A 1,153,433-nucleotide genomic window follows, 5' to 3' on the forward strand; every position below is an offset into this window, starting at 1 on the left:
TTTGGTTCTCTTTTACTTGATTTATGAGAAGTATTTGACACTATCAATACATTCCTGCTTCTTTCAAAACTACAGCCAATTAGTTTCCATGGCACCATGCTATTCTAGCTTCCCTCTTATATCTCTTGCCAAGTTAATTCCCCTCCACCCAGTCATTACATGATGCTGCCTCTCAAGGCTCAGTACAAGCTCAGCTCTTTTCCTCCTTCTATTCACTCTTCCTAGAGGATCTCATCTCCGCCGACACCTTTCAGTGCTATCTATTTGTAGGCAACTCACAAACTGGCCTGCATCTCTGACGCATATATCTCCCTGTGCTCTGGATTCATTTGACCAGGTGAATGTTTGACATCTCCCAAAAGCTGTCTCAATATCTTTGCAAATTCTCAAAATGCCTAGTCCAAATGCCTGAATTTCCTCCCCAAATATAGGTTTCCTTCAAAACCACTCTATGTTTTGTTTTTCACAAGCCAGAAACTTGAATGTCATCCTAAAAATAGCCTCCTTACACTTCATATTCAATCTATGAAGATGTACTGTATATTACAGCTCTTAAATATTGTTTATAGCTATCTACGTCTTTCTATACTTCCAGGCCTTTTACACCAGTAAAAGCCTGGCCTTGGGCAAGAGCTTCTGAATTGGTCACCTCAATTCAAATCTGCCCCACTATGAATGTAAAGTGGTGCAGCCACTGTGGAAAACAATATGGAGTTTCCTCAAAAAACTAAAAACAGAGTTGCCACGTGATCCAGCAATTCCACTCGTGGACATATATCGGACAAAACTGTAATTCAAAAAGATACATGTACCCCTATGCTCATAGCAGCACTACTGACAATAGCCAAGACATGGAAACAACCTAAATGTCCATTGAAATACGAATGGATAAAGAAGGTACATATATACAATGGAATACTACTCAGCCATAAAGAAGAATGAAGTAATGCCATTTGCAGTAACATGGATGGACCTAGAGATTATCATACTAAGTGAAGTAGGTCAGAAAGAGAAAGACAAATTCCATATGATATCACTTATATGTAGAATCTAAAATATGACACAAATGAACTTATCTACGAAACAAAAATAGGCTCACAGTCATGGAGAACAGACCTGTGGTTGCCAAGGGGGAGGAGGGATGGGAAAGGGATGGATTGGGAGTTTGGGATTAGCAGATACAAACTATATTATATAGAATGGATAAACAACAAGGTCCTACTGTAGAGCACAGGGAATTATATTCAATATTCTGTGATAAACCATGATTGAAAAGAATATGAAAAAGAATGTAAACACATGTATAACTGAATCACTTTGCTGTACAGCAGAAATTAAAACAACACTGTAAATCAACTATACTTCAATAAAATAAAGTTTTAAAAAATCAGCCCCACTCTAACAATTCTTTATTTTACCAATAATCTGGATGCTTACAGAGCAAAATGAGATCATGTCGCCTCCCTTTCCTTACTTGAAATGATTTAAACGTTTTTGCTTTAGGAACCACATCAGTTAGCCACCCTGTCTCTCTGCAGGCCCATCACACACCCCCACTCTGCCCTTCTTCTCACTGGGACAACCGCCAGTTTGCTTTATGCTCCTCACAATCACCATCCTCCCTGCAGACAGTGTCTTCTTTTTGGTCCACAACTCTACTCCCCTTCAATCACCTCCTAATTAACACATACTTTAAGTCACCGCTCATTTCTTACTCCATTAGAAATAGTCACAGTAACTTTCCTGACAAGGTCAATCATTTCTATTATATGCTCTAATATTACCCAAATTAAATTATAATTAACTATATTTATCTATATTTTATTAGTATTTGTAATCCTCTTTAAAATGCATTTCCCGGAGCACAAGTTCATTAGAGTTAAAATATCTGATTATTCTCAGCACTGTAGCCTCAGAAGCAACCAGCTTCATAAGTTTATATATGAACATATATGGCTCCAATTATCTAATATATAATCTAATCGCTGCCAACCTGGCCTGCCACTGGGTGGGTGACTTCCAGGCCCTGCCTGCAGACACAGCTGCGGCCCCGCCCTGCCAAGGACACACTGCATGCACCGACCGGCGGGGCCACGACCTGTGGAGCAGCAGAACAAGCCCGTGACCAGGGACGAGCTGGGCCGCCCAGGCGGCTGCAGGGTGTGCCCTGGTCCGTGGCCCAAGGCAAGACCTCACTGGGCAGCCTGAAGCAGACCAGTGTGGAGGTGGGCCTACCGGCCCCTGGCAGCTCCCCAGGGAGGAGAATATGGCGACGTTCAGCCGCACGCTGCCCGGGCGTCGGCAGGCCCTCGCTGGGCGACCCCGCCGCCACCACGTGACCGGCCACGTGACCCACGATGTGTCTCGCGCTGCCAGCAGCTCCTCAGCAAGTGGAAGCAGAAGTCGCTGGGGGGCCGTGGCCTGGAGGAGCGGGGGGAAAGGGGGTCCGGCTCCCCAGACCCCATCACTGTATCCCAGGGTGCAGGCAGAGCCTGGGCGTGGGCCGCGGGTTAAAAATAAAAGCAACTTTAAAACTATATGGCTAAAATATATATATATATATGGCTACATATATGGCTGAGTTTACCTAATATATACTCAATATATAATATGTGTATATATACATATATATATTGACTTTGGACAATTCAGTCTATTTGAAGCTCAATTTTCTCATCTGTTTAATAGGGTCAGCCATAATATCTAAAGTCTTTTCATGTCTAGATGTACATAGAATAGTAATAAATGTGACAGAAAAATAATAATTGCATGGCAAAAATTTTCCTATATCCAAATTCAAGACTCAACTGAAAAGTCACAATATTTGCAATATATATCATAAATGAAGAATTAATATTCTGAAATGCAAAGAACTCTGAATATGAGTGAAAAATTGCCGAAAGTATGACAGAAAAGGGGCAAAAGACAGTCACAGATAATTCACAGGAAATGGATAAAGATATGAAAATATATTTAATCTCTCATAAAGGCAAAACAGAAAATAAAACTATACTGGGTTACTTTTTCTCATATATCAGATTGGCAAGAATAAAAAATATGGTGCCATACCTTGTTGGTGGAGATGTAGAGAAACAGTCACTCTACTACTCATGGGATGCTATTTGAAATAAACTTTGATTATAAACTTATGGAGGAGAATTTATCATTTTCAACAAAAATACATGTATGTTCACATTGTAGCCTAACAATCCAATTTCCAGGAACTTACCCTGAAGATATATCTCCCAAAATAGGAAGATTCATATGTAAGGGGATATTCATTGCAACGTTGATTAAAAATGCAAAATATTGGCAACAACCTGTATGCTAATACAGAGAAAATAAGTTCAGTAAATGGTGGTATATTCACATAATGGAGTAAAATATAGCCAGAGTAAAAGAATGGGGATGAGAAAGATCTCTATGATATGGAGTAATTTTCAGGATGTATAATTAAGTGAAAAAGCTAAAATACAGACAGTTGTATAAAGTATGCTGTTCTTTGTGTAAAAAAGATGGGGAAGTGAGAAAATGTGCCTGTATCTTTTAATTATGCATATCAAAAACACAGGACATATAAACAATAGATTAATGAAATCGGTCACTTATATGGCAGGGGTGAGAAAGATGGAAAGTACAGAAGTATAGGATGGGGAATGATGCTTCTCTGAGCATACCATTTTGAACACTGAATTTTACAGCAATGTTAATGTTTCAAATTCTCAAAAACAACAAAAAAATAAAAGTGTATGAGGGGATTACTAAAACACAGTACAACTAGAAGCACATTTTGTAAGCTATACTGGAGAAATAATGCAACCACACTGGACAGTGAAAAAACAAAACTAAATCAGGTAACTTTTCAGTATTTAGATTATATGCCTCAGGCTAAAGACAAAATTAATCTTAAAATATGTTGGACTCTGGTTAAATTTCTTCTTCACAAAATGATGGATTAAGAATTCTGAAAACAACTGTGTATTCTGAGTCTAAGCAAATAAGCAACAATATTGTAGCACATGGGAGCCAGGTTTCTCATTGTCATAAAAGGAAGTTATAAACATTGAAAGGTAGAAGGACATTATGAACTCTTCAGTATTTGATTGGAATTGGTGTTATCAGTATGAACTTACAATTTTAATATAAATAGATAAAAAATAGTTATAGATGTTTTGATTGTGTATGCATATTCGTATACATGTATATGTGTGTAGGCTTGTATGTATATGTGGTGTTATTTCAATTAGGAGGAGGGGTAAGGATGATGGGAATGGGAGAGTTAAAGTGAGAAAAGAAAAACAGTTGAAGGATATTGTTTTTTGATTGATGGAAAGACCATCACTGATGGTCAGGAAGAAGAAATCTGAAAAATGTGCCTCAAGATCTCAAACAAATCATCTGCTGGTTTTAAAATATATCAGGGTGTCCATAGTAGAAATCTCCATTCACATCTTAAGATCCACTTTAGCAATAACGATCCTGGACTAAGGCACATCTTTATAGCATATTCTCGCCTCAGGCAAAAGGTAGATACTTTGTTCAAGTAGCAAAACCTTAAAGCAATGTGTAACGGGTTTCTGCTTCTGCTTCATTTAGGGTCATATTTGGGCAAGGCTATGGGTTGTTTACATGCATTCAGGCCAGTGCAATACTACTTTCATGAAAGGGACTGGTCCCTAGTTAAGTAATTTATTTAATAGTAGCACAAGTCTTGCAAGGGAACCAACACATTTACCGATTAATCCTTTAAGTGGTAGTCTTAGTCTCTAGAAGCTTTGGAAAATGCAAATTGGCAGCCCTTACTACTTCAATCTAATTTCCCAAATTCCCTCAATTGGCAGCTGCAAGTGCCCCAGGGTGCATATTTCACATAACTGAGCTTTATAGCTGGTGCCTGTTCTGAGAGGGTCAGCTGCCTGCATCCTATTGAGAATGCAGAAAGAAGAGAAAGTGCTTGGCCAATTCACACTGTGGGATGCTCAGAGCCTACCCTGGTTGCTCCATGATTTGAAACAGCTGGAAGGGAGACTTTAGTTCCGCATAGGAAAATAATCAAAAGATAGGACACCACACTCATGAGCAAGGAAGCAAACCTCTGGTTAGGACCCACACAATATTAAACACTACTATCTCCCTCTTCTGAACCTTTAATAGTACTTACCATGTGAACCAGGGGATCACATAAATTATTGTTGTCAAAGACTGCCCTATATTAACAGTGATTTCATGTATCTTATCACATTTTATCTTCAGGACAAGGCTGTAATTGGTTCCCTGTTTCTGCCCATTTTTCAGATTAGGAAAATGAGATTTAGAGAAGCCAGTGGCTTATTCTGTATCATCCCTGACTAAGACGATTATAAGGTCAGGTTTCTGATTCTAAACCCAGTGAGTTTTATTACTACATTTTAAAACAACTTTGTTTTTCCTAACTCCCTAATATATCCTCTCTCTCTCCACAGACTATATACCCTCCTAAGGTACAGGAATAGTATCCAATGATTCCATAACAGGTCAGATTCTAGGACAAGGCTGGTGGTCTTAGCCTAGTGTAAATGACAGGTTTAAAACTGGGACAAGTGCCTAATATCAGAGAAGAGACATGGACAGACAGAACCTCTACCTAGCTCCGACTCTAGGGCAGAGACGGTCTACTTAGAGCTGGTCAGGTAGATCTGGGTCCACAGACTTAACTGTAGCTGGGATGAAGACAGTTTCCTGAACACCAAGGGTTCTATATCCTCAGCACATGGCAGCCCCAAATAAAGGTGGTATTAAAGAAATCGGAGAGATTTCCAACAAAGCACCAAAGCCAAGATTTGCTATTTTAAACCCAATATTAAGTGAAGTCAAACTTTCCTTGGAAACACAAAATAAAAGATCTATTCACTGTAATAGGGATAAAAATGATTGATTGTCAGTTGTACAGGTTTAACCCTCCATAAGCAGAGTGGACTGGATTGTAATAACACCTCCCTTATCCCCAACCTCTTGTCTCACTCTGGCTCCCCCAGGAGGATCACACAGTGTCTTTCCTGAGGGTAATAGCTTGATTTTAAGGTTGCACAATTTTTGATAAGGGAGGGCCACCATCCTTTAGGGTACAGCAACCAAATATACATATATTTTTAAAAAGCACTAAAATCCTCAGACAGTAAAATCTTGCTGATGGTGGGGCCTTCCTAGAGTGGGGAATCATCCTTGATTATTTTCGTTGTGTTCCCTAATTTCACCTATGTCAAGCACAATTAAAGTTGGATCCACAGCTAAAAAGCTGACTCTCAGGGAGGTAATTGTAAGAAACATTTCTGGGGCTGTACATTTGATTCACACCAATAAGTCCTGTAGGGGAAAAATCAGGCTGACAGATTTATGAGGCTCCTCCACTTAGAAAAGAGACTTTACTTGGCCACAGGCGGCAATATCCTCTCAATTCTCACACCTCAGGGCCTTACTTTATACCACAGTAATAGGCTTTAAAAACTGAATCGCATTTTATCCAACATGGTAATTCACTAGCACAATTCAATATTTGAGGGAAAACTGCAGTGAATATTCTGAACATTTAAAGCCTTGTTTTGTTTATTTTTAAACAGTTTACTGAGATATTATTCATATACCATACTTCCCCTTTTAAAGTATATAATCCAATGGCTTTCAGTATATTCACACAAATGAGCATCCATCACCACAATTAATTTTAGAACATTTTCATTGTCCCCAAAAGAAATGCTACACTGCTCAGCCTTCAATCAAATCTCCTCAGCCCTTCTTACTCATCTATTTCTGTGCCTATAGATCTGTCTGTTCTGGACATTTTAAATAAATGCGATTGTAAAATATGTGCTTTTCTGTGTCTGGCCTCTTTCACTTAGCATGTTTTCAAGGTTCATCCTTGTTGTAGCATGTATTAGGACTTCATGCATTTTTTATTACCAAATAATATTCCATCAGTGGTTATACCACATTTTATTTATCCATTCATCAACTGATGGACATTTGAACTGTATAAAAGATTTTGGCTATTATAAATTATGCTATGAACATTTATGTACAAGTTTTTGGGTGGACATATGATCTTAATTCTCTTGGGTATATACCTTGTAGAGAAATTGCTGATTTATATGATAACTCTATGTTTAACTATTTGAGGAAGTTATGGACTATTTTCCAAAGCAGCTACACCACTTTACATTCCCACCAGCAGTGTATGAGGTTTCCAATTTCTCCACATTCTTGCTAACACTTGCTACCTGTCTTTTTAATATTTTTGTATTCTGATGAGGAATGACATCAAAAATATGTGGATTTGCTTCTGCAAGTTTAGATTTTCACATTGAAGTCAGAGTGCCTCCTGAACTTTCTATCAGGTCAGCCGTGCTCATGTACAGGGTGGGGTGGAATAAGTAATAGTTTCAATTTGCGGTCACGTTTGCTTGAAGAAATGCCCTCCTTTAGGTTGGCATCTGTGGAAGGCTTCCACTCCCCTTCAGGACACAGGAAGTCACAACTGAAAATTGACCCCACTTTAAAAACAAGAACAAGATCCATACATTTTAGGGACCCTGCCTATTTTCATTCATCTTTGTGGATTCATCTGTTGAACAGAACTGGGACTGTTAAGGAAGATTTGGAAAAAGAGCAAAACAATCAAAAAGAGGCAGTGGAATCTGGGAACCCAAGAGAAACACAGTCATGTCAGAGCAAAGCAAATTCCTATGTCCTCAGTAAAGAGGCTTGACCAACACTACAAGCTGGGCCCATCAGAGCCGGCCTCAGGCGGGAAGGCCTTATGTGGCTATAGGAACCTGGTCTACTCTCTGAACCTCCGGCTGCCTGGTGCCTTAGAATAGTGCAGGTTTTGCAGGAGGGTTGTGATATTTAGGGCCCAGTCCAGTTCAAACACATAGTAGAAGGCTGGGCCAAGAGAGAATGGGCTGGTAGATGGATTTGGGCCTGAAAATCTTTTACTGAAAAATATCTTCTATCCAGTCAACCAGATGTGCTCAAATGGATCTACAACAGAGCATGTGGAAGCTGTACAAGGACAATCCATAGTCCTACTCTCATGGGCTCCTGGTCACTAACATGTGGTCAATGTACCAAGTTTTATCAGAATCCCTTTTTAATTAAAAATCATTTTTTTTAAAAGAAATGTTGAAGGTATTGGAGATAGAGGTGGCAGAGCAGTATCCTTTTATGACTATTTGGATATAAATTCATCTGAATATATTTGTTTTTATTTAAGGAGTAAGTTGCCCACTAATATAAGAAGAAATCATCGCATGAGCTTACAAAAAATAGGAAAAAAAAATACACAAGAAATACAGAGCAAAGGGGTTCTGCTCTGGGCCATGATAATAATGAGTGTGTAGAATGGAATTTAGCCTTGGACCTACTTCTTTCAAAGGTCTGAATGATTATCTCTTTCTGAATGACAGGTGATTCAGATACCAGGAAAAAGTTCCCTTTAGGTTAGTGGTATTTGTGTTCTACATGGGTCAAACCACATAAATAAAGGACTATGTCATGCATACATATCTATATGCATCACAGAACACAAAAGCCGATTTTTCATATAATTGAATGTCTAATATCACTGAAATCTTTTTAGAGTTTATTTTCTCATTATTTTTTTTCTGAATTCCTATAGAAAACTCCATAGATGATTTAAACATTCAAAGACGTTTTAGCAGTCAGCAAAATATTTAAAAAATCAGTGGATTGAAACAACAAGCATATGCTATTGCTGATGAGTCTACAGGTCAGTGGGAAGTTCCACAGGGCTCAGTTGTGCTGCAGTTGGTGTGTCAGCTGCTGGCTAGTTGCTCTGGAATGGGCTTGGCTGGATCAATTGAGACTTTAATTCATGTCACTTTTCATGCTCCAACAGATTCACTGTGACTTCTTATCATGAGAGAGAGTGGTCATGTTCCAAGAGACAGAGAGTGGAAGTATGCAAGACCTCTTGAAACTTCGGCTCAGAACTTCTAATGTCTTCTATTATCCAAAGTAAGTCAAAGGTTAGCCCAGACTTAAGGATTGGGGAAATATACTCCTACTGTTTGTGATGATGGGAGGAGATATAAAGGACTCACACCTATCAAAGATGTGAATGCTGAGAGGAGTGGGACAGTTGGAGCCATATTTTAAAATCCTGTGTATGTTATCACCATTATTAGGTAAGTGCATATTATCATCATTATTAGGTATACATGTAAGCAGATATATTACTAAATATTCCAGTACTGCAACTTAGCTTCTAGAACGTAATCAGTCAATATGTGTGGCAATAAACCTAAACACCCATCTGATGATTAAATGCCTTCTCTACATCTCCACTAAGGCAATCTCTCCAAAGGTAAGAATCTCAATATATCCTGAATCCTTTTTCAACTGAATCCTAGACCCATATATTTGTATAAATATCTCTACATAGATGACCTCGTAATTCCAATTGACCTGGATAAAATGTAAACATTATTTCCTCCTAAAGCTGTCCCTCTTCTTCCTATGCTCCATATTTCAGTGAATGACACAGTTAACCAGTTGCCTAATCCTAATACCATGAAAGCATCTAAGATTCGTACTCTCATTTACCTTCTGTACACAATTGTTCCACAAGTCCTATAGCTCTACCTTAAAATGACTTTAATTCTTGTTTAACCTCTACTTTCCATTGTCCCTGCTTTATTTAAGGTTCTATGTATTTTTAACCTAAATTATATGTCAACTTTTGGACTTGTCTCCCTGGCCCTGGTCTCACCTGTCTCTAATTCAATTATTCACAATTCTTCTGGAATACATTTACTAAAATGCGAATCTGACCATGGCATCCCTCTAGCTAGATACCAATGGACTTCAATTGCTTTCCACTTGAAAACTCAGGCTCCTTACTATGGCATCAATGTCTTTTCTGATTTTATGCTTTCCTGTCCCTCCAGTATATTGTCATTTTCCCTCTTTTCTGTGTTCTTGCCCAGCTCCCTATTATCATGGGTGCTTCTATCTGCCTGCAGTGCTCTTCCCTCTATTGTAATATGGAAGGCAGAGCTTACGGTACTTAAGAGCAAGTATTTAGAGTTAGATACCCTGATTCTGGACGTTGAGTTCCCATTTAATCTCATTGAACTACCCTTTTCTTATTTATGAAATGAAAACAGTAATGACATATACTTCATAGGGTTGTTTAGGGTATTAAATGTAATAATTCATGCGAATAGGTTAACATAGTTACTGGCACAAGCATTCCACAATGTTAAGTGTTGATACTAATATTTCTATCTCCTCATTTTTCTATCTCTGAAGGCTTTATTCGTGTTTTCAGACTCAATCCATACATCTTTGTGGACCCATTTTGGACTGGAATTACACTATCATAACCCATTCTCATTCCTCCAGTGGGTTTCCATCAAACCCTGGGCATACCTTTATTACAATATTTATTACACAGCATAGAACTTTCTAACCCCTCAGAAAACTGTAAACATCCTGAGGGAAGGGACGGTGCCTCATTTAGCTTTGAGTCCCTCATACCAATGACTGGTTCACTGCAATGAATATGAACTTTCCTTGTGAAGTTAAAGAACATCAGGGTCCAGCTTTAGTGGCAATAAGTATGTGTAGTCATAGATGAAGAGATTGTTAAGGGACAGAATTTTTTTTAGTTCAGTGGAGTTATTTACTCAGTCAGCTTCTAGGTCATATTCTGGCAGCTGAGTACTTACCAGCCTAACAGCTCGTAACTCAGGCATGCCTCAAGAACCTTGTATCACAACAACTGTGAACCAGCAAAACCTTGGCGCAAGACAAAGACAGCTGACTTTGATTCTAAACCATTCAGTTGATTCCAAACCCAGGGTCAGTCAAGGAATCCTGTATAGGTTGATTTATTATGAAAAATATCAAAATTGAGAAATTGAAATTTGGGGAAGTAATCATCATCAACATCTGATGGAAATGTGATGTACACATTTTGTTGAATCTGCCAGTTTTTCTAAATTTCCAAGAGCAATAAGCATGAGAATGAGGTCCATTTCCCATTTTAATCATGCAGGCTTTCAAAGCAGCCCTTTATTAGTTTGATTACTTTGCTCTTTCTAGAAATATCACTATTTTTGGTGTTAACAATATGCTCTTTAACCTTGAGACAGTATCTACAATTTGTAGAGGAGATTGTTTTCCCCTATCTTTTATTTCTTATTCAAATCCCCTGAACTTGCTCATCGATCAGGAAATGCACTAGAGGGACATAATTTTAACAATACGTTCAACCTCCAAATTTCCTAGCAGGATTTTTCAGCCTGAGAAGTCTCATTTTCATAAATAAATCCTTGCTTTTGAGTCCAAATTATTTCTGTGACTCTTCCTCCTGTTTGCTCTGGGTTATCTGGCAATTAATGGTATAATTATTTGTAGACAAAGGAACTTGAGAGAAGTCCAGAATTTCTGTCTGCCAATTTGTAGTTTGATTTTCTAAATCTAGCCCTTTGCTTTCCTTCTTATTTATCTCTCTTAAAAACTTTCCAGTCCAACCCATTTCCTCTATTTGTCTTTATTCCAAAGAACATGGTTTATATTTAATATTTAACTACTGTGAAAACACTTCTGACTCCTGTAGAGGGAGTAATATTTCACCAGCTTAAGTATATTTCTGAGGGCTATACAGGAAGAATAATGCGAACTAGAGTGAGAAATTTTGAATGGCTCTACTCTTTCATGACTGAACAGACAAATTGTATTGCATTTGTGTTCCCATATATTGTTTCTTCATGAAAGACAAACCATTTAGAAAAAGAAGATGTCTTATAAGGTAATTTCAAAAAGCTCTTGTTACCTAACAGTTTTATGTTTTATGCTTATTTGATCTTCTTATGTAATTATTTATTGTATTGCTTTGTTATACATAATAAAATAATTTTATTACAAAATGAATAAGAACTGACTTTATTTGGAGTAAATATCTGTACAAATTAAACTTGCTGTTTAAGCTCAAATACTATGAAATGGATGAAAACATGGAAACACATATACATGTATATACCTGGACTCTTCCCCTCACACATATGTATCGAGTTTTTCTTAACTAAGATCACAGAATACTGAAACCACACTGACACATATTTTACCTCCATACTGTATATAAACATAATATATGACTATATTTATGTTTATTCTCTCTCCTCTCCCACAAACTACACCCCATTGACTCTTTCCTTTTCTTTGAATTTATATATTTCCCCCAAATTTTATACAAAATATGGTCAAATGTGACATTGTCTTTTTTTAAAGCCCATGTATATTGGAAATTATCATGCTATTATTGCTGTTAATTTCCTACTTTTATTTACTCTGTGTTATGTTAGAAATAAATTAAGAAAAACATATTTCACCACTGTTAGATGGCTTCCTTTTAGGTGCCACCAATAGAAGTGAGACTCCAAAGGGAGAGGAAAGAAAGTACATGGTTACTCTTTTATTTGCTACACCTATCAGTATCCCTCTGACAAAGGAATTTAATCCAGTAGCAGCAAATGACTCTAGCTTCCAACTTCTTTCAGCAGTCTTAGAACTAGTTCACCTCCCCTCACGGGCACTAGCACTAGCTACGCTCAGCAGTCCTCTCTTCTGGAAATCTGAGCCCTGATCCACAGGACCCCTCTTATGATTGCTTGTGTTTGAGCAGTAGCTGAGCAATACTCACTCCACAGAAATCTCATCCCCCTTTTCAAGGGGTCTCTTCTCTAAGCTCTTGTAATACCAGGAGCAACCAAGGGTCAACCCTCCTCATTGGTATGATTTCATCCCTGCAAACCCCTTCCTCTGAAATTCTAGATTTTCATAACTTTATCTTCTTCCATTTGTTCCCTTCAAGTCTTATGGGTAAGAGTTACTTTTTGAAGTTATTACTTCTATGTTACCATAATCCCATTTCTGCTTTTTCATCATTCCATACCTGTTTGACAATACTCTAAGTTAAATGCTCACTGTTGAGTTATCTAGTGTGACTCTCACTTTTCTTATTAGTTATATATATATATATATATAATCAGTAGTGGTCCTAGAGAACAGATACTCAAAGTTAGGGATCCTGGATGATTTTGGCCATAATCTTGCCCTTGAACAAAGAATTGAATTCCTTACAAATGTTAAACTGGATACTAGTAATTCTTCACAGGCATTTTTGTTACAATTTATTAATAGTGTATCCCAGGAATTTGATGTGGGTTTGATACTCCAAAATTAATTGAGATCCTTAGGGAGAGAAAGAGCAGAATCCTTATTCTTACAACAAAATATAACCCAGAAAAAATGAAATTTTATGGGTTTTCTTGAATTGTTTTTTCTCCTTGAACTCCACAGGGTGCTTATATAAAAGATGGAAAAAAGTTGGAGAAAGTGTTCTTTATGATACAGAACTGTGTGTGGAGAATAGGATTCCAAGCAGTGGAGAGACTCCTTTTGTAATAGGGAAGAACAAATCTGACTCCATGTTGGATCCGTTTCTTTTACTTTAATTTTTGCATTCTATTGATTTTGCTATAAGTTAATCACTAAAAGGGTGTTGCTTATAGCTTAAAGTATACATAATGGCCCATCTCCAGGAACCCTGCCTCGCATGCCTGAGTGTTAAGCTAAAATACCTTTGTTTAATCTCACAGGAAACACCCTGACCAGGCCCACCTGTAAATGGCAGCAGGAAAGAAGGAATTAACACATCTCCTCGGGTCTGGCCAGAACCAGGAAAAATCTGCAACAACTTGTTGCCTTTTTTTACTTTACCTCCTTACCTCCCACTCTTTGCTCTATAAAAGAAACTAGCATCCAAACCTGGGCAAGATGGTTCTTTGGAACACTTGTCCACCATCTTGTTCTGCTGGCTTTCCAAATAAAGTCATTGTTCCTTGCCTCAACACCTCCTCTTGATTTATTGGTCTATTGTGCAGTGAGCAGTATGAGCTTGGACTCAGTAACACTTTCCTCTTTATCCTCTAGGGAACAAAAGTCTTAATATCTGTGGGAAAGGGAAAAAAACACTGTTGTGCTTAGGGCATTTGTGAAAACCCATTGCAACTGAGGAAAGAGAACAGAAAAAAAGAGTTCCTCTCCTAGAGCGGAGGGAGGGAGAAATGTGTGCCAGGCTCAGAACTACAGCCAGGATACAAGCAGGACCATAGTGCAGGATATGCCCCAAAGACACAGTGCCAGTGCAGCTAAAGGTGGAACAGAACTGAAGGCAAAAGGCAAAACAAAACAAAACCTCTGGAAATCAGCTACCTCTTTAAATAAGAGGTATAGCTATTGAGATCTGAAGAATGTAATGCACTGACAGTAACCATAGCAACAAAAAAACCCCCCAATATCAGTGGAATTTCTAACTACATTAAATCAAAACTCATCACTAAAGACCACATAGAAAAAAAGAAAGGTGTGCCATTTCCAGTTATAAAAGCTGTTTATCTCAGTCTTTACTATCCTGCACAAAATGTCTAGCTTTTAAGAACTAAACATATTAAGGAATGTAAAATGCAAGAAGAAACCAAACACTATCAAGAAACAAACTAATCGTCAGGACCAGGCTCATGAATAGCACAAAAGTTATGATTATTTGACAGAATTTATAAGAACTATGCTTAATATTATAAAGATTCTGATGAAAATGTTGTAAACACATAAGATCAGATAGGAGGTTTCAACAGAGAGATGGGGACTAATAAGAAGTGATCAAAAGGCAGTGCTAGAAACAGAAATGAGCAGTGCCTTTCGCTGTCTCATCAGTAGACTGGACACAGAGGAGGAAAGATTCAACAAACTTGAAGATTTGTCAATAGAAATGATCAAACTGAAATAAAAAAGCAGAGAGAAAGGGGGAACAAAACAAAACATCATGACATGTATTGAACAATATCAAATGGTCTAACATATGTGTAATTAGAATCACAGAAAGAAAAGTGAAAAAAAATAGGAGTGAAGGAATATTTGAAGAAATGATAGCTGAAAACATTCCCAAACTAATGACAGACCTCAAACTATAGATCTGAGAACCTCAGAGAACTCCAAGCAGAATAAATACCAAGAACAGTACATCTAGGCATATCATGTTCAAACTGCTAGAAACAAAAGTCAAACAGGAAATCTTGAAAGCAGCCAAGGGAAAAAAAGACACATAGCATACAGAGTAACAAATATAAGAATGACAGAAGACTTCTTGTATGAAACAATGCAAAGTGGAAGGAAAGAAAATGTCATCTTTAAAGTGATGAATTGAAAAACAACACAAACAACAATATATCAATCCAGAAGTCTACGCCTAAAGAAAGTATGTTTCAAAAATGAAGGAGAATTGACTTTCTTACACATACAACCACTGAGAAAATTCATTTTTGGCAGTCCTCTACAAGTGAAGTGGTATAAAAGTACTTGAAAATCTTATAAATTAAATGTGTTCAATGCATTAAACTGTACAGCAACCTCTAAATACATTTTTAAGAACCTTCATTATTTTAAATATACCATTTAAAATAGTTAAAAAAAGGATTCATTATTATCTTGTAAAATATCTGCAATCTGAATACTGAAAAACAGAACACTAATAAAATAAATGAGGAAGGCTTAAATAAATAGAGGGCTATACAATTTTAGTTTGTTGGCAGAATTCATCATCACATTACCTGCTCTTACTTTCAAACAAACCTTGATATGTCGAGCCCTTTTCTCTTGCTTCCAGCCTGTTTGACTTCACCTCTGCTGCACCTCTTCTGCCTCCAGACAGTTATCTGATTTTTAAGGCCTAGTATGATTAGATTAGGCCTATCTAGGTAATCTAGAATACTTCTATCTTGAGGCCCTAACTTCAATCACATCTTCAAGGGTCTCTTTCACCATGAAATATAACATTTTCACCAGTTCTGACAGCTTGATTGTTTACACACTTGGGGGGGGGGGCTATTATTCCGCCTACCACAAAAGGAATCATAAGAAGACTGAAATAAAAATGCTAGAAATCATACACACATACACATACACACAAAAACACCCCATATATATAAAATATGGTATATATTATAATACGATATATATACACACTAAATTTAGGTGTGAGGGGGGGTTTTAACCCAAGCACAAGATTAGTTTCAAATGCTCGTTAATAAACCTATTTTCTTTATTTTCTTTTTTAGCACAGAAGCTGGTTATCTAGGACCTACATGTGAACAACTTCATATGCATATTTTTTGTACTTGCTTTACTTTGGTCAGTATGATACATTATATTTAAGGTACTTGAACACTGTGGATTCCACTAATATGTGTATGAATGATTGAAGCTTTGTAAATTTAGGGGTGCTTGTATGAATATAGTTATTACATATACATATAGTGTTTTCAAAAATCTTTTCAGTGACATGATCGTAACACAGGAAGAATCAGCAAATTTGAAAATAGGTCAATATAAATTATTAAAATAAAACAAAAGGAGAAAAAATGTGAAGAAAGTAGCAAACAGTCATGGGACAATATTTTACATCAAATATATATGTAATCGGAGTCCCAAATGGAGGGGAAGGAAAAACGTTTGCTCAAGAACTATTTGATGTGCTAATGGTCAATAATTTTCCAAAATTAATAAATGAAAACAAACCATAGATCCATGAAGCTCAGAAATCCTTATTCAGAATTTGAAAAAGAAATAAACAAACCAGATCAAACTAAAAGAAACAGACACACACACATAGGCGTATCATAGTCAAACTTCTGAAATATAAAGATAAAGGAATAACGTTGAATGTAGCCAGAGAAAAGAAACATAAAATACAGAAGAAAAAAATATATGCATTGCCATAGATCTCTTTTCAGAGCCTGGGCAAACTAGTAAAAAAACAAACATCTTTAAAGTTTTAAAATACTGAAAGGGGGGATAAAGCAAAGAACAAAAAACTACCCGGTCGGAGTTCTATAATTATAAAAAATATCTTTCAAAAATAAGTCAAGTGAAGACTTTTTCAAACAAACAGACATAAGAGAATTAAATGCCAGAATAACTTAACAATAAGACATACTGCAGGAATTTATTCAACCATATGATCATTTCAATATTTGCACAAGTACATTTGAAAGGCTCAACTTTTACCCATTATAAAAAACTATTAGAGAATAGAAGGGAATTTCCTCAACGTAATAAAAAGCATCTATGAAAAACTCACAGGTAACATCATATACTGAATTATGAAATACTGAATACTTTCTCTTTAAGATTGAGAACCAAGCATATATGATCCTGCTCTCTTCTTCTTTTCAGCATTATACTAGAAGTCCTAATCATTGGCACAAAGAAATAAAAATAAAAATCATTGACACAAAGAAAATCATCGAAATAAAGGAAATAAAATCAATAAAAATAATTTTCATGAACAGTTTTATGAAACCTGCAAAACAACTCCTAGAACAAGACAATTCATTTAGCAAGACCACAAGGTAATACTAGTATGTAAAAATCAATAGTATTTTATAGCATGCATGTAAACAATGAAACAAACAAAATATTTACACAGGTTTGAGTAAAAATTCAGTACATCTCCACTTAACACTGTGGTTAGTAAATATTTAAGGTGAAGTGTAATAATGTATGCAATTAACAGGGAATTAACAATAAGATGGATAAAGTTATGGATTTTTGGCATGATAAATGGTAAAGTATATACAGTAAAATAATTGTGGCAGAATGTAGTTGGGTCTACTGAGGTTCAGGGTAAGCTTGAATGCAATGATGTGCTTACCAAGTAGGTGCTTTGAAGGACCTAGTCAGCAAAATACTTCACTGCTATGGTTGTAATAGTAGCTATAAGGACTGTAGGAGCAGTGTGGCTATTTGTGACTATACTGGAGAGATCACAAACAGAAAATAACAAGTTCTGACTTTTAAACCTCTAGCTTAAATTATTATCAAGGGATTAGGGTGCATCTTTGTTGCTCCTGAAAGATTTTCTAATTCCTTATATACACAAGGATGACCCTACTGATAATTACACTGAAAATACATTTATTTGAGTTGCAGAATTACAATGTGAGTTGAATTCACAGATTTGATGAGTCCGTTATGTGATAATCAAGGCATTGATACAGATGAAATGGGGTTCTGAAAATTGGTGGGAATAGTGGATGGATTTGGGTGAGGCTAAGAATTTTGAAACTTTGCGTCTTTCTTAGTCTCTGAGTCTCTTCATAAACATCCTGCCTTCCAATATCAAAGGAGGCTAACCTGCTCTTTCTCTGTCTGAACATACTGTAATAAATTCACACTGTTGAAACAGGTAGTGGAGTTTTAATTTCCTGATAGCAGGCTGACTAATACACAATTCTGATAGATCCCTTTTTTATTCTTCATAAAACAGTATCAAGATGTGAGAAAAAGTGATAATAATAATTATTCATTTCCTTCCTAATGTCTGGATATTATTTATTCCTTATTTCCAGACCACATTACAGATCACACTTTACTAAAGAGTCTAGTATGCTGAACAATATAAAAATGTCGTATTTCTTAAATATAAAGACAATCTTTTGATATAATACTGACAGCTAATGATATTCTTTTATGCTCTCTTTTCTATATTTTTTCTTGCAGCAATGGCAGTTACTTGCAAAGCCAACTAATCAACTTAAACTCAATAGACTTGTAGACCTGAAGGCCACGTGGTCTCTGTTACAACTACTCAAACTGCCATTGTAGCACAAAAGCAGCTATGGACAATATCTAAACAAAGGGGCATGGTTATGTTCCAATAAAATTTAATTTACAAAAACAGGCAGCTGGCCCTTGGGAAGTAGTTTTCCTACCCCTGATATAGGCACTATATCTGATAATCATTTTTAACGTCTATGACCAATCGAATTCCAAATTCAAATCAGTCCAACAAACGTTTATTGAATACATGCTATTTACCTGCCATGTTAAAAGGCACAAATCTTATCTCTGAAGCAAGTTTCATAGGTACCAACCACTATATACTGTTAAATTAATTAAACAAGGAGACCATCAGACTGAGGTTGTTTGATGCCTTAGGCAGCCTACATAAGCAAACCAAAACCTGTCTGTAATGCCTCAAGGTGAAGAAATGAAAATCTAAGGACAACCAATCACAAACAGCCAACTAGGCTTTCCCAAATAAGGCAATTGCTTAAGCTACAGCCAATCAAATAATTTCCTTGATTTGCTTCTGCCTCTTCTCTAGGACGTATAGGGTCTTTCCCCTAGCTCCTGTCAATGGGGCACCTCTAACCACTTCTGGTTTGGGACTGCCCAATCCAGACTGATTTTTGCTCAAATAAACTCTTAAAAATTTTAATATGCCTCAGTTTGTTTTTCAACAATACTGTTACTGTCTCATTATAAAAACCCTCCTACTTGGTCTTCTGTCTAATCTTTTTCTACACCATCCAGATTGTATTCATTGACAAGATTTGAAGATAGTTTCTCTTAATATCTCACAGATACTCTGTGCTACAAAGATTATGCCAACATAGTCCAATTCATGGCTAAAGAGAACTGTCACCATGTCTCAGAGGCCATCTGACTTCCTTTGTTGTTGCAGTCTTATTTCTGAAGAACATAGAACCTAAGTAAGAAGAATTATACAGTACAAATGCCACACTGTTGTTTCCAGAAAGGTCATTATCTCTAGTGTAAATAGTATTATTTAAAACATTGAAATATATAGTTATAATGCTATTATATGAACATATATATATATATATATATATATATATATAAAATAATTGGCTCTTGCCTTGGCCACTTATGATTCCACTAATATAACGCATGCCTCACTGGGCCCTGCTGATGCCATCTGCCAGCATCTCCATTTGATAAAACAAGAGCTCAAAGCAACAACACTGGATGTTGATTTTTGCTAATGAAGAAAGATCCCCAAGACCTGACTGACCTCTACTTATCCAGAATCATTTTAATTTAGCAAAATTTGTTCTGCTTTGGATTGAAAAAATTGACTTTCTTATTTCTATTGTCCTATCATGGAGGGAAAAATAAACAATAGAGGTACACAGAGCCATCTGATCAACATAAGGTGCCCTTGTTGCCTTTCTGCAGCTAAGGAGCATCAGAAATGGAAATCTGTAATACCATGGGCACTTCCCCTCCTCTGAAACTGGTCACCCTGACTGTCTTTGTGTTATTGAGTGTGCTTTACATGTTCACCACATTCCTGCTCAATCAGCTCCTTTTGAGAAAATTCTGTGTGCCTCTCAGTGCAGATATGGGCAGGCAGTCAAGGCATTAGTCAGATAAATATCATTGCATTTCAAAAATCCTTTTTTTCCCCCTAGATTCTCCTTTTGCACCTTCCTTCTTCATGATTCTTGTCCCTTGAATTACTTTCATTCATAGGTTCTTATATAGAAGGCTCTTAGTGCTCCAGGGTGGGTCGGGGGACTGGCAATCACAATTGCTCTGTATGATGTAGAAGACTTTACAGGAGTCATGGCTCACAAAAGGTAAATATTTTTAAAGCTATTTTAGAGAATTCTAAACCTAAAGGAGGTCTTTTGGTGAACTTAGTCCATTGGTTCCCATGGCAGGTGGTTACAACAGATTAACTGAGCATTGCCTGCCCTAAACACAAGTTCTCAGGCTCCCCCTAGACCTGTGAAATCAGATTCCCTTATGTTTGCATGTTAAATCAGATTCCCTTATGTTTGCATGTTTCAAAATCATGATGATTTTGATGAGCAGTCAGGTTTGTGAACTGGTACTACATTCACCCCACCTTTTTTTTTTTTTTTTTTGCGGTACGTGGGCCTCTCACTGTTGTGGCCTGTCCCGTTGCGGAGCACAAGCTCCGGACGCACAGGCTCAGCGGCCACGGCTCACGAGCCCAGCCGCTCCGCGGCATGTGGGATCTTCCCAGACCAGGGCACGAACCCGTGTCCCCTGCATCGGCAGGCGGACTCTCAACCACTGCGCCACCAGGGAAGCCCTCACTCCACCTTTTAATGCTCAAATCCCTCTTTCAGAAGCCCCACTACTTGTTTCTCTAGCTTTGCTTTAGATGTTTTCAGTGACAAGAAACTCACTATTTCTTGGCATAGACTTATCTACTTGTGATTGTTTTGAGAAGTGCTACCCTTTACCAAAACAAAAGGTGCCTTTGAATTGATACTAACTCTAACCCTTAGATCTATGAAGGCAAAATTTAACCTTTTCCCTCCCATTTAAATACTCTATAGTTATTTGAAAACATTTAACTTCCTGAGTCTTCTCTCCCAGATGGCTATGCATCCTGACAAAACCCGTTTCCCAGAATCCTAGCTTCTTTTTTACCAAATTTTGCCAAATATATTCCCACTGCTAGAGTTTCAGTGGCCTTATCCTTACAGTTCTCTTATAATTTACCCCTTTGAAGGTTTTATTTTTTAATATCTTATTTCCAGTTACTTCTTCTAACAGATGGAGAGTATGTTTTTCTGTAACCTTTTGCAAAAGAAATTTCAGATCAGCTTTTATCTATGTGATTTCCATACCTCAATCATAATACAAGTTGCTCAAGATCAAGAATATGATTTATCAAACAGAATCTGAAGATTTAGAATGGGTTATAGTTGAAGGCATTAAGAAAATATATGGTGCAAATTCCCACACTCAGATCCATTGCAGGGATAAGACAGCAGAGATCCTGGTAGGCTAAGAGATTTCCTCCTGTCTTCTAGTAAAAAAGCTACTTCTATGAATAAGACTGCACTTGTATAATGCATAGAACTCAGGCTAGCATTCTAGAGGAATTTTTTAAAAACTTATCATAGTCTTTTTAGCTAATTTTTTGAAGTCAAATGTTTCACATACTTCTCTAGAAAAAAACATTGAGCCGTCTTGCAATTTTAGATCAGCATTTCCACACAGTCATAGTGTGTTGGAGGTAAGTGCTTCTTACCCATTTGAATTGAAATTATATCCTCCACTTTACCTGTCAGGACATTGTAGACATTTTTTTTTTAACATCTTTATTGGAGTATAATTGCTTTACAATGGTGAGTTAGTTTCTGCTTTATAACAAAGTGAATCAGCTATACATATACATATATCCCCATATCTCCTCCCTCTTGCATCTTCCTCCCACCCTCCCTATCCCATCCCTCTAGAAGATCACAAAGCACCAAACTGATCTCCCTGACATTCAATTTTATCATGCCTCTCTTGCATGCACTTATTTTGACTTGAACAGTAGGTTAATCCTATGCAATACCCAGACCTGGCACATAGGTACATATATATAATAGACGTATATAGATTAAGTTATCTGAGGTACCTAACATGTGAAGTAGTGATACAGTATTTTAGTAGTTTGGAGTAGTTTCCAAATCAGCCTGCCTGCTTCAAATCTCCAGTTTACCACTTACAAGCTCTGCACTATTAGGCAAATCATTTAATCTTCTGTAACATGGCTTCTTCAGCTGCAAAATGGACCATGTAATTTTGTTGAGAAACTCAAATGAGAAAATGAATGAAAACTTTTAGCAAAGGGTCTAATACGGTTAGCTATCATTATTTTATACAGACTGGGAACTAGGACCCATGTCTCCTGGAATGAGCATGGGGCTATTGCTATTGTACCATTCTGCTACCTTTCTGCTGTGCCTTCCTGGTCCACATCCTCTGGAGCTTCACAAGTGAAAACCTCACTGGAGCTGTTAGTGGGCACTAGATGAGCCACTGAAACATCTCAACTTCCTACTTGACCCCCAACACTTCTTATAAGGTAAATATAAAGAAACCTCTACCTGTGAGATGACACTCCCCTCATCATATAAAACAAATTGATTGTGAATAGGGTTGGGTTCTCTTATGACCATTTAGTAACAACTCATAGGGAATCAAAAATGAGAGAACCAAATTATATGATTACTTAGGCAAATGATAGCCTGGTATTCCAGCTGATAATCTTTGCAAATTCTGATAGTGTTGTGCAACTGATTGGCCATCCAAGTATATGGCTCTTGTTTATGGAATAATCCATCACGAAAATTCACACATGAGAGGAACCTGGGCCACTCAGCATCTCCAGGCCCAGATAAATTTCACATTTACAAGAGCGATCTTCTACTTTCAGGCTTAGATTTTTTTTTAAGCCTTAGAATTCTGGCGGCTGTGTGGCTGTGCAGAGAGCAGGATATTCCCTTTTTCTTTTCTTTTTTTTTTTTTTAAAGACAACATTTACTAATGACTCAGGGATGCTCTGGAAAGAATCAGTTAAAAGTTTCACATACACATTTTTTCAGAGTTCAGTGTTGCCTCGTGTGCCTCAGAATAATTTGAGTTAATTTTATGAAAAGGAAAGCACAGTTCCTGAATCTATCCAAGATCTTCTGAACTGAAACCTCGGCAATAAATCTCAGGAATGTGTCTTTATCTTTTTTTTTCAATTCCCCTGGATAATACTGAAATACACCAAATTTGAGAATTAAGAAACTGGTAGTTAGAGAAATGTGATAATGTATGAGGAAATAATTGGGTTCGCTACAGCAACAAATGTTATTATAATAAGGAATACACAGTTGGGGGCCAAGCTATTCAGGTGTGTGGAGGTGGCCTTGGCTCTAAAATTGTAAAAAACAAAACAAAAAAGCATAAGAAATACATAAGAAAAAATTTCATGGTTAAGTATTAAAATGAATTATACTGATGACAAGTCCTATAGGGTATCAGTCATCGTCATCATAGAGGCTCATGGTTTGGGAAGGAGGGGATTTAATGTGAGGCAGGTCTTAAAATGTGATCAGGATTTTGATTGGATGGATGACAGAGAAAATAGATACTGTAGCGAGGGAAGGAATGGTAAGGATAAATGTGAAGTTGTAATCAATATAAGGTTTAGATTAATGGAAAGTTGAGAGGATGCATTGACAATAAAGATTATACACATTTGTGTGAGTGCTTCCAAAAGTCATAATGACAAGGTCTGAGATCCAGCGATTTCAAACGGCATTGCTGTATTTTCGAGAAAAGGTGGTCTCTTGATCCAGAATAGAGAATGTATACACCTTTCTGTAATAGTGAAATCTGACCACACATTTGACCAGTAGAGTCCCTTGTCCCCACCCAAGACTCTGGTCTGGAAATAGGTGGACCAGCTTCATTTTGGGCAAAAGGAGTTGGTAAACATATCCAAGGCAGAAGGAAGCATTTGTGACAGCAACGTGACCCTATTCAAAGAGCAAGGGGATGTGAAAAAGGGAAAAATAAGTTGAAAGCCAGAGATTTACCTGCCTCTTCTTGTCTCTTTAGCTGTGTCTCAAAGGACCACTCCTTGCTCTGCAAACCCAAGCAGTACCTCTCTAGTAATCCATGTGTGCAGCTGGATCAATCTACAAAGAATAGTTTTATAAAATATTGTTGCTGAAATGGGAACTGGCAGCCTCATTCATTTTAAATAAGACTAAAACATAGATTCACATTCTTTTTCAAGGTTTCAGATTGCATTTAATATTTCTTATGCTAAATCCCAGATCGCTTGAAAAACCCACAGAAGATTAAACACGTTCTTTTTTTATACTCTTGTAACATTAGAAAAATAAAGTTTTTGCCTTTCCTTTTTTTTTTTTTCATCCTTTACCCAGGTCAGTGTCATTCATCCACACTGCTCTGCGACTGTGCTAGGTGGCCAGACAGCATATAAGGCACGACGTGGACAAAATTCAGCAGCTAAGAAATTTGGTTGAGATTCAAATACTTCAGTGGCAAGGAAGATGTTGTGTTAGAGAAGACTCCAGTGGGCATAAAAGACCCACGTGTTGTAGAAAGGCCAAAAGTCTCCATAATCTTAGAAAGGTACTATCAGCCTTATTTCATGCCTTGGCCTAGGAATGACAGGGTGATTCCTATTCTACACTGCGGTTTAAAATAGAATATTCACGCACTTGCTGTGTTCTGTAGTGGATGTCTGTTATTATTTTAGCCATGCAACTTAAAATACCCCTTCTTTTGTAAAAATGCCCTCACTCCCCTCTGAGGAACTGTAGCTCCTATTATCTCAAGTGCTGTGCTTGGGAGAAGCTGACCCCACTTCCAGCTCCAGAGAGAGGCATGTGAGTTAGGATTAAACCTCTCCCTTAGCCACAAAATTTGATGCACAGGTAGTTAGGGAACCAACTTAGAACCGATAAAACTAATCTTAGGATGTATTTGGGATGAGCAAGAGAGGGACATATTTGTTTGTTTCTCCTAGAATTTCTCTAGCCATCTCCCATCACAAAGTAAGAGTCTGTCTGAGAATGGGGTCAATGTAAAGAAGAAAGTGGGGCCCACATATAGGGAGAAAATAAATTGCTAATATATGCCTCGATGTATACAACACATGAAGATAAATGTTATCTTTGATTTTGTGTGTGTGTGCGTGTGTATGTTTATGAAAAAAACAGATTTTATTTCAAGCCATTAAGATAGGACTCAAAGGGATATTGCTAAGTGTCAGTGGTATGCTGGCAAATGTTTATAGCTGGCTCTGCAGGGAGGGAGAGGAAGTGGAGTTGGGGTGGAAATAAATCTCCAGTTTATAATGTTTGCCAATCTCTGTAGTGTAAATGTTCTACCGTGCCAGTTTCAAGCTACCAGCCTGATGTGACTGAACATGGACCTGGAAAGAGATATGTATAATTGGCTCTTGCAAGCTCATAAGAACCAGCTCTCAAATATTACACTCTTTTTTCAATCTGTAAAATGTTGCTATGACAAGATGATTCCTGGAACACTTCCTCCTTCGTTTGTCAGTAGAGGATGAAAAATAATATACCCACTAAAACTGTAGTAGGAGTAGATTTAGAATACTTGAAATATTTCATAAAACTTGTATTAATGGAAGGTAGTACGTGTTAGATGCACAAGCATGGGGGTCAGAGAGACTTAAGCTCTTAAGCATTTAGGCTTCTCTGTCACTGTAGGAACTTGGGAAAGCTGTTTAACTTCTCTGAGTCTCATTTTACACATCTATAAAATTGGGATGTACTAATACCTAATAATGGAGTTGATAAGAGAACTAAATGTGATGTTCTATATGAAAGGGCTTAGCATAATGCCTAGAACATGGTAAGTGCTTAATAAATGATAATTATCATAACTCTTAATAAGCAATCCACTACTTTTTCTCTCCTCTTCTTCTAGCGGTCCTATTATATATAAGTCACTGGTAATTGTCTCATAGGTTACTGAGGCTTCGTTCATCTATTTTTTACTCTTTTCAGATTGAGTAATTTCTATTGATCTGTTTTCATTATCCCTGACCCTATTTTCTTTTGCTGCTGCAATTGGCTATTAAGACCATCAGTGCATTTGCCAATTCATATATTTCACTTTGAGATCCTAGAATTTTCATTTTCTTCTTTTTCAAGTAATTAATTTCTGTGTTGATTTTCACCTTGATATCTCTTCTTTTCTGCTAACTTAACACCTGCGTCATAGTGACACCTTTTTCTATTGACTGCTTCTTCTCTCAGTCCTAGCTAAAATTGTTCTGTTTCTTCACATTTCTAGAAAGTTTTGACTGTATATTGGACATTTTAAATGGTACATTGTAGACTTTTGCTTCTGCTGTCTTCCTCTAAAGTGTTCATTTTTACTCTTGTAAACAATTAAACTATTAGTTAATCACATTGAAATTGTACATTGCTTATACTTTGTAAGTTTTTTTTTTTAGATCTGCCCTTAATCTTTTGGTGAATTCTTAGTCCTGGGACCAAGTCTTTATTTCTAAGGCTTAGCCCCTCTGGTGTTTCAATGGAAATCCCGACGGTTTTTACCACACCTATTTAATTTTGTAGGATTCATACTCCAAACTCTTTATTCATTTTCCCCTGTTGTGGTGAGTAGCTAAAATTTCTACTCAGCACTTTCAGTTTTGCAGTGATTGTTTTCTGTTGGGTTTCTGGAGGTTCTCCTGTAATGTGAAATTCAGGGGGCAGCTATGGATTTGAGGGTATTTCATATGTAAATGCTGGGGCTGCTCTTTCTTTTTCTGAGTTTTTGTCTCAATTTCCAGCCCCTATGGCAGCTGCAGTCTCTGTCCTCTATCACATCACACCTACAAGCTTGCGGTTTTCTAAAACAGTTGTATACCATAATAATGTGGAGTGCCCTCCAAGAATAAAATCTGTAAAACAAATACGTCACACAGTCTTTTCCTTCATTCAAAGCTCAATTAGCCTCGTGGTTTTGCCTGCTTTTTTGCCATTTTATAGTACTTGCAAACAGTATTTTTACGATTTTTTTCCAAAGTTTTAAATTTTTATTTAAGGGGGGTTAATATAATACAAGACACTCTGGAGTTACTGAAACTGGAATCAACCCATTCCCTTTCAATTTCTAACATTATTAGGAAGTTTCTTTGTTTCTCATCTACTGAGCTTTCTCTTTATTGTACTCAAGAAATATTATGCTTTTAAAAATATTATCTTTTGGGCTTCCCTGGTGGTGCAGTGGTTGAGAGTCCGCCTGCCGATGCAGGGGACACAGGTTTGTGCCCCGGTCCGGGAAGATCCCACATGCCGCGGAGCAGCTCGGCCCGTGAGCCATGGCCACTGAGCCTGCGCGTCCGGCGCCTGTGCTCCACAATGGGAGAGGCCACAACAGTGAGAGGCCCGCGTACCAGAAAAAAAACCCAAAAATTATCTTTTGCATTTCTGGTGATTTAGAGTAGGTGAGACCATAGCTTATGCTTAGTATTTTGGATGCATAAAACTTTCCAAATATAGTTATTAAATGGCTCTTTGGTAAGCATTGCCTCTAATTGCACTAAAATAGTTTTGTGATAATGAGTTTAGTTTATATAAGTATCAGTTTTTCCTACCTACCACTAGAAAAAGAAATCCATATATTTTATTATGATCTAGGGTCCTTTTAACCATTTCCTGAAGAATGACTTCAAGGATTTTGAGGGGAGTAATGACTTCACTTGTAGTATATCCTGGGTGCAGAAGTAGCTGACATTATCCTGTATTCATGACTTATTCCTCGGAATCAGTGACAGCTGAATCTGCATGTAGATGATAATCTGAAAAGCACAACAGAAACCAGCTTGGGTGCCCAGAAAACAGGTGGCATCTTTGGTAGTGTCAACCTGGCCTCCTTTTATGCAGATTAGAGTTCATCTTGTGCTTCTTCAGTCACCCTCAGTAAACTTGGGCTCTGCCCCAGCTGCCTCCAAACCTGCCAAATGTAAGTCGGTTCAGGCTGAAGAAAGAAAGAAAGAAAGAGAGAGAGAGAGAGAGAAAGAAGAAAGAAAGAAAGAAAGAAAGAAAGAAAGAAAGAAAGAAAGAAAGAAGAAGAAAGAAAGAAAGAAAGAAAGAAAGAAAGAAAGAAAGAAAGAAAGAAAGAAAGAAAGAAAGAAAGAAAAGAGACAGAGAGAGGAAGAGAGGAAGAGAGAAAGAGAGAAAGAGAGAAAGAAAGAAAGAAAGAAAAGAGAGAGAGAGGAAGAGAGGAAGCGAGGAAGAGAGAGAGAAAGAAAGAGAGAGAGAAAGAGAAAGAAAGAGAGAGAGAGAGAAAGAAAGAGAGAGAGAAAGAAAGAAAGAAAGAAAGAAAAGGAAGAAAGAAAGAAACAAAGAAAAGGAAGAAAAGAAATAGCAGCCACTATGAAAATGAGCAGAAGAAACTCTTCAAAACTCTCCATCCCACTGACTTATAAGAAGTTTCTAGGATGAGGAACTATAATTTCTTCCACCTCCCTTATTACATAAAAGAATGCATCAAGCCTGCACTGAGTAAAAGTTCAATTATTCAGACTAGAAGGAAAGTTCTTATCTCAGCTGTAATCTTAATTAAGGTTGACTTGAAATCTAGCTAAGAGTTTTCCTTGACAAGAGATATCACAGAGTAAGGTCCAGAGGTACAAGGACTTGGTGGGGTCCAGAATCCCTTTCCAAATTTCATCAGCAGGGGGAAATAATCATAGCTTTATTTCCTTATTTTTGCTTAGAATCCATATACACTTTGGTTCCAAAATATGGACTAAACCGTGTCACCTGATTCCTTTCAAATTTGGAAGTCCAAATTAATATCGTTCAGAATCCCATGTGTCAGCTATGACTTGAGTTTTCATTCTATGATTCCAGAGAACCCTCAGAGTCACTGTAGATGCTTCGAGTTTTCTAAGTAAAGGAAACTGAGATATTCTGGAGACAATAGGAAATGAGTATATAATCACAGATACCTACACAGTCTATGGCATCATTAGGCTTCCTGGTTATTTATTTAATTTAACTTTTTGTTGTTTGTTTTGGGCCATAGCTGATTTAGTTGTATGTGAACTGAAGTATGTGAATGTGGGCATATGACTTTTAAATCTATCGGTTACCTGTGTATACACTGTACATCACACTTCCCATTCATTAATTCATTCATATTTAATAAACAATAAGTGCAAGCACAAGAGTAACTTGGGTATACCTAAATTTGATTAGAAGAGATAGCTGGTTATGAGGTAAGAAATGTAAGTAGTGCCAGACAGTTTCCCAAATCAAACATTTTTCTCCTAATAGTCTCTCACTGGGGTCAGATTTTGTCATTGAAATTTACTTTTTGATTAAGTCATGGCTTCTTTGAAAGAGCATATTTTAGACCGTGGTGGTAGTGGGGGATTTGAAATAAGGAGATGATCAATTTTATTTTTGATGTTTATTCTGAATTATCTGTAGGCCCCTAGATGAAGATGTCAGGTGGATATATTGGCCTGGATTAGGGGGATAGAATGGGGTTAGAGATTTATGTTTGGAAGGGTCTGTATATACAAGATAGAAGAAGCCATAGATATTAATATAATTGGCAAGGGGAGGTTTAAAAGGGAGAGTAGTTGCTTGCAGTAAGCCTATGAGGCAGATAATATTATTGCATTTTCAATAGAAGAAAACTAGGCCCATGGAGTTTACTTAATTTTTACATGATAGGTAAGTTGTGAAGCCAATAATCAAACCAAGTTCTTCCTCTATTTTTAAAAATAAATTTATTTATTTTATTTATTTATTTTTGGCTCTGTTGGGTCTTCGTTGCTGCACGCGGGCTTTCTCTAGTTGCGGCAAGCAGGGGCTACTCTTCGTTGCAGTGTGCAGGCTTCTCATTGCAGTGGCTTCTCTTGCTGTGGAGCACGGGCTCTAGGCACGTGGGTTTCAGGAGTTGTAGTACGTGGGCTCAGTAGTGTGGCACGTGGGCTTAGTTGCTCCGCGGCATGTGGGATCTTCCTGGATCAGGGATTGAACCCATGTTTCCTGCGTTGGCAGGCGGATTCTCAACCACTGCGCCACCAGAGAAGCCCATTCTTCCTCTATTAATCCAAAAGTATTTTTATTAAGCTTTGATTGCTTTCTTGCCCATGAATATGTGTTGTGGGGCTATGTGCTCAGCATGTTTAGGGCACTAGAGTGACAATAAAACAAGAATAAGGCAGGAACATTTGATCTGCCACCAGTTAAAATAGGAGTTTTTAAAAAATAAATTTAGAATCAGTCTCTTTATCTCCATTTCCACCTCCTCCCTCTTTTAGGGCTTTCATGGTGCTACTTAGAGCTTTCCAATAATTATCTTGCCCAGGCTCGATCACCTCTTTCCAAGTGATGGTCTGTACCCTCCTGCCAAAATTATCTTCTGAAGATGCCAAATATTTTACTTTTGTTAAAGAGAAAAAGTTGAACTTTTCAGTCCAACATTCAAGGTTCCCTTAGTCTGGTTTAACCATGCTTTCCAGTTTTATTTTACTCTTATCCCCAGCATGATATGTTTTTCTCCAGCCATACTGCTCCTGTCACTATTGTCCTGTTTCAGTTATTTATTGTTATGTAATAATCAACCCCAAACTTAGAGATAAGAGCAACAAGACTTTACTATTGTTGTCTCTCATGGCTCGTGGGGTTGTCTGAACTAAGCTAGGCATTCTTTGCTTGGGTTTCTCACGCAGTTGAAGACAGACAGCACCTGGGGTTGAAGCTGTCTCGAAGGCTTCTTTCTCCACAAGTCTGGTACGTGAACTGGGAAGACTCAAAGACCTGGGGGATGAATCAGCTGGATCTCCTCAGGCATCTCCATCTTTCTCTAGTAGTTTATCCATGCAGTCTCCCCAGCATGGCAGCTTCAGTGCAACCAGATTTCTTACATGGCAATTTTGGGTTACAAAAGAGAAAGCCAGGCTGAGGCTTTAACACCTTTTATGATCTAGCCTTGGAGGAAGTCATGAGGCATTGTTTTGCCACATTCTATTTATTATAAGCAAGTCACCAAGGCCAGGATATACTCCAGGGGTATAGAATTAGACACCAACTCCTAATTGTAGACATGTAAAAGTGTTATACCACCAAACAAATATTTTGTGCTTTCAAAATACTTAATAGAATATTAGGACATTAATATTCTATTAATGTTTTATTCTGCATTAATAGAGATATTATTTCCCAGGACTACCTAATTTTTTCCCACCCATCTAAGTTCTATTTATTTTAATATTGGTTAACTGCCACTTCTTCTGGGAAATCTTCACTTATCACAGTAGCCACTGGTGATATCAGAGCTACTTTCTTCAAATCTTTATGCAGCATGCAGTACAAGGTATCATCTTGCATGTGCATGTCTTTCCTCTTTAACTAGAAAGATATAGTGAGGCCTTAACAGAGAAGACCATCTTTGAATGGCTAATTCAGTGATTCAGAATATCTAAGGGTCACTTATGATACCAATAATAGAAACAGAAGTCTCTCCATAATGATAAAAACACAGAAATTTCTTAATTCCCTTGCTGAGTCAGGCTGTAGTAGAGGAACAGATTTGAGGATCCAGAAGCCTCAGCTTTAATTTAGAAACTTTTTTTTTTTTGCGGTACGTGGGCCTCTCACTGTTGTGGCCTCTCCCGTTGCGGAGCACAGGCTCCAGACGTGCAGGCTCAGTGGCCATGGCTCACGGGCCCAGCCGCTCCGCGGCATGTGGGATCCTCCCAGACCGGGGCACGAACCCGTGTCCCCTGCATCGGCAGGCGGACTCTCAACCACTGCGCCACCAGAGAAGCCCCTAATTTAGAAATTTTTGACAGAGCAAATCCCATCCACTCCAAGTCACAACTCTACACAATCAACATTCAAATAAGATCCCCTGGGTGGCAACTTGGAGAAAGGCAAATTAAATATCCCAAACTGCAGTGTAATTTTTGGTATAATATCCTTTTGAATCCAGCAAATCTTGGACTCTGTTACAGAGTTTAGGCTCTTCAGCTTTTTTTTTTTTTCATGATAACTGGGTGGCAGTAGCTTAGAAAAGCCTCTAATCGTGGCAAATACTCATTAAAATAGAAGGTCTCCCAGGGCCCCTGGAAGAAAACTTCATCAGGAAGCCAATTAGTTTAGGTCCAACCGTTGACTCTCTTTGTTCAGAACTTTAAAACTGCTACCTTATTTCCTATTTTCTTTTCTTTATCTGTAATGAATTACTGCCCATTATGAATTCCCAGACTACAGGAAGCATATATGTGCAACATTAGGTCACTTGGAAGAAAGTTAAATCTGTGAAGAGAGGATGCTGAGTGATTAAAGAATCTCAGGACAAAACATCCTAACTCCAGAAACAGCTCTCTGATTTGGGGCATACCTAAGACATCCTGTCATCCATCCATAGAGAACAGTTCCACCATGACTGTGTGATCCAGTGCAAAGCAGCAGGTGGTCCTGGACCAAGGACTGGATTCTAGGTGGTGGGGAGGTTGTCAGGTCTTGGTCTTGATTCTGAAATGAGTACAGTCTTCTCTCACTAACAAAGAACCAAATAAAGACAGATACAGTCATAGTTAGGATTATGACAGAACAGATTAATCTTTGTTAAACAGTGAATTTTATTCAAATTTGATTTCTGAATCTTGGAGTCTTAGAATCTTAAACATTTTAAGGTCTTTATTCCTTATCCCCTAACTTACACACAGACAGGCTATCAGCATTCATTATTTCAACCCACCATGAGGTACGTATTGTTACTCCATATTTAAGAGGAGAATTGTGAGGTTTAGAGAAGTAAAAGTCATAGATTATCAGTGGTAGAGATCTGATTTGAACTTAGGATCTACTGTTTCCAAAACATATGTTCTTTCCACTGCGCTCTATGTTTATAAATATTTACTTGTTAATATATAAAATACATGTGTTATATAAAACACTTGTTCTACAGAACAAAAGACAGACTGGAGCCTGAGGGAAAGTTCTTTCCCAGACATCAAGGAATTCTGCTCACATCTGCTCGAGAAAACTAGTATTCAGAGAAATGAGCTAGGAAAAGTTTATACCAGTCACTTTTTCCCCAGTTTGGTCCTCCCTTTCCCCAATCTATTCAGTAGATGTTTAGCTGTGCTCCACTGCTTTAGGTCTCTAAGAGTTTTGTAAGATGACAAAGTGGATATAATACCCATAAGCAGCTGTCCCAGAAGAGAAGCATGAGGAGAGCTGAGGTTGAAACCACACTGTCTTACTGGTGTAAATCCTACTGATACCTGGATTCTTATGGCACTTTATCCTATATATATTTGTTGAATGAGTGAATGAGTAAATGAATAATATTATTTTCTCTCCTTCTCTCCCTCCCTTTTCAAGCACGTTAACTTAGTACCTATGCTGTGCTGTGACTATAACAAATAAGACCTTATCCTTGGCTTCAATGATTGTACAATCTAGTGAGAAAAGACAATGTGAAGGACTGTCTCAGGACACAACATATAAAGAAAAGAATGATTCAGAAGGAGGTTAAGAGCAGGGAGTGATCAAGATGGTATCATCACAAAATTCTGAATAAACTTTCAGCTCAATCATCCAGGAATATTATCCCCATTCTCTAGATAAGGTTATAGAGTCACAGAGCAACTAAGAACGTTTTCCCAATCAAAAGCTGGTAAAGAAGGAGTAAAAAATCCATCATCTGCCTTCCAGTTTATTGTTACATATTCTTTCTCAAAAAATAGAAAATATAGAAACAAGAAATTCTACCGTAAACAGAAAAATTCTAATGTTCAAATATCTTATAATGTAACAATAAGTATATAATGGTAGCTCGTATCTGGTTAAAATATTCAAAGTTGATCAAGTGTGACTTATGAATTATGACTCAGACAAATCTATTAATGCTGGGATAAAACTTTAGCATTAAAGATTTATTTCACTGAAAGCAAAACTCCTTCCCTCTTTCCAGGTTTTACATTACCCCACATTACAATCAGAAGGGACAATTAACTCTTTTATGAGAATATCAATATTTGCTCACACTATGGATGATATTACTCAATCCTCAGCACCCCTTCGCATGTTGGCACTAAACCCCAGGAGTTTAGGTCTGAGAGTTTCCCTAGCTCCACGGTGCAAAGAGACAGTGTTCAGCTTTGAACAAATCAGAGTATTGGGGTCCGTACGATGCTCTTGACTCATTTTCATAGAAAATATGAGGAATCCACTAAATACATAGCTTCACCCTACCTCCTGGGAAACTCTACCTCTCCTGCAATGAAAATGACTTGGCCCCTTTTCCACAAGGCATGAAATAGAATAAGTCAATTAAAATTTATTCATGTTCTAAATATTTCATCTTGTGGCTCTAAACACACACACAGAAAGCAGAAAGAAGAAGAAAGAAGAAACAAATCCTGCTCTCAGAAAACTCTCCATTGGTAATCATGCGAGCTCTTTGAGGACAAGGAATGAATCTTTTATTTCCATATCCTCAGTTTCCAATAATCTAGGATCAATAATTGCTTACTGAATAAATGATCAAAACATTCAAAGCACATTCATTTAATATTCATTTATTCATTCATTCAACAAATATTTATTGAACTTTGGTAAAAATAAAGGCAAAATCATAACTGTTGAAGACAAGGATTATGCTGCAGTCTGGGCTTATATGGGAAGAATTTGTTGGGGTTTTCCAGAAGAGGTAGAAAGGAACAGATTAAAAGGAGAACAGGGGCTTCCCTGGTGGCGCAGAGGTTGAGAGTCTGCCTGCCGATGCAGGGCACATGCGTTCGTGCCCCGGTCTGGGAAGATCCCACATGCCGCGGAGCGGCTGGGCCTGTGAGCCATGGCCGCTGAGCCTGCGCGTCCGGAGCCTGTGCTCCGCAGCAGGAGAGGCCACAGCAGTGAGAGGCCCGTGTACCACAAAAAAAAAAAAAAAAAAAGGAGAACAGATATGGCATAGAAGGAGAAAATATTTTACATAACGCATGAAAATCCAGTTTAAGCACAGATTATATGAAGGAAAATATGCCTCTCTGTCTCTACTGGGAATTTCAAACCACCCTGCTGGTAGTAAATACTATTCTCATTTGTTTCCCCATTGATATTTGGTTCTGCCTATTTCTTTGAACTGCCTTATCATCCAGGTAATTCAGTGTTCCTTCCTCAGAAACATGTAGTCTTGATTATTTGCACTAATTATTGGGAGTTTTTCCATAATTCACTTTTGTAGTTAAGGGGAGATGAGGTAAAAAGAAAAACATGTACATGCCACTCTCTACACTGTCAAGTGTAAAACCGATAGCTAGTGGGAAGCAGCTGCATAGCACAGGGAGATCAGCTCAGTGCTTTGTGACCACCTAGAGGGGTGGGATAGGGACGGTGGGATGGAGGGAGACTCAAGAGGGAAGAGATATGGGGATATATGTATATGTACAGCCGATTCACTTTGATATAAAGCAGAAACTAACACACCATTGTAAAGCAATTATACTCCAATAAAGATGTTAAAAAAAAAGAAGAAAAACATGAAAGAGCCAACAACAAAAATGTTTCACCACATACCTGCCCCATCAAACCACACCTCCAGCCTTTCTTAATTTCTTCCCATTGCCAGGACCTCTATCTTCTTCCATATTAACACAGCAGTGCACTTGTGGTTCTTTTCCAAGGCTCACGTTACCTATATTCTTTTCCTGGCTAACCCTGACCAAACACTCCTCTCAGGGAAGACATCTCTGGCTTTCTGAACTCAGTCTGGAAAAGAAGTCTCTCACCCTTTAGCACCTTGTGCTTATATCAGAAGCCTCATTCTTCATACATAACTGGATCTAAGGTCTCAAATCATGCCAACAAAATCTTTTTTTTCCCCCCATTTTCCAGAATGTCTCCAGACACATTCTGGAGAAACGTTCTTTGTACATTTGATCTTGGCCCACAATCTCTGAAGGAAAAGATGGCCTCCTTTGAACTTGCTATAACAAAAAGATCAATGAAAGTATTAACTGGCCAGGGCCTGAGTTATGTGCTTACCCCTAGAACCAGGATGTGTTATTTACCCAACCTGAATGAACAGAGAATGAGAAAGAGACGATTTCTCAAATGTATGTTGGAGGGGAGTGCTGGGTACAATTACCCAGAGGAAAGGGCAAGTTAAACAATTAGAGGGAGCTAAATGGATTGAAGGCAGAATGACCTTGAAATTATCGGACAACCCTACTCAAAACACACAACATAACACACACACACAAACACACACACACACACACACACACACACACACACACACACACACGAAAAGGAGGAGAAATACCAGCCGTGATATCATTAGAATTCAACGAAAGAGAAGCCATCTTTCTCCTGTAGAGGTGTTCATTTGGCAATTAACCAAAGGTCTTTGCTGAGATGATGGATTTGGGATTCAAATTAAATCTCAGTTTCTGTGGCTTCCCTGGTGGCGCAGTGGTTGAGAGTCCGCCTGCGATGCAGGGGACGTGGGTTCGTGCCCTGGTCCGGGAAGATCCCACATGCCGCGGAGCGGCTAGGCCCGTGAGCCATGGACGCTGAGCTTGCGCGTCTGGAGCCTGTGCTCCGCAACAGGAGAGGCCACAACAGTGAGGCCTGAGTACCGCAAAAAAAACAAAACAAAACAAAACAAAATCTCAGCTTCTGTTGGGAGGCACTGGACAGTACTAGTCAGGGAACCAGCTTTTGCTGAACAACTACATTGATGAAGACATTTAGCCAGAGAGCTGTGGACACTACCTCATTTAATCAGCACGACAATCTGGGCTATCATTATCTCTGCTTCACAAATGAAGAAATAGTCTTCACAATGCTAAGTAACCTGATTGAGGGTCTCACAGAAGGTAAATGATCGAAAGAGGATTGATCCTGGCTCTGTATGTGTAATAGCCCTTGCTTATTCCACTGTGTCATGGGGGACGTGTTCCCTGTCTTCTGTGTGGTTGGTGAGCACAGTTCCAGCTTTCCATTTGGCACACTGACAGATCCCCTTTTCTTTCATTTCTTATTTCTCATTTCTTCCTGACTCTAAAACAATGGTACAGAAAATGAACGCCTTTTCACCAACTGAGGCTCTTTCTCTGATGTTCACTATGTGGAGAAGTAGCCATGCTAATAATAGGTTGAAATCACACAGTATTAGAAAGCCTAGCTGTTGCCTTTCCCAAGGGGATTGATATGCAGGTGTGCACATGCAATCAGCTCTTATGCAGAATTTTGGCTTTATTACCAAGATGTGCTGGTAATAATCTGAAGACCATTTACGTGGTCTGTTGCCTAGTTTTGTGAACTATTGACCATCTGTGTGTGTTGCCTAGGCAATGGATTGGGAAAGAGGAGAATAAGGTTTATCGGCACTGGTCATAAGCAGAAAAGAGACTTTTCCAAGCAAAGGTTTGATAAAAATAAATCATCCTGAAACATTCTCTAGACACAAATTATTTAGAGGAAGGATAAGTGGCTGATGGAAGGTTTTGCTAATACTGTAATTTTCATGAAATTGTTGTCTTTTAAAATAAAGCATAAATAATTGACAGATGAGAAATGAGATCCACAATGAATTATAAACACAAATGAGTTCACAAAATATTTACCTTCAGTGAAGTGGATCTGATACCATTTGACAATAAATATACACAAACACAGCTCTCCACTGCAACTAGAATTCTTTTTTGAACTTGTCCCTTTAATTTTTTTTCACTGAAATATATCATTGTTGAGACTTAATAGGGCCGTGCAAATGTGTTTGCGTTTATGGTTCTACTGAACACTTCTCCAAATCCCAATGTCTTAACTAGTGAGCAAAATATACTTGGAGCTCTCCTTCTTATTTAGGGTTATAATGGTCACTGTCTTGAGTGTTTGCAAACCATTCTAAAGGTGCATATTTAAGAGTAATTACAGCTATCCCCTAGGGATATTGTGGAAGTCAAAGAGACAAGGAGGGATCTGAATCAAGTGAGCCATGAGGCTGGGGGGTGTGAAGGAGCACATTAGGGAGCTCTCACAATCTCTACCTGACTGTCTCACACTCAGTCAGTGTTAATTCTCTACACTCTGGAGTCCATATAAGCACAGGGCTTAAGAGTACTGGGCTCAGACTGTGTGGTGTAGACTCTCAATTCCACCACTCCCTCAGACTCCTGGTCTGTAAGGATAATAGTACCTACTTGAAATGGTAGTTAGTAAAGAGAGAGAGAGAGAGAGAAAGAGAGAGAGAGAGAGAGAGAGAGAGAGAGATTGTGTTGAGCATAGTTACATATGTTAAGTGTCAATTATATTCTAAATGATTTCATGTCAGTACGGCAAAAACAGCACTTTCCCAGACTCCAGGCTCCTCTTGATAAACGCGGCAGTGTGTATTGAATGGCACACCTGTAGGTAGTCTCTTCTACTCTAAGAGAGTCAACAGCATCAATCCCTGCTTTCCCTCCAAATTATATCTAGACAAAACCACAGAATCCTTTACAACATATATTCTAGAAAGCATTATCAATCCATCCCAGTACCTGAGATATAACCAATTTTCCAATCTTATGCCGAAATCATTCTGAATTGCAGCTCAGATAGAGTTGAGCTGGAGGAAGGAGTGGGGACTGGCTAAGGTGGTCAGAAAGAGGACAAAGATTGATATCCCCTGTAGCTTCTGCACAACTCCTTCCCTTGTCATTCTTCCATAACCCACTATGGTGATTTACAAGACCTTAAAATTAGCTAGTTTGGGAAATTTATCAATGCAAAAACTAACATAATAAAAGTTTCAGATTCATACAGAGACTTCCATAAAAATGACAGTAGAATTTATCTGTGAAAGTTGGGGTGTGGAGGAGGGAAAATGCAGATAATGTCATCTGGCAGTTATCCTTAATGAGTGGGGAAATAACATGAAATTTATTCTTTCACTTATTGGAAGGTTGATTAACCGTCAAGGCAGATAATTACTGGATAAATGCTGGGTTTACTTTTTTTATTCTTTTTTTTTAACATCTTTATTGTAGTATAACTGCTTTACAATGTTGTGTTAGTTTCTGCTGTATAACAAAGTGAATCAGCTATATGCATATGTATATCCCCATGTCCCCTCCCTCTTGTGTCTCCCTCCCACCCTCCCTAACCCACCCCTCTAGGTGGTCACAAAGCACCGAGCTGATCTCCCTGTGCTATGTGGCTGCTTCCCACTAGCTATCTGTTTTACATTTGGTAGTGTATATATGTCCATGCCACTCTCTCACTTCTTCCCAGCTTACCCTTCCCCCTCCCCATGTCCTCAAGTCCATTCTCTACGTCTGCCTGTTTATTCCTGTCCTGCCCCTAGGTTCATCAGAACCATTTTTTATTTTAGATTCCATATGTGTGTGTGTGTGTGTGTGTGTGTGTGTGTGTGTGTGTGTGTGTGTGTGTGTGTTAGCATACGGTATTTGTTTTTCTCTTTCTGACTTACTTCACTCTGTATGATAGACTCTAGGTCCATCCACCTCACTTTGAGTGAATGGGATTTGCTGCATTCTCTCTAGCTAGGTTCCGTTATTTGAACAGGATGTGATGAGAAACTTCCCTCACTCTGACTCCCCAAGAAAATCCTTAGCCTGAAGTAAGCAATAAATGTTTTCTAATGGGAAACTGAAATATGGAAAGAGTGGTGGAGAAGTCTGGCTTGTTCTATTCTTCTGACTGGCAGAGGAAAACAACACCAAATTTCTCCCTTCTGACTTGGTCCAGTTGAGCATTTCCTCTCTTCCTGATGTCTGCCTCCCATCATTTCACTTGAACAAAGCCAGTGAGTGAGAAAAGCAACCCCTCACTAAGTGCTCTTTGTAAAGTGGGAAACTGTGGCCCTATCCCTTTAGGCAACTCTTACTTATTTACATTTTGCACCAACTCATACTGTTTTCCTTGACCACAGAATGACCTTGACCCTCTGGAGCAGTTGACTGAACAACCCATTGATCTTTGATACAAGTTGAGTAAATATTACCTTCTCTCTAATAGGTGTTTTAAATGCAGACTTGGAGATGATTTGGACAGAGCAAATTGTTGCTCATGTGTGGAATTACAATATGCACATTTTAGAGTTGAGGGAAGGTATGTTCTATCAGCATATGGCTTCTACAGCAGAGAAAAGGGCTCTGTAAAGAGGAGAGAGAGAAGGAGAGAGAAAGAAACAGAGAGAAGTAGTTATGAGGAATATAGAGAAGGTTAGTAGCCATGTCCTGCGTTCCTAGAAGTTAATTTTCTGAGATTTGTAAACTCCTGGAAATCTGGCTACAGTCAGGAAGACAGGTCAGAATGAATCTGACAGAGGCAAACGCTGCTTCTTAAGGTGATTATTTGATAGCTTTATTTATTATGTTTGCTTTTTTTTTTTTACAGGACAATCATGTCAGTAGTTGTCAGCTTTGGATGCTCACCAGTTGACCCTGCTTTTTTTCACCATTTCCAACCATTAGACACTAATTCCATTGCCAGTGAGAGATGTTCCTCAAGCTTCAAATAACATGGCAAAGCAATTTCTGCATCTTCTATTCAGGAATTGATAATCTTTACCTGAACTACTCATTATCACTCCAATCCTTGTAGCCTAATTCAAGAGGTAGCCTAAGAAGGACACATACACTTTCCATATCCTCTTCCCCTAAATTATCCCTTTTTATGATTGAGTTGTTATTTCCCGAGCATTATGAATAATCCTTACGAAAGCCACAAGGTAGATCATTTCCATTTGCAGATGTGCAAACTGAAGCTCAGAAAACTAAAATGGCCTATCTAATGAAAGGCGCTGGTACATCAAAGAGCTATGTCCTAAGCCAAAGCTTTTTCTAGGACCCTCTAGGACCCTAGGAGCCTCTTGCTCTTCCTCAGTATCAAGAATTTAATCCTGGACTGTTTACCTCATTCCTATGGGATTTTGTAGTGTTCAACACCAAGAACCATGCTAAGCACTTCTGTATTTCATTCTTCATTACAATCACAAGATGACTGCATTTATTCGTATTTTAAAGATGAAGAAACTGAGTCTCAGAAAGATTTTAAAAAACTTCGTAAAGCTGTAGCATTTATAGAGTATAATATAAGACATCCCATCCAGGTCTGTCTGCCTGCTCTCCAAATTTGTATCATTTACTTCAGATCTTTCCTCCTTTCTTTATTTTCAGCCATAATTAGCATGTGTCAAGCTGGGACATTTGAACCAACCTCGTGCTTGTCTCAAGATCAGATGATTTAATGCAGTAATTTAGAGGAACAGAAAGGAGAATGGAGGGAGAGGGAGGAAGAGAAAGGTACTACTATCAACAGATTACAAAAGGAATCAAGGACTCATGCAGTTAACAAGAAACTCCTAGGTCTAAGTCATGCCCTGATACCAAGAAAGAACTAGGATGGCTAACTTTGCAGTAACATCCCTCTCCTGGCTGTCATACACTCCAGCTCCCAAGCTGAAACTTTCCACTTGTAGCACAGTTTCCTATTCTTATTCCTTGGATACAGTTGATATTCATTTCAACCTGATTACACCTGTCCTGCAGGTTGCTGAATGACTGATGCATGTAGTGCAAGCTTGCTTCCTGCCTTCCCTATTCTTTGCTTCTTGTCATGTCTCCTCCATGTTCATGCATTTTCACTCATTTTCTCCACCACCCCCCTCATTCTCTTCTCTGCTCTCTCTTTCTCCTCTGTGCTCTCTCCTCCTCTGTGCTACGAATTAGAGACAGGAAGAGGAGGAACTAATCTATTTCTTCTTATGCCTTCTTCTCAAACTCATGCCTAAACATTTATTTCTGTAAGAAGAAGTAATCTTGTGAGAATATTGTGGGGCTTTTTACTACAAGTGAGAATCTGTCCTGTCCAGACCTGGAGAGATGTAGCTTGAATCACTACCTTTTGGCTTCCATTCTAAGCTCTCTCCATCTCCCTGGTCAGAAGATTTTAATACTGCCTAGCCTAACTTCTTCTAAGTGCAAGGCCAGCTCATCCCCTCTTGCTTAGAGATCAGTATTTTTTAAGTTTAGGGACTGAACATTTTATCCTACATAAGAGCAATTCACATTCAATCTGAAGCTTTTCTCAGAGATCTATTTTGCCCTTTTTAATAGCTGTGATAGCCCCCATAAGCTACATTTCTGAGGACACTTGAGACAGAGCTGGCCATCAACTGGAACCTCAACATACTTGACACAATCTCTTCCCCACCTGGATGATTTATGAGACAGCTCCTTGTCAAGAAAGCCTACATAGTAATTCTAAGCTTAATCCAAACCTAACTTCAATCTGTTCCTAGAAAACTTATTTATGTTTTTATGAACCCTGAGATGCTTACTTAATTACTGCCTACCCAGAGCACAAGATCTGTTGGGAACAATAAAGGTATATCCTCATTATAAACTCAAATTTACATCTTTCCTACCCATTACATCAACTTTCATTAGTATAAGTTATGACCATAAGAAACCAGAGATAATGAATAAAGCTTACTTCCATTTAAGATGTGAAGGCAGGCAAGTCACCACTTTTTGTTTTGGTGTGGGACAAGGAATAGAAAATGTCCTTCAGTGGATAAATAAAAATAATTCAATCCCATTAAGAAGATAATTTTCTAGGTTTCTTATCACTTACCCTGTTTGGAGTTAGAAGATCCTCTTTCCGAGATGCAAAGTGATGAGGAAGTGAAGTAATAAAGAACAACAGTCATATATACAGACTGATGGACGGTTGAAGGAACAGAAGTATGGGAGGAGTGGAGAAAGGGGAGGTAGCACTCTCTCGAAGCAGCAGTATGTGAAGTTACTCCCATAAAAGAAATGAGAAGCCAGCACACAAGTTAAATAAATGATGTTTGGTGATTGAAAAATGCATCTCTTTCCAGTTTCTAACATACTTGAATATTTCTAAATAAGACAAAGTGGAACAACACTCATTGTGGATGTTTTGCAATAAACATTAGCATTCTCCTGACTTACCTTTCGTTTACAGATCCCGAAGTCTTTTTGCTCCTTGTGGGTAAAGCTATCAGATTCTCCTTCATGGTTAAAAAAAAAAACACAAAAAACAAAAAAAGGAATTGAAATTATACCTGTGGGGAGGACTGTGTTTGGTGGTTCCATTACATCATCAGAATTCTGTCTCTGGCTCTTGGCACTGAGGCCGCTGCTTGGGTTCTCACGTAGGCAGATTCTGTCCCATGGTGGCAGCACCCTGACGTCCAGCAGCTGCACTCCTAAGTGGCCCTTAATGCTCATGAGCACAGAGATGGTCCATTCACTTCACTCTTCAAAAGGGATGTGATTGGCTGAGCTGGGGCAAACATTTCCTAGGGAAGAAATATGGAGCACCCCTTGATTAGCAGCCAGAGAAGAATCACAGGGAGGGGAGGGGAAAGGTCACAAAAGACTAACAGTCCATGATACATCATTTTCTGGAGAATTCTTCCAGATTAACCATCCTTCCCTTAAGTCTAGTCCCTCCTTCCTAATATTAGTATGTGATAGATAATGTAAAACATTGGACTCACAATGCCGTTATTAATTTCTCCACCTGAATGTCTTTGCTTTTGCTGTTGCTTCTGCTGGAAAAGCTCTTCCCTTACCCTATTTCCACTAGACCTCCCCTAAAAGAACTCCCTTTGTTTAGAAACTCTTTTATAGCTGTGAATACCCAACTTTGTGCTTAAAACAGGATATTTTGTGTTATTTACTGACATTTCATGTCACAGTTAGTTTCCCAAAGAGCTCAAAAATTTTGTCTTTATCATCCACTGCACCTAACACGCTGCATACATAGATGTTTAAAGGCTGTACATTTTGAATCAATCATTTAGTTACCCACCAGATGAAGATAATAATACTAACCTGATAGGGCTGGTGTGATGATGTCTCTAAACACTTACTATTTAGTATGTATACAACTAATAAATCATACACATATGCATCCATAATTGTTTGACAAATTACTCGAGAACAGCTTTTAAGAGGTGGCATCCATCGGGCACTCAGTATATGTATATGACTGCTTGATTCTGACACATAGGTTCTGCTGCTTTTACCATATCCCTCACGGTGATAACATACAGAATGATTGCCACTATAATTATACCTTTTCTGAATTTCATTCCTCAAAACAAGCAGAAGTATCCAAATTTTATTTGATTTTTGAATATATAAGTCAAGGTCATAGGAAAACATTTTGGTGTACATTAAATAAACATAGGCAAGCAATATATGCAAATTCTTTCCAGCAGTTCTCCCTCTGGTTCCAGTCTTTGGAGAGTAATTTAAGATTACTATGCAGTTGTCTGTGGAACTATTTGCTTTCCTCATCTTTTAGTGGTGCCTCTAAGGAAATGACCAGCTCCAATTTTTTGTAAAGAAATGCAACTAAGAAGTAAGTATGACTAATGTCCACTTTCAATGGTTCAGTGCAAGGGAAAAAATGTTTGTGGGTCTTATTCCACTGTCTGTTTGGAGGTTGAGAATATCAGTACACTGGTCACTCTGAATTTTGGCTTTTAATTTATGGATTACTGTGACTAAATGTATTCATATTTAGAAAATCCAGAATCGGAATAAATATATGGTATATTCAGAATTCAGAATACATATATATGGAAATTTCTAGCACAGAAATTAAGGTCACAGCCAATAGCTTCTTAGTGAAAAAGATTTAAAACTGAAAAACATGTAAAGGTAATATTTTAAAACTATAAATATTGAAAACTTAATATTATCAGGTCCCTGAGACTATTTTCATTGGATGGGGTAAGATATAGAAGATTGGTTTTAAAGAAAACACAGTGGGTGTATATTGGTTGGGGTAGGAGTGATCAAGAATGGGAAAACCTGTCCTTCTAATATTTCTGGACCTTGTAAAGAATCCTGAAAAGGTCCAATCATTGCTTGCTGTTACTTGGCACGTGAGGAGGAACAGAGAGCTGACTGGAAGAGAACATGATCTTTGAATCACACAGACCCAAACCTAACAAAGATTTTGTAATTTCCTAGTTATGGGAACTTGGGCAAGCTCCCTTCAAGTTTCAGAGCTTTTTCTTTATTTTGTTTTGTTTTAATGTCAGTTGTAAAATGAGAATAATAGTATATCTCTTACTGGATTATCTGAAGAGAGGAGTAAATAAGGCAATGTATGCCTGACACATCAAAAGCATTCAGTTAAAGACAGCAATAATGACAATGATAATTCCAGATATTGCACTTACAATATCACACACCACAAAGATTTTTTTAAAGAACTTAAAAAATTCTCTGAAACTTTCCATCAAAAAAGTTTCATGACAAATTGCATATAGGTACTAAATCCCAAGGGGGTAAAACAATGCTAAAACTGGAAAAAGCCAAATCCAACGTCTTTACAGGTTTTCAAATTGATTATCAATAACTTAGTTAACAGCATGCATGACTCTAGACAATCAGTCCTGTGAATTGCATCACATTACAAATCTCCACAAGTTTCCACCTTCAGCCCAAACCCTCTAAGAGATCTATTCAATAGTGTTGAACCTGTGACAACACAGGTGGAGACAGTACAGACAGAAACCGCAGGGAGAAAGTCTCTTTGCACTGTGCAAACCGAGTTGAATACTCAGCTGCACATGGCTGGCTCTGAGCATAAGGAATATATTCATTCTTGGAAATTTAAGCTAAGTTAATAAGTATGTGACTGCTGAAATATATTTCATGGATTACTAAGTGTTTTCTACACTAGCAGTTATGAGAAAATTTCAGAATGTGCCTTTAAAAGAATCCATCTTCCTGATTATAGAGAAGTAAGTCTTGGTTTTCAGACAAGGTTGAAAATAATATATGTATTTTTGCTGGTAATGATAAGAGTCCTGCAAGGAGAATCACTTGATTGATTAATTCAGTGCCCAAATGCCCCAATTTTCCAACCTATAGCATTTTGCAAAGTGACTTGCATATTTCCACACCTTTAAAGGTGGAATTTATCGCCACAGTTTTAGGCCTTATTATAAAATCCCTTTGTAATTTGGTCAAAGAATGCAGTATGTGACAGTGTGTCAGGTCTGAGCCTAAGCCCCAAGTGGGCGTTTTTGATTCTATTCTGACTGTCTGACCTCTGAATCTGGCATGGGAACAAGCCTGAGCTACTTTGCTGGAGGATGAGGCACTACTTAGGGCAGAGCAAAGCTGTCTCATCCAAGACTATCCTAGCCAGCTGTCCCACACCAAGAGGACCTTAATATTACCCTCAGCTAGCCTAAACGTTAGACAGGCTTCTTCCTGACTCAAGGCCCCTGACCTCCCTTTTCTTAGAGTATATTCTTTAGAAAATTTGTAATTGCAAATTCCTAGTCTGTCTGTTTGAGACACAAAGGTTTTTTAAAAGCCTCTTGCTAGTTTTATATGTCTTTCTCAAGGATCTGGGAGCCATTTCTTTGAAATGTAATCACTAAGGAAGAGAGAGTCCTCCATCTCACAGTCTCTGGGGGTAGGAGCCTAACGGCCATGAGGGCCTTCCTCCAAGTTGTGAAACTACCTCCTGTCATAAATACCATGGTCTATATCAGCGTACACCATGAGGCACAGGGTCTCATGCCACTAAAAGGAAAATACTTTGAGGTCAGGGATTTCATTATTTTTTTCAGTATTGCACATATAGTTAGTTTTACATAGAGTAAGAGTGTACTTCTATTAAATTAGAGATCAAAAATAATTGCTTAAGAAGGGAGGAAGAAAGGAAGGGAAAAAAACAAACAGGAAGGAAGGACAAATTTATTGAAAATCATTTATATGAAGCACAGTGACAAAAGCTAAGTCTGGTAGCAAAAAAAATAATAATAATGAATCAAAAAGAGGCCCCATTTCTTGAGAGGCACAAAGGATGGAGGGGCTAACATCTGCTGAAGGATTAGGAAAGGTTTCTCAGAAAGGTAACATCTTGGTTGGATATAGGATATCACCAGTCAGAGAAAGTTATTTCATACTGAACTAAAAACATTTGTAACATCAGTGTGGCATCAATGAACATGGTATATTTAGGAAATGGCCAAAGTGTGATTGTAGCTATGGTTGGAATGTCAGGTTGGGACAAAATGCTGAAAATTTTAACATGACGTGCCAAGAATTTGGAATGTAATTTATATGGAATGCAAAGCCAAGATTAAATGTTGAATCGTGGTGGAGATACCGTGTGTGATATTTAAATGTGATGTCAGGGAGCACATAATCTTGTTTAGGAAGAGTAAGTGTTCCCAGATATACAGAAATTCTTTGGAACTCTGAAAAATAGTGGCACAATGCTTCTGATAGAGCCACTTAATGAAGATCCTAAATCGAACTAGAGAGAAAACTAAGATACACTATTTTAAGACTTTTAGGAATCCATTTTCTTTCTGTAGCTTTAAGAAGGGGTGGGGGTTCTGGCAAAGGCTCTAGACCACCTCATCCACCAGCCCAAGTCATGCTCTAATTGCTATAGGTATTCTTTATCTTGAAGATGACATTCCTGAACTCATCATGAATAAGTCATACACATTGATTCCCCTTTTCAGTAGGGTTAAGCTTCATGCCCTGATCTAAACATACTCTCTCCTTTCATTCATATTGTGACAAAATAATGCCACTTTATGAAATGACTAGTAAGATTTAGTTGCAACTGAAGGACCGGCATTAAAGTTAACTAGGACATCCGGGAACTGAATCCTTCACTATAGACTGCACTGGACACCAACCATGGATAACTTAATAGTTGCAATAGGCAATAATTTTTAGTCCCTTTGACATGAGTAGGTGGAGAAGTACCTGATCCAATCAAGGATAGATCTGTTTTCCCCACCATACAGCTGACAAGTATCAGGGAGAGGAGAGACAGCACGTTTCCTTGAGATTCAAGATAGAACTGTTGCATGAGTTCTTGAAAAACTGATCCATTTTCAAGTGCTAACCTTGTGCAGTAAACATAAAAAAATAAGAGGCTCTGCTAGACATTTTTTAGCAATGTGTCTCTCTCTTATCCCCTCGGTATTTTCTCCATCAGCCCACCTCATATGTCCTGTTAGTTCCATGATGGATTGAGCAGTCAAAATGTCTCAGATTCTTTCTCTGTTTATTATGGAGACTCCCTGGTACTTGACAAAATGCATCAGTGAAGTTCTGATGACTGCGGTAGGCCTCCCTTGCTGCTTGAATGCTCTCACACTCACAAAAGCAAACAGTGTTAAAGGATATTGATGAGTGAGTGACTTTCCCTGAGTGATGGTCCTGTAAAGAAATGCAGAATCTCACAGAGGGCACTGGAGATGTGTCAGCAGACCTTAGAGGAGCTGCTCAGCACACCCAAGCACAGAGGCCAATATAAAAACTAATGGAGGGTTTATAAAGGGATGCATGTTTACCAGGAAGAGCAGTGGAAGAGAAGTGGGGGTCCTAGCAGGGGGGCTGCGTGTTTTGTCTAGGGATAGAGGTTACGGTTGGGGGGAAAACACAAGCTCCCAAGTTTCCCGTGTGAAAAGGAGCTGGGGAGTCAGAACGAGAGGGTTGCAGTGTGTAGTGGACCCTTGTGGACTTTGCCTGCCCAACATCCACTTCCACTTTAGTGGTCATTGTTGCCTCATTGTCTCTGGCAAACCTCCCCTTTCCTATCCTCAAACCATGTTGTTGAGCTAGAGATGCGGTGTCTTCGCTCCCTGAAGCCCCAAGGATTGAAATATAACTCAAGAGCAGTCAATCAGAGCATTACATCATTTCAGGTTATGATAAATCCCAAGCCTATCAAAGGCAATGATATGAGATTCAATTTCAAGGCTTTTGTTGGAATTGATGGGAAAGAAAACATCTCTTTCTGCCGACCTTGAATCTATTTTGCTCTATGTCTGTAGCTACATAGGGCCACTATGCATGGGAACCTGGTTCAAAATGAAGCTACCAGAGAAAACAAGCAGAGCAGAAAAATGCAAAAGGGTCAACTACTAATTAAATGATCTGAGCCCCTGGATCCAGACTTGCTAGAGTTAACAAATCATTTGGCTAATGAGTCACGTTGTGTGTTTAAACCAGTTTGGGTTAGAGTTCTGTCACTTGCAAGCAAGAATTCTGCCTTACACAAAATATTAAGGTATTTGTTTTAGGCTAATAATCCCTGAACCTCATCCCTAAACCCTATAGATCAGTCTGAAACAAGGCTGTGTGCAGCTAGTTTATTCTGCTAATTATACCCAAGGAACAGAGGTGAAACAGTGAAGGAGGAGAGGCAAATCCAACAGAGTGTGGTCAAGCGTGTCACCGCTAGGAACAAATGGGGCTGGATCCCACAGGGGATTTTGTGAGACTCCATGTAGATTGAGCCTCAGTATTTTATGTGAAAGGATAAGAAAGGAGAATATTTACCCTTGGCTTCTATCCTCCTGGATCTCAGATTGCCTCGTGGGGTTTTAACTTCTTTCTATTTCCAGACTTGCACAAGTATTAGGAATGGCTAAGTCGGTCCTGCAGGTGTTTCATGAAGCAGGGCACAGAAAGTTCCTGATATAGTCCATCCCTTGGGTTGCTCAGGTCAGCTAGCACTTACATTAAGTCCAATTCATAAAAAGGCTCTTAAGCTGTGACAAATCATTAATCTCTTCAAAAGACCTAATACACCAGGGTTAGTGGAACAAACTAATAGTTGCCTCTTGAAGGCACAGCTGAGGCACCAGATTGCACTGACATTCTGTATTAGGCAATATCTTTTATACTTAAACCAACAGTCATTATATGGTGTTACCCATATAAGTAGAATATACAGGTCTGGGATTTATGGGGTAAAGATAAGAGTGGCCTGCTTCCAACCCTCCTAGTGAACCACTTGGGGCATTTTTGCATAATGTCCCCATGGATATAGAGGCTCTTATTTCCTAATCAGGGAATACCTTGACCTAGGGTAGGGTGACCAACTTGTTCTTGCTTGCCTGGGACTATCCAGGTTTCAAGCTGAAAGTCCCACCTCCCAAAATCCTCATCAGTCACAGACAGAGTGGGGTGGTAGGTCACCCTAACCAAGTAACATAATATGAGTTCCACTAACGTAAAAAGCTGAAGCTGCACTTGGTCACTTCTGCCTCCTCAGCAGGAAAAGAGAAAAAATTTTCTTATAGGCATTATTAATTTACCCTGATCATCAAAAGATAGAGTGCTACTTCATTAGCGGACAGGAAGACTGTTTGACACTCTCATTAATATCCTGGGACATCTACTGTTACTTCCACGCCCAGGTTTAACTGTAAATAGGCAATTTCAGCAACCATGGCTTGATAAGTACATGTCAACATGGGCCCAGACCACTCAGGAATAAATGTCTGGGTTGCTTGTAAGTGACTGAAATATAACTCAAATTGGCTTAAGACCACAAGGTAACACATGGGCCAAAATAACTGTTAAATCTAAACAAGTCTGGACCCATGGTCAAGTAGTTGTATCAGTAATTGGTTTATTTCCATATTTCTGCTCTGCTTTTATGCTGTGATGGCTTCATTTTGGAGCAGGTTCTCCTGCATGGTGGTCCTTTCCAGCTACAGGGGTAGAGCAAATAGTGCCAAGTTTAGCAGTAAGTGATGTTCTCTGTCCCCACAGTTTCCAACAGAAGATCTAGAAAGGAGTTCTGACTTATGCCTTGAGGCATTGGTCATAGACTAGATTCCCCTCGAAAAGCATAGCCTAAAAGGAGAGCTTTCGTGTGGGTAGTTTACTTTGGGAAGTCATCCCATGGAGTAGGTGTGGGGGACTGGGACTTATTCTACTAACAAGCCAATGGCAGGGTCGTGACAAGGGCTACTTCCCAGTTACGTGCGCAGGTTCTAGGGCATGTTGTTAAATCCACTAAACGTATCATAACATTTGTGATCTGACTTCTGCAAGTCCACACTCTACCTTGGATTCTACTGTGGTTTTACCAGAGCACTAATTTCAGTATTAATTTAGACCTTTTACCAACAGCCATTGGTAATGATGGGCATGACTCTTTCTTTAGAGTACAGGTTTCCTGTAGATGACTACAAGTCCCTATGAGAAAATAACAGACTATTATATATCATATGTACAAGCAATGGCATTGCAGTCCTTCCTAAAGGGGCCACGGCATTCCTTTCAGTCAGTGGGAACTGTCTTTTTTTCGAAAGCTCAGTGACAGCGTAAGTTTTCATTGCGGTGCCTGCAGTTAGCCTTCTTTTCACCAGGTCTTCTGCCCAGCATTTTCTTCAGCCTCACTGGTCCAACATCCTCAAGGTTCATCCTAACACACGGTCCTCTTGTTTTCTTCCAGTAAACAATGGCCAGATATTGCATTATTGGGGGGGGATATAAACTATTGTTTTCCTACCATATGCACTGTATTTCTCTATTTGGACTGTGTTGAAATGTAATCATAGTTATTAGTGTGAATGCAGTAGGGGAAGGTGAGGCCTATATTAAGAAAAGCAGACATCAGTTTTTTTTTTATGCAGTTGACTCAGGGGAACTACTGGCCATATCTCAAGGCCACTTCTTAACTAGAGAATATTGCTGCTTCTTCTGTCCATACGTATTTAGGGGAATATAGGCATTCACGTTACTTATGCTGATCTATTAAACGTCCTTTTCACAGATCTCAGTTTCCTCCCATAATCTTGTTTGTATCATATCAAACTTACTGAGGCTTTGCACTCACTCTACTTTGTAGCTCTTCTAGTTTTACAGTTAAATCCTGAGCTTAATATCCAGCACCCTCATCCAGCTACTGCTAGAGTTAGGGATCTATTTAAACAGTAAACAGAGTCACTCTAACTCTCATAGTATGTCTTGAGTTGATAGCTGGTTAACTCTGAGCATGTTGTATTCATTTTTCAAGGTTTCTAAAGCTGCCAATGGACTCTAAAACATTTATAATTTAATGGTTCACACATCGTTTAAATATCACCTTTCAATATGATAATACTTTACCTTCTTATGTCATCTAATTCTAATCCACCACTAATGACAATCCTGGTTTTCATGATGTTTTCAAATGCCAAGGTGTTGTCACCAATCCACTTATCGTCAGCATTGGGAACTTTTTGTCACTGAACTGTAAGTGGTCCAGTTTCAGAATCCTGTCTTGAAGGTCTGCTTTCCAGGCCGCTTCTCATTCAAACCATCTTAAATTATGTCCCACTTAAAGCCTGAGATAAAGACTTGCATGCTGTCTAGTTGTCTTTGGAAGTGACCCTAAGGAACGGTAGATTGGGTCTTCCAAGAGTTAACAATGGAAGGAAAGAACACTAATTTGAGGACGACTTACTGATTTTATCATAACTCTGACTGAACCTCACTGTGCATCTCCTGAGGTACCATGTAGAATAGAGATAAGGATTTTCCATCAAAGGGACAGAGAGGGACTATGTATTACCTACTAGTTTCCTTCCCCATTGATGGCAGGATTTTCACTGGGGTGTTAAATATCTTCCATGCCTGGGTTTGTACATGCGTCAAAATGGCTGAGTGGGTTTCTACAGGTATCCCACTCAGAGTCAGTGGAAATGTTTGGGATAGCAACAAGCAGCTCAGCTTACACCTGTCTGCACCTGTGGATGCAGCAATAACTAGAATAAAATATGGACTGAGAAGTGGTGAGTTTGGATAAAAGTAATATCCGATGCAGGGATCCCCAACCCCTAGGCTGCACAGCAAGAGGTGAGCGGCAGACGACTGAGTGAAGCTTCATCTGCCGCTCCCCACCGCTCATATTACCGCGTGAACCATACCCCCAACTCCGTCCGTGGAAAAACTGTCTTCCACGAAACCGGTCTCTGGTGCCAAAGGACCACTGCCATAAAGCATTCCCACCCATGCACGTATCATGTGTAGAGCATTGGGACAAATGCTTTTCCCTTTCAGTTCTTTTTAAATGAAACTTTCAGGGCCTGTTTCAGAAACTTACAATTGCCTACAGGATGTGAGATCAAGGAACAACTCTCTTCTCCATTGCCTGAAATTCTTCATTTCACTTTGTCAAGATATTCTTCAAGATTATTGGCTTTTCTCCAGCCAATATCAATTTATCCATTAATAATTTCTTTCAACAATTACATATGGTAAACCTTTAATGTGTAATGATGTTGAGGAGGACATAGTAATTATCCAGAGATACACTTCACCTTCACATTGCTTTGAAATAATTGGGAAAAAATAGGTATCAGAACCTCCATAATGTTTTCTCATTCTTAGTTCTGGAAGCAAGTTTTACATCCTTTAGTTCAAAGGATACTATTTCAGGGTTTCAGAGATGAAATAAGAAAAAAAATTGGAGTCAAGAAATCAAGACATGGTTTAGCATCTCAGAGGTCTAATTTGGTAAAACAGGGATGGAAAACTTAAGTTAGTAAGTTGGAGAAAAATTATAAGTCTCGAAGATAAAAAGAGTCTTGAACTAAAATATTCAGTTTCTTTGGGAGAATGTAAGTGCAGAGGTCGACCTTATTCTAGGTCAGGAAACAAATGGTCTTGGGCAATGGTTTTAAATGGTAGAAACATGTTATTTTCAGAGTTGACATTTGAAGTTTTGACTATGATCAATGGCTCTGAAATTCCAACAGTGATTGATACTTTGTGAGACAGAAAATTGAATCCTAAGTTCCACTAAGTGGCATGTAAGAAAGGGAACTGAGCTAAAGAGTAGCCGAGATTGCTGCCCAGCAACCACGAGAGAGAGAGATGGAGGACTTAGTTTCTCATGAACTTACAGAAGACAACTGATTGCAGAAAGAGAGGCAGAGGCAACGTTGACCCTGGATCGCCTCTGGGAACATAGGCGGAAGGGGGTATAAAGGAAGGGGACATAAGGTAAGGAAGGTTACTATGTGCCATGTTAAAACAAGCGGTAAATCTGGACTTTAGGCTGAAAGGGTTTGTGAGGCCCTTCCCTGGCTGAGTGCAGAAGAATTCCATGATTCACTAGTGGTAGAAAGGGAAGAGACAGAGGACAGCACGTGTGACCTATAATTAACGTCTTTGAAGAAAAGTCAGAGAAATGTTGTCTTAGTATGGGTTCCCCTTAAAGCTGAGCATGAGATAAAAGCTTCTGAGAAGGTAGTTTATTTTTTCATGTAACCTCAAAGAGCAGGTATGAGGTACAGGGGGAATGAAGTGAAGCCAGTACAAGGACAAGTTATTGACTTGGCCACAGTTAAGGGTGATTGATCCCAGGATGCCTTCTGAGAAGATCTGAAGTGGCTCTCTAAATTTCTCGCCCAGGGAATAAAAGGTGAAAGCATGTATGTCTAACCCCTCGCCCAGTGGTTAAGCCACCTCCATCGTCCTTAATCGACTGAATTTTCCCACTGTGCATGCATGAATGTCAAATAACTTCCTATCAGTTTCCCAAGCCACAACCTCATTAAGCAAAGTGTAGGTGGCCCAGGATCTGAAGCTGAATTTGAGCAAAGCAGGTCAAAGTCTGTAGTAAACTGGGAACCAAAACTCTTCCTGAAATCTGATGAAGGACTGGGAGGAAAAAGTGTTGCACAGGAGATGCTTGATACATATATCTGACATCACTTTTTATATCCCTATTTTCTACAAGCCTGTGCTGACTCTACAAACAAAACTTGACCAAATCTCACCAATTTGAAGGGGTATGCAGGCAAACTGTGACATTCTCAAGAATGAAACTGCTTGGATTTTGTCCAAGTTCAGATTTATTCTTTGAGTAGTAAGTAGATCATGCCATTCAAGCTTAGGAACCAGTTGTTACAAAGGCAACAGTGTCAATGAAATAAAATTAACAGTGCATCATGCTAATAAAATGGGAGGGGGAAGAATCCCTGTATTCCCTATTAAAAAAAGATATTACCTTGACCCATATGTATTTATTTTTTCTGCAAACGTTAGTTTTCCCAGAAGCTTTTGAGAAGCACACCAACAGTAATGAAGCAGAAAAACGATGGATGTTAAGAAATTAAGGTACTCCAGAATGGGTTATAAACTTGTACCTCTTTGTTGCCCATGTACTTTTGATGAGATTGCAAAGTTTTAGACCTCCTTAATTTAAGTTGGAACAGTTTTATTTCTTTCACCTAGAGTGGAAATAAGTTCCTTATCTATCATTATAATGGTTTAATACTTTCATTAATCTACACAACATAAAGCAGAAAGTGATTTTTATACCTACTCCAGTCAGTCATCATGCCTGCTTCAGAATGGAAAAACGGTTGTTTTCTGCTGATTCCAAAGATAGACTGAAGGCCAGTATCTTCATGAGCCATCACAATTAGAGGGGCAAGACCGAGATATAGAAATGCTGTTGTCACCACCTCTTTCTTGGCATATAATGTGGATTATTGCTGTGAGCAGCAGGATGTTGGCACACATATAAGAGACCCTGGAGTTTTGAGGCAGTACATAGATAGGAGGCATCAGGAGGCACCGGGTCTGCTTCTGGAGCACAAGGAATGTGCTTTCTCATCACATCTACGAGAAGCCTGTGGGGTTGTGCATCTCATCCTCCTGTTCCATCTCTCAATGGCCAAGAAGGTGCGCCGGGTTTGAAAACAGATAAACACATCTTAGCATAGGAATTTACAGCCACCGTTCACAGGTAGGCCCCACCTATGTTCTTATTTCACAGTCCACTGAACAAAGTCAGGATACTCTCCCTCTCCCTACACAGAGCTCTCGGTTTCCATTTAAAATGTGCAAGAAAGAGAGAAGAGGCATTTACAATGTTAGTAAAATTTTCAGTCTCCTGGGATACGGATCCCAATGGAATTTCATCACTTTAGGTGATCATTTACAGTGGTGTAGTTTAAAGAGAATGTACTATGGAGAAAAGACACTGAACAGCAGCCAGAGGGATCAGAATTCACAACAGCAAGGCTATGACTCCTGAGATACAGACTGTTCTAATGAAATCCTGAGTGTGTGATTCTCAGCCTCACCAGGCAGTTGTGAGCAATGTGCCCTATGTGTTCTGAGAAACAGAATGGGTCCTAACACCAAGAAACAAGAATGGAGAACTTAGTAAAAAGAAGTGAGAGGAAAGAATAAAATCTAAGACAGAGGTGGCAAATGCACAGCACTCCCCTCTCCCACACATGGCAAAAAGTATGTACTCTTGTCTCTGAGTCCCAGAGACACAAAATCCTAATTCCTGGATTTAGCAAGGAACATCCAGAAAAGGGTCATTACATAAATTACTTAGAATATTTCATTCTTTCCATTTTTAGAATACTCCTGGTTTATAACACAATTTATTAATTTTAAGGTGTGCTAACTTGTGTGTTTTCATTTTCATGCCCTAATAATATCTTAGATACATATAACATTTTAAAGGTATTTCACACAAATTACCTCTTTGATTTTTACAACCACTCTGTGAACTAACACAGGTACTATTATTTGCATTCAAAGATTAAAAATAAGTGAGGCACAGAAAAGTTAAGTGATTTTTCACATTTAAAAAATTTCACATATTTAGGAACTGGAGACGCTAAGCTGAAAGTTTGTACCTCTAATCAGAGCACTTGGCTTCTATGTCCTATTTGTGTTGAATTAATTGTCCAAGATTGACTTAGAGAGAAAAAAATGTCAGCAGCTAAAATAAGGTTGGCAGTCATGAAAATAAGTAATTTCAAAGTTCTTTTCCAGACAGCGACTAGAGAGACTAAAGAGACACTTCCCAGGTTTCCTGAAGTCTTAGGTGTGACCTATTTGGATTTGAAAGCAGCCTTGTGTAATGTTGCAATCTTGTCCCCAGACTGAACAATATCTCAGAAAATTACATAATAATGCACCATGGGAGAAGAAAATACTTTCTGATCCTCCAAAGCAATAGTTTTGTTCACTGAAACTTTATTACTCTTTTAGCTGACTTAAATGGAATGGCTACACATGATATTCGGCACCAAGGTAATACCTGGCCTTGTTGAAATCATGGAACAAGTTCCACATAATCATGGCCTTCACATATGCACGTTATATCGCTCAAATGCACCATGCCATTGGTGGGCACCATGTTGGGGTCTAGGCTCAGGAAGTAACTGAGGTCAAAATCCATGACTTATTCTCTGTCCTCAGATTTACAGATGACTCCTGAAATTGTGTGCCCCAATTTTTGTTTTGTTTTGTTTTTTTAGAATGAAATGACACTACGTATTTTTCTTACAGGAGAAAACAATTTCAGAAGAAAACAAATCAATAAATCTAATAGGGCTACATTGTTCATTGAAGTCTCCCGCTGATGAAGAACTTAAGCCCCCTTAGTCACAATGGGAACAGAACTATACTGAGACGCACCTTTGCCTGGCCTCATCCTCTGAGACTTAATCATTAGCATCTATCATGGAACATCCGTTGCATGTGGACTCTGCTAGGTTCTCTGTGTACTTTATCTCCTGAGATCATCAACAACTTGTGATACGATGACTTGAGGTCGCTCAGGTCATTCCTTCCACAAGAAGTGTTTTGAGACGGTACAATATTTGGCTTGCTTATTGACTTAATGAGGGAAAGACTCTTTTGTCTTCATATTACAAAATAAAGTTAGAATCTGTGGAGTATTATAAAAAGAGTCCTGGGTTTAGAATAGGGAGACTAGGATTTTTGAGGTAGAATTAGGAAGGAAGAACTAAGATGTAACTAAAATTAAGAATGAAGCTGAAAGAAAATGGAAACCAATTAACTTATGGCATAAACGTTTTAAATAGGCTGTAAAGCCACTTCCTGGCTAAAACTATCTCTTAAGTTAAGACTAACTAAAACCAGTGAGATCGTTCACCTGGCATTAAGAACTAATTCCAGGTCCAGAGGAGGTCCAGCTCTGCGTGCGCGCATGCACGCACGTGCACGCGCGCACGCGTACACACGTACACACACACACACACACACACACACACACACTCACACACTCACTCAGAGCTCCCCTCTCCCTTTCAATGGGCTGAAGAATTTAGTCCCAATGTTGTAACCAGACATGCAAGATCATTCACCATCAGCCTCGTCCTCTGTCACTTCTGTTTTCCCCCTATGCTTCAGCACAAAGGGACCTACCTGCTGGGAAACCAGTTGCCCAGAACACTAATCTATAAACAGCACTAAGATAGGGCTCAAATTGTTACAATAAGGAAAACATTTCACTGACTACATTTCATTTGGGGATAACTTTACAATGGTTATAAGTAATATTTTGCTGGGTTATTTTGGGCTCATAGTGAGACATCCGAAATGCAAGCCTGAATTTCATCATCTGGTCACTACAATTCCATCTAAGACAAGTGTAATTTAGTGAAGGAAAGTTTGGCTAGAGGTGAAGTTAGGGTAGAGGTGAGCTTCTCACTATACTAGAAACCAGACAGTTTCTCAATAGTCCTTTTCCTTAGTCTTTATCCCAGCTGACAGTAAGCCACACTTTTTTTTTAAAATTAATTTTTATCAGAGTATTGCTTCGCAATGTTGTGTTAGTTTTGACTGTACAGCAAAATGAATCAGCCATACATATACATATATCCCCTCCCTTATGGACTTCCTTCCCATTCAGGTCATCACAGTGCATTAAGTAGAGTTCCCTGTGCTATACAGTAGGTTCTCATTAGTTATCTATTTTATACATAGTATCAAGAGTGTATATGTGTCAATCCCAATCTCCCAATTCCTCCTACCACCCCCCTTTCCCCCGTGGTATCGTACATTTGTTCTCTCCATCTGTGTCTCTATTTCTGCTTTGTAAATAGGATCATCTATACCATTTTTCTAGTTTCCACATATATGTGTTAATATATATTTTTTTCTCTTTCTGATTTACTTCACTCTGTATGACAGTTTCTAGGTTTATTCACGTCTTTCCAAATGACCCAATTTCGTTCCTTTTTATAGCTGAGTAATATTCCATTGAATATACGTACCACATCTTCTTTATCCATTCCTCTGTTGACGGACATTTAGGTTGCTTCCATGTCCTGGCTATTATAAATAGTGCCGCTATGAACATTGGGGATGCATGTATCTTTTTGAATTATGGTTTTCTCAGGGTATATGCCCAGTTGTGGGATTGCTGGGTCACATGGTAGTTCTATTTTTAGTTTTTTAAGGAACCTCCATACTGTTTTCCATAGTGACTGTATTTTCCATAGTGGCTGTATTTATGGGAGTAATTTACATTCCCACCAACAGTGCATGGGGATTCCCTTTTCTCTACACCCTCTCCAGCATTTATTGTTTGTAGATTTTTTGATGATGGCCATTCTGACTTGTGTGAGGTGATACCTTATTGTAGTTTTGATTTGCATTTCTCTAATAATTAGTGATGTTGAGCATCTTTTCATGTGTTTGTTGGCCATCTGTATGTCTTCTTTGGTGAAATATCTATTTAGGTCTTTGTCATATGACAAAGGAGGCAAGCCACACTTTTAAAAATAAATGAATATTTGCTAGTGTATGTGTGTGTATATGTGTGTATTTATACTGATATCTATTTATTTATAATGGTCTAAAGGGACAGCTAGATATTAGCTTGCTCGTATCCCTACCTGCATTCTTTGGACCCCTTTCCAGTTACACTGAGGACTCTCAACCACTGCGGCACCTAAGAAGCACCCTAAATTTAATTTTTTTAAAGCATTTAAAAAACTTTTGTCTTCTCCTCCAAGAAATCTCCTAGTAATTTGCAATGGTGTAACATTTTTCCTTGGGAAAATTGAAAAGAACTTGTATAGTTTATTTGGGAGATGAAATGGGAGATGGAGTGGTAGAAGAAGCTATCAAGGGAAAGTGATTGACACAATATTAGATTCTTTATAAAACTAAAGGTCTAACCTATTATGATTATTATCAACATTATCATCATTAGTTACTATGCAATTTATATACCTGAAGTCTTCCGACAACAAAGTAAAGAGAGAAATTAAAAGAGAGAAATTAGAGAGAGAGGGCTTCCGTGGTGGCGCAGTGGTTGAGAGTCCGCCTGCCGATACAGGGGACATGGGTTCGTGCCCCAGTCCGGGAAGATCTCACATGCCGCGGAGCGGCTGGGCCTGCGAGCCATGGCCACTGAGCCTGTGCGTCCGGAGCCTGTGCTCCGCAACGGGAGAGGCCACAACAGTGAGAGGCCCGCGTACCGCAAAAAAAAAAAAAAAATCCTCAACTTGTAAAGAACTTTCACAGACCTTTTAGTGATAACTCTTACTAATGTTCATATAAAATGTGGGAGTGCAGATGGTTCTTGAACAACATGGGTTAGAACTACATGGGTCCACTTATATGTGGATTTTTTTCAATAGTAAATAATGCAGACTACATGATCCATGACTGGTTGAATCAGATGCAGATCTGAGGATGGGGAGGAATGGGGTACACATACAGATTGCCTGTTTAATGTGGATTTTAGACTCTGCAGAGTGCTGGCACCCCTAACCATCCGCCGCATGCCTGGTGCTCAAGGGTCAACTCTATTTACACATTCTCATCGCTACCAGACACTACATTGGTGACACTATTTCCATTTTCATCCACTTTTTCCCTTATCTCTTCCTATTGTAGAGTCTGTAAAATGTTAGATTCCTTGGCTCTCCTGTAGTTAGAGATAGGCCATAAAACACAATGCTAGTCAAAAAGACACAAAGAAGGTTATTGTTTCCACACCTTCGCCATCATCTCCCTTTCTGCCAGAATGCTGATCTGAGGTCTGGAGCACAGAAGCCTTTGACAGATCATGAGGCGAGAGCCACGAAGAAAAATTCACCAAGGAGAGCAGGAGAAAAGACAGAAGAAATCTATACCTCAAATGTCATCACTTAGAAGTTACACCAGTTCTGGATTCCCTGTACCTCAACTCTTAAATGTGTGGAAATACAGGATGTGTGCTAATATGAGATTTGCACTAATGTAGCTGTGTACTAACAAGAATGTACACTGATATGGGACATGTGCTAATATTGGGCATGCACTAATATGGGAAGTGTGCTAACGTAGGATGTGTGTTTATGTGGGGTGTGTGCTAACTTGATATGTAAGCTAACATGGGGCATGCACTGACATGGATATGCAGTAACATGGTACATGTGCAAATCTGAGGTATGCATTAACATGGGCTATCATGGGACATGCACTAAAATGGAACATGACTTACCCTGAGGTGGGCTGATATATGATAACATGGACTGTTATCAGATGTGTGCTGACATGGGGCATACACTAACACAGACATGCACTATATGGGGTGTGCACTAAACCTGCCTTATGTGCTCCTGAGGGAAAAAGCCAGGAAAAAATATCAAGGTTCTATTACAGAAAAATAGTCTATGATACCAAAATGACCTTCAGAGAATAATTTGAAAAATAAATACTCAAGGGCAAGGGGTGTAATAATTTCCCTAATACAATAATTTGGGTGAAAGGCTTCTAAGGGGGTCTAAGAAGAGTGCCAATTCTGTCACCGTGAACAAGCCCCAGTTTCCTGGAGCAGAAGCCAAAGAGTTTTGTTTTTGCTTGACTTGGAAAATAACTGTACTTTTCAAATTACTCTTGTTCAGTAGGTCAGCAGCCCCTAGCTCCAATTCCTAACACACATGGTGCCTTGCATATAATCAGTGCTCCATCAAACATCTGTTGTTAACATTGATGCAAATGGAATGGATTAGATTCATTAGCTTATTATGAATCATCCAAAAAAAAAAAAAAGCAAAACCCTGCAGATTTGAGAATAGTACAAAATCAAGCAAAAGTTAAGTAAATTTTTGTCATGTATTTCATACCAAACTTTATTCTTAACAGCGAGAAATAAATCTTTTATTTGGACTACAATAAGCCCAATGCATATATAATACATTTAAACCAAAGTAATTTCATTCTTTGACTAGGCTGCTGGCTAGAGAAGTTAGACTTGGATGTCCATTTCCATTTTCTGCCTCAAACTTTGATGGTGTTGCAAAAAGGCACCAGATTAATAATTTAACAAAGATGAGCTGAATATTTTCTTCTGTTATTCTGCCAGATAGGCAATCATGTTGTCTTACTTTAAAATCAATCTTAACTGTACTTTCTGTTATGTGCTTCCTGTTGTTCTAAACAAGACTAATTATTTTAGGCAAGTCACTGATCAGTCATCACTAAAATAAGATTGATTCTGAATCTGTCTCAAGCTACCTCTCCTTGTTTTTATATTTTGAAAATCAGTGTTAAAAAAAACACAGGGGTCTTCCCTGGTGGCGCAGTGGTTGAGAGTCCGCCTGCCGATGCAGGGAACACGGGTTCGTGCCCCGATCCGGGAGGATCCCACAAGCCGCGGAGCGGCTGGGCCCGTGAGCCATGGCTGCTGAGCCTGCACGTCCGGAGCCTGTGCTCTGCAACGGGAGAGGCCACAACAGTGAGAGGCCCGCGTACCGGGAAAAAAAAACAAAAAAAACAAAAAAACCCACAGTCTTGCAAATTTAATTTAATATTACTTTTCACCAGGAGAGCTTTAGACTCCTAAAAAAATACCTTAATGTTTGGAATATAGAAGTAAAAGAAAGGAATTTTTTCTAAAATAATTTTATAAAATTAAAAATCATTTTGGAAAAAAAGGGAAGCATTTCTCTGTACTCATGTATATCCTCCTTGAGGTACAGGCAATGCTCACTATTTTTTAAGAATTTCATGTTGATTATTTGTTCAAAGTCTTAATCTAAAACGATACAAGCCACTGGGAATATTTTTATCTTATTTACAATAATTATTATTTTTGTATACGATCCAAATTCAGGATGTTTTTCTTTCTGATTTAACCTGAAAGAAACATCTTTTCAGATATTATTTAATAAAATTTCAAGATATTGACATTTTGCCAATGCTCAGTGAAATTTTGCATCATAGTAAATATTTACATACTACAAAAGCAATAGTTTATTACATTGCTATTGCCGTTTATTTAGCTGTCAAATATTTAGTTAGCACCTACTATGTGCTAGGTTCTGTTTATTTTTACTGTCATGTTTACTTTCACAATTGTCCTTTTCAATTTACTCCTCTCCCAAACTGGCTTTATAGAATCTTTTAATAATATTTTAAAAATGAAAATATGATTGTATTGTTCTAGATGTTTGAGTTTTAAAAATTCTTAAGTCAAGCACGATGTATTTCCTGTTAACAATATTCATTCTAAAAATTCATTGGGATATAAGTATATAAGTGCATACTATAAAGTTTGTATCTAAAATAATTTTTTACATTTACAAAGCAAGTATTTCAACACAAATATTAATAGGATTATGCTCTGGTCCTGTCTGTACTGGATTTCTTCAGTTAGTTTCTAGTGCATCTTGATCTGGGCACAGGAAGTCCTTCAAAACTTTGCTTTCATGCTTTCAAGTTGGAGCCTACAGTCATGTCCTACAATTGTTCTTTGTGACAGTCACCAAATCCTTTCACAGTACTGTAGGAGAAGGTTAATGGATCCATTGGCTTTGACTGTTATTAATTTACCCAATTAGTAAATTCTTTCTCCATTCCTTCACTGCAGTTAGCATCAGCCCTACATATATGCACGTGTGTGTGTGCGTGTGGGTGCCCACACATGCGCAGAGGCGTGTGCATTGAGTATCACAGATGTTAAGCACTGAACCTATTTCTCCTCTGTAAATTGCAGGTGTTTTTATTCTTGAGTAGGAAACTATCTGTAATCTCAGTTTTGTAACTGATTGGCTGGGTGTGTGTGAGGTAGGAGGGATGATTCCCCAAAACACAGTAAAGTTCTAATAATTTGTTGAGTTGAAGTCTTAGTCGATATTCTATGTAAAGAATTCTCAGCAGTCTCAATATCAGAAGTAACTCCACTGATTACCCAATTACTGATGAAAGTATAAAATATGTTCCTATCCAACACTGACACTTCACTTTTCATAATTCTTCCTGGGAGAAGACACTCCAAATATTTGAATAATTGCCAAATGATTTCAGTATCTAGACCTCATTTTCTTTAGTTCACTAATGAGAGTATAAGATTATGTCAGTTTAAAAAGTTAGTATTTATAACAGTGAGTTCAGCAAAATTGCAAAAATCATTTGGCCATCTCATTTAAAAAAAATTTGCAGGGACACATACTTTTATTCCATGCCTTTATTAACTTGTTCTTAACATTTTAAGAAAAAAATATTGTCAAGCTCTGAGTTGGTTTAAGATTGAAGCAAATTACTCTGTCATAATTAATTAAAAGAGAAGACACTGTGAAACATGTTGTTTGTTTTTCCACCTCAGCCTGACATGCTGATGAAAGCAATTAAGCAATGAGGCCTGACACCAAGAACAGCAGCCCAGCCCTGGGGACACAGGGCACTTGAGGAGACCAATTCACTAACTGTACTCCCCTAATTTCCATTTAACCAGCCTGTGTCCTCAGAAATAAAATGCACTTTTAAATTTTATTTCAATAATGAAACTGTCTCTACTTTTTAAAAGTATCAAACTAATAATCTAAAGCAGTATATTCAACATGGTCAGCCACAGCCAATAGATAGATCACAGTAAGATTCCCAGAGGTCAGTAAGTGTGAGGCAAAAGCCAGCTTTAAAAATAATTAAACAAGTTAAAAATGTTCTCTAGTAAACAAAGCATCAACAAGTGATAGCAGATGTGCCATCTTTAAATTCCCCAGATTCTCAAGTATTACTGGAGCTGCGCATGAATTCACCCTGAGGAAGACATCTGTTTATTACAGGATACTGGGGAAAGCAACTATCATTTTTCAGTGAATCTCAATACTATTTGCAAGGGATGACTTGGAGGTAAACAGGTAACTAAACCAAGACGAAAGCCACAATTTAGATATGTGGTTATTATTGCTTTAATGATGTTCCCTAGACCTTTGAATGCAGCTGACAAGAGTCAGGAGACAATGAATAGTGCTTCCTGATTCAGCCATGTTTATATTATCCTCAGCCCACCCAGAGAACCAACTTTATAGGTGTTATAGCCTGCCTTTCTCAAATGTCAAGAGTTGAATGAGTCTTGGGTTGGTTCTAGACTATTATTGTGTAACAGAGTATGCTTATAACCTGGAGGGCACGCAGTTTCCTGTCCAACCCTTTCTAGTGCTCACATTTTCATTGATATCTACCTTAATCAAAATTACATGTTTTATACAATTTCAGAATAAATAATTCTTACACACTTCAAAATTTAGTCATTCCATGTACTTTTCACAGTTCAACTTCATTTATTACATCTAAAATTTCCTCTATCCCTTAGAAATTAAGGAGAATGTATCGCCTTCCTTCTGGCATGGCAGGGAATTAAAGCATGGTACAAAAGGCAGTGGGGTGAAGAAACCCACAAAGTATATAACGGACTTGACTCAAAGATTTCGGCTGTAATTAACGGAACAATCCAATTAAAATCGGCTTAGAATATGTATATTTATTTTGTCACTAAGAAGGTATAGAGGGTCCTCCTAGGGTTTATTTATTAAGCGTCACACTGGCATCATCAATAACCCAAGTGCTTCCATCTTTCTCCTTAGCCATCTTCAGCTTGTTGGCTTCAGCCCTCAGGTCTGTGCCCTCTAGAACCTAAGCTGGTTGTCTCTGCTACAGGCATGCTCCCACATGTCCATGATTGGTGGGAGCAAGGGAAATACATTCTCATGCATCTCTTCCATAAATTCATTGCCTACCTCTCCCATCTTACCTTTGCCACACTTGATCTCTCTTGGTGTATACTCTCTTACCTCTTCTATGTCCCACTGACCTACTTTAGGTACCAGTTAATCTCAAAGTAAGCTAGGAAATCAAGTATATTATCTGAATTTTCAGCCTTTATAAGCAATAAAGGGAACACAGAGGGACTCAAAAGCCATGACTCAGTTCAGTTCAAATGGTACCATCTCTGAGCTTTAACCACTCAAATTCCTGCAGTCTCTCTAGAAGATGGTATACATATACTGAAGTGGATGGAACATGGGTTGGGGGAGAGATAGAAATGCAGTATGGGGAAGACACGGAGGGATTTTTGTAAAAAGGCTTTTCCCATAACCCAAGTTTATCAATGAACATCCATGAATTAGCCAGGGGCCAAATGCCAAAATGTGTCATTTGGTGCATCATCTGGAAAACTGTGCATTAAAGGATCCTCGGAAACCACATCCTTTCCTGTGGAAGCAAAGGAAGATTTGTAAGCAAATAGCTGATCTTCTCCAAGACATATTTTGATTTAATCTATTTCACATTGTGCTTTTCCAAGGGGCTTTGGATTCTTCAGTGTGGATGATAACTGCTGAAATTTGTTGGGACCACAGAGCACTGTTGGATAAAGCAGCTCAAGCTTGTTCACCCCATCACAGGAAGAATACTTTCCATCGTAGTCCATCAAGACTGAAGCTCCATCTCTTCCATAACACCCCTGCCTACCTCCTTAATTCTAACCGTATTTACCATCTTTTGGAGGATACTCTAGCCACAGCTGTCTTCTTTCTGTTTTTTAAATGGAACAAGATCACGTCTTCCTTGTGTTCAAACTGTATCTTGAATTCCATTCTCTCCACCTCGCTTCATTTATTTCCACTGTTCAGAATAAAATCCACATTCTCAGAGAGGATGTCTTGAGAGTACAGTATAAATTAAGTCTCCGTGTTTTTCTCTTTTATAGTAGTCTGGACTATTCCTTCAAAATAATTTGATACTGCATGATTTTTGATTGCTTATTTAATGTTTGTCCCTTCATTACACTGGCAGTTTAAGGAAGGCAAAGACTTGTGGGTTTTATTTATTAATGTAGTTGCAGAACCTAGCACAGCGGCCAGGTCAGGGTAATCATTCATGTTGATTGAATCAGTATTTGAATAGGTACTGTGAGCTCTTACTTCCTAATGCCCCATCTAGTTGAACTAGTTTGTTATGACTGTCCTGTTACCCCTTGTATTCTGCAAGCTCCATGATGACAGAGATGCTATTTTTAAGTCTTTTGGAGATTAACACTATGTCTTTCTCTTAGAAGAGACCATTAGTATTTCTTGATCGACATTTGAATGGTTGTTACATGTAAAAACCTTAAATATCTCATAGAATAAGCTTATGAGCATTATATAGAGTTCTGGTTCCACTCAGGATGTTAAAAACTGATGGAGATGCAATATGGTATAGCCACATTCAAATAAATGTAGTGGAGATTGCCTGAGTTTATATGAGCTGAGTTTATATGAGTAGTATAATCTGAATTTACTGTAACTGGTATGACTAGCTATCTGCTTGTTCGATCTATGTGTACAGTAGTGAAAGAAGGAATGGTATGGGTATGAAACAACAAGAATTTATTCTTCAGGAGACTATAATTCATTATTATAAAATTGAAATAGAGTTAGAGAAACTTTTGGGTAAGACGTAGAGCTGACAAGAGGCTGAGGGGCAGATCTGGACAAGTAGAAACCAAAAACAGAGCCAAGGTTTGCCCCTGGGTCATAACTTCCACATCAACGGCAAAGAATATACCCTCTCCCCACCCTCCTCACCTGATCTTCCATTTCAAGGCAGTTTCTAGCTCTGGATTATGTGGGTTTAATAAGGTGCAGGTCAGTGATTCTGCTCTGTTTCCCTTGAGAATATCCCTCTGCTCTGAATAGTGATGAATCTGCGGAACAATTTACCAGGCACTTGCATGCCAATTTTAAGTCAAAGTGCTCTGATGGAACTGTCAGTGATGAAGTGAAATTTTTCCCTCATAAATATATTAAAAATGAAATAGGAAAAATACTATGTCTATTCATATGAAGCTGAGATTTTTGTTCAGTGATTTTAACAAATGCATGGACTTTAACTACTCCTCCCAGCCATTGATTGACAAATGTGATCCCTTCCAAGTCCCTCCTATATCCATTTCTCCAATTACGCACACAAAAAAGGATTCCATTTCCATTTCTGTTTTATTGGTATGATATTCCAATGCTTCATTAAGAAAACACAGAAGCTGTATACTTACAAACACATCTCAGCATTCTCTGGTTTTCTTCCTATAAAATAATTCTCCCTTGGAGACATTGCACTTGGCAGTCACCCACGTACAGATTAGAATAAAATTAATAAAATGAACTTTAAAATGATAGGAATGTGCAGATGAAAAGAGTAAAATTAAGTACCATTTGAAAACAATTCTGAACTGATTATATATCAGAGGTATCTGTATTTCTCTTCTTGCTTTGTCACTGAAATTAGCATAAAACAAGATTTGTTTCTCAAATACTTAGAGGACATTGGGAAAAGATGTTTGGAAACAATATTATGCCAATTAAAAGCAAGGCTGAAGGGTCCAGACCCTTTCTCCGAGATGTAATTGGTTTATTCTCTGCAGACAGCTGTCTGCAAAGTTTCAACTAGTGTTAGAGCCTAGTTGATGTTACAGAATTAACCCAGTTACACAGATCCCTACTTGTCCAGAGCAACAGAACACATGTGCTCCTCAAAAAGCTCCCTGTCTGGGCTTCCCTGGTGGCGCAGTGGTTGAGGGTCTGCCTGCCGATGCAGGGGACACGGGTTCGTGCCCCGGTCTGGGAAGATCTCACATGCCGCGGAGTGGCTGGGCCCATGAGCCATGGCCGCTGAGCCTGCGCGTCCGAAGCCTGTGCTCCGCAACGGGAGAGGCCACAACACTGAGAGGCCCGCGTACCACAAAAAAAAAAAAAAAAAAAAAAAAGAACCTCCCTGTCTACTCTGTATCTTAGCATCAAACCACTTTAGGTCTTAGGCACGTCTATGGACATATTACCTATTTTAAAATAGTTCTTTGAGAAAATTGATAAATAGGTCATCTGTATTTTAAAATACTCAGAGGCCTTCCCTGGTGGCGCAGTGGTTGAGAGTCTGCCTGCCGATGCAGGGGACACGGGTTCGTGCCCCAGTCCGTGAGGATCCCACGTGCCGCGGAGCGACTGGGCCCTTGGGCCATGGCCGATGAGCCTGTGCTTCCGGAGCTTGTGCTCCGCAGCGGGAGAGGCCACAACAGTGAGGGGCCCGCGTACCGCAAAAAAATAAATAAAGTAAAATAAAATACTCAGAACCTAACAATCTTATAAATTAGGCTATTAAGTGCCTCTTTCATAAAGAGTCAAATGACAAACTCCTGTGATTTCAAAATTGTTCAAAAACAAATTAAAATTTGGCTTCCATTCCTTGTATTATGTAGGAAGAAGCACTTCTTTTTATCATGCAATAAGAACTCTGTCATACATCCTATTTCAGTTTTCCTTTGGTTCTCAGGAAGATTATTACCGAGTTTTATATCTCATGAACTTAACAGTTCTTAAATATAGATCTTCTGATTTCATCCTTGTCATTATTACTCATTTCTTAATTCTTCTCTTTCCTTTGGTGGTTATATTTAGGTTTATTTGAGCTTTGTTGTTGTTTTGGAATTTGGGGTTAGTGAGTTACGCCCTGCTATTTGTACATTTCATTAAACACTACTTCAAGCATTTTTTGAAAGCTCTTGAGGAAAGAAGAGCTAATATGTATAAATACACTAGACATTCACAGAAAGCAAGAACACTTTCACATATAAATCAAAGTTCCATTAAAGAGTTCTGTTACATATGCTATCATACGTAATGCATTCTTTGTGTCTTTTACAGTGCTTTCAACAAAGGAACTATATTCTATTACTGTTATTTGAATCAGGCCGCTTAGATGTAAAGTGATGGGAGAGAAAGGCCAGAATGCCTTAACTTGATGACTTCACAGAACCAACACATTTTCTTCATGGTCGTTGCATAAATGCAATCCATAGTATAATCTGTATTATGCTTTTGGATGTTTTTTAATGCCAAGGTGGAGGTGAGGAAGGTGTGGAGCAGGTGAGTTTTAGAGTCAAATTTTTTGGGTTAGGGGCCTCAGCTCTTTTGCCTGTTTGTTGTGAGACTGTTAAAAAGGTACACAACTTTTCGGAACCGTATTGTCCTTAGCTATGAATTGGAGATTGTGGTAGAATCTGCACTCACTCTTGTGTTCAATCAACACTGATTTAGTAGTTACCAGTGCAAGTTAATTTTATTTCCTATTAGCTCATCTAATCTTTCTATTAGCCCTATGATCTTCATAAAACTGATGATCAGAAAGATTAAGCAATTTGACCGAGATCACATAGTTAATATGTAGCATATCTGCTCTGAAATTTTCTACCTCTTAATTGACATGACGTTCAACACCGTCCCTTTGAAATGTAAAGTTAAGTGTTTCTTTAGAGAGCACCTCATCTGGAAAGTTTTCACTCACTGTCTTCCTGGGGGCTCAGCTACCCTTGCCTTGTGCTTCCTTGGCTGCACTGTGGTTCTCCTCTCACAGCAGGGACCGCATTGCAGTGCGATCATTCAGGGGTCTGTTTCCCTCACTGGACCATTATATGCTTCAAAGGATGAATTGTATCTAATCTTTGTACCATCAGCTCCATTATTATAATAACACACTCAACATTTGCTTAACAACTAAATGAGTATATTAATGAATTAATAACATTTGCTTCATGGTTTAGATTCCTCCACAGCCGAAGCTCACCTGAATGTGACCATCATAGGAACAGACATGGCTCATTGCCTTCCTGATATCCCTTCTACTTTTATTCTTTTATATAAACTTTTTTGGTTAGTGATGTGCCTAACTAAAATATTAAATTTCCCAGTTTTTCTTGAATGTAAGAGAGGGCAAATGATATAGTAGTTTCCAAGGAAGTGTAAGCAAACATCTACTGGTAATTTCTGGAAAGATTTTGTTTTTCTAATGCAAGCATTACCGTTTCTTGTTACTTCTTTCTTTTCTTCTACCTGGAACACTGACTGAGGCAAGAGGAGGAGAAGGCTTTTTGCAAGTTGAGAAAGAAAGCGACAGGTGAAAGTACAGGAAAATAGAAGGACCCTGGTTTCTAAAGCAGCTGCAGAAGCCCAGGGTAACCCAACCCTGAATTCCTGTTACATGATGAGCATCAATAATCTCCATTTGGCTAAGCCATTATAATAGGATTTCTGTTATGTACAGTCTAATAAAATCCATAACTAACAGTATCCAAAAGATTACTTGAACTAATTGATTTAGACAGAACAAATGAATAGGTGTATAACCATGGTAGTGAACAGAAAGTTATATTTTTAATTTATTTATTTATTTATTTTTGCGGTACGCGGGCCTCTCACTGTTGTGGCCTCTCCCATTGCGGAGCACAGGCTCCGGACGCGCAGGCTCAGCGGCCATAGCTCACAGGCCCAGCCGCTCCGCGGCATGTGGGATCTTCCCGGACCGGGGCACAAACCCGTGTCCCCTGCATCGGCAGGTGGACTCTCAACCACTGCGCCACCAGGGAAGCCCGAAAGTTCTATTTTGAACAGAAGTTTTCTATTTTGGTTCCAAAGCTTAATTACCACAGGACTCAGGATCCATTTCTAGAAAGAAATTATAAATTTTGTGTGCACTTTGCTGGGATGAAACGATCATTTGTGTGAAGTTCTAAAATGCAGGCACGTCTATGCACTACTCTGCCAGATACTTCTAATACTCTCTCCAAGATTTTTGCTTTTAAATATGCACACATTCAAGTCTAATCCTTGCTCTAACTTGAGACAGAGGTGATGTGTGGAAGAAGCAACACTGGACTAAAAACTGGAAGTAGTCTGTTCCAGCCTTAATTTTTTGCCACTTGATGGCCAAGTTATATAATTTTTAAATGAGTTTAAAATCACTGTATGGAAGCAGCCACCACCTGTCACTTATTTTCTACTGCAATTGTGACCTAAGTCTGAAATTAAAACCACTCTGTTTCCCCATTTATCCTTCCAACTTCTGCCTACTGAGACTCATGGAATTGGCATCTTAAAGGAACCCACACATCCTTTCACACTCCGGAAAACCACTGCCAACCACCCCTGCTTTCTCACAATTGTTCCCCAGGACTGCTTGTCTTTAGCTGTCACCATTATTCGCGCAACACCCCCACTAGGCAGGGATCAAGAAAGTGATTATCTGAGCTTGCTCATGAGTAAGTTGAGCTGTAAACTCAGGAAAATTGAGCTTCACAAAGAGAGACAGCCCAGAGTTTTACAGACTGTACTTCTGAGAAAAATTGGAATGAACTGCATTCTCTTTGCTCATTATTTGGTGAAAGATAAAAACATCCTCTGTGAAGATGACTCCTTAAAGGCAGTAGCTGCAGTGGCCATCCTTCCTCCCCATCACTGTCTAGAGAGCCTATGCTTTTACTCACGTGGCATATCTAGGGGACAAGCTCTCAGTGGTAAATGCCTTGTAAATTATAACTGTAATTCAGATGGTTGCTGGAGCTTCTGACCCTAAAGATCTTGACAAAATTGCTTGAAGTTTAGGATACACACAATTCCATGGCTTGTGGGAGTCCACACCTCCCCAAAATATTTCTGTGAATTTCATTTGGGCCTCAGTTTCCTTGACCTTTTCTGCTTCTTGGAGCTGGTATACTTATTTGCTTCTTGTATTGCCTAATCCAGATGTAACACTTAATCTTTCAATGCTTTCCCCATCAGTGCCATAACCACACACTTAATTCACTAACTTTTACTTCACTGAAGGCTTAGAGGTTATTAAGGAAAAAAAAAAGACTTAGAGGTCATGAAGAAGGCATCAATCACATTGCAAGCCATATAGTAACTGATTTGTTAGTATTCATGAGATATTTTTCCTCCTGAAGTCCTTTTTAGCACCCTGCAACTCAGAGTCAGACCCAACCCTCTCTCTTCTGCTAATTTCTCCTTCTCTTCTCTCATCAACCTTTCTCTCTGTTATAGACTCACCATGAGATACATATGCCACCAGGAAGTATTCTGGGATGAGAACACTATAGCCAAGCATCACCAGATCTCCAGAAATGCACAGACCCCAAAATCCTGGATGTGTGTATGTGTGCGCGTGTGTGTGTGTGTGTGTGTGTGTGTGTGTGTGTGTGTGTGAGATAGGTGTATTAGTGAGGATCTTTCCATTCATGGTAATCTGTGAGTCTTAGAAAATATAGTAAAAAAAGGCACCAGCTATTCTATTATGCTGGCATCCAAACCACTTTTCCTAGATTGACTTTTACCTCTTGAATGGCATCAAATCTATCATCAGACCAAAGTCTCAACACTAGTCTAATCACTAGCAATCCTTCTGAAGCTTAAGGGTTTGTACATTATGCTTGTACCTTAGCATTATATGGAGATACAAAGTATTTGAAGTTATGTCTTACTGGGTTAGCATGCACTATTAGAACATGAGTCATTTTTCTATATCCTAAACTGCTATACTGCTTTAAGAATATATCCAACTCAAATCTCCAAACTTACATCCTGAGGAAGCTGATACATAACACATGTAATAAATTTCTCCTCTTTAGTGGAGTATTTTATGTTTTTCATTATATATTAAAGATTATAACAATATGTGATATGAACATGTAATAATGTAGTCATAAATCTTATATTAAAACAGTAATTTTAGCACCTACTCTGTTCTAGGCATTTTTCTTATCTTTCACAGGAATTATATAATGTCACAATCCAATGAAATAGGTACTCTTATCACCCCTATGTTTCAGATTAAGAAACTGAGGTCCAGAGATATTAGATCAATAATCTAAGGTTAAAAAGGTAAAATGTGAAAAACTGAGATTTGTATACAGATCTCTATGAATATGTACACTAAATGTAATATTCCTAAGATTTGTTTTGCATGGATTTTTAATGCATACAACTATTGAATAAAGGTGGCCCATTTGGTCAGATAACAAAGGATATAATAATCAAGAGAATTAATGAATGGGGTCAATAAATGGGTTATAGGTTCAAATAAAGCCAAGGAGTACATTTTCAATAATAGCACTTCCATTTCTATAATCCTTACCAACACTGAATACTCATAGACCAGATGAGTTCCTAATCCAAAGTGAAAAAATAGTAAGTAATCAAAATCTATATACTTTTTGATCCTTAGACCCAATCTTTAGCAACCACCCCAAACACAACCCCACCACCAGCTGCACTCCTCTAATGCAGAAGCTGTTAGAATGTAACAATCCATCTGTTCACTTGAGAATAAAGCATCTATTTGTTCCTAATCCAATGTGTGTTGCTTTTACAGCTTTAAATACAGCACCAGAGGTAGGCTCTGATATTTCCTCCGGTCTTTCTGGCACTTCTAGTTGAAAAGAGATCCTAAAATGGACTGCAATAAAGTTTATTATCCATCTGCATCTCAGATGCAACACACATTAACTAGGAAAAGCATAAAGATTTACAAGTGTGACTCTACTTGATAGTATGGCTCTCTGAGAAGGAAACTGTCCCAATGACTAGTAGATCATATCTGAAAGATAACAGGTTACACTCTGCTGTGACCACATCTTATTTTCTAAAGCCTTCACTCCACACGGGCCATACTCTTCTGCTGCATTCAGTCAGACAAATATTCTCCCTATTTTGTGCTCTCTTTGGAGAAGAAGCATTGTATGTGGATGTGTTTTTTGGAATAAAGAATATTCAGTGTTCCACTAATGAGATAATGTATTTATTTGTTATGACAATAAACACAGCTGCAAAATGGACCATAAAGAAATAGATGACTTGCAGATTTCTATGCCTGATGTGTCAACTGTAATTGAGAAATAAATTAAATGATCCATCTGCTTCCCATTATCTACTCCTTTATTTTTGTCAGTATCCATGGTTTTTAAAACCAGTCAGAACTATTTATACTAATTACTCACTAAAAAAAATCCATATAGAAATTAAATGACTTTGTAATGCAATTTTGCCAACCTCTAACATACCGAGCTTCTTTCCAACACTCGAATCTAATGACTATGATGAACTCTTTCTCCTTATTAGTAGTTTTCACTTTATCATGCCAATACTATTGAATTTTCTCTTTATTATTGTCTTATAGGCACTGCTAAAATAATATCTCATATAATAGGCTTAACAGTAATTTAATCTATTACTCTGGTAGTACTTGCCAAGGAAAAGGAAAGTAAGCAAACAAGGAATAAAAACAAAATAAGCAAGTGAACAAAAAACCTGTTTTATATAGGTTACAACACAAGATTCGATATGCCTGCTAATAATATTCATAAATGAGGGCTAAAATAGCCAACAGCCACTGGAAATAATTAAGTATAATTGTATTATTTTTCTTCCTACTTTGTTGTTGTAGTCATCCCACTGAGAAAAAAGTCATTGGGGGAAAAGCAGCAAAACCTACTTTTTTTCTCAAGCATTTTCATATTCATGTTTCTCTGCTCTAGAACCTTTGTTTTCTTGAGGCCTCAGGGACATCCCAGAGATAATCCTATAAAATATTTGCAACATGTGGGGTGACACAGAGGGGAATAGGAATATGAAGTTCTCTTCAAAAGTTCTTTATTGACAACACTTTCTTTTTTTACTACGAATAAAATTCGTGTTCAGTGTTATAAAAGAGTGTGGTAAGGAAAGAACCAAAGGAAACCAAAAGAAAACAAAATAGAAATCATCTACACTCTCAACAAGCAAATACAATCACAGCTAATACCTTGTTTGTTCTCTCAGAATTTATCCAATGCATTGTACCCATATTTTTAAACAGAATTGAAGTTCTGTGAGACTATAACCTATTTTTTTCCAATTAACAAGATAGTGCATCTTTCCATGTCTATAGATTCACATCATAATTTTAATCGTTGCAGAGATACAAGTTATGTTGCCATCTTTCCATTGCTGTATAGCTCTGTGGGTATAGCCAGTGTGTTTGGGTCAGTTTTCTTCTGATTGTTCTCCCATCATCGAGTGGGAGCACTGGTATGGGACTTCCCTCTAAAATGAGGACAATTCTGACCCACGTGTTAGAGACTTCATGGCTCAGAGACAGGAATTCTCCTACCCAATGTTAGAAGTCACTTTTTCCCAGCTTTACTGAGTTATAATTGACAAATAAAAATTATATATGTTTGAGGTATATAATTAGATTTTGATATATATATATATATACATTGTGAAATAATCACCATAATCAAGCTAATTAAGATATCCATCACATCATAGTCACCATTTTCCTTTTTCTTTCCTTCTTTCTTCCTCTTTCTTTCTTTCTTTCTTCTTTCTTTCTTTCTTTCCTTCCTTCCTCCCTCCCTTCCTCCCTTTCTTTCTTTCTTTTTCTCTTCCTTCCTTCCTTCCTTCCTTTCTTATGAGAACACATTACCCTCTTAATCAAATTTCAAATATGTAATACAATATTGTCAACTAAAGTCACACTGCAGTACAAAGATTCTGTTATGCAAGATGAATATCTTCTAGAAGATACTATTTGTTTAAACTGAAAAAAAACCCCTAAAAGCAGAGCTCTTTCTAAGAGTTTGAGATACATTAGTTTTCCCATGTCTCCAGTCTCTAGACAAGGCAACTTCCCTGCCCAACTAGGGTCTTGAGACGTGTGTCTATGACATGGGGCCATTGTGGTGGGTGTAGGTGATGCAGGAAGTAAAGCCACTTTCCATTTGCCCCTATGTCCTTGCCCTTACAGTTCCTTTAACCTCAGCCTGGATCTCCTGCAGCAGAGTTTTCCCACTCATGAACTGTATGACTTGGGGCAAATAGCTTAACCTTTCCCTATCTCCTGTTAGCCATTTGTTATAATGGAATAATAGTAGCCCCTACCTTATGAGACACTTATAACAAATGAAGGGATTCATAAAGCACTTACCAAAGTGCCCTCTCTCTTAGAAAGTATTCAAAACATGTCAGTTATCATCATTCCAGCCCCAAATATCCCCATACTTCAAATTCCAGCTTACCCATCTCCTTTAGAAAACCTTTCCTGTGCCCTCAGCTGGATATAAATATTCTCTTCTGACCTCACACTTCCCAAGGATTTCTCTTAGTGTTTATTTGTATAAAGCATTGTAATTAAATTATTACTTTCCCTTGCTAGATTATACCATTCTTAAGAAGCAAGCTATCTCCGTTTTTCCATCTGTGGCTTATTGAAAAGTACCCTCACACCCCCCCCAAAAAAGAGTTTGACTTCCTAAAGCTATGGGTGTTACCTTATATGGAAAAATGGATTTTGCAGATGTAATTAAGTTAAAGATCTTGAGATGCGGAGATTATACTGGATTATCCACATGGGTCTGATTTAACCACAAGAATCCTTACAAATCGGATGCAGGAGGTCAGAGTGAGTAATAGGAGACTGATGACAGAAATGACAGACTGGAGTAATGTAGTAATGAATGAAGGAATGCCAGCAGCCTCTAGAAGGGGAAGAGGCAAGACACAGATTTTCTCTTGGAGCCTCCAGAAGAGCCAGCTCTGTTGACACCTTGATTTTAGTCCTGTAAAACTCATTTCAGACTTTTGACCTCCAGAAGTGTAAGAAAAAAAATGTGCTGTTTTAAGTTGTGGCAATTTGTTACAGTAGTGATAGGAAACGAATGCACTATCCAGTAGGATGATTAGCACATCGTATGTGTTCAATAAATATTTAATGAATAAATTCACTGTAAACACAACACAAACAATAAAAGGATATCTATTAAATCATGTCATTTGAAAAGGTCTTAATCAATCAGTTCATAAGAAAAAAAGAAAATACCAATTTCAGAGCTATATTTTCTCCCTAGGAAATAAAATACATTTTAAAACTGTGGAAGTTAAATTATAATTCAGTTTCATCTGCCCATCAATTAGAGGTCAGGGTGGATTTTACTCTGGTGCTTAATTTATAAAACAGGAAAAATAAATCATGACAGATGAGAAGACACTGACTAGTTTTTCATTTTGTTTTCTTCTAATGGTACCACAACTCTCTAGGAAAATGTGACAATAGCTTCTGTGCCATGTTTATGAAACACACCTCAGCCCTAAGGAGCCAAAATTTGCACAAAGAAACGTTATTGTTGTCCAATGATGTGTCCCTCCCCACTCTCTTCTCTGCTTCCTGATTTAAATATCTGTTCAGGGCATACCCACACAAAACAATCGCCATGCTAAGGTGGCAAGTTGGAAAGAGTTACAAGGAACAGTTTCTGCTTTATAATTTATGAGATGTTCCTCATTCATCCACATGGAAACTCTGAACTCTTAAGTTCAAGTCATGTCAATTTCTAAGACTAGACCTGATCATATTTCAAAATAAAAATAGGATACCCTTAAACTAATCACAGGAGAAAATAAAAGAAAAAAGAGAAAAAAGAAATTAAAAGTATTTTATAAAATTTAAAAATATATAATGAAACCATAATTCTATCTTACAATCATGGGGTCACTGAGCTCATCTAATTCAACAAATCTGTATAATATATCTGCTAAGTATAGGTTATTGATCTAGATTTTCAAAAGTATCAAAGATGACTAAAATGCAGTTTCTAATCCTAAGAATTGTACACAATTGTGGAGAATCTAAGACAAGTGCAAGAACAGCTATAAGATAGGTTCATTATATAAATCCAGATGAGAAAGTTAACATTTAATTTGACCTAAATCGTGGAGAATATCCAGCGCAGGTAAGAGAATGTGTGAATGAGTCAAGGCAGATTTCATAGAAGAACTGGCATTGTAGACAGATCTGCAAGCTTGGGTAGGATTCAATAGCTGGAGATGATGAGGGCCAGTTCTTCATGTGAATGAAGAGCATAAGTGTGATATAAAGTTACTGCATCTGCCTCATGGCATCAGGTCTTTATTTTCTTTTAAATTTTATTTATCTATTTTTTATACATCAGGTTCTTATTAGTTATCTGTTTTATACATATTAGTTTATATATGTCAATCCCAACCTCCCAATTCATCCCGCCTCCATCACCCCCTCTCCGCTTTCCCCGCTTGGTGCCCACACGTTTGTTCTCTACATCTGTGTATATATTTCTGCACTGCAAACCGGTTCAGCTGTACCATTTTTATAGATTCGACATATATGCAGTAATATACAATTTTTTTAACATCTTTATTGCAGTATAATTGCTTTATAATGTTGTGTTAATTTCTGCTGTATAACAAAGTGAATCAGCTATATGTATACATATATCCGCGTATCCCCTCCCTCTTGCGTCTCCCTTCCACCCTCGCTATCCCACCCATCTAGGTGGTCATAAAGCACTGAGCTGATCACCCTGTGTGATGCAGCTGCTTCCCATTAGCTATAAATTTTACATTTGGTAGTGTACACATGTAAATGCTACTCTCTCACTTCGTCCCAGTTTAACCTTCCCCTTCCCATATCCTGAAGTCCATTCTCTACGTCTGTGTCTTTATTCCTGTCCTTTCCCTAGGTTCACCAGAACTTTTTTTTTTTTGATTCTATATATGTGTTAGCATATGGTATTTGTTTTTCTCTTTGTGACTTACTTCACTGTGTATGACAGACTCTAGGTCCATCCACCCCACTACAAATAACTCAATTTCATTTCTTTTTATGGCTGAGTAATATTCCATTACATATATGTACCACATCTTCTTTATCCATTCATCTGTCGATTGGACACTTAGTTGCTTCCATGTCCTGGCTATTGTAAATAGTGCTGCAATGAACATTGGGGTACATGACTCTTTTTGAATTATGGTTTTCTCAGGGTATATGCCCAGTAGTGGGATTGCTGGGTCGTATGGTAGTTCTATTTTTAGCTTTTTAAGGAACCTCCATACTGTTCTTCATAGTGGTTGCATCAATTCACATTCCCACCAACAGTGCAAGAGGGTTTCCTTTTCTCCACACCCTCTCCAGAATTTATTGTTTGTAGATTTTTTGATGGTAGCCATTATGACTGGTGTGAGGTGATACCACATGGCAGTTTTGATTTGCATTTCTCTAATGATTAGTGATGTTGAGCATCCTTCCATATGTTAGTTGACAATCTGTATATCTTCTTTGAAGAAATGTCTATTTAGATCTGCCCATTTTTGGATTGGGTTGTTTGTTTTTTTGATATTGAGCTGCATGGGCTGCTTATATATTTTGGAGATTAATCCCTTGTCAGTTGCTTCGTTTGCAAATATTTTCTCCCATTTTGAGGGTTGTCTTTTTGTCTGGTTTATGATGTCCTTTGCTGTGTAAACCTTTTAAGTTTCATTAGGTCCCATTTGTTTTTATTTCCATTTCACTAGGAGGTGGGTCAAAAAGGATCTTGCTGTGATTTATGTCATAGTGTTCTGCCTATGTTTTCCTCTAAGAGTTTGATAATGTCTGGCCTTACATTTATGTCTTTAATCCATTTTGAGTTTATTTTTGTGTATGGTGTTAGGAGGTGTTCTAATTTCATTCTTTTACATGTAGCTGCAGTTCTCCCAGCATCACTTATGGAAGAGGCTGTCCTTTCTCCATTGTATATTCTTGCCTCCTTTATCAAAGATAAGGTGACCATATGTGTGTGGATTTATCTCTGGGCTTTCTATCCTGTTCCATTGATCTATATTTCTGTTTTTGTGCCAGTTCCATACTGTCTTGATTACTGTAGCTCTGTAGTATAGTCTGAAGTCAGGAAGCCTGATTCCTCCAGCTCTGTTTTTCTTTCTTAAGATTGCTTTGGCTATTTGGGGTCTTCTGTTTTTCCATACAAATTGTGAAATTTTTTGTTCTAGGTCTGTGAATAATGTCACTAGTAGTTTCATAGGGATTCCACTGAATCTGTAGATTGCTTGGGTAGTATAGTCATTTTCACAATGTTGATTCTTCCAATCCAAGAACATGGTGTATCTCTCCATCTGTTTGTATCATCTTTAATTTCTTTCATCAGTGTCTTATAGTTTTCTGCATACAGGTCTTTTATCTCCTTAGGTAGGTTTATTCTTAGGTATTTTATTATTTTTCTTGCAATGGTAAATGGGAGTGTTTCCTTAATTTCTCTTTCAGATTTTTCATCATTAGTGTATAGGAATGCCAGAGATTTCTGTGCATTAATTTTGTATCCTGCTACTTTACCAAATTCATTGATTAGCTCTAGTAGTTTTCTGGTAGCATCTTTAGGATTCTCTGTGTATAGTACCATGTCATCTGCAAACAGTGACAGTTTTACTTCTTCTTTTCCAATTTGGGTTCCTTTTATTTCTTTTTCTTCTCTGATCGCTGTGGCTAACACCTCCCAAACTACATTGAATAACAGTGGTGAGAGTGGGCATCCTTGTCTTGTTTCTGATCTTAGAGGAAATGGTTTCAGATTTTCACCATTGAGAACGATGTTGACTGTGGGTTTGTCATATATGGCCTTTATTATGTTGAGGTAAGTTCCCTCTATGCCTACTTTTTGGACAGTTTTTACCATAAATGTGTGTTGAATTTTGTCAAAAGCTTTCTCTGCATCTATTGAGAGGATCACGTGGTTTTTCTTCTTCAATTTGTTAATATGGTGTATCACACTGATTGATTTGCATATATTGAAGAATCCTTGTATTCCTGGGATAAACCCCACTTGATAATGCTGTATGATCCTTTTAATGTGTTGTTGGATTCTGTTTGCTAGTATTTTGTTGAGGATTTTTGCACCTAGTTTCATCAGTTATGTTAGTCTGTAGTTTTCTTATTTTTGACATCTTTGTCTGTTTTTGGTATCAGGGTGATGGGGGCCTCATAGATTGAGTTTGGGGGTGTTCCTTCCTCTGCAATTTTTTGGAAGAGTTTGAGAAGGATGGGTGTTAGCTCTTCTCTAAATGTTTGATAGAATTCAGCTGTGAAGCCATCTGGTCCTGGAATTTTTTTTTTGTTGGAAGATTTTTAATCACAGTTTCAAATTCAGTGCTTGTGATTGGTCTGTACATATTTTCTATTTCTTCCTGGTTTGGTCTTGGAAAGTTAAACCTTTCTAAGAATTTGTCCACTTCTTCCAGATTGTCCATTTTATTGGCATAGAGTTGCTTGTAGTAGTCTCTTATGATGCTTTGTATTTCTCTGGTGTCCGTTGTTACTTCTCCTTTTTCATTTCTAATTTTATTGATTTGAGTCCTCTCCCTCTTCTTCTTGATGAGTCTGCCTAAAGGCTTATCAATTTTGTTTATCTTCTCAAAGAACCAGATTTTAGTCTTATTGACCTTTGCTATTGTTTTCTTTGTTTCTATTTCATTTATTTATGCTCTGATATTTATGATTTCTCTCCTTCTACTAAATTTGGGTTTTGTTTGTTCTTCTTTCTCTAGTTGCTTTAGGTATAAGGTTAGATTGTTTATTTGAGATTTTTCTTGTTTATTGAGGTTGGATTGTATTGTTATAAACCTCCCTCTTAGAACTGCTTTTGCTGCATCCCATAGGTTTTGGATCATTGTGCTTTCGTTGTAATTTGTCTCTAGGTATTCTTTGATTTCCTCTTTGATTTCTTCAGTGATCTCTTGGTTATTTAGTAAGGTATTGTTTACCTTCCATGTGTTTGTGTATTTTATGGTTTTTTTCCATGTAATTTATTTCTAATTTCATAGTGTTGTTGTTGGAAAAGATGCTTGATATGATTTCAATTTTCTTAAATTTACTGAGGCTTGATTTGTGACCCAAGATGTGATCTGTCCTGTAGAATGATCCATGTGCACTTGAGAAGAAAGTGTATTCTGCTGTTTTTGGATGGAATGTCCTATAAATATCAATTAAATCTATCTGGTCTATTGTGTCATTTAAAGCTTCTCTTTCCTTATTTATTTTCTGTCTGAGTGATCTGTCCATTGGTGAAAGTGGGGTGTTAAAATCCCCAACTATTATTGTGTTACTGTTGATTTCCTCTTTATGGCTGTTATCATTTGCCTTATGTATTGAGGTGCTCCTATGTTGGGTGTGTATATATTTATAATCGTTATATCTTCTTCTTGGACTGATCCCTTGATCATTATGTGGTGTCCTCCTTGTCTCTTGTAACATTCTTTATTTTAAAGTCCATTTTATCTGATATGAATATTGCTACTCCAGCTTTCTTTTGATTTCCATTTGCATGGAATATCTTTTTCCATCCCCTCTCTTTCAGTCTGTATGTGTCCCTAGGTCTGAAGTGGGTCTCGTTCAGACAGCATATATATGGGTCTTGTTTTTGTATCCATTCAGCAAGCCCATGTCTTTTGTTTGGAGCATTTAATGCATTCACATTTCAGGTAATTATCAATATGTATGTTCCTATTCCCATTTTCTGAATTGTTTTGGGTTTGTTTTTGTAGGTCCTTTTCTTCTCTTGTGTTTCCCACTTAGAGAAGTTCTGTTAACTTTTGCTTGTCTGTAAAGCTTTTGATGTCTCTGTCAAATCTGAATGAGATACTTGCTGGGTAGAGTAATCTTGGTTGTAGTTTCTTCCCTTTCATCACTTCAAATATATCGTGCCACTCCCTTCTGGCTTGTAGAGTTTCTGCTGAGAAATCAGCTGTTAATCTTATGGGAGTTCCCTTGTATGTTATTTGTCGTTTCTCCCTTGTTGCTTTTAATAATTTTTCTTTGTGTTTAATTTTTGTCAATTTGATTACTATGTGTCTCAGCGTCCTTCTCCTTGGGTTTATCCTGCCTGGACTCTCTGCACTTCCTGGACTTGGGTGGCTATTTCCTTTCACATGTTAGGGAAGTTTTTGACTATAATCTCTTCAAATATTTTCTCTGGTCCTTTCTCTCTCTCTTCTTCTGGGACCCCTATAATGAGAATATTGTTGTGTTTAATGTTGTCTCAGAAGTCTCTTAGTCTGTCTTCATTTCTTTTCATTCTTTTTTCTTTATTGTGTTCTGAGGTAGTGAATGCCACCATTCTGTCTTCCAGGTCACTTATCCGTTCTTCTGCCTCAGTTATTCTGCTACTGAATCCTTCTAGTGTATTTTTCATTTCAGTTATTGTATTGTTCATCTCTGTTTGTTTGTTCTGTAAGTCTTCTAGGTGTTCTTTAATTCTCTTAGGTCTTTGTTAAACACTTCTTGCATCTCCTTGATCTTTGCCTCCATTCTTTTTCCGAGGTCCTGGGTTATCTTCACTATCATTATTCTGAATTCTTTTTCTGGAAGGTTGCCTATGTCCACTTCATTTACTTGTTTTTTCTGGGGTTTTATCTTGTTCCTTCATCTGGCACATAGTCCTCTGCCTTTTCATTTTGTCTATCTTTCTGTGAATGTGGTTTTCGTTCCAGAGTCTGCACGATTGTAGTTCTTCTTGCTTCTGCTGTCTGCCCTCTGGTGGATGAGGCTATCTAAGAGGCTTCTTCAAGCTTCCTGATGGGAGGGACTGGTTGTGGGTAGAGTTGGGTGTTTCTCTGTTGAGCAGAGCTCGGTAAAACTTTAATCCATTTGTCTGCTGATGGGTGGGGCTGAGTTCCCTCCCTCTTGGTTGTTTGGCCTGAAGCAGCCCAGCACCAGAGCCCAGAGGCTCCTTGGTGGGGCTAATGACAGTCTCTGGGAGGGCTCACGCCAAGGAGTACTTCCCAGAACTTCTGCTGCCAGTATCCTTGTCCCTGTGGTGAGCCAGAGCCACTCCCTGCCTCTGCAAGAGACCCTGCAACACTAGCCGGTAGGTCTGGTTCAGTCTCCTATGGGGTCACTGCTCCTTCCCTCTGGGTCCTAATGCACACAGTACTATGTGTGTGCCCTCCAAGAGTGGAGTCTCTGTTTCCCCCAGTCCTGTCGAAGTTCTGCAATCAAATCCCTCTAGCCTTCCAAGTCTGATTCTCTGGGAATTCCTCCTCCCATTGCCAGACCCCCAGGTTGGGAAGCCTGACGTGGGGCTCAGAACCTGTACTCCAGAGGGTGGACTTCTGTGGTATAATTTTTCTCCAGTTTGTGAGTCACCCACCCAGTGGTTATGGGATTTGATTTTATTGTGATTGCGCCCCTCCTACTGTCTCACTGAGGCTTCTCCTTTTTCTTTGGATGTGGGGTATCTTTTTTGGTGAGTTCCAGTGTCTTCCTGTCAATGATTCTTCAGCAGTTAGTTGTGATTCCAGTCCTCTTGCAAGAGGGAGTGAGTGCAGGTCCTTGTACTCTGCCATCTTGAACCAATCTAGGTGTTTATTTCCTTAGTAAAAATAACCCAATTTTTTCTGTGGAAGCACCTGTCCTACTTTCATGCTTTTTAAATCCATATGACTTCACACACAGCCTTGCTCCAGGAGTGTATGCAAACCCAGGCATGTGATCTAGGCCCATAGTTTATATTATCCTCTCCATAATGGTTGGCTCAGGTCCAATCAGAACTAATCCTGAAAATGTATGCTTCTTTGCCACTGGATTTGAACATGGAAATACAGAGGCCTAAAAAATCTTACAGAATTTCTGCCATGCATAGACCTGAGACTTGACTCAATCTAGAGTCATAAAATGGAGAAATTGAGACCTGATGGCATCCTTTGATCCCCTAGTTTAAACATCATCTGAAGCTAGCCACAATAGTCTCTTCCATTACTTGGGTCAGGAAAATTGTTCTTTGGACCAAGATTTTTTTTAAATTTTTGTATCTGAAAATCTGGTTTTAGTCAGATTTTAAGTCATTTATAACAAATGATCTAATTGATTATTGAACAAATGTATAAAGCTGGGGAAACACTGAGGTTTCAGTGAAAACTGGTTAGAGAAGAAAAAAATCTCTGGAGAACAAAAAGGTATCTGCAATTTATATTTTTATCTAGTGTGAGCCCACACTTCACATTCCTATGAAAAACCATCTAGAAGAAAACTCTTTCATGATTAGAGATAGATGAAAAAGAATTTGCTACTTTTCCTACTACCTAGAAGGTATAATCTAATGCCATCCTGTTGAATCTGGTATTAGTGACTTGCTTGACCAAATGTATATGGAGAAGTAATAGTCTGAGGTATCTGATGCTAGGTCATTAGAAGCCTTGTAGCTTCCATGTATGTCTCTTAAAAAACTCCTAAGAGTGTTGAGCCAGCAAGTAAGAAATTCAAACCTGAAACCTCCATAATGAGGAAGCAACATACAAATGCTTAGCTTGAGATTCCCATGTGAGCCCAGAATTCCAGCCATCCACATCCAGGTACAAAGGATGTGAATGAAGCCATTTTCGACCCTCCAGAACAACTCATTCTGCAGATGAATACAATCCATTGACTACATTAATTCTATGAGAATAGAAGTATTACATAGCCCAAGCCTTGCCAAAAGCCCTGAACTACAATATTTACAATTTAAGCAATTATGTGTTGGAGTAGTTTGTTACACAACAATAGCTTATTGGAATAGAATTTGGTACCTAGAATCGGGGTGCTGCTGTAACAAAATTTTATGTAATGTGGCAATGATACTGGACTGGGTGGTAGACAAGTTGAAAAAAGCTCAGGCAGACTGATGATGGAGGCTTGAAGGACAGGGAAGAAATCAGTACTGGAGTGTGGATAAAAATCACCCCTGTAATGTGGCGGGGTGGCAGAAAGTTTGGCAAAAACATTGTCACCTGGGTAAAATGGAAAATATAAAATGTACATAATGAACTGGTGGTTTGGCTAAGAAGATCTCTAGGCAAATCACTGACAGTGCCATCTGGTCTCTTTCAGTGACCGATGATAAGATATGGATATCTATCTATCTATCTATCTATCTATCTTTCGATCTTGAATATAGACAAAGAACTATTTTGATTGCAGGCAACATTTATATGAAATATAAATGAGCCAGGATTTTCTGGATTCACAAATAAAACTATTTTTCATTACCAGCCTATCCAAAAGCCAAATTCCTCTCTCAAAGTAAAAAATGTCATGAGGATAAATAACATTTAAAAGGTTTAAAACCAAAGCCTTTTGTTAAGATTTCAAAAGAACTTAAAACCATGCTTCATAGACCTCTTAACAAGATAAAGAGGCTTTTAAGCATCTTAAGAGTGTTGTCTTCCACATTCTGGCTCTCAGCCCAAGCAGAAAGGAACCTGTCTTGAAAAGATTTGCAGGTGTGACTTCTTCTAATAAACTGAACACCAAAACATTAAGAAGAACCCCATGAAGATTTTAAGAGAATTGCAATTAAGAAAAAAAAATGATTCAGAGAATGGAACTGGGGATGTGAAGGTAGATCCAAGAGTTGCAGAGAATGATTCTCAGGTGGCAGAAGTGAACCCTAATCAAGGAACAAACATCATGTTCTCAGCTCAGGCAGGGACTATGGTCCAATGACTGCTCTTTGCCTCTTATTGCACTCTTTTTTAACAGGATGCTCTATTTCAGCTCTTATTATTTGAATGAGTCTAAAATTCTTTTTCCTCCCATCAAGAAGGCCCAGTTGCATTGGTCAGAGCTGTGGCTGAAGACGGGGAAAAAGGTTTTTTGGAATCAGAAGCCCTGTTCTTCTATCTCAACTCCACCACTTACCAGTTCTATAAGTTAGAGAAACATTTAAAATACTTGAGCATTAGTTGCTTACTGAAAGGGGAATGACGAGTCCTATCTTGTTATTTGAATTTCCATCACTTTTTCTCTACTTCATGAGACTTAAGGACCAATGTAAATGCTTTGGTGATTGATAAATCACAATAGTGAATCTTAGTGACTCACCTTACCCTTACTTATTTTAGAATGACTGAAGAAATCTAGCCTATTGCTATGAAGTTTAGTTTTAATAACCTACTAAATCTACAGGATAAGAGAGAATTTGAGAGAATATGCAGACTCTGCCATTAATATAAACACAATTTTCCTTGGATGGGCAACTTTCCTTGGTGCAGAGAAAATCTGTGGCCTTTTGAGGAGGGTTGCTGGAATTTATGTATTGCTAGCTGGTACTTTTTGATAAAGCAAACTGAATGTTGCCAACAGAACTATGAGTTCTTATTAAGAACAGCCCAGTGAAAAACTTTAAAAATAGGTTTCTTAGGCTAAATAACTTTAGGAATCAATGCATATATTACACTTTTTTCTTGAAGAGCCGTCATGAGCACAAACACTTTAAATTCAATGAGAAGTCTTGCTACATGCATTTTTAACTTAGAGGGAACCTGGAAACTATTAATAACACAAATGAACTTATTTACAAAACAGAAGCAGACTCACAGACATGAAAAACAAATTTATGATTCCCCAAGGTGGGGGGTGGCGGGGATAAATTAGGAGTATGGGCTTAGCAGATACACACCATTATATATAAAATAGATAAACAAAAAGGATTTTCTGTCTAGCACGGGGAACTATATTCAGTATCTTGTAATAATTTATAATGGAGAAGAATCTGAAAAAAATGTATATATAACTGAATCACTTTGCTGTACACCTGAAACTAACACAATATTGTAAATCAACTATACTTCAACTTAAAAAATAATATGAATAAAACTTTTCATCTAAAACAAAATTGCACCCATACTTGGCTATGGTATATAGTTTTTGAGTGGGATTTTAGAAGGATGAAACCATACTCTAGAACAGTGCTGGTCAATAGAATTTTGTGAGATGATGAAAATGTTCTATACTTCTCTTGTCTAAAATGGCAAGCAGTATTCACATGTGGGTACCAAGCCCTTGAAATGTGGCTAGTGCAACTACAGAACTGAATTTATATATATATGTGTGTGTATATATAAAAACCTATACTTAAATGCCAGCTAGTGTTTCTAGGGTTGAACAACACACAGAAAAGGGAAGGAGGAATTAAGTTAAGCTTCCTTATTCTGCTTCCTTAGCTGTTCTACCTCACTCCTGCCATCCTCACCATGATTAAATGGCATCACTCATTAAATGAGTGCTAAAGGAACAGGCTAAAAAAGTGATTATCTGTTTCTAAACCTGTCTATATATGCCTTTGCTGCAGTAGTAAAATAATAAGTTTTGATTTTAAATCCTTCTTCCCTAGTGGCTGCTGATCTAAGGATCCACTTTTAGAGGGGGTGGAGTGTAGGGGTAGCACTTACTAATCAGTATATTAACCAATTACTAGTAACATTTTGAAATTCAAATTGTTTTGTAGGAAACTGATTAATCCCGTCAAGTTATTTCCCCACATCAATTTATTTATTAACTAAATAAAACATAAACATGGTAGTTCCTTTCTTATATGTAAATATGTATTCATTTCTTTTACATAAACATATTTATAATATGAAGCAATGAACTGTACCCTGCAATTAATAACAATTAAATATGAAATTCAGCATTTTATTACAATCTAAGTTATAACGTTTGACTCTTTCCCCTACTGATTGAGACTGTAGATAGTTTTCGATTTTGTTTGTTCATTTGTTTGCCCTGAGTACACATTGACATTAGCCATCTGATGTTAGCTTGCAACTTTTCAGGTTTGTCTGTGTTTATAGAATTTATAAGATTGCTGTTGCCTTCTGTGAATGTGTCAGGACAATATTTTGCTGTCTTCCATACCTAATTAGGGAAATATAATCCCTAGCTCTTCTCTTCTCCCAAACCGCAGTCCAGTCAAGAGAAGTTTATCCCCTGAAGTGGGCATGATATTATTCTTGTCTGCAAACAGAGTTATTTTAAACCACAACTGAGAGCTGTGTCTCTTATATCACTATCACAGTCTCGTCTTAGGGAAAGCTATTTTCTCCAAAGACAAGCATCTTTAGATATTATGGTTGACAGCAACCTAACTCTAAAACCAGCTGTAACCAGTGGCCTGTGGCTGATTAACTATTGGACTACTGGGGCAAGGCATGTTGTATGTTAAATTCTACTTTATAGACAAAGAGGAGGGATGGGAAGAGAGAGAGAGAGAGCGAGAGAGAGAGAGCGAGAGAGAGAGAGAGAGAGACTGACTGACTGCTTCTACCATTCTTTGTGTGATGTTGTATTTCAGGATGAGAGGAAAATTCAAACTACACCCATGAGTGAGATCTTCTGGTTTGATCTTGACCAAGGTTACTCCTTGATAGAAGTTTTCTTAGAGTTTAAAGGGAGGACAGAATCTTATAAAATTAAGACAGTGTCACACTGAAAGTATTTGCCACTAAATTGAATTCATTAACTCTTCCTCATGTATTGTTCTAGTTACTGACCATACAGCCACAAGCAAGAAAGATGAGCTTACTGCTTTGATAAGTTTGCATTCTAGAAGAAGAATTAAAAACAGGCACATGATCTAAGTTTGTTACCACATTACCTCATTTTTATGAAGTAATTTCTGAATCAGTTATTTTTTGCTATGTAACCAACTATACTAAAATTTGCTAGCTTAAAACAACGACCTTTTTTTAGCTCACAATAATGGGAGTCAGTTGGGAGTTCTCTGGTTGATTTCAGCTGGACTTACTATAAGTTTGTAGTCTAAGAAAACAATCACATTTACCATTTCATCAAAACGAATAAAATACCTCGGAATAAACCTATGCAAGGAGGCAAAAGAGCTGTACTCTGAAAACTATAAGACACTGATGAAAGAAGTTGAAGATGACACAAACAGATGGAAAGATATACCATGTTCTTGGATTAGAAGAATCAATATTGTTAAAATGGCCATACTACCCAAGGCAATCTACAGATTCAATGAAATCCCCATCAAACTACCAATGGCATTTTTCACAGAAGTGAAACAAAAAATTTTTAAATTTGTGTAGAAACACAAAAGTCCCTAAATAGCCAAAACAATATTGAGAAAGAAGAACGGAGCTGGAGGAATGAGGCTCCCTGACTTCAGATTATACTAAAAAGCTACAGTAATCAAAGCAGTATGGTACTGACACAAAAACAGACACAAAGATCAATGGAAGAGGATAGAAAGCCCAGAAATAAACCTATGCACTTATGGTTAATTAAAGTACTACAAAGGAGGCAAGAATATACAATGAAGAAAAGACAGTCTTCTCAATAAGTGCTGGGAAAACTGGGCAGCTATATGCAAAAAAATGAAATTAGGACATTCTCTAATACTATATACAAAAATAAACTAAAAATGGATTAAACACCTAAATGTAAGACTGGATACTATCAAACTCCTAGAGGAAGACATAGGCAGAACGCTCTGACATAAATTGCAGCAAGATCTTTTTGGACCTGTCTCCTAGAGTAATGTAAATAAAAACAAACAAATTTGACCTAATTAAACTTAAAAACTTTTGCATAGCAAAGGAACCCATAAACACAATGAAAAGACAACCTGTGGAATGGGAGAAAATATTTGCAACAATGCTACTGACAATGGATTAATTTACAAAATATACAAACAGCCCATACAATTCAGTATAAACTCAATCAAAAAATAGGCAGAAGACCTAAATAGACATTTCTCCAAAGATGACATACGAATGGTCAACAGGCACATGAAAAAATGCTCAACATCACTAATTATTAGAGAAATGCAAATCAAAACTACAATGAAGTATCACCTCATACTGGTTAGAATGGCCATCATCAAAAAGTCTACAAATAACAAATGCTGGAGAGAGTGTGGAGAAAAGGGAACCCTGCAACACTGTTGGCGGGAATGTAAATTGGTACAGCCACTATGGATAACAGTATAGAGGGTCCTTAACAAACTAAAAACAGAGCTACCATATGATCCAGCAATCCCACTCTTGGGCATATATCTGGATAAAACTCTAATTCAAAAAGATACAGGCACCCCAATGTTCACAGCAGCATTATTTACAATAGTCAAGACATGGAAGCAACCTAAATGTCCATTGACAGATGAATGGATAAAGAAGATGTGATATATATCACACTATGGCACACTACTCAACCATAAAAAGAATGAAATAATGCCATTTGCAGCAACATGGATGGACCTAGAGGTTATCATACTAAGTAAAGTAAATCAGACAGAGAAAGACAAATATTATATGATATCACTTACATGTGGAATCTTGAAAAATGATACTAATGAACTATTTACAAAACAGAAATAGATTCACGGACATAGAAAACAAAGTTATGGCTACCAAAAGGGAAAAGGGGGGTAGGGTTGAATTGGGAGGTAGGGTTGAATTCAGTTTCTTCACACAAGGGTGCAGGAATCCAAAAGCAGCAACAGCTGGAGCTGCAAGGCATCCTGAAGCCTTGGCCAGAAACCTGCACAAGGTAACCTTTGCCATAGGCAAGTCAAAATACCACAGCACAGCAGACCGGGTTGGGGATTCAAACCCTATCTTTAACTCAGAGGTATTGCAAAGTATTGTGACCATTTTATAATCTACTACAGTCTCTTTTGCAGATTTTTCAGCATTTTGAAACCACTATTTATTACTAATTATTATTTCTATTGGCTCTCAAATGCTGAAGCTATTTTTAAATTAAGGAAAAATGAAAACATTAAATTATGTTTTTGTTGGGCAATATGTGCACAAGAGATGAAACAAGCAGGCAAATGCCCAAATGGCACACAATCATTTCCAGGCAGATTAAGAAAACTTCAGCAGGTGCTATTTTTAAAACTAAGATGCTCTTCTGTGGCACCAGACAGTGTTGCTCTGGGGATATCTTCCAATAAAGAATATTTCCAGCAGAAAAGGAATTTCAACCAATGTGACTTTGTCCCTAGAGAAAAGGTACTCCAGGAGCTAGGGGGCCGTAAGGACCCTGCAGTTACTGCTCTCTGTTTAACTCTGTTAATGCATCCACAAGGAAGGGAATGCATACACATCACAATATGTAATATTTGTATGACACTTTGGAGCAGCACTTCAGGAACATTTAACAACATAAGTTTTATTGACTATAGCTTGGCTTCCATAGTGTATTCCCTGACAGAAATCCCATAATCAGCCACTGTTTAGGAAGAAAATTTTATTTAGTTAGCCTCTAGCAACGGGGCCTCCTACCACAGTTCTGGGAAACCTAAAAATTCTGAAATTTATGTAACAGGGTGAGATGATCTGGAAGAATAAGAAAAAGAAGGGCTTTTTAAGTGTTTTTAAACCATCTCATGACCCCATGTTAAGAGGTCCAGCTCTCTCATCTCACACGAACAAGGAGTTTCATCTTTTGAGGAATGCTTTACAGATGGTGGGACAGATTTTCCTAATAGTCATGTAAAAAGTAGTCAAATTATGTGCATAAATTTAATGGAACTCTACAATATCATGGTCAGAATAGGCAAATAGTCTTATCTATCATGTAGTTCCACCCCTACCTGATGCCTGCCTTCTTGTTATAAGATCCACATTGTGTAATCATTTGGGGAGTGCCAAATGACTCCAATGATTGGGGAACTCTCTGATTTTATATTTTAAAAGTGCTAAACTTTTCCACTTATGAGTGTATGTAATTTTAAAAACAAATGTCTACTATTTAGCAGTCACTCAGCTAGCAAGGGAAACATAATAGTGATCAAGGGATATGTAATTCCTACCCTAGAGAAGCAGGAATATATTGAGAGATAACACAGCATGTTTCCTTATTTGGAACTGTACTCTCCTGACTCAAATCACACTCACTGCTCTGGGATAACACTCTTAACATCAAACACAATAAACACAATTTTTCCCCCATTGAGCATATAAGTAAGGAATTGAAGACAACTAGTAAGTCCCACTTGTAAGTTAAAATTTTTCATTGACATTCACTTCTTTATTCATTAATCCATAAGTCAATTTCTGATCTTTAGTGTGTGGGCATTTTGGACCCTGGGGATACAACAGATAAGAAATGTAGGGGAGTGAAAAATATTCCTTGACCCTCTTAAGGTTCCTGGCTGGGTCTGAAAATTAAACTGAAGAAGACAGACTAATAGGAGAAAAGCATATACATTTATGTAATATAAGTTTTCTGTGACAAGGGAGCCTTCATAAGGAAATAAAGACCTGAAGAAATGGTTAAAGTGGAGTGGTTTTATGCTCAGTTTGATGAAGAGTGGACAGTTGTGGAGAAATATGATAGGACAAAGAGTATGAACTAAGTATTGTACAGTGGGAGGAACTTAACAAGGTCTGTTCTGTGGGTTCTTCTCAGTGTCCATCAGTCTTGGAGATAAGGATGTTTTTTTCCTCCTAGTATGGGGAGGGCACCTGTCACATGAGGGTCTTATGACCTGCTTCAGGGAAGAATGGCAGAGAGAAAGGTCAGAAAGACCTCCTTGCTTCTGCCATTTTCTCCAACTACTACAGTTTAAAATATTCAATACGGCAAGATGTCATATCCTGAACTCCATCAGAACATACACACAATTTCCTCCTTCAAGCTGTGCTGCCAACCATTCTTGCATATACCATTGCTCTAGGTGGAAGAACACTCATCCAAATATCTCTTCATTTTCTGTTTGAAATACTGACCACAGCACTATATTAAAAGTTTATTTACATTAGTGTTTCTTAGCCTAGGGACAATTTTGCCCCCCCGCAGGGTATTTGGCAATGTCTGGAGACAATTTTTGGTTGTCATAGCTGTGGAGGAGAGATGCTACTAGCATCTACTGTTAGGAAACCAAGAATGCTGCTAAACATACTATAATGCATAGGACAGCATCCCACAACCAAGAATTATCAGTCCTAAGATGTCAATAGTGCTAAAGTTAAGAAACCCTGATTCACATTAAAAGGTATGTAGCATAAGCTCTTCTTTGAGGAATTTATATTCTGGGTATGGAATCATATGTCTATCTAGTCCACTTGTCATTAACCTACTAAGATAATGAGTTATATAAAATACACCAGGTTTATATATCTTCCTTTACCAGAACTACAGATAATACCTGAAAATACGGAAAAATATCTTTGTGATGAGGTTTAATTGATAAAATACGGTGCAACACATTTGTCCAATAATGAATATTTACTGTAGCCTCTGTCAAAAGGATGTTTCCTTCAAACACTCACTTTATATAGCCTATCCACTTTACTAAAAACAGACGGAACTTCATTATTATTTTTTTTTAATCTGGCTCCTTAATTAATTAATTTATTTATTTATTTTTGGCTGTGTTGGGTCTTCGTTTCTGTGCGAGGGCTTTCTCTAGTTGTGGCAAGCGGGAGCCACACTCTTCATTGTGGTGCACAGGCCTCTCACTATCGCGGCCTCTCTTGTTGCGGAGAACAGGTTCCAGACACGCAGGCTCAGTAGTTGTGGCTCACGGGCCTAGTTGCTCCGCGGCATGTGGGATCTTCCCAGACCAGGGATCGAACCCGTATCTCCTGCATTAGCAGGCAGATTCTCAACAACTGCACCACCAGGGAAGCCTGGAACTTTATTCTTTATCCTACTTCTTTTGAAGATAAAGCGTTAAGGTGCAATTTATTCTGTACGAGACCTCTTCATTTTCCTGAGATGCTACTGCAGACATTAAGCTTGCAAGCACGAGGAAAACCCTCTCAACAATGACCTCATCAAGCTACCTACTCACCTCTCTGATGCTGGCCGAACCTCAGGTTTGTTATTCAAGCCTAGATTTAGAGGTCTCCATCTCTAACTGTTAGGAAGCCAAAATCATAATGCATTTTTGCTGCCTCTTCTCTACCCGGAGTATCATACACTGTAAAAATCTTTGAAAATACACCCAGAGGGCAGGGGGAATATTCTGCCTTAGTTCTCTTCTTTCTCTCTCTGTCATTCTGATATTGGCATCAATCGACTAATCGACTGACTTTTTCCATTCCGTTTAAGATCTTCCTGGTTCTGGCATGATCAGTGATTTTCAATTGAAACTTAGCCTTTTGTTATTATTTTATAAGAACCTAGATCTTATTGACATCCTCTATATGAGCTGGCTTCCTCTGACAATGTTTCAGCAAGGGAACAGGAGTGTACAGCTTTATTACTGCCAGGTGGGAGTAGAAGTCCACATTCTCCACTCTGCGTCCATGGATTCCTGAATGTGGTGGAGTCCCCATTACTGCCTGGTGGGGGTGGGAGGTTTGACTTCCGCCAGTAGTATCTGCTGATACTACCTTCCCTGGGATGGGTAAGAGTGCCTTGTTACTGCTCCACACGTGGCCTCCTCTTACATCTCATCTGCCTTCCTACTGGGCGGTGGTCAAAGTCCTGACTCTCCACTATGTCTCCTTGACCCCATCTTAGCTTGGATAAGAGGGGTGTCTCATTACTTCCAAGTGGGTATCGTAGTCCAGCTACTGTTTTTTTTTTTTTTTTAAAAAAAAACATGTAATAATTTTTTTAAAGTACATCATTATTCCTTTCCTGAATGTTTCCGCATTGCCGTTTCTTAAACCAGGGTTGGAGTTAGATGAGTGTGAGATTAGGAATCTTCTGGTTGACAATGAAACCACACAGGGTAGTCTAACAGAAAACTGGTCAACTGGTCTCAGAGAACTGAAGGTGCCAAATGGGCAGAGTTCGTATCATTAAGTGAAGTAAGCAGCTAGCGACTCGGGGTGCTGGGGGGAAATGAAAATCAATAAGAATAAGTAAAATGCAAGATCTTAGAAGATTTTGCATTTATAAATATGGGATGAGCTTGCTGCTTAGCTGGTACTAGTGTCTCAGGGTTTAAAAGTGGGGTTCAGAGGAGCTAGAATATGATCCTCTGGAGAATGGGCTCTGGACAGTTGGTGCTGGCTTCTTATTGGGATGTGATCAGGGAGAGTTGGGAATAAGGTAAATTGTTGTATTCTAGAATGAACTGCTGCTGGTAGGATGAACTCCCACTACTGCGGTAACAAAAACTTTGGCTGGGATTATGCTGACAGCAACAGAAAGAAGATGTCTCTTCAATTCTGGAGATATTCAGACTTCTTTTTGTCCCCCTTACTGGCAAATTTTGATAAGAAGCAGTGGACGAAGTAAATACATGTTTGGCAGGGTTCCAGCTTCAATATCATGAAAAGGGTATGGAAGGGTGGGTTCAAAGCTGCAAGACACTAGTTTAAAGCAGCAGCCTCCTCAGAGAGGTCTTCTTTGGACACTTAATCTAAAAAGATATACACGGTAATTCTTTCTTACATAATCTTGTCTTATTTTCCTCACAGCAGTTTTTACTTAAGTAACCTCCTGGTAAATGACCAGTTGTGTTGAGTTAAGGGTTGAACCAATGTCTACAGCATGTGAGAAGCCTCTTACTCTAGGGTTTCCTGTTCTCCATCCTGGGTAAGACATTGTATCTCTCAAGGCCTGTCTGTCTCCCCACCTGCACAGTGGGAATGATTCTAGCATGTTCTTCTAGGGATGTCCTCAGGCTTATGTGGGATAAGACCTGGCATTAAATGCACCTCTTTCACAACAGAAACCAGCAAGTACATGAATTTATACGTGTATACTGTTTAATTTATTATTTCATTTCCATTCAACCCTACACCCAGCTAGAATATATGCTCTATAAGGGCAGGCCAGGCTCTGGTGGTTTTGTTTACCAAGGCATTCCCAGCTGACACCAATCATCAGATAGTTAACATTAGTTGAAGATATGCTTAAGGTTGACATATATTTGCTTTAAAATTTACTTATGTCAGAAAGAAGTATCAATCAACCTAGGTAAGTTGCTCACTCTCAGAATTCACTTGTACCTTAAATAGTCTTGTCTCAGGCTCTGATTTATTTCTGACAACTATGGAGACATGAACTCAATTACTTTCAATTAATTAATTAATAGATTTAACCTCTTAATTACTAAACACATTCTGTTTTAAATATGACAATCTGGAGTTTGGGTGCCTGCGTTTCTGTAGAATTCTTAACATTTGTGTGAACACACAGCCACAACACAACTGCATGAATGCACACACATATATATACGTTGTTAGTAGAGGGGAAGTACAGGCAAGGTTATCTGAGCCACAATATACCCCTTATTCAGAGTTTTAGACTTCAGAAGAAACCCTCAATTAACTTCATAAGAAGTAGTGCTACACTTTCAAACATATACGTCGATCATTTTTGTTAAATAAAACTCCTTTAGAGTGAGTGTTTAGAGTCCAGGACCCACATGAAAGATTAAACATTTACAAAAGAGTTTTTTGGGGGGTTAGCTTTCATTTTTAAACTTTATTTCAATCATTTTAGATTTACAGAATATTTCACAGACAGCACACAACATTTCTACGTATCTTTCACCCAGCTTCCCTTACCGTTGACATCCTCTGTAACCACAGAGGATGGTTTTTGGCCGCTTAGTTCCCTGACCAGGGATTGAACCCCTGGGCCCTTGGCAGTGAAAGCGCCAAGTCCTAACCACTGAACCACCAGGGAATTCCCCCAATTTCTTCATAGTTTCTTTAGAGACTTCCTTATAGTATTTTCCCAATTCCATATTATATTTGACAGAAGTCAGTCACTAAGTCTGGCCCACACTCAAGGGGAAAGGAATTAAGCTCCACTTTCTTGAGAGAGAAATATCAAATAATTTATGGACATAAGTTAAAGCCATCACATTAATTAATAAATGTTTAATCAGAGACACTTTCAGACTATGCAAATGTCCTATTTCTTTTAAACTTTTGCCCACTAATTTTAGCATTCTTCAGAGAATCTTAGCTGCAGCTGTTATTACTGAGGTGCTCTAATGGTGATTTTTTATTTCCCTCATTTTTGTACATTTATTATTTGGAATTATTATATAAGGAAGATTTATCCCTTCTCTGCCATTATTTATATATTCAATCATTTATTTATATCAACATGGACTTGTATTTATTAATCCATGTGTTGTATCCCAATACTGCTTTAATTTATTTTATTCATATTGATGCGGTTTTGTCATTCTGACACAGACCCACCCTTTCTTTTAACCAAAGTACCAATTTACTTTTTGTTGCCACCAGATGCTATGGATCATCATATTTTTTCCCCCAGCCATAGGGACATAGATCGTATTAATGTAAGTTGGCTAATAGTTGATTTTCTTTTATTTCTTCTGAAAGTAAAACAAAACTATATTGGTGAAGCAAAGGAAAAGTCACTTGTTGCAAAAATATCTTTTCAGTCTGATTGTAAAAGTCAACTATCAGTCACTTGCCTCTCCACAATCACTAGACATTTACTTTACTTAATACTCTTGAACTTATTCCATAAGAAACAGAAAACTTAACCAAGTCACCTAAACAAATTGTCTATTCTTTGACGTGTGAAATGGATTGAGTTATCAGGTTTTGTTATTTTTTACAATGCCAGCAATATTTTGCCTGCTGGGAGCACACATTGTTTCTTTCCTGTTTTTCATTTTTTCTCAAAACATGTTATTGCATATTTTATGAATCATAGTGGCCAGGGCTCTTAGTTGATGTTTTTTAAAGTCATAAACTCTGGATCTAATGATTGCATTTTGTTGACTGATTGTTGCACATATAGTGTTGTCAAGCATGTCCAGAAAAAATCTCAATGAAACATTCTTGTAAAAATTATTCTCTTGTACGTGACCTTTAGAAGCAGAAATAACAGGAATTCATTAAGGGAGCAAGCTGAGTTCCCCACCAGCATTTCAGTTATACATTTAGTCTGGAAACATAGATAATAATATGATAATTATTAATTGTTAACATTGAAGGTATAATCGACGACATGATGTGTATCTGCCTATGTGTCCATACTTTAGAGGATATCTTGAATACTTAGTTTATGGGCCCTCTCCTTTCATTTTGTAATGAAAGTCCGTAATCTATTTATTATTAGTCTTCCTCTCTCTCTCTCTCCACACATACACTCTCCCATTTTGAGAAACGCTTTAGTAAGCATGATGCAAATAGACATAAGAATCTATTATATAAGGTGTGAGATATAAGATAAGGTGTGAGTCCTGAAGATGCCTGTTTTTCGCTTTTGACTTAGACATTGGGGGTACTGTGAATTTAATGAATTTGTATTATATGTCTCCAGTGTGTAAGGCTGCCAGAATGATAAATTCTCTTGAAGGGCGTAAAATTTAAGGGGTACATATGGGAAATAAAGAGCAAAATAGCTAATGAAAGTCCTAGAATTTTAGGAATGTATCTTTATATAATTGGTTTATATGTATGCATATGTATATATGTACACATAAATGTATATGCATATACATGCATATATGTGTGTATATGTGTACATATAAATATATGTATATGCATATATATGTGTGTGTGTATATCTATCTATCTGTCTATCACAATTTCAAAAGTTGTTGTGAGAATCCAGAGTGACATGATACGTGAAGCGCTAAACACCAGTTCTTGCACACTGTAAGTGCTCAGTAATTGTTAGGTGCCATTCAGCACATTTCTCTTTATGTCAATCAATGTAACTCCATCAAGAGTTTGGGACAAAACTTCCTCTAGAGGGTCCCTAATTGCAGTAGGAAACATGTCAGAAAATCATCCTATATGTTCTAGAATTTAGAAGCAATAGCAATTCCCAAGAGCTGATAATGATTAATAACATGGGAAGAAGAAAAGAAAAGAATGGGAACTTGAAAACCTATTCTGTACTCAACTTACACAAGGTAATATGTCAATGTTATCTCAGTAATGCTGGAAAAAAAAAAAAAAACACTTGAAATATAAAGTGTTTAACTCGGACATGGGTTAAAAGCAGAAAGATGGAAAACAATATATCACCCTAACACCAATTTTTTTTAAAAAATCTGAAGCTGAACAGGCTATATAAATATTATAAAACTAAATTTCAGAACAAATAATATTATCAGGGATAGAGAGAACAATTTTATAACAACTCATTAAAAGACAAAACAAACCTAATGGATCATTCTCCTCTGTGCCAGTTTCTCCTCTCTGTGCTCTGCCCTATGAACTCTAGTTACCTTAGTCTCCCCTGAATCCCCTTTATCTCCTCAACTCAAGGAGACCACCAGGCTCTCCCTGAGGGTCCCCTTCACTGTGCCATGACTCAGGTGTGCTCTCCAGGCAGTAAGCTGTTAATCATAGTTAACCTTGTTCGTTTTCTTATTTTCAGGGATCACTCTCCTCTGGTGTCCAATGTCTTGAAAACAGTTGTTTCATATATTTTATTTTCCCGTTTTTTAGTTATTTTGTGCAGTAAGGTAAATCTGGCCCTGGTGACATCTTCTTGGCTAGAAGTGAAAGTATGCCTTTTTATTTTTGAATTGACTTCATCAATTCTATATAGTCCCTGCCATTCTAAGGTCACAGTTCCGTAGAAATATCAGACAATACTGGATTAGAAAATAATGTAAGACTAAAGAGTAAAAATTAAAATATTAGTTCATAACTTGGGAAGGGAACAAGGTGATATTTGAACCTTGTTTTGAGGTCTGAGCATTGATTTTCTAGAGAAAGAAGGGTGAGTGAAGTATTTTAAGAAGACAGAGTGTGTGCACTGATGCAGAGTCATTTGGAAGCATGACACTTTAAATGTACATAGAACAAAAGGGTATGAGGGGGAAAGACTAGCATATAATAAGAGAAAGCTGACAGGTCATGAAGAGCCTGGTATGTAATTCTAAGGAGTTTGAGCTTTGTACTCTGAGATGTAGGAAGCCACCATGGGATTTTAAACAAGGAAGAAACATCTCATTTGCATATTAGTAAAATTGTACTAGTGACAGTGGGGATATGGATGATAAGGGACAAGACTAGAGTTAACAGCTTTGTGAACCTTGCAGTAATTCAGTTGGAAAAAATATATGGGGAACTTCTGTTGACAAGGCATTGGAAGGCTTGGGAAATAACACTGAATGCAAAGTCAACAACTATTGGTGACAATTAGATGCGCGATTTGAGAAAGGAAAAAAATGGGAAAAACATCTATGCTTGGATGGCAAATCAGATAGTGATACCAGTTACTGGGATGATGAATATTGAAGGAGGAGATTGTTTGAAGAAGAGGAGTTCTGGATAGGGCATGTTGATTCCAGAAGTGAATGAACTGTCTGCTGAAGAGGAAAAGGAGATTGTTAGAAATACCAAGTAGAGATGCTCTTTTAAGACCCAAAGCAGTCAACTTCTCCTAATAGCAGTGGTATATACTTCACAGCAGAGATAAAGCATGGACAGGGGTGGTGCTGATTACAGGAAATTAGGAAAGATCACAGGAGATTTAGAATAAGAAGAAGAGGGACACAGTGCAGAGAAGAGATGGGAGAAATGACAGACAAATGAAGAAATTATATTTTTCTGAACTATCAGGTTTTGAAGGCTGTAAAACAATTTTTAATAAGTGCCCTGTTCACATCAGGAAATCTCCTCTAATTGGAATCTCACTTTCTTTAGAATCTTGGATTTTGGATTAATGATGATTTATAGAAGAGAGCAATGAGTTTGGGTTATAGAAAATTAATAAGCGGAAACCTTAATTACATAAAGTCAGGAGACCAGAAGGGGAAGCTGAATTGATAGCAGAGCCCAAAAGGAAGAAGAAAGACACCCCCTCCCTCTTCTTTCCTTCAAGAACTCAGCCAGTGAAAAACCGTGGACTCTTTGTTTACTGTAACCTTCCCAATTTCCTTTTCTTCTCTATAAAAGTGTTCTCTTTCTCTCACTGTACATGGACTTCCACGTAGTTTGCCATGGTTTCCGAGCCTGAATTGCAATTCTCTGCTGAATAAACCCATCTTTGCCAGAGAAATATATTATAGTCTATTTGTTTTAGATCGACATTTTGATGGCTTGTACGGGGACCAGAGAAGACTGCCCAAAGCCTCCAGGGCTGGTGAGCAAACAGATGTGGTGCCCACAATTGAGCCCACTGAACTCACTGCTTTTCTCACTGACTTTGGAATTTGAGTGTTTCTCCTGCATTTGCACTCACACCCCTTTGCATTTGAAACTCTCCAGGCTTTATTTGGGATCTATTTTAAGGTTTTGTTCTTTCTGGTCAAGGCCTTGTTCTCTGTGCAAGTACTCATTTGGCACTTCGGTCTGATTTTGAGAACAGATTGTTTCAAACGAAGCTGGCTGAGATGCTTTCAGCCTATTCCTTCAGGAGCAGGGGCTGCTTCGCTGAAACTGTGCCAATTCATCTGTCAGCCCATTACTTTGGAATAGGGGATGTTCTATTGAAACCAGGTGAGAAGCCTTTGGCTTGGCCCCTCTGGGACCAAGCTGTTTCCTTAGAACTGGCTGGTGTTAGACCTTCAGACTGTTTCTGTAGCAAGTTGTTTGAATTGAGCTGTTTGAGTTGTAAGCTGTTTAAAAATTGTTCCTTTACTCTAGAAAAACAATCTTTGAGAAATAGATCCCAGTTATCTAGATATTTGAAGGTGCCCCCTTCCTGTGCATAGAGACTCCAGCCTATTTTATGTTTAAAAACTGTGGTCCTTCCTCACCTATAGTTTTAACTAAATGGACTGACCTGACCAAAGGCAATTTAGATTATCAATGGTCATTATGAGGAACCTGAAATACCCAAATTTAATTTTCTTAAAACCAAATTGGATTACAATAGCTCAAAAAATTCTAGAACTGAATGGAATGCCTATTTTGATTGATATTTTGAGGCTTCTCTTCATTACCAGTAGTCTAAAATCGCCTCTCTGCAAAGTAAGATTTTAAGATTAACCTAGAGAAATAAAAAATTAAAGATAGATAAAATGGCTCCGGGAGTCTCAGGCTCTTCTTCCTTGGCTTCTCTGTCTCAAACTGCCTCTAGAATCAGCTTGTTTTTCTCCTTCAGATCCTCGTGGTCAGACTCTACCTCTGGTGTCATCTTCCTCCTTCCCTTTTGTATACTTACACTTCCTACATACCCACAGTTCCCCCATGCTAATTCTCTCTTGGTACTTCCTTTTTTCTCTGAAACTCTCTCCACTCCCTTTCCCACTGAACTTATCAGAATCTATCCCTTTAAAATTAAACCTTCTTAGGATCCAAAGATTTAATCCTTAATATCTTATACTCCCTGGACTAAAGCTGAACTGTGAGCCACAGTCAAAGATTTTTCCAAAATAACTGAAGATCCCCACAGATTAGCTGAGGAATTTAATATAGTCATTCAAACTTATCAACCTGGTTTCTCTGACTTACATCAGATGGAGATTTCATCTATTGGGGAAGATTACTCCAGAAGAGCTCTCTTCAACCTCACTGGAAAGGTGCCTATCAGGTACTGCTAACCAATTCTTGTGCTACTAAACTCCAAGGAAGAGACTCTTGGATTCATGTGACACATCTAAATAAAGTGCAGAACGCTGACTTGACCCGCACATTATCTGGTGACCTGAAAGTAAAAATTTCCTTGAATTGAAGCAGTTAATACCAGATGAGACAACTTTCCCAAGGTATCTGGACCAGGCCTGTTGGAAAATTTTCACCAAACCATTAATGATGACAATGCTTCAGATGATATCCAATATCTGTGATCTTGATAACATATGGACTTTAGATTAAAAGGTGCCTGAGAGTTCTCCCTCTTACCTCTCCTTTTTCCTTGCATGTGACCTCAATAGATTTCTAAACTGTACACTTTCTCTTTGAAGTGAGACATACACCAGGGAAAGGTCCTTTCTGGCACTGAGGGACAAAAAGCCCCTGAAACTAGAAAACCTGACTCTTGATCAGTGATGTTTTCAGAGAAAGATCTTGATCAAAAGGGGGAAAATTAAAAAATTAATAACAAGGATCCTAATAAAATAAAGTTGAGAGAGAAGAAGGGGGAGTTCTCACACCCTGTGACAATAGAAGAGTCCAACAGGAAGAAAAAAGACACCTCTTCTTTCCTGGCAAGGACTCAGACAGTGAAAAGCCATGGACTTTTTGTTGACTATAGCCCTCCTGACTTTCTTTCCCCCTCTGTAAAAGCATTCTCCTTCTCTTGCTGTGTGGACACTTGCACATGGCTCACCATGGTTGCAGACCCTGAATTGCAATTCTCTATTGATCCCAGGTAAACCCAATTTTTCTGGAGAAATATCTAGCACTCTATTTGTTTTTAGTCAACAGAGGCAACTGTTTTATTGTTCCAAAGGGAAGGTAACTTCCTTGCTTATAATAGCTCCTTATGGCTACCAATGAGAAGCACAGAATATAGATGAGAACCTCTTTTATAAAGTTTGTTTAGCAATCAGATATACCGTAGTGATTAGCATTAAATCCCCATAAAAAATCATATTGGCTACCTTTGTATATGTCACTCTATCTATGCTACCCTCTCACCCTGAATCTTTTTTTGGCTACACTATTAGGAGCAAGGCCAGCAAACAATGCCAGAACACAGAGCTCTTGAGGGGAATCATGCATGTCCTCACGGAAAACCAACAGCTCATAAAATCAAGAAAAATGATCAAGGGAAGTCACAGCTATTATGAATTGTGGGTAAAGAGTGAAGGGGCAGATTTCTTGCTTCTCAGCCACAGCTGGGACATCAGTAGCTTTCCCAGAAATCTTGAAAAGCAGCAATTACACCTGTACTCAACCATTAAAATGATCTGTTTTCTAATTTCAACCTTAAAATAAGGACTTTCTCCAGAGTAAATAAGTCACAAGAGTTATATTTACCCTTTTTATCCTTTTTGGATTGGTTGGTGAGTTGGGAGTGATGTGGGGAGGGCATATTGCTTATTAATTGTGCTAGGAGGCATAAGGAATAGAAAAACATAAACCTCTTCTTTCCTTCCTTCCTCCTTCCCTTCCTCTTTCCTCCATTCATCCTTCATCTCTTTTCTTTTCTTGCTTTCCTTAAATAAAAATATTATCCCAGAAGGGACTGAAGTTCTGCATGTTTGTAAGTGGTGGCATACAAGTTATTCTCTGATATTCCTTGTAGTAAGTATAGTGAGAAAAATTGGTGATCTCCGTAATTCCCAGTAGTATAAGGTACTATGTTTTGAAGTCTCAGTCCATCTAGAGACAAAGAGCTGCAGTGTGGGCAAAAAGAGTGGAACACTTTACATACATCCTGATGTCTGCATGACAAAGTAGAAACAGAGCAAGAGACAAGTAAGAAAATGTAGCAATAGGCAGACAAGTTTAATATGAAATTAAGAGATAAAGGGCAGTTGATCCTGAGCAAGTGCTTTCAGCCAAACAGGAACCCATGCATCAAGTCAGCTAAAACCAAAAACTCCCAAATAGCACTTCTGAAGGATAGTTACATAAGAATAGCATAGAAAGAGTAAGTCAAGACCCACCAGCCTCTTAAGCTACATAAAGACTGGTGACAAATGCATCGTAAATATGTGTCATAGGCAGAGATCAATAACTATCTCAAGTATGGAACTGAGAAAAATAATGGCCAAATCCATTAGGCACACTTCTATCCATCAAGGGTAATAATTTGTTAACAGAGTGATGGTCTATCCTGATTAAGTCATTAGTGGACATTAAGATGTTTTTCTTTTCTCACTTCTGTTTTAACTTCATATATTTTACTAGTTTACTCTAGGACTTCCCTTAAGTTCTGTTTTTATGATTAACTCTGAGAAAATGAAAAATGAATTACCTTTTACACTAGAAGTATAAGCAGACCCCTACTTCATTAATTGGCTGAATGTTCCTTTTTACCCTAATTCATCTATTTACTGACTGTTTTTGACCATAAGTACTAGACAGAGTTTTATCTTAAGCTTCAATACTTTGTATCATCAAAATATATATGAACTGGATTATCTATTATTGAATAAAAGTTGTTGAAGGTTATTCAAATTTTCCTGTATTAGAATACAAAAACAAAATATATCTAATGGAAAACAGCTTGCCTGTTTTCTATACATTTATTAAATAAGTGCTCAACTAGCATTTTTAGCACTCCAGGCAATTTATATTCTCAAGCAGAACTTGTTGCCTTTTACATATATCTTTATAATAAAGCATTCAACAGTATTGTTGGCTGGTTTTCTCGGAAATTTAATCAGAGTATTCATTATTTCCTATATAGTCACTATTTCCTCAGCTTGCTTTCTAGAAATGCATTTTAAGGGAAAGGAGAAGAGTTAATCTTTTTAGTTGAGTGTTAGCAGTAGTAAAAATGCAGAGGGTCACTGAGATATTGATAAGCAAAGGCCTCATTCCTGTGGACCCTATAAACTAATCTGCACCAGTCTTTGGCCCTGGTCTTGTTGGCTCATGTTGTGTGAGTTAAGTGTCTCATCTGCCTTCATTCCACAGGGGAAATATTGTCTAAGTGCAGTTTGATCATTGAACCCTGGCTGCCAGGTATGAACGAAGAATCAATGTCATCACACACCCTTTTTGTAGCCCTTTGGAGCTCCTCTCTACTTTCTGGGATGCTGCCTGATTCATGAATAGTTCAATAAAGCCAATTAGATGTTTAAAATTTCCATGGTTGAATTTTTGTCTTTAACAATACACGGCATGTGTTTTTTATTTATATTTTCTGATATTCTCATTTTGTTAGTGCTATACAAAGTAAAAGGGAAAAAAGTGAAGATGGACCTCTGCCTTTGTTCACGACCATTTCTTCCTCTTGCTTTATCTTGGCAGCACAGCATTCATCAAACTGGAGCTCTAGGTTGTAAGTCAGCTTCCCTGTTTCCATCCTTTTCATGAATATTTCAGTATTTACATTCCTGATTAATGTACTAGGATAGAAACACTATCCCTTGATAGATAGCAACCTAGGGTCCTCTGCTACTGACATATCTATTCTTCCTTCTAATTTTCTGTTATATCTAAAGTTCATTTCATTGATCACATCCTTAGACTATGCTCATTTTTCAAATATCCATCTTCTAAGATTATGTTTCCAGGAGAATAGCATTTACCCAGAGGAATTATTTGATTAGTGGAAACAGTGTGGTGTTTCAAATGCTACAGCTGGCTCACCTTAGTCAGCTTCTATTTTACCTTCTTTCATGTAAGATCTCTCTGTGAGTTCACTATGACCTGACAAAGAACTCAGACAAGCTGTACCAGAGTTTGGAGCTATAAAGAAAAAGAGCAAGAGATGAGGAAAACGAGAGAAGCTCCCCTGGTGAAAACGAATGCCTGTAGAACACTCTTAAGACCTTCATTTTACCAAGCTGCTGTTTCATTTTTACCACAACTGTCCAGTTAAGGAAACAAGATGCATACCTAAAAATAAATCCAGGCCCAGCACACATGCTTTAAAATCTAACTCTGTGAACACTGGAATAAAAGACAATGAAATGTACCAATAGCAAATCTAAAGATAAAAGAAGAGTAACAAAGACAACAACAACATATTCTTTAGACAACTCATGCCTTGGAGGACATGAGAAGCCACTGAAAGGAACAGTTATAGGAGGTGTAAGACAGGAGGAGATGCCTGGAGAGAAAGCCTTCATGGGCACTAGTGCCATCATTGGTACTATGGTACAGTGAGCTCTTACAAGTGTTCATATGTGCATGAGAGCCATATTTATCTTTTATAGTATCCTTTACCAATGGTGAGACGATAGAGAGGTATGCAAAGACAGAAACTAAGGAGAAAGTCAAAGGTACAATAGGCAAAGTAGAAGAGGCAAGAAACTAGGTGCAGAAATATTCACATTGGCCAAGAGTACCTTAGAGTTCCCCTCAGCCTGACTATATTTTGCACAGGATTCTTTTCCTGCCTATAGGTTCTTAATTTCCCTTTCCTTAGAGCATTTCCTACTGAAGACCTGTAAGTACAAATCCATTCTATGGCCCTTTGAGATGTAAATATTTTAGAAATGATTTTGCCAATTTTACAATCGACGAATGGCTTTCTCAAGGACCTGGGAGCCATCCCTTTGAAATGTCATCATCAAGGAAGGGAGTGTTCCTATCTCCCAGTTTCTGTGGGAAGGTAGGAGCCTAACTTCCCCTGGGGGCTCCTTGCCCTAAGCAGTAAACACCTCTTGTCATGAAATATAAGAAAGCTTACTTTTCCTTTGTAAAAGGCAGCTAGCAAACACAGATACCTGAGATCTCCTCCTCTGCTCAGCTCTTAAAGCCCCACTGTTTTTGTGTTTCAGTGGAGTTGAATTCTGACTCAGTTTTGGCCATTTTCTCTATTGCAATAGCCTTGAATAAAATCTTTCTTGCTTGTTTAATATTGTCAAGTGCATGTTTTGCTTTGATTTATACAATAAAGATATGCCTGCATACCTCTCTTCTTTCTATTTGTAGCTTGATGCAACAGAAAATGGAAGAACATTGAATATTGAACTGGTGGGAATCTCTGCTGTGTAATACATAAGCTGTGTATTCTTAGACTGATGTCTGAGATTTCCTCGCTTAACTCATAAAATGAACTACCTTTCAGTGTTTTTATAAGAATAAATGTACGGCTTCCCTGGTGGTGCAGTGGTTGAGAGTCCGCCTGCCGATGCAGGGGACACGGGTTCGTGCCCTGGTCCAGGAAGATCCCACGTGCCGTGGAGCAGCTGGACCCATGAGCCATGGCTGCTGAGCCTGCGCATCCGGAGCCTGTGCTCCGTAACGGGAGAGGCCACAACAGTGAGAGGCCCGCGTAAAGCAAAAAAATAAATAAATAAATAAATAAATGTAAAATTCCAGGCACAAACAATCAATAAACAGATCCCAGCTCTCTCTCAATTCAGCAACTGTGCTCCAAGCACATATATTTTTTTATACACATAGCTTTTTATTTATTTATTTTTAAATTTTCCTTATTTTTTTCGCTGCGTCAGGGCTTAGTTGCGGCACACAGGATCTTTGTTGAGGCATGGGATCTTCCATTACAGAGCACGGTCTCTTCGCTGTGGTGCTCGGGCTTCTCTCTAGTTGTGGCATGCGGGTTTTCTCTCTGTGTTGTGGTTCGAGGGCTCCAGGGCAAATGGGCTCTTTAGTTTGCAGCACGTGGGCTCTCTAGTTGAGGCACACGAGCTCAGTAGTTGTGGTACACAGGCTTAGTTGCCCTGTGGCATGTGGGATCTTTGTTCCCTGCCCAGAGATTGAACTGACGTCCCCTGCACTGGAAGGAAGGTTCTTTATACCACTGGACCACCAGGGAAGTCTGCCTAAGCACATGTTTTAAATGTAATTCTTCATAAGTATCTTTTAGTGTTGGTGATGTCAGTGAGGCATATGCTGACAACAGAGATTTACTGAAAGAAAATATATACATTCCTCAAGGGATGTTGTCTTTTATGGTATTAGAATATATGCAGGAGACAAGATGAAAAGGCAGAGGGCTATGTACCAGATGAAGGAACAAGATAAAACCCCAGAAAAAAACCTAAATGTAGTGGAAGTAGGCAACTTTCAAGAAAAAGAATTCAGAATAATGAGAGTGAAGATGATCCAGGACCTCGGAAAAAGAATGGAGGCAAAGACCGAGAAAATGCAAGAAATGTTTAACAAAGACCTAGAAGAATTAAAGGACAAAGAAACAGAGATGAATAATACAATAACTGAAATGAAAACTACACTAGAAGGAATCAACAGCAGAATAACTGAGGCAGAAGAATGGATAAGTGACCTGGAACACAGAATGGTGGAATTCACTGCTGTGGAATAGAATAAAGAAAAAAGAATGAAAAGAAATGAAGAGCGCCTAAGAGACCTCTGGGACAACATTATATGCAACAACATTCACATTATAGGGGTCCCAGAAGGAGAAGAGAGACAGAAAGGACCAGAGAAAATATTTGAAGAGATTATAGTTGAAAACTTCCCTAACATGGGAAAGGAAATAGCCATCCAAGTCCAGGAAGCACAGAGAGTCCCAGGCAGGATAAACCCAAGGAGAAACACATAGTAATAAGACACATAGTAATAAAATTGCAAACATTAAAGACAAAGAAAAATTATTGAAAGCAGCAAGGGAAAAACGACAAATAACACACAAGGGAAGTCCCATAAGGTTAACAGCTGATTTCTCAGCAGAAACTCTAAAGACAGAAGGGAGTGGCATGATATACTTAAAGTGATGAAAGGGAATAACCTACAACAAAGATTACTCTACCTGGCAAGGATCTCATTCATATTCGATGGAGAAATCAAAAGCTTTACAGACAAGCAAAAGCTAAGAGAATTCAGCACCACCAAACCAGCTCTACAACAAATGCTAAAGGAACTTCTCTACATGGGAAACACAAGAGAAGTAAAGGACCTACAAAAACAAACCCATAACAATTAAGAAAATGGTCAGAGGAACATGCGTATTGATAATTACCTTAAACATGAATGGATTAAATGCTCCAACCAAAACACACAGGCTTGCTGAATGGATACAAAAACAAGACCCATATACATGCTGTCTACAAAAGACCCACTTCAGACCTAGGGACACATACAGACTGAAAGTGAGGGGATGGATAAAGAATTCCATACAAATGGAAATCAAAAGAAAGCTGGAGTAGCAATACTCATATCAGATAAAATAGACTTTAAAATAAAGAATGTTACAAGAGACAAGGAAGGACACTACATAATGATCAAGGGATCAATCCAAGAAGAAGATATAACAATTATAAATATATATGCACCCAACATAGGAGCACCTCAATAGGGCAACTGCTAACAGCTATAAAAGAGGAAATCGACAGTAACACAATAATAGTGGGGGACTTTAACACTTCACACCAATAGACAGATCATCCAAAATGAAAATAAATAAGGAAACAGAAGCTTTAAATGACACAATAGACCAGATAGATTTATTTGATATTTATAGGACATTCCATCCAAAAACAGCAGATTACACTTTCTTCTCAATTGTGCACGGAACATTCTCCAGGATAGATCACACCTTGGATCACAAATCAAGCCTCAGTAAATTTAAGAAAATTGAAATCATATCAAGCATCTTTTCTGACCACAACGCTATGAGATTAGAAATGAATTACAAGGAAAAAACCTAAAAAACACAAACACATGGAGGCTAAACAGTACGTTACTAAATAACCAAGAGATCACTGAAGAAATCAAAGAGGAAATCAAAGAATACCTACAGACAAATGACAATGAAAACAAGACGATCCAAAACCTATGGGATGCAGCAAAAGCAGTTCTAAGAGGGAAGTTTATAGCTATACAAGCCTACCTCAAGAAACAAGAAAAATCTCAATAAACAATCTAACCTTACACCTAAAGAAACTAGAGAAGAAGAACAAAAACACCCCAAAGTTAGCAGAAGGAAAGAAATCATAAAGATCATAAGTAAATGAAAAAGAAATGAAGGAAATGATAGCAAACATCAATAATACTAAAAGCTGGTTCTTTGAGAAAAACAAAATTGATAAACCTTTAGCAAGACTCATCAAGAAAAAGAGGGAGAGGACTCAAATCAATAAAATTAGAAATGAAAATGAGAAGTTACAACAGACACTGCAGAAATACAAAGCATCGTAAGAGACTACTACAAGCAACTCTATGCCAATAAAATGGATAACCTGGAAGAAATGGACAAATTCTTAGAAAGGTATAACCTTCCAAGACTGAACCAAGAAGAAATAAAAAATATAAACAGCCCAATCACAAGTAATGAAATTGAAACTGTGATTAAAAATCTTCCAACAAACAAAAGTCCAGGACCAGATGGCTTCACAGGTGAATTCCATCAAACATTTAGAGACGAGCTAACACCCATCCTTCTCAAATTCTTCCAAAAAATTAAAGAGGAAGGAACACTCCCAAACTCATTCATGAGGCCACCATCACCCTGATACCAAAACCAGACAAAGATACTACAAAAAAAGAAAATTATAGAATAGATGCAGTTTTAAGATGTACTGTCTGAAGCAAGCTACAAAGATGGTGGTGTGGGAAGATGCTGAGTTAGCATCTCCCCACAATTAGGGTAACTGCTGGCTGCTGGTGGGGAACCCTGATGTCCAAGGAGACAGGAGGAACCCCCAAGTGAAGCGGTAGGACATAGGGGGACTGAAGGGGGAGGATAAGTGGAAGCTAGACAGGATCGGCGCCCATGAGGTTGGGGAGATCAGGAGAGGCAGGTGGGGGGCGCCCTCTGGAAGGAGCAGGAGAGGAGCAAAGGGCGTTTGTCAAACCCACTTGGGCACAGGGAGCCTGCTGAGCTCCCAGGCCAGTACCCCCCCGCTCCGAAGCCCCCTCCAGGCCACATGGGTCCTGGGGGCATAAGAGGGAGGCATTTGCCCCACCCACCTGAGGCCAGGATGCCTGCTGGGCTCCCGGGTGAGGTACCCCGCCCTCTGAGGCCAGGGGTGGGGGCACGTGCAGGCCTCTTCTGCTGTGTTAAGCCTAAGTTCCACCCCCTTTTCCAGCCCTGTGAGTCCTGAGCATAGGCCCCACCCACCATTCAAACCTCGCCCTTGTTTAGGCCCCGCCCTCCTCAGGCAAGGCCTTCCCCCACCCCTTTTTTTTTCTTTTCCCTCCTCCTCTTTTTTACTATTGTGGTACTGTTGTACCTTCCGGTTGTTGATTCATCTATATTTTTATTTTTATATTCTTTCTAACATATCTGTTAATATCCTAGTCTAATTTTATTTTTTTAATTTTTATTGTTTTCTCTCTCTTTTTTTTTTTTTTTTGCCACCCCACACAGCTTGCAGGATCATGGTTCACGAGCCAGGGGTCAGGCCAAAGCTCCTGCGGTGGGAGGTCCAAGTCTGAACCACTGGACTAACAGAGAACCTCAGACCCCAGGGAATGCTCATCAGAGTGAGGTCTCATGGAGGTCCTCATCTCAGCAGAAAGACCCAGATCTACACAACAGCCTACAAAGTCCAGTGTTGGAAGCCTCAGGCCAAACAACCAGCAAGACAGGAACACAATCCCCACTCATATAAAAAAAAAAAAAAAAAAAAAAAATGAGATGGCAAAAATTATGTCACAGATGAAGAAGCAAGGTAAAAACCTACAAAACCAAATAAATGAAGAGAAAATAGGCAATCTACCGGAAAAACAATTCAGAGTAATGATAGTAAAGGTTATCCAGAATCTCGGAAATAGATTGGAGGCATGGATTGAAAAATAAAAGAAATGTTTAACAAATATCTAGAAGAACTAAAGAACAAACAGAGATGAACAACACAATGACTGAAATAAAAAATGCACTAGAAGGAATCAATAACAATAACTGAGGCAGAAGAACAAATGAGCTCAAAGACAAAATGGTGGAAATAACTGCCAAAGAGCAGAATAAAGAAAAAAGAATGAAAAGAATTGAAGACAAACTCAGAGACTTATAGGACAACACTAAACATACCAACATTCGAATTACAGGCGTCCCAGGAGAAGAAGAGAAAAAGAAAGGTCTGAGAAAATATTTGAAGAGATTATAGTTGAAAACTGCCCTAACATGGGAAAGGAAATAGCCACCCAAGTCCAGGAAGCACAGACAGTCCCATACAGGATAAGCCCTAGGAAAAGCACACCAAGACACATATTAATCAAACTAACAAAAATTAAATTCAAAGAAAAAATATTAAAAGCAGCAGGGGAAAAACAAAAAATAATATACAAAGGAATCCCTATAATGTTATCAGATGATTTTTCAGCAGAAACTCTGCAGGCCAGAAGGGAGTGGCAGGATATACTTAAAGTGATGAAAGAGGAAAAACCTACAACCAAGATTACTCTACCCAGCAAGCATCTCATACGGTTTATTTTTATTTATTTATTTTTGTTGTGGTATGCAGGCCTCTCACTGTTGTGGCCTCTCCCATTGCGGAGCACAGGCTCCGGACGCGCAGGCTCAGCGGCCATGGCTCACGGGCCTAGCCGCTCCGCGGCATGTGGGATCTTCCTGGATCGGGGCACGAACCCGTGTCCCCTGTATCGGCAGGTGTACTCTCAACCACTGCGCCACCAGGGAAGCCCTCATACAGATTTGATGGAGAAATCAAAAGCTTTTCAGACAAGCAAAAACTAAGAGAATTCAGCACCACCAAACCAGCTTTACCACAGATGCTAAAGAAACTTCTCTAGGCAGGAAACAAGAGAAGAAAAACACCCACAAAAAGCAAACCCAAAACAATTAATAAAATGGCAATAGGAACATATATATCAATAAAAACCTTGAATTTAAATGGATTAAATGCCCCAACCAAAAGACAAAGACTGGCTGAATGGATACAATAACAAGACCCATATATATGCTGTCTAAATGAGACCTACTTCAGACCCAGGGACACATACAGACTGAAAGTGAGGGGATGGAAAAAGATATTCCATGCAAATGGAAATCAAAAGAAAGCTGGAGTAGCAATACTCATATCAAATAAAATAGACTTTAAGATAAAGAATGTTACAAGAGATAAGGAGGGAGACTACATAATGATCAAAGGATCAATCCATGAAGAAGATATAACAATTATAATTGTTTATGCACCCAACATAGGAGCACCTCAACACATAAGGCAACTGCTAACAGCTATAAAAGAGGAAATCGACAATAACACAATAATAGTGGGGGACTTTAACACCTCACTTATACCAATGGACAGATCATCCAAAATGAAAATAAATAAGGAAACAGAAGCTTTAAATGACACAACAGACCAGATAGATTTAATTGATATTTATAGGACATTCCATCCAAAAACAGCAGATTACACTTTCTTCTCAAGTGCATACGGAACATTCTCCCGGATAGATCACATGCTGGGTCACAAATCAAGCCTCGGAAAATTTTAAAAAATTGATATCGTATCAAGCATCTTTTCTGACCACAATGTTATGAGACTGGAAATAAATTACAGGAAAACAACAGTAAAAAGCACAAATACATGGAGGCTAAACAGTGCACTACTAAATAACCAAGAGATCACCAAAGAAATCAAAGAAGAAATAAAAAAAATACATAGAAACAAAAGACAATGAAAACATGATGACCCAAAACCTACGGGACGCAGCAAAAGCAGTTCTAAGCAGAATTTTATAGCAATTCAATCTCACCTCAAGAAACAAGAAAAATAGCAAATAAACAATCTAACCCTACACTTAAAACAACTAGAGAAAGAAGAACAAAGAAAACCCAAAGTCAGTAGAAAGAAAGAAATCATAAACATCAGAGCAGAAATAAATGAAATAGAAATGAAGAAAACAATAGCGAAGATCAATAAAACTAAAAGATGGTTCTTTAGGGAAAAAAACAAAATTGATAAACCCTTAGCCAGACTCATCAAGAAAAAAAGGGAGAGGATGCAAATCAATAAAAATAGAAATGAAAAAGGAGAAATCACAACAGACACCACAGAAATACAAAATATTATAAGAGTCTACTACAAACAACTATATGCCAATGAAATGGACAATCATGAAGAAATGGCCAAATTCTTGGAAAGGTACAATTTTCCAAAACGGAACAAGGAAGAATTAGAAAATATAAACAGACCTATCACAAGTAATGAAATTGAAACTGTAATTAAAAATCTTCCAACAAACAAAAGTCCAAGACCAGATGGCTTCACAAGCAAATTCTATCAAACATTTAGAGAAGAGTTAACACTGATCCTTCTCAAACTCTTCAAAACAGTTGCAGAGGGAGAAACACTCCCAAACTCATACTGTGAAGCCACCATCACCCTGATACCAAAACCAGACAAAGATACTACAAAAAAAGAAAATTATAACACTGATGAACATAGATGCAAAAATCCTGAACAAAATACTAGCAAACAGAATCCAACAACACGTTAAAAGGATCATACACCATAATCAACTGGGATTTATCCCAGGGATTCAAGAATTCTTCAATATATGTAAATCAATCAATGTGATACACCACATTAACAAGTTAAGGAATAAAAACTGTATGATCATCTCAATAGATGTAGAAAAAGCTTTTGACAAAATTCAACACCCATTTATGATAAAAACTCTCAAGAAAATGAGCATAGAGGGAACATACCTCAACATAATAAAGGCCATATATAACAAACCCACAGCAAGCATCACACTCAATGGTGAAAAACTGAAAGCATTTCCACTAGACAAGGAACAAGACAAGGATGTCCACTCCTGCCACTCTTATTCAACATAGTTTTGGAAGTCCTAGCCACAGCAATCAGAGAAGAAAAAGAAATAAAAGGAATACAAACTGGAAAAGAAGAAGTAAAGCTGTCACTGTTTGCAGATGACATGATACTATACATAAAAAAATCCTAGGGCTTCCCTGGTGGCACAGTGGTTGGGAGTCCGCCTGCCGATTCAGGGGACACGGGTTCGTGCCCTGGTCTGGGAGGATCCCACATGCCGCGGAGCGGCTGGGCCTGTGAGCTATGGCTGCTGAGTCTGCGCGTCCAGAGCCTGTTGCTCCTCAACAGGAGAGGCCAAAAGAGTGAGAGGCCCGCGTACCACAAAAAAAAAAAAAAATCCTAAAGATGCCACCAGAAAACTACTAGAACTAATCAATGAATTTGTTAAGGTTGCAGGATTCAAAATTAATGCACAGAAATCTCTGGCATTCCTATGCACCAACTATGAAAAATCAGAAAGAGAAATTAAAGAAACAATCCCATTTACCATTGCAACAAAAAATAATAAAATACCAAGAAATAAACCTACCTAAGGAGGCAAAAGACCTGTATGCAGAAAACTATAAGATACTGATGAAAGAAATCAAAGATGACATAAAGAGATGGAGAAATATACCATGTTCCTGGATTGGAAGAACCAATATTGTGAAAATGACTATACTACCCAAAGCAATCTACAGATTCAATGCAATCCTTATCAAACTACCAGTGGCATTCTTCACAGAATTAGAACAAAAAAAAATTACAATCCTTATGGAAACACAAAAGACCTCAAATAGCCAAAGCAACCTTAAGAAAAACGGAGTTGGAGGAATGAGGCTCCCTGACTTCAAACTATACCACAGAGCTACAGTAATCAAGACAGTATGGTACTGGCACAAAAACAGAAATATAGATCAATGGTACAGGATAGAATGCCCAGAGATAAACCCACGCACACATGGTCACCTAATATATGACAAAGGAGGTAAGAACATACAATGGAGAAAAGACAGCCTCTTCAATAAGTGGTGCTGGGAAAACTGGACAGCTACATGTAAATGAATGAAATTAGAACACTCCCTAACACCATACACAATAATAAACTCAAAATGGATTAAAGACCTAAATGTAAGACCAGACACTATAAAACTCTTAGAGGAGAACATAGGAAAAACACTCTTTGACATAAACCACAGCAAGATCTTTTTTGACTCACTTCCTAGAGTAACAGAAATAAAAACAAAAATAAACAAATGGGACTTAATTAAACTTAAAAGGTTTTGCACAGCAAAGGAAACCATAAACAAGACAAAAAGGCAGCCCTCAGAATGCGAGAAAATATTTTCAAATGAAACAACAGACAAAGGATTAATCTCCAAAATACACAAACAGCTCATGTTGCTCAATATCAAAAAAACAAACAATCCAATTAAAAAATGGGCAGAAGACCCAAATAGGCATTTTACCAAGAAAGACATAGAGATGGCCAAGAGGCACATGAAAAGATACTCAACATTACTAATTATTAGAGAAATGCAAATCAAAACTACAATGAGGTATCACCTCACGCCAGTCAGAATGGCCATTATCAAAATATCTAGAAACTATAAATGCTGGAAAGAGCGTGGTGTAAAGGGAACCCTCCTGCACTGTTGGTGGGAATGTAAATTGATACAGCATTATGGAGAAGAGTATAGAGGTTCCTTAAAAATCTAAAAATAGAGCTACCATATGACCCAGCAATCCCACTACTGGGCATATACCTAGAGAAAACCGTAATTCCAAAAGACACATGCACCCCAATGTTCATTGCAGCACTATTTACAATAGCCAGGACATGGAACCAAACTAAATGTCCATCGACATATGAATGGATAAAGATGTGGCACATATATACAATGGACTATTACTCAGTCATAAAAGGAAACGAAATTGAGTTATTTGTAGTGAGGTGGATGGACCTAGAGTCTGTCAAACAGAGTGAAGTAAGTCAGAAAGAGAAAAACAAATACCGTATGCTAATGCATATATATGGAATCTAAAAAAAAAAAAACCGGTACTAATGAACCTAGTTGTAGGGCCAGAATAAAGATGTAGACCTAGAGAACGGACTTGAGGACACGGGGTAGGAGGGGAAGGCTGGGGCGAAGTGAGAGTAGCATCGACATATATACACCACTGAATGTAAAATAGCTAGCTAGTGGGAAGCAGCTGCATCACACGGGGAGATCAGCTCGGTGCTTTGTGACCACTTAGAGGGGTGGGATAGGAAGGATGGGAGGGAGGCTTAGGAGGGAGTGGATATGGGGACATATGTATGCATATGGCTGATTCACTTTGGTGTACAACAGAAACTATCACAGTATTGTGAAGCAATTATACTCCAATAAAGATCTATTTTTTTAAAAAAAGATGTACTGTCTGGAGTAAGCATTGCCTTATTATCTGAATATCATGTAGAAGTTATACACATGTGGTTAATAACACACTTGTTCCAAATAAAATTGGGCTTCTGTCTAGTGTTTTGTTTATGCTGTATTTTACTTTGCCTAAGTGTGTATACATATATATATGTGTGTTTAAATATATATTTATATACACATATATACAATATATACATATATAAACACATATACACATACACATAGTCGTATATACACATGCACACATATATGCATATATATGTGTGTGATTTCAAAACCAAAGTAAATTATTTGGTTATGATAATGGCCCCAAAGGTATCATGCTGATTTTGTGTAAGTAATTAACTCTAAATTGGACAGGTGTAATGCAGCAGCCCAATTTTGCTCAGAAGGAAATACAAAGAAATAGGTAAATTATAATATCATCGCTACATGGCTTTATATTTTTATTTATAGCAGGTGGTTTTCCTAAGTAAATTTTATCCCAGCTATTGTGAAAGGAACCACTATTTCTAGGACATCAAATTGTGCTATGGTGTTTGACCAGGACTATGTTGGGTGTTGGTGGAATAAGCCTGGTCATTATATTTTTTTACAGATTATTTAGTTCAGTTCAACATTCATATGTTGAATATCTACTGTGTGTTAAGAGCTGAAATGCTTCTCTGAGTTGCCAGCAATTGCTATGCTTATAGTTATTTTATAGTTGTCCTCCAGTTTGATGCCTTGATTCTATTACTCGGTATGTATATTGTATACTAAATACAGCATATACTCAGGGGCCAAGGTGTCTTTGGGAACAGGAGAGGTTCTGTATCTGACTCTTTGACAGGAGAAGTTTGAAGAATTATCTGGAAATTTTCTGGGAGCCCCAGAAATAGTGTAGCTGCGTAACTATCTTTGGCTATAATTTACCTGTGAGCTGGGTTGTGGGGTACACATACCATGGCCACAGAATATCTGAGCTCTGGGAGCAGGTGACTCTGTGTCATACATTATGGCTGTAACAACACCCTTAAGGAAAGAAGAGGGGCCTGAAGATAGAGGAAGAATATCACTAGTGCATCTAAAGTTAATGATATGTATCTACCCTCATAATCAGTCTGGTTTGGAAAACTTTCTGATTGTACTCCCGGAAGATTACTTTTAAAGGAGCTACTGAAAGCATTCATCTCCTTTATTTTTTGTACTGTCATTTTCCTGTGGTTTAATTTTGGTTGGAGTCCCAGAGGCCACAGTATATATTTACATGTGACTAAATTTTTAAGGACGCTATTATTAACTCTATCCACACAAATATGTCAGAATAGTGTGGTTGATACTACCCCCAGTGAGTTACTCGTACCACCTTTCAAGGTATTTAACTAATGTAATTAACAGATTAAATTTTTCCTCTGGTGGAGAAGTGAAGTTATACGGCTCAATAGCATTGGGCTGAATAAATGTCCATTGCAATGGCAGAGGGTAACTCTCTTATTAAAAATTAAGGGTATTTTCTTGGTGGTGCAGTGGTTAGGAATCTGGTTGCCAATTCAGGGGACACGAGTTTGAGCCCTGGTCTGGGAAGATCCCACATGCCACGGAGCGGCTGGGCCTGTGTGCCACAGCTACTGAGCCTGCGATCTAGAGCCCGCGAGCCACAACTACTGAAGCCCGTGCGCCTAGATCCCGTGCTCCGCAATGGGAGAAGCCACCGCAATGAGAAGCCCATGCACCGCAGCGAAGAGTAGCTCCCACTCGCTGTAACTAGAGAAAGCCCGCAGGCAGCGGTGAAGACCCAACGCAGCCAAAAATAAATAAATAAATTTTTTTTAAAAATTAAGTTTTCAAGATCCCACTTAAGGCTTCATATAATACTTCTTGATAGTTTTTAGTACTTCATGTCTTCTTCCCTTCCCCTTCTTTTCCTTGCTATTCTTTCTCTTCCTCTTCTTACTCCTCTTTCCCCCATCTCCTCCTTCTACTTCTCTAACAGTGATAAAATGTAAGTGTGCACCATATACTAGATACAGCATATACTAGGCTAAGCACTTTACTGATATTATCTCATTTACTTCTCAGAAAAATTACTATGAAGTAAGCATTACTACAGCCTACTATAGCCATTATACAAATGAAAATTACAGAGCTCTGCAACTTGCAGAAGGCTAAAATGTTGGCAAATGCCAGAGATGGAGCTGTCTTTCTAAATCTAGAGCCTGGATCTTTAACCATTATTCTATGCCATTGCTTATCTGAAAGAATTTCTGAAATCTTTGATGCAGAGGGCTTCCGTCATACATGCTAAAGTGATTAATTAGCTTCATGTTTTTTCCTTGAATATAATAGCATTAATGTATAGACAGTAAGATTTGCTTATTAATGCACAGAAGAAATTTTCTTAACCGAAAGTAACAAATCAGTGTCTACACTGGAAGGAAAGTCCAGGGAACTGATAGCTAATCTGTTTTAAGAAACAGATAAAAGAGAGAAAAGTAATTGTTTTTGGTAGGCTTGATAGGAGAGGGGGGAGGATTAAGCAAGATACTGATGCTTTTGCTATTATTGCTGTTAATAAATCTTTCAGTGCATTTTAAAATTGCTAATTACATGAAGTATTTTTGGAAAAAAAAACCAAGGAATTAAAAATTAGCTAGGAGGGATGGGACCTTCTGATTCCAACCTTGATTCTGTAGCTGGAACTGCACTTACACTCTTACTTTTACTAATGAAAAAGCAGAACAAAACCTGTGAAATAACTGTTTTCAGATATTGACCAACAGGCAGTGCAAAACTATGATCTCTGATAGAAGGGAAAATAACAATGTCAGTTCTACAATTGTCCTGGCCAGAAATATTCTGTGGATCACAGTTTGAGCATGATACATGGCAGCATTGCAGTGTTGAACTGTGAGATAGAGTTTAGAATTCAGGGTAGTTGAGGCAAGTAGAATTTGAGGAGCTGAATGCTTGAGAGATTTCTTTCTAGACAAATAATATCAGAAATCTACATTCAAGTCCCTTTGAGCTTTGGATTAAATGCTAAGAAACATATGTGAAACTCCATAATACTGGGCAAAGAACTATTAAACAGCCACAACCTGAACAATTCCTAGCTTGCACACAGGGCTGGATGCTTTCCAGTTCCAATCAGCCAGAGAGAGAAGTCATTGTTAAATATCTAGCACATTATAATAGAAACCCAAGAAGCGTATTAAGTGTCAAACTAGCACGAAAATACAGGTTACCCTAAACTTAATAAAACTTAAAAATTAATCTTGAATATATTGTTGTACCACAAGTAGTTTAATTGGCTTCTAGGTCAAAGTCCAAAAACATGTAAACATTGATAGAAAATAAAATCAAACACAAAACTTCAGAAAACTCATGCTACACAACAACTAATCAAAAATGACTAGACATCCCAATGTTCTATTAACATATATATACTACTATATACAAAATAGATAACCAACAAGGACCGACTGTATAGCACAGGGAACTATACTCATTATTTTGTAATAACATATAGGGGAAAAGAATCTGAAGAAGTTATAGATATATAATTGAATTGTTGGACAGTGCTGTATACCTGAAACTAACATGATATTGTAAATCAACAATACTTCAATAAGAAAATTAATTTAAAAATGACTAGACATGAGAAGAAATAAAAAATGTTACTCATAACAAGGAGAAAAACCAATCATTAGAAATCAACTGAGAATGAGATATATGAATGGGACATGTAAAGAAGGATTTGCCCTATCTATTATAATATACTCAAGGAATTAAAGAGAAAACACAAATGGAAATGAATGATTAAGAAAGTAACCTAGGGCTTCCCTAGTGGCACAGTGGTTGAGAGTCCGCCTGCCAATGCAGGGGACACGGGTTCGTGCCCCGGTCTGGGAATATCCCACATCCCGCGGAGCAGCTAGGCCCGTGAGCCATGGCCGCTGAGCCTGCGCGTCCGGAGCCTGTGCTCCGCAACGGGAGAGGCCACAACAGTGAGAGGCCCGTGTACCGCAAAAAAAAAAAAAAAAAAAAAAGAAAGAAAGAAAGTTTGTTGCACACAGTTTCCAAGAGAGGGGGACACGCCACATCTCTCAGGACCACAAGAGGTATCAACAGGGTCAGTCTTGGGGCAATGGAATCAGTTTTGGGAATAAACACAGTCTGTACAGTTAGTGTCCTACTCAGCTCTCTGACAGAGAAACATAGTCTAGACAGTACAGATTATTCAGAGAAATCCCATCCATACTATTAGGAGAAATCTTCAAAGGAAAGTTCTACTGCCAGTGGGACCTTGTCATCCTCTTTTTTTTTTTTTTTTTTTTTTAACGGTACGCAGGCCTCTCACTATTGTGGCCTCTCCCATTGCGGAGCACAGGTTCCAGATGCGCAGGCTCAGCGGCTATGGCTTACGGGCCCAGCCGCTCCGCGGCATGTGGGAACCTCCCGGACAGGGGCACGAACCCGTGCCCCCTGCATCGGCAGGCGGACTACTCTCAACCACTGCGCCACCAGGGAAGCCCGGCATCCTCTTTTTAATAAACAAAACGTCGGTAGGCGTTTTCCCCAGAGCTCGTCAAGACTATGTATGTATTGATATGTACTGCCCTGAAAGTAGAAATGGTGGTTACATGAACTTTTCCAATGCCAACTAAAAACTGACACTTGTATCTGCTTCTACAAGGATTAAGCCACTGCAGCTACTGACCTTCAACACACCCTGAAAGGAATTCAGGGTGGATATCAAGAATGAGGTGCTCTGTACTCTGGGAAAAACTGGCAGAACAAGTCTTCAGATAGCTAGATATTTTCAGGAGAAGATTTTATGTGCCCGATTCTTGCATCTCCTCATATCTAGAAAAGCACTACAATCAATTCTTAGAAGAAGGAGTCATCTTCTTCTCATGACCAGCAGTAACCTTTTGCAAAATGTGTGTTTAATTGCACATACCTCCCTTCACCAAAATCACATATGTACTGACCTTTCCCCCTACCTCTTCAGAGCAGTTACACAGAGGTATCCGAAGTTCTGTCTCCCTGGCTATAGTCCTCATTTTGCGCTAAATAAAACTTAACTTGCAACTCTCACGTTGTACTTTTTTTTTTTCAGTCAATACCAGGAATTGGTTTAGCTATATTAATCCCAAGAGTTTATGTATTAATGAGTGTCAAGATAACCTAATACCTGACTCCTACAGGTTCAAGAGGAATGTTCATTAAAAGGACCATCTCAGAAAGTACATTGCTTTATATATGTGTATCACTTCATGATACACATGAAGTTCCTGGATGGGGAGGCCAAACTTACCATGTTACTTGTCCATGGTCACATAGCTAATAAGTGGCCAAGTCTGTATTCAAACCTCAACAATCTGGGTTCAGGGTCTGTGCTGGTAATCTCCATCCCATGTTGCATTATTCCATTTGAGCCTCATATCAACACATTTTTTCTCTCTAATATTTGGTTGAGTGTATAATTTGTCAGTCAAATGGGGACAGTTTTTGAGAGTGAAACTGAGCACTATGAATAACTATTCTGGGAAAACAGGCATAAAAAGGACTGTCCTGAGCCAACAAGGAGTATGGTCTCCTGCTTTATTACTAATGTGCAGTCTGAGGCCTGGGGATGCCTGGATTATCGGTGCCAGAGTCAGGACCAATCAGGTTCTGGAGGTCCTCACCAGGGTTTCACCTCACTTCTACTGTGTCCTGGCTTCCCTTTACCATATTTTGCCAGCAGCTAACACTTCTAGTCACAAAACACAAACACAAACAACCATAAGAAGGAAGCTGATCTACATAGTCAGTTAAATAGTTGATGAAAAGTGAGACCAAGAAGGTAGAGAGATGAGAATAGATTTCTTGAGTTTAGAAAAGGAAACCACCTACACAAAGACCATATCCCTAGGAAAAGACATAGAATAAAGCTGACCATAACATTGCAGGTGTCCTCCCTGTTAACTCAAGTGCATGGCAGGTGACCTGGGAGGGGAGATGCATCAAGTTACATCCCAGTTCTTACAACTCTGAGGGACCTGAGGACTTGGGCATTCAAGACGGCCAGTCATCTCTGTGTATGGTGAAATGGTGTGAGTCTATGGCCAACATCTTGTGAGGTTCAAAGCCCTTGATACTACCAACATGGAAGAGCAGGGCAGTGGGATCATTTCATATCCAAAATCAATGCAAAAGACTGGTGCTTTTTCCCTGTTTGCCATGTGGCATCGTTGTCAGGTCAAAGAAGCTGGGAGCTGTCTTTAAGGTTAAAATATCAAGGTCTACATCTTAATATCAAATAGTTTAGTGATTAAGAGAGTGGATTTGGGAATAACATAACCTGGATTTGTAGCCTGACTTTGATACTTGCTAGTGGCGTGACCCTCAGTGGCTTAGTTATAATTTCATATCCTCATCAAAATATGGGTTTCTTCATACTATCAAGTCTTATTTTTGGATCATAAACATAACAAAGGCATAGAAATCAGAGGAGAGCCATGTCTGTCAGTCTTTCTCAATCTCTCTTTCCCTCTCTCACATATGCACATACAGGCACAATTTTTTTTCTGAAGTACTTTACAGGAATTCAGAGATATTTCCTTTTACCTTTAAATGCATCAGAATATATCAATTTCTTAAAAGAGGGACATTCTATCACATAACCAAAGCATAATTAGCACAATAATGAAATGTATTATTATATAATATTATATTATGCAAATTCAGTCCATATTCAAATATCTTCAACTTTTACAATATTTTCTTTATAACTTTGTCTATATGCTTGTTTCCTGGTCCAGCATATAAGCCATGATCACAAATAGCATTTAGTTGACATGGCTCTTCAGTCTCCATCATTCTGCAAAATTCGTCACTCTACTCTTGTCTTTCATAAACTTGACTTATTTTTTGGGGGCTGTGTTGGGTCTTTGTTGCTGCGCGCAGGCTTTCTCTAGTTGCGGCAGCAGGGGCTACTCTTGGTTGCGGAGCATAGCCTCTAGGCGCGGGGGCTTCAGTAGTTGTGGCATGCAGTCTCAGTAGTTGTGGCTCGTGGGCTCTGGAGTGCAGGCTCAGTAGTGTGGCACACGTGGGCTTAGTTGCTCCGTGGCATGTGGGATCTTTCTGGACCGGGCTCAAACCTGTGTCCCCTGTATTGGCAGGCGGATTCTTAACCACTGGGCCACCAGGGAAGTCCCAAACTTGACTTTTATTTGAAGAGAATAGTGTAGTTATTTTGTAGAATATCTGTTAACTTGAGTTTGATGTTCCACTCAAATAGATCCCTATTATGCATTTTTGACAAAAAAAACATGTTGGTAATGATTGTCCTTTTCAGTGCACCATATCAGGAGGTATCTGATACGATTTTTGGTGATATTACATTGGTTCAGATGGTTTTCACAACTTTTTTTCCCATTTGAAAGGTCTTATTTTCCTGCATTTTATTTAAAATAAACAATTTGTGGGAAGATATTTTTGATTCTATGCGGACATTCTGTTTCAGATCAAATTTTCATCTACAATGCTTAGACAGAAAGTAGATTTGTCAGGCATGCCTGAATCTATTTAAATAATATCATAGGACTCTATTTCTCAGATAAAAATTAATCTTAATCTAAAGAAACAAAAAAAATGGAAATCTTCCCCAAGCAGAAACTATAACAGCTAAAAAAATTAAAAAATACTGTTAAATGTGTCCCAGAACAAATTACAAGCTAGAGTAAAGCTGGATAACATTTTATATGCCTTTGAATCCTAACATACTATGAGATTCTCCAAGCATAGGAAAAATCCAGTATCCCAAATGGTTTTCTTTACACTAAACTGTGATATTTCCCCTACTTAGTGCATTACTATGTTCACTAAACAATTGGCTGTATTTATAATCCATCAAGTCACTAAATCTACATTATAACAGTTTGGTCAATGCCCACCACCATTGTAACAACTCTCTTTATCCTCCTATATTTTAGGATACTAAGAATGTAAACCATGCTTATTCTCCTACGTATCCCTTGTATCTACCATAGTACGTGGGCCCTACTTAGCCCTCAATAGTACTTTCTTAATAAAGGAATAAACAAACTTCGTAATTTCATAGTATTACCCACTTTCATGTCTCTAGACACAGACAGGACTTATCAGAAATTTAAACCCATAAATCAATTCTGAATGCATCATAAAATGCAATACATGATAGAGATCTCTTGACATTCAAGAGGGAGCCATAAAGAAACCTTCGAGAGACAGTAGTTCCGGGGGCACCATCAAATGTATGATATAGGAGGAATTTGAGGAAGAAGAACAAAAGGAGAAGCATTTTTAAGCCTGATTGTGTCATAGCAGATACTTCTCAATCATTAAGAATATATTTGTCTTTCTAGAATTTGAAGATGGCTTTGATCTTATTTGTGATTTTGAATGAACAGTTTACCACAGCTTGAGGTACCAGATATCTAGGGAGGAACTTCTGATTCTTTCACAAATTAAGGGGTCCCCAAGCCAAGGGGTTAGTGGGGTACTAACACCAAAACCATACCCCACACCTAAGAAAACTTTTCATATATAACTCACTTTTTGTGTTTTTATGAATGAATATGTTTACATATGGGCCTTAGAAAAATGTGACTTGCAGAAGCAAGTTTATCCTTTCAAAATAGATATAGAGAAACAGAACCATTTTTCTAATTTAAATTCTATCTTAAGATCTTGTATGAGATTCTTTCTTTTTTTTTTAATGTCTGTGATTATTTTAGGGATTCAGCAGTTTTGATCCAAACTGTGTTTCTCCAGATCATACCAGGATGGGGTTAAAAATAAGATAAACACAGCAATCAGTAGGATTTCATTGGCTCTCGTCCCCACTCATTGACATAGACAAAAATGTCAGTTCCTCTCCAAGTTTCATTCATTTGTATCTTGAAATTCCCAGCAGGGGCCTCACAGGCCCTTGAACAAATTCTGCCACAACAGATCTTTCATTTCGTTGTTTGCTACCTAGGAAGGTGCTTGAGTGCCTAAACACCTCTTCTCCCCACAAGGACAATATTGTGCACTGGGTCTACAGCTTCTAGAACCTTTAAAGAATATAATTCTGTCCCCCTGGTAGCTCAAGGCATAGACCACATGGCCTCTCCTGCCAGCCTCTGCAGCTGATATGTGATATGCTGCAATCCTGGAGCTCCTGGAATTCTGCAAGTCATAAAGCAGGCTGGGTCCAAAGTGAAACAGTATTGAAGAATCTGGCCTAGAATGTAACTAAGTAATATCAAAGGGTTCAACTGTCACCTCCACTCTTGAACTTTTGACATTAGCAAGCATTCCAAAGCAGAAGGCACATGGCTATCAACCACAGGCATTAACCCATGAGTCAGGAATTGCCCAGATGTGTCCTCTAAACTATTGATTCTGTCTACTACTTCTTTCTATATGATTCCCTGCTTAGGAATTTCATTTTATGATATGTACTTCTAACTTCCATCTGACTTTGATGACTCATACAGACTCTCCTCTCTTGCCAGGTTTGATCCACTCTGCTTAGTTTTTGTTTGTTTACATGCTCTGAAACTGCACAGCTTTGGCTAAAAGACACCCTTGCTTCAGCCTTGACCTTTGCAACCCTCACCTCCTTTTCTGCATACTTGCTGGCTGAGAAAAGTGGACAATGGGTATTGCTGTTTATAATATATATGCTGATAATTCTCTCTGTGGGAAAGTCCGTATTGATTGCCATGAGCCTCTGAAGGTGTTGTGGCTCTCCATAAGTAAGCGTAGAGAGGCCCCTCTTGTGGTCTGTATCATCTGCCCTTGCAGACATCTCTAGCTATGTCTCTCCCTTGTCCCTCTTAAACTCTGTGCTCCTGCCACACTGAGCTACTTAAAGCTTCCCATTGTGTTATAATCTCCTTCATCTCTGTGTTTTACACTTCTACCAAGAACACTTTCTCTTACTCACCCCTTGGTGCCTCTCAGTCTTCATCATACTTCCTTCCAATCTGAGCTCCAAGGTCTCCTCTTCCTAGAAATCTTCTCTAATTTCCTTAGGTGAGGTCACATTCCCACTTATGTCTTTTGTAATGGTGTGTTTGTGTTCACCTCTGGTCTGTGAGGTGAACACAAACCAGAGGTCTGTGAGCTCCTGGAGTACACAGGATGCTGTGTCACACATCCTTGTATCCCCCAGTTTAGGTAGCTGCCCAAAATACAGAAGGCACAACGCATATGAATAAATTATGCTTTTACTGCTTTATTGCTCCTGTAATTTCTAATCGACTGGGGTTCTTCGCACGCTCTATCCCATACTGCTATTCATTTCAATAGGTGTTAACAGAAAAGAAATTGCTATTGATGTGATTGTTAGGTAGAGTGTAAGTCTGGCCATTAAGCCCCACTCCACACCAAAAAGGTTTAAAAAAAGTCAGTTGTAGGGAAGAATATCCAAGAAGTAAACGACTTCATGCTCTGCCTAATATTATTTCTGCTTTTCTCTGCCTTGGGTTTCAAGTGAATCTATACCATCAATGCACAATAATCGCTTGCCCACCAATTATATGTTCAGCTGATAGTTTGGTTAAAAATGCAAATAAAAGTAAAGTTAGAGAGATGACGAGAGGCTTACAAGGAGAAAGAGAAACAAAGAAAGGAAGGGAGGAAGGAAGGAAGGAAAAATAATTCAAAAAGAAGCTAAAAGATTGAGCTGACTCTGCCATCTAAATATAACACTGGAGCACACACATGTTTGTGATAAACTACTCACTGGCTTGGAGGAATTCAGCTAAATTATCTTCTAAGACACCCACCTAGCCCACCCCAGGGACAATCCTTTCCTGAGGAAGAGGTTCTGTGACAAGTAAGAGGTTCTGTGACAAGTAAGACAACCAGTATTTTTCTATTTTACCTAGTTACAGAGTCTTTCAGCCAGCTAGCTTCTCGAACTCCTAGGGAAATTTCAGATTGAAGTCAATGATTTCAGTAAGCTTCCTTGGACATGTTAACATAGAGCTAGTCCTTGAACACAGAGCTCCACATTTTCGTGGGCTGCGAAAGTCGCGGAGGAATGGATTTCTGTTTATAAATAGAATATAGCTCCAGCGCTATGGGTGTAGCATCTCTTAGCTGCTTCGTATCAGATGGAGTGCTGATCCTGGGGCCAGTGAAGACAGTATGCTACGGTACGGAGTAGGAAATACTTATCTTAGTTTCATAATTTATTTAACAACTCCATGTAGGCCTCTGTGCAGATTATGAGGCTGATAGACCACGAAGTTCAACAGGAATTAGGGGTCCATGCTGGGTGCTTAGGATTGAGCACATAGCTGAGCACTCTATTGGTATTTAATAATTATAGGTTGTATTAACTTCCTGTCGTGGCTTTGACTCTATAAGGGAGAGGTACTGACCCTGAAAAAATTGTTATGTGTAGATACTTTGTTCCTCTCTACCAACTTTATCCACAATACTGCTTGATGTCACCATATTACAAATGTGGCCATTTTATCGTCAGTGGTAAGAGCTGAAAAATCTCTCAACAAATCACATTATTTGGGGGTTGACAATCATATTACAGAAAAATCCTCTAAAAGCCTTGGTGGGCCAATCAATGCTGAGCAAACCAAAACAAATTCCGAGTAGGCTGTGGGCACTGAGGGAAGTGACAGTCTCATCACAAGACAGTTATTGCAGGAAGAGGAAAAAAAATCAAAGCAGAGGCCAAAGCTGCCATTGCATTTGTGCAAAATGAATTTTTATTGCTGTAAATATAAAAAGCGATTCTAATCTGAGTATTTTCTTGCTCATGTGAGTCCCTCTATCTTTTTCTCTTTCTCTCCTGACCAATTGCCTCTTCCATGGGTCCATCCCATGATTTCCCAAAGCTTCATTATTTAACATTTAGGGTAATCACATAATTCATTAGCTAAACTAGGAAGCTTGACAGTGCATGAGGTGTTATTAGTAATTACTCCAAGGAAACAAGGGCAAACCATTATTGTCTCTGGACAAACTTAAACGTATGGTCACCACTTTCCATAGAAAAGAGCACATATATACGGACATATATGTGTGCCAACTTATTTCTATGATCTCTTGATTTTTGATTAACCATTTCACATATGCATGACTTGGGCCTCAATCTAAAATGTCACCTCCTAGAGAACAAAGACCCTGTATTATCCCTTTTGTTGTTCCAATCATTGCTTAACACTCTGCTAGCAGGTACACAGTGAATATCTAGCATGTAAATTTAAAGCAATATAAATGATTCATGCTGATGACCACACAGAAGTCATTCTTAACCTTAACCATTAGAATAACCTGAAAAATTACACACACACACACACACACACACACACACACACACACACACACACATATCTTGATCACAGCTCCAGATTATCAGATATTCTGATTTAATTTGTCATGGGTTTTGGCTTGAGTGTCAGGGCTTTTAAGCACTGCCAGGTGATTCTGATGTCCAGCCAAAATTGTAGACAAGCCCCAGGGAGGTCATTTGTCAAGCACTGTGGTGATGAAAACGCATACTTTGTGAATGGAGAGGCCAGGAAAGAATAACCCTACAGAATCATATAATATTAGACCTAGAAACCATGTCAGAATTGCAGCAATATTATGAAGCACTCAGACTTTAGAGCCAAATAAATGCAGATTCAAATTACTTGAATGGAACAGAATCTGCTGGACAGAAAGACAAGGAAAGAATAATCCAATTCACTCTCCCTAGAAAACATTAAGACGTAGTAAATTATCCTAGATTTCCTCTAATTATTTTAATTTAAAATATGCTGGCTTGTGGTCAAACATTAATCCAGAATTGTTCTGAAAACAGATCATCAAATTCCTACACATCTGGTAAATCATTCTATTGCCCCCTGTGGTGGTATGACTTTCCTCCCCATGTCAGAACAGGGCAATGTGGAAAGATGGCTACTTTCACTGACTGCCCATTATGGAGATATTAAGCAAGAATTCTTGCTTACTGTTTAAATTCAAATTTCTTGATGTTCAACTTAATGATCTAATCCTTGTTTTCCTCTCGAATTGTGCCACCTGGCATCCCTCTCCCACATTATATTCCAGCCACTTAGAATTGCTGTCCCATACTCCTTCCCACTTTTGCGAAGGAGACATTCCTTCATTGTATCCTAATTCTCCTTGACTTAAGCTGACAGAGGTATCACTTGTAACATTTGTCTCCCCATATTGTCATTTTTGGTCTCCATATCTCTTTACCCTATATATAGAATGTGAGATTTGCAAGGGCAAAGAGTATGTTTAATCTTCCTCTACATCTCGAAGAACTAGCAGAGAGCTGGCCTATAGTAAGTTCTCAAAAGGGATGAGCAGGTGAAAGAAAGAATAAACACTGATAATGCAATATTAATGGGAAAAAGCAAAACACAAAACTGGATTACTCGCATGTATGAGAAAAACTATGTCTGCTTATTGATGATGACAAGGAAAAGATCCTGTGCAGAAATATAAAATATTGATACTTTTTTTTCCCCTTGCTTGAGAAAAAAGCAAAAACTTGCAGAAAAATGGCTTCCTCTCAATGCAACAAGTAATTTATTTGCTTATTTGCCTAAATAAATGAAATAAGTTTGGGTAGTGTAGGAGCCTGAAGCCCTCCTGCTGTTATAACGGGAGCAGCAGCATCTAGTTTACACTGAGAGCAGACAGGAGGGAAACCACAACTTGGAATCCAGTGGTCTCTATCATTTACTACCTACAGGCCATTGGAAACTTTCAAATATCTCTGAACTTTTATTTTCTCATTTTTAAAATGGTTATAATGACACCTGCTTCATTTGTCTAAATTATAAGTGAAGTGAGCAGACTAGTTCGACACATGGGGCAGATAAATCTCTTGTTTTCCTACTCGTTTCCTAAGTCAAAAGAGAGCAAAGCCAATTTGGAAGAAAGCAAAGCAAAACGAAACAACAGATTGGTTCCTTTACCTTCTGTGATTATGTTGCTTAATTGAAATATCACCAAAGTACCTAAGATTATGGTAAATAAGTAATAGCAAGTGAAAACATTTTTTAAACCAGAATTTTACACTGAAAATAGACCACTTTAATATTGTGTAAACATCAACAGAAACATAAATATATCAAAAGATCAATGGATCGGGCTTCCCTGGTGGCGCAGTGGTTGAGAGTCCGCCTGCCGATGCACGGGACACGGGTTCGTGCCCCGGTCCGGGAAGATCCCACATGCCGTGGAGCGGCTGGGCCCGTGAGCCATGGCCGCTGAGCCTGCGCGTCCGGAGCCTGTGCTCCGCAACGGGAGAGGCCACAACAGTGAGAGGCCCGTGTACCGCAAAAACAAAAAAACAACAACAAATAAATAAATAAATAAATAAAGATCAATGGATCTGTCACTTGATGAAAGATAGTGTCTTTCTCTGCTGAGGAAACATCTTTTCTTCCTTATTTTCCTGCTTGGTCCAATACTTAATTCTGACCATCCAGGAGAGATCTTTGTTGTGCCTCCAAAAGTGTGATCCTTATGAGTCCTGACTTTAATTCCTTAAAGTACAGCTAATAGGAATCCAATGACCCTAGTTCCCTTCACAAGGCAAAATGAAAAATGGTTCTTATCAGAAAAGCAGGAAAGAGCAAGCCCAATAGATGAAATGCCTCCCTAATTGTCTAAGTTGGCTAGGGCTGCTGTAACAAAGTATCCCAGACTGGGTGACTTAAAAGACAGAAATTTGCCTCAGGGTTCCGGAGGTTAAAAGTCCATGATCAAGATGGTTCTTTCTGAGGCCATGAGGGAAGGAAGGACCTGTTCCAGGCTTCTCTCCTTGGCATGTAGACAGTGTCTTTTCCCTGTGCCTTCACATCATCTTCCCTCTGTGTATGTCTGTGCCCAAATTTTCTCTTCTTGTAAGGACAAAAATCATTTTGAATTAGGGGCCATCCTGATGACCTCACTTTAATCTAATAACCTCTATAAACACCCCATCTCCAAATAAACTCACATTGTGAGATACTGGGAGTTAGGACTTCAACATAACTTTTTAGGGGGGCACAATTCAGCCCATATACTAGTTTTCTTCTTTTACATTGGATCATTAACGAAGTATGAGGATGTCATCAAATGCAGCTTTTAGTCATCTTCATCTTAGTGTGAATTTTATTCAAATAAATTTAAGTACTTAAATATAAATGTTTTTCTTAAATACAAATTTAAGTGAATGAAGTTTTGCCTTTTAAATGATAATTTGCATTTAGCTGTGAAAAAGATTTTATCTCTGCTTAACCTAAGACCGTGACAAATAGAAATTTTATTTCTTAGTCAAATGTCTAAATGATAAATAACATTGCATGAAGTGTTCACTATATTTTGAACACCGTGAAAATCACTTTTTAGAAATTATCTCAGTCATTTGTGTGCTCACAGCAACAATGTAAGGTTAGTGGGATTATTAGGGACATCTAGATCTACAGACATAGTGTTACAGAGATGGGAAGTGCAAATTCCCCAAGTGGGCCACTGGGACTCATGTATCACGAGGCCACTCTTACATCCCCCTTGATTCCTAGATTTTTATGTTCAGCATTTAGGAGACATCGCACCATATAATGGTCATTGCTCTGTAAGACTTTTGGATAGCTGTGCTTGCTAAGGTTCTGTAGGCAAGGAGCGACAAACCATACCCAGACTGTGTATTCAATTCATCACAATGAACTGATGCACTCTCCAAGATGGAAGGAACTCAATGTATTCAAATTGCCACCAACTGAATGACTTATACCCTTGAGGGATGGTATGATATTGGAGCTAGGCATTTGTTTCTGTTGCAAGCTGGACATCTGTTGCAGTGGCAATAGCTAGATGGGATTTGGTGAGTACAAGCCCATGCAGTTGGGCCTGTGTAGTCTTCATTTCTGTCATTATAACCACTCAACTCATGTAGCCTTTATGCCCGCAATAGTGTGATTAACCAGCTGAGTTATTTTGTCCACTTGATTGTTTAGTGAGTTTTCTATGATGGGTGCATTGCAACAGATGCACATTTCTTTTCCATCTTACAAGGTCTATCCACAGACCTCTTCCCCAGATTTCTTTCTCTCTAATTCTCCACTCTTTCTCCTTCTAGGCCCCTGACCAACCATTTGGTCCATGAGTTCATACAACCACATCTCAGGCCACATCTTTTCACCAAAGGTGTATTATGACACTACACACCTATTACAATGGCCAAAATCTGGAATGCTAACACCAAATGCTGGCAAAGATGTGGAGTAACAGGAAACTCCCTCATTGCTGGTGGAAATTCAAAATGGTGCAGCCACTTTGAGAGACAGTTTGGTGGTTTCTTACAGAACAAAATATACGCTTACCAAATGATCTAGCAATTGTGGTCTTTGGAATTTACCCAAAGGAGTTAAAAACATATGTGCACACTAAAACCTGCACATGGATGTTTATAGTAACTTTATTCATAATTTCCAAAACTTGCAAACAGCCAAGATGTTCTTTAGTAGGTGAATGGATAAACTGGTATATCCAGACAATGAAATGTTATTCATGATAAAAAGAAACGAACTATCAAGCCATGAAAAGACATGGATGAACCTTTAAACGCATTATTACTAAGTGAAAGGAGCCAATCCAAAATGGCTACATACTACATAATTCCAACTAAATGACATTTTGGACAAGGCAAAACTATGGACAAATGATAAAGTAAAATGATCAGTGGTTGCTAGGTGTTGGGGGCATGGGGAGGGATAAATAGGTAGAACACAGAGGATTTTTAGGGCAGTGAAAATACTCTATATGATACCATAATAATGGATAAATGTCATTATACATTTGAACAAACTCTTAGAATGTATAACACTAAGAGTAAACCATAATGTAAACTATAGACTTCAGGTGATTATAATGTGTCACTGCGGGTTCATCAACTTTAAGAAACACACTACTCTGGTGGGGATGTTGTGATAGGGAGGCTGTGCATGTGGGGGGCAGGGCTATAAGGAAAATCTCTGTGCCTTCCTCTCGATTTTGCTGGAACCTAAAACTACTCCAAAAAATATGAAGTCTTAATTTAAAAAACTGGATTCTAAGGTATACCTCTTGAAACTTTGCCCGCAGGAATAATTCCCCCTCACTTCTGTCTTTGAAGTTCACTGTTGTTGATCTGTAATGTATTTACCAAGCATTTCAGTATGCCTCAATATACTGAGCTAATTCACTGTGGATAAAGTTCAGTACTTTATTTGTTGTCTGGTCACCATAGGTATTAGCAAAGAGTGAGATACTACAGCAAAAGTGGTAGATAACATGGGTGTCTGGGAAACCTGATTGATCTGCTTACTTGTGCCTTACTCCTGCCTGATCTTGGATATACCACTTCTATCTAAGGATGCCCAGGTTTGTGAATTGCTGGATGGGAGGGAAATCAGCTAATGACCAGTAGTTATGACCACATGGTCATGTAATGTCATGGCCTGAGGACTCAAGAAACATAGGGGATCTACATTCTGGTTCTTTTACTGAATCTGACTATAAAATCCACACGGCATCTTTTCCTATCGCAGATAAACGTAATACTAAAAGATAGGATAGGTCATATGGTAGAACTTACACCACATCCTGAATTTTATTCAGAGCCTTTGTACGCTCTAGGACCCACTGTAGTTTTATGTCACTTGGTAAATGCACTGAAATAATTTTAAGTGTGAAATATGCTTCCTGCAGTACCTGAAGAGTATTATCAGGTTGTGAGTCTTTCTTAGCGGTGGGAGGTGCAAGAAGCAATTTTTTGTACTTTATTTTGGAGCAGATATCCTGTCATGTCCAGAACACTACACCCCTAAAAACTCTAATTTTGTGTCATGGTCCGTAAACTCTTATAGACCTTACCTAGTTTGGAGTGCACGTGTCTACCAAAGTTTCCAACATTTTTGCTACCTCTTGTTCATCTGATATGGTTAACATAATGTTATTAATATAGTAGAACAACATGATGTTCTGTAGAATATCCAGACAGTGAAGATCGTTTATACCAAAGGACAAGAGAATGAATGTAGCCCTAAGGGATAAAGGTAAATGTATACTGTTATTTACCCTGCATGAATGCAAAATGTTTCTGACACTGCTTCTTGGCAGGGATGGGGAAGAGTGCATTTTCCAGATCAATGACCTCATACTATGTATCTGAGACTTTGTCAACCTGCTTCAGCAAAGGTACCTATTCTGGCATAGCATCTGCAATTGGACTTATTACTTTGTGGAGTTGGAATAATTCACTGCCATCTTTTCTTATCCACCTGATTTTTGATGGGGTCATTAAATATGGATAACATTGGGACCATCTCCCCTGCATTCTTTCGTTCTTTAATTATGCCACTAATCTTTGCTACTCAGGATCATGGTCAGGGCTAGGGTGCACAATCTTGAAAGTGAGTGTTTTCTTAAATTTTGTTCCCTAAGTGCTTTATTTGCTTTACCCTAGTCCTGGCCCAACTTGGAACACAATATTATTTTTAATTTAAAATCTTGGTCTACTTGGCCTTACGCCACAGGCTAATAAACCAATAGAAGGTCCTGCCAACAACCACATTGTTCATTCCATCCATATATTTGAGGATTGGGGAATGGTCAGTGGGAATGGGTCATACCCTACTCTACCAGGGGTACCATAATGACATTTTTGATCCTTGGGCTTTAATGTCAAAGCAGATCCTGCATCTAACACTCCTCAAAAAGCCTTAGAATTCCCATTTCCATATGAAAAGTTTTCCAAATTTATGATCTTAAGTCTCTTTGAGAACAAGGGACTCCCATTACTGTATATATTTGTGATGTTACCTGATCCTTCTTCCTGAGGACTCAACCTCTTCACCAATGTGTAATATAACTGAAAATGACTCAGTTTCATAAACTGGGCAAATAATTGAGGTTTTATTATTAGGGTGTCTTCCCTTAGCCCCTTGATTGTCTTTGATCTCTCTCGATTGTATAGGTTGGGCATTACTCTTTTATCCTGCCAAATCCTCTCACCCCCAAAATACTGTTTTTTATTAACTTCTTCCATACCTCTCTATGAGTTAGGCTGCGCTGGCTGTCATTCAGACCTTATAACTCATTATGATCATTGTATCTACCTTTCTAATGTTTCAGCACTGCATCAACCTGATCCTTGTGATTTTGATATACTATAATTCCATTGCTATTAGGCAGGTCAGTTCTATAATAGTGTCTCCTATCGTAGCTTCAACCAACAGATGACAGCTGGTATGAACTTTTCAGTGATGCCAGGGCTCCTTTCACCAGCACATTCCTTATCTCTTTGGAACACAACATCCTCTAGCCCTCTGACAGAACAAAGCCAGATGCTTTTTTTTTTTTTTTATGGTGGCCTTTCACAGTATATACACTCTAGTATTTCCACATCTCTGAACCTTTTAATCTTCTTTTCCAACATCTACCTCAGCAGCTCTGTCATTTCTACTTCCATTATTATGAGCTATTACATTCTTAAAACTTTCAAGAGCCATCCTAGCGGCACATGAGCACTGTCTCCCAGAGTCCTTGTTAGGGTGTTAAATCCTGTATCTGGGATGGTGCTCATTGTTCAGTAAAACATTCCTGTCCAACTATGTGTTTCTGTCCCTAGATGAAGAATCCTCAGGTTCTAGTCCCTCATATAATTTCCTGGCTACTGTCAGTTTGAGCTGACTTGGTTGTGCAACTCCTGCAGCTCAATGCGGTAAAGTACTTTTCCTACTTTTAGCTCAGACTTCCCTGACTAGTGTGTGTTGTGATTAACACTACACATTGGTCCTGTGGCCATTAAGGGTGGTGAAGTTCAGTTCTCAGAGGGTATTTATATTGTCTTGTAAGGCAGAGGACTCATCTTTGCCTTTAAATGATGGGGTGCACTGGCTTTTACCAGAGAAAGGTGTTCTACTTCTGTAGTTTAGGTACTTGTGTGGATCCAGGTTTGTGAGTTTACGTATCCAGATAACCCAAGCCTAAGACTCAGAGTCTCACCAATCTTTTGTAGTCAGGGCTTTGCCCCAGCGTAGCAGACTTGATATTTTTGCGAATTCAACCTTCTCTGGAAACTTCTGCTTCCCTTATAATTGAGTAGCAGACTTGATCCTTAGTTTTTTTCTGTCCTCTAATTGAAAAACCAATCATCCTTATCTTCAAACCGGTGATTAATTGCCCATGGCATTTCATTTCACTGTCTTTCTACAATACATTGATCAGCCCTAGCCACAACCATCCTGTCTCATTGTTCCTATAGTAACTACTGTGTATTTCTCAAACACCAAAGGTATTTAACCTGCCAGTGCATTCCCTGTCACAATTACCCCATCCCATTTCACCACTGGTGAATGTTAAATACATGCACTGCAAAGGCAGCAAAGAGACTATCAACATTCCACCTTCCATCAGTGATGGAGTTCTCACTGCCTGCTGGTGGTATACCTGTTCCAAAACACCATTTTATTTATTTTAAGATTTTTTTTTTATGTGGACCATTTTTAAACTCTTTATTGAATTTGTTACAACGTTGCTTCTGTTTTAAGTTTTGGTTTCTTGGCCCTAAGGTATGTGGGATCCTAGCTCCCTGACCAGGGATCAAACCCGCACCCGCTTCATTGGAAGGTGAAGTCTTAACCACTGGACCACCAGGGAAGTCCCCCAAAACACCATTTTAGAATGTTCCCTAGGACCACTTCTGACTCCTTTTACTTCAAGTATTGAAGTCAGAAAATAGGGTTTGAACTGGAATCCCTCAAACCCTTGCATGGTACCTGAGGCCCTATGGGATACTGGTAGATTTTGTTAGTGTCAAATACTTAGCTGTCTGATTCTCCAAATATCCCTTGCTCCTATATTTTCCATCCCAGCATACTACATACCCATTAAGGCATTGTTTCATCTCACGTTGGACCCACTCCCATCCAGAGGCCTACTCTTTGCTAGTTCCCATACTTTCTGGAAACCCTGTTATGGCCAGGTCTGGATTTTTTTGTGTTCCCACCCAAAGCCTGTATCTTTTAGCAAGCTGGAACTATAAGACCAACATAGATTTTCTAGTTTCTGATAGATTTATGTCACAATTTGTACATTGTCATGTCTATAGATATTTGTATCCTGTGTACATTTTGGCCATTACATGCCTATTGGATATTTTTCATAAACTGCAAAAGAATATTTTATGACTTAGCACCAAATTGAATGTGCCTAATTGTAAGTTTGTAAACTATGTTGTGCTAACTTGTATCTTTTCTTTATCCAAATAGTAATTTACTACTATTGTCCCATTTGTAATTATGCGGAAGTTTTCAGAATTGTAAATAAATGCTTGTGGATTGAAAAAAAAAAAGAAAAGAAAATAGGGTTTGAGATGTAGACTGGCATGCTGATGTGTTATTTGGGATTGCATTTTAACAAGAACACCTATATGGGAGTGAGGGATGCATGCAGAGACAAAGGAAGAAGTTGAATTGTGATTCAGTTGCAATAGAAGCCTCAGCTAATTACACAGGAAGCTCTGTATTTAGAATAGCTAGAGCTATCCTTAATTGAGGCAAGGGCCAGTCCTTTATTTCTCTACATCAATCTGCTTTTAGATGAGGGGTGCTGTAGAAAGGGGGTTTAAACCTGGGTGAAGCAGCTTCCTTTTGCCAAGAGCATTTTCTGGGGAGAAACTCGGCTGAGGTACATCAGCAGCAACATTCCCTGAAGCTGGGATAGTGAATATCCTTGTCCTGAAGGGGTGACCTCAGTGACACCCCAGCAGTATGCAAAATAGACCACCTTACATTTTTCTTCCCTACTTCTCCGGAAATCTCATGCTTAGCAGAGGGCAGCAAGAATGTGGAATAGAAAGAAAAAAAAAAAATCCAAAATGTGGTTAATTCTTAAACAGTTTAACTAGTTCCTGAAATACTGATTGTTCTATACATGGTAATGCTAAAGAAAAAATAGAATGTGGTATGTAATTATATATTGAGCCTCGGAATCTTGGAAACCTAGGTTTGAATTCCATGCCAGATATATTGGGCAAGTAACCGTATCTCTAGGTATCAGTTTCTCCCTCTATACCAGATGGTGTTTGCAGTAGTACTTCTCTTAGTGAGTTAGAAAATTTGCCTGGGGCCGTGGATCTGAAAATTGTCTATCTCCACATTCCCTGCTACTTCAGCAGGAGGGACTTAATAAATTGGATTTCTCCCCCTGCTCCTACCAACAAGCAGTCAATCTGCCAATAGCGTGAGTGGGTTTGGATTGAATTATCTACTCCCTGTCAAACAAGTATACTCAGAAAGAATGTAGAAGACTCGTTTTGACTAGGGGTGCAAGCATCCTGTGCTGGTGAAATAAGTTTGTTTGTTTGTTTGTTGTTTTCTCTGTGTGAAACTATTTGCCTGGGAACCCTCCCTCCACAACTCCAGATTCACCATCTGGCTGCTCAGCTGATCACCCCTGACCAAACAAAGGTAAGTCCTAGCTTGGACTCAGAAAAAAAAAAAAAAAAAGAGCCTACATGTGTACACTTCTCCATGTGCCACATGATCTTCATTAAGGCCACCAAAACTTTAATAATCTAAAACATGCAGACATGTATTACAATTTTAGAATCACTAACGATGGGAGTAAATTATGAGGAACAATGGAAGCTGAAGAGAGCTGACTAGATTTTGGATCCCTACCAGGTGTTCCAGGAAAGCCAACTGTTTTCTGAGAAGGTCGCACCTTCTATTGCTAATTGTTTAATTAGCAATAATCAGAGCCTTTAGATGATCATAGAGTAATTAAATAGCTAAAGATAAATAACCTAGGAGGGTTAACAATTTAATCCCAACCAAAGAGAAAACAGAATGCAATCTAAAAACATCATGGCAAGCAGAATTGTAGGTTAATGACCTTGTACTTGATAATCTAATGGAGTACACATAGTAGCAAGTTGAAAGTAATGGACTATAGGAAATAAATACATATACTGGCATTTTATAAATAAATTATTCTAACACTAATTGCAATTAAATCACCTTGTTTTAATATGATCTAGTAATTAAGCCACAAGTAGTTTGCTGCCTGGTTCTTGTCTGAAAAGGAACCAAACAAAAGTATTTGACTCAGCTAAAATGTTTGTGAATATATCTCCAAACTTTTTCTTTCATTAGGGTGGAAACTGGTGGGAATATTAATTATTTGCAAAAGAATTACCTTTTTTTTTTTCTTTTAGGATATGCATCTGCCTGGAGAAAGCATTATTAGAACAAGTTGGTCAACCTGGGCTGGGCCCTCTTTCACGGAAGAAACACTGTCAATGCTGACAACCTCTCTCCAAGAGGTTGCTTCCAAGTTATTCAGTTTCATCTATCATCTATTCCTTAACAGTATAAGTGTTACTCTATAGTCAAGAATCACATACAACTGGCCCCATGGTTCTAGCTATGTGTAAACCTCTCCTGGTTTCATCCAGGTCAGTTGTCTCCCTTCTATGCACTAAAAATCCTTCTGTGTATAGCTTTATAGCACTGTTCTCACCACATCCCAATCATCTGCTCATGGGGTCTGTATCATAATTCTCTTATATCCCCAGATGTTGGAATAATACACTGGGTGTTCAATAAACTTTAATTCATTGAAGGAAGGAAGAAAGGAAGGGAAGGAAGGAGAGAGGGAGGGAGGGAGGAAGAAAGAAACAGAATATAACCTGTAGTTCTGTCAAATCACTTCTTGTCCATTTGTATTAAAAAAAATTTTTTTTAAACAGTGTCTGGCCTGTGCAGAGATCTATAAGAATTAAAAGAGAGTGTTAAACACACATGTGCATGTGCATGAGAGGGAGAGAGAGAGAGAGAGAGAAAGAGAGGTAAAGAAAATTCTGCCCCTGATAACTTAGAGTTCATTGGACAAAACAAGGTTTATACACACAAAACAAACAGCAAAATTACTTGCCAATCACTCAGCGGTGGTAATCATATGAATGTGTTTCTCCTCACTGTAAACCCAGGCAATAGGTACTATTGTCCTTACCATTTTATAGATAATGAAACTGAGGTATGAAGAATTTAAGAAATTTCCCCAAGGCCTCTCAGAGTATAAGCAATGGAGCCTGTTTTCTAAATAAGGTAATCTGCTTCCAGAGCCTGCACACTAACTGCTACATAATATAATTGTCAAAAACATAGATGTTTTGGATTCAAAGGAGGAAAAGGTCATTGATCTTTAAGAATTGTAGTGACTAAAAAAGTTTAACAGAAATGTTAAAAAACGTAAAGGATCTGAGGTTTTACCCTACTTGGAGGCTAATGAGGTATCCAGTCAGAGTTTAATGGGCACTGGTAGAGGATATGAAACTTCTGGGTCAGAGACAATGGACAGTTCATTACAGCAATCAGCATTTACATTGGTTCTTCAATCCCCAATATTTATAGGCGTACAGAAGCACAGTACACAAGAGGAACCTTAAGTTTGGGGAATGCAAATCTTTTATAATGGGCAGTAAGCAAACCAGCCCTTTTGCTTCAGTGGGAGATAGTATCTTTGTCTTCCAAGGCTGTAAGTAAACCTTTCTCTGCTATTTGTATTTTCCAAAACTGTTCATTATAAAGAATCTTTGAAAATATAGTCCAGGAAAAAAAGGCAATCAATAACTCTGCTCACAAGGCAAGCAGAAACACAAGAGACCTTCAGAGAACTGCCTCCTAATAAGGCAGGTATAGAGTCAACTGAGTCTTAAAAGATGAGACAGATTTATATAAACAAAGGGAAGGAAATGAGGACAGCAGAGTGAGAAAAATCAGCATAAAGACAGTAGCAACATGATTTAGTGTGAGTGACATTCCCCTATGTATCAGAATGAAACAAAAAGCTGGACAGATCTCCGGTGGAATACTTCAACTGCCATGCTGAAAAACAAAATGACAAAACTTAGATATTCTTGTAATCCAAGCTCTTCACAGTGTTTACCTGGCACCCCGCCCAAGGCTAAACTCCACAGGTTGATCACCCTTTCTTTCAGAAAGTAACATTACCAGCAAAACCCAAGGTACAAAATTGGACCACTAGCCTTAAAAATCTAGGTCAGGGCCCCTCTGCCCTACAAGAAGTGTTGTGCTAATTAGAAAAACTACCATCTGCAGATGGGCAAATGGCTTGGCGAGGATGGGATGCCCCTGTACAAATTAGAAAAAGGAACACCACTGAGCAGAAACAGCCCAGAGTGAAGAGCTTGGTAGTGCAACACTAGACGGTAAACCCTACTTACTCCCTCACCCAGGAGCCTTTGAACAGTGTACAAGCTTTATGAAACTGTGCAGAATAGCACTGATCTCAAAGAAAAGCTTTATAAAAGCTGTCCTACAAATTTGCAAAGATTTATATAATCTATACACTTACAAAGATTACTGATAGATATCCATGCTCAAATGTGATGAAACCCTCATCAAAGAGCAAGGAAAGGAAGTGGCTGCAAACATTGTGGTAAAAGCTTATAAAAAATAATTATAAGGTTAGTAGTAATTTTAACCCAGTAACTCTGGTATGGGAGTAAATCCTAAGGAAATGTTTTCTGTAAACTTCAAAAAGCTATCATACATAAAGATGTTCAGGGTAGTCTACAGTTAGATTGGAAGTGATAAAATATTTATTAGTAAATCCATTTAATGTAATTCAAATATTAACATTTTTACTTTTTGTTTTTAATAACATTAAGAAATGTTCAAATTATGTTTTATTTAACTATAAAATTGTATTTATATAACTTAAAAAATTGAAGTATAACTGATTTACAATGTTGTGTTACTTTCAGGTGTACAGCAAAGTGATTCAGTTTCTATATATATATATATATGTGTGTGTGTGTGTGTGTGTGTATATATATATATATAATTTTTTCTTTTTCAGATTCTTTTCCCTTATAGGTTATTATAAAATATTGAGTATAGTTCTCTGTGCTATACAGTAGGTCCTTGTTGGTTATCTATTTTATATACAGTAGTGTTATCTAACTTATTTTTAAATGTGTTAAAATACAACAGCAAATATGGTATATTATTTTTATTTTCATATTTTGATATTTTCTACACTTGTATGTATTGTTTGAATTATTGCAAATAATAGTAAGAGATCCCAAGTGATTTCATGGTAAATATACATTTATTACACAACTACTCTTTCCCTGGCATTCTGCTAGATTCTCAAAAGATTAAAGGGAAAAACATGTTTCTTGCCTTTAAGGAATTCACAATTTGATGATTAAAAACAAAATCTTAATTTTCAAAAAAATTTTCATGTAGCATGTTCTGGGAGGTGAGTGGAAGCTGTTGACTGGTCAAAGAAACAGTAATACTCCATGGAAGAAATTCTATGTGTTCAGAGCCTTAAAGGATGAACTCCTGGCTGCCACGTCCCCTATGGTAGGGTCAGCTGGGGAGATCTGATCTTTGAATAGTGTACAAACTTTATGAAAGTTTATGTCTTCTACTGTGACATAAATAAATGAAGGCATTCCTGATTTAAAGTAAGACTGAAGGAGAAGAAAAATCATCTTTTGCTTGAAGAACACATTCTATACTAGAATCCAAAAAAAAAGAATTTTGAGGGGTCTAGGCTGGGAAGGGAGAGTCGGCAGAGGAAAGTGAGTTTATGAGTTATAGGAAAATATGCCAGTTTACTCTTTCTCTGGGGGAAAAAGAAAGTTATCAGTATCTAATAAAGTAGTTTTTTTTTCCAAGCAGAATGAATGGGTGGAGGTAAATACATCAAATAAAACATGTTTTTGAGGAATGCTTTTTTATGATGAGTGAACTTGGTGATGGTAGGAAGGGCCAATAAAAGGTGTTAGGGATTTCGGGAGGTTCAATAAAAAAAGGCCTTCTGCCCTACCTGGGTTCTGAAAGAATTGAGCAATGAAGGAAAATAGCAAGGAAGATAAGAGCTCAAAATATTATCTTCATTATAAAACAGGCTAAATAAGAGGATATAGCTTGATATAGGAACCTAACGATTAGGACAAATAACCACATAAATAAAAGAATTAGGGAAACTTATAATCCAGTCACTTTGGAACAGGGTGGCCTCAATGTTTATATGGGGCATGGAGAAAGAGCCTGCACCAGAACAGCAGAAGACACCTCCTCCTTACAGGCAGGTTCTCCCAAAAAGAAGAAAATGAGGTAAGCCAAGCCTGCCTAGTTTATTCTCTGCAACTTTACAACTTACCCGAAAGACATATTATTATATATGCCTTGTGATAGAGGGAGTAAATGGGCAGGGAAATAGAGTTCAAAAATTACACTGAGTTCTTATCATAGGGAAAGAAATATCAGCCATCCTCAACGCAAAAAAATCACTTTTGAAGCTTGTTTAAAAGGGTTTGTAAGCCAAACCCACAGAGATTCTCATTCAGTAGATTCTGGGATATAGCTCATGAATTTATATTTTTAACATTCACCTCCCTCACTAACCTTGAGTCATCTATTATTATTGGCTTTTGGACCACATTTTTAGAGACCATAAACCACCTCATGTTGCTGATTTCAGATATCTTTTTTGAAGGAAGACCTAATAAGGTAATGGAAAATGAAATATATAATTACATAGTTATTTATTATAGCTACTGTTGTTATTAGTTCATTGAATTGTGATACTGCTTACATTCTAGCTCACAAAGTAATTATGCTTTTGAAGGAAATTCTCTTGCCTTCCTTTGGTTCAAAAATGTCTAAGTCATACATTCAATATACAGAGTGTTTCATGACCATTCAAATGAACTAAAAAGCATTCATTTAACTTCTGAAGTAGTGGTTACTGGAAACATTTGCCAAAAGTCTGCAGCTGATACTTCTGCAAGCTTCACAGGGCATTTGGTCCTGTCGGAAACATCCATAATAAACACCAAAAGGTTCATGAAATCCAGTCCTGTCTAAAACATCCACAAGCATATTTGGTCCATGACAAATGCTTTTGGACAGGTTCAAATATCCAGGACATTTTGGGATGGATTAAATATCTTATGTCTCATGAACCAAATGTCTTATGGACATTTTGAACAAGACCAAATGTCTGCTAACCTTCTTCAAAAGTTCTTTTCCCTAGCTAAGATGACATAAGAGGCCTTCTAACCCTGGCATTCATATAACCCTTAGTCCTGGTGTGGCAGGCAGAATTCTAAGATTCCCAATACCTGGTGTACACATCTTTTCCCAGATATCCAGCCAAACACTAATATAGGGAATGACATAAAGAGATTCGATAGATGTAATTATGGCCCTCAATCAGTTGACTTCAAGATAGGAAAATTATCTAGGTGAGCCTGACAAAATCACATGAGCCCCTTAAATCTAAGTCTAGAAGTCAGAGACAAAAGAAGTCAGAAATTAGAAGTAAAGAGGGATTTTAACACATGAGACATTCTTCTGCTGATTTTGAAGATGGAGAGTGCTATGTGTCAAGGAATATGGGTGACCTCTAGGAGCTAAGAGTGGATCCCTGCTGACAGCCAACAAGGAAACCAGCACCTCAGTCTTACAGCTGCAAAGAACTGAATTCTGCCAACAACCTGTGTGAATGGGAAGTGCCTCCAGGTCAGAACGCAGCCTGACACCTTGATTTCAGCCTGAACAGAGAAACTAGTTACACTGTGTCTGAATGTCTGACCTTCAGAACTGTGAGCTAATAAATGAGTCTTATTTTAAGTTGCTAAATTTATGGTAATTTGTTACACAGCAACAGATTAACACACTGGTTTCTTGGCTAAGTGCCCACTGAAGTTACATTTTGCTTCTCCCCAGGTCTACCAAAAAAATTTTTTTTCTAATGATACTTGAGAAGCAATTAGATAAACTCAGTCCCTCTCCTTTCTTCCTCAGCAACACATTAAGTCTGACAATGGTAGGAGGATGTTGGTTCCAACTAGGAACCACAGGACTGAGTATCTGCCCATTTTCCCCTTTGCAGAAAGAAATCTCATAAGGAATATTTTCTTGATTGGCTAGTGCTTAAGTTATCAATGTCTGGTTGCTTTAAGCAATTGTGACATCATGCTTCAGATGAACCAGGAAGACAGATACTTGGATGTTCATCTCATTTTGTCAGTAAAATCCCCATTCAAAGGAAATTAGTTTGTCCCCAGATGAAAGTTGGAATCAATAGCCATTTCAAGCACTATTGTTTTAGGTAACAATATATTTCATTAAATTAGGGTGGTAGATGATGGATGTCCTTGTATCTTATCAATTATGAATAAGCTGTTGTTTGGAAAAAACAAGATGGGTCCTGTGGTGGCAGAGATCAGCCAGGTTATGCCTCTGGAGGAACATACTTTCTGAGTTAGCCGATGATCAGATTTGACTTTGCTGATCCAGGCACCGATCTAATGCAATCACAATATCCCCAGCTCAGCCTGACTCACTGAGGAGGACAGCTCCCTACAAGTCCAGTCCTGACCTTCAGGAAGTCCCTGGGGAAACTGGGTGACAGAAACTAAATAAGACAAAGCTCATATGGAGCTAAATGAAAGATGGGAGTTAGTTGGGTGTTTTGGACAGAGAAAGATCTTTAACTATTATAATGTAAACAATATTACTAATTCTGTCTTCTGAGGAGAGTAATATTATTGTATTGGCTGTGATTTGGAGGGTAAGTCCTTAGTGCCAGGCACTGCACTAAGTGATTTCACTTAATCCTACAACTGTCTTGTGAGAAGGATATTATTCCAATATCATTTGTTTGGATAAAGAAATTGAAACTTAGAAAATTAGTGACCATGCAGGGCAATATGACTAGTAATTGGTGGGACCCGAATTTAAGCCCAGGTTTTTCTTATTCTGAAGTCCATGATCTTAACATTGTGTGAAAGCCTGCTAGTTCCCTGATCTACTAACCCACATTAATGGAATATAGTTGAACCATTTTCAGATAAACCAGTCTCTTTGATGTTTGGGACCCTGTCCCATACACAAAATAATCAGCAGCTAGTTACTAATAAGATTGGGGAAATATCAACATTTCCCTTGGTCTTAAATCTATCCTACATGTTTTCTATAGGCCCAAGATCCCTTTGAGTTGCCATGGAAGACCGTGTTCAAATTCAACCTGTGATGGGTATGGGCATGAAGAAATAGTGAGAAAAAGAGAGAGGTGACTCATTTAACCATCAACAGAGGTGAACTGCTTCTTTGGACTGTTCCCTGATATCACGTACTACCTAACAAGTCTGAAATAGGCAAAACAGCACTGAGGAAGGGAAAGTGCATAACTCATAGCATTAAGTGAAATGCAAATGTGGGAAGGGCAGGTTTGTTACTTCTTCAGTTTCCAGAAAGTCAAGATTTGTCTTAGTTGATTAAAGTGAAAGCCACCTCTCTTCCACCTTAAATTGCTTTTAAAGTCCAGGCATACTATTCATATAATTTATATCTAATAAATACAACAACAGTAAACACAGTAGTATCCGTGTAGCTGCTGAGCATTTTGACATATGTAATCCCATTCTGTTCCTAGAAAAACATGTGAGACAAGAAGGGTGGGTATTTTCCTTTCCTTTCTATGAGCACAGTAAATGTCTCATATTTTGTTGCATAATCCAAAACTAGCAGAGCCAGGTCCAGACTGGATATTTAGCTATAAATGTTTTTTTTTAACTTGTAGCAGATAGAAGTCAACTCTGAAAGCAAGAAATTGGAGAAAGATGTGAACTTTGATGCCTTTATGCCTGGGACACTTTTCCTGTTTATATCTAGATCTTGGGATTGGGGAAATAAAAGAATGTGTCTACATAATTGTGATAATTTCAAAACACAGCCACACATTCTTTGATATTCCTCCCATTAGGAGGTGAGGTCTATGTCCTGAAATATGGATAGACTTGTAACTGCTTCAACCAATTGAGTGGGCAGAAGTGACATTATATGACTTCCATGTCTAGGTCACATAAGACTGTACAATGTCTTTCTTGTTCATTGACAAAATCCCTCTCAGAGCCCTGAGATACCCTGAGATACATAAATCTGACTACCCTGACATCACCATCTGGAAAGACCATATGTGGGCTCTCCAGGCTGCAGTTCCACCAAGCTCAACATTCCAGCCACCTTTCTAAGGTGCCAGACATGTGAGTTAAACCATTATGAACTCACTAGACCAGACTGTCTGCCAGCTATATACCAGAAGTGACTTCCACTGATGGTACAGAAGAATCACCTAGCCAAGTGCTGCCTGATTTCATGGTCTACAAAAGTGTGACCTATAATTATGTGGTTGTCATTTCAAGCTACTCAATTTCTGAGTAGCAGCAATAGATGCCTGGAACGTGTGTGTGTGTATGTGTGCATGTGCACGTGTGTGAGTGTTGGGATACAGAGGTACAGGTAATCCTGATGCTTTCATCTCAGTCACAGAAACTGGCTTAAAGGAGCTGGGGATATGCCATCATTTTGTTTTTAGAATGTGGCACAGAGCGTTCCTTGGTTTCCTCTTCTCATGCATCTTGGCCAATATAGTCCAGAATGGCCTGAGTAGTTTTCAGGGGGTTAGGCAGCAGCAAAGAAGTTTGCCTTCCTTTTTTGTTTTTGTTTTAAATCACCCATCAGTGACAAAAAAAAAAAACCATGTTATTAACATCTGCTTTTGAATTAAATGGCTTAAAATGATCAGTTTTTATGATGCAAGTGACAGATGCCAGGTTTTTCACTACACAGAGCTCCATTTATATGGGAGCAGGAATTTAGAGATTTTTGTCAGGGTCAAATAATAAAAATAATGTAGTATTATCAACACCAAATTGTCATTATCGTGATCATCAGCATCAAATGCCTTCATTAGATAAATCATCAGAAGAAATCAATCACACTTAACTTGTAAAAGTGCTAATTGCTTCAGAATAAAAGCTAGGCTTTGGGGGAGTCCAATCATTTACAGTTAGTCTAAAGCACAGAGAAACAACTCCAAGTCTCCTTCTCCTAGGAAAAGAGACTTGAAGCTAAGCAGAAAACACATATACGAACATATACATATACCACACACACACACACACACACACACACACTCATTACAGTAACAGCTTTCCTTTGATGGTGATGAAAGCTGACATCTCTCATCAGACAAGAATTTGAAAACTTGATTTGTGTCTCCAAATAGCCTAAGCTCACAAGGAATAAGTCTAAGAAGGTAGACAACTCTTAGACATGTTAACAACTGGAGGAACAAGTGTGTTCCTCACATACAGGAGATTCAGTGTTAGGGGCCCTCATCTGGTATTTTGCCACTGACCAAGGTAGTGTGGTGCATCAGAGTATAGGTTCCAGAGTTTGGATTTAAATTTCATGTAAGCCTTCCAGTTTCTGGGTTATCTTGAATATTATAGCTCTCCAAAACTTTATTTTACTCTCTGTAAAATAGGGATAATGATATTAGCCACCACAGGGGGTCTTTTTAAAGATAAAATGAGCTAGTGCAAGAGAAGAACTAGACAGTGGCTGAATTAAGTAAATGTGGGATAACATGTTAGATAAAGAAAGGTAAAATGGTAAGCCTGGGTATGACTAGATGGAGCTCAAGGATCCAAATGAGAAGCTGCATCTTAAGGGTGTGCCAAGAAGATCATCTGAAAATTGATGTCCAATCAAGAAGTAAAATTTAAACGGGTTACTCCAGTGAAGCTGGAGACATCTGTAACTAAGGGAACCAGATATCAAGGGAGGTTTTAAGCAGAGGGTTGGAATCAGAGTTTAGCATCATATAAGATCTGATATGCAGGTGACTGAAGGCACTATTGGTCCCCAGCCACTGATCGTATTTAAAAGGGTGGTATTAGTATGGGCACCAAAAACAAAGACAGACGGCCAAATTCTCCCCCCAAATCTAACAGCCTCTCCATTCTCTTCCTCTGTACCCTAAGACTTATTTATTCTTTTACCTTGTCAAACATTATCACTGGAATACGACTTTAGCTGTTGTAGCCTTTGCCATGGATTGGATCTGTTAATGACCCTTCCTAAGAGTAACATCAGCTTGAGAATCTGGAAAGTACATTAAGTTTATTTTAGGAAACTGCCAGTCTATGCCCACTAATGTGGGCTCCCAACTCTTGACACCTTGAAGTGTGTGTTTTATCATGAACCCCAATCCTAAATCCCGTCCCCAACCGTATCTCTACAGACACCAGGTCCATCCAAATATAATAGGAGAAGATACCTTAGAAGGTTGGAAAGATAGAAAGAAAAGTAAGTCAAGGGGATCCCCAAGGTTGGGAATTTGAATCAGGGCACTCAAGTTTCAAACGGCGGATGGCAGGGTGGCTGCAAAGTCAAGACCGGGCTCCCAGTATCAGAACAAGTGCACATATATTTATGAAGGACTAGAGACCAGAGGAAGCAGATGAGGAAAACAGAATGGAACATGTGAGGGAAGACATCCATAGAAGTCATAAGAAGAAAAGAAATTCAAGTCTTAATCTTCCTGAGGCTTGACATTCAGCTTTCCTTGTGTTCCCTTGAGACATCATTGTGGTCCCTTCTCTGCATCTGAATTTCTTTGTCTTTCTTGGCACAAAATGATTCCTGACTAGAAGAGTAGCCCTTTGTTCATTCTGAAAGCAGAGTTTGAGCAGTAAACTTTTTTTTTTTTTTTTTAATTTGAAGAGCCAATGCACAGTGGTTGATGCTATGAGAGTGATTTGGAGAAATAAGAAAAAAAAATCTATAACTGGCTGGGGCAGTCACAGAGAAACTACCTTTTATCTACTTCATCTCAGGCATGACACAGCATCTTTCCCTAGGAAACCATTTCTGAGGTCAGTAGAGGCCTCAGAACCCACTGGAATAAGTCCAGAGCTCTGCAGTGGCACAGACCAGGGAGTGAAATCCAACACGTCCACCTACTAGCCATGTGGCTCCAGGTAGTTGTTCCACTTCTCTGAGCTTCACTTCCCATATCGCTGGTATGAGTAAATGAGTAACTATCTTGTATGAGCTTTGCACACATTAAACATAATACAGCCAGTCTATGGAGCATCTAGTCTCTTCCTGGCACATGGTAGCTGACTTTTGTTTGCTCACACAGTGGTATTTTTGTGTAAACTAGAAAAAGAAGCCCCTTCCTTTGGGTGGCCAAGTTGGCGAACAGAGTATGGGCAGGATTCCAGATGCTATTTTTCTCCTTGACTGGGTGCACTTGTGTGATGCACAAGCTGCACAACAGTATATGGAGGCCCTGCGTAGCCAGTAATCGTTAGCTGACCACTATTCTGATGCCTTTGCAGATGGCATATATCCAAGTGTATTTCCTTCAGGAAAACAGCATGGATACATGTGTGGAACTTGTATGTAATTAGTGTTTTTTTCACTGTCCAAATTGTTTCATTAAAAAAAGAGGAATAGCACAGGTGAAAATAAAAGTGTCATCAAGGTTTTCCGCTGGATTGGAAAATCAGTGCAATTCAAGGTGTCAATATCATCAATTATGTCTCATTGGGCATAATCAAAAGTGGTTGGCACTCACCTATTACAGGTTATTTTCCTAACCTGATGCTTGGCCACTTGTCACCTGAACCACTGAATCAGAAGCAGGTTAAAATTAAAATAAAACACATCCATGTCTTCTATCAGTGTGGCTACCAGCTGGGAAGTAGTTTATCTATAGTGCAGAGTATATACTTCAAATTAAAATCAGAGGAAAAAACAGTTTGTTTTCTGTTATGTTCATGCAGAGTTAAGGTTGCTGACAGATTTATGAAATTCAACATGCTGACAATTTTCACTCACTGACATTTTTACTCATTTCCTATTGAGACAGGAAGATTGGTTAATCTTCAGGCCCTTTGGATGATCTTTCTCTGGGTCTCAACAGACTTTAAATCTGAGGAACTTATTCACTCTGATTTGATGCTACAAATGGTAGCTGTCTGAGACTGAGTTGCAGCAGCTCTAAAAGTGACACAGACTTTTCCATATGGCATTTACAGGGGTCAACACTATAAAACAGGCACATGACACAAACCACAGACACTGAGGACACTGCTCAGCCACACTGTGTTCTCTTTTGATTTTTTCATGGGCTGGGGGTGATAGTAAAAAGAATTCAGAGCCATGAGATCCTCTCACCTCCAGATCAAAAGGGACAGTAATTAATAAGATGAGAGCTCCAAGTCCATGGTGAGAATTTAGAAATATCATTTGGGAGAAAAAGCCAGGGCAACATCTTTATTCTAGAGTTGGCAACCCCCAGCTGTGTGTGTGGAAGTATTCTAGAGTGAAGAGGTTCAGGAGGCTTCCATCTAAAACCTGCCCTTGGGCAATGAAAGCCATGAGAAAGCCAAGAATGGCAATGTTTCTGCAAAGTCAGTTCTCTAGGGTTTCTTTTCATCTGTCTGCCTCATAAAGCAGTGTTTCAGCACCCACTACGCAAGAAAAAAGTAATGGGTTTTTCATAGGTCTAAAAGTGCCTAGTACACAGTAAGTGCTCACAAAGGGGTCTTCCCTCCTTCCTCACAAAGGACACACTGGTCTTCTATTAGAAATGAAGAAGGAAAAAGTTACTTCTGCCCAAAGATAAGCTGCACCAGCATATTCCCTGAGTCTGTGACAGAAAACTGCTCCCTCAGCAATAGCTAGGGTTTAGGAATCTCCCTCCCCTTCTGCCACCTCATCTCTAGAAGCCAGGTAAATTCTCACCTCAATGGGAGGAAACGTTACCCTGAGAGTGAGGGGTCAATTCTCTCTGAGTCACCTTTGCCTGCAGGCAGAGGGTGTGGTACCTCTGGCTGACCATGGCATAGGAGCCATTCCTGTCAACGTGGCTTTCTACACAGGTAGATTTCGCTGGTTAGGTCCTAGGTGCAGTAGGTAGAAGCAAACAGATCAGAGTTTGAGATACTGTGGAGAGAGTTTATTATCTTGTCCGAAAACGAGTAAGCACATTAAAAAAAAAAAGATATTACTATTTTTACTTAAAACTCTACCGCTAGAGAAACATGTCTTTAATTCAAACACCATCCTCCCTCCACCTACATGCAGTCATATCAGTGCCAATTCCCCCGACAGAGTTACCCCTCTAAGTTACCACACCAGGTATGAATCTATACCCCAGATCACCTTCCGACAACAGAAGAGTTTCTTAGGAGAGCTAGAATAGCCAGAGGTAAGAGGGTAGAGGAAAGACAAACAAGAGGTGGCGATTTCCCAAATGTCAATGAAATTCACATTCTTTATAGAAAAATATGAGGGCGCTTGTCAGATAGTACGTTATCGCAAATATGTCATTACACGGCAACACTCCCAAGACACAAATCCTATTAAAATATGGGGTAGAAAGAGATGAATTATAAATTCTGAATTCTAAACTGAGCAGGAAAAGCACAATGATGAGAAAGTGGTAATCACTCTTAAAAGGAAAAAAATGAGGGGTGGGGGAAGAAATGCAGAGACAGAGAGAAATGTATCCCTAAGTGTAATTTCTTGACTTTTTACTGTAAGCGTCAGAACAATTTGAGTGCACAAAGTGCATCAGAGATGGTACTGCCTGTTTTCAATGACCGGCAATGAAAGCCTCTTCTTGATTGAGATTCAAGTGATTTGAGGTGGAATTAAAGGTCCATAGTTAGCTGTTTTGGAGTCCATTTTGCCTGGGTCTGAATACTAGAATAGGACTTCCTAGACATGGAACTACAGGCAAGTCAACTGAACTCTCCAAGTTTCTGCTTCCTCCTCGCTAACACTGAAATAATATTAGTAATGAACCCAAAAGGCTTTCTGAGGAGTAAATAAGACAGTATATCTAGAGTACGCACCCAGCTGCCTGAGTCATATTTATTATTCTATTGCTATTACTGCTGTTAATATTATTATTATATCATCATCATCACCACTTAAACGCAGAAACTGGAAGAGCCCTGAATGGCCTTCAATGGAAAGGTGTGAAAAAGCACCATAAAGCATTTTCCTAGATAGCTGTCATCTGGGAGTTGGTCAATTAGAACTTGGGCACCCAAGAAAAGTCTATTTAAAGAGATTGCAGGCTATGGAATTTGCTGCCAAACATAGAGACCCCTCAGTGAACCAAATAACCCTAGGGCATCATTCAAGTCTCCATCAACAGAATATGACTGATATAGAGTCCCTGATACCAAACTGCCCACCCAGCCAGTTGGGAGACTTGGGTTAAAATCCTCAGCAGGGGAGGCAAAGGCTCTATGATAAATGAATCATCAGGCCACACAGGGCAGGCAGCTGCAGGCTTTCATGAGCATTAATTTTGCTTAATATTACACATTTTAAATGGCTGCAAATACATACAAGTATAACAAATAGAAAAGCACAAAGTGATCATTAGGGTTATAATGTGTGTGAATATGCGATCAGAATAGGCACACTGCAAATAAAGTACTAAATAAATGCTAAATACCTCACCATTTGCTACTACAATAATGTGTCATGTGGCTGGAGTTCTTAAGTACCTTATGTTCTCTGCTGGTATGAAGTCATTAATCCCATTTGTACCATTAATGAGGAAACCCTGTGTCCAAATTAGGAGCCAGAGGAAAAAAACTGAAATTAAAGACAAATGATGGTTCATTTTTCTCTAAAGCTCTAATGATCTTTTGCTAAATAACACATATTTCCCTGAACCCTATTTTAACCACTGCACAATCCACCCTGAAAAGAACTGATTATTACCACGACGATCAATTATTTTCAGTTGGATGACCCACACATTGCCACTACCCAGAATGAACCTGGATCCTTCAAAAGCCTCCTCTAAAGTATTCACGTTTCAATCACTCTTTACAAGCTGAATCAGCTATTTTCCAAGTGTCAACGAAACAAGATAAGGAGGGAGAGCTTCTACTCTGCGAGGTTGCCCATTTTTAAAATTGTGACTTGGGGAGGGGGAAGGTAAGCTGGGATGAAGTGAGAGAGTGGCATTGACATATATACACTACCAAATGCAAAACAGATAGCTAGTGGGAAGCAGCTGCATAGCATAGGGAGATCAGCTTGGTGCTTTGTGACCACCTAGAGGGGTGGGATACAGAGGGTGGAAGGCAGATGCAAGAGGGAGGAGATATGGGGATATATGTATATGTATAGCTGATTCACTGTGTTATACAGCAGAAAGTAACACACCATTGTAAAGCAATTATACTCCAATAAAGATGGTAGAAAAAAAAAAAAAATTGTGACTCTTTCATCACGGAACAGAGTGTATCTTAATGGTGAAGGGAATGAGCCCGGGAGCCAGAAAGCCCTGGTTTGAACACAGCTTCATCTCAGGGTGCATAACCTTTGGGCAGGTTACTTAATATGTTTAGTAACCTGCATATTAATTAAGTAACTTGCATATTAATTACACAAGGCATAATTACTGAGGGATTTACAACAAAGGAGCCTAATGCAACTTAAGTGACCTTTATTAACCACTATGAGAACGCATATCTTGAGAACCATTAGGAAAAGTATCTTACTCCAACCTTGGTCGGCTGGGATCCCTTCTCATTAGGTAGCTACTTTTAGAAGCAGCTCTTCTCTCCATTGAAGTGAAAGGTGACAACTAGTTTGGTCCCCAGAGAGATGCTTGGACCTCACAAAACTACATTTCAGTGAGGGTAGAAAAACTCTAAGATGCCACCCAGATCTCCCTTTAATTAAGATTGTGTTGCTCAACTGCTATGAGCGCTGTCAGCAGAGGGACCCTTCAGTAATTCCTTCAGCAGGAGATCGCTGCTCCACTCAAGTCACGCCCCTTTCAAAATGGCTCATATCTGAGGACTGGTCAGTGCATCTCAGCCCCTTGGATGACTCCAAAGGCCATTCTAACTCCAGAGCTCTCCGTGGGATCAGCCAAGTCTATCCCAGCTCAGTTTCTGCCTAGTCCTGCTTCCTTCCTCTCTTTTTCCACAGGTGGTGATTTCAAGGGCACTTCCATATAAATATCTCGTACACTAAACCCTTTATCAGAGTTCATCTCCAGAAGAACCCAACCCACTACAGCAACCACATATTTATTTTCCAAACAAGGACACTTTAGAGGGGAAGCATGCTGTTAATAATTTTGCTGTGACACCAGACAAACTAATACTGCTCTTGGCAAAGAGAAACTTATGGTAACCCCAACTTACCATGGCTGAAGCGGGGAATGAATTTGGTTAGGGTTTCATACTGGAAACCCACAGAGGGAGCAGGGTATGGACCCTTCATTAATTAACATTTTGCCTTTGAAAACAACCTTAAGTCTTGTCTTTTAAAAATTTTACATCTTTAAAAATGTTAAGGGAACTCCCTGGCAGTCCAGTGGTTAGGACTCCGTGCTTTCACTGCCAAAGGCTGGGGTTCAATCCCTGGTTGGGGAGACTAAGATCCCACAAGCCACACAGCATGGCCCGAAGAAACAAAAGTTCATATGCTCATTAGGAACTTTTAAGCTACGTAGAAAAGTAAAAAAATAAACAGAAAAATGTACTCAAAATAGTTTTTCCCAACCAGGGGGAAAATATTAGTATTTTAGTTTGATGAAAATTATTCTAGCCATCACTTTGCTCAGAATGAATAAATGGATAGATGAATGAATGGATGTGTACATAGAGTGAATAATTTTATGACAGTAGGATCACATAGCACAGTTATTTTTAATTATATATAATTAACGATACACAAAGACGTATTTATATATACACGCATATATATTTATATACATAATGTATGTATATAAAGCTTTACTTATCAGATAAAAAGAAACTATTGTGAAATTGAAGGAAATTTTAAATTTCAAATAAATACTTCTTCATCACAGTAAGATGAGCTCCTATTCCCCAAATCTCTAGGGTCCTGCAATGCTGCAGACCCAATCCCATTCTGACATGACTCCAGTTCATTCACTATGACTTAGATTAAAGAGAGGTCTGCCTTTAGCTAGAAGGAGGCAGGTAGCCTTGGTGCTGCCACTGAAGGAGTACCAAAGATGTTCCCCTGCCCCCAGTGTCTCCTATACAAAGCTACTTCAAGGTCTGATTTTCCACCTTTGGTTACTGATGGGGGAAATGTCCCTCCAAGCATGTTGCTTCAGAGAGGTAGTCTGATGCAGCTGGCAGAGCATTCCACTCAGAGTAAGGGACTCAGTCCTTGTCTGGGCCTGCAACAGCCTGAACGTCTCTTGAGCATTTTGAGCCTAGTGCTTCTTCTTCCTCAGAAGGTTGGTGGGAAGGTGAAAGGACAGACTACATGAGAAAAGTTTTACAGCTCATAAAGCCTGACATTAATGCAGAGTATGATTAAAAGAGTGACCTCTAAGTACAATGACAACATGTCCTCTTTTGCCTGGGACAGTTCCAGTTTATTCCTCTTGTCCAAGCATAATTAATAAAAGTCACCTACTTAACTTTCAAATGTAATAAATTATGGTAGCTCTACCATTAAATCACTTTCTGTATTGAAGTATTTTGCCCAAATTAGGCAGCAGGAACAAAAAAGCAAATGTATGGACACAGCTGTATGCATCATAACTCTGTGACACTGGCCAAGTTATTTGTATTTCTGGAGCCTCAGTTTCCATATCTTTAAAATGGGGATACTAGTAAAACACACCTCATAGAATTATTATGAATATTAAGTGAGACTCCCTAGAAAAAGACTGTAGCACAGAGTCTGACATATCTTAAGATACTTTCTGTCTCTGTGTCTCTTTGTTTCTCTCTCTCTCTCTAGTCATATATATAGATATAGATATAGACATAGACATAGATATAGATACAAAATGGTAAATTCTCAAGATTAGAGGAAGTCATGAAAAGCACTGGCGTGCTTCCTGTGATGAACAGGGCTAAGTGGACAGGGCATCCCTAAGATGGCATTATGCCGATCTTAGGGCGAAATGGGCATTCTGATCCTCACAGCTCTTATTGTCTAGTGGAGATAGCAACTCTGTAGGAGTTTGTGCTGCAGGATGCTTTTGCACTTTTCAAGCTTTATACTGCCTCAGGTCAAAAAGGTCTAAGTGTGGGAAGTACTACACAGAAATATCCATCTCTCTAAAAGGAAGGAAGATTGGTTTCCCCAGGGCTCACTGTTTGTTTGCCATCCTCCTCCAGGTAAATATAATCCGTAGAATTTGCAGAAAACTTGTAGCCCTGGGACTTGATTTGCATCCACAAATATGCAGCAAACAGTGCCTAGGGCAGGACATCTGCTGTGAGAAGGGTACTTGTGTTGTAACACATGTCTATACATCATGCCTTCTTGTATTCAATTCTCAGTTCAGATGATCCAAACCTCAGGAATGAAGAGGAGAGGGATAAATCCCCTCTGCCACCTTCCACTTTATTTTTCTTTATTTATTCTTACATTGTACTTGTTTTTCCCTGAACTATTTTCACTTTACGGAAAAAGGAGTGCTATCTCATTGTATTTTAGGGGCCAGTTACTTTAAATAATTCAAAGGGCACCAACACTTGCCCCAGGAAAAGCTTTTCTATGTTCTGTGTCTTCAGAAACAGGGGTTTCCCACGAGGTCAGAACTGATCACTACAGTATCTCTAGGTCTTGAGCCTACAACCTGCCTAAGGTGTTCATGTCATAGTCCCTTCAACCTGTGAACGTGTTAAATTCTCTGGCAAAGAGAAATTAAGGTTGCAAATGGATTAAGGTCACTAATTAGCTGAATTTCAGATGGGGACATTATCTCAGAGTATCCAGGTGGACTGAACATAATCACAAGGGTCCTTAAATGTGGAGAAGGTTGAGAGTGTCTCTCTATGTTTCTCAAAGTGAGGCCTGTGGATCATCTGCATAAAAATCACTTGGAGAATTTTTTTCAAGGTTAATTCCTGTTCTTCTTCTCCTGCCCAAGATCAGTCTGAGTTAGAGCCTCAGAAACTTCTTTTAAAAATAAGCATCCCAGGTGATTCCTTAAATATTCTCACCACTCACATGCTCATGCACAGCAATAACTGTATGGGTTGACAGGTTGAAAAAAATGTGGGAAAGGGAGGCAAAACTGTCAGAAAGATGTGATGTGACAAAGAATGGGCTGCCCACTGCTGGCTTTGAAAATCAAAGGGGCCACAAGCCAGGGAATGTAAGCAGCCTCTAGAAACTGGAAAACTTAGAGAAATGAACTCTCCACCAAAGCCTCCACAGGGAACACAGTCCTGCCAGTAAGACTGGGATTAGCCCAGTAAGACCAATTTTGGATTCTGACCTTTAAAATTGCAAGCTAATAAATTTGTGTTTTTAAAAGCCACTATGTTTTTAGTAATTTTTTACAGCAGCAATTTAAAAAAACTAATATAAGCCCCTAAATGCTTAGAACTTTCATAGAGGCATCAAAGAATCAGTGGATAAGAACTTGGGCTCTGGAAGGATGCTGCCCACGGCTGAATCCCACTGCTCCCAATGATTCGCTGTGTGACTTTGGGATGAGCATTTACATTTTCTGAGCCATGACTTCTTCTTCTTTGAAATAGGGATAATAACAGTACTTCCATCATAGAGTTTCTGGGAATATTAAATGTAAAGATCTAAAAAAATGTATTTATTATACTGCCTCTTTTAAGCACTGAATAAATTTTGGGTATCTGGAAAAATAAAGCCCTTAAGTCATGTATTGGGCTCCAAATCACATTTGGGGAACTTGTTAAATAAGTGACTAAAATTGATTGGCAAAATACTTTAAAAGAATTGGAACAATACCTGGAAATAGATAAAGAGTTATCGCCCATGGTTTTGGGTAGACTCACCCAAGTAAATGGAAGAAGTTTCTATGGAACTGTCTCACTTTACTGCACCTGAATAGAACACATTGAAAGTGCTACCCAACACTGTCCTGATTATTCTGTATCAGAGGATATACATCTTGTTAGAACATAATGAAGGGGGAGTGTTTTGAGGCTGTAGTCAGGTGACCATTGAGTTCTGAGAACTAGGTGGCAGTGGATCATCTCCTTTCCACAAGGAGGGCTGGGCATGGGGAACAGTCCATCATCATAATGACATCTTAGTCTTGAGCTCTCCCATCTCACTGCTGTCAAAGCCTAATTGGAGGCCTGGGGTTGCTATGGGAGAACAATCAGCTCTGCCTGATTGTAGGAAGCAGAGGGATTCTCCTGAAGGTGACTGAAAGGACTAATGTCCTTAAGTGGACTCAAGTATGCATGAAAGTTCACTGTCCTCAGCCCCATCTTGTCTTCTTTTGGGTTGAGCTGTGTATTAGAGTCTGGAGAGTTTTATTTCCCCATTTGCAAAGTAGAAATAATAAAGACTGCTCTGACAAGGATCCTACTAGGCTCCATGTTTCCAACACCATTTACACTTATAAATACTTGTTTAACATCTGGCTTCCATTAGACTGGACACTCAATGAGATCAGAGACTACACTTGCTTTATTCATTGCTGAATCCTAGTCCGGAGCAGAGTACTTGGCATTCAAAAGGTACTCAATATATATATGACAAAAGTGAACACTAATAGATAATACATAATGCAAGTAGAACAGGAGAAAATGCAAATAAAATGAAAACTTTATTGACCTTGACCCTGGGTTCAAAATAATAGAGAGTCCAAATGTTCACCAAAGAGAATATCAGGAAATCTGTATTTTAATTTTAGCTTGGGCATTGACCAGAGTTAAAACTTTAGTTAATTATTACATTTCTCTGATCCTCAGATTTCTTACTGTAAATATCAGAGTAGGTGATTACTGAAATCCTGTATAGAACTAACTCCACAGACCCAAGGATGATGCCACCCCAAGCTATTATCATTTCACAGATCAAAATTCTGATACATGATGATTGCTCTAGAGTTATAGAACATGCTTATAAATCCTGACACTTGACTGTTCATTTCCCACCACCTTCCCTTCTTTTCTTTCTATTCTTTCATGTATTTATACAGTTATTAAATGCTTGCTCTGTGTGTACTCACCCTAGGGAAGTTCAAAAATATGCCATACATACCCGTCTTGAATTAAGCACCCATATTCTGGCTGAAGTCTCTATTTTTGATGAGATTCAAATTCTAGTCATGTGTTTGTTTCACTAAGTGGTTTAAAAAGTTATTTTCCGACCTTGATGCATTAATGGAAATGACAGAGGCTAATTTATCTTGAAGAATAATCTTCTGGAAACAGAACTCTGATCTCAGTGATGTGGCCAAACACATACTGGAGAGGGGCTTGCCCCACATGCTCATTTCTTTGAGTCTTTTGCCCTTCAAGAAGGGTTAATGTGCTTGTGTTTATTTTCCTGACAAGTTTCTTTGCCTTCAACTATAGATCAATAGTTTCTATATCAGATTGACTTCCATGATGTAAAACAGTATCCAACCACATATTTCCTCTCCCTCCTCACTATTTGTATGTATCATAGCTTATTCATTGGTTCACAGTTATTAACACAATAGTGATCAAATAGAAAGACCCCAGGCAGAGATCTGACAAGATCAAGAAAATAGATGATTGTTGGAACTCATCTGAAATATTATAGTATTCCAGCATACAGTACGTTTTTGACCTTAAGCAAGGGAAAGTTGATGACTTTAACAGAGTTTTCTTTATAAACCTTTTTATTTCTGCTTCAAAAATGCTGACTTTTTTTTAAACTTTCTTTCCTACAACTGCTTTCAAAAGCATATTTGAAAGTTTCCAAGCCAGAGTTGACTTCAATAATGCTCGGTTAATTGTAGGGTACTTACACTTGATGGGAAGCCAAAGGCTCTCCTTGACAGGATAAAATATAACCCTGGAATGCTTGCCCCCTCTCTCTTCCACAGAAGGCACTCACTCTAATTATGAGAAAGTACTTCTTTGGTTCCAATTGTCTCAAAAGTAGCCCAATAATAACAAGATCTTATTTATACAGCCCAAGAAGTAGAGATACAGATGTAGAGAACAAATGTATGGGTACCAAGGGTGGGAAGCGGGGGTGGGATGAACTGGGAGATTGGGATTGACATATATACACTACTATGTATAAAATAGGTAACTAATGAGAACCTACTGTATAGCACAGGGAACTCTACTCAATGTTCTGTGGTGACCTAAATGGGAAAGATATCCAAAAAAGAGGGTATATTAGTATATGTATAGCTTATTCACTTTGTTGTACAGCAGAAACTAACATGACATTGTAAAGCAACTATACTCCAATAAAAATAAGGAGTAAGACAGTTCTGTTAATATAGATCTGGATTCAAACACTGCCACTAATAGACATTTGTGGTTAAATTCTAAGGCTCAGTTTCCTTTCTTTCAACTAGACTGATAATAGTACCATGGTAATCATGATAGGATCACAGGTTCATGATCCTATCAATACATAGGATCATAGTGAGGGTTAAATCATGTGCTTATAAAGTAATTTATAGAAATCCTGAGATCCTGGCACTTACCATGTACTTAGTAAACAATGGCAGTGGATATGTATGTTCTTGTTGAACAGCTACCTGTTACTGCTGAGGGAACAAGGAAATGTCTTTGGTCTTTGACTGAAGGCAGTTACCAAATCAATGGCAGAAGAAATTCTGCAGTTTGAGATATGATAAGGGCTGCTATCTTGGGCACCCTCCCCCATTTCCTTGTCAATCTGACTTCTTATATTCCTGGTGTCTCTTCTTTTTACAACTCCTGCATTTGCTTTCAAACTCCCTTTCCTTCATATCTATTATTATTCAGTGATTTCTCTTACTTCTCTCTCTCTCTCTTTCACTTGTCTATTGTAATCTCCAGCAGGGTGAAATATGAAATATGGCTTTCTCCCTCATGGACTGGGGTAGAAATAGAAGCCCCAGCTACATCACTCTAAAAGAACCCTAGATATCATCTGTTACTCAAAGGGCTTAGATATTAGAAATCCTGCTTCCCCAGGAAAGCTATTCTGGTGATATCAAATGAAAAGAAATGAATATGGACATGCAGGTGCTAAATTAAAATGTCAACCCTGACCTTTGGGGGTCAGAGCCTTCAAAGGTCTTTCAGCCCTCACAGGTAAAGAAAACATTTTTATAAATTGAAGCCTCACGGAATGGAGGAAGGTGTGTGGATGGGTGCAGGGCAGGATGTCAAAGACATTCAGGTCCATCTCTCCACCTTCCTCTTCAAGCTAGCATCACATAATTATGCCAGTTTAAAATACTGATTAGAATGTGGTTTGGTTATTTATTCATAAGCTTTTTAGCAAATTAAATTTACATGACAGATTTTTTTTAATGCATTAGTGGCTAGAAATCTTCCAGGACGTTTCAGAAAAAAGCTAGGCAAACATACAAAGTATCCCAGCATACTCTTCCTGTTTTCACCTGAAGACATTATATGATTTTCTGCCAGTCCCTAAAGCACATTCAACACAGATGAAGACTTTCACCTCAAGCACCTTCACTTGCCTAAACTGCCCCGTAGAGTAACAGAAACTTCAAAGTCTTTTCTTGTTATGTGAGGTATGAAATCAAAGAGAAAACGCCAAAGCTACCATTTATTGATTATTTTACTCCGAGTATCTCCCAGGTTTTAGGAGGGATCCCCATATTCAGCGTCATAACCCACCTCCATTCACCACACGCTGATAAAATTCAAGGTTAGAAGCTCCTAAGGGCAAGGGAATTGATTTCCTACAGCAGGAATAATGACTGCTTCTTAAATGCTTCATGAATAAACTAAAACTGTGTTAATACCCTTATCTGGCTACTTGGTTAATTTTTCTGAAGCAGAGATTATGTTACCTTCCACCTCTTCAAACTTTTAATGGTTCCCTACTACCTGGAAATTCTGAGGAAATGCCATTGTTAATTTGATGCCGATGTACCTTTCCAAATTCACTTCTCCTTGCTCCCAGTTAAACTAGACTTCACCCTGTGTGGGAACAGTTTTCTGTCGACTCCACCTTTTTATTATTTTTCCCCAGATTTTTTTATCCTAGAATGACCTTTATATAGGACCTCCCAACCTACTAGGAACCACCTCAAATATTCCTCTTTTCATGAATCCTTTCCTGCCTAACTCTCTCACAAACATATGAGATCATTCCTTCTTTTGTACTCCTATAACATTAGCACTCTGTGTATTACTGAGAAAAATATTTTCTCTTGATTTTATTATAAGTATTGACATACTATTTTATCTCTATGCTTGTCTCTAAGTTCCTTGAAGGCTGCGGTTGGTGTTAAATATTTTTGTATGTCATACAATGTCAAGCAGAGTGCCTTGCTCATAGTAGATATAGATATTCTTGTAGAATTGACTGAATTTAAAAGTAGGAATAAATAGCTGCATTCCAAACAGTTTAATGAATACGGAAATCATTGAAGTACAATAACATTCAATATGTTCCAGTGTCCAATAAATACTAAATTTTATTAAATGATGGATTAAAATCAACATGACAAGCCCAAGAAGCAAGAGTTCAGAAGGCTTCTAAATATATCCAGTTTGTTCTAGATTCCCTCTGATTCTAGGTAGAATTATAAATTAGGAAAGTATAGTGGCCAGAATTTCAGAAAGAAGAATTCTATACGGATCCAAATCAATCATAATATTTAAGTAAAGAGTGAGCTGTAGCGTAGGGAGGATTTTTTTTTAATAGTGAACTGGGGTTGGAGTAACTGGATGCCTATTTAAAATCAAATAAATCTGGATTTATGTGTCATACCAGAATGAATCCTCAAATGATCCAAGGTTTAAATAAACAATGAAGCCTAGTTATTACTAGTAAAAAAAAAGATGAGAGGATAATTAAAATTATTTTTTAATCTCAGATTTATAAAAAAATTTTGGACTTCTGAATTTTCTGTCACATTTAGAAAAGTCTGTTTAATTCTAACATAAAAATAATAAGTTTGAATGTCAGAAACTACCATAGACAAAGAAAAGGATGAATGACAAATTGGAAACAAAATTAAAACTCATATTTCAAGCAAACAGCCAATTTCCCCAACATGGAAAGAAACTTTATAAGAAAAATACCAAACATTTTATTAAAAATAAAAAATATATTTAAAATATTTCAATTAAATATTATAATTAAAGTTCATCAGAATAGGAATTAGAAAGACTAAACATGTGAAAAATACTTAATTTCACACAATATAAAATACATGCAAAATAAAATTATACTATAACTATTGTTCACATATAAGATTGTCAAACTTAAAAAAAAGTCATGCTGTATTGTCAAGGCTCAGGTGAAATGGATAATCTTTTACATTGCTGGTAGAAGTATATATCTGTATAATTCTATACAGTATGTTATATAACCAAACATGCAACAAAATTAAAATGCACATACTATTTTAGGTAGCAAATTCACTTCTGTGAGTTTAGCCTAGAGACTCCTTCTAAATGATATCAGCGGAAGACTATTTACTGTATTGCCATTTGTAAAAAAGCTTGACTAAAATCAAAGGTCAATCCATAGTGGACTGATTAAACAAATGATGTTAAATTTAAAAATAGAAAAGGCGTAAGAAGAATGGGTAGTCACTCCATGAACTGATATGGAATAATCTCCAAGATTTACTGCTAAATGAAAAAGAAGTGCAAAGCAATGTTTACCTGTGCAAAAAGAGAGAAAATAATGTATGTCTAGTTTTGGTTTATTTACAAAATGTTTCTGAAAAGATACAAAAGAAACCGATAAAAGTGGTTGCCTCTGGGAAAAAAACTGGTTGTTGAAAGATCACAAGTGGGAAAAAGAATTTTCAAAAATAAACAAACAAAAAATAAATAATGGAGGAAGGACAGTGTGTCTTTATAATCGAATGTCAAATAAAAATATGTATCCCATGGCCATGAAAAGAATAAGAACAACTCAATGCCCACAAATTTGATAACAGATGAAATAAATTTGTTCCTTGAAAGAAAAAAAATAAAACTCAACAAAAGGAAAAACTGATAATCTGAATAAGTCTCCAACTATTAAATAAACTTAATTGATAAATAATAATCTCTCATAAAAGAAAGTACCAGGCACAAATGATTTCACTGGTGAATTCTACCAAACGTTAAATAAGAAACATTTAAGAAATTCTATTATTGGAGGAACCAAGATGGCGGAGTAGAAGGACGTGCTCTCACTCCCTCTTGCAAGAACACCAGAATCACAACTAGCTGCTGGACAATCATCGACAGGAAGACACTGGAACTCACCAAAAAAGATACCCCACATCCAAAGACAAAGGAGAATCCACAATGAGACAGTAGGAGGGGCGCAATCACAGTAAAATCAAATCCCCTAACTGGTGGGTGGGTGACTCACAGACTGGCGAACACTTATATCACAGAAGTCTACCCACTGGAGTGAAAGTTCTGAGCCCCACGTCAGGCTTCCGAACCTGGGGGTCCGGCAATGAGAGGAGGAATTGCTAGAGAATCAGACTCTGAAGCCTAGTGGGAATTGACTGCAGGACTTCGACAGGACTGGGGGAAACAGAGACTCCACTCTTGGAGGGCACACACAAAGTAGTGTGCGAATCAGGACCCAGGGGAAGGAGCAGTGAGCCCAGGGGAGACTGAACGAGACCTACCGGCTGGTGTTGGAGGGTCTCCTGCGGAGGCAGGAGGTGGCTCTGTTTCACCGTGGGGACGGGGACGCTGGCGGTGGAGGTTCTAGGAGGTGCTTCTTGGCATGAGCCCTCCCAGAGTCTGTCACTGGCCCCACCAAAGAGCCCAGGTAGGCTCCAGTGTTGGGTTGCCTCAGGCCAAACAACCAACAGGGAGGGAACCCAGCCCCAACCATCAACAGTCAAGTGGATTAAAGTTTTACTGAGCTCTGCCCACCACAGCAACAGTCAGCTCTACCCACCACCAGTTCCTCCCATCAAGCCTCATAGATAGCCTCATCCACCAGATGGCAGACAGCAGAAGCAAGAAGAACTACAGTCCTGCAGCCTGTGGAACAACAGCCACATTCACAGAAACACAGACAAGATGAAAAGGCAAAGGGCTATGTACCAGATGGAGGAACAAGATAAAACCCCAGAAAAACAACTAAATGAAGTGGAGATAGGCAACCTTCCAGAAAAAGAATTCAGAATAACGATAGTGAAGATGATCCAGGACCTCGGAAAATGAATGGAGGCAAAGATCGAGAAGATGCAAGAAATGTTTAACAAAGACTTAGAAGAATTAAAGAACAAACAATCAGAGATGAACAATAAAATAACTGAAATGAAAACTACAGTAGAAGGAATCAATAGCAGAATAACTGAGGCAGAAGAACGGATAAGTGACCTGGAAGACAGAATGGTAGAATTCACTGCTGAGGAACAGACTAAAGAAAAAAGAATGAAAAGAAATGAAGACAGCCTAAGCGTCCTCTGGGACAATATTAAATGCAACAATATTTTCATTATAGGGGTCCCAGAAGGAGAAGAGAGAGAGAAAGGACCAGAGAAAATATTTGAAGAGATTATAGTCAAAAACTTCCCTAACATGGGAAAGGAAATAGCCACCCAAGTCCAGGAAATGCAGCGAGTCCCATACAGGATAAATCCAAGGAGAAACACGCCGAGACACATAGTAATCAAATTGGCAAAAATTAAAGACAAAGAAAAATTATTGAAAGCAGCAAGGGAAAAATGACAAATAACATACAAGGGAACTCCCATAAGGTTAACAGCTGATTTCTCAGCAGAAACTCTACAAGCCAGAAGGGAGTGGCATGATATACTTAAAGTGATGAAAGGGAAGAACCTACAACAAAGATTACTCTACCTGGCTAGGATCTCATTCAGATTCGACAGAGAAATCAAAAGCTTTACAGACAGGAAAAAGCTATGAGAATTCAGCACCACCAAACCAGCTCTACAACAAATGCTAAAGGATCTTCTCTAAGTGGGAAACACAAGAGAAGAAAAGGACCTACAAAAACAAACCCAAAACAATTCAGAAAATGGTCATAGGGACATACATATCGATAATTACCTTAAACATGAAAGGATTAAATGTTCCAACCAAAAGACAGGCTTGCTAAATGGATACAAAAACAAGACCCATATATATGCTGTCTACAAGAGACTCACTTCAGACCTAGGGACACATACAGACTGAAAGAGAGGGGATGGAAAAAGATATTCCATGCAAATGGAAATCAAAAGAAAGCTGGAGTAGCTATACTCATATCAGATAAAATAGACTTTAAAATAAAGAATGTTGCAAGAGACAAGAAAGGACACTACATAATGATCAAGGGATCAATCCAAGAAGAAGATATAACAATTATAAATATATATGCACCCAACATAGGAGCACCTCAACACATACGGCAACTGCTAACAGCTATAAAAGAGGAAATCGACAATAACACAATAATAGTGGGGGACTTTAACACCTCACTTATACCAATGGACAGATCATCCAAAATGAAAATAAATAAGGAAACAGAAGCTTTAAATGACACAACAGACCAGATAGATTTAATTGATATTTATAGGACATTCCATCCAAAAACAGCAGATTACACTTTCTTCTCAAGTGCATACGGAACATTCTCCCGGATAGATCACATGCTGGGTCACAAATCAAGCCTCAGTAAATTTAACAAAACTGAAATCATACCAAGCATCTTTTCTGACCACAACGCTATGAGATTAGAAATGAATTACAGGGAAAAAAAACGTAAAAAACACAAACACATGGAGGCTAAACAATACGTTACTAAATAACCAAGAGATCACTGAAGAAATCAGAGGAAATCAAAAAATACCTAGAGACAAATGACAAGGAAAACACGACGATCCAGAAACAGGAAAAATCTCAAGTAAACAATCTAAACTTACACCTAAAGGAACTAGAGAAAGAAGAACAAAGAAAACCCAAAGTTAGCAGAAGGAAAGAAATCAGAGAGATCAGAGTAGAAATAAATGAAATAGAAAAAAAGAAAACAATAGCAAAGATTAATAAAACTATAGGCTGCTTATTGAGAAGATAAACAAAATTGATAAACCATTAGCCAGACTCATCAAGAAAAAGAGGGAGCGGATCAAATCAATAAAATTAGAAATGAAAAAGGTCAAGTTACAACAGACACCGACAAAATACAAAGCATTGTAAGAGACTACTACAAGCAACTCTATGGCAATAAAATGGACAACCTGGAAGAAATGGACAAATTCTTAGAAAGGTATAACCTTCCAAAACTGAACCAGGAAGAAACAGAAAATATGAACAGACCAATCACAAGTAATGAAATTGAAACTGTGATTAAAAATCTTCCAACAAACAAAAGTCCAGGACCAGATGGCTTCACAGGTGAATTCTATCAAACATTTAGAGAAGAGCTAACACCCATCCTTCTCAAACTCTTCCAAAATATTGCAGAGGGAGGAACACTCCCAAACTCATTCTATGAGGCCACCATCACCCAGATACCAAAACCAGACAAAGATACTACAAAAAAAGAAAATTATACACCAATATCACTGATAAATATACATGCAAAAATCCTCAACAAAATACTAGCAAACAGAATCCAACAACACATTAAAAGGATCATATACCACGATCAAGTGGGATATATCCCAGGGATGTGAGGATTCTTCAATATTTGCAAATCTATCAATGTGATATACCATATTAACAAATTGAAGAATAAAAACCATATGATCATCTCAATAGATGAAGAAAAAGCTTTTGACAAAATTCAACACCCATTTATAATAAAAACTCCCCAGAAAGTGGGCATAGAGGGAACCTACCTCAACATAATAAAGGCCATATACGACACACCCACAGCAAACATCATTCTTAATGGTGAAAAACTGAAAACATTTGCTCTAATCAGGAATGAGACAGGGATGTCCACTCTCACCACTATGATTCAACATAGTTTTGGAAGTCCTAGCCATGGAAATCAGAGAAGAAAAAGAAATAAAAGGAATACACATTGGAAAAGAAGAAGTAAAACTGTCACTGTTTGCAGATGACATGATACTATACATAGAGAATCCTAAAAATGCCACCAGAAAACTACTAGAGCTAATCAATGAATTTGGAAAAGTTGCACGATACAAAATTAATGCACAGAAATCTCTTGCATTCCTATACCCTAATGATGAAAAATCTGAAAGAGAAATTAAGGAAACACTCCCATTTACCACTGCAACAAAAAGAATAAAATATCTAGGAATAAACCTACCTAAGGAGACAAAAGACCTGTATGCAGAAAACTATAAGACAGAGATGAAAGAAATTAAAGATGATACCAACAAATGGAGAGATATACCATGTTATTGGATTGGAAGAATCAATACTGTGAAAATGACTATACTACACAAAGCAATCTACAGATTCAATGCAATCCATATCAAATTACCAATGGCAGTTTTTACAGAACTAGAACAAATCGTCTTAAAATTTGTATGGAGACACAAAAGACCCCGAATAGCCAAAGCACTCTTGAGGGAAAAAAACGGAGCTGGAGGAATCAGACTCCCTGACTTCAGACTATACTACAAAGCCACAGTAATCAAGACAATATGGTACTGGCACAAAAACAGAAACATAGATCAATGGAACAACATTGAAAGCCCAGAGATAAACCCACGCACCTACGGTCAACTGATCTATGAGAAAGGAGGCAAGGACATACAATGGAGAAAAGACAGCCTCTTCAATAAGTGGTGCTGATCAGGAACAAGACAAGGTTGTCCACTCTCAGCACTATTATTCAACATAGTTTTGGAAGTTTTAGCCACAGCAATCAGAGAAGAAAAAGAAATAAAAGGAATCCAAATTGGAAAAGAAGAAGTAAAGCTGTCACTGTTTGCAGATGACATGATACTATACTATACATAGAGAATCCTAAAGATGCTACCAGAAAACTACTAGAGCTAATCAATGAATTTGGTAAAGTAGCAAGATACAAAATTAATGCACAGAAATCTCTGGCATTCATATACACTAGTGATGAAAAATCTGAAAGTGAAATTAAGAAAACACTCCCATTTACCATTGCAACAAAAAAAATAAAATATCTAGGAATAAACCTACATAAGGAGACAAAAGACCTGTATGCAGAAAATTATAAGACACTGATGAAAGAAATTAAAGATGATACAAATTGATGGAGAGATATACCATGTTCTTGGATTGGAAGAATCAACATTGTGAAAATGACTATACTACCCAAAGCAATCTACAGATTCAATGCAATCCCTATCAAACTACCATTGGCATTTTTCACAGAACTAGAACAAAAAATTTCACAGTTTGTATGGAAACACAAAAGACCCCGAATAGCCAAAGCAATCTTGAGAACGAGAAATGGAGCTGGAGGAATCAGACTCCCTGACTTTCAGACTATACTACATAGGTACAGTAATCAAGACAGTATGATACTGGCACAAAAACAGAAATACAGATCAATGGAACACGACAGAAAGCCCAAAGATAAACCCACGCACATATGGTCACCTTATCTTTGATAAAGTAGGCAAGAATATACAGTGGAGAAAAGACAGCCTCTTCAATAAGTGGTTCTGGGAAAACTGGACAGCTACATGTAAAAGAATGAAATTAGAACACTCCCTAACACCATACACAATAATAATCTCAAAATGAATTAAAAACCTAAATGTAAGGCCAGACACTATCAAACTCTTAGAGGAAAACACAGGCAGAACACTCTATGACATAAATCACAGCATGATCCTTTTTGACCCACCTCCTAGAGATATGGAAATAAAAAAAAAAATAAACAAATGGGACCTAATGAAACTTCAAAGCTTTTGCACAGCAAAGGAAACCATAAACAAGACCAAAAGACAACCCTCAGAACGGGAGAAAATATTTGCAAATGAAGCAACGGACAAAGGATTAATCTTCAAAATTTACAAGCAGCTCATGCAGCTCAGTAGCCAAAAAACAAACAACCCAATCCAAAAATGGGCAGAAGACCTAAAGAGACATTTCTCCAAAGAAGATATACAGATTGCCAACAAACACATGAAAGAATATTCAACATCATTAATCATTAGAGAAATGCAAATCTAAACTACAATGAGATATCATCTCACACCGGTCAGAATGGCCATCATCAAAGAATCTAGAAACAATAAATGCTGGAGAGGGTGTGGAGAAAAGGGAACACTCTTGAACTGTTGGTGGGAATGTAAATTCATACAGCCACTATGGAGAACAGTATGGTGGTTCCTAAAAAAACTAAAAATAGAACTACCATACGACCCAGCAATCCCACTACTGGGCATATACCCTGAGAAAACCATAATTCAAAAAGAGTCATGTACCACAATGTTCACTGCAGCTCTATTTACAATAGCCAGGACGTGGAACCAACCTAAGTATCCATCAACAGATGAATGGATAAAGAAGATGTTGCACATATATACAATGGAATATACTCAGCCATAAAAAGAAATGAAATTGAGTTATTTGTAGCGAGGTTGATGGACCTAGAGTCTGTCATACAGAGTGAAGTAAGTCAGAAAGAGAAAATCAAATACCGTATGCTAACACATATATATGGAATCTAAGGGAAAAAAAAAAAGGTCATGAAGAACCTACGGGTAAGACAGGAATAAAGACACAGACCTACTAGAGCATGGACTTGTGGATATGGGGAGGGGGAAGGGTAAGCTCTGACAAAGTGAGAGAGTGGCATGGACATATATACACTACCAAACGTAAAATAGATAGCTAGTGGGAAGTAGCTGCATAGCACAGGGAGATCAGCTCGGTGGTTTATGACCACCTAGAGAGGTGGGATAGGTAGGGTGGGAGGGAGGGAGACGCAAGAGGGAAGAGATGTGGGAACATATGTATATGTATAACTGATTCACTTTGTTATACAGCAGAAACTAACACACCATTGTAAAGCAATTATACTCCAATAAAGATGTTAAAAAAAAAAAGTAGTGCTGGGAAAACTGTACAGCTGCATATAAAAGAATGAAATTAGAACACTCCCTAACACCATACACAAAAATAAACTGAAAATGGATTCGAGACCTAAATGTAAGACTGGACACTATAAAACTCTTAGAGGAAAACATAGGAAGAACACTCTTTGACATAAATCACAGCAAGATCTTTTCTGATCCACCTTCTAGAGTAATGGAAATAAAAACAAAAATAAACAAATGGGATATAATGAAAGTTCAAAGCTTTTGCACAGCAAAGGAAACCATAAACAAGACGAAAAGACAACCCTCACAATGGGCGAAAATACTTGCAAACGAATCAATGGACAAAGGATTAATCTGCAAAATATATAAACACCTCATGCAGCTCAATATTAAAGAAACAAACAACCCAATCCAAAAATGGGCAGAAGACCTAAATAGACATTTCTCCAAAGAAGACATACAGATGGCCAAGAAGCACATGAAAAGCTGCTCAACATCACTAATTATTAGAGAAATGCAAATCAAAACTACAATGATGTATCACCTCATACCAGTTAAAATGGGCATCATCAGAAAATCTACAAACAACAAATGCTGGACAGGGTGCAGAGAAAAGGGAACCCTCTTGCACTGTTGGTGGGAATGTAAATTGATACAGCCACTATGGAGAACAGTATGGAGGTTCCTTAAAATCTAAAAATCGAATTACCATATGATCCAGCACCCACTACTGGGAATATACCCAGAGAAAACCATAATTCAAAAAGACACATGCCCCGCAATGTTCATTGCAGCACTATTTACAATAGCCAGGTCATGGAAGCAACCTAAATGCCCATCGACAGACGAATGGATAAAGAAGATGTGGTACATATATACAGTGGAATATTACTCAGCCATAAAAGGGAACGAAATTGAGTCATTTGTTGAGACGTGGACAGATCTAGAGACTGTCATACAGAGTGAAGTAAGTCGGAAAGAGAAAAACAAATATCGTATATTAACGCATGTATGTGGAACCTAGAAGAATGGTACAGATGAGCTGGTTTGCAGGGCAGAACTTAAGACACAGATGTAGAGATTAGACATATGGACACCAAGGGGGAAAACCGTGGTGGGGTGCTGAATTGGGCGATTGGGATTGACATGTATACACTGATGTGTATAAAATTGATGAGTACTAAGAACCTGCAATATAAACAAACAAATGAAACAATACTAAACTTTCTTTGGGTTATTTGTATGGAAATATGTTAATATAAATGTTTCAGACATTACATGAAATTTCTAAAAATCTTATATGTTCTGGTATTATGTTATAAATCATAATTCTAGTTATTAATTTAAAATGTATATCTCAGAAATAACTGAATTTCCCTTGTCAATTGCATTATTATGAACTTTCATCAAACCTTTAGCCGTGGTCATTTTAAAGTCTTTTGTCATTTACAGACAGTTCTGGGTGTACTCTGATGCTTCTGAAAATATGTTCCTATAAAAGGGTTTCATCTTCAAGGAATTCTTGGAAAAGACTCTGACAAGTACAGGTTTCTGGTAACTGACTATACTGCTGAACTGAATGAATAAGCCTTTTCAGAACTCTAATGGAAAACTGATGAACTCATAAAAGTGCTAGTAAAAGATCAAGATGAAAAAAAAATTAATTACATGGGACTGAGTGAACTGATGAGGATGATTATAATTTTTTGTGACTTTCTGTTTGTATAAAAACAAAAATCTCACAAGGACACAGAGGCAAAAAATATACAAATCAATTTTCACTGCAAAGTAAAGGAGCTGTTATAGTGGAGGATTACTGGACTGAATGTCAATATTATGACATAGTATGAGTGTGTTTCGTGTTTAATTGCAATCATTGTTGCTTTTGTTGTGGTCATCCATTTACAATGCTTGGTGTCAGTCTATTTATCTCTTGTAAAAATAAAATACAGTGTGTGTGTGTGTGTGTGTGTGAAAAAAAAAAAAAAAGAAGAAATTCTCTACAGTTTCTTCCAAAAAATATAAGCAGAAAGGAATATTTCCTAACTCATTCTATGATGCCAGCATTATTCTAATACCAAAACTGATAAAGGCATTATAAGAATAAAAAATTATATACCAATATCTCTTAAACATAGATGCCAAAATCTCAACAAAATATTGTTAAATTGCATCTAATAATGTATTATAATAATTACACATTATGATCAAGTGTGATTTATTCCAGGTATACAAGACTGGTTCAAAATCCAACACTTCAACAGGCTGAAGAAGAAAAAATGGTACTGATGTTATGTGATGCAGGAAAATAGTTTGACAAAGTCCAACAGCCATTCATGATAAAAACTCTCAACAAAGTAGCAATAGAGGGGACTCTCCTCAATTTCTAAGTAACATCTATAGAAACATTCAGCTAATATTATGCTTAATGGTGATAAACTGAATGCTTTCTCCCTAAGACCAGGGACAAGGTAAGAATGTACTCTTTTATGACTTGTGACGAACATTGTAGGTGAAAGTCCTAGCTATTTCACTAAGAAAAGAAAAGGAAATAAACAATATACAAATTGCAAATGAACAAATTCAACTGTTTTTTGTTTGCAGATGGCATGATTGTCTATGTTGAAAATCCCAGAGAATCAAGGAATAATTCCTGAAATTAATTAAAGTTTATAGCAAGGCTACAGGACACAAAATTACTATCAAAAAGTCTATTGCTTTTTATCAGCAAACACTAATTGGAACTTGAAATTAAAACACACAATATCATTTACATTAGTATCCAAAATGAAATATTTAGGTATAAATTTAACACACTTATGTTTAGGATCAGTATGTAGGAAACCATAAAACTCTGGTGAAGAAATCAAAGAAGAGCTAAATAAATGGAGAGATATTCCATATTCATTGATTGTAACACTCAATGTCGTCAAGATTTCAATTATTCCCACCTTGATCTATGGCTTCAATTCAATCACAATGAACATCCCATCAAGGTCTTTTGTAGATGTCAACAAACTGTTACTAAAATTTGTATGGAAAGGAAAAAAAACAAAGTAAACTAACAAACAAAATACCTGGAAGAAGAATAACAATGTTGAAGGACAGACATTACTCAATTTCAAGATTTACTATAAACCTAAAGCAATCATAGAGTGTGGTATTAGTGAAAGAATAAACACAAAGACTAATGGAAGAGAATAGATAGTCTAGAAATAGATCCATACACATCCTCAAATGAAAAACCCCCTCCTCCAACAGAATAAAAAGTGATGATTGAGAGAAACTGAATTAAGATGGAAAACTGAGCTGATATGTCCTTCTCATCCATGAAATTACATTAATTTATGCAATTATAGAAAACATGCAAGACAAACAATGAAAATCATGGCTGCCAAAAGCGTAAAAAAATTAAGGCGATTCTGAAAGTAAGACAGCATAAGAAATGAGATCTACAGAAAAACAACTAAAGAAATTATGCAAGAGACTACTCTGGAAGTGATTTTAAAAACAAAACGAATGAACAAACGAACAAAAAGCACTAAGAATTACCAAGCAATAAGGAAAATACAAATCACGAAACTGAAATATCAAACTCGATAAATAGAAAAATAAATTTCTAAAAAAAGAGACTTGATAGAATATATTGAAATGGAACATAGAATAAAAATATAATACTCATAACTAGTTCAAAGACAGTGACTATGTACAATAAGATAAGACATCTTGGGATTTACATTTCTAATTTTTGTAAGTAACACTAAAGGATATTAGATGTTTAAAACAAACAAACATAAATATAGGAAACTAAATCCAAGTCCAAGTTAAGGGTGGTGGTAAATATTCAAAAGATAGGTGAAAAATCATGCTCAAATACTAGATGGGCTACAACTTGACTTTAAATTTGCCTAATAACCAAAGAAAAGAGAAAATATGATTAGCTTGTGAATTATAGAATTCACAAGTTGAACAACATTTAAGAGATTTAGAAGTAGGTCTCATAAGGGAAGCTGCAAGAAAATTTCCCAATGAGTTTTTACAAAGTGGATGTGCTCATCACTATTTCTTAAATTAATGTAACAAATTTATTAACAGAAAGGTTTGTTATTATGTTCCTCAGTGGCAGGAATTATAATAATTTTTAAAGTGCTTTACTTTTTCTTCTTTAATTTTCAGGGAGACTAATGAATTTTAATTTCAAGGGTTGGGTTAGAAGGAGATCCCAGTGGTTTTTACAGAAACACAGAATAAAATATTGCTTAATGCAGCATTTCAGAGGTAAGCAAAACATGGTTCCTCAATACCTAGAGTTCAATTAGGAGACAAACAAAGGTTCTATCTTTATCAAAGAGGATTATTTTTATTATTTTGTCTTCATCAGAAGGAGAGAGACGCGGGAAGGGGTTATGGGTTTGATTGAAAACACTATTTTGAAATAAAGAGTAGTAATAAAATATAACTACTGATTGGGACTTCCCTGGGGGTCCAGCAGTTAAGACTTTGCCTTCCAATGCAGGGGGTGTAGGTTTGATCCCTGGTCAGGGAGCTAAGATCCCACATGCCTCGTGGCCAAAAAACCAAAACATAAAACAGAAGCAATATTGTAACAAATTCAATAAAGCCTTTAAAAATGGTCCACATCAAAAAAAATTAAAAATATATATATAACCACTGATTATTATGTCTATTTTGAAATATGTCTGTGCATATTTGACTACTGAATTCAACATAATGGTATTTCTGGTATGGCAATGTGGTGTAATTACGTATCCTTCAAAGTACTATGAAGATAGAAGAACTTTAATTTTATTATGTATTCCCTTTGCATTATATTTCTAGCAAATCAAGATTTGATGAATTATTTAGTAAGAGTTGGCAAAATGATCCAGCAGTCTCTGCACATAAAGTAATTCTGGTTCCAATAAATGTATTTTTGACAAATGAATTCTGCTCACATGATTTATCAACTTAATGTGAAATGGGACTAAAACAGCAGAGTAGTAGGCTTCTTTTGCACTTGGTCCTGTCTTTGTAGACAAAGAGGAGAAAGGTAGAAAATAAAACATACCTAAGAAGAGGTTGAAAAAGTATTATGTTTGTGTTCAGTTGGCAGCATATGGATCAGACAACAGAAGCAATAAAGACACACAACGTTCACCTTTATCTTCAATCATGGAAGTTCTTTATGTCTACTGAAGAAAGAAAAAAGCACCACTAGGGTTAACAAAGTGACATCTCACGTCATAAACTTAGTTCCAAGTGGTTCTGGTCAGTTTAGATTCAGAGGCCACAACGGCAGCATGGTTTAACTAGGAGCAGTTTGGATGAAAAATGCTACAGCTGAAAAATGTATGGAGTCAGTCACTTTCTTGACCAACATTCTCAGATTTACAGTGATCAAATTGTGGAGGTTTATATGCTTTGAGATCCTTCATCAGCTGACAGTTCTCTATAGAATCTGAAATTGTATGGTTGACTGAAAGCATCTGTTCAATTGTTCATTGATGCATAATGTGACAAAAATTTCAGTCCAGCCCAGGAAGTAACCTAAAAGGGTCTGTCACTGTAGCAACCCAAAATCCATATGGAGGCAAACACTACATGATAACGCAATAAATTAAAAGAGCAGGCTATATATTCTCATTCACTCAGTCAATTAAGGATACACTGAACACATTATTAATGACAGGTATTCTACCAGGCACAGGATGGGAATATTTTCTGCCCCTGTGGAATATACAATACATGGAAAAATAGCCTAGGGTAACAGTTGCAGAAATCAATGAAAATTGAGCTCACAAAAAAGGTAAAACAAAATAATGTACCTCCTGATGAAGGCACATGAGACCACCTAGGCCACAGTTTTCCCAAAATATCAAAAACAAAGAGAGAGAAATATGTTAAGTGTCATCATAAGGGTACAATAAAAAAAAAAAATCCACAGAGCAGAGAAATTAACAGGGCAAATAACTCATGATTTTTCAAAAAATAAACGGCAAAACAAATAACAAAATAAAAGAATCATGTATAAAAACATATTTAAGGGCTTCCCTGGTGACGCAGTGGTTGAGGGTCCGCCTGCCGATGCAGGGACACGGGTTCGTGCCCCGGTCCGGGAAGATCCCACATGCCGCGGAGCGGCTGGGCCCGTGAGCCATGGCTGCTGAGCCTGCGCGTCCGGAGCCTGTGCTGCGCAACGGGAGAGGCCACAACAGTGAGAGGCCCGCGTACCGCAAAAAAAAAAAAACATATTTAAGAGAGACACCAATCCGTTGTAATTGTTCTTGTTCTTGTAATGTGTTCTTGTTCTCTGGTTCATGATTTGAATTCTGATTCAAATAAACAAACTGGTATAAGTGAGAGAGAGAGGCCAGAGACATAGAAATAATGACTAGGTATTTCATAATGCTATGAAAATACTGGAAAATACTGTAGATTTTTATATGTGATCAATGGCATAAGGTAAGGATCTTTTAAAGATACATATTGCAATGTTTGTAGAATTTATTTCAAAATAATCAAAGTGAGGTGAGGGAGGGGGGATATAGGTATAGATGAAACAAAATTGGCCATGAGTTGGCAATTTTTGAATCTGGATGATGAGTATATGGGGGTATATTATACTACAGTATTTCCTCTTTTGTTTATATTGGGAATTTACTTTTTTAAAAAAGAAACCCTTTCTTGATAGTGCAATAGAGGAGTAAAGGGGAGTGTAATATGTATGAGAGAGAAATATTAACCTTAGAATGGAGACTCATGAAAGGCTCTTCCAAGAAGGTGACATTTACATTTAAAACTAAAAAATAAGTAGGAGTTATCCACATGCCATATAGGGTAGAGAAAAGTGTTTAAGTCAGGGTACCATATATATGAAAATCTTTGAAGTGGAGAGAAGTTAAGTGGATTATCAACAAAAAAAATCCCAAAACACTCAAACTGAAACTGAAAAAAGCATGGTTCTAATTCAGGTTCATTTGCTAGTATTCTGTAAATACACTAAAGTAAGTAATAGGAAGTGCTCTCAGGAAGTGTACTCACGGAAGGGGGCAGCAGATGTGGGCATAAAATATCAGTAATCCTGCTCTCCTGGGAGCGTTTAAGAAGACACTTCCTGAGGCTTATAGATTTCAAAATACTGTGACCAAGATCGTGAGTGGTCTGGAAACTGCTGAAAGAAGAGTATTGGAGGAAGAGGGCTCTTCAGGGACAAGAGAGGGATGACAGGACATTAACAAGACAGTAATTAAATATATACAGGGTGCCATAGGGACGAAGAAGCTGGCTTGTTTGCTATTGCTAAAAGCAAAAGGGCAGAAGGTATATACTGGTACATATAGTCAGCTTAAGTGAACAGCTGGTGTTATCCTCAAATGGACAGAGATATAAGAAACTCCCAGAGAGAATTTCAGCCAAGGTTACAGGGCCATTCACTTGTGATATCATAAGTGATATCAATATATTTAATTGGACCAAATCACCTTGGAATCCTTTTTCCAACACTAAAGCACTGTTTTGAAACCAAGATGTGCTTTAGCACATGTACAAAATCTCTCTTCTATTACTCCTAAAGACTTCTCCTCTTCTGTTCATCTCCTCTTTATCTTCTTAGAAATACCTAAAATCCAGGAAACTCTTTAATTGGCACTATTTGAGATTTTTTTTTCAAAGTATGTTCTTAGATCCCCTACAGAAAAATCACAGAAATAGCTTATTAAAAATATACATTTCTATGCCCCATTGTAGACATACTGAATCAAGGTCCTTGGGGAAGGTGCCCAGGACTACGCATGATAACAAGCCCTCCAGATGATTCTTATACCCATCTAAGTTTAAAACCATTGTCCAGCCTTCTTCTCTCCAGCATTGTCTGTACTTGTTAATTTTATAGGTAAGCAGTGCTCAATTCTCTCAACTTAGAGGAACTGAGATTCAGAAAGATAAAGTCCTGGTTTCTAAATATATTTGGCCAGTTTTAGCCCCCTTCCCTCCTTCTGCCAAATGGGTAGCTTTGTGCAGATGCAAGGAACAAGGGGGTACTGAACCTAGTGTTCTATCATGATGAATCCCGAAGTTTGAATATAAAAAAGAATATATATACACTACCAAATGTAAAATAGATAGCTAGTGGGAAGCAGCCGCATAGCACAGGGAGATCAGCTCGGTGCTTTGTGACCACCTAGAGGGGTGGGATAGGGAGGGTGGGAGGGAGACGTTAAGAGGGAGGGGATATGGGGATCTATGTATATGTATAGCTGATTCACTTTGTTACACAGCAGAAACTAACACACCATTGTAAAGCAATTATACTCCAATAAAGATGTTAAAAAAAATTTTTTTTTCCATTGCCTTTTCTCTGGGAGAGATCTTAAAGCTCCTACTGCCAAGAGCAAGGAAGCTCAGCAAGACATATCCTGTTGGGTGGTGGTTCCCAATCTTGGCTGCACATAGAATCATTGAAACTTCAAAACAAATACCTAAGCTGGGCCTCACAACAGGACAGTTAAATTAAATGCTCTAGGACTGAGGGCACCGCATTTCCTTTCTTGGAAGGACCAATTTGGCATCACAACTTTTGTAACTCCACAGCACTTCGTATAGAACATTATTATTTTTGTACTGATCACATTTTTGTAATTATTTATGTTTTAGTGTCTTTGCCCCAGCTCCCCATGGATACCTAGAGTAAGAACTGCAACTTCAGTGCAGACAGTAGGCCCCCAGGACATATGCATATTTAAATGTAAGTGAAATTTTGTAGAAAAGCCTAGAAATTGCACATGCTCTAAAATAATTTGTGGAATATCAAAGTTTACTTCATGCTTCCTGGGAGGAAATTTTTGAGCATATTTTGAAAGTCTTTCTCCATTTCTGAAGTTAAAGAATCACTCTAGCATATTTTAGCTACAACTCAGAAGTAGCCTTTTGACTAAACATTAATAAAGTTTCTAAGTCATAAACACACTAAAATTTACCACTTGTCCTAAGGTTGACACTGCCATTATTCTAATTACTCCTTCACTTTCACACATTATTCACGGTGTCCCCAGAGAAGGGAAATGAGCAGAGAGTTCTGCTTTAAGAAAGAATAAATTCATTCTGAGGTTACGTCTTGTATACTCAAAATACCTCCCACATTTGTAAACGGATCATGCTGATCTGCTTTTTGGGGTCACTGAACAGGCACAAAGGGTGTAATCAAATATACACACACATGTGCATCGGTACACACACACTAAAATGCCTGACACTGGCAAAACAGGAACTGAAAGTCAAAATCTGTGGGTCTTACTTTTAAAAATCTTTTAAAACCATTTAGATGCCAATGTCTCATAGACACAACCTTGACACCCAGCAATGCACATGCAAGTCTAAAGCCACAGAGGAAAATATCAGACTTTCATCTTCAAAATAAAGTAGAAACTCTTAAGTGCAGAACCTGGTGTTTTCTCTACATCTTACTGGAGGCTCAGCAGAGCGAGGGAACTTGGATGAATGGACTTTTGTTCATACTAGACTGAAGGCTCCTTGGGAGCAAGAATCCCATCAGTTTTGTGGGCTACTGCATGCCTAGAACTTAACACAGTGCCTGCTGCATAAATGTTGTTCAGTGTTTATTAATGACTGGATGAAAGTCATGCTCACAAAATATTGCACTGATAATGGATAAATCAGAAGTCTGTAAAATAAGAATATGGAAAAGGTCTTTCTAGGTCCTAAAACTGAATGTTTCTTAGAGGTTGTTGAAAGTTGCTTTAGAGTTTACTTCACAAATAAAATATAACCCAAAAGCTTACAATAAAGAATGACCACGAACTCCAGACAAAAAAATGTAGGTTGTTCTTTCACATCCTATAATGAATGTAGAAGGAAAGATGCTTCTTAAAAAAATCTTAAAAGCCCTACAGCAGAATTGGAGAAAAAATTGTTAGAAAATAATTTTTGATGGATGAGAGTTACCAATTTTCTAGAAATCAGAAAGGAGATACAGAATCAGTTCCATAATATCTGCTGTTCAACTATTTCAGCCTAATATTCCTAACAGAAAAATACATATCAGGCACAAGAGGTGATTCTTCCTACATTTTATATCTCTAAGACATTGACCTTGTCAACAATTCTCACATGTAGTACAGGAGAACAGATTACAGTTTGCAAGGATGGGTGCCTAGACCTCAAAAGAGAAAGGACATTTCTGCAGCTGAAAATTGTGTGAAATGGGGGGGAAAATCCATCTCTAATTGTAACTTTTTTTTTTTTTTTTTCGGTATGCAGGCGTCTCACTGTTGTGGCCTCTCCCGTTGCGCAGCACAGGCTCCCGACGCGCAAGCTCAGCGGCCATGGCTCACGGGCCCAGCCGCTCCGCGGCATGTGGGATCTTCCCGGACCGGGGCACGAACCCGTGTCCCCTGCATCGGCAGACGGACTCTCAACCACTGCGCCACCAGGGAAGCCCAAATTGCAACTTTTAACATGACTTACATGACCTAAAACATAGTTATAAAAGCCAGATGGCACTTTCATGTCTTTGATTTGGGGTAATTATTTTTATAGCTGAAAGATTTCTAGTGTCTCTCACATTACTTTTGGCCATAAACAGAAGACTTTTGATTTTCAGCTTCCTCCCTGCTAAAGGAAAAATGATTGCCCCAACTTAATTAGGCAAGAGGATGGTTAGTTAACACAGCTTGAGGAAGTAACCCCATATCTGACATACCCATGGGTCAGAGTCATTTAGACCCACTAGTTCCAACCACAATTATCTCCCAGTTGTTGGCTGGGTGCATGTAGCTACAGCTACATGACTAGTCTCTGTGCTTCCATTCATGTTAATGAAATCCATTCTCCACACAACAGCCAAAGTGATCTTTTACAAAAAATCCCTTCCAGTGACTTCCCCTGACATTTAGAATGAAACCAATATTTTATCCCATATTCCACGTGGTCCTCATGATCTAGTTAGGATTGCTTTGGCCATTAAAACTCAGGAAGTTGTTGAGAGAGAAAGAATGTAAGCTCTGGATAAACGTAGTTTAACAGATTTGACCTGGAGATGTGACCTGCAGGATTCCCAACATCCACTATACCAACAGTTTCTTTCAGCCCATTTTTTCCCTCTGCCCCTGTATTTAGACTATTCAGTCCTAAAAATCTCTAATAAACCTTATTTTCCCCTCCTAACTATAATTGTCCCAAGTATCTGCAGCAGAAACACAGATTCTGCTACTGAAACTTATTCAGATCTGAGAAATCTAAAAGAAGTATCATTTTCACTTAGATTATTTTTGCTTTGGATACTTTTGCTTTTTTATCTCAATATTAAAAATTAACAGCTTGGGCCAACATTATGAAACCAGTCTGACTCTTAGAGGCATATCAACAGCAAGAAAACGACAACTATCTATGGATATAAGCAATCAGCCTGGAGTGGAAGGAAGAGTCCAGAAATGGACACCTCAGAGCTAATCCCTACCTGCTTGCCCATCACCTGGCACCCAAGAGGCTCCTCTCATAACCTCTCTCTCTATCTCCTTTTCAGTTTTACCTTGGATTCATCATATTATTAGCCTTGTTAAGAAACAAACTTTGGGATTTTTGATAATTATTGATTCTTTCATTTGTCAATTTCTGCTTCTATTATTATTATTTCCTTCCTTCTACTCTTTTGGGAGCATTTATTTCATGTCACTTTCTAAAATTTTTAGAATGAATACTTAATTTATTCTCAGGCTTATTTACTTTCTAATGTAGGTGTTTAAGACTATAAACTTCCTCTATTCACAGCATTACCTGCATTCCTTAATTACTGAATGTGTTTTCGGTTCTAATGATAATATTCATTGTCTTCAATTAAAAGTAACTTTTAATTTGATTGTGATATCTTGTTTGACCTAAGAGTTATTTAGACACATATTGCTTAATTTCTAAATTTTTGGCAATTACATGTTATTGCCTTCTAGCTTAATTCTAAAATAGTCCTAGAACTTACTCTTTTGTATCTCAACTATCTGACATTTGTTAAGAATTGAACAATAGCTTAACGCAGTCCATTTTGTTAAAAATACTATGTGCATTTGAAAACAGTATGTGTTTTTAAATTCTTGGGTTCAGTATCATCAAGTTTGTCCAGGTATATCAAGTAGACTCATTCATTTTTCACATTTTCCATATTTCACTAAATTTACTGGACTGTTCTATCACTTAAAGAGAAAGCTATGTTAAAGTTTTCTAACGGAATCATCGAGATATCTATTTTGCTATTCATTTCTGTATACTTTTGCTTTGTAAATTTTTATACAGTATCATTAGATACATTTGTATTTAGAATTATTATATTTTCCTGGTGAATGAACTCTTTGATCATTATGAAATTACCACTGTTTATCTTTAATAATAATTCTTATCTTAAAATCTGAATTCTCTGATATAAATTTGCTATAGATTTTTTTTGCTTAGTGTTTGTATGATATTATTATTTTAAATTCCTTTTCTGTCAACTTTACACTTAAGATGAATCTACTGTAAGCAACATATAAGCGAGGTTTTTCCCTGAATCTGGTTGATGATTGCAGTAGGTTGAACAGTGTTCCCCCAAAACATAATGAGTCATCCCCTTTGCCCTACTCCTTTATGCTGCCTAGTACATAGGCAAGATTTCCAAGTTCAAGAAATCATTTTGAAACATAAGGCACCTTAAAGATAGATGATATGTGATATGAATTGAAGGAAAGAAAATCATAAGAAGACTGGATTTCCAATGAATGTGAGTCTATGTTTCTGGCTCTTCTCTTCCATACTCTTAAGGTTACTATTATTTCCATACACTGCTATGAACAGTTGAGTGAAAGTTATATCTGAATACAATTTCAAAGAACTATTAATACTTAATTAAACATGTTATTCTTATTCTGATATAAAGAGACTTTTGTACATCAGCCAACAACTGATAATACTGAAACTCAGGACATGTTTTTCCACCAAAACATCTGACCAAGTATAAATGAACTTCCAGGCATCAACACATTAGTTGATTGGAAGAATGCTTTTGCAAAATCAGTTTGAATATTATTATATTTCATCTACTGTATTACTTGCTACTTCTACTAATATTTCTATCCGTGCCTTTGCTCTCTTCCTTTCTTCCTTTTTCTGTCATATTAGGTTTGCTTAGCATTCTATAAATATTCCTTCTACTAATGATATGAGTTGTGTGACAGCTAACAGCTTACATTATTTACAGTCTTTGTTTTTTAGAGTGAAATAGGAAACCATCAAATGCAATGATTTACTCAGCTGCAGTACACAAGGTACTCCAGTCCTACTGAAGAAGAATAATTGTTATGGTAATTTAATGATATATGCAATGCCTGTTATTAGCTATTTATTAATGTATGAATACTTGAGATCTGCTGCTACTAGTGCAAGTGAGAACAACTTATTTTTCAATCAAACCTAATTGCCAATGTTGTTACATGGAAAGAAATTTAACTCTTCTCATCAGATTTATTGGATTGCACCATTCTTGCCAGATTTCATAGTGACATATAATTTATATTAATGTCAGGATGTTATATTTAGAGTTGAGATAAATCCTAACCTCTAACATGCCAATCTACAAGAGCAAGAAAATAGCAGGAAAGGATAGATGTTGAAAACAGTAATTTACATATTATTTTGGAATCCCACTTTGCAGGAATCAGTAACCTGAGGAGTGCTGCTTCTTGGCAGTTTATCCCCTGTGGTCTTGAAGGAACAGCGACCACAAATAAGGTGTAAAACTTATAACTTCTCTCAGTGCCTGCATTCAGTCTTTACTGCAGGATTATCAAATGAGAGAGTGAAAAAATGGAACGAGGTAGTTCAGCAGAGTGTCTAAGCCATCCAACCTTGATTACTGGGATTTAGATACATATCTAATCTAGTTGAAAGAGAACAGAATCCTTTAACCACCAACATCCTTTTGTAATTAGTGAGAATTACATTCTATACTGAATGGTAAAGGATACCAAGAAGAAAAATCAGAATTAGTCAGGTTCTAGCATTATAATCTTAGATACTGGGATTCCAGAAAACTCCATCCCTTTGTTAGGGATGTCTTCTAAAAGAGATTCACTGGGAAGATCTGTGCTACTCCGGGGGGAAAAACCCTACAGAAATGCACAAGGCTTGTTGGTGCTATTTTCTTCCACAGAATCTCAGCTATTTCAATTTAGAGCTGTGTTTTGGTTTCATCACTACTAAGTCTTCCTTGATATCTATCAGCTCTGTGAATTAAGAAAAAATATTTAACATTTATTTGGCTTCTTGTTATTTCTGTAAAATATGGGATAATAACAGTATTTATTTCAAAGTGTTACTGTGACGATTAAATGAGTTATATGCCATTTACTTAAAACAGAGTCTGAGAGAGAGAAAATAAAATCTGAATATTAATGATCACTCCCATTACCATTATCATGCTGATTACCATCACAGTCATCACAGCAGTATTATCTATCTATCGACTGATTGGTCAGCACCCTCATCATTGATCCTCAGTCTTCAGTTCTGAGTTTTATACAGTTTATATACAAAAGTGGAGGACTTGTTGTATGAGAAAAGCATCCTTGACATGTTTATTCCTGACTAGGTGGTTGAGACTTATTATTTCTGCATGTACTGAGTGAATGAAACTAACCCTCCTGCTCTATTCACAAATAGCTGGACTAGGTTGAGTTGAAGGTTGAAAGAAACCATAAATACTGTAAATAGATATACACACATACACACAGTGAGAGAAAGAGAGAAAGAGAGAGAGAGAGAAAGAGAAGCCCAGGTTCAGTAACCCCTTACTTCATTTCCCTTTTTCCTTAACAAGACTTTATTCTAATCCTGCTCTTGTTAGGATTAGAATCTTTGAACTCAGGGATCTTTGAACCCTGATGTAATAAAGACAATTAATACAATCATATCTCCTGGCTCCTACAAGAAGCCCTGCATTATTAGGCTTCTCAGTCCCACCTACTTAGGGTGGTAGTCAAATCTTATTTCTTGGAACAACAAAGCTGTCTCATTTTGCCAATTTGTTATCTCCTCCTTGGGACAGTTTATTTCCTGCATTAGTGAAGACAAAACACAGCCTCTGTTACAACACAAATTTTTAACCCCTGGCCTCAAAATTCAATTCAGGTATCTTCAGCCAGACCTCACTGACTCAACATAGAACATACATATTTTACATATATATATATATATTTTTTATCCAGAAGCCTAAATATGCAATTCTTTGAAGGGTAGAACACTGTGAACCAAAGTATTTTGAACTTTAGAGAAAACATGTTTCAGATTAACAGTTAGTTTATGTAAATTATTTTCTCACATACAGAGAACCATTTATCTCCATAACCATTTACTTTAAAATACAAATTTAATATGTATTAGAAACTTATTTTTAAAGGTTGCTTCTTGGAGACACCCCAGTTGGACCTGAATTGGGCTTTACACGATATGTCATTTCTATTTCTTTGCTTATTTAATCTCCTCACTTGGCAGAGGCATTCCCAGGAAGCACTTACACTTCCCCCAAATGCCTTAGAACTTGAAAGAGAGAAGGCACTAGAGTTTTAAGCCAAGCTTGGATACCCACACAAGCTGACATGGTACCCAACCTTCAAATATGGCAGAAGAGTGAAAGAATAATATATCAGAGAACACCGTATTCAACAGAATATGGGTTACTGGTGGTTGCGTAAACAAGGCAAGGTAGGAAGTATCCATCATTTACTAATGGCCAGCTGTGCCCCATATCTCACAAGATGGATTGCAGGAACCAAGACGGGCCCACGACTCAAAATGTCACAACTTAGCTTTTTGTTCGTTCACTGTCCAGTAGAGAAAAAGAAAAAAAAAAGAAAAACTAGATAGATAGATAGATAGATAGATAGATAGGATTTGGGGATTATGTTGTTGCCTGTGTACAGACAGTAAAAAAGAATTGTTGTGTCAGATATCTACAAAAATATCTAGTGAAGGAGAGATAAAGAAGTGTTTTTACAACAACTATTGTGCTTTCTGCACTGTGCTTAGAACACGGAATACTCTATTTTCAAGTGGAGTATAGTCAGGTTGAGGAGGCAAGACTAGACTGGATGAAAACAAATGGGAGTCAGAACTGGTGCAATAGGTTGAAATTGTCAGAAAACACTGCCATCATCTTAAGATCATCTTATGTGGAATATAGTAGTTTGAAAAAAAAAGAGTGAATTCAGATATAAAGAATCTATTTATCTGACAACCAGGTTCAGTAAAGTCAATCTCAATCTGCAATCAGCAATATGCTTAGTTCTATGTCAAAAAGGTTCTCTAGAAAGAAGGATGCCTGCATTAATTGCTACATGATTGTAGTGACCATGTGCTGTTTCTGTTGCTGGATTTATTTGCATTGAGTCTGGGGCTTTCACACCTGACAGCTCTCTAATAGGAACTGTTCCTGTTGAGTCTTCCTCCACACCTTTGGGTGTGTCAGTCACCTCACCTGGAATAACTTAACCTTTTTTCCAACCATCCAACTTTTTCTCATCCTTCAGGGCACATTCAAGTTCTTCTTTAGTGGAGTTTCCTCCAATGGTAAGCATCTTTATTTGTCAAGTGTTTGAGAGTTAATCTTGCCTCCCCCCAAACAGATTTTTAAAATTTCCTGTTTGTGTTTTAATTACACTAATGATCACAAAGGAAGCTGGAGTTTTGTGTTTTTTTTTTTCATTACAGTATAATCATGTTGTAAGTTTGGCCAACAGAATGACAGAATGGGCATGAAAGTAATAGGCACATTTCTAGACATGTTCCTAATTAAAAGATAAAACAAAATCCTATTTATGATTCTTTTATCTATTCCATTCCACAGTGACATTGGAAGCCCTTGTAAAGAATATGTAGTACCAAGTTCAAAGACTGGAGCCCTCATCAGTACTTTTAGAAGTGCTGCCTAGGAGACCTCTCCAACCAGCAACATCAAAGTTAAATTTTGTGTCAATGAAAAATAAACTCTCTCACTTTGTCACAGCTTACCCTTCCCCTCCCCATATCCTCAAGTCCATTCTCTAGTAGGTCTGTGTAGTGGCATGGACATATATACACTACCAAACATAAAATAGACAGCTAGTGGGAAGCAGCCGCATAGCACAGGGAGATCAGCTCAGTGGTTTGTGACCACCTAGAGGGGTGGGATAGGGAGGGTGAGAGGGAAGGAGACGCAAGAGGGAAGAGATATGGGAACATATGTATATGTGTAACTGATTCACTTTGTTATAAAGCAGAAACTAACACAACGTTGTAAAGCAATTATACTCCAAAAAAGATGTTAAAAAAATAAATAAACTCACATTTTAAAATAACTGTTTTTTTTATTACAATAGCAAGTTAATTACCCTGAGTGATATACTGCTTTCTCTATTTATTCATTATACAAGTTAATACATGCTCAACACTTAGAACCATGCTTGGCACATAATAAATGCTTAATAATGCTAGTTGTCATTATAATTACTACTACTAGTATATTTCTACTAATGTAATCCTTTCAACTAGAATTTAATGAGTACTCACTAGGTACTAAGCATGTTCTTGAGCACTGTAGAAAAATTCAGTTAATAAGCACTGCCTTTGTTCTTGAAGAGTTCACAGTCTATTAAAAATAAAATAATAATTATAGTAATAAAATAACTAACATCTATTGAACTTTGCCTGAAGTGTGCCACTGTTGTATGATATCTTTATATATTAATTCCTTTGTTTTTTAAAATAACTTTATATCAACCCATTTTACAGTTGTGGAAGCTGAGGCACAAAGAGATGAAACGCAGTGCCCAATGCTGCAAAGCTGATAACTGGAAGGGCCAGCATTTACATCTAAGTTAGGGAGTCTAACTTCAGTGCCTGTGCTTTTATCTTCCATGCTATGCTGCCAATGAGAATTATGTGAATTGATGGAGCTGTGTACAGAATGTGATGAAGACACTTCATTGAGCAGGTGACACTAGAACAAAGTTTGATAGATGAGTAGAAGTTTGCCAGGTGCACTATAGTATTAAGGATACAATTTTTAATTAATAAATTATTTACTGTGGATTTTGATTGACTGAGTAATTGATTAATGAGGCCAATTTTAGGAAGCATTGGCCTAGACAGTCTAAAAGCTTTTAATTAGTGATGACTATTGATTGTAAGAAGGAGAAGTCCAGCTTAAAGTATACTTAGAAAAAAGGAGGGGAACACTTATGAAGTCACATGCAAACGCTCAAAAGATGTAATCAGGACAACGCCTGTCTACTTTCATTCTTATGAAGACTTTTTTTCCATATTGGGTAAAAAAGTGGACACCATTACTCAGGGCTCGTATGTTATGGACTCATTAGCCTCTACAAAAAGAGCACTGAGATGGATACCAAGTTACCATGCCAATTCTTCCTCCTAGGCACACAGGAGGACCCATTGTCTAGCCTCATCTCCACATTGCTGGAGCCATGTGACTGAGCTCTTGCCAGTGAGTTGTAGGAGGAAAAGGTCTAAGTCCTTTCAGGTTTGGCTCTTAGACATATTTTTTCTGTGTCGTCCAGCCTCATTTCTCTGGTGCAGTGACCTTGACAGCCACATGTTTCATATGGTGAAGTCACAAGCAAGAGTATGGCCCAAACCAAACTGGATTTTCCTTGACCTATAGATTTTTATTTTGTTAAGTTGCTGAAATGCCAGGGTTAATTTGTTACTGCAGCATACCCTAACCTATCCTGATTAATACAATACCTGATTTATGCAAGTCTCAGAGATAAATCTTGGTGGACTAAATTGTCTTAAATAAGTACTATGCAAGAGTTCAGAATAATCCAAATGGTCATGCAAAGGAACAGAGATGGGAAAAAAACTATGTCCACTATGTATTCTACAGTCTTTGTCTTATGGTAGGTAACTCATAATAAACATAGTTGCTAATTAACTAGACCATTAGTAATCACATCCATATCTACCAGTATCTGAAAAGACAATCTTTCTGAGAATAAAGCTGTGTGGTCTATTTCCATATATAATCTGTTCAACATTTTAGCTTGATAACCAAACACTTCTTTCTGCCTGAAATTTTTCTTCTCACTCACATCTTATTTCATGTCTAGGGGTTAATGCTGCTTAACTCAGTCATCTTATTCAGATATAGAAAAGCTTTATGTGCATTTCTTATTTTTTGCTAACACTGTCATCTGACTTTGTTTTTATTAAATATTAATACATTTGTCTTCAGGAATAATTAAATTTCTTTCCTTGCAAAGCCCATGGAAGTAGAAAGTGAAATTGAAGGGATCACTGTTGGTATGGTGCTTGAGGGAGTCTCATCTAAATTAATCCTATTCGGGGGCCAATTTTTATTACAGATAATATCTGTGCATTTAGGAAATAAAAAGGGAATGCTAGAATTCCGAGTCCATAGAATAATCTAGTCCTTCTTTGTACTGCAGCTTGTATAATGCAATCATGGGAATCTTTAAAGAAATACGATTTTTCTCACTTTAAATTTCAGACTTTTTAGGAAAACTACTTCTACAATTGGGCATAATCTTAAACACCAACTCCTGCCATAGGATAAATTATTCCTTTTATCTTAAACTATATTTTTTATGCTCTAAAACTGTATTTGGATTCATACTACAAATTGGTACTATACTGAATTCTGTGAAGTATTTTAGAGTAGTCAGAGGCAGGGAAAACAAGAGGTGCACATCTAAATGCCCAGAGCAGTAATATAAACAATAAGTTAATTTGTAATTAAGGGAAAAAAAGATAATCACAACTGAAAAGAATGCTCTTGATAAACATGAAAGAAAAGGTATTTAAAATGACATGAAGAATGGGTTTGTGCAAGAATAAAATTTTTTAAATAGTAAGGTACTTTTATTTCAGGTATTCAAGCATGAATGGAGAAACCATGTGACAAGGTTACTTTAGAAAGAGATAGGCATCGCATGGAGGATTGGGCTAAATTATTATTAATATCATCATACCATCATTATGATGATTCATTAGAAAGTGTATTCTCAGTATTCTTGTACCAAAGTTCTCTGTGACTTAATATTAACTAACATGGATTAAATAGTAATAATTTATCAAACAGAGTAATAACTCCTTTACATTGACTAGCACATTTAGTGCTAATAAAAAGCCTATGATGTAGAAACTACTATTATCCTTATGGTCATATGCATGTTTGCAAGCATATATTCAGAAATGTTTCAGACCAATTAAAAAAAAAAGTTAGAAAATAATTACAGTAAACACTCCCACCTTCACTAACTGCTTCATTCTCTCCCCACACACAGGCTCAGGATGCCAAACCATTTGAAGATAGGGTGCATCCGTAGCAATACTTCCACATGTGTATCTCAAGAACAAGAACAGTGAAGAATCCATTTCTCAGTGTCAAAGACGTTCCCCTACACAACCACAACACTACTATCATACAACATTAATTCAACTATATCCTACAATATTCCTTCCATTTTCAATCTCCAGTTGTCTGAAAAGCATACTTATGATTTCCTTTTAAAGGCAGGATCTAGTAAAAATTCATGCAATTATTTTGGCTGATATGTCCTTTTAGTCTTCACAATTTAAACTAGATCCTCCACCAACCTATATTTCTCAAAATATTGAATCCTTTGTGACTCCAGGTCAGTTCTCCTAAAAATTATTCCACATACTTGATTTGCTGACAATTTCATAATTTTGAGATTCAGATAATCACACATTATATGTGTTTGGGGGAATGCTCTAAACATTCTAGAAAAGCAGTTCAAAGGCCACTTCTGAAAATAAACTTTCTACTATTCCCTCATTAGCTCAAATACTCTTCTTTCTCTCCCTCTTCTATGATTATTCTTCAGCTCACCCTGTGGAAACATGTCTTCTTTATCTTGTACAACAGAAATATGCATAGCCACTAATTGCCATGCACTGTTGAAGGCCTGGAGATGTGTGCCTTTCTAACATACAGGAAAATACAAATGATATTTTTGGAGTAATGAAAGTATGAACATAAGATACACTGGCCAACTTCATTACCTATTAAGTTCTGCTTCATTATCTAGCAAGTTTTAAACTTAATAACGAGAATGAAAAGGTAGATTCCTTCACAGTAAGGCTTAGGACACCAAAATAAATTTGAGATGGATTAAATTTTGAGCATAAAAAACTGTAAGACACTCACAAACATATAGTGAATAGTTTTCATAAATGTGAAAAGAGATTTTCTAAAAATACATGCAATTAAATAAACCAGAAAGGAATTGAAAAACTTAAATGCAAATCAAGTTCTTTATATATCAAAACATGTAAACCAAATTAAAAGGCAAACAAAGCCAAGGAGAATATCTGTGAAATATTACAGAAAAAAATTAATATTATTCTCTGAAGAGCTTACATGTTAACAGGAATTATACTAAAATCCCAAAAGGTAAGTAGGAAAAGGGAATAATGTGATTTATAGAAAAAGGTATTTACAAATAAAATTTATTTAAAATGTTTAATTTTATGACTTTTTAAAGAAATTAAAATTAACAAAACAATAAAATACTTATCTAGCAAATGTTCAAAGATTTTTTAAAAACCCGGTGTTTGCAAGTATGCAAGCAAATGACATTTTCATTCATCCATCCTGTGAATTTAAATATTCCTATTGGTCTATAAGAAACAAATTAGGAATATAATATCAATAGCCTTATGAAAGTCTCTACCATTTGACTCATTATTTCATCTTATAGAATTTACCCAAACAATGAGAAAATCTACCAAAGAAATAAATAGGTTTTATGCAAATCAAAACAAGTAATGGCTAAACAAATTCAAGTGAAGCTACAGGATGGCTTTACTATAAAAAAATTTTTAAAAGTATAACTTGAATGGGAACATGACAACATACTAATACAAATAAATAACATTTATATTTGATAAATACTACATTGTATATGATTTATATAAATATATATTTTATATGATAAATATATAGTATGATACTAATTATGAATTATAAAAACATACTTTTATTAAGTAAATATTCTGGGGTTAACTCTGAAAGTAGGCTCCTGAGGTGTTTTTGTTTTCCTTTTTTGCATCTTCCAAATTATTTCCAATAATCATGTATGCATTAAAGTTGAATTTTTTTATGTGTGTAAATAAACTTAAAAAATATTTAGGTTAAAGCAATTATACTCCAATAAAGATGTTAAAAAAAATATTTAGGTGCTGCTGTCAGATGATCTTAGTGGTTGGAGAGTGACTTCATGTTGAGGTGAATAGTCACAAGTAGGCTACAATGATTTGGTACAGTGATTTGGGTTTTGAAAGAAGCAGTAGGTGCATCATATTTTCCTTTCCATTCTCTGTTGTTTAACTATGCTGATACTTGACTGGGTCTCAACCATATGGATGTGCGTTTGTCAGCCTCAGCTAAAGCCTCAACAGACAGCTTGGATGCTTCTTGACAATCATATCGAGGTCGGTCCAAAGTCGGCAGCCTGTCAATGACTGATTACCTCTGGGAACCCTGGGGAGTTTTACATTTTATATATACTTCTCTACCCTCGGGAAATTTGGCATTATCTGTGTTCACCTCTATCTGGCACAATAAAGACTCTCTAAATACATCTCAAAATTGTCTTCATTTGCAAAATGTACAAATTTTGTTCATCTCAAAATTGAGGGTTTTTTTTTTGTTAATTGTAAAGTTTTGAAAAACTCAGTTATACTCTCTATGCCTTAATTTCAAAACTGACAAAAACACAATCCGAATAGCTTAATACTTATTAAAGAAATCGAGGGCTTCCCTGGTGGCACAGTGGTTGAGAGTCCGCCTGCCGATGCAGGGGACACGGGTTCGTGCCCCAGTCTGGGAGGATCCCACATGCCGCGGAGCGGCTAGGCCCGTGAGCCATGGCCGCTGAGCCTGTGCGTCTGGAGCCTGTGCTCCGTGATGGGAGAGGCCACAACAGTGAGAGGCCTGCGTACCAAAAAAAAAAAAAGAAATCGAGTTTGTATTCAAAAGCTTCCCACAATTATAATTTCCTGCTTGGATGGCATCACCAGAATTTTGTATTAAACTTTTAAAGAAGAAATAATACCAATTAAACATAAACTATTTCAGAAGATAGAGGCAGCATTTCTAACTTATTTTATGAGGCCAGAATAATCAAATAATTCTGATACCACAATCAGAACCAAGAACATTACAAAAAATAAAATTACAAACCAATATTCATTGTGAATTTAAATGAAGAATACTTAACAAAATAGTAACAAATCAAATTAACATTATATAAAAATGAAAAAAAAAACCAGGGAAAGTTCAAACCAGGAATGCAAAGTTGAGTTAATATTTATAATTAGATAAATATAGTTTACCATATTAATAGAATAAAGGCTACATAAAAATATAACCAGCTCAGTAGAAGCAGAAAAAGACTTGACAATGTCAACACACATTTATAATTTTATTTCATTTATTTTTTTAAACATAACCGCTTTATTGAAATATAACTCATATAACACAAAATTCACCCATTTAAAGTATCCAACTCAGTGGTTTTTAATATATTCATTGAATTGTGCACGCCATTACCACAATCAATTTTAGAACATTTTCATCACCCCTGCCCCCAGAAGAAACAGTGTACAGATTAGCAGTCACTTCCCATTTCCCTCAATCCCTCCCACCAGCCCTGGGCAACCACTAATCTACTTCCTATCTCTACAGATTTGTCTATTTCAGACATTTCATATAAATGGAATCTCATAATATGTGGTCTTTTGTGACTGGCTTCTTTCATTTAGCATGTTTTCAAAGGTCATTCAGACTGAAGTATGTATCAGTACATCCTTCCTTCTTATTGACAAATAATATTCTGTTGTATGGACTAGACAACACTTTATTTACCCATTCATCATTTGATGGACTGATGAATGAATAAATAAATTTGGGTTATTTCCCCTTTGGGCTATTACAAATAATGCTGCTATGAACATTTGTCTGTAAGTTTTGTGTGGATGTAGGTTTTCATTTCTCTTGGATATATATTTAGGAGTGGAATTGCTGGTTTATATGGTAACACCTATGTTTAATCTTTTGAAGAACTGCTAGATTGTTTTCCAAAGCAATTGGATCTTTTTTGAGGATTCCAATTTCTCTACATCCTCACCAACACATATTATTTTTTGTCTTGAGGATTCCAGTTTCTCTACATTCTCAACAACACATAGTATTTTAATTTTAAAAAAATCTGCAAACTGGAATAAAAAGAAACTTCCTCCATATAATAAAGCACACATATGCAAGACCTAAAGCCACCATCATGCTTAATGGTAAAAAAAAAATGATTGGGGACCCAGCAAGCATGTTCACTTTCATCGTGTCTTTGAACGCTGTACAAAAGGTTTATCTATAACAAGATAAGTAAATATAAAGCATACAGATTGCAAAAACACAAGTAAAATGTATTTTTTTCAAATACAGTTATGTATGTGTAAAATCTTATGGAAAGTACAAAAAAATCCTCAACTTAATAAGTGAATTTAGTAAAGGAACAAGAAACAAAATCATTAATCAATATAAATTTATCTTTATAGATTAGTAGACTAGTAAATAATTGGGATATTAAATCAAAATACATGATTTGTCATCATTTAGAAAAAATTAAGTACTTAGGGATAATTGTAGTAAAAATGTGCAGGTATTATGCACTGGAGAAAAAAGAAAACACTGATGAACAAAACTAAAGTAGACAGAATAAAAGGAAAGATAATTCATATTAATGCAATGGAAGATTCTATTTGTTAAGACATCAATTCTTTCCCTTAACATTTCTTTTAAGGCTAGTCTATCTCTCCTTCAATTATGAATGATAACTTTACTAGGCAGTGTACTCTTCGTGGTAAGGTTGTTTGGGTTTGTTTGTTTCTTGTTGTTGTTGTTGTTTTTCCCCTTTCAGCACTTTGAATATTTGGTGCCAGTCCCTTCCAGCCTGTAAAGTTTCTGTTGAAAATTAGATGATAGTCTTATGGGGGCTCCCTTATATGTAACCAGTTGTTTGTCTCTTGACACTTTTAAAATTCTCTCTTTAACTTTTGACTTTTTTTTTTTTTTTTTTTTTTTTGCGGTACGCGGGCCTCTCACTGTTGTGGCCTCTCCCATTGTGGAGCACAGGCTCCAGACGCGCAGGCTCAGCGGCCATGGCTCATGGGCCTAGCCGCTCCGCGGCATGTGGGATCTTCCTGGACCGGGGCACAAACCCTTGTCCCCTGCATCGGAAGGCGGACTCTCAACCACTGCGTCATCAGGGAAGCCCTAACTTCTGACATTTTAATTATAATGTCTCTTGGTGTGGGTCTCATTGGGTTCATCTTGTTTGAGATACTGTGATTCCTGGATTTGATGCTGTTTCCTTCACCAGGTTAGGGAAGTTTTCAGCCATTATTTCTTCAAATCCATTTTCTCTCCCTTTCTCTTTCTCTTCTCCTTCTGGGACCCCTATAATGTGAATATTAGTATGCTTGATTTTGTACCAGAGGTCCCTTAAACTACCTTCAATTTAAAATTAATTTGTTTTCTTTTTGCTCTTCTATTTCCACTTCTCAGTGTCTTCCAGATCACTGATCCATTATTTTGTATCCTCTAATCTGCTGTTGATTCATTTCAGTTTTTTATTCTTCAGATATATTTTTTAAACATCTTTTTTATCTTTTCATTGAAGTTCTCACTGTGTTCATTCATACTTCTCCTGAGTTTGGTGACCATATTTATGACTATTACTTTGAACTCTTTTTCTAGTAAATTTCTTATCTCCAATTTTTCAGTTCTTTTTCTGAGGTTTTCTCTTGTTCCTTTCATGGAAGGTATTCTTCTCTTCTCATTTTGCATAACTCTCTGTGTTTGTTTCTATGTATTAGGTATTCAGCTATACATCCTGGTCCTAGAAGAGTGGCCTTATGTAGAAGGTGTCCTGTGGGGTCCAGTGGCACAATCTCCCCTGGTTACCAAAGCCAGGTGCTCTAGGGGTATCCCCTGTGTGAGCACTTTCCTGTTGTAGTTTGGTCTCGATCGCTTCAGATATCCTGATGGGTAGGGCTGGTCCCTGGCCTGGCTGTTTATAAGACCTGGCTGTAACTGCTGTGGGTGCCCTGATGTACAGGGCTGGCCCCTGGTGCATCTGGCTGTGAGATATGGCCATGACTATTATGGGAATGATGGTGTACAGGACTGACCCCTTGAAGCAAGAGCCACTTTGAAAGGGCACTGGTACCAGCTGTGGCTTCCTGTCGGGTGGGGTGGGGACCACTTTAGAGGGGTGCACAGTGTTACCTAGGTTGATTAAGAGTGAAAGAAATGGTGCCCATGAGTGCCAGTCTAGCTGGGTGGATGGAGAGTAAAAAACAAATGGCACCCACCAGTGCTTTCGTCCCTGAAGAAAGTTTCACCAGATCACTGCTCCTCTAGAACACACCCTAATAAATGTCAATAAATTTCCTCCTATGACCCAGTTGTTTTCAAGCTGCTATCTCTGTGCTGGGACTGGAATTAAGTGAGTTTGTGTGTGTGTCTTTCAAGAGTGGAGTCTCTGCTTCCTATGGTCCTCCAGATATAAGCCTTGATGGTTTTCAAAGCCACACATTATGGGGACTCATCTTCCTGCTGCAGGTATCCTGGGCAGGGGATCCCAATGTTCAGACCCCTTGCTCCTCAGAGGGGTTCCTCTGTGGTTGTGGTATCTCTTCCATTCTAGGTCATCCACTCGGGGGTGTGGGTCTGACTGGACTGCATCTCTGCCTATATTCCCTCTCAATGTGACCTTTTCTTTATATCCTTAGTTGTAGAAAATCTGTTTTACTAGTCTTCAAGTTTGTTCTCAGAGATAGTTGTTCTATATGTAGTTGTAGTTTTGGTGTGTCTGTGGGAGGATGTGAGCTCAGAATCTTCCTACTCTGCCATCTTGATCCCAGCAGGCATTTTTTTGTCAGAAACTGACAAGTTTGTTCTAATATATATATATATATATATATATATATATATATATATAGAGAGAGAGAGAGAGAGAGAGAGAGAGAGAGAGAGAGAAATATAAAGGACCTAGAACTCCCAAATTAACCTTGAAAAAGAAGCACAAAGTTGGAGAAGTTACAGTATCTAAGATTCCTGTAATGCTACAGTAATCAAAATAATTTGTTAGTATTGCAAGTATTTTTGCAAGTATTGCAAAAATCGATCAGTGGAACACTGGGAATAAACCCACTGTCATCTGATTTTTAAAAAGATGCCGAACAATTGTCGGTTGGCAAACTGGCTCCCATACACCAAGGGCAAGGGTAGACCAAAGAAAGAGACAGGCTACTCCAGATTGGTAGGTGGCAGATTTATAAGCAAGGGAACTTAACTTGCAAGGTTTGTCTTGGGTGGTCGCAAGAGAAGATCTCTGCCCCTGCCCACAAGAATCTTAAAAGTTTATACATTTGTCCCTCGGTATCCACAGGGGATTGGTTCCAGGACCTCTTGCAGACACCAAAATCCGAGGATGCTTAAGTCCCTTACATAAAATGGCACAGTATTGTCTCATAACCTATGCATAACCTTCTGTATACTTTGAATCATCTCTACATTGCCTATAACATGTAATATAATGTAAATACTATGTAAATAGTTGTAAATACAATGTAAATACTGTGTAAATGGTTATCAACACGCAGCAACTGAAGTTTTGCTTTCTGAAACTTTCTGGAATTTTAAAAAAAGTGTTTACAACCAGCAGTTTGTTGAATCCAAGGATGCTACAGAGGCCTCACCTGGGTTCAGTCAAGTATTCAGAGGGTTGCAACAACACCTTACTCTCTCAAGGCTAAGTCCTTAAAAATGGCTCCCATTGTGAGAAGAGTAGTCAGAATGTACATTACAAGGACAGGGGAGGGCGTGAGGGGCCTCCAGTTGCCTGGGTCAAGCTCTTGAGTCAACCGGTGGTCACTTCGATCTCTTCCAACAACAATTCAGAGGAAAGTATTTTTAACATGTGGTTCCAGAATAACTGAGTAAACCTCAACCACTACCTCACATTTCATACAAAATTAACATGTGGTGCATCACTGGACTTCCCTGGTGACGCAGTGGTTAAGAATCCACCTGCCAATGCAGGGGACACGGGTTCAAGCCCTGGTCCGGGAAGATCCCACATGCCACAGAGCAGCTAAGCCCGTGCACCACAACCACTGAGCCTGCGCTCTAGAGCCCACGAGCCACAACTACTGAAGCCTGCGTGCCACCACTACTGAAGCCCACGTGCCACCACTACTGAAGCCCGCGTGCCCTAGAGCCCATGCTCTGCAACAAAGAGAAGCCACTGCAATGAGAAGCCCGCGCACCACAACGAGTAGCCCCCCACTTGCTGTAACTAGAGGATGTCCACACGCAGCAACGAAGACCCAACGCAGCCAAAAATAAAAACAAACAAAAAAACAACATTGGCATGTATTTTTAAAAAACATGTGGTGCATAATAGACGTAAATATAAATACTAACGTTTTCAAACATCCAGAAAATAATATAGGAAGCTAATTTTACAACACTGAGATGGGATACGTTTATTTAATAAGACACTGTCAGAACCATCATAAATTTAAATAAAATTGGACTTCAAAATTAAAACATCAGCTTTTCAAATAACACTATTAAATATGAATAGGCAAGGCACTAGAAAGGAAGATATACATCTGTCAAAAAGCTGTCATCCAGGACATATGTAAAGCACTTCTATACATCAATAAAGAAAAACAAACCACAGAATTAAAGATGGAAGAAAACGCGAAAAGACAATTTAAAGAGGAATATTTATATATTCCTACATAAAATTGGCAAGGAAATGCATGAAAAGGTACTCAACATCATTAGTCATCAGTGGAAACACAACGTGATTCTGCTGCACACACACTAGAATGATTACAGTTAAATGTCTAATACCAAGTATTCAAAAGGATGTAAATTATCTAGCTATCTTAGCTGGAATTATCGAGTAGATACAAAAAGGAGCCAAAGGAGAAAAGGCTTATGGAGTTGGCATTGGGAAGGAAGCCACAACAATGAGACAGAAAAGTGGTCAGAGAAGGAGAAGCATAGAGCAAAATGGTAGCATAGAGCAAATCTCAAGAAAACCAGGGGCAAAGAGACCAATCAATATGTACCCTGATAAAAAAAAAGTCTTGGAAGTTTCTCGTTAGGCACATAGTGTGACCTTCAAGATATGAATTATCACAGAGGAGTGGGGAGAAAAGCTAAAGTGAAAGTAACTAAGAGATTAATGTTAATGTTAAAAGGACAGTGAGAGGAAAATAGCTTAGAAACTCTCCTGAAAAATATACATTGCAGGAAAGAAGAAAGCTAAAAGTACAGCTTGAAATTATATGAAATTGAAGAAAATCTCTTATAGGAGAAAAAAAGACAAATTTGTTTCTAGGTGTGGGGAAATAGCTAATAAAATGGAGTTATGAAGATATAGGACATGATATTGACAAATGCTGGAAAAAGGTTTCAAAGAAGTCAGAAATAAACAAGACTAGGATCATATATGAGAAAGTTTAGCAGGTAGTTAATGACGCAGAAGCAGCATTTTGAGGCACAAGAAAAGGAAGAAGAGCTTCATGTCATTTGAACTTGATCCCAGAAGAGAAGGAATTGGGGTTATTTTGTGCGAATAAAGGGCTCAAAAGTGGAACTGATGACTGCAGAATAGTGGGAAACATTTGTAATAGCAATTATAAAGAAACGGAAGGTTAAGAAGGGATGAACAAAAGGACGGCACAGCAGCAATGAGAGGCCAAATAAAGTGAATTAATAAGAACTCACAAGTAGGTATCAAAAAAGTTTTATGATTTCATTAGCAAGATAGTAGTTTAGGTATGCTTTTAGTTATTTTGCCCCTTGGGAATATATATTTGTATTAATATCCATATCTATATCCAAATCCCTATATCTATCTCTCTATCCTTCCACATTTATGTATGTTTTCTAGTTTAGCCTAGTGATATGTAATTATCTATCCGTCTGTACTGAACTAATGAACTTATCATATGTTTATAATAAACATGAGTGGGGTGGGGATAAAAGGATGTAAAGACACATATCAAGGAGTTAAGAGTTCAGAAGACACGAGAAACAAATCAAATGTCAATTCCAACGTGACGACTTCCTCCAAATCTGTGCATGGTTAATCACTTATAGCGAATACAGTGCTGTAGGTGGCTTATACCCACTTATGAGAGCAAAAGATATATATCTCTTTCCAACTTCACATTCAGTGATGTGATTTTGGGAGCCTGCTGTCTTCCAGAGTGGGGGTGTTCACAACCTGGAAATTGGTAAACATCACATATTGTTTTTCTTTTTTTTCCTCTGAGATCTGGTTCACCAAGATTCCACTGCTTCTACCTTTTCTGAGCTTCCGTTGCACAGTTTCTATGCTTTACTCTAATAATGGATCTCCACATTGATCTTTTCCTATTATGTTGTCAGATGCAAAATATGTATTTCTTTTTATGAAAATCCCAGTTTCTGGCACATATTTTCCTTTCAGAAGGAAAGGAGTAAGAAAGGATGAAAGGAAGTATGTGGAGAGGGAATGAGGCAGAAAGGGAAGAAAGTTGCATATGGGTGAGTCTGCATTTGAGATTGTGATGAAAAAACTTAAGTAAGTTGTTCCTAAGGTAGAATTGTAGTTTAGTTCACCAAACTAATATGGCTGCTAGATTCTCAAAAATAATGACGGCTGGTAATGTGAGGGTGGGAGAAGATTATGATGGTCATTGAGGAAGTAAGAGATTTTCCTTCAAATTGGTGAATAATAACAGGATGGGAAAGACCATTTTTAAAAACCGGGATACTGATCTTCATTCTGAAGATGAAAGGGGTTGATATCCTGCCCCAAACAGAAAGCATCCTAGTTTTGCAGTTATATGGAAGTATGTGTTTGATCATTTTGCAAATTGAGACAAACTGTTTTTGACTGATCACTGTTTTTTCTCACTTGAAGCAAGTCCACGAACAGCTCGGCTACAACTCTCTTTGAGAGACAGCAGAATCCCTTATTTAGGCAAATATAAAACAAGAAGGCTGAATTCCACCATTAATAAGGTAGTTTCTGTGGTCAGACTACCTGAGATCAGATCCTTGCTCTGCCACTTATCATATCTGTGAACTTGTACATGTTACTTATTTGCAATTTTCTCATCTGAAAAGTGGGATTAAAAATACTTTATTCACTGGGTTGTTTAGAGACTCAAATAAATGAATATATAGATCAGTTATTATAGTGCCTGGCACATGCTAAGTACTCAATTAAATGTTCATGACACTAATGATCATGAAAACGCTATTATGATTATGGTTGGCTAAATAGAAGCCAGGCTTCTAGATCTCTCAGTCGGCATTTTCTGCCCAGAGGTATTATGGAAAGAGATGGTTGCCTTTAAGAAGTCATGATCATGCAGGCTTCCTAGGAGCATCTATAAGAGTTCATTCATATCTCTGTTCGTTTCTTTCCAGTGTCTGCTCAAAATAAATTCTGTTCCTCCTAAAAATCTTAGAGTTTAATCTCCGAGTATAATGGGAAATTTACCAAAATTCTGTATCTGGTCTAAAATTTCACACTTAAAAAGCAAGAGTATTTTCCATAAGTACTTACATTCTTTAGTTTCACTCTCCTTCTTTGTCCAAAAGATGTTTGCCTTACTAAATGTAAAAAAAAAAAAAAAAAGTCCCACTATATTTATCACACACCCCAAAATGATTGTCTGAGTACTATAAATGTTTAAAATAATCAGGATTGACATATACACACTAATATATATAAAATAGATAACTAATAAGGACTTACTGTATAGCACAGGGAACTCTTCTCAATACTCTGTAATGACCTATATGGGAAAAGAATCTAAAAAAGAGTGGATATATGTATAACTGATTCATTTTTTTGTACAGCAGAAGCTAACACAACATTGTAAATCAACTATACTCCAATAAAAATTAAAAATGAAATAAAATAACTGTCTAAGAATTATTATGTCATTTTAATGACTGCTGGCATATCTGGAAGATTGTTAATTTCTATAATAAGAGCCTGAGTTAATCAAGTTCTTACTGACTTCATACTCAAAAGTTATAAATAACTATACTTCAGAGAAGAGTTTTATATCATTTACTCTGATTCTTTTTCTAAAGTTTGAAAGATTTGCCCGAAATTGAAAATTATTCATGCTTTAATAGACTGTGGTACCTGTGGAATTACAGTAATAATAATAAAGCAACTTTCATTGACTGATTTCTAATCCTCCAGAAAGTCCTTTCCCCTCCCCAGACAAACGTATCTGGTATCTCCAAGGAGATGAAAAACTTGTATTCACAAACAAGCCATTTTCTGCTGGCTCCCACTGCTACTGCTCCATGGAATTCCTAAGTGCCTATAGGACCCTGGTGAGTTAGCACTTGCCCACCAGGTGCTGCTGTTTCCCCTAAGAAGACCCAAATCTGTCTCTTGCACAGCTGAAACTGTAGGGCGTATTACCCTGAGAAGGGAAATATTTCCTCTCTCCTCTTGGGCCATATTTTGTGAGACGGACTCTCAAGAAATGCTGCTTATGCCCCAAAGTGTTTCAGAGATTTCAGTACAATAATGCCTTCTGCTTTGTTTTATTTTGTTTTTGCTATTGTTGTTTTTAACTTGAAAACCTTTGTTTCACATTCAATTTAGAGATAAGCTGTGTGGGGGGTAAACCAGGAACACAGCCAAGTGATGGGCACCGTACTCTACATAGAATTATCCCCCCTTTCCTGCAGATCTCTCCAAGGAACCTCTGAAGCCTTCATGGTAACAGATGTTGGCAGTCCCTGCCATAGGTTGGGAGGCACATATGACTCTAACCCAGAGGTAATTCTCACTTGCTCTTCCCTCCAATCTCTCACCCGCCCACCATCTTCCAGCACACCTGCTTCCCTACTACCTACTCACCAAGTGCTACATTTCCCTTATCATTGTTTCCTATGTAAACCCTAACTTTGTTATTTTAAACCTAAGGCTAGTTAACTTGGTTACTACGTGGGGCAACAATGAAGCAAACATCTTCAGTTCAGCTGCCTGGTCTGACCATGGCCCACAGACTGGGTCACATTTCTTATTCAGATACCATTTATAGAAAATAGAGTGTTCTTCAAACCTTCCAATGATTCCTGATCTTCAATTGAGGCCAGGTTTACTCATCATGTGACATGGCTTTCTCTGCTGCTGAGCAGTTTTCAGTTTACTTTTGTAAAGTAAAGTTTTCAGTTTGTTACCATGAGATTTCAAGCAAGAACTGTGGTTAACACAAAACCAAAGACTTAATTTGTTAGAACAGAGTTTACCATAGAAATTCACTGGGAATGAGAATAGCCATGGGAAAAATTCACAAGGGTAAGCAATAGAGCTGACTCTTAAAATACTAACAGAAATTGCTTAGAGGGAGAGGTGGTTGTTCCAAGGGAGGAAATGACAGTTTCATATTACAAATAATTTTCACTGATCCTGATTCTACTGGTGGGTTCTCATCACCAGTGATAAATTTCATCTAATGTGAAAAGCAGCTTTAAATGGGAATCCCATGAGTATTGAGAGAATGGTTCCCAGGCAAATGATGCAAACATTACCTGCCATTTAGAAGCCAGGGGTATATAAAAGAAACTCACCACTTTCTATTCCATGTCGGCAGTAGATGATTTCCCTAAATTCCCTGTCTTTTCACCCCAGTTCAAGACAAAATTTCTTATCGAAGTGTGAACTTCCAGCATAAAGTGCATGATTTTGCTAAGAATGCCAAGTGTGAAGCTAAAGCTCTTTTAGTATTAAATGAAATTAGTTTGACTTCAGCTAGAAACACAAGCTTATGATCTTCTATTTAACATTTTATACCCTTATGTACTTTCATTTATAACACTGATGCTTTGGCAAAACTAAGGAAAACACAGATTATTTTAATAAATTCTTGACTTAGCAAGCCTTAAACACACTAGTAACTTGCACAAATAAGTCATTGTTGGACGGAAACCAACAATGTAATTAGTCTCCTGTAATCCTGGCTTCTTTATCATAGAATAGTCACTTCATAAGGCTTGAGAGAATTTAACATTTCAACAACCATAAGAGACTTTCTGTGGAGAAACAAACAATTTTTTTCATTTAATTGTCTCTACTTTTATAAACAATATAAACTTTTGAATAAGTGCACTATATGCCATCCTGAGCTTAAAACAATTTTGGTACAGTTTTGCTTTTATTACTAATTCCATTTTGTGCTCTCACTGTTTTATCACAAGATGAAGATGGCATAAAGCATTGGAGAATTTAATCTCTTCCCATTATAAAGTCACATCTATCTATCATCTATATATGTATTTATCTATATATTTATTATTTATTATATGACAAAAATTGAATCATTGAAAAAACAAAAAGTCCTTATCTTTAGAATTTGTTTCAATTAAAGAATCAAAATGAAAGGAAAGGAAAGAAAGAAAACAGATTTGAGCTGTAAAAGCCAGTGATCCTTAATAGAGGTAGTTGCTTCATGAAATTTGTTAAATAGGGAACCATCAACAATCTGGACACTTAATGAGACTCATCCTACAAGTACCTGGACACTGTGCTGTATGATTTTAACATCCCCTTTGGGAAGGGGGAAAAACACTCTTAAAAGTCCCTAACCTATTCAGTTTGTGTTCTAATTGCTTTCATTTATGAGAGCCTATTATTTGTCAGCACTGTGCTAGATACTAGATGTGGTACATCACCTCATAATAACCTTAGGTGGAGGTGCTATGATCATCTTCATTGCACTGATGAGGAAACCTAGGTTAAGAGCAGTAAATTACCTACACCAAACAGCTTATAAATGGCAGAGCAGGGATCTAAGAAAACAGATGGATTTTTAAACCCCATTCCTTAACACTAATTCACAGTTGAGTCATGAGGAGGGTAAATAATTTCATACTACACATTTATCCTCATCTAGCTTTTCCCTCTTTCTTCATTGCGTTCTTTTAATTTATGAGTCTACCTGACCCACTTGAAGCATCTTGAAATCAGATACCACATCTTAGAGGGAAGGAATCTCACAATGGATATAGGACTCTCCTGATTGTCTGGCCAATGGAGTTGTTGGGTAAGCGGCAGAATCCTTCATTTACTTAGCAGACAAAGCTCTCCATGAAGGCAGGCATTCTGAAAGTGCCTAGATAGCTAGGAGGATCTCTCGGCCCAAGATACCCAGTGCTGGTCTCACCAGTGAGACCCTTTAGGACTCAGATGCTTGTCACCAGAGGAAGGTCCTACAGGTGGGACCTAGCAAGGAGGAGCTCATTCTACAGAGTAGCATTTTTGATCCTGGATTCTGTCCCATATAACAAACAAAGACCAGATGCATGTACTTTATAATCCAGCACTTAGTATAGTGCCTGACACAGAGTTAACACTTGTTGAAACAATAATATCAATATAATGACATTGGACAACATATGAACATTAATCATACTTTTCCAAGTGCTTTATGTTCATTATTTATACTCACTGCATTCTGCTAACATACTATTCTTACTCACGTTTTTAAGTAAGAAAAATGAGATACAGAAAATACAATAATTTGTTCATATTCACTACTCTTGTTAGTGACTTAGGTGTTTTAAAAGGTTTGCCTGTTTCCAGAGCTCTTAAACACTAGATTGATTTGTTTTCTCCTATAATCCCAAGACATAGCACAACTCCTGGCACAAAATCAGGTCTCATTAATTTTTGGAGAGTGGCCAAAACAACAGATGTCAGAAACTGTAATTATAGCCAAGCATATAGCCACCAGAATCTAGCTTCTACTACTTTGGGAGTTTTGGCTCAGTCTTATTTGAGAGATGATGATGGCAAAGATGGAGATGTTTTCTTTTCTTGAGCTACAACTACAACAGCATTCCTCCTTTTACCACACCCTTTTCCTTACCTATTTACAAAGATTGAAATCCAGATAACAAGTCTCAGGGTGCCTCAGCAGTAAAGTCCTACAATGATGTGTTCAAGTAAGAAGGATGGCAAAAGGTGCCCCACCCATTCTGTGTCCTAGAACTATATCTCCATATTTTATTAGTAATTAATGGGGCATTTCATGTTCTCCAATTTCTCTATACTAATTGGAAACCTCAGGGTTAATCTCAGGGTTATCACAGACAATCAGAAAGAACCACAAAGTCAGCAGAACTCTCTCCTCTTATCATCCTGTGCATCATCAGGGAAATTCAATTCCATCCTTAGCAAGAAACTTCAGGTGACAGTACAGTCTTACAGAATCTGAAAGTCTATGTCTTATTTTCATTAATTTTATTCTTATTTTACAGGGTGAGAGACATGCATTCCCAGGTCACCAATTCTGGGAAGTCCAACAAGAGGCTTAATTCTTGCTGCCATGAAATTCAGGTGTCATAAAATATTTGTGAAACAAGAAATGACGAAGAATCAAATCTTTAAACCGTCACCTTCATCCATCATGCATTGGTCCCAAAAGAATTTTGCTTTTAATATTGCTAGAAAAATTGTATATCATCCTGTAAGACTCACTGTTTCCTCTGTTTTTATTTAAAGCAATATTATTTTGCATGCAATGGAAAATCTCCCCTTTTGCTACCAACTAACATCTGACATTTATCCATTAAGCATCGTTTATTATGCTTACCAGTACTACTATAGATTTTGGAACATGAGGCAGTCAGTAGAAATAAGTGAGGTAAACACTACATGCATACTTAACTTTGAAATAAATTATTTACTCAGGGCTACAAAGTAAGTGGCCCTTTATGCTCCTTTATGTTTAACCAGAAATCCAAAATGTTTAAGATCGGATGTTCTGGTAGGTCCTCATGTTTAATTCCTGTCTAATCCTTTAAACACTCCTGAACATTCTCTTTTTTTGAAAAACATTTTGTCTCAGCCTACCTGTCTTAACCCATTTTATTGGCCCATTCCCTAAACTTTATGTTAGGAAGGAGTTGGTTTTGAGTTCATACTAGGTTTTGGACACTGAGACATCCTACAAAATGCCTTCAAGAATACTACTAACTAGTTATACAACTAGGCACATGAATATTAAATAACAGAAGGGCAATAATAAAACCACTGTAAACAATTTAAAACAAGACACTACAATTCAAATATATCAGTGTGCTCTTAATTACATCTTACGTAGTCTTTGTGATTTTGTCCTACCCCATGCTAGCTAGCTCATCCAAAATGTACAGAAAATTTCAAGGAGAGTAGCTAAATATAACTTGTATCAAAAACACATGTGACTTTTATGAATAATGAGAGCTTCATTATTTATTTGTACAGCAGGTGATCATTAAAATTAAGCCCTTGATAAAATGAAACTGAAAGTCATTCGTCTTGGGCTACATCTCAAATAGAGGGGAAATGACTCATGAATAGTTATATTGTGCAGGCTTTTGGGATAAAAAAATGTATTAATGGGAAGATGATAATAATTAAGTGGAAGCCAATCCTTAGATATCAATAGCCACTCACAGACTCATTGGCAAAGGTAATGAAGGAATTATAACTATCATGAATATTCCATATTAGTCTTTAATTACCATGGCAGAAGCCTGAGCATTGATGATTTTTTAATGAAAGGTAGGATGATTTCCTAATTTAGCATTTTTCATTTTAAAAGCTCATTATCCCACAAAAAAAGTACGTGATGAGATGTATATGTTAATTAGCTTGACTGTAGTAATCATTTCACGTGTATGTATATCAAAACACCATATTGTACACCTCCATATACACTATTTTTATTTACAAATTTTAAAAATAAATTAATAAATATTAAAAACCGGGAAATATTTTTTAAATAAAAAAATTTATTTTTTCCATTATAGCAATAATATTCCACAATGCAACAAGACTTGACCAAAAAAAAAAAAAAAAAAAAAAGCCGGTGGAGGTATTCAAGCTACATTTTAAAGAGTAGACCTCTTCAAGATTTACTTTTTTGTTGTTACCCAATAAATGGTTCTTTGCCAATTTTCCCTGTCCTCACTGTGCTATAAAATATTAACCCTTAATTTCCTTCCAAAGAGAGAGAACTCTGTGTTGCTTAGTACTAGGGGCAATTTGGATGTTGCAGACTCTGCAAGACCAAGTTCAGGTGAGAAAGAGAAAAAGCTAGGTCTATTGCCTTGAGGACCCCAGATAATCCAATACTTAGCCTAACACATCACTACATCACTGGAGCTTTGAAATAGTCACCCACAGAGGCAGAGTGAAGGCTGTCTTCAAAATTGGGTCCCACAAACCCATCAATGGTCTCAGCTGGTTGACAACCAGCACACAAGAACAAACACAAACCTTACTGGCTTTACAGTAATATTTTATATTGGATTCAACAAAGGAGAAGAAGCATGCATTACCAGCAAGAGAAAAAAAAAAAGTATAGCAGGAGCTGGTAATCTAGTCTGTATATTTGGGAGAAGCACTGCCCTGGGTCTCTGGTACACAAGCTTTTGCTCTTTTTAATCCTTCCTCTGAAATCTGCAGGCAACACTAGATTTTAAAATTATGTTAGTATGGACTTTCATTCTTTGGTGAATACATTAAACGCAGCCACTATTAAGGTTTCTTTTCATATATACTGAAAAATAAATGAATTAGCACCCTATTAGACCTGTTTTAATGTTCTCTAAGCATATTATTTGCACATTTAATTGTAAGCCATCAATAAGCAACTTCTGGATTGATTTTTTCAGCATGAATAAGAGAGGTAGGGGTGTGTTTTTAATTATGGTGACATGCACCCTCTACCTTAAACACCCAAAAGAAGCATAATTTCATAAATCAATATGATAAGGGGAATGTGGGAATAATGCCTTTTTCTTATTAATAATTTCTATTTCTAGAAGGAAGATAGATTGAGAATCTTATCTGGAGGTTATAATACTTTTAAATAGTCAGATTAAAAGAAGTTGTGAAATAGCTTTTGAAGTTCGAATGCAACTGGAATTCATTCGCATCCCATTTCCGTCATAATAGGATCTTAGGAGTGAGCACAGGGGAAAAAGGATTGATTCAGCCCTTGACGTAATGTGGAACTGTTCTCTTCAGTAATATCTGTAAGACATTGCCCCGACTGGTAAGACTCCCAGATCTCACGGCCTTATTATTTTTAACTTGAAAATCTGTTTCCTAATAGTACCATAGCCTCCCACCCCTACCCCTTATTCATGGGGGGATATGTTCCAAGACACCCAGTGGATGCCTGAAGCTATAGATAGTACTGAACCTTATATATACTGTTTTTATTAATATACAGACGTATACCTCTACGATAAAGTTTAATTTATAAATCAGCACAGTAAGAGATAAAAACGACTCAAAGTAAAATAGAAAACTTATAACAGTATAGTGTAATAAAATTTATGTGAATGTGCTTTCTCTCTCTATTAAATTATCTTATTGTACAAATTTAATGCCTTTTCCATCTTAACTAAGCACTTACCACAGTGTGGCCATAATTTTGCAGTTTGAGGGGTGATAGCAAAACTAGCACCGATTTATTTTTCCTTCTTCACAATTTCACGGATAAAAGATTTGTTCTAAACTGTAGATCTTAGCAACCTCAGCATGTGATTTTTTTTCTCTTATTAAGTGGAGAACTTTCACCTCTTCACTTAAAGGAAGCACTTTATGACTTCTCTTTGGCATATCCGAATTGCCAGTGTTACTACTCTTGTACTTTATTAAGTAAAACAAGGGTTACTTGAGCACAAGGACTGTGACACCATGACAGTAGATCAAATAACCACCACCTTCACCGCCGTCCAAGGCAGAAGGGAGAAGTTCAGTGAGAGAGTTCGTCATGATACTCAGAAGAGCAGGCAGCTTAAAATGTATTATTTGCTTGTTTCTGTAATTTTGTATTTAATATTTTTGGACCACAGTTGACTGTGGGTAATGAACTGTGGAAAGCAAAACCATGGGTAAGGGGGAACTACTGTAATAATGACTACTGTACCAAACCTTTCTCTCTCACTAAAAAGTGAAAGGAAAGCAGTATTTTAGGAAACTAAGAATGAAGGAAAAATGGTGCGCAGGTCCTAGCTATAGTATGGCAATACCTGAGGTAGCACAAATGCTTTTATTATTCCATCTTAGTGCTGTCCAGTGGAACAGGCATTTAAAAGTGGAGGTGAGACAATAAGGGGAAACCTGAGGAACCTGAGAAGTGGCTTGTATGGTCTGTGTGAAAGGTCCTTGACATTAAAGTGATGCCAAGTGATGTGTACCTGTCCATGAGGCTTACCTGTGGAAAAGACCACTTCTCTTTGAGAAGGAAATGGAATTGCTATCAAGTTCTCCACTGTGGCTGCCACATATTGTGACTTAGATTCACTGCCATAAGTTAGTCATAATTATTCTGCCTGGGAAATTAAATCATTGGGAAAATAAAAACCCAGAAAGTACTATGGAAAAATATCAGAGCTTGACATAATGTCTTCTAGCAGGACTTTTTAAATGCCAGTCATGGTCACGGCACCTTCTGTGAATATTTCCTTACCTCATTTAGTACTTGCTGGCACTACTTCCAGAACAGAATAACTTAGTTCAATTGTTTCCATAAACTTCAGCTGATTTTAAACTCCCACTTTCTCACAACCCCAGTGAACACCACCAGATAAGCTGAGAGATCTTTGGCCTCCACTGTGTGGAAGAGGACACAGAGGAAGGGAGGAAAAAAGGGGATGAGAGAAATCTGTGTAGAGGCATCAGGAATCACTGATCTTCTCATACAAGCAATGTAGACAACATCCACCATGAGAAGAAATCACCATTTACAAGTTTCATTTTGAAATTCTGAACTTAAAATCTCTGAATACATCCTTTAAAGTGTTTGGATTGTGCTACGATTTAGTGGAGAGTGTATATAGAAATATTTTAATGGCACATGTGATGAACACTGACAAGGGTTTCTAAAATTAATCAAGGTGATTTTTAAGCAAGAGAGCCTCTAGTATGACTAGAAAGTTGGTGGGGGCTGGCCATCACTGAAATTTCAAGATAAAATATTAATATGATATTTTTTGTCTTCGAAGTTTGCCGTACTGGGAACATACAAATATACATCTTTGTTACTAGACAGTAAGCTCTTTGACAGCAAAGATCCTGCCATCTTTCTTAGTATCCCCATACCAACCATAGTAATTAGTGCAAAGTTAGAATTCTACATTAGGTATTAATGGATGAATGAGAGATTAAATGTTAAATGTATATCAGATGTGTACACATCCCTACAATGAGATTCAGCCACAGAAACTAGAGTAATTGTTTCCATTTGCTAACAGCTATTTGGGTAAAAATCACCAACTCAGTAATGTTTATGGCATTCAGGCTAAAAACTGCATATCTGAAAGAACAGAAGAATCTCTTGAAATCAAAGAAAAGAACAACAAAATAATAATTCAGTAAATGTGATTTGTCATCAATATAGATATCTTGAGGTTGAAGTCAGTCATAAAAACAAAGCCAGGCAGTTTTCCGAAGTATTTGTATGTAAGGGCCTTTATATTACCTGGGTGTTAAAAATATCATTAAAAGGCAACAAAGTAAATAAAACTGATTTTATTTTATTTATTTACTTATTTATTTAGCTCAAGGAGAGGACTGGGAATAGTTTAAAAAATATACGTAGAGACCTTTTTTAAGTTTATTGAATTTTCAGGTGAGGCCTGAGATTCCCAGGAAGCCTATTCATGTTAACAACAGAGAGCCACTCAACTGCCATCTACAGAGGGTATGTCTGCAGGACTGCTGTTGTGGTTGTTTGTTTGTTTGTTTGTTTTTTCTCTTACTGAGAAGGTAATGCACATTTGGGACAGAGCTGAACTGTTCAGAATAATGGAGAGGGGTGGCTGATCCCTAGGTTACATCCTCATTCTACATGCTTGCCCACACAGCACTCCATCTCTCTCCATAAAACGTAGCTGAACAGACATATGAAGAATGTGATATCACAAATTACTGATCCATATATTTCAGTTCTACTTTGCCTAGAGGTGCATAAATTATAGCTAAATGAATGAGGCTACTGAATGAATTGATGGCCACCCAGTCACAAATTCTGATAGACTTACGGCCTGAAAAAAGTAATCATGGGTGACTTGTGCTATGCGGTTCTAATCTGAAGCACAGTTAGTAAAAATGAAGCTCCTCCCGCCCCCCGCACCTCCCACACACCCACTCCCTGGTTCAGCCCAGGCCTGCTTCATTGTCTCCTCCTTCTCTCTTCAACAAAAGTTCCCAAATCAAAATAAGTCTTGGTATTCTCTGCTTTTGTTCCCAGGACAATCAAGAAAAGAATAATGATAAATATAGAAACACATTCATTAATTTCCCTTTGTTATTGTATCTGTGGAAGGAATAAGCTTAGGGATATAGGCTGGTAGAAGCTGCTGCTTCATAACCAAGAGTGACAGATGAAGTGTTTTAGCAGAGAATTTTGTGTGTGTGTCGAGGATGAAGGTGGCAGTTAGGTATAACTGAAAATAGCTGTTAGAAGTTGAAAGGCTGCAGATGACTTTACCAAGTGATGAGGGTTTCAGTTATATTTAAGCATGGCCCAGGAAAATGAGTCATTCTGATGATGAGGTAGCAGCAGGATTTTTTTTTAATGAGTTTAAAATATAAGAAAAATGTACCAAATGGTAATTAGTATTTGTGATTTATCTTCAGAATGTTGAAAATTTTATTTTTCCCATTCCAGAGAAAATAATCAGGAATAAGAGTTAAAGTATTTAACAGCCGAAGGGTTTGGACAACACTCACTCAAAAAGGATACTAGCCCACAAGGTTTGACTGTAATCATAGGGGATTTTTAGGTAAACAGCTGACAGTGCTGTCCCCTCAAAGAGTAAGCAGCTTAGTCAACAACAAATATTTTATTGTATGACTCCTCTGTGCTAAGAACTTTTCTAGCAGAAAAGAAAACAAAACAAAAATATACCTGTCCTCATAGAGCTCAAATTGTCATAGGAAAGCGAATAAATAAAATAAGAAAAATACATAGTATATTGAAGTGCAGATACAGGAAAATTCTATTTCCAGAGATGTCAAAATAACTGAATCTGAACTTGCTTTCTTGTTATAAATAAAACAGGACAAAATATGCAAAACAACTCATATAGCTATCACACAACAGGAACCTCAGGAACGATCCCCTGAGGGTAACAAATGAGGGGCAAATGAGCTGAATCCTGCAATTATCCCTAACATTTTTCTAGAAGTTACTTTTCTGACTGCATACAGGACAATTTCTGGAAAAAGAACAACAAGGGACCTGTGCACTTAAGAAGATATAACAAGGATCTGGGAGAACTTCAAGGTCCTACCTGCCAGGTCGGAAACAACCCATAAAACTCCCATGAGTTTCAGAAGAGACTCCAGAAGTTTCAAACATTTTTAGCATAGATAAATTAACCTTAGAGTAAAGGTTAGTCCAGACAAAAAGTTTTAAGAGCTTTTAAAAATCACACTGATTAGCATGAAATTTAACTGCTAGCCAAAAGAACTAACACTCTTTAAAGAAAGACAATAAAATCCATTTAAAAACAGTAGTCACAATATCCAGCATGCAATTAAAAAAACCCTATGACTAGTAGAAAAAAAGTTTTAAAGGACAGAACAGAAATAATGGCGCTAGCAAACAAAGAGCCATTTTAAATGAGGCTCCATTTTTAAAGGCGCCATTATTAATATGTGCAAGAAATTAAAGGAAAACATGATTAAATAAAGACATGGTAGATATACAAATGAAATTTTGAAGCTGAAAAATACAAACATACACAGGATGGGCTTTAAAGCAAATTCAGCACTCCTGTAAGAACAGATTAGTGAACTTATAGACACAGAAAGAGAAAATGTCCAAACTAAGTCACAGAGAGAATAAAGTGCTAAATGATGACCAAGAACCTATGAGATAATTTCAAAGTAAAATGTATGAAAGAGTACACGTTAATAATTTTTCTTTAAGTACATTCAGTTAATATAAGAATCACCTGTTGAGAATCCTCCTGCACTGTGTTGGTGGTAATGTAAATTGGTGCAGATACTATAGGAAACAGTATAAGGAGCTTCCTTAAAAAACTAATAATAGGGCTTCCCTGGTGGCGCAGTGGTTGGGGGTCCGCCTGCCGGTGCTGGGGACACGGGTTCGTGCCCCGGTCCGGGAGGATCCCACATGCCGCAGAGCGGCTGGGCCCGTGAGCCATGGTCGCTGAGCCTCTGCGTCCAGAGCCTGTGCTCCGCAACAGGAGAGGCCACAGCAGTGAAAGGCCCGCATACCGCAAAAAAAAAACAAAACTAAAAATAGAGTTACCATATGATCCAGCAATCCCACTCCTGGGCATATACCCAGAAAAGATGAAAACTCTAATATGAAAAGGTACATGTGCACCAATGTTCATAGCAGCACTATTTATAACAGCCAAGATATGGAAGAACCTAAGTGTCCATCAACAAATAAATGGACATGAAACAATAAGCTTCTTTTGGAAAATTCAAAAAATTGACACACTTCTAGGAAGACTTAACAAAGGAAAGAAAATGAGAGAAGACAAAATCAACAATATCAGGAATAAAATGAACAACAAAAGTGAAATCAATATCAGATGGGTACATGAAACTGTACTCAACATCACTAATTATTAGGGAAATGCAGATCAAAACCACAATGAAATATCACCTTACAGCTCTTAGAAAGGTTATCAACAAAAATACAAGCAATAACAAATGTTGGTTAGGATATGGAGAAAAGGGAATCCTTGTGCACTTTGGTGGGAATGTAAATTGGTACAAGAACTATGGGAAGTAGTTTGGAATGTCTCCAAAAAAATTTAAAAAAGAACTATCAGATAATCCAGCAACTCCACTTCTTGATGTATATCCAAAGATGAAATCACTATCTCGAAGAAATATCTGTACTCTCATGTTTATTGCAGCATTATTTATAATAGATAAGACATGGAAACAACCTAAGTGTCCATCAATAGATGAGTGGATAGATATGATGGGATATATATATATATACACAGATATACATAAAATTCAGCCATAAAAAAGGAAATTCTGTCATCTGCCACAACATGGATGTACCTTTAGGGCATTAACCTAAGTGAAATAAGTCAGACGTTGTAAACGATATATTGTACAAACTCTGGATTTTATTATAACCCTCTAGAGGATGTTGATGTTTTTGTCTTAGAAGACAATCAAATCAGTTAGGTTCAGACAGGGCAGAGTGGTATAAATCTCACTTCAGTTTTCAAAGCCTTTGACGTACTGATTTGAGGCTACCTTTATTTGCAAGTTTCAGTGATTAGACTGAAATTGTATAGATCCACACATAGAATTAGGTGTCATCTTCTCTGGCTCCCCCCACCTGCAGTTTCTCCTCACCCTATGGCTTATATCATCTTCTTTGTATGCTTGTTTTGGCCATAAAGATGGCTTGGTTGCTAATGGAGTTTTAGCCATACTGCTCTGCTCCATTATTGGGGAATACCCTTGTAATGAAGTTACAAGTAGGGGAAAGTAATAAACTCGATTTGACACCATGCTGATTACTTCTCCACATTTTAAATTCCCTCTAACAATCTGCCTAGTTTTGTTTGCTGTACTTAGTTTTCAGGTAGTTACTTTTTCTTTTGAATTTTGTCCAGAGTTATACTTGTAACTAGCTGGAGGGCTCGTCTTTAAGGGGATTACACTGAAATATTAGAACTGGAACTGTATTAGTATATTTTGATAATAAAGGTAAAGGGATTATATTATATACCAGATATTGATTGTTAAAGAGAAAGGGGTCAGAGATGAATGTGTGCATTTTGGCCTGACAACTGGGCTAACACTATTGCTATTAGATTAAAAATGAAATATTTTGTAGAGAAAAGATTTATAGTGCGGGTGTAAAGAGTTCAGTTTGAACAAGATTGAAATACCTATTATGCATACAACTGGAAATTTTAAGTAAGAAATTCATTATACAAGTCTTTATTTCAGTGGAGATGTCAAAACTGGAGATAATTTGGTGAATCATCAGCATATAGATGATATAAAAAGGCATGGAAGTGAATGATATCACCAAGGGAGTAGGTGTAGATAGAAAGAGAACAGACCAAAAGAGACCCAAAGGCTTAGACCTGACTCACTTAAGAAGCAATCAATAAAATGTGAAAATGTGCTCAAAGCAATATATAAAATGGAATTATGAAAAGGAATAACTAACCCGGTTTGAGGTGTCAAGGAAGTTCCATACAGATATCTCTTTAAGTGAGTCTAAATATATTCCTAAAAGTTAACCAAGGAAAGGAAAGGATGAAGGTCATTCCCAGATGACAGAAGTACAATGAGCAAACTCAGTGGTGATACAGGAAGAGTACAGCAGGAGTGGTAAATGTGCTGGAGAGGAAAGAATAAACCACCGCAGAGGTATTTGTCATGTTAAGAAAACATCCTTTCTCAGGAGAGTTTGTGGTTTTAAACTATTTCTAAAGGTAGACTATTTTATTTGTATAACCTGAGGAAGAATTTTAATTCACAAAGCAAATACAAAAGGAGTTTCTCTGTTGAAATTAGTGCATTTAGAAAAAGGGAGGGACCACTATTCACCTTATGCTCACTCCAAGTGGCAGCCCCTAAGACACCTTGAGAAAATCCTCAAAATGCATACTTTGGAATACAGGGAGCTAGTGAGGTGCTTTCAATGACACAACCAGGCTTTAAATATTTTACTGTTTTAAATATTTTAAATATTATATTATCATTTACATGGGATAGATTTAAAGGAGCTAGCATTGAGAGATGCAAGGAAGGAAGAGGTCATGTAATAGTCCATCCAAGAAGTGACAAAGATCCAGCAGGAACAGCTCCTTAGGGAAAATTATCTGAAAACTCTCTGAACCTTTAAGGGTAGTAAGATCCAGGAACTATACGGTAAGCTGTTTTCTTTCTTATAAAAAAGAATCTAGTACATAACAGTATACTCTGCCATTCAAGTTAACTATTTTTTAAGAACTCTAATTCATAAAACAGATGCAAAGGGAGTTTCTCTTTGAAATTGAAGTTGAATTAAGATGTATTTAAGGTGAATGGTGGGACCCTTCACAATTTCCTCACTCACAGTGTCAGCCCTTATGTCCTTTTCAGGGACTCTCTAGAATACAACATAGCATTGACAGATAGTAGAGTTTACTGATAAATAGTTTTTATGAGTTGTAAAAAACCATTAATCAACATAATCACTGTCACAATAAAGATATGGAACAGTTCCACTACTGCCCAAATGTTCTCCTTAGTACTTTGTAGTTAACCTTTCCCCAAAACCCAGCCCTTGACAATCATTGATATGCCAACAGTCCCTAGAGTGTTGTCTTTTCAAGATGTTATATAAATGGAATCATACAGTATATATAATTTTTTAAACTGGCATCCTTCATTTTAGCATACAGCATTTGAGATGCATCCATACAGTTGCACATAACAGCCATTCGTTCCTTTGTGGAGCTGAGTACTCTTCCATTGTGCGATGTACCACAGTTTGTTAACCTGTTCTCTAGTTGTGGGACATTTGGATTGTTTCCAGGTTTTGGTGATTATAAATAAAGCCAGTAAAACATCTGAGTACAGATTTGTGTATGAACATACATTTTTATTTCACATGGGTAAATATCTAGAGAGGAGCGAGATTACTGCGATGAATAGTAAGTGTATGTTTGACTTCATAAAAAATTATCAAGCTCTTTCTGTATTGTTTAGAGGTGCTTTCACATGACAACAGCAAAGATGAGTTGTGGTGAGAGAGACTATATGGCTCACAAAGGCTAAAATATTTATTATTTTGCTCTTTATAGGAAAAGGTTGCTGACTGCTGGCTCAGAATATGGTGCATCTTGGTGAATGTTCCATGTGCACTTGAAAAAAAAATGGGTAGTTTTCTGTTACTGGATGAAGTGTTTTATAAATATCAATTAGTTCACATGCACTGATGGTGACATTTAAGTCTTCTATATTCTACTAATTTTCTATTTACTGGTTCTATTAATTACTGAATATGTAGGGCTGAAGGGTGTAAAAGATTCCAACTATAATTTTGTATCTGCCTCTTTTTCCTTTCCATTTTATCTACTTTTGCTTTATACATTTTGAAGCTTTGGTGTTAGGTGCATACCCATTTAGGATTGCTATATCCTCTTGCTGACTTCAACATTTTATTATTTTTTTGATACACCCCCCCTTAATCCCTGGTGATATGTTTTGTTCTGAATTCAATTTTGGCTGATAATGAATAAATTTGGAAAAAAATAGTGTTATTAGTTTGCAAAAGTATAGAGGTTGTATACTTTTCTCAAATGAAGTATATCTTAAATTGGACCTTGGCTATTGGGCAAAATTTGAACAGAAGGGTAACAAAGAATTGCAGAACTGAGTATTTTGTAAACAGAGTGTCATTCAAGTTCTTAATTAAAAGAAATAGAAAGCAACTCTGGGTAACAAGCAAAAAAAAAATTGATTGGATGGATAAGGAGTAATTCATTAAATCAAGGGAGAAATGAACAGGGTCAGGCAGCTGTGAAGATATTGGTGGCAGAGACTCAAAAACAGCCTCATCAGGCCACAATACTTAGTCTGATCACTTTTGACCATTTTCCTGTGGTATTCTTTTCAAGATGAAAATTCCTCAAATCACTGCTTGCAAATTAAGAAACATGCTTCTAAATAATGCATGGGTCAAAGAGGACAAAACAATGAAAATTATGAAGTATTCTTAACAAAATAAAAATAAAAGTATGCCATCAAAATCCACTGGATATAGCTAAAGGTGTGTTTAGAGGGACATGTTTAGAATTATATTAGCCTGAAAATTAAGTATCTAAGATTCCATCTCAAGAAGATATAAAAAGAACAATAAATTAAACTCAAGGGAATAGAGGGATTAAATAATAATAAAAGGATTAAAAATATTATTGAAAGAGAAAACAAACATGAAATAAGGAAAATCAACACAGACAAAATTTGTTCTTGTTCTTCTACTTATTAAACCCTTAGTTGGAATAATTTAAAAAAGAGGAAAAATACAAATTATTAATATCAGGAATAGAAAAGAGGATATGCCTCAAATCTATAGACATCAAAATATACAAGGAAGATGTATGATTAATAATTTTATTCTAATCATTTTGATAATTTAGGTGAACCAGGTAAATTAATTGAAAAACACATTAAAGAAATGAAGAAGAAAAAACATATGACAATCTGAATAGTTGCCAAAAAACGTTTACTAACAGTTAATACTCTACGTGATGAAAAGTTTCAGCAAATTAGAAATAAAAAGAAATTTTTACTTTCTTCTTAAGTTAGTAAGACAGCAAGTATATTTACTCACACCTGTTTTAATTGATATTTTCTTAAATATGCCAGCCACTATAATGTGATGTAAGGGGGAATGGTATGAATATTGTAAATTTTAAAAAATATACACATAGAAAATCTAAAAGATTTATTTGCTATAAACTCATTATACAAAGATCAATAGTATTTTATATAGCAGCAATAAACCATAGAAAATTAAAGATAAAATGCCATTTAAAATACTACCATATAACCATTAATAAATCCAGAAAAATATATGCAAGACTGCTTTACTGAAAACTACAAAATATAGAGAGAAAATAAAGAAGAGGTAACTAAGAAGAGGGATATACCATGTTTACAGTGTGCAAGACTCAATATTTTGTTACGTCAATTCCTCTCTATTAGTCTGTAGAGTTTTCTAAAAAATGTTCCAAAGTCCCAGCATTTTATTTTTATGGAAATTGAGAGATTGATATTAAATTCTCTGTGAAAATACAAACAAACTAGAAGAGCCAAGACATTCTTAAAAAGAAATCAATATTATGGGTTTTAAACTACTGAATAATAAGATAAATTATAAAGTTACAATAATTAAGTTGGTGTAAATGTTGGACTAAGGATAGAAGAGTAGCCCAATTTAATATAATTTTTACAAGTTGATAAACAGAATCAATATATGAGATCACTTGATTTTGCAAGTCGATAAACAGAATCAATATATGAGATCACTTGATTTGTGACAGAGGTGTCACTGTAATTTAATAGGGAAAAGGTATCTTTTTAATAAAAGATACTGGGTTACACAGTATACAAAAAATGTAATTTGAGATTGATCATAGATATAAATGTGAGAGTAAAACAATAAATCTTCTAGAAGTCAGCATAATAAATTACTTTCATGACTTTGGGAATTTCTTATACAGAACACAAAATATTAGTGAAAAAAAGATAAAATGGATGTTATTAAAACTGAGAACTTCTGTTCTTCAAAAGACATCAATGAAAGAGTGAAAATGCAACCACAATTTGGGAAGAATAATTGCGATGAATGCTTCAGCAATGGATTCACTTCTGGACTATATAAAGAATTCCGAGAAATTACTGACAATGGTTGACAATGCAATAAAAACTGCAGAAAATACTTGAACAGATACTTCATAAAGGAAGATATCCAAATGGCAAAAAAATAATATTATGAAAAGTAACTCAACATAAGAAGTCTTCAGGAAAATAACAAAGTAAAATCATAAGCTATCACTAATTTGCACTCATACGCAACAATTAAAAAGACTAACAATACCAAGTACTGGCAGGGATACGGAACAATTTTAATTGGAAAACTCTTTGGAAGTATTTATTAAAGATAATTTTCTACACACAATGGTCTACGATCTAGTGCTTCAACTCCTACTTATACACTAGTGGGGATGAATACATTGTCTCATCAAAAGATATGTACCACAGCACTCATACAGCTTTATTTAAAATTAGCAAATCTGAATGTTCACCAATAGTAGGATGGATAAAGTATGGTATATTCCTAAAATCAGGTAGTACACAGCAATGAAAAATAATACTACATACAATATGGTTGTCCCTCAGACACATGGCTGCCAAAAAAAACCAACAACAACAAAACAACATAAAGAGCACATATTTTACGATCACACTCAAAGTACTTCAAAAATATACAAAACCCTATGCTAATAGAAGTCAGAATACTGATGACCTTATCAGCAGTCACTAGGAATGGGCATGAAGCAGGTTCCTGTGGTATAGGAAATATTTTTTATCTTTATCTTTGTGTGGTTTCATGGGTTTATAAGAGTGTGAAAGTTCACCTGTCTGGACTCTTAATATTTGTGTCCTCTATTGCATATGAATAAGTCATCAATGAACATGTTTCTCTGTTTGCTTTTAAATTATTTGGAATGAAGATCTGATTGGCCTAGGAGGGTCTCATGCTCATCCTTTGGCTTGGGTAAGACAGAGTACCTTGAGCACAGATTTCACAAAATCGCATTAAGGAGGAGTTTCCCAAGGAAATTAAAAGAATTATCACCAAGAAGGGAGGCGGGATGTTTGCGGGCAAAACATCCGATGGCTACCAAATATGGTAATGGCAGGATATTAATAATAACTGACACATGTTTGAGTAAGCCTTTCACATATTTTTATTTCATTTAACCCTAACAATAATCTTATAAGCAAGTACTGCCTTTATGCATATTTTACATTTAAGGTCAGTGTGACACAGAGAGTACTTAGAGGCAGATTTGGGATCTGAATACAGATTATCTGCGTCAACGGTCTATATTATGAACTTCCATGCTATGCTGCCTCTCAAATGTGTACTATAGGTCCGACAGTGTCGAAGCTGACCAGGCAGAATGGAGCAAAGGAAAGTCAAGACATGGACGCATTAAGCTGTTTCATTGTTCTATTTCATTCTGCTTATGCAAAAGATTTCCAAACGCTTATTTTAGAAAACAGGCAAATTTATGGTTGCAAATTCACTAAAGCCTAGGCAATTATAAATGCACAGGCATATACATAATGGTTTCATTTTTAACGATTTATCACCTATAATTGGAAGTTTGGAGTCTTTGTCCTTTCCAAAGCTCAGTATCATCCTTTTCAAAATTTGGGGCTTCAGTGTTTGTGTTAGCAAAAGATTCATTTTGCTATTCATTCAAAATTAGAACTTCTACTTAGAAGTGGATAAAATAACTGAGAAAATGTCATTCAGGTCTCTCATCATAATATTGAATAGGGTCACATAATTGGAAAGTTATTTAAGCATAGCAGGTGTTATCGGGTGGTGGTACAGTCAGATACCATGGTTATCTCCCTGCTTGCAAACCCAGGTCATTTCACAGTGGAAAGGATACCAGCCTCAAGGGACAAAGAAAAAGGTCTTGTGAAAGAAATCATTCTGCAATGGCAAGTATATGCCCTCAGGAAACTGCAGCAACAATCAGGGTTTAATTCAACTAAAGCAAATACTTCAGGATACAGGAAAGTAATGTCAAATAAGAGGCTTTATTGGATTGGCCTCTGAAACAGATAAATGTGCAAATGCAAACCTGATGAAAATAAATAAGTCTGTTACTACCCATTAAATGGATCAACATCAATCTGCTAACTCTGATCTTTTAATGGTAGTTTTCATTATAAATCAAGACCTGTATTTTTTTAACAATCCACCATCGAAAGCTTTGAGTGAAATTAAGGGTTACCTTTACATATTATTAATGTACTTGTCTTTGAATATTAACTCAAAAGGAATTTGTTCATCTCCCTTAAAGGTGGTTCATCTTCATGGCCTTTCAAGATCCTTATATTTGTATCATTCTATCCATCTTAAAATATTCTGATTTTTTAAAAATGGGCAGAAACCATTGCAGAAATACATGAACTTTAGCAAATCTTTATAATTCACATGAACTCTTGTGTATTCTGAATGTCAAAACAGCTTCTCAAAGTCACTTCCATATTGTTGTCAATATTTTCATTCACATCTACCTCTGGGCAATTTGGAGAAAAGGGGCAACCCATGTTCACATACAGAAATTTCCTATAAGGAACACGATGAATGACAGAAATGAATGAAAACAGGAGGAAGACTTACATGATACATTTTTTTTAAAAAAACCTCATTTCATTGAATATTAGAAAAGCTTATCTAGTACAACAAAGAGCTTATATCAATAACCAGTGGCCAGTCATATAAAGCCTTACTTTTTAGACTTTTCTTAAAGTGACCCAACAAAGTAATTGCTGTAAGAGCTAAAGAATAGTGCCGGGGAAAGGATGCTGAGGAAATGAAAGCAGTGTTTATGCTTTTCTGAGCAGTTGTTCACAAAGAGATGATTATACTTTTGTTCATTAGAGTACCAATATTAGATTTTTTGAAATAAATTGACGACGTGTGTGTGTGTAATTATTTTTCTGATGTTTAAGGGATACTATGTGCAGTTTCAGCCTACTGTAATCATGTAATTTTGCTATTGCTTTTGGCTACCTCCTTTTTTGGAAATGCCACTTTAAAAAAAATAGTTGGCTATGAATGTGTATATTTAAATTTCTGAATTAAAATGATATTACTACAAAAAAAAAAGAATGGGAATTTTGGCCAAGATAATTTGATCTATTTTTTTCTATTCTCAGATATAAGTTCTTCATGTGATATTTTCTACAAAATAGGGAGCATAGCATATCTTAGGTATTAAAGAGAGAGAGAATCTTTTATGTGTAAGTAAAATATTCCACAAGTGTGGCAAAAGCCAAGATAATCAACCACTTTTGTATATTTCAACTTGTTGTTTTGAGGCCAACATAGTTTTCCTTCCCTAACTTTTTAAGAATGTTCCTATGATGGTGCAGACCTACATAACAGAAGCCTTGGGAAGGAAGAGACTGCATTAACCTCCAAACTTGGGAAAGAAGTAGAAGGGAAGAAAATAAATTTTGCAATAAAACAAAATATTATAAAACATACATGAATTAAAAGAAAACTACCTAGAACCAAAACAATGCAGCAGAGTTGTGAAACAGAGATGAGAAAGAGCAACATATAGAATAAACAAATACTGAAATGATTTTCCAAGGAGGTTTCATAAAGCCGCCAAGCTAGTTATAAGAAGTTAACGTCAGAGAAAAGAAGCACTAGGAATGAAGTAGTGAGCCATCTTTAACATCAGCCAACATATGAGTGGCCTTTTAGAAATTAAAGGAGGAAAAGACAGAAAGAGAGGGAGGAAGGGATGGAGGGAGGGAGACGGAAAGAGAGAGAGAAGGAGGGAGAGAATCATCCTGATTATAAAAATGACAGAAAAAATCTTCTGGGACTGCAGAAATGTTCAGACCCACATATAGCTTTTTTCTAGCACACATTCAGCAAATTCATAATGGAATCTTCTATATGCTAGAAATTGTGCTAAATTATGAAACTCAAAGATGGAAAAGTACAGTCCAGGCTCTAATACTTGCATTAAAAGACAAAAGGTCCAGATCTGGACAAATACAGTCCTAAGGAAAGGACAGGGCAACTATTCCAAATGATTTAGATGGGCATTTGTCCAAAGGTAAAAACTAAGCAGAGAATCCTCAGGATCTCTCTGATTGCTAAAGAGTGGAACATGGCACATTTTACCAATCAAATCTTTTAAAGAGTTTACATACCCTGAATTTAGTATTCTGTATATGGCATTTGAAGATGGTCATATTTAAATAATCCAGTCCTAACAACCCTGCCTCGTTTTTCCTGTTTTTATTCACTTTTAATTTGGAAGCAGGCAAATTTGAGTAACTATTGTATAACGTAGATGTATGTATTTTAAATTGCATGCAGAATGACATAAATTGGTGGAGTGGGGGAGAGAATGAACGCATGCTGAAATAAGACAGATCTAAAATTTAATCCAAGTTCTGCTCTTTATTCAGTACATGACCTGACCAAGTTGTTTAATTCTCTGCTTATTCAGTGTTCTTGTCTGTAATATGGGCGTAAGAAAATTATGATATCTGGACCAAATATATTAACGTATGAACAGGCCTAGTCTAGTATCTATGACAGAATATGCCCTCAAAACATGGCTATTAGCTAAACTCTATTAAACAAGTTCTATACTTCAAATATTATGCCAAATTTTTCATATGCAGTACCTCCTTTATTCCTCAATACAAGTCTATAAGATAGTATTATTTTCCCCAATTTTATATATAGAGAAATAAAGATCAAGAGAGAAGAAGCAGTACTGAGATGTGAACCCACGTCTCTCTGGCTTCAGAGTTAGGACTTATCTCTGGCATGCTCTATACACTGCTGTATTAGCTGCCTTGCTCCTTCTTCCTCTGTTCTTTCTGTTTCTTCTCCTTCTGGTATTACCACTGCACATATACTACACCTACTGTAATTATCCCAGAATTCTTATATATTCTGTTCCATCTTTGTCATTCTTTTATCTGTTTGCATTTCAGTTTTGGATATTTCTATTGACATATATTTAAGTTCCTTTCCTTGGCCATGTCCAGTCTACTGATATGTCCATTAAACGCATTCTTAATTTCTGTTAGACTGTTTTTATTTATAGCATTTCCTTTTGATTCTTCTTTAGAATTCCCATCCCTCGGATTACATTACCCATCACTCTTATGTTGGTCCACATTTTCCACTGAATCCTTAGTTTATTAACCACAGGAATCTGAAATTACTAATCTATAACTCCAAGATCTCTGACATGTGTATGTCTGATACTTGTTCTGACTCTTCAAACTGTGCTGTTTATTAGTATGCTTTGTAATTTTTGGATGGAAGCTGAACATAACGGGTAAAATGAACTTAGCTGAATAGGGCTTTAGCTAGAAGTCTTACATTTATCTGGCTATAGGTTAGCCTATGTCTACTGATTGCCATAGCTGCAGGTGTCAGAGGCTCAAGTTTCCTCTGTTGCTCTTGTCTTTGTCTTCCCTGTCATCTTTATATTTCTCTAGAGACTTCTTAAATAATTTTTGAGATGTGCAGTTCTTTCCGTTGTAATCTCCCTATACAGAAGCCCTGTTGATACAGAGGTAAGATGTGGGAGGGAGGGAAGCAGTCTATAGTCCTCTGATTAGATTTCTGTCATTTTGTGACACTGTGCCCCTTGATTGTGTCTTTCTCAAGTGCTTCTCAGCACACACACACACACACACACACACACACACACTCACTCACTCACTCACACACTTTTAAATGAGACAGGGGTACTAGCAGAGGCTGGAGTTCAGTATTTCCCTTCCCCCAGTCAATTCGTCTCTGGTTAAACTCAAGGTGATCAGGCTCTAATGAAATGTTTTCCCTTAAAGGCATGCTTTTGGTAAGGTAATGTATTGGATATACTTCCAAACGGCTACTTTCCTCCACCTCTTGCCTGAAGCAGGTGACTTTTTTTTTCTGATTATCACCCTGAGAACAATGGGACTCCTGGAGGTAAATCTCAGGAAAGTGTGGAGTCTCTCTATAACTAGGAGTTTTTAACTCTCAAGCTTATCCTTATTGGGCCCCCAGTAGTTCATTAATTAAAGTTTAAGTTTTTGTACACCATTACTGGCTCAAGTGGTGGGCTTGTGATCCTGGAACTCTGTTCCAATAAGTTGTGATTCTATGTATCTGCCTATTTGTCTCTCCAATTTGGGGGGCAGTATTTTCCCTTGTGACCTTAATTTTCTGATAAATCTAAGATTTTTAGTTTGTTTTAGTTTGTTCAGCTTTCTTCTTGTAGAAATAGGAGTGCCCACTTCCAAGCTTCTTATATACCAATCCATAAACCAGAAATACCCCTCAACTATTTAAGACCTTCAGAGATTTGGAGTCTTATCTTTCTTTTTTGCTTTCATCTGCCTTTTCCCCAAGTTATCAATCCTTCCTCAGGAGTCATCCCTGATTCATCGTTTGCTGTTTCTTCTTCATCAGACCATTAGACATTTTCCTCCCATCCTTTGTCATTCATGGAGACAAGTGTGTGTTCTAAAGAGAGGATAATGGACACCTCCATTTTCACTCAAAGTGAGGTGAGGGAGCTTCTGGTTTCCGAATTTAGAATAGACTTAAATCAGGAGACAAAGCCTTCAGGAAACTCTGTCTAGTGCTGTTGTGGTTATGGTAAAGATCACAGATGTAGGCTTGCATAAAATACAAACAAAGGGGGGTAAACAGGGAGCCTGAAGCACTTTCCTGGAATAGAAGTGTAAGAATAGATGGACTCGAGATCTGGGGAAAGGCAGAAGCTCTGTCCTGTTTGTACACACACAAAAAGTTTGAATAATAATTTCTAGGGGTTGGGGGAGTTGAAAACACTGCTGGAGTAAAGTGCCCATCTCTGCTGAGCTATCAAAAGAAGATTCAAGTGAACAAGAATGCAGAATCTGTCCTGCTACACAGTGTAAACGCAGGCTCCTTTCAAAAGTGATAGGAATACTTTGGAGTTATACACAACAGAGAAATAACTTTTGAAGGTTGGCTGGAAATATAATTGAAGAAGAAAGAGGACAGAAAGACTGAGGGCCTCAGCACCAGTCTGAAGAGGTACCTTCTGTTTACCAAATTTTATTAGACATAGGCACTATTTAGCACTTTATGCAGAACTTCTACCATTTAATCCTCACAACAGCCCTATCAGAGAATTACTATCCTCATTATAAAGATGAAGAAATTGAGCTGCAAAGTATTAAGTAATGGGGTCATGGTCACCCTGTTACTTATTTCTATAACCAGGATTTATACCCAGATCTGCATTATCTCAAAGTCCATGCTTTTAACCCACTCTGCTCTTCTCTAACAAAGCCATTTTTTGTTATCACTGCTCCCTTGTCAAAATAGTAACTGAATCCTCTAGCAGGGGCACTGCTCTGAGAAGAAATTGAGGGCTCTAATGCCTTGGAGGAGTGGCCTCACTTATCAAACTGAAAACAGAAGTTTAATATCGTTAAAAAAAAAAATTCAACAGAGTAAATGTGAAGATCTAATAGGTTTTATTCAAAGATTCTGGAATCTGGCAGCGTCCCATCTAGCAATTGGAAGGGTCTTCCCAGGAAGTGTGCACAATGGAAGGCTTCTATAGAAAGGAGGGTGGAGCAAGGAAGTCATTAGCAAAGAAACAAAAGGGTTATTTGGAACCCGGATGTCTTCTTTTGGGGGGAAGAGAATGGCATCGTTCTTTATCCCAGAGATTTTTCTCTTCTTCCTCTGGGGGATGTAGAGGGCCTATGTGATAGATTACCTCATTGGTATTGACAAGAAAATTCTAAACTGCTTGACTAAGGTTACACTTCTGGGGAAGATCAAAACTGCAATTAGGTCAGAATTAAGTCTAATTTTGGTATAAGGGGCTTTAGTAAAATGACACTATTTTGGGCCTGTGGTTTTCTCTTTAACAGTATGTTATTATTATTTTTGAATCCACTTTGCTTTTTATGGACACATGGCTTTTAGCCATGTCCTGTTAAAAATATATCGCATCTTTCTGGGTCATGAGGATCCATTTAAGTATGCAGTTGAGCTTTATTTTTATTTTTGACCATCAACTCCACCTACCACACACTCTACAGCATTAAGGCAAATCAAATTAAGCTTAAGAGTATATGAAAATGTCTCTGTGAGCAGATGAATCTAATTATAATGAACAGAAATGGAGACATTTTCTCTTTTATGCAGTCTCCTTTATTAGTTAAATCTCTTCCTGGAATGTACTGGAGCACCATGCTTTCTCTGGGTCCTTTCAAACTGTAGAGGAGTGCAGAGAAGGGTGGTCATGGGTAAAGTAATTGCATAACTGTATACTTATTTCCAAGTAAAGCTCACAGGAAAAAGCCTCAAACATGCAATCTCACCCTTTGTACTTTGTTTTTCATGGGTTGATATCCCTTCACTTTATTCCTACTTTGACTGTTCTCCAGAAACTCCTTTTTCTCCCACCTCTCAGTTTTATAACGGTGTCTACAGGAGGTTTAATCTATCCAAGTTATGCCATCATTACTAGGATTAAAAATTTCCTGAAACATTTTTATAAGGGTGAAAAGTTGGGTTTTTGTTTGGTTGATTTTTGCTTTTTGATTTTTTGACTGCATCTGGCAAAGCTGATGACATACATAGAAAATAATTCTTAGAAGAGAGAAGCAGGACCCTGAGACCCTAAAAGAAGATGAGAGGCAACATGGAGAGAAAGATGAGGCACAGCAGAGGGAATGGAGACAGGAGGCTGGGCACTAAATCTGTTTCATCCCTAATTTTTATGAAGGGCAGTCCTGGATGTGGCTTTGCAGCAGGGGACCAAGTTCACCAACTAGCCTAGCTGGAGCTTCTGTGACTTGACCTGATCTGATCTCTTGCTCCTCCTGGTGTCTGCTTTCAGGACTGCAGCTCTAATGTATTGCTCACCTCTGTTTTCAGCTGCTTGCAAACTCTGGGGTCAGTCCAGTCAGTGCTCTGATTCAGGTGAGACAGAAACCAGTCCCTAGTCAAGCATTCCCCAGTCAAGCCAGAACTTTGGATGCACTGTCCAGTCCACTCTTCTGTTTCTATCTCGAAGGATGTGCCCTAGTTCGGGGTCTGGGGTCCTCCCATTTGCTCTGCACTAGGCTGCAGAAGGAGAAAGGCATGGAAGGGCCTGCCAAACACTGCACATTTTTCTACCTCTTTCACTGGAATCCCTTTTCAGTTTTACAATAGCTTGGGTGCTGTAGCTTTTCAACCTGTCTCTAGGGTTCTCACAGAGGTATTCTTTTCTATATTTTGTTACCTCCCTCTCTCTGTTGAAGAAGAAGGGGTTGTAACTTCCTGGTCCACCATCTTGTTGACACCTGGTCACTATAATACATTTTCAGGGGACTTATTTTTAGTTATTTTATTTTCTCAATCATTGATTTACAGCCAATTACAGTTGATTTAGGCTAATATTAAATTTATTTTAGGTATCCTGAGAACTCACTGAGAGTGGAGAAAGATGACCTTTACGTTGGATGTTGTAAAGAGATTAATCTGCCATTAATTTTACTGTGTGTATTTGAGAGTTGACAGTACATTGAATTCAAATCATGCTTCTATTCTAAGACTCACAAGTACAAATCACATAGTAGTGTTATTCAGACTTCCAGGAATTCACTCCCATTTTTAATACTTATTAACTGCATGTTCGTGGCAGGTTATTTAAAATGTGCTAGCCTCAGTTCCTCATCTAACATATAGGATGATTACAGTAACTACCATGCAAGATTTTTGCTAAGATTAAATGATGTGTGTGAAGTTTTTAGCATATTACATGGCATAATAAGTGCTTAATAACTTCTAAAACCACTTCCTTCCTGCTAACTTGGAAGCTACAGGCAATGTAGCTAAGAACTGTGACGGTCTTATTTTAATACATAAAATAAAATGTTCTCATATCACTATTAGGTAGCGTGATAAAATGAAAAAGTGTAAATTCACTTTTCACAAGTAGCCGAAGAAGTCATGATAGCATGTGGATTATGATCTTACTCATTCCATGGCATCTTGATGAAATTCAAAGCATGCAATTAATTCTTGTCCCTATTTTTCCCCCAATGGCAAAATTAAGGCACAGAGATAAAGGGAAAACTTGGCCCAAGTTATACAGCAATTACATAATTTATGTGAGAATTGAATCCAGTCTCTAGTCAGAGGTATATCAACTGCAATTATGACTGACTAAAGATGAATCCTGGGTTGGTCATTTACAAGTTTATAGCATAGTCACAATTTTTCGCTCTTTTGCTATAAATATAAATAAAGGATAAATATACAATATTTCTTAAGTGAAGGGATCTAAGTGACAAAAGAAGTGATAAAAGAAAAGATGCATGCAACCCAATGTTCACTTCTGCATTATTTACAATAGCCAAGACATGGAAGCAACCTAAATGTACATCAAGAGATGAATGGATAAAGAAGATATGGCACATATATATAATGGAATGTTACCCAGCCATAAAAAAGAATGAAATAATGCCATCTGCAGCAACATGGATGGACCTGACTATACTAATTGAAGTAAGCCAGACAAAGAAAGACAAATATATGATATTGCTTATATGTGGAAGCTGAAAAAAAAAAATACAAGTGAACCTATTTACAAAACAGAAATAGTCCTACAGACATAGAAAACAAACTTATGGTTACCAAAGGAGAACTGGGAGGAGGGATAAATTAGGAGGATGGGATCAACATATACATACTACTACGTATAAAACAGATAACCAACAAGGACCTACTGTATAGCACAGGGAACTACACTCAATATTTTGTAATAACCTATATGGGAGAAGAATCTGGAAAGGAATTTTATATATATATATATATAAAATATATATTTTATATATTATATATATAATGTATATGTATAACTGAATCACTGTGCTGTACACCTAAAACTAACATGATATTGTAAATCAACTATACTTCAATTTAAAAAAGGGAAAATATTATGGCTACTTGTAGTCATAAGAAACAAGATTAAATGTCACTTTTGGTCTATCCAAATTCTAAAATGTGTATGAGTGTATGTTGTGGTTGCTAATAACTGCTCTTTCCCATAGAGAAGAGACTTAGGCATTAATCGATATTTATCAAAAGTTAAAATTATTCATATAGTTTAGCCTGACAATTCTCCATATAGGAATTTATTATCTTGTATATGTAATTATAAATACAGAAAATATTTATAAACATTATGAGTTATGAAAAACTTGAAAAAATTCAAATTCCAATAAGAGGGTATTGGCTAACTAAACATCAGTAATTAAGAATGATGGATAGGGCTTCCCTGGTGGCGCAGTGGTTGAGAGTCCGCCTGCCGATGCAGGGGACACAGGTTTGTGCCCCGGTCTGGGAAGATCCCACATGCCGTGGAGCGGCTGGGCCCGTGGGCCATGGCCACTGAGCCTGCGCGTCCAGAGCCTGTGCTCTGCAACAGGAGAGGCCACAACAGTGAGAGGCCCATGTACCGCAAAAAAAAAAAAAAAAAGAATGATGGATAAAAATACTGAGCCAATAAAAATCAAGTTTTAAAAGAATAATTAACTGCAAGAGAAAACAGTCACAAACCATTAAGGAAGAAAGCAGGTTAAACAGCAGATGCTGTATGACCCAATTTTGTAAAGTATGCATAAAAATCACTGGGTGAATAAACAAGAAAATATCATCAGTTTTCATTCTGAGGCATGAATTATGGGAACATTTTGACTTAATTATTTGGTACTCTTATTTTCTAAAAAACATTGACAGTCATGGGGAGTGAGAGTGGGGACAAGAATTATTACTAACCACCTGCTCTGAACTAAATTTCAACACAATTGTTCTCGAAACTGAGTCATGAAAAAAGAAAGTACGTTTCTTGGAAATGCCTGTAATCGTGGAGTTTAAACTAACAAAACTCTTTTCTCTAGCATTTCCTTTCAGGCAGTAATGCCATCAGTCAGATGATGTGAAGAAATATGTAAGAACAAAACATTTAGTGTACTACCTATCTGAGTATAACTAAAGTCATTGGGAGATTTAGCATGTGTACAAAATTTAAGAAGTTTCTTAGCACACAGATGCATACAAATCTTTTATTACTTGGTGATGTTTTGGCTTCTTTTTTTTCTTTGCTTTGAGGAGTTTTTCCAAATTCTTCCTAAGCTCTTTCCTCTACATTGAGCAAGCTAAATTTCAGATTGCATCATTCCTAATTATTTTTTATACGTAATTTCCATGGATAAGTGGACTTTTATATTATACTAATATTATCAAGGCTAGAGTGATCACAAAGCTTTCCAAAGATGCTGGGGCTCCCCTCACAAATTTATTTCTCAAGGTATTAGTAAAAGGTGTGTCTTCTGGATCCTCCTAGTGGGAGTGAGGTCTTAAACATTCACATCTCCCTACATCTTTGAATCCTTTACTCTTCATTCAACCAAGACATGTCCAGCATTTTTAATTTGCTCACCAGGGACCACTTTTTGATCCATGCTTCAGCTAAACAACCAGACTGCTAGAGCCTTTCTAACTACCTGAGCCATCTCCTACAATCAAATGCAGGATTTCTGTTTAGTGAACTCATGTCAATAAATTCGGCCTGATCCAACTTTATGTTCCTTCCATCACTATCCCACATTATTAGTATTTGTTCCTAAACATGCTCTCCAGATTTGTCTGAATAAATTAGAAAACTAAAGTGGTTCTTCTGGAGTGTCCCATGCATGTTACCTCACATCGTACCTCACCTTTAGGGGCCTGCTGGGACTTTAGTCTAGTTATAGGTCTAGAGGCAAAGAGAAATTGGGAGTGAGTCCTGAGGAGAACCAGCATCATCTCACTAGTGAATACATATTCCTCATGCAGGGTTATGCAGGGTTAATTTCCTCAGATGGCCATGGAAAGACTGATATTACTGTACGTGAAGAGGCTGATACCACTGGGAGTGAGGAAGCCTCCCCTGCTGGTCGTGGGGAAGCTGCTTCCACTAGGGGCGGGAAGTCCTCTTCCACTAGCAAAGAAGACTTACCAGAATTTAGGTGTTCAATGTCCCAGCTAAATCAGGGTCTTCCTAATGGGTCCCTATCCTAACTTATAGGATTCCATCTTTCCCACTGAATGCCCTCCCTCTACAAGTGATGTAGAGTCATATGAAAAAGAAATCTACAAAAATAAGCACTTTTGATTTTCTGTTAAACCTTGTGTTAGAAAGGGGCCCTATGAAGGAAAAGAAACACCTATTTCCTGTACATTGAGCAGAGGTTCTACATCCAAGAGATGTAATGATATATAATAAAATATATATGTATACATATACACACAAATATATAGAATATATGTATATAATAACATTTCTAGATTTATGATCATCAGACCTCATTTCCTCCTTCACAAGAGAACTGTATGATCTTGAGTTGTCACATCACCTAAGCTTTACTCTTCAGAAATATGAGGATAATATTACGTTGCTGTATGGCCTTTAGGAATGTGGTCAAAACAATTATAAAAGGAAAATTGGTTTAAAAATACAAGGGATTGTATATATTTTTTATAATTTTATTTATTTATTTATTTTTATACAGCAGGTTCTTATTAGCTATCTATTTTATACATATTAGTATACATATGTCAGTCCCAATCTCCCAATTCATCCAACCACCACCCCACCCAGCCACTTTCCCACCTTGGCGTCAATACATTTCTTCTCTACATGTGTGTCTCTATTTCTCCCTTGCAAACCAGTTCATCTGTACCTTTTTCTAGATTCCACATTCATACACGCGTTAATATACGATATTTGCTTTTCCCTTTCTGACTTACTTCACACTGTGTGACAGACTCTGGGTCCATCCACATCTCTACAAATGACTCAATTTCGTTCCTTTTTATGGCTGAGCAATATTCCATTGTATATAGGTACTACATCTTCTTTATCCATTTGCCTGTCGATGGGCATCTAGGTTGTTTCCATGACCTGGCTATTGTAAATAGTGCTGCAATGAATATTAGGGCATGTGTCCTTTTCAATTATGGTTTTCTCTGGGTATTATGCCCAGTAGTGGGATTGGTGGGTCATATGGTAATTCTATTTTTACTTTTTTAAGGAACCTGCATACTGTTCTCCATAGTGGCTGTATCAATTTACATTCCCACCAACAGTGCAAGACAGTTCCCTTTTCTCCACACGCTCTCCAGCATTTGTTGTTTGTAGATGTTCTGATGATGCCTGTTCTAACTGGTGTGAGGTGATACCTCATTGTAGTTTTGATTTGCATTTCTCTAATAATTAGTGATGTTGAGCAGGTTTTCATGTGCCTCTTGGCCATCTGTATGTCTTCTTTGGTGAAATGTCTATTTAGATCTTCTGCCCATTTTTGATTGTGTTGTTTGTTTATTTAATGTTGAGCTGCATGAGCTTTTTATATATTTTCGAGATTAATCCTTTGTTGATTCGTTTGCAAATATTTTCTCCCATTCTGATGGTTGTCTTTTCATCTTGTTTATAGTTTTCTCTGCTGGGCAAAGGCTTTTAAGTTTCATTAGGCCCCATTTGTTTATTTTTGTTTTTATTTCCATTTCTCTAGGAGGTGGGTCAAAAAGGATCTTGCTGTGATTTATGTCATAGAGTGTTCTGCCTATGTTTTCCTCTAAGAGTTTGATAGTGTCTGGCCTTACATTTAGGTCTTTAATCCATTTTGAGTTTATTTTTGTGTATGGTGTAGGGAGTGTTCTAATTTCATTCTTTTACATTTAGCTGTCCAGTTTTCCCAGCACCACTTATTGAAGAGGCTGTATTTTCTCCATTGTATATCCTTGTCTCCTTTCTCATAGATTAGTTGATCATAGGTGTGTGGGTTTAACTCTGGGCTTTCTATCCTGTTCCATTGATCTATATTTCTGTCCTTTTGCCAGTACCATATTGCCTTGATTAATGTAGCTTTGTAGTATAGTCTGAAATCAGGGAGTTTAATTCCTCCAGCTCCGTTTTTTTCCCTCAAGATTACTTTGGCTATTCAGGGTCTTTGGTGTCTCCATACAGATTTTAAGAGTTTTTTTTCTAGTTCTGTAAAACATGCCATTGGTAATTTGACAAGGATTGCATTGAATCTGTAGATTGCTTTGGGTAGTATAGTCATTTTCACAATATTGATTCTTCCAATCCAAGAACATGGTATATCTCTCCATCTGTTTGTGTCATCTTTAATTTCTTTCATCAGTGTCTTATAGTTCTCTGAGTACAGGTCTTTTACCTCCTTAGGTAGTTTTATTCCTAGGTATTTTATTCTTTTTGTTGCAATGGTGAATAGGATTGTTTCCCTAATTTCTCTTTCTGATCTTTCATTGTTAGTGGGTAGGAATGCAAGAGATTTCTGTGCATTAATTTTGTATCCTGCAAATTTAACAAATTCATTGATTAGCTCTAGTAGTTTTCTGGTGGCATCTTTAGATTCTTTATGTATAGTATCATGTCATCTGCAAACAGTAACAGTTTTACATCTTCTTTCCCAATTTATATCCTTTTTATTTCTTTTTCTTCTCTGATTGCCGTGGTTAGGACTTCCAAAACATTGTTGAAAAATAGTGGCGACAGTGGACATCCTTGCCTTGTTCCTGATCTTAGAGGAAATGCCTATAGTTTTTCACCATTGAGAATGATGTTTGCTGTGGGTGTGTCGTATATGGCCTTTATTATGTTGAGGTAGGTTCCCTCTATGCCCACTTTTGGAGAGTTTTTATCATAAATGGGTGTTGAATTTTGTCAGAAGCTTTTTCTGCATCTATTGAGAAGATCATATGGTTTTTATTCTTCAATTTGTTAATATGGTGTATCACACTGATTGATTTGCATATATTGAAGAATCCTTGAATCCCTGGGATAAATCCCACTTGATCATGGTGTATGATCCTTTTAATGTGCTGTTGGATTCTGTTTGCTAGCATTTTGTTGAGGATATTTGCTTCTATATTCATCAGTAATATTGGTCTATAATTTTCTTTTTTTGTATTATCTTTGTCTTTTCTTGGTATTAGCATGATGGTGGCCTCGTAGAATGAGTTTGGGAGTGTTCCTTCCTCTGCAATTTTTTGGAAGAGTTTGAGATGGATGGGTGTTAGCTCTTCTCTAAATGTTTGATAGAATTCACCTGTGAAGCCATCTGGTCCTGGGCTTTTGTTTGTTGGAAGATTTTTAATCACAGTTTCAATTTCATTACTTGTGATTGGTCTGTTCATATTTTCTATTTCTTCCTGGTTCAGTTTTGGAAGGTTATACCTTTCTAAGAATTTGTCCATTTCTTCCAGATTGTCCATTTTATTGGCATAGAGTTGTTTGTAGTAGTCTCTTAGGATGCTTTGTATTTTTGTGCTGTCCGTTGTAACTTCTCCTTTTTCGTTTCTAATTTTATTGATTTGAGTCCTCTCCCTCTTTTTCTTGATGAATCTGGCTAAAGATTTATCAATTTTGTTTATCTCCTCAAAGAACCAGCTTTTAGTTTTATTGATCTTTGCTATTTTTTGTTTGTTTGTTTCTATTTCATTTATTTCTGCTCTGATATTTATGATTTCTTTTCTTCTACTAACTTCGGGTTTTGTTTGTTCTTCTTTCTCTAATTCCTTTAGGTGTAAGGTTAGATTGTTTATTTGAGATATTTTTTGTTTCTTGAGGTAGGCTTGTATAACTATAAACTTCCCTCTTAGAACTGCTTTTGCTGCATCCCATAGGTTTTGGATCATCGTGTTTTCATTGTAACTTGTCTCTAGGTATTTCTTGATTTCCTCTTTGATTTCTTCAGTGATCTCTTGGTTATTTAGTAACATATTGTTTAGCCTCCATGTGTTTGTGTTTTTTTTTACCTTTTTCCCCTGTAATTTACTTGTAGTCTCATAGCATTGTGGTCGGAAAAGATGCTTGATATAATTTCAATTTTCTTAAATTTACCGAGGCTTGATTTGTGACCCAAGATGTGATATATCCTGGAGAATGTTCCATGTGCATTTGAGAAGAAAGTGTAATCTGCTGTTTTTGGATGGAATGTCCTATAAATATCAGTTAAATCTATCTGGTCTGTTGTTTCATTTAAAGCTTGTGTTTCCTTATTAATTTTCTGTCTGGATGATCTGTCCATTGGTGTAAGTGAGGTGTTAAAAGTCCCCCATTATTATTGTGTTACTGTCAATTTCCTCTTCTATAGCTGTTAGCATTTGCCTTATTTCTTGAGGTGCTCCAATGTTGTGTGCATATATCTTTATAATTGTTATATCTTCTTGCATTGATCCCTTGATCATTATGTAGTGTCCTTCACTGTCTCTTGTAACATTCTTCATTTAAAAATCTATTTTATCTGATATGAATATTGCTACTCCAGCTTTCTTTTGATTTCCATTTGCATGGAATATCTTTTTCCATCCTCTCACTTTCAGTCTGTATGTGTCCCTAGGTCTGAAGTGGGTATCTTGTAAACAGCATATATATGGGTCTTGTTTATGTATCCACTCAGCAAGCATGTTTCTTTTGGTTGGAGCATTTAATCCATTCACATTTAAGGTAATTTTAATATGTATGTTCCTATGACCATTTTCTTAATTGTTTTGGGTTGTTTTTGTAGGTCCTTTTCCTCTCTGTGTTTCCCACTTAGTGAAGTTCCTTTAGCATCTGTTGTAGAACTGGTTTGGTGGTGCTGAATTCTCTGTGCTTCTGCTTGTCTGTAAAATTTTTGATTTCTCTGTCGACTCTAAATGAGATCCTTGCTGGGTAAAGTAATCTTGGTATTAGGTTCTTCCCTTTCATCACTTTAAATATGTCATGTCACTCCCTTCTGGCTTGTAGAGTTTCTGCTGAGAAATCAGCTGTTAACCTTATGCGAGTGCCCTTGTATGTTATATGTCATTTTTTCCTTGTTGCTTTTAGTAATTTTTCTTTGTCTTTAATTTTTGTCAGTTTGATTACTGTGTGTCTTAGTGTGTTTCTCCTTGGGTTTATCCTGCCTGGGACTCTCTGTGCTTCCTGCACTTGGGTAGCTATTTCCATTCCCATGTTAGGGAAGTTTTCATCTATAATCTCTTCAAATATTTTCTCGGGTCGTTTTTCTCTCTCTGTTCTCCTTCTGGGACCCCCAAAATGTGAATGTTAATGCATTATTTGTTGTCCCAGACCTCTCTTAGTCTGTCTTCATTTCTTTTCATTCTTTTTTCTTTATTCTGTTCTGTGACAGTGAATTCCACCATTCTCTCTTCTAGGTCACTTATCCATTCTTCCAGTCAATTATTCTGCTGTTGATTCCGTCTAGTGTATTTTTCATTTCAATTATTGTATCGTTCATGTCTGTTTGTTCTTTAAGTCTTCTAGGTGTTTGTTCTTTAATTCCTCTAGGTCTTTGTTAAACATTTCCTGCATCTTCTAGATCTTTCCCTCTATTCTTTTTTCCGAGGTCCCAGATCATCTTCACTATCATTATTCTGAATTCTTTTTCTGGAAAGTTGACTATCTCCACTTCACTTAGTTGATATTCTGGGGTTTTATCTTGTTCTTTCTTCTGGTACATTGTCCTCTGCTTTTTCATTTTGTCTCTCTTTCTGTGAATGTGTTTTTTGTTCCACAGCCTACAGGATTGTAGTTCTTCTTGCTTCTGCTGTCTGTCCTCTGGTGAATGAAGCTATCTAAGAGGCTTGTGCAAGCTTCCTCATGGGAGGGACTAGTGGTGGGTAGAGCTGGGTGTTGCTCTGGTGAGCAGAGAACTCAGTGAAACTTTAATCCTCTTGTCTGCTGATGGGTGGGGCTCAGTTCCCTCCCTGTTGGTTGTTTGGCCCGAGGCAACCCAGCACTGGAGCCTACAGGCTCTTTGGTGGGGCTAATGGCGGACTCCAGGAGGGCTCATGCCAAGGAGTACTTCCCAGAACTTCTGCTCCCAGTGTCCTTGTCCCTGCAGTGAGCCACAGCTGCCCCCTGCCTCTGCAGGAGACCCTCCAACACTAGCAGGTACGTCTGGTTCAGCCTCATATGGGGTCACTGCATCTTCCCCCTGGGTCCTCATGCACACACTATTTTGTGTGTGTCCTCTAAGAATGGAGTCTCTGTTTCCCCCAGTCCTGTTGAAGTCCTGCAATCGCATCCCACTAGCCTTCAAAGTCTGATTCTCTGTGAATTCCTCCTCCTGTTGCCGGACCTCAAAGTTGGGAAGCCTGATGTGGGGCTCAGAACCTTCACTCCAGTGGGTGGACTTCTGTGGTGTAATTGTTCTCCAGTTTGTGAGTCACCCACTCAGTGGTTATGGGATTTGATTTTATTGTAATTGCACCCCTCCTACCGTCTCATTGCAGCTTCTCCTTTGTCTTTGGATGTGGGGTACCTTTCTTGGTGAGTTCCAGTGTCTTCCCATCGATGACTGCTCAGCTGTTAGTTGTGATTCTGGCGCTCTCGCAAGAGGGAGTGAGCGCACGTCCTTCTACTCCACCAGCTTGAATCAATCTCCCACCACAAGGGATTATAATTACAAATTTTTCTCTAAGGTTGCTGAGAGGAAGATCTGATTCTTGGTTAGTAAATTCACTACTTATAAGTCCTAGTCTTCCAAAAGATAACAGTACTTTTACTATCTTAGTGATCAACTTGTTCTTAAAATATAAGATACTCTGGGCTCAACATCCATGCTTCCTGCTTCAACATACATAATATAGTTGTTTTCTCACAGTAAATATAATGTTCAAAAGCTTTCTTTCATTAGCTGACGTGATCCCTTATTGGCTTACATCCTAAAATTTTCCTACAGCATCCGCAAAGTTAATAAACCAATTATGGAAGTCATCTGGAAGCAGAAGAGAGATGACAAAAAAATAATAATCCTGCTCTCTGAATAACTGATACTGTAATAGATGGTATGTCACAGACAGTGCTGTTACAAACCCCACTATCAGTAAAGGAGAGAGGAAAGTTTTACTTAAAGGAAATACTGATTGCTTATTATCAGTTATGGTGAAGTTCCATGGTAATTCACTCCTGAAACAGTCTGAGCAGTTATGTCTATTGCTTACCTGTCCACAAGCATGGGGCCCTTAGCCCATTTATCATGGGACAAGCAGAGCTCAACTGTCTGCATGAATGAGGACATATTTAGCAATCTTGGGCAAGTTATCTAACCTCTCAGGGTACTAGACTCCTTATTAAAAATGAGAAATTTTGCCATTAACCCATCTTATAGACTTAGGTGAATTACAGGAGAAAACATTGTAATTGTTCTAACATTGAACTTTATTATTCACATGTAGTTGAGAAAACAAAGAGAAAGCTAAACCACAATTCAGAATGCATTACTAATAATCCTGGAATATTCTTAATCTATTAGTGCTAGCTTATGGTAGTGGGGAGACGTTAAATATGGGGTTAAGTTAAATGCTTTGTTTGGTGTCTCAACTATCCTGTTTTAAATCCTATTTCTGCAACCTACTAACTGTCTTGTATTGGGAAATTGTACTACTTCTTTGGGCTTCTTTCTCCTCAAATCTTATAGTGAAAACATCATATGATTCTAGTTAGAATTCAATGATGTAATTCAGAACTCACTTCACCTAATATTTTAGTGCTCAATAAAAGCAAAGTTTTATTATTCCATTTTATATTTATTTTAATTCAATGATTATATATCTAAGGCACTGAATGAATTTCTTCTCTCTCCTCTCTTGACATATTCCCCAAATCTTGAAATTAACCATAAAAGTACTATAAAAACTGGAAGTAATCAATAATATTTTTTTAAAACAAAAGGAAAACATATACTCTCCCCCTTTGCTATCCCAGTTTACAGAAAAATCCTGAGACTAGAAGAATTTTCCTCGAGGTCTACCCCGATACATAATGTTCATTGGATCTTGGGCAAGTCAGTCAATCTCCCTTAGAAGGTTCAGTTTCTACAACCATAAAATAAGAAAGTCATGTTGACATGCTCAGTTCACTAGGCATGTATAAGAACTAGAGCCTCATGTTACAGCAAAAATTCTATCACCTTAAAAATCTTATTTACTATTCAGATCCTTTAACCTAGTAATCCCATTTCGTGGAATTTATTCTTAGAAAGTAATTCTCAAATAGAAAGAAAAATTGTGTTCTAAAATGCTTACAATGACCCCTCTCAACAATATATTGTAAACATTTCTAAAGTTACAGAATATTTAAATACTTATATAAATAATTTCTACCTTCAATATATGAACTTTATCACAGATCTCCTTCTCTATCCATCAACTTATCCAATCATAGATACATTTTATTTTTTGATACTTGTATTGAGATGATCGTATAGTTGTTGTTGTTTTTCTAATTCTCTTAATATGGTGAGTTGCACTGATTGATTTTTGTATTCCTAGAATAAACCCTACTTAACAATACATTTTTTATATGTTGCTGGATTTATTTCGCTAATATTTTGTTAATATTTTTGCAGCTATGTTCATGAGAGACATTTGTTATTTTCTTTATTGTAACCACTTTTGTCAGGGTTTGGTAATAGTCTGTCCTGGTCTCATAAAACAAATTGCAAAGTGTTCTCTCCTCTATTTTCTAAAAGGTTTTGTGTAAGATGGGTTTTATTTCTCCCTTAAATATTTGATAGAACTCACCTCTATATTCTTTTTCCTAAGGGGAAGTCTACTAGCTTTCCGATTGTTCTTCCTTCTCTGTAACGTATCTATTGTTATCTTATTGCTTTCAAGATTTTATCTTTATCTTTGATTTTCATCAGTCAGACTATGATGTGCTTATATAAAATTATCTTTGTATTTACTCATTTTGACCTTTTTGACTCCAAGGATTTGAATATGTACATTGGATATGTAGTTTGATATTTTTCAAAAAATTTGAACATTTTATCTATGTCCTCAAATAATTTTTCTGATTTGTTCTTTCTTTCCTAAGTTACTGGGAAATCTAAAAATAGAATTACCATATGATCCAGCAATTCCACTCCTGGGCATATATCCGGACAAAACTATAATTCAGAAAGATATATGGGGCTTCCCTGGTGGCTCAGTGGTTAAGAATCTGCCTGCCAATGCAGGTGACACGGGTTCGAGCTCTGGTCCGGGAAGATCCCCCATGCCATGAAGCAACTAAGCCCATGCACCACAACTACTGAGCCTGCTCTCTAGAGCCCACAAGCCAGAACTACTGATGCCTGCGTGCCACAACTACTGAAGCCCTCATGTCACAACTACTGAGCCCATGCGCTGCAACTACTGAAGCCCACGTTCCTTGAGCCTGTGCTCCACACAAGAGAAGCCACCGCAATAAGAAGCCCATGCACTGCAACAAAAAGTAGGCCCTGCTCACTGCACCTGGAGAAAGCCTGCATGCAGCAACAAAGACCCAACGCAGCCAAAAATAAATAAATTAATTAATTAATTTAAAAAGATACATGCACCCCTAGGTTCATAGTAGCACTATTCACAATAGCCAAGACATGGAAACAACCTAAATGTCCATCAACAGTTGAATGGATAAAGAAGATGTAGTACATATATACAATGGAATACTACTCAGCCACAAAAAAAGAATCACATAATGCCATTTACCTCAACTTGGATGCAACTAGAGATTATCATACTAAGTGAAATAAGTCAGAAAGAAAAATACCATATGATATCACTTATATGTGGAATCTAAAATATGACACAAATAAACTTATCTATGAAATAGAAACAGACTCCCAGACATAGAGAAGAGCCTTGTGGTTGCCAAGGGGGAAGGGGTGTGGGGGAGGAATGGATTGGGAGTTTGGAATTAGCAGATGCAAACTATTATATATAGAATGGATAAACAACAAGGTCCTACTGTATATAGCACAGGGAACTATATTCAATATCTTGTGATAAACCATAATGGAAAAAAATACGAAAAAGAATATATATACATCATTATATATGCATATATAACTGAATCACTTTGCTGTATAGCAGAAATTAACAAAACATTGTTAATCAACTGTACTTCAATAAAATAAATTTTAAAATAAATAAATAACTAATCCAGCTTTCCTACTACCACCTTCACCTAATTCAGTGCATCTTAATTAAGGTAATTTCCCTGTGAAACTAATCATAGGTGTGGTCTCAGTGGTGTACTTTGCACTTCTGCTCTCCTCAGACTCACTCATCACTGCTGCCTTGACCCCGAGATGAATGGCTTCTGATTCCTCACATTGTTGAAAGTGTTCCAGGCCACTCTTCTGTGACTTTTCTATTCTGCTCATAAGACCCATGCACTGAAGCTCTTCAGTTATATCCCCCACCCCTACATTCTAATGAAACCCCATTTTCTAGTTCTGAACTTCTTCACAGATCCTTTAAGAAAGGAGACCCAGGCACTCTCAGATTTCTGGACACAGCTTTATTCTTAGAGTCTTGACTCAAATGGAATGTCTCAGTTCAAACATGTTCATCTTTTAAATGAGCTGTCTACGTTGTTTGGCTCCACAAGCTCCCCCTAATTTTTTTTTTTTTTTAATGCGTGTGTCCTAGAAGTAAATGATCAATGTTCTTAGTATCCATATAAACCAGATATGAGTCTATGACTGCAACTTTGGTAGTTTTAAATACAGTCAACAAAACTAAAGATGTTTTTAACTTTTGTTTTTCCTTGACAATAAAATAATCAAAATATGTGCTATGCTTCCATATAAATGGTTCTATTTCTTTGCTTGAAATGCAGAAGGAAAGCATACCATAGTTTCTACCCTTGATATGATAAAACAGTGCAGGACTCAAGACCAACACCTTAAAATAATGGTGCTCTTTCCAAGAAACACTTTGGGCATTTATGTGACTCAAATTATAAAGGGTTTACAGTTTCAGAAGACATATTGCTCTTTAGGTGGTAATTTACTGAGAATAACCTGGAATGAGATAATTTGTCCATAAAATACTCAATATCTATAAATATCTGCATATCTGTGGATACAAAATATCTATAATAACATAGTAGTTATGCATACTACAAACTCTATAATCAATTTTCTCCAAAATCACAAAATGAACCCCACTGTATTTCACCAAATTCTGATGTTAAAATAAAAGATACATGAATAATATCAAACACATATCATACATGCTGATCATCACATGTTTTCATATGGCTTATCTTATTTAAGTGTCACAATAATCTAGAGGCAGGATGGGGCAGGTATTTTATTTAACAGTGAAAAAAGTGAGGCTCAGTGTGGTCAAGTGCCTTATTAAAGGTCACACAGCTAGTTAATTATCCTACCACTCTAATTTGGCTCCTGCAACAGGACTGACACTTCACTAAGTTTAAGTGTCTGATCAATAATTCAAGGAGCTACTCATTGAATGGGCAACATTTATGCATACATTAAAAGGTATCACTTCTCTAAGAGGCACTATCAAAGGTCATGTGATAGCTGCAGCTCAACCCACCTTGTCATAATCATCCTTCTAAATAAATTATTCCGATTAGGAATTACATGCCCATTAGCTTCAGGTAAAATGCTGATAAGCACATTTATTCTCAAGCTGCTCACTAAGCACATTAATATGTATCTTCTCAAATATAATAAATAAATATACTTCAAACACGAACAGATGAAGGCATCCGAACAGTCCATTCAAGAACAGGGAAAGAGCAAATTAGCTTGCCGGTTTCAGCAAACCTACACTATTAGGTCTGTACTTCCAGAATGTCATTTCAGGATAAACATCTTTTGGGAGGTGGCTACACAGCTGCTTTCACAGCAGAGTTAGGCTCGCCTGTGGTGCTATCAATGAACAGCAGATGTGTGCTGGTGAGCTGGGATCAGTGACTTTAATTACAAGAGTAAAATGATCTTTGAAAAAGAAAAAAGCCCAGTGTTATCAGTCACTTTTGTGAAATTCCCACACACTGTGTAACTAATCGTATGTGAGAACTGGCTCCATTCTGAACGATGTGGAAGGGAAGGACCACAACATGTGCCTACTGGTGCTGTTTGAATAATTTTACGTTTTCTAGAAAACCTTAGGAAAGAAAAGCCTGCAGTCTTCAAACTCACAAGAAAGTCTTTTAAACTTAGTTATGTGGTTATTGGTAATCAGGGAGTGGAGAAAGTGAGAACAAAAAGTTCTTAAGTGAGTATGATGTCTTTCCTTTCCATTTAAAATTAAATTTAAAAATGAATTGAATATACTGATTTAAATCAACAAAATTAATAAAGAATAAATAAGCAAAGTGTCAGCATTATTCTTCAAACCAAGTATCAACAGAGTATTAGTTTTTGCTGAGGAATTATGTATCATTAATAATGTTTGGGAAGTAAAAAAAAATAGTTCCAGATTTTGGAGTCAGTTAGATCTGGATTCAAATCTCCAGCAGCTGCTCAAAAGCTGTGAGGACTGAAGAATACACAGTAAATTCCTTTGGTCACAAAAGAAACCATCCTAAGCAAATAGGGAAGGGCATTTGAATCTAATAAATAATTGGATAATAAATTTTTGGGAAGCATCAGAACCCGGACATTTCCAAGGACCTCAGCAATAAAAACAGGGGAACTTCTCCCTGAAGCTCTGCCATTAAATGTCTCAATTCCTGTTGGAGGTCACAGAAATGTTCACGTGGAGGAGAGACCAACACTCTGAGCCTCTTTTTAAGTTGAATATGTTGAGATGAAGCTTGTTTTATGGATCCATGATACCCCTGGCCCACATCCAGAAGTGGTAAAAGGTCTACTGCAGGTGGGGGAGTATGCCCACGTGCAGAGCATCAATATTTTATGTGTATGTGTGTGTGTGTGTGTGTGTGTGTGTGTATAATCTATATTATATTATGTTATATATAGAGTTATATTTTATGTATATATATATAGAGAGAGAGAGAGACAGACAGACACAGAAGACAGAGAGACAGAGATTTATTATAAGGAACTAATTTATATGGTTATGGAGGCTGACAATTCCCAAGATCTGCAGACAGCAAGCTGGAGAGTTGATGGTGTAGTTCCAGTCTGAAGACAGGAAAACAAAGTGTCCCAACTCAAGGTAGTCAGGCAGAGGAATTCCCTCTGACTTGAGGGAAAGTAAACCTTCTCACTCTATTCAAACCGTTTTATCTTGTACTTAGCAATCTTAGATTAAATAACTGCAAAATAAGGGACTGAGCTAATACCTCTACAGATGTAATTTTAGGAATCCCGTGAAAATCCCTGATGCACCCCCAAATAAATATCCTTATTAGTTTCATATTTGAAATGACTTTTAATTTAAAATAGCATTTGCATCAATTATAATAGACAAGGGTTTAAATGTAAGGCAAATCCACCTGAAAAGTCTATGTCAGTATATTAACCACAAGGTTTCTTACTTGGAGTGATGGAAACATAATTTCAAGCTTGTTGAAAGGAAAAAAATATCATTTGACTACGTTACTGAAAACTTAAAAAAACCAGAAATAGCTGGATCTAGGGGTTCAACTTATGTTAAGAAATGTAGAAATACATTTCAATACATTATCTTTCTCTCTCGCTCTCTCCTGCTTTTCTCTGTGACACTTTCATTCTCTGGCAGTTTCTCTTCTCTTGGTGGGAAAGACAATAAACCTTCCAGGTTCGCAGGCTGCTTGCAATCTCAGAAGAACAGAGCTCCTACCCTTCCCAGAATCTAAGCCTATCTCATAAAAGAGGACTCTAATGGCCCTGATTGGGAGGCAAGGCCCTTTGATGAGCTGCCCCCCTGCTTTATCACATTGTGTCTGAGAGGCATAGTACCCCAAATGAAGGGATGCAGAAAAAACTAAATGAGTAACAAGTCTTTGGCAATGATTGACATTCAGACTAGAGTTTGAGTAACGTTCTGATCCCTTCCTGGGAACAGTTTTAAGTGAAAAACAAAAACAAAAACAAAAAAAACAAGGAGAAAGAATGCAGACACTGGGAACTGAAGATGTTTATAATGGCGTGATAGCAGGATTAAAGCAGGAAACTAGGGAACGTAAGTATTGACAGATGCAAATGAAAACAGGTAAACCCTTACTGTATTTCAGGCTCTACAATTTTCATCACTAAAACGTCAACACTGACATTTATTTTACAAACAAAAAAAATAGCCTCAGAAAATGTGTTTTTGGTTCTTACTCTTTTTTTGTTTGTTTGTTTTATTTTTCCTTGACTTAAATATGTTTATAGGATAGAAAACATATCTGTCAGAGTCACTAAGTAACTAGCGATGAATCTGAGTGTTTGACATGTGTGTGCAAATTTAGGGAGGAGGGGTCAAAGTTAGTTTTTGTTATGTAACAAATCACCTTGACAGTCAATGGTTTAAATTACAATGATTTATTGTTATTTACATAAATAATAAAAAATGATTTATCAACATCATTTATGATTATGTGGGTTGACTGGGTGATTTCAAAGTTGGTTTTTCCAGGTCTGACTTACGTGGCTGAATTGTTGCAGGCAGTTAGCTGGGAAGCTCAGTTTTCCACGTGGTCTCACATCCTCCATGAAGCTATCCCAGCTTCTTTGTGTGCTGGTCTCAGGGAAGTGTCTGAGAGTGTAAAGGTGGACACTGCAAGTCCTTTTAAGACTTGGCTTTGGAAGTCTCCTAAAGTCACGTCAGGGTAAGTCTGTCGGTCAACATAAGTAATAAGGCCGGTATTGTTTCAAGGTTGAGTAAATAGACTCTATGCCTTAATGAAAGAACTGACAATGTCACACTGAAGACTTGGGTGCACACTGGGATGGGAAGAATCTGTGGCCATATTTTGTGATCTATCATATACCCTAAACTTCAAGATTCAGGTAAAAAGTGATTTAGAAAAGACATCCTGGTCAATACTTACTATATTTTAGATCTCTCCTAGATCTTTAAATATAGATCTTTTCTGAGATAAACACCATGTTCTATTCATCAGACAACACTGATGGTCAGTCAGTGACCATCAATGAGTCTCCTAGTGGTCAGCAATGCAATAAACTATATTTGTAAAACTCAACTTTTAATTTAATATTTTTATCCATTTTAATTTAAATTCTTGGCACATCAGTTAGCCTCGGGATTGAAAGAGTAAACACAAACATAAATTATCACTTTGTCAAGTTCAACAAATGCCATGTTGATATACTCAGAACCCCTAATGTAGATTCATGAATTATTTATTAAAGCTATTTGTTAACCAAGGTGGCTATGCTTTTGCTAGCGATTTTAAGGTAAACAAGAAAAGGATTTTCTAGTTCTTGATCTCACAGTCCAGTTATGAGGCTGAATATAAAGGTATTAGTAAAATACTGTGGGAAGTGAGGTTAGCCATTAACCAGAGATTATCCAAAATATAAGAAGTAGGCAACATTCCTTAAGAGCTTACTATATTAATTAGCTCATTTTTTAGTTTATAGTGTGAGTTGACTAACTATAGCTATATACAGGTTCTGAGCACCCAATTCCAATGTGTGTGTGTGGTTTTCCTTACATACCATTCAAATCTTGGGCACCAGCTGGGTGTCCTGTGATTCATCTACATTGTGACACTCTACCTTGAGATAACAAAAGATCCCACAGGGTAAGAACTCAGTCCTAGAAGACTTCCCCACCCCCGTGCCCCACCACTTCAGAGGCCAGTTGAAAGTCCACGTTGTCACCTGTATATTGGAGGCTCCGACAATCCCCCCCTCTTCAGGTTCAATTAATTTGCTAGAGCAGCTCATAGAACTCAGAGAAATATTTTACTTGGTAGATAACCAGTTTATTATAAAATGATACAACTCAGGAACAGCCAAATGGAAGAGATATCTAGCGCAAGGTATGGTAGAAGGGCACAGAGCTTCCTCTCCAAGCTGCCACTCTCCCCAGATTGCCACTTGTTCACCAACTGGGAAGCTCTCCATCCTTTTGTATTTTTATGGAGGCTTCATTACATAGACTCAATTGATTAAATCACTGGCCACTGGTGACTGATTCAGTTTCCAGCCCCTCTACCCTCCCCAAAGGTGGAAGCTGGGGGTGGGACTAAAAATTCCAACCCCTGAATCACATGGTTGGTTCTCCTTGCAACCAGTCCCCATCCTCAGGTGTGGTCCAAAGTCACCTGATTAACATTAAAAAAAAAGACACCTTTATGGTTCACATCACTTAGGAAATGACAAGGATTTTAGGAACTATGTGCCAGAAATAAGGACAAAGAACAAATATGTATTTCTTATTATAAATCACAATATAACAGTATGCCTTTTTTCTTCTTCTTTTTCTTATTTTTTTTTAAGTTTAGGAGATCTGAGCTAAGGTTGGAGATATCAAATAAGTTTCTGAAGAACATACACAGCTAGTAAAGGCTGTTACTAATATTCAAAACCAGGAAGATTTGACTGCAAACCACCCTTTTATACAAATTATATAAATTGTAACATCCTATTTATAATTTGATGTCTGTGGTAATAGTTATCTGTTGCTGCATAATGTATTACTGCAAACTTAGTTGCTTAAGAAAACATAGCTTTATTGTCTCATAAATTCAATGGGCTAAGAATTCAGACCCACTTTGCTAGCATCTCTGCTTTAGGGTCTTATCTGACTGCATCAAGGAGTTGGCCAGGCTGTGTTCTCATCTGAATTCTTGACTGGAGAAGAAATCATTTCCATGATCACTCGGGTTATTGATATATTTCATTTCCACGTGGTTGTAGGGCTGAGAGCTTTAGTTTCTTACTGACTATCAGCTGGAGGGCACCCTCAGCTCCTAAAGGCTGCCCACAGTTCCCTCCCATGTGGCCCTCTTTACAGGCAGTTCACAACAAGGCAGCTTGCTTCCTTTGGCCAGCAGGAGAGCAAGAGTGAATCAGCTAGCAAGAGGAGTCCTATATAATGTAACAGAATGACAGAAGTAAACTCTCACCACTTTTGCTATGGTCAATGGGTAAGAAGCAGGTCCTCCTACAATCAAGGGAAGGAGACCATACAAGGTGTAAATGCTGAGCTACGAGGTACACGGAGCCACCTTAAGGTCTGTCTACCACACTGATTGCAGACATTAGCACTGACTCGGGGTGTACTCATGGGCTTCTAAGCTTATGAATTTCCAGGTGCCACAGGGAATGCACACATACGACGCACACAATGCAACATCTTCTCATCTTAACATATACACACACCCCTCTTAAGCTTCACAGAAACTTTTGCAAAAACATTTCAGTCTTGGCAGCAAACTTTTAGGTTTTAATCCAAAAGGAAACAAACATTATCCTTATTACCTCTTAGTCAGCAAAGAGTCTGGAAGTGGGGGGGCAGGGGGGAAGAAGGGCAGCAAAGAGTCTGGCAGGGCAGGGGGGAGAAGGAGGGCTGCTAAGAAAAAACAATCAATTATGTTCCCCTCAAGAGTAAAAGCAGAAGGACACATCTTTTATCACAGACTTTTGCAGGCCACAAGAGTCCAAAACATGCACAGTAATTCTATCATGAAGGTAGCCCTGCCACGCATTAAAAGGTTACTTAGCTGGACTGGCAAACAATGTGTATTGAAGAAGGTTTGTGTCAGATGAACCCTTTTGACTTGAGTGCAGTGATGAACATTTTGAACCAACTAATTTACCTTTCAATTTCCATTCTCTTCTTACCTATCACTACTATTATTATTTACTCTGGTACAATAACTTTTGTTAACTAGCTAAATGGAACAGGATTTTTACAGATTAAATGTTGTGCCAAAAAAACTGCTTTACTTTAATCAATATTATTTTTTGTAGCTATTACTCATCAGCGAACAGAGATATCCTAATGGCTTTCTTCATATTGTGCTTCATTTATATTCCTTGGCATTGTTTCTCCTGAAACTTTTCCACTATAAGCTAAACAGTTCTTTTCACTTTTCCTTTTAAGAAATCTCTGTCTCCCAAACAACTCCTATTATCTTCAGGGCTCTCTTCCTATGTAATTCTAGATAAGAACAGGATATTGATTTATAGGGAGTCTTCATCCACTGCCGTGGAGAAGCAAAGCAAAGTGTTACATCTTGTGAATAATTACTTTAGAAAACCAACCCAAAATGCAGCAGGATAAAGCAATGGAATTCATGCTTCATCTCATTCATTTTGGCAGGTGCAATAATCCAGGTCCCATTGTGTTGCTATTAAAACTACAGGCAGAGGCTGGCAAAAACGAAAAGACATGTTACTGTCAAAGCCAACTCTCATTGCAGCTGAAGGACCTAAATTTTGCCTGAGTAGGACACCAAGCTACTTTCTGTGTTCTTGGCAAATTAATGACTATGAAGGGGATTCCTAATGATTTTCCATGTATGACCATTGAATAAATAAATAATCCACTAACATCTGTCATACCCGGACCACACATTTCCTTTGATACCCATTTATGATTCCTCCAGGTTGACCTTTGTTCTCAGGTGAGGGCTCTCTAGAGCCAGGGACAAAAATGCTATAGATCTCAGGATGTAGGAAAGGAACAGGAAAGATTATCTTTGTCTTTCACTTGGTTTCTCTTTTGGGCATAAGTTTGGAATAGAAAAATAATTAGAAGGGCTCTGTGAAGATGAGATGGAAAACTATAAAAAAATAACGACAAATATGTCTAAATTTAACAAATTAACACACAGAGTTTTAAGAATATTGCTGAAGACCCATGAATTAACAACCAAAACACTTAAAAACAGAAATTATTAAAATTAAAAGCCAGAAATTATTCAAATAAATCTTTCCAGGGAGTGGGGGGTATAGGCAAGAAGCAGTGGGGTGAGAAATTGTTGCTTTTCATAATAAATCAATAGTTTCTTTTAACTATGCCATGTATTACTTTGATAAATGTAATTATTAAAGATACTATAAAATATGGCTATAAAATAAAACATGATTTTGTATAGAATGTGAACTAAGTTAATTAAATAATAATATAAATTTTCACCCTTATTTTCTACCTGGGACATAATAATAATAATATAGGGAAGTCAAAGTTTGTTGCTCCATTTGTCAAGTAAAAAAAATTGAGATTCAAAAATAGTGAGGAAATCCTCCAAGATTACTCAGGGACCTGGTGATGAGGACAAAACTTAGGTTCCTGACTCGGAGGTCAGTATTCTTCCCATCTGCCCCTCACCTGATAAAGGGGATGTTCTAAGGACCATTCATGAGAGCTAAACGATTATACGGCAAGTGACGGGAAAAGAAAGCCATCTTTACCCACAGAGACACTGACCTAGGACTTAAACAGGTTGAAAATACAAAGTGATTGAAGACTGTTTTAAGATTGTTTTAAATAATGCATAAGTGAACCACTGAGCCACAAGATTACAAGATATTAGACATCAGTGGGACATAGCCCTAACACTTTAAGGGTGACAGATATGCCATTCCATTTATCATCTCCAACAGAAAGACAATACTGGAATTAGTGGACCATACGTCAGGTGTAGTGTGGCAAGGCCAAGATTTAGGGAACAGCAGAGCCAAGGAATATACGTCTCACTAAAGCGGGGCCAAAGGAAAGGATTAAGAAGGATGCAGACCAGAAGATAACTTGAACACAGGGCAGATTTGGCAGCCTGGACCACTCTCCTATCATTCATCACAACATTCTTGCTGGAGAAGAGGGGGGCATTTATTCCATTCAGAGCTTTTCTGACTGTCTTGATTTCTGTGAAGTGTAAAAGCCTGTTGCATCGAGCTGTCTGCAGTGAGGCTTGAAAAGCTTCTCCTTGGAGATTAGTTCAGAATGCATCTGTGCATTAGTTTCTGTCTCTATGAAAGTGAGTCTTTTGGGGGAAAAGTCAGAGGTTAGACCTTTTGTGCCCCATGTCTGACGCCCATCTTGCCTCTGTGCATTTCTGCCCTGGGTTTGTAAACCTCTGTGCAGTTTATACTTTTAAAAATAATTTTATCATGATGTCTTTGGATGAAAAGTGACATGGAAATAGAAACAGAGTTTAGATAAGCCAAAGTCCTCCATTCCCCTGCAATCCATTTTGTCACCCTGTTGCTGAATACAGGGAAGGAAGGGAGTTGGGGAGCTGTTCTGGAAATACGATTCCAAAGGTTAAAAAAGAAGGAAAAATTATTAATGTCTTTTCATTCCAAAATGGTACACACACAAAACCCTCATGTCCCATTCCCAAGGTCCCCACCTCAACTGAAGTGGCCTGACACTCTTTGGCAGTGGAGGACTCAGTTAATCATCCAGCCAATTACAACAGTTCATCCGCCCTGGTGTGGTATCTATAACTGTGGTTTGGTCTAAATTCCAAAACATAAGAGGGACTGTGTGTGTGTGTGTGTGTGTGTGTGTGTGTGTGTTGGGAGGAGTGGGGGAGATAAAATCAGTAAATGCACTTCCTTTGTGATACAGGTTGTCACCCCTTCGTATTTTCATAACCTCTTTCAGAATCCACTCACTCTGAATCCACACTGCAAATTAAAGAAGGAAGGAAGCAAGTTCAGAAGTTTTCAGGGGAAAGTTGGAGGTGGTAATTAAAGCAAGCAGCTATGAACTTTTCATTGGGGATCTATCTGGAACAGGAAAAAAGCAACATTTTTTCCTATCCCCAGGCATCATGGGGGTAACAGTTACGCGAAGACAGAGTCTGAGATGCACCAAGGTGTGGAGTTGCAAGATGGGGCCACAACCAGAAAGCAGGGGCAAGAAAGAGAGAGAGGCAGGCACAGCACACAGTCGGGGGCAGACATGGACACAGAGAGGGAGATGCAGATACCAACCACACCGCTGCAGACAAAGAGACAGGCAGACCCAAGCTCAGGGATGTTCAGAGGCCCCAGAGTTAGGGGTGACTTTTCATTCACCTCAGTCATTCTTAGAACACCTTCCTGGTGTTTGCAATATCCTTGATCTATCTGTATTATTATTGTTATTAATATTTTCTTTAAATCAGATCATTTAAAATACTTTTTATGTAAACATTTTAGTAGAACCACCTATGAGAAGCCAGTATCACTTTTAAAACTTAAAAAGTAAAACAACAACACTACAAAATTTATGATGGCATTCCAGCTAAGTGTTGCTGCCCATAGGAGGCCCTAAGCTTCAAGTTTCTTGTTCACGTTATCCCAAAAAAAGGAAGAGGAGGGGCACAAGTTGTTTTCACCTTTGGGCTCTCGTGAACAATGCTACTATGATTGCTGGTGTACAAGCATCTGTTTGAAACCCTGCTTTCCATTCTTTTGGGTACAAATCTATTTCCTTCATGGGTCCTGCTCTCTAACAGGAAAAAGAGAGCAGATAAGTGACAACTGTTGAATATTGTGTTACCAGGACATATATCCTGTGACAGAGAAGCACAAAATAGCCAGACAGAACTTGGGCATACAGAATTCTAGCAGGAAAGAAAGGAATGGCACAGGTAAAAATTCTAAATTAAGAGAGTGCATAATGCATTTGGAAACAAAGAGAAATTATGGAATATCTAGAATAAGGGACAGAATAGAGGAAAAAATGAGATTATGGGGACGGGCAAGGAAGTAATCCTACCCACTTACTGGCCACATTAAGATTTTCAAATCTTCCAAACATCCACAATTCACTCCTTCATACCATTCAGTTCCCTTAATTCAAATGTTACTGTCACAGTCTCATAAACTAACAGGCCACCCTTACCAGCTTGTAATTTTTATGTTGTTTTATTTTTTCTCCACAGTATTTATAGTCCATATATATGCATTTGTGTGTGTGCTTCTCCCGCTTAGAATGAAAGTTCTATGAGGCAGAGTCTGTGTCCTTTATTTCACTGCTGCATCTCTGGACCAAGGTCAGTGGCACATAGTAAGTGAGCCATAAATATTGGTGGAATTAATGAATGAATGCTTTCATTTACTAGCTTTATCACCTTGAGTAAATCATTTCCTTTTCTAAATTCAGGTACCGCTTCTGGGTAGCCATGTGGATGAAATACAATGTGCATAAAGCTACATAGTCTAGGGAATATACTAGAATATACTAAATGTCCAATCAGTATTAGCTCATAGAATTCAGAGATAGGGAGATAGGCATCAAGAAAAAGGTAGAGGGGACTAAATATAAGAAGACAAAACAAAGCAAAACTATCCATCCTTTATTTCCATTTTCGTGAGTGTGTCTTCCCTGTTTTAGACAAACAAAAGGAAGCAAAACAAAACAAAACCAACAATACAAATCTTAGACTTCTGACTGACTCTCAGTAAAAGATAATGAAATAATAAGACTCAGGCTGATGCTGAGCGCAATTAGAATTTAGACTTTTATTTCATAGAACCAAGTATCAGACAGTCCAGTCATAAATTTTGTTTTCTCACAATTATCTACCAGTTTCCACATCTTCTGGAGTGAGTGAGGGTGTGTGTATGTTTGCGTGTGCAATGTATGTAAAAATATATGTACACCAAAACACATAGAATAGGGCTTCCCTGGTGGCGCAGTGGTTGAGAGCCCGCCTGCCGATGCAGGGGACATGGGTTCGTGGCCCAGTCTGGGAGGATCCCACATGCCGCGGAGCGGCTGGGCCCGTGAGCCATGGCTGCTGAGCCTGCGCGTCCGGAGCCTGTGCTCCGCAACGGGAGAGGCCACAACAGTGAGAGGCCCGCGTACCGCAGAAAAAAAAAAACACATAGAATAGATATTATGCATGTAGAGTGAATGGGCAACATGACTTAGGTACCTGAGTATATTAGCCACACAAGTTAACCTCTGGTTTCCTTACAGTCCATCTAGAGGCCTAGAATCATCAGAAAAATCAAGAAATTTGAAGGTATTTTTTGCACCTCACCTCCCAAACAACTTTACTCTTTACTCTGGGGATAGAAAATAAATGTATAGACTATAGTGATGCTTGTTTCTAATTTAGTGAAAAACAAAAATCAGTAATACAGCACTGATGAACATGAACCCTGGAATGAAAGAGAATCACATCATGCAGGTGTTAAAACACATATAAAATTGGGGATAATAAATAAGGTGTTTTAACTATAGCTTTTAGCTTGGAACTGATAAGACAGAATACTCTCCCACAAGGAAAGGGTTTGGTTTCGTACCTACTTTGTAGAGCTGGCAATAATTCTGAGGCAGGTTGCAAGGACTGTGACTTACTTTGCCCATTTCATAGCTACTCTTGGATCCAATGAATAGAGGCCCAAGGCTCCTTTTAGAGCTTACTGAGATGTTGTTGATTTTGTAATTTATTTATTCATAACTTATGCCTTTCTACTTACAAGAGGAATTTGCAATGGTTTAAAGCATACTTCCTTCTATACCTTGCAGAGCTGTTTTACCGCTGTTATGGCTCTGAGGGAGGAGTGAGAGCTGCTTCTGTTTAGTTCCAGCGAAAGAGTGCTCTGGATATGGATGTGGTTAGCAGAAGAGGAAAGGGATTTTCATTAATATAATGAAAAATACATTTATTTTGAGAATTTGATTTATTTGTTCCCATTTAAAACTACCACTGCAGTAGGTATAAACTAGGTCAGTGGTCCTCATACTTTCATGACTGCCAGGATCACCTAGGAATCTTGTTTTTAAAGCAGCTTCCCAGGCCCCAGTTCCAGACCTTCTTTTGCTATGAGTCTGGAGTCAGGTCTAAGAATCTCAGTATTTAACAAGGTGAGACTGCTAGGCTGGGACCTGTATTTTGAGAAATCACATAGTAATCAAAACTCACTGATTGATTTGTTAATATTCTGTGTATGACTTGCTGGTCAATTCCTGTTCTTTTCTCCCACGGGCCCCAACTCCTATTCCCACTGTCCATTTGGGGAGGTTAAGCTGGTGGCTGGTAGAAAAGTCCCCCCATCCATCCCTGCTTCTCTCAGCAATTAAGTGACAATGGTAAAAGTAACAGACACAGACTTAGAAAAAGAGACATAATGATATTGCTTCATCATCCCAATGATTCAAGAAGATCCGTTTTCCAATTTATTACAGATGCCCTTTTAACAGTTGAGGAAACTATTATTTGGAAAGAAAAATGCACAAAGTCCATGTCAGAGAGGAGTGGGAGAAGAAGGAAGAGCGCAAAATGTGTGGGTTCTATGACACTGGTTGTTTCAAGAAAAAAAATGATCATTCAGAAACTGACTGTTAAATCACACAGAACTGGGAAAAAATATAATATAGCAGCAGAAAGTTAGGTTTTGTCACCAAAGTCACAATGAGAAAGCCACTGGGATATAAAGCATGAAAGAATCAAGGTGAAAACATGAAGATTTGGTTTCCCTTTTACCACAGGCTATGTGTGAAAGATGTGTGTGTGTGTGTGTGTGTGTGTGTGTGTGTGTGTGTGTGTAATAGACTATCGGGAAGGGAGATTAGCGACTTCTCTATGCAGAGAACAAGCTGAGTCCGTGTTGATCAAAGGTTGATATCAAATCAAAACCATAATTAAACCTGCTGTTCATAAATCCACATTAGAGAGCAGGAAGGATCACTATGAGTTTCTCAGGTCACATGTATTAACTCCATGTCATTCTAATTTCCAGTCCCCAGTCACTCTGCCACATCTTTTTGCTGCGTCTCAAAATTAATTTGCAATTTAATGTTGTAGGGTCTGCCAAAGAAGTTAGATTCTGTCACCAAAGTTGCAAGTAAAAGTCATTAGTGTGTGAAGCACTAAAAATCAAGGTGAAACATGAGGGTCTGATTCCGTTTCTATCTACAATCAGGCTATGTGGGAGAGAGGACCCAGCCCAAGAGTGTTTGTGTGTGTGTGTTTGTGTGTGTGTGTGTGTGTGTGTGTGTGTGTGTGTGTGTGTGTGTGTGTGTGTGTGTGTGTGTAATAAGCCTCCAGGAAAGCAGACTGACATCGTCTCCATAGAACAAATTGTGTTGGTGCTGATCACAAGCTGACAGCAGACATACGGACTCAATAATGAAACCTGCTCCCTGTAAACCTCTTTTCGAGAGGAAGACACTTCATTATGTTTCCCAGGAACATGTGTTAGCTCCATGTACAATAGTTCTAATTTCCAACTCTCAGTCACTCTCCAACACGTCCTTTTTCTGCCATCTCAAATTCAATTTGCAATTTAATGCCATGGTGTCTGCCAGTGATGCCATCTTCCATGTCCTCAGTACCATGGAAAAACATAGAGCATTCTGTGCAGGAACCTTGTCCATAAAACAGCAGTGGCATTACACCATCAGATGGAAAGAAAATCACATTTCATAAATTCTAAGTTTAATCTATATGTAAATTTAGCCAACAATCTTAAAAGAATAATAATTCACGAGTATTGATTTTTACATTGCTTGGCAATTTTTTTATTACTTTAAGTAATGATCCACATACAAACAACATTGTTTTTATATAAAAACAAGCAGTTGGTTGTCTGAAGAGATGCAGATCCATCTCCTACTTTTAGGCAGAAAACAAAACCACTGGAATGTTTCCCAAGCTCACAGAGAAGAGTGGTGATACTAAACAGAAGGCTACCAATTGTTTGTAATTTATATTCAAATTCTACTAAGAAAAATGTAAAAGTTTCCTCTGAATGCACACTTTTTTTCTAATAACTATACTCTAATTCAACAAAAAAAAAATACAAGCAACCAGTGACATCTGAAACACTGAGATTGTTCAGACATAGAGTTCCAAGAACCAAATAAGAGATATTTTTACTCTTTGTATCTTAAGAGTCTAACATATTGATTGTGAAGGAGCGATACTGTTCACCAAAGAGCTTTTGATAAATACTGTCTTCGAGGAGAAATCTCACGTTCAAGAGCAGTTACTAGGGTAACACCAACTACTGTAAGAAGTAATTGCCAACATTTCCCTAACATAACATATTAGAAACTTTTTTCTCATTGGTGTAATCTTTTTTTCTTATTCGTGTAATCTTTTTTTCTTATTCATGTAACAACAAACCAACCTGTCATCAATTCAATGCCCTAGATTCCTTTCATCTTAGGGCTCTAGCATCACCTAGGGCTTGCTGTTCTCTGCATAGGTGAGCCAAAGGGTAAGGACTAGACTGCTTCTTAGAAGCCTTGGGCCAGCCATGACAACATCGTTTCCATTTACGATCTATTGGTCAGTACTAGTCATATATTCATACCTGGCATGCAGTGTGCTCACTGGCTGACCAGTTGTTTCCCAGCAAAACAATGTCTGCTGTAAAAGGGGGACTGAACATTGTGGCAGACATCCAGCCCTGACATAATGAGAACCACAAGACCGTATCTAATATAATCCCTCTCAAGCATGCCTATAGACCAGCATCACTGAGACTTTGTCTGTTTATTTAAAAATACAGATCCTGGCCAGTGAACAAAGACACTGTAATTTCATAAGTGTGTTAGGGCTCAGAATTATCCTGGCCAGAACCACTGAATTCCAATTCAACCTCTATCTCCAACTCGAAGCACAACCAAATCCACACTGAAATATCCACACTACCCAGTAACTTGACATTTACATCAAAATCCTGAGTTAAGAGTCCATTAAAATCTGCATTTTAATAAATTATCTGGACCATAATAATGGCTAACTTAGCCTTTTGTGACCATTTGCTAATTGCTACTAAGTGTTCTAAGGACCTTATAGAAACCAACTTATTATTTTCTTATGTAATCTTCAAGAAACCCAATAAGGTAAGCATTAACTCCATTTTTACAGAGAAAAAAACAAAACAAAACTGAAGCACAATGGCTAAGTTGCTCAAGTTTATTCTAGAAAGTGTCCAAGCTGATTCAAACTAAAGTAGTGGAAATTCAGAGCTTCCATCTTCCTTACTACACTGTATCTAGGTGACTCCAATGCATATTAAAGCTTGGAAACCACTGAGTTATGAGATAAATATCCAAGGGTTTCTGAGTAGTCTGAAGAACTCCTTGAGAAACACTAAATTTTTTAAAGGTTCCTTACTTTTGCTTTCACACTTACATCCTCAGTCCAAACATCTCTTGTGAACTCATCTGTACATTCAAATGCCTTTTCTATCTGTCTCAGTTCAACGCTTCACATCCTAGAACAAATTTAGAAAATTATCTTCCCATTTCTCTTTCTCCAGTGCCCTCTGCCATCTTCCACACAGTTGAGCAGTTCTGAAAACCCGGGCGATCATCCTGACATCTTTCTTTTCCTCATCATCAACCTTCCTGGCAATCAATGTGTGATCCCTATCACTCTTTCCTATTAAATTGCTCACAAACGAGCTCCCCCTTTCCGGGGACCATGCTATCATCATCACCATCATCGCTGTCATCATCATTGTTATCATCATCACCATCATCATTATTACCACCATCATCATCACCATCATCATCATCACTATCATCATCACCATCAACATCACCACCACCACCATCATCATCATCATCATCATCATCATCATCATCATCTATCTCCCCAGGACTTTTGCAGTTGCCTTGCATTTTGTCACGCACTCATCCCATCCAAGCCATTCTTCAATGTGGCAAGCGTGATTTTTCAAAACACAATGGCTGAAGCCCCAGATCCTTAACATTTCCTAGAAAACCCTGCATGTGCCATCCTTCCTACCCCATGGGCTTCAGCTCAGACCATTTTCCCCCCATCCTTACACACCAGGCAGGGGTTTGTTACCCACACCCCATGCTCCTTTGGCTTCACATTTTCACATGTGTCTCTCTGCCTGGAATACTCCCATTAGAGGAGCATAGATTACTGAATAGCCACAGGGCTCAGCTGTCTCATGTTTAAAATGGAAATAAAACAACGTTCGAGTTGTTAAAACTATGAAATACAAGTATTGTACATTCAAATTTTAATTACTCCAAATATGCTCAAACATTTTAGATATCCTCTAATACTCCTCATATGAAAACATGCTTAATGATATATTCCTTTCCACCATTTCACTGGTTGTAATTTCATGGAATTTCAAGGCTAGGTATGTCCTTTAGAAAATCTGCTTATCTTATTTCAGAAATTCATTAAAATTATCACAAATCTTGCTGTGAAGCATTCTCCTTGCAATTTTTCATTACTGTCTAGTTAACAATATCCTTTAGAATATTGCAACTTTTTCAAATGTGGTGTTGGATAGCTATAATTTTCAAAATTACTATTTTGTTCTAGAATCTATTTAGTAAGTTAGTAAAAACAATTAATGGAAGTTACATACTTTCATTAGCCCTGACAGGAAAAAAAAGAAGATTCCAAATAAATGAGCAAGTGAAGGAGCATTAATTAGCATCTAATTTGTAAGAGCAGAGTGCAGTGCTCAATAATTTGAACAATAATTGAACTTTTATGTTGATGTATAAGGTAAAAGCATAGCCAAGTTCTTGCTAAGATAAGATTAATACTACCCTAATAAAAACTCTTAAGAATACTAATTTGTTGAAGTAATAAATGTATATTATTTAAAGGTTATCAGTAGTATAATCTGGCAAGAAGAATGTTATGGTATCACATGTGTGTGAAATATGGAACTGCAGAGAGAGAAAGAGAGAGAGAGAGAAGGGAAAGACTGAGTAAATGCTGACAAATGAACAACAGGGAATTCTGGATTAAGGGGATACATGACTTTTTGTATTTTTCCTGCAACTTCTTTACACAATTGAAATTATTTCAGAATAACATTTGTGGATTCTGGATGCAGAGTTTATGCAACCTTCCCATAAGTAGAAATTTATTTCACATAATTTTTAAAATTTGCAACTTGCCCCTGAAGCACCTTCCTCCCTGTCCCATTTTTCTCTATAGCACTTCCTGTTGTTTAATATATAATGTTTTAATTTATTATTATCTGCTTTCTTTCACTAGAATATAAGTTTGTGAGGCTAGGGATTTTTTTTTTCCATTTTATTGGCAGTGGCACCCTTAGCATCTTGAATAAAGCTTCTTAATAACAGGCATCCAAATAGTATTTTGAATAAATGAATGATTGAATGAATTAATGAATAAATAAATCCATAATATGGTGGTAATAACAGGATCAGCATAATATATGTACATTATGCACACATGTGAGCACTTAGCAGAGTGTCTTTAAGCACTTGATAAGAATGAATTATTTTTACCAAGTAGTTCAGCATTGCTAGAGTTCCTGCTGTGCAGTAGTAAGACATTAGGCTGAATTTACAGCAACACGGATGGACCTACAGATTATCATACTAAGTGAAGTAAGCGAGACAGAGAAAAACAAATATAATATGATATGCCTTATCTGTGGAATCGAAAAAAAAATAATACAAATGAACTTATATACAAAACAGAAACAGATGCAGAAAACAAAGTTATGGTTATCAAAGGGGAAAGCGGGGGAGGGATAAATTAGGAGTTTGGGATTAACATACACACACTACTATATATAAAATAGATAACCAACAAGGACCTACTGTATAGCACAGGGAACTATACTCAATATTTTATAATAATCTATAAGGAAAAAGAATCTGAAAAAAATAGATACATATGTATATATAACAATCATTTTGCTGTACACCTGAAACTAACACATTTTAAATTAACTATACTTCAATTAAAAAAAAAATCTACACACAGAAAAAAAAGAAAAAGAGATCAGGCTGAGGCTAGAGACAAGGGCCACATCAAGAAGGGGCTTGTGGCTCATCGTAAAAAATGCATACATTATTCTATAGGCAGTGAGGAGTGGTTTAATCAGATCTATTTCAATGAATTTCTCTATTATGGATTGAATTGTTTCCCCAAAAATTCATGTGTTGGAGTCTTCATTAATCCCTGGTACCTCAGAATGAAACCTTATTTTGGAGATAGTGTCTTCACAGAGTTAATGTTAAAATGAGGTCATTAGGGTGGGCTGTAATTCAATGTCAACTAATGTCCTTATAAAAAGAGGATATTTGGAGACAGACTCATATACAAGAATTACATCATGTGTACACATCATGTGAACAGGCCGAGGACAAAGATCTGGAACAGGTCCTCCCCAACAGCACTCAGGTGGAACCAACTCTGCCAATACTTTGATTTCAGACTCTAGCATCTAGAACTATAAGACAATAAATTTCAGTTTTTATAAGCTACCCAGTTAGTGGTACTTTGGATACTTCGTTAGGGCAGCCCTAGGAAACAAATACAATCCTTCTGGCCATCATTTGATAAATGGGAGGAGTGAGTTACTAAAGCAGGGCAAGTCCCTTAACCCTTTTGAGCTCCAGTTTCCTCATCTATAAAATGGAGATAACCCATGATAAACAAGCCTCATGATTCTACATGAAAGAGAAAAATGTAAAAATGCTTAAGAAAATATGATGATAAATATAAAGGAACATGAAGAATAAGGCACATAGGGCACAATATGGTAAATATATAGAAGCTCTTTTATTTATTGGAATGTCTTAGAATATTCATCACAAGTAAGCTTCTCTGATCCAGAGGAAAGCATTGTCAATGGCAAATCACCCACACTTTTCCTAAGGAGAATTTCCCTCCTGGGTATCATTTCCAGTGGCTAATGGACCCATCAATGAAATGTGACATGGACAAAGAATGATATCTCTATGGTCAAAATGGCATTCCCCCCCCCCCCCAAAGAACCTGTGAAATGTGAAAAAGTCTGTCCTGAAAAATAACTGGCAGTGAAAGTGGGGCCAACCAGTCATCCTGCTCTTGGGTGGATGCAAATGATTGAACGGATTGATGGATGAAGGAAACTGCCCCATGCACAGAAAGATGTAATTGACTGATGAGCTGACTTAATAACCACCTTGGAATCTTAAGAATTAAATTCTTAATTGAGCTAGATACTTTTTGTTGTCACAACCCACAAATGAGAAGTGGTGGATAGGAGGTTCTTGCAACATTGAGGAGAGTCCAGTGAAGCTGTTAAACATCCTACAATTCACAAGGCAGCCCCCCAACCTTGAAGAAGAAGGAGGAGGAGAAGGAGGAGAAGAAGAAGGAGGGGAGGAGGAGGAGGAAAGAGAAGAAGAAGAATTATATGAGTGCAAATGTTAGTAATGATGAGGTAGATGAGGTTGAGAAATCCCAGACTAGGGGAACAAAGCACTAAGCAGTATAATTCTCAGCATACTTGGCACTGAGGAGAGTTAAGAAAGAATATTTGTTGACAAGAAATCAAAGCCCTTCTTCACAAGAATCATGATGTATAAAGGCAATGACATTCTCCTAGAGAGGCAGTCTAAGTAAGCAGCAGAATATAGATTCTCGCCTTCGGAAGGGAGAGTGAGCATGGCAGAGCAAAGATCGCCAGTGGCTGAGCCTTCTGTGGCTATCAAAATCTGGTTTCAGAATGTAGCATTGGTGTTGTTTCGAATCCTGGGACTCCTGGTCATAGAATTACATCTCTTTCCCCTAATTTTGCTATTTCTGTGGAGCAAGTCCTAGGTCCTCCCCATCTCCATATTCTCCACTGTCATTCATTCAAGTGGCTTACGTGAGGCTCCCATAACTTTTTAAGCGTTAAGTTGTCTCCTCTGTAACACAGGAATAAGCCAACAACAATAAAAGCGATTCAAAGAGTGGGTTTCTGTAAACCTGAGACTTGGAACAGAGAAACTAGGAATTGCATCTCAAACCTAGCATTTGCTACCTATTTCATTTTAACCTAATTGCTCAACCCTCAATGCTCTCATTTGTAGGATCAATCTCACCTACATCAACAGGGCATTCTGAGGATGTGATGGGAAAAGGAAGAAGAACACTGAGCTTGGGTCCTGTCACACTGCAAACGTGTAATAAATCATAATGTTGGTGGTACTGTTGTTACCACTGATAACCTTCTCTCTGGACAATTTTCTATGCATTCATTGATTAGTTAGTTAATTTGTTCATTCATCCATTTATTCTCTTGTTCATTTACTTGACCAACATCTAATAATATCTTGACATGCTCTAGATGTTATAATATATAAGTGCCTCAGAATGTCTTTCTTTGCCAAAAATACTTTCTGAAGCTCTATACTTGGAACCAGCAGAAGAGCCAGCCAATGTGGAGAATGAATGAAAGTAACCTGTGCCTACACCTTATCTATTCTCAGATAGCAAATCAAACCTTTTCATCCACACTGGCTTCCTCTTAGCTCTATCTTTCTGTCTTGTCACCTTGGTTGTTCCTTCTGTGGCTTAATTCAGCACACTGTGACGTGCTTTATTGCAAAAAAATTTACCGTGCTAGCTCACACTAACAACCCTATTAAACCTGATTTAGGCAAAAGAAAAAGGCTAGAGAAAGAAAAAGGAAACCTAATAAAAAGGAAACCTAATGACACTGTGCTTTGGGATAAACAGTCTGTGATGACAGAAAATATGAATTCCTGTCACTCCCCTCACACACTTCTACCTCCACTCCTAATAAAAAAAAATTAGGTAGGCATATTGAATTTTATTGCTGCATAACCAACAAGCACCAACAGTGACATGAAACAATATGCATTATTTCTCACAGGATGGCTCAGCTTCAGCCGTGGGGCTGCTGCTGCCCTACCTTGCGCTGCAGCCTGAGGTGTGTGGTCACTTGGGGCAGCCCTGATTTGCATGAGATCACTCTGGGGCCCAGACAGAGTGGGTAAAAGATACTCAGGGAAAACCCTTCTCAGGGAGATGCCATGGGTACAACAGGGTAAGTGGAAATACATCAGGTCTTTCAAGGTCTAGACTTAGAAATGGAGCCCTGTCACCTCCCCACATGCTCCACAGGCCAAAGCAGGTCATAATACCAAGAATAAAGGCAAGCAGAATGGAAAAATACACCCTCCATTCTCCATTTTTTGGAAAGGGGTGGAAGTGTGCAATGCAAAAAAAAAAAAAAAAAAAAGAGGAGTGAGAAAGAAAAGGAGAAAAAAAGATGAAAGAAGGGATAAAGAATAGAGGCCAATAAAATGACCTTGAACATAACCCATGAGCTGTGATGACTTGGGGAGGACCAACTGAAATAACCCAACAGGTTAGCCCTGGCCACTATTGATTTTTTTTTTTTTTTTTTTGTGGTACGCGGGCCTCTCACTCTTGTGGCCTCTCCCGTTGCGGAGCACAGGCTCCGGAGGCGCAGGCTCAGCGGCCATGGCTCACGGGCCCAGCCACTCCGCAGCATGTGGGATCTTCCCAGACCAGGGCACGAACCCGTGTCCCCTGCATCGGCAGGCAGACTCTCAACCACTGCGCCACCAGGGAAGCCCAGGTTAAAGTTTTTAAAAGGCAAGTGCTTCTCCAAATTTTTCTAATCCAAAGACTAATACCTGGTCTTATTGTTATAGTGATTATTTTTACTGAAAACATTTCTATAAAGTTGAAATAATCATAATCTCTACTTCACAGGATACATGCATGACTAAATAAGACCATGCATAAGCAATTCTTCGCATTGACACATAATAAATTCTGGATAAATATTAGTCAGTAATAACAATGAGGGATTTCCCTGGCGGTCCAGTGGTTAAGACTTCGCCTTCCAATGGAGGGGGTGCGGGTCTGATCCCGGGTTGGGGAGCTGAGATCCCATATGCCTCACGGCCAAGAAACCAAAACATAAAACAGAAGCAACATTGTAACAAATTCAATAAAGACTTTAAAAATGGTCCACATCAAAAAAATCTTAAAAAAAAAAAAAGATTAACGAAATACAAACATTTATTCAACATACATTTTATAAGCACCTAATATGTATAAGACACAGTGACAGATTGTGCCAGAGATAATGAACTTCTGCCCTCAAAATATGTGTTCTAAAATTAGAAGATGGGGTTAGGAAGCTCTTACTAGTCATTGGGTTTTTGTTTTTGTTTTTTAATTGGGGTATAGTTGCTTTACAATGTTGTGTTAATTTCTGCTGTACAACAAAGTGAATCAGCCATATGTATACATATATCCCCTCCCTCTTGGGACCTCCTCCTCCGCCCCCCAAATCCCATCCATCTAGGTCACCAAAGAGCACCGAGCTGAGCTCCCTGAGCTATACAGCAGGTTCCCACTAGCTATCTGTTTTATACATGCTAGTGTATATATATCAATCCCAGTCTCCCAATTCATCCCACCCCCCTTCCCCGTCCACCCGCACCCCATGTCCACACAACCATTCTCTACATCTGCGCCTCTATTCCTGCCCTGCAAATAGGTTCATCTGTACCATTTTTCTAGATTCCACATTACAGCACGACTTACAATAGCCAGGACATGGAAGCAACCTAAATGTCCAATGACAGATGAATGGATAAAGAAAATGTGGTACATATATACAATGGAATATTACTCATAAGAAGGAACAAAATTCAGTCATTTTGTAGTCATCAGTTTTAAATGGCATCTTACTAACCCAACGTATGTCATCTATTTTTTCCCTTATGCCCATTTCAGTGGTCCAATAGTTTGTCATAAAATAACCTTGACTAACAGAGAGAATATGCTGACCTTCCTCAGAGGCGACCGGCAGTAGCAAGGTAAATAGTAATGAATTAGGTGAATCAGGTATGATGTCCCAGAGGAGGTGACATCTAAGGTAGAGGGGCTGTCACATGTAGGTATCAGTGGGGAAGCACTCTATGCCGAAAAAGAAATCATGGACAAAGTCACAGTGACCTGAAAGAATAGCATGTATTCAGGGCAAGGAGGCCAGTTGGACCAGAGCACAGGAGAGAAGACTGACCCATCCCTCCCACAGTTTAAATGACTCTTTCGTACCCTACCTTTTGTCAGCTCAGATTTCATCTCTGCAATATGGCCTTGCCTGAGCACACTGTCTAATGTCTCTAGTTAAACTGTATTTTTGTTTTACAGGTCTCATAGCACTTATATTTTCTGAAATTCTCTCATTTGCTTGTCAATGTGTTCATGGTCTGTCTCTACCCTGGTATACGAGCTCCATGAGAACACCACCCTTGTCTGTATTGCTCTCTCTCAATTCCCAGTGTTCACAACAAAGTTCACAGTAAAAATCTGTTGACATGACAGGTGAATAGGTGAGGGAGGGAAGAAAGTAAAGCTGGAGTCAAAAGTCAGAGGTTGTATAACACCAAAAGCATGATCCATTAAAGAAATAATTAAGAGGCTGGATTTCATTAATATTAAAAATGTCTGCTCTGCAAAAGACAACATCTAGAGAATGAGAAGAACCATTTTCTCCTTGGTAGGAAATATTTGCAAAATACATATCTGATAAAGGATTGTAACTAGACTATACACAAAGAACTCTTAAAACTCAAAAATAAGAAAATGAACAACCTGATTAAAAATCGGCAAAAGATCTTAACAGACACTTCACCAAAGGAGATATACAGATGGCATTAAGCATATGAAAAGATGCTTCACATAATTTGTCATTAGGGAAATGCAAATTAAAACAACAGTAAGATACTACTACACACCGGTTAGAATGGTCAAAATCCAGGACATTTACAGCACCAAAAGCTGACGAGAATGTGGAGCAATAGGAACCCTCTCATGCACTGCTGGTGGGAATGCAAAATGGTACAGCCACTTTGGAAGCCAGTTTGGCAGCTTCTTATAAAATTAAACATACTCCTACCATATGATCCAGCACTCGTGCTCCTTGGTATTTACCCAAATGAGTGGAAAACTTATAGCCACACAAAAACTTGGACATGGATATTTATAGCAACTTCATTCATAACTGTCAAACCTTGGAAGCAACCAAGATGCCCTTCAGTAGGTGAATGGATAAACTACAGTACATCCAGACAACGGAATATTATTCAGTAATAACAGAAATGAACTATCAAGCCATGAAAAGAAAAGGAGGAAACTTAAATAAGTATTACTAAGTGAAAGAAGCCAATCTGAACAGTCTTCACACTGTGTAATTCCAATTATATCTCTTTCTGGAAAAGAAAAAAAAGAAAATAGTAAAAATACCTGTGGTTGACAGGGGTTGGAGAAGGGAGATGAATAGGCAGAATACAGAGAATTTTTAGGACAGGGAAAGTACATTGCATGATGCCATAATGGTGAATAATGTGATATACATTTGTCAAAACCCATAGAACATCCAACACCAAGAGTTAACCCTAATGCAGATTATGAACTCTGGGTGCTAATGAGGTGTCAATGTGGGTTCATCGTTTGTAATAAACGTGCCACTCCGGTGTGGGATGTTAACAGTGGGGTTGGCTGTGCTTTCGTGGGGCGGGGGTGTAAGGGAACTCTGTACTTTCTGCTCAGTTTTGCTGTGAACCAAAAACTGCTCTAAAATATAGTCTATTTAATAGGGAAAAAAAGTCAGAGATGCAGGTTCTGGACTCTATTCACAGAATAATAAATATCTGGGATACTTGGAAAAGGGAAGTATAATTTTCAAAGCTCTGCTTTTGGAAGGTGTGTATGTATGCACGAGGCAGCGGCCAGGTGTGGATAGTTCTCACTAAGGGAAGGTCATTTTAAGCATCTGAAGAAAGAAGTAAAGTTGATCTTCTTTAGTGAATGATCTGTGGGAGCCCAAGTCTTTTCCTCTACCTGATGTCCACACCAAACAGAACATCAGCTGATTTTTCTGTCTCTCAGTACTGGCTGCAAAGACCCTTGTTTCTTCAGGTAAATTTTTTGAAACTAGAAACTACCATCTTCCATATGAATCTATGATGGCTATTTTCCCCCAGGCCTTGAAAAGAAACCTTGCCAGTAGTTGCTTGATCAGACAATGAAAGTACAGCAACATTCAAAGCTTCTACAGCAAAGTTCAGCTTTTCACACATGTACTTCCCTACTCCAGGCCCCAGCGCACCCTGGGCCAGATGTTGGCAACCTTATCTCCCTTCACATAAACATGTTTTTCCTACAGGTTCCTTACCAGTCATGTTACTCACTCTTTTATCTTGCATGTTGTTGTATTTGGTAAAAGTTATAATATTGTGTATTTCTCTGCATTTTGATTTTAGAAGGTTTTTAGAGACTGAGCTAATTTGATATGTGTTGTATTAGTACGTTTATTTTAAGTTTTACAGCTTTTCATTTTGTGACTCTATCACAATTTATCACTTTTTTATTTTATCCTCTTTTTAATTTACTTTTAATTTTTTTAATTGGAGTATAATTGCTTTACAATGTTGTATTAGTTTCTGCTGTACAATAAAATGAATCGGCTGTATGTATACATATATCCCCTCCCTCGTGGACCTCCCTCCTCACCCCCATCCTACCCATCTAGGTCATCACAGAGCACCAAGCTAAGCTCCTTGTGCTATACAGAAGGTTCCCCCAGCTATCTATTTTACTCATGCTAGTGTATTTATGTCAAGCCTAATCTCATAATTCATCCCACCCTCCCCTTCCCGCACTGTGCCCACACATCCGTTCTCTACGTCTGCCTTTCTATTCTTGCCCTGGAAAACAGGTTCATCTGTACCATTTTTCTAGATTCCACATATATGTGTCAATATACAATATTTGTTTTTCTCTTTCTGACTTACTTCAGTCTCTGTGACAGACTCTAGGTCCATCCACATCTCTACAAAAGACCCATTTTCATTCCTTTTTACGGCTGAGTAATATTCCATTATATATATATGTACCACATCTTCTTTATCCATTCATCTGTCAATGGACACTTAGGTTGCTTCCATGTCCTGGCTATTGTAAATAGTGCTGCAATGAACATTGGGGTACATGTGTCTTTTTGAATTATGGTTTTCTCAGAGTATATGCCCAGTAGTGGGATTGCTGGGTCATACAGTAGTTCTATTTTTAGTTTTTTAAGGAACCTCCATACTGTTCTCCACAGTGGCTGTATCAATTTACATTCCCACAAACAGTGCAAGAGGGTTCTCTTTTCTCCACACACTCTCCAGCATTTACTGTTTGTAGATTTTTTGATGATGGCCATTCTGACCAGTGTGTGGTGATACATCAGGACAGTATGGTACTGGCACAAAAACAGAAATATATCAATGGTACAGGTTAGAAAGCCCAGAGATAAACCCACGCACCTATGGTCACCCAACCTATGACAAAGGAGGCAAGAATATACAGTGGAGAAAAGAAAGGCTCTTCAATAAGTGGTGCTGGGAAAACTGGACAACTATATGTAAAAGAATGAAATTAGAACACTACCAACACCATACACAAAAATAAACTCAAAATGTATTAAAGACCTAAATGTATGTAAGACTGGACACTACAAAACTCTTAGAGGAAAACACAGGAAAAACACTCTTTGACATAAATCACAGCAAGATCTTTTATGACCCACCTCCTAGAATAATGAAAATAAAAACAAAAATAAGCAAATGGGACCTAATTAAACTTAAAGCTTTTGCACAGCAAAGGAAACCATAAACAAGACGAAAAGACCACCCTCAGAATGGGAGAAAATACTTGCAAATGAAGCAACAAAGGATTAATCTACAAAGTATACAAACAGTTCATGCAGCTCAATATCAAAAAAACAAACAACCCAATCAAAAAATGGGTGGAAGACCTAAATAGACATTTCACCAAAGAAGACATACAGATGGCCAAGAGGCACATGAAAAGATGCTCAATATTTATCACTTTTGCTGCTGAGGATCATTTAAGATGTTTTCATTTTTTCCCAACCATGTACAATAATATAAAGGGCATTTAAGTATACATCTTCTTTTGCACATGTGTGAAAATTTCTTCAAGGTATGTACCTAGCATAGAATTGCTGGGTTAAAAAGTCTATAAATAATACAATTTATTAAATATTGTCTATTGCCCCCCAAAAGAATGTACCAACTCCCACTCCCACACTATATGAAGTTTCCAAATTTGCCACATTCTTACCCAGCCCTTTGGAGTTACCTGACTTTAGATTTATGTGACAATCATTCAGTATGGGATAATACCTTACTATGGTTTTAGTTTGCATTTCCCTGATGACATGTCAGATTGAGCATGTTCTCATGTACGTATTGGTCATCTGTCTTTTATCTTTTATGAATGACATTTTCATAAATTTTGCTCATTTTTTCAGGGGGTTATCTTGTTTCATTTCAACTTGTAGATGATCTCTATAAATTTTACATACTTATCTCTCGTCAGTTTTATGCATAAATATCATCTCAAAATATTTTGCTTGCCTTTTACCCTATGACACCTTAGATGAACAGATGTTTTTCATCGACTGATTCAAACTTATCCACTTTCTCCTTTATGGTGTGTCTTTTTTTCTATGTCATTTAAAAAGGAAATTCATTGCAAATTTAAGATTATAAACATAATGTTTTACATTTTATTCTCAATGTTTAAAATATTACCTTGCACGATTGGTCTTTCATCCATCAGAGTTTAACTTTGCATAATCTCGTTTTTCTTCTTATGGACCCTCCACTAAAGGACCCTCCCACCTTTATTCCTTCACTAAATCCTAATTTGTTATAAAAAGCTTATTTCACACTTTCCTTATGAAGCCATCTATGAACACTCAAACCTTTGCTAACTTCTCCTTCCTTAGACTGCTAAAATATCTGTCTCTGATATTGTAACTAATTTTATCTGAACACTGGGAATGTAAATAGATACTTACAATATCCAGAAAGGTAACATAAATAAGTGAAATGGGTGAGAATAAATATAATGAAGGGAGAATGTTGGAGATTGTGGTGGACATGGCCTACCTAACGGATGAAGCGCCTACACAAGTCAGGCCAATTAATTCCACGAGAACTATGGACCCAGAGTTGCCAGACCTTCTGATTTTTGTTTTTAAACAAAACCAGGAACTTAGATTTTTATATAAAATCTCTTGATATTTAAAGTTAATAACAATTTGAAATGTTTAAGTGAATAACATGCAGATCTGTGATGTGTGGTCCAATGCTGTGTTTCTCAACCTTTTTGTCATTATCACCTCCCTAAAGGGCCTTAGGTATTTTTTTGTCCTAATCACTTACCCATGGAATTAAATTCTAAGGAATATGATTTTATCAGATAAGGTTGAGATCTGAAAAAAGGGTCACAAATCATTGTAATATCTAAGAATTTTATGCCCCCCAAGAACCAACTCTTGCCTTGTTAAGACTGATGTGATGGTTTCTAATCATTCATAACATCTAATCATTATTTTTCCCTCAATTAATCATACGCTTGTTGGGAATAGGAACTCCTACTCTGTATCCAGAGTCTAATATAGCGTCAAACACTTGATACATCCTCAATAATTATGGAATAACAGGGAATTTCATAATCACATTCAGATTCTGATAAGAGAATTTAGAGGAAATTCTAAAATGTAATCAAGGTGGTTTCCCACTTATTGAGCACTTTTCATTCCAGCCAGATACAGACCCTGAGAAAATGGCAAACAGGCAAAACCTCTTCCTGAAGTCAAGGTCACACCTCCGTTCTTGAGACTAGGATGCAATCCCCTCCAAGAGATTATTTTGTTTGTTTGTTTTGTTTTTTTGGCCACACCACGCAGTATCTGGGATCCCAGTTCCCAGACCTGGGATTGAAACCGTGCCCCCTGCAGTAGAAGCAGGGAGTCTTAAACACTGGACCGCCAGGGAAGCCCCTCCCCTTCAAGAGATTATTGAGATGTCACTGGCCCGAACGCCAGGGAGAGCAGTTTCATAGTCCTCAAAGCAGCAACACAGGAGCACGGAGAGAAGGACAGAGGCCTCATTGTCTTCTAGGGGGATCCAGGCTCTTTCTAAGGATGTTTAAGGCACGGCCATTGCCCTTTCAGTTCAGTCATATTTCCTAAGCTTCAATCTCTTCAGCTAGTCTAGCTCATATATAGTTCATAGAATGGCCCAAAGGCTCATTTCTCTGGTGAAATCAGCCCTGGAACAGGCCTCAGAATACTAGATTCAAGTCTTGTGTGTGCCCCTGGGAGCTTGATGTAAAGTACTTAACCACCGTGATCTTCAGTTTTCTCATATGCAAAGTGAGAACAGCCATAAGATGGACCCCAAACTCAGTGTTTGCAGAGGCCATGCTGCACAATTGCCAAGAGCACCGACTCTGAGTCCATCAGACATGAATTTGACTTTCAAACAAGCAACTTATTGGTGGATGACCTCGAAAATATTACACAGCCTTTCTTGGCATTAATTTTGACAATTATAGAATGTTTATAATAATAATTCTTATTTGCTTGGTTGCTCTGAAGATCAAATGAGATCACACTGAAGAGCTCTGATATGATCAACTGAGTTAGTAAGAACAAGAGAACTTCTTATATTATAAAAGGCCACAGAGACATTACTTATTAATTATCATTATTACAGGCTGTTTGTTATGCTTTCTGGAACTATGCCAGCATCCAAACCTGAGTTTACTTGCTTCTCCAATTTTCAGGTTCCCATGAAAGGAATATTTTCGGTAAAATCTCCTTTTCCAGCAAAATATGTCTAATTCTCTCATTGGAGGCTATAATTCCAATCATATCTTCTACATGATCCACCTGGGCAAGGGGCCAGGGATTTTGCAAGTGAGCTCAGCAAAAGCCCATCCACCCAGAGGCAGCAAATAACATGTCAATGGCACTTCAAGAACCCAAACAAACACAGGCAAGTAAAAAAGACCCAAAAACTACTAAAGGAGAATTTCTGAATATGTGTGTCTCCTCTTATATCTTTGTTTGCTGGGTGTCTATGTACATCTCAGTGGATTCTCTTTCTTAATTTTTCAACAGCTTTATTGAGACATAATTTACAAACCATGAGTTTCATCCTGTGATTTTTCTTCATCTCTTTTGAGTATCTCTGATGGTCTTTCTGTGTGTATGGGACTAAGTTTATACACACATCCTCATGAATGCATCCAAAATATGTATGTGGTTGTATATGTTTGTGTCTCTGTGTACCAATACTTAAGTCTGTGTGAACATGTGTCTGTGGATTTCTTTCCTATGGGATCTTAGTGCCTGTTTATACCTGAACATATATATCTATGAGCCTGTTTGTAAGGTTTTAGGAATGAGTCTGGATGCCTGAGTGTGCCTATGCCATGCAGGTTGCTAAACATGCTAGTGTTTGTCTCTGTGCCTGGTCTATGCCATGTGTTTGTGTGAGTCCATATCAGTTTTAAGCACGTGTATGAGTATTTATGTTACAAAACAGAAGGTGGAAGAACTTTAATTTGGTCCATTAATGTTACTAAATTGTTCAAACAGGCATGGTAGGAAACACTGGCCAATGGTTTTAAATTCTGATATTTTTAACACTGAGATCTATACCCTATTCTTCAAATAGAATTTGAGAGGATCTGAATGACCAGTGATTCGTCCTAGGTAGGGCCCTAGTCATAAGAACTTGTAAAGGTTCCCCTGGTGATTCTAACAAGCAACCAGGGTTTAGAACCTCTATATGGTAAAGTAGTTAGGTCTTTGCCATTCTTCGGGAAATCTGCAACCTGCTTTTCTTAAATTTGACATTAATTATGTCACAGCGCAGCGAGGGGTGGGGGGAGGTTAATTTGGGTTCTTTATTGGACGTGATAAAGAATGTATCCTCCCCTTTCCTGTGGAGCAAGGAAGTGTCCCAAGAGACTGGAGTCTGTGCAATAACAGCCCCTAAATTAACCTATGAAAACAGCTGAGGAGTTCCCCTCCTGCTCAATCCTGCCCCTATTCCAGGAGACACTTGTCTTCTTTTATGAGTTCATCTAATTAGACAGATGTAGTGCTGCACTGATTTCCATATAAATTCTCCAGACCCACTGAAAGTATCTGTCAAACCCAAAGAGAATTTATTAGTATAATAGACAGTACCTTATTTTTTAAAAATTGCATGTTCTGCAACATTCCTTCTATGAAGAGAGTCAGGAAAAAGAAAATGCAAAGAGTGGTGTAAATCAGAGATCTAAAATTAAAAGAGAGGGAGAATCCAAGAAGAGGGAAGGAAAAAAAGCTCATGGAGAGCTTTTTCAGGTCCTAAGAATCTGAATTTTGGCATTCATAGTGATGAATAGAGGTAGGTAGCAGACTTTCATTCACTGAGGCTAGAGAAAAGTTAGATTCCCTACTATTCTCACCATTCACTATTGCAACTAGAAGTTTACATGACACACAGTAAGTGCTCAATAACCATTTGAAGAATAAATACACAACAGGTCTGGGTTTAACAATCTGATAGATCTGAATAGGCTACCTAGAAGTCCCCTCTTCAACAGAATGGAAAGCAAATAATCAGTAAGAACACTCCCTTTAGGTCTCTAAATTTCTCACAAGGGAAATATTATGTGAAATAAAGTATTCCTTAAAAAAACCCCAAAACATAATAGGATAAAGGCATAATAGGGTAAAGAATAAACACTGACTCATGGAATATGAGTCAGTGTTTATTCTTACAAAAGGCAAATAATGTGGGAAAAATACCTTAATACCACACTCTATCTGAAAATTTCAGTCATATTTTAAATACTACTTTATGGCTCCTAACTCAGTTAAAAGTGGTTGGATGAGTAAAAATAATAGCTAAATTTTATTGACTCTCCATTATGTACAAGCATCATAATCTACACAGAAGGCCTTATTTCATATTCTCATTTAGTTCAGTAGGTCAGTTTAGTATATCATAATTTCACACAGGTGAGAAAATTTAAGTCTCAAGAGGTTAAATTACTTGCCTAAGCTCACAGGACTAGCAGGAGGGAATCTAGAATTCTAAATCAGGTCACTGACTACAGAACTCATATGATTAACTACTACACTATTTGATTTACCTTTTTTTTTTCTTTTTTTGCAGTACGCGGGCCTCTCACTGTTGTGGCCTCTCCCGTTGCGGAGCACAGGCTCCGGATGCGCAGGCTCAGCGGCCATGGCTCACGGGCCCAGCCACTCTGTGGCACGTGGGATCTTCCCGGACCGGGGCACGAACCCATGTCCCTTGCATCAGCAGGCGGACTCTCAACCACTGCGCCACCAGGGAAGCCCTATTCATATACTTTTAAAACACCTACTACAGTAACCTTTACTCTGTCTTCCTTAAAACCCCTTTAAAAAGCCCCCAGCCCTAGAAAACTAAATATTGTGGGAAAAAACACTTCTTTTTTTTTTTTTTTGACTTTACCTCTATTGTCCTCCTCCCCTTGCCCTTTGTAACAGACACTTCGATGAAGCATGGGCAAGAAAAAACACTGAGAAGCACAATACCTCCTTTAAAGTTCGTGGGGAAATGGGAAAGAGGAATTCTGGAAATCTCACTTAATCATTTCTATCCAGCACATTAAATTAAAATGCAATACTTGACGCATATTTTTTAAGAGCCACATTTTCAACTGCCCTTAGGTCCAATTACAGATTACCTGTAAGCTTAACATCCACATACTTTGAAAATTCTTTTTTTAACTTCTACTTTCTTTTAAATAGTGTCTAGGACTTAGCAGTCATTACCCAAATTTAGTGCTGACCTACCAAAAAAGTTACATGAGTTTGAACTTAGGGAATATAAAAGAAAAGGAGGGTATGGGTTTCCTTTTTTGTCAAAGTGCTGACAGTTGTTTAAAGAACACTATTGGATCATTTATTTTAATAGCTTTCCATTTCCTGTTTCAGTTTGTAATACCTATGGGACATAGGAAATAAGTGCTATTCTAGACAAGTTTCTTTTGGTAAACATTGATCCACTTGCTCTTACTCTGATTAGAGCTGAAATAAACTTCTCCTTCCCTCTGTTTATTCCCCATTATTTCAGATGGATATCCTGAGCCGACCTAAAGTTTTTGGTCACAAAATCCTTTCAGCACAATCACTGTCAGACCCTTGGGCATTTTACTCTTTTCTATTTCAGAAAAGAGTAAAAAAAGAAGAGCTCATCTTGCTTTCTTTTGCATGGAAAACAAACAACAAACCTATTTTAAGAAAAAGGAAAACTTTTGAGGAAACGACATAATTATTTGTTAAAGTGTACGGATCAGTTTTCTGGTAGATCTCCTTTCACATCATGGGCAAGTGACTTCATTTCACCAGACCAGCTCCTACAACTATATAATGGAATTAACAGTAGTATAGTCTTCAGAGCTTATTGTGAGGATTCACTAAGACAATGCTTAACAAACATAAGACCTAGGCAAAGTCATATTAACTTAGTACCTATGGACTCAGCTCAGACCATGGTACTAGAAAAGAAGAAATACCATAAGAATATGTGTGTGTGCATACACACACACACACACACACATATACACACATACCTTCAGATGAGTGGTATACTGTCTTGGAAATGCATAAAAACTAGTCCAGAGTCCACATCCACTGTTGGCTCTAATGGGAAATATTCTCTAAAGGAAAAATATTACTGCCAAGCATATTCTTAGAGCTGCTTTAAAAAACACATACCCAGCAACATGTCCTGGCAGAAATAAAGGCAAGAATGAGGATAGGCTATTTCTAGACAAAAATATATGAAATGTATGCAGAGAAGAAAAATCAAGCCTATACAAATTTCCTGCTTCTCCCACAATTGTTGAAGCCTACATACCAAGAGTTTTTTCTTTCTTTTTGTTTTAATATTTTAATTATGGAATATTTCAAAGTTATCCAGAAAAGAAGAGAATAATGATGAACTTCTATGTACCTTAACTCATCCTCAACAATTATCAGCTCATTTATTTTAATCTATACTCTTTACTCACTCCCATTCCCAACCACACCACTCTTTTCTACTCCTATGCAGTAATGAAGTGATGGGGACTGGGCTGTGCTGCAAACAAATCTTTTTGTTCTTGTTTTTTTTTTAAAAAAACCAAACAACTGGACTCTAAGGGCAGTATATCTTCCCCTTAGAGAAGTGGGAGGTGCAGGGCATGAGAAGGATCAGAAATCCCCAAGGGAAGGAGGGTCTCCTTAGTTATTAACATAAAATAATGTTATTCTTTTAAAACAATGTTAAAACATTTAAAATAATGTTATTTTAATCCACAGGCCTCCAGGAGATTACAAATCTCCTCTCTGTTCATTTGGGACCCTAGAACAAAAGGAAGCCAGGGAAACAGACTCACGGGGAACAATGTGTGGCATCCACCAACACCTTCTGGAGCCACAGTGGTTGAAAAGGCTGTGTTGAGATCAATACAGCAGCATCTTCTGCTCTCCTGGAGGTAGCTTCTCATCTTCTGCTCATACTCTTTAGCCTAAGGGGCAGCGCACCATAGGCCTGAGAACCCCCAAGGGCCTTGTTTGAACATGAGACCTTATCAGTGTTAAGGCATAATTTCTGAATAACTGGATGCTTCCTTGTCCATCACCTTCATCAGACTTCTATGACTCCATTCAGACATATATGACTATGAAAAAGCCCAATAGTCTCAAGTTGTGTGGTTAATGATTTCTTTATATATATATATATCTGTCTCTTTACTAAGAAAAATTATGAGGTGAAATTTCATGACCCTCTTTTTCAGGACTGCACAAAAACTTCAAGAGAAGATATTTAAAAAATGAGGCTGAGCATGTGTAGATCCCAGCAACAAACAGTGTATTAAGTATCTACAGCTGCATAACAAATGTCCCCCTAGCGAGCAGCGTGAATGAACAGTGAGTAATTTTCTCAAAGTTTCTACGGAACAAGAATCTAGATGAAGTTTATCTGGGACCCTCTGGTTCAAGGTCTTTCCTAAGTCTGCAGTCTAGCTGCGGGCTGGGGCTATGGTCATCTTAAGGTTCACCAGGGGCAGGTCCCCTTCCAATCTCACTGATACGGTCATTGTGAGCCTTAAGTTCCTCAGAGGCTATAAGACTAAGGACCTTAGTTCCTCACTGAGGAACCACCACAAACAGCTATGAAAAGAATCCTGGTGATTGGTTTTATTATTTTTGGCCTTTCATGTTTGACACAGTGAAACCCATATATTTATTGTAAAATTAAACTTAAAATCATTCTGCCTGGAGAAAATGCAAACCCTCAAAGTGCCCCAGTGCTACCCTGATATCCGTCACCTAGCCAATCCTCTACTTACCCATCACATCTCCTTCTTCTGGGAACATATCTTTGCCTCTCCAGATTAGGCTCGTTGTCTCTGTGATTCAATCTCATGTCACCCTGTACGTCTACATGGCATTGATCCCCCATAATTGATAACTATTTAATGTCCCTACCTCACTGTGCCAAGTACTCTGTTAAGCAGCACATATACTTAACCCATGCAAATTCCCCCAAACCTCAGGAGACGCGTGTCATGATATTTATGCTACAAATGGGGGAACTGAGTCCAGAAAGGTTAAGTGGACTTAACCTCACTCTAGGTTATTACATGGAAATGTGGGAACTCACACTCTACTCCCTGACTCCAAAGTTTAAATTCCACCAATAATTCATCTCTTTTCTTTGCCTTTATTCATCTTACCTTTAACACACATGGGATAAGGAACAAACAAACAAACATCTGGCACAAAATCTTAACTTTCAGCGAAGTTTTAGCTAATACCCCAACCAAATCACAGAGACTGGGTCTCAGCCAGCAACACGCCCTGCATGCCCTGCTGAGGTAAGAACGCAGGACTAGGACTCATGAATAGAGCAGCGTGTTGAGCCAAAAGGTAACATTTTATGTGGTCCCTTCTTGGGTTGTAACTGCACTCCCTTTAATGCCCTTTCGTTTCTCACTCTCAGAAGTGTGGGGTGAGAAAGAGATTAATTATAGTGAGCCCATGCTGCCGCCCACTGACAGAATGTTTCTCATAAACTGCAGGCTAGGGATAGATGTTCCTATAACAAAATGAAATGAGAGGCCATCCCCCCTCTGGAAAAGACTGAGAATAAGCATTACTCTACTTGGGTTGAGAGGTGCTCAGATTATTTAAAGGGCACTCCCTTTTCTTATCAGTAGCCACATCCCTTGAAATGACAAGATTGTCTCACCGTTGTCCTAACACACCTGTTTAGGTGTGTGTATGGATGCACACATGCACACATTCCAGACATAAACATCACATATATGTGGACTCAGACACATGCATTCACACACTTACTTGGGGGTACGTACATAAACACACACACACACACACACACACACACACACACACACACACACACACACACACCCCAAACTCTAGAGAGAAGAAATCAAGCTGGCTCTGAGTCTGACAGACTGCTCCTCAGATTCTAGTTCCATCATGCATTATCTGTAAACTTTAAATGTTTCTTTCCTCTCTGAGATTCAGTTTTCTACAATCTATAAATTAGGTATAATACCATCTCTTTAATGGGATTGTTATAAAAATTGCATTTAAGGATATAATGCGTGCAGATATAACTTAGCATAGGGCCTGATGCACAGTGAGCACTGATGGAATGCTCTGCAGATCATGTACACTCCTAGGATCCAAATTAGGCAAGAGCCATCTTGGTTATTATACACAGTAGTCTGTGTATAATCCAAAGAGGAAAGAATTGAGACAGGTTTTGTTATGGAAGGATCTGAGGTTTTCTTTGGATCCTTTTAAGTATTTTTGCAGTGAAGGAAAGAGAAAAGGAGAAATTAAAAGAAAGAAAGGAAAAAGACAGACTCTTTAGAAGATGCAATAAAGGATTCATAATCATTGACTTAACCAAGAGTAATTAAGGAAAAAAAAAAAAGGAGGGGGAAGGGTGGAGAAAGAGCATTAAGCTAAGCATCAAAATGACCTGGAATCTGGTCCAGGCTCTACCACTGGCTGACCTGTGACCTTACTCAAGCCACATCCAACCCTGAGCTCCATATTAAATAAAAATTCCAACACTCGATGGGATGCTTTATAACCCCTTTCAACCCTGATGATCTATGACTTGGGTTCTACTCCTACGAAAGAATGGAGATATCCAATGTTTTATTAAACAAGAACCAAAACAAGTAAACAAATACAAGTCTAATAATAATGAATGTAAATGGATACATACCATTATCAGGCAATTCTAATAACAAAACATGGACTTACTCCACCTAGTACAGTCCAAACACAGTTCTCAAAACTCCACAGCTAATTATTAAGAAGATAGTTTGCAAGTTCATGGAAGGAAAGAAAGAAGGAAGAAAAGAAAGAAGGAAAGACATAAGGAAGTTCAGGGAGGGAAGGAGAAAAATTAGATATGATCTTTAGGAGCCAGAATGAATTACACTCTTAAAATGAAAAGTTATGTTTCTCTTTCTTTGCCACCCAATACTGTGCAACCACATGATTTGAAATGCACCCAATAGGGAAGGAAGAAGAGCCAAGGAGGGAAATGAACTATATATTCCTACATTAGCATTTCAAAATAATACGCTGTTGCTGTTATAATTTTATAAAATAGGACAACAATCCATTATAGAAATTATTAGTTGTTGAGTCTGATGGTGACTCTTTATAAAATAATAGTCTCCTTGGAAGAACATCAATGACAGTTAAGGACACTATTTGATATATATACACATTTGACAGATGCCATCAATTGTTCAATGGGTCAACCTAAACATTCGTATCTAGAATTCTGCCAGAAATATTTTTACCTGGATCCTTCTAGTACAACATTTTTTACAGACTTAGATAAATACACAAAAGAATCATTTATCTCATTTATAGATAATATAAAACTTAGGTGACATACCCTAGCTATTGAATAACAATCAAGAAAAAAAATTTTTGATCAGTAATTCCAATTCCAGCATTTTATCCTAAAACAAAAATTAAGTAAATGTCATTGGAATATAGGCTACCCAAAATAGAATAGCATTTCATAAAATATTTTTTATTTTTTAATAAGATCTGCATGAGTAATTTTAGGTAATTATGATACATCCATACGATGAAACATTTAATAATCACTTTTAGAAGAAAATGTACTGATAACCCAAATGATGATACTGTATTGATAACTCTGTGTGTGCATGGGGGTACCTGCAGAAGAATATTACAGTATAATAACATTAAAAAGGCCAAATTGCTTTTTTAAACTTGCAAGAACATATACTGAAAAGTTAAGAGTAATTATGTTTGGAGAGTGAGATTATGCCTAATATATTCCACTATCTCCCTCTTTTACATTTGTTTATGTGTGTATATAAAATTTTTAAAGACTTCTCATGATTTAGAAATAAAACTTTTATCACTGACTGTAAGTGACCTTATGTGTGGCTGAATTAGGATAAAAGGGCAAAGATCAGAGGGAAGAAACTTTCATCTCAATAAGATAAAGAGCTTTCTAAGCATAAGACCATCCAACAAAGGGGTGTAGTACCTTATAAAGCAGGAAGTTCCAAATTGGAGGCTAAATCATCATTAGAGAATATAGTAGAAGATACTCCATCACGTAAGAGATTGACCCAGGTGGTACCTCATGTTACAATTTTAATAGTTCTCGCTAGTAATTATAGGAACTCAGAAAAGGCAACCTAGCATTTCCGAGCCATCGGTTAAGACAAACTACAGGTAGCAGGGGGTCTCACACATCCAACTTTGATCATTAGAGAATGACTCTTGAAGCTTCAGCATATGAAGAAACAGCATTTTGCCAAGGCACACATTTGAAATGTGGATTCAAAGTGATTAGTATTAGATACTGAGTGTATCTGACTATCCAACAGGAATATTACATTGTTTAAAATTTAGTTTGCTTATCTTCTATTTACTATGTTTCTGAAATAATAACATGCTCTACCCTGGTGGTATTTTTGAACTTTGGGATTCTTTAAAATGTTGGTATTAATTCTTCAGAAAAATTAAATCCTAGTGACAAATGATAAGAAGGATGGAGAGTGCTAGATTCTACCAACACAGTGAGACCTGCTGATAAAGGACATTGGAAGCCTCTCTATTCCTCCTTTCTACACTCTTCAGACTTATGTGCCTGCACTGTGTTATCTGTCACTGAGGATACTATGGGAAAAGAATTATCCTTGTGTTCAAGGAGACTTTAATATTCTTGGGGAAAAGCATTCCATTTGCTCAAATAAAGCAGGTGCAGAAATGAAAGCTAATGACAATGCTTTAAAGTTTCATGCCACCTTGACATATGTGGGTTAATCTGAAAATATTCAAGTGAAATTTTGTTTTATAATAATTCTTTGTATTGTGTAGAGCAGAGCTTTGTATGCCCACTTTGCAGATTAAATAGTTCACTTTATACCTGTTATCGGCTGAATTGTGTCTCTCCAAAATTCATATGTTGAAGCCCTAACCCCCAATGCGATGGTATTTGAGATGGAGTCTTTGAGAGATAGTAATTAGGTTTAGATGAGGTTATGAGGGTGGGGCATTCTTGATAGAATTAGTGCCCTTATAGGAAGATAAACCAGAGAACTGCTCTCATTCTCTCTCTTTCTGCTGCGTGATGACACAGTGATTAGATGATTGTCTGCAAGCCAGAAAGACAGCCCTCACCAGAACCTAACCATGGTGGCATCCTGATCTTGGATTTCTCAGCTTCCAGAACTATGAGAAATAAATTTATGTTATTTAAGCCACCCAGGCTACGGTATTTGTTATGGCAGCCTGAGCAGACTCATTGTGAATTCTTATGGTAAAGGCAATGGGCAAATAAACAGTTCAGGGAGGAAAATTTTCACGTGAACTGGTCTGGAGGGTTTTAAGAGAGATTGCATGATTTGAGGAGTACAGATGGGGTGAGCCATCCAGACAATAAATTACATGAGAACAAGGACTGTAACTGTCTTGTTTACTGTTATATCTTTAACATGAAAAAGGTCCGGCAATAGGAGGTACATTAAGTTGCTCAGTAAATGCTGAATGAAGGAAAAGATGGATGAATAATATAGACTGACAGCATATGGTCCCGCAGTCCGAGGCCCATACTATACCCTCTAGCCCTAAATGTCAAAGAGCCTGGAACAGCTCACTACAACACTTTATACAAGGAAGCTGGAATTCCTCCCACTAGAGGGAGAAGGGAAGGGGCATTTATTCTTTTTGTAAACGTTTATCCAACTCCCACGGTGAGGCAGGTGCTGGCCAGGGTGCCTGCTGCTCCTATTCTGGTCTATGCCCTCCTCCTTATTCTCTTGGATCACTGTAATGGCCTCTTGGTATCTCCCTTTCCATTTAGTCCTCCAGGTCAGGAGATGTGAGAGAGAACAAGGCCAACCAATCACACTTTTTCCCTAGAGTTTATCAGGCTCCCTCTTTTTGGATTTGACACATCAGCACTCCTTTCCTCTCCATTTGCACACGGATAATCTGAAATGTGACCAGAGTGCATGCAGATTGGTTGTAGGAAATTTTACTTCCTTTCCCATTGAAGCCAGAATTAGAAGTGCCAGAGTTGAAGGTAATTTCACAATACAAAACTATCATTTGTTTTAGATAATGAACCAGAGGCTCAGACAGATCAAACAGCTTGCCTAAAGCCATGCTGCTAGTTTTTGGCAGCTTCTTTGTTCTCATCTTGAACTGGCTTCATCTTCCCCTTTTAGGGAGTGAAGAGCCCAGTGTTAGAATGATGAGGAATCCAGAATCTTTCCATAATCAGCCCGTGATCAGAGTCATATGTCTTCTCCCGAATGGACTTCAATGAAGAGTAAAATGAAAATGTTTGGGGGTGGAGGGAGTTGGCTGAAACTACCTCGTTCTTTGCGCCCAGGAGTAAAAATAATCCTGACTGCTGGTGATAAGCTAGAGAAACATTGAATCAAAGACAATGTGATCTTGAAGAAAGTTTTTCAGTAAATTTTATGCCACCAACTACTTCTGTTGGAAGCTCAACTGTACATACTACCTGCAGCATTCAAATTGTGTAAGTAAAACACATATCAACAACGAAGATATGTTGGGGGTGAAGCTGTAGGATGAGACAATACTATGGCTGTAGGATGACAAGACCTCTTTACTTATCTGCAGGAGACTATGGGGCTTTTTATGGAAGAGATAATTGTGTTTCCAGTAATAAAGCTGGGGCTTCAGGCAGAGGAGGAGGGTGAAGAAGGGTATGAACAGTAAGAGGAGAAAGAGGTAGTAGGATCTGAGATTCTGACTTCAGGAGGGGTTATCAGTAAGGAACAAGGTGAGAACACTTTGTTCTCAGTCAATGTAAAGTTTTAATCTTTTAATGCAACACATCTGATAACAGGACATTATTTTCTTTTGATCGTGTAGAAACTTTAACATTTTACCCCAAAGGGTTCCCCAGCTATGATCTTATCACATTTTCAACTCAACCTCCTTATATTAGGCAACTATTTTTATTTCCTCTAGAAAGGGAAGACAATGCATAAAGAGTTGTACTGTGACTTGCCTGAGGTCACAGTAAATTGATGACAAATCTGGGATTGATCTCAGACTTTCAGTCCCAGGCTTCTGCCCCTCTCTCTAGGTCAGTCCTGTATCCTTTTGATGGAGAGATCCAACCCTGAATATTGCACCATGAGGTGGTCTGAAGGAGAGCATCTTGCTCTGTAGCATCAGATTCAAAATCTCACAGGTTCCTCAAATATGCTCTGGGTAGAGACCAACTGGGGACTAGTTTCGACCTTACTGAACCTTCAGTTGGGTAAATACCTTATGAGAACTCACTAAATGGGAGAAAGATTTTTTATTTCTTTCATTTTACTTTTTCAAAAAAGAGTTTGGCCCTGAAAATTAAGCCAGTTATTTTGTAAAATGCCCTTCAATAGCTAAGTTTGTCTTAGCGCTCCTCATGATTAGACCCAGTTTATGCATTTTTTATGAGAATGCCAGAAAACGGATGCTGTGTGCTTTCAGGGCATCATATCAGATGATACACTGATGTCATTTTGTCCCAATATTGGTTATGCTAGCTTTCATAATATGATTAAGATTGTGTCCAGTTTTCTTCACTATGAAGTCACCCTTTTCCTCTTTGTGATAATCAGGTAATTTGGAGAAAATAATTTGAGATTATGTAGATATCCAACAACGACATAGTAGAAGCAACAACACAGTAGTCCTAAATGACATTTTCAAACATTTTGACATAGATATGGGAATATTTTTTTAAAGTTCTCCATATGATTATAATGTATTGCAAACTACTATCCTAGAAGTATTGACTTGGGAAAATGTCAGTGTAGGGAGAAGAATTTATGCAGACTATTATTACACTAAAAAGAAAGAAAGAATGAAACATTTGCCTATCTAGTAATGTGTATGAGCATAGAAAAAACAGACATGGGAAAATATGAAATATGGGAATTTGATAAATTTGATAAAGCTGGCTAGTAATAGGTAAAGAAGTGTTCAATAGACTATTCTCTATTGTTTCTTGTATGCTTATAATATCTCATAATAATATTTCAAATAATATTTAAAAATCTATATAAATACATAAAACCTTAACACAATGTGCTTTCCAGACTTAAAAATGAAAAATAATCATTTAAAAATTTACATCTTTGTATATTGTTTCAATTTGTTTCAAAATATGTGTAATCTTTTTGCAAAATGCTGAATTCAATAGTTTTTTTTTAAACATAATAACCTAAGTCTCATATATGCACAGTTAGCCTGTGAACCACCCGTTAAGATACTTTTTCTCATTCTTATCTGGCTTCCTTATCCTGAAGCAACCCTAGAAAGCTTCTTACCTTTTTGAGCTACTCCTAGTTGGTTTTAATGTAATGTCTCATAGTTGGTTGGGTTATGATGGAAGGAATACAGGAAGCAGGCTCAACATGCCTCTCTCCAGGCCTAAAGGGACACTTTCCACAGCCCAGGAATGAATCCTGCTTTAGAGACCATCTCCATGCTTGGCGCTTATCCCACTACGATGTCTCCTTTACCTTTTTTCACATTGCAGTCCTTAAATACTGCAGAAATAATTACTTAAACCTAGAGAAGATTATGAGAAATCAATGAAAAGATTAAAAGGGAGGATTGGGCCCAGGGACAGACACCTGAAACATATCTCCAGAGTCTTTGTCATGCTACCGAGAGGGAACAAATAGACTAGATCACAATTAAATACATGCAATTATATAAGAATAATTACCAGGCCCCATCAAACAAATAACAAAACAAACTTAAATTAGTAAAAAGAACTGGACAAGACTGTGAAATACTTGTGCACTCAGCCAGTGCTGGCAGCAAAATAAATTTTTTCTATCTTTCAAAAGGGCAATACTCTGAACAGGTAACATGAGCCATAAAAATGATACACACTTTGACCCAGTGATCTCAGTGCTGGGAATTTATCCTAATGAAAAAATAATAGTAAAGCAAACAAAGATAGCAAAACTAGATAACAACAGGAGTTTGTAAAGTAAATTTCAGTGTGTCAGCTCTCTAGACCATTATACAATCATAACAAATAAGCTTTCTGAAGCCCAGGTCGATTCTCAGAGAAGTTGATATGAAATCATAGCAGGGAGAGAGTCCTTAGAAATAGCCAAGTTCACCATACTCTAAGATGCTCAGTATCAATTTTAGAGCTTGCTAATGCAGATCTTAAGGCTTGAATCTCAATTGCTCATTCAGGCCATGCCAGAGCCCAGGCTTGGTTCCCATGCTTGGCTTTCCCAGGCCAGCTCTCTGCCATCTCATTATCAAATTGGGTTTCTGAGTTATCAGCAGATATAATGTTATTGTCCTTCCAGAAGCCTAACTAAGGGGACTCTTATAGTCTCCTGTGGTGCTAACCAGGAGGAATTCAAAAGAATAATCCAGAACATGAGTTTACTGCTGGCAGAATCAAGCTCTGGTAAACTCCAGTCACTTTTCCCCTGCCAGCTGCCCAGCTTGTCAAAATGTCTAATAGAGAAAGGGGGTGTCAAAAAAAAATTGCACTAGACAGAGTTTAACAGGCAAGGGAGACTTTATTCAAGACTATTGCAAAAGAGGAGACAGAATGAGCTCAACTCTGCTAAAATAAAAGGCAGGAGAGTTTTTAAGTACCTGGTGAGCTGTTGGAAAATAGTGGAGGGCATGAGGGAGGAATTTACTCAATGTGATTAGACCAGCTCTGTTTGCTAACTGGTGCTTAACAAAGTCAGCCTCCTACCCTTCCACAGAGATGGTGAAATTAGGCTGCTATCTTTCTTGATAATTAAAGGAATAGCTCCTATCCTTGAGAAAGACATTCCTGGGTTATAAAACTGGCAAGTGCTAGGAGGATTTACATCTCAAAGGGGCAGAAAAAGTATTTATAATTTCAAGATTTTCTAAAGTAAATGCTCCAAGAAAATGGAAGTCAGGGGACTATGTTCAAAAGCAAACTTGTGTGAAGATTAGTCAAGCTGAAGGGAATATTAAGGCAATCTGGTCAGGAGAGAACATCCACAAGAAGGCAGCTGGCTGGGATCATGTTTGTTTGGGAATCATATCTTTCTGAACTGCCTTGTATCAATAATGGTACCATACTGTCATCAATTTTATTATTTTATTCTAATGGCTGGGTAGATGCAATGTATTTTTGCACGGTCAGCTCCTTATCAATTACGTCTGTGACAGGTCACACAAAAGCAGATTCCGGGAAGCCAACTGGACAACTTGATGATTCATTACATGTAAACCCTCTCAATGGCCTCCTGGAAGGAAACATGACCTTGGGTGAAGCAGTTCTCTTCAGCTGAAGGCAATCACTAAAGGGGGAAACTCAACTTCAAAGTGACTATACAATTTAATATATCCCATTCAGACTCTCCTAATCACAATTATAAATTATGCTTCACAATTTTTACATGTATCATCACCTGAAACTGTCATGTTTATTTGTATAATTGTGTCTCTCCCTCCATCTAGAATATAAACTCCATGAAGACAGAGATCTTGTCTGTTTTATTTAACCTTGTGTTCACAACACATAGGTAGCATGTTTCATGGATTACAGTAAATAGTAATATCAATATTTGCTGAATAAATCAATAAATGGATGTGTCAAGTGCTTTCTGTGTATTAACAATTAGAAAGTTCTATGAAAGATTTTCGACCCTATCCATAGATGACCCATTTTTTTAAAAGCCCTGGTCTCGAAGAAGGCCAGCTCCTGAAGCTGGTCTTCTCTGTATCTTAGTTTAGGGCATTCCTCTCCATTAGGGTACAGATTTTTGTGCATTTTTTTCTCTATGGCACTTACAAAAATGCCTGGCATTTAGATGATGTTTGGTATTATTTAATAGATAAATGAATAAATGAGATAATAAATAGATCAATCTTAATCCTTCCTCTTGGAGCCATATGAAATTAATCTGACACTCCTCTATGTAACTTCCATTTAGTCCTTGAAACTTCTGGTCTGCTCCTACTTAATCTTTCTAAGACAGTATCTCTGAGGTTTTCTCATCATTGCTTAGATGACTAGTTTCTAAACTCCTTCAACATCCTGGCCTACATCTCTGGACTAAAATCAAGGTACTCCAGAGGCTTACTCAAGTTTTATTGATTCGTATTTCCCTCCACAACTATGACAGAAGAACGCTGAGAGCCGAGACTGTGTCCCATTCTTTTCTCTAAATTCCCACACTACCCAGTACAGCACTTCACAACATTGCATGTAGTAGATGCTAAATAATATTTGCAAATGAAGTTATTAGCCACTTTTAAGATGGCAAGTTGACAAATTCAAGTTTAACTAAGCTGATTAATGACTAAACATCTTTCCCTTTGATTTTCTCGTTCATTCGTTTTCTCTCTCTCTCTCTCTCTCTCTCACCTGTGGAACTTACCCTATGGAAATGTCCCCCCCTCCCATAATCTAATTGAGGTTTTCCAATAATTATAATAGTTGTCAGAAGACACACCATGCCTTAAATTCTAACAGTAAGCACTTTCCTAAAACCAAGATGATTCTTTGCTCATAAATCTTTCAATTTGTATAGTAAGTGATAAAATCCATAAGAGAAAATTAGAAGCATCATTGGACAAAGTTAGAGAATTTTGGGGGCAAGAGCATGAATTTATTGCAAATAAGGTAAAAATAAAACACAAGAACAAAGACTGAAGAAAGTTTGAATCTACAGCTTAATTACTAATACTCTGCATATTTAATGCAAATGGCCTCATTCCAACAGTTCTGGAAATAATTTGCACAATTCATCAGTCCATAGAAATCTACCATCTACCAGCTGTGCATGTCCCATAATTACCACTAAAACTTTTTATCCCTAGTCCCTCCTATTTGTCTGTATATTAGTTCACAATGTATTAGAAACAGTCTTTAGTACCAGGCACCCAGTGGTAGGTAAGACAGACAAAGCTCTGAATTCTTGGGATTTCATTCTAGCATTGAAGATAGATATTAATCACAAAATTATACAATTGATTAAATACAGTGATGATGCATCTTTCTGGTTAGTCTCAGACAGCAAATGATTATTAGTTTTCCCATTTTATAGATAAAGATACTGACCCTAAGAATGTAACAAATAATGTTTATAATATCACCTAAAATGCATTGATCTTTATGATATGGCAGACTCTTATGTACACTATTTCAGTTACCCTCATGGCCATCCCATTAAGATGAAGAAGCTCAGAGAGGTTAGGAGACATTTCCAAGGTCACACAGCCAGTACTTAGGAGAGGTAGAATTTAATCTCCTGCCAGATCCTGTGTTCTGAACTTCAAGCTGTACTGAAGACTTATGGACAAACTGAAGCTTAAGGAGGTGGAATGATGGGCCCAGGATCATATGTCTGGTAAGTAAAAGAAGATGTAACCCAGCATATCTGACTCCAAGGATCATATGCTTGGTAAGTAAAAGAAGATATAACCCAGCTATATGACTCCAAGGTACCACTAAGCCTGAAGGATTGAGTTCCTCAATGTTCTAAGTTGGGGCCTGAGCATATCTTGATTGGGACCTAAAATTCTCCAATACAGAGCCCACCCTGCCCCTCAGGCAGTAGAAGAAATAGACATCCTGCACCCTGCTCAGTCACTCCTACCCGCCAGGATAACTATCCCTCTCTTTTCTGACAATGCTTTTGCCTTTCTTCTTTCTATTCTCTCCAGAAAACTCCCCTTCTTTGAAGAGCCTTCACACATTTTACTACAAGGTTTATGAGCTCTCCGTGCTCTGCATCCCCTCAGCACTGATCAACTCCATGTGCACTTCATTAATCTGCACCTGTTTATGTGCTGCTCTGAGAATGTTCTTAAGTCATTTTCATGTATGTGCACTCTTTCTCCTCAATTCAGATTTCCTTTTTGCAAGGCAGGATTAGAGCCCTTTATGGTTTTTGCAGTAACCTCCACAGAAGGTTCAGTTCCTGCAAACAGTGGGGTTAATTAAATCAAGCCACCTTCACCTACTTCCCTGGACATACGGATGCAAACTGATCTTGTGGGGAAAAGTAATTGTCTTCAGACAGAACACAAAGCAGAAAGTGTTGCACCTATTGGAAAGAGGCAGACAATACCTCAGAGGAGTACATGGGATGGAGAGAATCCTTCCATTTTAGGGGTAGAGGACACATCAGGGTAGTCAAAATGAAGATGACATCTGAGTTGAACTTCAAATGATGGTAGTAATTGGGTATTTACAGAGGGGAGAATACTGAGATGGATGGAACAATGGAAACAATGTCCCCAATGAGGTACCTGCAGTCAGACATGAGGAGGAGAGAAAGGGTCCTTTAGGGTGCGCCACTGGGTACAGCAATGTATGCAAAGGAGAAATAATGTTTGAAAGATAAGTAGGGTCTAGATAGGGGAGAGCTTGAATAGCAGGACTTAAGAGTTTGAAATTTAATCAGTACACAATGGGGAACCACAGAATTTCTTCGTATCAAAGAATCACACAATCAGAAATGTGATTCAGGAAAATTCAACTCATTTCCCAAGGACAGTAGATGGAAGGAGGGCAGGTTGTAGGCAGGAAAACTAATTATGAAGTTATTCTAGTTCAGAATGAAGGAATAAAGATCTGAACTACGGAATGCAGGGCCAAAATAGTTAATCTGGTGTATGAGGATAACAATAGCTAACATTCTGTGGTTCCTTGCTCTGTTCCAGGTACTGTGCTAAGCATTTGATATACACCTTAGCTCACTGATCTTTATAATAACTGCTTTGAAGTAGGTAGCAGCTATGAAGTTAGATAATGGCTATAAACCTCATTTTATAATTATAGTAGCCGAAACAACAAAAGGTAAAATAATTTGTCCAAGTATTGGACTGGCCAAAAAGTTCATTCTGATTTTTCCGTTACATCTTTTGGAAAAACTCTAACGAACTTTTTGGCCAGCCCAATAAATCCAGCTATTGAGTGACAGAGTTGGGATTATACACCCATGAAGTCAGGCTGCTCAGCCCACAGATTAACCATAAGGCACTAGCGTAGTGTCAAACACAGAAACTCTAAACATGGCAACCATAGTGAGTGTGCTGTGAGTAAAGGGTGAGAGGACAGATGATCTCAAGAAACATCACCTGAGACAAGAAGACACTGTGGGGAACTTGAGGAAGAGTCAACAAAGAAGATAGAGTGAGAACTGGTCTGACTTACTGGCTGCTAACTACCGTGCCAGTACAACACATTTTCAATACCTTTCTTGTTGATCCCATGCAAGTACATTATTACTAGTTTCTTTTTTACAGATGAAGAAACTGAGAACCAGAATGATTAAATAAGTTGTGTAGGATCACACAGCTCCTACACAAGAGAGCTGGAAACGGATCCAGAGTGCTGTGTCAAAGCTTATGCTCAAAAGTGTTAGACACATGCACCCAATGTGACGTGTCAGTGAGAATGAGGAGTTAGTAATGACCATTTATGTGGTGATGGAGAGGTGGTCTTGACCACTTAATTTATTCTCCAATCTGTGAGATTTTTGTGAATTTGAAAACAGGGATCCACTAAAATGAGTTCCAGGACCACAGACACACACTATAACTATCTGATGAAAATTAGGATATAGGGACACCTGACCAAGGAGACATGGTCATCACTCCAAAGAACAGTGTCCACAGAGCTGTGCAAGTGGAAGCCAGACAACCATGGATTGAGGGGAAACTTGGAGATAAGAAGAAGGAAGAATTAATGATTACTCATCTCCCTCAAACAATCTGAAGATGTAAAGAAATAATTCGAGAGGGAGGTTGGACTTGCCTGACTGTGGGCTGGGCTGGCAGGTGGACATAGGATGGATACCCAATATATATAAATCACTATCAGGGACAAAGAAAGGGGCTACTTTTGTTTGTTTTGCTTTGCTTTTGTTTATCTCATTTTCTAAGACAGGGGAATACTGAGCATATCTATAGGTAGAAGGGTGGCGGGGACCCAGTAGAAAGAAAAAGACAGGTGATGCAAATGTGAGAGGAGAAAATAAAACAAGAATGGTTGGAAAGCTTCGAGTGTTCAAGGAGGGAAGTTTTTCTTGAAAAAGGAAGAAAATTTTTTCTTAGATAATAAAATGGCCAAAAGTATGACAGAGACAGCTATCTATTAAGAAGTACCCAGCTCCCTGGTTGAAGATGAGTGACAGCAATATGCATCCTAGGTCTCAGTCAATAAGCATAGAATGAGTGTCTGCCAAGTGCAGGCACCTGAACATGCACCCTCCTCTACCCTGCCTGGTAGAGATGCCTCAAGCATAATGATTATCTCAGGATGAAGGAGCCTGCAGCATGGCAAGGACCCTGGGCTAAGCTGAGGAAGCCCGGACGCCATGCCCACTTGGGTCACTAATTTGTTTCATGACTCTGAATCAGATAGTTTCCCTCTCAGGTCCTCAGTTTCCTCATCTGTCAAAAAGGAAACCAAACCAGATCAGTGCTTTCCAAATGCCAGGTTGGTCTATACAGGGCTTTGATAGCATAGTCTTTATTTTTTATTTTAACTTAAGTAGAATATACCACAAAATACATATAAAATACTGGAAACCTTGCTGAATTTTCACAAAATGAATTGATGTATGTAACATCACCTGGATTAAGAAACAAAACATTACTAATATCCTAGAAATGTGCCCACCCTCATTCCCTTCCAGATAATCTCCATCTACTCCTTGATGATAACCCACTGTCTTGACCCAGGTCAGCAGAGGTCAATGTCACCTGTTTATATCATTTTTATGAATGAAGCTATGAAGCATGAGCAATATTACGTCTGGCTTCTTTCACTCACTGTTAAATGTGTGTGATTTATCTTCGTTGTAGAGTGTAATATTGAAGGGTTCAATGATGCATGTTTTAGATATAAGAAAAAATAAGAAAATAGAGCATGTTTTTCATAAAACTAAATTTATCCAAAATAAATGATTATCCTTTCATTGGAGATTATGTGCTTGCATCCTTTTGAAATCCATTGTTAACTGCTGGAAGTTTGGTTTTAGTGTTTTGTTTATTTTTTGTTTTGTCTTTATTTTAATGTGCTAACTTAGCAAATTCAGCCCCAAGTTTTATAACGCTGTAAAATTTGACTGGGCCTTGAAATCCCTAAGCATGGGTTCCCTAGGGCTAGAAGCCCCCTAAGTCTCTTGGCTCTGATTTACAGGCCAGCTGGAGGCTTTGGGCTTTGGTTACAGCCACATTTGATGGTCAGCTCGTAAGGGCAGATTCTCAGAGTTGCCCACAAAAATCCCAGTTACCAGTTATTGATTTTTCTTGAGAGCCATAAAGGAAGCTACTTTTCATGCTTGTAATCTACGTGCCTAAAAAACAAATAACAACATCAATTTCCCTAAGTACCAGGTCAGATTAGGTCCTACCAGAAGGCCTCTAGAATTGCCAGAAACAGTGGACTAGGAGGAGGTGCACGATCCACTTGCAGGAAAGGACAAGAGAACCAAGATACCAAGGATGAGATTTCTGTGTCCCAGGTTTATGGAGAAGAGAAAATGTGCCTGGGGCTGGTGGCCCTCAAGGAAAGCCTCATCACCATAAGTAGACTGTAAAGAAAATGTAGAGGCTCTTAGCAGGCACTCAACTAACGAACATGATTCCTTAAAGAAGAGGATAAAATCAATCATTCTAGCCAGGGTTGAAATCACATGCATCTTGCAAAGAAAAATCACTCACATGCTCATACACACAAAGAAAAGGAAAAGAGAAAGGGATTACAGAACATTCAGTTCCTAAATGATAATTGTCTGGTTGAAGTAATGAGATCCGTGATGGAATCTTCCATCAAGATCTATTCAAAAGAGGAGCTTCCTGTTGGCAGAATTCAGAATCCTCTTCCCCAAGGGATCTCAATTACATAATCTGCCTCCTTCCCTTGGAGAAAGGCATTACAGGTCAATTCAACTTTTAAACAAAATCAATCTGAGGCTCCATTTTTCAGTACTAGCTGAGAAAAGATGCAGTACCCAAATTATTACAAATAAATGGTTACCCTTTTACAACTGAAATAAGAAATAAAGCTTTTCAGAAACCTACCTGTAATATAAGGCAAGATTCAAACATATACACGCACATTATATATCGTCTTTACACTGTTTTCTAGAAAAAAAATTTGTTTGTTTCTGGCTGGTTAGCACTCAACACTTCACCTCTGTTTCTATAGCATGTCCATTTTCTATTTGGGCAATTCTTCAAAGTGTGGGATCTTGGCAGTACCTAAGCCCAACCTCCCTCTGCCATCTCCCCCTGATGAGAGCAAAGGAGGCATATTGTTCCTCTTCCATCTCCTGGAAAAGCCAAGATGTGGGTTGGTGTCCCAATCTTGGTCAATTGGATCTTCTTTTTTAGGACTTTGAACCTTGACTAAATGATACTAAGAGTAAGAGAATGCCTGAAGCTCAGACATGCATAAACCATACTGTCGCTTTGGTAGAATCTTAGTTGAGGTTCTTGCTGCCTTATCCCCAAGCTAATGATATTTTTCCAATAAATCTCTCTCCCACCTTTTAAGTACAGTTTATTTCTGTGGGCTTTCAAACAAGAACAGTTTCTGAGGCATGAGCTGTTGAGCATATGTGCATCCTAATACATTTTCATTTTTCAAAGGTAAAAAGCACGTTTTCTTTTACATGTAATAAAGCAGGTGTTTGAAAAAAATAGTTTTCACACCCTGACATTGCCAAAAGGAAGGAAAAACTATTAGATGACCTCAAAGATGAAGAATTCAAAGCTAAAGATGAAGTTTCCTGAAGAGAGGCAAACAGAAGCATCTTAAAATCTCCTTGCATGGTTATGTTTTTAAATAACGTAGTTTTGATATTGAACTGCAAGAATAGAAATAAATATACTATGTTTCTGCTTCAAGATATACTATTCCTGATGCCCTTTAATTTACAGTCACTGGGAGGATTCACTTTAAATTAATATACATTTGTTCACATAATAAGGAGGGAAGTTTCTTGTGATTAGTATCAGATCTGGCTCATATATGCACGTCCTCTAATTCCATATGCCGTAGGGCAGAGGGTAGAGTCCAAGAGCGGGAAGGGAATGTGGCCCTGTCTTTTCCTTTATACCCAGAAGATATTTCATTCATTGGTGCCCAAAGACTTGACTACAGGAATTTAGTCCCCTCCCTGCCATTGGACACTTGACACAGTACACCTGAAACTCTACTGATCCTTGACACCTAAAACCTTAACTAGGTTCCGAATTTGATGACTTGTGGCTGCAAATGTAGCTCCCTTCATAACAGAACCATGGATGTCCCTTTCCCCTCAGCTCCCCAGAACTTCTCCAACACATCCAGTTCCCGAGAGTCTGTTTGAATCTGAAAATGACCAATGCCCACCTGAGAATGGCTTCAGGAGGGAGGGAAGCAGAGAGAACTGTGGAGTCTCACTGCCTGAGGTTACATACTGGCTCTGCCACTCAGTAGCTATAGAACCTTCTGTGATTTACTTAGTTTCTCTAAACCTCAATTTCCACAAATGTAAAATAGAACTATTTTACCATCCATATCATGGGTCTGTTGTGCATATTAAATGAAATGATAAATATATAGCACTTAGAAGAAAGTCTGGCACAGAAAATGTTCAACAGATGTTCACTTTTATTCTGTTTTGACACATGACCTTTCAGAGACCTTGAGGTCAGTGTTTACAGTGATCCTAGTGGATACAAATGTCCCCAATCTCAGCAGTGTCACCTTTTTGCTACTGTTGTTCTATAAAGATGATACGGGTGCCTCAATTTCTATACCAAGTTCTCTTTGAACAAGATTCCCAGGGATAGTGACAGGCTGCACCGACTCATCCACACTCTCCCTTACCTGGTTGCTGCTGAGTCCAGGGCTACAAAGGGGGAGGGCAGTGTGTCTCAGGACTTCCCTGGGGAGGGAAAGAGAGCACAGTATGCCCACTGGAATGGTCAGCAACACAAACATTCAGAGATAGAGAAACTATGTCATAGAGTAAGATGAGCAGTGGTAATCTAGGCTGGTGGTCCCTTCAAGGAAATTCATTAAAAAGGAAAGCTCCAACCAAATGAGAGGAACAGAGACTTGTGTCATTTGAGAGGGAGCAAATCTGGACATTCAGGCAGATGGCAGGCATCTGTAGCCAGGCCCAGAGAGAGAAATTCGGGATTTAAAAAAAAAAAACAGAAAAGAAGAAAAGAAAGATGGGAGATGGGAAGTAACCTCTTTATGTCTTGTCTTTATGTACAGGTGCTTGCTGTATCTTACTGTTTCTAAACTCCACCACACATTATAAGACAGTATTACTAACCACCGCCAACCATTTAAAAAAGAAAGAAACTGAGGTTCAGAACCAGCGAACTTAGGAAAGGTCACAGTCCTGGTATATGGTGGAGCCAGGCTTGGGTTTGCCTTCATGGAAATCACAAGAGGTCTGGGCAGGAAACCAAAGCTGTATTTTAGGTAAGAAGAATAATTCAGTAGCCTGATTCCCAAGGCCGATAATTAATAATGCCAAAGGTACCCTCTTAGACACGGACACAAGGGAGGAACACGAATCCCTTGGCAGAACAAGCATTCAGAATAAGCTTAGCACTCAGCTACAGCATCCTAATTGCTCTCAACTGAGAACTGTTTTCTTCAGGGCTTTTGCTATGAAAGGGACAATCAGGATCCCTGTAGCACCACCATTTTTTCAAACAGTTTGGGGAGACTGTTGCAGTAACTCTCAGAGAAGGTGTTTACAGAGTCTTGGGTTTTTTTGAAGGAGAATACGATTTTTTGTCAGCTGGTGAAGATTACCTGGAGCCAAGGGTGGGACTCAACCTAGGGAATGTTTTGGTCCAAAATGATATGTAACAATGAAATGAAAGTACAGATTTTTTGTGATGCTTGTAAACATCCATTAAAGGTGTAAATGTCCAATATTAACCCCATTTACCAGAATCTACTAAAAACTAAGGAAGACTGAGATAACAGAATAAAATATTAATTTGTCTCTGTGTAACATACAAGCCCTTAGGAAACATAAAAAGCAAAAGATAAAATAAGTGCCTTTAATTGTAATATTTAAACTCACCCTGGCTGTTCAAATATCATTTATAGTCAGCTTAATTAAACACTATCCTAATTCAGCATTAGGAGACCTAAGGGGACATAATTTATACCTTCAAACTACAAGCGTGAAAGAAAGCTTTGTTTCTGAAGCCTTTGTCCCTGTAATGTTTAGGCAACTTGGAGAATATTCATGAGTCACCCAATCTGGTCCTCCTCTGGTCACCCAGGAGGTCAAAGAGGACAGCACTGACCTGCTTTAACGGAGATGGCCTTTTGCCACACGTTCCCCAGGTCCCCCTGTGCTCCAGGAACCTGAAATTCTGATTCGATATTGTATCATGCTGACTACCTCCATTTTTACAACATGCTCTGGCTCCGAGGACCTGGGCTTCAGCTACACTCAAGATCATCACTATCCTGAGAAGTCTTGGTCACGTTTTCTACAATAAGCAGAATTTTTGCATTTTGACATCTTTGAAATTCAGATGCATCTTAGAATCGATGGATATAACAGTCACTGTCAGCCAGGTGGCAATTATAGTGCTATTAAGCGAAAACCTTCTATAGACAGCTTCTGGAAAACTCAAGAAGGCACCATCATCTAAGCACCTTAGAGTCAATGAAACATGAGTACATATAGCTAACATTTACTGACCACTTCCATGGGCCGGCGTACCAGTTATCTGAGGTCACATTAATGCTGTCTAACCAACAACCATAAAACCTCAGTGTTGTGCAACAATAACATTTATTACTTTTCATGAATCTGTGAGGTGATTAAGCAATTCTGCTGATCTAGGCCAAGCCCGGCTGGACTTACCATGTCTGCAGTCAGCTTCAGTTGTGTGTTTCTGCTGATCTTGGTTGGGCTCTCTCATGTTTAGAAATTAGCTGGCTCAAGGCTGGTTGTCTAGGACACATTTCCTTCCTCTTGTGGTCTTCCATCCTCAGGCAGGTGAGCCTAAGCTTGTACTCATGGCAGCAGGATTCCAAAAGAGGAGATGAACTCATGCAAGCAGTTTTTTCAAGATTCTGCATGAATAATAAATACTTTTTTAACGTTCTATTGGCCAAACCAAGTCATTTGCCTAAGCCCCAAAACAAACCTGAAGATGTTCAGCTCTTCCCCTGAGCTCTCTTTAGCATATTGTAACACTTAGCTGGAGACAGACATCTGCTGCTTCCTTTAGGTGATCACTTTTCAGCCTACCACCTCCTGATCCTGCCAACCTAACACATAAGCCATATCTGCTTGACATCTGTGGCCTTACAGATGATGCACCCTATTTAATTCTTAACATCTACACCTTTAACTATCATTGTAATTACAAACTACAGTAGAGCTTTGGAAATAGCAAAACACATCTTCCTCTCAAACACATCATCCATCATCCACAAAGTCCAAAGTGCTAGCACTATTGCTAAAAAATATATCAAAGTCACTCATATAGGATCCTTGTGGGAGTTCCTTTAGATCCCCCCAAAGAACTGGAAACTCACCAACTGTTGAACACCAAGGCTAAGATCATGTTTAAGACTGGTGATCACAGTCTCACTTTATTTTTTTGCATACTACCCGTTTTTATTGGAGTATAATTGCTTTACAATGTTGTGTTAGCTTCTGCTGTACAATGAAGTGAATCAGCTATACGTATACCTCTATCTCTCCTTCTTAGATCTCCTTCCCACTGCCCCCCAATCCCCCCCATCTAGGTTGTCAGAGAGCACCGAGCAGAGCTTCCTGTGCTTTATAGCATGTTCCCACTAGCTATTTATTTTATACATGGTAGTGTATATATGTCAATCCTGATCTCCCAATTCATCCCACCCCCTCTTCCCCCACCCCATGTCCACACATCTGTTCTCTATGTCTGCGTCTCTATTCCTGCCCTACAAATACGTTCATCTGTACCATCTTTCTATATTCCATATATATGCATTAATATATGATATTTGTTTTTCTCTTTCTGGGTTACTTCACTCTGTATGACAGACTCTAGGTTCATCCACTTTCTTTTAAATCAGCCTGTCTAAATTCCTCGTTCTGAATCAATCTGATGAGAATGACTGACAGTTGTTAGAAAACTGTACTGTTAGTGCTAGATCCATACTAATTGCTGGTCTTGTAAATAAATCTTTAAGGATAAAGTAGCTAGTCAAAGATATAGGGTCTGTTCATCTGGATTTATTTTGTAATTTTAGCCTATTGATCGTTTTCTCTAAATATTTTTTTCGAATATATACATAAAAGTGAGGAAGAACATTTCTCACATGTCACATTTTTATCTCCAAACCATCTTTTTTGAGATCTTGTGTATTACAATTTTATTGTGGTCTTCAGTCTTCATGGGGCCATCTCAACAAGTTTATTTCTCTCTAACTTAAACAATAGCTGATGACAAGGTCCAGGAAAAAAGCTTCAGACAAGCAGAGGACTTGGATATTTTTATTTCTTGTGCTTGAACAATTAAATAAAACTTTGCTCTGTAGGCTGCCTTGGGAAATGACAGGCTTAACAGTCTGGTGAACAAACAGTAGAGTTGCCATCACACTTGAGTTACAGTCTGTCTAAACCTCAAATCAGCTACAACTCAGGGCTCACATTTCCTGAGCAGGTGGGACAGAAAAGCCTTCAGGATATCATGGAGACAACTGCCTAAATCCTAAAGAGGAGGTTTCCAGACTTTTAAAGGGGACACCAGACAAATAATAAATTAAAACTCTTCCTAAATGTTCAAGGAAAAGCCTCCTTTACAGTCTAACCTTATGAAGTACATTAGAGATCTGAGCAAGTATAAATCAAAGGTATCCTGAAATGGTCTCTAATGGGTCAAAATTTAGACTACTATTGTGAAACACAGTTTTAGGTTTCCCTGTCTTGGTTACAAATGTAACCTGAGAATTATTGTAGAAAAATGTTAAGATTCCACTATGCTATTTTGAATCAGTGGTTCTTAGAAACACACACACACACACACACATACACACACATCTATCTGTCTGTCTATCTATATACCAGGTTAAGTTTTTTTTAAGTACTTATTTTAGAGTAGGCTTACCCACTTCATACAATCTAGTTCACTGCTATTTATGCTGGTATACTTGACAACTGTCACCCTGCGTGATAAATATAGATTGGTTTCCTTTATTACCTGGGCCTCCAGCTTGACAAAGTAATGTATCACCATCCCTGATTTGGTGGTGGATGGTGAATGAACTATGCTTTTGTTTGTTCATTTTTTTAAATCATCCAAATTAAAGATGCACTTGGGACTTCCCTGCTGGTCCAGTGACTAAGACTTCGTGCTCTCAATGCAGGGAGCCAGGGTTCAATCCCTGATCAGGAAACTAGATCCCACACGCCGCAACTAAGAGTTTGCAGGCCGCAACTGAAGACCCCACATGCCGCAACAAAGACACAGCAGGACCAAATAAATAAATAAATATTTTTAAAAAAGTAAAGATGCACTTAAGAATGAATGAGGGTTCTTAAACACATCCATATAATAGTCTATTTTGCAGCCATTAAACAGGATGAGGTATTAGCATCCAAAAAAAAAAAAAGAAATAGGTATAAATTGAACAAAACACGTTTAAAGAGCTATATAAGGAAAATTACAAAACTCTGTTGAAAGAAATCAAAGGAAAACTCAACAGAGAGATAAGCCACATTCATGAATAGGAGGACTCAACAGTGTTAAGATGTCGGTTCTTTCCGATTTGATCTATAGATTCAATGCAATTCCAGTCAAAATCCCAGCACGTTATTTTGTGGACATCAATGCATTGATCCTAAAGTTTATGTGGAGAGGCTAGAGACCAGAATCGCTGACACAATATTGAAGGAAAAGAAAAAGTTGGAGGATTGACACTACTTGACTTCAAGAGTTTATACAAAGCTACTATAATCAAGGCAGTGTGGTACTGGCAAAAGTTTAAACAAATAGATCAATGGGAAAAAATACAGAGTCCAGAAGTAGATTCACACACATAAGAGTCAACTGATCTTTGACAAAGGAGCAAAGGCCATTCCAGGGAAACAGGAGTCTCCCAACAAATGAGGCTGGGACAACTGCAAATCCACATGACACCTTATACCTTTCATAAAAATTAACTCAAAATGGATCATAGACCTAAATGTAAAACACAAAACTATAAAATTCCTAGGAGAAAATCTAAATGACTGAGTTTGGAAATGACTTTTTAGATACATCACCAAAGGAAGATTCATAAAAGGCTCAATTCGCTTTGAAAGAAAGTTTGGCATTTTGTGTTTTTACAAAACTGTATGTATTTTATAATATAGTTCAGCCCTCACATTCCTTGGTATTTGCCCAACTAAGCTGAAAAATCAGGTCCACACAAAAACCTGCACACAAATGTTTATAGCACCCTTATCCATGATTTCCAAAATGTGGAAGCAAGGGAGATGTCCTTCAGTAGGTGAACAGACAAATAAACTGTGGTACATCTGTACAATGGAATATTATTCAGCACTGAAAATAAATGAGCTATCAAGCCATATTAAGGCATGGAGGATCCTTAAATGTATATTGCAAACTGAAAGATGCCAATTGGTAAGACTACATAATGTACAATTCCAACTATATGACACTCTGGCAAGGGCAAAACTATGAAGAAATTAAAAGATCAGTGGTTGTCAAGAATTTATGATAAGAAGGGATGAAGAGGTGGAGCATAGAGGATCTTTAGGGCAGAGAAACTACTCTGTATGATGCTATAATAGTGAGTATATGTCATTACACATTTATCAAAACCCACAGAATGTACAACACAATGAATGATTCCTAGTGTAAACTATGGTTGATAATGGTGTGTTAATGTTTGTTCATGGATTATTAACAAATGTACCACTATGTTGTGGGATGATGAATGCAGGGGAGGCTGTGTACATGAGGAGCAGAGTGGTTACCTGGGTACTCTGTTCTTTCTGCTCAATTTTTCTACGACTCTAAAACTGAAAAATAAGATCTATTACTTAAAAAGAAAGGATGAGGTAGATTTGCATGGATGGATAGGAAAAAATGACTCAAATCTATTGCCAATGAAAAAAAGGCAAAGTGTATAATATACATTGTATGATCTCTGTATGTTTGTGTGTTTAAACATTATTTTATAAATACACATGCAGTCATTCTGTATGTTCCTGAAAGCCTCAAAAGATAACTGTAAGAATATGTACTAGTTAATGGTGATTATCCATAAGTGGCAGCTTAATGGGTAATTGTCATGTTAGATTTGTATAATTTATGTTGCTTAATATTTATTATATCAAGTACATATTGCTTTTATAATCAGCAAAAAAAAAAAAAAAGTGCTATAAGAACGGAAAACAAGGTTTGCAATCAGTTAAGCCAGGCAGATTGAGGAGATGATGACAGAGTTTTCTCCTCAAGTTAGGGCAGATTGGGGAGGTGTGTTTCGCCTGCAAAACTTCTGCCACAAAAGCACCATCAATGGCAAATTCTCCAACAGGCACAGCCTCCAGGGCTTGAGACCAGTTCGTCTGACAATGGGGGAGACGGCACTGTGGGCAGAGAGATGCCTGAGAGGAAGCACAGCCTTTCTTTTGTGTTTACTGATCAGACACAGTGTCATGAGATCCAGGCCATCGTGAGTAATCACCATCACATGGGAGCACGGACTCTTTTTCTGCCACTGGCCAGAGTTACAAGGTTTCCAAGGGGCTGCCCTCATCCAAATTTTCAGTCCTGAGTGAGCATTCAATTGGTGTAGTCATTTTATGCTTGGATCATACTCAACAATCACAAAAGAAAAACAGGAGCAAAAAGTTTGCAAGAAAATATGAAATAAGTATTTTATAGTTGCTGTTATGTTGCCATTTTTAGTATGAAACTCCCCAAAACTTTCAGGAGGAAGGAAAGAAAAATTAGAGGATATCAAGAGTCAGATGCTAACTTTCTTCCTTTTTTTCCCCAAGGCATATTAAAAAAAAAAAAATGTAGCAATATGTCAATGCCCTTTGGAGGTGGGTCTGGTCCTTGTTAAGAGCTTCCTGATGCCCAACTTTTCATATTATTTTCTGAGCACTTTGCTCAGAGGGGCAGAGGGGACAGACCCAGCATCCACTGAGCAAAACTTTCCTGAAAGACTCCTGCGTGTGAGGGGCACAGTGGGACACTGTGGTCACAAACATTAAGAACAGACTCCAGGGAGACAGCAGTCTTTGCTCTGCCACCATCTGTGGGGCTTCCAGGAGGGGAATCCCAAGCTGTGCTTCCTTCAGGACAGGGAAGCCCCCATCCCTCATGGATGCTTTTATTTAATACCACATGTAAGGCCCAAAGGTGCCCTAAGCTCCAAACGGTATCCCTGCCTGATGAAGTACACAAAGGCTCTTGGGATGAAACAAATGGCTACTCAGATCGAAAGAGACCTCTTATTCTGTGCCCCACCCTCCTTGCTAGGCCTGCCCTTGCAACTTCCAACAGTCATTTGCTTTTTATGAGACTTAGGAGCACCTACTTTGGTCTGCCTCTGGAATTTTTGTCCCACTGGCTCCTGTCCTCCTCTTTGGGTCCCTGGAGACTGTCCTGTGCCGGCTGTGCCCACACTAGTTGTGACCCATGGTTCTGCTCCTACTTAGAACATGTACCTGTTCCCTCAGGCCCTGCTCCAGGGCACTGAGCCTGCCATGTCTTCAGCATTTATACCCTTTACCTAAAGGGTCTTTAAGACCTATAACCCTCTGGGCTTGACTGGCTCCCAGCCTCTGGGAGAGACCAGCTGCTCTTGTAAAGGCTTTTCATGGATCCAGCATAGTCAGAGTTAACTCACAGGGGCCATTTACGCCTCTCTCCTCCTCCACAGGAGAAATGGGCAGATGCTTAAGAAACCTGCTTCTCATTTCCTTAATGCTCCAGGAAATATACACAATGGACAAATGGCCTTGAGGTCCATCTGCATTTTTGAAGGAGACAACATTTCAACGGAGGGATACCCTAGTTTACAGTGGTGCCTGCTCTGCTGGAACCAGGTGCCTACATCTCCCACCCACGAAATCCAACAGCCTCACAGTGCTCAGGGAACAGGAAGCATGAACGCCCCTTGCAGGTGGCCCAACAAGGAAAAGAGAAACTTTTCTTATTTTCAAGCAGCCCACAACTTGCAGACTCAGGATACCCATACTTCCCATTTTTTTTAATGTGAAAAGACTGGCCATCTTTCTCTCCCACTTCCGCTTCCCATAAACTTCTTCCTGCCCTGCTTTTCATAAGATAATTCCTATCTATTATCTTTGTCTGTGTTAGGACCCAAGTTAGAAGTTTTAAGACCTGGTTCCCCTGGCTGTTGAAATCATAGCACGGGAAAGTGAATAACAGAACTTTCATGCCTCTTCACCACAGCCCAGCACCATGAGGAACTGCCCATCAGATATGGGCGCCCTCACTACTGGCACCAGGAGGTCGTCTTGGTCGGTTGACTTTTCATCTTTCCTAATAAGCACATGAGATAAACAATTTGCAGTTTCTCATTTGCACAAACAGAAACCTATGACATCAGAAAAATCTGAATAGTGCTGGAAGCACCCCAGCGACCAGGCCCAATAAGGTTAATGCTTCCCTGGACTGGAGGCGAGGCACGGATGGAGTGAAGCTGTCTGGGCTTAGCCTTTTGTATTAGGTTTTGAGAATTCTACTGGGGCTAAACAACCAGAAGTTTGTTTGGTTTTATTTTTATTTGTTTCAACCGTCAACCATATGCTACTGCCTCAAGCCAGCCAGTCCCCAGAGGTGAAGACACACAGTTTTTACCCATTCCACAAGGGTGGAATTGGCCCCAATGGAGGAATGCAGCTGGTTTTCTACTAGTGGCAGGGCCTTTGGGGAGATGTGGGATGCCTCTTTCAAAAATGATAACGTTTTAATTGGAAAAAAACCCTTCCATCACCCTTGCTATAGGTTTATGCAGCTACTATTTTCCAGTTGTGTAATCTTGATAATCACCAAAGATGAAATCCAAAGTAAAGCTCAATATCTAAGGTGTTACGACTTGTTGGAAATACAGGTGTAGGGATAGGACAGTTCTCTTTCAGCCTAAGTTGATGGCCTAGAAACCTTTTTCTGTATATGGGTCAGAATCCATTTCTTAAATTTACCTAACAAAATTCACTTGGGAAGTTTGTAGACAATAGAGATTCCTATTCCCTTATCTTGGTGATTGGTTCTGCAAGTTTACAAAGGAGTGGGGATACTGCCCCCTTAATAATGACCCCAGATGACTGAGCTGATTATATGAGAATGGAGCCTTCCTGCTGCCAGAGCTATGCTCTAACATCGTCCCAAATCACATTAATGGAAGACAAATCTGTGATTCTTCGATTTCCAGCTCTGGGTTCCAGTGCATTAAAAGTTTTCTTCCTGACGTTGAAGGACAGCAATTCCCTGATACTGTACTTGGATTTCTTCAATTTCCTTGACCAAGGGAAAATCCTTGATATCAGAGGAAAGAGGCAGTTCAAGCCCTTGGTGGGCCCGCTTGCATCAGTAAATGAAACAAATCCAAACATCTTGTTGATTACCAAAATCACCAGTATAGCATTTTAAACTTGAATTTGTGAAGTGAGGATACAACACACTAATACATATGGACAAATCAACCTGTTTTTTTAGCTTTCCAGCTCTGTCAGGATCTGATCTATATGTCCTGTTAACTCTGCCTACGTAGGAAGAGAGGAGTGGAGGGATTACCCCAGCACTTGGAAAATAAAATCCTGCTGTGGGAATTCAGAGGTGTTGCCTTCTCCCTTATTTCCATTTCTCAAAGAATAGCCCTGAAGCTTCTGGAAATTGGCTACAAATTAGGGATTACAACAGAGGGTTCATTGAGTAAATTACAGTGTATTCATTCAATAGAATATTATGACGCAACCATTACGATGATACTTATAAATAGTTGATAATGACACGGGGAAAGACAATACAATGTTCAATAAGACAGCAAAACAAAATGCAGAGCCACATAACCACATGTTACATAATTTCAACAATTACACATAAATATACAATCATATATGTGGAAACATGACCAAGGTGTAAGGTATAAAAATATTTTATTTTTTTTTTACAAATAGATGGGTTACAAATAACTTTCATTTTATTCTTTAGATATTTTTTCTAGGTCTTTTATTAAATTTAATTAATCTTTATTATTTTTCAGAATAAAAAATAATCCAAGGTAATAGAGAGGGAAATTATTTCCAAGTTAAAATAATTTAAAACATGTTAAGAAACGTGCTTTTACAATTATGGCTCTAGGATTTGAGTAGACCCACTATGTGTGGGGACACCTATCATTAGTAATAATCACACTTTCTTCTAGGGATCATCAGGAAAAATTTTATAACTGATGCCACAAGGACCCTTGAGAATGTTCAGGAACACCGGGCACCATGTTCTGTTCCACGTAGTCAATCCAGATCAGAATCTCAAGGGCAGAGCAGGCAAAGGAACTGAAAAAATGACTTGATACCCAGTTTTAAAAAACTGACTGTATTTTTTTACAGTAGTCTTCAATATACAGAAGACTTTGAGATTAAATGTACTGTTGGATCCAGAGATGAAACAGAAACCAGCAGGTAAAAGTTATTGGAGGGTTCATATTTCAGCCTGGCACAACTTTCTCACAGTCAGAGCTCCTGAGGAGGGCAGCTCCCCCATCAGTCAGACCTCAGTCTGAAGCTGGAGGATCATCTGTGCAGGAGGCTGGTGAGGGGATGGTCACCTGCAGCAGACAAAAGCTGTGCTAAATAACAGGCAAGCTTCCTACCCAGGTATGGGACCCTAAGGTTTCAAACTTCCAAAGTTGAGATTTTATTTGACCAGGTAAGCAGGACAGACATGACTACTCCCATCATACAGGTGCGAAGGCTGAGACTCACAGAGATTAACTGAATGTCCAAGTCATACAGCTAGAGCGGTGACAGGACCACTAACTTCAAACCAATGCTGTGAGCACCAGTATATGCACTCAAATACCAGGGTATATGTATAAAGCCAGGATACCAATAACTCTAACAAGGATTCGGGAGACAGACTCTTGAGTTGCAAGCAGGAAGGAGAAATGACAATTTCTTCCTCAACCTTTGGCCTTTGTGACTGGATTACAGTTTGCATCTCGTTTCATCCAGCACCACAGTTTGCTAGGAAGAAGAGTCATGGCCGAAGCCACAGTCCAATCCAAAGCTTTATTCTCTGAGAGGCTCTCTGAATTTTCTGAGGGGCTCAGAAGACATGCTCCACGCAGCAGCCATACTTGTCATGACTGGGTCTGAGGCTGGGGCAGGAGCTGCTGAGACTGGAAGGGAAAGGCCGTCTGAACTTCCGCTGGGATAAAGACATGCTTGGTTGCTGAGTGAGAACATGAGCCGCAAGGGAAGCAGACGCCTACTGCCTCTGGTTCTAGGAAAACTGCTGTGCTCCCAGCTCTGCAGCTCTTGAGGAAATAAGTGAAGCATTCCTGCCAGAGAAAACCCCGAGGCACAGAAGAGGACTGGGCAAGGAGGGGGGTAGTCTTTCTCATCCTTGGTTTCTGGCAGTTTGGCCCCCGACTGTAGTTGTTATTGCTGTTGTTGCCGCTCTACCACAAATGGACATCATGGCGAGAAAAAAAAAGAGACAGAGAGAGAGAGAGAGAAAGAGAAGGAGAAAATTCCAGTAAAATAAAACTGGGAGCATTAGACAGGTAGACAGGTTTTCCTTTTTTTTTCCTTTTTTTTTTTTCCTTCAGATAACTATCATGGCATTAACACTGTATTAACAGCATACTCAGCATTCCAATTTCCATGATTGGTGATTTCATTCAAGTGAGTTCTAGGAAGAAGTGAAAATCATTCCAGTTAACGTTTATTGAGCACGCATCATGCAACAGGCACTCTGCTAGAGCATTTCCAGGTGTTGAATCATGTTAGTCCCCTGAAGATCTTCTGAGATGGCTACTGTCACTGTGCTTACTTTACAGATAAGGAAATACACAGAGAAATTGCAGTAAACTGTCCAAGGTATTATTCTTATAGCCCAGGGGAGGAAACTGAATACTCAAGGAAGGTTATGTGACTTGCCCCAAAATTTCACAACAAATGAAGGACAAATCAGAACTAAAACTCCAATCTTCTAGATCAGAAGACTGATGATCTTCCCCCTATCTAAAAGAATATCCTGGACCAACGCTCACAAATCATGACCATTAGCATCTCATGAAACTTCCTGGCTCATAGTAACTTCTTGAACAAACTCTCTTTGAGAAGATGGGCATATATAATTGAACCAAAAGTTCACTGGACATCTACAGTGAGTCAGGCCCTCACACCATCGGATGCTCTCATAGCTTATGGGAAGCTGACTCAGGAAATGGTATTTTTATCTCCTTATTTGTGGAATGTAAGTGCCATATTTGAGACCTCAGAGCCAGTGTATAGCAGAGGATGAACCTGACGTAAGTCTTTTGACCCTTAGCCCAGGCCTCTCCACTTCACATCTTAGACTACCTCCCCAAATGGAAGAGACTTCTTGAAACAACACAATCGCTAAAACCATTGAAACTTGAATCTTAGCCACTTTGACCTTAATAGAATGCTGTTAAAATTTTCTCTAAATGTCTTAGCCTTTAATAATTAATTAAATTGAGCTCATAAATAGGATAATCCTGACTCTACTATAATGAGGTGTTTTAGTCTCCCTCATATAATTTTACTGATGTCTATGATCACTTTCCACAAAAGTAACTGCCCTTCTCAAGGAAGCGAGTTGACATCTCTAAGGTTTGGTCTCCATGTTACCTTCTCATAGACCATGAGGAACCCAAAACCCAGAGATGAGGTAAAACTGGTAGAGCCAAGCCTTTCCAAAAAGAGCCTTTGGAGATAGAGATAGAGCTATATCTACATCTATACAGAGAATAAATATGTATCACACAAGCAGCCACTATGGAAGGAATGAACTCAGCCAGCCCTTATGAATTAGCAATTCCACAGAGATGTTTTCAGTGAAGCTCTAAAGTCAGCAACATGAAGTCTGTAACACCAAGAGTCTAAAACAGCAGTTTTTCAGAAGAAATGAACTTGAGCTGGAAGCCAACTACACATACTAGATTGGCAAGGGGCTCAGCAGACAGAGACGCTGGGGATACAGAGGTGCCAACTCTTGGAACAACCTCACCATACATTCTGAAATAGAAAATAATACCTCCTCAGATAATCCATCAGTGAAAGAAAGTCCCTGCCATTACCTAAATAGCCCTGATACTTTTAGTTGAATATTGCTATTAATAGAAACCCACCAAATTCAATCAAAAGTTGTGTTTTCTATAGTCAGGCTGGTTTCTTAATTACGTTTTTCCACTAGCCACATTCATAACTTCCAGAGGGAATGGAGCATTAAAAGTCAGCGCTCTGGGCTTCCCTGGTGGCGCAGTGGTTGAGAGTCTGCCTGCCGATGCAGGGGACACGGGTTCGTGCCCCGGTCCGGGAAGATCACATGTGCCGCAGAGTGGCTGGGCCCGTGAGCCATGGCCGCTGAGCCTGCACGTCCGGAGCCTGTGCTCCGCAACGGGAGAGGCCACAATGGTGAGAGGCCCGTGTACCGCAAAAAAAAAAAAAAAAAAAAGTCAGTGCTCTGAGGCATTGGTCAAATCACAAACAGTCACATATTCTCTATGCTCTTTATACACCATTTCTTATACCCTCTCAGTCTCCCATATCAAGACCCCATTCCAATCTTAAGTTCTCTCCTGAGATGCTTAAATGAAGGAGAACTCTGAGGAGGCAAGACGTGAGAGAAGAAAATCAGCAATGAAGGGGCAGGCTTCATTTCTCATTCATTAATTCATAACATTAAATAAACAAACCTCTCACTTCATAGTATCCCTAGGACACTTGTTGGTAGAGAGGACTTACTGATAGTTTACTGTGGGAGGGTGGGGGTAGAGGACTCTGAATGGCTCCCCCATTTTATTTTTTATATGTTCATCGAAAAGACACATATGAGTATAAATCTCAAATTGCAGAGTTCAGGTAATTCACAAATAAATACAATTTGGAAGAAATTAAAAAACATAATGCTGAATTTAAAAAAGCCAGATATAAAAAAGGACATAGAATTGAATTCCACTTATATAAACTGTATATGAAGTATAAAAGCAATTAAAACCATCCTATGCTATTTGAAGTCATATCAAAGGTTATCCTAGGGTAGGGAACTGACTACGAAGGGTATTAGCAGGGCCTCTGGAACGCTGCAGTGACATGAGTGCTGGCTACACTTGTGTGTGTGTTCATTTGTGAAAATCCTACAAGCAGCGCAGTGATGATACTTTTTAATGTACAGTTACCTTTAAAAAACTAAAATATCCATAGTAGGAAGAAGAGATGGACAGGAGTCTTTGTGGAAAAAAAATGTAAAGTCCTCTATGAGTTAATTTTTTTCTCTGGGAGGAGCTTTGAGAAAGCTGTTGAGGTTACAATCATGAGCTATGCACTGACCTAATTTAGGTACACCAGCCCTCACATTTACACGTATATACCAAGGTGACTGTGGATACGGCGATGTCATTCCCTCTATCACATACCGTCACACCACCTAGGGAAGCAACATCGCACTAATAGAAAATGACAACCGACTTGTCATGATCACCCCAACAGCCACACTGATTCAGGCCACAGGCCCAAGAAGATGACAGGATCACCCATTTCCATCTTGTGCAGAAGCAGCAACATCACAAATGTCAAGCAGAAACTGCCACACCATGCTAGTGACATTCTACTGTGAAGAGATAAGAGAGCAAATGTTTAAGATTTAAGGCGAGTCTTTATCTGTTTGGGAGCTCAGATTCTTTGGTCTACTCAGAGACACGATGCTTAAAAGGAAAAAGGAAATCAAACATGATATTTAAAGACTGTTAGTCTGGGTTCCAAATGGCATGGAGATGGAGGAGAGTCTAAAGGAAGAATGATCGATCACATATTGTTACATGTACTAAGAACCACTAAGGTGGACCTAATTCTCATAAAAAAGAGGGAAAACTGGGTATAGATAGCCTCTCCTCTTCCCAATCATCCCTTGCTTTGCAAATTCCTAATCCTGGATAAACAAAGGCCAGCTCAAATACCAATTTCTTATAAAATCATTCCTTCCTTCTCCCAGGAGGATTATTAGTTGGCTCCCCACCCATTTTTGTCCTCATAGTACTTTTCACAATTCTTATTATGCTTATTAGGCACTTATCACTCTAAACTGCAATTTTTCTGTTTGTATAGCTGTCTATTCCCACCAGTATATGCAACCTCAAGGGCAAAGGCTAAATTTTAGTATGTAGCACAATCATTTAAAATGTTTTAATAGCTTTATCACAAAAGGAATACATACACACGGCAAAAAATTTTAAAACAGCATAGACAAATATGAAAGGAATGGTTAAAAATCTCCTCCCCATGATCTAGACCAGTGGTCAACAAACTTTTCTTGTAAAGGGTCAGATAGAAGATATGGTCTCTGTTTTCCATATGGAAAATCCCGAACGAACTTTTTGGCCAACCCAATACAGCTACTCAACTCTGCTGTTGCATCATGTATCACAAAGAGATGATACGTAAAAATGAATGAATGGGATTGTGTTCCAATAAAACTTTATATGTTTGTTTATTTATTATATAAAACTAAGATTTCCTGTAAAGCGGTAGGACTCAAGATGGTGTGTTTTTCCCTAAGAAAAACAATGATAATTTTAACAATATAGGAAATTCATAAATAGACTTACAATTATATGGTCAATTGTTTACCAAGAATGTTACAAAGAAATTCAAAGGGTAAAGGATAGTCACTTAAAAGCAGGGGCCTCAGGATCTTACCTGAAGGTAGTTTTGTTGTAAGAGAGCCCAGTTCAAAATCCCTCGACCCACTGGGCAAATTACAGGGCAGGTCAGGTGGAGATTAGAGACAGAATTTCCAAGTCCGGGTGACAAATGTCCTTTTTATAATTCTAATTGAGAGTGGTAGGAAGTGAAGGACTAAACCAAAGACCTTTTACTTTCCATCTGAATCAGATGGACCATGAGTTTGGGTTCCACATCCTCCGTCATTCTAGTTAGGGAAGGTGACCAGAACCCTCAAACCTTTGGCTCTGGGAAAAACCTGAACGAACTTTTTGGCCAACCCAATATTGTTCGCCAAATACCTGATAATATGTCTCAGTAGCCCTATCTTAAGGCAAGTGTCCATGTCCATGCTGCCTCTCTAGGGTCAGCAGCCAGCAGGGAGAAAGCAAGTGGCAGCTTCCACAGATCTTCCAGGATAACAAGCTGGAGACAATACACACTAGTGACACTAAGCAAGTCATTCACAGGGATAACTGGAAAGGAATAAAACGGGCCAGGGACCTGAGAACAGGGTGACTTGAAAAGGGGCACACTTAAGATTTTTCCTCTCATGCCAAGACTTCTCCCTACCATCACTCTGAACTGACTTAAAAATTTCTCTAAGGAACCCCCAAATAAACCCATACACAGGGGCGGCGTGATCCAGTAGAAAGAACTTTAGTGTCAAAGTTAGAATATAACTCAAATCCCGGATGTGTCACTGGTCAGGTAATTTAGGGCAGCTTTCTTAACTCCTCTGAGCCTCGGGTTTCCACAGTATTAGAACAGAGATAATACCTACTTCACAAGGTTGTTGTGAGGTCTCAATTAAATAACGTAGTGATATTCTGTAATCTGCTTGCAGAGAATTGCTCAAAAGATACGGGAGATTTTTATTATTGTTAAAAGTCAGCTTCTGTTATCACGTAGATAGCACATCTGGGTGGAGCAGAGTTGTCAGTGTTCAGCAAACTCCTCTATGCTTTGTCTGTAAAACCCCCTCCACCCCGCCCCCCCACCCTGTCTCAATTAGATACAAGTGCAAAAGAAGGCACTTATGACTCATTTACAATGGTGGGCACTTAAAATAACCTTTGTATCAACAGGCAATGGCACCTCGCTTGCAGTAAATCTTGGCAATGCTGTGCATGGTCACTTTTTTTTTTAACATCTTTATTGGAGTATAATTGCTTTACAATGGTGTGTTAATTTCTGCCATATAACAAAGTGAATCAGCTATACATATACATATGTTCCCATATCTCCTCCCTCTTGCATCTCCCTTCCACCCTCCTTTTCCCACCAGTCTAGGTGATCACAAAGCACTGAGCTGATCTCCCTGTGCTATGTGGCTGCTTCCCACTAGCTATCTATTTTACATCTGGTAGTGTATATGTGTCAATGCTACTCTCTTACTTCATCCCAGCTTCCCCTTCCCCCTCCCCATGTCCTCAAGTCCATTCTCTACTTCTGCGTCTTTATTCCTGTCCTGCCCCTAGGTTCTTCAGAACCATTTTTTTTTTTTTTAGATTCCATATATATGTGTTAGCATATGGTATTTGTTTTTCTCTTTCTGACTTACTTCACTCTGTATGACAGACTCTAGGTCCATCCACCTCACTACAAATAGCTCAATTTCATTCCTTTTTATGGCTGAGTAATATTCTATTGTATATATGTGCCACATCTTCTTTATCCATTCATCTGTCGATGGACACTTAGGCTGCTTCCATGTCCTGGCTACTGTAAATAGAGCTGCAATGAACATTGTGATACATGACTCTTTTTGAATTATGATTTTCTCAGGGTATATGCCCTTTTTAAAGGCTAATAATGACCCACAAATCAACCTGGACCAAGCAACTTACTCTAAAGCTCAGCACATGTAATTTGTATAGGTTCTCCTGTGCCCAATCTCCATGCTTCTCCCCAACCACCGAGGTCCCTGATGGACAGGAGTGCAGGCTTCAGCCAAAACATAAATTCTGTCTCAAACCAACAGCAGAAAAAGCCTGAGCAAGTCCAGGGATCAGTGGAATGCTGTGTCCTAAGGTTTAGCCCCTCTTCCTCCAACAACTGAAGTGTAAATCACACAGGTAATCCAGTGGTGCCTGTCTCATCTCCCACAAAAAGTAGGTAATAATCATATCTGTCCTTCTAACCTCTTAGGACTATGATAAAAATAAAACTGAAGTAACATGACCAAATTCTTCAAAAGTGAGTCATTTCGAACAGTGCAAAGGTACATTACTGATTTAAGTAGTATAAAAACATTCAGCAGATCTCAGCAGACAGATATGAGACCTTTTATGTACATGTAAAAGTTCATGTAAGAGCATTCAGGTCCTTTTATCCCTACCTACACTTTAAAATAAGCTCTGTTCTTTCACTGTAAACCTTGAACAGCAGGATTTCACCTCTGTTTCTCGCCAAGGTTTTAACTATTGCATCCATCTGATCTGAGTAGAGCGCCCCCCCTGCAGAAACCAGTATATTCTGAGGAGTCTGGCTCCTCCTCACACTTCTTTCAGGCCATCACCTTTGGCCACTGCAGGGATGCTCTTTGTCCATTTTCCCCTCTGGAGACAAAGGTGTAGTCTCCATACTTTCTAGAGGTATAGGACAATAATTAAGATACACAAAAAGGCAGGTCACAGAATTTGCATATAAATTTAAAGACATAAAGCAACATGGCAGCCTGGCTGAGGATGTCTCTGACAGAGTTTACTAAATAAATGACAGTCTATTTTTTTTTTTTTTGAAAACTGTGTTTGAGAAAGAAGTCATAATAGAAAAAAAGCTACAACATCCAAGATGAGATTTAAATGTGCAAATAAGGGCAATCAAATCTTTAAGGGATGGCACAGATTTTTTTCTTGGCATAGATTTTCAGTTTCTCATTGGGCATGCAATATATCTATAATCATTCAAAATTGAGGTCACAGATTAAGAAATTGTAATCTCTTTCCTCTCCACACTTGCTCTTGTGGTCCTTTTGCCTACCATGTACTTAAGAGTCATCTCAAAACTCCCCTTTTATTTTTATTTATTTATTTATTTATTTTTGCGGTACGCAGGCCTCTCACTGCTGTGGCCTCTCCCGTTGCGGGACACAGGCTCCGGATGCGCAGGCTCAGCGGCCATGGCTCACGGGCCCAGCTGCTCCGCGGCATATGGGATCTTCCCAGACCGGGACACGAACCCGTGTCCCCTGCATCGGCAGGCCGACTCTCAACCACTGTGCCACCAGGGAAGCCCCAAAACTCCCCTTTTAAAGTTCTCACTACTATTCATGGTCCAATGCAAGCATCACCCTTGCCATGAGCCTTCACAACCATCCCAGCCAGAAGGTTCCCATCTCACCTTTACTTCTTCAGCAGTTTTGCCATCAGACGACAAGGATCTTCTACTGCCTCATAGGAATGTTCATAACTTTTTGTACCACTTCACACACACCTTTCGATCAGTGCCTGGAACAAATTAGGTGCTCAGCAAATATCTGTAGAATTAAAAGTCGATAAGATAATTTATATAAGGTTGTTGGCTTGTCCCTGGAACACAGTTTGTACTCCCTGAATGTTAGCAATTATTAACATCATAAATAAAGAAGACACTCCATGTATTTTGTGCCCAGTTATAATCTATTCATAACTCTAAAAATGTGAATCATTCCCAGAGTCAATATTTAATTATCTTTTCTAGATGGTACTAGCAATTTCAAAAAGGGGTTAATTTCTATTCTTAAATTATGCATTTTGTAGCTAGAGATTCCACATTTGCCAAAACAAAGATGATGTAAAACAAACAACTACACCTTTATATCTTACTGCAAATACCCGTACCTGATTTAAATAGTGGCATTCAAATTTCAGGAATTTCTATAAATACGTATGTACATGAACAATAGGGACACACCTAATCATGTGAAATATAAGATTTGCTCACTCTCAAGTCAAGGGCATAGATCAATGTGTCACCTTTATTTCCCCAGAACTTGACTTATAAGTACAAAGTGTTCAACCCTCTCAAGTTGAAGACACTAAAACACTGTGTCAGACCTGGATGGACAGTCAGAGAAACAACCATCTATGTGTCATGAGAAAGCAGACAGCAGACAGTCTCCCTATATTAAAGACAGCTAGTAAGGAGATTTGATTCAAACCTAAGTCCATCTGCCTCCACATCTTATGCTTCTTTTCCTCAATAGCAAATTGCCTTCCATGCCACACTGCATTTACATTCTTGATCAGGACCAGAGCCTTGATCAGAAAAGGAAAATATAAGTTTGCTAAAGTTTTGCTAAAGAAAGCCAATTCTATTAAAATTTAAAAGGTCAGGTGAGGGCTTCCCTGGTGGTACAGCGGTTAAGAATCCGCCTGCCAATGCAGGGAACACGGGTTCGAGCCCTGGTCCAGGAAGATCCCACATGCTGTGGAGCAACTAAGCCCATGTGCCACAACTACTGAGCCTGCACTCTAGAGCCTGTGAGCCACAACTACTGAGCCTGCATGCCACAACTACTGAAGCCCGCACACCTAGAGCCCGTGCTCCATAACAAGAGAAGCCACCTCAATGAGAAGCCTGCGCACGGCAAAGAAGAGTAGCCCCTGCTCTCTGCAACTAGAGAAAAGCCCACGGATAGCAACAAGGACCCAACGCAGCCAAAAATAAATAAATAAAACAAATAAATTTATTAAAAAAGAAAAAAGATCAGGTGAAAAGATCTTACACAAATGATCACTAAACCCAGTTTTCACAGCCAATGTCAAAATAAAATCAGATTTTGTTGTTAACTCAGAAATGTATTAAACAAGACCAGATCTCAAAATCTGCCTGTGACCCTATGCTCAATATATCACCCAATTGTTCATTTTAAGACTCTCTAAAGATGAAGTGGGGGAACAATGCAGTCACTTTTGGAACTAAGGAATGAAATGTGACAGGCACATGTTAAAAACATTCCTTTTTCACAAGGAGGTAGAGCTTTCCTAACCAGGATTTACCTCTTCTCAACCTCCTCTGAAATCCACTCAAGATAAATAATTTTACAATCTTAAAAGGTCCTGATTTCTAAGTTCTACATTAAAATCTGTAAGGCAAGGATAGATTTTGTAGTCAGATCAAAGCAGGTTCCAAATTATGCTCTGTTCCTCACCCTCCCTAACACCTTAGCCAAGTTACTTACCCTTTCTTAACCTGTTTGCTGATCTGTGTAATGGGTGTGAGAATGTGTCCCTCACAAGATTATTGTGACAATTAAATAAATGATGACAATAAAGCATTTTACCAAAAAAACTCCCAAAACCCCCAAAACAAAAAATGACCTAGCTTAATTACCAAGGTTGTGTGGTTACATCTCAGGTCTAAAAATATCAGAAGGAGAAGACATGCAATGTCAAACAATCAGACAGTCATGCAGCATTTGATACATGCAGCATTAATACCATCATAATGATGTAAGTTAAATAGCATATTGCAGATGACTGTTTTTGAGAAACACTGCCAGTAAGAAAGAGACGGGGGTGAGAAAACAAAATATTTCAATCATATGCAGCGAAAAAATGTAAGAAAGAGATATTAATGCTTACTACCTACCTAGTAAGAATTTCATAGGGATTAATGAGCTAATGCTGGTTACCATTTTGGAACTCAGTTGAAGAAAATATAACACACACAAGACAGTAAATATCATCCTATAAAATTAGACCATGTATAAAATAAGTTGTGCAGAAGCAGCACGTTCTTCCCCTGACAAATTATCTGCACTCAGCATCCTTGATGCCATGGGATTCCCTCATTTGGTCCAGATCTTGCACACATTTCCATCAATAAGGGCTGTCCTGTATGACAAGGATGTAAATATCAGTACCTGGGTTTAAATAATGGCTCTCAAATTTTGGGAATTCCTCTGAACACACAAACACACACTCATAGAATAGGGAAAGATCTCATGATGTGCACAGCAAAAATTACATCTACCAATGGCTGCTCCAAGCAGGAAGGAGACAGGAAGGAAAGAGAGGGAGGCAAAGAAGCCACTCAGAATTCTTGACAAGTTATATGGGTAGCCTATAATTACCATAAATTAATATTTTTAACTCAGGTGTTATTATAATCGTTAGTCTTTCTTAGCCTTGGCTTTTAGCTAAAGATCAGACAGGTCCAAAAGATGTGTGGTGCCTGCATCCCATCTCTTTCTGGGGGAGGAAATCTAAGTGGCAAATTATGAATTTCTGACTTTGTCTTCAGATTTAGGGTTGATGAACTGTTCCTCTTAATGACTGGAGAGAAAAAAGTGTTAGGAATGGCAGTGACACACATGTGTATATGACTTTACAACAATGCCTTTTTTTTTTTTTTTTTTTTTTGCAGTACACGGGCCTTGCACTGTTGTGGCCTCTCCCGTTGCAGAGCACAGGCTCCAGACGCGCAGGCTCAGCGGCCATAGCTCACAGGCCCAGCCGCTCCGTGGCATGTGGGATCTTCCCGGACCGGGGCACGAACCCGTGTCCCCTGCATCGGCAGGCGGACTCCCAACCACTGCGCCACCAGGGAAGCCCAACAATGCCCTTTTTATCTGTATCAATATATGTGATTCTGTCAACTAATCCCGACTGGCATGGACCCCAATTTACAGATGAAGAAATTCAAACTCAAATCATTATATCAGCTCGCTGATGGTACATGATAAATAGGACTAGAATTCAAATCTCCATTCTTGCTTTCTATTTCAAGTCACCTCTATCTGTTTCCTCTGATTCCCCATACTCCAAATGACAAAAATAGTAACTTTAAATGTTACTTTCTCCATCACGCTCAGACAGATAAATTTGGCTAGATGAAACTGATTAGCTCTGTTTATGAGGACATGTACATACGTACTAAAAAAGGTGTGTGTGTTGGGGGTTGGCATTAAGAAATGGAAGACTTCAGACAAGAAAGAAAGCTCACTAATTAGCAAATTTTGGGTGCTCAAACATTAATAGTCACCACTCCTATTATTTATTACAATAAGTAGCCTTACTGGACTACTACATGCCACCCATCCATGATTTGACCCACACTGTCATTATTTGGCTTGTAAGCACAAACATATATATGAGCATGCATGTAACACACACACACACACACACAAAATCTGTCAATACATTTCAGTCATTTCTTAAATGAACAAGCATCTGGTTTGACAAAGGTGTATTTTTTCTCTGTCTTATTCTATACAGAACCTTTCAGGACTAGGTAAGGGATACTCTGCAGCTTAGATAACAGCATGTTTCTTTTTCAGAGTCCTTTGATGTGTCTGAATCTTCCCTTTAAAGCCAGAAATTCTGAAGGAACTAACTGAAGAAGTGCAAAAGTTTTAGAAATTCAAATTTAAATGGGATGAAAAATTTTAGTGATAATGATATTAAAGATGCGATTATTAAAGAAGGGAGTGAGGGCAAAGGTGTCCAGAAGCTTGATGGAGAGAATATCTACCGCAATTATTTTAGTAAACTTGTATATGAACAACGTACGAACCAGAAACTGTGTCCTCAATGCCAGACATTAGGTCAGGTGATTGCTCTTGGGATAGGGCTGTCAGTACTGAGTGCTGGTATCATGATTTGCATCAATACTATCTATACCTGTGTACCAACAGAATTCCTAATGAGCAGATATTTATTCTAAAATGTTCAAAACATTTATTTCAAAAGCTAACAACGAGCACAACTCAATGCTATGTCTCTGGGACAGTTTCTGGAGATTCCTTCATAAATGAAGGCACGGTAGAAGTAGCTGGGCTGGATAACCTGTGCATATTCCAAAGAGTAAATGCTCAGTTTCCTGACTGAATCCCCACTTATCTATATATGCGTTTACTTTTTGTCTATTGTTGGTCATAATTTCTCAATACCTGCTTTACGGTAGCCTAGAGAACTTTCACACACTTTTTAAACACACTTTTTTAATCATTACCAGAAAAGCTATTGTTTTACTATTTCTGCCAATAAGAGTTTCCCCGTTCACTGTTGACAGCTTTGACAGATTGAAGAGGTGCCCATTTATTACCTCAAATCTAAAACCTCTCCTGGCATGGCCCCAAATCACCCACCTTCACCCTCAATGACCTCTCTGTGTCCAGCAGAAGCCCATCACATACCCCCTGTCCCTAAGTGTCAGCCTCCTGCAATCTATTAATCTCTTTCACCTCATAAGAAAAGGTCAATTTTTTGTGTGTGCACTGATGTTTCTAGGACTGGATTACACTGGAGAACAATCAAGAATGCACAAATTACAAAGCCCCGGCTCTACACACACACACACACACACACACACACACACACACACACACACACACACACACACACACACACACACACACACACACGCTGGGGCCTCCAGAAGGTGATACAGGTTCTCTCCGTAACTTGCAACCCCTAAATGCCAAGAAATAAGAATGGCACTAAACGGCAATGACTTCCCATGTCAGTTCTCATCCCCTTTCATCGAGCCTATAAATACATCTTTAACTAGAGACATAAGTAAGCTTGTAGCAAGTAAAGGGGAAATCACTCCAGGGAATGTCGGACTGCCCTAAAAGCTAGCCCTATGACCCCCTCACTCCAAATACTTAATAATATCCTACTCTTTGCCTGGTCTTCGACTCCACCGGCCATTGTGACTGAAAGTAGGATTTAGGTGCTAACTTGGCAGTCTCTCTCAGGGTTGGTGCTGGGAGCAGAAGATGGAAGTCCCTGAGGGAGGGACGCTGGCACGTTCTGAGGCGATACAGTTCCTCAGGAAGGTGGGCAGAGGCTCCATTTTGCACACTCCCCCAGTCAGAAGCCTCACACCGTCTTCTCCAGCCCCCTTTAAAGCCCACCACCCCTCGCCCTTCACCTCTTCGACCCGCCCCCTCAGCACTTCTCTACTCACCGGCTGGGGCGGTCAGGACAACGGAGCAGCCTTTGTGTGGTGGAGCCCCTGCCACCGCTCCCAGGCTGGCTGTCAGCCTCCGCGCCTCCATCCCTGACGTCTGCGGCTTCTCTTCTCCTCGCTCCGGAGCCTACGCTCCGGCTGCCCGAAGTCCCCAGGGGCGGCTACTGCCGCTCCATCTGCTCCTGCTCATGGCGCCCCGCTCGGGAAGGGAACGGGATGGTAGGAGCCCGTCCTCGCGGCGACGGGTGAGGGGATCCCCGGGGTCGGGACTCTGGTACCACAGGAACCAGCAGGAGCCGCCGCCACAGGTACCCGGTACCTGAAGAGTCGCGAGCCCCGCGCCCGTGAGGAGCGCGCTCAGCCCGGCTGAGGAGCCGCCCCCGGCGCCAACTTTTCCCATCGCGAGAACGGAAAGGGGTCTCGGACCTGGGATGGCGGGGCGGGGCTCTCCGCCGGTCGGCTGTAGGGGGCAGGCGCTCAGGACCCCAACTTCAGTCAAGTTGGGCCGCAGTGGGGGCTGGCGGAGGCGTTGACGAGCAGGTGGCGGCCCCGACGAGGAGCAAGGCGCCACCACGCGGGCTGGAGTCTCGGAGACCCCGGCGCGGCCGCCTACGGAGCCCACGCGTGGGGCCACAAGGGGCGGGGCACGCACTCCGAGAGGGCACGGCTTATGGCGGAGACCCCCGGCAAGCACTGCCGACCCTCCCTCTCCCGCACGCTGCCTCTCGCTTTGCTCTTCTTTTGTTCTCTTCCTTCTGTTCTCTTTGCAAGTTGCCCAGATTTCCTCAACTGTCAGAACTCTCACCAGTGTCTTTGGGAAGAGAGGGATTGAGGGAGTCCTACTTTTGCCCCTTTGTCTCTGTGAATTGGCACCTCGATCTAACCCAGAGCACAGCCAATGTGTCTTGGCCTGGGAGAGACGCCAGGAGGGTACTAGAGAACATGCGGTGGGGTTGTGTGTGTGTGTGTGATAGATCAACAGATTGATCTGCCTTAGCTATATCTATAAATACAGATAAACATAGATATATTAGTTCTTCTTCCTATCTACCTACCTACCTACCCACCCACCGACCACCTACTTACCTACCTGTCCCTCCACCTCTCCGATGATGGTGATGGTATTTGTATTTAGGGGTTTCTCCATCAGTCGCCATGCTTTACTCCCCTTCACCTTCTATAAAACTCATTCTGTCTAAAACCAGTCTTTTTGCATAATCTCATTTGAAAGAGCACTTTGCTGCTAGCCATGTTCTGAATGTTCTTTGTGTTTACATAGGCATACACGTCCATGTCCTCCAAAACACTACAAAGTCCTGGGGGGACTCAAAACGAAGCTAAAACGGGGGGCTTGAGACCGTTTTGGTTTTTGCACACTATTATAGTCCCAGGGCTTAGCATAAAACCCAAGACTCCATAGGAAATCAATAATCTAGTATATATATAATTTACATATATTATACAAATTGTTGATACAATTTACTTGTATCGACTGTCACCCTTCTGGCAGGAAGACATGCTTTCTGAAACCTTGGGATGAACTCTCCATAAAATTAGCAGTCTTTTATTCGTGTACAAGGTGCTCTGCCACTAATTTCTGTGAGATCTCAGGGAATAACCACATTTGGTTGCTTAAGCTTGAAAATGAATGGGTTACGAATGAGAACATTCTACAAAATAAGGAACCAGTACAATTAAAAAATACCAGCATCGTGAAGGACAAAGAAACTGAGGAACTGCCCTTAATTAGAGAAGGTTTAAGAAATAAGGAAACAGTGGGATTTCCCTGGTGGCACAGTGGTTAAGAATCTGCCTGCCAATGCGGGGGACACGGGTTCGATCCCTGGTCCGGGAAGATCCCACATGCCGTGGAGCAACTAAGCCCATGCACCACAACTACTGAGCCTGCGCTCTAGAGCCCATGAGCCACAACTACTGAGACCACATGCCACAACTACCGAAGCCCACGCGCCTAAAGCCCATGCTCCACAACAAGAGAAGCCACATCAATGAGAAGCCCACGCACTGCAAAGGAGAGTAGCCCCTGCTCGCCACAACTAGAGAAAGCCCGTGTGCAGCAACGAAGACCCAATGCAGCCAAAATGATAATAATTATTATTTATTTTTTTTTAAAAAAAGGAAACAGAAGGTGTGATCCTGGATTGGATCCTAGCCTAGGAAAAGGACATTAGTGGATCAATTGGAAAAATTTAAGTAAGTTCTAAAAATCAGTTGACAGTACCATATCACATTTAATTTCCCAGTTTTGAAATTCCACTGAGGTTATGTAAGATGTTTATATGTGTGGCAGCTAAACAAAAGGTATAGAAGAATTTCATTTTTGCAACATTTTGTCATCTGGTACTGTTTTAAAATGAAAAAAAAAATTGGTATGATAAGAACCTAGGTGCAGGACGGGAATAAAGACGCAGACCTACTAGAGAATGGACTTGAGGACATGGGGAGGGGGAAGGGGAAGCTGGGACAAAGTGAAACAGTGGCATGGACATATATACACTACCAAATGTAAAACTGATAGCTAGTGGGAAGCAGCCGCATAGCATAGGGAGATCAGTTCAGTGCCTTGTGCCCACCTAGAGGGGTGGGACAGGGAGGGTGGGAGGGAGGGAGATGCAAGAGGGAAGAGATATGGGGATATAGGTATATGTATACCTGACTCACTTTGTTATAAAGCAGAAACTAACACACCATTGTAAAGCAATTATACTCCAATAAAGGTGTTAAAAAAATAAAATAAAATAATAAAAGGTTTGGATTAAATGACCTTTACAACCTTGTGAGAGACTAGAATTCTTCAATTGTATGACTATAATATCTACCAAGCCAGCTCTCCTGCTGCTGCTATTATAAAGTTCAAACGGAGACTTTAGGGAGGAAAAATGACTGAAAATTGCAAAGTACTTCTTAAAATCCAAACCTTTTCAAGTAGACAGTTTATTTCTAAAAGGGTTAAATGTCTTCAGATTCCTTTGCAGTCTTCACAAAACTAGTAATACTCCTGTATGCACACGTAGGTACTCAACATTCAATAAATGAGTGCCAGAAAGATAATAGCTATTATAACAAAATGTAAAAGTTCCTCTCCTAAATATAAATTTTGTTTCTTCCATGATAACTTCATTGAAAAATATAATGTCTGGATCTGTGATGGGGCCACTTTGAAGATAACAATGTAACTCTTACTCATTAATAATTAAACCTTTTCTAACATGTTTAATGGAAGGTTCTTGTACACAAGCTCTTTTGTGAGATATGTTTTTAGAAGAATCTTCTGAGTTATTCCTTAGAACAATCTAAAACAGGTGCAAAATCAAGCAAAGCAGCCATCTCAGCCATTAAATTTCAGTGTTTCATGAACAAGAGAGCGTCCTAAATGGTAGCTTAGTTCACTCATTAAAAAAGCCTGGAATATTCTTCCAAAAATGTCTTTAAAACCCATAAGTAAGGACTTATTCTTGGAAAACTGACCTGTACCCTACTAATAAAGCAACATGCCCACCAGTTGTGGTTTGTATATGGGAGAAAGGAACCTGTGGTCCTCTTCCCTTCCCAAACCACAAATGCTATTTGTTAAAGACCAGAATAGCTGTTTCTCTCTTCTCTCTCAAATTCTGGTTTCAGAATTTGCAGAAGCATTTGTTTAATATCTTTTCTACAAACCTTCCTAACTCCTTTCTAGCCATGGTAAGAGTGCGAAAATTATTCCACAGGTGGAAAACCAGATTAAAATGTCAAAATAGGGCTTCCCTGGTGGCGCAGTGGTTGGGAGTCCGCCTGCCGATGCAGGGGACGCGGGTTCGTGCCCCGGTCCGGGAGGATCCCACGTGCCGCGGAGCGGCTGGGCCCGTGAGCCATGGCCGCTGAGCCTGCGTGTCCGGAGCCTGTGCTCTGCGACGGGAGAGGCCACAGCAGTGAGAGGCCCGCGTACCACAAAAAAAAAAAAAAAAAAAAATGTCAAAATACAAGTAGGTCCCTATAAAAATACAGAGCTGGATAAAGCAAAGGAAAGAGGAAAGAGGGCATAAACAACTTTGAAGGGTAAGGACTAACGTTGATTTTGAAATAGTGTTTTTAATATTCTAGCCCTAGATGTTTGTCATCCTCCTAGCAGAAAAGAATGGATATCCAGACTGAAACTTGGTGAGGATACAGACGCTTTGGATTTTTTTTCCTCCATATAAACATTACTTTTCCCTATCTTCCAAATACATTTCCTTAGATCACTTAAAGAGGTGGTCCAAGAGATTCATTTATGGGAATTCACTGAGGCTGGGCAATTTGTTTTCAGCACATTTAAAAATTAAACTACTTTAGTACAGTTGTAGATTTACAGAAAAAATTGTGAAGATACTAGAAAGAATGGGTTCTTAAGGTGGGAGTTCCTTAGTGAAGATGGTGATCTGAGGAGATCTGGGGCTAGTATTCCCCACCCCATATCAACTGAGCATTCAGCAACTCAAGGTGGAATTTCACTCATAAAAAAGCCAACCATTGTCCCCACCTCCAGAACTAGACCAGTGGTTCAGATATTTTGCTCACAGGGAGAGGCAGGCCAGAGGACAGAGAGCTCCAATCCTATCTCCAACCCCTAAGGAACTGATTTCAATTGCAATGAAGTATGGAGAAGTTCAAGCCTAAGGGCACTCTGAAAATCAGTACAAATTATGATGAAAGGTAATTGGGAAAAGATCAATAGATTCATTGGTGATAAAGGCTGCATGGGAGTTTGTGATTGTCCTCATTTCAGTGGAGAGAAATAAGGACAGTGCCAGCTGGGAAGATCTCTTGGGAGGGACAAATATCAAACCCTGACCTCAGGAACTGTCCCTTCAAAGGAGTCCCAATTTGATTGGATTAGTCTGTAAAGGAATTTATGACCCAAGGCATTGTTGAAAACAACAGAGCAATTGGCCAGAATTAATGGAGCTAACAGCTGTGTGTGATCAGGAAAACAGACAGCCAACGAGAGATCTACCATGATCACTGTCATCCTAGGCTGACTGTGGCCATATCCAAGTCTATGTCCCCTGAGGAGCAAAATCAGAGCTTCACACCGTGTGCGTGTGTGTGTGTGTGTGTGTGTGTGTGTGTGTGTGTGTGTGTGTGTGTGTGTGTATGTGTGTGTTTATAAGCAGGGGTGAGGTGGGCTGATAGTTTACACTAAAATAATTCAGACCATCACTAAACGAACAAGGAAATAATAATAAGCAGTAGTGCATAGAATTGCTGGAAATTCTACGAGTAGTGCATAGAATTGCTACAATATATTATCCAAAATGTCCAATTCCAAAAAAAAAAAAAGAGAGAGAGACAAGCAAAGAGACAGAAAAGTATGATCCATACACCAGAAACAAACAAACAAACAAAGAACAACAAAAACAACAGATTATGGAAACTGCCTGTGGGAGCAATCAAATGTCATATTTAACAGACTTAAAAGTAGTCATTATAAATATGCTCAAAGAATTAAAGGAAACTGTAATTAAAGTTAAAAAATGGAATGATGACAATATCTTATTAAATAGTCAATATAAAAAAAGAGATAGAAATTATAAAAAAGACCCAAATGGGAATTTTGAAGTTGGAAAGTACATATAATTAAAATAAAAATTCACTAGAGGGCACAATGGTAGATTTGAACTGACAAAAGAAAGCACTGAAAAACTTTAGATAGACCTATGGAGATGATGCAATTCAAAGAACAGAGAGAAAAAGAAGAATGAAGAAAAATGAACAGAGCCTTAGAAAAATGTGGGAAACTAACTCTCTGGACATATATGTAAAAGAGAACTAGAAGGAGGAGTCAGAGAGAGGAGCAAATGAAATATTCAAAGAAATTATGGCAGAAAACTTTCTAAATTTATTGAAAAACTTTACACATCCAGGAAACTCAACTTTATGAGATTTTCTAGAATATTCCTTTTATGGCAAAGTCTTAAAATTATTAGATCACATAGTCTTGAAATCATTCAACATACTTTTAGTCTTGTCATTTCATACATTGGTCTTGAAATGGACCATCCTCAACCGACCCATACAGTTCTCTGACATACTAGCCCAAGTTAAAAAGAACACGATGTATTGAATTCAAAAAGCCAACTCTAAAAGGTATAAATGAAAAGAATGAATTGGAACACCCAAATTGTTCATTATAAGTTATTTGGGATCATCAGCTTGAGGAAGCACAGCAAGATAAATGGGTATCCTTCCAAATGTTTCTCTAAGGAATAGTGACAGGCCATGTCAGCAAAGAAGGTATCTAACCTTCTTTGGTTAAGCTGGGTTCTACCCATCTAACTTCAAGGAACTTATCCAAAGATGAATGAGGTTAATTGAAGGCAGATGCAGTAGATTTGGGGCCATTCTATTCCAACAGAGTATATCTGTATAAGTTGAATAGTGGTCATGACAGTGGCAGAATAGAAGTCCCTTTCTCACTGTGGGTTTTGAGTTGACATAGTCTATAACTGGGGGCAGAGACATATTTCAATGCTAAATTAAGTTCAAACTTTTGATTAAAATTGGATTGGACATCCTAATTTCTGATGTGAGATTGCTTTGTGACTTAAAGTAGGATTCCCTCTTACCAAAAAGTGAACATAAAAGTCATGGACCTGGGCTTCCCTGGTGGCGCAGTGGTTGGGAGTCCGCCTGCCGATGCGGGGGATGTGGGTTCATGCCCCGGTACGGCTGGGCCCGTGAGCCATGGCCGCTGGACCTGAGCGTCCGGAGCCTGTGCTCTGCAACGGGAGAGGCCACAACAGTGAGAGGCCCGCGTACCAAAAAAAAAGAAAAAAGTCATGGACCTGGGGAATTTTCACTCAGGGCCAGAGAAATATCTGATCTTAAACATTTTAAAGGAACAGTGAGAGATAAAGTTTTGTTTTATGTCATGAGTCATGTTTAATCAATACACTGATTTCACACGTTTGCATCTTAAACAATTTGTTTCAAATTCAAGATGTTTAATGAGCCGAAGCTGAGCTAATAGCAAGTCTGTGCACTGATGAATGCCAGACTTTCAAGACAACATCAGTTGTGAGTTTAATTTTTTTTTTTTTTTTGCGGTACGCGGGCCTCTCACTGTTGTGGCCTCTCCCATTGCAGAGCACAGGCTCCGGACGCGCAGGCTCAGCGGCCATGGCTCACGGGCCCAGCCGCTCCGCGGCATGTGGGATCTTCCCAGACCGGGGCACAAACCCGTGTCCCCTGCATCGGCAGGCGGACTCTCAACCACTGCGCCACCAGGGAAGCCCTGTGAGCTTAATTTTTAAAACCTTCTGTAATGATATGGAATAATTTTGCAATAGCAATTCAGTGTAATGAATGAAGATTTTCTGCCTTTCAGTCTAAGTCCTTTTTTGAAATTCTAAGTCGGCCACACATTAGTCGTGTTATATGGAACATATTACGCATTCCATAGAATTGTGTAATAAATGGCTCGTCTAGGTGATTTTTAATATTGATGGGACGCAGTTCTATAGAATTATCTAAGAGTAGTAATGTCTGAATAAAATATGAATTCCTGTTTCTGTTCATTTACTCGTAACATGATCTTTGGCAAGTTGTTACTTTCTCTAAACATCTTTGTCTTATGCTTAAAATGACTGCCCTATATTCCTACAGAGTGTGTGTACTCAAAAAACATTAACATGTGAATGTCTTTGAAAAGTTTAAAGTGCTCTAAAGGTTATTAGGCATATCTGTTTCCTCCTTCTCACCCTATTCTTATCCTTAACTGGATGCTTTTTCCTAAATATCACAAGCACAGATATTCATCAAAAAACCAGAGATACCAAATCTAGATTATCAAAAATCTATTTCATTTTAAACAAGAGGAGTTCAAAATGCAAACAACAATATTTTTATTATCAGTGAAGTGACCAAACATTACTGTGTTGAAAAATCTCCACATTAACCAAGTTACAAGCTTATGTCAAATGACTTTTAATTCTTGTTTCTAGGTAACAGCTATTATTTGACTGTTCAAATTTACCCAAATAATTAAGGCAAATGTCTTCAAAGTATAAAATGAAATTAACTATCCATAATGCAAACAAATAATAAATGATACTGCATGTACACAAAATTGTTATTTAAGGTATTATGTATCAGTAGTAAAATTCCACTTTTCAGGGTACGATTTTTTCTCTTGAAAATTGACCACCAATAGGTTCAGAATACCTATAATGGCTTAACTAACACTTTTATATAGCTCTGGATATTTTTATATAGTACATGCCTCAGTCAATTTGGAAATCTGGACATTAGATCGCCAGAATTTTGATATACCTGAGTCTCCCTCGACTCTTGTACCTATGACTTTGAATTATTTTAGTCCAACAAACAATATCTCTCTCATTGCATTTTTCCCTCTGTAGCTTCTATTCTAGAAGAGAGAAGTACATTTTATTTTATGTCTTATGTCATCTCTCAGAAGTTTTGATTATTATCATTGTGTCTACCTTGGGAATGTTAGACTATATTGCCACTAGGGACAAACATAAAGAGGTGACCTTGAAGGTTTCCAAATAATTCCCAAGTCAGGGTGAACAAACTGGAGGAAGAACATGGCCTGGCCTCAGCTCCTCCAAGAAATCATATCTTTGGAGGCCTGGACCAAATGGTATGATGCTGTATAGATTCTCTTTCCAGGCTACTTTCTACTTTTCCAGTGCCCCTTATTTTCAGTAACAGACCAACAATTCCCTAGGTTTGATAAAAATCTACACTGAAAAAAGTTCTGAGAATGTTAAGTTACATCTTACTACTAATGAAGTCTGGTGTTGTTCTCCCCATAAAATTAGGCATTTTATAAGCTTGTCTCTGTAGAAAGGACTATTTTTATCTAAGTGTGTGTTTCTCATGCTGGCTGGTACATACATGACTACATGGGGACCTCTCCACAAAGTATACTTATTAAATTCTATTTCCAAGGGAACCTTGCTATCTTATCTTGGTTCCGATGATCAGTCAATGTCCAGTGAATAGTGATAAAGGTTTGGGGCCACATGAGAAGACCACAGATGGCAAAGCTGTGTGTGTGTGTTTGTGTGCGTCTGTGTGTGGTGTGAACAGTTTATTTCTCTACCAAAGGATTACCAAAATTCAGCAGGTAATAAAACAAACAAACAAAAAGATCAGTATGAAGGTGTCTTCCCTGTGACCAAGAACAGAACTATCTGAGAAACCAAACGACCAGTGCAAATTTGGGTAAGTTTGCCCTGCGTCTTCTGTGCCATAGGGCAAGGTGATAATTTTTACTAAATTAGTAAAGCTACTAGTAATATTTTTACTAATTATTGCCATACTAATGACAAAGAGAACTTTTTGAAAATATAAGAAGTAGACTAACCACAATGGCTGATTCAAACCTGGCCATATCTTAAACAAGCCGCATGAAACTCATGCATAAATCAAATACATATTTTTCATCACAAAAGAGGATGGGTATCTCCCACCTGTGGTAAGCAGAATTCTCAGATGGCCCCAAGTTCCCCAACCCTTTATACAGTCCTCTTCCCTTCTGAGGCAGAACCTGTGAATATGATGGACATTTACTGCCTTGATTCGGTTATTTTATATACGGCATATGGAGATAGAATAGTCACTCCCATTATTATGTTATATTATATTACCTCCTCCTAGCAGACTAGAGAGGAATTAAGAAGTCAGAGAGATGCAATCCTGCTGACTGGAAGAAAGCAAGTGGCCTTGTTGTGAACTACCTATGGAGGCAAGGTTGTTGAAGCAAGAAATTGATGTCAACTTCCAGGAGCTGAGAGCTACCCCTGGTTGACAGTTAGCAAGAAAACAGGATCTTAGTAATAGAGCTGCAAGGCAATGCACTTTGCCAACAATCTGTGACCTTGGAAAAGGATCCTGAGCCTCAGATGAGAATTGAATCCCTGGCCAACATCTTGATTTCAGGCTGGTGATTCCCTGAGCAAAGTACCCAGCCAACATGTACCTGGACTCCTAATCCATAGAAATTGTAAGATAATAAATGGGTGTTGTCTAAATCACTGTTTGCAGTAATTGGTTACACAGCAATAGGATACTAACAAACCATTAAATAACTAGTCAGTACATTCATTTACTAACTTAATAAACATTTACTGTTTATTACAGCATAATAGGTAGTGGGGAGTCAGAGTCAAACATGACTACCATCACTCCAATGCAAATGAGAAAAGATTTCCATTAGGAACTAGCTCACCTGTTCAAAAAGAAATAACTCCCTGAACTTCTCAGGACATTGCCATCTGTTTGTTAGGGATAAATATGTAGATTCAGATTACAAAGGGCATAACTAGAATTTACACTCAGACTTCAAAGACAGCCAGGTTATCACAGGATTGAAAATGATTTCTTCATGTTGCAACTCTTTTCCTTCCTCTCCATTGTTCTCTCCTTTTCTGTCCAAGCCAGAAACAAAGGCAAACGTTCCATGTTATGAGAAAGATATTTGTAAAGAGTGCTCCAATTTTCTGAGATGTCAGCCTTGGAAAAGCATCCCTTCTCCTCCCAAAAGTCCCTGACTCAACTAGCCTCAAGTTCAGATTTGTGGCTGCAGAAATCATCCATGGAGTCCTGCTTTCAGCCACATCATGCCTGGGAGACACAGTGAATAATAAATGGCATTCAGCTACAGAATAAAGGGTTGAGGCAACCCTTTATAATTTCTCTCACTCTAGCTCAGGCAGAAAATAGCCCCTCCCAAACACCATCGTTTCCCCCACACCTACGAACACAGTCTATTTTCATTGTTTCACACCTCTGCCATTCCAGATGGCAAAACTGCAAGTATTTTCCTTATACTATAAGCATTAAAATCCAATTTAACTTGTATAACCTGAAATAAAATTCATCCCTTTGGAAGTTTATTTTTTCTCACTCTTTCAGCGTCTTCATTTGAAGGGATTAGGGAAATTCTATCATTCTGTGAAGGGACTAATGGTCTAAACCAAGAGACAGATAGAGAGCAAGGAAGAAAATGAGAAGGAGAGAGGGAGGGAGGGAGGGCGCAGGAGCTAGAGAAACTGAAGGAAGGAGCCTATTGCATTACTGAGTGGCTACGGAACATGCAGGAGGCTCAGTGTGGAGCATTTACAGGGACGTGAGACTTAGCTAAGTTTCAGTTTGCTGACATGGCACCCTGGGCACATGCAGCTCCACCTTGGGCTTAGAAATTCATTTCAACAACACTAATGTCATAGTTAATGTTATAAACATGTGTTTCCCCTTGTATAAGAAATTAATTTCTCCTCACTGTCTTTACTTATTCATTATGATAGATTATCTGCTATGCAAATATTAGAGTTAACATAGGTAAAGCCCTTAGCTTAATCCCTGTTATAATTGTTATTATCATCACAGTGTGTAGTGTACCTGGGTTGAAGGGCAGTTGTATAAATTTTAAGGTAGATATCCCAAAATAAAACAGAAATTTAAAAAATTATTTTATAGATGATTCTGCCTCCCATCCCCCAGATGACTTCATTCACAGCATAAAGTTCTTCTAATTATCCTCAAACTTACTTAAATACAAGCTTAAAATGCCTGACTTTCCTAACTTTGTCATCTTCTCTCACCAGGTAGACTCCAGTGTTCTGTCTGCAGAACTGATCCTGCTCTCTGTTTAAAGAAAATTTGGCCTATAAAACTAATTCCAAGATTGCAATCTTTGTCTTGAAAATAAAACTTAGACATGGCATGTATCTTTGGTCTATTTCAATAATGTCAGATCTCTTGCAGCTCAAACTCAAGTGTTTGATAGATTGTAAATTGACATGCCTCTAAATGGAGAAGGCATGAGCCCTTTATATGTAACTGTCACTTTTGGAAGACTGTATGAGTAGTGATGTACAGAAGACACAAGGGCCACTTTGATAAACAGAAAGGGTCATTTTAGGGTTTTAGGCAGTGGTAAATAAATCAACCCATTTCAGCCTGCTGTAAAGACAGGGATCAGGGCAAAAAGAAAAAACAAAACAAACGAAACCTGGAATACTCACCCAGAAGTGTCCCTCCCAATTTCTCCACGTAAAATCTTATAAAGATATGTTTTAATATTATATTTCTCCACCACAGTCCCTTACACTCAACCAGGCAACCCTACCAGTCAATGGAGCTGACATCATTTTGCTTACAGTATTTAGAGAAATTAAACTGTCAGTCTTCATTTCTCCTGATGCCTATACCAACATGTCCCATTTTTGTCTAAGAAGTTTATTTGAATTTAAAATCATCCTGGTGGCTTCAGAGTCCTTACTTTCAGATTTCTAGCTTCTGATGAGACTGAGGATACTGGAGTCTAAACCATCAATAGAAATAAAATTTGACCATATCAGAGGGAAATGGAAGTACTTTTCTTCCTGCCTGCCTTGAAATTCTCTAATTAGAAAGCTCAGAATTATTTTGGATCCAGAGATGACCTCATTGTTGCTGAGATAGAAGGGTAGAGGCTTATGAACTACATCCCAGGATTAGAGCAAACAGCTGGGAGGTGAGGAAGAATCCTCCCATCTATGAAATTGTTATTACAATACTCCCCCAACCAGGTGATCACCCCAAATCTGCACCACAGAGGACTTCTCTGGAAGTGGCATTGTGTTACCTTTCTTGTCATTTCAGAAGCCTGAGTTCCATCAAAGGAGAACTTTGGAGATTCAGGACCTCACACAGCTATCCAATCAATGAAACTTAACAAGCAAAGCAAGAAGGACAATACAGAAACAACGGACACTGATCTCCACTGTCCTCCTTGACCCAAATCATTACATGCCTGGCTCTAGGTTAAAACACCCTGTGGGTGAGCTTGACTTTGAGGGCCACCCTCAATTAAATTAAAATGTGAGGGCACATTTCTAGATTCTATCATACATTTGTATCCATTCACACAGCCTCCCAGCAGTCTCACATTGCTTTCCATCACTCCCAACTCCCAGCCTACATTTAGTTCCTACCCTACCTTGTGCTGCTTGTCAAGCCATGACTCCTCCATTCCTCATTCAGGGCAGTGACATTTCTATTCACTTCCTGCCTTCAGGAAAGGCGAAAGCCACTAGTCATTCAACAACCCACGGAAATCAGTTTAACCAGCTAACAGTTAGGTCAGCACTTCTCAAAGTGCATTCTGAACTAGCAGCATCAGCATCACTGGGAAACTTTGTTAGGGATGCAAATTGTCAGGCAACACCTTATAGAGCTGAGGGTGGGAGGAAATCCCTGCAATTCATGTTTAACAAGGCTTCAGGATGATTCAGATGCACTGTGAAGTTTTTAAACTACTGAGTGAGAATAACTCAATCTGGTTAAACTGATTCACCTGAAAATATGAATGGCTGCTAGATTTTGCACTTAACATCATTTTTTTTTTTTTAAGTAGAGCACTTTTTGACCTAAAACAAAACACTTTGGGGACATGGCTATCTCTTACTCATGTTTGTATGTTCCACATGCTCAGTCACTCCAGCAGGCTTTCAGTTTAGGGAACAAACTTCTGTTTGTTTTCCACATGTACATGAGCGTGTGAAGCCAGGAGGGAGATACTGGATCCCAATTTGTTGGTATAAACTGTCACAAAGCCTGAGTGTTGTCTCTAATTTGGTTCTGTGCAGGATGTATACATAACTGCTCAATTACAATAAAAGATCAACCACCAGGAAGGCTCACTGCATTCACTGTGGATAGAAGGAAACCTGGCCTCTAATCATTGTTGTCACTATAAGTGACTTGGGAGATTTCTAGTTCTACCACTCCATGCTCCATTAGCTACTTCCCAAACCTTTTCAAGTAAGCACACAATCTTTAAAAATAAAAAACAGAAACAGTATCAGATATTCAAATACACTTCCAAAACAATTGTTGTAGTGTCACTGACAAGCCTAGCAGATGCTGTCTGGATAAAAATTATGTGAATTACCAAAGGAGCTGGAACTGAACCATGAACAACAGACAAGAGACTGTTCCATCTTCCTTGCTTCAGGAAATTGAGAAAAGGACTAAGCTGCTGAACTCCTCATTAAATAAAGGTTATTTACACATTCTTTTACAATCGTTCAATTTTGGCCCAACAGTGACAATATTTTTACTATACTTATAAATTACCTGCCTTCATTTCTTTAGCCCTAGCTTAGTTTGGATATGATCTGATTTCAAAAAGAGGGCTGGTTTCCCTTCCTTTTGAATTTGAGGGATGGGGGTAATACTAATTGCTAAACTAAACCATATTCAGAGGCAATCTTCATGGATCCTAGGTTACCAAAAAAAGGCATTAAACTAAAATGTTCAATAGCAGAAATGCAGGCTAGAATGATGCATTTTTACTTCAATCAATTGCATTTGATTATTTTTACAATGTTAGTACTATGATCACAATTGTCTCATTTTGTCACTAGAGAGTCACCCAAGGATATGTGGCTTGAAATCAAGAATATGAAACATTATTTTCTTGAGAATACAGTTGTAGGGTAACATTCCATTCAGGAAGCTCAATGTATTAGGCAAAGTCCAGACACTTAGAAACAGGGAGAAAGACACTATGCAAAGAGCAGTGAACTTGACCCTAAGCAATGTCATTAAAGAGTTGCATGACCCTGGACAAATCATACTACTCCTACCATAAAGTTCCATGAAAGACACTTTGATGAAAACTATTTAATGCTCCCATGCCTTTGCACAAGCTGTTCCCTTTGCACGAAAATCATTCTTCCCTTTTCCATAAGGTCCACTTACAGTATATTCTTTCTTTTCCTTCAAGTCTTCACTCAAGCAATGCCTCATTAGATCTTTTCTGGCTCTTCTTAGTTAGAGCTGACTGTAAAATATATTCAACAATAATGACAGCTTCTAACATTTATACTGGGTATATAAAATGTCATGGTGGCAATAGATTTCAATAATCACATTCTTGTGATTTTTTTGTCTACATACCTGCTGGCCCTATCAGATATGTGTCTTAAAAACATAAACTGTGCCTTGCCCAACTTTGATTTCATGCCATCCGTATCACCCATCATACATTTACTCCTAGACATTTAATAAAATGGTTGAATAATGATCTTCCTCAGTAACATGAGATAATGGTGACTATGCTGTCCGTCTCACGGAATATTAGATCAGTGAAATAAATGGATAATGAAAATACAAATAGGGACTTCCCTGGTGGCACAGCAGTTAGGACCTCCGAGCAGGGGACACGGGTTCGATCTCTGGTCAGGGAACTAGATCCCACATGCATGCCGCAACTAAGAGTTCGCATGCCACAACTAAGGAGCCTGTGAGCTGTAACTAAGGATCCCACCAACCACAACTAAGGAGCACACATGCTGCAACTAAAGGAGCTGGTGAGCTGCAACTAAGGAGCCCGCCTGTTGCAACTAAGACCCAACACAACCAAATAAAAAAATATATATATATATATAAAAAGAAAATACAAATAATAATTTTAACAAATCATGTGTATGTCAGAAGTTATTATAATCCTCCAAACAAAGAAAATCTTTGTGAGAAATCATATAATTGCTCATCAAACAAAACAAGAATCTAGGTTGTGAAAACCCTAATGCATAACCTCAAGCTGCTCCTCAGGAGATAAAAACAAACACCATATGCTGAATCAAAAAGGGAAAGGTGAAGCCCTGCTATTTACATTTATTTATTTATATTTTTTGTTGTTTTCAAGTAAGATACAGAGTATGGAGAAATGCAAGGCATGGCAAAATGAAGATATACTCTGAAACAAAAGCCACACTTAAAAAAATACTTACAAACACTCATTCTGTCACAAGCCTATTCTTTACATGTCAAGTCTGCTTCAGAAATGTAGGACCATTCCCTCCTTCAGAGGATCTAGGTGAATAACTGATTTCAACAAGGTGCATGCTCCTTCAATACCATATAGGATCACATGAGGCATTAGAAAGACCATCGGATTGGGTTTGACTCACAGAAGGAGCCCAAGGAGAAAAATCACTATGATTAGGACAGCCGTGGGTCACCTCTGTTACTGCTGGTCGGAATGGTTATCTAGGCTTTGGTGGCCTTAACACCCATCCTGTGCTCACATGGACACAGCTGGGAGGCAAGAGGAAAGAACACACTACTAAGGCCAAGGGGATACATGGGAACAAGGGAAAACAAGGAACAAAATGGCACTTGAATCTTGGTGGTAACACTAATACTGTACTCCCAAGGTTTGCCATTGATGGCCACATGCTTGCAAATATAACTCACTTCCACAGCTTCAATTCTAAATTTATTGCAGATATATTTTGTGAGCATGGGAACAACATAGAAACAAGCCATTACTTTCTTTGGTAGTCTTGAGGCAGGGTACAAGGCACTGCAACTAGAATGGCTGGGCCATTAAAACTCCTACTGGGGTTAGAATAGGGAAGGAGGAATGTAAAATAATGTTAGCTGAATATATTCATGCTCATTCTTCTCTCCTGCTAGTCTACACAATATAATAAGCTCTGTGAAACTCCTCTAACCTAGTACAGAGCCTAACGTATAATGGGCAACATACAAACATCTGTTTAATAAAAATAACTGAATTAATGTTAACAGTCACATATTCAAACAAGTGTACCTTGGGTCTATTCAACAGGGAGTGTGCTTTGAGGGTGAATAAACAGTTTAAAATCTGAGACAGGGAAACATTAACTTAGAGATCAAATATCCTGAAAGAACATTCCAGAATGTGTTTCTACCTCGAGATACAAGAGTGGGGCAGATGTGTGGTCCGGCACTTACCTCTATTCCTGTTCTGCTCAGCATCGTCCTAAAGCCACAGCAGGGGAAGAGTCCTAGAGATACAGAAATGGGATCCAGGTCAGGTTCTGCTATTGTCAGCTACAAAGTCTGGACAAGGCATTTTGGTTTTCTAGGTCCTACTTCTGATCTAAAAAAATGGTGACGAGGCTGGCAACTCACTCTGTGCTTCAGCCTGATGCCAAAAGCAATTCAAAGTCTAAATCCAGGCACAGCCTATGGATTCTACAACAATCAATGTGTTTCTATGATATCTCAAATTTTACTTTTTAAAATTCAAGCACATCCCTCATTTTAACTCAAAATCTACCCATGTTTGTTCTAATGTTAAATACATTTTTATGTATAAAATCTTGTAAGTGAAGATAAATCTTCCTGAAAGCTGAATTAGTTTTAGCCTTTGATTTCTAGTAATCCCTAGTATACCACTTCATGCCCTCATGGGTACTGCACTTCAGTTGCAAAAGCACAAAGGTAAATGATGTTTATTTCCTCTTTTATGTTCAAAATCTAACTGTAAAAATAATTTTAAAGATCACTCTCCCTCTTTTAACCCAAACTTAACACAATTTCGCTTTTCTTCTACTCTATGATATTTTGAACTAAAATTGTCCTTTGATTAGTAAATTTAGGGAATGTTAAATCTAGGAGAACTGTTAGTAAATCCTTAAATTACTTTAGCATCCTTTGTTGATTGATAGGATTCATTGGTTCCACACCTCACTTCTCAACAAATCAAATCAAGGTATGTATTAAATATCCAGTAAAATTTTTCTCCCTTGTCTAAAAGCATGTTATAAATGTCGTAATATTTGTTTGTGTTCATACCAGCTAGCTCACTTGCTTCTTGATCATACATGATTGAGATTCCTACAGATAGCATATTTGTTTCCATTCTTTTGTTTGTTGTTATTGTTGCTTTCTTCCTTATCAGGGTTATAATTTTTAGACCTGTTTCATCAGGGGCATACTACTGTGTTTTGTGTTTAAGAAAAATGCCTGGGTTGCTGAGGGTTAAAATATATTGAGAAATTCCAAGACTACTTGGCAAGAACATGTTCTATCTCTAATTTTCTTGAGGACAATTTACCAGGTTTTCCCCACAATGACCTTTCAAATTGAGTAAAAGCTGCTTAGCTGCTAGGAGCATGAAAGAGAGACTCTATTGGCAACAGTCCTTGGGAGGTCGCTTGTGTTATGCCACCAAAAATCAGTGAGGTCTTTAAATCAGAAGGCTACCTCTAACCCTCGGGATAGGAAGCCAGGGACTGTCTCATTATGAGTTAAATTTATTAGCATCAAGGACACATGTCCAACTGTGAAGGACTCTCCCAAGATACGTCTCTCAGTCACCATATGTGACAATCTATGTCACAAAAAGAATTTTCCAGCATTCATAATAATCAGTTAGCAAGTTTTCTTTGAGGAAACAATTTAATACAAATAATGAAGTTTAATCTGAATGGGGAAAATGCATCATTAACTTTACAATGGATAATTTTTTTATTTTTGAAACTCCATTATCATAATCCACGTTGAAATGTATCCCCAAAGCTAATTTGAATCACATATAAGTGTAACACATACTCATAGGTTGTTGCTGACCCAGTACTTTTAATTATATGGACAGAACCTCCCTTGTTGAACAGAAACGTTTTTTGGTTTCAATATATTGTATAATTCAAAACTACACTACATGCATTCTGAGTCAACTGAAGTCAAGTAAAAACAAGAGATCTGCGTCACTTATTCCAGGTCCTCAGGCTTAGAACACTCCTTAAATATGATCAGGAAAACAATTAGGAAACTTTACCTTTTGCAAGGTAGAGATTTTAATTTTATCTGTGGCTGTGATTCAGAATTAAGGACTTTATAATAAAGTTATCAAAATGGAAGGGTTATGTCTACCTGCAAGATATAATAAAGAATAATTCATAATAAATACTTCAGTAATTTGTTAATTAAATTAACAATTTAATAGTGATTGAAGAGGTTAAAGAAAAAGAAGGGGCAAGAGACTGGAGACAAATTATTCAGCCATTATTGAGGGAGAAATCAGAAGGCAGGTCTCTAGTCTTCAGGGGTGGTTGTTCACTAAAGGCTATGAAATAACTGCTTAGGCAATGTTTTTCTTTATAAATGATATTTTATATCTATGTATAGATATAGATACATATTTATATATATACGTATGTTCACAAAAGTATACACAAGTACCCAACTTGAAATTTTTAAAAAAACTGAACACCCCATGTAACCAGCATTCCGACCAATTAACAGAACATTACCAGCACCCTAGAAGCTCTCTTTTTTCCCAGTCACTACTCCTGGACAGGTGAACATACTTTTATTCACAACAGCAAAGATTAGTTGTGTAATTTTTTTCCTTAACATAAATGAAATGCTATAGCATTTCTATTACCTCTGGCTTCTTTCGCTCAGCATTATGTCTATGAGATCCATCTCTCTTTTTGCATACAGTTCTAGATTGTTCATCCTCAGTACTATATAGTTTTCCATTGAGAGACTATGCCACATTTTATTTATACATCTTAACTTTCATGGATTTTTTAGTAGTTTGCTTAGGTTAATTTTTTTTTTTTTTTGTGGTATGCGGGCCTAGCACTGTTGTGGCCTCTCCCGTGGTGGAGCACAGTCTCCGGACTCGCAGGCTCAGCGGCCATGGCTCACGGGCCCAGCCGCTCCACGACATGTGGGATCCTCCCGGACCGGGGCACGAACCCATGTCCCCTGCATCGGCAGGCGGACTCTCAACCACTGCGCCACCAGGGAAGCCCTGCTTAGGTTAATTTTAAATGTTGACATAGGCTCTTTATAATTCTGTTATAAATTTATGTTATTCAAGATACAAAATCATATATGGTATGTTAGAATAAGCCTTGAAAAAAACCTGTAGAAAATGTGTCAAAGGCTACTATTAACCTCAACTCCTCTTGGTCATCTTACTATATCTTTATTCAATTTGTATTTAAATTTTTTCCAAATTAACATTTTATTTCAGTATTGGAGTGGGGGAATAACTCATAAATAATTTAAGCCCCACTAAATCCATCTAGTCAAAAATTATTATAACCTACTAATTATCTGAAATTGTACTAAGCCAAGCCTATAGCATAGAGCAGAACCATTCTTTTCTGAATGACATCTGCCAAGGTGGGAAAAAAAATGAAGTCAGCAAACAAATGACTATTTGCTTACCTATGTATGTGAAATTGACTAATCAGTCTGAGTTCACCTTGGGGACAAGAAGGTGACCATTAATCCTCAAACGCTCCAGCAGAATTTATTACAAACACACAATCCAGTAGGTTGAAAGACATGTGCTCTCATACTGACATATTTTCATGTCAAAGGTACATTCCTCATAATGTAACATATCGGGCAAAAGAAGAAACACTCACTGACAACATATCGAACTCAAGTTTTTGTTTAATTATTTGCAGGATTATTTGGTTCTTGCTGCCATTGACCACATAGACGGTTGCAAAAATTTTGTTTGGCCTAATTCTCCAAACCTTCATTTTTGATGAGATGCCAGCACAGAGTTCTCTGTCTTTTTTCATTCTCCATATATATAAAAAATACACCTTATATCTATCTTCTCATCATTCCCAAATTATTTATTAATTTTACCTGAGGCCCTAGTTGGGGGAAATGTATTATGACTCTTCCTATAGTACATGATGTTGTCGTATAGCTCCCTTATCCATTTCTATCACTAGTAAGGTCTCCACCATCTGCAGAGAAAAGTTCCTAGAATACTGACAGCTTCCAAGCTCTGTGTGTTTCTGCTTCTCTGGATGAGGATTTCATGCAGTGACATGGGAGCTTGCTCCGAAATATGCAAAGCAGACCAGAACTAGAGGGCTTTTAACACACTCAGGACAACCCTCAACCTAAGTTTCCAACCATCCCAGCAGGATGGAACTCCAGTTGCCAACAGTCATGACTCACTCATTCCACATAATCGGTTGGCTTTTTCTCCCACCCCTCCTTCACCTACTCCCTCACCCTTGCTCTGCTCCCTGAGATTACCTCCTAAACAAATAACTTTATTTCAGTCTTTTTGTCACGGTTTGCTTTGGGAGAAACTGAAGCCAGTCATTTCCTCTCTTATGAACTTTAACTCCTTTAAAGTCATATTAATAGACATCAACTGTATTCTAAAAGTTCAACTCAGAGAGCTGTTAATAGGTTTGTTTTTTTTTTTATGGTACGCGGGCCTGTCACTGCTGTGGCCTCTCCCGTTGCGGAGCACAGGCTCCGGATGCGCAGGCTCAGCGGCCATGGCTCACGGGCCCAGCCGCTCCGCGGCATGTGGGATCTTCCCGGACCGGGGCACGAACCCATGTCCCCTGCATCGGCAGGCGGACTCTCAACCACTGCACCACCAGGGAAGCCCAATAGGTATTTTTTGGGAGGAGAAAGATTTAAACAGTTGTTTTTGCTCAAGCATTTATTAGAAATTTAAGTGAACTGAGGTGCTCCCGGAGGAGGCAAAAGTTATTAAAAAGCACTTGCCAAATTTATTTGATCGAAGAACTCCCTTTGCTGTGTATTCACCTACCAGGTTGCTACTGGTTCTTAGATCAGAACTCAGATATTTTAAAAGGAAATATCAATGAGGTGGAGACTACTGCAAACAGGAAACCGCAAGCTTCCTGTAAAGGCACTGGGTTCTACTCTGTAGCCAGGTCCTATTGACCAGCCTTGATCCTCACTTGTAGTGAACTCTTCCCCAATCCATTGTAGTCCTTAGTCTTCTCAATTATAAAGTAAGTGTATTGAGTCAGAACCCAATATGTTTCTTTAAAGTTTTAAAATTACATAGCTATTATGGATTGATGCAGTATTTTCCTGTGTAGATTGAGTCCACCAAGAGATTCCTTGGGTCAGAGTTTATCAAATAAGCTACTTTCTGTTGTACAAAACAGAAAAATCAACCAAATGATTATGTCAAAAAAGCTTACAAAGGTAAAAGCTTAAATGGCTAAAGGAATGACTTAAAGTGGGGCTTGAAAAATATCACCAGGACCCACCCTATTCCATCTTTCTTCCCAGCTCTGTTTCTTCCATGTAGGCAGGTATAATCTTTGTCCTCGGAGGTGTACAGCTGCTCTGAATTTCATACGTTTTTAGCTTCACCTCCAGTTTGAAAGAGAATTTATCTTTCCCTCAGAATCAGACAAATGTCCAGGGTTAGCCTCTCATAGGTTGGATTAGATTGAATTACTACATCTGAAACAAATTAGGTAGGGAGGTAAGCTCTTAAATGGTGGAAAATCACTGCACATTAGAATCACCTTCAGAGATTTAAAAAATACTTACGCTGGGGGCCAGCTGTAGACTAATTAAGCCTGTACATCTGTGAGTGAGAATCAGGCATTAGTATATTTTAAAGTTCCTAAGTGATTTCAGTGTTTATCCAGAATAACCACTGCTTTAGACCTGGACTATAATGACTCATATACAGTTCACCTGGAGAATATTTCAAAAGGCAGATTCTGATTCAGTGGGTCTGACGCAGGGCCCAGTACACTATATTCCTTCCTTCCTCTTCCTTCCTCCCTTCCCCACTCCCTCCCTCCCTCCTTTCCTTCTTTTCTTTCTTTCTTTTTTCTTTTTCTTTCTTTTTTTGACATTGGAAGCTTTATTTTTAAACCTCACACAGACAGAGCACGGAGGGCTGGTTGACTGGACACTGGGCCAAAGGAAGCTTGTACACATGAGCTTAGCAGTCCTGCTCCAAGGGATAAAACTTCGGGCTGGCCTGGGCTTCTGTCCATCCGTCCAGCTGCCTTGCCCACCTGCCCCAAGGGAAGGCTGGCCACTCTGGGCTGCAGACTTAGGGCACCACCCACAGTGGGAGGACAGGTCTGCCCAGAGCCTTTGATAAATGAGGGTTTACATTTCTGTAAGTCGTTTTGGAGCTTAAATTGTAGTGTTCTAGATATTAAAAACAGATTTTGTAAGTCCCTGGTGAGGTCATCAGGTTAATTAAAGGACTTTTGAAACAATTCCAATTTCTGATCCCTCCTAATATCTGACAGATACCATCAAGAATAAGTGTTGAGGTATAAAAATACTATATGTGTATATATAAAACAGCAACAGAACTATACCACATTTCTAAAGCAAATGTACTGTGCAGAGGACGCTACACAGTTTAACTTAAATGCATTTATAATCCTGGCATCACTTCCCACTCTTTTCAAGGAAAAATATTTAAATAATTTAAATAAAAGTCACGGGGTGATATTTACCGTTTAGGAATTTACATTCCAGCACTTTACCAGCACATCTGCTTGTGGTCTCACGAGTAGCCTTCCTTGAAGCCTGCTCACCGTCAGTTCATTTGGTTTCAAAAGGCGCTCGGAGTTTGCAGAAGACCACCAAGAACTGTGGTAAGAGTCTTTGTTGGGATCGGTTACAAAAATACCAAGTCGTCATAGACCAAAACGCTTCAACGCCACCACAGAGACGGTACAGAACAGAAGTGCTCAAACCGGAGAAGCAGTCAACGGGCCCAGAGCATACGAAAGCTTTAAATATAAGTTAAGTATATACAGAAGCCAGGCAGAGGAATTTCAGGAGCTTCCTCCGGGTCAGGAAGCATCTTTCGGGAGGAGCCCGGGGCCTCAGGCTGAGGATTGGGGAGGAGCCCGACCAAGAAAGGAGCCACCGGCTCAGGCCGGTTCTCAGTGACTCACTCCTTGAGGACAGTGCCGGCTGGGCCTTGGCGGGTTCACCGAGGGCCAGGCCGCAGGTGTCCGCGGCTTCAGGCTCCTCGCAAGTCGGGCCCCGTGCGCTTGGCTGCGCCCTGGAGGCCACCTGGAGCCTGCGCGCTGGGTCGGGGAGGCGGCAGAGCGCCTGCAGCCTGAGGCTCGCGCTGTGCCGAGCGCTTCTTTGGCAACTTGAGGTGCGTCCAGGCCACCTGGGCACCAGCACGGACGACACCGTGCCCAGGCCGGGGCACGACTCTCCCCACAGTGCAGGCTGCGAGTCCAAGCAGGGAGGGCGCCAAGGGAAAGCCAGGAGAGAGGCTGGGCCAGACCCTCGGGAGCCCAGCGCCACGGCTGAAGGTTCTGGGCCCTGGCGAGGCTGGGGTCAGGGGCGGGGCCCCCGGGGTCAGGGGCGGGGCCTTCACCGACCGCTAGCCAAGGCCCCTCTGCCCCCAGCCAGCTCATGCTACTGGCTACGGTACTAACCTCGTCTGAAGGAGTTTCGGAGCTGGCCCGTGCCCTCCTCTCTCCTAGACTCCCCTGACTCTCTTCCTGGGGTCCCAGGAGACGCACGCCACGGTGACCACACTGAAAGACCCCGGACGCCTGCGGCAGGCCGGGCCCACCGGCCAGAGTCAGGTTAGCACACATTGTTTTGGGAATGCCTGACCTTTGTTTTGGAGCTGTGGCCCCTATGTGCCACAGTTCAAGACACTACATTTCTTTTCTTTTTTCTTTTCTATGCCTGTGAGTCTATTTCTATTTTGTGAATAAGTTCATTTGTATCAATTTTTAGATTCCACATATAGGTGAAATCATGTGATATATGCCTTTCTCTGTCTGGTTTACCTCACTTAGTATGATAATCTCTAGGTTCATCCATGTTACTGCAAATGGCATCATTTCACCCTTTTTTTGTGGCTGAGTAATTTTCCATTGTATGTGTGTGTATGTGTGTGTGTGTATATCACTACATTTGTAATAGGTTCCCAAGTGGTACTCATGATGTGGTTCACTGCCACACTTCAAGAAGCAAGTTATATGCTATTCAATATCTACTCCTAAAGCTGTGAGTTAGGTCCATTTTGACCAAAACATGTGGGCCAAGAGTGGAGAAGGCATGATCCACCAAAGGAAAGTTTAGCTATTTCTGATGGAATTTTCTGATGAGACTGGAGTTGACAGAACCAGCGTTTGTTATTATGTATAACAGCTTATACGCATGTTCATGTTCTATTGTAACTGTCTTTAAAATTCTGTACTCTGGTGAATAAGGAGCATCATTTGCATAGAGATTGTCGAGCAGGTGGCCAGCAGCTTGCCAGTAATCAACAGCCAGGAAGTGTTAAATTTACTTTTATCCTTTGCTTCCGTCTTGTGAAATAATAAAATTGGGCATGATTCTTAAAACATAAATTACAAAAAAGTACTGTTTAAAATATCTAAACAATAGTGATTTATTGATAAGGGTTAGTTTCAATGGATAAAAAATTGCTGTGTAAAATAAGTTCCCAAAATACATTTCTGTAGGTAAGGAGTATCTCTTAGTAAAAGAACAATTATCTACTAACAAAAGTATTTATTTAGATTTGGGCAGCAAAACAAAAGGGGATTTAAAAGTGTAACAGTGTAGGTCCACCCATACCTGCATAACCATTACTAGGTGGCACCTAACCCTAAGTAGTAGTTCTACTCAAGCATGCACAGGGTTTTACACTGATCACTTGCAAATGCAGTTTTTAATAGCTTTTATTACCATAGTTAATAATGTCAAAATAAGGTAAATAATTGACCTTCATGGAAATGCTCTAAAGTCATGGAATGTTTTTTCTTTGTTACAACTTTGCACAATGCGACTAAGCTCTGTGTGTGTGTGTGTGTGTGTGTGTGTGTGTGTGTGTGTGTGTGTGTGTGTGTGTGTGTGTGTGTGTGATAGCAAGTCATCCTGTTATTTTAGAGCCATAAACAGCAGAACAAGAAGAGTGGTGAGACGCTAGTTCCCTTGACAGGGCCAGATTGAGCACAGGTTCTGTCTGTGTGTGTGTGAGGTCAAGGCTGACCCAGCAGCCTTGACCAGCCTTTTCCTATGAGGAGAGGGTATAAGGACGACCTGGGTGGAGGTAAATTTTCCGCCAGGGTGAGGGGTGTGTGTATCTGCTCTTGTTTCCCTCAGGATGAGGTTAAAAAGGCCAGAGGGCCCATAACACCCTTGACCAAGAGCACCCCAAGCTGGCTTTGTCTGTGCCCGGAGCAAAGCCATGTTCTAGAGGGGAAACTGTGGTGCTCTCTGGTCACCAGGAAGGCCCCAGGTGTTCAAGAACAGCCTGCAGTAAAGCTCACTGGTTAGCAAGCACTGGCTTTCCTCAGCCCAGCTATCTCTGCAGGGACATCAAGGAGCATCCAAGGCAGCCAGGCTTCAAAACAAGAATTAAAATGATAAAAATAGATGCCAGCTATTTCAAGCTGAACAAACTTGCCCCTTTCTTCCTCCCTGTATCTCCATTTTATCCTCTGTGTGGGCATGAGGTGTGTGGGCTCCCAAGGCCAGATGGCGCAGCAGCTAAACAGCCAGAGTGAGGAGTCCAAAGTTAACTGGAAAGTCATGTCTTATATTCTCTCAAGAAGTTACATCCCTGCCATGTTATCAGATGATGAAGTGTTGTCTTTCCTCCAGGGGACTTTTTGAGAACTTTCCCTCTCCCTTAGATTCCCAGGTTGTAATTATTAGCCCCAGAATGAATTCCTAAGACTTCCATGTTCTCTTGAAATAACAGTGGCCTTTACAGTCAACTAACCTGTTCCCTTCTCCCTCTCTCTTCTCCCAAATGTATCCCAAGGTTCACAAAATTTTATTTTATTTTAAAATTTTTATTGGAGTATAGTTGATTTACAATGTTGTTTTAGTTTCAGGTGTACAGCAAAGTAAATCAGTTATACATATACATAAAGCCACTCTTTTTTAGATTCTTTTCCCATATAGGTGATTATAGAGTATTGAGTAGAGTTCCTTGCACTATACAGTCTTTGTTAGCTATCTGTTTTATATATAGTAGTGTATATATGTCAACCCCAATCTCCCAATGTATTCCCACCCCCTTTGCCCCCGGTAACCATAAGTTTGTTTTCTACATTTGTGACTCTATTTGTGTTTTGTAAATAAGTTCATTTGTACCATTTTTTTAGATTCAACATATAAGCAATATCATATGATATTTGCCTTTCTCTATCAGACTTACTTCACTCAGTATCACAAACTCTAGGCCCATCCATGTTGCTGCAAAATTTTAAATGAAGATATTGACTCCCAGTCTGTTGCCTTGGCCTCATTCCCAGGTACTATATCATATCAAAGCAACATGAAACATCAAGAATAAAAACCTGAGGCTATGACTGAGTAACTGAGATCCGTGCTTAACTCACTTAGTATCTCAGAAGTTCTATAGTTGACATGAGTTCTGAAGAGCCTACCAAGAACCCTTCAGTGATACCTTAGGTTGTCCTTAGTCACACTTTTGATGACTCAGTATATTTTGAATCACTCTAAATAAATCCCTGTTCAGCCTTGAATGCTAAATGCTTTATACCTAAACCATATCTTTGCCTGGGTCCCGGAATCTGCTACCCCCAGCTGCTCTAATCATATAACTCTCTGAAGCTCTTTCCTCTCATTGCCCTGCTCCCCACTAAGGTCTTGAAAGAAATACATTATTAGTAGCCATATGTACAGTTAAGGAAACCGAGGGTCAGAGAGTTAAGTAATTGTTCTCAACTCATACAGATACAAGGGCTAATTTGAACTCAGGCCTTTTCAACATACCACACTTAATGCGTTAACTTTTCCAGGAGCCAATTTTCCTTCTGAATAGTTGCTGTCTCAGATTTTGAACTCTTAGAGAACAGTAGTTGTATCTCATTTGCTCTCAAGTGCTCAGCACCAGGCAGAATGTCTGGCCAAAATGGCTGTTCACTAAATATTTGTTGTATCAAAGAGATGGACAGTAAGTGGTGAAGATATTTTGGTTTGGGAGGAGATTTTAGCTCCCCCTAATTCATACTCAAGTTGACAGCTTCTTCACTGTCCCTATATACCTTCAGTAAGGAAACAGAAGTATCTATTTGTGTGGACAGCCCAGGCATGCCTAAGTACTTCCTAGTTTGTGCTTTCAGGGCAAGAAGATACATAAACCAGGACAATTACTTCCACCTTCGCATTCTCCCCTGGTTGACTGAACATGACCGCAGTACCTCTACATATTCACTGAATAGGAGAACCTTAATTACTTCTTTGACCAGTGGCATTTACTTCCATTAGAAACCCTTGGAACCTGGTACTTAATAGTTACTTAAATATACTTAGAGTTACAAAATATCAGAAGATGATGTAATGGCAAAAAGGAATTAGTCTAATTCCTTTATGTTATTGATGATAGTATAAAATCAAAATGGGTAGGGGTACTTGCCCGTAGCTATCAAAGCAACAGGCTACTTTTGCTAGCTTGACCAAATTGAGATAGAAAATGACTTGCCCTCCCTGCAATCTATTATGCAGATTGAGATTGAATATAACTGCTGTGGAGAATGTCAAGAGCAGTTAAACATTTGACCCAAAGAAATTCAAATTAAATATGAAAGTGGTGATGGGGCCCTTGAGGAAATACTTCTGCCAGACTTGACACCCCGACCTGTTAAATATTAACTACTCATTGGTTAATGCCCCGGGTCAAGAATATGGATGTCTAACAAGAAGGGCTACAGGGAAATGCTTTCTCATCATGAACCAGGGTTAATGTGGGCTCTTACAGGAGACTCAGGTGGCTGTAATATCAGGAGTGTTAGTCACACAGCCTGGGTTTTGTCACTTTCAAGATTATATAACACATGGTGACTGAGAGACTTAACATCTAAGGTACTGACACATGTCTTTCAGTTTTCTGTAAATGTATATATGTATTTATAATAATGAATATGTATCCCAATGCAATATGTATTAGGATGTTGACATAATGGAGAATCACTGGATGATATTTAAGAAATATAAATTGTTGTAATAACCATAATTATAAAAATCTGTAAACTAATAACTGTCAAATGACAGTATTTATAACGTTGCATCAAAAAATCTGGATTCTGTCATCCTAAACATATACTTTTCAAATGTAATTTGTTGTTTTTCCTGGAAAACATTAAAAGTAATTTATTTTACTGTCTATGCATGTAGAGGGAGGAATGTCATTAGTGTTTTCTAATGATTTTATATCTTTGAATCCTGAGGCAGAGAACTCGGGAGGAAGAGATACTCATTCAGCCTAAGTTTTGACAAGTGTTTTATTTGAGAACTGGATAATTATTGATCTTATAAGACCTGGCCAGCTTCACTATTAAGGCAGGAAGAAAAAAAAGCCCCTAGACTGTCATGGGTACCAGTATAGTCAGGCACTGTGCTCAATTCTTCACACATATTATATCATGTCATCCTCATGACAATCATAGGAGTAGGTATAACTATCTTAATTTTATGGTTATTGAAATTGAGGCAAAGAGAGCTTACATGACATAAGTACCATGCTCTTCCCTTGATCCCAGGTGTCTAAGATTTGCTGACTGTGTACACACAAATAAATCAATGACACGTTAATAGGGTTGTTAAGTAGCTGTCATGTCACAGTAGTAGTGATACTGGAATAGTCAGCACATCCTCAAGAATGACCCGGCCATATTTAAGGTGCCAAGCTTCCATTAGCAAAACTATTGTGAGGAATATTAAATTTACTGACATGTATACAACCATAGATTCAGATATTTTTTATCTTGAAGATATCCTTGAGACCTTTTAATCAAACTATTCCTTTTATAAAGGAGAAAAATGGTATTCATGAGGTGACATGCTTTGCCCAAAGTCACAAAGCAAGTAGGAAACTGAGACCTCAAGATGACTTAATTACAATCCTGGTTCTCTTGAGGCTATTCCACAATTCTTCTATTAACCAGTCAGTTACAGAATATAGAGACAAACAGTTCTGAGTGGCATTTTCTGAATTCCATTACTTTACTCTGGGAAAGAATATCAGGGATCTAAGAGTCATGCAGCCAAAGCCTGGAGTTTAGAGGATGTGGTGGAACCAGAAGTCAAATACTATTAGCATTGGACACTGGACGGACAGATTATTGGTTTACCTTTTCCCTTATTCATGAAGCAAATCAGTAAAGAGTAATAAACCTCCTAATTTAGAACTGTACACAACATTTTGTAGTAACCTATAAGAGAAAAGAATCTAAGAATCCGAAAAAAAAAGTTTTATATATATATATATATATGTGTGTGTGTGTGTGTGTGTGTGTCTGTGTGTGTGTGTGTGTGTGTATCTGAGTCACTTTAGTGTATGCCTGAAACTAACGCAACGTTGTAAATCAACTATACTTCAATAGAAAAATAATCAGAAAAAAAAACTGACTGTGTCATAATCAGACATAATTTATAAGCTCTCAAAGATTAACTTCCTCTTTTATGAGAGATAACTGTCAAAGAAATTCCTACCTTTAAATTTTTATGTCTTCAATATTAAAGAATAAAAGAAAGTAACCACTGCTTTGGCTTCATCATGAAAGAAGCCAAACTATTTCTCTGGGCTTTAGGCTTGCTGTTATCCCTCACAGTTAAAAGGCCATGACCACAGCAACCACAAGTTTATTTCTGTGACTCCTTGCAATAACCTCCTCCATTAAAGGTATCCAAAAGAATCTTTTTTATTACAAATCCAAGAGTATGCTTAATGGGGGCAAAAAAGATACTCAGGACAATTTTAGCCAAGTCCAGAGTATGTTAACAGCAAGACTGGGAGGAACCCTTGTCCAACACAGAAAATACAGATGTCCTGCTACTATTCTTGGACTGAGGAAAAAGATAAGCAAATATGTCTGAAACAAACCTCTATTTGCTTAGCAAAGGACAACTTTGGTTGCAGAACTCAGTCATTTAGAACAAAGCAGGGAACCAACTTTATATAGTATTTTGGGGATGCATGGGTTCAGGGATTGCCAGACATTTAGAGGCACAGTGATGGAAGGCTGGTTTAGAGACTGGCTGACTTTCATAAACAGGGTAGAAATGAGGGTGAAGAGAGTGAGACAGGGTCATGAGATCTAGGGCTGCAGCCTGTCTTTCATTAAAATTGTATTTTGTTCAGTATGACTTTTTTGCAGTAATTTTGATTTTTTAAAGATATTGCTATATAATGTAGGCACGCTTCGAGATAGTATTGGTTTGGTTCCACATCTCCATGATAAAACAAATATCACAATAAAGTGAGTCACACAGATTTTCTGGCTTCCCAGTGGATATAAAAGTTATATTTACACTATACTGTAGTCTATACAGTGTGCAAGAGCATTGTCTAAAAACCAGCGTACATACCTTAATTAAAAAATACCTTATTGCTAAAAATTGCTAACCATCATCTAAGCCTCAGGGAGTTGTAATCTCTTTGCAATACTAACATCAAAGATCACTGATCACAGATCACCATAAAAATATAGTATTGAGTTTGGAATATTGTGTGAATTACCAAAATGTGACACAGAGGCACAAAGAGAGCAAATGCTATTGATAAATACGGCACTGATAGAATTACTCGAGACAGAGTTGCCATAAACCTTCAATTTATTTTAAAAAACACAATATTGGTAACATGCAGTAAAGCAAAGCACAGTAAAATGAGGCATGCCTTTATCCTGATTACTGAGTTATTTGGTATCTCCTTAAATTTTGTGCCTGAGTTGAGTGCCTCACTCACCTCACCCTAGTCATGTCTTGTCTGAAGCAGGGATACTGAAGTAGGGCTGCCATTGACTGAGGGGGATTGGTTAACATCCAGTTCTGCAGTTACTTGGAATTCAGGTCAGTGAACAGTCAATATGTTTTTTTAGAGGGTTGTAGCATTTTATTCTCATTATATTACAATTACTTTTTAAATTTGAATGATTGATTATCTACTACCATGTCTCAGTATTTCAAGCCAGGTATTGAAATGCTGAGAAAGATAAAAGGTGGAGAGCATTCTTGTAATCTCTCTTACATTCTACTCAGCGTCTGTTCTAAACCTGCTCTACTTTCTCTATATCTTAGACTTACACCCTCACCTCCTCCTTCTTGAACAATTTAAAACATGCTGTCTCCTCTGTCTCTGTTTGCAATCTATCGCTGTCTACAATGTCAAAGGCATAGAAGGCTACACTTCTGTCCAAAACTAATTATTCCACCAACGCATTGAATCCCATGCTCTTCCATCTTATCTTTTTTTTTTTTTTTTTTTTTTTTGCAGTCCGCGGGCCTCTCACTGTTGTGGCCTCTCCCATTGCGGAGCACAGGCTCCGGACGCGCAGGCTCAGTGGCCATGGCTCACGGGCCCAGCTGCCCTGCGGCATGTGTGATCTTCCCGGACCAGGGCACAAACCCATGTCCCCTGCATCGGCAGGTAGACTCTCAACCACTGCGCCACCAGGGAAGCCCCATCTTCTCTTTTTATTTTTATTTTTTTCTTTCAACTACAGTTTAGACTCAAGTATAGTTCCACAAGTCTATCTAATATTGTAAAAGAAGCATTCATTGAAAACCTCATGAATCTAGTTTTAAATCTCAATTTTTAAAAATTTTCAAAGTTATTTCAAGTCATTTTTGCTATTTCTATGTCTCACCTCCATATACCCCCATGGTTCATTATAAACGTTTTCACCATCACTATGCACATTACCAATTTAGCTTCTCTTCACTTGCAAGAATCACTGATAACCACTGATACCCAAATTCAGTGGAAAAGGTAAAGTCTGTATATTACTCAAACTATGTAAATTTAATACCAAATATCACTGACCATTTAATCTTCGAATCTCCTTTTCCTTGACTTCTATCACCATCTGGATCTTCTGTTTTTCTAATTTTTCCTCTGTTTTTCTTCCTCATTTTCTATTTCTTTGCTCATCCTTTTTTTTTCTCTACAAATTCTCATTCCTAATCCTCTTTCTCTAACTAAATAATACATCTGGACAATCTTTAATATGACAATGACTTAAAATATGTTAATGCTAATGACTCACAAGCTTACCTTACCAACCAAGACATCTCCTTGGTGAATCACACTCATATTTGCACGTTTCACAGGAAATATAGGAGGAAGACAATTAGCTTATCTTTAAATGTGATGAGTTATTGGATCATCTTGTTTGCATTATCTCAGTTAAGATGATCGCAAATTCCTCGAAAATAGCCCTTAACTTTTCTTTTACTGTTTTCCAAAGCCAAGTATTAATTAGTTACTATTAATAGTCATCTCTTCCTTTCTGTATTTCTCTGCTCTCATCACTTCTCACTTGGCCTATTTAAATAGCCTCTGGAGTAGGTATCTGACTCCAGCTTCTCTACTCTCCCAGGCGATCATCCAGAGATCCAAAAAGCAGTCTTCAAAATGCAAATTTAACCAATTACTTGATTAATATACATATTGGTGATTTCCATTTTCTATAGGACAAAGTCCTACACATAAATGAAAAGACCTTTCATGATCTATCCCTTCACTCATATTTGAACTATACAATACATTGAGTAAGGTGCATAAATCTTAGGGATAAAACTCAATAAATTATTATATGCATATACCTGTGTAAACACCTACAAGATATAGATTACTTCTGTAATACCCTCTTGGGCTCTTTCCCAGCCAGTGTTTCCCCAGGGGTATCTTCTATTCTGACTTCAATCACCTTAAATCATTTCTTCTTGAAGATCATCTGTAGAACTGTACAGTATGTACCCTATGCCTGTCCTCTTTTATTAAATATAATATTTGTGACATGCATTTACATTATTGTGTATGTAGAACTGCTTCATCCTGACAATGAAGAAAACTTCTTACTCTGATCTTTATTGAGGTAACTTTTTCTTTTCATCTGTATTCTCATTAATCAAAGCATTATTTCTTTTTTCACCAGTTTATTTAATTTACTCTTTCTCATTTTTAAGATCAGGATTGAAAGTTTTTGATGATTCCCTGACATAAGCAATGAATTCCAGCCAGATGCAAATGTGTCTTGCTCACACTTAGTAAAAATACATGTTACGATCTCTACCTGTTAAAACTAACCAAAAATATTAGTTGTTTCTTCACTTACAGACTCTTTTCTCAAATCACAGTGAAACATGTGATGGTCTCTGACCTGGTGGGTGAATGGAATTGTTTAAGAAAAGTAGGGGTCAGAGAGTCCTGCAGAGTGATCAGACAGAATAGATTAAGTTCTGGGGTAATAAGGAGACGGGTTAATTACTTCAACCAAAAGACATGCTGTTCAAAGGAATTTACATGATTATTTCTCTGTGAATGAAAAATAAAATACTTGCAAATAAGCCTCCTTTCTCGGAGCCATTGATTAAAATACTGTATATATTTATGTGTGTTGTTCTGGAACAGAATGTAGAGAGGAGGAAGTGGAAGAAAGAAAGTGTAATTAACATATACAGTTTGTCATCTGGATATTTTTAGATGGTGAAGCCCCCAAAATGTTTGAGAAGGGCAGATATGCAGAAGGGCTTTGGAATCCAAGCTGGATTTGAGTTTGGACTTAACTCTAACTCTGATCAAACCATTCCTCTCTCTGAACATTAGTTTTATTCATTGTCAATAAAACTGGTAATAATACCCACCACACAGGGTTGTCCAAAGTGTTAAATGAGAGGGTGCCTGTCAAAATGCTCCACCAGTGAAGAGTTCCACTTAATTACACTATTGATTAATTGAACCACAGTGGGATTTTTATTAAAGGTTCAGAGTATATATTATATATCATTTGGGTTAGGGAAGTTTTCTGGAATGTTCTTCAAGGCTGGTATGTACCATAATCATAATCAAAGTCTTACAGTAGTAGTAGTAGTAGTAATAGTAGTAGTTAGCACCAGTAAATATATCGGAGAAAAATCATCTTAAACTTTTAATGGCAAAACAGATACTAATTTAAGGTTATTTATACTTTTTGGTTGACAAAATACATGAACAGTGCAGGAAGTGATACATAATTAGAGGAGTTTATTAGAAGATGTTAGCAGGACTTAACTGTCTGTTTCCACACAACATTTTTCTTTGATTACACCATCAGAAAGAGAACTAGAATTAGGATACGAGTTCCCAAACACTGCATTCAGGTAATCATTCATGAGATCACGTCACTTCTTTCTAGTGAATGATTTCCCTTAGTATCCCCATCCTTCTTTCCTTCCAGTTCTTGATAAATTTGACATCAGAAAAGCAGAGACTCCTGTGTATTAATGTTATTGATTTCAACAGAAATTACAGAATTCAGCTTAGAGAAAAACTGAGCTGAAGAGAAAAAATCCTTTTATGATCTCTTTGTCTTTTGAATTCTCTTGTGGCTAAAACTAGGGAATTCCTGACAGCACATCCACCATAACTTTGTCCAGTTGAGTTTTAAATAACTCATATTATTGGCCTTTTACAATTGCTCCTGGGAACTTGTTCTGGCATATAATAGAACTGAATGTTAGGAAGTTCTTCTTGATATAATATACCTGGGCTCAATTTTGGGGGAAATTTCTTCTGCACAATTTCACCTCCATAAAGAAATCAATGGGAGTCACAAAAAGAAAAGAAAGTACTTGTCAGGTGGATAGGATGAGGGCATTGTGGGATAGGGTGGGGGGAAGCAGCACTGATAGGACATTTGCCAGGGAAGAAAGGAGGTGGGCAGAGTCAGCTTACATCAAAAGAAAAGACTGGTTGGAGAGAAAAATCGTTCCTCCAAGTGAATCTTACAAAGCGACACCACCCCTGGAATCAATGGAAAATGCTATCCCTAATTGAGGGCACTCTCTTAGCTGAAATGATCCTCAAGATGCTGACTTTAGGAACATCTAGGGGTGTGTTTAATTTTCATATTGTTAACCTCAAATTAATATTTAATCCATTTAAAAACCCGTTTCTATCCAGGTTAACAGGCATAACATGGCAAACATCAGCTGTGGGAGCATTTGGGGTGGGAGTGGAGAAAACGATTTAACTCTCCTCCAGGCTTTAATAAGACTGTTACATTCTCACTGAGACCCTCTTATCTCCACCTCTCTCATCACATTTCCATGATTATCTTCTTTGAACTTTGAGTCCTCAACCTCAAAGCAGTGCATTTGAGAAAGTAGTGACACAAGAGCACACATACAGAAGACAAAATAACTCTATGGAGCCATTGTTTTTTCTTTTTATTTTTTTTTTCTTTCCCTGCCTATTCCAGCGGTCAAGAACGTTTTCTCTCGATGGATTGTATAAAGATAAAAGTATCAGATAAAAATTTAGGATACCTTTGGGAAAGACATCTAAAAAGGAGAGAAATTGGCAGTATTATTCATGCAAGCCAAATTTAGGCATGCTTTAATTCAAAGTTAAGTCTTGCTATATTTTATTTATATATATATATATATATATATATATATATATATATATATATATATATATATGTGCTGAAGTTTCCAGACCCCAGAAAGTTCAAATCCAATGGGACACATTGCTTTTGGGCTAAAACTCAAATTTGTTAATTTGATGAAGAGAACACTGCGTGATCTGGCCCTTGTCTGTCTCTCCAGACTCACCTCTGACAATTCTAACCTGCCTTCTGGCCACATTGACCCAGTGTGGACTTTGTCAAATGTTCCATGTCTCCTCCTGCTTCAGGGGTTCCACATGCTACAATTCTCTCGGGTTTTACTGACTACTCCCCTGCCCTCCTTCATCCTCTTATCTCTTCTACTTACTTTTGGGAGCATTGCTTAATTTTCATATTCTCAGGAAAATCACCATCAGATTGGGTTCCCTTATTTTGCTGTGAGTTCCCATATGACACAGCCCTTTTCCTGTAAAATAGGTGTAATTAAATATAGTCACACTAGAAAATATATGAATGTGTCCCTTACTAAAATGTAAGCTCCATGAAGCCAGAGTCCTTGTCTCTTTTGTTCATTGTTATACCATTAGTGCCAGCTCAGTGCCTGTTGCATTGTGGAGCCCTGCATTCTTTTGTTGAATAAGTATGCATATTACAGCTTATAATAAAAAGTGGTCATTTATAGCAAGGTGTGACACATCTGGGAATAGCTGAATAGAACCTTTAATAACCACTGGTTTTGAAATGAGTAAACAAAGTCTTTCCCAAATGTAAATTAGTTTGCCACCTGCTTGAGTCATCACAGTCATGCTCTAAAAAGCAAATACACGTGCTTCCCACCACACAGGTAAAATAAGCCCACATAACCATTTAACTTCTCCTCAACATTCTTTCCATCTATAATCTGTTTTCCTCATTTTATATATGTTTCCCCCACAGCAGTCACTGCAATATTAAATAATGCTTACAATACTATTTAAGGATAACAGCCACAACATATATCTTGGGAAATTTAAGAGGATCTCAGAATACTTTTATCTTTGTAGTGGATAGATAACTGTGATATTTAAATTCAAGTTGACAAGTGCTTTACAAGAGTAAAGAGATTCTCTGGTATTTCATAGATACACAAAAATCGTGTATCATTCAGAAGTTGTTTAAGTCAAAGTTATGAGTAAAAGGAAAAGATCAATAGAAATTCCACTGGTTTATATAAAAATAAGCAATGTTGGGGCTTCCCTGGTGGCGCAGTGGTTGAGAGTCCGCCTGCCGATGCAGGGGACACGGGTTCATTCCCTGGTCTGGGAAGATCCCACATGCCGCAGAGTGGCTGGGCCCGTGAGCCATGGCCGCTGGGCCTGAGCATCCGGAGCCTGTGCTCTGCAATGGGAGAGGCCACAACAGTGAGAGGCCCTCATACCGCAAAAAAAAAAAAAAAAAAAAAAAAAAATAAGCAATGCTAGTGTGGGGAGGAAAACATAACTGTACTAGAGGTATTATTAGGATAAATGCACCTTAAAATCTGGAGAAGTGGGAATGAATGAAGAGTGATAAGGTCCCCAAGAGGAAGACATGTATGGAAGTAGGAGCATAGCTATTATCATCATGCTAAGGTTGAGTTGAGGAAGAGCTTCTAGGGCAGATATTTGAACATTCAGAATGGTAGATCTAAAAACAGGAGCTTACAGTTGCAACATTTCTAATGCCCAAAGTTGAGATATGAAGCTCAGCAGTAGCTAAAGCACATACACCCCAAACTGAATTGCCAAGACCAAATGGGCAAATAGGAGGGTTCACCAAGGGAGTTTCAGTGAGAATGGGCTAACGGAACCAATTCATGAAGACTTCCATCATTCCTTCAACGAAGGGTAGTCCCTTCACCTGGATACCCCTCGAATTCACTGTCCATTTTACTCAGATGGTAATGAAGTTTTGATACTTCAGGTGATCATTATTAATTAATTTATTTATTTTTAGCATCTTTATTGGAGTATAATTGCTTTACAGTGGTGTGTTAGTTTCTGCTGTATAACAAAGTGAATCAGCTATACATTTATATATCCCCATATCTCCTCCCTCTTGTGGACACAAAGCACCGAGCTGATCTCCCTGTGCTATGCGGCTGCTTCCCACTAGCTATCTATTTCACATTTGATAGTGTATATATGTCCATGCCACTCTCTCACTTTGTCCCAGCTTACCCTTGCCCCTCCCCGTGTCCTCACGTCCATTCTCTGCATCTGTGTCTTTATTCCTGTCCTGCCCCTAGGTTCTTCAGAACCATTTTTTTTTTATATTCCATATATATGTGTTAGCATACAGTATTTGTTTGTCTCTTTCTGACTTTACTCTGTATGACAGTCTCTAGGTCCATCCACCTCACTACAAATAACTAAGTTTCGTTTCTTTTTATGGTTGAGTAATATTCCATTGTGTATATGTGCCACATCTTCTTTATCCATTCATCTGTCGATGGACACTTAGGTTGCCTCCAAGTCCTGGCTATTGTAAATAGAGCTGCAGTGAACATTGTGGTATATGACTATTTTTGAATTATGGTTTTCTCAGGGTATGCTGGGTCATATGGTAGTTCTATTTTTACTTTTTTAAGGAACTTCCATACTGTTCTCCATAGTGGCTGTATCAATTTACATTTCCACCAACAGTGCAAGAGGGTTCCCTTTTCTCCACACCCTCTCCAGCATTTATTGTTTGTAGATTTTTTGATGATGGCCATTCTGACTGGTGTGAGGTGATACCTCATTGTAGTTTTGATTTGCATTTCTCTAATGATTAGTGATGTTGAGCATCCTTTCATGTGTTTGTTGGCAATCTGTATATCTTCTTTGGAGAAATGTCTGTTTAGGTCTTCTGCCCATTTTTGGATTAGGTTGTTTGTTGTTTTGGTATTGAGCTGCACGAGCTACTTGTATATTTTGGAGATTAATCCTTTGTCAGTTGCTTCATTTGCAAATATATTCTCCCATTCTGACGGTTGTCTTTTGGTCTTGTTTATGGTTTCCTTTACTGTGCAAAAGCTTTTAAGTTTCATTAGGTCCCTTTTGTTTTTATTTCCCTTTCTCTAGGAGATGGGTCAAAAAGGATCTTGCTGTGATTTATGTCATGGAGTGTTCTGCCTATGTTTTCCTCTAGAGTTTGATAGTTTCTGGCCTTACATTTAGGTCTTTAATCCATTTTGAGTTTATTTTTGTGTATGGTGTTAGGGAGTGTTCTAATTTCATTCTTTTACATGTAGCTGTCCAGTTTTCCCAGCACCACTTATTGAAGAGACTCTTTTCTCCATTGTATCGTCTTGCCTCCTTTATCAAAGATAAGGTGACCATATGTGTGTGGGTTTATCATCTCTGGGCTTTCTATCCTGTTCCATTGATCTATCTTTCTGTTTTTGTGCCAGTACCATACTGTCTTGATTACTGTAGCTTTGTAGTATAGTCTGAAGTCAGGGAGCCTGATTCCTCCAGCTCTGTTTTTCTTTCTCAAGATTGCTTTGGCTATTCAGGGTCTTTTGTGTTTCCATACAAATTGTGAATTTTTTTGCTCTAGTTCTGTGAAAAATGCCATTGGTAGTTTGATAGGGATTGCATTGAATCTGTTTTGGGTAGTATAGTAATTTTCACAATGTTGATTCTTCCAATCCAAGAACATGGTATATCTCTTCATCTGTTTGTATCATCTTTAGTGTCTTTGATCAGTGTCTTATAGTTTTCTGTATACAGGTCTTTTGTCTCCTTAGGTAGGTTTATTCCTAGGTATTTTATTCTTTTTGTTGCCATGGTAAATGGGAGTGTTTCCTTAATTTCTCTTTCAGATTTTTCAGATCATTATCTTTAGAGTGTAGTCAGCCTCATCTATCCAGAAGGGTCAAGTAGACCAGGGTCAATGAGACTATGGTCCACCTCCCATTATTCTCTTGGCCAGCATGGTACATGGCCCAAAACATGATGCCTGTAAAGGAGTCTTAAGTTTTAAAGCAGCATTGTTATACATCCAATTCACAACCATTATTCCCAAGTGCAGGTCTAGAAATCTGTTCCTGATAAAGTGTTGGTTCTAGTGCTGGACATCCAGCAGAACAGATATTTTCAGATCTAGCTATGTGATGCAGATACTCTGGTGGAATATCATAACAGTCACAGCATGTTTCTCATGGACTACAATAGATGAATTGTCTTTCTTTTTTATTCTCTCTGCTTTGAAGAAACCCTGTATCTTGACAGTGCAGGTGGTCTAGATTTGTTCGCTATTGTTTACGTAATTAGGCTTGTTTCTAGGTTATACCTTTGGTTTCCTGCTAGGTGTTCCTGTATGCTAGGCTATATGAGAGTTCTGAGAGGATATTTTCATTTTCACATTGGAACCTGTGGTGAGCTGTTCAAAATAATTGTTATTTTAGAAGTTGTGGGACCAGTAGATTTGTTTACTTTGTACTAGTGTCTGAAATAAACTCATAATCACCCCTGTCCTGCCTCTTGCCTATGAGACTTGAAATTTAAAGTTTAGGTGCATAATCTGGAACTAAGAAGATGTGAACAAAATAAATCAGATCGTTAATCCACTTAAGTGAGTGCAAAATAATTAGTAGGAAGTCAATTCAGAGAAAGTCATAACATCTTCAATTTCAGCCCCTAGGTTAGATGGCAGAACACAAGATAAACTGAAATCAGTTCTATAACCATTAGATTTTGCTTTGTAACAAACTTTCCCAGAACAGAATGACATTAAAAAACACCTTCTTGTATTGGTGTGAGATTACATGCTTGGGCTGGACTCCGCAGGCTATCCTACTTCTTGGGTTCTGGCTTAGCTGTTTGGGGATGAGACCTTGGCTAGGATGACTGGAATGTCTGGAATACCTGGGATGATTGGTGTCTCTCCCCACAGAGTCTCTTATCTACCAGTAGCTGGACCTCTTTATATCTAAGTAGCAAGATCCCAAGACCCATCAAGGAGCGATGGATAAGACAGTGAAATGCTGTGTCATTTTTTTTAGTAGGGATCACTCCATGTACTTCAATTTCCAATACACAATCCTTTTTTGAGCCTCTACATATGCCAGATTTCTTTGTCGAATTGCCCAAAGCAAGCCACATACCTAAACCCGGAGCCACAGTGACAGGAGACTACCCAGGATATGGGCATGGACATAGGGAGGCATCAACAGATTGAGTATCTTTACTGCAGCAGTCTGACAGAGATTCTACTTATAGCTGTCACTACCCACCTTAATTCCCCTGAAAACAATTCACCGTGTCTTTTGAGGTCTTTGTTTCTTCATTTATAAAGTGAAAGTTTAGACTAAATAAACTAGTTCTAACACTTTTGCTAACTTAAAATCCTATAAACACATAGCTCAACAACTCAAAGCCTGATGAGGAATAGACATGCCCTAGTCTAGTGAATATTTGTATATGAATGAATGAAAGATAAATGCCATTAGGTAATGTCCTTAATTTCTACCTATACAAGTTAATTTTCAACAATGGGATAGTCGTATGCAATGTTACTTTGCAAATTAAATAAAATAGAGTAGTAACCACAGAAAGAAGTATTTGTTAGAGCCAGACACTACGCTAAAAAAAATTTCCCATAGTGTCCTATTATTATCCTCAACAATTCTAAGAAGGAGGCCTTATTATCTCCTCTTTAACGTATTATAAAACCAAGGCTTAGACAGAATAAAGTGACAAGTCTAGCAAGTTGTGCTCTTATATTTAAACTTATACCTTTCTAATTTTAAAGCCACTATTCCTATACTCAGTATGGAATGAACTAAAAAAAGCACTTGTGTTTTCAACGTTAAATCAGGAGATTCTGAAAATACTAGAAAAAATGTTGTATAAGAACCATGAGATGTTGACTTTTTTTGTGGTAGGGAATACTCTACGGCACTTCTGTTTCATTATTTTTGGGGCACTGTCAATTTCATTCAATCTGTCTTTGTGATGAGAAAAGTTAATCATCACACAATCAGTAGGAGCTATGATATTATATGAAACTCCCTGCCTCCATTGCTTGGGCAAATATAGTAGGATTGGTCTTCTGACATTTAGCCTAGAAAAAGAATTTTTCTGTAAATAGTGAAGTGTCCCTTGTAGGAATAAAAGTCTGTAAAGTGTATATCAAGAGAAAAGACATATTCTAAAATTTGGCTCCTGGGATTCTGTAGATAGCAGACTTCATCAACCCCATCACATGCATATATATACACACACGGCGGGTTCATTAGTAAGTACCCTTAAGCTGGCACTGACTTCATGGATTTTGCACAGGGGCTAGAGTGTTTGGAAAGTGTACAATGTGCTCTGCCTGATCCAAAACCAAAGAGAACCACCCTCACTTACGGTAGGACAACTTTAGGGTCTGCTCTATACACTGCATTAAGTTATTGGGTTTAATGTGATGACTACACAGTGAGTGACTTCCTAACCCAACAGCACAAGAAGGACTGCAGAAAGTTTCATGTAAAGATGTATATCATGAAAGGATTCAGTCAGCCCCAACCTCAAGCTGCAGTGTTTTTATAGATAAAATCATTGCTACCTGTAAAGCCCATTTAAATCTATTAAGTAAACTATTTTTGCTCCCTGTTCATTCTGTTGCTTATTCTTGCTTTTTTTCACATACATAAGAAAAATTCAATAATCCTGAAGTTGGCATGCTAGAACTGGTCCCAGAAAGAAAAGACTCAGAGAATGCTTAACTAGTCACTCATGCTGCCTGTAGAGTGTGCACTCTGAGTTGTTTTTCTAATAATGGAGTGGTGGTATAATTCATTCACCCTTGGGGGGTCTTCACTTGCTGTTCTGTGGAAGATACCAATTCCCCATGACAATGGGGTCACTCAGAGGCTCCCTCCATTGACTTTTACAAGTAGAGGAAACGAAAGAGACCACATAGAATGAACTCTGATTGCTTGGGGCTGGAAAACTTGTCTCTAGGAGAACTGATTCATGACTTTGGCCTCAAGAGCACCCTGCCCTTCTATGTTAGTTGAGCACATTTGGTTTCAAGTTATACTGTATCACTTGAGCTAGTTTAAGATTAAAAAATTGTAATATATGATAAAGATATAGGTGTTTCAGAGACAAATACAAGCAGCCTCAGTCTTCTCTTTCTTTAGGCTGTCTTTGCCAAAATCTTATTGTGGAATGGGTTGTGCTTAGCTGTTTAGATGATACTGACAAAAGCAAGTTTTCCAGTCTCTGTTCCCAAGGAAAGGACTTCGATTGACCCAGTTGGGTCTAATACAATGGTAGGTTAATGGTTTAGTTTCCCTTTCATTACTACCATGTAACAGAGTCACACTTTCTCCCCATTGCCACAGCCACAGTGTTGGCAGAATATACATCCCTCTCCCAACTGAGTTTGGGCTTCACCATGTGACTTGGTTTAGTTATGACACAGGTAAAGGGTTGTAATAGGTTTGCACATGTAGACTTCTTCTCTGGTGATCTGACGATCCACCATGAGAAGACCACGTTCCACGTAGCTCTTGTACTTTCAGCTGAGGTCTCTGAACAGTCACACCCAGAGTAGACATGAACTGAAGCAGCGGCCTAACACTGAGGCCAGTCTAGATCAGCTAAACTACAGCCAACTTACAGTCCCATGAGCATAATAATAATGCTGTTTTAAATTTGGGGGTAGCTTGTTCTGCAATAGTATTGTCATAATAATCAACCAGTAAAGAAATCCGTACTGAAAGTTGTGTGCTGCTGTAGGAAAACTTAAAATGCAGTGCATTAGCACTGAGAAAGAACAATAGATGGTATGGAAACTATAACAGGAGGCTAGAAAAATATCAATATATTTGTAACAGTGTGAAAGCAAAAATGTACCTCGTGAACATAAAGCACTGTATGAGGGAGTCTCAAGGCAGAATATTGAAAAGGTAAGCTATTGTTAGCTGAATTTGATAAGGTTCACCAAGGAAGAGATAAGCTCAGGAACAATTCTGTTTACAAACAGAATTGAAATTAAATATAGAGAGCACAGAAATATGATAATTGCAATGTTATAAAATGAAACTGTCTCTAGATATTTAAAAGCTATGAACATTTAAATTCTATGGACTTTAGGACCAAAAACAAATCCAAATAATTTCTTATTTGGATTTCTGAATATAGAAACTACTTGTTCTGATTTTTATGATGTTATACATTTATAGTTAAATATAATATATATTAATTTAGACTCATTATATTTTGTAAGGTTGCCCTTTAATCCAATTTTACTGACAGATGCCTTTAAATCTCTGAGGAGCATTTATCTTGGTAGGTAATTTCTCCTAATTGACACTTAATATGTGGGTTCCATAATTTTTTTCTAATATCCACACCAAAAGTTAATTTGTTTAAAATATTTAGGGCTGCCCATGTTTTTGATGCATTTACATGACCTTTTTTAGTATGGCTGATGGAATTTCTATATAGTTTTTGTTGCATAAATCACATAATGGATCATCTATAGTTGTAATTCCTATTTCTTTAAAGTATAATAAGAAATTGGACGTGTGAAAAAATTTGCAGGTGTGTTTATCATGTCTTCGTAAAGTACACAGCAGTTTTTATGCCAACAATTCTCTTTTCATACCTTTAAATCAATACTTTATGATATTAACTGAACCACATAATTAAAATAGTAAGTGCATAACTGTTGTGGCAGATAGACTCTAGAATTCTCCACCTCAATTATTCCCACATCCTGCTATTCACATTCTTGGATAATCTTCTTTCCCGAAATGTAGTCTAATGACTTGTTATAACCAATAGAACATAACAAAGGTGATGGGATGCCACTTCCATATTTAGCCTACATAAGACTGTGGCTTCTATTGTGCTATCAGAATCTCTGTATTGCCCACTAGGCTTTTACACTTTGATGAAGCAAGTTTCCATACTGCAGAAGTTCACATGACAAGAGACTTTGGGAAGCCTCTAGCCAACAGCCAGTGGGAACTAAGGCCCTTAGTCTAACAACCCTTGAGGTATTGAATTCTGCCAGCAACCCAATGAGTTTCAAAGTAGATCTGTCCTTGGTCAAGCTTTTAGATGAGACCCCAGACTTGGCTACCAGTTTTACTGCAACCTTGTGAGACACTCTGAAGCAAAGGATCCAGCTAAGCAATGCCCAGACTCCTGACATTCAGAAAGTGCAGAATAGTAAATGTGTGATTTTTGAAGCAATTTCAAAAAAAAAAAAAGGAATCCAGAGCACTACTGTTAAGATCAAAGACATCATCAAGGAATCAAGGATGTGACTATCATTCTTTTTCTGGTATCTCTGAAAGTATTAAGGTGGTATCTTGCAGATCCCTTTAGTTGTACAAAAATATCCAGCTGGGTTTTAGAATTATTGAAAATGAAGTCTTACAGAAGCCTGATACTTACATAATCTAGAGAGCCGTGTATGAAAAAAATTGTTGTTGTGGCTTTTGGCATATAGAATAGACTTAAATTAATTGTGCAAATAAAAAGTGATTCAAATTTTTAACCTTATATACAAATAAAAATAAAACTAACTCCAAAGTATAACTGGCAAATGAGATACAAGTAAGATATTACTCACAAATTTCATCCAGACATACCCACTTCTCAAAGTTTATTCTGTGTCTGCTCTGGCCCCTGAAACCTGGTACATTCTTTGCTTCAATTGGATTCCAGTTCCTGTTCAGCCTTGAGTTGCTACCATCACAACCTTGCATAATTCCTGCTTCTATCAGCCTCAAATAGATATGGCAGAAAACTGCATGGTTAAGTTACAAGCTGCCAAGAACAAGACTGTTTTAAGACAGAGAAGACAGGATGACTCATCATTTAATTGTGTTCATGTAAATTATTTGATGCCCTAGAGAGAGCTTTAAATAAAAAATGAGTTCGGATCATCAACGTGCAAAGCAAAGGAAATGTAATCATCTTCCCCCTCTTCCATCATTAAATTTGAAAAGTATGGCATCACTGAGAAGAGTATCACCAATGCTTTATGTTTCCAAGTCATTTCGCTGCTTATGAAGGGACTGCCCTGATCTAGGAGACAATAGTGGATTTGAGCATATAGGACAGTCAAGCAGGCGGTTGTGACATCTCTGCACCAGTGTACTGCTGCCTGAAAGCTCAGTCTTTGTGACTTAGACCATGACAGGACTCTGCAAACTTAGATGTTCACAGGGCTCTGAAGATTTAGCCCACAAGTTCCAGGTGGATATTAGGGTGCACATCTTACTCCAGGTAAGAGATGCTCTTCCCTGGGGAAAGAAATGGGCTGTACGTAAGCAGACCAAGTGAGGAGCTGGATTTGGAAGCAAGAGGTGTGTGCTCTGGAACTGACACGAACGCAAAACACACACATTGTTAATTTTATGTTCCATCTATAAAATGAGGCTAATGCAACATGAAGCAAATGCTTTAACATTAACACAAGTGAGAAATTTTCTTTTTATTTCTACTTCTCATAGTTTCATGTCCAATCATTCAGTACTTTACACTTTATGCTGCTCTTGAAGTCTGTGATACAGCCTCTCCTTGGCTTGGTTCACGTGTCAAATTGGATCTAGAAGAAGACACTTTCAAAGCATTAATGAGCAATATAGAAGGAGATAACGCACTTGGGCTGGAGGGTGCTGGGTGTGGATTGCATTGCACACTTCCCCAGAAAAGAAATCTCACCACCTAATCCCTGCTCCTCCTTCCTGGGCTTGCTATACTCTGAAGGGACTTTTGGGCAGTTCTGCTTACAGGGTCCCTCTCTCTGGCTTTCCCCAAGGCAGCATGCTAAGCTCCCCTTTAGCTCCTTTATCTGGCCTCTTTTTGAAAATTTCTCTTCTGTTCCCTCTCTTCTACCCTTGATCTCAGGATATACAGATGATACATTTGTTATAGCAGAAGAAACTAAGTACTTGAGCTTGCAGTTCAGGTCTTACTATTTATTCCAAGTTATAGCCATTTACATATTTGCAAAACATTTGCAAATCATATATCTAATAAGGGATTAATATGTCAGATATATAAAGGACCCTTACAACTCAACAGCAAAAAAATGCTGATTAAAAAATGGGCAGAGGATGTGAATAGACATTTTTCCAAAGAAGACATACATGTAGATGGCCAACAAGCACATGAGAGGTGTGAAAAATGAGGTGTGTTTTCAAATACATGTAACCTGGAGCAGAGATAAGATATGGAATAGAAGGACATGGAGCTCACCTCCTTTCACAAATACACCAAAAATACATCTACATGTGACGTAATTCTCACAGAATACTCACTGAACACCGGCAGATGTCATACAACCAAAGCTGCAAGAAAGATCACCAAGTAACCAGGTAGGACAAAAGAAAAAGAAGGAATCAGGATGGGACCTGTGCCCCTGGGAGGGAGCTGTTAAAGAGAAAGAAAGATTCCCTCACCCTGGGAACCCCCTTCACAGCTGGGAGATCAGCTGGGAGAGATAGGGAGCTTCAGGGGCTCAGAGACGAGTTCAGCAGCCTCCTGCAGCAGGCAAAACCAGCACAGATGGTCCTGGCCACCTTGTTGCACTCCCCAGCCAGAGGTGTGCATCTGCTGGTGCGTGCAAGGGCTGGGTGCTGAAACTCTGACTGATCCAGGGAGAGGACTGGAGTTGGCTGTGCAGAGACAGCCCAAAAGTACTGGAGTGTGATCTAGGCCACAAGTTGGGGTGTGCGCAGAATGGAGCCTGGGTCTGCCACAGAAGCCTCATTTTTAATGTGTTACAGTATATATCCAGAAATATACTCCTGGTTAAATAACTAATAGCTACGTGACCATTAAACGCCATCACAACAACAACTGAATTAAAAAATGAGCAAAGGACTTGAATAGACATTTCTCCAAAGAAGACATACAAATGGCCGATAAGTGCGTGAAAACATCACTTGTCATTAGGGAAATGCAAATCATAACTACAATAAGATACCACTTCCCACCCATTAGAATGACTGTTACCAGAAAATGAAAAGTTGTACATGTTGGTAAAGACATGAAGAAATTGGAACACTTGTTTTTTGGTGGAGGGAAAGCAAAGTGATACAGTCACTGTCGTAAACAGTTTCGTCATTTCTCAAAAAGTTACACATAGAATTACTATATGATCTAGCAGTTACACTTCTGGGTATACAACCAAAAGAACTGAAAGTAAAGACTTGAAGAGATACATGTGCATCAGTGTTCATGGCAGCATTGTTTGCAATAGCCCAAAGGTGGAAACAACTTAAATTTCTATAGGAAGATTCATGGATGAACACAACATAGTATGTACTTAAAATGGAATATCATTCAGCCTTAAAAAGGAGTGAAATTCTGATGCATGTTACAACACTGATGAAACTTGAAAACATTATGCCAAGTTAAATAAGCCAGACACAAAAGGACGAATACTGTATGATTCCGCTTATATGAAGTATCTAGAATCTGCAAATTCATAGACAGTGGCATAGTGGTTTCTAGAGTGGTTACTAGGGGCTGAAGGGAATGAGGTGTTATTGTTTAAAGGGTACAAAGTTTCTGTTTTAGATGATGAAAAATTCTGAAAATGGCTTCTGGTGATGCTTATGAATGACTATGAACATTGTGAATGTACTTAATGCCACTGAATTACACACTTAAAATGATAACTTTTATATTGTGTATATTTTACCACCCAAAATAAATCATCACGGCCATCTATATTCACTGATATGAAAATATCCTCATTCTATTTTATTAATTAAGAAGACATAAGAAAACACTATGCCACTCCATTTTTGTGTATGAAAAAGAAACTGTAACTGCAGAAGGAAAAAATACTGAAAGTTCCTGTAGCAGATTGTATTTTTAAAGATGGCCAGCCAATACAGTTCATCTCATGATCAGAGAGGGGCTGTAACAAGAATTGAATTGACACTGTGACTCCCAAGGCTAAATTGTAAGGGTAAAATGTAAAATAACAGAAACAACAGGCAAGATCACCAATAAGTGCTAAATTTAGAGGGCAGAGTTTAAGGAGAAATAGTATACTTCCATGGCCTCAGAGTATCTTTCCCAAAGAATTTGTTAATCACAAAGGGAAGAATAAAAACTTTACAATACAGAAACCTGGCAAACATCACTTGAACCAAGCAATCAAGATACAGTATATGTTAAAAAACATATCAACATCATCAGCTCCTTGATATTATGTACTGAGAAAGGCACATCACCTCTATATTATTCTTCCTAATAATGCATAACTTCAATCCAACCATGAGATAAGGTAGATAAACCGATTTGAAGGACATTCTAAAATATACAGACCAGAACTTTTCGAAAGTATCAACACCATGAAATACAAAGGAGGACCAAAAGCCTGTTAAAGAGTGTAAGAGACTAAGGAGGCAGGACAGATAAAGGTAATGTGGTATACTGGATTGGATTCTGGAAAAGAAAAGACGTTGGTGGAAAAACTTGTGTAGTCTGAATAAAGTCTAATGTTTAGTTACAGTATTGTAACAATGCTAATTTCTGAATTTTGATAATTGTGCCATGATTTTATAAATTATTCACATTAGGGGAAGCTGAATGAAAGGTATTCAGAAACTCTGAATGAAAGGTATTCAGAAACTCTGGTGTACTAAATTTGCAACTGTTTTACATGTTTAAATTTTTTTAAATGTAAAAACTTCCAAAAAATAGGCCAAAACAGCTTTTGCTTGAGCTGGTTGACATATTTGCCCCTGGAACACAGCTATTATGCTGCAAAGAAGCCAAACAGCTACATAGGAAGGACATGTGGAGTTTCTTCAGCCACAGCTCCAGCTGAGGTCCCAGAAACAGCATCAGATATGTGAGCAAGGGTGTCTTCAGATGGTTCCAGTCCTAGTAGTCAAAACACTCCAACCGGGCTTCCCTGGTGGCGCAGTGGTTGAGAGTCCGCCTGCCGATGGAGGGGATACGGGTTCGTGCCCCGGTCCGGGAGGATCCCACATGCCGCGGAGTGGCTGGGCCCGTGAGCCATGGCCGCTGAGCCTGCGCGTCCAGAGCCTGTGCTCCACAGCAGGAGAGGCCACAACAGTGAGAGGCCCGCGTGCCGGAAAAAAAAAAAAAAAAAAAACACTCCAACCTATGCCAATGAGCAAAGAGGAGCTGAACCCACCAGCCCTGCACAAAGTGCAGACTTATGAGCAAATAATTGTTGTCATTGTTTTACCATGTTTTGCAGTGTTTTGTTACATTGGGTTGGCCAAAAAGTTTCTTCAGTATTTTCCATAAGATGGTTCTAGTAGCACTTAGTTGTCTTCAACTTCATTCGAAACATTTTGTTAGATTGTATTGTGACAGCTGTCATATCAGCGTGCATTTAAAAAAAACTTAACAAAATTGGTGAATTTTTGTGTAGCCATTTTAATATTGAAGATGGAAGTAAAGCAACATTTTCAGCATATTATGCTTTATTATTTCAAGAAAGGTAAAAACACAACTGAAACACACAAAAAGACTTGTGCAGTGTATGGAGAAGGTGCTATTATTGATTGAACGTGTCAAAAGTGGTTTGTGACGTTTCTGCTGGATATTTCTCGCAGGACAATGCTCCATCATCGAGTAGACCAATTGAAGTTGATAGTGATCAAATCAAGACATTAAGAACAATCAACGTTACACCACTCGAGAGATAGCCGATATACTCAAAATATCCAAATCAAACGTTGAAAATCATTTGCACCAGCTTGGTTATGTGAATCGCTTTGATGTTTGGGTTTCACATACGCTAAGAGAAAAAAACCTTCTTCACCGTATTTCCGCATGCGATTCTCTACTTAAACATAACAAAAACGTTCTGTTGTAAAACAAATTGTGACGGACAGTGAAAATGAATACTGTACGATAACGTGGAACAGAAGAGATTGTGAGGCAAGCGAAATGAACCACCACCAACCACAACAAAGGTCGGTGTTCATCCAGGGAAGGTGATGTTGTGTATATGGTGGGATTGGAAGGGAGTCCTCTATTATGAGCTCCTTCCAGAAAACCAAACGATCAGTTCCAACAAGTAATGCTCCCAATTAGACCAACTGAAAGCAAAAGCATCCGGAATTAGTCAACAGAAAATTCATAATCTTCTATCAGGATAACGCAAGACCACATGTTTCTTTGATGACCAGGGAAAAACTGTTACAGCTTGGCTGGGAGGTTCTGATTCATCCGCTGTATTCACCAGACATTGCCCCTTCGGATTTCCATTTATTTCGGTCTTTACAAAATTCTCTTAATGGAAAAAATTTCAATTCCCTGGAAGACTGTAAAAGGCACCTAGAACAGTTCTTTGGTCAAAAAGATAAAAAGTTTTGGGAAGACAGAATTATGAAGTTGCCTAAAAATGTCAGAAGATAGGGGAACAAAACAGTGAATAAGTTGATCAGTGAAGTTCTTGGTGAAAATGAAAAATGAGTCTTTTATTTTTACTTAAAAACCAGAGGAACTTTTTGGCCAACAAATGTACCAATAATTAATTGGGGTATACATACAAGAAGCTCTTAGGGGTTGTTATATCTGGATGACTTCTATTTTATTTCTCTTAACTATATTTTCTATTACTAGTACAGTAAAAATGATTGCTTTATATAATTAAATTAATAAAACATTGGAAGAAAAAGCATTTACAAAGGCAGCATTGCTTTCCTATTGTCTCTCCAAAATGTTGCAAATAATTTGCTGGGCTGAGACATGAATATGCCTGGGCACTTAAGGAAAAAAATGGTTTTAGCATTAAGGAAAGGGTTAAATTTTTTAATTGATAAAAAATAAATCCTGGCTGTTTTCTCTTAGCTGATATATACTATCTCATTGTGGGATTCTTAATAATGAGGAGAAGTGTGTGATATAATTCCAACGACTGTTAGCTCTTTTGACCCACACCATTAAACCGGATTAGCACAAAGTTTACATTGTATGATTTAACACACATGAAATACACCTATTTGTTCACTTACTTATTTATTTCTACTCTCTGAAATCATAACCATAGTAATAGATTAGATTACTGTTCTACTTATTACACAAAAGCCTGTAAGTCACCGACACAGATAATGGTATAAGTTGAAGAGGAACACAACATTAATGAGACAGGGAGCTCATATGCTCATTAGATTTGAGTATATTGGAAAGAGCAACAACAGTATGTTAAGGATTGGCAGAATTACATTCAGTGTCAATCAATATCGATGTGGCATTTTTGTTAATGAATAATTAGTATAAATAATGCTGACTTCATTTTAAATATCCTAAGTACTGAAGAAGATAGTAGAATCAATGGTGGGAAGCAGATGGATCTTTTAATTTATTTCTCAATTACAGCTGACACATTAGTTACAGCAATTTTCATGTCATTTATTTTTTATGGTCTATTTTACAGCTGTGTTTATTGTTGTAATAAATAAATACATTATATCCTCTTGTTAGAGCAGCAGTGGAAATTTCTTACACCCAAATCCTCACACACTCATGTGACACAAACACCCCAAATGGAACACCAATAAGAGGATGTTTCCGTAATGGAAGAATAAAGTCTCTTCATGGTTAAAGCTGAAGAATGCAAAATGCAGTCATAGAAAAGGGCAACATTTTTTAATTGTTCACAGGGCTATTAATACTTGAGAAGATTTTACATCTCACAAGTTTTTTGAAGAATACATACACATTTATAAATCTGCATGTGTGTTTCCCAGCAACAAGTGAGTGTTGCAAACTGTCATCCAGTTAGGTAAGTCATTACCTCCAATTTTGATCCTCCCTACCACCAGCAGGGTCTAACAGGCTGAGGGGAAATATCCACACCAACCTGATATTTTATAGCTTCATTCATTGCATTAGGAGAATGGGGGTCTTTATTTGCAGGTAAACAGCTTGATGGTTTTGTTTTCTCAGAGACTCCCTGTTAGAGTAGGGCAGGAAAGCTTGGATGAATCAGTCAAGCAGCACATACTTATTGAACACCTAAAATTTCTCTCCTACTGCTACTACTGGGGTCTCATCTGATCTACTTGTATCCTGTGTTGACAGGGACTTATAGAGATAGCAGTGCAATTTGGAAAACATATTCCTTGGTTATTTGACTGTACTATTAAAACCTGCAACGATGTGGGTGTTCTACCTGTTTATTATATTCCTCAGTTGTTATCACTTTGAGTAATTTTCCACTTGGATCTCCTTTTGTCTATGATTTTTGTCCTTAAAAAGTCTTTGCACACTGAACTTTAGCAACTATTAAGGACTTCAACTATCTGAGTCAGATAGAGATAGAGATTAAAATCCTAATTATTCCAGAGATTAGATATATGACCTCAGGGAACTCACCTAAATTTTTTGTGCCTTAGTTTCCTCTTTCAAATTATGAGCATAAAAATTGTATCTATCTCATAGGAGAGTGAGATGACATGAGATACTACAAGGGACTTCACAAGGTTCTTGGCATATACTATGTGTTGTAGTATTACATATTTTTATTACATGTAATTGTAGTATAATTTATTAATGCCGAAATAGGGATACAGAAGTTGCTGCTATAAGAGCACAATATGCAGATGCCTTTTAAAATGGTGGTTTCTGAATGAACACTTAATGAGCAGGAGAAATCATGTTCCTTTTTAAACTGTGTGACTTTGGACAACTTGCTTCAGCTCTCTGAGCCTCAGTTTCTCTTCTCTGTAAAATGGGTGACACCAAACCACAGAGCTGATGTGACGACTACATCAGCTAATGCATGCATAGCACCCTGCATGTGGTAGGCACTCAATAAATGCTGATTGAATGAAAGTCTGAATTCATTTTGATTCTATTACTGGCACTGTATTCATTTTACAGGTGAGCAAATTTAAGTCCAGAGAGGTGAATTGCTCTAAGATCTCACAGCTAGTAAGTGACAGAGCTAGAACCCAAACCCAGGCATTCCAAAGACCTCCACTTTCAGAATCTGCCCACCTGTCTTGAGTTTTTGACAAACTTTAGTAACTCTATACTGATTCATATATGCAGTTATACTGTGAAGAAGAACATGAGTCACATCTGAGAAATCAGTAAGTTAAGCAGCCCTTTTTATACCTCCCTGCATCTCACATCCCAGTGCAACGAACTGATGGTATAACTTCCAATTTCAAGCAGTGGCTGAGCTCTTACAATGTAGAAGCCATTACAGTAGGCACTGGGTCTCATATAAACATGAATTACACCTAACACCATCTCTCAAGACAATCTGTTTAGTACATTTACTTTTGTGTGTGTGTATGAATACTTTGTATGCATATGTATATTTTTCTATGAATTTATAGCTTATTTATAAGTATTACTTATTCATTAAAGAGCACTCCAAAATATTTAAAAGACCATTTAAAAAATGTCCAGTTACCGAGACAAAACAGTCAAGAAATCAGCCAAAATAACACCACTACCAAGGACAAGAAAGAAAAGGCCATTTGCACAAATCATAGCTGAAGTTTAGGATTTAAACAAAAAGAAGGGGAAGAGAAAGAAAGAAGAGAAGGAGGAGAAAACTGAAATATAATGATGGAGAGTAAAAAAATAATTGATCAGAAAATTAAAGCTTAGAGAAGGTATTCTCACAAGGTAAAAAGATAAAGTGAAATTCCTGAGAATCAAAACAAAAAGTGAAATGCGGGCTTCCCTGGTGGCGCAGTGGTTGAGAGTCCGCCTGCCAATGCAGGTGACACGGGTTCGTGACCCGGTCCGGGAAGATCCCACATGCCGCGGAGCGGCTGGGCCCGTGAGCCATGGCTGCTGAGCCTGCGCGTCCGGAGCCTGTGCTCCGCAACAGGGGAGGCCACAACAGTGAGAGGCCCGTGTACTACAAAAAAAAAAAAAAAAAGTGAAATGCAATATTTTACATAGAACTTAAAAGGAGATTACTCACAGAAATATGCATTTGATTATTTTTGTTAAGGGTATTGGACATTCTAACATACACGATTGTTAGGTCTTAAGTTTTTAATTAGAATTTCAGATGGCGTACATATAATTATTCTCTAAGAAATTTTATTAGTTTGTTTTTTTCTTATAAGAAGTATTTTTAAAAAAACTGTTTTAAACAGCACTTGCAAAGATACACATAACTAAAACTAGTAAAACAGACCTTTTTGAAGAATGTTTTAGGGTCAGAAAGTGACCTGATCAACACAGACGTAGATGTTAACTTTACAGCATTTACACTGTATCGGGGAAGACAACATTGAAAGTAACTAAAAATGTTATAAAAGCTCCACAGAGGAGTCCCTGAATTTCTATGTATGTGTATAATAGATGAATATAACTTTCCATGAGACAATGATATTTTTTAAAAAGACATGAAGATTGTAAGAGAATATATTAGTGATAAGGGATGGAGAGGGGAAGAAGAGAGGGGATTCTAGTTTTAGGAAATAGTGGGTTCAAAGCCTCTGTGGTAAGAAAGAGCAGGGTATCTAGCAGAAACTAGCCAGTGTGTGTGTGAAGTGTGAAAACTGAGGAGTGTGGAAATAATGCTGAAGATGTGGGGATTGCTGGACATAAAATGAAATAATGCCTGTAACAGTCTTAGTAAAGAAAATGAATAGTGAATATGCTAGTGAATATGCTCACTATTGTTTCTATCATGGACTTAAATATATGGCATCTATTCGTAAAAGTCTGGAAAATAACAATCCATCTTCCTTCCATGAAAGTGAGTTGGTTTAAAGAAGGAAAAAGCAAGTAATTCAAGGCTAAGATAGAGGAGGAAGGGAACATTCTCAATGAGACTTCTGTGCTTCTGGACAATTCTTTGCCAATATTTTATTAATTCTTGAAGACCATCAGGCACCGGCACGAAGTGGGCCCCTTCCAGCCAGCTCTGTGCAGAAAAAGGCTGGAACCAGTCAGCTGTGTCTTAGTGTAAGAAATGGGCTCTTTCCAAATATCTATTTTGAATATCCTTGGCTCTTTGAGAAACACAGTTTGTTAATTTCCAATTTCATTGGGCTGAGTCAAGGAGATAAACACATGAAATTGTGATAAGTGATCAGAATTATTTCCAAGTAGGTTTTTATTTTTATTTAACTGTTTTTCTTCTGGACATTGTTATCTATTTAAAGGACATACTTATTCATTGTGTTAAGGTCTCTGGGTGCGTGATTGCCAAGTACAATGCCTATGCAGTAAATTACATTACTGTGAATTAAAGCAAAATGTAATGATTTCTGAACATGTTTGTTAGGTGTACAGATTGTGTGTTATCTACACAAAGGATTGGGGTGTCATACCAGTGAAAAAGAAATGGAAAGATAACTTTCAAGTCTGTAATTGGAGGACAGAGAACTGCAGGGATTTGAGAGGATGCAGTTTATTATTCAGTGGCTGGGGAAGGAAAGTTAGCAGAAATCTTAATTTTCATTAAGACCAGCTACAAAAAGTTTACTCAGTTCTTGGTCATGGTGCTTGCTTCTGATCCCTATTTTTGTTGTGTTTGGTGGTGAAAAACCTCACTTTAACACTGACCATTCTGTAAAGGCAGTGTTAGCTTGCAGTGTGCATGCAAATGTCTAGTTAAATTATTCAACAAGTCCACCATTATTCAGAAAGAGCAGGAGCGCTCCTGAGAGAAAAGGGGAGACTAGAATCACTGACTTGCACTCTGTAAAACCAACATAATCAAGAGTCAGAAAGTGCCTTTAAGTGAATGCATAGGTGGAAGGAAGGCTCTTTGTTGCTGATGTGAAGAGTTAGGAACCTGTGGCTACTCTGGTGGCCCCCCAGTATCCATTTCTTCATCCACCTCCTCTTGGCATCTCCACATTCTCATGTAAGCCATTCTCTAGCTACCTATCAGATTGAACAGTGACATTTGTCAACTACCATCTTGCAAGAGGAAACTGCTGTTATTTTGCACCTGTAGCTGCCTTTTGTTTCCCAACATTGCATATAAATTAAACCAGCAGGCGTTTTTTGAAACTGTATATTGGATGCATTGCAAATTCACGTTGTGCTGGAGGACCTGGAGCCCCAGAAAAACAATTAGTTTTCACTCCATAAGTTTGAATCTTACCTATTCCTCTAGTCATGACTCCTCTATGTGTACTCCCCTAATGCCTCAACTCACAGTTGTCATTTCTGTCTTATTTATTTTAAAAAAACCCAAAACTAATGGCTCCATTTTTGGACACACCTTATAGTATCTTATATTACTATCATGTTATGGAAATCATGGCATTTTTCTGGGTATATATGGATTATTAATCCCAATTATATTCAATGTAAGTCTTAGGAATTCCATAAAGTCAAAGAAACATGTCTTAAAAACAACTATAAAAATTGACTTTTATAGCCACAATTTCATGTGTGTTTTTTAAAAAAATGCTGTGTGCAAGGATGTCTGAATAATTCCATATGAAAGATGAATAGACTGGGGTCCAATATTACACAACCAGCAATAATTTAGAGATTCTGAGTTTAAATGTTTCCACTTTTCTTTAATGGGTTTTATAATTTTATTTCCATCTTTATGTCAAAAACAAGGATTGGCTCATACAGATGCCCAGTAAATACATGGGATTGAATTATGAAATATGCGTGTACATTAAGCTCCACAGCTAATTAATAAGTTCTACTTACTGCACATACAAAGATGGAACAAACCAACCCTGTTTCTTCTGCCATCAAAATGTTTGCAGTCTGATGGAGTCATGTAAATACACAAACTTTAATATTAAATCATAAGTGTAATTAATGGGCATAAAAATGATGTGTGGATTACAGATAAGGGTAGCAATTATCCTACCCACTCAGGAGAATTAACTAAGGCTTTACCAAAGATGTTACAATTCTCCAGGATTTGAAGGATTAGTAGGAGCTTGCCAGATGAATAAAGATAGCTGAACATTTGTTGCAGAAAGAACAGTATGTACAAAATACACAGAATTGAAAAATTGACTATGTGCTATGAGAATCATGAGAATCTTACTGTGCTTTAAGCTTAGTGGCCAGGTGGGGCAGTACTTTATTAGAGGAGACTGGGGAGTTAGATAGGAGCCAGAGGAAAGAAACTATGTTAGGTATTCAATACTTTACATAATTTTTCTTATTAAATTAAGGTCCTAGAATGACAATTTGAGATAAAACACATGATTCTACTTTTTCAGATGGCCAAACTGAGGCCAAGAGGAGTTAAGAATTTGTCTTTTGTGGCGATGCTGATAAGTGGTGGAGTTTTGTTCTCACCTGGGATCCAAGTCAAAAGCTTCCCAGGAGTCTGTTGGCAATGAGGAGGGGATAAACACACCACACAAACATACAAGGAGGCCTAATTGTGTGGTACTTAATAACAATCCTTTAAATTACATAACCCAAAACCAGTAGAATTAAAGTAAAAATATACAAATCCACAATTACAGTTAATGAATTTCATACTTTCTAAATAATGGTAAATGTATTGATAAGATTAAGATTAGATAGAAAACTTGATAAGATTGATAAGATTAAGATAGAAAACTTGAACAGCCCTAATAACCAACCAGTCAAAACTGACATCAAATATTTCATCCAAAAAGAGCATAAATACATGTTCTGTTTAAGTGTACCTGGAACATTTACCTGGATAGTCCATATTCTGGATCATAACATTTTTTCAACTAATTTAAAAGGATTGAATTGAAATTACACAAAGTAACTTCTCTCACCACAATATAATTATAAAATAAAATAAAAAACAACAAAAATATTTGAAAAACCCCCAACTATTTGGGAATTAAACAACACACTGCTAAAGAGAAAGAGTCAAAGAAGAAATCACAAGGCAAATTAGAAAATAAGTTGACTTGAATGAGAATAGAGACAAAATATGTCAACATTTTGTGATACAGCTAAAGCAGTGCTTTATAGGGAAATCTGTATCTTTAATTGTTTATACTGGAAAAGAAGAATGTGCACAAAACAATGATCTAAACTTCCACAATAAGACACTAGAAAATTAAAAGTAAATTAAACCCAAACTAATCACAAGGCATAAAATTATAAAGATAAAGGTAGAAAAAGGAGGGGAAATAAAAGTAGAAGAAAGACAATAATGTCTTCTTCAAAACTAAATAAAATTGACAAACATTTAAACATATTGATAATAAAAAAGGAAGAAAAATTATCAATTTCAAGGATGAAAGAGCTGATAACATTAGGCTCACCATATATTAAAATAATAGTATAAATGAATTGATGCCAATAACTTTAAAAACTTACATAAAATAGGAAAACGTTCCTCGAACGACACAAACTACTAACACCTACTTAAGAATACATAATTCAAATTGTTGTATGTTTTTTAAAATGATTAAATTAATAGTTAAAAATATCTCCACAGAGAAAACTGTAGGCATAAATGAAATTATTGGGTAATTCTATTAAACATTTAAGCAAAAAGTGATACCAGGTATACATAAACTCTTCCAGAAAATGGGAGATGAAAAAAATTTCCAAACTCACTTTATGAAGCCAACATTAACCTGAAACAAAAAAAAGAAAGAAAAGACATAACAAATAAAACTGTATGACAATATCCTTTATAAGCACAAATGCAAACATTTTAAATAAAACTGTAGTAATGTGTTTTTTGGCCGTGCCACGTGGCATGCGGGATCTTAGTTCCCCGGCCAGGGATAGATCCCGTGCCACCTGTAGTGGAAGCATGGAGTCCTAACCACTGGACCACCAGGGATTTCCCAAAAATGTAGTAATTTAAACCCAGAAATATGTAACACTTAATCATAACCATGGATCAGCAGAATTAATATTGTTAAAATGTCTATACTACCCAAAACCATCAATAGATTCAATGAAATACCTATCAAAATTCCCAATGAAATTTTTCACAGAAATAGAATATATTTCCTTGCTATACTGTAAATCCTTCTTGTTTATTTTATAAATAGTGGTGTGTATCTGTTAATGCCATGTCCCTAAATTATCCCTCTCCCTCCTTTCCTCTTTGGTAACCATAAGTTTGTTTTCTATGTCTGTGAGTCTGTTAATATTTTGTAAGTAAGTTCATTTGTATCATATTTTAGATTCTACATATAAGTGATATCATATGATATTTGTATTTTTCTGACTTACTTCACTTGGTATGATCATTTCTACATCCATCCATGTTGCTGCAAATGAGCATAATAATATTGCATACTTTATAAAGCCCACCACAATATCTGCACATGTTAAGGACTCAAAAAAGTTACCATGAATATCTTCTGTATATGACTAAATGGAAGTATGTTACCTTTTTGTTTTTAAATACTGGTACTATATCCCCCTGTATCTATATCATAATTTATTTTTGATGCATGTCTAGCTTGTATTCTTTTTTATGAACAATACTGCAATGAACATCTTTATGCATCTTTTTTGTATGTTTGTCTAGAATTATTCTTAGAACTGGAACTTTGGGGTCAAAGAAGATTCATGTCTCCCCAGTCTCTTGCCAACCATTACTAAAGTCTAGATAGAAAGGTTCTCTGGCTTACTTCAGTTAAATATGCAAGAAGGTGACTGTCAGTTCAAATTGACCTACATATGGTCCTTAATGACATGATAGGGAAGGCATATTGACACAGCTGACAGCATATTGGTACAAAGCCTCATACAGGCCACATAAATTTCACCAGCCAGCATCACTCCTGACCATTCATCCATGGTAGAACATGGAGAAAACCACCCTGAATGATCCCCCAATCCCCAGAATAAGTTGATAATCAGGCTATAATGGACATTACATATATATTTAAATGGAGAAATGAAGGGAAATGGACAATAATGACTATTAGCATTTATTAGATAAAACTAGAAGATTATTCTAGGATCCCCATGAAAGAAGTAGGTGTTTAATGCTCCTGCCTTCAGAGTTAAATACTGCTGCACTTTATCTTTGATGTTTTCTTTAATCTATTAAAATTAACCATCTAGTAACAACCTTTATTTTCTCATTCTCTTTGTCTTATACTCTTGCATTTCTTTCTGTTGATTTGAAAGTTCTCTAGAGTTCTGGACATTTATCTGATCTAATAATTCTGGACAGAGAAGAGGAACCTAAAATACCACTAAGTCTAATACAGTCTGGACCCCAGAGAACTCATGGGCTGAAGGTCACATGGTGTTGAAAACTTAAAGCAGAAGTAAGGAACCTTCTGAGAGGCATCTCTCAGTTCATATACTCCAATTATACAAGTCAAGCCCTTATGGGGAACGGAGAGTCCTAGAATTAAAAGGGGTTATAAAATAGTGAAATGAGTTTTTCTCTTTCTTATAAAAATTATATTTAAACTGCTCATTTTCGAGCTAGGCTGAAAATCTCCAAAGACCTCCCTAGTTCCCTTCTTTACTTCAGGCATGTGTCCACTATCCCCCCAAAGAATCACAAGAGTTAATAACCACAGAATATAATATTTAGTCTGAGGCATTTTCTCAGTCTGCTTCTCTCTCTCTCTTAATTATGGCAGATACTGCTGGTTTATAACCTCTCCTTTTTATAATAGAGACCAATTCCCATATAAAAGCTGCACTTGACAGATAGTTTTCTCATTTTCCCAACCTCTTTTGAAGTTAGGATTATAAGCATGCAACCTAATCCAGGCCTGATAGGAAGACTACAGAGGGACTTCTGAGAAAGCTAGTGCAAGGAAATATTCTCCCTCCTGCATTTGGACATATTTGTGTGAGAACATAATGGCTGGAGTAGTGAACATATTGTGTGAGCTGAAGGGACCAAGCCTGGGTGTAAAGGCCAATATGTTGAAGATGGTAAATGGAAAAAGGAAAGCATCTGGGTTTCAGTTGATGTAACTGAACTGCCTGTTTAACCAATTTGGAACTTTCTTCCCCTTATTGTATGAGAAGATTTATGCACTAATATTAAGCTACTTTATTTGTATAATTCTCTAATTAGAGATAAATGGATCTAGATATAACACTGAAGCCCCATATATTCCCTGCACAGGACTCTCAACCCCTGTGTCTGACTTACCACATTTTAGTTTAGGATGAAACATAAATTCAGGTTTTGGTTGATCTATAATGGTGTAAAAAATCATGGTAAAATATAAACATGAATAAATATAGACAGAGAAAGGAAGAAAAAGAAAGGAGGGAAGAGTAGAAGGAGAGAAGGAAAGAAGGAGAGAAAGAAAAGAAAGGCAGGAAGGAAGGAAGGAAAGAAAGAAAGAAATGAAGAAAGAAAGAAAGAAGAAAAGGAAAGAAAGAAAGAAAGAAAGAAAGAAATAGAAAGAAAGAAAGAAAGAAAGAAAGAAAGCAAGAGACAAAGAAAGAAAGGCAGGCAATCTTGAGCACTGAGAGAGGATGGATATGAAACTCCAGTGTCCCACAGGTAGGAAACAAAAACATATCTCATGACCATATAGCATTTCAGGGCCAAAGCCAGCCACACTCATGCTCTGTCTCCACCTGACATTTCAGTCAAGCAAGACACTGTGCCTAAGATATGGATTGTTGTCCAGATAGAATATGAGTAATTTAGACATGGCTAAGCTTAGGGAAACATACTTTGTCTTCCAGGTATCAGAACCAGCACACAAGGGTCTAGAGAACATAATGAGAGTGACATTAACCATACATATTTAAATTGTGGACATAATTTTGGTTTATATATCTTTTTGCTCATCTCCTGTAGAATACAATTGTGGTTCTCAATGATGGTCTGGAATACAGTAGACTCTTTCCCTCTTTGAATTGGTCCTAACCATGATTTTAACACTACGTTTTGATGCTTTAATAAAATTATTACACAATGTCTTCATCCAAATCATTTTATGTACAGCCCCAGGTATTCACAAGTGATATCCCAGTTATATTTGCTAATATTGGCAAACTATTGTTTCCTGGAAGCACATATTTTCCTAGAATTTACCTCTCAGATCCATGTTTCTGATATATCCTTTTTATGATCTCCTCTAGCACCTAAGGCTGTATGCTGCTCAACACACACTCACATACACACACAGTATGTGCACACACGTGTGCATGCACACACTGTCACATGTATATACGCACACACATGACACATGCACGCATAATCACACATGTACAGAAACACTGTAAGAGGGAGATTTCAGCAGTGTTCAGAGTAACGATAATGGAGGCTAAAATATAGGAAAGATGAATTTCTAATAAGTGTATTAATGAGAGCAGACCTCTAAGTTTTAAAATTCTTCTCCAGTCAGCTGTTGGAATATGTCATTTGGCTCTTGAAAGGACAATTTTGACTCAGGTTGTGTGACTTCTATATTTTAAAGCCAAATATGATGTTAGATAAATGTTCAGTAACCTGAATGGAGATGTATTCAGAAAAAACAAACTAGAGAAATCTAATACAGAAAAACCCAGAATATTGTTTCTATTAATATTTGGTTAAATAATTCTCATTTAATTAATAACTATAATCAACAGTGTTATATTGACATGGGTCATATTTTAAATTTTTAAATAATTCTGAATAGTGCATCAAATATATTGTACCCAAAGGAATCATCTTAAACAGTACAAACTCTTTAATCTTAAAGGAATTGATTAAGGTACCATCCACAAGTCTTGGGAACAAGAAAATTTTTCTTTAGTTTAGAAAGGACAATTGTAAAAGCAAACTGTAAAACTGAACATAAATGTAGAACTAAATAGAACCTGTAATTTCTCTTATCATATAGTAGGTGTTTAGTGAATGATTGGTAAAAGCTTGAATGAATGACAATAATGTAAATTATGCTACTGTTCTTTAGCCAGTGGAATATTTACTAGGATTTAAAGTTTATTGTACACCAGCAAAATGTCTATTTCTGGAGATTTTATTTCAAAATTTGGTTTCTAAGGATGTTTCATTTTGTAAGCACAAGTAAAACAAATAAATCTTACATTTTAGTTATCAGTAAATACTAGTTTTTAGCAAACTACTGAAACTATCTTAAGAGCATGTTCCACTTTTGATTGTTTTGAGTAAAAATAACCAGAAACCATCAAGAAGATTCATTGTTGTCTATTTCCTCATAGAGGATTTATTTGAGAATAGAGTAATTCTTCCCTTTCCTTATGTTCCTGCTAGAATATTATTTTAAAATAATATTGTACAAAAAAAGGATTCTTCTAACTCTTATTTTTCAGAATGAATTGAGATTTTTAAGTATCTAAAACACTCCATGTGGAAAAAGATATCTTACATTGAATTTTACTGAGACACTGTGGTTTCATTACCTGATGAAAAATAAAATACAAGGTAAGTTTGCTTTAGAGAGATTCAGAATCAATCTTATTTTAATGGCAACTGCTCAGTGGCTTACAGAAAATAAATTTATCTTGTTTTGGAACAACAGTAATTACATAATAGAAAATAAGGTTAAGCTTGATTCTAAAGTAAGACAGCGGTACTGCCTAGCTAGCAAAATAACAGAAGAAAACATTCAGCTCAGATCTGTTACATTATTAAACTACTTCCTTTTTGCAAAATTGTTAATATCTGTGGCAGAAAGCGGGGGAATCCTAGGCTGACTTCTGTAGTCAGCAGCCCGGCTGAACAATGAAATTACCTTGCCTCAGAATATGATTTGTTTACTTACATTGTTTGTAGTGCAGATAAGTTTAACTTCTCATTTAAGCTTTAATATTTTTCTATGAAATATGTAAAATATTTTAGAAATTCAACATCTTTTCCTATTTTTTAATAATTCTCAAATAATCAAAAAAATATGAGTCAACATAAATTGCAGAAGCTATAATCTATTCCATTTGCATAACAGCAAAGCTTTATTGAGTTTCAATGGCATTCATGGCATCATGAAGCCTAGAAACTGAAGATGCATGGAAAACCTGTTCATGAGGGGCATCTAACCCAGTCAGAGGAAAAGGAATATGTGTGGCAAAAGATAAACAGCAATTCCAGGAAATGAGCCCTAAGAGCCAAGTTGAGGAAGAGCTTTTAACTTCTGCTCTGGGGGAAGTGCACTGCCTTGTCCATTGTGTGGGTCCTTGAAGTCTCCAATTTAGGGCACTCATTCCAATTCTTATTTTATCAGAGTAACTATCCTGCTGCATGCTCTTGCATATTTATTTATTTTTGAAATTCCTCTTAGAACTGTGTTTTAGCATCTTGAGCTCCTTCCAAGTAATCATTGTTTAGTCCTGAGAGCCTTAGCTTTTGTCTCTGCAGTACACTTACACGCAAGTTTAGATTACAATCCAAATGAAATTAGCATATTTTTGTGTCTTCTGATCGTGACTGAGCATGAGAATATATTAGAAGAAAGGATAATTACCCTTGAAGGACCGACTAAACCTTAAAAAAATGAAAATTATGTACGAGTGTACATTCATCTATAAGATCCTAGCCGCTCTCAAGAACAAGTAATAAGACATTAAAAAGATTGGGGCCACATAAAATGAACGACCAGGATGAAAATGCCAGCAATTGTGTTTAATATTAAGAGAACTCAACACAATAGTCAATCCAAAGCTTTCTTACTGACTGTGGAAGGAGCCCACTTACTTTGCTAATTTAAACTAAGATAAGGAATGTATGGAGAGGACTGGATAGTTTAATCAGATTCCTACTCCCAAAGCTCTACTTTTCTTTGGGAAATCTTCGTGATTCTGTAAGTCACATCTGGTAAAGATGCTCCTACGTTTATCAGCCTTTAAGGAGTAGGGGTTGATTATACTGTGGGAGATTGCATGATTAATATACTTTGTTGTGTCTTTTATATGAGGAAATAAGACACAAGTCAATCCATGAGAAAAAGTGGAGAGCAAAGAAAAGAGGAATCTCTTTATAGGTATTTGGGGAAAATGGAAGGATTTTTTTAATAAAAGAAATTAATTTTCAAAACCCTTAAATAAATACATACACACACAGTATTTTATTAAGGACAAGAGTCAATCACATTTACCTCAGAAGTTTTGAACACCTTAGACTTAGGCTGATGCGACTGCTTGGCGATGCCTAGGGACACAGTTTTTCTCTTTCCTTGTTGCCATCCTTCCAGGATAATTTGGAAATTTTTGTTAATAAACTCAACTCCTCTGAAAAAAATGACATTTACTTGTCAAAGCCTATGCTATCTCTCACTTACAACATCTCTCATGTGAAAGAATTTGAGTCTCTTTTGCTCTCAAGTTGGTTGTTTCCATGATTCCATGTTCAAACACAATTAATTCTGCATCTCATTATTTGCAATTATTTGGTATATCCGTTTATCTGGTAGACTCCCTTCTCTCTGCTCTCTCTAAATGATCCCTTTATCATTATGTAGTGTCCTTCCTTGTCTCTTGTAACATTCTTTATTTTAAAGTCTATTTTATCTGATACGAGTATGGCTATCCAGCTTTCTTTTGATTTCTATTTACATGGAATACCTTTTTCCATTCCCTCACTTTCAGTCTGTATGCGTCCCTGAAGTGTGTCTCTTATAGACAGCATATATACGGGTCTTGTTGTTTTTTTGGTTTTTTTTTTTGTGGTACGCAGGCCTCTCACTGTTGTGGCCTCTCCCATTGCAGAGCACAGGCTCTGGACACATAGGCTCAGCGGCCGTGGCTCACGGGCCCAGCCACTCCACGGCATGTGGGATCCTCCCAGACCAGGGCACAAACCCATGTCCCCTGCATCGGCAGGCAGACTCTCAACCACTGCTCCACCAGGGAAGCCCGGGTCTTGTTTTTGTATCCATTCAGCCAGTCTGTATGTTTTGGTTGGGGTTTTAATCCATTTACATTTAAGATAATTATCGATATGTATGTTCCTATTACCATTTTCTTAGTTGTTTTGGGTTTGTTTTTGTATATCCTTTTCTTCTCTTGTGTTTCCCACTTAAAGTAGTCCCTCTAGCATTTGTTTTAGAGCTGGTTTGGTGGTGCTGAATTCTTTTAGCTTTCACTTGTGTGTAAAGTTTTTGATTTCTCCCTCGAATCTGAATGAGATCCTTTCCAGGTAGAGTAATCTTGGTTGTAGCTTCTTCCCTTTCATCACTTTAAGTATATTGTGCCACTCCCTTCTGGCTTGCAGTTTCTGCTGATCAATCAGCTGTTAACCTTATGGGAGTTCCCTTGTATTTTATTTGTCCTTTTTCCCTTGTGTTTAATAATTTTTCTTTGTCTTTAATTTTTGTCAATTTGATTACTGTGTCTTGGCATGTTTCTCCTTGGATTTACCCTTCCTGGGACTGTCTGCACTTTCTGGACTTGGGTGGCTATTTCCTTTCCCATGTTGTGGAATTTTTTGACTATATTCTCTTCAAATATCTTCTCAGATCCTTTCTCTCTCTCTTCTCCTTCTCAGACCCCTATAATGCAAATGTTGGTGTCAGAGGTGTTTGATGTTGTCCCAGAGGTCTCTTAGGCTGTCTTCATTTCTTTTCATTCTTCTTTCTTTATTCTGTTCCATGGCAGTGAATTCCAGCATTCTATCTTCCAGGTCACTTTTCCATTCTTCGGCCTCAGTTATTCTGCTTTGCATTCCTTCTAGTATGTTTTTCATTTCAGTTTTTGTATTGTTCATCTCTGTCTGTTTTTTAATTTTTCTAGATGCTTGTTCATTAATTCTTCTAGGTCTTTGTTAAACATTTCTTGCATCTTCCCAATCTTTTCCTCCATTCTTTTTCTGATATCCTGGATCATCTTCCTTATCATTATTCTGAATTCTTCTTCTGGATGGTTGCCTATCTCCACTTCATTTAGTTGTTTTTCTGGGGCTTTTTCTTGTTCCTTCATCTGGTACATAGTCCTCTGCCTTTTCATCTTGTCTGTCTTTCTGTGAATGTAGTTTTCATTCCACAGGCTGCAGGATTGTAGTTCTTCTTGCTTCTGCTGTCTGCCCTCTTGGAAATTTGTAACTGTTGACTCCCTTCACCCATTGTGCCCACCTTCAACCCCCACCCCTGGCAACGTCCAAGAGGATGTTTTATTGAATTTTTCCCTTCTGGAATATGTTTCTTCTTTTAAAGAACATATTTTAAGCTGATATATTATGCTAAGAATTCTGGGCTCATTGTTTCTGGAAGAAACTGTGACTTGCAGGACAGAGGGCAATTTATTGATTTTGACCATAGCCCTTTTCTAAGATTATTTGCTTACAGTGTGACCACCAGTGACACATTTTAATGATGCATGAAAATATTGTTAAGCTGAACATTGTTCCTGAATATTTAGTAAAGCCTGATAATTTCCTGGTGTATAATAGCATTTGTAGTCATTGTATTTAAGACAGCTTTTAAAAAAATCAATTAGTTTTGTTTAAGTGCAAAAACAAACGCCTGCAGGTTCAGGAATGAATCTCCTTTCTATGTATATCATTGTGTAGTTTTGTGGTTACTCTATTCTTAGAATTTGGGTATAGTATTAATGTTGGGAGAGAACTAATAGTTTAAACTTTAAAGAGCAGATTGAAACCCTCAAGAAAGCTAGATAAACCCTTTCTAGACTTAACCACAGTAACTGTAGGTGACATTTTGGGAAGACACTTTATAAATAATTTGTTCTCATAGTTCTCAAAGTCCTTGTATTAGCTAACTTATTTTAAACATTACTCTGAGATGTGTTTTCCAATATGTAAAATTAATAAAAAGAACTACTCTGATTGAAATTCCAACTTTTCATCTTAGTTATTCTTGTTTCTAAAAATAATAATCTGATGTGTTTCTTAACTTTGTTCATCCCCATGTTTTACTCCTTAGTGTGGGGAAGAAATTATGCTAGAATTTTTCCCTTATAGCATGGTTATAATCATCAGAAGTAGTAATTCATGTGAAAGTCTTTTTATAAACTATAAAACAGAGTTTAGCTAAATACTTTTACTAGAGAAAGGGATAAATTCTCAAGGTAGTACTTACATGACAAAGTGATAAATGAGGGGTTAGAAAAGAAGTATTCTAAAAATGGAGCATACGAACAATTCTAGGTGGTTTATGCAACAATCCTTTACTATCCATTCAAAATGCCCGAATTTCTTAGTGTACTTTGTATTTAGAATATCTGAGATAACACTGATTATGGACGTAAATCATCAGAGATGAAAAATAGATTGTCCTTGAAATTTTGGTTGTGTTTGCATGGAGAGTTTTCTTGACACAAATTTTGTGACTTTATTAGCATTCAGAAGGTAAAAGTCTTTTATGATAAATTGATATTTGACTTCTGCCATGTGTGGGAAATTGGAGTGGTGGCATTTGTATCCTATATCTTCCATCCATGTCATAACCTAACTTCCTTTGATTTTTCTCTCCCTGTTTCACTTTCCTATGTCTTTAACCCTGGGTCCTTCACATCATTCCTTAGAGCAACTGAGACCTTACTTTCCCAAAAGTCTTAGTTGAGGCCGGAACATGTTCAAACATTCCATTTCATAACACAGTTTAGTCTTCTGAATGTCATTGTTTTAAATTCTGGCCAATTTTCCAGCCATCAGCGTCCTTTATTCTATTATACACTATCCCTTATATACTATAGCATTCTCAGAAAACAACCTCAGGTGAGGATGTTCCACAGAAGCCCACTTCACTTAGGAATTTGTAAATTTATTTATTGATACTATAGCATTTTAAGTGCCTCTTCCCTTTCTATGGCACTTTTTGTGTAAGCATCCAAGTGTTCTTTGCAGGGAAACAGATAAAGCATACTGGTTTACACCTAACAGAGTCTAAAATTTTCTTGATCTTGATCTGTGTATTTCAAACGTGGTCCAGCTGCTCAGCAAATGATAATTTTTGCCTGAGAATTAAGGAGCAAGAGGCAAAATGAACAACTCCTTAGGTTCCTCATGTGCTTAATGAGGAAATCAGTGTGCCCTACTGACTGCGCTCCCAATATCAGGTTTCTTTATCCTTCTGCAATGTCAAGGTCTCTAACATGTCCATATGCATTCTCCTACTTGTAGTAACAATCTTAATCATGCCATAGAAGAGATGATAACAGTAGCAACTCTATCTTTAAATCCTGCCATGTAACTGCAATGGCTCATGTACACATTGGTCTTAATTCCATCTTTGGATTCAGCAGAAAACAGCTGTTTTGCTTTATGGAACAAGAAAAATGACTGATTAGTGTAGGTATAAAAATCCTTTCCTGCTTTATGATGCATGGATTAATGAAAGTATTAAAACATTCTAATAATAGATAAGAAAATTACTCCACTATTGCTGAAAGAAATAAAACTATTCTATCTTAAATTAAAAAGTTCTAGAACAGTATGGAGGTTCCTTAAAAAACTACAAATAGAACTACCATATGACGCAGCAATCCCACTACTGGGCATATACCCTGATAAAACCATAATTCAAAAAGAGTCATGTACCAAAATGTTCATTGCAGCTGTATCTACAATAGCCTGGAGATGGAAACAACCTAAGTGCCCATCTTTCGATGAATGGATAAAGAAGATTTGGCACATATATACAATGGAATATTACTCAGCCATAAAAAGAAACGAAATTGAGCTATTTGTAATGAGGTGGATAGACCTAGAGTCTGTCATACAGAGTGAAGTAACTCAGAAAGAGAAAGACAAATACCATATGCTAACACATATATATGGAATTTAAGAAAAAAAATGTCATGAAGAACCTAGGGGTAAGACAGGAATAAAGACACAGACCTACTAGAGAATGGACTTGAGGATATGGGGAGGGGGAAGGGTGAGCTGTGACAAAGCGAGAGAGAGGCATGGACATATATACACTACCAAACGTAAGGTAGATAGCTAGTGGGAAGCAGCCGCATAGCACAGGGAGATCAGCTCAGTGCTTTGTGACCGCTTGGAGGGGTGGGATAGGGAGAGTGGGAGGGAGGGAGACACAAGAGGGAAGAGATATGGGAACATATATATATATGTATAACTGATTCACTTTGTTATAAAACAGAAACTAACACACCATTGTAAAGCAATTATACCCCAATAAAGATGTTAAAAAAAAAAAGTTCTAAAACTTTGCAATTTCATTGAAAATGTATGAATAACAAAGGTACAAATTTATTACCCATTGTGGACTACCTCCATATGTCAACATTTATTACGTGTCTGCTTTATTATTATTGTACAATTCCTCAAAATCTTGTGGGAATCATATTTTTCCAGAAAAGAATAAGTATATATCATGTAATATCCATTTTATAGGGAGTATTGTTTTATCCTAATTTATTAGCATGCTGCATTGTTAATTTTATGTCATTGATATTGTTTCCTGCATTGTAGCCATGTCTCAAGTTTGAAAGGCATGGTATACTGTGCTCAGAGATCAAATTTGAATTTGAACTGAATTATTAGACTGTGGATCTAAGGAATGTAATTCCTGAGAAATTCACATTAGTTGTACATCGTTCCTTTAAATGGTGAGATTTGAAGGAGTTTTGAAGAAAGAGCCAACACTGGCTATAATGAAGGTTAACCCTAAAAAGGTGGTTAAAAATCTGTATCACTCTTTCCATACAATTTCATATCCTCCTAGCCCCACATTTTATACAACTAACTGCAGTGATACTGTTCCTTATAATCTTGAACTTGCTTGGTGTGGGTAAAAACTATGAGAGCCTCATTTCATGTCCCACACAACAACTGGATCACCTCTGTCCAATGGTCATGAAAGAAATTTGTCAAATGCTTTCCCTTTTCATTCTTCAGGTGAAAATTTCTGAGATGTATTTCCGATGTCTTCATATAATGTTTCCTAGGATCAAACATAAGTATTCCATGGCAGTAGGCAACTCAGTGATGCCTCTTTATGTTGACTTTCTCTCTTTAACTCCCTTGTCATCCTTCCTCTATGATCGCATTGCTGAATTAATGACATGAATGAAAGCCTTTGCTTTATATTTTCCTTATGGTGGTACCCAAGCAAATATAATATCCCTCTCACCCTTTGCTAATGACAATGACTGCAGGACTCCTGTGCAGAAACTACACTCTCTTTATCCAACATTAATCTTTGGCACTGAGGCAAGGCCTGGCCTCAGAATCTGGCTCAAAACAATGTCTTAGGGAAATATGGTGAATGGACTGGTGTTGACATTCTTGCTGCAACCCTGCTCTCTGTACATCAGCAATGACCAGAGCTCATTCTGTAGCTATGACTGTCATTCTGGAATCAGTTGCTTTTAAAAAAAACCCATGAATAATTAGGGGAGTCCTTATTCACCAGGCACCACATCGACTAGTTGCAATTTGGATGCTGGACAGAAGCTAGATTTGTCCCTAAGTTTAGTGACTCTCATATATCAGTCACGTGGCATTCAGGATTTAATTTTGTGCCTCAAGAAACTTAACATTGTCGTTGGACTTTCATAGTCAGTTGAGAACAGTAGACACTTCATATTTTGACTGAAATATATATATATATGTGCCTATTATATAAAAAGTACTTGAGAACAACTGTGTCTTGACCTAGTATAGGCTCCCATTTATTATTCTGCTCTCTGAAATATCTTGAACTTTTTGAGTCCTAGGCATTTGTATGTCTTAAACACCTAATTCAGTCCCTTTGGTTCATGACAATACTTGCCCAATCAAACTTGCAACTCCATTATCAGGTTCTGCATGTCCCCAGCTGGGGTATGCTGTGACTTAGTTTCAACATGCCTAACTACTTTTGTAGAGTTCTCTAGGGCAACCTGGTTACAGAGGGAACATGGGTCTCCCAGGACTCCCTGTGAGTAAAAAGATGCTGGTGCAATGGTACCAGAGCATTGGTACTTGGAGCAGTGACTTGACCCTAATCCTGAACTTCATCCTGACCCTGACTGTTGTCCCGATTGTATTACTTTAGTTCTAGACCTAGTGGCCAGGAGTGGAGATAGGAGTGGATGATGAATGGAGCACAGATTGTCTTTTGGGAGAGAGATATCTGCATTTTCTTCCAGAATAGGGAGAATGATAGTTTTTAAAAGGAATGGTTATGCCATTTCTACAGACTCAAAAGTGTTCAAAGGAACAAATTCTTTGGAATCATCTACCCATGTTTCCCCTTCCTATGTGTCAGAGACCCATAGTTTCTTAACAAAGGCCCAGAGTATGGCATAGGAAAACTGCCTTGGTTGAGTTTTTCATGTCATTGATGTTTAGCCCCAATCTTGGTCCTCTTCTTTCTTTGTCCACCCACTATAGGAGATAAAATCTTCATAGGCAACCAGAGAGTCCCTCTGGATTTCAATTGCCTGCTACTCTATCTCAGTTTATTATGTTCCATGTGCACTTGAGAAGAATTCTGCTGCTATTGGATAGAATGTTCTAGATATGTCTATTATGTCCATTTGGCCTATAGTTTTGTTCAAATCTGCTGGTTTCTTATTGATTCGCTGTCTGGATAATCTATCCATTGTTGAAAGTCGGGTATTAGATTCATATTACTCTTTATTTTTCCTTTTAGCTGTGTTTGTTTTTGCTTTTTATACTTAGGTGCTGCAATGTTGGGTTCATAAATATTTACAATCATTATATTTTCTTGATGTATTGATCCCTTTATCATTATATAATGCCCTTCTTTGTCTCTTTTTACCATTTTTAGTTTAAAGTCTCTTTTGTCTGATATAAGTATAGCTACCCCTATTTTGTTTTGGTTACCATTTGCTTAACATGTTTTTTTTCCAACCCTTCACTCTCAATCTATGTGTGTATTTAGGGCTAAAGTGAGTCTCTTAAAGGCAGCATTGTTGTTGGATCTTGTTTTTTTAATTCATTCAAGCATTCTATGTCTTTTAATTGGAAAATTTAATCCATTTACATTTAAAGTAATTATTGATAGGTCAGGACTTACTGTTGCCATTTTCTTAATTGTTTTCTGGTTGTTTTGCAGATCCAGTGTTTCTTGTTTCTTACCCTGCTGTCTTTTTTTGTGTTTTGATATTTGTTGATATCAGTAAGGTTTGACTTTTTTTATCATGTTCTTTTATGTAATTACCACAGGAATTTCCCATATGGTTACTACGAGGCTTACCTAAGATATCTTAAACTTATAATACCCTCTTTTAAACTGATAACAACTTCACTTAGGTAGTATTTGTAAACTTCACACTTTTACCTCTCCTTCCCCTCACATTTTAGGCTATTGCTGTTACAATTTACTTTTTTTTCTTATATTGTGTAATTAATAACAGTTTATTGTAATTATGGTTATTTTCACTGTTTTATTTTTATCTTTTAAATTATAATTGTAAATAAAATATGTACCACTATTACCATATTGCAGAATCTAACTATAAATATATATTTACCATTACCAGTGAGATTTACACTTTTTGATTTTATGATGTAAATTAGCTTTCTTTTACTTACACTCAAAGAACTCCCTTCAGCATTTCTTATAAGGCAGATTTGGTGGTAATGAACTCCCTCAGCTTTTGTTCATTTAGGAAAGTCTTTATTACTTCTTTGTGCTGAAGGACAGCTTTGCCAGGCATAGAATTCTTGGTTGACAGTTATTTTCTTTCAATATTTCAAATATGCCATCCCATTCTCTCACCACATGCAAAGTTTCTGTTGAGAAATCTGCTGATAGTCTTATGGGGGTTCTGTTTCACATATCTTCTCTTTCTTCTCTTGCTGCTCTTAAAATTCTTTGAATTTTGAGAATTTAATGGTAATGTGTCTCAGTATAGTCTTATTAAGGTTTAGCCATTTGGGGATCTTTTATTTTAGGCCTAGAGGATCCAGATGTCTATTTATCTCCCCAGGTTTGGGAAGTTTTCAGCCATTATTACTTTAAATATACTTTCTGTATCTTTCTTTTTCTCTCCTTTTTCTGGAATTCCTGTAATTCAAATATCGTTTCTTTTCATTGTGTCTCATAATTTCCGTCGGCTTTCTTCACTCTTTCTTTTTTTTTTCCTACTTTGACTGGGTAATTTCCAATTACCCAATCGTTGCCATTTTGATGGTTGGTATTTCTTTGTCAGACTTTTCATTTTGTTCATGCATTGCTTTCCTAATTTCACTTAGTTGTCTTCTTATAGTTCACTAAACTTTCTTAAGCTGAATATTCAGAATTTGTCTGACAGTTTATAGAACTCCGTTTCTTTGGGGTCAGTTCTCGGAGCTGTATTATTGTCCTTTGGTGTTGTCATATTTTCCTGATTTTGGGGGATCCTTGATTCCTTACATTGTTTTCTGCTCATTTGAGTAATCAGGCTCCTCTTCCAGACTTTACAGGTTTTCTTTGACAAAGACAGGTCTTCACCAGTCATCTCACTTTGGGTTCCTGAGTATTGCTACAGGTAATGTCATTGGGTAGATGGGGCCCACTATTATGGTCTGTTTTGGGTTGCGACAACTATTTGAACTCTGAGGGTGGGGATGGGGGTATGTTACTGGCTATAAACTTTTGGATAGGACTGCTGGCTTGGTTCCCTACCCAAGTGAGACTGTAGAATAGGCTCTGCGTTTGCCTGAATTCTCTGGTCAGGCTTATAAGCTGCTTGGGACTGGGGTACTATATTCAGTAGTATATGGGACTATAAATTAGCTTCCCTGTGCTGGTAGGGCAGCAGAACAGGACCCAGGGGCTGTACAGCTCATTGTTTAGGGACGTGAATCAGGCTAAAGCATGCATTGAATTCCCTGGTCTAGTGAGGCAGACAGGGAAGCCATGGGCTGTGCTCTCTTTTAAAATGCCACTGTATGTGGAGTTGTTGAATGGGCTATGCAGCATCCAGTGTGCTATGGTTACATTCCCTGTTAGGCTGAAGGCTGTATTCAGTGATGGCAAGGCTATGAATAGCTGGAGAAGCAGCTATAAAGCCTGTAAAGCTGTTGTCTTAACTCAAGCTGACCTTTACCAAAGTTCCTTGACAGAGGAAAATGATTTTCTCTGCAAACTATTGGCTCTGCATGTCCTCATCCTGGTTCAAGCACTGCTGGATCATACAGCTTCCAGTTGTTGCCAGCCCTTCTCGTCAGATGAAACCAAAAGACACTCTTTACAGTAGGTGGGGCTGTGTTTCAGCTCCCTTGCCAAGGTGGGAGGGGTGAGGGGCCACTCCAAGATACTCTCAATTTCCCTAACAGACTCTCTGAATTGGAGGGGCCAGTAGCTACCCTCAGCCTTGGCCGTGAATTAATCCTCCTGCCTGTGTGTAACATAGGAATGGGCCACAACTGGTACAGATTTTACTCTGGGACTGATTAGCTCTGCTTGCCTCCCTCTTGGCTCAAGCTCCACTGGGCTGCACTACTTCCAGGTTTTGTCACCAGCTCTTCTGGTCAGATGGGGCCAGAAAACACTGTTCACAGTGAGTGGGGTGGTGGATGGTTCAGCTCTTTGCCTGGGTGTGGACAAAACTCCTCCTTTGAGTATCTGAATTAGGTAGAACTTTACCCTGCCAAGTTCCTTGGTCAGAGAGAGCCCTCAGCTTGTTACTGCAGATGAAAAAAACTGGTTGGGATTACTACTTGGCGCTGCAGATATGAACTCAGTCTACTGGTAGAACTTTTAACAATTAAGGCTCTACTTTGTTGTAGGAGCCATCTGTCTTCCACCTACTACTAGTGATGTTATCTTGGTTGCCAGACTGGTGATTAACCTACCATGAAGTTCCATTGTATTGCCTGTTTTCTCAAGCAATGAATTGAAGTAGCAATTATTGAAGGTAGCAACTATTGAAGGTTGTATTTTCCAGAAGCAGATGCTGAGATGGACTTTGGGTGTAAGATATTTTTAAGGGATTGATACCTGTGAATGGAAGAGAGAGAAAGCACAATTGAGAAAAGTGATAAATTAAACTGTAATGTAGTTTCTTAAATCTCAGTTGATTTGGCAAGAATCTTTTGAGCAAATATTATTCATCGGAGTTGTCCCATGTTGGATCAAAATGTCTAGCACTTCCCTGAGAAGGGAGTTTCTTCATTTCAAGTAACTCTCTACAGCTGTAGTAGATGCTGAAGGAGTTGAAAAGCTGGAGGCTGTTTGCTGACCAATCCCCTGTAGCTGTGCTGTAAGTCTTTCTTTCAGGGGGATACAGAGGATGGTGCATTCCTATTACAGGAAACATACTAATTTAAAATCTTTAAATTTATATTTAACATTCTGTTTATGAAAACTGAGTTCTCTTTCAGGGGATAAGACTCTCATTTTCAAGAAATATAAACAAGCACCTGTTTAGCATCCATTGCTATTACATAAAACTCTTACCAGGTCTTGTCTGTTAGGAATGGTGAGTTATTTGTTCCACTGAGACCAGTTCTTATTCATGATATGGAGGGACAGTAGTGCCTTCTGTGAGTACAGAAGTTGGAGATTAAGAAACTTGAATTTAGCAGAGGTCAGCTTCCAGACTGCAGATTATCGGGTTTGTTTTGGAGGAAGAGGCAAGTCTCAGTTGTTGAGAAAAAGTAGAAGAAGCTCAAATATTTAATTCATTAATTTGAGGCATCATAACATGGGGACAGGAAACTTAATCCTTAGAGGAGGCTGTTAGTGGTCAGAGGCACTTAGAGATTCTGGAAGAAGATGATAAGAAGGTAGAGTGTGGATATCCTGGCAAAGAAAGTAAACAATTTCAGGCAGCTTAGAGGAAAATGATAGTTTTCTAACCTCATAGTATAAGGGACACCGTGTACTTTTAAAACAGATGCTGCACACTTCGCAAGTAAGGATATGGATGGAAATGCATCCTTTTTAGGTTCAGAAGCCTCTCATTTTCAGGAAATGTAAACAAGGATGCATAGGAAATGCATAGGGTTCAGATATCGATGGGAAAGAAGTTTATAAACACTTGTTAGAAGTACGGACTCAGGTGAAAAAGACAGAAAGCTACTGCAAACTGGTTTAAGCTAAAATACATGTATTGGCTCATCAAATTAAAAGGTTTATGACAAGGCTGGATTCAGAGGCTCAAGTTATGTCTTAATTAAATTCACTTCCCTCCATCTTTCTTTTTTACATTGTTTTGGCATTATTATAAAGCTCATTCCCCTTTTATGGTGGTCCCTGCAGCTCAAGATTTTCACCCTATTAGTTTCAAGCCAGCAAAATAAATGCTGTTTCTCAGTGGTTCTGATAAAGGTTTATGAAATAAGTTTCATTGACTCAGGTTGTCTGGACTTGGGTCACATGTCTACACTTCAGCCAATCAGCTGTGATGTTTTGATGGGCCATTCTTGAATTACATGCCAATCTCTGGAGCTGAGGATGGGGCAAACCTTTCTATGTGAACAACATGATTTGCAAGTGGCGGATGCGTTTTAAAAAAAGAAAACGCGGAAGGAATGAATGCCAGGCAGACAAGAACAAGTGTTCAATCTATGCTTTAATCTTCTTGACTTTACTTGTCAGAAACTTTGCCAGAATTGAAGATTGGGAGATCGTGCTTTCCTCCTACCCAGCCCTTTGCCTCAAAACCACATGCAGAGACTTCCTGCTTGGCCCACACCTCATTTACCCTGCTCTCCTGGCAAATACACATCTCTTTACAAACACTTCATTAATTTTGATGTTTGCCTCAGAGCTCTAATGTGTTTGAAGGGTTTCTTTAAGGTTCGCTGGTACCTCCCCTGAGTGCTCTCTGTGGGCTTTTTCCATTTTAACCCAGACTCATCACTCTTGGGAAACTGCTGGCTACCTCAATATTTGTTAATGCTGTTTGACATATTCTTCAATATTTGTTAACACTGTGTGTGCATTCAGTCAGTGAGAGAGACCTATCGAGGTCATCAGAATCTTGCCGATGTATTGTGTCATGTACTAGGGAGTCTTTATAATAAACAGAGGGACAGGCAGTGACTCTGGTTGCCCAATTTATCATGGAACTAACAGCAAAGAAGTAATGAGTGAGGCTGGATTTACTGAGGCAAGAGAGAAGGAATGGGTAGTTTAATATGTATAGGAGAGTCTCAATTTTTATCTAAGTGGCAGGATATCCAGTCTTGGAAACAGGCCTATTCAGGAACTTCTACCACCATTCTAGTTTGGATCTCAGGTAAAGCGAGCACTCAGGTTCCAGCCTGCTGCTCGCCAGCTGTGCAGGGGATACTCTCAAAAACCCTTATCTGAAACAGGCACTTCTCCGTTAACTCATGACTTCAGAACTGTACTATTCTGTCTCAAATATGCTATTAGAGATTGAAGGTGATGTAATGCTGAGTCAACAGTGAGGGCTTCAATTGCTGTGGGGCTAAGTTAACTTTATACTGTCCCCTGGCCTAAGGCTGCAGATCAAATCCTCACCAGTCATTTTTAATGTAGGGTGACTGTTCCATGAAAGGAAATGCGGGAAGACAGCATATTTGGCTCAGTACAGAAGGATTTGCCCTGTAGGAAAAGTCTTGGAAATGAATGGCTTATTAACCATGAGTCAAGAGTGTAATTTCAAATATAAAGCACATCTAACATCCAGAGCAGTAATGGTATGTGGTGGACGGTCAACTTTGTCCAAGCCATAGACAGTTGACTGGGGTTCCTCATTGCATCATAGCTACAGCAAGAAGATAGATTCCTAAGAGACTTTAACATCTGATCTTGTGGGGTTTTTTCTTCCTATCTCCCAGCAAGATTGTCCTTAAGTACCATACCAAGTAAAATGCATCATCTCTACGCAAATACTTCTAGAAAAAATGATAATTCTATAATAATGGACTTTTAATGATATGACTATATTTTAATTTCTGACTTTTTATATCTAAATTCCATAATTAGTCAGGGAGAAGAAAGGTAAAACTTCTGCTGTAAAGCCTGAATATGACCTCTTTGGTAGAATTATGCTAACTCTCCTGGCCATCACAAGCCAAAGAAGTTGCTAAGTTCACATTTATTCTTTTAGAATTCCCTTCTGGGCTGTGAAAAGGCCTATATAGGCTAGGAGACTGAAACTTCCAGGCAGGCTAGGAACATGGCACACAACAGAATGCTAGAATATAGTGGGTACTCAAAACTTGTGAATAGAATAGACAAAATTCCAGCATTCCACAGTGTTTACATTCTGGGCATAGGGAGACAAAAATACACAATATAAATAAGTAAAAGATACAGTACGTTAGTGAAAAACTTATCTGGAGAAAAATCAAGCAGTGCAGGATGACAGGGAATAGAGATGAGGGTCAGATGCAATAGGGCTGTCAGAAAAAGCTATTTGAACAAAGAGCTGAAGGAGGTGAAGAGGGCAAGTCATGCTGCTTGGAGGGGGAGCAAGAGGAAATAGAACAGATCAAAGGTAGGGTCGTGCCAGATGTGTTCTAGAAAGAGGCAGGTGTGTCCAGAGAAGAGCAGAGTGCCTGAGGTAAACATTATTTTCACATTCCAGATCCCTTTGATCAAATATCAGGTATTCGATTGTCCGCTTAGTGCTGTAACGGTATGTGGCATGTGTTTTATTTTTTCATCATTCCCCAGAGATGAAGATTTTCAAATCTGTGCTCTGGGAAGGTGAAATGCCCATTTTGTATTTAATTATTCTGTCTTATTAATATCTTTAATCTACCATAGATTTGTCTCTGGTAGATTGCCAATCTCCACATCACTTAATTGTTCTTCTGGGGTTTTATCTTATTCCTTTGTCTGGAATACATTGCTCTGCTGTCTCTTTTTGTCTAAATTTCTATTTGTATTTTTATGTTTGTGGAAGGTTATTTATTTTTCTCGACTTTGTAGAAGTGGCCTTCTGTGGAGGATGTCCTGTGTGTCCCAGCAGTACACTCCCCTCTCATCACCCAAGGGCCAGTGACCAACTGATCCCAGAGTAGGTTCTGAACTGTGCTTGCAGCCTCGGTTCCACAAGCTGCTGGATTGTATTTTTCTTGCTTCTGGGGTCTACCACTTGGTGTTTGAGGGTGGTCTAGAGGTTTGGGCAGGCTTCCTGGTGGGAGAGGCCAGTGCCTGCCCACTGGTGGCTGGGGCTAGATCTTGGCCCTCTGGTGGGCAGGGCCATGTCAAGGGGTGTGTCTAGAGGTGGCTGTGGGTTCAGGAAGTCTTTAGGCAGCCTGTCTGCCAAGGTGGGCCCATGTTCCCACCCTGTTGGTTGTTTGGCCTGAGGTGTCCCTGCACTGGAGCCTACAGGCTGTTGGGTGGGGCCAAGTCTTTGTGCCAAAATGGCAGCCTCCAGGAGAGCTCACATCAGTGACTACTCCCCAGTACCTCTGCCACCAGTGTCCTTGTCCACACAGTGAGTCACAGCTGCCCCCTCACCTCTCCAGGAGACCCTCCAAGACGAGCAGGTAGGTCTGGCTCAGGCTTCTAAGAAGTCACTGCTTTGCTTTGGTCGCAGTGTGCACAAGACCTTTTGTGTGTCCTCCAAGAGTGGAGTCTCTGTTTCCCCCATCCTGTGGAGCTCCTTGCACTCAAGCCCCACTGGCTTTCAAAGCCAAATGCTCTGGGGACTCCTCCTCCTGATGCCGGACCTCCAGATTGGCTATCCTGACATGGGGCTCAGAATGCTCACTCCTGTGGGAGAACTTCTGTTATATAATTGTTCTGCAGTTCATGGGTCGCCCACCCGGGGGGTATGGGATTTGATTACATTGCGAGTGCACCCCTCCTACTGTCTCAGTGAGTTTCTACTATATGTCTTTGGATGTAGAATATCTTTTGTGGTATCTTTTTGTGGCTCCAGTTTTTTTTCTCTGTATCAATATTTGTTCAGCAATTAGTTGTGATTTGGGTGCGCTTATGACAGGAGGTAAGTTCAAGGTCCTTTTACTCCGACCTTTTAAGCCTTTCCCCACTATATACTTTTTCCAAAAACTTGTTCATAGATTCCTGAGCATTTTATTCTGTTCTAAAGATTTCCAGGTCTGAAGAACCATTTGTGAAATTTGCATTTCCCTTAAAAAAAATGTCTTAAGGCCATACTTTATGTGTGAAATCTGATATCATTGACATTGCCAGCATTTACTAGGGGCTTACTGTGTACCTTATGCTTTGCCAAATGCTTTACATATATTATCTTGTTTAATCAGTTTAATCTTCGATTATTTTGATATAAGGAGTACTATTATTATCTCAATTTTAGAGATGAGAAACACAAAAAGAATTTGCCCATAATCAGTTAGGAAGTACTAGACTCAAGTCCCGAACTCAAGTTTGTCTGTTTCCAAGGCCATGATTTATATCCTTGTGCTACATTTGCTCCTATGGGGCATGATGGGAGTAATAAAATGCTGGGCAATTTTGGGTGCTTTTTACAAAATAATTAACCTTTCAGGGAGAATGGATTTTCATCCTCAGATCCCCATTCTCAATATGTACCATCATTATAACCTCCACCCAATGAAAATAGACTCAGAGAATTGTCAATGTAAAGGTTCCCACTTCCATGGTTTCACCTTAAAATGTTTTCCTTGAATATTTTAAATCTTTGTTTTTTAAAGGCGCTATTGGATCTCTCCTCTGTTTCTATTCTCGAAAATGATTTTCATTTAATTTAATCCTTGGATTTTTTCAGGGTAGCCAAAATTTCAAAGACTCATAAAAGCATATAATAAAAACATGCAATTTCCTTGGCATCCTGAAATCCTGGTCACTCCCTTTCTCCTTCCCAAACCCCTAGTTTTTGCTAACACACAGATTTCAGAAGAAATGTTGGAGGGACTTTTCATGTGTTCTTCAACTAGCATATGTTTATACAGTGTGCTTCCAAACTTTTCTCTATGACCTTGGGTTATACATTCTAAAATAAATAATAAAATATTCAAATGTCTCTCAGTTTAAAGAAAGAAATTCAGTTCTGAAAGGATATATTTATGTTGGCAGTCACTCTACCTGATGTGTAACCATGAGGAAAGTAGCAAGAGAAAAAGCTCAGTGTGACAATTGGACAGTGATATGCACCTATTAGATGCTTGCTGTATGCCACCTCTGGCATTATAATACTTAGGATGATAAGAAAAAGAGGCAACAGATATGAGCTCTGCCCTTAGGAATGTTGTTAATATATATGTACATATAATTGCATACTTACTCTAGATAAGCCTTTGTAGATATTACCTTAATTATTGCTCCAAGTGAATAAACTAGGCACTAAATACAAAATATTTATGATCCTTAAGTGTCCAGTTACTGTAAACAGTATGCACTGTATGAACAAGCTGAGTGGAGCTGTGGTAGTGCACGGATTTACAGTCTGGCTGAGAAACAAAGGAGAAGCAGAGGAACAAACTCACATAAAATGTCAGGAACTTAAAGTAGTCTATTATTAAGCAAAAAGTTGCATGATGCGGATTGTTTTATGAGGTTAAACAGATACAGAGATCTGTCAGAGGACACTCATTAGGGGATAGGCTGGTTTACAGGAAAAACAAAAGCATAAGGAAAACATTAATGTGGGGAAAGCAGCCAACCCCATGGTAACTTTTCCAATTAGAGTTATAAAGTACATACTAATGTTAGGAGGATGGATTGGAACTATGTCAGTTATTGTGGAAAAACTGTAGCGTCCTGTCTGGAGATTGAAATGGACTTTTCTTATATGCGATCATAGATGGTAAGGATCATTGAGGCGTTAGCTGAAGCTCTCGGGTGTTAGCTTGCTACCACCAGAGGAGCAAGGGTCATAAACAGGCAGAGAGATCCAAGTATGGTTTTGAATACCTGCTTCCAGAAACATCCTTTAGATTTCCTTTTATTTATTTATTTTTAATTTTAAAAATAAAAGAAGACTTAGATCGTATTTTGTCACTAGTAACAAAATTAAGATTGGCTGACAAAGTACAAAAGAATGGAAGGAACAAGAATTGATTGAAGGGCAGGGACTCTCCAGCAGAAGAGTTGGGGAAATTATTGAGAAGGGATATCCCTAATTTGTTCACATTTACAGAGAAGAAACTCATTTGACTTTAAGAACCCACTCAGTAAGTATTTTGATTTATCTCCATTAATGAGACCCTGCAAAATTCTAGCCTAGCCAAGCAAACTTTGGATCTCTAGGTGAAAGATAATACAGGAGAAGGTGAATATTTATTATTTAGCACCCGAGATCAGTATTGGTTCACTTTATTTTTTTAAAGATATTAAAGTTTGGTAGATATTGGGAAAAAATGCATTTTTCAATAACCAAGCATCATTTATTTAACTTACTAGCTGCAATATGATTTACTTTATTAGTCAATCCACAAACTGCTGCTTTCAAAATAGACATCACTTCCCTTATCTGCATCCCCTCATCTCCTCTGTCCATTCATCAGTCAGTCTTTCTCTTTTCTCTTTCTTCCCTTTTGTCTTATTTCTATGAGACAGAGAGAGAGACAGGGAGACAGAAAGAGAGAGGGAATAAGAACTGAGCAATGATTTATAGGTAAACTGCAAATTATTTTATTAAGGGAGTATCATGATGTCTGTGCTATGTGTCCACTGAATGGCAGTTTCCATTCTTTATTCTACACATAAACCTTTATTCTACACATAAAGCTACAGTGATTTGCTTGGCATCCCATGTTAAATGAAGGTAAGCTGTGATTTCTGATGGTCATATCTTACTCTAATAAAGGTTGATGTAATGAGTGGAAGGGAGATAAATTTGGGTTTATAATTAGAATGATCCTTTATCATTCCAGACGGATTCTGTGCTCTGAGTAGGCAGTAATGAAATAAGAGCCTCAGGACTTACAAAAGCATAAATAGGCTTCCTGGTAACAACTTTATTGTAACTTTGCTGGGATTAACCCCAGAATGCCCATGTAAGTTTCCTGTCCCAGAACTTTTACAGAAATTACTCAAGTGGGGAGGAGATTGGAAGAACAATACTAGTGTCCCTTTCAAGGGGCAACTCTTCCCTCAAGTATCCTCACAAATGTAGAACAGGTTTGAAGGGAGCTACTGACCTATTAAAACATATGCAGACTTGATCTCCAGAAAGACTTCAGACTGGGATGATTTGGACCAAGAGTCCAATGAAGAGAAGACATGGGAGAGATGACTTCATCATATGAAGGACTATTATGTAGGATAAAAGGGTGGTCAGTAGAGTCTAAAGGGCAAATGTTTAAGAAAGGGCAAATTTAGCCACATTAAATAAAAGCATCATTTGGAATTCTTTGAATTATTCTCTGTTCTCTCCCCAGTTGCACAAATGAGATTTTCTGCCATTTTGAGAGAGCCATATTATGACTCTGAATATATCTATATTCATGATAGGGGAAGGACTTAGAAGATGTTCAAAGGAATAATAGTCATTTTAAAATTATTTTTCTGTCCACCTTTACTCCATCCCTCTTCTCCAATTCAACTCCCTCTCAGCTGTGATTCAGAGTAATGGCATCAGACTGACTTTCCGTGAAAGTAATGTCAAATAGGTTACCTCTCATGTGCTCTAATTCAATTATCATATGTATTGAAAGGGATTCTAAGATCTGGCCTGGGCTCAGAAAGTGTGCTAGGATTAAATAGTGATGACTGCTATGGACATGAGGTAGAAGAGAGACGTTGGCCCTAGCCATCCTTTAGGAAATCCATTCAGACACCTTTGCAAATCCTCAATCTTTGTAACAGTCCTTAACATTTACCTAATCATTGCTGTGTGTCAGACACTGTTCTAAGTTCTTTATATGTATTCTCTTTTTTCATCTTGAGAACAGCATTGTGAGTGAACTAGGTGCTTTTATAAATGAGGAAACTGGCTTAGGGAAGTGAAATAATTTCTCATGGTTACAAAGCTTATTTAACTACTCTGCTGTTAGGTGATAGCACTAATTGAGATAAAGATGCAGGATAGTCGGGTAGGGACAGTCAGCAACTCATAAATTGATCTTTCCTCCCAGCCTCTGTACCAACTCATTCAAATTCTGGCTAGGCAGTTTACATGCACTGTCTCATTCCATCTCCACAATGATTCTATTGGGTAACTGAATATTCCTAAACAGTGACTGACGGCGTCAATGGCAAACAAAACGGAATTTATGCACACATTAAGAAACAACTGTAGCCTCAATTGTCTTTCGTGACTACATTTAAATTACATTTTGGAGAACAGAACAAGTGGGCAACACATTGGAGGTCCATGTTTGTTCTCTATAATGGAATCTTTCAATAAGAGTGTGGTGAAGTATCACATAGGGGAGATAGGGAAGTAGTGGAATGCTATAGTTATGTCTTTGTTTTAATATCAAACACAGATTTGATGCAAGTAAATATTTTAAAATCTCACTGGTTTTTATAATTCAAGTAAATACTTTAAAATCTCACTGGTTTTTATACTTCATCATGTACCTCATTTCTCTTTTGCTAGCTTTGTATGGTTTATGTTAAGAGCCAAAACCAGTAATGAAAATTAAAACGTTACCAGAGAGAAGGAGGAAGCTCTTCTGTCAGCTATGTTTCCACTCCCTCACATACTATCTCTTTAAAAACTAGTTTAGGTTGATTTATTTGCATTAGAACTTTAAAGTACCATTTCTGTTTTTGATGAGTGAGGTCAAAAATCACACTATGCTCATCCTCAGTCCTTTTCCTAGAAAACTCCGTACATGGGGTCCGTAACTCGTACAAGTAAGCAACGGACCACATCAATAATCCTTCAAATTCAGACATTATTATTCTTAACAGGGTAAAGTCTGACTGTTCCCACTGTTTTTCACAGATATACTCTTTGGAAAGGCAGGAACTACTCTTATTAGTTCCTGTAATTATTCTGCTGTTTCATCTAAGAGACAGTGAGCATTCTGGGAAGAAGGCTCTATTGGCAGAAATCTAATCATTTCTGTACCACATTTCTAGAAAGAAAATGTCGTATAACGAAAAAGTGGCAGAAAAGAGCATAAGGCTGATGTACCAAATGGAAAGCACCGAAAATATCTAGTTATAACGGCAACTGTAAATGATGAAAAGGACAAGGGAAGCAAGCACCATGCTATAGTCAAGGAAGCAAGGACTTTGGGCTTCCACAGACTCAGGTTCAAATCTGAGTCTGTGGCCACTTCTAGCCAGCTAAGTGACTCTGGGTGTATTTCACAGTATTGCTGAAACTGTTTATTCATCTGTGAAACTGAGACCTGACAACCTAGGGTTATAGTGTTCATTAAATGATTAAAAGTGCACAAAGCATCTAGCTCATAAAAAACTGTCAAAAGAGAAATGAGATACGTAATGAATCATACAAACCAGTGAAATATATAAAATGTAATCTTTACTAGGTCAGTAAAGACTAATTCTTTCCTGGCACCGGCCATCCCTCAAAAAGAAATATGGGATTTATTTTTTTCTCTTATCATTTCAGGAAAATCTCTTTGCTTTTTAAAACGAAGACAAAAAACAAAAATGGAACTTCCCTGTACAGGAGGGGTGTCCAATTCTTTGGTGAAGGATGTCGATGTCCATCTTAGGGTATAGTAGAAGTGTTGTCAAGTTTCTTATTTTTCCAAAGTGACAGACAATCAACTTATTTTATCCCCTCTATTGTTTGCCTCTCATCTTTCCTTGATAGCAGAAAATAAATGTCCCTTTAGAAAACATTTCCCTACCCATACACCTTTCTCCTTTTTGCCCAAATGGTTCAGGTGGATTAGATTCCAGTTATGGTTCTAGGGTTAGGCATATTCCCAAGCTTGAACACTGACAAATTTCAAGAATATCTTATTTGAAACAGCAAGAAATAAATTATATTTCTTCAGAGATGATTAGGCAGGGGCCACCATATGATAGAATTTTATTCAAGAAGGAATATGACACAGAAATAGGTATAACACACACACACACACACACACACACACACACACACACAGAGGGGATGCTATAGGGGCCAAAAGAGGAGGATCTAAACCAACCCAGATTCAGGGAACCACAGAAGCTTTCCAGGAGTGAGGGTCTGAGATAGCTAGAAAAATAATGCAGATAGAGCACACCACAGAAAGGAAAGAGCATGTGCAATATATTGTGAACTCATAGAAGAGATTCAAGGTTTTGGAGGTAGAACAAAATTAAAAATGGCTGGAGCCACAAATACAGAGCAAGGGCCTCATGATTTGTGAGGTTGCAGGGCTTCACATAATTTGCTTGAATTTATTTTTAAATCCACATCTCTTATCTGCAAAAGAGAGTTGTGATGGCAACTGCAAATAAGTAATGCAGATAATAGGAGCTCTAACTTCTAAGGAAGGAGAGCTAGAATCTTTGAATAATATGCCAATTTAAGGAACTAGAATGGAATAGAATTATAAAGAGTGATGGTGTTGAATAGAATCTACTACCAGGCAGATGGACCCACATTCTTAGTAAGTCAAGAAAGACATGCGTTCTTACTTACGTAAATTTTGCTTAGACTGCCCTCTTGTATGTGTGTAAAATGCCCTCCACCACTTCTATTCTATATCTTTTCCCTTGTTAAAACCCTTTGAGGTGACATCCTATACAGAGATATGGGTAGGTAATTTCTTCCTATCTGTGCCTGACCCACAATTATGATTTGTGTGTTTCACAAATGTGTTTTTTTTTTTTAATACACAAAAATGTCTGTACATGAAGAAGTTTCCTTAAGGAGAGAAACTCTATGTGTTTGAGAGGAAGAACTCTTCAGGGCCAGCCTTACCTGGGACTCCTGGAATGCACGATTTCAGTTGATATATGTCCTGGCCACAAAGCATTTCTTCCTCTGTCATATTTTTTCAACAAATTTCTATTAATTTTTTATTCTAGGTTTCATACTTGGAACAGATACAGTTTCAAACAAAGACAACATCTGCATAATTTCCGCTTTGATAATTCCTCTCTTAACTGAGCTATATCCTTTAAAAATATTGTATTATAATTATTATAAACAATGCTGTAGTAAAATGAACAGGGATTTTGGAGACAAGCAGTCCTGAGTTCAAATCAGAGCTCTAACTTTGATACATCTGTGAACTTTAAGTATTCATTGAACCTCTTCAAATATTAGTTCCCTTACTTTAAAAATGGGAGTAATAATACTTTATGGTAGATATTAAACAAAATAATGCACATAAACTGCCATGCCCCTTACACAGGAGTGAGCTACAGTTATTGGCTTTACCTTCCTCCTGCTAACCTGAATAGAATATTCCTTAAGGGCAACAGCCTTTTGTGGTTTGATCTAAATATCTTTCAAAACTCCTGGCTGAGTGCTAAGCAAATAGTAAGGATTCAATAAAAGTGAAAGGATGAATAGCAAGGAATATACCCCTGTGAAAAGTAACTTAGTTATTGAAATTTCCAAATATATGGAAAAGTTGAAAGCAGGTGGGGGATTATCAGATAGCAATGTGTGTGTGTGTGTGTGAGTGTGACAGAGAGAAAGAGAGAGAGAGAGAGGGAGAGAAAGGAAGTGGGGGAGAGAGGGAGGGAGGGAGAGACGGATGATGCAACTTAGATGTCAAACTAAACCAGCTTTCACTATTTTACTAAAGTACAATTCTGTCATAATTTGAAATGAGATTCTGAACTGCCTTCTTCTGTTGTTTGGTGAAGGGAAAATGGTCATATTTCTTATAGAACCAAATCCAGCATCTGGTTACAACCTTAGAAACCAGATGTGATAATGACCCTTCTTTCAGGAGCCCATGCTATTCTCAGCTGGATGACACAGCCGTAATGGAGGGTATTTGTTATGACATGAAAACAGAGAGTCTTTCTTTGATCTTCAAATTAGGGACATATCTCAGACAATTGGGATATTCTGCCTGAGGTGCTCTAATCACTCAACATATAATCTCCCTAGAATGTATCTTTCTCCCAGGTGCCCTGATGCTGCAGTTAAATGCTTCCTGTGGTCATGGAAATTATATGATGCAGTAACTAATTACAGGTTATAAAAATGAAAAGGGAATAAGGAAGTAGTCTTAGAGCAACTACTGAGCAGACAGAGTCAAGGGCGGACCTAAGCTAATTGGCTTCCTGATAGAGATCTTCTCCAGGGTCTCCAGGCCTTCATAAGTGTTTGTCAAGATTAGAGGCTTCTCAAAGCCTGGATACAGTATGGAATATCTCACGAGAATACACTCTGTAACTGCCTCAAGGTTTCTGGGCTCAAACAGGATGTCATTCAAGAAGGTCCTATGCAGTTTAGCTTCAGTTATTTTACTTGCTCGATTTCTCCCGTAACTAGGAAGAAGTGGCCTTATTTGCATTTTATGGATAATAGGAAGCTAAGGTTCAGAAATATTTGCTCTGTCAAGCGATTCTTGGATTGAAACTAAAATGCCCCAGTGCCTAAACCTGAGAGTCTAACTGTGATATCTCACAGCCAAATCATTAATAAACACTGATTGTCTTAATTACTCATGGAACTTACACTGTATTCAATTCTCTCATTGTTCTAGTTCAATGCGTTTAGTTTTTTTTTAATTTGACAATAGATCAAACACAAATAAAGCAGAAGTTTTACCTTGAAGACCTTCTTACCCTCCTAATAATAATATACATTCAGAAAGATATCTAACAATATATTGAGTCGAATGAGTTGTAGAAACTAGGTGTATAGAGATAAGCATAGGCTGTGTTTCTAACGGACATGCTCTCAAAAGACATGACATTTCAGTGGAATCTTTTAAACAAGTGATTTAGATGGATAGGGAAATGAGATAAGAATCTGTAAACCTGGAAAATATCTCTACTGATGCAGAATCTTGAAAGATGGACCGGGAGGGATCGGTTTGGCTGCTTCAGAGTCTTCATCTTGGGATGTAGAGGGAAATAAGAGTGGCCAGCATGGTTATGCCAGATGAGGAAGACTTTGATTTTGGTTGGATGTTGTTGAATTTTTATCCCAGAGGTAAAGGGGAGTGATTGTCAGTAGGCAGGACAACCTTATAAGATAATTTTGACTTAAGTGTGCTGATCGTGAATTAAAATGAAGGAACCAGTTCAAAATGGACAAGGCTGCTCCTCTAAGAAGTGGTGAGTTTCTCTAAGTAGGGATATGTAAATGATGATCAAAGTAACACTTGTTAGGGATATTCCAAAAGGAATTTTAGCATTAGACATAGTGAGTGAGGAATAGGTAATGAGAAACTAGAGGTTAAAGCTTCTTAGCTTTTTGCAGTCCATCCAGATGTCCCCATTTCAAGTCTGAGTGCCCATTGGAATAATGTAGTAAGTAGGTTCTTCTTAAAGCCTATTCTAACCCAGAGATTCCCTTTAAAATATTCCATCTGGTCTAGTTATTGTGATATTTCTCTTTATATTAATTATATTGTCTTACCTTTATCCCATCTTTCTGCAGTATGTTGGAATTTACAGATGAGAAAAGGGAGGCTTTGAAAGATTATGTAGCTGGTGTGTGATGTAGCAGAAATTTTATTTTAGACGATTTTGACTTCAAAGCCTCTCGATCGCTACACATACTGCATACAGTATCTTTTTTTGCCTAGAAAACATGGGGTGCTCTTGGAAAATGGGTAAAACGTGCACCCCCGGGAAAATAACTATCTTTGACAGGTTTGTGAGCAGAACACTCAAAGGGAACATTTGAGATTGCCAGGTTCCCAACTTGGCCCTGTGATCTCAGCTGGCTTCTGTGAGTTTATGAGTAAAATTAATTCAAAGGTCAGGGACAAAGGGACAAGGGTGAGGAGGCAAAAGAAAATCTGAGAAAAATTTATTTTCAAAATGTAATGATATTTATCCAATTAATGTCCTGGGCTGCCTGCCCATGTGTAATGCAGCCCTGTCTTCAATGCAATACAGAACTTTCTCAAAATGAGCGTGTTGGGCAGAAATGTGATGAACATGTAAAGCGACCCAATAATGCAAACACAATCAGGATGACCAAATCCAGAGAAGGGAGCAGTGCCCTCAGTGCTGTAAATTTCAATTTCCCATGTCTCCACATCAAAGTAAGGCAGAGTGGCACTTTATAATTAACAGGCAGCTCTGTTTACTTCTTTATTCCTTCCCCTAGGATAGGAAAGGGAAATAAGAAAATAACGTTTTCTCTTTTTTTCCATTCCAAGCCGAGTGAATTTTTCTAAATTAAAATGGGATCTGGATAAGTAAAGGTCAGTCCAGCTTTGACACTTTCTTCATTAACAGTAAACCGACATCTAGCTGTCTTTGCTTCTGGCTCTTTTACTAAATGAAGATGCTTGCAGATGCCATCAGTATGGGCTAGTGAAGCATAGAATATATATCCAGAATTATCAACAGCAGAGGCAAGAGGGAATTATTATTTACTTCAGCATATATTTATTCGATATGCATAAAAACGCTGTAAATATACTCATTAGACTTAATACCATACTATTAACTTTAGAGATAATGACTTTCTGCAGAAAACAATGAGGCACTTGTATTGTACAATTCTGCTTACTCAGTGGCTTTGGTTCTCCCAGATACAAAAGTGTTAAAAGTCACACAGCCCCTATGACATGCTATAGTACTTTCCTCCTTAACTAGGTATTTGTCTGTGTTGATACCCTTTTTATGACCCAAAGTGTATAGGCTCTCTAGAGAGATTGGATAGATTTCTGTTAATAACTATACTCTGAAGTGAAAGGGAAGGAAGGAAATAGGAGAATAATTTAGGGGACAATTAAAATGGAGTAGGAAAAAGCTAACAGTGACACATGCTTCAGAAGCTGTATTTGGGCCAGGCATATGTTAGGAAAATAGAAGAAACTGATTAAATAGCTAATCATTAGTAGAATCTGGCAGCTAATTGGTTGAGGAAGAGGTTAATTCTGAAACTTACATGAATGTAGTATTTAGGATGTGGAATGCAAGTAAACATAGCTGAATCTGTAAATTCATTTATGTAGTACTGAAACCAGAACAATTAAACATTAAGTGTGATTTGCAGTGAGTAGTATATCTGTGAAAATTTTTTTACAGATTAAAACATTTTATTTTTTTTATTTAATAACTGTTTATTATAGAACAGTTTTGGATTTAGGAAAAAATTGTGAAGAAAGTACATTTTCTCTGCACCCAGTTTTCTCTGAATATTAACACCTTGCTTTACTATAGTGTGTTTGTTACAATTAATGAACTAATATTTATACATTACTATTAACTAAAGTTTAAACTTTATTCATATGTCCTTACTATTTACCTTATATCCTTTCTTCTGTTCCAGAATCCCATTCTGGATACATTATATTCAGCACTCATATCTCCTTAGGATCTCCTTGGCTTTGACAGTTTCTCAGCCATTCCTTGTTTTTTGGTGGCCTTGACAGTTTTGAGGGGTACTAGCCAGGAATTTTGAAGAATGTCTCTCAATTGGGATTTGTCTGTTGTTTTTCTCAGTTTTAAGTTGGATTTGTGTGTTTGGGGGAGGAAGACCATAGACATAATGTACCATTTTCATGACATCATGTCAAGAGTAAATGCTATTAACATGACTTGTCACAGTTGTTATGAACCTTGATCATCTGACTGAGGTGGTGTTTATTAGTTTTCCTCTCCTGTGAAGTTAACCTCCCCACCAAAGGAAGTCACTTAAGGACTAGGGAGTTATAAACAACCTCACGGAAGACAGAGTACCTATATAAATTAATTAGAATTTTTCTGTTTGAGAGATTTGAGTGATTTTATTTTGATGAGGTATAATGTATTACTTTTTCCTTTTATTGATTGTGCTTTTGATGTCAATTTTAAGAATGCCTTCCTTAGTCTAGATCCTGCACAATTTCTCCCATGTTGATTTCTAAAAGTGTTATAGATTTCATTTAAATCTGGGATCTATTTTGAGTTATGCTTGTACAAGGTCTGAGCTTTAAGTCACGTTTTTATTTTTAGTCTATTGATATCCAGTTGCTCCATTACCATCTGTTGAAGAGACTATCCTTCTTCTATTGAATTGCTTTTGGACTTTTATCAAAATCCACTTGGGCCTATCTGTGTGGGTCTATATGTGGCTTCTCTATTCCATTCTATTGATCTGTGTGTCTATACCTCTGCTATTATGACACTCTCCTGCTTATTGTAGCTGTCTAGCAGACTTTAATATTGGGTAGAGTAATTTCTCCCACTTTATTCTTTTTTTTTAAAGATTGTTTTAACTATCCAAGATTGTTTTAACTATCCTTAGACCTCTGCCTTTCCATATAACTTTAGCATTAGCTTGTCCTTATCCACTAAAACATGCTGGGATTTTTATAGGAATCACATTGAGCCTAGAGATCAATTTTGAGGAGAATTGATATGTTTACTATGTCGAGTCTTCCAATTCATGAACACAGTATGCCTCTCCATTTGTCTGTCTTTTTCGATATGAGAAGGCTTTTCTTAAAGATTTTGTTGTTTGTGCCTGTTGGCAGTTCTGGATTGAAGACTTGTGAAGTGTCCTGTCCTAATATCTGGGAGGCAATTAGGAAACCCAGAGAACCCAGTATGCCTTCTTATTTTCACCTTTTTGAACCTTTCCATGGTTGTGCTATTCTCAGAGCTTTCTGGTTGTAAGAGAATTGACCTGGAAGTGATGAGAATACTCCATCTTGCCAGAATCATTAAGTCCTTTTTTTTTTTTTAATGTAACATGTTGAAATTTTAAGCCGAGTTTGTTACTTTGCTTCTGTCAGCCCTGTAGTATATAAGACCCATATGTTATTAACCTCCCCCTCCCCCCACACACATACTTAATGGTTATTTGCTTCTCTCATACTCTTATTTAGGTAGACACTCACAATTAATCAAAAGCAGTGATTTAATTCATCATGAGTCTGTTGCATAATTTGGATTTTCAGTATCCAATTTCCTATTAGAAAGAAACTTAGCACTGTGTTCAGAGCCAAAGCCATTACCAGATCATTCCCAGTATCTTACCTTGGATGCTGCAGTTCCTAGATCCATTCTTCATACAATCACAGTTTTAAAATCAGAGGACAGTCAGAGTAGCAGCCTGTGCATTAGTAGATGAGATATAACAACTTAATTATTGACACATTAGGTGTTCTTTTGGTTCCCACATCTTTTTCTTTGAAAAAAGAATGAGTCTTTTAACCATATTTGTCCACAAATTGGAGAGGGACATGTAAATATAAGCATAAGAAAGCATCTCAGGACTCATCCAACAGTGGAGCTACAGGAACAGAGAAGGAATGAACCTAAGTATTTTATATGCTGTAGTTATATAAAAATGTGTAGCAAAAAAAAGCCATGTTTCATAAAATTGTTAGTCTTCTTAGAACATAAATGAGGAAAACCTATCATGCTATGTGTTTTGGATACTTATCTCTGCATGGCATTGCTATTATTTAAACAGAAAGTTAAATTCGCATTCACATTTTCCCTAAATCATATTGATTCTCAATTTCTATAAAATTGCTTCAAGGATATAAACATGAGTGCAATATAATAAATCATTATACAAAATATCATCAAACATAAACCTAGATGTAAAACTGCGAGGTAATAAGAATGTATTGTTTGTTTTTCACAGCTTTTTCTTTTCTAAAAGCATTTCTTATTTATAATAAAATGGTGTATTGTTACCCACCTGCAATAAGCTATTTGATTAGTATGTACATGAAGAATAGAGTAAAGCCATTTTGATTTCTCACTTGGGTATTTCATTGTGTTTAACATAAACGGCCATCAAAAATATGCTGCTGCTAGTGATATACTGTTACATAAACCGTAGTAAAAGTATCCGTTTACAGAAGTAGAAAGGATTAGATGTATTTTTGCAAGAGTTAAGTATTATATATCACCCATGTCCTCAGAAATTAAGTTGGAAACAGGGTAGTTCAGGAAAGGGTTTAAAGAGGATGAATAAGATGGGAAGTGAGGTAGAGCTAAGATTTTAGAGCCAAAACCACAAACACTCATGCACACATACTGGGTCTTTCAAGTTCTTGTGCCTTCAGAAAGTTTTTGCCAGGTGATCTTGAATCATCAAAAAGGTTGGATGTAAGGTTGTTGGGATGCAAAAGCAAGTTTTCTGAAAATGAGCCTTGAAGCACTGATAAATCCTCCTAGACAGATTGGAAGCTAATCATACTTTAAAGATTCATCCCCTTGGTACTTTTCCTTATTCATGAGCAAGTTAATCCAGAGAAACAGAAACAGTGGGATATATAATACATATACATAGGTGTCTTCTATCTATAAATATATATCTATGTGATGTATAGCTCTATCTATATCTATCTATCTATCATCTATCTATCAGTGGAGAGGGGGGGGATTTTGAAGAAATTGTCTCACAAGATTTCGGGGCCTGGCAGGTCTGAAGTCTATAGGACAAGACAGCAGGCTCAGGAAGCAGAAAGAAACTATGTTGCCATCTTGATGCAGAATTTCTTCTAGGAAACATTTCTTTGCTGTTAAGGTCTTTCAGTTGGGATCAGAGGCCCCACGCTATCGAGAGTAATCTCCTTTACTTAAAATTAATGATTGAAGATGTTAATCACATCTATAAAATACCTTCATAGCAACACCTAGGTTAGTATTTGATGAAATAACTGGGAACTATAGCTTAGACATGTTAACAAAGAAAACTAACCATCATAGGTTTCAATATAGTATCCTTAACTATGGCAGAATAATCATGGTAGAAGAGAAAGTTTGAAAAACTGGTGAGGGGCTGAGTTTAGAGCCACTATGAACAGGTAGACAAGATAACAGCTTCAACAAAAGTGAGGCGATCATATTTCCATCTTGACTTTAATGAGGGTAGCCTCTCATATTTGCCCATGTGTTGACTTCTTAGGGGCAAGATATATCAGAGGAAATTCATAGTTAGCACTTTTATCCCCAGTAGGATTCTGATGAAGACTTGGTTTAGAATTAAATGAACAGCCTGGAATAAAATCAGCTGTCCCTAGTCTGACCCGAGGCTGGCTGCATCCCAGTTTTTTGATCCAAGGCCCATGTGGAATGCTTGAGTTACAGGTTCTCCATTGTAATCAAAGCAGTACTAGTCGATTATACATTTCAACAGCTGATCTGGAAGCTTATTGCATAATTAACCTCCATCAATCCTAGAAATTTCAATATCATAGCAGCCTCCACATTTGGGGAGACCCATACTCATCCCTGAAAAACTGCACTCTTTTTCTAACCTCACACGGGAAGTTAGAATATTCACTGAATGTGTATAGTAGATTTGATGCTGGTACAAGTGAGTCATACCTGAATGAGCCATAGTTCTTACTGTCCGATGTTTACAGGCTTCATAGAGGAGATAAATATAAAAAATAATAATTATCTTCTATACATTAAGAGCCAGAAAACTGCATGCCAACTTAATTATAGAATTATAGCTTAGGGTGAAGAATTGATTGGGAGGACGAAGGCCATTACAAATGATATCTTTGACAATGTGTTATCTGAATCTTGACATATAAGTAGGGATCTGTAAGTTGGACAAGTCAGGAATATTAATAACAATAGCAAATATTTGTGGAATGCTTAGTCTCAAACACGATGTTTATGCTTTATGAGTATTATGTCATTAACTCTAAGAGGTGGTTGCTTTTATTATCCCACTTGGACAGGTAAGGAAGTGTCACCTGAGAGAAGCTAAGTGGTGGACCCAACATTTTAACCCAGGCAGTCTGGGTCTGGAGCATCTGTTCTTGTCTGTGGGTCCTGCCTTCCCTGTAATAACATAGAAGAAAGTCTCTAATATGATATCAGGGGACAAACTGTGCAAATGATGTGAGGGAGCAAAGCTGAGTAATAACAAGTGCAGGAAGGGGCCAGGTCACTAAGCATCTCAAATAAAATCTAGATTATATCTAGAATACAATGGAGGACACTGCAGGATTTCAAGAGTAGAGAGGCATTTTCAGACATGGCTTGTAGAAAGCTTACTGTGGCAGTCATGCAGAGACAGAGGCTGTAGGCTAGTGAACTAAGTGACAGGGAGACAAAGCAGACTGATACAGGATGAGGTAAGAAATAAAGAGGCATGAAAAAGAAGCAGTGAAATACAGAGGCCAAGCAAGAATAACGAGTCATTGTGAAGGTAGAATTTCTAGGGTTGGATAACAGATGGCAAGCAGAGAATAACTCTGGAATGACGCCAAGATTTCTGGAATGGATGAATGATTGTAACTTTCATTGAGATGGGGAATACAACAAGAGGAGAAGTAGAGTTTTGAAGAAAGATTATGACTTCAGTTTTCCTTATTCAGTTAAATTGGATGAGCCTCTAGCCCTGTGCTGTCAATAGGGTAGCCATTAGCCATACATGGTTATTTAAATTTAAATTCATTAGAATTAAGTAAAATTAAATCTTAGGACCTCATTCTCACTAGCCACTTTTCAGGTTCTTAATAGCAATAAGTTGCTAGTGGGTGATCACTATGTTGGACCACAGATTATAAAACATATCATCACAGAAAGTTCTATGGGACAACATTGCTCTAGATTACGCAAGTAAATATATTTGTTAGAAACTTGATTATGTTTTTCTGGGATTCAGAGTGCCATGAAATGTGTTGCCTCAGGAAGTAATACATTCCTAATCTTTGAAGAGATATCCTTGATGAGGATGTCAGATGAATGGTTTGGTTGTATCCACAAGTGTCGCTGAATGTATTTGTTAGGTTAGTACATACAATTATTATTAAATCTGATAACAATGATTATGATGGAATTGCATGGAGAAGAATAGTAGTCACTTTTTTCATATTAAATTTATTTTGATACATTGCTCTAAACTTTTCAAAGCAAAACCCATCAAAAATATTGCAAAAATATTTAATTTTAAATATCTGTGTAGTTATATGAATGTGTAGTTTGTATGTATTATTATACATTTAACTACATTTAGAACATATAATTTTTGGCTCAGTTTTGGTTTTGTGTAGATAGAGAAATAATTCATTTCTTGTTTTACAAACTTTTGGATTACAAGACAGCTATTTTCTTTAATCTTACGCTCTTTAAAGTATAGTTTGCATACCATAAAATACTCCAATTTTAAATGTACAATTCGAAGATTTTCAGAAAATTTACAGTTATGAAGCTTTTACCACAATCCAATTTTAGAACATTTCCATCTCCCCAAAAAGATCCTTAGTCCACATTTGCATTCACTTCCCATTGCCACAGCTAGCCCCAGGCAAACACTGTGTACATTTTGTCTCCGTAGATATTCCTTTTCAGGACATGTCATATAAATGCAATCATCACCATAAGCGGTCTTTTACACCTGGCTTCATTCAGCCAGCATTCTGCTTTTTGATCTGTTGTAGCTTGTTATCAATCCTTTGTCCTTATTCTTGCTGAATAGTGTTCTGCCTTATAGATATATCACACTTTGTTTATTCATTCATCAATTGATGGTCATCTGAGTTGTTTCCACTTTTAGGCTATTTGGAATAATGCTGCTATGAAAATTTGTACAGAAGTTTTTGTGTGAACATAAGTTTTTCTTTCTCTGGGAATGACATCTAGGAGGGACATTGCTGGTTAATATGATAAGTTTATAGTTGACTGTTTAAGAAGCTACCAAAGTAACTGTGCTCTTTACATTCTTACCAGAGGGTTTCAGTTTCTCCACATCCTCTCAAACATGTCACTTTTTATTTTAACTATTCCAGTAGGTATGAAATAATATCTTGTTGTGATTTAAACTGCATTTTTCTAATGAGTTATGATGTTGAGCATCTTTTCACGTGCTTATTGGCTATTAATAGATGTTTTGATGAGACTTTTTTCATGTATTTTGCCCATTTTCTTTCTCTGATACTCTTCACTTAGTGAGAATATTGTGGGTAGGCATGTGCAGGTTGAATGTGAGGTTCCCTCCTTTACATTCTCATTATTTGCATGTCCCAGAGGGAGAAGCCCTTTGCTTTTCACTTTTTTCCTATGTGCTTTTCTCTTTTTCATAATACGATGTGGGAATGTCTCTTTAATGTCACTGGGCAACTTGCTCAGAATACTTATATGTGATACACATAGGATGATTTACCATGTAAGCAGATATAAAATTATTTTTCTGCCCTACCTCCTTGTCCCAGCCATTCAACTTAGAAAAAAATTCCTGGTAAAATTCAGCTGCCCTGAGCAGCTTCCAGGACCTCCAATTCATTTAACTGGACACATCTGGTTGAGGCTAAGAGTGAAGCAGAAATTGTATTACCCTGGATAGTCCTTCTGTAATAAAAGCTTTTCAAGTCCCCATCAGTGTACCAGCCTCTGTACTTGGGGTCCATCCATGTATTGGGCATTGATGCATCAGTAAGGAACATCAAATATACAGCCCAGGACCTCAAGGAGGCTAAGAGTGAAGCAGAAATTGTATTACCCTGGATAGTCCTTCTGTAATAAAAGCTTTTCAAGTCCCCATCAGTGTACCAGCCTCTGTACTTGGGGTCCATCCATGTATTGGGCATTGATGCATCAGTAAGGAACATCAAATATACAGCCCAGGACCTCAAGGAGTTGCCATAAGAACCTGTCAGGAATGGAATCAAACATTTGAAATGGAATTAGCCTTAAATCAAACCATCCTCAAGTTGTGCAGTAATCTTAGGCTCTAGGCAGCCCATGGCCCCAAAAGCTGGGCATTGTTTTCTTCCCAAGGTCAGCTCTGCCAGGCCCCTAGGCTGAAATGTTCAGTCAGTTGTCCTGCCTGAGGACCTGGAGTGGACCCTCTGCTCTGCTTCCCCATCTTTGTTGTGGGCTTCCAGAGTAAATAAATGTTCTCTCTTAATTTAAAGCAGCTGCTGATTGCCAGCACCTACCTTCACAGTTGCCAGCCTGGTTGACAGAATTCACAAAGGTGAACAAAGCACAGGGTCCCTAAACTCACAGAGGTTATGTAACAGAATCAGGAATAATTGAATATTCCTAACATTGAATGTATATTTGTAACTGCTGTATGTTTGTTAAAGGAATGTACATAGCATAAATGGATTTCACATAGGCTAGGAAGATGCCTCACAGTCTTTCTAGATGCAGGTGCTGCTTCGTGACTGCCTGAAGCCCACAGTGATTAGAAGAAAGGCCCTTGCTATGAGGTATCATCCTGCTCTGGCAGGATGATGAAACAATGCAGGAGGGGAGGAAGGACACGTGATCTCGGGCACATCTGCAGCCAACTCCCAGCTAAAATCTGATTTTTCTTCTTGACGTAGCTTGGGGTGGGGGTGGGGGGTGAATTTATTATGTGTATTTATACCAAAGAATGTACTGTTTCACTTTTCTTTTCTTTTTTTTGCGGTACGTGGGCCTCTCACTGTTGTGGCCTCTCCCGTTGCGGAACACAGGCTCCGGACGCGCAGGCTCAGCGGCCATGGCTCACAGGCCTGGCCGCTCCGTGGCATGTGGGATCTTCCCGGACCGGGGCACGAACCCGTGTCCCCTGCATCGGCAGGCGGACTCTCAACCACTGCGCCACCAGGGAAGCCCTGTTTCACATATTTTTTTGCTAATATTATATTATAATCTATGGTATAAAGTATTTTCTTTTTTGTTCAGCCTGCAATGACAGATGGTGGCCACAGTATCCTAGGCATATTTCTTGAACCCTCACGCTGTTAAGGATACTTTGCATTCTTCATAATGCGCTGGTGGAAATGTGACCAATTTCAGTGGAAATTTGTATATTTACGGCAGCACAATTCTAAAATAATAACAAGAAAAAAATCTACAATGGTTTTCTCTGTTTTGAAGTTTGTTCCATAAATAAATCTAGATGCCAACTATTTGTTAAACAATTTATAAATGAAAACTTTGTAAAAGTTGTGTCTTTTTTGTCATCCTTTTCTGCTAATCTTTTGTCTTTTTTTTTCCACCAGAAGCAAATAATGTAAAAGTCAGTAAATTTAGTAACTGGCTTTGCATGGTTAGTTCTTAATCCTCCACTAGTATCTGTGATGCATTTTCTTGTTATGAGCATCTTCTCTTCCTCTCACAGTTGGGAACAGGGTATCTTTGTTGATATGATTAATAACAGTGCTTCTGTGTTGCTCTCAAACCATGATAAATATGTGTGCTAATTGGCTCCATTTTCACTCTATTTTCCCAGATATAATCTACAATATGAATATATGAAATATTTAGCATGGTATTAACAATGATGCCAACTGAAAATAATCACATTTCAGGAAAGAATCATAGTGGCTACAAACAGAAACAAAGACTCGCCTTTTAAAATCAAGAATCTCATAAACATTAATGAACAAAAATTGACCAGAGATAAAACCATGGACTCCCCTTCTTCAGTATGAAAATCTGAACTGACACAAACAATGCAGTAAAGTTTTGAGAACCATGGTTATTCACAGAATCAAGGATTCTTTGAGTTTCCAAGGGATACACTGCAGGGTTTCTTTAAAGATTGAGCTATGGTAGTATAATTTTAACATCTAAGATCTTAAAGAAGATCTAAGACTCTCAAATCTCATTGTAAGTATAATTCAATTTTTAAAAATCTAAATCACCCCCAACCTTGCAGGAATGCACTTTTTACCCTCATATAAAGAAAGACCCAAATGACATCAAAATCTGTAGCCCAGTATGGTACCTGCTACAAAAGAAGAACTCCCATACAAACAAAGGTTATTTTTAATCATGAACTATTCTGTGTGAAGTTAATGTGTAGCCCTGGAAAGGTTCCCTCTAGTCACCTCCCTGCAAGTCAGCCTTTTAGAGCTGTAGTTCTTCCTCTGATGGCTCCAGATAGAGAGAAAATTCTTGGGCAGTTCAAATACAGTCGAGTGATAATAGGGGAGTTCAGGGCCCCCACGTTGCCCCAGGAGGATGCTCTTTGAAGCTACTTGAACTTTCTTTCTTTTTGTTTGTTAGTTTATTCATGTGTGTGTTTTAGGCTGTCTTTTCCTAAACATGATGGAAGCCTTTGCTCATCAGAGATTGTGTCATTCAAATGGGGCTTTTATACCTGAGGGAAGACTTCTTGATTCTGCTGGCCCAGAAAGATTTGAAGAAATACATCAAAATGAATGGGGCCCTGTTGCCATCCCTCCTGCCACAGCTTTCAGAGGGGTAAATTATGAACGTGTGCATCTAAACAGTTTATTTTAAAATTTACTTATTTTAAACATATGATGTTACAGCAGTATAATCATTAATATGAAAATGTCCATTTTAATCTGCTTTTAAAACAAAGTTAAAAGCATTACAGCAGAGCACAAGAATATTTTTAATGGGAAATAATGTATGTAGATAGGTGATACTATGTTTATTTATCCGAAGTGTCTACAGAAGATCTTTTTAGGTGGAGGGAGTATGATTGGTTTTTATGTTCATTTTCTCATTGATTTTCATGTTTAGATTTTCTTTCAACAAATTCATATTAAATATTCAATACAACTATTTGAAGAAAAACTTGTTTTTGAAGCTTCTCTCTTTATGACAACACTATTTTTACTTGAGATGTTTTTTTTTCCCCTGAGATTAGTGATTATTATCAGGAATTCACATGTGAAAATTAACTTTTAGATTTTGTGTATTTCACCACGAAGAGTTAATTAGCCAAATTAACTAGCTTTAGGGATTAAAATGCGATTGGATGGGAGAATTTTAAACTCTTTCAGGGACAACCTTCTCTGACAGGGGCATGTGCTCATCTATAAGCTGGCAAAATTGACAGAATTGTATTCTTTAGGAAGGAGCTGCAGCAGGACATTTTTCCTCATCCTTTGTGGGAAATAGTAAAGCCTTGTGCTTATTGCAGAAATTGTTCTTTCTGTCTGTTCCCCTGTCAGTATGGCCTGGAATCAATGGAATCAATGTGACATTCTGAACAACTGTCTCCCAGAGAAAACCCTCCTGTTCTGGGAGAAGACATTCTGGCTTCAAGGTTCTAAAGTCAACCTGGAACTGTTTCCACTCTCCTGTCTGGGTTCATGGAGGTGGAGACCTTACTGTAAGCCATTAATGGATCAAACCACAGGGAAGATCTAAGACTCTCAAATCTCATTATCAAACACATAGACTGACCTCAAATGAACTCACTCTCTAAATCTTTAAAGACAAAGACTGGCCCCCATGTCTGTGTTATCTCAACCTCCTTTCCTTGCCACCTTCTCCTAAATCTTCTGAATTCAGGTTGTACCAGACACTGCCCTCTCCTGGATCTCCATCTTCAGCTCTTGGGTATTCTCCCCTCCCCATTTGCCTATTAAAATCCTACCTCAATCCAGATACTACCTTTTCAAGAAGCTTTGCTTAGAGAAAAGCTTTGCTTGATCACCTCATAAGGTCTCTACAATTTGAAAGCAACAGTCCTGTCTTCCCCAGATTGTCAGCTTTGGTGCCATCACAGCAACAGGGCATGTGAGAAGTTCTTAATTGAAATTAATTGCAGGAAGAGACCAATGAACAAATGTTGTACTTCGTGGTCTGTATATCCCATAAGACTCAGACCTCATGTTATTTTATCCCAGGGCCATATATTTTTTTTTTCCTTCTCTTGCAAAGCCTTGTGACTATTAAGGACATCTTAGTGCTCTCCCCCTTCTCCTCACTAGAACCTTACACAGTATCTTTCACTGAGTAGGTACTCAATACAAATTGTTTAAATGAAATAGTATATAAAGAAATAAAGGAATTCCGATATGGCTATAATCCACCTATATGGCTATAATCCCACGTTCTTTATACCATTTGCCAGTCTTTTCTTCTTCACAGAGCCAGAAGATCAGCAACAATATACACAAACTGCAACAGCACCTGATTCCACACCAACTTTCCAAGTGCAAGTATCACTGTTACTTTCACATCTGCCTTCTAAATCTTACTCAAGTTTCTTTTGTGAATAATCCTAACACAGAGCCTAGAGGGAGAGAATTCTAGGAAACATACTTCCATTTTAGCTAAATTGTCACAGTGCAAAACTACCAACAAGGCCATGTTAAAGTTTTTGGGTATTATGAAAGATATGTATAATAGATACATCTTCAGTTTTGTCTTGTTTTTCTTCAACATGTAAATGTTGACAGTTGAGATCACAAATGAGTCTCAATAACTAATTTGTTAAATGCATTAGTAACCAGTATGCAAAACAGATTGAAACAAACCCTCTCCTATTTATTTAATTTTGGACTGGAAGAAAATTACACCATCATAGTGTATATTTAACTATCAGGAGTTTTACCATTTAAAAAAGAGTAGAATATTTAAAAGGAAATTTAATATAATATAGAAACTCTCCCACTCATCACTGAATGAATTTACATATTACTGTTTCAATTCTCTCATTTCACTTGTTTGTTTGTTTAGGCTTACAAAATATCTTCTATTATACTTGGAACTGTGATTCAAGACATCAGAACCAAGTCAGCTTGGAACTCTCTGCCCACAAGCCATCTGGAAAACCGGAAGAAGAGAAGAGTGACAAGGGTTCAACTCTTTGGTAGTACCAGCCTTTCTGACACCAACATGGTGGGTTCAAATGCAGCAACTTGTGAACATCTAAAATTGTGTTTGTTGTTTTCTCTCTCTCACTCTTCTCTCCCACCCCCCATATTTTTCTCCTCATTCTTTATCAAGTTACTGTTTTCTTCTTTTTTTTTTTTACTGTCACATCTGCTTTTATGTTTCTTTTTCATTCTCTTTACCACTCTTTGTCCTCTCAATCATTCCAAGCTCATACACTATAGGTTCTGTGATTTAGATCTCCTTTTATTTCTATTTTTATCTTTTTCCTTTTTTAATAAGTCTCCATCCCTTATCTATGTTTATCAGGTTCTTCCTAGCCTTTGAAGCCCAAGTTGGATTTCATTTCCCCAGGAAACTTTCTGAGTTTTCTAGTTTGGAACAGACTTCTCCTTCTAGAAAGTTTCAGCCTTTGAGAATCTGTACCTACCCTTTGTCATTCAGTGGTTACTGTCTTTAATTTTTTCACAGAAAAATCCTGCATGGTATGCCTAGTAAAACACATATGCAGGAAATACTAGATGCTCAATAAAAGCCTGTGAATAAATCAATGGCTATTGGTGAAAATACATACTTTTATAAAGGCCTTTATAGTCTATCTTCTATTTCTTGCATTTCCCCATTTTTTCTCAGTTATCACTTGTTTTTCATTTACTTTTTCTTGATCCTTCAGTTCCCCATAGTAGGAGGTTGTGATGTCTTCTCTGGCTGGAAACACCCTATTTCTGATTAATCACCTGAAAGCAGGGAGCTAAGCCATGTACAAGTGTGTGATTATACAGTAACAAGAATAGTACACAAAGGAATTTCAGAGTACCTGTTCAGAGTGAGTTATTGTTACCTAAAGGTTCATAAACAAATGATATTTTTTGTAAGAGTGTGCACACACTTGCTAGTTGTCAGAATTTTCCAGGATGTTCCCCCATACAAACAAAACCTACCCAACCAGGAACACCTGTCTCACACTGTTGTGTTAGAGAGAAGTACATTTTACTGTAATAAGACATGGACATTTCCCAGTGTTAGAACAATTAGTCTACTAATCAAACACAAGGCTGCTCACAGGCTAATAGTCATGCCTTGTGTGTATTTTTGTCTTCCCAGTATTATCAAACTCCATTCCCCTAATAGCACCACCCCAGTATTCCTGGGAAACCTCTGTCTTTAGTTCATGTGGTTTCATTGGGTTGACCCCCATCTCCCTCCAAATTCAGAGGTGAGCATATGACCCAGGAATCACAACTACCACAACAAATTCCTCTCCTCCACAGTGATAAATGGACCCCTAACCCAAATTAGGCCAATTTTTATTATTAGGTTTTTGTCTATGTTACAAGGAAATAAAGATTATATTTTATAAGGTTTACAGTTATAAGAGTATCATTGTGGAGGTTCTAGGCTTCTATGCGGGAAATGCCAGCCAGGAAAGCATAAATGAGATGCAGAGAAAGCTTTTTGGTGGCATTATTTGAACACCTGAATCCAGCCATATTTGAAGCAAGGTGTCCATGAAATTTTGACTTATACTAGCATATAACCTCCCCTTTTCCAATTAGTCAGTATATTGGTTTTCCATGATTGCTATAACAAATTATCAAGAACTTAGTGGCTTAAAACACACAAATTTATTCTCATATAGCTCTAGAGGTCAGAAGTCTGAAACCAGGTTCATTGGGCTAAAGTCTAAGAGTTGGCAGGGCTGCTTCCTTCAGGAAGCTCTAAGGAAGAATTGGTTTCCTGGTTTGGTCTTGCTTTAGTAGGCTGCTTACATTCCCTGGCTCACTGCCCCTTCTTTCATGCTGAAAATAAACAGCATAGCATCTCTCTCTTCTCTGACCTCTGCTTCCATCCTTATACCTCTTTGAATCTGACCATCCTGACTCCCTCTTATATGGAACTTGTGGTTATGTTAGGCCACACAGATAATCCAGAATAATCTCTTCATCCTTAACTTAATCGTATCTGCAAAGTCACTTTTGCCATATAAGGTAACATGTTCATACCTTCTGGGAATTAGGAGATGGATATCCTTGGGGGCTAGAGGGGGGTCACATTATTCAGCTCACCATAGTCAATGTGATTTGAATTTTTATCACTTAAATGGTGAAGAGTTATTCTGAATTTTTAACTTGTGCTCCTTAAATCTTGCAGAACCTGTGTCTGTAGAAAGTGGTCATGGGTCGAGCTGCAGGAAGAAGGAGAAAGAGAATGCATATGGGGCAGGAAATAAGCAGACCATCATCTAGAAAGTATAAAACACAGAAGTTCACAGAAGACATCCAATAAACATTTTTGAAAGATAAGCTGTATATTGTGTATGATGTAAATTATTCTAGCATGCTCTTGGGATATTGTCTGTAGACAGGGTTAATTACCTTTGGACCCCCTTCTACACAAACCTTTAATATGCCTATAATCTTAAAAGTAAACCTTCTTTACAGTTAGGGTGACACTGTAATTTATCACCCAAATCAGAATATTTTGAAAGGGAATGAAGGTGCTTTTTAAAATTAATACAGAATAACAAGCATAAATTGGGACTCTCCTGGGAAGCCAGGATATGAGTTTCCCTTACTTATAATGAGATGTGGTGACAACATGTTATGGAAACCAACTTGTTCAAGTTCCAGGAAAGATGAACTTATACTTATTTCTGTTCTCCAGAAAATAAAATATAAGTATGTAAAAACAAGTCACTAATTATTTTGTTTTTTTTTTCCTCCTGAGTATGAAAATAATCCACAAGCTTATTTAAGACATTGGACTTTTATGTACTCTATAATAATGGGAAATATCTACTATCATGGGATTCTTCTAGAAACTACTCAGTTATTAAATATATTCATTCATTCATTCATTCATCTACTTACCTAGTAAATATTTATTGAGCACTTAATATATACCAGCCACAGTACTAGGACACATACAAATTGTGGCCATAACAGAAGTATATAAAGGACTTTGGGTGAAAAAGGAGGAAGAACCAGGGAGGAGTTCTTTGAAAGGGCTGAGAAAGTATATGACACATTAGTAGGAGAGGAAGAGATTCACTGTTCATTTTGGCTTAAGTGAGGTGAAGATGGAGGGGTATTTGAAGGAGAAGGGTGGTTGGGTCCAGATCTTGAAAAGCCAGGAGTGTGAGATTTGGTCACCTCATTTGCACTTGAGTGTGAATCAGTAGAGATATTGTCAAACTCAGAATCATATGATCAGATTTACCTTTTAAGAAAACAGTTCTGAAGACTGTATGGTGCAGGGCAATCATGTGGAAGAGTTTAGGATAGAAGTAACAAGGCAGCTATAGGACTTTCTGAACAATTACTGAGGGCTGGGGACTGTTACAAGTGCTTTTCCTATTTTAAATTCATATGTATCACCACGACTTCCTAAGCTAATGACAATTGCTTGCCATTTTTCAGAGAAAAACACCAAAGCAGAAAGATATCAAGTAATTACTTAAGGCCAAACAGCCAGCAAATAGTGTTTCTGGGATTCACACTTAGTCTGACTTCACGTCTGAAGAATTAGTCGCTACATACTACTGTCTCCCCAAATGAATGATGCCTGAATTAAGAAAATGGATGTGGCAATAAGGATAGGAGACAAAAGTCAGAAGACATCTTACTTGCCTTAGAGTTTTGATATCTCCATTGTCTGAGCAGTTGTTTGCAAAACACAGAATGAAAAAGGAATCAGAACTGACTTTAAGGTTCATAATTCAGGACATTGGATGTACAGGGATGGGAAATGAAATAGAAATTCTAGGTCAGGCCCTGTAAGAAAGAAAGATCATATTCTCAGCTTGGAGTATGTTGAATTTGAAATTCCTGCAGAACATAGTGATAAATGGACATTGCTTAGAGGTAGTAGGAAAGGCTGGGGAGTGGAGAGAGATGAATAAAAGTCAAAAGTAATTGCAGCCGAGGAAATGAAGACAACGTATAATAGTTAGATTCCTACTTAACCTTCAAGGCTCAACTCAAACCCAACTCTGAGCACAGTTGATGGAACCATATGGACATTCAATGATAGCAGCTACTTGACTCACTGACTAAAAGAATTAATTTCTGCAAAAAACTTTTTCCAACCATTCCATCCCATAGTAAGTGACTTTCCCACCTCCCAGTTCCTGCAGCATTTGCCAGCTGGGCCACTCGTTAGGCGCCCATGTGTATCTCCTTCTATTAGATCTCATTCTCTGCGTATGCTCCATCTTACCAGCTGACTTGGAAGCTACTTAAAGACACAGCCACGAGGTAAACATCTTTGTATTCTCCACAGCTTCTAGTAAATGCTCTTGCCTGACATCAGTGCTAAAGAAAACTCTTCAGACACAAAGCAGCAGAAGCTTGCTTTAAAGTCCCCGCATACGTCTATGATCTGCAAAGGGAAAGAAACAATAGTAAAAGCAACTGTATTTGAATACTCAAAATGAGTTCATTGGTAGGCTAATTTCTTTATCCATTATATTCCTCTTTGACCAGATGAGGAAACTGAAACCCAGAGAGATCATATAAGGTCCTAAAGATACAAATCTAGACAATGATGGGGCCGACCCCCAAATCCATGTAAGACCTGTAAACCATTGCTTTCTTAAGTGGGACCACCTGCTTTCTCTTAGGCTACTTCTTCCCTTTCAGAACACACAACTTTCCTCATCATTTTTCTGGAGTCAGGCGTCTGGAGGTACTGGGCACCGCAGGCATGTGAAGGGCCACCTTCACTTCATTCCATGCAGGGTAGGGGCCTCCAGGTCCCAACCCTGAGCAAGCTCAGGCCCAGGAAAATATCAAAGGAGCGGGCAACACAGATTGCAAGAAAGTCTTGATGTTACTCCAAGAACTTGGTTACCAGGGCCCCTCATAGCAAAAGGCTGCTGTAGCTGCTCTTCCAAGGGTGAAAAGGCCAGGACTGATGCAAGCAAACCTAGAAATCCCTGCCAAGAGAAATATCAGGAGGTGGCCTGACACTTGCCCAGAGCAGACTGTGTCATTAATAGTGTCCATTCTTTAAGTCTTGTTAACCCTCCATCCTTAAAAGGAGGTTTTACACCTTAGGCTGCTGTGTCTTCTCCAGCCCTCCCCTCACCCCTTAAGATAGGTTATTTGTGTTTTAACAGCCTCCCAAAAAATAGACCTTGAGTCCATTTGACAAGTCATAATAAACCCAACTCATGTGTTTTAGGTTTTTTAAATAATTAGAGAAAAATTAGTGTATATTAACTGCTAATAGTAATCAATTATGGCATATATTAAAAGAATGTGTAGAGTTCAGTTTTGAGCAATTTTCCTGTTTTTCTCTTTACAGCCCCACAGTAAAAAGTAGGTTTTATAACCCTTGTTATCAGATTACAAAACTGAGGTTCAGAGACTAGAATTCACCTGAACAATATCCCAGAGTTTTAAGTCTCATCCTTGGACTTGAATTCAAGTTCAGTTTATCTATACAATTCCATCACACCATAACCGCTGTTGAACAACAATGATTAGCATGGTAGTGCTTTACTGTTTTTGTTTTTGCGGTACGCGGGCCTCTCACTGTTGTGGCCTCTCCCGTTGCGGAGCACAGGCTCCGGATGCGCAGGCCCAGCAGCCATGGCTCACGGGCCCAGCCACTCCGTGGCATGTGGGGTCTTCCCGGACTGGGGCATGAACCCGTGTCCCCTGCATCGTCAGACGGACTCTCAACCACTGCGCCACCAGGGAAGCCCTAGCATGGTAGTGCTTTAGAGCTCATAAATCTGTTCCATATGCATCATCTAATTTTATCCTTAAAGGAATTCGGGCAAGTAGGAATGGCAGGCAGTGTTCTCTTTTACAGATGAAGAAGCTGAGGCTCAAAGCAGTTAAACTATTTGCCTGAGGGAACATGGAAAGTTGGTGGCTGAGTCAAGAGTCAGAAGTTTCTCTGTGGGACGTTTCAGGATGGCTCCTTCCACTGCATCAGGAGTGGCCATCTAACCAAAGGCCCATTTAATAAGTGCTTCTGTTCTCTCAATGGCAGGGAGTTGCTCTAGTCTAGTATTTTTATATGAACATATTGACAACCAAAAAGGCAAACTGGAGGCACTTGGAGTCCAAGAGGGTAACGCGGGGGAAGAGGGCAGCAGTGGGCAGCCCTGGTCACCCTGAAGCCCAGGTCCTAAGGAACAGATGGCTTCAGGGTCCTTGTGGTGTAAACTTGGAGGCTCAGTGCAAAAGTAGTTTATGACACAGGTTTTGGCATCAGAGAAACCTGGGTTGGTTTCTAGGCATGGCTTGGTCCACTGTGGACTAGATGGCCTTGGGCATCAGTTTTCTGATCTGTAAACTGAGATACCAATAACGTCCAATTCACAGGGCAGCTGTGCTGGCTAACAGAAATAACGATTAGAAGGCACTTAGCACAGTGTACAGCATAAACTGAGAGGGAGATTAGAGGTGTTGACAGGTTTGGGGCTAGGAGGGAAAGAAGAGACAAGCGGTGCTGAGTGTTGGATTTTTGTTCTGCCTTTTTCTCAAAATTGATTCTCAGTGGGTATTACCAAATTTATCTTATTTTCCTTACTCTTTCATTGACACAGCCCCTGACAAGTCACAAGGCACTTGACCTAGGACTTAGCTCATTGAATCCTCACAGCCAGTCTGTGAGAGAGATGCTGTGAAGGCTGTAGGGGTCTAAGGGAGGGAGAGGGACTTGCCCATGGTTACACTTTGAATATCTGGCAGGGCAGAGGCCAGAAATCACCTCTTTCATCTTGTTATTCCTATTCTGGTGGCTTGTCCTTGCCTTCCATGGCAAGTGCCACAAATATGAACATCAGAAAGACATCAGAGGACACCCACCCATCTCCCACTCAAGGTTAAGACTTCCCTAGGACAATTTTGGCACTGGGGAGCTCCCTGAAACCCTACACTGGACATTTCCTTTACTAGGCAATTCCTGTCTACACTATGCTCAAGCTTGCCTCTCAATGTACATGAAGCCAGGATGCTAATTTTGTTTCCCTTTGTTTTTCAGAATAAGAGGAATCTGCTACATTCAAAAGGATCTGCTCATTGTTGCTTAAATACACCTGCCTGTTCTAAATGCCATACTCTTGTTCGATCTGTTTCCTGGATCTAGAATATCATTTCCCTCATTCTCTTCCTGGCCAAATTATACCTCCTCTAAGGTCAAACTTTAGTGTTTCCTCGTCCATGAATTCTCCCTTCCTCCTTTGAGTTAAATCATCTATTGTCTGACTGCTTGTTTGCAATTGTTCACACAGACAGCTTTGTGGCCTCATTGAGATATGTACGCCTTACATATATTAGGTTCTCTCTGAGACAAGAAAGTGCATCTTCATTTTTATATCCTCTTTACCTTATAGCCCAATGCTTGGCACATAGTAAAAAGCTCAATAAATACTTGTTAAGTGATTTGGTTAAATTAGAATATTATATTCCCTGGAATTACTAATAATTTACTCAAGAATTATGTTTCTATTTTCTTCATTATCAATAGTTTCCACTTATTGGGTGCCCACTACTCAAACATATAGTTTGCTGAGTATTCCTCATACAGTGTATTAGGGGTGCCCAACCCCCAGGCCGCAGACCGGTAGAGGTCCTGTGGCCGGTTAGCAACCAGGCCACACAACAGGAGGTGAGCGGCAATCTAGCGAGCGATGATACATCTGCTGCTCCCCATTGCTCACATTACGTCCTGAACCATCCCCCTCCCCCCACCCCAATCCCCCACTCCCGTGGAAAAATTATCTTCCACGAAACCGGTCCCTGGCGCCAAAAAGGTTGGGGACCACTGCAGTATATGATCGGACACTTGAAAAAATTTCCAAGTTGGAGATACCACATCCTCTGTCATTTTTCAAATGACTAAACTAAGGCATAGAGAGGTTAAGTAACTTGCCCAGGTGTACACACTTGATAAAATGATGGAGTCAGACTTTGGTTCCAGGACGTCTCGTGTCAGAACCCATATTCTTACCACCACTTTATACTATTTCTTAGTGTTTGGTTGATTCTGTAATCCTCTCACGTAAAGCAGGTACACAGTAAGGGTGTTTTGTTCTTGATAATAATGATGGCTGCTAACAATATTGACATGCAAAATGCCAGAAGGAAAGCTGTTCTCACCTCAAGTTCCAGGAAAGTGAATTATTGCTAAATGAAGAATTCCTAACACAGTTTAGATTCTACAGACCTACAATGAAAGAGAAAAAAAAATCACAAGAGACTTATGACAGAAGTCAGATTTCAGCTATTGGTTTGTTCTTCTGTTTAAATTGGATCTTTTGGTCTGCAGGATCTGAAAACCATTTTCCATCAGTATAAACACTAACATCTTTTGAAACATGCATATACTTAAGGGACCTCAGTGGAATTTCATTTTCCATGGCAGTTCATTTCTAATCATAATTGGCCAGCTGGTAAATGTCCCAGAGTATGCCTAAAAATATATATTTCTTATCTGTAATAGAAATACCATTTGTCCTTTTATTCTCATAAAAAACAGGTAAGATGGCCCAACTTTAAAGAGAGAGACAGAGAAAGAAATAGGAGAGATGATTCTACTTAGGGTGATGTATGCTTTTAGAATGCATAGCACCTGTTTCTTCTCCAAACAAATGTTTCAAATGGAGCTTCCAATTTGGGGGCCCATGTGTAGATCAGGCTTTTTGTTTGTTTTGTTTACATTTTTGTTTGTTTGCTTGTTTTTAATTACATAGAAGTTGCTCTTTCATCTCGGCATATTTGGAATTTAAAATGCTGTTTAAAATAAGAAAGAGAGAGGCATTAAATTTTTGATACTTTTTATTGGAAGGTTAAAGATCTTTTCTCCTAATAATTAATTGGGCTTTGATAGGAACCCAGAGACAGGTCACTGTGAACCAGCTTTCGTAATGGATATGACTTAAAAAAAAAATAACCAACTTACCATAGGTCACATAGCAAGGTCTGGTTAGGCATGTTAAAGTAGCAACCATACCCTTAACTCCACCTAGGAAGGTCCATCTCTTATACTGACTGACTTACAGAATAAAGGTAAGTCTAGGACAAATGAAGCTATATCTTAATTCTCAAACTCCATGGTCTTTTCCAGAGTTATCCAACATTTATGATCTCAGACTCATTGGGGCAGAATTTAGATTAGAGAAGTATAGACTCCATGATTTAGGTATTACAAAGTTTGGGATGGGACCTGGAAATCTATAGACCTAAGAGAAATCCAGGTGAATTTTATGATTAACTAGTCTCGGAGAGCATTGATTTAAGCCCTGTTCAAATCATCCTAGCCAAACCCAGCTCACCTGAAGGAGGTTCTCATTGAATAAATAGCACTGACCAGGGGACAGCGTGTTGGAGAGCTCAGTTTTACTTTTGCTTTAGTCACTGACTGGTGGGCTCTGGATAAGTCGCCTCACCGCCCCATTCCTTCACTGTATCAAGGTAAGAGTTGGGTGACCCTTCTAGCTGTAATACCCTGTGATAGGAGAAAGCAGCTTGGAATGAAAAGATGTAGTTATCTTGGCGAATTCTATGTCTCCTTTTCTGTTTCCATCTTCTTTGCCATCCAGAAAGCAAAGCCCATAGTCACCCCAAAATGTCTTCTGCCTTTGAGGGATGCCTAGGCCAAGGAAGGCTGCAAATCAAGGGATGAAAATACCAGTTTTGATAGGTTTCCTCTGTACATTCATGTCACAAATGACAAGTATGTCTTTAGAAAGTGGAAGAAATGGACTGGGCTTGTAGGAAGAAAAGAGAGAGATGAATATTTCAAGAGCTAAGGGAGTCTGTTGTGGAAGTTTGAAATTACCTTTACCCTGAAACAACCCTGCTGAAAAATACTAGATTTTGAGGAGGTCTCTGGCGTATTTTCGGTCTATAATTTTGTGTGGGCGTTTTTGTTTGTTTTTTGTAGGAAAACTACAGTTGTGTACTGAACAGTAAAAGCAACCTAAGTGTGTGTGTGTAAAAGGGGAATTAAGAAAAAGAAAGAAAACTTGAAAATAAGTGGAATTTTTCTTCCCAAGCAAATCTTCAGTAAGGGTTAGACAAGGGTATTGGAGATAGGACCAGGGGTGTTATTTCCTTAAATAAGTGTTTCTCCAAATCTGTTTCCTGGACCATTAGCATAAATCTCTGCAGATGTTCCTCAAAAGTCTTTGCTTGTATTTTGGCACAAAAATTTGGAGAATAAGTGAAGCTCCGTAGTGCACGTTAAAATAGTAAAGATACTGGTAAGTCCTGCAGTTAAGGTAAATGCTGGCTAAACTTAATTATAAAAATGCACCCCCCCAAAAAAAATTGTCCGGGGACCTACATAACTAGTGTTCTGTGGAAAACAGGCTGCCAGTTAGAATTGTTTAAGCTCTAGAGTGCACAACTGAAAAATGCTCCTGGTTGCCATTAACCTTGTAGTTATCGGAAACATATGTATCTTTTAAACTATTGTTTGTTTTTTGGCAGATGGCAAAAAGGAATACCATCAGTTGAAGGAGAAATGTGTTTTTATTTTATTATTATTATTTTTTTTACTGAAGTCACGGTAATTTACCCTGTAGGGTAGTGGCAGGGTGACAAAAATATTATAAACCAACTAGAATCTATACCCTTAATGGGGAAGGGTGGTGCCTCTCCTAGAGATATTTTGAGGTGCTAAACTGAATTGTATTCTTCAGGCATTTTTGAAAGGCATATAGATGTTTCAGTAAACATTAATCAATCGCTCATGGATATCCCATATCTTCAGCTGAGATTTTTTTTTAATTTAAAAAGTCAGCAAATGGCTACCATCTGTGCTTTAGGGCATTCCAAACATCCAGCTTTCTATTGTTGCAGGGGAGTGAGATTCACGGGATCAATTAGCCTTGAGTCCAGTTGCCTGTTGGATTTTCATCTTGTGATTACTAGAACTGAAGGGTAGACAAAGTTCCTAGGTTCTAATGCTGACTCTTCAACCCATATGATGTTGGATATGTCAATGTCATATGCCCTAACCCAGTTCCTTCATGTGGAAAATTGATGTTGTCATATCTGCTATGTGAAGATCAAAAACACTAAATGACGTACATATTTGCAAGAACTTTGTAGATCAAAACACCAGTTAGTGATAACTACTCAGGCAACTGCCAATTAGAGTATTGTCTTCCAGCTGGAGCTGGGACTTATCCTGCATTTCTGGTTTGCCAGCTGCTTCCTGTTAAATTCTGATAAGACACAGTAATGAAGGACTGGAAAGCTGAAGAAAGTAAAAAGGGTTTTCTCTGTTTGCCTCTTATTATCCTTTTGCTTCTTGTCTTTTTCAACTTCTATCCTGTTAGCAACACCCCAGCAAAATTTCTTCACCCTTTTGGTAGCAGATCCCAGTGTCAGCAATTGATTCCACAGAGCTTTCCCAATGGTTGCAGAACTACCTTCATTGCCTCCCTCAGACTCCAGCACCCTCCTGCCAGTACCTCTTCAGAGTTCTAGGTCCCAGCCAAATGGGGCACTTTCATCTTAGAGAAGACAACACCACCACCCCTTCTTCTCACAGATAGAGAAGACAACACCACCACCTCTTCTTCTCACAGATCTGAAGTTCTTTTCTGCAGGAATCTGAATTTCTAGGTTTAATTAATTCCAATCTCTTCCTATTGTTTCTCAACCTTTGGGTCAGTAGGTGGTTTTGGTAGCTGTTTTCTGTTGGATCTCAGATCTTGTCATGACGCATTAGTGTTCTTCCTATCTTTTCAGTTCTTCAGTACCTAAATAATAACACTTGTGCCTAAATGGCATGCGTTTTTTTTTTTTTCTTCGACCCTTATTGATAGAGTAAACTTGTAAACCGGGATTGCTTCCCTCCTCCCTGTTCCCCAACATACTCGCATTTGGTTTGCACATTTCAACACATAGGCATAGTCTTAACTGCTATGGAAAAGTTGGTGTCTTGGTTGTTCATCATTATAAACATCTTATTCTCTCGGTCTAACTTAGTGGTCGCACTTCTGCTAGAGACATGAATCAAATATTTTCCTTTGCTTTTAAAACTGCAGACATACCTCATTTTACCACACATTGAAGATATGGTGTTTCTTACAAATTGAAGGTTTGTGGCAACCCTGCATTAAGCAAGTCTGTTGGTGCCATTTTTCCAACAGCATTTGTTCACTTGGTGTGTGTGTCACGTTTTTTTGTGAGTATTGTCACATTTCACAATTAGGTGATCTGTGATCATTGATCTTTGTTAATATTTTGGCATTTTTTATCAATATTGTATTTTTTAATTAAGGTAGGTAAATACATTGTTTTAGACATAATGGTATTGTACACTTAGTAAACTACAGTATAATGTAAACAACTTTTTTAAGCACTGGGAAACCAAAAATTCACGCTATTCACTTTGTTGCAATACCTGCTTTATTGCAGTTGTCTGGAACCAAACCCACAATATCTCCTGGGTGTGCATGTACTTGAATTTAAGTGTAACAGCTATATAAAAGGGAAACCATCTCTTGGCTTCAAAGTTGAGAAGTAATTAGGAGTAGTAGCAATTGTGAAAACTGGAAAGTGCACTCTAAAGGGTGTCAAATCCAGAAATAGTAAAAGTTAAAACCAGATTGTTAAAATAGCATTTACTTATAGTTTACACATAGAACAGTTTGAACTGGAAGTCTTCAAATTTCAAACTGATATGAAGCTCAGAGGCATAATGTTACAGGATGGCTTAGGTGAAAATGAGAAAGTCCTTTAACGTTTACAATGATTGGTAATTACAATTGGGGTTTCTAGACAGCAGAGGAATGGTTAAAAATGATTTATCTTATACCATTTTAGAAAGATGAATTAGATGTCTTTCATGATTATCAGAGGCATTCACAAGAAATAGCCTAAGTTGCACTTATGTTCATGACATAAACTAGAACTAGATTTGCTTACATGGCTTAAATGGTCTCATCTGCTCAGAATTTAACTTTGGTCTCCATTTTGTACTGAACCTTAAGAAGGGGTGGCATTATGGAACGCAAGTTTAAGTGCCCAACAAACAGGCCAAACAAACGGAAACATCAGATTTGGAGCAGAGAAAGTTTATGCAGGGCCATGCAAGGACATGGGTGTCTCATGCCCAGAAAACTGAATTCCTTGAAGGGTTTCAGCAAAGCACTTTTAAAGGTAAGGTGAAGGAGGGGTGTGGTTAGCTGTTGCAAACTTGGTGTGGAAATCCTTTATTCTTGCAGCTGTCCACATAGATCAGGTCATGATGTTCCTGTAAACCTCCAACAAGCCAAATGTTCTCTATTGTGCACCTTTTTATCTCTATATGAATGTACTCTTAAAGGTTAGAACCCTGAGAATAGGCTGTCCTGTATATTTCTGGCTATAGGCAACATTATTTTACAAAAGATGCAGAGCCAGCATGACTAAGCACAGGCAGTAAAGCACAGAGTTGAAAGTAAAAAGGAACAGATCTAATATGGAGTTAGATTTGTCCTTCCATATTACAGTAGTAGGCCTCTTATTAGCTGCAGCTGACTGACTAATATGGGAAACATAGGCTCGGTATTTCTGGATTTTTTTTTTAACAAGCAGCCAGAAATTCTTATTTGAATCTCCTAATCTTTAAATATTGGTCACTCTCTTTTTTCTTTTTTTTTTAAAGTTAAATACTAAGAAGTCTACCTCTGTGGACATGCGAACCTCTCCTCTGAACCAGATTTGGCCCCCTGAGAGTTATTTGGCAACTTTTATTTTAGAGAATCCCAAACCTTGACTGAGAGCCTGGTCTGAATGCAGATAATATGGTATTCATATTAGTAACAGAAGAGGAAGAAAAAGGCCCTCTAATCAGGAGGAGAGACTCAGTTATTAATAGAAGCAATTGATCACTAATCATGATTTCAAAAAGATCTATTACTGAATGAGTGCTCTCTATTTCTGTAACAACTTAGGAAAGTATAACATTGTAAGAATCCCTGTTGAGAAATTTTAGGAATTTAGAATTAGGATATTTTTTTTTTTCCAGCAGTTTTAATTCAAAATACTCACAAAGCTTAGACACGCAGCAGCATGGGGTGTATTCCTTGAAGAAAGAGGAATAGCTCCCCAGACCATTTCTAAAAAACAAAACAAAAAAAGTTAATGCCCTTCCCCCACCCCAGTTACATGCACCGCCCAGGTGCCAAGGTTTAATTTTTCTCCACTGATACAAAATCAGTGTGCTCCATTGAGCAATCATATTATTACATTTTTTTCAGTCATCCTCTACTCTCACCCATAACTTTTGTGTCTAGAAGAACTGCGTTAAAGAAGGACAAAGTATTTTCATAAAACATTTTTGTGCAACTTGACTATAATGATTCATTATATTCAGGAATTGGTCAGGTGAAATCTTGAATTTAAAAAAAAACTAAAGTGGGTCTACATAACCTCCTTTGTCCTGATCATTGTCTTGGTCTACAGTTTCCCTTTCCTGCTATATCTTTATCTGGTTTTGTTTAATGCTGATGTCATAGGATGAATTAGGAAGTGTAGAATTCAAAGGATATTCTTAATTATATTTAAGTGATGGTTAAAATAGTAGTAACACTTCCCTCCTAATATAGTCCTTGAAATACTATCATCAAGTTTTAGACAAATTAATGGTATAAAAATTATTTGTAACAACTCACTGCTATTCTCTAGGGCACGTTTGACAAGTTTGGGTTTAAGTTGATGGGAGGCAACACAGAATGGCCTTTATAGCAGCATGCCTTCAATCTTGTAGGTGAATGAACTCAGTCAATAAGAATCAAGATGCATTCTTGCATATGGTGGCAGATGGTGACTATAATATACTAAGGAGATTCCTATTTGAGATGTAAACACATTTTTAATCATTACATCAAATTCCTATTTTTGTTAACTGCTTGGGGGAACCATAAAACACATTCTATTCTTTTTTTTCTCTGCATTTGCACAAGTGCTTCCACATAGGCCTGGATGGCTTCCCCTGTATCCATATATCAGTTCCCTAACTGTTTTTAGGGTACAGCTTCTAACCTCTTAATAATCCTTGTCAGACCTCATTAATAAAAATCAATTATTTCTCTTCCTCTTACAGCATTCTATTTATATGGCTGAATATCATGGGTCCATAGTCTTAAAATATTTCAAGCAAGACTTTCTCTAATACCCCTAAAAATATGTTTATTGCATCTTCAACTTTTCTCCCTTTAGACACTTACCATGAGCAAATTCATAAACACTCATTTTAATCATAAGCCATGACTGGAGGATTACAAAACTAAAAACTGCCATCTACCTTGTGAGCTACACACTGGTGACACTACCCACCTATGGTGCTTATTCACCAGAAAATCACACAGGCATGTTCAGAAAACATCAACAACATTTGTTTCTATTCTAACAAAGTTTCCACTTCTCCAGTGATTTCTATCTCAACAAAAGACATTATCCTCTAACCTGATAAGATCCACAAATCCAGACATTGTTCTGATGGAAGAAATGTTCACATATTGAGGTATGGGGAAGTCATTCTGGCTTATGTCTGATTTGGCTTGAACTTTAACTAGAATTGCCTGTCTTAAGGCCCATCAAACAAACTCTGTACATCTGCTTTAACAATTAAAAGAATGCGTTTAAAAATCAAAATGGAGTAATGTGTGGTTCAGGCATTCAAAATGGAGCTGGATGGCCATTGTGAATGTGATATCAGACACATTCCTGCATTTCTAAAAACTCAAATTTTCTGAATTGTATCAGACTCGAGGGCATGACCAGCCATTCTCAAAGTCTGCTAGCAGCTGCCATAAACTTATGGTCTCAAGTTAACCTTATAACTATGCAACCATTTCAGACCACAGCCAACACTTGCTTAACAAGCACGCTCAGTTCTTGCCAGCTCCAATTATAATTGATAAACAACTCCTATAACTAACTTTACCTTTGTGGTGTATAAGCCTCCCCCATTTCGTAGTCCTGCGGAACACAATTCAAGTGCTTCTTGAATCTGTCTCCCAGGCTATAGTCTCAGTTTGGCTCAAATAAAATTCTATTTCCATTATGGATTGTTCATTGATTATTTTCATCGACACTTCCCTCCCCCTATTATCCAAAGCTAATAAGATACAGCCTTGGGTGTTTTCCATCTGAAATCTGCCATACCAAAGAAAGTGGCAGGCTACGGAAGATTGGTAGGTGGAAGGTTTAAACAAAGGAATTTACGTGGCTTGCCCTGGGTGGCCACAAGATGAGTAGATCTCTTCACCCGCCCACCAGAATCTTAAAAGCTCATACAGAGGCCTTAATTGGGTTCAGCCACATACTTAGTGCAGGTGCTCTTGACAGCACCTTATTCTCTCAAAGCTGTGTTATTGAAATGGCTGCTAGTATGGCAGTAGTGTAGGCAGAATGTACATTCCAGGGACAGGGAGAGGATGATGAGCCTCCAATTGCCTGGGTCCAGCTTAGATCAACTGAAGGGCACAACTTCTAGATGACCTCATCCCCTGGACCAACTCTACTCTCTTCTTAGTATCTTAACTAGGAGGGGTAACCTGTCAGCAAGACTTGAGACATTTTAACCACATATAACCTTGTTTGGCTCCTAGTTAAACTATGAAGAAACAACTGTTTAAAAAAGACAATATAGAAGACTGAATGTTGACTGGATATAAATGATATTAAGAAATTGTCAATATTTTAAGTTGTGATAATGGTTATGTTTGAAAAAATTTCTTTTAGAGATAATGCTTAAATATTTATAGATGAAAAAGATAAGCCTGGTTTGTTTCAAGAATCTCATGGTGGGGTGAGAAGTAGCTGGGAATATAGATAACAAAATATTTAGAAATACTTCTTAGTATTTAGAAATACGTTTTAGTATTTCTGAACATTACCTACTTGACATCCCCAGAACTAATCCCCAGAACTAATGATTACCTTAGTTCTGATTCCCACTGTGGAAGCCATCATTTACCTCTTAGCTATGTTTTTACAGTAGTTCTGAACTGATCTTACTCTGTCAAGTTTACCTCCCAGCCAATTAATTCTACACATTAAACATTTTTCTGAAAACGCATTTGACCCATCCCCCTGCTGAAAATCCTCTGTGCCAAGTAATTTGAACTTTATTCCAGTTTGAAAAGGTATTATCTGGCTTCCTTGACTCTTTATCTCTTTATTACCCATGTACACTTCACTTCTGTAAACAGAATTTTCATTTCATTGAACTTTGACATAATCCTGTGTCTCCTGTCATATCAACTCATTTGAGAAGCCATTCCTGACCTGTTTAGCCTGTTTCCAACATGTACTCCATATTTTCATGCTTTTCAGCCCACTATACTCTTTGCTTCACTGTTATTCTAATTAGACTCAAAGATGTTAAAAGCCACTTGCCAGCTCCTATTAGTTGGTAGTCTTTGCATGAATCTGTGAGAGGAATCTGAGGCTTTGCCTGGCTCAGTGAGGTGGGACGAGGGTGTGGGGGTGGGATATGCTATGAATAATTGAAAGTCTGCAAAGGAAAAGAATGAAAGGGAGAAGTTGAATGCCTGCTTTTGCAGTCACTGAACTGTTTGAAAATAGTTGGTGTGTTATACCCTTGTGCTGAGTTAGACCCATGATGTTTAATTTTAACCTTAAAACTATGTAATGAACAATGAATTTGCTCATTAAATCTTGATATAAGGACACAGTAAATGGCAGAAACCATGTAAACCTGTGTCCATTTAACTCTGGAGTCCGTATCTGTCTTAGGGGAAAAACCAAATATTCAACGACCAGTGTTCTTGAAGGTATTCCCCAACAGTTTAGAGTATCTAGTCTGAACATTGTTAAAAATAGGATGTAAAAGACTTCTTGTTTGTTTGGTTTTGGTTTTTTTGCCCTCAGACTAGAACCCATTTTGAAATGTGGCATAAACCATTAAATAACTGAAAAGTAAACAAATGCTAGATTATGGTCTATGTTCATAATTGTTTGGGGAAAGCCAACTAGAAAAGGAGAAGAATTTGGAAGTTGGTGTTGACCTGAAACAGACTGCCAGCTATTTCTCTAGCAAAGATTGGTTTATTTGGGATCAGCAGAGACCTGTAATCTGTGGTTTGCAATTATGGCTAGTCGGTCAGGGCAAGGAAAGGAGAACCCATTTACAGAGAGGCAAAGGACGTTGGGAGGGGTTGAGTAAACAGTGTCCATGGCCTTTCACTGGCTGAGTACTTACCAGGAAGGAAGTCTTTCTTCTTCCCATTGGGCTCTGCTACCCTCACAAGGTGTGTGTACTTCCCCTTCTGGTCTCCCAACTCTATTGAGGTTTCCGTTTATGAATTTGTATATCTTATTTTTACCCACTTATATATGTTGGCTATAATTTAGCCCTGCTTTGCTGCCAAAGGTGATGTGATTTGCACCTTACATTTCTTTTCTGGGTGGGGAGTTGGAGTGCCAATTACCCTCTGGATATCACTTTATTATGTCGCCTTGTGAATTCAGTTCTCTTGTGCCCCTTATATGTATGATTTTCTTGACCCTTAAGCTTGTGCTTGTTGTTAGACTGGGGATAACATTTCTCTGCAGCTTTCTATAGCCTAAGTGAAAGCAGAGCAGCTCTGGCTTCACCATTTTGCTGCAGCTATGAATAACAGACCTGAGATCCTGGTGACATAGATGGAGAGACAGTATTCTCGTATTGGAGAGTTGAGTCCTTATAACAAATGTCTTTTACTTAAATTCGTGTATACTAATCTTGTTTATTTCTAGTAACTCCTGGTGTCTCTAAAGAAAAGGACAATTACAAGTGGGATAGCAAATCCTGTGGTGGTAGCTCCATCTTTATACTTGCTTTAAAAATCATGTAAAGTATAGGGGAAATAGGTAGAATTTTAAGTCAGCCGATATGGATTCAAATCCTGATTTTCTACTTACTTCTGTGAATTTAGGAAAACTACGTATACAGTCTGAGCCTCATTTATAACATTCATATAGAGGGAAGGATAATTTTTCTAACCAGAGTTGTGGTGTGTATTAAATGTGTCCAGCACAAAATAGGTGCTCAGAAAATATTAACAGTGGTGGTGAGGATGGCGATGATGCCGGTGGTGGTGGTGGTGGCAATGTTACTGACAAGTAATTTAGGAATATAGCTCCAAGCCCTCCATCTGTCTGTTCAGATTAAGCACATATCTGTGGGCCAACATCTGCACACCTCTTTAGCCTTCTTTCCTCTGAACTCCTTTTGCAAATAATGCTACACTTTTATAGTTATTGTTGTGTACCCATGCTGAAGATGTATGTTCTAGCTTAAAAATATTTACTTAAAATATAGAAAGCATCTGTTAGGGAGCCTGGCACATAGTAAATACTATATATGTGTTAGCAGCTGTTAATATTACTATTTAAATTTTATAATTAAGCATCTATTTCATGCAAGTATTATACTTTAGGCTAGGCCTCATTTGTTCCCTGTAAATGGTCTGCATAGTGTCTCTAGGTTTCTCAATTGTTTCTCATGTGATCAGGTTTCTATAACTTTCACTAACATTTTATATATACACTTTAGTTTCTTTCTTAGAATGTTAGGCCTAGAATTGACCCTGTAGCTATTAATCTAAACAATACATACAATGTAGCTTTTACTTCCTGAAACAAAATAATGTCTTAAACTCATTTAACATGACTCCCTAAAGTTAGGGACTGTTAACCCCTATACTATGCTGCCATCTCCAGGTAAGCTTGTCCCTTGATATTCCAATATCGAGGTCCATGAATATGGTTCATGGTCTTAGTTTTACCTTCCTATTCTGATAAGCTACCCTACCTCCAAGTTTTACGAAGACTTATAAATTTTTTTAATATTTTGGTTCTTTTTTTTCCCTATCCCATGGAAGTCAACACTCTTTGACCATGATGACAACTTTAATTTGAGTCTTCTCCCAGATATCTGGCTTCTGCTTCTATTGGCCAACCTCATTTCATACAGAAGGACGTCCTTTCCTGATAGGGTTGTCATTGAAAAAGGGAGACTGTGTGTGTGGAGCTCCTGTTTCTGAGTAAGACTTAGATACTTGACCAGGTTCTATGTTGAGCATTTTATATAGATTATTGCATTTCATCTTCACAAAGCTTATGCAGTTGATAGCAAAACCAAATTTGACAGGGAAATAGTAGTCAGACTGCCCATGGCCACATAGCTTGTTGGTGGTAAAATCAGATTTCAGATGCAGGAACCCTGATTCCGAACACTGCCCTGTCCTTATGCTTTTACCAAAGGATTCACTAACACATGTAACTATATTCAAAATAGCATATAATTATAAAGTTGTATTTTGTTCTCTAACACAAGTTTAATTCTCTAGTTTTAGTCTAAGCACTCTGAGACCTGGGATAGGTCATATGCTCTTTGCATATTCCCCCAGGATCTAGCACAAAACAAATTCTGTGCTCCCGAATTCCATCAAATAGGCAATATTGACCAGAAGTGAACATCTGAGGAACTAGAGAAAATGTAGACCAGCCAAATCACCCTATAGAAACACAAATAATAGAAACAGGAAGAGAAGCCAGTGAGGATTTTACGCCCTGGTCCTAAGCACTAGATCACCATGTGTGTCTAATCATTTATGTATGAAATACCTGTGGTTGAGAGGAGGCCACTCAGACATTTAAAGAGCTATTAAGGTTGAATAATGTGTGCTCTATATTTAATTCATGAAAATGCAAACCCTGGAAATTGGTACAGAAAAGGTCAAATTCCACATATTCAGAATAGTTCCTTTGAGCTCCAAATAGGGACAAAATTATTTTGGAAGGAACACACTTTAACTACTGGTGACTTTTTAATTAGTGAGAAGATATATGTTCTAAAACAGCTGACCACACTCCCATACTCCAGAGCTCCAAAAAGTTGATTCCTTTGTGTGCGCCGCCCCCCAAGCATTTAAGCTATTCCAATAATTGTGCATTTAATTCACTAATAATCTCCTGAAAAGTGGTTCTCATAAATATGTTTTCTATAAAACTGACTGCCTTGCTGTAGTTAGAGGAGGCGTGAATCTTACACTCTGGATGACAGCCTGTGAAACCCAAATCAAGGGCTATAAATGGCTCCGAGAGAAAAATCTATGCAGTCCTTGATAGGATAATTACTATACTGTGGATTTTGGGGGCCTGTTTCAAAAAAACTTAATATTGCATAAATACATTGCTTTTACTACCAAGTATCATTTGATGACATTAGTTAATTAGAAACTTAGTTAATATGCCATTTTCAAATTTAATTCATGAGATACCATTAACCAGGCAAGTTATCCATACTGAAAACAGGTATAAATATTTCTGTCACAAACTGGAGACTACAAAATTAAGATGCTTGTCTTTGGTAGCTTTTACTACATGAGTATGGTAAGACCCACAGATGAGGAGGTGACTGCCACTGTAAAGACTGCTTGCTATTCACAGTTGCAAAGAGGAGGGAACATGCCATGACCTGGGGGGAGAGAAGGGGAGGTACCTGTGGACAAGAGCCTTCCTTGTAGTTTCTTTGGGAAAGAATGGTGAAACAGGGTAAACAGGTTTAGAAATGACAAATCTGCATAGCTTCAGAGAGCTCTGGGGCAGAGGAGCTGTCCCTAGTTGTCTGATACCTGGTCCTGGGGTGATCAGGGCAGGTGGATAGTGGCTCAGTGTGAGAGCCTCGTAAAGCGGGTAGCTGGGGGTGTGGGCTCTGGAATAGTTTGTTTGCATTTGAAAAGCACTCTCACTGGGTAAGTTGTTTACCATCTCCAGGAATTTTGCTGCCTCTGGGAGGAGCAGTTCCTCCTGGGTCAGCCAAGCCCCAGATGTCAAAACAGAGAAAACAGAAGGCATGGTTAATACAATGACACTTACCAAGACTTGAAAGCCAGAGAGCTAAAAGAATATTGGAAATGTTTATGAGAGCACTGCAATTTTTAAGAGGAAATTTCCTTTCTAGCAATACTCTTATTTACTTTATGATGAACTGCTAACAACTGAGCTATGACACACATGGCACATAATTACATGTAAAATTTAACTTTGACATGCATGTACCTATGAAACCATCACAGTTATTATAATGCACATAGCTATTATTTCAAAAGTTGATTTGTACCCATTTGTAGTTCCTCAGTCTTGACCCTCTCTACTCCCTCTTCCTATTTCCCAGGAAACAACTAATTTTTTTTTGTCATAATGGATTAATATACATTTTATGGAATTTTACCTAAAATGCAATGTCTTTTTGGTTAGGCTTCTTTAACTCAACATAATTATTTTTTAGATTTATCCATGTTGATTATATCTATTGTTCATTTTTTATTGAGTAGAATTTGGCATTTTGGTCATCACTTTGGGACTACAATATGTAATGCTGAAGTTCATATATAAGTCTCTATATGGACATACTTTCATTCCTCTTAAGTAATAATCTGGGAGTAGAATTGCTTAGTCACATGGTAAGTGTTGTCAACTGATTAAAAAATGCACAACCTAAAAGTTGAGAGTTATGTTTATTCAGTTGACAAAACTGAGGACTAAAGCCTGGGACACAGCAACTCAGATAACTGAGAAATTGCTCTGAAGAGGGAAGGGCGGGGAGCCAAGATATATAGCAGCTTTTGCAACAAAGACCAGGTAATCAGAACATCAAAAGATTACTGTTCATTAAGGAAAACCAGACATCTCGAGTTGAAGAATTTAGCGCTTTTCTATGTACAGGAAGATGCAAGAGACTGCTATTTAGCACAAAAATACTTAGTTTTGAACAATGACATCATGCTATGGTATTGAGTCAGGAGGGCTGCTCTACAATAGATTAATAGGAGTTCTGTTCTCAGACGAGAAATAAAAGGATAATCAGGAAAGGGGTTGGGAGTAAACAATGTCACCAGGTGAATGGGCTCCAAGTAACTAAATGTGACATTTTCTGCAGTGAAATATACTATAGTACAACTAACCAGAGGCCCCAGAGGATACAGCTAGTGGTGGCAGTCTGCAGATTCTCAGGTGCCCTGGCCACAGCTGCATCTCCAGGGCAGAGACAAGGGTCTGAAAAGATGGGATGCTTGTTTCAAATCTTTCTGTGGGAGCATGGGCTCGCCACTGGCCGGAGTGTATAGGATCTTGAAACGTAAGTGTCCAAAGGGCAAAAAGCTTTAGTAGTGGAGAGTTGCTTGGGGTAGAAGTCTCCCAACCAGAGTGGAGAATATCATTTTCTATAATGCAAAGATAATATAACATCATTCAGATATTACTGAATTTCTCACTTCTTTTAAATGGAAGTGAAAGTGAGCTGAGTGGCTGTATAATGTAATAGAACAGACACTAGAAAGGCATCAGGAGGTCTAATTTGGTGCTTAATTCTTATTCTGTCTTTTATGCTCCTATGTTAAACCATTTCTCACTTGATTTCATAAGAAACTACTTCTGTTTAGACAAGTATTTGATCTATAAAGTTATCTCTTAAGCGGTAGTAGTAATCTTTGTAGGGATGTTTGGAAGAGGGCTCAAGAACGCTTCTAGAGTTTGGTAAAGTTCACTTCATCTGAACGGCAATTACACAGGTGTATTCACTTGGGTGGGAAATTCATCAAGTTGTATACTTGTAGTTTTCTATATCTTGTGCTTAAAGGAAAGAAAAAACATACTACAGAACTCTAGTAGCCATCTCAAATCCTTATTGAACAAAAGGTCAAATAAAAGTATGTTTCTTTCTATCCTGCTTCATGATCATAATAGTAGGGGTTACCGGTTTCCAAAGAAAATCGGAGGTGAAAAGTAACTGTTAGTAGAAAAATAACAGTAGTAACCTCAGTGTTAAACCAGAATGGGCCATTCTAGATCATGAATCCTTATTTAAATGACTTAACATGGACTTTTTTTGGAGATAAGATCTGAATACTTCATTGTTTTGTTAAATTGTGCTGAGGCATTATATAATAAATTTGAGGCATTAGCAGAAGCCTATAGATAGTTATCGAGACCTTAGAATCTTAGCAGCCATATTATTGCTCTGTGGATCTATTATTTCACATCACCATGAAACAGGTTATTAAGCTTGTCAGGACATAGGGAGACTAGAGCATATGAATCAGAGTGTGATCCGTTCTGTTAAAACAGATCACATTTAGATAAATGTAGCCCTTTATTTGTCATTAAACCAAACTTTCAATTATAATAGAAGCTGTGTTTAAAATGAGAGTGTTCAAAATAGTTGAGGGTCAGGAAGAAGTAACTCCTAAGTTTTGGACATGGAACTCTGGTGGCTCTGAGCTATGAAATAAGAGTTGGGGATCCATTGAAAGATGGTGATCTTGAATCCTTGATCTTGAACAGACACCAGAGTGAATTAGGAATTTTCAGAACAGTTCCTTCAACAAAATTGACAGCGAACAGTTATCATATAAATATCAGTGCCTAAATGGCTAAGTTAGTGTTGGAAGACTGCAGTTTTATAAAAGGATTCATAAGAGTATAAATTGTAAAACCATTTTGGAGAGCCCTCTGGAAAAACTTAAAACTGAAGATCTATACAGGCTAAGACACAGCATTTCCACTCCTAGACATGACCTAGAGCAAACTGCTTATCAGACATCAGATGTATACAGATGTTCATTGTAGTAATACTGGAATTAGGGTTATTTCTAGTTTTCACTAACATAAGAATAGAAAAAAACAATTTGTTGTATGATCATAAAAAGGATACTGAAAAGTAGTGGAAATGAATGCAATAGAAAAACATGAATTTACCTCACAAGCATAATTATTGGTGAAAAAGCAAGTTGTAGAGACTAAAAATATTTCATAAAGCTTAAAAACAAGGAAGAGGAATGTCCTATATTACAGAAATCTACACGAGTGGGAAAGAGATGAACAGGAATGATAAACATCAGACTCAGCTATTTCCTCTGAGTAATTGAGGGAGGGGTGCACAGTTTTACAATGAGTCTGATGTGTTCAATTACTCATTAGTCATTGTGCTTTTTTGTATGTCTTTTGTATTAAAGAAATCTGGAAAAATCAGTTTTGGATTTACCTAGTTATCCATTTATCCACATGCTCATTTATTATTTGTAGCTTTTACTTTGGCTGAGGCCACCATCTAGTAGCTGAGAAAGAAACAGGAGAATTATAAGCCATCCTCCTTTTCCTCAAAGAGCTTAAATTTCAGTTGGGATTATAAATCTATCAGATACGTGGGTATTTAATAATATCTAAAGTATCCAATTAGTTTTAGAAACAAACTTTATTTTTTAGAGTATTTTCAGGTTCACGGCGTAAGTGAGCAGAAAGTACAGAAAGTTCCCATACGTCTTCTACCCACACACATGCAACAACCTCCCCGACTATCCACATCCAGCACCAGGGTGGCATCTTTGTTATAGTAGATGAACCTACACTGTCATGTCTTTACCCGCAAGCCATAGTTTACTTTAGGTTTCACTCTTGGTGGTGTATATTCTATGAGTTTTTATAAATACATAACATTTATCTGCCATTTTGCTGTTGCAGAAAATAGTTTTACTACTATAAAAATCCTCTGATCTATGGGCTTCCCTGGTGGCGCAGTGGCTGAGAGTCCGCCTGCCGATGCAGGGGACGCGGGTTCATGCCCCTGTCCGAGAGGATCCCACATGCTGCGGAGCGGCTGGGCCCGTGAGCCACGGCCGCTGAGCCTGCGCGTCCGGAGCCTGTGTTCCGCAACGGGGGAGGCCGCGGCAATGAGAGGCCCGCGTACCGCAAAAAAAAAAAAAAAAAAAAAAAAAAAAATCCTCTCACCTGCCTATCCATCCCTCCCCCAAACCAAAACATCTGGCAATCACTGGTATTTTCACTGTCTCCATAGTTTTACCTGTTCCAGAATATCATGCGGTTGGAATTACACAGTTATAAAGTCTTTTCAGATTGGTTTCTTTTGCTTAGGAATATGCATTTAATATTCCTCCCTGTCTTTGCATGACTTGATATTTCACTTTTTTTTTTTTTTTTTTTTTTGTGGTACACGGGCCTCTCACTGTTGTGGCCTCTCCCGTTGCGGAGCACAGGCTCCGGACGCGCAGGCTCAGCGGCCATGGCTCACGGGCCCAGCCGCTCTGCGGCATGTGGGATCTTCCCGGACCGGGGCACGAACCCGTGTCCCGTGCATCGGCAGGCGGACTCTCAACCACTGCGCCACCAGGGAAGCCCTGATAGTTCACTTTTTAGTGCTGAAAATACTAAGTCCATTTCCTGGAATGCAGTACAGTTTATTTAGCCATTTACCAGTTGAAAGACATCTTGGTGCATCCAAACTTTGACAGTTATAAAGCTGCTGTAAAGGTCCACGTTCACATTATGTGTGGACATAATTTTTCAACTCACTTGGATAAATGCCAAGGAACATGATCGCTGGATCTTATGGTAAGAGTAAGGTTAACTTTGGAAGACATTTTGGCAGTTTCTTGCAAAGTGACTGTACTACTTTGCATTCCCACCAGCAATGAGTGAGAGTTGCTTTTATTTCACATCCTCACCAGCATTTTGGTGGTGTCTGTTTTGGGTTTTGGCAATTCTAATAGGTGGGTACCTTGCAGTTCCATCTTACTGTATTTTGATTTGCAGTACTCTAATTGCAAATAAATTGCATATAACGGAGAGCGTTTTTCAGCAGTATATCCTTTTTTTTTTTTTCTTCAGTATATCTGATAAAGTGTATTCAGGTCTCTTTACCTTTTTAAGCAGGTGACTGATATTTGTGTTCAATTAGGAATCTTTGTATATTAAATAACAACTGTCTATCAGATGCATCTTTTGCCAAGATTTCTTCTAGTCTGTGATGTATCTTATTCTCTTGACAGTTTCTTTTGCAGAGCAGAAGATTTTAATTTTAATGTAGTCAAGCTTGTCAATTACTTAGAATTATGCCATTGGATTTGTATCTAAAAAGTCATTGCCATACTCAAGCTCATCTCAATTTTCTCCTGTGTTCTAGTAGTGTTAAAGTTTTGTGTTCTATGTTTAGATCTGTGATCAACTTTATGATTTAATTTTCATGAAAAGTGAGATCTATGTCTAGTTTCTTTTTCCTTTTGAATGTAGATGTCCACTTGTTCCAACAGCCTTTGTTGAAGTCTATCTTTACTCCATTGTATTGACTTTGCTCCTTTGTCAAAGATGAGTTGGTTACATTTATGTGACTGTTTCTGGGCTCTTCATGCTGTTGAAGTGATCTGGTAATTTTTTTTTGACACCACACTTAGTTATTAAAGCTTTATAGTAAGTGCTGAAATTGGGTAGTGTCAGTCATCTTTGTTCTTCTCCATTAATATTGAGTTGGTTATTCTGGATCTTTTGCTTCTCTGTATAAATTTTAGGATCGGTTGGTTGATATCCACAAAATAATGTTCTGGGATTTTGATTTGCATTGCATTGAATCTATAAACAGTTTGGGGAAGAACTGACATCTTTGCAGTATTGAGTCTTCCTATTCACTGACATGGACTATCTGTCCATTTATTTAGTTATTTGCTTTATTTGATTAGCTTTAGAGTTTTATTCATATAGATCTTGTACACATTTTGTTAGCTTTATACCTGCATCATTTTGGGGTGTGTGTGCTAATGTAAAGGGTAATGTGTTTTTAGCTTAATTCCCATTGTTCATTGCTGGTATGTAGGAAAGTAATTGACTTTGATATATTGACCTTTTATCCTGTATCCCTGCTATAATTACTCATTAGTTCCAAGAGTTTTTTGGTCATTGTCTCAGATTTTTTATGTAGACAGTCATGTCATCTGTAATCAGCTTTACTTCTTCCTCCTTAATCTCTGTACCTTGCAGTTCCATTCCCTGTCTTACTGCATTAGCTATAGGACTTCCAGGTGTTGACAAGTTGTAGTGTGAGAGGACATCTTGCCCTGTTCTTGATCTTAGCAGGAATGCTTCTAGTGTCTCACCATTAAATACAATGTTAGTTGTAGGTTCTTTGTAGATATTCTTTATCATGTTGAAGAACTTCCCTTCTATCCCTAGCTTGCTGAGAGTTTTTCATGAACAGGTTTTGTTGTTGTTTCCTGTGAATGTTTTTTCTGTATCTATTGATAAAATCATATGATTTTTTTAATCTTTAGTCTGTTGATATGGTGGATTATATTGATTTCCAAATGTTGAACCCGCCTTGCATATCTGATATAATCACACTTGGTCATAATGTATAATTCGTATACATCGTTGGATTCAATTTGTTACTGTTTTGTTGAGGATTTTTGCACCTGTTTTCAAGAGAGATACTGGTCTGTAGTTTTCTAGTTGAAAAATTTCATTTTTGCCTGGTTTCAGTGTTAGAGTAATGCTGGCCTCATAATAATGAGTTAAGAAATATTTCCTCTGCTTCTGTCTTCTGAAAAATTATAGAGAAGTGGTATCATTTTCAATAGAATTCACCAGTTGGTTCATCTGAGCATGGTGGTTTACCTTTTGGAAAATTATTCCTTTTTTTTGTAATCTGAAGAGGACTATATTTCTCTTTTCTCCCAGGTTTATTGAGATGTAATTGACATACATAACTGTACATTGAAGGTGTACAATTTAATGACTGGATTTGTATACATCAGGAAATGATTACCACAATGGGTTTAGTGAACATCCATCATCTCAAATAGATACAACATTAAAGTAACAGAAAAAGTTTTTTCACTGTGGTGAGAACTCGTAGGATTTATTCTCTTAACAACTTTCATAGTAATGTCCAGCAGTGTTATATTAATCATGCTGTGCATTACTTCTTGTGTGAGTTTTGATATATTTCCTTTCAAGGAATTAGTCCATTTTATGTAGGTCATCAAATTTGTGGGCATAAAGTTGTTCATACTTATTATCCTTTTCATGTCCATGGGATATAAAGTGATGTTTCTCTTGTTTCTGATAACAGTAACTTGTCTTTTTTTTTGTTAAGCTATCTAGAGGTGTATCAATTTTATTGATATTTTCAATGAACCACCTTTTGGTTTCACTGTTTTTCTCTGATTTTCTGTCTGCAATTTCCTGGATTTCTGCTGTAAACTTTATTTTTCTTCTGCTTGCTTTGAACTTAACTTCTACCTTAGGGAAGGAGAAAGTTAAGATTATTGATCTTTATATCATCCTTTTCTAACCTATGTGTTCACTGCCTCCTACAAATTTTGATAAGTTGTATTTTCGTTTATTTGGTTCAGAATAATTTCTTTCAACCCATGTGTTGTTTACAAGTTTTATTTTCTGTTTAATCTCCATGTATATTGGGATTTTCTAGTTATTACTGTTATTGGTTTCTAGTTCTATTGTGGTCTGATAGCAGACATTATATGATTGTTTTTCATTTGTTCAGGTGTGTTATCCATCTGGATTATATCAGGTGACTTTTCCATATCAGCTTAAATAATGTATTGGAAATTAAATAGTCCATAGATGTCAATTATATACAGTTGATTTATGATGCTGTCAAGTTCAATTATATCCTATGATTTTGATTGCTATGTCTATTTCTGATAGTCTCCAACTATGATAGAACTGCAGGAGAAATAGATATTCCTACTATCAGTTTTTGCCCCATGTTCAAAATTCTCTTCTTAAGGATTTCTATGATAAGGATTGCTATGTCGTCTTGGAGAATTAAGTACTTCATCTTTATGTAATGCCCTTGTTTATCCCTGATAAACTTTCCCTTCATGCAGTTGGCTCTATCTGAAATGAATGCAACTACTTCAGCTTTCTTTACTCGTGTTAGTCTGGTGTGTTTCTCCATTTTCCTTTTTTTTTCTCTTTAATATATATCTTTAAATTGGGTTTCTTGTTGACAACAGGTAATTGTCTTTTGTTGATTCACTCTGACAATCTGTATTAATTGGTATATTTACACCACCACTGTTAAAAAGTGATTATTGATACAGTTGGATTAATATCTACCATATTTGTTACCATTAACTATACTTTGCTCTTATTTTTATATTCCACTTTTTATTCCTTTTGTGGCTTTGAGCATCTTATGGCTGTTTACTCTCTTCATAGTGTATCAATTATACTTAAAAAAAAATTTCTTTTAGTAGTTGCCCTAGCGTTTGCTCTATTCACTTGCAACTAATCCAAGTTCACTTTCAAATAACACTATGCCTCTTTACTGGTAGTGCATGTACCTTTATTACAATGAAATATTCCTAAATTTTCTTTCTTATCCCTTGTATCTTTGCTATTATTCATTTCACTTACACAAAAGCATCCATACTTAGGCACACAAACATATAAGCATACATAATTGAATCCATTATTGCTGTTTTGAGCAAACTTTGTTAAGAATAAGAAAAATGTTATTATTATTTTACCTTTTTCCTTATCCAGTGCCCTTCCTTTATGTCTAAGTTTATGACCTACATCATTTTCCTTCACTCTGAAAAACATTTCTCGAGTTGCAGCGAGCAGGGGCTACTCTTCGTTGCGGTGCACGGGCTTCTCATTGTGGTATCTTCTCTTGTTGTGGAGCATGGGCTCTAGGCTCGCGGGCGTCAGTAGTTGTGGCACGCGGGCTCAGTAGTTGTGGCACACGGGCTTAGTTGCTCCACGGCATGTGGGATCTTCCTGGACCAGGGCACGAACCCGTGTCCCCTGTATTAGCAGGCAGATTCTTAACCACTGTACCACCAGGGAAGCCCTGCCCTGGAGTTTTTAATTGTCAGACTTGTCCACACTGAACCTCCAGTAATTTATCAATTATAGCTCAGGTTTTCCTGCCCTGGTACTGGTTCCCACAGAGGTTTCTGCTAGTGTGTTTCTTCTCTGGTAAATCATGATTCTCTGTATCCCACCTGTGTTTCCCCATGTTTGAGGGGTGTGTGTGGATGGTTTACATTGTGATCTTCCTACTCCTATGGATCTTAGATAACTCTTCTACTTTCTTTGGCTTTTATCAGTTAGGGCAGAGTGACTTCCAAGCTCCTTACCTGACAGAACCCAAAAGTCCTTTCAACTATTCAGTAATTGCATTAACTTTCTAAAAATTGCTAAACAATAGCATACAAATAACCAATCTCCCAGACGCATGGCAAAAAGTGAGGGAGGTATAGGGAGTAAAGCAAAACCAACACTACAGGCATAAACATCTTTACTTAGATACCTTGCTTTTCCCCCCCAGGGTGTGGTAAAATTCATTAACTTGACATGCACTCCCACTCAAACCTAGATTATTTCAAACATTCTGTATAATCACCCAAGTTCTACAGAGAGTGAAAGTTGTTGTGTTGTCTGCCTTTTTATTATGTCTTGTTCTACTGAGTATATTTTCAGGTAAGTGTGTTAAAGAATGGAGGTGTTACAATTGGCCTAAAATTTCAAGTGGCCAATTTCAAGTCTGAGTTTCAACCATGGAACCAGATACTTGGATTCCAGCCTAATGATCCTCCATCTATCTCCAGCACTTGGACTTAACCTATCTTACTAGTTTAGGTACCAGTCCAATAATATGCTAATGGAGGAGTGGGGAGGTCCGCCAGGGTGTAGATTCCTGAGTTCACTGTACGTTTAATTTCTGTCAAGAACTGTCCTTCACTGTTTCATAAGATATTCTACCTTAAGAGACCTTGGAAAAAGTCTCTTCATGTTTTTGAAATTTCTATAAATGTCCCAACACAATTCTCTGAGGCGTTTAACTACTGTTACTCAAATAAGATTTCATGAATAGATGGGTCCAGGACACACTAGGTTAATGAAAATGAATCAGGTTTCCATTGTGCAGGATTCTCGGTCTTTAGAATGCTAATGTGATGGCAAATCTGAGAGCAGATGGAGTTTGCAGCACTTCCTGAACATTTTTGTGCATAGAACCATATAGGTCACAGTTCCTTTTTATATATATTTTTTGCAAACAGTAAATTATACTTTGGGAAAGTACAGGTCTAATAGAAACTAAACAGTTTCACCAAAGAGATGACTGAGGCAAAGAGGTGTAGGGATTTATTGGATGTCATACAGCTGATGAGAGGATGATACTGGAAACTGAGTAAGGGAGGAGGCCCAGGGAGGTCATTACACAGAAATTTTACCCAAAGAGCTATAACATGTTACAATACTTTATAGCTCGCCTAATGATAACAAAAATAAACTTGACAGCAAAACAAAATAAGACGTGACATGCATATATTATATTTCATACTTTTAAAGTCCCTCATTACATTACAGACCATACAGAAAACTCACACATTGTTTATGGCCAAAATAATGTAATTCTTGCATTAAATTTCTATTTGACATCTGGGATACAGAAGAAATTTACTTAGATGATTATTCACATATAGAAATGTTTAAAATGTGTTAAATTATATTTCATAGGTCCAGATTGTTAAAGAAGTTCAGGCTGTTCTGCCCAAAGTTGTCATTTTTCTCAGATGTGGGCAATAAACGGAGACCTGTCTTGGTTAAATAGCAAGATACCACAATTACGTGTGTGTGTGTGTGTGTGTGTGTGTGTGTGTGTGTATGGGTGGCTGAGCTGGGACAGACACCCATTTCTCTTTATTCCTGTAGCACAGTGCTTCTAATCCTGTTATTGACATTGACATTATAATGCCAAATTTTTGGCAATGACTAAAACAGTATATTTTCAGTTAAACTTGCATTTATTTTTGTAGGATAGGGAGATGATCCTAGAAATCAAAACACACACATACAAATACATTGTTCCCTGGCTGTGGTTCCACTATTGCAGGCTATGTATTACTTTCTTCAAGTCCCCTAAATTCAACTTGTCTAAAACAACTCTATCACCAGTAACTGCTTCTACCTGTTATGGGCCAGTATTGAACAAAGCCATTTTGTTGTGATCAGACATTAATGTACTCAACGCTCCTGGGGGATGGGATTGACCCTGAAGCAGAATAAACATATAATGTGTCTGCAAGGGCAACACTCACAGCAAAATCAGCATAAGGCCAGATGTATGTTTGAACTTACAACTCAAGGAAAGAATGTTAGATCTATATTAGAGCCTGATTCCCTATGTAATATGCAATTTTGTAAAATTTTGTAACATTCAATTTTATCCTAGGAAGCTTTCTTATTTCTCAGATTGGAACCAAACAAAACAAAGAGGACAGGTAGGCAAATAAAAGAGAATAGAATTCCCCTATTAAATTTTGTCCCATTTTAGGTGAAAATACTGTCATAAAAAATTTTTAAAAACCTGCAATTAAAAATAAGCTTTATTAGCTTTAGTCTTGTTTCTGAATTTATCTGGAGCTACAGTGTATGCTTTCTGTTATAGCTTCCCAAGAACTGACAGTTTGTCTTGAATTTTTTTTTATCCAATACCTATATATCTAATACATACTGAACCTCAGAAACCACTGCAAGGGATGGAGGGTGAAGTTAAGATATTTGCATGTTGGTAACTCATGAGTAAAAGCCAAATCATATTAAGGGATGGAATCTGGAGAACTCTTTAAAGCCACTTACGTCAGTGGATTCCTTTACAAAGTTACTACGTGCAGAAATACATTTGAAACACAGGAGGTCATAGAAAATAGAAAGGTCTAAGTATATTTACAGCTCTCTCAGCTTCAGAGTTTAGATTTTGGTTCAGAGCCAGCTTCAGCCTTATTTTAATTGAAAGTTTTTACCTGTTCTTTGAAGCACTAAGATTTCAGCAGGTAGAATTCATTGAGGGGAAATAGTTTTCTGCAATAATATATGATTTATCCACTAACATCTGTGTGCTATTTAGAGGAAATTATTCATGGGATTGTCATTAGTTTAATAGCTGCTGCAGTTTTGTCAGTATAATTTTAAGCCATCTAAAATTGTTAGTTGGAAAAACCTATTTGAATAGATATATAATTGTTTCCAGATTAACTGCCTCTTCATTTGTAACCAGTTACAGGAAAACAGAATTGGCCCTCTCCTACAGTTGTGAAAAATTCCCCCTCCCAAGTCCTCCATTAGAAGGAAGAACATTTCAGGCCCAGTTTTCTCTGGCCCTGAGTATGAGAGAAAGGTCTTAATGTTTCTCCTAAAAGCTTCTCTAATTGATCACCTAAAAGTGTCAGTTGGGTCTCTGAGATTCTTATTGCTTTGAGATTATTCCTCCAAATTTTATACAAAACTCAATTTTATCCTAAATAATTTTTGCTAAAATTTAAGCATGAGGTATTTATATTCAAGAAAACTTCCTAAAACATATGCAAATTTATACACATATGTATAAAGTAGCAAAAAGAAAAATCATAAGGAAAACACTTAAAACACTTGAAATTTGCCTAATAGAATACACTGTGTCTTCCTCAGAGCAAATGTTAAATTTTCCAAACTTTACAGAAGACAGCAAAGAGAAAGAACTAGAAAAATAATTATTCCTGACCTACCCTGCTATTTATATCAAAGTAGTCTGCTTTAGATAAAAAAGCAAAAGAATAAGGTGAATTTGTTTTCCTATATGGAAAAATGGTGCATTTTCCTATTCCATAAGGTGATGGGGTCATATGCACTGCAAACTAGGAGACCAGCCATGCTGTGTCCCAACATAGGCTTCTACCTGGAAGTTTTCTGGACTCATCTTTCTGAGCTACGCCTATGTCAAGAACTGGGAGTGTATCATGCTTTCCCCACTTGGTAGCTTCATTGTTCTTGGGATGGGGTAGGCAAAGCAAAGTGAAAACTGTTATTTTGTTACTTTAAGGGGAAATATATACTTCAAAGGCTCTTAAAGTTTTTAATGTATCTAATAAGCTTTGACTGCCTTATTCATCATCTCATTTGTCCAGATGGGTAAGATGCTTTCCCTCATGTAGCTGGGCCATTGCAACACCTGGACATACTTCCATTAGGTACATGTACTGCCATAACCACTATCATTACTTTGCAAGCTCCCATTTACTGAGAATCAATACTATGCTTAGGACTGTGCCAGGAAACTTACATGTACCTCATTTACCTGCACCTCATTTACCTGCAAGGCAAAATAGGTGCCCATGTTCCCTGGAGTAGTTCACTGCTTAATATACTAGTTCAGTGTCCTTGAGAAATTCTTTTGCTTTCTCTGATTCTCTTTTCTCATGTGTAAAGTGTCTTCCAGTGTCATTGACCTGTAGAATTTTCTAGTATTAAAGTGCATAGCACTTTGCCTTAAACACATGGTAAGCTCTTGTTTAAGGGTTTCCTATTACAATCGTTGTTATCTTTCTTCATATGTAAGGAGGGAAGCTATGAGAGGCAGGGCTTTGGAAATTTGAAAAAGTAAATCATTTAATAAGAGTCATAGTCCAGAATCCAATCCAGAGAAGGGATTGTGGGAAGATGGCAGAGCAGGAATGCGTCTCCCCATCTCAACAATTATACTGTCAGAATCTGTCCCATGTAACTATTTTGGAATTCTAGTCTTATTAAAGCCCTTCTACTTCCAGGGGAAGTCTTGAATGGCAAATTGCAGTTAATTTCAGTCAAATTCAGCTCTTTGATAGGCAGCAGCTATCCATCACCGAGGCAATACAGCTCATGGCAGGCAGCCAAGCATGTATTTCTAGAGCAGCTTTAACATATCTTGTAGGAGCCAAGGTGGGCAAAAAATCCTGTCCTATAAGTATAAAGATCTATGTTGTGATCATGGAGACACAAAGGCAGCAGCTATTGTTGTACCTCCAAACATTAAAATGTCCAACATTTCAACAAAAAATCACAAGGGATACAAAGAAATGGTATGGTATTGGCAATTCAAGGGGAAAAAAAATTAGACCAGCTGTCCCACAGAAAGGTTTGATGGCAGACCTACTAGACAAAGACTTTAAAAAACTGTCAAATATTCAAAAAGCTGAAGAAAGACATGTAAAAAGTTAAGATCAGGAATGAAATATAAATATCAACAAAATAGAAATTTCAAATATAAAACCTAAAAGAAATTATGGAGCTGAAATGTACAATAACTGAAATGAGGAATTCACTAGAGCGATCCAAAAGCAGATTTGAGCAAGCAGAAAAACTTTAACAATAGGAAGATTTAAATTACCAAGTCTGAGGAGCAAATAGAGAGGTTGACAAAGTGAGCAGAGCCTTGGGACCTGTGGGACACCATAGAGTTGGCCAACACCCACATTGTGGGCATCCTAGGAGAAAAGAGTAAAGGGCAGAGGAAATATTTGACGAAATAATGGCTGAGAGCTTCCTGAATTTGATGAAAGGTGAACATCTAAAAAGTTCAACTAACTCCAAGCAGGGTGACTGCAAAGACAGCCACACTAATATACATTAAAATCAAACTACTGAAAGCCAGAAACAATCTTGCAAGCAGCAAAGAAGTGACTGTCACATAACAGGGATCCCCAGTATCAGATTTCTCATCAGAAACTTTAAAGCTCAGAAGGCAGTGGGCTAATATATTTAAATTACTTTAAAAAAAAAAACCCTATGAATCAATCTTACATGTGACAAAACTGTCCTTTAAAAGTGAGGGAAAAATTATGATACTCCCAGGTGAACAAAAGCTGAGGGAGTTTGTTACTGCTAGGTCTGCCCTTCAAGAAATGCTAGAGAGCCCTGCAGGTTGAAATGAAAGGATACCAGTTACTTGAAAACATATGAAGAAATAAAGATTGTGGTTATATATACAGGCAATTATAAAAGCTAGTACTATTGTAATTTTGGTTTGTAAGCCCACATTTGTTTTCTACCTACTTTAAAAGACTAATGCATTCGAAACTCACTTTTTTGGAGACTCACTATATAAAGGTGTAATATCTTGACATCTGGAAGAGGTAGGAATAGAGTTGTAAAGGAGGAGCACTTTGTATGTTACTGAAGTTAAGATGATACTAATTCAACTTAAAATGTTACACTTTTAGGATATTGAATGTGATCCCAATGGTAAGCTCAAAGAAAACAATTGTAGAGTATATAAAAAAAGGAAATGAGAAGGGAATTAGAATATTTCCCTACAAAAAATAGGACATAAGACAAAGCTATAAGGAATATAGAAAACACACAGCAAAGTTACAAAAGCAAGTCCTTTATCAATTACTTAAATGTAGATAGATTAAACATTCCAATCAAAGATTGGAACAAGGGATTTAAAAAAATGATGCAACTATATGCTTTCATATTAAGTCACTTTAGACCCCAAAACCACAAATAGGTTGAGACCTAAAACTACACAAACCTTTGACAAAAATATAAGACAAAAGCTTCACAACATTGGATTTGGCAAGATTTCTTGGATATGATACCAAAGGTAAAGGCAACAAAAGAAAATAGAGAAATTGGACTTCATAAAATTAAAGTATTGAAAGACACAATCTAGAGAGTAAAAAACCCCCAAAAAACCACCAAGTAGAAGATATTTTCAAATATCATGTCTGATAAGGGTTTAATATCCAGAATATTTAGAGAATTCCTAAAGCTCAACAACAAAAAACAACCTGATTGAAAATGGGTAAAGGACTCAAAAGGACCTCTCTCCAAAGAAGATGTGCAAGTTGCCACTAAGCACATGAAAAGATGTTCATCACTAATCACTAGGGAAGGGAAAATCAAAAACTACAATGATAAACCAGTCCATTCCCATTAAGATGCCTCCAATCCAAAAAAAAAAATAAAAATAAATAACATTGGCAAGGATATGGAGAAACTGGAACCCTTGTGTACTGTTGGTGGGAATGTAAAATGATACAGTTCCTATGCAAAAGAGTATGGTGGTTCCAAAATTTAAAAAATAGACCATATTATCCAGCACTTCCACTTCTGAGTAGATACCCAAAAGAACTGAAAGCAGAGTTTTGAAGAGAGATTTGTTCATAGCAGCATCATTTGCGATAGCTAAAATGTGAAACAGCTGAAGTGTCAAATACATGAATGAATAATCAAAATGTGGTATATATGTACAATGGCATACTATGCAGTCTTAGGAAGGAAACTCTGACATGCTACACTACAAAGGAAACTTGGGGAAATTTAAGTGAGATAAGCCAGTCACAAAAAGACAAATATTGTATGACTTCATTTGTAGGAGGTATTTAGAGTAGTCAAAACCATGGTGACGGAAAGTTGAACGGTGTTTGCCAGGGGCTGGGTGAAAAGTGGAATGAGTAGTTACTGTCTATTGGCTATAGAGTTTCAGTTTTGCAAGGTGAAAAGAGTTTTGAAGATGGAAGGTGGTAGTAGTTGCACAGCAATATGAATGTACTTAATACCACTGAACTGAATACTTAAAAATGGTTAAGATTGTAAATTTTGTGTATTTTACCACAATAAAAATTGAAAGAAAAAGATCACATCTAATTCTGACTTTAGAACTTTGCTAATTCTACTACACACAGTACTTTGAACACAAAAACAATTTGAACACAAACACTTTGAACACTACCTGTGTACCTGCCTCAGCCAATTTTAAGCATTTTGGGAAAGATTTTTACTCATCTTGTATCATTTTAAGTTAATAACTTGTTAATTCAATAGAAACATTAAATCCCTTCTAATATGCTTGGCACTGTGATAAGTCTAATTTATTTTCCTAAATATTCATAACGCTTTAGATTTTAAAATTTGTTAAATTTGTTGTAATGATGCCATGAATTTTGCTTTATTTAAGAAAATGTTTTACATTATTGTAGTTTACTCTTTTGGTAGTTGCTTCTGTGTAACTTGTCTGTTCAAGGACAACGTTTATCAGTGTATTATCTCTGTTCAATAGATTTTCCATCTTTGCCTTCATTTTTATCATTTTTTTCCTGTACTGAAGAAGCTAAAAATGTATCTAGTTTTTATTAATTTTCTGCAGTTTAAATGCTGTTCCTTAATGTCTCCAATGCTAATTGTTTCCCAGTCTTTTGTTACTTCACTTATATGCTTTTATTTCTTATTTTTCCTTTTACCCTGTTTCTCTTTTCCCTTTTTGGATTTATTTTTCAGCCATGTATACTTCTAACTCTTGAAATTCCTTTGGGATGGTAATATTTTAGTAGTCTTTCCAATACTGTTCTTTGTCACGGTCTGCATTTTCACCTATTGAACCTAAGTTCTTTGTGTTTTCTCTTTTTGTATAAGTGAGAACTTTTATAAAGGCATATGTATAACTTTTCTTGTTTGTTCCATTTCTGTTGCTATAATAATCAAATTCCTTAACAGGAATTTGTTAAGGGAAGATTCATGTGCATAATTTCTTCTGATTCCTACTTCACAAGCGATAAAACTGAGGTACTAAGAAACTTGCCCAAGGAAGAATAGCTAGTAAATAGTAAGCACTTAGGCAGTTAGGTTAAACCCAGGCATTGTTTTCAGAGTCCATGACATGTTCCACTGTGTCAAATTCTTTTTCTTTTCCTATTTATTGACAAATACTATAAACAGAGAAAGGCACGTACATCATAAGTTTACAGCTTAATGGATATTTACAGACACACACCCTCTATATAACCAGCCCCTAAAATATGACCAGTTGCCCAGAAGCTTGCTTTTTCTTTTTCTCTTCAGTCTCCACAAGCCCCTGTGGTTTACAAGGGTCCTACTTTTTTTTTTTTTTTTTTTCCTGGTACACGGGCCTCTCACTGTTGTGGCCTCTCCCGTTGTGGAGCACAGGCTCCGGACGCGCAGGCTCAGCGGCCATGGCTCACGGGCCTAGCCGCTCCGCGGCATGTGGGATCCTCCCCGACCGGGGCACGAACCCGTGTCCCCTGCATCGCCAGGCGGACTCTCAACCACTGCGCCACCAGGGAAGCCCACAAGGATCCTACTTTTTAACAATAAAGATAATTGTCTGGTTTTTTACTTTATAAAAATGGAAAATGCAGTATCTACTTTGCCTTCTTTCTTTCTTAAAAGTTATTTATCATAATCATCTAGTAATTCTGTTGCTATGAAATAATGCTATTGTGAGAATATCCTCCTATTTTTCAATTTTAATGTTGATGTGAATAGTTGTTTTCTTTCTATAAAAAATATTGCTATATTCCTATATTTGCATTTTGCTTAACATTTCTGGTGTGTATAAGCCTGGGCTTGCTGGGCCATAGCATGTGCTCTATTAGATTATCCTGAATAGTGTAATGGATGTGCCAGCTTAACTCACCAGCAGTGTATGTTAGGGCTCTGATTTATTCATAGCGTCAATGATATTTCACAGCCAATGGTTGGTGTTTATCTTCATTTAAACCATTCATATTTTAATTTACACTTCCATGATGTCTAAAGTTGAGTATCTCTTTATAAATTTATTGGCTGTTTTGGTATACTTTTTGTAAAGTGAGAAGCCTTTTGTCCATTTCTGTGTTGGGTTGTGTGACTTTTTCTTATTGATTGGTAGATATTCTTCATATATGATAAATTACAGTGCTTTTGTCATATATATTATTGTCAGTATATTCTGCCAGTAGTTTGCCTTTTACTCACTTATTAATTTCCTGTGAGAAACATAAGTTTTTGTTTTAGTATGTTTGGTATGTTTGCTTTCTTGTTACAGTTTTTGTACCCTGTTAAGGATCTTTACTCACTCTGCAGTCAAAATGATGTCTTCTATTTTTTTGTTGCTCAAAAAGATTGTTTTCTTTTTTTTAACTTTTCATATTTAGATCTGACATCAACTTGGAACTTACTTTTAAGTGAAATTAATATCTCTCTCTATATATATATCTTTTAATTTATCTAGTTGAGATGACCATTTTCCCCTCACCTTACTATAGTGACACCAGGTGAATTTATAGGTGAGAGGACTTTCTAGGTTCTGTATCCTTGGTTGTATATCTAACCTTTATACCAAGATCATGACATGCTACCACAACTTTGAAGTAAATAATGCTATATGGTACCGTACATCTGCTAGTTTTCTTCAACATGGCCTCTGGTGATCTTGGGTCCTTGAATTTCCATTTGAATTTTATAATTAACTCATCAATTTCCACAATCACTAACACACACAAACTGCTGCGACTTTAATTGGGGTGCCTTGAATCTACAGATTGATTTGGGGACAATGTTTATTGGTACATAATTGAGTCTTGCAAATCATGAATCTTTGGTATCTCTTCTTTGACTTCATTCTTCTGGAGTTTTGTCATTAATATTTTTAGTTTTTAGCAGAGAAGTTTCACATAAATTTTGTAATTTATGTGTATGTTAAATCTAGATATTTGATTCTGAATGTTTTCTTCACAACTTAACACTATTGTAAATGGTATCATTTACAAATTCTTCTAGTTGTGTGGGTAGAATAAAATGGTGGAATATTCAACCATGTATTCTGTGACTTTGCTACATAGACCAATTAATATTAATGTTTTACCTTGAATATTAGTTTGCACTTCCTAGATAAGCAGACTTGTCTTCTATAAAGTATAATTTTATTCTTTTCAGCTTCACAGGATCTTTTTTCATTGTTTTATTTCATTTGCTAGTACTCCTAGCATAATATTAAGATTGTGATTTTTGACTTAAAAACACACGACGTGAGAGTAGTGGGCTTAAGTTTTATTCAGTGTCTCACTGAAGATTATAGCCTGTGAGACAGTCTTTCAGTAGCTCTGAGTAAACTTCTCTGAAGAGGTAGGAGAGGAGCCAGTATACATACGAATTTTTGACTAAGAAATACGTGTACTCAAGCACACATCTTGGTAAAATATTACTGCAAATCACAAAGAACAGATACCTCACGCTAATGATTTTAGTCCTTTTCTGCATATGGGAAGATGCGAGAATTGGGGTTCACAAGGAAATGCTTCCTGAGAGATACATTTTAAGTTATCTAGAGGTCTGTTTATCCAAAGCACAGGATGCTTCATCCTGTTTTTACTTTTCATCCTGAATTCCAATCTGTCCACACTGTGGGTGGGTGACTGCAGTAGGCTGCTACTTAACTCTTGTATAACTGGATTATGAGTGATAGTCTTTGTTCTGTTTTTTTTTCTTTTTTTTTAACGTCTTTATTGGAGTATAATTGCTTTACAATGGTGTGTTAGTTTCTGCTTTACCACAAAGTGAATCAGTTACACATACATATGTTCCCATATCTCTTCCCTTGTACGTCTCCCACCCTCCCACCCTCCCTATCCCACCCCTCTAGGTGGTCACAAAGTACTGAGCTGATCTCCCTGTGCTATGCTGCTGCTTCCCACTAGCTATCTATTTTATGTTTGGTAGTGTATATATGTCCATGTCACTCTTCACTTTGTCACAGCTTACCCTTCCCCCTCCCCATATCCTCAAGTCCATTCTCTAGTAGGTCTGTGTCTTTATTCCCGTCTTGCCCCTACATCCTTCATGACCACTTTTTTTTCTTCTTAGATTCCATATATATGTGTTGGCATATGGTATTTGTTTTTCTCTTTCTGATGTACTTCACCCTGTATGACAGACTCTAGGTCCATCCACCTCACGACAAATAACTGCGTTTCTTTCTATGGCTGAGTAATATTCCATTGTATATATGTGCCACATCTTCTTTATCCATTCGTCTGTTGATGGACACTTTGGTTGCTTCCATGTCCTGGCTATTGTAAATAGAGCTGCAATGAATATTTTGGTACATGAGTCTTTTTGAATTATGGTTTTCTCAGGGGCTATGCCCAGTAGTGGGATTGCTGGGTTATATGGTAGTTGTATGTTTAGTTTTTTAAGGAACCTCCATACTGTTCTCCATAGTGGCTGTATCAATTTACATTCCCATCAACAGTGCAAGAGGGTTCCCTTTTCTCCACATCCTCTCCAGCATTTAATTTTTGTTGATTTTTTGATGATGGCCATTCTGACTGGTGTGAGATGATATCTCATTGTAGTTTTGATTTGCATTTCTCTAATGATTAATGATGTTGAGCATTCCTTCATGTGTTTGTTGGCCATCTGTGTACCTTCTTTGGAGAAATGTCTATTTAGGGCTTCTGCCCATTTTTGGATTGGGTTGTCTGTTTCTTTGATATTGAGCTGCATGAGCTGCTTGTAAATTTTGGAGATTAATCCTTTGTCAGTTGCTTCATTTGCAAATATATTCTCCCATTCTGACGGTTGTCTTTTCATCTTATTTATAGTTTCCTTTGCTATGCAAAAGCTTTGAAGTTTCATTAGGTCCCATTTGTTTATTTTTGTTTTTATTTCCATTTCTCTAGGAGGTGGGTCAAAAAGGATCTTGCTGTGATTTATGTCATAGAGTGTTCTGCCTATGTTTTCCTCTAAGAGTTTGATAGTGTCTGGCCTTACATTTATGTCTTTAATCCATTTTGAGTTTATTTTTGTGTGTGGTGTTAGGGAGTGTTCTAATCTCATACTTTTACCTGTACCTGTCCAGTTTTCCCAGCACTACTTATTGAAGAGGCTGTCTTTACTGTATATTCTTACCTCCTTTATCAAAGATAAGGTGACCATATGTGCGTGCGTTTATCTCTGGGCTTTGTATCCTGTTCCACTGATATATATTTGTTTTTGTGCCAGTACCATACTATCTTGATTACTGTAGCTTTGTAGTATAGTCTGAAGTCAGGGAGCCAGATTCCTCCAGCTCCGTTTTTCTTTCTCAAGATTGCTTTGGCTATTTGGGGTCTTTAGTGTTTCCATACAAACTGTGAAATTTTTTGATCTAGTTCTGTGAAAAATGCTAGTGGTAGTTTGATAGGGATTGCATTGAATCTGTAGATTGCTTTGGGTAGTAGAGTCATTTTCACAATGTTGCTTCTTCCAATCCAAGAACATGGTATATATCTCCATCTATTTGTATCATCTTTAATTTCTTTAATCAGTGTCTTATAATTTTTGGCATACAGGTCTTTTGCCTCCTTATGTAGGTTTATTCCTAGATATTTTATTCTTTTTGTTGCAATGGTAAATGGGAGTGTTTTCTTAATTTCACTTTCAGATTTTTCATCATTAGTGTATAGGAATGCTAGAGATTTCTGTGCATTAATTTTGTATCCTTCTACTTTTCCAAATTCATTGATTAGCTCTAGTAGTTTTCTGGTAGCATCCTTAGGATTCTCTATGTATAGTGTCATGTCATCTGCAAACAGTGACAGTTTTACTTCTTGTTTTGTGATTTGGATTGCTTCTATTTCTTTTTCTTCTCTGATTGCTGTGGCTAAAACTTCCAAAACTATGTTGAATAATAGTGGTGAGAGTGGGCAACCTTGTCTTGTTCCTTATCTTAGTGGAAATGGTTTCAGTTTTTCACCATTGAGGACAATGTTGGCTGTGGGTTTGTCATATATGGCCTTTATTATGTTGAGGACAGTTCCCTCTATGCCTACTTTCTGGAGGGTTTTTATCATTATTGGGTGTTGAAATCTTTCTCTGCATCTATTGAGATGATCATATGGTTTTTCTCCTTCAATTTGTTAATATGGTGTATCACATGGATTGATTTGCATATATTGATAATCATTTGGATGATCTCTTAGTTATTAAGTAGTGTATTGTTTAGCCTCCATGTATTTGTATTTTTTACAGATTTTTTCCTGTAATTGATTTCTAGTCTCCTAGAGTTGTGGTCTGAAAAGATATTTAATATGATTTCAGTTTTCTTAAATTTACCAAGGGTTGATTTGTGACCCAAGATATTATCTATCCTGGAGAATGTTCCATGAGCACTTGAGAAGAATGTGTGTTCTGTTGTTTTTGGATGGAATGTCCTATAAATATCAATTAAGTCCATCTTGTTTAATGTATCATTTAAACCTTGTGTTTCCCTATTTATTTTCATTTTGGATCATCTGTCCATTGGTGAAAGTGGGGTGTTATAGTGCCCTACTATGATTGTGTTACTGTTAATTTCCCCTTTTATGGCTGTTAGTATTTGCCTTATGTATTAGAGGTGTTCCTATGTTGGGTGCATATATATTTATAATTTGTTATATCTTCTTCTTAGATTGTTCCCTTCATCATTATGCAGTGTCCTTCCGTGTCTCTTGTAACAGTCTTTATTTTAAAGTCTATTTTCTCTGATACAAAAATTGCTACTCTAGCTTTCTTTTGATTTCCATTTGCATGGAATATCTTTTTCCATCCCCTCACTTTCAGTCTGTATGTGTCCCTAGGTCTGAAGTGGGTCTCTTGTAGACAGCATATGTATGGGTCTTGTTTTTGTATCCATTCAGCCAGTCTATGTCTTTTGGTTGGAGCATTGAATCCATTTACATTTAAGGCAGTTATTGATACATATGTTCCTATTACCATTTTCTTAATTGTTTTGGGTTTGTTATTGTAAGTCTTTTCCTTCTCTTCTGTTTCCTGCCTAGAGAAGTTCCTTTAGCATTTGCTGTAAAGCTGGTTTGGTGGTGCTGAATTCTCTTAGCTTTTGCTTATCTGTAAAGGTTTTAATTTCTCCATCAAATCTGAATGAGATCCTTGCTGGCTAGAGTACTCTTGGTTGTAGGTTTTTCTCCTTCATCACTTTAAATATGTTCTGCCACTCCCTTCTGGCTTGCAGAGTTTATGCTGAAAGATCAGCTGTTAACCTTATGGGGATTCCCTTGTGTGTTATTTGTTGTTTTTCCCTTACTGCTTTTAATATTTTTATATTTAATTTTTGATAGATTGATATGTGTCTTGGCGTGTTTCTCCTTGGATTTATCCTGTATGGTACTCTCTCTGCTTCCTGGACTTGATTGATATTTCCTTTCCCATATTATGGAAGTTTTCAACTATAATCTCTTCAAAAATATTCTCAATCTCTTTCTTTTACTCTTCTTCTTCTGGGACTCCTGTAATTCGAATGTTGGCACGTTTAATGTTGTCCCAAAGGTCTCTGAGACAGTCCTCAATTCTTTTAATTCTTTTCTCTTTATTCTACTCTGCAGTAGTTATTTCCACTACTTTATCTTCCAGGTCACTTATCCATTCTTCTGTCTCAGTTATTCTGCTATTGATCCCTTCTAGAGAATTTTTAATTTCATTTATTGTGTTGTTCATCACTGTTTGTTTGCTCTTTAGTTCTTCTTGGTCCTTGTTAAACGTTTCTTGTATTTTCTCTATTCTTTTTCCAAGATTCTGGATCATCTTTACTATCATTATTCTTTTTCAGGTAGACTGCCTATTTCCTCTTCATTTGTTAGGTCTGGTGGGTTTTTATCTTGCTCCTTCATCTGCTGTGTGTTTTTCTATCTTCTCATTTTGCTTAACTTACTGTGTTTGGGGTCTCCTTTTTTCAGGCTGCATGTTTGTAGTTCCCGTTGTTTTTGGTGTCTGTCCCCAGTGACTAAGGTTGGTTCAGTGGGTTCTGTAGCCTTCCTGGTGGAGGGGACTAGTTCTGTGTTCTGCTGGATAAGGCTGGATCTTGTCGTTTTGGTGGGCAGGTCCACGTCTGGTGGTGTGTCATGGGGTGTCTGTGGCCTTATTATTATTTTAGGCAGCCTGTCTGCTAATGGGTGGGGTTGTATTCCTGTCTTCCTAGTTGTTTGGCATAGGGTGTCCAGCACTGTAGTTTGCTGTCAGTGAGTGAAGCTGGGTCTTGGCATTGAGATGGAGATCTTTGGGAGATTTTTGCCCTTTGATATTACATGGAGCTGGGAGGTCTCTTGTGGACCAGTGTCCTGAACGTGGCTCTCCCAGCTCAGTGGCACAGCCCTGATGCCTGGTTGGAGCAGGAACAGCCTTTCATCCACGTGGCTGAGAATAAAAGGGAGAACAAATAGAAAGAAGGAAGATAAAATATAATAAAAGAAAGTAAAATAAAATAGTTATTAAAATAAAAAATAATTATTAAGAAAAAAATTTTTAAATGAAAAGAAAAAAACAACAAAAAAACGGACAGACAGAACTCTAGGACAAATGGTAAAAGCAAAGCTATACAGACAAAATCACACACAGAAACATACACACTCACAAAAAGAACGAAAGGGAAAAAAAATGTATATATCTTTGCTCCCAAAGTCCACCTTCTCAATTCGGGATGATTCGTTGTCTATTCAGGTATTCCACAGATGCAGGGTACATCAAGTTGACTGGAGATTTAATCCGCTGCTCCTGAGGCTGCTGGGAGAGATTTCCCTTTCTCTTCTTTGTTCGCACAGCTCCCGGGATTCAACTTTGGATTTGACGCTGCCTGTGCGTGTAGGTCTCCTGAGGGCATCTGTTCTTCGCTCACACAGGACAGGGTTAAAGGAGCAGCTGATTCGGTGGCTCTGGCTCACTCAGGCTGGGGGGAGGGAGGGGTATGGATGCGGGGCAAGCCTGCAGTGGCAGAGGCCGGCGTGACGTTGCACCAGCCTGAGGCGTGCTGTGCATTCTCCCAGGGAAGTTGTCCCTAGATCGTGGGACCCTGGCAGTGGCGGGCTGCACAGGCTCCCGGGAGGGGAGGTGTAGAGAGTGACCTGAGCTCGCACACAGGCTTGTTGGTGGCGGCAGCAGCAGCCTTAGCGTCCCATGCTTGTCTCTGGGGTCCGCGCTGATAGCCACGGCTCGTGCCCTTCTCCAGAACTCCTTTAAGTGGTGCTGTGAATCCCCTCTCCTCGCGCACCAGGAAACAAACAGGCAAGAAAAAGTCTCTTGCCTCTTTGGTAGCTCCAGACTTTTCCCCGGACTCCCTCCCGGCTAGCTATGGCGCACTAGCCCCTTTCAGGCTGTGTTCACGCCGCCAACCCCAGTCCTCTCCCTGCAATCTGACCGAAGCCCGAGCCTCAGCTCCCAACCCCCGCCCATCCCGGCGGGTGAGCAGACAAGCCTCTCAGGCTGGTAAGTGCCGGTCGGCCCTGATCCTCTGTGTGGGAATCTCTCCGCTTTGCCCTCCGCACCCCTGTTGCCGCGCTCTCCTCTGTGGCTCTGAAGCTACCCCTCCGCCACCCACAGTCTCTGCCCGCGAAGGGGCTTCCTAGTGTGTGGAAACCTTTCCTCCTTCACAGCTCCCTCCCACTGGTGCAGGTCCAGTCCCTCTGCTTTTGTCTGTTTTTTCTTTTGCCTTACCCAGGTACGTGGGGAGTTTCTTGCCTTTTGGGAGGTCTGAGGTCTTCTCCTGTTTTTAAATTCAAGTGTAATAGATTCTTTTCTGTTGCCTACTCTCAAGGGGGAGATTTTCAATGTTTCAGTATTGTGAGTGATCAGAGTAGTGGCACGCATGACTAGTTGTGCGAGGGTAGGGGCCTATTTCTTTCTTCCCACTCAGCTTTTTTTCCCTACAATGTCTCATTTTTTTTACCAACCATATATGCCATGAACATTATCATCACTGTTAGATTAGTTATTGTTTTTTCTGCAGTGAAGTCACCAATCCAGATACCTTGGAGAGATTGTATGAGGGTACTCACTTCAAGATGACATTCAAAGTGCAGAGACCTCATGGTTGAGTTCAAAATTTGTTTCTAGACAAATTGATGCCCAAGATACATTATATACTCCTTAGGTCTTGCTCTCCCAGGCTCCACCAGAGTAATACAACGCCCCCAAACACTTCCTTACCCTGTGCCACTTAGCTCTGTGTGCACTGCTTTGGGTCTCCTGGGGTCTTCCCTCTTTAGTTGGTATAAAATTTAAATTGTGGCAATTTCCCAGTTCATTTACTTTCAGTATTTTTGTTTCTTTGGAGTAAGAGTGGCATCTTCAGCCTTAACTATCTTCCTGGGTTCTCTGGCTGCTGAAGGAATTCATATCTTAACTCACACACCTTCTGCCTCTGAGCCCTTGAAGAGATTCATCTGATCTACTGTATAATGTCTCCAAGTCCAGTTTCTGCCTCATTCAGGCCAAGAATTGCTCTCATTAATAGAATTCAAGTAAAATGTATAAGATAAGGAACATGTATATAGTTCACATTCTGCGTAGAGGAAATTTGCAAGCAGTCTTTAAAGTTCCACTTCTTCACAGTTTACCATTGTTCAGCTCAGAAGGCAAAGCTGCAGGATCTCTTAATATTGTGGTAAATTAATACTCAGTGTGTGATATCTCATTTTATTTAATTTATACATTTGGCAGTGTACCCTGCCAAAATGTAATAGAGAAAATTTTAAAAGCCACAAAGGCATAAATTATTAAAATATATTCCCCCTGGGCTTCCCTGGTGGCGCAGTGGTTGAGAGTCCGCCTGCTGATGCAGGGGACATGGGTTCGTGCCCCGGTCCGGGAAGATCCCACATGCCGTGGAGTGGCTGGGCCCGTGAGCCATGGCTGCTGAGCCTGCGCATCTGGAGCCTGTGCTCTGCAACGGGAGAGGCCACAGCAGTGAGAGGTCCGTGTACCGCAAAAAAATTTTCTCCTTGAAGCATCATTTTAAATAATACTCAGTGCAATGTTGTCTAGGGCATTTGGAGATTATAGTTCAATAATGAATATTTTGGCTGAGGTTCATTGTGTAGGCAGAGATAATGCCAGTTAGATATATCTTTCTTTAAGGGTGAATAGATGTCTGCACAGGAAGGGTGTTGTGTGCCTTTCATCTGTCCTGAGAAGGCTTGGGTGGTGAGAACTTCGGGAATAATGTCTGAAGAGTGAAGGGTGGGGACTACGAGTATCCCTGACCCCAAACTCAAGCAGCCTTTGCCAGGAGCGGATTTCTTGAAGGTAGCATCCAGGGAAGAGTACTGGTGGTCTCAGGCCTACACTTCCCTTGAGCTCCTAGGAGGGGATCATGATTAAGAAGTAAATTCTCTCTCTCTCTGAGACCATCTGTACTTGTCTGGATATCCTTATCAATACTGTGACTTCTGTATGAATGGTTTCTAGAAGGTTTTGTGTGTGTGTGAACTAATTTTTCTGTGGGAAGAGGAGCAACACAGAGTAGAGGCCGTAGCATGGAAACAGGTAAGGGAGAAAGGATAAGCAGAGAACAAGTAGAATGCATCTGTTATCAAGATTTTTTAGCATAAGGAGAGAATGGCTGGTGCTAGAGGTAAAGAAATGCTAGCCTCTGCTGAGATCAGATGGTAGAAAAGAAGAAAACTTGGTGTCGTGGATCCTGGTCTTTCATTTTTTTTTTTTAAATCCCTATAAGTGAATTGAATGCTCTGTTAATAGTTTAACAGCAAGAGGCTTTCAGTGTGTCTCCCTGAACCACTTAGTACTTTTCCTACTTTCCTGACCAAAATAAAGAAATACTAAGTGTTCCAGTGACATTGGACATAAAAGAAACAGAAAAGACCTGTTTATAATATGTCGTATTCTATCGAAATGCTTCCACAGGGCCCAACTGTAAACCCCATAGAGAGCCCACAAGGGAACCAAGAAGGGAAGGTGAGATGAGCTGCTCTAGCCAGAGTGAGCCCTTCTGTAGCATAGGAACAGGAAGTTACTGTTGACAAAGAGTATGAGATTGTCCTCCTGACTGGGGAGTGGGCAGCAGCTTGTGGTCTCCTTTGGAGACCATTTCAAGGTGGTGGTTCCACTCTGCCTGGAGCAAGTATCCTTTCTGAGAGGCTCTCCAGGAGCATCCTGGGAATTTATCAGTCATGTCCAAATGTGACTTCTTGGTTGGAGAGGAACTAGTAGAACTCAATTAAAAACAGTTTTACAGTTTAGAAAACCAGAAAAACAACACTCTCAAACACATTCTTTGTTTAAAAATGAGTAGATCAGACTTGGTACTTCAACTCTTCCATTGCCTTATCCTATGTGCAACTAAAATCCTCCTCTATTTTTCTACCCCTTCTTTGCTGTGAGTCTCTCCGGAAGTGTCTCTATTTAAAATCATTTTGAGATATATAATAAAAATCACTTTTATGCCTACATACTTTGGTGCGTGTTGCAATTGGAACTTGTAAAAAAAAAAATCAGTGGAATTAATTCTCACTGATTGAGGCTTTGTTTCTCTACCATATTTCAAGTGAGTAGAGCGACTTGGAACTGACAGCTTGTCTTAAAGTCTGAATCTTTGTCTAGGAAAATATTTAAAATATGCTCATAGTAGCATTTCTTGTAACAGGAAAGAATAGGGAACAATGGAAATTACCAAAAATAAAAGAGTAGCTATATAAATGTTATGTCAACATTGTAGAATACTACACAGATGTTCAAAAGCATGAGGTAGAACTGTATAATGATATGAAAAGATTTCTGAGAATTACTGTTAAGTGAAAAAGGAAAAATACAGAATAGTATCAGCAGTCTGAAACCATTTAGTAAACTCTTAAGTAATAATGTATACACAGGCATGCATCTATATGTATAGAAATGGGTCTGAAAGGATGAACATCAAAATGATAACCATTCTCAGAGGTACTCTGAGAATGTTGCAGAATTGTTAGTGGAAAAAGACATAGTTAAAAGGAATATTAGGTCATGTGTGATACATAAAAATAATACAAAGGCAATAATCATATCTCACCTTTGAGAATTAACCAGTGTAATAGCTTGTCTGTTTGTTTCTGCTTTAGTTTTTTGGTTAAAAGTTATGTGCTCATTATAAAGATTTTTTTAAATCATGAAAAATATCAAAGTGAACTTGAAAATTAAATGAAAATTAAAATAGGTGAGCATGATTCCAGACAGCTCTAATATGTAAATACACAGATAGATAACACGTTCATAAAAAATTGAGAGCACAATTTATAAAAGATGCATTAAATGCCAAGTTCACTTAAATTATTAAAAGAAGAAACTGGAACAATTGCTGAATTTAAAATGTTTCCTCATCACAAGATGTACCATTTCTTAATTTATTCTTTTGAGATTAAGAAAAAGATACTAAACAAGGTTATAGAGTCTTGTTTCTTGTTTTGGTTTTAGTGTTTTACTTTTAGATAATTTTAAGTTCTTACTATGAAAGATGAAAATAGCTCTTTCACATTAGCTCCTATAATCCCTTACCTCTAACTGATTTTTGATAGTTATGTTAATATTTTTACTGTTTATAATGTTCTGTTCTGTGATCATCAATTCAGTTTAATACAGAATCTAAATTTGAATGGGTTCACTTCTCACCATCAGTTCCCTTTTTTTAATTTTTTTTTATTTTTTGCGGTACGTGGGCCTCTCACTGCTGTGGTCTCTCCCGTTGCGGAGCACAGGCTCCGGACGCGCAGGCTCAGCAGCCATGGCTCACGCGCCCAGCCTCTCTGCGGCACATGGGATCCTCCCGGACCGGGGCACGAACCCGTGTCCCCTGTATCAGCAGGCGGACTCTCAACCACTGCGCCACCAGGGAAGCCCCAGTTCCCTTTTTAAAATTAGTTTCTCCTATCATGAGTTCTTTGTTTGTATTGCCAAACTTTAGACAGATTTTTGAAGGTTTTTTTTTTCCCCCAAAATGGGCTTATGGGCATTTTATTCACGGAGGCCATTCATATTTGAGCCTATTGTGTAGCCCTGATGCTGTTGTCCACACTTGCTTTCAGAACATTTTAGACATTCATCCTTTATTTTTTGACATTGACTTTTGATGTGGGGAAGTCTGAGCTTGTCTAATTTAAAGGAAATCTGTAGAAAATCTGCTTTTTCTTCCTGTATGACAGAAAATTTTCTTATTCTTACAGTAAAGTACCTTAACTGGTATGAGTTAGGATTAAGTGCTGTATGTCAGTTTTTTACACTATATGTTCCTTCAATATTCAGGTTTTAAAAATTAATTTTAGAGAAATATATATTTCTATTTCTTGAACTCTTTTACTCACTGCAACCAAATCTTTTTACCTGGGAATATTTTTTAAATATCCTCTAATTTTATCTCTATCTACTTACCTATATTTGATCATGTTACATTTTTTACTTCTATACTTTCAACTTTTTAATGGCAACTATATTATTTCCTGCTTTTTACAAGTTTTTCATCAAGTCTATCTTGATATGGAATTCACCTTAGGTTTGTACTAATCCCCTTCACCTACTTCTGTTGTAATTTCCTCTTGTCTTTAAGGACCTCTTTCATTAAATTGAAGTTCTTTATTGGTGTTTCTCAAGTGGTGAGTGTTGAGATCTAATTAAAAGTAAAATCTTCTCCAACCCAGGAAACTTCTCAAACGTTGAAGAGAAAGAAAATCTTATTATTGAGTAACTGTTAAATCAGAATGTGATATACTTCACAGACGTGGCTTCCCTCATGTGTACAATAGGATAACAATAGTAGCTAACCTTTTCCAATTTTTGCCATGGTTCCCACTCAAAGCTAATTACTTGACATTCATTAATGCATTTATCTCTCATAAAAACTTTATAAGGTGAATTTTTAAATTCTCATTTTATAGGAGGGGACAGTGTGGCTCAGAAATTAGGTAACTTGTGTGGTCCCAAGACTAGTGGAGATGGGATTTAAGCTCAGGTTTCTCCAACTCTAAAGATCCTGTTCTAACCGCTGTCTTACTGCTTCCTTCCAAAGTTCTTGTGATACATCAGTAATGCAACTTACATAATGATGTGTAAATATAAAAACAGCATGTCATTATTTTATTTTAGTCCTCACATTATAACCTATGTCATGTTTCCTTTGTGCAGAAAACTCTTTGAGCCTTGGATTCTTTATTGTAAAATGAAGGTCCCTACTGACGTTTTTCTCATCTTTCTTTGAATCTGATTTACTTACTTATTCATTGTACATTTATTCAATGAAAAATTTTAACTGCTTTACGTGACAGACACCTTCCTACGTGACAAAAAGATTGGGAACTAAAAAGAAGTACTACACTCAAATTCCACTGGGAGTAATCCATAAAGAAGACCATTAAAGTTAAAGAAAAATACGTAAGATAAGCAATGTAAAGGATGTCCTTTAATAAAACGATGCTATTTGAAGAGGTGATTTTAGAACAGGAACTTGAATAAAGTGAGGGTGAGAGAGATGCTAAGGCCTAAACAGGTAACTTAACAAGATATGTATGCACATTTAGAGATCAGGAGATGAGAAAGAGTTTAGAATGTTCAAGGAACAATAGGTTGAGTTGAAACCATGGATGTAGAAATGCTTTGCAAATTATGCCCTGGCAAAAATTATTTTTTGTATCTTTTACATAATACTTTTTATTTATTTTGTATTAGAGAAGCACTTAAATTCTTTTATTCCGTGCCTTGCGGCATGCAGGATCTTAGTTCCCCAACCAGGGATCCAACCCATACCCCCTGCAGTGGAAGTGCAGAGTCTTAACCACTGAACCACCAGGGAAGTTCCAGAAAATCCTTGATCTCACCTGCAAATTAGTAAGTCAGGGTGACTCAGTGACGCTAGCAATTGATACACACTTTAGAGTTTATGTACTAGATATCTGACATTAGATGATAGTTTTGTGGAAAATAACTCTCATTTCCCATGTCACCCTTATCCCATTCTTATCTATATGGTTATCAATAAAGAAGTAGCCATTTGGAATTATATGAACCCTGATTACAGAGGGGCCCCTGATCCAAAATATGTTACCCCTTCTTCTCAATAATGTATTTGGCACTGAAAAAAAGTAGAGCTGTTTTTCTCTAACTGCTGAAGGAAAAAAGACAAAACTATGGAACTCTTTCCTGTTCCTTCCTACCATGTGGAAATTGTGTGTAAGAGAGAAGTAGAATAAAGAAATATAAAGTGGAGCCCATAGACTAGTGGTATGAAAACACTGCTGGTGTGTGTTCAACTTCTGGTTCTATTTCTCCCTAAAGTCTTTGTCTTCCCATGGCTGAATTACCTGAGATAGTACTGTAATAGTACTTTGCTTTCCTTTTGATTAAGATAGTTTGGATTGAGTTTATTGTAATCAAAAGCACACTACTGGTATTTTTCCATGCCCAATTTAATCTGATTATGGAAATAGCCCTATATAAAAAAGTGTTGTCTTAACTTTAGAGATGAGGAGGCTGAAACACAAAGTTCGAGTGCCTTATACAAGATCATATAATTAGTAAACTGAATACCTTCATTTAGATCTCTAAGGCACGGAAAAACATGTAGAAGAAAGTGATGACAGGTTTGATGTATGGGACTTGGATTAATAATAATTTCTCTGACTTTTTATGCCAACCTAATGGATGGCATGGGGATTTAATTCAGATAATACTGATGTACAGGGTTATGGTTGGGCATATTAAACTGCACGCCAGAGAACACAGGAAAGGGACTGAGGAGTGATGCAGATGAACACATGTACACTGCCTATTATTGGTTCATTATGTTGTGGTTGGTGATCATGGGTTTGGTTGGTTTTCCAAGGATAGCAGGTTAAAATTCAGCATGTTTGAGAGAGGGAATGACACCAACTGCTGGGATAGTAGAAGGGTGGTAAGACTGCACTAGAAGGAGACTTTTGAGTGTTTTTTACTTAAATTCTATAGTTCATTACTTCCACTGAATTTCTGCTATAAATTGAGCTCCATTGGCATGTATTGTCTCAATTTTCTCTTCTGTTAAAATGAAAAATGTGCCTCCTAAATCTAACTATTCTACTGTTCGTTTCATCTCATCCCAGCCTCCTATTTAGAAACTCTTCTTCGTTGGTTGAATCACATTTTTTCCTATATTTTCACTTCTTAAAAAAATCTCTGGATCTCATATTTTTCTCAAGCCTCTGCCTTTTTTCTTATTTCTCTTCATAAAGAAAATATCGTGAAGAGTGACATACTTGCCCCATTAATCGTTTTCCATCAGTTATTCTCCCCATTGCCATGGCTGCGAGTATTGCTGTAAGATGAAATTCCAATTGATTTTTCTTAATCCTTATCATCCTCAAACTCTGAGTAGCATTTAACATTGCTGAGCACTTTTTCTTTATTGGGATATCCTCTTAGTTTTTCTCCCAACTCTAAGCCAACTCCTCATTGTTATTTCAAGGAACTTATAATTGTTCTTAGGTTTTTATTAGAACCAATCTTTTTCTTTTCTCACTGTGTACACTCCCTTGAATCACGTATACTTTCATGGCTTCTGCAACTATTTTTATTCTGATTATTCTACATTCTGTGTCTCCATCCAGACTTATCTTCTGATCTAGATACTTAAATATCTCCTCTTATGGGTGTGACACCACAAATTAAACTGTTATTATATTCCCCCACAGTGAATATTAGTGCCATCACAACGTTTCATATGTCAGAAAATAAGTCATCCTTGACTCCTGCTTCCCACTGACTTTACATATCTAAGAAAATACCAGGTTTAACCTTGTAATTATCTCCTTTAGCTCTCTCCATCTCCACTGTCACAGATATCTTGAGACACCATTCAAGTCTCTTCTTCAGAATTTGGTCACAATTCCTTTAGGTTCCAGAAGTGTTGCCTGATGCTAGCTCCCATGAGTCTCTCTGTTGCAATTGCCCCCATGTGAAAGGTATAATCTCATCCAGTGTTAAGCTCCTCCCCAGGTACAGTCCATAGCCTATGACTGGTCAATGTGCCTTAAAAAGAAACAACACTCTTGCCTCAATTTGAAATTGCCTCAGGATTTTCTTTAGGACTAGTTGAGACCTCTGGTTTAACAGCATCATAGTTTAATCTCTTCCTCTGCCCAAGCCTGCTTCACTCACCCAAGTTCTCCAATAAACCACCTGCATATCAATCTCTTTATCAGAATCTGTTTTCTTGTGAAACTCACCATCTGTAATGTAAACTATTCATGTTTACTGCACTAGGATCTCTTGTTTGTCTCCCTGACTCTGCTTTTGCTCTTCTAGTACATTTGCCACACTGCAGCTAAAGTGATCCTACTAATATTCCACTTGATTCCATTGAATCCTCGCTAAAGACAATAATATAGATTCCAATCACAGGAGAGTTTTTAATGTCTTATGCATAGTATAAATGTGAGATCAAGGAGTGTGCCTGTCTTATAAATTCCTGAATCCCAAATCCCTGACATGTAGCAGATACTTAATATTTTAATATAAATAAATGATTGGTCATCTACCCTATGCCTTAACTCCTTTATCAATAATTAATAGTGAAAAGAAATAGTAGACTACAGAATCTAATCCTACTTTCTACTGTGCCTTGAACTAGCTGTATGACCTTAGGCCACTTGGGAAGAATTTTGCAATAAATATAATTAGGAGGTTTTTCAAATAGCTGATTTCCAAGGAGTCTACAAATATGACATTATGTAGTACTTATGTCTACCAAATTATTGATCAACCTGTGTCTGAGCTCACAGATAAGCAAATGAGGAATTTAAGAAACAAGTTTAAAATGTTCAGTAAATGTATTAATTTTACTTATATGAATTCTATATATTGCCCTTAAAATGAGAAAATGCTCCCTTACCTCTGTCCCCAACACTCCTTGAGTATTGAATTGTACATCTAGAATACATGTGCCAATTACATTGAGTTCTAGGTGGAGGTTAATTCGTGTCTCTATGATAAAGCAAAGCAAAGATGAAAACAAAACTGTCGTTTTGGGTTAGCTTGTAGACACTGAGACATGCTTTATCTGCAGAATGTCAGAGTGGTCAGACCATATATTGGAATGTGAGACTATTTTACTTGCCAAGTAAGTGAGTCAAAATGTAAATGTTCACATGTTTGAGAAAATATTTGCCAATTTCATGTTTAAAAATAAAAAAAACGCCAGTTGGCCTTACCTGCATGTAATTTTACAAAACAGTAAACTCCTATCGAAAAAATTTGAACGCCATCTGTTATGCAGTAAATGTTAAATGGCTAAAAGTATCTCCTCAGTAAATAGAATTTCGGTATCCTACAGAACAATCTTCTAGAGTCAAGACAACTTCGCTTTCCTAATTTAGTAATCTTTAATAAACAATCTTAGGTAATATTTCATTTTAAGCTTAGTAATAAATCTATATTGCCACAAAAAATAGAAATAGAATTCCAGGGAGTGACATATTGCCTCTGGGTACCTTGACTCAAAGGAGCCAAGTATATTAAGGCTACTATGATAAATGGTTTAAGGACTGTTAATGATCAAATTGAATGCTCAGTGCCATGCTGTGACAGATGTTAGTCTCTGAACACAGTAGTAATTATGTGTTGATTGCTGTGGTGAGAAATAAATACAATCATAGCAGCTGGAGGTGTTACTCTTAATCATGTGTGTAATCTTTCTTGACTACTTTTCACACAGGAGTTGAATGCCCGGGGGAAATTGTGGTGGAGAAAAAGTGATTTTCAGGGTCTCCCCACTTTACTTTTAGAGACTTGACCTCTGTGCAAAATGTAAATAAAGCATGCAGATCACTTAATAGGATTGTATGAATGTTAATCTCTTGGCTTTTGTGATTATCTTTGGTTATATAAGATGTTAAACATGTGGGGAAGCTGGTTGAATGGTAACACAGGTACTCCTCATTTAAAAAAACAGTCTGCAAAATTCAGCTCTGTTATTGCAAAATAAGACAAGCATGGGTTTTGGACTAGACATGTTTTAAAAAAAAAATTAGTCATTGGCCCTATTACTCTGAAAAGTTCTTGCTCTGTCGCTGGATCCCAGCCTGTTCATCCAAGATACTCTGCTCCAGTAGAGCAGAAAGAGTCACAACTTCTGAATGAAACTGAGGTTGTTGGCTCATCCCAAGGCATACCATTGTGGCTTTAGCAAGTATAACTGCTTTTTTAAAAAGGTGTCACCTCTGTAAGTTATAGGCTTCTATTTCTCTGAGACCTGAACATTGCCATTACTGCCCAGAGGCTGGGATGAGAGGGGGATATCTACTGCTTAAAAGGCTGCTTAATAAATTATTAACCTCAGAAAAAATGTGTTAACCTAATTTCTGGAGGAAGTGAGGAATCACTAGAAAACACATTCTCCCTATTAAAGTGAGTCATAAGCCTTCTGCTTGCCCTCCTGGGAATGGTCTAGGCTGAGGGCACCTGCAGTTTCATCAACCCATCAGAAGCCCTAAAAAACTTGAGTTCAAGATCAAGATGATGTTCTGTGTGGGGTTTGTGTTTGTGATGTGAGGGTAGAAGAGCTTCATATTTCAGAGCATAAGTCTTAGAGAGATGAAGCTCTTAGTGTGTATTTGGATGAGGAGGAAGTATAAGTGAATGAGTCCTGTACCCATGGCCAGGTATTGGTCTAGAAGGTTTTGACATTTGAAGTTGATGGATAGCAAGGAGTCTTTGGAACACATAAGAAGACTTTGGCTCTCAAATCTGTTTTGTAAGATAAAGGAAAAGGGCAGGGGGGAGATTAAAGGAAAAATGATCTCAGAATAATAGAAAAAATGAGATGAATAAAAGAAAGTAAAAGAATAGTTGCTTAAAAATAAAACAAAATATAGGGAATTAAAATCTGAAATCATGATGGTTCTATAATTGCTGGGTTGTCTACTCCTTGGACCAAATTTAATGTCATGCTTATTTTTAAATTGTTTGGGAGCTATCAGAAATGCATCTGCTCTGTCTCCTCTAAGTTAGGAAAATGAAAAATCCCAGACATCCTGACAGCTTGATAGACATTCCATATCACACTGGTCTTAGGTCCCTCTGATTGTTCTGGGCTTCCTGAAGCAGCTCTGGGGTCTCAGCTTGCCTGGCCCACAGACCTTATAAGTCAGGTTCTGGACATCTGGATAAGAGAGAGACTGTCTGATATGAGAAGGTGGGAAGCAGCCTCTCAGTTTTCCCCGAAGAGATTGCTTTACAATCTCTCTTACTGGGTTGTGTTGCAGGGCGCTGCCTCCTCTCCCAGTTTGTTGATTAACCCTGGGGTCTCATTAATGACCCTCTCTGAGAAACCTTCCCTCCATACTTACTTATGACACTTATAACCATTATAAGCTTCTTTGCCTCTGGTGTTCCTGTGATTCAGAACACCTTCCTGCCCTTTTAGATCACTATCACTCCACGATGGGTGGCTCTAACTCTGAAAATTTAAACCAGGCTGTCATTTCTATGAACTATACTCATGTCCCCCCATAAAAGGGCATTTTGAATGCTGCAGATTGATTTATCAAATATTTACAGAGCTCTTCTCTTTGTTCTTGCTCAACTCACATTCCCACCTCAGCTTTCTTCACTTATCCATTTGAGATCCTGCTTCCCACTTTGCGTTATCCTGGATGGTCATCATTTTTTCCAGCATGTTCCTTCTCCTGTCCAACCATCAATGCCCTGGAATGATAGCTATTTTTAAATATTTCCTCAAGCACAAGAGACTTGTATTGACACCCAGTTTTCTTCTTACTCCTTCCATAAAAAGCTTTCTCTTAGTAATCAAGTCTCCTTTCATTTCAGTATATCTTTCCCATTTTTCTCCTCTATTCACTGATATTTAATGATAAAGTCTAGTTTTAATGTAAGTGAACTATTTGTATAGTATGAAAAATAGCAATTTATTTCCTTCAAATGCAACTCTATTAAGATATTGAATATGCTTGTTCAAGCTATGTATATTTCCATGGACAGAAAGCCATCCTTTAAGAGACTACTTATCAACAAGTAGTAATGCCTTCTGTGTCACAAATCTAGCTTTGGCTGTCATTAGAATTACCTGGGGATTTTAATGGAAAAAATACCCCACTAATTCCTACACCACACCATCTATGCTCTGGCTATATTTTATACAAAATGCTTTGGAAATCTGTCCACATATTTCTATTGCCCTACGATTATTTATAGCCACTGAGACAAAGAAGCAAAGTGAACAATTATTAAGCTCCTACATTAGAGGCAGGCATTGTAAGCAGCTACTTTCTATATAAGCCTTAACCAGAGGTCAGTTTCAAATATTGTTTTCTAGATTTGAAGTTGGAACTCAAGGAGATTAAGTAACTTTGATAACTACTAACCAGTAGCAGAGTGGGGATTTGAACATTTATCACTCTTGATTTCTGGCCCTGAGTGCTTTTCAAATCTATGATGTTCTCTTGCATTGGAGACCTTTCAAGTATCAGTCAGAGGACCCTTCGTGATTCCTAATAATCATATCAGATGAGTCAAACTTTTTTCTGTTTAATAAACTCATCATGCCTTTATTCACTTTCTGTCAAATGCATATCAAATATTTATCATAAACTAGTAACCTAGATGTTGGAAATGTCCTTAAGGAACTCTAAGTCCTATAAGAGATTCAGAAGAGCAAAAAGTATTTTACTAACATATTGTGCAACTTATAATTCTGATAGCGTTGGTTTCAGGCTCACCCTAATACCCTATAGAAATTACAGAATTATATAAATTGACTATTTTAAGGCATTAGGCAATGGACAGAGTGGGGCATTTTTGCTTGAAAGAAAGGAAGGTCATTAGATGAGTTCCATATTCAATGCAGATTTCTGCCTAGGGACATTTCCCAAATGTGCAAAATGCTGGAGCACCAATAGAGAGCTGAAGCTTCACTGTATGGATGAAATAGCAGAGTTCAGGGCTGTTGAGGGTAACTTCAATTTGCAAGGCAGAGTACCTTAGAGAAGTACCTGAAATTTTCTTGAGGTTCCTTTCTTTGTCCTTTGCTAAAATCCTAGGTGGCATGCGGGCAGGTGAGATTAAACAGGGTCTAGCAGAAAATGCATGAGGGGTTGAGAGCTGGACACAGTTCAGATGTTGCAGAGATCTGGGGATATGTTGGAATTTTGAACTAACTAAAGTGAAAATAATTTGAACAATAATAAGAGTATTCAGTTGAGATCCTAGAAATGCATTATCCTAGGAATAAGGTCCACAACCTATTAGTAAAGTCAGTGCCTTAGTAGAAAGGAGAAAAACTAATGGATTTTCCTTAACAAAATCAAAAACTAATCCTTACCAGGATCAAATCTAATAATTTAACTGCTTTTCTTTAGAAAAAAATGTGAACACATATGCAAACACATTGTAGATACATATACAGCGTATATGTGCTCATAGATGTAAATACAGTATGTGTATTTATAAACACGTGCAGAAGAAATAATATCTTCAAAATCTAAAGTAGATACAAATATAAATAGAAAAATATAACTCATAGTAGAGAAAGTGAATAGTTACTAAAATATGAGGCAGACAATGGAATTAACATATATGGTTTAAAATACTGAATTTAGAGGAAAACTTAAGTAGATAAATGTAAACTTAAAATGATCACATGGGAATTCTAAAATTCAAAATATTTGAAATTTAAAAACCCATTGGATCCATTTTAAAACAGATTGTATACAGCAAAAGTTGATAAGTGAAAGCAAAGATGGATCAAAATATGCACAGAAAGAGAAAAAAGAACACGATAGAACTATAGGACAGTATCAAGCATTTTACCATACATGTAATAGTAGTCACAAAAGGAGAAGAGAGAAAATGTGGCAGAGAAAACATATCAAGATATAATGACTAAGGGTGTATGTCATGTTTGATGAAAGACAGTAAACCACAGATTCAGAAATCTTAGGCACAAACAGAAAAAGTTAAACCAAAACAAAAACTAGCACATCAGACAAACTACTGGAAATCAAAGTATTAGAAAGATAGACAATAAATAATGGATGAAGCTTTGATTCATCAGGAAGACAAAAAACCCAAAATGTGACTCATACTACAACATGATTTCAAAATAAGAAAAACTAACATCAAGGAATGAAAAGCAGTGGTTGTGGGGAGGGGGTGAAGAAAAGGGGTGAATAGGCAGAGCACAGAGGATTTTTAGGGCAGTGAACATACTGATACTGTAATGAGGGGTACATGTCATTCTACACTTTTCCAAACCCATAGAATATACAACACCAAGAGTTAACCCTAATAAAACTAGGGACTTTGGGTGATTATCATGTGCCAAAGTAGGTTTATCAACTATAACAAATATACCAGAGATTTTGATGATAGGGGAAGGTTATGCATTTTTTCGTCTTTAAGAAAGACATAAGTTGAAGAAATGCAAGATGGTGATCACTTCCATAAAACTCAATTCTGGGGTTATATTCTTTTTACTTGTATGTTTTCTCCAATAAAATTTTAATTAAAAAGAACAGCCGTATAGTCTGAAGTCAGGGAACCTGATTCCTCCAGCTCCGTTTTTCTTGTTCAAGATTGCTTTGGCTATTTGGGGTCTTTTGTGTTTACATACGAATTGTGAAATGTTTCGATCTAGTTCTGTGAAAAATGCCATTGGTAGTTTGATAGGGATTGCATTGAATCCATAGATTGCTTTGGGTAATATAGTCATTTTCACAATGTTGATTCTTCCAATCCAAGAATATGGTATATCTTTCCATCTGTTTGTATCATCTTGAATTTCTTTCATCAGTGTCTTATAGTTTTCTGCATACAGGTCTTTTGTCTCCTTAGGTAGGTTTATTCCTAGGTATTTTGTTCTTTTTGTTGAAAGGTAAATGGGAGTGTTTCCTTAATTTCTCTTTCAGATTTTTCATCAAAAGTGTATAGGAATTCAAGAGATTTCTGTGCATTAATTTTGTATCCTGCCACTTTACCAAATTCATTGATTAGCTCTAGTAGTTTTCTGGTAGCATCTTTAGGATTCTCTATATATAGTATCATGTCTGCAAATAGTGACAGCTTTACTTCTCTTCCGACTTGGATTCCTTTTATCTTTTTATTCTCTGATTGCTGTGGCTAAAACTTCCAAAACTATGTTAAATGATAGTGGTGAGAGTAGGCAACTTTGTCTTGTTCCTGATCTTAGTGGAAATGCTTTCAGTTTTTCACCATTGAGAATGATGTTGGCTGTGGATTTGTCATATATGGCCTTTATTATGTTGAGGAAAGTTCCCTCTATGCCTACTTTCTGGAGGGTTTTGATCATAAATGGGTGTTGGATTTTGTCAAAAGCTATTTCTGCATCTATTGAGATCATCATATGGTCTTTCTCCTTCAGATTGTTAATATGGTGTATCACATGGATTGATTTGCATATATTGAAGAATCCTTGCATTCCTTGGATAAACCCCACTTGATCATGGTGTATGATCATTTTCATGTGCTGTTGGATTATGTTTGCTAGTATTTTGTTGAGGATGTTTGCATCTGTGTTCATCAGTGATACTGATAGTTTTCTTTCTTTATGACATCACATCAGTGATACTGATAGTTTTCTTTCTTAATGACATCTTTGTGTGGTTTTGGTATGAGAGTGACGGCCTCATAGAATGAGTTTGGGAGTGTTCTTCCCTTTGATATATTTTGGAAGAGTTTGAGAAGGATAGGTGTTAGCTCTTGTCTAAATGTTTGATAGAATTCGCCTGTGAAGCCGTCTGGTCCTGGGCTTTTGTTTGTTGGAAGATTTTTAATCACAGTCTCAATTTCAGTGCTTGTGATTGGTCTGTTTATATTTTCTGTTTCTTCCTGATTCAGTCTCAGAAGGTTGTGTTTTTCTAAGAATTTGTCCATTTCTTCCAGGTTGTCCATTTTATTGGCATAGAGTTGCTTGTAGTAATCTCCCATGATCCTTTGTATTTCTGCAGTGTCAGTTGTTACTTCTCCTTTTTCATTTCTAATTCTGTTGATTTGAGTCTTCTCCCTTTTTGCTTGATGAGTCTGGCTAATGGTTTATCAATTTTGTTTATCTTCTCAAAGGACCAGCTTTTAGTTTTATTGATCTTTGCTACTGTTTTCTTCATTTTTTTCCCCATTTATTTCTGATCTTTATGATTTCTTTCCTTCTGCTCACTTTGGGGTTTTTTGTTCTTCTTTCTCTAACTGCTTTAGGTGTAAGGTTAGGTTGTTTATTTGAGATGTTTCTTGTTTCTTGAGGTAAGATTGTATTGCTGTAAACTTCCCTCTTAGAACTGCTTCTGCTGCATCCCATAGGTTTTGGGTTGTCGTGTTTTCATTGTCATTTGTTTCTAGGTATTTTTTGATTTCCTCTTTGATTTCCTCAGTAATCTCTTGGTTATTAAGTAGTGTATGGTTTAACCTCCATGTGTTTGTATTTTTTACAGATTTTTTCCTGTAACTGATACCTAGTCTCATAGTGTTGTGGTCGGAAAAGATACTTGATAAGATTTCAGTTTTCTTAAATTTACCAAGGCTTGATTTGTGACCCAAGATATGATCTATCCTGGAGAATGTTCCATGAGCACTTGAGAAGAAAGTGTATTTTGTTGTTTTTGGTTGGAATATCTTATAAATATCAATTAAGTCCATCTTGTTTAATGTATCCTTTAAAGGTTGTGTTTCCTTATTTTCACTTTGGAGGATCTGTCCATTGGTGAAAGTGGGGTGTTAAAGACCCCTACTATGAAAGTGTTACTGTTGATTTCCCCATTTATGGCTGATAACATTTGCCTTATGTATTGAGGTGTTCCTATGATGGGTGCATAAATATTTACAATTGTTATATCTTCTTGGATTGATCCCTTGATCATTATGTAGTGTCCTTCTTTGTCTCTTCTAATAGTCTTTATTTTAAAGTCTATTTTGTCTGATATGAGAGTTGCTACTCCAGCTTTCTTTTGATTTCCATTTGCATGGAATAGCTTTTTCCATCCCCTCAGTTTCAGTCTGTATGTGTCTCTAGGTCTGAAGTGGGTCCCTTATAAACAGCATATACAGGTCTTTTTTTTTTTTTTTTTTAACCTATCAGCCAGTCTATGTCTTTTGGTTGGCGCATTGAATCCATTTTTATTTAAGGTAATTATTGATATGTATGTTCCTATTACCATTTTCTTAATTGTTTTGGGTTTGTTATTGTAGGTCTTTTCCTTCTCTTGTGTTTCCTGTCTAGAGAAGTTCCTTTAACATTTGTTGTAAAGCTGGTTTGGTGGTGCTGAATTCTTTTAACTTTTGCTTGTCTGTGAAGGTTTTATTTCTTCGTCGAATCTGAATGAGATCCTTGCTGGGTAGAGTAATCTTGATTGTAGGTTTTTCCCTTTCATCACTTTAAATATGTCCAGCCACTCCCTTCTGGCTTGCAGAGTTTCTCCTGAAAGATCAGCTGTTAACCTTATGGGGATTCCCTTGTATGTTATTTGTTGCTTTTCCCTTGCTTCTTTCAATAATTTTTTCTTTCTATTTAATTTTTGATAGTTTGATTAATATGTGTGTTGGTGTGTTTCTCCTTGGATTCATCTGGTATGGGACTCTCTGTTCTTTCTGGATTTGATTAACTATTTCCTTTCCCATATTATGGAAGTTTTCAACTATAATCTCTTCAAATATTTTCTCAGTCCCTTTCTTTTTCTCTTCTTCTTCTGGGACCCCTATACTTCCAGTGTTGGTGCATTTAATATTGTCCCAGATGTCTCTAAGACTTTCCTCAATTCTTTTCATTCCTTTTTCTTTATTCTCTGCAGAAGTTATTTCCAATATTTCATCTTCCAGGCCACTAATCCATTCTTCTGCCTCAGTTATTCTGCTATTGATCCCTTCTAGAGAATTTTTAATTTCATTTATTGTGTTGTTCATCACTGTCTGTTTGCTCTTTAGTTCTTCTAAGTCCTTGTTAAACGTTTCTTGTATTTTCTCCATTCTATTTCCAGGATTTTGGATCATCTTTACTATCATTACTCTGAATTGTTTTTCAGGCAGACTGCCTATTTCCTCTTCATTTGTTTGGTCAGGTGGGTTTTTACCTTACCCCTTCATCTGCTGCATATTTCTGTCTTTTCATTTTGCTTAACTTACTGTGTTTGGGGTCTCCTTTTCACAGGCTGCAGTTCATAGTTCCTGTTGTTCTAGTTGTCTGCCCCCAGTGCCTAAGGTTGGTTCAGTGGGTTGTGTAAGCTTCCTCGTGGAGGGGACTGGTGCCTGTGTTCTGGTGGATGAAGCTGGATCTTGTCTTTCTGGTGGGCAGGACCATGTCCAGTGTGTGTTTTGGGTTGTTTGTGAGCTTTTTATGATTTTAGGCAGCCTCTCTGCTAATGGGTGGGGTTGTGTTCCTGTCTTGCTAGTTGTTTGGCATAGGGTGTCCTGCATGTAGCTTGCTGGTTGTTGAGTGGAACTGGGTCTTAGCATTGAGGTGGAGACCTCTTGGTGAGCTTTTGCTGTTTGATATTACATGGAGCTGGGAGGTCTCTGGTGGACCAGTGTCGTTAACTCAGCTCTCCCACCTCAGAGGCACAGGCTTGACATCCGGCTGGAGCACCAAGACCCTGTCAGCCACATGGCTCTGAAGAAAAGGGATAAAAAAAGAAAGAAAGAAAGAAAAAAAAGTAAAATAAAATAAAGTTATTAAAAAATAATTACTAAAAATTAAAAAAAAATTAAAGTAATAAGAAAAAGTAAGAAGAGAAGAACCAAACTGAAAACGAAGTCCACCAATGATAACAAGCACTAAAAAGTATACTTAAAAAAAAAAAAGACAGAACCCTAGGACAAATGGTAAAAACAAAGCTATACAGAGAAAATCACACAAAGAAGCATTCACACACACACTCGCAAAAAGAGAATAAGGAAAAAAGAAATCTATATATAAAAAACAGAAAAGGAGGAAGAGAGCAACCAAATCAATAAACCAATCTACCAATGATAATAAACTCTAAATACTAAACTAAGATAAACATAAAGCCAGGAACAAATTAGATGCAGAAAGCAAAACCCAAGTCTACAGTTGCTCCCAAAATTCACCGCCTCAATTTTGGGATGATTCATTGTCTCTTCAGGTGTTCCACAGATGCAGGGTACATGAAGTTGCTTGTGGAGATATAATCCGATGCTTCTGAGGCTGCTGGGAGAGATTTCCCTTTCCCTTGTTGTTTGCACAGCTCCTGGGGTTCAGCTTTGTGTTTGGACCCGTCTCTGCATGTAGGTTGCCTGAGGGCATCTGTTCTTCACTCAGACAGGACGGGGTTAAAGGAGCAGCTGATTCGGGGTCTCTGGCTCACTCAGGCTGGTTGAAGGGAGGGGTACGGAATGTGGGGTGAGCCTTCGGTGGCAGAGGCCGGCATGATGTTGCAGCAGCCTGAGGTGTGCCGTGTGTTCTGCCAGGGAAGTTGTCTCTGGATCACGGGACCCTTGCAGTGGCGGACTGCACAGGCTCCTGGGAGGGGAGGTGTGGAGAGTGACCTGTGCTTGCACACAGGCTTCTTGGTGGCTGCAGAAGCAGCCTTAGCATTTCATGCCCGTCTCTGGTGTTTGCGCTGATGGAAACGGCTCATGCCTGTCTCTGGAACTTGTTTAGGCAGTGCTCTGAATCCCTTCTCCTCGCGTACCCCGAAACAATGGTCTCTTGCCTCTTAGGCTGGTCCAGACATTTTCCCAGACTCCTTCCCAGCTAGCTGTGGCACACTAGCCCCCTTCAGGCTGTGTTCACACAGCCAACCCCAGTCCTCTCCCTGGGATCTGACCTCTGAAGCCCAAGCCTCAGCTCCCAGCCCCCACCTGCCCTGGCAGGGTGAGCAGACAAGCCTCTCAGGCTGGTAAGTGTTGGTCAGCACCGATCCTCTGTTCAGGAATCTCTCTGCTTTGCTCTCTGCACCCCTGCTGCTGCTGTGCTCTCCTCCATGGCTCTGAAGCTCCCCCCCATCTCCACCAGTGAAGGGGCTTTCTAGTGTGTGGAAACTTTTCCTCCCAGAGGTGCAGGTCCCATCCGTATTATTTTGTTACTGTTTTTTCTTTTTTTCTTTTGCCCAACACAGGTACATGGGGAGTTTCTTGCCTTTTGGGAAGTCTGAGGTCTTCTGCCAGTGTTCAGTAGGTATTCTGTAGGAGTTGTTCCACATGTAGATGTATTTCTGATGTATTTGTGGGGAGGATGGTGATCCCCACATCTTAGTCCTCTGCCATCATGAAGGTCTCCCCCTGGCTAAAGCTTTATCAATTTTGTTTATCTTTACAAAGAACCAACTTTTGGTTTCACTTTTTCTATTGTTTTTTGGTCTCTCTTTTATTTTGGCTCTGATCTTTATTTCTTCTTTCCTTCTGCCAATCTTGGGCTTTGTTCGTTCTTCTTTTCCTAATTCCTTTAGATTGAAGATTAGGTTGTTAGAGTTTTTTTTGTTTGTTTGTTGAGGTAAACTGTAAACCTGCCTCTAAGAACTGTTTTTGCTGCATCCCATACTTTTTGGAAAGTTGTTTGCATTTTTCTTGAGGTATTGTCTGATATCCTCTTTGATTTCTTCATTGACCTATTGGATTGTTTAGTAGCATGTTGTTTAGTCTCCACGTGTTTTTGTTTTTCCCATTTTTCTTCCTGTAATTAATTTTTAGTTTTATACCATTGTGGTCAGAAAATATGCTATATGTAATTTATGTTATAGTAGATACATTTGTTGAGACTTGTTGTGTGGCCTAACACGTGATCTGTCCTGTAGAATGAGTTATGTGCACTTGAATAGAACATGTATTCCACTGTTTTGGGACAAAATATCCTGTAGGTATATATTAAGTCCAACTGGTCTGTTGTGTTATTTAAGGCCACAGTTATCTTGTTGATTTTCTTCTGGATGAGGTGTTAAAGTCCCCTACTATTACTGTATCATTGTCAATTTCCCACTTTACGTCTGCTAATATTTACTTTATATGCATATTTATTAATGAATACAATATCCTCTTTTGCTATTGGTCCTTTATCATTATACAATGTCTTTATTTGTCTATTGTTATAGACTTTGTTTTAAAGTCTATTTTGTCTAATATGAATATTGTACCCCTGCTTTCTTGTTGTTGCCATTTGCATGAAAAATCTTTTTCTATCCTCTCACTTTTAGTCTGTGTGTGTCTTTAGTTCTGAAATTAATCTCTTGTCATTTTATTACTTGGTTTCCAGTTTTTATAGTTCTTCCCTGTTCTTTCTTTTACTTTGTCACTTTTTAATGATTTTTAGTTGTATGCTTGTGTTCCTCTGTTTTTTTGTGTGTGTCTATTGTAGTTTTCTGATTTGTGGTTATAATGGAGTCCATATATGTTGACCTTTAACTATAATTATTTATTTTAAACAGGCAGTCCCTTAAGTTCAAACACATTATGAAAGATCTACATTTCCCCCTTCTGCTACATTTTGTGTTTTGAATGTCATATTTTTCATATTCATATTTATCTCATTACTGATTATTGTAGTTGTGCATTATTGATTTCAGTTTTTGTCTTTTAACATTCAAGTAGTTGATCCTCATTCTTTACTATATACTTGTTTTTCCTATGGGATTTTTCCTTTCCTATTGATAATTACTTCTTTTTACAGCCTGTTCTTTTCCACTTAGATAAGACCCTCTAACATTTCTTTTATGGTAGTTTTAGTATTGCTAAACTGTTTTAGTTTTTGCTTATCTGAGAATTCTTTATCTGTCTTTCTCTTCTAAATAATAATATTGCTGGGTAAATTATCCTAGGTTGCAGATTTTTCCCTTTCAGTACTTTAAATATATCATGCCACTCCTTCTGTCCTACAAAGTTTTTGTAGTAAAATCAGCTCATAGCCTTTTGCGGGTTCTCTTTTATATGACTGTTTTTCTCTTGCTACCTTTAGAATTCTCTTTATATTTAACTTTTGCTATTTTAATAATGGTATGTCTTGTTGTAGGTCTGTTTGGGTTCATCTTGTTTGGGACCCTCTGTTCTTTTCCTGCACCTGGATAGCTGTTTCTTTCTTCAGGTTTGGGAAGTTTTCAGCTGTAATTTTATAAAATATGGTTTGGATTCCCATCTCTCTTTATCCTCCTCCTCGGACCCCTGTTATGTGAATGTTGGTATGCTTGATGATATCTCACATCTCGTAAACTGTTTTCGTTTTTAAAAATTTTTTTCTTTTTGCTGTTTTGTTCTTGTTATTTTCATCATTCTATCTTCCAGATCACTTGTGCATTCTTTAGTATCACCTAGTCTATTGTTCATTCCTTCTAGAGTGTTCTTCATTTCAGTTATTGTATTCTTCAGTTCTGAGTGGTTCTTTCTTTCTATATTTTTAGCTCCTTGTTAAATTCTCACTGTGTTCATCTGTTATTTTTCTTAATTCAGTTAGCATTCTTATTACAAATGCTATGAATTCTTAATCTGGTAAATTGTTTATTTCTCTTTCTTTAGTTTTTTTTTTTTTTTAAGGGGTTTTCTTTTGCTCTTTCAATTGAGACAAATTCCTGTATTCATTTTGCTTAACTTTCTCTGTGTCTGTGAAATTAGGTAAAACAGTTACCTGTCATGGTCTTAAAGGAGTGTTATTACTTGGGGCGTAGAGTTTGCGTGTGCCCAGTGGCTTTGGTGGAGACAGTTGGATTTGATGTGAATGCAAGTTGCATCTTTCCTCAGGGTGTGCTGGCAGGTATCACCTTGGTTGGAGGTGGAGGGGTAGGGCCAGAGCCAGGTGTGAACCAGAACTTCTCCTATGCTCAGTGACTGTCATCACCCTTTGGCGGGGCAGCATCAGTTCCCAAGTCACTGTAGCAGAAGCCCCAAGGTTGAATTTGAGCCTGTTCAGTTCCCTTCAGGTGTGTGCTATCCCTGCTCCTAGTACTGCACCCTCACCCCAGAGCAGTGCAGTGCTGGGGCAAGATGGGCTGGCATGGACACTCAGCAAGGACCAGGGTGTGGGCTGTGGCAGGCTGGCTGCTGCCAGTGATCTCGACTGCCTCTGATGTGCCACCCAAGTAATCGCCAGCACTTGCTGCCCCCACCCTGCTCAGTTGCCTTTTGGGTTTGAGCTGCCTTAGCGTCGCACAGCCAAGGTCTTCCCTTGATCATGGTAACTTTCACTCCAGTGTGGCGGTGAGCTGAGGCAAGTGGGGCTGGAGCATTTGCTCAGCTCAGGCTGTGGTGTGTGTGGAGGGGGCAGTTTTGGGATACCAGTCAGCCACCTGTGTTTCAATCTGCCCTGTATGCTCTGCTTAGGGAGCAAGCAAGTGTTCATGCATTGCTCATGAGCAGAGTCCAAGCTTTTCATAGGCCTCCTGCTAGTACCATCAGCTCTCCAACCAGCCAAGTGAACTAGTCTTTCCTTTTTTGGACCCCTGGGCTGGGGCACCCAATATGTGGCTCAAATCACTTACTCCCCAGGGAGGATTTCCACTCATATAATTTCCCTTTTCCTCTGAGTCCTCTCCCAGGGGAACAGGTCCTGAATTGATTGCTTCTGTTCCCTTCCTACCCAACTGTGTATGGACCTTTCTCAGAGCCTTGGTTGTGCAGGGGTTTTTCTGCCAGTCTCCAGCTAGTTTTCAGTGAGAATTTTCCCACAAGTAGATGTATTTTGTTGTGTTCCTGGAAGGAGGTGAGTTCCGTGTCCCCCTCCTCCACTATCTTAATCTGAGTTCACCATGGATTCCATTTTAATACTAGTTCTCCTGATTTGGATTTTAACTGTGGAAATTTACTGACCTCACCTGTTTAGGCCTCATTTGACTGAGATGTCTGCAACGTTCTCTCCCCTTCTCCATATTGAGAAGCCATTGAGTGACGCAGGCTTGTATCATTGGGATGGTCTAGGGTTCCATAGAAACCAGCACAGTGAGGACCCACGTGTCAGTGTTACCCTTAGTTCCTTGGAGAAGCTGAAAGATCCTCTTCTGCCTGTTTGGGCAAAAGGCAGTAATTTCCAGGAGGGAGTTGGCTATAATTCTCCCTAAGGTGGCTATGTTCAAGTAAGTGTAACCTAACATTTTGACCCATACAGATTTTTAGTCATTAAGTTAAAAATGACAGGAACACATAACTATTAAATATCAGATACAGTTCAGAAAATATATGGGAAAGGAGTACAGATATTTCTGCCTGGAAGAATATGATTCCTGTGAACCATAGGTGAAACATTATCTTGTCACAAGTAGTAATTTGAGTGAATGTAGAAAGATTATATCCGTTGTGAATTCATCATTAACCCCACAGATAAACCTGCTCTACAGAATTCTCTATTTTGAAAGATACATTTGGTTGCCACTACCACAGTATCAATAAAAAAAGAATTCAGAGTTGTTAACCAGCAATTGTACATTCATAATACTAATTGAGAGTTTATGTGCAGAGTGGAGTTAAGTGGTTAAGGGTGTTGCATGGGTAATCTTAAATCCCACCCACATCTTATGAAATCCTCTTATGATAAAGGAAACTAAGACAGAGAGGATAAGTACACACAGTGAGTAAGTGGTGCAGTGGGATGGAAATCAGGGAGAATTTGGTTCCAAAGTTCACACCCTCAATCTCCATGCTTTTCTGCCACCTGTCAAGGATGGTGTGAATAACAAAGTACCAGAGGGATACTCACATCCCTCACACTTCATTTCTATAAAGAGCATGGTTCTCTTACCATGCAGCCCCAAGTAGGTGTGTGACTCCTCACTTTTACAGTTATTGATCCTACTCTCCTATGGAGGAACATGCTTAAATTGGTTCTTATAGACCCACAGAGGCTTTGAAGCCACCTGGATTTTATCTCCCTTGTAGTTACCTCTCAGAATAAAGTGCTCACTTTAACTTTGGTATCATGGGAAAAGGAAAAGATCTTAGGTTACAGTATGTCTGGGTAATTTCTATTTGGACCACAGAATAAAGGGCAGATCTTTGTCCTGGCTCTTGGGGTCATCAATCATCTGGGCTTCTCTAAGCTCTTCAGTCTAATCCTTAACACTCCTCTTCATATACTACACACTGCAATTTTATCTGGATTACCATGAGGCCAGAAGACTCCAAATGATGTTCTGAAAAATTAGGTTCTTTAGTTCCCAACCACGCCTTTCAAGAGAGTAAAAGGAAAAACATTTATTAAATATGATTGTTTGGTTGATAATGAGTCCAATCCTTTCCTAATTTATTAACCTATTTAAAATAATGAGACGATATTATTATCTAATACAAAAACTAGTTTTATGAGCTAAGTGTTCTATGCCATTTTTATGGCACTCGGAGATTAGGGGACCGAGACTCAGGTTATTCTTGCATCATGACGAGAGCTTAGTCTTGCTCCTGTTGTGTGAGATGTAGAATTAGCTATTGACTGAAGTATACATCTTTTGACTTTTCTGCTTTAAAACGTTAGACATCACCTGTAATCAGGGTTAAATTTTGAAGCCACAAAATAGTTACAATGCCATTCTAACACAGATGGACATATAGTATATTTCTCAACAATTTAGTAAATCATGGATACAGACACTCAAATAGATGTTTTCAAGTGCAAACAAACCTTTCCTTAAATGAAGCAACTGACAAAGGATTAATCTCCAAAATTTATAAGCAGCTCATGCAGCTTAATAACAGAAAAACAAACAACCCAATCCAAAAATGGGCAGAAGACCTAAATAGACATTTCTCCAAAGAAGATATACAGAGTGCCAACAAACACATGAAAGAATGCTCAACATCACTAATCATTAGAGAAATGCAAATCAAAACTACAATGAGATATCATCTCACACCAGTCAGAATGGCCATCATCAAAAAATCTAGAAACAATAAATGCTGGAGAGGGTGTGGAGAAAAGGGAACCCTCTTACACTGTTGGTGGGAATGTAAATTGATACAGCCACTGTGGAGAACAGTATGGAGGTTCCTTAAAAAGCTACAAATAGAACTACCATACGACCCAGCAATCCCACTACTGGGCATATACCCTGAGAAAACCATAATTCAAAAAGAGTCATGTACCAAAATGTTCATTGCAGCTCTATTTACAATAGCCCAGAGATGGAAACAACCTAAGTGTCCATCATCGGATGAATGGATAAAGAAGATGTGGCACATATATACAATGGAATATTACTCAGCCATAAAAAGAGATGAAATTGAGCTATTTGTAATGAGGTGGATAGACCTAGAGTCTGTCATACAGAGTGAAGTAAGTCAGAAAGAGAGAGACAAATACCGTATGCTAACACATATATATGGAATTAAAAAAAAAAAAAGTCATGAAAAACCTAGGGGTGAAACAGGAATAAAGACACAGACTTACTAGAGAATGGACTTGAGACTATGGGGAGGGGGAAGGGTAAACGGTGACAAAGCGATAAAGAGGCATGGACATATATACACTACCAAACGTAAGGTAGATAGCTAGTGGGAAGCAGCCGCATAGCACAGGGAGATCAGCTCGGTGCTTTGTGACTGCCTGGAGGGGTGGGATAGGGAGGGTGGGAGGGAGGGAGACGCAAGCGGGAAGAGATATGGGAATATATGTATATATATAACTGATTCATTTAGTTGTGAAGCTGAAACTAACATACCATTGTAAAGCAATTATACTCCAATAAAGATGTTAAAAAAAAAAAAACAATAGTCCTTTATGTGGAGATTTTTAAATTTTTATTCTGAAAGGTGTTTCCTACACATCTTTTAGAAGGTAGAAATAAATCTAAGCCGTAACACTTTCTGACAGCCATTCGTACATATTCTGTCCTTTGGCTGTATCATTTCTCTAGATTCCTGCTGTTCCTCACAGCGTATGGCTGCATCATAGAAGGGTATTTCTAAGAACCTATTTGCTAAATGAATAAAATATTTTTAAGGTGAATTTCACAAGTTGTGAGCAACTCCCCTACTGTTTTGGTGTCTCAGTGAAAGGACTGGCTACATCAATAAATTCTTAGTCCCTGGGAAATAACAAGTACATAGTTTTTAGGCATTGCTTAAATTTGAACATGTTAGGAGTCTTTCCTTTGTAGATTACTAAAATTGTGTTTACTTACTTTTATGTTTTATTCATTTTCTCTTTAAGTCGTATTGCCTCTGCTACTTTTTTCTTATTCTACAATTATTTTTCTCTTTTTCTTCCTCACAATATCCATATTTATCAAACTATGTATGTGTTTAATACGTTTTTACTTAAAATGATTTATGAAACTTTCTAATTGTATTCTAGGTTCTGTGTTGGGAACTAGATATAAAATAAGGAGTGTTTAAAAAAATGTTTTCTGTTAGCGTGGAGTTCACGATACAGTGAATGTGACAATTCTTAGTCAAAGTATCAAGCAAAGTCAATGGGCAGTTTTTGAACACCATTATATAAAGCAGAGTTCAGCAAACTTTTCTGTGAATTGCTTGATAGTTCATATTTTAGGCTTTACAGGCCATACGGTCTTCATCACAACTAATACTTAACTCTGCCATTGTAGTGTGAAAGTGGCCATAAGCAATATATGAATCAATTGACATGGTTGTGTTATAATAAAACTATTTACAAAAGCAGGCAGCAGGGCACATTGGCTCATGACTATCATTGGCTAAATCCTTTGATATAAATGAATAAGGACAACATGGTTCATGGTAAGAGGAGTGAAAGAGAAGTAGAAGGTAGCGTAAAGTTCTCATTTACTGATCCAATCACTTATTCTGTGCCAAGCATTGCAAAATCGACACGTCTGCTCTTGAAGTTCACTGCATATCAGTTCAAAAAAGATACTGTGCAACCTGACCTTCTGTATTGGCCCTCAGACCCTCAAAGATTTTACATTTGCTCTGCACACAATGGGAACAAATGAAGAAGAAAATAATTTTCAGAAGTGAACACACAACTGAGAGTTTGTTATGTATCCACGTGGTTGGTTCACATGTTGAGGTAGAATGTGAGACTTAGAATTAACCACCAGAGTGTCTTCTGTTGCCACCTGGATTTACCAGTTTCACAATCTGTACAGTTCCCAGTTATGATCTTGACTCCGGGTGACTATGACAGGGACTACTCCTTCAGATAACTGAACAAGAAGTTTTTATAAGTCAGCAGCATTATTTTTGCCAGGTAATAAAATCCTGTGTCTTCCTCTCTAGAGATTTTAAATGATGCTGCTCCATCACCACAACACTGAACTCATGTTTGTACTATAGGATTACATGATATAGGAGGCAGCTTTACATATAATAGTCTTATACACTTGCATATTAATCATCATTGAATGGATTACAAGACTAATCTTTTGACCTTTTATTTACAGATACTCTAAATGTTCAAAGCATTCTAATAAGACTGAACTTATTACTCATTTTATATATACCCAATTGAACTGAAGTAGTTGTCTGATTATTTTCTAGATACACCATGTTGCTGAATATATAGTTCATTAGCTTTCTGTCATCATCTCAGAATTGACACTAACACGATTTTTGATGTTTTTCTTTTTAATAATACCTATCCCATTGGGCTTTTCTTGATTACTGTCTCTCAAATGACTATCTTTTTCTTTTGCAAATCCTTCATATCTTTTATTCCTTTTGAAGCTTATCACATTTTGGCTTTTATGAAAATCTCCCATTCCAGTAGTCTGTAGGTACCATAAGGGCAGATATTGTTCTTACTCATTTATAGCCTAATCTTTTGAAGTACTTGTATTTTAAAAAAAACCAAAACAACAACTCAATTTGTTATATTTAACTGTAACTGAGCTTAGGAAGGTCCCTGAGAACCTTAATCTCGGAGCCAAGCCCTCCTACATCGCCTTGGTAATGTGAGAAAACATTGTGATTGACGCTACTATTTTTTTTTTTTTTTTTTTTTTTTTGCCGTACGCGGGCCTCTCACCGTTGTGGCCTCTCCCGTTGCGGAGCACAGGCTCCGGACGCGCAGGCTCAGCGGCCATGGCTCACGGGCCTAGTCGCTCCACGGCATGTAGGATCTTCCCAGACCGGGGCACGAGCCCGTGTCCCCTGCATTGGCAGGCGGACTTGCAACCACTGCGCCACCAGGGAAGCCCCAGAGCCATGCCTTTTAATGTGAAGTCAGCACTGTGGCTAATGGAAAACCTAATTAAGAGTTGAGTTTAACCAATTATGTGGAAACTATAACCAGTTATGTGGAAACTACTGCTTAGTCACTGCAAGACTGGACGTCTATTATTTATAGTAACAGCTTCAACCCAAAATATTCGGGTCATTTAGATAATTATATGAATTTTTGTTCACATATAAATTATATCAAAATGCCAAAATATCCTTTCTGTTGCAGGGATCATGAATGCAGATGTTGTAAGTCATGGTACAGCATGCAGTGTCCTCAGGTCTCTGCCTCTTAAATCCCTCCCCTCCACAAAAACAGGAATTGGGTTATAGCTCTAGTCTACTTTGTCCAAAACACAGTTCTGTTTTACTTTGACTTGAAGCTACAAGTGCCCATCAGATGGTTTTAGGTGCAGCATCTTCCAAGAGTCAAATTACCCACTGAAGCCAAGGAGTGTGGGTCAGAGGCTGGCTAAGTTCATTTCTACTACACTGGTCCACGCAGTGCAATTAACAGTTAATTTCACTTTGTTCTTTCTTCAACAGAGGCTTATTTTGACTTAAAAACAAATTTTATCTTTTTTTTGAGAGAGAGAGTTGGCATACATTATTGTGTTTTGGGGGGACTCTCCCACCCCAGTCTACAGAAGGCAAGGTGGAGGCAAAAAATCAGAACTCACCCTGCTTTCTTAAGTAGAGCATTACTATTATAAAACAAGTTTGTAGGAATCAGTAAGATTATATGAAGGGCAGTAAAGCAGTTTATTAGTGTAGAGTCAGGCTTACCCATTTTATGAATTCTATATTATTATTAAAGGGTAAGACATTTGCAGAAATTGTAAAGGCATTCTGTTAAGGTCAAGGTGACTAAGATTCAAGTTTAAACATCTTCAACTTCTGTCTTGATACTAGAACTCTAGTCCTTGATGAGGAATGAGGTGAAGGACTCTTTGCTGTACAGTATCTAGACCAGATTGCAAAAAAAAAAAAAACCTTTATTCTTTCAGACTCTTAATTATAGACTCCACTTTCTGAGGTATCTTCATTCATATCCTCTTAACTGGCATACATTGCTCAGATTCTGACGTGTTCTAGACTGAGTGGGAGAAATCTGGAACCACAAGTCAGGAGATCTGGCCTCAGGTCTTATCTGCTATTTACCAGCTCTATGACGTGTCATTAGTAACATCTTCTGTGACCTCCTCTCTTCCCATCTGTGGAAAATGACTATATACTACTATCTACTTTCTTAGGAGGTTGCAAGGGTGTCATAAGATATGAGAGCAACTAGCACCTGGGGATTTCTGGCCCACACAGTGTGCATAGGTTGAATCTCTATGTAATGTATTTTCTTCAAAAGAGTACTTTCAGGTAGTGTCTCCAAGTAATAAGGGTCTCATGTTTGCAAATAGGGCAAACCTGTGCTTGTCAACTCATCTCTGAGCTGTACATGTGAACTAGTACTTTAGAGAACTTAGGCTTTGTGTCTGGGGTATTGTTTTTATTCTGAGGAAGGAGCACTAGACCAGATTCAGGAGAATAGGGTTTTATTCTGACTCCACTCCAGATTAGCAGAGTGAATTTGAGCAAATTAGATAAGGTTTTCAGCACTGATTCCTTATTTGTCAAATAACCACATAACCATGTAGTATGGTTGCACTCTGAGTGAGACCTCTTGAGTTGAATCCTAGCTCTGTTGCATGCTATGGAAACTTAGACAAGGACTTAAGCTCCGTGTGCCTCAGTTTCCTTCTCTGTAAGGAAACTGTGAGCATATTATGTGAGCATAATAGTCATACCTACCTCACGTTAGTTTATCCAAGGCAAAATCTTCAGTTGCTTTTATGGGGTTGTATAGGAGACAGCACTCTCTTTACCAAGTCCCCTTTTAGAAGATTTAGGGAAATCTGTCTGATAGTGTTTTTTTTCCCCCTTGATTATCTGTGTGGTAGAGCAAAATACTTGAAAACACTTTATGAATACTATATATGCTGAGGATTGACTGCTAGGAAGAAAATAAACAGGAGAAAATGGGAAAAGAGAAGGAAGGAGGAGTAGAATGAGAAATGGAGGGAAAGAGGAGGAGATGATGATGATGATGAGGGAGTAGATTCATCCCCTGATAAGCAGCTGTGTCCTTGTGGATTTTTTGGCAGGAATATTGCACGTGTCTTCAGGGTCCATACAACTCTGGGTGCAGAAGACTTCTCCCCAACTGGAGCCAAAGGTATGTGGTTCTTCTTACACCAGGATTATTTTCCAGTTCATGGAATGCTATCTCTTATGATTTGGAGTGGAAGCAGGTTCCTTCCCTCCTCGTGTCTGCCCCCAGCCGGCTTCAGATCAGCCAGGTCACGGGGAGGTACTACATGGTGTGATTGAACTGAGATGACCTTTTAGGGAGTTAGGATTGGGATGTGGCCTCAGTAGTGTATTCTTAGAAATTATGATGTTGGATGAAACATAAGGTCATGGTCCTGGAGAGAGAAAAAAAAATCAGAGATGGTGTCCAAGGGATGGATGGACGCTGCTGCCAGCCCTCTGTGACTTTCTTCAATACTAGGTAAGTGCCACCTCAATCTTTGCTGGGTTTTAATTTGTGGACCTCTTGGCGTTGGGAAGGTAGTCTTTGGTTGAATGCTGGCAGATGGAGCACTGGGCTGAAAGTCAATAAGGTTTTGGCTGGTCCAGGTTTTGCCACTTATGACAGTAATGGGAGGAGTGATGACTATCTTATTGCTTATAATAATGGCAATTAAATCACAACTTCACTACTCTAGGGCCTTAGATCTGAGGGAGTAGAAGTAAAATGGTAGGTCTGTAACACAGCCATCTCTGATCCCTCCGCTTGTTAGCATCTGGTCAAGGGAGCCTATAGCTGGTAACAACACCATCCTGTCTGGAGAGAGTGCTGCCTCAGGACGTAGCTGACCCTATATTCGGGGAGCTCTGATTGTTATGAAGGCAGAACACATGGTTAATTCTAAAAGATAAAAAAAGGCTTCCGGAGGTTTAGTCCTGAACAGGTCTCAGGAACCAACGACAAAGATCGCCCAGAGCTCAGGCGTGCCTGCGTCTGACCTGTGCTTTCTCTTCAGCACAAGTAGGTATTCATCCTGGTCCTGGTGCAGCGATCCCTTACAAATACTGCTCACGTTTTCCTGGTAACACAGGAGCAACGTCTGTGGATAATGAGCTGTTAGTCACATACATCGTTTGCCTCTATAATTGGTGAAACACCCTCTGTTGGTTCCTATTTACACCTGCCCTCTGTTGTAGACTGAAGACAGTTCATCTCTGGCAAAGTGGAGTTTTTGGTAGTTAATTGTGGTAAAGAGCCATGTAACCTGCTTCTTCTTAATCCTTTACGTGTTTTCAAAACCAGAAAATTCTCATGTTTGAATCTCTAACTTTGGTTTTAATACAGAACACAGTGAGAGGTGGGTTCTCTTATGGAGAGCGGTTAGAGGAAAGTTATGAGGATGCAGGGTTGTGATGGACAGGGAGATATGGTTCTCCACACTATTATCCTTTTTTTTATTTTTAATTTAGAGGATCCAGCAAATCATGTAAAAGTAATAGGTCTCATTATAAGGCCATCATCTAGAGAGATTCTTTCTCCCCCAGACATTATGGAGCTCTTAAATTTTGCAGCTGAGAGTGGTAAGTGATGAGGTGCAGAAGAGCAGTTGCCTGTGGGCAGCTCTGCTGAGGCATATGTAGCAAAAATAGCAACATGTGACTTTGTACAGAAAGCCTGGTGGATACTGAGGCCTCCTGACACTGTATATAAGAGAGTCTTAATCTGTGTTCCTTGAAGCATTTAGGGACTGAGAAGTAGAGCCTTACCTAGTGTGCCAGTTCTCCCGTGGACAAGGAGAGCGGTGGTACGGGTACTCTCCTAAGACCACAGTGGCCACACAGGGGAAGTCAAGACCTTCCAGACAAAAGCCAGGGGACAAGAAGCCAAGCCTTGATGTCTTATCCTGGTCTCTGTGCAACTGTCCAGGGTGCCACATGAGGGGGTCCCAGGGATCTGAAGCAGGGCTTGAAGGATCACAAAGGTGCTTTGCCAAGTCATGGGTCACAACTGGGAGAGACACACATAGCACAAGGCAGACAACCTGAGTCCCAAGTCAGGCAGAAGCAGCCATATGAACACTAATTCCAAATGACAGAGCCAGGCAGGTGGTTAAAATTCTGGGAAAAACTCAAATGTCTGGCAGGAGCTAAAGGAGCAGAGCCAAGTAAATAGGTACTCCTGGAGAAATGAAATAAACACAACATTTTTATGTATATGAGGAAGCCACTTCATCCCAGGAGTATGTGTACACCTCTTAAAGTGGGGAGTTATCCTCAGTCGGGGCCTGATGGGGTCTTAGTAATAAAGATGCCTCTGAGGAATGAGTAGTAAGAGGACACTTCAGTGGTTCTCTCCTGCAGCAGCAATGGCTTGGATTCTCTCAGCTGGAAACCCTTTCAGCTTGCCTGGCTCACTGATGGTAGCAGAGCAAGGGCAGCATCTTAGCTCCTTGATGCTTTTGTCATTTCAGTGCCAGGATGGTGTTTTCTGTGTGTCACCTGTGGTGACTTCTCAGTAAAGATGTGGTGGTGAATCCTGGGTCTGCTCTCTGTCCCTCTGCAGTGTCAGTGACCAATAATTAGTATCTCTCTAGAGATGTACACAGGAAGAAACTGCAGAAACAGGGCCACCAGGAGGTTATTGGTGCCTCATTAGAGAGACCAAACCTATATCCACATATATCCCATTTTTTGGATGTGATGCTCTGGGGAAAGCAGGGCACAAGCCAGCGCCCTGGCATTGCATATCCTTCTCTCTGGTGCCTGCCTTTTTGTTGTTATTGTTCTGGTTTTCAGATTCTAAGAAGAACCCTCAAACCGCTTTAATATTTTTTGGTACAAATTTGATCTTCTTATTTTAATTGTTGAAGAATAATGCAAAAGTAATCTTGCTGAAGCAAAGGCATGTACTGCATGAAGCTGAAAACTCTGGCAGGGGCATTCCCCCCACCAGAAGCCAGGGTTTTCTAGCTAATGAAGGCAAAACTATCAGAGTCTTAATGATCAAATTCCAGCTGCTAGAATAGTATTTGAAACATCTTTATTGTCATGAGAATGTATTTATGATTGGCGAATAAAAATATCAAAGCTGTGTGCCTTCCCAGTCATCTTTCTCCCACAGAGCTGTTTGTGTGTCAGGTGAGCTGTTTCCAGGCCTGGGGGCAGGAAGTGCTGGAGCAGCTGCTACTGATGGGGCTCTCTGAGGAAGCCTCAGTTGCAGGGGGTTTTCTGGGCAGAGGCCTCGAGAATCCCAGCACTTTGCCTGGATTTATTGTAACTTTTTTTTGGCATTATAAAAATAATTTTTGACGAATACTTTTTGTAATATATTTTTGTAATGATGGTTACAAGAATTTATTCACGTGTTAAAATTCATATAACTTCCCACCAAAAATATAAATTTTTGACAAAAATAAAATAACAATTAAAATAAAAAATATTCATGATATAAATGAATGATATGCAAACTTTAATGTGAAAATCTTTAACTTTCATATAGCTTATATATATAGTCTTCCTGATTTCTTTGTTAGTGGATAAACATACTACACGTGAATAAATATGTTTAAATTTATATATGCAAACATGCGAATTGGATCATAATATACACATATAACCTAATGTTTCACTTGGTATTATTTTTTAGCCATCTCCCATATTGATAATTATGTCTACCTCATGCTATCTAATGACTATATACAATTCCATTTTATAAACTCATTTATTTAACTATCTTCATTAAACCTTAAACTCTGATTTGAATTACTTTAAAACAAAATGAACCAAAACTTACCTTTGGTCATTCACTGAAGCAAAGTTGGCCATGTCTGTCGCTTGCTCCAACTGGAGGCCCAGAAAGTGAAATAAACTAATCTAGCAGAAGTTCAAAAATCAGGAAACATGAACTAAACTAATTTTAAGCAGCATGTTAGCCATACTTTGAAATAATATGCTCAAACTGATTTTCTTCAACCTCTACCTTTTAGGTATTCTTAAAATTTAAAGCAGTATTGTTAATCTGAAAAAGCACTATAAAAAATGTCCAAAAAATCTGGAAACACAAGGGCAGTGCTGTGTTTATGGACTGCAGATAAAATGTATTTATCATCAGAGCTATGATGAGTAACGGAAACAATATTGGTTATGCTAATAATAAGAGCTTATTAATAGTACGTAAATACTTAAACATAATCTAGGCAAAATTCTTTTCCTTTTTTTTCTTTTTCCAAGAATCCTTGATTTCAACCTGATGTCTAGGTGAAAGGAAGTTTCAGAGCTAGTTCTCAGTTATATTTGTAACCAGGACAAGGAAGATATGATATGATATGATACTTCAGACTTTCAGGATATATTTGATTCACTAGAGATCAGTTGTTAGATGCCTTTGGTTTATAATTGCTTGTATTTCTAATTTGTTCCATAAGAGTGGGCTTAAAGAAAAGGTTTCTCCTTGAATAACTAGACACATAGTGATCGTGTCATTCAGTCACTTCCCTCCCCTTCTCCGATAGGTCTAGGGACCTCCTCTTTAGAACTCAATTGTTATCTCCTCTAGGATACCCTGAAGGTTTCTCTTTCTTAGAAAATGGAAGCTATGAATTGCAGCCGATTTGTAGTTTAAACAGACCATAACTCAAGTAGGTTGGCAACTCCACTGTTTGTTCACCAGGCCATTAAGCCTGTCACTTCCCAAGGCAGGCTTCAGAGCAAAGTTTGATTTAATTGGCCAAGCCCAAAGAAACAAAAATTTCCAGGTGCTTTATGCCTGAAGCTTCATGCTTGGGTTTGCCTTGGCTTTTGGCATTTAGGTTCAAGAGAAATAAAGTAGGTAACATGGCCCTATAAAGATTGAGAACCAGGATAAAACTGTAATTTCACAAGAGGACAAAGGGAAGATTGGGTAATAAAAATGTGGGTCAAAATAAATAGTTTTTCTCACTTTTATGTAAATGATACAAAATTTTGGATGGAAAAAGTGGGTACTAGACTAAAGTTGGAGAGTTACCCCATGAGGGTAGGTCTTATTTATTTGATTTGCTTTCTTTATCTCTGTTGTGAAGTTTATATCCTTTTCACAAAGGAGTTCAGATATGCGGATACACTCCTTCAACACACAAGTTAGTAATTTCGTAGGAGTCATTTCTGCCTTTGGTAAAAAAAAAAAAAAAAAAAAAGCTTCTCATCCATGAAGGATGTGCCAGAGAGAGGTTATTCCTGCCCAACCCCTTCTTAATTACTGCTTATCCAGCTAGAGCAACAGGGTCTTTTATGAGAAATTGTGCAAGTTTTAAATGTTGGCAACTGATCACCATTTAAAAACTGAGTAGTTTAATAGTATAATCCGTGACCTGAATTTGGCCCATGGGCTCCAGGTTAAGTGTGACCTCTTAGACTGCAAGCTTCTTGAGGAGGTACAAAACTATCTCCTTTTCCCCAAGGCCTGTTACACAGGATGCTGAGTGAATGTTTTCCAAATGAATAGATTATTATCAAGAAGCAACCATAGTAACAACTGAAGTTGTCAGTGGTAGCCACTAAGACTTAGTTATTCCCATCACAGTACCTTTGAAAGGATACACTGATCATGATCTCTCTCAGAGCAGAGGAATTCTTTTTAAGCCGGGATGTTCTGTTTTCTGACTGCATTGTTGGTCTCTAAACAACAGTATGCTTTGAAGTTGAAAGGGACCCTGTGTGTCATCCAGCCAATCTCCTCATGTTACAGATGAGAAAACAGGTCAGAACTGCAGACATAGTTCAATGTCATAATGATTCCTAGTCTCCTGGCTCTGAATGCAGAATTCTTTGCAACAGGTGGTGATGTTCCTTTGGCCCTAGAATGCCCCAAATCTGCCTTACAATACAGATACAGATATAGAGGTATATCCTCTGCCTCTAATCCTTCTCCTGAAAGGCCACCAACTCCTATGTATCTTCAAATTCTTCCTGTGGAGTCTATTTCAAATCTCAAGTTGTGTGTTTCCTGATGGCTCCAATTGAAACTCACTCCCCTAAATCTCTTTAGCATTTACTTTCCTTTTGAATCTTAGCCAACTGTTCCATTTTATTATCATGTGGTTTTTTTCAAGTCTCCCCAATGATAGTAGTAGCTTCTTGGGTCACAGTGTCAGACATGCAGAAGATACTTAATAAATTATTAATAAAATCAATGAACAAAATTTCTAACATATTTACAGAATAGCAGTGAAAGTGTGCAGACCTGCCAACAATTACTAGCTGCATGATCTTGGGCAGGTAGCTTAAACTTCTCCGAAATCCACATATTTAATTTAAAAAATAGATAAGAATAGAACCCACCTTAGAAGTTTGTAGTAAGAATTAAATGAAATGAAATGCTGAATGTCAGGCCTGACCTCTTTGTGTAGAGCAAGTTGGGCTCTATGAGAGGGCCTTCTGTTTACCCCATGCATCGCAAGGGCAAAAGCCTCCGTATTTGGGCTTCCTTTCACAGTTTGTAGGTACAGTTTGATAAGATAAAACATAGCCTCCAGGGGTCCCTGATGCTGAACTAGGTTACTGTTTAATTTAGCAGCCTATAAACAATCCTGCGTCAACCAGGAAGAATTTTAATACTGCAGTTATAGTCACTCACTGTATTTTTACATTTTATGCTCCTTCAGGGTTTGCAAGCTCCCTAAAGTTTACATTTTGTTCAGATTCTCAGTCTCATAAAGTCCTGAAAAGAGTTGGGGAAATGGGTTTAATCCTGGGCATTGTTTCTTTTATTGGAAATTTACGAGGAGTGCAAAGAATAATGGTGTGGCTGTTGCATAGTTAAGATTTGATTTGGAAGAAGAATAGCCTCCCCAAGTTGAATCTCTGATTTGACTACAAAAGGCCTTAAAGTGTTTTCAAAAATAAAATCCCACTTTCAAAGGGCCCAGTTCTTTCCCACTTTCCTCCTTTTCTACTGTTACCTCCTCTTACCTCTTTGGTCCCCTGGTAACTGCTTCCTACCTCACTGTTCTACTAAGACTATTTTTAGGAACTCACCAATTCCCTCTCAGTAGGGTGGCTACACATCCCCTTTTACACCTATTGTCTTGGCATCATTATTAAGAGCACTGCTTTTGGTCTCCAAAGTATCCTGATATGTATGATAACTTGAAGGATTGCCTATGTCTTAGTCACCAATGACAGAGGCACTTAGTCTTCAGTCTCACTGATCCTTCTGTTGTATGTGCCACAGTGGGGACTATTGGTGTAGAAAACATTATTTCTTTTTACATTTTTAGAATACATTCTTTTTGACAACAGAGCCATATGGGTATAAATCCTGGCTCCTTCACCTATTAGCTGTATGACTTTGGAAAAGTTCCTTAGCACGTGTGTATAATTATTTTTCCGTAGAGTAGGAAACAATAGGAGTACCTTCCATGCAGGGTTGATATAAATGGGTTCAAAAGTAAAGTTTCTAATATAATTGGCATGATGCCTAGCACAGTAAGAGGAAATCATCCTCTTTGTCTCTAGCTTCTGGAAAGCTCTTGGCTCTGACGACTTCCCACAGTCTCCTCTTATCTCTGTGATATGTCCTTTTTTCCTTTTCTGTCACCTGATACTTTCTATTTATCTTGCTGTCCTCTGATGTCCTTGGCTGTGACTGTTCTGTTTGTGTGTGTGTGTGTATGTGCACACACACAGGAACATGGCCAGAGCAGTATATATTGCTACAAATGAACAACAGTACCCCAGCAGTTGGTGAGAGCTGAGGGGATGTAGTGAGTGTCCAGCCATGTGCTAAAATGGAAGGAGGCTGTAGTACAGAGGAGAGAGGGCTCAGAGGCAAGGAGATGCAGAGACTGGCAGAGGGAGGGAGGAAGAGCTGTGCTTCAGGTGAGAAGTCTGAGGCAGGTGGCAGCCATGCCTGTTTTTTTTATCTGCTTGAGAGACAAGGTTCCATATTGGAGATATCCAGGGTATGAATGACCAAAATAGGAAAATCTTCAAGGTGTACTTTTAGAATTTGGAGGAGATTAATCTTTCGTGGGTAAGAGGAAGAACAGGAACTTTGGAGTCAGATGGGCTTAGGTTCAAATGTTCCTCGATTTGTGGATTATAGGACAAGACCTAGACTTCCTAGGCCTCAGTATTTTTTGTCTGTGCTTGCGAATGAAGACTTGGAGTAGTTTGACTTGGGTTTGTATTCTCGTTTTCCTAATTGATAGTTTTGTGGCCTTAGGAGAGTTGCTAAACAATCAGAACTTCCATTCCTCAACTGTTAAATGAGGATAATAATAGTGCCTCCTCACAAGATTATTGTGAGGTTGAATGAGGTAGTGTGAATAAATACTTGGCATGTCTTACAGTGTTGGTGCATCTCAGTTGCTATAAATAGCTTTGCTCCTGTTGTTATTATTCCTTAGTATTCTGAAACTCAATCTCTTTATCTATAAAATGGGGATGGGAATCACTTTGTAGGGACGTTGGGTGGATTTATTGAACTACCATCTGTAAATGCTGGGTGCATAAGGGTCACTAAATAAAATCACAAATTTAAAGAAGCGTGAGGCAAGGTATGACTGGGGTTAATTAAAAGTTAACGTCACTAATTACATTATTTGTATACCGCCATCCTCCTCCTTTTCCTCTCTTCCTTCCTATTTCAGAATTTGTCTCTCATCCATCCTCCTAAAATATAAACTCCAAAGGCTAAGGACTGCAGCTGTCTTTCTAACTCTCTGCCCTGTACTTGGCACAGTTCCTGCTGCATGGTAGATGCCCAACACGAAATTAACATGAAAAATTAGAGGAGCGAGAGATGAAGCTCAATGGAAATTGTGGGACAGGAAAATGCAGATTTAGTGGCTGGTAAAAAAAAAAAAAAAAAAGTTGCAGATGAGCAAAAGTTGTAAATTATTTGCAGAATTGTGAAAAATGAGGGCTAATCTGTGCACGTCCTGATCCAGCTATCTGATGCCAAGTCACTGGCTGATACAGAGGTGCCACCTACCACTGGGGTCCAGGGCTATTGAACTAATTTGCATTGGTTGGAAGATGGCTTTGGTAATGGAGTCACAGTAAAGGATATGAGCTTATATTTGACCCTGGAAAAGGCCGTGGATATCTAATGCAGGTTTAATTTGCCAGTTAATGTCTTGGGTGCTGGAATTCTCTAATGTTTTAAACTTATTCTGTTCATTACCCCAGCACATGGTGCTGAAGTCTGTCCAGGAACTGATTGGCTAGTTGACATTAATGATGACAAACTCAGGGTTTCCTGTTTTGTGGATAGTATGTTTCGTCTCCTGCTTTCATACTGAAGTGTCTCACAAAAGACATCTATGCAAAGAAAAACATGAAGTAATTACTGAAATAAGACCCTTCTTTGGTCTAAAAGAGGATAGAACTCAGTGGGGTAAACTGAGTTAAATGATGCATTCATTCATTTGGGGGCATACGTGCTTCAGAAGACATCTTTGCATACAACTGTACACTGTTTCCTTTATTCCCTGCTCTTCAAAATCTCTGCCTGTGCTTTGAAAAACAAACAAGTAAAAAATAATAAAATATAGGCAAGAGAAAAATTAGGCATATTTTTATAGGAGAACCATAAAATGCTAATTTTATCCAGGTTTTTGGCCCCTGGGGGATACTTGTCCCTGGAAATGAGGATTTATTGGAAAAGGTATGTCCAGTGGGCAAAAATATAACAGGTTGTGACTTTCCAGTTTTCTTTGTCCCCTACTGTGCGCAGTGCCAGCTGCCTGTAGCCAGGACCCCTGAGCTCTTATTCCTGTCTTCAATTCAAGTTATAGATTCTTTTCAAGAAAAAGGAAATGATTACAGACACAATGACTATAAATGCTGAAAAAATAAGTTAGTTTGCTAAAATTGCTTTTTCCAATCTCTGACAGTGGCTTGTTCTTCTCACCTTTATTGTTCTTACAGCAGGGACCTGTCAGACCATGTTCTAAAACTAAAGGGATGAGATGGAGAAAGTAGATGTGGTCCCTGCCATTATGGAACTGAGTGAGGATAGCAATTCTGGGCATCTCTGCCCTCACCACTTATTCTTTGGTTTTTTCTCCTTTCCTTTTTACCTTGTCCTCTTGCTTCTCTGGATTTTCAGTTCATTTTTATGTCATCTTTATTAGAAGCAAATGGGGCCCCAGAAATAAAACATCTGTGTCTGTGGGAAAATATTATGATGTATTTACTTGTGCAACTATGTTAAAAGATCTAATCTCTGAAAAGGAGGCAAATTGAATTCCCTCAGGAAAGCCAGAAATGTGGTCCTGGAGACCAGTAGGAGGGAGGGAGCCTTGAAGAAGGCTTGAAGAAGAGAAGTGTAAGAAATACAAACCATCAACTTCATGTGGTGGCTTTTCAATACATGTTTGCTGAAACGAAGCTTGTTCAGAAAGCAAGAGAGAGCTCATGTCTCAGGACCTGCAAGCTGTTACCTTGTCATCATTTTTCTCTTTTGAACCAAAAACCCAGCCTTTTCCCTTTCACACTTATAGAAGCCTATCTCTTCATTGGAAATCAGAAACACACTCTAAGAAAAGCATTTGTTGAGGGATCACTCCATGCCAGCTTATGTGCTAAATATATATTTCTTCTTCTTTAATGTGCATTCTGCTATTGAACTAAGTCCTCATGGCAACACCAGGAGGTAGGTAATTTTTGTCCTTATTTTTATAGATGGTAACCTAAGAATTAGCGACAAGGTTATTTTCCAAGATTGTACTGATAATATATAAAAGAGCTAGAGTTTGAATTGCAGTCTGTTAGACTGAGACCCACCTCTCCCCATGCTTTAATGCTTGATTCTTTTATACTCACATTCTGGGAGATGATGCCTGTCGGTGCTTCCTCTTTTCCAAGATAAAGTTAGGGTGCATGTACATGGTGTGCACATGCATGTGATTGTGGTTGTTCCCATGTATGTGCTCATGAACGTATTTTCACGTGTATTTTAAAATAAGAGACATGATAGTCTTACCTCAGAGAATGTAGCTTTTGGCCAGGAAAGGAAATTTCCTCAGGATAGTTTGAGCAGCTCTCAAATAAATAGATGGAGACTTTTCCTCAGTCTTCTCAGGGGAGTCATGGTCTCTCACTTCAGTTTTTATAGGGGCCTAGCCTGCAGTTGATGGGCATCATCTTTTCAGCAGGCAGGAGCAGTGGCTTATGTTAATGAACTTCTCCTCATTCCCATACCTTCAAAGCTGAGGAATGGGGAGGTATCACAGGGAGTAAAGTTATAATCCAAGATGGGACCACGTGAAATTGACACTTTCTTATCTCGGCTGCTCCCTTGTATGCCTTACGCCCCCATCTCCGTTAAGTTATAAAGTTCATTCTTTTTTTTTTTCAAAGCTGTGGTTTTCTTTTTTTTTTTTTTTGCAGATGTTGGGGGTAGGAGTTTATTAATTAATTTATTTATTTTTGCTGTGTTGGGTCTTCGTTTCTGTGCAAGGGCTTTCTCTAGTTGTGGCAAGCGGGGGCCACTCTTCATCGCAGCACGCGGGCCTCTCACTATCGCGGCCTCTCTTGCTGCGGAACACAGGCTCCAGACGCGCAGGCTCAGTAGATGTGGCTCACGGGCTTAGTTGCTCCGCGGCATGTGGGATCCTCCCAGACCAGGGCTCGAACCCGTGTCCCCTGCATTAGCAGGCAGATTCTCAACCACTGCGCCACCAGGGAAGCCCCTAAAGTTCATTCTTGATAGCATCGCAGTGAGACTCTCATGGTCGTGGTTTTATTTTATGAATTGGCGTGAAGACTCGGGGAGGTAGATACTGCTTTCAGTCCTAAAACCTTACTGGAAAATAATTTTTAAAATATTTTAGTGGATTTTCTTACCTGGTAAATATAAATCCAAAGGCAGATAATGGCAAGACAAAATAAATGAACAATTTATAGAACGTGGATTTGAGGAACAGAGAGAGCTGAGTGTGAATCCTGGCTCTGGTGTTCACTAGGCCTGGGAAAGGTTTAAACTGCAGTCTTTCTGTGCCTGCATCTTCTCACCTGTACTGTATTGATGATACTTAATTTCATAAAGTTTCAGGGAAGATACAGTGAGTTAGGTGCTTAAGTGTCCAGCATAGTATTATACTAGGACCTAGTCAGTGCTCACTAGTAATAATTAACATTAACAGTTTCCAGCTGTACCTATTCTTTTATCAGTTATCACATACATCGTCATCTCGTCATTTCATCTTTACCATACAGAGATGCACGCAGCTTCATTTGCTTACGTGAAACACAAGATAGAATAGCTGATTTACTTTGATCCTCATTACTGTGTGTTTTCCAAGGGAAGAGACTCTCTTGGTCCCATGAGACTCAGGGATGAGCCTGAACACTATGCTTAAGGCAGTTTCACTGACCTTCCAAGATAGAACAAAACATCTTAGGGAAAAGTGATCCTCTGTGAGCTCCCAGCTCATCCCTGGCCTTTGATCAAGGACCATAAAGAATAAGACAGCAGCATAAACCATTCCACCTATGGCAAATGCTTCATGAGTATCGTGGGTCTGCATTTGCTTATTATCCTTATTTGGACATTGGTTCTTCTCCCTTTTCCGATGCATTTTAAAAGAGCAGTAGTATTCTGTTTACCAACAAGCATTTCCAGAAAGTCTCTAGAATCTGAAAACTTTAGGTGCCAACCTCAGTACTGTGCTTTATTTGGTCTCTGTAATAGAGGGTAGATTAGACAACACCATTATATGATTTCAAAGTTTTTGACCTCTGAATTTTTATCTGGAAAAAAATGTGTGGAGGACTTTCTCTCTGCCAGACACTGAACTTAATCCCAAAGAGCCACTTTGCCTCTCTGAAAAGAGAAGACATAACATATAGAGACAAACTAAAGAATGGACAAGGACAGAAAATATATATTTCAAATGAAAGAAAAGTGTTCCAAAGGTAGAGAGTGCTTGAGATTCAAATGAGAGGGAGATTATCAACCGCATTCCCAGAATTTTGCCTGGAAACTTTATTTCAATGCCAAAACACATTTTATAATTAATCTGGATTCTACGAGTCACGGTTCTTTGGGGTAGGGAGATGAGGAAAGGAAAATAGGTTGAGAGTCTTGTCTCAAAAATGAGATCAGGGGACTGGAAACAGAAATGGAAAATGAAGTCAACTTTAACAGTATTTTATTGCAATCATGGCATCAGGTGGGGTTATGGTTTTATCTGAAGCTCAATTTGAAAAAGATTTGCTTCCAGGCTTACATGATTGTTGGCAGTATTTAATTCTTGCAAGCTATGAGATTGAGGGCCTCATTTTCTTGCAGACTGTTACCTCAACCCCTTGTCACAAAGCCTTCTCAACAGGACTACTTCTTTCCTCAAAGTCAGCCAGGGAGAGAGTCTGCTTTTATGATGGTTATTATAATCTTACGTATTGTATCCAAGTATACATAATTAAATGGATCCTGTCACTTTTATGACACTATCAGTTAGAATCAAGTAGCTGGTCTTGCCAGCTAGAAAATAAAATCACACAAGGGTGTGAATCCTAGGAGGCAGGGATCAAGAAGGACACCCTAAAATCTATCACAGGTTTTAAATTGTTGATCTTTGAAATATTACCTTGATTTAACCAGAATGCATTGAATTGGTTCTGTTTTGGGATCTTCTCAACAAAGGGAAAGCTACAGAGATGAACAGACCTCAACGTGCTTTTGGGAAGCTTATAGTCTCAGTTTAGTAAAGAAGATAACGTGTAAATACGTAACTTGAGAATGAAGCACAGAGGATAAGAATCAGCAAAGGGCAATGGTCTTTGTAACTGGGGAGGGATTTCTTCCGGAGGGTAGAAGAATTTTTAATTAGGATTATAGGATAGACGGGATTTGGGGCAGTGAACAAAGAACAGCACAATTGTGAAAATGGACCCCAGAGATTTCAACACAGCCTTGAAGTTAGGTTTGATACCAAATATTGTCATTAAAAAAGTTGGAGGACCTTTTCTTTTCTGAAGGTTAATGAATCGATATAGTGGTAACGGAGACAGCTATTACGGAGATGAACTGAGGTGGTGCTAGAGAGTTCAAGCAGAATGAAAAGCTTTGCAAGGGATTTCCTGCTAGGCCGGTGTCCTGTGAAGCAGTCAAATTACGTAGCAGTGACGGTTCAAAACCTCTTACGAAATATCTGTGGAAGTTTCTTAAAGCCATATTCCAGTTGTTTATAATCCTCAGACACGGGAGTTAGCATCCCTAGAAAGTGAACCCAGATGAAATTTGTCTCCGCAGTTTAGGTTTAAAATGTGGCCTATTTTGAGCAGTGGCTTTGCTACAGTCATCAAGGAAGGTAGGTGGAATTCCCCTCAGCAAGGCCTCATCGATCATCTAGTGCCCTTCAGAAAATAGCAGTGTGTGTTAAGCTGTGATTTGTCAGGGAAAAATACAAAAGATGTTGTTTCCCTGAAGTAGTTTGTCCCATGAATATTTCTCCAGGAGAAAAGTTGTCAGTTATCAACATGATAGCACTTTTAACAACTTTTATTTTGCTTCTTTCCTTTCGACAATATCAAAATTATAGGAAAATTGTAAAAGTGATACACCAAAATTTCCTATAACATTCACCTAGATTCTGAAACTCTTGACATTTTACCACCTTTTATAATTCTCTAAATCTGCCATAAATATATGTGTGTATGTGCAATATTTTTGAACCATTTAAGATTAAGTTATAGACACGATCCTTCACTGCCCTGAATACCTTTCATGTGCATTCTTTACATCAAAGGACATTTTCCTAAGTATCCGTAAAACACATCAAAATCAAGAACTTAACATTAATAAATACAACCATCTAATCTACAACTGCTATCAATAATTTGGACACTTTTTATCAATATTGTTTTTTTTACAGAAAATATCATAGATATTTTGACATATATCCCTCAGTATAATACCATAGAGTATTTGACTTGCCCTAAAAATTCTCTGTGCTCTGCCTGTTTTTCTCTCCCTCCCCATCTTCTCCAACAAGCACTAATATTTTTCAAGTCTCCATAGTTTTCCTTGATCAGAACGTCATACAGTTGGAACCACACAGTACGTACCCTTTTGAGACTGGCTTCTTTCACTTAGTAGTATGCATGTAAGTTTCCTTCATGGCTTGAGAGCTCATTTCTTTTCAGTGCTCGATAGCATTCCCTTTTATAGCTGTACCACAGTTTATCCACTCATGTACAGAAAGACATCTTTGTTGCTTCTATGTTCTGACAATTATAAATAAAGCTACTCTAAACAACTTTGTACAGGTTTTTGTGTGGACATATGTTATCAGTTTCTTTGGGTAAATACCAGGGAGACTGACTCCTAAATGTTATGGTAAAATTATGTTGAGTTTTGGTAGAAAATGCCAAAATGTCTTCCAAAGTGTCTGTACTATTTTGCATTCCCACCGGCAGAGAATGAGTGTTGCTTTTCCTCCACATCCTTGCCAGGATTTGGTGTTGTCAGAGTTTTGGTGTTTTTTGAGCTTTCTGCATCTGTGGTTTGGTGTCTGACACTAATTTAAGAGATTTCTCAGACATTATTTTAAAGATTGCTTCTGTTCCTTTCTCTTTCTTCTCCTTCTGGTATTATCGCATGCATGTGTTATGATTTTTTGTAGTTGTCCTACAGTCCATGGGTATTTTATTCTTTTTGTTTTGTTTTTGTTTTTGTTTTTTGTGGTACGTGGGCCTCTCACTGTTGTGGCCTCTCCCATTGTGGAGCACAGGCTCCAGACGCGCAGGCCCAGCGGCCATGGCCCATGGGCCCAGCCACTCCGAGACGTGTGGGATCTTCCCGGACCGGGGCACGAACCCGCATCCCCTGCATCGGCAGGCGGACTCTCAACCACTGTGCCACCAGGGAAGCCCTATTCTTTTTTGTTTTGTTTTGTTTGTTTGTTTTTCTTTGTTCTCTTTGCTTTTTGGTTTTTAAGGTTCTATTGATATATCCTCTAACACAGAGATTCTTTTCCTCTGCCATGTCCAATCTACTAATAAGCAAATCAAAAAAGTTTTTGTTTCTGTTACTATATATATATATATATATATATATATATATATATATTTTTTTTTTTTTGTGGTACACGGGCTTCTCACTGTTGTGGCCTCTCCCGTTGTGGAGCACAGGCTCCGGATGCACAGGCTCAGCAGCCATGGCTCACGGGCCTAGCTGCTCTGCGGCATGTGGGATCTTCCTGGACTGGGGCACGAACCCGTGTCCCCTGCATCGGCAGGTGGACTCTCAACCACTGCGCCACCACTGAAGCCCCTGTTACAATATTTTTGATCTTAGCATTTCTTTTGGGTTCTTGCTTAGTATTTACATCTCTCTGTGAACATTGCCCATCTGTTCTCACATGCTGTCTACTTTATCCAGATACCCTTAGCATATTAATTATAGGTTTAAATACCTGGTCAGATAGTTCCAACATCCTTCATGTATGGTCTGATGCTTCTCTGTCTCTTCAAACTGTGTTTTTGTCTTTTAGTATGCCTTGTAATTTTTTGCTAGCTGGACATAACCAGGTAAAGGTAACTGCTGTGAATAGGCTGTTAGTAATATGGTAGTGAGATGGTGGGGGTGGGATGGGGAAGTAATATGATTAGGTGTAAGTTCTTAGTGAGCTTGTGCTCTGGACTAAGAACTTCACAAGTATCTGTTTCTTTTTTTCTTCCCTCTTACATGGGACAGGAAGGCTAGAGGGGACTGAAGTTGGATATTTCCCTTCCCTGAAGTCACTTAGGCTCTGATAGTACCCCAGTAGGTTAAGCTCTGGTTAATTAGTTTTCTCAAGGACAGTCCTTGTTAAGAACGTAGTGCTCTTGGAGTATTTGAAAATGGTTCCTTTCCTCTGCCCCCTGCCAGAAGCATGGGGGAATTTTTCTCTGTATACTGTGAGACCCTGCTTGAGCTCCTGGAGGTAAATCTTATAAACTTGTGTGGCTCCTCCTGTGACTGGGTCTCCCTGGATTTTTTAATTCTCAGAGCTGTCTGCACAGAACTTCCAGTAATTCATCAATTACAGTTCAGGTGTTCCTATGCAGGCACTGGTTCCCATAGAAGTTTCAGTGTGCAAGTCTTGGTTTTGGTAAGCTGTGACTCACTGTATTTGCCTGTCTGTTTCTCCAGTCTTGGGGCCAATGACTGGCCCTGTGTCCTCCCACTCTCTTACAGATCCAAGGATGGTTGAGTTTTCAGTCTGTTCAGCTTTTTACTTGATAGGCTAGAGTGGCAACCTCCAAGGTCCTCCCATGTGGAACTGGAAACCAGAAGTGTTCAACACTGTTTCTCTAAGAAATTACCCAGTATAAGATAATGTATTTAATTCAGTTATGTCTTCTTAGAGTTTGAGGATCATTTCTCCATTTTTTCTGATCTTTCATGATTTTTTTTTTTTTAAGATGACAGGCAAGTGATTTTGTCAAATGTTGCTCACTATTCAATTTGAGTTTTCTCATGATTGGATTCAGGTTACATATTTTGGCCCAAATATCACAGAAATATTACTGTGTTCTTGTTGAATCATATCTGATGTCACTATGAATGGATTTGTGTCATAATTTGTGCTAACGTTAGTGTTGCTTGGTTAAGGTTGTGTTTCAATTTCTCCTTTGTACAATTAATTATTCCAAAGAGAAAAGAAAGTAAGTATTTCATGGGGACATATTTGAAATTCTGTTAACTCTTTTTTCTCGTTACATTTCTCATTAGTTTTGACACATCATTATTTCTTGCCTGAATCAATTATTGCTATAGAAGGTATCAAATATTTATTTTTATAATACTGTCACTCCTCCTACATTTATTAGTGGGCATTTTGCTCTAAAGAAGGGTTTCCTCTTCATCTTTTTAAACATATATTTATATCAATATGCACTCATGGGTTTTTATTTTACTTAATGGATTTTAATTGTTTGCTATCATTATTAATTCTTATGCTCAAATTACCCAAATTGACCAGTAGAAACCTCTTGCAAGGGCACTCCTATGTCCTATGGGCCTTTTATTATTCTCTGAACTCTTTTTCTTGGTTGGCACAATAAGTTATTCCAGTTTCATCTGTGAGGTCACTATCCGAGTCTTAATGTCATTTCTCCAATGAGCTCTGGTTCATTTTAATGGAAAATGGATTTAAAAATCAAGATCTGGGTTTGCTATTTCTACTGACTTTGCTATTTAGGTTTGCTCTTTCTACTGACTTTTCAGTGGATAAAGCTGGAAATATTATGTGTGTATATATTACACACATACTCTTCCTATGTTTATATCTGTATCTGTACTTCCAATTCAAATCCAACAACTTGTGGTTCATTCTAGGCTGCTACTTTCCATATTTGTAACTCTCTAATAGTGAGAAACCTGTCTCCCATTATCCTCAGTATATTTTCTTATTTGCTCATTACCCCTGTGTGTTTCTATTCCACTACGAGCTCCTTACCAGGACAGCCACCCTACTTATATGTGTTTTTGATGTGCACTGAACACCCAGAGTGAAACTTGCTCAGATACCCACTTTGCTCAGCCCCAAATCCTGGTGGTCCACTCCTTCACTCAGCCCTCTTCCTGTTTGTCTCCAAATCTTGCCATGCTACTGTTTTTATTAGCTGCCTTCCTTACTCGGTTCTAAATCAGATCAGGCCGCCACCACATTAGCTGCCTTCCCCTCTTATCCCTGAACTTCATCAACATCCTCCGGCAAGTACTCACGAGGAGCCAAGGAAAATAAAGAAGAAAGAATAAAGCATGTGGTAAAAACTTTGACTCAGCAGTTTAATTGGGCTTTGAACCTAACATAATATCTCTCTGCCTAGAACATTTCTGGAACACAAGTTAGAAACTGCCATTGGAGCCACCGGTTGGTGTTCTCCTTTATGACGATATCACCACCTCGTGTGCCAGTGGTATGGGTTCTTCCTATCCACTTTCAAATATCCATCACCTTCTCTCACAAATATATTATTTAGTTAATTATGAGAAAAGAGAGGCTGTGTGTGACAGAATGTAATTTCATTACTCAGTGTGACCAACTACTTGAGAGGGCTTTTTAGAGGTCACAGTGATTAAATGATTAAGAACATGCATGAATTCTGCTCTTGGGCTGTCTGCATTAAAAACCCACCTCTGTCTCTTACTAGGACAGGAAGTTATGTGTATGGATGAACATTGGTATCGATCAGACAGATCTCTATTCAAATCCCAAATATATCCATAATAGTTAAATGACTTTGAAGAAACCCCTAATACCTCTGATCCAAGAGGTAGGGGAACCTGGGAGAGTTTTGTTCAAGAGTTGGATGTTGAGGGGGAAACTACTGCAGTGAAGACAGCAAAGAAAGTGGGGATTCTGAGGAGAGAGAGATACTCAAAGTTTGATGAACTGTGATGGGTTGTTAGGCTGGTGTGGATGCTTTGGGGGAGGGACCATCTGGGAAGGATATTGGTCACTTAAGCAGTAGAGTTGAATTCTAACCTTCTAAGTATTCCCTATCCATGTGTGTGCTTGCCAGTTGACCCACACAGTCCAGTGGTCCTTTGCAGATAGGGGAGACAAGGAAAACTTCACTACTCACTTGGTATTAGAAGTGTCTGGAGGAAATTATTATTATTATTATTTTTTAATTAAAAAATCTTTTTTTTTTCGGTACTCGGGCTTCTCACTGTTGTGGCCTCTCCCATTGCAGAGCACAGGCTCCAGATGCGCAGGCTCAGCAGCCATGGCTCACGGGCCTAGCCACTCCGCGGCATGTGGGATCTTCCCGGACTGGGGCACGAACCCACGTCCCCTGCCTCGGCAGGCAGACTCTCAACCACTGTGCCACCAGGGAAGCCCAGGAGGAAATTATTTAAGTAGAAATGTCTACACATAGGTTCCAAGCTCAATAACTCAGATCTGTCATCCTGCTTGCTCTTGGAATTTACAATAATTTCTGCTAGATCCTAACACAGAGGTCTTATTCGTGGGATATGAGTTTATTACTTGTGGGAGAAGCTTTTCAGCTGTAGTAAACGGTTCTCATTACCCAAATAGCTGTTTCTGTTACAAGGATATCCAAGAGCTTGTCTCCCTCAGTCGATTTTGAAGAAGGTTCTGAAGGAGTTGTATTGAAGACCCTGGGGTACTTGACATTTTGGTGTTGGTCGTGTATCAATCCGTTATTTTCTGATGGATATGCCCTGATTTTTATCTTTCTCCCTAAGCCAGCAAATTACAGCAGGGAAAACCCACTTTAAAAGTGGCATTCGGGACATTCTGACACATGCTACAACATGAATGAACCTTGAGAATATTATGCTAAGTGAAACAAACAGTCACAAGTGGCAAATGTTGTGTGATTCCAGTTATATGAGGTACCTAGAGTAGTCAGGTTCATGAAGGCAAAAAGTAGGATGGTGGTTCCAGGGGGTGGGGAATGGGGAATTGTTGTTTAATGGGTATAGAGTTCCTATTTGGCCAGATGAAAAGGGTTCTGGAGATGGATGACGGTGATGGTTTCACAGGAATATGAACGAACATACTTAATGATTCTGAACTGTAGGCTTAAAAATAGAATGGTGAATTTTATGTTTATTTCCCTGCAGTTAAAAATAAATAAGGCAAGTTATATTTTTTAAGTGGCATTTAGATATTTAGAAAAAAATATATTTTCTTTCCATTTATATGTTGGACCATGGGAGTGAGGGTTGATATTACTGATTCCTAGGACACCATGATATCCACTTGGAGTTTCTAGATTCCTGTTTAGCTAGGGGTTTCATGTTCTAGGACAGCGGTTGGTGGAAGTTGGGCAAGAAAGAAGAGGGAGGGTAAAGGAAGGCGTAAAAAGCATAAAATGATATAATTTTAGAGTCTCTGTAACACCATGCTTTTTCTTTTCCCCTTAAACTCTTGGCTGAGTTAGGTTTTATGCAATATCCCTGCTTTAAGTCATTTCATTGAAAGCTGCAGTTGAAACAACATAACTTAAGTTGCCATCTCCACTTTTCACAATCCCTCCAAATCTCACCAAATGGTACTTATTTTTTTCGGATTCAAGATGCCAGCAACTTGATTTTCCATTTTTCCTTTGCTTAAATTTGTGTATTTTTGTCAGAGCTCCTTTATGTGGATAAATGTGAGACCGCTTACTCATTGCTGTCTGATTTATACCTTGTTTAGTCTGAAGAAAGAGAAGTATAAGGCAAACACAACTTGATAAGCAGTACTATTAGCAGTGATATAATTAGAAGATCATTCTTTGATATCATTAGAAGATCATTTCTTAGCAAATATTAAATATTCAAAGAGTATCTTGTCTACTTTCCTTAGAGAGGAGGGATATGATTTAAGTCTTTCCATATTAGTAACTGAAATCTAAAACTATAATTTTTAACATTGGATTAAATCATGCATGCTATGGTCTGGATCTTTGTGTCCCCCCTCCCCTAAATTCGTGTGTCAAAACCTGTCCTCCAAAGTTAGGAGGGTGGGGGCTTTTCAGAGGTGATTAGATCATGAGGATGGATCCCTCCTGAATGGGATTAGAGCTCTTATAAAAGAGACCCAAGAGAGCTCTCTCACCTCTTCTTCCATTTGAGGTTACAGCTAGAAGGTGCTGTCTGTGAACCAGAAAGTAGGATCTTACCAGACACTGAATCTGCTAAAACCTGGATCTTGAACTTCCTAGCTTTCAGAACTGTGAGAAATAAATATATGCCTGTAAACCACCCAGTCTGTGATATTCTGTTCGAGTATCCCAAGAAGACTAAGAAAGAAAATGGGTACCTAGAAGTGGAGGTGCTTCTGTAACAAATACCTAAAATGTGGAAGTGACTTTAGAAATGGGAAAAGGGTAGAGGTTGGAAGAGTTTTGAGATGCATGGTAGAAAAAATTTGTACTTCTGTGAAGAGACAGTTAATGGTGATGCTGGTGAGACCATGGGGGAAAAAAAAAAGCTGTAGTGAAAGCCTCTGTCTTCTTAGAGAATACCTAAGTGGTCATGAACAGAATCTAGGTAGAAATGTGGACAGTAAATGTCATTCAAATGAGATCTTAGACGGAAATGAGGGTCATATTATTCACAACTGGAAGAAAGCAATCCTTGTTATAAAGCGGAAAAGAGTTTGGCTGAATTGTGTTCGTGTCTTAGTATTTTGTGGAAGGTAAAACTTGTGAGTGATGAAACGATATTTGAACGAGGAAATTGCTAAGCAAACTGTTGAAGGAGCAGCCTTGTTCCTTTTGACTGCTGTAGTAAAATGTGAGAAGAGAGAAATGACTTAAAGATGCAGGTGTTTGCCAACAAACACATGAAAGAATGCTCAACATCATTAATCATTAGAGAAATGCAAATCAAAACTACAATGTGATATCATCTCACACCGGTCAGAATGGCCATCATCAAAAAATCTACAAACAATAAATGCTGGAGAGGGTGTGGAGAAAAGGGAACCCTCATACACTGTTGGTGGGAATGTAAATTGATACAGCCACTATGGAGAACAGTATGGAGGTTCCTTAAAAAACTAAAAATAGAACTACCATATGACCCAGCAATCCCACTACTGGGCATATACCTTGAGAAAACCATAATTCAAAGAGTCATGTACCACAATGTTCATTGCAGCTCTATTTACAATAGCCAGAACATGGAGCAACCTAAGTGTCCATTGACAGATGAATGCATAAAGAAGATGTGGCACATATACACAATGGAATATTACTCAGCCATAAAAAGAAACGAAATTGGGTTATTTGTAGTGAGGTGGATGGACCTAGAGTCTGTCATACAGAGTGAAGCCAGTCAGAAAGAGACAAACAAATACCGTACGCTAAACATATATATGGAATCTAAAAAAGAAAAGGTCATGAAAAACCTAGGGACAAGATGGAAATAAAGACGCAGACGTACTTAGGGAATGGACTTGAGGACACGGGGAGGGGGAAGAGTAAGCTGGCACGAAGTGAGAGAGTGGCATGGACACATATACACTACCAAACGTAAAATAGATAGCTAGTGGGAAGCAGTCTCAAAGCACAGGGAGATCAGCTCAGTGCTTTCTGACCAGCTAGAAGGGTGGGATAGGGAGGGTGGGAGGGAGATGCAAGAAGGAAGAGATATGGGAACATATGTATATGTATAACTGATTCACTTTGTTATAAAGCAGAAACTAACACACCATTGTAAAGCAATTATACTCCGATAAAAATGTTAAAAACAAAAACAAAAAACCCAACGCAGCCAAAATAAATAAATAAATACATTAAAGAAAAAAAGATGCAAGTGTTCATCAAAAGGAAGCAGAAATAAAATTTTGGAAAATTCTCAAACTATCCTTATTGGATTAAAAAAAATGAGACCCTGTTCTGGATAGAACACTAAAGTTGCAGCCAAATTTGTTAAGGATATTAGTCAGCCATCTAAATAGAGGCCAGTATCTGTTGTCCAAGAGAATGGAAGAGTGGCCCTGAAGGTAATTTGCGGTTCCTCATGGTGACCACCCCAATCACAGGCCTGGAGTGCCAGGGCCAGGAGTGGATGCAGAATGATTTCAAAGGAGGGGCCCATCTATATGGCAGTCCAAACTGAGTAAGACACATAGCCTATAAATTACCTAATAAGTTCTCTGGGGGGAAAAAGCACCTATTTTAGTTTATATTTCTCTGAATATGAGGAAGAATGACATTTCCATATATTTGTTTGCTAGTTTAGAATTCTTCTGATTTTCTGTTCTTGAAGCAAGGAGTTGTGATATAGACATGTAAGAAAGGGATGGGCTGCTGAGCAAGGTGAAATGTCCAGCATCCTGGATTTCTTTAAAGTCATGCTGGACAGCCTGTGGGGTTGTGAGAGGAAGGGGATTGGAACATTGGAATAAATAACTCTTGAGTCATTTTCCGTTCTGAGAATTCAACAATTCCAGTTGAGGGAAAGTCTACTCATATACATGCTGTGTCTGATGAAAGTGCTAAATTCAGAGTAGAAGAATCTTAAATGTGACTCTTTCCCCCTTTTACACATTGCCCTCCTTCCCCAATTTTATTTTCTTTTTCTATTTTACTTCTTCCTAGAGGGTGTAATCTCGATAACATTTCTCTAATGGTCACTTTCTGATTAGTTCTTTTAAGCTCAGCCGAGTTCTAACCAGGCATTGACTTTCCTTCATCCCCAGGGTCTGGAGATCTAGCATTGTTGCTTCACAAAGCTGAATTTCTATCAGTAAGTTGCCTTTTTGAAGGCAGTCAGCAATAAGTGGAGATAAGTACGGGGGGAAGTGTGGTGCGTAACAGATAACTAAAAATATCGGTCAGCTAAAAGGCTACTGTATCTGCTTGCGAGCAGGGCCAATTTTATAGTTTGCTTTACTTAGAGGCCGTGATAACACAATTTAAAGAAACACATATTGCAAGAAATAAAGTTGCATTATTTCAAACTGTTTGGCATTCCTAAATATGAAAATGCTTTGTTTGATTTGTTTTCCCTTCCCACGCTCATGAAGAGGTCAGAATGCATCATAGTGCAAGGGCACCTGGCATGTCTCGATTTTCCCACAAGGCTCTATCACCCTGAGTGAGAACCGAAATGGTGACAACAGCCATCACAGAGCATTTATGCTAAATCCTGCATGTGCATGTGTGCAACCATTTTCTCCATATTACACCATGTGCTTTCTCTTCCTTTCGAATGGCTTAAGCACACTACTAGAGTCAGACAGATTTCCTGACCTCAGTATTATTTGGCCATTAACTGTCTAAAGAGATGCCGATAGCTAATGGGAAGCAGCCACATAGCACAGGGAGACCAGCTCGGTGCTTTGTGACCGACCACCTAGAGGGGTGGGATAAGGAGGGTGGGAGGGAGGGAGACGCGAGAGGGAAGAGATATGGGGATATATGTATATGTATAGCTGATTCACTTTGTTATAAAGCAGAAACTAACACACCATTGTAAAGCAATTATACTCCAATAAAGATGTTAAAAAAAATTTTAAAAAAAAGAACACATGGTGGAATAAGCAGCAGATGAGGACTATGTAGACCTCATCCTGGTTCTGTCCCAAAGTTGCTGAGTGACTCAGTGCGTGACTTCATATTTCTGGGCACCAGTTTCCTCAACTATCAAATGAAAAACCTAGACTGACAGTGTCTAGGGCTCCTGCCCACTCTAAAATTTCGTGAGGTGGCATCCTTCATGACTTAAAACACTAAGCAATGCAATCCCATGTCTTCCCCGTGAAGTCACTGCTGAAACTTGGGGGATCAGAAGACATTTTGTGTTGGTCCTAAGTAGCTTAGCCTGTGGAATACAAATGAAATTGTTCCTAAAATTTCCAAGTAACCCCTTTCTACACGTCTCCACGTTTATCAGTTTCTCTGTTACGAGTGATAATACGTAACTCTTTTGTGTTAAGCAGCTAAACACTGTACTGCCTAATCATGTGGGTTCTGGAATCACATGGCCTGAGTTGGGATCCTGTCTCGTTCACTTGCTAGTTTTGTAGGCCTAGGCACTTATTTAACTTATTGGACCTTAGTTTTATTCTCAGCTGTGAAATTTGTGTAATTTATAGCTACTTCATTAGGTAGACAAGAGAATAAAATTTGACAACCATATGAAGCCTAGGACCGTGAAAATAATGTGCCTAGTACATAGTGAAGATTCAAGAAATGTTACCTAGTATTTTTATCTATTCAAATCAGTTTTCTATTTTTGCTTCACAGATCACTCTAAAATTTAGTAACTCTGAAAAATGATCATTTATTTTTTTCTTCTGGTTTTTGGGGTCAAGAATTTGTGAGGCGCCCTATCGGGTATTTCAGGTATGAGGTATCTCACGAGACTTCAGGTAGCTGTTGATGGGGGTCACTTAGACGGCCGACAAGTTTGTGCTGGCACGTTACTGTCTCTCCGTGTGGGCTTCTCCTCGGGGCTGCTTAAGTGTCCATAGCAGCTAGCTTCCCCCATAGCAGGCAACCCTAAAGGCCAAGGCAGAAGCTACAGTGTCTTTCACAATTTAGACTCAAAAGTCATACACCTTCATACCCACCATATTCTAATGGCCATACCATCAGTCCTAGTTCAGTGCTGGGGAGCATGAATTTCAGGAGATGAGGGTAATTAGGAGTTATCTTATAGGCTGGCTCCCAGAGACTGCCCTCTGACCTCAGTGATTTACAATCTCCTGTCATGAAAAGTACACTCACGACCTCTTAAAACCTCCAGACTCCTAATCTCAGTATCACATCACCTAAAAATCCATTATTCCATCATCTAAGTCAAGTCCTTGTGCAGAAAAGACTTCTTGGATACCATTCCTCAAATACAGCTCCTACACATCTGGAGACTTATGAACAAAAGACACAAGCTACATGTCCGCCACACATGCAATACGCACATGTGACATAAAGGCTAATCACCATAGGCCTTTTAATGTAAAAAAGGAGAAAATAGGAGCACATGGAGTCATTAGATAATAGTAATTTTGAAATCCAACAAAGCACATGTTGGCAGTTCCTTAATAAAGTCTAATTTCTATTACAGGGAATTATGTTCCAAAACTCTTGGCTCTGCCTTCTGAGTTCCTGGTTCTAATATCTGAGTCATACTACTTCTTCCACAGAAAATGGCTAGTGTGTGAAATTAACATAGATACTCCAGCCTTCTTTTGACTACCACTGGCGTGGTATGTCTTTCTCCATTCCTTCACTTTTAGCTTAGCTGAAGCTTTATATGTGAGGAGTTTTGTTTATTTTTTTTAATCTGGCAAAATCTGCTTTATATTTGGTGAGTATAAACCATTTACATATAAACTGCTTACTGATACTTACTGGATTAAAATCGCAAAATTGTGGAGACCTTCCTGTGACTGCTGCCCCCAGTACCACCTTCTTACACTGATACACACTTAGCCACTAACCGTTTATCAATTTTTTTGTTATACTTTTATGTATCTAAAGGTGTACAGAATCCAGATAAGCAACTCTCAGGTCCTGTGTCTTCCTAGAGGTATCTGTCTTTCCAGATTTTGGAATAGTAATTTGCCCTAAAACCTCAGTTATCTGATGAGACAAAAAACAGGCTTTGTTTTTCCATTTTTATAGCTTTTCTTGTTAAAAGAATAGAAATGCTTGCTTCTAAGTCTTTACAACTCTGAGTTTAACACAAAGCTTCTTGCTACACTTTTAAATAACTTTCTCTGTAGTTTACTGAAACAGGTATGACATTTCAAATTTATTTAATATAGGCCATATAGAGGTCAAATTTAATTCAACTGTTGAAGCAAACTATTAGAAACCCTCCTCAAAGCATTTGAAGAACATATTAAATCTAAATATCTATTTGATGAGCCCAAATTTATCCTTTTCCAACTAATATTCCTTTAATCCTAATACAACATCTTTAGGATTTATTTTCACACATATTTCCCAGGCATTTTACATATAAATTTTCAAAATAATGCAGTTGATTTGGTATATATTGCAGCTTCTCAGGGGTCACACTTTGTACCTCACCATCATAGTCTGCTGAGACTTGGGTCTTGTTACAGGTCTTAAAGCAGTAAAGGGGTAGTGTGTATAGATAATGCAAATGATAATCACTTCCTTGTACCAAATCAACTTCATAGAAGAGCTTTAAAGTTTTTTTTAGGCAGTGGGAAAGACTATCCTACTTAGAGGAGGAAGATCTGCTTTGAATTTACAAGTCAAATGTACCTGTTTCATTAGACTCTTCCCACACGCCCCCATTCTCAATTCCAGGGTCCCATTCCTTCCCAACGGATGCCTTAACTTTGACATAAAAGACATCACAAAGTTGGAAATTCAATGCGTTGTCATTCAGTAATCTGCATGATTAGACTTTGAGTTTGGTTTTCAGAACTCTCAACCCTGCAGCTACAGATAATGAGTTTTATTTTGGGGCAGTCACAGAAACTTCTCAGTCTCTGAAACTGTCATTGACCTGGAAATTTAAAGCCCTGAGCTCATAATTTTATTCTAAGTTTTCCAGTGAATTGAAAGTAACAAATCAACCACAGTTACTCCTTATTTTCACTAAAGTGTTTTATGGACAGCATCAACTTCTATAGGTATTTGATTACAATCTTTAATTGATGATCATTTAATTATCATCTAGACCAATGCTGTTTGACTTACTACTGAGAACAGATTGTTACAGCCTCTAAATCTAATCATATCAGGGAATAACTTCCATGTGACCCATAATTAATTCTGAGAACCTGTCCTTAAAGTTCTTTTCCTCTGAAACTATTTCCGGTATCAACGCCAGGTTTCAACCAGAGAAAGAGAACGAGGGGGGATGATATAATACAATGTATTTATTATGACAATTTGGTCACATACAATTTTGGAAGCTGGTAAGATGGTCTCAGTTTGTCTGTCCTAACTCTGGTTATGAACCTGAAGACACAGGACAAGCTGTTTGGATAGACAGATATGTTTGAAATGAGGGAAAGAAAATTCAACTGGATCGTGTGAGGAAAGAGTAGGAAACTGAATTTCTTTCTCTCATGGGAGCAGGTGTTGGCCTCTTCCCATTCACAAGCCTCCAAACTCACTGACCAATTAGTGCTGATTATCACAGTCCTGCGTTTGCTACTTCTAACCTCTTAGTGATTTTCCCAAACTACTTTGTTCCAAGGAATGTTGCCTTGCTGGCAAATTTGGAAACAAAGTTTCCCTTTGGCTCTTTGGCTTCTTATCTGTTGGGACGGATCTGTTATCCAAGTTGCCCATTCAGGTCCAACTTGTCTTTGGACAGTAACACATTTATTCATTCAACAAATATTTATAAAGCACCGACTATGTTCTTGGTATACTGTTCAGGGTAGTTCCAGGTACCAAGAAACATTAAAAAATACCTAATAAATGTGACAGAGTCCAAGTCCCCAGACTTTTTAGTGTTCTCTGAGGGTGTGAGCTGGACTTTGGGAGTGGAGAAGTGTCACATGGACACACAGGCAGCCTGACCTGCTGATCATCCCATCTAGCAGGACAGCAGGAGGCCCACTGCCAGATAACACTTACCCAGTTAGGCAGGCAGAAGCTGAAACTTGAAAAAGGCAAAACAGGGACTTCCCTGGTGGCACAGTGATTAAGAAGTCGCCTGCTGACGCAGAGGACACAGGTTCGATCCCTGGTCAGGGAAGATCCCACATGCCGCGGAGCAAATTAACCCATGCTCCACAACTACTGAGCCTGCGTTCTAGAGCCTGCGTGCCACAACGACTGAAGCCCACGTGCCACAACTACTGAAGCCTATGCACCTAGAGCCCGTGCTCTGCAGCAAGAGAAGCCACTGCAATGAGAAGCCAGCGCACCGCAACAAAGAGTAGACGCCCCGCTCGCCGCAGCTAGAGAAAGCGCTCAGCAACAAAGACGCAACACAGCCAAAATTAAAGTTAAAAAAAAAGTAAAATACAATAAAATAAAAGTATGTTGAAGATTGTTTAAAAAAAAGAAAAAAACCCATTCCTCTAATTTTCACAAAACTGTTATGGACCGGATCCTTGCATCCCACATTTTAAGCATCTGAGATCTCCTTCTGTTCTTTTGGATTTTAACTCTGCAAGGTTAGCAATTTTGTCTTATTTCCTGTCTTCCTCTTTTTGTTCCTCTGCAAAGAATGCTCCAAAACACACGTTTAAATTTTTATGAAGTACTTGTTTTATTATACCCATATACTGTTTGTTTGACAAACATATGAAGTGGATGTAAAGAGTTTATATGGACTTTAAAGCAGGGGTATAGCTTCTTGATTAAACATCCTATAAATGAAAGGAAGACATGTATTATCTGAAATGAAGGAAGGTTGGCTGGGAAGGGACTTTCTCCTCCATTTCCATCAGTTAATTTGGAGGCTGTTGATTTATAGGCTCCTCTGATGGATCATCTTCCTCGAGCAGGAAAGGGGAGAGTCATCCCTTTGCTACCCCAGGTGAATTAATTACTGTAAATTATCCTCCATACTGAATTGTGATAAAATCAAAGTCCCACACAAATGAAGCAAGTTCCATGTTTTCCAGGGAAGACAGCAGAGGCCTGGCTTTTAGCTGGCTCAGTGATGAATTCCAGATGCATATTAGAAACACCTGGGACGCTTCTTAAGGAATGCTGATGTCTGGGGCCCTACTTCCAAACATTTTCTAGTATTTTAGAATATTTAAGTGTGATATCTTGGATATAGTAGTTTTTAAAGCTCCCAGGTGAATATATTTTTTTTAAAGCCAGGATTAAGATCCACTGGTCTGCATTTTCTAAAGGCCTTGACAGTAATATAGAATAATTTAGAAGTATTGCTGCGTCAAATTGAAGCTTCTTGATACTGTTCATTGTCAAATAAAACATCAGGTAATTATATCTAGCCCAGAAACATAGCTACACTGACATATACACACATGCACACAACAGAGAAATGGACACATAGACAAATGTGAACATACTTGGAGAATTACACACACACACACACACACACACACACAAATACAAATGTATTACCAGAGATTCAGACAGTAGAGACACATGCACACCCACAAGGAAACACACATACATGTATAACTCTTGGCACACACTGACATGCACACAACAGCATCACAGAGGTTCATGCTGACACAGAGATGCTGATAGATGAGAGAGAGAGATCCAGATGCTCTAAAATAAAAGAACAGAGACACACTCAAAATTGCACCCTCTGAAGCTTTTACTTCTTTGCTGCATGCAGGGTCCTGGGTCACCTGGATTTGCTAGTTCTTAGTGGACGTAACATACGTCAGCTCAGTGGCACATGCCCTTCCCTTCACGTAGGTTGTGTATTAGAGAAGGCTAGGTGGGAATTGTCACCTCAAAGGAGGGAACCACATGGCAACTCAAAGGGAGAGGAGATTTTGATGAGAATTTCTGCCTCCTGTGATCTTGCAGCCTTGGGAAGGGAACAAAAAAGTCACCTGGTTTAGGGTGCTGACAGATGGGTGAGCAGATCAAAATAGCAGGTCACAATGTTAACTAATAATATTTGTGTGGCTCTCTTTACGTTTACAATGTGAGTTCATACTCAACAGCTTATTTAATCACACCTACCACTTATACAGAGCTTTGTAGCTTTGATCTCCTTTTTTTTCAATTTATTTATTTGTTTGGTTGCGCTGGGTCTTAGTTGCGGCTCGCTGGCTCCTTAGTTGTGGCATGCAGGTGGCATCTGGCTCCCTGATGAGCGATCGAGCCTGGGCCCCTGCATTGGGAGCGTGGAGTCTTATCCACTAAACCACCAGGGAAGTCCCTAGCTTTGATCTTTTGTGGTCTTTGGAAAATCCTAGTTAAATAAGTACTATTATTATAGTATCTTTTAAAAAGTTCTTACTACAAAGCCTCAGAGAGGTTAATTATATCTCTGAGGTCACCCAGTTTATTTCCTGTGGCTGCATATAACAAATTACCACAAATTTGGTGGCATTAAACAACAGACATGTATTCTCTCACAGTTCTGGGGACCAGAAGTCTGAAAGCAGGGTGCTGGCAAGGCCTCAGTGCCTCTGGAGTTTCTTTGGGAGAACCTTCCTTGTTTCTTCCAGCTTCTGATTACTGTTGCCATTCCTTGGCTTCCTTGGCTGGTGCCCACATCACTCCACCCTCTGCCGCTGTCTTCACATCACCTTCTCTGCTGTGTGGCTGTCTAATCCTCTTCTGTCTGTACATCTTACAAGAGCACTTGTCATTGGATTTTGGACCCACCTGCATAATCCAGGATGATCTCCTCATCTCAAGATCCTTAATTACATCTGCAAAGATCTTTTTCCCAATAAGTTAACATTCACAGGTTCTGGGGTTTAAAACGTGGACATATCTTTTTGGGGGTCACCATTCGACCCCTTATACCCAGCTAGAAAGTAGAGTGTCTGAGATGCAATCTCACATGTGACTGGCCTGGGAAGCTGTGATCCTAACTAGCGTCAGACCCTGTCTCTATACTCCCTGAGATAGGGGTTGACTGGATGTCACAGAGGCAGAGCCCATCAGCCAAGTTCCCTCATGGGGAAAGGCAGCCCGGGATCCAGTGTACTGATTTCAGTCCCGTGACTGATGGCTCCAGAAAATGGACCTTTAGATCACCCCATTGGCTGTATGTGAGCTGTATGTGAAAATAGATCACCCCATTGGCTGTATGTGAGTTGGACCAGGTGGGAAAGAGAGACTTGATTCTGAAGCCACGGATCCAGGACTGGAAATGAAATTGCAATGGTGATGTTTTGAATTTCCTTAAAAACGAGATTGCCTTCCTCTAGAAGGCAAAAATGCAGTTGAATCCTTACTCTACTCCTCTCCACCACTATGCTTGATTCTCCAAACTGCTTTTCCAGCATGAAGGCCAGAACTATCTTAAGAGCTTGGGGCTTGGGCTTCCCTGGTGGCGCAGTGGTTGAGAGTCCGCCTGCTGATGCAGGGGACATGGGTTCGTGCCCCGGTCCGGGAGGATCCCACATGCAGCGGAGCGGCTGGGCCCGTGAGCCATGGCCGCTGAACCTGCGCATCCGGAGCCTGTGCTCCGCAACGGGAGAGGCCACAACAGTGAGAGGCCCGCGTACCGCCAAAAAAAAAAAAAAAAAAAAGCTTGGGGTTTGAGTACGTCTCGGCTGCCTGGGTAAAGGAAGGAGTTGGGCATTGGGAGCGTGTGCTCGTCTCTTTGCCATTTCTGTGGACATAAGTTTGGATAGAATGAGAAACACTAACTGGATGGACAGGTAGTGGGTCATTTTAACTCCCTGTGGAATCCCCTATGAAACACTGCAATATTTGGCTCTGGGGAGGTCTGTGTGCATACAAAGTGAGTATTCCTATACACAAAGGGGTTATGGTTTAATTGAGGAACTAAATAATGTTCACAAGTCACTGTATTACTAGAAACAGAGGCCAAAAAACTAATCTTGCCTGAGAGAGACATTTTATTTTGACCCACATAATACTTTTTAAAAGTGTTTTCACTACCTGCAGATATTTTTGAATTACACATAAAAATCTATATTCCTGGCAGGAAAAAACAAATATCAGAGGATCTGGCAAAACTAGGCCCACATTCTGTCATTTCAATATTCAGCATTTTTAGCAAGAGCATTTGCTCTCCATTTTAACAGTCTCCCAAACTCCCAGTTGCCTTAATTCAGGCTCACTTTATCCATTTAGATTACCTGTCTGGATGCTGCAGGTATCTGTTTAAAACTCTTGTGTTAGCTAAAATTAAGTCACTAATGCATTTACACATATTTTAGGATTCTAGGGAAGGAGGAGTGGGGGTGGGGGGTGGGGGGGTGGAGCAATTAGGAAGCTTCACGAAGGAAATGGGAGAGAGTCAGGAATTAGATAAGGTTGGAGGGGGGTTAGAAGGAAATGAAATACAGAGACTATAAGAAGAGGAGGAAAAGGTTAACACAAAATTAAATTCTGGGGTATTAGAGGCCTAAAAGAAGAAAATAGAGGAGAGTATTTTTGCATCAGTGTTGGGAAGGGATTATTCTCAAAGTTTATAAAGAACTCCTACAAATACAAAAAGACACATAACCTCATAGAAAAATTGGCACAAAAGAGGAAACACAAATGGCCAAGAATTATATTTTCGAACAGACAAGAGATAAAAGAAATGCGAAATAATTCATCCCCAACATTTATGTAAAATATATATATAAAATTAAGTGTCTTGTAATTCCAAGGAATTAACAAGGATGTGGAGAAAAATAGGAGCTCTTTTATCCTGCTTTAGAATATATAAGTGATGCGACAGTCTTTGACGGTAATAAGATAATAACTAATCAAGTAGAATATTTCCATACTTTGGATCCAGCAGTTTCATGTTTAGAAATTTTTAGAGATTTCCTTACATTAGAATACAAGGAAACATATACAGACATGTTCAGTGTTGCATTGTGTGGAAGATTAAAGAAAATTATTGAACTAAAATGTTCCTCAATAGGAAAATATTTAAGTTGGTATATACTACTCACCCAGTGGGCAACTATACAGCAATGATAATGGATGAATTCAAGTTATATATTACTTTAGCTAAATCCCCAAATCAGATGTTGAAAGAACAAAACCTTACCATTTAGCAATATACTATTTATAACAAGTGAAACTATTTATAACAAATGTAAAGACTTGCAAAATTAAAAAAAACCACATAAAGTGAACATACATGATCTAGGAGGGCAGTACAGGGGGTGCTGTCGAAATAGCAAAAGTTTGTGTAGCCTGTTCTGGTCCAGGGACACAGGAAGCCTGGGGAACCCATGAATGCAGGTTTGGTGCTTTTATTATCTGATCAAATAGCCATCACTGCTGTTCTTTTTAAAGCCATTATTTTTGGGAAGGGGGCGAGGGGATTGACATTGTAGATTGATATTAAAAATGCTTGTTGGAAAAACATTGTCTGAAGGAAGATGGGATCCTGCAGGAGGTCTAGCTCTGAGAAGTGGAGGAAAGGAAAAAGACATGATGCATTTATCATTCTTTGTTGTGATTATGACAAATCAAAATTCCTCAGGTAACTCACGCAACCAGCAAACATTACCTTTTGCCCGTGTGTTTGCAGTGGCAGCCTACCAATCTTTCAGTCCTCTCTCAGTCTTTGCCTCCTACGCACCAGATGAGTCAGTCTCCCAAAAGCATAGCTCTGACAATTTACCCCCAGTTCTTTATTTTCTTCTGCATAAAGTTTGGATTCTGCAGCCCCCACCTTCTGGCTCCAGCTTTTCTTTCTACCCTCATTCACCCACTCACTTTCTCAACAGACGTTTACGGAGAACTCGCTTCATGCAGGCTCCTTGGTGGGCACTGGGGACCGGGGTGTGCAAGATGAACAAAGCGTCTGTTTCCATGGACCTCATGGGCCAGTAGAGGAGACAGACAATTGAGCAATGAACCAACAATTTAGAAAATTGCACCTGGCGTAAGTGCTACAAATTCAACAAAACAAATATGTGACAGTGAGTGACTGGGGACATTAGATAGGATGGTCAGGGAAGGCTCCTTTAAGGAAGTAGCTTTTGAGCTGATATCAGAGAGATGAGAAAGTATCAGCCACAGGAACATCTATGGGAGGATGTGACAGTCTTTGCTCTCAGACTTTGACCAAATTTGTCTCTGCCCTGCATACACTCTGTTCTTTGTAACTACGCTGCCTTTGCCCATACTCTTTCCTGTGCCAGGAATATGTCTCCTCCCATTTCCTACCATGGGAAATGCCTTGCTTTAAATGACACCTCCTCCATGAAGCCTTACTTGATTTCCTCACCAAATCTTTCTCACCTTTAAATGCTTTACTGTGAATATTACAAGTCCTTTGTTTTGGAAAGGGCTGTTCTGATTACAAGTGATAGAAGTCTAGTGGAATAAGTATAAGCAAAAACAAGGGTCAAAACTACTGGCTTAGGTAAGCAAAAACCAGCATGGTCAACCATAGGGCTGGCTTCAGGGAGAACTGTGCCCCGTCGTTCTACCAGTGAATCACTACTTGTTCCTCTCTTTCATGCCTCTCTTTTCTCTTTTCTGAATATTACTTTCCTCTTTCAGGCTTCTTTTCCCAACAAACTTGGACCTATGGTTGCAGGTAGTTCTGTACTTACAGATGTAGAACTTCTGAACATAAGAGAGAACTTTTCCCCACCACTGCACGTGAGGAAATCCCAGGGAAGGACTCTGGTTCCAGTGTACTTTGTGTTGCCTGATTATGCCTGGGAGCAGGGCTTTGGGGGAACCAAGAACTCAGACTTGGTTGTTCAAGAGTCACATCTCTGTCTGAAGCTTGCTGTTAACTTAGGGACGATGGCTACTGCTGTAGTTTTCAGCTTCTCTCTCAGCCTACTTTTTATTAGTTTATTAGAATTGAAATTTTTTCCATTAAGAGAATTTTGTAAAGACCAAAATAAATGGAAATCTGAAGGTGGAATGTCTGTTGAATACGGCGGATGAATCAGAACCTCCCAGCCAAGCTGTAACAGTTTTTGCCTGGTCATTAAAGAAACATATCGTCTTGTGTTATCCTGATGGAAGATGATGCATTTTCTGTTGACTAATTCCGGATGCTTTTTGTCGAGTACTGCTTTCAGTTGGTCTAGTTGGGAGCAGTACTTGTTGGAATTAATCGTTTGGTTTTCCGGAAGGAGCTCATAATAGAGGACTCCCTTCCAATCCCACCATATACACTACATCACCACTTTGGATGAAGACCAGCCTTTGCTGTGGTTGGTGGTGGTTCATTTCGCTTGCCCCATGACCTCTTCTGTTCCACATTATGGTACAGCATCTTTTCATCACCCATCACAATTTATTTTAAAAACAGAATATTTTCGGGCTTCCTTGGTGGTGCAGTGGTTGAGAGTCCGCCTGCCGATGCAGGGGACACGGGTTCATGCCCCAGTCCGGGAAGATCCCACATGCCACGGAGCGGCTGGGCCCATGAGCCATGGCCGCTGAGCCTGTGCATCCAGAGCCTGTGCTCCGCAACGGGAGAGGCCACAGCAGTGAGAGGTCCGCGTACCGCAAAAAAACAAAAAACGAAACAAAACAAAACAGAATATTTTCATTATATTTAATTAGAGAATCACATGCGGAAATATGGTCAGGAAAGTTTTTTTCACTTACCTTATGTGAAACCCAAACATCAAAGCAAATTAGCCTCCATACACTGCACAAATCTTTTTTTGTGTTTCAGTTGTGTTTTTACCTTTCTTGAAATAATAAATCGTAATACGTGGAAAATGTTGCTTTTTTTCTTCCATCTTCAATATTAAAATGACTACACAATAATTCACCAATTTTGATATATTTTTTTAAAATGCTCACTGTTATGACAGCTGTCACAATACAATCTAACAAAATTGTTCTGAATGAAGTTAAAGACCACTAAGCACTATTAGAAGCATCTTATGGAAAACATCAAACGAACTTTTTGGCCAACCCAATACTTATCATCTTGACCAATTTTGGACATGTATTCAAAGATTTGAAACAAACAAGTACGTTTTAAATACTAGTACCTGCATCTATCCTGCAGTTCCTGGGTGTTAGGCCCACTTAATATGTAACAGGAGTATGTAAGTTTATGGTAAGGGTCAAGGGTGTGGGCCCTGGGAAAATGCGAATCAAAACCGCAATGAACTATTACCTCATGCCTGTTAAAATGGCTATCATCAAAAAGACAAGTGAGTTGGTGAGGATGTGGAGAAAAAAGAACACTTGCGCACCGTTGGAGGGAATGTAGACTGGTAAAGCCACTGTGGAAAACAGTATGAAGTTTCCTCAAAAAATTAAAAATAGAACAACCATATGATCCTGCAATCCCACTTCTAGGTATATATCTGAAAAGAACAGAATCACTATCTCGAAGAGATATCTGTACTTCCATGTTCATTGCCACATTAGTCAGAATATTCAAGACATGACAACCTCAGTGTCCATCAGCAGATGAATGAAAAATGAATAAATGTGATACACACACACACAACACTCATACACCCATGCAATGGAATAATATTCAGTCATAAAAAGAAAATCCTGTTTTCTGCAACAACATGAATAAGCTTGGAGAACATTATGCAAAACTAAGTAAACCAGAAAGAGAAGAACAAATGCTCCATGGTATCATTTGTATGTGGAATCTATTAAAGCTCAACTTACAGAAATGAAAAGTACACAGTGGTTGCCAGGGCCTTGGGTGGTGGCAGAAATGGGGAGATGTTGGTCAAAGGGTACAAACTTCAGTTATGAGTAAGTTCTGGGGATCTAATGTAGAACATGGTGACTATAGTTAAGAATATTATATACTTGAAAGTTGCGAAGTTAGTAAACCTTAAACATTCTCACACACACAAAAAAAGATAATTATGTCAGGTATGGAGGTATTAACTCACCTCATTGTTGTAATCATTTTGTAATATATAGGTGTATCAAATCATCATCTTGTATACCTGAGACTTGCACAATATTGTATGCTAATTATATCTCAATAAAACTGGAGAAAAAGGAGTAAAAGCCCTGGAGTCATACTGCTTGGCTTTGAATCTGGCTCTCCATTTCACGTACTTATTATATCCTTACAACAATGCCATGAGCATGTATTATTACCTTTATTTAACCAATGAGGAAACCAGGGCTTAGAAGTGTCAGGTAACCAGGCTAAATTATACAGCCAACAAGGAAAATTGGAGGGATTTGGCCCAGATCTTCCTGAATGCAAAGTCCAGGCCCTCAGTTGAAGGGACTATGACAGGGCTCAAAACTGCCAGCCTAGATCCCTTTGTCACTGCCATCTATTTCGATGACTCTTTCCTACTAAAAGAAGAGTGTTATTTGCTAGGACAATTCATATCCTGCAGAGCTGAATATTTTAAGGGCTCTCCCAAGGGGAACTTGTTATGCTGCTGAACATTGAATTTATTTCTTAAAGATGCATTTTTTAAATTTAGCTCTGATATCAAGATCAATGATTTCTCATGATCAAAATCAAATATATATCTCTCTTGATTTTTTGACAGTGTTGATATTTTAATAGAATATTCTGTTGAAATATTTTTAAATAACATCATTGCTGCTGGTTTAAATATGTGTTTTTTATGTTCAGAACCACACTGTACTTTTACATTTTACAGGCTTATGCAGTCCTTTAAATGTCCTTCCTTCTTGCTGTAACAAGTTGATTATGTCTTGATTCTGATGTTACTTATAAAATGAAACTTTGTTTTCTTTAACAAAACAGGGTTTTTTTTGAGAGTTTATATATTAGTGATATTAATCTTAAGGAGAACTTAGCTGTGCTTCCACCTTATACATACGTTTACAAAGTTTCCATTTATTTTAAAATCATTGAGCACTGCACTCTGCTATTACTAATTAGATGCTAATTAATGTTCTTTTGTTTGCTCATTTATTTGGAGTCTTCCTTTTTCTTCATATCAGGGCCTCTGAAAGTGTGTACATTTCATTAATGGCTTTTATCTGCTCTTTAAACAGATTGTCAAGTGAAGTAGTTGTTTTGAAAATTATAGCAGACCAACATCTATATTTGACAAAAACACAAAATTCTAGGGGATATTATTAACCTGACAGCAATTAATAATTTCACTGAAAATGCTTCACAGCAAGGTGCGTTATGAATTTAACTGATATAAATCATTCCTTTAGAGTTTGCCTTTAACATTAAGGCTCTCAAAAATGACAAGGAAAAGATTAAAGGACGAAACTTAAAATTCCAGAATAAATGTTTTAAAACTAACATATGTCAGGTATATGCTTTTTAATTTCATCTTTTTTTTTTTTTTAACATCTTTATTGGGGTATAATTGCTTTACAATGGTGTGTTAGTTTCTGCTTTATAACAAAGTGAATCAGTTATACATATACATATGTTCCCATATCTCTTCCCTCTTGCGTCTCCCTCCCTCCCACCCTCCCTATCCCACCCCTCCAGGCTGTCACAAAGCACCAAGCCAATATCCCTGTGCCATGCGGCTGCTTCCAACTAGCTATCTACCTTACTACGTTTGTTAGTGTGTATATGTCCATGCCTCTCTCTCGCCCTGTCACAGCTCACCCTTCCCCCTCCCCATAACCTCAAGTCCGTTCTCTAGGAGGTCTGCGTCTTTATTCCTGCCTTACCCCTAGGTTCTTCATGACATTTTTTTTTCTTAAATTCCATATATATGTGTTAGCATACGGTATTTGTCTTTTTCTTTCTGACTTACTTCGCTCTGTATGACAGACTCTAGGTCTATCCACCTCATTACAAATAGCTCAATTTCGTTTCTTTTTATGGCTGAGTAATATTCCATTGTATATATGTGCCACATCTTCTTTATCCATTCATCCGATGATGGGCACTTAGGTTGTTTCCATCTCCGGGCTATTGTAAATAGAGCTGCAATGAACATTTTGGTACATGACTCTTTTTGAATTTCGGTTTTCTCAGGGTAAATGCCCAGTAGTGGGATTGCTGGGTCATATGGTAGTTCTATTTGTAGCTTTTTAAGGAACCTCCATACTGTTCTCCATAGTGGCTGAACCAATTCACATTCCCACCAGCAGTGCAAGAGTGTTCCCTTTTCTCCACACCCTCTCCAGCATTTATTGTTTCTAGATTTTTTGATGATGGCCATTCTGACTGGTGTGAGATGATATCTCATTGTAGTTTTGATTTGCATTTCTCTAATGATTAATGATGTTGAGCATTCTTTCATGTGTTTGTTGGCAGTCTGTATATCTTCTTTGGAGAAATGTCTATTTAGGTCTTCTGCCCATTTTTGGATTGGGTTGTTTGTTTTTTTGTTATTGAGCTGCATGAGCTGCTTGTAAATTTTGGAGATTAATCCTTTGTCGGTTACTTCATTTGCAAATATTTTCTCCCATTCTGAGGGTTGTCTTTTGGTCTTGTTTATGGTTTCCTTTGCTGTGCAAAAGCTTTGAAGTTTCATTAGGTCCCATTTGTTTATTTTTGTTTTTATTTCCATTACTCTAGGAGGTGGGTCAGAAAGGATCTTGCTGTGATTTATGTCATAGAGTGTTCTGCCTATGTTTTCCTCTAAGAGTTTGATAGTTTCTGGCCTTATATTTAGGTCTTTAATCCATTTTGAGCTTATTTTTGTGTATGGTGTTAGGGAGTGATCTAATCTCATACTTTTGCATGTACCTGTCCAGTTTTCCCAGCACCACTTATTGAAGAGGCTGTCCTTTCTCCACTGTACATTCCTGCCACCTTTATCAAAGATAAGGTGTCCATATGTGCATGGGTTTATCTCTGGGCTTTCTATCCTGTTCCATTGATCTATCTATCTGTTTTTGTGCCAGTACCATACCGTCTTGATAACTGTAGCTTTGTAGTATAGTCTGAAGTCAGGGAGCCTGATTCCTCCAGTTCCTTTTTTCGTTCTCAAGATTGCTTTGGCTATTCGGGGTCTTTTGTGTTTCTATACAAATTGCGAAATTTTTTGTTCTAGTTCTGTGAAAAATGCCAGTGGTAGTTTGATAGGGATTGCATTGAATCTATAGATTGCTTTGGGTAGTAGAGTCATTTTCACAATGTTGATTCTTCCAATCCAAGAACATGGTATATCTCTCCATCTATTTGTATCATCTTTAATTTCTTTCATCAGTGTCTTATAATTTTCTGCATACAGGTCTTTTGTCTCCTTAGGTAGGTTTATTCCTAGATATTTTATTCTTTTTGTTGCAATGGTAAATGGGAGTGTTTTCTTGATTTCACTTTCAGATTTTTCATCCTTAGTATATAGGAATGCCAGAGATTTCTGTGCATTAATTTTGTATCCTGCCACTTTACCAAATTCATTGATTAGCTCTAGTAGTTTTCTGGTAGCATCTTTAGGATTCTCTATGTATAGGATCATGTCATCTGCAAACAGTGACAGCTTTACTTCTTCTTTTCCGATTTGGATCCTTTTATTTCCTTTTCTTCTCTGATTGCTGTGGCTAAAACTTCCAAAACTATGTTGAATAAGAGTGGTGAGAGTGGGCAACCTTGTCTTGTTCCTGATCTTAGTGGAAATGCTTTCAGTTTTTCACCATTGAGGATGATGTTTGCTGTGGGCTTGTCATATATGGCCTTTATTATGTTGAGGAAAGTTCCCTCTATGCCTACTTTCTGCAGGGTTTTTATCATAAATGGGTGTTGAATTTTGTCAAAAGCTTTCTCTGCATCTATTGAGATGATCATGTGGTTTTTCTTCTTCAATTTGTTAATATGGTTTATCACATTGATAGATTTGCGTATATTGAAGAATCCTTGCATTCCTGGAATAAACCCCACTTGATCATGGTGTATGATCCTTTTAATGTGCTGTTGGATTCTGTTTGCTAGTATTTTGTTGAGGATTTTTGCATCTATGTTCATCAGTGATATTGGCCTGTAGTATTCTTTCTTTGTGACATCCTTGTCTGGTTTTGGTATCAAGGTGATGGTGGCCTCGTAGAAGGAGTTTGGGAGTGTTCCTCCCTCTGCTATATTTTGGAAGAGTTTGAGAAGGATAGGTGTTAGCTCTTCTCTAAATGTTTGATAGAATTCACCTGTGAAGCCATCTGGTCCTGGGCTTTTCTTTGTTGGAAGATTTTTAATCACAGTTTCGATTTCAGTGCTTGTGACTGGTCTGTTCATATTTTCTATTTCTTCCTGATTCAGTCTTGGCAGGTTGTGCATTTCTAAGAATTTGTCCATTTCTTCCAGATTGTCCATTTTATTGGCATAGAGTTGCTTGTAGTAATCTCTCATGATCTCTTTTATTTCTGCAGTGTCAGTTGTTACCTCTCCTTTTTCATTTCTAATTCTATTGATTTGAGTCTTCTTCCTTTTTTTCTTGATGAGTCTGGCTAGTGGTGTATCTATTTTGTTTATCTTCTCAAAGAACCAGCTTTTAGTTTTATTGATCTTTGCTATTGTTTCCTTCATTTCTTTTTCATTTATTTCTGATCTGATTTTTATGATTTCTTTCCTTCTGCTAGCTTTGGGGTTTTTTTGTTCTTCTTTCTCTAATTGCTTGAGGTGCAAGGTTAGGTTGTTTATTCTAGATGTTTCCTGCTTCTTAAGGTGGGCTTGTATTGCTATAAACTTCCCCCTTAGAACTGCTTTTGCTGCATCCCACAAGTTTTGGGTCGTTGTGTCTCCATTGTCATTTGTTTCTAGGTATTTTTTGATTTCCTCTTTGATTTCTTCAGTGATCACTTCATTATTAAGTAGTGTATTGTTTAGCCTCCATGTGTTTGTATTTTTTACAGATCTTTTCCTGTAATTGATATCTAGTCTCATGGTATTGTGGTCAGAAAAGATACTTGATACAATTTCAATTTTCTTAAATTTACCAAGGCTTGATTTGTGACCCAAGATATGATCTATCCTAATTTCATCTTTAAGTAGCCCCGATAAATGGCAGATTAGTCCCTTTTTATGGGGGAGAAGACTGAGACTTGCAAGGTTTACATATGCTGGGTTGGAGGGAGAATGCCATGCAGAGGGGGCAGCATGTACAAAGGTCCAAAACTCAAAGAAACCTGGCAGGTCAGAGGACATGAAGGTAAGAGCTGAGCTGAACCCGTATTGTTGGCAGAGCTGGCACATCCAGGGTCTCTAGGGTCAGGTTAAGGGTTGGTGACTCATCCATTGTCTGTTGGAAAGAGCACTCTCACCACAGCAATGAAGGAGGAATTTAAAAGGGTAAGAGAGGAGAAACATTTCAAGCAATAACGACAGATAATGATAGCTCCTACTAGGATATTGGAGAACAGGTAGTTTTAAGAAAGATTTTCTAAGGAAACTGATCAGGCTCATTTATAGGTTGGACGAAGTTGGCCAAAACTGAGGGGGAGGGAGGTGTTGAAGATGGTTTTTCAGGTGTTCAATTTCCAAAACTGAGTAGAAAGTGGAAACTTATTTTTTTTAAACAAAGAATTTTGGAAAAGGAAAAAAAAAATCAAAGGAAGTGTCATAGATTGGGTTGACAAAGGAAATAGCCCCTGAGGCTGAAATTTGCTTGCAGGAGGTTTATTGGGAAGTCTTTCAAGAAACCATACCTGTAAAGGAGTGAGGAGAGAACTGAGGTGGATGGGATGTAGGTGCAACGGAGGCCCCAGCCATTCCCGCAGGGACATGGACATTGGGATGGCTTTTCAAAGACCTTCCAAACGGAGGAAAATAGGGCACATCAGCCAGTAATGGACAGGGGATTCCTCTGGGGGGAAAAGAGTCTCACCTCAGGTGAGTCAGTTCCCAGCACTTCCTGAGCAGGACTTACCTGAACTTTCAGCAGGTAATCATCCTGGCAGCTGAGAAAGTAAGTGAATTGATACTATAGGGGTTATGGGCAACGAACAACCTCTACTACATTCCCCCTCTGCACCCCTAAATTCCATTGGAAACTGCTGCTCTAGGATGCTCATCAGGCTCTTCCTGGGGAAATTTTCAAGAGAAGGGTTATTGAGACAGACCTTAGCCCTCTGGCTAGAACTGGTTTGGGTACTAGCACTGCCACTGAATTTTCCTTCTATTTTGCACATTTAGATTTCCCTCACTCGTGTTGGTGCCTCTGCTGCTCTAAGTGGCTTACCTGGTTGGGTGATCAGATCCTTTCCACTGAGATGTGGGAACCCCTGATAACCATGTCCTGCTCAGATCATGGCCACTGCGCTTGTCAATTTGCCATAAAAATTGGATAGGGGAGTGCCAAGAACAGCTACATGGAAACGTTGAGCTTTTCTGCTTCATCGTATGACAGAAATCTAAACTCTTCTTCCCTGTCCCCATTGTGTAACAGCAACCCCTCATCTTTCTCTTGATTGAGGTGAATTGCCCCACCCGGATGAATGACTCCTTTCTTTGTCTACTAGTCTCTCCACAGAAGTAGCTTACAGTGCCTGGGCAGGAGCCAAACCTTAAAGTTTGTCATCTTCTCTTCTGGTGGAAGGTTTCTTCTCTTTAAACCAGAACGTCTTTTTTCTGCCCTGCAGCTACAGGAGATAAGTCTCATTATATGCTGCTACAAAGACTCTCTCATTTTTAAATCTCATCTTCAATTGTCCTTAGACAATCAATAACCTGGTTTTATAAAATACAACTATACTCCTTCTAAAATATTACTTAAGACCCTTAAGAACCATTAGAGTAAAGCAGTTTAAACATAACTACCTAGGAATTTTGTACTGGCCAAAATTAAATATAGGTTAAACTTGAAATTTGTAAAGCACTTTTTTTTTTTTCTGTTCATCTTAATGGATTAAAGTGTGATTCATATTTTACAGTTGAGGTGCTGGATGAAGCACCCTCATTGTTCTATTTATTGAAGACAGTAAGCCAACCCCACAGGGTGAAATGCAAATTGATTTTTAGAGATAGAGAAAAGATGTGTTGGAGAGTGACCAAGACTTGAAAGAAGAATGACTCGCAGTTTTTTCACGTGATCTGAGAAACTTGTCATGTACCTGTGTCCTTTCAGAAGAGAGGTACAGACAGCAGGTATAATTATTTAGGTGGTATGTCAGATGGCAGCTTTTGATAAACTCCAACTCAGATTTTCTTTGCTTGAATATGCACCAAACTTGTTCGCTGTAAGTTTCTCTCCCTCCCCCCAACTCTCCCTCACTCTCTGTCTCACATACATACACAAACAAATAAGCTAGGCATAACCTGTCAGTCAGTAAATAAAAGACTAGGACCTCATATTTTAGATTTTTACACCTTGAATGGCTTTCACGTGTGATTTTGTAAATAAAACTAAGTTTTTGTTCATTTTGTTTTCAAAACCATGCCGCGTGTAGCACAGACAAGTTTTTGACAGATATCTCTGAAGAACTAATGATCCATCTGTTGTTACCTAGAGATGGACCCCTCAAACTGAGAATCAAAGACCTCCAGCCCATGATGACTTCCGCAACCTGCCCTCCTGTAATATTATACAACTTTCTCTACGGTCCCTCTGTCAGTGCCCCTCCCCTTCCTCTTAACTGTGGGACCTTGACCCAGTAACTTGAGCTTCCTATACATCAGTTTCCACAACTATAAAAAGGAGAAGGTCAAGCATTTCTTCACAGACTATTGTAGATACAATGAGGTAATCTCTTTTTCTTTGGACCTATTTTTTTCTATCACTATCACACAGGACAGGCATTTCAGTCTTGTAGGTACCCTTTCCATTTGAGGGCAGTTCATCCTCACACAAAAGACCAAGAGAAATTTTTGTAAAGGGCTGGATGGGAAGCGGGAGTGAGTGGACTCAAAGAGCAGGGACTGACCAGCGAATGAGTGCAGACACTAGAAAATCATTCCAAGAGTATTAACAACAGTATTTCTCAAAAAGTGGATCCCAGCTCCCAGATTTACCTCAGATGATGGTTAAACACTGAGATTCCTCAGCTTGACCCAAGATGCGTTGAATCAAATCCAGTGGAGTTTCCTTTAGAAAACTTTGCTTTGTTTAGAAGCTTTGCTAACCTTGCTTCTTAGGTTCACAAAAATCTTCACAACCAATAGCCTACTTTGTGCCTGTTGCTATAGGAGTTTTAAAGGGGATAGAAATAGAAAAAAAGTTTTTCTAGGTTTAATAAGGTTTTAGTTTTGAAGGAGTAACTGACAATCCTTGCCCACCCTCATACGACCCACGCCACCCACTCCCACAAACAGAGCTACCGCTGGGGTGGGATGAATGGAACCAGCTATAGCTCTCAGCCAGAGAGCTGATACAAAGGCAGCTCTATTAACTATTTCAAATAAGCTGAGTATGTCTTATAAATAAATGCATCAGAAAAGCAGGCACAACCTTGAGTGCTTTAAAGAGAGCCTCAGACTACAGCGCTCAGATCCACAGGCATCAGGAAACTTGAAAATATCAAGTCATACAAACAGCCTTGTGAATATCATCAGCTCTGCAAAAGGTGTAAAATGAAAACCTTCTCCTGGTGGATAGTATAATCTTCTTACTAGTTCCAAGCCAGTAGCAAAACTGAAGCACCTTATTAATAATTCTCACTTTTATAAGTGTGTTAACACCTGTGAGATGTGTTTTACTTTTGCTCCAGGAGTTCAAACTGACTAGTACTGCATTATTTTTATTTTTTCATTTAATAAGAAACATGCAACAAAAGAACCCATAAACATGTTCTAAATCCCTTTAAGCCTGGCATAAGATCTTTTAATAAAACAAGAGTGAAAACTTCTCATTTTTTAATAAATATAGTCTTAAAAGTTAGGGGATATAGGGGGTTGCTCAGTAGGTCCTCTGAGCCACTTTCACATTCACACTATATGCATCCCCATAGACATTTTTCCAAACACGCTCACACACACACCTTTTTGTGGAAGCCGAGAAATCACGGTAGAGAAGCAAAATTTGTGACTGGACTCTGATTCCTGGTTCTTGAAATAAAAAATTTATTAGCCTCTTCTCTTTATTTTTACTAGAGGGTCAAAGAGCTAAACATTCTGTATGCATGGACTTCCTACTGTGTCTTTGCCTTTGTGTCTGTTTTTGCTCTACCCGTATGCATCTCTGTCTGCCTTCCAACCTCCCTGACTGTTCTCAGGGAATAATCTCTATTTTTCCCTCTATCTATGATAGATACTTGTTGGAAAATTTAACAACTTCTTGCCTAAATCATCAACCATGTCTTTTTTTCCTCCCTGAAGTGGTATTATATGGTTTGTATGTGGAAGATGGTTTCATTATTTTTAGACTTAGTTCATATTTCATGTCAAATTTAGTTGCTTTGGTCCACAACCATATTTTAAACCACTATTAATATATTTTTTATTAATAGCGTGCATACATATAGTAAATGTGTGTGTGTATGTGTGTGGACACGCTGTAGTTCATAATTAAAAGCAATGTTTTTTCATACCATTGCGTCCCACCTGCAGCCTTACCCATAAATGCAACCATTATTAAACATTTCTGACTCTAGTGCCATGGTGGTTAATACATAATTTTTATAATACTTTCTTATCACTATATCTTGGTTTATCCACTAAGGAACTGTCTTTGTAATTTGCTCATCTCTCCTCCTTGTTATTTCTCTCTTGATATTGAGTTCAAAGAGAGAAATTTGGTGAAAGGCAATGAGGAAATGGGGATCCCTCTGCCTCTCATTTCAGTGCTCTGGTCCCCTTAGGACTAATGTCTATCCAAAGAAAACACTGATCCAATACCGAAGGCCATTCAGTGATCTCAAGGATGGGAGCTAGTGGAAATGTAGGGTTCCACGTGTCACTGCTTTTATTCCATTATAGGATAAGACATGGAAAAACATGCATAATCTGCTGTATGACCAGCAATCTCGGGCAAATTAAATGATCTTTGAGATGCTGTGAGAGTTGCTTTGACAATAACATGTCTTTCCTTTTCTCTACCATCTGCCTGCATCTTAACGGCACCAAATGTATAATCAGACGTGGAATCTTACAACTGTCGCAATAAATCAGGTGCGGCATAAATCCCATTGTTTCAGCCTGCAGCACTTGGGGTTGACTTTCTAAACCAATTATCAGAAAATAACGGCATTATTGTCTCATCTCCTTAGGGCAATGGATGAAGGCTTACTATAAATCAATGCCCAAATTTCATCTGGAGTAAGCCTGTGGCTGACTGAAGATGTTACAGGGAAAAAGAGATTTCTTGTAAGGAAAAGTGAAAAGAATTGTTTAAGTTGTGGAGAAAAAGACTTGGTAGAGAAAGTGAAGACGAATACGCATTCATGGCTAGTGTGGAGAAAACCAATAGAATACCCTTGTCAACAGATCTAATCAGAAGGAAACTTTTTAATTTGGATGTAAACAAAACCATTCACTGACCATAGAGGATTTAATTTGAGAGTTTTACCCAGAGGATTAGACACCATAGACAATCTCATGAAATTTTAATAATAGGAAGAATAGAAGAAGTAGGAGAAGGTGGTGGAGGAGGACAGGAGGAGGATGACAGCAGCAGCAATGACAACTTAGCAAAAGAGGAATTGAGGCGTAAATTAGCTGGAGTAAAATTTGCCAGCTCATAAAAGTGCTGTAATCTTTTAGATTTTTAGAAAAGTGTCCATAGACTACAATGACATGCTTTCTACATAGATGGCATAAATAATACAAAATAGTAATACTATCATCTGGGGGATATTTTTAACTTTTCAAAATGTTGAGATTTGTTTCATAAATTTAATCTTGAATAACTGCATAAAGTAGGTGGGGTAGAAGGTTTAGATAACCTACAGAATGTACATTACTTGTACTGAGCCTGAACTTGAACTCTCTTCTCTTTAACTCATAAGTTCTCTCAACTAGATGTCAAGATTCAAAATGACTAAAACAAACAAACTAAAACAAACAAAACCCTGATTGTCTTTTAAATATATTAATGATGTTTTAAACAGTTCCAAACCCTTCTTTAAATACACCTAAGTTTCTTTCTTCAAAAATATATCTTAAATCCTTATGGTATATTGTATACACCCAGAATTAAAATGAAGAGTGTGGCATACACACACACATGCACACACACTGCATTGATAGCCTTCCCAGTATACCTAACTCCAAGTCAGAATTTGGAAATACAGTTCAGCATATTAATTTACAGCATGGGTTTTAAATGGGTCAAATCTGCCCCAGAACTTACACAGGGATGATGTTAGGCAAATAACCTAACCTCTCTAAGCTTCATTTCTTCAAATGTAATATAGTGAAACAATAAAGCCTAGCTGTAATGAACATATATTTTTCTAACACTTATTTATTTATTTATTGGCTGTTTTGGGTCTTCGTTTCTGTGCGAGGACTTTCTCTAGTTGCGGCGAGCGGGGGCCACTCTTCATCGCGGTGCGCGGGCCTCTCACTGTCGCGGCCTCTCGTTGCGGAGCACAGGCTCCAGACCCACAGGCTCAGTAGTTGTGCCTCACGGGCCCAGTTGCTCCGTGGCATGTGGGATCTTCCCAGACCAGGGCTCGAACCCGTGTCCCCTGCACTGGCAGGCAGATTCTCAACCACTGTGCCACCAGGGAAGCCCTTGTCTAACACTTTTAATATTTTTCCAGATGAGTCTGACATAGTGGTCAACAATAAAGGGACTTACTCCCTGGACCTCAAGGTTTGCCATGGGAACCAGGATAGGCCAACCAGAAAAGGTCTTCCCCCCAAACTGTGATACTGGTTTAAAAATGAACATGTGACCCAAGGCAAGCCCATTGGTTTTCTTCCTTGGTGCTTCTCAGCTAGAATAAGTTGGGGTACCTACCTCTTGTAGATATAGGTGACTGTTATCCCTGCCACAAAGAGGAGTCATGTTCTTGAAAGAAAAGAAAGATGCCTGATCTAAAGGGAGAGAATGAGAGAGAAAAATAGAATACATAAGTATTCTGAGTATCAGACTGAAAGTTGTCTTTCAGTATTTTGAACAGCCATTATCTGCTAACTATTGATACAACCACTTTCTTATCTTAAGCTACATTGAGTTGGAGTTTCTCATAAACTGGAAGAGTACTGACTAGTATAATACCTTGTAGGTTTGTAGGCTTACAGTGAGCATTAAATGAATTAATACATGTGAATGTTTAGTGTGTTGCCTGGCACACAGTAATTATACAATAAATGTTTGCTAAGATAATAATGACAGTGACAGTGGTGCCTTCTCTTCCTTAGTCATTCTTGGAGAGTTTCCTGTAGAGCACCATGTAAATAGTAGGTGCTTACTCAATTCTGTCTAGAATTCAGAAAGGGTTAAAGAATTAAGACTGGAAGAGAACTTTGAATGACATGGGTGAATAATCAGTTTCTGTTGGCAGATCTAACCACCCCTTACTTTCTATTACTTTTATTTTCATTCACTCTTATCATCATTAACTCAGGCTTAGACTTGAAAAAATAGGTCAGTCTCTGCTCCATATGTTTCTATTTGGAGGAGCAAATGCATTTTTTATCTTGGGGACACAGTGACTGTGTGGGGCTGATTAAAAATGGCTGTCATTTTTGTGAATTTAAAGTCCTAGATCATTCTGTTCATTCTCAAATATTCTCTGTGGCAGTCTTGAGAAGGGAGACTCCAAAAATAGTACAGAGTGGAGGATATTTGGGAAATTACAAAAAAAAAAAAAGCAGTGATAACAGTTAATTCTTGTAAGCCTTATTAAGATGATGTACAGATGAGGAAAACTGTGTTACAAGGGATTGAGACAGTTTGGGAGAAATATATGATAATCATCTCAGACTTAGTACTCATGATTACTAGTTATCATTGTCTTCGTCTGTGCCCACATTATCAATGATAATATTGTACTTATCCCCTGAACCCTAGCTTTGGAGCATACAAATGTATTTGCATTGCATATCCAGGAGTCTGATCAATAACTTCAAACAAAACAAAAACTCCATTGAGATCAAAGAGGAAGTCAGCTTTGAGAATAGAAAATCAAGGACAAATTCTGAACTCTCGTTTCTTTACTGTGGACTTTAGCCATAGTTTGGACTTCAGTGATTGCTCTAGGGAGCAATATCCAAATGAAGGGTTGACATAGGAGCTCATTTTAAACTTTCCATATCTCTGAGAGAAAAAAGCATCATGGAAAAACTAAAATGGGTCTTAGGAAACAAATTCCTGCTTTAATGGGTGAGTGTTATCCAAACTTTTTGACTTATAAGTACCTTTTATAATCATGACAGACACTCATTGACATCCACATCGTAGTCCATATTCCTTAGATCCGTTCCATTGGATGTGACCAAGAGACTAACTCCTGGCCCATGGCAATAGACAGAAGTAATATTGTCCACTTCCATGCCTTTCCTGTCTCCCTTACCCTTTTTGTTTACTAAAAGTAGAGGAATCCTGCACAGGAATATAAAGGAGGGAAGAACTTGAAGACAGATGAAATCTGAATCCCTGTTAGGGCTATGGAAAGGCAGGCAACAGTGAAAAACATGGGGGACTCATTGGGGATTCAGGGATTCATGGGTTGTTTTTTAAAATATTTTAATGATATATTTTATTTAACACTGTATGTGTAAAGCATTACCATTACAACGTGTAATCAATATTACCAAAAAACGTATTAGTGAGATATTTTACACCCATTTTTCTTACTTGGTCTTTGAAATCTGACGTGCATTTTATACTTAGGGCACATTTCAGTTTGGATTAGCCACATTTCAAGAGCTTGTGGCTACCGAATCGTGGCTTATTAATGCATTTTATTGTGTTAAGCTAGAATGATTCGGGAGTATGTTTGCATAGCAGATAGGGGTAGTTACACTAAGTAGCATAATAGTAATATGTAGACCCTTAAGAATTACTTATATTTTACATTTTAAATATCATCTGATAAATATGTTTTAGATCACTGACTATATCATTAAAATTACATTACAAATCAAATACAAAATATATAACATTTGTGACAGTTAAGAATAAGTTTTAATTTACCATTATTAAACAAATAATGCCCACTTTTGTGTTTAAGTATATGATAATTGCTAATTTATGTAAATTACATTGCATTTTAATCAGTCTTGGTTGAGGCTGTATAGTGTGAAGTTAGCTGGGTTTGAATGATGACAAGCTGTATGAAATTAGGTGACATATGTAACTTCTTTAAGACTCAGCATCTTCACCTAGCAGATAGGGATAATGATATTTATTTCACAGTGTATGTCCTCACCCTTGAAATGAGATCTCATATTACAGTTGATCCTTGAACAATGAAGGGGTTGGGGGCATTTAGTCAATGCTAGATAATGAAAAGAAAAGAAAAAAAAATCTTTAAGCACAATTTAATTGAGGATAGAGAATAGAAAAAAACTAAGTTATACATGCCATAAAATAGTTTTGTTATTTGCTTATTTATTTGTAGGTTTTTCTCCTTAATCTGACTTAGTGTTTGCTGTTGAAATGATGGAAAGATACTTGGAGCAAAATTTGAATGATTTCCTCCAAGGCAGAGAGCTGGCAATTATAAATAATTAAAATTAGTTTTCCTCTTGGAGATTGCTTCTTGGAAAGAATGCTTGACCATTGGCAAAACATGCATTATAAGTCATACTTTTTACTCTCTAAGTAAATAAAACTGTTTTAGGAAGAGTACAGATGTGTTACCTGGCATTATACCTCATTATCCTGTCTCTGTTCCTTATGTTGAAGTAAGGACTGTTTGTTAACACAGTGTCTCATGCATCATAGAGGCTGACACTGTTTAGGAGATGAATGATAGCTGCACAGAATGGAGATCACAAACAGTGAAGGCTTAGGGGGCATACAAACCTGAGTGTGTCTCTGTTCATTGGTCACTGGGAATGTGACTAGTGTGAGGGAAGACATGAATTTATAATTGTATTCATTTTAACTTACTTAGATTGACATTTAAAGAACCACACATGTGACTAGTAGTCACCCTATTGGACAACTCAGATCTAGAGCCTTTTGGTCACAGTCAGCACTGCAGGTGGGTTGTCAGAACAGTATGAAATGAGTGACAGTGATTTATAAGGAGTTTAGAATAAGGAACCAGAGGGCTACCAATTTCGTCAGTGTTCTTCAGAGAAACAGAACCAACATGGTGGGGGGGGGGTGTAGAGAGAGAGATTTGTTTATTTATTTATTTTATGGAATTAGCTCATGCAATTGTGGAGGCTTGATAAGTCCAAAATCTGCAGGGAGCTGTGTGCTGGGAGGCTGGAGAACTGAGAAAAAGTCATAGTTCAATTACAAAGGCAGTCTGCGGGCAGAATTCCTTCTGTCCAGGGGAGGTTAGTCTTTGTTTGATTAAGGTTTTCAGCTGATTGGATGAGGCCTACCCATATCATGGAGAGTAATCTGTTTTATTCAAAGTTCACATGTGTAAATGTTAACCTGTTCATCTGTACCATTTTTCTAGATTCCACATATATGTGTTAATACACAATATTTGTTTTTCTCTGACTTCACTCTGTATGACAGTCTCTAGGTCCATCCACATCTCTACAAATGACCCAATTTTGTTCCTTTTTATGGCTGAGTAATATTCCATTGTATATATGTACCACATCTTCTTTATCCATATGAACCAGTTTGCAAGGCAGAAATAGAGACACAGATGTAGAGAACAAACGTATGGACCCCAAGGGGAGAAAGTGGGGTGGTGGTGGCAGTGGGATGAATTGGGAGATTGGGATTGACATATATACACAAATATGTATAAAATAGATAACGAATAAGAGCCTGCTGTATAAAAAATAAGTAAAATTCAAAAAGAAAAAAAATAAATGTTAACCTCGTCTAAAAATCACCTTCACAGAAATATCCAAAACAATGTTTGGCCAAATACCTGGGCACTATGGCCCAGTCACGTTGGCATATAAAATTTAACCATCACAACTACTCTAATGAGAAGAAAACCTGGTCATCTGCAGAGAAAAAAGAAAATATTGAAGCCTTAGATACAATACAAGAGGAGCAAACATGGAATGAACAACCATCTAAAATCTTTGTGCCGTTCTGGAAGAGACATTAATCCTTTCATTTGGATCCTTTTTTTCTGGTTACGAAAATAATTCATATATATTTATATTATTACAGAAATATGACTTCGAAAAATGTGTGCAAGACTGTGCTGTGTCAGCTTGTTTAAGACTAAGTGCTACACTTTTCTGAATACTTTTCTCTATATGGTTTTGTGTTCAAGTTGGGCGAATAAAAGGAAGTTATGCAAGATTTGAAAAGCAGCAGTGCAGGAGGTCAATCCTCTTGGGAGGTCATTACAGTTAGGTATGTGAGGAGGTAATGATGAACTTCTCTTCAGGTACCAGCTTCTCCTAATTTTCCTCCTCTCCGTGTTCATTCTGTCTCCCCAACAGCTGTTTTTGCAGACTAGCAGTGGCCCCAGCCTATCAGCCAAAGGACAGCTGAAGATTCACAGAGGCATGAGCCATAGGGAGGCATTATCTCCCTGTGTTCATCTCCATGAATCCCACCACCATCCCATTCCCCCTCCTAGATATGTTTGGCTTCTAAGATTTCCCTACAGGTTTCAACTTATCCACCCAAGTTAGTGTTTCAGGTAGACTGGTTAGTGATTCTTTTCCTGATCCACTGAACCGCCCTATTAGACTTTACTTTGCCATCTTCTCCTATGTTTAATCATATCTAATAACCATTATCCATCTCTTATTCCCATAATAAAGTTGCTCTCCTTCCATGATTAAGCCTTGACTGATACAAAGCCATCTCATAATTGACTCAGTTATGTTCATCTGTGAAGCTGTGAGTCTCCATGCTGAATTTGTGGAGTTGCTTTTTTGAATGACTTTTCAGTTATTCTGGTTAGATCTTGTTCAAGAGATTAAGGACATCATTTGATCACTCTGAAATAATTTGAGTTGCTGCTTCAAGTGATCCTTTTCAATTTAGCAGTGCTGTCATCTATAAGCAGGGAAGCAGCTTTAGGAAGTGAACACATAGAGCAGTAAGGGAAGAAGTGGACAATTTGCTTGTCATGTTATGGATAATTCAAACATTGCGATTGACGGGACTGTGGTGGACTGTAATGATAAGTAAGACGTTCCCCTGTGTGCTTTCTTTTCAATGTGACTTTGTAGGTCTTCCATTAAAAAGCAAAGTTGTAGCTTGATTTGACCAAGACAGTTTGGCCAAAGTGATGTTATGTGACCAAAACCTGGGCCTCAAAAGGCCTTGTACCCTCTTGTGGTCCTGAGAAGAAGGACCATGTGAAGAAGCTCTGAGCAGCCCACTTGAGGATGAGAGACCACATGGAAAGTGTGGCTCTAAGGATGTGGAGAGATTGCTCTGACTCTAATCTGATCACCAGTTACACTGTGTGTGGTATATATACCAACAAGCAATTCTCAGGTAGTTGTCCTAAAATTCAACTCAATTCTTTCCTGAAGACAGTATCAAATCCCACAGGTTAAGGGTTCAATCCTATAACACTTCCCAGTGTTAACCCCAACACACACACTCCCAGTTCCAATGGCAAGTCCAAGTTGTATCTGTGCCTTTGACCTAATGGCTATAAATCAGAGATTCCCACGATTCCCTCTTTGGGTTTAGTTAATTTTCTAGAACGGCTCACAGGACTCAGGAATACAGTTTATTCACTAGAATAAACCAATTACCAATTCATTATTAAAGGACATAACTCAGGAACAGCCAAATGGCAGAAATACATAGGATAAGTTACAGGCAAGGAACAAAGAACTTCCATGCCCTTTCTAGGCATACCACTCTCCTCACATTTCCATGTGTCAATCCAGAAGCATTCTGAGTGCCATTATTTTGGGTTTTTATGGAAGCTGTATGATAGAGGCATGACTGATTAAATCATCAGACCCTAGTGGTTAAACTCAATCTCCATCTCCTGTCCCCTCCCTGGAGGTCAAGGGGTGGGACTGAAAGTTCTAACTCTCCATTCAAGGATTGGTTTCACTGACAACCAGTACCCGCCCCACCCCACCCCCAGGTTACCTAGGGGCTTTCCAAAAGTCTCCTCATTAACATAACAAAAGACACCTTTGAATCCCTCTCGTCACTTACATTCTAAGGGTTTTTAGGAGTTCTGTGCCAGAAAATGGGATGAAGACCAAATATTGTGATTTTTAATAAGAAATATATATCACAGACTCCAGCACAGGGATGTTTTTCTCCACTTCCCAATTACTAATATAATTCCCCTTTTGGAAGATTTTCTTTGAATATTCTAGTACTAGAATTCCCATTTATCAGATTTTCTAGAAATGTTAAATCATTAATGAATGAAGAGAAATTTTCGGGTTTCTCTTTCCTTCCTCTCACAGATTGGAGCCGATGCTCATGTTTAATTAGTTCTTTGGTGTTCAGTGATTCTATAAGTGTGTTTGGTAACATCAGTCTTTTCTCCACTGCAGAAGATCATGTTACTTTGGGAATTTAAACCTCAGATCCGAGCTCACCTGCAAACATCTGCTTTTCATTGATAATACCACCAGGCACTTATTTTAGCTCCTCTTTCTGCTCTGTAACCATCTGTGAAGTGCCTCTCTAGTTTTTTTTTTTTAATTCTAAAATGACATGTTGAAAACATAGTCCCAAAAGTGTAGTTTTGTTGAGAGCAGCAAGCCAATTTGGGACTTTTCCTTGGCTGAAATGAAGATTTCTGATGCCTTCATCTAGTCAGGGATTGAAATGTATAAGTACTTTACATTTGGGAAAAAAATATATATTAATGTTCTGAGCAAGTAGCTTGGAAAGAAATGTGTTTATTTGCATATCACCAAAAACTAATGGGCATAGGTGTCCTGTGGTCTAAATAATTCACTTGGAGGGCTATTTAAGATAATGTGGGTTGAGTTGTATCTGTTATAAGAGCTTTTATAGTATCCCTTAGAGAAGTGATTAATTTAAATATATCCTGTGCCCTGTTCAAAAAGTAGTTTCTTGAATTATTGATCAAATACATCAATTTGCTGAGGACGCTTGGTAACTTGAGGTTATAATGGTGTGAGTCTACTAATCCAGAGTTGTATAATGAAGTGAGAACTGGTTTGCATCACTAGCTAGCTGTGTGACCTTCTGTAAGTTATGTAACCACACTGGGTATCAGTTTTCTCCTTGGTAAATGAAATGTCTTACCTGTGCCACACCCTATCCTCATCTTCAGGTTGTTGTCATATTCAAATAAGATGTTATATATAAAAACCGGTTGTAGGCTGAGATGTATCCCTATTATCCAGGACAGTTGTCTTTTTAAAATAAAACAGAACCTGACGAAGAATGATGGACCTAATTTTGTGACTTTGAAGTAGTTTAAGTGAAAGTTAAGCTTTTCTGGATGGCAAAACTGGTTTAGAGGCAAATTGTCTCATTTCAGCTCACCTACTATAAATTTCTACCTTCTGAAAACTCTTACTTCGGACAATAATCACCTTTTAGAGTTTGGACCATCTACTGGTTATAAGGTTTAGTGCAATGATTCTCTACCTTGGCTTATCATAAAAGCTTGTGGCCCTTTGAAAACTTACCCATGCTCCATCTTCATCTGAATCAGAATCCCTGATGATGTGGCCCTGTTCTTTATATTATTGAAATATACTCAAGAATATTAATGGACAGAGAAGAATCAATTCATTGGCTTAGCAGAAATGACACCAGCTTTTGTGTCTGACATCCTTTGTTGTGCCATTTGCCAGTTGTATGACCTTGGGCTGAGAATTCGATAAAAGTGTTACAATAAGCAGTCTATTGCCAGGCTGTCTTGAGACTGGGAAATCACTTACGCAGCACACTTAATTCAGTAGGAACTCAATAGTGCTAAACATATTGTTCTGCCATATATTCTGTGCTATTCTGCCATATATTCTGCCATATATTCTGTGCTATTGTTTCATGGGTATTTGCCTTGTGGCCTCAACTACATTTTAAGAGTTCCACAGGTGCTCTTTGAGCGCAAGACTGTGAATCACTTTTCTTCTATATGCTCTGCAGCACATAATAGAATGTTGAGTGTATAGCATGTTGGTGTCTAAGAAAAATTCATTGGCAGAAAAAGTAATCAAAAATATTTTAAGCTTTGTCTAGTGCAATTAAAACACCAAAAATGCATTCTGGTATATTACTCAGAGCTTCAAATAAGACTCGTGGAGCATTTTCTCACCTGCAACCAGATCACACAGAAATGTTTTCTAAATCAGTCTATGGAGCCTATTGGTTGAGAGATGCTTTTTACGGGAAAGTTTGCACTGAATCCTTCTCTTTGTTTATGGAGTATAAGAAAGTTTTGTATACATTATGAGGACAGTGGTTGGGTAAAACTTCTATAAGTACCAATAAGAAGCTCTTCTTAAGAAATAGGGTTAATGGGCCAGGTTAGGTGGGAGAGAGTTCAGGGTATAATTTTAAGGGCTGGGGTACAGAAGCAGGTTAAGGATTTGGTGCAGACTGGAGAAAAATATGAGGAACTGAAAGGCATATATTGAAGGGCAAGTGTTGTCTCTGGGAAGAATTACGAGTCCTAGGGTCAGCCCTGGTTCCTGCATGATGGTCAGTCAGGCCAAACAGAAAGAAGCCTGGAAGTTAAGCAAGATGCAGTGGATTTGGGGAGGAGTACAAGGATAGCTAAAGATACTAAAGTCTTCTCTTCCTGCATCCCAGAGGTGTCCCACATATAGTAGAGTTCTGAGCCTACAGATAGAGACATCATTGGTTCTAGTCATGGTGATCTAGAAAGTGCTAAAGGAAGAAACTGAAGCAGGTGCCGGCATTCCATCTGGACTGAGCTTGCTGTATCACTGTGTGACCTTCCTTGATACTAACCACACTGAGGATTATAAAGCGCACGTGGGACTCACAGACATGCTTTGAATGACACTTTTATTGGCCGAGATTGTGTTTTAAAAGGCTACTTCTGTCAGATGTTTCTTTTGGTCTTCAACATCTCTGTAATGTCATTATTTTGTGCTACATTTATGGTCTCTGTGGGTATTTGAGCTTACAAACTCTGGGTAAAGATACATTACAGGTCTTAGGTCTTCACTATAGTCTCTCTAAACCATTCACCTTTCATTACACATTCCATGATTCAGGGTTATGATAGTTTGTGATTTCTTTCTCATACCAAATGGACAACTGGACTAAGAAATTAACAGCATTTAGATCTTATCCTGAATTACTCTGTGTCATAGGTGTGCATTGGGTTTGGGGGATCAAGGAAGTTCTACAGAATCCTCTGGTTGTAAGAGGTCAAAAAAAAAGAAGCAGTCCTGAAGTCAGGAAAGCAAAACTGGGTTTGGGGGCAGCCCCAAGTCAAACGCTAATGAAAATTAAGACTACAACATTACTAAAGAATAAATTGAGCCAGTAATTCAGCCATCTGAGCACGTGATGTGAACCAAAAGTAGGGATAAAGTCTGCCTCAGCCAGAAGTCTCTCATCTCCAGTTCTCTCTACCAGGTGGAGGGGATCCAGGCTTGAGATGACTTGAGATGCAGCTTTGATAGTATTTTTAGCTGTCTGAGCAAGGCTGTCACCACCTTAAATCAAGATATATTTCTAATGTAAGAAAGTAGCTACTCCTACTGTTTTCTCACAGTGCTCAGGGAAAACGACAACAAAGTTTTGTGAAGCAATTAATCAAATAAGAGGCTTCTGATAGGAAAGAAAATATGGAAGATTACTTTGAAATTGATGATTGCATGGTAAAATTACCCTAATAAGTGGAATTTAGTAGCTAGAACATGTTTGGGAAGATTCTGAATTTTGGATTTTTGTTTTTATTTTCCCAACCACAAGGTCTAGCTTATTACTATTTCACTGTCTTTCACAAATAATACTGTGACATTTTGGGATCAGCTGGTGGTGAAATTACATATTTTGTCAATGACTCCAGGATTCTGAAGACACGAGTTAACTTCTGCAAGGTGACTTAATGAGTTATCAGCTAGCACAGTCCCATGCAGTCCATTAGATTGAACTGCTTCCCGTGATGAATGAACTAAGGGCCCCAGGTTGGTGACTCAATAAAGCAAAAGAGATGAAACTATTCCTGTTTTAGCAGTGGATTCTTATATGCCTCCATTGTGCCTTGTAATGCACAATTGTGATTCCTTTAGGTAAATCACTTTCCCTCCCTCCCTCCCTTAATGAGAGTGGGTTTGTTAATACTGTGCCTCTGACACGCCATCTATTATGGTGCCAGTTGTGCCCCTCTGCTCTTGTTCCAGATGGCTTCCATAATTACTTTTGCAGGTGTTGTAAGGGAACTTCAGTATGTAAATCAACAGTGAAACTCAGCAGGTAATAAAAATAGGCTTTTTCAAGAGATCATAGGAAAACAAATATATTCTTTTTGTCATAACCAAGTACTATGGACTATGAGTCCAACATATCTTAGATATTAGGAAATGCATCTTCTGTTATTTACAGTTAGAAATGATTACTTCTTTGGTGATTGGAGTTACGGAAATAATTTTAATAAGAATCACTTTTCTCTGAGCTAATTAAAACAAAAAATCTTACGTAATTATAAATTTTGCATTTTATGTGAATTTAGAGATTTAAAAGTATTTTGACAATAATCCTGGAAAGAAAACCAAGCAAGTGCATTTATCCTCATGTTTCTGGTGTGGAAACTGAGGTTCAATGCGTTATGCATCTACTCATGGTCATATAGCAAACCAGTGGAGAAAGCAACCAGTCTCTGTTAATCTAGTCTCTCTATTTCCCAGCAACACACTATGTCTTCTAGATAACAAGCACCAACTGAGATGTAGGAACTAGGCATTGTATCTCCTTCCTGAAACTGTCTTGATTAGGAAAGCAGGTTGTGTTTTCTATGAATTTCTTTAGGATCTAATGATAGATTGTAGAATCCTTTATCCGCAAAAGAAGTCAGGAAGCAACTTTTCACAAAATAGCCTCAATTATGTAATTTGGGATGGTCCTTGAAAATCATAAACATTCAACCCATTGTAAAGACCTTTCTGGTCTGGCATCAAAGAATTTTTAATAAACCCATAGTTAGTGAACACATTTAATTTGTCTCACATCTGCATTTTGGGCAGAGCTTAGACTTTTTTCCCACTTAGATTCAATAGAGTGTCTCAAAGGCCGGGGGCTCTAGTCATTTGAATGCTCACTCACACTCATGTCTGGTGCCTGGGCAGGGAGTACTTGAACTGCTAGGGGCTAGAACTTCTGGGTTTGTTTGCACATCTTTATCTCATTGTGGTCCCTGCATGTTCTTTCCAGGATGACAGCTTCAAGATAGTGTCTCATTACATGGCAGCTCAGAGCTCCTAAGACACTTACCCTCATACCCACACCCAGGGTGGGGGGCAGAGGAGGGAAAAGGGGGATAGAGGGAGGGAGAAAGAGGGAGAGGAGGTTCTATCACGTTTTCTAACTTTATCTTGGAAGTAGCACCACTTAATATCTGTCATAATCACAGACTTGCTCAGTTGTTCTCACGGAGAGGGAATAGAGACCTCAGCCCTCAATGCAGAAGTGTTATTATCATGAGAAGATCATGCAGATTAGTATACATGAATACAGTGCTCTCCTATAGCATCTCTGATACTCATTTTAATTCAGACTGAATGTTTCTACAGTTGATTTGTTTCATTTTTGCCTGTGGTGAATAAGGGAGGATGTTGGATTTGGTTATTTTAATGTTCTATGTCAAATATTCTACTTAGAAATGCTTAATGTTAGTATAAAATATTAGTATAAAATAACTTACCTTTCTAAATAGTTTACTAAATGCATCTTGAGTTACCAGTGCATCATCATATTGAGATGATTCCTGGATGTGCCCTGTGTTGGTCATGTTCATATGTCAGTATATTTAAAATTCTCCAATGTGATAACACTTAATTTCTAGCAAAATGTCTGCTGTTAGTATAAAAGGAGTAGTAAATGTCATCTAGTGAGGGGATAGGGATTTTTTTCAGTAGGGTATTATTAAGCAGCATATTGATGAGAGATTTCTGTTTCATCATGATTAATTGGTAATGTTATTTATGTGATGGAAGGAGATAAAATTGTAAAACTGTACTGTGAATTGAATGGGTGAGGAGAATAATGAGAATTGTGCTCTAACTCCTAAAAACACAGTAATATAAGTAATCTAAATGGGAATTTATTGTACCAAGGGAAAAAATAATTAAGATTAGTTAGTATGAATAAATTAAATTAAATAGTAATACAAAATTTTATTGAATAATGGATAATATAAGGAGAAAAAAGACTTCACTTGGAGTCCAGCAAAGTATATCTGAAGTCTTGATTCATGTTGATTCATGTTGAATCATGTATGTTCCTATACTCTGTCATTTTCAGGGGTATTCTATACCTGATGATAATTTTGAAAGATACAATTCAAAGACTACAGAGTTACACGTTGAGGGATGATCTGGGGAAATTTTTAGTAGGTATTCATGCAACATATGGATGAGATCATCAAGAAACAATGGTGTTTTAAGAGTCTGTGCATTAAAGAATTTCCTGTTTAGGGTGGACCTCTTTTATTTCCCATGGATTTTATTTGGGCTCTTTAGAGGCAATATTCTAAAGGTTTTGAGCATCTACTTTACATTAAAAATATTGTTTTATGTCATTAATACATGGAAGGAAATCAGAAAGGGGGCATCCTTTGAAATATTCAATATCTGTGGCTAGAAGACTTGACCAAGATGGGCACCTTTTTTGATCCTGACTCAGAGTTGAAAACACTTGAGTTCAGATTTGTTTGTTAGCTGGGATGAAATGACAGTGTTAAGTGTACTGCAGAGTGGCTATATCAGGACAGCAATAATCATGCTCTCCAAGTTCCACTACTGGCAATGGGGCTAGAAAAAATATTGTTTATTTTTTATTATACATATATATACATATATATATATATATATAAATTGTAGAAATTTGGAAAATGGAGAAAAGAGTTAAAAAAGTAACTTTAATGCACATATTTTCTATGTGAAATTATGTTTACTTGATTTAGATATAGCTACATTTTGCCAATATGGGGCTGTACTACCTCTACAATCTTTTAAAATCACTACCCACTATTAATGAATATAAATACAAGGGAATATGATCCTGTCATTTAAAATTATTGTATAAAGCTCTATTTGTGGACCTAAATACGTGTTCATGATGACTATTATTTTTAAAAAAACTGATCACAACATAGCATATATGGCATAGTTCTCTGTGTTTAAAATTATTTACATGCATCTACATGGGGCTTGAGTACAAGAAATGTCTGTAATAATGTTGAAAGTGTTAGAGTATGCAATTTTTCGGTGGGATAATGATATTTGAATTCTTTAAATTCTTTTTGAACTTTTCAAATATTTATAATTATTATTTATCATTTGTACAAAAACAAAATAACATTATTTAAAATAAGACAACAATTCTGATTCTGTGAGTTTTCTTTAACTGTTCAAACAGTTTTTTGTTAAATTCTCTAGCTGGCCTTCTCATTTCTCACTGCATATGTAGTTTCTGACAATCCTGGACAGAAGACATTTTTTTCCACTCATTTGTATCTTTCTAGGTAAATGGAACCCTGGAGTTTCTTGTATTTTATTGTAGTTAGTAAACATAAGTTTGGGGAATCATTTTCTAAAATTTAAAGCATACCGTTATACAGCCAGCAATACTGCTCAATAATCGTCTCTCCCAGGAGAGATCTTTTATCTTCATACCCGTGACTAGGGTATGTTCTCTGATTTTATGGCAATGTTATCTGTTTAGATGTATGAACAACTTGGAAATAATCATGCTTCTCAAGAAACAATGGTAATTGTCAGGCTATTCAGCAAGTGAAATGAGGTCTTAGAATGCTAATTTTAAACACATTTCCTCTGTGTATTTTTATAAATAAAATGTCAATTTTGGGAGAACATTTCATTTCTCAAAGTTAATATGAAGGAAGAAAACATTCAAATATTTGCTTTAAATTAGGCTTATGAATGACAACTTATGAGAATGGACTAAACTTTCATTAATAGATGCTACATGGGTAAGACCGTAGACTGAAAAAAAGAAAGGTGGTTTATTTTTGTTCCTAGTCTGAGCTTAGTACATATTGTTACATTTATGCTTGTTTTCATGCAATTTAAATATGTTATATTTATACTTCTCAGTATTCAGCACTGATAGGCAAGTGAGAATAACAGCAGCTATCAATTACTAAGCATTTAATGTGTGTAGTCAGTGCACTATAATATTTTACCTGCATTTTAAAATTTGATTTCCACAATGGTCCTTTAAGATTTAAAACTACAGTGACCTCCATTTTGCCCGAGTTTGTTGACAGTTAAAGAGTTCAGCAACTTTTTCTAGACTGAAAATATACCAAGTAATGGATGTTGTACTTTGACTCATGTTTACCTAAAAATAACATCGAAAGTCTTCATCATTGGGCTATTATCTAATATTTCCAAATAATGGTTTTTGGACACATTGACTTTACGTTCTTACTCTTTTTTAATCTTATTTTAAAATTTTGTTTTTAAAAGAGCTAGTGACTGTCTGACCTTGAATGACCTTGATAATGGATTAGAGTGTGCGCTCTGCTTTATGTTTAGCCAATGACAGTATCCTAAACCACATTTTGATCAACTTGTAGATAACAATTATCTTCCATTTCATGGAAAATTGATTCTTACACTTCTTTCTGTTTTAGCAGCGGAAACTCAGGGTCCCATCACTGTCACTAAATGACATTTTGCCTTAACAATACCTGATAGGGTCCAGCACAGTAAATCCCAAATATTAGCAACCAATTAAAAATTCAAATGAAGGTTGTTATCATACTGTGACCTGTGAATGTGAATGAGTGAGCTAGAGAGTGCAGGGCTGACAAGATCTTGCAGGCTCACTCTGGGCACTCACATTTCCTTCAGGGCTGGCCTTGACAACTGTAGGAAATAAATGGAACTTATCACTGGGTGGGATTGGTCTTTCTCTCTTCATGTTCCAGCCTCTCCTATTCTCTGTGCTCTTCTTTCTCCAGGGCTGCTTCCTTTCTTCCCTTCAGGTCCTCAAAGCCTTGCTGCTCTCTCTGAATAATTATTGACTATTGAATGTCATAGACTCCGCTAGGTGTTTTAAATTTTATCCAACCCTGACAGCATCCCTTCAAGGCTCAAAAAGATGAAATGACTTTCAAGGTCACAAACTCATAAAAAGGTTAATGTGAGATCTTAATTTAGGGCTACCTGATTGCAAAGGCAATATTTTTGTTTCTATGCGATGCTCTTTTACTAAGCCCCCCACAGTTATAACACTGTCCTCAGGAGCTATTCTGGCTCCAAGTATTTTCCTAACATGTACATTTCAGCAGTGATAAGGTTGCTCTCCTCTCAGGGGGATCTGCTTATATTTTAAGGGTTCTATCTTCCTGATGAATGGGAATTTCTATCCTTCTTTGGATATTTTGTGTGGTGTAGTTGGCATTTGGGAGAATATTTTTGGATCAGCAGGACTCTCCCGTGCTTTTGATATGACCTCCAGCGGGAAAATACCTATTTTACTTATGTGTAAGGACACCATTGTTTGTTATCATGAAAACAAATAGGGAGGTTTACATTTGGGTGTTTTTTACCTATATAAAGGAGATCTACCTTTTCTTGGGAATAAAAAATTAAACCTCCTCAAGTATCCTCCAAATGGACAAGTTGTATTGTGACCACTTAGGCTTTTCTTTCATCTGAGCTCTTGCTTAAAAATTCTATTCCTCAGTATAGATATGAAAGGGAGGAAATTTATGTACGTGTCCAATACACGCAATGTGTATATGGAAGTGCACGTGTACACATGAAGTATGTATTAAGTTAGTTTCACCTTTCATGCATTGTAAATCGGTAAATAAAAGTATCACAGGATATTAGAAACTGAGAAACAGAGGGAAGCTCATAAATAAGGAAGCTTTATGTTCCCTTTACTTTTTTATTCTATCACTTATAAGGAAGCCAGCTGGTTCTGCTTATCCTAATACTGCATATGTTTCCAGAGATCATCCAGACACCATCGTAATTGGCATTCCAAGAAAGTCGGGGACATTCTATCACCTGTCATATGAGTTGCTTTCTTGCAACTATAATCTAGGTGATCAATCTAGGTTGATCCTTAGGTTGAATAAAAAAGTAAACTTTATTTGGAAAGGACATAATTAATCTGATCTAATGATAAATATGTGCAGCACATGACCACGGAGTTGCTCTTAAGCAGTTCTATGACTAACAAATCCCATTTCATAAATTACTTTGTCTCTTTATATAGGGATATGAGAGTTCTTTGAAGGCAACAAGAGGATAATTCAGGTACTGGACAGTGTTGTGTGGAATTATGGATTTATTGTTTTAGGGGATATCTTTGTGAAGATCTGATTATTCAAACATTTATTTCACGAATGAGGAAAGCACATCTAAGCAAAGCCTTGAATATTTCTGGTTTTCTAACAGAATTATGGCTGAACAGCAGAAGCTAACACAACATTGTAGACCAACTATACTCCGATGAAAATTAATTAAAAAGAAAACAGAAAAGGAAACAATCTCAGAATTAAACAAGGCTAGAGGTAGGGTGGGATTCAGGTTTCACTCAGTCAAGATGCCAGTTTCCGTTTTTTTCTGAATTATTTTTCCCCCCAAGGTATACTTGTCTCTGGGTACTGGTTTCATTCTCAGGCTGCTTTCCTCACGGTTGCATTGTGCTTGCACCAAGACTTAGGTGTGTTCCTCCTCACTCAAACCTGGGGGCAGTAGAGATTTGTTTCTTAAAAAATATGAACGAGAAGTCCTGAATTTTAACATAATTAGGAAAAAAACCAAACAAACACGGTCAGGTTAATTGAATGATCTGATTGTCTTAACCCTGCATTACAAATCTCTTAAACTAGCATTGTGGCAAATTACATAAAATTATAGTCATTTCCCTTTAACTACCACCCGGTGAAAACTCTGAGCGAGATGAGAAGTGGAGAAATGGAGATATGGGGTAGGCAACAAAGTACCATCGGTTACATTAAAAAAAAAAAAAGTTCTATTTGTTCCATAATCTTGTATATTAACTAGCTCCTTCCCTCCCTCCCTCCCTCCCTCGCTTCCTCCCTTCTTTCCTTCCTTCCTTTGTTGTTGTGGTAAAATACAAATAATGTAAAATTGATCATGTTAGTAATTTTTAAATGTAGAATTCAGTGATAATAAGTATTTTCACAGTGTTGTGCAACCATCACCACTATCAATTTCCAGAAGGTTTCCTCATCTCAAACAGAAACCCATTAAGCAATAATTTCCCCTTCCCCCTCCCTCTAGCCCCCTGTCAGCCTCTGTTCTAATTTATGTGTCTGTGAATATGCCATTTTAGGTACCTCATGTAAGTGAAGTCATATATTATGTGTCTTCTTGTGTCTGACTTATTTTACTTGACATAATGTTTTCAAGGGTTGTCTAAGTTACAGCATGCATCAAAATTTCGGTTTTTTTAAGGTTGAATAATATTCCACTGTAGGTATATATCATATTTTGTTTATCTCTTCATCTTTCAGTGAACATTTGGGTTGTTTCCACCTTTTGGCTATTATGTATTGTGCTGCTAAGAACGCTGGTATACAAGCATTTGGTTGAGTCCCTGCTGTCACTTCTTTTATGTAAATACCTAGACGCGGAATTGCTGAATCATATGGTAATTCTATGTTTAACTTTCTGAGGAATTACCAAAGTGTTTTCCACGGTGGCTACACTGGTTCACATTTCTACCCATAGCACACAAAATTTGTCCACATCCTCTGCAACACATGATATTTTTCTGTTTTTGTTTCTATGATTTTTTAAAAATAATAGCCTCCCTAATGGATATGAAGTAGTATCACATACGGTTTTAATTTTAATTTCTCTAATTGTTGCTGATTTTGAGCATCTTTTCATTGGCTTATTGGCTTCTCCTTTTATTTTTTTCTCTCATCCTCTTCCTTTTTTTCCCTTTTCAATTCACTCTCCCTGTTTTTCCTCCCCTTTACTTTCCTTTCTCTACCCTTCCCCCTTCTTTTCCTCCCTCTTTCCTCCCTTCCTTCTTTCCTTTTTTCCCTTCCTCTCTTCCTTCCTTGAAGGACATGATAAGATGTGAATTGTCTCTGCACACACAGGGCTTTGTCCCTTCTCCATTCGGTCAAAACCCTAACTAGCCCAGAGTTGCATGTCTGGTAGGTAGTAATCAGCATTCGTAATTGTGTGTTTGACTGTGATTTCAGAGGTCTTAAAAATATGTTACACTAACTTCAACAAAAACCTCTGAGATTTATTTACATACATTTAATACATGGCTACTAGGTTTCAGGCATTTTTCTAGGTGCTGGGGTTACATCCTTAAATAAAAGCAATAATCCCTATCTTTTTGAAGCTCACTATAGACTAAAAATAAAGAGATAGAGGTTTCAATGGATTTTATGAGTAATTAATACATCACTTCTCTATGGACCTCGGTTTTGTCAACTATAGAACTGGAACATTTCACTATAAGTTATCATTTAGCTCAAGCCTTCTATGCCTTTCTTTTTTCTTCAGTTCCCAATCCCAACTCAGTCTATCTTTAGGCCACTTTTGGTTTTGTCCTAGACTGACAGTGGCCACATGGGAAAGCAGAAGGGCAGATCTGAGAGGCAATCAAGCTGCTGCGATGTGTTGGTTTGGTAGCAGCAATATTCTGCCAGCTCTGCTCCACCTACCTCTTTCCTCCTACCTGTGCCAGACTTCTGATGGCCCGTGGCCTGCCACCATGCCTGAGGGCTCCCTGCCATTCTCGCAGATAGGCCCAGATGATGGGGTCAGGTCATGGTGTGGCAGAGTCAAATGAAGTCATTAGAAACTATTGCCAACAGCTGTTCATGGGTTTTCATAAAATGAAATGATCTACCCATCTGGGCCTAGAAGAGCCATGGGTCAATATGGTTGAGCTCTTAAGCAACATGCTATAATTAGGCGTTTCAAATACTTTTTTTTTTTTTCCCCTCATAAAAAGACACTAGAACTGTGGATAAGAGGATTTTGGGAGTGGATTTGCTGCATGATGTCTTTGCTGAAAATGGTTGTTATTAGATGTCCATCTCAATTTTTCACCGTTAATTTTCAACAGTTTATTCATTCAACTATATACATTTATATATTTTAAGACCCATATTGGAGATACAAACATTATCAGTAAAATGTGTCTCCTTTAAGGAGTTCACATGACTTACAGACATAAAGGGCTTAAGTGATTTTTCTCCATTTTAGGTAAAAATTGGGTATGGTATGTAATAACAAGAAATCTAGGTTTTCAGACACACATGCAGATAATACTGGTGATATATTAATAAGAGCCTCATTTTTGGTGGCTAAAAATGTATGAAATACATAAAGGTGCCCAGTTTCAGAGGGAAGGAGCAGAAAGCTCACTTACATGGGTTATAGCTAGTGGAGGAGTGGAAGGTATTGATATCTTTGCAATTTTGTTGACTTTGCACACCCTACCAGTTCAGACCTTGTTATGCATAGAGAAAATCGTCTTATTTATTATTCTCACTTATGCAGGGAATGAATGGTTTCAGTCATCTGCAAAGATATGTTTAGATTTTTATCAAATAAGACCCAAATATCCAGCACTCGTTTTTCTCCTATTGAGGAATCTGGCACATCTCTGGGCTGCACATAAGTAACTGATAGTAGCAAGATAAAACTTTGGCTTGCCAGGGAAGTCTAATAATGTGTCTAAAACACTTCATACTTCCTAGGAGATGAAGCAGCACATAACGAGGTTAACTGTCTCAAGAATAGTCCTCATTATATATTAATTGTCCACATGTTCTGCCCGGTTCACTCTCCAAAACTTCTGGGTTGAATGGTACATTTTATGATCAACTGTACACATATCCAACAGATCTTCTTTGCATTATCTCTACAAATTCAAATCCTGAGACAAGTATGGTACACCGGTACTTTTCAAGAAGAGATTTGGCCAACAAGGGGGAATGCGTCATAACAGAAACTCTGTGTCTGTTCCCTGTAATTAAATTCTCTTGACAACTCAAAAACTTCTGTATACTCCAAAGCCAATAATGTGATTTTTGCCTTATTACTTTAGAGAGAGGGGTGTGTGAGAGGCAGACATAAAATAACAATAAAGCTCAGTTGCTTGTTGAAATGCATTCCCATTTCTGTCACAGAAGGATATGATATGTATTTAATAGACTGTGGCTAAGCAACATGTGGCTGTGAACAGCAAATTGCTGAAAATAGCAGAACGGAACAGTCTTTTCCAGGTTGGTAAGTACGGCTGCTGCTAGGAGGGCTTAGATAGTAACTCCAACAAGAATTGGAACGATATTTTTTTAAGAGGATGGCATAGCAAATAAGATAAGGAATTTTGAAATAATGTAGACTTGTCATTAAAGTAAATAGCTGTGTGATCTTGGGTCTCATGCTTATTAATTAAAACCTCAATTTCTGAATCACTATAAAGTGTGAAATATTCCTCTCTCATAGTTTTATGAAGATTGAAGGAGAGTATAGATAGAGATATATGAAATAAACATATGTAACTATATAGTGTGTATATTATGTAGTATAGATGTAAATGTATATATGGTGTGTGCGTGTGTGTACGCATATAATGTGTTAAATAGTGTCTCATATCTAGAAAAAGCTAGTACATTTTGTAATTGGTGCCACTCTTCTGATTGGAACTAAATATCTCTGTTAACTCTCTTTCTCTGCATTTTTCCTCCTTGTTTTGGTTTTATACAAGCTCTGGCTGTGGCTGGAGGACTTTATTTCTTTGCTGTACATAGTTTCAAATATAAAGTTTCATTTATATTGTATTCAGGGCAGCCTCTCTACATTTTTATCTCTTTGATGTCTCCATTTAGCAGAGTTGAGGCAATTTATTTGTGCAGTGTGATCAAGTTATAGTCTTATGTGTGGGTTTGTTTCCCAATAATTATTATCCAGTGTTTTCCTTGAACACACAAGCAGGAGAGCAGTTCTACATTTCAGAAGCTCTTTGCTTTGTCTATACATTCGCTTCGCGTCCTGAATACTCTTTAGGTCCCTCTTTATCTTCCTTTGCTTGGATTTCATTCCAACCTACACCTGTAACTACTGGTGTAACTACATCAACTTCACATTCTGGTTTGGAAGGTTTTGTTTCTTGATAGTAGAACATCATGTTTGCTGAATTCAGAAACCAGAAGCTCTCATGGCCTAGGGAAAATAACAAAGGAAAAATGGAGAAATAAAGAATTGTATAAGCATCTTACAAATAATAACTAAAGGGTAGAGACAAATTGCTTTATTTAATCTGTTGGGATTCACGACAGTGCAGGTCTTTCTGGAATATGAGGGAAATGGGAAAATGAACCAACACTATGGTGTGTGGAGCACCAAGCACTGTATAAAACTTGGGTTACGGGCCTTCCCTGGTGGCGCAGCGGTTGGGAGTCTGCCAGCCGGTGCGGGGGACGCGGGTTCGTGCCCCGGTCCGGGAAGATCTCACGTGCCGCGGAGCGGCTGGGCCGGTGAGCCATGGCTGCTGGGCCTGCGCGTCCGGAGCCTGTGCTCCGCAACGGAAGAGGCCACAGCAGTGAGAGGCCCGCGTACCGCAAAACAAAACAAAAAAAAACAAAGTTGGGTTACCTCTTCCACCTCTGGTCACAGAAATACATGAGTTAAAATCCCCTTTGTCTGCTTCCTAAGCCTGTGATTTTTGGCAATTCACTTACCCCCAGGGGTCTTTTTTCTCACATGTAAAATGTGGATAATAATTCTTATCAGATTGTTCTGTGGGGTGAAAGAGATAATACAAGTAAGATATTTATTAGAATGTCTGGAATATGATAAGTACTCAATAAATTTCAGTTATGGTCAGTAATATTATGGATGGTATCTTGTTGTAGACACTATCTTAGTCCATTATCTGCATCATTTTATTTTTACAATAAAATAGTAGTTGTTATAAGCCCCAGATAAAGATTCAACAACTAAATATTCAAAGAGCTAAGCAAGATGCTCATGTAAGGAACAGAACTGGATTTAATCTCCTCTTTGTCTGACTCTAAAGACTTTTTTTATTATCATAAAACATCTATATAATAAATGCATTCTTATTAGGCTTATAGCAGCTCTGAAACTATTTGTTTCTTGAAAGAAACATCAGTGTATATAGAGAGTTTGAATAAAACAAAAACAGAAGACGTGAGCATTTAATATATTTAAATATGAAACACTATACATGCTATATATCACCATGCTAATTGTGGAAAGGTAAACTATCCCAAATGTTTGATCAGGGAAGGTCCAATATGCAGTTCTTATCTAATGTTCTAGGAGCTTGCGGATACATCAGTGAACAAGAGATACAAAAATTTTTCCTATTGCCCCTTAGTGTACATTCCAGTGAGGAAAGACAGGTGATAGACAGTAGCACAATAAAGAAATTTAAAATGTGTATTTTAGAAAATTGTGCTTTTTAAAATGATGATATTAATAACAACAGAAATAATAGGCCAGGGTAAGAGGGAAGGCATGATTGGGGAGTTATTGCCCTTTTAGATGAGGTGATAAAAGTAGGATTTATTAAAGGTAGTATTTGAGCAAGACTTTAAATAGGTGAATAAGTAAACTGTCGGACTATCTGCAGACAAGAAGTGTAAGCAGAGAGAATAGTGTGGAACAATGAGGTGGCCAGTGTGGTGTACTGAGTGACCAAAGAATAGAGTGGACCGAGCTGAGGTCAGAGAGATTGCAGGGGGCAAGTTCATGTAGGAACATTGACTTTACACTGAGAGAAATGAGGAGACCTTAGAGATTTATGCACAGAGAAGAAGCACGATCTAACATATTTTATATAATTGCTCTGGCTTCCACAGAGCAAAGAGACTTAGTTTTATGGTTTTCTCATTCCCTTGTTATTCCTACTTCTCTTTTATGGTCAGCTGCCTCCTTCTAGAATCTAGACCACTCCCCGCTTAGCTCTTAGAAGGGGAAGGGTTCCTGGTGTGGACTGTTAACCCTTGAAGAGAGAACAGGATTCCTCCCATCCCACCAACTGGACAACATTTTAATAATATATGAAGTATATGTAGTATTGCTAAAACAATATGGCAGAACAAACACTTCAAGTGAAAAAACAAATTACCAGGAGAGAAGATAGAGAAGTTCAAATCAAGTCCTATGTGATAGTATTTATTGTGAGTCAGGCTCACTCTCTCTCACTCGCTCTCTCACACATCACTGGAATTGAGATTTTACAAAAGACTGAAAAAATCCTTTTTGTATTCTCCACAGTCTTTATACCCTTCCCAGAGGATAGGAACACTCAGATCTATTAATCATATTATAGAACTGAACTATGCACTGTTTTATCAGTGAGAGACAATTTGACTTTAAAGGCAGAATGTACAATGCAGTGATTAACTGTCTGTTATTCTTTCAATTGAGATTTAATTTAAATATAATAAAATGCCCATCTAATTTTGACTGCAACCACCAACACAATCAATATGTAGAAGTATTTTTTTCTGTTACCACAGGAAGTTTTTTTGGTCCCATTTGTACTATAAATGTGGATTAATTTCCTTGTTCTTGACCTTCATCTAAATCAAGTCACATATGTACACTTCTGTGTCTGGCTTCTTTCATTTAGCATAATAATTTTGAGATTAGTTGTTGCAGCTAGCAGTCATTAATTTCTTTTACATTCATTTTATTAGTGAATGTTTTCCGCTTTAGGATATACCACTTTTTGTTTGTCCGTTCTCCTGATGATGAACATTTGGGTTGGGTCCAGTTTGGGGCTATTATGGATAAAGCTGCAGTAAATATGTACAGAATATGTCGCAAACATAAGTTTACATTTCTGTGTTTAAACCCCTAGGAGTGGAATAATTGGATCATAGAGTGTGTATTTAACTTTGTAAGAAATTGTCAAAGGGTTCTCCAAGGTGGTGTAACATTTTATACTCCAACTGTGATTATGAATTTGTCTATTTCTCTCATTTAGTTCTTTCTACTTTTGTTTTGTTTTGAAGCTCATATTAAACATGTCAACATTTAAGATTGTATTCTTGATTTTCTACTTCGTTATTTTTGAATTGTCACTCTTTATCTCATAATATTCCTTAGTGTTTACATAGAACACATTTCCCCATCCTCTGACTTCAAATCTTATTATGCTTTTGTATGAAAAGTGCATCACTTATATACAGCATATAGTTGGATCATCACATTCAATTCATTCATAAAATCCCTCCCTTTTAATTTTAGTCAATACTCTATTTATATTTAACATAATTTTTGGTATATTTGAGATTCACACCATCTTGCTATTTGTTCTCTGTCCCTATTCCTCTTGATTTCTTTTATTCTCCTTTCCCATATTCTTTCACATTATTTCTAGCTGTTTACCTACTTTATCAGCATTTTGCCTATATCTCTTTTCATGTTGTTATTTTTATGGCTTTGGTGGTTACAACATGTATTCTTAATTTACTCAGTCTATCTTGAATTGATGTTATACCACTCCCCATGTTACAGAATAACCTTAAAACAGTATAATTCACTTTACATCCTCCTTCCATCTTCTGTGGCATTTTCACACATTTTACTTCTCCATATGTTATAAATCCAAAAGTACATCCTTCTAATTTTTTATTTAAAGAGTCAATTGTCTTTTAAAAACTTTAAGAGAAGAGAATAGTATATTTAACCAAGTATTTATCATTTTCAGTTATCTTATTCCTTCTTGTAGATCCCTTTCAATTTTATTTCTCTTCAGTTTAACAAACTTGCTTTAGCATGTCTTGTATAGTTTACATCAGCTGGTGATGGATTATCTGAGGTTTTATTACTCTGAAATATTATTTGATTTTCTTAACAATATTTTTGCTCGATATAGAATTCTATTTTGACTGCCCTGTCACCCTACATCCACTTCTTTTAAAGAAGTTATTCTATTATCTTTTAGCTTCTATTGTTTCATTTGAGAATTCAGGCATCATTCTTATTGTTTCCCCCTTGTGAGTGATGGGTGTTGTTTTTCGTGCTGGCTCATTTTACAGTGTTCTCTTTATCTCTGTTTTTCAGTGGATTTTAATAAACTGCTGAGGTATGGTTTAATGAGTGTTGAATAAAGACATAAATATTTCTCTGTGTAACAATTCTTTTTGGTATAAATGATTTTTCTCTCTCTTTTCCCCCAATTTCCAAAATACAACTACTCTGATTTTAAAGTTTGAGCATTTTAAAAAATTTCTCTCATATTTGTTAATTAGCTCAGTGGCTTTATGAACCTTCTTGTGAACAGTTCAGTGTGTATTTATCCAAATGTAACAGCTTATTTCTAGTCTTACCTCTCCCCATCTTTTTCTTGACTTTTTTTAGCCTGTTTTATTTTCATTAATGTCTGTTTTTCAATAAAATTTATTTCAAAACTTATACTCTTCTCTTCCTCTGACTTCTCAAGCTTAAGTTCTAATTCAACCTCCCATTTTGTTTTTTTTTTCTGTTCCTCCGAGTAGATCCTAATACTACAGGAACTTTGGCGTAAAACTGTGGAAAAGAAATTACACACGTTGCCTCATAAGCATTATAGAAAATACATCCAGATTAGATGGTCTCTCTGACATCTGTCTTTCAGTTGAATATTTTCCCCATAATTTGTCTTCCTTATTAACAAGGCCTGGCATTTCTCCCGAACCTGAAGATTTTTCCTAGAAGAAAATGATATTAGAGACATTAAAGCGATCATTATGATTGCATTTATCCATTCTCCACATTTATTTTTATGGAAAAACTTTCTACAATTTTGTAAAAGAGAAAATATGTAACTTAATGCTACTTACTCTCCATAAATCATTCCAACCCCATCTTCTCTAAAATTCTCTAACAGTTTTACTTTGTGGACTTCTGCTAACTTTGCTCATGGTGGTGCATGTGGCTAAAGGAGGGGGAGAATGAAAAGATTTGCCCTCCTATGAGTTTGAAATTGTGAAATGAGTTTGAAAGTGTGTTTTGACACAAAGGACTTTGTGATAATTCATCTTAAGTGGGGATTTAATAAAGATCATCAAAGTCTCTACTAAGTGTTTTGGCTATAAAAGCATTAAGCTGAATATAGATACTACTCACTAAGTGAATATATTGAAAATTCAGAAAGTTGGAGTAGTCTTTGAGTTAAAGGACAAAGTCATTTTGACATAATGTTACACTTTTCAGTTAGTGACAAACATGTCAATGTTGTTTGTGTGAAAAATAGCTATTTCATTCAAACCTTGACATTGGTAGTAGAATGTCCAAAATTCAGGTCACAAACTATAAAGAAAACTCACTGCTAGCAAGACTGAGCCAATAGATCATTGATCTTGTTTAATGGTTGCTATTGTACATCAATACAATAATTTGATGCTATTTTTACATCAGCTCTGCTATTGTACAGTTGTCCATTTTTGGAGTCCAATCCAGTAAAAATTTCTTATTTGGTATAACCTTCTTACACTGTGTAGCATACATCTTAGATTGACTAATTCTAATTATTACTACAGTCATTTGCTGTGTTGGTATGACTGCCACATTGTGAAGTCTCCCTCTTTAAAGGCTTTGTTTTCTTTGCCTATATCAAGACTGATCAGTTCTATCCACTCTATTTGCAAGCACAATGCCTTGATATGCAAGCACAAAGGTAGGGTGGTATTTGATTGATTACACCATCACCTGCTAACCACGTGTTATGCTTGACTAAGCTTCTAATTATTTGACTCTATTCAATATTGTGATGAGATACATAAAATGACACTGTTTTAGTAATCTCACCTTCTTTATAGGAGTTCTAATATATGAATAAACATGGAATGAAATATTTTGGTAATATGTAATAACTGAATTCTCTATATTTTCAATGAGAAGATAGTGCACATTTAAAAGAACAGACCCCATACTCCCAATTACGTGTAGTGTGTGTGCATGCATGTGTGTGTGTGTGTATTTAGTCTTACAGAATTTTGTGAAATAGTAGGTTGTTGATTTGCTTCTGACCTCTAAAATAATGTTTTAAAAAATCTTTTCTGTAAATAGATGAATTTGTGGATATATAATTTGTGTATGTGGAATTGCATGCTGCATTTATACCTCTTCTTTTCTCATTTACCTTTCCTCCAGACTTACTGATCTATTTTACTTCCTTCAACAAGTTTTTCATATTTGAGAAGCAGAATAGAAGTCTATCATTGTAGAATCTGGAGTCAGGCAGCCAGGAGTAATGTCCCAGCTCTGCCCACTTGATAGTTCTGTGACCTTGGATAAATCACATAGCCTCCCTTTCCATATCTGTAAAATAAGTTTGATATTAGTACCATTCCTCCTAGGGTTGAGTTACTATTTCAACGTAAAATGGCATTGGGCATTAGCCATTATTATAAGTTAACTATTATTAACCTGTAACAATCACATGTAGTGGACTCCAGTTGAGTTGCTTTTTGAGTACCTCTTTCTCCTTACTTTGATAACAATCTCCTGAATTTCCTTTGGAGCCACTTCTCCTTCATACATGGCTCTCATAGCATTATCAGTTGAGATGCCTTTCCTCCTCTAGGCAAAGGTGAATGAGTGACCAAGTCAGAATTTCTCTCCTAAGAGTTTGAACCTTAGGCAGTTACACAAGGACAGATTTTGGAAGAACAGGTTGAAGGTAATATATACCATGAATTGTATTCCTAAGAGAATGTACTTTAGTCCTTGCCACTCAGATCCTCATAGTTGTCCTGTTATTGCATTTCCCTTTTAAGGGACTGTTTGTTCAGATTCTCCATTGTTTTTTTCCTAACCTTCATATCCTTCCAATATATTCCTCTTTCTCTTTACTTTAACCAAAGTTACTTTCTCTTCTTGTAATCGAAGGACCCTAACTGGGCCAATATTCTTCATAATATTCCACACTGTGTACCTTCTAATTATCCCTTTATTCATACTCTGCCCTTTCTTCAAGCTCTGATTTATGGTCTTTCCTCTTCAAGAAATCCCTGACAACCACAAGACTCCATGACTTCCTCCATTCTGAAGATTATTACTTTTTTTGCCTGCACCACTTACTCAAGTACTACATATTTCCCTGTATGATTAGTTTTCTTTGTATATATTGATCAATTTTTAAAAATTGCAGCATGACAAAAAACTGTGGATGCTGGTGGTAACTAATTTTTTAGCTCTAGATTTGGTAGATGGGAAATTTTGTCTGGGCTTCTCTGAGATGTTGGTGGTATCCTGGGTTCAACCATGCGTTTACATCCAGATGCCAGTTTAGCTGGAGGATGATTTGTCATGATGGTGGTAGTGGGGGTGTTGAGCTGGAGTGGCTCATTTCTTCCATGCATTAACATCAGCATCTAGTAGGGTCGCATGGCCTTGTTTACACAGTAGAGTTTTCCAAAAGCAGCAAGAGAGGACCAGCCTGACTGCTCAAGTTCTTTCCAAGTCTCTGCTTGGAAATCTCATTGACCAAACAAGTCATATGACCAAGCCCAGAGTTAGTCTGTAATGGGAACTAGACTTCATGTCTTGATAAAGGAAACTATGACATACTATGGACATTGTTACAATCTGCTACATACAGAGACTTGTAGAGCTGGAATTTATCAGGAGCACTTAAAGATGCATTTCCTTATCTAAGGGGTGCTGGAGAGATGACTCACCAGCTGTTTTGGAACATTTCCATTAATTACAAACTCATTACTTCAAGAAGCAGCCTTTTCACTTTTAGAGCAAATATTTTTTGAAGTTCTAATTTTCCTTTTTTTCTAATTCTTACATGTGAGTCTAGTTTCTGGAGGGTTAGAATAAGCTTGCTCCTTTTTCCCATGAAACAACCTTTCAGATATTCTTAAAGAGCTATTACGCCTGTACTGAACTTTTTCTTCCCTAAGCTAAGTACTTTTTATTCTGTTAATTATTCCATGTAGGAGAGAGTTTCCTGTCAGTTTTGTCACAATCTCTGGATACATTCCAATTAACTTATCTTTCTAATTCACTTACAAAATGACAGAAAAAATAGTAGTAGTTTACAATAGATCTACTACTTAACATCCAGGGACTATTTTAACTTTGTAGTTTTGAAGGAATCATTGTGTAGGCTGTTGAAGTGAATAAAGTAGAAGTAAGTGTTGTAAAAAATGAGGTGTCTAGTAATGTCTTTCCAGGAACCCACTTTTAATAAACCCAAATTTCAATCTTCTCTCCACTGTAAATGGGAATCTGTGGGTACATGACATCCTGTTCTTTTGACCAAATGATCTCAGTGGGTTGGCTTCAGTGAAAAAAGAAAGTGTCCTATAAAAATAATGTATGAATTATATAACTTAGGAAGAATGAATCTATTTCCCCAAAGGATGTGCCACAACCTTCTTCAGAGTTCATTAAAAATATTTTGTATTCAGAAAACCAATTTATGTGAATTTCAAGAATGTGTCATGCATATATTATGTGAAATGAAGTATTCCAGTAATCATTAACATGATTTGAGACTGGAATCTCAATATGATGGATTTATTAATCAACTATTTAAGGAGCCAAATTCTCAATTCAACAATATCATTGAATGTACTCTATTATGTAAGGGCTACATCAAGATGAGTGTGAGGATGGGGTAGTGAGACAGGGGAAGCTGCAGTTTGAGTCTAGGTTGGGTTCATTGCTGGGATTTAGATATGCTTGAACATGACTAAAGATAAGGTGAGCTGGTAATGTGAACTTGGATTCCTTAATCCAGTAGGTTATAGACCAGATACATGAAACAGATTTTTCAAAGAGTGAAACAAACTTTACTGATCAGGAAAGTATAAGTTAAAATTTGTTACGACATGTAACATGCTAAAATTTGTTACAACATTCTTATTACTTGATTAGAAGTGTTATTAAACCTAGTTCTTGCCATTAAATATAATGGCTATAAATTTATTATTTTCTTCTTCCAATCTCACTTAAAATTGGTATTATCTTAAGCTAGAAGTTAAATTAACAGATTTTCAAATTAGGGTCTCCTGTCATGGAAAACAGCCAAATTTTGGCCTTCAACAGTGGCCTTTATACAACTAATCTGAGGACTCAGATATTCATATTTAGGCTTCTACAGATTTGAGCTATTAAAGACATGAAGATGGACATTTTCCAGGAAATATAAGATTTTAAATACTGGAGGAAAGATGTACTGTCTGACTTCATTTTTCACTTAAAAAAAAAAAAAAAAGGGTAAAAGATACAGATACTCCAGGTCCTTACCTCTTTTTGACTAAACTACACCCAGAGCCTCCTAGTTTCTATTTGCAGTCATATTTCCTTCAAATCCATGCCACAAGGTCAACAGTGTGATGTATTAAAAAAAAATAAGTTAACCCCATCACTCCATAGATAGCAATTTTATGTGATAAATACGGTGTTTCCCTGTAACACACACCAATTCAACAACAGAAACTCTATTTTTTAAAAATCTGCCTCATAAACTAGAATTCTGTATAAATTTCACTAGATCAAAATTCTGAACTGATAAAAATAATTTGAACTATATTTTTTTACATAACAAACAAATTCACTGTGACCTGACTTCCTTCTCCCCCATCCTCAGCCTATATTTATTTCCCCAGCTTAATTGGCCTGCTGTGCTGTTGTTAGATTCTGTGTCTTTGTTCATTATAGCTCTGTCTGCTAAGCATGTTCCTCTTACCCTTCCTCATCCAGCTAACTCTTAACTATACTTTAAGACTCACTTTAGGAGATATCTCTAGGGAACATTTTCTTATTCCTAAGGAGTATTAGGGACACCACCTCATTATTCTCAAAGCATATTTCTGTGGCCAAACTTTTACAAAATGTTTTATATTTCCTTAATAGGAAATCCCCTGAAATGTGCTAGAGTTCCAGGACAAATATAAATGAGACATCTTCTAGTGAGAGAGCCTGTAGTTTCTTCAGATTCTAGGAAGGGTCTAGGGCCCAGAAAAAGTTAAGTTCTGACTTGTTGACCTGTTTGACTCTCTGTCTTAAGAGTGAGAATAAAATTTTATTCTTCCCTATATCTTTCATGCCTAACAAAATTTCTATATTTGCACAGTGGGAGCATAATGCTGTTGAATGCATAAAGAATTAAGTTATTATTATATTGTGATTCAGTGAGTTTGTGGTTGTTCACACTGCTCGCCTTAGCCCAGCATTGCCAAAGAGTAATGCATTGCATAGTATGAACCACACCCATGATACCAAAGGCAGCATTTCTGTTTGGACCACATAGATGTCATTAGATGACTAGAAATATATTCTTAGGAGTAAAGTCTCTGCTGCTAAAAATAAACATTAACCAGTTGCTTCCTAAGTGGAATGGTCTCAGAGACAGCTTCTACCCGGGCTTCTGTCATATGGTACATTCAAGTCCATTTCCCCACCCTTCACCTCCATCCCCAGTGCCAAACCCCTCTGCCTAGTCTTTGCAGATGCAGAATTTGAGCAGGACTGTATGTATGGGAAGGTGCCATATCCCCCTGCCTAGATAGCTCTTTCAGACTTTGACATTCTGCAACTCAGACGATGTAGCACATAAGGTTTCTCTATAAGGGACTATCTCCTGCAGTTCTGTTTTGTGATGCCCTAAACCTTAATGATATTTCTATCTGGTTTCTATCATCTTGGGAAGTATGTGTATGTGTGAAGTAACTACTTCACAGTGTGAAGTCTACTGTTTAGAGAACATCAGCTTCTAAACCCTGATCACAATTTCCTGATTCTTTTTCCCTTTAACTCCTTGAAATTAATGACTTTGGCTTAGAAATTGGTCCTTAAGTTATTATGCGTTTTGTTTCACATTTAGTAGCTGTGTAAACTCTATGTTTTGCATGCACTGGCTCTTTATATTTAAAGCCAGAATTTGAAATTAAGATTAAAGGAAATAAATAGAATTAGAATGCAGAGGATAGAGAATAACATATTTGTTATCAAGCACCTCTTAAAAAGTCATGACTACAGATTTACCTAAGTATCACTAGCAGATTCAAAGTTGTTATTTGACTCCTGGTTCTTTGGGTTTTTTGTATACCCTGAAGATAATCCACATCTTATGGTCTCACATATGCTTGGATGGACGAAGGGGTGGAAGGAAGAATATAAGGTTAAAAAAATAATTGAAAACAAAACACATGATTTAATATCAAATAATTACACCCCTATACAAGATATTTTTCATATAATCTTCAACAACACTATAGAGTTTAGACACTTACCTCATATTACTGAAGAGGAAACTGAGTAGTTAAGTCTCACAACTGAGAATAGAGCCAGGATTTGCCGCAGATTCTCTGACTGCAATGCCTGGGCTCTTACCTCTTATATTGCACTATTCTTCTGGTGTTCTTTCTGGAGCTTTTGCACTGTTTCTAGAAATTAGAAGCTATTTGCTCTTTGATAATAAAGACTGAGACCCTATTGCTCAGTTCAACATTCAAATTATTGTAGCTTAGTCTAATTGAGCATTTATTATTTATTAGATATTTTTGCAAACGCTTTATGGATATTAACTCTTATTGCTCACAAGAACAGGTAGGGTACTGTTGTTGTTATGTTTCAATTTTTCTGTTTAGAAAACTGAATCAGAGAGATTTGGAAACCCACTTAAGTTTACACGGCTAACTGGTTAGAGGCAGGGTTCAAACATACAGTTTAACTGCAGTCTAGTTTTGCTCTTGACTATGCTGCTTCCCTTGCGTACCTAATACGGTCTGGTATGTAGAATTTAGAGGGTATCGTCAGGCCAGCATTCCCTAATTTATTTCATTTGTCATGCTGGTGAGGTTTAGTGCTTCTGGGGTAAACACTCAGGTCAGACTAATAGCATTTTAGGTCCTGAAAAGACTGGGAAGTTTATTATTATCAAGGTACTAAACTTTACTACTAGAGGTAAGCAACAGAATATTCCGAATGGCCCTGCACAAGCTCAGAGCATGAAAGCATCCGTGTATATAATACGGCCCACCAGCCATTTGAAGCCAATGCTGGTTTTTCATTTGGGTGCTCCCTGTCCTGGACACGGATTGTTTTGGCATGGTCGCAACACATGTCCACTTGGAAACTGGGAATAATGGCTTATTCTTTATCCTGTTAAATAAAAGAACCCCACATAAAAACACATACATGCACGCAGGCACGCGCACACACACAGAGGACTCTCTTCTCCAATTCCCATCTATCGCTGTTCTCCTTCCCTTGATTTGTTGAGTTGTCTGTATTCACTGCCCTTCCATTTTCGCCTCCCTGTTTTCTCTTGAGCATTCTTCAATCCCCACCAGTCCTCTGAAATTACTCTTATCAAGGTCTCTAATGATCTTTACTTTGCTGAACATAATGATCAGCTCTCAGCACATCTAAGTTGATCTATGAATAGTTTAACTATACATCCCATTTTTCCTGAGACAATCCTAATTTGTGTCTATTGTGTTGTTTTAATGATTTATTACTTCCACTTAAACTGTCCAATTCATTTGAGCATTTGGATAATAAATTATATAGTCACTCTATCAGCAATCAGCAGTTTATGACCCAATCAGTCCTCCATGAAGCATTTTTTATACTTGTCTTCCAAGTCACCACAAGCCTTGTTTCTTCTTGTCTCTTTGATTTCTGTTTAATCTTTGCTGATTGCCCTGTGTATATCCATGTATTCAAATACTTTAGGATTCAGTAATTGGGACTCTTCTCTTTTCTACATATCCATTCACCCTAGATATTCTCATTTAATTTTGTGACTTTATGATTACTCCCAAATTTCTGCCTTTAATCCAGACTCCTCTCTATAACTCTAGAGCCTTATACCTAATGTTCTACTCTACATTTTCAGTTAAATGTTAGTAGACATCTCATGTGTAGTATATCAAAGCAAATACTTATCACCACCTCACATCTTGTCCTTGTAAGCCTTCCCTCTGCAAACTTGTTCAGTTAATGATGACTCCATTTTTTTATGTTCTCAGGTCGTGTAAATCTGCAGTCTTTCTTTAGTCCTCTCTCTTGCCATGATATACAATATAAACACCTCTATCAAGAAAGAAACAGATTTTGTTTTCTCTGTTACCTGTGAAATGCCCAAGAAGCCTTATCTGGCTCACTGTTTCCTCTGTTAAATGAACGTGTGTATTATGATCCTAGGGGACAGATCACAGCCAGAATGCCTCCCCATGGCTGACCTTGTATTTGAAATATTAAAATATACCCACATTATTTGTCAAATGGTCAATCCGTAAGCTCAGTCCCCCACTCTTCTACCTATAGTGGCCGGTAGCCACCTTTGCCTCTCCTTCATAGTCTCCAGACCTTGTTGTACTCCAGTGTCTGAAAGCCCAGAGGACCTCCCTCCAGGGCTGTGGGCTGGCAACCCTTTTGAATTCAAGCCATTTTGACTGTAAGCTGTTTTGATTCTCACTGCTGCTGATCCCTCAGTGGAGTCAGAAGAATGAAGTGCTTTGAGTACTTATAAATAAATCACCAATGCTAATTACCATGAGATAAACCTTTTAAGTTCTCTTTAACTCACTTTTAATGCAGTGGCAGCTGCACCCTGTTATCTGAATGATTCATTTCCCTTGGCCATGCTTTGCTATGTCTTTAAAATTAACTTAATTCTTTTGTGACTCAGTAACATCTTCTACATTACAACTGCAAATAGATAATTTCATTTATACCCACATTCTTCTCTCCTCCTTTGATGGAACCTCCTCAATCTGCCACTCTTAGGTATAAAATAGTAGCAACTAACTTTGACCCTAATATAGTTCTCTTTTTATTTTGACTATTTCTTGGTAACAAAGATAATTAAGAAAGAAAACTGATGAAAAATATTACTGGATTAAATAGGTTCTATTTTTGGTGTCTGGGAGAAGAGGCAGAGGGGCCAAGAACTAGGTCAATTTAGGTCCCCACATGAGGGAGAGGAGTACTAGTATGAAGCAGGTCTGAGCTAGGAGATACCTCCATATTCCTTACAGAGCTCTGAGTAAGAACTTTTGGAACAAACCCTCATTGACTGGTTCATTTGCCATAAGTCTGTTAAAATTTGTGTCCATTGGCTGTCAATTCATTTAGACATTGTTCACTTAGTGAAAACTACTGTATACTCTTTATACTCTTGGAAAGATCAAACATAGATGTGGACCAATAATCTGTCAACTGCCTCAGAGTAATATTTTTAAGCTAGTTGTCTATAATTTGTAAAAATTTTTCTGAAAATATTCAAATGATGTATTGGGGAAGACCCAGAAATTAGAACGTGGGCATGGATTAGACACTTCTTTGTTATCCTGAGTTCAGCTCTGCCAGAAGTTTGCATGCTCCTCCAAACAAAAGCAATGACCCACGGTGTCCAGAACCAGCTGCCACAGAAGGCAGTTTGATGAGCCTCTGTTGCTACCTACCAGTGTTTACCTCCTGGAAGCACAGGTCCTACCCAATATAGAATTATATTGGACAGCTTTTCCAACCATACAGAGTCCTCTCCTTGAGAGAAATTTTCTTTACTCCTTTTACATTTCCAAAGATATGACAGTAATCGAGGGTTATATAAGAGCCCTTTCAGGGAGGTATCCAAGGATATTGGCTGTGTTTATTTCTAACACTGGAAATTCAGCCCCAGCTAATTTCATTGATTCAGCCTCATTTTTTCCCTGCCCATTTGATATAGTTTTACCTCTTTCATTCTTAGATTATTATCACATTTTTGCCTGAATTCATGGAATATTAAGAAATATCGTTTTTATCCCAATAAACGTCTCAGAAGAGAATGAAGACACAGTTTGAGTAGATATATTTATTACATCTGTTATCTACAAAAAAATTCAAGTGAAGTAAGATATTTGATATTGTGGAATAATATAAATATAAATGTGTTAATTTAATACATGGGCATTAATTCATCAACAGTTATTTGTTGGTGCCTTCTCCATGTTAAGTTCTGTACTAGGTTTGAGATGCAATGATGATTGAAACAGTTCCTGCCCTCAAGGAGTTGTCGAACTCATAGCATCTGCCAGTGCCCATCAGCTTTCTTGCTACACATTAGCCCTCTCTTACATTAGAATGTGCCTCAGTCATTTCTGGAAATTTCTCAACATCCATTTAGAAATGCCTTTCAGATATTTCTAAACATTCTCTTCACTGAACTGTGGCACTAGTTCAAACAGGATTTAATTTTACAAAAGAATTTACACATGGAATATCAGGAAATAGCTATTTAAGACAGGAAGGCATGCCATCTATTTCTTCTGCCTTTGGCCTATCTCTCTTTCTCATTTGTTGCTTCCTTTTCTTATGTGTCTGCTACAGTGCCATGGTGGTGTCAACCAAAAAACAACACGAGAGGTTGCAAGTAAGAAAAGAGTTTATTTGGGGCCTTAAAAACTGAAATTCAAGAGACACAGATTCCAGTAAAACTTAAAAGGGTGTTCTGGGGAAGAGAGAGGTCAGGAGCTCATGAAGACAAAAAGCCATGAGATTCTTAAAAGCTGCCCGGTGAGGGAAACAAAAGTAAAAGTAAACATATAGGGCTACATTAAACTAAAAGGCTTTTGCACAGTGAAGGAAACTATCAACAACATGAAAAGCCACCTCCTGAGTGGGAGAAAATATTTACAAACAATTTATCAAATAAGACATTAATAACCCCAAATGTACAAAGAACTCATACAACTCAACACGAAAAACAAACAGACAACCCAATTAAAAAATGAGCAGAGGATCTGAGGAGACATTTTTCCAAAGAAGATATACAAATGGCCAACAGGAACATGAAAATATGCTCTACATCACTAATCATTAGGGGAATGCAAATCAAAAGCACTGTGAAATATTTATCACCTTACACCTGTCAGAACGGCTATTATCAAATAGACAACAAATAATAAGTGTTGGTGAGGATGTGGAGAAAAGGGAACACTTGTACACTGTTGATGGGAATGTATGTTAGTGTAGCCACTATGGAAAACAGTATGGAGGTTCCTCAAAAAATGAAAAATAGAACTACCATATGATCTAGCAATTCCACTTCTGGGTATTAACAAAAACACGAATTCAAAAGGATAAATGCACCCCTACATTCATTGCAGCATTATTTACAGTAGCCAAGAGATGGAAGCAATTTAAGTGCCATCAATAGATAAATGGATGAAGAAGGTATGGTATGCATATATGATGGAATATTACTCAGCCTTAAAAAAGAAATCGTGCCATTTGTGACATCATGGATGGGCCTAGAGGGTATTAAGCTAAATGAAATAAGTCAGACAGAGACAAATACTGTATGATTTTACTTATATGTGGACTCTAAAAAAAAAACAAAAATGAACAAACAAAAAACAGAAACAGTCATAGAGACAGATAACAAATAGGTGATTGACAAAGAGGAGAGGGGAAGGAGGAGGAGAGAAATAGGTGAGGGTGTTTAAAAGTAAGGGGAAGCCCCTGGAGGTGCAGTGGTTGAGAGTCCACCTGCTGATGCAGGGGACGCGGGTTTGTGCCCCGGTCCAGGAAGATCCCACATGCCTCAGAGCGGCTAGGCCCATGAGCCATGGCCATTGAGCCTGTGCGTCTGGAGCCTGTGCTCCGCAACAGGAGAGGCCACAACAATGAGAGGCCCGCGTACTGCAAAAAAATAAATAAATAAAAATTAAAAAATACAAGTATAACCTCCAGATACATTTTGCAATACATCTCCATTAAAGAACTAGTGATTTTTAATATTAAAGGGACAATTGGGCTTCCCTGGTGGCGCAGTGGTTGAGAGTCCGCCTGCCGATGCAGGGGACACGGGTTCGTGCCCTGGTCCGGGAAGATCCCACATGCCGCGGGGCGGCTGGGCCCGTGAGCCATGGCTGCTGAGCCTGCGCGTCCGGAGCCTGTGCTCCACAACGTGAAAGGCCACAACAGTGAGAGGCCCGTGTACCACAAAAAAAAAAAAAAAAAAAAAGGGACAATTATTCCCATTAACACTTTATCACAGAAAATGATTAAATTATACCTCTCTTGGGTATTTAAGATATGTTGTGCATGTTTCTATAATTATAAATATACCCCTGCCTTTTATTCATTTTGAAGAAATCTTTCTAAGCAGCACTTATCCTTTTTTATAACCAAATATTCAAGTAATATGTTTAAGAAACATTAAAATGACTCTGAGTAGAAATATGTTTTCTTTTATATATGTGTGTGTGTATGTGTATATGTATATATCATGACAACTTAAATAAAACCAATGAAAAAGTGAATGAAGTAGAAAGAATGAAATCCATCCTTAATGAAGTGTTTCCTATAAATTTTATCTGGAGAACTAACAAGAGCAAGGTTCATATAGCAAAGACACTTGGTAGTACTTTAACTGAGACTTTAGTGACTTCTGATAAGTAATTTTTCTTATTCTTCCTACTCTTGCTCCTCTTCCTTCTCTCCTTTTCTTCCCACTCTTCCTCCCTCCTCCTTTATCTTGTCTTGACAGTAATCCATGTACTCCATCTTCTGTATATACTGCATATCTTTTTTTTTGTTTGCGGTACGCGGGCCTATCACTGCTGTGGCCTCTCCCGTTGCGGAGCACAGGCTCCGGACGCGCGCAGGCTCAGCGGCCATGGCTCACGGGCCCAGCCGCTCCGTGGCATGTGGGATCCTCCCAGACCGGGGCACGAACTCGTGTCCTCTGCATCGGCAGGTGGACTCTCAACCACTGTGCCACCAGGGAAGCCCTGCATATCTTTTTTTAATAAAATCAGAAAGAGGTTCTACAATTGTGTATGTATGTGTATGTGTGTATGCGTGTGTATCTGTGTGTGTGTGTGTGTGTGTGTGTGTGTGTGTGTGTGTAGTAGAAAACAGGGCATTGGAACTCTTATTTTGGAGGGTGCTATATCATTTTGCCTTCAGCCATCATGTCAAATCCTGAAGTCCTAGAAATTTGTAAGCAGAGTAATAAAATCTCTGGATCCTCGAGGCAATAGACTCAGTTTGAGCTTTCTCTCAGTCGAATTTGATATCTCAGAGTTGGCGGCAACCAAAATAATCCTAGTACCAAGTAGAGTGATACAGAGTTCTCTATTTGCAGGCTAGTATATTACTGCATGGTGAGGACAGAACAAATTGGGCCCAGGCACCATCTATTGGGTAAGAGAAATATTGGCAAGGAAAAATGTAGCATATTCTGAGAAGGGCTTCCACTGAAAATGCAGTTTGAATATCTCTACCCATTATCTTCCTTGGATGATACTTTATACTGTGGAATGTTGTGGCTAATGAGCTTTTAAAATGAAAGATGCTAAATTAGAAAAGTATTCTACCCTCTATTAAAAAAGCATCAAAGCCCAGGTTCCTGCCTTGGTAATTAAACCCTAGTACAGAATATTCATTATGGAAACAGTCCCTTCATTACCCTTGCCTATGAGTCTGTGAATGTCTCTTGATGCCCAGAGGTTGTCTTCAAGTTCATTATTATGATCTTATATTAAAAATAATACGTATCCAAAGAATCACGAAGCATGACAAAAACATTAGCCCCATCACTGTTCATGAATCTCTAGAGCTATGAGTGAGATGCAATTACCCTGAGTTTCAACTTACTAAGGATTTATTTTAATGATGACTTACTGAACAGATAGAATAAAAGAAACAATGAAATAGTTATTATTGAACTAAGTCATATATGTCTCTACAGGTTGTTACGCCCTCTGCTTGAATGGAGTAACATAATGGTAGAATAAAACTACAAGGATAGAGTAAAGACATAATTAATTGACCCACTTATGTATTCAATTTAGAGTGCCTTATTTTGTTTTATTGACATTTGCTTTGTAATTATCCTTCTATTGTTTAATGTGCCTGTGTCTTATTGCGCAAACCTGTTGCCAGCTCTTAAAAGGAAATCTTTATGCTATCTCAGTGTTTAAAAATCCCCTAGGGTATCCTGAACTTAACACAAGTACAAAACAGCTTTTTCCCTAACCGAAGACCAAATGTAAAGACAGTATTAATGTAAAAAAAGTGCATTGTAAAGTATGTAAGAATAATAGATGATGCTCATGGAGAGTTTAAGTGTTAGGAAAGAATAAAAGTTAGTAGAAAGTAGGCAACATGGTGATTCATTGGTACATCTTGCTAACAGCACAATTGTGGTTTTTCTGTATAAGTTCAGCATGGTTTATGCTGCTAATTGTTAGGTCTGAGTAAGTAATTCATTTCAAAGACTGGTATCCATGCTTTTACCACATAGTTGTACTAAACTGCAGTTATGCCAAGACCTATAGCATTGCTATTAAGTGTAATAAATGATGCAGCATAGATAAATTGCCCGCTGTTGCTTGCTACCAAAGGTGGTTGTTACATTAAAGTTCTTGTACTGACCATCATAGAAGACGGTATTTCAGTAGCTTTTAGTCCATACGAGATATATCTAAGAGTAAAAAACAAAGCTGTTGTGGGGAAGTCGAGGCTTGATTTTTAAAAATAGATAATTCTTCATTTCTCATGTTCATAAATGGCTTATGACACTTGACATACACGAGGGAAATGATTAAGCATCTTGTCTAGATGTCTTAAACCTGGTAAACTGGGAATGTATTTATGTTTGTCAAAAAGTAAGATGAGAAAAATATCTCTGAGATTTTTGTATCTCAGATCCTTTGAGTTTGTTGTATTATCTCAATTCTGTTCCTAATGATGAAGCTAAAGTTCCCTCGTGATACAAAAGCTGTTTGAGGCATGAGAATATTCTGCATTGTGGTTCTTTGTATTTGTCTGAATTGTCCCTGAAGCAGGCCATTAGTAGAGGGAAATTGGAGCATGTGAAATGCTCATTAGTTGCTAATAAGGTGTCCAGATCTAGGACACACAGGGAGGATAATTTTCTTTTGCAATTGTTTTTACCTTTTGTCCCTTGGACTTCATAGCTGTATTGCTCTGAAACTCATTAACTGAGTTCTAGTCCTAGGACCTCAACAGAAGCTAGAGAGAATGTTAAAGTCCGAGGGTGGGGAAGTTTGCTGTGTGTGTGAAAGAAATAAAAAATTACCAATCTCTGTCCATCACTGCCTCTCAAATAATAGCTATACGTAGAGGCTGAAGCTTGCACTATTGTAGTAGCGAATAATTTCTACTAGCGGTATTCCTGTTTGTAATTGTTATCACTAAACCTGCTCTGTGCTCATTTGGTTAATCCACTAGCATTTACTGAGTGCCAACTATGGGCTGAAAGTGGTGTTAGGTGTCAGAATTATATGTAAAACAATTTAGTTTAATTGATAAGAATTCTTGAGTTCAACAGACTCAGAATCATCTATGATGCTTACTAGTGGTGTGAAATGGGGTTAGTTACTTTATTCCATGCCTCAGTTTACTTATTTGTGAGATAGGTTTTATTATTGTTTCCTACCTTAAGAGTGTGGTAGTTTTTAAAAGATGCGTGTAAAGCAGTTAACAGAGTACTTAAATATCTGAGGATTATTAACTGTTGTAATAATGATTATTTTTAATGGATGTCGAGTGTGTTAGGGCCTAAGCTAGATGCTTGAATAACAGCAATAACTCTGTCTTGAGAATTGTTGAGAACTTCACTTTTCTAAAAAAAATAAAATAAAATAAAAAATAGCGAAATAGAAAAGAAAGAGAGAGAGGAGAGATGGAAGAGAAAGAATTCCATGTGATACCTGGGGTAGAAGGGGGGATAAAGTAAAGAGAACTTATATGGATATGAGACTGGAATAGCTTCACAAAGAAAATGATACTTGAGCTATGTCTTGAAGGATGGTAGAAAGCTGCCACCTGTGAGAGGTATGTGGAAAGGCAAAGGGAATAACCCACATAAGCACAGTTTAATTGGCAAGTAGCAAGGAGATTACAGTGTCTAGACTGGGAGCCAGGAATCTCTATTTAAACCAGAGTGAAAGAATTGGGGACCAGAAAGACACAAGTAAACCCTGACCTTGCCTAGGGCCATAGCAGATGCACACAATCCAGGATCAGTGCTGCACCTCTAATGAATGTGGCCCTTCAACCTAAGTACCTCAGTCCTACCATGCAGATCCTTACCCTGCCTTAGAACCCTCTAGATCTTCAAGGTCCTCAGTGCTGAGACCATTTTGGGGCATTTCAGAAATCACATAGATTGTAAGTAAATTGAATTCTTCCACTCTGTTCTTCCTATGAAAAATTATTCCTACTATTCAAGAGCGTTTGCCTTTCCATATAAATTTTAGAAATAACTTTTCCATATCTACCAAAATCCTGCTGGAATTGTGACCATGATTGTATTGGATCTATGGGTCAGATTTAGGAGAATTGATATCTTAACAATACTCAGTTTTACAATCCATGATCACAGCGTATAGATTCATTTATCTAGGTCTCATTTTTTTGATCAGTGTTTTGTGTTTTCAGCATACAAATCTTATACATACTTGCTGAGATATATACCTAAGTATTTAATGTTTTTAGTAATATTATAAATTCTAACTTTTGATTTCCAATTGCTATTGCTAGTAGATAGAAATACAACATATTTTTTTTCTGTTGATGTTGTTCCATTTAACCTTACTAAACTGACATATTAGATCCAATATTTTTGTAGGATCCTTTGGGATATTTTAGACCATTGTATTATCTTCAAGAGTTATATTGCTTACTTACAAATTATTGAATTTTTAATTATTTTTCTTGCATTATTGAGATGCTAGGTCCTCCTGTATGATGGTGAATAGGAGAGAGTGAATATCCTTTCCTTGTTGTGGATCTTGGGAGAAAACATTGTTTTTCACAATTAAATAAGATGTAGCTACAGGTGTTTTGTTGATGTTCTTTATCACGTCGGAGAAGTGTCCTGCTTTTCTCAGTTTGCTGAAACATTTTGTCATGACCATGGATGTTAACTTTTTTCGAATGTTTTTACATTTGTTTTAAATGATCACATGTTTTTTTTCTTCTTTTATAATGTTGGTATGGTGAACTACATTATTTTTTAGATATTAAACCAAACTTACACTTTCAGAATAAACAGTACAGTCATAATGTTTGTTTGTTTGTTTGTTTTATTGCTGGACTTGATTTGCTACCATTTCATTGGGAATTTTTGCTTTTATGTTTATGAGGGACATTTTTGTGTGGTTTTCTTTATTGTAATAATGTCTCACTTGGTATCAGGTGAGGCTAACCGCACACAATAAATTAGAAATTTTTCTCACTTCCATTTGCTGGAAGAATTTGTATAGGATTGGTATTTGCAAGAGAGGCCATAGGCCTGAACTTTTCTTTGTTGGAAAGTATTGAGATAAAAATTCAAATTCAATTTATTTAACATCTCCATCTATATATCTCTGTATCTGTGTGTTGGATATAAATATGATACGTTTCAGATTTTCAATACTTCTGAAGGAAACTTTAATATTTTTTAATATTTTCTTATTATCCTATTAGCACCTGTAGGATCTGTAGTGATACCTCTGTTTCACTCCTGTTATTGGTAATTTTTATATTTTATATTTAACTGTAATCAATATGGGTTATATCTAAATCTTGCTTTTTGTCCCATGTATTCTTTCTTTTTTCCATCTTCTATTTTCTGTTATATTAAAGTGTTTTTAAAAATTATTTAATTCCATATACACAATTTGTTTTCTTAGCCATATTACACACAAACACACACACACACTAGTAGTGAATCTGTGGTATACACAATTACAACATACAATTTAAATCATCGTAGTCTATAGTCAAAAATACTATACATCTTCACTTATAATGTAAGAAACAGTAGCAGAACATTTACATTTATCCTTCCCATACTTTGTGACATTATCATGCACTATATTACACATGGCTATAAGTTTTGTAACACATTTTCTTTGTTTAACTACCTTTTAAAGAGCTTGATAATGAGAAAAAATATTTTATATTTATCTATGCATTGAGTATTTCCAGTGTTCTTCATGTGTTTGTGTAGACCCACATTTTGTCTGTTCTTGTTTTCTTCTGTGTCAACTTCATTTAACATTTCTTGTAGTGCAGACGTGCTGGCAATACATTCTCTCAATTTTTTTTCTTTAAAACATTTTATTTTATCTTTGAAAGAAATTTCCATTGGGTATAGAATATTAGGTTGATAGTTTGACAGTTTTTGTTTTGTTTTTCCATTAGCAGTATATTAAAAATATTTCTTTTGACTTGTACCATTTTTGAAAAGCATTCTGCTGTCATGCTTTTAGTCCTCTGTACATAACACTTACTTTTACTCTGACTGTCTGAAGATTGTCTTTTGTATTGTTTTTTTAAATAATTTGATTATGGGTGTACTTGGCATTGTTTCTTTGTATTAATTTGGCCTGTGCTTCATTTTGTTCTTTGGTTGAGAGTTTATCTCAGTGATTAACAAACTTTTTGTAAAGGATCACATAGTAACTATTTTAGGTTTTGTGTCCCCATAGCAACTCTGTCACATATTTTTTTTTTCTTCAACCTTTTAAAAATGCAAAATTGATTTATAGCTCAGGAGTCATACAAAGCAGGCTACATGCTGAATTTGGTCTGCAGTTAATATTAGTTTGACAACCGTTCAGTTTATAATATAGTTCATCATTAGATGATTTCTGTTTCTACAAATATTTTTACTGTCTTCCCCTAATTTTCTCATGTTCCAATTTCATGTATGTTTTATCATATACTATTGTCTTACTAGTTACTGGTGCTTTGTTCATTTCCTTTTTCCGGGTTTTTTTTTTTTTTTTTTCGGCGGTATGCGGGCCTCTCACTGTTGTGGCCTCTCCTGTTGCGGAGCACAGGCTCCGGACGCACAGGCTCAGTGGCCATGGCTCACGGGCCCAGCCGCTCCACGGCATGTGGGATCTTCCCGGACCGGGGCACGAACCCGTGTCCCCTGCATCGGCAGGTGGACTCTCAACCACTGCGCCACCAGGGAAGCCCCCTTTTTTTGTTTTTTGTTTTCCTGTGCTTAAGTTTTATAATTCCCACTGCTATGTCTTGAAGTTTTAGATTCAGGGTGTTTTTTTAAGGCTTTTCTATAGAGGGTCTATCTTTTATTATTCCTATCCAATATATTTTTAATACACATTTTACCACAAAGAGTTTCCTTTTGATCTCTTTCGCATTTGTCCTTTCTCACTATCATGTTTCCAAGGTTCCCTCTGCTCTCTTGAGTATATGGAGCATATTTATAATTGCTGTTTTTATTACTGTTGTCACTTAATTTCATCATCTTTATTAATTTTGTATCAATTTCAATTGAATGATTATTCTTCATAATTAAAATTATACTTTCCAGATTATTTGCATAACTAGTAATTTTTGATTGGATGATGGGCATCTTAAAATTTTATAGTGAGTACTAGGTTTTGTTGTATCCCATTAAAGTTGACTTTTGTTGTCAAAAGCTAAGCTATTTGGAATCAGTTTGGCCCTTCTAAGTCTTGCTTTTAATTTTTTTAAGGTTTGTTAAGATCACTCTTTATTTAGGGCTAACTTTCTTCCACAATTAATTCAGTATTTCTCTGATGATTTTACCTAATGTCCATTTACCATGAGATCTTAACACTCTGGTTGGTAGACTCATCAACTCTACCCAGCCCTACTTGAGTCCTGAGAATAGTTCTATGCATTCTGTTCTTGTGGTTATTTCTCACAAATTTGAAATTCAGTACTCATTCAAGGAGGGCCTTCAGATCACCAGAACTTTCTTTCCAAAAGATTCCACCCTCCACAGTAGTCTGCCCCACATATTCTAGCTACTCTGGACTCTCTAAACTCCAAACTGTGTCTTCTAAACTGAGAAAGATTACATGGCTCTGTTTAGATTCCCCTCTCCTCTACTTCAGTTTGGAAACTGCCTCTAAGCAGTTATCTGGGCAATCCTAAGGTTGGCCTCATGTTTCATTTTCATGTAGGAATCATAATACTGCACTGTCTATCATTCAGTTTCTGAAAAACTTTGTTTCATATATCTTTTTTGATTTTTACTAGTTGTTTAAGATGGAGGGCCAGAAATGTAAATCTCTTTATTACAAACATGTAGCAGATAAACACCCACTTTGGGGGCCTTTCCATCATGTTGTGCAGATAGTTCTACACCCATTAGCTCTTGATGTTCTTCCGCCAGCTCTGGTTACTATTGTAAGATGGGATCTTCTACAGCATGCTCATCTGGACCTCCTGCTTGAACTGCTGAGTCTCTTTCAGGCCACTATTGCAGCTGAACTCATCTATGTAAGTACCCAAGAGTGGCAGATCTTCACCCATGATACCTATCAAGTTCACTAAAACTCACTACCTTCCCTTCTTAATAAATAAAAATAATAATTAACTACAAAAAATTAAAGGAGACTGTTAATGGAAAGCAGTCAGTTCCCCATGACTTATATTATTATAAGTGACATTATAAAAAAACAGAGTATTTAATGGAATAATTAATAAGAAGGGCAAAATTCATGCTCAATTTTATACACATATGTCATATAATTCTGTCTATACTTTAGGAATCACTATATTTTACCAAACGTTTTCTGCCTGTAAAAAAATATATATATAATGACAGTCAGTATAAGGTCCATTCAGAAAGTTCTGTTCTTTAACTGAAACTGTTTTTTCTTTTTTTTTAAACATCTTTATTGGAGTATAATTGCTTTACAATTGTGTGTTAGTTTCTGCTTTATAACAAAGTGAATCAGCTATATGTACACATATATCCCCATATCTCCTCCCTCTTGCATCTCCCTCTCACCCTCCGTATCCCACCCCTCTAGGTGGTCACAAAGCACAGAGCTTATCTCCCTGTGCTATGCGGGTGCTTCCCACTAGCTATCTATTTTACATTTGGTAGTGTATATATGTCCATGCCACTCTTTCACTTTGTCCCACTTACACTCCCTGTGTCCTCAAGTCCATTCTCTACATCTGTGTCTTTATTCCTGTCCTGCCCCTAGGTTCTTCAGAACCACTTTTTTTTTCTTAGATTCCATATATATGTGTTATCATACAGTATTTGTTTTTCTCTTTCTGACTGACTTCACTCTGTATGACAGACTCTAGGTCCATCCGCCTCACTACAAATAACTCAATTTTGTTTCTTTTTACGGCTGAGTGATATTCCATTGTATATATGTGCCACATCTTCTTTATCCATTCATCTTTCGATGGACACTTAGGTTGATTCCACGTTCTGGCTATTGTAAATAGAGCTGCATTGAACACTGTGGTACATGACTCTTTTTGAATTATGTTTTTCTCAGGTTATATGCCCACTAGTGGGATTGCTGGCTCTTATAGTAGTTCTATTTTTAGTTTTTTAAGGAACCTCCATACTGTTCTCCATAGTGGCTGTATCAATTTACATTCCCACCAACAGTGCAAGAGGGTTCCCTTTTCTCCACACCCTCTCCAGCATTTATTGTTTGTAGATTTTTTTTTTTTTGCGGTACACGGGCCTCTCACTGTTGTGGCCTCTCCCGTTGCGGAGCACAGGCTCCGGATGCACAGGCTCCGCGGCCATGGCTCATGGGCCCAGTCGCTCTGCAGCATGTGAGATCTTCCTGGACTGGGGCACAAACCCGTGTCCCCTGCATCAGCAAGCGGACACTCAACCACTGCACCACCAGGGAAGCTCTGTTTGTAGATTTTTCGATGATGGCCATTCTGACTAGTGGGAGGTGATACCTCAGTGTAGCTTTGATTTGAATAACTCTAACGATTAGTGATGTTGAACATGTTTTCATGTGTTGGTTGGCAAGCTGTATACCTTCTCTGGAGAAATGTCGATGTAGTTCTTCTGCCCATTTTTGGATTTGGTTCTTTGTTTTTCTGACATTGAGCTGCATGAGCTGCTTGTAAATTTTGGAGATTAATCCTTTGTCAGTTGCTTCATTTGCAAATATATTCTCCCATTCTGAGGGTTGTCTTTTCATCTTGTTTATATTTTCCTTTGCTGTATAAAGCTTTTAGGTTTCATTAGGTTCCATTTGTTTAGTTTTGTTTTTATTTCCTTTTCTCTAGGAGGCAGGTGAAAAAGGATCTTGCTGTGATTTATGTTATAAGAGTGTTCTGCCTATGTTTTCCCCTAAGAGTTTTATAGTGTCTGGCCTTACATTTAGGTCTTTAATCCATTTTGAGTTTATGTTTGTGTTTGGTGTTAGGGAGTGTTCTAATTTCAGTCTTTTACATACAGCTGTCCAGTTTTCACAGCACCACTTATTGAAGAGGCTGTCTTTTCTCCATTGTATATTCTTGCCAACTTCATCAAAAATAAGGTGACCATATGTGTGTGGATTTATCTCTGGGCTCTCTATCCTGTTCTATTGATCTATACTTCTGTTTTTGTGACAGTACCATACTGTCTTGATTACTGTAGCTTTGATGTATAATCTGAAATCCGGGAGCCTAATTCCTCCAGCTCCATTTTCCTTTCTCAAGATTGCTTTGGCTATTTGGTGTCTTTTGTGTCTCCATACAAATTGTGAAATTTTTTGTTCTAGTTCTGTGAAAAATGTCATTGGTAGTTTGATAGGGATTTCATTGAATCTGTAGATTGCTTTGGGTAGTATAGTCATTTTCAAAATGTTGATTCTTCCAATCCAAGGACATGGTATATCTCTCCATCTATTTGTATCATCTTTAATTTCTTTCATCAGTGTCTTATAGTTTTCTGCATACAGGTCTTTTGTCACCTTAGGTAGGTTTATTCCTAGATGTTTTATTCTTTTTGTTGCAATGGTAAAAGGGAGTGTTTCCTTAATTTCTCTTTCAGATTTTTCATCATTAGTGTATAGGAATGCAAGACATTTCTGTGTGTTAATTTTGTATCCTGCTAATTTACCAAATTCATTGATTAGCTCTAGTAGTTTTCTGGTAGCATCCTTAGGATTCTCTATGTGTAGTATCATGTCATCTGCAAACAGTGACAGCTTTACTTCTTCTTTTCCAATTTGGATTCCTTTTATTTTTCTTCTCTGATTGCTGTGGCTAAAACTTCCAAAACTATGTTGAATAATAGTGGTGAGAGTGGACAACCTTGTCTTGTTCCTGATCTTAGAGGAAATGCTTTCAGTTTTTCACCACTGAGAATGATGTGGGCTGTGGGTTTGTCATATATGGCCTTTATTATGTTGAAGTAAGTTACCTCTATGCCTACTTTCTGGAGGGTTTTGATCATAAATGGGCATTAAATTTTGTCGAAAGCTTTTTCTGCATCTATTGAGATGATCATATGGTTTTTATCCTTCAGTGTGTTAATATGGTGTATCACATTGATTGACTTGTGTATATTGAAGAATCCTTGCATTCCTGGGATAAACTGCACTTGATCATGGTGTATGATCCTTTTAATGTGCTGTTGGATTCTGTTTGCTAGTATTTTGAGGATCTTTGCATCTATGTTCATCAGTGATATTGGCCTGTAGTTTTCTTTCTTTGTGCCATGTTTGTCTGGTTTTGGTATCAGGGTGACAGTGGCCTCATAGAATGAGTTTGGGAGTGTTCCTCCCTCTGGTATATTTTGGAAGAGTTTGAGAAGGATAGGTGTTAGCTCTTCTCTAAATGGGAGAATTCTCCTGTGAAGCCATCTGGTCCTGGGGTTTTGTTTGTTGGAAGATTTTTAATCACAATTTCAATTTCAGTGCTTGTGACTGGTCTGTTTATATTTTCTATTTCTTCCTGGTTCAATCTTGGAAGGTTGTGCTTTTCTAAGAATTGGTCCATTTCTTCCAGGCTGTCATTTTTATTGGCATATAGTTATTGTAGTAATCTCTCATGTTCCTTTGTGTTTCTGCGGTGTCAGTGGTTACGTCTCCTTTTTCGTTTCTAATTCTGTTGATCTGAGTCTTCTCCGTTTTTTTCTTGATGATTCTGGCTAATGGTTTATCAATTTTATTTATCTTCTGAAAAGAACCGGCTTTTAGTTTTATTGATCTTTGCTATTGTTTCCTTCATTTCTTTTTCATTTTTTTCTGATCTGATCTTTATGATTTCTTTCCTTGTGCTAACTTTGCGTTTTTCTTGTTCTTCTTTCTCAAATTGCTTTAGGTGTAAGGTTAGGTTTTTTGAGATGTTTCCTGTTTCTTGAGGTAGGCTTGTATTGCTATATACTTCCTTCTTAGAACTGCTTTTGCTGCATCCCATAGGTTTGGAGCTATTGTGTTCTCAGTGTCATTTGTTTCTAGGTATTTTTTGATTTCCTCTTTGATTTCTTCAGTGATCTCTTGGTTATTTAGTAGTGTATTGTTTAGCCTCCATTTATTTGTATTTTTTACAGATTTTTTCCTGTAATTGATATCTAGCCTCATAGCGATGTGGTTGGAAAAGATACTTGATGTGATTTCAATTTTCTTAAATTTACCAAGGCTTGATTAGTGACCCAAAATATGATCTTTCCTGGAGAATGTTCCATGAGCACTTGAGCGGAAAGTGTATTCTGGGGGTTTTGGATGGATGTCCTATAAATATCAATTAAGTCCATCTTGTTTAATGTATCATTTAAAGCTTGTGTTTCCTTATTTATTTTCATTTTGGATGATCTGTCCATTGGTGAAAGTGGAGTGTTAAAGTCCCCTACTATGATTGCGTTACTGTTCATTCCCATTTTATGGCTGTTAGTATTTGCCTTATGTATTGAGGTTCTCCTAGGTTGGGTGCATAAATATTTATAATTGTTATATCTTCTCCTTGGATTGATCCATTGATCATTATGTAGTGTCCTTCTTTGTCTCTTGTAATAGTCTTTGTTGTAAAGTCTATTTTGTCTGATATGAGAATTGCTACTCCAGCTTTCTTCTGATTTCTATTAGCATGGAATATCTTTTTCCATCCCCTCACTTTCAGTCTATATGGGTCCCTAGGTCTGAAGTGGGTCTCTTGTAGACAGCATATATATGCATCTTGTTTTTTATCCATTCAGCCAGTCTGTGTCTTTTGGTTGGAGCATTTAATCCATTTACATTTAAGGTAATTATCGATATATTGCTGCTGCCATTTTCTTAATTGTTTTGGGTTTGTTATTGTAGGTCTTTTCCTTCTCTTGTATTTCCTGCCTAGAGAAGTTCCTTTTGCATTTGTTGTAAAGGTGGTTTGGTGGTGCTGAATTCTGTTAGGTTTTGCTTGTCTGTAAAGGTTTTAATTTCTCCATCAAATCTGAATGAGATCCTTGCTGGGTAGAGTAATCTTGTTTGTAGAATTTTCCCTTTCATTACTTTAAATATGTCCTGCCACTCCCTTCTGGCTTGCAGAGTTTCTGCTGAAAGATCAGCTGTTAACCTTATGGGGATTCCCTTGTATGTTATTTATTGCTTTTCCCTTGTTGCTTTTAATATTTTTTCTTTGTATTTTTTTGATTGTTTGATTAATATGTGTCTTGGCATATTTCTCCTTGGATTTATTCTGTGTGGGACTCTCTGCACTTCCTGGACTTGAATGATATTTCCTTTCCCATATTAGGGAAGTTTTCAACTATAATGTCTTCAAATATATTCTCAATCCCTTTCTTTTTCTCTTCTTCTTCTGAGACCCCTATAATTCGAATGTTGGTGCATTTAATGTTGTCCCAGAAGTCTCTGAGACTGTCCTCAATTCTTTTCATTTTTTTCTTTATTCTGCTCTGTGGTAGTTATTTCCACTATTTTATCTTCCAGGTCACTTATCCATTCTTCTGCCTCAGTTATTCTGCTACTGATTCCTTCTAGAGAATTTTTAATTCCATTTATTGTGTTGTTCATCATTGTTTGTTTGCTCTATAGTTTTTCTAGGTCCTTGTTAGATGTTTCTTGTATTTTCTCCATTCTTTTTCCAAGATTTTGGATCATCTTTACTATCATTAATCTGAGTTCTCTTTCAGGTAGACTGCCTATTTCCTCTTCATTTGTTTGGTCTGATGGGTTTTTACCTTGCTCCTTCATCTGCTGTGTGTTTCTCTGTCATCTCATTTTGCTTATCTTACTGTGTTTGGAGTCTCGTTTTTGCAGCCTGCAGTTTTGTAGTTCCCATTGTTTTTGGTGTCTGCCCCCAGTGGCTAACGTTTGTTCAGTGGGTTGTGTAGGCTTACTGGTGGAGGGGATTGGTGCCTGTGATTTGGTGGATGAGGCTGGATGTTGTTTTACTGCTGGGTAGGACCGTGTCTTGTGGTGTGTTTTGGGGTGCCTGTGACCTTATTTTGATTTTAGGCAGCCTCTCTGCTGATGGGTGGGATTTTGTTCCTGTGTTGCTAGTTGTTTGGCGTAAGGTGCCCAGCGCTGTAGCTTGCTGGTCGTTGAGTGGAGCTGGTTCTTAGCATTAAGATGGAGATCTCTGGGAGAGCTTTCGCCATTTGATATTATGTGGAGCTGGGAGGTCTCTGGTGGACCAATGTCCTGAACTCTGCTCTCCCACCTCAGAGGCACAGGCCTGACACCCAGCCTGTGCACCATCACTCTGTCAGCCACACAGCTCAGAAGAAAAGGGAGAAAAGAAAGAAAGAAAAGAAGAAAAATAAAGTTATTAAAATTAAAAATTAAAAAATTGAAAATAATTTTTTAAAAAAGAAAAATTGTACGAACAGAACCCTAGGAGAAATGGTAAAAACAATGCTATACAGGCAAAATCACACAAAGAAGCATACACATACACACTCACAAAAAGAGAAAAAGGAAAAAAATATCTGCATCTATATATAAAACTAAAAAGTAAGAGAGCAACTAAATCAATAAACAAATCTACCAATGATAATAAACTAAATACTAAACTAAGAAATATAAAACCAGAAAAAAATTAAGTGAAGAAAGCAAACCCCAAGTCTATAGTTGCTCCCAAAGTCCACTGCCTCAATTTTGGGATGATTTGTTGTCTATTCAGGTGTACCACAGATGCAGGGTACATCAAGTTGAATGTGGAGATTTAATCCGCTGCTCCTGAGGCTGCTGGGAGAAATTTCCCTTTCTCTTCTTTGTTCGCACAGCTCCTTGGTTTTAGCTTTGGATTTCGCCTTGCCTCTGTGTGTAGGTCGCCTGAGGGCGTCTGTTCCTGCACAGGCAGGATGGGGTTAAAGTAGCAGCTGATTAGTGGGCTCTGGCTCACGCAGGCTGGGGAGAGGGAGGGGCAAGGAATGCAGGGTGAGCCTGCAGCGTCAGAGGCCGACGTGACATTGTAACAGCCTGAGGTGCACCGTGTGTTCTTCCGGGGAAGCTGTCCCTGGATCCCGGGACCCTGGCAGTGCGGGCTGCACAGGCTCCTGGAAGCGGGGTGTGGATAGTGACCTGTGCTCGCACACAGGCTTCTTGGTGGCTGCAGCAGCAGCTTTAGTGTTTCATGCCCATCTCTGGTGTCCGTGCTGATAGCCGTGGCTTCCGCCTGTCTCTGGAGCTTGTTTAGGCAGTGCTCTGAATCCCCTCTCCTTGCACATCCCAAAACAATGGTCTCTTGCCTCTTAGGCAGGTCCAGACTTTTTCCTGGACTCCATCCCAGCTAGCTGTGGCACACTAGCTCCTTTCAGGCTGTGTTCACGCAGCCATCCCCAGTCCTCTCCCTGGGATCTAACCTCCAAAGCCCGAGCCTCAGCTCCCAATCCCACCTGCCCCGGCGGGTGAGCAGACAAGCCCCTCAGGCTGGTGAGTGCTGGTCAGCAACGATCCTCTGTGAGAGAATCTCTTTGATTTGCCCTCTGCCCCCTTTTTGCTGCGCTCTCCTCCTTGGCTCCAAAGCTTCCCTTCCCCCACCCCCCATTTCCACCAGTGAAGGGGCTTCCTAGTGTGTGGAAACTTTTCCTCCTTCACAGCTCCCTCCCCAAGGTGCAGGTCCCATCCCTGTTCTTTTGCCTCAGTTATTTCTTTTTTCTTTTGCCCTACCCAGGTACGTGGGGGTGTTTCTTGCCTTTGGAGAAGTCTGAGGTCTTCTGCCAGAGTTCAGTAGGTTTTCTGTAGGAGTTTTTCTACATGTAGATGTATTTCTGATGTATTTGTGGGCAGGAAGGTGATCTCCTTGTCTTACTCCTCCACCATCTTGAAGGTCTCCCCCAGAAACTGTTTTGATTATTAAAATTTTCCAGTGTCACATCTTATGAATGACTGTTCTGTGATTAGAAGCCCATGGGTAAACCAGCCTAATTATATTGTTGGTTTTAGTCCAACAATGATGTGTTCTTGCAGTGTATTAGTGAGTTTATTGGGTTGCAAAATAAAGAATGTATTAAACTGTTTTTCTTTAGTTTTGCCAAAGTATCAGGGCTATAAAGTAAGATACTTTAGGTGAAAAATGTTAACTAAAAGATAATAGGCTTCAGTTACTCTATGAAGCAAAGCCAAGTGGGTTTAAAATTTGGAAAGCTTTGCTTTACATTTTAAGATCTTAGTAAATCAACTATTACTTATTTAGAAATTGTTCGGTGACATGAGAGGAAACCTATGTCTATAGTTGGAACAAGAATGTACAAAATGTGGAGAAATCATTAAAGCCCAAATGACAGACAGAGAACACTTATTTTATAGATCATGGCTCTTAATACTGAAGCAGTTTTCCCCATTATTTGACAAGGGTAAGCCTTTCCATGTTAGTCCTCATGGACTCCCATTTTAACCTACTTTTACTGCTACCTGACATATATCACCAATAATGAATTCTAACCAAGGAAATCTGAATCAACAGATATTTTTAAAATATGAAAGTGACATTTTCTTCTCTTAGCATGTATATCCCTGCCTCCTGTCTATTTAAATTTGATGCCTACTTTAAAACCTTGCTCCCATCTGCACTATAGTAAACTTCCATGACTACTCCAAATTCTAGTGCATTTCCATAGAATGAAAATTCATTGTAACCAACTGAGTACTTGATTCTCTGCTACTCAAATGTTTGCTTTATTCTCAGGGGTGACAATTTGTCCTCCCAACTGAACCAAAACTTGCCGTATGGCAGAGACACTGATATGACAAATCAAATAAATTTGTATCGTATTAAAATACCATACCTTTTTGGAACTGAGGAGCTACTGTCTTTTCTGGTTTCCATGTTGATGAGTTGGTCAGTCTATAAGATGACAGCTAGATTAGCTCTATGTCCTAGGCTCATGGTCTATTTCCAAACTTGGCTGAATGAACCATTTGATAATTAATCACAAAAAGTTTCCTTCTTTGGTACTTCTCTCAAGTTAACTGACCTCACTAGTCCCATATTTAAGAGAGCAATAATAAGGTTAACGGGGTGAAATAAAAGCTAGGAAAATATAGTAGCTGTTTTGTTTTTGTATATGGAGAATGTGAGTATTAGAGGACAGTAGAGCCTAGAAAATTGGGAAATAAGCAGTGGAAGTCTTGGAGAGATTCAGATGTTCTTCCCTAGTTTGTTACATGGACCTGCCATGAGTTTATTTTCATGGCTCTGCAGGGGCTCCCTGTTCTAAGGGAACAATAACTCAGAAACAAAGTCTTCATTGTGTGAAGATTTTGAGCACAGGTGGAGTTTGTCCGGATAATTTTTTCCGATCCCCAGTGGATTCTATTCTAACTTAGATATAGAACAGGTGTTTAAAACGTAAAGCCAGAAAGCAAGCATTATTATACTAAAATATCTGTAGTGTGGTAGAGAACAATTCAGTCCTTGAATTTACCTCTAACAGTGCAACCAAAGAGGATATAGAAATTGTTCTCTTTCTCACCTTAATATGCCTTACAATTTAAGTATCTCAAAGGACCTTATGTCTTCATTTAGCAGCAGTCAGAGGACATGGTAATTTGCCGTAAGCACCTAGCAAAAACAGCATCATCTCTGGGCACAGTGGAACTCAAAACGTGCCTGGAGGAGACTGAAGGGCATGGATCATGGAGTTGACTTGTTTGTGAGAACATGTTAAATATCATCCTTGAGTGTTCAGAATTTCTTGGACAGAAAGCAGGAATCGGGAGTAAGAGGGCAATCCTGAGCGTTAGAGCTGAGGCCACAGCCAGATCATCTGAGTTGTTATTATAATGCCATATGTGCACCAGCCAGATAAGACATGAGGGATCTTGGAATTTCAATGATAACTTTCAGGAAGGTTAGTTAACCTATAGTTTCTGAATAAGATATATAAAACCTTCCTTTAAAGAGCGCTGATGAAGTATGAGAATGAAGTCAGTAAGGATGGGTTAACTTGCTTCTTATTATAGAAAGTGAGTATGAATTCATTCTTCCAGTAAGTCAGAACTAATTCAAATCAGATATTTATTTGCTCAGGTAAGTTTTTCAGCACTGAATTTCCCCCCCAGATAATCGTTTCAAATGTTGCTATTTGGGTACAGAAGAAATGCAGAAGGGCCTTGCATCATCCTCAACAGCAGGCATCTTCTCAGGAAGGAAGGGAAGAAAATCCTAGGGACGAGAATGTTCCAGGGAACATGCCTTTTGCTTCTGTCTAAATGCATGGCAATAAAGGGCAACGGTAATTTTTCTTTTATATGTAGAGCTTACATTTTATGGTTTTAGAAAACACAATCTTGATCAATTCCAAAAAAGAGAAGAGTAGGGATGTGAATGAGCTCTCAATTTAGAATGTCTGCCTCCTCCTACCTTTACAAAGTCCGTTGAGTTCTTCCAGAAATGCCTGTGAACAAAACAGGCAGTGGGTCATGATGACCTGCCTAGGTGTCTGTTATCTCTCCAGCCAAATGTGTAGACATTGTTATAGTTGACAACATACCCAATAAGGATAGTTATTGAGTACTTTCTACATGCCAGTTTCTCTTACTTATTCAATTCTCATAATATCACCACAGATTAATTATAGTTATCCCCATTTTCAAATTAGAAAGCCAAGAAAATGACATGCCAAAAATTACAGAGATGGTAAGTGACAGAAAAAGACCAACTCCAGAGCCTTCTTTCTTAACATATGCCCTATTCTGCACACAACTGTTCCAAATGACTTAATTCATTGTTCCAGTATACCTACCCCAATGGATTCAAGCGATGAAATTCATTCTTCTTAACATAAGAAGCAGAAAATAAAGCGATGCAATATTTTTTTCTTATAGAAGTATTTTTTGTTATCTCCAAAATTGAGTTATAACAGGACTCTCTAAATAGGTGTATAATAGGGGATAAGTAGAGACTGTAATAGGGGATGAGTAAAGATTGTTTCCACATGTAAAATAATGAAGCATGTGCTTCTCTCGAACTACAAAGCTCAGATACTCTTGGGTATCAAACTTGTTCATCCTAACAATGCAGATCAGTATCCTTTTCCATCTGCTAAAATGAACCTTTTTTCCATCTTCAGTGTTGCTGTCTACTACTTGGATGTATTGTCTCTAAACTTCCTGTATGATATCTTTCTTGGACTGTGATATTCCTCTCAACTCCTCTTTTAGTTTTCATCTCTTGAGGCTCTAGCAATATGTTGACAGGAATGCCCTACCTTCACAATTCTGCCTTTTCAACTCCAGTAACCCTCACCACTCTTCTATCATAGCTCCCCTCAAACTGCCCTTAAGTCTTGACACCATGTTGGTGGCTTCAGCCACAAAATTCCAGGTTCAGAATTACCCATATCCAACATGTTTGCTCTCTGCCTCCTATTTCCTCCTTCCTTCCTGTTGAAAAAAAAAATCAGTATTTACTCAGTAACCAGGTATGTGATAATAAGTCACACTTTTTGAGTCAGAGGATCTATTTTGGAAAGATAGATGTGGACATATAATTTTAATGTGTCCCAGAGATGGCTGAAAGAGTTTTAAACAAACGCTAAGGGAGTCTAGAAGTGCTGAACCAGAATAAGGAGTATTTAGAAGGACATCAAAATACATTGAATTTGGTTCTTGCCTAGTGAGTGGTCATCTGCTGGGCAAAGAAGTCGAAAGAAGACCTTTGAACACAGTAAAGTAAGTGTGGACGATTATGTGTTTAGAGACCAGATAAAAGACTAGTGAAATAGTTTAAGATATAATTAAGGTCTGGACTAAACACTATGGGAATGGAGAAGAAAAATTAAAAAAAGACAAATTGCCATAGATTCAGCAAGATTTGATGATGGATGTGAGAATAAAGAGGATAGTTCCAATGTTTCTACCTTGGGAGACTCGATAATGGCACATTCAAATGATACTGTATAAGCAAGGACTTTTGAAGGAAAATAGTAGGAAAAGAGTTTGCTACTCAGCTGGTACACAATGGTCTGTTACAACTGACACTGGTCAGTTGTTTCTTACTGTTGTCCATTCTGCTTAGTTGAACACCAATGAACCTGTGTTATATTGATTGTGAATATTTTGATTACTATCCCTTGTCAGAAATAACATGATCAGTTTGAGAAATGGATTAAGTTTGGGATAGCTATTGAAAAGTGAGGTAAAGAGATAAAGAAAATAGTTTTAAATATGATGTTGAACCTTTAGAGAGAGATTAAGACTGAGGATGTATAAGATTTGGAGTCATTTAGATGTTTATAGTCACAGAAGCCAAGGCTAAAAATGGAAGTGTGAGCCTCAGTCTACTGAGAAGAGGATCTTCTTGCCTTTAACATTCTCCATTCCCTAATATCCGCTGGATCTATTTTTGTGTGCCACCTTGATCTCTAACTGCATTACATTCCTTATCCCTTTTGATTTCATTTGCCCAAATCTAGGTTCCATGGTATGTTATTTCAATTATGTGCTTATTTCCTACCTAGAATCACATTCTCTTTCAATGTTTTCCATTTTTGCCTTACCAGTATCTTTCTTTCCACACTCAAACAGGTTCCTCAATTATCTTTTACTATTGTTTAGTCAAGAACACTGCTCTCTACCAACAGAATGATCTTGGACTCCTCCCCCATCTCACCTTTCTTAGTCCAATCAATCACACATTCTTATTAAAGTGCTTCCCTTATAGCACTCATGCCCAAAACTCCTCTTCTCCTTTATCCCCGCTGCTGCTGCTGACTTAGCGTATGGGCTATTGCAATAACCTAACTTGTCTCCCATGTCCTCAGTATTATCCCTCCAATTAATTCTACACCCTAACAGCGTAGACTTGTTAAAACATTAAAGGGGTCATGTTACACACTTGCTTAAAATTCTCCAGTGAATCTCTTTTTTCTTCAAGAGAGTATCTTTAATATGTCAAATCAAGTTTTTCATCATCTGATTCTTTCATATCCGTCAGTCTCATCTGTCATCACTTATCTGTTTTCTCATATCCTCTAAACGTAAGTCTTCGGTTAGAACTGTATCCTGTGCATTCTTATGTCTCCATCTATGCCCTATATACTAAAAATGCATTGTACCTTCCTAATATATGACTGCTGAATGTGTTAGTAAGCAAAGAAATGAACTGAGGAAGCATGATACAAAGAATTTTTATAATACTAGATGAATCCACAAATCTGTTTTTTCATCTACTTAAAAATTTATGTTCTTGCATCATAGTGGGTCCTCTTACTGCTGCCAAATATATTCCTTTATTCATTTCCTCTTAAATATTTGATACATTTTTAATGATGGCTTTTACAAAGGTTTCCTATACTTTATCCTTCAGTTTTACTTCTGGCCCCCTATTCTCATAAATCAATCCTTAATATACTTGTTGGGGTCAATGTCATATAACACGGAATTACTTCCTTTTTTTTCTTTAAAAGCCTATGTTTCTTCCCCTACCAGCTTTTTAGTTTGAATGAATGTTCCCTGTCTACCCTTTTCTAGATTCTTGGATACCTCACTTTTATGTTTACCTCTGTATTTTTAATAGTTTCTCATGGAAAATGAACAACAAAGATATTATCAATGACAGACCATTTGTTTCTCCTCCTAAGAGAGCTTTCCTTAAATTGGATACCTGCTTAAGCTACTTTAGCATTTTTTCCTTTCCTGTGCTGTAAAATTAAAAAAAATAAAGTAGTCTATAATAACTGACTCATTCTCCCTCTGCTATAAAATCCTTATCTCTTTGCAACCTAGCTCGGTAATTTAGTTCTTTTAAAACTGTTTTTCTAGGCTTCTCTGCACCAAGCTGATCCATGCCACTGCCTTGTTGTTCTCCTACTTCTCTGTTTATTTCTTCTGTATCTTCCACTGTTTTCTCTCTTCACTCCTTTCATTGGCATCTTTTCCAACTTAAACCTCATCAGTATTCCTCAATTGCTTAGCCCTTCCTATCCCTTCCTTAATGGTACCTATCCCACAGCTCTATCTATTGTATCTATACTAATGACTTTAATATCTACCTCCACTGTCTCCTTTCTAAGTTTCAGACACACAATTTCAAGTGCATATTGGATATTTGAACCCAGTGACTAATCAGTACTTCAAATGACAAATTTGAGTTCACCTTTAACTCATTTGCTGTCTGTTCCTACCATTAAGTTGAACTTTAAGAGGTAATTGTCTCCGCAGTTTTCTCTCGTTTAAATCTCCCCTGTCAGTTCCACTGAACTTGCCCTAGCTCAGAATGCGATACTAAATACACCAGTCTCTGTACTTTTAAGCGTCTCCCATCCCAGAAAACTGTTTCTCTGCAAGGGAAATTTTTTTTTTTTTAACAGTTAGAGGCTTTTCATACCTCTCATTCGAAGAAAATATTTTATCTATTTATTACTTTCCTATTGAAGAAACACATTTTTAAGCCTGAAATTAAATAATGACACTCAATATTCAGGCCCTAAACTTCCACTGTGCCTATTCTTCACTAGTTGACCTTATTCCAGTTGAACTGAGCTGCTCACGGTTTTCCAAATAAGCTTCATATATTCTTGTTTCAATGACATCCTCTGAGCCTACTTAGACCTCACATACAACTCTACCTGTCGTCTTGTTTTCCTCCTCCTTCGCTAAATTAAAGGATATCCCCTGTATGAAATGTTCTGTGCTCCCACCATTACCAGCTATAATAGCATGGTCTCTCTCTCTGTCTCTTGCCCCTCCTCCATCTCCACCTTTCCCAACTGGGCTCTATTCTCTTCTTGATTTAGATGATGATTGTGAAGAAGTACAACCTCTTCCGACAAAATACCAGTTTAAATTCCAGATGGGTAAAAGTTAGGTGGAAACCAAACCAAACAAAAAGGTATATTCTTAAATATCTCACAAAATTATTGATAAAAAATCAAAATGTTTAAGAGAAACATCACATGAGTTAATCAATGAGTTTAGAAACTCTCTACATTTATTTACTTATTTAAGTGTTGATCTCATCCAAATACAATCTATCTCATAGAAACACCCAAGTTAATGGTTTTTATAATTTAATTTAATTTAATTTTTTTACACAGCAGGTTCTTATTATCCATTTTATACATATTAGTGTATACATGTCATTCCCAATCTTCCAATTCATCCCACCACCACCACCACCCCCCTACCACTTTCCCCCGCTTTGTGTCCATATGTTTGTTCTCTACATCTGTGCCTCAATTTCTGCCCTGCAACTGGTTCATCTGTACCATTCTTCTGATTCCACATATGTGCATTAATATATATGATACTTGTTTTTCTCTTTCTGACTTACTTCACTCGGTATGACAGTCTCTAGATCCATCCACATCTCTACAAATGACCCAATTTCATTCCTTTTTAGGGCTGAGTAATATTCCATTGTATATATATACCACATCTTCTTTATCCATTCGTCTGTCAATGCGCATTTAGGTTGCTTCCATGACCTGGCTATTGTAAATAGTGCTGCAATGAACACTGGGGTGCGTGTGTCTTTTTGAATTATGGTTGTCTCTGGGTATATGCCCAATAGTGGGATTGCTGGGTCATATGGTAATTCTATTTTTAGTTTTTTAAGGAACCTCCATACCGTTCTCCATAGTGGCTGTATCAATTTACATTCCCAAAAACAGTGCAAGAGTGTTCCCTTTTCTCCACACCCTCTCCAGCATTTGTTGTTTGTAGATTTTCTGATAATGCCCTTTCTAACTGGTGTGAGGTGATACCGCATTGTAGTTTTGATTTGCATTTCTCTAATAATTGGTGATGTTGAGCAGCTGTTTGTGTGCTTCATGGCCAACTGTATGTCTTCTTTGGAGAAATGTCTATTTAAGGCTTCTGCCCATTTTTTGATTGGGTTGTTAGTTTTTTTTAATATTGAGCTGCATGATCTGTTTATATATTTTGGAGATTAATCCTTTGTCCATTGATTTGTTTGCAAATATTTTCTCCCATTCTGAAGGTTGTCTTTTCATCTTGTTTGTAGTTTCCTTTGCTTTGCAAATGCTTTTAAGTTTCATTAGGTCCCATTTGTTTATTTTTGTTTTTATTTCCATTACTCTAGGAGGTGGATCAAAAAAGATCTTGCTGTGATTTATGTCGAAGAGTGTTCTTCCTATGTGTTCCTCTAAGAGTTTTATAGTGTCTGGTCTTACATTTAGGTCTCTAATCCATTTTGAGTTTATTTTTGTGTATGGTGTTAGGAAGTGTTCTAATCTCATTCTTTTACATGTAGCTGTCCAGTTTTCCCAGCACCACTTATTGAAGAGGCTGTCTTTTCTCCATTGTATATCCTTGCCTCCTTTGTCATAGATTAGTGGACCGTAGGTGCGAGGGTTTAACACTGGGCTTTCTATCTTGTTCGATTGATCTATATTTCTGTTTTTGTGGCAGTACCACACTGTCTTGATTACTGTAGCTTTACAGTGTAGTCTGAAGTTCAGGAGCCTGATTCCTCCAGCTCTGTTTTTTTCCCTCAAGACTGCTTTGGCCATTCATGGTCTTTTGTGTGTCCATACAAATTTTAAGACTTTTTGTTCTAGTTCTGTAAAAAATGCCATTGGTAATTTGATAGGGATTGCATTGAATCTGTAGATTGCTTTGGGTAGTATACTCATTTTCACAATATTGATTCTTCCAATCCAAGAACATTGTATATCTCTCCATCTGTTGGTATCCTCTTTAATTTATTTCATCAGTGTCTTATAGTTTTCTGCATACACATCTTTTGTGTCCCTAGGTAGGTTTTTTCCTAGATATTTTATTCTTTTTGTTGCAATGGTAAATGGGAGTGTTTCCTTAATTTCTCTTTCAGATTTTCCATCATTAATGTATAGGAATGCAAGAGATTTCTGTGCATTAATTTTGTATCCTGCAACTTTACCAAATTCATTGATTAGCTCTAGAAGTTTTCTGGTGCCATCTTTAGGATTCTCTATGTATAGTATCATGTCATCTGCAAACAGTGACAGCTTTACTTCTTCTTTTCCAATTTGGATTCCTTTTAGTTCTTTTTCTTCTCTAATTGCCATGGCTAGGACTTCCAAAACTATGTTGAATAATAGTGGTGAGAGTGGACAACCTTGTCTTGTTCCTGATCTTAGAGGAAATGCTTTCAGTTTTTCACAGTTGGGAATGATGTAGGCTGTGGGTTTGTCATATATGGCCTTTATTATGTTGAGGTAGCTTCCCTCTATGCCCACTTTCTGGAGAGTTTTTTATCATAAATGGGTGTTGAATTTTGTCAAAAACTTTTCCTGCATCTATTGAGATGATTATATGGGTTTTATTCTTCAATTTGTTAATATAATGTATCACATTGATTGATTTGCATATATTGAAGAATCCTTGCATCCCTGGGATAAATCCCACTTGATCATGGTGTATGATCCTTTTAATGTGTTGCTGGTTTCTGTTTGCTAGTATTTTTTTGAGGATTTTTTGCATCTATATTCATCAGTGACACTGGTCTGTAATTTTCTTTTTTTGTAATATCTCTGTCTGGTTTTGGTATCAGGGTGATGGTGGCCTCATAGAATTTTTTGGAAGAGTTTGAGAAGGATGGGTATTAGCTCTTCTCTAAATGTTTGATAGAATTCACCTGTGAAGCCACAGGTGAATTTTCTGTTTGGATACTCTATCCATTGGTGTAAGTGAGGTGTTAATGTCCCCCACTAATATTGTGTTACTGTCGATTTCCTCTTTTATAGCTGTTAGCAGTTGCCTTATGTATTGACGTGTTCCTGTGTTGGGTGCATATATATGTATAACTGTTGTATCTTCTTCTTGGATTGATCCCTTGATCATTATGTAGTGTCCTTTCTTGTCTGTTGTAACATTCTTTATTTTAAAGTTTATTTTATCTGATATGAGTATTGCTACTCCAGCTTTCTTTTGATTTCCATTTGCATGCAATATATTTGCCCATCCCCTCACTTTTAGTCTGTATGTGTCCCTGGGTCTGAAGTGGGTCTCTTATAGACAGCATATATATTGGTCTTGTTTTTTTATCCATTCAGCAAGCCTGGGTCTTTTGATTGGAGCATTTAATCCATTCACATTTAAGGTAATTATTGATATGTATTTTCTTATGACCATTTTCTTAATTGTTATGGGTTTGTTTTTGTAGGTTCTTTTCTTCTCTTGTGTTTCCCACTTAGAGAAGTTCCTTTAGCATTTGTTGTAGAGGTGGTTTGGTAGTGCTGAATTCTCTTAGCTTTTGCTTGTCTGTAAAGCTGTTGATTTCTCTGTCAAATCTGAATGAGATCCTTTCCGGGTAGAGTAATGTTGGTTGTAGGTTCTTTCCTTTCATCACTTTAAATATGTCTTGCCAGTCCCTTCTGGCTTGTAGAGTTTCTGCTGAGAAATCAGCTGTTAACCTTATGGGAGTTCCCTTGTATGTTATTTGTCATTTTTCCCTTGTTGCTTTCAATAATTTTTCTGTGTCTTTAATTTTTGTCAGTTTAATTACTATGTGTCTCGGCATGTTTCTCCTTGGGTTTATCCTGGCTGGGACTCTCTGCGCTTCCTGGACTTCGGTGGCTGTTTCCTTTCCCATGTTTGGGAAATTTTTGACTATAATCTCTTCAAATATTTTCTCAGGTCCTGTCTCTCTCCTCTTTCTGGGACCCCTATAATATGCATGTTGTTGCATTTATTGTTGTCCCAGAGGTTTCTCAGGCTGTCTTCATTTCTTTTCATTCTTTTTTCTTTTTTTTGTTCCACAGCAGTGAATTCCACCATTCTGTCTTCCAGGTCACTTATCCGTTCTTCTGCCTCAGTTATTCTGCCATTGATTCCTTCTAGTGTATTTTTCATTTCAGTTATTGTATTGTTCATCTCTGTTTGTTTGTTCTTTAATTCTTCTAGGTCTTTGTTAAACATTTCTTGCATCTTCTCGATCTTTGCTTGCATTCTTTTTCTGAGGTCCTGTATCATCTTCACTATCATTGTTCTGAATTATTTTTCTGGATGGTTGCCTATCTCCACTTCATTTAGTTGTCTTTCTGGGGTTTAATCTTGTTCCTTCACCTGGTACATACCCCTCTGCCTTTTCATGTTGTCTATCTTTCTGAGAATATGGTTTTTGTTCCACAGGCTGCAGGATTGTAGTTCTTCTTGCTTCTGCTGTCCAGAAACTCTCTACATTTAAATGCACAAATTAAAAGGTGAAAAGCAAACCAGAGAGAATAATTCAATCAAATAATGATATTATTTATATCTAAATAACATAAAAAGTAAAACAAGGTACCTATAAAGGGCAGAGGGAAATATCTGACTTACAGATAATGTAAAAATATTATTGGAAATAAAGTCAATACCTTACTGTTTTAAATTAAGCTAACATAATAATTTGTTGTTTTGTGTTTTTAACCTAGCAGATGAGTAATGATTTAAATGATAATCTTTCATGATGGCAATGGTACTGGCAATAAAATGGGCAGTTTAGTCATATTTCTGACATGAGTTTTTACTGGCTCAAACTTTCTAGATAATATTTGTCCATTCACTATCAAACCTTTAAAAATTATATAGCCTTTAACCTACCTTTTACTCATGGAGGAATCCTTAAATATGAGAAAATCTATTACACACATACCAGGAGACTTGTTTTTATTTAAAATAGTTGGAGATAATCTAAATGTTCATATATTGGGTAATATTGTAGTTAAATTTACCATACTAAAGAATTCAAATAGCATTCATATTATTTTCATATATATTTAATTACAGAAAATATTTGACATAGTATTAGAAAATTCTGTATGCACTTTTATTTATGTCACCAACATAATTATAAATCACGCACATGCACAACCACCATCACATAGTGAGTATAATACCGTGTTGTTTTCTCTAAAACAGCATTATGAGTGATACAAGTTTTCTATTTCCTTTTCTTTCCAAAGACTCTCTTATTATCATGATTACTATTTTAAATTTAAATGTGTAAAACAACTGTGTATTTATTTAGCTGTTCCTGCCAACATATCCTCATGGGAAGTGAACTCATGGTATAGGAGGGGGAACTGAGGCAGTGGAAGTAAAATTTGCTTAGGCAATTTGATGCCTGAAAGTGGTGAAAGGAGAGTGTAATCAGATATTTCTCTTCTCCCTTGTTAACACAAACTGCTGACACCTGACTCAACCCACAGGTGGTCAATAGCAAGTTAACTTGTTGTGCATTTGTCAATCTCAGTGGAAGTTTCATTAGACCCTTAGGATGCTTCTGCTGCTTCTTGACATTCCTATCAAGGTCAGACAGGGACAGGTGGCCCATCAGTGATTAACTGTTAGAGGATCTCCAGGGGAGTTTGCATTCTATGTGCTTTATCCCTTTGGGAAATTTGGCAGCATTCAGGTTTATTAAGTCTTTCTAGAAAAACAACGATCTATAATATCATTCAACCCGCCAAAGGCTCAATGTTTGCTTATTTTAATACTTAACCCTTCAATTATGTTTTTATGCATAACTGATTTCTGAAATTGCAGATTTTGTGCCTTTGAGAAGATGAATTTTTTTAAATGAACAATTCATTTGTTTTTGTGTTGTATTTAGCCAGTTGGGTTCAATTCCCAATGAAACTTGATGACAGAAGTTTTGGGCAATTAATATAAACTCTCAAATCTTTAGTTCCAGTGACTTAAACATAGTTGAAAATACATATTTTTTATCAGATAGGATGTTTTTGCTTGAAAGTTACAGAGAAACCAATTCAAAATAAATTAAACAATGAAGGGAATTTATTAGATTATAAATCTGAATATAGGCATTAAACAGTTTTTTTCAGGGTTATGGCTCCATTTTTTCTGTTTTTTTTTTTTTCTCCTGGCTTTACCATATTCTACATATCTGTGTTATCCTCACACCGACTTTCCTAACTATTGCAAGATGGATGCTACAACACTAGTGCTACAAACTTCATTCAACTACAGAAAAAGTGTGTCTATAACTTCCTACAGCCATTGAATAAATGTCTGGAGATAACCAGAGTCTACCCCTGGGGTATAGTAAATCTGGGGGTCACTCCTATTGAACCACATGGCTCATTTATCGAGGAGGAAACCTTAAAATTTCTGTCTTAATTTGTTGGGGCTGGTATAACAGAATATAATGGATTGGGTAGAATTCTAGTCTCTGTTTCTATGAATTTGGCTTTTTTAGAATCCACGTATAAAAGACATCATGCAGGATTTGTCTTTCTCTAACTTATTTCATTTACTATGATGTCATCATTATCCATCCATGTTAGGGCAAATGGCAGGGTGTTTCTTCTCATGGTTGAATAATATTCCGTTTTAAACATATATCGCACCTTTTGTATCCACACATTCATTGATGGACACTTAGGTTGTTTCCCTATCTTTGCTATTCTGAGTAATATAACAATGAATGTGGCAGTGCAGATACCTCTTTGAGGTTCTGTTATCATTTCCTTTGAACATATACCCAGAAGTAGAATTGCTGGATCATTTGGTAGCTCTGTTTGTAATTTTTGAGGAGCTTTCATACTATTTTCCATAGCGGCTGCACCAGTTTGCATTCCCACCAGTACACAAGGATCCCCTTTTCTCCACATCCTTGTCAACACATATTTCTTGTCTTTTTGATCATATCCATTCTAACAGGTATGAAGTGATATCTCATTGTGTTTGGAGTTGCATTTTCCTGATGATTAATGATGTTGAGCACCTTTTCATGTACCTGTTGGCCATATGTATGTCTGCTTTGGAAAAGTGTTTATTCAAGTCTTCTATCAGATATGTCTTTTGCAAATATTTCCTCCCCATCTGTGGCTTGTCTTCTCATTCTCTTAACATTGTCTTTTGCAGAGAATCACCATAGCCAATGTTATCTAGGCTTTTTCCTATATTATCTTCTAGGAGTTTTAAAGTTTTGCACATAACATTTAGGCCTATGATCCATTTTGAGTTGTTTTTTATGAAAGATGTAAGGTCTTTGCCTATATTGTTATTTTTTGCATGTTGATGTCCAGTTGTTCTAGCACCATTTGTTGAAACACCTTTCTTTTCTCTATTGCCTTTACTCCTCAGTCAAAGATAAGCGGATTACATTTATTATGAGTCTATTTCTGGGCTCTCCAATTCTGTTTAGTTGATCTCATGAATATAGATGCAAAAATCCTTGACAAAATGTTTTAGCAAGTCACACCCAACAATATATTTTTTAAAATATACCATGATCAGGCTTCCCTGGTGGCACAGTGGTTGAGAGTCTGCCTGCTGATGCAGGGGACACGGGTTCGTGCTTTGGTCCAGGAAGATCCCACATGCTGCGGAGCGGCTGGGCCCGTGAGCCATGGCCGCTGAGCCTGCGCGTCCGGAGCCTGTGCTCCACAACGGGAGAGGCCACAACAGTGAGAGGCCCGTGTACTGCAAAAAAAAAAAAAAAAAATATATATATATATATATATATATATGTGTGTGTGTGTATATATATACCATGATCAAGTGGGATTCATCCCAAGTATACAAGGCTATGCATTCAAAACAGACATTCAAAAATCAATTAATGTAACTCATCACATCAACTGGCTAAAAAGAAAAATCACAGCATCATACCAATAGATGCAGGAAAAGCATTTGGCAAAATCCAACACCCATTTATGATAAAACTCTCAGCTATGTAGGAATAACAGAGAGTTGCTCAACTTGATAAAGATAAAAAAACTTACACCTAACATTACCCTTAATGGTGAGAAACTCAAAGTCTTCCCACTAACATGAGAGACAAGGGAAGGATCTCCCATTTGCTCAAGGATTTTTATATCTATGTTCATGAGACATATTGGTCAGTAGTTTTCGTGTAATGCCTTACCTGTTTTTGGTATTAGGGTGACACTGGCCTCATACAGTTAGTTTGGAAGTATTCTCTCTGCTTCTATCTGCTGAAAACGATTGTATAGAATTGGTATAATTTCTTCCTAGCACATTTGGTAGAATTCTCCAGTGAACCCATCTGGGCCTGGTGCTCTCTGTTTTGGAAGGTGATTAATTATTAGTTAAACTTCTTTAACAGACAGAGGCTTATTCGGGTTATCTGTTTCTTCTTCTGAGTTTTGGCAATTTGTGTCTTTCAAGGAATTGGTTCATTTCATATATGTTGTTAAATTTATGTGCATAGAGTTGTTCATGGTGTTCCTTATTAACCTTTTAATGTCCATAGACTCTGTAGTAATGTTCTCTTTCATTTCTGATATTAGTAATTTGTATCCTTTATCTTTTATTTCTTAATTAGCCTGGCTAGAATCTTATATATTTTATTGCATAAGATAAACAAAGAACCAGCTTTTGTTTCCATCTATTTCCTCTATTGATTTCCTGTTTTCAATTCCACTGATTTCTTATTTTTTTCTTCTCTTTATTTTGGGTTAAATTTGCTCTTCTTTTTTTTAGTTTTCTAAGGTGGAACCTTAGACGATTAACTAAGTCTTCTAATATATGCATTAAATGCTATCAGTTTCCTTCTGAGCACTGCTTTAACTGTATCCCACAAATTGTGATAAGTTGTGTTTTCTCATTTAATTCAAAATATTCCTTAATTTAGAGATTTCTTTTTTGATCCATATGTTATTTATAAATATATTGTTTAATATCCACGTATTTTATTCATTTTTTATTAATCTTTGGTTATTGATTTCTAGTTTAATTCCATTCTTTTCCAAGAGCAGACATTCTATGATTTCTATTCCTTTAAATTTGTTAAAGCATGTGTTATGGCCCAGAAATGGTCCACCTTGTTGAATGTTCCATGTGAGCTTGGGAAGAATGTGCTTTCTACATTTGCTGGGTGAAGTAGTCTATAGACATCAACTATATACAACTGATTAATGGCGTTGTTGAGTTTAACTTCGTCTTTACTGATTTTCTGCCTGTTGTATCTGTCCAATTCTAATAAAGGAGCATGAAGTCTCCAATCATAATAGCAGATTCAAATATTTCTTTTAAATTGTATTAGTTTGTGCCTTACATAGTTTAATGCTCTGTTGTAAGTTGTATGCATGTTAAGGGTTATTGTCTCTGTGCTAACTGACCCCTTTATCATTATGTAATGCCCCTCTTTATTCCTGATAACTCTCCTTGCATTGAGTCTGCTATATCTGAAATTAAAGTAGGTACTTCTGCTTTCTTTTGATTAGTTTCAGCAGGTATATTTTCTTCCTTTCATTTACTTTTTTTAAAAATAAAATTTATTATATCTTTTGGCTGCATTGGGTCTTCATTGCTGTGTGGGTTTTCTCTAGTTGCAGCGAGCGGGGGCAACTCTTCATTGTGGTGCGCAGGCTTCTCACTGCAGTGACTTCTCTTTGTTGTGGAGCACAGGCTCTAGGTTTGCAGGCTTCAGCAGTTGTGGCACTCGGGCTCCACAGCTGTGGCGTGCAGGTTCAGTAGTTGTGGTGCATGGGCTTAGCTGATCTGCGGCATGTGGGACCCTCCTGGACCAGGGCTCGAACCCATGTCCCCTGCATTGGCAGGAGGATTCTGAACCACTGCACCACCAGGGAAATCCCTTTCCTTTCATTTACTTTTAATCTGTGTGCATCTTTATATTTAAAGTATAAAGATTTCTGGTAGATAACATATTGTCTTAACATTCCTGCCATGTGTGGTTCTGATGCTTGCTCTTTTTCTTCAGAGTGTGTGTGTGTATTTCCTTCTAGAATGCTCTGTACTTTTTTCTTGATAACCAGATGATGTACTGGGTAAAAGGAACTGCTATAAATAAGATTTTAATAATGTGGTGGAAAGGTATGTGGGAGAGAGGATGTATTCTGCACTTCTACAATTTTCAGGCTTTTAATAAGCTTCTGAACTGTAAACTTCACAAGTGTTTTTCAGCCACCTCCCACCCCTTGGGTGGGACAGGATGGCTGGAGTGAGCTAAAGTTGAGTAATTTCCATCTCCCTTGTGGAAGGCTAGATGGGCTTGGAGTTGATTATTCCCTTCTCCTAGGTCAGTTAGGATCGACACAATGGATTAGGCTCTGGTTAATTAGTTTCCCCTGAGGATAGGCCTTGTTAAGAAGAACTGAGTTCTCTGGTGTATTTCAAAATAGTTCAATTTCCCCTTTCCCTTCTGGAACTCTGAAATTTACTCTGAGAGCCTACTTGATCTCCTGGAGGTAAATATCACAGAATTGTGAGGACCTCCTATGACTTGGTCTCCCTGGAGTTTTTAACTCCCAGAGTTGTCCACACTGAGCCTCTAGCGATTTGTCAATTAAAGTTGAGGTTTTCCTACCCTGTCACCGGTTCCCTATGTTGTTTCTGCTGTGGTAAGTTGTGACCATCTGTATTAGCCTATCCCTCTCTTAAGTCTTGAGGGCAGGGGTTTGTTCTGTATCGTCCCTTCTCTTACATATCCACAGAAAGTTGTTGATTTTTCAATCTTTCAAGCTTCTTGTTAGGCTGGAGCGGTAACTTTCAAGCTCCTTGTGTGTGGAACCACAATGCTTATCATTTTTGTTGTAGTAGCTGGGAGGAAAACTATGTCCAGACATTAGTTTGTTACATACAAATTTTAATATTGCTGGCTTTCTCCCCAAAGAGATCTCCTGAGCTTAATGATCCATGGACACTCTCCTATTTCCCACTAATCTATAACCTAAACAACCTACTATCTTCAAAGTGCCTAAGAAGGCTGATCACCTAATCCTTTCATTATCTGTTATGAGTTGTTGAATTCTGAGTTGTCTATATTTCCCTTAAAGCAGACACCTGCACCAAACGTAAAACACACTTCTGGCCATTTTATGCCTCATTTCTTTCTTGAAATTCAAGATAATTCTGGTTCCATTTGAAATTACCTTACTCCAAATGAATAGTTTTAAATTGTTGGCTCTTTTACTGATTTGACTATTTAACTGATAACATTTTGTTTTGTGTGTCTTCTACTTGTCTTGACTCCATTACAGCATCCAGTCATCGTAGGCATTCACATATACATTATAAGATCAAGAAAGTGTGACTGCAGATAAAGGAGTTAATCTGCACTATTAATAAAGGGCTTCCCTTTGAGGGAAGCCCAATTGTGGAAGAGGGATTTTCCTAAGAAATCTGAAATTCAAAATGAGAGAAACTATCTGCATATAATGATGTCTCTGATTATGCTACATAATTCCTAGTATAGAGAAAGACTTGTTTTTAATTATTATTATTCTGTGCTCTTGGAATGCATATATTCCCTGCACTGCTTCTTAAATGAAAGCAAGTTTTTCTGTAATGAAAATTGGCCCCAGAATGAGATTAAATTTGATGGGAAACCTCCAAATAGGATATCAGTGATAAACCCTGAAGTTTAACTTTCCACTTTCGTAGGATTTCCAAGGAAATACATTTATTTTTCCCTAACACAGATATATTCATTTTAATAAAAACCAATCCAGATAAGAGCGTTAGTAGAAAATAAGGATTTTGCATGATGCCCTTCTATATTTGAGGAAAAATAAACCCATTAAATTGAATAGTATTACCATCTAGTCATAAAAGGAGGATGGGTGAGAAGAAAACTGTGAAGCTAAAATTTCTAGTTGTTGACTTGTAAAATTAATTTGTGTGAAAGAAATAGACCAAAACAAAATCTTACCTCAGAATAAGTTTTCTTAGAGTTGTGGGCTTGTGCCAGACTGCTGCTTGTGTATGGAAGAGTTCACCTACTACAAGATCAGATATAGCTATGGAACATATAGAAGACACTCAGTATCTAATTACTATTCTTTAAGGGAACGGCTCTACATGATTTGTTTCTGGCTTGTCCAAATGGGTTATGAAACCTGTCTTGGCCCAAGAGATTATACCCCAGTCACTGAGCTTATTTCAGATATGGTTATGTGACCCAAGTCAATTCTGGAATTTATGCTAAAATAATTGGGGGAAAGGTGCTTGTATTAATCAGGTCTGGCTAGCCTAAGCTTTGGTTACAAATAAGCCCTGAAATCTCAGTGGCTTTGCACAATGAACGTTTATTTCTCAATAATGCAAAGGCTAATATGGATTGGATGACCCTCATGTATCTTGTAGCTATACTACCTGGAACATGTACATTCCCAAGGATACCACAGCATTGGATGAAGAGCTGAATGATCCAGCAAGAAGCTCTTAAGACTGGGCTTGGAATTATCACTCCTGACTACACTTCAGTAGCCAGCATTTAGTTGTAATCTTAAACTTACTGCTAGGGAAGCTCTGAAATTTAACTGTCTTTTGTGCTCATGAAAAGGACAGTGAGGTAAATACATGGGCACTGTCCCTGGCTCTTATACTAGGATTGCTAATCTCATAATATATAAGGCCAGAGTAGCCTGTGATCTATTTTTACATACCATAAAAGAGCCTACCTATGAAATTAATGACACGGTAAGCCAAACTGAGACATGAATGAAATATTGCATTTATCTTAAATGTTTGAGTCTTTAGAGTTATGTACCTGTAAGCTAATAAGTTAGTATTGTTCGTATAATTTTACTTTCGATTTAAGCCAGGTTGAGTCAGAATTCTGCCTCATGGAACCAAGAGTTATCATCAAATCATAGGCTTTTACCACTCATTCATATGCTTGCTAAAACGAGTTCATTAATCAATTAATTGATCAATCCTTGTATCAGTGAAACAACTGGAAACTCTTTCTTGGGCATTAGCTAAGTTCTGACCATACCTATTGACTTGTACTCATCTGCCAAACTTTGTTCTAGTGTCACCTTCTCCATGAAGTCTTAACCAAAAATCTCTAAGTGGTCGATCATCATTTCAGTCCTGATATACAGCATGGGGTGATAGATAAAGCATAGGCTCTGGAGTTCTGCTAAATCAGAGTCTTCCACGTACAGAGTTAAGGAATATGGTATCTAGGTGGGTGATAAAATCTCTGGAAGCAGCAGAGAGATAAGTGGGAATAAAAAGGGAGGGGGAAATCATAAAAGGCAAGCAAATAAGTAGGAAACCCTTGTGCCTACCTTAGGCAGTTGTGTGTGTGTGTGTGTGTGTGTGTGTGTGTGTGTGTGTGTTTGTAGAGGGGGTGGTATAGTTATATTTAGGGATGTTACAGGTCCACAGACCATCTGTGCCTGGCTTTCATTCACTGAAGACACTTTCCTATGAGTAGGTGTGAGGTGAATTGTACAAGTAAGGCATAGAGGTCCTGTATGTGTAGCCAGAGAAAAACATGTAAAACATATCTACAAGTAAAAAATAAACAAAAACAAACACAAATGATCCTAGAAAAATAAGACAAAAGTTCATTAACTTCACCAATAGATTCTGCTTGGACTTTTGAGACCATCTGCTCCAGGGCTTCTAAATACGCAGTGTTGTCAGAATGACCCATGGCTCTTGCACAAAAGAGAGATGCTAAGGGGCCATTTTGCATCATCTGAATCTGAAACTTTTGAGTTGGAGCCTGAAGTATTGTCATTTCTACAAAATTCTTTGCAAGATTCTGAGGCTCAGCTAGAGTTGAGAATCAGTGATCTAATCCAATCCTCTTATCTACACGTGGCACAAATTCCCCTAAGCTAGACCTGTTTGTGTATTTGAGTGGGATCACAAACCCAAATGTAACAAATGTGATGAACTCTTTTTCCCATTTCTGAAACAAGACCTCATTTTGTTGAGAATACCTTCAAAAAAGTTTTTGGAGTCCCTAATGTGTCTTACCTGTGCTCCTGAACTGGTGAGAGCCCATGCCATGGAACATTGTGTAGGGGGCTTATTGAAGGTATCATGAGTGGAAGGAAGCAGAACAGTTTGGAAGCTGTGACATTTGTCTCAGAGAGCCCCTGGGCAGTACTGTCAGAAGACTCAGGCAGAATTAGTGAGCTGTCAGTCCCCTAGCCAGGCTCTTCAGATGTTAAGTCAATCCTCAACTTTCTATCATTCACTCTTCCTCTCTTGATTAGCTTTGGACTAATCTTCTCTATAAATTTTTTAAGGGGGGAAATAGCTATACTTTCTCCTTTTAAACAGAGAGGTATCTAAAATGCAAAACTTGATATGAAAGAGACCAAAATTCTTTCAGCTATATAAAATATTTAATAAAAAATAAAGGCAAAAATTGTCAACTCTCTTATAAATATACTTTGGATCATTTAACTCATAAGTTGAAATTAGATATATCTTTTGTTGGAAAGGCTATGTGCAATTTTAAATGCCAAAAACTTATTTTCCCTCTTGAGCTCTAGGTAATCATCATTGCAAACTATAATCTGTCTCCTATACTGCATGTGAAAAGCATTAAGTTGGGTTTATTAGAGAAATTAAGGGAAGAGGAGCCATCTTCTGTGCCTGTTATGTGTTTTTGTATTGATAATAAGCTGACATTGTTTAATTGCAGATGTTGTGATACTAACTCTGTATTCACCTCAACTTCCTGTCGTACAAGGAAATTTAATTTTTAATAATTATTGCTCCAACTCCTGTGTAAGGCTTTTAGGGTTATTTTTAAAAGGCATATTTGTGGTTATAGGCATCATGGGCCATGAAAAGCCTGATTTCAGTGTTTAACATTTTCTCTTGGATTCTTCATTGTCATAAGAAAGCTCTTATCTTAAGGACTGGCGCATGGTAAGGTATGCTTAAAAAGCAGCTGATATCAATATTATTTATTGTTAATATCACAATACCATAATCCTCTCCTTTCATAATAATATCAACGGTATAATCCTTGGTAATTGTAAAGGATATCAGGCCATTTGGAAGTATCAGCCTAGGAGAAACTGGTTTAAAGTAAAAGCAAAATCAGAAAATCTGGAAAGTATTTTTCAGAACAACTAGAGAGAAGATCAGCAAGGAAAAAGAACACCTAATCAGCTCTGCAAACCAACTTGACCTAATAAACGTCTGTATAACATGCTACCCAACAACAGCAGAAAATACATTCTTCTTAAGTGCACATAGAATATTGTCCAGGATAGACCATAGTTTAAGCCATAAAAGAAGCCACAATAAATTTTAACACAATGAAATGACATTAGAAATTAATAATAGAAGGAAACTTAGGGATCTCACGAATGTGTGAAAATGAAATATTATATAGATACATATACATAATGATTAAAAATCACAAGAGAAATTTAAAAATACTTTGAGATAAATGAAAAAAACTTATCAAAACTAAGGATATTTAGTGAAAGCAGTACTTAGAGGGAAATTTAAAGTTGTAAATGCTTATATTAAAAAAAATATGACTTATTTCATTAGGCATAATACCCTCTGGGTCCATCCATGTTGTCCCAAATGGCAAAATTAGATTCTTTTTCATGGTGAATATTCCATTGTGCATATGTGTGTATGTGTGTATCTCACAATTTCTTTAACCATTCGTCCTTTATTGGGCACTTAGGTTGCTTCCATATTCTTGGCTATTGTAAATAATGCTGCTGTGAACATTGGAGTACATGTGTCTTTTTGAAGTAGTGTTTTTGTTTTCTTCAGATAAATACCCAGGAGTGAGATTGCTGGATTTTATGGTAGTTCTTTTTTGTAATTTTTTGAGGAGCCTCCGTATTATTTCTCATAATGGCTGTACCTATTTACATTCTTACCAACAGTGCATGAGAGTTTTCACTTTTTCACATCCTCGCCAACCCTTGTTATTTCCTGTCTTTTTGACTATAGCCATTCTGACAGATGGGAGGTGATATCTCTTTGTGGTTTTGATTTTCATTTCCCTGATGTAATGTACAGCACAGGGAATATGATCAATATTTTATAATAACTTTTCATGAAGTATAATCTGTAAACATATCAAATTATTTTGTTGTACACCTGAAACTAATACAATATTTTGAGTAAATAATACTTCAATTAAAAATCAAGTCAGTAATCTAAACTTTGATCTCATTATGGTAGTAAAGGAAGAAAAAAGTAAACCTAAAGCAAACAAAAGTAGGAAATAATAATTATAAAATACAGAATAAAGAATAGAAAACAATAAAGAAAATGTTGATTCTTTGAAAAAATTGACTATTGGCAAACCATTAACTATACTGAGCAAAAAAAAAAAAAGAGAGAAAGAGGGCTTCAGTTATTAAAATCGAGTGGAATAGGATCTGTAATACTGACCTTACAGAAATAAAAATGATTGTAAGGGAGTACTATACTTTTATGCCATGGAATTAGATGACTTAGATTCCTTAAATTCTTAAAAAGACACAATGTACCAAAATTGGCTCAAGAAGTAAAACATCTGAAGACTTATAACAATAAAGTGAATGAGTTAGTAATCAAAAACTACCCACAAAGAAAACCTCCATACCAGATGGCTTTACTGGTGAATTTTACCAAATGTTTAAAGAAGAGTTGACAGCAGTTCTTCCCAAATCCCTTCCAAAAATAGAAAAGAAGATTTCTCAGTTCTTGTATGAGGCCAGTATTACTTTGATAGTAAACCACAAAATGATATGGCAAGAAAACTGGAGACCAATATCCCTCATGAAAATATAAGCAAAATTTCTCCACAAAATATTAGTAAATTGAATCCAGCAACATATAAAAAAGATTACATAAAGTGACCGAGTGACATTTATTTCAGGAATGTAAGGTTGGTTCAACATACAAAATTACTATAATATAGCATTTTATTAGAAAAAGAACACAAACTGATCATTACAGTAGATGTATTAAAAATATTTGGGGAAGAAAAGGCAACATTTCATGATTAAAAAAGAAAATCAGCACTCTAGCAATAATAAGGGAAACCTCAAACTGCTAAATTACATCTGTGTCCATGGCAGCCATTTTCATTGCCATTTATCTAGAATCAGACAGTACTGGTCTTACATTGTTTAATTTTTGTTACTGTATAAGTCCTGGTAGTATATCCAAATCTGTAATGATAGAATATAGAATTTGGAGAGTGGCAGTCATTCACAATGTTTGTGTACAAGCAGATGTTCTAGACAATGGAAATGTGCAGGACAGTGTGTTTCCTTATCATTAGGTTCATGTGGGTATTTAGCCCTCAAAATGTGGCTAGTCCAAATCGAGCTGAGGTATCTGTATAAAATACACATCAGATTTTGAAGATGTACAAAGAAAGAATGTAAAATATCTCAATTTTGTATATTGGTGAGATTATAATATTTTGGTATAGTGCGGTAAATAAAATGTTACAAATAAATAAATTGCATCTATGAAAAACCCAGAGATAACATTATACTTAATGGTGATAGCATGAAAACTTTCCCCTTATGAAAAGCATGAAAAGTGTATCCACTCATGACCTATATTCAACATTGTACTGTAACTTCTAAATATGAAAATTAGGCAAGTAAAGTAAATAACATCCAGACTAGAAAGGAAGAACATATCTCCAGAAGATATGATTTTGCATACAGACTATAATAAGTAATCCCTCACAAAATCTGTTGAAGGTAATAAAAAGCTTAGCAAAGTTATATGATAAATGATCAATATATAAAAATCAATTGTATTTCTGCCCTCTAGCAATGAGAAAGCTGAAATGAAATTTATAAAACAATTCCATTAAATTTTTAATATAATAAAACTTAGAAGTAAATTTAACCAAAAGAAGTATAATTTCTAATTTCTGAAAATTGAAATAATTGAAAAAAATTAAACTTCATTAGCATGGAATATCATTTCACTTATTTGTTTGGAATAAAATATAATCAAGATAACAATACTCCCCAGATTGATCTACAGATTCAGCAAAATCTTTATCAAAATCCGAGCTCCATTTTTAGTAAAAATTGATAAGGTGACCCTAAAATTTATATGAAAATTCAAGTGACTCTTAAAAGTCAAGACAATCTTAAAAAGGAATAACAAAGATAATAGACTCACAGTTTTAGATTTCAAAATTTACTATAAAACTAAAGAGATTATAGATGGATGGATGCATAGATAGATGAGCAGACAGACTGACAGACTGGCCAGAAATAAACCCATACTTTATCATCAATTGATATTTGAGAAGATTGCTAAGACAATTCAATGAGAAAAAAAGTCTTTTCAATAAATAGTATTGAAACAAGTAGATAGTCACATAAAATGAAGTCTGACCCTTCCCTCACCCCAAATACCAAAATTAACTCAAAAGGAATCAAAGACCTAAATGTAAGCACTAAAACTATACAACTCTTAGAGGAAAATATAGATAGAAATATTTGTAACCTTGGATTTGCCAAGAGATTCTTAGATATGATACCCAAAGCAAAAGCAACCAGAGAAAAAAAATAAACTGAATTTCATCAGAAATAAAATCTTTTGTTCTCCAGAGTACATCCTCAAGAAAGTGAAAGACAAGTCACAGAATGAGAGACATGCATGTATTAGAGGAGTAGCATCCAGATTGTGTAAAAAAATAAATGCACAAAAAGACAGCCCAATTTAAAAACTGGACAAAGGATTTGAATAGACATTTCTTCAAAATAGTTGTAAACATAGCCAGTAAGCACATGGAAAAATTAGTTATTAGAAACATGCAAAAGAAAACAAACAAAACCATTTCATATCTATACGTGCCTGTCTGTATATACCCTCAAGTGATCTCAAGCACAGGGAGCTCTGAGGATTTTATTTTCAGCTTATCTCCCTTATGAGCTTTGCTTTGGTACATTCCACTTCCAATTTAGCTTATGCAATCGGATGTTTAAAAAGCACCTCAGTCGCAACAAATCAGGCACTACAATCTTGGTCTAAATTCCCCCAAACCAGTTTGTTTCCAGTGTTAAAAATTCAGTGTTCTGAATCTTTATCATGTTGAGCAACTTAGAAGCCATGCTTAATAATCTTTGTTACCTCTTTCTCCCCATATGTAGTCCATCATCAATTCCTGGTGATTCTTTAATTGTGTTGCTCAGGTAAATAACTGCAAACTTTTGAGTTGTAGTAGTTCCTATCATTCCAAACCCCAGATGAGGATTTTTTTTAACCCTGGTTAATGCTACAGTGGTGGTACCCTCTAAACTGACTGTGGGCTTTTAAAGTTTATCAAGTAAGGAAACGTTTTGTGTTACAGTATAATAAGCTCAGTTAACGCTAATGAAATATATTCTTTCTTCAGCAATCAAAGATAATTTCCATGATTGTAGAGTCAAGTAAATTTTATGTTTCTTTAGTGCTTTTGCTTTATTCTCTGTTGTTTGAGACACGCTGACAATTTAACAAAAACCCAAACCCAATTATTTCCCTACCTTCCTCATGGAAATGAATTATCTTTTCTGCCACTCTACTCTCAGTCTGTCACAGAAGGACCCAATGCAAAGCAAGCCTGGTACCATGCTGGTTTAGGGCCATTTCACCTTATGTTGATAAATCGTGCAGGCACAAGTCATTGCCAAAAATACATTTACTTGAAGCAAATTTGCTTTGCATGCAGGAGGTGCTGGATTCATATCTAGCTTTCATTAAATAATTTATCAAACTCTGATTTGAAATATACAAAATCCTTAATAAAATTAAACTTTTCTGTACCTGGGAATCATATATTGTGTGAAACGTACAGCTCATCACAATATTACAATACCATTGCGCTGATTTCAATAGTTGAAAAGTTGGCAGTGTATTACAAAGTAGACACAATAAATTCAATTTAATATAATTTTATAAATTACTGTTGGTTTCAAAATGGTTGATATTTTCACTTCTTCCCACTTTTCCACCCACCCATGCCTCTTTTCTGCTATGGGATGGGGAGAAAATACTAAACACATGTGCTAAAGACAAGAGTTTCGCTTTTTCCTTTGGTCTCTGAACTTCAGTACCTGAGAAAATATTATGTCTAGTCCATCAGTGAAACACTCCAGTATACAAAAGGAAAAGACAGTACTTACTATGTACCAAACTCGGAGGACTTTTTGGATTTTGAGAGAAAAAATTTGCCTGATTTGAAATAACGGGTAGACGGTTGGCTGTACCCTTAGAGCTGGTGAGCACGGAGTGTTTCCCTGTCCCCAACCAAAGGTGTCCTGACAAGGAGAGAGGTCAATAAAACATACTGGCTAAATGTATAGGCTCTAGAATGTAGCAGTTCAGCTTTGAATCATGGTTCTGTCATTATCTTAGTTGTATGATCTTAGATAGTTTACTTAACTTCTCTGTTTTTCAGTTTTCTCATACAGTATAGACTGTAATGGTGTCTATGGTTTAGAGTTAGTGGGAGAATTAAATCACAGAATCCCTCAGGAGGGACAGAGGGTAGCTCCACCTATATAATATGCTTTGTCAAAAAGACCAAATCAGCTCCTACTTCACTCAGCCCCTTTTGATTGAAATGAATGAGGTTTCCTAACTTATGACTGGCCCTAACTAATTCCTGAGATTTTTCTGAGCAGCTGGAATTTAATTAGCACTTCTAGTGTGCCAGTTCACAGAGTCTGTGTGTCATTGTGTCTTTTGTGTGGTCTGGATATAAATGTATTCATAATTTGACAGCTTTTTTAACCTTATTGCCCCCCCTGGTTCTGCTCATAAGACTGTGCATTTCCCTGTTGGCATCTTTGCACTGGACTCAGTTTCCCAGACTGAGTTTCTGAATCCTGGCCTACTCGGCAAGGCCCTTGACATTCTATGTACGCTGATCTTGCCATAGACTTCTCCTGCAAAGATGAATTTTCCCCGTATGTCATCAGCCATAATCAGGCTTCTTGTAGTAAATGGACCAATAACACAGAACCGTAGTAGTTCGATGCATCTACATTAGAGAAAGACTTTCTTCTTGACATTTCTGAAATACATCTCTATGAATTTTGGAACATGTCAGAAACTCTTCTGTTTCCCATACCTTTGGACTTACGTTGCTGAAGGGTCAGCCCTTCAGCCTTGCTGTTACTTTCTTATGTATAGAATACACCTTATTTTTGTATATTGGTCTTGCATGCTAAAATCATCTCATAGGTGTGTTAGTTAACTAGAACTACAACAACAAAATGCTAGTGACTGAGTGACTTAACTAACATAAATTTATTTTCTCATAGTTCTGAAAGCTAAAACTCCAAGATACGGTTTTGGCAGGATTAGTGTCTTCTGGTACTTCTTCCTTGGCTTGTAGATGGCCACCTTCTCTCTCTGGACCTAGATCTCTAGTATCTCTTTGCGCATCCAAATTCCCTCTTCTAATAAGGATACCAGTCAGATTGATTATGGTCCATCCTAAGGGCCCATATTTTTTACCTAAACCACCTCTTTAAAGACCCTATTTATAAATACAGTCACATTTAAGGTACTAAGGGTTAAGGTTTCAAAATCTGAATTTGGGGGAAAACATAATTCATCCTCTAACAATAATTTTATTAGTTTTTATATAGATTCCATCAGATATAAATAGATAATCATGCCATAGGCAAATGAGAAAAGTTTTTTTTTTCCCCTTTACAATTTATATCCCTTTTTTCCCTTGTAGTTATAGAGAAAGGGTTACCTACTCCCTGTTACTCCACAGTGGCCCAGGTAAGGAATCATATAAAATTATTTTGCCCAAGACTCCTGGAGGTAATAAGAATTGATGGAAAAAGCTGTTTTCACCTGCATCCTAGAGAGTAGAAGAATGTTAATACTTAGAGTAGGTTAGCTAGAAAGCAAATTTGGAACTTTGTGGGATGGGAGTATGAGAACAATTGATCACAGGAATATACAGAGGCTGCATTCATATCACACTGAAAAAGAGCAGGGCATCAGCTTATTACTAGATCTTATTACAGGAAAAATATAATGTAAGATTTTTCTATGCCTTTGGTTTGGCTACCATGAAACATCAAAGAACTTTCCTTTTGCACAGGATGACAAAAGTCATACGCAAAGAGCAGGATAAGAACAAAAATGTCCCCACTGATATTTACTGAGAATTTGGTATATACACGAGTCATGGCTAAATATATTGCAAGTCCTGTCTCATAGTACCCTCACCATAGCCTTAGGTTATAGATATTATTTTTACCTCAGTTATACAGAGGTATATACAGAGGTATTCAGAGACAGCCTTGTCCAAAGTTTTGCTATTATAAAATGGCAGCTGTGAGATTTGAAGCCAGGTCTATAAGATTAATTATTAACTATTAAGTATTAATTATTTTGTTGAGCATTTAAGATATTAGGCAAATTAATTTTTGCATATGTAACTACCATTTTTTAGAACAGGAGCAGAGCAGGCTTTTCAACGCTGTATTTTGTGCAGTCAATAAATTATCATGTGGTTTTTAACAGTGGTGGGTGTCCGTAAAGGTAACTGTGCAGTATTAAAGTTAACCCTGGATTGAATATTAGTAGTATATGAGAAAAATATTGAAGGAGTACCTGAAATACAGATATAATGATTTTAAAATAGAAAAAGTTTAAGAAATGAAATTATATTATAGTTATCACCTTTCCCTTACTTAAGGTAAATTTTTAAAACGCCATATTGGAATAATCCGATATGAAAAATCAGTTTCAGCAGTCATCTGTTTTCTTGCTTTTATTGTGTTTATTCCTGAGAACCTTTTATTCGATTATTGTTTCATTAATGATCTTATACCAATGAACAAGCTGGTGTGAGAGCTGCAGAGTTTGCAAATTTGAAAGGACAGAGTTAGATAGTTATAGATAGATATAATAGATATAGGGAGAAAAAGAGACTGATTTTCAGGTGGTATACTTCAAAAAGTCAGTTTGGCAAGGATGGTATTGATGAATGGTTGAAGGCAAGGAAGTCTTTTGGGAAAGTAAATATAACCAAATCAATCATTCATGGAAGAATAAAAGAACAGGGAAGGAGAGATCAGTGGAGGAATACCCCTCTCCAATGTGAGTTTTGCTATCATATTGTCACCAAGCTCTACTCTTAAGATAAAGATACACAGCAAATTAGTTTCCTGTCATTTATATCATGTATCATGGACTGTGTATTTAAGATCAAAAAAGAAAATCTCATAACCATTCTATGCAGTATATTAATGGTAGTTTACTGATAGCTATATTTTAATAATATCAAATGGTGAATATTATTGGATGAATGTAAGATGACTAATTCAAGGAAGGGATGTAGAAGGCCCTAATTAAATTTTAGAACTCTTGGGATTGGCATATAGAGAACAAGTGCTCAATAACCCTGAATGCATGAAAGAAGGAAGGGAAAGAAAATGGGAAAATGTTGAAATGGATGGTCTGAAGAGTCAGGCTTCATATGCATGTTCCAAACCTTTAGAGCAATCATTTTATATTTAAATTTTGATCAAGTTATCGTATTTCAAGGGAGATACTTTGGTAGACCTCATATCTAAATCACCAGTTTTAGTTTGAAAAGCACCTTAGGTATCATCCATCATCGTCCATATTTTCCAAAAGAGAAAATTGGGGTTCAGCAAAGTTAGTAATTATTTGAGATAATACCATTCATTAAAAGGAGAGCTGAGGTCATAATTCAGATTTTCTAACAGAAGATCACAGGCCTGAGTGTAGACTAGTACAAAGTATAGTTATGTACAGAGGAGCCATGGAAATAACCATTAGAATCATTAGTAAATGACCTGAGTTTCAAACTATGGCCAGTGGACTTGCCTCAAAGAGGTCTAAGCAGGTGTTACTGACCAAATTCAGGTCTGCTCACCCAACACACAGCAAAGTCAATATACTTTTATCGCCTATTCAGTACATGTCTGCTTTGTTATTAATTAAAGCCCAAGGAATTAAGATCAATAAAATTCTGATTTTATTTCCTTTTTGTTTATAGCCCTATTCATATAATGTCAATTATAATCCATTTTTCAAATATTTATTAAGAACTTACTGCATGTCACCAGGAAATGACCAAATACTTGAATAAGAATGACATGGTCTCTATTCTCATAGAGCTTATGTGAGGCAGGCATTGAATTAAAAAAAAAAAAATTACAAAAGAGCTTTGAGAATAGGAGTGTAGTTGGTTTTTTGGCCTACTTAAATTGTTGATGTACTAATTTTAGTATATACGGACGTTGAAACCCCTCAGTGAATTGTGGACAAGAATCTGAAAATTTTTATTTCAATTTCAGTATTCCCATTAATCACATCTATTTTTAAGAGTTTTCACAGGACCACTGGTTTATATCACTTCTTAACCATTTTAAAGAAAATTAGATCACAATGAAAATCTGATGAAAGCTATAGCCATAGACTTGCTTCCCAGAAAAGTACATTTATGAATTGTAGTGACTTCTAGTTTTGGCCTGCACAATATCCATTCCCACTTCTGGTAAATGTAGGTTGATTTTCTTTTCAAGGAATTCTCTCTCTAGTTACATGTCATTGTGACTTGATTCAGGAATATTCTCAACTTTCTGGCCACAATGATCATTTGGAAATGATTTTTGATCCAAGTTGGCACATTTTGGAGATACTGTGAAAGAGAAGCCTGCTCTTTCTGCTGAATTCGCAAAGAAGAAGGTCCTAAGTCTTGAGTCACTGAAACTATAATGCGAAGAGATTCCACCTGTGTAAAGCCACAGGAAGGAAAGCAGAAGCCAGAGAAAAAAAGTGCATCAAGAATCTGATGATATCCTTTGAGCCTATGGCTCATGCCTGAAGCTAGAATTCTACTTCAGAAATTATCTTATGTAGAAGTTATTGCACTCCCATTCCACATTTGCTAAAGCTAATGTGATTTCAGGTTTCTGACACTTGTGACACAAAGTGTCCTCCTTAGATGTTATGTAAAGTGTACAGCACAATACCCATTACAGGAATCTCACTAGGCTCTCCTGTGAGGTGCTTTCTACAAGGAGAAATTATAATGGAACTGTCTTCCTTTGGAGGAGACTGAGTTTTTTGAAAGGTTATAGGAAGTACGATTGAGTCAAATCAACAGATACAGTCACAGGAAATTACCATGAAAAGAGCTGCTGTCACAGTTCCTTGGAGCAAAGAGCAGGGAAATCACAGCTAAGGGCTTTAGGGACCCGATGAGAGTCACCACAAACATTTATAAGCACTAATTATGTGAAAGGCTTTTTTGCTAGTTTGATGGCGGAGTCAAAAAGCCATAAGACATGGCTTCTACTCCAAGAAACCTTGTAGTCTGGAGGGAGAGAGAACATACAGATTTAAAACCATGCAAAACAGCGGTGAGGACCAAATGAGTGGAATTGATAAGGTTCCTTGTAAGATTTGGGAGTAAAAAGTAAAACAAGATCAAGGACCTCTTCGTCAAGGAGGCAGCATGTGAGCAGGACCTTGAAGGAAAAGCACAATTTTAGTGACAGATTTTGAAAGGGACATTGGAGGTAAATAGTATAAGAGGAACAGAGACATAATATTGCAATCCTGAGTGTAGATGAGCACAAAGTATGAATTTGTACAGAAAAGCCATGGAAATAGCCATTATAGTCATTAGTAAATGACCTGAAATTCGAACTATGGCCAGTTGCCATGCCTCAAAGGTGTGTAAGCAGGTGTTATCAAACCAAACTCAGCTCTGATCACCCAATAGGTACAAAGTCAATCTACTGACAACAGGTTGTGGTGAAGAAAAGTATAGTGTTTATTTGGAGAGAACCAAGCAAGGAGAGTTGTCAGCTAATGCTCAGAAGACCCAAACTCCTTGCTTGGTGCCCTGCAAATAAACGCTCTATTTTCCTTCACCACATCAGGATGTCAGTAGATTGGCTTTGCTGTGCATCTGGTGAATGGACTCGAGTTCAGTTGTTCAGTAACACAGGAAAGTGTGATGTTCTGGGTAAATTAAACTGGTAACAGGAGACCCTAATTGACAAGAAAAAATATAGCTCCATACCTGAGTTGGGGGAAAGACCTTGGAAAGAAGACATTATTTTATTTCCCTTGAAACTAGATGGGTGGGATGGGGAGTGGTGGGAGGGAGGTCCAAGAGGGAGGGGATATAGGTATACATATAGCTGATTCACTTCGTTGTACAGCAGAAACTAACACAACATTGTAAAGCAATTATACTCCAATTAAAAAAAAAATTGAGATAGCACATGTTGCCTAGTGCCCTCAATCCAGATTAACCTTTCATGGATACTTTAAAAAAAAATGCTTTTTTTCAGATTTTCAGTAATTTTTTTTCTTCAAAATTAGACATGCAGCTGAGATTTGTCCTAACAATTCCATTCCTGGGAATTCATCTTATAGATTTACGTACACTGTGTGAAATGACATGTATACAAAGACTTTCATGGCAGCATTGCTTATAATGGCTATCAAGTTAAAATAAATCAAGTGTCCATTAATAGAGGACTGGTTAAATAAATCAAGGTTAATTTATTTGCTTTAATAGCAAATAAATAATAAAATAAATGAAGAAGGTTTCCATGAACATAAAATCCTGTGAAAAATATATAACTAAATAAAAAATGCAGAATAATGTGCATTGTATGTAATCTTTATTTAAAAGAGGTAGCAATAACTTAATTTGCTTCCATTTGTATAAAATTAGAAGGAAACACCTAAGAAACTAATAAAAGGGGGTATCTACAAAGAGGAGGGTAGAAACTGAGTGAGAAAAGAAGGGAGATGATGAGTCCTTTCCCTGTATAATGTTAAAGACTTTCGTACATATTTTTCTAATTTTTAAGCCATATATTATGTAGTCAAACTTTAAATACAGGAAATGCTAACAAGCAGACTATATTAAGCTGAACCTGAGTTGTACATGTGGTTGTACTCTGACTCATAGCTCTCATAAAAGCTCCGAAGAAAGAACTGAGGGGCGTGCTGATCCATGCATACTTGGACTAACTTAACATCACTAATCCTTTTAATTTTCTTTAGGAGAATTTGTCTAATTCTTGCTCTTTATTATAAAGCAATGCTCAATGTTCTCCTGAAGTCTAATGTGTGTTCCAGTGAGGCTTTGACCATGGGATACACTGGGATATGCTCAATGCCTGTTATCGGGGACCACTTCTAGTTTCCAGCTCTCTTGGCAGAAGGAAATAGCCAAGGCACCACTAGTCAATGCCCCGAGCTCAATGTGTACTTGCGTGCAGTGTCAGAGGTTCTCTCTCCACTGTGCTTTCACAAAGGGTACCGAGGTAGGAGAGGAAAGTATAATAAGCATCCTCATCAAAGATTAAGAAGTTGTCTCTTGTGTACGTGTGTTGGTATGAAAAATCATAAGATTTCAGCTGTGATAAGGATTCGGGAACCCTAGATTCATCAGCACAACTTGAATGTAAGTTCCACGAAACAGACAGTGTAGATAGTTAAATTTATCACACCATTCCCAGCTGTTAGCACACTATCTAATATAGAGTAGATGTTCAGTAAGTATTGATTGATGGAACGAATAAACAATCTTGGAATTTAATCATTTCCTGTCTTCTAGGCTCATCATCTCATGTAGATTAGCACTCCTACCCATCTGTCCCTCCATCTGTAATGACAACTCCATGAAGGTAGGGAATTATCAATAAATGTACTAATAAGAGTAGTTACCATTAATTAAGTACTTAGTCCTGGTAACAGGCCTTGTGGGAAACATATCACATACAAATGTGGTCTTTCTCTCCTCCTGGCAGATGAAGAAACAGGTTCAGAAAGGTTAAGTGACTTGCTGTGGTCACACAGCATGTTCATGGAAGATTATCCAAAGCCCACATTGTCAATCACCATGCTACTCTGATATTTTTCATAAATCTCACACAATGCTTAGCATGACATTAAACCTTTGTATAATTGAAGTTGGTAGGTCTGGTTTAGTTAAACATCTGACATTAGGAAAGCTTCTTTTTCTGTCCATTTCTGTTCTGAGTAGCTATCGTGCCATTCTAGGACTGCCCCTGACCTCCCCCCCCCCCCATTATCAAACCCCATTTAGAACTGCTATGCTCAGGACATAGCCCAACCCTGCACTGCCTAAGACCTCTTCTCATCATGAAAACTTACTTTTATTTTCCTGACATTTATTGACTGATTTTGGTAAGCCAAAAGGGATGCTAAACTCTATAGGCTGTCTCATAATTCTAACAGTAATACTAAGAATAGGTTCTATTATTGTCTCCACTTTAAAGATACAGAAATTGAATCTCAGGGAGATTAAGTAACTTGGCCAAAGTCAAAGAAATATGACCAGTTTACTTCTGTGCACTTATTTAGGCCAAGGCCCAAAATATACTTTGACAAATTTGGGCACTATTCTAACCATATCTTATATTTACTGATGCCCATGTTTTTGTTTGTTTGTTTTTCCCACACATTACTTCTAATTTATCTTTATACCAAATTTCTAAGGAGGGCAAAGCCCTGAAGCTCAAAAAGGTGGTGTTAATTGGATTGCCGTTGCAAGCCTGGGGCGGGTGCCTAGGACTTCCGTCTCCTTGCCGAGCTGTCTTTCACCACAGGACACCACTCTCTACAAGGAACACCAGTGAATTTTAACAGTGGCCATTCCTCATATCGGCAGCTGAAAGTAAAAAGTGCAGACCCCACAGTAGCATCATAAGGGCAATAGTTGGGGACATAGGGACTATCTTCAATGTTTCTTCAGTCTAGCAACCAAAGCTGTCTACCCTATTGCAGCTGAAGACCTACATTCTGTTTCATCCAAGTTATCTTGGTGGTAGACTTGTGTCATATCAGACTAGCATGTACCATATTGTAGAGAATTGGAGAGTCTGGGAATTGGAGCTCATTGCTCTTGTGGTGGAAGAACAATTTTGCTTCACTTTAGTTTCCTTTATCATGTGAATTTAATACTTTTATACATAGAGATTGCTGGAAAGACTTTTGTCAGATATCTCTGGCCTTGGTGGTGACATATTGAGAAATGTACTTTTATTCTCTTTTTTATATGACACAAGAAGATGTTTAACCAATGGAAAGGACATGTCTGTTTCCTTCCTATATGGATTCCTGTCAAGAGAAGCCCTAACCAAATTCATTCCCTGCTTCTGCTGTATATCTTATCCTTAAGGTAGCCTTAAGATACTCTTTACAGAGAACAGTCCAAATTACTGGAATTCCTCTTCTGGAAAAATTATTAACAGTATCCTGTGTTATTTTCAAAAGTATCCTGATAAACACAGTAAATTATTATAACTGCCTTATGTATTCTGCAGCAGGTAGCTGCTGTGTTCTACTAAAGTAAGCCAAGAAGGCATCTATTGTTTTAAATTAATGTGAAGCTAAGAACATACCTATTGTTTTAAATTAATGGGTGACAAAGTGTGGTCATTCCATACGCTACATCTTAGACCCCAAACAGTGAGAAGAGCTGTCTTTAAAACTAAGTGATTGTTCCATTACGCCACAACCTAGGCACAAAATAGTGAGAGGAGTTACCTATAAAACTGCCTGTAGCCAGTGAGAAGCAATAACAGACCCAGGCTGGGGGCTGAAGTGTTCGCCCTTATAGATCTAAGGAAATGTGCACTCATACTGGCCAATGATAGTCATTTAACTTTCATGATTCTCTGTTGCTGTAACCACACCTTTCCCTACAAAACCCTGCATAATTATGTCTTTAATTGCTCTGCACAGACAAAAACATTCAGCTTCTAGTTCTCCAAAATTCTCTGTACTCTCCTCTCTGGGAAAGTTAGTTTTCTTTAAACATATGTACACAAACACATGTGAATGCATACACACACAGTACAAAAAAGGACTCACTTCACTCATCGTCTCTGGAGCATAGGTTACTAGAAGGTGGCTACTGGAGTTTTCTTCATATTTATAATTTTCTTGCTTTTGATGTTTTCAATTAAGTTGAGAGAACAAAAGTAGCTCCTTTAGTAAATATTAAATATTAACCAGAAGAAGGATTTATTCTGGGACTTCCCTCGTGGCATAGTTTTTAAGAATCCGCCTGCCAATGCAGGGGACATGGGTTCGATCCCTGGTCCGGGAAGATCCCTCATGCCGTGGAGCAACTAAGCCCATGCCCACAACTACTGAGCCTGTGCTCTAGAGCCTGTGAGCCACAGCTACTGAGCCCACGAGCCACAAATACTGAAGCCCGCGTGCCTAGAGCCTGTGCTCTGCAACAAGAGAAGCCACCACAAAGAGAAGCCCGCGCACTGCAACAAAGAGTAGCCCCCGCTTGCCACAACTAGAGAAAGCCCGTGGGCAGTAACGAAGACCCAACGTAGCCATAAATAAAAAATAAATTTAAAAGAAGGATTTATTCTAATTTGTTTTATGACTTGTAAGAAAAGAAATGGTTTCAGAGTCTTTTTTTTTTTTTTTTTTTTTTTTGCTGTACGCGGCCCTCTCACTGCTGTGGCCTCTCCCGCCGCGGAGCACAGGCTCCGGACGCGCAGGCTCAGCGGCCATGGCTCACGGGCCCAGCCGCTCCGCGGCATGTGGGATCTTCCCGGACCGGGGCACGAACCCGCATACCCTGCATCGGCAGGCGGACTCTCAACCACTGCGCCACCAGGGAAGCCCTCAGAGTCTTTTATATATATTATTTTACTTTCTGTGTTTCTTCTTTCCTTTAAAGGTACTATTTATTTTTAATAATAAATTATCTTCCAAATAACTCTATGAGTAGGTACTAGCATTATATTCAGCTTACTAAATAGGAAACTTAGGCAGGAAGATGTAATTTATCAACTGTGAGTTACCTAGGATCAGTGGTGCAGTTCATGCTTAGGGTGTCAAATGTACCAGCTACAGCTTGAATTATCTAAAGACTCTTGTGAGATGAAGACCAATACAGCGTGTTCACTCACGTACCTGGTGCCTCATTTGGAGTGGGTAGAACAGTTGCCTTCTGGTTGCCCATCTCTCTTTCTCCACACAGCATCTCTGTGTGACTAGCCTGGGCTCCCTCAAAGCACGATGATCTCAGGGTATTCATACTTCTTTCCTAGAAGCTATAGAAGGAACAGTTCAAAACACCAGGACACCAGCTGAAAATAATCTTATGACCTAGCCTTGGAATCCACAAGGTACCTCTTTTGCCATGTATTATTGGACAAAAGAAAGTTATAGGGCTGGCCAAATTTCAAGTGAAGGGAATTACACTATGCCGTAGGTATTGGAAAATGTGGTTCCTTGATAGGTCATGTTTGGAGATTAGCTACTTTAATAATATAGAGAAAAACAACCCGCTTTACCTTTAAGTCTAATGCTTTTCCTTTGGTCCTAATTTGGATCCAGTAATCCTCCACTGTGTAAACTGAATTAATTAAGTTAATAGAGAACGTGAAATACCTAAGAAAGAGCTTCTGCAAGATGACAGTTGTGAGGGTTAGAAGCATTAGAGTTTTTAGAGTGTCTTGCATACTTTGGGGATTCTGAGAGTTTATTCAAGCCCATATTCTAATCCCAGTGGACGTTGTGTGTACTTATGTTCGTTCTAGGTATATGTTTTTGCTTGTATGAGCAAAATCTGTGCTCACGAAAAGCATGCAGCCTGCTGCTCTGTTGGGTCTGGTGCTTTGTATATTCATGAAGCACTTGGCTCTCCTGCTGGGGAGACAAGGGCCAATGACCTAGATAAGCTCTTTGTGTTCAGGAATGCTGGAATCCGTGTCTTCTACTACTGAGGAGTTTAATTTTCCCCTGATTATTCTTTTACTACGAGAGGGGCTTCTTCTTGGGCAGTTTCTCCCTTGAGAGGCCTTTATTTCTAGCTATGTTCGTTTTCCCTTGGCTTCTAGTTTCATAGAAGCTCAGTGCTTCTGAGAAAGCTTAAACATTTTTTTTTTTCTTTAAGAATCTGAGCAATTTTGCCCAAATCTCAGCTGTAAGTTAACTCATCTGGAATAATGATGGTAAACTAGAATCTGGTTGCTCTGACTGCTGGTATTTTGACCACTCTTTACTGTAAAACTGCGTTCAACATATCTTTTGAGGGATTAAATGCTAATGCTGATTATTTGAGTTACCATTTATTGATCACTAATCATACATCAAGTTTTGGATAAATTCACTTGCATTTTCTTATTTACTTGTCATATAAACCTACGCAGTTCTTACGGTAATTTTTATTCACATTTCACAGATAAGGAAACTGAGGCTTAAAGGCTAAAAGATGATTTACGTGCACAGGCAGTGCTCAGTCTGGTGCTCAAAATGAAGCAGTTGATTCACAGCATGTACTCATAGCCATAGGCTCTTTCACATTCAACTAAAATCTTTTGAAACTCCAGTCTGGGAAAATGTTATAATTAGTGGGTTATTTTGTTTTGTTTATTCTTATTGGTTTTTGATGGGCGATTTGGGAAACCTCGGCACACTCAAATTGTCTTGATAACCAAAGCTAAAAGATAATCGCCTGATTTGTCTATTCATCTTTCTTTTTCTATCTTTTTCTTTCCAGAATGATAGGACTAGTGTCTCAGTTTTTGAGACTTCTTTTTTTCTGTTCAGTTTATAATACTGAGTTTTCTTTCTTACTAGCATACTATAAGCTTGAGATATATATGTTATTGAAGTATAGTTGATTTGCAATATTTTGTGAGTGACATTTTTATTTTAACATAACTTTATGATAATGAAGTAGCAGTAATCACATGGATTTTTTTCCCTCTTAAGAAATAGGAAAATTCTAAGACTTGTGAAATTTTGCAACATTTAGCAGTTTGTCATAGGACACTCCAGAATGTTATTTGGAGTATAAAACAGAGTAACCTGTTCCTCTGACTTCTTAGCAGTGGTGTCCCAGTTTCCGGGAACATTTGTCTAACAATCTATTATAATGATTTACAATGAACAATTGGTAACTTACTAATAGCACATACTCAGGGATATTTGGATTTAAAACTAAGACTCTGAAGTGAGAGGAAATGTTTACCTTAAAGCAATGCATTTCAAGTGATAACATTTTTATTAGAGTTCCCCAGAGAAACAAAACCAATAAAAGACACACACACAGATATATATATATATATATTTTGTTTTCCCTTTCCAACATACATTTGATTTTTTTAATTATTTTTTAACATCTTTATTGGAGTATAATTGCTTTACAATGGTGTGTTAGTTTCTGCTTTATAACAAAGTGAATCAGTTATATACCTACACATGTCCCCATATCTCTTCCCTCTTGTGTCTCCCTCCCTCCCACCTGCCCTATCCCACCCCTCTAGGTGGTCACAAAGCACCGAGCTGACCTCCCTGTGCTATGCGGCTGCTTCCCACTAGCTATCTATTTTACGTTTGGTAGTGTATATATGTCCATGCCACTCTCTCACTTTGTCACAGCTTACCCTTCTCCCTCCCCGTATACTCCAGTCCATTCTCTAGTAAGTCTGTGTCTTTATTCCTGTCTTACCCCTAGGTTCTTCATGACATTTTTTTTTTTTTTTAGATTCCATATATATGTGTTAGCATACGGTATTTGTTTTTCTCCTTCTGACTTACTTCAGTCTGTATGACAGTCTCTAGGTCCATCCACCTCACTACAAATAACTCAGTTTTGTTCCTTTTTATGGCTGAGTAATATTCCATTGTATATATGTGCCACATCTTCTTTATCCATTCATCTGTTGATGGACACTTAGGTTGCTTCCATGTCCTGGCTATTGTAAATAGAGCTGCAATGAACATTTTGGTACATGAGTCTTTTTGAATTATGGTTTTCTTAGGGTATATGCCCAGTAGTGGGATTGCTGGGTCGTATGGTAATTCTATTTTAAGTTTTTTGAGGAACGTCCATACTGTTCTCCGTAGTGGCTGTATCTATTTACATTCCCACCAACAGTGCAAGAGGGTTCCCTTAGCTTTACACCCTCTCCAGCATTTATTGTTTGTAGATTTTTTGATGATGGCCATTCTGACCAGTGTGAGATGATATCTCATTGTAGTTTTGATTTGCATTTCTCTAATGATTAATGATGTTGAGCATTCTTTCATGTGTTTGTTGGCAATCTGTATGTCTTCTTTGGAGAAATGTCTATTTAGGTCTTCTGCCCATTTTTGGATCAGGTTGTTTGTTTTTTTAATATTGAGCTGCATGAGCTGCTTGTATATTTTGGAGATTAATCCTTTGTCAGTTACTTCATTTGCAAATATTTTCTCCCATTCTGAGGGTTGTCTTTTGGTCTTGTTTATGATTTTCTTTGCTGAGCAAAAGCTTTTAAGTTTCATTGGAGCCCATTTGTTTATTTTTGTTTTTATTTCCATTTCTCTTGGAGGTGGGCCAAAAAGGAACTTGCTGTGATTTATGCCACAGAGTGTTCTGCCTATGTTTTCCTCTAAGAGTTTGATAGTGTCTGGCCTTACATTTAGGTATTTAATCCATGTTGAGTTTATTTTTGTATATGGTGTTAGGCAGTGTTCTAATTTCATTCTTCTACATGTAGCTGTCCAGTTTTCCCAGCACCACTGATTGAAGAGGCTCTCTTTTCTCCACTGTACATTCTTGCCTCCTTTATCAAAGATAAGGTGACCATATGTGTGTGGGTTTATCATCTGGGCTTTCTATCCTGTTCCATTGATCAATATTTCTGTTTCTGTGCCAGTACCATACTGTCTTGGTTACTGTAGCTTTGTAGTATAGTCTGAAGTCCAGGAGCCTGATTCCTCCAGCTCCATTTTTCTTTCTCAAGATTGCTTTGGCTATTCAGGGTCTTTTGTGTTTCCATACAAATTGTGAAACTTTTGGTTCTAGTTCTGTGAAAAATGCCAGTGATAGTTTCATAGGGATTGCATTGAATCTGTAGATTGCTTTGGGTAGTAGAGTCATTTTCACAATGTTGATTCTTCCAATCCAAGAACATGGTATGTCTCTCCATCTATTTGTATCATTAATTTCTTTCATCAGTGTCTTATAATTTTCTGCATACAGGTCTTTTGTCTCCTTAGGTAGGTTTATTCCTAGGTATTTTAGTCTTTTTGTTTCAGTGGTAAATGGGGTATTTTATTAATTTCTCTTTCAGATTTTTCATCATTAGTGTATAGGAATGCAAGATTTTTCTGTGCATTAATTTTTTATCCTGCTACTTTACCAAATTCATTGATTAGCTCTAGTAGTTTTCTGCTAGCATCTTTAGGATTCTCTATGTATAGTATCATGTCATCTGCAAACAGTGACAGCTTTACTTCTTCTTTTCCAGTTTGGATTCCTTTTATTTCTTTTTCTTCTCTGATTGCTGTGGCTAAAACTTCCAAAACTATGTTGAATAATTGTGCTGAGTGAACAAACTTGTCTTGTTCCTGATCTTAGTGGAAATGCTTTCAGTTTTTCACCATTGAGGACGATTTTGGCTGTGGGTTTGTCATATACGGCCTTTATTATGTTGAGGAAAGTTCCCTCTGTGCCTACTTTCTGGAGGGTTTTTATCATAAATGGTTGTTGAATTTTGTCAAAAGCTTTCTCTGCATCTATTGCGATGATCATATGGTTTTTCTCCTTCAATTTGTTAATATTGTGTATCACGTTGATTGACTTGTGTATATTGAAGAATCCTTGCATTCCTGGGATAAACCCCACTTTATCATAGTGTATGATCTTTTTAATGTGCTGTTGGATTCTGTTTGCTACTATTTTGTTGAGGATTTTTGCATCTATGTTCATCAGGGATATTGGCGTGTAGTTTTCTTTCTTTGTGACATCTTTGTCTGGTTTTGGTATCAGAGTGATGCTGGCCTCGTAGAATAAGTTTGTGAGTGTTCCTCCCTCTGCTGTATTTTGGAATAGTTTGAGAAGGATAGGTGTTAGCTGTTCTCTAAATGTTTGATAGAATTCTCCTGTGAAGCCATGTGGTCCTGGGCTTTTGTTTGTTCGAAAATTTTTAATCACAGTTTCAATTTCGGTGCTTGTGATTGGTCTATTCATATTTTCTATTTCTTCCTGGTTCAGTCTTGGAAGGTCATGCATTTCTAAGAATTAGTCCATTTCTTCCAGGTTTTCCATTTTATTGGCATATAGTTGCTTGTAGTAATCTCCCATGATCCTTGGTATTTCTGCAGTTTCAGTTGTTACTTCTCCTTTTTCATTTCTAATTCTATTGATTCGAGTCTTCTCCCTTTTTTTTCTTGATAAGTCTGGCTAATAGTTTATCAATTTTGTTTATCTTCTGAAAGAATAAGCTTTTAGTTTTATTGATCTTTGCTATGTAACGATAGCAAAGATCAGTAAAATCAAGCAACTTCATTTCTTTTTCTTTTATTTCCAATCTGATCTTTATGATTTCTTTCCTTCTGCTAACTTTGGAGTTTTTTTGTTCTTCTTTCTCTAATTGCTTTAGGTGTAGGGTTAGGTTGTTTATTTGAGATGTGTCTTCTTTCTTAAGGTATGATTGTATTGTTATAAACTTCCCTCTTAGAACTGTGTTCGCTGCATCCCATAGGTTTTGGGTCGTTGTGTTTTCATTGTCATTTGTTCCTACGTATTTTTTGATTTCCTCTTTGATTTCTTCAGTGATCTCTTGGTTATTAAGTAGTGTGTTGTTTTAGCCTCCATGTGTTTGTATTTGTTACAGATTTTTCCTGTAATTGATATCTAGTCTCATAGCATTGTGGTCAGAAAAGATACTTGATATGATTTTAGTTTTCTTAAATTTACCAAGGCTTGATTTCTGACCCAAGATATGATCTATCCTAGAGAATATTCCATGAGCACTTGAGAAGAATGTGTATACTGTTGTTTTTGGATGGAATGTCCTATAAATATCAGCGAAGTCCATCTTGTTTAATGTATCATTTAAAGCTTGTGTTTCCTTATTTATTTTCATTTTGGATGATCTTTGCATTGGTGAAAGTGGGGTGTTAAAGTCCCCTACTATGACTGTGTTACTGTCAATTTCCCATTTTATGGCTGTTAGTATTTGCCTTATGTATTGAGGTGCTCCTATGTTGGGTGCATAAATATTTACAATTGTTATATCTTCTTGTTGGATTGATCCCTTGATCATTATGTAGTGTCCCTCTTTGTCTCTTGTAATAGTCTTTGTTTTAAAGTCTATTTTGTGTGATATGGGAATTGCTACTCCAGCTTTCTTTTGATTTCTATTAGCATGGAATATCTTTTTCTATCCCCTCACTTTCAGTCTATATGGGTCCCTAGGTCTGAAGTGGGTCTCTTGTCGACGGCATATATACAGGTCTTGTTTTTGATACATATATATTTATATATGCATATAGAGATTTATTATACAAAATTGGTTCACATGATTATGGAGGCTGAGAAGTCCAGACCCAGGAGAACCTATGGTGTCCACTTCAAGGGCAGGAGAAAACCCATGTTTCACCTCAAGGGCACCTATATAAAGATAAAGGAAAAAACCCAAATTCTTAATCCAAACTTTTATTCTTATTTAGGCATTCAGTAGATTGAATGAGCCCACCCAGGTTGGGAAGGCAATGTGCTTAACTCAATGTGTGATTCAGATACTAATATTGTTCCAGAAAACCCTCACAGACACACCCAGAAATAATAATTAATCAAATATTTCGGTGCCCTATAGCCCAGTGAACTTGACACATAAAATTATTTGTTCACAATATTTTAAGTCAAAGTATTACCAGTTATCTTTTTTATGCATATAGTATGTGCCAGCTTTCAATCCTCACCTCAACCTTGTAAAGGAAATATGTTGATCCTCATTTCACTTAAAAAATAAAGGAAAACACAAAAACACTGCACCTCAGAGAGGCTAACTAGCTTGTCCTGTGTGATAGAGCTGGTAAATAAGCCAACATGATCCAGTCCGTGTATTTGTTAACCTAAAATAATAAAGTAGCCAGTTATTTTTACCAGCAAAATGAGTTTATTCTGGAGAAGCAAAAAATTGCAATTCAGGACATGCAGCTATGGTGAACCACATGCGAGTCTGGTAGAGCAAAGGAAAGGAAACTCTTTTATAGAGGAGAAGGGGAAATTGGGAAGGCTCTTATAAACAAGTCCATTGGAGAAAACTGGTAATTTTAAGAATAGTGGCTTTTCATTGGCTGAGATGTGACAGTCTCTCATTGGGTGAGCTGTTTCCAGCCAAGGAGAAAAATCATTCTTCCTCCTGCTGGTGGTAGTGAAGTAATATAACTTTCTGCTGGAGGTACAGGAGCATCTCTTCCTGTGGGGGGTCTGTATTAATGTCCAGTGGTCTGTGCAAGAAAGCTCCCCCTTCTGGCCTCCCAGCTCCATTTTAGTGAGGTTTTTCTTTATCAATTTTCACACACTACACTCAGTCTGATTGAGCACATTAATGGAGAAGGAGAACCTAAGGAGTAATGATAGCTCCAGGTGCCACTCATTCTACATACACACAGGTTTATAGAAGGTAAGCCAGGATTCCCCCAGCTTTTCTAAGGCTCTAATGTTTCCTTCCTATTTGGGGTGGAAGTTTAACTGATTATTAAGCAGAGGGTAAAGGTGTTTCCTGAACCTTGACTCCTACTGAGAAAGGAAGTTTCTGTCAGTGACTCAGAAAATCTTCAGGTCCAGTTCTCCTTGGACATAATTAACACCTTTTCATTGCTCTCAGTAGGGACATCTCTGTAGGGACATCTCAGGAAGGAAGGAAACAGGGTGGCCTACATTTGGACAGAGGGGGACACTTTTATAGAACACCCATTTTTTTTAGTAAGTACCATACTAGGAACTCTTAGTCAAATATATTTCACAGAAAGCAAAACCGTTTTTTCCTTGATCAGTGTTTGCTGTCTAGCCACTGTTTTGGGCATAAGATAGATGGAAAACAAAATATTGATAATTCAGTTTGATAAAATATTATTGTTCAAGGAACTTTTATGACCTTAGCCAGACCACAGAGGGTATTAGAGGAAAACTGTCCTAAACTTGAGCACTTTGGTGGTCTTCGGTCCCCCAGATGGAAGCTGCCAACTCTGGAAACAAACATATCTTTGCCTTGTTTCTTGGATGATAGTTTTTAAACCAATTTCCAGCAGTTTCTCAAGACACTCTTTGTAGCTGTCAGAATGACTACCCTCACCCTTGTCCTGGAGATGCACAATCACATGATTATAAGTTCTTTTATTTCACTCACAGAAAGGTGAGGTGAGAAAGGAATGTAGTGTACCTGTGTCTTTGTCTTTGTGGCCTGCAGTTTGTGTCGCTTGGCTGTTTTAGAGAATGGGTTTTTAAATAGGAGCAGGAACTACAAATGTCATCTCACCCGTTTTTAACAGAGGGTCATGGGGATTATACAGCTATGAGGGCCTCTAGCATAAAATACCCCCTTCAGTACCACTGTGACTCAGAACCTCAGACTGCCACAGTTTGAACACTGAGTCACATTTAGTATGTTTCTCCCTGACAGATTTAATGTCTATTAGGAGCTGGGGAAAAGAGCATCGACAAGCCTCCAGATTAACTGTGTTCTAAGGGAAGTGAGTGATAAAAAACCTCAGCAGAGAAGTGTTTAGCAGGTTGAAACACACAAATTTGTCAGCAGACTTTACTCTCCGTGTACATGAAACTAGGCAAGGCTTTTTAATGCCATCTTGAATCATGCACTCTGCAATATAGACATATCAACCATTCCTTGTTTGTTAGCCGATAATTTGGAAGACGAGGATGGATTATACTTCCATGTCTATCTGCTTCTGATTCAGTAGTTAGGGTGACGTATTGTCAGGTATCACATTAAAACAGGCGCTTTAAGAGTAAGTGCAAACCATTTTCCATTATGCCCGTTGAGATATAACTGGTTCTGTTGACAACACTCTGGATTGTGTTGATGTTTTTTCCATCAACTGAAAACCTTTAACGTACTTTCTTTTTTCTTTTCGTTTTCCTATCCTAACTATTCAATATAGAGTTTTGAAATATTTTCTAAGGGAAATCTATATTATTTACAATTTTCTTATGTGTGTCTAAGTTGTAATCTTGAATTAAGTTTCAACATCAGTCATCCAAAATGACAACCTAAACATTTCCTGCATTACCTAAAGTCATCCTCACAAAAGTTCTAAATATTAACTGATATTATCCTTATTTTACACATGATGAAATTGACCTTCACGGGGTTAAGTAATTTATACAAAGAACCACAGTTAAGAAATGGCCTCCATGGAATGCAAACCCACTGGTGTCTGACTCTGGAGCCTATACACTGTGCACCGTAATATACTTGTTAGTGGCAAAGGACAGACTCTTAGCAGCTAACTCTGATTGTATTTCCTGACACCACCTGTCTGTTTCTTCAATATTACAAACATCTGAGACTTATCTCGTCTTCTTGATTATAAGCTTCTTATGTGTAAGAACCATAGCACATGATTCTTGTATAGCCTCCTTAAACATGAGTTAAGCTCTCAAATACTTGACATCTAGCCAGGCCTATGATTGATTTGAGGCTTCAGTCCCATCAAACTACAGCTGTATTGTTTCTTCTCATTTTAAAATTGGCTTTCCAGAGATAAAAGATTTAGAGTTGTTTTTCTGATCAACTGGCAATGATGGGAATCATTATCTCTATAATAAGTTTATTCTGAAGGAACTGCCACTGTTAGAAGCAGAAAATGTAATTATATGGCCACTGGTTGGTGCTGGTAATTTACATCACTTGTGGTGATTTGATAAGCAAAAAAATATTCCTCCCCACTGACATCTCTGTATTTTATCCATCCTCACTGCACCTGCAGAGAGCATTGGATAGTTCGAAAACCTGGATCTGCTATTTCCACATGCAAAGCCTAGTTTATTATATTGTCTCTGGTAAAGGAAGACTCTTAAAACATCTCTTTATCATTAGTGGCCAGACGGAACAAAGGAGCATCATTTATTCTCTCTGGTCACCCCTTTCTCCCTCCCAACAATGTGAACTGAAAAAAATATTCATATCTTGCTGTTTCATCTACACGATGGGCAAAATAAGAATGATTTGGAGCCAGATGTAAATGTCAAACTCTGGTCTGTCCCAGTAGTAACAACTTGTGTCTAGAAAGAGGTCTTTAAGATTAAGTACACACTCTCCTTCTGCACACACACACAAACACACATCCGTGAATTCCTTTTATTCCGAATCATGAGATCTGCCTGTATGCTGGAAGCAATCCAAACAGAAAGGGATGAAGTGTCCTCAGCTTTCTGTAACTTGTTGCCCTCAGAGGCCCTCCTTTTTATTTGCCCCTGAGCTCTAAGGAAAACAGAATCTTGAGCCAGTTTCTTCAGTTGTAAAAGGGATTGATAAGGCCCACTCTACTTTCCCAGTAAGTGCTAAATAGATCATACTGTTGACATAAATGTTGTTTATGCTACACCTGGTCAGTAAGAGAAACTGACTTATGGAAAATAGTGCTTGTTTGTTTTTTTTTTAGTCCACTAAGACAGGTCTTTCTCAAAAGGAACTACCCGGCTTTGGCCCTACACCCACCCTGTGGAAACAGAATAACAAAATCTTCTGCTTTGCTTTGGCACCTCATTAAATAACATGGAATCTGAACATACTTTTCTTATTTGCTGGTTTGCCTTATTTTCCAGGGTCCTACACAATACCTGAAAATATTGTTTTAAATCTGTTGGTGGTTCAGTCGGCCATTTCCCGCACTGCTGCATCTCCCCCGACACATAACAATTTGAATTTCAACAGAGGGTTTCAAAGAGACCATAGACCCCCAATCTTACCAATAAACAGCTGCTGATTCTATCTGTGTCTGTAATGAGATTTCTTTCTAAAAATAACAGGTTGTCGGATACAGATTCCCCTGTGCCCCATTAACCTGGGGTATTAGAACAAGTACTGGTAGGATAGATCATGGTGGGTTGAGACAGTGAATCTGAATCTGACAAGTCCAGTCTTAAATTCTAGCACCCACAATAAATAGCCACCTGGCCTTAGGAAATCACTTTACCCTCTGAAACTCGGGCTCTTTACCACCGCAGCCCAAGAAACATAGAAATGGTTATAATTTCCACTTTACAAGGTTGTAATGAGGATTGAATTAGTCACTCCTCCGAGTTCCTGGAACAGTAAGGTCTTTCAAATTGTAGTTATCGTCATGCCATCACAGCTCTTATCAGTGATGGTAATGTTGACCTAAAATGATTAAAATATTTGTTCGTCCAGGTTACCCAGGTAGGCCCCCATTTAGCTATCCTCTCTGTGACCATACCACACTTTGATGCCTCCCAGGATGCTGAGCTCAAATGGACCTGAAGGCCAGCCTCTGCCCTGGGGAGGGCCGCCTTCTTCAATCCATCAGGCAGAGCACAATGGATTGCTAGTTGAATTAGATTAGAACATGGATCAAGAAGCCCGGATCTGATTGCTAGCTCAGAATCCCTGTAGCTGCAAATGCAGCTGCTTGGCTTGCTGACCTCTGGATATGCAGGGCCTATCTTGTTTTCTTTAAAAGAGAAGTCATTCGTAATTGATAAGAACTGAGAATATCTCTGTCATCCGCCACCCTAACTTAATGAAATAGCTTCTTAACTAGAACAGTGGTGTGGAAATAGCTATTGATTTCACCTTTCATTTAGGGTCAAACTAATTTCCTATGGACAGGAGGTACGCTGGGGCTGGGGGATCACACGGACAAAATGAGAGGTACTGCCAAGCATTAAGTACTGTGGTCCATCATAGGCTCCATTAGTCAAAGCAGCTGGACAGTGACATAAGTACTCAAACCATGGAAACAGACTCTATAAAACCTCTGCAAAGGGGAAACTGGGCAGCTCCCAAGGCCTGTGGTTCATTGCTGGAACCCACCGCCTTCCATCCTCTGAAAAAATTAATGTGTATGGTTATGCATAAAAAAGGAGTGGCAGAGTTTATTTCCTGTTGTTGGAGCTTCGTTTTAAAAACTGTCTAACAGACCTGAAGAAAAGCAGTGTGTTAATTCTCACGTGGCCTTTACCCAGGCAAGCTGGGATAGGAAGCCTCCAAGGCCCTTAAGGCCCTCTAAGCTGTGTTGGAGGATTCTCTGAGTAGTATCATCAACAGAGTTTTGCTGGTTGTTCCTGAAAACTTAATTTGGAGAATTAAAAAAATGCATTATTTTCAGCCTTCTTGAGGGCTTTATTAGTTTCCTAGAGCTGCCTTAATAAAGTGTCACAAATTGGGTGGCTCAACACAGCATAAATTTATTCTCTCACAATTGTGGATGCTAGAACTCTGAAATCAAGGTGTAGGCAAGATTGAATCCCTTTAAGAAAGAACTTGTTTCATGCCCCTCTCCTAGCTTCTGGTGACAACAGGCAAACTTTGGCATTCTTTGGCTTATAAATGCAGTATTAGAATACTAACCTCTAACCTCTACTTCCATCTTCACATGGTGTTCTCCCTGTGTCTCTGCATCTTCTTCCCTCCGTGTGTGTCTGTCTCTGCATCCAAGTTTCCCCTTCTTATAAGAACACCAGTCATATTAGAGTAGCCTCATCTTAATATGATGATCTGTAAAGACCCTATTTCCAAATAAGTTCACATTGAGATACTGTGATTAGGACTTCAACGTATCTTGACTGGGACACACAATTCAACCTGTAACAAGGAGTCATTATGTACTCGGTACACTGAACATGCTCATTAGGATTTCTTAAGACCAAATAAGGGCAAGAAAATGTTCCCCGTAACCAATACTAGGATGTAACCGAAATTATAATTTAGGGGACAATAATGGGCAGCAGGATGTGGTATCAACTCAAAGAATCAATTCTAACAGATCATCTGACTGTAACAGATCCTCAAGGTGAGGTTGATTGGAAATATTGCAAATACAGACTTATCATAGCTACCCCAGCATTTCTTGAGAGGAGAACAGTCAGTGGACATCTGTGTTTCCTCCAATCTATCTATCTCTAACATATTCCATGTGACTGGAGTGACAGACAACTGATGAGCTTCATAACAGGCTTTTTGTTTTTTTACAATGACATAGAGTAAACTGGAATATTGCTGTTATTTTTCAAAAAGTTGATAACTACTCTTTTTTTGTGTGAATTCTCCCTTCATCTGTCAAATCTCCTAAAACTTTATCTCTCTGAGATTGTCAGGGTTCATTTATTTGTAGCATACACAAGCCCACTTGTTCTTCGAGCAGGGACATATTCTTTGTCTTCATCAGCTCTTAATTTATTCATGTCAAAGGACAGGACTGTGGGCCTCACCCACCAGGCACTCAGAACTCCTCAGCTACCTGAACGCAGGGAGATGACATCGTGGAGAAGGAGGAGGGCCTTTTAAGGCCCAGGGGAAGGAGTGCCAACCCCATGGAGCTTCCCTCTTCCTGTTGCCAGCCAAGTAATTGTTTCCTCGAGTCATGCTTCATATTTTTTGCTTGCATCTTTTTTAACAATAATTTCCTTTTGCCTTAAGTGCATAATTATTTCTAATTCTTTTCACAAAATTGAGATCTTTCAAAGCAGGAATCATATGTTATATTTTTTCTGTCTACAGTCTGGATTCTAGTCCAGTGCCAGACATTGTTTGTTTGTTTGTTTGTTTTTGGTAAGTACATGGGCTGAAGTGAATGGCATTGGAATATTTTTTAAGTAACAGAAATAATGCATGCCATTGTAGGAAATTCTGAAAACATGGAAATCTAGGGATGATAAAAAACAAAACAATAGTACCACCATAAAGCAACCTGCTTTAATTTTTGCTATTTTTGAAATTCATTTGAAATAAACGTGGTTGGCTATCAAGTTCTATCTATGATTTACTACTTTTTATAATGTTAGTATTATATAAACACTTCATCCATGGAATTACAAACACAAAATGTAACTAATTTAACAGTTGCTGTATTATACACTATACAGATACAAAAACAATTACCTATTGTTTCCAATATTATATTAATATAAATAAATACCTAAATATAATAAGAATATAATAAATATGTGAATATATATTAAATAAATATAAATAAATTTTAATATGGATATATTAATAAATATTCAATATGACTAAATATCTAAATAAATTGAATTTATGCAATATAAATAAATACAGTATTATGGTGAACACCTTTGTGTATAACGTTCTAAAGTTGATTTTAAAAATTCTTGAGAATGTACTTCCATAAATAGAATTACTGAGTTGAGGGTTATTTTATAACACATAATTGTTTTACTAAACATGAATAGCTGCTTATTTCTCCAAACACAGAATAAGAGTTTTTATCATCAGGGTTGAGTGTATGTATAGTATTTGAATATATATATGTATATAAACAATCTTTGTAACTAAATAGTTAAAAATTAGAGGACATAAAAAAGAAAAAAATAGCACTGTGATCAAGTCTGCTGCGTAGAGTTTTGGGCAAACTGGGCACTACGAAGGTTTGGTGAAGGGATGAGTGGGTGCTGAAGTCCAGCCACTGTTCCATCAGCCAAGCTGAACATCTGAAACTGTAACTCTGCAAGAACTTTCTTTAACTAGTAAAAGATATCATCTGTTCAACAAGCTGTGTACTCATCTGGAGAGAATGCCTTTCTCTGATAAACACGAAGCCTGCCTACAGGCCAGCTTTGGCCCTACTGGATTCTTCAGGCCAAGACAAAGGGAGTGCATCCTTTGTCCTTTTTCTCTCTGAAGATGTTGCTTTCTTGAAGAAGCAGGTAACATCCTGTGGAGCTAAGATATAGCGAGACATAGGGAACGGCATGGCCTCTCTGAGATTTGTCAAAGATAAATGCAGTCAGACGTTAGTAAAAGCAGTGAAAACAGATTTGATGCAGTAACTACCGACGGTAGGGGGAAGGGCTGGACTACGCTCTGTGCACGGGTGTTCTAAAGGGAGAATGAGGGAGTAGGGAGGGGGAGTTATGGGGGCTTGAGTCAGGGAAGTAAAAAACTACAAAAAGTGTAAAGGGGGTTCAGTCCACGTAAAACACATCTGAGTTTGCCAGCCGGCACTTATCAAAGTTAGGCTCCTACCTTCCCACGGAGATTAGGGGACAGTGCCCTTATCTTCTGATGCTGGGTGAGCAAAGAGTAAATTACTGGTACTTCGGCAGTCTTCAGTTTTCTTGGGCATACACTTCATGGGGGGCTAGGGTCATCCTAAGGACACGGTCATGAGCCGTTAGAAACTGTGTTACTGTTTGTTCAAGTCTTTGTGGGCCAAGGTTGACGGCTGCTTGAGAAGAAGGCTCAGAGTAGCCTGACTAAAGTTTGGTTGGGGAGAGACTCTTTATCTGGTGCTTGGGTGACAAGACCTCTGAATATTTCTAACTTGACAGAGCCATACACAGTTTTCTTTTCAGGCTTAGCTCTCACTTCAGTTTACCTGAGGCCTCTCCCCCAGCTCAGCCATCATGGTGACTTTTCTCACTCTGCTCTCCTGTTTCCTGTTTGCCCATGTAACTCTTCCCAACCTTTAAAGGCTTAACTCACCATCACTCTCTCCTATCAAACTTTCTCTGGTCGAATTCTCGACTATCAGTGACTTTACCTCCTTTGAATTCATAGCATTTCTGTTTTGACAGTCACATAGGGAGGCTGTTCTAAGAACAATCTCTGGAGCCATTTGGTTTAGCTTTAAATGTGGCCTATAACTTCCTGTGGAGAGGTGGTAATAATGTTTCCTAATCTGGGCCTCAGTTTCCTCATCTGTAAGATGAGATAATAATATCTCAGAGTTCTGAGATATAATAAGATATATAATAATATATCTTATTAGTTCTGAGATATAATAATATCTTAGAGTTCTGGTAAAGAGTAACATCTTGATATTTAATTTAATGCAGCACTTAGAAAATACTGTTTTCATTTATTGGTTCGTTTTAATATTGTATTCCTTTTTTAACCAAATGATTCTTTAATGTTTTGAAAGGAGAAAATTTATCTTTTTTTTTAACATCTTTATTGGAGTATAATTGCTTTACAATGCTGTGTTACTTTCTGCTTTATAACAAAGTGAATCAGCTATATGTATACATATATCCCCATATCCCCTCCCTCTTGCATCTCCCTCCCACCCTCCCTATCCCACCCCTCTAGGTGGTCACAAAGCACCAAACTGTTCTCCCTGTGCTATGCGGCTGCTTCCCACTACCTATCTATTTTACGTTTGGTAGTGTGTATGTGTCCGTGCCACTCTCTCACTTTGTCCCAGCTTACCCTTCCCCCTCCCCATATCCTCAAGTCCATTCTCGAGTAGGTCTGTGTCTTTATTCCCGTCTTACCCCTAGGTTCTTCATGACATTTTTTTTTTTAGATTCCATATATATGTGTTAGCATATGGTATATGTCCTTCTCTTTCTGACTTACTTCAGTCTGTATGACAGACTCTAGGTCCATCCACCTCACTACAAATAACTCAATTTTGTTTCTTTTTATGGCTGAGTAGTATTCCATTGTATATATGTGCCACATCTTCTTTATCCATTCATCTGTTGATGGACACTTAGGTTGCTTCCATGTCCTGGCTATTGTAAATGGAGCTCTGCAGTGAATATTTTGGTACATGAGTCTTTTTGAATTATGGTTTTCTCAGGGTATATGCCCAGTAGTGGGATTGCTGGGTCATATGGTAGCTCTATTTTTAGTTTTGTGGAGAAAATTTATCTTAAAAATTTGGTTTTTAGTCTCCAAAATTATTTCACAAGGAAGACACTAAATAAGTATTTGTTGGTTAAATGAGTAAATGCACATTGGCTTTTAGTGGTTGGCATAAGCAGCCGATTTGACATTGCTCCTTCTTTCCTTTTTTTTCTTTTTTGCCAGTCAGTATTTCTAGAGCACATGCTATATTCCAATATGCCAGGTATGGGAGTGCAAAGAGGATCATGGTCCTTCTCTCAAGAGCCCCCATAAACAGGCACATGAATAAATGTGGTGAGAAAAGCACTGTGAGGGAGCTGCACACGCATAGGAAGACTGGGAGCCCAAAGGAAGAACACCTGCCTCGTACATAACCCCAGGGGAAGTTTATGCAGAGCCAGGGTCAAGCTCACAGTTGTGGCATTCTGACCAGGAAGGCATCTATCTAGTGACAAGGAAGAGAAAAAAGGTGAAACTGGGTGACCTAAAAGTTTTCCTAAGGCCTTAACAACGCCTAAGGATCTAACATCTTAGAGAGAGGACCAAGTCAGAACTGATGGTGTTTCTTACGGTGCCAAAGAGGCTCAGATGTACCCAACTCATTATAGTGCTGGTTTTCTCTCATATATGTATAAACACACAGAAACCAAACAAAGCATCACCAACAAAAACAATCCTTTTGTATATAGTTAGTACGCTTGCAACTACTACCCTAATGAAAGGAAAGTGTGGGGCTACCTTTATGATAGTGTTAGCTAAGTTAACTAGTTGTGTTTGATACCAGTTTAGGAGAGAGCCAGGCGCTGAGCAAGGTATTGTATAATTATAGGATCACATTAAGGAAAGGCAATTTAATTGCAATTAGTGTTACAATAATTTATTTATGAAGTGCCAGAATATGCCTTTATAGCCCATCATTCACTTACTTCCAGCCTGGTACTAGGTGTGCCTCATTAAATTACAAAATACAAGTTTATTAACCTGCAACTCTGCTTGCAATCATGTTATTAGATTACATTCTGTTCCTCTCTGGTAGAGCATCGTTAAGCCTTTTTGGGTCTTTATCTGTAGCTATTTAATTCCCCTGTGGTCATCTAAAGATTCTTATCATTGCCAGTGAAGCAGGTGTGACCTGTGCTGAAAGCAGTTGGCTTTCCTTAAACATCTGGTGAGGATCCAAAATTGAGTCAGACGCCTTCCGTTCTCACTAGTTCTTCCCATTAGCCCTTGTAAATAATGATTCAGGACACTAAGCATGTCCTGAATCTTGCCATGCTCTAGATCATCAAAGTTTTGAGGGCCTTTTAAAAGGGCACTTGACAAAGTATACCGTGGGTAGGCTTTGAAAACAAAATTATGAAGCTGAGATACCGCTCAGCCATCTGTTTATCTTTCTGATGCACTGTTTATAAGAGGGGAGAGTTCAATGTAAATCCATTTTCACTGCCGACTGAATGACAAGAGGTAGTGGAGTAGAAGAGAAGTATTCTTTATTGAGTTACTTTCACTGTTGCTGTGAGAAATATTGAGCTGGGATTTTTCATATTCATGGTCCCAGGCAAAGTCCCCAAGGTTACTCTATTGAATTTTATAAATTAGCTGAGGTACAGAGAGTTTGCTGAGGTAGTTGATCAGGGATTTAAACCCAGATCTGTTGGACTTCAAAGCTCTTTGGAATATCCCACACTCCAGGTGTCCCTGTAGCATCACTGTAGAGAGAGTTGACTCTTGATTTTACACAAAACTGATTATCCTGTCTGCGGATTAAGTATCTTGCCTTTTTCCTCCTCCTCTCTCTTAATGGTCTATTATTAACCACTCATTGATTGCTGAAGTCATCCACACAGAGGGTAATCCGGAGACAGAGGAAGAAATAAAAGTAATTATAAACAAATTCAACCACTGATAACTGTTGGTGTGTGTGTGTGTGTGTGTGTGTGTGTGTGTGTCTTCTTAAAAAGTAAGCTGGCATAACAGATAAAGGAGTGCGCTGACATTTAAGTGTTTGAATTCTTGTGCCTTTCGCAGCTCAGGTTGCCTGCCCCTCGTCTCTTTCATTTACACAACTTGGTTAGAACCAGACACAGTGTACATGTTTCCAACAGATGGTGGGTCTATGATGCTTTTTCAGACTTTGAGTTTATGTTTTATTAAATGGGGAAAAGGTATGCTGGGTTGATGTTAGGTCAGATAGACCCATCATTTGGCCTATTAAGGGTTGGTTAAGCTTCAGTGAGACAGCATCACATCTGTCAGTAATGAGAGTTTATTGTCCTCTGTGGACATTAGAAATAAATGATTCATTACTTAGGTCCATGAGTGTGTTGTTGAATTGTTTTGTTTTTGGTTTGTTTGTTTGGTTTTGTTTTGGTTCAGAATACAGGGAAACATTTTTGTCATTCTTTAATTTGATAGACTGCAGATTACAGGGAATGTTGTGTTTGTAGTGCAGTTGAATATAAATAGCACTAAAGGAAGTAACAGTATACCTCTTCATGTTCCACATACCCTTTTGCCTGCACAGCACCACAGCTTAAAGATGGAGAGTGTACAGGGGCACTGGGTTTATGCAGTCAACGTTGACTTAGAGCTTACATACCAAAACAAAAAATACTGTAAAGACACATGCCGTCTGTACACTCTGAACTCCAGGGATGAAGTCAGCTGTTTTACAGGAAATTGTTGCTCTTGGAGGCTGAGTGATGGCTAGGTGACAGAGTACCGGAGCCCTCTATATACAATTATAGTCACCTTCTTATTTAGAACTTGATGGGTCCTCTACCTTCACCCTCATTCCAGCACTCTATCCCCATAGCACTCTTTCAAAAATGAGAAAATTGTATTGTGTGGTTGTATATCTTCTTCTTGTCCTCTTCCACTCTTTTGTGAAGACGACACTGAAGACTGGAGCGGTGCTGTGTCTTATATATCTTTATCTGCCCAGTGACCAGTGCAGTCAGGTACATAGTAGCTGTACAAACATGTTGTAGTTTATAAAAGAAAATGTGTGGAGCTTAGAGTCGGAGAACAGGTTGACTTACTAGTCAAAACTAACAGCTTCAGCTCCCTTATTTGTAAATGGATATAATCATCACCTTCAAAGGCATAGGATAAGGATTAGACATGAATAAGTACATTTTGATGATTTAAAAGTGCTGTGTCAATGTGGGCTAGTTATGTGGTTGTAAAATTATTATCTCACTAAGGGAAATATTCTGGGGTCATATACATTTATTTATATATTGTCTACTGCTACTACTACCGCACACACACACACACACACACACACACACACACACACACACACACACACACACACACAAACACTCTTACCAAGTATGAAGAGAGAGTGTGGAGTTTAATAATGGGAGGCTGAGCAATGCCACATTGATTCTCTATTAGGTCTATGTATTTTTTGTTTGTTTTACTTCTAAGAAAATAATCAATTACATGCAAAAGTGCCACAATGCCATTACCCTTACCTTCTTTTTGCAGTACGCGGGCCTCTCACTGCTGTGGCCTCTCCCGTTGCGGAGCACAGGCTCCGGACGCGCAGGCTCAGCGGCCGTGGCTCACGGACCTAGCCGCTCCGCGGCACGTGGGATCTTCTCGGACCAGGGCACGAACCCGTGTCCCCTGCATCGGCAGGTGGACTCTCAACCACTGCGCCACCAGGGGAGCCCTACCCTTCCCTTCTTGCATTTATCTCTGTTGCAGTTTCTGAGGTTACCCTAGCGGCACAAGTGATGGTCTAGAGCAATCTAGAACGGAATGAACTTCAAGTCCTAGCTCTGTCCTCTCCTGGTTCTTTGGCTTAGTTAAGTTACTTAGTATCTGTTTGTTGTAATTTTTCACCTATATCATGGATGTTGGGGTAATATCACCTACCTCATACAGTGTGGCTTGAGCGTATGTAAAGCCTTTACAACGATGACTGGCATGTAGTAAGTGCTATATATATGGCCTATTATCACTATTGTTAGAAGTAGTACCTGAGTTATCCTTCTCCTTCTGCATGATATGTTCATACCACTATGTGGCAAAGTGTGAAGATAAGCTGATGCATCGTTCAGAACATGTGCAAAACACTGTGGGATATAGCCATGGCAATTGTATCATTATTCTCACAGTCAATAAAAGAATTCCATTCACAATAATAGTAAAAACGATAGTTCCATTTGCAAATTACTGAATATGTACCAGGCACTGTGTTAGTTTCCATGTATTAATTTATAATGCGTATGCAGACATTCGAGAGCTGTGTTTTTAATCCTTATTTTACAGTTGGAAGCAAACTAAGGTTTTGATAGGTTAAGTCAATTATCCGTCGTCCCCAGGACACTGTGTAGCTGGTATTCAAACGCAGATATCTCTGGTTCCAGAGCTTGTGCTTTTTCTTCCATATTGAGTTTCTCATCCTAGGAAGAGTTCCTCACAGCCAAAGAATATATAAAAATATCCTCTCTCTTCAAGATGTTATAAGAGAGAAGTTAAAAACCCAGGCTTGGGAGATAGGCTTTAGTTGACATTTTTTTCTGTTGTTTCCTCAGAGTTCGAGTGGACCAATTATGAAACATTTCAAAGCCTCTTTTTCCTCAACTCTATATGTTGCCTCAAGAAGTTTTGCCTCATACTGTTCTCATATGCATAAAATAACTGAAATAAAAAATTTTAAGTTTCACAAAATTAAGTCAACACTTAAGAATTGTTTTTGATAACAGTTATTATTTTGAGAACTTTTTAGGAAAGTGAGGACATATGAGGCAGTGTTTGTTCCTGTATGGCTGAAGTATATGTGGGGAATAGTGCCAGAAGAAAGCTTGGAATATGTCAAAGATCAGTCATAACAGATACTTCATATAGAAGAAGTTCACCATCATATAAACAGTAAGAATTCTTGGAAGTTCATTAACTCTTTTTGCTTCATATAATCTGAAAGATTCAGAAATGTTATTCCCATTATATCTCCATTTTATTCCACAGTCTTGTCTTTATAAAAGTCAAATATATTCTGGAAAAAAAAAATTACCACAAACTAAACCGAGTAGTAGCCTCAGTTCCATTTGCAGTGGTAATGTAGTAGCTTTGCTACAGCAGATTAACATGAACTCAGTATACATGTATTAAGGCTATTAATCTGGAGAACACATCCTTTTTCATACCTTCAGTTTCTTTCTGAAAAGAAACTCAGAAACTGTTCTCATTCATGTGAAATGAACAGTAGGATTAATTTATAGTCTTCCCCAAGGGATATACTAACTGTATTGCCTTCTGTCGTCATATAATCTGAAGAGACCTAGGCCATCTGACCATGTCCAGAACACTGCACTGGTACACTTTACTGATGACATTGTGCTATCATATTGGATGTTCGAGAATAACAATATATTGGAGAATTTAGTAATGTACGTGTGCTTCAGGGGGAGAAAAATAAACTTTATAAAGATTGAAAGACATTCCACGTCGGTGATACTTTTAGTTGTTCAATAATTTGTGGTTCAGTAGCACTTTGCTCCAAAAGAAAGGTCACATTGTTACTTCTCCCATCACCTTCCACAGTGAAAGCGGCAAAATACCTCAAAGGACTCTTCAGGTTTTAGAGGTAGCACATTTTGTTCCCATGGAAACTGTAGCACTCGATGACCCCCAAACTGCAAACTGGAGGAGGAGGTCCAGACCACAGAAAGCTGTGAAGCAGGGTTAGACTGCAGTTCAGGTAGCACTGCCACTTGTACCATATGGCCTGGCAGAGTCTATGTTACTGGAGGTTCTAGATATGATGCGGAATTGATGAAAAACTCCAAATGGAGACTTAAGTTCAGATTCCTGGAGTTCTGGATCAATGCCATGCCAAAGGCAGTGTAAAATTGTATACCTTTCTGAAAGGAGTGTTACTAGACCTTGGTAGAAATGCAGTATCATGAGATGGGTTCTCTTCTACTCTCTGACCCATATGGAAAGGAAGACCCAGCAGCAATTTATTGTGAGATGGAAGTGCTACATCCAGTATCCGGCCCAGGTAACCTGCACAGCAGATACCCCTCCCTGACTCCACATCACCCAGCACAATTGCACCAGCATCTTTCCCTCAGCTAACACCTGTGTGACCAGCTGAGAAGGAAAAACTCTGCTTCTTAAAAATTGAAATAACCTGATGTAGATAAATGCTTAACACAGAAGCAGGCAAGTAATAACAGTTCCATAAATGCTACCCATTCATTGTTGTGATTCATTTGTTTCAGCCTGTAGGATTGGATCTCTCCTCCCACTTTTGAAATAACTTATTTTCTTTTTACATTTTTCCCTCAGTTAATTGTGTTTAGTTTCTTCTTCATTCTGTGTCTGAACACCCTGATTAGGGCAGAACGTCTGTACGTTGCTTTTGTGGCTGATGAGATGCTAGGACTGAACAAAGACGTTATCCTGTGCCATGGTCTAGACTGGTGTCACCCATTACTCAGAAGACTCGTGCATTCCTCCATCCCTCTCATACTTTACTGACATGGCTTACAGTTGGTCAAACTTTATATTCATGGAGAAGTTTCCTTTTTTCCTTCAGGTTATTTCTCTTTAAAAGGTGAGAGCATCTGTTAGTGTTATAATTAGTATTATATTTCCTTTTCAAAGCCAGAAAAATCAAATTTTTCCATGAAAAAATGTCACCTTTATGTTCCAATTTGATTTTCTTGTTCTTATCTTACAAAAACTGGCTTTTAATGAGGGTTTTACTTCCCACTGAGAGCCTGCAGCCTGTCCTGGGTTCCTGTTGTGGTTTGTTCAGCACTGATTGGCCCACCAAGGCTTTGAGAAAACTCTTGAATTGGGTGATTGTTGATCCCAATGGAGGATGCTTTGCTGAGAGATTTCCAGCTTTACCACTGAGTTAGAGATGCTGACACTGAACTGCACTTTGCACTATGTACATGGAAACTTTTTCAGATTATTTGAAGTTATGGGGTTGAGAGATGCTTCAGCTACACTCGCAGGGAGCTTCAGAATTCATATTAACCCAGTCCCTCAACAGCATCTTCAGTTCATGTGCATGTGGAGCTGTGGGCTCAAGTACATTTTCTGTTTGCACATCTCCAAAGAAGCTCGATGGGTGTGCTGTCTTCATGGACAATAACATCAGAAATTCCCCCAGAAACTGGAAAGACTGGAAGGCTGGGGGACTCTGTCCTTAGGGGAAGAAACAAAACAAACAGGAAAAAGCATTTGAACACATAGCGGCTGCACATGTCACAGATCATATTTCTTAGAACAGAATTGTGCATATATGTCAGCCTTTGAAATCCAAGCTGCATGGTCTTCAAGAGTGTGATCATCCCTTCTAAAATGGTAGAGATGCTTTTTCTTTTCTATTACAAAGCCTGCCCTGGGACCTTAGATAAAACTATTTTCTTTTCATTGCCATCGATGTTTTAGGAATTGGACAGTTTTGATACGTTCATGGCTCGTTTTCCCCAGGACACAACTGCCCAGTGCTTTGAAATGAACAAAACAATTTCTCTGACTCTATTCTTTAACTCTTACCCCTACACATTAGTGTGAACACTGCAGCAACCCTCAAACACTCCCTAGTTTATATCTGGAGGTCAGTTTGTAAAAAGGAGGAGGATGGGGCGACTGGCTGTGTATTCAACAGTAAGAACGAGGCCATGGGCCCTTTTACTGCCACTTTTTATTGGTGTTATCTGTGTGATACTGCATATTTCTACAGCTTCATGGGGATGGGGGACACTGCTGCTCTCTAAATGAGAAGGAGAGAGACCCTCTTGATGCCTGTGCCATTCGGCTGTCCATTCAGACCATCAACCCAGCGATCCTGCCATGAGAACTATGTCATGCTCCCCACTGTGTCAAAATCTCTCTCACCTCTGGGTTTCTTGCCTTTGCCCAGAACTCTTTTGCTCCTCCCCTTTATTGTTTCATTCTTAATAATTCTTCTTGTCTTAGCTCCAAAGTTGTTTCTTCCAGAAGTTTTCCCAGTTACCCCTGGATCTGTTATCTGTACTTCCCTCTCAGGACTTTTATCTCTACTATAAATGTCTGCTTAATTGCTTCCATTTCTGGCTGATGAAATTTTTGAAGGCAGAACACAGTGTTACATACCTTTGTTTCTCTGTGCTTAACACAAGTGCTCGAGAGGTAGGAAATCCACGCAATGTACCTGTGTTGAATGAATAAGTTAAGCGCTTCTTGCTCCTGTTTATTGTCATTTCTGATCGCAGAATTTTTTATTTTGCCAACAGAAAAAGAGATTTCAGAACTCCAATGAGGGCACTGACAAAACCCTTCAAACATAAATTAATGAGATGAGGTGAATTGTGGTTAACTCTTGATTAACTAGACTAATGAATTACACAGGAGAGATTGTAGTGGGAAGAGCAGCATTTGTGGTCCAAAGACTTGCAATCAACATTTGGAGGCACCACTCACTGAGAATTCAAATGCTCAGTGCGTCCTTTATAGCTTCAGCCGTCTTATTTACGAAGTGGTGGTATTAATCATAGCTATCGCCCAGGATTATAGTTGAGGTCAAATGGGAAAATTGAAAGCACTATGTAAATGGTGATTATCTTTCCTATTGACATGATAGGGATTAGTATTTGAAGTCTGACATTTGTTCTTCTGGAACGGTGAGTGGGGTAGTCGTGCGTAAGAAGATGGCAGTATTACTATTTTCGTAGAAGTAGTACTAGTGGAAGCAGCAGCTGTAGCAGCAATAGTAGTGGTATTTGAGTTCCTTCTACAAGCCAGGCACTGTCGTAGTAAACTTTTCATATGTGTGAGCTTTTCTAATCTTCAAAAAATTACAGGGGTCCCTATTATTACTCTCATTTTGTAAATTAGAAAACTGTGGATCAGAAAAGGAGAAACGATGCGTAACTTCACACACTGATAAATTTTTGATGAAATTGAAACCCAGAGCACTGTGACTCCAAACCTTATCCTATTATCCAACTTACCATGACTGCTTCTTAAGTATTTACTTTAGAGGAACTGAGGCAGCTTGCTTGACACAATAATAATATTCCTGTTAATAATACCAATTTATTTGAGCTAATTTATTCAAACAGGAATAAGATAACATTCTGGATAATTCCAAAACTTTCAGAATATCATAGAACCTTAGGACTAGATGGCGTTTTCAAGGTTATTCCACCCATCCATCTTTCTTTTCTACTCGATCCTGGGAAAAACTTAAGGTCATAGCTATTTTTGGATAATAGTTTTTATTTGAGTGGACTAATATTGCTTTCTTTTGACTGCAGCTCTTTCTGATGCCCTTCCTCCATGATTTTTTTTGACATCCACTTTGTGAGCCATTAATTCCCCCCTACTATTTTTTCTTCATAAACTTATTTCAGTTGAAGTTCTTTTATTTGTGATACTTTTTATTTTTAACATATAATCCACCTTCCAACTCTGAGTTTATGAATTTCTCAAGGCCATTCAGTTAACTGAACTTATAGCTGGGAATAGAACCTTTTCTTCTTTAAGGTCCTAGCATGAAATTGATGACATAATGCTTCTTGAATTTACCTTCGTTAATATTGCCATTTTGATTTTAATCCTGGGCAATTTACCTTTTTTACTAATATTCAGATCGAGGATTATGACAGATTTTCACTGATTAAAAAAAAGCCTCAGTAATTCAAACAAACAGACACACACACACACACACACACACACACACATACACACACACATACACACTAAGCCAGTGTCTCTATGGGACCTTGGACATGGGTATGGGTTTTCATAACCTGCACTCTAACCTGCCAAAAATGCACCTAGACCTTGACACTGTCTCAAGAGCTGCTCAGACAAGGAATCCATTGTTGCAAGTGCCTGAGGTTTTAGCAAATTCTCTTTTGTTGAGCATGACAAGAAAAACACATCCATGGGTACTTTCGGTAGCTTTCTACCATGGTGATATATTTGTCCTGCAGAGACTTACTGCAGTACTTGGCCGAAGTCTGTCAGCTCTGGTGAAGCATATTATATGTCCTTATAATATGCTTTTAATAAGATTTTAATAAGATTTAAAAAAAACAGGATATTAAGCCATCTGAAAACACTTACGTTTGAAGCCTCATTTTAAACTTCACTTTGTCTGGTGTGGGATTTTGCTGAGACCAAGTTTTTCTTTATCTATCTTCAGCAGATCTGTTATATTTTGCTGATTAATTGTAATAGCTTTATTTCATGATTCAGTACATTTATAATAACATTTCACATTCACAATCATTCATCACCCAGGTGAGAAGGGCTGCTTTCTTCTTCTAGTTTGTAGTTGACCAATTTAACATAGTAAATAACCTGATATTCTTTCACCTTAAGATGTATCTGGATGAGAAGTTGGATTCACAAAGTTCTTGGTCCTCATTTCTACTGAGACATAAGTAGGAAGAATACATTAATACATCAAATATTAGGATTCTTTGTGGGATAAAACTTATTTTTCTGATTGGTAATATATTTATATAAAATCTTTTTAAAATAACACTATTTAACTTAACATCTCATATAATCTCTTATGAACACCCATGAAATTTTAAATTGTGGCAAATCACAGATATTTAATTATTTGTTGAATTTGGCTTATGTTTTTTCTGTGTATATTTTTCTGTAAACATTAATGAAATGTTGTGGTTGGAAAGACTAGAGAAAATGAAGATGGGTATAAGGTAATTAAATTGAATTCTGTACAAAATACCAAAATGAATGGTCTAAACACCAATTGTACTGAGTCTTAGGATACACTGACTTATGCAAGTTCCCAAATCTGATGACGTGGGCTTTAGTAGGTCTCTAAGATTCCTAAAATTTCATATGTACATACATTTTCTTCTAATAAGTTTATAGATTGATCAGATTCTCAATGGTGTATATGACCAAAGATCGTATCACTAACAAAATAGTTCATTCATCAGTAAAATGGAAGGAATTTGATTTGATTTTCTCTAAAGCATATTCTAACTTTAGATTTCTGACCTTTCACCCTGTGTACATCTTTTCTGCAGTTTCTTTAAAATATAAACCATGGATGGGTAAATGATACTCATGAAGTCATGCAGGTAGATGAATCTAGAGTGGGGAAAAGAAATTGCCCAAACACCCCTCCTCAGTTTTGCATGTACTGGATTTCAAGGTGTATGAAGATCATTTCTTTCTAAGGAGATCTGTCGTCTTAAACCACGGAGATAATGGGGTGAGGGTTTAGAACACACATCTATGAAATCAAGTAGTCTACAAGAGTTCAGCTGGAACTGTAAATTGACTAAGGAAAAGGGGCAGAGGTGGTGTTTGCTTGTCAGTGAAGTAAAGATTTAGGACCAATGATAGTGGACCAGGAAGTGAGGTGAGGAATTTAATTAATTAATCTATTTATTATTGATTTTTAATTGAAGTATAATTGATTTACAAAGCTGTGTTAATTTCTGTACAGCAAAGTGATTTATAACTGTGTGGGTATATATATACGCACACACACACACACACACACACACACACACACACACACACGCATTCAATAGCCTATGATAAACCACGAGGGAAGAGAATATTAAAAAAGCTGCAGAGTCATGTACCACAGTGTTCACTGCAGCTTTTTTTATATTCTTTTCCCTTGTGGTTTATCATAGGATATTGAATATAGTTCTCTGTGAGAAGTCGGGAATTTTACAACCATAGAAATTAGAAAGGGTTATAGAATACAGCACAGTTCTCTAGAAGAAACAGTGTGGTTTGATATACCACTTCTCTCGTGTGGGCTGTGTTAAGTGGCATGGAGAATCTGCTACATTTAGTGGACATATCAGCTGAGTCAAGGGCTCCTGTTTCTGTGATTTTCTCTACTGTCCTATTTCTTACATACACAGGACACTGCTTCTAAAATAGCAAATTTAGAAACCCTTTAAGAAATTAAGGCTGCTGGAATGAATTGGATGACATAGAAATAATTTTTTGAAGAGAATAAGTGAGGACATTTGGAGGTGTTAGCAATGAGGTCAGTGCAGCTGGCACCAGCCACACCAAATGGAGAGAAAACAGATCACATTTCACCAGTCAAGAGCACAAAATATTATTCATTCAGTATGAGACTAAATCCTGATCGCTCCTTACCCATGGTAAGACGTGACACATACGTGAATGGTGTGGTCCCTTCTCCACTGAGATGTGTCTCTGCCATGGAACAAAAGCTACATTATAAAGCAAGGGCCATTCTCAGCATGAGCACATGGAATATTGGGATTTAAGGCCTCTGAATGCCTTCTTCAGATTTCTGCCAACACTGATTGAGTAATTACACTAAGATCATTAAGCGAGAGGCAGATAAGCATGGAACATTGAGAGCAGAAAGCTAAATTTCAAGGTCTTGGTTCTACCATTCAGGGCTACATAGTTAAGTGAGAGTTTCTTCACATGACAAATAAGCTACCCCAAATAGCAACTATTGGGGTGTGTCCAAGATTTAATGAGATGGTGAGTACCGCAGAACTTCATAAACGTTTTACAAGTATTTAATCTCATTTATTCAAAAGCGAACAATCTGTCCTTGGGATTTGCAAGGTGCAGAGACTATTTAGAGGGAAAATTTGCTTTAAGTAACCAGATCGATGCTCAAATGGGACACAGTGTACTGTCTTCCTTGGCCATCCACCCGAGGGAATAACTGGGAGCAGTCAAGGCACCAGCTCCCAGTATGAGGCCCGTCAGAAAACTGCCAGGGCCTGACTCTTGCCCTCTGCGAGGATTCTTTCACTAGTGTTCCTGTTATAGCTCCTCTGGGTCAAGGGGCTGAGAGCAGGCAGCGGGAAGTCATGATTTTTGCGATGCTCCAGGATCTCCCAGAGTCTGGCTGTGGAGAAACCATCCATCCTCATGATTTACTGTCTTGTGTGAAGGAGGCAATTTAACTTATTTAGGGGGAAAAAATCTCTAATGTCAAAATAATGAGGCTTTCTCTCTTCCCATTTCTGAGCAGCCGGATGTGGTAAAATGTACTTCCTGGAGGCAGAATGGCTGGTTTCCTCGCTGATTCCACCACTGGTTCCTCTCGTGAACTTTATTAAGTCACTAGGCTTCTCTATTTTCAAAAGTACAAAATATTGTGAAAAATTTTCCTGATATTGGTAATATTTGAGGCAGAATTCCACCATTCTCCATTTTTCCACTTATGAGGTCTGATTTGATACCATCTTCTCAAAAGTTTTATTAAATGAGAATCACAAGAGCTAACTTTACAGAAAGAAAGAATTCTTGCCTTGGGATAACATGATGGAAATGAAAGAACATGAACTATAGAAACAGAGAAACCAGGGTTTAAATCCAGCTCCTTGCTGGATTATTTACATGCTAGTTTATCTTGAAAGTTAATTCATTAAACTCTATGTTTCTCTGTTTCTGAGAAAATAAGGGTATCAGTTTCATTAACTTTATGTTGGGCATCTCTCTCTCTACAATGCTACACTGACCCGAAAAAGAGGGTTCAGTTCAGCATTAACTGTGTAAAAACACAAATCTCTTGATTTACTTTCATAGTGTGTTCTTGGGATTTTTTTTTTTTTTTGGAAATGAAAAAAACATAAGAAATGTGTGGTACATATGGATTTTAAAGGAAAACTTACAACATTTACGTATTTATGTGAAGATGGGAGCTTTTTCCTTGTGAAGTCTAATTTCTCTTTGGATTTAAACAAATACCAAATGAGTTAAGTGTACATGTGAGCAAGTTTCCAATGGGACAGATAAAAATGAGATTAGCAGTGGAGATCTGCTTTGTTTTGTTTTATCTTCTGAGCAATGTGAACTTGGGCCAAACATGTAGTGACATTGGGCCTCAATTCCCTTCCTCATAAATTGATTCCAAGATGTCATTTCCAAATCTTTGTCTTGGATGATAAATTTACCTCTTTGAGAGGGTACAGATTGGATGCTAAATCCCATCTGGCAGCATGAGTTCTTGACCATTGGTGCAGCCCCACTTCTTTTCTCTCTGAAATACACACCTGCTAGTGGTCACCTCCTCGGGCCTCTGCCAAATGGATCACTGAAGGCACATTATGCTCTTACCACTGGTTGCCTCCTCCTCAAGAGGGTGCTTATTTGTGGTTTTCTCTTAGTTGAAAACAATCATTTGGAAACTTGTGCAATCCTTGTGACTAGGAGCATTGAACAACAAAAACAACAACAAACTTGTCTGTCAGTTGGAACATCAGACTAAAGCTAACCTATAGCATGAGCAATTCTCTAGAGTACTGGCTCAAAAATGACAAGAGCTATTAAAGGGATGTTTTTTAAGGCACAGACAGTTTTATCTTTTCACAGTACTTGTTGTGGTGGAAAATGGGTCACTTCCCTCTAAGAGAGAAGAGTTGGGGGTATGGGTGTTGCAGTGAGAAGAGAAATCTGTACTGTTCCAGGCAAAGTTGAAGTTCACCATTGTGACGGATCATGGTAACCATGTGTTCTCCTACCAGCTTGCTTTCTCATGCCACCATGTGGAAAGAACCCTTCTCGGGCGGGAGAGGACAGACCACCACGCAAAGAGGTGCTGAGTGACATATAGCCAAGAAACAAAGATGGGTGTGTAGCTAAATAAATAGACGAAAAGACAGCAAGAGAGAGCCAGTCCTGGTGTCATCATTTGAGGACTTTTATCACACTGGGACTGAACTCTGAAGAAAAAGCTAGTTAGAACTGAATTTCTGTCTCTTCAGACAAACAAAATGGAGTCCTAAAACAACCACACATTATAGTGACCCACTTCTTAGAGTAGTAGTCAACATGTAAATATACTCATCCCTTTTACTGACCAAGATAGTTTTAAAGATCCCATTAGCTTGAGTCAATTCTAGACAGTTTTCTTCTGGACCATAGGCCCTGACCTCCCTCTTCTTAGAGCATTTATTTTAGAAAACTTGTAATTGTAAAGGCTTTCTGTGCCCCTTTGAGAAGTAAATATTTTATAACCCAGAAATGTGTTTTTCTAGGACCTGGGAGCTCTCTCTTTGAAATGTAATTGTCCAGGAAGATAGCAACCCCATCTCCCAGTGACTGAGGAGGTAGGAACCTAACTTGGATATGCATTAATTAGCGAACACAACTGGCCTGAACACATGGACCAGACTCCCTGCTAATGTCCTCCAGAACTTTTCCACTAGCTTAACCCAGCACTTAAAAACCCTCCTGCTTTTTGTTTCAGTGGAAGAAAGTTGAATCTCCCTTCCCTCTCGCAATACTCTCAAATAAAATGCTTCTTGGCTGTCTGACTGGTGGGGTACAGGTTTTCTTTTGCAAAACTCCATGACCTTTGTAGTCCAAAGAGACAACAGTGTGAAGAGTCCAAAGACTTGGATTTCTGCCTAACTGCTTAGAATCTATCATGAAACAATTCAGTTAAATTCAACATACCTCTTATTTCCTCATCCATAAATTGAGAGCCTCAAAGATACTTGAAGAGATTACACAGGGTGAAGGATGTAGAAAGCAATGTAATTCTTAAGTAAGTACATCTTTAAAAAAGAGAAAAAAAGGATTTGTAGATATAACTATAAACTAAAAATGATTCTACATCTCAAATTTTAAATAAACAAATGAACAAATTTTAAATAAACAAATGATGAGGTACTTATCCAGAATATACAACAGACTACTGTAAGTCAATACAACTTAAAAAAAAAAGTAGTGATAAAGGACGTGTGCAGTCAGTTTATGGAAACAGAAATGAGCAATGAACATGTGAGAAATTCTTAGCTTCATTAGGAAGCAGGGTAATTGTAGTAAAAACAGCAGCCCTTGTGTACAGTGGCCTGGCATCCTATGTATGTTTAACTTAATGCTGACTTTAGAACTTGGCATAAAGAACTTCCCCTTCTACCCACTCACCCTCCAACGTCGCTTCAAAGATCTTGAGATCAATGGCAAAATATTGACACATGGGTAATAACCATTATTGTTAAAACAAAAGAAGTTACCAACCTTGAAAACAAAGAAGAGTTAGTGTACTTTTCAAAAAACATTGGACAGGGAGGTATCATAGAACAAAACTTAGATATAAAACTTAAAAAAAAATTGAGCACTTCTAAGTGTCAGAACTTTGCTAGGTACTTTCACATATTATTATCTCAGTAATAAATCTATTGGTAGGTCCTTCACATAAAGCAGAATGGTATGACTCTTATAGCTAAACATGAACATTTTATTAAAATTCCCCATCCATCCCCTTGTCATACTAGGTATTTGACACTTATCTTAAAAACAGAATAATTTGAGTTCTTAGACATCGGTGTGTTAACTTGTTTGGGCTGTTATAACCAAACACCATAGACTGGGGGGCTTATAAGCAACAGAAATTTATGCCCCGTGCTTCTAGAAGCTGGGAAGTCCAAGATCAATGTTCCAGCAGCTTTGGTGTCTGCTGACAACCTGCTTCCTTCTTCACAGGCAGCTGCCTTGTCACTGTTTCCTCACATGTCAGAGGGGCAATCAAGGGAGCTCCCTGGGGCCACTTTTATAAAGGCGTTAATCTCATTAATGAGAGCTACACCCTCATGACCTAATGCTTCACCTTTAAATACCATCACATTGGGGTTAGGTTTCAACATATGAATTTTGAAGGATACAAACATTCAGTCTGTACTAAAACATCCACACTTTCCTTCTGTTTTGTGTTCTTCCCTCTGTCTGGTTCAGTGGTTCTTATACCTCAGGGTACATAAGAATTATCACCAATTGACTATCCCCAAATAACATATAACATATTTTATGGCTTTCTGAGTTTAACGATATACAATGTATGTTAAAAACTGACCTTAAAAACTAATCTCACTTAAAATGGAACCCTATTCTTTGTCGTTTGACAGGTTAGCAAATCTTAAAAAATAGTAATGAGGACATGAGCTTTCATGTACACTCCTGCTGGTGATGAACCACATATTTTTAGGGCATTTTGCTAATATATATCAACATGTTAAATGTATACAACTTTCAAACTGATAATTCTGCTTCTATCAGTTTGAGACTCAGAAATGTTTACAATACATGCAGCAAGATGTATGTACAAGATGTTCAAGACAACAATGGTGCAATAGGAAGCTACAATGTGGGCATGATGCTTAAACCCCTTACACATCTCTATACTTTGCTTTGAATGAAATCATAATTTCTGAATTTGATTTACAAGGCCCTGAACCATCAACGTTTTTCCTCTCTCTCCAGCCTTATGTTATTCTTCTAACCCCTGGGCTCACCATACTCCATCCCATGGCCTCTTTCTAGTGCCTTAGGCAGAATGCTTAAGTAAAATCACATCCAAACAGCTTAATACTACAGAGCAATGAACAAGTTTGATCTAGATCTTTGTGTTCAATGTAGAAAGATCTCCACAGTAATATATATATTATGTATATATTATATATATATACATAATATATATATAACAATATGTTATATATATAACATATGTGTGTGTATATATATATTAATATAATATATACATGATGATATTTCATTTGTGTGTGTACACTTATAAGCACAACTCCCCACATTTGAACTCTGATGTAGTTTTATTGTGGGCATACTCATTTTTCAGATGGAATATAAAAAGATAGATGAACTGAATCAAAATACACACCCTCCCCACCCCCAAAAGATCTCCTCAGTCCTTCTCACATAAAAAGGTTATTTGAGCTTATTATTATGCAGGTTATTTCTTTCTGCATTGCTTCTGGAAAAACACCGTGATTGCCTCTAAATTTCATCCTAAATATTTAAAAATTATTCATAAAAATTACAAGCATTTAGGAAGTGCTCATTTTGGCAGGGACAGTGCTAAGTCCTGTACATGCATCATTTCATTTCATTTTCCCTACACGGAGACAGTAATGTTATTATCAGCATTGTGTGGTGAGGAGCACAGAGGTGAAGTAACTTTTCAAAAGCTGTGTAACTTGTAAGTGGCAAAAATCAGGCTTCACATTCTGTTGGGATGATCAGAGTGCCCACTTCATTCTCAAAGGTGTCCTGGTTTGGGGGGTAAAAGATATAGTCATCCTAACAATGAAGAGAATACAAACTTCAAGGATTTGAAATGAAGAGGAAATAATGCAGCACTCTGTAGAGATTGCTAGAACCTACTAAGGTGTGAAAACTGGCTGTGGTGCCTTATAGCTCTGTGGCTGTCAACAGGTTCCTTGAACTCCTACACAAAGACATCGTAAGGTGAGCTTTCTCTTTCATTGCCTGTGGGAATGTCAAGAAGAAATAACAGATGACTAAGGCTATACAGCTGCCTGACGTGGTCCGTGTCTAAACTTTCCTGGTAGATCTGGAGACAAGCTTTGGGGGATTTTGAATCATAAATAACATAAGTAAATTGGGGCCTGAGAAAAGATTATTTATTGAACACTTCTGATTAAAGGTTAAGAAAAAACTGTCTTAAAAAGGGAGAAAATGTAATAAACTTGTTTATGAAATCATTTTAACTCTATTAGCCCATGACTAGTAGAATCAACATTCAATTCACTTTCTTCTAATAATTGGCATGAATGTGCTTTGATTCATCCACATTTTCTGGCATAGTTCTTTCTGAGATGCTGTCTGGAACCTGGATGGAATTGGATACTGTCTGAGCGTAAGAGCAAAGCTAAGTGGTCCATACAGGGATCACATTCAGAACACAGGCTTTATAAGCATCTTTATTTTTCCCAGCAGGGAAAATAATGTGACTCAGGGACTGATAAATGTCACAAATAAGAGAGCTTCCAGGCAAAAAGCTTCTAGCAGCGTTATAAAATTTCCTAAAAATGTCACCAGCTAGACCCACTTGACTCTTTTTATCCTCACAGCTGGCCCTGGGCACAGGCATTTTCCAAGCTGTTTGGATAAAGGGACTCCTTGTGTTTGATGGTAAATTGCTAAATATCTAATTATTAGTTTTGTCTGTGGGAGAGGCCAGCTAGGACTCCCTTTAGTCTGGTGAACTGATGAGTGGATTTACAGTTAACGATGGTGTCGAGACCATACTTACCATTTTTCCTTTCTAGCCTCCAAACTTCCCCGACACACCAGCTAGCTGTGCAGGTGATTGGCATCCTGAGCTGCTCAGTGACCTCCTTCTAGATTTCTGCCTTCTCCCACTGCCAGGTGCGGGATAGAGGGAGCCCAGCCGCCACTTTGTCTTGCGCCCATCTGTTTGATGATGGCTTGCAGGAGTTGACTGTTCTCTTCATAAGTGACCTAGTGGCAGGGGGCTAAATAAGTGGATAATTGTTAAGCATAGGAAAGTCACAAAGGAAAAGGCTTATTTCCGTTTTAGAAAAGAACTGACTGACTTCTTAGTTCAGGCCAGGAGAGTGGGAAAAATATAAGATTTGCACCCCCCAGGTAGAGTCTGGCTCAAATTCTCTCTCTTTAACATACTAGCTGTGTGATCTTAGACAATTTCTTTAACCTGCTTGAACCTCACTTTTCTTTTCATTAGAAATGAGGATTATAATAATCCAGAAGTGTTGTTAGGAGGATTTTCTATTTCTGTTATCGGATAAAGACTGAGGTGTGGCTTCAGCTAATACGTGTGAGTGATGAGAAGCCAAGAGCTGGAATATTTGGTTTTGCTCTACTCAGCTCTTGGCACGACCTTTGGTTTTCTTAAAAAACCCTCTGTATTCTGATGATTCACCTAATCACTGTGACTATTCTCTTTTTTCATAAGGTCACAGATTTTACCCATTTATGTTTACAAAATATTTATAGCAGCAGCAGGAGAGGCTTAATTGTGTATCTTCACACTTAAGTTGAGCTTTGGTAAACAAAAATTCTATCTGAAAATGCATCCTGGCAAATAATAGTATTTTGTAGAGCAAGGCTTTTTGTTTATAGTTTAAAAAATTTCAAAAGAATTCCTTATTACTCCAACTCTATCATTTATAAATTGCAATTTATGACCTTCAAAGCACACAGTGTTTATTACCTATTTGATCCTTATCCAATAGGATTATTATTTCTACTTTTCAGATGAGGAAAAGTAAGTTTAGAGAGGTTGTAACTCACCAGCCACAGAGTTCACAATAGGATGTGTGTCTTCTGATTTCCAGCTTTATATTCAACTTGCCATACTGAGCTCTACTAATGATACTACCTCTTATGATTTGGTGGTAATAAGGTTGGTAATAACAATGAGATGGCTTCAAAGTTCTTCATCCTCAACATTTTCCTGGTATTTTCAAAATAGCAACAACAACAACAACAAACATTTCTCTTCACCTTTTAATATAAATGAGGGATCATATGTTACATTTCCTCATCTAAAACAAATCAGTGTTCTCTAAGCGTTCTCCTTGCCATTCCATGTAGTATTTTTAGGTATATTTTCTTTAAACACGTTTATAAGAAGTAGTGTGTCGCTGAATCAACTCTAATTGCGTACTAACATAATCCAATAACCTCATTTCACTCGTATTGTTAGAGGAATTACTTGACCTGCACAGTCACCAGCTAAATATATGGCTTTATGCAAACAGTGAATCCAATTTCCTCTCTAAACATATCTCTGCAGGAGAACAGACAGGATACTGGATGCAGACTTAAAATATCATTTAAGTCCAGTTATCTGATCTCATTAGATAGACAATTAAGAAAATGCCACTAATTTATTTAAATATAAATTATTGTTTATATATGATACAAATGTTAGATATTTGTATAATACATAATACAATATATATGAATTATATATGCATATTTGTACATGTACATGTAAATTTATGTACGTGTATACAGGTATATATGTATGTATTGTTACTTTTCTTTCCTTTTTTTTTTTTTTTTTCGACCATGCCACACACACAGCTTGTGAAATCTTAGTTCCCCGACCAGCGCTTGAACCAGGGCCCCGGCAGTGAAAGCACCAAGTCCTAACTATTGGACACTGAACTCTCAGGGAATTACCTCATGACTTTTCCATTGTAACATGTCAAGAAATAGGAGCGTGATAAGATGTATAGCACAAGTGAGTTTAGCCCAAATCAGCAGAATGGACTTCACTTGTTCCTGAGCCCATCGTGCCTCACACACGTTACCCCTAAGAACTTAGTCTAAGAATGAAGGGAGATTTGTGCTTGTCTGATGTGTTGGAGATGTGTGTGTGTGTGTGTGTGTGTGTGTGTGTGTGTGTGTGTGTATAAATTATGTAGTTTTTCCTGTGGGTACATTAACGTATATCTCTAAAGTATAAGGTAATATATTCAGATATCAGTGTCTTAAAATTGGTGTGACTCAGAAAAGTGGTTACTTGGTATATTAAACTTGAGTCTGTTGATTTCTGATCCCATCCCATGACTCACTGGTCTTAGATCTTGGGAAAGTCATGAAATGTCTGTAAGCTTCACATTTTTGTTTGTGGAAGGCTAACAGTTTTGCTTACTTATCTGATAGACAAATCATGCAAGGTTCAAATGAGAACCTGCTTTTGAACTGCAAAGTAGTAAACATAAAAAAGAAACCATTTTGAGGTTAAATTAAATAAAAATAATGTAATGAGTATAAAAGAATATTTAATTTACTTCAGTGGAAAAACTGTTTTCCATCATTCTGGAACATTGCACCCTAACAATAAATATGCTAATAATAAATCTTCATGAAGAGTTCATTAAACAAGGTACATTCTGTGGAACATTTTCCTGTAACATTTTGTTAATCAGATTCTAGTTACTGTGCCTTTTAAATATGCCTCAAAAATTTGTCTTTCCACCGATTCAAATTGGTTGTCACTTTAATCCAAATTAGTGAGCTAGTATTCTAATCACTTCAGTGCCTGACTTGACAAGCTTCAGATCTGGAAACTTATGTTGAAATACAAACTCCTCTGCCTTCTAGAAACAATAAAAAGTACTCCTTCTGTAAGTTTTGTGAATTTCCTCTTTCTCTAAGTAAAAAGTTAAAGAGCTGAAATAATTGTCTTTTCACTTCATGCTGATTTACAGCAACTTATGGGGGAAAAAATCCCTGCCACTTATACTTGATACATTGTGTCTGCACTTACAGCTTGGTTATATATATATACACACATATACATATATATATATACACATATACGTATATATATATATATATATATGGCGCATATATATCAGTGAGTCTAACTAAAGAGTAGGTTATCCTGGCATACTCAACTAGTTAATTTCTGTGGAGCTAGCTATTCAGTGTTCTTCACATAAGTGATGCTAAATCCCATCTTTCCAAGATCTATTCCCAAATGTGTTTACGGAGAGTGCGTCAAGCACTGTGGCTCAACCTGCAGGTAACAGAAGGAAGGTTATCGCTAGTTAATAGTACTGAACATCATAATTATTATGAAGGTTTTAAAAATTTTAAAATCTAGTTAATAAAAAATTTACAACAGTGTGTGATCAAAGGAGGTGATGTGTGAATCAAGCTGTCAGTGCCTTGGAAGTGGACAGAAGAGAGAATTTAGTGAGGAATATTGTACTGGCGAAGGCTTATTATACAAGGAGACATAAATTGAGCCTTGGTGGTTAGTGGGATTTTAAACAAGATAAAATGTAAAAGAACCATTCAGGTTGGAATTTGGGGGTAGACATGTTGATGGCTTTGGCTAATTATGTATATTTTGCTTCTCTCTTTTTTTAATGCTTAGTTTTGTAGAAAGTTAAATCCAGATCTGTGATCAGTGCAGGACCTTACCTTGCTCATGTAGTTGCAATGGCACCTACTTGTTCAGATTAACCCTCAGATCACCTTCTTCGGGGTCATGTATTTCTCTTTGTCCAGGAAGACAACCCTCCAGGCTTCACCCCCTCTGTATGGTTCCTGAAGGTATGACATTTTGATAGAATGTTGTCCTGCTGGCCAAGTTCAATTATCTGACCCAAGCTGGGGCTCTGGGTCCCTTACCTAGGATTTTTGGACTTGGCACCAGGAATACCATTCTGAGCATTTTTTATCTCTGGGACAAAATCTACAAGGCATAAAGCTTGGGGGCTCTTGGCCATGCTGATTTTGGCCATGTGGAGAAGGCTACTCTACAGTAGGAGGGAAGAATGAGGCTAACACAGGAAAGGGAAAAGAGCATCCTGACGGTTCTCTTGTTTCTGGAAGCCACCAGCCACAGAATGGTTCTCAGGTTCTGTTGTTCTTTTTTTTTTTTTTTTTTTTTTTTTTTTAACATCTTTATTGGGGTATAATTGCTTTACAATGGTGTATTAGTTTCTGCTTTATAACAAAGTGAATCAGTCATACATAAACATATGTTCCCATATGTCTTCCCTGTTGCGTCTCCCTCCCTCCCACCCTCCCTATCCCACCCCTCCAGGCTGTCAGAAAGCACCGAGCCAATATCCCTGTGCCATGCGGCTGCTTCCCACTAGCTATCTACCTTACTGCGTTTGTTAGTGTGTATATGCCCATGACTCTCTCTCGCCCTGTCACAGCTCACCCTTCCCCCTCCCCATAACCTCAAGTCCGTTCTCTAGGAGGTCTGCGTCTTTATTCCTGCCTTACCCCTAGGTTCTTCATGACATTTTTTTTTCTTAAATTCCATATATATGTGTTAGCATACGGTATTTGTCTTTTTCTTTCTGACTTACTTCACTCTGTATGACAGACTCTAGGTCTATCCACCTCATTACAAATAGCTCAATTTCGTTTCTTTTTATGGCTGAGTAATATTCCATTGTATATATGTGCCACATCTTCTTTATCCATTCATCCGATGACGGGCACTTAGGTTGTTTCCATCTCCGGGCTATTGTAAATAGAGCTGCAATGAACATTTTGGTACATGACTCTTTTTGAATTTTGGTTTTCTCAGGGTATATGCCCAGTAGTGGGTTCTTTTAGTCACTTCCCTTTCTGATTAAATAAGTTCAAGTTTCTGTTTGTTACCTCCATTTTCAACCAAAAATGCCCTAATTTACATCTTGTGAATTAGTAATTGTGCAACAAACTTAAAACATCCAGAGGCTGGTCTGGTGTATATAGTGCCATATAGTAACTTTGTTTGAATTAGAGAAAGTCACCCCCTCTGGCCAGATGCAGCCTCATGGGGGCTGTGTTGGTGAGGGTACCACAGACTGGATTCCAGCCCTTGCCAGCCTCAAAGCCAGGTGCACAGCCATATGCAGCAGCCCTCAGTGGCCCGAGACCCTTAGCCTGGGTCGTAAGCACCACTGTGGTTGTAGTTTCCCTCAGTCTCCCAAACATCATATTCTCTACTGTGACTTTGTCAATATAGACAGCACCTTTGGATGGCCACAAAGAAAATCTGTCAGTGAGGTCCTCCATAATAACCCACAAATAGGGAGCTTTGGGCGAAGGCAATGGGTAGGGTTTTACTGAGTAGGCTAAAGGGGAGCAAGGGCTTACTTACCTTTGGTCTTGCTATTTAAACCTTAAGAGTAGAAAAAGTATAAGTTGATTCCTGGCTCATTAATACTTTTTTATATTTTTCATATGCTTGGGCATCAAATAATGTTCTCAGGGAAAATTCTAATTGGTATGTACAAATTATATTACCAAAGTTAATGAAGCTGTATGCAAAGAGAATGCTCACATCGTTTAAAGCTCTGGTTTTGCTTTACGACCTGCAACATCCTAACTCTACAGATAGAGGGTGCGCTTCCCTAAGCCAGGTCTGGGTTTCTGGAGACACCACGTCAGGCAGCTGCAACTCTCAGAGAAAGTTGACCAGAAATTCTCCAAAACACAAAGAGCTGATTTCCTCTGAGTCTTAAGGAGTTGGCCTTTTCTCCATGTGTCAAGAATCTTAAGCATAAATATATAACCATCTTTGTACAAAGTTCTTTAAAGAATAATACAGTTTAGGTTGTTCCTTCAGAGAAGGAAGATTGCATTTAACCATTCAGAGTTAACTCAGGACTGAGGGTTTTTCTGCACAAAGGATTTTTAGTGCTAAAACCAGAAAAGCCCCAGACAAACCAGAAGCAGTTGGTCACCCTACCTATGGAAAGGTTTCCTGGCACGCTGAAGATAGAACTAAGATGGGGAGAATGAGCTTACTTTAGATCTGAACATTTCCCAGACCATAAATATTTTATAGCCCTATTGCTCAAATTCAAAGTTACAGGCAAAAGTACATAGGAAGTGAGCAGCTTGTAACTTGGGCTATTAATCAAAGAAGCCATGCTTATGAGCTAAACAGGTGGGACCAGCCTCAGGTCATGTAATCTCTTTACATCCCACATCCTCACTATCTCTTTCCAAATAAAGACACGACATAAGAGGCATTTATTATAATATTCAGGGTAGAGTTTGGGTTCTAAAATCAACAACTTCCTGGGTGCACACCTTGGCTGGGTAGTTTTCTTGCAGTCTAACTTTGGTCAAGTTACTTAATCTTCCTGTACTTTGATTTTCTCATCTTTGAAATGAAGTTAATAACAGTAGTTATTCTACAGAATTTTGATGAGGCCAATAAGCTAGGATATCTAAAAACTAGGAAAATATTTAATATTAATTAGCTTTTACTTTGATGTCACTCCCAGCAAAAATGTGCCAGTGCATTCTATTTGCCTTTCAAATTTCTTAGGGAAATGTTTAAGACTTAATCTGGCATCAGACTTCCCTTTTCCCAAACTCATTTCCTATCTTCCTTCCAGCCCCATCCTCTCCCTGATCCTGACTGTAGACATGCAGAACTCCTCCCCATTCTCTCAACAGCGTCATAATGTTTTTCTCTCTCCTGGGGCAGACTTGTTCTGCTCCCTCTATGGGTATCTTCCTTCTCTACGCTTCAGGCATCAAGATAAGACCTTGTAGAGGCCAGGGATTAGAGTCTTCAGAATTGAAAAAGCCTGGATTTTAATCATGGCCCTGTACTCATTTACTGGTGATCTTGGGAAATATGTTTACATTAATTTTATGTGCCTTGTTTTTTTTTTTAATCTGTAAAATGGGCTTAATAGCTCAGGATTAAATAAGATAATATACTCAAGTGCTTACACAGTCACTGGTACGTATTAACAGCCCAGGTAAGTAAAACTTATCATTACCCAGCAAATATCATCTTCCATGTAAAGCCTCTCTCTCACCTCAGGACAGAGCTGGTCACCCTTTTCTCTAAGCTTTCCTACCATTTTGTATATTCCATTAAAATAGCATTTATTAAATTGTATACTAATTACATGCTAATTACATGATCATAGTTCTGTTTCTTCAGTGGATTAGAAGTAACATGATTCAAGGAAATGTGTCCTATTACTTTTTGTTGGCCTAAAACATAGCACAGTTATTAAAGAGAAAATGTGTTTAATGTGTTCAATGAAAGGATAAACAAAGAAAGTGAATACTCTAAATCATTAAAGTAATGATAATTATAGTAATTAGTGTGCTAGATTTATAAGTCAATTTAGCTAAGCTTGACCTGTGTTTCCCAGAATTCTCTCCTCTATATAGGTCTTATACACAGGACCACAAGAGACATTACATATTAGATCTCAAAGGCAAAGAGAAACAGCAGCTGTCTTTTTTGTGTACACTCAGCAGGCTGGGAGAAATGCATAGGTGCTTTTGCATCTCATCCATGTTGTCTGTGATGTTTCATCTCACCTGGTTAATGTGGAGCTGCAGACCCAAAACTTGTCCAGCTGCTGTTGCATCTCTATCTTCAACTTTTAAATTCCTGGACCAGGTATAACTTTAGCTTTGTGATGAATGGCACAACCTTCTCCAGTAAACCAGTGTCAGAGAACGTGGAAGCTTAGAGGCAATGAGAGACTGACATAGGTTCTAGTTGCCCTGGGGTACCAAGTTCAGCCTTGCAGGCTCCTTTTCGTCTTTGTTTACCCCTTCAAGTTGTGCTTGCCCCTGTAGACTTCAGTTTCTAACACCTGACACAGAAATAACCACCTCATAAAGACTGTTTAACCGGTTCCCACCACCCCTTAATGTCAAATTCCAATCATAAATTTTATGTGTGTGTGTACATATATGTGTGTTTGTGTGTATATGTGTGTGTGTATTTCATGACTTCTAGTGGTTCTGCTTCTGTGTTCTAATCCTGACATGATATAACTAGTAATGGCAAGGTAGGCTAAGGGCTTAACACTTAGACTCTCAATTATATAGGATTTCATAAAAAGTAGAAAACTGTATATCAGAACATTAGAGAAGGATTCCTGAAGGAAGGAGATTTGGAACAGGGCCTTGGAACGTGGGAAAGCAGAGGGTATAGAAAAGAGCCAATGGCACAATGCAACAGGGGTGCAACAATGTTTCAGTAATCCTTGTTTTTTGTGGTTACCAAATTTTTTTACTGAGGTATAGTTAATGTACAATATTATATAAAATATGTTATAGGTGTACAACACAGTGATTCACAATTTTTAAAGGTTATACTCCATTTATAGTTATTATAAAATATTGGCTATATTTCCCCATGCTGTAAAATATATCCTTGTAACTTATTTATTTCACACATAATAGTTTGTACCTCTTAGTCCCCAACCACATCTTGTGCCTCCCCCTTCCTCCTCCTACTGGAAACTGTAAGTTTGTTCTCTATATCTGTGAGTCTGTTTCTTTTTTGTTACGTTCACTATGTTTTATTTGTTAGACCCCACATATAAGTGATATACAGTACTTGTCTTTCTCTGTCTTACTTATTTCCCTTAGTATAATGCCTTCCAAGTATATCCTTCTTACTAATTTCACTTAGTGTAATACCTTCCAAGTACATCCTTGCTGTTGCAAATCACAAAATTTCATTCTTTTTTGTGACTGAGTAGTATTCCCTTGTGTATACGTGTATATATATATATATATATATATATACACACAACATCTTTATCCATTCATCTGTCAGTGGACACTTAGGTTGCTTCCATATCTTAGCAATTGTAAATATGCTGCTATGAACATTGAGGTGCATGCATCTCTTCAAAGTAGGTGTTTGCATTTTTTTCCTGGATATATACCCAGGAGTGGAATTGTTGGATCAGGTCATATGTTAGTTGTATTTTTAGTTTTTTGAGAAACCTTCATATTGTTTTCCATAGTGGCTGCACCAATTTACATTCCCACCAACAGAGTATGAGGGTTCCCTTTTCTCCACATTCATATCAACATTGGTTATTTGTGTTCTTTTTGATGATAGCCATTCCGACAAGTGTGAGGTGATATTGCATTGTGGTTTAAATTTGAGTTTCTCTGATGATTAATGGTGTTGAGCATCTTTTCATGTGCCCATTGGCCATCTGTATGTCTTCTTTGGAAAAATGTTTATTCAGATCTTCTGTCCAGTTTTAAATGTTTTTTTTTTTTTGATGTTGAGTTGTATGAGCTGTTTATATATTTTGGATATTAACCCCTTATCAGTTATATCATTTGCAAATAGTTTCTCCCATTCAGCAGGTTGTCTTTTACTTCTGTTGATGGTTTACTTTGCTGTGCAAAAGCTTTTAAGTTTAATTATGCCTCATTTGTTTATGTTTGCTGTTATTTCCTTTGCTTTAGGAAATAGATCCAAGAATATTGTTATGCTATATGTCAAAGAGTGTTCCACCTATATTCTCTTCTAAGAGTTTTATGATTACAAGTCTTATATTAATATCTTTAACTCATTTTGAGTTTATTTTTGTATATGGTGTGAGGGAATGTTCTAATTTCATTCTTTTACCTGTAGCTCTCCAGTTTTCCCAGCACCACTTATTTTTTGTTTGAATTTTATTTTATTTACCAGAACCACTTATAAAAGAGACTGTCTTTTCTCCATTGTATAGTCTTGTATTCTTTGTCATAGATTAATTGACCATAAGTGCATGGGTTTATTTCTGGGCTTTCTATCCTTTTCAGTGATCTGTGTGTTTTTGTGCCAGTACCATACTGTTTTGATTACTGTAGCTTTGTAGTATAGACTGAAGTCAGTGAGTGATTCCTCCAGCTCTGTTTTTCCTTCTAAAGATTTTTTTTTGGCTATTTGGAGTCTTTTGTGTTTTCATACAAATTTTATAATTCTGTGAAAATTTTCCTTGTTATTTTGATAGGGATTGCACTGAATCTGTAGATTGTCTTGGTTAGTATGGTAATTTAAATGATATTCTTCCAACCCATGAACATGGTATATCCTTCCATTTGTTTGTGTTGTCTTCAATTTCTTTCATCAGTATCTTAGAGTTTTCTGAGTATGGGTCCTTTACCTCCTTAGGGAGGTTTATTCCTAGGTATTTTGTTCTTTTTGAGGTGATGGTAAATGACATTGTTCCCTTAATTTCTGTTTCTGATAGTTTGTTGTTAGTGGATAAAAATGCAACAGATTTCTGCATACTAATTTTGTATGCAACTTTACTAAATTCATTGATGAGGTCTAGTAGGTTTCAGGTGGAGTCTTTAGGATTTTCTATGTATAGTATCATATCATCTGCAAACAGTGACAATTTTACTTCTTTCTTTCCAATTTGGGTGTATTTTCTTTTTCTTCTCTGATTGCTGTGGATAAGACTTCGAATATTCGGTTGAATAAAAGTGATGAGAGCGGGTATCCTTGTCTTGTTCCTGATCTTAGAGGATATGCTTTTAGTTTTTCACCTTTGAGTATGATGTTAGCTGTGTGCTTGCCATATAAAGCCTTTATTACGTTGAGATATGTTCCCTCTATGCCCACATTTTGAAGATTTTTAAAGTAATTCTTAAGAATTCTAATTTATTTTTGGGTAAATTGTTTCCCTAAAAAAGGTGTCAAAATCTAACTCACAATAGTTCAGAACGTGACCTTGTTTGAAAATAGAATCTTTTCAGACTTAATGAATTAAAATGATATCATACTGGAGCATGGTAAGCCCCTGATCCAATATGATTGATATCCTTATGAGATGGCTATGTGAAGGCAGAGACAGAAACAGGACACAAGAAGAACACCATGCTATGATGAAGACAGAGATTGGATTTATGAAGCTATAAGCCAGGGGATGCTGAAGTTTGCCAGTATACCACCAGAACTTAGGAAGTGCAAGGAAAGAATCCCATATAGTTTCAAAGTGGGCATGGCCCTGCCAACACCTTGATTTTGAAGTTCTAGCCTTCAGGGCTGTGAGATAATGAATTTCTGTTGTTATAAATTACCCAGATTGTGGCACCTTGTTACAGCAGCCCCTGGAAAAACCAGTATGTTAATAGAGAGGATGTTCTTAATTATTTAAGGAGTAAGACAGGGTGGGAGATCATGGATAAATCCAAATCATAGGGCAAAATTGATAAAACTGTTGTACAAAATAGGTTAAGTATAAATGTATTTAGTTAAGATTGCATCAAATACTTGGTATGCATTCTTTTGTTTCTGAGCAGCCTTCTGTGTGCTTCCTTGCCAGTCTACCTTACTGGATGTTCCAAATGGCCAAACACAGTACCAGACTGCATTAGTTAGTGCAGGCCAGCAACAGCGGCAGAGACATCAAATTGGAAAATGGCACACACACAATACAAGAGTATTTTTGCTTACATGATAGTCCAAGGTGTGTGTTCTGGTCAGCTAATGTCTTTCCTCCCTGTAATGATTCCAGAACCTTCCATCATGTGATTTTCCTATCCTTTGTGGTCTAATTTTCATATACATCTAATCAGCGAATGGGGAAACAGCATTGAGTTCATCATGGGAGAACTTTTGTTAATCATATCTAAAGTTGGGACACATCATTTCTGCTCTGTTCCTTGTCCAGAACTCAGCTGCATGGCCACACTTAATGCAAGGGGGTCTGGGAAGTGAAGTTTAGCTTTATATCCAGAAAAAAGAGAAAAAAATGGTTTTGTTGAGAGCTAGAGCCTCTGCTACTCATGACATCTTGTTTTCGTCGGTGATTGCTTTTCATTTCATTCTTATAGTCCTTTTCTTTCTCTGCTCCAAACGAGCATACAAAGTTGTCATCATCATTCAAGGTCTAGAACCTTACCTTTTATACGTTGCAAACAAAACATTAACTGTGTTATTTTCATGGACATTTTTTACCCCAATAGTAAAACTGAGTTCATGAGCTTTTATAGGTATCTGCTAATCTGAGGCTGAATTTTGTCATATTTCAAAGAGTTGAAACTAGGAATAGTTTAAATAATATGCAATAAGTTTGTATTTTTTCTGAAAATGCAATACCTATTATTAATAGTAGTTGCACTTAACCACTGTTAACAAGTCCCTGAATAACAGTGATTTGACTATAATCCCATTATTTATTAATTTCATGCCTTGTGCTTCACTGGCACCTCATTTTACACATAAATCTTAAACCTGTGAGCATGCACTGTTATTACACTGTTTTAATGGTCCAGTGACCCAAGGATTTGAATTAATTTTTTTAGCTTTATAGATCACACTGTTTACTGTAGATAATAATTCATTCCTCTCATACCTTAATGGAGAGGTTTTTTTAATGTCGTATTGTAATTATGAAATTTATTGGGTCACACTAGACAAGCAATCTGCATATTTTTGCCTAACTGAACAGCCATTGAATTGAGGGTCAGGATTTACATACACACACACACACACACACACACACACACACACACACACATATATATATATCATATGGCACAGAGAGATTTTATGGTTATGTCTATTGGAAATGAAAAGTACATTTTTTGCATGATTATCTGGCCTGCTTTAATTAACGAGCTTTAATAATTTGAGATTTATAATGACATATGGTATCAGTAACAAGACAAGAAAGAGGAAGCTAATAATTTCCCTGTATAAATAAACAGTTAAGGTTTTGTTATAACCTAGAAATGAGTTGAGGTTATTGGTCTTTGAAATGGTAATGAAAGTTATTTTAAGGAGTCATAAAGTAGTATTTCCATTCTTTCTTCAAAAAGTATTTCCATGAGACCTTCATAATGTCTGTGGCTTATCGTGGAGGTAGGGTGGCATCTGAAGATTCTGAAATTATTAGTGGATTATTTAAAATCCAAACAAAATTGTACATTAGTTTGTAGAAATATCTTAATTGAGTTGATAGAAAATGTTCATTCATCAACTTTAAACTTGAATGCCATTACTGAAAAACACTGTGCTGCATCATAAAATAACATTTTTTATTAGTCCTGAAATTCTTTAGAATAGGACATTGCAGTACAATATTTGGTATGTGTGTGTGTGTGTGTGTAAAAAATATTATTTATAAAATGTGAATATATAAAGCATGCCACAATTTTGTAAGCCTGTCTGGACCATTAATTAATTAATTTCCATATTCTGGCATTCACCAACTGGAGGTAGTCTAAGCTTACTTTGACCACTGAGAAGTCCTGGTTTTATTTCCAGACACTTGGAGGTACTGAAAGGTTTTCTTGTGTGTGACTTTTTGTCAAATGTAGATGTGCTCTGGATGCCCTGGAAACAGCACACCTGCAAGACTGTCCCTGGGCTGTGATTGAACTCTGAGCACTTACTCTGGTGCACTTACTCTGTCCTCAGAGCATTTGGTCTCTGAGAGCAGGGGACTCTGTGTCATGCTCTAAGGGCCACACAACATTGTGCGGGGAAAATGTGACCCTGAAGATGAAGTGAAAAAAGCTCTAGTATATCATTTGAAGTTGCTATTTATCTATTCTAATAACCAATCTGCTTTGAAAAATATTCTTACATGCTCTCCTAAGATAAACTGTTTTTAGAGAACTACCGTAAACATTCATCTATTTTTATTAACTTTATGGTCGTTTCCCAGGATTTCATCTTAGAGGAGTCTTGGGGCCACGGTAAATATTTGAATTTCCAAATAACTAAATATATGTTGAGACCATCATTTTTAGCCCTGCATGATGGTGTCACAGTGGTACAGTGGGTTTCCATCACAGTGAATTACCCATACTCTTAAAATTGTAATTAATACATCTAATCACATCCCTACCATGCACTTGGGGAGAAGTACATCCCTACCATGCACTCAATATCAGTAGCTCTGTAATAAAATATGAAACTTCTAAGATCCCACCAAAAAAGATCTCCTGCTAGTCTCACTTGAGGGCAGGGGTTATCTGTATTTCTGGAATGAATCTGGGACCTTAACCACTGTTACCATTGATCACTTTCCATCTGAATGTATCTTGAGACTCTTTTAATATAGAGATCTTGGGATCTGCCACAGGCATAGTTAAGATGTCGCGTGGCTTATTGTGAGTCGGGCCCTTAATGGCTATTAATGTTCATTAATGACTGTTAATACACGGAAGAGATTTTTCTCTAGTAAATCAGTCATCCAAAAATCAGAAATTTTCACAGCAAATCAGGGTCAAGTTTGGGGAGGAGAGGCAGGACTCTAATGGCTATTATCTCTGCTATAATAATCAGAAATTGTTGCTACCTTCAATGCTTTCTTTACTTTTCAGCAACCAGTTTTCATTACAGGAGAAGGTAACATTTGTTTCATGTTCATGTGTCAGTTGTTTTGTTCCTTTTGTATATATCAGTTGTTTTATATACTTTCCATTGCTCTCAGAGAAATCATGGAATCTAGGTAATGTTAGGCTCATTTTGTGAAAATGTGTCACTGAGGCACAGAAATATCAAATCACATCCCAAAGGTCATCATTATTAGCATAGCAGAATCAGAATTCAAAGCAAGACCCAGACTTCTAAACCCCACTCTTGCTTTCTGGCCCAGTTATGATCAGTGATTGCCTACTTCATGTGAAAATCTGAATTCATGTTGGGATAAAGAAGAATGGCTGAGAGAGAGGGAAAAAGTGGGGCTGAGGAAGAAATAAATCATATCCAGGTGATGAGAGTGGGCAGGGGAGAGGGGCAGGATGCAAGAGGGATGAAAGTAAGGGTCAATGGCTGTATAACATCTACTTTTCTTATTTACCTAAGGCTGCCTTCAGCAATGACATGGGGAAGGAAAACTTATTTGCTGCAGTGCTACTTGTTTCAAACCTTCCTGTGCACTCCTGTATTCTTTTCTCTTCTGTATTTAGTGACTTAAGTTATCACAAAATGGGGATGAATGTCATCGAAGAAAAATTGCACTGGACAGAGTTAAATAGGCAAGGAAGATGTTATTCATGACTATTGCAGCAGGAAGAGAGGTTGATCTCAGCTTCACTGAAACAAAAGGCAGAAGGGTTTTCAAGTGCTGAGGTGAGCGAGTGGAAAAGTACTGGGGGCCATTAGGTGGGAGGTTGGTCAGTGTGATTAAGACCATCTGTGTTTGTTCTTTGGTACTTAAAGTTATTAGGCTCCTGTCCTCCCCTAGACACTGGGAGATAGAGACTGTATCTTTCTCGGTGATTATACTTCAAAGGTTAACTACCAAGTCCTTGAGAAAGACATGCCTGGGTTGTAAAACCGGGCAGAGGCTCTAAACCTCAAAGGGTACAGAAAGAATTTACAATTGCAAGTTTTCTAAAGTAAATTCTCTAAGAAAAGAGAGGCCAGGGGCCTCTTGTCAGGAAGAAATCAGTTTAAATTTTCATCAAGCTGAGGAGAATGTTAGGCTGGCATGGTCAACATCTTCCAGCACAATGCTGTTCTTGTCTTGAAGACTGGAAGGAAAGATGATAATCAAAGAGAAATTTTATTTTAAATAGTTATGTTAAAAACACACACACACACCTTACTGAGTTGAAAGTGGTTGTCTCCAGGGAACCAAAGTGTGAGATGGAGAGAGAAGAAAAAGGAAATGGCTGAGATTGTTATTGTTTTGGTTAATAAAATTGGAGCAATTTACCATTTAAAAGTAAGTACTTGAAATAGTTTGATAAAATAATAGTAATAATACTAAAAAGAATAAGAACTATTAGACAGTTAAAAATGAATACAGAACACTGTCAAGGGGAAGAAATGGTTAGCTAGCTGCTCCTGCCTTGAGATGTGAGCCCTGTATCCTGACCAAAGTCCTGGTACGTTGTGACCATTCTGAGATGCACCCATAGGAAGGGCTCAGCTCTTTCACTCAGTGGATTCTCAAGATGCGACTATAGGACTTATTCCCCTATAGCAAGAGGTAATTGCCAGGCTAGTTCCCCCCACCATCTAATATATTTTTGGTCAAACTTCAACCATTTCAGTAGCATGTTGATGTCTAGGAGTAAGAATTGATTTCACATTAGCTAGAGTGAAATCTAATTAGGAAAGTAAATCATCTATAACTAAAGTAAATCAAATAAAAACGATGCCCTTGAACATAACAATTCCCACCAAGTACATGTAGGTCTGTGGCACCATGGTTGTCAGATTCGAGTCGGTGAATCAGGAGTCCCCTTCTGACTCCTTAAAGGAAAGTGGTACAGGAATGTATAAGCATGAATGGAGCTGGTTATCTGAGTTTATCATGTATGTCTTCGTTGGCTTACTCAGAAGCATGCCTAGACAAGAACTTTGGTGCAAGGTGTTTATTTGGAATGTTAAAGAAACACTGTCAGGGGCTTGGTAAATGAGATAGGGAAAAGGCGGCATCAGGAAAGGTTTATTGTCTTTGGGTAGGTATCAAGAAGAAGACCCTGAGATGGGGATGCTTGTGAAAGTGTTTTATTACAGAATATCTCCAGGGAAAGAATAAACCAAATCAACAACAGTAAAACTCCCCTAGATTGTAGGGAAGTAGGACAAGGAAGGGAACAAAACCAAGCCTGTGTGTGATATTCATGTCTGTTCCTGGTCTCTTACCACCATGCTCCATCTTCGTCTTCATTATTGCATCCCTGTATGACAAATCTCTCATTTATTTGTATTTCTGGGAATATTCACATTCACATGGGATAAATACAGAATAATATTGGGTCATTAAAGTCTTTAGGACAATTTTAAACTTTTAAAATAGAACCACACACCTGAAACTAACACAACATTGTAAATCAACTACACCCAATAAAAAATTTTTTTTTAATGCATCAAAATATTTTAAAAATGGAAAAAAATAAAATCACCTATTGGGAAGCACACTTAATTGTTTTTGCTCCACTTTAATTGAAAGGTCATTCTCAAAGCCTGGATTTCTTACCCTCTCCACCATTATACATTCCTTATTATGAAAGATAACCCCCCCAAAAGAATAAGAGCCTTAAGATGACCCGTAGCCTGGGTTGTGGGTTGGGGTGAGGGTAATAAGAGAAAGATTCTAGAAATAGAAAGGAGCTTCATCTTATTAAGATGTTAAGTTCTGAAGGCAGTACATGAGAACCAACTTATTGATAAAATTACTTCTGAAATCTGCTCAGAAAGGTGCCTCAATGGAGAACAAGGTATAATCCCTCAGGGAGACCACTGGTTTCCTACCAGAGTAATGAAGTTTCCTTTGCTTTTAGGGCTGATAAATTGTTTGTCTGGTGTTTAAAGGCCGTAATGAATGGATAATTAATATCTTTAAACACTCAGATAATGCCCAGAGCAGCAACATGCCCACAATATAAAAAACGTTTGTGAAAGCACCCTAAGAAAGTGAATAGTCAACCCAGGTCTTATTCCCGTCTAGAGTCAGAGAAAACAGGAGTAAGAGACAGGGAAGTACACTATTTCAATGTATGAATAGTTTCTCTCTTTGTCTCTTTCTTCATTTATGCAAAATGCTTAAAAGTTTTATGTACCGTGTTTTAATTCAGGCTTCTTGATTGTCTTACAGTGTCACCTTAGGCAAGCCCTTAGCCTCTCTAAGCCTCTGTTTCCTCCACCACCAGGTTGTTGTAAGACTGAATAAGAAGCAATTACTAAGTTGGAGGCATTTGCCGTATAAGTGTTCAGTAAACATCTGTAACTGTTATAATTGGCCTCTGGTGGTCTATTGGGAAAGGTCTTTGTGACGGTGACCCTTGGAATTTTGAATCCAAGAGCCTGTCCAGCTCTTACATCTCTTTAAATTGTGTGTTTCAATGAATCCTTGTATCTTCCATGGCCCAGGACTTAGCACAGGTGGCTGTCTAAAGAATGAGTTACTTCCATTTAGCTTGACATTTTCTGCTAGTGGATTCTGATGATGTCTACTCAGTGTTCACAGAGTTATATTTTATGAAAATCATCTGTGGTCTGGGCTAGCATTTACATTCATGTTTAAAATGGGTCTCTTCCTATGTTTCAGCTAATACTATTCCTTTTTCTTAATATTTTAAATTCCTGGCCCTTTCCCCTGTACTTTCTTAGCTCCTGGTGAATGGGCAGCAGGGCCAGCATGACAAGCTGCAAAGCTGGAGGAAACTAAACCGAATACATGCAGCAGTTGTGATATCCTGCTGTGCATTAATCAAATAATCCCTCTGGGTAAATGCTGTTACCTTGAAAATACTATATTGGAAGATAGATATTTGAAAAATGAGCTATAAGGATATAAGCAGTAAAAATGAACTTTAGGTATTATAGAAAAATTAGAGGAGAAAGCAAACATCCTAGCGACTGGGGAGCCAATATTGGTATCTATCAAGAGACAATGCTATCCATCTTAGGATATTAAGCAGAAGTGTAAATACTGAAACATTCATGAAGGGAAATGAAAGCAGGGAAGCTGAGTTATAACTTAGGGCTCTAGTCTGTATACTATGCTGACAGGATAAAAGGGTAAGTAGAAAAGGATACACAGGACAGTTTTCCATGTTTAAGTTTGTTTGTTTTCCTGTGTTCATAAATGTTCACTTACAATATGACAATACCAGGAAATAAAAATATTTATATTTTTATGAAGTCCAGGAAGAAGCTTGTGAGACTGAACACTGGTTTGACCAGATCTTCCTGGAATTTCAGTCTCCCAGGAATGTTGCTGTATGATAGTTATATGCATATCCTGTTGGTGGTGGAGTCAGTGAGGGACGGAGTAGAGTGGCCTCGAAGCTAATGGTTGAGCCCACAGAGCCCACAGACTGATGATTTTGACTCCCCTCTTACATGTAGAAAAGCTAGAATTCAGTTAGCTCTACACTTGGACAACATTACCCTGATAGGAATGAAAACAAATGAGAACTGTCGTTCACAAAATGTGCGCCATCAATGCCATTGGGAAAAGCCTGGTGAAGGGCCAGGCTACAGGGTCCTGAGAGATGAGACTCTCTGCTTACCAAGGTCTATGGAACCCTCTGCACTTTGCCTCTGCTAGGATTAAGCTAAAGTCATTTATTTTTCTGATTTACATGAAAAGAAATGCATTTATAGAAAGACAGCTGAGATGATGGAGGACTGTATAAGAGAATATGAATTCTTTGATCAAATGAACCAATTGTAAACTTCGCTCATGAAGATGCACAAAGAAAGGTAAAAATTGTGCTCAGGCATGTAAATTGCCTGGATTGCTGAAACTTCTAACAGCATTTGTTTAGTAATAATATAGAAACAGTACCAGTTGCTCTCCACTAGATCTACTTTACTTTTACATTCTGCCATTGGACAGAATGAATGACCTTCAAAAACTTTGATTTAAGGAAAGATTGTCTAGTTCATCATGAAGCTAGTGTTTGCAAAGTGTTGTTAAGATGACAATAGTTAATATCTATGGGAGAGGAAAAAACATTTTAAAACTGAAAAATTAAGGCTCAAGAGGATATTTTCCATAGTGGCTGAACCAATTTATGTTCTCACCAATACTGTACAAGTATTCTGTTTTCTCGATATCCTGTCAATGTGTGTTATTTGTAGACTTTTTGATGATAGTAATTCTCACCGGTGTTGGATGATATCTTATTGTGCTTTTGATATGCAATTCTCCAAGGATTAGTCACATTGATATCTTTTCATGTGCCTGTTGACCATCTGTAAGTCTTTTCTGGTAAAGTGTCTATTCAGGTCTTCTGCCCATTTTTTTAGTCAGATTGTTTTCTTGATATTGTGTTGTATGAACTGTATGTATATTTTAGTTATTAACCACTTGTTGATCATACCTTTTGCAGGTATTTTATTCCATTTGTAGTTACCTTTTCATTTTGTCAATGATTTCTATTGCTATGCAAAACTTTTAAGTTTAATTAGGTCCCATTTGTTTATTTTTGCTTTTATTTCTTTTGCTTTAGGAGACAGATAAAAAAAGATATTTCAGGTATTTATGTCTAAAACTTTTCTGCCTAGGAGTTTAAGTCTTACATTTAGGTATCTAATTCATTTTGTGTTTATTTTCTTATACATGGTACGTGGAAATGTTCTAATCTCAGTCTTTTACATGTAGTCATCCAGTTTTCTCTGCACTGTTTATTGAGAGACTGACTTTTCTCCATGTACAGTCTTGCCTTATTTGTTGTATATTAGTTGACCCTAGGTGCATGGCTTTATTTCTGGGCTCTCCATTCTGTTCTAGTGATCTATGTGTCTGGTTTTGTGCCAGTACCATGCTGTTTTGATTACTGTAGCTTTGTAGTATGGTCTGAAGTCAGGGAATGTGATACCTCCACCTTTTTTTCCCTCAAGATTGCTTTGGCTATTTTGGGTCTTTTGTAGTTCCATATAAATTTTAGGATTATTTGTTCTAGTTCTATGAAAAATGTCATGGGTATTTTGATAGGTATGACACTTAACCTGTAGATTGCTTTCACTATTAAGTCCACTTTACAGTATTAATTCTTCCAATTTAAGAACACAGGATACCTTCACATTTTGTTGCATAATAAATTCCTTCACCAATGTTTTATAGTTTCAGAGTATAGGTCTTTCATCTCCTTGGTTAAGTTTATACCTAGATTTTAAAATTCATTTTGATGTTGTAATTTTATACAGAATTGTTGTCTTGATAGTTTATTATTAGTGTATAGAAGAGCAACAGATTTCTGTATATTAATCTTGTATTCTGAAATTTTAGAGAATTCTTTTATCAGTTCCAGTAGTTTTTGGCTGGTGAATTTAGGGTTTTCTATATATAGTATCATTTCCTGTGCAAATAGTTAGATTTTATTGCTTCTCTTCCAATTTGGATGTATTTTATTTCTTGTCTGATTGCTACAGCTAGAACTTCAAATACTGTGCTAAATAGAAGTGTAGATAATGTTCATTTTTGTCTTTTTCCTGATCTTAAAGGAAAGGTTTTCAGTTTTTCACCATTTAGTATGATGTTAGCTGTGGGTTTGTCATAAGTGGCCTTTATTATGTTAAGATATGTGTACTCTATATCAACTTTGATGAGAGTTTTTATCACGAATGGATGTTAAATTTTATGAACAGTTTTTCTGTGTCTATTGAGATGATTATGTGATTTTTATCCTTTCTTTTGTTAATATGGTGTTTCACGTTGATTGATTTGCAAATATTGAAACATCTTTGCATCCGTGGAATAAATCCTACTTGATTGTGATGTATGATGCTTTTTATGTAATTTTGGATTCAGTTTGCTAACATTTTGTCGAGGATTTCTGTGTCTATATTTATCTGAGATACTAGCCTATAATTTTCTCTATTTTTGTAGTGTTTTTGTCTAGTTTTGGATCATGGTAATTGTGGCCTCTTAAAATGAATATTGGAGTGTTCCATACTTTCCAGTTTTTGGAATAGTTTGAGAAATATATGTATTAGCTCTTCTTTATATGTTTGGTGGAATCCCCCCATGAAACCACCCATTCCTGGACTTTTCTTTGTTGGAAGTTCTTTTTTTATTACAAAATTAAATTTTACTACTACTAGTTATCGATCTGTTCAGATTATCTGTTTCTTTCTATAGGTTGTATGTTTCTAAAAATTTGTCCATTTCTTCTAGATTTTTCCAATTTGTTAGCATATGACTGTTCATAGTATTCTTTTATAATTTTTGTATCCCATGGTATCAGTTGTTGTTATTCTTCTTTCATTTCTTATTTTAATTATTTTGGTCCTCTCTTTTCTTCTTGATTAGCCTTGCTAAATGTTCATCAATTTTGCTTATGTTTTCAAATAACCAGCTTTCGTTTTCATTGAGCTTCTCTTTTGTTGTTCGCTCTTTGATTTATTTTCTCTGTGATCTTTATTATTTCCTTCCTTCTACTGGTTTTGGACTTTGTTGTTCTTTTTCTAATTCCTTTAGATGATAGGTTAGATTGTTTGAGGGTTTTTTTGTTGTTGTTTGTTTCTTGATGTAGGCCTATATTGCTTTTAGAACTGCTTTTGGTGCATCCCATAGTTTTTGGAAAGTTGTGTTTCCATTTTCATTTGACTGGAGGTATTTTCTGATTTCCTCTTTAATTTATTCCTTTACCATTGGTTTTTTAGTAGTATGTTGTTAACTGTCCACTTCCCCCACCCTTTTTCTTTCTGTATGTGATTTCTAGTTTTACACCCTTGTGGTCAGAAAAAAATGCTTGATGTAACTTCTGTCCTCTTAAATTTTCTGAGACTCATTTTTTGGCCTAGCCATGATCTATCTTGGAGAATGTCTTGTGTGTATTTTAAAAGAATTCGTATTCTGCTGTTTTTGGATGCAATGTCATACAGATATCTGTTAAGTCCTCCTGGTCTATTGTGTCACTTAAGAGCACTATTGCCTGTTGATTTTCTGTCTGGATGGTCTGTCTATTGGTAAGTGAGGTTTTAAAGTCCCCTAATATTATAGTAGCATTGTCAATTTCTCCCTTTATGTCTATTAATATTTACATACTCCTGTATTGGGTGTATAAAAAACAAGTATAATATCCTCTTCTTGTATTAATACCATTTTCATTGTATAACTCCCTTCTTTTGTCTTTTCTTATAGAATTAAAAAAAATTCTATTTTGTCTGATATGAGTATTGCTATCCTTGCTTTCTTGTTGTGTCTATTTGCATGAAATATTATTCCATTCCCTCCCTTTGTCTGTGCGTCTTTCGCTCTGAAGTTAGTCTCTTGTAAGCCACATATATGGGTCTTATTTTTTTAATCCAATCAGCTGCCCTATATCTTTTGATTAGAGTATTTAATCCATTGACATTTAAAGTAATAATTGCCATTTTGTTACTTGTTTTCTGATTGTTTTTGTAGTTCTTTCTCTCTTCATTTCTTCTTCTGTTTAGATGATTTTTTAATGGTATGTTTATGTTCCTTTCTCTTTAGTTTTTGTGTAGCTGTTGTAGTTTGATTTACGGTTACCATGGGTTTCATAAATGTTGACCTATAATTATATCTACTTGTTTTAAGTTAGTAGTCATACATATGCATGGATATATATGAGATACAGACCTGGATGTATATGCTATCAATATGGAGATAGGGATTTGGATCCCATAATAAATTGGTATGCAGACTAGGCTCCAATCCCTTAGTAATGCATAGTCTGAGACAACATAAATTTCATGGGAAAGTCATTTTGATCTTGGCATCCAACAGTTATGCCAGTGTATCTCTGGCATTTTTCCTCTTTCTGATCTATAGTGATATTTCAGCAGGGCATCTATCATACCCCTTTTCCCTTGCTGTCATCAATATGATGAACTTGCAGAGTTCTAAGTTAACTGAAGTCAGCATTGCTTTTGTAGCCTTGCCTTTCTCTGAAGTCTTTGCTCTATGAAACAAGAAATTGAAGAAATGGAGTCAGGGAGAGAAAAGGGAAAAAGGAAGTTTAATTCTCCCTTTTTAAACAGCTAAATGCATCTGGGCTGCCTGAGATCACAGTGAATTTATCATCAATTAACTTCTTCTGATCTACTAAATACCTCAGTAATAACCTGTACTTCCCTAGCACTTTGTGAACAAAAAGGCAGATACTGCAGCTGGGAAGGTGAACTCTGGGGCTATAGTGCTCAGCTCATGATGTCAGTCAATCATGGGTTGCCTGGGCTGTGGGGCTACAGGGTCTACAACCCACTGGATAACAATACATGTTCTTCCTAAAGGAAATGTGGTCTTGTATAAAATGCAGTTCTGACATCTGAAGGGGAAATTAAGGAGTACCTTGATTCAGGAGAATCATGATACATATTGGTAGCAACTTAATGCAAAATAAAGACAATTTTAGAAATAGTGTAAGTGGCAAGCATTATTCTTATATCCAGATCATACAAATACATAATAAGAAATGAAAACCACAGGTAAGTATCCTTTATTAACATATATGTAAAAGGTTTTTTTAATGATATATTAGAAGGTCACAGCCTAATCAAATAAAAAGAATAGTAAATTGTAATGAATTGGAGTATATCCCTGGACTTCAAATTTAGGTTAAAAATTGAAAACCAATCGATATAATTCACCATATTAACAGATGAAAAAATACAAACATATGATCAGCTCAGTTAAATCAAAAAACTTATTTGGCAAAATTCAACACCCATTGATAATAAAATCTCTCTGTAAGCTAGGAATTGAAGGAACTTGCTGAACTTAATAAAGCTCATCTCTAAAATATCTGTGCTAATATCTTACTTAGTAATGAAAGACAGAATGCTTTCCTAACAGGATTAAAAGCAAGACAAAGAGGTTTGCTCTTATGACTCTGATACAATGTTTTTATTGAAGATACTTATCAGTGCACTAAGGCAAGAAAAGAAAGAGCTCTAAATTAAAAAAAAAAAAAAAGTAAGACTGCCTTTATTCACAGATGACATGATCCTGTATTTAGAAAGTTCTATGAAATCTCCAGAACAGCCACTGGAAGTAGTATGTTAGTTTTAAAAAGTCACAGAATAGAATATCAATCATCAAAAGGCAATGACATTCCTACATATAGCAAGGAAAAATGGGAAAATATCTTTAAATGCTATTTATGATGCCTCACTAATATGAAATTCTTAGGTATAAATCTAACAAAACTTACGTAAGATCTGTATACTGAAAATCACAACACACGAAAGGAACTAGAGAATCAAGGAAAAACTAAGTATTATAGTCAAGGTTCTCTGGAGAATAAAACCAACAGGAAGTAAAAACATAATAATGAGTTAGCTCACACAATTTTGGAGGCTGACAAGTCCCAAGACCTACAGTCAGCAAGCTGGATCCCCAGGAGAGTCCATGGTGTAATTCTAGTCTGAGTCCAAAGGCCTAAGAACAAGGAGAGCCCTTGGTGTAGTTTTAGTATGAAGGCTGGCAGGCTCAAGACCCAGGAAGAGACTGTCCCAGTTTGAGTCCAAAGGAAAATGTTGATATCATGGCTCAAAGGCAATCAAGCAGGGAGCAGTTGCCTCTTACTCAGCTATTGTGTTTTATTCAGGCTTCAAGGAATTGGATGAGGCCCACCCACATTAAGGAGGTCAGTTTACTCAATCTACCAATTCAAATGTTAATCTCATTCAAAAACACCCTCCCAGACACACTCAGAATAATGTTTTATCAAATGTCTAGGCACTTCATGGCCCAGCCAACTTGACATCTAAAATTAACCATCATATGGAGTGAGATAGCATGCTCATGCATGGGGCAATTCAATATTATTAAGATGCCAGTTTTCACCAGTCTGATGTTTAAATTCAACAAAATCACAGTCCCAGCAGGAATTATTATAGGCATTGACAAGCTGACCCATAATTTATATGGTGATATAAATTACCATATAAAAGCTTAGCATAGTCAAATTGAGAAAAAAAGAACAAACTTGGAAGATCTATACTGTCTGATTTCAAAACTTACTACAATGCCACAGTAATCAAATATGTGTGGTAAGGATAGATATATAGATAATGGGACAAAATACACATCCTAAAATTGGTCAATACATATATGGTCAATTGATGAACAATGAACATGCCAAGATAGGGGAAAGGAGAGACTTTCCAATTAATTGTGCTAGAACAAATGAATACCCATATTAAAAAAGAAAAAAAAAAAAGGAAAGCACATACTAGTTCACACTGAATAAAAAAACTCAAAATGGATCATAAATGTAAATTTAAGAGGTAAAACTAGAAAATGTATAGAAGACGACGTGGGAGTGTATCTTAGTGACCTTGATTTAGACAAAGGTGAAAAATATAATAAAATGATGGAACAGTATATGTGTGAAGAAAGGAGAGAGACAAAGGCTAATAGTTGAGAAGAAATAAATAGTTAATTGAGGAGATGATTTGAGCAATGTTAAGTAGTCTTCCTTTTACCGTATTTCTTCTAAACCTACTAGGGCTTGTTGCCTGATTTCAGCCATTAAAATTTGTTGCTTAATACTATACAGGACACTATTTCAATCTACTAGGTTACATATTACTGATATTACAATTTATAATATATATATTGTGTATCAATTGTGTATTTTTATATATATATCCACACACACATATCTACATAGATAAATATAGAAATGAATATAGATATAACAATACTTCCTGTTTTCCTGTTGACCAGACTGTGGGGAGAAAAGCACTCTTATGTCTTTTATTGGGTTGGCCAAAAAGCTTGGGTTTTTCCGTGAGATGTTATGGAAAAACCCAAATGAACTTTCTGGCCAACCCAATATATTGCTGGTGGGAAGACACATTTGTATAGTACTATGAGAGGGAGATTTGGTGTTACCATATAAAACTACATCTGTATTTACCTGTTAACCCACTGATTTTACTTCCAGGAATTTACCCTGAAAGTACACCTCAAACAATGCTAAACACACGCACATGCACACACAGTCTTTGCAGCATTGTTTGTCTATAGTGAAAACATATTAAATGTTCATATATAGGAGAACAGTTCAATAAACTATAGTGTATAAACCCAGAGGAGTACTTTATAAAAATGGAGGAAGGTCTCGATGACCTGATGAGGAGTTATTCCCTGGATGTATTTCTCACTGCAAAAAGCAAAGTGCAAAAGAATATCTATGTGTGTTATCTTTTGTGCAAAAATAAGGATAAAAAGCATACACACACATATACACAAACATACTTGTTTGTACTAAAAGAAATACAGGAAAGACAAACAAGAAATTCATGAGACTGGCTCTCTATGAGGGTGTGGGGAAACTGGATGGAAAGGGTGGGGGAAAGGGAACATGGAGGAGTGGAAGGAGGGAGAGTACTGAGATGGAAGGGAATTGGGTGGTGACACTTCTAAGTACACCATTTAAAAAATAACTTTGGCTTTTAGAACCATGTTCTGTTTCACATGCTTGAACAAGCAAAATAGAAACAGGAAGAATTTGAGGGAAATGGAATATGAACAGAAACACATGAATCTAACTGTATTTCAAATGAGTAATATAAACATGTTAGGGATGGGCAATAATTCTTGAACACAGTACTTCGTATGTCCTCAGGCTAAAGACAAAAAGAATGTGTGTTTTTTAAATGACTCTAGTCACTAGGTTTATTTTCCACAATAGTATGCATTAGTCATTCTGAAATGACTTGATGTACCTTAAAAGTGAGCATTTAAGTGAATCTATTGTGAATAAGGAAGAGTTAGTCTCTTTTTGTCAGAAAGTCAAAATTGTGGAAATCCAGAAGCTAGAATAAGTACTATGGTGTCAGAATGAAATTGAAGGTGTTAGTGTGGATATGTGTTTTTGAATATCTAGATATAGATATGGACATATATATGTATATAGATTTAAATTTATGAATAAGTGGACAGATATAGAAATAAATGTGGGTGTGTATATACATATATACACATATAGTTTAATACTTACCTGATTTAATTTTTTCAACACTCTAATAACGTTATTGTACAAACCCCAAATATTTAAAGTGAAATTTCTAAAATCTCAGTGTTCCTGTACTCACTTCCTTCTCACAAATACTTTGTTTCATCTTTTCCCTTGAATCCCCCTTAATTTTTCCCAACTACAAATTTCAGAATTCCTAGGGCAGTCTTAGAATTCTGAAGGTGCACAGTAAAAATGTATAAACTCATAGTAAACCAACAGGTAAGGCAGAATGAAACAAAGGAAATTTTCAGTACATAAATTGTTCTTACATTACCCTAATCAGTAGATCTGTCAATGTTACATGGGAGCAGTGTAGGAGGGGAGGACAGAAGGAGAGAGAGATGGTTGATAGCATTTGAAGTATTCGATGGACTATGTGACACACAGTGGAAGGGAAGCGTATGAGCAAAGCGTGTGTGTGAACTATGGAGGAACACAGCCTGCTCCCTTGATGAAGTCTTATTATTTTTTATTCTGAAGGTCACGTATAAGATTAGAATCATCCAAGAATAGTTTTCTCATTTTTTCTATAAATGCTTGACAAGTCTACATGTGCAAAACCTATTTAGCAAAATGCCAACATAGGCTTCATAGATTGTAATTTTCAAAAGCAATAACAAAGATCCCCTGCAACTTGTAAAATATTCAATAGAAGGTTTTGAATAAGATTGAAAAATGGAAGGAAATTGGTGTTCCCAGCAGGCAAAATACTACTGACATTTTTAATAATAATGAAACATAAGACCTAGATAGGGCAAGACAAAAATCCATTTTGCATGTCAAAAACTTGTCTGCAACAAATTTGTTTAGGTTACTTTGTTAGATTCTGTGACTCTAATGGAATAAGTTCAAGGTTAAGAAAAGTAAAATAAATGTCTAAATGATTGTGCAGAGGCTAACTTTTCCAGCAAGGCTCTGAAAGATGAGAAATCTGTATACAAGAAATGACTTCATCTTTTCTTCATGAATGTGTGTTTGTTTCACTTTCAAGATAAAAAGAAAATCAAAATACCTGCCAACTTGGCTTTACATAATCTGTGTTCTCCTGGCTGTGCATAAATTTAAGTGTTTAGGCACAGTTTCTTGTTGTATCTGGTAAGATTTTCCTATTCATCACACGTTTCAACTCAACTAATGAAAAACACAGTAATTCAAGTGCCCTAAAATTTAAATATTTGGTAGTTTATTAACATATTATTAAATTCTCCTACTTTGGAAAGAATTAAGAAGTTTAGCATGAAATAGGCTTCAATGAGCAGGGATTATGGTTGAAGAAACACATTAATGAACTTCAGTTGGCTTGAAATAATGGAGTTTAAAGTTATTTTTAAAGCCCTTAATGTAGGGACTTCCTTGGTGGCACAGTGGTTAAGAATCCACCTGCCAATGCAGGGGACATGGGTTCGAGCCCTGGTCTGGGAAGATCCCACATGCTTGAGGAGCAACTAAAGCCCGTGCACCACAACTACTGAAGCCCGTGTGCCTAGAGCCCATGCTCTGCAGCAAGAGCAGCCACCGCAATGAGAATCCTGCACACCACAATGAAGAGTAGCCCCCGCCTGCCACAACTAGAGAAAGCCAGCGTGCTGCAACTAGAAAGACCAGCACAACCAAAAATAAATAAATTAATTTAAAAAACCTTAATGTATAAATGAAAGATTAATCATCTTCGGGCTTCCCTGGTGGCGCAGTGGTTGAGAGTCCGCCAGCCGATTCAGGAGACACGGGTTTGTGCCCCGGTCCGGGAAGATCGCACATGCCATGGAGCAGCTGGGCACGTGAGCCATGGCCACTGAGCCTGCGCGTCCGGAGCCTGTATTCCACAACGGGAGAGGCCACAACAGTGAGAGGCCCGGGTACCGCAAAAAAAAAAAAAAAAAGAAAAAGATTAATCTTCTTCTACTTATGACTAGTTTGTATCAGTTACCAGTAAAGGGCCTTTTGATGATTAGATGATTGGTATGAGGGGAGAAAAATCTACCATTAACTCTCATTTCCAATTAATTCCAGAGTCTTTTTGATTTAAAGAGGATCCTTGAAAGTGATTGATGCTTAAAACATTATTTCTGCTTAATGTTTAATTAATGTAGCATGTAAGCATGAGTTTCTTTGGGAAAATGATTCAGTTGGTTGTGATAGACTTAACAAGGAAGAACTGAGTTTTACAAAAGCCTATACCTTATGGACAAATAGTCTCCAAAAATTGATCTTCGTTCCGTAGAAACAACAAACTATTCAAATTTTGATCAAGATTACATTGAATCTATAAATCAAATAAGGTGAATAGACATCTTGATGGTATTGATTTTTCCAATGAGTGAACATGTCATATCTCTTAGTTCTTTGTTTTTTCTTAGCAATATTTTGTAATTTTCTGCAAAGTGTCTTGCATTTCTTTTGCTGTAATTTTTATAAATGCTTTTTCATATTGATATTTAAAATTTCCATTTGCTCATTGCTAGTATATAGAAATGCAGTTGCCTTTTGTACATTGACTTTGCATGTTGTGCCATATAACATACAATAGAAATAGGGAAAGTAAGCATTCTTTGTGGTTCCCAATCTTAGCAGGAAAATAGTCACGGTTTCTCCCGTACGTATGATCGTAGTTATAGGTTTTTATAAGTAATACTTCATAAGTTTGAGGGAATTTACTTCTACTTCTGATTTGCTTACAGCTTTTATCATGAACATCTGTTGAATTTGGTCAAGTGCTTTTTCTGCCTTTATAGTGATAATCCTCTCCTCGCTCTTTTTTTCTTTCATTTTATAACTGTGGTGCAGTATATTAACTGTTAAATACTAAAACAAACTTGTATTCCTGCAATGAAGCCTGCTTATTCAAGATGCATTCCCCTTTTCAATATCTTTTTGGATCAATTTGTTAGTATTTTGTTAAGGATTTTTAAGTCTATGTTCATGATAGTAATTATTTTGTCATTTTATTTTCTGGTAATTGTGAGGCTTTGGTACCAATATTGATACCAAAAGAATTACTCTAGAGTCATGAAATGGGTCAGGGATGGTTTCTTCCTCTATTTTCTGAAATATTTTATATAAAATCATTTAACATAAATGGTTTGTAGAATTTAAGACTGAAAACATCTGAGACTAGAGAGTTTTTTTGGAGCGGGGTAATTACAAATTATGATGTTCATAGGCTTATGGTATTCAGATTTTCTACTTCTTGGGTCAGTTTTGTTAATTTGTGTGTTTCAAGGACAAAGCACATTTCATCAAGGCTGTCAAACTGATATTTTAATTTCTGTGAGATCTGAGTTAATGTCCTCTCTTACATTTCTGGTATAGACAATTTCTGTCTCCTCTCTTTTTTTTATTGCATAGTCTAGCTAAAGATTTATCAATTTTATCAATACTTTTACAGGAAATGATTTTGGTTTATAAAACTTTTAATTTAAAAAAATTTTCTACTTCATTTCTGCCTCTATCTTTATTATTCCCCTCTTTCTACTTAATTTGGGTTTAATTTTATCTTCTACTTCTAGATACTTGAGGAACTGTAAATCACATAATATATCTATTATTTTCTAATATATGCCTTTAAAGCTATACATTTCTATGTATTTCCTTTTATGCACTCTACAAATTTTGTGGGTAAATATTCTTTATCACTGATTTTAAAGTATTTTAACATGTTTGTGATCTCTTCCTTGACTTGTCAATTATTGTAAAATGCATTGCTTAATTTCATACTGAGATATTTTCTAGGTACCTTACTCGTATTGATTTCTAATCTAATTCTATTACAGTGAGAGAAATTACTATGTGATATTTCAGTTTTCAAAATGTATTGAGAACTTATTTTGTCTTACAATATATTTTGGTAATTGTTTTATGTGTGCTTGAAAATATTTTGTTATCTGAGTTATTGGCTCCATCAGTGTATATCAGGCCAGATTGGCTGACAAATCTGTTCAAATCTGTTGTTCAAATCTGTTCTATCAAATAACTTCGAGAGAAATGTTAAAATCCTCAACCACATTGGTGGATTAATCTACTTCTCTTTAATCCTATTAATATTTGCTTCATATTTTTCAGTTCTTTTATAAGTGGTAAACATTTTAAGCATTGTTGTGCCTTCCTGATAAATTAATCCTTTTTTGCCTGATATTAATATAGGCAATGTTTTATTATGTTTATTATATGCGTAACATATCTTACCATTTTTTGCCCCATTTATGTCTTTGTTATCTGTCTCTTGTACACATAATTTAGCCTTTCTTTTTATCCAGCCTGAAAATATCTTTCTAAAAATTGGAGTGTTTAGATCATTTATATTTATCGGTATGTAGGATTAGAAATTCAGTGGTGCTGTTAATTCTTGTTTCATTTGTGTTCCTAAGTAATTTTTCTTTTATTTTGTCTTTGTGTTTCTCATTTACTAACTTCTTTTGGGTTATCATTTCTTTTTTATTAATTTTTCATTTTAATGCCTCAATTGGCTTTTTTTTTTTTTTTTTTTTTTGCGGTACGTGGGCCTCTCACTGTTGTGGCCTCTCCCGTTGCGGAGCACAGGCTCCGCAGGCTCAGCGGTCATGGCTCACGGGCCCAGCCGCTCCGCGGCATGTGGGATCTTCCCAGACCGGGGCACGAACCCGTGTCCCCTGCATCGGCAGGCAGACTCTCAACCACTGCGCCACCAGGGAATTAGCTTTTTAACTATACCTCTTTGTATTATTTTTATAGTTATTGTAGCAACTATAATAAACATCCTTAAGTGGTCACAGTCTACAGAGTTAGCAATGTACCATTTAATATAAAACATAAGAACCTTAAAACAGTAAAATTACATGTATTACCCACATCTTTGTGTCACTGTTATGTATTTTACTATATATATAATAAATCTCAAAATCAAAATTCCATACTATTATATTTGCTTTAGGAGTTGCTTTTCAAACAAATTAAAATAATTTTAATGAAGTGAAACAGTCTTTCATAAAACTCCATGTGTTCACACTTTCTGATCTATTTCATTATTTCCTATAAAATCAAGTATTTGGGGCTTCCCTGATAGTGCAGTGGTTGAGAGTCCGCCTGCCGATGCAGGGGACATGGGTTCGTGCCCCATCCCATATGCCGTGGAGCAGCTGGGCCCGTGAGCCATGGCCGCTGAGCCTGCGCGTCCAGAGCCTGTGCTCCACAATGGGAGAGGCCACAACAGTGAGAGGCCCACGTACCGCAAAAAAAAAAAAAAAGTATTTGTTCAATCCTATTTTCCTTTATCCTAATGAAACTCCTTTAACAATTCTTGTAGTTTAAAAAAAGAAACCTGGTGGTATGAATTTCTTAAAGACTTTCATTAGTTTGAAATTGTCTTTATTTTACCCTGTTTTTTAAAAACGTATTTTTCCGTGCAGGTGTAGACTTTTTCTTGTTTCACATTTGCTTTTCTTATACTAGTTCAAAGATGCTATTCTGTGTCTTCTGGCCAGCATTGTTCCCAATGAGAGGTCAGGTATGAAATGTCTAATTTTTTCTCAGTATGTAATCTATTTTCTTCTTGGCTCCACTCAAGATTCCTGTTTCTCTTTGATTTTCTGCAGGTTGAAATCTGTATACTTAGGGTTGTTTCCTTTGTTTTTATTCTCCTGATGGGTCACTGAATTTTGGAACTTGGCCTCGAGGTTGCAGACAACATACACTAGGGTGTCTGGTTATGCAGTCTCCTTCAAAGGTGTTATAGTTTGTTCTGTCAAGCATTTAGATTTCTGTTAGATCCTTTTAAGTTCTGTGAGATTTGGTTTTATCCTTCGATGGGGTGAGTCCATTTTGGTTTAGAACTTAGTTTTCGGTGATGACACCTACTTTAGGACAGGGACCATAATCCAAAGCTTTGGCATTGCCAGGGCCTTAACTGAATGCTTAAAACTTTCAACATCGTCTCCCTACTATTGCTAACTCATTCCAATCTCTCCATGCACAGTGTAACCTCTGGTGTCACCAACCAGGTCTCAGCCCTTAGCCCGGCAATCTCTACTAGGACTCATGGAGTTTTGTCCTTCCCACATCAACCAATAGGACCCCAAACATCCAGCAAAATACATGGGCAAGATAACTAAGAATTGACAAGTAAGAGGCTTTATCCTAATTGAGTGACGTTTTGAAATGTCAGTGTTCAGAAATTCTAATCATTTTTTTTTCTTACTTTACACAGCAGTACCTTACTCCAACTTCTTAAGTTACTGAAGTATTCCACACAGCAGCCAATTTGGAAATACATAGCCATAGCTGGTTTTCATTATATGATGGTTTCTCTCCTTCCATGAAGCCTTCCTTCATTAAAAAATGCTCTAGGAAAATCCAGTAATGGTAGAGGATGATTTGAATTGTCAACTTCCCAGTAACTTTCCTAACATCAGCTACTGGTAGTAGTTAGTTCTGGCTCAGATTTAAATTTCCATTGAGAAGCAGAGATTTTACACAAAGGGTCATTTTCTTCAGGCAGATCTCATCCTGTCCTGGCCCAAATTCCAGTGTAGGTTATCTTTCTGGTCTTGTCTTTCTAATCTGTTATGTGGAGCTTCAAGCAATAAAAATATGGTATAATTTAGAGAAATATTTGGTATTTACAACTGCAGAGAGAAGCATATTTTTCTCCCATATTAATTTCTGTCCCAAAGATATGGCCCTCACTGGACATATTCTCATAGGAAAGAATATGTTAAACTCCATACCATAAAAAAATCAGGGCTTGCAGCATTCATCATCACGATTAATCAGTACTTATTAAGCACCTACCATAGGGCAGCACAGAATGACGTCACAGATTGTCCCCATGGATAGATCTTGAAGCAGGCAAAGAACACTAATTAAAAGCTAGGGTTTGGGAGTATTTGCTTTTGACTTTGTCATTGATAAGCTTTGTGGCTTAAGCATGTTGCTTACTACTTCTGAGTCTCAGCCTTTATATATGTATAATTAAATAAAAGAGGTTTTAAGAGAGTGGGGGAAATTATGCGTAGAAGCCTCCTAGAAACATTTCTTAGTTCAAGCCAATCACCATAATCTTCCTCTTCAAGTCAGTGATTGGTTTAAAATGTTCATGAAACTGACAAAGGGATGTGAGGGGCTTCAGTGAAGCTAATAAACTAAACATGAATCAGAACTGTTGGAAATACCAAAATAGTCTAGGTGTCACCAACATGGCCCTGGTTAATAACCTATTGGCATGCAGTCTTTGGTAACAACAGAGACAATGTACACACATACATACAGATAAGCATGCATGCATACATGTGGTATATATATGATACACATGTATGATATCATACATATGAAAAGTAAATGGTGTTATATCATCTCATTTTTAAAGTCTGTGTAAAGCCAACAAAGGGTTAGTAATTTCTACTATGTAATGAGTGTTATTTCTTTATTTGAAAAATCTATATCTATATAAATTTATACTTAAGCATAGGTTTCTTGGGTATTTTTTAAAAAAATAACTGGCAATAAAGATATTTAAACTTCGAATTTCATACCTTCATTCCCCCCAAAATGTTATGAATATTTTACTGGACTGGTGACTGAAGAAAAGGTTAAATTTCTTGAACAGGGAAGTTTAAAATAAAAATCCTTGAAATATGGAAAGTAATTATCGCTACCTTTCTTTGCAATACCATATGCTATCTCATGGCGAGATAGTTATAACAAGTCATGGGGGGACATTTGTACGATTATGTTTAATTATTTCCAAAGGTTATTATCTGTATCAACCTTCACCTCTAAATAATATTAGCACAGAGATTTTATCTGCAGGTTTAACCTGTGTGAATTGTTCACCTCTCATGGGGACTCCCCACCAGGACAATAATAGATTAGATTATTGTTTCACCTGTTATGTTATACACTATTTTTCTGGTGTCTGTAAAATACTAATAAAGATAAATCTCAATAGTATGTCAAGATAAAGTGACAATTATTAATGAAAGAGAGAGAGACCATCATAGCTGTGAGACTTACATGTGTGCTAGAAAATTTCAGAGCACAGTCTTAGACCATCATTTATTGCATATCTTGGGTGAATTGCTTAATCTCTCTAAGCCTCTGTTCCTCTCATATATAAAGTGTGTAATAACAAGCTAATAGTGTTATCATGAGGCTTAAATGACTAATACAAAAAAGTCCTTTGGACAAAGCCTAACAAACAGTAGTAATTACACAAACACTGGATGAATTCCTGAATACAGATTGCAGATACTGTTCTCTTCATTTTACAGATGAGTAAGTTGAGGCTCAGAGAACTTGAGAAAAGTAGCAAAAATCTCCCAGTCAGTGACAGAGCTGGGTTTCTAACCATGGCAATCTGACTCAAAGCCCACAAGTGTAACACCTTCCCCTCTTGCTTTGAGTTCTAGAAAATCCCAAGTAGCAAGACACAGATTTCCTGATGCCTTCCTCTGAACATGCATCTTTCTCTCCCCACTTCTCATATCTAAATGCATTGTACCAATAGTATAACTTTCTGTTCTTAGTAAAGTAATTGAGTAAAAGCCACCATACTAGGCACTGTGTAAGACAGAACAATAAATTATACAAAATACCATCTCCTAACACCCAAGTACATGTTCTGTGCATGTATGTGAATTTTCTTTCTGTGGATTTATGGATATTTATTAGAATTATTTCTCAAGAGTTTTCAAAAGGTTTTCAGGGAACATAAATAAAATGTAGAGATACCAAAGCCACACAGTCCTCCCCCAAATCAATTACAAGGAAAGCCTTCAAACAAAGAAAAAGTGATGAGAGTGAAAAAAAAAAAAACCCACACACAACAAGAATTATGTAATGATGATTAAGAGAAAGTCAAAGTGATATGACTGTATCACAAAATCTAGACTTTTGGAAGCATATGGGGCAGAAAGCTAAGCTATGAGCAACCTGAGAACCAATGTAAAAACTAATACAGAATATGCAACATAGTTCTTACTGTCCAGTTAAAGTAATTTAATCTAAGTTTTAAGGTTTTTTTTTAACAGTTCTAAACTCAGGTATTTCTCATTCTGTTTTTGTAGAGGATATTGGACAGCCTAAGTATAATATTTTATAGCACAGATTTATTCAAAATTTAAATACATCTCTCTAAGAACTCATTAAAAAAATTCCACATTTCCACAAATCCAGGACCCATAGCTAACAATAAAATCTTTGAAAGGGTTATTTATTTTTTTTACTTTCCTTTGGAAATTAAGGTCTCTTGGGCTTTAACCAACTTGAAGCAGCAGAAGGGGAGATAGAACTCCAAATGAGACAGATGTTGTCTCTGCCTTGGGAAGTTTGTAATCTATCAGGGAGGACAGATGTTGCACACATGATTAGAAATGTGCAACAGAAATGGGGGGCTATAGACATGTGTGACAACTACACTCAATCTTTTTAAAGGCAGGAATGTTTAGAAATACAAAAGAATGAGTAAATATGTACTAGGAATTTACTACACAAAGAAATGGGAAGGGTGAGTGTTGTCGTGTGATGGTGTGGATAGAGAAATCCTGGGTAAATTAAGAACAACAACGAGAAGATGGGTAGGTATCCATTGATAGGAAAGAGCAAGGTATGTATGAGAATGTTACAGAAGCCCAGTGTGGTTAGCAAATAAAGACTGAGGAGGAGAATGAGACTAGAGAAATGAACACGGGTTATTATGAAATCAAAAGGAGCTAATTAGGGCTTAATAGTGTATAGCAATGTGGATGTTCATCCATGTTACTGTTATTAGAGTTATTATTATTAATTTTTACCATAGACTTAAAATTGTGTGATAGGCTTAGAAAGAAAATTAATTTCCTCTGACTTGGTTTCATAAAGAGAAAGTAAAGGATTCATGCCGTGCTAGAGGAGCCCTCTCAGGACTCCATCAAAGTTGTGACTTTCCAGCTGGTTCTGTGCAGGGAAGAAAGTAAGTCTGTTCTGGAGAAGGGGCTGAGCTAGTTTTTAAAATATAAAACATTGTTTCCAAGTATGCAACATCCTTGACTCTTTGACAATTAAAGCTTGTCTTACATCAATTTCATTTGATTGAAGTGAGATAATAAACTTATGAACCTGTGATATATGATCAAAACTGTTTGCAAATATTGCTCTATTTTACAGTTTCTTTTCTTTGTAACAGTACCTCCTTAATGTACATATTTATTCATATTATTCAATACTCAGGGCGATGATTGCCAAGTGCAATGCCTCCACAGGAAAAAAAACAGTACACTGAGTTAAAGAAGACCCCGAGGTGGTTGGGATGAGTTTGTTAGGTATACGGATTGCATGTTTTGTAATTGAAGGATTGTAAAATCATGCCAATAAAATAGCAACAGGAAAATAACTGCCATGCCTACGACTGATGAAGAATGAACTGGAGAGATTTTGAGGCCATCTTATCTGTGAATTACTGACAGGGGAAAGAGAGTTGGAGAAAGTGTGTGTTTTCATTAGAATATCTAACAAAAATCTCTAGCTTTTATTTTATTTGTTCATTTCTTTGGGATGGGAATCTCACTTTAATACACAGTAGCCTCATAACAGCTGGGCTTGCAATTTGCGTGCAGTTGTCTGGCCAACTTGTTTAGGAAATGCACTGGTATTCAGAAATGGCAGGAGTAGTCTTTAGGAAGGTCTGGAGAGCAAAATTACTGAGCTGCACCCAGTGGAGATGAATAGTGAAAGTCAGAATCTGTCTATAAACAAACAGGCAGGTAGAGAGAAAACTAGAATTCATGTGCAGGTTAGGAACCTGTGAGCAACCCTGGCTTCATTCCAGAGCCCTACCTACTTATCTCAAGTCATAGTGATTAAGTCTGTGTTATCTATGATATGACTAACTCGTGCTGCCATTGTTGTAACACAGTTTTAATTGTCTTGTATATTTATCATTTTGTGAGTATTATTATGTTTTACCTAGATTTATAGAGGCTGTAACTTTCCCAAATTAATAGCATCCTTAGAAACAAAAGACGGTGTCTTAAATGACAACTAAAGTCCCCATAAGGTTTTGCAGTTCTGCTGAGGCCATTAAATGTGTACCTTAATTAAACTCCTCTGAGGTAGGATTTTATAATGCCTTTATTTTAAAGATGAAGATGCAAAGGACAAAGTAATAGCTTATAATGATAACTTCTGACTATAAATCATTTATTCTACTGTAGTTTCTCCTACACTACATTTTAATTACCATTTTTTGATCAAGAGTAGGAACTACCTCATGTAGAAACTCAAATGCTTGTGAATGAATAAACAAATATGGACATAACCTGTGCTTGATAAATGTGTGCTACTTGCTAGGGTTACAAAAGTTAAATAAAAATAAACATATCTCTCTTGCCTTCAAGATATTGGAGTCTGCTGGGATTGTATAAATAGACATACATAACATAGCATAATGTAACATAGAGTAGCATAACATAACAACATGTTAAGTAAATTCATGAAGTAGAAATGGAGCGTTAAGGGGTGTTGATAAGTGTAACAATTAATTCTTCTCAGGGGTATGGGGTAAGGCTTTACCAAGGAGATCTCAGTTTCAGGGTATCGTAGGATGAGTTGAGTTTGCTGGGCGAATAAATAGGAATAGACATTCCATACAGAAAAACAGTATGTTCACCAAGACATGGAGTTATGAAAAGGCATGACTATGCACTCTGAGAAGGGTGAGAATAGCAGCTTGCCTGGAGCCTAGAGACCACATGGGGAATTAAAATATAATGAAATGAGGCTGGAGAAGCAAGTTTGGGCAACGCGGTAAATAATGTATGTCCCAAGTAAAGGAGCTGATCCTGTAAGATCCGGTTTTGAAATCTTCTTTGCTACCACTGGAGCTACATAAACCATATTTAAAGTATTATAAGAAGAACTTTTCCAGTCATTGAGTTCTTCTTAAATCCCTTGGCCTTTTTGTAAGAGCTTTACAATTGTAATCTTATAAAATTAATGCTCCAAAACAACACAATGAAGTAGTTAACGTGAATCTCGTTTTGCATGTGACCAATCTAAGCCCAAGAGAAGTTAAGAAACTTGTTTCTGTTCACAAATTTGGTAGGCAGTGGATTTTCTTTTGGATCAAACCCCTAAACTTCCCATCCAGATTTGAGGGCATGGCGGGGGGCGAGGGTGGTGCGGATTGTGAGTACAGTGACTAGAGTGTGAAATTTTTACATATAAAGGGGCCATCACTCTCAGAGTCTTGCACGTGCTGACTCTACACTAGCATGTTCCTAAGAACGAGTACTTCCCTAAATGTTGCATCAGTCCTACTTCCCATAAGTGTTGGCAGCAAGGAACCCTATATTCTCGACAGTAATAAAGAGATACTGGGAAACTTCTGCATCCAAAAAATTCCAGAGGGATAATTTATTGGAGACTTCTCACCCATGGACCTACCTCCACTCAACTCTTTCACTCTCCGCAAACCTCTCCCAAAATATTTTTGAAAAGCCCTTTCATATCATTGTCTCTTTCCTGCTTAGAATTTTTCAGTATCTACTCTTTGGATGTAAGAATGAGCCTAAAATCCTTCATGTGGCCATCAAATTCCTTCCTATCATGCCTGTTTTTTCCTCATTTTCTGCCACTTCTACTCCCTTTAACCACATTCTATCAGCATTAGTTTTTATTCAGGTTTTTGTTCAGTTCTATGAGTAATGAGCTCTTTCAGGCCTCAGTCCCTCTGCATTAGCTGTTTCTCTTCCTAGAATATTCTTCCTTTCCTTTTACACTCCACAAAGACTCAATATTGAGGTCTTAGCATCTTCATTAGAGATGCTTTTTCTTCTTTTATATTTATAAAACAAAACTATATAAAAAGATAGTTTGCCCATTTAAAGTGTTCTGTGTTTTTTAGTAGCTTCACATGCATATATGATCCCTATCTTCCCCTATGCAACTATTAATCTACTTTCTGTCTCTATAGATTAACCTACAGTGGACTTTGATATCCACAGAATCCTATAATATGTGCAGTTTTATAGCCAGCTTATTTCACTTACCATATTGTTTCCAAGATTCATCCATGTTATGGCATGTATCAGTAATTCATTTATTTTATGACTTAATAATAATCCATTTTATTGATATATCACATTTTGTTTGCCCATTTGTTCATTGCTGGACTTTTGAGATGGTTTCACCTTCTGGCTTTTATGAATAACGCTGTTATAGTATTCATGTACAAATTTTTGCACCTATTTTTTATTTCTCTTAGATATATACCTAGAAATGAAATTGGCCATTTATATATCTTCCTTGGAGAAATTTCTGTTAACATCATTGGCCTGTTTTTTAATCGAGTTATTTGTCCTATTATTATTTAGTATTCAAGAGTTATTTATATATTCTGGATGCAAGTTCCCTTATCAGATATATGATTTGCAAACATTTCTCCCATTATATGAGTTGTATAGTCATTTTCTTTATGGTATCCTTTGAAGTACACATTTTTTAAAATTTCAGTGAAGTTCAATTTATCTATTTTGTTTGCGCTTTTAATATCCTATTTAAGAATTATTTGCCAAATCAAAGTCAGAAGGCTGTGGAGGAATTTAATAAAATACATACTTAGCATTATACAGGAAGAAGGTTATGTTAAAGAATGAGTTTTCAACACTGATGAAACTGGCTTGTTTTATAAGAATGCTGGTGGACAAACCTATAATATAACCTATATAATGTGTTGTGGTTGACAAAAATGCTACCATCTGAGGCTCACAGACATCTGAACTTGTATTTCCTTTAGGAGCAGTAGTCCAATATTTGTTAATTCATTGTTCATGGTGACTATGTAGAGCGTAACTACCGTGAATAATGAGAATTAACTTATGTTATCCACAGCATTCTGACTTCATTTTTTCCGTTGAGAAGTCAGCTGTTAATCTTATTGGGATTCCTTCTTAAATGAGGAGCCCTTTTTCACTTGCTGCTTTCAAGTTTTCCTCCTTATGTTTTGACTTTCAACATTTTCGCTATAATGTTTTTGTTTGGGGATCTCTTTGTGTTAATCTTCCTTGGAGTATTTTTTTAGATTCCTGGAGATGCAGGAAATTATTTATCAATAAATTTGGGGAGTTTACTGCCATTGTTACTTCTCTTCATTTTTATATATTTTTATTCTCTCTTAGCTCTCTCTCCTGCGTCTCTGAGACTCCCATTATGCCTATATTGGTGCTTTAGCTGGTGTCACACGTTTCTCTGAGGATTTCTTCAATTGTCTTCATTCTTTTATCTCTCTGTTCTCTGGCTTAAATAGTCTCTATCATTCGCCTTCAATTTCACTAATTCTTCTGACAATTCAAATCTACTGATCTGAGACCCTCTAGTGATTTTTTAAATTCAGTTATTTCACTTTTCACCTCCGGAATTTCATTTTTAAATCATTTCTTTATCTTTATTGATGTTCTCTATTTGATGTGACATTGCCACTATATCTTCCCTTACTTCTTTAATCAGGTTTTCCTTTAGTTCTATGAACATGTTTATAATGGCAATTTTGAACCCTTTTTCTGTTAAATCTGACATCTGGTTTCTCTCACAGACAGATTGTGTTGCTTTTTTCTTTTCCAATGTAGGTTGTACTTTCCTGTTTCTTCCAATGCCTAATAATTTTTTGTTGTTGTTAAAAACAAAATAATAATTTTAAATAATACATTGTACAGTGTCCCATCCACCCACCAACCAAGGACTGCTATTGTTATTTACTTGTTTACCTTTTAGGGACTGATTGAATTCTTTCAGTGAATACTATTCCCCAGTTCATTGAGTTTTTGATGTTTCTTCTCAGGCACAGCTTTGGGTGTACCCACAATCACCTTGGGTTGACAATGGAATCTGCTGTAGGACTATCTTTCTCTTTCTAACCACATCCAATTTTTAAACTGTACTAATTTCTTGTTGGTTGCTGTACTGTTTCAACAATGACCTGGGACATTAATTTCTCTATAAACTAATCAAATTATGATTTCTTTGAAGAAATAGTTTCTGAGGTCCATGTTATATATTTATTCTAACCCCAGGAGAGCTCTTCCCAACTGTCTTATTCCCCAATTCTCTCCTGCATACTAGCTGTCCTACCTGCTAGGCTGTATGTTCATCAAATCCATTAATCTCCTTCCAATTACCTTTCATTGAAATTTCCCTGTTCTTGATAGCACCCTTAAATGTGAATTTCTCCACACTCCTTTGCAAATGAAATCAATTCTTTTGGGAAGAGATTAGGAGCTATTTCTTTTGCCACCTGCTTTTTCTTTCCAGACAACATTCCTCTAGTAACTAAGAATTCAGTGGAGGGTGTGACAACAGCCTGAAGTTCTTTCAGCTTGCCTCTCTAGCATAAAATCACTGCCTCACAAGCCAGGAACAAAGGTTATAGGGGCACCAGATTTCTAGAGTTGTTAAGCCCAGGGTAGAACCTTTCTCTGTTCTATTAGTGGGGCTGGAACAAAGAAGGGAGCTCTCACCTTTTAAATTAATTAACTCAGGACTTCATCTCAGCAATGGGTAGTTGGGGACAGGATGATAAGTTCTCAAGTCTTGCTCCTCCTGGGAAGAAAACTCTCTGACTTGGTACTGGAGGGAGAGGATGCTGTAGGTTCTTGGCTCCAGTAATCTGGAGTGGTCTCTACCTTGCTGAGCTAAAGGTGGTGTGAGAACTCTTTGGTGGGGTATTTGAACTCTTTGTTCAAATACCACAGATTCTTGTCTTTCTTATTAATTTGCATAGATTTTCTTGGATAAATTCTTCTTCATTTGCTCTTTGCCCTTACTACCCTTTTCAGAGAATTTCAGTTTTTTAAAAAATAATTTTCATTAGTTTTATTGAGGTGTGAATCAACAAAGCTCTTCATGCTGAGGTGCTAATAGTCAAACCTCTTCTGACCCCCCGTTCTAAAGTGGAGCCCTTTGTAAAGCTATCTCATTTATCCCTGTTAAATTTCCTTTGTATATATTATCATCATGGTGGCATAATTATAAATGCCAATTAAAATTATAAATTTATAATTTTTATACTTATTTTATGCTAGCCTCCTTAATTAACCCTGAATTCTTGAGGTCAGAGACTGTGTGTTTTGTTCCACAGCTATACTAACATTGACTAAACTAGTTGCTGGCTCCTCAAGTATGTGTGGAGTAAATGGCTGAACATAGTAATTAGCGTGACTAGACTGTGTTGGCCAAAGAAACATACGTGTATATGGCTGAAGTGGGGGATAGGGATTTTAAGTGTGATGGAGAATATTGAATATCCCATTTGTGGTGAACTTCTTTAAGTCTGACCACTGGCAGGCATTTTGCAACATTACTATACAGGCTTTACTGTTAAAAAGTTCTTATTCACAGGAGACCATAGTGAAACACCAGTTTTCAGAAAGTTCTGGTTGGGATAAAGAGCTCATTCATGTTGCCTTAGCCAGCAGGAGTCTTCCCAGGGCAAGGGGTCTCTCAAGCACTGAAATTCCTATTTCCTTGGCTTACGCAGTCCCCATGCCATTTTGGAGATTTAGAGATCAGCATTATTTAGTTTGGACAGGGGACCAGAGCCGAGGGAAAGAAATCAGCAATCTATGTAAGCACTGGAACTGGAAGGCAAGAATGATGTCTTAATCCAGGACACAGTGTTAAATCAGAGTACTTGAATTAGGGTAAAAATAAGATTATGGATAAGAATGTCAACAATTTCTGAATACAGAGAGTTTGGGAGCACAAAATAAGAAGTCTATCTTAAGAAAAAAAAGACAGACTAAGGATGGTTTGTTCTCTCTGCCTGTCTTCTCTTGCCTTCAGACTTGGACTCATACTGGAACTACATCATTGGCTCTCCTGGTTTTTAGGCCTTCAGGTTCAGACTGAAGCCATTCCATCAGTTGCTCTGGGTCTTCAATTTCCTGAATGCAGACTATGGGATTTTCATCTTTCATAACTGTGTGTGTGTGTGTGTGTGTGTATAAAATTGACACTTGAATAACATGAATTTGAACTGTACAGGTCCACTTATAAGTGTATTTATTTCAATAAATATGCATTACAGTACTACACAATTCCTGATTGCTTGAACCTGCGGAAGTGGATCTGTGGATGTAGAAATGTGGATAAGGAAGGCTGACTGATTTTTAGCAATTTTAGTGCTGAGACTAGAGGAGATATGTGTTACTTTCAGGGCAGAATAGAAGTATTCCGGTTTCTTATTCGGATGTTTATCTGGGAATTTGAAGCCCTGAGCTCCACTTTTGTTTTCTCCCATAAGTACATGAGCGCTCTTAGAAGCACCCACACAAACCCACAGTTATTACACTCTTTATTTCTACTGAGTTGTTATTTAGCTCTGTGGTAACAGCTGGTTGATCACCCAAAGCCTTGCCTTCTGAAAGCATTTACAACAAGTGGCTAAAGGTCTCAATTTTAATAACTCTTGCCAAGGCCTAACAGATACTAGGAATGTCCTGTTTACTCCCCATCAGTGGTGGTGTTAGTCCGGCTAAATCTTTTCAGATGAATAAACCAATTCCATATTTCTATCCTTAAGTTTCTCTTGCCATGGAACCACTTCTGATACCAAAACCTACATCTTTGAATCTTTAGTCGTGGAGTATTAAAAGATTAAAGAACTGATTTTAGATATTAGCTCTGTGGCAACAGCTGGAGAGATAAAAGTCAGAAACTGAGTCAGAGAATTAGAGAAAGTATCATTAATTGTTCCTCTGAGGCACTGGCACAGTTGAACACGTCAGAGCTTCCGGTGAAATCTGAAAAGGCAAGCAAAATCCACCTGCTAAAATAGATCTAGAAGGGTGAGCTCACGGGGACTGTGACAGGAAGGTGTGCTGTTATGTAACTACCATCTCTGTGGTTCTGCAGTTGTTCATCTCGTAGAGGGCTGATAGAAGCTAGGTCTTCAGTCTGGAAAATAATCAAGATACAAAGCAGAGGATATCAGAGACAAACTGGACATGCTAATCTGTAGCTGTTATGTAAGCATATCTGCCCAAGACAGCCTTCTGATATTAATGGCATTTGCTGTATTTCTTCCAATTCTCATGTAACTTTCTCTTTTTGTCAGCCCTAACTTGGTCTCATACAGAGGTGGGCATTCTGTGATACACAGCTCAAGCTTAGCTAAGTTCGCCCCTTAACCAAGTTAGCCTGGAGACATCCAGCACGTACATAACAATGTTTAGTTAAATAACTAGTCACTGTGTACCTTAGTATGGTCCTGTAGGCACTGCTCAGTGCAAGGTAAAGCTTTCTGTGAACTACATCTGACCTCTCATATACCAGACAATATTTCTCTTTCCAGATTCTGAACTGTACCTCAGAATCTATTGATCGATCCACATTCTGGAGCTTTCTGACCTCCTACTGAAAAATAGATTACGTTCTTTATGTTTTGTATCTGCTGAGTGTAGCTGCTGTTTCCTGAATTCTGATGTCTTGATCTTTGTTTGTCAGTTTATTTGTTTTGTTTAATCTATGTGGTTGGATAGCTTCTAGGTCAGTAGCTTCTTGAGGAAAGGTGTGCGAGGGCAGGAGAAGGAGGAGGAAGAGGAGATGGAAATGGAGAAGGAGAAGAGAGATTTCACGTCTGAAATGTCTCTTTATTCTGTGGTCACACGGGACCAGGAGACTTGCTGCATATACAATATTACATCGAGAGAAATTTTTATCATAATGCTATTGAACACATGAATCTTACATTTTCTCTCGCTAATAAGCCTATTGAGATTCCTGATGCCATTCTATTTTCCATCCTATTTTAGCTCTCTGGAAATCCTTATGGTCTTTTTAATTTTTGAATTCTGAAATTTGGCAAAGTTATGACTTTGGATCCCTTTTTATTCCTGTATGGAATACTCAGCCTACTACTTATTCAATCTGTAAACTAATCAATTATCTATTTATTTATGTTTCTCTCAAGCTAGTATTTAAAATAGGAAATCCAGATTAAACTTTTTTAAAAAAATTCTTATTATTTGTTAAGATGAAACAGACTCAGTATTCATTCAAACCTACTTTCCATTGTTTGATGCTGTGGAGACCAAGATCTGCATGATTTTGATGGTTACCAAACCTACTAAATTGTAACAAACATGGTCTCTATCCTAGGCCATGTTTGTTACAATTTGCATAAGTTCTTTTTTTTTTTTTTCATTACACTCATCCAAATTGTACTAGTATAAGAAGGTTCAGTGCATGTCCCATGTCTTCTAGGGAGACTTCTGAGTATTCTATTTATTAATTTTCTCTTTCTCTCTGAACTCTTGAACCCCCACTTTACCAATTTTATATGATAGTAGGCAGAAGAAACTATAATGTTCTAGGTAATGATTTTTGAATCTAGCATAGTTTGATCATTCTGAGTACACTTATGTCAATATTTCAGAAAGCTTTATGATAGGTTACGGTATATTTTTTCTTGTTATTTTATTAAAGACTATGCTTTTAGAGCAGTTGTAGGTTTACAGTAAGATTGAGAGGAAAGTACAGAAATTTACCATATACACCCCGGCCCAACACATGCATACCCTCCTCCATTATCAACATTAATCACTAGAATTGTACATTTTTTTAAACTGAGGAGGAACTTACATTGACACATCATAATCATGGAAATCCTTAGTTTGCTTAGGCCTCACTCTTGATTTTGTTCATTCTATAGGTTTGGACAAATGGCATATAGCTATTATTTTAGTATCTTACAGAGTATTTTCACTGCCCTTAAAATCCTCTATTACTGCCTGTTCAGGCCCCGAGCCCCAGCCGCTGATCCTTGGCAGCCACTGATCTCTTTATTGCCTCCATAGTTTTGCCTTTTACAGAATGTCATATGCTTGGAATCATATAGTATGAAGCCTTCTTAGACTGGCTTATTTCACTTGGTAATATGCACTTAAATTTCCCTCATATATTTTAATGGCTTGATAGCTCATTACTTTTTAGCAATGAATAGTATTCCATTGCCTGGGTGTAACAGTTTATTTATGCATTTATGCTGAAGGACATCTTGGCTGCATCCATGCTTTGACGATTATCAATAAAGCTGCCGTAAACATCCTTGTGCAGGTTTTTGTGTGGTCATAAGTTAGGAGTATGATTCGTTTTTTGTTTTTTTTGTTTTTCTGCTGTACGCGGGCCTCTCACTGTTGTGGCCTCTCCCGTTGCGGAGCACAGGCTCCAGACGTGCAGGCTCAGTGGCCATGGCTCACGGGCCCAGCCGCTCCGCGGCACGTGGGATCTTCCCGGACCGGGACACGAACCCGTGTCCCCTGCATCGGCAGGCGGACTCTCAACCACTGCGCCACCAGGGAAGCCCTATTCGTTTTATATGTAATCACCAACCTGTCTTCCAAAGTGGCTATATTTGAGAGTTCCTATTGTTCCCCATCCTTGCCAGAATTTGATGTTACTAATTTTGTCCATTCTAACAGTATCTTATTGTTTTAATTTGCATTTCCCTGATGACATATGAGGTGGAACATCTTTTTATATGCTTATTTGCCATCTGTATCTTTTTGGTGAGGTACCTGTTAAAGTCTTTGGGCCACTGCTTAATGGGGTTGATTGTGTTTTTATTTTTGAATCTGCCTTTTGCAAATATTTTCTCCCAGTCTGTGTCTTGTCTTCTCATTCTCTGGATAATTGTCTTTTGAAGAACAGAAGTTTTTAATTTCAGTGTAATCCAGCTTATCAATTATTTCTGTCACATATCTTGTTATTAGTATTGTATTTAAAAATACATCAGCACACCCAAGGTCATTCTAGTTATTTTCTGTTATCTTCTATGAGTTTTAAATTTTTGCATTTTACATTTTAGGCCTATGATCCATTTTGAGCTATTGTTTTTGTGAACAGTGTAAGTTTTGTGTCTAGAAGATTATTATATGTAATAAAATATATATTATATAATAGGTATATATATATATATACACATATATATATACACACCTGTTTTATATAATATATATAGGTATATATTTTTTAAATCTCGGCACTCTCAGGGGTGTGCACTTTGCCTCCTCATTGTGCCCTTGAGTGGGTCCAGGTCTGCTGGGGAGCCCTCACTGGGTCCGCAGGGCCACATGGTATGGGCGGCCTGCCCTTGCTCTCCTCACACCCCGCTCCAAGGCAGTGCCCACCACCCACGCTCCCGGCTCCAAGGCTGTCCCGCAGAGCCCCGGTGCCTCATGCACACCCTATTATATATATTTTTTGCATGTGGATTTCCAGCACCATTTTTTGAAAAGTCTATCTTTTCTCCACTGTATTGCCTTTGCTATTTTGTCAAAGATTCATTGACTGTATTTAGGCAGGTCTATTTCTAGGTTCTCTATTCTGTTCTTTTGATCTTTTTTTTTTTTTTTTTCCCAGTTCTTTCACCAATACCACACTCTCTTGGTTACTGTAGCTTTATAATCAGTCTTAAAGTTGGGTAGCATCAGTCCTCCAACTTTGTTCTTTAATATTGTTTTGGCTGTTCTGAGTCTTTTTTTTTTTTAACATCTTTATTGGAGTATAATTGCTTTACAATGGTGTGTTAGTTTCTGTTTTATAACAAAGTGAATCAGCTATACATATACTACATATATCTCCATATCTCCTCCCTCTTGCATCTCCCTTCCACCCTCCTTTTCCTATCCGTCTAGGTGATCACAAAGCACTGAGCTGATCTCCCTGTGCAATGTGGCTGCTTCCCACTAGCTATCTATTTTACATTTGGTAGTGTATATATGTCCATGCCACTCTCTCACTTCATTCCAGCTTACCCTTCTCCCTCCCCGTGTCCTCAAGTCCATTCTCTAGTCTGCATCTTTATTCCTGTCCTGCCCCTAGGTTCTTCAGAACCATTTTTTTTGTTGTTTTTTTAGATTCCATATATATGTGTTAGCATATGGTATTAGTTATTCTCTTTCTGACTTACTTCACTCTGTATGACAGACTCTGTCCACCTCACTACAAATAACTCAATTTCGTTTCTTTTTATGGCTGAGTAATATTCAGCCATAAATATGTGCCACATCTTCTTTATCCATTCATATGTCGATAGAACTACCATATGACCCAGCAGTCCCACTACTGGACATATACCCTGAGAAAACCATAATTCAAAAACAGTCATGTACTGCAATGTTCATTGCAGCTCTATTTACAATAGCCAGGACGTGGAAGCAACCTAAGGGTCTATTCTGAGTCTTTTGACTATAGATATAAACTTTAAGGAATCAGTTCGTCAATATTCATAAAATAACATGCTGGGATTTTGACTGGGATTGCACTGAATATATAGATCAGGTTGGGAAGAACTGACATCTTGATGATATTGAGTCTTTCTATGTAAGAGCAGGAAATATCTCTCTGTTTATTCTTTCTTGATTTTATTCATCAGAATTTTGTAGTTTTCCTTATATGGATCTTGTATATAAGGAAAACTACAAATTCTGATTTATAGCTAAGTATTTCTTTGTGGGAGGGTTTAATATAAATGGTGTTTTTAATTTTTAATTCCAATTGTTTACTTTTGGTATATTAAAAAAGTGATCAACTTTTATATATTAACCTTGTGTGTGCAACCTTGTTATCATTGCTTATTAGTCCTAGGATTATACTTTTTGTTTTGACTTATATAGTTTCTTGCTTTTTCAGCTCTGCCTTACTTATTAATGATGACAGAGGAACTATAAACACTTGAATATATAATGTCATATTATCTTATGTGTTACTCTTATCTTTCAAGTTGTGTCATTTATTTACTATTCTATATTGCCTTAGTACATGGCTTTGAGAACATGGAAGGAATTTCAGAAATTCATGATTTCCTCTCACTCTTTTATTACTTTCATCTTGTTCCATAAATAAAAATTTATAGTATCATACAAGTTACTTATGAAAACAGTATTGATCATAATAACTTAGGTGTGTTTTATAGCCCAGAATGTGGTTTATTTTGGTGAATGATCCATGCGAGCTTGGAAAGAATGTATAATCTGCTCTTGTTGGATTAAGTAGTCTATCAATGACAATTATATCCATTTAATCTATAGTGCTGTTGAGTTCTACCTAATTCATACATATTTTATAGGGAGCTGTTCAACCTCCAAACATAATAGTGGATTTATCTTTTTCTTTTAATAGTTGTATCAGTTTTTACCTCATGTATTCTGACACTTTATTTTTAGGTGCATACATATTGAGAATTGGTGTGTCTTCTTGGTATTGACCCCTTTATTATGTAATGGTTTACTTTACTCCTGGTAACTTTGCTTGTTCTGCAGTCTGCTCTGTTGGGAATTGCTGTAGCTATACCTGCTTTCTTTTGATTAGTGTTAACATGGAATATCTTTCTGTTTCCTTTTCCTTTTAATCTATATGTGCCTTTATATTTAAAGTGATTTCTTCTAAACAACATGTAACTGGGTCTTTTGTTTTCATCCACTCTGACATTCTCCGTTGTTTAATTGGTGTCTTTATACCATAACCATTTAAAGGGATTATTAATATAATTGAATTAATATCTACCATATATTTTTTAAACGATTTTCTAGTTGTTGCCCTTGTTCTTTTTTTCTATTTTTGCCTTCCATTCCTTTTCTGCCTTTTGTGGTTTTACTTGGGTATTATATATGATTCTATTTTCTCTCCTTTCTTAACGTATCAATTAGACTTCTGTAAAAAAAAAAAGTGACTGACTTAGAGTTTGAATTTTACATTTACAACTAATCTAAGTCCACTTTCTAATAACACTATACCACTTCATGGGTAGTGAAAGTTTCTTATAATAACAACATACATCTAATTACTCCCTCCCATCTCTTGTATCATTACTGTCCTTCATTTAACTTATTCATAAATGTGTATATATATATACACACACACACATATATGTATACCTGAGTATACACACATATATACACACGAGTGTATGTAATTGAATATATTGTTGAAATTATTATTTTAAACTGTTATCTGTAGATCAATTAAGAATAAGAAAAATAAAAGTTTTCATTTTGTCTTCACTTATTCCTCCTCCAGTACACCTCCTTTCTTTAGATCCAAATTTCTGAACTATATAATTTTCCATATTTTTGAAAAACTTCTTTTAACATTTCTTACAAGGCAGATCTACTAGAAATAATTTTCCTATATTTTTGCTTCTGTGAGAAATTATTTAATTCTCCTTCAGTTTTTAAGGAAAATTTTGCAGACTTTAGAGTTCTAGGTTGGTGGGGTTTTTGTTTTGTTTTTTTGTGTGTGTGTTTCTCTCTACACTTTAAATTTTCAGTCCACTCACTTCTTGCTTTCATGCTTTCTGAGGAGAAGGTGGATGTAATTCTTATCTTTGCTCATCTGTACGTATCATGTTTTTCTCCTCTAGTGTATTTCAGGATTTTTCTTTATCCTTGAGTTTCTGAATTTTGAATATACCTAAATTTTTTTTTGATATTCATTCTTTTTGATGCTCTTTGAGCTTCCAGGATATGTAATTTGGTGTCTGCCATTAATTGGGGGGAAATTCTCAGTCATTATTGCTCCAACTATTTCTTCTGTTCCTTTCTCTCTTTCTAGTATTCCCATAATGTGTATTTTATACCTTTTGTAGTTTGCCTACAGCTCTTGGATATCCTGTTCTTTTTTTTTTTCCCCTCCAGTATTTTTTTCTTTCTGCTTTTCACTTTTGGAAATGTGTATTGTCATGTCCTCAAACTCAGATGTTTTTTTCTCAGCAATGTCTAGTCTACTAACGAGCCCATCAAGAACCCTCTTCATTTTTGTTACAATGTTTTTGATCTCTAGCGTTCTTTTTTATTATTTCTTAGAATTTCCATCTTCCCATTTATATTATCCACCTGTTCTTACATGTTGTCTACTTTTTCCAATAAAACCCTTAGCATACTAATCATAGTTTTGATAAATTACTGGTCTGATAATTCCAATATGTCTGTCATGTCTGCCTCTGTTTCTGATGTTTGTTCAGTCTCTTCAAAATTTTTCTTTTTCCTTTTAGTATGCTTTGTAATATTTTATTCAAAGGCAGACATAATGTATTGGGTTAAAGGAACTGTAGTAAACAGGTCTTTAGTAGTGTAGTGGGGTGGGGAGGGGAAGCATGCTACCGTCCTGTGGTTAAGTCTGAGTCTTTTGGTGAGCTTATGCCCTGGACTGTGAACATCGCCAGTGCTCTTCTCAGCATTCCACCTCTCCCTTAAGTAGGAAGGATAGCTGGGGAGACTGGAGTTGTGTATTTCCCTTCCCCTATGTGGAAGGCTCAAGAGATTGGAGTTGGCTAGTTCTCTTCCCTCATGTGGAAAGCTGGAGCTGACTAGAGTTGGATATCTGCACCCCCACCCGCCGTGCTTAGTCTGATAAAACCCCATCAGGCTAGGGTCCAGTAAAATAGTTTCTCCTGAGAGTAAGTCTTGCTAAGAAGAACAGAATGCTCTGAGGTATTTCAAAGTGGTTCCTTTCTTTCCTCCTCCCCCTGCAGGAAGTGAGAGGAGATTTTTATCTGATATTCACTGTGAGGACCTGTTAGAGCTCCTATAGATAAAACTCATAAAAGTGTAAAGGCCCCTCTATTACTAGATTCTCTTGGAATTTTTAACTCTCACATTTATCCCTGTTGAGTCTCCAACAATTTGTTAGCCGCAGTTCAGGTTTCTTACCACGCCTCTGGTTCCTGCAGAAGTTTTTGTTCCTCAATTTCTGTGCCAGTGAGTTGTGATACTCTGTATTTGCCTGTGTCACTCCAATTTGGAGTCAGCAATGTTCTCTGAGACATCACTTCTTTGCCAGATCTAAGAAAACTTGTTGATTTTTCAGTTTGTTGAGTTTTTTCCTTGTTTTTAGGTTGGAGTGGCAACTTCCAAGTTCCTTAGATTCTATACCAGAAACCAGAAGTCCATATACCTTAGTGCTTTCATTTTTATAAAATACTGAAGATTTTTTCAAAGTTTTTCCAATTAGGATGATCTTCAGCAATTTCATTTCCAGCTTTTAAAAAGGTGATTCTAACTTTTTAATTGAAAAAATGTAACCATTTTTAATGACTTGGAAATATCCTTTGTAGAGAAGGCAAATAGGTTTTTTTAATGCTAATAAAAGTCTTACTAGAAAATTAAACTCTCACTTGCTCATGATGAATGGAATAAATTTTGATCCAATGAAAAGAAGCTTAAATCAATTTTGCTCTTCTCATTGAGCTGAAACATTGTTATTTTTCCTCCAGCGTAGTGTGGATGCCATAAGCCATGCCTAAATGTGCAAAAGACATTTACTTCCATAAGGTTTTTTTTGAACCAGATGAGACTTTATAAGTGACTGTGTTATACCTGATAAATATATTTTAATTGTATTTTTAAACATAGCTTTAATATTCTTACTAACTGACCAAAGTGGCTTAATTTCTAAAGTAATAAAATACTTTAAAAATCTCTTTAGATGCTCTTAGAGTCTTTAAATATTCTACTTCTATTATGCTTAAACTTACTTAATTACACTGTAAATTTATGAAGTTTTAGAGTAGTTGAGCATAGCATATGATTATAAATTTTCCAGACCTAATTTCTAGGCTCATTATCAAAAGATTTCCTGAACTAACATTATTGTTTTCCAGAGAAAAGATCTTCAAGAGACCAAACAGGGAAAAGCCAGTATGTGGGAACATCTGAAAGTTAAGGGACATAAAGATAAATTTAATCATATGTAACTACACTGGGGGTGTATGGAGTGGAGCAACAGATGAGAAATTCTAATTTATATACAGTACATCACAGGAAAATAAATCTGCTGTGGTTTCATATAAGCTTGTTAATTTTCATATTCAAGGTAAATTGTCACTTCCAATGACTTTATTTGAAGGACTGGGTAGTGTAATATTGAAGAGAGAAGGTAATTATTTTCTGGGTACAAGATATATAAATGAAGCATCAGATTTATTGCTATATCTTCTCCTAAGGAAAAGCAAACTGATTAATTCCCTCAAAGTCTGTACTGAGCAAGGATGTGACCAGTTCCATCTGGGGAAACAAATCTCTCATCTGAGCATCTCTCAGATAAGAACACAACCATTTTCTGTAAAATCAAAACAATATTCCAAATGTAAATATTCCATTAGAAAAGACAGCCGGGTCATTATCTATAAGGAAGATGATGATGAATGATGAGAGTTAACATGGATACTGGGTTAGGCTTAGAAAGAGTAAAGTGAGTAAAAATCAGGTGAATAATAATATCAGATGCTTAAGTAGCACTTACTATGTGTCACTGGCTAGTCTCTGTATTTTATACATACTAACTTATTTAGTCCTCATAATAGTCCAGTGATATAGATTCTCTTAACATATTTCAAAAAGCAAACAAAAAAAAAAAAAGGAGGAAATTGGGGCACTGAGAATTTAAGTGACCTGCTCACACAAGTGCTCAGCCATGGGCAAGGAAGCAAAATGTGAAACCAGGCAGTCTGGTTCCAGAATGTGAACTATTAACTATCATAGGATACTTCACCCTGTGTTATGGGGTAGGTTTCAAGTAATTTGAAAAAATTATAATTTGCTTTTAAAGTTTTGAATTCTACCTTGTTCATAAACAAGTCACTGGTGCTGGATTAGCTCTGTGATTTTGTTTTTGTTTCAGCAGAGTAGTTACCTGTGCATAATATTTATAGCCAGTCACATAGATGTCCAGAAGAATAAATATCCTGTTTCAGTATATTAAAAAAATGCCCCGGAGAGTGAGAAAAGCATTGTTTTCCACAAAATATTATTGTGTAATTTTCTGGCTTTCTCTAATCTTGGCATCTTGAGATATTGTTTATGTGGAGATAGAATTTCTGGGTTAGAGTAGTTCTTAGTTACAAATACGATCCATGTAAGACCTCAGGAAAACTAGGAAGACCCTTTCTAGCTGTAGCCAAAGAAGTCTTAGATGCTCTTCTTGGAATAGACCTTAATAATAATTTTAATAATAATTTATTCTTAAACTTCATTTTGGCAACTGGTCTTTTTTTAAAATAATCAGTCTTGGAATATGCATACCAAAGAAGTAGCTGCTTTGTTTATTCTTTTGTTTATTGGTTTCTTTGTTTTTACTTTTTAAAATTTTTAAATCTTAGATTAGTAATATTGATACTTACCTTGTTTTACCTCATATAGTTGTTGTAAGGATCAAAAAAGGTGATATGTATGAAAGAATTTTGTAAACTATAAAATATCATATGTACATGGTAATACACGGCAAAGTGACAAATAGATACTAGATATTCTAAAATGGTGAAAGGGAACGTTTCAGGTAGCTTACGAAAATGCAAGTTGTTTTAAAACTCACTTTTAATGTTGCCTCTATACTGACACATTATATTGAGGCTCAGAGGGTGAGACAAAACTGTGTACAGTTATAGAGCAGAGATTGCACGTAGAATTCTTTTTGAAAGGTTGGGAATGTTTGCTCAGAGGTTTTGTTGCAGAAGGTTTTGAGATTTTCTTAGTACTTTGCATGAAAGAGTTTTTTGGTAGATTAATGTCTTAGGGTAGAAGATGGGAGTGCTGTACAGTTTCCATTCATATCATAGGTTATATTTACTCCTTTGATTATTTATCCCCTTTCCTCATTATTAAATTCTTAATCTTACATTCTTGGTATTCTGTCCCATATTATTTCATGAGACAGCTAGAATCCATCATTCCCAAAATTGTTGATGAGACTAAATCATCAAGCTTTCTCTTGGCACAGAATCTTTTGAACCTCTCTGTTTTTAAATTATGGACAGTAGCCAGTCTCCCAGTTCATCAGTGGCTTTTTCTTTATAGTACATGCTCTTCTTCGTATCACAGCCAGTTTAGAAACTCACCAAAATTTTTAAGTTTCACTGGGGCCTGTATCACCTAGAGACTGAAGCATTTATTATTACAGTGTTATACATGCCTCTTCCCTCTTTCCAATACATTTTGAATACAAAGTAAAGGCACTCTGTATAGGGGAAAGAGAGAGCCTTTTGAGGAGATACTCAGTAGATGAAAGGAGTAAGGTAATAGTCAGGCTTCCTCTGGGAACAATGAGTCAGATGTCCTCAGCTCTGTCTGAGCTCTGACTTTCATAACCAGCCCACGTGCTTTGCTCATGAAAAGTTGTGCCACTGAGAAAAGTGGTAAGGGATGAAGGGAGCCCCCCCATAGATCTCCCATGGATTTGGTAGCAAAATGAGCTCCTCGCTCCCAAGAGTCAACATTGCAATGCTGGATGTGTAACAGTTGAAATCAGCAATGTGTGCTTCTCATTTGTTCCAAAACCTAACAGCATCCCTAATCATGGTTATACAGCAATAGTGGCAACAGAAGCCCTGTCTCGTTATCTTCCCACTCTAATTGTGATGGATCATGAAGATACTAGACTTAAGTCTGCCTTTGGAATCAGCAGAAAACAGTGCTTTCCTTTCCGGAACAGGAACGATGAGTGATTGGAGTAGATATAAAAATCACTTTCTGCTTTATGATGTGCGAATTAATGAAGGTATTAAACTATTCTAATGATAGATAAGAAAATTATGTCTGCTCTTGCTGAATGAACTAAAACTGTTTCATCGTAAATTAAAGTGGTCTAAAATGTCGCAAGCTCATCAATAGTGCATGGGCAACAAAGAGGTACAATTTTATAACCCATTATGAGGCACCTTAATTTCTTAACATCCATCATTTTTTTCTGCTTCACGTCTGTTGGTTTTATTCTCTAAAACTTACGGAAAACACCAATTTTTGCAGAAGGTAAGAATAAACATGAGGCAGGCTTTTATCATTTTTAAGAAGAATGCTGGGATTTCCCTATTTTGTTAGTATGTTGTACTGTTAATTTTTATTTCATTGGCTCTCCTCTAGAGAGCAGCTGTACCCTAAGCTTGAATGGCATGATTACTGCTCAAAGATTAAATCTGTATTTGTAATAAATTGTTAGATATGTTTCTAAACTGTCATAGCAGAAGGGCTACTCCCTAATATTGGTAAAACCCTATGGAATTTGTTGATTCACCACCAGCACAGGCTATTATAGAGTATAATGTCATAAACTGTGGGCAGGGGAATATCTTGATTGAACTCCTATTGTCTATGACTTTGTCATCTCCACAGCTATGGTGACCACTCTTGTGACAAGCTTTCTGATGGTGCAGCCTGGTATACCTTGCTTCAGACCTTGCACCATATATTTCTCATTTCTTGCCTTGGAGCTTCTCCAGTGCCAGGATGTAAGATGCCTGTAGGAACTCATGCATATCCAATCTGTAAATACTGTCTGGGATTATAGGAGAATAATAACGCTGCAGCTACTCTTGACAAATTCAGAATGAAGCCCATTAAAAAATTTCTTCCCCCTTTTATCCCTGAGACTGTATCCCTCTCTGCCCTTTTTCAGGAAGGCAAGTAAAAGGCATGTCTGCTAATCCTTTGCATTCTCTTATCCTTTGATGAAAGATGGAGTTATTCTTCACAGCATGACCTCAGAAACTCATGTAAAACAATGTTCTAGGCAGGTATTAGCAATTGATTGGAGTTAGTATCATTGTCCTAGCTCTTTTTCCATTGCACCAAGGAAAATTCGTTTCATGGATTCTCTTTCATTCATTAATTACTGATTCCTGTTATACCTGAAAAACTAAGACTACCCACATGGAATAGACAGTACATTCACTGCTGCAAGGTGGAAGCAGGAGAGTTTCCAAGGCTTTCCCATTTATGTACTGACTCCTCTTCTATTCAATACTAATCTCATGAAATTGATAGAGAAGAAATTTGTGTCTCATTATAATTATAATCACTCATGATGAGGAGAAGTTGAAAATAGGTGAAAACACAAATGTTGATTGTGAAAATTACATAAATCTACCATATAAAAGATACTCAAGGACAATCATGGCTAAAATAAGGCCTGGCTCTGTGTTTTTGCTCCCTTGAGGGACCAGACCTAATAAATTCAGAATTGCTTCGAACCATTGACTGCTGTATTTCTCCTGTTTTCACAGTTTTGAAAAAGAGATTCAATAGTAATTATCCTGTGTTTACCCTATGATTGTATGTTGGGTGTATGGCCAGTAGCTAGTGTCCTATTCCATTTTTTGGATTAGCAACACTGGAAATATTCCTAGCAGCACTGATGACCAATGTTCCATAGTAATGGTAAACTTGGTAACATAGCCTTACGTTAGCTTTCCCTAATACCCTATTATGACCTTGTTCCCATACCCATTCATTGAGATATTTTCCTAAGCAAGTCACATGCTTAAGAATTTGTATATATAATGACTATACTAAGGAATGTCAGTGATAGAAATGTAACCCAAACTAATTTTAAGCAAAAATAATTATTTATTTGCTCCCATATATTAATAATGTAGGGGAACTGAATAGGGGCTCAGCAGCTTTATTAGTAATTGGCCTCTCTTCATCTTTTGGACCTGCACGTGCGTGTGTGTGTGTGCACTGATGTGTACGTGTGTGTGCTGACTTCATTCTTAAACAGGCTCCCCCGTCATATTACCCTCTTAGAGCCACAGGTTTGTACCTTGCTAATTTCTGAGTCTATCAGAAAAATATGTTCCCTTCCCAAAGTTTTCAACAGAAGGTATAGAACTAAGTATCATTTTCTCTGGTTGGTCTGATTCTACTTACATATCATGGCCAGTACAATGTGATATGCTTTCTTTTTTAATGTTTATTTTTTATTTATTTATTTTTTCTTATTAGTCATCCATTTTATACACATCAGTGTATACATGTCAATCCCAATCTCCCAATTCATCACAACAGTGGTATTCTGATTAGACATATCTGAACTACATGTAATCCCTTTAGCTAATGCCTACCTACCTTAACAACATAGTTTGTTTACCAAGTAAAATCAGAAAGATAATGTCATAAGAACTGAAGATGAATTTTGGGCAGACACAAATAACAAATGATGCTACACTGTTCAGTCATGTCATTCAGATGTTGTAGCCACTTTGAGTCAGAAAGTATATGAGGTTGTGCTTCCCCAACCCTACCCCAAAAACGTAAAGGTCCTCTGTAAATCTCCTGCTTGTTCTCTTGCCTCATTTACCTGTTTTCCCTGGATAATATACATTCTTTTACAAGCATTTTATTAATTTTGATATTTGGCTTAGTGCTTTGGTGTATTTGAAGGGTTTGTTTATGGTCAGGTGATATCTTCCAAATGCTCATTGTGGGACTTCTCAATTTTCCAACATGGCCATTACTCTCAAAAATGCACTTGCATTATCAATATTATATTTCATGGCTATCTTTATTGTGACATGTAGGTACTGAATGGGGCCTACTGAGGTCATTAGAATCTCCTTGATGTGTTTCATGTACTAGGGAGTCTGCAGGATAAACAGAAGGGCAGAATATGGCATTCTGGAAGCTCAGGTCATCAAGGAACTAACAAGATAGATATGGTGGGATGATGGTAGAGACACCATGGTGAGAGGGAAGGAAAAAGTTGTTCAATATCCCAAGCTTGCTCTCTTACTCATTATCTCTATGAAAGAATATCAACTCCTACTCAGGGACTTATATGATCATTTTAGATTGAATTACAAATTAAAAGTAAATAAATAAAGCATTCAGGGTCCATTGGGTGGCTCTACATCGGTGTAATGGTTGTACTTTCATATATCGTAGATTGCCTCAGATAATTCTCCACTAACTCAGATCAAAGGAATTGCAAAATTATGTGCCAAAAATGCTATTAAAAGTTATGTTGAAAAAAAATAAAAATTAAAAAAAAGTTATGTTGACCATTGCTAATGCATATTATGGGGTCCATAGGATTGTATTAAATTCCTGCATGGCCTAATGAATTTTAGCTTTTTCCCTCAAAACGGGGTTTAGCTCAAATCCTTACCATTTAGATTTCAGTCTGGTATAACTATTGTTGGCACAAAAATGGAAGGATAGAACACATATGCTCAGGGCAATAGGATCTCTTATGGTAGGAAAACTATTCAGTGAGTATGCTTTATAGCAGATGAACTGGGAGAGATGTTTTCAAATCTACAGAAAAATAATGGATTAAGATTCAGTATGGATAGGTGGTTAGCTTTGACCAAGCCCTAGCTATTGGCCCAAATGTCACATCTTTTTATGTTGCCACAGCAAGAAGATGGATTTCTAAGGAACTTTGCTAGATTATCTTTATTTTCTATGTCTACTTTCCAGAAAGGCCTCTGTTAATTACCCCCAGAAAATATACCACAGCTATTTGGAAATCATCCACGCCTATCCCCCTTCTCTTTCATCCTTTCCAGACTAACTCTCAACTACCTCTAAATTATGAAATGTACATATTGCCAGCCCAGACATGTCTAGTCATGTCCAGACCTGTGCAAAGACTTGCTCTATCAAAATCTCATAGAAATTTCCCAATCATTATATGAGAGAATGTGATTGACTCAACCTGAACTTAGTGCTTACTTGTGGTCCAATTAACTGTTGTAGGTTCAGCAACAAAACAGTAACTTCTTCTAGGTCTTCAATCCTATGGATTAGGGGACCATTCTGAGATGGACAGATATTTTAAATTATTAATAAAGAAAAAATAACTCTATAGATGTAAGTTACAACAAGCCTACCCTTTTCAACTATTCGAAGAACTATTGGTGAGTATCTGGCAAATGTTCCCCCTTGTTGGCTTGGTTCAGATCACATGGTTGAGTTGGAAGTGCTGGAAATAATGAATGCAAACTGGAGAGAGTCATTATCAAGAAGTCACCCAGTATTCTTTCTTCCAGGTTTAATTAGGACAGAGTATCATAGACCCTTCCATCACTTATACATTAGTTTCACACCTAAATATTCAATTTCTAATTTAGAGTAAACACAAGATAGTATTTTCTCTTCTCCTTGTTTTTAAATTAAATGTCTTACCCAAAGGCTATGCCCCCAAATCAACTTACCTAAAATACAATATGATTATTTATTCTATAATTATTGCATTAAGTGTTTATTAATCTCCCCATAAATGGTTGAAGAAATGGGGTAACATTTCTCCATATATTAAAGGAAAATGCCACCTCTCACTCTCTGCATTCTTTCTTCCACCACCCCGTTGTAAAGATAAATTCTCCTGTCGGGTTTACTTCAGCACCTGTATGAATATAAATGTTTTATTATTTGAGCTTTTACATTGACAAATTTTGAAAATGAACTAATCTTATGTGCTTACAGGATGTGCTTATCATCTTGCTGGGATAATAAAGATGAGTGTTCACAACAGAGAGTAGCTGTAGCAGATGCTACAGGGGATATCAGACATTCTTTGTTCTCTTTCTACCCAAATTTGTCATCTTGACTTTATCAAGTCCATTACTTCTGAGTCTTATATGCTGGTTCTTATCAATTAATTATGATGTTGGTAGGCTTAATAATAGTTCCCAGAGATATCCAGATTCTACTTTCTGGAACCTGGTCCAGTGTTACCTTATATGGCAAAAGAGACTTTGCAGGTGGGATTAAACTAAGGGTTTTGAGACTGAGAGATTATTTTAGATTAGCTGTGTGAGAACTAAATATGATCACAGGTATCCTTAAAGCAGGGATAGTGGGAGATTTGACTACAGAAGAGGAAGTAGGAGACAGGACAACAGAAGCAAGATGTTGGAGTGATGGGGCCACAGCCAAGGGATGTCAGTAGCCAATAGAAGCTGCAAGAGGCAAGGAACAAACTCTCCCTTGGAGCCACCAGAGGTATCAACTCTGCTGACACCTTGATTTTAGCCCCATAAAATTTGAACTTCTTGTCTACAGAACTGTAAGAGAAAACATTTGTTATTTTAAGCCAACAATCTTATGGTGATTTGTTAGAGCAGTAACTGTAAACTAATACAGTCGTCATCCAGATTTGTGTTGAGAAGTATTCTAAGGACTCTCCAGAGCTCAGAAATAGTTTTGGGATTTATCGATCTTGGTTGTCATGAGTTAACAAGTAGTATAGCAGCATCTGTGCTGTTTATGTTTAATTTCTGCATATTTTGAAAGACACTGCAGGATGGACAATAGTTTAGTATAAAACCAATTATAGATACTGGATATCATGAAATCTGGAGCCTGTTGTCACCATGCCAGCATTTACTACATGAATAGTTGACCCTTGGTTTCCTGGAGAGATATATTCAGACACTTCTGCCAGTCACTGACCTGGTAATACTCCTCCAAATTTTCTAAGTCCTTTTTATGTACCATTCACTATTCAGAATACTTTACACATGATCTCTCTCTCTCTCTCTCTCTCTCTCTCTCTCTCTCTCTCTCTCTCTTTCTCTCTTTCTCTCTCTTTCTCTCTTTCTCTTTCTCTCTCTTTCTCTCTCTTTCTCTCTCTTTCTCTCTCTCTCTCTCTCTCTCTCTCTCTCTCTCTCTCTTAAAATATTCACAGAAGTCCCATGAACTAGGAGTAATTATTATAACCCAGTTAGCCTGTAAGAAACCTGAGGCTTAGGAAAGTTAAATAATGTGTTGATGATTACACAGGTAGTAAGTAGTGGAGTTGGGATTCAAGTCCAGGCAGTCTGACTTCACAAGGTTTAATGCCTATGCTTTAGGGTCTCCAACATGTCGAGGAGCTACAAGTAATTGAGATGGGACGGTAGGACCACTGGGCAGGCTCACTCGTTAGCTACTTATTTTGCTCCCTCAGAAGCAGTCTCACGATTGTTTTTATTCATCCTTGGCTGGGCGCTCTGCATACCTTGTCTTATTTAACTTCCACCACAACCTTATAGGTGTGATTTTTCCCTAAATGTTCATTTTCAGCCTCTCTAGAAAATATTAAAAATTCTAAAAGAGTAAACACCAGAAGATGATTGTAGCACCATGTATCTTTCACCACTCCATTTAAAGATTAGCCATTGACAACAGAGCAGTAAAGACCGGTAGGTAAAGTCATTATTATTTCCAGTGACAGACAAGTTCAGTAAAAATGAAAAAAGCAGAGGTCAAGGTACAGAGATTGTGGATGTATGCTGTCAAGCCACATTTATCTTCCTTCATGCTCACATAGCAACATGTTCCACTTCACTATACATAACTTTTTTGTGTTTACAATACATTATATGTACCTAATTTCTCTTACGTATTTGTTGTTTAAAGGATCGAATGATCAATCAAATGAAAAACCATGAAAATATGAATAAAAGCTGCACAAGGCATCCAGAGCTAGACTTATGTGGGGACACCAGGGCCTGAGTTACATCATTCTCTGTGTAGAAATATACTGATATATTTGTGGAATATTTAAATGCTCCTTCTGGCTGCAGTGTAAGATAATATAGAGGATAAAAGGGAAGAGGATTACTTAAGGGACAGTAACATTTATTTTCAAGGTTTAAATTGTCTTTACATTAACAGAGTTGTCTGATTCATAACTCAAGTACTGAACTCAGTCAGCTTTAAATTTATAATTGGATGTGGGTTAGCATAATTTGTGCATTGCTATATTCTAAGAGATCTAAGCATTAGCATTTGTCTGCTTATTGTATTCTTTCTTGTTTTTTTTAAACACCTTTTTCAGAGGGAAGATGGAAAAATTAGTGATCAGGTAATGAGATTTTAATCCTGTTTCATCATTTAGTTTTATGATCTGGGATGATTTATTTAGCTTTTCTGCTTCAATAACAAGAAAGGCTGGAGAGAAAATAGTGGCCTTGTCTATGTGAGGGATATATGTATATATTGAGACAGACAGGCAGACAGACTGACTGAAAGCATTTTATGAGATGATGAGATGTTTGCTCCCTATTCTAAACTCACACAAATTATGCCAGTCCTCTTCTTTTGTTGCCACAGACACGGTCTATCATTTTGTCATTTTTTTTTTCTCTATAAGTTTGAGTGTTCTTTCATGTTCCTTTAGGGTAGGGCAGAATCTTCTTTGTTGTATTTTCAGCAGTGTGTATCACAAACTAAGTGATTGATAAATGTGCTTGGAAAAGAGACTTTGCAGATGTGATTAAGTTAAGGATTTTGATGAGGGGATTACCCTGGATTATCCAGACAGAGCAAATGTAAAGACAAAGTTCTTTATAAAAAGGAGGCAAGAGGATTAGAGTCAGAGGAGATGTGACAATGGAATCAGAGGTCTGAGTGATGAGGCCAGGAGCCAAGGAATGTGGGCCTCCCCTAAAAGCTGGAAAGGACAAGGCTCCCTTGAGCATCCGGACAGAACACATCCCTCCTGACACCTTGGTTTTAAGCTGCAAGATCCATAAGACTTCCTGACCTCTAGAACCGTAAGATCATACATTTATGTTGTTTTAAAGCGCAACTTTGTGGCCATTTGCTACAGTGGTAATAAGAAAATAATACAGAGAGAAATCTATAAGTTAGAGTAACTGAGGTATGTGGAGAAAATAAACACCCAAGAAAGGTGTCATTCTGGCAGAAAATATTTATGCCCCAGTGACCAACTGATAACATTTTTGCTTTGTGGTTTGTATGATGCTGCCCTGAGTCTTGCCCTTAAAACTGGATTTCCTGGAGCAGGGAACACCACACAAAAGGTTTTCTTAAGCTTGGCGTTTCCAGTCCTGATTTTGTGGATTCACAAAACGATTTCAAATAACGCCCTATATTCTTGATAGGAATTTAAATTTCTCTAAAATTTCAAAATAAATGTCTTAATTGTTTTATTATTTATATTACTTTTTTCATCTCCATTTACATTATAGTAACAATTAAATACCCAGTAAGATTGTACTCAGATTGGTGCAATTGTGCTGTGCAGTAGTTTGCCACAGAATACTTTAAGACACAGGATAAATATGATCAATCTTGCTGGATAAATATGATTTAATAGTGCTCTGGGAATGTTATTATGTTAAAGCATACATGAATCTATTAGTCAGATGTTCATATATTCATACATGACAAAACACAACACAAAATCCCCTTGTGTTTTTGAAGAAAAAGTACAAGCCTTCAGAGAAATGTTATACTTTCCAATTCAGTTCAGGTGAAACCTCTACTTCCACCAAGAAATTCCCAAGGCTCTTGTGGAGAGAATAATTTCATTTGGAGTAATATATTTTTGTCCACAAAATATTTACTTCCTTATTTGTGCACATATAGACAAATGCCTGCTACTCCATGATCAGATTTGCTTCCCTGAAATGCAAGTGTTTTGTTTACACCACCCCTTTGTACACCTTTGATTCACTCAGACTTGATTATTCACTGTTCTTTAGACTCAATCTAAGGTTTCACATCTCAATGCCTTTTATTCATTTTGGTCCATATTCCATGAAATCCCTTCTATTCTCTCAGTTCCTGATTTGTGTTTGCCCATTCTTTAAAACTAAGCTCAAATTCCACTTCTTTCATAAGGCTTTAATAAACATTCCTTTCTCCTTCTGTCACATTAAGCAGAGACATTCACTCAACAAATATCTATCAATTCCCAGCTTTATGCCAGCTTCCATGCCAGGTATTGGCTATACAAATTTGAACACAGACGATGTTTGGATGATTTCTTTTATGACCTTTTCCCAACTCCTATAAGTGATTACTTTTTTGCCTTGTATTATATTTATTTGTAAACATATGATATTGTTGAAAAATAAGTTGGAGTCAAGCAGACCTGAATCACAATTAGCTCTATGAGTAATAAGCCTGTGATATTGAAAAATCATGTAACTTCTCTGAACCTCACTCTCATCATTACAGTTACTTCACTGTGGAATTTTACATAATGTATATCAATAATCTTGCCTGCTAAGCAGTCAATGATCCAAAACTACTGGTCTCCCTTGCTTCCTACTAGCTTGCATATTTGTTGAGGGCAGCATTCTTATGTGGTTAATCAGTATATATATATATATATATATATATATGTATATGTATATGTATATGCACACTCTGTAGCACTCAGCATAATTCTAAGCAAATTGTGAGGACTTAAAAAATAATGAAAGAATAAGCATCAATAGAGTTGCCCTGCAGGAGAAGAGATACAGTTATGGTTTCTGTCTAGTGAATGTAAGCTCTGAAAACAGGTTTGAGGATGGAGAGAGCACTACTGAGTATGTGTTTGAAGAGGGTGGAAATGAAACCTGGACATTTAGTTAATTGCGAACAATAATAACAGCTTGACAGTAACGCTAAATATATTATGTACATGTTCCTTAGAAAATATAACCTTTAGTAAACTCATTCTGAAGGGTCTGATTAGTCAGGGCACTGGTTCATAATAAAAAGAGGAGAAACTAACAAGAGGTGGGAAAAGCTGAGGTAATGCTTACTGAACACCTTTATGAAACATTTAAGTACAATCAGGGGTAAATGCTAATTGGAGAGTGAAATTACATTTCAAGAAAGTGAAATGATTCGAGGGAGATACTCATTTGAAAAATTCACCTAAGAGTTCTAATTCAATCTAGAGAATTAGAAGCTGCAGAGCCCTTCTCCTACTCCACATCCTAGACATGTTGGGAGGACCTTCAGTGAATGAGAAAATGTGTCATCTAAAATGGTGACAAGCAAAACAAAATGGATTGATGAAAAAAATCCCAATCACAACATACACATCATGGAGCTGCTGTGGATTGAGAAACTTCATGACAGTTTTTCATGCCTGGAGATGGTGGATCCTGAAAGGAGGCACTTCAGGGACTTTGGCCTCTTCAAACCTTATGAGGGCTACCCTGTCTCAGTTATCACCATAGCCTTTGCTTTATTGGTCCTCCAGCCTCCTTGTCTCCTGATTCTCTTTTGAACCTGCTTCTTGTATATTGGAACTATGCCTTCTATCTCAGTTTGCAGCCTTCCTTCAGCCATTAGACCAACAGTTGGGATAAAGTCTGGTACTACTTTTTCACCGCTGATTGAAACGAGGCATTCCTCTAAGACGTAGGCAGGGTATAGCAACCAGAAACTTCTCTCATGTAACAAATGCTTCCACTTGTGCTAAGGATCTAAGTGATTTATTTAGTAGATAAATCTACATGTGTATCTACACGTCAATGCCACAAGAGCCATCTCAACACTGACCACAGTTCCAGAACTCTGTGAATGTGTGGTACTGACCTAATTAGGAGATGGAAAAAGAAAGAGTGAAAAATTTATTTCTCTGATTTTATGAAGTAGAAAAAAACAAAATGTGTTCATCTTGTGTAGGTTTTTCCAAGCTATTTAGAATTTAGCACCAAAATCCTGAGAAATAATATAATTCTGCACTTTAGAGTTTATCAAAATGAATGACTTTTCCAGTTCCCGTTTCAATGGCATTTTACTATGTTAGATTTTGTGGATTGATGTTCTTCACATATATATTTCCACAAAGGTGCCCCTTCTGATTTCCAGCCAGAGATAAGCAGAGGTAGATCAGTCTCTGCTTTCAGCTCTGTTCTGCTTTATCACTTTGTCCTGTACTTAGTGGAGTTTTGGTTGCCACCTCAAGGACTTCGTTTTCTTTTGTCTCAGTTTCCCACTGCTCTAAAGCCCAGAGTAGAATTGATCCACTATGAAGGAGGGGACTCTGTGGGTCAAGTATTTTTGTTTCACGCTGGGTACTCTGTAAGCCAAATCCAGAGCTTTGCGTTGATATAGGACACTACAATGCAATATGAAAGTATTCCAGACATGAGTATTTTTGGAAACAGGACACATATTTTTAGTCTATTTATTCCCATCTTACTTTATCACCCCAAAACAGCATATTATTAGCATCTCTCTCTATTTATACACATTGTCTGTCTTTCCATGGAAAATCCTGCCTTATTCTGTTCATCCTTTAATATCATGACCAGATTTTAAGGCCTGTCTCAAATCATGTCACCTCCCTTTGTAGATAATTCTGGTTTATTATTAGATATTCATCACTTAATTCAATATGACACTTGCTGTCTGCATTACCCACTATATTACTTAATCATTAGCGTCTGCTTCTATTACACATAAAAAGGTTAAGTGTCCCTCCTAATGGTTCAGTTCCATAACTTTGAAGTTCCAATGACGCATGGTAAGATCTATTGCTGGAGCGATGCCAGTAGTGATTTCCTTAAATCTCAAACAGTTCTCAAGCTGTCATATTATTCGAATTATTGACTTATTGATTAAATTGCTCAGAAATTCTCATAGTTCTATGTGTATCAGTTTCATCAGACATGTATGTTACAAAGGCAGATTCCTGGGCAGATTCCTCTCCTGAGACTGTGATGTTTGTTTCACTATGAGTTTAAAATATTTCTCTTCTCTTTCCTTCTCTCTCTCTCTCTCTCTCTCTCTCTCTCTCTCTCCCTCTCCTCTCTCTCTCATTTTCTTATATATGGCGCTATTTTTGTTGTTGTATTTACAGTTATATCAGGTAATTCTGAGGCAGGTGAGCCATGGAACAAACTAAAAAAAAAATTCTTCCATGCATCCTTCAGATGCTTTTATCCATGAAACTCCAGAGGTTTTAGAAAATGCTGTCTCAAAAAATATATTTAAAAATAACAACAAAAAAACTCTGTTCATTGAGTCTGGACCTTCATATGTAATATTTAGTCATACTGTTAGTGGTATATTAAAAATTTAGGGTCAAGCACCTTAAACTAGAGAAAGAAGAAAGAACATTGAGAATATGATGTTTGGCTACAAAATCTGGCTAGTCATGGGGTTGAGTACTCTGGATTTGGGGTACAGGTACATTTTGCACATTATTAATTTGACAGAGGTAAAGCTGCCCACTTAGATGTCCAATGAATTGTACAAGGCTCTTGGCAACATTTGAAAAGAACATAAGCTGCACTTCCACAGCCATTGATTTACCTAGTGAAGCATGAAATTTGATTATCCTCTTTTTATTCTTTAACAGTCATGGATAATTGGACATAAAATCATAGTCCTATTCAGGATCAAACTAAATACATGACTCAGTGAGCCCCACCCACACAGGGCAATCAAGATTTCCTATATAAAAATCTTTGCTGGTAGATTTGGTTAACACAGAATGTTACAAATGTTCAGTTGCTTATTAAGCGCTTGGATATGAGACATTTCAGAATCTCCCCATTCCACAAAACGTTTACTTTGAAAAGCAGCAGAGATTGGGAAATAAGGAGGCACCTAAGAAATGGTAGGTGTGAAAGGGGGTCACGATAGAAAAAGATCTATGCTTGGTTCCAGTTCCTAACCTGCAATAATTTTCAATAGTGAACATTTTTAAGCATTTTCCTAAAAGTTTTCATTCATTTTCTTTAATTTTTCCAAAAACTGCTGTCATATTCACTATATAAGTGAGTAAACCATATCTCAGTATGTTTAATTGACTTTCCCAATGTTATGTAAGCTAGTCAACTACTCAGAATTTTAGATTACCATAACAAAATTCATGGTCTTAAACCTGATTGCCATGAGGAGATAGAAAACTCATTGATAAAAATTACAAGAGGAACATTTTATGGCAGCTTATAGACAAGAGTGTCTTCTCTACGCAGAACACAAGAGAAGGAGAAATTGTAATAAAGCATTGCAAAATGCAAAAGGTGGGCCCACTACCAGAGAAGAGGAAATGTGAACAACAGGTTTTCTAACTGTGGGGATATATTTGGCAGGCATTTAAGGATCAAGAGGTTAACATTGGGTTGGCCAAAAAGTTCGTTCGGGTAAGATGTGACAGAAAAAGGAACTTTTTGACCAACCTGATACTTTAGTGTGGTGTAAATCATCCTATAGAGAGAAGACCCGAGGGGTCATGGTAAGTAGTTTCGAATAACTGTAAGGCTTTCAAAGGGAATAGAAGTTAAATTTGTTGTTTGTGGCCCAGGGAACATTGCTGAGTAAATAGCACACAAGACAGTTTGGTTGGGTAGAATTAAGGTTTTACATACAGGAAGTTTGCTCCAGGAGGGAGTGACTTCACTATAATGAGGTCATTTAGGCTAGTTCCGTAATTATCTTTATCTGTGCTCACTTATTGACTTGCGTGGATTCACATTACTCTCTAGTTTGCTTTAATTTCACCCTTCAGGACTTCCTTTAGTATTTTTTAGGGGGGCATGTCTACTAGGAGTGAATTCTCTCAGCTTTTGTATATTGTGAACATCTGATTTAACTTTCATTTCTGATAGTGCTTTACTGGGTATAGAATTCTTAAGAGCCTTTTCCTTTCATCACTATGAAAAACGTCATCCTGTTGCCTCTGGCCTGCATGGATTCCAATGATGACAATTTACGATGCATCTAGGTAGGAGTTTATTCGACTTTATCCCACTTGAAGTTTGCTGAACTTCTTGGATGTTTATATTAATGTTCTTTCAGCAGATTTGAGAAACTGTTGGCCATTAGGTCTTCAAATGTTTTTTTCTGCCCCTTTCTTTCTCTCCTCCCCTCCTGGGATTCCCTCATGCAGATGCTGGTATGCTCGATGATACCTTGTAGGTCTCTGAGGTTCTTTTCAGTTTCCTTCATTCTTTTTTGTTTGTTTGTTTTCTTATTTTTCCTTGAACTGAATAATTTCAACTGAGCTCTATTTGAATTCACTGATTTTTGTTTTCCTGCCTGTTCAAATCTGCCTTTGAGGCCCTCTATTGAATTTTTCATTTCATTATTGGCTTTTCAACTCTAGAATTTCTATGTGGTTCATTTTTAAAAGTTCTACTTCCTAAGTGGTAGTCTCTGTTTGCCAAGACATCATTCTCATACTAAACTAAACTCCTACTAAACTAAAATAATTTTAGTTTCTTAGATGTGATTTTCTGTAGTTAGCTGAATGTATTTGAAGTAGCTGATTTGTCTAGTAACTCCAATATCTGTGTTTCCTCTGGGGTAGTTTCTGTTGACTGCTTTTATTTTTCTGTGCATTGGCCATATTTCTAGTTTGTTTGCATACCTCATATTTTGTCGTTACTGTTGTTGAAAACTGGACATTTTACCTAATACAATGTGGCAACTGGAAGTCAGATTCTCTTCCCTCTCCAGAGTTATTGTTGTTGCTGTTTGTTGTTACAGTTGTTATTTACTGACTCTTATTTAATATGAAAAATTTTGTTGTGTGTGACCACTGAAGTCTCTGTTAGCTTAGCTTTAATGGTTAGCTGATAATTTAACAAACATTCCCTTAACTGTCGCCTAAATGAAACAAGGTCTGGTGTTGGACATTTCAGTTTCTCAGAGGTTGGAGTATCAGGCAGCTCCTCTCTGTTCACTGATTTAATTTACTTATTTCTCCAATATTAGAAAACAGAAATGTGAAATCCAGTTTTTAATGTTAAGGACACTAAATTTTGCTACATGAAAATGGACTCTGAATATGTTAAGGTCAGCCTGGCACTTTTTCTTCATTATCAACAAATCAACATACAACTTCTATTGCTCTCAGCTCTCTTATCAAACAAGGAAGCTTGGAAATGCCATCAGAAGGGACCAGTGATGCATATATTATGTTATAGAATTGTATATTTCCGAGGCAAAGGTGAAGTATTTAGAACTTACACAGATATAGAGAGAGACAAATATCATTCCATTGAATCTAGAGATAGAATACTTGTGGAAAGAAGATTGGAACTATTGCATTACACAATTCTGCATATTTGGATATTCTGAGTCTACCAACTACAGATATAGTAAAATCAAAGTAAGTCATATGGCATCTAAGAGAGGGTATATGGTAGTTCTTCCTTTACCACAGACTTGGTCTAAGTTGATGTCTTTTTTATGTTACTAATTTTATATAGGCTTTCTAGAGATAAAAGTTTAGAATACTGCCAACAAACATTATCTTTATGAAAAAAGAATAGAAATGAGGCACAAAGACCATTAAGAAGATTGTTAAGATGGAGTAGAATGAATGAATAGGGGTACATGGTCGTGAAGTTTGCCTCAGTGTCAGGATTTGTCTTGCACCATACTAGACACACAGTAAGTCCTAAAACCTTTGCTAAACTGAAATGAATCTGGCAACTAATTTCATAAATGAGAATTTAAACCTGATAGGAGACACAAGAAAAGGTACATGTTTACGGTAGGTGGAAACTGTTAAGTTTGATTTGAAGTTATCGGCCTTGCCAATAGCAAATATCACTGCAAATTGAAGGGAGAGAGAAAGAAAAGATGTGAAAAGAAGTCAGAAATTTGTATACTGTGAGCTGTATTTATATCATAACATGACCTCTGCATTGAGAAATACAGAAACTTTTTAAAACATATATTTATTATGTTTTGCTAGAAAAACAGAGTTAAAAATGAGCTATAATGGATAATGATATTATCAAAGTTTCCTCACCCTATTTCAAGGAGAATAAAAATGTGTATGAAAATATTATATTAGTCATGGTCTACTCAGAAAAAATGGAACTCATCTTAATATTTAGCAAAGTAATTTAACATAGGGAATTAATGAAATTATTATAAAAATTCAGTCAATGCAGGGTTAGTTTCCTCAGATGGGAGGGCAGGCAGTGTCCATTGGCAAGAGAGACACTGAGAGATTCTAGGGTTTCAAGATTTTCAGCTTCTTTTAATTAATCCAGATTCCAGGGTTCAGGCTTTTCTTTCCAGTGTCCTAACATTCACATAACAGGGTTTGTAGCTGTAAATCTCATTGCCTAGTAATTATGCAACCCATACAATAAAATTTGATTTATTTTTCGAGGATGTTGTCCTATGGCTACAAGAAATAAGATATTAATTTCCAGCCACCATTGGAGCGTGAAGCTATTACTTTGACACTGAGTTGATCTCAGAGATTAAAGTCTCAAGTTTATTACTTCTTTCAGAAAGTGCTCCAGTGCAAGATAGCATTGGCCATCTTACTCACAGCCTTTATAGTTGTTATTGCTACCGTAACTGTCAAGTGCAGTTACTACTTAGTGCCCACGGCATTTGCTCTAGTAGGGTATTTGCCTACAGGTGGTATTTCACTTGACTGTGATGAAACCATATGCCACAGATTTCCAATTTCCCTTGTTCCTTTAGGAAAATGCTCAGCATCATGTTCAGTACCAAGCTGACCACCAAACCATCTCCAGAGACTTTAGTCAGATGGTTCTGTGCCTTTGAAGAGGCACAGGAAGGATATTTTGGGGAATAATAAGAGAAACTGGGGCCTGTAACACTGCCTCTTGTAGGGTGAAAAACTACTGTTGATAAAAACATCAAACAAAATAAGAAGGAGCAATTCCTTCCCCCTTCCTCTTGATTCCTTTGTGCCTTTTCTTATGGGACCTAACAGGAAGCCATCTAATGAAGCAGAAAGGTAGTTTGCAGTTTCAGTTCCAGCATTATAAAGCAGAGCATGGAGGATAAATTTTGCAGGAAATGGAATAACTTAATGATTGGCAGAGGTTTATTGGCAGCAATGAGTCATTCTTCAAAGTAAGCTTTTTTCAGGTTTTGACTATTTTTTCATATTAAATGGGAATGCATTTCCAGGTTCAAGTCCAAATATATATATATATACACACTATATATATATATTTATATATATAATTATATATACAATCATATGTAAGCATATACATGTTAATTATACATAAGATTATATATAAAAGTCACAAACTTTTAGTTTTCCATGAAGATATTAAGGAAAACCTAATATGTGTATGTTGTGTGTGTGTGTGTTTCTCAGTTCTTACCTTTCTAGGTAACGTTTGACTTAACTGTAGAATTAAATTTGCATACATATTTACTCTAAACCAGTTCTATCCCTGTTTTTGGAAAAGATTGCCCTTAATGAGTTAAATATAATGCACTGCAATGTAGCAAATCATTACCCAAAAATATCAGATGTAAAAAAATTAACTGAGGATATTGCAGTGAATTTAAATTTATAACACATCTTCCTTTTCCAAAAGGGATCATCATTTACAATAAAAGAGTGTAATGGAACTCAGGGGCAATAAGCCACCCAATTTGACTCTGTGAATAAAAGAATAAGCCATTTGGACCTCTCACTTGAGTGTTTCATTGAATTTGTTGTTTTGGGCCATCAAAAATATACTGGTGGCCATAATATATTTTTGCATAAACAGTAGTTCCATTCTCCCTCTACAGGAAGTGAATGGAATCATATGTTTCTGCCAAATTTAAGAACTATGCATAGTGTATGGCTTCTAGAATCTAGACAGAATATAAAAGGAGGTCTTTTGGGAAAGTGTTTTAAGTTAGATGAATAAGAAGGAAAGCACAGAGTGAAGAAGATGTAAACTTTGAAAGTCAAGTCATATACTAGCAGGCACAAAATTCTAGATTACACTCAGAAACACTTGTCTCTACAAAGAATTTCACCAGGTATTGTCAGGTAAAACAGAGCAACAGGAGGGAGGTCTTCTGGTTGCCAGAGCAGGGATTTTAGAAGGTGGGTCTTGGTGCGCTAAGGAATTTTCCTGGAAAGCCTGAAAGCCAAATATACTTTGAAAGATTTGGTCTCTCAAATGCATTCCAAGATTGATGAGCAAGTTCAGGTATTCCAAGAAGAAATATGATAGAGAAAATGTCCTTGCAAACAGGGAGTGAGTTCTAAAACTGCAAATAACACCTCAAGTTAAAAGAGCGTATTTGTCACACTGGAAATAGTGACCTTTCTAGAAAGAGCAATGTGGTCAAACCAGTGAGGGATGGCGTGAATTACTAGATGGAAAGATGGGAATGGTTCTTGCTTTTATATTTGTAGCTTTTGGAACAATAGAATAAAAATGGCAGAGCTAATAAGGTGAGACTTTTACACTGTCATCATCATTTTGACAAAGGAAGCCACTCTGTCTAAAATATTGGACTCTATTATAAAAGTCTTCATAATTAATTAGAAGTTGGCATGTTTTTGCCCCTTCAGGATTCCTTGAGCTACAATACATTTGTAACCAACAAAAAGGCCAGAAACAAACTTACTTGTTGATGAAAGGTGAGGCTCAGCTAGATCAATTTTTTGTATTCCAGGTTTTCATGAGATATCTGAGGTATCAATACCAGCTCCTCACGCTAGTCAGAACTTCACTGACAGAATTATACATCCAACTACCTATTTTTCTGTTTAAGTAAATAAGTTCCACTGGTTTAAAGCACTCAGTCTGCTAGGAACTTCTTCTAGGTCTACCCATCCTTATCTAGTTATGACTAGGTTAATATACCTGAGTGTCATTTTACCTAGCAATAATGTTGGCACATGATAGAGTTAAAGAAAGTGAATTATGGCTACTCTATAAATCGATTTTGTATTTAGATGTGAAAAAATAGAACAGCAAAATTTCCTCAGTACTTTAAAATAAATCGATTTTGTATTTAGATGTGAAAAAATAGAACAGCAAAATTTCCTCAGTACTTTAAAATACATGTTCAGTTTTCAAATAGGTACATGCAATTTTTGAAATTTATTATGCAAATAAATATATATTCCGTATTCACATAGTTAGGATGTTTGACTCAGAGGAATAATGTCATTCTTGGTTTCAAAGAGTGTTTGACTAAAAGCAAACTATTCTGGAATCTGAAGTTCTTGTCACTTAAAACAAATGAGAGCCATGCAGAACACTGAAGGAGAGTGCTTTAGGTTAGGGAGAGGCTCTTCATTATATTTCTGTGCGCATTTTCGCCTTTTACCAGGTGAGATGCTTGTTTTCTTTTCTATTAGTATCTTACTATGACAAGCACAACAACAAAAAATAATGATGACACTCCATGAAAACAGAAAAAAATTCTGTTTCTTCACTCCAGCCCCATCACCTTCTCTCCCCACTCCCCCAAATAAGGTTCCTAATCAAAGAGGCCACACTGATCGCCCAGGAATTTATTGGCCCAAGAATCAGAAAAACAGGGCCTCAGATTGCTGCTCCTGAGCAGCTACCATGGCCTTGGTTCAGAAGTGTATTTTCTAAATCTTACGGACAAAAAAGACAGGAAGTAGATTGCCTTAATGAATATTTTGCAATCGAAGTTTTCAAACCCAGAGAAGTCTACCAAATAATCAATTTGGAGCTCATCCCAATTCACTGTGGGGGGAAATTAGAAAGAAATTTAGAGAAATCTAAAACTTAGGCTTTACCTCAGATGGTTGAGTGAGGACCCAACAGGCGAGGTTTAGAGCATTTGAGCTGGACTAGACCTTAAATATTGTTTCCACCCGGGCACTACTCTTAGACTCCAGGCATCCTCTGGTCCAGGCAGCTGATCATTATTTCCTGAAATGGCATAACTATCTTCCCTTTGGAGGCTGGCTCTGACCCAATCCTGCCTGTAATTTCAGCTTTCCCAATAAAGACTCAGGGTTGACCTTATGTTTTACTCTGACCTCCTGTCATTGATTATGCTCCTAGAGTTGTCTCCCTTTGGAGTTAATTGCCCATTTCCAGCATTTAACTTCACAGATCTAGGGCTATGAGGTAGACAGAGTTCTAAAAGAACCCCCAGTGTTTCCTACCTCTTGATATGTTTGGCCTTCTGCAGTCACCTCCCCTTAAGTAACTTGGTTCTAACCAAAAGAATATGATAGCATTGAGAGATGCACTTCCACGATTAGATTAAAAATATTGCGACATCTGTCTCGCTAGCATAGTCTCTCTTTTCCCTCTTGGCTGTTAGGCTTTAATGAAGACTACTGCCATTTTGAAGAGTATTACATAGCAAGGAACTGAAGGCAGCCTGCAGCCAACAGTCAGTTAGGAACTAAGGCCGTCAATCCGACAGCGCTTGAGGTATGGATTCAGCAAACAATTGCATGAAAGTACACCCTTCCCCAGTCAGTTCCTCAGATGAGACTCCAGCCCTGGCTGCCCCCTTGTTTGAAGCTTTGTGAGAGACCTTAAACGGTAGACCTGGTTAAAACATGTATAAACTTCTGGCCCACAGAAACTGTAAAGTCATAGGTGTATGTGTGTGTGTTGTAGTAAAATATACATAACATAAAGCTTCCCATTTTAACCATTTTAAAATGTAGAATTTCATGGTATTAAGTACATCCACATTGTTATGTAACCATCACCATGTACACCTTCAGAATTTGTTCATCTTCCCAAACTGAAACTCTGTCATTCAACACTAACTTCCCATTCCCCTGTCCTCAGCTGCTGTTCTACTTTCTGTCTCTCTGATTTTGACTACATTAGATACCTCATATAAATTGAATCATGCATTATTCTTCTGTGACTGAATTATTTCACTTAGCATTACTTCTTCAAGGTTCATCCGTGTTGAATCCTGTATCAGAATTTCCTTCCTTCTCAAGGTTGAATAATATTCCATTGTATGTGTATACCACATTTTGTTTATCTGTTCATTCTTGATAGACCCTTGGATTGTTTCTGCTTTTTGGCTATTAGGATAATGCTGCTTTGAACATGGCTATACAACATCTGTTCAAGTCCTTGTTTTCAATTGTTTTGAATATATACCCAATTTTATGTGTAATTGTCATACTGGTTTCCACTGTCTGAACTATTTTACTAGGTTATGTATTGTTTTAAGTCACTAGGGCTTATGGTAATTGGATGCACAGCAATAGATAACTAAAAGGGATGGCTGTTAGGATACACAAAAGTGGAAAAAAACCCCCACATGGGGCTTCCCTGGTGGTGCAGTGGTTGAGAGTTCGCCTGCCGATGCAGGGGACACGGGTTCGTGCCCCAGTCCGGGAAGATCCCACATGCCGCAGAGTGGCTGGGCCCGTGAGCCATGGCCGCTGAGCCTGCGCGTCCGGAGCCTGTGCTCTGCAATGAGAGAGGCCACAACAGTGAGAGGTCTGCGTACCGCAAAAAAAAAATAAAATAAAATAAAAACAAAAAAAAAACCCACATGGTCCTTGCATTCATGGTGCTTATAGTCTAGCAGAGGAGAAAGAAATAATCAAATACTCATGACATTGAATGTATATTCACAATTTCTATGTGTATTAAAAAAGAGAAGTATATGGTATAATAGGATTTTGTAAAGATTGATTTCACCAGGCTAGGGAGTCAGGATACCATCAATGCAAGCAGCAGGAGTAGCTTCAAATGAGCCAGCTGGCTAACAGCCTGTGGCCCAGATTCAACAAAAGAATGTTCCTTGCTTTGAGATTTCATCTTTCGCTTGTATGAGAGGATTCAAACCATATAGAAAGAGAGGAGAGCACAATATCGAGGCCTCATCTGTAACCAAGTGTGATGCCAATTGCTAACCTTCTCTTCTCGTATGCAGGCTGTTGAAGAGAAGCAGGTATTTATTGTATCTTCGTAGCAAATACCTCTTCTGGCCCGTGTCTTACTATTTCGTTTGTTTGCTTTACTTTAATGCATTTCAAAATGAACAGTATTTTTGCTTTGTTAAGCCTTAATTTAAAATGTGGATCTTAGTATCCCTCAAAGCAAAGATCTGGAAATATTTAATATTACATGAGTTGAATGTGGAAATGTGAGCAGGCATTATTAGAATCTCCTGCTATTAAGACCACTTGAAGTTTGTGATTTTCTATCCTTCATTTTCTTGGCAGCGTTTCAGGCAGCTTTTCAGTGAGTTCTAATGAGAACACCTCCCTAAGACTGTTCCCCTGACACCCAGAGGACAGATCCCCAGCAAGTTTCTGGGGTGCAATGTCTCAAAAACTGTTCTTCCACAGCAGTGACTTATCTTCATCCAAATCTGATCTTAGTCTTAGAACTAAATAAAACTAGTGCTGTTAGGCCAAGAAGAGAAGAGCTAAAACGTATTAGTTTTATTTAGTTACAGGGAAATTAACAACGTTCTTAAGGGGGGCCCTTTGGGTAGAGAAGTAGGCAGGAACAGACTGCGGTGGAAGGAACAGGAGAAAGTCCAGAAAATTCTGAAAATCAGTTTGACTTATCAGAGGAAGGAAGAGAAAGTAAGGAGCTAAATGCTTGTTCCACTACATCATGCAGCTTTACTTTCGGCTCTGCTTTTCTGGGATTCCCTCCTCTAGATTCCCTATTTTGTAGGATTTTCCAAGGTCGCATCTCAAGATATCACTGAAGTAGCCCCAGGACACACCTCAGGGTATTCACTCTGCTTCTGAGATGCAAGTGAAGCCACTGCAGGAGGCAAATCATCACAGGTCCTTTTAAGTGTCCAGCATCCCCTTATCCCAAAGTCAGGAAACTGTGGAAACAATTCTCTAAGGAATTTGTTAACAAAAGTACAGTTCTGAGGAGTATCTCAATAAGAACAAATGATATTTCTGTTCATGTGACCAGCATGCAACAATAACAAATCCACTATTTTATGGGGCCAGTAACAGTGCCATTCTGTTTTCCTAGATGATCTGACTCATTAACTGAAGCTGTCCACTTCCTTAACATTAACACATTTGATCCTCCAACTTGAATAAATACAAACTTTTTAATACAGTATATATACATATATATTCCTTGTGATCTCCAAACCCTGTTTTTCTATTCTTGTTGTTTTTAGAGAGCAAGTTTCAGGATGGTGAAAGGTTGCAAGCCTTCACTTGCCACTTTCTCAGAGCAGTAATTTAGCAACTACTGGGCCCCAGAATCACAAGCAGGGAAATGCAGGAACCTGGCAGATGATGAGGAGGCACAAACAGGAGTGACTTTAAAAAGGGAGCAAACTGCAGCTCAGAAATGGGAATCATGCTGCAGAAACATGCCCCAAGTGTGTATGGGAAAGAAACAAGGAAGGAACTTTAAAGGCAGATTACTGATGGTAATCTGTATGCTGTTTTGAGGTCCTACTACTAGTTGTAATACGATAATTTTCATCATGTTGATATCTCTCTTTTGTCAAATGCCGTATGCTGTGATGCCATGTATTGTGCCAAGGGCTTTGCAGGATGACCTTATCTGTGCACAGAGTTCACATTCTATGTATAGAGTACACTCTGTATACTGCAGAAACTATTTAACTTCCCTGAACATTAGTTTATACATCTGCAAAATGTCATTAAAGTCACAAAGCTGGTTTAAATTGGTAGAGATAGATTTTAAATTTAGGTCTAGCAGACTCTTGAGAACAAATCTTTTTGCTATCTTTCAAGATCTGAACTGATAATAAGGGCATCTGTGTTCTTCATATGACCATGGAAGAACTGTGTGATGCAGAATCAGAAAGATAAAGCAACTTTACCTTTCATGCAACTTTCTGTAAAATGAAGAGGTTGGCCTAGGTGATTTCTCTGTTCTCCTCTAGAGTTAACATTTTACCATTCTCCTTGCTGCAAGCTTCTATAAAGAGGCTTCTTGATTGCCTACTGTTGCCACCAGGCAAATTAAACCCTAAATAGCCTTTCTCAGTTGTAGACTAGAATGAATACGTGAAGGAAAGGATGACTAAGGATCATTGCTCGTGATGCTGTTTCAGGTGCTATAGGAATAGAGGGATGTGTGAGGTATGGAGTAAGAACCATCCTTTCGCTGATGTCCCTGGACTCTGGGGTGTCTGTCCAGCCAGAAAACACTTTTGCTGGGAGGAATCCACAGATGTCAGAGAGAATCAGTCTCCAAATGCTCTTTCTGCAAGAACCTCCTTAATTTTTTCTTTCATCTTGATTTTCCAACATCCGATGACTCTGGAGTCCAGAAAACTCACCAATTGGTGCTCAGGGATAACCAGCCAACTCAAGTGGAACAGGAGGATATGACCAGGTCCTCTCTACCCCTCCTCCACTGTATATGGTCTTGGCCTCTCAGGGAGGTCGGTGAGCTGAGTACAGCAGAAGAGAGTGATGTGCTCTACAGTCTCTTCAACTGACAACTCTGCCAACATGTGAACTCTGTTATTTCCCAGGCAAACAGTTATTGCAGGAATACTGAGTGGCAGGGTGGGTGGAACAGTGGGAATCTGCTAGGGCTGATTTATTTACAGTGGCCTGCAAATAGGTCAAGGGAGAGATAACCCTAGAGATTCTTTTTTTTTTTTAATTTTATTTTTTATTTATTTTTTTTACTTTTTTTTTTTTTTTTTTTTGCGGTACACGGGCCTCTCACCGCTGTGGCCTCTCCCGCCGCGGAGCACAGGCCCCCCAGGACGCGCAGGCCCAGAGGCCACGGCTCACGGGCCCAGCAGCTCTGCGGTATGTGGGATCCTCCCGGACCGGGGCACGAACCTGCGTCCCCTGCATTGGCAGGCAGACTCCCAACCACTGCGCCACCAGGGAAGCCCTATTTAATTTATTTTTTATACAGCAGGTTCATATTGGTTATCTATTTTATACATATTAGTGTATATGTGTCAATCCCAATCTCCCAATTCATCCCACCACCATGTACCTGCCCCCCCACCAGCTTTCCCCCCCAGATTCTTAAACAGACATACTTGGATTTACATATTTATAGGAAATATGTAGGAAAACATTATACTCCTTTGCATTTTATACCCAGATCCTCTCTGAAGCCAATCTGTACTGCCATCTGGGTGGTCCTCTCAGGGATGTACATTTTCTTCAATAAATTAGACCTCTCTGTCCACCTCCTTATATTACTATGCTATTAAAATACGAGTGGTTTGGGGTTGTAGGTAATTTCTGTCCTTCTGACTATAATGCTAATGCTGCTTGGTTATCTTTTAGATGTATAAAAATCAAATTTACTTTTGAGATGTGGATGAACACATTTACTTTTTTACTCTTTCAGTTTTATTGAGATGTAGTTGGCATATAGCACTATATAAATTTAAGGTGTACAGCATAATGATTTCACTTACATCGTGAAGTGATTATTATTATTACCTAAGTTTAGTGAACAACCATAATCTCATATAGATACAAAATTAAAGAAATAGAATTTTTTTCTTGTGATGAGAACCCTTGGGATTTATCCTTTTAACAACTTTCATATATAACATATAGCAGAGTTAATTATATTTGTCATGTTGCACATTACATCCCTAGTACTTATTTATCATATAATTGTAAGTTTGTACCTTTTGACTGCCTTTGTTCAATCCCCCCCCTTCATCCCTGCCTCTGGCAACCGCAAATCTGAATTTATCTGTTTGTTTTTGAAGTATGATTGACCCACAACACTATCTTAGGTCCTGTTACACAACACAGTGATTCTATATTTCTATAAATTTCGAATTGTTCACCGCACTAAGTCTAGTTACAATATGTCACTATATATTTACTTTTTATTATAAATATATATAAAATTTTTTTTTGATGTGAAGAATTTGAGGGTGCCAAGTGCTAACAGTTGCATTTCTACATCTTGTATTTGAAGAGACAATTTAGTTTGGACCTTAGAAACAATTTTTTTAAGCCAAACATTGATAATTTAATACATTTTTCTAAAATTTATGAACATTAACATCAGTATTTAGGCTTTAAAATAGTTCTTATATTATCTCGATTAATATTTTTCTAAAACACTTTTTTGTTCTTCATTGAAGTTTAGTTGATTTACAGTATTGTCAGTTTAAGGTGTACAGCAATGTGATTCTGGTATATATATATTTTTTCAGAATACTTTCCCTTACAGGTTATTAAAATATAATGAATATTGTTACCTGTGTTCTACAGTAAATCCTTGTTGCTTACGTGTTTTATATATACTAGTATGTATCAGTTAATCCCATACTCCTAATTTATCCCCCCATAGCCACCTAATGGTAATCCCAAACTCTTCTCACTGTCCTTTCACTTTTGGTTTCATTTGTTTTGTTTATTTTTATTTCATTTTTATTTTTGGCTTCTTTTTCCTTTTTTGCAAGCCTCTTTTCTATTTGCAAAACATACTATTTGATTGATTTTCATGAACTTTGAATATTATTTCACTCCTAGTTTTAAAGGATGCTGAATCAGACAGGTAGTATGTTTATTGCTGGTCAAAGGAAGGACTTAGGAACACAGAATGCTAAACTCTACTTTGCAGCCAAAACATCATGCACCTTTTCCTCCAGCCTTTTAATGTACGTTAAATATTTTAAAATGATATCAAAGATCTTTTTCTAAATAACTTCCATTTTTATAGTTAAGCTAAACCTGTACAGCTTGGCCATTGCTAGAGAGGCTGGGATTTAGGAAAGAGTGAGCAAAATTCTCGTTAGACCATTTTGGCTTAATTCTTCAATGTTGAAAAAATGTATAACAGTGTCCTCTTCCCTTAGAACCTTGGGCCTCAGGCAGGCCATGGAGGGGTTCAGAGCTCTGTATGGCCCCTCTCATCAGCTGCCTTTCTCTAGACTGTGTCTGGCCATTGTTCGCTCTAGGAGAGGCTGCCGTGCAACTGCCCTGGGCAGAGTGGGAGCAGGAGACCTGCCACAGCCGCAGGTGGTTTTATTTTCCTCGCATATCCTTCTTTGTTCTTTCATCCAAAGATATTTGTGTACAGCACAGGGAGCTCTCTACTCAATGCTCTGTGTGATCTAAATGGGAAGGAAATCCAAAAAAGAGGGGATATATATATATATATATATATATATATATATAGCTGATTCACTTTGCTGTACAGCAGAAACTAACACAATATGGTAAAGCAACTATACTCCAAAAAAAATTAATAAAAAAATAAAGATATTTAGTGTGTTAAGCTGAAACATTTGTGCTTTTTTTTTTAAATTAGGTCTCATCCTGACACACTTAACAGAGCAATGTGAACTGGCTCATTCTCACAGAACTTATTTACCTCTAAACTCCCTCCCCTTCACCCCCCCACCCCAGCTCCCACCCACCCCAGCTCCCACCCACCCATACAGCACCTTTGCAAATACATACATCTGGTAAAACTTTAACAGAGGAGATGCTGGAATCTGAAAATATGTGGAAATGAATGTTTTATTTAGGCTTTGGGCTGGTGAATCTATATTTTCTTTAGTTTCCTCCTACAAGGAATTGGTGATTTCATAAGCAAGGTCCAAGATTTGGGGATTTCTGAAAAGTCAGCTGTGGATTGAGTAATTTTTTCCCCATCTACTCTCTTTCAGAGATTAATTGACTCTGAAATGATGGTGATTGAAGCTTTTTAACCTCTCTTCCATTAGGTCTTAATTGATACTGATCTGCAAAAAGAGACTAAGGTTAAAGAGTTTAATCACCGAAGATTTGAGGCTCTCAGAATTTAAGATAATCGGCTACCCAAGATCACAGGTTGATAGGTGATGGAGCCAAGATTTAAAACCAGGCACTTTCACTCTGGAGACAAGAAGCTTAATCACTCTACCACACTGTTTTCCTAGGCTTATTTTTTCCCAGAAGACTAGTTAAAAAACCATTTAAAAATGGTAAAAAGAGCATTATGAATGCATGGATACCTGTGTATTTGTGTGTGCTCTGTTTAGCTCTCAGGGACTACGTCTAAACCCCACAATTTGACTGTGCAGGAGTGGTACCTCTTTGGCATTCTGTGGTATTTGATAACCCAGTACCAATCTATAAAGATTTTTGAACAATACAGTGGTCTTTTGTGAAGCTTCCTCTGTGCTTTTTCTTGCAAGTTTCCTCTCTTGCTTACCCACTCTCTGAGTTCATCTTATTTAGAAAGTGAATAAAAATAAAATTGCTTCAAAGCTCAGAGAACGTAGGTAAGCTTTGTAGAAAAAAAATTATAACTGATAAATTGGAAATATTACAGATGGGTTGACAAAATGTAAACTAAAGCATCACTGGGGATGTTTTCACAAGAATTGCTGCAGAGACAATAAATGCTTAATGGGCTCTGTAGTAAAAATAAGTCAGCAAACAGAAACCACGTGGAAGAGATATCATGTTCAATTAGGGGATGGAATTGGGATACAGTTTTTCAGGATAGACTCTCACCTGACATGGAAACAGGACCACAAGAGTTGAGCAGAGACAGGGTGTCTAGACAGGCAGTTAGCAGTAGGGGGATCTGACACTGGTCCTGAACCAGGACTTGTCAGAGGGTCAGCAAGCCTTGATTCCTTCTTCTTCCTTAGCTATCAGTTTCTTGTCTTAAGGTACTTAGAATAATTTAAAGTCAGAGACTCAGACATAGAAAACAAGGCAAGTCGCTGGTTATTAGGATTAGAGCAAAATATTTCACTGAAGAAACCAAGGAGAAGCCAGTTACTCATTTGAAGCATAGGATTAGTGGTAGAGACTATTCAACAAACCATATACTTCCTCCACTGGACACAAAGATAAGTTAAATTTGCCAGCCTCTTCACACTTCCTCATAGCATAGAGGGAAATAGTATTTGCCACTCCCAGGCCTTCCCATAAAGCCATCATATACATGACTCTCTACCCTTTTTCCCTAACTGATGGAATATTGGACAGTTCTTTAATGATTAAAAAATGGTAAAGCCACAAGATGAAAGGGGCTTGCATCACCAACTCCCTGCTTTGAGGGGAGCCTTCCAGAAGAGCTGTCCAATCAGAGACAATTCTATTGGACTTAATAATAAAACTTTATTTGGTTGAGATCCTGATATCTTATTTGTTGTTTTTACAGTAGTAACCATGGCAACCATGGTCTCCACAGCTAACCCAAGGTCAGAATGTAGCTGACGGCAAGGCTGACTATGATGGATGTGGGTTGATTTTGACTGCTCAGCACATTACCTTTGCCTCTCATTCTGAAAACCACAGTACAGTATTCCCAAGAAATCACTCCTGATCTCAGTTCAAGTGTCTTAACGTGGGATTGGCACCATTCCTCTCCAGATTCAGAGCATACGACCCGAACCTAGCTAGCTAGCATATTTCACCTGACCCCTACTCAGTAACAATTAGATATAACCCAATTTGGTCTCATAAGAGTAAATGTTGGTATTTTTATTGGAGTTTCCAGGGAAGAAATAATCACTCTGCAATGACCTCCACGAGACTGAGTCTGTAACTTCTGGGGTCTTGACTAGAGAACATACCTGGAAATAAAATGAAAATAATGGGAAGCAGAATTGAAAATCAGGGATAAACAAGTTTGTGATGACATTGGTTGAACGTTAGGATACAGCTGTGCCTGAAGTGAGGCCATACTTGGATTTTTCAGTTTTGTGTACAAAATATTATATCAATTGGAATTGAAATCCTGTTACTTACACCCAAAACAGTTTCTGAGGCCTCTTTAAACTTTGCTTTTCAAATCATTCAGACCATGCATCTAGTAAAAGCTGGGTAATACAGTCCCAGATGAGAGAAGAAAATTGTATAGGAATAAGGAGAGAAGGAGATTATTAGGCAGAGGAAAATACGGTTATTACTTTTACTTTATCCAGAGGCTATATTACACAGTAAATATTCATAAACTTTTTTTGATTAATGGGATTTATAGCATGTATAAGTAATAACACAATAGATTTGGGATATCATTTGTAGTAAAGGATTTGCTTTGTTTATAAATCTTAAAGATTCTATACTTTGATTCTTTCTACCACCTTAAAGGGAAAAAGACCTTATAAGGAGGATGACCATAAAACTTATAGTTCAAATCAGAACACTTTTGAGAGTATAAGATAATGCTAATAATATGTAAGGTAGGTAACTGACTTACCTGGAAAATGTCCTGGACAAACTGAGAACCATGATCATCCTGTTACCGGTGCAGGTCTCTGTGCCCGATGCACAGTGAAGCCAAACAATACCAAAATGCTGGCGTTTAGAGCTGAGAAAGGTTGATTGCAGGGCCGTGCAAGGAGGTGGGTGGCCATGCCCCAGTAGAACCCTGAACTCTCTGAAGGCTTTCAACAAAGCCGTGTTAAAGGCAAGGCGATTGTATTTTTGTGTATGGTGTTAGGTAGTGATCTAATTTCATTCTTTTACATGTAGCTGTCCAGTTTTCCCAGCACCACTAATTGAAGAGGCAGTCTTTTCTCCATTGTCTGTGCTTGCCTCCTTTGTCATAAAGACCTAAATGTAAAACTGGACACTATAAAACTCTTAGGAAAAACACTCTTTGACATAAACCACAGCAAGATCTTTTTTGACCCACCTCCTAGAGTAATGACAATAAAAACAAAAATAAACAAATGGGGCCTAATTAAACTTAAAAGCTGTTGCACAGCAAAGGAAACCCTAAACAAGACAAAAAAACAACCCTCAGAAGGGGAGAAAATATTTGCCAATGAAGCTACAGACAAAGGATTAATCTCCAAAATATACAAACAGCTCATGGAGCTCAATATCAAAAAAACGAGCAACCTAATTAAAAAATGGGCGGAAGACCTAAATAGACATTTCACCAAAGAAGTCATACAGATGGACAACAGGCACATGAAAAGATGCTCAACATCACTAATTATTAGAGAAATGCAAATCAAAACCACAGTGAGGTATCACCTCACACCGGTCAGAATGGCCATCATCAAAAAATCTACAAACAACAAGTGCTGGAGAGGGTGTGGAGAAAAGGGGACCCTCTTGCACTTTTGGTGGGACTGTAAATTGATACAATCACTATGGAGAACAGTATGGAAGTTCCTTAAAAAACTAAAAATAGAACTACCGTATGACACAGCAATCCCACTACTGTGCATATACCCCGAGAAAACCATAATTCAGAAGGACACATGTACCACAATGTTCATTGCAGCATGATTTACGATAGCCAGGACATGGAAACAACCTAAATGTCCAACAATATTTGAATGGATAAAGCAGATGTGGTACATATATACAATGGAATGTTACTCAGCCGTAAAAAGGAATGAAATTGAGTCATTTGTAGAGATGTGGATGGACTTAGATTCTGTCATACAGAGTGAAGTAAGCCAGAAAGAGAAAGAAAAACAACTATCATGTATTAACGCATGTATGTGGAATCTAGAAAAATGGTACAGATGAACCTATTTGTTGGGCAGGAATAGAGACGTAGATGTAGAGAACGGCCATGTGGAGACAGCAGGGAAGGGGAGGGTGGGACAAATTGGGAGATTAGGTGTGACATATATACACTACCATGTGTAAAATAGATAGCTAGTGGGAACCTGCTGTATAGCACAGGGAGCTCAGCTCGGTGCTCTGTGACGACCTAGATGGGTGAGTGGGAGGGAAGTCCAAGAGGGAGGGGATATATGTATACATATAGCTGATTCACTTCATTGTACAGCAGAAACTAACACAACATTGTAAAGCAATTACACTCCAATAAAAATAAATAAATGAATTTTTTTTAAAAAAAGCAAGGTGAGGGAGGGGTGTGGTTAGCTGTTGCAAACTTCTTGGTGTCCCATCTATCATTCTAGCAGCTATCCAGATAGGTCAGGTCATGATCAGGTCATGATGTTCCTGTAAACCTTCAACAAAACAATTGTTATTCTTGGTTCTGCAACTCTTTATCTATCTTCCTACGAATGGGCTCTAAAAAGTCAGAGCCTTGGTAATAGGCTATCCTGTATGGTTCAGTCTGTAGGCAACATTCTTTTACAAAAGGTGCAGACCCCAGGCTGGGAGGAGTCAGCTTGGGGTCACAGGAATGGCAGAGTCAGCATGACTAAGCACAGGCAACAAAGAACAAAGGTTAAAGTAAAAAGGAACAGATCTAATATGGAGTCTGATTTGTTCTTCCCTATTACAATGCTACTTATAACAAGTCGTTTTATATAATCCAATGTCTAAACGAACTTCTTTGAAAGCTGAGTTAGATTTCTATTGCTGTGTAACCAGTCACCACAAACCTGGCAGCTTAAAACAATACCCATCTATCATCTCACAGTTTCCATGTGTCAAGGGTCTGTACACTCTGCTCAGGTTCTCTTCATGCTGAATCAGGGTGTTGGCTGGTGTTGTGAGCTCATCTGAGGCTCAGGCTCACTGGTTATTGGCAGAATTTAATTCTCTGTAGTATCAGCACTGAAATCCCTGCTTTCTTGCTGGCTATTGCTTGGGGGTTACTCAACTCCTAGAGGTCACCCTCAGGTCCTAGCTAAGTAGCCCTCTCATAGCAGAAGCTTTTTGCTTCTTCAAAGCCAACAGATTATCTTCACAGTCTTCTTCAGTGGAGTCTAATATAATATAACATAATCATGGAAGTGATTCTCCTGTCACCTTTGCCATATAACGTACCCAAATCAAGGGAATGACTATCCCATCATATTCCCAGGTCCATCCAAAGTTCAAGGGGAAAGCCAGGAATCTCAAGGGTCATTTTATAATCTTGTCTACCACAGAAGGGATAAGCTTACTCTAAATTCTGCTTTACAGAAAAAATAAACAACAACAACAACAAAATCACAAACAAAAACTAGGATGTTTGAGTGGGTAAAAACAATCACAATTTAGTGTCCAGTGTGTTTTCATCCTGAGTGGAGAATAATTTGGGGTTTCTGAAAGATACCAGATTTTCTTAAAAACCATGACTTTGGGAAAAAAAATAGTTTTTGATGGTGAAGACTTGCTAAGAAATAATTGTTTACTTCATAAATCATTAAAATTGACAACTCTGGGATATCCCTTCATTTAGTCATTCACTGATTTATTTATTGAGCATCTACTATGTGCCAAAAGTTAGACATGGATATTATTCTAACTTGGGAAGAGAAGCTCAAAAATGTGATTACGATGCACTGTAATTAGGGTAATGGCTGAGGTATGTGTATGATTCTTAGGAGGAAGAGAAAGGACATAACAACAGCATGGAGAAGTTCAAAGAAATGGTAAGAAAAGGCTTTGTGATATGTGTGGAGAAGTAAGGAAAATTTATTCTCCTTTAAATGTTTGGTAAAGTTGAGGAGTATATTAAGAGAAAAGGATTAAGATGGGTTCAGATCTTGAAGGATCAAGAAATAACATAGAGAGAAGGAGGGAGAGTGAAAGAAGTCATATACAGCAGTGAAAGTCATTATGGGAAAGATGGACAAGGAAGTTTGAAATGTGGCTATTTTCCCCACTTTTTACCCAAGACACATTTGCTGCTGTGGATAGCAAATGTATCCTTTTTAATTTATTCTTTAATCTTACATCAAATTAGCCCAAGACAATGTACAAGGCACTTTGACTGGAATAAGCTCACTGAATCCTCACATAAAGATGCTGGGGTGAGAATACAGATCACAGAGTGAAGGATCTGCCTGTGGTCACAGGTGAGGGGGACTGAAATAGGGCAAGGACCAGAAGTTACCTCATTCATTTCATCATTTCAATTCACAGGCCCCCACTGCAAGCATGGTAGAGTCATGGAATATCCGTCTGAGATAGAATATCAAAAGTCTTCTACCTGTTTCCCAATTGATGTACGAGTTCTCTATAGCACTTTCTGAGCTGACAAGCTCCTTGCTTCCCTGGAAATCCCATCCTTAAACTTTGCTCTAATTTCTAAGACATAAATTCAAGTTTTAAGTTTTCAAATTAAAAAATGTAAAAAAACACTTTTTATGAACACATTTTAATTTTCCATTGTGGTTATAAAATTCTGAGGAATGGGACATATCATATGCTGACTTCTTACTGCTGACAAGGCCTCAACCAATCTTGTACCTTCTGAAGCCCTTTCAATTTGTGATATTAAACAGAAATAGTCTGAGGAGTTAGGATGAATGCAGACAAACGAGACTGACCTAAAATGACACAAATTGCTGATCCAGTATCACGTTGATCCCTGGTCCTCAGCTCTAGATCATTGGTGACCTCTATATAATTTATGTGTGAAATTTCTGAGGCTAAAAGTGGAGATTGCTCACAAACCTTGAACTAGTCATAAAACTAACGTTCCTTGGTGGACAGTTGTTTTGAGCTTCAGTTGAGGGGAAATCTCTTTTGGAAAGGTATACTTCTGGTCTTCCCATTATTACTAGATCATCACTGGTATATATGTTACCACATCTGACCCGTACAAGAGGACTTGAACCCCTGTTCTTCTCCAGTTCCACTGGGAAGCAAGCCTGCCTCTTTGTGCACATGTGTGACTTTATAAGTGATGGCATGGATTTGACACCCTTCTGAAAAGCAGGCACTGCACATACATTTTTCATAAAACGGCTGCCATGGTGCAGTTAAAGGAGGAACAAGTCTTACCATCTTGATGACAGCCTGTGAAACTGAAACCATGCAATATAGATTTCTCTGAGAAAATGGAAACTTGTATTCTTTGACAGTGTAATTATTATGCTCTATCTATGGCTTTTTTAAAATAGAAATCACTGAATACTTCATGCAGATATTACTTTTGCTATCAAATATCACTTTGAGGAAAGTTAATAATTTAGGAACTTTTATATTAAAAATGGCAAATCCAATAGACGGATGAGATGCCATAATCAGATAGCCTTCTCACTCTGAAAGTTTTGTGTGATTGCTTCAGCCTTAAGTAGGATTCCAGAGAAAACAAGGGAGATTGCACATTAAGGAGATTCTGCTTAGAAGATGTGCAAGTCTGAGTGTCAACAACAGTATTGGAAATAATTTAAGAGGGTGTTGTGACTTTTATTTAGAAGAGAGACATTTCCTCTCCAGCAGTAGTCTCTTTTATTTTATGACATTTAAAATTAAAGCAAAGGTCTCAGTTTTGCAAAGTGTCTCATCTTTGCGTTACCAGTGAATGCATTATTTTAATAAATTTATTTATTTTTTAATTTATTTTTGGCTGTGTTGGGTTTTCGTTGCTGCACACAGGCTTTTTTATCTAGTTGCGGCAAGCAGGCGCTACTCTTTGTTGCGGTGAGCAGGCTTCTCATTGCAGTGGCTTCTCTTGTTGCGGAGCATGGGCTCTAGGCGTGTGGGCTCAGTAGTAGTGATGTGCAGGCTTCAGCAGTTGTGATGCGCGGGCTTCAGTAGTTGTGGCGCATGGGCTTAGTTGCTCTGAGGCATGAGGGATCTTCCCGGACCAGGGCTGAACCCATGTCCCCTGCACTGGCAGGCAGATTCTCAAGCACTGCACCACCAGAGAAGCCTGTGAATGCATTTTTATTATGACAGTGATTATAGTAATAATGATCATGTTAACTGGCATTTACTAAATGATTAATATATGCCTGGCACTCTTCTAGGTTCTTTACACATACTCTTTTGTTTGAATTCCTTAACAGTGTAAGATAGGTTATGACATTACCCCATTTTCCAGAAATGGAAGTGAAAGTTCAGCAATATTAAATACTTTTCCCAATGTCATACAATGAATAAGTATCCTAGTGTGAATTTGTACTTGGACAGTCTGAGTCAGAACCAATCATTGTAATCTTGACACTTTAATGCTTTCCTGTAACAGCTATCACTGACTGAATACTTGCTCTTGAACACATGGTAAGCTTTTTTCACTTGGTAAGCACATTAGATACGTCTTCTTGATTCTAACTTTATAGATGAGGAAACTAAGGTTTTTGGTGATAAAGCCATGTGTCCTCAGTCACTCTGCTAATATGAATTAATTTTTAAACACACTTCAATCTCAGTCTTAGAAGTTAGACGGTGTTAAATTTTCGTTTTTAACATCAACATTATCCTGTTTCCTTGTTGAATTTTTATTTCCCATTCATCTCAGGAGGAACACTGCTTTTGCAGAATGACTTGTTGAACACAAGTAGAGAGAGACTTTCATACTCCAAGATAATGAAGGAGGTAATAAAATATATTTGGTAGAAAAAGAGATCTTTATCTGGATTTTTTCAACCTTGATTTTTAAGGGTTGAAAAAATATACACTCAAATCTAATTGCATGGGTTTGACATCTAGAGGGAAATGCTATATACATTTCATCATCAAATTGTCACTCACGACTACATCTTTTTCCAAGGATGAAGATTAAAATTTGTTAATGCTAGATTGACTATGTTAATGCTTTTCTTTGTGATCTCTACACAACTGGAAGCACTCACTATCTAGGAGACATGTATAAAGAGAGGATTTGTTTGTTTTTTCATGTGTATTTGTGATAATGATACTTTGGCTCTTGTGTCTTGCGTAAAATGCCTTGAAGCATTTTATATAAGTTTTTCATTAACTCTCACTGTACTCAGTACATAGATATTATATCAATTTTATCGAGGCACAGAAATGTGGGAGACAATTGTGGGGCATTAGCATCAAATCCATGGCATGATGGGGATGATTTATGATTCATCCTAGTGGAGGTGGGTCTGTGAGAAGACGGAGTAGGAAACAACACCCAAGAAACTCTAATATCTGATGAGATCTCAGCAATAACTAACTTTCACAAGTCCCAGTGGTCCTTTAGTTGGTTAATTTCTCAATGCATCTCCACATAAGAAAATATTGTGATTCTTTTTCCTACCCTACTTCCTAGACTGGAATGTAGGTCTTCCACAGAACAGCAGTATGGTGAGTTATGGAGTGGTTGTCTCTTTTCTTAGTGACCCTAAATTTTTCAGTCAAATCTCAAACCATTTCCAGGTAGACTCTTAGGCACCTGTAGTTAGACTCACCATACTTGTCATCATAGGATTTTTGCAATGGTGTCTTATTCATGAATAGTTGTTAGTTGATCACCTTATTAGGAGGGGCGAAGTCAGGAGTGACCTATGTCACCATCCTGGTGATGTCACTTCTTCTTTGTCTTTACAGAAACCAAGACTTGTTGAGAATTTTTTTTTTTTTCAAAATCATGCTTCAGTTTGAAGCTGTTTTTCCAATCCACTTTTTTCCTTTTTCAGATTTCAGACCTGCATCATGGTTTGAAAGTTATCTTTGCCTACCCCTGTTTTCTTTCTTTTTACCTCTCCCAAATCCTAGGGCAATTTTGAATCTTTTTAGCCATATGGGGTGGAGAGTGTTAAAGTGGACATTGCAGATATGTCTAAGTCCCAGTCTATCTACTCTCAGAACTCCCCAAACACTTTACCTTTTAGAGTGACTTAACAGAACCTATCACAGTAGATTTCTTCAATAATACATCTCCATAGAAAGCTTACGGTAGAAACCGAGAAATCTCCAATTCCTAGCCACGTTCCAAGGCAGTCCTTCAATTACTGAAGGGATTTGATCTCTAAGCATAATAACAACTATCTCCGTCCAATTTGCCTTGTCAGTCTGAGAACAAAAGAGCTATAAGGGGCTGAAGATACAGCCCCTTCCCTTTCTTAGTCAAGGTTTTCAGGGATGACACTAATGAAAGACTGGCATCTACACAGCACTGTAAGGAGGCAGAGGAGATGCCTGATTCTCTGCTGGGGAATTTGAGACAGAGGCCAGCATGAATTATCAAGGATGTTCAGCTGCTAAACGTGAGGCAGACTCATGTGCATCTCACCATAGGAAAAACTCTAATAACTTCACACTGATGCACACTGACCACAGAGCTATTAGAGCAGAAAAATCAGACAACAATTAAAAAAAAAAAAGTGCTGCTGTCTCAATCTGGTGCCATGTCAGTTTGCAACCACAGTATATTGAAAAATCAGCTTTCTACTTGATAGCAATGACCTTTGCATCTAACAGTGGTTAATCACTACTATTCCTGGCACAACCACCTAATCTGGCCAAACCTGTTCCCCTGCTTTGCCTCACATGGGCCATTTCTGTCCTTATTTCTTCCCTAGGTTGCTGTGAGCCATGTAATGTCCCTCTCTTCATCACCATCTTTCATACCCAGTCTATTCCCTAAACTCATTGCAGCCTCTGGCACTCCATGCAGAATTATTTGCCTCCCCTTGGACTCCTCCCATTTTACAAAATACAACAAAACTTTCCTTATCTACTTAGCAACACTAATTACCTACTGAGTAGTTCCTTTCTCCTTTTCCTCAAGTGCTATCTCTTCTCCTTAACTAGACTATTAGCTCTTTGAGGAGAGTCCCTGTGTTGTATGATTCTTTAATCTTGTTATAATATCTAATGCAGAACTTCTGGCATGGTGGGCTCAATTAATATTTGTTGGTTGATTTGTATGGCCTTTGTATAAATGTATTCAGAAACATTTTAGGAGATTATGGCTTCGAGTACAACACAATTAAATTCGTGTTTTGTTGGATCTACAGAACTTAGGATTTCAAAGATAGAAGAGATTAGGGATCCATTATCTAACTTCCTTGCTTTTCAAGGGAATAACCTGAAGCCCAGAGAGTGAAGTAAGTTAATTAAGATTATGCAGCAGACTTTGATGTAGCGCATTTGTGTTAATTATCTTGATTGTGGTAATCATTTCATAATGTATACATGTATTATACCATCATGTTGCATGGTCTCAATGTCAGTAGCTGCAGGAGGAGAAATGGCTAACATATAATGCTTCTGTGCAAACCAGATGCAGGTCAGTGGTCAAGCAATGAAGTTTTAAGCTGTTCGGTGTTCCACCCACACAAAGCACTGCAATAATTGTTACAGGGAATGGCAATAATAGTACTGTCCATACAATATCACCCCAAAATGCACTCAAGTCCACCAAAATTTCTCCCCCTAACATATGTGTCCAAACGTTGCTCCTGATATGCACAAAAATGTTTGACTAGGTTATACCTTTGAAAGACTCTGAACTATTCTAGGAATAATTTGTTCAGAATTATACAACATACATATAAAACACAAATGATAGTTGTCAGAATACCAGTAGCTTATCCATGGAGACCATCTACCCACCCTCCTTCCATCACTAATGTGACTGTTGGTGGGGTGGGTGGGTGGCACGGGTACCCTAGTGTGCTATAGGTATGGGGGTAAATTAGGACTTAGCTGAACACAAATCTAGTATAAACAGAATTTCCATGTTTAGATTTGTTACTCTAACGCATTAGGTATCATTACCATCATTATCTTTGAGACTGAGATGGGTGCCTCTAAGGATGCAACAGTTTTCTATAGCTTTCTAACAAATTGCCATCAATTCAGTGGCTTAAAATTATAGACATCTATTGTCTCACAGTTTCTGTGGGTCAGAAGTACAGGCACCGGTTACCTGGGTCCTTTTTTCAGAGTCTCGAAAGCTTAAATCAATGTTTTGGTAAAGCTGAATTTTCACCTCAGAATCAGGATCCTCTTTCAATCCCATTCAGATTGACAGAGTTCAGTTTCTTGTGACTCTAGGACTGAGGAGATCTTTTTTTTTTTTTTTTGCACTAGCTATTGGCCAGGGGTCATTCTTAGCTCTTAGAGGCCACTCTCAGGTCCTAGTCATGTGGCTATCTCATGATATGGTAGCATTCTTCCTCAGAGCCAGCAGGAGAGTCTCTCTAATCTGCTACAAGATCTATTGTAACATGACCTAATCAAGGTATAATTATAGCCAGACGTCCCATCCACACTCAAAGGGAGAAGATTATAGGGAGGGTGCATGAGGAAGCAGGAATTTGGGGGCCTATTTCAGAATCCTTCCTACCACCAAGGGCTTTTATCCTGATGTGCCATGGATATAATCATAACTTAAAGAAGGTAAACATCCTCGGCAGACTAGGAAAATCAATTATCAGATCTATCCATCCCCTTGTTGTTTCAGCCCCTTGGGTATAGATATATAGTGAGAATTGCTTTTCCCCAGGAGTCAAAATGCCAGAAAGTCTTGTAATTTCACCTTCAAAAGTCCCCAACAGGGCTTCCCTGGTGGCGCGGTGGTTGAGAGTCCGCCTGCCGATGCAGGGGACACGGGTTCGTGCCCCGGTCCGGGAAGATCCCACATGCCGCGGAGCGGCTGGGCCCGTGAGCCATGGCCGCCGAGCCTGCGTGTCCGGAGCCTGTGCTCCGCAACGGGAGAGACCACAACAGTGAGAGGCCCGCGTACCACACACACAAAAAGAGTCTGCAACAATCTGAGCAAGGCAAAATTATTTAAACCTCCTTGGTCTCAGTTTTCTCATTAAACACCAAGAGCTAATACATCTTTTTCCTTCTCACAAAAAAATGTTGAGAAGAAAATGAAAAGTGAGCTAATAAAAGTGATAATGAACTTGGAAAGTTTAAAAAGGATGAAACAGTATATAATCGTAAAATATAGAGAGAAACTAGCCAACACTTTTATAAAGTCTTTAATTTGGTCCAGATACTCTTTTGAGCACTTTACATAAAAAGTATATTATTGACTAGTTATAACAATTAAGAAAGATGAAATGTAATAGAAATTTATCCATATGGCCATTCACATTGCAAAACTAAAATGTCAGCACTTTTCACCTCTTGCATGAACCTCTCCTCAGTCACAGGAAAGGAAGTAGAAATGTTGTTGCCAAGGCTTATATGATATGTAGGAAGAGTAGGGTAGACTGTTTTACCTCTAAAGGGACTTGAATGAGTAGTTTCCGATCTCTGTAGTGCTCATCAGAATGGATTGTGCAAAAGTATCTACTTCGTCTCTCTGACTTCAGCTTCAACATCCAGGGTGGGCCCCTCCGATTGGCAGAGCTCAGGTCACATGGCTGCCACTTACCTGTAGACCAATCAGGGAGCGTGAGTATCTTGCATTCTTATCTTCTAGAGAGAGAGCCAAACTGCCTAGTACCAACACTCATGCGTTAAAGGAATTTGCCAAAGATAGGAAACGGATACAAATGTTGGGTAGTGAAGAAGCGGTACATGTTTACACAGCCAAGAACTAAAATCTTGAACACATTTTATTCCCAGGACCTAGCACAGTGTCTGGTGCATAAATGACCCTCACAGAATGTACAGTGAGTGAATGAAAGACAGAAATATGAATACTTATTTTACTCTAGTTATTAAAAATGTGTTCCGAGAAATGATGAATACCGTAAATGTAATTGACTGTTTACACAGTAGAAGAGGAGAATATGTACTTCACCTTTAATGTTGATACCAAGGATGATGACAGTCTTCATAAAACATACACTTTGAGGACTTCAGAGCCAATTATTACTAGTATCAACATCTCCATCTTAATTAGAAGCCACTGAGAGAGCCAACCTTTTATTAATTCATCCATTCTTTCCATTTATTTTGACATTCCTTTTATTTATTCATGCTATGACTTTAATGCATATTTTGTATTCTTTTTTATTACTTTGTTAATTAAAATGGTGAACATAAACAGACACTGAACCTGCCCAAATGCAGTATACAGTGGAGTCCTGGAGAAAGACAGTAATCCTTATAAAAGGAAATTAATAAGCAATTACTGGGCTTCCCTGGTGGTGCCGTGGTTAAGAATCTGCCTCCCAGTGCAGGGAACACGAGCCCTGGCCCGGGAAGATCCCACATGCCATGGAGCAACTAAGCCCATGCGCCACAACTACTGAGCCTACGTGCCACACTACTGAAGCCCGCGTGCCTAGAGCCCTTGCTCCGCAACCGGAGAAGCCACGACAATGAGAAGCCTGCGCACCACAACAAAGAGTAGCCCCCTCTCACTGCAACTAGAGAAAGCATGCACAGCAATGAAGACACAACACAGCTGAAAATAAAAACAAATAAATTTTTTTAATATAAGCAATTACTGCCATCTTATAGGCTTTCAAAGAGAGCAGCTGGTGAGGAGAGACTATATAATGAAAGATATGACCTAAACAAAGGGTTCAAAGAGAGGCTTCTTTGAAGAAGTAATGGTTGAACTCAGATTAAAAGAATTAATAGAAAATAACTAACTAAAGTGGGCAGAGGCAAAACCTATACAAATGCCTCAGAAGGGCAGAAAAATAGTACTCTTCATGTTAAGTATCTTTACTTGTATCCAAAGGACAAGGGGGCTTCTTAGAGGGTTTGAATCAGAAGAGAGCTTCTTCTGCCAGTCAAATTTGGGATTTGGGAACTTAATCATTCTTGTACTATGAAGAATGATTGCAGAGTACAAGAGTGCAATAGGAGACCAGCTACCAGACTAGTTCAGATGAGTGGGGGCTTTGACAAAGAAGATGGTGCAGTTGAGGAGATGCAAACACTTGGTGACAAACTGAGGGCTAAGGGGCACATGGGAAGAGGAGGAGAAGTAGGAAGGACAAACACCAGCTTTGTCTTAGTCCCATTACAACTCTGTGTTGCACAAGGATGGTAGGGAAAATCCAGCCACATTAGATTTCCTGGAAAATCATCATGTGCTCCTATTGAAAATTAGCACATAAATCCATAAACCAATTCTAATTAGTCTTTTTATTTTTTGCCAATAAAACTTGAAACTTTCATTTGACCCAGTAAAACTCTTAATAGTCCTTTTATATTTCCCTTCTTTTAAAAGCTATTTTTATATGTTCAAAGTAAAATAATTACTCACTAGTGAAAAATGTATTCCTAATTCCACAATTACTTTATTAAAAACTGCCAGTTTAAAAATGCTTAAAGTCTGAGATTGGTCCAGGAAATAAATTATTTAATGCATATTGCAATTTTCTTTCAAATAATTACTTAGGGGTTGTGGAGAAAGGGAGTTGGGCTGAGAAGCCCTAAGGTATAACTTTAGATCTGATCTCCTTGGCACAAATCAGGCTGCACTGTTTGCCATGAAATGAGGTTGGAGTCCTGGTTTCTTGTGGAGTGTGAGTATGCGTATATCCTGTGTGTATTCACGTGTGTGTGTGTGTGTGTGTGCGCGTGCTGTCATGGTTCGTTATGAGCAAGGTGTCTTTCACCAGCAAGAAGCCCATTTTTAGTTTCATTGGTCCAAAGTTGAATTAAGTGTCTATGTGGTGAATCCCCTCCCACCCCCAGCACTGAAATTTTCCTCTCCACGTCTCTATCCTAACACCTAACATGCATGTTTGAAAGCTAATACTTCCTACACAGGTGACATAGAATACTTTAGTCAGCTATTAATGACCTAAGGGGAGTGTCATTATCAAATTATCTGTATTTTCCAACAAGTGAGAATAAATACTCAGGGTTAATGGAAACTTTGATGGAGGTCAGGTTGGAATCATCCACTGGGACCTGGACACTTCTGAGCACCTGATGAACAAAGGCAGAGCCCTGGGAACTACTAGGGAGGGATTTGGGAAACAGATAACCATAGACCAATTTTGCCAGTTGGCCAATTCCGCATATTTCTGGGTACCAGTTCTGCCTCCTGAATGAATCACACATTAATATTAGATTTTTTTGCTCATGTAGATAGTCTTCTCCAAGGCTTAGCTTTGCTTATGTCACTTCACAGGAATATGGCTTTCTTATAGCTCAGGCATGGGGCCAAACTCTGAGGTACTGTCTATGGAGTGGCAAAATTAGGAAGTTTTAGAAAATTCCCAAATAATTCTCCAGTCCAAATGTCCGCTTAGATTTACTGGACTTTTCTAGAGAAATTGCACTACTCACATTAGACGAATTAGGCTACACTGGAGGGGCCTGGGGTGGACTTTGTTCTTTCAGTTCTTTTTCTCCATCTACTTTCTCCTCGTGACCCTCTTTTGCTCTCTCTCGGTTATTCTCTTGACTCTGATACATGAGAATCTAAACATGTCAATATTGTCACTGTTTTCACTCTGCTTACTTCTATTCATCCTTCTGGCCTCAGTATAAATGCTGTTTTCTCTGGAAAGTTCTCCGTCCTCTCAGCAACCCACCCCACTAGCCTCCCATTCCGCAGACTACATTTTATATTATCTCATTTAATACTAGTATTTATTCTGCACTTAATTGCTGATCTGCTTGTGTAATAATGTCAGCTGGGGACAGTCTTGCCTCTTGAAATCTGGAAAAAATTGGGTTGAACCTCTCGGTGTTATGGCCTAAGAAAATATCTCTCCACAGGCTGGCTTCTAATTACAAAGGTGAGGTGAGGGGGTTGTGAGTGGGCAGTTATTCTCCTGGCTTAGAGCTGGTGAGAAAGTGAGCAATAACTGTCCTGTACTACCCGGGCCCAGAGTTGAAACTCATACCAGGGCTCGGTATTAACAACAGCAAAACAGCAAGAATAATTAGAAGAATTTATGTGTATATCATATATTATTGAAGACTTTTTGAGAGAGAGTTTCTGGGAATGGCTCAAGGGAAAGCATATTTCTGTTTGTCTCTTGCTTCTCCAGCTGGTCTAAGAAACTCAAATTGATCACGTTTATTATTTAGAGCATCTTTTTCCCTGTGAAACCTGGCCATCAGATAGCACTTGGGCAATTAGAGTGGGGTTGGGGAGGTTCAACTTCTACCTGAAATCCTTATCCAAATTTTATCCAACAAATTTCTCTCTGCAAGAGAAATCCTAGAGTTGCTGATAAATTAATACAGTTTTCTCCAACTCATTCCACTTGCTTATTTTCCTCATTAGATTATAGCTTACATGGGAAGAGGGATAGTGTTCACCTTATTTATATCTGTCTTCCCAGAAGAATGTCTGGCATATGGAAGTAGCTAAAAAGAATTTAGTGAGGGAATAAAAGAATGGGAGCGACACTATCCACATGTGGAAATGACTGAAATGATTGAAGCCTTCAACATTCCAGTCTCCTACTCAAGGAACCATTCAATTAAGATTTAGTAAGTCCCATTTTGCTATTAGAGTGAAATATGAATATTTGGGGCATATAAGTTATGTCTTTGTTCTGAAAAAAGTATGGTGACAAAGATAAATGAACACATCTGTAATAATTAGCAATTGGTAAGTGCGCATATGTTTGCACTTGTCTATAAGACAGAATAAATTCAATGAAGTAGAGAGTGGAAAGGTGGTTGCCAGGGGCTGGGGTGAGGAGGAGGAAAGGGGGAGCCGTTCAACGGTATAAAGTTTCAGTTACAGAAGGTGACCAAGTTCTCGTGATATGCTCTATAACATAGTACATATAGTTAACAATATTATTGCACACTTAAATTATGATACGTGGATAGATCTTATATTAAGTGTTCTGACCATTATAAATAAAAATATTTCATTGAACATACTTTGCTGCTGGCTGGAATATCTGAGTGAGATTTTATGGAAGAGTAGGAACTTTTAAAAAATTTATATATTGAAGTATAGTCGATTTACAATGTTGTGTTAGTTTCAGGTATACAACAAAGTGATTCAGTTATACACACATATATATCTAGATTTTTCAGATTCTTTTCCCTTATAGGTTATCACAATATTGAGTATAGTTCCCTGTGCTATATAGTAGGTCCTTTTGGTTATATATTTTATATACAGTAGTGTGTGTATGTTAATCCCAAACTCCTAATTTATGCCTCCTCTCCCTTTTCCCTTTGGTAACCATAAGTTTGTTTTCTATATCTGTGGGTCTGTTTTGTATATAAGTTCATTTGTATCATGTTTTTTTAGATTCCACATATAAGTGATATCATACAATATTTGTATTTCTGTCTGGCTTACTTCACTTAGTATGACAATCTCTAGGTCCATCCATTTTGCTGCAAATGGCATTATTTCATTCTTTTTTATGGCTGAGTAATATTCTGTCGTATAAATATATCTTCCTTATCCATTCATCTGTCGATGGACACTTAGGTTGCTTCCATGTCTTGGCTATTGTAAATACTGCTGCAATTTACAATGTGCTGCAAAAACACTGGGGTACATGTACCTTTTCGAAGTATGGTTTCCTCCAGATAATATGCCCAGGAGTGGGATTTCAGTGTCATCTGGTAGCTCTATTTTTAGTTTTGTAAGGAACTTTCATACTGTTTTCCATAGTGGCTGTTTGATCAGGTTCTTGATAGATGGGTAGGATTTGGACCAGAAGTGGGGGTAGGGTGGGCTGCTCTCCCACATGGAGGGTATCAGGAGTCAGAATAGTGCCATTGAAGTGAGCTTGGAATATATACTTGACAGGTAGAGGAATTTAGCCTGGGTGGAAGGGTGTATATGGTAGGGAAGAGTAAGTCTCAGATCAAACATGTATCCTGTGCTTGGAGGCACCAGGGAAAGCCAGGTGGAGACATTTGAGCTCCATACTTGTAAGTAGTAAAAGCCACTGTAGGATCGTGAGCAGAGAAGTGACTTGATTGGTGTTTACTTCTCGTACTTCTTATGTGTCAGACTCTTACATATTAATCATTTTCACCTTATATACCCAGTGGGTTGAGACATGTTTATATTTTACAGATAAATAATTTGAGACTCAGAGAGGCTGATTAAATTCCCCAAGGACACACATCAAGCTACTCGCAGAGTTTAGATCCTTTCCTGATCCTCAGACTCCACATTTGGGCTCTTTCTGTTTCATCTTCCTGATTGTAGAAGGGAGATGACAGACAGAAGATTATGAGGAGATACAATTTTGAGAGAGTAGAATGGTGGTGTCCTGAGGTGTCCCTCTTTTTTCTGAAAGGCAGGGAAACCTGGTCAGCGGGTAGGGGAAGAAACTCTTAGTAAGTGAAGAGTCCAGACAGCAAATACTGAGAAATACCTCAGGCTCTTGGTGTAGTCTGAACAAATGGGGCCCCAGAGGCAGCCGAGGCACCCAGAAGAGAACAGTCCATGGGGGCCTTTTTGGAATTCTTGCAGCATATCCCTTCCCTGGGCTGTGAATTGTGTCCCAGAGACACAGCAGGGGTTGTCAAGGTGGGAAATGAATATCGTGTCCTCAGACTCTGTGAGCAAAGGCCACTTTGTCATTCCAGTCAGTCACTAATGACTTTCTTAAGTATATGTCCATTGGGGGGTTTCTTGATTTTTGCTGGGCCTCTAACCAGTCTGTGGGAACAAGAGTGTAATTGTAAAGGCAGAGAGCCTGCAAGGTGAGGGAATAAGAAAAATAAGAAAAAAAAAAAAGAAGAAACAGGCTGTGCACAAAATATCTGCGACCAGTGACCCGATTCAGGTGTTTATATGCACAAACAACAGGGAACCATCTCTGGAAGCCAGACATTGCTATAAGGTCCTGAGGAGAGTGTTGAGGGCTTCAGTAGGTCAGGCTTCCACTTGGATTCAGGTAAGTGGTCCCTAAACCACTCAGAGCAGAAGTTGGACACTGCCTCTGGATGCTCACCAGCCAACCATAGCTTTTGTTGACAATCCTATGAAGGTGACTCCCTTCAGTGCTTCCAGAGGAATTGCCCATCCCTGGTTTATCCCATACGTGAAAGTCCCCCCTGCCCTGACGTCAGCTGAGCCCTCACCTGGAGATGAGAAGCTGTCCTTGCTACATGTATATAGGGCAGTATCATTGTTTGTCCAATCCCAGATAATATTATCATAAAAGATATAGATGCTAAAGATAGAGAATGTTAGCCTTATAGTAAGTTCAGGGTGTGGGTTTGAGATGACCCCAAGGGAGATGAATATTCCCATTACCGATATTAACTAGAGTTTTCATGTGTTGAGTGCTTTAAGGAAGCAAGCCCTGAGATTACATTATTAAGAATTCCATTCACAGTGCTCCAAGATAATTTTTATTCTCATCATTCTACGGATGAGATATAGAATGCAAAATTCTACAAATGCAAAGTAAATAAGCTAAGGTAACAAAAGTAAGATGTATATCGTGAAACTTGATTTAAGTTGGTCTCCAATATTTCATGCTCTTTCCGTCGCAACACAAAATAAGCCACCATTCATTGGAATATTAAGTAACTGACATATGGTGTCATGGAACAGAGTTTTCAGCTTAAAGGCAGGGATACTGGTGGAATCGAATATGTCTAAATTTCAGCACAGGCTCTGAAAGTTGGTAAGTTTTGGGTTACATAACTGATGTGTGCTTGACAGTTGCTGCTGTTTGAAGGTGCATATGTAGCAATGCAGTTCTGGTGCTAATTCTTGTACTCCTCATCTGACCTTGAATGAATTACTTTTTCTTCCTGGGTTTTACTGATACCATACATGAAAGGTTTATTTGATGTACAGTATGCATTTAAAACCCAGATAAACAGTTAGTTTGGAGGTTGGAGAGTATCTCTTCCAGGTAACCTAAAATCCTCACTGGTTAAAAAGAAAACGCAGGCATAAATGCATAGAAACTACGCAAATAGACAACAAAAGAAATGTAAAATTTTATATGAACTCTCATCTCTTTTGAGAGACACTACTTTCAGAAGATGCTGAGGTGAAAAAGTAACTGTAAGAGAAAGACATAGCAGTAGTGACCACAGCTCTAAATGGATTGGGTTATTATTGGTAGCACATGCTTAATTAAAAGATTGTTAATGAAAGCTTCCCTTTGAAATATAGCCTGAATACTGCAGAGTTTTATTTTTTAATTGGCTTTTATTCTGAGGCATTGTGATATTTAATAAGTTGAACGTTCACATAGTAAGTATAGTAAATTGAAACCTGCAGTGACCAAAACCTCAGCAGTTATGTTGTTGCCCTGTGGTGCTATTACCCCACAGCACGATATAATGGAATATCAAAGCTCTTAGAACATAGGAAGCTCAGAAGTAGATGAATAGAAATGCAATCAGTTCTGTTAACACCGATTAATTTAGATAAACGCAAGGCTTTCTTTGCCATTAATGGTAACCTTCAATTATGCTGGAACCTGCGTTTACCGTAAGTGGGCTGCAAACAGTAAAGGATAAGGAGCAAAGAAAGTTTAGACTCTGGACACTGAGCACCACTGTGACTTCAAGTCTGGGTTGTGGTTGGAACTCATTCAGAAAATGGCAGATCCAATTTTTTTTAAACATGCAGGAAGTTTCTTAGGATCTTTGAGACATAGCTCCTTTAGAAAGCCCGGGAACAAAGACAATCTTCTTGGAGAAGTTAGTGCCCCAAAAGCTATGAGTTAGTGTTGGAAAACTGAATTTTATAAAATGATGATTCATAGGCATATAAATTGAATAACCATTTTGAGAAGGTGTCTGGTAAGCCCTAATAAAGTTGAATATATGTACACCTTATGGCTCAGCCATTCCACTCCTAGGGCTGTTCCCAAGAGAAACCTGCTTACTTGTGTAATCTAAAACATGTGTAAGGGTGTACATAGCAGTATTATGTTAAAAGTAAACTGCGGGCTTCCCTTATGGCGCAGTGGTTGAGAGTCCGCCTGCCGATGCAGGGGACGCGGGTTCGTGCCCCCGTCCGGGAGGATCCCACATGCCGCGAAGCGGCTGGGCCCGTGAGCCATGGCCGCTGAGCCTGCGCGTCCGGAGCCTGTGCTCTGCGGCGGGAGAGGCCACAACAGTGAGAGGGCCCACGTACCGCAAAATAATAAAAAAAAAAAGTAAACTGGGAGGCAAAACCCAAATTTCTATCAATATAAAATATATAAATGAAATATGCTATATGTTTGCAATAAAATACTATTGAACAGTTAAAAGAAATGCATTAGAATCTCTCAAGTAAAAGTAACCTGCAGAAAGAAAAATATAATAATTTTGTAAACATAAAAACCACACTGATTTATAAGTAGTAAATATGAAACGCACATGAATGCTAACGTGAAGTTCAGTATGTGGTTACCTCTGAAAAAGTTTGTAAATAATTAAAAAAATAAAATTAGAATCCATCTCCTTATCCATATGCCCATTTCTTCATACATGCAATAAATATTTACAGAGCTTCTTTCTTGTCCTACTATCTCTTCTAAGGGTTAAGAGACCAACTATATATGATATAGTGCTTGCCCTCGAAAGACTTATAGTTTAATTGAAGGCTCACAGGGGAATTTAGACCACAGGGACAACATTTAATAGTGGAGGAAAATGTCTAAAATGAAGACACAGCTTGAATCAAAATATACACAAAGCCTGACTCCCAGAGTATGGCTAAGGATGGGGGAAATAAAGTGTTGGGGGGAAACCCAACTCTGAAAGCACAGAGTATAAATCCCCTCATTGGATTCTTCATTTTTCTTTCCAGGATGTAGTGAAATCCATGGATTTGACAGATGATCCCAGTCAAGTCCAGTTTTTCAAAAACTTATTACAATAGCCTAAAGTTCTGAACAAGGGTGTTTTTTGTTCCATGGTGTGTGTACTGTTTTTTTTTTTTTAATGTGTGATGACTCTCTTTATAAAGCATGACTAGTTAAAGGGGTCATAATGTATTAGTCATTTTGTATTTGGAGAGCACAGTCCTTTCCAAAAAGTCCTTTATTAAGGAACATAGTGGAACAGAATGGAGCAGTTTCTCCCTGTCAAGAGAAAACAAAGGATGTATGCTAGGGAGATTCCCTGTCATTCTTGACAATATGTGTGTCAGACTGTGTGGGGGGATATTAGGGGACAGGTTAGGTTAGATCACCTGGAAGGACCTTTTGCAGATCTGAGACTCTGTAGCTTCAGCTTTCAAAAATGAGAACTGTCTTTAAATATTACCATATATTTCTTAAAATCTATGGTGGTGTCATTTTTAGTGTCTGCCATCCCTTGTTTAAGGTGTATTATCATCATTAATTTTAGTTTAGTTATTGCTTGGATGATCTTGAAAATAACAAGCTTGATGCAATTACTTCATTTATTTGTCCTAAAATTATCTCTCGAAATTCACAGGGGACTCCATAGGTCTCGTATTTTAGAAATTAATTCAAAAAAAGACTGATTTCGGGCTTCCCTGGTGGCGCAGTGGTTGGGGGTCCGCCTGCCGATGCAGGGGACACGGGTTCGTGCCCCAGTCTGGGAGGATCCCACATGCCATGGAGTGGCTGGGCCTGTGGGCCATGGCCGCTGGGCCTGCGCGTCTGGAGCCTGTGCTCCGCGGCGTGAGAGGCCGCAGCAGTGAGAGGCCCGCGTACCGCAAAAAAAACAAAACAAAACAAAAAAAGACTGACTTCTTCTCATCTGAATCTTTTATCATTTGTAGTTTTAAACACAGTTCTTCATTCTGCCTTTATTTTTCTAGGATAAGAAGCTATTTAATGTTGAGCCCAGTTTTACACATTTTATTTTTAATATACTTATAATTAAGACATGGCAGCACCTATTGAATTCAGTTTCCAAATAAGAAAACCAACACATGGAGAGGTTACTTTGTCTAGCATATCATCATGATGAACAGACACAATCTGAGGAGGGTAGTTTTCAACCTCACGTTCTTTTCTGCTTCCTGAACTTAAAATGTAGGAAAGATTTATACAAACACTCACATACACCCCTCTGAGAGTGGGTAGAGAGAAAGAGGCTATATACTAATTATTATACCTGTTTTTTTTCTCCTAAAGTAGGGAAAGAATGGGTAGAGAAGGGCTATCTCATAATGAGGATTTATACATTCTGTTACATAATTGGCAATCTCATATTGCAGCAACACCATACATAGTTTTTTGTTTGTTTGTTTTTAATGTAAAACTTTATTTTTTTAAGAGCAGTTTTGGGTTTACAGCAGCATTGAGGGGAAAGTACAGAGATTCCCCATATGCCTTCCTGCCCTCACACATGCAGAGTCTCCCCCGTTATCAACATCCCCCACCAGAGGGAAACATTTGTTACAGGTGATGAACCTGCATCAACAATGTTATCACCAAAGTTCATAGTTTATATTAAGGTTCGCACTTGGTATTGTGCATTCTTTTGGTTTGATCAAAAGTATAACATGTAACCATCATTACATTATCATACAGAATATTTTCACTGCCCTAAAACTCCTCTAACAACACTGTATTTTTTGGTTTGTCTTCACTGAGGTATAGTTGATTTATAATATTATATTAGGTTCTGGTGTACAAAATGGTGATTCAAAAATTTTAGATTATATTCCAGATATAGTTGTTATGAAATAATGGCTATATTCCTTGTGCTGTATAATATTTCCTTGTAGCCTATTATTTTATATATAGTAGTTTGTACCTCTTAATCCCCTTTCCTTATCGTGACCTCCCCCTTTCCCCACTGGTAACCAATAGCTTGTTCTCTATATCTGTAACTCTGCTTCTTTTTTGTTATATTCATTAGTTTATTTTTTAGATTCCACATATAAGTGATAACATATAGTATTTATCTTTCTCTGTCTGACTTATTTCAATAAACATAATACCCTCCAGGTCCATCCAAGTTGTTGTAAATGGCAAAATTTACTACCAATGGCATTTTTCACAGAACTAGAACAAAATATTTCACAATTCGTATGGAAACACAAAAGACCCCAAATAGCCAAAGCAATATTAAGAAAGAAAAACGGAGCTGGAGGAATCAGGCTCCAAGACTTCAGACTATACTACAAAGCTACAGTAAACAAGATATTATGGTACTGGCACAAAAACAGAAATATATATCAATGGAACAGGATAGAAAGCCCAGAGATAAACCCACGCACATATGGTCACCTTATCTTTGATATAGGAGGCAAGAATATACAATGGAGAAAAGACAGTCTCTTCAATAAGTGGTGCTGGGAAAACTGGACAGCTACATGTAAAAGATGAAATTAGAACACTTCCTAACACCATACACAAAAATAAACTCAAAATGGATTCAAGAACAGACACTATAAAACTCTTAGAGGAAAACATAGGCAGAACACTCTATGACATAAATCACAGCAAGGTCCTTTTTGATCCACCTCCTAGAGAAATGGAAATAAAAACAAAAATAAACAAATGTGACCTAATGAAACTTAAAAGGTTTTGCACAGCAAAGGAAACCATAGACAAGATGAAAAGACAGCCCTCAGCATGGGAGAAAATATTTGCAAATGAAGCAACTGACAAAGGATTAATCTCCAAAATACACAAACAGCTCATGCAGCTCAATATCAAAAAAACAAAAAACCCAATCCAGACTCCCCATTGCAAGAGCACCGGAATCACAACTAACTGCTGAACAGTCATTGACAGGAAGACACTAGAATTCACCAAAAAAGATGCCCCACATCCAGAGACAAAGGAGAAGCCACAATGAGATGGTAGGAGGGGTGCAATCAAAATAAAATGAAATCCCATAACTGCTAGGCGGGTGACCCACAAACTGGAGAAAATTTATACCACAGAAGTCCACCAACTGGCATGAAGGTTCTGAGCCACATATCAGGCTTTCGAACCTGGGGGTCTGGCAATGGGAGGAAGAATTCCTAGAGAATCAGACTTTGAAGGTTAGTGGGATTTGATTGCAGGACTGGGGGAAACACAGCCTCCACTCCTGGAGGGCACACATAAAGTAGTGTGCACATTGGGGCCCAGGGGAAGGAGCAGTGACCCCATAGGAGACTGAACCAGACATACCTGCTAGTGTTTTAGGGTATCCTGCAGGGGCAGGGGGTGGCTGTGTCTCACTGTGAAGACAAGGACAGTGGCAGCAGAAGTTCTGGGAAGTACTCCTTGGTGTGAGCCCTCCCAGAGTCCACCATTAGCACCACCAAACAGCCCAGCTAAGCTCCAGTGTTGGGTAACCTCAGGCCAAACAACCAACAGGGAGGGAACCCAGCCCCACACATCAGCATACAAGTGGATTAAAGTTTTACTGAGCTCTGCCCAACAGAGCAACACCCAGCTCTACCCACAACCAGTCCCTCCCATGAGGAAACTTGCACAAGCCTCTTAGATAGCCTCATCCACCAGAGGGCAGATAGCAGAAGCAAGAAGAACTACAATCCTGCAGCCTGTGGAACAAAAACCACATTCACAGAAAGATAGACAAGATGAAAAGGCAGAGGGCTATGTACCAGGTGAAGGAACAAGATAAAACCCTGGAAAAACAGCTAAATGAAGTGGAGATAGGCAACCTTCCAGAAAAAGAATTCAGAATAATGATAGTGAAGATGATGCAGGACCTTGGAAAAAGAATGGAGGCAAAGATAGAGAAGACGCAAAAAATGTTTAACAAACACCTAGAAGAATTAAAGAACAAACAAACAGAGATGAAAAATACAATAACTGAAACGAAAAATACACTAGAAAGAATCAATAGCAGAATAACTGAGGCAGAAGAACAGATAAGTGACCTGGAAGACAGAATGGTGGAATTCACTGCTGTGGAAGAGAATAAAGAGAAAAGAACAAAAAGAAATGAAGACAGCCTAAGAGCCCTCTGGAACAACATTAAACACAACAACATTTGCATTATAGGGGTCCCAGAAGTAGAAGACAGAGAGAAAGGACCCAAGAAAATATTTGAAGAGATTATAGTCAAAAACTTCCCTAACATGGGAAAGGAAATAGCTACCCAACTCCAGGAAGCGCAGAGAGTCCTATACAGGATACACCCAAGGAGAAACACGCCAAGGCACACAGTAATCAAATTGGCAAAAATTAAAGACAAAGAAAAATTATTGAAAGCAGCAAGGGAAAAACAAAAATTACATACAAGGGAACTCTCATAAGGTTAACAGCTGATTTCTCAGCAGAAACTACAAACCAGAAGGGAGTGCCATGAAATATTTAAAGTGATGGAAGGGAAGAAGCTACAACCAAGATTACTCTACCCAGCAAGGATCTCATTCAGATTCGATGGAGAAATCAAAAGCTTTACAGACAAGCAAAGGCTAAGAGAATTCAGGATCATCAAACCAGCTCTACAACAAAAGCTAAAGAAACTTCTCTAAGTGGGAAACACAAGAGAAGAACAGAAATCTCTTGCATTCCTATACACTAATGATGAAAAATCTGAAAAAGAAATTAAGGAAACAGTCCCATTTCCCATTGCAACAAAAATATAAAATACCTAGGAATAAAACTACCTAGGGAGACAAAAAACTTGTATGCAGAAAACTATAAGACACTGATGAAAGACATTAAAGATGATACCAACAGATGGAGAGATATACCATGTTCTTGGATTGGAAGAATCAATATTGTGAAAATGACTATACCACCCAAAGCAATATACAGATTCAATGCAGTCCCTATCAAATTACCAATGGCATTTTTTACAGAACTAGAACAAAAAAAATCTTAAAATTTGTATGGAGACATAAAAGACCCTGAATAGCCAAAGCGGTCTTGAGGGAAAAAACGGGGCTGGAGGAATCAGACTCTCTGACTTCAGACTATACTACAAAGCTACAGTAATCAAGACAATAGGGTACTGGCACAGAAATAGAAATATAGATCAATGGAACAAGATAGAAAGCCCAGAGATAAACCCACACACCTATGGTCAACTAATCTATGACAAAGGAGGCAAGGATATACAATGGAGAAAAGACAGTCTCTTCAATAAGTGGTGTTGGGAAAACTGGACAGCTACATGTAAAAGAATGAAATTAGAACACTCCCTAACACCATACACAAAAATAAACTCAAAATGGATTTGAGACCTAAATGTAAGACCGGACACTATAAAACTCTTAGAGGAAAACATAGGAAGAACACTCTTTGACATAAATCACAGTAAGATATTTTTTGATCCAGAGAATCCTAGAGAAATGGAAATAAAGAAATGGAAATGGAAAGAGAAATGGAGATAATGAGAAATGGAAATAAAAATAAACAAATGGGACCTAATGAAACTTAGAGAAATGGAAATGGAAACAAAAATAAATGGAAATGGAAATAAAAAGAAATGGAGAAATGGAAATAGAGAAATGGAGAATAAAGAGAAATGGAAATGGAAATGGAAATTCCATTTCCTAGAGAAATGGAAATAAAAATAAACAAATGGGACCTAATGAAACTTAAAAGTGTTTGCACAGCAAAGGAAACTACAAACAATATGAAAATACAACCCTCAGAATGGGAGAAAATATTTGCAAACGAATCAATGAACAAACAACTCATGCAGCTCAATATTAAAAAAACACACAACCCAATCCAAAAATAGGCAGAAGACCTAAATAGATATTTCTCCAAAGAAGACATACAGATGGCCAAGAAGCACATGAAAAGCTGCTCAATCACTAATTATTAGAGAAATACAAATCAAAACTACAATGAGGTATCACCTCACACCAGTTAGAATGGGCATCATCAGAAAATCTACAAACTACAAATTCTGGAGAGGGTGTGGAGAAAAGGGAACCCTCTTGCACTTTTGGTGGGAATGTAAATTGATACAGCCACTATGGAGAACAGTCTGGAGGTTCCTAAAAAACTAGAAATAGAATTACCATATGACCCAGCAATTCCACTACTGGGTATATACCCAGACAAAACCATAATTCAAAAAGCGACATGCACCCCAATGTTCATTGCAGCACTATTTACAATAGTCAGGACATGGAAGCAACCTAAGTGTCCATAGACAGATGAATGGATAAAGAAGCTGTGGCATATACATACAATGGAATATTACCCGGCCATAAAAAGAAAAGAAATTGGGTTATTTGTATTGAGGTGGATGGATGTAGAGTCTGTCATACAGAGTTAAGAAAATCAGAAAGAGAAAAACAAATACCATATGCTAATATGGAATCTAAAAAAAAATGGTTCTGATGAACCTAGCAGGAGGACAGGAATAAAGACGTAGACATAGAGAATGGATTTGAGGATATGGGGAGGGGGAAGGATAAGCTGAGATGAAATGAGAGAGTAGCATGGACATATATACACTACCAAATGTAAAATAGGTAGCTAGTGGGAAGCAGGTGCACAGCACAGGGAGATCAGCTCGGTGCTTTGTGACCACCTAGACTGGTGGCATAGGAAGTGTGGGAGGGAGGTGAAAGAGGGAGGGGATATGGGGATATATGTATACATATAGCTGATTCACTTTGTTATACAGCAGAAACTAACACAACTTTGTAAAGCAATTATACAATAACGATGTTACAAAAAAAAATAAAGGGAATCCAAATTGGAAAAAAGTAATACTGTCAGTTTGCAGGTGAAATGATGTTATATAGAAAATCCTAGAGATGCCACCAAAAATCTAGTAGAGTTCATCAATGAATTTGGTAAAGTTGTAGGATACAAAATTAATGTGTGATGGTCCTTTATTAACTGCTGTGATTCAGAAATAAAGAATTTCATAGTTTAGTCTGAGATAAACTGGGAAAATTAAAGTTTCTTCCCTGTCATATTTCTCAGAATCTCTACTCTATTGATGTGAAAGACAGATCTCTAAAAAGAAACAGAGAATACAGCATTTTTGAAACATTTGACTACATAACTGTTTTTTTATGGTGCATTTTACAAAACTTATTTTGGGAAACATTGTTCTAATCCAACTCTATTATTTTACAAGAGAGGAAACTAGAGAGGTAGAGAGGTGTACAGAGGTAAAATTATTACCCAAGAATAAACAGCTTGGTAAGGGAAATTAAGCTAGAGAGATGGGAGAGAGATCATGTAATATAAATTTCCCCAACAAAGGTGAATACAGATAGATACTATTTTAGAACCTGTGTAATGCTAATAAAACACATGTATTCTCCAGAAGACTATTTAGGGAAATATGTAACACATATATATATATATGTATTTCACACTTCTAAAAGCATCCATTATCATTAGACAGTATGCAGAAGTCACACAATTTTATTTCAGCAGCAGTAATACCGCTCATGCATTAAATACCAATTAGACATCTGGTTTACCAACAAGAGCTTAACTTCACTAACATTATCCACATACAGAAATGCTCTGATAATAATATGCTGGAATGTGTTAATACATACTTCATAGACCCACGGATGGACCCATGTAATTAAGGAGAATAGGATTTTCAACATTATTTAGACTAATCCTCTCATTTTGAGTAAACTGAGGCCCAGGTAGAACAAATAGCAAAGTCAAACACCTGGCTTTTGGCAGCCATGACCCAAGAGCCTGTATTTCCGTAGCACAGTGTTTTCAGTCTTATATGAGCGTGTGTAACCATGCCAAATTTCTGGAGCTGGCTCATGGAGTACCCCATTCTCTTCTCATTTAAACTTCTATTTGGGTTTATAGGATAGAGAACAATTATGAAACAAACTGATTTGTCATTCCTGGGTGAACAATTCTTCTGTTCAGGTAAAACAAAATAAGGACATGCTTTCCGCTCTGAGAAAGATGAGCTGCTTCATGCATGCAGGATTCATTAGCCATGCTTTCCCTTGTTTAGAGTTGCCTGTTTTATTTAGAGAGGCACACCCTTTTCAAGGAGAAGAAAAGCCTTTCTTTTCTTGTCTATAAATGTCATCTGTGCTGTAAAGCATTAATAAGAACAGTGAATGGAAGAAATGTGATCATCTTTCAGGGGAAAAAATACTTCCCTTGAAATACATAATGGAAAGAAGAAGGTACAACTTGCTATTCTTTTTCTGTTTGTTGTTTGTTACTAGGTAGACTCTGTCATTACAAATGCTCTGGCATCTCATCACTTATGTCAGAAGCAGTCATTTAATTTTATTGTTTCTCTTTAGGCTTGAACACCGGACATCTGGGTTTCCAACTTTGTAGTCCACGAAACTCCCACCCAGTCACAGAAATGCCCAACACCTACACATCTAACTCCAAATTCTTCTCTGTGTGAGGTTCTTCTTGGAGCTTAGTATTTCCATCTTTTCTAGTAGCCTTAGGTTTGTGTCACTCTCCTGTGACCATGGGCCTTGAACTGTCATGCCAAACCAAGCCTTCCTAGCTGTTCATCTTGGGACAAGTTCCCCAACTTTACAAAGTTTTGTACCTTACATTTAAATAAAAGACAGTCCCCTCTATCACCCAGAGTTATTTAAAGATTAGTAATAATAAAGCATATAACACATGTAGAATAGGCCCTGGTTCTGAAATCTCCTCTGGTACCACACTCATGGGGTGAAGAAAAGGAACACTGGAGTCTGGATTCTCAGCTGCTGCAGCATTTGTACCTTTCTGAAGATTACATCTCCATTCCTCTATCCAAAGCAAGGAGATGAATAGTGAAGCAGCTTAGTAGAGAGGTTGAATTGAGACTATTAAAATGATAAAGAAAGGAAAAGTTTATTCAGGCCTTAGAAACACAGGTCAAGACTTTAGGACAGTGTCAGAAGATATAAGAACACACTGTGGGCTCTCTGTTGTCTTTGTAAACCGAAGCTACTTTCAGCCCAAGTACTCCAGAGGTAAAGGGCCCGGCAATCCCTCAGCCTCATAATAATCAGCTGCACCTGCCTTGTAACACTGTGCTAAGCCTTTATGGAGGGCAGGATGGTGGAGTAGAGCGCCCAGTGGGTTCAATTCTGACACATAGGAGGTGGTGGCTTTTCCTAAGGCAGTTACCTTCTTATACCTCTTTACAAAAATGTTAATAACTGTGCACATTTATGTGTCTGTATTACTTACAGGTTATTGGGTACTTACCATGTGCTTGTCTCTTTAAGTTCTTTATACTATTATCTCATTTAATTCTCACTCTCTGATGTAGGCAGTTAGTATTATCCATTATGCATGGGCATAAGAAATGTATTACAAAAGGAAAAGAATGGTTACTCGAGACCAACTGAACCAAAATGACAGTTTTGCTAGGAGTTAGCCTTGTTGCAAGCCATGCAATTTCCAGAGAGCTAGCTGGAGAGTCTAACCCTACCCTGCTCTGACACACCATCAACATCACCAGCAGAGACTCTGAACTGGTGCCCACAGAGCCACAGGTTGTAAAGAGCCAAACAGTTTAATGTGGAGATGACTCCTGGTCCCATAGAACATAAGGCCACCAGAACAGGAAGGCAGCCAGGGTATAAAAGAGGTACGTTCTTATCACAGGTTCCAGGCCTTAATGGCCTTTGTTCTTTCCCTCATCAGCTATGTGACCTTGTAGAGTTTCATAACTTCCATGAACCTCAGATTCATCATCTATAAAATGGGAATAATGAAGTCTGTCGTGGCTCAGTGAGGCTGACTTAAGATAACACATACAATATCTTTCTTGGTGTGGTGCCTGGCAACAAAGTAAGCTTTACATAGATGGTTAGCTCTCAGAATTATTACTATTAGTAGTTGTAGTAGGGTTGGTATTACTTCTACCAAAATATGAAGAATTACTTGGCATATATTAAGCGCCAGAAGTATTGGTGGATGCTGGCTTTTTAAAAGCTTTTATTTTTTATTCTTACAAACATAAAAAGAGATATAATACATACTGACCTTTTTACTATTTCAAATTGTTCTCTTGTTCCCTCTTTTATATCATGTAAGAATCAGCATAGTTATTCTAGGCTCTGATTAGTGGACATTTCGGTTGACATTGCTCATCTTTGACATCTTTACGACTTCTCAGTGGAGGAGTCAGAACAAGTATCACTTCCATTTGGTTAATGAAGTTATCTACCCAGTAAACTATCAGAAAAGGAAACAATCCCCAGATTGATTCCTCGCCACAAACTCTGGTTATGCTAATACTGACTGAATCTATTCTATTATCCACTCCCCCCAAACCTGTGAATCAACTGATCAAAAGTAGTGAGATCATCTGTAAGTACTTTCTCCAATCATAAGTCATTCTTGAACAAAGGCATTCTACAGGGCTTAACACAGTGCTAGGCGATGGATGGGGGCGACACTGAGCCACAATAAGGACCCTCTCTGTCTACAAGCACCTTCTTGTTTCACTGGAAGGACAAGTATACCACTTATGGAGGTTATGAGTGGAAGTTATGATGGAATATGCATGAGAACAGATATAAGTGTGTATCCATTAAGAAAATGAAGGAATATTGGAAGAATCTGGCTCTTGTGTTAGTATATGATTCTGCATGGACTAGAGGTCCAACTTTGGTGTAAATCTTAGACCTAAAAGCATAAAAAGCAAGTACAGCTGAGTAAGTTTTCCTGCTTAGATCTTGTCCCAGTTTAGGAAAAAAGAGCTACATCATAAAAATAAATGAACAAAAACAAAAGATGAATAAATAAATACATAAATAAATGAAGGTTGGAGTAAAAGTGCTAGAAGCAAAAAACTAAAACAAAACTTTATTTTTTTAAGTCAAAAGCAACAGAGAGACTGTAATACTGTTTTCAGCTGGGATGTATGATCTACTTTCTGTTAGAAATCCCAGGAGTTGATGTTTGGTTTGTTAAGGTGTCTGTTTTCCAATGAGCATCTATAAATCCGTGAAATACTGATGAGTAGTGAGAAATAAACCTCTGAGAAAATACCTGTAAGATGCTTGCAAGATGATACTTCATCAAGGAAAGCCAACACATGTTAAGGGTACAATGGGTTGAATTGTGCATCCTCCAGATCTCCTACGTTAACATTCAAGTGCCCAGTACTTCAGAATGTGACCTTATTTGTCAGTAGGGTTGCTGCAGATATAATTAGTTAACATGAGGTCATACCGAAGTAGGATGGGCCCCTACTCCAGTGTGAATGGTGTCCTTATATAAAGGGGAAATTTAGACTCAGAGATGCATACAGGGAGAATGTCATGTGAAGATAAAGGAGTGATGCTTCTACAAGTCAAGGGATGCCAAAGACCGCCAGCAACGCACCAGAAGCTAGAAGAGATGCACAAAACAGATTCTTATTCAAGCCCTCAGAAAGAACCAACCTTGCCTACCCCTTAATCTTGCACTTTTCTACTGCAGAACTGTGAAAGAATACATTTTTTGTTGTTATTTAAGCCAGGCTAAATTTGTGGTTCTTTATTATGGCAGCTCTAGAAAACTAATACATAGGGGGATGGAACTTGTCAGGAATTGTTGGAAGCCACTTCTATCACTAGATTCCTTTAAAAAGTAAATTGCTATGTGAGTAAGAAAGATGTTTGAAACCAAAAGTTCTCAAAAAGTGGGAAGTCCTAAATATAGTCAAAGCTGTCTCACCCTCAGGATTTAGGTTTTGTTCTGGAGAAAGTTTCAGATTTTTATTTCAATTGAAAGCCTTTTTCCAATTTGTGATTTACTAAGAATTCAACAAGTAGAACTCACTGAGGAAAATTACTTTCCGAAAAGATGTATGATTCATTCATCCACATGTCTGAGCTATTTAGAGGAAATTATCTATGGGATTGTATGATCAATTTAAAAGCTGCTGCAATTGTTTTTGTGTCAGTATGATTTTAGGCCATGTAAGAGCATTAGTTAGAAAAACATATTTGAAAAAGTGACTAACTCATTCCATTTTGCTAAAAATGTGATTCAATAATTATTTGACACTTTATTTGTAACTGGTCCCATAGATGAAGTTGAATAGAACCATCCCTCTTCTGCTGTTTTCAAAGGCTATAATTTACCCCTAAATCCTTCATTAGAGAGTGCTGTATAATCAAACGGAAATGTCAGGCCCAGCTATACTTGCTAACATGTGCTGAGAGAAAAAAAGCTTTAAGCTCATTTCCTGTGAACTGCTTCTGAAAGCCTGGTTATGGCAGTTGAGTCTCTGGGATCTGTATGGATCTTAAGAAATTTCTCCAAATTACATATGGAACTAATTTAATTCCTATAAGTTTCATAAGAAACTATTTATCTTCTTCCTACAGTGCAGTCATTAGGAGTTTATAGCCAAGAGGCTTTCTCTTAAACCAGAATAATACTAAATATATCTAAATTTGTATCTATCAATCGATCTCATTTATCATAAACTTTAAATGTCCAAAAGAGGCATTATGAAAAGGATAAACCAAAAGTAAAGACAGACTTCATGGAAGAAATTCAGAGACTGACAGGTCAGAAAGATCAAAGGAAAAGACATGTTTTTCTTCTGATAAATATTTTTAGACATCCTTTAAGCTAAGAGGCATTTTGACTATGTGGGACAAAAGTGGACATTTTCTCTCTTCGAAATAAGTACTTGCAGTATGGAAAATTAAAGTCCATTTACCCACATTTGCCAAACACTTTACAAAAGGTTTGTCACAAAAGAGTGCAGGTGTTTGATAGCTTATCTTTAGTATATTTCCTGACAAACAGCTATTCTTTAGTTTCCTTCTGCCCAGTATTTATTGAGGTGTATCCAAAATAATAATTTCACAGGAAAACTTACTAAAAATAATTTTAAAGATGCTTAGTGCTATAGAATTTTATAGCAGCAAAAACCAAAACTGTTAATTTGAAGACTTTTGAGAAAGAGGCAAGTGGAGCTATTTATTTATTTATTTGTTTATATATGACTATTTTAGAGCAGTTTACAACAAAATTAAGAGGAAAGTATAGAGATCTCCCATATAGCACTACCCCAACACGTGCATAACCTACCCCATTATCAACATCACACACCAGCACTGAATCTTTCTCCAACTCCCTACAACCACAGATCTTTTGATTTTCTCCATAGTTTTGCCTTTTCTAGAAAGTGGTGCGTTTGGAATCATTCATTGTGCAGTCTTCGCAGATTGTCTTGTTTCATTTAGTAATATGCATTTAAGGTTCCTGCACATCTTTTCATGGCTTGATAACTCATTTCTTTATAGCCATGAATAGTATTCCACTGCCTGGACGTACCACAGATGATTTACCCATTCATCTACTGAGGAACAACTTGGTTGCTTCCAAGTTTCGGCAGTTATGAATAAAGCTGCTACAAACATTTGTGTGTGAGTTTCTATGTGAACATAGGTTTTCAGCTTCTTTGGGTAAATATCAAGAAGTATAACTGCTGGATCTTATGGAAAGAATATAGTTAATTTTGTAAGTAACTGCCAAGTTGTCTTCCGAAATGGCTGTACCATTTTACATTCTCGCTAGCACCTCATGAGATTCCCAGTTCCTCCACACCCTAGCCAGCATTTGCTGTCGTCAGTATTCTGGATTTTGGCCATTCTAGTAGGTATAGTGATATTTCATTGTTGTTTTAATTTGCATTTCCCTGATGACATATGATGTCAAGTATCCTTTCTTATGCTTATTTGCCATCTGTATTATCTTCCTTGGTGAGGTATAAGTTAAGGCCTTGGCCCATTTTTTTTCTTTCTTTGTTTTTGGCCACACCACGCAGCATGTGGGATCTTAGTTCCCTGACCAGTGATTGAAGCCTGCCCTCAGCATTGGAAATGTGGAGTCTTACCCACTGGACCAACTGCCAGGGAAGTCCCTTGGCCTATTTTTAATTGTTTTGTTTGCTTTCTTATTGTTGAGTTTTAAGAGTTGTTTGTATAGTTTGGATAAGAGTCCTTTATCAGATGTGTCTTTTTCAAATGTTTCTCCCAGTCTGTGGCTTGTCTTCTCATTCTCTTGATATTCTCCTTCACAAAGAAGAGTTATTAAAATTTAATAAAATTGAGCTTATTGTTTCTTTCATAGATTGTGTCTTTGGTTCGGTATCTAAAAAGGCCTCACCATACTCAAGGTCATCTATGTTATCTACTATAAGTTTAACAATTTTGTGTTTTAAACTTAGGTCTATGATTCATATTGAATTAAGTTTTGTGAAGAGTGTAATGTCTATGTATAGATTCTTTTTTTTTTTTTGGCTTGTGGGTGTTCAGTTGTTCCAGCACAATCTGTTGAAGAATTTATCTTTGCTCCACCATATTCCTTTGCTCCTTTATCAAAAAACAGTTGACTATACTTATGGGGCTTTATTTCTGGGTACTCTGTTCTGTTCTATTGATCTATTAATCTTTTCTTTCACCAATACAATTCTGTCTTGATTATTGTAGCTTCAGGCTGGGCTTTCTTAATGAGCATTTTTCACATAATTAATGCTCAATCTCTCTGTTTACTTATGGAAATTCTAGTAAGTTTTCCCTGAGTGAAACATGTGGAGTGTTTTTTCTAGGTGTGTGTCACTTTTGTCTCCTGTAGTTAAACACCCTCTTCTTGAACCTTCCCTTAGACATGTGGAGAAAGTAGAAAAGAAATATCAGCCTTGAAACAAAAAAGAAGTATGAAACAAAGCAAACTCACAAAATCCCCATATATGAAAACTCTGCTTTGAGTTAACAGTTTTATACTATTTTTTTCTTTTCTTTGAATTGAATGAAAGATTCTTTAAGTTCTATAGTGCTTTACAATTTTCAAAAATTTCACATGCATGATTTCATATAATCCCTTAATAATCCTTTTTTATCCCCTACTCCTATATTATCCCTCCCCCCTTCCCTCTCCCCACTGGTAACTACTGGTTTGTTCTCTATGAGTATGCTTCATTTTTGTTTTATTCTTTCATTTATTTTTTAGATCCCACATATAAGTGATATACAGCATTTGCTTTTCTCTGACTTTCACTTAGCATAATGCCCTCCAGTCCATCCATGTTGCTTGCAAATGGTAAAACTTCATACTTTTTTATGGCTGAGTAGTATTCCATCGTGTGTACGTGTGTGTGTGTGTGTGTGTGTGTGTGTGTGTGTGTGTATCTCACAGCTTCTTTATCCATTCATCTGTTAATGGACACTTAGGTTGCTTCCATACCTTGGCAATTATAAATAACACTTCTATGAACACTAGGGTGCATGTGTCTTTTCGAATTAGCATTTTTTGTTTTTGTTTGGATATATACCTAGAAGTAGAATTGCTGGGTCATATGGTACTTCTATTTTTAGTTTTTTGAGAAATCTCCATACTGTTTTCCACAGTGGCTGCACCAATATACATTCCCATCAGTAGTGTGGGTTTCCCTTTTCTCCACACCCTTGCCAACATTTGTTCTTTTTGTTCTTTTTAATAATAGCCATTCTGATAGGTGTGAGGTGATATGTCATTGTGGTTTTGATTTGCGTTTCCCTGATGATGAGCAATGTTGAGCACCTTTTCATGTGCCTGTAGGCCATCTGCATTTTCTATTTAGAAAAATGTCTATTCAGTTCTTCTGCCCATTTTTTAATTGGGTTGTTTTTTTGATGTTGGGTTGAATGAGCAGTTCATATATGTTGGATAGTAGCCCCTTATCAGTCATATCATTTGCAAATATCTTCTCCCATTCAGTAGCTTTTTACTGTTTTCAAAGACCTTTTAGGTTCTTTTACTTTTATCTCTGATCTACAATTTACTTTAAATTTCTACACATATAAAAGAGGAGCATCCATACGAGTTTTCTAATCAATACTGCACATAGTTAATTTAGTATCTATATCTTAACATGAAGATCAACTCCAACTTCTCCATGTAATCTTCCCAAACAGCCAACATTAATCATTAAAAACACAAAACTTCAGAGGTAGAAGGGACTTTGTCCTTTTAATTGAAGAAAAACATAAACAAATCTAATAATTAGCCTCACCTGGGAGAAATATATTTTCTTCCAAAATACAGGAACCTGAATTCTAGATGTACTGAATAAGAAGTTCTATTGGTGGAGCCTAGGTAAATATGAAAAGAAAATGCCCACGTAATTTACCTGAACACTCCACTCCACTCCACAATAATTAACCACTGACCAATTCCTTCATTTTTTCAAAGGCAGTATACTGAATGCTTTATCTAATATTTTTTCTCTAAGCAACCACACACAGTGAAGAAACTTAACCCAGTGTCATACTGATAGTAACCGTCAACAAGAATCTCAACACAATCTGAAGACTGAAATTTCACTCTTAGCCACCACAATATCATGCCACACTATTATATAATTTCTCCAGACAGCATGGAGTGAGGTAAAATTGACACCCTGCCTTTTTCTTGAAACAACTATCCATAATTTTTCTAGACGGATGAATTTTTAAAGATAAAGAACATGAGATCTGGAATCATATCCTTTTGAATGAAAATTTAGATCTTCCATTTTCTTATCATATTATCTAGCTACAGTTCTTAACTTACCTGAGACTCTTATTTTTGGCATTTGTTTTGTTTTTTTTGCTTACAAATGGGCTTAGTAATATATTAACTAGGATTTGTTTGAGGATTAAATGAGATAGCATGTGTAATGTTCATAGCCCTCTGTAGCATGTAACAGTAAGTTATTAACTTCCTTTATTCTTTTTTCTATTCTTTATCATGCTCAGCAACAGTGAGCATACTTCCAGTATGAGCAGAAAATTATTGTATGTTAATAGCCCTGTTGACCTACACTACTGTAGGTCTATATGTGTGTACTGGGACATGTTAGTGAGCATACTTTATGCTGTTCAGTTCTGCTCAGTGTGTTCACTGTGTATACTGAACATACTATATAATATGCCATGAGTAAGAGCTATGAGCTGAGCATAACATTAAGTCAGAATCAAAGAAAATCCATTGGCCTTGAAATAATTCTCTCTTCTGAGAATATAAATGTATTCTGAGCAGTTAAGCAGTATACAGTACTGAATAATGACCAGGCAATATTGTGAACACTAAAGATCATTTTGTGGCAACATAAATGTTTTAAATTGTGATACTAATCTTGAAAGTTCTGATGCTATGATAGAAGTGAAAACGCCTACTGGGATTTTCCTCCTGTTGATTGCAATGAACATATCTGGAAAATAAAACCTAAAGCAATTATCTGAGGATTCTGGAAAGTAAACAAAAGGGGGTTGATTATGGAGTGGAGTTAAAACTTAGAGAAGTAACTCACACAAGGCAGAATTTCCTTTTTTTTCCTCTCTCTCTCTGACAGCTTTGCAGCAAGTGAAGCCCCCAGGGGCTAAAAAGGATCTCTTGCAGGCAAATCTCTTGAAGGAAAATCTCGAAGTAGAGGAACAAAGCAGGGAACTTCCAATTCTGTGTATGAACTTACATATCTTTCAGTCTAACCCCTAATTTGTGTATGCATGAAAGAGATACATACCAAATTAGAAAAGGCTTACTGAATTTGCTACTACTCCCATGAGTGTCAGGTTATTAAATTAGGCATGTACAGAACAGATTCAATCCAACAAATATCACAAGGGCATTGAGAACTGAGAGTTGACAATTTTTTATAGTTGTAACAATCTACTTTTAAGTTGATAACAACTTCAATTGCATACAAAACTTCTAAACTTTTACTTCCCCCCTTGCTTTGCTATTAGTGTCACAATTTAGGTTTTTTCATATGGTGTAGTCAATAACATATTTTTGTAGGTATAGTTTATTAATACTTTTGTTTTTAATTTTTATATTAGAATCATGTGACTTACATGCCACCATTACAACATTACAATACTTTGTATTTGTCTATATATTTACGTTTACCAGTGAGTTTTATATTTTCACATACCTTAATGTTGCTCTTTATTATCCTTTCATTTCAAATTGAAGAACTCTCTAACATTTCTTATAAGGCAGGTCTAGAAAGTCTTTATCTCTCCTTTGTTTTTGAAGGATAGTTTTGCAGGGTATAGTCATCTTGGTTGGCAGGGTTTTTTTGTTTTTTTTTAATTTTTGTTTATTTGTTTGTTTTGTTTTGTTTTTCCACTCAGCACTTTGAATATATCATCCCACATGCTTTTGGCCTGCTGCAGGGAGCAGGAAATGGGGAGTTGCTATTCAATGGGAATAAATTTCAACTATATAAGATGAATAAGTTCTGGAGATCTGCCATATGACATTGTGCCTATAGTAGTTAACAGTACTGTATTATGTACTTAATATTTGATTAACAGAGTGTTTCTCATGTTGTGTTATTTCTACAAGAAAGAAATTTGAACAGTTTTCATCTATATCATGCTAACTATTGAGCAGTGCTATCACAGAAACAGACAAAAATCAAGATAGGAAAACCTCTCAGAACCAAAGTGAGATGTAGAACACACATTCAAATATAAGCCTAACTGCTAAACCATACATGTGCAAACAGACACTAGAGTGGTATAGCCAGGTCTCTGAGAACTGAATTAGGATGTGAACAGTCAGTCATGGAAAGTATAATGGAAATTTTATGATCTTGCATTGATGGTCTGCTAAACCATCATCATTCAGGAAAAGATTATTCAAAAAATTCAGACACAACAGATTTAAACTTTCATAATATCTAGCACGTAATCCAAAATTAATCAACATACTAAGAACAAGGAAAATATGGTACAGTATCAAGAGAAAATACAAAAAACAAAGGCCATCCCTGAGATGATCTAAATGTTGGAATTATGAGCCTGAGACTTTTGGACAGCTAATCTAATTTTCATTTATAGAACAGTACTTCATACTGCAGAGTACAACCCTTTTTTCAGTGGATGAGATACTTTGATTCAAATAGACCATTTTCTAGGCAATAAATCAAATTTCAGTATATTTAAAAGGTTTGAAATCACTAAATTACTCAAAATTACTATAATAAAATAAGCAATGATATATCTGGGGAAATACCTCATAAATAATAATTACACTGCATTTCTAAATAACTAATTGGTTAAATATGAAAATTTAGTTGATATAAGAAACACTTAGAGATGAGAAGAATGTAAATAACATATAAGTATTATTAAAATTTTAATCAGTCTTTTTGAAAGGATTTTAGGGGTACTCACTGAAAAGAAAAGCCCAGTGAAAATATAACAAAACATTGGGGAAGTTTTCATACCTCTAGTTGGTGGTGGTTGAATCAGGTTTTGTTTCTTTGTTTTGGGTTTTTTTGTGTGTGTTTTTGGTTTTTTTTGGTGTCATGGGAGTCAGAGAAACGCTCTTGGGATATCCGGATTTAATGAAGAGCAGGAGAAACAACTCCAGTTCAGTCAAAGCTTCCTCATACTACATTTAAAATAAGTTTATAGTTTATATGTAAACCCTGTTTACTGCATAGAAAAAAATTTTTTGATTAATTTATTTTTATTTTTGGCTGTGTTGGGTCCTCATTGCTGTGCATGGGCTTTCTCTAGTTGCAGCAAGTGGGGGCTACTCTTCATTGCAGTGCGTGGGCTTCTCATTGCTGTGGCTTCTATTGTTGTGGAGCACGGGCTCTAGGCACACAGGCTTCATTAGTTGTGGCTCATGGGCTCTAGAGTGCAGGCTCAGTAGTTGTAGCACACGGTCTTAGTTTCTCCGTGGCATGTCAGATCTTCCTGGACCAGGCCTTGAACCCATGTCCCCTGCATTGGCAGGTGGACTCTTACCCATTGCACCACCAGGGAAGCCCTCCACAGAAAATTTGTAGCTGGTATATAGACACCCCCCCCCAAAATAACTTGCATATTAATTTGTTTATCAATACACCCAAAAGGATGTGCACAAAATTTCATTATTAGTAGATAACATAGATGGAGGTGGCAGAATTACAGGAGAAATAAAAAAGGTATTGAAGAAGTAAAACATTATCACTTGTGTTATTTCATTTTCTTTTTTTTCCCATTTACCTTGGTATACCAATGTCTTAGAATCCAGTAACAAAGAACTCATTTATGACTAAGGATGTTAACCATTTGTCATGCAATGCAAATGAAATACCACATTTTATTGCCATCAATTTACTATGGTGTTTTGTATTTTGGTTGTGTATTAAAATATCATATTGTGTTTAAAAAATAAAACAAAATAAGTTCACATATGAGGCTCTGATAGAAGTGGAAGGTAGATACATGCGGTAAGTGGGCTCTGCTTAATTCAAGGAAACAATTCTGCAATAAACAAATTAACAATACTTAGAATACTTGATAATGTTTTTAAGCATTTACATGAATTGTTATTTTAGTACACATAGAAGACAAGGTTTTGTAGCTATGATCAGCCTCATTTTATAGATAAGTAATCTGAAGTTAAGAGAAATCATGTGGTCATAAAGTAAGCAGGTAAATTAGGATTTCAATTTATGGGTGAATAGATTAAAACATAGGGTATATATAAACAACAGAATATCATTTCAGCCATATAACAAGGAAATATCGCCACTTGCAACAACATGGATGAACCTGTAGGATATTACACTAAGTGTAGTAAGCTAGACACAGAAAGATAAGTATTGTGTGATTTTACTTATGTGTGGAATCTAAAGAAGTCTAACTCACAGAAGCAGAGAATAGAATGGTGGTTTCTAAGAATTGGGGGTGAGTAGGGAGGAGAATGGGGAGATGTTTGTGAAATGGTACAAACTTTCAGTTATAAGATGAATTAGTTCCAGAGGTCTAACGTACAGCATGGTAACTATAGTTAATAATACTGTATCGTGGGGCTTCCCTGGTGGCACAGTGGTTGAGAGTCTGCCTGGCGATGCAGGGGACACGGGTTCGTGCCCCGGTCCGGGAAGATCCCACATGCCGCGGAGCGGCTGGGCCCGTGAGCCATCGCCGCTGAGCCTGCGCGTCCAGAGCCTGTGCTCCGCAACGGGAGAGGTCACAACAGTAAGAGGCCCGCGTACTGCAAAAAAAAAAAAAAAAAAAAAAAGTAGTGTAAAAAAAAATAATACTGTATCGTATACTTGAAATTTGCTAAGACAGTAGATCTTAAGTGTCCTCACCACACACACAAAATGGAACTATGTGAGGTGATGGATGTGTTAATTAGCAAGATTGTAGTAAACATTTTACAATGAATACACACATCAAAACATCACATTGTACACCTTAAGTATGTACAATTTTTATTTGTCAATTATGCTTCAAAAAAGCTAGAGAAAAAAAGAAACTCAAGGCATTTGATTCAAAGTTCTGGGAACTAACCACTGTGCTATTGGTGTGCCTCATCTATAGCACATAATATGTAAGGAATTGAGAGAGCATTTGCAGGAAAACAATACACAGGGGAAAATGACAATGGTGAATTGAAAAAGCCACTTAGTGCCTCACTTTTCCTGCCAGCATCTGAAAGATTATCTGCCAAGGACTATATCAGATATGCAAGTGATGGTAGAACCCTTTTGAACAGTTCTTATATCCCCATATTTGTATGATTCTCCAGCAGAAGTTTACCAGTTCCCCTCCTCCAAAACAATAGCTGCCCTCTTAGGAAAAAAACAAGGAGATGTATTTGTAACTTGCATTCTGAATGAAGGAAAATTGGCAAGTGATATTTTAAAATTCCATTTATTTCAATTTGCCGTCTCTGAGAGCAGAGACAGTGTTTCTTAACATTATGGTAATAAATACATGATGTATAATATCTCATTTTATTCAATGTATAGCTATTAAGTTCCTGCCAAGATGCAATAAAAGAAAATTAAAATGGCCAGGGGGACATAATATATGGCATTTTTTCCCTCTGAAGCATGCTTTTAAATAACGTTCAGTCAGTGCAGTGTCACCGGGCCATTTGGGGATTGTACATTGTTATTAATAAATTCTTTGACTGAGATGAATTGAAGTTGCAGAGCTAATGCAGGTTAGATGTATCTTTCAAAGACTGTGAAGAAACCGTTGCACATGGAAGGGAGTGGAATTCACATCATCTGATGACAAATTAACCCAAATTAACATTGTGGGAGGTAAGGATTGGGAAAAGGTCTACTCCTTGCTGCTCACTTCCTTTCTTCCCAAACTTTATAAATACAAACAGCCAGTTTTAAGGTGTATTACCTGAAGACTGTTCCCAAAGAAAGCAGGTACACTGTCAGATTACAGAGTAGAGCCAGTGGTCATAGGCTTCCACCTCTGCCAGCAGCATAGGGGAGGTGGCAGAAGGGTCATGATCTCAAAGAATCTACGGTCTTTAAATAGGCCTTTGTTCCTATCAACAACCCCTGTTCCTAAATATGTCCTTATAAATACCTGGGTAGGGTACAGAATTATCCTTCTTGTAAATCTATGCTTTCCTGTGGGAAAATATAGAATAAGTAAAAATAGGATAATATACGAAGAAACAAAGAGATACAGGGACCCTGAATTTTCTTTCAATATTTGCTAAGACGAGGAGAAGGGAAGCAGTATGAATGATTTAGGAAAGAAGCTTCATAAGGCCAGTGCTAGAAAGAAAGGGAAAAAAAAAGAGGTATAATCTCCTAAAGAGGTCAGATAATGTGAAAGGCAGTGGGAAAGCTGATTAGCTGGAAGCAGGGGCATGTAGAGCAGGGATGTAGAGGGACTACTGCACAAACGCGAAAGCAGCTTGAGCAAGCGTGGACAGATTTTGCAAAGCTTTTTAAAGATATAGTATAAATATGGAAGAGGGCATATAACATACATTTGCAGCACAAGGGTTTTTTTTTGTTTTGTTTTGTTTTTTTGCAGTACGCGGGCCTCTCACTGTTGTGGCCTGTCCCGTTGCGGAACACAGGCTCCGGACGCGCAGGCTCAGCGGTCATGGCTCACGGGCCCAGCCGCTCCGCGGCATGTGGGATCTTCCCGGACCGGGGCATGAACCCGTGTCCCCTGCATCAGCAGGTGGACTCTTAACCACTGCGCCACCAGGGAAGCCCCACGATACAGTATTATTAACTATAGTTACCATGCTGTACGTTAGACCTCTGGAACTAATTCATCTTATAACTGAAAGTTTGTACCATTTCAGTTTTAGAAACTGAACACTCCTGTACTATCAGCACTCGGCTCAAGAAACTAAGTGTTATCAGTTCCCTCAGAACCCCCTATCTTGCTCCATAACAGTCTTCCACACCAAGAATAACTGTTATCATGAGGTTTAAGGACATGGATTGGTTTTGCTTCCTTTTGTACTTTCAGTCTAAACGTTGTATTTGGGAATTTCATTCATATAGTTGTATGTTGTTATAAATCATCAGTTAGTTTTGTTGTATAGTACTTTATTTGGCAAATGCACCACAGTATATTTATCTAATCCAATGCTGATGGGGGCTTGGGTAATTTCTTATCCATGGATATTACAAATTGTGCTTTTATGAATATTTTAATGCAGATATTTTGGTGACATATGACATACATGCCTTACTCAGGGTAAAACTAAGAGTAGAAAGTCTGTCTCACTTAGTATGGATAAGTTAGGTGTAACAGCTATATTAGTACTTGCAAATAACAGAAGGGCTGCACTAACTTGCACTCATAATAGTAGTGTATGATCTTTATATATATATATATATATATGTAACTATAAAAGATTTTATATATAAATATAAATATATTTATATATAAAATCTTTTATAGTTTAGCAATTCTTATGTAAGAGCTGATTATAATTTTAATTTGTATTTTCCTGATGAATTAAGAAGTTGTAATTTTTTCTCAGCTTTTTATTCATCATTTGGGTATTTTCTTTTATAAAAGTGTTCAAGGTGATTTCATTTTTCTATTGAACTATCTATGTTTAATGTAATCTTACTGATTTTTTGTGAATGACTTGCTTTTCTTTTTCTTTTCTTTTCCATTATAGTTTAATACAAGATATTGAATACAGTAGGACTTTGTTCTTTATCTATTGTATATATAGTAGTTTGTATCTGCTAATCCCAAACTCCTAATTTATCCCTCTCCTCCTTTTTCCCTTTGTTAACCATAAATCTGTTTTCTATGTCTCTGATTCTGTTTTGTAAAAAGTTCACTTGTATCAAATTTTAGATTCTGCATAAGTGATATATAATACTTGTCTTTCTTTGACTTACATTGCTTAGTATGGTAATCTCTAGGTTGCTGCAAATTGCATTATTTCATTCTCTTTTATGGCTGAGTAACATTTCAAATTTTATATATATATATATATATATATATATATATATATATACACACCACATCTTCTTTATCCATTCATCTGTTGATGGACATTGAGGTTGTTTCCATGTCTTGGCTATTGTAAATAGTGCTGCTATGAACATTGGTGTGCATGTATATTTTGAATTAGAGTTTTCTCCAGATACACACCCATGAATGTGTTTACTGGATAATATAGTAACTTTTTTTTTTTTAAGGAACCTCCATACTGTTCTCCATAGTGACTGCACCAATTTACATTCCCACCAACAGTGTAGGAGGGTTCCTTTTTTTCCATACCCTCTCCAGCATTTATTATTTGTAGACTTTTTTTTTTAACATCTTTATTGGAGTATAATTGCTTTACATTGTTGTGTTAGTTGCTGCTGTATAACAAGGTGAATCAGCTATATGTATACATATATCCCCATATCCCCTCCCTCTTGCGTCTCCCTCCCACACTCCCTATCCCACCCCTCTAGGGGGTCACAAAGCACCGAGATGATCTCCCTGTGCTCTGCAGCTGCTTCCCACTAGCTAGCTATTTTACATTTGGTAGTGTATATATGTCAATGCTACTCTCTTTGTCCCAGCTTACCTTTCCCCGTCCCCATGTCCTTTTTTTTTTTTTAAATTAATTGGAGTATAGTTGATTTACAATGTTGTGTTAGTTTCTGCTGTACAGCAAAGTGAATCAGTTATACAGATACATATATCCACTCTTTTTTAGATTCTTTTCCCATATAGGTCATTACAGAGTATTGAGTAAAGTTCCCTGTGCTATACACTAGGTCCTTATTAGTTATCTAGTTTTTTAATAGCTCTTTATTGGAGTATAATTGCTTTACAATACTGTGTTAGTTTCTGTTGTATCACAAAGAGAATCAACCATATGCATATACATGTCCCCATATCCCCTCCCTCTTGAGCCTCCCTCCCATCCTCCCTATCCCACCCCTCTAGGTCATCACAAAGCACTGAGTTGATCTCCCTGTGCTCTGCTGCTGCTTCCCACCAGCCAAATGTAAAATTATTTGTAGACTTTTTGATGATGGCCATTCTGATGAGTGTGAGGAGATACCTCATTGTAGCTTTGATTGTGTTTCTCTAATAATTAACGATGTTGAGCATCATCTCATGTGTCTATTGGCCATCCATATGTCTTCTTTGGAGAAATTTTTATTTAGGTCTTCCGCCCATATATATATATATATATTTTTTGGCGCGGTACACGGGCCTCTCACTGTTGTGGCCTCTCCCGCTGCGGAGAACAGGCTCCGGATGCGCGGGCTCAGCGGCCACGGCCCACTGGCCAGCCACTCCGCGGCATGCGGGATCTTCCCGGACCGGGGCACGAACCCCTGTCCCCTGCATCGGCAGGCTGACTCTCAACCACTGCGCCACCAGGGAAGCCTCCGCCCATTTTTTGAAGGCTTCTTTGTTGTTGTTTTTATTGAGCTGCATGAGCTGTTTGTATATTTTGAAAATTGTCCTCGTTAGTGACAACATTTGCAAATATTTTCTCCCATTCTGTAGGTTGCCTTTCATTTTGTTTATGGTTTCCTTTGCTGTGCAGAAGTTTTTACATTTGATTAGGTCCCATTTATTTATTTTTGCTTTTATGTCTTTTCCCTTGGGAGACTGACCTAAGAAAATGTCACTATGATTTATGTCTGAGAATGTTTTGTCTAAGTCTCTATGCCATTTTGAGTTTATTTTTGTGTATGGTGTGAAGGAGTGTTAGAACACCTGACACTGACTCAGTAACTTATATTTATTCTTTGAAGTGAGTGTTTTCTAAGATAGGGGACGAACCATACATTTGTGAAGGATTTAAGGGTAAACCTCCTTTTCCCTGTCTGAATTCCCTCCCATTGCCTCTGTGTTTCCTTTAGTTGTGCTTCCAGACTTACTGCCAGGGCAGAGCTTTGAGCCTTCTGTCTAGACTGGGCTCTTGTGCTAGGTGTAATTTACACAGAAATTGAAGCACCCTTTCCCTTTATCACTATATCTTACTTTTACTGTAGATGACTCAAGACACTATGTAAAGTTTCCTGTTATGTCTTCTTGGCATGGGGACAGAGAAACAAACAAAAAACCATTTAACAGAAGTACTTTCATTTCCTTCCTGGAAATATGATAGAAAAAGATCACTGTACTGCAGGGTTAGATGCAATTTTAGACATTTCCCCCCTTCACCTTTAAGCATCTATTTGCAAAGAAGAAAGCAAGCATGATATATCAATTTTGTTTAAAAGTTTTCCCAGTCTCATGATCTTCCAGAAGCTTGTGGGGACACTCCCACTCTCTGCCTTCCCCATATGTGCCCTGTGTCTGTGGTCAGCGGCTGGACTGGCTAGAGGCTAGCTAAACTGAAATATCTCAGCTACGTTGTCTCATCTCTACTTCACATGTTTCCTCATCCTCCAGCAGAGTGAGCTTGTTCACATGGTGGAGATAAAGAGATTTCCAGAGAATGAACAAAAGTGAACAAAGTCTCTTGAGAGCTGGGCTTAGAACTTGCCCGATATTGTTCTGCCACATTGGCCACGGTCTTGTTTTGAGGCCATCCTAGATTTAAGGATGGAGATATAAATACCACCTCTGATCTTTCTCATAAGAAACTTAATACAAAGTCAAGTGGGGACCTGAGTTAGTTCTGCTTTTCAAGCCTTTATTAACTGTGAACTTCACAGCCCAAACTGGGAACTTGACCTTCCTTGTGTTGGGGCACCTAACTCAGTTTCCTTTCAAAACCTAACAGCTACCTCAGGTAGTTCAAACTGAAGTCCTCTCATATTATTGAAAGTTCAATATTGACCCACTTAGAGGCTCAGTCCAATCCTTATTTCCTGTCAAATCGCTGACGTCTCTTGAAATGCCAAACTTCATTGCTGCCTGTTTAGCTGAATATTCCTTTTTCCTCTGCAAATTTTTTTCTTTTTCTTGTAGAAAGTTTTTCCACTGGTAAGTGGAGGCAGGATAAAACTGAGATTTCAGTCTTATTAGCTCCAGGAGGAGAAAAAAATGCTAAAAGTCTCTATTTTTATAATATCCTGTAAAAGTATTTGCCTATCTATCTTTACAAATACATAGATACATAAATATAAATATATCTGCTGTAGATTTTTGTATTTGTTTACACAAATCTCAAAAATATTAAAAAAGACTAAAATAAATATAATATATGCTATAGATTTATGTATTTGCTTATACAAGTCTCAAAAATTTTTTTAAAAATATGAAGCAAATAATTCTCGAAATAGGGCTGCCATGATGAAATGTCATATTTAAAATTGGACCATGTTTACTTTACCTGATAGCAAAATCCTTCGATTAAGTTCAAAATAGAGTGGGAGTAGGAGTCACTTCTCTGAGAATATCAGTTCATAACTCATTCTGAGTTTCTTCCAATATGCCTGTTTGTCCTGCTGGACATACCCACTTGGATGTTGTCTGGCATCTGGAAGATGGTCCAAAACTGAACTCATCACCTTCACCCTCAAATGCATTCTTTACTCCTTATTCCAGTTTTTAGGTAGCTCCAATATCTACCTAGTTATCTGAACCTGCACAATTCTTTTCGGTTTCTCTTTTTCCAAGTTCCCCAATCTCAAGCAATGGAAAGAAGATGACTATGCAGGTCCCAATTCCTTGAAAAAAGTCCCCTTTCATCCTAGTGTAGGCTTTCATTACCTCTTCTGTGCAGTACTAGAGCTGCCTAGCTGGCATCCCTGCCTGAAAGTCTCTTCTCCTTGCGGAAAAAAAAAAAAAAAAAAAAAGCAGGGGTTTTGGAGCCACTGAACCGGGAGTTTTAACGCTAGCTATCTCATCTCAGGTTTACTTACTATTTGAGGAATCTTAGGAAGTAATTTATCTTGGTGTCTCTGAGCCTTAGTTTCTCTTGCAGCTATATGAGCATAATTAAACATATAGGTGATGCTTTGTGAGTTCATTCTATTATTTAAGTTTAATCTTCAAAATACACAGGTCTGAACACACCAGTCCCTGATACAAGCATCCTTCATGACTCTTCACTGTCCTCAGAATAAAGCACAAACTTCTTACCTTTTGCAGTCCCCTGTCATTCTTCCCTAAACTTCATGTCTAATATCCTTTCCTACCAACTCCTTAGTGGATTTTATGTTACAGATTGAGTCCTCTTCCATCTCCCGTCCACTCTTTTTCTGACTCTGCTTTTCCACTTATGCCTTGACCTGACCTGGAATGCTCTGTAGCCAGGAACCCTGGCTCTAAAGTCAGACTACAGGATTTCACACCCCAGTTCCATTACTTGCCAGCTGTGTGCCCTTGGGCAAATGACTTAAACACTGTGCCTTTCTTCATCTTCTTGTAAAATGAAATAATAATAGGACCTATACCATAAGATGACTATAAAGGTTAAAACAGTTATTAAAGCACTTAGAGTAGTACCAGATGACAGTAGGGTAGTAAATATTCGTTATTATTACATACATCCAACTTTTTATAGCCTTCAAATACCAGCTAAACCACATTCTTCGGGAAGCCTTTTCTAGTGCCCTCAGCTAGTTATGAACCTCCTCTACTCAGAACTCATCCTTCACTTGTAGGCAGCTCTTGTTATTTATTTCTATCAATCATACACTATAATTAAATGTATGTATTGCTTCTGCTAAAGCATCTACTCCTTAAAACTATCTCTTTAATCCTTCATCTAATACACCACTAAACACAAAGTAAAATTTCAATAAGTATATAATGAATTAATTTGTCTCATACCCCATTAATAAAACCAAAAGTTAGTTGATTGAATTATTGCCATTTAAAATATTGTAAAAGGTCTCGTAACAGCAGTAGAAAACACTAACTAACTTTACAGCTATATTTTATTTCTATAAAAAAATGGTATACAGCATCTATTTAGGTTAAATCAGTTTAATCTAATTGATCTATCTCAATTAGAGGTCAGAATTAATTGTAATAAAAGGTTTCATTTATACCACATGAAAAATAAACCACACTCATGCACTCACACAAAAATGAGAATTCAGTGCCTAAAGGCTGGCATTTCTGGTTGTGTGCCATGTTTAGGTAACACGCAGTATATCTAAGGACCTTAAACTCATCAACAAAACAAAACATTATATTTATCCAAACATATATCTATCCCAAATTCTTTATCTGCTTCATGACTTAAAAAAACTGGCTCAGGGTATCAAGACTACACAATGAAAAAAGAACATCCCCTTCAACAAATGGTGGTAGGAAAACTTGACGTACACATTCAAAAGAATGAAGTTACCTTATACCATATGGGAAAATTAATTCAAAAGGGATTAAACCTAAGACCAAAAACTATAAAACTACTAAAAGAAGACATAAGGGAAGAGCTTAATGATATTGGATTTGGTTATGATTTCTTGTATATGACACCAAAAGCACAGACAATAAAAGCAAAAATAGGCACATGAAACTACATCAAACCCACTTATGTTCATCAAAGGAAGCAATTAATAGAATGAAAAGGCAACCTATGTAATGGGAGAAAACACTTACTAATCACAAGTCTGATAAGGGATTAATATCCAGAATATATAAAAACTCCTATACCTCAACTACCACCATCACCACAACAAAAATAATTTTAAAATGGGAAAAGAAGTTGAAGAGACATTTCTATAAAGTAGACCTACAACTGTCCAACAAGCATATTAAAAGATGCTCAACATTACAAATCACTAGAGAGAAATACAAATCAAAACCTCATACCCACTAGGATGGTCACTGTCAAAAATACAAACCAACCAACCAACCAACAATCCCAGAAAGTGACAAGTATTGTGGAGGATGGGAGAGGAATTGGAACTCTTGGGCATGGCTAGTGGAAAAGTAAAATGGTGCAGCCACTGTGGAAAATAGAACAGAAGTTCTTCCAAAAATTAAAAATAGAATTACCATATGATCCAGCAATGCCACTTCTGGGTATATATACAAATTAATTAAAAGCAGAATCTCAAAGAGATATTTGTACACTCATATTCACCTTAGCATTTATTCACAAGAGCCAAGAGGTGGAAGCACCCTAAATGTCTATGGATGGATAAATGAATAAATAACATTATTCATCCTTAAAAAAGAAGGAAATCCTGTAATATGCTGCAACATGGGTGCCCCTTGAGGACATTATGCTAAGTGAAATGAGCCAAATACAAACAAAAAGACAAATAACTACATGAGTTCACTCATATGAGATATCTAAAGTCATCAGATTCATAGAAAGAGAAAGAATGGTGACTGCTGGGGGCAGGGGAGGGGAAACAGGGAGTTGTTATTCCATGGTACAGAGTTTCAGCTTCACAAGATGAAAAAGTTTTAGAGATCTGTTATACAACTTGAATATACTGAATACCACCGAAGTATACACTTAAAGTGGTTAAGGTGGTACATTTTGGTTTTTTTAAATTAAAAACCTTGAAAAAATTTGTTCTGGGTACACAAAATTAATCACCATGTTAATTTGGAAGGAATTACATGTAACACCTGTTTTTTTTTTTTTTAAAAAGATGTTGGGGGGCTTCCCAGGTGGCGCAGTGGATGAGAGTCCGCCTGCCGATGCAGGGGACACGGGTTCGTGCCCCGGTCCGGGAAGATCCCACATGCCGCGGAGCGGCTGGGCCCGTGAGCCATGGCCACTGAGCCTGCGCGTCCGGAGCCTGTGCTCCGCAACGGGAGAGGCCACAACAGTGAGAGGCCCGCGTACCGCAAAAAAAAAAAGATGTTGGGGGGTAGGAGCTTATTAATTAATTAATTTATTTTTGCTGTGTTGTGTCTTCGTTTCTGTGCGAGGGCTTTCTCTAGTTGTGGCAAGCGGGGGCCACTCTTCATCGCGGTGCGCGGGCCTCTCACTGTCGAGGCCTCTCTTGTTGTGGAGCACAGGCTCCAGACGCGCAGGCTCAGTAGATGTGGCTCACGGGCTTAGTTGCTCCGTGGCATGTGGGATCCTCCCAGACCAGGGCTCGAACCCATGTTCCCTACATTGGCAGGCAGATTCTTAACCACTGCGCCACCAGGAAAGCCCGAACACCTGCTTTTTATCTATGTGTTTTTCCTCATTCATTCACTCAAAAATTGAGATCTCTAAGTACAAGTCACTGCTAATTCCCGAGAACAGGCCTTGCAGTAATTCAAAGCAGAATAAGGTTTTTAAAACATAAAGGTAGTTGGGTCGTGCTTTTCAATTTTCTCTTACATTTCTCTTGTCTCTTTTTGGAGCTACATCCCCTGGGTTCACTTGCCCAGATCCCCTGAGCAGTCAGTCAACCTGTATTTTGAGTGTGTGCCTACCACATGCATGATAGTGCTGAGAAAAGAAACAGAGTAACCTGCTAGGACACAACTGGGCAGGCCAGTCCTCAAGTCTGGGGAGACTGAGAGCTCCCTAAGAGCAGGCAGAGCTATGTTTGCAGTCTTACTCCGTTTCTTCAAGGGTATGTAAAGGGGCCATTGTACTGTCTGCAGGATTTGAATGTAAGAAATGCCTGACCAGGTGAAAATGTTCTCTGTCAGCTTTGGCCAGAGAAAAACTGCCTCTGTGTTCCAGAAAAAGGTCTTTTTTTCTCCATAAGTGAATCGATCCCTTTGAAAAAGCCCTGATTCTTGTGAGTACCCGTGAGGATGCTTTTGGCTGCAAGGGACAGAAAGGCTATCATAGCTGGCTTAAATGATGAACACATTTATTGTTTTGTATAATAAGAACAACTGCAGGGGCAGGCAATTCCTGGGTCATTAAATACACAGTGCAATGATGGCCCAGTTTCCCCTTAACTTTTAGCTCTGCCAGCCTCAGTGTGTTGGCCCCTTCCCCGGCCATATAATGTGTCCTGCAGTTCCATCTGGCACATGCTGATAATAAACATTGTGGCAAAGAGTGAGGCTGTCTCTTCTCATGAATCTCTGTAAAAGCTAAACAAGAAAATCTCTTTCTCCATAGCACACCCCTAGCAGACCTCTCCTCACATTTTATTAGGAATCACATCTCTGGACGTTCACTGCTAGTGGGAACTGGATTACTTTGTCTTGTAGGCAAACAGTAATGTTTTCTACACTCTGCTACTAACCAGCTGTACAATTTAAGATAAGTGTATTTTCCTTGTGGGACCCAACTTTTTTGTTTTTCCTATTTATTTTTTAATAATTTATATTTGGGCGCGTTGGGTCTTCGTTGCTGCACCCGGGCTTTCTCTAGTTGCAGCAAGCGGTGGCTACTCTTTGTTACGGTGCGTGGGCTTCTCATTGCTGTGGCTTCTCTTGTTGCAGGGCACAGGCTCTAGGTGCATGGGCTCAGTAGTTGTGGCTTACGGGCTGTAGAGTGCAGGCTCAGCAGCTCTGGCGCACAGGCTTAGTTGCTCCGTGGCATGTGGGATCTTCCCGGACCAGGGCTCGAACCCATGTCCCCTGCATTGGCAGGAGGATTCTTAACCACTGCACCACCAGGGAAGTCCTTGTTTTTCCTATTTAGATGCTATACATCTGCTTGGGAAATTGAATTTTATGTATTTGCCAAATGTAGGATTCTATGCTAGACTGCAGGGTGTTCAAAGATGAAAAGTGCTATCTGTTGCCTTTGAGGATCTTAAGGGACTAGAAAAAATAAGTAAATCCCATGCCATTGGATTCAACCTGAGAAGACATAGGTCAAGAGGTGCTGTCAAGGAACATGATACGTGGTGGATCCTGAGACTAAAACTCATGTGAGCTTAGGATCAGGAGTTAGTTAGATGGAGAGAGACTAGGTTCAAAGAGCATAATGTAAGCCTTAGCTAACACCCCTCCTCAAAATTAGCAAGTTCTGGAATTGTCTGTAATTTGCAATAGTAAAATTTCTTTCTCCTAATTTAACGGGTCAAACTGATAAAATTAACAAAAATGCGTGACATTGGAGAAGCCTTGAATGCCTAAGGAATAGCCAAGGAAAATAAATAAAGATTCTCCTGGAAGAAAAGAAAAATGAACAAAGAAAAATATTCCATAATATAAGGTATTAGTGTCTGTCAGCAACCAGCACATTTGGGGGTTGACAGTTTCCTCCAATGTCAGCCCACATTGTATATGAAATAATAAAAGAAGTCTTTTAAATATACCTTGCTGACATGGCACTGATATAGACATCATGCCAGTAAAATGCAAGGCATTATCTAGTGCTTTTTGGGGAAAAAAGAAAATAGGTGAACATATATTTGTAGAGTGAAAGACATTAAAGTTGGGGAAAGACATCATCTCTTCTAGTCCCACCCTTTAATAACAAATGAACAAAAATTCAAGTGGGGATCACTGATTTTCACACAGACCAAACATGCACTCCTACTTGAACTACAACATTTCTTGGGATGAGTGCTCCAAACATTACTCTTTGGGAAATGTTGGTATAGACCATTCTGGGGAGTTCTCATTCAGAATCTATAGCCTCATCAGCAAGACTCAGCCCACCTCACTAGGGTAACCCAAGAACAGCTCCTAACTTCTAAAAACTCCACTAGAAGGCCAGGCATCTCCCAGGCACCAAGGAAAGATACACTGTCTTGGCACTGGGGCCGGTTAGGGGGTTGTTCATGGTATTTGAAGGGCCTGGCTGTTCTCACCACTCACTCCCTCAGGATTTAACTATAGTTCTGCATGTAATTAGAAAATCCAGTCCTTAAGATGACTAACAGTGGTAATAAATCACAAACATCTTAAATCTTATATTCCAAAGAATTAGTAGACATGACATAGGTGATACTCCTTCTCTCCCCTGATTCAATCTAACATTTAATGAATACCTACCATGTGATGGGAAATGCACTAGGGACATCCCAGTGGCACTTCACTTAGTCCTTTTCACCACCCTTTGAGGCAGGTCTGGTTATCACTTTATATAAGGCAGCTAAAGCTTAGGGAAGTTAACTGAAACTAAGGCATAGAGCTTGTAAATTGTGGAGTTGGGATGGTAACCTAGGCCTTATGATTCTAAACCAATGTCCTTATATCTCCCCAACCATGCCCTGGCCAAACTCAGCCAGCCCTTCTTGGTAATTAGGAGACAAGATTACCAGAGTGACACACAAAATAAGAGCTATTAAAAAAAAGGATAAGTAAGTTGCTTCAAGTGCTACAAAATCACATATGCTAGAAAGATACTGGACAAGTACATCAAAATAATTATTTCTGAGTCCTTATTGTTATTGAAACCAAGTCCCTCTAAAACTGAGTTCTTCTGCCAAGTTTATGCTTAACCTCTCTATCCAAACTTTACTCTTTCTTTTCCTGAACCTGTTCCCCTCAAGATTGAGGAGTATGAAAGAAAAGGGGGGATTGAAACCATACACAAGCCCCTGTATCCCTGTGCTTTGAAGTAAGAGGCTTTTGCTTTAGTCTCCAGGCCTCCCTTGAGTCTCAAAAGGCTGACTCAAGAGTTAATGACTAGGAAATGTGAAGATGTAGAAACAAAGAAGAGCTGTTGGGCTGGAAAACTGGTAACAGTTTATAGTATAAATCTACCACACAGCAGAGGCATGGAACTCCCAGTTCCCTGAAGATACAGATAAAGGCCTGACACATGTTCCTAAGTTGTTTTTACAGGAAGCAGACCCCCACCAGATGAAAATAGCTGACTGCAAGAACATAGACTCTCGATGGGTTGAGACCAGGGTTGATGATGCTTGAAACTTCACCTTGAGGCCAACCAATCTGAGAATTGTGCACGAGCTGATCACACACCCTGCAGCCCCCTCCCTCACACTGCCTTTAAAACCCCTTCCCTGAAAGCCATCGGGGAGTTCAGGTCTTTGGAGCATGAGCTGCACATTTTCCTTGCTTGGCTCCCTGCAATAAACACTGTACTTTCCCTCACCACAACCCGATGTCAGTACATTGGCTTTACTGAGCACAGGCGAGCAGACCCAAGTCTGGTTTGGTAACATTATCCAGGGACAGGCTAAGAACTTTTTTCCAAACTATAGTGCCACAAAATCCATACAGTGACTCTAACAAGGTACTGCTATTATTATCCTCATTTTACAGATAAGAAAATTGAGAACGATAGACCCTAAATAATACATCTCAGGTTATACAACTTAGCATTTAAAGCAAGTAATGTAACAAAATGAATCTGTCCTTGACTATGGTAAATGTTTACAATTCCATAGGGGTTTCCACTGTATAAATCACGGAAAAGTGGGAAGAACATACTCTAGAGCATCCCTAAATTTATTTAATGAAAAGATAATGTGCTATCCTGATTTCATTGGTGAAAGCTTTGTCAAAGGCCAGAGCTGACCCACAGACCTGCATTCAGGAACACTGACCCCAAGACATCAGCAAAATGGAAGTTTTCAATTCTCATCTTACACTTACTTTCCAAAACTAGAACAAGAGCATAATCATTCTAGGTGTTTTCAGGATGCCATCCACATTTCATTCTGCAAATGGCCTTCAAACACATATACAAAATACCTGAATTACATCCCCTCTGATTCCATTTTTTTTTTAATTATTTTTTCCTACACTATACTTCTACTGTTGCATTGGTTGGGCCAAGACACTACCACCCTCAAAACTTAGAATTTGAAAATGAACCTCAGGTAAGGAAAGGGCATTAACAAGGAGTGGAAGGATAAGCTTTAATAATATGAAAATTCCTAGACGCTAATATTATTATTATTATTTTTTACCAGAATGGGCCTATCTGCTGTGGGTATGGGGCCTAAAGAACTTAAAATCGTCAAGTGACTCTCCAAGGGTCACCCAGTGAACTTTGACTAGAGTAGTGATTTTATCAAATAGAAATAATGTAATACTTGAAGGATGCATCTTTAAAATGTGAGTCTTACATGAAATGAATGGCTATATAAAACTGAGCATTTATGAGTGCTCTTTATCTCATTTCCCTAGAGAGAGCACTTATATAGTTGTATATACTGTTTCATGAGCATCCTTTTGGGCGAATTCCATTGTACCTGTATTATTTAGAGGCTCTACTTTGATGATTTAACTCTTTTTCTTCTATGCCAATCTTTTAGTATCCTGGACTCACTGCATTCCATCAATTTTTATCTTTACTGTATCCTAAAATCCAATAAAAATGTAGGTTAGGAATAAGTGGAAATAGTTAATATTGCATTTCTGCCCATTGATGTGTGGATGGGAGTTCAAATGAAAAGTCAGCTATCTGCAGTTTTCTAGGTGACACACAATCACTCCCAGGTAGATTAAAGAACCTCAGTAGAGGTTATTCTTAAATCAGAAAATCTTACCTGAGTAAAAAGGGAAAGCTATGTACTTGCTCTGGGGATATCTTCCTATAGTATTAATATTATTAAATATCAATTAAGGAACATTTAATAATATGAATTCTATTAAGTATTACTTCTAAGTGTCATCTGAAAGATGTGTTGCTTTGAAGTCTGTAGAGTATTGTGTTTATGTGTGCTGTCATTGTGGAAAAATCAGCAAGGCTGAGAGTGACTCTATCCTTGGTGTCTGACATCCTTTTAGAAGAGCTTTTTATTTGTGGGACAAAGTCACACTAATTGGCTTTTTATTCCTGGGTGGAAATATTTTGAAATTGGAAGAGCAAGTACACAGCTCCCCCTTTCTACTCAGAGGAGATTATCTCATTTAAGAACAATCTCTACTGAGGTTCCTTAATCTGCCTGGGAGTGATTGTCACCTGGACAAGTCCATAGTGAATTTTCTGCAGAAGCCTCATAATCTGGCATCATTTAGGAAGAAATTTTTATTGTTATGCTCTCAAGTGAGGCTTCTATTATTGGCCTGAGCAACCTGAATCTTCTGAATGTAGGTAACAATTTTGCAGTCAAGATGAAGATGATCTAGAGAATAAAGGAGAAGACCTTTAGACTTAGTCCCAATATAAATATGGATCACTCCCCCACTTGACTGCAGCAAGGAGCACATAGCTGTCTTTCCTCACCTCACCACTGACCAAGAAATTATGACTTCTTCTCGGAGAAATAATTTGAATGTAGGAAAGGTAGATTTCTCTAACAACTTGAAAAAGAGGTACTTCACATTCAGGAAAAACACGTGCTCTAACTTTAATGGAATCCTAGAAGATCAAGGTTAGACTAGACAGAAAGACACTGCATGATATGTAGTTCAACCTCAATGCATGATTTAATCCTTGCTACACACCCATGCTGTGCAGTCATTCGAGCAATGGTAGAATACCTACAATGATAGGGAGATCACAACTTCCATATGGTTGGGCAGCTCTAATCATTATTTATTTATGCATTTGTGCAAACATTTATTTAAAGGCTACTTTTGGACAGACATTCTGCTACACAGTGAACCCTATTCACATGGATACATATTCAGAGGGCCCATATTCTGGCAGGAGATGCCACTAATCCAGCAATTACGATAGCACATTCTTCCTTAAATTGAACTGAATTCTCTGCCTAAATCTCACTTACTGTTCCTGGATTAATCTCTTAAAGGCACACATAATGTGTCTAACAATATCCCACAGCCCAAACCCTTCAGCCTTCCTGATTTCATCAGGGTTCTTTTTTGCATGTTAACAATCCCCATTTCAAATCATTTATAGCTGTATGCATTCATTCATTCAACAGGTATGTTTTAATTATTTATCATGTGCCAGGTTCTGAAGAGAAAGGATAAAAATTTTAGTGACAGTCCCTGTCTTCATGAAGTTGATGATCTGGTGTTCTTTCATCTGTCACTGTTCTTGGATAAAAGAATTCCCCTATAAATATCTCTCTACTTACTAAGTGAAATAAAGTCTAGTCTACAAAGAAGTATGATTGACAGCCCCTGCCTTCACAGACCATAAAGTCTTGTAAAGCCAAGTGTAGTATCTGTATCCTTGTCTGTGTCATGAATCTCCAAGGCAATTAGTTATATGGCAATACTTCCCTAGAGCATCACTCTTGCAGACCTCTAAAATATATGATTACTGAAGAGGAACCAAGATGGCAGAGTAGAAGGATGTGCTCTCACTCCCTCTTGCAGAACACCAAAATCACAACTAGCTGCTGGACAATCATCGACAGGAAGACAGTGGAACTCACCAAAAGAGATACCCCACATCCAAAGACAGAGGAGAAGCCACAATGAGACGGTAGGAGGGGCGCAATCAGAGTAAAATCAAATCCCATAACTGGTGGGTGGGTGACTAACAAACTGGAGAAAACTTATACCACAGAAGTCCACCCACTGCAGGGAAGGTTCTGAGCCCCAGGTCAGGCTTGCCAACCTGGGGGTCTGACAACGGAAGGAAGAATTCCTAGAGAATCAGACTTTGAAGCCTAGTGGAAATTGATTGCAGGACTTTGACAGGACTGGGGGAAACAGAGACTCCACTCTTGGAGGGCACACACAAAGTAGTGTGCACATCAGGACCCAGGGGAAGGAGCAGTGACCCCAGGGGAGACTGAACCAGACCTACATGCTAGTGTTGGAGGGACTACAACAGAGGCAGGGGGTGGCATTCTTTCACCATGGGGACAAGGACACTGGCAGCAGAAGTACTCCTTGGCGTGATCTCTCCCAGAGTCTGTCATTAGCCCCACAAAAGAGCCCAGGTAGGCTCCAGTTTTGGGTTGCCTCAGGCCAAACAACCAACAAGGAGGGAACCCAGCCCCACCCATCAACAGTCAAGTGGATTAAAGTTTTACTGAGCTCTGGCTTCCAGAGCAACAGCCAGCTCTACCACCACCAGTCCCTCCCATCAAGCCTCTTAGATAGCCTCATCCACTAGAGGGCAGACAGCAGAAGCAAGAAGAACTACAATCCTGCAGCCTGTGGAACAAAAACCACATTCACAGAAAGATAGACAAGATGAAAAGGCAGAGGGCTATGTACCAGATGAAGGAACAAGATAAAACTCCAGAAAAACAACTAAATGAAGTGGAGATAGGCAACCTTTCAGAAAAAGAATTCAGAATAATGATAGTGAAGATGATACAGGACCTCGGAAAAAGAATGGAGGCAAAGATAGAGAAGACGCAAGAAATGTTTAAAAAAGACCTAGAAGAATTAAGGAACAAACAAACAGAGATGAACAATACAATATCTGAAATGAAAACTACACTAGAAGGAATCAATAGCAGAATAACTGAGGCAGGAGAACGAACAAGGGACCTGGAAGACAGGATGGTGAAATTCGCTGCCACAGAATAGAATAAAGAAAAAAGAATGAAAAGAAATGAAGACAACCTAAGAGACCTCTGGGACAACATTAAATGCAACAACATTCGTATTACAAGGGTCCCAGAAGGAGAAGAGAGAGAGAAAGACCCAGAGAAAATATTTGAAGAGATTATAGTCAAAAACTTCCCTAACATAGGAAAGGAAATAGCCACCCAAGTCCAGGAAGAGCAGCGAGTCCAATACAGGATAAACCCAAGGAGAAACACGCTGAGACACATAGTAATCAAACTGTACAAGCCAGAAGGGAGTGGCATGATATACTTAAAGTGATGAAAGGGAAGAACCTACAACCAAGATTACTCTACCTGGCAAGGATCTCATTCATATTCGATGGAGAAATCAAAAGCTTTACAGACAAGCAAAAGCTAAGAGAATTCAGCACCACCAAACCAGCTCTACAACAAATGCTTAAGGAACTTCTCTAAGTGGGAAACACAAGAGAAGAAAATGACCTACAAAAACAAACCCATAACAATTAAGAAAATGATCATAGGAACAAACATATTGATAATTACCTTAAACGTAAATGGATTAAATCCTCCAACCAAAAGACACAGACTTGCTGAATGTATACAAAACAAGACCCACATATATGCTGTCTACAAGAGACCCACTTCAGACCTAGGGACACATGCAGATTGAAGGTGAAAGGATGGTAAAAGATATTCCATGCCAATGGAAATCAAAAGAAAGCTGCAGAAGCAATACTCATATCAGACAAAAAAGACTTTAAAGAATGTTACAAGAGACAAGGAAGGACACTATGTAATGATCAAGGGATCAATCCAAGAAAAAGAACAATTATAAATATATATGCACCCAACATAGGAGCACCTCAATACATAAGGCAACTGCTAACAGCTATAAAAGAGGAAATCGACAGTAACACAATAATAGTGGAGGACTTTAACACCTCACTTACACTAATGGACAGATCATCCAAAAAGAAAATAAATAAGGAAACAGAAGCTTTAAATGACACAACAGACCAGATAGATTTAATTGATATTTATAGGACATTCCATCCAAAAACAACAGATTACACTTTCTTCTCAAGTGTGCATGGAACATTCTCCAGGATAGATCACATCTTGGTTCACAAATCAAGCCTCAGTTAATTTAAGAAAATTGAAATCATATGAAGCATCTTTTCTGAACACTGTGAGATTAGAAATGAATTAGAAGGAGAAAAGCATAAAACACACAAACACTTGGAAGCTAAACAATACGTTACTAAATAACCAAGAGATCACTGAAGAAATCAAAGAGGAAATCAAAAAAATACCTAGAGGGAAATGACAATGAAAACAAGAAGATCCAAAACCTGTGGGATGCAGCAAAAGCAGTTCTAAGAGGGAAGTTTATAGCTATACAAGCCTACCTCAAGAAACAAGAAAAATCTCAAAGAAACAATCTAAACTTACACCTAAAGGAACTAGAGAAAGAAGAACAAACAAAACCCAACGTTAGCAGAAAGAAAGCAATCATAAAGATCAGAGCAGAAATAAATGAAATAGAAACAAAGAAAACAGTAGCAAAGATCAATAACACTAAAAGCTGGTTCTTTGAAAAGATAAACAAAACTGATAAACCATGAGCCAGACTCATCGAGAAAAAGAGGGAGAGGACTCAAATCAATAAAATTAGAAATGAAAAAGGAAAAGTAACAACAGACACCACAAAAATACAAAGCATCCTAAGAGACTACTACAAGTAACTCTATGCCAATAAAACAAACTACTTGGAAGAAATGGACAAATTCTTAGAAAGGTATAACCTTCAAGACTAAACCAGGAAGAAACAGAAAGTATGAACAAACCAATCACAAGTAATTAAATTGAAACTGTGACTAAAAATCTTCCAACAAACAAAATTTCAGGACCAGATGGCTTCACAGGTGAATTCTATCAAACATTTAGAGAAGAGCTAACACCAATCCTTCTCAAACTCTTCCAAAAAATTACAGAGGAAGGAACACTCCCAAATGCATTCTATGAGGCCACCATCACCCTGACACCAAAACAAGACAAAGATACTACAAAAAAAAAATTACAGACCAATATCACTGATAAATATAGATGCAAAAATCCTCAACAAAATACTAGCAAACAGAATCCAACAACACATTAAAAGGATCATACACCACAATCAAGTGGGACTTATCCCAGGGATGTAAGAATTCTTCAATATACACAAATCAATCAATGTGATACACCATATTAACAAATTGAATATATAAGCCATATGATCATCTCAATAGATGCAGAAAAATCCTTTGACAAAATTCAACACCCATTTATGCTAAAAACTCTCTGGAAAGTGGGCATAGAGGGAACCTACCTCAACATAATAAAGTCCATATACGACAAACCCACAGCAAACATGATTCTCAATGTTGAAAAACTGAAAGCATTTCCTCTAAGATCAGGAACAAGACAAGGATGTCCACTCTCACCACTATTATTCAACATAGTTTTGCAAGTCCTAGCCACGGCAATCAAGGAAGAAAAAGAAATAAAAGGAATACAAATAGGAAAAGAAGAAGTAAAACTGTCATTCTTTGCAAATGATACTATATACAGAGAATCCTAAAGATGCCACCAGAAAACTACTAGAGCTAATCAATGAATTTGGTAAAGTTGCAGGATACAAAATTAATGCACAGAAATCTCTTGCAGTCCTGTACACTAATGATGAAAAATCTGAAAGAGAAATTATGGAAACACTCCCATTTACCATGGCAACAAAAAGCATAAAATACCTAGGAATAAACCTACCTAGGGAGACAAAAGACCTGTATGCAGAAAACTATAAGACACTGATGAAAGAAATTTTAAAGATGATACCCACAGATGGAGAGATATACCATGTTCTTGGATTGGAAGAATCAATATTGTGAAAATGACTATACTACCCAAAGCAATCTACAGATTCAATGCAATCCCTATCAAATTACCAATGGCATTTTTTACAGAACTAGAACAAATCATCTTAAAATTTGTATGGAGACACAAAAGACCCCTAATAGCAAAAGCAGTCTTGAGGGAAAAAAATGGAGCTGGAGGAATCAGACTCCCTGACTTCAGACTATACTACAAAGCTACAGTAATCAAGACAATATGGTACTGGCACAAAAAAATGAAACATAGATCAATGGAACAAGATAGAAAGCCCAGAGATAAACCCATGCACCTATGGTCAACTAATCTATGACAAAGGAGGCAAAGATATAAAATGGAGCAAAGACAGTCTCTTCAATAAGTGGTGCTGGGAAAACTGGACAGCTACATGTAAAAGAATGAAGTTAGAACACTTCCTAACAGCATACTCAAAAATAAACTCAAAATGGGTTAGAGACCTAAATGTAAGACCAGACACTATAAAACTCTTTGAGGAAAACATAGGAAGAACACTCTTTGACATAAATCACAGCAAGATCTTTTTTCATCCACCTCCTAGAGTAATGGAAATAAAAACAAAAATTAACAAATGGTACCTAATGAAACTTCAAAGCTTTTGCACAGCAAAGGAAACCATAAACAAGATGAAAATACAACCCTCAGAATGGGAGAAAATATTTGCAAATGAATCAATGGACAAAGCATTAATCTCCAAAATATATAAACAGCTCATGCAGCTCAATATTAAAGAAAAAAAACAACCCAATCCAAAAATGGGCAGAAAACCTAAATAGACATTTCTCCAAAGAAGACATACAGATGGCCAAGAAGCACATGAAAAGCTGCTCAACATCACTAATTATTAGAGAAATGCAAATCAAAAGTACAATGAGGTATCACGTCACACCAGTTAGAATGGGCATCATCAGAAAATCTACAAACAACAAATGCTGGAGAGGGTGCAGAGAAAAGGGAACACTCTTGCACTTTTGGTGGGAATGTAAATTGATACAGCCACTATGGAGAACATTATGGAGGTTCTTTAAAAAGTAAAAATAGAATTACCATATGATTCAGCAATCCCCCTACTGCACATATACCCTGAGAAAACCATAATTCAAAAAGACACATGCACCCCAAAGTTCACTGCAGCACTGTTTACAATAGCCAGGTCACGGAAGCAGCCTAAATGCCCATCGACAGATGAATGGATAAAGAAGTTGTGGTACATATATACAATGGAAAATTATTCAGCCATAAAAAGGAACGAAATTGAGACATTTGTTGTGACGTGGACAGATCTAGAGACTGTCATACAGAGTGAAGTAAGTCAGAAAGAGAAAAACAAATATCGTATATTAACGCATGTATGTGTAACCTAGAAAAATGGTACAGATGAGCCAGTTTGCAAGGCTGAAGTTGTGACACAGATGTAGAGAACAGATGTATTGACACCAAGGGGAGAAAAACGCAGTGGCGTTGGGATGGTGGTGTGCTGAATTGGGCGATTGGGATTGACATGTATACACTGATGTGTATAAAATTGATGACTGGGTTTCCCTGGTGGTGCAGTGGTTGAGAGTCCACCTGCCGATGCAGGGGACACGGGTTCGTGCCCCGGTCCACAAAGATCCCACATGCCGTGGAGCGGCTAGGGCCATGAGACATGGCCACTGAGCCTGCGCGTCCAGGGCCTGTGCTCCGCAACGGGAGAGGCCACAACGGTGAGAGGCCCGCGTACCGCAAGAAATAAATAAATAAATTAATTAATTAAATTGATGACTAATAAGAACCTGCAGTATAAAGAAAGAAACAAACAACCAAAAAATCAAAAATCAACTAATACTAAACTTTGTTTGGGTTTTTTGTATGGAAATATGTTGATATAAATGTTTCAGAGATTACATGAAATTTCTAAAAATCTTATATGTTCTGGTATTATGTTATAAATCATAATTCTAGTTATTAATTTAAAATGTATATCTCAGAAATAACTAAATTTCCCTTGTCAATTGCATTATTATGAACTTTCATCAAACCTTTAGCTGTGGTCATTTTTAAGTCTTTTGTCATTTACAGACAGTTCTGGGTGTACTCTGATGCTTTTAAAAATATGTTCCTATAAAATGGTTTCATTTTCAAAGAATTCATGGAAAAGACTCTGACAAGTACAGGTCTCTGGTAATTGACTATACTGCTGAACTGAATGAATAAGCATTTTCAGAACTCTAATGGAAAACCGATGAACTCATAAAAGTGCTAACAAAAGATCAAGATGAAAAAAATTAATTACATGGGACTGAGTGAACTGATGAGGATGATTATAATTTTTGTGACACTCTATTTGAATAAATAAAATTCCACAAGGACTCAGAGGCAAAAAATATACAAATCAATTTCCACTGCAAAGTAAAGGAGCTGTTACAGTGGAGGATTACTGGACTGAATGTCAATACTATGACATAGTATGAGTGTGTTTCATGTTTGGTAATTGCAATCATTGTTGCTTTTGTTGTGGTCATCCATTTACAATGCTTGGTGTCAGTCTATTTATCTCTTGTAAAAATAAAATACAGTGTGTGTGTTTGAAAAAAAAATGTGTCACATGATAGCAAACCCATAATGCAAAATTAAAAAGAATCAACCAATTGAGAAAATGTAATATGCTGCAAATATAGTATAAGGATCTTGAAAAATATACATTTATACACCTCTGAGAAAAATGATAAACATCTGGAGTGTGAAAAATCAAGATATGTACAAAATAGGAACAAAATAGCAAATATATGTATAAATATATATGTATAAACTCAACAGATGCTTATAAAATAAAATATGAGGTTTATAAATGGTAAATATGCATATATATGTATATATGTATGCATGTGTTTATGAATAAATTCAATCCTATCTGTTAGCAAAGAGATACAAATTAAAATAAAATATAAATGTCTATCAAAAAATAAAGTGAAATAAAATAAAATATATGATTACCATTGCAATCTGCATAATTAACATAGTTTTAATAGAACACATATCAAATATTTATATTAATTGCAGAGACTGTAGGTAGGTCCTGAGGATTCCTCCTGTGATGGGGAAGTCACTAAAGCCCATTTACCAAACACAGAATAGTTGATGTTCTATTTCTTTTCTTGGGATTATTTTTGAGAACTTGAGATCTCCCAATTTTCCATACATACTGATGTAGGTACTAAAGAGTGCTGGGCAACAGAATAATCCCTGAGCCATGTTCTAAATCACTCCTCTACTCTCTGGAGTCGGCTAAAACTCAAGTTACTGTGACTTACTTTTTCCATCTGAAAACAAAATGATGCAATATAGTGTTTACATGTCTCCTCTTAATCAAAGGCACAGGGTTCTCAGGAACCTCTCCAATATACTCAGATTTGAGGGAGAAGTTGTGCTGGAGGTTGTCATTTTTCTCCTTTTAATTTTACCTTGGTTATCTTTTTTCCCTCCTTTCATGGACAGAGTCCCTGCCTTTCTCCATTCAGTCTTCTAAAGGACTAAAGTTTCCCAAGCTTTTCTCTCACTGTAATATAATTACATGATTTCTATTATGACTGTTCTCTCATGAGGATGTTTTGATGTGATATACAAAGCATTGAATTTTTAGTCATTTCATTAACAAGTTATAAGCAAAAAGGGCATCATTAATATTTCCCTGAATCTCACCCCGTTGTTACCCCTTACCCCTGGGAAGGGCTTTGACAATATTAGAGAGATCAGGCACCATTTACAAGATAGAACACATGTTTGCCTCAGAGAAGATTCCCCTGTCATTTCAATGCAAACCTGCATCCCATGGCAAGCCTATATCACATGGTCATAGTTTTATTTTCTACAGAGCATATCCCATGACCTGAAATTGCCTTAGTTATCTACTTCTTTACTTGTATATGTCTTTATTTCCTTCATCACAGCCCCACTCCCATCCCTAACTAGAAAGCCAGTTATACAAGAACAGGTAACTTGGGGGGATTACTGGTTGCTGTATTTCTATCAGGCATAAAATTAACAGTAAAAAAAAGAAATTACACACATGCACACACACACATGTTAAGGAATGACCCATGGGTCATTTTTCATACTGGTTTATCTCATAAAGCATTTAATTGTTCTAAGCAAAGTGTTCATTCTTAGAATTTTACATTAACTGGGTGTATCTAATGTCTGGTATCTATCTACTCAACAGTACAAATCAACATACTCTTTCATATAATAACTAAATTGGTTCAGTACCTTTGAGCCTCTGGAGGAAGATGGTGACATAGGAGGTCCCTGAAATTCTGTCGTCCCACAGGCACATCAAATACACACCTGCACACACAGCAATACTCTCTGAGAGAAATCCATGCTTGGGTTGAGTGACCCCTACACATCGAGAGACCAAGAGAGTACCCACAAAGAAATAGTGGGAGAGGCTGAGACACACTCTCACCATAAGCCCTATCCCTGGCACAGTACCATACAGTCAGGAGGGAACACTCAAACTCCTAGCATCTCCCTGAGGAGTTAAGCGTATGGACCACATATCTAACACCCTAACTTTTAAGGCTGCCACCCAGGGGATGAGACCCCAAAGTATTTATTTCTAAAAGCCAATGGGGCTTGCATTCATGAGTCTCAAAGGACTATGGCAAAGGGAGAAGCAGTTGTTAGTCCCCAGGGACCAATGCAGAGAAAACAGGAAAAAAAGTGCCATCTTCCAGTCTTTCCCTGGAAGGGGACTGACTACATATTTCACAAGCTGCTGCCTCAGGGTCCAGCATCTAATTTGTATACATCTAAACACTGATTGTGATCCTTCCTGGAGCTCAAAAGAGCCTGTGGGCACTTGCAATAACTTCTCTCTCTGGCACACTCCAACAAAAAATCAAGCTATCAGCATCTCCCTGAAAGGAGATTATCCACACATCTAGCACCCCAACTTTTATGGTTGACACCAGAGTGATGGCCCCCCGAATCACACAGCCCTGATAACCAGTGGGCTTGCAACCTCAAGTCCCACAGAACTATGGTGAACAAAAAAGTAGTGTTTAAATGAGTGCAGGAATCACCACCTGCATCCTTCACCATGGCTATACACCCAAGCTCAGTGTGTAACTTCAACATAATAAAAGTCATATATGACAGTCCACAGCTAATATTGTATTCTGTGGTGAAAAGCTAAAAATTTTTCCTCTAAGAACAAAGACAAGGATGCCCACTCTCTCCATTTTTATTCAACACACTACTGGAAGTCTTAGCCAGAGAAAATGGGAAGAAAAAAAGCATCTAAATCAGAAAGGAAGAAATAAAACTGTCTCTGTTTATAGATGATATAATCATATATAGAAAATACTAATTACTTGATCATGGCACTGTCTGAACTAATAAAAGAATTCAGTAAAGTTTCAGGATGCAAAATCAATATACATAAATCAGTTGTGCTTCTATACAGAAGAAATGAACTATCAGAAAGAGAAATTCAGAAAACAATCTCATTTACAGAGCAACCAAAATAATAAAATACTTAGCAATACATTTATCCAAGGAGGTAAAATATCTGTACACTGAAAACTATAAAACATTGATGAAAGAAATTAAAGAAGACACAAACAAATGGAAAGATATTCTGTGTTCACAGATTAGAAGAATTAATATTGTTAAAATGTCCACATTACCCAGAGAAATGTACAGATTCAATGCAATCATTATCAAAATTCTCATGACATTTTCACAGAAATAGAACAATCTTAAGATTCATATATAAGCATAAAAGACCCCAAATAGCCAAAGCAACCTTGAGAAAAAAGAACAAAGCTATAGGCATCACAGTTCCTTATTTCAAACTATATTACAAAGCTATAGTAATTAAAATAGTATGGTATTGGCATTGAAAACAGAAACATAAACTAATGGAAAAGAAGAATCAGGAGCACCAAAATAAACCCAGGCATATATGGTCAATTAAGTTTTGACTAAAAAAATCCAAGAATAGACAATGGAGAAAGGATAGTCTTTTTAATAAATGACGCTGGAAAAACTGGATATCCACATGCAAGAGAATGAAACTAGACCCCTACCTTACACCATACCCCAAAATCAACCCAAAATAAATTAAAGACTTGAGTGTAATCCCTCAAACCATACAACTACTAGAAGGAAAAATAAGAGGAAGGCCCCTTGCTGTTGAATGTTGGCAAGGAAATTTTGGCTATGGCAACAAAAGCAGAAATAAACAAGTGGAACTATATCAAACTAAAAAGCTGCACAGCAAAGAAAACCATCATCAAAATGAAAAAGAAATTATGGAATGGGTGAGAATATTTGAAAACCACCTATCTGGTAAGGTGTTAATATCCATGATACATAAGGAACTAATTCAACTCAACAGCAAAAAAAAAAAAAAAAAGCAATAACCAAATTCGGAAATGGGCAAAGTACCTGAATAGACATTTTTATAAAGAAGACATACAAATGGGTGACAGGTACAAGAAAAAGGTACTTGACTAATAATCAGGGTAATGCAAATCAAAATCACAATGAGATATTATCTCACACCTGTTACAGTGTCTATTATCAAAAAGACAATAGACAGTGTTGGTGAGAATGTGGGGGAAAGAGCACCCTTGTACATTGTTGGTGGGAATGTAAACTGGTACAGTCTCTATGGAAAACAGTATGGAAATTCTTCAAAACTTTAGAAATACAACTATCATATGATCCTACAATACCACTACTACCTGTATATCCAAAAGAAATGTAATTACTATTTTGAAGAGATATGTGTACTCCCATGTTTATTATGGTATTATTCATAATAGTTGAGGTATAAGGACAACCTTAGTGTCCATCAGTGAATGAATGGATAAAGAAAATGTGTTATATATATAGAACCACATATACACACACTAATAATGGAATATATATATATATATATTCACACACACACAATGGAATATTATTCAGCCTTATAAAAGAAGGAAATCTTGCTATTTGCAGCAGCATGGATGAACTTGGAGTACACTATGCTAAACTAAATAACCCAGAGAGGGAAAGAAAATACTGCATGGTATTACTCATATGTATGGAATCTTAAAAAGTTGAACGCACAGAAAAAGAGGACAGTATGGTGGTTTTCAGGAATTGGGGTGAGAGGGTAAAGGGAAATGGGGTGAAAGGGTACAAACTTTCAGCTGTGAGATGCATAAGGTCTGAGAATCTAATGGATAACATAGTAAACCTAGTTGAATACTGTACTGTGTAATAGGAATTTGCTGAGAGACTGGAACTTAAGTATTTCACACACACAAAAAGACAGACATATGAGGTGCTAGATATGTTAATTAAATCAATGGTGAGATGATGGGAATCCTCTCACAATGTATTCATATATCAAATTATCACTTTGAACCCTTTAGATATGAATTCCTTTGACTGTGACATCCCCAAAATGCTTGAATTTCTAAAAACTGGACATGAAATTAAAGTAGATGAAGAAAGGGAGAACTTTCTTGAGACCAAATTAGCAAAGCTGGATATGTCAAATGACCAGATAGCTATCAGTCTGCAAGCAGTTATCAGTTAAGTTTGTAGGCACAGATTTCTCAGTTTGGTACCCTTTATGGTGTGGGCTTTTTTTCTTAGAAGTTCAACAAGTGAAGGTTTCTTACTAAAGACTGGGTCATTGTCATCCATCACTGGATGAATGGGTAAAGACAATGAGGTATTTTCCATAAGACAATGGAATATTATTCAACCATAAAAAAGAATGAAATAAGTCAGACAAAGAAAGACAGACACCATATGATCTCACTTATATGTGGAATCTTAAAAAAAAAAAAAAGAGGTGAGCTCATAGATACAGAGAACAGATTGGTAGTTGCCAGAGGTGAGATTGGGGGTTGCACAAAATGGGTGAAGGGAGTCAAACGTTACAAACTCCCAGTTATAAAATAAGTAAGTCATGGGGATGTAATGTACAGTATATCGACTACAATTAATAATACTATATTATATATCTGCAGGTTTCTAAGAGAGTAAATCTTAAAAGCTCTCATCACAGGAAAAAAAATTGTAACTATGTATGGTAATAGATGTTAACAAGACTTATCATGATGATCAATTTGCAATATATACAAACATCTAATCATTATGTTGTACACATGAAACCTGAAATACAACATTGGACGTCAACTATACCTCATAAAGAAAAAGATTGAGCCATTGCTGCCAAAAGTAGAAACCAAAGAATGTAACAGAGAAGCTGCTTAAAGTGTGTATTGTGAAATTATTTTCAGTGGATTAAGAAACAAATAGAGAAAACTATAAAACTGACAATTTTATTTGTCACTTAAAGCTGAATAAAGCTGAAAAACAAATGAATAAATAGGAAAATTTGCCTACAAAATTACTAACTTTAAGGTATTTTCTAATTTAAAATGTATAGTTTGTATTTCTATATACTATCTTACTTTGGTGATATATATATATATTAGACACACGAGGTGAAATAAGGGCAGGCAGAGGATATTTCAGCCACATGTGATCTCTTTTTCAACATCCTAGACTTCAAAAGAAATTCTAAATTATACTTCTAACAGTTATTTCAGTATTTTTAATATTAAAAAATCATTAATAATTTAGTTTAATAAAACATTTAAAAATGGCTTTGGTAACTAGTTCTGATATAGACACTAACTTTATTCTAATAGACTTAAAAATCTTATTTTCCCCCAGTTAAAAATAATCCTATCAAAACTGAAAAAAAATCTACAATATTCTATAGTTTGGGAGATATTCATAATGGAACATGGGTAACGGATATTTAGTAATATTTTACAAACATATTAAGAGATTTCATTTTGTCCAGGAGGGGTTGACATGATCATGCCAAAATACATTGTTTTCTTATGGAATAATATTCTACTGCCATGTTAATCCACAGAAACAACCAACAAATTGAGATTATGCTGAAGTTTACAGTTACCTTCACTTAAAAGTTTTTTTTAAAGTAAATATATAATTAAACCTCAGTCAAGACATTTTACCATTTGAGGGGCATCATCCAGTGGTCAGAGAAGACACTGACCGGCTTGGATTGGGCTATCACATTAATGCATAATTCCACTTCAGTGTGTTACTACTTACTGGTCATGTTGGTGATAGTGCTGCTGCTATTAAAGGTAGCTCATTTTTTTTTTAACATCTTTATTGGAGTATAATTGCTTTACAATGGTGTGCTAGTTTCTGCTTTATAACAAAGTGAATCAGTTACACATGTACATATGTTCCCATATCTCTTCCCTCTTGCGTCTCCCTCCCTCCCACCCTCCCTATCCCACCCCTCCAGGCGGTCACAAAGCACTGAGCTGATCTCCCTGTGCTGTGCAGCTGCTTCCCACTAGCTATCTAAAGGTAGCTCATTTTTGCTACACGTTTCTTCTCAGTAGAAGACATGTATTACTGCCTTACAAACCTTGTAACACTGAGAAGTAGGTATTTGCACCCTCTCTTAAAAATGAACAACTGCAGCTAGGAGAGATTAGATAAACTACCCAAAATAATACAATAAGAGGTAAAGAGGATCAAAATTGAAACCCCAGCTATACAGGGAACACTAGGACTAGAAAAGTGCCAGTGAAGGCCCATGAAGCAAGGAGATTGGTAGGAGAAATGATGGAATTGGAAGATTAAGAATGATTCCACCTAACTTTGCAGTAAAACAAATGATACCCAAGTTCCCATTTTAAATTAATGCCTTCATGGGTCAACTCAAATTCTATAAATGAGCTGTGGTTCCATAATCTAGAGTTTGCTATCTGTGAGTATCCAGCCACTTATATCTCTACCAATGCCATCACAATGGACAAATCAACATCACTGCTCCTAAGAAACCAGGTTTAGCCATAATTTCATTTCATCCATTCATATGTGCACTTACACATATACCCTTGCAAATATTTGAGTAAATGTCTGGCACTTGGGCACACTCTACCCTGCCCTGGAGGAACATCTCTCACCTTAGCAGGGCAATAGTCAAGAGAACAGACCCAGACAAACACAGAGCTCATACCCCACATATCTCTAAATGGTAATTAAATATCTTCTGTGAATTAAAGGTCAGTTCAACAAAATCCAAATGTTGGAAAATATTTGTAAAGTGCAAGCTCTTAAGAAACTCAGTTCTCTCTTCCACACATTGTTACAACCAGCTGAATTATTTAGCCATGGGTCCACATGATGCTTTCCTGATAAGTTAAAATACTGTTTTAAGCACAAATTAGTCTGCCTCAAGGTCTTTTCTCAACCAGAAAAGATTTATGGCATTAATTAAAATGAGAAAAATCTATAGAAAACATTTTTGTGCCTTTATATTGATTTACCAGCCATTAAAACTACTTTTCATCTTACTAAGTGAGAAATAAAAACCAATTATAAAGTAGAAAGGACTGATTTTTAAAAATTAGAATGAACATTTTTTGTTTGTTTATTTAATACACTTAAAGCTTTCAAGGCTAACCAAAGTTTACATATGTTGCCTCAGTTGTAACTCTGAACCTGTGAAACCCAATTTCACTCTAAATCACATCTCCAGCCTCTCTCTTCTGAACAGAGGAATGAACAGCAATAGGTAAATAAGCCATGAAGTGTTAAACTTTAGGAGATTGTTGTCACAGTTGCCACCGTGTTTCTCCTAAGGAAAGGTCAAAAGTGTGACAGTTGGGTAAGCCTCCTTGGGACAAGAAACAGAGGGTAAGCCCTTAAATTTATGCAGTCAGGAGGATATACATAATATAAATGCAAGCTTGCCAATACTTTGGTTTCCATTTGACTCTGGAAATAAAACAAAACCACATTAAAGAAGCAAAGGGGAGAAGTAATTCTTGCATACAGATTTCTCTCCTTTCAAAGTCTAGTTAGAAAATCAGCTACCTGTTTTCATATGGATTCATACCTCCTCTCAACCATTTAGACATTTATTATAATCTCTGTAAGCTTGAAATTTTTACATAAGAAACAAAAGCTAACAAAAAAACCTAAACAAATTAAATAGAACCTATTCTTTGACATGCAAATGTGTTTTAGCTTTGCCCCACTGAGGTCTTACGTTTCATTATTATTTAAAATGTCAAGCAATTTTTTGCCTGCTGGGAGTGTAGGTTTTACTCCTATTTTTCAATCTTACTCAAAACCCTTCACTGCATATTATATGAGGTGCAGCAGCCTTAGGTTTTTTTTTTTTTCTTAAATTACAAACTATGAACCCCATGGTGGCATTTTGCTAAATGGTTTTGCACATCTTTGCTTTTGAACATTTATAGAATAAAAGTATAAAATGAGAAACCCGTTTTGGATGATTATTCTCTGTGTGCAACCTACAGGAGTGAAAATCATCTGTCCTCATTCATGGAGCAAGGGGGTCCTCCACCTGCTCAATTCATGAGCATTCCTTCCATCTTGGGTGGTGCAATCCTCAAACTACTTCATCAAATACTCTCTTTCTCTCATTCCTCACCAACACCCCACATCCTACCTTTTATTGAGAAACCCACTGAGTAGAATTTATATGAAGAGAATTTGCTGAAATTTGAGTGGTGTATAAAAATGTCCTGCTTTCTCCCTTGCATTAACCTCTGGGGTTCTGTGAGCTTATTGAACTTGCCATGTGTGTTTGCAATGTGTGAAGGCTTCTGGGAAAATAATTCCTTCTGTCATAGGAAATATTTGAAGGACACTCATGGGAAAAATGGAACAACGTATCAGGAAAAACCAAGAGAGTTGGGAACATGGGTTTTACAAATAGATTTTAAAATACTTGTGTTTGGTTCAACACCTTTTCAGAATAGTAGATTACCACAGTCAAATTTTTCCTGTCTGGAGGGACAGGGTAGTTGTGAAGACCTAAGGAGCTAATATATGTTTAGAGCAGGACCTGGCCCAGGGAGAGTGTCCAGTAAATATTTGGTGTAATTATTAAGTTTCTCCTTATATAACAGTCACTGTAAACCCATCAGGAGGAGCTAGAATATAACTTCTTTAAGAGGAGCCTGATTGAATCAGAAAACATAGGAAAAAAAATGATTTAGATTCTAGGACCATAGCTGTGATTAACAGCTAGTATGGAAGATAATACTTCACATTCATTAAGATGGCTATAATCAAAAAGACAAAAAAAGTATTGCTGTGTATTTGAGGAGGGTGAAACCCATGTACACTGCTAGTAGGGTTGTAAAATGCTGCAGCCACTTTAGAAAACAGTTTGGCAGTTTCCCAAAATGTTAAACGTAGAGCTACCATATGACCTAGTAATTCCATGTCTAGGTATATACTCAACTGAAAATATATGTCCACACAAACACCTGTACATGAATGTTCATAACAGTATTATTTATAATAGCCCAAAAGTGGAAACAACCCAGATGTTCATCAACTGATAAGAAGATAAAATATGGTATATATCTATTATGGTGCCATGTAAAAAGGATGCAATATTCATATATTCTACAACATGGATGAACCTTGAAAATGTTATGATAAGTGAAAAGGAAAGAAGGAAGGGAGGGAGGAAGGGAGAGAGAATAAAAGGATAGTTAATGATATATAATTTCATATATATATATATATATATATATATATATATATATATATGTAAAAAATTTGTTTTTTCAGAAAGCAGTCCATTGGGCTACTGCAAGAAATCATTTTGTGGAATTTCAAGAACCAAGGATACAGCCCTACCACCACCAGTCCCTCCCATCAGGAAACATGCACAATCCTCTTAGATAGCCTCACCCACCAGAGGGCAGAGAGCAGAAGCAAGAAGAACTACAATCCTGCAGCCTGTGGAACAAAAACCATATTCACAGAAAGATAGACAAGATGAAAAGGCAGAAGGCTATGTACCAGATGAAGGAACAAGATAAAACCCCAGAAAAACAACTAAACAAAGTGGAGGTAGGCAACTTTCCAGAAAAAGAATTCAGAATAATGATAGTGAAGATGATACAGGACCTGGGAAAAAGAATCGAGGCAAAGAGCAAGAAGATGCAAAAAATGTTTAACAAAGACCTAGAAGAATTAAAGAACAAACAAACAGAGATGAACAATACAATAACTGAAATGAAAACTACACTAGAAGGAATCAATAGCAGAATAACTGAGGCAGAAAACGGATAAGTCACCTGGAAGACAGAATGGTGGAATTCACTGCTGTAGAACAGAATAAGGAAAAAAGAATGAAAAGAAATGAAGACAGCCTAAGAGACCTCTGGGACAACATTAAATGCAGCAACATTCACAGTATAGGGGTCCCAGAAGGAGAAGAGAGAGACAAAGGACCAGAGAAAATATTTGAAGAGATTATAGTCGAAAACTTCCCTAACATGGGAAAGGAAATAGCCACCCAAATCCAGGAAGGGCAGAGAGTCACATACAGTATAAACTCAAGGAGAAAAATGCCGAGACACATAGTAATCAAACTGGCAAAAAATAAACACAAAGAAAAATTATTGAAAGCAACAAGGGAAAAACGACAAATAACATACAAGGGAACTCCCATAAGGTTAACAGCTGATTTCTCAGCAGAAACTCTACAAGCCAGAAGGGAGTGGCATGATATACTTAAAGTGATGAAAGGGAAGAACCTACAACCAAGATTACTGTACCCAGCAAGGATCTCATTCAGATTCGATGGAGAAATCAAAAGCTTTACAGACAAGCAAAAGCTAAGAGATTTCAGCACCACCAAACCAGCTCTACGACAAATGCTAAAGGAACTTCTCTAAGTGGGACACACAAGAGAAGAAAAGGACCTACAAAAACAAACCCCAAACAATTAAGAAAATGGTAATAGGAATATACATATTGATAATTACCTTAAACGTGAATGGATTAAATGCTCTAAGCAAAAGACACAGGCTCACTGAATGGATACAAAAACAAGACCCATATATATGCTGTCTACAAGAGACCCACTTCAGACCTAGGGACACATACAGACTGAAAGTGAGGGGATGGAAAAAGATACTCCATGCAAATGGAAATCAAAAGAAAGGTGGAGTAGCCATACTCATATCAGATAAAATAGACTTTAAAATAAAGAATGTTACAACAGATAAGGAAGGACACTACATAATAAGCAAGGGATCAATTCAAGAAGAAGATATAACAATTATAAATATATATGCACCCAACATAGGAGCACCTCAATACATAAGGTAACTGCTAACAGCTCTAAGAGTAAATTGACAGTAACACAATAATAGTGGGGAATTTAACACCTCACTTACACTAATGGACAGATCATCCAAAAAGAAAATAAATAAGGAAACAGAAGCTTTAAATGACACAACAGACCAGATAGATTTAATTGATATTTATGGGACATTCCATCCAAAAACAGCAGATTACACTTTCTTCACAAGTGTACACGGAACATTCTCCAGAATAGATCACATCTTGGGTCACAAATCAAGCCTCAGTAAATTTAAGAAAATTGAAATCATATCAAGCGTCTTTTCCGACCACAACACTATGAGATTAGAAATCAATTACAGGGAAAAAAGCGTAAACAACACAAACACATGAGGCTAAACAATACGTTACCAAATAACCAAGAGATCCCTGAAGAAATCAAAGAGGAAATCACATAATACCTAGAGACAAATGACAATGAAAACACGACGATCTAAAACCTACAGGATGCAGCAAATGCAGTTCTAAGAGGGAAGTTTATAGCTATACAATCCTACCTCAAGAAACAAGAAAAATCTCAAAGAAACAATCTAACCTTACACCTAAAGGAACTAGAGAAAGAAGAACAAACAAAACCCAAAGTTAGCAGAAGGAAAGAAATCATAAAGATCAGAGCAGAAATAAATGAAATAGAAACAAAGAAAACAATAGCAGCGATCAAAAAAACTAAAGGCTGGTTCTTTGAAAAGATAAACAAAATTGATAAAACACTGGCCAGATGCACCAAGAAAAAGAGGGAGAGGACTCACATCAATAAAATTAGAAATGAAAAAGGAGGAGTTACAACAGACACCGCAGAAATACAAAGCATCCTAAGAGCCTACTACAAGCAACTCTATGCCAATAAAATGGACAACCTGTAACAAATGGACAAATTCTTAAAAAGGTATAACCTTCCAAGACTGAACCAGGAAGAAATAGAAAATATGAAGAAAACAATTACAAGTAATGAAATTGAAACTGTGATTAAAAGTCTTCCAACAAACAAAAGCCCAGGACCAGATGGCTTCACAGGTGAATTCTATCATACATTTAGAGAAGAGCTAACACCCATCCTTCTCAAACTCTTCCAGAAAATTTCAGAGGAAGGAACACTCCCAAACTCATTCTATGAGGCTACCATCACCCTGATACCAAAACCAGACAAAGATACTACAAACAAAGAAAATTAGAGACCAGTATCACTGATGAATATAGATGCAAAAATCCTCAACAAAATACTAGCAAACAGAATCCAACAGCACATTAAAAGGATCATACACCACAATCAAGTGGGATTTACCCCAGGGATTCAAGGATTCTTCAATATACATAAATCAATCAATGTGATACACCATATTAACAAATTGAAGAATAAAAACCATATGATCATCTCAATAGATGCAGAAAAAACTTTTGACAAAATTCAACCCCGATTTATGTAAAAATTCTCCAGAAAGTGGGCATAGAGGGAACCTACCTCAACATAATAAAGGCCATATATGACAAACCCACAGCAAACATCAATCTCAATGGTGAAAAACTGAAAGCATTTCCTCTAAGATCAGGAATAACACAAGGATGTCCACTGTCACCACTATTATTCAACATAGTTTTGGAAGTCCTAGCCACAGCAGTCAGAGAAGAAAAAGAAATACAAATTGGAAAAGAAGAAGTAAAATTGTCACTGTTTGCAGACAACATGATACTGTACATAGGGAATCCTAAAGATGCCACCAGAAAACTACTAGAGCTAATCAATGAATTTGGTAAATTGGCAGGATACAAGATTAATGCACAGAAATCTCTTGCATTCCTATACACTAACGATGAAAAATCTGAAAGAGAAATTAAGGAAACCCTCCCATTTACCATTGCAACAAAAAGAATAAAATACCTAAGAATAAAATACCTAGGAATAAACCTACCTAGGGAGACAAAAGACCTGTCTGAAGAAAACTATAAGTCAGTGATGAAAGAAATTAAAGATGATACCAACAGATGGAGAGATATACCATGTTTCTGGATTGGAAGAATCAACATTGTGATAATGACTATACTACCCAAAGCAATCTACAGATTCAATGCAATCCCTATCAAATTACCAATGGCATTTTTTACAGAACTAGAACAAAAAATCTTAAAATTTGTATGGAGACACAAAAGACCTCGAATAGCCAAAGCAGTCTTGAGGGAAAAAAACGGAGCTGGAGGAATCAGACTCCCTGACTTCAGACTATACTACAAAGCTACAGTAATCAAGACAATATGGTACTGGCACAAAAGCAGAAAGATAGATCAATGGAACAAGATAGAAAACCCAGAGATAAACCCATGCACCTATGGTCAACTAATCTACGACAAAGGAGGCAAAGATATACAATGGAGAAAAGACGGTCTCTTCAATAAGTGGTGCTGGGAAAACTGGACAGCTACAGGTAAAAGAATGAAGTTAGAATACTCCCTAACACCATACACAAAAATAAACTCAAAATGGATTAGAGACCTAAATGTAAGACTGGACACTATAAAACTCTTAGAGGAAAACATAGGAAGAACACTCTGACATAATTCACAGCAAGATCTTTTGTGATCCACCTCTTAGAGTAATGGAAATAAAAACAAAAATTAAAAATGGGACCTAATGAAACTTCAAAGCTTTTGCACAGCAAAGGAAACCATAAACAAGCTGAAAAGATAACCCTCAGAATGGGAGAAAATATTTGCAAATGAATCAACAAAGGATTAATCTGAAAAATATATAAACAGTTCATGCAGCTCAATATTTAAAAAACAAACAACCCAATCCAAAAATGGGCCATAGACATTTCTCCAAAGAAGACATACAGATGGCCAAGAAACACATGAAAAGCTGCTCAACATCACTAATTATTAGAGAAATGCAAATCAAAACTACAATGAGGTATCACCTCTCACCAGTTAGAATGGGCATCATCAGAAAATCTACAAACAACAAATGTCAGAGAGGGTGTGGAGGAAAGGGAACACTCTTGCACTTTTGGTGGGAATGTAAATTGATACAGCCACTATGGAGAACAGTATGGAGGTTCTTTAAAAAACTAAAAATTGAATTACCATATGATCGAGCAATCCCACTACTGGGCATATACCCAGAGGAAACCATAATTCAAAAAGACACATGGAACCCAATGTTCATTGCAGCACTATTTACAATAGCCAGGTCATGGAAGCAACCTAAGTGCCCATCGACAGATGAATGGCTAAAGAAGATGTGGTACATATATACAATGGAATATTACTCAGTCATAAAAAGGAACGAAATTGGGTCATTTGTAGAGACGTGGATGGATCTAGAGACTGTCATACAGAGTGAAGTAAGTCAGAAAGAAAAAAACAAATATCGTATATTAATGCATATATGTGGAACCTAGAAAAATGGTACAGATGATCCAGTTTGCAGGGCAGAAATTGAGACACAGATGTAGAGAACACACGTATGGACACCATGGGGGGAAAGCCACAGTGAGGTGGGGGTGGGGATGTGATGACTTGGGCAATTGGGATTGACATGTATACACTGATGTGTATAAAATTGATGACTAATAAGAACCTGCTGTATAAAAATATAAATTAAATAAAATTCAAAAATTTAAAAAAAAAGAAAGAACCAAGGATAAGTAGATGATGAAAATAATTGAAAAAGAGTGTTCCTAATAGCCCTCAGATGGCCCCAGAGTAACCACTTTTTCAGGTATTAACTTTCCCCTGCTTGTTCTTGCTCTAAGCTCATGTTCTATTTCTGATTTCATTCTTACTCAGCATTAAAGTGTCACTGGCTGCTGCCATGATCCCGACAACCCAGAACTCACCTTTCTCTTTCAGAAGCTAATAAAAACTCTGGTGTAACTGGGATCTTAGTTCCTTGGGGCAAGAAAATGCAGTATGTCTGGACTTCCAGGCTGAAGGCCTCAGCAAACCTGCAGCTCAGACCCAGCCCTCTCAGTACTTCCTCTCCCCCAAAGTCCACCCTCAGCAAACCCAGACAGAGCACGGCTGGATGCCTGTGCTGTTCCCTTCCCAGTCCCCAGTGGACATCAGGAGAGGTTTGTTGATGGACTTTCTGTGTGCTCAAGTAGCTAAATTGTCTCCAGCAAGGCTGAAGGCAGAGAAAGAAGGTTGAAGGCTATTGTGGTAATCCAGGCAAGAAATATAGCGGGTGAGAAACCACACAGTGTGAGTGTGTGTGTGGGACTGACATGCTGGAAAAATAAAGGAATGTGTGACAAATAGGTGTCAGTGATTAATTTAGAAACAGGGAGGAGGGAAGAAGCTCTCTGGCTTGAATGTCCAATGAGATGGTGATTCCACTAATGAGATGATGAATTATGAGGAGGATGTGCTTTCAGGAACCCCATGGAGGGCATGTTGAGTCAGAGGAGCCGGCAGGACCTTGGGCTGAGTGTAAACTGCAGTAGCTAGAATTCTGAGTGGAGACAACCTTTTAAAACCAGTCCTTTTCTTTGAAATAGCAAAAATACATCATTCGAAGCAGGAATGTGGAAGGAATGCACAACCTGATATATGAAATGAGGATCTTACACAGCAGAGCCAATTAAAAGAGGATGAGGGAAATTGAAAGGAGGAGAGAGATAACCTATTGAACAAGTGCTTTAGGCCAACTAGGAATTCGAATGTCAAGTAAGCTATAATGACAGGCTCCAAAACAGCATCTCTGACTGCAGATTGGAGGACAATCAAATGAGATTAGTGCTAAAGGTGCAATTGAACATCTACACTTTGTAGCTCCATTTGCACACACAGAGAAAAGCCACCATCAACACTGACATCCCGAAACCCAAGAGCCAATTGAATCACAAATGTTTGTCACAGTCAGACATCAGTGACTAATGTCTGGTACAGAGAAAAATAGTGACCAAATAAGAGGGCAGTCATTTATTATCAGTTGGATAGTCTGCTTAAAGTCACAAATGGCCATGATTAAATTTAATAGAGCTTTGTTTTTCTTCACTTGTGTATTAATTTTATACATTTTACAACAGGAACACAATTAGTTTCTATCGTTAATCAAAAAATTAGACAAATTAACTTTTGAAAAACAGTCTAACCAGGTTCCTAATACATTAATTTACTGAATGTTCTTCCTTCGCTCAATTTAATTTACTGTATGTTATTTTCATCTATAGACATTAATTGAAGTTTCATATTTATCTGCAACAGTTTTAAAGCCCTACCTAATGATAAGCTGGGGGTTTTTTCCCCATAAATCAAGATTTGTTGAATGTTACTCAAATTGTTCAACCCTAAGATGAAAAAGCAAAGTATATCTGTGGAGCTCAGTTTGCAGCTCTTCTACATCTTTATTAGAATAATGTTCAGACAGCATTTTTAGATTTCCAAACAATATATATACTCAAGCACAATTTGTTCCCTTTCATCATCATATAAAATTATAAATAAAGCATTTAAGGCTATTTTTGGATGGTTTTCCTTCGACTTTACTGGTGAATTCATTATCTCCTGTAATGCTACTGCCATGCCAGTTCTCTTTCTAAAAATGCATTTCTTTTAAGGATAAAGAAAAGACCAAATCTCTCTGGCTTAATGTTAATAGAAGGCAGAAGGTCAGTGCAATCTTGGTAAACAAGGAAACTCAATTTTTCACACTCAGTAAGAGAATGTGGGAGATTATTTCACATGGCTGGTATGATTGTCATATCCTGATACAAATCATATCCTTTGTGTAATATGCAAATACTCTCGGGAATCACCAGTTTTCCTCTGAGAAGCCACAAGCTAATCTTTGTTGCTTTATTTGCTCCCAATCGTACATAATGTTGGGATCCATATTTGTAAGTTGTGTAGGAAAAGCCAACTATGAAACCATCTTCCACTTCATTCAGAAGTCAAATCAGCTTACCTTTCCAAGGACTTTGTTTTCAAGATTTTTACAAGGGTACTAAGTATTATGAATGGTCCAACATTATTTTCTCAGGTTGGTCCATATCAATCTGCTGTTTGAAGAAAGATAAGTAAATGCCAAGACGTCCATATGTGGTGAGATAGCAGAAAGAGAAATAAAACAAGGATAAGAGACCAAGAGAGAGTGATAGATAAGAAACTAAAAGCTTGACCAAGACAGACATATAAACATATAAGTAGATACTTTATCCCCCATTCGTGCTTCTATTTTAGCTTCGTTGTGTGGGGAGTATAAGAATTACAGAGAAAGAAAAGGAGTTTGACTCTTGGTCTGCACATATTAACTGTGTGTCGCTAGGTAAGTTATTTAAGTTCTCTGAGACTCACATTTCCCATTTATAAAAAGGGCATATAAAAGGATTTCTTATGAGATTACTGTGAAAATATATGCAAAATCTACAAAATGTAGCCTGGAATATGAAATAAATAGGCCCTGGCTCTACTTTCTTTCAACAAATATGTATTGACACCTTTTCCAACGTAGTCATAATCACTGTTGGTAGCAATGGTGGTGATCTTTGATTCTCAGATACTGGGTAAAAGATTACTTTCAAAACAATTTATCTCTATTTCCAGACCTTGTCTACTTCTAAACTGTGCTTGGACAATCTTCTGTCTGCTTCTCAGTAATAGTCGGTTTATCGTCTGCATATCAGTATCATGCTTTGTCAGGATTTGTGGGGTAGAAAGCGTTTCTTCTAAGTGGGTAGATGTCTTGCTTGAATCAGAAATAATGAATAACTTAAAGATGGACTGTCTGGAATGGTTTATCACTCTTAATATCTGAACATCACACAGAAATCCCCTATGATTTGGTAATACCACCCATTGCTCCCGATCCCTTGAAAGTAATAATATTCCACATATCTACAATGACATACATTTTGGGCTCTTAAAGTAACTTTCTGTTCAGTTTTTTTAATGAAGCATTCTAATCTTTACGTGTTCTTAAAACTCTCCTTACTATGCAAAATTAAACTACAAAAGCCACAGGGCTTATGGTGGAAATGGGGTGAGAGGCACAAGATTCATAAACTTCATGAGTGAAAAATCTATAGATATAGGAGTATAAGAAACCAGTAGCATAGTTTCACATCTATTAAATGGTTCATAAATTCATAATATTCCAATACATATAGTACTTTACCTTATAAAGACATGAAGTTTATTTGGAAGGGCAGATATTTAAAGGGTGCAGCTTGTGAGTTACTGTAAAGTGGTAGATTTTTTTCTCTGAAATCAGACCAAAAGCTATAACACCAGGTGTGCATGGATGTAGGGCAGAATAGATATAGTGAATTGAGGTAACTGTAGGTGTTTGAGATATGTGCGTGTGTGAGTGCATTCCTACACAGCTCTGTTCACCTGGGTGCAGTTTTCTAAGTTTACTGAGTATCTCACATGAACAAAAGTGTTTATAAGCAAACACATAATGTGTGTTATCCTCAGATTGATTCTTAAGATATCAATCATGTTAGAAAAAATCTTGTTTTCAAAACATAAATTATAGCAGAAGTGAATGTATGTACTTTGTCTTCAGAATATACATATACTCTATTCTGAATGAAGGGTAGACTTGACAAAATATTCTCAAGTGAGCCTGGTGGTTTTATATAGTTAACCAACAGTTATTTTAAGAAAAGAAGCATTATATCCTGTTCAAGAAGTAGCTGGGATTAGTGTTCCATTGGCTCCATATTTGATTAAGTTTACTTGGTGGAAACTGGTCAGAGAATAGATATCAGATAAATCATAATGCTGTCTATGTTTGGTTTTGAATCTCTTTATTTAAAGCTAATTTATAATCCAAATTTGAGTTTATTCCAGATTATATAAAATTCACTTCCATTTCCATATGACATTTGTGTGACTGAAATATGGTAAAGTTTGATGAGAAATGATCGGGTGGCCAGGGAGAACTAGTTTGGGCATTATATATCCTTTCAAAGAGTCAAGGTGAATTCAGTAGCATTCATCCTGTGAATGTTAGTGAAACATTTACCAGTGTTTAGACCTTACTAGGTGTCAGGAGAAAAATCTCAGAGTGACTAGTATTCTCTGGGACCCCAGTCATGAGACATCACCCAGATAAACTCATCAAAGGTCTCCTCCAACTCATCTCAGGAATGGAAGGCTCTTTACAGAGCAACTGCTTTTTACCTTCCTCTGGCTAACTTCCTTATTACCTCTTGAATTATTGGGAGGTTTTTTTATTTTTATAGTACTTTAAATACACAGTTAGCAATAGCAAATTGTACTGAAGGGTTTATCAGCAGTAACAAAGGCAAAGACAACAACAGAAACATGAAGACGGCAGCAGTGTGACTCCACCTCCCTCCCACCAAACAAGACCTGCATGTCATCCCGTTCTCCCCCATTCTTCAGTCAACAACAGAGGAGTTCTGAGAGATGCCCACAACTAGTTAAAGTTGAGCCTTACTTAAGCCACTAAATGGAGAGGGAGAGAGCAACACAACCCAAATGCTATATCTGGAACAAGCAGCGCCGCGTCGTGCCATTCTTTGTTTTTTTTTGTTTGTTTGTTGCGGTATGCGGGCCTCTCACTGCTGTGGCCTCTCCCGTTGCAGAGCACAGGCTCTGGACGCGCAGGCTCAGCAGCTATGGCTCACGGGCCCAGCCGCTCCGCGGCATGTGGGATCTTCCTGGGCCGGGGCATGAACCCGTGTCCCCTGCATCAGCAGGCGGACTCTCAACCACCGCGCCACCAGGGAAACCCGCGTCATGCCATTCTTTATTTCCCTCTTGGTTTCATTCCTAGAGTCAGCCTGAGACAAATAATAAAGCAGATCTTTCACTGCCTTTGCCCCCTCAACTCTTGCTTTCACCTCCCTGCCCAGCCCCATGCCTGCTGCCTTCCTCGGGACTTCTCACAACGCCCTTCTTCCTGAGCCCCACTTCTTTTCTTCTGCTAAACTTTCGCAGCTCTAGTCTGCACACTCCCCACCCCCCTTCATTTCTCTGTATCTTGACCTCATCTCAGGTTTCACACCAAGGGTCATGACTGACAACAACTGTGTTAGAAATAGGATCCGCTACAGCTTAACCCGGTAGAATTGGGTTTCTATCCAGTCTTTGCTGTTTTAATATGTCCCTGGGGAAGCCACTTTATGTCTAAGTTTCAGTCACACCATCTCCAAGATGAATATAATCACCTTTCAGGGTTGCTTTGAGGATAAAAGAAACTACGTAAAAGCCCTGTACATCATAAGTGCTGTAATAATGCTTTCATTTCCCCTGTACTGACAATTTCTTTGCAGAAAAGAAACAAAAAGGATTTGAGTATTGAAAGGTTAGGTCTACCCTCTGTAGGCTAATACAAGTAGCAAAGGAAGGGCAAAGAGAGAAGTTATTTGATGTCTGGGATAAGTTCTGAGACCTCTGCTTTAAAGATTTCAGATATGCTTTCAGATGAGAGGTGGTATGGCGTGTGGTTAAGGCCTCAGACTCTTAAAAAACAACAACAACAAAAGCACCAGACAATCCTGACTCTGGCACCATTAGCTGAGTTGTCTTTAGCAAGTTACTTAATCTCTCTGTTCCTTCTGTGTGTGTTTGTTAGAAAGAATCAAATGAGATAACACATTTAAGTGCTTACTTAGGTCAGTGCCTGGTTTGTATGAAATACAGATTTTTATTTTCGTTATTTTTGTGGTGATGAGGAAGATGGTCACGATAAAGTTGGTGATAATGATGTCATGGAGTATTAAAAAAAAATACTCCGACTCCAAAAAGGCTTAAATGTGTTTACAAGCTTTTTAATGAAGAAACTTATTTCTGCCATTGCTATGGATGGTTACTCAGACCATTGATACAAAACGCACCGTGTGAATTTACTTCTCTCCCATTGGATAACTGGATCCATCACCTGCTAACACAACATGAGTTAAATATTATGAGAGGTTATCAGAGTAATTCACTGAGGGAAATACTAGCTGCACTACTTGTTCTTGTTTGAGTGCTGCAGGTAGTAAATTTAGTCATGGGTAACTTCAAACATTTACTGTGGACCCCTGAGACTTCACCTGAAATGCAATCCCAGGAAGATGACAGTACAGAGGACAAAGCAGTTGAACCTTTATAGTAGTTATTTTAAAAGCCATTCATCTTCAGGGAGGGCACAGGGAAGATTTCTAAAGCAGACTGATTATTAGAGTAGATATATATTAACTTCAGGAACACAGTAGAGGTGTTTTCCCGTCCATCTTCAGGATCCTGTGCATTCCCGTACAGCCCATAAAGTAGGGTGTTGCATCGCCTGCGTTTAGAGCCCATAAAAAGTGTACACAAGACCCCATCTAGGTAAGTCATAACCCAAACTTCCTACCTCACAGATTTTTAAATCTGAGTAATATAACTGGAAAAATATGAATCTATAGAAATATTATGTTTCATTTAATTTCATTCTCACCACCTTAACTAGATATATGTCTTACCTGCTAAATATTTCTGTCTTAAATAAGTTGCATTTCTCCTTTCCTAAGATGACTTTCTAAATTAGATTTTTCTCCTCATGAAAATGCTTACAAATTGGGGAATTATTTATGTTGAAGATTCTCTTCATGTACCTGGCATCTTCCCAAACCTCTAGGAAAATCATCTATTTGAGGTAATGTTCTAGCCTCTGTGGCTGAGAATTATAATCACTTTGCCTGTTGCCACCTAACCCTTTACCTGGTAGCCTGTGTTGTAGGACAGTACATTTGTAGGCCTTGGAGCTAACCAGCCCTATCCAGGAATATTTATTTTTTCCTGCTGATAAAGGAGAACTTCAAATAAAACAGAGCCATTAGGGTGTGCTCCTTCTCTCTCTTGTGTCAACTTCTCTCTGGATAGTAGCTTCATTTTTCTCTCCTATCAAAAACTAACTTTCTCCACATGTCTAAAACTTAAGAGGAACAAGTACTCTCAAGTTTTACAGTATATAGCTTCTTCCCAGAGAGGGGCAGATTTCAAGTTCTTTCTTGATTCTATGTCCCAAATGCTCAGAGAAGAGAGATATTAGCTAAATTTGAATGTATTCGTTTTCTAGGGCTGCTGTAACAAAGCACCACAAATGAAGAGGCTTTAAAAATAGAAACGTACTGTCTTACAGCTCTGGGACCTATAAGTCTGAGGCCAAGGTGTTAGCAGAGTTGGTTCCTTCCGACAGTACTAGGGAAGGATGCTTCAGGCTTCTCTCCTTGGCTTGTTGATGCCTGTCTTCTCCCTGTGTCTCTTGACATTGTCTCCCCTCTATGCATGCCACTCTCTGTATCCTAATTTCCTTCGTTTATAAGTACATCGGTCATATTGGATTATGGTCCATTCTAATGACTTCCCTTTAACTTGATTAGCCCTGTAAAGATCCTATCTCCAAATAAAGTAACATTCTGAAATATTGGGAGTTAGGGTTTCAACATACGAATTTAGGGGAAACACGAAGTAAACCATAACACATGTACAGGAGCATACATCCCACGACTCCCATAACACCTCACAATAACCACCTCCCCTGAGAACTGCTCTCAGACAGAAGCTGCCTTGCCTGAAACATTACCCTCTATCACCAAAAGACTAGGTAGGCCACAGACAAGTAGTGACTGAGCTGAAGGTATAAAAGCCCAGTCTCCTAGACTCATGATTAGACCAATAGCGTGGCGCAATTCAGACTCTAGAGCTTCTCATGGGTTCTGGCTGTGATTCTGCAGCATCTTTAAGAGTTTTGTGCATTCCTTACTTAGCTGTAAACTCCTTTCATCTTTTATAATGTACATTTTTATAAAAATCATTACCAATAGCATTTTGAATTAATAAGTACCTTAGTCCATCCATTAGATCTTGTAGCACAATTCTAGGTGCATTCTTGATAAACACATATTTGGAAACAGATTTTTGGTGAGATGAGGCTTAGCATCACTTACACAAGCCACATTGAGCAACCACAGCAAGCACATCCAATGAATGGCAGGGGTACTGGCTTTTATGAGATGTAAAGGGACTCCTAGGCACTTAATAGTATGCTAAGAAGTGATATCAAGCCGGAAGATTAGAAATGTTGTGTTTGTAATATGAGGGACCATGTTTTGTCACTGTAGAACACTATACTGTAATGAAACTCAGATTAAGAACAAAACTAGCCTATTCCTTATCTTCTCTAATTAGAGGATAACTTATAAGACAAGAAGTTCAGGTTCTATGGGGAGATTTTTTTTTTCTTTAACAAGACAAAGGAAGAGTTTACTTCAACACAGATTCTTTTATCTTTGTTAATTCAGGCATTAAGAATGACTAGCATACTTGTTCACTTAGTGAAGTGATGAACATGTTAAATTTCTGAAAAGTAAGAATTATGAAATACATTTAAAAGGCACAATCTGTATAACAAAAGGCTACCAGAAGTCATTCCGTGGAGAAAATCTGTTTTAGTAAACTAAATTCTGAAAATTTGTCATTACCATATTTATTGTTAGGATGAAAATAATGCTTCCAGAGAGAAGAAAAGAGCTTATTCTTTGAAGTAACATAATTTCTCTTCTATACAGTTGTCTAAATCATTGTTCCTTGGATTTAATCTTGAAAATAGTTTCTTACATTTATGTTGGACTTTACAATTTAAAAGCACATTATCAGAGGACTTCTGGTTCTGGCCATGAAAGAGTGGCCTTTCTCCTTTAGCCCAACTAAAAAGCCCTGAACATAAGATAATAAGCAAGCATAGGAAGACCCTTGAGGGTGGACTGCCTAGAGAACTCAAGACTTGAGGAAGAACATGGTAATGAGTTTCCCTGGTTTTCTTATTGGCTCCCATATATCCTGGACAGAGTATTTCAGAACCCTCCAACCCAGAAGTGCTGACAGGCACAGAAACATTATGATTTTTCTTTTTCCCCAGAAGAGCCTGTCTCTCTTAGCCAAAGGACCAGAAAATAGGTGGGTAAGAAGAAAATTTAGCAATACCCAATCTACTCCAGCCAAACACCAACAGAAAAGCCATATACACATACTACTCTCACAGTTTCAATGGAGCTGAGTGGGAACTGACCTTCTATCCCACCTCCAGAGAAGTGCCTTGTGGAAGCAGGCAGTGGAGCTCCAATTCCTCTGCCCATGAATGGGGAGCTAATCTCCAATCCTCTGCCCAATTGAAAGAAGGTGGTGTTCCATATCCCATGTCTAAGTAGTGTCAATAGGGCACAGCAAGGAACCGATCTCTGTCTCTTGCACAATGGAAGTAGGAAGTACTCTAATTCCCCTGCCACGGTGGTAGCAGCAGAGCCCTGCAGTAACTCTGGAACTCTGCTTCCTTTCTCCCCTCCCCAAGTATCAACAAGGCCCAGTGGGGCACAGCTGAGCTTCAGCTCTCAACCTGCAGCAGTACAGTGGTATAAGTCAGCTCTCTGTTTTCCCCTTCCCTGGTGTCAACCGGGCATGGCAGGGAGCTTAAATCAGGGCCCCACATTTGCCAGGAAGGTGTTAGTGGACAGAGATGGGTGCTAAACTTCCACCTGATCCATTTACAATGAAGCAGCACCACACTTTTGCCAGGGGGATGGTGGGCGGCAGCAGAAAGCTGTACATATATGTTCACCTGCCCTCACACCACACCTCAATAGGGGTAAAGCAGGATTCAGAATCTCATAATATTCAAACTGTACATGATACAACAAAAAATCACTCATCAAAATCCAGGAAGATCATGACTTAAATGAAAAATGATCATCAACATATTCCAACACTGAAATGAATCCGATGTTGAAATCATCTGACAAGGTTTTTAAAGCAGCCATCATAAAAATGCTTCAATGCACAATAATCAATTAACTTGAAACTAATGAATAAATAGAACATTTCAGTCAAGAAATATGTTATTAAAGAGAACCAAATAGAAATTCCAGGACTGAAAAATGCAGAAAAAAAGAAAAAAGAAAACAAAATAGAATAAACTTGCTGGATGGGCTCAGAAGTAACGTGGAAATGACAGAGGATAGAATCAGTGAACTTGAGGATAGAGCAATACAATTTACCAAATCAGAGTAACAGAGAGAAAGTAGACCATAAAGAATTAACAGAATATAAGGAACCTATGTTACAGTAACAAAAGATCTAACATTCAAATCAGAGTCTCAGTAGCAAAGGAGAGAGAGAGAGAGAATAAGATTGAAAATGTATCAGAAGAAATAATTGCTGAAAACCCCAAATATCGTGAACTTCATAAACCTACAGATTCAAGAAGCTAAGTGAGCTACAAATAGAATAAATTCAAAGATAATAATTAAGCTTCTGAAAACAAAAGACAAAAATTCTTGAAAGAAGTCAGAGAAAAATGACACATCATGTATAGGGAAACCCCAATTACAAAAACAGAAGACTTCTGATCTGAAAACACACAGGCCAGAAGGAAATGGAATATTTTTCAAGTACTGAAAGAAAAGAATACCAGCCATGATTTCTATATCTCGTAAAAATATCCTTCAGAAATCAAGGGAATATAAACACATTATCAGACAAAAGAAAACTAAGAGAATTTGTTGCTAGCCTAACTACCCTCAATGAAGCACTGAAGTAAGTTCTCTAAAGCGAGAGGAAAGCAGAGAAGGAGGCATGGAATTTCAGAAAGGGTAAAATTCGGGGTAAATATAATATCCTAAGCTACTTCTCATAAGCTTCTTAAATAATATTTGATCACTGAAACAAGAATAGTAGCACCATATGACATGTTGCTCAATGGATGTAGAGGAAATAAAATTACAGAATTATAAATAATATAAAAAAGTATTTTTAATGTAGGGAGAATAAAGAGATCCAAATGGCAGTAAATTTCTCCACTTCATTCAAAATGGTAGAAGCACATTAAACCTCATGAGTGAAGTAAAGCAGAGATTTAACCACTTCCACAGGTAAAGTAGGGCTTAAAGATATTTTATACTTGCCAAAGTCACAAGAAGGTGCAATCTAGTGTCTCATAAATAAAGAGAGTTGGATTGGCCTCACAATATAAACAATATAGGGGGTGGGTAATGTGTGCTTACCTAGCTCCTATCTCTTTATAACATCGTGACTTTTAAAAGCTTTTCAAATACAGTTCATAACAGTTCATAAGGACAATAGGATGTATTTGATATCCCATTTTTACAGATGGGAAAACAGAAAAGTCAAATGAACTCCTGAAGATCCCAAGGTGAGGTAATGGAGTGGCCAGCCTGGAAAGCATTCTCTTACCTCCAAGTCCAGATCTCTTCCCATCACATCATGCTTTTCAGAGATGTGAACAGAGGGACCCCCCTAATTCTGACATTAGGTCCTTTTCTTTTTTTTTTTTTTTCCTCAAAGAAGCTAATTTGTCTCCTCCCACTCAAGATAGGAGGGTGAGAGGTCAAATGCTTGCTCCACCACCGGGCTCAGGAGCTGTTGACTCATCTGGGATCTAGCCTCCCCTCCCTCCTGCTCTCAATCCCTCCTGCCCAGAGAAGCTACAGTAGGAGTATTTCACTGGAAAATCTCCCCACAGAGAAATGGTCAGACCTGGAAGAGTTCTGATGGGCCTCATGCTACGAGTTGGCACATGATGCTTCCAGCTCCTCTGTGGGGACAAATAGCAGAGGGAGAGGTTCCCACTGTGCCCCATTTGGGCATTGAACTGTTTACTATATGCAAGCTTAACCTCCAAATGGTTTCTGGGCCTTACAAGTCCCAGGAACATATATTTATCTTTTAAATAAATAAGTAAGCTAACATTTATAAAGAGTTTTACAACCTTCTGCCACATCCACAACCTAATGAAATTCTGTACCAAATCCAATGCATATGTATCTGTACTTTTGTCATGTGGGGAAACTGCTTAGCGATGAAATTACTAAGTTGACTTAATTTGCGTTATTTGGCCTCCAAAAATCTCATGCTCTTTTCCCCTACACCATTCTTTCCATTTACTGAATGACCTTAGACTATCTAAACCTTGGTCATGGAAATTTCCCCAAGAAAGCACTCAGAAATCTTACCTCTTAGTATGTCAGGTGTCCAGGCAGTGAGCAGCTCTTGAATGCTACATGAGAGCCCTTTCATAATGAAGATACCTTACAGGGAAGCAGAGACTAGATCACTCAGCTATATGGCCCTCTTTCCACTGTGTGGAAATAAGGGGCTAGGCTTTGATCTGATGCTTAGTGAACACCCTGTGTGCTCCTGACTTGAATTTTTTTAAATTTTATTTTATATTGGAATACAGTTGATTAACAATATTGTGTTTGTTTCAGGTGCACAGAAGAGTGAACCAAATATACATGTATCTCTTCTTTTTCAAATTCTTTTCACAGTTAGGTTATTACAGAGTATTGAGCAGAGTTTCTTGTGCTATACAGTAGGCCCTTGTTGGTTATCTATTTTAAATGTAACAGGGTGCACATGTCAATCCCAAACTCCCAATCTATCCCTCCCCCCTACCCTACCCCCCTGGTAACCATAAGTTCATTCTGTAAGTCTGTGAGTCTATTTCTATTTTGTAAATAAGTTCATTTGTATCTTTTTTTTTTTAGATTCCACATATAAGTGATATCATATGATATTTGTCTTTCTCTGTCTGACTTACTTCACTTAGTATGATAATCCCTAGGTCCATCCATGTTGCTGCAACTGGCACTATTTCATTCTTTTAAATGGCTGAGTAATATTCCATTGTATATATGTATCACATCTTCTTTGTATATTCATCTGTCAATGGACATTTAGGATGCTTCTATAATCTCCAAAAGTTACAAACAGCTCATGTAACTCAATATCAAAAAACAAACAGCCTAGTCAAAAAATTGACAGAAGACCTAAATAGACATTTCTTCAAAGAAAACATACAGATAGCCAAGAGGCACATGAAAAGATGCTCGACATTGCTAATTATCGGAGAAATGCATATCAAAACTACAATGAGATATCACCTCACACCAGTCAAAATGGCCATCATAAAAAAGTCTACAAACAATAAATGCTGGAGAAGGTGTGGAGAGAAGGAAACCCTCCTACACTGCTGGTGGGAATGTAAATTGGTGCAGCCACTATGGAGGACAGTATGAAGGTTCCTTAAGAAAGTAAAAATAGAGCTACCATATGCTCCAGCAATTCCTCTCCTGGGCATATATTTGGAGAAAAACATGGTTTGAAAGGATACATGCACCCCAATGTTCATTGCAGCACTGTTTACAATAGCCAAGACATGACTTACATTTTTAATCTCATCCTTTCTCTCCATTTGCTATGACAGGCCCAAGCTCCCTCATCACCAAAGCCCCAATTGTCCTCCTCTATGCTAGTTCATTCTAGAAGCTTCCAGTTCTTAAGTAGTTCCTGAATTTGTTGTCATAGAGAGAGAAGCCTGTGTGTGGGAAGCCAGATGGAAGAGGGACGGCAGAGCAGATTTGGGCTTTGAGTGCAGCTGCCCCTCTCAAGCAACTTAACACAGTCTATTTGTAGAAGGCCCAGACATCATACCATGCCACCTCTTCCAAGCAATTGAGCAGCACTGTTTTCTGCCTTGACCCTCTGTGCTTTATTTCTGTTACTATGTAATTTCTGACTCCATTTCCTAAATTCCTATAATATTTCTGGTCCTTCACTTTGTTAAAAGATAAAACTTCTGTCTATGGCTTAGTGAATTCATTGCCCATGTCAATTCTGCAGTCATGACCCTCCTCTTATTGTCTGTGTATTTTTATTCTCACTACTCCTTCCTAACAACTTTTATATAAAATATTCCTTTGATAGAACCTGATTTCAAAACACCCTAACATGCAGCTCCCAGACAAGAGAGGGACAAACCATACAACTTTGGAAAGCTGTTATGCCTCAGTAGAACTTATTTTCATCTATAAAATGAGGGAGTTCAACTACATCACTTCCTAAAAAGGAAGGAAAAAAAGAAAGAAGGAAAAAAGGAAGGAAGGAAGGAACTCAGTGAACACACAAGATGAATGATCACAATCTGGGAGGTGGAGTGAAATTTAAGGAAAATAAAATCTATTGTCTTCAATTATACCAATGGAGAAACTATTATATCAGTAGAACTTAGATGGTATTGGTTATGGGCTTCATTGAGACTCATATGAAAGCTATGCACACTTAACAGAAGAAAGTGTATGTACATATAATTATAAACATATGCATACAATTTCACTGAAGCCTACCCTAACCTTAGGTTAAGAGCCCTGCAACTGGCATTCAGCTCAAGTCTCAGTGCAGTTGCTGTTTGGGCCACAAATTTGGTATTTAACTTAGAAAACATGTGTCATATAACCATCTTGAATTTCCTGTAATTATTTCATGCATATTAAATTAACATATTTAACTATGGCATTTGCTGAATATTTTTACAACAAATATGTAGGAAAAAAAGACCAGTAGAAAATGTGCACACATTTAAGTCAAATTAAATAATCAAATTTATGGTACAGGTACCATTTCACATTAAATCCATTCATTTCTATAAAGTTAATAAAACTTTTTATTAAGTACACTTACCAATCAGCAAACAAAAATTATTTATCACATGGAGTATTCTACTTTTAATGTGGGTCATATGACCCACATATTGAAAGCTTAGATGATTTGAGTTCAACTTCTTATCCTGAGATATGTGAAGCTGAAAGGTTATTAGGTTAGGTTTTATATTAAATTGATACAATGAATGCTTGAGAAAGAGGTGCCTGTCTGCTTGGGTGATAAATGATTGTGCATCTAAAATGTTATTACAACTTCACTGAATTATGAAACATTGCTAATATAATTAATTATGAAAATATACCAAATCTGCTGAAGAGAGATAAATTAAAAAAATGAACCCAGCAATATTCCAAAACATAATAAAGAGGTTTTTAAATTGTTGCTTTAACCTTAAGTGTTTTCAGCTGACTTTATATTCTTACTTAAAAATAGCCATTATACTCCCCAATAAGAATATATAATGTAATTCACTAGTGTTGATTGACTTACGCCAAAAACTACAGGAAATATCTGAAGGCCAGATAAATGAGAATATGTCCAAATGTCAGAAAACCCTTGAACAAACCTTGTGTTTTCTTAACATGGTCAATAAGAAAAGGCCAGTGGCTGCTGAATGCTTAGGCATTGTCAGTGAAGGAGAAGTTGTCCAAATAATACATGAGACAGTGTAAGTAAGTATAATTGCTGGTGCAGCAAAATTCAGGTATAAAAATCCACAGATGTCATATTTTTCCCGACAGTAAGGAAAATGTGACATGTAGTCACTACACAGAAAAAAATTAACACAAGTAAGAATTTAAATGGGTTCATATATGGCTATAAGATGAATAAGGTCTGAGGATCTAATAGAACATGGTGACTATAGTTGATTATATTATATAACACTGTTATACTATAAAATCCATTGTGTGATAGATTTTTTTTTCAGGGAGTCAGAGGAATTTTGTTAAAGTACCAGCAGACCTTTAAAAAATGGACTATCATATAGATGTTATAAAAATAATATATTTTAAGCATCTATTAGTTTGTACAGAACAAAATATTCTGCAGTGAAAAACACAAAATGCCAATATGAGTTAGGATGCTCTGGTTACAAGTATCAGAAAACCACACTTAAACCTCAAATAATAAGGAAATTTATTCTTTCACATGACGGGGGTCCAAAGTTGGGCAGTTTCTTGTGTTCGTTGATTTGAGCACTCAGTGATGTATATGATCAAAGAATACGTTATTTTTATTTCTCCACTTTCCATTTTTGGGACTGTCTTCTTTCTTGGAATGGTAACAAGAGGCCAGTGCAAGTGTTACATGGTGATTGTCTCTTCCTGAGTTCTTTCATTTTGTTCTAACTTTTCATGATTCTCTTTTACGAATCCAAATTGACCTGCTATTGTGGCATAGTATTTCTCAATTTCATTCAGTTGCTAATGATGAGCCTCTTTTAGCTAGATGACGTAACTAGGCTTTTTGTTCCATTTCACTCATTTTTGTAAAGACTATTTAGAACTCTGTAATGCTTTTAATGTTCCTTCAATCCTTTGATTTTTTTATTTCTGTATCAAGTTGATATTTTCCCTTTTATTATTCCAAGACACACATCTTCATTTGCAACTGCATTTTAAAAACGCCATTCCTTTCTTTTTTTCTTTTTTTTTTTGCTTTACTAATGTTCCTTTTAATTCTGAAGAGTTTCCTTTTGCAATTTAATTTCTTGTGTCTCCTCAATAATTTTGCCACCCTGCTCTCTATATTGAGTTTCTGCTTCCTGGGGCATTAGCCACTGAGTACTGATCATACTATAGCTGATTATACTACAGAACATTTATACTATATAACACTGTGTTGTATAATTGAAATTAGCTAAAAAAGTAAAACTTAAATGTTCTCACACAAATATATATGCATATATTTCAATATACTTCATATATATCAATATTTGAGGTTATGGGTGTGTTAACTAGTAGGGAGGAATCCTTTCACAATGTACACATATGTCAAATTATCACAATGTACAGCTTAAATATCTGACAATTGTATTTGTCAATTATACCTCAATAAAGCTGAAAAAAATAACTTAGGTGACCCAGAATCCAGTTCCAATCTATAGAATTCAAACTCAGAAGGACTCATGTCAATTCCAGACTGGTATGTAAAGGAGTATGCATTCCTAGTCCCAGTTATGACACCATTTCACCAGATGGTCATGGGAAAACCATAGATTTAGAACTGGTAGGTAGACTGTATGTTATATTTACCAGAACTATTATTATTTAAATTGAGAAAAATCCAACCCAAAATATCTTTTAATAAAAAAAAAAAGAGAGAAAATTTGTTTAATGCCCAACAAAACTAGGAAGTTGAAGGAAATCTGGAGGTAGATCATTGGTTACACCTGAATTCAGACACTAAAATAATATCAAGGGGGCTTCCCTTTACTCCTCAGATAGATATTCTACACCTTCAACAATAGCAACATACTTAAGTCCTAGAACCTAATAGAAGCAAGGTAGCAACTGATTAGATGATCTTTATAACCTGTTCTCATCTTTAGATTCAGAGTCTAAGAATTCTTAGCATACTAATATTCAGCATCAGAGCATTTGATAGCCATGCTATTTTTTTTTAATTTATTTTATTTATTTATTTTTGGCGGCATTGGGTCTCCGTTACTGCGCACAGCTTACTCTAGTTGCAGTGCGCAGGCTTCTCATTGCAGTGGCTTCTCTTGCGGGCTCTAGGTGCGCAGGTTTCAGTAGTTGTAGCACGTGGGCTCAGTAGTTGTGGCACGTGGGCTCAGTAGTTGTGGCGCATGGGCTTATTTGCTCTGCAGCATGTGTGATCTTCCTGGACCAGGGTTCGAACCCATGTCCCCTGCATTGGCAGGCAGATTCTTAACCACCGCGCCATGCAGGAAGCCCCAGACATGCTATTTTGAGTTAATTATATCAATTTAAAAAATACTGTTGGGTCTGGTAGACTGTCTTAATTTTTGTACTGTCTCCTAAATATTTAGCTAGAGGTTCATGTTGAATTCAGCCCAAGAATAATTAGGAAGCACCTTGAGATGCAGAGCCACATAATCCTGGGGCCAGATGCCTCTTTACCAGCCATGTGAACTTAATCAATTCACTTAGCTTTTCTAAGCCTTAATTTCTTCATCTAAAAATAAGGATAACAATATCACCACCCACCCCAAAGGGTTATTGTAGCTAATAAAGGATATCACATATGTAAACTTCTAGAGGAGTTCCGAGCATACAGAAAAAAACCTACTCTAATTCCAGTCATTCCCTAAGCCTAACCCTAACCCTGTAATTTCTATTTATTTAAAAATATTTATTGAGTACCTACAATGGACCAGGCACTATGGTAGATATCAGAATTCAAAGATGAGTAATACATGTTCTATATTGTTCAAGCTCTTGAAATCTAATGAAATGAAAGGAGAAGAAATGATCAGAACCCTAATGGATGCACGCTCTAAACCTTCCATGCCGTGCTGAGAAACAATCATCTCTTTCCTGATGATGAGGCTTTACAAGAAAAACTCCATCTCCCTGAGAATGAGTTTTCTCCCAGGATGCAACCTTGTCCCATATACAGATAACTAATTGACAAGCTGCTCCACCAGCCAGGCAAACATGCCCTAACATATAAGGATGATAGCGACAGGACAGAGCATAAAATCAAGATGGTGATCTCATTCCAAAGTAGGATTCAGAATGTGATAAGAGGTTGAGCTGACCCAGCCCTCAAATATGTGTTGGGGCCAATTATTTACTCACTTGCTAAGAGGAAGTCAGCAAAATTCTCTAATGGACCCAGAAAAAGATCTGTATCAAGTGTAGTCAACTTGAATTGCATTAGTTTCACCCAAACATAAAGTCCTGCAGTTCAGCAGTCAGTTCAATTCCTGAGGGAATTTTATATGTCACTGTCACTGAAGCCAAAATATGTATTCAGCCTCCTAGAATATGGACTAATGGAAGTTGTATTTGAACCCACAGCTTGTGGACTGCTGAGAGATTGAGTTTCTAAATATAAATACAACTCTCTGTGGACATAGCTGAAACATCTCTCAGCCCCTTAAATTGATGTATTACGCCAATCACAAGGGACAGTGGAGAGAAGTGTTGAGAAGTGATTTTCTCAATTCACAATTCATTCATTAGCTTTACTTGGGCATCTGTGTAGGATACAAGACTACCAGATTATAAATTATAAGAGAACATGGATTGTGTATATCTTTCCACCATTGCATGTCTAGGTTCTGGGACAGTCCCTGATAAAAATTGGTGCTCAATAATGAGCTTCCAGTGAGGATCAAATACTCCATAGAAGAAGTGTTTCCTTTTACAGAGGATCTTCTGGAGACCGCTGTTCACTCTATCACCTGCTTCCCTCTTCATACTCTGGTCAACCAACTCTGTACAAAGTGCTATTCAATACCACCATCTTACAGTTCTGTCTATTGATCTCAGTGGCAGAGCTGAGCAACTCTGGGGTTGAAATTCACATTGCTCAGGAGTATGTGGAAGCCTGTTGAGCCAGTCAATGCTGAAAAATTATGATAGCATGGCAGGCTGGGGGCTTAGAGGTAAATAAAAGCTTCATCACAAATCGGTTGAGGCAAGAAGTTTATAAAGAGGAAAAAAAGAGAAAGACAAGCGTAGGCCAAAGCTGCTACTTCATTCATACAAAAATAATTTTCATTATTCTGAAATAAGATGTCGTGCTAATTTTGAAAGAAATAAGAAACACAAGAAAACTCTATGCGATATGAAGTCCAACATAATGACAAGGAAGCGTATTGGTAAAGCACAAATGTCTCTTCTAATGATTTTACTTTATCTCTCAGTCTGTTTCCTCCTTTGTAAACTGTGGTTAGTAATTGTGCTGACCTCATAGGGCTGTCCCAAGGATTAATTCAGAAATTGTATGCAGAGTGCCTGATGTACAGTTTGACTAAGATGACACAATTTTTCAGTTATTAAGCAGGGAAGAGCAAAATTTTTGATAATCAATGATTTTGGAAACAGCGAATTACATCAAGTTGAGTAGGTATATTTTCTATAGGGTATCTCAGGTCAGAGCCAATAAGATGTATTGCCATTTTTCACGATGGGGATGTATTATTCTACATTTCCTAAACTCATCTGCCCCTACCTACAGAACTTCATTTTCTAAAGCAGGCAAAAAACTCTTGTTCTATGTGTCCCACTTTGGGAACTTCTAATTAAGGTCAAACCATTTACTGTGAAGAAAGAGGACCCAGCAGGGCCTGCACTGAGGTAAAGCAGATGAAGTGCTTAGGGTGCAAAATTTCAGAAGCCAGTAATTCTCAGGGCTGACACTGCACTTTCACGAAAACAGCGCTGAGAGTATTTTTAATGGGCCTCCTTAAATTTTGTGCCCTAGGCATCCCCCTTGCCTCACCCTATCCTGGTCCTAGGACGGAGATCCTGAGAAAGAAGGTGCCTGCCCATATGACAGAGATAGGGTTGGAACCTGGACTTGAATGCAGCATCCTGATTTTCACATGAATCTCTTCCCATAAGAGAGTAGTTACCTTTGAGGATAACTTGAAAATTTCCTTAGAAACGTCAAGTATCTGAAACACCAAACTGTCTGCTTTCTAACCAGCCAGACTCACAATTGCTCTGCCAGTTCCCTAACTCAAGGTTAGACTGGGGTTCATGTCTGGGATTTTATTAAGAAACTATAAAATATTGATCTGCTTAACTTGTATTAGGATTTAAAACAACACAAAACTGTCGGATGGCATTTATGGATGTAACCCAAAGAGACTCATTGTGTGTAGGGTTGAGAGAATGATCTTTTACATTCATTGGTCTTTAAGTTTCATATTAAGCATGTAGAAATAGGAGTCACTATTTAATCCATTGTCATGACTCTTCCATCGAGGGCCAGGTTCATAAAGCAGGAACAATGGATACAATTAGGACCCTCTGCAAAGTCTTATATTCCATTTCTTTCCTGGACTCATTCACTTCCATCAGCTAGTATTTTTATGCTTCCCTCAATCACCTAAACTTTACAAAAAATAAAACATCCGCTTAATGCACACTGGAGGGACACAAGAGGAAATTAATGGGAAAATTTTATGGACGTGTCATTGAGAAGGCGCTTTTGGAAAGACCAATAACAACAATAGCAAAAAGGCTTTAGATTTATAAAGAAGAGCTCCATCACAGTGTCCTTTGAGAAATGTGAGATTTGTCATGGGTTGGTAGAGGGGGAAAAAGAAGAGGGGGGAAGGGGAGAGGGGGAGAGGGAAAGAGGGAGGGAGAGGGAGGGAAAGAGAGAGAGAGAGAGAGAGAGAGAGAGAGAGAGAGAGAGACAGAGAGAGACAGAGAGAGACAGAGAGAGACAGAGAGAGGGAGAACCTCAAACTACAAAGTTAGTCTTCTTTAGGAGTACCCAAATCAGATGCTACAAATTCAGATTCATTAAAATTGATCTGCTAACTCATAGACAAAACCCTGAAACCCTCTCTTAATTAATATAAGAGAGATATATTATATAATTAATTAATTAATATAATTTATATTATAAGATATATTATTATATATAATATAAGATATATTAATAGATATAATTAATATAAATTAATATAACATTTTTTTAAAATTGAATATTTGTTTCCCCAGTTCACTCCAGCCTTGATATTAGAATCAGAAAGTACCTGCTTTTGGCAGGCATAGTCAGAAAACTAAACACATAACAACTGGAAGTGAAAAATAAATACAGAGAGACATTGTAAAAAGTAGACACAAAAGGCAACAAATACAGATGTTTAGTAAATGGAAAAACAGTCCTATGCATTCAAAACCCTGGAGGACACTGCTAAAATGCCACACTGCATAATTAACAGTAGTCATAATATTCATTCACTGTTTCAACACAGAACACCTGATTATGTGTCAAGCACTGTTCTAGTTGAGAACAGATTCTAGAATGACCAAGAAAGCCAAAGGCATCACTCTTATGAGTTTACGCTGTCACAGCGGAGGCAAATGAGATACAATAAAAGTAATATAAAAATAATATCATATACATATATATATTAATGACTCTCTTAACAAAGACAGGATATTCATTTTAAAAAAAGGTTAATTAAAAACATCTCTTTCATAAGACACAGAAAGAAATATACCGCATGATCTCCCTTTATGTAGAATCTAAAAAAGTCAAATACATAGAAGCAGAGAGTAGAATGGTGGTTACCAGGAGCAGGGAGGTGGGGGAAATGGGGCCATATTGGTCAAAGGGTACAAAGTTGCAGTTATTTGGGATGATTAAGTTTAGAAAACTAACGTACAGCATGATGATTACAGTTAATAATACTGTATTGAATACTGGACATTTGTTAAGAGAATAGATTTCAGCTTCTCTCATGACACACACAGAAAGGTAACTATAGGAGGATATGGATATACGAATTAGCTTGACTGTAGTAATCATTTTACTACGTAGACATATATTGAAACATCATGTTGTACACATATATATAATTTTATGAAAATTTTTCTTTCCTCCTTTCTTCCTTTCTTCTTCTTCATTCATATTGGGATCTTAAATATGTACATGCTGCTTCATTGATCAAAAGTTACTATTATCTGAAATTTGACTATATTTGCCTTATAGTTTCTATGCCTGCTCCTTCTTTCCTTCAGTGTAAACAATTTTACCAAGTAATAATGTGATCCCTAGAGAGTCAGCAAAAGAAAGAAGGAAGATAAGGACCAAATATGATTACTCCTTAGACAGGATACTTAAACTCAGGGAAACTGAGATTTAGCTTTGCACATGGTGGTGCCACAGGGTAACGAATTATGGTCTGTTGCAAAGGCTTTGGAGTTCTGCAGACCTGACTTTAAATTCTAGCTCAGCTACCTAGTAACTGTACACACTTGGGCAAGTGAATTTTTCTCTCTGGGCCCCAATTTCTTTACCTGTAAAACTGGGTTTATAGTAACACCTTTCTGAGAGCATTAAAGGGAAATTTACTTGGACATGAGTTAAGAGCTTTCACATTCAGTATTAACTAACACATCAGTAGGAGCAACATGAATGGCAGCTCCCTTTTATTTCTTTCACTCTTTACTTATTCTGCCAAAGTCATGAATGAAAAGTCAGATTGACTGTCCAGTCTCTAGCTCAGATGTACCCAGTAAGATATGTGAATTGCTGGCCTGGAACAAGAATGTAAGTGGTCTGTGTTCAAGAAACACAGGTTTTAACTATGCAAAAGAACCTACCTGGGAAGTTCCACTCTACAAATCCCAGACTCATTATCCATAACACTGAGCTCAACAGCCTTGACCATTCAACACTAAGTACCATCTTGGCTTCAGAAGCAGAGGGAGTGCTTTACTTCCATGTTCTATCTACAGTGCGCCTGGTCACATGCCAAGTGCTCTCTTTAAAGCCCCCCAAACCCTAATGATCCTGAACATGAAAACATGTACTGAGCTGCCATAATCACTAATGACCAAAGGCAAATACAAGGAAAATAAGAGCACTAAAGAGACTTGACCCAATTTTGGATCCTGGCCAGATGTTCAAGGCGTGCCAACTGCTTTTGGCACAGGTCACACCTGCTGAACTAGCAATAATAAAAGCTTTCGGAAGATCACAGGTAAATTAAATGGTTACAGATAAGTGGTCTAACAATTCTGTCTCAACCAGAGAAGGGATAGGATGCTATTTAATAACATGCAAGTGGAACTGAAGGTTAATGACCTTGCATTTTATAATTTAATGAGGCACACACAGTACCACACTGAAAGTAAATGGACTGTCAAATACAAATGCATACACTGGCATTTTAAAAATAAATTATTATAACAGTAATTGCAATTAAATTGCTGTATTTTAATATGGCCTAGTAATTAAGTAATGAATGGCTTGCTGCCTGGTTCTTGCTTAAACTGGCACCAAATAAAACTATTACAGTCAGTTCAAGAAGTTTTGAATATATCCTCAAAATTCGTACAGCAGTGGAGGTACATAGGAATCCCAACTATATAAATGACTATTCCTTCTCCCCCTTGCCTTTTTGACGAGTATCTGCAAAGGAAAACAATATCACAGTGAACTGCGTGAACTTGAGCCCCTCTTTTTTTGTGTGGTACGCGGGCCTCTCACTGTTGTGGCCTCTCCCGTTGCGGAGCACAGGCTCCGGACACGCAGGCTCAGCGGCCATGGCTCACGGGCCCAGCCGCTCCGCGGCATGTGGGATCTTCCCGGACCGGGGCACGAACCCGCGTCCCCCGCATCGGCAGGCAGACTCTCAACCACTGCGCCACCAGGGAAGCCCTTGAGCCCCTCTTTTATCTCAAGAAATACTGTCAATTCTGACTCAGTCTTCGCCTGAAGTTTTTTTTTTTCCCCATAAAGCTTAGAGCAACTCTCAGGCATGTAATTTCACCATCCATCTATTTTTTTTAGTACAGAAAGGATAACACCCTTGTCAGAAATGCCACAATTGTGAGCTCTGGTTCTGTGTGATGGGATTCTTTTGGGTCACCTTCCCCATTGTGTGCTCCCATTGCTCCTGTGTTACCCACGTCATAGCACTGTTCTTCCCATGTTCCAATCAATCATTTACTCATGGGTCTATTTATGTTGTTTCCTAAGGGCAGGGCCATGACCTGCTATATTTCCACAGAACCTTAAATATAATACAGGCTCAAAAATATTGAAAGGAAAGAAGAAAGGAAAGCTAATTCACAGCTCATCACAATCACCAAGTGCCCATCTGTAAGGACTAAGTAAACCAATTCATATTTATTTTAGTGTCTGCCAACTACAAGCATTTTTATATCTACAAAGACATACAATTTACAATCCCTGCCCTCAGATGAAGTACAGTCCATTTACTAAAATGCATACCTGCGTAAAGGTAGAATCACTTTTTGCAGACACTACATTAAAAACAATATGAGCTCTCCAGTCCTCACCATGATGGCATGAGATAGGTATTATTATTATCTCTACTTTGTATATGAGGCAGAGAGATTAGGAAAATTTCCCAAAGCCTCTTCCCTAGTAAATGACACAGTCAGTCCCAAATCAACTGGCTCTATAGCCTGCACACTTAATTCCCATAAGATGTAAGTATAGATTTAAAGGAGGTAAATGTCATTTTTCTCTATGCATTAGGGTGTTTGGAGACACTGACAGCAGAAGTTGACAGTGTCTTAAAGGGTTGGAAGAGTCAGATGGAGAAAGAGCAGGTGGGTCTCCCAACTGAGGAAAGTCAGCACAGAGATGAAAGTGAACATGGTGTGGCTGGAGCCCAGGAATCAGGTGGATCGTATAAAATAAAAGGCTATAGAATTAAGGTGTAGAGGACTTTGCCATCCACACTAAAGAAGCCTTCAGATATTCTTGACACACAATCTTTACAGCCAGAAGCCTCTCTCGTCACCTGCACTATCTGTAAGAGAAATTCCTCAACCAAATACTCATCGAAGTGATAACAGTTTGTTTCTCCCCAGGCTTCTCATGTGGTTGTTCAAATATGGTCCAAGCAGCAAATAGATAACTCTGCCGCTCTCTTTACATGCCCAGCTGCACAGAGTAGTAAGTCTACAGAGGGCAGAATGGCAGACGTTGGAATCTGCTTCCTTTCCTCTTTGCAGAGATTTCACTGGGAGTGTTTCTTGATTTGCTAGTGCTTGGTATGCCAATGACAAACTACTTTGACTGAGACTCTAGTCTTGGATAAACAAGGAAGGAAAATGTTTATGCATTCACCTCATTTGTCATTGTTCTCTGCTATTTCTTTTGGCCCACAAAGTTGAGAACAAAAGCTGTTTCATGCATCAATATTTTGGTTAAAAAGATATTTTATTAAATTGGGGTAGTGGGTGATGGGGATGATTTTAGACCTTATCAATTAGCTATTGCTTGAAGGAAACAAGATGGGCCCTCTCTTGCTGGATATCAGTCAGGTTGCTGTCTCTCTAAGGACTAGATTTCTGGATTAGTCTATAATCAATTCTGCCTTGCTGATCCGAGCTCCAGTCTAATGCAATCATAACATGCTGTGCTTAGCCTGACTCATTGCAGAGGACAGCTTCTTATAGGGCAGGCCCTGACCTTAAGGAAGCCCCTGGGGAAATTTCACTTAAGATCAATTTCTTGGGAAATAACAAATCAGGGAAAGGGTCCTGTAGAGCTGTTTGAAAGACAGGCTTACCTGGGAGTCATGAATATATGAAGATTTTTAACTATTTCAGATCAACATCATCAATAATTATAGCTAATAACAACAAAGTTATTTAATAACCACAATTATCAACATTTTTTATCATAACAACTTCTTCCTTGGAAGAAAACTATGACCATTTGCCCCATGACTCTGCTTTGGGACTATTAGTTCCCCTTGCTAAGTTGATTATCAGAGGATAAGCACAGTTTGATGCCAGAGTGGTTGGAAGGTATTTGAGATGAAACTTAGGTACTTGCTACTCATGTACCTGACGGGGCTTCTCCCACCTATAGCACTTGCAGAGTGATTATTTAAATAATATGTAATCCCATATGGCTCAGTCCTTTCATCTTTATTGGATGAGGGATAGACACCTGAGTAAGGGTGGACTACCCATAAACCGGCTATTCCTTGACTTTGAAAAACGAACAAAGGCTCTTAGACCTCCGACTTGGAAATGTGAACCAGAAGACACAGAAGGGAATTTCTGACTGTGGAGTTTCAAAGTCTTGTGATCTTCAGGTTGAGGCTGCTATTACCAGACTATATAGACACACAGCTTGAAGGAGTAGCATCTAGGAAAAATGAAATGAGGAGAAATAGAGCAGAAATGAGCATATGTGCAGAGGGCCTACCAAGAGAAGACAGAAGAAAGTGAGATTAACAGAGTATCACAGGGCTTCCCTGGCGGCACAGTGGTTGAGAGTCTGCCTGCCGATGCACGGGACACGGGTTCGTGCCCCGGTCCTGGAAGATCCCACATGCCGCGGAGCGGCTGGGCCCGTGAGCCATGGCCGCTGAGCCTGCGCGTCCGGAGCCTGTGCTCCGCAATGAGAGAGGCCACAGCAGTGAGAGGCCCGTGTACAGGAAAAAAAAAAAAAAAAAGAGAGATTATCACATAGCAGAACTGCCTTTCTAGAGATTTGATTCTTTATTTTCTTTTTGCGGTACGCGGGCCTCTCACTGCTGTGGCCTCTCCCGTTGCGGAGCACAGGCTCCGGACGCGCAGGCTCAGTGGCCATGGCTCACGGGCCCAGCCGCTCCGCGGCATGTGGGAATTCTCCCGCACCGGGGCACGAACCCGTGTCCCCTGCATCGGCAGGCGGACTCTCAACCACTGCGCCGCCAGGGAAGCCCCCAAGATTTGGTTCTTAATCTCCCTTTGGTTTAGTGCTGAGCTATTCTCAGGCTGTCCTGAGAACTCCCTGTAATCATTCAATAACGGCTCTTCCTGCTCCTTCTGTTTGAGCTTGTCTTCCCTATCATAAAAGTAGGTGTAACTAGAAGAGAAACCCTATGGTCACTCTGCAAACAAAAAGCTGGACTAAGAACTAAACACAAATTTGGTTTTCCTAAATCTTCACTTCATACAGGTCAATGCTATGAGAATGATCTGGAAAAAGTATAAGCAAAAGTATCTGTAACACTTGAGAGAGTCATGAGGAAGCCTTTTGAATCTGGTCGTGCTCAGAGAAGACACAGTGCCTTGTCTGGTGCAGTAAAGGTCTCAGGGCTCATGGGAAAGAAGCAGGGGCTGTGCAGCCCTGCAGAGCAAGATTTGAATCTGACTCCTCCACTTACTATGTTATCCTAGGCTAGCTAGTTCACTTTTCTGAGCCTCAGTTTCTGCATCTGTGAAATCGAGATAGTAAAATCCAACTTGTGCATGTTGGGGACAGACTAAATATAATAGTATCTATATAGCTTCCAATATAATTCCTATCACGAAGTTGAAAAATTTAGTCCTTTCTCTTGCAGGACAATTTGTCAAGTGGAAAGTAGACTGAATTTCAACTTCCATTTACCCCCTCAGCTCTGCTCTTATGTACAATACATCTGCATGATGGTCCTAAATATGTGGTATTTTGTAAGTGGTAATTACCATGTTGTGGGTGATTTATATCAGGGAAACAACATAGATTCATTTAAGGCAGCTGAAACTAATATTTTCCCTTAGAGAAAGTTAAATAACTGGTAGAATTGTTGGGATGAAAATTTTAAAAGAATCAGAAAGGGTTTAAAACAGTAAGGAAAATCAAGGCAGTTCAGTGAGTTGTCAAAAGAACCAATTATACCTCATTGGTTATAATGAAAAGTGGTTTGCACTTATCTATTTCAGATTAATTTTTAAGCTGAGAGATGACCAAATTCACCCCCAGCACCAAATCAGAAAGAGATTGACATGGAAAGAAAACACATCCCGGACTTCTTAAAGATAAGCAACCAGCCAAGAAATAGTTGAGCTCTGTGTGATGTAGAGTACATAATTCAAAATGACATAGAAGGGTGTGGGGGGAAGGTTTGCCTAATTTTATGGATGTGGAGGATAAATTCTGCTGACAGATTTATGGGTTATAACCAGCTGAAGTCCTTCTGTTGAAACGTTCAGTTGTTTCCTTTGGAGACAAAATCAGTTAATCTTATGGCCCTTTAGATGATATTTCCCCAGGACTTCATGGATTTTAAATATGTCTAAGGGGAATTTATCCAATCTGACTCAATGCCACAATGGTAGTGATCTGAGGCCTTGAGTAGTAGCAGCTCTAAAAGTGATACAGACCTTCCCAAATGGTGTTTTACATGGAGGACAGAAAGCCTGATATAATTAATACAAACTAATTAAAAACAGATATAATTAATACAAACTAAATTAATACAAACAAAAGGGATGGGGACATTATTTGTAAACCCTGATTCTCTTTAAGGTTTCTGCTGATAAAATTGCTGAGCAAATAATATCCCAAGACCCTGTGAGAACTGGTTACTAGCACTGTGTTCCTTTTGCAATTTTCAGGAGAAATGGAAATAAAAGAACTTAGAACCATATCATTCTCATCTTCAAAGCAAGGGAACATGACAGGTACAAAGAATACCTTAAATAAACACTGAAAATTGGTTTAAAAGTATCATCCAAGAGACAAGTCAGAGGAAATGCTTTTATTTCCAGGGCTGGTAGATCTCATATCTACGTTTAAATGTTACCAAGTTCACAAAAAAACTTCAATTTAGTATTAACAGTCATGAAAAAAAACAAAAAGCAAGAACTTTTAAAGTTCAACTAAACTGAGTTACTTTAGTTATTTTTTTTCAACATCTTTATTGGAGTATATTTGCCTGACATTGTTGTGTTAGTTTCTGCTATATAACAAAGTGAATCAGCTATACGTATGCATATATCCCCATATCTCCTCCCTATTGCATCTACCTCCCACCCTCCCTATCCGACACCTCTAGGTGGTGACAAAGCACCGAGCTTATCTCCCTGTGCTATGCAGCTGCTTCCCACTAGCTATGAATTTTACATTTGTATATAGGTAACTCAATTACGTTTCTTTTTATGGCTGAGTAATATTCCATTTTATATATGTGCCACATCTTCTTTATCCATTCATCTGTCAATGGACACTTAGGTTGCTTCCATGTCTTGCTATTGTACATAGAGCTGCAATGAACATTGTGGTACATGACTATTTTTGAATTATGGTTTTCTCAGGTTATATGCCCAGTAGTGGGATTGCTGGGTCATATGACAGTTCTATTTTTGGTTTTTTAAGGAACTTCCATACTGTTCTCCATAGTGGCTGTATCAATTTACATTACCACCAAGAGTGCAAGAGGGTTTTCTTTTCTCCACACCCCTTCCAGCATTTATTGTTTGTAGATTTTTTAATGATGTCTATTCTGACTGGTGTGAGGTGATACCTCATTGTGGTTTTGATTTGCATATCTCTAATGATTAGTGATGTTGAGCATCCTTTCATGTGCTTGTTGGCAATCTGTATATCTTCTCTGGAGAAATGTCTATTTAGGTCTTCTGCTTATTTTTGGATTGGGTTTTTTTTTTTGATATTGAGCTGCATGAGCTGCTTGTAAATTTTGGAGATTAAACCTTTGTCAGTTGCTTCATTTGCAAATATTTTCTCCCATTCTGAGGGTTGTCTTTTAGACTTGTTTAGGGTTTCCTTTGCTGTGCAAAAGCTTTTAAGTTTCATTAGGTCCCATTTGTTTATTTTTGTTTTTATTTCCATTTCTCTACGAGGTGGGTCAAAAAGGATCTTGCTGTGATTTATGTCATACAGTGTTTGGTCTATGCTTTCCTCTAAGAGTTTTTACAGTGACTGGACTTATATTTAGGTCTCTAATCCATTTTGAGATTATTTTTGTGTATGGTGTTAGGGAGTGTTCTAACTTCATGCTTTTACATGTAGCTGTCCAGTTTCCCCAGCACCACTCATTGAAGAGGCTGTCTTTTCTCCATTGTATACTCTTGCCTGCTTTATCAAAGATAAGGTGACCATATGTGCATGACTTCATCTCTGGGCTTTCTATCCTGTTCCATTGATCTATATTTCTGTGTTTGTGCCAGTACCAAATTGTATTGATTACTGTAGCTTTGTAGGATAGTCTAAAGTCAGGGAGTCTGATTTCTCCAGCTCCATTTTTCTTTTTCAAGATTGCTTTGGCTATTCGGGGTCTTTTGTGTTTCCATACAAACTGTGAAATTTTTCATTTTAGTTCTATGAAAAATGCCATTGGTAGTTTGATAGGGATTGAACTGAATCTGCAGATTGCTTTGGATAGCATAGTCATTTTCATAATGTTGATTGTTCCAGTCGAAGAACATGGTATATCTCTCCATCCTTGGTATCATCTTTAATTTCTTTCATCAGTGTCTTATAGTTTTCTGCATACAGGTCTTTTGTCACCTTAGGTAGGTTTATTCCTAGGCATTTTATTCTTTTTGTTGGAATGGTAAATGGGAGTGTTTCCTTAATTTCTCTTTCATATTTTTCATTATTAGTGTATAGGAATGCAAGAGATTTCAGTGCATTAATTTTGTATCCTGCCACTTTACCAGATTCATTGATTAGCTCTAGTAGTTTTCTGGTAGCATCTTTAGGATACACTATGTATAGTATCATGTCATCTGTAAATGGTGACAGTTTTACTTCTTCTTTTCCAATCTGGATTCCTTTTATTTCTTTTTCTTCTCTGATTGCCTTGGCTAAAACTTCCAAAGCTATGTTGAATAATAGTGGTGAAAGTGGGCATCCTTTTCTTGTTCCTGATTTTAGAGGAAATGGTTTCACTTTTTCACCATTGAGAATGATGTTGCCTGTGGGTTTGTCATGTATGGCCTTCATTATATTGAGGTGAGTTTCCTCTATGCCTACTTTCTGCAGAGTTTTTATCATAAATCAGTGTTGAATTTTGTCAAAAGCTTTTTCTGCATCTATTCAGATTATAATATGTTTTTTATCCTTTGTTAACATGGTGTATCACAATGAACAATTTGTGTATATTGAAGAATCCTTGCATTCCTGGGATAAACCCCACTTGATCATGGTGTATGATCCGTTTAATATGCTGTTGGATTCTATTTGCTAGTATTTTGTTGAGGATTTTTGCATCTATGTTCATCAGTGATATTAGCCCATAGTTTTCTTTTTTTGTGACATATTTGTCTGGTTTTGGTATCAGGGAGATGGTGGCCTCGTAGAATGAGTTTGGGAGTGTTCCTCCCTCTGCTATATTTTGGAAGAGTTTGAGAAGGATAAGTGTTAGCTCTTCTCTAAATGTTTGATAGAATTCGCCTGTGAAGCCATTTGGTCCTGAGCTTTTGTTTGTTGGAAGATTTTTAATCACAGTTTCAATTTCAGTGCTTGTGATTGGTCTGTTCATATTTTCTATTTCTTCCTGATTCAGTCTTGGCAGGTTGTGCATTTCTAAGAATTTGTCCATTTCTTCCAAGTTGTCCATTTTATTGGCATAGAGTTGCTTGTAGTAATCTTTCATGATCTTTTGTATTTCTGCAGTGTCAGTTGTTACTTCTCCTTTTTCATTTCTAATTCTATTGATTTGAGTCTTCTCCCTTTTTTTCTTGATGAGTCTGGCTAATGGTTTATCAATTTTGTTTATCTTCTGAAAGAATAAGCTTTTAGTTTTATTGATCTTTGCTATCGTTTCCTTCATTTCTTTTTCATTTATTTCTGATCTGATATTTATGATTTCTTTCCTTCTGCTAACTTCGGGGTTTTTTCATTCTTCTTTCTCTAATTGCTTTAGCTGCAACGTTAGGTTGTTTGAGATGTTTCCTGTTTCTTAAGGTAGGGTTGTATTGCTATAAACTTCCCTCTTAGAACTCCTTTTGCTGCACCCCATAGGTTTTGCATTGTCGTGCATTGTCATTTGTCTAGGTGCTTTTTGATTTCCCTTTCATTTCTTCAATGATCTCTTGGTTACTCAGTAGCATATTGTTTGTCTCCTTGTGTTTGTGTGTTTTTTTTTTAACATCTTTATTGGGGTATAATTGCTTTACAATGGTGTGTTAGTTTCTGCTTTATAACAAAGTGAATCAGTTATACATATACATATGTTCCCATATGTCTTCCCTCTTGCGTCTCCCTCCCTCCCACCCTCCCTATCCCACCCCTCCAGGCTATCACAAAGCACCGAGCCAATATCCCTGTGCCATGCGGCTGCTTCCCACTAGCTGTGTTTGTGTTTTCTACAGATTTTTTCCTGTAATTGATATCTAGTCTCATAGTGTTGTTGTTGGAAAAGATATGTGATATGATTTCAACTTTCTTAAATTTTCCAGGTCTTGATTTGTGACCCAAGGTATGATCTATCCTGGAGAATGTTCCATGAGCACTTGAGAAGAAAGTGTATTCTATTGTTTTTGGATGGGATGACCTATAAATATCAATTAAGTGCATCTTGTTTAATGTGTTATTTAAGGCTTGTGTTTTCCTATTTATTTTCATTTTGGTTGATCTGTCCATTGGTGAAAGTGAGGTGTTAAAGTCCTCTTCTATTGTTCTGTTACTGTTGATTTCCCCTTTTATGGCTGTTAGCATTTGCCTTATGTATTGAGGTGCTCCTATGTTGGGTGCATAAATATTTACAATTGTTATATTTCTTCTAGGATTGATCCCTTGATCATTATGTAGTGGCCTTCTTTGTTTCTTGTAATAGTCTTTATTTTAAAGTCTATTTTGTCTGATATGAGAATTGCTACTCTGGCTTTCTTTTGATTTCCATTTACATAGAATATCTTTTTCCATTCCCTCACTTTCTGTCTGCATGTGTCCCTAGGTCTGAAGTGGATCTCTTGTAAACAGCATATATACGGGTTTTGTTTTTTTATCCATTCAGCCAGTTTATGTCTTTTGGTTGGAGCATTTAATCCATTTACATTTAAGCTAATTATCGATATGCATGTTCCTATTACCATTTTCTTAACTGTTTTGGGTTTGTTATTGTAGGTCTTTTCCTTCTCTTGTGTTTCCTGCCTAGAGAAGTTCCTTTAGCATTTGTTGTAAAGCTGGTTTGATGGTGCTGAATTCTCTTAGCTTTTGCTTGTCTGTAAAGGTTTTAATTTCTTGGTCGAATCTGAATGAGATCCTTGCTGGGTACAGTAATATTGGTTGTAGCTTTTTCCCGTTCATCACTTTAAATATGTCCTGCCACTCCCTTCTGGCTTGCAGAGTTTCTGCTGAATCACCAGCTGTTAACCTTATGGGGATTCCCTTGTATGTTATTTGTTGCTTTTCCCTTGCTGCTTTTAATATTTTTTCTTTGTATTTAATTTTTGATAATTTGATTTATATGTGTCTTGGCATGTTTCTCCTTGGGTTTATCCTATATAGGACTCTCTGCGCTTCCTGGACTTGATTGACTATTTCCTTTCCCATGTTAGGAAAGTTTTCAACTGCAATCTCCTCAAATATTTCTCAGACCCTTTCTTTTTCTCTTCTTCTGGGACCCCTATTTTTTTTTTTTTTTTTTTTTTTGTGGTACACAGGCGTCTCACTGTTGTGGCCTCACCCATTGCGGAGCACAGACTCCAGACGCGCAGGCTCAGCGGCCATGGTTCACGGGCCTAGCCGCTCTGCAGCATGTGGGATCTTCCCAGACCAGGGCACAAACCCGTGTCCCCTGCATTGCCAGGTGGACTCTCAACCACTGTGCCACCAGGGAAGCCCATCCCTCTAATTTGAATGTTGGTTCATGTAATGTTGTCCCAGAGGTCTGTGAGACTGTCCTCAATTCTTTGCATTCTTTTTTCTTTATTCTGCTCTGCAGTGGTTATTTCCACTATTTTATCTTCCAGGTCACTTATCCGTTCTTCTGCCTCAGTTATTCTGCTATTGATTCCTTCTAGAGAATTTTTAATTTCATTTATTGTGTTGTTCATCATTTTTTGTTTGCTCTTTAGTATTTCAAGGTGCTTGTTAGATGTTTCTTGTATTTTCCCAATTCTATTTCCAAGATTTTGATCATCTTTACTATCATTACTCTGAATTCTTTTTCAGGCAGACTGCCTATTTCCTCTTCATTTGTTTGGTCCGGTAGGTTTTTACCTTGCTCCTTCATCTGCTGTGTATTTCTCTGTCTTCTCATTTTGCTTTACTTACTGTGTTTGGGGTCTCCTTTTTGCAGGCTGCAGGTTCATAGTTTCTGTTATTTTTGCTGTCTGCCCCCAGTGGGTAAGGTTGTTTCAGTGGGTTTGTAGGTTTCCTGGTGGAGGGGACTGGTGCCCATGTTCTGGCGGATGAGGCTGGATCTTGTCTTTCTGCTGGGCAGGACCGCGTCCGGTGGTGTATTTTGGGGTGTCTTGGAACTTATTATGATTTTAGGCAAACTGTCTGCTAATGGGTGGGGTTGTGTTCCTGTCTTGCTAGTTGTTTGGCATGGGGTGTCCAGCACTGGAGCTTGCTGGTCGTTAAGTGGAGCTTTGTCTTAGCATTGAGACGGAGATCTGCAAGAGTTCTCACCAATTGATACTACGTAGGGCCTGGAGGTCTCTGGTGGTCCAATGTCCTGAACTCGGCTCTCCCACCTCAGAGGCTCAGGCCTGACACCCGGCCGGAGCTTCAAGACCCTGTCAGCCACATGCTATCTAGAGAAACATCTGGGGGAAACCTCAACATGGGTGGCTTCTTAGCAGTAGCAGCTGTTACAGGAAGCTTATTCCTCCCTACGGATGGGGCAACAAGTTGTCCTGAAGGTGCAAGGGCGCCTCCTTAGTCCTAAGGAAACTAACTCCTTGTTGCCCTCGCTGTGGACTAGGCGCTGAAATTCTACCTTAGTTTTATATTTTCTATCTATCTACATTCTCTACCTCAATCTTTAAAAAATTTTTAGGCACAATAAAGGAAAATAGGAATAAAATTCCTCTGAGATAAGTCTGAAAAAGTCTAGCAAATTACCTAACACACTAAGTTCTTCGCAAAATGGTGCTCCCTTCTTCCTCCCATAGGGCATTTTGGTCCTCTCTTTGAGGGGTTCTTCCTGAGTGTGGTAGAAGGAAAAAGGCTAATTCTGCCCAGAGGAGAATTGGGCCTGAGGATTATCTAAGTCTCTGATAGAAACCTCTTACCTCACTAAGACTGAATATTCAGGAGTTCCTATCATCTTTTGTGCACTTTCAATACTCATAAATATCCAACCCCCATGGGAGGGCAACCTGGGTAGTGAGGTGGGATCCCCGCTAACTTTCTATCAGGACCAGCCTCGTGTGCAGGCCATGAGTGGTGCCTCCAGCCAATGACCATGCATGACCCGCACCAGGCTAAAGTAGTGATTATCTAGAAATAAAGAGACCATATTTTGAACCCCATGGGATGAGATACTTTTTTCTGACCCATAGTTATTATTATTATTAAATGGATTGAAAAGATCTACTATGTAAGGCTGAGGTCAGGAATAATGAGATGATATAGGAAGATATTACTGTAGTGCCTGGCACTTAGTAAGTATGTATTAAATGGGAAAAACATTAAATTACTAACATCTCTGGGTGAATCAGTATCTTTGGTCTCTTTTCTACATTCAAGGGGGTTTCTGGGGAATCTGGGGAACCCACTTATGAGAGAGCAGAAGACTTGGTACATAAAAAGAGGCAGGGATTTTGAAGTCCAAACTTTGCTAAATTTTGCAGAACTTCACAAGTCACCCAGAGTGTAGTATTCTTTAAGAATAACAAAAGTTAGCCATTTGCCATATGGTCTTCTATTCTCGCAAATGTGTGCTGAAATAAAAATACTGCAAAGTCTACTGTAATGCTATTAGAATACCAGGAGCCACATTATGAGATATGAAAGCTCAAAATTTCCAACTGGACAGAAAAGGTTTGGTCATCATTCTTGTTGGTAAATAACAGAGAAAGAAAAAAGAAATGGGAAGAGAAAAATAAGCATCCAGTCCTGAGGGAAATTCTCTTTAGCTTTGAGCATCAAGGTAATATAAGTATACTGAGACTTTGTAAATAGTCCATGCATGTTTCGTTTCCAAAAAGCTACACATATTTCTCCAGATTATGAGACTCAAGAGATTTTAGAAACACAAAAGTGAAATAGAGATTAGACTCACATGTCTTGAAGTCAAATTGCCTGAGCTTGAATACCAGATTGGACTCTGATTAGCACTGTGAACTGGGAAGGCATTCAGCCTAAGTTCCAGCTTCTTTCCCTTTAAGAAGGACAAATAATACTGCCCACCTTGTAGGACTGACATGAGAATCTTAATAGGATGGTGCATATACAATAACAAGAAAAGAAAGAAGAAAAGACTTTCTCCTCATGAATGAGAACTTTTAGGATTTATTCTCTTAACAACTTTGCTATATATCATACAGCAGTGTTAGCTACAGTCATCACATTGTACATTACATCCCTAGTACTTATTTATCTTATAACTAGAAGTTTGTACTTTTTGACCACCTTCCTCCAATTTTTCCTCCCCCAACCTTCTGTCCCTGGTAACCACAAGTCTGATCTCCTTTGCTATGAGTTTGCTTCTTTGTTTGTTTAGATTCCACATATAAGTAGGATCATATAGTATCTGTCTTTCTCTATCTGACTTATTTCACATAGCATAATGCCTTCAAGGTCCATCCATGTTGTTGCACATGGTAAGATTTCCTTGTTTTTATAATGGTTGAATAATAATTATATATATACATTTCAGGTGCACAGAATTACAATTTAACATCTGTATACACTACAAAGTGATAGTAGTACAGTGGTAGTATTGACTTTTTAAAAATATTATCTCTTCCAACCCATGAACACAGGATATATTTCGATTTATTTGTCTCTTCTACTTCTTTCAATGGTATCTTGTAGTTTTCAGAGTATAGATCTTTCACCATCTTAGTTACATGCACCCCTAAATATTTTAGTGTCTTTTGATGCTACTGTAAATGGGATCAATTTTTTATTTTCTTTTTCAGGAAATTTGTTGATAATGTATAGAAATGTTACTGGTTTTTATATGTCAATTTTGTATCCTGCAAATTTACTGAATTCATTGGTTAAACCTAACAGTTTTTCAGTTGAGTCTTAAGGATTTTCTACATATAAAAAGATGTCATCTGCAAATAAAAACTATATTACTTTCTCCTTTTCAATTCTGATTGAAAATTGATTTTCAATTTTATTTCTTTTTCTTGACTAATGCATCACATTAATTGATTTATGTATGTTGAACCATCTTTGCATCCCAGGGATAAATCCCACTTGGTCATGGTAAATGATCCGTTTAATGTGCTTCTTAATCCAGTTGGCTAGTATTTTATGGAGAATTTTTGCATCTATATTCATCCAGGATATTGGCCTGTAGGTTTTTTTTCTAGTAGTGTCCTTTTCCAGTTTTGGTATCAGGGTAATGCTGGCCTCATAAAACGATTTGGGAATGTTTCCTTCTCTTCAGTTTTTCAGAAGAGTTGAGAAGGATTGGTGTTAATTTTTTCAAAGTTTGGTAAAATTAATCAGTGAAATCATCTGGGCTTTTCTTCGTTGGGAAATTTTAAGTTACTGAGTCAATCTCCTTACTCGTAATTGGTCTATTCAGATTTTCTATCTCTTCCTGATTCAGTCTTGGTAAGTTGTAACTCTCTGAGAATTTTTCCACTACTTCTAGGTTGTTCAATTTGCTCACATATTGTTGTTCATAGTAGCCTCATGATCCTTTGAATTTCTGTGGTATCCATTGTAATGTCTCCTTTTTCATTAATAATTTTGTTGATTTGGGTCCTTTCCCTTTTTTCCTTGGTTAGTCTAGCTAAGGGTTTGTCAATTCTGTTTATCTTTTTAAAGAACCAACTCTTAGTTTGGTTAATCTTTCTATTGTTTTCTGCTCTCTATTTCATTTATTTTTTGTTCTAATCTTTATTGTTCCCTTTCTTCTGCAGTATTTGCGGCTCAAAATTTTCTTTTTTATTTTTCTAATTCCTTAAGGTGTAGAGTTAGTTTCTTTTGGGGGATATTTCTTGTTTTAATGTAGGTGTTTATTGCTAGAAACATCTCTTAAAACTGCTTTTGCTGTATCCCACAAGTTCTGGTATGTTGTATTTCAGTTTTTGTCTCAAACTTTTAAATTTCCTTTTTAATTTCTTCTTTGATCCATTGGTTGTTCAGGAGAATGTTGTTAATTTCTATGTTTTTGAATTTTCCAGTTTTTCTCTTATTGTTTGTTTTTAGATTCATGCCATTGTGGTTGGAGAAGATACTTACTATGATTTCAATCTTCTTGAATTTTCTAAGACTTATTTTGTTGTCTAACATATGGCCTATCCTAGAAAATGTCCCATGTATGCTTGAGAAAAATGTGTATTCAGCTGCTGTTGGATAGAATGTTCTGTATATGTCTGTTATGTCTCTTTGGTTTAAAATCTTGTTCAGATCCACTGTCCCCCAAATATCATTGCATTACTATTTATTTCTCTTTTTAGCTCTTTTAGTTTTTGCTTTATACATTTAAGTGCTCTAATGTTGGGCACATAAATATTTACATTATTATATCTTATTGATGTTGACTCCTTTATCATTATATAATAACTTTTTTCTCTTTTCATCACTTTTAGTTTGAAGTTTATTTTGTCTGTAATGACTATAGCTAGTCATGCTTTTATTTATTTATTTTTTGGTTATCATTTGTTTGACTTCATTCTTAGTCTATGTGTGTCTTTAAGGGTAAAGTCAGTCTCTTGTAGGTAGCATCTTGTTGGATCCTGTTTTTTTGTTTGTTTTTTTAAAACGTTTCAGTCATTCTATGTCTCTTAATTGGAGAATTTAATCTATTTACATTTAAAGTAACTATTGATAGGAAAGGACTAACTATTGCCATTTTGTTAATTGTTTTCTGGTTGTTTTGTAGATATTTTGTTCCTTGTTTCTTATCCTGCTGTCATTTTTTTCTCATTTTGTTGTTTTTTGGTATCAGTATGCTTTGACTTCTTTATTGTATTCCCTTGTGTAATTACTATAGGATTTTCTCTTTCAGTTATCTTGAGATTTAGGTAAAATTATTTAAACTTATAACCCCCTATTTTAAACTGACATCAACTTAACTTCAATAGAATTTATAAACTCTACACTTTTACTTCTCTTCCCTCTCATATTTGAGGTCATTTCTGTTACAATTTAAATTTTTTTGAATGTAGTATAACCAAAACAGAGTATTTGTTTTAATAAACTGTTTAGTTTAGAATAGTTTTATATTTACAGAATATTTGTAAAGATAGTTCAGAAAGTTCTCATATAAGCCTTTTAAAATATTGATCTTTTCAGTATGATGAGTATGGACAACTTGTAGACTAAATATATAATTGTATACCATCCAAATGACTATGGTTTTCAGGTTACTAACACTGTCTCTCTTGCTGGCACACTCCCCCTTTCCTCTTGCTTGCTCACTCTGATGAAGCACATTGCCATATTGTGAAATGCTGTGTACAGAGGTCCACAAAGACAATGGCCAATACCTCCTGAGAAACTGAATCCTTCCAGCAGCCATCTGAGTGAACTAGGACATGAAGCCTTTCTAGTCAAGCCTTGAACTGACTGTAGCTTCATTAAAGAACCAGAGATAAAGGACTCATCTAAGCCACACCTAGATCCTGACCCACAGAAAATGTGAGATGATAAATGTTGGTTTAGGCCCCTAATTTTTGTAGCAATTTGTTATTCAGTAGTAGAAAACTAGTACAGGGAGCCAGGTACTGTGCTAACAACTGGAGATACAGTAGTAATTGCCGTGGTCCCTGCCCTCATGGCACTTACAGTCCAGGACTCCTAGTGACTGCAGGAGTCCATGGCCCAGGGCTTCCCCGTTTTCTTTCACTGATGGAGTCCTGCACTGCTCCAGATAACAAAGAAGCTAAATGGAAGAATGGGGTATCTTCTTATCAGAAGCTTATGTTTTTTAAATAAGCTGGAATAAGTTTCTACATGCACTCACTGCCTATTTGACATTTCCCTCCTGGTTTATATTCATAGAAACTTGTAGGAATTCCTGTTAATACCCAGATTTGAAATCTCAGAGCCAAGTGCTATAGCAGTGGGGCCTGATTTGCATTCATGAATATGCAGCAGCACAAGCTTCTTGCTTGGGATTTCTGCCCTGTGTTGGGCATCAGTGTTGTGTGTAAGGCTGTGAATTTTCCCTTCCTGAACTGAACATCCAACTCAGGAAATGAATTCAGAGCTGGAGAGCAGACAATAGAAGTTTCCTTCCATTTTCTTTTTACTACAAAATTTCACACTGGTCTCACCAGTCCCTGAACTGTTTTCACGTCTAAGTTCTGGTAAAATTGATATGATTTTGTTACCTCCTCCAGCCCTAAGGTTTGAAAGACGGTGAGTTAACTATTTAATTATAGTCAACTGCTCTTCTAATACACTACTCAGAAAAACAAATAAATAAAAATAAGCAAACATGAATGTATGATGATCTTTAAAAGACAGACAAATAGCTCATTTCCAGAGATTCGAGAGAGAGAGAGAGTAATATCTGATATTTCAAGAAGTATTAATTTCATTTGATGGGCACTTAACACATAGATGAGAATTGTTTTGAAATAAACTAAGAAGAATGTCTGGGGCCCATTTTGATTTTTGTAAGAAAGACTCTTCTCATTGTTTAGAAAAAAGTACTGGCCAAAGTGGATCTATTGGTATCATAATTATCTTCCTCATTATCAGTATCTTTATCTTACTCTTAGATTTCTTTGATGGGGCACAAATGACCTCCAGAATATAATGGGTGATTCCTTAGAGAAAGATGTAGGACTTATGGCCCAGGCTACATTTTGTGCTGGCTAAGCTCTATTACCAGGAAATGAAGTACAATTTCCACCCAGGCCCTCACTCTCAGAGTGCCACTGCCTGGACCATGTCTGCAACCAGCTGAGGCAGTCAGTTGGGCATTACATCTCAATTATTTTAGATGCTCAGAGCTAAATTTACAGTCAATGGGACATTGTTTTTAAAATATCACAGTATCTTTAAAAAGACACTCTATCATTTGGTAAACAAGAGGATCACTGCTGTTAGACTGGATGAGAGGAGAAAAGACTCAATTCAAAAATGGAATGAAAAAGAGAAAGATAAACAGCATTCATAGAGCACCTACTCTTCACAAATGTTATCTTGAATCCAATCAGCTGTCAAAGAAACTGAGGCCCAGAGGGTAAAGTTACTTGCTAAGGTCACAAAGATAGTACATTGGAGATGCAGAATTCAAAGTCATGTCTGCTTGATTTTCATTTCTGGGCTCTCTCCACCCCACCCTGGTACACAAGAGATTTGCATCTTGGCCTTGGCTCTGTCTCTAACTGGCCATCAGCGTGACCTTGAGCTATACATTCTTTAGTGCTGGGTTCTTCTATTATGTGAGTCAATGAGTCATTTGGACTAGATAATTTCTGGGATCTCTTCAATGAGGTCCTTACCCTGTGGCCCAAAGGGGCAATGTGACCCAATAGAGGGGTCAAAACTGGGCCCATCATAAGATGAGCAGATGTAATAATTACACCAGAGGAATAATTCCAATTTTCTTTAGAAGAGCCTTTAACTCCGGAAAGAACAATAAGAGGCTCACAAAAGCCTGCATCAAGCACAAAATACCAGAGTAAGAAACACCTACTGAATTTATTTTTAAAAATCTGATTACCGGGCCCCACCTCAGACTAACTTAATTAGAATCAGAATTTCATGGTGAAAAGTTCATAGAAAACTTATTTTTCAACTTATTCCCCGAGTGATTATTTAGTCTCCAAACCACATTGTAAGGAAGAATATGATATCTCCTACTATATATATATTGAAATTCTAAGCTATAAACAAGGTATTTTCCATTTAATCTGGGCCCTTGTAAAAACTTTGATATCAATTAGAACATTCTCTAACACCATATACAAAAATAAACTCAAAATGGATTAAAGGTCTAAATGTGAGACCGGATATTATAAAACTCCTAGAGGAAAACAGAGGTAGAACACTCTTTGACATAAATTGCTGCAATATTTTTTTGGATCTGTCTCCTAGAGTAATGGAAATAAAAACAAAAATCATCAAATGGGACCTAATTAAACTTAAAACCTTTTGCACAGCAAAGGAAACCACAAATAAAATGAAAAGGCAACCTAGACAACCTACGACTGGGAGAAAATATTTGCAGATGATGCTACCAACGAGGGATTAAGGGAAGAAGACCTAAATAGACATTTCTCCAAAGAAGACATACAGATGACCAACAGGCACAAGAAAAGATGCTCAACCTCTCTAATTATTAGAGAAATGAAAATGAAAACTACAACAGGGTATCACCTCACACCACTCAGATGGCCATCATTAAAATGTCTACAAATAATAAATGCTGGAGAGGGTGTGGAGAAATGGGAACCCTCCCACACTGTTGATGGGAATGTAAATTAGTACAGCCACTATGGGGAACATTTACTTTACAAAAAGTAAAGCTACCATATGATCCAGCAATCCCACTCCTGGGCATATATCCAGAGGAAACTCTAATTCGACAAGATACATGTACCCCCAACGTTCATAGCAGCACTATTTACGATAGCCAAGACATGGAAGCAAACTAAGTGTCCACTGACAGATGAATGGATGAAGAAGAAATGTCATATGGTATCACTTATATGTGGAATTTAAATATATGATACAAATGAACTTGTTTACAAAACAGAAACAGACTCACAGACATAGAAAACAAGCTTATGGTTACCAAAGGGGATAGCAGGGGGTGAGGGGGAGATAAATTAGGAGTTTGGGATTAACATATATACGCTACTATGTATAAAATAGATAAACAACAAGGACCTACGATATAGCACAAGGAACCATATTCAAAAATATCTTGTAATAACCTATAATGGAAAAGAATCTGAAAAAGAATATATATATACACACATACATATATACGCATATATATATAACTGAATCACTTTGCTGTACACATGAAACTAACACATTACAAATTAACTATATTTCAATTAAAAAAAATGGTTAAAAAACAAACAAAAGCCTCTGAGATCTGTCATATTAGGGTTAGGGGATGCTGCTCTTGTGCTGGAATGCAGGTTTATCACAAGTAATTACAGAGATGCTGGTGGTAGTTGACATTTATTTATCTTCCACACACTTTGGATAGCTAGATGTGGTAGAGAATGGGAAACTAATCTGGAGCTTTTATGGGTTCTCTCTCTCCTATGGTTCACATTAAGTACAGAGCTATCTCTTCATTTGAGAATGCCCAAATGAATCTTAAAAAAATAAGTGAATAAAATTTTAAAAATATAGCCTCAGGTAAGATCAATTCTCCTTCTTATTCTCATATCAAAATTTCTAACAAATAAAATGCACCCCCCTCCAATTTTCTGCTGCAACCAGCATCACAGAGGCAAAAAATCATCTGAATGCATCTGATAAAATTTCCAATACTTTCCCCAATGTACTTTCTTAGGCTTAACTCAGGGTAGGCACAGGAAAGGTGATGCTTCCATATATACCAGGAGCAGGAATCAAGTTAAGCAGGGACCTCCAGTTCATGGCCTGGTTAAAGCTTCCCCATTACTTCTGTCTGAAGAACGAGGACTGACCCAGGAGGTGAGAATAAAATAATTGGTTTGGATTCAATATTACTGCCATCTCTAGAATATCAGACCTTCTAGAGAAGAATTTGGGAAATACAGTGGTTAAGAACAAGGACTTTAGAATCAGACTTGTTAGAACTGATTCTCAGCTTGGCCAAGTATTAGCTGGGTGACTACAGGCCAATGAGCCTGAGTTTGCTCCTCTATAAAGCAGAAAAAATAACAGCAAATGTTCGATAGAGTCTTTATAAACTGTAATGTAATTTAGATTAGTTTAATAGGAAAAGTAAGTAGTGGACAACCCTTATAAATACGTTTAGTTGCAATGAAGGAAGGTAGTGACATCTCTATGAATTTCATCTCTCATGAAACCTTCATGAGGTGCATCTCTTTTTTATAGGATAGTGTCTCAGACCAAAGGTTTCAACAAAGCAGTGATGGCACCCTTATACAATTACAGAATATCCTAATCTGAATAAGTATTTCTGTTCTTTTCAAAAATATATCCAATAAAGTATAGTCACTGATATGACAAATTCCCTTAATGTGATTGGGCACTAAATGCATGACCCAAGGCTTACATATACAGAGCATGCAATTTACATCAACCCCTGTATTAAGGCAGACTAATCCAAGACAAAAGAAGATACTTCCTTGACATTAACTCATTTAATTTGTATCAAACTCCTCTATTGGGTAGACATCATCATCCATTTTTACAGGTGAGAAAATGAGGTTTAGATAGGAAAATTCCCCAGTCATTTTGCTAGTAGGTATCAAATTGAAATTTGAACATATAGTTTTCTAACTATCATGATATACTTTACTTAATAAACATAAGCACACATACATACCTCCAACGTGAAGCAGTTGAAAGGAAAAGAAAGCAAACAGCTATCAAGAGCAATCTTCATAGGAGGTGACTTCTGAATCTTTGGCAGTGCTAAATGTGGAAGTCTTTCTCTTCTTATTGCCACTAGAACACAAAGAAGAGGAAGTTCTTTAATGATGAATGCAGGTGCCTGCTGAGCTCTGGGTACTGTCTGACATTGGCCTATCTGCTCCCTTGATCTAGGAAGGCCGGGCATGATGAGGAGCCCATCATGTAATGACATCTTGGTCAAGTAAGCACACAGCATTTCACCACTGTCAAATACTCACTGGAGGTATGAGTTTGCTTGTGGGAAAAACAATTGGCTTTCCTTGACAGTGAGGAGCAGAAATTAGACAGATTATCATGAAGGGATTCGAGAGGATTAGTGTCTTTAAAAAGTCCACAGTATGCACAAATGCACATACTCCTCAGCCTCTTTAAACTGAGATTTTGTATTGATCTGTGGCTTAGAGCCTGGTCTCATGATCCACTAATGTCCCTGCTTGAAATGTTTTACTTACTGGCATTTTTATATGTAATATTTGCCTAGTTAGTACATTCTGATAGCTAGAGAAAAAATACAGCAAAAGGACTTGCTTCTATATCTTTTATTTACTCAGTTTATGTTTTTCTTCCACAGTTTAAATACCACCGTTACTTTCTCTGTATACTTCTGAAGTTTCTTTATGCAAATGCAAACATATATGAATAAATAGCTTTCTTTTCCTTTTCCATAAAAGGTAACATGCTACATAACATTCTATACTTTATTCTTTTATTTGACTATATAAATTAGAAAATTTTTTTCAGTACATGGAGAGTTGTTTTTAACAATGTATTTTTTAAAATGTTTATTATAATATTTTGATGAACCATAATTTATTCAACAAGATCCTATTGATGAAAACATGGACTATTTTCAGTCTTTTGGGCTTACAAGCAACACTGCAGTTAATAATCTTGCACATATGTCATTTAGGTAGGAAAAATACTATATGTAGATTTGCTGAGTAAAGAATAGATGCATCTGCATATTTTTAGAAGTGGAAGAAGAATCAAAGTTTAAAAATCAAGGCATCCACAAGAGGTCATCTGGACAGAACCTACTACCTATCATAAATATTCTCCATTGTTTACAGGAAAAAAATGTTTATGGTTCTTTCCTTAGAAAGGGAGACAACTTAATTCTGAGAAAAAGGTCTACCCAGAACTTCACTAATTCCCCACTCAGACTATTTCAAATGTGCCCTACAGACTCAGGTCTGGAATTCAAGGCCATTTACTAACAGAGTTGACGTTTTCACTGCTTTTCTATACAAACACATGCTCTGTGTAAAACATGGGTGTTAGAATGCATGACCCCTCAAGTCCCTTTTTGAGCTAAATTCTTCTAGTTAGTGATATTATGGGAGAAAATTGTATCGATTTTATGCATCAAAGTTGTGATATTAAATGATTGTCCTAGAGCTCCAGATTATGAACATTAGCTCTTTCTCTTGATACGAGTCATTCTATTTTTCTCTTCAATCATTCATGTATTCTGACAGTTGTTGAGCATTTAATTTATTCACAAAGGTTCCAATTATGGTCAAGAATGAATCAGGTTTCTGTATGTCTTCACTTGAGTTAGGCACCCCAAACTGGTCCCAATAGTCTCTGGATTTTATGGAATTCAGACTTTTTTTAATCAAAAAATTACTATAAAGTTGACCCATAATATGTTTAAATGTTATTTCTCTTCTTTTGCCGTAAACGCACAGTCTGACCTATTCTGTGAATTTCCAGAAGCTAAATCAGGAACACAGCCCTCAGACAATAGAACTTTGAGCATAATAACGTAGTCAATTCAAAAAGGGATTTTCCTCAATTATCCTCTATTGTGTTTTTGGTGATGGTTTATTTTGGTTAAATTAAAATTTTCTGATTTCTTTGCCCTTAACCAGAAAATAATGCCCCATCCATGGTTAATTAAATTCCATTATATATTATACCAAAAATAAAAAGGGAAAAGTAAATCTTACCCATGTCATAGGTTTTTTTTTCTTTTATTTATGTATATTTAAAATTTTATATATAGGTTTGTCAGCTCTTACTAGCTTGCTCTTTAGTTCAAGACCATTACTATGTATTACTAGAATTATGATATATTTACCACATCTAGTATTCTTTATTTTCTGAAGAGCTGAGTTATTTTCTAGTATTGTGACTTTTCATCCTGATGAGGGGAAATTTCTTTAAAACTTCTGTACTTCAGATATTCTGAATAAAAATTGCCAGAAGAATATCTTTATTTCATTTTTACCAGATATACAAATCTGAGATGACAATACAGGAAGTCCCCTACATACAAACAAGTTCAGTTCCTGGAGCATGTTCGTAAGTCCAATTTGTTCATAAGTCCAACAAAGTTAGCCTAGGTACCCAATTAACATAAATGGCTATATAGTACTGTACTGTAATAGGTTTAAAATACTTTTCTCACAAATAATACATAAAAAAACAAACACAAAAAATAAAACATTTTTAATCTTACAGTATAGTACCTTGAAAAGTACAGTAGTACAGTACAACAGCTGGCATACAGGGGCTGGCATCGAGTGAACAGGCAAGAAGAGTTACTGACTGGAGGATGGAGAAGAGGTGGGAGATGGTAGAGCTGAAGGATCATCAGCAATATGAGATGGAAGGCAAGCTGTAATTTCACTCACGACTGACATTGATGGCACAGGTCTGGTTCCTTGCTGGATTCAGTTCTATTTACCCTCTTGAAAAAATGATCCAGGGATGTCTGGGTAGTAGCTCTTTTCTTCTCATCATAAATGACATGGTAGCACTGGATTGCATTCTGAACGGCTGCTTGCATCCTTTGTGTTCTGTTCTATGTTCGGGTCCTGTGCCTCAAAAACTAACAGTGCCTCCTCAAATAAATAAAACCCCCTTGCCATTTCCTGCATTGTGAATCTCTTCAGTCCTTCAGTTACTTATTCTTCCTTTTTCTTCATCCTTTCTCTGGGCCTCCAATTTCTTGCACTTCTTAGCAGTACCACCTACATCACTGCTGATTTTTCACTTGCTTCCGGACATCCTGGGCTTGAAATGAAGACAATGTACTACTGTATACAGTACTGTATAGTAAGGTACACAAAAGCAACACCACTTGTAGAGGACACATGCATGTGACAATGTACACCAGACACGTGAACTGACTTATGTGACTGGACATGTGAACACACGTTCACATCTTTGGAAGTTTACAACTTGAAGGTTCTTATGTAGGGACTTACTGTATATGCTCCCTGCAACACACGTTAAAAAGTGGCTGTTCCATTGCTGCCTGACTTCCATAGTTTCTAGTGAAAGGTCAGGAGCTTGTGTATGTAGTGGGTCATTTTTTTCTGGCTGATTTCAAGACTTTTTATTTGTGTTTGCTTTTTAGCAGATTAACTATCATGTTTGAGTTCCACTAAGCATTTAAAAAATTTAAATTTCTCCAATTTGTGAGATTTTCACCCATTATTTTTTCAAATATATTCTTTCTCTCATTTTTCTCTCTCTGGGATTCAAGTCACATACATGTTATACAATTAGATATTTTCTTCAGGGACCATGAGTCTGAAATTTTTGATATTTTTATTTCCTTTTATGTTCTTCTGAATGTATAACTTCTGTTGATCTGTGTTCCCAAATTTTGACTCTTTCCTTTTGTTATGTCCTTTCTGAAATTAACTTCATCCTGTATGTTTTTAATTTTATATTTAAAACTGTTTTCATTTTATCTTTTTATATACTTTCTATTTGATTGCTGATTTTCCTTCCTTTTCATCTATCACAAAAATTTTGTTTTTAATTTCACTAAGCATTTTTATAATGACCTTTTATAAAATCTTTCTTGGCTAATTCCAACATCTCAGTCATCTCAGAGTCACAATCTGCTGATTGTCTTTTCTTTTGAAAATGGGGGTAGTACAGTTTTCTCTTTATATGTAGAGTATTTTTGTATTATATTATAAACATTTTGAATTTTTGTATGTGTTTAATTTTTTATATGCCTTTTAACAGCGTGTGAGAGTGTATAATAGGCAATAAACTGGTCAGACTGATCCTCAAATTGTCTCCTGTGCAGCTCAAGTCTCAAATCAATTCTTTTAGCCTTAGCTGGGCTGTTTGCTACATATTTACATGTTTCTGGATCAGAAATTTAGACCATAGTTTTTGTTCTTTCTGTCATATCTTTGACTCTCTTATCTCTGGGATTCCCCCCACACTTCCCATTGCCTATGAGCTAAAGTTACTCCAAGCTTTTTCTCTGCTTTTTCAGGCCAGAAAAACTTTACTATTTGTTTTTATTGCTTGTTTTCAATTAGAGTTTTAGCTGTTCTCCATTGTACCAGTTGTGACCCACCCTTAGGTTAAAAGACAAAAAAATTAGAAACTCAACACATACTGACATTTTCATTCAAATGTTACCCTCCTTTTTAATGTGCCTTGTGGGTTCATTTCCTTGTGTGTCTAGATTTTTTTTTTTTTTTTGTAAACAGAGTTTACAGTTGTTATCTTCAGAAGCATCAGTTGAGTAGGAGCTTACTCAACCACACCAGAAAATAAGTTCTCAATTTCCTTCCTGTCATTCATAACAAAACTTAGAAAGGAGATAAATGCCCATTTATAAAGCTAGATAAACTATTATGCATGTATACAATAGAATTCTATACCTTTCTTTTTGATAACAATTTTTATGTATATTGTGTAGAGTTACCTCTAAGATACGTATATTTTTAATATCTTTATTGGAGTATAATTGCTTTATGATGTTGTGTTAGTTGCTGCTGTATAACAAAGTGAATCAGCTATATGCATACGTATATCCCCATATTCCCTCCCTCTTGTGTCTCCCTCCCACCCTCCTTATCCCACCCCTCTAGGTGGTCACAAAGCACCGAGCTGATATCCCTGTGCTATGCAGCTGCTTCCCACTAGCTATCTATTTTACATTTGGTAGTGTATATATGTCAATGTTACTCTCTTACTTTGTCCCATTAACTGAAAAAATACAATCAATATGCATGTCTCTGAAACTGGGAGGAAAAGAATGCCTGCTGAAGGATATAAAAGGAACTAATAAGAATAGTTTCCTCTAGGGAAGAAAACTGGACAGCTGGACTGGAGGTAAACAGTGAGAGGCAGAATTTTGCTTTATAACATTCGTACCTATCAAATCTTGAACACAGAAATGAATTATCTTTTCAAACGTAAATATAACTGCATTTAATTAAATATAATTTCAAACATTAAATTTAATATGAATCATTGTTTCCTTTTATTACCATTTTAGGACTATGCCTGTCTTAGTGGATCCTAGCAAGAAGTCTCAAGAGATACTGAATTGCAAGGTCAGAGAATTCTTGTGGGATTTTTCAGCCAGTCTAGACAGAAAGGAAGAAAATTGTGGAGAGAAGACAATAGGTAGTAATGTCCTTAGTGAGCTCACAGTGGGGAACTTCTCTCCTATAACTGGAAGACAACAGAAAGTTACTCTATAGCCACACCCCCTTTTAATCATACCTCATGTCAAATAAGAAATAATGAATATAAAAGCAGTGTGAAAATTCATTTAAATTATGCTTTTAAAGAACAATTCGTCTCTCTTTTATTCCATTTACATCAGTGTCTTCTCACTAATAGATTTTTTAAGATACTTTTTCTTTAATGCTTTAATCTTTGTCAATACAAGTGATCAGAAATGGACTTGTGTGAAGATTAAAAAAAAACTAAAAGTGAAAAGAAATGGTATTCTGTCAGGTCTAAAAAAGAAACAAATAATACACTTGTCTATCTTATTTGTGCCAGAAAATTGACATAATTCAGATCTCAGAAGACTTAAAGGGTAATCTCCTAATTTCACTTCTGCTGGGAGATTTCCTTAAACTCTTTAATTTCCATTTCCCATGAAATAATTGATTTCTCACATGTATTGAAGTTTTAAAAGTTACAAAGGACTACATCAAGATTAAATTAATTATTTCAGTGATGAAGAACATAGTTGCAAATTTACTTTACTTTAACTACTCCTGACTTGGATCAAAGCAAGAGAGTCATTTGAAAGGAAAAATCTTATCTTCACCTAAACATTCTTAAAGGGAAGTGGGAATGCTGTTACTTTATCTCATACAAAATTGCAACTGCCTCACTGTAGAGATGTGTTTGAGTTTAAATACTTGTCTCACAAAATGCCAATTATTAGGAAGAGGAAAAAGTGAGGGGCTTGAACGTTCAAAGCAGCTTAAGAAAATCACTTTTAAAATAAAAATAGGTAAAATGGTTGAGAACTCACCATAAACTGAGCTTTGGGTTTCACATAGATAATTTTATGAAATATTCCATTTTTGAAACATTATTTTATCCCTAAGAAAAACTTTGTTTTTACAGCCTGAACACCCTGAAAATCCTTGGCCACATTAAACTGTCTTAAGTAGACATACTAAAATAAATGCTCTAAGTTGTCAAACCTCAGTTAATTTCCAGCAATGACAGAAGCCCTTCATTCCCTCTCTAGTGTGGAAAAGACAACAATCATCACTGTGCTCCATCTGGGATCCAGTCTGTAAGTGCCTGCCTGCCCTCTGGGAGAGTCCACACTTCAAACAAGCATATAAAGCATATCTGATGAAAGCAACTACTACAGCATCTGGGGGGAGAAAAAAGGTGATACATTGGGATTTTTTCCCCAAGTTCTCAGAGTGACAAGCAGATCTCACTAGCTATTGACTTGTATCATCCTTAAGAACAGCTGTCAAGCCATTCAAGCAAGATACTATACTGACCCCTAAGGGTCACATGCAGTTAACCAAATCTAGTTCTAGGAAGTGTCCACATGCTGAGCGCCAGTTGCACCTGCTGCCCCTGCTGTTGTTCCCAAGTTTTCTTTCTTATAGTTTTGCACCTCCAGAGATCAATCCATTGGTTTTGATGATCTTACTGGGCTTCTTTATCTTTTGCTTTTTTCATAACTCTTAGATGGGATCAGAGGCTTCCAAATGATAGACTCCCTCCTATTGAATGAGTCATGAAATCAAAGAGTAAAGGAGACTGAATCAAGATGAGAAACTGAATCTAAGGGTCTCACTCATCTCTCCAAAACTCACATGGTATTTCAGAAAAAAAGCCACTAAAAATGCTGAAAAATAACTTCCATTTCTAGACCAGAAAATAAGAATTGTGAAAGATAATAACAAAAGAAATCAGAAAGGGAACTGAGGAAATCGTGCAAAGGAAGATTTCCCTGGAAGTGATCAAAGGACCAAGAATCACAAAGCACTGAGGACAGTGAATACCATGAAAGAGCGGAACTTAATAAACTGAAAACAAAATGATTCTCTCCAAAAGACTACAGAGAACAGATTGTCAGACATTAGAATAAATAAAATCAATACCACTAAAATAGGATATTGATTGCATCCATTAACTAAGATGAGACCTTAGAGCACACATTTCTAATGATCATAAGAAATTAGGGAATTAATCAATAAAAGATATAAACATTTAAACAATAATAAACCAAAGTCCAAGATAAGATTGGTTGGTATTCAAAATTTGTGTGTTTGTGGTAGGCTGCAAATTGGTCTCAGAGTTGCTAAAAAGACAAAGCAGAGAGTAAAACATGATTAGTTACAAATTTATAGAGTTTACAACATAATAAAACAACAACTGATAAGGAGAAATAGCAGGAGTTCTCATAACAGAAGCTGAGAAAACTCTTCAATGGTTTTCATAAAAATAATATGTTCATTGACATCCCTGTAATAAATATAATAAGTGTATTCATAGGAGAGTTGGTTAGCACATCCTTCAGGCCAAACACTATTATTATTTTTAAAGCATTTATCTTCCCTCTCCTTTAATTTCCAGGTGGTTTGTGATTCTTGATTTTACGATAGTTGTTTAGAGCGAGATCCCAGTGGCTTCTCTGGGAAGGTACAGTATAACTCCACTTAAAAGCCTCATTGGCTCTGAGGTCAGCACATCAAACCCTCCTTTGCCTCAGGCTTCCTGTAGGACTCATGTGATCCCTTTAACTGTCACCATGGATTGCTGATCTGAGATGATGCCTCCAAAAAATTAACCAGGAGAGTGAGAGAGAGAGAGAGAAACAGTATTCCAGCAAATGAATCCCATGGCCTCTTACCTAGAATTACTTAGACAATAGAAGGGGTTGTTTTTAATGTTGTGATAATATAATAAAACGTAAGAGCTTCCTATGACAAAAAATTGCTATCAATGTATACACACTTTATTTACAAATAAGAGGAAAATCAGGAGAAGAAAAAGCACAAAACTGCTATGGTTTTGTTTGAATGCTGAAAGCTTTTATAAAAAGCAAAATTAAACCATGATAATTTGATCTCATTGCTAGGGAGAGTCTGGAGAACAGACAAAAAAGAGAAAAAGTAAAAGATACAGGTAAATTTGTATTGTTAGTTTTAATCTCAAAAGCTATTTTACAGCTTCCTCAGTTTCTCCCTCTGCTTTGATCCGCAAATCCCTGTTGATAAGATATTTCAAAATTCTGTGTTATCTTAATCACTACATGTGGGCTTAGCTCTAATGCATGTGTCTACCACACAACAAAAAAGACTGATACCAGATTCATGGCACCAAGATTCATCCCAAAGCCCATGACTTGGTGTGCTTGGAAAGTGCTGGAAGATATTATGCCCTGGGGAGGAATGTCTCAGAACGTAGGCAGGGCATGACCTGAGGCAGGAAGTCCAATAATTCCAGTTCAGAGAGGATAGTAGAGTAGAGGCTGCTTGTTACTCCTCCATACAGCAAACACCAAGAACAGAATAAGCATGCAAGGGTATTAAAGGGGAAAAAAATGGGGAAAAGGGGAGGGAGCCCTGGAAGCCTGGGGCTGTAATTCTGCCCCAAGTGAAGGAGAGAGAAGTTTGGGTGGAAGTGGCCTGGAGAGTCCCAGGAATGCCCAAGGCCATCTGTGAATCCTTGAGCCAAAGGTCAGCAGTCAGAAGAGTCCTGTGCGTCACAGGAGTGAGTCTGCTCTAGTATATCTGCTGTGTTCTGTCAACTATGTTCCCTGTAGTGAGAAGTCTTCAGGGAGCATTCTTATGACTGATATAGGGTGAAACATTTCTTTCGATCAGATGTTTTAAGCTAAGGGAACAACATCAGCCAAGCTTGCCTAACACTCATCTAACAAGTTGGATACATTATTGGGCTGTACAGAGAGATTATATATAATCTCTATTTTAAGATGGTGAAACAGAGGCCTAAAAAGGTTGCAAATTCAATTTCACCCAGCTAGGAAGTGAGCAGGTTGGGCAGGGCAGCCCAGATCTGGAACCTGTTTCTCTAACCACTGTACCTAAAAAATGCCCACCTCTACTTGTTGGGACACCATCTTCAGGGGATAGAGCAAAGAACCAGCCCACAGATTCAAATTCAGAATTATCCCTATTACTATCCATTATTTCAAATCAGGACATATTTTATCTCTTAAGTATTAGTAAAGACTGTGTGTGATTCATGAACGGCAGAAATTGTTTTTCCTTTTAATATTAGAGCATTTTGGAGTGCGGGGAAAAGTACTGCTGTCTTAGGTACTGGAATTCAGTTAGGAACTCAAGGCAAAAACAAAGGTTCCAGCTCCATTATATGAGATTGTTATTTTCTATTTATCAGGAGATGCACGACCAAGGCAGGGGGTGTGGGCAGGAGTAGACAATACCAACAACTTTAAAATCATGAGTTATAACAAAATATGTTTTAAATTCTGTTTATAATATCTGTTTTGAAATATACCAGGAAATATTTAACTGTTGAACTAAACATTTATGCTATGATAATGAACTACAATCACATTTCCTCCAATGTACTATTCCCAGAAGTAGGGACTTTTGTTTGATTTTATTATGGGCTGTTTTTTGCTACATTCAAACAAATCTTGGTTCAATAAATTATTTAGTGAGCCCTGGATAACCAATCTAGTATCTCTGCACACGAAACAACTGTGATTTAAGTGAATGTATTTTTGATAAATGAGCTCTGCCTGAATGATTTATCAACTTAATGTGGAACTGCCCTACAATTGTATAGTATTAGGTTTGGTTTGTATCTGAACCTTTTATTGTAAGCTGAGAAAATGAGGCAAAAGTATAAGATATTTCCAGTTGAAGGTTAGGAAAGAATTAGATTTGTGTAAGTTGACAGTGTGTGGCTCAAACAACAGAAAATAAAGTAAAAGGAGTAAAGACACAGAAAGTTTATTTAAATCTGATTTTATGGAAATGATCCATGCATGCTGAATAAAGGGGGGAAACACCATTAGATTTAACTGAGCTTACTAACTAAATGTGTCTCTCATATCAGAAACTTTTTTCTAAGGGGACAGAGTCTGCTTCTATTTAGTCAGCTTAGCATTAAACAGAGTTAAAAAATAGAAAGACCTTTGGTATAGTTTGAATGGGTAGAAAAAGCTAGAGCTAAGAAGCATACTAAGCATATTTCCACAATCACCTTCAGGAAGACGCAAGTGCAGGGGTTTATAAGCTTTAAGATGCCTTATTGGCTCATATGTCTCTGTGGCACATGAAAAGATGGGGTGAATTATAATGACTCATAACCATATCAGAACTTCATCAACATAGATTGTGACATAATTTTAGCTTACGTCAAAGATAAACACACTCAAACATTACTTAAAGTGGTGAAACAGATTTTATTCAGTAACTGACCATAGGGGAAAGAGCTGGGCTCCATTAGATTTGTGCATGGGTGACTGAGCCTTTTAAAGGGAGAATGAAGGAAGGGGGTGGGAGTAACCAGGGACGCAAGTAGAGTCAGTTAATTGAGGAATTACAAAGGGTTGTTTCGTGTAAATGTGATTCTGCTAGCTGGCAATTACTGAAGTTAGGATCCGGTCCTCCCACAGTGACTGGACATAGGGGCTCTATCCTTCCTGATGATTATATTTCAAAGGGAGGACTTTCAGGTACTTGAGGAAGACACTCCTGAGGTGTAGGAGATACATGTATTGATATATCTCAGAGAAGTGGAAGTGGTATTCATAATTGTAAATTCTCTTTAGTAAATGTCCTAAGAAAGGGAGATCAAGGACCTACTGTCAGGCTTGGCTAGAGCAAACAGTAAATTCTCCTGGCTGCATTGAGCTTTCTCAGGCAGGCATGCCTGCAGTCATCCTAGGGACATAGCCCTATGCTGCCAGAAGCCATGCTAGAGCTTGGTCACCTCTTGGTGCAGAGGTTTGGAGAGAGATATTATATGGCAAGGGTTCTGCACTTCACACCTAGCTAAGGAAGTAACATGCACAGGCCTCTTAAGGCAGCATGCCAAGATTAGTTTGGAATCCTAAACACATAACAGTGCAAGGTATAAGATACATAATTATGTATTGAAAATATTATTTGGGCTTGACACAATGCCAGTCAAATGGTTTACAGTGGTAAATGATACAGAACTATTGCATGCACATGTCAAATTTTAATCTAGTGGGTGAAACTAGCACTAAAGCAATAGTGGCACATATAATTAACAAATATTGTGCTTCCAAAAACAGAGATACCCAGAAATACATAAGACCCTCTATATTTTTTGCTGAAAATTGAATGTGAATCTGAAAAGCCTCTAAAACTAAATATAACAAAGGAGAAAAGAAGAACATGTTAAACAACACCATAGGCATGCATTAAGATTGAGACTGCAGGAGACTTTACAGAACAAATAAGCTAGATTTCTTTAAAAAATTAATAAAAATATTATAGGGAATCAGCATGTTAAAAGAAAGCATCCATGGACCTTGATCCTAATGAAAACAAGAGAGAGACAAACTACACTTGTGATTCTACTAAGAAAATACTGAATATTGTTAATAATTTTAGATTTGAAAATGACTAATTTTTTAAAGAGGCATAAATTAGAGATACATACTGCTGTGTATGTCAATGAAATAATATATCTTGAATTTGTTTCAGAATAGTCTGGGGTTCAGGGTTAAATGCGAGTCTAAGTGAATTAAGATTGACAAGTGGACAATTGTTGATGCTGGGTGATGGGTATATTTGAGTTAATTAAGCAAGTCTCTTTTGGAACTAAGAAGCTTAGTTCTGCCATAGATGGGAAACAGTATAAAAGAGAGGGACTTGCAAGAAGAAGCTGGATATATAACCTTCTTGAGGATTCGGGGCATATTCTTATAATAAATGGAAAATCATGAAAATTTTTAAGCAAGGAAGTGACAAAATTAGGTTTTGTTTTGTGAAAGAACAATCAATCTCTTAAGAGACTGAAGGAAGGCAAGAATGAAGAGGCTTCTGCAACACTCCAGGTGAGTGATAATAGTGACAGAAATACAGATATAGTAAAGTGAATAGGGTCAAGATACTAAGATGATAAAATCATCAGTAATTGGCAGTGCACTAGATAGAGAGAACTGTAAAGAAAGATAGCAAGGAAACCTCTATGATTTTAATTCACACAATTTAAAGTTGGTATCATTCACCAGACTATTGTAGAGGACATATTTAAGGGGTAATACTCATAAGGTCTGTTCTAGACTTAGAAAATTTGAGGTGCTTTTGTAGCATGCAAGTCAAAAAGAAAAGTAAAAGGTTTTCTACAACAATCTATAACTTTAAAAAAAAGATCTAGGTTGGAAGTATAAATTTAAGAGTCCCAAGAAAATAACAGAGAAAAACTAATGGATACAAAGAGGGCCTTGGTGTAAGCGCTGAGAAATATCAGTCCTTAAGGTCCAGGTAGAGAAATTTGCTTCTAGGTCACTGAAGTCATTCAATATTCATTGTGCAACAAATATAAGCTGGGTAACATAAAAACTATAAGTTGAAACACAAAAAGAAAAATAATGAAAAAATGAAAAAAGTGTAAGATGAATGAAAAGACACATCAATGTAGAGTCTACTGACATTAAAAAGATATTCAAAGGATATTATTAATAGTTTGGTGCCAATAAAGTTGACATTCTATATGAAGTGGTCAAATTTCTTAAGAAACAAAATTTGAGAAAATTGCCAAATAAATAACTTTTAATGGAATAACTCTATGCCTGTTGAAGAAATTAAATTCATAATTTAAAAAACTTAAAAGCAACTCAGCAACAACAATACAAAAAAAATTCCTAGCCAAGCTGGATCCACAGGAAAACATTAACCACTATTTTTTGTTGTTGTTGTTTTTTGTTTTTTTGCGGTACGCGGGCCTCTCACTGTTGTGGCCTCTCCCGTTGCAGAGCACAGGCTCCAGACGCAAAGGCTCAGCAGCCATGGCTCACGGGCCCAGCCGCTCTGCGGCATGTGGGATCTTCCCGGACCGGGGCACGAACCCGTGTCCCCTGCATCGGCAGGCGGACTCTCAACCACTGCACCACCAGGGAAGCCCTAACCACTATTTTTAAAAGAAGAAATAATACCAATTTTACACTTACTCTTTCTAGAATAGAGTAAGAACACTTCCCACTTCTTATGAGGCCAGATACTACTGATTTCAAAACCTGGCAATGTTAGGAGAATAGAAATTTAAGACCAGTATCTCCCATAAATACACATGCAAAAATGCTAAATTGAATAATACCAATCAATAATAGTCATACTGTATTATGATCATTTTTATTCTAGATATTTAAGATCATTTTCCAATTAGAAAAATCAATCCATTTAATTAACTACATTAACAAAATTAAGGATAAAGTGTATAATAATTACAACAAATACAAAAAATTATGTGATGAAATTCAATACTCACTTTATGAAAATGCTTGATGTACTTAGAGGAAACTTCCTCTATATTATGAAGGAAACTACAAAGAATCTACAAGAAGCATCGTATCTAATGGTAAAATATTGAGTACCTCGTCTGAGAATGAAAGCAGTATAAGGATATAAAAGGCATAGAGATTTTGTAAAAAGTCAGTTTTGTTCACCACTGTCCATCTGAAATATAGAACTGTGCCTGGCATATAGTAGATTTTCAATATTTAATTAATGTTCACGCTTCACTTATCTTGGCCTTGGGGACATATAAAAAGAAAATATGGCAAAGACTTTTTTCTCCATCGAAACACCAAATGGAATCTTAGAAGCAGTTTAAGTTGCTCCAAACTTTATTTCACATATAAGATTAAACCCAAAGGATTACAATAAAGAATGATAAGAAATTCCACGGAGGGAGGGGGAGGTGTTAGTAACTCTAAAATGTAGACCTTTCATATTCCTTAATGATTGTAGCTGCATATACACATTTTTAAATAGTTTAAAAGCCCCATAGCAGAGACAGAGAACAAAATTTTATCAGAAAATAATTTTCCAAAGACAGTAGGCACCAATTTTCTAGCAACCAGAAAAGAGGTACCGAATTATTTCCATAATAACTGCTATTAAACTACTCCAGCATAATACTGCTAACAAAAGACAAGTATATGATAGGAGAGATGGCCTCTCCTACAGTTTATTTCACAAAGACATTGACTTAACACTTCTCTCATGTGATATAGGAGAGACCAGAGTACAGTTGGCAGTGATGGTTGCTAGACCTCCAGAGAAAAAATAACTTTCTGTGACTGGTAATTACTCCAGCCTTCCTTGGGAAAAATCCCGAGTTTAATTTCATTCTTTAGCATGATATATGTGATCCAAAACATAATTATGAGAGCTAGTTGACATTTCCATGTTTTTGATTTGGGGGAATTATTTTTATTGCTAAACATTTTATTGTTGTTGTTTTTCACATTAATTTTGGCAATTAAATATAGGACATTTTGATTTTCAGTTCCCGGTCTGCCTTAAAGCAGGAAACCTAGAGGCTGCTCTTCCCATGTTTTTCCCTTCAAGGGAGATAACTGCCCAAAGTATGAAAATGAGTGGTTAATTACTGTAGAGACCAGACATTCCACATAGCCTGGCTGGTCACCTGTGCCCACCAGGTCCAGACTAAAGAATCTCCCTACTGCGGTGGCTTGGAGTTATCATAGAGTTAACTGCCATGGCCTCCTTTTTGATCACTGTAATTAATTCTCCACTCAACAGCCAGAGTGAGTTTAAAAAAACAACTCAATTTCATTTGCAATAGCCAAAATCTGGAAAAAGACCAGGGGTCCTTCAATGGGTGAATGGTTAAACAAATGTACATCTACACTATGGAATACTATTCAGCAATAAAAAGGAATAGATTATTGATAAATGCAACAGCCTGGATGAACCTCCAGAGAATTATGCTGAGTTAAAAATGCTAATGTAACCAAAATGTCATCTTCTGTAGGATTCCACTTGTATAGCATTCTTGAAATGATGAAATAAAAGAAATGGAGAACAGATCAGTGGTCGCTAGATTTTAAGGAGAGGGTGATGTCCCGTACTTTGTATCAAACTCAATATCCCTGTTGTGACATTGTGGTATGGTTTTGCAACCTTTGGCAAAATTGGGTAAAGTATGCTTGGGGTTTCTCTGTATTATTTCTTACAAATGAATGTGGATCTTTGCCTCAAAATAAAAAGATTAACAAATAAAATAGTAAATTTAAACTTAAATGTAAAAGAAAAGCATGGGATAAGGTACAGAAAAGGCAAAACTATAAAAATATCAACTAAAAATCCTGAGTTCACTTAAGCACACAGGGTGTTATGTGTATATTCGATTAAAAGCCTTTCCTACAGAAATAAAAATATTTGGGAGTATAATTTTCAGCTACACGTCAGGTAAAGGATGCTGCTTCTCAGAAGCTTGCATCTTGTGGTTTCAGAGGAATGGAAGTTCATGTAGAAGCTACAAAACTTTAACTTCCTTGCATGACTTTATGAGCACCTTGAATACTACAGTGTTACCAAATGTGTGATTTTAAAATGTAGCATATAAGGTGGGGAAAGGTTCTAAGATTTTCTTAGCAAAATTGGAAAATAGGTGGCAATATAATCAATTAGTACGAATCCCAATCAACACCATCATTTAAATGAGTTTAATAAGAACTCCATTTAAGTTTGAAATGTTTCATCTTTGAGTTACTTGTGAATGTCACTGAACTACAGCAAAAGAGTGCTGGCTGTGGGCCCTGGGATTCCTGGAGTACCATTGCCATACAGGTTGTGATCCCTTTTGGACTGGTGACAGTTGGGCATCTTAAAATTATCACCTGGGACGATATAAGCTTTTCTGGGAGAAAACTACCTTGTGATTTGCAAGTCATGTGGCTGCTCTTCAACTCTCTGAAATCTTTAGTTACGGCAAATTTAGAGCCAGACGTTTTACCTCAGCATAACTTTGTTACCTTTAATACTGTCTTAGTTGTGTATACTTGGGCTAATTTTTAATTCTCTCGGTGTCTCAAGTACCTCGTCTATAAATTGGAGGTAATAGTAGCACTTACTTTATGGGGCTGTTGTGAATAAGAAATAAGGCAAAACATGTACAGCTGGTAACATGAGCTTATAACAGAGCTTTGATTAATAGAAAGTGAAATGTACATGTTAATGTCCTCTGTCATGAACATCACTGATCATTCACTTTGATTTCTGATCTACCTAGGATTGAATTTTCTGTAGGAGGAGATGTCTCAGGAAATTGCCCTGACTTGATCTTTCCAAGTTTAAGGAATCTGATCTCCAGATTCCTGATTTATGGTTTCTGTTGGATAAAGAAACTTCCCTAGAAGGAAAATTATTGGAAAGCATAGCTAAGACATGCAAGAGACAAAGTCTGATGACATTATCTGAACTACTGGAACTAGGTAGGCCTGAAGTTAAATCCACCTCTTGCCAAATCTAGAAATGTGCCTTCTATTTCTAGACCTAAATCCAATCAATCAGCCACACAATTGTGTCAATTGTACCTCTGAAACGTCTCTTGACTCTATTGTCTGCTCTCTCTTCTCAATTCCACTTAGTTCAGACTCCCTTCAGTTCTCACCTACTTATTTCAATAGTCTCAAGCTTCCAGTTTTTTCTCCCTCTCCCAACCCCATCCTCCACGCTCTTCTCAATTATCCTTCTATATCACAAAATATGATCAAGTTGTTGATATATCTAAAGGAGATCCATTGCCCATTGCAGTGATTTTTTTTTTTAAAGGCTGAGACTTTTATTGGAGCTATGGAGGGAGCAGATTCACTTTTTCTGCTGGATATGCAACCAAGAGAATATAGCCTTAGGTATGCCTGACAGCCAACTTGTGACCAAGAAGGGGAGTATTCCAGATAGAGTTAACATGGAAAAGATGTTAACTGAGTTAATGCTGGAAAGTGGAGAGAGAAAAAAAAAAACAACAGACCCAGAAAACATCTGTGGATCCCCTTTATCCAGCTGTGCCCAAACATCTCAAAGAGTATGAAAGAGGTGGTCTGATAAGGAGATCTGGATTCTGATTTTTTAAAGTATACAGGTAACTTTCATATAAGTGTGCTACAGATGACCCTTTAGAAAACCATGACAGGCTCTGCCTCCTGTGACTTAACCTCTGACTCATAATTCACCAGGCTGTCTCTGCTGTTAACTAAATAAAACATTCCTTCTCATTGTGAGATACCAGTTAATTTGAGTTGTAGACTTTCTGAACTGACCTCTTCATCACACAATATTTTTCCTGTCCTATGTGCCTGATTTTATGTGAGATATTTTGTGTAGTACTTAAAAATGATATCTATGTAAGATCAGTTTTTGGAAAGGTAAGTTATGTGTTATTTTACACAGAGAAGGGAATATAAATTTGTATCTCCTTTCTTTGAATTGATGACTTAATATGTGTTAAATTTATTTTAGGTACTGAATTTAAATCAACATGTGATGTTTTGTTTTTTTAATTCCTGCTTTGAAATTTTTGGTGAATATTTGCATATTTCCCATTTAAAATATTCAAAAGCTCTTTGAAACTTAATCTTTTCTGTTCTATATGCATCATAATATGTTTTAGCTAAAAGTAATACAATCTGACATCAGAGTGTTAGTGAGAGAATAGAAGAAAAAATGAAAATTTTTACTAAGAAAGAAGAATTAAACAGCTAAAATATGTTCTATAGATATGAACAGAAAGAATATGAGACTCAGTGAATGGCAGATATTGATTTAGAGATAGAACAATCTGTGGACCACACAGGTTTTCATATATAGAAGAAATAAAAGTTAGATAAATAAAGTAGATAAGGGAAATAACTGTGTGAAAGCAAAATCTATAGAAAATAAGATCTGAGCTGTTACTAGAATAAAAGACCTAGGTTTAAAATCTATGGTTTATCTTCTCTGAATTATATTTTAACTTCTATTTCTTGGATAAGGACAGAAAATGAAATTGGAACAGGGGAATGACACCAGGCCATGTGATAAGCTGATCCCACCACATTTATTTCTTTCTTAATAGCTACAGTATCTTTTTTGCTTCTCTGATTCCCCATTTTACCTCACAGAATTGTACTGGGTGACTTTTTGGCCACCATATATAAGGTATTTAGTTAACCTACTGTGAGCTCAAATCTCAGCTCTGCACTAACTTATTACTTGGGTTACCTCAAGCAAGTTGCTGTACCTCCTTGAGACTTGATTGCCTCATATCTAAAACGGATAAGCCAATACCAACATACTTACAAATATATTGTGAGGATTAAATTAGGTAATGTATGCAAACACATGTAAAACTGTGCCTCCTTAGATTAACCATTCTACCAATATTGACCATTTGTATTATTGTCTTTATTATTGCCTTGGCTAGAATCTTTTTTTCAATTAGACATCCTGACAAGCTCTTAATTATTGAGTTTGCTTTACCCTTATATTTCAGGCTGTTACAGTTTCTCAAGGTCTTAGAGTGCTCTATTTCCTCACCAAGTTCACAAAATATCTTTGCTTCCTCTTCTTCTGTTTATTCACTATTTTCTATTTATATACCTCTATTTATTATGGCTGTGTTTTTCCTGACTCTGACTTTGGAGAAAGTCAATTCATTATTCCCAACATGCCCAGAGCAGATTTCAACTGTTAAAATAATTGATTCTATCCATTATCTACATTCTTAAATTAATGAGTATATTGTCGCTTTCCAGAAGTGCCTGCCAAGAAGCAGTAATGGCAAAGACTCCTGGCTGCAACATTGCTGTGATGTCCAGAACTTTTTGAAAAGCTTTAGTTGACTGACTGAAGAACAGAGCTGCTGAGCTGAGGCAAGAGAAGAAATGGGTCTAGGAACCCATTGCAATTTCAAGATGTGATACCATATGTCTCGGCTGGGTGAATTTGTTTCTGTTCTCTGTGAGGTAGGGTAAGATTAGCAGATGAACCCTTAGGAGTATTTCAAGTGAAGTCCATCCCTAATCTCTTCTAGCAGTCTCAAAACTTTGTTTTCTGGGGAAAAAGTATAGCTTTTTAAAAGACTCTTCACCTGCACCAGGACCCCTATCTTCTCAGGTATTTCATTGCCTCCACCTGCCTGGAACAACAGTAATTCTTTGTATTGGCAAGGTGGCCATTTTGACGACTTTATTTATCTCATCCTCATGACTCTCCCATCCTTGCTCTTCAACAGGGCAGGGAAAAATAGAGCCCCAACTCCACAGAAAAACTTCTCAGCATCTGACCCCAAAATCAAGGCAAGGTCTTCCCATGGGATGCCTCAGTGACTCAACCTAAGATAGGAACTCATCGGCACTTTTTCAAATTTCTCAAGATACTTAGTAATACAACCCTGTGAGGATGAAGGGAAGCAAGCTGGACTATTCTGAATATCAGAGAGGGTACCTTTCAGGTTTAAGGAGTAAGAATCAGTTTGATCCCATTATTTTGTAAGTTAGATTGACCCATCCCTCTCCATCATCATTCAATTTTAACATGTGATTTAACATAGATTTAAAATTCCCTATTAGAATATGCTTCTAAGGAGCACACTGATTGGCCATGAACTGTCCTTGAGGTGACATTTCTTTGCTTTCTTTTTGCTATTGAAGTTCCCTGCTAAGCAAACAAGATCCTGAGTAGCAATCATACTTCCCCTAAAGCTTGGGCAAAGGGGGATGGTAATAGAAATTGAAGTCAATCAAGGCTAGCCAATGTGGCAGGGCAATGTGTGAATAAACTATCAGAATTTAAAATATTTAGCTTGTGTGTATCTGGTGGTATGGAGAAGCCATTTACTCATGTTCAGTTCTGCAGCACACCTCAGAAGATTTATTACAGGGACCAGAGCTGAACCATGGTACTTATCACTTCAATTTAGCTCTTTGCTCCTTCACTGTCTAATAGTAAAGGTGAAAAGAATTTGAAGATTTATAGACAAAATTTAGGGGTTTTGTTGCTCTTCTGGTATAAAATCCCAAGTAAAGAAAAGGAAAACAACTGTAATGTCATAGGGCTTAAAGATCCAAAGAATCAAGAGTGAAAAATTCTCAATAATTTTAACAATGATTAAATTCCTTCACTGTGCTGAGGACATTAAGATATCCAAAATTTTGTTTTCAAAGAGTATAAAATCTACAGGAGAAGACAGATTAAAGTGGAAAAAAATCAGGATTCAGAAGAGGGTACAATGACATTGAAGGCTGAAATATATAAAGGTATTTGGAGGGGGTTGCCTGCCAAAATTATATTAGGACAGGTAAGGAAAGTCATCCTACCTAAAGTGTATGTGAGTAAAAATACTGCATTTTCATGAAAGGTACATGAAAATTTCAAATGGCAAATAGTTACACCAAGTGTAATACCAAGTGCCAGCCAACAGTATGCCTTACTTCTAATTCTGAAGGGACTTCTGGAAAGACGTTAATTGCTATCTAATGAGGATAAACATGTGCTGTGCTTGATTCTAGATCAATTTGTGCTAAGTTTAAGGATCCCCAGGAATTCAACTATCCAACAAGAGAGCATCGTACACTTCCATTGCTCTGCACTTTTAGCTATGTGAGACAATTCACTAGAAATGCTGTCATCATTTCCTACCACTTATCAAAATCTTTCTCATCATTCAATGGCTAAATCAAATTCTACTTCCTCCATAAAACTTTCTAAAATATTAATATTCTTCATCGTTCATTCACATTTCCTGTAGTCATCTTGCATCCCCAAACTGAATCATATGTGTTTGGAGAGAAGGGGGCAATGTGTGGCAGAGACAATGCGAAGTATTCACCAAATCATCTAATTTACCTCCTGAACACACATGAAGACTACATTCAAGCACTTTGTGAGTCGGTGTGGCAATATGACTAACTTTGATCAGTGTGATGTACATGAAAATTATATATACTACTTTCAAACTTGCCTTGAAAAAATACTCCCATAGCCTGTTGTTCTGTTGATTTTCCTTCTGTCATAGCTATGGAAGCTCTGTGGTTAGGAAGGTGGTGACCCAGGTAGAAGGAGCCTAGATTCCTTAATTACTAGTAGAGAAGTGATTCCCAGAAGAAACACCCAACCAGCAACTTCCGCACTGGATTCTGATTGAGTAAAAAATAAACTCCTGGAGAGAGGGGGAAGATGGTGGAAGAGTAAGATGCGGAGATCACGTTCCTCCCCACAGATGCATCAGAAATACATCTACACGTGGAACAACTCCTACAGAACGCTGGCAGAAGACCTCAGACCTCCCAAAAGGCAAGAAGCTCCCCACATACCTGGGTAGGGCAAAAGAAATAAGAATAAACAAAGACAAAAGAATAGGGACGGGACCTGCACCAGTGGAAGGGAGCCGTGAGAGAGGAAAGGTTTCCACACACTAGGAAGCCCCTTCAAGGGCAGAGACTGTGGGTGGCGGAGCGGGGGAGCTTCGGAGCCGCGGAGGAGAGCACAGCAACAGGGGTGCGGAGGGCAAAATGGGGAGATTCCCGCACAGAGCATCAGTGCCGACCAGCACTCACCAGCCCGAGAGGCTTGTCTGCTCACCCGCCGAGGGCGGGCGGGGCTGGGAGCTGAGGCTCCGGCTTCGGAGGTCAGATCGCAGGGAGAGGACTGGGGTTGGCGCCGTGAACACAGCCTGAAGGGTTTAGTGCACCACGGCTAGCCGGGAGGGAGTCCTGGAAAAAGTCTGGAGCTACCAAAGAGGCAAGAGACTTTTTCTTCCCTCTTTGTTTCCTGGTGCGTGATGAGAGAAGATTAAGAGCGCTGCTTAAAGGAGCTCCAGAGACTGGCGCCAGCTGCGGCTAACAGCGTGGACCCTAGAGACGGGCATGGGACGCTAAGGCTGCTGCTGCCGCCACCAAGAAGCCTGTGTGCGAGCACAGGTCACTCTCCACATCTCCCTTCCGGGGAGCCTGTGCAGCCCGCCACTGCCAGGGTCCTGAGATCCAGGGACAACTCCCCCAGAAGAACACACGGCGTGTCTCAGGCTGGTGCAATGTCACACCGGCCTCTGGCACCGCAGGCTTGCCCCACACTCCTTGCCTCTCCCTCCCCCCGGCCTGAGTGAGCCAGAGCCCCCAAATCAGCGGCTCCTGTAACCCCATCCTGTCTGAGCGAGAACAGACGCCCTCCGGCGACCTATATGCAGAGGCGGGGCCAAATCCAAAGCTGAACCCCAGGAGCTGTGTGAACAAAGAAGAGAAAGGGAAATCTCTCCCAGCAGCCTCAGGACCAATAGATTAAATCTCCACAATCAACTTGATGTACCCTGCATCTGTGGAATACCTGAATAGACAACTAATCATCCCAAATTGAGGAGGTGGACTTTGAAAGCAAGATTTATTATTTTTTCCCCTTTTCCTCTTTTTGTGAGTGTGTATGTGTATGCTTCTGTGTGAGATTTTGTCTGTATAGCTTTGCTTTTACCATTTTTTCTAGGGTTCTATCCGTCTGTTTTTTTTTTACTTAAAAAATATTTTTTCTTAATAATTATTTCTTTATTTTAATAACTTTATTGTATTTTACTTTATTTTATTTTATTTTATCCTCTTTCTTTCCTTCTACTTTTTCTCCCTTTTATTCTGAGCCGTGTGGATACAGGCTCTTGGTGCTGCAGCCAGGAGTCAGTGCTGTGTCTCTGAGGTGGGAGAGCCAACTTCAGGACACTGGTCCACAAGAGACCTCCCAGCTCCATGTAATATCAAATGGCAAAAATCTCCCAAAGATCTCCATCTCAAAACCAACACCCAGCTTCACTCAATGACCAGCAAGCTACAGGGCTGGACACCCTATGCCAAACAACTAGCAAGACAGGAACACAACCCCACCCATTAGCAGAGAGGCTGCCTAAAATCATAGTAAGTCCACAAACACCCCAAAACATACCACCAGACGTGGACCTGCCCACCAGAAAGACAAGATCCAGCCTCATCCACCAGAACACAAGCACTAGTCCCCTCCAACAGAAACCCTATACAACCCACTGAACCAACTTTAGCCACTGGGGACAGACACCAAAAACAAGGGGAACTATGAACCTGCAGCCTGCAAAAAGGAGACCTCAAACACAGTAAGATAAGCAAAATGAGAAGACAGAAAAACACACAGCAGATGAAGGAGCAAGATAAAAACCCACCAGACCTAACAAATGAAGAGGAAATAGGCAGTCTACCTGAAAAAGAATTCAGAATAATGTTAGTAAAGATGATCCAAAATCTTGGAAATAGAATAGAGAAAATTCAAGAAACATTTAACAAGGACCTAGAAGAACTAAAGATGAAACAAGCAATGATGAGCAATACAATAAATGAAATTAAAAATCCTCTAGAAGGGATCAATAGCAGAATAACTGAGACAGAAGAACAGATAAGTGACCTGGAAGATAAAATAGTGGAAATCACTGCAGAGCAGAATAAAGAAAAAACAATGAAAAGAACTGAGGACAGTCTCAGAGACCTCTGGGACAACATTAAACACACCAACATTTGAATTATAGGGGTTCCAGAAGAAGAGAAAAAGAAAGGGACTGAGAAAATATTTGAAGAGATTATAGTTGAAAACTTCCCTAATATGGGAAAGGAATAGTTAATCAAGTTCAGGAAGCACAGAGAGTCCCATACAGAATAAATCCAAGGAGAAACACGCCAAGACACATATTAATCAAACTGTCAAAAATTAAATACAAAGAAAACATATTAAAAGCAGAAAGGGAAAAACAACAAATAACACACAAGGGAATCCCCATAAGGTTAACAGCTGATCGTTCAGCAGAAACTCTGCAAGCCAGAAGGGACTGGCAGGACATATTTAAAGTGATGAAGGAGAAAAACCTACAACCAAGAGTACTCTAGCCAGCAAGGATCTCATTCAGATTTGATGGAGAAATTAAAACCTTTACAGACAAGCAAAAGCTAAGAGAATTCAGCACCACCAAACCAGCTTTACAACAAATGCTAAAGGATCTTCTCTAGGCAAGAAATGCAAGAGAAGGAAAAGACCTATAATAACAAAACCAAAACAATTAAGAAAATGGGAATAGGAACATACATATCGATAATTACCTTAAGTGTAAATGGATTAAATGCTCCCACCAAAAGACACAGACTGGCTGAATGGATACAAAAACAAGACCCATATATATGCTGTCTACAAGAGACCCACTTCAGACCTAGAGACACATACAGACTGAAAGTGAGGGAATGGGAAAAGATATTCCATGCAAATGGAAACCAAAAGAAAGCTGGAGTGGCAATTCTCATATCAGACAAAATAGACTTTAAAATAAAGACTATTAGAAGAGACAAAGAGGGAGGACACTACATAATGATCAAGGGATCAATCCAAGAAGAAGATATAACAATTGTAAATATGATGGACCCAACATAGGAGCACCTCAATACATAAGGCAAATACTAACAGCCATAAAAGGGGAAATCAACAGTAACACATTCATAGTAGGGGACTTTAACACCCCAATTTCACCAATGGACAGATCCAAAATGAAAATAAATAAGGAAACACAAGCTTTAAATGAAACATTAAACAAGATGGACTTAATTGATATTTATAGGACATTCCATCCAAAAATAACAGGATACACATTTTTCTCAAGTGCTCATGGAACATTCTCCAGAATAGATCATATCTTGGGTCACAAATCAAGCCTTGGTAAATTTAAGAAAATTGAAATTGTATCAAGTATCTTTTCCGATTGCAACGCTATGAGACTAGATATCAATTACAGGAAAAGATCTGTAAAAAATACAAACACATGGAGGCTAAACAATACACTACTTAATAATGAAGTGATCACTGAGGATATCAAAGAGGAAATCAAAAACTACCTAGAAACAAATGACAATGGAAACACGAGGACCCAAAACCTATGAGATGCAGCAAAAGCAGTTCTAAGAGGGAAGTTTATAGCAATACAATCCTACCTTAAGAAACAGGAAATATCTCGAATAAACAACCCAACCTTGCACCTAAAGCAATTAGAGAAAGAAGAACAAAAGAACCCCAAAGTTAGCAGAAGGAAAGAAATCATAAAGATCAGATCAGAAATAAATGAAAAAGAAATGAAGGAAATGATAGCAAAGATCAATAAAACTAAAAGCTGGTTCTTTCAGAAGATAAACAACATTGATAAACCATTAGCCAGACTCATCAAGAAAAAAAAGGGAGAAGACTCAAATCAATAGAATTAGAAATGAAAAAGGAGAAGTAACAACTGACACTGCAGAAATACAAAAGATCATGAGAGATTACTACAAGCAACTCTATGCCAATAAAATGGACAACCTGGAAGAAATGGACAAATTCTTAGAAATGCACAACCTGCCAAGACTGAATCAGGAAGAAATAGAAAATATGAACAGACCAATCACAAGCACTGAAATTGAAACTGTGATTAAAAATCTTCCAACAAACAAAAGCCCAGGACCAGATGGCTTCACAGGCGAATTCTATCAAACATTTAGAGAAGAGCTAACACCTATCCTCAAACTCTTCCAAAATATAGCACAGGGAGGAACACTCCCAAACTCATTCTACGAGGCCACCATCACCCTGATACCAAAACCAGACAAGGATGTCACAAAGAAAGAAAACTACAGGACAATATCACTCATGAACATAGATGCAAAATATCCTCAACAAAATACTAGCAAACAGAATCCAACAGCACATTAAAAGGATCATACACCATGATCAAGTGGCATTTATTCCAGGAATGCAAGGATTCTTCAATATACACAAAGCAATCAATGTGATACACCATATTAACAAATGAAGGAGAAAAACCATATGGTCATCTCAATAGATGCAGAGAAAGCTTTCAACAAAATTCAACTCCCATTTATGATATAAATCCGCCAGAAAGTAGGCATAGAGGGAACTTTCCTCAACATAATAAAGGCCATATATGACAAACCCAGAGCCAACATCGTCCTCAATGGTGAAAAACTGAAAGCATTTCCACTAAGATCAGGAACAAGACAAGGTTTCCCACTCTCACCACTCTTATTCAACATAGTTCTGGAAGTTTTAGCCACAGCAATGAGAGAAGAAAAGGAAATAAAAGGAATCCAAATCACAAAAGAAGAAGTAAAGCTGTCACTGTTTGCAGATGACATGATACTATACATAGAGGATCCTAAAGATGCTAACAGAAAAGTACTAGAGCTAATCAATGAATTTGGTAAAACAGCAGAATACAATATTAATGCACAGAAATCTCTGGCATTCCTACACACTAATGATAAAAAATCTGAAAGTAAAATTAAGAAAACACTCCCATTTTCCACTGCAACAAAAAGAATAAAATATCTAGGAATAAACCTACCTAAGGAGACAAAAGAACTGTATGCAGAAAATTATAAGACACTGATGAAAGAAATTAAAGATACAAATACATGCAGAGATATACCATGTTCCAGGATTAGAAGAATCAACATTATGAAAATGACTCTCCTACACAAAGCAATCTACAGATTCAATGCAATCCCTATCAAATTACCACTGGCATTTTTTCACAGAACTAGAACAAAAAATTTCACAATTTGTATGGAAACACAAAAGACCCCGAATAGCCAAAGCAATCCTGAGAACAAAAAATGGAGCTGGAGGAATCAGGCTCCCTGACTTCTGACTATACTACAAGGCTACAGTAATCAAGACAATACGGTACTGGCACAAAAACAGAAATATAGATCAATGGAACAGGATAGAAAGCCCAGAGATAATCCCACGCACATATGGTCACCTTATCTTTGATAAAGGAGGCAGAAATGTACAGTGGAGAAAGGACAGCCTCTTGAATAAGTGGTGCTGGGAAAACTGGACAGGTACATGTAAAAGTATGAGATTAGATCACTCCCTAACACCATACACAAAAATAAGCTCAAAATGGTTTAAAGACCTAAATGTAAGGCCAGAAACTATCAAACTCTTAGAGGAAAACACAGGCAGAACACTCTATGACATAAATCACAGCAAGATCCTTTTTGACCCACCTCCTAGAGAAATGGAAATAAAAACAAAAATAAACAAATGGGACCTAATGAAACTGCAAAGCTCTTGCACAGCAAAGGAAACCATAAACAAGACAAAAAGACAACCCTCAGAATGGGAGAAAATATTTGCAAATGAAGCAACTGGCAAAGGATTAATCTCCAAAATTTACAAGCAGCTCATGCAGCTCAATGTCAGAAAAACAAAGAACCAAATCCAAAAATGGGCAGAAGAACTACATCGACATTTCTCCAAAGAAGATATACAGACTGCCAATAAACACATGAAAGAATGTTCAACATCATTAATCATTAGAGATATGCAAATCAAAACTACAATGAGATATCATCTCACACCAGTCAGAATGGCCATCATCAAAAAATCTAGAAACAATAAATGCTGGAGAGGGTGTGGAGAAAAGGGAACACTCTTGCACTGCTGGTGGGAATGTGAATTGGTACAGCCACTATGGAGAACAGTATGGAGGTTCCTTAAAAAACTACAAATAGTACTACCATATGACCCAGCAATCCCACTACTGTGCATATACCCTGAGAAAACCATAATTCAAAAAGAGTCATGTACCAAAATATTCACTGCAGCTCTATTTACAATAGCCAGGATATGGAAACAACCTAAGTGTCCATCATCAGATGAATGGATAAAGAAGATGTGGCATATACATACAATGGAATATTACTCAGCCATAAAAAGAAACGAAATTGAGCTATTTGTAATGAGGTCAATGGACATAGAGTCTGTCATACAGAGTGAAGTAAGTCAGAAAGAGAAAAACAAATACCATATACTAACACATATATAGGGAATTTAAGAAAAAAAAATGTCATGTAGAACCAAGGGGTAAGATGGGAATAAAGACACAGAACTACTAGAGAATGGACTTGAGGATATGGGGAAGGGGAAGGGTAAGCTGTGACAATGTTGAGAGAGTGGCATGGACATATATACACTACCAAACTTAAAATAGATAGCTAGTGGGAAGCAGCCGCATAGCACAGGGAGATCAGCTCGGTGCTTTGTGACCCCATAGAGGTCTGGCTCATCCCAGTTAGAATGAACTAAGGATCATAGGAGGAAAGCATAAATCTTTTCACATTGACTACAAAATATATATCCTGAGGACACTGCTTGACAATTTATAAATCACCCTAAGTACAATGAATTGGAAAAAAAGCTAATAGGAAGAGCAGTAGAGAGAACAATGAGTTTATTGATTATTCATGAGCTATATATACATTTATGTTGCTAGTTCTCCTTACTATTGCACTGTTCATGTGCACTGGCCCCTTTTGTCTTTGTTGAAATGAGAAAGACTAGAGAAAGACAGTGGATTTGATTTTTGTAAAATCAAATCAAAAAAAAGGAGGCCTTTTTGCCTCCTTTGGTAGCTGTGTTCTCACAGCCAACCCCAGTCCTCTACCTGGGGTCTGACCTCTGAAGCCTGCGCCTCAGCTCCCAGCCCCCACCCGCCCCAGCAGGTGAGCAGACAAGCCTCTATTGCTGGTGAGTGCTGGTTGGCACCGATCCTCTGTGTGGGAATCTCTCCGCTTTGCCCTCTGCACCCCTGTCACTGCGCTCTCCTCTGTGGCTCGAAGCTTCCCCTCCCCCGCCCATCTCCACCAGTGAAGGAGCTTCCTAGTGTGTGTAAGCTTTTCCTCCTTGACAGCTCCCTCCCTGAGGTGCAGGTCCCATGTCTATTCTTTTGTCTCTTTTTTCTTTTTTCTTTTGCCCTGCCCAGGTACGTGGGGATTTTCTTGGTTTTGGGGAAGTTTGATGTCTTCTGCTAGCCTTCAGTAGGTGTTCTGTAGGAGTTGTTCCACATGTAGATGTATTTTTTTTTTTTGCAGTATGTGGGCCTCTCACTGTTGTGGCCTCTCCTGTTGCAGAGCACAGGCTCCGGACACACAGGCTCAGCGGCCATGGCTCACGGACCCAGCCACTCCGTGACACGTGGGATCTTCCTGGACTGGGGAACGAACCCATGTCGCCTGCATTGGCAGGCTGACTCTCAACCACTGCACCACCAGGGAAGCCCTGTAGATGTATTTTTGATGTATTTGTAGGGAGGAAGGTAATCTCCATGTCTTACTCCTCTACCATTTTGAGGGTCCCCTCCTCATCAGGGATTTTTGCAGAGATTGGCAAACTGAGTCTAAAATGTTTATGGAAATGGTGAAACAACCACATGACCATTTTTCAAAAGCAAATTGCAAAAATTAAACCAAATTTTAAGGATGCTCTGACATCATAATATCAATCAAAGTAATCAATTTGGAAAAAAATTCTTTTCACAAATGGTGTTGAAATAACTGGATAGACATATGGGAGAAAAATGAAACTTGACCACTACCTTGCATTATACACAAAAATTAATTTGAGATGGATTACAGACCTAAATGTAAAGCCTAAAACCATAAAGCTTTTAGGAATAAACAGACACAGAAGACCATCTTTAGGACTTGGGGGTTGACAAAGAGTTCTTAAAAAGGCCACAGAAATCAATAATATTAAAAATATATATTTCATCGAAACAAAACAAAAAAACCTGTGCATCAAAAATTTAAGAAAATGAACACTTACAAATGTAGAAGACATAGTAGAAAAATAAATTTATAATTATAGTACATAGACTAAATGATAAAGTAGCAATATTCACAGAGATTTAGGGTAGGTATTTCATGCAAATGGAATGACATGGGCACAGATACACAGCCATGGGTGCCTTAAGGGATGCTCATATAGCTTGACATGGCTGGAGCATAGTGTGTCTGTGGGCATGTTGTAAGAGATGAGGCTGGATGGAAATGCAGGACATGTTGACAGACATGTAAGTAAGACCTGATGAAGGAGATGGGTATCTTCAGAAAGCTTTTAAACAAGTGAACCACATGATTCCATTAGCATTTTAGAAAGACCACTCTATTGCCAGCAATGTGGAGAATGAATTAAAGAAGTAGACTGATAGGGAAATTATTTAGAGAGAGGGAAATTATATAGAGAGAATTTTAGTAATCCATGTGAGGCTTGATAAAGAGCCAACCTATGACATTTACAGTATGGACAAAATAAGGAAGGTGAAGGATTATAGAGCTATCAAGGAGATAGGAATTTTAGCATTCTTTGGGTCAGGGAGTTAGAGGAGATGCCTAGGGTCATTCTCTGAGCAGAGAATATTGTCTTTAATTAAGAATCATATTAGAGAGTTAAGGTCAGGATAAATGGTTTTATGGTGAAAGTAGGCACATAATTGAAATGTCAGCCTATGGTGTTTAGATTGTGAGCAATGAATTCAGCAGCATCTAGGGGACCCAAAGGGGCTGGAAGTCAAAGCGGCTCAAAGAACAGATCCAGTGGAGATCAGGGAGTGGAGATGGTAAAAGGCAAGGAGATCTTCTCAACAGAATGAAACACATTTCCTCTGTATGGTTCATCCACAACTTGGACACCAACCATGACTGATAAATTGATGACTAAGACACCTAATCTTATACAGACAAATAGTCCCAAGTTACATCCCAAACTCCAAAATAATATCTTCAAACTTCTCTCTAGGTTTCTTCACCTCCGTATTTAATAGACATCCCAAACTTTACCATGTCCAAATCTAATTTATAACATTGGGCCAACGTTAGTACTTAAAATATTTTATGACCAAAGCATCACAGGTTTTAACTTAGAAAGAATGCCAGATGACTCAGAATGGCAACTATGCATAAAGAATTAGAACAAGCAAACCACCACCCACTGGCTAAATATCAAATCTGTCTCAAACCACCTTCATTTACAAGTCTTTGTGTTCTAAATCTCAGTTAATAATACTACTGGCTGGTCACCTATATGAGATAACTTAGGGGTATCTTCTAGGCCCCCTTTCCCCTATCAACTTCCCTAAGTGGTCATCAAGTCTTGCCAGTACTACCCTTGATAATCTCTTGATTAAATTTGCCTCTTTTCTCCATTTCCATGCCTATATTTCTGGCTTTAATTGTCTCTTATCTTGCGTATGGCAGTAGCCTCTCAGCTGGTATCCAATTAATTTACTCAGCTGAACTTACTGTATCCTGATCCCAGAATACTTTCTTTTCCCCTACTCTGCCTAGTAGATAATTACTCACCACTCAGGATTAAAATAAAATATCAACTTCTATATGAAAACTTCCTCCAGCTTCCAAAGATGGTCCTTTACTTCTGGACTTCCACACTTTTATAAACCTTTTAAGGCTATTACTTTGTTTCACTACTTATAAGTGACTCTCTATTTTCTCCCAACTTATCCTGTGGCACAGATAATTTGTAATTATTATGTATTCAGTTTCTTACACATAACTGCACATTGTGTTTAGTAGATATTGAAGGCATTTCTTTTTTCAAAAGTAAGAAAGGAAGAAGTGAGGGGAAAAAGGGAAGAGGATGAATCTGTATTCCTCCCCTTCATCATATTCCACTACCCCACTACATGATAAAATAGCTAAAATATCTCCCTTGCTATTATTTTATCCCAAAACTTAAATTTGAAGGTACTTAGCTTAGTTAATTTACGTGGGACATGCATGAAACGATTATGTTATATTTAGCCACATCCTAATTGAACCACCCCATTAGTCAAAGGGAGAGCAGAAAAGAGAGATACTTCCAAGGGTGCCAATCTTTTAACAGAAGTTCAGTGAACTGAACTTAACAGTGATATCACTGTCTGTCTTTTAGCAAATTCTGTGTTCAATTCAGAAGACAAATTTCACCCATGTATGTATAAGCAATGTGTTTGAGATAGCACGGAATTGAATGTTCAGTTGGGTAGAAGTGATTCTCCTGTAACGGGAATTCTCCCCCGTCCTAAATTATGTGTATAATTTTGATAAGAAATCCCAAGCAGTCGGTGTTCCAGATAAGGAAAGGGACATTTTCATAGTCCAAATAATATAATCCAAATTAATTCACTAAATCAGATTATACAGATCAATTTTCATCAGTGATGATTAAGAGTTATCTAAAGGATAATCCATTAAACACACACACAGAGACACAAAGACACACACACAGAAAAAAATTTCACCATGACAGATGATGCTGACACTATCTACCCCTTATGGATCACAGTCTATAAAATCAGGATCAACACTCATATATACCAATTGAACGGCTAATGATTTCCCCCAATCTTCTACTTTCTCACTCATGTTAATATAAACTTTTCTTCTCAAATGAGAGATTCACTTCTAGTATATACACATATATGTTAATGTATGTTTGTGTGGATAAGAAGCTGCTCTAATTTTCAATACACCATCTTTATTTACTAAGTAACTCAAGTTTATGGGCTTTGATTCAAGTGTTTTGTAAACTCATGCACCCTACACAACAATACTGGAAAAACCAAGGAAAAATAAAGTTTGCTTTAATAAATCTTGATTTAGCAATCTACAAAATTCACTAATATGCTGGGAAAATAAGACTGTTGTTAGACTAATACAAAAATATAATTAGGAGTTACTTCATAAACTATGATAGTGTTTAATGCTTTAATAACAAAGTTTCTTTCAGGAAATAGCATTTCCTTAGTGGACTTCACGTTGACTTTGGTTATCGTTTCTAAGCAGGAACAAAATTGTTTGTGAAAACGTACAGTGCTGTTATCCTAACCTTTACATTACCCTAAGAGAAATGTGCCTGCCTTCTAATGTATACTCTCACTGTTTCCCCTGACCACATAAATAATGGGAGCATAAACCATGGGGAACTTACCCTCCCATTATACAGGCTCCCATAATTTTTATCTTTTTGTTAATATTTATTTAATTTACTGTAAGAGTGAAAAAGGTGATGAGAATAAAAATGAACAAAATAGATTTAAAATCAAATAGCCTATATTAATGGGATCACTTTACATTCTAAGCTTCACGACAGAAGGGCAGGAAAGAAAGCAACCATAAACTAGGTGAAATGGCCAGAGCCTCTCCAAAAGAGGGAGATGCTCCTCAGTCTACGCCCACTGGGGCCATCAGTTGAGGCTGAAACTAAGTAAGCATCAACCACAAGCATTTTGAGGTTTGATGTGTGTGTTTTAATGTCCTTCTTGGAAGAAGTATTTTTAAAGATCCCTATTATTAGAAGAAGAAAACAGCCAACAAACCAAGTTACGTTAAGTGATCAATTTTGTTCACCTCTTGTGTGCTAAACACTGAGATAGCTGTTTTGTATATTTTATATCAAAGACTCACCATAATCCTGTGCAGATGTATCGTTATTATCCTTCAATATACTGATGAAGAAACCCCAAGTTTATAAACATTAACTTTTCTACTCTAACACAATGTATAAACAACAAAACCAGGATCCAAGAATTCAGGTAGGTTTAAAAGATTTCCTACCTTAATTCTAAATCACAGCCTTAACCTTGAGCTGAACAGTTCCATATTCAACTCTTTTCATCTCCCTCTCCCTCTTTACACTTACTCATTGTTTCAATTTATCCTGATTCATTTAAGAACTTACCTACACCATAATATTTTAAGCCTCTTAAAATCACTTTTTTTGCCTTTTGCTGCACAAGACTATGGGGAATGGGACATAATTTGATGAACCTAGAACTCCACCCATAGTCTGGCCCAATGGGCATGCTGAAAAAATGGCAGCACCTACCTTCATGTGGTAGACAGGGCTCTCCATGTAGACAACAACAGTGAAGACTTTGAAGTGGAAAGATTGCTCACCAAAGGGTTTTAACCTTTTACAGGTATTATTAGAGATTCCTCTCCTAAGGGGGTGGACTAACCTGTTATTTTAATAATATTGAATATGGGGGCCCTAATAGGTGGGAGCACAACATTAAGATATTCATTATTTCTAGATCTAAATTCTTTCCAGACCAAATTGGGCTTATAATGGTCAAAAGAGAAGGCATAATCACTCCTTCTCTAAATAGGTCTGATATAATGGATTTCGATTTTTTTAAGGCCCTGTTTTAGTTCATATTGTGCTGTATTAACTATTAATATTTTAAACAAAGGAGCAAGTCTATGGGGTTAAATTTCATCAAGCCAATGTAAGTGCCAAAATTTTAATTTTAACTTATTACTCATTGGATGAGAGTGACCATGCCCACTATGGGCTGTTTTAGGGCAATGAATGCTATTACTATAAGAAAATTTGGTAAGACAATAGTTCTGATGGTTAAGATGAGGTATATCTGTTTTATGTTTGGTAACTCTCCTAAGAGTGTAGAAACTATATTATTAAAATTTATTGTGAACTCTAGGTATAATAATAATATGCGCTCTAATATTGATTAAACCATGAAGGTTTGCCGATTGGTACATTTTAGCACAATGTAAAGTTAATTCAAAATATAGGTTGCAGAGGAGATATATGTCTAATTATCTAACTAGTCCAAACTATTTTTATCTTTATTTGATTTTCTTAAAGTTCTAGTTAGTGAAGAAACTAGTTTTGAGGCTGTATGATGTTCTGATTACTGTTAAAGAAATTTAAACACTAAAGAACCTAGAGAGTTCCTTTAATAAATTTTCAGTATGCTTGTGAAACTTAGACACGTATGTTAAACAACAAAAGGACACTTTAAAAGTAACCGTTGGTAAGTTCTAAAGAAGTCACTGCAAACTGAACACATAAGGAAGCCACTTAATTTTGCAATGTCCTCATTAAAACTATGTTTTATTGTATTTTCATTTTTTTTCAAAGTTTTAAAGATATTCAAGGAGGGTTGCAAAATATAACCTGCATCAGAGAGACACATGTATCTTTTTTCAATAATCATAATTTCATTGCTTCTCTTATTTTATTTGTGCAGCATGTGGTCATTAAAATCAAGCTCTTGTTAAAATAAAGTCCCAGCATTCTTCATCCCAGGTTGCATCTCACTTACAGGTAAAGAGACTCTTGAAAAAAATTTCACCATACTTAGTGACACCTTAGAATATAATGTGTTATGTTAATGTAAGCTTCTGCTAATTAACTGGGAGTCAAGCCCTGGGTATCAACAAATATTCACGTACTGACAACCAAAGGTAATGAAGGGACTGTTGCCATAATGAATAGTATGTATTAGGGTATAATTACCAAAGCAGGAGCCCGGACCTTGATGATTTTTTAATGAAGAGTAGGATGCTTTTATGATTTAGAATTATTCATCTCAAAAGCTCATTAGCAATCACATTCTCTAGTGGAACAAAATTTATCCAAGGAAGAAACATGGTAGGGCTAGTTAGACTATCATTCCCAGAGTAGAAATGGCAGGGTTTGTAATTTTCCCATAAGTTGCTATAGTATTCTTTTTCTTAATTGAAGTATAGTTGATTTATAATACTATATTAGTTTCAGATGTACAACATAGTGAATCAATATTTGTATAGATTATACTTCATTTAAAGTAGTTATAGTATTCTTAACCAATATTTTTCCTAGTAGTAATATGCTCTCTTCTCACAGGGGCTTTTATGTTTAGTAAAAAAGTACTAGAGATGGGTCTGTTGCTGTGAGAATCTCAGAAAACTCATCTGGTAGGAGGACAGAACTCGGGGCCCCAGATAGTCAAAATGATATCGGAACTCTAAGGTCTCTCTGTCCGGGAAGTATTGATACTTCCAAAACAGTTAAAAACCTGTTGAAAACCTGCTGCTCCATAAAAGTATTGGTGAATATCATCAATATAAACTGTTTCAGGATTGTAAAAATTAATAAATACTTGCAGGAATCAGAGTAGCATTTGTTCAAGGAAAAGGCTGAATTAAACTAAAAACTGCAAAATTTTGTGTTCTAACTTGCCCTACCCCAACCACTTTCTCTCTAGCTGTACAGTTGCCTTAAAACAACAACAGCAGCAGCAAAACACAGGCAGGCTTGAAAACATGAAAATGTGAAAATTAGTTACTAAGGGACTAAAAAGAGCATATCTGGACTGAAGCTTTTCAAAAGGCCCCTCCCCAAAGTATTGTCATATGTGTCTGACAGATACCTGAAAAAGCCCCATTCAAAGGGCTTGTAAGTATTTGACATTACTCAGTGATCACTCAATAGGAAAAGGCCTATATCCAGAATATTTCTAAACCAAGAGTGGAAATTTTTAACAGCATAGCTGCCTGAAGTGGTGATACGAGTTGGGGCAAATAATAGGTTTGCCAAAAGACTTAAGAGAAAGATCTGGGAAATCAAATGTCAATAGGAAATTTGAAAAGCTTCAACATATTCTTTGAAATCTTGACGGCCACATACATGTATTTGGATACGCACATTCTTACTGAGAAAGCCTTAATCTATCATTTATATCTGATTTGAGGTCTGCACAAATAGGAGGCCAAGGCCTAGACAGAGTGGTGAACTGCTAGAGCATTGAAGGCATGTCCCAGCATAGCACACAGCCCACAGCCACTTGAAAAGTGCTACGAGACTTTCTGCTTTAGTCACTTAGGGAATTTTCTGTCCAATTATTAGGTGACTACTAAAGATACTGATGAGAGGCTTAAGTAAACACACACAAGAGGAATACAAACTGTATACATAATTAGGGCAGTGACCTCACTAAAGATTAGCAAAAATAGAAACGGCAAATAGCAACAACAATCAACTCTGGAGTGGGGGAGGACTGATTTCCAGTATTGCCACATTGTATTTAAAATATCCAGTTTCAAAAGAAAATTATGACATGTAAAGAAACAGGAAATTTTTGTCACAACACAGAGAAGAAAAGAAGTCAATAAAAAAAAAAACAGAGGAAGCCCAGATTTTGGACCTAAAAGACTTTAAATTGACTATTACAAATATGTTTAAAGAACTAAAGAAAACCTTGTCTACATAATTAAAGAATATATGAGAACCAAGTCTCACAAAATAGACGAAGTCAATAAAGAGAAATTATTTTTAAAAGAAGCAAATAGAAATTTTGGATTTTAGAACTATATTAACTGAAATGAAAAATTCACCATAAGGAATCAACAGCAGATTTGATTTGGCAGAAGAAAGAGCATAATTGAGGACAAGTCAATTGAGATTAGCTAGTCTGCAGAACAGAGAGAGAGAAAAAAAAAAACAGAAGGAAAATGAAAATAACCTCAAATACCTGTGCAATGCATCAAATGTACCAACATACTCAATGGGAGTCCTAGAAGGAAAGAAGAAACAATGTCTGGAAAAATAATATCTGAAGTAATAATGGCCGCAATTTCCCCAAATTTGATAAAAAATTAGTCTACATCTGTAAGAAATTTACCAAGCTGCAGGTAAGATAAATTCAAGGAGATCTACATCTAGGCACATTGTAAACAAACTGTCAAAAGACAAAGACAAAGGGAGAATCTTGAAAGCATGTGACAAAAGAAAAACATAGATAAGTTGGACTTCACCAATCTTAAAAAGCTTTGTGTTTCAAAGGAAAGTGGAAAATCAACCCATAGAATGGGAGAAAATATTTATAATCATATATTTAATAAAGAACCTATATTTAGAACATATAAAAAGTCTTACAATTCAAATTAAAAAGACAAATAATCAAATTAAAAATGGGCAAAGTAGATGGATAGTCATTTCTCCAGAGAAGATATACAAATAGTCACCAAGCACATGAAAATATGCTCTAATCATTATTCATTAAGGAAATATAAATCAAAACCAAACTAAGATACCATGTCACACACACACCAGGATGTCTAAAGTTAAAAATACCAGCAGTAACAAGTGTTGACAAGGATATGGACAAATTAAAACTTACGTATTGCTGGGGGGATTGTAAAATAGTACAACCATTTTGATAGTACCTCAAAATGTTATATAGAGAGTTTCCATGTAACTCAACAATTCTATTCCTAGGTATATTCCCAACAGAAATAAAAACATATATCCATACAGTCACTTGTACACAAATATTTATGAGAATTAGTCATAATAATAACAACAACAAAAAAACGGTCAACAACTCAAATTTCCACTGACTGATGAATGGATAAACAAAATGTGATGCATCTACAGAATGGAATATTATTTGGCAATAAAAATAAATGAAGTATGGATGCGTGTTACATGACAGGTGTAACTTGAACACATGTGAAAATAACCTGTCAAAAGAGACCACATATTTTATGACTCTATGTATATGAAATGCACAAAAAACACAGATGCATAGAGACAGAAAGCAAATTAGGTCTGCTAAAGGTTGGGGGAATAGAGAAATGGGAAGTTTCTTTAATGCTGTGAGGTTTCTTTTCTGGAATGAGGAAAATGTTTTAAGATTAGATAGTGGTGAAGGTTGCACAACTCCATGAATATAATAAAAACAGCTGAATGTGCACTTAAAAATGGTGAACTCTGGGACTTCCTTGGTGGCACAGTGATTAAGAATCCACCTGCCAATACAAGGGACACGGGTTTGAGCCCTGGTCTGGGAAGATCCCACATGCTGCAGAGTAACTAAGCCCATGAGCCACAACTACTGAGCTCGTGTGCCACAACTACTGAAGCCCGCATGCCTAGAACCCATGTTCTGCAACAAGAGAAGCCATCGCAGTGAGAAGCCCGTGCACCACAACAAAGAGGAGCCCCCACTCGCTGCAACTAGAGAAAGCCCACATGCAGCAACGAAGACCCAATGCAGCCAAAACTAAATTAACTTTTAAAAAATGGTGAACTCTACATTATAGGAGTGTATCTCAATAAAATTTTTAAAAAGTAACTGATAATTCAGCAGGCTTGGCTGGTAATTTTTTAATATCTCTGTTATAAAAATAACTTATGTTGAATAATTCAGAGAAAAGTAGCATGAGATGTTGTCAAGACAAAAAAAAAGAAAATGTTCTTGATGGGACTCCGAATAGTCACCAATGTCTCCCTGAAAGTGATGTCCAGTGCCTCTGCTACATAGCTCTCTTCATTTCCAACTTTTCCATAAAATTTACAGGTATATATATATATATATATATATATATATAAAATATGTAACTGGCTGCTATTGATATTTCTCACATATATAATAAAAAGGAAATTTATTGCTCTCCTACTTAACTATTCCAATGTTTCCTAAAAATTTATTTGCACATTTGACCTCAAACCATAAACAACTGTTTTTTGATAAGATTCATTTTTCTCATCATGAGAAAAAAAAAAGCAGGAATGCATTCTTAATTAGGGAAACATGCAGACTACAACTTAAGCTCCTAATAAGGGCATGACTTCCTGATATCATGCAATAAGGGGAATATGCAGAAAATACTCTTTATCATAATTGCAAGCTCTATAATGTAGATGGCAAAACTTTTCTGAAGGTTATACTTTTAAATGGCCAGATTACAAGCAGTTATGAAATGACTTTTAAAGTGTGGGTGTATTTGGAAATCATTTGCCAAGGCTATTTCCATCATAATAGGCCCTAGAATGGAGGGCAGGTATAAAAAGGGCCCATTACAGAGAGGTCAGCAGATATAGCCCTAGCTACCATACCGTATTGTTCCCTTCAACACTGTCTTCAGGGCTTTGTCCAGACTCATTTGAAATATGTGCAGATTTCACCTTCCCCATTATTTTTAACTTGAATACCTTCATCCTAATGGCAGTAATGATTAGTCTTCCAACACATTCATCTACCTTTAAAGATGGAAATAAAAGAGACTTTTGGATACTCTGAGCAAAGAGCAGAATTGGCTCACAGTTTCTAGGTGACAGTAAGTGGATAGTTGAAGTTGCGCAATTATTTCTGGGGCCCCTGCTCCCTGACACAAGCATTATTTCAAAGGAATAAAGAAAAGAAAGTGGAGATTAAGAAAACTAGAAAGTATGTTGTTTGGGCTTTTTAGGTGGTGCTGAAGGTACCGTGGAATTACAGACTCCTGCACCACTCTGCTGTATTTAGGTTTGGAAAATGTGGAGAAAACCACTTCTCCTTGAGAGAAGACTGGACTGATATTTGTCATGTTTTAAACCATGCTTCAAAGTGAAATATTATCTAGTTCTAGGTTTCACTCTTATAAATCTTACCAACAATGTTCAGCTTTATTCATTAATAATTATATATAAGAAAATCAAAGCTCAGAAAATAATCAGTAAAATACCAAGGCTTAATACAATGTCTCCATTCTCCATAATGGTAACCTGGACTAAAGGCATCTTTTGTGATTGTTATTTTATATGGCATTTGTTAGCTGCTTCTCCCAACTCCTGAGAAGGACCTCTAGGTTCCATGGATGCCTTCTGATTTCGCACTACCATTTTCTCACAACTCAAGTAAATACTACCATCTGTACTTGGTGATAGATTCCTCACTCACCAAAGCATTGCAGCAGAAACAGGGAGAACCAAGGTACAAAGAGATGAGGAGAATATCTGGGCAGAACCATCAGAAAGCATTGAGTCCTCCTCCCCTTGTATTTTAGATGATCTCTTCCATGAGCAGGACTTCCTATTTTAAATAGCTATGCTCTAATACCCTGAGTATAAGCAATTTGGAAAAATCTAATCCTGTATGAATCATTATTACAGAGTAAAGAATTATTGGAAATTCATAGATGACATAAGTGATGGACCAAATTGAATACTTCTACAAAAATAAACTAAGGAGATTTTAAAGAAAAACAAGGGAGTGTTGATTTCTAGAATGAAAAGTAGTGAAGTCTGGCAGATATTGTGAATCCACCATCAAAAGTTTTGATTTCTGTTGGTTAATTTTTTTTTTTTTTTTACCCTGAGGGCTATGGTATTTGGCAACATACAAGATTACATATCTTTCCCAAAAGATTAAAAGCCCTTTGGTGGAGATCAAGACAGCAGAGTAGGAGGACACGGAACTCACTTCTTCCTAGAAACACATAAAAAATACATCTACATGTGGAACAGTTTTCACTGAAAACTAACTGGTAACTGGCAGAAAGGCTCCTGTACAACTACAGCTGTAAGAAAGATCTATACAAAATCAGGTAGGAAGGTAAGAGAAACAATCAGGTTGGACCTGTGCCCCTGGAAGGGGACTCAGAGAAAGAGGAACATTACATGTGTAGAGTGGGTAGAGATGTTTCCTGGGGAGTGAGCAGTTTAAGACAAATATTGGATACCCCAGCCCTGGGGTTTGACACCGGGCAGACAAGCCTCCTTGTCTGGTTGGAGGGCCAGTGGGAATAATAGGAGGGCTGTGGAAAGCCTGAACTATGCTCATGAGGAGCATGTGTATGCTTGCTTACTCCCAAAGCAGGGTGAAGAGGGTGGCTTGAAACTGAACAAGATGCTGACCAGTTTCCCACAACCACCCAGACACATGCCCCAGCTTGAACTAGTGAATGCTTCAGTCCCACTTCATGATGCAGCTCCACACTAGTGCAAGGGCTTGGCTGTGAGACACAGAAGTAACTTAGACTTGAAGCAGCATCTAAGCAGGGCAGAGGAAGCCATTTCTGACATTTACACATGTAGTGCATCAGAAGCAGTCTTGGTCTTTGACCCAACTGGATTACCACAGCCTGCAGCCCAACCCATGCTGAGTGTCCACATGGACCCCTCTTGTTTCAGCACTGCTCACCTCTGGGGCAATGTTGCTGGTGCTGTGAGGCGGGGGAGAGCGCACACTTAAAGAGATGGAGCCAGCTTGGACCTAAACCTCAGAGGTTCTGCTCCAGCAATGTAGGAACTGACACCACACAAGATAGGGCAGTGACCAACATTGAACAGAGGAAAAGCCCTGGCTCACACCTGGCTCAGGCCCTAGCCCTTCCATACCTAGTCCCACCTCCCAACACGGTGATGGTTGCTGGCATATCCTGAGGAAAGGCACGACTTGTGTTCATGTCAAATCCAGCTTTCCCACCAAAGGCACTGGGCACACACAGAACATGTAAGGAATGCTCCCACATAAGGACAACTCTTCGAGAGTACAATAGGTAACTGTTCTACCTAATTTCATACAGAGAAAGTTAAACAAAATGAGGAGACAGAGAAATTGGTCTCAACTGAAAGAGAAAGAGAAAAACCCTGAAAAAAAACAAATAATGAAACAATTTACCAGAGAAAGAAATCAAACTATCAGTAATAAGAATAATAACTGAATTATGTAAAAGAATAGATGAACACAGTGACAATTTTTTCAAGGAATCAGAAAATATAAAAAATAACCAGTCATAACTGAAGAATATAATAACTGAAATGAAAAACACATTAGAAGAATTAATAGCACACTAGCTGATACAGAAGAATGATAAGTAATCTGGAAGACAGAATAATGGAAATCACCCAATTTGAACAACAAAAGGAAAAATAAATTTTAAAAAGAGAACAGTTTAAGGGAGTTCTGGGAAAGCATCAAGTGTAGCAATGTTCACATTATAGGGCTCTCAGAAGGAGAAGAGATAGATAAGGGGTTCAAAAATATATTTGATGAAATTATGGTTAAAGCTTCCCAAACCTGAAGAAGGAAACAGCTATCCAGGTACAGGAAGCATAGAGGGTCCCAAAGAAGATGAACTCAAATGGAACTTGACCAAGACATATCATAATTTAAAATGGCAAAAGTGAACTATAGAGAGAAAATTCTAAAGTCAACAAAAGAAAAACAAAGAATCATATACAGGAGAACTCCATAAGACTACCAGCTGTTTCTTTTGCAGAAACATCGCAGGCCAGAAAGGAGTGGCAGGAAAAGTCAGCAACCCAGGATATTCTACCCAGCAAGATTATCATTTAGAATTGAAGAAAAGAGAAAGAACTCTTCAGACAAGCAAAAACTAAGAGTTCATCCATACTAAACTGACCGTGAAAGAATGTTAAAGGGTCTTCTCTAAGTGCAAAGGAAAAGACTACAATAAGAAGGAATAAACTATAGGAAAGGAAAAATCCCACTAGTAAAGGCAAATGTATAGTAAAGGCTCTGTATCAGGCACTTAAATAAGCTAGGGCAATGATTAAGAGACAAAAGAATTGTAAAGTTAACTATAACTACCATAAAAAGTGAAGAGATAAACATGAAGATGTGAAATATGACATAAAAAGCACAAATCATGGGGGAGGGGAGTAAATAAATGCAGATCTTTTAGAATGTGTTTGAACTTAAATGACTACCACTTTAAAACAAATATATATAGTTATAGCTCAACATATATGAACCCCATGGTAACCACAAATCAAAAAACCTACAGTAGATACACAAAAACTAGAGATAGAGGAACACAAGGATACCACTAAAGAAAATCATCAAACCACAGAAGAAGAAACAAAAAGAAGAAAAGAACAGAGAATTACTACAAAAATAACCAGGAAACAAGCAATAAAATGGTACTAAGTGCATACCTACCAATAGTTACTTTAAATGTCAATGGACTAAATGCTTCAATCAAGAGATATAGGATGGAGTAGAAGAAAGAAGAATGACAATCCTGCAGCCTGTGGAACAAAATCCACATTCACAGAAAGACGGACAAGATAAAAAGGCACAGGGCTATGTACCAGATGAAGGGATACATAAAACCCCAGAAAAACAACTAAATGAAGTGGAGATAGGCAACCTTCCAGAAAAAGAATTCAGAATAATGATAGTGAAGATGATCCAGGATCTTGGAAAAAGAATGGAGGCAAAGATCGAGAACATGCAAGAAATGGTTTAAAAAGACCTACAAGAATTAATTCCTCATCTGAGGAACAATACAATAACTGAAATGAAAACTACACTAGAAGGAATCAATAGCAGAATAACTGAGGCAGAAGAACAGATAAGTGACCTGGAAGACAGAATGGTGGAATTCACTGCTGTGGAACAGAATAAAGAAAAAAGAATGAAAAGAAATGAAGACAGCCTAAGAGACTTCTGGAAAAACATTAAACACAACAACATTCACATTATAGGGGTCCCAAAAGGAGAAGAGAGAGAGAAAGGGCCAGAGAAAATATTTGAAGAGACTATAGTTGAAAACTTCCCTAACATGGGAAAGGAAATATCCACCCAATCCAGGATGTGTAGCGAGTACCATACAGGATAAATCCAAGTAGAAACACGCCAAGACACACAGTAATCAAATTGGCAAAAATTAAAGACAAAGAAAAATTATTGAAAGCAGCAAGGGAAAAATGACAAATAACATACAAGGGAACCCCCATAACATTAACAGCTGATTTCTCAGCAGAAATTCTACAAGCCAGAAGGGAGTGGCATGATATACTTAAAGTGATGAAAAGGAAGTACCTACAATCAAGATTACTCTACCCTGCAAGGATCTCATTCAGATTCAATGGAGAAATCAAAAGCTTTACAGACAAGCAAAAGCTAAGTGAATACAGCACCACCAAACCAGCTCTACAACAAATGCTAAAGGACCTTCTCTAAGTGGGAAACACAAGAGAAGAAAAGGACCTACAAAAACAAACCCAAAACAATTAAGAATATGGTAACAGGAGCATACATATCAATAATTACCTTAAACATGAATGGATGAAATGCTCTAACCAAAAGAAACAGGCTTGCTGAATGGATACAAAAACAAGACCCATATATGTGCTGTCTACAAGGGACCCACTTCAGACCTAGGGACACATACAGACTGAAAGTGAGGGGATGGAAAAAGATATTCCATGCAAATGGAAATCAAAAACAAGCCGGAGTAGCAATACTCATATCAGATAAAATAGACTTTAAAATAAAGAATGTTAAGACAGACAAGGAAGGACACTACATAATGAGCAAGGGATCAATCCAAGAAGAAGGTATAACAATTATAAATATATATGCACCCAGCATAGGTGCACCCCAATAAATAAGCCAACTGCTAACAGCTCTAAAAGAGGAAATCGACAGTAACACAATAATAGTGGGGGACTTTAACATCTCACTTACACCAATGGACAGATCATCCAAAATGAAGATAAAAAAGGAAACAGAAGCTTGAAATGACACAATAAACCAGATAGATTCTACTGATAATTATGGGACATTCCATCCAAAAACAGCAGATTACACTTTCTTCTCAAGTGTGCACGGAACATTCCCCAGGATAGATCACATCTGGGTCACAAATCAAGCCTCAGTAAATTTAAGAAAATTGAAATCATATCAAGCATCTTTTACAACCACAACTCTATGAGAATGGAAATGAATTACAGGGGAAAAAAACATAAAAAACACAAACACATGGAGGCTAAACAATACGTTACTAAATAACCAAGAGATCACTGAAGAAATCAAGGAGGAAATCAAAAAATACCTAGAGACAAATGACAATGAAAACACAATGATCCAAAACCTATGGGATGAAGCAAAAGCAGTTCTAAGAGGGAAGTTTATACCTATACAACCCTACCTCAAGAAAGAAGAAAAATCTCAAATAAACCATCTAACCTTACACCTAAAGGAACTAGAGAAAGAAGAACAAACAAAACCCAAGTTAGCAGAAGGAGAGAAATAACAAAGACCAAAGCAGAAATAAATGAAATAGAAACAAAGAAAAAAATAGCAAAGATCAATAAAACTAAAAGCTGGTTCTTTCAGAAGATAAACAAAATTGATAAACCATGAGCCAGACTCATCAAGAAAGAGAGGGAGAGGACTCAAATCAATAAAATTAGAAATGAAAAAGGAGAAGTTACAACAGACACCACAGAAATATAAAGCATCCTAAGAGACTACTACAAGCAACTGTATGCCAATAAAATGGACAACCTGGAAGAAATGGACAAAGTCTTACAACGGTATAACCTTCCAAGACTGAACCAGGAAGAAATAGAAAATATGAACAGACCAATCACAAGTAATGAAATTGAAACTGTGATTAAAAATCTTCCAACAAAAAAAAGTCCAGAACCAGTGGCTTCACAGGTGAATTCTATCAAACATTTAGAGAAGAGCTAAAACCCATCCTTATCAAACTCTTCTAAAAAATTGCAGAGGAAGGAACACTCCCAAACTCATTCTATGAGGCCACCATCACCTTGATACCAAAACCAGACAGATACTACAAAAAAAGGAAATTACAGACCAATATCACTGATGAATATAGATGCAAAAATCCTCAACAAAATACTAGCAAACAAAATCTAACAACACATGAAAAGGATCAAACACCATGATCAAGTGGAATTTATCCCAGGGATGCAAGGATTCTTCAATATATACAAAGCAACCAATGTGATACGCCATATTAACAAATTGAAGAATAAATACCATATGATCATCTCAATAGATGCAGAAAAAGGTTTTGACAAAATTCAACACCGATTTATGATAAAAACTCTCCAGAAAGTGGGCATAGGGGGAACCTACCTCAACATAATAAAGGCCATATATGACAAACCCACAGCAAACATCATTCTCAATGGTGAAAAACTGAAAGCATTTCCTCTAAGATCAGGAACAAGACAAGGATGTGTACTCTCACCACTATTATTCAATATAGTTTTGGAAGTCCTAGCCACGACAATCAGAGAAGGAAAAGAAATAAAAGGAATACAAATTGGAAAAGAAGAAGTAAAACTGTCACTGTTTGCAGATGACATGATATTATACATAGAAAATCCTAAAAATGCCACCTGAAAACTACTAGAGCTAATCAATGAATTTGGTAAAGTTGCAGGACACAAAATTAATGCACAGAAATCTCTTGCATTCCTATACACTAATGATGAAAAACCTGAAAGAGAACTTAAGGAAATACTCCCATTTACCACTGCAACAAAAAGAATAAAATAAATAGGAATAAACCTATCTAGGGAGACAAAAAATCTTTATGCAGAAAACTATAAGACACTGATGAAAGACATTAAAGATGATATCAACAGATGGAGAGATATACCATGTTCTTGGATGGGAAGAATCAATATTGTGAAAATGTCTATACTACCCAAAGCAATCTACATTTTCAATGCAACCTCTATCGAATTACCAATGACATTTTTTATGGAACTATAACAAATAACGTTAAAATTTGTATGGAAACACAAAAGACTCCGAATAGCCAAAGCAGTCTTGAGGGAAAAAAACGGAGCTGGAGGAATCAGACTCCCTGACTTCAAATTATACTACAAAGCTACAGTAATCAAGACAATGTGGTAGTGGCATAAAAACAGAAACATAGATCAATGGAACAAGATAGAAAGCCCAGAGATAAACCCATGCACCTATGGTCAACTAATTTATGACCTAGGAGGCAAGGATATACAGTGGCGAAAACACAGTCTCTTCAATAAGTGGTGCTGGGAAACCTGGACAGCTACATGTAAAAGAATGAACTTAGAACATTCCCTAACACCATACACAAAAATAAACTCAAAATGGATTAGGGGCCTAAATGTAAGACTGACACTATCTAACTCTTAGAGGAAAACATAGGGAGAACACTCTTTGGCATAAATCACAGCAAGATCTTTTTTGATCCACCTCCTAGAGTAATGGAAATAAAAACAAAAATAAACAAATGAGACCCAATGAAATGACAAAGCTTTTGCACAGCAAAGGAAACCATAAACAAAACAAAAAGACAACCCTCAGAATGGGAGAAAGTATTTGCAAACGAAGCAACTGACAAAGGATTAATCTCCAAAATATATAAACAGCTCATGCAGCTCAATATTAAAGAAAAAAAAACCCAATCCAAAAATGGGCAGAAGACCTAAATAGACAGTTCTACAAAGAAGATATACAGATAGCCAAGAAGCACATGAAAAGTTGCTCAACATCACTAATTATTAGAGAAATGCAAATCAAAACTACAATGAGTTACCAGCTCATACCAGTTAGAATGGGCATCATCAGAAAATCTACAAACAACAAATGCTGGAGAGGGTGTGGAGAAAAGGGAACCCTCTTGCACTGTTGGTGGGAATGTAAATTGATACAGCCATTATGGAGAACAGTATGGAGGTTCCTTAAAAAACTAAAAATAGAATTACCATATGATCCAGCAATCCCACTACTGGGCATATTCCCTGAGAAAACCATAATTCAAAAAGACACATGCACCCCAATATTCATTGCAGCACTATTTACAATAGCCAGGTCATGGAAGCAACCTAAGTGCACAATGACAGATGAATGGATAAAGAAGTTGTGGTAGGTATATACAATGGAATATTACTCAGCTATAAAAAGGAACGAATTTGAGTCATTTCTTGAGATGTGGATGGATCTAGAGACTGTCATACAGAGTGAAGTAAGTCAGAAAGAGAAAAACAAATATTGTATATTAAAACATGTATGTGGAACCTAGAAAAATTGTACAGATGAACCAGTTTGCAGGGCAGAAGTTGAGACACAGATGTAGAGAACAAACGTATGGACACCAAAGGGGGAAAGCTACGAGGGGGTGGGGATGGTGGTGTGCTGAAATGGGCGATTGGGATTGACATGTATATACTGATGTGTACAAAATTGATGACTAATAAGAACCTGCTGTATAAAAAATTTATTAAATAAAATTTAAAAATCAAATAAACAAATAAATAAAAGAAGCAGACTCACAGATAAAAAGAACAAACTAGTGTTTTCCACTTGTGGGGGCGGGAAATATAGGGGTGGAGGAAAAAAGGGTTATCATGGGTTTATATGAAGTCACGTGTGTGAAACTTTTGGAAATTGTAAAGCACTATATAATTTTTAAAATCTTTCATTCAATAAAAACTTATTTACAATACAATTATTTTAATACCTATAGAGAAGTAAGTAAAAAAAAGAAAAGTGATAAAGGATGGCTTTTGGACAAAAAAAAAAAAGACCCATCTATATGCTGTCTATATGAGACTCACTTCAGTGCTAAAGACACACACAAAATAAAAGTGAGGAGATGGAAAAAGATATTTCATGCAAATGGAAACAACAGAAAGCAGGGGTATCGATACTTATATCATACAAAATAGACTCTAAAACAAAGTATATAAATAAGTTAAAGAAGGACTTTATATAATGATGAAGGGACCAATATAAGAAAAGGATATTACACTTGTTAACATATATGCACCCAATACAGGAGCACTTGAATATATAAAACAAATTTGCACAAACATAAAGGGAGAAATCAAAAATAATGTAATAATAGAAGGGGATTTTAACACCACACCTACATAAAGGAAGAGATCATATAGACAGAAAATCATTAAGACAACCATGGTCTCAAATAACACAACAGAATATTTAGACTTAATAGATATCTACTGGTACTCTATTGCGAAACAGCAGAATACACATTCTTTTCAAGTGCACATGAAATTTTCTCCAGGATAGATCACATGCTAGGCCACAAAACAAGTCTCAACAAATATAAGAGGATAGACATTATAACAAGCATTTTTTCTTGACCATAATGGTATGAAACTAAAAATCAATTATAGGAAAGAAAAGGGACAAGGACAAACAGGTGGAGAATAAACAACATGCTACTAATAAGCCAATGAAGAATTCAGAGGAAATCAGAAAATATCTTGAGACAAAGGAAAATAGAAACATAACTTTTGAAAATGTATGGGATGCAGAACAAACAGTTTCAAGAGGGAAGTTTATAGTAATGCAGGACTACCTAAGAAACTTTTTAAAAATAGCAAATATACAACTTAATCTATCATCTAGAGGAATTAGAAAAAGAACAAAATGAAGCCCAAAGTCAGGAAAAGCAAAGAAATAATAAAGATCAAGGAGGAAAAAAAATAAAAGAGGCAAAAATAATAGTAAATATCAATTAAATAAAGATCTGAGTTTTTAAAAATATAAACGAAATTGATAAACCTTTAGCCAAGCTCAACAGTACGAAGAGAGAAGAACCAAATAAACGAAATACAACACAAAAGAGGAGAAAAATCAACAACAGTTATCACAGCAAGTAAAACAATCATAAGAGAATACTACAAAAGTTATATGCCAGCAAATTGGGCAACATAGAAGAAATGAATAAATTTCTGGAAACATACAACCTTCCATGACTGAATCAGGAAAATATAGGAATCTGAACAGATTGATCACTAGTAGTGAAATTGAATTTGTAACTTTAAAAACTCCTAGCAAACAAAAGTGCAGGACCAGACGGCTTCACAGGGAAATTCTACCAAACCTATAAAGAAGAGCTAGTATCTATTCTTCTCAAACTATTCCAAAAATTTAAAGAGAATAGAACTCTCCCACATTTATTCTATGAGGTCACCATTACTCTGATATCAAAACCAGACAAACACATTACAAAACAGAAAATTACAGGCCAATATCTTTGATAAATATAAATGCAAATATCCTCAACAAAATATTAGCAAACCAAATTCAGGAATATTTAAAGAGAATCATACAACATGATCAAGTGGGATTTATTTCAGGTCTGCAAGGATGGTATAATATTAGCAAATTAATCAATGTGATACAACACATTAACAAAAGGAAGGATAAAAATCACTTGAACATCTCAATACATGCAGCAAAGGCAAATAAAATATTCAACATCCATTCATAATAAAAATTCTCATCAAAGTTGGTATAGTGGGAACATATCACAACATAATAAAGGCCACTTGTGATAAACCCATGGCTAATATTTATAGTCAGTGGTGAAAAGCCGAAAGTCGTTCCTTTACAGTCAGGAACAAGACAAGGATGCCCCCACTTGCCACTTCTATTTAACATAGTATTGGAGCCCTAGCCACAGCAATTAGACAAGAAAAAGAGGTAAAAATCACCCAAATTGGAACTGTCACTATTTGCAGATGACATGATGATATATATAGAAAACTCTAAAGTTTCCACCAAGAAACTATTAGAATTAATAGATTTAATAATAAATAATATCAGTAAAGTTGCAGGATACAAGATTAATATGCAGAAATCTGTTGTATTTCTATACACTAATAATGAACTATCAGAAAGAGAAAGAAAACAATCCATTTTAAAATTGCATCAAAATAATAAAATAACTAGGAATAAATATAACCAAAGCAATAGAAGACTTATACTTTGAAAACTATAAAACACTGTTGAAGGAATTTGAAAATGATACAAAGAAATGGAAAGCTATACCATGTTTTTGCATTGGGAAGATTTAATATTGTTAAATATTGTCCATACTACCCTAAGCAATCTAGAGATTTGTTTCAATCTGTATCAAAATACCCATTACATTTTTCACAGAAGTAGAACAAATAATCTTAAAATTTATATGGAACTGCAAAAGACCTCAAATTACCAAACAATCTTGAGGAAAAAGAAGAAAGCTGGAGGTAGAACAGTCTCTGACTTCAGACTATACTACAAAGCTACGGTAATCAAAACAGTATGGTACTGCACAAAAACAGACACATAGGTCCTGGAACAGAATAGAGATCCCAGTAATAAACCCACACACCTATTATCAATTAATATATGGCAATGAAGGCAAGAATATACAATGGAGAAGAGACAGTTCTTCAGTAAGTGGTTCTGGGAAAACTGGACGGCTGCATGTTAAAGAATGAGATTAGAACATTTCCTCACACCATATTCAAAAATAAACACAAAACTGATTAAAGACCTAAATGTAAAACTAGAAACCATAAAACACCTAGAAGAGAACACAGGCAGAACACTCATTGACATAAACCATAGAGATATTTTTTTTTGGATCTGTCTCCTAAGGCAAAAGAAATAAAAGTTAAAAGAAACAAATGGGTCCTAATTAAACTTAAAAGGTTTTCCACAGAAAAGGAGACCACTGACAAAACAAAAAGGCAACCTAGTGAATAGGAGAATATATTTGCAAATGATATAGCCAATAAAGGGTTAATATCCAAAATATATAAACAGGTCATACAAATCAATATCAAAAAAACAGACAATTTAAAAAATGGGTAAAAGACATTTTTCCAAAGAAGATAGACAGATGACAAACTGGTACATGAAAAATCCCTCAGTATTTCTAATTACCAGAGAAATACAAATCCAAACTACCATGAGATGTCATCTCACACCTATCAAAATGACTATCATCAAAAATTCTACAAATTAACAAATTTTGGTGAGGATGTGGAGAAACAGAACCCTAGTGCACCACTGGTGAGATTGTGAATTGGTGCAGCCACTATGGGAAACAGCATGGAGGTTCTCTAAATAACTAAAAATTGAACTGTCATATGATCCAGCAATTCCACTTCTGTGTGTATATCCGAAGAAAACAAGAACAATAATTCAAAAAGATACATGCACCTCAATGTTCATAGCAGCATTATTTACAATAGCCAATATATGGATGTAATCTAAGTGTCCATCAACAGATAAATTAATAAAGAAGATATGACATATATGTACAATAGAATATTACTCAGCCATAAAAAATAATGAAATTCTGCAATTGCAACAATGTAGATATACCTACAGAGTATCATGCTTGCTTAGTGAAATAAGTCAGAGAAATACAAATACTCTATATTATTGCTTATACATGGAATCTAAAAAATAAAACGAACAAACAAACGTATATAATCAAACAGAAACAAACTTACAGATAAAGAGAACGAACTAGTGGTTACCAGTGGGGAGAGAGAACTGGGGAGGGGCAAGATAGAGGTATGGGATTAAGAGAGAAAAACTACTTTGTATAAAAGAAATAAGCAACAAGAACATATTTTACAGCACAGGGAAAAATAAACATTATGTTGTAATAACTTTAAATGGAGTATAATCTATAAGAATGTCTAATTACTAAATTGTATGCCTAAAACTAATACTATAAATCAACTATACATCAATTAAAAGTAAAAGTGAACTTAATTAAAAGGATCACATTGTAATTATTAAAAGACAAATGACATTTAATAATATTTAATAGGGCTTCCCTGGTGGTACAGTGGTTAAGAATCCAACTGCCAATGCAGGGGACACAGGTTCAAGCCCTGGTCCAGGAAGATCCCACATGCTGCAGAGCAACTAAGCCTATGCGCCACAACTACTGAGCTTGCACACCACAACTACTGAAGCCCGTGCACCTAGAGCCCGTGCTCCTCAACAAGAGAAGCTACCACAACGAGAAGCCTGCACACCACAACGAAGAATGGCCCCGCGCAGCAATGAAGACCCAGTGAAGCCAAAAATAAATAAGTAAATAAAAATTAAAAAAAATAATATTTAATAATAAAAAATGAATCAATCCCTTAAGAAGTCATAACAATCCTGAACATATATGCACTAAATAACAGTTTCAAAATACAAGAACAAAAAGTGATAGAACTAAAAGGAGGAATAAAAAATTTGCTATTATAACTAGATATTTTAACACTCTTCTCTCAGTAATTAACAGAACAAGTAGACAAAAAATAAGGATACTGAAGACATAACACTGGCAACTAACTTGATACATTCATAGAACAGTCTTCCCAACAACAACAGCAGTACATATAAACATTTACCAGAATAAATCATGTTCTGGGCCATAATATAAAACCTCAATGCATTTAAGAGCGTTGATATAGTACAAAACATGATTTCAACAACTATGGAATTAAATCTTAAAGTGGTTCTTAAGAATTTGTAAAAGGGTAATTATAAAAGTATTAGGGGTATGACTGGGTGAATCCAGAGATAATTTTGCTTCAAGTCAAAAGCAAACAAACAGCCCCTTAATGGCAAGGATTGTGTCATTTTTACCACTGAACCAATCCTAACACTGTGATAGTCATACATGAAGTATTTGGTAAAGATTAGTTGAGTGTGTAATATTCTAAGTGTAAAATAAATCACACACATATTCATATATTTTTCAGAGTATCAAAGACTGGTTCCTCTTTTCAGTGATATTGTCATAGGTAATAAAATATAGTAAAGATCTTTACTCATAACTGCATTCATTCTGTTCTGCTTACAGTTATTGGAGAAACAATATCTGTACCCTTGTGCTCATTGAACTCAAAGAAAAAATATTAAGTTTGGAAGATTGAGAGGTGAAATAATTTATCACAAAGGGAAGGGGAAAATGAGACTAGAATAAATGAAAATATGTTAGGGTTTATGTTCATATCCTACAAACAATTCAGGCAGATTCATATTGTGTCCAATATAAAAAACTCTAATACATCCTTGTGGTACTAAAATGTTTTTTGAATATAATAAGGTAAAAGAAAATATGCACTTCAAGGAGATACTGTGTATTGTTGGAAGGCCCATTTAGATAATTAAGTAGGATTTGAGACTTCCAGGAAGCATGCACAAGTAACAGCAGATGTTCCTAAACACCTTCTACAGGATTAATGTGTGTGCAGGGAGAGGTGGAGTGGTCTGAAGAATTAACAGGACAGAGACAGGACAACTGTGGGGATACAGGTAACAGAGACGATGAGATAGACACCTTAGGTTACTTCCCTTGACATGCATCAACTCTGGCTATTTCTGTTTCAGCCTGCCTAAGATTCAAATTCCTAGGAGAGAGCCAGGAAACCTTAGATTTTTTTTTTTCCCCAAATGTTTATTTTTTTCCCAAAGTTTATTTTTCTTAGCAATTAAAAAATACATAAGCATACACATTAAGTTAGTGTTTCATTTCCTTACTATACAACTGATATTATAAGAAACTTCCATTCAGTTAATATCTAATGAATACTGTCAACTTTCCCTGGCTTATATTTCTGCATAGAATTAGTACATGAACATGTAATTTTGTTATCATTTTCAAAATGCTTAGCAAAATTACAACATCACAGTTCACATGAAGCCCTTTAAAAAATCTGATGTCACTGGTTGTAGATGTTAAAGGTAAATGATGACGTAAGAAACCACCGCGATTGTTAGTACCAGAACTGTTGCCAACTTGCATGTTCATTTGCCACATTTTAAATGGTTTGAATTTCAACATAGATACCAGAGCACAGAATTTAAAATTTAATGATTAAATCAAGTAAGTGATGGTAGTTCATTATATTCTTAAAATATGGGGACCTGATGTATTGTTTTGTTTCAAACGTGACTATTAAGTGTGACTTTATTTAAAGTATGACAAGTCCCGTGGTTAGGGGAGGGCAGGGTACCTCAACTGACAGTGTAACCAAGACACATAAAGTAGAAGGGAGCTGTTCCTAAGAAGGAAATTTTAAATACTCATTAGCAATAGAGAAATGAATGCTCTGTAGACAAAACATCAGATGTCTACTACATACGGTTGTGGTGGGAAAATAACACTGGCAAATATATATATAATATTACTCACATGTTAAAATCATTTTGTCCTGTCCTAAGACTAACTGGTATTAACTCATTTAACCTTCCAACAACCCTCATTTTCCCTACCTTACAGATAAAGAAACTCACGTATCGGGAGCTTAAGAGCTGATCTAAAGTTACACAGCTATGTAGCAGCAGAAACAAAATTTGAACCCATGTCACCTGGCTCTAGAGTCTACCCTCTACTTCATACTGCTTCTCAAAAGTGTGGCATCTGTGAAATAGAGCAGCCAGTCGAGCTAAGAGAAGCAGTGTAAAGGGAAAAAGGAAAAAACATAAAGTTGTTAAACCATTTCATTATGCCACTTTATTGCATTTATTGAAAGAGTATTTGAACTTTTATTTTATGAACCAGAATCCAATTCACAGCCTCAATTTCACTAAAGCTTGAAAGATTAAAAAAAAACCTCACTTTCACACATGAAAGTTAACTTCTTAATGATTCATTGCCTATAATTGAGGCTTAGAGAAGGAGTTTTTCAAAAGTCCACTATCTTCTTCAAAATTCAGAGACTTCAGTGCCTAAATGTTATCAAAAGATTCCTTTTGTTACATATTCAAAGATCAGAACTTCTTTCTTGAAGCAGGTAAGGTCCGCTAACACTGTGTCATTTCAGGTCTCTCATCACAATAATTTAATAGAGTCACATAATTGGAAGCTTAACCAAGCATAACAGGCATTAACAGGTGATGGTACAATCTGATGCCACCCTTGCTTGCAAACCCAGGCCATTTCACACTAGAAAGGATTTAGAGTCTCAGGAGGGACAAAGAAAAAAGCCTCTGAAAAGAATGTTTACAAAGGAAGAATTATCAACAACCTCTAGAGACTGAAGGGATCAGCAGGGTTTAGTCCATCCAGGGCCCATGCTGCATGAAAAAGCAGATAATGTTAAATATGAGGCTTTTACTGGATTGGACGCCAAACCAAGCGAATAGACAATAGCAGAGCTTATGAAAAAAATTAATTTGCAACTAACCATTAAGCATTAAACACATCAGTAATACATTAACTTTAATTTACTAGCAATGAAATTTTGTTATACTGTGAGGGCTGTGTTTTGAACATTCTACCCCCTAATATGGAACTTTAAATAAAGTGTTGCCTTTATACAGGACAGCACAGCATGCTGATGCCAAGGTTTAACATTAACTCAAAACTGTTTTGTTCTTTTTCTCAAAGACTGTTCACTATTATGGCCTCTGATAACCATTAGATTTTTCTATTATGATATTCTTCAACGTGCAAAAACTGTTGTGGAGACTTAGAAGATCCACACTTGGATGAAATATTAGAAAACCATTTGTGACAAAACCCCTTCTTAAAATAATCACCGTATGAGGTAAAGTTGCTTATCTACATACATTCACAGGCAGAGTCAGCAAATGTCAATGCAAAGTGAGGTCTGAACGGGAATTGTAAAGGAGAAGGGACAATGGAGAGAGAGATACTGTAATGAAAAGTTAATTATAGTACAATTTTAGAGTAAACTTGTCTGGTTCGATTAAACAGAGCGAACGATTACAAAGTACGTGGATTCATTCTACGTTATCATTTCCCTTATGGATAAACTTCTCTAGGATGAGGACTAAGAATAGATCTTACTTATAAAGCAAAGAGATTTTGTATGCAGGTAAAAGATTCCACTGATCTGACAAATGCCAAGGGCACCACCCAACAGCATGTATTTTCCATTCATTGTTCAGAGGTGAATTTCACCATTCTATTCTCCACACGCCAAATTTCCTGCTAATATTCCCAACTAGTCACCAGAAGCTTTGTGCAAGAGATTACAATAGGTCTCATTTTTGAGAAGGCAGGAGAAAGGAAGAACAGAAGTCTTCCTCAAAACTGATAATTTCTGTGTTGGCTGTTGATACTACTACTTTCAGGATATGGAGCTAGTTTCTTTCTCCTGGAGTGTGGGCAGGGCTTAGTAACTTGTTTCTAAGAAACAGAGTATGTAAAGAGAAAAATAGTAACTTTACAGGGAGATACCTTGCAGATACACCCTTTGCCAGATGACAAAGGCTAACAACACCAGTATTAAATCATGCTGATATATATTATGTATTCCCTGATGTGATATGATAGGTAGGGCACTTCACTTCTGTGGTATTCTTCCACCACATCTATAACCTCAGTCTAGTCATGAACAAATACAGGCGAACCAAATTTGAGGGACACTCCACGAAAATACCTGACCACTAGTCTTCAACAGTGTCAAGACCATGAAAGACAAGAAAAGATATAAAAAGTGTCACAGAATGGAGTAGGCTAAGGAGACACAAGGACTAAATACAATGGGGTACCCTAATTTGGATTCTGGAAAAGAAGAAAAGCACCAGAAGAAAATCTGGGGAAATCTCGATGGAGTTTTTGGCTTAGTTAATAGTATTATACCAATGTCAGTATCTTAGTTTTGGTAAATGTAACATGCTATGTAAAATGTTAACAGTAGGGGAAGCGGGATGAAGGGTGTGAGGGAACTCTATACAATCTGTGCTGTTTTTCCAGAAATCTAAAAATATTTCAGAGTAAAATGTTAAAAGTATTGTAATGCCAGAAATTAAAGAAATGATCAAGAAACAAAAGGGTAGGGGCATGTCAAAGGATTACAGATGCCTACCTGGAAGAGCATCCATGGGCACAGCTGGAAGTATGAAAGTCAACATATATATAATGTAGTGACGGATCATAATCCAAAGTATAAAATAAATATCCATGAATCCATATTGATATAAATTATTAAATCATAAATAGATGGGAGAAAAGAGGCAAATTTCCCATGCAGAAGACTTTCTAGTAATTTATATAGGTATTTTCTCTCCAATAGGTGGTGCTTAACTCCCCAAACCATGCAAGTGTTAATAAAGACTACACTAGGCAATTTGCTTTCAAAGGGCAGAATATGGAAAAAGCAGGAGTAACTTTATAGTTTAGAAACCTAGCAAACACTTGCCTCACTCAGCCATGTGATCAAGGTCAGCATCATTAGTGATAAGTCATGTTGATAACAGGTACTCTTGATATACGATAAGAATGGTACTTCACCTCTATCGTCTTTCTCCCAGAAACCCATGACCCAGATTAAATTATGAGAAAAATATCAGACAAACCCCAATTAAGGGGTAGTCTCTAAAATACTTGACAAGTACTCCTGAAAACTGCCAGGGTCATCAAAACAAAGAAAATCTGAGAAATTGTCACAGTCAAGAGGAATTTAAGGAGACATGAAAACAAAATATATTATTCTGGATGAGACCCTGGAACAGAAAAAGAATACTAGGAAACTAGTGAAAATTGAATAAAGTTGTTTCCTTAGTTGTGATAAATATACCATAAAAAGTTAGAAGCTAACAGTCAAAGTGAGGAGGATACAGCAATTCTGTACTAACTTTTTACATTTTCAGTAAATCTAAAACTATTCTAAAATTAAAGGTTTATTTTTAAAGTTTAAAAGTAATTATATTACATATATAATATATATTTAATGTTTATATATACACACATATATATATATATAACATTAAATATTGGATGGATTCTCCTTAGCAACTTTTATGGTGGGATCTTGCTGCCTCTTGCCATGTCCCCAGTAATGAAAATAACCATAGGTTTCTTCTCTCTAGAAAAGTTTCATTCTTTTATGGAGTTACTTTCATTTAGTTTTATTTACATCCTTGTCTCCCTGATGGGTTTTTAAAAATCTATGTTTTTGAAGCTTATCTGACAAGTTATCATTGTTAAGTTTCCTGTGACTTTATACATCCTAAAGGGATCAGAAGCCACGCTTACACATTTAAGTGATATTTTCATCACTAGAGATGTTCACAGGTAGAGAAAATCAACTTTTTTGAATGCCTCAGATAGTTATAAGTCTAAACTAAAATGTGAAATGGATAATCCCTGAGGATTCCTTTTATTTCTCATTTGTATTAAGAGAAAGAACAATTGCATAAGAACTAAACATTGAATCCTTCACCAGTAAATTAGTTTGGATGGTTTCCTCTTCCTGCAATTATTATGGCATTTTATGGCCTCTGGAGACTAAATATCTATCTACATCTATATCTATACCTATCTATATATTTTAAATATGTCTAACACTTGCAGTACACTTCCCCTTGTTCTACCTCTTTTCCTCAAATTTCTCACCAAATTGATGAGATGCTGCTATCAGTAACATAGGTAGCCATAAATGTGTAATAGAGCCTTATTTTATATTTGATGCAACCTGGAACATGGTGTAAAGACATCCAAGACATACAAGACTTGACAAGGAGTCGTTTAGTTTCTTTCAGTTTCTTCAAGTGCAAAATGAGAGAAGTAACATCTACTAGAGAAAAAAATGAAGAATTAAATACAATAATGTATGAAAAGTCCTGGTGCAGCATTTAGGGTAGAATAGACCCTCAAATCCATTAACTTCAGTGGCTAAAATGCATCACACAATTTCTACATCCCACATGCTTGTGACTTACATGCATTACCTCCTCTGTTAAACAGGACAACCCTGTGGGTGGAAACTAATATTATTCTCCATATTCAGTGAGGGAACCAAGACTCTCAGAGGTAACTTGCCTTCAGGTTACACAGCAGGAAAATAGCAAAACTAATGACTCCAGGATGGACTTGTAATCACAGTTCTGTATTGTGCTCCATATAATATTATTACTGTCTCTCTTTTATTGTCCGCTGGTACAAGATGGACTTGCTCTGGCCTGAATTATCCCCAAATAGTTTTGTATCACTAGAGGAAGATTCCAGTATGTGACTATAAAATCTTCCACTCTTTTCTACATATTGTCACTAAACAATTATTCTCTGCCTTTTTGCTTGCACCCCCACCAGATGATCAGAGAGATCTTTCTCTACCATTCTCCAGTACTTTCTTTGTCATCTCCTTGGCCCCTTTAACAAAAGTCACCCCTCTGGCTTTGCTCATCATTTCCCTCTCATTAGCTGTCAATTTCTAGCCACAGCAGTGTCTGAAGAGAAAGCCTTATTCTAGTGAAAGATTCACTAGAATTTTTATTTAGGCTCAAGCACAGAGAGCTACTGATTAATTCATAACACCCAATGCCCCCAAATCTGAAACAAAACTTTGAATAACTATGGTGTTACAACGGTTAAAGCAGTGATCATATAGTATACACAGTTGCATGAAACACGAAGGTAGTGAGGTAGCACATTTCAGGAGGCAAAATAACAGGACAGACTGAAATCCAATGGAAACATAGAAATACTGTACAGCTTATATTCAGAGATATTTGCATAAAGTTGCTTGGTTAAAAAAAGTAACCAAAAAGTTGATAATGCTGCCCAAGTAAGCTGTCTCAATTCTTCTGCGTTTTCCAAAGTGAATATCGAATGAATAAGAAAGCAGAGAAGCAGCCCTGACACACAGAGTAAAATAAATCATACTCTTTTCAAAGGGTATCACTTATGCTTTGAAACTACAGATGACACAGAAATAATCAACTCTCTTCTGGGAAGGCTGAGCATAGAAAAAAATCATAAACGATGGAACATTAAAGAAAAGGAGGAGTGACAGATTTGCATTCCAGTCTGAAGAGGTATTCTTCGATCTATAATTTACTAAGCTCTTATTAGATATCAGACACTGCCTGTATACACATTATCTCATCTAATCCTCACAGCAGTATAAGACATGACATTTTAAACACATCGCACAAAGAAAATGAGGTTCAGACTGTTACATAGAAAGCCCTAGATCATTATTCACCTGGGAAATGCTACATACAGTACGATACAATTTCATACCCAGTAGAGTGGTTAAAATTCAAAAGATGGAAAATACCAAGTATTACTGAGGATGTGGAATAACTAGACTTTTTATGTTGGGTGGTTTCTTTACAAGGTAAAATATACTTCTACCCTAAGACCTTTCATTTGAACTCCTAAATGTTTACCTAAGAGAAGTGAAAAGATTTATTCATGAAAAGAATTGTGAAATAATTCCATGGTAGCTTTATTTATAGTAGCCCAATCCTGTAAAGAAATGTATATCAAGAAGAGATTGCAAAATAAATTGTGGTATATGTGCATTGTGAAATATTATGTAGCAGTTAAAAAAGAACAAACAAGTGATAAGTTCTACAATAAAGATGAACCTCAGAAAACATTATTTCTGGTGAAAGATGATATACAATATATGATTCGAGTTATATGAATAAGGAAAAGCTAATATAAAGTGATAGAAATCAGAACAGAGTTTGCTTGTGGTGTGGAGTATAACAGAAAAGCGGTTTGAGGGAACTTTCTAGCACGATGGAAGTGTTATATATCTTGAGCTAGTGAAGGTTGTAAGTGCATGTATTTATCAGAAATCATTGAATTGTACAATTCTTTTCTGTGCCTCTCACTGTTTGTAAAATTTTCATCCATTGGGAAAAAAAGCAATAGTAACATGATGACCATAGTTAACCATACTGTATTGAATATTTATTGTATATTTGAAAGTTGCTAAGAAGGTAAATAGATCTTAAAAGATTTCACCAAAAAAAAAAAAAAGAAAAAGTTCTAATATGTGAGGTGATGGATGTGTTTAACTTTATTATGGTAATCATTTCACAAAATACACATATATCAAATCATTAGGTTTATATCTTAAACTTACAGAATGTTATATGTCAATTTTATCTCAATAAAGCTGGGGAAAAAGTGATAATGCATTTGAATGATACTCAATAATGGTCAGTTATTGCTAGTCTCATCTAACACTTGGTATGGGGGTTGGGGGGAGGAACTATGTTAAGGATGTTGAAGTAATTCCTCAAGTGAGTCAAGAATAAAACCAGAAGGGAAAGCAATTCCACTCCCTCCCCCCAATTTCTTCCATCCATTAAATAATAGCAGGACTATCCCCATACACAACGATTCTTTTTTTTTCTTCCTAGACTTTACTGTGTGTTTTTTTAAAATTCTATACAGCAGGTTCTTATTCGTTATCTATTTTATACATATTAGTGTATATATGTCAATCCCACAGTGATTCTTATGAGCCCATTAAAAAAACATTTTGTTATTCCTTTCCTTGGAAAATAAAGTGTTTCTCTAAGTTTGACATGTTATTCAGCAAAAATACACAGAAACTGTTTTGACAATTAATACTAATACTTACATCTTATTTTACTTGTTAGGCAATTCTTTTTTCTTAAGGAGCATGATTACTCTCCTACCATTACTATATCAAAAATACAATAAATGCCATTAAGTCAGCAAATATTTTCAGTCAAGGATGTTGATATAAAACTTATTTATAAAAGAGGCAAACTTTGAGCCCTATTATTCTCTACATAGTGCATTTGCTGCAACTTTAGAAAATGTCACACAGACGCAATGTTTAATAACTGCAAGAAATTTTTTAAAATGAAGGAAGAAGGAAAGAGGAAGGAAATGAAAAGAAAACTTTGTGGTTCTACTTACCTATGTAAAATTACAAATTAAAGATTACAAAACTAGTGGATGAGGGAAAAGACATCCTGGCCAGAAGAAGGCCAGATGGAGCACTTAACCAAACACTGAAATGTGGAGAAGCACACCACATCTAAATTACAGTATTGTTTTATATCACTTTACTATGTATCCAAATGATACCTGCTTATTATAAATAATTCAAACAATATAAAAATATTAAAGACAAATGTAAAAAAAATCTTCTCTCAAGGGTAAGATCCCTTTGGAACACATCAAGAGTGTTAAATGGAAAAAGACATCAAGGGAACTTTCATTTTGAGGAATACAATACCTACTGGGCTCAAGCTAAAATCTGGGATTAGTGATTCAATTTGAATCTGTGTGAAAAATTCCATCCAAGAATTCTCACATGCTGAAAATTCTTGATCATCTAAACGTTATCCATTTACCCAGATGCAGTTTACATTCCCACTGACAGTGTACTGGGGTTTCATTTTCTCCATATCCTCACCAGCATTGTTATCTCTCATCATTTTGATAACGGCCATCCTAGTAAGTGTGAGATGATATCTCACTATAATTTTGATTTGCATTTCTCTGATGATTAGTAATGTTGAGCACCTTTTCTTGTACCTGTTGTCCATTTGTATATCTACTTTTGAGAATTGTTTATGCAAGTCTTTTGCTGTTTTAATTGCATCATTTGCTTTTTAGCTATTGAGTCATGATTCCCTGTATATTTTGAATATTAACACTGTACTGGATGTGTGGTCTGAAAATATTTCCTCCAGTTCCACAAACCTATGTCCATTTTGATGATGCTTTCTTTTGCTATGTGGAAATTTACTTTGATATAATTCCACTTTTAATTTTTTTAAATTGTTGTCTTTGATTTGGGTGTCAAATCCAAAAAATAATTGGGAAGACCAAAGTCAAGGAGATTATCCACCACTTTTCCCATTTCCTTCTAGAAGTTTTCAATTTCAGGTCCTACTTTTAAGTCTTCAATACATTTTGAGTTGATTTTTGTGTATGCTGTAACGTAGGGGGCCAGTTTTCCCAGGACCATTTATTGAAGAGAACATCCTTTCCCCATTTACATTCTTAGTTCATTTATTGAAAATTAATTGACTATTTGTGCATGGGTTTATTTCTGGGCTCTCTATTCTGTTCCATTGATCTAAGTCCCTGTTTTTATTCCAATACCATACTGTTTTGATTACTACAACTTTTCAATATACAGCTGACCCTTGAACAACATGGATTTGAACTGTGATGTCCACTTATACACAGACATTTTTCAGTATGTACTACAGTACTACATGATTTATGGTTGGTTGAATCTATGGATGCAGACTCATGGATACAGAGGGCCAACTGTAAAGTTATATTCATATTTTCAACTGCAAAGATGATTTCTTGAATCTGACACCAAAAGCAACTAAATCAGAAATAAATAAATGGGACTACATCAAAGTAAAAAGCTTCTTCACAGCAAAAGAAACCATCAAAAATATGAAAACGTAACTTACTGAATAGAAGAAAATATTTGCAAATGATATACAGATAAGGGGTCAATATGCAAAATATATAAAGAACTCATACAACTCAATAGCAAAAAACCGAACAATCCAATTAAAAATGGGCAGAAAATCTGAACAGTTTTCCAAAGATGATAGACAGATGGTCAGTAGACACAAAAAGATGCTCAACTAATTAGAGAAATGCAAATCAAATCCACAATGAGATATCACCACACACTTATCAGAATGGCTAATATCAAAAATGGCAAGAAATAACAAGTGCTGGTGAGGATGAGGAGAAAAGGGAATCCTTATGCATTGTTGGTGTGAATGTACAAAAAACTGGTGCAGCCACTATGGAAAACAGTATGGAGGTTCCTCAAAAAATGAAAAATAGAACTACTATATGATCCAGCAATTCCAATTCTGAGTATTCATCTGAAGGAAATGAAAACACTAACTAGAAAATATATATGGATGCCATGCTCATTGCATCATTATTTACAATAGCCATGGTGTAGAAACAACCTAAGCATCCACTAGTAGATGAATGGATAAAGAAAAAATAAATAAACACACACACATACACACACACACACGCACACATACATGCCCACAATGGAATATTATTAGTCCATAAAAATAATAAAATATTGCCAATTGCAACAACATGGTTGGACCTCCAGGGCATTATGCTAAATGAAATAAGTCAGAGAGAAAGGCAAATACTGTATGATCTTACTCATATGTGGAATCTAAACAAAACAAAAACAAAATTCAAAAAAAAAACAAACTCATAGATACAGAGCACAGATTGTTGGTTTTCAGAGGCAGGAGGGTAGGGGGTGAAATGGTTAAAGGGAGCCAGAAGACACAAACTTCCAGTTATAAAATAAATGTCACAGAGATGTAATATATAACATGGTGTATATTATACCATGGTGTATACTATAACTATTATTATAGTTAATAATACCTTATTGTATATTTGAAAGGTGCTAAGAGAGTAGATCTTAAAAGTTCTCATTATAAGAAAAAGAAATTTGTAACTATGTAAGTTGATGGATGTCAACTAGACTTATTGTGGTGATCATTTTGCAATGTATACAAATATTTAATCATTATATTGTATACCTGAAACTAATACAGTGCTATATATCAATTTTACCTCATTTAAAAAACCGAGATCTGAAATTATATTTAATAACATAAAATATGCATGAAGTGTTAAGTGAGAAACCAATTTACAAAAGAGTGGAAACTGTGGAACATCAATTTTATAACTCCAGATAAAGTACACATGCATAAGCATTAAAAACAACAAAAGCAATGGATGGGTCTACAGAAAAAAATGATTATTGAGTATTTTTCTTCAGTTACATATATATGTATATCACATATATTTTCTTCATTTTTTCCTTTTTTATCTTCCATATTTTTACAATAAATTACTGATTCCACTTATGTTCAGAAAAGCCATTAAAAATATATTCCAAATCCTGTTTTCTGAAGTGCATGTAATTATTGGTTTCCTAAATCTATTCTGAACTAAAGTACAGCATAGTCAGGTGCTTCATATCAGTATCCAGATTCAAGAGATAGTTTTCTAACACACACTCATGCAAGTTACCCATCTTGGTCATTTTTTGTAGTCACAGATCCTCACATTAAAATGGCTGTTCCCTCAAAGATTCCCTTCTATGCAACAGTGACATCACGCTGAAATACTGAGATAAGAGATTTCTAAAGCATGTAATTTATGTACTGAAGTCAGTGGATGTTTAAATAGGTCTTCAACACCCTGGAAGATCTCTAGCCTATGTGCTCAGTGCAATCCAAATTTCTTTCTTGTGATCTTATCTTTATCTACTAAGTAAACATGCACGTACTACCCCAGACTTTACCCAAAAGTGAAGCTAGCTTGACTTCAGGTCGTAGCACTTCTAATTACGTTTTGTCATATTTCTTATGGGTTTTATCCTTATAATATCAATATCAGGTGCAGGAGATTCCTTAGAGAGGCAGAGTGGGGATGCATACAAGTCAATAAGAGTTGGTTCCTTAGATACACTTGGTTGGACTCCCGCTGGGCTCTTGTGACCCTAAGAATGCAATTATTCTGCAGTGTTATTTTTGTGTCTATTTCCCCATAAAAGTTTAATGAGCTATATAATTTTCCTAGATACAAGACAATTATGTTATTAACTAACCATGAGATATGTCCCTTGCCAGTACAATAAATTTTATTTCTGACTGAAAACTTCTATTTAATCATTGGTTTGAGGAAGAGCAGAGTTCCAAATCACTCTCCCTAAATTCATTCCACATCTCTGTACCAGTTTTTCCATCTCCTTCTACTGTACAAAACAGCAGAACAACTAAGAGCATGATGAAATATGAATCCCTGGACAGCCATTCCCCAAACAGCCTCCTTAAGTAAGTTCCATTCCTTCCCACCGTTAAGTATCACACCACTTCTAGGCTATTAGCTGAATTTTGAGAAGAGTTATGGCTTGACATATCTTGAAGAATTTTAAGTTTAGTAAAAACTGAAAATGACCAGCTTGATGAGAAATCTGGACACCTTTCCCTATGGCAGTTTATTCTAGGGCCAAGGTACTTTTAGGGAAAAGATGAGCTAGCAGAAATAAAATAATGGTATCAATAGATGAAGATTTATAAGAAGATTTTTTGAGTCAAAGTGAAATATTAAATCAGTTAAATAAATTATCCTGTCACAAAACTAACATATCTATTCATACACGTGTCATGGAAAACCTGAGGCCAGAAGAAGTAGAAGGAAATAAATACTGACTTGCTCTAAGAGGAAAATGTCTTAAACTCAGAAATTTCAAAAAATGGAAATATATCACCCCATCTTTAGAAACCTTCTGTCGAAGGCAGGAAATTTATCCTTCAAGAAGGATGTAGGAAAGACTTTTACCTAGGATGGGTCATTGAATTTCATGAGTTCTATGGCCTATCCCAAGCTCTAAAACTAAGAATTTTCCCATAAAAACTTCCAATGATTCCTTTCATAAAAACAAAGTATTATGGAGCCAAATGAAAAAAAAAAGAATTCATACAAGATCAATCTTTTGTATTCCTACAGATTTGGGTGTTGGAAATGGTCCTCTAAAGAAGTGAAACATCTTTAACTTGCATCTACATCAGGGATTCTGTATCCAAGATATTCTCTGGTAGTGGAATAATGCATAGAGGATTAGGAGTTAGAAGACTGACTGACACTATAATAAATCACTTTACTTCTCTGAACTTCAGTTTTCTCAGCATGGTTCTCAGAATAATAGTACCTGGCTGGCTTTCTACCCAGCATTATAGTCAAACACTTTAAAACCCATGAAATCATATAAAAAGGCAAGAAACTGTAATTACATGACTTTTTTGAAAATGAAGTTAAAAGAACATTTGATTTACAGCTATAACTAAATTAATTTCCAAATGCCCACCATTCCCCCATGAAGCAAAAAGATCAATTTATATCTCAAATAATTGGCATGTAATTTATAAAATCACAATATGCTTGACTGATAATCTACTGTACCTGCAGTTGATATAAAACATATATATTTTTTACATAATGAATACTCAATGAAAAAGTCCACTTTTATTACCTTCTTTGATGTTTTGTTAGCTCATACCCTGAAATTTCCCTTACAACATCTGCAAAAATAATAAACCAATTATGAAGCCATCTGGAAGAGAGTGAAGAGAAAATACTATTTTTTAACCTCTCCTTTGAATAACTGGCACTGTAATAGATGGCATGTCAGAACTAAACCATTATCAAAACCATTATTATTAAGTAAAGAAGGAGATTTGTATAAAGAAAATCATAACTGCTTATTATCAGACACAGTGGGGTCACATATTGAACTACAGCTGAAATAGACCAAACATCCATTCCCATATATATTTGAGACACAAGCTGGGGCCATTCAAGCCTGTAGAACACCACCCTATTCAATTAAAATATGGATTTTTAATCATAGATCCATGGCACAGAACCACAGATTTATTGGAGAAATTTAAGAAAATGTTAGTCTTGAGGCTTCAACCAAATTATCCACCTAGTTTGGGAAAACAAAAATCATTCCTCAAGGATGGTGAAAAAAGTTTCTTTTCTCCCCTCTCAACATCCTCCCTCAAAGTCTGTGTAATCAAATTTAGAAATACTATAAACATTAGAAAGTAATTAATAATCACTGTTAAGCAAAATAAAATGAGCAAACACTAAAAGATCTACTTATTTTCTCTGGGTTTAGTGTGAAAAATCTCAGGACAAAAAGTTTTCTGCTTTTTGCTTTTTGTAAACCTGGCTTCACCACTGAGTGACTTCATCCTAGTATAATTTACTTAAATTTTCTCAGTTTCACTCTTTTAAAAATAGAGAAAATCATATATCCCTTGCTGTTCTCAAATGACACCACTGGAATCTAAAATCTATGGGAAGAATTCTTATCAATTTAATTAGTCCTAGTTAGTGTTCTAAAGCTCTCATCTAGTAATATTATTCCTGAAAAAAAATTTCCCTAAGGTATGATTAAATTAAAAAGAAAGAACAGCAAGGCATAATCCATGAAAGAAAAAAATTGATAAATTGGACTTCATTAAAATATAAAACTTGTGCTCTACAGAAGGCATTGTTGAGAGAATGAAAAGACAGGGCATGGACTGGGAGAAGCTATTTTCAAAATACATATCTGATAATTTTTCTGCATTTATTGAGATGATCATATGATTCTTGTCCTTCATTCCTTAATGCGGTATATCACATTTGGTTTGTGTTCTTTCTAGGCATCCCAGGAGTAAATCACATTTCATCATGGTGTGTAATCCTTTTTAATATACTGTTGAATTCAGTTTGTTAGGGTTTGGGGTATTGTTTGCTTTTTACATGTATATTCATCAGGAATACTGGTCTATCCTTTTCTTTTCTTGTAGTGTCCTTATCTGACTTTGGTATGAGGGCAATACTGGCCTTGTCTTTAAATGTTAGGATTCAATAGTGAAGTCATCAGGTCCTGAACTTTTATTTTGGGGGATGATTTGACTACTTACTCAATATACTTTCTCATTATTTGTATGTTTATATTTTCTTTTTCTTTATGTCACTGTTGGTAGGTTTTATTTTTCTGGGAATTTATTTCTTCTAGGTTGCCCAATTTGTTGGCATTATGTGTTCATAGTAGTCTCATATGATCTTTATATTTCTGTGGTATAAGTTGTAATGGCTCCTATTTCATTTGTAATTTTGAGTCCTGTTAGTCTAGCTAAAAATTTAATTTTGTTTATCTTTAAAAAAAAAGAACTTAGTTTCATTGATCTGTTCTTTTGTTTTTTAGTCTCAATTTCATAAATTTCTGCTCTGATCTTTATTATTGCCTTCCTTATTCTAACTTTAGGTTTAGTTTGTTCTTCTTTTTCTAATTTCTTGATGTGTGAAGTCAGGTTGTTTGAGATATTTTTCCTTAATGTAGGCATTTTATTGCTGTAAACTTCCCAACTGGAACTGCTTTTGCTGCACACCTTAAGTTTTGGTGTGGTTAATTTCCATTTTCATATGTCTCAAGTTATTTTTTGATTACCTTTTTGGCTTCTTCTTTGGCCCACTGGTTGTTCAGAAGTGTGTTTCTAAACTTCCACCTATTTATGAATTTTCTATTTTTCCTCCTATTATTGATTCTAGTTTCACACTATTTTGGTCAGAAAATACACTTGAAATGATATCAATCTTCTTAAATTTGGTAGCACTTATTTTGTGACCCAATATATGATCCATCGTGGAGAATGTTCCATGGGTGTTGGAAATGAAGATGTACTCTGCCGCTGGATAGGATGTTCGATATGTGTCTGTTAAGTTTATTTGATCTATAGTTTCATTCACTTCCACTGTTTCCTTATTCATTTTCTGTCTAGATCATCTATTCAACATTGAAAGTGTGGTACTGCAATCCCCTACTATTACTCTATTGTTAACCAATTCTCCCTTCATTTGTGTTAATACATGCTTTACATATTTATGTGTTTCAATGTTGGGTGCATATACATTTATAATTGTTATATCCTCTCAGTGAGTTGACTTATCATTAGATCATGAACTTCTTGGTCTCTTTTGACAATTTTTGACAAAGTTTATTTTATCTGATTTAAGTATAGCCACTACTGCTCACTTTTGGTTACCATATGCATGAAATAATTTTTTCCATCCCTTTATTTTCAGTCTGTGTGTGTCCTTAAATCTAAAGTGACTGTCAGGGCTTCCCTGGTGGCTCAGTGGTTGAGAATCTGCCTGCTAATGCAGGGGACACGGGTTTGAACCCTGGTCTGGGAGGATCCCACACGCCGCAGAGCAACTAGGCCCATGAGTCACAACTACTGAGCCTGCGCATCTGGAGCCTGTGCTCTGCAACAAGAGGCCGCGATAGTGAGAGGTCCACGTACTGTGATGAAGAGTGGCCCCCGCTTGCCACAACTAGAGAAAGCCCTCACACAGAAACGAAGACCCAACACAGCAAAAATAATTAATTAATTAATAAACTCCTACCCCCAACATCTTCTTTAAAAAAAATAAAAATAAATAAAGTGACTGTTACAGAGATAGAATATAGATGGGTCTTTCTTTTTTAATCTATTCAGCCAATCTATGTCTTTTGATTTGAGAATTAATCATTTGCATTTAATTATTATTGTCATCATATTAATTGTTTTCTGACTGTTTTGTAGTTCCTTTCTTCCTCTTTTGCAGTCTTTTGTTATTAGACGATATATTTGTAGTGGTAATCTTTGGTTCCTTTGTCTTTATCTTTTGTGTTCTGCTACAGGTTTTATATGCGTAGTTACAGGAGGCCTACATAAAATGTCTTATAGATATAATAGTCTAATTTAAGCTGATAACTTCAACCACATACAAAAACTCCACATTTTAACTTCTCCCAGCACATTTGATGTTATTGATATTACAATTTATATCTTCTATATATAGCATATTCATTAAAACATTATTCTAGCTAGAGTTATTTTTTATACTTTTGTCCTTTAACTTTTATAATAGAGTTAAAAGTGATTTACATACCACCACTACTGTATTAGAGTATTCTGAATTTGACTACATTCTTACCTTTATAGTGAGTTTTGAAATTTTTATATTTTCGTGTTGTTAGTGTTCTTTTGCTTCAACTGAACAACTACCTTTAGCGTTTCTTGTAATGCAGGTCTAATAGTGATAAATTCCCTCAGCTTTTGTTTGTTTGGGAAAGTCTTTCCCTCACCTTCATTTGTGAAAGACAACTTTGCTGAGTAAAGTATTGTTGGTTGGCAGGTTTTTTTCCTTTTTTTCTTTCAGCACTTTGACTATATCATCCCACTCTCTCTTGGCCTGCAAGTTTTGTGCTCTGTAATCTGCTGATAGGCTTATGGCAGTTTCCCTGTAGGTGAGAATATTTTTTTCTCTTGTTGCTTTAAAAATTCTCTCTTTGTGTTTGATTTTAGGCAGTTTTGTTATGTCTTGGGGAATATATCTTTAAATTGACTTTGTTTGGGGACCTGTGAGCCCTGTGAACTTAAATGACCAAATCTTGCCCCAGATTTTGGAAGTTCTCAGTCATTCTTTCTTTTCTTTTTTTAAGTTAAGTGTAGTTGATTTACAATGTTATATTAGTTTCAGGTGTATAACACAGTGACACAATACTCCATTTAAACTTATAATAAAATATTGGCTATATTGCTATATTCCCTGTGCTGTACAATACATCCTTGTATCTTATTTATTTTATGCATAGTTGTTTGTATGTATAAAACATACAAACTGTCTGCTACTACAATCTTTCCTCTCCCCCCATCCCTCACCCCACTGGTAAATGCTAGTTTTTTTCTCTATATCCGAGTCTGTTTCTGTTTTGTTACACTCATTTATTTTTTAGATTCCACCTGTAAGTGATAACATACAGTATTTGTCTTTGTCTGACTTACTTCAGTGCTCAGCCATTGTTTCTTTAAATAAGCTCTCTGCCCCTTTCTCCCTCTCTTCTTTTGGGATGCCAGTGATGCATAGATCATTTCTCTTCTCTTCGGTGAAATGACTATTCATGTCTTTTGTCCATTTATAATTGGATTTTATTTTACTACTGGGTTTTAAGACTTCTATATTTTATACATAGGAATATTTTTAGATCTGTGGTTTGTAGATCATTTATCCCAGTGTATAGTTTGTCTTTTTATCTTCTTTATAAGGTCTTTTTCAATGCAAAAGGCTTAACTTTGATGAAGTCCAATTTATCTTTTTTTTTAATTTGGGGGGTTATGCATTAGTTATCGTATCTAAGAACAATTCACCTAGTCCTATGTCCCAAGGATAAGCATTAGGGTTATGAAGTTTTATATTATAAAATATTAATAAGTATGTATTAGAATTTTTAATTATTCACAAAATAGTAAAAATTAAGATAATAATGGGAATCAACTATACTAAACTCCAATAAGTAGAGTTCACAACCTATCTCTTCAAACTGGCCTTTCATATATTCTCTCATACCAACCATAGTTAATTACTCCACAAAGTAATTAACTATAGTTAATTAACATAGTTAAATATCCACAAAGGGGATATTTCTAAACACCATAAGTGAATGGCAAATTATAAATAAGAATATAATTGAATTTGAGCTGGTGAGAAATCTGTTATGTCAGGTAAGCTCAATTAGTTATCAAGGCTGCAGTTTACATCATTTTATTCCTGGAGTCAATCACCTCTAATTTGATAAATTTCTCTAAATAAGAAATTTATGTCTGACATATACCTTAAAATTAAACCTGGATCGAATCACAATGCTCAGATGTCTCGAGTTTTGCCTTGACTTATTGTCTGCCAAGACTTTGAATATTTAATATGCATTGACATCTGTTTTTGGAGCTTTCCCCAAAACTCATTTTGTTTGACTAAATTCTGAACTGCTGTTTGCTCTGATCTCTTATACTTATATATTTCTGCACAATATCTTTGCTTTCAATCTTATGCAAACACATAGTGACCCATACTTCAAAATTTTATTTGAAAACAACAGTGATAATTCAGGGTAAGAACCAGATTTTATTCTCTACCTGGTTGGATTTTCCACTATCTCTGGAGAGGAAATCTCAAAGAAAAAAATAAAAAGCCAACTGGCATTTTTCAATTAACATTCATTGGATTTTGATCAACTTGAAAGGACTGATATCTTAATATGGAGTTTTCTGATCCATGAACACAGTATCCATCTACATTTATTTAGGTGTTCTCTAATTCTCTAAACAGTAATTTGTTGTTTTCAGTGCATAGCACTTTCAAATATTTATCAGGTTTATTTCAAAGTATCTCTTAACAAAAAATATATGACATTTGTTACTACTATGTAGAAATATGATAGAGTTTTGTACATTGATCTTGTAACCTTGCTAAACTCATGTATTAACTCTACGAGTTTTTATTTATTTTTGAGATTCTGTGTGATGGTCTATAAATAATGACAGTTTTACTTCTCCCTTTCTAATCTGGATGACTTTCATTTTCTTGCACTATTTTACTATACCTTCTAATCTGATGTTGAATAGAAGTGGTGAGACTGGAAACCCTTGCTGTGATTTCAATTTTACAAGAAAACTATGAGATAGTTATCATTTCACATGATATTAGCTATAGTTCTTTTCATTCATACACTTCATTAGTCTGAGTACATTTTCTATTGCTAGTTTGCTGATACTTTTTATTATTGAATACATCTGTGAGTTTGTCCAAAGTTTTTTTTTTTTTTTGCACTTATTGAAGTAACTATGTGGCTTTTATTATAAATCTGATAACATGGTGAATTACAATAATTAGTTCTCAAATGTTACACCAACATTGACTTCCTGGTGTAAACTCCATTGGTCATGATATATTATCTATTTATCATTATATGACCCTATTTATTCCTGGTAATATTCTTTGCTCTAACAATTTCTGATATTAGTATAGCTACTACAGATATATTATGATTAGTGTTAGCATGGTATATCTTTTCCCACCTACTTTTAAACTGTTGGTGTCTTTAAAGTAGCCTTCTTATAAGCAGAATATAAGTGAGTCAATTTTTAAATACACCTGATTTTTTTTTTTTACGTTCAGCAAAATTCTTTTGAAATTCATCTGTGTTACAGTGTTTTCCTAGGTGAGTGGGATTTTATAGTATGAATGAGCCAGTCACAACTGATTTCTTATCCATTCATCAGTTCATGAACATTTAGACTGTTTCCAATTTTTAATATTAAGAATAAAGTTGCTATGAAAATTCAATGAGTCTTTCACTTCTCTTGTGTAAATATCTAGGAATTTTCTTGGTCTCATGTTAAGTGTATATTTACATTTAAAAATTTGTTTACCTCTTTTACAAAGTGGCTCTTCTATTTTGCAATGCTAACAGAGATTATGAGAGTGTCAGGTGTTTTATATACTTGTTAACACTTGGCTTTGCCTTTCTTTTTAAAGTTTACTTATTCTAATGAATGTGTAATTGTATCGCACAGCAGTTTTTAATTTGATTTCCCCTCATGACTGAGGATGTTCAGCATCTTCTTATATGCTTTTTTGTCATTTGTATATTTTCTTTAATGAAGTGGCCATTCAATTCTTATCCCTACTTCTTAACTTTCAGAAGTTAATTTTTTAACAATTAAAAAGTTTTAGACTAAAAAATACAATGATAATACAGAAAGTTTCCATATACCCTACAGCCAGTTATACCTATTATTAACATCTTACATTAGTATGATACACGTGTCACAACTAATAAGCAAATACTGACACATTATTCTTAACTAAAGTTCGCATTTTACTAAGATTTCCTTGGCATTTACCTAATGGTCTCTCACTGTTCCGGGATCTCAACCAAGATACCATGTTACATTTAGTTGTCTTGTCTCCTTAGGCTCTTAGCTGTTACAGTCTCTTTGACTTTCCTTGTTTTTGTTGGCCTTGACAGTTTTGAACAGTTCTGACCAGGTATGTTATTGAATGTCTCTCAATTAAAAATTGTCTAATCTATTTCTCATCATTAGACTAGGGGTGTAAGTTTCTGGGAGGAGGACGACAGAGTTAAAGTGCCATATTCATCACATCATACCAAGGGTACATATGCTAGCCACATACCTTATCACTGTTGATGTTGACCTTGGTCACATGGCCAAGGTAGTGTTGGTCATGTTTCTCCACTACACGTTTGTACTTTTTTCCTTTACTTCTCCATATTATACTCTTTAGAAAGAAGTTACTGTGCACAGCTCACACTTAAGGAATTGGGGAGTGTGCTTCCCCTCAATGAGGATGGGCTATCTATCTACATACATTATTTGCAGTTCTTCAGCATGGGAAATTTGTTTATTCTCCTTCAAATATTTATTCATTTATTTATACCATTACAGATTCATGGATATTTATTTCATACTTTAGATTATAATCCAAAACAATTTTATTTTATTGTTCAAATTGTTCAACATTGGCCTTTGGAAGCTCACTCATTTGACTCCTGTGTTCCTTTGATATACACCCATCATTATGTTTTTGTTTGGGCATTTTTTTTTGAGCGCTTCATTACTTCCTGGCACTATAAGATGCTCCAGCTTTATCTTGTATATTTCCTGCCGCAATCCTAGAATCAGGCCTTTCTCTAACGAACCCTGGTTGCTTTCAATGAAGAATGGTGTTGAAAGCAAGATATGGGTGCTGTGTATGCTTGCTATTTCTAGGCCCTCTTAGCTGACGTAGTAAGAAAACATGTATCATCTAGATATACATCTCTATAAATATTTATATATGTAATTATATCTATCTATATTAAGCTAAACATTAATTCATACTGAGGTCTCCAACTCTAATCCATTGCTATAATGGTTATTCCAGTCTCCTCTAATCGCATATCTGTACATTTTACTCCAGTACTGAGAAAATTGACTTCCACCATCCACCATTTATTTACTTAATTTTCATTTTCAGTATACAGAATTGTTATCCAGTATGCTTGTGGGAAACCACTTTACCAACTAGAAAACAGTCTTTCGTATAGTTTATTTTTCCCTTCGTCTTACAGACCCCACTGGATTCCAAAGTTACTTAGGTCAGACTTCCTCCATGATTGCCTTCAATATGGTTGTTTCATACACTTCTAGTAGAGTTAGATTGTTGTGGCACATTCTGAATTCCATCTTGGAATTCTCTTTATTTATTAAATGATTTTTTTCAAAATTTGCATACCTCAAGCTTCACTCTTTGAGATAAAAAGTTCAATGTGTTTTGACAGAAGTGGGTTTCACCATCCTAAAAAATCCATTGTGTTTCAACATTCAACACTACAATTCTCCTGAACCACTGGGAACCACAAATACTTTTACTGCCTCTATAGTTTTGCATTTTCCAGAATATTATGTAATCAAAATCATACAGTCTTTTGCCTTTTCAGACTAGCTTCTCTCTTTTAGCAATATGCATTTAAGAGTCACTCTTTTTTTTTACATTTATTTATTTATTTATTTATGGCTGCTTTGCTGTGCGCAGGCTTTCTCTAGTTGAGGCGAGCGGGGGCTACTCTTTGTTGCGGTGTATGGTCTTCTCATTGCAGTGGAGGAGCACGGGCTCTAGGCATGCGGTCTTCAGTAGTTATGGCACGTGGGTTTCAGTAGTTGTGGCTTGCAGGCTCTAGAGCACAGGCTCAGTAGTTGTGGTGCACAGGCTTACTTGCTCCGTGGCATGTGGGATCTTCCTGGACCAAGGCTCAAACCCGTGTCCCCTGCATTGGCAGGAGATTCTTAACCCTCTGCCACCAGGGAAACCTAATTCACTCATTTGTATTGAATTGATGGCTCATTCCTTTTGATTACTAAAAATATTCCATTATATAGATATATGTAGTTTGTTTATCTACACATTTAGGGGAGTGTATCTTAGTTGCTCCCAGGTTTTGGCAATTATAAATAGGTCTGCTATAAATGTCTATGTGTGCATTTCTGTGTGGGCATGTTTTTTAAATTAGTTGGGGAAATATCTAGGAGTACAATTACCGGAATGTATGATAAGACAATGTTTAGCTTTGTAAGAAATTGCACAACTGTCTTCCAAATTGGGTGTATCATTTTACATTCCAACCAGCAATGAATGATAGTTCTGTAGCTCTGCATCTTCCCCAAAAGCTGGTATTGTCAGCTTTTGGATTTTAGAAATTCTAACATGTACAGAATCTCATTGTTTTAATTTGTAATTCTGTAATGACAAACGCTATTGGGCATCTTTTACATACTTATTTGCCATCTGTGTATCTTCTTTGGTGAGGTGACTCCTCAGATCAGTAGCCCATTTTTAATTCAATTGTCTTTTTTTAATGTTGAGCTTTAGGAATTCTTTTTATAATATTGATACAAGTTATCTACCTATATGCATTTTGCAAATATTTTCTCCCAGTCTGTGGATTATTTTTTCACTCTTAGTGTTTGACAGAATGGATTTTTTGATTCAATAAGGTCTAACTTATGAACTATTTTCTTTCATTAATCATGATTTTGATATATCTAAAATGCATTGACAAACCCAAAGTCACCTAGATTTTCTCCTATAATGTTTTCTTCTATGATTATAATTTGGTGTCTTGCATCTAGACCTATGATCCATTATGAATCAATTATGGTGAAAGGTATGAACTCTATGTCTAGGTTCATTGTTTTGCCCATGGTCATCCAATTGATCTAGTACTATTTATCAAAAAGACTACCTTTTCCTCACGGAATTGTCTTTGCTCCATTGTGAAAAATCAGCAGATTATATTTGTGTGGCTCTATTTATGGGTTCTCTATCCTATTTCATTGATCTGTGTGTCTATTCTGTAAATAATACTATGCTGTCTCGATTTCAGTAACTTTGTAATAAATTATGAAATTGGGTAGTGTGTATACTTGAAGTTATTTTTATTCTCAAGTATTTTGCTTGCTATCCTAACTTTTTTGTCTTTTCTATAAACAGTAGAGTCAGTTTGTCTATATCCACAAAATAGTTTGCTGGGATTATCATTGCAATTACATGGATTCCACAGGTCAAATTTGGAACAACTGACACCTTAAAACATTGAGATTTCAAATCCATAATCATGGGGTATCTCTTCATTTATTTAGATCAATGTTGATTTCTTTCATCAGAGTTTTATAGCTTTCAGCATAAAATCCTGTATGTGTTTTGTTAGATTTATATTTAGGTACTACTTTCTTTATTTTGGGTGGCTGTTTTAAATATTATGTATTTTTATTTCAAGTTCCAATTGCTCACTACACTTATATAGGGAAGTAGCCGATTTTTGTATTAATAGAGTGTTCTGTGATCTTGATATACTAAACTATCATAAGAATGAATTAAAATGGAAGTAATCATGGATGATTATTTTATGCAAGTGAGTCAGTTACATCTCAATTATAACTCATCATTCCTCTCATTGTCTACAAAGGAAAGGAAGCAAGTCATCAAACATCATTGAGTGAGCAACTCTTTCAGGCTGTCCTGAAAGTTTTATAGAAATGAAAATAAACAAAGTATTCTTATCAATATTACCAATAATCTCATAATTCTTTTTTCAGTTACACTGCCATGTGCCAGGCATTATAGTTAGTATATGTTACTTAGCTCAGTTTTTACCATGACCTTACAACATAATCCATTAGTCAAGAAACTATAAGACACTGATGAAAGAAATTGAAGATGACACAGATGGAAAGATATACCATGTTCTTGGATAGGAAGAATCAATATTGTCAAAATGACTATACTACCCAAGGCAATATACAGATTCAGTGCAATTCCTATCAAATTACCAGTGGCATTTTTCACAGAACTAGAACAAAAAAATTTTTAATTTGTATGGAAACACAAAGGAGCTTGAATAGCCAAAGCAATCAATCCTGAGAAAGAAAAACAGAACTGGCAAAATTAGGCTCCTTGACTTCAGACCATATTACAAAGTTACAGTGATCAACACAGTATAATACTGGCACAAAAACAGAAATATAGATCAATAGAACAGGATAGAAAGTCCATAAATAAACCCATGCCCCTATGGTCAACTTATCTATGACAAAGGAGGCAAGAATATACAATGGAGAAAAGACAGTCTCTTCAATAAGTGGTGCTGTAAAAACTGGACAGCTACATGTAAAAGAATGAAATTAGAACACTCTCTAACACCATACACAAAAGTAAACTCAAAATGGATTAAAGACCTAAATGAAAGACTGGATACTATACAATTCTTAGAGGAAAACATAGGCAGAACACTCTTTGACATAAATCACAGCAATATCTTTTTGGATCCACCTCCTAGAGTAATAAAAATAAAAGCAATAATAAACAAATGGCATGTAATTAAACTTAAAAGCTTTTGCACAGCAACGGAAACCATAAAATGAAAAGACAACACACAGAATGGGAGAAAATATTTGCAAATGAAGTGATTGACAAGGGATTAATCTCCAAAATACATAAACAGCTCATGCAGCTCAACATAAAAATCAAAAAATGAGCAGAAGATCTAAATAGGCATTTCTCCAAATAAGACATACAGATGTCCAAGAGGCACATGAAAAGATGCTCAACATCGCTAATTATTAGAGAAATGCAAATCAAATGAGGTCATCACCTCACACCAGTCAGAATGACCATCATCAAAAAGTCTACAAACAGTAAATGCTGGAGAAGGTGTGGAGAAAAGGGAACCCTCCTACACCACTGATGGGAATCTGAATTGGTACAACCACTATAGAGAACAATATGGAGGTTCCTTAAAAAACTAAAAAGAGAACTACCATATGATCCAGCAATCCCACTCCTGGGCATATATCCAGAGAAAAACATAATTCAAAAAGATACATGCACCCCAATGCTCATTGCAGCACTATCTACAATAACCAAGACATGGAAGCAACCTAAATGTCCATCGACAGAGGAATGGATAAAGAAGATATGGTACATATATACAATGGAATATTACTCAGCATAAAAAAGAATGAAATAATGCCATTTGCAGCAATGTGGATGGATCTAGAGATTATCATACTAAGTGAAGACAGAGACAAATATCATATGATATCACTTATATGTGGAATCTAAAAAAATGATACAAATGAGCTTACTTACAAAACAGACATAGAAAACAAACTTATGGTTAACAAAGGGGAAAGATGGTAGAGGGAGGGATAGATTAGGAGTTTGGGATTAACATATACACACTATTATATATAAAATAGATCATCAACAAGGAACTACTGTATAGAACAGGGAACTCTACTCAATATTCTGTAATAACCTATATGGGAAAAGAATCTGAAAAATAATGGATATATATATATGGTATATATATATTATATATATACCATATATATATATTTTTTTTATATAACTGAATCACTTTGCTGTACATCTGAAACTAACAACATTGTAAATCAACTATACTCCCATATAAAATAAAAAGTTTAAGAAAAGATTCTCCAAAATGCAATCAAAAGAAGCCAAATTCTAGCTATATTATATGAAATAAAATCATAATAAAAGCAATAGGAGGTTTTTATTATGTCAAGGCACTGGGAAGGGTGGGTGAAAATGGATTAGGCATTACATACAGCACCTATTTACTCCTTTTTTTTATCTCCTTACTTATCTTTATGTTTTGACCTTAAAGAAGGGGATTTCCATTGTAAGAACAGGATTCCTCCATGTGACAGAGAAGATAAATAGTTAAAACTATCAAGGAGAATCTCCCTTGTATTTTTAAGCACGGAAGTTCCAAGGCAGTGTCTTGATCCATGTTGCTTGCATCACATGTCTATCCTTTAGCCAACTGTCATAACTGGGAGCATGAAGCTCCATTATCGGCTAGTTCAGGTCATATGCCCAACTCTGAGGGTCAAAAAGTAGGGTTCCATGATTGACAGCCCACCAAAATGAGTGGGGGGTGGGGAATTTTCCAAATATAATGTTAATTACAGGCCGGTATTACTTTATAGATGAGGTATATGAAGCTTAGAGTTTATATAACTTATAAAACATCATCTATGGACTTCCCTGGTGGCGCAGTGGTTGAGAGTCCGCCTGCCAATGCAGGGGACGCGGGTTCGTGCCCCGGTCTGGGAAGATTCCACATGCCGCGGAGCGGCTGGGCCCGTGAGCCATGGCCGCTGAGCCTGCGCGTCTGGAGCCTGTGCTCCGCAACGGGAGGTGAGAGGCCGGCGTACCACACACACACACACACAAAAAAAAAGATCTTGAAGTTCACAAATTTAGAGATATCTCCCCAAACCACCCAGCAAGCTGAGGATAGAATAACTGGGAGACAAGTTGTCTCCTGAGTTACACACTAGTGCTCATTCCCGCTCACCAGATTCAAAGAGATGCTCCCAAGATACCAGTCACTGGAGCAAGAGAGATTCAGGGCAAAGGAAAGGAGTGAGCATACCACTTTAGCCAGAGAAACACCGATCTGACAGGTAACAGAGTCAAAGTGTCAACTTATTCAGTAAATTTTTAAATACTAAATATTTATTATTTATTACAACTGGTCCATACAGATTATGAGAAATTGTAACTGGGCAGATGTTTTAAGGATAAGTGTGTTTTCCCATAAATTAAACCTTTCCAAACATAAAAGCACAAGAACATACAAACACAGGAATAAGTGAACCATATCCTGACATAGTGGGGCAATGTGTTTGTTTCTAGATTTACAGATCAGAAAAAGCAAGCAATACATCTCCTCCACTAATGTAGATCAGTGAAACTGTGTAAGCATATACTGACTTGTATAACTTCTCTAGATCAATAGCAGTAGTAGATCCTTAGCAACTCACATCATGGCCCCATTGTTCATCCAGCCCTCCAGGCAGGAGGAGAAAGACCACAATATTGTTCTGATTGTGGTGAGTATTTAAAGGCATTTCCAGCCAAAAGAAACTATCACAGCTAGACTTACCCAAAAGATTTGGGTTGGGGCCGGGGGTGGGGTGGGGTGGATATTCAAGCAGAAGAAAGTGGGGAAAGTATGAAAAGAAATTCTGAAATAGGAAGCACAGAACTCAGTGAAGAAGAAGACACATTCAATCTAGGTTAGAGCATTGGGGGAGAGTAGAATGGCATGAGACTTCAGAGGTGGCCCAGGGCCAGCTTCTACAGGACAGAATATGCCATGTTAATGAATCTCACCCTCCAGATGCCTCCACGGTTCACTCACTGGATTCATTCAGCTCTCTGTGCAAAAAGTCATGTGCATAGAGAGGCCTTCCCTGACCACGGCATCCAAAGTAACACGTGGAGTCTACCACTCTCTAGCTCTTTCTCTTTGTGTTATTGTTTCCACAGCCCTTATTTATGCGTTGCTTTTTTTTTTTTATTGAGACACCATTTGTTTTCCCACTAGAATGTAGATTCTAACAAGACAGAACTGTTTCTGTTTCGCTCACAGCTCTATCCCCAGCACCTAGAATAATGGCATATGATATATGTTCCAGAAGTATCTCGGAGATGAATGAATGAACAAACAATCTTGCTTTCCTGACTAACTGGGTAATTTAGGCAATTCATTCAGCCTCTGCATTTTTACATATCTCACTGAGCTCTTATGAGATTAAAGGAAATATACATAAAGTACTTAGTCCAGGCCTGACACATGCTCATGGTAAATTCTCAATGAAAGTAAATTTTAGAATCGGACACAGAAAAAGGAGAAGCAAATAGTCGACCAAAATATGCACCCATTAGATAGTTCAGAGAGAACACCTCCATAGCTTTAAATCTCTCTGCCCAAATGTCACAAAAAGATCTTTTATATCTTTGTCTTTCCTTAAAGAAAGAAGGAAGGAAGGAAGGAAGGAAGGGAGGGAGGGAGGGAAGGAGGGAGGGAAGGAGGGAGGGAAGGAGGGAGGGAGGGAAGGGAAGTTCAGTGTTGAAAACTACCAGAATTTAGCCTATTATTTTATAGAACCAGATAAGATAGTTCTGTCACAAATCTTTCTTTCCCACAATAATACATCAAATTCCACACAGGAAGAATATGAATGTTTGTATGTGTAAATGAGTGTGTGTTTGTATGTAAACACATAGTTACAAAACCACATATAGTGTAAATGTGAAAATAAGCCTCTTCCCTCTGCCTTTCCTGCAGTCTCTATATAGCCAGAATCGTGAAAAAAATGAGAAATCCTCTCTCTTGGTTTTGCAAGAGGATTTCAATCCTGACTCTGAGGCGTTTGGGTCTAATTTGTGACACATTTATTGCATGATTCTTATCCAACATAGAAACAAAAATCAATAATGCAGGACTGATCAATGGGGCTCAGGTACTGAAAAACAAACATATCTTGCAGGTATTAGACATATAAAAGTGTGAATATTATTATGGTGCTTCAAAGCTAGGTATCTGCTTGTAAGCAGTAAAGATATTATATTATCCCTGTTATCCACCTGTAAAAAACTTTTTCACCTACTTTGCAGAACTGATGATATTTCTAAGGCTACTGAGCTTCCTGATGGCCCGTGGATCAGAGAGTTGGAGGCCTGAAGCTTCTGGAATGCCCTTGATTTTGCTGTTTATCTAGTTTGTTTATAAGCAATGGCCTAGTCACCAAAAAGATTTAAAGAACACTTGGTTTGTACTAAGGCTGTGTCCTAGTTCTTTGGGGGAAGCTGAAGGCAGCCCTGTTTATCCCACCCAAGTGCACCTGTGAGTGAGGGAGAAGGGAGGAGAGGGTTGGAGAGGGAGAGTAGAGATTATCAATTACAATTTCAAATAGCAGCTGAATTATTACATATTTGTATTTTCTTGAAAACTACCCCAGTGATAGACCTATCCGAGGCCAGTGGTTCTCAAATTCCTGTCCTTCAAGATCACTATGGAGGCTTGTTAAAAAAAGTAGGTTCCCAGGACTAGCCCCCAAGGATGTGTGATTCGGGGGGACTTGAGTGAGAACAAGGAATCTCAGTGTTTTAGAAGCACCTGAGGTGCATCTGATGGGCTGAGGGCCACATTTTCAGTAATACCAAAGCAATCAATATCCTCTAATTGTTTATTATCTTGCATATGACTTGTTTATTGACACCTGTTCCTTTTTTTCCATTGATCTTCTGCCCCACCCTCCATCCTCCTTAAATTTGTTCTTAGTCTATTATGTAAGGCTAAGCTGGTCCCATTGTAAATGTCACTTTACAAGACGGCAAAACACCTGTAACTGGTGCTCCCTGGAATTAATAGTGATGGGAAAAGAAGCAGACATGGCAGGAATAAAGGAAAATTATCATTCCACTTAATCATATAGGATGTTGATGAAGATTGTTATTACAGCCCCTCTTGTTAGTAGTTGAAGAAACTGATATTCAGAAAGTTTAAGTTATTGGGTCAAGGTCACACAAATGGTGTAGGAAAGGCAGAAAGATCAAAAACGGGGAGGGAAGATTATTGTAAATTGGAAAGTCTGTCAAGTCTCAGTTTGAGGGGGCTCATTATGGATATTAATGAATCATTATTCCCTGAGGGATCAAAGTAGGCCAATAAGCTGGCTGTGCTAATAACATGACTTTGGAAAAAATGAAAGAAAACCGTAGTTCTTGTTACCCAATCCCAAATGAAAGCAATTAAAAAGTAAATCTAAAAGAAAAGAGGGGGGTCTTATATCCACTTACATCAGGCCATGAGTGAAAGAGCCTTGCCAAAAGGGGGTGTGCCTGTGCGTATGCGTGTGTATACCCACGCGCACGCAATAACCTCTGGGCAAGGAGATTATTATCTTTTCCTAATAGAGAACAGCTTAGATGGTGCTGATCAAAAGCTGGCACCATGCATGCAGCCTCTATCATTAAAACTTCCATTTATAACCTCTCTTTTAAGAGGAGACAGGTTGATTATAAGTTTCTCAAGTCAAATGAATTAACTTCATGTAATTCTAATTTCCAAGCCCCAGCCCCTCTCCAACCCATCTTTCCGTCATCAGGAAGCTAGTTTGTAATTTAACCCTGTGTTGTCTGCATGAGGATAAGAATCATGTGTTCTCAGTCAGATGGAGAATTGTAGGCCACTTTGTCCTAAAACCTCAGCCATAAATATGACTGGCGTTAAGCCATCAGCATGAACAGAAAATAGCATTTCATAAATTTTAACTCTTATCTCTATGTAAACTTAACCAACATATTTTAAATAATAATTTATGAATATTTATATTTATACTATTTGTCTATGAGGATCTTTAAAAGTTATATTTAAAATAATGGTTTATAAGCCATTATTTCATTTTTTACAACCCAGTAGTTGGCTGTCTGTGGAGCTACAAAAGAGATCTAATCCATTTCCTATTTAAAGAAAACTAACCACTCAAACTCTTCTAAGCTAAGAAAGGAGTGATGCCAAGCATAAAGGTACCAAATTAAAAGTATTTTGAAATATTAAAATGAGTCTACAAAATGCACGTTTTTTAATGACTGCATATTTGAACAATATAAAATCAACATGACTGAAACGTTAATATGTATTCATAATTGGGCTATATTCTAAACACCAAACAAATGATAGTCCATTCCTTTCCTCCTCAGGGTCTAGTACGACCTCCATTATACATTGAATGAACTCTATGTATATGTTTATGATGATGAAGACACATTTTATCAAGCATCTTCTGAAGAATACAGACTTTGTGTCAGTCAGGGTTCTCCAGAGACACAGAATCAATAGGATATACGTGTGTATACAGATAATTATTATGGGAGCTAGAAATTCTGAAATCTATAGGTTGGGCCAGCAGCTTGGAAACTGGCAGGATTTCTGTGTTATAGTCTTGAGGTAGAATTCTTTCTCCAGGAAATCTCGGTTTTGCTCCTAAGGCCTTCAGCTGATTGGATGAGGCTCGTCCACATCATCTACCATAATCTTACTTAAAGTAAGTTGACTGTAGGTGTTAAACACATCTATTGATATAAAATATCTTACAGCAATATCTAGACTAATTTTGACAAAAGGTCTGGGCACCATAGTCTAACCAAGGTGATATATAAAATTTAACCATCACAGACTTGGAGAGAAATGCCTCATGTTGAAAACCACTGAGTGTAACAGAAGTTTCTGTAAAAAACATGCCCCGCTGTTTTCATGATTTAATGAAATAGAAGCTTAATATTTATCCTTATTATAGCCCTATGTGATATAGGTTTTGTAAGCACTTTTCCTGCACACGAATGTCCAAAGACTCGGGTTTCTTCCACCTTTTGCATCCATTATCACCTAGGGCCTCATCATCCTCTGCAGCTAGTCAGCAAGACAGAAAAATATTGAATATGAACAGCTACTTCTTCATAGCTTTGTCCCAGAAATTACATTACTTCTACTCACATTTCAATGGCAAGAAATAGTCACATGGCCATACTTGGATGTAAAGGGGCTTGTAAATGTGATTAGTGTATACGCAGCTCATTGTTAGCAGAAATTCTCTACTCTGAAAGGGGGAGCACGCATTTAAACACTTAAAGTGCAAAAGGAAATTCAAGACATCATCTAAATAAAGTCATTTAATTGTTTAAAAATTAGGCTGTGGGGGGCTTCCCTGGTGGCGCAGTGGTTGAGAGTCTGCCTGCTGATGCAGGGGATGCGGGTTCGTGCCCCGGTTCGGGAAGATCCCACATGCCGCGGAGCGGCTGGGCCCGTCAGCCATGGCCGCTGAGCCTGCGCGTCCGGAGCCTGTGCTCTGCAGTGGGAGAGGCCACAGCAGTGAGAGGCTCACGTACCAAAAAAAAAAAAAAAAAAAAATTAGACTGTGGGTCAGGATATCACTAAGTACATAGAAAATTTCTTTTCAAATACATATTCCTGTGGCTCTTCATTCATATATTATGGTTTAGAAAGTCTGTGATAGTATCGAGAAATGGATATTTTAAAAGTTCCCTCAGGTCACACTTCTAGTTAAAGATACACTCTAACCAGAATGACTTAATTAAAATACATTATCTATGGAGAAAAGACAGCCTCTTCAATAAGTGGTGCTGGGAAAACTGGACAGCTACATATAAGAGAATGAAATTAGAACACTTCCTAACACCATACACAAAAATAAACTCAAAATGGGGCTTCCCTGGTGGCGCAGTGGTTGAGAGTCCGCCTGCCGATGCGGGGGACACGGGTTCGTGCCTCAGTCCAGGAGGATCCCACATGCCGCGGAGCGGCTGGCTTGTCAGCCATGGCCACTGAACCTGCGCGTCCGGAGCCTGTGCTCCGCAACGGGAGAGGCCACAACAGTGAGAGGCCTGTGTACCTCAAAAAAGAAATAAAAAATAAAAAATAAATTCAAAATGGATTAAAGACCTAAACATAATGCCAGACACTATAAAACTCTTAGAGGAAAACATAGGCAGAACACTCTATGACATAAATCACAGCAAGATACTTTTTGACCCACCTCCTAGAAAAAGGAAAATAAAAACAAAAATAAACAAATGGGACCTAATGAAACTTAAAAGTTTTTGCACAGCAAAGGAAACCATAAAGAAGACCAAAAGACAACCCTCAGAATGGGAGAAAATATTTGCAAATGAAGCAACTGACAATGGATTAATCTCCAAAACATACAAGCAGCTCATGCAGCTCAATACCAAAAAAACACCCCAATCCAAAAATGGGCAGAAGACCTAAATAGACATTTCTCCAAAGAAGATATACAGATTTGCAACAAACCCATGAAAGGATGTTCAACGTCACTAATCATTAGAGAAATGCAAATCAAAACTACAATGATGTATTGTTACCTCACACCAGTCAGAATGGCCATCATCAAAAAGTCCACAAACAAAATTTTAGAGAGTGTGTGAAGAAAAGGGAACTCTCTCGCACTGTTGGTGGGAATGTAAGTTGATACAGCCACTATGGAGAACAGTATGGAGGTTCCTTAAAAAACTAAAAATAGAACTACCATACGACCCAGCAATTCCACTACTGGGCATATTCCCTGAGAAAACCATAATTCAAAAGGAGTCATGTACCACAATGTTCATTGCAGCTCTATTTACAATATCTAGGACATGGAAGCAACCTAAGTGTCCATTGACAGATGAATGGATAAAGAAGATGTGGCACATATATACAATGGAATATTACTCAGCCATAAAAAGAAACGAAACTGAGTTATTTGTAGTGAGGTGGATAGATGTAGAGTCTGTCATACAGAGTGAAGTAAGTCAGAAAGAGAAAAACAAATACCTTATGCTCACACAGATATATGGAATCTAAAAAAGAAACCAAAACAAAAGAGTTCTGAAGAACCTAGGGGCAGGACAGGAATAATCTTGGACATGGGGAGGGGAAAGGGTAAGCTGGGACGAGGTGAGAGAGTGGCATGGACATATATACACTACCAAATGTAAAACAGATAGCTAGTGGGAAGCAGCTGCATAGCACAGGGAGATCAGCAAGGTGCTTTGTGACCACCTAGAGGGGTGGGATAGGGAGGGTGGGAGGGAGGTGCAAGAGGGAGGTGATATGGGGATATGTGTAAACGTATGACTAATTCACTTTGTTATACAGCAGAAGCTAACGCACCATTGTAGAGCAATTATACTCCAATAAAGATGTTGAAAAAAATGAAAAATCCATTATCTACCTCCAAGCAGGGGCACAGTCAGACTAATTCAGGAAGGGATACCTATCTTGGAACTCAATGGTTCTCAAAATTAGTGAGCATGCAAATCCTAGTCTGAGCTCCAGGAATACTCATTTTAACAACTCCTTGGCTAATAATGTTAGCTAATCTTTACTGGGCATTTAAGATGTACTAAGAACTGTTTTTGGGAGCATTGCATCAGTTACCTAATTTGCACTTCACAGAAACATTAAAAGTTAGCTATTATGTCCAACTTTACAGATGAGGAAACTGAGGCACAGAAAGATTAAATTAAATTATAAGCATTATACTAGGAGATGACAGAGATGGGATTATGGGATTTAAACCTAGGCAGTGTGACTCTCAATCTTGCATCTTTCCCACTGCATTATTTATTATCCAGGTGATTCTGATACATCTTAAGTTCCAGCATGAATCAAGTTAAGGATAAACATGAAGAGGCTTAAGATTGAGCAGTCCATGAATCACTGTGACAAATAATATGTGTTCCTTACTTTTCCACTCTCAGTTAAATCTCCATCCAAACATCTAGACTCCAAGTTTGTACATCCAGCTACCTATTCTGAATGTCTCAAAGGCAATCAAAATATTATATCCTAAAACTAACTGACAAGCTTGTTTCTGAAAATTTCTTTTTTTCCTGCTGTTACAAATCTCAACAGATGTTAACAGTATTGCAAGCCTGTACCTGGGAATTATGCTCAATACATTCTTCACCAACATTTCCCACCATCTCCTTATAATTATAAATTAGTTCTATCATTTTATCTCCAAAATCCCTCTCCAACCAAGTACTCTCCACTTCCACTAACAACTCCCAAGTCCACACCGCCATCATGTTGCTTTGGTGACTCCACAAACCTTCTTAATAGGCTCTGCTACTTGCACCCTCCAATATGTCTATCATACAGGGGCAAGGGTGAAACCGAGCAGGACCCTGTGGGGCTTCTAGGCACAGAAGCCTTTCCGTGTCCCACATTTCTTGTTTGTAGGGCATCGGTTTCAACCTCCATAACCTTCCCTGAGTTCCAAAGGGCAGGTTCAAACAGTTGCTAATTAGAGAAGGAAGGGGATGCAGAGACAAGGGAGAAGTCAAGAAACAACAGTGCAGCCTTGAGACAGGATCCTGGCTCTGCCTCAACGGATACGGATACACGTAACAATATCTTTGAGCTCTTCTGCAGAACTAAACCCCCAACAAATGGAGGATGTTAACTACTTGATGAAGCTTTCTTCATTCCAGAGAGAAGCTCATCAGGAGACCACCTGAGGCCAGATTAAAGGAATGCAGGGCCTACACACACCCCGATCTGTATCAGCAACCCCACCCTTGAGCCATTACTATAAAACACCTCACCAAATCCTCCCCAGTTTGGGACACACAGTTTTGAAGGGCATGAGCCCTCTGTGTACCCCTTTGCCTGGCAAAGCAATAAAGCTATTCTACTTCACCCAAAACTGTCTCCGAGATTCAATTTGGCATCAGTGCACAGAGGCTGAGTTTCTGGCCTAAAGAGTGACCCTTCCATTGTTGTAATACCTGAAGCCCCAAATACTTAGCATTTCCTGGAAGATCCTCCATATACCAGCCTTGTCTATCTCACAGCCCTCTGCTCAGACCACTCTTCCCATTTTTCCAACTTTCATCCACTTCTTTTCTAGGTTAAGTCTTTGCACATATGGGCCTTGGTGCCTGCAGTTCTCCCCTTGATCCACCTTGGATGGTTACTTGACCACTCCCAGACTTATCTATAAAATGGGACTAAAATGCTGCCAATTGGAAGCCATATAAAGATGAAATAAAACAAGTCATTGGCACATAAAATGTTTAACTTTTTTTTCTAAAAAGTTCCAACTTTTAAAATTTTATCCAACATCCTAAAAAGATATATCCATTTTCTTGTTCCTCATATTGTATTGAATCTCTAGGTTGGAAAGAACCTTTAAAGAATTTATCTATCTCAATTCAGTTAATTATTAAAATCAGAGTGCATCTTCATCTCAAGGAGGCTATAGCAGTTTAAATTACTATCAAGTTAACAATACCGCTAGGATGCTGCATCTTTGCCAAATAAAGGTGTTGAACTTTTATAACTTTTAACACTACTGCTTTGTTTCAGAATCATTAATGAAATATATACGCCTTCAGAGGCACTGACATGAAAAACAGAAAGATTTCAAATAAATGAGCAAGTAAAAGAATAATAACTAGGGTCTAATTTTAGAGAGCAGAGTGCAGCACTCAATAAATTGAAAATGAATTGAACCTTCATATTGGTGTAAAAGCTGGAAGCATAGCCACGTTCTCATTGAGGTGAGATTAATGTTAACTTAATAAATATATCGTTAAAAACTGGCTTGTTGAAGGCACAAAAGTGTACTATATAAGGAAGATCTATATCAGAGCACATCCAACTTTGTACAGCAAGAAAGTAGAGTGTTTGAAGGATATTACACACTTGTGAAAATGGAAATGTTGGGAGATTCTGGAGATGATAGCAAAGACAACAACGTTATTTATGTTGAATTTAAATTATTAGAAAATTGGATTCGAATATTAGCTGCTTGTAGACAAATCAAAATAAACAAGTTTATGATATTAATAAATGAAAGAATTGGCGACAAGAGAGTTATTTTTTAAAAATTATCTTTAAGAAATTGAAATTATTAAAACTCAATATTCAATATGTTATTAAACTCCCTTGGGGGATCTCTGTAATTCTCCGTAGCGCTTACTAGGAAGAGTTTTAGGCGGTCAGCATTATAATTTTATCCAGGAGTACTGTGCAGAGATTATAGAGACAAAGGACTGATCATCAGGCATCCTTTGCACAGTGCCAGGGCTAAGAGCTAGGCTTTACACTCAGACATGGGTTCAATTCCACCATTAACCCTTAAAGCCTGTGCAAATTTGACCAATTACATAAGCTTTCTTAGCCTTGGTTTCTTCATCTGGAAGACAGGGGTAATACCATCTACTCATTGGTTTATTTGAGGAATCAAATAAGGTGATTATATAAAGTGGCAGAACCAGGATTCCAACCCAAGTATTCTAACTCCAGAACCCCAGATCTTAAAAGGAAAACGCTATACCCACCCTTCCACTCTGTCAACATGGTTTGAGTTGGTTGCACACAAATGTGCCTAGAACATAGTAAGTGCTCAGTACAGGTCATCATAATCCAGAATAATAGTTCCTTTCACATTTTTTTTTGACATTTGACCATATTGATCAAGAAGATAAATATCAGACTTCGGCCTAGCTTGTCATCTTCAAAGACTGAAAATGGCATGTGAGACCCTACAGGAAAGCGGGTGAGACTGGGGCGAAGGAAGAAAATGAGCAGAGTGTGAACAGCAGCAAGACATCCATTTCCTGGAGGCGCTTGCAGAGATAGTATGATGTGCTGCAACCTGGGGCTGTATATTTTTTGTCTTTTGATTGCTTTACTCGTCACCCACAAATGCCAGCTTCTCCAACTAGCACTTGTATAGGGAATCAATGCAATTTAGCCCAGACAAGTTGATCCCTGCCCTGTGATGAAGCCTGACTTTTCCACACATCTAGACCTGGGGAGAAATTTATGGTTTATGAACCAATCTCCTTATTTATACTAACTGGAAAGGGGAAAAATAAAAGCTTTGCCCCTAAATTAAGTTTGAATTTTTTGAAAAATTGTACTTACTATTTTAAAATATCCTCAGCTAAAATATTTTTTAATTAACCAATGTTTTAATAGAAATTACATAATGGCTTTTATCCAGTTGACTACTCTATTTCTACTCTCTAGTACTGTTTGACACATAGGACATGCTATAAATATTTGTAGAATGAATGAATATGTCTCTAAGATGGTGATCATAATCCTACCTGCCTCACATATTTGTAATGAATAACATGATTTATTTAAAGCATTAAGTGCCTAGATTATAGGAAGGGCTCCATAGGTTAGCAATTATTACTAACAAATAAGTTTGACTAGAGATCCCAGTATGCAGTGCTGTGAGATTACATTTAAGAAGGGTACAAACAGTTAAAGAAAAATATCACAGGAGTCTGTAGTTTTTTCCATTGGCAGTTGGGGGGGTGGCGGTTAAGGAGAGGAGGGACATATTTGTAGTACATAACATCATTTGGACATTAGTGTACAAAATGATTTCCAGGAATGAGAGATGAAAAGAAGGGCAACTCTAATTCCTCCAAGCCTCAGTTTCCTCATATATAAAATGGAGATGATAATACTTGCAAAACCTATCTCATGATATTCTGTGGATGAAAAATAAGAGGTGTAATTATTCATGAAGACAAATGTAATGTGCTATATAGAAAAATATACAATATGGTCATCCTGTATGGTTGTGTTCATGAATATCATTTGTGACTCAGAGAAACATATTCTCATTAGCAAACTGGCCCACCCTTTGCTCTCCTGGACCTCATTTGTAGGCGCCTCCACATGAACAGTGTAAAGGCTGGGAGTGATATGGCTATAGACAAATTAGCATTTTCCTGAAGAGAAAGGAGGAGGAGCGGAAGGGGGGAAGGAGGATATGAAGGTCAAAGGAGGAAGATAAACTGCTACAGGGAGAAAAAGATATTTGAAAATATCTTGCTGACTCTGGTCCTTGACTTCTGTGGATGTCTTATCTTCTTATCAAGTTTCTTTTAGCCCCAGGGCATTTCAATTTAAAAAAAAAATGAAAGGGCCTGGAATGATAGCCTGAGATAGCCTAAACAGATTATAAACTTTAATCTCCAACTTTATTTAATTAAACTAATGGAAAACTGTGCCCTTGCCAAACCTATTAGCACCTGATAATAAAGTTGTTAACAGAGGTCCAATAGTTGATCATTTTTAGAAAAACTTGCTAACATTTCACTTTTAGGTTGAGTGCTAATTAGCCTTTCACCTGAATCTTGACCTTGCAAAATGGAGTTACATAAAACTATCAGAAAAGGAAGAGAGTTGGGTACAGACCTGTAGGATCATGCCCAGGAAATGCTGAAGGCTGGTTCCATTTAGAGATGGATGTGCAAGGCTGGTGTGGGTTGAGCAGGACCAAAAAAGCAAGAAAACAAGGGAATGCAAGACTGCAGGAGGCTGGTGGCTACTGAAGAGGCTGGCACAAAAAAAATGAGTCCAGGGAGGCCAGTAGATATGAGTTAAATGTACACATTTAGTTCACATCGATAACATCTAAAAGACAGTGAGTCCTGTGCTCTCTAAAGGCTAAGGGGCTTAGAACATGAATATTCACCCTAAGGCACAGACACCTTACTCGCCATGCCTTCTTTACATACTGCTGAATAAATGTGATTGGACAAGACAGGCTTGAATATTTAAAGCCAAACAGAGACTATGTATAGAGTAAGGGCTATTAACTAAGGCAGACATGATCTTGGCTTTTCCTATAGGAAGAAAGAACAGCATTGAGAGGAGAGTTACAGGGTTGGGAATTAAGAGAGACCAGGGCTTAATTCTCAATTTGAAAACTCAGAGCAATTTTGAACCTTGTGAAAGTTCCTTAGTATCTATGAGCCTCTATATTATTTTCATATATATCTTGAATACTAATACAAAGCATTTTGTAGAAAATGTGAAAATACAGAAAATTAAGAGAAATAAGTTTTAAATAGTCTAGAAGATGACACCCTAGAGATGACTATTACATTTTATATATTTCTGTCTAGTTCCCTCATGGAATGATACTTTATACATGATTTGTACCCTGATTTATTTCACATATTTTATGTACTAGGTATTTCATATGTATATATTTCATATGTATAATTAACACTCTAAAAGCACAATTTCTGAGGCTGTAAAATGATCCATTATATGAATGTAGCATCATGTATCTAAGAAGTCAACTTACCTGAGGCTGTCATGTGGAAATAACATATGGAGATAAAGGAGAGGAAGGGATGGTGAGAGACTAAAGAAGACTCACTTGCTCCCCCGCACCTAACTATTTGAGTCCCAGCCCAGGTGCAGACACGTGCGTGAAGAAAACTTTGGGATGAACCATGTTATACTGTTGAGGGTCTTTTTTTTTTTTTTAAGTTTTTGCAGCTTAAGTACAAAGCACATGAATGTGAAAGCATTTCCGAAAATAAGACAAAACATTTGCAGGTATCTTGTTTAATTCAGAAGGCTTCAGATCGAGACGAGTGTTACTTGAAGAGCTATAATTGAACTTGGGAAAACACACTTGGGAAGCTTCATCCATCTGAAGCTTCATTTATCATTCATGAATGTGGTTTAGATCATGAGATACTGGACCTTGACCCTGAGCCTGATGCTACAATAGATGACACTTTGGGGGGATCCTAGGAGGTAGTGAGTATATTTTGTATTTGGGAGGAATGTAAATAACTTTGGCAAGAGGGTGGCCTCTGGTTAGTTTTAAAACATGTCTGCAAACCGTATGACACTCTTCCCATCAAAGATGGAGTCCCTTGGGCTTCCCTGGTGGCGCAGTGGTTGAGAGTCCGCTTGCCGGTGCAGGGAACGCAGGTTCGTGCCCCGGTCCGGGAGGATCCCACATGCCGCGGAGCGGCTGGGCCCGTGAGCCACGGCCGCTGAGCCTGCGCGTCCGGGGCCTGTGCTCCGCAACGGGAGAGGCCACAACAGTGAGAGGCCCGCACGCCGCAAAAAAAAAAAACAAAGATGGAATCCCTTAAACCCAAATGACTTGTGACTTCTTTGATTAACAGAATGTGACAAAAGTGACGTTGCATGATTTCTGAGGCTAGAACAGAAAAAAAATCGTGTTGTCACTGGTGATCCACTCACTCTGGGGGTGTTCATCTGCCATGCAAGAATTCAGTCTACTCTGAGGCTGTTGTGTGGAAAGTCTACTTGAAAGGGAAGTAAGGAAGAGAGGAGAAGAGAAGGGAGAACAACTCCCAGTTACCTGAACTTTCCAACCAAGATGCCATATATACAGTTGAAGAAGCTTTTGTTATGACCCCAGAGTCAGCCTCTAACTCTAGCCTAATGAGAAATCCTGTGCCTGCTGAGCCCAGTCCACCCTCAGATTTATGAACAAAATATTATAACTGTCATCATTTTAAGTTCCATGATGGGTGGTTTGTTATGCAGGAACTGTGATTAAATGAGACAATGTAGGTAGATGCAGAGGACATGGCAGTTGGTATATATTGCAAAAGTCGGTTATCTCCCGGCTCCTTTTGTGGAAATATCAGTACTTTAAGAGCTAGAAACGGTATCAAGAAGGCTTTAATCTCTTTTCTCCAGATACCATCCCAGAAAAAAATTTAGCCATGTCCCTCAATGTGACCTCTGCAGGAAAATCTGCAATGTATCCTGGTAAGGGTTTAAAGTCTCCAAGCATACGATCCAGCAAGCCCACTCCTGGGAATATATCCAGAGAAAACGATAATTTGAAAAGATACCTGCACCCCAATGTTCAGTGCAGCCTTATTTATAATAACCAAGACATGGAAGCAACCTAAGTGCCCATCGACAGAGGAATGGATAAAGGAGGTGTGGTACATATATACAATGGAATATTACTCAGCCATAAAAAAGAACGAAATAATGTCATTTGCAGCAACATGGGTGGAGCTAGAAATTATCATACAAAGTGAAGTAAGCCAGACAAAGATAAATATCATATGATATCACTCATATGTAAAATCTAAAAAAAGAAGATAGAAATGAACTTATATATAAAATAGAAATAGACCCACAGATATAGAAAACAAACTTATGGTTACCAAAGGGGAAAGGGGGGATAAATTAGGAGTTTGGGATTAACATACACACACTACTACATATAATCTACAAGGGAATAGAATCTGAAAAAGATATATATGTATGTATAACTGAATCACTTTGCTGTATTCCTGAAACTAATACAACATTGTAATCAACTATACTCTAATAAAAAATAAATTAAAAAAATAAAGTCTCCAGGATTTATTTTATTTAAATTCAACTTTTTTTTGATCCAAACTCTACTCAATTTAACATGGATTTATTTAGCTCCTGCTACACACCCAGGACTGTGTTGAATGGATGATGAGATACACAGAGTCAGTTCTCAAGGAACATTTGGGAATTATACTGCCACCCCAACAGTGGCCTCCCTCAGTCCTCAGCCTACTTTATACAGCCATTGACAACCCCCTTTTCACTATGTGTGTGTTTGGATGTGTGAATATTCTGAGAAACAAAAGTGAAACATTTATTGAGTTTTCTAAGTACTAGCCTGTGTTAGGGAGTTTGCATAGATTATCTCATTCAAAAGATCTCAACAACCCTATGAGTTAGATACTATTTCTACCCCATTTTATAGAAATTATAATAAGTTAGGCTCCAAAAGCCTACTTTTGGACATTAAACAAATGCCCAATATCATGCAACTTTTAAAAGGCAAATTTGGGAGTCAAACCTGAGTCAAAGTGACTCCAGCAACTTGTATCCCTGATGAGAAACGTAATCAATCTCTTTGAACCTCAGTTTGCTCATCTGTATAATCGAAATAATAACCGCAAGGCCTACACTAGGTTTCTCTGAAGTCTGACATTTTAGCGTAAGCAGACAGACCTGAGTTCAAATCTCAGACCTCCTACTTACCACCCTATCAAACTTGAGCACATTTCTTAACCCTCTTAAGCCTCCATAGCTTCATCAGTGACATAAATATAGCGGTACTATTTACCTCGGTGGTTACTGTAATGCATTGATGAAGAGATGGATGAGAGCTTAGCACAGGGTCCGGCACATGGCATATTTTCATCAACTATGGTGGTGGTAGCAATGTGATTGTTATTTCTAATAATACTCCCTCTGATCTAACCACTTTTCTGTGCATTTATTCCTGGATTCTTTTATTCGATGACTCACCTCATATTAAGAGTTTGATCTCTTCCTGATGCTGAGAGCCAAGTATCTTGAAATGCCTCTCCCTTTGCCAAAGTGAAGGTGACTCTCTGAGCTGGAGACAGGCAGGGGGCGCTAACGAGGAGAGCAAGTGCTCTTGGATAATAATTTCTGCCTGCATCTCACTGAGAAACCTGTCTCCCATTCTCCATGACCTCCCTCCACCAAGTTACATCATTATATCCAGCAGAGAGGCTGCTTCTTGTGTCTCTTATTTTTCCCTCAATTTTTTTCAGCCAGTTATTTCAGCACAATGTTACCTCCTTTACCATGAACAGCTTCTCCACACAAATTCACAAAGTCCTTTTTCCAGTACTTCACAAAAGTAAGTTTTCTGATGGCTAGGAAAAAAAAAAAGCCAATGACAGCAGAAAGTCATTTCACAAAAAGAATAAGGTAGGTGCATTTTCTCTGGGCCATCAACTTCTAGCAGTTTGGGGATTGTGGGGAGAGGCAGAGGTAGATGAAGGACTTGCCAATAAATGAAGAAAATAGAAGGGGTTCTAATATCTCCAACCTACCGGCTGAAATATCCTGGGAAATGACTACAGGCTCACCTACTGACAGCTAACAAGGCCATCCTGGCAGCCTCTGGTATCTCCCATTCAACTGGTAGGAAAAAGCAGGCTAGTACAATGCCTTTCAGAGAGCTGCACTTTGCAAAAATGTTCCGATGAATGAAATGGCCAAAGTACAACAACTTTCTTGGCTGATTTTGTTTTACTAACAATATTTTTTTAAGATGCATGTCTTTGGGCCAGTTACTTAACTAGAATGCCTGTTTCCTCTTGAAAAGTGGAAATGGTAATCATACCCATGCATTGCTGCTTGTGAAATTAAATCTTGACAGATATAATATATATGATAGACAATATGTGATTCACATATATATTAGATGATGATAATAATAAAATCATTTTTCAGCAATCATGAAATGAGCAATATGTTCAAGACATGGGAGATGTCAAGCCTCTGTCTTCCAGAAACATCCCATTGTATTGGGGGTGGGGAGGTGAAGTAGAAAAATATCAAATAAAACCCCACAATAAAACAGTATAAAACATAGCAAACCAAACAGCTTTTGGCTCAATCCTAGCACAGACTCATATTTTAAGAAACCTCAATGTGACAACCATAAATCATTGAAATTTAATATTTATTTTCCTTGAAGCCTAGCTATGTATACCAACTGAGGATCCCGTACGTCACTCTCAGCAAACCTCCTTACATTCTCTCACGCCCAGCCTCCCTCACTCATGCATGGCTGCAGGACTTTCAAAATCTGTCTCTCCTTTCCTCCATCCCCAAATCTCCTTAAAATACAAATAAAAACCATCTTTTCTACATCAGAGCCATAAGCCCAAACAGGCTTTGATGTTATCCTCCAGCCTCTGCCTTCTCTAGCTTAGTTATTTGTCATGCACATCAACTTAAGCCTGTGGCCCTTTCCAAATTTTCTCATCCTCTTTACTCAGATTCTACACCATAAAGAAAGACCTGGGAGTGGACATAGAAACCAAGTCACCCCTCCATAAAAATCAGCAGGGAGGGGGGACAATTTCAAACACTTGGGAATTAATATCATTTTCTTTATCCCTGTCCCAGCTATAGAGAAATGCTAGATAGAATATACACCTTAAAGGTACAAACAAAATGCTGTGTGCTGAAGCACTGTTAAGGCAGCTGTGTTGGTTTGGTTTAGGGATGGGATAAAAGGTGTAAAGTTAAATATTTGTACCAGTTAAAAAAAGAGAGGATGAAGGGCACTCCCCCCTCAAGGAAGGGAGTGAGCATGTGGTAAGACCAGCAAGAGAAGCTGGGGCCAGATGTGGGAGCGGGCAGAATCTGGGCATAAACTGAGAGCTATGCTGTTAGGAAACTCATCTGCTAAGAGGGCAGCAGGCTGTGGGCAGCCACAAAGGGCAGGAAGAGCAGTGGAAGAGGCCACTGAAAACATCTAAGCAATAGGGAATGTTTCTTTGATTAAGTGAATGATCTTGAGTGAGTTTCTGAACCTTCCCCCCAGGTGAAGAAGAATGAAAAATGGCTTGTTACTCTTTCTTTCTCTCTCAGAGCTGGCTGCTCTGCAAAGACTTTCTTCTTTCTTCAGATAATGTTTTGTAACCATAGGTGAATGGTGTCTTAAACATGAATCTGTAACTGCTATTTGCACCCAGGTAACAGCTTTGAACAGAGGACAGTGGCAATGGCTGCTCGATCAGAAAATGAAAGCAGAGTGGTTCTCAAAGCTCCAGCACTAGAGCCTGTATTTCGCAGGCTGTCCGACTCCAGGCCTCCCTGAGTCTCTGAGCCAGATCAGGCCAGTCTTATCTCTGTCTTAAGGTATTTCTGGGGGTTTACATGTATGTCTCCAAGTATGTCTGTGTGTCTATGTCAGTGAAACTATCTTTGAACTATATGTATGTGTCTTATTTTTTTGTATGTAACAAAGGAAGGGATTGAGAAACTTCTACTCAGTCCAGCTATGCTCCTAAACTATTCTGTGTTGCTATCAAACAAATCCATAGGAAAGCAAGTTTTTCAGGACTTGACTGCAAAACAGGATCACCTTTATGCTTTTAAAACCATTCTGATGATAAAACCCTATTTCTACCAATTTTTAATTACTTAGTCTTTTCTTGGATGAGGTCCAGACATCAGACAATTTTTAACCTCCTTCCTACTGATTGTAATATAAAGCCAGGTTTCAAAACGACCCTACCAGTGAGAAGGCTGAATTTCTTCATGGAAAGCTTGAATTGCTTCAACTATATGAGTCTTTACTTACATCATGCTGCGGTAGGAAAGAGTACTTAAGTCTCATGTAGAAGAGAACAGATCCCCTCCTTTCCTGCTGAGTTGGGAGGTACTCCATCCACTGGAGCCTAGAGGATTGACCTATGAAAATAACTGAAGAGAAACTTCCTTCCCAGCTCTCTTTCTCTTTTATCTAGCACTTGTTTGTTCTTATATATAGCTCTGCATCATTAAAATGACAAAGTGTTCTCTTAATTTACATATAAGCTCTTCACATCCCCTACAAGGCTTTGGCAAACAAAAAGGAATTTATTAGTATAATAAAATAAGTACTACATAAAAATTTAAATGCATGTTTTGGAGCATTTACATAGTAATGAAAAGAGGAAGGGCAGTAAATGGAACAGAATTGATAGCCTTGAAGGATGGGGATTTAAGGACAGGAGAGAGAGAGGATCAAAATATTGGAAAGGAAAAAAAAACAAACACTGCAGATGTTTAACCTGGGAGACAGGGCCACTTTTATCCTAGAAGATACTTTTCCACAAATCAAAATCCCGCTTTCCTCTAGGATTCAGCCCTGCTTACATTCTCAGCTTATATCCTTTTTTAGTGAACATCCCCGAATCCCCGCAAGAGTGGGACAGCCTGCCTGGTGTCCATGTAGCCCTTCTCTCATCTCTGACTCTCACCCTTTTGGAGCTCTCCATGGTACTGAACATTTGGGTCCTGCCACCCATAAACAAGAAATCAGGTGGACCGACACTTGATTACCCAAAAGGGAAACTGGATTTATAAACATTCTTCAGTTCCACTATTGCATTAAGCTGTGAGAATCACAGTAAGGTGCTGAATAAATATTGGTGGGTTAAAGGAATATATTACTGTTTAACAACTTGTCAGAACTGAAAGAGCAACTCATAAAGTTCTCTTGACTGAAGCCAGTGAAAAGAATCAAAGGGAAGCTTTGTAACATGAGCACAGTTATCACCACAGGAATATGTCTTGGAAACAAAACATTCATGAAAAAGCATGAGAAAGATGCTATTTCTATGGATTGTCTCCATTTGTATCAACTACCTAATGAGACAGGTGTATTAGTTATCCCAGTTGCACTGATGAGAAAACCTAAGCCCAAAAGATCAAATAACACATCCAAGGTCAGATGATATGTAAATGAGAAAGCCCGAATTCCAGCTCAGATCATAGGATTCCAGAGCCTGTGTGCTTAAGCAATATACCACCCATTCTCCATACACCAAGGACAAGATGATAGAGCAACTGACTAAGTAGTACAGATGGGGCTCACTTCAAACTCTCCCTTATCATGCACCTCCCTTTTATCTCATTTCCTAAGCTACTTGGGAATACACAAGATGCTAATGAGGAAGGTATGCAATTGCCTTGCTTCGGGATTTTTAAGACAAGAAAGACAGACACTTCATAGAATACTGATCTGGCAAAGACTCTGGAAACTGTCCAGGCCAGATCTCTCATATAACCCTGAATAACTAGTTTTCAGTGATAGAAGGTGATTTGTTTGGTCACAGAGTTCATCAATGATGGAGCCAGAACAAGTACTCAGGAATATTTCCCTTATCTGTTACTCTTTTTAGTATATCATGCTGCTTTCTCCTCTCTAGAATGTCTTGACAAAGCCTATCTGGCAACATTAAAAAATCAAAAAACAAACCAAAAACACACAAAAACCCCTTATTGCCCTCATGCACCTTTTGCTGAATAAATTCTGCTTCCAGATCTACAACAAATTTATCAATAAAATGATCAAAATAATTTTCTTCCCCCTTGGGAAACAAGAATGACTCCTTCTCCCTTTTTCTCTCACTTCATGATTTATTATGTAACCTGTAAATGTTTACTGGTATTATTATGCAAATACAGTCCCTAAAAAGAAATTGTGTTTAGCCTGCAGCACTGCTTTGACTTACAACTTAGAGTGATGGATTTATGTGGTGGAGGGGCTAATAAATGACAGACGCCCATATCGTATGATGAAGTTAAACCTCTGCTAAGAATGAAAGGAAGAAAATGAAACAAACCAAAAATAAATAAGCTTCTCAAAAAATAAAATCCTAAGTTCTAGAAGTTCGTACAATATTTGATCATTTAAATAAAGTCACCACTAGAAGTTAGTATCACAAACTGCTAAAGTGATTCTGCTAGCACATGTATTCAACAGCTTTTCATCTGACCCACAGTCTTGTCTATTTCTTGTACTCTTCATACTCTCCACCAACCAACACCAGATGTATTTCCACATGTGGCTATTGGCAATAAGATCAGGCTGTGACTTGGTATTGGAAAACCAGCTTTGAGAAGCAACGGTGCAGGATTTGCAGACATGGAGATGAAGGAAAGCAAACACCAAGTTTTGGAGGAGGCCATCAAGAGGATGTGACCACTGGTTGACCCAGGAGCTGGACCTGGGCAACTGGAGGCTCCTAACCCCCTCCTCTGTCCTAGGGATGTACATCCTGCCCATTATTCCCACAGTGGGAGCCCTTTCCAAGGACACAGCTTTGAGAGAGCAATGTGTTATTGAGGTTATCTGGACGGTGTATGCGACTGAACCCAGTTAAGGCTTCTATATGAACATTCTGACAGGCAGGCACTAAGATCTTAGTCTTGTGGCTGCGTAGGACAACCCTCATGTAAGTTCCTTTGCTTATTAAATTCACTACCTACCAATCTGGAGTGGCCTCTTTCTTTGCTCTCATTGTCCACTGTGTTCGAAGGTCAGTTTCAGATTTCACCTGGGAAATTCCAGGGTTTGCAAGCCAACACCTTGGCAGTGATTTAAAAGATCCTGGTAAGAAAGTAACCACTTACACTGGCAGAAGAATCCAAATAGGCAACATTTGTATGCTTTAACTACTTACTTCTAGGACTGGATATTCTAAATAAATGAATAAAATTTCAATGTTTGCTATTAATTAGTCATTTTCTATGAATACTGCAGAAAGAAAAAATTCATAAACTACAAAAAAATTAACTTATGATGAATTTTCTGGTAAGGATATTTTAGTAGAGAATTTTAAACTGCAGAGCCCTTTGAAAGCCACTAGAAATAAATCTCAGACAACCAAAGACATGAGATTTCTCTGTTTGTTTGTAATCTGGGATATTTAATAATCTATGGCAAACTTTATTTTTAGGTTTAAGAATTTCCATAAAGACATTTATATTTTCCAGATATTTATATACTTGTTGCCTAGTATAGAAGGAACTTTTTGAAATGAAAATACAGAAGTTTATCAGATTAAGTCGAGTAAAGGTAGCCATGTGCCAAATGGGATTACAGACAATTGAAGAAGACTATGTACAGGAAAAATAACTTTACATAGTCAATGACAAATTTGCAGAAACCAAATCTTGAAAAAAATAAACAATAATGTTTTTATTCAGTGTTAATCACACGTTCATATGCAGATGTAAGCTTTTTAAAAAATACATTAATGTCACTGAAAAGTATTAATTTATTTCTTTTTACTTTCTGCATTATAAACATGTTTTTACCATTATGATTATACATTTAAAATCTGATAAATGAAGAAATGCACTCTATATTTTGGGCCATTATTTTTATTGCTCATTTTATGTAATTATCATTAATAAAATAATTGTGTTACATAGATGAGGGGGCTACTAAAAATGATGCACTCTGATGTCAAAAACACTAGATGTCCCATTGGGTAGTAGGTAGATGGGGAGATGAAATTTACCCATGCTTCTGCATCTATTTTCCTAGCTTTTCAAACTCTTATAAAGCAGCTATGGTCACTCCAAGTTCTTTCAAGGTACACTAAGTAGGAAAAGACAATCCTGTGGCAGGTTGAGGGTTGGGAATACGAACGTTACTTAATTTGGTAAGAGGTGGCAAGGGATGCATTATCCACTATGCACAAAATGGCCATAAATTAAGAGGTCCTAAGTAGCTGCAATTGCTTTTTAGCTTATCTCAGTTTGCATTCCCTGAATCCTAAATTATACACCATTATGCACTGATTCCCTTAGGACCTGGGGAAACTGCAACCCACTTCTTGACAACCCTCTTGCCAACAGGCTGCCCAGCTGTTAGGAGACAGCAATAGCAAAGAGAATAAAGGGCAAACCTCAATCAATTCAGTGGAGGTGTTCCTCAAAGGCCCCATGCAAGCTTAGTTTTTGCTACTAAAACTCTATGGGAAGTACAGGAGGATGCTTACAACTTAATCTAACAGTAATTACAATTATAAAGTAAATACTGGCTCTGTGTAATTAGCTATACATATATAGTGTATGCCATCATATTTTTTTCTTTTGTCTATTTCTTGTTATGGGGTGGGACAAAGACCTACCTCAAGCATCTTAGGGAATATAGGGGGAGGGGGGAGAGTACTCTTAGAAAATACTCTCCAGTTTGACCAGTCTATGAAAAAAGAAAACAAACAAAAACAAACCAAACTCTGGCACTTTATAAAAACATTCAAAGAAAGATCTTTGCTTCCTTGAAATGCTTTCAACCTGAGGAGAAGAAATTTGAGAAATGAATTAGAGAGAAGTGGCAACAATAAAGACCTAAATAGACATTTTTCCAAAGAAGATATACAGATTGCCAACAAACACATGAAAGAATGCTCAACATCAATAATCATTAGAGAAATGCAGATCAAAACTACAATGAGATATCATCTCACACCAGTCAGAATGGCCATCATCAAAAAATCTAGAAACAATAAATGCTGGAGAGGGTGTGGAGAAAAGGGAACCCTCTTGCACTGTTGGTGAGAATGTAAACTGATACAGCCACTATGGAGAACAGTATGGAGGTTTCTTAAGAAACTAAAAATAGAACTACCATACGACCCAGCAATCCCACTACTGTGCATATACCCCGAGAAAACCATAATTCAAAGAGTCATGTACCAAAATGTTCATTGCAGCTCTATTTACAATAGCCAGGACATGGAAGCAACCTAAGTGTCCATCAACAGATGAATGGATAAAGAAGATGTGGCACATATATACAATGGAATATTACTCAGCCATAAAAAGAAACGAAATTGAGATATTTGTAGTGAGGTGGATGGACCTAGAGTCTGTCATACAGAGTGAAGTCAGAAAGAGAAAAACAAATACCGTATGCTAATACATATATATGGAATCTAAAAAAAGAAAAAAAAAAAAAGGTCATGAAGAACCTAGGGGCAAGATGGGAATAAAGACACAGACCTACTAGAGAATGGACTTGAGGATATGGGGAGGGGGAAGGGTAAGCTGTGACAAAGTGAGAGAGTGGTATAGACATATATACACTACCAAACGTAAAATAGATAGCTAGTGGGAAGCAGCTGCATAGCACAGGGAGATCAGCTCGGTGCTTTGTGACCACCTAGAAGGGTGGGGTAGGGAGGGTGGGAGGGAGACGCAAGAGGGAAGAGATATGGGAACATATGTATATGTATAACTGATTCACTTTGTTATAAAGCAGAAACTAACACACCATTGTAAAGCAGTTATACTCCAATAAGGATGTTAAAAAAAAAAGGACAAAAGAAAATAAAGTATGTATTAGTCAGGGTGTTTTCAACTGCAAGTCACAGGAAAGATATTGAGTAGCTCCTTAAACCTAAGGCTATTCATCAGTTATATAACAAGTCATTTGGAGGAAGGTGGTTCCAGAATTAGTGCAGTACCTCAACAAAACGGTCATTGTTCACAGTTTTCTACTCTTCTTGTTGGCTTTTTCCTACATTCCCAAGATGGCACTTCAGAAATGCCAAAGACACTCAAGGCAAGAAGGAGGGGGAACAGTTGATATCTAAGAGCTCTTCCTTCCTATCTGCCTTCCTCCTCCTATTAGAAACTACAATATTTCCCAGAAACATCCTAACAGATTTCTCCTCATTTCTTTTTCTCTAGAATTAGGTTACTTGGACATGCTTAAATGCAAGAAAAGCTTGGATCGTATAATAAATATCTAGCAAAAGGTAAGAGAAATTAAAACCGCATCCTCTAAAAAAAGCCAAAGTCTGTTAGCAAATAATTTCTGGGAAAGAACAAAGAATGACTGTTGGGTAGTAAACTACCTTTGATTCAAGACTGTCTCTGATGGAACCACTGAGATGAAACTGTCACCCTCAAACTATGATGTCTGGGTTCCCATCTTATTTATCAATATGAATATAACAACAAGAAAAAATCCATCTTCACAAGCTATTTCCAGGGGTTTTCATAGAACAATCAGCCTGAAAGATGACACAGAAAAAATTAATCAGAGGATTTTTTAATTCACATTACCCTATTAAAGACTTTGGTAATCCTGTAGTAATAAAAACAAAAAACTCTTTATCCAATGTTTCCCAAATGTATGTATTTAATTTATTTATAACTTGTTTATGGGATCCATTGCTTTATGTAACACCCATGGAACCCACTTTGAGGTACATTCCTCATCCCATTAGCACAAACTGTAGAGCAGTTTTTGGTTGGTTACTGGTATTTCCCTAGGAGAGATCATCTCAAATGATTGATATCTCCTTTCATTGCTCACTGTGATGTCCACCAAAGTATTTGAAATATTGTCTTTTCTTTGTCTTTGGACAAAGTATAAATCAGGAATGAGTAAGCAATCATATAACTATCATTTAACAAAGAAGTGACAGAAACATGAGTGTAACCACACACAGGTAAAGCAGAATATCAAGCTACAGACCTGGAGAATTATAATATGGAACAATACTGCTTAATGGCAAATGAATACTATTTGACAAGCCTTTGATGGATTACGGAAGTGGAGACAGCCAGCTCCCCTGTTAATTTCAGTGCATGTTTTCATGTGCTTTTACTCTTGCCCCAAATACCTATTCTGCAAATAGTTTTCAAGATGAAGAGTAAAGTCATAGAAGTAGAAAAGCTCTGAAATTGTGACCACTCTCATCTTACACCCTTTCCTACCCTCCCCAGTTCTCACTATTCACCATCCTAGAGTTGTCAATCCCGAAGTAAATATGAGTCTTAAAAGAAGAGATGGGCTCAAATGTTCTCCTAGGCTTCAGTAATATCAATCCCAACCTTCATGACCTGCAGGCTGATGGACAACACCAAAGATGTTCTCACCTGAATATACCAACTTTGTTTTCCAAAGGAGATTTCTTATTACTACTGTTTTCTGGTTCAGGGGAAAGAGAGATATCAAAACGTATGCAGACCAGTCATATCTTTACAGAGCCTTTCAAGGTTCCAACACAAGCCATGCAGAAATCCTCGCCCAATCCAATGTCTCTGTGGGAGACACAATTTAGGTATTGTCCAATCTAACAACTTTTTGCCCACGCAGCGGCCAGAACTCTTCATTATGACTCAAATTTTTTCTTGCATATGCAAGCCCAACTCTGACCATTTCTTTAGCTGTCAAGAAGACCTAGCATTTTACTACATTCATTACAGCAACGAGGCTGGCAGATAAGAACTTTGGTTTTGGACCCTATGAATGTAAATACACACACACACACACACACACACACACACACACACACACACACACACACACACACACACACACACACACACACACACACACACACACACACACACACACACACACACACACACACACCTGGTTCCTCCAGAGGCTTCTAGTGCCAGAAGTCCCTGGAACTGGAGATTAATTCTGATTAATCTAGTGATTAATCAGAGACATTTATCCATCCTTTTATCCTAAGGTTGTCTTCCTCAGCCTGACATTGGGGTCTGTGGGCCCACTGGAGAACACTCAAATGGCTGGAGCCCCTAGAGCCTGGATGAGCCCCAGTATATACTTGTCAGAAGGGAAAATAAGGGTGAAGATTAGAAATTCTCAATGCCAAATTGATGAAACTTCCTCTTTTCCCCAGAGCATACATCAATCAGATCCATTGGTCCATAGATCACCAAACACAGCATTTGACTATCTACCCTGACTTAGAATTCCCCTTGCATTACCTGCTCACAAAGAACTGCCTGAGCCCAAGTGAAGTCTATTGGGACCCCATAGCTCTGGGCTCTGAGACAAGTCACTTATCCAGAGAAACCCAGCTATTAAGGGTTAGATTTGAGACTTGATATGGCATAAGGTCATGTATTCTCTTAATTGCTCCAAAGATCAATACGACATGGCATTGGCTCTATTAAGAGGTAGAATTGGGATTCTAGCCCAGGCAATCTGAGCTTAGCACCCACACCCTTAACTATCTCACCACTATGGCCTCCAAAGAGCCCATTGGGGTTGTCATCAGACTGACTAGTAAAATCATACCCACTCAGACAATGTCCCTTCTTCAGACTTGTCACTGAGATGTTGGTGAGGGAAAGACAGGGGCATTAAAGAGGCAAAGGGGAGAATCAGTACAATCAGGATGCCTCAAGTTAGGGTCTCCACCAAAGAGAAGGCTTAACTGGCAGTGACAACCCATATTTGGGGCATGCCTTAGGCAGGGAATTACTAGAAATTTAAATTCAAATTCCAGTCAAATGTAAGTGTCAAAAGTTTTAACACACTGAAAAGTGATAGTTTGTCTTCCTGTGCTATGTTCACAGGACAAAATGTCAAGTAAAGTGCTCCTCTTGCTTTTGATCCTGGGAAACCACACATTCAAATTATTGCCATTTATTTTCTGGAAATCAGAAATAGTTCCTGGTAAAAGATAGCTCCTTTCCCTCATGACGGTACTGGGAAATAACCCAGGATCAGACCAGATTTTAAGTCAGAGCTATACTGTCCACTTTCATCTGTTTGTAGTTTCTAGTGATGCTAATTTCCATGTCTGTGAGAAAAAACAGCTATAGGCAGGATTTTAAGAGTTTCCTGAGAAATGTCATCAGGGCGTTGGTACTGCCATTGCTAATTTATTGACCTAGCAGTGAATTCTTTGAAAATTTTATGATCCCTCCTCATTTCCCAGCTTCACCTCATTTCATCTTCACAAACCTCTACTATCAATGCATCTAGTAATTTGCCTTTATAATAAAGTGCTCCAAATTCATTTATTTAATGACAATATTTTGGACAAAATGTATATTCTTAAGGTGATATTTAGACTCTTTAATGCTTAGTTTCACAATTTTCATGAGTTTTTATTGTTCAAACTCATACTAACAATATAAAAGGACTTCATATTCTCCAGAAGAAATCCCTCACAACTCTAGACATTCATAGAATTTTATATATTCTTTTCTTATGGCATTTATAATTTACCCCACTGTGGAGTTTTTTTTTTCATTTTTATTTTATTATTTATTTATTTTTGGCTGTGTTGGGTCTTTGTTGCTGCGGGCAGGCTTTCTCCAGTTGTGGCGAATGGGGGCTACTCTTCATTGCGGTGCTCGGGGTTCTCGTTGTGGTGGCTTCTCTTGTTGCGGAGCATGGACTCCAGGAGCAAGGCTTCAGTAGTTGTGGCATGTGGGCTCAGTAGTTGTGGCATGTGGGCTCAGTAGTTGTGGCGCATGGGCTTAGTTGCTCTGCAGCATGTGGGATCTTTTTGGACTAGGGCTCGAACCTGTGTCCCCTGCATTGGCAGGCAGATTCTTAACCACCGCACCATCAGGGAAGTCCTGTAGAGTTTTTTATGTTATCTTTTTATCTTCTCTTTTCTGTCGGAGAAGATACACCCTTTTTGAAAACACACTGGGAATTGTTTATCTCCCTAGTTTTTACCATGTCTAGAGCAGAACCTAACAAGTAGAACTAATGTTTCTATTCTGGCTCAATCAGAAACCCTAAATGCAATAATTTAATAGTCAGTATCAGGTTGGTGATCAATTATCGTTTAAACAACTTCAAGCCTTAGAAAAGTAATATAGTTTAGCAATTAAAACGTAAACCTTGGGCTTCCCTGGTGGCGCAGTGGTTGAGAGTTCGCCTGCCGATGCAGGGGACACGGGTTCGTGCCCCGGTCCGGGAAGGTCCCACATGCCGTGGAGCGGCTGGGCCCGTGAGCCATGGCCGCTGAGCCTGCGTGTCCGGAGCCTGTGCTCCACAACAGGAGAGGCCACAACAGTGAGAGGCCAGCGTAACGCAAAAAAAAAAAAAAAAAAAATGTAAACCTTACTGGTAGCCTTAGGGTTTGGGTTTCTGCTTACTTACTGTGAGACCTTAATTAAACGATTTAACCAAACCATGTCTCAGTGTCTTGTTTTGTAAAATGAGGCTATGCATAGGATATGATAAATTAGTTTTTGTATGAATTAAATAACATGACACAGCTGAAGCTTCCCATTAGCTTAGATACACATTTAAAGTTGTCAATTGTTCTTTCAGCTAAAAGCAAAAGACTCCAAACAGGGACTCCAACACTCCTCCTTCCTCATCCTCTACTTCTTCCACCTTTCTCTCCTCTCCCTTACACACACACACACACACACACACACACACACACCTACCTGTGTGCCTGTGAAAACGAGGACAGCCTAGGTTATGCCGCAAAAACAAACAACTTCCAAATCTAGGTGGCTTAAAAGACTTAGTTTTCACTCACATTTCATGTCCACCAGCTGGGTCTCTAGTCAACATTTTTCTCAGTGTCAGTGTGGACTTCCCCTAGGTAGCTCACAAAGTCAGGCAGGGAATGAGCAGTGCTAGGCTTCAGTTTGAGTGGGGAAAGGAAGACATGCCAGGACCTCGTCTGCCCCTCTAAATAAGGAACTTTGATAAGGAGGAAGCTATTTCTTTCCTGGCTCCTGTTCTTGGCCAATGCAAACCCTTGTTTAAAAAAATGAAAGATAAACGGAACAAAGTGACATACTCCTAACTGCCTGTATCTTCCCTCCCTGGCTCTGAAAAGGACCACTATGCTATTGCTGGATTATTCAAGAGAGACCAGGGTTACCATGGCACCAGGATGTTACAGCGTTCTGTTTCCCCACAAAACTGGGACTGGGTAAACTACCAAAGGCAAATGGGCAGTGGAAGGGCAATGCCTGCTTGCAGGAAAAGAAGAAAAATACTAAACTTTTCAAGTTTTCCAACTCTACAATATAAAGGAATGAGGCTCAAAATTATAAAGGTGACCAAATTTCTCTTAGGTCTCTGTCATTATCTTTTCATCTCTATGACCCCAAATTCTAAAGCCCCGAATTTTCTATTTTTCCCAACATATCACCATGATGCATAGTAATCAACTGTAATCAACCGTCCTCTAATTACAAAATTATGGGCCAAAATTTTTCCAAAGTTCATGCCAAAGTCCACGAGGAAGTACTAAGCTGAGGTATGAGACTTCTTATGAAGGAAGGTACGAAGGAAGGGAGGGAGAGTGTGAGAGGATACTAGATTCAGAGATATGAAATAATATGTCTGTACCTCGTTTAAAAAAGTATGCTTTTAGAGTCATAATTCTTTACTGAAGAAATGAAATGCAAGTACGTATTACCAACTATCCTTGGATGTAGTGAGCACTTGGCTCAATTCATAGCTGAGGCTGAAAAAACTTAAAGACAAGTTTACAAATGTGTCACTCCACAGAGGACATCTGGGATCATGACAGATTTTTAAAACTGTTGTAAGAGCAAATTGTTCTGTCTCAGATCTCCCCTTGAGGCGTTATGAGGGGTGGACCTCTGGATTAAAAGGGCCATGTAATGACCCTAGAGGGAGTAGGTGGGTGAACAGGAGGAAACAAACTTTTCTGTAAAGTGCGAGTTAGTAAATATTTTAGTCTGTGTGGGCCAGATGGTCTCTGTCACAGTTATTCAACTTCTGCTGTTGTAGCTCGGAAGCAGCTATAATCTGGATGTGGCTGTGTTCCAATAAGGCTTTATTTACAAATACAGATTAGGGGCCAGATCTGCTGCAGTGCTATCCTTTGTGGAAGGAAAGTGCTATCCTCTGCCCTAGTGGAAGAACACACACAGGTCTGGGAGGCAAGAGATGTAGGTGTTAATCCAAGCTTTGCCACTATCTTTCTGAGATGTGACCTTGGGCAGGACACAGTGCATTGCTGTGTGTACTGTCTTTTCCAAGTGTAATAATGAAAGTTGTTCCAGCTCTCTGGGTTGTGGTGAGAATGATATGAAATCACAACTATGGATATTTTGGGGGAGGGTGGATTTTAAAAGCTGTGTACAGTCCTAAAGAGGTAATATTTTATTGTTTGACTTTGGCATTAATGCGTAAGATTTCCTACTGAATGGGAAGAACTGCTCACTACCTTCATCACCCCCTAAAGTCAGAAGCACAGTTCCCTTCCTCCTGTGAGTCTGTTCAGTCTCCATCCTCTCTTGTCCTGATGTCCCAGTTTAGCTCTGGAAACATTAGCTTTTCCTTAAAGCCCCACAGCCGGCACGTAAACTCTCCTGCAACCACGCAAAGGGAGAACTAATGTGCGGCCACGTAGCTCCCAAACGTTCCCCACTCTCTCCCACCGCCCATCTTTCCGGTTGACAGGAGCAGGCATTTTATCTGCTTTGATTGCAGCTGTTAGCGTGGAGTGGTTAAACTGTTTTTAGAAATAAATGGTAGGAGGGCCTTCAAGATGGCAGAGGAATAAGTCATGGAGATCACCTTCCTCCCCACAGATACACCAGAAATACATCTACACGTGGAACAACTCCTACAGAGCACCTACTGAACGCTGGCAGAAGACCTCAGACCTCCCAAAAGGCAAGAAACCCCCCACATACCTGGGTAGGGCAAAAGATAAAAGAAAAAACAGAGACAAAGAATAGGGACGGGACCTGCACCAGTGGGAGGGAGCTGTGAAGGAGGAAAGGTTTCTACACACTAGGAAGCCCCTTCGCTGGCGGAGACGGCGGGTGGCGGAGGGGGAAAGCTTCGGAGCCACGGAGGAGAGCACAGCAACAGGGGTGCGGAGGGCAAAGCGGGGAGATTCCCGCACAGAGGATCGGTGCCGACCAGCACTCACTAGCCCGAGAGGCTTGTCTGCTCACCCGCCGGGGCGGGTGGGGCGGGGAGTTGAGGCTCCGGCTTCGGTCGGCGCGCCGGGGGAGGACTGGGGTTGGTGGCGTGAACACAGCCTGCAGAGGGTTAGTGCACCACAGCTAGCCGGGAGGGAGTCCGGGGAAAAGTCTGGACCTGCCGAAGAGGCAAGAGACTTGTTCTTCCCTCTTTGTTTCCTGGTGCGCGAGAAGAGGGGATTAAGAGCACTGCTTAAAGGAGCTCCAGAGACGGGCGCGAGCCGCGGCTAAAAGCGCGGACCCCAGAGACGGGCATAAAACACTAAGGCTGTTGCTGCCGCCACCGAGAAGCCTGTGTGCGAGCACAGGTCACTATCCACACCTCCCCTCCCTGGAGCCTGTGCAGCCCGCCACTGCCAGGGTCCCGGGATCCAGGGACAACTCCCCCGGGAGAACGTACGGGGCGCCTCAGGCTGGTGCAATGTCACGCTGCCTCTGCCGCAGCAGGCTCCCCCTGCACTCCGTGCCCCTCCCTCCCGCCGGCCTGAGTGAGCCAGAGCCCCCGAATCAGCTGCTACTTTAACCCCATCCTATCTGGGCAGGAACAGACGCCCTCCGGCGACCTACACGCAGAGGCGGGGCCAAATCCAAAGCTGAACCCCAGGAGCTGTGCAAACAAAGAAGAGAAAGGGAAATCTCTCCATGCAGCCTCAGGAGCAGCGGATTAAATCTCCACAATCAACTTGATGTACCCTGCGTCTGTGGAAGACCTGAATAGACAACGAATCATCCCAAACTGAAGAGGTGGACTTAGGGCGCAACTATAGACTTGGGGTTTGCTATATGCCACTGCCTAGTTTCTGATTTTTATGTTTATCTTAGTATAGTTTTTAGCACTTGTTGTCATTGGTAGATTTGTTTATTGGTTTTGTTGCTCTCTTCTTTTTCTCAGTTTTTAAGTTACTTCTTAAATTTTATAAAGAATTTTTTAATTCTTTATTTTAATAACATTATTTATTTTATTCTTCATTTTGTTTCTTTCTTTTTTTCCCTCCATTTTCTTCTGAGTCGTGTGACTGACAGGGCCTTGGTGCTCCAGCCGAGTGTCAGGCCTGAACCTCTGAAGTGGGAGAGCTGAGTTCAGGACACTGGACCAGCGGAGACCTCCAGGGCCCATGTAATAACAATCGGCAAGAGCTCTCCCAGAGATCTCCGTCTCAACACTAAGACCCACCTCCACTCAAAAACCAGCAAGCTCCAGTGCTGGACACCCCATGCCAAACAACCAGCAAGACAGGAACACAACGCCACCCATTGCAGAGAGGCTGCGTAAAATCATAATAAGTTCACAGACACCCAAAACACACCAGCAGATTTGGTCCTGCCCAGCAGAAAGACAAGATCCAGCCTCATCCACCAGAACACAGGCACTTGTCCCCTCCACCAGGAAGCCTACACAGCCCACTGAACCAACCTTAGCCACTGGGGACAGACACCAAAAACAACGGGAACTACGAACCTGCAGCCTGCGAAAAGGAGACCCCAAACACAGTAAGTTAAGGAAAATGAGAAGACAGAGAAATACGCAGCAAATGAAGGAGCAACTTAAAAACCCACCAGACCAAACAAATGAAGAAGAAATAGGCATTCTACCTGAAAAATAATTCACAGTAATGATAAAGATGATCCAAAATCTTGGAAACAGAATGGAGAAAATACAAGAAACGTTTAACAAGGACCTAGAAGAACTAAAGAGCAAATAAACAATGATGAACAACACAATAAGTGAAATTTAAAATTCTCTAGAAGGAATCAATAGCAGAACAACTGAGGCAGAAGAGCGGATAAGTGACTTGGAAGATAAGATAGTGGAAATAACTACTGCAGAGTAGAGTAAAGAAAAAAGAATGAAAAGAATTGAGGACAGTCTTAGAGACCTCTGGGACATCATTAAACACAGCAACATTTGAATTATAGGGGTCCCAGAAGAAGAAGAGAAAAAGAAAGGGACTGAGAAAGTATTTTAAGAGATTATAGTTGAAAACTTCCCTAATATGGGAAAGGAAATAGTCAATCAAGTCCAGGAACTGCAGAGAGTCCCATACAGGATAAATCCAAGGAGAAACACACCAAGACACATATTATCAAACTATCAAAAATTAAATGCAAAGAAAAAATTTTAAAAGCAGCAAGACAAATGCAACAAATAACATACAAGGGAATCCCCATAAGGTTAACAGCTGATCTTTCAGCAAAAACTCTGCAAGCCACAAGGGAGTGGCAGGACATATTTAAAGTGATCAAAGGGAAAAACCTACAACCAAGATTACTCTACCCTGCAAGGATCTCATTCAGATTTGACAGAGAAATTAAAACGTTTGCAGACAAGCAAAAGCTAAGAGAATTCAGCACCACCAAACCAGCTTTACAACAAATGCTAAAGGAACTTCTCTAGGCAGGAAACACAAGAGAAGGAAAAGACCTACAATAACAAACCCAAAACAATTAAGAAAATGGTAATAGGAACATACATATTGATAATTAGTTTAAATGTAAATGGATTAAATGCTCCAACCAAAAGACATAGACTAGCTGAATGGATACAAAAACAAGACCCATATATATGTTGTCTATAAGAGACCAACTTCAGACCGAGGGACACATACAGACTGAAAGTGAAGGGTTGGAAAAAGATACTCCATGCAAATGGAAATCAAAATTCTCATATCAGACAAAATTGAGTTTCAAATAGACTATTACATGAGGTAAAGAAGGACACTACATAATGATCAAGGGATCAATCCAAGAAGAAGATATAACAATTGTAAATATTTATGCACCCAACATATGAGCTCAATATATAAGGTAAATGCTAACAGCCATAAGGGGAAATTGACAGTAACACAGTAATAATAGGGGACTTTGATACTCCACTGTCAACAATGTAAAGATCAACCAAAATGAAAATAAGGAAACACAAGCTTTAAATAACACATTAAACAAGAGGCACTTAATTGATATTTATAGGACATTCCATCCAAAAACAACAGAATACAATTTCTTCTCTAGTGCTCATGGAACATTCTCCAGGATAGATCATATCTTGGGTCACAAATCAAGCCTTGCTAAATTTAAGAAAACTGAAATCGTATCAAGTATCTTTTCCAACCACAACGCTATGAGACTAGATATCAATTACCAGAAAAAAGCTGTAAAACATACAAACACATGGAGGCTAATCAATACGCTACTAAATAACCAAGAGATCACTAAAGGAATCAAAGAGGAAATAAAAAAAATACCTAGAAACAGGTGACAATGAAAACACGATGACCCAAAATCTATGGGATGCAACAAAAGCAGTTCTAAGAGGGAAGTTTATAGCAAAACAATCCTACCTCAAGAAACAAGAAAAATCTCAAATAAAAAACCTAACCTTACACCTAAAGCAAATAGAGAAAGAAGAACAAAAAAAAACCCAAAATTAGCTGAAGGAAAGAAATCAGATCAGATATAAATGAAAAAGGAATGAAGGAAACAATAGCAAAGATCAATAAAACTAAAAGCTGGTTCTTTGAAAAGATAAAAAAAATTGATAAACTATTAGCCAGACTCATCAAGAAAAAGAGGGAAGAGACTCAAATCAACAAAATTAGAAATGAAAAAGGAGAAGTAACAAGTGACACTGCAGAAATATACAGGATCATGAGAGATTACTACAAGCAACTATATGCCAATAAAATGGACAACCGGGAAGAAATGGACAAATTCCTAGAAAAGCACAACCTTCTGAGACTGGACCAGGAAGGAATAGAAAATATAAACAGACCAATCACAAGCACTGAAATTGAAACTGTGATTAAAAATCTTCCAACAAACAAAAGCCCAGGACCAGATAGCTTCACAGGCGAATTCTATCAAACATTTAGAGAAGAGCTAACAATTATTATTCTCAAACTCTTCCAAAATATAGCAGAGGGAGGAACACTCCCAAACACATTCTATGAGGCCACCATCACCCTGATACCAAAACCAGACAAAGATGTCATAAAAAAAGAAAACTACAGGCCAATATCACTGATGAACATAGATGCAAAAATCCTCAACAAAATACTAGCAAACAGAATCCAATAGCACATTAAAAGGATCATACACCATGATCAAGTGGGGTTTATCCCAGGAATGCAAGGATTTTTCAATATACACAAATCAGGCAATGAGACACCATATTAACAAAGTGAAGGATAAAAACCATATGATAATCTGAATAGATGCAGAAAAAGCTTTCAACAAATTTCAACACCCATTTATGATAAAAAAAACTCCAGAAAGTAGTATAGAGGGAACTTACCTCAACATAATAAAGGCCATATATGACAAACACACAGCCAACATTGTTCTCAATGGTGAAAAACTGAAACCTTTTCCACTATGATCAGGAACAAGACAACGTTGCCCACTCTCATCACTATTATTCAACATAGTTTTGCAAGTTTTAGCCACAGCAATCAGAGAAGAAAAAGAAATAAAAGGAATCCAAACTGGAAAAGAAGAAGTAAAGCTGTCACTGCTTGCAGATGACATGCTACTATACATAGAGAATCCTAAAGATGCTACCAGAAAACTACTAGAGCTAATCAATGAATTTGGTAATGGTGCAGGGTAAAAAATTAATGCACAGAAATCTCTTGCATTCCTATACACTAATGATGAAAAATCTGAAAGAGAAATTAAGGAAACACTCCCATTTACCACTGCAACAAAAAGAATAAATTACCTAGGAATAAACCTACCTAGGGAGATAGAAGACCTGTATGCAGAAAACTATAAGACACCGATGAAAGAAATTAAAGATGATACAAACAGACGGAGAGATATACCATGTTCCTGGACTGGAAGAATCAACACTGTGAAAATGACTATACTACCCAAAGCAATCCACAGATTTGGTGCAATCCCTATGAAACTACCAATGGCATTTTTCACAGAACTAGAACAAAAGATTTCACAATTTTTTTTTTTTTTTTTTTCAGTACGCGGGCCTCTCACTGTTGTGGCCTCTCCCGTTGTGGAGCACAGGCTCTGGACGCGCAGGCTCAGTGGCCATGGCTCACAGGCCCAGCCGCTCCGCAGCATGCGGGATCTTCCCGGTCCAGGGCATGAAACCGTGTCCCCTGCATCGGCAGGCAGACTCTCAACTGCTGCGCCACCAGGGAAGCCCAAATTTCACAATTTGTATGGAAACACAAAAGACCCCGAATAGCCAAAGGAATCTTGAGAAAGAAAAACATAGCTGGAAGAATCATGCTCCCTAACTTCAGACTATAGTACTGGCACAAAAACAGAAATATAGATCAATGGAATAGGATAGAAAGCCCAGAGATAAACCCATGCACATATGGTCAACTTATCTTTGATAAAGGAGGCAAGAATATACAATGCAGAAAGGACAACCTCTTCAATAAGTGGTGCTGGGAAAACTGGAAAGCTACATGTAAAAGAATGAAATTAGAACACTCCCTAACACCATACACAAAAATAAACTCAAAATGGATTAAAGACCTTAACTGAAGGTCAGACACTATAGAACTCTTAGAGGAAAATATAGGAAGAACACTCTTTGACATAAATCACAGCAAGATCCTTTCTGACCCATTTCCTAGAGAAATGGAAATAAAAACAAAAATAAACAAATGAGACCTAATGAAACTTCAAAGCTTTTGCACAGCAAAGGAAACCATAAACAAGATGAAAAGACAACCCTCAGAATGGGAGAAGATATTTGCAAACGAAGCAACTGACAAAGGATTAATCTCCAAAATATACAAGCAGCTCTTGGAGCTCAATATGAAAAAAACAAACAACCCAACCCAAAAATGGGCAGAAGGGCTAAGTAGACATTTCTCCAAAGAGGATATACAGATTTCCAACAAACACATGAAAGGATGCTCAACATCACTAATCATTAGAGAAATGCAAATCTAAAGTACAATGAGATATCACCTCACACAGGTCAGAAAGGCCATCATCAACAAATCTACAAACAATAAATGCTGGATAGGGTGTGGAGAAAAGGGAACCCTCTTGCAGTGCTGGCAGGAATGTAAATTGATACAGCCACTATGGAGAACAGTATGCAGGTTCCTTAAAAAACTCAAAATAGAACTAGCATATGACCCAGAAATTCCACTACTGGGCATATACCCTGAGAAAACCATAATTCAGAAAGAGTCATGTACCAAAATGTTCATTGCAGCTCTATTTACAATAGCCAGGACATAGAAACAACCTAAGTGTCCATCGACAGATGAATGGATAAAGAAGATGTGGCACATATATACAATGGAATATTACTCAGCCATAAAAAGAAACGAAATTGAGTTATTTATAGTGAGGTAGATGGATGTAGAGTCTGTCATACAGAGTGAAGTGAGTCAGAAAGAGAAAAACAAATACATATATATGGAATCTAAAAAAAAAAAAAAGGGTTCTGAAGAACCTAGGGGCAGGACAGGAATAAAGACGCAGCAGTAAAGAATGGACCTGAGGACATGGGGTAGCAGGAAGGGTAAGCTGGGATGAAGTGAGAGAGTGGCATGGACATATATACACTATCAAGTATAAAACAGATAGCTAGTGGGAAGTAGCCACATAGCACAGGGAGATCAGCTCAGTGCTTTGTGACCACCTAGAGGGGTGGGACAGGGAGGGTGGGAGGGAGAAGCAAGAGGGAGGAGATATGGGGATATATGTATATGTATAGCTGATTCACTTTGTTATACAGCAGCAGCTAACACAACATTGTAAAGCAATTATATTCCAATACAGATATTAAAAAATATTCTGCCCATTGTCACCATAAAAAAAAAGAAATAAATGGTAAAATAACTTTTGACAGGGAAGCTTTTTAAACATCCTGTTTTCTTTGTGTTTAATGCTTCTCCAGTTCTGAGGGAGCAGCAAGGGGTCCATTACGCCTTAGAGAACAGGGCTGGAAGCAGCTGCTTCCAGACCTCCTCAAGCATTTTAAGTAAGGAGTCCTCTGCTCCTGGGGAGTCAGGGCCTGCCTTTGAGAGGGTTGGTGCTCCCAGGACTGCTGTGGCACCTGTTCTTCACTGGGGGAGGGGAAGGGGAACATGTTGCTTGGATATAGGGTAGGAGCTATTGTTTACTGGCTGGGGCTTTAGGAAAGCCTGTTACCCTCTCAGGCCTCTGTTCCTGAAGGAGAGGTTTGGAACTGTGACATTGCTTCCAACTCCTCATGTTCCTTTGCTTCTCTTCTGGCCTCTGTGGGGAAAGAACTAAGACTCCATCTCTGCTTCCTGCCAGAGACTGATCCCATTTCAAGGCCCCTGTGTGTAGGTGGAGAGAAGGGTAAGGTTGATGTGTCAACTCACCAGGGCAGGGAACCCTGATGCAGCAACCTTACTCACTCAGCCTCTCCTGGCTGGAGGCCTGAGTGGACGGGGCCTGTCGGGGGCAACCAAGCACTTGCTAAGGGCCTGGGAAACCGTGTGAATCCCTGAACCAGGCCAGGAAATTGACTGGTATTCAGGCCAGCACCTGCCCCACAGTGGGTGTCAGATAAATATTTGCTGATAGAAAAAGATGAATGCCCCGCCCACCAATCCTCACCTCAGAGGGAGGAGTCCAAACCGTGTGGTCTAAAGCTCTCCAGAGGGCCAGTCCCTGCCCCATAACATCCTGGTCAGAGAGGGCTGGCTGGGCCCTAGTCTGTAGGAGTCCACACCTGCCTGTCAACCACACCTCAGCTGCAGTCCATTCATGTATTCTTTCATTTATTCCTTCATTCTGTATTTGTTGAGTATTCATTGTTTCAGTGCTGGTGATTCAGTTATGCATGGGACAGTTACAGTCCATACTCTCCTGGAATTTACATTCTAGCTCAACCAATCTGGACTGTTGCAAGTTACCTGACCTCCATAAAGGCTCTCCAGGCCAGCTCACAGGAAGGTGTTTCTCCCTGTGTTGTGAGAGTGAGCCATTGTTTTTATCATTGGGGGTAACACAGCAAGTGACATTTCTCATCTGTAGAATGGGCACGATAATGTCTTTGTTTCACATAACCCATTAGATTCAAGTGGGACAAATTCCATTTGAGGTTTTAAATCAAAAAGTGTCATGCAAACTTAAAATATAGACATCATCCCTTATACTTGTATTTAATGCATTTATTCGTTGTTTCAAATGAATATCCCCTGACACTCCCCACCTCACTTACTACCTCCTTCTGTGATTTAAGGCAACATCAGTGTCTCATTCTTTTTTTGTTTCCAACAGCAAATAGTGTTGAAGGAGAGAGAAAAGGCCACCCAGCCCAGGTGCTGTCATGAGTGGGGCTCCCCCTATTGGTGGAACCTGGCATTATTCACCCTTGGGTCTCCTAGGTTCCTGGTTCTCCAGGTTGTTTTTCACCGGGTTCCACAAATTTTTGTTTTATATTTTTCTTCCAGACCTCTGCTCACTTTGCTTCCCACTCTTGATTTCCAGTTCCAACTGTAGTTCCTTTTTCTCTTGATGAAGATGCTGCTTCATGAACATTATGGATTTTAGCCAACAGAACTCCCTCCACCCTCCCTTACTTGAGTACAAAGATAATTCCCAGTTAAATTAATTAGGTTCAACTTACAAAAGTCCGTGAAGTCATGAGCTATGTGGTTGTGCCTAGTAAATCAATCAGTGCATTTTTAGACAAAAAATGTCATCATACTCTAATATTTTGTACATTCTCCCCCCCCACCTTCTCAAAATATCATGGTCATTTTATGGAATTACTAAAGCATATTTTATGTGATTTTTAAAATATTTCATTAATTTGTTAGGCCAAAACTAATACTGTAGTCTTGGGAATGTAGGTTTCTGTAATTTACTATTTTATGTAAAGCAGTAATGAGAAACTGTAGTGCTGTATCATTGACTCTTACCTAATACTTTTCTTAGGATGAAAAGTATAATTTGAATTTCGGGAGCAAAAGGTGTGCATAGTTTTATAGAACTTTATTTTGGGTACCTCTTGCTGAACTACTTATTCAAGTATTTTGTTTTGAATCTTTTTTTTTCCTCATAATATAATGACTGTTTAGCTTAGTTTTTAAATGATCTCAAGGTGATTAAAAGCTTTTTTTTTTTAAGTTGCTGAAAAAAATGTTGTACCAGACATGGTCAAGTGAAGAAACTTCGAGCAAATCTTAGAAACAGCTTTCAAGGTTGCCTCGATTTGAGTCTTAATCAAGTGTGAATCCATCCATCAGAGTCCTCGTCCTGTCACTAATATTTGTCCAAAGAAAAAATTATATTTCTTTTGAATCACATCAGACTCATTAATTGGAATTAGATCCTTTCTCCCATTTTTGAAAAACCAGGACAGCACCAAAATATATTTTTTAAAGGTAGTGTGTATGTCTCTGTATATACGTATATGGTGTGTATTGATATTTTTATAGCTCTAGCTACATACAGTGTTTCTCTTCCTGAATCTTCCTCTACCTCATGCAGTTCAACAGTCTTAGATGGCAAGGAAAACTGAGTGTGTGTGTGTGTGTGTGTGTGTATTTGGTCCACCCCTGATAATGCCTCAAGGGGAGATCTGAGACAGAACAATTTGCTGTTATAACAATTTTTAAAATCTGTCATGATCCCAGATGTCCTCTTGGAGTGACACATTTGTAAACTCGTCTTTAAGTTTTTTCAGCCTCATCTTATGAATTGAGCCAAGTGCTCACTACATCCAAGGATAGCTCGTACTATGTACTTGCATTTCATTTCTTCAGTAAAGAATTATAACTCTAAAAGCATAGTTTTCTAAACGAGGTACAGAAATTATTTCAGATCTCCGAATCTAGTATCCTCCCATGCACGCATCCCACACAACCGTCTTCCCAGCCTGGGTCTTAGCTCCGTCTTTCCCCCACCCGCCATTCATGCCCATGTCCTAGTTGCTGGTCTCTCGCTCTGGACAATTTTATTTTCTTTCTTACAAGTTGGGAGACTTCCTGGTCCAGGTGTATAAGGGAATGTATCACATCATTTCCCCACAGACTCAGATACTTTATCTTCAGGAGCCTCAGGTGTGTGTCCTCATTGCGGGGGGTGGGGCAGAGAGAGGGAGGAGGGAATCAAGGGAAGTGGAGAGGTAGAAAGAGGAGAGTAAAAACAGAGAGAAAGGGGGGAATGTTTTCTGAATTAATTTCTGTAATGCTTCCATCTGTTTTCCCACCAGACTTGTAGCTTTATGAAAGAGATACCATACTTGCTTTGTTTGATATCAGGCACTCAGTAAATACACGTTAAAAAATGAATAAAGTCAAACAGATTCAAGCTTTGCCCAGGATTGAGAAGGATGAATTTTGCCTCAAATACATATTTTTACCAGCATTTATCACCAATGTACCTAGAAGTATTGCTCTTTTTGTTGAAAAGGAGCTCAGGCTGGAATGTAAAACCAGAGTCCTGGTTCCAGGCAGTCTCAGCAGAGGAGAGACCCTGGGCACAGGGTGCATAAAGAAACACCGAGAAAACACCACTTTCCGCCTATCTGTATGCAACCAATATTTCTTTTCAAATAAATTATCTTTTACACCAGCCTTTCTAAAAACCGAAAGTCTAGATACAAATTCCACTTCTCTTACATTTAAATTTAATCCCCTTCCTTTGCATTTCTTTCAGAGGCTTTGTTTTTAAAGCACAGGCAAACATTTTAAAGAATAAGGTCACATCAGCTCGCATTTGCACGCAGTAAAATTCAATATTTCCTCTTACCTTATATCCAGGAACACAGTGAAGGAGCTAATATTTCTTCGTCCCATGTTTTGCTTCCTCGGGATCTTTGACGAGATGCCTCTGCCGTAGAGCAAGCAACCAAACATCTAATCTACGAGGCAGGAAAACTGGTGATGCTGTCACGCAAGTTGAACGGTCAGTTGAGCTACTAGGAAAGAGTGAGCACCCCGGTGCTGTGGTAATGAGTTTAAATAGCACAAATCACGACAGCGCTGGCCTGCCGTAAAGTAACTCGCAGATTGGCCCTGAGCAGACACACCTGTGTTGGGTCATTACCTGCCTTTTCTGGGATCAAGTCTAAGCTCACATCATTTACCATGATTCCTAATTATCAAAGCTAGCTTCAAACCAAGGCAAACAAGGTCAATAGGTGTGTGTCCTACAATTTTAGGAGCACTTCTATCAATCAGAGACTTGTCAGCTGCATTAGGGCTCCCGGACATATATATGTACGGGAGAAAAGATAACTATGCCAGATGCTGTTAAACTGAACCTAACCTAAATATCCATCAATAAATAAGTAATGGAAAAGTACAGAAACTCATGCACATCCAACATAAATTTTTTTAAAGGATGCATATTCACATCAATCGCTTCCAAGCCTGGCTACCCATTAGATTCATCTGGGGACTTTTACCCCTCCCCCAGCTAATTGACTCAGAATCTCAGCAGGTGTGGGTGTGGGTGTGGATGTTGTTTTAAAAGCTCCTCAAATGCTTATGATGCACCTCCCATGTTGAGAAACAGGATCCTATATATTCAAAAATGTGAGTTATTGTTGAATAAAAAAACACAAGTTAAGAACAATATGAACAGTATGATCCAATTGTGTTACAAAAATCAACCAACTTAATCATGAGTTTATTTTTAATATGCAAATAAAAAATTGAAATATGGCAAAATGTTTCAAAGATGGGTTCTTGAGTCCACTAGTCCATTACGTTACTTTATAATACTTTATATATGTTAGAATTATTTCATTTTTTTAAAGAAAATAATGTAAATCTATTAGAAACACATTAAACTTAACCCAGATATTATTTGGAAGGGGACTAATTTTTACTTTTTACAGTCCAGTGTACTCCTTTTCTTTAATTTAATAAAACATTTATTTCTGCCCCCTCTATCTCTCAAGTAAACTCCATATAAGAACAGAAAACCTGTGAGCACCTACTATCTCCTAGGCAAAGGGGAGATATTGGATTCTCCTCAGTCTCTGTTGGCTGCCTTGGGCTGAAAACATTTAGGGGCTTTTTCACATTTTTGAACATGCTCTGAATGTTGATGTGACAGTATCTCCCATAGTTATGGAAGTAAGAAGGAAAGAGCAACAGAGAGAAGGGGTCTCAGAGTGCATTTTCTTAGGGACAGTCCCTCTCACAGCCCAGGAAAAAGTCCCCAATATAGGGACCATCTTCGCACTTGCACTTAGCCCTCTCAGTATATAGCTTCACAATATTTCGTGCCACTGGCATTAAAGATTTGCAGATACAATTCTATAACCCAGTTCCTGGGAGGAAGAGAGGGCAGAACTGAGCCTAAGAAAGGACAACTGGAACAAAATTTCAAAATTCTTTTAAGCTATTTGAAGGGGAAAAAATGAAGTTGGATATTAAATAAAAGTATGCATATAAAGTAAGCATCAGTTATTTCAAGCTAAAAAATTGATTCAAAACCTTCTTTTTTACTCACTATTGGGGTTTATTGGACCCCTGAGCCAATGCTGGCAATAATATAAACTGACAATCTTTTAGAGCAGCAATCTGTTAACATGTAACAGGGGCTGTACCAATCAAATCCCTTTGATTAAATCAATAGCATTAATAGCAACATTGATACAAGGCAGGGTCCAAGCAGATGAGATTATTTTTCACTATCCAATCAACAGTAATCCATGGTGTTTTCCTAGAATTTGTCTTTTAGGTAGCAGGGAAGCCAGCAGAGAAGAAAAAGCTGCAGTTGGAAGAGCCTGATTCATGGTCAACATCCAGCATAAGTTCAGGGCATTCTTTCCAATTCTACCCTTCAGGACCTCCGAGGCCTGTCAGTTTTCCTTTTAATTAGGCTGCTAGAAGCACAGAAACAGTGTATCTGTTGACTCTTTTTTTTTTTGCGGTACACGGGCCTCTCACTGTTGTGGCCTCTCCCGTAGTGGAGCACAGGCTCTGGACGCGCAGGCTCAGCGGCCATGGCTCACGGGCCCAGCTGCTCCGCGGCATGTGGGATCTTCCCAGACCGGGGCACGAACCCGTGTCCCCTGCATCGGCAGGCGGACTCTCAACCACTGCGCCACCAGGGAAGCCCTCTGTTGACTCTTTGGAAGCCAAATAGAATGAGGCCTTAGAAAGAAAGCTGGACTTGGATAGTTTTGCCAAGCTTAGAAATTAGACCTTGGCTCTGTGCTGGGCTAAGAGAGCAACTGAGACCTGGAGCCCTGGAATCTGCATTTTAACACACTCCTCAGAATTAAAGATAAAATAATCACACGTTATGATTATCTCTAACCCCTTCCTGATCTGACAATTTGATACCTACTTTTTAAGATAAAAAACATGGGTTCTGTAATAAGCATTCATTATGTTTATGGAACAGTCCATTGAACATAGCCAACTCCTTCTCATCATTCACATTTCAGCTAAAATATTCCCTCCTTTGAAAGCATTTCCTTATCCACCCAATCTAATGTCTCTTCTTCTGTCACTCCCTATCACATCACCCTATTAAATTTACATGATTTATCATCATCCAGAATTCATTATTCATTTCATGTATTTATGGTTTTATTTCCTCTCCTTGGCTATCTAATCTATTGCATTAAAAGCAATGTTAATATTGGTTGAATGAATAAGTGAGTGAGTGAGTGAATGTGTCAAGTACTTTTTATATCTTGATTAATAACTGTAAATCACTCTGCCCTAAGAAATGAAGCCTGCTCAAGACTATTGGTTTATTTAATAGCCACATGAATAATAAGATTGAACGTATTCTCTTTAACCCCAAAGTCCATGCTCTTTCCAGTACCCCACACTAACTCTAAGGATTGACATCTACATATTTGCCGTGCACATCACCATCTCCTAGTCAGCCCAACATGCACAGTAGAGGCTGTCATTAACATCTATATGCCGTCTTCCTAACACACCTTCTGTGTTCCTACTTTTTCAGATCCGTCTCCCATAAAACATTGGGCTTAGATCTAGGAACTGACTCATCTGTTCTTGCTACTTCTACCAACACAGTGCTTGGCACACTGGGTGTGCTCAAAAAGTGCTTGATGGGGACTTCCCTGGTGGCGCAGTGGTTGAGAGTCCGCCTGCCGATGCAGAGGGACGTGGGTTCGTGCCCCGGTCCGGGAAGATCCCACATGCCACAGAGTGGCTGGGCCCGTGAGCCATGGCCACTGAGCCTGCGCATCCGGAGCCTGTGCATCTGGAGCCTGTGCTCCACTACGGGAGAGGCCACAACAGTGAGAGGCCCGTGTACCGCAAAGAAAAAAAAAAAAAAAAGTGCTTGATGAACTCAGCTGCAGTTACTATGATGGCCAATACAGCACAGCATCTTATCACATATGGGATGTTTCATGTGCAGCATCTTCCTTGATTACTGCAATAGCCCTATTACAGACAAAGAAATTGAGACTCAGAATGTCCTTCCCAACATTGGGTGGTAGAATCAGGGCTGAAACTCAAGTTTTTCTTTTATTTTTATTCATTAGTTTTCCAACCTCTAAGTCTCTCATTTAGCGTTTCTACTTGGTGAGCTGCAATTTAGTCTTCTAGACCCAACACAAACATTACCATCTCTGTAAAAATCCCCTGAAGAGAGTTTATAGTAGGTTTATTCATAAAACCTGGAAACAGGGTAATGGATAAACAAATTATAGTACATCCATACAATGGAATAATACTCAACAATAAAAAGGAATGGGCTATATTAATTCATGCAAAAACATAGATGAACCTTGAAAGCATTCTGCTAAGTGAAAGAAGTCAAACCCAAAAGGATATATATTGCATGACTGCATTTATATGACACTGAGAAAGACACAGAACTGTGAGATGGCATGATGATCAGTGGATGCTAAGTACTGAGAGAAGGGGGAAGTGCTGACTACACAACAGCAGTACAGAAAATATTTTAGGGTGATGGAACTCTTCTTTATAGTAGTAGGTGGTGGATACATGACTATGCATCTAACAAAACTCATATACTGTATATCACAAAGAGTACAAGTTAAAAGAAAAGTCAACCATCATGTTGTGAAATCTCAGGAAGGGATGCAAACTAATTATCTTATTTTATTACAAACATATGATATGAAATGTGAAATCTGGGTGAATGGAATGCAGAAACTCTCCACATCCACTGCAACTCTTCTATGAATCTAAAATTATTCCAACATGAGAATTTTTAAAACACATGAATCTTCTTGTGTACAACATTTACACCCTATTTTTTTCTTACCTATATGTCAGAATAGATCCTATTTTTCATAATAAACATTATATAATAAGTTGCTCTTTGTCTCATGTACATCTTTCGAATAGCTTTCCCATCCAAAGTAATGAGAAACATGCTTCTCAAAGGTGGCCATTAATCTCGCTCTGGTGTGTTTCATCCTGACACTCTTGTCTACCATGACTTTTGCTTGCTGCAGGAATGCTGTTCGTCCAGTGTTTCCCTTTCTGAAAGGGAAAGGAATCTTTCCCAGAATCTTTGTTTAGGTAGAGAAATAACACAGTAATTACGATAAACAAACAGGTAGAACTGTATTTTCATATTATTTTAGGGGAACAAAATAAATTCTTCCTTTTCAGCGAGTATGCACATAGTGAAAAAGCTACCTCTTAGTGTGTTTGGGGGTTGTCATTATTGAATATAAGGCTTCAAAGAAAAGAAATTCTATTAATAAACATGCTTTGATATTTATATTTAACAAATATTATAGGTTACTACAGAAATTTCATTCTGTCATTCACTTCTTGTGTCCTGAACCAAATAAGCCCCACTAAGATTTCGAGCACTTTAGACAAAAACCCAGCAGTATTTTGTTCCATTTCTTAACTGAAGTTTCTGATTTGCCAAAAAAAATGTGCTCTCTCCTCCTCAGTCTTTCCAAGATTTTTATTTCAGGATGAACAAATATAGAACCCAAAGGGGTGTTTTCCAACTTGGACAGTATTAAAAGGGAGAAATAATTCAAGCCCAAAGTTCTTTGAATTTTGGCTTAACGAGTCTTACATGTTTCAAGAATTTAAACTTTCTGCTTAAATATAGAACTTTGATAATTATTTAAAGCAGCAGGAAAGTTATTCAATTAGTATAAGAGGATTCAAGTTCAAATTGGAGGATTAATTTTCAGGGTTATGATATGAGAGATATGGTAATTAAGTTACGAAGTGAAGGCAAAAGTCTCTCAAACCCTAATGGAAAGAATATCTGATTCAATTATTTAATTAAACCAATCCAGAGAATGATATAAAATCATAACCTGTGACATAAAGGTTGAATTGTAGGGTAAACCCTGTGCATGATATCATACTAAATGTTATTATTATGATTTGTCTTAATGTAATATATACCTATGTACCAAAGAAATAAAAACGAGCAGATTATTATTTTAAAATGTGTACAACTTTAAATAAAAACCTAAAGATGAGTACAACTAACTAAAGTAGCACTTTTCTTCCAGGAAAATATTTCTGGCAATTACATTACAACTGAAAACAGGGAAAGGTACCAGGCTGGATAATCTGTGCACTCACTCTCCAGGAAATAGATTTGTCTTCTTGCTTGGAAGTTTCCTGGACACGTGGATTTTGAAGGAGATGGGGATGGAGATAGTTTTTTCAGCAAGTTTTATTATTTCCAAGGAATATGGGTGTAGGCTCTAGTTCATAGCTTCTCCCAAATCCAGAAGCCCTCATCCAACCTCTTCCCCTTTTGATCCCCCGCTGACTTTAACCCTTTCCACTCTTCATTTCTTGGCTCCCAGCCCATCACCATGTCTCTATTCACTATGCTTTTTTTTTTTTTTTTTTTTTTTAACCACCGGACCATGGCTTGCTCCGGTGCTGAATCTCCTGTTGGAGCAAACCCACTGCGGATCCCCCTTAACTCCTCCGCCGGCAAGCTAGAGGTTTTGTCCACGCGCTAGGGCAGGGCATTTACCCCCCGGGCTCAGGCTCCCTTCCCTTCTCCACTGGTCCCTCTAGAGGGCGCCCTGGGCGAAGCGGAGGCGCGGTAGGAGCCCAGCCTCGCCTCCCCAAGTTGAAATCCCGCCACCCTGCTTAGAGCAGGGTGCAGAGCAGCTCCGAGCCCGGGTGTGGCTAAGGCCGCAGAAGCCTCAACCTTCCGCCCCGCAGAGGAGCGCGAGCCCACAGGTGATGGAAGGCGCACAGCCCGGCTAAAGAGTGGCGCCGCCGCCTCCCAACTTTTCCCACCTTTCCCCATCGTTGAACCCGAGAGAGGTCCCAAACCTGAGTGGCGACGCAGCGATCTCCCCTGAGCGGTCCTAGGGCAGGGCGCTTAGACCCCCCGTTCCATTTAAGTTGAAGGGGGCACCAACGAAGACAGTTCTGGGGCGGGTGGCGCCCCTTGAGCACACGACCCACCGCCGCCAAGGGGCCTGGAGGTGGACGGAAGCACCGGCGGAGGGACCGCGGGCTGGCGGGGCGGCCGGAGTGAGGGAGCTGCGGCCCCTGCTGCGCACGGATTGCACGCGCCGCCGCCCCGAACGACCCTTCCTCTCGGCTTTCGGGTGCTGCGGCCACCTGGTCCCACACCCTACCCCACCTCTTCTCTCTTTGCTGCCTCCTGTCCCCCCTGGGAGCCTTGTCTCCAGGGCTCCAGAAACTCTGTCAGTGTTATCGGTATGTGTACTGCAGGTAGGGATGGCGTCCTGTCTGCTCTTGGTCTTTGGGACACTCAGAACACAACCTGAACGTCCCAGGGTGGAGGACATCCCAGAAATGCAAAGCAGCAGCAGGGTCTGTGTGTGCACGTGGTGGGGGGAGGGTAATGTGAGGTCCTGCTTGTGTGGGGACCGGTATGTGTGTTTGCCTGTAGCCGACTGAAATGCCTGCTTAATAATGTCTTTGCAGTTCTTAGAATCCTAATGTATCTTCATTTAATCAATAACGAATGATGCCCAAAATACAAATAACAATTACAATAAAGTAATACTACTTCCAGTTTCTAATATAACTATGTTTTCTTACAGAAAATCTAGCCTGTGTGCCTCTAATGGTAACACCTCGAGAGAAATTGTTAATCATAAAAAATGAAAACTTTTAGGTAATATCTAAGAAAAGTTAGTTATGACAGATTGTATTTTCTGAAAATGGCTGCAAAAATTTCACCACCCCACATGCTCTACCTATCATATGACTTTAACATTCCTGTCTCCTAACCTGGCCAGAGTATGGCTGTGACGGAAGTGACATTATGCGATCTCTGAGGTTAGATGCCAGAAGACTATACAAGTTTTGCCTGGTTCTCTTCGGACACTTGCTTTGGAGCTCAGCCACCTTGCCATAAGGAAGAGGAACACAGGCTCCCAGAACCTAGCCCCAGCTGACAGCCAGTGCCAGCTTGGCAAGTGATTGGGCCCTGTGATCAAGGTATCTCAAAAGGGCATGCTCAGCCCTAGTGAAGGTGTACCAGCAAATGTCAAGAGAAACAGACGCGAGAGGGAGGAGATATGGGGATATGTGTATATGTATAGCTGATTCACTTGTTATAAAGCAGAAACTAACACACCGTTGTAAAGCAATTATACTCCAATAAAGATGTTTAAAAAAAATCAAAGCAGACTGTTGTAAAAAGAAAAAAAAAAGAGAGAAACGGAGAAGAGAGGTTCCTGCCCAAAGGCAAATTTCTGAGTGACCTGAAAGATTGCTGTTTTAAGCCACTAAGTTTGCAGCTGGTATGTAACACTTATAGAAAATTGATACACTTAATTGTTTTACAAACCTTCACAAGTGGTGTTACCCAACAGTCCTCTTTCTGAAAACTATTGCAAAAAAAAAAAAAGTGTCTCAGCCTTTGATAACAAAGGTGGAAGGAAGAATGAGCAAGTTTCCTGTCTGTCATCAGAGGACCCTGGGAAGTTCACAGGTGTGTGTGCTATCCTTGATTAATGGCTTATTCTGGGAACCCAGGATTGTACCCTAGTATAAAATTGGCATCTCCTAACTAGCTGGATATAGATTAAGTTGACTTCAATTTTTGACATTATTACATTTAATTTTATACATCTCTACCACCCATTGACCTCTGTCAATAAACAGAATAAAAATATCACAAATTCTCCAAATCAATCCCCTTTTGCCAATCATATCAGAAAGCAAACTAATCTAATTAGAGGTGTTTTTAATCCATTAGCCCACTAACTTTCCTCAATAGACTTCATTCGTGGAATTAAAATGAATAAGCATTTAATGGGAAAACCATTGATGCTGTGAGCCAAGAAGTGGGTACAGTCACAGTAATTATGGTGATCTGTCAATTATGCATGAGAAAAATATATCTAAAAGGCATTGTCTTTTCATCATAAGAATCGCCACCACCCTTGTTGAAGCTGTCCTCAATTACAACTGGACAACCACAGCAGCTACACTGATGTACACTGACACACCCCCTACCTCCAACACTGCTTTGCTCCCATCCCCTTTCTACTACAATTGTCTCCAATGTGGGTTACATTATCTTAGCAGCAACGGACTCAGGATAAATATCATAGATATTTTAGGTAGACTAACTTTCGTATAAAAAAATAGAGAGATTTACTTTTATTAACCTTCAATTATTGAATTATTTCATTTGATGATTTCAGTACATATATAACTGAAAACAAAAATGGAAGATTCAAACTCTCAATCTAGCACTTGGAGTGGAGATGACTGGGAGAGGAAACATATCTCCCAAATTTTATATATGGATTGCTGTCATGATGTTGACTTACTTCTCAAAGCTGACACAATTATGTTTCTCTAATCAGATGATCGCCACTAAACCAAATGGAAGTTTTCATCATTTCTGGTTACTTTTTATAGTTTTCAAAATAACTTTTTAAAATATTTTCTTTAACTTGCAATGTCTTCTAATATATTTGCCAATTGGTAAAAAAAAAAGTTTTTTTTTCTTTTGAAGTCCCTCAGATCATAACATCATTATTGTTGAAAAACTGCAAATACAGTTTATAGGTGATTACATTGGTAATTAGTTAACCTGTCATCATTTTTCTTTCTCCTGCATTAAGCTCTTCAAGACTCAATTGAAACACTGTAGTGACAGCGATAAGCAAAAATGTTTGGTGCTTTGTCAATTCAAATAAACCTCAAGTAGTAAATGACAGACTATTCTGTTAGCAAAGATTAGCAGCCGGTGATGTCTGAAAAGTGACCTGTGTATACACAGTCACAGCTAATGCTAATAGTATTTTAAAGAGTATTCTTTTTTTTTTTTTTTTAATCTGCCCTTCCTTTGATAGGGTCTGAGCACATTCAGTATCTTTATTCTCCCCAGTTTTCTATCATTGGTTCTATTTGAAACTGATCTAACATGCAAGATACTGCCTGGTATCCATTGGGAACCAAGTATTTTGTTAAATAGTATCAAAACATTGTTGCAATTATAAGACATATGTGATTGACTGCAAGATGAAGGAGCCAAGTTAAGACTAGGACAGCCTATAAGAGGGAGAAGAGCTGCAAAGTGAAAATCATATTACCTGGTGCCCACATCACAGAATTACATGAGCAGTTAGCACGTTATTTCTTTTCAACACAATGCCAAGTTGAAATGGCTATGCATTTCTTTTTTTTTTCCTTCAGATACTCTGTACAATCAGATTTGTTTGTACGAAGTAACTAAAAATGACACAACCTAGACATAGGAGTTATAGAATCAGAAGCAGCATTGCACAATGGTTAAGCACATGGCTGTGGGGATGACTACCTAGGTTCAAATTCTGCCTTCTCCATTAACGGATCAGCATGCAAAACATTTGGAGATACTTGTCCATAAAGCAGCAGAAGAGAGGTTTTAAGTGCAAACTACGCCATGTTGCAACTTTGCTTAAAACCTTTCAGTTGTTTCCCATTCCATACAATGAAATCCCAAATCCTTACAATGGTCCATGGGATCTTGAGTGAGGTGAACTCTAACTTTATATTCAAGGCATGATGCCCCTGCCCCCCTTACTCAGAGTGTGCTCCAGCCTCCCTGGTCTATCAGTTCTTACATTGTTCGAAGCATTGTTCCCTTCTCATTGCATTTACACGTGCCTTTCACCTGCTTGAGTGCTTGAGCTCACATTCTTCACACGGCTCCTCTCATCTTTTAAGCTGATCACTGGCAATACTAAATGTTCCCTTAATGATAACATTTCTAAAACCATAGCTAACACAGATCCCTCACTAGTTTTGTCCTATTTTATCTCCTTATTGTCTGTAAAATTTGCAATCATTTCCTTTGACTCTGTGTTTTGTTTGTCTTTTCTACCAGATGGAAAGCTCTTTAGAATAGAGACTACGACTGCCTGTCAATCTCTGATCCCAATGCTCTCTCAGTATCTGACCCCCTGTGATGGTCACTAAATAGTGGTGGACTGACTGACGCCTGTACAGCAGCTCAATCTCCAAAAAACCACTACGCAATATTCTCAAAAGTTCACTATGTGCCAGGAACTTGCTACATGTTTTGCATGTACTATCTCATTATTTTTACAAAAACTGCCTGAGGTAAGTACTATTACTTAAGTAATAATAGTACTCAAGCAATTTAAGTGATTACACTGGTCACACAACTACTTAGTGTAGAAGGCAGTGTTAGAACCTGGGCAGTCCTTCCCACAATCCATGCTTCACTAGTATAACAATTGGGCAGTTATAATTTCCAGCCTTCTTTAAGTTCTGAGTCATTTTTTAGTTATTTTGTACAAACAAATCTGATTGTATAAAGTATCTGAAGGAAAAAATTGTGTTTGTCCTTTCAGTTTGCTACTGTGTTGAAAGGCCAGTGATCCAGGGAATAGCACAGTTGCTGATAGTATAATTGTACAGTGTGAGCATAGGTGACATCCTTCTCATTTTTGCTCCCCTTCTCCCCTTGTAGGTCTCCCCATTCTTGATGGATAATTTGGCTTTGTCTTGCACCCAGTCACATAATATGCCTTATAATGTGTTTTGTATTTCAAATCAGTTTCAAATATAACCAATGATAGAAAACTGAGGAGAACAAAAATACTAGACACGTTACAAATCATGTTGAACAAATGATGAATTGTTAAAAAAGAATACTCTAAAATACTATCATCATTACTTGTGACGGTATACACAGGTCCTTTTTAAATATACATCACTTGATTTTAATCCTTGCTAAAAAATAGCTTGGATTTTATTTGAATTGACAAAGCACAAAATATGCATGACCATCACTGTCACTATAGCTCTTCACTTGACTCTGGAAAAACTTATTTATTCCTCTGGAATAAAAGGAATAATGATGGGGAAAAGAAGACTATAAACAATGATCTGTAAACTGTATTTGCTGTTTTTATCATTAATGGTGGTATCAAATGATGGCTTCAAAAAAAAGCACTTTTTCCAAATGGTAAATAATATGATAAATACATATTAATTTGAAGATATTCTAAGTTAAACAAAATAAATATTGCTTTTTAAAATTTTATTTTGAAAATTATAAAGGACAACCATAAGTACCTTAAAATTTAATTTGATTTAGAAGAGGCCACCTGATTAGAGAATTTTCACTGTACAAGTTTTGGAAGGTAAGTCAAAATAATAATCCCTATATACAGTTTTTGTAAATATGTTCCCTTTCCCAATCATCTCCATTGCAAATAATAGACTGGAGGTAAGATCTTCCATTTCAGCTCAGAAATGATCAACAGCATGGCTGAATTTGCTTTTATCCATCTATTATCTCAACATCTAATAAACACCTACTGGGCTGCAGGAACTGCTTCTCTACGATTCATATACATATACCCTTGACTATAAATCACATATTGCAAGATATTAAAAATGAAATCCAACCAGGCACCAATTGACACGACATGAGAATTTCCAAAGTGTGGTTTCAAATCACCATAAGCAGATGTTAAAAGGCAATTCTTTGAATCAAGTCTAGAACTTTTGGATTCCTCAGCTAGATAAAATCTACAAAAAGGGGTTGGCAAGCGAAAGAAGAGAGGGTTTGGTAAGAAATATTTGAGAAGAGTTTTTCTTTAGAAAGAGTTGTTGTGCTCTGAGTTGCCCACCACCTCACAGAAAGGTCTCATCTCATTCCCAGTGAAAGAGGTCACCCTGCATCTAGGCTGGTGTGACTCCTACAAAGGACAGAAGGAAGGTCCAAGATGTGCTACTTTGTTGGATATCTAGGAGAGGGCTGCTAGTCTGCAATCAGCCTACCTCTAAGAGTTGGTGAGAACAAGGTATTTCCTACAGATAGTTGGAGGCCATCTGTAAAGGGGAAGAACCAGCCTGGGTTCATAATGGGTCTTGTCCAATTGGGTCACATGGGATGCACAAATCCCTGTAACAAGAAGCTAAGGGGGGAGTCTTTCTATTCCTAGGAATTGCTTAATTTATGGAAAACTGTCATCCATAAAATGATGCATCTGCTTACCCAGGTCACGTGAACTTTAGTTGGAAAGAAAAGTCACAAACTATTAAAGAGTCTCTGGTAGCACCACACACACACACACACACACCAGCTTTAAACATCTTTGAGGCCCAGAGACCATAAAAACAACCTATAATTGTATCATTTAAATAAAAGATTTCACTTTCCTTTAATACTTCACACTCACCCTTCCCGGACTCTGTAGGTGTCAGAATGTGCCCAGCAAGGTCGGGTGAGGGTTGAAAAGAACAAATAAAGAATTAAACAAGAAGGTTATTATTCTCTTTTTCCTACTGCAGGCTTCCATTGCCCCTGAAGTTCTCACTGAAGGAGAGGTTATAATGCTTAGTAAAATTCAGAGTTTTCATTGATATCTTTGATTGGACATTCTGATCTCTGTCAAAAAGTGTGCATAAAAGGTGCTGGTGTGGAAGTTTTCATCCAAGGGCAGAGAAAAATCACCCTGTCTTGAATATATTTTAAAGGGATGGTGGAAAATAAAGTTGTGTTTTGATGATGTCCATTGTTGCCCTTTATCATCATACTGGTTTCACATGCATTGACACTTAAAAATTTTGCTTCAATTCTAAGCTGGCTAGAGAGGCAGAGCTAAGTCAGGACTGTGTCTTGAAGCCTGTTCCACAGCAAGTGCAGACGTGACAGGAAACATTGAGTGTGAATTTAATTACAAAATCATTTGTAAAATTAAAGAAGTAATAAATCTAGATTTTCCATATTTGACCTAGTCCTTTCTTTCTTTTTATTTTATTGAAGTATGGTTGATTTACAATGTTGTGCCAGTCTCTGCTGTACAGCAAAGTGACTCAGTTATACACATATAGACATTCTTTTTTTATATTCTTTTCCATTATGGTTTATCACAGGATACTGAATATAGTTCCCTGTGCTATATATTAAGACCTTGTTGCTTATGCATTCTAAATGTAATAGTTTGCATCTATCAACCCCAAACTCCCAGTCCATTCTTCTCCCTCCCTCCCTCCCCCTTGAGCTCTAGCTCTGTTACCTATTCCATAGAACTTCGCTTTTACATCTGTGTAATTACAGGCTGGACTAACTTATCTTTAAATAATGATGGGTATGAGCTTATAAATGCTTATCCAAAAGAATTAATGAGTAAGTGGTAAATTCAGTCCTGGATCTTGCCATTAACTTGTAGTGTGACCTTTTCAAGATTCCTAATTTTTCTATATCTTAATTGACTTCTCTCTCTCTCTATGTGTATATATCTTCATTGCATTCCTATAAGGTGGATGTGCAGCTCTAAAAATAATAATAATAAAGCATTTTTGAAAATTTCAAAACCTTATGCAAACACTAGATAAAATGGGAATTAAGATGGCTATCATAAAATTGTGTCAGATGAACACTGATTTATTTGAAACCTTCCAGAAAGCAACCAAAGCTGGGAAGAGAGGTTTAAAACTATTCACGCTCCACTCCCACACTCCATTTTTCTCTTTATCCAGATAGAATATCCTTCCTTTCAATATTTCATGCAGAGAGGTTCAAAAAAATCCTTTGCCAGCAATTCCACAGTTTCAGAATTCTTATAATTGTATATTTATTCCACTTAATCTACTCATGTTAGTATAAAAGCAGATGAAAAAATTTTTGATCATTAATTGTACTAGCAGAAAGAAAATATTTCCTCTAAATGTTGAAAGGGAGACTATTCCATCTTAACGTAGGAGCTATTGCTCAAGTGTTGCATTTTAAGTATTCTTGTTTTTTAAGTGACATCAGCTGTTGTTTTTTTAACATCTTTATTGGAGTATAATTGCTTTACAATGGTGTGTTAGTTTCTGCTTTATAACAAAGTGAACCAGTTATACATATACATATGGTCCCATATCTCTTCCCTCTTGCATCTCCCTCCCTCCCACCCTCCCTATCCCAACTCTCTACGTGGTCACAAACCACCTAGCTGATCTCCCTGTGCTATGCGGCTGCTTCCCACTAGCTATCTATTTTACGTTTGGTAGTGTATATATGTCCATGCCACTCTCTCACTTTGCCACAGCTTCCCCTTCCCCTTCTCCATATCCTCAAGTGCATTCTCTAGTAGGTCTGTGTCTTTATTCCCGTCTTACCCCTAGGTTCTTCATGAACTTTTTTTTTTTCTTAGATTCCATATATATGTGTTAGCATATGGTATTTGTTTTTCTCCTTCTGACTTACTTCACTCTGTATGACAGACTCTACGTCCATCCACCTCACTACAAATAACTCAACTTCGTTTCCTTTTATGGCTGAGTAATATTCCATTGTATATATGTGCCACATCTTCTTTATCCATTCATCTGTTGATGGACACTTAGGTTGCTTCCATGTCCCGGCTATTATAAATAGAGCTGCAATGAACATTTTGGTACATGACTCTTTTTGAACTATGGTTTTCTCAGGGTTTATGCCCAGTAGTGGGATTGCTGGGTCGTATGGTAGTTCTATCTGTAGCTTTTTAAGGAACCTCCATACTGTTCTCCATAGTGGCTGTATCAATTTACATTCTCACCAACAGTGTAAGAGGGTTCCCATTTCTCCACACCCTCTCCAGCATTTATTGTTTCTAGATTTTTTGATGATGGCCATTCTGACCGGTAGGAGATGATATCTCATTGTAGTTTTGATTTGCACTTCTCTAATGATTAATGATGCTGAGCATTCTTTCATGTGTTTGTTGGCAACCTGTATATCTTCTTTGGAGAAATGTCTATTTAGGTCTTCTGCCCATTTTTGGATGGGGTTGTTTGTTTTTTTGTTATTGAGCTGCATGAGCTGCTTGTAAATTTTGGAGATTAATCCTTTGTCAGTTGCTTCATTGGCAAATACTTTCTCCTATTCTGAGGGTTTTCTTTTGGTCTTGTTTAGGGTTTCCTTTATTGTGCAAAAGCTTTTAAGTTTCATTAGGTCCCATTTGTTTATTTTTGTTTTTATTTCCATTACTCTAGGAGGTGGGTCAAAAAGGATCTTGCTGTGATTTATGCCATAGAGTGTTCCGCCTATGTTTTCCTCTAAGAGTTTGATGGTGTCTGGCCTTACATTTAGGTCTTTAATCCATTTTGAGTTTATTTTTGCGTATGCTGTTAGGGAGTGGTCCAATTTCATACTTTTACATGTACCTGTCCAGCTTTCCCAGCACCACTTATTGAAGAGGCTGTCATTTCTCCACTGTATATTCTTGCCTCCTTTATCAAAGATAAGGTGACCATATGTGCATGGGTTTATCTCTGGGCTTTCTATCCTGTTCCATTGATCTACATTTCTGTTTTTGTGCCAGTACCATACTGTCTTGATTACTGTAGCTTTGTAGTATAGTCTGAAGTCAGGGAGTCTGATTCCTCCAGCTCCATTTTTCGTTCTCAAGATTGCTTTGGCTATTCGGGGTCTTTTGTGCTTCCATACAAATTGTGAAATTTTTTGTTCTAGTTCTGTGAAAAATGCCAGTGGTAGTTTGATAGGAATTGCATTGAATCCGTAGATTGCTTTGGGTAGTAAAGTTATTTTCACAATGTTGATTCTTCCAATCCAAGAACATGGTATATCTCTATCTATTTGTATCATCTTTAATTTCTTTCTTCAGTGTCTTATAATTATCTGCATACAGGTCTTTTGTCTCCTTAGGTAGGTTTATTCCTAGATATTTTATTCTTTTTCTTGCAATGGTAAATGGGAGTGTTTTCTTAATTTCACTTTCAGAGTTTTCATCATTAGTGTATAGGAATGCCAGAGATTTCTGTGCATTAATTTTGTATTCTGCTACTTTACCAAATTCATTGATTAGCTCTAGTAGTTTTCTGGTACCATCTTTAGGATCCTCTATGTATAGTATCATGTCATCTGCAAACAGTGACAGCTTTACCTCTTCTTTTCCGATTTGGATTCCTTTTATTTCTTTTTCTTCTCTGATTGCTGTGGCTAAAACTTCCAAAACTATGTTGAATAAGAGTGGTGAGAGTGGGCAACCGTGTCTTGTTCCTGATCTTGGTGGAAATGCTTTCAGTTTTTCACCATTGAGGACGATGTTGGCTGTGTGTTTGTCATATATGGCCTTTATTATGTTGAGGAAAGTTCCCTCTATGCCTACTTTCTGCAGGTTTTTCTCATAAATGGGTGTTGAATTTTGTCAAAAGCTTTCTCTGCATCTATTGAGATGACTATATGGTTTTTCTCCTTCAATTTGTTAATATGGTGTATCACATTGATTGATTGGCGTATATTGAAGAATCCTTGCATTCCTGGAATAAACTCCACTTGATCACGGTGTATGATCCTTTTAATGTGCTGTTGGATTCTATTTGCTAGTATTTTGTTGAGGATTTTTGCATCTATGTTCATCAGTGATATTGGCCTGTAGTTTTCTTTCTTTGTGACATCTTTGTCTGGTTTTGGTATCAGGGTGATGGTGGCCTCGTAGAATGAGTTTGGGAGTGTTCCTCCCTCTGCTATATTTTGGAAGAGTTTGAGAAGGATAGGTGTTAGCTCTACCTGAAATGTTTGATAGAATTTGCCTTTGAAGCCATCTGGTCCTGGGCTTTTGTTTGTTGGAAGATTTTTAATCACAGCTTCAATTTCAGTGCTTGTGATTGGTCTGTTCATATTTTCTATTTCTTCCTGGTTCTGTCTCGACAAGTTGTGCATTTCTAAGAATTTGTCCATTTCATCCAGGTTGTCCATTTTATTGGCATAGAGTTGCTTGTAGTAATCTCTCATGATCCTGTATATTTCTGCAGTGTCACTTGTTACTTCTCCTTTTTCATTTCTAATTCTATTGATTTGAGTCTTCTCCCTTTTTTCTTGATGAGTCTGGCTAATGGTTTATCAATTTTGTTTATCTTCTCAAAGAACAAGCTTTTAGTTTTATTGATCTTTGCTATCATTTCCTTCATTTCTTTTTCATTTATTTCTGATCTGATTTTTATGATTTCTTTCCTTCTGCTAACTTTGGGGTTTTTTTTATTCTTCTTTCTCTAATTGCTTTAGGTGCAACGTTAGGTTGTTTATTTGAGATGTTTCCTGTTTCTTAAGGTAGGGTTGTTTTGCTATAAACTTCCCTCTTAGAACTTCTTTTGCTGCATCTCATAGATTTTGGGTCATCGTCTCTCCGTTGTCATTTGTTTCTAGGTATTTTTTTATTTCTTCAGTGATCACTTCTTTATTAAGTAGCTAAGTAGTGTATTGTTTAGCCTCCATGTGGTTTTTTTGGTTTGTTTTTGTTTTTGTTTTTTGCGGTACGTGGGCCTCTCACTCTTGTGGCCTCTCCCTTTGCGGAGTACAGGCTCCGGACATGCAGGCTCAGCGGCCATGGCTCACAGGCCCAGCCACTCTGAGGCATGTGGGATCTTCCTGGACCAGGGCACGAACCTGTGTCCTCTGCATCAGCAGGCAGACTCTCAAACACTGTGCCACCAGGGAAGCCGTGTGTTTGTATTTTTTACAGATCTTTTCCTGTAACTGATACCTAGTCTCACAGCATTGGGGTCGGAAAAGATACTTGATACAATTTCAATTTTCTTAAATTTACCAAGACTTGATTTTGACCCAAGATATGATCTATCCTGGAGAATGTTCCATGAGGACTTCAGAAAAATGTGTATTCTGTTGTTTTTGGATGGATTGTCCTATAAATGTCAATTAAGTCCATCCTGTTTAATGTATCATTTAAAGCTTGAGTTTCCTTATTTATTTTCATTTTGAATCATCTGTCCATTGGTGAAAGTGGGGTGTTAAAGTCCCGTACTATGATTGTGTTACTGTCGATTTCCCCTTTTATGGCTGTTAGTATTTGCCTTATGTATTGAGGTGCTCCTATGTTGGGTGCATAAATATTTCCAATTGTTATATCTACTTCTTGGGTCGATCCCTTGATCATTATGTAGTGTCCTTCTTTCCTCAGTTCTTTTCATTCTTTTTTCTTTATTCTGCTCTGCAGTATTTATTTCCACTATTTTATTTTCCAGGTCACTTATCTGTTCTTCTGCCTCAGTTATTCTGCTATTGATCCCTTCTAGAGGATTTTTAATTTCATTTATTGTGTTGTTCATCATTGCTTGTTTCCTCTTTAGTTCTTCTAGGTCCTTGTTAAATGTTTCTTGCATTTTCTCTATTCTATTTCCAAGATTTTGGATCACCTTTACTATCATTATTCTGAATTCTTTTTCAGGTAGACTGCCTATTTCCTCTTCATTTGTTAGGTCTGGTGGGTTTTTACCTTGCTCCTTCATCTGCTGTGTGTTTTTCTGTCTTCTCATTTTCCTTAACTTACTGTGTTTGGGGTCTCCTTTTCGCAGGCTGCAGGTTCATAGTTCCCATTGTGTTTGGTGTCTGTCCCCAGTGGCTAAGGTTGGTTCAGTGGGTTGTGTAGGCCTCCTGGTGGAGGGGACTAGTGCCTGTGTTCTGGTGGATGAGGCTGGATCTTGTCTTTCTGGTGGGCAGGTCCACGTCTGGTGGTGTGTTTTGGCGTGTCTGTGGCCTTATTATGATTTTAGGCAGCGTCTTTACTAATGGATTGGGCTGTGTTCCTGTCCTGCTAGTTGTCTGGCATAGGGTGTCCATCACTGTAGCTTGCTGGGTGTTGAGTGAAGCTGGGTCTTGGTGTTGAGATGGAGATCTCTGGGAGATTTTCACCGTTTGATATTACGTGGAGCTGGAGGTTTCTTGTGGACCAGTGTCCTGAAGTTGGCTCTCCCACCTCAGAGGCATAGCACTGACTCCTGGCTGCAGCACCAAGAGCCTTTCATCCACACAGTTCAGAATAAAAGGGAGAAAAAATAGAAAGAAAGAAAGAAAGAAAGAAAGAAAGAAAGAAAGAAAGAAAGAAAGAAAGAGAGAGAGAGAAAGAGATAGGGAAAGAGAGAAAGAAAGAAAGAAAGGAAGGAAGGAAGGAAGGGGAGAAAATAAAGTAAGAAAAAATAAAATAAAGTTATTAAAATAAAAAATAATTATTAAGAAAAAAATTTTAAAAAGTAAAAAAGAAAAGAAAAAAAAAAACCCACGGACGGACAGAACCCTAGGACAAATGGTGAAATCAAAGCTATACAGACAAAATCTCACACAGAAGCATACACATACACACTCACAAAAAGAGGAAAAGGTGAAAAAATAATATATCTTGCTCCCAAAGTCCACCTCCTCAATTTGGGATGATTCGTTGTCTATTCATGTATTCCACAGATGCAGGGTGCATGAAGTTGATTGTGGAGCTTTGATCCGCTGCTTCTGAGGCTGTTGGGAGAGATTTCCCTTTCTCTTCTTTGTTCGCACAGCTCCCGGGGCTCAGCTTTGGATTTGGCCCAGCCTCTGCGTGTAGGTCACCTGAGGGTGTCTGTTCTTCGCTCAGACAGGACGGGGTTAAAGGAGCAGCAGCTTCAGGAGCTCTGGCTCACTCAGGCCAGGGGGAGGGAGGGGTACAAAGTGCGGGGCGAGCCAGCAGCGGCAGAGGCCGGCATGACATTGCACCAGCCTGAGGCGTGCTGTGCATTCTCCCGGGGAAGTTGTCCCTGGATCCCGGGACCCTGGCAGTGGCGGGCTGCACAGGCTCCCGGGAGGGGCGGTGTGGATAGTGACCTGTGCTCGAACACAGGCTTCTTGGTGGCGGCAGCAGCAGCCTTACCGTCTCATGCCCGTCTCTGGGGTCTGCGCTGATAGCCGGGGCTCGCGAACCGTCTCTGGAGCTCCTTTAAGCGGTGCTCTTAATCCCCTCTCCTCGCACACCAGGAAACAGAGGCAAGAAAAAGTCTCTTGCCTCTTCGGCAGGTCCACACTTTTTCCCGGACTCCCTCCCGGCTAGCCGTGGTGCACTAACCCCCTTCAGGCTGTGTTCACACAGCCAACCCCAGTCCTCTCCCTGCGACCCGACCCCTGAAGCCCGAGCCTCAGCTCTCAGCCCCGCCCACCCGGCGGGTGAGCAGACAAGCCTCTCGGGCTGGTGAGTGCTGGTCGGCCCTGATCCTCTGTGCGGGAATCTCTCCGCTTTGCCCTCTGCACCCCTGTTGCTGCGCTCTCCTCTGTGGCTCCGAAGCTCTCCGCTCCACCACCTGCAGTCTCCGCCCATGAAGGGGCTTCCTAGTGTGTAGAAACCTTTCCTCCTTCACAGCTCCCTCCCACTGGTGCAGGTCCCGTCCCTATTCTTTTGTCTCTGTTTATTCTTTTTTCTTTTGCCCTACCTAGGTATGTGGGGAGTTTCTTGCCTTTTGGGAGGTCTGAGGTCTTCTGCCAGCATTCAGTAGGTGTTCTATAGGAGCAGTTCACATGTAGATGTATTTCTGATGTATCTGTGGGGAGGAAGGTGATCTCCGCATCTTACTCTTCCGCCATCTTCTCAAATCTCCCGACATCAGCTGTTTGACTGCTGGAATTATCATAATATATGAGGCCAAAATACATTGTAATGTTTATTTCGCTAGTGGATTTTTGATCTCTGCTAACACAGAAATCAAAACAAGAAAATGTCTTTGAAGAATAAAATTGAATAATTCAGTATCCACAGTGGGTGTGGGATAAACATAATGATATTACATGCAAAGTTTTCTCACTTGACTTATTACATAGTAATCTTCTAGATTTTTCTTTCATGTATAATTTTCCTTGGCAATTGACCTATTTGCAAGTTCAGAATCCCTACAGTGGCTCACAAACTCAATTACATTTTATCTGGTTTTTTTTGCTTTCTAATAAGATTCTTAATAAGATAGGAAATTTACATAGCATTTCTTTAGAATTTTGATAGATCTGGGTCTCATATTTCTCTTGTATCTGTAAAATGAAAAATTATTTGAACCAATAAACTAATTTTTCTTTCATCTTATTCCTCCTCTTGTAGCTTATAAAATAAGATTCTGAGATGTATTTCTTTTCTCCGACTTAGGTCACCTCTCTCTGAAAGTTGTTGATACTTATTACTATTCCCAGAATACTACAGTCTTTTGGGAGAGCTGTGTTATTTAGTAATTGCTCATTATTTTTAAATAGTTCTGGAGGAGACATTTGGCATATTTATGTTGCCTGCTATTACTAGAATTATTGTTGTTTAATAATTTCAATATTGTAAGCTATGATATATGAAGTTTATTTCTGGTTTCCTACTGTTCACCGTCCCAGTTTCCCCTGTACACCTGGTCTCCACTGAAGAGACTTAATGCCACCCATGAAATGCATGAGTTGGCAGAACTGCAGTATCTCCTGGGGACTTGACCCAAGGGCTGGACCCTCCATGCTGAGAGGATCACTGGGTTCCCTTCTCTCTTTCCTGCAAGCAATAATGACTCTTGCTGAAATTCCCAGAACTAACCCTTGGCATGTGTTAAAGAAAAAAAAATATTCAATGACACTTGCTCAACATGGTAAGGCAGACTTGATTCAGGACCATTGGGAGAGGTATAGGGACCACTGCAATGAGATTTTGCGGTGGGGGAGAAAGACTGGGCTCAACTAAAAATACAGTGTGGACAAGTGGGAATTTATAGCCAGGGCACACGGTGGCAGTCAGTGGATGGAAAATTATTAAGAGAAAACGTTAGGGGTAAGGAGAGTTCTGGCTAAACTGACCTAACCAGATTCTTCCTGAAGACAGGCCAGAGGAATTGAACATCATCTGGAGGACAGCAGAGAGTGAGGAACCTGATCAGCTATCGAGGGTAATCAGATATCAAGGGTCGGGGGTTCTAATTAAAATGACTTAGCAGGGGTTTTGCTAAAACTAGATTTACAAAGAAATGCACAGATGGGCCTAGGAGAAGGTTGAGGACCCTGACCAAATTTTGGTCAAGTAAGGAATTATTCTCACACACAGAGATAGTGGTCACTAACCCTGTCTCATGCATTTCTCTTATAAAGAAGGTGTGAAGTGTTGAGTCACACTCTTTCCAAAAAAAAAAAAAAAGTCCTCTAGACTTGGCTTCAGGGTAAAGAAAAGGATTTTTTTTAAATATAAAGGGCTGTTTTAAAAACAGCTGTGTTAAAAAGCAACCCAGCTAGAGATGAATAGCCATGTAGTCTGAGAGTCATTTTCCTCACTTTGCACATAAGGGTTTTCTTTTTTCTTTATTGAAAATGTGTGAATGACTGAGAAGTTTTGATGTATTCAGCTCAATAAAAAAGTGGAAAAATGAAATTATGTACTAATTTGGTTGAAGATATCATAGCTACTAGGAATCAGAACTCTATCTAATGGCAGAGACAATGAACAGGATTTAAAAATGCTCTCCACACCCTATTATTAAGGATAGATTGCTTAGAAGTTAAAAGTTTGAACTCTAGATTCTGAACAACCCAGGTCAGAATTTTTGCTTCCCTATTTCCTTGCTTTGCATACTCAGAGGAGTTGCTTAATCTCTATGCCTCCGTTTATTCCAGAGGCACCTTGGAGGACATCAAGGGGAACACCCACCTACCCCTAGCACATTCCCCCAAAGTAGTTTCTTTTCAAACAGTTTCAAGGTTACTTCTTGACATAACAGTTATTAAAACTGTGATAAAAAGAAAGCCTTAGAGGAGACAATTTACTGCATTATTGAGGCCAACTCAGAGAACTAGGATTCATATTGAAGGTCAGGGACTTAAATATTTAAAGATTTAGGGATGAATGGCAAAATGATTTCTGCCTGTAAGGAAGGTACAGTCCAGCAAAGGTAGGATGATGTTATTGAAGACAGACTGTCCCATCCATGAGATACAGAAAATTTGAGGAACTCAGGGAAGACAAAAAGATCAATGGCAATTTAGGGACAGTCATTGGAAAGCCCAGTGGAAGAGAATTTGTTAGATATGAAGATTATGAAGATTATAGTGGATTTCAACTATGAAAAAGGACAATGTGTTTTGTTTGGAGTCATCACTAACGAGTTTTATTTGGATTCTTTAGTATGGTGGATCTAGCAAAAAATTAAACTACAAATCTTTCTTGACTTACGGTAGGGTTACTCATGGTAAACTGAAAATGTTACAATTGGCAAATGCATTTAATGCCTAACCTACCAAACATCATAGCTTAGCCTTGCCTACCTTAAATTTGCTCAGAACACTTACATTAGCCTGTAGTTCGGCAACATCATCTAACACAGAGACTATTTTATAATAAATTGTTAAATACTTCATGTAATTTATTGACTACTTTACTGAAAGTGACAAACAGAATGGTTATATGGGTGCAGAATGGTTGTAAGTATATTGGTTGTTTACCCTGATGATCTGTGGCTGACTGGCAGCTGCCGCATGCTGGGGCTGCCCAGCATGCCAACAGAGTATCATGAAAGAGGGTATCCTATGGCATATCGCTAGCCTGGGAAAAGATCAAAGTTCAAAATTTGAAGTGCAGTTTCTACTGAATACATATTGCCTCATAAATCAAACCGTCCTAGATTGAGGACTGTCTGTACTTCCTCAGGAGATGATTTATTGGGTTTAATTAGAAAGAGTATAATTAAAAGTAATAGGCTCAGAGTCTTCATTAGAATGCCCTTGGTACTGAATAGCTCATAAACAAATGATAGTTCAAATATTTGTTTTGTAACCCATGAATAGAAGATTAAATGCACAAATTTGATAAGATTCTTATTTCCAATGCTTTATCACATATAAGAATATCATATAATCCTATATTATGAAACAGTGAAATCTCATGGTCATTAAAATACCCTAGATGTTAAGGAAACGGCCACTTATCTACTTATTTTATGTAATAATTATGCTATTGGCTTAGAATTTTTAAATTACATTATTTCTCTCTCCCTTTCTCTTTATCTCTGTCTCTGTCTCTGTTTCTCTCTCTATATATAGATAACTACATGTGTATTTAAATATAAATAAATTATATATATAAAAATCATACATAATTTATGTATGTAGGATTTTATATATATGTGTACATATATTTTACACATATATGTAAGGTTTTAGAGCAGGAGCGATGTTCTAGTAATGTCATGTGTGACCCAGAGCAGAGTCTGGAAACTGAGTGAAATTGACTACCCCAGGTGAAAATGGATCTGGTCACCAAACCCTCCCTAGATGTTTAAACTATAGCTGAATAAATTTATTAACCATCAGTGTTTGTATCATACTTTCAACTAAGATCAACTGTTTGAACATCTACCAAAAACTTTTTCCCCATTTTTTTTTCATTATTTTTACCACAAATTTAATATCTCTGAAGTTCTGAAATCTAGTACAGGTGGTTGACTGTCAAGGATCAACTGAGTATTGATTTTAAATGGACTATTTCTTTAGAAATTGACATCTCAGTTGAATATGGTGGCTAACAGGCATATAATAAGAGATAAATAAAGGAAAACGTATTATTACACTCTAGTCAAGATTACTTCTACTTGTTTCAATCCTGTGTAATATACGGTCTTCAAAAATATTACCCCTGCTTTGTTTACTGACATACTTTGTGCCAATCCTTATCTAGGCCCAAAACTCGGCGGTGGCAGGGAATATGTTTGTTTATCTTTCAATGTTTTATCCCTAGTTCCTGGTAAAATATCTGCCACACAGTTTCATACATAAATTTCTAAACATTCAATAGACTTTAATAGAAATGAACTTCTAAAAACTGAATTTATTACCAATGTTTCAATGGGAGAAAAAGAAAGTGAAGAAATGATAGTGAAATCACAAGAAAAAAAGAATCACCTCAGAGAAATCATGGCACAGATATCAGCATTTTTAGAGTCAAATGATTAGAACAAAAGAAATACATAAATGGTTTCAGTAATTTACAGTGAAGGCTCCTATCCTGTGCCTACTTTAAGTCATGCCTAATATTATATATCATATAGTATTTTTAGCTACTTTTGAGATATAATTCCTATACCATGAAATTCATTATTTTAAAGTATAAAAGTTTTTAAAATTCAGTGGGTTTTAGTATGCACAAACTTATGCAAGCTCCAACACTGTGTACTCCCAAAATATTATTATTGCCTCCCCAAAACCCCTTTGTGAATTAGCAGTCACTCTTCATACTTCTGTAACCTCAACCTCAGGTAATCGCTAATGTACTTTCTGCCACTATGGGTTTCCCTATTCTGGACACTTCAAATAAATAGAACCATATGATATTTGGCCTTTTGTGCCTAGCTTCTTTCAGGTTCATCCATGTGGTAGCATGTATCAGTATTTCATTATTTTTATGGCTAAACAGTATTCCATTGTATTGGTATATAGCATTTTGTTTATCTACTCATTATTGAACCTTTGGATAGTTTCAAGTTTTGGCTATTATGAATAATGAATGCTTCTATAAACACTCATGTACAAGTTTTTGTGTGAACAATTTCATTTCTTTTGACTATATACCCAGGAGTGGAACTGCAGGGAAATATGGTAATCTTATATTTATATTTTTGAAGCAACTCCAAACCAATTTCCAAAGTCACTGGTCTATTTTAAATTCCTACTACCAATGTATTTGGGTTCCAATTTCTGCTCTTCTTGTCCTAGGTTTGTTATTATCCATTTTTTTAATTATAGCGATGATAGCAGGTATAAAGTGATACCTTGTAGTTTTAATTTGCATTTCCCAATGACTAATAATGTTGAGCACCTTTCATGTGATTATTGGTCATTTGGATAACTTCTGTAGGTAAACTGATGTTTTCAAATACTTTGTCCATTATTTAATAGGGTAGTCTTTTTATTGTTGAGTTGTATGAGTTCTTTATATAGCATAGGTAGTAGTCCCTTGCATATATTTTATTCCATTATCTGTTTTTTTTTAAAAATTCTTGATAGTACCATTTGAAGGACACATGGTTTGTTTTTTATGAAATCCAATATAAGTATCTTTTTTTTTTTTTTGGCTTGGGCATTTTGGTGTCACATCTAAGAAACCTTTGCCTAATCCATGGTCATAAAAATTAAAGTCCATATTTTATATTTTTAGTAATTACATTACGTTCTTAATGCATTTTGAATGAATTTTTGTGCATGGTATAAGGCTGAGATCCAATTTTGTGTTTTGCAAATGGATAGCAAGTTGTCTCAGCTCCACTTGTTGAAGAAATCATTCTTTCCTTAAGTTATGATTAAGTTATATTGGCATCTTTGTCAAAAATCTGTTGACCTTAAATGCAAAGGTTTATTTCTGAACTCTCAATTCTATTTCATTGATCTGTGTCTATACTTATGCCAGTACCACACACTCTTAATTATTGTTGTTTTGTAGTAATTTTTGAAATTAGAAAACATTATTTCCTCAATTTTAAGCTCTCTTTTTGTTCAAGATAGTTGTAGATATTCTGGTTCTACTGAAAATACATAAGATTTTTAGGATCAGCTTGTCAATTTCCACACACACACAAAAGAAACCTGGCTTGTGATGTAGGATGTGCTGGATTTATAGCTCAATATGGGGAGTAGCATTATAAATTTTCCAATTCATGAACATGATATATTTCTCCATTTATTTAGGTCTTCTTGAATTTATTTCAGTGATGGTTTGTAGTTTTAAGTGTACAAGTTCTCCAAGTTTGTTAAACTTATTCCTAAGCATTTTATTGTTTTTTGACGCTATTGTAACCACTGCTTGTGTGTAAAAATACAACTGATGTTTGTATTATCTATATAATATCTATCTTATATCATGAAACCTTGCTGAAGTAGTTTATCAGCTTTAAGAGTTTTGTGTGTGAATTTTTTAGGATTTTCTATATACAAAATCGTTTATCTGTGAATAGAGAAATTTTTTTACTTCTCCTTTTTCAGTCTGATGACTTTTATTTTTCCTGCCTAATTGCCCTACTTAGAACCTTCAATATGATGTTGAATAGAGTGGACATTCTGGGGTTATATCTGACCTTAGGAGAAAAGCTTTCAGTCTTTCACCATTAAGGATGATGTCAGCTGTGGGTTTTTCATAAATGCCTTTTATTAGCTTGAGAAAGTTTCCTTCTATTCAAAGTTTCATTGAGGACTTTTAACATAGAAGGGGGTTTGATTTTGTCAAATACTTTTTTCCTGCAACAGTTGAGAGGATTGTGTGTTTTGTTTTTTATTCTATAAATACAGTATATTCTTTTGTTTAATTTTTTATGTTGGAGCATCCTTGCACTACTGATCACTTGGTTATGGTATATAATCCTTTGTATATTTGGCTGCATTTGGTTTGATCATATTTTATTGAGGAGTTTTGAATTTACATTCCTAAGGGAGTCTGTAGTTGTATTTTCTTGTAACACCTTTGTCTGCTCAAAGGTGATACTGACCTCATAAAATAAGTTGGGAAGAATTTTCTCCTCTTCAATTTTGGAAGACTTTGTGAAGGGTTAGTGTTAATTCCCCTTCAAACATTTTGTGGAACTCATCAATAAATCCATTTAATCCTGGACTTCTATTTTTGGGAAGATTTTGACGACTAATTCAATTTGCTTTGCTTTGCTTTTTTTTGGGGGGGGTTACAGACTGTCTAATAGTTTCCTGAGGTTTCTGTAATGAAGTAGTACAAACTCTGTAAATTAAAACAACAGAAATTTATGTCTTCACAGTTCTGAGTGCTAGATGTTTAAAATTATGCTGTTGGCAGGGTCATTCTTACTTGTCTTTTCTTAACTTCTAGAGGTTGGTTGCTGGCAATCTTTGGTGTTCCTCTGCTTGTAGCTGCATCACTCCAATGTCCATCTTCACATGGTCTTCCTTCCTCTGTGTGTGTCTGTATCCAAGTCCCCTTCTATTTATAAGGACACTGTTCATTGGATTTAGGGCTCATCTTAGTCCATTATGACCACATCTTAACTTTGATTACATCTGCAATGACCCTGTTTCCAAATAAGTCCACATTTACAGGCTCCAGGTGGATATGAATTTTGGGAGGGACACTGTTCAACCCAGTAGTTTGCCGCTAGCCTCCAAAAATTCACATCCTTCCCATGTACAAAATACATTCACTTCATCCTAACATTCCCCAAAGCCTACCCTATTGTAGGATCAACTCTAAGTCTAAAATCTCAGCTAAATATGATAAACTCAAAAAGTCCAAGGTCTCATCATCTAAATGAGGTATGGGTGAGACTTTGGGTATGATCTATCCTCAAGCAAAATTCCTCTCCATCTGTGGACCAATGAGACTAAAAAACAAGTTATCTGTTTCCAAAATGCAATGTTGAATCATGCATAGATAGAATATTCACATTCAGAAAGGAAGAAATGGAAGGAATAAAGAGTAACGTGTCCCAAACAAGTATGAAAATCAGCAGGGGAAATTTTCATTAGATTTCAAGTCCTGAGAATGATTCTCTGGATATATGCTCTGTTCTCTGGATTCCAAGGAATAGCCCCATGCTCTGGCCTATGGTAGCAGCCCACTGCCCCCCTTCAGCACTCAGAGATGGCACTGCCCTCTCAGCTGTGAAGGTGTTGGTTGCCCTACCTCTTTGCCCATGGAAACAACTGGAGCCCTGCCCTCTGGATCTGCAGAGGCAGACATGACTTCATCCTCTCGACTGTTTCCTTCTTGTAGACTTTTGGAAGTCTGATAGCCTTCCTGCATTTTGTTCTGTCCCTGTATACTTCAGTCCAAGCTGGCAGTGTTTCTGTTGATATATCCTTCTCAAAACCTTTGTTGGTCTCCCATGAATGTAAAGTCAAAAGGATGCACACCATCTCTATGCTGGCTTCTGCTGAGATGTTTGATTAAAGTCAAATCGCACATGATTAATATCTTCAGCAAAAGATTTTCTGGTAGTATTCTTAGTGTTCTCTCCAGAGCATGCCTTAGTATCTTTCGTAATATGGATAGGCTGAGAATTTTCCAAACCACTTAGTTCTGGTTCCTTTTTACATAATAGTCCCTTCCTCAATTCCTCTCTCCTTTCACATTTTACTATAAGTAGCAAGGAGATACTGGGCTGTACCATGCCCACTTCTTGGAAATATCCTCAGCTAAATATCAAAGTTCATTGTTTAAAAGTTATACTTTCTGCCCAACATTAGAACACAGTACAGCCAAGTTGTCTGCCACTTATAACAAGGATCATCTTTTCTCCAATTTCCAATAAGGTATTCTTCATTTCCATCTGAGATCTCACCAGAAGCACCATTAACCTCCATATTTCTACCAAAAATCTCAAGACTATGTAGGCTTTCTCTAATACACTTTTCAAAAGTTTTTCAGCCTCAATACACTACCCAATTTCACTGCCACATTTTGAGATATCTTATAGCAACATATCCACTTCTGATACCAAAATTTGTATTACTTTCTCAGACCTGCTGTAACATAGTACCTGCTTCTTTTTATTTTAATTTCTTACAGTGGGATGTTAGATTATAAATTTGAGATCTTCCTTCTATAATATATCTTTTTACATTATAAATTTCCCTGTAAGCACTGTGTTAGCTGCATTCCACAAGCTCTGGAACATTGTGTTTTCATTTATAGAAGAGTATTTTCTAATTTATCTTCTTTGATCCATTGATTATAAGAGTATTTGTTTAACGTTCCCATATTTGTGAATTTCCAAAATTCCTTCTGCTATTGACTTCTAATTTCATTTCATTTTGCTTAGAGAATATAATTTGTATGATTATAATCCATTTAATTGTACTGAGACTTTTTTATGTTTTAGCATACGGGCTACCTTAGGAATGACTCCTGTGAACTTGAAAATAATATATATATCTGAAATTGTTGTGCTTGTCAGTTTTTTCAGGTAGGTACAACAAAACACCACACACTTGGTAGCTTATAAACAACAGAAATTTATTGCTCACAGTTCTGGAGGCTAGGAAGTCCAAGATCAAGGCTCCAGCATGTTTGAATTTTGGTGAGAGCTCATTTTTGGTTCACAGCATGCTCCTTCTTGCTGTGTCCTCACATGGTGGGAATACTAGGGATCCCTGTGGGTTTCTTTTATAAAGTGCTAATCTCATTCATGAAGGTTATACCCTCAAGATTTAAGCATTGCCTAAAGGCCCCACTCCTAATACCTTCATCTTTCGGGCTTATAATTTAAGCATATGAATTTAGGGGGAACAGAAGCATTCAGATCATAGCAGTGCTCTATAGTTATTTACTCAGTCTAGTTGGTTTATTGTGTCTTTTATATGTCCTATCACCTTGTTGATCTTCTGTCTCATTTTGTTATCCATTATTGAAAGTAAAGTATTAAAGCCTTCAACTTTTGATGTTCTTTCCATAATGATATATAGTTCTCATATTTTTTATAGTGCATCATGCATGGATTACTTTAGTTCTTTCAATATATTTAAAATACAGAAAGAGAGAACACATGCATTGGGGAAATAAGAAATGATACTTGGAAAGTTAAGTCTTTTGCTGTTGCATTCCTGACTTTTTGAGATAAAAATCAGAATGGGCAACAAATACTGTTTTCAATAAATTCTGTACCTTGGCTTTATTAAGGACAATTTCTAGTGATTATTTTTTCCTGTGTATGGGCCATACTTTCTTGTTTCTTTGTGTGTCTTACACTTGTTTTGTTGAAAACTGAAGGTTTTAAATAATAAAATGTGACTATTCTGGATATCAGATTTTCCTCCCTTCCCATAAGCTGCTATTGCTGTTTATTGTTGTTTCTATTCTTGTTCATACTGTTTATTTGCTTAGTGACTTTGCCGATTTAACTTTGTCAAGTCTGTATACTTTGTCTTCTGTGGCCACTGTAATTTCTGCTCAGATAGCTTAGTGCCGGTTAATGATCGTCAGATAGTTCCCGAAATGCCTAGAATGAGTAAGTCCCCCAGACTATTTGCCAAGGGGCTCTGTGTTCACGTTGGGACATACCTTCAATGCTCAGGTAGGCAGTTTACAACTCTGCCTTCTTGCTTGTGCAGAGCTCCAAGGTCAGCCAGAGGTGAGGACTTAGGGCCTTCTCAGGTATTTCTTGAGCTTGCGCCTAGATCTTTGCATGTTCATGGACTATTAGATTCTCAGGAATATGTCAGAACTTTACAAAGCTTCTACGGCCATCTCATTTCTCAGATTTCTCTCTCTCTCTCTCTTTTTTTGGTCAGTTTTTTTGTTGCTCCTGCAACGTTAAACAATTGCCACTGATTGCTTTTGACAATTATCCCGGGAGAAAAAGGTGTTCACATTAGGTGGGCTCTACATCAGGTCAAGTAAAGAACACTCTTGCAGATGGAGTTTTCTGGGGAAATTCTAAGTAAGTCAAATAATTACACTTCTCTAGGAATGGAGCTTTGTAGAAGCCTCAACCCAGTGTTTTAGAGGAGCTTCAACTCAGTTCCGCCTGATGGACTTTTAAGCTGCTGGTTTTTACTGTAATTATGGAGGTATTAGTTTTCAAGGGTACCACTGAGTCAGGTAGTGCAGGATGGGGATAGAGAAAGTCAAAACACTATAATGCTTGTTATTCTTACTGAGACACAGCTTTTTTTTTTTTCTGGATTAAGTGTTTTATGAATTGTTGCGAGTATTTGATTAATTTCCAGATTTGTCAAAAAGTTGATATTCACAATGTTTGCCAGTGTTCTCTTTGATTTTATGAAGTAGAGAAGTTGTGAAAGTCCTTACTCAACCATCGTAACTGACGTTTTCTTCCTACCATGTTCTTTTGAATTACTATTCAATGATGTTGCCAGCATTTTCTTTTAGATGCTGAAAGAAAAGTGGGGAGTTGTTCACAATGCTGTGAAAGTCATATTTTAAAATATCTCCTTCATTTAGTAAATATGTAACTGGATATATCATCTCATGGACTAAGCATTCATATTTTAGAAAGAGCAGGAATGGCCTTATCTGTACAGAAATGATATAGGTAAAGGTGGAATGTGCTTGAATGCTGGTCAGGACATGTTATGGCCTAGATATGTTTATGTCTTCTAAAGATGTGTAGAAATATTATCTTTCAAAATAAAAATTTTAAAAAATCTTTTTTAAAGGAAAGTTTTGTTTGCATTAAGGTGATAACTTGAAAGCATTAACCTGAGTTTTTGTATCTATAATTTATTGTACTGTAAAATGAATATGCCACGTGCTTCTGTTTTAGAAACTGCATTATAAATATAACATGGTTTTCAAATATATCATGATTAAGAATATTTTTAGTATTAAACCAGAGATTAGTTTAGATGCTATCCTTCATGGTAGAAGGATCTTGCCATGGGTGTGCACACCACAGTAGAGACTGGTGAAAAAGGTCAAGCTGGTGGTATACAGGTGCACAGCTAGGGAGGCTAGACCTAAGTGTGCACATAGTGGTGGCGGTCAGCCATGAGGTTTCAGTCTGGCATCTTGCACCCATGTTGCCACAGAAGCCTGGGCTGGTGGCCTGTGTGAATCCCTGGCTCTGATCGAGGTGCAAGGAGGGAGTGGGGAGGGAACTGGGTGGCTGGTGTTTGTGAACATGAAAACATCTAGGACAAAGCATGGTGAAATCTGCATTGGGTCCACTATGGCTGTGCTGACCATTGGTTTCTTCAGTGGCAAAAGCTACTAAGATCTCCTGCAGAGCTCATCACTGGGAACCACAGCTGCTGCTGCTGCATGGCTGATACCGGTAGCCCCTGCTCTTCTTTTTTGTTCCTAGCCATCTCTATATATCAGAGATTTGCTGGTCTCTGGGTGGGGTGAAATCAAAGCAGGTCCTTTTTTTGGTGCCCCAAAAGAGTGGGGGAAGCTGGTCACTCACTCCACTCTCTCTTTCCAGTCAGAGGAACACTTTCTAGGTGGGGAGTTTCCTCTCGGCACTGAGCAGTGCTGGCCTGGGGAATGATGATGATGCAGGCAAAATGAAGCTGTTCTTCCTTTACATTTTTCCTGGTTATTCTCAGGTTTTTTGTTCTAGTATGCTGCTGAAGTTTCTTAAGTAGACCCCTGTGCTCTTCCAGAGCTGTTTGTTTTTTTCCCATAAATAACTGTCAAATTGTCCATCTTTGTTGTGGAACAGAGGCTGGCATCTCCTACTTTGCCATCTTGGGGATGTCACTCTTTATTCAATTTAAATTGAGCTTTGCTTGGAAGGCATCTACAGAATTCTACTAGATTTTTCTCTTGATATTTTTCTTTTAACATGCCATAATATTTCAGATTAATCATTTCCAGTTGAAGGTTAGGTGGAAGCTACTCAATTTCATGGTTAAATTGATTTTGAAATATAGAAAATTTTTTTCACTTGGTGTGAGGTTTGAAACAAACTGTTGGAACTATAGTTTAAGCTTAGAAATTTGTAGATTGTGTACTGAAAATTTGTGTGATAGTGATAATTTTACTTCCTGTTTTAACTCTTGTCAGCATGGGAAGGTTATAAGTCTGTTGAAATTACTTGTATTTCAAACATTAGTTTTTATGGAAATGACTTTAAACCAATATAAGTTTCGTATATAAGCTATATCTCACCTTGAAAGTTTAGATGGATTCACTAAGAAGTATTATCATCTGCAACAGAAGCTAATTTCTAAAGCCAGTCAGTGTTTAACAATAATGATTGAGGTTAGTTCTTCTTATTCAAAAAAATTCAATTTGGGTCCTGCCATCAAAAATCACAATAGAACTTCACCACTGGTAAACCATCAACCTGCTATGTGGTAAAGCCAAGTTAGGATATTCAACTCCCATTTCTTATGAAAATTCATGAAATGACAATGTTAAATCCACTAGAGCAGATGATGTTCACCATTGGTACTACTGATTCAACAGGCTAAAATATTTTCCACATAGTACGTGCTGATGAATAATATAATAAATAAACATACCTTTAAACAACTTACACTTTCACAAGCTTTGTAAATCTGTCCAAATGAGTCTTTTTATGCTTCACCCATACCTTTACCACCATGAGTTACAGCACATCATAGCAGATTTCACTTCAGTTTTTAATGAACTAGTATTTTCTCAACTTCTTTGAAAATATTCTTACCTGTGGTTATTCCATGCAGGCTATTCATAAAGACTAATTCTTCAATCACTTCAAACTCAGTATTGACTCCTGGAAAAAAGTAAAATTTGTTAACTCATCAATAGTCAAGGAGAACAACTCAAAATCACCCAGCTTATTTTTAATTGACTACTGATTTGCTCCTAATATCCACAACTCTTCAATTTTTTTTTTCACAGAAAGGCAAATAGTTTTTAACAATTTTGTTTCTCTCTGGACACATTTCTTTTGCTGTTGTAATCAAAGATGGTGTAATTAACCCACAATTGGTAAACATTTTCTTTGCTTGGCTAACAAATGAGTCACTCAGGCACTTTAGTTGTGGTCTTATTTTTATTTTAGTGAAGCAATTCTGCTGTGATAAGATATTGTTTCAAATTTTCTAATTTTTATAAACATTGCTTTCCAATATCCCACAACAGGGATATTGTCATGAGTTCTTAGTTTGCTAAAGTCAATGTATAATGAATTCTTTTAGAATAGCTATAATGCCATTGCATAATAAATACAATTCTTTGACTTCTAATTCAATAACAAAATAATCCACACTATTGTGCCATTAAATCACAACATTATTTTTTCTTCTTATTGTTATTTTTACATTGTTTATTATGCACTAGTAATAAAAAGATAAATAAAATATCTTGATATTTTATGCCCTATTTGAGTGCCATATATGAGGCACCAAAACACTGTCAGTTATAACTGCATCGCTCAAGTTGTAGTGTGCCAAGCAGCAGGGCAAAGTGATGACAGAACCACATCTGGTCTCTGTTACAACTCTGTCACTATAGCAGGAAACCAGACATGGAGAATACATCTGAGCATCGCTGTATCCACATCTAGTCTCTGTTACAACCACTCAACTCTGCCACTATAGTAGGAAAACAGGCATGGAGAATATATAATGAGCACAGCTGTACTGTAATAAAACTTTATTTGTGGACATTTACATTTGAATTTAGCATAACTTTCATGGCTAAGGAAATATTGTACATCTTTGATTTTTTTTTTTCTTTTTGGCTATTTAAAAGTAGCTCACGGGCCAAACAAAGATGGGCCAGATTTGACCCCAAGTCTAGTTTGCAGATCTCTGGTTCAGAGTATGGATTTTGCTGTTGGTACTCTTGTCTCCACTTTCTTGAGCAGCCAAATTCTTGAATAATATATATAACCTTCAGTTTCCTCATCGATAAAATTGGGATAATAGTAATAACTCTGTCATAGGGCCATTGATAAAAAACAAATACGTTTATATTTGCAAGATGCTCAGACTGGTGCCAGGTACATAATAACATATGTTGATAGTAATCATTAATTTTGGTTTTTATTTCTGTTGGCTATGGACTTAGGGGTTAATTCAGTGGGTTTATTATCAATTAGCCCAAGCACAAAGATGTTTCTATTCTGAGGGATCTTCTAGAAAAATGAAATGCCAAATATTTAAACCTCAATTACTATTTCATGCCTGCTAGTTAACATACTTGCCTAGTTAATCATACTTGCCTAAAGTTGATGAAACTACAGCATATGAGGACACATTTGTGGGCAATGTATGGTTGTTTCACTTTGTTATTTATATCAAGAATCTACAGGGTGGGAAGTCTAGAGGGGTCCATCTTTTCCACCCACAGGGATGGCCTGGTTATATCAGGGGACACACCCCCTCTATGACGCCCGTAGATGGTCTTTAGCTAAGACCATCTCAATGCTTTTAGCAATTATATATAAATAAATTCAATAGACAAATTCACAGTTATTACTCTAAGAGCCTCAAGTTGTATATATTCACTGTGTAAAGTGGTTTTTCAGCCAACTAGTTACGGCAGTATGCTTATTTTGAAATGTCTAGCAAGTCTTGCGTGGAAAAGAAATGTAGATGGATTTGATTTATTGTTTTCTATACAGAACAATAAAGCCTGGAAAGGGGGTTTTGAGTCCTTATTTATTGGTATAAATTGTCACAGAAGCAGGTGCCATCCCTGGCTTGATCATTTGGAATATGTTTATACATTCAGCTCAGTTACAGTTGGAGGGAGGGTAAGTTGGTCTCCAAAACTTGTGACCCCTACAGGGTAACCTCAGAGAGCTGTAACGATAGCATGTCACACTCTGCTCCTCAGTCCCAACCTATCTCAAGTAAATACAAGATGCAGATAAAAGCAATGTCTTTGATATGCAAATTATTATTATTATTATTATTTTGCTGTACGCGGGCCTCTCACTGCTGTGGCCTCTCCCGTTGCGGAGCACAGGCTCCGGATGCGCAGGCTCAGCGGCCATAGCTCACGGGCCCAGCCGCTCCGCGGCATGTGGGATCCTCCCGGACTGGGGCACGAAGGCGTGTCCCCTGCATCAGCAGGCGGACTCTCAACCACTGCGCCACCAGGTAAGCCCTGCAAATTATTCTTTAATACACGTCCTGGATTTCCAACTTCCAAACACATTGTGCCTTTCCTGTATAGAAAGCTAAAAATTTTAGCAGACACTATCTTCAACTAATATGACAATTTCTATAGCAGCCAAAATAGAAACGTCCACACTTTACAATATACTGTAGTATTAAGCAAGACTACATGAAACGCACAAAAGGGCAGATGTGCTTTGTTAAATCCAGTTTATTTCATGTCTACTTAACACTAGTCCAATATAGCTCTGCCAATAATAATAATTTGAATGCAATTATAATTGCCCATCCTTCATTACCTGAGCCCTATTGTAATTTGTTTATAATCAGTTTACAGCAAGTTGATTGCTCCCCCTCCCTTTCAAATGTAGGGACAGAGATGGTTGAAACAAAATTTGCCTATACAACTAAATTGCAGAGCTCAGTCCATCACAGCATCCAGGGAAACATAAGGATGTTAAACATAAATGCACATTACGATAGCTCATGTCCAGCATAAATTTGCACATTTACTTTCAATTGCATTTGATTATTCAAATGATGTTATTACCATGATCATAACTGTTTTGCAAATTATGGCAAATGATTTTGGCTGCAAATATGAAGTGAAGATGATAATTTGCTCTGAGCACCTATTCGGAGGGCAATTAATCAGGCAAGTATCCTAATCAAGAAGCTTGAAGCAGTGTGTTAGACAGAGCCTGGATACTTACCACCAGGGAAGAAGATGTGGAAAGAATATTGAACTTGAAAATGAGCTCTGCCACTGAGTTCTTGCATGATATTGGACAAGTCACTCCACCTCTGTGCAGTTTTCATGACATGCATTTCTTTTTAATGCTGCCATGAGTTTGCTTAAGTTGTCTCCTCTGCTGGAAATACCTGCCTCCCTTTTACCCAAGACCCACTTGGTTCTCTATTGTCTGGTCTTCATGTTTATTATTTATTTCAACTACTGTATTCTTTAGTTCTTATTAAACCTGATTCTCTTTTATGTTTCATTATCTCCCCTAAACTCCTAATATTTTTACCTATATAATCATCATTTTCAGTGTACTTTTAACTAACTTATCAAAGCCTTATTTTAAAGGCTTTGCTAATTTCAACATTTGAGCAATTGTGAATCTCTTACTTTAAAGTATTATTCCTCTTCACTGTGGCTGGTATTTTCTGTTTCCTTCTCATGTCCAGTATTTTTAAAATTTATTCGAGACATTGTGGGTGATATATCAGAGAAACTAATTTCTGCAATCCTCCTCTGAAGACAAATGCTATTGTTTTTCTATCGCCAGTTAAGTCGCTAACACATCAAACTGAGCTTATAGAGCAGAGGTCAGCAAACTACAGCCCTGGGCCAAATCTGGACAACTATCTGTTTTTATAAATAAAGTTTTATTGGACCACAGCTACACCTATTTGTTTAGGCATTATCTATGGCTACTTTTTGGCTAGAATAGCGAGGTGAGTCATTGCTATGAAGACTGAGTGAACTACAAAACCTATAATATTTTATATCTGTCCCTTTACAGAGTTTTTTTTTTTTACCAATTCCTGTTCTAGGAAATAAGCCTGACATGTGTATTTAAAAAAAAAAATTCCCAGATGATCTTAATGTATATCCTTTTATAGAAAACACTCCATTAACATATCTATAAGATCCCTTATATTTCTGAGATTCTTTAATTGTAGATATCAGTGTAGATGTCAGATTATAAATTCATGAAAAAGAGCATGCAATTTTAATCTCAGAATAATGACACAAAATCTCCAGTCTCCTATTGGTTCACTCATACTGATACTGTTACTCTATTTTAAATATAAAAACAAAACAAAACAAAAAGGTCCTTTGGGAGTCCATGGATGCAAGAAAAACCATCTCAAAAATATTTCAATGTAGCTATGGTCTAAGATTCAGAGCATATTTCAATTTTTTTGGTTTGATTTGCTTTGTTTTGATTTTGTTTCTTTTGCTTCTTCCCAAACTAGCTGTTGTCTACATGGCTAGGAATATAGCACTTGGCCTTTTGGAGGCAAAGAGATACTACAACCAGAGAAGGCACTCAACATAATTTACTTTGGAACAATACACAGGAATTTTCAGATGTCAATTTCAGGGATTTGGGACATAAATGAGATGGGAAATACTCATTAATCGAGCCTAAGCTGCCTGTTTCTCAAAGGACATAGAATCAATATAGGTCAAATTTTCTATTTCTTCAAAGCCTATCTTACTAAGCACCTTGAAAGAGATGTTATGGGCAGTTTTCCTATAGATTTACTGTTCGGCATGCAAGAACATCAACCTCTTTACATGTTGCGCAGAGAGAACTTTAAACTGTGAAACAGGTATGCCTGATGGAAGGGTAAAAACAATCAAACACCAATTCTATTCTATGGGAATGCATTCTGTAATAAGATAGTGATGTGGGCGGATGAATTTTGAATTTTCATGTTGTAAATGTTGATTTTAGAAAGAATGATCCTATCACTTTCTACCCCTAAAACAGATACATAAGCAAATAGAAAGAATGCCTTTTACCAACACAAAAGTTAAAATAATCAGGTAAAAATAATTTGAAATATATATGAAAGAAAAGAGTTACTGTACTAAATACACAAAGAGTTCCTACTATCAATAAGGAAATAAATATTATAAATTAATAGATTAATATCCAAAATATATGAAAAGCAAATACATTTAATACTAGTTTTCACTAATGATATATGTTAATTTAAATGCCCACATTTATTATTAACATGTTCTATTAGAAAAAAGTATCGCTGTTGAATTTTTCCCTAAAGATACATACATATTGGAAGCAATAGTACTCAGTGCTATAAAGAAATGAGTTATCAAGCTATGAAAACACATGGACAATTTCCAGATCCTCTATTTTTCATATGCATTCTTTTCTGAAAATTGATCTTCCTTTTAGGAACTCTTGTGAGATGAAAGCACAGGGTTTCCTTTCCTATTTCTCCTCTCATAATCCTCATTTTCCTACTTCTTGCCCATCCTGGATCTAACTCTGGCACATCACCCTGGGCATACAAACTTTTAAGCTATTAACAAAGGGTTGATTCAAAGATATTGGTGTTGTGCTATGTGCCTCTTCCAGGACGTGTGTAATAAACTTCTTTATTTCAATTAAAAAAAAAAAAAGAAAAGACATGGAGGAAACTTAAATGCATATTATTAAATGAAAGAAGGCAATCTGAAAAGGCTATATACTATGATTCCAACTATATGACATTTTGGAAAGGGCAAAGCTATGGAGACAGTAGAAATATGAATATTTGCTGGCTAGAGGCAGGGGGAGAAATGAATGGGCAGAGCACAGAGGATTCTGAGGGCAGTGAAAAACACTGTGATATTATAAGATGGCTGTAGGCCACTATACATTTACCCAAACCCATAGAAGGTACAATACCAAAAGTGAATCCTAAGGTAAGCTATGAACTTCAGGTAATTATGACGTGTGACTGTAGGTCCATCCTTGGTAAAAAATGTACCATTCCTGTGAGTGATGTTGATAATGGGCGAGGCTATGCATGTGGGCTGGTGGTATATGAGAAGTCTCTGTATCTCCCTCTCAATTTTGTGGTAAACCTAAAACTGATCTAAAAAAATAAAGTCTTAAAAGATGTACACATGTACATGTGTGTATATGTATCTTACAGTACAACATTCTTTCAATGGAATTCAAAGTAATCACTATAATAATTCCTATTGATAATTTAAGTTATATTCTTTTTTCTCTAAACATGTTAGCTAGCTGGAGAGTATATGTATTATTATATATCATTTCATATCATACAATTGTACATTATTTGATATGCATATATATAAAACCAGAAACATTTACAGCACAAGGTGTTGACCTTTGTGTGAGGAGGTTATAATGATTTTTATTTTCTTCTATGTGCTTTTGTTATTTAGTTTCCAAACTGTTTAAACTAAACATCAATTACTTTTATAATTATTTAAAGGCAATTAAAGCTATCTAGAAAATAGGAGAAACCATGTTTCCTTCCAAGGTACTTTTCCCCTACTACAGTTCCCTCTCTGTTTCTCTTTCTTAGAGGCAAAGATAAATGCGAGTGGCCTCAAGTTTAAGAAAAGTACAGTCATTTACTCTGACCCATCTCTGAAGTTCTTCGGACTTCCCTGGGCATGTGATGATATTCTTGTTAGAAGAAAAATGTGGATTTTCTAAGGATGAACTGGGAAGGCAAGTTGGGGCAGGGGGAAAAGCCATTGGCTTCAGAACTGAACAACTTTTCTACCCCAATTCCACTATTAACTGAGCCAGGCTATTCTCTATGTGAGAACTCATGGCTTTTATTTATGAAATAACTTTTGGCTAGCTCATCTAGAACACGAGCTAGCCAAAATCAAGCTGGCAGCTTGATTTCTCAGTAATTGTGATTAAACCCAAATCTGTTGAGTTTTAAAACTGCATAAGCTATTTGTAAGAAAGTACTTTTTAGGGGTAACTTAATATAAAGGAAGCAACCTATTAATAAAATAGTATTTATAGTGTTTAAAAATGTGGGGTCTATAGGACTATCTCTTATCTATAGATATTAACCTATGGATAATACTTACAGAGCTATTTGGTAATGAGAGCTGACAAACTGGAAGATTCAATCAATAAAATAAAAGCTTTAGCAACAGTAATAGCAGTGATAATAATGCTAATAGTAGTAATGCAATTAAATATAGTTGAAAAACCCATCTATTTTACCTCTAGATATTTATAATATGCGTGATGTTTTGCTTATGTTATCTTCCAAATATTCAATATGCTATGCCAAAGGAAGTAGACAAAACTAAATTAATAAAGCTAAATTAGCATGTATTAATTCATCATCAACATGACTTCGTGGCATTTATAAGCAAAGCATTTCTCCCATCCTGTATCTCTCATCCTAAGGTCTCTGTCAAATTCCTAGTTTCTCTGTTTTCAATCTTTATGTTCATTCCCTTCAAGTCAATATGATCAACACCTCTTATTTTAATTTATTGTTAAAAACTTATATGTTAGACTCTGACAAGAATAACATAAAATATTACCCTAAATACACTTATTTAAAATCCTCCCCAATCTACTACCCCAATATTATTATAACTAATGTTTTCATAACTATTTCAAACAATTTCATATAGGTACTTGTATGAGTATATGTAAACTATGATTTTTGTGTAAAGGAAAAATCATTATTTTTGCTCATTTCTTCTACCATTATTTTTCCCTATCACCTGCCAAAACTATTGTTATTCTGTGATGTAAAGAAAAAGTACAAAATGTGTGTACCTTATTGTACATAAATTTTATCTCATAAGAAAAAAACCCTGCAAAATATTGATGTCTAGTTAATGATATGCATTAAATAAAACATTCAGATATAAATACTGATATCTAGAATTTATTTGAAATGTAACAAAAAATGATGGATCAGCAGATGGATAAATGGATCTGCAGGAAGTACTGTAAAATATTAATTGCATAATATTGGTGGTAGATGGTTAGGTATTCACTGCAAAATTCTTTAATTTTTTTTTTTATGTTTGAAATTTTCCTAAGAAAATGTTGGATAAAGGTAACTAGAAGAGCCCCAGATTCCTAGAATACAATAAAGATCAGGTGTGATGTTTTTACAATAATCTAGGGAAGAAATAATGAGGGAGTAAGCTGGGTAGATTATATAAACTGAAGGCTTGTGTGTCAAGAAAAGCAGTCAGAGAGATAAGATACTAGGGAAAAAGAAGCAAGCAACGATACTTGGAAATTATCTGATGTCCAGAGTGATGAAAAGTAAGAATTTAATTATGATTAGATAGTTCTAGCAGAATAGAGATTCTGGAGGATGCAGAGGTCACACAGTGCTGGTAGATAATAGAATTCCAACTAGCTAGAGTGGAGAGACATCACTTAAAAACACAAGCACTTATTCGAGAGCCCTAGAGTAGCTGAAGGCTGACCTGCAAGAGCTTTGGTTCATAAGTTGAGCTGGATCATGAAAGCACTGCAGCCAGAGGCTCCCAGCTAACTGGCCTGGTTGCATCAGGATAGCAAGTTATTTCTTGAAGGGAAACCTTAATGGTGAACTTCCCCAACTATCATTCTGAACACTCTGAATGCCATATTGTTGAGAGTCCGAATTTAGTTGTCTACTCAAAGATTTTCGAGTGTTGTTCTGATGGACAGCTAAATAGTGGCTTATTTTGACATTGCTGAGGTTGGATTTTAGGCTTTGTTAGGGTGGGTCTAGTGTAGGGCTAATCTAGGGTTAGAGAAAACTTCCTCCTAAAATGTAGCTTTTCTAGAATTTCAAATAAATGCCTGGGTTACTTAGTGATGTCTCTCCGCCCTGGCTGGTTGGAATTTTAATATCGCCCAACACTGTGTGAATTACAGAATCTCCAATAAGTTCACAGCTTACCAGTAGCTCTTCTCTATCAGGCCCCGTAGGACCTTGTCTTAGGCATATGAAGCTCAGTACTCAGCCAGAGATGCAAGGGGACCCTGACACAGACTCTGGGGCTACTTCTCAGGACTGCTTCCTTTTGAAGGCCCTAGGGCAGAATCCCTTCCTTGTCTCTTCCAGCTTCTAGAGGCTGCTGGCTTTCCTTAGCATGTAGCCACATCCCTCCTATCTCAGCTTGCATCCTCTCATTGCCTTCTCTCTCTTACCTACTGCTTCCCATTTATAAGGACCCTTCTAATTACATGGAGCCAACATCTCCCCATCTCAAAATCCTGCATTTACATATATCAGCAAAGTCTCTGTTATATGTATGGTCACATATTCTTAGGTTTCAGGAATTAGGACATGGACATCTTTGGAGGGTCATTATTCAGTCTACCATACATATGAAGAGGCAAATTTATCTGAAGTCCCAATTTCAACAAAATAAAAATGATTACGTACCTTTTCAAATATATTCGAATTCCAACTATTACATTCCTTAAAAACATACTGACCAAACACACACACACACACACACACACACACACACACACACAATTGTAGCAGCTTTGAATTAATGATATAATCCCATGGACAATTTCCTCTTAATAGCCCAGAGATGTGGAAGACTAAATCCTATGTTTTTACAGGAAGACTCTTCTCTCTATGAGATCTACCTGCTGCAATCTCAAGGCATTATAGATTGAATAAAACTTTCATTTAAAATAACACTATGAAATTAGCCTTGGAGAAGAACCTCATACCTGAGGGTGAGATGGCTGTGCATATATTTAGAATGTTCTTCTTTCTAGGAGCTCTTGGTTTCAAATTCTCTCCTCTGTGCACAGCAATTTACCTTTGTGAAGTGACTTCCAACACTTCTTCTCAGTTTTCATTCTCCTTAACGTGGACTGGTCTTTCCTGATAGATTGCCATCATTTAAAATTCTCAATAATATTCCCCTGGAGGTTTTTCTCTCCCTGCTCTGCAATATGAAACGATGTACAGATATTTATCAGAAACTCAGGACACTTTAACACATTAAATGTCACTTCTTGGGAAATTGTAATAGTAAGTCAAAACATGCAGCCTAGCTACAAATAGCTTTACATGTGTTTCTCTTTCTTTCTGAACTATTATAGAATAATGTAAATAATATTACCCTTTCACTCTAGCTTTTTTTTTTTGCGGTGCGCGGGCCTCTCACTGTTGTGGCCTCTCCCGTTGCGGAGCACAGGCTCTGGACGCGCAGGCTCAGCGGCCATGGCTCACGGGCCTAGCTGCTCCGCGGCATGTGGGATCTTCCTGGACCGAGGCACGAACCCGTGTCCCCTGCATCGGCAGGTGGACTCTCAACCACTGCGCCACCAGGGAAACCCCTCTAGCCTTTTTTTAAGATGGAGATATTTCTCCCAATCTGGGACATGACCTTAACAGTTAAACTATCTCTTTTACTTGACATGGTCCTAGGTCTGAGGAATGAACAAAATACATTCTTCAAGGAATTTGAAACTCAAAGAGGATGAGTGAATTATACACATTTAAATTTAATACAAAAAAACCCCAGAATTTAAATTAGGCTTTTAAATGCCTCAGTAGCTCAAAATTATATTTGGTTTTATGTCGCTTCCTCTCAGAGTGTTACGCTTGACCCTTAACCTAGACCACAAAATATTTATGCAGAAAGGATACTCTCTTCCATTCAGAGTCACATGTATCTCCTAGCACAGGACTGAGCAAACTAATAATAATGCAATGCAGAATGGATTTATTCAGCAATTCTGTCATCAAAGAAGCTGTTAAGAGAATGAAAAGTCAACTCAGAGAAAGAGAAAGGAAGAAATCTGTGTGTGTGCATATGCATGTGTGTACATAAATTTCATATATATAAAGTTTTCCAAAGTGGGAAAATCAACTTATAAATAAAACTTATAAATAAGTTATACTTATAACTTATTCAACTTACATATATTCAACTTATAACTTAATCAACTTATAAATAAAATCAACTTATAAATCAACTTATAAATAAAACTATAAATAAAGCTCTATAAATAAAACTTGTACCCAGCTCTATAAATAATGACACACAACCCAACAGGGAAAAAATGGACAAAAACTCCAACTAAACAAACAAAAAGACAACTTATTTAAGCATTTTATTTTATAAAAGAGGATATCTAAATTGCTAATAAAGCTATGAAAATGCATTTAGCTTATTTAATTACTAGGCAAATGCAAATAAAACCATGATGCCAAATATGTACACATCCCCCAGAAGAACTAAGATAATAATGATACTAATGAGGAGGAGAAAAAGAAGGAGACAGAAGGGGAGGAGGAGAGAGAGGAGGAGGAAGAGGAAGAAGAATTTTTTTTTTTTTTTTTCCGGTACGCGGGCCTCTCACTGTTGTGGCCTCTCCCGTTGCGGAGTACAGGCTCCGGACGCGCAGGGTCAGCGGCCTTGGGTCACGGGCCCAGTCTCTCCACAGTATGCGGGATCTTTACGGACCGGGGCACGAACCCGTGTGCCCTGCATTGGCAGGCGGACTCTCAACCACTGAGCCACCAGGGAAGCCCAAGAAGAATTTTTAAACAGAGAAAAGAATACCAAGTGTTGGTTTGGAAGAGGAGTAACTGTGGCTCTCAAACAGTATTGGAGGGGTCTTTCCCCGGTGGCGCAGTGGTTGAGAGTCCGCCTGCCGATGTAGAGGCCGCGGGTTCGTGCCCCGGTCCGGGAAGATCCCACATGCCGCGGAGCAGCTGGGCGCGTGAGCTATGGCCGCTGAGCCTGCGCTCCGCAACGGAAGAGGCCACAACAGTGAGAGGCCCGCATACCGCAAAAAAAAAAAAAAATACTGAGGGAATATAAGTTGACAGGCCCATTTTTGAAAACTATTTCAGATCAATGGCATTACTGGCCTCACTTATTTACCCCGCCTTTTGTTAATGCCCTTTGCCATCAAGAAGCAAAGTATGATCTCTTGCCTTTCAATTCTGTGTTGCTTTATCTGACTTGCTTTGGACAGCGTTAGCAAAAGTTACAGAAGGATCTTGTAAAAGCACTTGTGCATTTCCACTTGTACCCTTGTATCTTTGCCTCTGTAATGAGAACATGCTTAGACTAGGTGCTGGAGAGTCAGAGGTAAATGGGGGCAGTCTTGTCCCAGTCAAGGTTACCCTAAATCAGCCAACAGCCACTCTGTGCCCACACATGCGAGCCGGCTCATCCATGAACAGCAGAATAATACAGCTCAACTCCAGTAGACCCCAGTGGAATACACTGCTGAAAACTCTTCAATGATACTTGATTGCTTTCCAGGTAAAATCCATACTCTGTAGTACAGCTTAGATGATGTCACCTGATGTATCCCTTCCTACCTCTTCAGTATAGTTATTATTCTCTTATTTTCTCTACTTTCCTATATAGCCATACTACAAAAGTGTGGAAAACAATTATAATTTGTCACCTTTACTTGATGCTCCTCCCTTCTGTTGTCATATATGAGCCTTGGTAAAGAGCAGACCCCCTGTAAAGAGGATGGGTTTGAATATCATGTTCATCACTTATCCTCCCAAAAGCTTTTACTTTTTTTTATCTGTGAAATGGAGATACTAACAGCAGTTAACACATAGGGGGCTCGAGGGTATTAAGTGCAGTAACTTATGCCTGGCACTCACTCCACAAGTGTTGGCTACTGTTATTAATAATCTTTAGTCCTCTTTTGTTCCTCTTACAATCCCCTATTAATCTTTCAACATACAGACCACAGATTCTCAAACAGCCATTGCTGACAGTCCTTGCTGGATCCCTCACCATGCTCATCCCTCCACTTTGTTCCTCTTATACCCCAGGAATGCAATATGGTAGCTCTTAACAATAATATGATAATAGCTGATCTCTTTGTCTCCCCTCAGAGAACTGCAAGCATCCTGAAGGCAGGGCCTGGGCCTGGTTCACTTTTGAATCACTGGTGCCTCTGCACCTAGTCCACTGAAGACATTCAGTGAACATGTTTCCTTCTGTGAATGTTGGAAACATCAAGGCCCAGCTTTAGCAGAGAAGAGAATGAACAGTCATAGTGGAAAAGGTTGTCAAGGATGGAGAGTTCTTGGCTCAGTTAACCGTTATTTACTCAAGTGTCTTCTACATCTGTGACTAGAAGGAGTGTGTTGCCAGCTAGCTGAGTTCAGAACATAAAGAGCTGGTAACCCAGGCATCCTACCAGGATCCTGGGTCTAAATAACCGTGATCTAGCCGGGTGTTGGCTCAAAACAAGAACAGCTGATTTTTCATGTGGTTACAAACTCATTTTCCCTCAAAAATTCTACATAGCACTTTGCTTCAAAAGTGCTAAACTGATCATTTATTGTGGGGAAAAAACCCACAAAACTATCACTGAGGAGCCAAAATTTGGGGTGAATATGAGAGGTTACCCTCATCAAAAGCATGATGGAAAGTGGAAGGCCTTATTTTGATGAACCTGCCAATTTTTCTACTTTCCAAAAGCAACAAATCTGAATGTGAGACTTACAGTGATTTTCCCATCTGGAATTTCAAAGCAGTTTATCATTAGTTTGGCCACATTTCTCTTTGAAGAAAGATTGTTACATCCAGAATTAAGAATATGATAGTATTATCCTTGAGGGAACTTCTTCATTTTTAAGCCCAGTTTCCACTGTTGAGGAGATTCGTTTCCCTTTTTTAAATTTTTTTCTTAGTATGTGACAAAATTAAGAATCAATTAGAAAATGCACAGGAGAGGTTCAAACACACACACAAATTCGTAGATAGATAGATAGATGATAGATAGATAGATAGATGATAGATAATTTTCCCAGAATCTCAAGCAAAATTCTCTTCATAAATCCCTGCTTTTGTATCTAGAGAATGGCAGTCCTCTTTGGATTCCTCAGGATGACTTGGCAATTACTAGTGCAATTTTTGTGGACACAAGTGAAAGTCAGATATTGACTGTAAGTTTTCAATTTGATTAGTATACCCTAGCTCTTTCTCACTCTTTTTTTCCCTTTTTATCTGACTTAAATCACTTCCAGAATAATTCCCTTTCCCATGTTGTTTTGATTCAGAGGATGTAGGTAATATATAATACTTAGCTTTTGTAAAACCTTTCATTTCATGAACAGAAATAATTGAACTGCTGTTTATTCAAATATTTTTCACTGCCCTTAGGGTATTTTGATGATCCTACATGCTAAGAGCAGTAAGATACCCATGTAACAAATTCCAAATTGCTGTATTCATTGATTCATGGGTAAATTGGATGCTTTATCCATTTGAATTCCAAACATCATTTAGTATAAATAATAAAAGCATTTGGAAAGAAAAGCCAGCTATAAATTCAATAAACTCCCAGTAATTCACCATTCCATGTAATGTAGTGATTTTTTTTCGTTACATGTTATAGTGAGCCTAACTGGTGTTAGAAGTGCCTGATTCCAATAAGGTATTTGAGAACATGGAACTATTCCATCATGCAAGGATAAAAAATACTATATAATAGGAATGCAGAGCATCTGCTCAGCATAAAATATTGTTAAATCAAAGGTCTTAAAAATATTAGCTATTTGGTAATAGATGGCATGCATTGACTAGTTGACTAAACACAGGCAGTTTTGAGGAATGTTCCCAGATGCCCAACTTCAATGGACATTCTCAGGGAAGATTGAATGTCACCTCCGGAAAAATAAGAAAAACAACTGTTAAGGGGGCACTCTTTTTATGACCAGCGTTCCAAACTCTCTTCAATCTGTATGTATTCTTTGCATCAAATAACCTGTACTTCTTAGTATCTTTGTAATTGAGATTATGTCCTGTGACACATGGCACGGCAAGAAGGGTTTGAAATTGATTTTACAATGTGGTCTAATAAGTGAAAGAAATTGGATGACTAAGTTCAGGATAATAACTTGTCCGTGATCCAAACAGGAAAGCACACACTCGCTTTTGAGAACAGCATGAGAAACCATGGAAGGAGGTGGTCTGACTGTGAATGCAAAGCTATTAATTAACTGGGAGTCTAGGAAGGACGTCCATGTTGGCAGGAATCAAAAGTATCTCCTTTCTGCATCAACATGATGTACTAAGGAATGGATAACATTTTATTATTACACCCAAAGGAGTAAACTAACCAGGCACACTAAACTAGAGAAATGATTCAAAAGAAACATGAATCCTCTCTTCAAGACTCGAATATTTTTCTCTTTCTTAGACTTTATCTGGAAAAAAGGCCAGGAGCTAAGTCCAGAGAAAACATTACTGTGATTTTCAATAAGGCTAATTTGGACCACTAAAAGAAGGTCAAATGTGTCTTCCCCTCACCACCCATGAAATAGGCTTACCAGTAATCCAGTTTCTGTAGGTGGAAAGCTGAAGGCAAGAGACCAAACCATGCTGAGAGACAGAAACAGACATAGTAACCTACAACCACCATATTTGTGACTGAGGAATGATTACGCTTTCACGCTTAGAAATCTGAAATAACTATTTAAGATATTAGCTATTTAAAAAAAAATAAAGGAGCATTAAATCCCTGGTGATCACAAGTATTAATGTGTCTCTATTTTCTCATTAAAATTATTGAAGTTCATGAAGTGAAGGACTTTAAATAAATAAGAAGTAAACCAAATGTTTTAACCACTTCTATGTAAATCTATCCCTAGGTAACATTTCTGAGTCTGTACATTTGGGAAATTTGAGGCTTTTTAAGGGGATGATAACTATGTTGGTAGGTAACACATCAAAGACCTGATAAAATGAAATGGTCACTCTGCTGGTAGACATCATTGCAGTAAAATTGACCCTGACTTTAAGATGCATATGTATGCTTTCCAACTCTGACTTCTATGTCTTTGTCCTCCAGTACAAAGCATTTCTCTCAACTTGGTGCATTAATCTGATGGGTTGTTACAAGCAATAGTGACTTGTGGAAACTAAAACTACTAAGGCAGAGGCTCCAAATCTCATCCCCTTGTACGTAAGTGCCAACTGGAGGGCCAATTTTTAAAAATCCATATTCCTTAGATGTGGAGATCATCTTTTTGTTGAAATACTGATATCTCACAATTTGTTACTTATTACTTTATTTCATGTTTTTATCTGAATTTTTGCAGCATTTACAAATGTTGGCAAAATCATTCAGTCAAAATCCAAATCACCAGCTTTCTCATACTTCCAAATCCCAACCCTTCCTGGGTCCTCTATCATGAACATGTTGCCTTTCAACTTAAAGTCGGCTTTAACTTGTCCTTTATCCAATCAGTTGCCATTTTTTAAATTCAGTTAAAAAGAAAGCAACATTTATTGGGAGCTTAGTATGTGTCTTGCGTGGTGACAGGCAGAAATGCTGTCTCTGAATGGAGCCTCAAAGGCATATATGCCCTTTCTACTCCTACTACCCTATGGTAACATTCCCCTACTTGTTCTCTTCTCTTGTATACGGCATTTACTAGTAGGGAATTTTGTTACCTGGGGAACTAACATCTATTTTGCACCATAAATAGGATAGCAATACATGCCAAGACCTTAGTAAAAAAAGAAATAGGTGTCACTTGGTTTCTTTGTTGCTAACACCCCTATAACTGCAGATCCTAAACAACCAACCATCAAGTAACAGAACTGCACAACACAATGGTCCCATTGTTCTTTCTAGAAAGATCATTCTATTTAAATTTAATAGTTTATTTAATTATATGCGGTATACTTATAGTGCTTTTAGTCAATGTGAGTGTGGTGTGTGTGAGTGTGGTGTGTGTACCTGTGTCTGTGAGTGTATGTGTGTGTGTTGAACTTGCCCCAGCTATTTATAATTCTGAAACGTATTATATTCATCACTGGCCATTTCTCATGGCATCTTCAAGCATCTCTGTTAAAAGCTGGAAGCTACAAAGACTGGACAAGGAGTTGCTGAGAATACATAAAAACAGTCAAGACTGAGGCCAACTTTTACAACCTGGAGACTATTTTAATTTAACAAAATTTGGTCTTCTTGATATGAATAGAAATACCTTCACATTTGCCTTGTCCTATCCTGGAGAAATGAATAAATTAAAGAAGTGAACAAAATTTTCTTCTTAATCACATAGACATTGCTCTGCCTTGCTGCAGCTATGGAGATAATGAAAATTAAAATATTTAACAGTGGCTTCCCTGGTGGCACAGTGCTTAAGAATCTGCCTGCCAATACAGGGGACACAGGTTCGAGCCCTGGTCTGGGAAGATCCCACATGCCGCGGAGCAACTAAGCCTGTGCACCACAACTACTGAGCCTGCGCTCTAGCCTCCGCTCGCTGCAACTAGAGAAAGCCCACACGCAGCAACGAAGACCCAACGCAGCCAAAAATAAAATAAATAAATTTATTAAAAAAAAATTTAACACTGCAGGCACAGCCCCTGCTTCCCTCTGAAACAGGTCCTCTTGCTTGTGTTTGTATTAAGTTTGTTTTTTCATATTCATTACAGAGTTCTGTGTGGCTCTAAGAGCTGTATTCATTAAATGTGGGCAGTCAGCCTAGAGCATCAATCAGACAAATAGCATTCCATTTGAAAATCATGCTTTTTTTGTGGCCTCGCTTCATTTTATCTTTGCCCTTGCCCCTTGATTTAATTTATTCATATAATCATAGATGCCACCTGAGGGATTAGCGTTAAGGTGGAAGTTGCAATTTTTTTTTCTAGGGAGACAAAATTACAGATGCTGGTGCTTGAATACCTGACAAAGGTGCTAATCTCTTCCTAAGAGTATCACCCCACCCAATGCCTTGCAAGATCTCTGTCTCCAACAGCAGATTCTATGGCACAGTAAAAACATACCATGGACAGTATATCTAAGAGTTAAGAGGTTTTGGTGTAAACCTCCAAATTCAGATTTTTGCTCCTTCACTTACCCCACAACCTCATGGTTATCATTTATTTAACTTTTTGAAGCCTCACTTTTATCATCTATAAAGCAGTGGGGATGAGTGAGCTTACAAGGAAATAAATGTAATGCAAGTAGCCAATACCTGGAACAAAGCATTTGTTCAGTAGATTTTAATGATCATTTTCTTCTCCTTTTTTTTTGATAATACTGGGCATATAAGAAGCTTAAGGAAATCTACTCCAGTGTTTCTGTAGACAAGTGAATTCAACAGAATCGTCTAGAGCTGTTTGATAAAAAATACGTGTTTTTTCATTCAATACCCCATAGATAGTGAATTAGATACTATGTTTACTATATGCCTAACTGCCCTTCTAAGTGAGTCTGGTGGGCAGTCACACTTGCAAATCACTATCTTATTCATTTCACCCTAAATTCCATTGCTCAAGTCCCTTTTGCAATATTGCTGCCAAGTGTTTCTGTTACCTTGGCTTAAATATTTTTAATAATGAACTCAAAATGTCCCTTGAAGCATCTCTGTCTATATATAACAGTTTTAAGAAGTGATTTCTTCTATACAAGCAAAATTTCTCTCCAGCATCCCTCATATGCTGATGCAAATGCAAACCTCTAGAGTCAGGCAGAAAAAAAAATCAACCCCTCTCTGTGTCTGACAGTCATTCATCTATTTGAAATCATAATTGTCCTCCAAGTCTTCTCTCCTGCAGACTCATATATTGCTCACCAAATTGCCAATCCCCATTTTCCAAATTCATGTTTACCTAATCTTTGCCAAATATATCCTACTGCTAGAGTTCCAGGTGCCTGAATACTTTTCTAGGCTCTGACCACTGGGACACCTTTGGAAGTTTGCATTTACTTAATCTAATCACCTTCACTTGGCAAGAGGAGATCAAAGATGCATATAAGGGCCCATTTGAAGTTAACTGTCATCTGCTATGAAAGAATCTTCAAATATATTTTTTTTATATCTAAGTGTTTTACAACTCCTCAACCATCCTATGAATGATGCAAATTCAGTATCATGGGTTTTATTATGAACATCTGAGATTTTAGAGTTGGGGCAAGAGAAGTGTACAGGGCATTGGGAGAATAGTTTATAGCTGAGGCAATTGAGGTCCTAGAAGGTCATATGCCTTACCAAAGTTTATATACCTAGTACTATACATATATTGTTTGTTTGTTTGTTCATTTTCTAGTACAATAACTGTTTGTGACAAAAAGATTTCCTACTTCTATGGTACAGATAACTCAAGCCAGCAGCTTCTAGGCAGGTTTTGTTCACCTTCATAACCTCAGTTCTTTTTCATTGTTGTTGTTTTAATTTAAACCTACATTTAATAGTTTAAAAATATCAGTTGAACTAAGGAGTCATGGATTTTACTTAAAAATTAGAAATCTCGCAATTCCGGGCCTACCTTCCCACGGAGCAGCAATATGTTGGACCTCCCTTTAGTCTGGGTTCATATTTCCTGCCGGGTCTCTGCAGACACTTAAGTTTGCCGCACTACCCTATGGAATAGTATTGCCTACTTTTTTTTTTTTTTCGGTACGCGGACCTCTCACCGCCGTGGCCTCTCCCGTTGTGGAGCACAGGCTCCGGACGCGCAGGCTCAGCGGCCATGGCTCACGGGCCCAGCCGCTCCGTGGCATGTGGGATCTTCCCGGACTGGGGCACGAACCCGTGTCCCCTGCATCGGAAGGCGGACTCTCAACCACTGTGCCACCAGGGAAGCCCATACATCAGATTTTTTAAAAACTGATAACCACTCACTAATGCCTCAGCTTCGTGACTCTGCTTTCTTACAAGAATTTCCTGTAAGACTTTTACATTTCTGATCCTTGGATGCTGAATCTCTGGGTCACTCAGTCATCATTTGCCCTCTAAAATTAAATACATAGAACCCATTTCCTAAATCCTCAGTGCTACCTGAAAAATCATAACAATTATACTTCAGATTGATTTGTGTCATGTCCAGCTTTGTCAGATCAGGTTTTATAATGGTTAACCCAGTGACCAGGGCCAAAGGCTAGAATATGAAATGGGGATACAAATAAATGCTCACAGCAATAATATTCTTTTTTCTACCAGTGAAATGAGGTTACAACATGACAACATGAAGTAAACATCTATAATGTGTTAAGTCCAGAATGAAGAATAATTTCTCCAATTAAATGAGTAGAGAGGGTAGATTTAGAAGGCTTGAAATCTCTATCTGGCTCCTTACTAATATTATTATGGAGAAAAAGATGAAGAAAGAGTAGATTTTAAAAACAGACTCTTAGAGAGGAGACCTTCAAGATGGCAGAGGAGTAACACATGGAGATCAGCTTCCTCCCCACAAATATATCATCAATACATCTACATGTGGAACAACTCCTACAGAACACCTACTGAACACTGGCAGGAGACCTCAGACTTCCAAACAGGGTCTTGGTGCTCTGGCCGGGTGTCAGGCCTGAGCCTCTGAGGTGGGAGAGCCGAGTTCAGGACATTGGTCAGCCAGAGACCTCCCAGCCCCACATAATATGAAATGGCAAAAGCTCTCCCAGAGATCTCCATCTCAACACTAAGACCCAGCTTCACTCAACGACCAGCAAGCTACAGTGCTGGACACCCTATGCTAAACAACTAGCAAGACAGGAACACAACAATACCCATTAGCAGAGAGGCTGCTTAAAATCATAAGAAGTTCACAGACACCCCAAAACACACTAGTTGACGTGGTCCTGCCCACTAGAAAAACAAGATCTAAACTCATCCACCAGGACACAGGCACCAGTCCCCTCCACCAGGAAGCCTACACAACCCACTGAACCAACCTTATCCACTGGGGGCAGACACCAAAAACAACATGAACTACGAACCTGCAGCCTATGAAAAGGAGACCCCAAATGCAGTAAATTAAGCAAAATGAGAAGACAGAGAAATACACAGCAGATGAAGGAGCAAAGTAAAAACCCACCAGACCAAACAAATGAAGAGGAAATATGCAGTCTATCTGAAAAAGAATTCAGAGTAGTGATACTAAAGATGATCCAAAATCTTGGAAATAGAATGGAGAAAATACAAGAAATGTTTAACAAGGACCAAGAAAAACAAAAGAGAAAACAAACAATAATGAACAACACAATAAATGAAATTAAAAATTCTCTAGAAGGAATCAGTAGCAGAATAACTGAGGCAAAAGAACGGATAAGTGACCTGGAAGATAAAATAGTGGAAATAACTACCTCAGAGAAGAATAAAGAAAGAAAACAATGGAAGACAATCTCAGAGACCTCTGGGGCAATATTAAACTCACCAACATTTGAATTGTAGGGGTCGCAGAAGAAGAAGAGAAAAAAAAGGGACTGAGGAAATATTTGAAGAGATTATAGTTGAAAACCTCCCTAATATGGGAAAGGAAACAGTCAATCAAGTCCAGGAAGCACAGAGAGTCCCATACAGGATAAATCCAAGGAGAAACACGCCAAGACACATATTAATCAAACTATCAAAATTAAATACAAAGAAAAAATATTAAAAGCAGCAAGGGAAAAGCAACAAATAACATAAAAGAGAATCCCCATAAGGTTAATGGCTGATCTTTCAGCAGAAACTCTGCAAGCCACAAGGGAGTGGCAGGACATATTTAAAGTGATCAAAGGGAAAAACCTACAACCAAGATTACTCTACCCAGCAAGGATCTCATTCAGATTTGACAGAGAAATTAAAACCATTACACAGAAGCAAAAGCTAAGAGAATTCAGCACCATCAAACCAGCTCTACAACAAATGCTAAAGGAACTTCTCTAGGCAGGAAACACAAGAGAAGGAAAAGACTTAAAATAACAAACCCAAAACAATTAAGAAAATGGTAATGGGAACATACATATCGATAACTATCTTAAATGTAAATGGATTAAATGCTCCAACCAAAAGATACACTGGCTGAATGGATACAAAAACAAGACCCATATATATGCTGTCTATAAGAGACCCACTTCAGACCAAGGGACACATACAGATTGTAAGTGAAGGGATGGGAAAACATATTCCATGCAAATGGAAATCAAAAGAAACCTGGAGTAGCAATTCTCATATCAGACAAAAGAGACTTTGAAACAAACACTATTAAAGTGACAAAGAAGGACACTACATAATGATCAAGGGATCAATCCAAGAGGAAGATAGAACAATTGTAAATATTTCTGCACCCAACATAGGAGCACCTCAAAACATAAGGCATATGCTAACAGACATAAAATGGGAAATCGATCGTAACACAATCATAGTAGGGGACTCTAACACCACACTTTCACCAATAGACAGATAATGCAAAATGAAAATAAATAAGGAAACACAAGCTTTAAAGGACACATCAAACAAGATGCACTTAATTGATATTTATAGGACATTCCATACAAAAACAGCAGATAACACTTTCTTCTCAAGTGCACCTAGAACATTCTCCAGGAAAGATCATATCTTGGGTCACAAAACAACCATTGATAAATTTAAGAAAATTGAAATCATGTCAAGTATCTTTTCCGACCACAATGATATGAGACTAGATATCAATTACAGGACAAATGTGTAAAAAATGCAAACACATGGAGGTTAAACAATACACTACTAAATAATTAAGAGATCACTGAAGAAATCAAAGAGGAAATAAAAAAATAACTAGAAACAAATGACAATGAAAACACAACAACGTATAACCTATGGGATGCAGCAAAAGCAGTTCTAAGAGGGAAGTTTATAGCAATACAATCCTACCCCAAGAAACAAGAAACATTTCAAATAAACAACCTAAACTTACACTTAAAGCAATTAGAGAAAAAAGAACAACAAAACCCCAAAGTCAGCAGAAGGAAAGAAAGCATAAAGATCAGATCAGAAATAAATGAAAAAGAAATGAAGGAAATGATAGCAAACAACAATAAAACTAAAAGCTGGTTCTTTGAGAAGATAAACAAAACCATTAGCCAAATTCATCAAGAAAAAAGGGAGAAGTCTCAAATCAATAGAATTAGAAATGAAAAAGAAGTAACAACTGACACTGCAGAAATACAAAGGATCATGAGAGATTATTAGAAGCAACTATACAGCAATAAAATGGACAACCTGGAAGAAACAGACCAATTCTTAGAAAAGCACAACCATTCGAGACTTAACCAGGAAGAAACAGAAAATATAAACAGAACAATCATAAGCACTGAAATTGCAACTGTGATTAAAAATCTTCCAACAAACAAAAGCCCGGGACCAGATGGCTTTACAGGCTAATTGTATCAAATATTTAGAGAAGAACTAACACCTATCCCTCTCAAACTCTTCCAAAATATAGCAGAGGGAGGAACACTCCCAAACTCATTCTACGAGGCCACCATCACCCTAATACCAAAACCAGACAAAGATGTTACAAAAGAAGAAAACTACAGGCCAATATCACTGATGAACATAGGTGCAAAAATCCTCAACAAAATACTAGCAAATAGAATCCAACAGCACATTAAAAGGATCATATACCATGATCAAGTCGGGTTTATTCCAGGAATGCAAGGATTCTTCAATATATGCCAATCAATCAATGTGATACACCATATTAACAAATTGAAGAATAAAAACCATATGATCATCTCAAAAGATGCAGAAAAAACTTTTGACAAAAATCAACACCCATTTATGAGAAAAATCCTCCAGAAACTAGGCATAGAGGGAACTTACCTCAACATAATACAGGCCATATATGACAATCCCACAGACAACATCGTTCTCAATGGTGAAAAACAGAGACCATTTCCACTAAGATCAGGAACAAGACAAGGATGCCCACTCTCACCACTATTATTCAACATAGTTTTGGAAGTTTTAGCCACAGCAATAGAGAAGAAAAAGAAATAAAAGGAATCCAAATCAGAAAAGAAGAAGTAAAACTGTCACTGTTTGCAGATGACATGATACTATACATAGAGAATCCTAAAGATGCTACAATAAAACTACTGGAGCTAATCAATGAATTTGGTAGAGTAGCTGGATACAAAATTAATGCACAGAAGTCTCTTGCATTCCTAAACACTAATGATGAAAAATCTGAAAGAGAAATTAGGAAAAACTTCCATTTACCATTGCAACAAAAAGAATAAAATACCTAGGAATAAACCTACCTAAGGAGACAAAAGACCTGTATGCAGAAAACTATAACACACTGATGAAAGAAATTAAAGATGATATCAACAGATGGAGAGATATACCATGCTCTTGGATTGGAAGAATCAACATTGTGAAAATGACTTTACTACCCAAAGCAATCTACAGATTCAATGCAATCCCTATCAAACTACCAATGGCCTTTTTCGCAGAAGTAGAACAAAAAATTTCATAATTTGTATGGAAACACAGAAGACCCTGAATAGCCAAAGCAATCCTGAGAAAGAAAAACGGAGCTGGAGGAATCAGGCCCCAGACTTCAGACTATACTACAAAGCTACAGTAATCAAGACAGTATGTTACTGGCACAAAGCACAGAAATATAGATCAATGGAACAGGATAGAAAGCCCAGAGATAAACCCACGCACATATGGTCACCTTATCTCTGACAAAGGAGGCAAGAATATACAATGGAGAAAAGATAGCCTCTTAAATAAGTGGTGCTGGGAAAAATGGGCAGCTACATGTAAAAGAATGAAATTAGAACACTTTCTAACACTATACACAAAAATAAACTCAAAATGGATTAGAGACCTAAATGTAACGCCAGACACTTTAAAACTCTTAGAGGAAAACATAGGCAGAACACTCTATGACATAAATCAGAGCAAGATCCTTTTTAACCCATTTCCTAGAGAAACGGAAATAGAAACAAAAATAAACAAATGGGACCTAATGAACTTAAATGCTTTTGCACAGCAAAGGGAATCCTAAACAAGAAAAAAAGACAACCCTCAGAATGGGAGAAAATATTTTCAAACGAAGCAACTGACAAAGGATTAATCTCCAAAATATACAAGACTCTCATGCAGCTCAATATCAAAAAAACAAACAACCCAACCCAAAATTGGTCAGAAGACCTAAACAGACATTTCTCCAAAGAGGATATACAGATTGCCAACAAACACGTGAAAGGATGTTCAACATCACCAATCATTAGAGAAATGCACATCAGAACTGCAATGATGTATTACCTCACACCAGTCAGAATGGCCATCATCAAAAAATCTACAAACAATAAATGCTGGAGAGGGTGTGGAGACAAGGGAACCCTCTTGCACTGTTGGTGGGAATGTAAATTGATACAGCCCCTATGGAGAATAGTATGGAGGTTCCACAAAAAGCTAAAAATAGAACTACCATATGACCCAGCAATCTCACTACTGGGCATATACCCTGAGAAAACCATAATTCAAAAAGAGGCATGTACAACAATGTTCATTGCAGCTCTATTTACAATAGCCAGGACATGGAAGCTACCTAAGTGTCCATCGACAGATGAATGGATAAAGAAGATGTGGCACATATATACAATGGAATATATTACTCAGCCATAAAAAGAAATGAAATTTAGTTATTTGTAGTGAGCTGGATGGACATAGATACTGTCATAAATACTGAAGTAAGTCAGAAAGAGAAAAACAAATACCATATGCTAACACATATATATGGAATCTAAAAAAAAAAAAAAAGGTTCTGGAGAACATAAGGGCAGGACAGGAATAAAGACACAGACATAGAAAATGGACTTGAGGACACAGCGAGGGGGAAGGGTAAGCTGGGACGAAGTGAGAGAGTGGCATGGACATATATACACTACCAAATGTAAAATAGATAGCTAGTGGGAAGCAGCCGCATAGCACAGGGAGATCAGCTCGGTGCTTTGTGTCCACCTAGAGAGGTGGGATAGGGAATGTAGGAGGGAGATGCAAGAGGGAGGAGATATTGGGATATATGAATATCTATAGCTGATTCACTTTGTTATACAGCAGAAACTAACACACCATTGTAAAGCAATTAAACTCAAATAAAGGTGTTAAAAATAAATAAATAAAAATAAAAACAGACTCTTAGAAAGCATAGTCCCACTGGAATAACTAGTCCAAAGTCCACACACAGTTTCCTCATCTGTAAAATGACAGAAAACTCATAGGATTTTTGTAAGGAATCAATGAGAAATGCTAGATCAAGTTTAAGACAGAGAGAGGCAACTAGAACAATCAATTCAGCGGCTTGAGAGTGAGACACTTCTGGGTTTGAAATTTATCTCAGTTGGACAAACTACTTAAATTGAGCCTCAATTTCCATATCTATAAAATGGGTAAAATACTAGACTTGGAGGACTCCTAGAGAAGATCCCTACCCTCTCCTTCTGCAGCGGCCCTCTGATGTACATGCCAGGGCTGAGGTTCCCATTTTCAATTGATCCCATTTTGCTTTCCATTCGCTTAGGATTCTGCACAGCTACTCATCCATTGAAGGTTATCCTTCTATGTTCAAGAATACTTATGGATTTTCTGAAAATTCTTTCTAGCATTTCAAAGGATTTCGAGTAAATAATGGAGGCTGTATTTTATGCTTGGTTCTCTGTATTGAATCAATTCCAAACGTGTGCTTCAAATGGACATTTATCCTCAATTCATACCCTTCTAAAGAATTGGGTTTCATTTCTTGTAAGGATTTTCCTCTAATTGCACATAACCATATCCTTTAAAAAATTTGCATTGTTATCTACAGCTGCCCCCTCCTTCTGCTGGAGAGAATCTCTCATCTATATCCTGATTAACCAGCTCCTTTAGAATGAGCTTCTTAAGGAATGTGAGTAAGATTTTCATCTAACTTCTGATATTTCCATAGTACAGGACAGGCTCATATTATCACATGTTCATGACTTATTGCTCCAAATTTAGCACCAGTAAGAGCTTCACATAGCTAATAAAGTGAAAAACAAGATTAAATTAGGGTCGATCTCCCTTAAAACAAGTGTCAACTTTGGTAGAGTCGAACCTCCCTTTCGTGTGAGATGATTAAAGATTGACAACTACTCACCCATCAGCCAAAGCTGTCTCAGTCACTCTTCAGTAAAGCTGAGGTTTGCTACATCTGCTGCCAAGCATGACAAACCCAAATCAGCTCAGGTGCAGGCTACTAAACATACAAACACACTAGCACCCAGGTATAACAGCAGAAGAAACTCTTCAGAAACCTCTAGCTCAGTGATTCTTGAGACAACTCCTAGAACAAAAATTCCAGAGCCACACTGCCACTTTTCCCACTTCACTTGTTATTTTAAAAGTGTGTATATAGGGAGCTTCCCTGGTGGCGCAGTGGTTGAGAGTCCGCCTGCCGATGCAGGAGACACGGGTTCGTGCCCCGGTCTGGGAGGATACCACATGCCGCGGAGCGGCTGGGCCCATGAGCCATGACCACTGAGCCTGCGCGTCCAGAGCCTGTGCTCCGCAATGGGAGAGGCCACAACAGTGAGAGGCCCGCGTACCACAAAAAAAAAAAAAGTGTGTATGTACATAACATACTTTTAAACAGATAACATATATATGTTATGTATACATGTATGTTATATATACACACAAAATGTTATATACATAATATATATAACATTTTATTTAACTATATAGTATACTGTATATAAACATATATAGTATCAACTCAAAACTAAGCAAAAGCCTCAAGGTCTAATTATTGAAATTAGGAGGGTAGCTTGATTTAGAATCCAACCAAGAGTTCTTAGTCCATTACTCAAGTCTTTCAAGACATCATCGTCAGGATACAAAGTTACTAATTCAGGCTCTGAGGATTTATGCAGGGTCTCCAAACAAAGAAGAAAGGTTAACATGTGTTGTTTGGTTCTATTAAAATTAAGCTCAAATTTATGTTATCTCTCAAAATTCTGCATCCTCACTTTCAGAATTTTTGTTATATGATTTTTAAGAACCTGTAGAGCTAGGGTTCCCTGCTAACGATGTGCGATTCTTAAGTAACAGGTATCAATAAGGTTATCTAGAGTTTAAAGGGAATTTACTTTCAGTCTCCTGAGTCAAGTGCCAAATTTACATATCCTCCGTCTAAGGCATCAAGGTAGCATTCAGGAGTTTTGTGGTTTAGGGGACAGCTATTCCAGCTGGGCATGTGGGTATGTCCACTTTTCGTGGATCCACAGTACATAGGGCACTCATTCAATTATTCATTCATGTACACATCCATTTTAAAATTTTACTGGAGAATTTCCTGGCAGTCAAGTGGTTAGGATTCTGTGCTTTCACCACCAAGGGCGTGGGTTCAATACCTCATTGGGGAACTAAGATCCCATAAGCCTCGTGGTGCAGCCAAAACAAAAACAAAAACAAAATTAAAACTAAAATTTTTACTAACATCTACAAAGTGTGAGTGTAGGAGGTACCTGGGCTAGCCCAAGTTGTTAGAAAAGACACTGGTTAAGTGGTAGGTGAAAAATAATTGAAGCCAGACAGCTTCTCTAATTAAAAATGACTTCCACTGTCCCTCCATAACCTCTTACTGAGAATTAAAATATATAAATAATAATTCCTCTGAAATATATATATAATGCACTAGCCTATACAATAAAAAGAGTTATTTATATATCTATGGTGTACAAAATTACCCTTAGAAGAGGCAACATGATGACTTAACCATCCTTAGTTTGCTGGAGTGAATTTGTGTTTTATTTTGGTTTTTTTTTTTTTCTTCAGCTATTTAAGGGTTAAGCATTTCTGAGACTTTTTTCTGAGACTGAAGTTTTGAGATAGAGAGGTTACTCTTCACTTCAATGAAGAATAAAAGAGCAATAAGAGGCTATGGAGAAGGAGTGGAACAGGAAGAGAGAATATCTTCTTTTTTCCTCTCTGTTTTTATTCACTTTTATTTTGAGGTATCTGGTGGATGTTAAGAAGGCTATAGCAGGCAAACAAACAGAGACTCAGATGTTGGAGACTCAGGTATGGAAGTTCTCAGCATATAGATGAGAGCAGCACGGTGCGTTGTGACCACCTAGAGGGGTGGCATAGGGAGGGTGGAAGGGAGACGCAAGAGGGAGGAGATATGGGGATCTATGTATATGTATAACTGATTCACTTTGTTATAAAGCAGAAACTAACACAATATTGTAAAGCAATCATATTCCAATAAAGATGTTAAAAAAAAAAAAGATGAGATCAGCAGCCAACCACATGGATGCATTTGCTCAGGAAGGTTTTTAAAGTGAGAAGAGTTGCTCAGAAAAGTCCAATGAGGTAGACAGTGGGTCCCCATCAAAGAGGAAAATCAGTCCCAGGGGTGTATTTAATTTTGTTTTCAACACATGGTCAATGATAAAGCCAAAATCTATTTTATTTTAAATCTTTTCACTAAGCCATGCTGTGCCTCAGGTCAACAAGTATTTGTTGAGTGTCTCCTTTGTGCCCAACATGCATAAGCTACTTAAAGGAAGCAAAGTAAGGATAAGGCAAAGTCTTTCACCAGTCTGTAATGGTGTTGCACATATGCTAGTTGACTAGTGGATATACTAATTCCCAGGCTTGGAAGTTCTTAGTCAATTTTTTTTAACTTTTTAATTTTATATTGGAGTATAGTTGATTAACAATGTTATGATAGCTTCAGGTGTACAGCAAATTGATTCAGTTATACATGTATCTATTCTCTTTCAAATTCTTTTCCCATTTAGGTTGTTACATAATATTGAGCAGAGTTCCCTGTGCTATGCAGTAGGTCCTTGTTGGTTATCTACTTTAAATACAGCAGTGTGTACACGTCAAACCCAAACTCCCTAACTATCCCTTCCCCCCCAGTAACCATAAGTTTGTTCTCTACATGAGTCTCTTTCTGTTTTGTAAGTAATTTCATTTGTATCATTTCTTTTTAGATTCCGCTTATAAGAGATATCATACAAAATTTCTCTTTCTCTGTTCATTCACTATGAAAATCTCTAGGTCCGTCCATGTTGCTGCAAATGGCATTATTTCATTCTTTTTAATGGCTGAGTAATATTCCATTGTATATATTGCCACATCTTCTTTATCCATTCCTCTGTCAATGGACATTTAGGTTGCTTCCATGTCTTGGCTATTGTAAACAGTGCCCTTATATGCCCTCATCATTTATATCAACTCTCTTAATCATTACTTCCACCAGGAAGCCTTCTCATAGCACCACTGGTGATAATTTTAAAGACAAATTTGACACATGCAATGTTAATTATCTTCTTATGTGTCCATATCTTAACTCAACTAAATAGAAGAGTCCTCAAATGTTCTCAACTGATCTCCTCCAATACAGGTGATTAGAGAAATATTTATTGGAAGAAAAAAAAGAATAATAGGCAATTTAAGTGTTATAAGCAATAAAAGTAAATAATACAATAGAAGCACTGATTACTGACTTGGCTAAGGGTAGAAATTCTGGTGTGGATCCAGAAATCATGAGTTCTACTTCACAAACTGATTGAATAACCAAATTATAACTACCAGGAACTCCAGTTTACACTATTCATAGGATGCAAATAAAGCTACTTTTCCTGAGCTTTGAGGGGATGAAGGAAGTTAAAATAACGCTAATACACCCTAATAACACTGTATCTTCTTAATACTCCATTCTCTGTTAGACTCATTGAAATGTTTCTAGTTTAGACCTTTAACAATTCTGCACTATACCTGGGTGACTGTAGCTTAGAGAGGTCTCTAATTTTGGCAAATATTCATTAAAATGAAAGGTCACTGGAGCCCCTGGAGGAGGGTTCTGTTCAAAAAGCCAATTAGTTTAGTTTCAACCCATGACCCTATCTGCTCAGTACTATAAGGCTACTATCTTATTCTCTTTTATATTGTCTTGATTTGAAGTTAGTTTTTATTCAGTATAATATCCATGACCACAAAGATAATTTAGCTGTAATAATCAGTATTACCTGGTCAAGAATTAATTCTAGGGAAGGAAGAAGCTGGGTGTTTAGAGAACCTCAGGAAAAAAAATTCCAACTATTTGGGACATGTCACTAATTTGAGGATAAAAATGAACTGTCCTATGATGGTGTCATATAGAACTCCCTCCGCTATACCTATGAGATCCTGCTGAAAATAGTGATGGGATCCTGAGAGAAGTGATACTGATATGATGGGTTATGAAAAGCAATATGGTTCTGGTCATGGTTCTGAATGTATACAACATTTTCCTTACTTCCAAAGAATAGAGAAGGGTGGATCAGAGCGATATTTAAGGATATAGTAGACAGAACTGGTCTTTGATAAATAGTAGTTAGGTCCAGTTTGAACTCTCAGTTTCTGCATAATGAGTCACCCTCAAACTCTACCTCACAAACACTTAGCAATGCTTCCTCCCCACCCCCTACTTACTCTCCAACTCTCCATTTGCTTGAAAGTGTCTATGACTATGTCACTTCTCCCTAGAGTACATCCATCAATATTCATACTCTATTATTTATTTTGTTTCCAATACTTGGTTATCATTCTGCTGGATTCTATGGGGGATGCAGCTCTCAAGGGCTAAGTAGGCTAGCAGGAGTAAGGTGAAAACAGTATTTGTGGTTCATTGACTATTCAGCAGTCTAGGCTATGAAATCCAATGTTTTTTATTTAACATCTATCATGATAGATGGATCATGATACAAATATCATTGTCTATAAATTTTAAGATGCAAGAGCTGAGATTCAGAGAGGTTAAATGATTGTTTAAAGGTCACAGATTTGTTACTGGTAGAGCTTTGGTTTAAAAATAACTTTAAAATCCATGCTCTTTCCACTGCATTATGTTTTTAGAAGTAATGGTAAGAAAGAGTTTAAAATAATAAACTAGGGCTTCCCTGGTGGCGCAGTGGTTGAGAGTCCGCCTACTGATGCAGGGAACACGGGTTCGTACCCCGGTCTGGGAAGATCCCACATGCCGCGGAGCGGCTGGGCCCGTGAGCCATGGCCGCTGAGCCTGAGCGTCCGGAGCCTGTACTCTGCAACGGGAGAGGCCACGACAGTGAGAGGCCCGCATACCGCAAAAAAAAAAAATAATAATAAAATAAATATGAACGATTGTAGATGAAAGTGGGGTAGATCAGAGGAGATGTAACTCAGCTGGTTATTTTCTTCAAAGTCATATCCCTTATGTCTGGCATAATGTCCAGACAGAATTGAGACTTGATAGGTACTTACTGAGTATATGTTCTGGCTAAAAGTGGCAGGAAGGCAGAGTTTTCAAAGACGTGTGTGTCCGTGTATGCATGAAGGACTTAGAATTTGAGACTGATTTTAAAGAAAGGGAAGGATTTGGGTATGCATACATTAGGAATTAAGTGACAGAAAATGATTTCCTGGTACGTGGGGACAGAACAAGCAAAGATACTGAGGCAGGAAACACTAAAGCATGTTTTGAAATTGTGAATAGTCAAGTCTGAATTAATCAAATTCTTGAGAGAAACAAAATTCTCATATTAGAATTTCACAGATCATAGCCTACCTGTATATAAATAAGGAGAGTGATACTTTTAGGATAAGAGCCATCCTATTGTAACTAGAACCTCTCCATGCATGGAGTATCAGAGATAAATCTATCTCTAAGGATTCCCCACACCAGTGGTTCTCACTAAAGTCCTTTTGGGAGACCTGAGGTAGCCACATGAATTGGCCAAATACAAATAAGACATCTCTTAGAAGTGTGCATTCATCTTAAAAGTGCCAATGATTTTGCATTTATTCATGCTTGATTTAGTACAAAAATGTTTCTCTCTGATCATTGAGCAAAATGATCAGCCCTGGGAAAATGAGCCATATCTCCCAGTGACTTCATGTCCTCTGTGACAAACTGCCTATACCACAATGAAGACCCAATATGTTGGATGGAGTCTGGTTGCATAGGGATTCAACTTGCTTCCCTGAGAGACATACCTTTCACTCAGGAAAACAAAACAAAATGAAGTGTGTGACCTATATTTGTTATTCATATTTAGAAAAATTAAAATACATTTTAACAACATTACTGAGATGTCTTTCACATAAAAAACTATATATGTTTAAGGTATACAACCCGATGTTTTGATATATGTATATATTGTGAAAATATCATCACAATCAAGCTGAACAACTAATCTATCACCTCTACATAGTTACTATTTTTGGGATTTCTGTGTGTGTGTGTGTGTGTGTGTGTGTGTGTGTGTCTGTGTGTTGTGAGAAGACTTAATTTAATATCTATCTATCCTCTTGGCAAATTTCAAGAATACAATACAGTATTGCTAACTTTTATCATCATGCTGTACATTAGACCTCCAAAACTCATTCATCTGACACTTTGTACCTTTTGACTAATGTCTCTTCGTTTCCCCCTAGTATCCCATGGCGACTACCATCCTAGTCTCTGCTTTTATGAGTTTGACTATTTTAGATTCCTCACAAAAGTGGGAACTCACGGTTTTGGCCTTCCTGTGTCTGGCTTATTTCACTTAGCACAGAGTCCTCCAGATTCACCCGTGTTGCCGCAAATGGCAGGACTTCCTTCTTTCATAAGGCTGAATAATGCACATATACAACATATAATCACTTTTTCTTTATTCATTTAACTGCTGATGGACATTTAGGTTGTTTCCATACCTTGGCTATTGTGAATAAACAGCAATGAACATGGATGAACAGATATCCTTTCAAGACTTCACTTCCTTTGGATATAGACCCAGAAATGGGATTTCTGGATCATAGGGTACTTCTATTTTTAATTTTTTGAGGAACCTCTAGATTGTACCAGTTTACATTCCCACCAACAATGCATAAGAGTTCCCGTTTACCACATCCTCACCAATATTGTAATCTTCTATTTTTTGATAATAGCACTTCTAACAGGTATGAGATAATCTCTTCCTGTGGTTTTGATTAGCATTTCCCTGATGATTAGTGATGCAGAACACCTCTTCATGTACTTGTTAACCACCTGTATGCCTTCATTTGAGAAATGTCTATTCAGGCCCTTTGCCCATTTTTTTAAGTGGGCTATTTGTTTTTTAGCTGTTGAGTTATTTGAGTTCCCTATGTATTTTGCATATGAACTTCTCATAAGACACATGGTTTGCAAACAATTTTTCCTATTCCATAAGTTGCCTTTCATTTTGATGCTTGATTCCTTTGCTGTGCAGAAGCTTTTTAGTTTGATGCAACCTCACTTATCTATTTTTGCTTTTAATTCCTGTGATTTTGGTGCCGTGACCAAAAAATCATTGCCAAGAACAGTGTCAAGAAGCTTTTCCCTATATTTTCTTCTAGTAGTTTTACAGTTTGGGGTCCTACATTTAATTATTTTACATTTATTCATTCATTTTTGAGTTAATTTTTGTATATGGCTTTGAGAAAAGGGTACAGTTTCATTCTTCTGCATGTGGATATCCAGTTTTCCCAACGTCACTTATTAAAGAGACTATCCTTTCCGCATTGTGTGTTCTTGGCACCCTTTTTGAAGATCTGTTGACTGTAAATGTCTGTATCTATTTCCTGACTCTCTGTTTTGTTCCAATGATCTATGTATCTGTTTCTATTCCCATACCATACTGTTTTGGTTACTATAGCTTTCTAATATATTTTGAAATCAGGAAGTGTGATGCCTTCAAGCTTATTCTTATTTCTCAAAAATTTGGGGGCTATTTGGTGTCTTGTTTTGTTCCATATGAAATTTATGGTTTTTCCCTATTTTTTAAAAGCATGCCATTGGGATTTGGATAGGGATTCATTGAGTCTGTAGATTTAGGAAGTAACTGGTCATACTGTGGGCTTACAGAAATTGGGTATGAAAATGTCACGTTTAGGGAAAACTTTAGTCTTTTTGCTCAGGGGAATTGATTTTTAATATCTAAATTAACTAGTGGTATGACCAAATTCTAAAGAAAACAAATAAGCAAGCAAGCAAGCAAACAAACAAAATGCTACTCTACAAAGAAAAGTATAGGAGGGATCACAATGAGAGAAGATGTCCTCTCTCTCAGGTGCTTGTTCTCTTCAAGGCACACCTGGATTTTTTTCTCTCACCAATTAAATCCTCTCCAAATCCCTGCCAAAACCAGAAGCACAGAGAGAGGGTCTATGAAGGAGCCACATCACCTATAAAGCAGCTATACTTATTTATTTTTGTCCTATCTTTCCTCAACCTATCCAGACAACAATTTGGTGGACCCCACTGCTTTAGATCCTCACACATTTTCTGAGCAAAAAGGCAGGCAAAATACTCATAGGCTACTTACCCAGGGGAAGAGCAAACATAATAATAGTCATGAAAACAAAATGTTTCAGAGCTGAAGTCAGAAGTTCAGTTTATTTTTGCCAAATGTTATAACAATATCTGACACTTTCACAGCACTTTCTAAGATGAACGAATGTATGGATTGTTGATTGAATCAACAAGTATATTCTCCTTACTTTCCTTTCTCCCTCCCTCCTTAAAGCCATTTTTGAGCACCTATTATATAACAAGAACTGCTAGGAATACAATGAATAAGACACGTACCCTGTCATCAAGGACTGCAGAATCTAATATAGCAAAGGAGATAACAGGGAAGAAGGTGACCGATGACATGAAAGAAATGGAAGAGGATGATCTGGGAGTAGGGTTTGTTTCAGGACAGGGAGAAATCACTCCATAAAATGCTCATGGTGTCGTAAAACAAAATCTGTCAGATTATAGAATTAGGATTCTTATATTTGTTTTTAGGTGAAGAAACAGGCTTAGAGAAGTTAATGAACTTGTCCTAGTCACACACCTAAAAGGTAGTAGATTCAGGACTAAAAGCAGCAGTCTACCTTCCTTTTAAGCACTTCACACACTGTCTCAAGATAGAAAAAGCGTCTTTTAAAGAGGCTAATTTTAAGAGTATCAGAATATAACAACAAACTATACCTGCTCACATCTAATTAAAAGATCCAAAGTTGATCGAGTCCAATTTATAAATTTCTAATCATAAGAGTTTATTAATAGAGGTATAATGTTAGATTTCAACATCAAATATTAATATTCAATGTAAGCCTCCTTTCTCTTTTCCAGATTCTACAGCATGCCATTTTACTGCCAGAAGAAACAGCCACTCCATGAATAGGTCAATATTTGCCACACTGTAGAGGATGAGATCCAACCCTGGTGCCCCATCTGCACCTTGGCACCAAACTTGTCTCAGAAGACAAGCTTTGGGCATTTTCCTAGTTCTCCATTTCAAAGATGAGAAAACAGTTTCAGCAATATTCATCAACATGCTTAATCTCAAACAGCTGAGAAGAAGTGGATACAGGATTTGAGTAGCTCTTTCTGAGTCTGAAGTTCTTGTTCCTTCCAGTTCTATCATGGTCCATTATATCTTAATATTCTAGTATTTTTGCAGTTACATTTACAGCTAAAGGTTTTAGATGCTTTACATCTGTGTATCTAGACATCCCTCTCACCATCACTTCTTTTATATAAAACCTTCTTGATTCTAAAAGAAAAAAAAAAACCTGAAAATGATTCCATTTTCTGCCATCTGACACTTCATCCCTAAACCCCACTATCTTTTAGATGAAGTAACAGTACAGCTATAGCTGAGCAGACTCATGGGGGATAAAAGCAATGTTTTTGCCTTTCCAAACAGGACTTATGTGAAGATGTGCAGAAGCAGCAGGCTGTTACTCATATTTTGGCTTTATTTCCAAGATATTGCGGTCATAATAATGTCTGAACTTGAAGATTTGTTTACATGACCTGAGCCTACTTATGTGAACTATTGACAGTTTGTGTATTAGTTTTCAAGGAATGGGTTGAAAGTGGACATATAATTTTACCATGAGTGTCATTATAAAGAAGGGAGTCTTGCAAAGCAAATTTTAATAAAAATAAATCAACTTGACCAAAATTCTGCAGAATATTTCCTTGGTGGAGAAGAGCAGTGGCTGACAAAACAAGCCCCCCCCCACTACTATTATTTTAATTTTCATGTACTATTTTTAGCTCTTAGACTATAAATAATGGCAGAAGATAAATGAGATTCATAATGAATTAGAAACACTAATGAGTTCCATAAAATATTTATCTGCAGTGAAGTGGGGTTTGATGATTTCTGAATGGAAAGAAATATAAACAGGGCATTCCACTGCACACAGATTTTTCTACAATATGACTATTTTTGCATTTTCATTTAAAGGTCTAAATCATAAGTAATGAAAAACAACCTGAAAAAAGTCTGTACCTTTTTTTTCTCCTGCTCTGTTTTCCAAAAGCTAAACTTCAAAATATGGTGATGACCGGTACTTAGCACTATATAGTAATTTTGTGTTTATGCATCTAATATTCATCATTCTGATAATTTACTAATGATTCCAAGATTGACTTCTATGAATAATCACATTTCCCACGCAGGATTGTTGTGAAGAATAAAGAAGCCAGGATATGTACAGCACCTATCCAATGGCTCTGGTAAGGACTGAGAATAATAATAATTATCATCCCCACATAGTAAGTGATTAGTAAATGTTGAGCGTTATTCCTATGATCAAGATTTGCAGAGGTCTTTGAAAGTATGTCCCAAATGTGTTCCTCATGATTTAATGCCAATATGTGACAGTAGAACTCTCCTAGTCTCCAAGCTCTATGTCATCTGATTTCTATCATAGGTTTTAAAATCTTATGTGTTCCTTGATCTATATTTTTTTGTTTTTAAGGCTTTAATTTTTAGAGCAGTTTTACGTTTACAAAAAAATGGAGAGGGAGGTACAGAGATTTCGCATATAACCATAGCCCACACACATTCATAGCCTCCCCCATTATCAATATAACTTACCAGAAGGGTTCATTTCTTTTTACCAAGGATGAACCCACATTGAGATGCCATAATCACCCTAATCCATAGTTTAGTGTTCACTCTTGGTGTTGCAAGTTCTATGAGTTTGGACAAATGTATAATAACATATATCCACCTTATAATATCATAGAGGATATTTTCACTGCCTTAACAATCCTCTGTTCTCTGTCTATTCTTCTCCCCCCACACACACCCTTTGGTAACCACTAATCTTTTTTACTACCTTTTTTTAGAATGTCATATACTTGTAATCATACAGTATGTAGCCTTTCAGATTGGCTTCTTTCATTTAATAATATGCATTTAAAGTTCCACCATGTCTTTTCATAGCTTGATAGTTCATTTCTTTTTAGTGCTGAATAACATTCCATTGTCTGGATGTACCATGGTTTACTTATCCATTCACCTACTAAAGGACATCTTGGTTGCTTCTAAGTTTGGGCCATTATAAATAAAGCTGCTATAAACATTTGTGTGCAGGTTTTTGTGTGGACATAAGCTTTCAACCGTTGGTGTATTTTTAAATATCTATTGGGGAAAGTGTATGGCTTATATTCTGTGACTCTCCTCCCCGTGTCCATGATGGTCAGCCGTAACAAAGCCAAGAACTTTCTGAGTCTATACAAGGTCTCATGATCCTTTTTAACACATACTCTGAACAGCTACTTATTAAACGATTCCAGTCACTACATGAGATATAACCCAATTGCCATTCCTTTCCTGGAAACACAGCCTAATAACATCATTTTAAGCTGTAGTTTGAGAAGGGAGTTAAATTGAGATGGCTAAAGTTTCAGGAAAAGGACAATGACTGATGTCCCTTTTCGCATCTGCTAAGCCCATTCCTTCTCCTGAACACTTACTCTTCATTATTCTAGTGTGGTGATTTACAGGAACATAAATCAGCACATTTCACAAATTTGTCAATATGAGACTCCAATAATAAAATATTCAGATTCATGTAGGTACTCCTGTAAGCATGACAACATCATTAATTTTCCAAAGGGAAGAATACAAAGAAAGACAGCTGACATTTTCTTTTAATGTGTGGAGAAATATTACTGCAACTCTGCTTTCACTTATGGGAAGGTCAATTAAGCTTAAATGTGGAAATTACAGGGAGAAAGAAAAATGGATCAGTGTAGAATTTTTGTTGAGGTAACTGAAAATTTTCATATGATCTCAGCATCAGACCCCTTATTTGAAGATGAAGAGTATGTTAAAGGGAACATTCTCTCAATGTGTTTCGCTAAGAAAATACATTAAGAAATCAATTTTAAGTAACTAAGAAAACAAGTTAATTTGGAGTGTTAGACTCCAAGTTAAAACCAAAATGTTTTCAAGTGTGGAATGAAAGTATGAACGAGCTGTGGAAGGGTCTCTGTTATCCTGTCATCCTGAAAGGCAGAGGAAAACCGATCTAGATTATACCTTTTCTAGGACTCCACTCAGAGAAGCATTTACTCTCCAAGGTACAGCCACCTCTCCCCACGTGAACTGAACAAAGCTGAGAAATGAGGAGAGAGAGGGAGGAGAAGGTGGTGTTGCCACCTGTCTCCAAAGCCGACTCATGCTCATGCGCTAGTAGGTAATTGCTAGCTCCCAACCACGCCCCTGGCTTTAAGGAGAATAGACAAATTTGTAGGGTATATTGACTCTCAGCTTCACTGCATTCCTGACCTCAGGCTGCAGGTTTCCACTTTGTAGCATAGCTTTCTCTCATTTTCTCCTTCATACTTGTTGATGTTTGCTGTATTTCACCTGGATACGTACCTGTTCTCTTATCTTTGCGATTCTAAGTGTAATCCTCAAACCAGCAGCATTGGCGGCACCAGGGAACTTGATAGAAATACAGAATATCTGCCCCAAATCAGAACTCTTTTTTTTTCCAAATAAGAACTCATAAATCAGAATCTAATGTTTACCACTATCCCCTCGTAATACAAGGGAGGTTGAGGTTTTCACAGTGCTCAAAGTCTTACTCCTACTTACATATTTCTGCTTATCAGGGCTCTCTCTTGTTCATTAATCCTTGTTCTTTCTATTTCTCCTCTCCCTCTCTCTCTTTCTCTCCTTCTATGCAGCAGAGTCAGAAGCAGGAGGAGAAATGTACCTTTATCAAAAACATTCACCTCAAATCCTGGTGTCTGCAACGAAGAGAAATCTTGTGAGGACATTGCAGAACTTCTCATCCTGGCGGAAAAAGAAAATCTCTCTTTTCCAGATCTTGATAGATGAAGCTTCAATATCTGCCCTCTGCCACTCATTCTAAAGCCTTCGTATTCACTTGTCAGAAGGTTTTCCCAGCTGCTTAATCTAACTTGTTCCAGGTGCATGGCCAAGGCATCTGTTCTTGCCTCAACCTCAGCAGCTATCAAGGACAGTGGCCTACCAGTTTATCCTCTATAAACCCCTTACCTTGAGTCATCTCTTCATTTCTATTTCCTTCTAGACTAGGAACTGATCTGACTAACTCTACTGTCTACAGCTCCTCTTAGAGATCCAGTCTGCAATGGCTCCTTCCAACATCTCTAAAATTGTGAGGACATGTGAGGGCAGATTTGCCCATCAACAGGAAACCCCCTTCCTACTCCTATCCTTCACTCAATCTCCTCCTATAATCCCTATGGAGATCTCCAAACAGCTGCTTACAAGAACACCTGTGTGGTCATGTTGAGCACAGTCCCTGGCTTAGCCGTTACAAGGAGCAGTTACCTTACTAGAAACCTTGTTTGTGTGTGTGCATGTGTGTGTTTATGAGTCCTGAAGCCCTTATTTCATGAATGCCTACACAGAGTTCGAGCTCTGTCGGGAATGATAAAGGATCATTCTCATTATAAACCCCAATTTATCTCACTTTTACCCATCACCTCGAACTTTACTAAAGTTATGATCATTAGAAACCATAGGAAAAGAGAAAAGGCTACTTCTATTTAAGCAGGAAACCTACTGCTTTCTCTTTGAGTGTGGGATCAGGAATTGAGAATGTGGCATTCAGAAAATACATAAAACCTGCATCCTATTCCTTTAAGAAGATAATCGGGAGAGTCATCCATCACGGGGTCATTTACGCAAGTTCAAGGTTAGAAGTTTCTCTCTCTGAAGGTTTATCTCCTTGAGATGAAATATAAAAGGGGAGGAAAGGAAAAAGGGGAGCCAGAAAGACATACTGACATTGATGGACTAACTGATAAATGGGAAAAAGAGACATGAGAAAGGAGGAAGGCAACAGTTCTCTGGAAAACAGCCAGTGCAAATAAAACAAACGATGTTTGGGTATGGAAAAGCACATCTCTTCCCAGCTTCTCCCACTTTAATATCTCTAAATCAGTCGAAGCAGAACAGCACTGGTCTTAGATGTTTCATAATAAGTATCAGTCTTCTCCTGCCTTACCTTGTGCTTAGATTAGTTAGAAATTTGCAAGTTCCCCTTCATGAGGCAGGAAAAAAACTTCTCAGTTATGTTGATTTGGTGATTGACTTGGTACAGAGATTCTTCTTACCAAATGAAGAGAAAAATAAGGTCACCCTGAATAATTTCCCCAGCCCCTCTGCTGGAGGGCTCCTGAACTATACCTCAGTTTAACTTTGTCCCTTCCATTTTTCCACACTAAAATCAGGACTGTTGATTTTGATGACAAAAATCTAAGTTAACCTGAGTGCTGAGGCTCCTAAGCAAACACAAGCAAACAAATCAACTGGGAAAATGCCTCCAGATAAGACTGGATCAAGAAGTTCAACAAAATCATTAGGAATCTCCCTCTTTCTAACACTTGCTTTTATGTTCCCTACTTGGAGAGTGAAACATATATATATATATATATATATATATATATATATATATATATATATATAAATGGGAAACTTAAGGACTGTGTACATTTTGTATCTGTAATGTACTCTAACCACATGCAAACTTAGGATAATAATACAAACCACATAGAGTTTGTGTGGGAGGATTAGTTAAGATAAAGTCTCTAACATACATTAAACTTAAGGATATTATACAAAAGAATGTCTATTTTTCTATATTAACCCCTTGATTTCCAGTCCCATCTTCCCAATATCAATGTATGATAGACAGGTATAATTGGAAAATTCACAATGTGCATTGTTTTCTCTTCTTACCTTAACGCCTTTTCTTCTTTCTTCTGTCCTGTCCAAAAATGGTACTGTGCTTGCCCAATCCTACAATCAACATCTCCTTTCACTCATCCCCTTTTGTAACAGGGAAGAGCCAAATCTGACTACATGTTGGATCTGTTTCTTTTATTTTAACCTTTGCTTTCCGCTGCTTTTGTTCACTAAAAGGATACTGTCTCTACATAATGGTCTGCCTCGGGGAACCCTGCCCCTCTGCATGAATGTTAAACCAAAGTGCCTTTGTTCGGGGAAACATGCCGACCCTGTCCACCTGTGGATGGCTGCAAGAAAGAAGAAATTAACACATCCCCTCCCCGAGGCTGGCCATTCCAGGGGACATTTGCAAATCTTACGGGGCTTTTTACTTTACTTCCTCATCTCCTCCCCCTCTCTGTTCTATAAAAGAAACTGGCATCCAAACCCCGATAAGATGGTTATTTTGAGACTTTGGTCTGCCATCTTCTCAGTCTGCCGCCTTTCCAAATAAAGTCGTCTTCCTTGCCTCAACACCTCGTCTCCGATTTATTGGCCTGTTGTGCGGCGAGCAGAGCGAGCTTGGACTCGGTAACAATTTTACCCTACTATTTCAGTCTAAATGATCCAGGTTTATGAATAATAATAAGCTATCAATTTTTGTTGAACTTTCCTATGTTTCTTCCTGATTCCACAATTACTGTAGGGCAAATACTTAAAGGGAAGTATCTACTTCAACACCCTGCCACCATCCTCTACTCAGCGTCCACAGGCTGTACCTATTAAATACTGGGGTTGGATAGTGAGGATTGCATTCATTGTGCCTACTATTTTGAATAGTCATCTGTAATATGGGGATAATTAATCCAACCTCATAGGGCTAGTGGGAGGAAAATTTAAAGCCAAGTAAACTATATATATTTTTCCATAAGGTTAGAGCCCAAATTTGTTATGTTGTTGTTTTAGTTCTCACCACCATGATCTTCTAAATGCCAGACATAGAATATGACAGGCTAACAGGCACTTAATAAGGGTATATGACTAATGGGCATATAATGTAATAACCTTCATTCAGGTTGTACTTCTTTTGCCATTTTCCATATGATGGCCTGTTAAAACGACTGCCACCATAAATATTCACTCGCAAAATTTCCTTCCTCAAACTGAGTGTAAATGTTAAGGTTTTAATTTTTAAATGTACAACTCAAGGTCACAGGGAAATGTTTGGGATCGCATTAAATAAACATACGCAAATAGCATAAGAAATGCAAATTTTCTCAGCAGTCCTCCCTCTACTTCTGGTCTCTGAAAATCCTTAAAATTTGACTCAAAGGACAGATTAGAGTGGGGAAAAAAAGAGTCAGGGCTGTAAGCCGAGATCCCTGGATAACTGTGAGAATCTGCCTTCTTTCTCTTTGAGTGGTGATGTGGAGAAATAAACTCATTATTTGGTAAAGACATAAAACTAAGAAATTAAAATAACCGCTTCTATTGTCAAAAGTTTGGCAGGAGGAAAAAAACAGCAAATTTTCCTTGGATATTAGCACAGAGATATCTCTATATTTTAGACTTTTAATTTGACTATTACTGTGAAAAATATTTCTAAATGGTAATGAGTCACTGGACTATTCAATCCTGGAAATACATGGGAATAATTGAACATAGAAATGAGGAAATGAAGTTTGAACCATAGAAACCAAAAAACAGAGCAACAAAGTCTCATAATAAAAGACACTTAAAACAAAGGAGCACCAAAGGGAAGCATTTTGAAGTCTGAAGCCCTGGCTTTGGGAACCTTAAAATGGACAAATCTGGGGCCTGTTTTCATTGGATAGAGGTAAAATTTAAGGATGGGTATTAATGTATCCTGTGAGTATATAGAGTTATAGGGGACCAATACATAAAATGGAATAATGTGTCCTTGCTCTACTGCTTAATTTGATAATGGGCCTCATAAATAGTTCAATAATTTATCTCATTAACTGTGTCCATACAGGAGTGATAAAGTAGCAGTGAAGGACATATACTTCAAAGTCAGACCAAACTGACTTCAAGAACTGGGTTCCATCATTTCCTACTTTTGCATCCTTGGGAAAACTTCCTTTTCAATTTAATTTTTCTCATATGTGAAATAGGAATAATGCTAGTACCTCTTATTGTAAGATCACATGTGAAAATACATGTAATACCTTTAGTATTATGCCTAGAACATAAAATACACTGAAGAAATGTTGGTGATAACGTAAATGTTGATGGCGATGGTAACAGTGATGATGATGATGATACTGAATTTTGCAACTACATGAAGGCCTATCATCTTAAAGAAAATTTTTAGAGACATCGAAAATTTTAGAGATGCTCTTTAATATTTTAACATAGTGAAGACTTTATAAAAAGTCCTCTGGAATCCATCAAATCATTCCTAAAAAGTTGTAGACACACAGAATTCTAGAACCAACCAATGTTAGGAATAAAAGAAGTACTAGCTAACACTACAGTAGTAATCATATTGCAATATGAAAATGTACCAAATCAATATGCTGTAAACCTTAAACTTTCACAATATGATATATCAATTATATCTCAATTTAAAAATGTATATATCTCTAGGGGAAAAAAGAGGTAAAGCCACACATCTTCGTTTTGTAGGCATGGAAATTGAGGGTCACAATCCGGTTAGCAGCATCTATGATTCTAGACTATTAGTCCAATACTCTTTGAACTATAATATACTGAAACCTGCTCAACAGCCCACCATACTCCCACTGTGACAAACTCTTTAAGAGATGAATTTAGTAGAGTTAGCACCGTAAGGACACAAATAGAAATTGTACTGATAGAAATATGGTGGAAAATGACCACTAAGTGAATTGGCAAAAAGAATTCTAGTTTGTTCTCTGTCCTGTCCAAACATGAGAAGCACTCAGCTGTACACATTTGCCACAGGCCTGTAGAGCACTTAGTTTTTCTTGGTTATTTATGAAACATGACAAATATTTCATGGGATGCTTATATCAATGACAATATAAATATTTCATAATGTACGGTTTTAAAATTGACCTTCCCAAGTCAATTCTCTGCTCTAAAGGAGAATAGCAGCTTTTAAGAATGGGAATAATTGTAGTATTAGAAAATTAATATTTTATAATCACCAATGTAATAGATAATTCAGGCAAGGATCATTTAAGGATAGTAAACGGAGCTGGTGAAAATTCGAAAGGGAAAAGAGGCATCCTTTGTACTTCATCACATACCCTTTCTTTAACAATGGACACTGTGATCAACTGACAACAGTTACAAAGGTGATTGTTGAGGATCTGAGCTACAGCCTGGAGCTATCCAGGAATTTAAACTCACCCCTATACTCTCAGAACTGTGCACCACCCATGAAAAACTGCATCTATAATAGCATCTTTGAGATGAATTTTGCCGTTCCTAAAATATGTGTCTGAGCAGAAATGCCTGTACCAGGCAAAGGCACCTGAGAATTTTTGTAAGGAACAGCTGGGAAGCTGTGAAATAGACACCAAATCCTGCCTTTTCCTGAGACCCCAGCTAAAGCGGTGGCAACGGTTTCTTGTCCTCAGATAAAAATATTCAAGGCTTCATGTTCCACCAGAGAGAGAAAATGTAACAATCTAACATACACATAGTCAACAACTTGTCCCTTCCTTCTCACCTGAGCATCTCCTCCATTACCCTACCCGTTCTGTCCTATTAGCCCCATGATGAAAGGAGCAGCCTGCCTGTCTAAGCATGCTCCCTGTTTACCATGAAGTTTCCCTGGTACTTGACAAAACACATCAGTGAGATTCTGCTCACCTCAGTAGGCCTCCCTTCTTGCTTGAATGCACACCCACAAATCCAAACAGTTTTAAAGGATACTGATGAAGTGGATGTCTCTCCAAGAATGATGGCCCAGGAGAAAAACAGAAATCACACACAGCGGGCAATCAGGAAGTGTCGGCAGACCTTAGAGAAACCCTTTAAACACACCAGAGCACTCAGACAAACATCAAAACTAATGGAGTGTTTGTAAAGAGATGTGTGTTTGCCCAGAAAAGGGAGGTAGGAAATATAGTGAGAAGTCAAGCAAAGGACTGTCTGTGTTATTTGGAAGCTGACAGCATGCTAGGGGAAGAATACAACCGACAAGCCGGCAGTCTGAAAAATAATCTGGAAAGGAAGTTGAATATCAGGGACTGAAATATCATTTAGGAATGACCAATGAGAATGTCACGTACCCCTGGCCACAGTGATTGATTTAGGGTTAGTCACATGACCCAAGCCAGAGCCATCTGAATCATTGAGATATAATTCTAGATTTTTATGGCAACTCTTGGGAAATAAAACATCTCTTTCTGCTTAACTTAAGTAAAGGTTCTCTTGGGAAGCGGAGGCCCAGATTAAATTAGACATGTAAAAAAAAATTGTATTAAGAGAAATAACTGGGAGGGCTTCCCTGGTGGCGCAGTGGTTGAGAGTCCGCCTGCCGATGCAGGAGACACGGGTTCGTGCCCTGGTCCGGGAAGATCCCACATACCGTGGAGCGGCTGGGCCCGTGAGCCATGGCCGCTGAGCCTGCGTGACCGGAGCCTGTGCCCTGCAACGGGAGAGGCCACAACAGTGAGAGGCCCGCGTACTGCAAAAAAAAAAAAGAAAAAGAAGAAAAAAAAAGAGAGAAATAACTGGGAAATCTGAGTGACAGGTCTCTCTCTACATGGGTTGTGCCCGGCTGCTGTGGAGTAATGCCCCTAGGAAACTTAGGAGTCCCTTGGTTTGAGAGGAGCTACCAGGGGAACAACTTAAACCTTTCGAAGATTTTAATCAAGTGTCTTTACAGCTATACCCTTGATGTGCACTTTGGTCCAAGACTCATTTCACTTGAAAAATCGTTTAATTTCTGGAATATCTAAAGAAAAGAAATACTTTACCAACCAGGCAAGCCCTATCCTTTGTATAGCCCCTAAATGTTGCTTGAAACTAAACAGTTCCTTCTTTAGTTCATTTCTATCTCCTCCTAAATTTTCATAGGGAGTAAAACAAAGCCAACTGGAATTTGTAACACTGTGCATGAAAGTTATCTTTCCAAGGTTCACAAGTTCATCATGTAAATTTCTTAGCTTCCAGGTTACCACAGAAGGTAGTTTCCCTTTCACAGTTCGAGGAGTTTTTTTTCTAGCTTGATACCACCTTTTCCTCATTGCTTTTTTGACTTTATAAAACCTTTTGTTCACCATTTTTGCAGACTTCACTAACATCTCCACCGGATTTAATTCAAATCTAGATTTCATTACTGAACAAAATGGATCATGTTTCTAGCTTGGAAAATAGAGGCTAAACGAGGGCAATGCCAGAGAAATAAAATTAATTTGCAACATATTAATCAAGTGGAGAAATCTTAATATTCCCCTAAAAATCTAATATTCTGACCCATATTTATGTTTTGCCAAAATTACTGTTTCCCACAAGGATCACATCAATAGTAATGAAGCAGAAAAATTATGCATGTTAAGAAATTAATGTACTCCATAATGGGTTATAAACTTGCACTTCTTCATTGCTCATGCACTTTTGATAAGCTCGACAAATTTTAGACCTCTTTAAGATAGAGCAGTTTTAGTTTTTTAACTTACAGTGGAAATAATTTCCCTATCTATCATCAGAATGGTTCAATACATTCATTAATCTACAAAATATCATTCAGAAAGTGATTTTCTTATCTACTCCAATCACTCATTTAGTCTGTTTCAGAAAGGAAAGGGGCTATTTCCTGTGGACTCCAAATCTAGACTTAAGGCCAATACTTTCATAAGCCATCATAATTATAGGGGCAAGATTTAGAGATAGAGCTGCCATTATCACTTTGTCTTCCTTGGCATGAATAGGGCTATTGCCAAGGGAGAAACCACATACAGAGAAATCAGAAACACTGGGAACTGCAGTAGGATATGCAATGCTGCCTCTAGGGAACAAAGAAGCAGCATTTGTTCATTTCTCATCAACTCAGTGGGGGTTTGTGGAATTGCTCATCTGCCTCTGTTCCTTCTCTCAGTGGCACCTTCAGTATTTGCCAAGGAGGTGGGACAAGATTGAAAATATTCAAATGAAGAACCAGCAGAGGAAGTTGTACCCCCTGTTTCTCATGTGTGCCTCCCATGGTCCTGTTTTGTTAAGTGATCATTCATTAAGACTGTTCTCTATTTCCCCAACAGGGCACTTGGATTTATATTCAAAATATACCCAAGGTAAGAGGCATTTGCAATGATATTGTATTAAATTTGTCAGTCCACAGGTTAATGGGGTCCAGTGGACACTCATCATGGATGATTTTCTAATAGTGGCATATTATACAGGAGACAGTAACATGGCACTGACAGGCTGACAGACAGTCAGAATTCCAAACTGTCAGGCTCAGAAAACAGAGACACAAACTGTACTAACAGAAAGCCTGAGCATTCAGCCCCCATCCTCACCTTGCAATTTTGAGAACAATGGGTCCCAACTGTCCTAAGAAATGCTGTGAATTTCAGCATTATGGAACCAGAATTGTGAATGTGGGAAAGAGGAAAAGGCAGGGGAAAGAATCAAAGAAATGGAGGTAACTATGATAGTGCTGGAAAATGCACATCAATCTTATCTTCTACCCATAGCAGACATCATTAATTGTAACAATTATGGATTGATTGCTATATAACGAACCACCACAAAACTCTGTGGCTTGAAGCATTTACTAGCCCATAAGTGTGCAGGTGAGCTGGACAGTTCTGCTAGTCTGGACTGGGCTCATATGTTCCAGTTCGTTTTTACTCATGCGTTTGCAGTCAGCACTGGAGTTAGCTCAAGGCTGAATGTATGAAGATGGCTCAGTTGGGAGAGCTGGTCTTTGCACATACATACTCTCATTCTACAGAGGGATAGCATGGATCCATTCAAATTATGGTAGCGGTGAAAGTTCTAGAATCAAAAGCTGAATGATACAAAGCCCCTTGGCTTCTAGGCTCCGAACTCATAACAAAATTGCTTTCCCCACATTCTAATGGACAAATCAAGTCTCAAAGCATCCCATATTTAAGGATGGGAGAATTAGACTGCACCTCTGAAAGTGAAGAGGTACAAAAAACGTAGTCACTTACAAACTAATTTAGCAACAAACCCCTCTCTGTTAAGGAATGAGGAAGCTTCAAAACCGTTATGACCCCAGCCTTCCAAGAAGTCACTCCCAAATTTTCAACAAGAAACACATTTGCCATCCATAGTCTTTGACAATATCTAGTATTAGACTACTCATTTCTGACTAGGATAATCATACAATATGACATAACCTAATAAAATGATATCTCTTCATATGATTTGTCTTAATCATTTGGTAATTTTGGAGTGAATAGAAATTGATTTTTGGATAAAATACTTAGAATCTCTCTTTTTTTTTTTTGCAGTATGCAGGCCTCTCACTGTTGTGGCCTCTCCCACTGCGGAGCACGGGCTCCGGACGCACAGGCTCAGCGGCCATGGCTCACAGGCCTAGCCGCTCCGCGGCATGTGGGATCTTCCCGGACCGGGGCATGAACCCGTGTCCCCTGCATTGGCAGGCGGACTCTCAACCACTGCGCCACCAGGGAAGCCCACTTAGAATCTCTTATTTGTCTCTTCCAGAACACATGTTGTTTAAACCATCTATTTACCACTTTACCATGTACTACCATAAGTGCTTCTCTTTTGATGTAGCAAAACTAATAGGTGTGGGTATAATGTGATATTTTATAAATTATAGTTTTATATAAACCAACTGATCTATGAAGTAGACAAAGCAGGAATTATCATTATCATTTTAATATTAAAAGATATGAAGATAAGATACATTTAATAACCTTCGAATTACACATATTTAGTAAATGGAGGGCTTATTGGAGTAAAAATTTAAATCCTTACCCAGCCAATTTAGCTTTGTACACTTTATACATTGGCAAATGTTCCCTAGAATTTCTTTAATTAGCTGATTAAATAGTTTGAAAATTGGGAAAATAAATTATATATAAGGATATTTACAAGTCTAGCACTTAAATAACCTGTGCCTGTGGGGAGAGTGTTTTCCCAGTTTTTCTGCAGCCTTAGGTGTGACATGTTTGGAATTAAAAGCCACCTTGCCAAATCCAGAACCTCTGCCCCCCAAATTAATAATATTTCAAAATTCTAAGATTAGAACAACCAGGAAATAACACAATAATGTACCATGGGAGAGGAAATTACTTTCTGGTCTTCTAGGCACTTGTTTTGAGCACTGATGCAGCAATATTTGAATATTCTCTTAGCTGTCTTATGTAGAATGGCTACAGATATTATGAGGCACTAGGAAATTACATGACCTCATTAAAGCTATAGGAACGATTATCCAAAAAAATCACATCCTGTAATCATGTACTTTGTATCATTGAAATGAGCCATACCATCCGTGGTCACACTGCCAGGTCATGGTCTCAGGAATAACCAAGGTCAAAATTAATGATTTGTACCTTACCCCACAGCCAGTAGATTAGAATGTGAGCTAATATCTAATCTCAAAAATAAGAAAGAAGAATTTATAAGCTCTGAGCAGAAAACTACTACATTTTCGGTAAAATTAAAAAATGAAATACAAGTCTATGGTGGAGGTGCTCAAATCTGAGAGGTATTTGAAGAAAAGGCCTAGAGTCTTCATTGGTCTAAGCTTATAAAGAAATGTCTTTTTCCAATTTTTATTTTTTATTGAAGGATATTTAACATATTAGTTTCAGATGTACCAGATAGTGATTTGACATTTGTATACATTATGAATTGATCAATATTGTAAGTCTAATAACCATCTGTCACCATACAAAATTATTACAATATCATTGACTATAAATTATATCCCTTTGACATATTTATTTTATAACTGGAAGTTTGTACTTCTTAATCTCCTTTAGCTATTTCAACCAATGAGCCACCCCCTCCCCTCTGGTAACCACCAGTTTGTTCTCTGAATCTGAGTCTGTTTCTGTTTTGTTTGTTTATTTGTTTTGTTTTTTAGATTCCGCATGTGAATGTGATTATCTGGTATTTGTCTTCCTTCATCTGACTTATTTCACTTAGCATAACACCATCAAGGTCTATCTATGTTGTTGTAAATGACAGGATTTCATTTCTCTTTATGGATAAATAGTATTCCATCGCTTATATATACCACTTCTTTATCCATTAATTTATCAATGTACATTTAGGTTGCTTCCATATATTGGCAGTTGTAAATAATGTTGTGGAGAACATAGGACTACATATATACATTTGAATTAGGTTTTTTGTTTGTTTTTCTTGGACAAATACCAAGAAGTGGAAGTTCTGGATTGTGTGGTAGTCCTATTTTTAATTTTTTGAGGAAGCTTCATAATGTTTTCCATAGTGGCTACAACAATTTACATTCCCACCAACAGTGCATGAGAGTTCCCTTTTCTTCACCTCTTTGCCAACACTTGTTATTTATTGTCTTTTGATAATAGCCATTCTGACAAATGTGAGGTGATATCTCATTGTGGTTTTGACTTGCACTTCCCTGATGATTTGTGATGCTGAGCACCTTTTCATACTGGTCATCTGTATGTCTTTCTTGGAAAAAAATGTTTATTCAGTTCCTCTATCCATTTTTATTCAGATTTTCTTATCTTATTTGTGTGACTTCTTTGTAAATTTTGGATATTAACCCCTAATCAGGTATATCATTTGTAAGTATCTTCTCCCAGTCACTAGGCTGCTTTTTTATTTTGTTGATGATTTCCTTCACCAGGCAAAAGCTTTTTAGTTTGGTGTAGTCCCAGTTGTTTATTTTTGCTTTTGTTGCCCTTGCCTGAGGAGGCAGTTCCAAAAAAAATATTTCTAAGACTGATGTCAAAGAGCATACCACCTATGTTTTTGCTATAAGTTCTATGGTTTCAATTCTTAATTTAAGTATTTAACTCATTTTGTGTTTATTTCTGCAAATGGTGTAAAAAATTGGCCTACTTACATTCTTTTGCATGTAGGTCTCCTGCTTTCCCAACAACATTATCAAAAAGACTGTCTTTTCCCCACTGTATATTCCTGGCTACTTTGTCATAAATCGATTGACCATATGTGTGTGGGTTTATTTCTGGGCTTTCTATTCTATTCCATTGATCTATGTGCCTGCCTTTGTGCCAGTACCATACAGTCTACATTACTGTAGATTTGTAGTACAGTTTGAAATCAGGGAGTGTGATACTTCTAGCGTTTTTCTGCTTTCTTATGGTTCCTTTGGCTTTATGGGATCTTTTCTGGATCCATACAAATTTTAGAATTATTTGTTCCAGTTCTGTGAAAAATGCCATTGGTATTTTGGTAGGGATTGAACTGAATCTATAAATTGCTTTTAGTAATTCTTCCAATCCATGAGCATGATATATCTTTCCATTTATTTGTGTCTTCTTCAATTTCTTTCATCAAGGTATTATAGTTTTCAGAGTACACGTCTTTCACCTCCTTGATTAAATTATTTCCAGGTATTTTTATATTCTTTCTGATGCAATTGTAAATGAGATTGTTTTCTTTCTGATAGTTCATTACTATTGTATAGAAATGCAGAATTTCCGTATATTAATCTTATATCCTTTAACTCTACTGAATTAATTTTTTACTTCTAATAGTTTTTTGGTGGAGTCTTTGGGGTTTTCTATATACAGTATCATGTCATCAGCAAATAGTGACAATTTTAGGAAATTCTTCCATTCCTATTTGGATGTCTTCTATTTTATTTTCTTGTCTGATTGCTGTGGCTAGTTCTATCAATATTATGTTGAATAAAAATGGCAATAGTGGGCATCCTTGTATTGTTTCTTATCTTAGAGGAAAAGCTTCCAGCTTTTCACTGTCGAGTATTTTGTCAGCAGTGGGTTTGTTATATATGGGTTTTATTATGTTGAGGTATATTCCCTCTATACCCAGTTTGTTGAGAGTTTTTATAGTAAGTGGATGTTAAATTTTGTCAAATGCTTTTTCTGTATCTATGGAGATAATCACACAATTTTTATCTTGATTTTCTTAATGTGGTGTATCATGTAGATTGATTTGCAAATATTGAACCATCCTTGAACACCTGGAATAAATCTCACTTGATTATTGTGTATGATTCTTTTAATGTATTGTTGGATTTTGTTTGATAATACAGTTAACCATTGAATAACACAGGTTTGAACTGCACAGGTCCACTGATATGTGGATTTTTTTTCAATAAATACTACTACAATACTACATGACACACAATTGGTTGAATCCACAGATGTGGAATTGTGGATATGCAGGGCTGACTGTGAAGGTATGTGTGGATTTTCAACTACACAAGGGGTTGTCTAACCCTAACTCCCTCATTGCTGAGGGAGTCTATTGTATTTTGTTGAGGATTTTGTATTTTGTTGAGTCTATTGTATTTTGTTGAGTCTATTGTATTTTGTTGAGGATTTTCGCATCTATGTTCTTCAAGGATATTGGCTTGCTAGTGTCTTTCCTTGTGTTGTCTTTGTCTGGTTTTGGTATCACAGTAATGCTGGCCTCACAAAATTAGTTTGAAAGTATTCTATCACCTTTAATTTTCTGAAATAGTTTGAGAAGGATAAGTATTAACTTTGTTAAAAAATACTTAATAGAATTCACCTGTGAAGCCATCTGCCATCTAGTCCTAGACTTTTGTTTGCTGAGAGTTATTTTTTAATTTATTTTATTAAAGTATAGTTGATTTACAATGTTGTGTTCATTTTTAGTGTACAACAAAGAGATTCAGTTACACACACACACACACACACACACACATATTCTTTTTCATATTCTTTTCCATTATGGTTTATCACAGGATATTGAATACAGTTCCCTGTGCTATACAGTAGGATATTGTTTTTCCATTCAATATACAGTAGTTTGCATCTGCTAATCGCAAACTCTCAATCCATCTCTCCCCCATACCCCTCATTCTCCTTGGCAACCACAAGGTTGTTCTCTATGTCTGTGAGACTGTTTGTTGGGAGTTTTTTGATTAATGACTCAATTTCATTACTAATGATCAAACTGTTCAGATTTTCTCCTCTAGTACTATCAGTTAGAAGAACATGCTCTAGATAGCTCAGACCAACTCAGGAACACTCAGCTCATACTGGTTATCACATTTTAAAGAAAAGGGTACACAGACAGATTAGAATAAACTAGAGTACAAAACAAAAAACAAACAAACTGGGGAAGAGCTTTGAAAACCCTGTCGCAGGAAAAAAAGCGATAGTAAAATAAAATAAAGTGACTTTTAGAAGTTGAATGAGTGTGTCTAGAGAATTTACAGAGAATATATTTAGCAGCTATTAAATGGACATAAATCTATCAGTCATATGGCCTTAGTCTATATTTTACTAGGATGCAGAGGGAGGGCCAATGGGTGGTTGTCACAGGAAAGTGAATTTTACATCACTCTAAGGGATATAGATATAGATATAGATATCCTTGTAAAACATGGGATTTCCTATCAATAAGAATGTCAAACTGAAGCAAGAAGACCAAATACCAATATCAGGAATGACTTGGGGAAGTCTTGTGGGTAGCTTTATGCATTACACTTTGGATCATTCATAAATGAATTTCTTCCTTAAAGACTAGTCAGGGAAGTGGGCTGGGTCACTTAGCCAGGCCTCACTTCACTATGTACACAGAAAATCTTCTAAAATGTGGACATTTTAAAATTATCAAATTCAAGCATTTCCCCTATTTTGAATCATATTGTTAACCTGTAGTGGGCAATTCCAGAAGTGACACTTTCAAAACATGCACACTACTATATGTAAAATAAATAATCAACAAAAACCTACTGTACAGCACAGAGAAATATACTCAATACTCTGTAATAACCTATATAGGAAAAGAAAGAATCTGAAAAAGAACAGACATATGAATATGTATAACTAAGTCATTTTGCTGTATACCTGAAACTAACAAAACATTGTGAATCAACTATACTCCAATATAAAACAAAATAAAATAAAACACCAACAGAGATTGAACTTGGAGTCAGAGCTACATCCTGGGTACATTCACTATGACATCTTAGGGTCCCTCAAATATAATATGGCCCCAAAAGAAAGTATTATCCTCTCTCTCAGATCCACATCTCCATTAATTTTTCTTTTTGTCTCAGTGTTGATCACAGGCAAACCAGTCTTTGTAGTTAGAAATCTTGGAGTTGCCCTTAAACCCCTGTTCCTCTTCTACTCCTCACAAAAAATCAATCATTAAATGAAGTTGGTTGTAGCTCATAATGTCTCTGAATTCGGGTGCTTCTTGCTAAGATATTGCAACAACACTGAAGCTAGCCCTGATCTCTTATACTTCCCCAATAGTCCTCTTTCTAATCTCTCCATTTCCAGGGACTCTCTCTCTGTTCTAATTTATCTAACTAGTAAGGTGAAATCCCCTAAAGAAACAGCTTCTTAAAAGTAAAAAACTAGTCCTCACAGTCCTCTGTATTGAAGTTATCTTAGTTTCCCAGTGCCTGAATAATTAAGTCCAGATATTTTAATCTGTCACTCAAGGCTATACACACCTTCCCTGTGCCCTCCTCTCCAGCTGCTTACACAGGGAGGATTCTTTGATGGACTAGCTGAGAAGTTTCCAGAATACCAATCTATAAGAGACACAAAAATATATTTTAAATTAAGAAAAAGGAGTACCACATGGGTTCAAAAGAGCATTTTGCTAAGCTGTTTGGGGTGGTAACACTTCCAAAGGGCAAGTTGAATTATAAAACATGGTAGCTAAACTTCCTTCTAAGGATTGGAAATGCACAATTAAGTTTCAAACAAACTGTGAAGAATAATAGAGACCAAGGATTCCCACAGCAGTCCTCTTTCTCAGCCATTCTCTTAAAAGATTATCAGTGAATCTCTTTAAATAAATAAATAAAATTTATATTGGTTGAAAGGAACACCGAAGTGTTTACCTTTCCTGACATACTTCTGTCCTGTCTGGCCCTGGTGCAATCCACTGAAAATTTCACTTGATGTTGGAAGAGGTCATCAAGAGGACATGACTAGTGGTTGACCTTAGAGCTGGATCCAGGCAATAGGAGGCTCCTTGCCTCCTCCCATGTTTTGGGAATGTACACTCTGTCCACCATTTCCACAGTGAGAGCCATTTTAAAGAATGCAGCCTTGAGAGAGCAATATGTAGTTGATACCATCTCGATGGTATACGTGACCTAGATAAGACCTGTATATAAAATTTTAAGATTCTAGTGGGCACAAGCAGAGATCCACTCGTCTCGTGGTCACCCAAGACAGGCCTCATATGTAAGTCGCCTTGCTTATTAAACTTGCCACCTACCAATGTGGCTTGCCCCTTTCTTCAATCTCTCCTTGCCCTCTGTGTAAGAGGACCAGTTTACAAACCAACACTTGCCCTAAACAAGCTGAGTCTTTTATAATGAATGCTATGCCTCTGCTATGCTGTTCCTCTTTCCTGGAAGCATTTCAACTTTCGCTCTCCCTAACCCCCACCTTACTGGCACCCAAATCTAAATTACCTTTCTCATGCTCATAACTGAACTTGAGAAGAAGGCAAAAAACTTTTTCTTCTGACCCTTGGCAAGTTTTACTCCTTCCTCTGCAACCTGCACTCAGTTCATACCTTTGTAATATCACTTACTATGTTGATTTTAATGTACTTGTTTACAAGTCTATTTCCTGTAATAATCTGAGTTCCTTGAGGGCAAGTAGAATTTCTTATTCATCTTTGAATTCCCAGTTCTTAGCTCACTACCCACCACTGGGGATTGGCTCAGTAAACTTTTGTTGATCTAATTGAATGAGTTCTTTGAGAGAGAATCTGGATTGTATTCTCTCTCCAATTTTATGAACTGGGTTCCAGTCCCAACTGAGTCACTAGGCAGGTGTTTAACCTTGGGCAATCATTCTACTTCTGAGTCCTAGTAGTTTTTGAAAAATTAAGAATTATGTCAAGTGGTCTATCTAGTTCAAATGGTTATTTCAAGAATAAAATAGGATTATGTGTGGGAAAATGTAAAAAGTTGAAAATCCCTCTACATACTAAATTCTTCTTCTCTGGTATTTAACATCATGCCAACATACCATTAAGTACTTGTTAAAGTGAATGATGTGAATCCATCACTGATCAAGGTCTGTGCTAGGGCAGAAGACATTAACGCAAAGCCCAAGGCTCTGTCTCCCATCCAAGAAGAAGAACATCATGAAAACACCACATTCTGGAACCTAGATGCACCCAAAAGAATTGCCAAAGTGTATCCATTTTCAGTGAGCACCATAGTTTAGTTCATGAGCAAGTTCTGAGAAACTCTATAAAGTGAAAATGAATTTAAAAGGAAAGGCTAAAATTGGGCAACACCAGCAGAGGGAGAAGAGAAACATAAACCAATAGGTGTTGGGATACTTTGTTATGCAGAATAGCTCACTGAAACAAAAATTTTATCTTTCTGTCTACACACATTCAACGAAGTGAGACAATGAGGCATACTAAACCCAGTTATCTGAAAACGATTCATCACTTTGCATACTCTAAGACTGTCTCATAATCATTTATTCCCTCATTCATGCTGTCCATCCTACAGTTCATTCCTTCAACACATAATGTTAAGCACCTATCTGGAGGAAGGTCAGTGTATTAGAGATAAATCAGTGGCGTAAGGCAATCTTTGCCCTTAAAGATCTTAGAGTCTAAGAAGAGAGAATGAGGAGTCAGTGAACAATAACCCCAGAGTGTGGAAAGTATTCTAGTAAGTTAAGTGTGCCTTTTTGTGAGGCTAATATGTGGGCCACCTAAGCAGTCTTGGTGTCAGGAAGTATATCTAATAAAATAATTTTTCCAAATTGTACCAGAACCCCGTGGATTGCTCATTAAAAATGCCAATTTCAGGGCTCTAAACTAGACTTTTAAAATCAGAACTTCTGAAGTCAGGGCTCCAAATTATGCATTTTTAACAACAGCCCAAGGTAATCTTACTGTTAAAGAAGTTTGAGAAATACTATTCTTGATAACTGACATCTATGCTGAGCCCTTCACAAAAAGCAGGAGTTAATTCAACTCATTTTCTTCTTCATTATAGATATAATAACTAGAACTATGTATCAGAATGCAGGTCAATGGATGTGATATATAGAGTTAGCTTTGAATTAAATATACATTACTGACTTAACTTTCAGAACTATAATTAGTAGCAATTTACCTGTAACTCAGCAGATAGAAGGTTAATAGCTCAAACTCTGCCATCAGACCCTCTACGTTCAAACCTCAAATCTGCAGCTTTCCATATGTGTAGCTTTGAGAAAGTCACATAACACCTCTGTGCACCAGTTTCCTCACTTGTAAAATGGGTATCGGCATACTTCATTTTATTGTGCTTTGCTTTATTGCTCTCACAGATATTGTATTTTTTTTGCAAATTAAAGTTTTGTGGCAACCCTGTGTCATCAAGTCTGTCAGCACCATTTTTCCAACAGCATTTGCTCACTTTGTGTCTCTGTGTCACATTTTGGTAATTCTCACAATATTTCAAACTTTTTTCATGATTTTATTTGTTATGGTAATCTGTGATCAGTAATCTTTGCTATCACTACCACAACTCACTGAAGATTCAGATGATGGTTAGCATTTTCTAGCAAAAAAATATTTCCTAATTAAGGTACCTGCTTTGTTTTTAGACGTAATGCTTAATAGACTGCAGTATAGTGTAAACATAACCTTTATATACACCAGAAAACAAAAGGTTCTTGTGACTCATTTTATTGTGATATTTGCTTTATTGAGGAGGTCTGAAACCAAACCTACAATAGATCTGAGGTATGCCTGTATAATAAAATAGGTCCTATCTATACTACAGGTAGGTTGAGGTAAATGAGATACGTAACTGAGAACATCATCGAGCGCGTAAGTGCTGTATAAGTGTTAGGTGTCATGACTAATCGCACTAGTAAAATTAAATTGCGTATTTGGCTTGTATTAGATTTCTATGGGGCAGCACTCATCTGGAACTGCTTGCTTCCGTGCATACAACAGAGACAAATATGAAATACTAACCTTTAGGAATTCAGGAAAAAGAGAGATAAGGATAGTGACAGAATAGTAAGAAGCCCTCCTAAGGACATGAGGCTTGAGTTGGGCCATGGTGACTAGTAGTATTTGGATCAGAAAAAAAAACATGGGACAGGACTGAGTCAAGACATCAAGATGGCAATGGTTTAACATCAGGTAATGACTAATTGGTTACCATTATGCTGATGCCAAAAAATATCTGCAGATGATCAAGCAAGAAAGAGTGGGTTTGAATAATTTTATTTTTCAAATGGACATACGGAATGAAAGATTTAATGAAAATTTCTAATTTAAAATGATAATGATCAACCAACACTAATCAGAGAATTTCTCGGAACTGCCCAACTTCTGTTCACAGTTTGTTTGGGGGTTTTGGTTATTTATTTATTTATTTAGGTAAGAACACTTAGCACGAGATTTACCCTGTTAACAGATTTCTAAGTGTCCAACACAGTATTATTATCTATAGGCACAATGTTGTGTATCACACCTCCAGAACTAATTCATCTTGCATAACTGAAATTTTATACACGTTGATTAGCAACTCCTCATTTCTGCCTCCCCTTAGCCCCTGGCAACCACTATTCTATTCTTTGTTTCTATGAGTTTGACTATTTTCAATACTTCATACAAGTGGAATCATGCAGCTTTTATACTTCTGTGACTACCTTATTTCACTTAGCATAATATTCTGCAGGTTCATCTATGGTATCATATATTTCAGAATTCCCCTTTTATTCAATTATGAATAATATTCCATTGTATGTATATGGCACATTTTCTTTATCCATTCCTCTGTCGATGAAAATTTAGGTTGTTTCCACATCTTGGCTCTTATGAATAGCCTTGCAATAAACATGGGAGTGGTAATGGTAACATCTCTTTGAGATACAGATTTCAGTTTTTTTGGCTAGATACCTAGAAGTGAGCTCGTTAGTTATTCTACTTAACATTTTTTGAGGAAGCTCCATATTGTTTTCCATATTAGCTGCATTTTTCGTTCCTACCAACAATGTTTAAGAGTTCCAATTTCTCCACATCCTCACCAACACTTGTCTTTTGTCTTTTTGCTAATAGCCATTCTAACAAGTTTGATGTAAAATCTCATTGTGGTTTTGATTTGCATTTTGCTGATAATTCGTGATGTTGAACATTTTTAACATACCTCTTGGTCATTTAAAAAAATCTTTTCTTGGAGAAATGTCTGTACAAGTCTTTAGCCTACTGTTTTTTTTAACATCTTTACTGGAGTATAATTGCTTTACAATAGTGTGTTAGTTTCTGCTGTATAACAAAGTGAATCAGCTATACATATACATATATCCCCATATCTCTCCCCTCTTGCTTCCCCCTCCCACCCTCCCTATCCCACCCCTCTAGGTGGACACAAAGCACCGAGCTGATCTCCCTGTGCTATGTGGCTGCTTCCCACCAGCTATCTATTTTACAATTGGTAGTGTATATATGTCCATGCCACTCTCTCACTTCGTTCCAGCTTACCCTTCCCACTCACCGTGTCCTCAAGTCCATTCTCTACGTCTGTGTCTTTATTCCTGTCTTGCCCCTAGGTTCTTCAGAACCATTTTTTTTTTAGATTCCATATATATGTGTTAGCATACGGTATTTGTTTTTCTCTTTCTGACTTACTTCATTCTGTATGACAGTCTCTAGGTCCATCTATCTCACTACAAATAACTCAGTTTCGTTTCTTTTTATGGCTGAGTAATATTCCATTGTATATATGTGCCACATCTTCTTTATCCATTCATCTGTCGATGGACACTTAGATTGCTTCCATATCCTGGATATTGTAAATACTGCTGCAATGAACACTGTGGTACATAACTCCTTTTGAATTATGGTTTTCTCAGAGTATATGCCCAGTAGTGGTATTGCTGGGTCATATAGTAGGATTTTTAGTTTTTTAAGGAACCTCCATACTGTTCTCCATAGTGGCTGTATCAACTTACATTCCCACCAACAGTGCAAGAGGGTTCCCTTGTCTCCACACCCTCTCCAGCATTTATTGTTTGTAGATATTTTGATGATGACAATTCTGACCAGTGTGAAGTGATACTCATTGCAGTTTTGATTTGCATTTCTCTAATGATTAGTGATGTTGAGCATCCTTTCATGTGTTTGTTGGCAATCTGTATATCTTCTTTGGAGAAATGTCTGTTTAGGTCTTCTGCCCATTTTTGGATTGGGTTGTCTGTTTTTTTGATATTGAGCTGCATGAGCTGCTTCTATATTTTGGAGATTAATCCTTTGTCAGTTGCTTTGTTTGCAAATATTTTCTCCCATTCTGAGGGTTGTCTTTTCATCTTGTTTATGGTTTCCTTTGCTGTGTAAAAGCTTTAAATTTCATTAGGTCCCATTTGTTTATTTTTGTTTTTATTTCCCTTTCTCTAGGAGGTGGGTCAAAAAGGATCTTGCTGTGATTTATGTCATAGAGTGTTCTGCCTACGTTTTCCTCTAAGAGTTTGATAGTGTCTGGCCTTACATTTAGGTCTTTAATCCATTTTGAGTTTATTTTTGTCTATGGTGTTAGGGAGTGTTCTAATTTCATTCTTTTACATGTAGCTGTCCATTTTTCCCAGCACCACTTATTGAAGAGGCTGCCTTTTCTCCATTGTATATTCTTGCTTCCTTTATCAAAGATAAGTTGACCATGTTCTTGGATTGAAAGAATCAACATTGTGAAAATGACTATACTACCCAAAGCAATCTACAGATTCAATGCAATCCCTATCAAACTACCAATGGGATTTTTCACAGAACTAGAACAAAAAATTTCACAATTTGTATGGAAACACAGAAGATCCAAAATAGCCAAAGCAATCTTGCGAAAGAAAAACCGAGCTGGAGGAATCAGGCTCTCTGACTTCAGACTATACTACAAAGCTACCAAGACAGTATGGTACTGGCACAAAAACAGAAATATAGATCAATGGAACAGCATAGAAAGCTCAGAGATAAACCCATGCACATATGGTCTCCTTATATTTAGCCTATTTTTAAATAACTAGACTTTTGCTGTTGAGTTGTAGGAGTTCCTTATATATTTTGGAAATTATCCCCTTATCAGAAATATGATATGGGGGCTTTCCTGGTGGTGCAGTGGTTGAGAATCTGCCTGCTAATGCAGGGGACACGGGTTCAAGCCCTGGTCTGGGAAGATCCCACATGCTGCAGAGCAACGAGGCCCATGAGCCACAACTACTGAGCCTGTGCGTGTCTGGAGCCTGTGCTCCGCAACAAGAGAGGCCGCGATAGTGAGAGGCCCACGCACCGCGATGAAGAATGGCCCCCGCTTGCCACAACTAGAGAAAGACCTCACACAGAAATGAAGACCCAACACAGCAAAAATAAATAAATTCATAAAAAAAAAGAAATATGATATGAAAATGCCTTCTCCCATTCCATAGGTTACCTTTTCACTCTGTTATTTTCTTTGCTGTGCAGAAGCTTTTTAGTCTGATGTAGTCACGCTTGCCTAAATTTGTTTTTGTTGCTTGTGCTTTTGATGTCATAGACATGAAATCATTGCCAAGACTGATGTCACTAGGTTTTCATCTAGGAGTGTTATGATTCGAGGTCTTACATTTAAGTCCTTAATCCATTTCAAGTTAATTTTTGTGAGGGGTGTGAGATAAAGATCCAATTTCATACTTTTTTTTTTTTTTTCAATACGTGGGCCTCTCACTGTTGTGGCCTCTCCCGTTGCGGAGCACAGGCTCCAGACGTGCAGGCTCAGCGGCCATGGCTCACGGGTCTAGCCACTCCGCGGCATGTGGGATTCCCCCCAGACCAGGGCATGAACCCATGTCCCCTACATCAGCAGGCGGACTCTCAACCACTGCGCCACCAGGGAAGCCCTCAATTTCATACTTTTGCATGGGAATATCCAGTTTTCTGAACACCACTTATTGAAGAGACTACCTTTCCCCATTGACTGTTCTTGCTTCTATTTCCAAATATTAGTTGACCACATGTGTGTCTGTTTTTTAAAATTTTTTTTTCTGGGTTCTCAGTTCTGTTCTATTGGTCTATGTGTCTTTTTTAAATGCCAGCACCATATTGTTTTCATTACTATAGTTTTGTCATATATCATTTCACTCAAAGAATGAATTCCAAACCTTCTCATATCCTTCCAAAAATCAAAGTATAGGGATCACTTCCAAATACATTTTATGAGGTCAGAATTACTCTGATATCAAAACCAGGCAAAGACACCACAAGAAAAGAAAAGTATAGGCCAATATCTCTAATGAAAATACATGCAAAAATCCTCAACAAAATACTAGCAAACAAAATTCAACAGCACATTCATAGGAACATACACCATGACCAAGTGGGATTTATTCCTTGGATGCAGGAATAATTCAACATATGAAAATCAATTCATGTGATACACCACATCAACACAATGAAAGACAAAAACCACCTCTTTCCAGTTTGAAAGAGTCCACCAAGTGCTTAGCTTAATAAATTGAATGAAAAAACCAATGTTCATCTTTGTGCAATTTCAGAACCTCAGAATAATGAGAAATCCTAAAAATTCTCAGAGATGCTGAAAGAGTAGGAACTCAACGTGATATCAGCCTTTTTCAATCACAGTATTAAAGCCAGAGATAGACTTTCAATCAACTGCTGAGTAGCAAACCTCACTAAAATTTAGTGGTGTAAAGAAATGATTTGGAACACCTACAAATTTATGGCAGGGCACAGTGGTGATAGCCCTTCTTTTCCCCAAGAGGCCTCAGCCAGGGGACTCAAACAGCTAAAAATAGCTGGGATAGGTTGACTGGGATCATAAGTCTAGGGTCTCAGTTTTTGTTTTTGGATGGATTATTTTGTTTTATTTCTCCAGTAATATCTACTGGGTTTGAAATCTCCAAAATGACTTCTTCACTTAGTATCCGGGATCTGGGCTGGGATGGTTGGACCATCTGAGGGCTGCATGAGCATCTCTCTTTTCAGGCAGCCTCTTCACATGGTTACCTTGGGCTTCTTCATGACATGGCAGTCTCAGGGTACAGCTTCCCTAGAACAAGTTTTTCAAGATGACTGGGTGGAAGCCACAAGGGTTTTAATGACCTAGCTCCACAATTCCCAAAATATTTTTTTCCACACTCTATTTGTCAGGTGAGTCATTAAGGCCAGCCCAGATTCAGGCAGAGTGTAATTAGACTGAACCTCCCAATAGAAGGGTTAGAAAAGAACTCACAGTTGTATTTACCATTTGCAAGAAAATTATTTTTACCTTAGAATTATATATTCAGCTTAGCTTTCAATCAAGTGTGAAAATAGACATTTCATACATTCAATAACTTGGTGTTTTGTTCTAAGATATTTCTCAGGAATCTACTGAAGAATTTTACCCACCAAAATAAAGCTTGTAAACAAAGAGGAAGATACAGAATGTAGGGAACAACAGCTGTAAAACAAACCTAAAAACCAGCCAGCTCTGATTGCAACAGGTGAATTGAGGTTCCTAGAGAGAGAGCTCCAGGGAAATTTTTTTTAAAAAATGGTTAGATATTAGATATGTTTGAATGTTTCAGGAAAAATTTTGATCAAGCAGCATTTGATATATGCAATGGAACATTAAAGTAGGCATACTGAAACTTATGAAACTGACCAAAATAGCAGATATACATTAAGAAAAAATAAAAATGTTCCATAAAGAAAGAATATGATTCTGTATCTGCAATGACTAGTATAATAGTCATAATAATGTACACAGTGAATGTTTATCCCAGGAGTATTTGGGATAAATCTATTGGCAGAATGGGAAAAACTAACTGGGGATGAGGTGCTGTATAAGAATGATATAGCTTTATTACTACAGTATATCAATGGATACTGCACATTACTGACAGTGATACTGACAAAACAAGACAGTTTTAAAAAATCGTTACAAACAAATTATTTAAAAATACGAGCATAAAAACTTAAATAAATAATTAAAATAAATGAAAAAGAGATTACTTCTGTGGAGGGGAACAGGGTAGTAAAAAGTAGTGTAGAAGGATTTCCTATATTTTGTTAGAAACATTTTTATTTTAAATACACTCACAAACACACACACAAATGGGAAAATGAGAGACACACTGAATCTATGATCTGCTTTTCTGTTTTAGGGTTTAAACATTTTTTAACATAGTTGAAATGAACTAGAAAGTGAAAAACAGAAGGTTTTGCTAGAAACTGTCTCATAAATGATTTAATATGTCACTTAACCCAAAGAATGCTGGTAGATTTCTATACGTAATGATCCTCTGACAGAAGGTAGACTCATAAAATAACAACTTTTAAAAAAAATCCAGACTTAGTAAAATTTGTATATGGAATTACAGACATGGAGAGTTATATTTTGTAGCAAGAATCCAGTCTTAAGGAATATCTCTGATAACTTCAATGTCCCGTTTGCTGAAAAGACCAATGAATGATGAGTCCAGGGGGTTGGTAAGTGAGAAGAGAAGGTCGCACTTAGAAAATCAGGCTCCACAAGACATTTGTGGGTGCTGCGTGCTTCTGACTGAAATAGGACTGAAGAACAACTAAGTCACTGAGAACCCTTTTCAAATATGTTAGAAAGAAAAGGGGAAAGAAGGGAAGACAGAAAAAAGGTATTACAGGTACGCCGTGGGCTATGTGTGTTCATTATTTGATTAGTTTTATGCTGAATAATATTGCTAATGGCTTGATGTCATATAATTAATGCCAAATACAGTAATTACAAAGTGATTATAATTAAACCCAACAATTAAATTTATGAGAAAAAATGAGGTAAAGGAAATAACTTGCATACTTCATCAATGAAAATATTACTTAATGAATAAGTAATCACACACTTCAAAAGTGAAGGCATTTGTAGAAAGTCCTCACACTGTTAAATTTCACAGCAAGAATAAGGATGAGTCACCAGAATGCATTTACCAAACAACAAATTTCCCCACTCAGTGTAGAGAAATCTTTACGTGGAGCACGTACACACAGAAGTGAAAATCACACCTGTCTGGCTAACCCCATTATTTCTGCAAAACATCTAAATCATGAGTTGCTTGTTCATAGTTTGGATATTTTATAACAATCGCTACCATTTTGTCAGGATGTACTAGATACTTTGTACACGTTTTCTTAAATCATGAGATCCTTTTAGAAATTCTGCAGGAGATATTATTTCTTCCATATGCTTTCTTGAAAGATATGAGGAACTGATACTCAGAGAGTTTAGGTCACGTGCCCATGGCCTCAGCTGGCAGTAGTGGAGTCTGGATTTGACCCTTGATCACACTGATGCCAAAGCCACCTCCTGCTGCCTCCCTTATAGCCCTAGCTTCAATGCTGTTTACAGTGCTTCTCTAACCCACCTTAGGCCTGGAGGGGTGGGATAGGGAGGGTGGGAGGGAGGGAGACACAAGAGGGAAGAGATATGGGAACATATGTATAACTGATTCACTTTGTTACAAAGCAGAAACTAACACACCATTGTAAAGCAATTATACTCCAAAAAAAAGTCTCAGAGATATACTTGGACTTCCTGTGGCTTTAAGTAAACAGTTGACTATTGACCACACCCTGAAGATAGGGCTTCTTGACACCTGGCCTCTCTGGATCTGGAGCTGTGGAAGAGGAGAACAGGGGGGTATGGTGCTGGGGTGGGAAGTGGGTGATGGAACAGTCTGTGGGTGGGATGGGAACAACGCTGTCTGCCTGCACCTTGGCTAACCGATCCATCTCTTCTGTCCTCGTGGGCACAATGTGCATACACCTCTACGGGTAATGGCCTCCTGACCTGGCTCTTAAAAACTGATTCAGGTCTTCCGTAAGAGAAGCTTCCTTCTCCAAAATTGTATTTGTTCATCATTTTGGCTGTTTTAATTCACACAAAAGGCATTCCTGGGCCTTTCACAGGCTCTGGGTTGTTTTTGGTTTTGGGAGAGATTTTTTTTCGTAGTCCCTAAGTTCGTTGTTAAATTTGAGAATAAGTTTTCTCATTGTATCTTGGACACAGAGAGGCTGAAAGCCCAAGGAGCCAAACCAATGAAAGAAACCCCATTGCTGCTGTCTTCCCCATGCCCTCTGATAATCAATGAAATTCAAATTCAAGAGACAAGAGAGCAACAGGTGTGATCCACTCAATCAAAGCCCAGTCACACAGCAGAGAACACAGAGGCTCTGGAAGGAGAATGAGGCAGAGTAGGAGGTAGCCATGGAATTAAATATACATGCACACAGGGAGGAGGAGGAGATTTCAGCTAATTCAAGGGATGGATTCATTCCTGACTCTGCACCACAGTTAAGGTTTAGCTGTCAACTATAATATCACACATCTTCACTGATGAGAGACAGCTATCCCAGGAAGCGAATTTAGTGGACAAGGGGGAGTTCCCTTCTAAATAATCCAGACATCTGAGTCAGTCTCAAGTCAATAACTGTTTTGCTACCCAAGGTGTGACACTGAGAACTTAGAAATGCTCAAGTGAGAACTACAGACAAAGATGGAAAAAGTCCATCGGAGAAACAAAGAGCACAAAACAGCAAAAGGGTCATTGTCATAACTCACCAAATTGACCGAATTGGCCTTTGGATGAAGAATCACAAAAATAAACCATATAGAAAGGAAACAAGAACAGTGACAATATAAGATCTATGGAATTTTTTTTACATGGGTGATTTTATAAGTACATATTTGCAGAGGCATTGACAACTGAGTACACTTTTGAAAGGATCTGAGATTCTTAATAAATATTCTCCCCAAACTTTTGTAAGGAAACTTATTAAAGAGGAAAAAAGCCCCAAATTGTACAGAACTCATCAAAGCACTCAGGGCTGACTTATGTTACCAACATGCCAAAAGTGAGCTGAGGAGTATTCACACATCTCTCCCTCTGGCAGACACTTTGGGTGGCTGATCCACCATTCAATTCTTCTGCTCACTACCTTAAAACAGAAGCTATAAAAAAATTAAAAATGCACATTTCTAGCCATTTTAATAGATTGGGAACAAGAGGTGATGTGACGCAGTTCTGGCCAATGGGACATAAATAAGCTTATGGTTTCTGCCTCTTCCTCGTACTCCCTCTTCCTGCTGGAATGTGTATGTGAAGACTGGAGGTACAACAGCCATTGGGAACCATGAGGTAACAACCATAAAGATAAAAAAACATACACTAAGAATGACGGAGTACAGAGTGAGAAAGCTCCTTGATGGTATCATTAAGAAGCTGCACCAGCTCTGTACTGCTGACACCTGGAATACTTTTTATTTGAGAAATAGAATATTTTAAGTGTTTAAGCCACTTTAGGAACAATGAAGATTTCTCTTCCTTGAACCCAAAGGGATTCCTAACCAATATAACCTTTAAGGTATTATAACTTACTCTCTGACATTAAGGTGATTTTTCTCTTATGCAAAGAGAGCTGTTAATTGGTTTAAAATTTTTAAAAAATCTGTTTACTCCAGAAAAAAATACACTTCCTTTTTATGTTCTTTATTTTTTTGTGGGTTGGCTTCTTAGTGCTGTACTGTTCCCATCTCTAAAAGTATAAGCTTAAAAGTATAAGGACTCTGCCACATCTTACAATAAAATCAAACTCCAACCTTAGAGGCTGGTCAGGGAGGAGAGTCCTCACCTGGTGAGCAGGGATGAAAGGAGGAAGATTCGTCAAGTATGAGGACGATCTCTGTGGGGTGTTCATGAATCAGTTTAGTTTTCATTCTATCACCCCTCTGAGTAGAGATCCTCCCCCTTCACAAGGCCTTCTGGATCCAACTTTAATTTGATAAAGAATGTAAAAGAGCTTTTTTACACAAGCCTGTAAGGAACTCAGAAGTAAAAATCCAAACTCCTGATTACTTGGGGGAGATCCCAAGATAACTACATAAACTTCTAGGATTATAAAACTAAATACTCAAGAACAAGAAACACAGTCGAGAAAGCTGGTGATTTTCAAACTGGGGACTGAGCACAGCCCAGGATCTGCTGCAGAAGACAAGCTCCAGTTTTCTAGAGCAGAGAGCAGGGGACTGGTCCTGTCAGAAAGGAAGAATAAATCCCACTTTGTAAGGCTCTGCCACCGCTAGGTAGAAGCCCCTTGAGAACAGGGTTTCCATCTCTTTCCAATCCCTGGCCCATGCTTTTCTTAAACATGGTTTATCCTCAGGAAACAGTTGTTATTAAAGATGATGCAAAAGGAATAAAACATTAGCTTACTTAAAATAATTTGATTCACCCCAAAAGGAAAACTGATAGCTTGATAATTATAAAGATAAAGGAAAGAATGTTGGTTTTTTAAAACCTTTATTTTTTTGTATTTCGTATTTTGAAAAAACTATCAGTCTTAAAATATAAACCTTTTGTGTGTATGACCAGCAAATGCAAATAACTGAAATCTGTAGCAAGGTAATTTTACTCTTCAACCACACTGCTGAACAGAGAAATCACAAATGTTAACCTTTCTGTAATAAATAACAATTCCATAAAGAGACACTAGATTAATCTTTTATCAACAATAAGCCGGATATGTCCTTTCACTATTTTTTTCACCTAGCTAGAAAAGTCGTCTGACTTAAGAATCAGTTTAAAGCAGGTACTTCATTATATGCTTCCTATTTTTTCAAAATACAACTAATTTTATTTATTTATATAAGCTAGTGAGTAGTTGCCACAGATGTTGATTTTGAATTTCTCTCAAGGAATCTCCTTTTTTATTTTATGAGTATTAATAAAACCATGGTGCCTAGGATAATTCAATTTCAGATTGTTTTCCTCTTGGAGAGCTTTAGAATTCTTCTAATTTGGAACATAAGCACTGGACAGGTTTTATTTTTTCTTACTGTAGTTTCATAAAATAAATATTCTCAAAAGAGACTTAAGGACAGGGAAGCATTACAGTGTCTCCACGCAAATCATTTTTGAGGAAAAGAAAGTAATGACCTTTCTTAAAAATTTTCATGATGAGTTTTGTTTGCGAATCACATCAAAAGTTGAATGTGTCTTTGGGAATAATTTTAATCCCTGCTGGAAATTAGAAAACACAAGATTATTTCTTCCTCTCTGTACTCATCAGATTGACCCATCTCTATAATCTACATTTTTAATATTATCTCGAAATACTGACATACTCTTTTTGTACAGTATTAATAAATGTTTTACATTGCCACAAATAAAAGCTTACTGCAATGCCACTGCATTCATTCAATCTTTTGCCAAATGTTTATTAAGCATCTGCTGTGTTCTAGGCAATGTGGCATATACACTATTTAGTTCTCCAAACATAATTATTCATAGCTCTTCATCACAAATAGTTATAAAATAAATAACTTAAAATGGGTCCAACCCCACAATCTTTCTTGTACTGTTTGTGTGTCGGTGTGTGTGTGTGTGTATGTGCATTGTATCTGGAGAATTATACAGTAATTGGCTTGTCTGTGTGGAATAAGAAAAATTCCACTGATGGCCAGTTACTTAATTTCTCGGGACTTCATTTTCACCTCTGTAAACTGGGTAGAAAGTATTAAAGTATTGTAGAAAGTATTGTAGAAAGTATTAAAGTATTGTAATGGTTAGAGATAATTTACTTTAAATTCTTGTCACCTAGTGGTTAGGTTCGCATAAAATGTTAGCTGTTTTAATCCCTTTGTGAGAAATGTTCTCTGACTTCAGTTCTGTTGCTGATCCATTGAGTTGGGTGTGGGAAGGTTCATTCCTATTGACTATTCCTTGAATTGAATGTTTTGGATCAAGTTCCTGGGTAAGAAACCCTTCCGTAATCTCAAGCTCAGAAATGAGTCCAATTATTCAATTACTCATGAAAAGTATAAATATGTCTCCATCTGAGACTGATCCTTTTAGGAATACACGCAATTAAAATGTCTTATACTGACATTTTGCCTCTCATAAATCTTTCTGGGGAGGACATTGAAATTGCCAAGTAATTTTAGCATCCGGTCATGATTTTCCACAATCTCTTAATGAGAAAATGAGCATATATTATTTTGAAAAAAAAAATTGTTTTATTTCTGCATCAGAGAGAAAAGTAGTAAAACCAGTTGCATGTCTTAAATATTTACAAAGACACACACTTATTCCATGATTTTAAACATTGTCAGTACAAAAATATTTAAGATAAAGATGCTCTAGTTTTTATTTGTCATAAGATTTAAAGCAAATTAATTCCACATTAGTTATGGATCATGGAGGAAGACACTCTGAAACAAGTTGTTTATTTTTCAACAGGAGTGTGATGTGCCAATGAAAGCAATTAAACAAGAGCTGCCACCAAAATCAGCAGTGCAGCCACTGGAACATAACAGCAAATAATCCACTGACCAAGTTTCTATTCTGTTGCCCATGTTCTTATAAAAAAAGAACAACAACAACTATGTATGTACATATATACATATATATATATAAATATATATGTGTCTATATACACACATATATATATACCATATTTCACTAAAATAAATCATCAATTGGGTTCAAAAAGTTATCATTCTATTAATATACAATAGTGTGTCTGAAAAGATTAACTGCAACTATAGGGAATTCACAGATGGCCCAGAGGGTGATGGGTGTGTAAGGCAAATTCTGAATATAAATACATAGGTATTATCCCATGAACACACACACACACAAGTCTTCTGATAATAAGTGACATTTGATATACCATTTATAAATATCAGCTGATACCACACATAAACGTATTTGTTTATACGTTTGAAAACAACAACAGCTGATACCATACATAAACGTATTTGTAGGAAGCTATATTTTACATAGCAGCGTTTTATTGATGACTCTAGTAAGGTAAACTCACATGCAAATTACTGTCAAGAATGAAAACAACCGCAATCCTTAAGATTATCTCTTAGACCTAAAAACAAGTTATCCAAAGGATGATATTTGGGCAAAATTTAAACATGTGGCTAATATTTCTTAAATATTTTTCCTTTGAGAAAGTATAATGCTTTTCAGATTGAGACATATGTACCTTACACGTGGCACTCCTGCATTAGCATCTGTGCCACAGACATAGTAAGTAGCCTGCCTGACATAAACAGCAGGGGATAAATGAGGTTTGTATGTCTCTACTCTTTCTCTGTACACAGTCTTCTGAGATAGGGCATTCTCTGTTCTCTAAAAATGGATAGGGTATTAAGAGTTTCCTGTCCAATAACTCCCAGTGCTCAACCATTTCCCTTGACTTTATTTCTACTTAATTAAAAGAATAATTTTTACAGAGTTACAGAATAAATAAAACTCTGATGTATTTTTCACATTAAGTTGAGCATTTTGTGTATTTTTGACAGTTCAATCTTAAATTCAAATTCCCTTCCCCCACCATAAATTAAGGAGCATATATTGCCATCTAGTGTCCTTCTGAGATAACACTTCTACCAGAATCTTGAAATAAAGTCTGTTAAATTAGACAAAGAGGATGGAAAAATTTTGCAAGTAGGTAATTTGGATTTGCATAATGTATCAAAAAGCTCTTAGCTAAAACTCATAGAATGATCAAAGTGTCTTAAGATCAGTGCTTTCATCATTTCAACTAAAACATCCAAAGTGCTCTAGATTTGGTTAATTAGGAAACATAGTGATGTCATCTATGACACAGGTACTTCCATCTTACCACTCAGTATCTTCAGCATGTTGGCCTTAATGCTCATGCATACACCCTCGTAATCACAAAATGGCTGCCACCATTCCATGCATCATATATTTGCCTAACCATTTATGCAGGAAGAAAGTGTAAAATCTCCATCTGTATATCTTTTCCAGAGACCACCCCCCCAACCCCCATCATTATATACTTTCCCTCAGGACCCATTGCATGGAATAGATCACATGTACTGTCTGGTATTTTCAGCCTTTACATCATAGACTTTTTGCAAAGAAGAGAACTAGGTATAAATCAACTGTGTTGGAAACACATGATAAGTAGAAAAGAGAGAGAAAAAAAGTTTAAGGAACTGGTTTGGTTTAAATGGTGCAAGGAATGGAATGAGCTCTATTTTCAGATTCCAACAATCTGTAGAAGGAGTCCTAGACACATGAACAGGGTATATATATTGGGGAAGTGAGGGTATTAAGGAAGAGAGAGAGAGAGATTCTAAATGAGTAGACCTAGAAAGATCCCAGTGAAAGCTTTTCTATGATTACAGTAGAAACTGTAATATTACATTTAGCTAGGAATTGGAAATGACCCTGAAGGATTCAGAGGACATGAGTTAGTGGGATCCTGCAAAATGCAGAGGGAACAACAACAAGATAGTCCACTCACTCTCCATTTCTCATTGATTTGCCCTGATTAAAGGGATAGGAAACTCAGCATTGAAGGATGCCTTAAAATACAGATCAGGATTTGCATGGCGGCTTGGCACCAGAGAGTTCCGTATCCCTGTGGTCTTCTACTGTGTGTGTCACATGTGGGACATCCAAAGAAAGAGTCTTTGAGCACTAGCATTCAGGTAGCCAGAGTATGGATGTGAAGAATAAGGCCTGAAGAAATCAACATGATTTCTATTAAAGATTGGCGTTATTTTTTCAAAGTAGGTGTTCTATTTTTAAGATTTTAGAGTTTTATCCCAATGACTGAAAGTAGCGTTTATCTAAATTTCTTTATTTACATTAAGCTCTGGGGACTGAGATATATCTTGGAATAATTTAGAATTTGGAAATGTACTCGTACATATTTTGACATTAAAAAAAAAATCACAGAATCATACAATATCATTTTGAATGGAAAGAACAGTAATTAAGCCAAATCCTCTCATTTGATATAGGAGGAAACTTAGGCCCAGAGAAAAGCAATGACTTACCTAGTGCCTCCTAATGATACAACAGAAGAGCGGCATCTAAAATTTAGGAACCTTAATTCCAATCCAATGCTCTTCCCATTATTTTTTTTTTCTGAAATTGTATAGGATATTTGTTAAGATTTTGGATTTGGGAAATAGACTTGCACATGAATACCAGTCCAGCCACTTAGGTGGTTTGATCTAGAAAGAAAAACTTAATGTCTCTAAGCCTTGGGCCCATCATGTGTCAAATGAGAATATAAATAGGAACTATCTTGCAGGAAATTTGGGAAAATAAAAGGTAGACTCTGTAGTATGGTTTTGGAAGCCCACACGTAGAGTGCTTCCAAACATTAATCATTAGCTGTGTCAGGACCCTATTTTCAGAGATGTGTGTGGCCTCTGGGGATCCTGTGGGGATTTAGGGCCTGTAGAATTTAATATAAAACCATTTTATTGAAACAATGTGGCTCAGTGTAAGAATTTGTCTCTGTCGCCAGATCACCTGAGTTCCAACACCAGTGCTTCCATTTTTATTTTCACAGTCCGTAACTTTGAGCACTCATTTAACCTCTCTTTGTCCTCAGGTTCTGCAGTTATATATTATAAAAGCATCTAGTTCACAGATGCTAGTGAACTAGTTCTGTGCTAGTTCACAGAAACTAGTGGGTCCTATATAAGTGTTTATGTGGTTAATATTATAATTAACTGTGAAAACATCTCATTCTAGGAGCCTCCAATTCCCACAACAATACACATTCTGTGGCAACGGAATGTCACTTAGCATGATCTGTCCTGGGAAATCCCCCTCTCAGCAACCTTTGACCTTCTGCCCAAAGGCACTGTAAGTCCTCCTTGTATCACACAAATTGCTACCTAGGTTCCTCCTCCATAACCAGCAGCTTTAGATTGGAAAAAGTGCCCGGACTCCCCAAAATCCTAGATGATCAGCTGGGGAACTGCACACCATCCTAAGACAAAAAGAGGCAGGTAATGATCAGATGGTGTAAATAAATATACAAGAACGTATCAGAGAAAGGCTTGTAGAAAGGCTTAACCTTGAAGAAACTAGGTACTTTAATCTCTCCCATTTCAGAAGCAGCTAAATATATAGCCCTCTCTTTTTTAAAAAGCCACACTACCAGTACTTCATGACCCACGTGCTTCTTTCTCCTACTTTAAAACAATGCTTAAAATCCATTGTAAGCTAATCACTCTTCTACATTAGAGAGCAAAGCACCACTACAGTGTTTTTCCACGCTCTTCTCTGCCTGAAGGTCAATGCTTTCAGGACCTATATTGGATGGTGGACCTCATATGACAAGAGTCACAGCTGCCAGATGAGATAAACACGCTTCCATCTATGGCAACTGACATTTCCCCATCACACTGTAGAATTTCTATATCCAGGTTATTGTAAAATAAACATTGATTTCCTCCTGTGTTTTCAGTATTTTAAAACTAAAAATACTAGAGGGATTCTTTCTTTCATGATTTTAGTGACAAACAAATATGGCCCACTACTTGTTTTTTGTAAATAAACATAACCCTTATTTGTTTCTGACTGCTTTTGTGCTATAGTGACAAAGCTGAGAAGTTTTGACAACGACTATATGGCATGAAAAGCCTAAAATACCTTGTCTCCTTAAAGAAAAAATTTGCTAACCCCAATTTTAAATAGACTGGTATGTCTTTCATTCTAGGTTTGTAACTTAAGGGAATAAATGAGCAAATAAAGATGCAGACACAAGGATGTCCATTGTAATGCTGTACACAATAGCAAGAAGTTAAAAACAATCTAAAGTACATGAAAGATAACTTATAAATGTATATATAATAAAAATACATATAGATGCAGAAAGTATGTCAAAATATTGAATATTTAAAATGGTTGAAAAGGGTAAGATAGATCTATTCAATGTGACACAGAAATACTTGAACAACAATAATAATGATCATGCAACACCTAACTTTTATTGAGTAATTAACATGGACCAGATACTGTGCTATTCCCTTTTCATCTGTTATTATCCTCTATTTATAGGTTACAGTATTGAGGTTTGGAAAGATTACATATATTCAAGTCACACAATTTGAAAGTGGCAGAGCTGAACAGAGATCTGCCTGTTTTCCCAACTCCAAAGAGAGAGAGAGATAGACAGACAGACAGAGACAGAGAGAGAGTGTTCTTAATAGACTACAGCTTACAAAAGAGCCACCGGCCGCTTCAAAATACTCTCTATAGCCATAAAAATGACTACAAAAGGACTTTTTTTTCCCCCTGACCCACTTGAGAGCGAGTTGCTGATCTCAGGTCCCCACAGCACTTTCATCAAACAAGGATATTCTCCCACATAACTACCCTCGTGGGTTTGTCTGCTGTTACCTCATGATTAGATTACGTGCACATTTTTGTTCTGTTTTCTTCTTTTGTCATCTTAATGATTAAATTTTTCCTATTACTGATAATGTTCACTTTATTATTACAAATGATGATGTTAAATGGTGCTTCTCCACTGCAAAGTTAACTCTTTTTTTTCCACTATTTTTTTGTGAAGATTTACTTTGAAACTATGCAAAGTTTATTTTGTTCTTCAAATTTATTCATTCATTTATTCATATATGGCTAGATACATGGTTTCCTACGTTATGCAATGATTAATAATCTGTTACAGGCATTATTTATTTTGATGCTCAAATCATGCTTCATTTGGCACAGAGAGCCCCCTCCTAACTGGCTTTTGTGTTGTTTTGACATGCCCTCATCACTCTGAGCATTTTCTTACTTTCTGGCACAGAAAGCTATCTCTAGTTCCTATTAGTGGATAATATATTCAGAAAACAAGATATGGGCATAAGGTGTGCTCATTTTTATTGGTATCTCACTGCTCCCAGGCCCTCTCAATGGACAAAGGAATGAATGAAATTAAACAACACACACACACACACACACACACATACTTCCATGAAGTCATACTGATACTTCAAATTCCAACCCACCAAACTGAAAGTATTCCTTTCAGTTTTCTCCCTTTTGATATTTGATATTCTCCCTTCTCTGACAGTGAGCAATAAGGCTCCCATTATCCTTAATCTACTTTTCTTATTTTCCATTAATTCCCCTGTACATAACCAATCTTTTACCTCTTCCAATCCCCATCTTACCCAACTTGGGCTCCAACAATTTATGTGAGGCCACCCCCAGCAGGGAAGCCTTTATTCCTTATCCATTTGCTATCCAACACTCCAAGCTGGGCTTCTCCCACCACCCAACACATGCATGCATACCCTTCTGCCCTGCTTCACCTCTGACACCCCGCACTGGGGTCACTGTGGCTTCCCTACCTTCCAGCACAGGTACTTCTCCCATGCTGCCCAATATAAGGGTTTTAGAACTTAATTCTTCATGAAAAGAAGAGTAGGGAAAGCAAAGGAAAATATTGGGAAGAATCAATCAATCAATCACAAAATTTAATACCACACAGTGTAATGCAAAGTGGGAAACAGAGAGTGGATCAATATGTTCATAGAATAGAAGATTCCATAGAACATGTCCAAGGGCTGAGAAAATGAGAACTACTTGGAACAATGAATCAAGAAAGATAATAATGTGGCAGTGTTGTTGGCTAATATTCACTAACAGTGAAGAGATGGTTGGGAAGAATAGTTTCTGGACTTGGGAGAAACAAAAATTTGTCTTCCACAAAGTAGGTCATCGGTATCTTTGAATACAGAGAGAAGTATCTGCTTTCTTAATACTCTGCATTATAGATATTATGGCTATGCATCTTGTATTTCCTAAGACTGTCACAATTGTAGATAATTTTATTCACCTCAATTAGTCCTGTTCAATAAAAGTACAACTAAATCCACTGTTAACGGTTGGTAAGCCTCTGTGTGTTTTTATATATCAGCAAAATATCTTTGGTCAGCTCATATGATCCTATTTTGGGAAAAGATATGATCATTATAACCACATAATTTTGATTTGACAATTGACTTTTTGAAAAGATTACACAAACATGGGGGAATTCTAATGATCCAAGGTCTTCTAAATTACTTAGCATCTACATCTAAATCTTACCTACTGCTCTGTATTCACCTCATGACAGAAACACAAAGAACCCATGCTACTTGTATAGCAATTATTATTGGTATTATAAGATAATGATAGTTTATCTTCACGTTAGACTTTGTGCTAAAGTATTTTGCGTATGATGGGGTCAAGCAGTATACAGCTGTAGAATACAGATTCATCACCACTTAAAAAACAAACTGAGGGCTTCCCTGGTGGCGCAGTGGTTGAGAGTCCACCTGCCGATGCAGGGGACACGGGTTCGTGCCCCGGTCCGGGAAGATCCCACATGCCGCGGAGCGGCTAGACCCGTGAGCCATGGCCGCTGAGCCTGCGCGTCCGGAGCCTGTGCTCTGCAACGGGAGAGGCCACAACAGTGAGAGGCCCGTGTACCGCAAAAAAAATAAATAAATAAAAAATAAAAATAAACTGATTTAGTCATTCATGTAGCATTTTTTTAAGAGCACAGCTTTCAAACACAGAGCAAGAATTCTTACTCTGGTCCTTTTGACTTCAGAACCCCTGTTAACCACCAAAGAGCACTACTTCACCAAGCTGCCAAAAGAAGAAGATATGGAATTTATAAACATCTCATGCCATTAGAAGCACGCACTAGAGGAAGGAAAACAAGCCCTCCACATGAAGACTTCTATGGCGTTCGTTTTTATTTATTTATTATTTAAAAATTTTTTAAACATCTTTATTGGAGTATAATTGCTTTACAATGGTGTGTTAATTTCTGCTTTATAACAAAGTGAATCAGCTATACATATACATATATCCCCATATCTCCTTCCTCTTGCGTCTCCCTTCCACCCTCCTTTTCCCACCCGTCTAGGTGATCACAAAGCACCAAGCTGATCTCCCTGTGCTATGTGGTTGCTTCCCGCTAGCTATCTATTTTACATTTGGTGGTGTATACATGTCCATGCCACTCTCTCACTTCGTCCCAGCTTACCCTTCCCCCTCTCTGTGGCCTCAAGTCCATTCTCTACTTCTGTGTCTTTATTCCTGTCCTGCCCCTAGGTTCTTCAGAACCATATATATATGTATATATTTTTTAGATTCCACATATATGTGTTAGCATATGGTGTTTTTATTTTGAAAGAGAAAACAGGATCTGGAGACCTGGAATCACAACTTGGCATAGTGGTTAGAACGTGACCCCAACCATGAATGGCCAGGCTGAAAGGCCAGCTTGGCAACTTACTTAGGGCCTAGAGCAAATTATTTAACTTCCCTGTGCCTCATTTTTTCATCCATAAATTGAAATGGTAAAAGATATGTTTCCTTAGGACTAAATGAAATAATGCATAAAGTACTAAGTGCAGTACCTGGCACATGTTGTAAACAAAATTCATTCTTATTGTTATTATTTCAGTTGATGATGGTGGTGTTACTTCCGAGCACCCCAGTCATGCTTTACATCTGCTGCTTTTTTCCTGAGCTTAATTACATCAGGGTTAAAGGTTGAAACTTAAGGAATGACAATCCTTGACAAGAATACCCCATCCTTAATTATGACAATTTATAAAGCCCGTGCATAGAAGCAAGCAGGTCAGCTAATGTGCAAACACTTTGTAAGCACCTCCTATGTACCAGATGCTATGCTAGGCATTAAAGATCCTAGAGGAAAAGACAAATGGGTTCCTCACCCTCACTGAACTTTCCATCTTGGTTGTTCTTAAGTGTGCTTCATGCCCAGAGTAAAAAAAACGCTGGGATACGGTACCTATTCTCTGGCATACATTCTAGCTAGAGACATAAGAGTCACACAAGGCATGACTACAGAGTTATTTAATGATAAAGCACATAATTTTGAGCAATGGTCCAAAGATAGATCAACCCAAAGCTGAGAGAGTGTCTGCCTCTGTGTAGGCTCCTTGAAAGAGAAGCACAAATAGGAAATATTAAATAAAACAGGGTTCAGTCTGAAAACTGGAGGCGTTGAGAGGGCTCTCTTTGCTAGCATTACATTTTTGTTTGTTATCATGTAATAGTTCAGGTACAATGGGAGTAGTGACACACACAATGAACACCTCTATATATACCTTACAGGTGAAGAAATAAATACCTATAACTGAAGCCTTCCGTGAATTCCTTCTCACTATCTATGAATATCACAGATGTATGCATCTGATCAGCTGCCCAATGGGATATACCTTAACTTTTTCTGCATCTTCATGGATAAGATTTTTTAAGTACTTCAAGGGTATGAATAGCCAAACACTTACAAAAATGCTTTCTATTAAAGTAAATGCCTTTAAATGAGTTAAAAATGTGGCTCATTGTCTGCTTTTGGGATGATTCTAAAGCTCAGAGTCAAGCAAAGGTCACCTTCCTGATACCAGGCAATGTGCCAGGCACACTCACTAACTTTGGTTTATTTAATTTTCATCAAGGTCTTATAATGATCTCCATTTAACAGACAAGGAAATCGAACCTCAAGGGGATCACTCTTGAGCACACGAGTAAGACACCCACTGTTTAAACTCAATCCTCCCAACTGCAAGTGCCTGCTTCCTCTCCATTCATCACCAACCTGTCTATGGATGTGTTAGAAGCTTAATGGAGCTCCAGGACTGGCTTTAGCCCACACTAACTTTAAGCCTTACTTTCCATATCTGCAAAATAGAGGCAATAATAATATCCATGATTAAAATATTAAATAAAATAATTCATCTATGGTGCATAGCACAGTGTCTCACGCAGAGTAGATGCCCAACTAATAGTAATTGTTATTGTTCTTTCTCATGAGAAAGACCCCCAGAAGACCATTCATGACATTCAGACATCATAGCTTCTCTTCTCATTTTACTGCCATAGCCCAACTTGTCCTCACCCTTCCTCCACAGGGAAAACTAGATTTGGCTTGGAAATAACCTCAACTGGAACACTGGTGAAAGCTCTGACCCTGTGGGGAAGTCTGAGTGAAGTGATTGGCATGGCTTTATCAGTGGCTTCATTAATGGCCTCGTCTCCAGGCTGCAGACTAAGTTGACAGGTCATTGCTTTCTCTACCTCTTATCAAAGAAGCAACACACCTTACACAGTTAAGATGAATAAATCTGAGTTCTTGTTATTTTCTGAACGAACCCCTTTAAATCTCCCATTCAGGGAAGTTTTTTCAAAAGTGGACTATTTTAGGGGTGCAGGTAGGTGATGCCACTGTCACCCTAAAACAAAAATCATTACAATATAAAACCTATAAAACAATTTGAAACTGGTATTTTTAAAGTAAAAAAAAAAAAGAAAGAGAAAAAGAGGAGAAATAAATGGATATTTCCTGGCAGGCTAGGGCACGTTTAGTTGTCTCAGGCTGTAAAATAATGTGTTTGCAAAGAGCCCTGGGAGGAAAGTTCTCTAGATTCAGATCTGAGGGTTTTGGTTTGTTTTGTTTTTGTTTCTGTTTTTTTTTGTGTGGTACGCGGGCCTCTCACTGCTGTGGCCTCTCCCGTTGCAGAGCAACAGGCTCCGGACAAGCAGGCTCAGCGGCCATGGCTCAAGGGCCCAGCCGCTCCGCAGCATGCGGGATCCCCCCGGACAGGGGCACAAACCCATGTCGCCTGCATCGGCAGGCGGACTCTCAACCACTACGCCACCGGGGAAGCCCAGATCTGAGGGTTTTATTCGTTCTTCCCTGGAGGGAGCCTGGTATATTCTAAAGAATCAACTTTTACAGAGTCTTTTGCAGACTCACTGGTTGGGGTGCCAATAAAAATATTTTTGAATCAACCCACTGACATTTTTATAAGGAGCATGAAAAATTCTATATTGAAAGAGCCAACTTCCACAAACCCCACAGGCCTTTCCTTCAGCCAAGAACAATACTGAAGTGAACAGGAGCGTTTGACAGGACAGGATTTGAAGTGTTCTTTCATGTGGGAAGTGCGGGAAGATTTACTAGCACATCCCTGACCTTTTCCTCAGACACATTTTGATTTAATCTGTTTCATATTCTGACTTCATAAGAGACTTCTTTGAACTCTCCATCAGGATGGGTACATGGTAACTTGGTGGTTGATGAAATTGGCCGGGGCCACAGGCCACTGAACTCTGAGTTTCCTCAAGAGAAAGCAATTTTACTCCTGCACCTCAAGATGAAGGTTAGTTGAGCTTCTGCACCCCGTGGCACTGAGGAAACCTCTCAGCATAGGCATCAACGTCCACCTCTGCACAATAATCCTGTCTGCCAATCCACCTGTAACCTCGCTGCCCCGTGCGTGGTACAGCTACACTGGTCTTCTTTCTGGTACTTGAGTGTATCAAGTTCATTGCACCCTGGGTCCTCTGCTTTTGTCTTTCCTGAATGCTCTTTCTCTCACTTTCCTCATTTCATTACCAAGCCCTCCCCTACTTTTATTAAACTGGCTCTTCCTAAGCCTCCAGCCAAAATTTCACTACTTCAATGAGGATATCCTTATATGTCAATATATTTTTATATACGTTATTCTCTTTTGTTGTAGCCTGTAAAATTTCCAACAAATCTTTGTTAGTTCCTCTATAAATACTTCTGGTGGCACGTAACTCATTACTACAAATTAAGTCTATTTTATTTTGACCAGATTTTATCATTAGAAAGTAATTCCTGATTTTTTTTTAAAAGCCTCTCTGAAGAGGTGATGTTTAAGCTGAGTGTAGGATAAATTAGCTAATTGAAAGAGTCTGTGTGTTAAATTAGCTAGTTGAAAGGAGCATATGCAAAGGCCCTGAGATCAGAGAGACCTCATCACACTGGAAGAATTTGAGGAAGATTGATATTCTTGGAATAGAGGACAGGAGGCTGGAAAAATTGGCAGATATTTATTTTCCATGTTGAATTTTTTTACTTAATTCTACAAAAAGAGACTGAAGGAAAATTATGTGATTCTTTTGATGGTGGCTGGATTGGAAAAGGGCAAGAGTTTGTCAACCTTAGAAACATCCCTCAGATTCCATCCTTCTCTCCAAACCCATTGATTCTGCCTTAGTTCAAGCCCTATAACATCTTTACTAGTCTAGTACTTGTATAATTTCCTTCTTTCATAACTGGTCTCCTAGCTTCCAATATGTGTGATGTGCATGTATATCCCTTTCTTCTGATTACCAGCAAAATCATAAGTTTTGGGGTTGATCTAGAGTAAAGTCTTGGCTGCACTGCCTATAAGCTTTGTGGCCATAGGTGAGTTACTTATCCTCTCTTGCCCTCAGATGCATCATCAGTGAAATAAGAATAATGGTGCCTAGCTTATAGGGTTATTCTAGTCCATTAACTTTATGACATCCATAAAGCACCTACTATAAGGCTAAGATATATAAGAGGAACGTAATAAGCTGTGGCTCTTATAGTTTGTTTTTTGTATTCCATTATAAAAAGTAGATTGTATAGCTCCTCTGATAAACAGGAGTGTGGAGAATTAATGCTGTACTTGAGACAGAATATTCCAGAGAGACGCCATGCATGTCTCTACAGCCTACTCTGCAAATAACTCCACTTTCCCATTCTGTCTCTCCACACCGCCATTCTCACCTTCCCTATATCTCTTGACTTCCATGGCTTTGGCACATACTGATCTCTCTTTGTGTAATGTCCATCCCTGTTTATTCACTTGGAAAACACCAATTCATCTTTCAGGACCAAATGTGCATTTATGCTTATTTGTACAATCACAAACATTTTGAGTACCTACATGAGCGAGCCTCTATGCTTGTCTACAGATAGGAATTAAACAGAGAAAAGGCACTAGCTGGATAGAGCTAAGCCATTTAGATTCAGAAGCTATGAGTTATTATTGGCTTTATAATCATGAAGAAATTCCCTGTCTGAGACCTAGTTGCTTCATCTTTAAAATGAAGGCATTAATTATTCCCGCTTCATAGGATCTGTGGTGCCTGCAAATGAGATGAGATTGTGGAACCCTAAAACTTAATGCAGATATTAGTTGTTTTAACTCACTATCTTATATCTTTATGGAGGGTACAATTTAACACATAGAAAAACACACTTCTGTTTAGCAAATAGAAAAACACATATAGAAAAATATGCATTAAAAACACAAAGAAATATAGACAAGTTTTTGTTTAGGATGGTGATATGTAAGAGGATCCTAAACTCACCTCCTCCCACAAACATACTAAATCCACATCTACATATGGAACAGTTTTCTCTGGAAAAAAACAAAACAAAACAAAACCCTGAAAACTGGCTGAGCAACTTCACACTGGGCAAAGAGAAAAGCAGGAAGACACAATCTTGCCATAAACCCCACCCCTGGCTATGTGACACAGAGTTGGCAGGCAACTCAAAACCTGGACTTTGTGTGGGAAAGGCTCATTTGCATGTCTTGGAGTATTGGGCTGAGGGACAGGCATCTGATCTGACACGCATATGGGGGCCCACTGAAATATAACACAACACCATAGAAATACAATACACAGAATTCAATACACATAGGAAAATATACATATAAAATATATCAATATTCAGAAAATGACAGCAATTCAAGAAAAGTTATGTGTAATGATATAATTAGTTAATTCTATAACAAATGAGACAGAAACTGTCCTGTGAGTTAATGGTCAAGGGTGTCAACATGGAAGAGAAGTGACTTAAAGACCAAGTAGGATTCAAAGACAACAGGACAAGGCTGCCTGTGCTTGCTTACAGGGCTCCAGATACTGCAGCACAATCTGAATTTACAGAGTAGCTGGTATACATTCTCAAGGGGCATCTGCTACTCCATTTATATCACCCTGATGGCTAATGGAGCTGAGACAATTTTTATATATTCATTGATCATTTGTAACCTTTTATGAAGTGACGGTTCAAATCTTATCCATTTTTCTATTGGATTGTTTGACTTTTTTTTTTTTTTTTTTTTTGCGGTATGCGGGCCTCTCACTGTTGTGGCTTCTCCCGTTGCGGAGCACAGGCTCCGGACGCACAGGCTCAGCGGCCACGGCTCACAGGCCCAGCCGCTCCGCGGCATGTGGGATCTTCCCGGACCAGGGCACGAACCCGTGTCCCCTGCATCAGCAGGCGGACTCCCAACCACTGCACCACCAGGGAAGCCCTGTCTGCCTTTTTAAAATTGTTTCATAAGTGTTTTTTTATATAATCTGGATGCTAACAGACATGTATTTCACAAATGTATTCTCCTATTCTCTGGGTTTTCTTTTGAAAAAAATTATTTTATAATAGTTTTAGATTCACAGAAAAGTTATGAAGGTAATACAGAAAGTTTCCATATACTACACATCCAGTTTCCCTTATTATTAAGATTTTACATAATTATGGTATATCTACATATTAATGAACTGATATGGGTAAATTATTATTAAATAAGGACCATAGTTTTTGAGATTTCCTTAGTTTCTACCTAGTGCCCTTTTTCTGCTGCAGGATCCAGGATAGCACACAACTTTGTATAGTTGAGGTTCCTTTTGCTCCTGTTGTCTGTGATGATTTCTCAGACTTTCCTTGTTTTTTGCTGGCTTTTACACTTAGAGACATACTGGTCAGATATCTTGTAGAATGTCCTTCTGTTGAGGTTATCTAGTGTTTTCTTATGATTGCACAATGGTTATGTGTTTTGGGGAGGAAGATCACAGAGGTAAAGTGTCTTTTCATCATGATTTAATGGGTATATACTATCAACATGAATTATCACCTTGATGTTAATATTTATCTACTGGCTGAAATAGTGTTTGTCAGATTTCTCTACTATAAAGCTACTTTTTTTCCCCTTTTCATACTGTATTCTTACTTTCCATACTGTAACCTAACTCCATACTTAAGGAAGGGGAATTATGCTCTACCTCCTTGAGGGAGGAGTATCCACATAAATTATTTAGAATTATTCAGCATGGGAAATTTACTCTCCCTTATTTATTCATTTATTCAAATATATTTATTTTTATATACTTATATTATTATATTTATTTACTATATATTATAGAGAATAAATATTTATTTATTTTATACCTTAAGTTATAATTCAATAAAAATTCATTTATTTTGTTGCCCAAACGTATTTCAGTTTTGGCCAATGGGCACTCTCAGTTGGTTCCTCGGTCCCTTGACATTTTCTCCTTCAATTTAAAATAATTTCACTGGACATAGAATTGTAAGTTGGTGTGGTTTTTTCCTCCATACTCCCAACTCTCTAAATATTTCACTTCATTCCTTCTTTCTTGCATAGTTTCTCAATATAAGAATTCTGTAATTCTTATATTTGGTCTTCCATAAGTGAGGAGTTTCCCCACCCCTGGCTTCTTTCAAGATTTTTTTCTTTATCTTTGATTTTCTGTAGTTTGACTATGATATGTGTATGTGTCAAATTTTTTTTTTTACATCTTTATTGGAGTATAATTGCTTTACAATGGTGTGTTTCTGCTTTATAACAAAGTGAATCAGTTACACATATACATATGTTCCCATATCTCTTTATGTGTCAATTTTTAAAATACTCTCTGAGCTTCCTAGAACTGTAATCTTATGCATGTCATTTTGGAAAGTTCTTGGCCATTATCACTTCAAATATTTCTTCTGCTCAGTTCTCTTTTTCCTTCTGGCATTCTAACTATGTACATAATACACATTTTGATATTGTCCCAAAGTTCTTGGATATTCTGGTCTGATTTTTTCCATTGTTTTTTACTTACATTACAGTCTGGGAAGTTTCTATTGACCTATCTTCAAGATCACTGAGCCTACCCTTTGCCATGTCCGGTCTATTGATGCGTCCATCAAAGGCGTTCTTCTTTCTTGTTACAGGGTTTTGATCTCTAGAGTTTCCTTTTAATTCTTTTGTAGAGTTTCTAAGTCTCTGCTTACATTACTCATCTGTTCTTGCATATTGTCTATTTTTCCATTAGAGCCCTAACATGTTAATCATAGTTATTTTGCATCCCCTGTCTGATAATTACCATATCTCTGTCGCATCTGAGTCTGGTTCTGATTATTGTTTTCACTCTTCGGTCACTGTTTTCTTCTTGCCTTTTGTCATGCCTTGTACCTCTTAAAAGCCACACATGTTACATTGGTTAATAGGAACAGAAGCAAATATGCCTTTATTGTGAGGTTTATGTGAATCTGGTTAGCAGTTCGGGTATTTTTAATGTTTGCTATAGCTTCAAATTCCTCTAATGTCCTTATTGTTATCTCTCTCTTGATCTGGGGCTTCCCTAAGCACAACTCCTCAGAGAGTTTATGTCTCAAAACACTTTTTCCTGTGATCCATTGTTATTGTACTAGAGCCCTATTGGTGTGGTGGTTAGATGTGGGATATGAGTTGTGTTCTATAATCTTCCAATTAAATTTCAGTCTCTTATTTAACCTGTGTCTCAGGACTGTTATAACTTCAGAAGTATTTCTACAGTAATAAAACCCTTCTCCATGCCTTGTACTCCCCTTCCATCCCTTTCATGTTTCTAATATGTTTACTTAAAGATCCAGCTCCTGTTGATTATGTCTTCCTCCCCCGTGAGATGAAACAGAAAGCCTAGAATGGGCTCAAGTGGGAAGAATCCCCTTCCCCTAGCTGGAATAAAGGTCTTTCAAAGCCCCTTCTTTTGGAGAATAGGTCCTTATTATGTTTTTGTTCTTGCACGTTGCCTTACAAAGTTCCTTCCATATGGAAAGCCCTCATTTACTGATCATTGAAAATGAAACATTTCATGATTTATTCAGTACTCTTGGATAAATGGAGGAGAGAGAAAAAGGTAAAATGTTCCTTACTTGATGCCTTCTTAGTACTGGAATATAGGATTCTATGTTATACTACTTGAACATTTTAAAATTCAAGGACAGGTGGAATTTTGGAATCAGGTGGCCTGTGTTAGAATCCCAAATTCAGCCTGTAAGGCCTTTGTCCAGTTACTTACCTTCCCTGGGCAACATTTTTACACCTATCACGTGAAGATAATGATAGTACCTATATGCAATTGTTCATTGAATCAGTATTCATTAAATTATGATTATATCCAAGGTAATTTGCAAGATGCATTTTTATATGGGATCACTTAAATTTCATGTAAATCTTCATTTTACTGATTGAGAGAGACTAATAAGTATTATAACTCTTCCTTCTCTGAAATGTACAGCCATATATCTGCTCTGATTTAAAGTAATTTCTAATCAGATTTTTCTTCATTATTTACTTAAATCCAGGTAAGGTTGAAATACACATTTGTTGCTGGGAAACACACACAGATTTCTAAGAATGTTTATCTGGTAAAGGAATTTACAAAATTTTAATAGCCCTATTAAAATGACAACATTGCCCTTTTCTGTGACAACATCTTCTTCTATCCTTATTCTCAGCTCTACTTGCCTGAGTAAACATCCCTTCTCATGGTTCTGTTTAAGGCATACATGTCATGGGTTAACATCAGAGTTTGTTGTTGTTAGCAAAGTTCTCCATCACTGCCCTAATCAGATAATGTATTTTTATACTAATAAACATAAATCTAAAATGGATCATAAACTACATAATGTGCATATTCCCATACTTGATATTTCATCTCAACTGAAATATAAATTATCTTTTTGTTTCACATCATCTACTTTCTATTTTCTTCAGTGTCCATGGTATTTAAAAATAGTCATCACAACGTATACTAATTTCTTATGACAAAACTGCAAATAGAAATTGATTAGTCCTGTAAAAATTTTTTTAATCTAATATATTGTCTTTCCAATCCATTCACATAAGAGTATGATCAACTTTCTCTCCTTATTAATCATTTTCACTTTATCATGTCAATAATATTGAATTTTATCTTTATTTGTATCTTACAGACAGTGCAAAAAATTATATATAACAAGTGTACCAATAATCTAATCCATTATCCCACTTATAATTCCTAAGGGGAGGGTGAAAGACTAGTGTTGCAAGTAACAATATAAGATTAAATCTCCCTGATAACATTATTCAAAGGGGAAGGTAGGTATAACCATCAGCCATTGGAAGCCATTAAGCATATACTAGTATAACTACTATGACTACTTAAGTACGTCTTCTGCTTCTGCCCATAATGGAGAAACTAGACCTGGTCTTCCCACCCCAAACAACTACAAAACTGGACAAAATATATAAGGCAACTGTTTTTGGACACTGGACTACAGGTGGCATAGAACTTCCCTCTTTGACAGAGGAGAAACACATAAGGTGAGCCCCTCAACTCCTCAAGCTTTCTGACTCAGATTACTTTCAAGCCTGTGGCCTGAGTTAGAGAGTTAAGAGTAGGCAGAACATGACAGTCTTGCCCAAAGAGGATACAGAAATTGAAAACTGAGTTACTGAACTGACTGGAATTTGTAGGACATGTACTAAAGAGAAGAAAGTTGCACCAAAAAAAAAGGAGCTTCCAAAGTTTAAAGATGTCCCATTAGGTCTCTGGCCATATGCTAAGCTATGCATGTAAAGGGCAAGGCTCTTGAAGATTGGCAAAGAAAAGCTTCCAGGGAGCTATGAGATGAAGGGAGACTGAAGAAGAAGGTGGAAAATACGGTGGTCTTGACTGGCCACAGTAGAATGACTTTGCTGAGCTCCTGGGGAGGTCAGCTGAACACATCAGAAAGGCCAAATCTTAGGGGTGATGCACTTCTAGACCTAGAATAAAGTATTCTTTAGATTTGTCCTAACAAGATTCAAGATCAAGCCATGAGAGGCTCAGCCTATCCACTGGAAAATTAACTGTCTTTCAGAATAAAACTCAACTTGCTTTTAAAAAGAGAAGGAAATCCAGACTCTCAATAGTTTGCATATAATTTTGCATATATAACTGGTGAAATCTGGATAAGCACATCAGGTAACACAAAATTAACAGCCATGTCAAGAAACAAGAAAATGTATCTTATAACCCGTAAGAAAAGAAACATATGCATTTGTATATGCATTTGTCAAATTTAATTCAATTGCCCACTCTGAATTATGGTATAATTTAGATATAATAAAGTGTACACATGTTAAGTGTATAGTTTGATTACTTTTGAGACACTCGCATAAATATAATCTCCACCCTGAATTCAGACTCTAAACGTTTTTATCATTGCAGATGATCTTTTCATATGTTGCTTGATTCAATTTGCTAATATTTTCTTGATGATTTTATCATCTATGTTCACAATAGATATTTGTCTATAAGTTTCCTTCCTTATGATGTCTTTACCTGGTTTTGGTATAGAATGAGTTAGGAAGTAATCCTCCTGCTTCTATTTTCTGGAAAAAAATTTTTAGAGAATTAGTAGCATTCATTCCTTAAATGATTGATAGAATTCACCACTGAAACCATCTTGACCAAGTGCTTTCATTTTAGGGAAGCTTTTTAATTACTGATTCAATTTCTTTTGTAGATTAAAAGCCTATTAAATTTGTCTATTGATTCTTGTGTCAGTTTTGACAGATTGTGTCTTTCAAAGAATTAGTCCATTTCAATCTAAATTATCAAATTTTGCAGCATAGTGTTCACAAAATTCCTTTGTTATGCTTTTAATGTCCATGGGATTAACAGTGATGATCCTACTTACCATTCTGATAATAGTCGTTTATGTCTTCTCTCCCCTTGGATAGCCTGGCTACAGGTTTATCAAATTTATTGGTCTTTCCAAAGATCTAGTTTTTGTTTTCACTGATTTTCTCTATTGTTTTCCTTTTTCAATATCATTGATTTCTGCTCTTTTATTATTTCTATTCCTCTGATTGATTTAGGCTTATATTACTTTTGTTTATCTAGTTTCCTAACATAATTTTAGATCTTCTTTTTGAATATATACATTCAATGCTATAACATTTCCCTCTAAGTACTTCTGCTGTACCCCCACAAATTTTGATAAGTTGTACTTTCATTTCATTCAGCTTAAATTATTTTTTAAAGCCGCTCTTGGAAATTTCTTTATTGATCCATGTGTTATTTGGAAGAATATTGTTTAATCTCTAAATATTTTGAGATTTTCCAGCTATCTTTTGGTTATTGATTTCTTGTATAATTCCATTGTTGATCTGAGAACATACTTGGTATAATTTCCATTCTTTTAAATTTGTTAACACATGTTTTATGGCCCAGAATGGGGTCTATCTTGGTGAATGTTTCATGTGAGCTTGAGAAGAATAGGTATTCTGATGTTGATTAAAGTTTCTATAAATGTCAATTAGATCCAGCTAACTGATTGTTCTATTCCATTCAACTATATCCCTGGTGATTTTCTCTTTGCCTGTTTTCTCAATTACTGATAGAAGGTTGTTGAAGTTCCCAATGATAACAGTGAATTAGTCAATTTTTCTATTACTTTTTGTACATTTTTTATTTTGACACTCTATTGTTAGATGCATATATGTAAGAACTGTTATACATTCTTAAAGAATTGACCCTTTTTATCATTATACAATAACCCTGATAATATTTCTTGTTCTGAAGTCTGCTTTTCCTGAAATTAGTATAGCTACTCCAGTTTTCTTTTGATTAGTGTTAAATAGTATATCTTTCTCCATACCTTTTAAAAAGTCTACCTGTGTATTTAAAGTGTTTTTATAGACAACATATAGTTGGATCTTGCTTTTTTATACACTATATTTTAACTGATGTATGTCTTAATCTGTTTGGGCCACTATAACAAAATATCACAGCTGGGGGGCTTATAAACAATATAAATTTATTTCTCACAGTTTAGAGGCTGGAAAATCCAAGGTCAAGGCGCCAGTGTGGTCGCATTCCAGTGAAAGTCTTCTTCCTGGTTCATAGACACAATTTTTCACTGTGTCCTCACGTGGTGGAAGGAGCCAGGGAGCTCTATGTGGCTTCGCCCTCATGACCTAAGGACTTACCTCCTAATACCATCACATTGGGCATTAGGATTTCAATATATGATTTATTTTTCTTTTGGAGGAGGACATAAACATTCAGACCATAGCAATGTATTTAGATCATTCACATCTAATTATGTATTTAATTATTGATATATTTCTTTTTATATATACTATGTTTGTAACTCTTGTATCCATTGCACTTGATCTTCATTTCATTTTATTTTATTTTTTATTTTTATTTTTTGCAGTACACGGGCCTCTCACAGCTGCGGCCTCTCCTGTTGCAGAGCACAGGCTCCAGACGCGCAGGCCCAGCGGCCATGGCCCGCTCCGCGGTATGCGGGATCCTCCCGGACCAGGGCACGAACCCGCGTCCCCTGCATCGGCAGGTGGACTCCCAACCACTGCGCCACCAGGGAAGCCCTCATTTTATTTTTATCATCTCTTCTATTTCTGGTTTCTCTGGCGTTAACTGAACATTTTATATGTGCAAACTAACTGCACTTTTTAAAAATGTTTTCAGTGATTTCCCTAGAGATTGCAATTTACATTTTAACTAATCTAAGTCCATTTTCGGTGCTATACTGCTTAATGAGTAATGCAAATACCTTACAGCAGAGTGTTACCAATTCCTCCCTCCCATCCCTTGTAACCTTGCTGCCTTTCTTTTCACTGTAATCAACCAATAATTATTGCTATTATTGCTTTGAATTATCTATTGAATCAGACAGAAACAAGAAAAATAAAGATTTTATTTTAAAT

General features: G+C 37.6%; 2 long non-coding RNA genes across 2 annotated transcripts; both read right to left on the reverse strand.

Moving 5' to 3' along the window:
- Window positions 1–79,669: 79,669 nt before the first annotated feature.
- LOC125961006 (uncharacterized) lies at window positions 79,670–887,176 on the reverse strand. Its single transcript, XR_007471298.1, has 3 exons — window positions 887,045–887,176; window positions 476,055–476,198; window positions 79,670–79,810 (listed from the first exon to the last, which is right to left on the reverse strand). It is a non-coding gene; the product is annotated as an uncharacterized LOC125961006 (long non-coding RNA).
- On the reverse strand, window positions 313,434–328,809 carry LOC117199928 (uncharacterized). The gene is made up of 3 exons (XR_004481306.2): window positions 328,311–328,809; window positions 322,755–322,890; window positions 313,434–315,121 (listed from the first exon to the last, which is right to left on the reverse strand). It is a non-coding gene; the product is annotated as an uncharacterized LOC117199928 (long non-coding RNA).
- Window positions 887,177–1,153,433: the final 266,257 nt, after the last annotated feature.

The sequence above is a fragment of the Orcinus orca genome, chromosome 14 (assembly GCF_937001465.1).
Source record: "Orcinus orca chromosome 14, mOrcOrc1.1, whole genome shotgun sequence".
NCBI lineage: Eukaryota > Metazoa > Chordata > Mammalia > Artiodactyla > Delphinidae > Orcinus > Orcinus orca.